The sequence below is a fragment of the Mustela erminea genome, chromosome 2 (genome assembly GCF_009829155.1).
Source record: "Mustela erminea isolate mMusErm1 chromosome 2, mMusErm1.Pri, whole genome shotgun sequence".
Lineage (NCBI taxonomy): Eukaryota > Metazoa > Chordata > Mammalia > Carnivora > Mustelidae > Mustela > Mustela erminea.
In genome coordinates this window covers 115,929,322-117,082,754 of record NC_045615.1, presented here as the reverse complement: position 1 = coordinate 117,082,754, position 1,153,433 = coordinate 115,929,322, and the positions used below count along the sequence as shown (strand labels likewise).

Sequence of the window (1,153,433 nt, the reverse complement as noted above, 5' to 3'; positions counted from 1 at the left end):
TGATGATGGGGTTCCCAGCAGGGAAGACGGGGCAGATGCCTGCTGGTAGGAGGCCCTGAGAAGTTGGGAGAGAGGCTGAGCCCCACCTGAGCCCGCTGAGGATGAGAGGCTGGTCAGTGCCCAGGTCGGGTATCTTCTTGGTAGCCGTTTGGAAATATGTGTCTGGCACTTGCGACAGGCAGTGTCCCTGTGAGAGGTTTTCAATGTTGACTGCACATTGGATTCTGGCTCTAAAAGTCACATGCCCAGGCCTCACCCAAGAGATTCTGATTCGGTGGGCATGGATTACTGGTTTTTTAAAGCTCCATCAAAGACTCGGGGACTCAGCCAGGGTTTTGGAGTCAGACACAGACTCAGATCCCAATCCCAGTGTGTGCTTATCACCAAATTGTGGGGAAGTGACTGACTCTGTCTCAGCTCCCCAATGCTACCAAGGATCATGGTGAAGATTCGGTGAGATGTTATATGGCAGGTTGTCTTCATAGTTTTAAGTCTGTCCTCACGGACCAGTGCTCTCTCCACAGAACTGGTTTGCAGGTTGGCCGTGATTTCAAAGGCACATGACACTTGAAAAGCAAACTCCAGGGCTGGGTGTTTATTCCTTCTGTAACCATTACAGAAAGGCAATCTAGTATGAGGATGAAAAGAATGGGTTCTGGGCTCACTGTGAGTGTAGAGCAGCAGAGAAACTGCTGGACTGAAAGCTAATTGAGCTCCGCCTCTCTTCTGAGCCTCAGTGTTTTTATCTATGAATAGGGATAATAATACAGACCTTCAAGACTTGCCGTGAGGTTTCAGAGAGACAGTGTGAAGGGCTAACATTTATCAAACACACCTACAGGCGCTGTTAAAAGCACTTGGTCTCTATCGAGTTACAGAAGCCTTCCCTGAGCCCTGTGGGGTAGGCATTACTCTTATCTGCCTTCCAAAGAGCAGGAAACTGAGGCATGGAGAAGAAAGCCTCTTGCCCAAGGTTACGGCGTCAATAAGCAGCTGATGGCAAGATTTAGAAGTGTGTGGCCCAAGCACACTGAACAGCTGAAGGCACACAGCACAGAGCCCGGTTAGGTAGGAAGTTCCCGGTATCTGGCAGCCCTTAGCGACCGGAGGGAAATGTGGATAGAAGTTTCAGGATGATCTGCTGAGAGATGCTACTGAGGCCATGAGAGGAGGAGGTGCCCAGGAAAGGCTCCAAGAAGGAGGAGCAGGAAAGGTAGGAGAAGTCCAGAAGGGCATGTCAAGGGCACCACCACCTCAGACAGGGCCTGGTATGGGTTTCCCCACTAGAGCCCCAGGGAGCAGGTCCCGCAGTGGGGAACCAACCCAGGCCTCAGCCTCGAGCTCTCCAGCATCATCATCGCCTTGCCCACCCCTGCCAGCAGTCCTGCCCCTCAGAGGGCTCTGCCAGTTGGAAAATTCTTCCTTAAAAACAGAGCAAAACCAGATTGTTTGGGGTGTGTCAATGAAACTTTCTATTTTGAGAATGCTTGGGTAATACTTAACGTCCGAAAGAGATCCTTTTCTCTTTAAAGAAAAAAAATTCTTCAGCAACACTAGGTGAGCCCGGACACTGTGGTTCTAAACCTTGACTTCTACCCGCCCCCCGCAAAGCCAGTTCACTGCAGGCTCACCCATCTCACACATGCACACTGTCCCCCTGAGATTGAGCTGTGAAAGACCATGTGGTTTGGGCGGGGGCGTGGGGTCTGTGTGCCTGGTCTGGAAGAGAAGACAGCTTATCAGAGACAGAGGACCAAGGAAGCCACAAAGGCTGTGCCCCCTTCCTGGGTCGGGATCTCGGAAGACGGTGGCCTTTCCGACATTCCAGTTCCTTATTCCTAGAAGGCGCCCTGGAGATGAGTCTGAGCCAGCCAGGCCCTCCCACCCGTGCCTCCCCCAGTAAGTGGCTGGGACCTAGTGGCTGGGCCCTAGTGGCTGGGCCCTAGTGGGTCCAGGCACCGGAGGTATGCGAGAGAGAGGCGGCCTTCTTCCCTCCAGGTTTCTCTTTTTTAACCCTAAAGTCTGCGGGGACAGGCCATCGCAGGTGCAAAGGACAACAGCTCCTTTCTCTCCCAAGCTCTCCTCCCTCACCCCTTCCTCTGCCTCCCCACTCGTCCCTTTCAGAGCAGCCAGGTTCTGTCCTTCAATGTCATCCTCTCAAAAAGATGATCAAGCGCTTTTCCAAGCAGAGGCCAGACGCCCCGCCCCAGTTCCAAGCTCATAAAAAGCACCCTCGGAGAAGAAGGAAAGGATCTTCAACCAGGCACCCACCTTTCCAGCTCTTCCAAGAGAGCTTGCCTTCCGAGAAGTAGGGAGCAGCACCCAGTGTTCACAGGAATGCAGGCAGACTCCTGAGGCCGGGCTGTTTGTGGGTGTGCAGGGAAGCCAGCCCACGGGAGTGGTCACGGCCAGGAAGGCCGGCCATTGGGCTGACTGAGGGAGGGTCAGGAGGCCCTGTCCCCGGGTGTGGAATGGCCTGGCCCCCTCCTCCTCTGACTCCACCCTCCTCTGTCTCCACCTCCACCCTCCCCATGCCTGGGTTCCCCCGCCAAGTTTTCCTTCTTGTGACTTCACTGGTTTGTGCAGACGTAGCCAGTGACCTTCAGCACACAGCTGGGAAATAAGAAGTCGGCAGAAAAGAGCCTTTTTGGAGAGGTGTACAATGGCCTCTTTCTTGCTCTCCCCTGATTTCCTCTGCTGTTGACTTATGTTTGCCGGATGCTACTAGGAAGGAAATGGGCCCCTTGCAAATATGGATGGTGTTTTGTCCCGGCGCCCTGGTGCCAGCCCTTTGAGAGGTGGGTGGGCTGGTGGGTGGTGGTCACATGGGCCAGGCTGCCCAGGCCCAGCCGTGTCCCTTCCTAACTGTGCTCCTGCTCCCGCGGGGGCCTCCCCTTCATCGTCTGTAAAATGGGGGATCTGATGCTGACCCGGCGGTCGGCACACATTCATGCTCGTACCCCATCACCATCACTCTTGTGGTCACTTTATCATTGAAGTTATAGAGGAGTCCTCTAAGAGTGTGTGGCCCAGGGGACCGTGAGCCTCGTCCACCCCTGCTGGCCTGCTGGCCTCTGTTGCCACGGTCTTCCCTCCATCACGGCAGCCCTTTCCCAAAATAGAAGCTTTTCTCTCCCAGAGGAGCCCACAGGGGAGAAGGCTGCTTGTCTGCCTGCCTGTCTGCCTGCCTGTCTTCCTTCAGCAAGTGGGCTGTGGGCGCTCACTCCAGGCCGGGTACCCAGAGCTGCATGAGCGCCTACTGTCTGGGGCTTCAGACCCCAGGAGGGAATGGTGATGTCAACAGATCCATCAGGCGCAGAGTGGGGAGTGCACTTGAGGAGGGTGGGGGGGTGGGGGAGGGGGGCCCCTAGAGACCCAAACACTAGTCTTGGCAGCAGGAAGGCTTGTTCAAAATCTAAACTTCTAGGCTCCACCCCAGGCTGACTGAATCCACTGCCAGTTTCCTAGAACTGCTTCTTCTTCTTCTTCTTCTTTTTTTTTTTTTTTTTAATTGGTCATTCTGGTGTGCAATCAGCTTTGGGAACATCTATTCCCGCTTCCTTTGGCAACAGCACCTCGGTTTTCTGCTTGGATGCCAGGGCTCATTCTTTGCAGGAGGTATTGACTCCATACCTCGCTCCAGATGTGGGCGTGTGACTAATCAAAACATTGCCTTGGTTCCAGGATCATTCAAAGCCAACAAGATGCATTGACACTTTTCCCGGAACTGCTAGAAAGACTAGAGTTATTGCCGCCCCCTTGACCCACTAAGGGAGGATTTGTCTGAGGAGAGAGCCAATGTGGAGGGAAGCAGAATAAAAGTTGAATGAAATTTGGACCTAATGGCAGAGTATGAGGCCCTGGATCTAGCCACACCTGAAGCTCTGTTTTTATGATGTCAGTCAGTATATTCTCCTTTTGCTTAAGTTGTCTGGGTTGGGCTTTGGAACTTGCCACTGAACATTTTGCAAAACGCCTTCTCATATAGCATTTCATTTAATGCTTCCATTAATGCTGTGGGTTGGGTATGGATTTGTCCACTCGGTAGGTAAGGAAATGAGGTTCAGAAACACTAAGTAATGGGCCCAAGCTGGCAGAGCTGGAAAATGGCAAAGTCAAGATCTACACTCAAGACTCCAATTTCTAAACCTGCCTCCTTAATCATTAGACTTTACAACCTCCCGGCCTGTGAGATGAAGGGAAGGAACAACAGGCAAGCCCACACCCCACAGCTCTCCCCCAACATCAGTGACTGCCGCACCGCGAGCTGCTGAACCACTGACCTCTCTTTCTTTTCGCGTCTGTTAATGTATAATACAACAAAAGCCCCAAGTCAGGCTTGTAAAGGCAGCAGTATTCGGAGATGCGCTCAGAAGTACTCCCATCTGTGAGAAGAGATCTCTGCCAGAGAACTTTGAACTTCTTTCATACAGGGATCGCCGTTGTAGTTTCCCTTTCATTGTGTTCAGAAAACCCATCGAATAAAATTCCACCTGGAAACAGAGTGGTTCCCACGAAGGGGAAATTCCTGAAAGCAATAATTAGGGTTTCAAGGTTGTCTCCTAAAAAGACCAAATTCTGTGTGATGACAGTTTACCCAACGCAAGTACTTTCGACACACCTGAGAAAACGTCCAAGTGTGTCTTTCTGCCTGAGGTCGGCCCAAAAACCCCAAGGGGAGCAGAAGTGGAGTCTGGGAACTATGTGCTTCAAGCTCGAATCTTGGCTTTTTGTCCAAATACCTCTGGGTGATACAGGGGAAAGGAGGTCCTTGCTAGTGAGGTGGGCAGGGAGAAAAGAAGCATCGTTCTTATTAATAGTGATAAAATCATAATATCTAGCATTTATGAAAGTGCCTCTTAACTTAAGCCTGTTAAGTGCTTAACAGGCACTTGTTAAGCAATTTGCCCACACCTTTTCTTTTTTAAGATTTTATTTATTTATTTGTTTGAGAGGGAGCGAGAGAGAGAGCACAAGAGCAGGAGTGAGGGAGAAGCAGACCCCCTTCTCCCCACTGAGCAAGGAGCCCGATATGGGGCTCAATCCCAGGGCGCTGGGATCATGACCTGAGCTGAAGGCAGATGCTTCACCGACTGAGCCACCCAGGAGCCTGCACTTTTCATTTTATTAAGAGCACAGCTCCCCCAGTGAAGAGGAGAGATGGTATTCTGTGTCCCAGTGCCACGTTCTGGCCGGCTTCCTTCTCTCTGTGAACGTGGCACCCTTCTGCTCAATTGTCAGGTCAGTGCGTGTGGCTCAGAAAGTAATGAAGGCCAGCCAGAACCAGGAACTTCTCAACTCATTACACTTGGCTGGCCGTGTGAGGAGCACAACCAGTGAGAGGGCATGAAAGGAGTGCCTTTTCCAGCCAGAAGCTTAGCTTGTGCAAAGTTCTCTCAAGCAAACTCCAGAGTGGAACCCTTCTGGGCTAAGTTTTTCGTGGACTCTGACCCGGCCTCCAGTCCCTCCTCCTGCCTGTACCTGTGAGAGGAAACTCAAGTCATTCCTGCTTTGCCCTGTGAGAGCAAGATAGCAGTGTGAATAACTAAAAAGCCTATCCAATGCAGTGCCGGCTTCCTCAAAATAATCACACAGTATATTTCTCTTGGGAAAAGAGAAGCATTTCCAGCTGACTTTCGAGTCATATTTATTTCAAAATATTTGCCAAGCCCAGGGGCCCCCTGGGTGGCTCTCAGTCTGTTAAGCGTCTGAATCTTGATTTCGGCTCAGGTCATGATCTCAAGTTCATGGGATTGAGCCCCACACTCTACCCAAGTCTGCTTGAGATTCACTCTTCCTCTGCCCCTCCACCCCCTACACTCTCTCTCTTTTCCCTCTGTCTCTCTCCCACAATAAATAAATACATAAAATCTTTAAGAAATAAATAAAAATATTTGTCGAGCCCAGCAGCCACAACTACCCCTCCCTCTCCTTGGTACCTCCCACTATAGATGCCGGAAGGCCAGACACTTGCTTCCCCAGGATCCCTTTCAGTTAGCAATCGTCCTGCAACCCATTTATCACCAGTGAGATATGTAACTAGATGTGGCTTTAGGGAAAGAGTTTCTGTTCATTTTTAAAAAGACAGAAGGGTTTGGTGCTACCTCTTTCTCCTTTCTCCTGCCTTGAATGTGGGTTTGACGTTTAACAATGTGACTGCTACCTTTGGACTATACGTTGGCAAGAATGAGAACAAAAGCCAACATGCCCCGGGTAGAGGAGGGGAAGAGTCTAGTTCCTCATAAGCCTCACCGGAAAAAAGTACTAAAGAAACGAAAAGAAAAACTGAATGGAAAACTGTGCCTCATTGAGCACCTGACCCAACCCCAGCAAAGCCCTGGTCTTCTTGTAGAGGAGAAAAGAAACCCCAGTATGTTTCCCTGTTAGTGGGTTTCTGTTACTTGCAATGGAATTCATGCCCAACAATAGAATCATGTGCCTGACACTTCAGTGGGCACCATGACTATGAGGTTGCAGAAATCCTAGCTTTACTTCAAGCAGTAGATAAGTCTATTTGGGGAGAACAATATATGAGAGACCCTAGCAACCTCCCTGTGTCACTCCCATATTTTATAGATAATGAAACAGACCCACAGGAGTTAACTGACTTGTCCCAGTGTCACACCCATTAGGTGTAGAGGAAAGATTCATGCCCAGATGGCTGAGTTTTCTGACTGCCAACCTTCTACCTCATCAGTTCTGAGACTCCATCGACCATCTCTTCACTTTCCTCACACTACCCTCTCACACACACCCTGCAGCTCACCATGAAGAGGCAATAGTCTCCCCACTCAGGTGGCATTGGGCCCAGGCCCTTTCCTGCACTCCCACAGAATTACCAAACTCACAGAAAAGTTGGGCAGAAAAATTCCAAGGAGCTTGAGCAAAATGCTCAAATATCGCAACATGTATAAAATAAAATCTAGAGGAAAAGTGTTCGAATATTCTCTACCCCTAAGATTATGGAAAATTGTTGCTGGAAGGATCTTTAGAGAAAAGAGAGGTTCTCTCTTTTTTTTTTTTTTTAAAGAAATTAGAAGGTCTAAATGCTAACAGGCTATTCAGAAAGCCTCAGGTTCAAGGCCCGGGAAAGAAAATAGGGAAGCAGCAGTGTGATTCACTCAGAAAATGAACCCAATATGGTTCTGGCCCTTCTTCAGTGATGATCTCACGTGGAGTGGGTTGGAACTCCCATCACAGTTTCCACATTGGCATCACCCACCAGGGCCATTCATGGGGGCAGCAGCATCTGGAAGATTGGAGCAGTTAGAGCAGTTAATAAATTGAATTAATTTTGGAACAATCTAATAAAGCAATGAGCCTTCTCATAGTACTTCTGGGCCCTGGCCCAGCTGTGCAGGACACCATCTTGCCCTTTCTGGAGAGAACAGGAGAAATAAGATTGGGTTTTATGACATTCTCCTCACAGTGGAGAGGTAATAGAATCTGCTGGCAGCTCTGTCCAGGGACTAACATGGAACTTTCTGAGTGTTTCCCTCAACTTTTGTCCATTTTGGTGAAAGAGGCTTTTCACACTGGTCTTTCTCCACAAAACTTACATCAAAAGCAGGAATTTATCTCTCATTGACCTATTTCCCTCAAAAGTCAAGGCAAAAGAGATGTGATCTAACTGCTGGTTCAACTATTTTATTGTACTTATGGAGACATGTTTTAATAATTAGAGCCTTGTTCCAGCTGGGTTTTATCAACCAGAATAAAGTTATCTTTTCATTTGTAGGCATATATTCACTATAGAAACACTAGTACAGACCTGGAATTGCATTTACAGTTGAGAGTATCCATTTGTAAAAGAAAATGGCTGTGTGTAGCCTGAAACCAGCGTCCCTTTTTTTTTTTTTAATTCTAATCCTCAAAGTTAGATCATCTCAAACAAAACTTGAATATTTACAACAGGGATTGAAAACTCCAATGCCTTTGGGGGCCAGACAGGTTATATAATGAATAAAATGGGCCAGGTATATGTCTTCTCATTTTTGTCTTCAAACACACAGCCTTCTTATCTCCATTGTGTCTTCATGTTGTAGTGGAGATATTTATCTGAAGAAATATCTGCATCTCATTGAAAAATGGCAAGTCAGCCCCAGGGCCTGGGCACAGCAAAGAGAAGTGAGGATCGCGACCCCCAGGAGAGAATGTGCCGAGTCTATAGAGGGCAGCAGCTGCACCACCATGTGTTGCCATGTGTGAATGCAGCTCTGTTATCACCAGATCTTCGATTTCTCAAGAGAGGCCAGGGATTCAATTTTCCATGTGATTGCTCTCATTTTTTAAAAAGCAGTTCGGTAGTGTTATTTGCTGCCTATAGGAGATACATAGCAACAATAAAGACACAGATAGACTGACAGTAAAAGGATACAAAAAAGATATACCATGTGAGCAGGAAGCATAAAATGAGCATGATTATATTAATAGCAGAAAGAGTAGATGTCAAGACAAAGACTGTTGCCATAGACCATCACAGAAATCAGACAGTTCTTGACAATAAAAGGCACATTTATCAGGAAGCCAGTAATCCTCATGTTTATATACCTATTAAGAACTTTAGAATACATTTAACAAAAACTTATAAAGCTAAAGAGAGAAATAAACCCATGTCATAGTTGAATATTTTTAATATACCCTCTTATTAAATGATAGAAGAAATAGTATATGCATTATACGAACATTATCAACCAACATGACTGAAAATATATTTTGTCAACAGTTGAGAATAAATGTTCAAGTTTACATGAAGTGTTCATATCCTAGTGTATCTTGTTTTTGTTAAATTTTAAAAAGGTTAAAGCTTTAGACTATGTTACCTGGTTGCAATGAAGTAAAAATAGAACTCCACAACAATGAGAGATCTAAAAAATCCCCAAATATATGGAAATTAACTGATGCACACTAAATAATCCATGAGTCAAAGACAAAGCCGTAAGAGAAATTAGAATATTCTGGGCAAGTCATAATGGAAACAACATATCAAAATTTGTGGGATGCAGCCAAAGCAGTGTTTAGAGGAAAATATATAACTTTCAATGCCTATGTTATAAAGATACTAAGATTTAAATGTTATGAAGCTATAAAACTAACAGCAATTTAAACTCAATGTATGTAAAAGGAAATAAATAATAAAGGACATAAATCAATGAAATTGAGAACAGATAAACATTACAGAAAGTTTAAAAAGCCAAAAGTAGGTTCTTTAAAATTATTATAAAGTTGACAAAGCTCTAGCAAGAATAATTAGAGAGCTCTGAATTACCAATAAGAGAAATGAAAAAGGTCATATCACTTCATATAGCTATCAAAAGGAAAAGTAAATATTTTGAACAAATTTATAGTTATAAGTGCAATAACAGATAAAAGGGAAAAAATCTTGAAAAACATAACAGTAAAATTGACACAAAAGAAATAGGCTAAATGGCTCTATATATTTAATGTAATTTTTTTTGTAATTTAAAAAATTTTTTAATGTAATTTTTTTTTTATAATTTAAAAAATTCTTTCCACAAAAAATGTGTAGCCCAGATGGGTTCACTGGTAAATTCTACCAAACAGCAACTATTTAAGAGAGAAGTTATACCAAACTTACACAAACTCATGCAGAAAATAGAGGAGAAAATTCTTCTCAATTTATTTTATGAGGCTAGCATAACCCTGGAACCAAAATCTTGACAGATCAATATCTCTCACCAACACAGAGAAAAGTTTCTCAACAAAATAATAGCAAAAGAAAATATATATGGAGGGGCACCTGGGTGGCTCAGCCGGTTAAGCGTCTGCCTTCAGCCCAGGTCATGATCCCAAGGTCCTGGAATCAAGCCTCACATCAGACTCCCTCTTCAGTGGGGAATCTTCTTCTCCCCTTCCTTCTGCCCCCTCCCCTGCTCATGCTGTCTTCTGCTCTCTCTCTCAAATAAATAAATAAAATCTTTAAAAACAAATGTTTGCTCTTCAAATGACACCTTTATGAAACTGAAAAAGATAAATCACAGACTGGGAAAAAATATTCCTAATACGTATCTATCAAAAGATTTGTATCCAGAATATATAAAGAACTCTTACAACAGCACGAGAAGACAGATAGTCCAAATTTAAAAACAGATCAAAGATTTTTTTAAAGATTTTTATTTATTTATTTGACAGAGATCACAAGTAGGCGGGGTGGGGGGGAGGGGAAGCAGACTCCCTGCTGAGCAGAGAGCCCGATGTGGGGCTGGATCTAAGGACCCTGAGATCATGACCTGAGCTGAAGGCAGAGGCTTAACCCACTGAGCCACCTAGGTGCCCTAAAAATCGATCAAAGATTTTAACCACTGCTTCACAAAAGAAGTTACACAAATGGTCAATAAGCATCGTTTATTGGTTATCAGGAGAATGCAACACAAAATCACTATTGAACATCACTCTCTATCAGTCTACTTGCTAAAAATACAAAGACTGACAAGGTAAATGTTGGTGGGATCGTGGATTAACTAGAACTCTCATACATTTTGGTGGGGCTATAAAATGGTACAACCGCTTTGGAAAACTGATTAGAAGTTTCACATATGGTCACATATGCATTTAACATGTGATCTGATCATTTTATTCCTAGATATTTATTCAAGGGAAGTGAAAATGTATGTCCATACAAAGACTTTAGAGCTTTAATCATAACAGTTCCACTAGAAACATCGAAGATGTTCATCAGCAGGTGAATAGATCATTTGTGTTGTATTTCCACTAATGAACACTATTCAGAAATAAGAAATAAACTACCGGTACATACAACAACATGAATGGATCTCAGAATATTTAACCCTGAGTGAAAGAAGCTAGACACGAAATAGTGCATACTGTATGATTCCATTCACATGAAGTCCCAGACCAGATCAACTACTCTACTATCATAAAAGTCAGAACTGTGGCTTCCTAGAATGAGGTGAAGGGGCATTGGATGTGGGTGTGTGTTAGAATTACTGTAAAGGGACATGAGAAGTCTCTCTCGGGTGATGAAGTGTTCTACATATTAAATATAGGATTCTTACATGAGGGCTTACATTTGCCAAAGATTCATTTTATTGCCTAAAAATTATACTTCGATAAATTTGAGAGGCAGAGACATTTATAAATGTTAGCAGAATGACAAGGTTGGCAAATGTTGGGCGGATCTCATTGGTGTGATACTAACCTCAAGTTCAGGATCTTTCCAGGCAGTCATCTAAACGGAACTTTGTATTGTATGTTGCTGGCCTTAAGATGCAGTCTTGGTGAGTTTGAGATCTAATGAGCCAGCATTCTAGAATAAAAAGAGAAGTCTTCGTTACAGGGATGGTTGTCTTATTGAGGTATTAAAACAACTGAGACCATGGCAGGACACACTCTTCCTGAGACATCAGGAGAAATGAGAGCACTGCTCCTGACTTGGGGCTAACTAAGTTGGTACCTCCTGCCAGCATTTACCACTCTGAACCTTGGGGTCCTCGTATGTAAGAACAGGGACAGGAATTGGGTGAGGATTAAATGAGATATGTACGTGAAAGTAATCAGCAACATATGTGGCACATGGTAATCATCCATTATGCAATTTTATTACTTGTTTTTAAGGATACTTCATTTTATACACTGAATTAGGAAATACACAAAGGTGTTAGGGTGGGCTTAGGGAGACAGTTGTGAATAAAAAAATTAATTTTTTAATATAATCACGGGTGACTGTTTCTCTCCTCTTTAAGACTCAAGAGAGTCTGGCCCTTTTTGTTTCTGTATATTAGCTAGATCTTCTTACATTGCAGAAATGCAACTCACATCAGCTTCAGCAAATGAGCTTTTTTATTTGTTCTTACAACTAGAAAATCCAGGATCTTATATTCCGGTAGCTCTACAACTCCTAGAAATTCCAACAAAATCTCAGGCTGAGTCTCATAGAACCTATCTGGACCACATTTGGACATCTGAGCCAGCTACTGAGGATGGAATACGAGACTCTGTCCTAGCCCCACTCCATTCGCCAGGAGTTGGGTCAGCACACTAGAACCTCCTGAGGAAGGAGGGAAAGATAGTTCCCCAAGGAAAATGCAAGTGTCTCCCTGTTCCATTCTAGCTCCGTACCTCTGACAGGTGGTTCCTGGTCCTACAAATTGCTCTCCCCTGGGCATGCCACATCCAACACCATGGAAGTTTCTGCATAAGCAGATTAGTGTTCTGGGGAGAAACCAACTCTTGTGAAGCCTGCATATTGTGGGATCCTGTCACTTGGTTTTTATGTCCATTCCCAGGGTGGCACTGTTTCTTGAAATTCCTAAGAACATTAGCTCCACACTAACAAGTAGACTATTTCAAGATGCAGCCATGATTTTGTTTTGCTATTAAACACACACTGGAATCTTCTTCCCATTTAAACAGAGTTTGGGTTTCCTTCAGCACCACCCTTCTGTATAGTGGAGGTGGCTCAGTTGGGAGGAAGAGAAGGGAGGAACTGTCTCTTGTTTTGTTTGTTTTCAAATATTCCATTTTTACAAGTGGACTGTTTGGTCCCTTAGGAAACATTAATTGCTTCCTGTTATGAGACCAGTGAAATAGGATGAATGAATTAGACCATTCAGTTGGAAGCCATAAATGTTAGCTGAATGGACAAGAAAACAAGCTCTCCTTTTTCAAGTCGCAGCCAGAAAGTGCTCACCCCAGTGTTGGCAGTAGGCTGGTAGAATCAATGGCATCCTTTTGTACTTTGGAGCTTTCCATATTTTTGCAAAGCACTTATACAACCTGTGCGTAGTCCCTCTTTGGGTTCCCTGTGATTATCCATCCCCGCTTTTCCTTTCCTTTTGTTCAGGTATCCAGCTCTACCCAACAGGACCCAGGGGCTCACCAAGGAAATTTTCTGATTCATCTAGTTTAATGAGCACATAGGGTTCCCCAAGGATAGCCAAGTAGAAAGATGGGATAACCTGGGTCCCTGAGGCTGTGATGGTTCTGCAGCTGTGTCTTTTTTACCTCTGGGCTTGCATTCTGTGATTTGTTACCTAAGTCCATGCAAGCCCGGGGTTTCTTTTATATGTAGTCCAAACTAGTGCAGCGTCCCCTGTGAGAAACTGGCCTTTATTCAGACAGTGTTCAATAAAGAATGCTTTTTCCCTTCCCTGCTCTGGGCACCAGAACTCAGACAGCAGTTTTCAACTAGATCAACCCAAGAGGAACTGACAGGAGTGCCTTTGGCTGCAAATAACAGAAAATATGATAAAAAGTTGTTTTAGCACTTAGATGTTTGTTGGTCACTTAGAACCAAAGGTCCACAGCTGGCAGAGTGACTCTCTTAGACCACGTGGTCCAGAGCCTTCCTTTCTTTCTTTTCCAGCACCATCAGCATGTAGACTTCTGACCTCATGCTCTTGCTTCATTGGCTGCTCTTTGGCTTTTACCCATCTAGATGTGACATCTTAAGCAGGAAGAAGAACGTAGGGGAGTAGCAGCACCATATGTCCCAGATTTCAGTCTATGTCTCATGGTCACAGGAGTTCCCTTGATGCATAAGAATTTGGCAGAGCAAGTGTTCTTAGCTGAACCTATTGCTACTGTAACAAAATCGGATTTTCCTTACTAAGAAGGAAGGGAGAATGTTTATTAAGTAGGCAGCTAGCAGTGTCTGCCACATGAGTTCAGGTTCATCATTAGCCCTTTCAGGAACTAAGGAAGTTCTTTAATTTAGAATTTTATAAAGAAAGCAAGAACGTTGGATGAGAAGGACTAAGCTTGTTCCATGGAATTTCCTGCTTACAGTCAAATTTAAGCATGAATAAAAAGGCCCCCAGCTAGAAACTCCTTCTCCCAATTTCTAACCCTTGGCAGATGGGGCTGTCACTCAGCTGGTTAGCTGAGCCTCAGGAGCTCTGGGCCTGGCAAAAGTTTTTCTGGGGTCAGAATGCTTGAAACCTCACTTCCCCCAAATTCCATTGGTCAAAGCAATCCAGGGCCAAACTCAAATTAGATGGAAGGGTGTGTATAAACATATGAGAGGAGTTTTAATGCTCAGAATTCCACACGGATGAGAGAAGGCACCGAACAAATCACTTGCCTAGCTCCCAACTTGACTGGCAGTCAGTACCCAGGCCCTCCCTACACCAGATTTATTTAGGAGATAATCCTCACGTAGGAGGCCCGGGTGGTGAAACAGGGTTGTGTGCAATTTGGGAGTCTGGCTCAGAGTCAGAGAGAGTCAATAATACTCTTATTTCCACTCCACAGTTCCACATATGTGTTTAATAATTCATTCCTTGGAAGGGAGATGAGGTCTGCTTTTATGCATTGGAAGAGAAGGTAGAGATATGGTCTCATTCTGCTTTGGCCAAGGCCGACTTCATGACCACCTGTAAGAGAACCTTATTTAAGCAAAACGTGTTGATTATTTTTAGCATAACTTAAGCCCCGGGAGACTAATGAGGTGTTAACAGTGTGTGTTAATTATGTGATTTTTGTTGTCTTCATTAAAGTTAAGATCCTCCATCCTATTTGCCACCTGAAATCCCAGAGGAACCCCATTAGTCTTCTGACCCTGGCATCTTTTCGTTCCCCGCAGCTCGCACAATCACGTAAACATATTTTGCTTCCCCTGTGGAGAATCAGATGAGCGCAGCTCGCTTGCTCACAAGACCTCGGATACCCTCGCTTCAATCCCTATCCATTCTTCATCTCCGTCATTAGTTGTTGGATCTTACAGGAAGCTCATGGTGTAGGAAGCTAGCGACATTAGCTCATTTTTGATCATCTAAAACGGACTGTCCTTCAACTCCCAGAAAACTGCCAGAGAAGCCGAAAAACCAGGAAAGGAGAAACACAAAAATCAGCTTTCATTGCTTTTCATGGCATTTTAATAAACCAAGGAATTGTGTTGCATACACACGACTCTGATTATTTTAAACTCCCGCAATATTTGCTATACCTCTGTCCTGAGTGACGATACAGCCCACCCAGAATAACCCTTTCTCAGGAAGAGATAATCGCCTATCCCAGACTCATTTGAAGCAGCAATCAGCATCCTGTTCATGCCTCTGTCTGCAATGCTGATGCTCTAGAGAAACTTTATTTGGCAATGGTGTTAGGGGCCTTATTGCAAGTCCAGGAGGTAATGGAGTTCAGGATTTCAGCTGAGGGCGTCTTAATGATGGCCTCATCAGGGTGTATGAAGTTGTAATGAAAATAGCAGGTGAACCTGGCTGGCAAATAGCACATTATGGGTCTTCCTAGTAATTAGAGTTGTCTAAAAATGGAAGGGGTTGTCACGTGAGATGGTGAGCTCCCCATCAAAAAAGCGGGGATGTCAAAGCGAGAGTCCCTTGCTAAAGTGTGGGGGGGAGGAGGTTAAGACTTGATCCTCTTTTGGGCCCCTTTCAACATGCATGCACATTCTCTGATTGTTCTAAGCCCACACAGAGCAGGAGTCTTGAGTTTGGGCATTTGCAAGTTGAGTTCCATGGTGGGGTGTGATCAAGTGGAAAGTCAGGCAGACCTGGGCTCCCATCTCTGCTCTGACTCTTGCTGGTGCTATGTGACTGTACGCACTTTGCTTAAGCCTCTATGCCCTGTAACATGAAAATGGAAATATATTTCTTCTTGTAACATGAAAATGGAAGTATATTTGTGTTACAAATAATACATTTAAAATACAAGGCCCCAGGGAAGCACTCAATAAATCTCAGCTCTAGTTACTTTTGGAAGTCTACTTCATTTACTCTTTTATCCACTCTCTACTTCAACAATACAGTCTTGATTTGTAAAAGTGGAAGAAATGGAAGGCTCATAAAGACAGCAGAGAAGGATCATGCTGGTAGCTGGACTAGTTGAACAAAGAAGGCTGAGCACATCTTCATGGCAAGTCACCAGGTAGAGTCTCCTGAGCGGAAAGAATTCTGCAGCACCGCGCTCTTCCTGGGAAAGAATATGAAACATGCCAAGTGCCTGTCATGTACTATTTTATCTTAAGTCTCTCTACGACTGCCATATCAATTCTGAAAGGTAGGTCTGATCATCCCCATTTTATAGAGGAGAAAAGTGAGGCTCAAAGGGATCATGTGACTAACCCAAAGACATATGCCCATTTCTCAGGTCCACCTCACCCACTCTATTACCATGTCTCCCGAGCATTCCACTGTGTCCTCCATTCACAGGGCAAAGTAAATCAAGATGCCCAATTGCCCTCTGGAAAATATACTCCCACCTGATAGAGTATAGTGGATTTCATCCCAGTGGGTGCCTAGAAAGCTAGTGGTTCAAGAACTGAGCTACAGCCTTAGTTAACTGGGATCTGCCACTAACTCATTCTTTACCTATTTATCTTGCACTTTGTAGAAGGTATGCTCATATCTATTACACTTTTATAGCCCCTCTTGGCCACATGGTTCAACATTTTAAAGTATAAAAAGGCATCCATGGTAGTCACCCTTGTGCCCTGTCTCCCAGGTACCCATTCTCTGCAGGGACAATTAGTTTACCAGTTTCTATGGGTAGTCTCCTAGAGGTTTTCTTTTTATTTTCTCCCAGATTGAAGTGAAATTCACATATAGTCATTTTAATGTGCACAGTTCAATGGTCTTCAGTGTACTCTCTCTAGTTTCTAAATTTTTCATCAACCCAGAAAAAAAGACCAAAACAATCACCCAGTAAATAACAATTATTCCCCATTCCCCCCCACCCCATCCCTCAGTGACCACTAATCTGCTCTCCATTTCTATGGATTTGCCTATTCTGGATACACCATATAAAAAGAACCACACACTATGTGACCTTTTTTGTTGGGCTTTTGTACATAGCATAACGTTGTCGAGGTTCCTACCAGTGTTGGCATGTATCAGTTCTTTCTTCTTTTTTATGGCTGGATAACATTCTGTTGTGCATATGGGCCACGATTGATTCATTCATCCACTGATGGACACTTGGGTTGTTTTCACCCACTGACTATTACGGTTAATGCTGCTATAAACATTTGTGTACAAGTTTCTGTGTGGACATATGTTTTCATTTCTCTTGGGTATATACCTAGGAGTAGGATTGCTGGGCCATACAGTAATTCTATACTGAAATATTGAAGAATTAGAGGTTTTTAACATGGAATTTCCCCTGTTTTTACCCAGTAGCTGGCATAAAAGGCACATTGTGCTACACCTTGCTTTATGCACTTGACAGTACATTTTGGAGATCCTTTCAGTAATATGGCAATAAATGTTCAAAACCAGCTCCCTCAGGGGTAAGGAGTGCCTTGAGGGGTAGCATGTACAGATTTCCATGGCATAACTGCCACCATGGCCAATTTCAAGCTCTGTGAGGTCACTGACTACAGAGTTAGGAACACATGCTAATAATCTGCCCTCAAGGGCTGGTCCAAGCTACCTCCAGCACACATGCTCATTCCATATCAGAGTGTGAACTAACTGGCTCATTCCCTTTTATGACTGCATAGCATGTCATTTTTGGATGCACTATAATTTTTTAACCAGTCCCTTGTGGTAGACTCTTAGGTTGTTTCTAGTCTTTCACTTTCACAAACCAGATTTTAATGGATAGCCTGTGTGCCTGTCATTTTGCTCATGTGCAAATACAGCAGCAGACATGGTTCCATGAATTCATGAGAATCACTATGGAAGAAAATCTCAAAAGGCAATTTATTCCTTCATTGGACAGTTATGGTGTCAGGAAGAATTCTATGCAAAGAAACCATCTGGTTTTGCCCCAGTTTCCTTGTAAGTAAAATGGATGCAAATTAACTATCCACTTGCCAGCATCAAAGAATTAATATAAAATGCTGAAGTGAAATTGAAAAGCATGCTTTTCTTCCTAAAGACAGGAATTTGTGTAAACACAATGTAATGTGGTTCACACTTCGTGATCTCAGGAGCTCTCACAAGTAGGTTGGTAAGGGGAAAAAAAAAAAAAATAAAAACCATTCCTGAGGCATCGTGATCCTGCTCTGGAGTCTTGCCCCAGAAATATCCAATCAGATAGTTAAGGATAGTTTACAAGAAGAACTTTAGCCCAGTGCTTATTTGGATTTGTTGACCAAGGAACTAGAAGGCCATGTTTCTCAAGCATGATTGCACTTTTGAATCATCTGGGAAGCTTTTAAAATCCTGATGCCCAGGCTACAGCCCAAATGAATCAAATCAGGCTGTGTACAATTAGGGACACAGGCATCTGTGTTTCTTAAAGCTCCCTTGGTGATGCCACTATTCAGCCAAGACTGTGAAAAGAATATAGAGAGGGAATCAAATTAGGGAAACACATTGGTATTAGGATTCTCCAGAGAAGAACCAAGGGAATGCATAAACACATAGAAAGAGATTTATTTTAAGGAATTGGCTCATGTGGTTATTGAGGTGGCAAGTCGAAAATCTGTGCAATGGGCCCGCAGGCTGGAAACCAGGGAAGAGCAGATGCTGCAGTTCAAGTCCAAAGGCCACCTGCTGATGAATTCCCTCTTGTTTAGAAGTGAGTGTTTTGTCCTAGTCAGGCCTTCACCTGACTGCAGGAGGCCCACCTACATCAGGGAAGGCAACTTGCTGTACTCAAGGTCTACTGGTTTAAATGTTAATCTCGTCTAGAAACACTCTCACAGAAATATCCAGAATAATGTTTGACTCCATGCCTGGCCACTGTGGCCCAGCGACGCTGACCTGTATGATGAGCCATCCATGTTACATACATGTATGTACATAAATACATTGTTACAACAGCAATGTAACAGTTGTTTGGGGTGACTCCAACACGACCCCTTGAGGATGCAGAGACAGTTCAGTGGTGGCTTGAAGGTGTGTTTCTCTGGTTTGATTACAGATTCTCATTGAAATTCCTTGATTGCTCCTCCAAAAGAAACCGTTTCCTTGTCATTTGTAAGCCCTAACCCAAGAGCCCACAGACTTTATAAAAATTATTAAAATTTTAAAATTATTAAAAATTATGAAAAGATAAAGTGTTTTCTGCCATTACCTTGGAATTGGATATTTTTATTAGAAGACTATCGGCCCTTTTTGTCAGCAGGAATGAGTGTTGTTAATTGTGCAAGGAGACTCACTAGAGAAGATATAAAAAGGTTGATCTTAAGCCAGGAATATATTCCTTTAAGAAAATCTGATTCCTTCTGCTCTCTCAGAAAAACCCCAGCATCAAAACCCAGAAATAAAAGAGATTAGTGTCGAGAGTTCTATCAGTCTCCACGGGAAGGAATCCGTGGTTTATTGGGAAATTCATGGGCAACCTAATTATTCCTTCTCTCCTTTATAAAAAGCATGTTAATGCCTTTCCATGTCACCATCAGTAGAGTTTATATTCTTCCATAGTGACTGGAGGTTTAATCTGGAATCCAGTTTTTCTAAGTAGCTAACCATCAGGTAGTATGAAAATCCCAAGTTGTTAGTTTTCAAGTAATAGAGGAGCAATTGGAGGCCTTTGGCTCAGCAGCAGTCTCAGCCCTGTGCTTCCAGCTAGCCTTGTACCTTTGACTCTTGTTCAGGCTCCCATTTCAGAGTGCACAATGGAGATATTCAGCCTCCTGAAGAGGTCCAGACTGTGAGGACAAAGCAGGGAGGTCTGAGGATTCCTTCTGCGTCTCTCACAGTGGCCCTATATGATGCTCTGATTCCCAAGGACTTGGGTTCTGTCCCGAGCCACTTTTAACCTGTGGAACCAGCTGACTGTTAAAGCCAGGGACTGCTGTGAGTCAACAGGAAACTGAGTCAGCCTCATTGATTAGGAGTAGGAGGGTGTGGGTTGAATGTGTCGGGACCTTGAGTGGGTTTCTGTGGTCATGGAAATAGTTTCATTTTGCCAGCTACGAATCAACTAGCATTCATGCAGGCCCAGAAGCAGAAAAGCTACAGTTAAAAATAAGTCAACCTTTTATTTTTAGGGAAGGCAGAGCACAGCCCAAAAATGGGAACTGGAGCATGTGGACCTGCTTCACTTTGAAAACTCAGGGGGAAGGGGCAGTAACACAGGGTCTCTCCCATGTAGCATCCTTACCTATGGAGGACAGTATGTGGAAACAGCCTTCCGAGCATGGGAGGTAGCCTAAACTGAAACATGGTTGCTCTCCTATTCCATTCCCAGCTAAAGTTCAGGGGACCCAGACCCTTAGCTTTCTATATAAACCCTGTCACGAAATGACTTCAGGGTGGGGACACCTCTGTTGTGGATAGATTTGGTGTGCATGGAACTAGTTTCATCAGCACCCAGCTGCTCTGGTTATCAAGGTTTGGGGATTTCATCCTATTTTCCTACTACTTGGTAAATAAACATTGACCTAATGAATTCCCTATTTGCCTCCTTACTGTTGGCTACCCATCCCCTCCTCTGGGACTTCCTGGACTTCATTGGTACCCAGCACCTAAAGAGTTCATTCCTGGCACAGCAGGGTATCCAGAAAATTTGATTCAGTATCAAAATCCAGAATTCAAAAATGATTGGTGTGGAGAACTCCACTGGTCTCAGAAAGGAATCCATGGGATTCCTTTACTGGGAAGATCATGGACAACCCAGCTCTCCCTTTTCTCCTTTATAAAAGTGTTTTATAACTTTTCCATGTCTGCAGCTACTTTCTTCTATAAAAAAAATTGGAAGCTTCAGCACCAGGGCCAGCTACATCCTTCGGAATTATCAACACAGTGGTGGCTAATATGGTGACCATCACCAGTAGTGTACATACGTATGTGTGTGTTCTATCAAAAGCAGGTGTTGGGCTGGTAACCCGAGGGACTATATCCGTGACCCAGCCTACTTAGTTGCAGAAAATACTCTATTTAATCACAGCATCGTCCAGCTATGTCGGGCCTTGGGCTGCTTTCTCCCATGAGCTTGGGTACAGACTCTTGGGTTCATGCCTCCAGCCAGTGTCTTTGCCCCCAGTGCTTCTCTGCTGGTGACTCCACACTACTGCCAGTTAACCTCAAGGAAGAGAGGGCTCCCCTTCCTGTGTCCACTGACCGCCCCCGTAGTGGGCAGCCTCTTCCACTTGGTTCCCACAGGAGATCAGAGACCAGGATGTCACTTTTAAGAAAATTGAATGTAGAAAATAATGACAGGAAAGGAAAGTACAAATAAAAGTTTATAGTCTTACCCTATGACCCACCAATCGTACTACCAGGTATTTACCCTAAAGATACAAACGTAGTGATCCGAAGGGGCACGTGTACCCGAATGTTTATAGCAGCAATGTCCACAATAGCCAAACTCTGGAAAGAACCTAAATCTCAATCAACAGATGAATGGATAAAGAAGATGTGGCGTATATATATACAATGGAATAGTATGCAGCTATCAAAAGAAATGAAATCTTGCCATTTACAATGATGTGGATTGAACTAGAAGGTATTATTCTGAGCAAAATAAATCAGTCAGAGAAAGACAGTTATCATATGATCTGCCTGATATGAAGAGTTTGAGAGGCAGGGCAGGGGGTTGTGGGAGGGAGGGAAGGAAAAAATGAAACAAGATGGGATCAGGAGGGAGACAAACTATAAGAGACTCTTAATCTCACAAAACAAACTGAGGGTTGCTGGGGGTAAGGAGGGTAGGGATAGGGTGGTTGGGTTATGGACATTGGGGAGGGTATGTGCTATGGTGAGTGCATATGGTGAAATGTGCTATTGCATGTGCTATGGTGAAATGTGTATGCCTGATGATTCACAGACCTGTACCCCTGGGGCAAATAATACATTGTATGTTAATAAAAATAATATGAAAAAAAAGTTTATAGCTCTGATGGGCCCAGGACTAACCTGGAATCTTAATAGGTCAGTTTCCCTAACAGGCACACTTTTGGATGCTCTGGGGCTTGGATAAGCTTCCCACAGCTGCCATTTAAAAGGTCTCAGATCCTAACACATCTTAGAGTTTAGGCCAGGCTGACCTAGCCAAACTCTACAACCAGAAGGAAAAGATTTTCTCACCTAGATCTGGAGCCCCCTATGAGACCAATGGCTTAGCTCAGTCATGGTGAAAGAGCATCAGGTTCAGTCAGTCTCTGTCTCTAAAGGTCCAAGCATCTTGCAGACCCCACTTACCAATAGTGTGTTTTTTATACTGTTATTCACATTTTATAGAAAGAAACTGAGGCCCAGAAAAGTTTAGTAACTCAGTGAAGCTCACATAGCCTGTAAGGCTTCTAAGGCCTTGTACCTGAACACTCACACCAAAACCTGAGATTTAGCCACTACACAAAGCACATTTCTTATGTGGATCTGAGAGTTCCTAAAAATCTTCAATTATCAATGTTACCAAGATGTAAAAGGCACATGGTACCCACAAGTTAAGCACGAAGTTAAGCTTGAAGTCCTCTGGTAGGTTTCATATGGAACAGGAGCCAGCAAGAAGGTTAGGAAAGGATACATTAGCAAATGTTTTTGACATTTTCCAGATGATTTCTTCACCATCTCAGGGGTACTGTCAAGAGAGGCAGCCTCAGCCATGGCGCTGGTGTTCTTGAGTTCTTCAGTTGCCTCCTTCCTGCTCCCATTATTCACAAGCAGCTGTTTAAAGTCAGCAAACAACAGGTGTGATGATTGCAAAAAGCTAAGTGTTTTCACAACACCTTGATCTGCCATATTCTGTCGTTTCTTTTGTATCAGGCTTCTTTCGACTGTGATAAATAAAGCTTCATTTGGGGTGAGTATGATTTTTCTCTGCTGATGTTAGATCACATAAGAAACCACATAAGGTTTCTCATTGCTGTGTCTTTCTGTTTCTCATCTTTTAAATTTAGCCATCAGTTGGGTCAATAAATGAGTCCTCTGGTTTACTTGCCAGTACGAGGAGAATGTCCTTATAGATACCAGGTGGTCTCTCTGGTTGCCCCTATAGATGAGAATCTATCCCTAGATTGTAAATTCCTTGAAGACAAGGACTCTGTCTTAAGTACCTTTGTCTTCCCCTCAGCTCCTAGTTCTGTGCTTCACTATAAGACACATCGGGAATTGTTGGAAATTGGTTTTTGTGTTCTATGTCTTCCCTCAAAGAATAGTTTCCAGTTCATGCCTAGCTCTTTCCCACTGTAAAAGCCCTCCATGTCTCCTTACCACACACCCAAGTCCATCCAATGACAGCTCTGTACCATTTCCACTTACCTCTGCTGTGGAGGTAGGTAAGAAAAGCACCACCCTCATCCTGGAAATGGCTCCCTATTTTCTTGACTTTCAGTTAAGTTCATTTTCAATATTTCTCTCATTAGGAAAAATTACAAATGTGTGTGTTTCAACATTTTTTTCATGGAAACCAATTTTATATGGTGGTATACCTACTGGGTGGATCACCTTCAAGGTAAGATATTTGCAAGTTTGGAGAATAAAGATACGAACGTTGTTGGGGTGCAGGGCATTATTCTGTTTGCCACAGGCAGGAAGAACATTAGATGCCTAAAATACTGTATTGTTCCAGAAAGTAAGGAAGTACTCAGTAAATGATGGGGACATATCACAAAGACTCTAGGAGCCAACTAGAAGGGCCTTGTATTAGTTTGCTCTGGCTGCCTTAACAAGCCTCTACAAACTATGTGATTGAAACAACAAATATTTGAGGGCATCTGGGTGGCTCAGTTGGTTGAGCATCCAACTCTTGGTTTTGGCTCGGGTCATGATCTCAAGATCATTATCTTAGTATTGTGGGAACAAGCCCTGCTTCAGGTTCCGCCCTCGGTGGGGAGTCTGCTTGAGATTCTCTTGCCCTTCTGCTCCCATGATCACATTCTCTCTTCTCTCACTGTCTCTCTCTCTAATAAATAAAACTTTTAAAAAATTGTGGGTTTTTTGTCTTAACTTTTTTATTTTATTTTATTTTATTTTATTTTTTCAGTGTTCCAAGATTCATTGTTCATGTACCACACCCAGTACTCCATGCAATACGTGGCCTCCTTAATACTAACCACCACCAGGCTCACCAGTCATCCCATCTCCCTACCCTCCAAAACCCTCAGTCTGTTTCTCAGAGCCCACGGTCTCTCATGGTTCATCTCCCCCTCCAATTCCCCCAATTCACTTTTCCATTCCTTATCTAATGTCTTTCATGTTGTTCCTTATGCTCCACAAGTAAGTGAAACCTTGACTCTCTCTGCTTGACTTATTTCACTCAACATATTCTCCTCCAGTTCTGTCCATGTTGATACAAAAGTTGGGAATTCATCCTTTCTGATGGCTGAGTAATATTCCATTGTATAGATGGATGCCATCATCTTTATCCATTCTTCTGTTGAAGGGGATTCTTGGCTCTTTCCACAGTTTGGCAATTGTGGACATTGCTGCTATGAACATTGGGGTACATATGGCCCTTCTTTTCACTACATCTATATCTTTGGGGTAAATACCCATTTGTGCAATCATAGGGTAGCTCTATTTTTAATTTTTTGAGGAATCTCCACACTGTTTTCCAAAGTGGCTGCACCAGCTTGAAGGAAAAAATATCCAGTGGGAAAAAAAAAGAGTCTCTTCAATAAATGGTGTTGGGAAAATTGGACAGCTATGTATAGAGGAATGAAAATCGACCCTTCTCTTACACCATACACAAAGATAAATTCAAAATGGATGAAAGACCTCAACGTGAGACAGGAATCAATCAGAATACTAGAGGAGAACATAGGCAATAACCTCTTCAACATCAGCCACAGCAACATATTTCAAGATATGTCTCAAAAGGCAAAGAAAACAAAAGTGAAAATGAACTTTTGGGACTTTATCAAGATAAAAAGCTTCTGCACAGCAAAGGAAACAGTCAACAAAACAAAGAGGCAACCTATGAAATTGGAGAAGATATTTGCAAATGACACTACAGACAAAGGACTGATATCCAAGATCTATGAAAAACTCAAACTCAACACCCAAAAATCATATAATCATGTCAAAAAATGGGCAGAAGACATGAAGAGACACTTCTCTTTTAAAAATCATGTTTTAAACAATAGATACTTTATTTTCCCACAGTTCTGGAGGCTGGAAGTCCAAGATCAAGATCCATGTGGGATTACTTCCAAGGCCTTTCTTCCCATCTTGCAGATGGCCACCTTCCCTCTGTGTCTTCACATGGCCTTTCCTCTGTGTGTGCATTGAGAGGGAGCACTCTCTCATGTCTTTTCATCTTACCAGTCCTGTGGGATTAGCGACCCACCCTGATGACCTCATTTAACCTTAATTATTTCGTTATAGGCCTATTCTGAATACGTTACCCTGGGGGTTATGGCTTCAACATACAAATTTATTTAGAGTACACAATTCTGTTCATAACAGTTCTTCCACCTCTACTGTGATGTGGGTCCTGCTGTGTGAGCAAAAATGAATCAAGAAAGCTCTCTGGATATCACAATGTGGGGAGCAAAATGCAGTGTGGTATATAACACATGGATGACTTTTCACTCCCCATGTGTTGGGTGACAGAAAGCAAGCCCGGGTTTGCACCATTTTCTAATTTCATTGTTTGATTTATTTCTCCTGTTGATTGGTTCATGGGAGAGACAGAATTTGATTGTAAGGGAATGTATAAACCTACTTTGGGGGGCGCCTGGGTGGCTCAGTGGGTCAAAGCCTCTGCCTTCAGCTCGGGTCATGATCCCGGGGTCCTGGGATTGAGCCCCGCATCGGGCTCTCTGCTGGGGAGCCAGCTTCCTCCTCTCTCTCTGCCTGCCTCTCTGCCTACTTGTCATCTCTCTCTGTCAAATAAATAAATAAAATATTAAAAAAAAAAAACTACTTTGGGAGCCCTTGAGCCTGTCTCTAAGAAGATAACAAACCTTTGGGCTCCTTTCTGGCCCAAAATTTGATAGTTCTCGAAGTGTCATATAAAAGCCAGTAGACCACTGCTCAGTCAATTCCCAGCACAGTTAGGGCTGCCTCCATGTCCAACTGGTCACCTTCTCAGTGCCCCATCTCACCCCTTCATGGTTACCCTAAGTGTAAACTATAAGAAAATGGGAGAGGTCAGAATGCAAAGGTATAGAATCACTTAGAAATAGTTACATGCATTGTTTTCTTGTCTTTCCTTCCTATTATAAAATAACAACAGTATAATTACAATAATTTTTGCATATCTTTCCAATGTTTTCCAGGTGTTATTCCTTGCGTATCATTTCAGTCACAGTATAATGCAATCCTAGATTCTGCCTTTTGTGCTTAATCTTAGAAAATTTAACATGTTGTGTGGCAGTTTTAAAACAAATCTGCAAATTCTTTGTCATTCCTCTATTGAGAGGTGATGTCTGTGTCTCCTCCCCTTATATCTGATGCCTTAGTGACCTCCTTGTAGCCAATCGAGTGTAGCAGGAGTGATGCTGGGAAGCATTCAAAACTGGGTCAGAAAAGGCCAAGCAGCTTTTGCCTGGTTCTTTTGGGATGTTAGCTCTAGGGGAAACTAGCACCATGTAAGAAGGCCAAGTATCCTGAGACAGCCATGCTGGAAAGACCATTATGCACAAACCGACTGACAGCCCAGATGTGCACGCAGCTGACACCAGCGTCAGCTCCTAACCATATGAATGAGCTATCTTGGACATCCAGCCCAGTCAAGTCATCAGATGTTTGTAGCCCCAGCTGACATCTTACAGCAACTGCATGGGTAACCCCGAGTGAGAACTCTTCAGCTGAGCCCTTTTCAAATTTCTGATGCACAAAATTTGGAGCGAAATAAAATGTTTGGTTTAAAGTAGCAAGTTGTGAGGCAGTTTCCCACACAGCCATATTAATCAAAATAAATATTGGTACTTGGAAATGAGGAGTTTTATAGCATAAACCTAAAGGCTTATAACATAAACCTAAAACAGGTAGCACTGACTTTGACACTGGGCAAAAGGTAAGGGCTAGAAGGCCTTGAGAAGTACGTCAGTGAATGCTTAAAGGAAAGTAAGGAAATGTTATAAGAAGCTGAAGAGTAGTGTTGTGTGATGGTGGAAGGTTTAGCAAAACCATCACCTGCGGTAATGTGAAAAGTAGAAAATGCATCCAGTAAACTGTGATTGAGCTAAGAAAACTTTCAGAAAGAGTGCTTAAGATGCCACCTTCCTTCGCTGAGCTGCCTATAATAAAATGAAAGCAGAGAGATATAAACAGATAAGCTGAAAAACTAACCATTCAGCTTTCAGAGAGAATTTGAAAGAAATGCAAGGGGCCCAAGAGAATGTTTTTAGCCAGTGAAGGGCTCTGAAAGTAATAAAAAGCCTTGGGGAAAGATTTTTGGGAAAATGTGGTCATAGGGTAAAATAGAAGTCAGAGGCATGACCTTAAAGCGTGTTCGTAAAGCCTTCAGAAAAAAGATACTAGCATTCCCATAGACATTGTCAGCCAGAAAAAAGAGTGTGTTAGAGATCTTAAAATCATGCTTTGTAGATTACACCTCTTGAATAATAGAACTTCTGGGTTCTTCAGGATACTGTCCTTAGCAGTCTTACAGGCAGTCTGAGTTAGAGAACAGACTCTCTCAAAGAACTTTTGTGGTTTTGATCTAATGAAGAGAATTCTAACAAAGGTCATAAAAAATCAGAAATTTTTCAAAAGAATGATAATGGCCAAAGCAATGTCATCTTGACCATAAGAGTCAGAAGCAGCACAAAATGAAAAGAGGCCTTTGGATCTATGAACTTCTGTAGGAAGGAAGCAGAATGAGAAAGCTACCCAGCTGCAAACAGGCTGTTTATTATGGAAAAGGATGGGCTACCCAAAGCCATCTACAGATTGAATGCAATCCCTATCAAAATCCCAATGGCATTTTTCATGGAACACAAAAAGCCATCTTCTAATTTGTATGGAACCACAAAGGGCTCCTAATAGACACTGCGGTCCTGAGAAAGAAGAGCAAAGCTGGAGAAATCATATATCCTGATTTTAAATTATGCTATGAAGTTATATAATAATCAAAACAGTATGGCACTGGCATAAAAATAGACACATATACCAATGGAATAGAATCACAAGCCCAGAAATAACTCCCATCTATTGGATCAACCAATATTTGACAAGGGAGCCAAGAATACTCAATGGGGAAAGGATAATCTCTTCAGTAAACAGTTGTGGGGAAAACTGGATAACCACAGATAACCATATGCGAAAGAATGAAATTGGACCACTGTCTTATACTACTCACAAAAATTAACTCAAAATGGATTAAAGACTTAAATTTAAGACCTGAAAACATAAAACTCCTAGTTTTATACTGAGATAAATACAGAGATAAAGCTCCTTGATTTTGGTCTTGGCAACACTTTTGGGGGGTACGATATCAAAGAACAAGCAACACAAGCAAAAATCAACAAGTGAGACTCCATCTAATTAAAAAGAAAAGGGAATCCTTGTGCGCTTTTGGTGGGAATATATATTGGTTCAGCCACTGTGGAAAAAGCATGAATGTTTCTCAAAAAATTAAAAATAGAATTACCATGTGATTCATCAATCCATTTCTGAGTATATACCCAAAGCATGTGAAAACAGGATCTTGAAAAGATAGCAGCATTCCCAAATTCATTGCAGCCTTAGTCACAGTTGTCAGGATGTAGATACAACCTAAGTGTTCATCAACGGATGAATGGACAAAGAATGGATACAACCTAAGTGTTCATCAACGGATGAATGGACAAAGAATGGATAGAGCAGCATATATCTGCAGTGGAATATTATTCAGCTATGAGAAAGAAGGAAATCCCCCTTCCCTGACTACATGGATAAAACTTGAAGGCATTAAAGTAAGTGAGATAAGTCAGAGAGAAAGACAAATACTACATGATACCATTTATATAATCTAAAAATGTAAAAATGCTGAACGTACAGAAACATATTAAATGGCTGTTACCAGGGACTACGGGGCTTGGCGAATTGTGGAGATGTTGGTCAAAGGGTAAAAATTTACAGTAAGAAGATGAATATGTCCTGGAGACCTAATGCACAGCAGTATGATTATTGTTAACAATATTATATTATATAATTGAAAGTTATTAAAAGAGTAGATGTTAAATGCTCTCATCACGAAAGAGGAAACAATTATGTGACATGTTGATGGTGTTAGCTAATGCTACTGTGGTAATCATATTGCAATATATAACTGTATCAGACCAACACATGGTAAACCTTCAACCTATACAATGTTATATGTCAATTACATCTCAATAAAAAATAAAAATTACTATAGCTGCTTCCAATTTATTTTCTCAAATATATATTATTATCACTTTCCTCATTTTCCTTCTTTTGGATAAATTTGTAGAATACATTTCCAAAAGGATAATAACCAGGTGAAAGAATATGAGCATTTTTATAACTTCTAATTCACACTGCCAAATTACTTTCTTAAAAGATAATACCAATTTGCTATCAAAAACTTGTGGGTATAGCAGCTTTATTGCAACTTCTCCAGCTTTGTTTGTTGTAATTTTAGGTATATTTAAAAGCATCACAAATTTAAAAGCTGTATGTACTGCAGAGTTCAATTTCCCTGCTTCTAGAGAAGAATCTACACTAGTTATAGCCATTGAGTTCTCTCCCGCTCAGTCTCATTTCTTTATTATATGGTTGGTACTTTCTTTTTAATCCCAACAAAATTGTTCTATTGTATCTCCAGTTTCCTTCTGTAAAGTTGGCCAAGGAGAACCTTAGCAACATAGGCTATATCTAGACCTTGGCATTGCTTGCATGTCTATTAAAAGTAGCTCTGAACTATACTGACTCTGATCTACCTCTAGCTTGTTATTGTGGCCATTGATTGAGACCTTACTCTGAGGCATACTTATGCTATTTTATTCTTAAAACAACCTTGTAAGGTACACTTTATTCCTCCTTTTCAGGTAAGAACTAAATATCAGAGACATTAAGTAATTTACCCAGGGCATATAATGTATAAGTGATGGGGACAGGATTTGAACCCATGCTTCTGGCCATTACACTAACTGCCCTAAACTGCCAGTCTTGTGGGTGTTTCCTTCCTATACAAGCAGACTTCTTGGGAGGAAGGGATAAGGTGGTGGAAAATTCTCATTTGCTCCCTTCAAACACCCTGATCCATATTTTTGAACCATCCCAATTGTAAAATCGATGTCCTGGTTTTAACTACACCCATATCTCCACATGACAGTAACATTAAGATGCATCTTGATGTACATTTTGTTAGAAATTATTTGGAGAATGTAAAAGTGAGTATGCATACATAAATATACGAACATCTTTTCTGAAAAGATTTATTCATGAGCCTGAGAAATTTTATACTTCTTAAATAAAGTGGGAAGAAAAAAGTATTTTAAGTTATTCTACTTTTCTGCAGTCTTTTATATTTCTTCTCCTTCCTCAGGATAAGCTGTGATATGAAATATTGAAGCCAAAAGAAGAATCCTCTGAGGTTTGGGGAGTGAGCTGTAAATATGACTTTGCTTCTCTGGAATGTGAACTCCATGAAAGCAAGAGTTTTGGTTGTTCACCACTATGTCCCCAGCACCTTCAACAGAACATGGTGTTCATATCTGTGGAATGAATCAATGAATGGCATGGCTCCCAGCCCAACAGTTCTCCAGCCTATACCCCTGAGATAATTTGTCACATGACTTTAAGCGCAACATCTGCTTTGGAACCAGTCTAAGTCCTTTAATACTCAAAGCCTGGTCCCTGGCCCAGCATTAGGAAGTTTGCCCAGGGAATACAGAGTCTGAGGCCTTAGTCCAAACCCACTGAATCAGAATTTGCATTTTACCAAGATCTCCAAGTGATTTTTTTTTTCCCCACATTAAAATTTGCAAATGACTTTCTAGGCCAGTCTCAGAATGTGGTCCCTGGACCAGCACCACCAGCATGACCTGGGAACTTGAGAACAACTATGGAATCTGAAACTTTGGGGGTGGGGGTCCAGTAATACGCTCTAGGAGGTTCTGATGGACCCTCACATTTGAAAATCCCTGGCATAACCCCACCAATTTTGCTCCCAATTCCACTCAGACTTTAGATCTTGGTTGTAGTAACCAGACTGTTCTCTTATTTCCTATGACCAAATGTTTGCTTGGGCCCTTCTAATTATGGGGAATCCAGTTTCTTTTAAAGCTTTACCTTTCAAATTTGGATAGCTGTGAAAGTTCTTCCTTACCAGTTATGTCATATGACATATTCCATTCCATTCCAAACACAGTAAATAACCTCATTCTTCTGATACAGCCCTTAAAGAGTCCAGATATAGAGCTCTATATATGGGTTCCAGAACATAGGAATAGACACATCAAGACTCTCTAGGTCTGTGGAATCAACTGTTCCCTGCACAGAGATGCTCAGCAGAAGGGGTATGAGAAGGATGAAGTCTAAGAGAGTGATTTACCTACAAAGCTACATCTGCCCAGTAGGGGTTCTTTTCTAATTCACCCCAAGGTGTTGCATGAGCTAGCTGTGGTCCTGAATCTTAGTCCTGTGACTATGTATGATCATTTCAGTGGTACCCCTGCCTGAGATCAATGCAGTGCACACGGTTCTATTGTTTTCCATGCGGCGACCATCCACCTTGATTACAGCTGATGGGTTATTCTCTGCTTCCCCTAACTGACAGTTGTTGGACTGTTTGTTCATCTAATTCCCACACTCTCTTTCAGGTTCACTGTTATCCTTAAACTTGTCAGCTATTTGATCTTTTCTTTAAGGCTTTATTGGTGTATCTTCTTCCATTTCTTAGAGCTCTTATACACAGCTCTGTAATTCTTTTAAAACTCTTAAACACCCTTAAGCAAATAAATGCTCAAAATAGATATAGTTTCTTATAAATAGTGTTTGTACACTGTATTAATTTTATTTTTTTAAAGATTTTATTTATTTATTTGAGAGAGAGACAGTGAGAGAGAGCATGAGCAAGAAGAAGGTCAGAGGGAGAAGCAGACTCCCCATGGAGCTGGGAGCCCAATGCAGGACTTCAATCCCTGGACTCCGGGATCATGACTTAAGCCGAAGGCAGTCATCCAACCAACTGAGCCACCCAGGCGTCCCAACACTGTATTAATTTTAAACTAGGAAGCACACAATTGCTATTACAGGTTACAACCTCTAGTGCAGTTGCTGAGCTGCATTGTCAAAAGAGTAAGTGAACAAAACCTTACAAATACGTGCGCGCGCGTACACACACACACACACACACACACACACACACACAATTCATATAGCTATCACCTACCTGCCATGGATTATTGTCAGTTTTTATAAATTAATAGCTTTAGTTTTCACAATGATACAGTCTTTGGCTAGAATTATAAAGTGAAAACCCATTTTCAGATGACCTTTAGGAAAATGTATTTCAGTATTTCACATAGAGGGATATAGAATTAAAACATGTCTATTTGTAGTTTCTGCCCATTGATCCTAGATCTGTCACTGGAGGCAGACAGAACAAATTTTAGCTTTCTTCCACCTGTCAGACCTGCAGATTTTTTAAAAATAGCTATCATACCTTCCATTCTCTATTCCTACTCCCTTTTTTTCTCCTCTATAAACTAAATGCTTTCTTGTTCCTTCCATTGTTCATCACATAATAATTTAAGTCAATTTGCTATCTTGATTTTTTTTTCTGGATGTGTTCATACATCATCATACAAAATGTGTGATGCCAAAATGAAGACATAAGTTTGAATGTTCTAAGAAGCATGAAATAGAGAAGGACTATCATCTCCTTTGTTTAAAGTAATATATCTCTATTAATGCTATTTAATATCACAGATTACTTACTTAGCACCTATATTCTGCTACTGGCCCACATCAAACAAACCCCAACTTGTCATTCATGATGTTGGTAAGTAAGCCATGGCTACCCAATGTTCCCATGCATGGTTTTTGGTAGAACTTCTTTCTACCATAGCCTTCCAGGTCTTTCTTTCCAACCTTGTGACCCTCCAGAAAAGAATACCAGCAGCCAATTCTCTCTGTGCTGTGTTCCCAGGCCCAGTCCCAATCCGGTCTCCTGGCAGCCCAAGACAGACTTTAAAACTATTGCTGGCTGCTTATTCACCAGCCGACTTGAAAACTTGATTTTTAACAAGAGCAACAAAAAGAAGTGTTATCTATGAGGAAATCTGGTGACAATGATTTGTTATTATTACTGCTATTCCCAGCCCAGATGGTTCTCCAGATGAAATGGATAAAAATTGGATCCTCTTTGTGGCTGGTGACAGGTGCAGACTTGGCCCCTCCAGTGGGATCTCATCAGATACACAGCACACTGCCGGCTCAGGAGCTTCCCACAGGCACGTGTGTGTTGTAGCAGCCCTGAAAACTGTCAAGTGAATAATTGGCCTCTTATCTGGAGTCTTTAGAAGATTCCCTTTCACACATCCTTTGAAAAGCTGTATCAGTCAGGTTCTTTGTTTGCAAGCAACAGAAATGGTCTCTGGCTAACTTGAGCAGGAAAGGTATTTTTTGGACAGACGTGGGGGTTCTTCCACAGTTGATGAAAGGCCAGAGAACCAGGCTTGGGGAGCTACATGATGGGAACCAAGAAACTCTGGAAATGTAGGTAGCAGGAGATAATTGGGAATCTTGTCAGGGTATGGGTAAAATGAATGGAGTACAGCCTTTTTTTTTTTTTTTTTTTTCTGTTTTTGTATTTCTCCCACTAAAACTTAATATTTGGATCTAGAGAATTTGATGGCTCAGCTGTGTCTTAGGTGTATCTCCTGACTAGAAAAGGGAAGAAAGTCTGGTCAGTAGTCTCAGCAAAGCAGCACACCATAAAAAGATATTGACATATTGAGGAGGTGGGATTTCCAGAATGGCAGAAAGAGGAGCTCAGCAAATTCTTTTTTCCTCCAAACAACTATAAAACTGGACAAAATTGTCAACAACAACTTTCAGACATTAGAAACTGACCAAAGACCTGCAAAAAATTGAGAAGTGTTTATTCAAGTAAACCTATGAAAACTTGGCTAAGGGTGGCTGGACTCCAGGGTGTTTTAGCTATTACCTCTTCAGTTTCATCAGTACAGCAGGTCTACCAGGGCAGGGCTAGCTGTGAAAAGCAGCAGCTTTTTTGGCAGAGGACACTGACTTGATTTGAAATGGAGCATGGAAAAAAATCCCATGCCCTCAGATATCATGGGAAAGAGTAGGAATTGCATTATCAAATGAGTGGGAGATGCTGGTGCCACAGTTATTCTGAGGTTGTGATATTGATTGGGACAAGCAATAGACTAGAAGCTTAGCCAGAAATTTGAAAGGGACATACAGGAAACAAGACAGCCATAGTGGGCTTGGGAATGCTCCAACACATCCCTAAAGGTCTGAAAGGCTGTAATCATACTCAAGGCTGAGTGCATGCCTAATGGAGACTGGAGAAGATTCCAGCTATCTACACATCCCTGAATGAATGTAAGGCCTTGTGGACATGCAGAGAAGACAGAAACAGGTTCAGTAGAAACTAAAGACGGGAGCAAATTTATAAAATGCCTGACCTTTAAATTTCTTCCCCAATCCATATAGCAATCCATTAGCAAAGGGTAGAAGACTTAGTGGCTTGATGTGTTTGGGAACAACTTCTGATCAGTTAGTAAGCTGTGCTGAATGAAGGGTGAATTGTAGGAAGCCAAACTTAGAAACAAAAACAAGAACAAAAATAAAACTTAGTAAAGTCATCAACTGTCAACATCGAAGTAGAGAGATATTCTACAGAATAAGTCCAGGCCAGTCAGTAAACAAACAATAACAACAACTCCCAGAGAGGGAGTGAGAATCCAGAGCTGCTACAATATATTATCTAAAGTGTCTAGTTTCCAATAAAAGATTACAATACACAATGGAATACTTTGCAGCCATCAAAAGAAATGAAATCTTGCCATTTGCGATGACGTGGATGGAACTAGAGCGTATCATGCTTAGCGAAATAAGTCAAGCGGAGAAAGACAACTATCATATGATCTCCTGATATGAGGAAGTGGAGATGCATGGGGGGTTAAGGGGGTAGAAGAAGAACAAATGAAACAAGATGGGATTGGGAGGGAGACAAACCATAAGTGACTCTTAATCTCACAAAACAAACTGAGGGTTGCTGGGGGGAGGGGGGTTGGGGGAAGGGGGTGGTGTTATGGACATTGGGGAGGGTATGTGCTATGGTGAGTGCTGTAAAGTGTGTAAACCTGGTGATTCACATACCTGTACCCCGGGGAATAAAAATATATTAATGTTTATAAAAAATAAAAAATTTTTTAAAAAGATTACATTACATCCAAAGAAACAGGAAAGTGGAAAAAGCTCAGGGAAAAAGCAATCAATAGAAACTATATGAGAGGTCCTCTAAGACGATGGACTTAGCAGAAAACAACTTCAAAGCATCTAGTCTAGATATGTTAAAAAATAATTGCATTTTAAAAATTAAGAAAAACTTGATAGAGAATATCGACATACAGATAGAAATTATATTTTTAAAAGAATGAAAAGGAAAATCTAGTATTAAAAAGCAGAGTCGGAGAAAATGGAATTTTCACTAGAGGGACCCATTTTATTTGAGATAGCATACTAATCAATGACTTTGGATATAGATCAATAGAAATTACCCACTCTAAAGAATAGAAGAAGGATAAGGAAGAGAAAATAGAGAAAGGAAAAATTGAACAGAACTTTAAAGAGCTGTAAGACTCCATCAAACCTACCAACATAGGGATGCCTGGGTGGCTCAGTTGGTTAAGCAGCTGCCTTCGGCTCAGGTCATGATCCCAGCATCCTGGGATCGAGTCCCACATCGGGCTCCTTGCTCCGCAGGGAGCCTGCTTCTCCCTCTGACTCTGCCTTCCACTCTGTCTGCCTGTGCTCGCTCTCACTCGCTCTCTCTCTGACAAATAAATAAATAAAATCTTTAAAAATAAAAAATAAATTTAAAAAAACCTACCAACATATATGTAGTGTAGGTGTAATCTCAGAAGGGGAGAAATGAGAGAATAAGCATAATAATATCTGAAAAATAGTGGCCAAAACATCCCCAAAATTGATGAGAAAAAATAGTATACAGATTCTAGAAGGTCTATAAACTCTAAATAAAATATTTTAAATTGATTTGTGGATTAATAGATCAACATCTAAAAACAAATCTACATCTAAGTCAGATATAAACTGTTGTATACAGTTGATACAAGTTTGAATGCACCAAATAGAAAAATGAATCATCACATACAAAGAGACATAAATACAATTAACCACTAACTCTTTATTAAAACTGATGGAGGCCAGAAGGCAGTGAAAGAACATATTGAAGGTGTCCAGGGAAAAAAGTCCAATCACAAAGAAATAAATTAGAAGTCAGCAACAGAAATTAAATCAAGAAATCCACAAATATTTGGAAATTAAATAACCCACTACAAAATAGCGAGTGAGTCAAAGAAAAAATTTGCAAGCGAAGTTGGGAAGTATTTTTAAATGAATGAAAATGAACACAACATATCAATAATTTAAAGATGCAGCTAAAGCAATGCTAACAGGAAAATATATAGCTTTAAAATACCTGTATTAAAAAAGAAGGAAGCTCTCAAATAAAAAATTTGAGTTTCCATCTTAAGAAACAAGAAAAAGAGGCAAACTAAACCCAGATCAAACAGAGACAGGAATAAAAATTATAGTGGACATCAACAAAACAGAAAACAAAATGGCTCTGAAAAATAAACGAGACCAAAAGTTGATTCTTTGGAGAAATAAACAAAATTGACAAACCTTTAGTTAGATCGACCAAGAAAAAAAAAAAAGAAAAGAAGATATAAATGACAAAAATTGGGTGTGAAAGAGAGAATACCATTACGTACCCTACAGAAATTAAAGTAATTATAAGAGATTAGTAAGAGCAACATTATGGCAACAAATTAGACAACCTAAATGAAACTGACAAATTCTTAGAACACAAATTATCAAAATGGACTCAAGAAGAAATTTTGAAATATGAATAGACCTATAATAAAAAAAAAAGTTAAAGTGCTAATTTAAAATTCTCTCCACCCCCCACACAAAAACCTCAAGATCCAGATGGCTTCATTAGTGAATTCTATCAAATATCTAAATAATAAATAATTCCAATCATTCAGAAACCCTTATAGAAAATATGGGGAATGGAAACACTGCAAATCATTCTGTAAAGCCAGCATTACCCAAGTGCCAGAGTCAAAGATATCACAAGAAAATAAAATTACTAATATCCTCATGAATATAGATGCAAAAATCCTCAACAAAATATTAGCAAAATGAATCTAGAAACATATAAAAAGAATTATATACCATGACCATGTAGGTTTTCTCTCAGTAATGCAAGATTGGTTTAATATCTAAACATTAATTAATGCAAAGCACCACATTAATAGAATAAGGCACAAAAGTCACACGATTATCTCAATAGATGCAGAAAAAGCATTTAACAAAATCCAATACCCATTCAAGTAAAAAATTTTCAACAAACTAGGAATAGAAAGGAACCTTCCTCAACCTGGTAGAGGGCATCTCTGAAAACCTTACAGCTAAAGCTCAAACTTACTGGTGAAAAACTTAATGAGCTTCCCTCAAGATCAGGAAAAAAGCAAAGATGTTCTCTCTTGCCACTTACTACTTAACGTTGGGCTAGACGTTTTAGCTAGTGTATTAAGGCAGAAAGGTCTAATTAAAACCATTCAGATTAAAAGGAAGAAGTAAAATATCCTTATTTGCAGATTAGACAATCCTATGTGGAGAAAATCCTAAGGAATCCATACAATTTCTTTCTAAACCTCTGTAATTAATATGTGAGTAGAGCAGGATCACAGGATATAAAATCAACAACAAAAATCAACTGTATTTCTACATAGTAATTATCAACAATCCATAAAATGAAGTTAAGAAAACAATGTCATCCACAATAGCATCAAAAAGGAAACAATATTTAGGAATAGATTTACCAAGAAAGAGTAGGACTTGTGGACTTGTGTACTGAAAGTTACAAACCATTATGGAGAAGAATTAAAGAAAATCTTAATATATGAGAAACAGTCCATGTTAGTGGGTTGAAAGGCAAAATTGTTTAATCAATTATTCCCGTATAACCTTTATTTTTTCCCCAGTTTCATGGTCTCAATTTATCAATTAGATTTTTTCCTTTGGCAGAACTTGGCTCAAAATGTTGTGATTTTGACTTTGTTTATGACACGTGATCTTTATTTGCCCATGCAGTCTATTTAATTATTAACAATGTACTCACAGCCCACATTAATCTTTATTTTTTTTAATTTTTTATTTCTTTTCAGCGTAACAGTATTCATTGTTTTTGCACCACACCCAGTGCTCCATGCAGTCCATGCCCTCTCCAATACCCACCACCTGGTTCCCCCAACCTCCCACCTCCCGCCCCTTCAAAACCCTCAGATTGTTTTACAGAGTCCATAGTCTCTCATGGTTCACCTCCCCTTCCAATTTCCCTCAACTCCCTTCTCCTCTCCATCTCCCCTTGTCCTCCATGCTATTTGTTATGCTTCACAAATAAGTGAAACCATATGATAATTGACTCTCTCTGCTTGACTTATTTCACTCAGCATAATCTCTTCCAGTCCCGTCCATGTTGCTACAAAAGTTGGGTATTCATCCTTTCTGATGGAGGCATAATACTCCATAGTGTATAAGGACCACATCTTCCTTATCCATTCGTCCATTGAAGGGCATCTTGGTTCTTTCCACAGTTTGGCAACCATGGCCATTGCTGTTATAAACATTGGGGTACAGATGGCCCTTCTTTTCACTACATCTGTATCTTTGGGGTAAATAACCGGTAATGCAATTGCAGGGTCATAGGGAAGCCCTATTTTTAATTTCTTGAGGAGTCTCCACACTGTTTTCCAAAGTGGCTGCACCAACTTGCATTCCCACCAACAATGTAAGAGGGTTCCCCTTTCTCCACATCCTCTCCAACACATGTCGTTTCCTGTCTTGCTAATTTTGGCCATTCTAACTGGTGTGAGATGGTATCTCAATGTGGTTTTAATTTGAATCTCCCTCAGGGCTAGTGATGATGAACATTTTTTCATGTGTCTGATAGCCATTTGTATGTCTTCATTGGAGAAGTGTCTGTTCATATCTTCTGCCCATTTTTTGATATGATTGTCTGTTTTGTGTGTGTTGAGTTTGAGGAGTTCTTTATAGATCCTGAATATCAACCTTTTGTCTGTACTGTCATTTGCAAATATCTTCTCCCATTCCGTGGGTTGCCTCTTTGTTTTCTTGGCTGTTTCCTTTGCTGTGCAGAAGCTTTTGATTTTGATGACGTCCCAAAAGTTCATTTTTGCTTTTGTTTCCTTGCCTTTGGAGACATATCTTGAAAGAAGTTGCTGTGGCTGATATCAAAGAGGTTACTGCCTATGTTCTCCTCTAGGATTCTGATGGATTCCTGTCTCATGTTGAGGTCTTTTATCCATTTTGAGTTTATCTTTGTGTACGGTGTAAGAGAATGGTCGAGTTTCATTCTTCTACATATAGCTGTCCAGTTTTCCCAGCACCATTTATTGAAGAGACTGTCTTTTTTCCACTGTATATTTTTTCGTGTTCTGTCGAAGATTATTTGACCATAGAGTTGAGGGTCCATATCTGGGCTCTCTACTCTGTTCCACTGGTCTATGTGTCTGTTTTTATGCCAGTACCATGCTGTCTTGGTGATCACAGCTTTGTAGTAAAGCTTGAAATCCGGTAACGTGATACCCCCAGTTTTATTTTTGTTTTTCAACATTTCCTTAGTTATTTGGGGTCTCTTCTGATTCCATACAAATTTTAGGATTATTGGCTCCAGCTCTTTGAAAAATACCAGTGGAATTTTTATTGGAATGGCATTAAAAGTATAGATTGCTCTAGGCAGTATAGACATTTTAACAATGTTTATTCTTCCAATCCAAGAGCATGGAATGGTCTTTCATCTTTTTGTGTCTTCTTCAATTTCTTTCATGAGTGTTCTCTAGTTCCTCGAGTACAAATCCTTTACTTCTTTGGTTAGGTTTATTCCCAGGTATCTTATGGTTCTTGGTGCTATAGTAAATGGAATCGATTCCCTGATTTCCCTTTCTGTATTTTCATTGTTAGTGTATAAGAAAGCCACTGATTTCTGAACATTGACTTTGTATCCTGCCACATTGCTGAATTGTTGTATGAGTTCTAGTAGTTAGGGGGTGGAACCTTCTGGGCTTTCCATATAAAGAATCATGTCATCAGCGAAGAGAGAGAGTTTGACTTCTTCATTGCCAATGTGGATACCTTTTATTTCTCTTTGTTGTCTGATTGCTGTTGCTAGGACTTCTAATACTATGTTGAACAAGAGTGGTGAGAGTGGGCATCCTTATCGTGATCCTGATCTCAACAGGAAGGGTGCAAGCTTTTTCCCATTGAGGATGATATTTGCTGTGGGTCTTTCATAGATTTTATGAAGTTCAGGTATTTCCCTCTATCCCTATACTTTGAAGCATTTTAATCAGGAATGGATGCTGGATTTTGTTAAATGCTTTTTCTCCATCAATTGAGAGGACCATGTGGTTCTTCTCTTTTCTCTAATTAATTTGTTCTATCATGTTGATTGATTTGCGAATGTTGAACCATCCTTGTAGCCCAGGGATGAATCCCACCTGGTCATGGTGGATAATCTTTTTAACTTGCTGTTGGATCCTGTTTGTGAGGATCTTGTTGAGAATCTTAGCATCCATATTCATCAGTGATCCAAAAGAAAAGAGAGAAAGCCCAAATTAATAAAATTATGAATGAAAAGGGAGAGATCACAACTAACACCAAGGAAGTAGAAACAATCATTAGAAGTTATTATCAACAGTTATATGTCAATAAGCTAAGCAACCTAGATGAAATGGATGCATCCCTGGAAAACTATAAACTCCCAAAATTGAATGAGGAAGAAATTGACAACCTGAATAAACTGATATCTAGTAACGAGATTGAAGCAGTGATCAAAAACCTCCCAAAAAACAAGAGCCCAGGACCTGATGGATTCCCTGGGGAATTCTACCTAACTTTCAAAGAAGAAATAACACCTATACTCCTGAAGCTGTTTCAAAAAAATTGAAGCAGAAGGAAAACTTCCAGACTCTTTCTATGAAGCCAGCATTACTCTGATCCCCAAACCAGGCAAAGACCCTACCAAAAAGGAGAATTTCAGACCAATATCACATTAATCTTTAGACACAACATACTTTCTATTAAAATTCCAGAACGTGCTTAAGAATGCTTGGATCAACCAGGAGATCAAAGAAGAACTTAAAATTCCAGAACGTTTTTTTCCTAGAAATTGACAAGCTGATCTTAAAATGTGTATAAAAATGCAGAAGTCCCAGAATAATAAGACCAATTTTGAAAAAAAAGAAAAATGTATGAGATGTTTCACCTCAAAACTTACTATAATGCTATAGTAATCAAAATAATGGGGAGCCTGGGTAACTCAGTCAGTTGAGTGTCTGACTCTTGATTTTGGCTCACTACATGATATCAAGGTCATGAGATGGAGCCCTCATCAGGTTCCATGCTTAACGCAGAATCTGGTTGATATTTTCTTTCTCCCTCTCCTGCCCATTCCCCAGCTTGTGCACTCACCCTCTCTCACACTCTCTCCCAAATAAATAAACAAATAAAACTTAAAAAAAAAAAAGGACAGTCTGACACTGGCATAAGGAGATATATATATATCTAAATTAAACAGAATTGAGATTGGAAATAAACACATATTTATGGTCAATAGATTTTTGACAAAGATTCCAAAACAATTCAATGGGGACAGAATAGTCTTTGGAACAAATGGTACTGGGACAATTGAATATCCCCATGTAAAAAGATGAACTTTGTACCCTACAAAAAGAAAATGAATCAAAATGGACCATAGACATACATTTAAGAGCTAAAATTGTAGAACTTCTAGAAAATAGGAAGAAATACCTGTGAGCTTGGATTAGATCAGAGTTCTTTAGATGCAACACCAAAAAAATGATCCATAAAAGAAAAAATTGATAAATCAGGTTTCATCAAAATTAACAACTTCATGCTTCAAAAGATACCATTAGAAAAATGAAAGAAGTCATAGACTGGGAAAAAGATTTCAAATTGTGTATCTGATAAAAAATTTGTATCCAGAATGAAGAACAGAATAAATAAAGAAGACAACAGCTCAATTAAAAATGGGCAAAAGATGTATCACCAAAGAAGTTATACAAATCACTGATAAGCACATAAAAAAATGCTGAACATCATTAGTGATCAGGGAAATACAAATTAAAACCACAATGAGACACTACTTCACACCAACTAGAATGGCTATAATCAACAAAACAAGACAATAGCAAATGTTAGGAAGAATGCAGAAAACTTAGACCTCTCATAACATTGCTGGCCGTAATGCAAAATGTTTATAGCTGCTTTAGAAAACAGTTTGTTTTTTTTAAAGGCAAATATAAAAGTATATGACATAGCCATGCCACTCCGAGAAATCTACCTGAAAGAAATGAAAACCTATCTCAAAAAAAGACTTGTTTGTAAATGGTCATAACAGCCTTATTTATAAGAGCAAATACTGAAACATCCACAAGTCCATCAGCTGATGAATGGATAAACAAAATGTTGTGGATCTATATAATGAAATATTATTCAGCAGAAAGGAAAAAAAGGAAGGGAGGAACAGAGGAAAGAAAAAGAAAGAGAGAGAAAGAGGAAGAGGAAGGAAGGAAGGGAGGGAGGAAGGCAGAGGAGGAAAGAAGGAAAAAAGGAAGGAAGGAAAGAGGGAAGGAAGGAAGGTAGGTAGGTAGGAAGGAAGAAGAAAGGGAGGGAGGGAAGAAGGAATTACTGATACATGCTTGTTATGTAAATGAGCCAAATATGGTCTCTGTGTATTGGACCCTAGGTTGACTATTTCAGTAGGCTGTGACCCATTAGCCAAAAAGCCTGATGAAACCCAAATTCTTATGTATTCAATCATTCTAAAAACAGTCCGAACAAGCAGATTTTTAACAATTTAGAGCTTGTCTGCTTTGCATTGCCCACTAAATCTCATCCCATATCTGCTAGCAGTAGATAAGACCCTGAGCTGCTCCTGCCCTCCTCTCAGACCCAGACAGCACTGTTGAGAGACCTCACTGAGATTTAAAAAAAAAAAAAAAAAAAAAAAAAAGCCCCATTTCTGATCAATCTCTCTGTGGGGAGTCTCCTTACTCTCTCCCCTTTCTGGATAGTGGTCCCAGAACCATAACCCTCTGGATGGTCTCATCCTGAAAGGGACTTACCCTCTCGTGCTATACTGAGCACGTCACTGCCTCTCTGGGTTTTATATATATATATATAAGAAATATGTATATATATATATATATACATATTATTCTTGATCACTCCAAAATCCTTTGGAACTTCCACAATGCTACCACATTGATGAACCTCAAAAACATTAAATGAAAGAAGCCAAACACAAACACTACATATTGTATGATTTCATTTGTGTGAAATGTTCAGAAAGGTCATATGTAGAGACAGATTAATATTTGTTTGATGTTGTATGTGTGGGTGGGGACTGATCTTACACAGGCAAGATGTGATGGATATGATGATTTGGGGCTATGGTTGCACAACTCTATAAATCTAAAAATCATTGAAATTAGTTACTAGTAAAATTTGTAGAATGTAAACTATATCTCATTCAGTTGTTTAAAAATTATGTTTGAGTGCTGATTTCACAAGGAGGAATCAATGTTGGGTATCGAAGCATGACAAATGCTCAGAGTTCCTCGTTTCTCAAACTGTCATTGATGTACACTGTCTTTGTTTTGAGCTAGGTGTATATAGAGGCAGGGCCACTGAAAGCAACTGTGCTCTGCCTTGTGGGCACCTGATGGGATTGCACTTTCTGGACCCTTGCAGTTTATAACACCATGTGACTTGTTCTGGCCAATCATCTGTGAGCGGAACTTTCATGCAGTCATTTCTGGGCAGAGTGTTTTCCAGTGGAAGGAGCTCCAGAAGGTACTCCTCTTTAGCCTCCTAGTAAACAAAAATTTCAGCGTTCCATAGGAACTGAAACTCTGGCATCCCCCAGCCAACCTGTGATGACAAGTAATTGGACAATAATAAACCTTTACTATGTTATTCCCCTGAGATCAAGGGATTATTTGTTACCATAGCATAAGTTAGCTCATCCTGACTGATACATCTGGGCAGCCAAATTTGAATGGAGTTCATTATTGGTCTGAATCCGAGCAATATCAAGTACCACAAAGGATTGTAGTACCATTTCATTAATCAGTCACTATGTGCCATATAGTCTGCAAGGTACCTGACATATTACTAATTCTCAACACATCATTTCCAAGTAGAAACTACTTTTCTCACTTTATATATGAGAGAACTGAACCTCAGCGAGTTGCAGTAACCTGAAGCAGGTGATATAAATCTGATCAGGTGCTAATATGAAACTCATTTACTCACCCAGTCACTCAATATTTGCTGTTTCCGATTGCCTGCTGATGTTATGCATTAGGCACCAGAAATATGATGGTGAACAAAGCAATCACAGGCCCTCCCCTCCCAGGGTTTAGACCCTTCAGAATGACTCAGCTGCCTCCTCCCTACCCCTGGAGATGGTTCAGTTGTCTGAGGAGGGGCCCCTGACATCCCTGTTTCTTAAAATCTCCCAGGTGATTCTGTAGAACATACAGGATCATAATCCAGATAACCCAGGCTTTCCGGACTCCAAACCCCTACTGACCCCTACTACCCAGTTGCTCAGCACATAACCCCTTGCTGGACCAGGTTTGACTGGGCCAGAGCAATTGGCAGGTTGACAATTCTCCTCACTTCCTCTAATAGACCTAGCCATGCTCATCTTCTATTCCCTCAACCTCTCCCACTCCCCATCTGCCCATGTTACAATAGGACCTTTGAGCTGAATGAGACATTAGAAAGAATCATGGTTTTCTAACATTAAAGCTCTTAATTACTTTTTTAGAAAAAAATTTTTATGAACATACAGTATGTTGATACAGATGTTAGTAAGACCTGAATGGAATTAGAAGATGGGATCGAGGACTTTTGTCCTTCTTTTGCCCCTTACCTGCGCCATCTCTCTGGAACCCTTGGGCTCTGAAAGGCATAGTTTGAAGGCTACTGGTATAGTCCTACTCCCTCATTTGATGCCACAAAAAGAGAATGGAGTTTCCCAAGTTCCCCAAAGCCACAGCTTTCTCAGTGGCAGACACAGAGGGAAGAACCTATATCTCCTTGATCTCTGCCCAGTGCTTTTGCCACCACAACCTGGAACCCTCCTGGCCATGTTAAGGGTAAAGTAAAGGTGGTATCAGTGTTGTTCTAGAACCTGAAAATATTCAACCAAAGAATAGCAGAGTATCATAAAAGGCCTCCTGGAGGAAGGAGTGGCTTAGTTGAGGTCTGAAGAATGAGTTGACCCTGGACAGGCCAAAAGAGGTGGGTAGCATTTCATCTTGAGGGAGCTGCATATGCAAAGGTCCTGAGGCAAGAGAGAGAAAGTGAAAACTTCAGCAGCTTCAAAGTCTGACCAAAGGACAGGCGACAAGAGATGAGGCTGAAATAGCAACCAGAGGCCATGATCATGAAGGACAATGAACACCATGCTAAGGAGATTGGACTTGAACTTTGTCCTAAAGACAATGAGGGCCACTTGGGAAAATTATGTATTATAAAACATCGCTTTGGCTCAGTAAGAATGGTCTAAGTTGATCACAATTTGACACAGAGACTCCAATTAAGCTACTATGATAACACATAGGAGGGAGGACAATATCGAGGGAGTGATAACTAGGCACACTGAAAGCCAATAAGGAGGTCACTGGCCAGGTCTAATGAATGATTAAGTTAGGGAGATGAGAAAAAGCAAGCACAAAGGATGACAATTGGGTTTCTCCTTTGGGCATCTGATGATGGGTGGTGGTGGGTGGGAAGCCATTCACAAAGACAAGGAACATAGGGGAAAGGGGATCTGTCTGAGCAGGGAAGATGTGAGATCAGTCCATCAGTCAAATGTTCTTATCTGCAAATCTCAGAAAATTCAATCCCAATTGGGTGAAACAATAAGGTTATGTACTATCTCATATTAAAAAAAAGCTTAGATGTAAGGCAGTTTCTGAGCTGGTTAATTCAGAAACTCAACAAATTCAGTAAAGATTCACATTTTTCTGACTCTACACGATCTCCCCAGCATGTCTGTGAGCAGCCCTCATGGTAGCAAAATGGCACAGCGGTCCTGAGCCTGACATCTTCACACAGTTTTTGTTCCCTAGGGCTATTGTAACAAAGTGTCATAAACTGGATGGCTTAGGACAGCAAAGTTTACTGTTTCATAGTTCTGGAGACCAAAACTCAGAAAACCAGATGTTGGCTTGGTTGTTTCCCTCCAAGAGCTTCAGTGAAGAATCTGTGAAGCCATTCTCTTAGCTTTGGGTATTGCAAAATCCTTGGCATTTCTTGGCTGGCAGCTGCCATAACTCCAATCTCTGTCTCTATCATTAAAGTGTGATGTCATTACACTGTACTCTCTCAGTATCTATGTCCAAATTTCCCTCTTTTTAGGGAAACTAATCATATTAGATTAGGGCCCACCCTATGCCAATTTGACCTCATCTTAACTAATTACACCTGCAATGACCCCATTTCCAAATAAGGTCACCTGCTAAAGTATCAAGGGTTAGATCTTCAACATACCTTTAAGGAATGTATAGGTCAAATAATGACCTATACCAAGTCAGAAAGGGAATGTGATGGCTAATTTTATGTGTCAGTGTGACTAAGCCACAGCATGCCCAGATATCTGGTTGAACATTATTCTGGGTATTTCTGTGAAGGTGTATTTGGATGAGATTAACATTGAAATGAATAGTTTGAGTAAAGCAGATTGTCTTCTTTAATGTGGGAGAGCCTCATCTAATCAGTTGAAGGAACACAAGGCACACAAAGGCTCACCCTCTCCCCAGGTAAGAGAGAATTCTTCTCCCTGACCACCTTCAAAATGAGACATCAGCCTTTCCCCCCCTTCAGATTCAAACAGAAACAGTAGCTTTTTATTAGATCTTGGTCCTGCTGACCTTCAGACTTGAACTCCACTATCGACTCCTGGCTCTCCAAACCTCAGACTCAGACTGGAACTAAACTATATGCTCTCTTGGATCTCCAACTTGCTGACCCACCCCACAGATCTCAAAACTTGCCCTTCTCCATAAACATGTGAGCCAATTCCTTATGGTAAATAGACACACACACACACACACACACACACACACACATATCGTATTGGTTCTCTGGAGAATCCTGATAACACAGGGAACCCGTTCTTCTTGGTATCTCTTCTATCCCTTTTTTAGAGTTAGGAAATCTTACTCAGAAGTCCTATTCTCACTGGCTGAATTTGGGGAATGGGGCTATCAAAATTGGCTTAGACTAATCTGAACTCCTCTGAATGACTTGGAAGAGATGTACAGACTGGAAAAATTAAGACTCCTCCAACATAGAAGAGGAGGAAGGACTCGCCAGTGTCAGCTACAGCAGAAAGTAAAGGAATTCAGGAACAGCAAGCCTTAGGTCAGGCCCCAGTCAGGCACCAGCCTCCAGGAGGCCGTGAGACACCAGTGACAATGACTTGCAGCTCTAGTCCAGCAAGCCATTATTCTTTCAGGGCCAGAACCTATCCCATCTATGAGCCCCTGGTGGAACCTATGAGTGAGTGAGAGTGGAAGAAGAATGTAGTTGTCTGGAAATGAGGAGGTGCTAAAAGCAAAGCCTTTGATACAATTTTAACAGGAATTTCTTTCCTCAGCCATGGAAATGTAGAGACTTTCAGATTTTGCCCACTTGTGTCATTCCCAGAACTCGTTGTTACTCTTGAAATGAACTGAAAGATGTTGCTGCTCTCAGAGAGTCCTCTGAGAGGAAGTCACATTATCTGTCTCCGAGAAGTAGGCTGTGAACATCTGTGGTCATGGAAAATACTACAGAAAAATCTCCAGGGGTTGGATGCTGTGTCTTCAGAAAACCAGCTGGTCCCTTTCCCCAGGGAGCTTACAATCTATTCTGGAACCCCAAAATATGAGGCTGGAATGAAAATTGCTCCCATTTGTAAGGAGTACTTTGTAAATGCCAGGCACGGAGCTGAGGACCTCACATGTGTCCAATTCTGTACTTCTTACAACATGACAAGATATAAGCCATTATTCCCATGTTATAGAAAAAGAAATGGGAACTCAAAACCATTCCCTAACTTGTTTGAGTTGAGATGAGTGGCCGAGTTACAACTCACACTTGGCTCAGTCACACACCAAAGCCTGGGTTCTTGCCCCTAAGACATGGGACAAATGATGTGTCTCGGATTCTGAGAAAAAGAGAAATTTTTGTGGGAGGGGTAGAGGTAAAGAGCAAAGATCTCCTGAAGGAGAGTAGTTTAAGGACGCTCACCTTGAACAATGAATAGAATTTATTATAAGCTTTTCTTTCTTTCTTTTTTTTTTCCAAAGTGAGACAGCAAAACACAGCAGGGAAAAATGAATTTTCCAAGGTCATGCCACAAGTCACTAGCCAAGCCTGGCCTGTCACTCCAAGTTCTGAATTCCCAGCTCACTGAATTCAGCAACTGAAGCATGGGTGGTGGGACTATGTCAAATTTGTCTGGAATAAAACACATACCCTACAATGTTTCCTCTCTCCTCCTTTCCCCACAGCGTCCCTCTCTCCCTCTGCAAACAGCCCTCTTACCGTCCCCCCACCAATCCATAAAGCATCCCAGGAAATGCCAGGATCTGAACACCATATTGGCCATGAGGGACTCGGTCAACTTCTTTGCCTTCTGGCTGTTCTAAACAAACAAAGGGCAGTGCACAAGTTATTAGTAAATACCAAGGCTTAGTTTATTGTATAAAACTTCAATCCAACAAATAAATGAGCCATCAAGTTTGAATTTATGTAGCATTCAGAACACATTAAAGCCATCTGACCATGACAAAGGCCTTTCCTGCTTTGAATGATGAAGCCAGCATTGCAAATACCCTTCGGATGAGACATTAAGCGAGGTCCTTTCAGTTTGTCTCTGGGGACTGTCAAGGTGGAAGGTAAAGGTTCTGGCACTTTTCTAAAGAATTCTTTTGGGAAAATCCCATCTTGGCTAACATCTCCTTTCTCTTAAAATTAAAAAAAAAAAAAAAAGGTTTGTGAGCCCATAACGGTCAGAACAATTACAGTCACTCAGCTAGGGGTCATCTAGCCGACCGCCCCAAGGTCCTTACTTACCTTGAGCGACTCTCAGAGAGACATCAAAGAACACACAACTTCTCATTAAAGGATCCTGGCAGCTGATCACAGGAGGTTCCAGATGCTATTGTGGCCTGTCTCAGAGCAGTTTCTCCATCTGCAAATTGGAGACAAGCAAATGAGATGATACAAGAAAGAGCATTTTAGGGGCGCCTTGGTGGCTCAGTGGGTTAAAGCCTCTGCCTTCGGCTCAGGTCATGGTCCCAGGGTCCGGGGATCGAGCCCCACATCGGGCTCTCTGCTCAGCGGGAAGCCTGCTTCCTCCTCTCTCTGCCTGCCTCTCTGCCTCCTTGGGATCTCTGTCTGTCAAATAAATAAATAAAATCTTTAAAAAAAAAAAAAAAGAGCATTTTATCAATTCCAAAGCCCAGTTCAAGTGAAGGTGTTATTGTTAACAATATATAAGAGAAACATTTCGGCCCCGCCTTCACATTCCAGTGTAGTTTCTCTCCCTTTAGTTGTAGGCAGTGGAAAGTTTCTCATCGCAACTGGCTTTCCTGCTTTTTCAGGGAGCTCCTGGGGTCTGCAGCTGCTATTAATGATTGGGGTTCAGTCACTGGCATGGAGCTCCATCTGGCCAAGGTCAGAGCCTCTCCGGCAGCAGGCGGTGTTCAGGCAGACAGTGCCCGGAGATGTATGTAGAGAACCTAGGAGAAATTACATTTGGGTGATCTTCTTCCCGTCGCACCCCCAAGTCCAACCCAAAGGAAGATCAAAGACAGTATTAAAAGTGCCCTAAAAAGGGCACTCCAAACAGTGCCCTAAAAAGGTTGAGGTCCAATAAATACGGGTGAGAGTGTTTGGAAAGGGAATATTCATTCAGCAGGTTGATCAGACACCCACCACGTGCAGTCACCATGTTGGCTGCTGATGAGTAAGACACAGGACCCGCTCTCTGCAGGGAGTCAGATATACACAGACTTGCTCAGAAGTAGATAGGCTCCGGCTGCAAGTAGCAACCAACCAGCTGTGCCTTGCAGAGCCCAGATGCACTCCCTTCATTTCAGGGCCCTTAGGGTTAGGACTGATGGGCATATGTAAGAGTTCCACGTCTTTTTAGCGCCTCTTTCTTTCACTTCCACAGGGATCTGGGTCATTAACTTCCTCAGTCTCATGTTGGGGTGGTTGATCTCAGCAGAGACACCATAAGGTGCATCCTGTGCAAATTCTCTACTAGAAGGCATACTGGGTGAGAGGAGTGCTGACAGCAACCACGGGCTCAAAGAGGACAAAGGAGACAAAGGGATCAAGCAGAATAAATGCAGTCCTTGGTCTAGATGTCTGAACTTTTGTATAAGAGCCGGAAATAATTACAAATACCTGTGAAATTCTCATGCTAGACTCTCAATCCCACTCAGTTGTCACCACAAGCCCAGGAAAGAAATGTTCACTGCCCCCCACCAGTAAATACGTTTTCCAAAATTCATAGCTAGTCAAGTCAGGATTTGGACTCAGACCTAGACAACTTCCAATCTAGACTCTGGGTTGGACTCGACACTGCCCCCGCCCAAGCCCTTGTTAAAGGCTTGATCTTTTGAAAATATGCTTTGAAGATTAACGTTCAGATGAGATGATGGGTATAAGGCACCCAGAGTAATACCTGGAACCTAGTACGTGGTGAATATATGCCAGCTACTTTGCATCCTACTGTTATTATCACACCGTGGCGGGAGCTCAGAGACCAGAATCCAGCTCTGACAGAAGGTGCTGAAGCAGCAGGGGACGTCAGGCAAATTATCAGTGTATTCAGGGCAGGACCCAGATCCTAAAAGAAAAGACAGAACCAGGTGAGTATTGGAAGGCGGATCTTTGTGCTAAGCAACAAGGCTACAGAGTATGTGTGTCAGTTGGTCCAACAGTCCATCCATCCAATAGAATTTTTCCAAGCACATCTCATGGGCCTGGCAGTGAGGATAAAGTGATGAACAAAACAAGCATAGCTCTGACCCCGTGAAGCTCATAGGTGGGGAGAATGGACCACAGTAAACAGAGAAAGAAATAAATCTGTCATGACACACTGAGGAAAGCATCATGAATGAGATGTGCAGGGAGCTCTCCTAGAGAACTCTGGAGGAGAAAACCTACTGAGAATATCAAGGAAGTTCTGTCCGAAGAGGTGAGGTGACACTTAAAACAGACGAGAAACATAAGAAGCCAGCCCAGGGAAGGAGGTAAGCAGAGCAAAGGGAGACCGGTCCTGCACAGAGCTGCCCAGTGGGTCCGCTGATAGCCAGTCTTGTTGGCACAAGAGCTCATTTTCAAGCCCTCAATTCATGAGAGAGTGTAAGGTGGTGAATGTCTCTCCCCGCATCACTGATTTGGAGACTGGGGCCCTGGGATCCTAAAGGAGCCAGGAGAAGCTAGGATATAAAAAACGAGGACACCAGTAGGGACCCAAGCGTTGACATCCAGATTCTCTCCAAATTCCTCCTGAGATGCCTTGAAGGAAGGTGTTGGTCTGGGGAACCTGATGGGGACAGGCCACCCAGTGAACTCTAGTCAGTCTGTTTTCCAAAGCCCCAAAAAGAGCACTACTGCTATTTACATTTCAATGTAAATCAAGCTGCCTTCAACCAGCAAGGCTGTGTAAACTTGCGTTTAATGTCAGGTTTATATTAATATTTGCATTAACAAGATTGATCGTTTACATAACAATGCATATGTACCGGCTGGGCTAGGTTTGGGTTTACACACATTTGCATAATGTTTACAGATTGATTGATTAGACAAACTGTGCATAAATCCAAGTAAACTACTCATTGTTTGTTTATTTTTTCTATTGGGGCTAGGTAGCCTATATCTTAATAAGTGGGCTAAACTGAACCTCAGTCCTCTACTATAACCTTCACAGAAAAGTAATTTTCACTGAAAAAGAGAGAGATGAAATCATTGGGGCTATTTTCTCCTTTAATCTCCCGCATTGGAGTGGCTAAGGAGGACCCTAACTGTAAACTATGCTCTAACAGAGATAAAACCTGGGCCGTAGGTTTAAAAATAAAATAAAATAAAATGGGATTCAAGACCCCTTCTGCCTTTGTAAGGGCAGGAGGGTTTCTTAGAGATGGTCAGGTGTGGCAGGGGCCTTGATGGGGCGCCTACACCAAGGGTCTGGAGAAGCCAGGGATGATTGCCGCTTCCTTGTATACCTTGACCATCTCCATCTGGCTGAAGAATGATCTGGATACTTAGTCCCCAAGCCCAAGCAGAGGAAAGCCTAGAAGCAGACAGTAGAAGAGACTGTAAAAGAGAAAGGTACCATGCAGAAAGAAATTAAAATCCACTAATTTTTTAAATGTCTTTTTTTTATTTTTCATGGACCTTCTCATGGAAAGTTCTGTTAATCACTTCCTCCACATTTGTGGCACAGAGTCTGCTGGGATCCATGCACAGCTCTGATCTGCATTCCAGTTCACTCCCACTGCACAAGGGGCACCGTACCACTCAACTGCGCCCAACAGATCTTTGGAAATCATGGAAATAAACAAAGACCAACCAAGTGAGAATAAGCAAAGGCTATTTATTCCAAGTTTGCTATTAACAAAGGAGTCAGCCACTGTCACTTGCATTCTGGCAGAGACACAAAGACAGGCAGAGGAGTGGGAATGTTTCATCATGGGAAGGGGAAAGTTTTCATGTATGCCCTTATTGGAGGCTGTTGGCCAAAGCTGGAGGTAGGCTAACTTGAAGCAAAGCATCCCTATGTGATGGGTTTGGCTTTCTCTGACTGGTATCTTAAGTTTAAGTGGGGACAAATATTAGAGAAGCTATCAGTTATTAACAAAGCCCAGGCTGTTTTGGGTCAGAAGCTACTGTTTAGCTTCTGGATCAGTTAGAAGCCTGACTTCCTGCAGGAATGACCCAGCAGGCTGGCTTCTGGGGCTGGTGATTAGAGATAAGGGTTTGGTTTCTTGGGCAGGCGGCTGCAAGTTGTGGGTCAGAGCTCTATTTTTATATAAGGTCCAGCCACTGTCTGTATATTCAATCCCCAGATACGGGTACTTTATAAAATAAGTAGTGTTTTCTGTGTGTATGTGTTTTTAATTTACAAAAGAGAGTTGTGCATAAATCTCTTGGTGTTCTTACTTTTCACATGCGATACTACATGCAATACTGTGAGTCAAGGGTATATCTGGGCTGTTGTATGTGTGCAGGACATTTCACCTATGGCTGAATATGCTCCATTGTATACATCCATTAGTATGCACCTTCCACTTTTCTATCAAGTTGCCTCGAGTATCCACCAACACTGCCAACATTGAGATCAAGAGCCTCGTATGTGGGGACACCTGGGTGGCTCAGTCGGTTAAGTGTCTGCCTTCGGCGCAGATCATGATCTCATGGTCCTGGGATCAAGCCCCGCATCAGGCTCCCTGCTCAGCAGGGAACCCGCTTCTCCCTCTCCTTCCCTCCCCCCACCCCCACTTACACTCTATCTCTATCTCTCTCTGTCAAATAAATAGGTAAAACCTTTAAAAAAAAAAAAAAACATAGATCTTCATATGTGTTCACTTAGGAAACAATATGCCAGACTCCCCTGTTCCTACACTCAGTGTAGGAGAACTGAGTCATAAGACACGTGCTCCTTTGTTTCTGTATCACTGGACTCTTCTCAGATGGTTATAAAAGTTTATATCTTGTCAATGATGCGTGAGGGTTCTCCTTTTCCCACATCCTTGACAACACTTGGTGGTAATAGGCTTTTTATTTATGGAAAATGGGAGGGTGCACAGTAGTCTCTATTCCACTGATGTTTTAATCTTCGGATTATTTATTTCAGAGAGGTTGAGTCTCTCATTATATGCTTATGACACATTCAAGATTTTCCCTTCTGGGAGCTGTCTGTATTTTTTACCCATATTCTACTGGTTTCCCTGTCTTTTTCTTGTTGATTTACAGAAGCTCCTTGTATGTTCTAGATGTTAAACGCTTGCTGGTTTTGGAAGTTGCAGAAGTTTTCTCTCAGCCTGTCCCCTTCTTAAAGTCTAGTGAGCTTTACTGAATAAAACTTCTGAATTTTAATGCAGACAGGTTCATCAATTCTTTGTGTGTTAGGGGGCCACTATAAGAAGTTCTTCCCTAGGCTAAAAGAACACAAAAATAATCTTCCCCAATTCTATCAGCTCTGTGAAAGAGGTTTTTGACCCGGAGGGCATTAACCTAAAATTCAAAGTGTCAGTGAACTTGGAATAAACTAAGTATATCTTCACCTTATGTGACAGTTGTTTTGGATATCTCAAAATTTTGCTTATGCTCATCACTATTTCAAAATTGCCACAGTTATTAGATTTACTACTGGAGCTTATAAGTTAATGCTTTCATAAAGAAGCATACATTTTATTCCACAATTTTTTAAATGTCTGCATTTCTACAAAATTGGTTTCCTTAGTAATTCTGTCTAGTTCCCTATATGTATTTAAAAACATTCCAAGGAGTCCATCGGTTTCCTCAGATTAACAAAAGGGTCAATGTTAAGAACCCTACTTCATCAGCTTACCTTGCATATTCAGGTCTTAATCTTCATAACATAATGTGAATCTGATTCCTACCTCACACCATACGCCAACACTGTAGGCAGAGCAATCCTTCTCTTCCAAGCTGATTTTTGGTGCCCTCTTTATTATGATAAATTTTCCATATATACCTAAGTCTGTTCTTGAGCTTCTGCTATCAAGCTTTGCCCAATCCAGGCTAAGATTCTGAAATATACAGTGGAAGGGTGGATGGAGTAGGAGTAGGAGTCAGTACTGACTCCTACTCCTACTCCATCCACCCTTCCACAAAGAGTCAGCTTTTGGAGACGTGTTTGATTTCAGCTATTGTATTATTTTATGTTCATTTTCATCATGTTCGTTTTTATTATTTATGTTCATTTTCCTCTGCTTTTTAATATAATGAATTAAAGAAAAACATTTTTAAAATATTATTATTTAAAAAGGCGTGGTTTAGGATTGTTGGTGTTCGAATGAGAAAGCCTGAGCTCTCTTCCATTCTAATACCAGTAATTGGCCAAATTTTTTTGGTAAAGAATCAGGTAGTAAATATTTTGGGTTTGACAAGGCTAAAGTACTCAACTCTGTCCTGGCAGCATGAAAGCAGCCATAAACGATATGGAAGAAAATAGGCATGGCTGTGTTCTAATAAAACTTTATTTATAAAAACAAGCTGGCTGGAGTTGGCCGACTAGTCACGGTTTACCAAACTCTACAATACCTGTAGTATTTCCCTCCCCACATAAGGCAGCAATGGTCTTTATTGTGAAACTCATCAAATAAATTATTATTTTTTTTATAAAGGATCCAGATCTGTGGAGTTGGACATCAGAGGTGTTTATTTGCTATCCCAGTATTATTTATACTATGTGATATAATAAAAGGTTGTAATGGTAAATCCAGATAATAGAATATTATGTAACCATTTCAAAATGTTTATGGAAATCTTTCATGATGTATGCAAATATGCATAAACTACAAAATAGGACAAAAATAATACTCTAAGATATAAATTATGTTCAAAGATGCATAGAGAAAAAGCTAGAAGAAAAAATGTCAGTGACAGGATTAGGAGCACGAAATTACAGGTGGTTTTGATTTTCTTCTGAATACTGTCAGTATATTTTCTGATTTCTATAGTGAAGCTGTATTATATCTAACATAAAAAAAAAATTCTCTAAGAAACTTTAACGGTTGCTATCCAAAATACAGTCTGGGTAAATCCCCTCACTGTGAGAGAGCACTGAGCAGATGACCAATGGAAAAACCTTTTTAACAATAACCTGATAATTCAGAATGTACCAACTCAAACCAAGTCAACTGTAACTTTTCCTTTATGTTGAGAAAGCAAGTAATGGACCAATATTTTAGAAAACATTGAATGTATTCATCTTGTAGACTCTCATCAGAGCAACAAAGGGTATGCTAAGAGTTTTCCAAGGATTCTCTCAATTAACCTTTCCAGCAGCCCTCAAAGATGGGTTTTGCTATCATCATCAGCCTCATCATCATCTTTATTTCCATTTCAATCCTGAAGAACCTGACGTTTATCCCACCGAAATATTTTATCCAAGCTCTATGTATCTAGCAAGTACTGGAGGTGGGATACAAATCCTGGGAGATCCGAGACCACCCAAGCACTGGAGAAAGCCAACTTTTCCCTAGCACTTCAGAAATAACTACTCAAAGAAGTTTGGTGTTTCCATCCATTGAGGTGCTGGTTTCAAGTGGATATTAATTATTCACTAAAGCAGCTTCCAGCAGGACCTCTATTTATCCAAGCTTGGTCTAGTTGTTCTCTTTATTTTCTGACCTCTGGAAGGGCTTCATTTCTTTAAAAATACCCACCAGTCAGACCTATCAGTGGCTTGGGCAGGAAAGCCTCCCCACTTCTTTCTGGCTCCCTCCTTTGTGACCCTGGTGGTGCCGAATCACAGAGCCTCTGTTTTCCTAAGACGTATCCCAGTGGAGGCCATGGCCAGACTTTGACTTTGGATGGCTTCCAGGGGAAGGCACCTGCTATCCCTTCAGTACTGTGCCCCTCCCCCCACTTATACTTGCTCCACACTGATTTTGCTGGTGTTGCTCCAACAGCCCATCTCACTCTCGCCTCAGCATATTTGCATTTGATGTCCCCTTAGCCTCGAACAGCTGTCCCCCAAATCTTCTAGTGGCTGACTTCTCATCCTCAGGTTTCAGCACTAAAGTTCCCACTCCAGGGGAGCCTCCATGTACCCATATCTAATATCCCTCCCCCTTCCCTGGTTCAGCATTTGCCATCTCTATCCTGTGGCGTGATGAATTATTTTCTTCATGGCACTTTACACTGTCTATACCCATCTCACTGATTTTTAAATGCTTGTTGTTTGTGTCTTCCATTGGAGTATTAGAGCTATGTGGATAGAAACTCTGTTTGGTTTCTTCATTGCTACAATCCCTGTTCCTGGCACCTAGTAGGTCCTCAGTAAAGAGGGGTTGAATAAATTATCCCACTTAATCTTTCCAGCAACCCATAAAGGACATCCTGCACTATGCTTGAGGGCACTTGGGCTCAGAAAAGTTAGAATAATTTGCCCAAGCCGTACACCTAAAGACCAGAGTAGCAGGGCCACAAGAGGGTTGCACTGGGGGACAGAGTGGACAACATGGCCAGGCTCTGTAGTATCAAAAGAATGGTGTGCCCCCTGGTTGTTCTGGGAGGTATGATTGGCTTATTTTAATAATTTTGCATGCTAGCCAAGAACTGAAACCCGGTGCTCAGGGATACACCTGGTTCTTTTAATAAGGAAGGTTGTTTTTCCAGTGGACCTTATCTGCAGGAGCAGAAGGGGAAGGGGAATTGGGGGTGAGAGCATTGGAGGCCCTCCCAATTCCACCGGATGTCAAGACAGCACGTAAGACTGGACCTTAACGTTAGGCTTTGTACTGCATCCATGTTACAAACTATGTTAATGGTAAGAGAGAAAAGAAGAGGATTGGCAGCAAGGAGGTGAAGTAGAAGTCATCACTGATTAAGGCAGCCCCATGTTAAAGAGGCTCCGCAGGCTCCCCCTGAGTGCTGTGCATGATCCTTCCCAAAATGCTATGCAATCTTCAGAAGATTCTTTCTTATCTCGGGATACACTGAAAAATTGACAACGCTGGTCTTTCTGGAAAGAACCTCAAGGGCAATATTTTAGGGCATTGGAGCTCATGAAGATGATGGCCATTGGCAGACCCATGTCCTGGAGCCCATTCAACACTTACCCATAATGTCCCTGGCTCTTGATAGTGTGATTTTAAACACCCATAAAAATCAAGCTTTATTGATGAGGAAAACATAATATCTCCTTGGAAGTGGGCCCTGTTTTGATGCAAATACAGTATACGCAATGTTCCAACTATAGATAACTGACCCGGGAGTCCTCTGGGGCTATCACAGCCTCAAACACAAACTCATTCAAAACTGCATGATCGGCGTCTACGTCGTGTCACTCCTGCCTGCATTTTCAGATGCTTGGATGGGACAAACATTAGATTCTCTTCAGGATGTGGGATGCAGAGATATGAGCAATTCTTCTCCTTTATGCCTGTGGTGCTGTTTGTTGCTGCTTCTTATCTTCATTTTTCTGAGAGTGAATTCTTTCTGGACCTGAACATCTCCACACAGAAAAGAGGAGGTGAGTGACGAGGCTGATAGTTCCCTGACCCGCTGGGCAAAACATGCAACCTTCTCATATGTGTCCCTTCCAGGGTTGTGTCCCACAAGCCTTTCCCTCCTACCTAACATGTATGTGAGTGCACACGCACGCACAGAGAGTTGTATGCTAACACTGCAGACTGCCAGGTGGTAGGTGGGTCCAGCCTACCTTTGGCCACGTGCCACCTCTCCCTTTCATTCCTGAGGGAGAGAACAGGCGTTACAACACCTTCATCTCCCGACAGCACTTCTAGAACGTTGTCCTACCTGTGCTCTTCTGCCTCCCATTCCTACCCTCTTCCACTGGCTGATCCATACCTTGCCTTAGGATCTCATTCCTCACAGAGGTACGTACTTAAATTAGAACCTTATATTTCCCATTCTATAATCCTCCAGGTCCAGGGTCTGCCCCGGGGTGGGTGGTACAGCCTGTTTAGCTGCCCCATGTGACCTGATCAGAGTCAGCAGGGTCGAGACCACAGCAGCAGCTAGGACGATCCCACCTATCACTTCCTCCTCCTGAGCTCTTCTCCCTCTTCAGCCCTGTCTCCTCCATCTCGGTTCAGACCAGCATGGATGCCCCATGAGCTATAACAGCAGCCCTTTAAATGACCTTGTCTCCAGGCTTGCCGCCGCCGGGCCTGGTCTGGTGACATGGCCCCATCCTTGCCCTTGGGCTTCTTTCCTGGGCTCTGCTCTAAACAGGGTCTGTCTCTGCCCTCCTTTCTCCGAAGCCTTCCTCAGAGACAGAGTCTGCAGGCCAAGGGGATGTTCCCACTAAAGCCCATGTCCCCCATTCCTTCCGTTACCCTCCTCTCCAAAACACAAATTCCAGATTGCCACCTGGATGCCCAGGACCCTGCATTCCTTCTTCATTCACTTTCCAGACCTGCTAAATGTTTCGCAACAGCAGATAAGGCACTGGGCTTTTTCATGATCTCTTTACTCTCTCATCATCTTCCTCCCCGCTGCATCTTGCGGGCCAACACTTGTCATCCACTGGTGTCTCCCCAGCTTCCCGGATGGGGCTTCACACAGAGCGAGCTCTTGGGGAATATGCAGGGGAGGGGAGGAAGCAGGAAGGGGCCACAAGAGCTGGATTCTCTGCCTACAGGATCAATAGCACCGAGTGTCTGAGCCACCCCAGTCCACAGACCCTAGGGATCCAAGGAGATTCTGTTCTGATCGTGTAGGGTGCAGGTGGCTGTGGGGAGAAGAGGAATGAGTAGGATAAAGAGCATATAATAAGTACCAAGAAATGTTTATATGGAGAGAAGAGTGAGAGAAAGCCCTCACTAGAAGTTGCTGTAGAATCAGAAGCTTCAGACCCCACACAGGCTCTGCCTTGAGGCCATCAAAGGTGGCCTAAACTAAGCCTAAACTTCTCAGCTCTGCCTTTGCAGCCTAAGAGTGGCCACAGACAATGCATGACTGAGTGGAAGCAATTGTGTTCCAATAAAACTTTATTTATGAGATCGGACAGTGGGCCAAATTTGGTCCACTGGCCATAGTTTGCCAACCCCTGATCTCAGTGATTTCAAGCATTAGCAGAACTTATCTGAAAACAAGTTGGGGGATATAATATCCACTTTTAAACAGCTGAAGAGAGGTTATATGAAATTATCTTGAAAATTATAATGAACTTCAACACTAAGGGAGTGTACATTAGTAGTGGCAGCAGTAATGTTAATATGATAGTTAGTCCCATCAATGAAGCACATTTATGGGGCACCTGATTAGCTCAGTCATAAAGCTTCTGCCTTCGGCTCTGGTCAGAATCCCAGGCGGCAAGTCTGCTTCTCCCTCTCCCACTCCCCCTGCTTGTGTTCCTTCTCTTGCTGGGGACAAAGTGGAGATGTGGGCTCCAAACAAGGAGCCCAATGTATCTCTCTCTGTCAAATAAATAAACAAAATCTATTTTAAAAACTGAAGCACATTTGTTAAGTACCCACTGTCTACTAGGTGCATCGCATTCACTATTTTACTCAGTCCTCACAAAGCTTTTGCAAAGAAAGAAGCAGTTACTCACCAATGGACTGATGGGGAAACTGAGGCTCAGAAATTTGCTCACACATTACATAGTGTTAGAGGCGGGACTGACTTCTAGTGAATAGCAGTTTCCAGGTCCAAAACAGTAGCCTCAAAAAAAGAAACGTTAAGTGTGTGAGGGGTATAAATTTTAGATTAATAGATGAATAAATGTCCGCACACAGACTGTCCCCTGTTAGAGGGCAGGACCAGGTAAGTGCCCCCTGGCTTTACACAATTACCCTGTGCTTGCCCTGGCATCGGGGGCTGGATGCTCTTCCCTGGAAGAGAGAAGCTTTGCCTGGGCAGGGTCCCAGATTTAAATCCTAAACAAGGCACGCCACCTACGGCAGACTCTGCCAGCGGCGGAGGGCAGTCCTTCTCTGCGAGGGATTTCCTGAGTCACAAGGCAGGCCTCCAGAACTTTCTGGGCCTGCCCCAAGCCAGGCCTGCCACAGCCCCGAGGGGAGGTGCGAGCAGCCGGCGCCACTTGAACACCGAGTCCCCTGCATGGAGGAGGCCAGATTTAGCAATCTGTCACACACAGCCCGCCTCATCGGGACACAAGGCTCGGAGAGGCAGGCAACGCAGGCAGGCAGAAAAGCATCTGTCGGCATGCCACGCAGACAGGGATTAGAGAGAATGGGGGAGGATAATTATGGCATTTGCTTTCCTATAAAGTGCGCGTCAGGAGGAAAGGATTAAGCTAATTGAAGAAATCTCCAGCACTTACGTCAAAGGTGGCTGCAAAGCGATTGCTTTAGCTCGCATCTCACCTGCTTCTGAGAGCCAGCTCGAGGAGCCTACCCACATCTCCACTTTGTCCCCAGCAACTCTTTGCAGAAATAGTTTGAGTTGGCGTTAGCCATTCTGCAAAAGAGAGAAGAGCTAAAAATAAGCACATATGAAGGAGGATCCCTGCCTTTTTTTTTTTCTTCCAAAGCTCACATCAAGTTTCCCAGAGAAAGATGGAGAGCCGACTTCCCTGAGGTTTTTACATATCTGTGGACATGAGAGAGGGGGCAGAAATGGCACTGAGTATGTGTGCCACGCAGGGACAGGTGGCGGCCTCTCTCAAACTCCATCTCCTTTCCATCTCTCTGGAACGTTGGCTTGTGCTCCTAAGGGCCATGTTGCAGGCAAAGAGAAAGCCCAAACTCTGGGATCATTTATCATCACTCTCTGCCACGCTTCACCTCAGGTCCCAAACCTCCAAACCCAGAACCAACTGGAAAGGGACAGGCTTTTGTTTTCTGTCACACAAATGCAACTTGGTCTTTGAGTTATCAGGTGACAGATTCTGGAATTTGGAAAAGGGGGAAACAGAAGTTTCCTCTTTCTGTTAGTTCAATGTATTTGACTTTGACCACCCCAAATAATAGTTGACAAGTGAACTGCTCTTTCCCGATGAGTAAATATCACATCTGAAAAATGCAGCCAGTTGCCTAATTTTGCCCTGATGCATTCTTGGACTACCTTAAAAAATCGATGACTAGATGAATCCAGAAATCTTTGAGTGCCGAGCACTGGAGACCTGGCTCCATTCCCTGTCACTGCCTAGCTTTCTGACCTTGGGTCACTTATTTCAACTCGCTTTGGTTTCTTCATTTGTGAGATGGGGGAATAACACTCAGCATCCTGAGTCCTTGCGAAGGTTATAGGAACTGCCTAGAGAAGATAGGAAACACTCAAGAATGGCAGCTGTCCTCATCGTCATACCTGCCGAAAAGGCATAACTATGGTTTTGTGTTCAGGTTCTCCAGAGAAAGAGGACCAATAAGATGTAAATATGTATATACATAGTAAATGTAAATATCAACATGCAAATAAGCATGTGTACACGTGGCTGTGTATAGAGAGAGGGTGGAGAGTGGCTTTTTAATAAATTGGCTCGTGCAGGGGTACTTGGGTGGCTCAATCAGTTAAGCATCTGCCTTTGGCTTAGGTCCTGATCCTGGGGTCCTGGGACCAAGCCCCTGGTCGAGTTCCCCGCTCCACAAGGAGCCTGCTGCTCCCTCTTCCTCTGCTGCTCCCCATCCCTGCTTGTGCACGCTCGCTTTCTCTCAAATAAATAAATAAAATCCTTAAAAAAAAAAAAAGAAAGAAAGAATTTGGCTCGTACAATTGTGGGGGCTGACAAGTCCAAAATTTGCAGGGCTGGCTGTCAGGTTGGAAATTCCGGCAGGAATTAAAATTGCAGTCTTGAGTCTAACAGAGTCTTGAGTCCAAGGGGAGGTGGGAGGCAGAATTCCTTCATCTCCGGGGACCTTGGCTTTTTCTCTTAAGGCTTGAACTGGTGGGCAGAGGCCCACCCAGATTTGGGGGGGTAATCTGCTTTACTCAAAGTCTGCTGATCTGAATATCACATTTTTAACAAATGCCTTCCCAGCAGCACAGAGACTGGAATCTGACCAAACAACGAGGCACCATGGCCAAGCCAGTTCAACACATGAGACTCTCCCAGGCATGGTCTCTCTTATTCCAGGGGAAACTGTACCTGAACAGGAGGTGAGAATGGAACGAATGAACTTTAGGGTAACAACACACCAATAAAAAGCACACTAGCAACGCAAAAGCTGATGGTGAAGTTTTCCAAAGAATGACTGCAACACAACTGATGCCTACTTCGTCCCCTCCGGCCCATCCAAGTCACAAGGGAAGACGCCATGATATGATGGAAAGCACTGGACGGTTAGTGCTAGCATCCCAGGTTCTAGATCCTTCTGCCCCTTGCTGAGTATGTGGTTTGCCAGCGGCTCACTGAATGTCTAAGCCTCCTCAGTTCCCAGTCATAACAAACACATCTGTCCTGCCTGCTGCAGGGGGAGAGTTGTGGGAATAAAGTGAGGCAATCATTGGCAAGGCTTTTCAAGGAAATTGCTAAGTGTCCTCATAGAAGGCCTTATCCTACAAGGAACGTCATGCTCTGATTCATACTAAAGCAAATAAAAAGCAACTCAGTTGGGTCATAGGTGTGACCTGACTTGGGTATTTTGGCGACAGAATCATGAATGTTTTCAATTAAAATTGTCTCACCTTCCTGGGATCTTGAATGGCTTTTTGGATGTGAATTCGATGACCGAGTTGTCTGAACACGTATTCTTTTTCCCCTCTGTCAGTACATTTTCACTGCATTTGATCAGAGCTCAAAGCGGCAGGTCCAACACATATTTGTTATGGATAATTCACTCATTGCAAAGATATTTCTGGAGCCCTCACCATGTGCTGCCCTGGGCCCTGGATGGACGGGGGTGTGACTTTGAGTCATGAGCCCGGTCATGGCACAGGGTCAGCGCTGGAAAAATGCCAGCCATTTACTATTCGTTCACATGCAATTATGCGACCATATGTGAAAAAGAAAGACAGGATTCATGCTTTAAACTAAGGATAAGGCTGAGCCAACATGCCTTCCAACCTCTGCAGCTTTTTCAAAGCTGCCAGACCTATAGCTCTGCATCCATTCAATATCACTCCGAAGTCAGGGCACTGAAAGCCCAGAAGAGTGAAGCAATCGTTCTTTGGGAAACTTCACCATCAGAGGAAATTGTCCTGCGTTATCTCTTAGAACACTTCACACTTCATTGGGAAGCTATAAAAACAATTACCAGGTCATTAGTAAAGGTTATTGTTTTTTTTTTAAGATCTAAAAGCATCTCTCGCAGAATGACCTTAGCCAGCATTTCAGCGAGAGACAGTTGCTGTAGTGCGAAGAGGGAGAGGTGTGGAGTGGAAACTGGGGTGCCCTGCACTGGGTGCTGAAGCTTCTCTGAACCTCAGTTTACCCAACTCTGTGCTAAAGCTAGGAGTCCCTGACCCAGGGTCTGTGTGCGAGGCTGAAATAGAATAGCTTCGGGAATAACACTTACACCACCCCTGAGGACTTGGAAGGTACTCCGTGAATGAAATTCCTTCCACTCCCAGCTCCATGCTGCCTGCCTGGGGGTCAGAGGCATGAATGGATAAAACAGGAAGGACAGAAAGGAACACAGGATCCATCAGGATACGCTATGTTGTGCTGTAGGAGCAATCCGAAAACCTTGCTGAAGACAACCGAGTTCATTTCTCACTCACACCCCATGCCCATCATGGGCTGACAAGGGAGCTCTACTCATCGTAACCACTCAGAAACCTGAAAGAACCCTGAGAGAAGCTCCATCTTCTACATGATTCCAAGTTCACAGGGTAAGGGGGAACAGAAACATGATGAATCATGGGCTCAATCTTAAAGTTTGTGTCTCGGGGGGATATACATTCATTCCACTCACATTTCATTGACTAAAGCAAATCACGTGGCCACACCTGAGATCAACAGGGTGGGGGTGTATTATGCTGGAGGTATAAGCATCGTTCAACATATAGGATCTTGGACCGAGCCACTGTCCCTCTGTTATAGAGTGAGTAGAAATCTAGCACAAGTTGAGGCTTTGAATACAATCTATCTTGTCATAACAACACAAACTTTTAACCATAATTCCATAAAACATTCAACCTTTTGTTTAGTCAATGATGCGGCTACACACCTTCAGTGTGCAAGGCACTGTTCTAGGCTCAGTGAACATGATCTGGTCCCTGCCCTTATGCAGCTTATTTTTTAGATGCAAGTCAAACATCAAACAAGTAGGAAATGCATACTGCCCTTTCAAAGTGGGATAAATGCTCTAGAGGAAAAGCCCTCGGGGTGAGGCGATCTGATAAGGTTGAAAGGAGGGATTCGAGGTGTGTACCTGAGGTGTTGAATGAGTTTTATGGTATTCCCCCCATTTCTATTTGATCACCTTCTGCTATCCCCTTAAAGCATTCTGGAAGGCAACAGAAATGCCTCAAAATAATGCCAATGATAGTAGAAATGATTTCACAAACATAAGAGTAAAACCAACTCCCACCACCTCAGCTGGCTCTCCTCCTCTGATTGTGGACCTTCCCAGATGCAGGGAAATGCCCTAGATTCCTGCTGTCCCAGAGCCCCATGGGGACACAGAGTGGGACAGGTTAGATAAAAACAAGGCAAGAAGAGCCTCCACCAGGTCATGATGTAAACACTGGCTAGACCTCAGTATTCCTCGGCATCAGCCTTATCTGGAATATTCCATGTATTCAGCTACACCTGTGTGTGGACATCTAGGTCACTGGCCAGGAGCAAAGACAGAACTAAGGTAGAGGTAGGTGAGCAAGGTTTTCGGATTGCTCCTCTGAGCTTTCATTCACTGAACACCTCCAATGGGCCAGGTGCTCTACAGACATCTACATCTCCTCTATTTATAACCCACACAACATTCTCCTGAGGTAGACGCCTTTATCCTCAATTAGCAGGTAAAGAAACTAAAGCTCAGAGAAGGGAAGTAATTTGTTCTAAGTCACAAGGTGAGTGCCAAAGGCAGGATTAGAGAAACCCAGGCATGTTCTGCTCATCTTTGCTGACTCCATCTCTTAGACCTATCTCGTGTTCTCCTTCTTTCTTCACCTTAGGGGCATCCATTGGCATCCACGCTTCCTCCTGCAGGAGGTTCTCAAAATGCACAAAGTGATTGATTATTACTTATTGAGCTCCTCTTATATTCCGGAAACAATGCTAATCACTTAACATTCATTATATACTATAATATCATTTCACATTCAATGGATGATATATATATCACATCAAACCTATAAGGTTTGATGTGATATATATGAGGGTCATTTTGATTCCACTTTTTTGTGTATTAGAAAACAGAGGTTCTGGGGGCACCTGGGTGGCTCAGTGGGTTAAGCCTCTGCCTTCGGCTCAGGTCATGATCTCAGGGTCCTGGGATCGAGCCCTACATCAGGCTTTCTGCTTAGCGGGGAGCCTGCTTCCCCCAACCCCTGCCTGCCTCCTCTGCCTACTTGTGATCTCTGTCTGTCAAATAAATAAACTCTTAAAAAAAAAAAAGAAAAAAAAGAAAAAAAGAAAGAAAAAGAAAACAGAGGTCTGGGAGGTGTAAAACTCTAAAAGCCCTTCACTGTGCCACATCGTATCCATAAATCCAAATTTCTTTTCCGATAACCCTACAACCTGCTGTCACTCTCTCCTACAACACCCCATCAGGCAGACTTTCCACAGCTGAGCTTTTGTTCTCTCTCAGACTCATCTGAGCATCTAACAAAAGGTATAGAATCCCTCCTCCAGGAAAAAATGCTCTTAAAACATAAGTAGGAACATTTACATGCAATGATCTTATTATATTAGAAATGTATTTACAATTAACCCTTGAACTACATGAATTTGAACTGTATGGGTCCACTTATTCGCAGATTTTTCCAATAAATATAGTACAATGCTGCAAATATATTTACTTTTCCTTATGATTTTCATAACATTTTCTTTTCTGTAGCTTACTTCATTATGAGAATACAGTACATAATACATGTCACATACAACTATGTGTTGATTGCCTGTTTATGTTATTGGTAAGGCTTCTGGTCAACAGTAGTTTGTGCTAAAGTTTTGAGAGGAGTCACAAGTGATACATGATTTTTGACTATTTGTGGTGTCAGTGCCTCACACTCTGTGTTGTTCAAAGTTCAACTGTACTTCACCTGTGTTCAATGTGTTTTTTTAAATCATGTTTCTAACTTTAAATTGATTATTTAAAAGTTAATTATTAATTCCAAGAAGAAAAAAATATGTAGTAACACAAAAGTCAATCCTAAACCTGCCCAAAAGTAAATTTCAATTTTGAAAATGTAATGGTGCTTACCTTGAAACAGAAATTTTAAGTGCTATACACAGTTTGACATGGTCTATGAGTGTTATCTTTGATATCTGATCAGTTTGACTTTTCCTTTGGAAAATATTCACTGTTAAGTCACAAAAGAATCAGTACCCCCGAGGCTTTCTGCCAATGAGAAAGACTTGTGCCAAGGATCAACTTTATTCTCCAAGACAAGGTTTGAATCATGGATCCTGTTGTGGAAGGCAAGTAACAAAATATCTAATGAAGGAGGTTTAAATCCTAAGAATGTGTTTTTGCCCAAGTAATCTAAAGAAAGGGAGATCCAGGGGCACCTGGGTGGTTCAGTGGGTTTAAGCCTCTGCCTTCGGCTCAGGTGACTATCCCAGGGTCCTGGGATTGAGCCCCACAACAGGCTCTCTCTCAGCAGGGAGCCTGCTTCCCCCTCTCTCTCTGCCTGCCTCTCTGCCTGCCTCTCTGACTGCTTGTGATCTCTGTCTGTCAAATAAATAAATAAAATCTTAAAAAAAAAAAAAAAAGAAAGAAAGAAAGGGAAATCCAGTGTTAACTTAGTAATTCAACAATGTCACAATTCTAGGTCAGCTTCTCTGCAATACTCTGGGCCTTCCCTTCATGGTCACAAAATGGCTGCAGTAGCTCCAAACAATAAATCCTCATAGGACATCATATTAAAAGAAATGTCAACAATTCAGAAGGGCATTGCCATTCGACAGAAGTATTACTTAAGTTTTCTTTATCTGCTCCAAGTCCCAAATAAGCAAGTTCAAATCCATGGAACAAGGACTACCCCAGATCTCTCTAACTATCTATGGCTTCCTTTACTTGAAGGGTGAATAAACAATTGTGTAAGATATTTAACAAAAGATGGGAGGCCTGGGTGGCTCAATCAGTTAGTGTCCGACTCCTGATGTCAGCTCAGGTCTCAATCTCATGGTCATGAGTTCAAACCCTACACTGGGCTACACACTAGGCAGGGAGTCTACTTCAAAAAAAAAAAAAGTTATTTAACAAAAAAATTTTGTGTCAGAACAACACAAATTAAAGTACAGTTCCAGCCTTTTAAAATCAAGTCTTGGGGTACCTGGGTGGCTCAGTGGGTTAAGCCTCTGCCTTCTGCTCAGGTCATGATACCAGGGTCCTGGGATGGAGCCCCGCATTGGGCTCTCTGCTCAGCAGGGAGCCCGCTTCCCCTTCTCTCTCTGCCTGCCTCTCTGCCTACTGTGATATCTCTCTGTCAAATAAATATTTTTTAAAAATTTTTTTAAATAAATTAAGTCTTTTGGGGGTACCTAGGGGCTCATTTGGTTGAGCATCTAACTTGATTTCAGCTCAGGTCATGAGGCTTTGCAGTCAGCAGGGAGTCTGCTTGGGATTTCCTCTCTCTCCCCTCTCTTTGCTCCCTCCACCATTCTCTTACAAATAAACAATTAAAAAAAAAAATCAGATCTTCTCATGTAAAACATTTGCATCATCTGGTGTATTTTTAGGATAGGCAGATATAATTTTGCCACATTAAAAACACGGGGGCTTTTCAGGGGATGTGAAAGGTGGAGGTCCTTATCATGTTCATTGATAAAAATCAAAACAAAAGATATACATAAATGTGGACATCATTTCTTTTCATTGCATTTTCCACCTTAAGCTGGGCTTAAGATGAAAAAGGCAAGTGCACACATTCATAATACGGGAAGCTCCTCTTATCGACAGGAAGTCAGGAGAATCACTAACCATGACAGGAAGATCCTTTCCATCCTACATTTGTCTGCAGTGAAACCACACATCAGAAACAGTTTTACATTTAGAAAGAACATGTTATCTTCACAAAGATAATTTACAAAGTAACACAAAAAGGATATCTAAAAGAAAATATTCATCTTCCCACCAAGAGATCATTCATGGGCCACAGGTGAAGAAGCCCTTCTTTTCCTAGTGAGACAGAATGTAAATGCTACTTTTCCTAGTGGGACAGAATGTAAATGCTCCAGTGTGATCTCAGAGTCCTGCCTCTAATAACACCACCCACCTGGGACATGCTTAGAGATTGGGATGCAGCTGTTTTTCAGCCCTTTACTCATCACCTGCTCAAGGGGTAGATAAAACAGGTTAGAGAGAAAGGAGAGAGAGAGAGGATCTTTTTGGAGGCACCTGGTGGTGAGGGGAAGTGTGGTCTGCAGGGTGACATGGACATGGGTCATGGATTTAAATCCCGGCTTCCCTACTTTCTACCTCTGAGACTTTTATTAGCCTAATGATTCTCTCTAAACTTCAATATTCTTACTTTACCTGAAAACATGAGAGTGATCATTCTCTTCAGTGAGACTGAGCCTTTTTAAATGACTAAAACTGACACTCTGCTTATGACTTAAAGTGATCAAAGGATGTTTTATTGTCTAAGTGTGGCTAGTGAGCAAAGAAGAACAGCTTGAGTTTCTACCCACGGGCAGGGAAAGGACTCTCTCTCCTCTTCCCCAGTGAGCATATTTAATGGGAGGGTGTGAGCATGACAAAGCCAGTGTACAATTCTATCCCCATGCTTGTTCACAGTATCTGTCTCACGTACATGGAAATCCACACAAGATGTAAACTGAGTCAAGGCTACGCTCATCGGTATTCCAGCCCTCTTTAGAAGCAGCAGGATGAGGGAGAGCAATCATAGCCCCTACTCAACCTCTTGTCTTCTTCCATCATGTTCATGTGCTTTATTTGCATGTGGTTTTGCTCATTATAATGTCATTAGCATGAGGGGAGGGGTCTATTACCAGGATAACCAGGAGAGAAACTGGTCCTACTCAGGCTTAGCTAAGACCACTAACCTACACAACCCGGCTCCAGCTGCATCCTTAACTCACTTCCTTTTGGGGATTGCCAGATTGTAGAGTCTCGTGTGTTTTCACTCTATCTCTTGTAAGTCTTATCGGATATACTGAATATATTCATTTCTGCATACATACACATACAGTTCTTTGGCGCAAATGACTGTATATGTGTGCACCATCTTATGTATACCAAATATATTTTGTATACTTATTATTTAACCTAATAATTGTTCTTCTTCCCATGAACTGGATTAAGTCCTTGGACACCAGCCATCCATGTCCCTCTTGGTGCAAGGATTCTGATACATGTCTACCTTCATTTCAAAGAAACCTATTTCGGCATTTTTCCATATTCTGAATAGTACTTCACACATTTCCTACCCCTCAAGATGTTGAAGAGATTGAATCACACTTCCCACATTTCCAGAACCCGTGGAAGTCAGAAATTGCCGGAGATTCTGTGGATTTGTAGATGACCTTAGATTCTCGAGCTCTCCTCCAGATTCCACATCTTCTTTTGCAGCCACCAATCTGTGCCTGGTGTGAAACTCCGTGCACCCTCCTTGGATTCTCTCCCCATGGTCACACATCAGTTACAATGGAAAAACCTTCTCCAGAGATGCACACCATGGCTCTTCTCCCACCCCCGCATCCTGGGTGAACAGGGAGAGTTCTCCTGAGGTCTGTTCTGCATTTTCCTATCTTCTCCTCTCCAGTCCCACCCTTGGTCCTTAGTTTGGAGATCTGGGTCCTCCTTGGGTGTGTGGTGAATCAAAGGTTGTGGACTGCATTAGAAAGTGCAGAGATTTTTCTTGAATAGAGAGTCAAAGAAAAGAGTGGGCATGTGAAAAGAAGGTGATAGAGAAAAGAAAGCTAGAAACACCCTTCAGTTGAGTGCTAGAGAATATAGATCCTAAGATGGACCTATTTACTTAACACAGATAAAGTTCTTCCTATGCATCGGGGACTGTTACAGGGACTTGACAGATATGAACTGAGTTCATTTCCCTCACCCCCCTGATAAGGAGGTCCTATTATCATCCTTCTTTTATAGATGAGGGAATGAAGGCACAAAAAAGATTTAGTGATTTAGTGAGAGCAGTTTATGAGAGCAGCAGGGTCAACACTCAAACTCAGAGCATGTCTGAGTTCATGTTTTCAGCTCTGCTCTGTACTCCTCGTGGGGCTTAATAACTGTGCTTCCTTTCATGATGACATAGACATTCAAGCCCAGTTTGGAATTAGCTCTTCATTTTGGCATGACTTTGTCCATGACATCAGCTCAAGACTGGGTCCTTTGTCCATGACATCAGCTCAAGACTGGGTCCTGTGGGTCCCAGAATATATTTGTTTTGTTTCTTTTTTTTTTAATTATTATTTTTTATTTGAGAAAGAGAGACAGAGCTAGTGAGAGAGAGAGCAGGACCCGGGAGGAGAGGGAGATGAGGGCTCCCTGCAGGGAGACAAGATGGGGCTTGATCCTAGGATCCTGGGATCCTGACCTGAGCCGAAGGCAGATGCTTAACTGACTGAACCACCCAGGTGCCCCTGTATTTGGCTTTTTAAAAAGGGATCTCAGTGGATGGCATCTTCTGATGGAGGGGAATGGACCCAGCTTCACAGCCCCCTGCCTCCTTGACAGCCTCCTCCCTCTTCCTGCCCCTCTGTGGCCTCCTTACCTCTTTCTTCCAGATTCGTCTTCTGTTACACAGCTTATATCAAGCTTCTCTCACCTATGCACGCCCAGACCCATGATGATGGCATTGCATGCCCTCCAACGGACAAACCTCACAGAAGCCCCTCTCCTTTAAACAATCTTAAAAGTTTGCCTTTGGGAGTGCCTGGGTGACTCAATCGGTTAAATGTCCAACTCTTTTTTTTGTTTTTTAAGATTTTACTTATTTACTCGAGGGAGAGCATAAGCAGGAGCAGAGGGAGAAGCAGACTCCCCACTGGGTAGGGAGCCCAACGTGGGACTCCATCCCAAGACCCTGAGATCATGACCTGAGCTGAAGGCAGACACTTCACCAGCTGAGCCACCCATGAACCCCAAGCACCTGACTCTTGGTTTCGGCTCAGGTCATGATCTCAGGGTTGTAAGATGGAGCCCTCCATGCTCAATGGGGAGTCAGCTCAAGATTTGGTCTCTCACTCTCCCTCTGTCCTTACCCTGCCCCTGCTCCACTCTATCTCTTTCTCTCTAAAATAAATAAATAAATCTTTAAAAAGATAAAAATAAAAGTTTGCCTTTGGTTAAATTCTCTCTTTTCTCAGGTTTTGAAAAGATGTCTGACAACTCAGTTTTACTAGCATGTCATTGGCACGGTCAAAGGTGAAGGGAGACTCCCCAGAATTATAAGGAGGAAGCATTTAGAGTCGCCCTTAAGAGTTGCCAGGGAACAATGCTCCAGCCTGATTTTCCTGTGTTATCCAGCTCCCCTTCACTTTACTCTTCTGAAAAGCAGAGTCTAGAAGTTGGTGCTTCCCAGATATAATTGCTTATGGTTGAATCCCTGAGCAGACAAGGCAGAGATAGTTTTCAAAAATCCAGCCACTTTGATGTCGGTGGTGACTTGGACCCAGTGGAGAACGTTCGTTCTTATTGCCAAATTGCAAAAACGCCCTCTTGAGTTTCCAAAAATACCTCCTTGTTGAAGAGTTCTCTGCCCCAGAGAGGCAGGGTGATGGGTCGAAACAGCTAGTGAGTAGAAGGCAGCTGGCCTGAGTCACACGGGGGAGAAGTTGCAGATAAATTTTAAGAGCCACTGTAAACTCAGGACCATATGGTGTCCGGGGGCATTTGTGTTTTAACAGATATATCTTGGGATCTTTGAAGGAATGGTTGCACTGCCAACTCGTCAATTAATCAACCCTCTCAAGGTCGCCAGGGACTCTGTGGATTGGGCCCGGGCAACAGGGGCCTGGAGGAACTGGCTTTAATTAAAGGATTTGTGCAGTAATGGAATCCTCAAATCCTTTGAGCAATGTTGCATGAAGTGGGCCTTTCAATCCCTGTGTGCATTTTCCATGGCTGCAAAGAGGCGACAAATATCCTGACCAAGCATTTCCAGGGAGGGTGTTGTTAACCCATTTAGAAACCCCTCTGAAGGACACACGGCCCAAGCAAATGAAAAAAAGGAAAAAGAAAAGGAAAGAAAAACATGGCGCTCCGCAGCAGCAGGAAGGCTCTCCATTCTCCAAACTCTTGTGATCAAGTCCTGATGGGGTCATTACTACTTGAAAGAATTGCTTTGCAGATGTTAAGTGTTCCGACATGACCTGCACTTAGAAACTCACCAGCTACTTCCCCTTGAAGTGTTAGCTATGATTTGAATGGGATCCTTGATCAATGAGAGTAATGGTCTTGCTGTGTGTGGGGCCCACGGACTGGGGGGGTCCTCTGGATGAACTCTGCCCTTCGATGATTTTTGACAAGCAGGATATTCTTGTGGGGAATCAATCAACTTCTGAAAAATTGGTACTGCATGCGAACCCACTGAGCCCCTTCGATATCCAGCCCACCTACCTGACGCTTGAAGGTATTTTTTCTTCCGTGACCTTGATGAGACAGTTCTCTGAATCTGTGCTCATCCTTTCTGTGTCATTTGGTGCATGTGAAATTCTTACACACACACACATGCACACACACACACATGCACACACACACACACTCTTTCTCTCGGTTGTTTCAGCTTGCCGGCTGCCACACAGAAAACACAGTCTGATTTCTACGCTCACAGGAGCTCCTCACCACTAATTACTACACACCTCCTACCAAATCCCACTGCGGAGTTCCACCATACAACTGGGTCCCAAAATCTCTTCCGAGAACCAAAATTTAACATCCAAGCATCGCCTTTTTATCAGGAACCATTATAAGATCATCTTTATGTGTTTTGATACACTGCTATCAACTGTTAATACATTGTTCAATGTCCCTCATCTACGTAACCCGCAGGTTTGTGACTCTGAGCTCGGACTCAGAGAGCACTTTGCTTTTTTTCTTGATAAGCAGATATGTTCAGCACATGTGTCTCAGCTCAGGCTGCCATAACAAGACACCACAGAGTGGATGACATAAACAACAGAAACTTCTCTTCTCACAGCCTTGGAGCCTGGCAGTCTGAGGTCAGGGTGCCTGCATAGCCGGATTCTGGTGAGTCCTCTCTTCCTGCTGCCCGACTCTGCCTTCTCACTCTGTGCTCATAACAGCAGAGACAGTGAGCTCTCTGGTGTCCTTTTTTTTTTTTTTTCTTTAAAAGATTACATTTATTTATCTGAGAGAGAGAGAGAGAGAGAGAGAGAGAGGGCATGAGCAGGAGGGAGTGGGAGAGGGAGAGGGAGAAGTAGACTCCCCACTGAGCAGGGAGCCAGATGTGGGGCTCGATCCCAGTACCTTAGAATCATGGCCTGAGCCAAAGGCAGACTCTTAACCAAATGAGTCACCCAGGCATCCCTCTGATGTCTTTTTTTTATAAGGACACTAACCCAGTTGGATCAGGACCTTACCACATGGCCTCATTTAACCTGACTTCTGGGAAGCTCCCATCTTCCAAATACTTTCACATTGGGAGTTAGGGCTTCAACATACAACTCTGGGGAGGGGGATGCAATTTAGTCCATAGCAACACATGTACACACTCCATTCAATTTTCTTTCTCTCTTGATGTTAGAACTACTGTTTCAGAGTTTTAGACTCAATTCCGTTGGCATTTTTAATTTATAGTTCCATGTACAATTTTTCCATATCCCCTTGCCCTCCTGACTCAGCATTTATTCTTTTATCCTTGTAATGATGTGAAGGTCTGCCTTGTTGTGCGTTCACTCCATGTACGTAGGTGTGTTTTAATGACAAATCTTCCAAATAAAATTTGGAAACTGATGGGAAGTAAGAATGATAAACACGAGAAAAGATTTGTGTTGCGATGTCAGGAAGAAAGATACCCTTTAGTAGTGTGTGATTGTTCACTTGTTTGTCTTGGCGATCTGATTAACTTGTTTCTGAAGGTCTTACCTTGCAGCACCCACAGAACTAAAGTTGGCTTGTGGAAACGTCCAGCTGCAATGGGTGGGTAATGCTAAAGAACAGATGAACTCTGTTTTCTATACTTTTCTTCAGGGAAGTTACTCCCAACAACAGAGTATTACAGATGGGTAATTGGATCCTTTTTAGCTGCTGACAAAATAACTACTCATCTTTGCTTTGAAAGCATGGATATGTGATCAGGGACTAGATTCTTCTCTCTTATTCATGCTTCACCCCCAATCTGCTATGAGCTTCTATCAATTCTATGTCCTTACTGTCTCTCAAATACATTTCCTCCTCACCATTTCTTCTACCCCCTCCTTAGTTTGGGTCCTCACCTGCTTTTTTCACATACATTGTTAAAATAAACTCTGTAGTGGACAGTCATGTTTTGGGCCAGCCAGACCCCTCTCTATATATGAAAGATGTCCTCCCCTCCATAGAACAGAAGCCAAAAACTGGTTTTCCCAGCAACCTTTGCAGCCAAGACACAGGCATTGCCTCGGCCTCCAACTAAACATCCCCACAAAAGGCCTTAACCAGAAGTGATGCAATGAGACAGGTGCCACATGGAATTCACTTTGGCAAAGGTGTTGGCAGAATCCTTCAGTTTCCAGGACAATGGCTCTGGACACTTTGAAGAGGACAAATCAAAATTTCCTACAGAACCTGCTCTCTCCACCAAAATGACTAGGACGGGGGTTTCCAAACAAGACAGAAAATTTTAGACAATAAGCACCTTACTCCAGCCAACACTATAGGAAAATGCTACAGCCCCATCCCAGCCCCTATCAGCAAAAGCCAAGAGTCCACCACTCTGGGCAGGCTGGAGCTAGGTAGGTACCCCGACCTCCCTTCTGAGCAGTGTTAGCAAAGACCACATAGGGAGCCAGGAGTTCATCCCCAGCAGATGGTAATGTGAGGGAGAGAGGGAGGAAGCCCCTTCGCTGTTTCCTAGTTCATCCCCTGAAGATCTAGCCATGCGTTCTCCCCTTAGGTTCTTTCAAATCCCCCCTTTTAACAAATCTCCCTTTTAATTTAATTTGTTCAAAAGATGGTGCTGGTTGGGACTCTACCTCTTAGAGTACATCCCAACCACCCACTCCCCCAGCCTTCCTTTCTCAAGTTACAGGTCCCTTGCTCGGAGATGGCTTCACTAACCCACTGCCCCAAGTTGTACCTCTCCAGGCACTCAGAGTCCCCTGGGCAGTCCTAATCACGTGTGTAATTGTGCATTCACTCGTGACTGTCTTCCACACCAGCCAAGGCTTGCTGCAAAGAGGAAGCGTGTTATTGTTCAACTTTGTACACCCAGCGAGACACAAAGGACAAGGCACAGAGTAGGTGCTCATTAAAGAAGCAAGCCTCTGACACAGCACCCACAGTCATTCCCCTGCATACCTGTCAGCTTTCTCATGATGAGCGGCCAGCTGATGCAGGGCAAGGTACGCAAATGTGGGAGGTCAGTCTCCTCATAATAACATGTGCCCAACTTTCCGTTCCCTAAGCCTGCTCTCCCCACCAGGCTAACTCCCAAGAAGGAAGCGCTGACTCTAATCTCCCCTCCTCGCTTCATCCATCTTGGGCAGAGAGCAGGGCAGGGAGGCAGCAGCACAGAGTCGTTTTCCCCAGAGGAGGGACGGGGCTGGCCTCTGGGGCTGCGCCAGGGAGGAGCTGGCAGCCCGTGCAATCCTGCTGGGATGCTAGACAATGAACTCTCAATGACCTGCAGCCATGAACTTCATGCCAATGTCGACACAACCCCCTCCGTCTTCCGGAATTCAAAATATCAGTGTTTTTTTTGTCGACCTTCATCATTTTAAATTGGTCACATAAGGAGCGCGTTGCAGTGGCTGTTGTTTTTAAGTGGGTGGAAGATGCTTTTGTGCTGAGACCTCTCCTTGGCCTGTTGCTCCCCGGAACAAATGTGGTGATCAAATTACCATCCCCTGGAAATAGCAGCCTAATGGGAAATGCTGACAGCTTCTAACCTGAACCAAGCAAATGGCATTGATAGAATATCTAAAATAAATGAATACCAAAAAAAAAAAAAAAAAAAAAAGAAGGAAGGAAGGAAAAAGAAAAAAAAAAAGCCTGAGGTATGGGTTTCCTTAACCCGGCAGAACCATGTGGCTGTGAGCCTTCTGTGGATAGGACAGCCAGAGACACCAGGCATGGATGGATAAGAGTTTGCTGACCTGTGTATGGTACTGTGTTCTGCCAGCATTGGTCTAAGTAGCAGAAATGTCTCTCTGATAAGGACTGGGGATCAGAGAGGTGCCAGGAAGCAATCCAGCCCCCAGGTCTCCCCAGCCACAGCCACAGGACTGTGCCTCCCGGATCACAAGGAAATGCATGTCATCTTGTATGCAGGAGGTCTGGCATGTGTAGAACTTTTAATCTTGTCCAAAGTTCTTTTTGAAAGAGACATAACAGGTATTTGACATTCCATTTAATAGGTAAGGAAGCCAGCAACAAGGACACAGCTCATCTAAGTCTAGAGCTCAAACTTTCTGATTCCTAATCCAGTGTGCACTCCACCAAAATCAGTATTTGGCAATGTGAATAATAATGATGATCCTAACAGTAATGACGCCCGGCAATTATGGATCACTCAGCACGGGACAGATACTGTAGTGGGTAATTCAGTGAGCATGAACCCATTTCAGCAAGATAGGACTGTCATAATCTCCATGTTATGAGTGAAGACACTAAAGCCCAGAGAGGGTAAGTAACTTGTCAGAGGTCACACAGCTAGCAAGTGGCAGAACTCAGAGCCGGAGTGCTCAACCCCTATCCATGATCAACCTTAAGAGATTAACCTTAAGAGAAAGAGTAACATTTATGTATTCTATTCATTCATTTTCTTACTTTAAAAGTGATTTAGTTTCACGGTTTAAAAATCAAGGGAGGGGGAGAAGGGAGTGGGATTATGGACATTGGGGAGGGTATGTGCTTTGGTGAGTGCTGTGAAGTGTGTAAACCTGGTGATTCACAGACCTGTACCCCTGGGGATAAAAATATATGTTTATAAAAAATAAAAAATTAAAAAAAAAATCAAGGGAGGTTCAGTCAAGAGACTTTTCCAGCAGAATTTGGAAGAGTACTTAATAGCAAAGAAAAGTATATCTGATAAACATTTACTCTAAAAACAGGATACAAAACTATAATCATACAAGAATTAAAACTACATAAAATAAGCATGAGAGAATAGAAAACTGTAAGAAAAGGCACAAGATATTATCAGCAGTTGTGTTGAAATGGTATGATAACGGGAGGTTTTTATTAATGTTCTCTATTTTCATATATTCTGTGTGTGTGTGTGTGTTTTTTTTAATTTAAGGAAATGTGAAAAGCCTCCTCAAAACATAGTTTGACTTATTGCTTCGAATCTGTGGCATTTGGGGAACCACAGAGAAAAAACTGTTATAAAGAGCAAAAAAGGTGGGAGCAGCTTGTGTTTTTCATTTTTATTGTATCTAAACTTCAAGGAATGTGTCTTGATTATACTAGTAAGCATCTGTCCCCACTGGCTCCCCCAAGAACGAGGGAGAGAGGCAGAGGAGAAAGAAAAAGACACAGGAGGGAGGGAAGGAGGAGAAGAAAGGGGGCGCGTTTTGTTGCACAGCAGAAACCTTCCATTTCATTGCTTTGTTTGGGAACTACTTAACAAGACTACAAACACTAATCTCACTGGGTAATTAAAACAGTGTAAATGTCACTATTCCCATCTTTGACATTTGGTTTGGGTCCTGACAGGGCGCAATGAATTATAGAGCAGGAATCTCCCCGTTGTGAGCACATGTGTTAATAATCCTGGCACAAGCCTTTAATATTCCTCTAGATGTTTGAAAAACTCTGTGTAGCTAGATATATGTATGCCGTTCCTTCAGCCCTTTAGCACACGGTGCCTGGGGGCACCTCTCCTATTGTTGTTTTGCATTGTTGTGTGGCTGTCTCGAATCACTTAAATTTCCATGCATGTCGAGTCTGGGTTTGCCCTAGACACGGCATCTTTCCCAAGGGCCCCAATTGCGGTCTCTTTCTTAGTAACCCAAGGCCACGTACACCAGAGAAGGTCAACCACGTTTGAACACTGAGAGCAACTCCCATTTATTGATCACTTGCTAGGCACTGGACACTGTACTTCCTGCTTCCCACTTTCTCTTTTCATGAGAAATTGCATCCATGGCATCGGATGCCATGGGTAAAGCAGCCAGCCCGCCGGCTCCAATCCCGGGTCCTGTCACCTTGGACAATTTTCTCAGCCTCACCGTTTCTCATCTTCAGCCTCTGTCAAGTGAGGAAAGGATGGTATCTTCCTTCTTAGGATTGCTGCAAAATTAAATGAGTTGGAATATGTGGAATGCTTGCACGTAGTAGGAAATCAATAACTATTAGCCTTTATTATGCTCATTTTGTCGCTATTATTGTTCATTCTTACAGCGAGGGAACTCTTGCTTCTCCCACCTTGATTACCCGCCCCTGCGACTTCCGCATCTCGGTAGGCCTCACCACCTCCCTCCTAATTGTCCAAAACCAAGGTATCATCTTTGATCCTCGTCTCTCCTCCTCCAGATCCTGTCCTCCAACAAGTCCTGTCAGCTTTGAGTCTGGAATATCCTGTATCCTTCCTCCTGATTCCATCTGGAAGAACAGGTTCTGCAAGTGGCCCCTCCTGGGTTAGGAGCCCGCCTCCCCCACTTACTTTGTGGTGCTGATGGGCAAAGTACTTGAACTCTCATTGGGATAACAATAGAACACACATCATAGGATTGTGTGAGGACAAAATCAAACAATCCCAGTAAAGCACGGGAAACAATGCCTGAGCAGAGAAACCAGTCAGGCAGAGAAACCAGTCTGGCTGTGGGCCTTACAGCCAAGTCCTTGAATTCCAGGCGGTGCGGGTTGCTGTTAGCTCTCACCGAGGTCGCAGCCTCCCGGAACTGCTTCCGTTCTCAGCCTTTCTTCATCTTTTCACCACACAGCCGCCAACAGCATCTTGCGAGTGTGTATGTAAAACCATCACTAAGAATCTTTCAATGGCTTCCTGTTATACTTGGATAAAAATCCAAACCCTTACCTCTGGCCTAGAAGTCTCTTTAGGTGACCCTCTCCACTCTGATCTCCCTTTGGACAGTTATCCTCCCTCCGCTATAATCCAGGCCACCTGCCATTTTTTTAGTTCTTTGAACGTGCCATGGTTCAGCCTGCCCCAGGACCTTTGCATTTACTTCTGTCCACAGAACATTCATTCTGGCCCCTTTTTATATTTGCAGATGTCCAGGGGTTATTTCTTCTATAAGTCCAGATTTCCTTATCCTGTCTGGGGTCACAACTCCCCAATCTCCAGTAATATCAGCCAGCCTTTGTAGCCATGTTTGATCATATCTTGTTTATTCGTTCACTGACTAATCTTCTGCCTGCCCAGCTCGCATATAGCATATTCTAGTTGCTAGGGTGGCATAGTAAATCACCCCAAAACTTGTAGCATAAAAGAATCTTTATTCTGTTCACAGATTGTACAGCTAGGAAAGCCAGAGAAGGTATTAATCTCTTAGGGCCTCATATGGAAGACTCAAAGGCTGGAGGCTGGGAGGACTGGTCTTCCTTTGGCCTATTTTTCTGTCTCTGTGTGGTTTCTCTGTGTGATCCCTCTAGCGTATCCGCAACAATGTGGCTGGACTTCTGTGTCAACTCAGGGATCATAAGGCATCTGTCTGGAAAGAGGGCCAGGAGACTGCTGTCTCATCTTTTAGGACCCAGCTTTGAAGGTATGTCACTTCTACTGGTCACAGGCCTGTCCCATTCAAGAGGAAGAAACATAGACCCTACCTTTCCATGGAGGATTGCCTCTGCCCTAATATGAGAAGAAAATATAGAATATACATACAATGAATATTATTCACCCTTAAAAAAGAAATCCTGCCTCTGGTGACAACATGGATAGACCTGGAGGATGTTACACTCAGTGACATCAGCGAGACCCAGAAAAACAAATATTGTATGATCTCACTTACGTGTGGAACCTTAAAAAGTCGAACTCACAGAAGCTGAGAGTAGAATTGTGGTTGCCATGGGCTGAGGGGAGGAGGACATGGGGAGTTATTGGTCAAAAGGTACAACACTGCAGTTACACGAGATGATTAAGTTCTGAAGATCTACTCTCCAATACTATCTATAACAACACTATAATATATACTTAAAATTTGATGAGCTCTTATGTTAAGTATTCTTACCACAAAAAATAATAAAAATAATAAATATAAATAATATAATAAATATTATATAAAAATAATATATATATTATATAATATATAATATTATATGTATTTTATATAATAAAATATATAATAAAAATAATAGTAACAGGGGCAGGAGGAAACTTTGGGAGGTGATGGATATGTTGATGGCCTTGATGATGGTTTCGGGATGTATACTTATTCTCAAACTCTTGGAATTGCAGACATATTAAATATGTATAGCTTTTTACATCTGAACCATACTTCGATAAAGTGTTTTTTTTAAATAGACATGTATTCATGATTTGGATTGCTTTTGTCATTTGTGAGCGTAAGTGTGTTCACCAAAAAATAAAGTTAAAGTTAAGTGAAAAGAAGAAGGAGGAGGAGGAGGGGAAGAGGACGGGGTAGGAGAAGGAGAAGAAGAGATGTGAGGTGAACTATACCAGCATAGCCATCTTCGAAAAGATAGTCTGCCGCAGAGGATATGAATAGACATCTTTCCAAAGAAGACATACAGATGGCCAACAGACGCATGAAAAGATGCTCAACATCACTCATCATCAGGGAAATGCAAATCAAAGCCATAATGAGATGCCACCTCATACCTGTCAAGAGTGGCTAAAATCAACAACACACAGAATAACGAGTGTTGGTGAGGATGTGGAGAAGAAAGAGCCCTCAGGCACTGCTGGTGGGAATGCAAACTGGTACAGCCAATGTGGGAAAGAGTATGGAGATTCCTTAAAAAACTAAAAATGGAATTCCATATGGTCCAGTAATCTCGCTATGGGGTATTTACCCAGGGACTAAAAGATGAGGAAGGGGGGTGGGAGGCAAAAAAAAAAAAAAAAAAAAAAATGAGGCAGTGTATAGACCCAATGGAATATTATTCAGCCTTTAAAAAGTGAAATCTTGCCATTTGCAACAACATGAATGGATCTAGAGGGTATAATGCTAAATAAAATAAGTCAGAGAAAGATAAATATCATATGATTTCATTCATATGTGGAATTTAAGAAACAAAACAAACCAAGAAGAAAAGGCACAAACAAAACAGCAGACTCAACTACAGAGAACAAACTGGTGGTTCCGGGGTGGGGGGGGTGGGGGGTGATGGGTGCAATAGGAGGAGGGGATTAAGAGCACACTTGCTGTGATGAGCACTGAGTAGTAATAAAACTTTTGAATCATTATTCACTGGATGTGAATTACACTTGAATAAAAAAATAAATCAATAAAATGGAGCACCAAGTTTAAGTAAATAAATAAACTGAAAAACAAAAACAAAGACAAACAAAACAGAAAACCCAAAAAAACAGAAAAGAAAATATAGCCTGCTGAAAAGCTCCAGGAGGGCAGTAACCTTGCCTTGCCCACACTGTACTCACAGCTCTAGAACGGTGCCTGGAATATAGTAGGTGCTCAGTAAACCTTTATTGACTCAAGGAATGAAATGCTCTATGATGTAAATATATCATCTTCATTTTACAGAAAAAAATATTAAGACTCCGGGAAGGGCTCAGATAGACACCCAGGTTTGCCTGCCTCCAGCAGCTATTTCTTAATAAATGATATCCTCCCTTCCCTCCCCATTGTGGAACACTGAATAAATGAATAAAAGAATAAAGGATTGAATTATTCTATTTTTTCCCTAGTGAAATTATTCTGATATCACTGGTTAACACTCAGACTCTATCAAGTCTTCTGATTTCCTTACCAGATTTTTCTTTCCCAGATGTTTAGTACTGATTCTTTTTTTTTTACTTTTCTTTTCTTTTCTTTTCTTTTTTTTTTAAATAGGCTCTGCACCCAGCACAGAGTCCAACACAGGGCTTGATCTCCCAACACGGAGATCGACATCTCAGCTGAGATCAAGAGTTGGCCATGGCACTGACTGAGCCACCCAGATGCCCCAGTGCTGGTTCTTTACACTGATATGTACGAAGAATCTTTATTTTCAGTAGGATCATGAACATCTGTTCTTAGGATACTTAAGAGAATATGGCTTCCAGGGAAAAGCCCCAGAAATAGTTAAACAGGACTTTCAATGAACTGAGGCCAAGGGATGTCTAAGCAACCTTCAAACTGAAAGCATCTGAAGACTCCTTTTATTGTCACTTTCAGAAGGCAGGGCCTTTCTGTAGGCTACTTTCTGGTCTTAGCCTGCAGTGGGATGGCAAGTCTGGGTCATGGTTCAGAGGAAGAGCGCCACCTACTGATGACCTGCTCCACCTTCAACACCACGGAAGTAGAGCTAAGACCACCCTGTTACTGTTCAAAGGGTGTGGAGGAGCCTTCTCAGCAGAACAATGAAATCTTGGTCATGACTTCCAGCTCTGGTATTTGCACTAACAGTGAGACCAACAAAATCATAGTACATTGAATATAAGGCTGGTCAATGTAGTTCTGTGAGAAAGGAGAATGACTCCAGCAGGAAAGGTTCTTTCCAAAATACAGACTGCATACTTCTGGCAAGCCTCTGCACTGAATGTTACCTTATTAAGAATAGTCCTATAGCATATTTCATACCATTTTGGCAAAGCATTTGTAAGATTATTCTTTTCAGTAATGAGGTGGTACCTTCACTTCCATTTCATGTGTTCCTGAGAAATCCAATGCACAACATAAGGCAAGAAAAATCAACTTCAAATAGTTCTGGGTTCTGCTAGGAAGCTTGTAGCTACAAGTAACAAGCCATGGCAACTTCACTAAGTAAATCATTCGTATGATATGATTCCATCTATGTGAAGATCTAGAACAGGCAAAACAAGTATGTGGTGATAGAAATTAGAACAGTGTCCGGGACAAGGGATGGGAGGAATTAATTGCAAAAAAAGACACGAAAGAAGTTCCATGGTAATGAAAATGCCTGTATCTTGTGGTACTGAGGTTACTCAGAAGTACATGTTAGTGAGAAGTCACTAGAGGGTGCAATTTAAGATTTATTTCACTTACTTGCATTTCTCGTAGAAGAGAAAAAAAGAGATGTAACTAAATATTGAACTCTAGGAGCACCTGGGTGGCTCAGTTGGTTGGGCATCTGCCTTCTGCTCGGGTCATGGTCCCGGGATTCTGGGACTGAGCCCCTAGCCAGGCTCCCTGCTCATCGAGGAGCCAGCTTCTCCCTCTGCCTGCCACTCCCCCTGCTTGTGCGCTCTCTCTCTCTCTCTCTCTCTCTGCCAAATAAATAAATAACATCTTTAAAAAAAGATCTTGAACTCTAGTTAATGACTTATAGGCTGGAGTGTTTAGGAACGAAGTAAACTGATGCCTACAACTTACTTTGAAGTCCCCTAAAAAAGATGAATTGACAGATACACAGAGAGATGGATTGATATGTGAAAAAAACAAATAGGGCAAAATGGTAATCACTGTAGGATTATGATGTTATTGTATATGGGTGTTCAGTATACAATTCTTTCAACTTTTTCTGAATGTTTGAACATTTCCATACAAAAGCCAAAACGGAAATGAAAAAATAAAGAACAAGCCTAATGGAAAAAACACACATACCTACCTTTGGGTTGAAATGACCTAAGAAAATATTAAGTTTGGGTTTCTTAGAGCTGGAATTATCTCAGTTGTCTTAGTAAGGAGGACAGATTGGGTAGTTCGGATGTCACTAATTAACTTTTCTGAATGAGAAATTGTTTTAATTTGAGATAACTCTGAGCTTTCTGACATCCCCCCTGGAGTAAAAGTGGCCTCCCAAATTAAGTTAATGAGGCAAAGGAAGAGGATACTACTTTACCAATTATGTGTACCTTTCTATAACCTCTTGACTAGCAGAAATGTTTCCAAGAATGGCAGGGAGGCTGCCCTTACCATATCCATCATGGTCCTAGATTTGTACTTATTTTTTTTTCAATGAGAATTCTACCATCACCACTACCCCTTACCTCCAGCATGGAAAGAAGCTGCACAAAAAAATTCTTATTTAAGAGAGCCAACAAAGTTTTTTAAGCCATCAAATGAGTTAAGCGAAGATGAACCAGAAGTAGGTGAATTAAATTTCCCCCTCAAGTCCTATAGAAATCCAATAAATAAATTAAATGCATGTGGATTTAAAAATTAAAGGCCGAGAAGGCTTGAGGCAAAGTGCATTTGACATTTGAAATAATAGAAACTTGAGCGGCGGGCTTGTAGCAAGCTGTGCGCTTACCTGGTGTAATAGGGGCCCTTGGTCACCGGTCTGCCTGACTCTGTGTTTACGGAGCATAATGGCCTTGCAGGGACATTCAATACAACCCCCCATCGCAAGGTGTGACTTGAGGGTCATCATTTAGAAGACAATGGGAGCAGCCTCCTGCTCAGCCGTCTACCCAGAGGGGCCAAGATTATTGAAGTTCTGAGTTTGTTCAGTTATCTCTCCTTTTGGAAGGATTGGCCTGTAGCTCCAAAGCACGTTGTTTGCAAAAGGGTCTGACAATGTGTTGCAAGAAACTGAAAGATGCTCTCTCATGATGACCCAGTAATTCCACCTTGCGGAATTTAGCCGCAGCCAGGAATTCTTTTTTTTTTTTTTTAAAGATTTTATTTATTTATCTGAGGGAGAGACAGAGGGAATGGGTGCACATTCACGAGCAGGGGAGGGGCAGAGGGAGAGAGACAAGCAGGCTCCAGGAAGGGCTTGAAGAGGGACTCTCTGCAGGGTTCACCCTGGGCCTTGATCCCAGGATCCTGAGAAATCAGATGTCCCACTGACTAAGCCACCCAGGTGTCCCACCTAAGCAAGGAATTCTAAGATGTGACCAAAGCCGTGTACAAGGGTATTTGTCACTGTTACTCAACATAGTAAAAATTTTGAAGCCATCAGATGTTCAACAATAGGGGATTGGGTAAATAACTGTTTCACGTGCTGTTTAAAACAGTAGTTAATGGAACTGGGGAGTGTTATATTAAGTGAAATAAGTCAATCAGAGAAAGACAATTATCATATGATCTCACCCATATGTGGAATTTAAGAAATAGGGGAAAGGGAGGAAAAAATGAAACAAGACGGAATCAGAAAAGGAGGTAAACCATAGGAGACTTTTTTTTTTTTTAAAGATTTATTTGTTTGAGAGAGAGGGAGCATGTGTACATGTGCGCAAGTTGGGGGAGGGACAGAGGGAGAGAATCTTTCTTTTTTTTTTTTTTAATTTTATGTATTTATTTGACAGAAAGAGAGATCACAAGTCGGCAGAGAGGCAGGCAGAGAGAGAGAGAAGGAAGCAGGCTCCCTGCTGAACAGAGAGCTCTATGTGGGGCTCGATCCCAGGACCCTGAGATTATGACCTGAGCCAAAGGCAGAGGCTTAACCCACTGAGCCACTCAGGCCCCCCAAGAGACTCTTAATCATAGGAAACAAACTGAGGGTTCCTGGAGGGGAGGAGGGTGGGCTATGGGGTAACTGGGTGATGGGCATTAAGGAGGGCACGTGATTAATAAGCTGGGTGTTATTACAAGACTGACGAATCACTGAAAATTTTAATTAAAAAATATATATAAAAGTATATGAAATACTGTTAAAAAATAAAAGTCTGTTTTATCATAAAACATAGATAAACCTTAAAAAAAATAAAACTGTAGTTAAGACAATAGGTTGGGGCAACTAGGTGGCTCAGAGGGCATCTGGGCGGCTCAGTTGGTTAAGTGTCTGCCTTTGGCAAAGGTAACGATCTCTGGGTCCTGGGATCAAGCCCTGTATCAGGCTCCTGGCTCAGGGGGAAGCTGCTTATCCCTCTTCCTCTGCTCCTCTGCCCTGCTTGTGGTCTCTATCACTGTATCTTAAAAAAAAAAAAAAAAAAAAAAAAAGACATAGGCAGGAGTTTGAGTGTAGCTTACCCACGTACTTGCTTTGGCACCTTGGGCCAGTGTTATATGTAACCTTGCTGACCTCTGTCTCCTCATCTATAAAATGGGGACGATAGTATTACCTTAGGGGCAGATTAGAAGGATGAAATAAGACAATACGAATAAAGCCCTATGAGTTGTTTGATCGCTCTAAATGCTTAACTACTGATGTATAATTTTATTATATATATTATAGTATGTACATATATGTATAGTATAGTTTTATATAACCATCACAAATTAATTATATTATTTAAAGAATATTTAATAGTATGAAAAATGCTTAAAGTATGTAATTAAATAAGAGGAACAATATAAAACTGAACATAAAATATAACTCCCTTTTATTAAAATAGACATAAGAAAAAAAACTAGAGGATATCATCAAAATATTATTCATCAAGTCAAATATTAATCACCAAAAATATTATTAGTGACCATCATATAGGGAGAATACAGATGATTTAAATTCTGTTCTTTATCCTTTCCTCTATTTTCAAAATGATTAACCTGGATCACGTATTACTTTGTGTAAATGCCTTTCAAATAACATCTAGCAGATTACTTTAATAGAAATGAAAACAAAGGAAAAAAAAATGAAAAAAAGACCCATTATCTTGCACCCACTTTTTTTTAAAATAACAGAAACATGACTAGAAAATTGAAAGCATGGAGGACAAAACTAATGGTGGAACTTCCACCCTCTCTCTGTCCGCTCCCCCTCACCAAGGTAAGTACAGTTAATATCTTCCTTCAAGCAGGAAAAAAAAGAAACCAGTGATCTATCAGTGTGAACAGAGCTGTCTCGTGCTTTCAGTTTTTCAGATTGTGTTTGCATTCTGTTCCAGGTGAACTAGTGCATTTAAAGCCCCTTACCCCTCTCTCCAATCTGCACCCTCCCCCAACCTTCAGGCACAGCCCAAGTTAGCAGGTCCTTTGGTGAACGCTTGCACGTCACTTCCTATGCAACTACTTATACAACAACCTTTTCACACGCAACATATGACGCGGCTAGGGGGCTTTTCTTCTTGATGGAAATGGTATCACATGGTACACAGGAGCTGAACCGTGGCATAGTTTTCTACAATACGGATATACCATAGCTTCCGTTGCGTTTCCCCTGTGGGTGGATATTTAACCTCTCAACTTCCATGTATTATTTTTATAATCAGAATAAAATAGTCACTATTTTTAAGTTTCCTTTCCACTAAATGTAAGATACATACACATGTTGGGGTTTTTAAAAAGATATTTAAGAGAGAGAGAGCATGCACGGTGGGAAGGGTGGGAAGGAAGGGGCGGAAGGAGAGAGAGAATCTCAAGCAGATTCCCTGCTGAGCACAGAGCTCGATGTGGGGGCTCCATTTCACAAACCTGAGATCATGACCTCAGCCAAAGCTGAAAGTCTGATGTTTAAGCGACTAAGCCACCCAGGCACCCCTGTAGACACACATTTTAAATGAAATGTTGGAAGCACAGAATTCAAAGTTCATATGGCTTACTTGAGTGGTTTCACGGTGTTCATCCTAGTCTGGACCCTTTGGATGAACCTAGCCTGTGCAATCTCACTCATGCTGGACCTTAGAAATCAGCTCTGCACCCCAGGAGCTGCTCCAGATTCCTTCCAGTTGCACCCCTACCACCTTGAGGTAACTCTTCCCTGCACACCTGCCTGCTCCTCTGTAACCCTATAACGTATAACCCCATTCCTGCTTCTCCCGCTAGCCAGCAGGGAGCCAACCCGAATTTGGACATGCTATCTCAGCTAGTCACTCTAGCTGATAGACAAGAAGGAAAAGTAGTCAGGAAAAACAACTTTTTTGCCTGTTTTTATGCCTTGACAAATGAAAAATTGATACCTTCATTCAGGATGTTGTCATGACACACACCCAAAAACTGTGGCTCCGGTTTCATGGCTCCTTAAGCCATCACAGGTTTTCTGTCACTACATAAGTCTTTCCAATCTCTAGTATCACCTACCTTACTGTTCACTGTCCAATTAGTTAGTGCTGAGTCCCAAGTGCCAAGAAAATAATTTTGGAAGCTACGAAGGTAAAAAACATGTTATGTAGTAGGAGAACAACTAGAAGCAAAGAAATGAATCAGAGGAAGACATTTTTATTTAGGAAGGAACTTTAGCCATGGTTACTGATCATGCAACTGACTGGAAGCATATAGATCAGAAGCCTACTTAGATTTTGAGAGACCAATATTGCCAAAGAAACCATAAATTAGGACTTTGTTCAAGCTTTAAACCTCTAGTTTTCAAATGGACTGATTTTTTCCCCCACGGAACATTTGGCCTGTCTGAGTCATTTTTTTGGTTGGCACAACGGGAGCAGAGATCCCGCTACCTATGGGCATCTAAGGGTAGAGGCCATGAACATTCTATACATAGAGGCTAGACTGCCCACAGCAAAGGGTTATCTAGTGCAAAATCTCAATAGATTAACAGACAACAGAAAACCATAGAAGAGGGAGTTTTCTCCAAGGAATTTTATTTTGGACTAATCAAGAAAGTTCTCCTGCTGCTTGACAGAGACTCTTGCTTGGTTGGATTATACAATTGTACAATCTATGGACTATGGACCAGTGACTGTGCTATGACTCCCATTCTATGCTTTTCTGAATGAGCATGATCATTGCCTTGTCCTGTCCCTATTCCAACATGGCATATGCCATTTGTGGAGAATACTAGCAGATAACTTATCTTTTTAGTTCACAGGTCAATGAACATGAAATATTGCATCTGAATTTTGAGATTTAACATATCACCTCGACATTTAACATATCACTCAGGACATTGAGCTAGACCCAGTAACTTGATTGGGCTTTGGGTAGTCTTCCTTAAAGGGGGAGGGAATGTCAGTGTAAACTGTGCATGGGAAGAAGGGTGTGAAGGTTATTTGGTGATTAGAAGGGCATATTGCAGAGAGATCCCTGAGCCCCAGGCTAGATGATATTTCTCAGTCTCCCTTGTGGTTTGGTGTGGCTGTGAGCTAAATGCTAACTACAGGTTATACTCACCACTTCCTGGCCTGACCCATAAAAACCCCCTGCCAAACCCTTTTCCATTCCCACCACCCTCCTCCAGGCTAATGCAAAGGAACATGCAGAGCTTGGAAACCAAATGTTGAAGACAGCAGAGTCACAACGCAGAAGGAACCTGGGTCTCAGACACATTGGTTGATAAAAAGCTGCCCATTACTCAGAAATATCTGCCTATGACTTTATATGAACAAGAAATAAACTTCTCTTATTTTAATCACTCATAATTCAGGTTTATCTTTTGCAGTGGCTAGCATTACCTTAACTAGTACCTAAAAAGAGACTCTAGTCCAAACAGAGCCTGATATAAACTCAATTTTCCTAGCCGATCTCATTTTATGCCACAAGTATTGGAGAATCAACCCTCAGAGTAACCCTCAGGACACTTATAATTGCTTGTTCTATGTCTCCCTCCCTCAGTAGATCATAAACTCCACCAGCAAATGTGTCTCTATTTATTGTTGTTTCCCTCAAACCTAACAGAGCCCCTGACACACTCTAGCTAGTCAATAAATATAGTTTCGCTCAGTGAATTAAGTATCTTCATATTCTTTTAAATGCTAAGGAAGATTCTAAACCACTGATAACAATAGATAGCACTAATAATCTAATAATCTGCTTATGAAATTATGGATTCTTTCACTTTATTCAATATCCAACAAATGTTTGCTGAGTGCCCTTTAGTGTTGCAGGCTCTGGAATTCACAGGTATATAAACAGATGAAAATTCTTGTCCTCAAGGAGTTTATAATCTGGTTCTTCTTATAATCATGGTTCTTCCTTAGTATACACAAAAAAGTATGTATCTTGTCTGAGGACTCATAGTGAAGAAAGGGGTGAGGCATGTGACTCTAAAGCCAAAGTATTAACAGGAACAAGGGCTAAGAGGCAACAGTGATGCCTTTTCCAGGGGGATTTGTGACAAGAAAACCCAGGTACTGTCTGGTTCTTTTTGTGAAAGTGAATCCCATATCCTCACTTGAGCTCCATCTGGAGGACTATCAATCACAAGACCCTAAGTTGCAGAAGGTCATCCTAAAGAGGAGGGAGGTAAGGTCTTGGAAGAAACTATGAAGACACTGGGTGCTTTGGTGAAACTGGTTCTCCCAACCCATACACTGACCTCTGCCCAAAAATGAGTTTTCTCTAGCCAACTCACCTCACCTCAAGGGAGGGTGTTATGAGTTGAATGCTTGTCCCCCCACCAAAAAAAAAATTGATATGTTGAAATCCTAACCCCCAAAGTGATAGTATTGGGAGGCCGGGCCTTTGGGAGCTGCTTAGGTCATGGGGGAGAGTCCTCATGAATGGGATTAGTCTTCTTATAGAAGAGACCATATAGAGATCTCTTTCCCTTCTGCCATGTGAGGAGAAAGTGAGAAGAACCAGAAGAGAGCCCTTACCAGGCACCAGATCTGTCAGCACCTTGATCTTGGACTTCCAGCCTCCAGAACTGTGAGAAATAAATGTCTTTTGTTCATAAGCCATTCCATCTGTGGTACTTTGTTACAGCAGCTGGAGCTGACTGATACAGAGGGCAACTCTGGTTTAGTTGCACGTGTTCCAGTGGGCAATTAATGCAGCCTCAGTCATCGGAGGGCAACTCCAAAGCACGGACTCTAAGAAAAATCTAAGGCTGCCTCAAAAAACAGAGGAGCCTGAAGTTCCAAATCAGCCGCAAGGGTCCCTGCCGGCCATCTGAGGGTCCTGGCCTGCTCCAGGTACTCAGTTTTTACTCCTCCTTCCCAGGTCCCTCCCCTTGGCTTCCTGGCCTCTGCACTCTTTGACCAGTTACTTCCCATTTGTTAAATCATCCCCTTATTGTTTAAGCTGGTTTGAGTTGCTTTTCTGGTATTTGTGAACAAAATTCTACTCATACCTTTCCTTCTTTTTTCCCTCCATTTTGCTTGCTGGGTTTTTAAGGGTTGAAAAGTGCTGATCAGGGAAACTGATTACATGACTTTGGCACTCTTTCTACTGCTGGAACTGTGCCAGAAGTGGAGAAAAAGGCAGACACGTATGAAATCCACAGATACTTCAGTGTCCACCCTAGGTTCACACCAGACGTTACCCCAGACTTCCCTTCCAGCTACTCTGGGTGGTGTCCAGAGAGAGCAAACGTCACTCACACACGTAGATGGAAGGGCAAGAGGTTGCCGTCCATTGTCTGAAGCAGAAACAATGTGAAAAGAGAAAACAAGAGCGATCACCCTTACCTGCTTCATAAGGTGAATCTTGATTATTGTTAGTGCAGGAGGGGACCTCAGACATCCAAGTTCATCCCCATTATTTACAGATGAGGACATGAGGCTCGGCTGCGGAGGGGAAAACCACTATCCAAGCTCCCGCAGTTAGTGCCAGAGATGGGAGGAGCTGCGGCTCCAGCATTTAGGTTCCTAATCGAGGGCTTCTACATGACTCAAATCTGCAACAATCAATTGAGATACCTGGTCCCAGACTGTTGAGCATTTCCTACACTGCTTCTGAATGCATAAAGATGGATAAGGTTCAAATTAAGAAGGAGGAAATGAAATCAGAGGTGGGGGAGGGTGAAGGAGAGTGAGAGCCAGAGCGCATGTGTGTGGGGCGCAGCAAGGAAGAGGTGAGAGTTCTGGAGAGTCGCCGCCACCTGACTTGCGTCTTGTGCTCCTACCACTGGGCTTACTGGTCACACCAGCTGCACTTCCCAAAGCTCATCCATTCCCGGCCTGCCATCGACAAATTGCATTGATTTACAAAACAGACAACTCTGCAATTGCCTGAGTACATTTAATCTTTTCAAATTAAGCCAACTTCACATTCGGCATACCATATGGAATTCTTCAGGGTGTTTATAAACACAGTTACACTTAAGCCCTCGTCCACTCTGCTCAAACTGTAGCAGAAAGAGCACAGAGAGCCAAACACATATAGACTGAAGGGACAATCTGCCACAAGGCCAAATCCTTTTAGAGATGGGAAAGACTTTAGACATCTTCTGGTCCAGAGGCTGTACCCTGGAGGCCCATGGGCTGGATTCAGCACACAGATGTGTTGAGTTTGGCTCACTTTGTGTTTCTGAAAATGTTTGTGCCAACATTTAAGAATTGGAAGACTTCACATAAAAATCCAGACTTCCTACATCTTTTGAGAAAACTGGAAATGTGGCCATACTGAGTCCTCCTTCCCACACAACAATCAGCGGGAGACGAGTAGAAGCTTCTTCTTCTGCCAGGGGTACCCGTTCCCGTCAGCCGTAATTGTCACCACTCCACATTGTCTGACTTGAAGTATCTGCCTCCCTCCTCAATACTTGCCTGACCCTTGTAGGCATTTTCCAACTTTCTCTAAGTTGAGGCACTGATTTAGAGAGGAGGGAGCAGAGTCTCCAAATGCAAACACGACCTGCCTAAAGTCACATAAAAGACAAGGGATCCAGCTGGGATCTGGGTCACGGCACGCAGTGAAACAGCTGGGCCAGGATGATGAGAGGGCAAGGCAGTCCTTGAAATCAAGAATTTCCAGACGTGTGAGAGAGAGACTGCAGACTTCCTCAGCCCGTGGAGCCAGGTGTGGGGAGGATGGAAGAAGACGAGCCAATGTCACGTGTATGCTGAGTGCCCTGGAGACCACAGGTGACTTCAGGTTAGATGAGATGAGCTATTTGACGGCCTCAGTGCATTCCAGATATTCATTCACGCACATTGCAATGGATGTTTATTGCCTTTCACGAACTATCTTTAAGCGCTGGGGAGACAAAAATATTAAATCTTGATTTTCGTCCAGCAGAGAGAAACAGACATGGAAACACATGAATTCCAACAGCCCACACTTCCCTTTTCTAGCCAGATCTGTAGGTGGAGGGCACTACAGTGCAGTTGTTAAAGTGTAAGATAATAGAAAATACACACTGGTCTCTGTCCCTGGTTCCTGACGCAGAGTTCCTGAAACTCTTGTAATTTCCTAAGTTATGAGAACAGTGAGGACATCTTTTGTTATGTTTGATCTTTGACCTCAGTTCTTGACACAGAGCTCCTGAAACCCTTATCATTTCTTGGGTGATAGGAGTATCTTTGTTCTAATGAGGCAACTCTGGGTGGGCTCCTGGATCAGGACCAGTCACAAGAACACCAAACCATGATTACAAGCCTGGAATTTTTAGCCCACCCCCCATTCTCTTAAGAAGAAATAAAAAATGAAAATAGAGTTAATGATCAATCATGCCTCTATGATGCAGCCTTTATACAATCCCAAAAGCGTGGGGGTCAGAAAGTGTCCAGGTTGGTGAACAGGTGGAAGAAGTGTGTCTGGAGAAGATAGGGAGGCTCCATACCCCTTCCTGATAACTTCCCCTTCTCATCTCTTCAGTCTGAATGTTCATCTCTATCCTTTGTCATATTTTTTATAATAAACTAGTAAGCTACTCTAACAAATTAATTGACTCCAAGGGGGAGGAGGTCAAGGGAACCTTCAATTATAGCCAAGTTGGACAGAAGTTATGGGTCACCTGGTGACCTACTACTTGTGATTGGCATTTAAAGTAGGAGGCTGTCTCCTGGAACAGAGCTCTTACCCTGTGGGATCTGACACCATCTCCAGGTAGATCATGTCAAAGTTGAGTTAAATTGGAGGAGGTGCAGCTAGTGTCCAAGAATTGCTTCAATGGAAGAAAGTCCACACCTGTGGTGACGAGCAGTGTCAGAAGTGAACTATTCTATGTGAGTAGTAAAGAAGAGAGACATGTATGAGGAAATGGAACTAGGTTTTGTGGGTTTTGTTTGTTTGTTTCTTTGTTTGATTTAAACACATGAAGGTAATAGTCGGACTTGCAAACTTGGATTCAAATGTTCATTGTGTCCCTTTTTAGCTCAGACAGAATGGTTCCCAGCTAAGCCTTGGTGTTCACATCTGTATGAAATAATTCAATGCCTACATGTAGAGTTCTCATGAGGAAACATTTGAAAAGTTCCTTGCACATGGGGCCCCTGGATGGCTCAGTCCACTGGGCATCTGACTCTGGGTTTTGGCTGAGGTCATGATCTCAGGGTCCTGGAATTGAGCCTGGCGTCGGGCTCCACACTCAGCAGGGTGTTTGCCTGGTGAGTGTCTCCCTCTCCTTCTGCCCCTCCTCTCTCTCTCTCTCAAATAAACAAATAAATCTTTTTTTAAAAATATTTTATTTTGGGGCACCTGGGTGTCTCAGTGGGTTAAGGCCTCTGCCTTCGGCTCAGGTCATGATCCCAGGGTCCTGGGATCAAACCCCACGTTGGACTCTCTGCTCGGCAGGGAACCTGCTTCCCTTCCTCTCTTTCTCTGCCTGCCTCTCTGCCTACTTCTGATCTCTGTTTGTCAAATAAATAAATAAAATCTTTAAAAAAAAAAAATATATATATACATATATATATGTGTGTATATATATATATTTATTTGAGAGAGAGACACACAGCAAGAGAGGGAACACAAGCAGATAGAGAACTGCAGGCTTCCCGCCAAGCAGAGAATCTGATGCGGGGCTCGATCCCAGGACCCTGAAATCATGACCTGAGCTGAAGGCAGACGCTTAACGACTGAGCCACCCAGGTGCCCCAAACAAATAAATGTTAAAAAAAAAAAAAAATTTCCTTCAGTAACTGGTGGATTCTGTCATTCTCCTTCTGGAATGCTTCCATCCCAATTCTGCTACTCATTCTTCTTTTCTTTTCCCTTCCCTTTCATTATTCTATTTCTCTCTTTGTTCCAGATATCCTTTTACATTTTGAGATGTTCAAATATTTTCTGGCATCGCAAATCACTGGGCAATGGGCAGGCCTAGCAATGAAAAGTGCCAGCATGCATTAAAATAAACCCATGTGGCCTTGACTCTCACCAACAGTGCATTGTTTGTGTTACTTCCTTGAAGGACAGAAAATTACTAAGGAGTGAATCCTTAATTATTTGGTCTGTTATTTGCATGGAGTGTCCTGGGTAATGGTCCTGCTCAGGGGTTCTCACACAAAAACATTCTTCCGGGCCTTGAGCATGCCAGATTCCAAAGTGAAACAAAGGATCAAGAGCCAGAAAATCTTAGATTTTAATCCCAAGACAGATTCTGGTTCCCTGGTTGGCTATGGGCAAATTACTTTCCCCCATCGCTTTCCCCACCAGCAATGAAGAAATCAATTATTTCCTGGCCTCACTTGAGAGCTGAGAGACTTAATTAAGCCTTTGGAAGATGGTCGTTAGTTAACCTAATTCTCTCCGTAAGCTAACAATCCTTTGCTTTCCTAATCACACCACCTAAACTTTTCATAAATTAGTCCCCTTTTCCTAAAGTCAGAATGTAGGATGACTCTTCTTTTTACTAATTTGCTTCTATAAATGGCTTTTAATGATATTATTATCACTTTCTCATAAACAGGAGTAGGGTAGGAAAATTGTGATGAAGAGCGAGTACCTCAGGGATGACCAAGACCGAGGGGTGCTGGGGAGAGGCCTATTGTCTCCAGAAGAGAAGAATTATCTTTGTCCTTGAAAACAGAGAGAGGTCTTGGTTCCTCTGGTGCTTCTGAGCACTCTAATGAGAACCGCAGATTGGAATCAACTTGCTTATTTTGCAGTGACATGGACACAGTCCCTCCTGGCACAAGCACAGGTCCCACACACATAGGTTCCAATCCGAGCTCCACCACTTACTTCTGAGCGACCTTGAGCATTTGTGTAACTTGTCAATTTCTTTTTCTGTAAAATAGCAATACTAAAGTCTGCTTCACAGGCTTGTCTTGAGGATGAAGTGAAACCATATGAGTTACCCCCTTTACATTCCTTTTAGAGCTCCATACACCTGTCCAATTTCCACAACTAGATGATGATAAACGCATTGGCAACCGAGATTGCTCGAGTGTATCCAGTCTTTCTCAACAGGGGTTCCACAAGAGAATTAAACTTCACGGAAAATTATGTGTGACTATTTACTCAATTCTCTCAGGGATGATCTATAACTAGTACCATTTTCAATGCAAAAGAGAGAAGTTAATTCATTACCTACAATGGATGCCTTAGGGTGCTAGGGCTTAATTCCTTCCTGAAACCTGGTTAAGAGCTGGTAACACTAATCATTATAAAAGATAAACTCCAAACTCTCAGTGGTTTAATATAATAGACGTTTAAGTCTAAAGGGTGTTTCAAATTGGCAAGAATAATATAATTCAGAGATTCCAAGCTCTCCAAGCTCATCTGCATTAAAGGGAAAAGGGAGAAGAGTGGTTTCCCATTCACTTTCCCATCAACTAGAAAGCAGGCATATGACCATTTCCAACCACAAGGGCGTCTGGGAAATGTAGTTTCTCTGTAGAGCTAGGGAAAAAAATGCTAGCTGATCTCCGCCCTATACAGGTATAGTCTGCCTGACATTTAGACTATCAAATAGTATCGTACAGTAGGTGACAGGGTTCAATAAATGTTTGTTAAATTTATGAATGAATGAGTGAATTAATGAATCATTCATTCAGTCATGTGATCAACCTGCACAACCTGACTTCCTCCATTTTCCTATGTCCTATGTCCCCTGAAGACTTTCTTCCAGCTAGCTGCCCCAGTAAGGCCCTGATAAATTGCTCTGTGCTGTTAAACAGAGCATTTAGAAGGAACACTTGGCCTCAACTTGCAAAGCCTTGAATCTGAGTCTCTGCTGAATCCATTACCAGCTGGACTACCTGGGGCCAGCTGCTTTTTACCTAACATTACAGACAGGTATTACATGTTCCTTGGTCTGTAGTGGAAGCAATGTTTTCTGGCTCCTCTCGTGGTTTTGGGGAAGACCACAGGGCTTAATATAAGTTAGGGTGCTTTAGGAAGTGCTATACAAATGTACATGCTATTGATATTTATTCATGTTATTAGCTGGAAATGATAGTCAAGGCATTTCTCCTCAAAGGGAGAAATGTATTGTAAGAGAAAACTCTGAACAGACTTCTAGTGGCAATATATCGGGTGCTTTCTCGCAAAGCCGCTCAGTGCTCCTGTGTCCTAGTGACTGCTATCATGATAATAATTAACGTAAGTGCCATCAGAGGGGGACCAGAATTCAGGGATATTGTTTGAATGTATACTGATGGGGGGCTCTGGGATAGGCAGGAATGGAAAACCTGAGCTGGCTATATCGAGGAGAGTCAAACCAATCTGGGGACAGGGAAGGAAGGAAAAGAAAGAGGGAAGGAAGGGGCCAGGATGGCGTTCCATTCCATGCTTGGGTTGTGTATCTCTGGCAATGGAAGGGAACATCAGCTGATCCAACTGGATTACTTTCTCCCAAGGGGAAGTACAATAAAGAAAGGCGTAGTAGTTCAAGGTGTATAGACTCTTCCGATGGAGCAAAAGAAGAAAAGGACTTGTCATTTGCACAGGAAATAATCTAGGTGAATTCTGAGCTAACCTATTCACCTTCTGTGGAACAAGTTTGAAGGGCAACCTGGTACCCTAACCTCACCCCAGAGAAAGGGAGAGAAGATGATATGATAGAAAAGATGTGGGTTGTGGAACCAAATAGAGTTGAGTATGGATCTTTGCTCTGCCAGTTCTTTCTAGCATGATTGTGGGAAAAGCTCTTTGAGTTTATAAAGACAATAATTCCTGTGTCAAAGGTATGTCATGAAGACTAGATACAGCAATATACCTGTTAGTTACCTAGCACATAGTAGGCATTCAACCAGCGCAAGTTATTCTTACTAAAAGAGACCAGACATCCCTCTGCCCTAATGATGTAGTGATTAACATACCCATTTCTGGACAACAAACTTTGCCAAGTTCAGTCCGGGTTTAAAAATCACTGCCTCTGGTGGGAAGGTTTGGGTGGTCACGGAGAGGTCTTTCCTGATCATCCAAGAAGAGCAAACTCTCCTGGGGTTTCCTTCCTGACTGGGCATGTATTTGTATACTCGTGTACTTGAGTTTTGTCTGTCTTTTCAACCGAAACATAAGCTTCAAAAGGGCAGAGAGCTTGCCTCTCTTGCTCTCGGTGGCTCAGCGTGTGACACAGCCCAGGACACCACGTGTTCAATAAATGCCTGTTGGAGGCAAGAATAAGGAAGGAAGCAGGGCTGGCTGAATGATCGGTAAACACTGTAACACTGACAACCTCGAATCCCACTGAGAGAGCTGCATCCTGAAACGCAGGTGCCCCTGGGAAAGGCAGCAGTTGACTGAAATGCGTTCTGACGCGTAAAAGACTCCCAGGAGATTCCTGCCCGGGGATGGAGTCTCCAGAGAAAGTGGACTGGGACACGGGGGTAGGGAAGGAGCGAGCCTGCCTGTCACCTGGGCACGGGAATCCAGGTGTGCGTGGAGGTTGGGAAGAAGCCCTCCGCAACCCAACCTGCCCGGCGCAATTCAATTTGCATGCATCTCCCACACCCACGCTCTTTGCGGCATCCATCTTCCTTCTCTGCAATGGCTGTGGGGCAGGGAGGAAAATACCTTTCAAGACCAGACATGCATCTTGCAGTAAACAAGCTTTACTCTGCCCTGGTGTGTGGGCTTTAACCTTTCATAATACCCGAAGGGCAGATTGAAATGCTGAAGGAACGCAGGGGAAAGCTTCCATGCTAGGCCGGGCAAACTCTAGCCCCGAAAGACAAACTAATAAAAAAAAGCATGAAGAGCTGTCAGGAGTCTTTTCTCCTAAAAAGAGGCATGTAGACACATGTTCTTTGTTTGCCAAACCTCCTTCCCTTATCACCCCCACCCCCTGCCCCGCCTTGTCTCTCGTCACCTCTCTCCTTCTCCACCTGTGGAGGAGACTAGGTTTCACAGTAGGTGGGGACTGAGGATGGACCTGACCTGTCGAAAGCACCTACTGTGTGCCGGGCACCGTGCACCTGTATCATCGGATTGTTCGATTGAACCGTCCTAATGAGCCCCATCGCAGACAGTTTTCTCTCTACCATACACTCAGTGTGACACTGAGCACTCAGCTCGCGGAGATGACACAGCCACATGGCCAGGAATCTGCCACACAGTGCCAGTCCCACTACTTAATTATTTTGAAATGCATTCAAACTGAGGAATATTTTCTTGTAAGTGGATAGACCATGCTCTTGAATATCCATGAATATTATTTCTTATGGAAGTAATGAAAAGATTTTATTTATTTATGTGACACAGAGAGAGAGAGAAAGAAGGAGAGAGATCACAAGCAGGGGAAGTAGGAGAGGGAAGCAGGTTCCTGGCTTCACAGGGAGCCAGACTTGGGACTCGATCCCAGGACTCTGGGATCATGACCTAAACCAAAGGCAGTCACCTAACCAACTGAGCCACCCCTTACAGAAATAATTAAACACGTACACAAATACACAGCAATGAGTCTGTGGATTACACCCATGTTTTTGATGGCAAAAAAAAAAAAAAAAAAAACCACACACCTTAAATACTCACAAGTAGAGGTCGGTCCGATGAATTATGGAACGCTCATGTGGTAAAATACCTCATAGATATTGTGACTGTTTATCAAGTCATGGAGACATGTCCCTGATTTATTATTAAGGGGGAGAAGAAACCAGTTTTCAAACAATATGTAAAAGACCATTTTGGCAAAAAAAAAAAAAAAAAAAAAACCACAGGCAAATATACGCATATACAAATTCAAGAAGGCTGTACAAAAATGAGCAGTTTATCTCTGAATGACAGAATTAGAGGTCATTTTTATCTTCCATGGCTTCTCTGCACTTTTAAATATTTTTCTACGAGGACCTTGCCTCTCTTGAGCAGTTTGTTTTAGTTTGCTCTTTTTAGAAGTAATTTTTAGAGTGATTAGAAAGCTGCTTTCTAAAACATTGTGCTTGAGGGCCTAGAATTTGGAAACATCTCTATTCTTCTTTAGCCAGTAGTGAAAGGAGAAATAAAAATCCTAGCCAAATACTGACATTTGGCCAATATTGTTTCCTTTTATAATTACATTGTCAATTGCTGATTAAAATGTAAGGGCCTGAAAACAGAAAACATGTCCTTTTTCCCTCTTTAATCCTTGTCTCTTTGTGGTGTTCTCAATGAATATTCATGGTTGTTTGATTTCCTTCTCTCACTCCTTTGGTTTTGGGTTTGGGGTCCATGTCTGTTTTTGTTTCTGTTTCCTATTTTAAACCAGAAGCTTATTCATTTGGGCCCTTTTAAATTCAGGTTTATGAAAATTAGGAATATGTAGACAAGACCGAAAGGTACTTTTTTTTTTTCCTCTGAATAAAATTAGGGTTTGTTGAGTGAAATGTCCTTGTAAGCAAATGAGGTGGGAGGGGTGTATTTAACCTACTTGGGAAAATACTTCTGAAGTCTTTACAACATCCTTTAGGGCCCAGTTAATTAATGGACTGATTACTAATGATTATAATTCATTGAGTCGATTTGGCAGAATTTCCTCCTGGCTGTTTCCTGTTAGTTTGTGTTACTTGTCAGTGTTGAAAGTAACACATCTACTCTGTCTTATGAATAGCACTGATTTTCACTAATCCGGAAAATGTTCAATCACCCGAGTGGCCCTTTCATATCTTTCTAATTTTCAGATGTGATGATGATGTGGAACCCAGTATATCCCTCTTTAAATTAAAGCCATGCTATTACAAATACAAACGTTTTTCCTTCACTACAATATAGAGCTAGAGAATACAGGGTATCGGGGCACAGCTGGGTGGCTCAGTAGTTAAGCATCTGCCTTCAGCTCAGGTCATGATCTCAGGGTCCTGGGATGGAGCCCCGCATCAGGCTCCCTGCTTCTCCCTCTCCCCCCTCCCTGCTTGTGTTCCCTCTCTCACTGTGTGTCTCTCTCTGTCCAATAAATAAATAAAATCCTAAAAGAGAGAGAGAGGGAGAGAATATAGGGTATGAATATAAATAGTAATCATGCTCATTGAATTAAAAAAAAAATCATCTAAACAGTAGGGGAACATGTAAAATTGTGGTTTTTTTCTTCGTGCGCAGACACAGAGGATTCCTGCCCCACATCCTGCCTTGTGTCTGCGGAGAACCACCTTCAAAGTCCTGTTCCAAGAGTCATGTTAGCCCGCCTGCGGCTGGGACCTTCCTCTTGCCGCTGGTGGTGTCTGAACGCTGTTTCAACCTTCTAATAAGACAGCCTCAGAGCTATCATGGCCACTTGGTACCAAAATGCCAAATTGACAGAGTCGTGGATTTTCCAGTTTGACTTCCTGTCTGTTTCCTGTGTGGTTGGTTGCTTTATTTTGTTTGCCAAGAGCAAACCCTTTACTAGTCTTTCCACAGACAGCGTGCCTATCTGGTAATTATTTCCCTCACCTGATAAAACAGGTATGGAATGAAGGCAAGATTTGATGTTAGGAACACATGGAGCCTAAAACAGTCCCTCAAGAGTCGTATTGTTCAAGAAAGTAGTGAGTAACACAGATGGCCATTTAAATTTAAACAACTAAAAATAAGTAAAACTTAAAATCCAGTTCCTCAGTTGCACTAGCCACATTTCAAGAGCCTCAGTGTTCAATAACTGCATGTTGATTAGTGGCTACCATTTTGGAATACACAGACGGAGGATACTTCCACCATTGGAGAAGGTTCTACCAGACGGAACGATTCTAGAGTCTGATAAGAGACAAGAAGCACAAAACCATGAGTGAAACACGTCCCTTGCAATATAGATGTATGTTTGAGTTTGGTTCTCAGACAACTTACCCGTTGTGCAACAGCTGTAGCTCTAAAAATCCAGCAGAGCTGGAAGATGGACAAGAATGCATCCCAGGCACCTTCTATTCTGGGGGCTATTATTAGGGGACAAGTTTTCCCTGGAACATAGAGCCTTAAAGAAACAATCACTTCATTATCTCTCCCGATTCTGGGAGTTGGGCTGAGTGAGGCAGTTTCTGGGTCTGTGGGTGGTTCCAAGAGCTGGCCAGGGCTGAAGTCAGTTCTCCCAGTGGCTCGAAGCTGGGTCCTCCACAGGGAACCATCCTAGAGGAAGCAGCAACAGGATCTGGCCAGGGAAATTGCATCGCCGTCATCCACAGAAGCTCTCACCCCTCCCTGGCTCAAGAGTGGGGAACACAGCCTACTCTACCAGGAGGGGAGTCATTGTGGGGTTTGGAGGCTATGAAGTGGGTAAGCTTGGGAGCTACCATCTGCCACACCTTCTCAGGACAGGCCGGGTGTCCTGGTTTGCATCGCTGCCCTCTGGGTCACTGGCCCTGGCCGCAGATGGGGATTATATACCAAGGGTATATGTGGTTTCCCCTGATCGGATGGGGGGACACCCAATGTAGGGTGACCCGATCAGGTAGAAGTCAGTGGGGTGAACAGTGAAAGAATTCACCAGAGGCAGAACAGAGGAGATAGAAGTTTCTGGACTGCTCTGTAAGGGAGCTGTGGGCAGGGCAGCAAAGCAGAGACTGCCTGCCCCAAGGCAGGGGTGGGGGGCTGTAGTTTAAGGGGCAAAGTGAAGAGGTATGGGAACATATAGAATTTTCCATCTTTGATACCTCTGCCCTGGTGTAGCTGACCCTTTGGTCAGCTAGAGCTTATGGATATTTTAAGGAGGGTCTGCTGATGGACCTGTTGGCCTTCTGCCTAGGTATTTCTGTGGGCCCTGCTACCTTACCCAGGGTCACATCATTCAAGTTGGTTGCCTAAAAGAGGCCTCTACATAAAATAAAAATATAGGTGTTCAAAAGAAACCAGTTACATGGAAACACAGTTACCAAAATAGTTAAATAGCAATTTAGTAAAATATAGAGCAAGCTGTAGCAGCCGGCTGCACAAGTCTTGTAATTCCAAAGTTCTGATGAACCCAAATGATATTCCGTGATATTCCATACACACAATTGTATGTGACATGGAAATATTTGTGCTTCCTATTGACGTCAAATTCACAAACTCTCCTAAAATTATTGCAGTTGTTGCCTACACTCATATTTAAAGAAATGCTATATTTTCAGTTAATGGTTAGTGAACGTAAAGATGTAATTTTTTTTTTTCTCTCCCAGGTTTGCCGATCGCTGAATCTGTCTTGCTTATGACCCCCTGAGGTATAGGGGGTGAAGTTGGGGGAGGATTTCTTAGGGCAACAGAGTAACGGAAGGGCTTTTGGACATTTAAGGTGAGGGGTAGGCTAGGTGCAGGGTACGTAGAGGGCCAGGAGACTGAATGAATTGCTCAGAGCAAAAAAGTATAGAGGAATCCGGATGGGGGAGTTCTGGAAGGACAGAAGACTGGAGACAATGGTCACAAGTGGAGACCTAAAGAAAAACATTACTTGGTGAGGACATTCCCTCTGGTTATGATGGCCAAAGAAACTTTTAGACTCCCCATTGGGATTCCTTATACTTTGTTTTCCCTTCTCACCTCCAGCCAATGACCTGAAATCACTTACTGTGGCCACATCACCAGCTCCGTCCCTTTTTCTGGCAGTCTAGGCTTTCTTCCAGCCCAGGCAAACAGAGTTGTTGCCACAGGACTTCCCTGGGCTGATTGGTCCAGTCCCTTCCATGGGGTTTGAGGGAACTAATGAACTAGGGTTCTCTCCTCTGTGCCCAAATTCTAAATCCAGTGAGAGCCAGGAATGAAGAGATGGCTTTCAAAACATCTGTTGTATTGCTGCTAAGATCTGGGTTGGAAGGTACAGCTTAGATGTGGACTTCCTGTTTGTCTCTGTCTCAGCCACCACCCTCACCCCTTCTAAAACTGGGTACCTTCAGCGGAAAGCTTGATTTGATAGAAGACACATTTATCTAGGTCTGCTGCCTGACACTGGTCTACGGAAGGGTGGTCAAGAGGGAAGAGACAGAAAAAGACAGACACACATACAGACACACAGACACACATACATCTTTAGTATTCTTGATGGACTAGTTCCTCCCCATCCAGAAATGTGGAGCAATGAATGTCACTCACCAACCAAGTGACTCCAAGGAGAGGAGTTTGGGGTATGGTAAGAGGCCAAGAGCATTTAGGGAAAACTCCCTAATGGAATCTCAGAGATGGAGAAGTTCCCCCACTCCAACATCCACATTTGAAACTATCCAACCCAGATATAAATTATCACTATAATTTTATTCTTATTATTTTTTAAATTTAAAATAGTTTTTTAAGATCTTATTTATTTATGGCACAGAGAGAGAGCACAAGCAGGGGAGAGGGAGAGGGAGAAGCAGGCTTCCCGCCAAGCAGAGAGCCCAATGAGGGGCTTGATCCCAGAACCCTGGGATTATGAAACCCGAAGGCAGGTGCTTAACCGACTGAGCCACCCAGGCACCTCTATTTTTACTTGTTATTATATTAAAAGAAGAGGAGAATCAAGAGGGCTCTCTACCTTGTGCTAGGAACTAGATGAAAAAATTGTAATGCATAATCTCATTTAAATCTCATAATAATCCTCTACTGTCGGTGGTTGAACAACCTAAAATCTGAAATTGCTGATTTTTGACATACAAAAAAATGGGAATTTTGTGTCTGTCATCCTAATGGCTCCCCATTTTACAGGGGAGGTCACCAAGATTTATGGAAATTAAGTGACTGGCCAAGGACCACACAGCTAGTGAGTGAGCCTCCTGGAACATAATTCGGACTTGACACCAGAGTCCTTGGTGTGAATGGCGACAGTAAAATGGAGGTGCGCTGTGCACCTGAAGGATTTCAAGGCTCATTTCCTTAGCTCTAGGAAATGAGCAGCAACACCAGCTTATCTCTTCCAGGCCTGTGCCAGAGACTAGAAGTAAAGAGATAATACACAGGTTCTGCTTCCAATGGTGTCTTGCGCATAGTAGATGCTTAGTAAACAGTTTCAATAGGCTAATGACTGAGGTTCCCCTTCTTACACACATTGTGTGAGAATGGTCTGTTCTGCTTGGGAGAAGCCTCCAGCCTTCCAGCTCCCAGCCCTTAACTGTTGACAGCTCCTTCTCACGCATTCTCAGAGCTGGTGCGCTTCTTGGTTAAACACCTGATTAAGGGCTGAAGCTGAAGACCTAGCCTGCTTCTGGAGAAGAGCCTCCTCTGCTTGGAATTAAGCAGGCTTACAGTAGAAATCAGGGTGGAAGCAGCCTCGGGCCAATGTAGAGAGATGAATGCTAGAGATTCCGGTGCAGGGTGATTTCAGGTTCCTTTTTACATCTTTTCTGAGTGTGAATCCACACTGGCGATCTCATTCTCTTTCCAAATCACGCCTGGGAAACTTGTCCTCAGGTCCCATCCCCATGTGAACCTTCAGCTCCATGGGGACTCCGGCGATCATAGGACCCTCAGGGCAGGGAGACGGCACCCCAGGCTGGGAAGGTGGTGTCAGCAGCATCCCAGTCCCTCAGTCCCATGTCCCCAGTACTAGGGTCAAGCCGGGGGCCACATTTTGCCTTCTTAACCTCTTGGGAGTTCTTCAACTTCTGCTGCTGTCTGGAGTCCGACAGCAATAATCTCTTCTTTCAATTGTTGATTTGTTAAAAACAAAAATCCGATGGTGTCGTCACTTCACTTCAGACCCTCCCAAATGGTTTCCCACTTACCCTACGACAAAGTGCAGACTGCCTCCCCTGGTGCCTCCCTAACTCCCTAGGCCCCCTCCCTCCTTCCCCTCCCCTTCTCTCTCCCTCGGGGCTCCCACAAGCTGGATTCTTTCACTCCACAGATAGGTCATGCTTGACAGAGCCTTCCACTAGGCTTTCACGTGCGCTGTTCCTCTGCCTTGAACGTCCTCCCATCACCACTCATCTCAGCTGTTCTTTCCTCTGATACTTTCCCTGATATTCCTTTGGGCCCCCATATCATCCTGCACATCCTCCGTCCTGACACGTTTCTGGCTCCATTGTTTTTCCTTCTTCAGTTCTCTGCTTCTCTCGCTAGATGGGCCTGAGTCCTGGTAGAGTTTCAGTAAATACCTGTTGAATAAACAGATGAATAAATGAATAGATAAAAGATAAAATCAAAGATCCAAGCTGCAGAGGACTGAGAGACCTTTAAGATATGTAGCCAGTTAGGGACCCAAGAGAACTGCAGTTCTGGTGTGGGAGAGAGGCAGGAAGGCCCTGGGCTTCAACAGCACTTGGGTATCTGGGTGGATCCAAAACCTAACGGAAGCTTCGGCACCCCTAGGCTGTAGTAGGTCAGGGGTGGATTCCCAAAAGCCCAGTACGTGGCAGTGATGGTCAATTCCAATTCACTCTTCATCTTCCAATTTTAACCCATTCAATAACACCAGGTTTCAAACCCATCAAAAATGCCATTTAACTCCCTAATTCACTTTTTTTTTAAAGGTCTTATTTATTTGACACACAGAGAGAGAAATCACAAGTTGGCAGAGAGGCAGGCAGAGAAAAGGGGGAAGCAGGCTCTCCGCCAAGCAGAGAGCCTGATGTGGGACTCGATCCCAGGACCCTGAGATCATGACCTGAGCTGAAGGCAGAAGCTCAACCCACTGAGCCACCCACACGTCCCTCACTTTTTTTTTTTTTTTTTAGATTTTATTTATATGATAGAAAGAGCGCACATTAGAGGGGGCAGAGGGAGAGAGAGAAGCCGACTCTCCCTGAGTCAGGGAGCCTATGGGGCTCAATCCCAGGACCCTGGGATCATGACCCTGAGCTGAAGGCAGACACGTAAAGCACTGAGCTTCCCAGCTACCCCTGTTTCACTTTTTTTTTTTTTTTTAAGATTTTATTTATTTCAGAGAGAGAGAGTGTGCGCATGAGTCAGAGTAGGGGCAGAGAAAGAGAAAGAGAAGAAGGGAGGGAGAGAATCTTCAGCAGAGCCCCGCTGAGCACAGAACCTGATGCCGGGCTGGATCCCAGGACTCTGAGATCATGACCTGAGCCGAAACCAAGAGTGGGTTGCTTAACCCACTGAGCCAGCCAGGTGTCCCATCCCTGACTCACTTCTATTTTTCATCTCAAACATGATGAAAGTAAGCTTCTCCCAGACTTGAAATGAAGGGAAGCCTCAGTTTCCTGGCTGCCTGGATGAACACTGAGGGCGAGCAGCCTTTCTCAAGGTCAGTTTTGCTTTAACAAGGTCTTTACTGCTCTCTCCTAAGGCAGAGGCCACGGTGACCTGCCAACCACGCAGAGACCAGCTTTGCCCAGCCTGCGGAGACCAGGGAACAAGAAGCAGTTGTTGCTCAGTCTGAAGAATGTGGATGTTAGAATTTTTAAACCACTAAGCTATGGCTGAAAGTATTTATTTATGTCTTAGGATATCAGTGCTTTTAAAACCTACATTTAATATGTGAACTAAATCCAGTAAATAGAGCCACATGACATAAAATTCATACAACTAGTTCTTATAAGGAAGACCTTCTACAGCCTAAAGGTATGATGACTACAGGTTTGTGGAGCCAAAAGAGAGTATTTCCAAGGTGAAGACATCCCACCGAAGACCGCAGAATAATCCTGCTGATCTCAGCCACTAGCCTTGATGTCATAGAATGAAAGCCAAAGAGACTGGGTCCCAAGCCATGAAGTGTAGTGAGGAGGTAATAAACATACAGGAAGCTTGTACTCAGATTTGGCCTTGTTCTATGAAGCTTAGCTCTTGGAAACACATATGTTAAAATAGTAGGATATGCTAAAGCACAAGAATCAGAGAAGCTTCACATTGGAATGGGGTGTCAAGTTTAGGAGAGGGGGGACATCAAGCACAGTTTTAAAAGCCAGAACATTCCGTGCATTATTACGGATAAATGCATACTTAGCTTTGAGCTTTCTGGTGCCCCAAATGAGAAGAGCATATAACTAGTGGCGTTCAACCTAGTAGCACCAGCTGAATCTTACAGCCACCCCTCTTCAGGGCAGCCCTGGTCTGGGAATGCCTCCACTGCCCAGGAACATTGAGAAATGTCAGATATTAATAAGACAGGTGCAATGGACCTTTATTTTCCCTCGGGTAGACTAATCTCTTCCCATGTCTCTAACTCACATCGTGCGAGTGACATTCTGTCCCTCTCAGTTCTGTCCCGAGGCTCTGAATGGATTCATGCATTCAACACTTAGATGGCTCACTGTGTCCCAGGCACTATGTTGGTATGATGGACACTGATGGGCTGTCCAAGACCTCTGCAGGTGGGAAGGACTCCCCGTTGGCCCTGAGAGTGTGCCAGCATCCAGTCCTCAGCTGTCAGCTCACCCCTAGAACCACCCAATCCAAAGGGTGACTAACATGTTAATGACCAATCAGTGTGTGAGGTTGGGGGTGGGGAGGGAGAGACAAGGCTTGGGACAATTCTGAAGGGACATCATGGCTTCAGAACACCCCGTAGAGCTGTCTTGGGCCTCCATGGAGACTGAGTCCCAATTCAACTTCTCCCTCTGCCCTGTCCTGCTTCTTCTTTTCCCTTCTACAGGCACCAGTTCCAAGAGCCCTTCCTAGTAAACCTGAGGGGCACTAACTGCATCTCCGAGCAAACTTGAAGGAGAGGACATAGAGAAGCTACCCCTGGTTAGTGGTTACATCCCTGCTTCCTGTCCAAGAAGTCACAGCAGGAATCAGGTGGGAGGGAGGAAGCTCCCGTGGCAGGGAGAGGGGGGCACGGTCAGCTCCCACCATCCCTCCCCTCTCTCCCCATTCTCCTCCCTGCTGGGGGTCCAGGTTCTCGGCGCTCTCCCTCCTTTCTCTCTCTCATCTTGGGCTAAGTTTTCCGACACTTAAAATGAGGGAAATGGACTAAATGGTTGTAAGCTCTATAATTACTACTCTTTGAACATTTTAAAACATAGTCATGTTCTTTTAAATCTCGACCCCTTATTTCAGAGAGTGCCAATTTATGCGATGCAAACTAAAGGACATCACAATGGACGATTTATTTTTTCAATACACTATATTTTAGTAAATACATTTACGTCACCGTCATTGAAGAACATTCAATGAGCGCCCGCCAGATGCATCGTATAGCACTTGAAAAATCAGCAATTGTTGAGATGTTGACATGTTTAAATTTGGCTCGTATTACATGAAGCAAATGAGAGCGCATAACTTAAATTGGGAATTACATTCATGCTACATGGCTGTTGTTTCTTCTTCCTCTTCTTCTTTTCCCTCTTCTTTCAAGCTGCCAGATGGTGTGGATCAAATTATTCTAGAATGCAGAGAGCCTGGATTTCTGCAGATGAGCATAACAGCAGCACAGACTTTTGCTTCGGTCACTGCGACTCTCAGTGGTGTAATCTGCTCCCACCAGGAACCCCGGCCCTTGCAGGCTGCTCAGTTGTCAGGCTGGTTCTGGCAGCATTTTTAAGTGCACTTTGAGAATTTCTGGAATACGACTTTTGTTTTCCCTCTCTCACTTATTTGCTTAAAATTTAGAAATACGAGTCTTCACTTTAAAAGTTTAAAAGATGAAATGGATCACGAGACTACATTAAAACAGGATGATTACGATTCCAGCTTAAGGACTCAGATAGACAGTGGGGATTTTATGGAGAATTTTCTATTTATCCACTTATCTAATCCCCACATCAGTGTGTCCCCATTTCATAGGGGAAGAAACTGAGGCACAGAAAAAAAGGCAACTTGCCTAAGGTCACCTGCTAATAAGGGAGAGGCAGTTTGGTTTGCAGAGACCATGTATTGAACTGCCTCCTTGTGCTGTCATCTCTGTTACTCAATATCCCCATTAAAATATAGGGATAAGGGGGCACCTGGGTGGCTCAGTGGGTTAAAGCCTCTGCTTTCGGCTCGGGTCATGGTCCCAGGGTCCTGGGATCGAGCCCCACATCGGGTTCTCTGCTCAGCAGGGGGCCTGCTTCCCTTCCTCTCTCTGCCTGCCTCTCTGCCTACTTGTGATCTGTCAAATAAATAAATAAAATCTTTAAAAAAATATATAGGGATAAGAACATTACCTTCAATATAGGATAGTGATGTGGTAAGAGGACACAAGCAAAGCCTTTGGCTCCCTGTGAGACATAGGAAGATCTAGCGTGCATTTGTCACTGTTAAATTTCAAGGGGACTCCGTCAAGGGAAATTTATATATCCCCTAATGTCTCTCTTTTGTATGGATGGATATGGATCTATTACATTACATATGTATTTGTTACGTTACAAATATATATATGATATTTATGTACATATTTTATTTATAATCTGTCTTAATTTGTGTTTGGGAGAATCACAAGGAAAGGAGTAAAGGATGTGAAAGCTGTTGCTGTTTGCAATCCCCGGAAACTTCAGTAGCAGAGTGGAGAAGCAAGGCAAGGAAAGGCCAGCTAAGGAAGGAGGAAAAAGAGTCAATTTAGGGTAATTACCAAAACAGTTGTCACCAATGACGATCAGAGGGCAATTCTGCTAAGGAAGTCTGGAAAACAATGCAGATATTGCCCTGGCATTATCTCATCCAAGGGTCCAGGAAGCTGGGGCATTTGTTCACCAACTTTCTGTCTGTCTTTGGTTGGGGACTACTGCCAGAAACATTCACTCTGCAGTCATTCCTGCTGGCGGAAAATGCTCCCAGGGCCAGAACAAAAGGTCCTAGGTAGGAAAATTCAGGATTCACAGAGAGCAGCCTTTGGTGTGCCAAGGGGAGGGGTGAAAGAACATTATTAAGGGGGGGCACTAACTGTCTCTGCTCAAATATGCACCGAGGATTTCTGGAGATCGATATATAAAGAACTGGTGTTAGTGATGGAAAAAAGAAAGGGGGAACTGGAAGGTTGGAGGGAATGCGTATGCTCACTATGAACCCTGCTAGACTTTCTGAATTTTGTCATGTGCCAATATCACCCATTCTCAAGGTAAACAAAATGATATTTAAAAATTAAATCGATCCCTGCAGACATACCCAGGAGGCCAACAAGGATGTGTCTAGAGCACCTGAGTACTACTGATATTTGGGGCTGGGTAATCCTGGCCTGTGCATCCTAGGATATGTAGCTGCACCCCTGCACGCCACTCATTAGATGTCAGTAGCAAGCCCTCCCTGAGTTGGGATCATCGAAAATGGCCCAAATATGACCAAATGTCCCCACGAGCCGAATCACTGCCCTGACCTCACTGAGACCCACTGCTCTGGAGAATCTAGTCAAGTTGGATTCTCTTGTAGCTATCCGAGGAACACAAGTGGGTTCTAAGGTGGCACAGCCATATCGGAGACATCAGACACCTATCCGATCCCATAAAAGGAGTGGGTGGAGCTCCTGAGGGTTCTCCTTCCTGCTCTTCTCTGTGGTCCTCCTCTCCTCACACTCCCCATCCCTCAGGCTCTACACACACTTTCCATGGAACCATGCAGGACCGTGGGGGTCAGGTAGTCTTGCTGCCATGGACACCGTAGAAGTGTTTCTAGAAACTGAGCTGAATCGAATGTGGCCCCTGCTGGAAGTAGAGGCGTTCCCAGTTTCAGGGAGAACTGACCAGTCCTCACTTCCCACCCTCTGCAAGGGTCTCATTCACTTCATTTGTTTGTTTACTATCTGTCAGCCCCTGCTGGAAGCAAGGTCTGCAGAAATGGCTATGGTTCTCATCCTGTCCTGGCCATTCCTCCAGCACCACGAACAGCGCTCAGTACAAAAGAGGCAGTCAACAAATACCTGATGCTTGGACAATTGAATGGCTGCAGGACCAACTATTCCAGAGTGTTGAAGAAGGAGGAAAGAAAACACAAAAAACGAATGATGATAAGGGGAAAAGATGAGACAAGCAGGAACGAGGCAGGAGATGCCGTGGGAGGCATCAGGAGTAGCTTCTACTGCTCTCAACTGGCGGAAGATGGAAACTCCTCCCCCAAAAGGAGCTGGGATGCCTTCCCACCGACTCCTCCCCACCTTCTGTAGTGGCCTCCCAGAAGCTGGAGCGGGACTGCAATTTGCAGGGTGTAACATTGTCAGAGGGCGGTGACATCTCTGAAATGAACTGATTTTAGATGAGTTTGGATGGCTTTGTGTCCCATTTACTAGGTCCATGTGCCATTTGCCTCTTTCGCAAATAGGCAGTGGGGAGAAAAAGGAGTCTTTGTTTCATCCCAGTGAAGGCCAGTTTTTCCTGAGACTGTGTAGCATAGCAGTCATTGTTTGGGTGATTGTGGAGTCATGCTGGTTCTCCCTCCCCCGTGAGCCAAGTGCCTGTCCCTGCTCCATAGATGCTGGGCTTGGCTTCCTAACTTGTCTTGGCCAATGGACTACTAGTCCCAACCAGACTCATGGCCTTAAATGAACTGGCCCATACGGCTTAGTTCTTAACTCTGGTGTCCCCCTGAAGGAAGAACATCAGTGCGTGGCCATTGCCCTTTCCTTGGGCCCCAGAGTGAACCTGCATGGAGCTGACCTGAATCTGACTCTCAGCCTGGAGTTTATCCCACAGAACCCACAGTCTGAAGCCAAATCACCCACTGAGACCAGCTCAGCTCTCCTAAACCACAGTCAACCCACATGCCTGCAAACAGGGGAAGAAATGCTGTTTGTAAGCACTGAGTTGGGGGTGGTTTGTTAAGCAGCATGGTTGTGGTAATAGATGACTGACTCAATAGTAATTACCAATGCCTACTCTAAAGGCAGGCATGAGCCTTCATAATGGCTCTTTTTCTACTGGCTATATAGCACTGGGCAAGTTAAACTTTTAGTCTCAGAGTCCTCATTTATAAAATAGAAGTAATAATAGCATTACTCTCAGCATTGTTGTGAGGATTAAATGAGATAATCAATACAGAGTGCTTAGCATCACACCTGACCCAGAGTAAACAGTCTATAAATCAGAGGTCACAAATTGAAAGTGTGTTTTCAAATAATCCAATGAATTGTCTCTATTGGGATCAATTCTCAACGGCCAACTGGGAAATTTCATGGAAAAAAGTTATCCAGACTTATAGCTTCTCTTGAAAAGTCAGGTCTGGCAACACTGGGCCAGCATTTCTATATGGAAACTATGGATAGAACTAGGGGGCAGTACTTGACTGTGTGAGTAACAGAAACTGTGACCACCAGGGTTTAAACAATTGAGGCGTTAGTTTTTCTCAGGTAGCATGACATCTAGAAGTCAGAAGTCCAGGGCTGGCACCGAGACTGAGCAATGCCCTCAGGAACCTGGGCTCTTCTGTCTTGATGCCCTACCATCTTTAGCATGGGGCTTGGTCCTCATCATCTCAAGATGGCTGCTGCACATCCAACCACAGCATCTATGTCTCGGGCCAAAAAAAAAAAAAAGAGGGTGGAGAGGGTAAAGGGGCAAAGGACAATATCTCTCCTAGCAAGCTTTTGTCCTTTTATCTTGGGAAGGAAGACTTCCCAGGGAATTCCACTTACTTCTCAAAGACCAGAAGTGTGTCCTATTAACCAACCCTTGCTGTAAGGATGGCTGGGGAATTGAGCATTCATGATTGCTTGTGTAGTTAAGAAAGAAGGGAGTTGGAAAGTTGTTGAATAATTCTAGTTGTGTCGTCGCGGTTTAGCCCAGGCCCTTCCTAGACAGGATATCGCTTACCTTCCTTCCACACCTCATACACCTGTTTTGTTTGCAATCCCTGCCCTAGAAGGTGGCTGTTTGTATGATTCTCAGCCACCCGAGGGCATCACTGGGAGTGTGCTCTGGAGTTTCTAATCTCTGGCGTAGGCCTTTCTAAGATCTCAGGGAAAGCCAACTTCCAGGCCTCCATCCCTTCCCAGCTACTTCGCCCCCTTCTTTGTCTTTATAAAGCCTTGCCTGAGAGGCAGAAGCAGTATACAAAATGCTCAGCAAACAATGGAAAGTTTCTCTTAAAAGTAGTTCTGACTCTACTAACCATATTCTTGCCACATCCTTGGCTAAAACAGAAAATATTCTTTTTCCCCTACTCCATTTGTCCTCTTTTTCCTTTAGATGGACTGTGATAGTTTCATACTATTTTTCAAGGCAGGCTCTTGAAGTCCCGGGAGGTGACCTCTATTTACTACAATAAAATTAGTGATTTATGGAAAGACAGAATTCCACAATCCCCTAAACTCCCCTCTTATCCCTAACTACTATGTCAACAAAGCACCCAGCATCCAGTATGGTTCAAAGGTCTGAATGATATAGCAAAATAAATCATTTTTAAAATCCCAATAGTAATGTATGGTGGGAGCATTCTTAACTTGAATTGAGTAAGGAGGAAGAGTGCAGACGCAGCCAGCCTTGGCTATAGTATATATTATATAATACATAGTATATTATTCAAGATATACTTATTCAAGTATATTATTCAAGGGCCGAGAAGATTGGATATTTAATATCAATAAGACTGTGAGAGGGGTGAAAAATTCCAAGTTCCATAGGAAAATAAGAAGGAAAAATTTAGGTCCCACAAGCCCTAGCCTATTTTTTCTTTCCTTCCCGTCTCCCTCCTCCCCTTCCCTGTTTTATCTTCCTCCTCCTCTCTCTGCCTCCCTTCCTGCCTGCTGCTCTACCCTGTGTCCACTGTTGAGGGCCCAGCATATGTTTCCCTAGGGCCCTAACTGAAGTTCAGGGTTGACATTCTAATATATGCAGAACCTTGGTCCCAAACTTGCTTATTTCAATGCACTTGATGTCCCGCTTTGCATTACACTCTTCAAACACAAAAGTCTGGAGTGTGCAGAGCTGCCCAGAGTCTGGGCTGAGTTTGTTTCATTTGGATACATTTGCACATTCAAGCTGGTGTCCACTCCAGGAGGCCCAAGCATTGTGGAAAGGGAAGGTCTGTCCCTTCTGTCCCATGGTTCATGGGCTAACTTAGCGGATCGAGTGGATTCATGAGAGCAACTCACTTTAGTTCAAACAATTTATTTTGGGCCTTGAGATTCAGACACCTCGCTAATCTGGGGATGCAAAGCTCTACAACTTACGATCCCGTCTTCAAGAAGTCCACTGTCTAGATGAGGTGGCTGACCTCTGAATTAGTTATGCACGCCCTGTAGAAAAATCTACATCCCCTCTTGCAGGATTTTGCTTTTCACACTTCAACGCGCACCCAGATCCCGAGGTTCTTATGAAAATATCAGTTTGGATCCAGTAAATCTAGGAGAGGCCTGAGATCCTGCCCTTCTAACAAGGCCCCAGGTGATGCCCCCGCTGCTGGTTCGCGCCACACTTTGAGTGGTTCAGTCCCGGGTTTGGGTATCAGCTCTGAAGACGCCTAGAGAGCACTGGGTAAGCCCCAGGGAGCAATCAGAGGCTGCTTCTTCCGCACTTTCGGAAGCACGCGGCTTCCACAGGGAACCTCACAGACAGGCTTTGTCCATCCCACTACAGTCCTCCACCGCTGGAGCATCATTTAGCTGGGGGCTGTGTGGTGGCGGAGTTTCAGGAAGCAAGTCTTTGAAAAAGGAAGGAGCAAACCATTGTTCAGGGTTGAGGGGGAGGAAGAGCACTCTGGTTCTTCTAGGACAGGACAGGCTTTGTTTCTCTCGTTCCTTTTTTTCCCCCTGAGAGTTATCTTTGTTTGTTTGTTTGTTTGTTTGTTTGTTTGATATTGCATTATGTTAGTGTTATCCGTTTCTCTGGTTTCTATATTCCTTGGGGGAAAAGGTGGTTTGGGGTGCGCGGCAGATTCCCTAGCATTCCATGAAGGCCCTTTTCTCCCCTTGCCCTTTCCCCACATAGATGTTCCTGTGCCTGTCAGAAGTCTTAGGGAACCACACACGCAGTAGGCGCTCAAGCCGTGCTTTAGCCATCTTGAGCAGAAAATACATGGAGCTTGGACTCTGCTTTTTGCCTTTTAGAGCCTGAAACCAGGCTCTGGGACTTCTTTTGTACTCCTTAGTTCCCACTTAGAAAGCTTGTCTGTCTCTTTTTTTTTATAAAAGATCGTGTCGGCGAGGCACTATGTCCAAAACCCTTGGGAGATTAACAAGCTTCCAGTCCATGAGACTTCAAGTGTGTGCTATTGTAGCAGCTGTCTATTGCTAGGGCCAGTGCTGTGTAACAAGCAATGAACCCTCATAAGTAACTATACTTATTGTCCGCTCAAGTGGGCAGGGCTCATTTACATATCTGGTGGTCGTCTCATTGTCTAGACTGAACCATTGAGGTAACTGGGCTCTGTCCATGTGTTCTATCTTCCAGCAGCTCTCTGGGACATGTAATCATGGCCACTGTGGAGGGTGCAAGATTGCAAGAAGAGACATGCAAGTGCTTTTTTTCAAGCCTATGCCAGCATGATGTCTGCTAAAATTCTGTCTACCAAAGAAAGTCACATGGCTGGGCTAGTGTCAGAGCACGAGGGCACCGCAAGGTGACAAGGCCAAAAAAATAGGGCTTTAATGCAATCCATGAGCCCAGTTGGTACATGTAACAGAGGAACTTCACAGTTCATGCTTAAGCTGATCCAAGCAACATCTTTGCATACAGCAAACATCTAGCCTTCTCTGCTCTCCCAAAAACAGAACAGCTGCAGAAAGTCCAGGGAAAACAAAGCCATCTGAGAGGAGGGAGAGCAACAGAGTATTTACTGACAATGCTCAATTTGTAATCCACATTTAATTCAAACTCAAAAGGACGTATTTACAATCTGCCAGGTTTTAATATCCCCACCCTGAAGTGGCATCTCGGTGGCAGTTGAAATACCAAGTTTTCTGCCTCTTTTAAGCAAGGGCCTGTGCTTGCAAGGTAAACAAAGGGTAATGAAACAGCAAATGGCAGAGTGTCAAGTTGTTGGAAGGTGTCTAGCGGGATGCCACGGGGACGCAGTTTCATTCTGGTCTCATTTAACATCTTCATTAACGATCTGGAAGAGGGAGTAAACAGCACATTAATTATAATCACAAGTGATGCTAAATTGGGATTTGGTGATGCACCAGAGAAAGGGACTCTGAAAGGACCAGGCAGGAGGTGGACCCAGCTTGGGAAAGGTGAACAGTACCCAGGGAAAAAATCGCAGCACATGGCAGCGGAGAGAACAAGGCATTCAGAAGCAGTGAGGCCAAAAGACAAGGAGCCTCCTGAAATCCTTTCTGGAACAACTTAAGATATTTATCAACACACCAAAGGGGATAAAGTTCACCACAAGGAGGTGGCATCAGAAAATAAGATCTAAGCAAGCAGGAGGAAGAGAGGGAAGAAGGATAGCTTTGATTTGGATCATAAACCAGGGAGCTGGGGGGTCTTGACACTTTTCCCCCATAGCTTCCTTCTCCCTCCAGGACGTTAGCTCCTGAGAACAGGGATTTGTGTTGATTTGTTTTCTGCTATATCCCCAGCAGCTGGAATAGTGCCTGGACATAGAACTCACTCAATAAATACTTGTGAAATGCATATCTGAATGAAAGGATGAGGAATGCAGTGTGACTTCTGAAGGAGAAAGCCTTTCTCTCCAAGAGGTACAAGCCAGTCAGAGATGGATTAGAAACTGGAACAAAGAAACAAAGCAAAAGTTGGAGAAGGGGAGGAAACGAACAAAATGAAAATCAGGAAACCTCCTCAGGGAGCAGAGACCCTGCTGGTGTTGATACACAAGTAACAGCAGGGGTGTCCGGGTGGCTCAGTCAGTTAAGCGTCCAACTCCTGATTTCAGCTCAGATCATGATCTCAGAGTCCTGGGATCAAGCCCTACATCAGACTCTCTGCTCAGCGGGGAGCCTGCTTCTCACTCTCTCACTCTGTGTTCACTCACTCTCTCACTCTCTCTCTCTCTCTCTGACAAATAAATAAATAAACTACTTCAAAAAAAATACAATCAATATTGTATTTTTTTCCCTGTGGGACTCCAGGCTTAGTGTGGAGTCTGCTTGAAATTCTCTCTCTCCTTCTTCCTCTGCCTCTTCCCCTGCTCTCTCGCTCTCTCTCGATAAATAAATAAAATTATTTTAAAAACCCAACAATAGAAAAATAGTAATAATATGTAATATAGGTAACAATATGTAATAGTAGTAATAATAAGTTATGGGTGTCTGTCCCTGTTCTAATTGTTTCATGTGTATTATCTCATTTAATCATCACAGAAAAACTATGAGGTGTGTCCTATCATTGCCCTTGTTTTATATATGAGGTAAAGAAAGATCAAGCCGCTTTTCCAAGGTCATATCTAAGTTGTCCTAGTGGTGGGATTGAAATCTTAACCCTAGTTCATGTTTTTCAGGACCATCATACATGGCCTGCCATGTTGGTTTAAGGGGAAAGCAGGCAGTGTAAGGCACAGAGAGTCAGAGAGAGCTGAGGGGAGGAGAGAGGAGGAAGAAGGCAGAGAAGAAGAGAGAAAACAAAAAGGGGAAGTAAACAAACACAGAATAGATCAGTTGACTTTCCTCCACCTCCCACTCAGGGAACCACACGCCAGCCCGCGTGAGCAGAGAGGCTGAACACAACACAGCTCCTCTCCCTGGAGGCGGCTCATGGTCTCTGCCCTAAATATCATTCTAGGATTTAAAGATAGATGCTTTTTCGGTACAAGATGCCCCTTTATTCTAAGCTAAGTACTTTATCTGGTGCTCAATTGAAGAAACCATCTGTAGTCTTTCTTTATTTTCTTCTTTATTCTTCTATTTCTCATGTGTCCTTTATGTAAGTAAGAAATCTGGAATATTGTATTTTGCACATGGACTTTTATTATTTTTCTGTACATTATTCATTATTTTCTGGACATTATTGCATGCCTCTGTCATTTGTACAAATTGAGAGTTGAGAACATAAAACCACATATACTATACCTTGTAGGTGATTTAAGGGACTTTCAAGAGTAATCTTTTACAGGAATTGTTCTTTGTCCTTCACTTTGACTTTAAAATGAAACCCCATCATTCTGGGCTTCTCCTCCTTTGAAACTACTCTATGCTGCTTAACATACTTGTTTGTGGTTCTAATTTTACAATAATTGTCTTTGTCTTATCTAATATTTATTACATGCGTACTTGAAGATCAGGAATGTGACTTCTGAAATCACCAGCAACTAGAAGCAGTACGGTCCGTGGTGGGACACACTGAAGCTACGGCAGAAACAAGCTGTGATTAATGAGACAATCCAGGGAACATAAAGAAACGGGGTTCAGGGGCGCCTGGGTAGCTCAGTCAATTAAGTGACGACTCCTGATTTTGGCTCAGGTCATGATCTCGGGGTCGTGAGATGGAGCCCAGCTTCAGGCTCTGTGCGGAGTGTGGAGGTTTCTCGGGATTCTCTCTCTCCCTCTGCGCTTTCCCTTCATACTCTCTCTCTCCCCGCTCACGCTCCTCTTCTCTCTCTCTAAAAACAAAAACAAAAACAAAACAAAACAAAAACCAGGTTCAGCCCCCAAGGTATTGAAAAGCATTCTGGTTTCTGAAGTTTGTCCTCTGCTTGTAGAAGTCTCTTCCTGAAATTCCTTTTTTTTTTTTTTTTTTTTTTTTTTGGCCTGTTCAAATTCAGTTTCTGTCTCTTACAACCAAAAGATTCCTTAACAATGCAATGACCTGGGACGCCTGGGTGGCTCAGTGGGTTAAGCAGCTGCCTTCGGCTCAGGTCATGATCCCAGCGTCCTGGGATCGAGTCCCACATCGGGCTCCTTGCTCCGCGGGGAGCCTGCTTCTCCCTCTGACTCTGCCTTCCACTCTGTCTGCCTGTGCTCGCTCTCGCTCGCTCACTCTCTCTCTCTGACAAATAAATAAATAAAATCTTAAAAAAAAAAACACAATGCAATGACCTTAGGTTCTGTCCAATTTGAAACAGTCTATGCTTTGATTCTAGCATTATAATGCTAACAATGATGGGGGGAAGGGGTCAGTTTAGAAGTGTTCTGGGGCACGTTGTTCCAGGTCATTCTCATCCTGTGCTCACCTGGAAATTACTGAGAATCCACTCTAAGTTTGATGCCTATGTTGTGAAAATATGCCATCAGAGAGGAATTTTTAAGGTGGTAATAAAAAGCTGCTCCCCACAAATAAAGATGACAATAGAAAAGCATTTTCTGAACTGTGTTCCTGTTAGAATAAGGTGATCATATAATTTACCCTCCAAACTGGTACACTTTGGGGGAAGAAAGGGGATGCCTTTAGCAATTACGCAAGGACAATGGTCATGAAACAAGGTAATTACACCCTACATACAGTATCTCTCCACAAAGAGAATTCCTTGGCCCAAAAAGTTTGCTTACTATAATTCCCTCCCTGAGGGTTGCAGTACCCATTTTATTCAAAGCTCTGAGTCCTATAGTAAAGAAACCCAGTAAATTTTGCCTAAACCCAGAATTTCCCAGCCTACTGGATTATGAAATCTTTTCTTTTTTTTTTTTTCCCATCATCCTCCCTCCACCTTCATGAAATCTTTATGCTCAACCACACTTAACTACCACCCCAAAGACCCAGGATTCCATAGCATATAGTTCAGAATAGGTTGACCTTGAACGTGTCTTATTCAGATACAGTGTAACCTGCTCCCTAAATGAATAACCCCAATCTAAGACTTCCAAAACAAAAATATCTTCCCACTGAGCTCCCGTTTGCCTGAAATCTCTACCATTATTTTCTCCTTTAAGGACCTTTTAAAGGATATGCATGTTGTAATGGGGTTAGAAATTATGTCATCTGGAAGGAATAACTCATTAGCTAGCTAAACATTAGTGATAATTAGTTTATCTGAATAGCCACTTACCACCCATAGATTGGAGCAGGAAATGGGTCCCGCAGGAATCATCTTCATGGGAGGAATGGGGGAAAGGGTCTGGAGCATGGGACACTGGCCTGGTCTGTGCATTCCTTTAGTGAAGGCTTATATCAATGTGGTTCCTAACCTTTACTCCACCAAAGATCACATCTCTTTACTTCTTCTTCCATATCTCTAGTTTTAAAAGATGCTGTCCCCCCAAATAAACTGAATATTGTCATGTTTTCTTCACCTGCTTTTTACCTTCCTTCTTCTGAGAATGCCTCTTCCCAATGTCAACCTTGAGGTTCTAAAAAAGGTGTTTTTTTTTTTCTTAAAGATTTTATTTATTTATTTGCCAGAGAGAGAGGGAGAGAGAGAGTGCGAGCAAGCGAGCACAGGCAAACAGAGTGGCAGCAGAGGCAGAGGGAGAAGCAGGCTCCCTGCCGAGCAAGGAGCCCGATGTGGGACTCGATCCCAGGACGCTGGGATCATGACCTGAGCCGAAGGCAGCTGCTTAACCAACTGAGCCACCCAGGCGTCCCCTAAAGAAGGTTTTCATGATCTTCTAAAATCTCACCTTTCTGCACCCCCCGACTAGCCCCAGATCAGCTTATGAGTGAACCCCCAGACCAAACTGAGCCAATCAGAGAACTTCCCTCGGATTTATTATTATTATTATTATTTATGGAAATATAAATGATATAAAATACCTTATTAGTTTCAGGTATACATCATAGTGATTTGACATTTTCATACATTACACCATCATCCCTATGGTAAGTCTAATTACCATCTGCCACCATACAAAGCTATTACAAGAGTATTGACTGTATTGCCTATGTTGCACATGACATCCCCACGACTTATTTTATTTTTTTTTAAGATTTTATTTATTTATTTGACAGAGAGAGATCACAAGTAGACAGGCAGGCAGAAAGAGAGAGAGAAAGGGAAGCAGGCTCCCTGCTGAGCAGAGAGCCCGATGCGGGACTTGATCCCAGGACCCTGAGATCATGACCTGAGCCGAAGGCAGAGGCTTAACCCACTGAGCACCCAGGCGCCCCCCCACGACTTATTTTATAACTGCAAGTTTGCACTTCTTAATCCCCTTCACCTGTTTTGCCCACCCCCAGCCAAGCCCCACTCCGACAGCTTGTTTCTTGTATGTATCTGTGAGTCTGTTTCAGGTTTTTTTTTTTAATTCCACTTAAAAGTGAAATCATAGCTTTGTCTTTCTCCATGGGATGTTTGACATTTGGATCACAATGAGCAAGTCTCCGTCCCCCTGGGTTCACCAAGGCTGCTGGCAGTGGGCCTCTGAGCTGCCCACGCCTTGTTTCCAGACACATGGAGGAAGCTGGTCTTGGAGCAGTTTTCTCAACTACGATTGTCATTTGGGGTCAGATCATTTTTTTGTTTGGGGGGGGGGCCGTTGTAAGCATGATAGCAAGTTTAGGAGCATACTGACCTCTATCCACTGGATGCCACTCTCCCCCATATATTGCCAAATGCCCCCTACAATGTAAAAATCATCCCCCATCCCTGGCAGAGAATGAAGTCTACACGCCACGAAGAGCACAGGTGTAGAGCTCGTGAATGTGAGAATGTCCTGGTGACATTTAAGGCCCCCATTTCAGCTGTCCCCGAGGCTTAGCTTACCCTCATTCTTCCTGTGGATTGATTTCGTGAGCCAATAATTCCATTTTTTCCCCTAAGCCAGCTCAAGTTGAATTTCCCTAGTTGCACACAGGAGTATTGTGTTCATCTATAATTTCCATTTGGATTTTTGACAAACTGAAAATAGCTCACTTCCCTGCTCTCCTCTTCCTTCTGTCCCCCCACCTCCATCAAGCAAGTCCACGATTACATGTAAAGACCAGTATGAATCCTATACCAGACAGAGGGGTTCGAGGCATGAATGAGGACAGAGGTAGGGAAAACGAGCCCTGTGCCAAAACTAATGTGCATACAACCAAAACAGTTCCTCTCCTTTCTCCAGCAAGCACAGAGGGGGGTTTGCCTAAAGATTCTTTCTTTCTTTTTTTTTTCCCTGAAAAGGGGGATGGGAGTTGTGGAGAAGGGAGAAGTATGTATTTCTTCAGTGGTGGCAATAAGCCAAGCAAAAACAGGAAGCACAGAAAGCTGGTGGCTCGATGTGAAAGGAGGCCTTTCCCTGGGTAGCAAGGCCAGTGACTGCTGCCTATGGGGAATGAGGAGAGGCTGTGACCTCTCCTGCCAGACATTGCCTCCTTGAGCCATCAGGCCCTTAGTCTCTTCAATAAAACACTCGCATCTGCCCTGGCACGGAGCTAGCTCCCTGGCCCCCCATTCCCAAAGTGCAGAGGTGCCCTTCAAGGTAGAGTCTCATAGGCCCAGTTTTCCCACATCTTTGGAGCTTAGAACAGGGGCAAGAGCAGGTCTCTCAGCAGGACACACCAGGACAGTCAGAGATTGTTAAAATATGGGAATGCCTCCACACTGGCAGATAAAAAGATGCTATTCTGTGCCAACCAGGCACACCTTCACCAACACAGTCCCTCGTGTGGAAACTGTTCCTCCAGGAACTAAAGAGTTAATGTGGCCCAGCAGGTAGCCCCAGGACACTGCTTCTGAGCCAGGCTGTTTGTACTTTGATTGGTGCTGGTGTCTTACTGGTTGTTACATATTTTGAATATCCTAACTGAAAAGGAAAAACGGGATTCTGGAGAAAAGAAAAGGGATGGGAAGGTGGCAAAGACTTCTCTTGTTTTCCAATCCAGCTTTGGAATGATCCTCCATTGTCACTTATTCTTGGTGGGTGCATTTATACTGCAAGCATTTTGCACTTGAACTTGGACTGGGCTCCTGCTAAAGGCAATCCCTTGAGTGGTGGGCGTGGTGGTGGAGAGCGCAGGTGATGGAGAAGATGCTTTGGCTGGAAGGCTGCTGGGGACTCAGCTGATGGATGGATACCTTCATTTCCCCTGGAGGTCCCTCTGGGCTTCTGCAGTTTTCCCATGAGTTGGGATCAGTTGGCAGTGTGCATCTGCATTCTCTTTTGGTGCTTCCTAACGGGCTCACCTTGGCAAGTCCACCTTGTAGGAATCCAGCTTGCATCCTACTACAGAGGAAGTACACTCATCATCCTGGCTATGTCCGGGCTTTGCAGCAACCCACTGAGTTACTAGGGCCATCTGTGTACCATGGGACGGATGCTATCAAATGGAGCTAAAATTAGGCTGGAGGGGGATTCGTTGTAGCAATTTCCTTGGATTACTTTTACCCTTTCTAATTTAGGCATGGTGAAGCAGAGAGACTCCAGCATCCCTTCTTAATTCAATTTATGCTCAGGTCAAGGAGAAACAAACCAACCATTTTAAAACTACTTTTCTTTGGAAGGCAAAGAGAGGGCCACGGATAATGGTGAGCAGAGTTCATTGTGGTCAAAATATAGGTAAGAGCCAAAAAAAAAAAAAAAAAAAAAACCTCTCAGTAAATACTGTCTCTTCTTCCTGAATCTATTTGTCCACAGTAGCACCCCAACTCTCTGCCATTCTGACCCCATTAAAGCAGGATCCTATGCTCCTGCAGCAGTCAACTATTAACTGATAAGGCTTAACAACTCCCAGTAGGTATTTGCATTTTAATAGAGAATTATTGAAGACCAAAAAGCTTTCAGGATCTAAAAGAACAAAGCACAGAATTAGAGGTTGTGAGGTGGGTATCTGGGGGAGCAGAAAGTTTTCTAGTTTATTCTCAACTTTGATCATGTTTATTTTGTCCTCTTCCCAAGGGTCCCCTATTGTCCAACCTTCCCACACCCCTCCCGCCCCACCCCTACACACAAGTCAGCGGGTAGGGGCTAGATTGGGGACTGGCGACTAAATTGAAGGAAATGAGGAGAGATGAGAGAAAGGAAAGAACATAGAATATGAGGAGAGATCATGGTTTTATATGGAAGACTGGCCAATAAGAAGCTTACGGTACAGGAACGGCCTAAGGACATTTAGAATATGGATTTTCAGCGGGGGGTAGGTATGGAGATTTGTGCAAGTGGTCTATTGAGTCAAGCGACCCCCATACACTCAGAATAGCAGTAAAAGTTTCCTGTCCTGTGTCTACATGGACCTTGAGGGAACTGTCTGTATTTCAGTAAGCAATGCTAGCTGGGGTAGCAAAGAAACCTGAAACAGATAAACCTTGACCAATCCATGTTTATTTCTCACTCCAGTCACAATCCAATGAGGATTGGGCAGCCACTTTTAGCTATGCATTTGAAACACATGGCCTCCGAGATCAAAGTCCATGTGCGATGATCAGAATGAAATCAATCAGGCCATGTGGAAAAGGAATAGCTTGCCCCCACCAAAAAAAGGATGTAGAATGAAGGCTGAGAATTCTATGGACGCAACAAATTGAAACCAGAGGTGGCCAGGTGGAATTTAAAGCCAAAACAGAAAAGTGCAAAAGATTTTAGGAGGGATGCTGATTCTGGACAGAAGTGAGATAAGAACTTTGGTTATTATCTGTGGTTTTCAGGAAAAATGGGAGCCCAACTCTCATCACGTCCACTCCATATACAAGACCACAAAAGCCCAGGCTAAAAAAAACAATGGGCATGAAATGATGTGGCAGGAACATCGCTGAATGGTGACGCTAGGGTCGGCCTCAATAACAGCACACAGGACGTGCCAAGGTGCTGCCTGATGGGGAATACCACTTTCAGACCAGGCCCTGAGGGAAGAGACTCTTTCTACCAAAGGGGGTTAAAACAGGAAATCCAGCCAGACCAGTGGGAGAGCAGGAAGTACGTGGTTAACACCCGCAGAGAGGCAGCCCCAATAGAAACCTTAAAGTGAATACTGACAGGACTTCAGGGACACCTCTGCCCCCGTGTAGAAACCAAAGCTGGTCTAGGTCTGCTTGACAGGGATAATGGCCAACAGGGGGAGAACTTAGCATAGGGAGACAGAATCACAGACCCAAGAAATTAGACCAAAAATTCACATTCTAAGATAGGAAAGAAGCCACACTTTCCTAAAGATCATACGTTAAGGGGATTTCCAACATAGCAAAGCCAAGGACTATCTGCAAATAACAATAAAGTTAGGGGAGTGGCTGCGCTAAGATCCATTTCTCTACCTTTCCCCTCCTCTGCTCTGGATCACACAAGATGTATGCGTTAAGAGGGTGAGAGATGGGCTGACCCTGACCGGCTGCATTCCCCAGACTACCCTATGAGGTGGATCCCATTGGGTACAGTTGTGGGAGACCGGAACCCAAGGAAGGGAGAAGCAGGGACTTTCCTCTGCCCCTGGACAGCGCCTCCCACTGCAGCAGCATCGGCTGGGTCAAAACTTTCCGCACTACAGGACAGGCTCGTGGGGGTTCTGGCATTGACCAGGTGAGCCCTGCCCCTGGGCTCCAACAGGACTGCCTTCTCCCTTTGTCTCTTCCAAAGGGGTGGCAGTGGCTTTCTGCTCTTGCAAATCTCTGGGCCACCTCCCTCTACCCTTCATCTTCTCAACACTTCCATCACCCAACTAGCCAATCCCTGTTAAATACTCAGAAGGTTCCCACTGTCCTGCTTGGATCCTGACTGTTGAAACCCTGAGATGGGAAATATTACCATGTGGAACAAGATGGGATGAGAGGTGGACAGACCCATGAAGAAGTGGGGTACAGATGGAGGACCTCCACTCCTCTGGTTGAAAATCCCCATCCTATCATGGAGAGAGGGTACTAGAAAGTGATACCAGAAGTGAAGACACATAAGTATGTGTTTAGTCAAATGTCCAAGCAGCTTTCATTTCAGTATGTGGGTTCAGTTAATGCCCAATCTTTTTGTAAATTTAATGAATGCAAGCTCAATGAGGTCAGACGAGGTTTTTTGGTGTATAACTTTTCATTTGGAAATAATTTCAAACACAGAAAAGTGGCAAACATAAAGATGGTACGAAGAACATCCTTGGACCCCTTCCCCAGATTGACCTAACCTTAGCATTTGACCCAAATGCTTTATACCTCAATCTTTCTCTCTGGTATAGAAAACATATGAAATTTTAAAAAAAGATTTTATTTATGTATTTATTTGTTTGAGAGAGAAAGAGAAAGTGAGCGAGAGAGCCCATGAGTGAGAGAGGAACAGAGGGAGAGTGAGAATCCCAAGCAGACTCCACATGAGTGCAGAGCCCACCCAGGGCTCCATCTCAGGACCCTGAGATCATGACCTGAGTCAAAATCAAGAGTCCCACACCCAAGCAACTGGGCCACCCAGGCACCCCCAATGATTATTTTAATTATATAACTGTATTATTACTTCTAATTATTTCAATATCTATTTTCCAAGAATTAGGATATTCTCCAAAATGACCATATTACAGTTATCAACTTCAGTGCACTTAACGCTGATAAAACACATTAGGCTACTTACTATATTCCAGTTCACAACTGACCCAATAATGTCAATCGACCCAAAATGTCAGTTGACCCAATTGTGTCCTTTATACGGTTTCCTCTTTCCAGTTTAGCCTTTCTTTGTATCTTATGACACTGGCACTTTTGAAGACTTGAGCTCTTCTCTCTCTATCTATCTCTCTCTTTCGATAGAAGATTCCTCATGTGAGGTTCATCTGCTATGACCCCATGGTTAGATTCAGGGTATGTATTCCCGGCCAGAATTCACCATAGGTGATTTGTGTCCTTTGTGGTCAAGGATATCTGGAAATACACAACCTCCACCTGCCCCTCATAGGTGATGTCAATTTTAATCATCTGGTCAAGGTGTTGTCTGATTTCTGCACTATACAGTTACTGTCCTTTTCCTTAAAATGAATGCCCAGTCTCCAGAGAAACACTTAAGTCCATGTAAATCTCCTGTTGCTTATGAAAATTACCTCCTTGGTTTAGAACTATTGATGATCCTAGCCTGGGCTTACCTTTACTGTGATGCTGGAAAAGGGTAATCTCCAACTTTATCACCTCACGAAATTTACCAGTGAGGGCTTGGCATTTTACTGTAAGAGCCTTCCCTGCTCCCTTGTTTATCTACCCACTATTAAAGTGGATTCATCTGTTTCTAATTTTTTAATGATTTATAATTCACTGTTGTCTTTAATTATTTGGTACTTAAATGTCCCAGATTTTGCTGGTGGGAACCATTTTGAGTAGGCTCTGTGTCCTTGTGACATGCCCTCACTCTTTTTGGGTTACTGCCTTACTCTCTGAACATTAAAAGATGATCAAGTTTCATCTCAGAGTTACCCAGGTCAGGAATTTTGTTTCTTTTGTTCATTGCTCTATCTTCAGTACCTAGAATCATGCCTGAAGAGAATAGGTGCTCAAAAACTATATGTTGATTATATGAAAAAAAAATCATTAAAATCTCTTCAGGTACTGAGGCAGATATTTATGTTCAGCAAAGCCTAAATGTTAAGATTTTGGTGGCCAAAAGCTTGTGAACTCTGTAACTTACTAATTCTATTTCTAAGAATCAATCCTAAAGGGAAGATTTGAGATTAATATATAATCAGTGATTACACCAAGATGTAAATGCGACCCTGTTTGCACAAGGACAATTTAGACTCAATGGCCACAAGTGGGGTAATGGGTAAGTAAAACTATGTGACATTCACATGATATAACATAAAGCAGTCATTAGAAGTTAGATTTCTGGAAATTTGTTAATAGTAGAAAATGCTTTTGCTCTGATATTGGGGGAAATGAGAATACAAAATGGAACACATTACCATATATGAAATATACTAAAATATACCTACAGGAAAAACAAAAAGAAAATATAGAAAAGAAATTTTAGTAGGAATTGCGTATGTGGTAGGACTACACACTTTTTCTTCCTTTTTACCTAAATTTTGCACTTCCAGTTTTTCTATAAAACGCTTGCACTTCTTTTTAACTAGTAAAGTTAATTTGTTAAAAAGAAAAAAAATATGAACATGTATAGCGAATAACTAGGTGAGTGGTATTTGTCATGTTTGCTAACATGTTACAGAATCAGTCCTGTATTCTGGAAAACACTTCTTGATAACAGAACAGACTAGCCTAGAACCGCTTCAAGACCTTATTCAAGCAAGACTGTCTACATCCATACTGCACAAGCCTCTCTCTATCTGCCAAGACCTTATCCATCCTTCAGTGTGTCTTAGTTTGATTTCCTACAAAAGCAGAGACAGGGGCTCGGGTATAGGTGGCTTTGTTGAAAGAGAAAGGAAGAAAAATTTGTGTTAATGAGCAGGTTACTACTGAGAGTCACCTGGGGTTCAATCCCTACAGGGATCATCTGAGGGACTCTGTAAAATGTGCCACAGAATTTTTCCCCATTATGATATAGACTGTGTATTGGGTCCCCCACGGCTATCCCACCCTGGTTGAGGGGCTTCTCTGGGATATTAGCTCTGACACTTTCAGGCTGCCTTGAAGGGCAGTAAGTAAACATTGATGGTGCTGGAGAAGGCTTCAAGTGGAGGAGCACCCTTCTCACCCTTGAGGTGAGAAGCTGTCGGCATTCAGGAACTGCCCAAGCAGCTACCAGTGAACCTGAAGGTGGTCGTGGTCTGAAGGGGGGCAAGGCATCAGCGATGGCCCCATTCCAATTTGTCCCCACACGAGAGAAGCTTTCAGTCATTTATAAAAGCATCCATCTCTCCCTTCACCAACACTTCCATAGCCCTTTGGTGAATGTTGCCACTAACTTCTGGGTGTGTTTGGGTACCTCTTTATGCCTCAGCTCCCTCTTCTGTAAAATATGGATAACTGTCCTGGGTAGGTTGCAAAAGTGGCTACAATTCTTCACCCCTGTGGAATCCATGCTCTCTATAGTGTAACTTTACAGTTCTTCTCATCAAGAGGTAGAGCCTATTCCCCATTCCCTGAAGCTAGGTTACCCTTGTAAGTTTGCTTTGGCCAAGTGCCAATGCAGAACTGACTCTGTGCCAGTTTCATGTGTTGGCCTCCAGAGGTTTCTGGGCTCCCTGGAATCCCTCCTCTGTTCTGAGAATGTTGGGGGAGGAGAGACCCAGTAAAACGGAGGCAAACCACTTCATCCAAGACCCTTCCCAATCTGGCCAGTCCCTGGCTGCCCAGATTCAGGAGAGAAACCAGCCAGGGTGTCTCAGCCAACAGCCAGCTGCCCCACAAGCAGACGCTCCCAGCTGATGCACAGATTTGCGAGCAAAAATAAACGTTGTTGCATGCCACTGAGGTTTTATGGTCGTTACACAGCATTATTATGGTAGTAGATAACCGATACAGCACCGGTTTTACTAAGGATTAAAGAAGCCTATAAACTTGTAGGATTTAGCGCCATGCCAGGACCATGATACCCTTCCCTTAAATGTTTATTATTGTTGGAATAATATTGCACTATCACAGTGTGCCATGTTTTCAGATTTTACATATATACATGTGTGTGTGTATATATATATGGTGTCAGTTTCTCCAACTAAACTAGGAGCTCCTGGGTGATAGAAAACCAGATTCAATTAATCCTTGATGACATATTTCCCTACCCTCAGGAGCCCATAATTCAGGAGAGAGACAGATGTATACATAAAGTCTGTTGTGTGAACCAGAGATAGCAAACGTCCAAAAGTGCCGAACACAGAGCTTAGCACAAAGAAGATGGCCAATAATGATAAAATAAATTATAAGAACCAAGCCTACACCATATCAGCACATTTTTGTGGAAGGTAAGGTGGATAAGAACCAGGCTGTCCCTGTCACCTCCCCCTCTTGGATGCTCAGCCGAGGGAAGGATGGGCTTATTTGGTGGTTTTATGGCCATAGTGGCTGCTCAAGATTTCAAGCTCTCTCTTTCTCCAGAGACCAGCATCACATGATGAAAAAACTAATTAGAGCAAGCTTGGTGCTCAGAATAAGCGGCCTATTAAAGAAATGTGAGTCAAACGAATGCAAAAGGACATGTATTCTAAGTATATCTTTAACAAGTATTTATTGTTTGTTTTTTTCCCCAACTTTCCTAGGGGGAATTTATTGTTTGAGAAAAGGCCAGGTAAAAAATCAGAATATTTTTAGGCTGTGCCTCCTGGTCCCCACAGAGCCACTCTCTGGGGCCAGCAGGCTGCACAGAGCAAACTCCTGGCAGGAACAGGCAGGCAGAACGTGTGGAGCCTGGACAGCAGGTTAACAGGGACTCAGACAAATTCATCTTCATTTCATGTCTTCGACAGCCTCTCAACTTAGGTCAAGTCCAAGGCAAACCAAGTAATTTTATTAGAGGCAGGGGAAGGTGGTAGAGAGCACGAGGACTAACTTGGGTTTGATTCCCAACTCCATGACCCACCAGTCAGGAGACCTTGCCCTAGTTATTAAATTTCTCTAAGTCTCAATTCCCTCATCTGAAAAATAGGGATAATATGAAGTCACCTTGCTGAGCCAGTATGAAGACCAAAGAGACGCCAAATGTCTGGCTCATAATGGCAGGCGTGTAGGGACAGGAGAGCCTAGTGGCTAAGCAATTGGGCTCTTGAGACATATAGCCTGTGTTTGTGTTCAGCTTGTTCCCTTGCTCATTGTCCTTTTCCTCTCTGGACCTCGAATTCTGTAAAATCTAGAGTAAGGACAGTTATTTCTAGCTCTTAAGGTTGGGGTGGTTAAATGAGCTTGTGTACGTGAAGTCATTAGGATGGTAACAGTATCCGGTATGTGGCAAGTGCTCAGTGTTTGCTATTATTGTTCTTCGACTAGAATTATTAATAAAAACTTCTGATGACCAGAGACCTCCTAATCATTTCACTTGAGTCCAGATATCAGCTGCAGTACATTAGCGCATACACACAAATGGCAAGAGTGGATTTAAGCACGTCATAATTCAGTGAGTCACGATTCCAGTTTATAAGCAGAGAAGCACAATTCAATTTTATAGGCAGCTGGGCTGCTAATTAAGAAGAAGCCCTTAATTACAGCACCTGACATAGGAGACCTGTCTCATGCGCACTTGCCTTATTTGTCCTCTTTTCTCCTCCCCCAATCTATCGACCATCTCTTTCTCTGCTTATTATTTATTTTCCTCTCTCCATCATGGATATGTCAGCCCGTCTGGAGACCTACATACTGAAATTGCTCCCTGACTCTAGAATCCACCTGTCTCTGCTTGAAGGAAGAAGAGTACTCAACTCTCCAGGCCCGGGTGCCGAGGTTAAGGCAACAGATGTCAGGGAGCCACAGGAGTTGTGGGGAGCCAAGAACATGGTCCATGGATTTACCCAAGGGAAATAAAAACCTCTGTCCATATAAAAGTCTGTATGCAAATATGTATAGTGGCGTGATTCATAATCACCAAAACCTGGAAACCACCCAAACGTCCTTCACCTTAGTGAATGGATGAACGAACTGTAGCACGTACACACAACGGAATACCGTTCATCAATGACAAAGAACAAACCATCAGTACAAGTGCATCATGGGAGCATCTCAAATGCATTAGCTGAAGACCTGAAAGACTACATAATGTGTGATTCTGTTAATACAGCTTTCTGGACAAGGTAAAACTATAGACACTGAAAACAGATCAGTGATCGCCAGAGCTTGGAGATGGGAGAAGGGGGTCAGCTACAAAGGGCCTTACAGAATTTGGGGGAGGACTGGAAATGTCCTATACTTATACACACAAGTCTGTCAAAAGTTATAGAACTGTACACTAAAATAGGTAAATTTTACTGCATGTAAACTACGCTAATGACTTTAAAATGAATTTGTCCATAGGAACCATAGAGCAGCAAAAAAAAGAAACTTGGCACTTTCCAAAGTCTAATGAATAAACTCGTTTTTCCTTTTACTTTTATTTTACACATTTCTTTTTTTTTTAAGATTTTATTTATTTATTTATTCGACAGAGAGAGAGAGAGAGATCACAAGTAGGCAGAGAGGCAGGCAGAGAGAGAGAAAGGAAGGCAGGCTCCCTCTTTCCCTCCAATACAGGGCTCAATCCAGGACTCTGAGACCATGACCCGAGCCGAAGGCAGAGGCTTAACCCACTGAGCCATCCAGGCACCCCTAACTTTATGCATTTCTTGACATCCTTTTTAGCTATTGAAATATGCATTTTTAAAAGTAGGGGTAATTAATCTCATCAAATATAATAACGCTAGCGTAAGAAAAAAAAAATTTCTCCAGTACAGCCAGTCTTTTAGAAAGAATCAGATAAGGGTCCACCCTGGAAACTCAGTTCAGCTCAGGTCATGATCTCAGGGCTGTGAAATTGAGCCCCACATGGGGCTCCACTCTGGGCATGGAGCCTGCTTAAGATTCTTTCTCTCCTTCTCCCTCTGCCCCCCTCCCCTTCCCATGCCCATCTCCCTCTCAAAAAAAAAAAAAAAAAAAAAAAAAGAATCACCTAGGAATTCTACTGGGAAAAAGCCATTGTCACAACAGATGTTGCATAGAATGGGTTGTGTGTGTTTCAGAGTCTTGGGTAGAGGAGGGAAGGGTTAACACATTTTACCCAAATGACTCATATCAGATCTCAACGCACAATGACCGCAGCACATGGAGAAGCTGGTCCTCCAAAATTAGGGCAAAGTCGAATGTAGACACATGCCACTCAGGTATTCCCAGAAGAATAATAGCTTTGTCCAAGTAAAAGAATGCCAGCATGGATAACAATGTGAGAACTGGTATTCAGAATGCCTGCAAACTGCCCATGGTCTAGCATTGCAGAAAGATACCTGGTTCCCACAGTTCATCACAGTACAAACAAGTGTGCAAGGGTTGTTGTGAGCTCTTTCCACCATTTAAGTGATTTTCCTCAACTTGAAACACACGTCACTGATGAATCACTAGAGCCAGCTTTTCACAGAACACAACTCCAAAAAGCATCTGAGAATAATGAGTAACACAAGGCCGGGAGGGATAGGAACAGCAGGGTTCTAGCCAACAAGTACTGAGTATTTGCTGAACACAGACTTGCGTGACCAGGTCTCATTCCACCACTGCCTACGAGGAAGATGTCATTGTCACCCCTCTACAGACAGGAGATGAGGGCTTAGAGAAGTAAAGTCACTGACTCCTAACCCTTTCATATTTTCAAGTGCAAATGTTCCCCAACCTGACAGCAAGTGGAAAGGGAGGTTTCTAAGTGAAATTCCGACAGAGTTGGAGGGAGGCAGGGGAAAGGAAATGAGATCATCAAGAGGTGGGCAGTCGTGTGCTGGTAAGTGTTTAACAACCTGTTCTGGGACAGAGAGGCTGGTTTATGGCAGCACTACCATGGCCCACTAAAGCTATCCCTGTGAAGCCAATGAGCTTGCAGATTTCCTGACAGTTAACAAGCAGCTTTCCCAAGTGGAGAAACATGGGGCCAAGAATATCGGTTCCAGGGAACCTTCATGAGAACTCCAGGGGAACTAAAACTCAGGAATGGGAACAGCAGGGTAATCGGCAAAGGAAAGAGACTGAGGATGGTGGAGCAAATAAAAGAGGAAGACAGGATGCAGGGGACAGATCTGAGATCGCCTGTTGAAGATGGAGGTCCTGCTGGCAGTTTCATGAAGCCAGGGAAGCCCTGAATCTCTCCATGGTCTGCTGTCCCACAGCCCACAGAGATTAAGCAATGGGTGGACCAGGGACCTGAGCGGAAGCCTGTACCTGAGGAAAGACCAGGAGCCCGGTCATCTCTGGTCAGGTTTTAGAGAAGGGATTTGTAGAACAGAAGAAGGACTGAGTTGTTAAGAAGAGGAAATGATTTCTAGTGACCACATTATCAGACAGGTTCAGATGTCCAAGCATAAAGAAGCAACCTCTGCTGGGCAATATTACCCCATGTCACACACACAAGGCACTGCACCACTTCTAAAGGGGCATTCCGGTCTCTCCTGTTGCTCATAGATCTACTTCTGAATAGCTGATGCCAGTGTTCCTGCAGCTGCTGACTCTTGCTGCTTTGGCTCTGACCTTGTTTTCATCCTTCCACTTGGCAGCCTCCCATGGTCTGATGGACATGCAGTCTTTCCCCTCCACGTTTGGCTTCCTTTTGGACTCTTCCCACCTCCACGCCAATGGCAGTTGTTTTGTGTGTGTGTGTGTGTGTGTGTGTGTTTTTAAGATTTATTTTATTTTAGAGAGGGGGGAGGTGCAGAGGAAGAGAGAAAATCTCAAGCAGATTCTCCGCTGAGTGAGGAGTCTGAACACGGGGCTTGATCTCACGAGCCCCAAGATTATGACCTGACCAAAATCAAGAGTCAAATCCTTAATTGACTGAGCCACCCAGGCGCCCAGCTCACGGCAGTTTGAAAACAAACTTGCAGATTCGCTGATGCTCGTTTCTTTCTTTCTTTCCTTTTTTTTTTTTTTTTAAGATTTTATTTATTTATTTGATAGGGAGAGAGAGATCACAAGTAGACAGAGAGGCAGGCAGAGAGAGGGGTAGACAGGGTCCCCGCTGAGCAGAGAGCCAGATGCAGGGCTCGATTCCAGGACTCTGAGATCATGACCTAAGCCCAAGGCAAAGGCTTAACCCACTGAGCCACCCAGGCACCCCGATGCTCATGTCTTTGAGAGATGGAGACCTATGTCCCCACCTCTTGAATTCGGGCAGGTTCTGACCCATAGAACATGATGGAAATGCCACTACATGCTCCTGAGACTGGATCACAGTCATAATCCGGGGCTGCCCACTAAGAAGACAAACTACCCTGAGGCCTCCAAGACAGTAAAGCCACATGTAGGCATGTCAGTGGGCAGTCCCAGTGAACTCAGTATTTCATCCAATTTGCCAAACCACCAGACATGTGAGTAAGGTCGACTTGTCCCCTTCTGGTCAGCTGACTCCTCATTGGCCAAATGATTTTAAATGATGCTGCAGAGAACGCTTCTGCTAAATTCCTCGGACACTAAATTGTGAGATACTAAAAGGGTTGCTGGCTTAAGTTAATAAGTTTGGGATCGTTTGTTACATAGCAATGGGTAACTAGAACACCCCATTCCAAGGCTTTTCATGCCTCCCTCTTTAATGAGCCTCTGGGTAGACAGGACATCTAGTACCAACTCCTGAAACAGTTGACAATAGCACTGTGAGATACTGGCTTATTTAATTTCATCATATCAACCAAGAACAATTTTACAAGCTTATATACTGCATGTATATAGATATGCAATAAAGAACACAGCCTTCAGCACACATTTCCTTGAAATATCAGTCTCTGGACATAAGAACTATCAGATATTTCTAGAATGTCCTGTTAATATTTGCTATTTATTTATTCACTTGTGAACTGCTCCCTTTTAGAGAAGTACAAGCAAATCTCAGAGATCTGTAGAGAATTTAAGTGAGCAAATTCTATTAATTTATGTGGCCCATTTCCTCCTCAATTTGAAGAAAACATTCTTCAAATTGAGCAACAAAGCATCTCTATCACAATTCATGGAACAAGGAAGGGTAAATTGAGAACCAACCTTTGAACCCTATGTCAGTCCAACTATTTAACTATAGATGAACATGTACCATTAGTTACCCAACTAGCTTATAGTTTGTATTTACCCATTCATGCTACAGTTTTTATTGAGCACGTAATATATACCAAGCACTATACTGGACTCTAGCAACATGGAGACAAAGTGGAAAAAATAACAAAACTAATATAATCTTGCAAAGGAAACAAGCACTTAGGCAACCATCTTAATTTTGTGATTAAAATTGCAAAATTTTTCATATTTTATTATTGTTGGAATTGGAGAGTGTCTTTACAATTTACAATCAATGGTGACCCTTACTTTCCTACCGGCTGCCAAGCAGAAGAGTAAGTGGTCACTATCTGGGATAATATAGTGGGGTTAGGGAAGTGAGAAGTGGGAAGGCCCAAGCATGGAAATATTTAGCACTGAACAGTGAATGTACCTATACTTTTCTCACTGCAAGTTATTTGCATTGGTGGCAAAATCATAATAAAACTTGGATTTTTAATTTTTGCTTAAAATGTCTTTTAGAAGATGATGTCATGATGAAGCATTAAAACAAAAATAATACTGGGGGTGCCTGGCTGGCTCAGTCGGTAGAGCATGTGACTCTTGATCTCGGGGTTGTAAGTTTAAGCACATGGGTGTAGAGATTACTCGAAAATAAATTTTTTTTCAAAGATTTTATTTATTTATTTGGCAGAGAGATAGAGCACAAGTAGGCAGAGTGGCAGAGAGAGAGAGGCAGGCTCTCCACAGAGCAAGGAACTCGATGCGCGGCTCAATCCCAGGACCCTGGAATCATGACCTGAGCCGAAGATAGCGCTTAACTGACTGAGCCACCCAGGTGTCCTCAAAACAAAATGTTTTAACAAATGTAAAAAGTAAATAATTTGGGGATGCCTGGCTAGCTCAGTCAATTAAGCATCTGACTTGATCTCTGACTCTCAGGGTCATGAGATCAGGCCCCATGTTGGGCTGCATGCTCAGCTCTGGGTCTGCTTGAGATTCCCTCTCTCCATCTCCCTTCATCCCTGTCCCTGCTCAGATTCTCTCTCTCTAAAATAAATAAATAAAAATTGAATTAATTATTGAATGAATAATCATTAATTTTTATTTTAAAAATTTATTTATTTTTCATTAAATTTCAAAAAATTAAAAAATAATTTTAAAAATTAATTTTTTAATTTTTAAATTAAATAAATAAATAATATTGAACATGTGCACGCACACGCACACATGCACACACACAGCCTGTCTTCAACAGACAATGCAACTAAAGGCAGTACAAACAGCCAAGTTTCTCAGGAGTAGCTGATAGAATTTCACAAATCAGGGAGCGAGGGGTGTGACCAATTCACACAACATGAAGAATTGTTACTTGGGTTCTAGAAATTTCTTTGTTCAAAGCCTCCTGTCACTTAGAGAGAAGCCATTTAACTTCCAGCAATGGAGCGATCAAGACTCTGAGTTGAAAAAAATAAGAAATAAAAACAAAACTCTGATAGTCTTTAAGCTACTTCAAAACTTCATGGTCTTACCTAAAGGTCCTAAAGGGGTCACTATCACCAATTCAGATTATAAACATGATCATGTTGTAAACCACAATGGTAGGCAAACTGCAGTTATTGGGATGTGATTCAGAAGGACCGTATATTCTCAGTATGTTGAAGACTTACACTGAAATTTAGCAATTCTAAACAAGAAAAGTAGAATGTAATGATCCAGAAAAGTTTGGTAGTTTAAAAAATTTGATGTGGTTTAATGATTCTTTTTAAAAGTTATTACTAAATGAATGTGCCATCTTAAAACCAATAGTGTCTTCAGATCAAGGAACTATGGTAATTATATGTTATTGTCGAATGTGCTTATGGGGGGATGACGGAGTGTTTTAATATACTGTAATTATAATACATTATTAAATGTGCTATGGGGTTTTGATTTAAAATTTATCTGTTGTTCTCATTAGTATATTTGTCAAAAAATATGTTATGTTTGTTGATCAGGAAGATCAGGTGATTTATCAGATCAGGTGATGCAGTAAAGGACCATGGGACATAAAAAAAGGTAATGATTCGTTTTCTTTGAAATAGGAAAGGGAAAAAAGAAATTGGATTTCTAAAATGATAAAAATTTTTTGTCTTTAGAGATAGGTAAATTTTTGTCACAGGAGTAAGGAGAATTAAAATTAGGGGAAAATAACCTGAATGAAGCCTAAATATTTGCCTTATTCAGTGGCTAGATTTTAGAGTTCAGTTTAAGGTGGGGACAGAAGAAGTATACTGGCATGAGTGGCAGGACCATATGAAGGGGCTTGTGTTTCATTTTATCCTCTACACATGAAAGAATCACCAAAAAAAGTTTTAAATAAGGAAATCTCAAGATTAAATGCATGTGTTTTAAAAAACAAAAAACAGAAACAATAACTATGATAGCTGCAGAGAAAATGAATAGGAAGAGAACAAGGCTGGAGTCAGGGAGGCTGATGGAGGCTGTTACAGTATTCCGGAAGAGAGATGATGAGGGCCTCAACCAAGTAAATGGCCATGCCAAAGGAAAAGGGAAGTGACTCCTCAGGGTTTTATCCTGCTGTATTCCCATATCCATTGCCATATTCTTGAATTCTGTGTGTGGGACCAGAGCACAGACAGACAAAAGAAGTGTATATTATTGTAGATAAATAAGATAAAGTACAAAAAGCATATGAATTCAGGGATTTAGTCTTTGGAGAGAAAATTCCCCTTTTAAGTTCATTTTGATTTCTTGTGGAGGTAATAGTCATAAATCAATCAATGTGATCCACCATATTAACTGGTTAAAGGAGAAAAATCACAAGATCATATCAAATGAGACAGAGAAAACATTCAACATAATTTAATACCCATTCATAATAAAAACTCTCAGAAAATAAGGAATATAGAACTTCCCCAACTTCATAAAGAACATCTCCAAAAACTATAGCTAACATCAAACTTAATTTGAAAGACTGAATGATTTTCTCCTACAATCAAGAAGACAATGTTGTCCACTCTTACCATGGCTGTCAACACAGAACTGGGTGTTCTGACCAAACTGATAAGGGAAGAAAAGGAAATAAAAAGGGCACAATTGGAAAGGAAGAAATAAAGCTTTCTGTTTGTAGATTACATGCTAATCTATATAAGAAATCACAAGTAATCTATTAAAAAATAAGAACGAAGAAGCAACTTTCACAAGATTGCAAGATACAAGATCAACATATCAAAATCACTGTTATACTAGCACACATAGTAGTAATTGTACACATACTAGCAATGAATATATGAAAACGAGAATTAAAAATACAGTATCACTTACATGGATTGAAAGACTCAGCATATTAAAGACGTCAGTTCTTTCCAAACTGATATACAGCTTTAGTGCAATTTCTGTCACAATCCCAGCAAGAATTTCTTGTAGATACAGACAAGTTAATTCTAGAATGTATATAGAAAGGCAACGACAGTAGGATAGCTAAAACCCTTCTGAAAAAGAATAAAATAGAAGGAATCACTCTACCTCATTTCAAGTCTTACTATATAGCTATAGCACTCCTGGTTGTGGGGTAGTAGCAGAGGGATAGACACACAGATCATGGGGGGACAATATAGAAGGCCCAGAAATAGCTCAATATGAGTACAGTCAACTTATTTTTTGATAAAGGACAAATGTAATTTAATAGAGGAAAGATAGTCTTTTAGATAAATGACACTGGAGCAATTGGATATCCATAGGCAAAAAACAAAAACAAAAACAAAAAAACCCCGAAAAACAAAAAGTAAGCTTGACTTGCACCTCCCATCTTAAACACAAATTAAGTAAAATGCATCATAGAGTTAAATGTAAAACATAAAACTGTAAAATTTTTAAAAGATAATGTAGTCTTTAGGACCTAAGACTTAGTGAAGAGTTCTTAGACATAACACCAAAAGCACAATCCATAAAAGAAAAAACAAATGGATGAATTGGGCTTCATCAAAATTAAAACTTTGTTCTGTGAAAGACCTGTCGAAAGGATGAAAAAGCAAACTACAGACTAGGAGGAAATATTTGCCAAAAACCAAAGGTCTCATTTCTAGAATATTCGGAGAATACTTAAAAGTCAACCAGAAATCTGACTAGAAAGTGGGCAAAAGGCACGTGCACGTAAGCATATGAGTAGCTATTCAATGTCACTGGCCATTAGGGAAATGCGAAGTCACAGTACAATGAGCTATTACTACATACCTTTCATAACAGCTACAATAAAAAAAAAAAAATAGTGACGGTAGTATTAATTTAGTAGGGCTGCCGTAACAGATACCACAGACTGCGTGACTAGAATCAACTACAGTTTATTTCTCACAGTTCTGGAGCCTGGAAGTGCCAGAGCAAGCGTTGGCAGGCTTGATTTCATCTTGACACCTCTCTGGTTGAATTATAGTTGGCTGTCTTCTTTGTGTGTCTTCCCGTGGTTTTCCCTCTGTATTTGTCTGTGTCTGAAACTCTTTATGAGGACTCCCAGTCATATTGGATTAAAGCCAATCCAATAACCTCATTATCCTTAATTGCCTCTCTTAAGACCATATCTCCAAATACAATGACATTTTGATGTCCCGGGGTTAGGACTTCAACATGAATTTGGGGGGCACATGATTCAACCTATAATAAATACCAGATGCTGAGAAGCATGTAGAGAAACTAGTTCTCTTGTGCATTGCTGGTGGGAATCTAAAATGATACATCCACCTCTAGGAAATAGTTTGTCAGTTTCTTAAAAAGCTAAACTAAACATACACTCACAATGTAACACTCAAATTGCACTCTGAGGCTTTAATTCTAGAGAGATGAAAACTTATACCTGCACAAAAGTCTGTGCATGGTTTTTCCAAGCAGCGCTATCTGTAATAGACCCCAATGGAAACAACCAAAATGTCCCTCAATAGGTTAATGGTAGAACAAACCCTGGTGCATTCATATCATGGAGAACACTCAGCAATTAAAATAAACAAATATTGATGCTTGCAACAATTCAGAGGGATTTTAAAAAGGTCATGATGCTGAGTGAAAAAAGCCAGTCGCAACAAGTCATATACCATGTGAGTCCATTTATGTACATTCTTAAAATGACAGTATTATAGATGTGGAAATCAGGTTGATTTTGCCAGAGCCTAGTGAGGGGAATGGGAAGGGATGAGTGTGACTATAAAGGGTGGCACAAGGGAAATCTAGGAGGGGATGGAATCATTCTGCCTCTTGTTCATGGTGGTTCCATGAATCAACACATGTTATTAAATAATAGGAAACCGTACACACACATTGCATCCATGTCAGATCTCTGCTTTTCATTATACTATGGTTATGTAAAATGTAACTGTTGTGGGCAACTAGATAAAGAATACACAAGGTTTTTCTGTACATCGGCAGGCATGCGTCCTAAGACCCCCAGTGGATGTGTGAAACTGTAGACAATACCAAATCCTATAGATATTCTTTTCCCTCTATATACAGACCTATGATAAAGTTTAATTTATAAATTAAGCATAGTAAGAGATTAACAATAACTAAAATTAAAAGAGCATAATTATAACTATACTGCAATAAAAGTTATGTGAATGTTGTCTCTCTCAAAATATCTTATTGTACTGTCTTCACTCTTCTTCTTATGACGATGACAGATGATAAAATGCCTCTGTAATGAGATGAAGCAAGGTGAATGACTTAGGCATTGTAATGTAGCATTAAGCTACTATGGACCACCTTCTTGTTCCTTTTCTTCTTCTTCTCCTTCCTCTTCTTGTTCTCATTCTCCTCCTCCTCCTCCTCCTCCTCCTCCTCCTTCTCCTTTTTGTTACATCCCTAGGAGAGATAGTGTACTACTGATCTTCTGATGATAAGTCAGAAGGAGGGCCATCTGCATCTGGACCGCAGTTGACAGCAGGTAACTGAAACCTTGGAACTGCAGATAAGGAGGGAGTACTGTATAACCTTTGTAAATTCCTGTGAATGTATAATTATTTTTTAAAATGTTTAAATCAATGATTAATATAATAACAAAATTTTATTTTTTTTTAAAGATTTATCATCATTAGCCATCGGGAAATTCAAATCAAAACCACACTGATCCCACCTTACACCAGTTAGAATGGCCAAAATCAACAAGACAGTAAACAAGTGTTGGAGAGGGTGTGGAGAAAGGGGAACCCTCTTACACTGTTGGTGGGAATGGAAGATGGTGCAGCCACTTTGGAAAACAGTGTGGAGAGTCCTCAAAAAATTAAAAATAGAGCTACTGTATGACCCAGCAATTGCACTACTGGGTATTTACCCCAAAGATACAGATGTAATGAAAAGGGCCATATACACCCCACTGTTCATAGCAGCTATGCCCACAGTAGCTAAACTGTGAAAAGGGCCAAGATGCCCTTCAGTAGATGAATGGATAAAGGAGATGTGGCCCACATACACAATGGGGTATTACTCAGCCATCAGAAAGGATGAAGACCTAACTTTCGCATCAACAGGAATGGGACTGGAGGAGATTATGCTGAGTGAAACAAGTCAAACAGAGAAAGCCAATTATCATATGGTTTCACTTACTTGTGGAGCATAAGGAACAGCATGGAGGACATTAGGAGGAGGAAGGAAAAATGAAGGGAGGGGAAATCAGAGGGGGAGATGGACCATAAGAGACTGTGTACTCTGAGAAACAAACTGAGGGTCTTAGAGGGGAGGGGGGTGGGGGGATCAGTTAGCCCAGTGACGGCTATTAAGGAGGGCATGTATTTCATGAAGCACTTAGTGTTATATATAAACAATGAATCTTGGAATGCTACATCAAAAACTAATGGTGTACTGTATAGTGACTAAGATAACATAGCAAAAAAAAAGATTTATTTATCGATCTGATAGAGAGAGAGAGTGTGGAGAGTAGGGTGGGGAGAGGGAGAGGGAGAGAGAATCTCAAGCAGGTTTCACGATGAGTGCAGAGCCCAACTCTGGGCTTAATCTCACAACCCTGAGATCACAATCTGAGCTGAAATCAAGAGTTGAATGTTTGACCGATAGGGTCACACAGGTGCCCCAATATTTTAAATAAGACAGAATCCAAAGGGACCAGGATTCAAGTGAGGTGAATAAGACTACTCATGCAGTTGTAGAATTTCATTTAAATGTTTGGTATTCTGTTCACCAGTAGATTTTTTTTGTTTGCATTAACTGTTTTTTTTTTTTAATGTTGCATTAAAATATCACTTATCTTGACTACTGAGTTTTTTGCCATCCTCTTAAATTTTGCCCCTAGGACCAGTGCCTACTTTTTCTCAAACCAATCCCAGCTCTGCAGCTCACCATGTGTTGCCAGATTGTCAGAAGGTTTTGCTGCTAACAACTGCTATGTAAAATGTGAGCATTATTTTACAATGTTTTTAAATTTGATTACAGAAACACTGTATACTCATAAAAAAATAAGAGTGTAAAGTAAAAAGCAAACATTTCTCATATCTTTCTTCTCTCAATCCTGTTCCCAAAAGTAGTCATTGTTATAAATATTGTATCTTCCCAGATAGGTTTTTTTTTCTTTTTTAAGATGTTATTTATTTATTTGACACAGAGAGGCCACCAGGAGGCAGAGAGGTAAGCAGAGAGTGGGGGAAGCAGGTTCCCTGCTGAGCAGAGACCCCGATGCAGGGTTCGATCCCAGGACCTTGAGACCATGACCTGAGCCGAAGGCAGAGGCTTAACCCACTGAGCCACCCAGGCATCCCTTCCCAGACAGTTTTAATATAAATGCATGCAATATATATATCCTATGTGTACACACTTTAAAAAGCAAATAGGATCATATTCTACCACTGTTCTCAACTTGCTTCTTTTCAATTAGTGATATAACGGACATTTCTCTATACTCCTATTCTAACACATTCTATTTGAGCTGCACAGAATCCAATGTATAGCTAGAATGTATCTAGCATTTATTGGTTCAAACAGTGTTACAACAACAACAAAAAAATCCCTAAATATATTTTTGTTTGTTTGTTCTTATTTAAGTTTTTTTTATTAATATTGCCAAATTGCCCTTTCAAATATATGATGTATCTTTTCAACCTTCACCAATTGTTTCAGGAGAGAAGTGAATCTATTTCCCCTCTGTTGCCAACCCTGTATGCCATCAATTTAAAAAAAATTTTTTTTTTTTTTTGCTAATCTGATAGGTAAAAAATGTAACATCATTGCTTTATTTTGATATTCTTTTATTATCTTTTTATAGGTTTATTAGCCATTTACTTCTTTTCTATGAATTTTAAATTCTTATCCTTTGCCTATCTTTCTGTTGGATCATTAATTTTCTCCATATGGATCAGTATGAACTCTTTGCACATTAAAGAGGTTAATCCTTCATGTGTCATGTATTACAAACACTTTCTTTTTGTTTTTTGCTTGTTTTTTATTTTATCTTTGGAAGGTTGTTGATTTGTTTTTGTGGGCTTCTTCTTGCTGCATGAGAATTCCAGGATTATAAAAACATTTTTTTTAAAAGATTTTATTTATTTGACAGAGAGAGATCACAAATAGGCAGAGAGGCAAGCAGAGAGAGAGAGAGGAAGAAGCAGGTTCCCTGCCGAGCAGAGAGCCCAATGCGGGACTCGATCCCAGAACCCTGAGATCATTACCTGAGTGGAAGGCAGAGGCTTAACCCACTGAGCCACTCAGGCGCCCCCAGGATTAAAAAACATTTAAGTAATTTTATCATTAATGGTTTCTTAATGTGTCAAGCTTACAATGGACTTACCCATCCAAACTTATTTTTTCTTTTTTCTTAAAGATCTTATTTATTTATTTATTTATTTGAGAGAGAGAGATAGAAAGAGAAAGCAAAAGCCAGCACGCGGGTGGAGGGTGTTTTGTATGGAGGCAAATGCAAACACCTTCTACCCCTCACTGAGCAGGGAGCCCCATGTAGGGCTTGATCCCAGGACACCGAAACCATGATCTGAGCTGAAGGCAGATGCTTAAATGACTGAACCACCCAGGCACCCCCATACTTATTTTTTTTCTAATTTACTCATGTTCTCTTCTTGGGTTTTGTTGTCATTATGGCATTTCTTTGAGAATTTAAGCCATTGAATTTCTTTATGAAAGAGATGATAACCTTTTCAAAAAGTTTTCCGTTTTTTACTACATACTTTATTGGCTAGGCCATCCTTCACCATTATTTTTGAGAAGCTAACTTCATATAATAATGTTCATACATACTTCCAATCATTTCTGTATTTCCAATTCTGTTTACTTATAGAATCTTTTTTCCCCATATCAGTTCATAGCATGTTAATTACTGGAATTTAATGAAACATTTAAATATTTGATAGAGCTATTTCTTTTCTTTTCTTTTTTTAAAAGATTTTTGAATTGATCTCTACGCCTAATATGGGGCTTGAACCTACATCCCCAAGATCAAGAGTCATATGCTCCACCAACTGAGCTAGCCAGTTGCCAACTTGTCTTTATTTATTTTTATCTACAGACTTTTTTTCTGGCTCTTCTCTCATGTTCGTTTTTCTAGATGGTCATTAGAATAATTGCATTAAGTTTTTAAAAGTCTTGCATTATGACTGGTATCACACTAAGCTTATAAATCCATTTCAAGACAATTTCCATTGTTTAGTATCTTCTTAATAATCTTCATATCTTTTTAATTCCTAGGCAAAAAGAACACAAGTCCATCAATTATTAAAGTCTTCTTGAACAAAATAATATTGCATTATGTAGCACGTCTTTAAGAGCTTGAGGAGGGAGAGATTTTCTGTAACTCTACAATTACTATTTACATTCAACATGAACTGATTCATTCAATAAACATTTATGAAGCACCTATTCCCTGTACCACACACCATGTTAAATAATGAAAAGATAATGAAGCAAAGACATGGTCCCTGTTCTGACACCTTATCAGGTGGTCATTTCTAATACTGAAGATAGTTATGTAAGTAATTGCAGAATAATATAATGATTGCTATAAAAGGGATATAAAGGATATTGCATTAACATAAATTACAGGATCACAGAGTTTGAAGAAAAAGTTATTTTCTGTGGCAGTTTGTTGGGGCTTCCAAGATGGGGCTTCTTAGATATTGAAGAAAAGTGAACATTCACCTATAACAATACTGTCCATTTATGTATCTACTGGAGTCTTGATGTTACTCAGAAAGATTGTTTTAGTTAAAAATAACAAAAAAATGAATACAAAAGTGTTCATTAAGAATTGGATCTTAGGGGGAGGAGTCAAGATGGCAAAGAAGTAGCAGGCTGAGACTACTTCAGCTAGCAGGAGATCAGCTAGATAGCTTATCTAAAGATTGCAAACACCTGCAAATCCATCAGCAGATCGAAGAGAAGAACAGCAATTCTAGAAACAGAAAAACAACCACTTTCTGAAAGGTAGGACTTGTGGAGAAGTGAATCCAAAGCCACGGGAAGATAGACCCCGGGGGGAGGGGCCGGCTCCCGGCAAGTGGCGGAGCAACGGAGCACAAAATCAGGACTTTTTTTTTTTTTAAGATTTTATTTTATTGATTTGTCATAGAGAGAGAAGCAAGAGCAAGCACAGGCAGACAGAGTGGTAGGCAGAGGCAGAGGGAGAAGCAGGCTCCCTGCCAAGCAAGGAGCCCGATGCGGGACTCGATCCCAGGACGCTGGGATCATGACCTGAGTCGAAGGCAACCCCCAACCAACTGAGCTACCCAGGCGTCCCCAAAATCAGGACTTTTAAAAGTCTGTTCCACTGAGGGACATTGCTCCAGAGGCTAAACCGGGGCGAAGCCCATGAGGGGTCAGCATGGCCTCAGGTACCGCAGGGTCACAGAAGGATCGGGGGTGTCTGAGTGTCGCAGAGCTTGCAGGTATTGGAACGGGGAAGCCAGCTACAGAGACAGAGCCAACAGTAAGCTCACAGCTCGGGGTTGCCTTGAACTGGTCGCAGGCTTGGTGAGCTCGGAGCGCGGCCGGAGGGCAGGCAGACGGGAGTTACTGGGTGCTGTTCTCTGAGGGCACACTGAGGAGTGGGGCCCCGGGCTCTCAGCTCCTCCGGGCCGGAGACCAGGAGGCGGCCATTTGTATTCCCCGTCCTCTGGAACTCTACGGAAAGCGCTCAGGGAACAAAAGCTCCTGAAAGCAAACCCAAACGGATTACTCAGCCCCTGGTAAGGGCGGTGCAATTCAGCCTGGGGCAAAGACACTTGAGAATCACTACAATAGGCCCCTCCTGCAGAAGATCAACAAGAAATCCAGCCAGGACCAAGTTCACCTACCAAGGAGTGCAGTTTCAATACCAAGGAGAGCAGCATAATTCCAGAGGAGGAGAAAGCAAAGCACGGAATTCATGGCTTTCTCCCTGTGATTTTTTAGTCATGCAGTTCATTTAATTTTTTTTTTCTTTTTCATTTTTTTCTCTTCTTCTGCTAACATTTTTTTTAACTTTTACCTTTTTCTTTTTTAACTTTTTTAACTAGTTTATCTAATATATATATTTTTTCTTTTTTATACTTTTCTTTATTCCTTTTCTTTTTTTAATTCTTTTTTTTTTCTTTTTCTTTCTTTCTTTCTGAACCTCTTTTTATCCCCTTTCTCCCCCCTCACGATTTGGGATCTCTTCTGATTTGGTTAAAGCATATTTTTCTGGGGTTGTTGTCACCCTTTTAGTATTTTACTTGTTCCTTCATATACTCTTATCTGGACAAAATGACAAGGTGGAAAAATTCACCACAAAAAAAAGAACAAGAGGCAGTACCGAAGGCTAGGGACCTAATCAATACAGACATTGGTAATATGTCAGATCTAGAGTTCAGAATGACAATTCTCAAGGTTCTAGCCGGGCTCGAAAAAGGCATGGAAGATATTAGAGAAACCTTCTCGGGAGATATAAAAGCCCTTTCTGGAGAAATAAAAGAACTAAAATCTAACCAAGTTGAAATCAAAAAAGCTATTAATGAGCAATAAAAAATGGAGGCTCTCACTGCTAGGATAAATGAGGCAGAAGAAAGAATTAGCGATATAGAAGACCAAATGACAGAGAATAAAGAAGCTGAGCAAAAGAGGGACAAAACGCTACTGGACCATGAGGGGAGAATTCGAGAGATAAGTGACACCATAAGACGAAACAACAATAGAATAATTGGGATTCCAGAAGAAGAAGAAAGAGAAAGGGGAGCAGAAGGTATACTGGAGAGAATTATTTGGGAGAATTTCCCCAATATGGCAAAGGGAATGAGCATCAAAATTCAGGAGGTTCAGAGGATGCCCCTCAAAATCAATAAGAGTAGGCCCACACCCCGTCACCTAATAGTAAAATTTACAAGTCTTAGTGACAAAGAGAAAATCTGAAAGCAGCCCGGGAAAAGAAGTCTATAACATACAATGGTAAAAATATTAGATTGGCAGCAGACTTATCCACAGAGACCTGGCAGGCCAGAAAGAGCTGGCATGATATATTCAGAGCACTAAACGAGAAAAACATGCAACCAAGAATACTATATCCAGCTAGGCTATCATTGAAAATAGAAGGAGAGATTAAAAGCTTCCAGGACAAACAAAAACTGAAAGAATTTGCAAACACCAAACCAGTTCTACAGGAAATATTGAAAGGGTTACTCTAAGCAAAGAGAGAGCCTACAAGTGGTAAATCAGAAAGGAACAGAGACAATATACAGTAACAGTCACCTTACAGGCAATACAATGGCACTAAATTCATATCTCTCAATAGTTACCCTGAATGTTAATGGGCTAAATGCCCCAATCAAAAGACATAGGGTATCAGAATGGATAAAAAAACAAAACCCATCTATATGTTGCCTACAAGAAACTCATTTTAAGCCAGAAGACACCTGCAGATTTAAAGTGAGGGGGTGGAAAAGAATTTACCATGCTAATGGACATCAGAAGAAAGCAGGAGTGGCAATCCTTATATAAGGTCAATTAAATTTTAAGCCAAAGACTATAATAAGAGATGAGGAAGGACACTATATCATACTCAAAGGGTCTGTCCAACAAGAAGATCTAACAATTTTAAATATCTATGCCCCCAACGTGGGAGCAGCCAACTATATAAACCAATTAATAACAAAATCAAAGAAACACATCAACAATAATACAATAATAGTAGGGGACTTTAACACTCCCCTAACTGAAATGGACAGATCATCCAAGCAAAAGATCAACAAGGAAATAAAGGCCTTAAACGACACACTGGACCAGATGGACATCACAGATATATTCAGAACATTTCATCCCAAAGCAACAGAATACACATTCTTCTCTAGTGCATATGGAACATTCTCCAGAATAGATCACATCCTCGGTCCTAAATCAGGACTCAGCCGGTATCAAAAGATTGGGATCATTCCCTGCATATTTTCAGACCACAATGCTCTGAAGCTAGAACTCAACCACAAGAGGAAGTTTGGAAAGAACCCAAATACATGGAGACTAAACAGCATCCTTCTAAAGAATGAATGGGTCAACCGGGAAATTAAAGAAGAATTGAAAAAAATCATGGAAACAAATGATAATGAAAATACAACGGTTCAAAATCTGTGGGACACAACAAAGGCAGTCCTGAGAGGAAAATATATAGCGGTACAAGCCTTTCTCAAGAAACAAGAAAGGTCTCAGGTACACAACCTAACCCTACACCTAAAGGAGCTGGAGAAAGAATAAGAAAGAAACCCTAAGCCCAGCAGGAGAAGAGAAATCATAAAGATCAGAGCAGAAATCAATGAAATAGAAACCAAAAAAACAATAGAACAAATCAACGAAACTAGGAGCTGGTTCTTTGAAAGAATTAATAAAATTGATAAACCCCTGGCCAGACTTATCAAAAAGAAAAGAGAAAGGACCCAAATAAATAAAATCATGAATGAAAGAGGAGAGATCACAACTAACACCAAAGAAATACAAACTATTATAAGAACATACTATGAGCAACTCTATGCCAACAAATTTGACAATCTGGAAGAAATGGATGCATTCCTAGAAACATATAAACTACCACAACTGAACCAGGAAGAAATAGAAAGCCTGAACAGACCCATAACCAGTAAGGAGATTGAAACAGTCATTAAAAATCTCCAAACAAACAAAAGCCCAGGGCCAGACGGCTTCCCAGGGGAATTCTACCAAACATTTAAAGAAGAACTAATTCCCATTCTCCTGAAACTGTTCCAAAAAATAGAAATGGAAGGAAAACTTCCAAACTCATTTTATGAGGCCAACATCACCTTGATCCCAAAACCAGACAAGGATCCCATCAAAAAAGAGAGCTATAGACCAATATCCTTGATGAACACAGATGCGAAAATTCTCACCAAAATACTAGCCAATAGGATTCAACAGTACATTAAAAGGATTATTCACCACGACCAAGTGGGATTTATTCCAGGGCTGCAAGGTTGGTTCAACATCCGCAAATCAATCAATGTGATATAACACATCAATAAAAGAAAGAACAAGAACCATATGATACTCTCAATAGATGCTGAAAAAGCATTTGACAAAGTACAGCATCCCTTCCTGATGAAAACTCTTCAAAGTTTAGGGATAGAGGACACATACCTCAATATTATCAAAGCCATTTATGAAAAACCCACTGCAAATATCATTCTCAATGGAGAAAAACTGAAAGCTTTTCCGCTAAGGTCAGGAACACGGCAGGGATGTCCATTATCACCACTGCTATTCAAGATAGTACTAGAAGTCCTAGCCTCAACAATCAGACAACAAAAGGAAATTAAAGGGATCCAAATCGGCAAAGAAGAAGTCAAACTATCACTCTTCGCAGATGATATGATACTATATGTGGAAAACCCAAAAGACTCCACTCCAAAACTGCTAGAACTTGTACAGGAATTCAGTAAAGTGTCAGGATATAAAATCAATGCACAGAAATCAGTTGCATTTCTCTACACCAACAACAAGACAGAAGAAAGAGAAATTAAGGAGTCAAGCCCATTTACAATTGCACCCCAAACCATAAGATACCTAGGAATAAACCTAACCGAAGAGGCTAAGAATCTATACTCAGAAAACTATAAAGTATTCATGAAAGAAATTGAGGAAGACACAAAGAAATGGAAAAATGTTTCATGCTCCTGGATTGGAAGAATAAATATTGTGAAAATGTCTATGCTACCTAAAGCAATCTACACATTTAATGCAATTCCTATCAAAGTACCATCCATCTTTTTCAAAGAAATGGAACAAATAATCCTAAAATTTATATGGAACCAGAAAAGACCTCAAATAGCCAAAGGGATATTGAAAAAGAAAGCCGAAGTTGGTGGCATCACAATTCTGGACTTCAAGCTCTATTACAAAGCTGTCATCATCAAGACAGCATGGTACTGGCACAAAAACAGACACATAGATCAATGGAACAGAATAGAGAGCCCAGAAATAGACCCTCAACTCTATGGTCAACTAATCTTCGACAAAGCAGGAAAGAATGTCCAAAGGAAAAAAGACAGCCTCTTCAATAAATGGTGTTGGGAAAATTGGACAGCCACATGCAGAAAAATGAAATTGGACCATTTCCTTACACCATACACGAAAATAGACTCAAAATGGATGAAGGACCTCAATGTGCGAAAGGAATCCATCAAAATCCTTGAGGAGAACACAGGCAGCAACCTCTTCGACCGCAGCCACAGCAACATCTTCCTAGGAACATCGCCAAAGGCAAGGGAAGCAAGGGCAAAAATGAACTATTGGGATTTCATCAAGATCAAAAGCTTTTGCACAGCAAAGGAAACAGTTAACAAAACCAAAAGACAACTGACAGAATGGGAGAAGATATTTGCAAACAACATATCAGATAAAGGACTAGTGTCCAAAATCTAAAAGAACTTAGCAAACTCAACACCCAAAGAACAAATAATCCAATCAAGAAATGGGCAGAGGACATGAACAGACATTTCTGCAAAGAAGACATCCAATCCAGATGGCCAACAGACACATGAAAAAGTGCTCCATATCACTCGGCATCAGGGAAATACAAATCAAAACCACAATGAGATATCACCTCACACCAGTCAGAATGGCTAAAATCAACAAGTCAGGAAATGACAGATGCTGGCGATTATGCGGAGAAAGGGGAACCCTCCTACACTGTTGGTGGGAATGCTAGCTGGTGCAACCACTCTGGAAAACAGTATGGAGGTTCCTCAAAATGTTGAAAATAGAACTGCCCTATGACCCAGCAATTGCACTACTGGGTATTTGCCCTAAAGATACAAACGTAGTGATCCGAAGGGGCACATGCATCCGAATGTTTATAGCATCAATGTCTACAATAGCCAAACTATGGAAAGAACCTAGATGTCCATCAACAGATGAATGGATCAAGAAGATGTGGTATATATACACAATGGACTACTATGCAGCCATCAAAAGAAACGAAATCTTGCCATTTGCGACAACGTGGATGGAACCAGAGCGTGTATCATGCTTAGCGAAATAAGTCAAGCAGAGAAAGACAACTATCATATGATCTCCCTGATATGAGGAAGTGGTGATGCAACATGGGGGCTTAAGTGGATAGGAGAAGAATAAATGAAACAAGATGGGATTGGGAGGGAGAAAAACCATAAGAGACTCTTAATCTCACAAAACAAACTGAGGGTTGCTGGGAGGAGGGGGGTTGGGAGAAGGGGGTTGGGTTATGGACATTGGGGAGGGTATGTGCTTTGGTGAATGCTGTGAAGTGTGTAAACCTGGCAATTCACAGACCTGTACCCCTGGAGATAAAAATATATTATATGTTTATAAAAAATTAAAAAAAAAAAAAAAAGAATTGGATCTTATTGGGCGCCTGGGTGGCTCAGTGGGTTAAAGCCTCTGCCTTCGGCTCAGGTCATGATTCCAGGGTCCTGGGATCAAGCCCCACATCAGGCTCTCTGCTCAGCAGGGAGCCTGCTTCCCCCTCTCTCCCTCTGCCTGCATCTCTGTCTACTTGTGATCTCTGTCTGTCAAATAAATAAATAAAATCTTTAAAAAAAATTGGATCTTATATATAAGCTGATTTTCACATATGTGAGTGAATTCTTTAGAATGTAGAGATGTCAATTTCTAACCATGATATGTGACATGAATCTTTTCCTCACCAGCTTTATTAATTTTCGTGGTTAAAAATTCTAAAAATTTAAGACAGTTAAATCTGTCATTTCCTGTTTAATTTTTCCTATTGTTTCCATCTTTCAAAAAGCTCCCATTTCTGCAAAGATCTTGTAAAAGGGGTCCGATTGTGGCCACCACATTTTAATAATCACATGAATTGCTAACTAGTATCCAGAAATGATGAGAAATGAAAAGTACTTTTCTGTTTCTTCACAAGTAAAAATTTAAATAGAACAGGCCAAAAAGAGAATTTGTGCATTGTCTCCAAGAATAATACAGAGGATATGAGCGATGATTTTCCATGTTCAAAAATTTTGATTGAGAGAAAATGAGTTTAGAGGAAAGTAGATATATTTTGGATGAACACAAGGCAGAATTTACCTGCTAGAAAAATGGAATAAAATCCCAAAGTAGAAGAGGACCTCCATCTTCATAGATTTTCCCAAGATAATGGAACTTATTTTTACCAGTGATTTACAAACAAGAGTTCTTATTTGGAGTATCTTGGGAAAGGCAAGGGAAAGGTAGGGTTGTTAGCAGAAGGCCAAGGGCAGGAGACTATCAGTTTGAACATAAAGATCTGGAAAAACTGGTTTATCCAGTTGACAGATGAGGTGTTGACAGGTGGGGCGCTGATTCAGCTGATAGCTCAAAGTCTCTTCTCAGTATTGGCTGATATTAGTAGTTAAAGGTCAAGTCACATTCTTAAAAATAGTAATTTTGGTCACAGCCTTGTGATTTTGTGATCTGTATTAATTCATGTTTGGCCTTGGACAAATAGGCTCACAGTGAACACTTTTCCCCTCAAATCCAACATAGTCATGAAATTACATAAAAAGCAAAGAACCAAAAGCATTGAGAATTTTTTTTTTTTTTTTAATGATGGAACACAAAGCATGTTTTTCTGTGGTTTAGAAATGTTATGCTGCTGGGAAAGTTAGATAAAAATAGTTTAACACATTCTCAAATTCTCAAATTAACCAAATTTCTTTTTGTAGGGCAGGCCTATTCAGCATATAAATCAATGGTCAAAATCTGGTCTTTGGTGATTTTGAAAACAGACATAAAAATGCATATTTTACATTTTGAAAAGTCTTTAATTGACTAGTAGAGCCATGGCAAAAGGAGATTAGAAATTTTTTCAGCTGCATAAGATTTTCAATGTACTCCCTAAGGATGTGGGTGGGTATCTTTGATATTAAGATTGAGTTGATTAGTAGAAAGGAAATGTGGTGTCAAGCATTACAACCTCATTTTTATTATCTAGCATTTATGCAATTCATTTCCTCTCTGAAATGAAAGAAATACTTTATAATATCCGGTTAATGAGAGCAATGTTACATTTCAAGGGCTGGGGCTGGAGATATTAGAGAAGTCCAGCTGGTGGCCAAGCCAGGCCTCACAAGGCTACATTGTGTTGATGGGGTCACCAGTAACTCAAGTCCATCAGATATACTCACACTGACAAACTACCAGTTCTCTGGGGTCAAGTCTGAGGGGAGTGAGCACACACATCTGCCTTTCCTCCCGCACCAAATTCTATGAAATCACTCACTATAGAGGCACTTTTAAGAAGAATGAATCTATTACCATGTGGGGAAATAATAGGAAGCTTCGTTAATGAGCCAGAAGTTTGGAATTATTTCTAAAATGGGAAAAGCAAAAGGAGTCATATTTAAGAGGAAAAAAATCCAGTAGAGCACCACAGTTTCAACCGATGCGAGATAGGAACTGTGACATTAGGGAGACTGGTTTGGGGGGAGTTCTATGATCCAAGCTAGTGCAACTCATTAATTTGTTCTTTCATTCAACACCTGTCTGTTAAGCATCTGTTATGTGCCAAGCACTGTTCCAGCATTTGAGTCACATCCATAAACAAAATAAAACTCTTACCCTCTTGGAATGTATGTTCTAGTAGTGGCAGTGCAGGTGATGAAAAGTGGTCAATTCTGAATAGCTTTTGAAGGTAGAACAAACAGAATTTCCTGATGCATTGGGTGTAGGTTGCCAAAGAAAGAGAAAAGTTGCCAATGACACACGTCTTCTGGCCTGAGCAACTGGGAAGATGAGATTGACCTCACCTGAGAAAAGGGTAGCTACTGGTCGAGAAGTTTTGGCGGAATTTGTAAGAGGGAAAGGTGATCACGAGTTCCATTTTGGACATGTTGAATCTGAGATATCAATTAGACATTCAATGACAGAGATGTCAAGTGACAGCTCTTTAGGATCTGGACTATGAAAGAGAAGTCTGGGCTTCAGAGAACTATGTGGGGGTTGTTGGTATGTGTATAATGTTTAAAGCCAGGAGACTGGATAAGGTCACTACCTAGGACTGCTCAGGTACGGAGGAGAAAAATGACATAAACTGATTAAAGGAAAAAATCCTGATGATCTTCTCAACAGATGCCAAAAAAGATTTAACAACCTTTAAACTCTCGTTCCTGATTAAGTGAACCATGGTAACAATAAGAATTTAAGCAGGCTAGAAATATAAAGAAACTTCATCTAAGGGGAAAAAGAAGACCTCCCTCTATAATGAAAGATATTGTATTCTCTAGATGGAAGCCCCTCAATCCCGTGTGTGTGTGTGTGTGTGTGTGTGTGTGTGTGTGTGTGTGTGTATTTAGTTTAAGTTAGTTTCTGTTTGCTTTCTCAGCTTGATATTTCTCAAGCCACAAAGCAAGGGAGGCAATTGTAACAAGTAAAATAGTACAGTGATGTATAAAGAATACGTGAATCACCATTTCATCCCCAGCTCAATCCCCTTTGAGGTAACAAATGTTAACAACCTGGCATTTATCCCTTCACATCTTTTTCATGGCTCATTCAGTATTACAAGTGTTCAGTATTACTTGTGCTGCTCACAGTTTTAAAGGTTTGCCTACATGGGCTTTGTTTTGACAAAACAGAATCATACCATACACAGTACAAGCTTTTTAAAATTTAACAGCATATCATGGACACCCTGCAAATATGTAGAGGCAGATTCAATTCTAGTTTTTTTCCTTTAATATACATCAGACACACACAAACACCATACATATATGTATATGTAACTTATACATAAATTAATGTGTAACAAATTAATGTGTAAAAAATTTAGATCAGCTGTTTTTTTTTTCTTTGATCCTCCTTACATTAAATCTCAGCTCCCTACCCTCTCAACCTGGCTGTTAATCACCCCTTGTAGAATATTCCACACTTTCCCCCCAAGCTCACAAAATCATAAACAAAGAGAGGTTTGCGTACAAATATATACATTTTCACCTCCACATTCATACATACATACTAGTTATCACTGGCAACCATGCTGTACACAATTCTCAGCATCTTGCCTTCCTCTTTCAACATCACATAGCAATCCTTCTAATTCATAGGGACTAGTTTTAATACCTTCTTCTGTAACAGCTTTGTACTATTTGTGATGCAGATACACAATTTAGTCAACCATTTCCTTATGGGTACATATTCACTTCATCTTTAGGTTTTTGCCACTATAATTCTGCAGCCCACAACTTCACATATTGGCTTCTGCACCGGTTCTTTGACTTCTACTGGCCGCATTTACAAGAGTTCCATCCTTAGGTCAAAGGGTATGTGGATTCTTGATTTTGAGAGATGCTGCTAGACAGTCTTTTTCCTCAAAAGGCAGTAACATTTTCACAAGAATGCAGGAGGCTGCAATAGATAATATTACTTTTTTTAACTTGTTGCCAGTCTGACTGTGTGTGGAGTAGTGTCTCATTATTATTTTAATTTTTAGTTCCCTCACTGCTGGTGAGTTTGGGTGTCTTTTCATATGTTTATTAGCCATTTGGACTTGCTATTCTGTAAATTGCCTGTTTATACCTCTTGCCCTTTTTAAAGATTGGAAGGGCTTATCTTTCTCTTATCACTTTGTAAGAATTTTTTGCATATAAGAAATATTAATCCTTTATCTGTTGCCTGCATTGCACATATTGTCCTAAATGCATATTTTGATTCTTGACTTTATGGTGTTTTTCACCATTTAACTGTCTTAAACTTTTATATAATCAAATATTTATCTTGTATACTTTCTGTGTTTCTGATTTGAGTTAAAAAGGTGTTCTCTGTCCCCTAGATTTGCATGTAGTCACCTAAATGTGCTTCTAAGATTTATTGTTTATATTTAAGTTTTTAATCCACTTGAAATTTATTTTTGGGCTTGTTGCAAAATTGGGATACAAGTTCATTTCATTCTAGATGAACAGCCAGTTATGCCTACAGTATTTATTAACTAAACCATTCTTTCCCATAGAATTGAAATACTACCTTTGTCACATATTAAATTATGATATATACTGAGTGCTATTTTTGGATCCGTTCTTGTGTTTCACTGATTTGTCTACTCTTAGGCCAATACCATGTTCATTGTATTACAGTGATTTCTATTACAGTGGCTTTCAGGTGAAGACAAGTCTCTCATTATTTATCTTCTTCACAGTGGTTTTTGCTATTCAGGCATTTATATTTCCCTATGGATTTTAATATAATTTTATCCAACTCCCTCCACCCCTCCAAAAGAGAACTGTTGAGATAATAAATAGAATTTTGTTATGTCTATTAAGGGGCAAAATTGATATTTTCAAAAACTGTAACAATTTCAGTATTTTTTAAAAAAAGAAATAGCATTATCACATTGTAAAAATTTAAAAATTCTTGTTGTGATTAAATGTCTCATCACTCTTTGAGTTGCCCCAATAATCTCACAATTATTTAGCTTATGTGTTAGACTCAGGATCAAAATAAAGCCCTAAATTGCAGTTGGAGGTGATTGGTTTTTAGCTTTTTTTAATCTATAGACTCCCCTTTGTCACATCTGTTCTTATAATTTACTGAGGAAAATAGACTGTCCAGTAGCATTTTCCAAGGCTGAATTTTGGTATCTGCACCTCTGTGGTGTCACTGGATGTATTCCTCTGTCTCCTGTAGTTGCCGTGTACTGAGAGTTAGATCTAAGTTCTATCAGACTCAGCTTCAATTTTCTGGCAAATCCTCTTCATAGAAGTTGGCACAGAACGTCGGATTGTCTGTCTTTGCTGCTCAGCGCCCCTGTATTCATCGCAGTTTTTGGTTAGGATTCACACGGGGTCTGGGGCGGGGCTGGGGGAGGATATTTTAATTCCATCACTCCTCTATTGTGAACTGGAACAGCTTTAGAAATTTCTTTTACAAATGTGTTGTGTCCTTGACAGTCACAGGATTCCTGGTGGTCTGGTTACCCAGGAGAACAAGATGAAGCATGGATTTCAGATGAGCTGCTTTCCTGGAACCCTCTAAGGGTGACCCTCAAGTTTGGCTTGGTTTGTTTGTTTTGTTAAGAACTAGTGGGCTTCCATATTGATGTACTTCAATGACAGTTATTTGTATGTTTTGGCGGCCTCCGGAGGCCTCTTTGGGTTGGCTGGTGAGGGCTTTGCACACAGCCCTGGGGATTTTTGAGGTCCTATCAGAGAAAAGGAAGCTCAGATGCTGGGAGCAGGTGGTGTTATTTCCTGCCCCTGACCTATTTAGGCTGTAGCCCCAAGGGCCCTGCTGCCTTCTAGGGAAAATGGGATGGGACCACCATGTGGGTGCGTGATGCTATTGGCTGAGTCACAGTGTTTGGACTTTTTCAGTGGACAGAGTAGAAAAATGGTGTTTGTTTCTAGGATTACCAGTACCATGAGTTTGTATCAATAGTTTCGATTCAAATGAAAGACTACAGGATTTTTACTTAACTGATTGATCTCCTTTTTTGCCACACTGAACAATTTGGGTTGTTGACAAGCCCCACAGAATTCGTTGACTTTAGGCCACTCTGCACACACTCCAGTCTCAGAATAACGATCTCCGCCCTGCCTCAAAAATGTGAGATTTCTGCAGCAGCTGAAGACAGTTTCTGCAATTCTTCCTTTGCCCTTAGGGCATATCTCACTAGGGACTGTGCTATCAAATTACCATGCTTTAAAAGTCATTTTATATAGGTTCTCTCTGTGTAGCTGTGCCACCGAACTGATTCCATTTGGGTTGGGTTCATTTGGTTACTTTCAGTTTTTCAGATATTGCTTTTTAAAAATTTAAGTTAGATGTATAACTATGTAATCTATATATGGTTTTAAAGTCAAATCTAAAAGCAAGATATATTTGAAAAAGTCAAGCTACTGTGCCTGCTCCTTCACGACTTCCTCTGACAGGAAGTCTTAAATCTAACAGGTTTGCCTGGCTGGCTCAGTGGATCAGTCAGTTAAGCGTCTGGCTCCAGGCTCAAGTCATGATCCCAAGGTCCTGGGATTGAGCCCCACATCAGGATACGTGATCAGTGGGAAGCCTGCTTTTCCCTCTCCCTCTGCTGCTCCCCTGGCTTGTAATCTCTCTCATTCTATCGAATAAATAAATAAAATCTTAAAAAAAGACTGTAGTAACAGCTAATCAACTTGGCAATTTTAAATTTAAGTAGATTGATGTACATATGTATACATAATAGTATGTGTACCTGCGTGTTGTGTATCTCCCCGCTCTTTTTTTTTTTTTTTAAGATTTACTTTATTTATTTGAGAGAGGGTGCCCAAGTAGGCGGAGGGGCAAAAGGAGAGGGAGAAAGGATCTCAATCAGACTCCCAGCTGAGTGCAGACTATAATATGGGGCTTGATCTCAGCATCCTGAGATCATGACCTAAGCTGAAATCAAGAGTCTAGGACACTTAACTGACTGAGCCACCCAGATGCCCCTGTACCTTCCCTTCCTTAAATGGTAGAAAACTGTTTATGCTTCTCTCCACCTTTTTTTCACTTAACAAAGTATCCCAGAGATCACTCTCTTTCCCTAATCTTGACAATTTTAATATTTTCATCCTATGGAGTTCCCACTCTTTCCAGTTTATCAGCTTTGAATTGGCCAGCACTTTCTCAACTGGGTCTCGCAATGTACCCTTCAATCATGCATCTTCCCTTTCCAGTTCATCAACAACATCCAGCAGGTGAAAAGAGTTATTTTATGACATTACCTTTTCCCATCCAAGGGCAAGGTATATCCAAGTATAAGAGTATATTTCGAATTAGTACCTAAAACTTAATTCAATCTCAATCCCCATCCCAATGGACCTTTTTAAGGGAATTTAGTAAGCAAGTTATGCAATCCATAGGAAAGGCAAAGGGACCTGAAGGCCACCAAAATTTTGAAAAAAGAAAAATGAAAGAAACCTTTCCCCACCAGATATTGGAGCATATGCTGAGAGTCTACTGCATAGATTTAGTTTACTAACATAGTTTACTAACATCTGCTCTGGGCCATAATGAAACAACCAGTGCCCAGATTTCACCTCCTCCCTACACAATGAAATTACTAGACAAAACATACAAAACAACAGTTTCAGGCATTGGTCAACAGGCAGCAGAGAAGGAAAACAAAGGAGATGAACCCTAAAATTGCCAAAGCCTACTGCCTGCAGAGAATTTCTCAGCTGCAGTTCAAGGAGGAGCATCCAGAGTGATCTCTGACTTTGAGTACAGAGTCAGCGTCTAAAGAGTTGAGTCAAAACAGCTATAATTTGCGGGGCACACTGGGCAGCCAAGAGCCACATGGAGAGAACTCTGAAGAACTGCGGAGGTTTCCCTTTGAGGGTTTCAGCCCAGCACTCAGCTGTGCATGTGTTTCTGAGGGAGCTCAGGCTGCTGTAACCAATGGCTTAAACAATGAACATTTGCTTTTCATAGTTCTGGAGGCTGGAAGTCCAAGATCAGGGTACCTGGTGAGGTTCTTGATGAGGGCCTTCTTCTTGGTTATACCTTCATGTGGTCTTCCTTAGTGCTAGTTGCAGAGAGGAGAGAGATCCTGTCTTTCCTCCTCTTTTTTAGAGGGGTGTTAATCCCATCATGGGGCGGCCCATCTTCATGACCTCATGTAACCCTAAATACCTCCCAAAGACCTCACTTCAAATGCCATCACGTTGAGGGTAGGGTTTCAATATATGGATTTGGAGGATCCAAACATTCAGGCCACAGCAATGTGAATGAGAATACCACCCGAAGTAAGAGAAAGATCACCAGGAAGGATTAGGAAGAACACTCCCCTCCACTAGCTTCAGGGCAAAGGCCCTTCTGCACCTAACAAACACAGCATAAAAATAAGCTTTGAAAGGATTGAATCCCTTCCAAGTATCTTAACTCCGCCCCAGAGCAAAGCCCCAAAATATTTAAAGGAACAAAATATACCCCACCTTGAACAAGACAACATTCATACTATTTGCATCTAATAAAAGCTTACCAGACATGCAAAGAAGCCGAATAATGTAACTGTTGTTGATGAGAAAAAGGAATCAATGAAACAAACCCAGAAATAACACAGATGATAAAATTCTTAGACAATGGCATTAAAAGAATCATCCCAAATTTAAGAAGGTGGAGGAAAGCATGAGTGTGTTAAGGAAGGACACGGAAGATAGAAGAAAGATCCACACAAATTTCTAGTGACTGAGTGACACTCCGTTTGCGGGCACGCAGATCCAAGAGAACCAGAACCCAAGTCCTGGGTCCCACGGTGACTCATTAATCCCACCCAACTGAGAAACAGGGACCAGCGGAAGTCAGGCTCTCACTGGGTCAGCGGAAGTGATGAGATCCTCCTCCCTGGTACTTCCACAAGAGGAAGTTTGAGAAGTGTGTAAAGCTGAGTGGGGGAAGGAGAAATTGTCTCCATACACCAAGTAAGTTCAGGCATTGTGCTGTAAAGTCAGCTGGGGGCGATGTGGCTGTTCTCAAGTCTCTCAGTTTTGATTCCTCACTTTCTGTTCCTGTTTTCTTTATTGGCTTCCATTCATCTGAATTGCCTCAGTACCTGGATGGGGCTGCCCTGTGCTCCCTACTGCTCTGTTAATAAAGTTATCATGAGAGGAGGAGGCACCAGTACAAACTACTAGAGCCTGGAGCAGGGTCTCCCTTAGACTCAAGGAACCAGGGCTCAAACCCTGAATGGCCTAGAGCAGGGTCTTCCTTAGACTCAGGGAACTGGGGCTCAAACCCTGAACGGTCCAGGTTTCATGACCATGCTCATGACTGAGTGCTAGGCCTGTCAGGGGTCCAATGGGGGTTTTCTTGAGTCAGTATTTACCCACTTAGCAAGTTGTCTACAGGGCCAAGGGAGTGTTGCCATTTGGAATCCCTACCCCTGGGAACCTGGATGAGAGCCATGACCATTGGACTGGGGTGTCCGCAAAGGGAGGGGAGAGCAGGTATGTATGTCACAGGCCAGATGCAGTCCTTCGTACCCTTGCCCCAGATCCCACCAATGTTAGCGGTAGACCCGTTTGCCAATCCAGAGGTGGCCTGACTTCTTGCTGGTGGACCTCAATGTTGTTGTTGTTTTTTAACCAGCTTGAACGCTCTCTGGGGCGTGGAGTTGTATCAGAACTCATGACTTTACCTATCCCTCTATGTCATGTCTCTGCTTCTCTCCTCCTCCTTTATATCTTTTTTTTTTTTTTAAGATTTTATTTATTTATTTGAGAGAGAGATAATGAGAGAGAGCGTGAGAGAGGAGAAGGTCAGAGGGAGAAGCAGACTCCCCATGGAGCTGGGAGCCCGAAGTGGAACTCGATCCCAGGACTCCAGGATCATGACCTGAGTGGAAGGCAGTTGCTCAAGGAAATGAGGCACCCAGGTGCCCCTCCTTTATATCTTTTTATTTCTAATTCACTCCACCCTTTTGTCTGGATTTCTCCCACCACCATTTTTCTGAAACAGCACATAAAGTTCATCAATGGCCTCTATCTTTTTCAACCCAATGGTCAGATATCTGCCCCATCTTACTTCTACATGCATTTTCTATTGTCACTGTAACAAATTATTACACACTTAGCAGCTTGAAGAAACAGTGTCTATCTTATAGTTCTGTATGACATTAAGTTTGACAGGTGACTCACCAGGATAAAATAAAGGTGTCAGCAGGACTACATTCCTTCCTGGAGGCTCTAGGAAAGAATCTGGTCCTTTGTTTATTCAGATTATTTGCAGAGTTTGGTTTCCTGTGGTGGTAGATCTGTTTGCTTTGCTGGCTATTAGCTAAGTGTTGTTCTCAGTTTCTGGAGGTCACATTCATTCCTTTGCTCATTGCCCCCTTCCTCCATCTCCAAAGCCAGCAACAGAGGGATGGGTCCCTTCCATGCTTAGAATGTCTCCTTCCTTTTCTTTTATTACATCAGTCTGACTGTTCTGCCTTCCTCTTCCATTTTTAAAGGCTACTTGATTACATTGGGACCGTCAGCATAATCCAGGTTAGTCTCCCTATCTTAAAGTCCATGAGCTTAATTTCATCTGCAAGGTATCTTTTACTACATAATGTAGTAGATAAAGGTGAAATATCCAGGTAAGGACGATCATGGAGCACAAGTCCTGCCTACTACACTGGGCTTCCTAGAAACTTTTTTTTTCTTGATATGTTTACTGTTCTTACTAAGGGACCTGGTTTTGATGGTTGGTTCCTCTCTGTTGCCTTCACTGGCTGATGAAAGGATACCAAGAGGATGCCAGGGCCTGGTTCTCACTCATGGATGAAGTGATCTCACCTAATTCCATGGTTTTATTTATTTATATATCATTATTTTTTTTTAAGATTTTGTTTATTTATTTTGAGAGAGAAAGAGTGAGAGAGAGCATGAGTGGGGCGGCTTGAGGGGGGTGGTTAGAGGCAGAGGGAGAAGGAGAAGCAGGTTCTCTGCTCAGCAGGCTCCATCCCAGGACCCTGGAATCAGGATCTGAGCCGAAAGCACTTAACCAACTGAGTCACTCAGGCACCCTAAGTTCCAGGTTTTTATTTTATCTATTTATTTATTTTTATTTATTTATTTTAAATGATTCAGAAGGTGATACAGACTTTTTTTTTTTAAGATTTTGTTTATTAATATGACAGAGATCACAAGTCGGCAGAGAGGCAGGCAGAGAGAGAGCGTGGAGGGGGGTGGAGCAGGCTCCCTGGCTGAGCATAGAGCCTGATGCAGGAATTAATCCCAGGACACTGGGATCATGACCTGAGCTGAAGACAGAGACTTTAACCCACTGAGCCACCCAGGTGCCCCTAGTTCCATGTTTTTAAATAAAATGCTGATGATGCCTAGATTTACATTCCCATCCCTAAGCTTTAGTTGTAGGTTTGCTTGATATCTCCACTTGGATGTCTGTCTGACAAGCATCTCAAACTTAGCATGACCAAAATAAAACTCTTAAGTCATCCCCTCCAAACCACCCATCACAATCCTACCCACCTTGATAAATAGTTCCACCATACACCGGGTTGATCAGACATCCCATAGTCCTCTCCTTTCTTTCTCCTTTCCCAACCTTCTTTTGAGTCAGTCCATTAGTGTGTCCTGTTGGCTCTGCCTCAGGACTAGATCCCAAACCCATTTCTATCTCACCTGCTTATTGTCATCATTCTGGATTGAGTCACCATCACTTCTCATCCGGCCTACTTCAGTAGCTTCTGTACTAAACTCCCTGCTCCCATTTTTGTCTTTTCCCTCATAGTTGATTCTCCAAAGGTAGCTAAAGTGACTCATTAAAAAGTAAAACAGAAATGTAGCTCCCTTGTGTAAAATTCTTTAATATATTTCCATTGGGATTAGAGTAGATCCAAACTCCTTACAATGACTCATGGGTCTTACATAATCTGGCCACTGTCAACCTTAATAACGTCAGCTCAGCCCACCCCCCACCCCCTTGTTCACTACCTGTATCCATGCTGGTCTTTTCCTATTGTTACCATACTCATACTACCTTCCTTCCGTACGCCCACTCTTTTCTCTGCCTGGAATACTCTTCCAGTCCTTCGAAAGGCTCCATAATGCAATGCACATTCTAAATAAATGACTTTTATATGGTGCTGTTTCCCCAATAGGTAGAATACATAGGTCTGTGAATCAGAATTTGGGAGAATGAGATCCCCACCTTCCTTCACTTCTAATGGTCCATTTTGGGAATTTGTACTTCCCATTCTTGAAACTCTGGATTCTGAATAGTTAAGAGTCCTAAAATGACATACTTCCACTATGGCTGTCAACTGCACTCTCTAAGCTCTTCATGCCAAGGAGCCCTTGCCAACTTCTCAAAGAAGACTTTCCTAACTACCTTCTCAGTAGAATCCCTCCCACTTCTAACACTTCTAGTTATTCTCTGTCATACTATTCTGTATTATTTTCTTCACAGTACCCATGAATATCTGAAATTATCCTATTAATTTCTTGCTTATTGCTTCTTACACTCCACTGGAATATAAGTGCCACAAGGGCAGGAATCTTCTCTATTTTCTTCATCACTATAGCCTCAGCATCCAGAACAGTTCTTGACATATAGTTGGTGATAAGTAAATATTTGCTAACTAATGAATGAATGTATATGTGAGACTTTCAAACTTTCTGACAAGTCATCTAGAATGTGTTTGGAGGTTGTTCATATTGAAAATAAGGAAGCCAACTCTAATATCTTAAATTAGGCTTCTTGAGAAGCAGACTCTGATATTGAGATTAGCACACAGGAATTTCATGAGGGAGTGCTCCAGGGATCAACACTAGTGGAAAAGAAGAGAAGAAAGTAGGATTGGATAGAGAGAAAAGTGTGGCTGTGATGGTCCCTCAAAAGGCCACAGTCAATCCCAGTGGTGACTTCAAAGCTAGGATAGCTCTTCCAATTGGGTCCAGATCACAGTGGGTAGGAACAAGACTTATATTCCCATAGTAATCTGTTATTAGACATAGGCTACCCTGGGTAGGAGGTGTGCAGACACCTGCAATGCGTTTGAGGGCTGCAATGAACACTCATCGCCTCCTTCCTCTACTGGCCATCTATTTTAGTCTCACCCTCAAGTAGCATCTTTGGTGCTCCTGATGGCTTACCTGGTAATAAGATCCAGACCTTCAGGGGAGTCAGTTAAGCATCTGCCTTAACTGAACATTGGTTCAGGTCATGATCTTAGGGTCCTGGGATTGAGCCCCATTTTGGACTCTCTGCTCAGTGGGGAGTCTGCTTCTCCCTCCCTCTCTCTCAAATAAATAAATAAATAAATAAACCTTAAACAAACAGAAATTCCAGCCCTTCAGATTTTAAGGGTCTGAGTCCCTGGTCACTATGACATTCTCAGGCTATAGCTACTACTTTTGAATATTTATTATATAAATTAGAAATAAGAGTACCAAGAGGTGTTCAAATGGATCATCTGAGAGGAAGACAAACTCTTTTTTGTGTAACAGCAGCCTTACTCTCCTCCTGGTGATCAATGCCAATTACCTTTGCCAGTTTGGTGATTCCTCTTCCCGCCCTCCAGTCCCTTGGCATGAGGAACTTCGAGAGTACAGTTGACAGCCGTGGTGGAAGTATTTCCTTTTAGGACTCTTAACTATTTAGAATCCAGAGTTTCAAGAATGGGGAGGACAAATTCCCAAAACGGACAATTAAAAGTGAAGGAAGGTGGGGATCTCATTCTCCCACCTTCTGATTCCCAGATCTATGTATTCTACGTATTGGGGAAACAACACCATAGCAGAGTCATTTATTGGGAGCCTGGATGGCTTAGTGGGTTAACGCCTCTGCCTTCAGCTCAGGTCATGACCCCAGGGTCCTGGGATCGAGCCCCAATCGGGCTTTCCGCTCAGCAGGGACCTGCTTTCTCTCTCTGCCTGCCTCTCTGCCTACTTGTGATCTCTGTCAAATAAAGAAATAATATCTTAAACAAAAAAGAAGAGGCCTTTATTTACAATGTGCATTGCATTACGGAGGATGGCATGCCATCTTCATAAGATGTTGTTTCTGAGCCAGTTATTCTATCGTGTTAGTTACTTCTAGGTATTGCAGTGTGTGATATGAACAGTGTATCTCCTGGTCATATATGTGTTCCAGCACTTCCTTTAATGTTAAGTAGGTCCCTTCGTCTGACACCGTGGTATATAGAATCTCATAATAGAGGATTAAACATTCCATGTATTTGGATAACGGTACTGGCTCAAGGACCTTGGATAGAAAAAGGAAATCCATACCTAGAATATGTGTCTATTCTTGTCAAAATGAATAGCTACCACTTTCAGAGGTAATGGTATCCAATACAGTCATTCTCTTGGAGGGACTGTATCATATTGAGCATTCAGCATTGGTTTCTGTTGTGAAAAAATTGGATATTCAGTGATGGTAGTAGCTAGACTAGCCTTGTTAAGTAGGACCCATGCTGTTGCATCCACATATAGCTTCCATCCCTGCTACTATGACAACTCCATTCATATGCCCATCAAGCAAGTCCTGGAGTGGCTGATGACAGAAGCCTGTCTATCACTGGACGATATGTGGTTTGTTAGTGCCTCTTCTATGATGGATGTTCTTTGATGGGCATTTGTTTATGAAATAAAGATTATCACTCTGTGCCCACTTCATATGTTCATCTGCATGGCTTTACCCCAATCCTCATTGTCCCCTAATCTTCCAAGCTTTCTGCTTCCAGACTCCTGGCCAGATGGTCAAGTTATTCAGCAGTGCCCGTGAATCTCTGCATGTTCTCATTTCAGGCCACTTCTCTTTCCATGAAAAGTGGTGAATCTTTCAAGATCATGCTGAATGAGGCAGCTGTGCAGCCACTGTCGAGCCATTTGGGAATCCATCTCAGGCTTTTCCTTTTTACATCAACTGATCATTGAAATGTGAGTTGAGCAGTGGTCTACTGGTAAAATACTTAACAACCAGCTTTCTGAAAATGTGATAAAATATCACCTTTCTGAAAAGGTGATAAAAGGCGATAAAAGCACATGAAAAATATGTGATTTATAGCATTCGCTCATTTTCATGGTATAAATACTTCTATTACTGTCAGTTTCAAACTATCTACGTGATGTCAACAGGATGGCAACATTCCTGAAAATTTAACAATGAGCTCTCATGAGCTGATATAAGTTGGCCCCAGCACAGCATCAGAGCTGAGGGAGAGGTGGCGTCTAACAGTGGTGGTTGATTGAGCTATATGTCTACTACCTGTGCTTACACAGCTCTCTTGTGCTCTCTAGTTTTATTGATGTTAAATCCTAGAGGTACCTCTTCCATCTGGGCCTATCTCACCTTACGGTGGGGAGAATGCGACAGAACCTAGAACATGAAGGGGCTGTTTTAGTGTCTTGGTCACTTGATGTTCAATAATGAGGTACCTGTCTCAATCAGTGCCCGGTAGTATTCCAAAAGCTGTCTTTTAAAAGGTGTGTAATTCTGTGTTGCAGTTGATATGGCTTTGATCCAGAACCTGTGGATCTATACTGTGATTCTCCAACGGGGGTTACAGAAAATCCACACATCATCTTTCCATCACTGATGCCCCTAATATTGTAGGATCTGCTAGGCTGTATGGTCCAAGAGGCCAGCCGTTTGCCCTGCAGCCTGGACCTGTGGCAGTCCTTTTTCACTCCCTTGAAAAAAATGCATCCTGGTATGTGCGTTGTTACCTAGTATGTGAATTGGAGCAGTATTTTTGGGGATATATTGCTTCCAGAACTTGAAGAGACCTACCTAGCAGGCACTGTGCTCCTTATACGTGATGGCAAGGAAGAGATGTCCCCACACAGTGAAGATCACTAGACTCTAAAATGTTACTTATGTGGAAAGCGCTCTCTCTCTCTCTCTGTCTTTTTTAGGGGGAAGAGGCAGTGAGAGAGTGAGAACCTTAAGCAGCTCCACGCCCAGCATGGAGCCTAACATGGAGCTCAATCTCATGACCCTGATATCATGACCTTGAGATCATTACCTGAGCCAGATTCTTAACCAACTGAGCCACCCAGGCATCCTGCTTCTGAATCTTTTAAGGTTTGTCTCCCTCAAGAATGCATGTGAATTACCAAGGCCTCCAATCTCCTAGTTGTTGTTTATTTGGTCTAGCTAGTATGATGTCATCAATTTCCCAGACCACTGTGATATTCTGTGGGAGGTCCAGCTGGTTCATGTCTCTTTGGACTATGTTATAACAGGGGGCAGCAGAGTTTTAACATAGCACTGGGGCAAATCTATAAATGGACAGTTGCATGCGCCAAAGGAATGTGAATTGTTTCTTTTTTTTTGGATGGGAATAGAAAGAGTCAGTTTGCTGGATCATTGCTGCTTACCATAGCCGGAGTCCATGCTAATCTGCTCTAGCAAAGATGACACAACTGACATAGCAGCTAAAATTGGGGATGCTATTTAGTTAGGTTTGTGATAGTCAGTTGCCGTTCTCCAATATTTATCTGGATTTGGCAGAGGCCTGACCAGTAAATTAAATGGAGGTATGACAGAGATTATCACCCATCCATCTTTTATATTTATTTATATTTTATTTATATATATTTATTTACATATTGTACTTATTGATTTTATTTACTTATTTATATATTTTTATTTATTTATTTGTTTGTTTTAAAGATTTTATTTATTTGACAGAGACACAGTGAGAGAGGGAACACAAGCAGGGGAGTTGGGGAGGAAGAAGCAGGCTTCTCACCTAATAGGGAGCCCGATGCAGGGCTCCATCCCAGGACCCTGGAATCATGACCTGAGCCAAAGGCAAATGCTTAACGACTAAGACACCCAGGCACCCCCCATCCATCTTTTAGATCTTGAAGGGAGGCCACAATTTTGACCTTCTTTCTCTCATTCCTTTATAATGTGGTAAAATATATACAACATAATGGTTGCCATTTTAACCATTTGTTAGTATGCAATTCAGTGGTATTAAGTATATTCACATTGATGTGCATGTACTTGTTTCTAGAACTTTTCCCTATTTCAAACAGAAAACCTGTACCATTATACAAGAAATCCCTATTTCTACCTCTCCTCAGCCCTTGCCAACCACCATTCTACTTCCCATCTTTACAAATTTGATCACTGTAAGTACCTCATATGAGCAGAATGATAGAATACATGTCCTTTTGTGTCTGGTTTGTTTCACTAAGCATAATGCCTTTAAGTTTCATCTATGTTGTACACATAGATGTGTACATTTCTTACTAAATAATTTCTTACTAAAGTTAAATAATATTCCACTGTATGTGTACACCACAGTTTCTTTATCCATTCATCTATTAATGGACATTTGGGTTGTTTTCACCTTTTGACTATTGTGAATAATGCTGCTATAAACATCAGTATATAAATGTCCATTCAAGTCCTGCTTTCAGTTCTTTTGGGTACATACCCAGAAGAGAATGGCTGGATCCTATGGTAATTCTATGTTTAATGTTTTGAGGAATCACCATATTGTTTCCCATAGTGGCTACCCCATTCCCAACAGCAATGCACCAGGGTTCCAATTTCTCTACAACCTTGCGATACTTGTTTTGTTTATTATAATAGCCCTCCTAATGGGTGTAAAAATGGCTCTTCATTGTGGTTTTAATTCGCATTTTCCTAATGATTAATGATGTTGAGCATCTTTACATGTGCTTATAAGTCATCCGTGTGTCTTCTTTGGAGAAATGTCTATTCAAATCCTTTGCCCAATTTTTTTTTTGAGTAAGTCATTTTTCTTTTTTATCTAGGTTGATTTTGTAACTATTTTCTATTTATTATAGTTTTTTTCTTTCTTTTTTCACCTCTTTTTTTGTCTGCCTTCTCTGGTTTTCCCTGAGCATTTTATATGATTCTATCTTCTCTCCTCTCTTAACATAGCAATTACACTTAAATGTAGTGGCTGCCATGTATAATCTCCTGGCTCCGGTAAGTACCTGTGAGCTAGGTCCTACAGCTTCTTTGGGGTAGGGTCACTTTCCAATATTATTGGCCCTAGGATGTCCCTGGAATATCATATGTTGTGACTTCATTTTAATTATTGCCAACAAATCAGTGGGGGTAGTGTAGTGTATCCTGAGAGAAGTGCATTATTATCCCGCAGAAAGGAGGCCTCTCATTGATTTATAAGCAAGGAGCACTAGCTTTTAATAGGGTGGAGTGGAGCATTTGGGTGGGCTCAGCAGGTTGAAGGGAATTTAGGGATTTCAGATTGTTTGGGCATATGAACCTAAATGTCCCTATCCCAGTGTGTCACAGTTCTGCTATTTCCCAATGAGGGCCTTGACCTTGACATATCACCCCTTCCTAAATGGAGAGTTTAGACTTTGCAATTTTCCACATGGCTCTCATACTGTGAGAGCCAGTATGAGCTCTGAGCTCATCATGAGTTTATTTAAGTCCAGGATTAGTTCCCCGTTTTCTGTCTTCCCACTGCAAGAGATGAGAACTTCTTCATAAGCTCCCAGAAGGTCTTCTGGCTTTCGCACTTCACTTTGAATTGTAGATCTACCACTCTAATCATTGTTAGCTCTTCCTAGCATCAATTCCATTTGTAGTAGCCACAACATCCTTCGTGCTTACAGATACCATTTCCCCTGTTCTTTGACAGTATGTTCTTTCATTATACACCACATGCTCTTTCCCATTACATCACAGGTGAAACTTTTAAGTTAACCTGCTTTCTTGTGGTTGCTATGTTCTACACATCACCACTGATTCACTGTGGTCGGTGACCAACGGCTAACCCCAAAATGCAATCAGAGTGTCTGCTTTCTTGGACCATTCCTGGCACCAAATCTTTTAAGTTGGGTTCCATGAACAGTACACAGAAGCAAAGATGAGTGTTCAGGAAGTTTACTAAGGATTACACTTAGGATCAACAGCAGTGGAAGGGAAGAAAGGACAGTAGGATCACATAGAGCAAAAAAAAAAAAAAAAAGGGCTGTGACGCTGTTATATAATACTGTTCCTGGTTCCTGAGAGGTAACTTCTAAACCCTTGGAATTTGCCAAGTTATAAGACTGTATTTACCATTTACTAAAAGGGTCTGGCCCTTTTAACACTTATCAGAGCTATAACAGATGACATAGCTTTTTTTGTATTTAGCTGTTCAACGCCTCTCTTCCTCTGATAAGTGTTATGAAGGCAGGAACTATGGCTATTTTGTCCTCTCCAGCATCCCCAGAACTAAACTTAATGCCTGACATGTAGCTTTAATAAATACTCATTGAGCAACTATGTAAATGAAGTAATTAAGATAGATAATAGTGATAAAGTGTAGCAGTTAATAGTGTGGCTCTGTAATCAGGCTGGATGCAAACCTTCCAAATCCTAACTTGTCCATGGAGAGTTCCGTAAAGGAGTTCTCCCCTTGCACAGCAGACAAACTTCAGGTTATCAGTTCACATTAAGTTTGCCAGACTGGTGGAACTTACCCTCAGTAACCAAACCCTAGAACAGTGTGGAATGAGAATCCTTATTTATCATCAGCAGCAGCACAGCATGGCACTTATGCACAAAGACTATCTGGGAAACAGTCATTTTGACCACAGTGCTTACTTACCCTGTTTTGTACATCATTTTCTTCACCTGTGAAGGAGTCTAACTCATAGCACCCAGCTCAAAGTTGTTGTAAGGATCAGGTAGGTTAAAATATATAAGAAACAGTGTCTGGTACCCAGTAAATTCTTTATATGTGTTTGCTATTATCATGATTATTTATTAATTTAGGTTGGAAGACATCTCTGGCTGGACACCTGGTGCTGGTTAGCTGCATAAGACATTCTCTCTAGGTGAATAAATTTATGCCATAGATAAATGATAGATCAGATGGTTATCTAGTGGACAAAGAGATGGCATAAAGGAAATATTCTTTGGCATTTCCAAAAAGCTGTAGGGACCTGGTAGGCAGCTCTTCTCTAGTCTACAGACAGTTCTATCTGAAAATCTAGGGTGGATTATCTAGGCACAGTACTCTGCCCCTCTTCACCAGCACTGTGAACATTCTAGCAGATTTTGGCTCTTTGTTCTCCTTATTATAGATTCTAGAAAGGCCACTATCTTTTTGTAAGTATGGCTTTTCTTCATTCAGATTACAACACGATTACAGTACTGTTTTCTTTAGGTATACCCTAAGCCCAAGGCAGAAGCATCACCACTTTAATTTCAGTTCCTCCTTTACCAAGTCTCCTTGCACTTTTATGCCAGGCTGATGCCTCTTAGGGTGAGGCACTTATTTTTTTTTTTTCTTAAAGATTTTATTTATTTTATTTGAAAGAGTGACAGAGAGCATGAGCGGAGGGAGGGGAAGAGGGAAAGGGAGAAGCAGACTCCCCACTGAGCAGGAAACCAGATGTGGGGCTCAATCCCAGGAGATCATGACCTGAGCCAAAGGAGGACAATTAACCAACTGAGCCACCCAGGCGTCCCTGAGTGAGGCACTTCTGCAGGTACAATTCTAACCTTTCCCCTCATCATTTCTTTGAAATTTTAAAGTACTTAATAGTAGCCCTTAAGCTGGGAAACTGATATGCCCTGGGGGCAGAGATCCACAAAAGTTGTAAGAGTCACTTAACCCCAACAGTTTGCTGTGGCTTTAGGGACAGCTATTATGACAACGTGACTTACCTTTCTCAGCCTTAGTGTCCACATTTATAGAATAAGACCTACCTTGCAGTGTTACTGTAAGACTGAGGTCAGAAGTAGGGTTAATACTGTGGAATCACATTACAGTCACACAGAGGAAAAAAGAAAAACAAACAAACAAAAAAAACGAATTATGCCCTTACTGCCAATTTTCTCTTCCAGTAAAAAACATCTACAGGTTGAACGTATGTTATTCTTGCTGGGCAAAAAAGGGGGCAAAATGCATCAAGGCAAGTCCTTCTATTTTCTCACCTCAGTTTCCTTAATATAACTGAAAGGGTCTAGGTCAGTGGCTGCAAGTTCAAGTTTGAGAGTTACAAAGTACTGGGTTCCTATTCTGACTCCGCACCTTATCACCTAGCTGTTATCTCAGTTTCTCAACCTCTCATGGTGTCCGGTTCCCCTGAAGCCAGGATAACACAGATGGACAGACTTTCCTAACTGGGACTAGACTTTCTTCTCTTTCAATTTCCTAAATCAGAGGGGAAAGAAAGCCATAGGGGATTACCCCTGTGAACAGCCACACCGCAAGCTAAGAGGCCAAGCAAGGGGTTAGAGGCCCGAGAAGCCGAAGCGGGGCGGGCCAACGAGACCGCGGCAGGAAGGGCCTGGAGTTCCCGCCTCCGATGCGTGCGCGCACCATGCACGCATGCACGCACGGCACGCACAGCACGCTGCGGAAGCGCGCGCGCGCAGGCCCAGCCCTCGTCGCCGCCGCCATTTTAGCTCCTGGTTCCGGCCGCACGGTGTAGGCTGTTGTAGCGGGGAGGGGTGGGGGTCCTCCAGAGTTAAGTAGCTGCCCTCGACTGTACCGATACAGCCGCTAGCTTCTTTTTTTCTTCTTCTTCTTTCATAACCGCCCGCTCGCAAAGTCCGAAGATGTCCAAGCGGCACCGGTTGGACTTGGGGGAGGATTACCCCTCCGGCAAGAAGCGTGCGGGGACCGATGGGTAAGCCAGGCCGGGGGCGCGAGGCAGCGGCTCGGGCTTTGTTGGGGTCCCGGAGGAGAGCGGGCCAGGATCGGCCTAGCCACGGGCCTTGGAGCTCGACCCTTTGTTTCCCTCTGGGCTCGGCTCACTAGCGGCGGGTCGGGGAGAGCGGCGCCACTCCCGGTGTTCGGCTGGGCAAGGGCGCGGGGAGATGTGTGGCGCGGCCGCCGCCCGGCCCAATCGGGAGGGTGGAGAGGCCTGCGTGGCCACGAGGGCACCTCCTCTCGGAGCCGAGCCGGAGTCACTTCGTGGGGAGCAAGCGGGAGGGAGTCGCGCACCTCGTGGTCTGGGTTCCCGGGTGAGGTCTGGAGCCGGGGAGACTGTGGGGGAGGGCGCGGCGGGAGCATTCGCATCCAAGGGCAGCAGCTACTTCTGCGGCGGAGCGATCGCGGAGAGGTCTTTGGGGGGCGGCTGGGTGCCCCCCAAGGAGAAAGGCAGGGGGCAGAAAGTGAGGAAAGCGCGTGGATTCTTGTGTAGGTTGAGATGGGGGTGGCGGGAGTCGAGTGAGGCGTGCCAGGAGAGTTCTCGGGGAAGGGAGAGTAGAGGGCCTGCCGGGAGAAAGGAAAACGTGGAGTACCGCTGATGGGTCGGAGGGCTGGTGGTTTGGAGCCGCTGCATTTGTAGTTTGGCGGGAGAGCTTGTGCCTCAGTCCATTCAAACACTTCAAAGTAGATAGTAGGCAAACTTCCGCTCTCTGCCTACGCTCCCGCCATCTCCTTTATTTCCTGCTTTGGCTGAAACAGTGGTTATTGGGCAGTCGTGGGATGGGAATTAGAAGGCATTTTTCCCCCCCTTTAAGAAGTTTTTGTTTTATATCCCCACTCCTTCGTTAGTAGCTTTGGAAACATGCAGACACTTCTCAAAAAAATGTCTTTAGTATTTTAGGAAAATGTCGCCCGTGGGGAGATTGTTAGGGAGTTGAAACACTTAGACTCTTGGTGTTTCAGATTGCTTTCCCGTAGCATTTCCTGAAAGTTACAGAGGAATTTAACAATTTACTAGCAATTTCATCAAAATCACCTCTCGACCGTTGTGTGTTTTCATTCCTGAAGTTAAGAAAATTATTTGGGTAGTTCAGGTCAGAAAACAGAAGTGTGCATATGCAAATACTTTCCATGATTTAATTGTGTGTGTGTAAAGAATGTAAGGAATCACTGTGTCACGTTATCTATATAAGTTCTATGAATTTTTGTTCTCCCAAAGTTTTTCATTTCTGTTGGTTTCCAGTATCAATGTTGAGTGTGTCTGTGTGTCTCTGGAGTGTAAGCCTGGGGAAGGATGTACTTTTTAATACTTTTCTATGTACTGAATGTGGAAAGCAAAAGTATATCATATTTTAATCATGTAAAATTTTTAGTTTGCAATGTTAGACATTAGTTTTCTTTCTTTTTAGGTTACTAGTTTTCTCTCTTTAGGATCTTCTCCTCCCCATCCCCCAGCAAAACTTCAGCGTTTTTGGTTAAAGACTCCTTTAGAGCTGAAAGTTACTTTGGAGAGTATAAGCATCATCCGCTCAGGGGATGACAAATGGAGATGCAGAGTTAAGGTGGCTTGTGCAACCTTACACAGTGTACAGCTCGATGTAGAACCTTGATCTTTTCATTCTCACTTTTAGCCTCTTGCTTTTTTCCATTACAGCATAGAATATGGCTGTAGTTAAGTCAGTGCAGCCTATTTTAATGACATTTGTAATGGGTTGGTAAAGTAGGGAACACTTGGTTCTTGGTTTCTGGGAGTAAAAATAAATAGTCATGTCACCTGGCTAAGATGCAACTGATGTCTCTCAAAAGAGTTCAGATTGGAACAAAAGACACTGGAATGCAGTGAATTCATTTATTTGTGTGTGTGTGCGCGCGCGCGCGTGTGCGTGCATTCATATTTGTGTGTTTGGGATCAGTGGCTGTGTGTGTGTGTATATTGCTCCCTTTTTCTTGCAAAACAGCCTTAGTAAATTAAGGATTTTTTTTTAGGTATAGGATGGTGACCTTTTGATTCTCTTGGATATTATATCATATCTGCCTGTTGGTAAAGGAGAGTTCATCTTTGAAGTCAAGTCCAAGTTTTGAGATAATTCTGGAGAGAAATTTGTATAAACATTTCTGTATCATTTCTCATACAACCAATTCTTTTGCAGTGGGTTACATTTGTACTTGGGTTCTCCCCTCCCCCTGCCGCCAGTTCGATAATTTTGAAAGTCACTTTTGTTGACTGCCGTGCAATCTTTTTTTTTTTTTAATTAACATATAATGTGTTATTAGGCCCCGGGGTATAGGTCTGTGAATCACCAGGTTTACACACTTCACAACACTCAACACTGCACATACCTTCCCGAATGTCCATAACCCAGCCACCCTCTCCCTACCTGCCATGCAGTCTTGAAGTAGGGGGAGTGTTTTTTGTTTTTTGTTTTAAACCCTTGTAGTTATTAACAAGTGGTTTTATCTGAGGGAGAGAAGCTTGCCAGTCCTATGAACTTCGCTGCTGAGCATGACTGGTTCATTCCCCAGTACTGAAAAGGAAAGTAATTTGGTGGGAGATTTCATTTAGATTCAAGTCCCAAACTATATGGCATTTCTTATTCTTGCTGTATTTTTGTTTGGAGGTCAGGTAGAGAAGTTGAAAGTTTCTGTTACATACTGACATTACTACTTTTTCATCATCCCACAAGTTTTGCTTTATAAAATTACTAAGAAAAAGACAACTGACGTATGGAAAACTTTGTGAAAGTAAGGACACTTTCCATTTTTATGTTTGTTTTGGAGAGGACTTCCTAATAATAAGCGCTTTTTTCCTTAATTGTGGAAAAGTGAAACAAATATAGCATATGTAGAGTACATACTGTGCTCCCAAAACTATTCTGGGTGCTGTATATATATACCACTTTTTCATTACAGCCCTATGATACAGGTGAGGTTAAGTAATTTGTCCCAGGGAATACAAGAAATGTTCATACATAAAGAAATAAAGAAAAGAAAGAATTAAATAAATAAAGAATAAATAAAGAAAAATTTCCCTGAAATCTTCATCCTTATCTTGAACCACTCAATGAACATTGTTTTTAGTCTTTGCATGTTTATTCACAAATACAAACTGTAATATTTAATATAGATGAAATGTTTCAATATGGGCTGTTTTGTGCTTTGATTTTTAATTACTAAGAAATGTATCAAATTAGAATAGGTGTACATTATCTTTTTCATTTGCTATATCACATTCCACTCATAAAGGGGTGTTGTAACTTATCTACCCAGTTTTCTCCTCTTTGGTGTTTAGTTTCCCAGTCTTTATTGTTTTACAAGTGAAAGGGATGGAGGATATCCTTATGTATACGTATTTGCACACTTAAAATATCCTTCAGAAAATTTCTGGGAGTGAAATTGCCAGAGAAAAAGCAGTGTGTATTTAAAATATTCTGATTTTGGGAACTTGGGTGGCTCAGTCGGTTAAGCAGCTGCCTTCAGCTCAGGTCATGCTTCCAGAGTCATGGATGGGATGGAGTCCTGCATCGGGCTCGTTGCTCAGCGGGGAGCCTACTTCTCCTTCTGCCTGATGCTTCCTTTTCTTGTGCTCTCTGTCTGACAAAAAAATAAATAAAATCTTGAAAAAAAACCCATCTTTTACATCTTCATCAGCAGTACTGTAGTGCCTGTTATTCCATGTAGAATTTTAATACGGTATTGTAATTAAATTAAAAAAAAACCCTTCAGTGATACGCAATATTTATCAGGCATTTACACTGTCCCAGGCACAACTTGAAGCACGTTACATGTACTGACTTAATTCTTTTTTTTTTTTTTTTTTTAAGATTTTAATTTATTTACTTGACAGAGACAGAGAGATCACAAGTAGTCAGAGAGGCAGGCAGAGAGAGAGGAGGAGGCAGGCTCCCTGCTGAACAGAGAGCCCGATGCGGGGCTCTATCCCAGGACCCTGAGATCATGACCTGAGCCAAAGGCAGAGGCTTTAACCCACTGAGCCACCCCGGTGCCCCCTGACTTAATTCTTGAAGTACTGCACAAGATCTGTGAATTAGCCACATTTTATAGACAAGGAAAGAAATAACTGTGGTCATATAGTTAGCTTCAATGCTGAGCCAAGATTGAGCTGAGATAGTTAAGAAACGTGCTTAAAAACTGTGTCATAACTGTGTCTACCTGCCAGGATTGTGGCTGTGTGATCAATAAAGCACTGTTTTTTAGTCAGTTTTTAAGCATCATATCTCAATGAGTAAATCTTTTTAAGAGTAAAACTCCTGTATAATGAAAGAGCCTGTTTTAAAAAAGAAAACAGGCGGGTTGCCCAGGTGGTTCAGTGGGTTAAGCCCCTGACTCTCGAGTTCGGCTCAGGTGATGATGTCAGGGGTTGTGGGATCCAGTCCGGAGTTGGGCTCTATGCTCAGCCAGAGTGCTTGTTCCACTGTTTTGTCTCTATCTCTCTCTCTCTCGAATAAATAACTTTAAAAAAAGGAAAAGAAAACGTATACATGGTGGTCTATTCATTATTTATGAAGTAATGGATTTGAGAGAGCCCTCCATAGCTGTATTTTGATTTTTATCCTCCCACATTGAAAGTAGATAGTTTGAGTGATAGGCAAGATGATTGGATTTGGTTTCTGCATCCTTCCTCTTGCTTTCTTATTTTAATCTCAGGCTATTTTAGTAATATTTATCTCTTTGCAGATAGTAAGTTGAGGCTTACATCTTGCCAGTGGTTGTACAGCTGTGATCTCAGTGCTTCTTTTTTACTCTTTTTGCCCCTATTTCTCAGTCAGCAGTTAAATCTTTGTGTCCTTAGGATGTATTTTATGCTCCCTTTGCTGTCGTTATTTTTGGTAATGAAGTTTCTGGTGAAGTAGGCCCTTTAAAAATGTATCTGTATAGATACTGTAACAAAGCACTGTGGTATGATTTACTTTGTCGATCACTCTCCCTTACCTGTATTTTATAACTCTGGAAAGGTTAGGTTCATATGTTAAGTGCCTGGTGCTAGGAGTGTAGAAGTTCATAAAACTTATATTTTTGTCATATTGTTTCTTGGTGGTCATGTAATGGTCTTCTGTCCCACCCCACTCCTAGAGTACTAGAAACATGAATCCTTTGCATTTAGGCCAGATGTTCTTTAAGGGTTCTTTTATGTTCTGTGACCTTTAATATACATGGTCTTTGAACCATTCATGGCTACAGTGCTTCTCACTTTGCTGGGCACATTTCTCTGTACCCTGTTAGAAACTTTGTCATTCACATTTGGGGCAATATAAATAATTAATGATACTTTAGACCAGCGGCAGAATGAGGTAAACGAAGGATGGTTGATGGCATATTTCAAAGGTAGTCCAGGAAGTTGTGAGTTCTGAGACCTGGTTTTATGTGTTTATTAGGTTATCTTTTGGATTTTTATTTTTTACCCCCTTTGACTTCCTTTCTCTTTGTGTGAAATGGGATAAAAGGCTTCAATCATGGCTTATGTGTCCTGTGATTCTGTAGAAGGTGAACAGAGAGATGGGAGAAAGGATCACTTTTTATATATGTATTTTATATTTATATGAAAAGTATGTATATATGGCTCTATGAAAGTATACATGTGAAAGGTGTGTGGATGTGTTTATATACATAATAAAGCTTTTCTTTAAATTTCTCTGGAATACAATTATATTTTAAGGAGGGACAAAATAAAATAGAGTTGGTCTGCTTACTATTTCTGTAATTGGGGAACCAACCTAATTCCTGCTGGCTCTAGAATTTTAGCTGTATTTTATCTAGGGTTTTCTGTTGTTCTGATGTGCTGTCATAGAGAATGAATGGTCTTTCCTACTTGGCTACTGATAATTGGTGCATGGAAAATTTGTGCGTCTTCTGTGACTTACGAATAAGGAGTAATGACGTGTTAAGTGGCTTGTCTTTACAGCTCTGTTTTGCCTCACTATTTCAGGTCTGGATCCAAATACTTTGTGGCAAGTTTGCTGTAGGATTTGATTTGAAGTAAACTGGATTAGTAGAATAAATAAACAGAGATTATTTAAAAATTATTATTTTATTAGGAATCATGTGTGGTAACTGGCAGTGGATACTAGCATTGAGTACTTAAAGTTGACCTAGAATTAATACAGTGGCCATCTGCAAAATTTTAGCATTTTAAATAACAACTTTTGTTCAGTGAAGCTTGTTTTTAATGGTTGTATTTCACTTGACGAATGTCCAAAGTATACATAGGTTTACAAAGTTTTGCAGTTGCTGTTAAGGATGTTGTGCAAATGAAGACAAAAGAATGAGAGTGTTTTAATTTTAGTTTTTCTGTAGGACAAATACACGGTTAGTAAATAAAACTGGGAAAGTGCTCTGAAGCATAACTCGAAAGCAAACTCACCTACAGTCTTTTATTAACTCATATTTGTATTACCATTAGGGAAATAGAATTGTGTTTTTGTCCAGAAGCCGTTTTGAATTTGAACATACCTTTTCATGTAACTTGAAGGAAATCTGGGGAAAATTGTGATGCATCCTTTTTGCTTTATTTGTTCCTACCTTTTCCCCACCTTTGCCCTCAGTCTTTAACTTCTGCTAAGCAGGCAGGGATTTTACTCTATCAAGTCTGATTTCTCAGACTTGGCGTTATCTCAGCTGGTGGTTAAAGGTATGGAAAGAGACTGTTCCTTAAGAGAACTTGAGGTCTCATCAAAGAGGGAAAGATGTTTATGGATGAGGCATGGAGAATTTTTGATTATAAGGTCTTTTTCATTATTTTCTAAAAATTATTTTTATAAACATATAATGCATTATTTGCCCCAGGGATACAGGTCTGAATCATCAGGCTTACACACTTCACAGCACTCACCATAGCCCTACCCACCCCAATGTCCATAAGGTCTTTTTCGTTATTGAGTTTTGTATTGGTTTATTGGTTGTTGCATATTTCTGTTGTGACTATAACACTGCCAAGAACATTTTGCGTAAAATTCAGAATCTGAATTCTAAATTTTTATTTTTAGGAAGGATCGAGATCGTGACCGGGATCGTGAAGATCGGTCTAAAGATCGAGACCGAGAACGTGATAGAGGAGATAGAGAGCGGGAAAGGGAGAAAGAAAAGGAGAAGGAATTGCGAGCTTCGACTAATGCTATGCTTATCAGTGCTGGATTACCACCTTTAAAAGCTTCCCATTCAGCTCACTCAACCCACTCTGCACATTCAACACATTCGACACATTCTGCTCATTCAGCACACACCGGACATGCAGGACACACATCACTTCCACAGTGCATTAATCCTTTTACCAACCTACCCCATACTCCTCGTTACTATGATATTCTAAAGAAACGGCTTCAGCTCCCTGTTTGGGAATACAAAGATAGGTTTACAGATATTCTGGTTAGGCATCAGTCCTTTGTACTGGTTGGTGAGACTGGGTCTGGTAAAACAACACAGGTGAGTTATTATTGTATACCATGGTATATACTATATTAATGTTCATGTTTACTAAATGTTGCTTATTTGATCCTAGTGTCCTTTACATTGTCTGGTAGAACGTCCCGAAGAATAGCTACTTTGATGTTTAGCACTTTTTAGTAACACACAGTGGGAATCTTGTAGGGAGTGTCTGTTTTCCTGAGTCTAGAGGAAAATAGCAGTGCTGTTTTGTTAACGTTAAGTATGACAGAATGATGCTTTCTGACCACTTTGACTCTTGGGTGGTACAAATTTGGAGGTACAAGTTTTGTTTTCCATTGCTTGAGTATAGAGGTTTGAACCACTGAGGCAGTTTTATTTTTGTTAATCTTTTGTTTGTTTCTTTGTTTCGTTTTGTAATTGTCTTGAATTGGGTGAATATTATCCTGTTTTTAAAAAATGGAAGAGCTAACTAAAGTCTCTTTACCTATGATGTCCACATATATCCAGTTACACACTACCCCCAGATACATAGCAGTGAGCACTAGTGTCTTGTTAGTAATATATCTAGGGTATTTTTAAAAATGGATGAGCTGTGGTTTACTGGGTCCATGTTATAGAACTCTAGGCTGCTTCTAATGGTTGTTTTTCATGAACAGGTAGATCCAAAAGATTATACTATGGAATTTGAATTTTTACAAATCTGATTGGTGAAAATGGTATTTCAGTAATTTTTAATTTGCATTTCCTGCTATGAATGAGGTGTTAACCATATTTTTGTATGCTTGAGCCTAACCACCAGTTAAAAATTTCAAGGAGATTACAGAAGTAGTAGTCCTTGGCCATTGTAGAAAATCTGGAAAATCCAGAAGTTCAAATGAATTTAGTAAGTTCTCTTACTATGTAGAAATCAATATTACTATACTGTGTTTTTTCCTGGCTTGTTTTCCATGTTTATTTACCTGTGACTCATGTTTATAATAATTAAGCATACTGCATGTGCAAGTTACCATTGTTGTTGTTTTTTAAGTTCCATATGCCACAAATCTATCAATTTGGATATATCGTGGAGACATTTTGAAGGCTACAGTGGGAATCAGAATAGAAGGCTTTTAAAGACTGAGCCTTAGTGAATATGGTTTTTCTTAATAAGAAAAGAAAACTTAGTGTTGATGTTAGGAACTGAAACTGATAGGTTTATTTTTATCACCTTACGGAAATTTAAATGTGTGAAAAGATACAACTTATTTTGAAGATTTAGTATTTTAAAGAATTATTTCAGCTGATTTATCTGCTTTGCATAGTACTAATTTATTTAATTAGGAATTGGATAAAGCTAGGCACTGTATCCTTTGTATTTGTTTCAAGAACACTATAAGGAAGTTGTTGGTCACCATTTTCCAGATGAGCAAAATGAGCCTGAGATTGGTAAGAATCTTAGAGGCTTAGTGAGTTGCCTGTGGTTACATAGTAGATTTAGGTGGGCTCAGTATTTAAAGCTTTGTCTCTTTGTTTTATAGCCAAAGTTATATTTATTTCATTTTCCTGTTCTATGGTCTTACATGGTTAACTTTGTTTCAGAGATGAGTTTCTTTAGTAGCAGTTAATGTGGAAGGTCAAGTGATTTCAAAATGAGAGGTTTGTGATTATTTGGATTAATATTTGTAGTGGTTTTTGTTGTTTGTTTTGTGTACTTAAAATCGCAGGCCATTTGGGGAGTTCAGAGGGAAGCTGAACAGCTTAGTGAATTTCACCCAAGTGTTTTTTTGGCATGCTCCTATTAAAGTTTTTTACTCAAAACCATTAAGAGCAAGCCCTTTTGGTTATCTTTTTATGCCTGTCAGAAAATGAGACCCTCCAAACAGAATCTAAAGTATTGACTCTAACTTTTGACTGAGACTCACAGTAAAAGTCATTTTACATTGCAGCTTGGTGTGTTCATACTATTATCCATGTGTAAGAAACTAAAGCCAGTTCAGGATGAACAGAGGCACAAGTTCAGAGAAGAGAAAACTTTGTATGTTCTGGCCGGTATATAGGGTGTGTATAAAGAGGGAGATGGGGCAGGTGGGACTGGAACAGCAAGCTAAGCCTCAGTGTATCGTGCTATAGATCGGGGAGCCATCAGAGCTTTTCAGTAGGGATTTTTACAGAAATGTCCTGTCTAGTGAGAATGTTGACGACAGACTATGTAGGAAGTCATAACAAAAATTTGACTCCTTATAAGGTAGTAGAATGGAGAATAAAGAGTAGATTGGAGTTAGAATGTTAATATTACTGTTGGGACATAGGAGGGATTAGTAAGTATAGGAGGAAGGTGTGAAATAGTTTTGGTTTTGAACTTGTTGAATTTGGGATACCAGTAAAATATTCATTCCTCAAGTGGAAATGACCACTAGGTTAGGATGGGAAACATAGTTAGGATTGTCAGTGTATTACAGGTAATACTAGAAGTCAGGAGAGTAAATAAGACCAATCAGGATAATGTTCTTAGAAATGTGAATAGATGCATTGCCTGCGCCGTTTTCCAAATATTGTCTGGGAAACCTGGAAGGTTCCTGAAACTCAGAGGTCCTGGGATTTTCTTTATATACTTCCAACAAAACAAAAATAGTGCAATATATTCAAAATTGAAACCGATAAGAGAATTCAGCAGTCTTCTATTAAGCCAGACATTAGAGATATGCAAAAATGCAAAACAATGTATTCTTTCTGCTAATTTTTTCTTTCTTCTCTTTTTTGGTTTGGAAGATGTAATTATTTTTCATAGAAAATGTTTTTGGTAGCATAGGATAGGTTTTTATTGTTAAGAATTGATAAATACTCTAAAAGTTTTTCAGTTTTAATTTCCTCATATAGTAAAGTCTGTTAGTTATTTGGCATCCTTGATTGTTTTAAGAGTAAAAAGAAGTCCCGAGATCAGGGTTCAAAAACTGCTGAATTGGCCAAAAATGCTTGTATCTTAATTTTAAAGTGGAAGCAAGTTACCCATTTCACTGGAGTGAATTTTAAAAGCTTTGAACATTCTTGCCTTGAGAATTCCAAATGGTTTTAAATAGTTTTAACTGAATGGTAAATGTTTGTTTGAATTTCATTTTGTTTGGTCTTACAAAGTGCATTTTGCCTTTGCAAAAGGCTTGCAGAAATGAAGATAAATATATAAAACTTAGCTGGAAAACCACTTAAACTTTGGTTTGTGGGTTTATGGACCTAGAGAGACCCTTCTCTTTTAGGGTAGTATTTATTTCTGTTCATTTTAAGTCCTTTAAAGATACGCATTGTTAAGTTCTTAGAGAAGTGATATAGTCACCCTTCTCCCCTTTTAGATATTTGTAAGTGAAAACAGTTATCCCCAAATTGTAGAAGTAACCTAACTAAAATGTGGCAATGGTACGACAACCAATATTCTTCAAATATGTTTGTAATTCTTTACCGAAACCACCCCCACCTGCATTTTCTGCGGCATTTGAGTTTGACAAGCTTTTGGATGCTTTGATGGAGGCCCATCATGACTTTAATGCAGTGGATTCCCATTTAATATAGTGATTACTTAGATTTTTCCCATGGTTCTTACCTAGGTAAGTGAGTGAAGAGCCAAGAAATTAGAGGTTCTGTTAGCTTCTGTTGATAATGGAACAAGGGAGAAATGCGCTGTCGTCATGGAAGCCAACTAACTTGTGCTTGTTGGTGTTTTTTCTTGCTTTTGTAGGTGCCATCGAGTTTGAGATTGACAGTTACTGAAATTGACTTTTAAGATGGCACCTAAGGCATTCCATTGTGCATACTTCTCCCAAAAGCAGAAGAATAGGGGTTAGATTCTGCTGGTTTACAAACCAAATTTGAATTGACTTAAAAGACATAGCTTTATAACCACAAGGGTTGTGATTTCTATTTTCATCTGCATTTTGTAATCAGATTGTATAAGAATTTAATAATTTCTGAGAAAATTTGTGGAAACTCACATTTGTTAAAAAGTAGAATTTTTTATAAGTTGGGTTTTTCCAGTATATAGAGAAACGTTTAATGATCTAACAGTTGATGCTGTAGAGCGTATTTAGCACAGCTTCAGTGGACCTAGCCTGCTCTGGAGTATTATGTCATCAGTGTATGACCCCTTGGCTTGGAGGGCTCATGCTATAAGTTAGAGCTCTAATACTTGGTGTGCCTAATTGATTTTTGCTTTAAATTATTAGAATGCAATAAAATATATGTTGAATATGCCTGATGTGCAGGCAGAGTAGAATTAATTTAAATTTGAAATTATTTGATAGATTCCACAGTGGTGTGTGGAGTACATGCGATCATTACCAGGACCCAAGAGAGGAGTTGCCTGTACCCAACCCAGGAGAGTTGCTGCAATGAGTGTGGCCCAGAGAGTTGCTGATGAAATGGATGTAATGTTGGGCCAGGAAGTTGGTTACTCCATCCGATTTGAAGACTGCAGCAGTGCAAAAACCATTCTTAAGTAAGTACTGTCTTTGAAAATGCATACTTTGTTTCTCTACTTTTAGTTTTCTGCCACTAGATAGAGGGCTTTGTTAGGGGAGTCTCAAAATCATCCAAATTTAGAATAGTCCAGAGAGGACCTTCTTAGACTTAATAAATGACTTTTTAAGATGGATTCTTTTTTTACCAGCAGTATATACAGCTGTTCAAAGAAATTTTTCTTTGAACAAAAATTGATTTTGTTCAAAATTTTCTTTGATCAAAGAAAGATTTCTTACTAGCAATATATTTATATAGTTGTTCAGTAGACAGTGAGCTTCAAAGGTCAGATTTTAGTTATTCGGTGCTATATCTTGGGTGAAATGTTACAGCATTTAAATGTGGTAGAAAAGTGATACATCTTAGTGAAAGATAGTTATTTCTAGAAAGAATGATGTGTGGGATGGGATAGAAATTATTTGGCGCTTTTAATGTTAATTATACAGCTATTACTGTACATATGTTATGAGCTAAAAGGAGGAATCTTTTGTTCTGTAATATACTCTTGGAGTCTCCCCAAAGTCCTTTACCTTTTCTTTTATTGCTGTGGTGCACAATTGACTACCCTGTTGAGCTTCCTTCTAGTATTTTCTTTATAACTGTCCTAATTTTTTTCTTCTTATACTGTATTCTGCATAAGTTGTGAGATACTGCCTGATGGTAGTTCTTTTGAAAATCTTCCCCTTTTGTTGCTTCCGTTTATTCTGTATATATGTGACATTTAAATCATTTTTTAAAAATGATTTCTTTGTCACGATGTATTCTCCCTGAGGTTTTTTAAAAGACAATTTTGGAACAAAATGTTACATGGGCAGTGAAATGAGTCATTGGTGGCAGAAATATATAGTCTTATGAGGGAAATAATGTATTACAGAAATTTTCAAATGAATGCAGAAGTATGATAGTATAATGAACTCCCACCTGTTTATCCAGCATCTTCAACCTTGGGCTGTCCTGTTTCATCCAAATCCCAACTTTTCCCTGTCCAATATAATTTTAAGCAAATGTTAGATATTATATACTTTCATTTCTAAATATTTCAGTGTACATAGGTCAAAGATGGTTTCTTATATAGCTATGATATTCATAACTTTAAAGATTTCCTTAAAACCAATCACTTTTCAAGTTTCATGTGAGTTTTTTCTAGTTTCTTTGATAATTATTGGAACTTCAGGTTAAAGTATCACTGTTGTTTTTGATAGCAACTGGACAGTTGTCTATTAAATCAGCTTGTCTTTGACTTTAAGGCATGTTTTTGGTTTATATCTTAAGTTTCATTGAGTATGTCTTTTTTTTAAAAATTTTTTTTTTTTTAAGATTTTATTTATTTGACAGAATGAGAGACAGAGAGGGAACACAAGCAGAGGGAGTGGGAGAGGAAGAAGCAGGCTTCCTGCTGAGCAGGGAACCTGATGCAGGGCTTAATGCCAGGACCCTGGGATCATGACCTGAGCTGAAGGCAGATGCTTAATGACTGAGCCATGCAGGTGCCCCTGAGTACATCTTTTTAGTTTAGTGATAATCTCATTATTGTTCACTTGTAATTATGATATAACCAATGAAGGAGTTATATAAAATCATAACGTAAGATTTCATACTAATTTAATATGCAGATAATGTCAAGGACTTGAGGACAATAAAGGGCAGATTTTACTCACCTTGAGGAGAAATAATTATTTTGACATTTGATTCACTAAGTATTGAATATTTCTTGGCAAGCCACATTTGAGCAGGGAAAATGGAATTTGGAATTGGGCAAGGAAAGTTACATGTAATACTGGGTTAGAGTGTGTGTGTGTGTGTGTGTGTGTTAGTGTTAGGAAGTGGTAGGCTTTCGAAAAATGTATGCTTGTGAAAGATTTTGGTTCGGTTAATAGGGAATGAGAAGTAACATATAAATAGATTCGATAGATCAAAATGAACATATTTTTGGCATTGGGATGTTTTCTTATGTGAAATGGTTCCCAGAGGCTATAACTAAACTTTAAACAAAAAAGCCCACCTAATTCTGGACAGAGCTAGCTTACTGGGTTATCTTTTAGAATCTGAAGAGCTAGAAGCTTACCTAATACTGTCTTTAAGTGATACTAAAATTAAATCCTATTTAATTGTATGGAATGTATGATAGTTTTGATAGTAGGAATACTTCAAATGGAGTGTCGTATGAATCTGTAAATGTATTTGGTATAGTCCTCTATCATCTCATGTCTTGAGAACCCCAGATACTAAAAACAGCTAGAACTTAAACTTAAGGAGGATCAGTTACATAGTTAATTAGCTAGGAAGAGTGAATACCTAAGACAGCCACCAGTCAGTCTCCTCCTTCAGCTATTATACACAGTTGACCTTTGAGCCACAATGGGGGTTAGAGCAATAGCTCTTCCCACCCCCTGCAGAAATCAGTGTCTAACTTGACTCCCCTACAAATTACCTAATAGCTCACTTCACCAATAACAAACAGTTAACATATATTTTGTATGTTATTTATGTATTATCTACCATATTCTTACAGTAAGGTAAGGGAAAAATCACAAGAAAATAATCTATAGTCCTGTACTATATTTATTGAAAAAAAATCTGTATGAGTAGATATGTGTTGTTCATACCTGTGTTGTTTAGGGGTCAGGTGTGGTTATAAAAATGCCTAGGAATCCATTATTCTGCCCAAAAAAAGGCTTTTAATTTTCACTAAGAATGGTAAAGAGGACTAACTTCTGAAAATTCTGTCTGAGGGACTCAGAATTCAATCATACTCTTTGATTTCATTGTTGACAGTAAACAAATAGTTTTTTACTAAATTAAATTTGTTTGAGAGTACTTTAGTTAAAGTAGTATATCTTTAAATCATCTCTATTCATATTAAGGACCCAAAGGTACTTTTTCTGGTGTTTGGGACATATACCCATAAATTCTAGATTCTAGATCTAGTATTGTACTGTTTTCAGAGAATTGGATCTAGTGTAAATTAGTGCACTCTCTATCAGACTAGTCTTAAAAGTCTGTCTGTCCAGTCCCAGTAGATGAGTTAGTTTTCAAACTGCCACAGCTGTAAATCATTTTTAAATTTCATTTGTGATTTTTGCCTGCTCCCATCACTTTTCTGAAGTATTCCTTTTACAGTATGCTTAACTTTCCTTTTGCCATTTTGGCTTGGAAATTATGAAAAAAAGAAAAAAATCCAAAAAACCCCAAGTAAATTAGCTAAAGAAGAGCACATCTGTCAGTGGGAGATGTTGCCAAGTTTGTGATTGGTCAGTGAAAAATCTCTTAATTCACTTTAAGGAAGAAGAGATGATACTCTTGCAGGGGATTTTAAGAAGCACTTTGGAGTTCCGACAAATTTTAAGAAATCTGTTCTTTGTTTATTTTGAGGGAGCTGATAATTTTTTTATGGAATAAAACAGTATGGTAGTCTTGAACCTTCAGGGAGACATAATATTTGACGTTGGTAATTTTGTACCTAATTAGTTATTTTCTTTTTGTATCTTCTCCCCCAAGCTGCAGAATTCTGAGGTATTTTGATATTGAGTGAACCCAGTGATTTACATAAGTAATGTTTAGTTAGTCGTAAAGTTAGTTAATTGAGTGCTTTCTCTGTGTTGGACAGTGCCAGCTAGATACTAAAAAGCTGATCTCGTTCTTGTCCCCATAAAGTAAGTGCAATTTCACATTGTGATTAGGCTTCTGAAAGAGAATACCAGAGTTTGTATGAAGGCATGATTTGGAAATTCAGTTTAGACGGGACAAGAGAAGATGGAATAAAAGCCTAAGTTGAATAATGGTTTGCCTGGGTTTGGGGGTACAGGGAGCAGAGCTTTCTTGGCAGACGGAACAGCATTTTTTTTTTTAAGATTTTATTTATTGATCAGGGGAGGGGCAGAGGGAGAGGGAGAAGCAGACTCCGCTGATCAGGGAGCCTGATGCAGGGCTCGAGCCCAGGACGCTAGGATCATGACCTGAGCTGAAGGCAGACACTTAACTGACTGAGCCACCCAGGTGCCCATCGAGCAACATTTTTAAAACCTTTTTTTCTGAAGTGGGGGAAAGAGTTTACTTGAGAAGATACTGCAGTTTGTGTATTCTTTCAAGTATCCAAATGATTTGTTTAAGTCAGTATTTCCATGCCTCATCACTTGAGATGATATAGGACTGGTTTATGGATAGTATGAATAATTAAAGATTGGTTTCTTTCTTTTGCCTGGTTGGAGTATAAACGCTTTGGGAAACAGAGTTTGTGTCTATATCTGTATACTTGCCTTGTGCATGGAACTTCAAAAAGAAAAAAAAACCTGATTTGGAAAAGGCAACAGGAGAGTGTGAAATTTATCACTACACTGTAGATTGTGGGTGAATCTTCAACATAAATGTGAAAAACTGATTGGTTTTCATGAAAAGGCATTTTCCTTGATTTCTTGGTGGAGACAGCATGATGATAGGGTGATTTGGTGTATATAATTTATAATTTGGTTTCTATTCTGAATCTTTTGGTTTTGGGCGTCAGATTCATTTCAATTTTGGGATGGGTCAAAGGCTAAGGAATTAATCTGGGGTAATGTTTATGGAGTGAAGGTGGTGTAGCTCTTTCCTTCAAGGATGCATGTTTTGTAAGACCACCATCCTGAGTTGTTTATGGTATATATAGCTTCAGGACAAGCTGCTGGAAAAATCTAGAAAACTTAAGGACAGGATATAGTTTAAATCTATAATCAGGTGATAAAGGAGAAATGAACAGAACTTGGGGTCTCAAGGTGTGATAAACCCCTTGTAAAGTTTGAGGAAGAAAAGTTTTGAACTAACCAGCCAAAGAAGTGCTAATCTCCATAATACGAGTCAGAGACTTTCCACATTTTTTTAATTTCCAAAAGGCAGTCTAGATGAGAAGATGGAAGAAAATCTAAAAATATTTAATAAATATGAGATTCCAGTACAAACACTGCTACAATAAGGAGTTGGCTGGTACAGGACCTTTAAGGTTGACACTGGGGAGAATTTACCAGACATTGTTGTAGCAGCTTCTCATAGCAGATTCTTTGTGGCTTGAGTTAGAAGCACCAACTGAATAAGGACTATTTAGAGATTCCACAGTGGGTTTCCAATAAGGCAGCCTTATTAAAAAGTAGATGAGCTGAGAAGAGAATCAAAGGGAAATACATCCTAAGCCACAGACAAAGCTTACGGGGCTGGAGTTGTGTCCTAGCTTTGCTACTTATTAGCTGCGATCTTGGCAATGTTAATTAGCCTCCCTGTGCTTATTGCTTTTTCAGAAGATAGAGCTGATAATAACTACTTCATATGGTGGTTCTGAGATAAAATAAGTTAATTTGTGTACAGCCTTTAGAGTAATTCCTGTCGCCCAGCAAGTGCTAACTCAACATTTCTACACTGCTGCTGCTGTTAGGGGTGGTAGATTTCCAGTTTGAGAAATTATTGGATCTTATTAAGCAGTTAACCTAGTTAATTAAAAAGAGACATAAAAACAGCTTAATAAAGTTCTTTTTAATACAGCACTTGAATTACAATTTGGGGATTTTAACTTGAATTAAAACTTGGGTATTACTTGTCACTATGAAATGAATGAATGAATCCAAATACTCTTTTAGGGCTGGAGGTAAGCCATGGAAATAGGCCTGGTACTTTAAAGACCATTAATTACATAAACATTAATTATAAATTAATTTATTGAACATATGTTGTAGAGTAGGCTTTGTTCTAAATCAGGTATAGCACTGGGGTTAGATAAGGTAGTTTTACTAAATCTTTAGAAAGGGGTAGTGATAAAGAACAAATATGGTTATTTACCACTTAAGCATTTTCTGTCAGGCTGAAAACTCATCGTTGTCACCTTAGAGTTAGAATTCTTTGATTTTTTTTGTTCATAAAAAGCTAACTTGATTTCCTAAAGGTATGCATATATTGCATTTGGTCTTTGTGTTTATACTTAAGTACTTGCAAGGGTTTAGTTCTAGAAGGCTCTTTGTTTATAGTGTTTAACATCTTATAAAATGTTAAATAAAACCTATGCATTTATACTAGCTTTCTGTGAATTTTGTTGAGGAATGGACAGTCTATTTTGAAAAGGTAATTTGCCTGTTTTTAATTTCTTAGGTATTTCTTTTGCTTGATACATAGCTGACTGAATCATACCAATATATTTTAGCTGTTTGCCCGGATAAAGCTGTATGCTTTGAATGCTGATCTCAGAAGTATGAGGCTGTCTGTACAGGTTATATATAAGTGGGGTTTGCGGTTTTCTGTTTGCTTTCTTTTTGTCCATTTTTTGGTATTAGAAATGCATTGGAACACTGTAGATTCCAAATTGTTCAAAATACTGTGTCGTACCTTTCCATGTGACTGTTCACATCTTGTAGTTTGTTCTTTGTTGTGATTCTAGTAAGATTAGTGTTGTTTAAATATATCAAGTTGAACTTGACCCTATATAAATGTTTGCTTATCCCTTTACAAATGAAAGGAATATTAAGTACACAAACGAACTGTGTTAGTGTCACTAGTTCTTCTCTGACTTGGTTGGGGACTTAAGCCGTGAGGCAATTAAGAATGTAGTTTTAGGGGGCGCCTGGGTGGCTCAGTGGGTTAAGCTGCTGCTTTCGGCTCAGGTCATGATCTCAGGGTCCTGGGATCGAGTCCGGCATCGGGCTCTCTGCTCAGCAGGGAGCCTGCTCCCCCCCCCCCCCCGCCTGCCTCTCCATCTACTTGTGATTTCTCTCTGTCAAATAAATACATAAAATCTTAAAAAAAAAAAGAATGTAGTTTTAGTCACATGAATTATATAGATGATTTCACAAAGGAGAAGGTATTTCATCTGAGCTGAGAAGGATGGATGGACTTAGATAGATTAACTTAGCTAGGTTTTAGGTAGAGTAGAAGTTCCTAAACTACCTTAAGTTCACATGCTTAATGTCTCAGTGATTTTTCAAGGTACCCTAACGCCTGAAGAAATGACTCAGAATTTCATTTATTTATTGGTTTGGTCCTAAAAACTTAGTTAAGTATTTATGTCCTAACAGCTTAGTAGCCTTTAAACAAATACCACACATACACTGGAATCAAAACTTTTTTTTTTTAAGATTTTATTTATTTATCCAACAGAAGGAGATCACAAGTAGACAGAGAGGCAGGCAGAGAGAGAGAGAGAGAGAGAGGGAAGCAGGCACCCTGCTAAGCAGAGGGCCCAATCAATGCGGGACTCGATCCCAGGACCCTGAGATTATGATCTGAGCTGAAGGCAGCAGCTTAACCCATTGAGCCACCCAGGTGCCCATCAAAATATTTTTTTTTAAAGATTTTTATTTATTTATTTGACAGAGAGAGATCACAAGTAGGCAGAGAGGCAGGCAGAGAGAGAGAGAGAGGAGGAAGCAGGCTCCCTGCCGAACAGAGAGCGGGTTGTGGAACTCCATCCCAAGACCCTGAGATCATGACCTGAGCCAAAGGGAGAGGCTTAACCCACTGAGCCAGCCAGGTGCCCGGAATCAAAATATTTTTATTTCATTCTTAAAGCACCATTATCTACTAGTGTGATGTCAGTTTCTTAAACTATGGAGTTGAGTTGGACACTGCCGCCTTTATTTACTGTTCTACACTGATATTTGCCTTATATTTGCTTTTTGTTAGAGCGACTATCAAAAATTAAGCCTTGCAAAGATAGTATCTTTGAAAGGAATACACATAATGAAGTACCTCTGCTAGTGGTTCTGTGGCATCACATGTCAGTTATGGAAGATGATAATATAAATTGTTTTGAATCTTAGGCAAGAACATAGTTATTCTCTGGAAATAGGGTATCATTTAACAAATTGAATCAATTTACTGTAGCAAGTTAAGTGACCTGTTTATATCCAAAGAAGGAAGTAGTCTACTCTTCTCTTGACTGGTTATATAAATAGATGTTAAAGTTCTACAGTAATCTAAACTTGGACTGTGCTAGGGAATTATACATAAACTGTCCTTTAGGTGATCTTATTGAACAACCAAATACCTTATTTTTTAAAACTGCCGTGTTCACATGATCAGGTTTCTAAAGGTTTTTTTTTTTTTTTTTGACGTAACTTCGTAGAACTATATAAATTGAGAAATACAATGCTAGCATTATAGACACTGAAGACATTAAGTTAGTGATGAATCCAGAAATAGCCAGATCACCTACAAGAGGTAAATGACTTCATTTTTAACTGACTTATGTGGGGTTTTTTTGTTTTTGTACACAATTATGTGTTCTTTGATGATAGTTCTTTATTTTTATGCTTATGGCATAGAAATAACTGATACTGGAAGAAATTATTGGAGGAAGGTAATTTGAGGACTCTTGGTACCTACTGAATAACTAATAGCAATCCCTGTGAGCATGTTTAAAAGTTGGTAATTGACCATTTCATAATGTTGGCATTTTAACGCATGGTAGGGTGTGGGTGTTCAGGCTTCACTATTTATAGTAGTGAAAAGAGCTGTATTTTATAAAGTCAGTATACTATATATAGTTTTCTTCTAATGAAGTTCTTGATAAGTGCAAGCTGTTTTAGCTTTGTCATTTCTGTTTCTTTTACTGTTGTCACTCAAAAAGTATTCTACTGATAGGGCTGCTTTTAAAGTAATTTCTACACCCATCGTCGGAATCAAACTCACAACCCTGAGATCAAGAGTTGCATACTCAAATACCTACTGAGCTAGCCAGGTACCCCATCTACTGATAGGTGCTGATTTCACTTGTATTGTTCTAGAACAGTAAATATAAAGTTGCCTTACTCTTTTTAATGACTGTATAGTTTGTTTTATTCTATTGATGGGCACTCAAGGTTTGTAGTTTTGGTATTAAAAACACTTGCTTGGGTACCTGGGTGACTCAGTCAGTTGAATGTCTGCCTTCTGCTCTGGTTGTCATGTCCAGGTCCTGGGATTTGAGCCCTGCTCAGTGGGGAGTCTGCTTCTCATTTTCTCTTTCCTTCTCCCCCTCCCCCTGCTTGTGCTTTCTCTCTCTCTCAAATAAATAAAATATTAAAAAGAAAAACATGTGCTGCCCTTAGTACCCTCCTAACAAAACCTGGTACACATATTTTTTCACACATTGACACATATATGCCCGAAATGAATTCCCTACAAATGAAATTGGTTGAGTTACAGGGTTATGTTTGAATTTTATTATATTGCCAGATTGCCTTTCATAGAGATTTATCTACTCTGGCCAGTAAGGAATGAGCAAATGAATGTTTGTTTCTGTATCCTTGCCAGCATTGTATTGTGGAACTTTTTTTTTCTTTGTCATTATTTTAAGTGAAAAATGAAATATTAGGTTTTAATTTGCATTTCTTTTGTATGAAATTGAGCTTTTTACGTGTTATTTATGAGCCATTTGTGTTTCTTTTTGAGCTTAGAGTAGTGCTTTTCTCATTTTTCCTGAAGTATTGCTACCTGCTTGACAGTTATTTATAAGGTGCTATTTTAAAATGCATCCCAATCCCAGAGAAGGTAAATTTGAAAAAAATGTACAGTATTACAGGATTAATGAAACTTGGTGTTTGTCCATCTCTCTGTGGTTAGTTGGCTTTTTTTATATTGATTGTAGGAGCTCTTAACAGAATTAGCATTCTGGATATCAGCTGCAATTTTCTTAACAAAATTGGCCTTCAGGATTTAAGTTCCAATTTTTATTCACTTTGCCATGTTTCTTTGCTTTGTTTATCACACTTTATGCCATGTAGAAACTTGAATTTTATATAGGTGTTTTGAATTAGTTGAAGATGTATTCAGTTATTGAACAATTATTTGAATCCATGTGTTGTAGTATTTTTGTTTTACACATCTTTGATCTATTTGAGATTTTTTTAAGGAGATAAAAGGTTTGAGGTAGGGATTTAGGTAGGTTCACACTCTGTGTCTCTCTTAACACATTCCTACACCAGAGAACGTAACACTAAGTTATTGGGGATTGTTTCCCCATGTAGGCACAGTTGTGCATTAGTTTTTGACATCCACTAAAGTTCTGAATAATCTTATACAGAGTTTGTTAAAAATTTCTGGTGTACATTTTGGGAAACTTTCACCTATGTATCTATTTTCTTTGAACCAGACAAATTGAGAAATTTTTCAAAAAATTATAAATATAAACAGAAAACTAAGTAATACTTTCGTAGTCTGTAATGTTTTATAATACTTTTTTCATGTTGGAATTGGTGTTATTGGTCAGGGTCAGGGTTGGCATTTGGCTTATAGTTGTGTTATGCCATTTGCATGTGCCCATTGCAAAAAAGAAATTCTCAAGATAAGTTCATACTACTCAGCACACTGAATTTTTTTTTGTTTATTTTATTAATTAAGCAGTCATGGTTGAAAATATAAACTGTTTCTGACTTAATCTTCAGGGATCTTTTGCTGCTTTAGGCATCTATTTAATCTGCCTCTGTATAACTTGATTTAGACTATTGCATCTCAGGCTTTAGCAAGCATCAGACTCAGGAAAGCTTGTTCGAACAGATTGTTATGACTCCTCTTCAAAATTTCTCATTAAGCAGGTCAGGAGTGAGACCCAAGTTTTATATTTTTAACTGGTTCACAGGTGGTAGTACAGATGACTACTTAAGCAAGTTTTTGTTTCAGAACTGAAGAACACTGAATACTAGCGTATCCAGTCAGAGGTAGAGTTTGACTCTCCTATTCAGTTTTCAATTATTAGTCTATTGTTGAAACTTCAAAATTAGGTGATCAAAGTTTTATTATTGTGACACCCTACTTTTTTGTGACTGATGCCTTACTGTGGTTAAATATTCCATTAGTACTGAGAGGAAGGTAGTAAAATTGAAGATGGCTATGGCCTTTATAGGATCAGCAGTAAAGGTTCTGCCTTTTTCTGTGCTTTGTGTTTGGTTGCATTTTCTTTTTAAATCAGAGGGCTTCATTTATCTAGTAGTATAGCAAGTCATCTGGTGGCTTTTCTTTTTTCTCAGGGTTAATAAGGACCTTAATTTCACATACACATAAAATTCATGCATAATTTAAAAAGGAAACAAAAACAAGGAAAAGCCATAAAGGATACAGGGGAACAGTTCTGTTAATACACAGATAAAGTGCTGTTCCATACAAAACAACAGAAAGAATCAGAATCAAGTCACTCTAAATATAAAGAAAGAAAATCACCTCAAATACTCTGCCAAAGTTGCCGGTAAATCTGATAGTGGCTTAATAAGAGAAGTGTAGGACCTTTCCGTTTGCCTCTCCATAGCATAAGTAAACAACAGTGACAACAGGTCAGAGGAGTCTCGATGGAGGGACAAACCCAGAGGGGGAAGGAAACCTGGGGGAAGGATAGGTGTGTGGTCTTGCTCCCAGCTTCCCCTCTGTTCTTGAAATAGGCCAGGTCGGTTGATTGGTCATTATTTTGACATTTGACCTTTTGAACTTGGGTTTTTTTTTTTTTTTAAGATTTTATTTATTTATCTGACAGAGATCACAAGTAGGCAGAGAGGCAGGCAGAGAGAGAGGAGGAAGCAGGCTCTCCGCGGAGCAGAGAGACAGATGTGGGGCTCGATCTCAAGACCCTGGGATCATGACCCGAGCTGAAGGCAGAGGCTTTAACCCACGGAGCCACCCAGGTGCCCCTGAACTTGGGTTTTAATCCACAGCCTCATCCCTTCTTGTTTTTTGCCAGTGAACATGTCGGTACTTTGGAGCCTCTTAATGTACTTTAAGAAAAGTTCAGTGTTCCTAAAATCAGCTGTGTATGTTGATGCTGGCACACTTGTAATTTTATCAAAACTTACAGCACCCATAGAAAGAAAAATTTACTGTGTAATAATATAACAACAAAAAACAGTGCCTGAAGTCTCGTAAATGAAAGCATGCCATAAAGGAATCGATGATTGTGGTGACACACAGCAAAGAATTGTCCCAAAACTCTCAAGGCCTAACAAACTGTAGTTTTTTTTAAAAAAAAAAAAAGTATGTTTTTCATATGTTAAATAAGATATACTAATGGAGACAGGATTAGAATTTTGAGGTGACTACTGAGAAAGATGTTGGATGGCAGAAATCTGTTCAGTTTTGGTACACACTTAAAAGAGAGCATTACTCAGTGTTAAAGTAAGATAGGAAAAGGATGTACCTGCATACTTGTTTTGGGGGGACACTTTTATGTGACTTCCATCCGCTACTGGGTTGAGGGTTTTTTTTGTTTTTGTTGTTGTTGTTGTTGTTGTTGTTTTTTGATGGACAGAGATCACAAGTAGGCAGAGAGGAAGGGAAGCAGGCTCCGTGCCGAACAGAGAGCCTGATGCAGAGAGCCCGATGCGGGACTTGATTCCAGGACCCTGCGATCATGACCTGAGCTGAAGGCAGAGGCTTTAACGCACTGAGCCACTCAGGTACCCCTGGGTGAGGTTTTTTTTTAAAGATCTCTCTTTATATAGAAGATCCAGATGTACTTGGAAAGTCTGGCTCTGTTTCCTTGATTTAAAAGGTAATGGGCACCTGGGTGGCTCAGTTGGTTAAGCCTCCAACTCTTGGTTTCTGCTCAGGTTATGATCTCAGGGTTGTGAGAACAAGCCCAGCTCTGGCTCCAGGTTCACTCAGTGTGGAGTCTGCTTGAGATTCTCTTGCCTCTGCCTGTCTGACGGCTCTTGTATGTGCCTGTGCACACGTGTGCTCTCTCTCAGATAAATCTTTTTTAAAAAGGCCATCTGAGGATTGGGGGTCAATTAAATCAGGTTAGAAAAAGTTTGGCTGACTAAGAGCATCGCTGCAGTCATTTCAGAGGACAAAGAAAGTAGTATAGTACTTATGTTTTAATATTCTAGTAAATATTAATATTTAATATTTACTCAGTAGTACTTTTGTTTTAGTATTACTGCTTATCTGTAGACCACAGATGAGCTTACAAACTACTTTTTTTCTGAATGTTTCCAAACCCCACCTCCACACCAGGTAACTTTTTGCTATTGTATTTATATGTACATTTTTCTTGGACTTCGAGGAGAGTATAGTATGTTAGTATAGGAGGGGCTCAGGATTGGGGATCAGTTCAGTGATACTTAGTCTTAAGATATTTAACTGGTTTTGAGACTCTGGGAAAGTTAACTACTAATAGTGAATTTTCTACGCTGGGAAATCAGCAATATTGATTATATTTCTAAGAGACCTTTCATCTTTAATTACAATATTTATTTTAGAGAATGCATGCACGCAAGTGGGTGAAAGGGCAGAGGAAAAGAATCTCACACAGGCTCCCCGCTAAGCGCAGAGCCCAACTTAACTCGGGGCTCCATCTCATAACCCTGACATCATGACCTGAGCTGAAACCAAAAGTTGGTACGCTTAACTGACAGAGCCACCCAGGTGCCCCTACAAATGTAATTTTTTCCGAAGCTTTCTATTACACAAACAGCAGACTTCCTACATTCCTGTCGTGCAGGAGAGGTAACAGTAACATCTCAGAATTAGATCACTGTGTGATGATCAAATGCTGAGACACCTGTTAGGAGTCTGTCTCTGGAGTCTGGAAGTCAGAGGGTTTAGTTGACCGTTTAACTTAGTACATATATTATACGTACTTCCTAATAAAACAAGACAGATAGGAGTTCCATTAACATACAATATCTGTATTCTGCCCTTTGCAACATTTTCCCTCAGAAAAATCTAAAAGAATGAGCATTGGGGTTAGCTGTGCTTTTAAATGCCTCTGCACTGTTGTAGTTGTGTGAAGCTTGAGTGTAAGGAGGGTAAAGATCAAAATAAAGAGGGTGACTTTTTTTTTTTTAACAAGTTTCAAGGAGTTTTCAAGTTAAAGCCTGGTACTTTTATCAGTTCTGTGACTTTTTCATATTTTTAGTATTTGAGATTGAGGTACATTTTTACAGTCTGAGAGTCTTATAAACTGGTAGCGATTTGGTGGTGGTTATTGCCTGTGAGTGCTTGAACTTGATCTAGCTGTACATATTTCACTTCAGATAAGTAATGCACTATTGTTGGAACTACATGTACTGGGTTTATTTGCTAATTCCATAAAATGCATTCAAAAAGATTATCCTGGGATTCCATGTTGGAATGAGTAAGCTTGGATACTGAGCATGGTGTACATTTGATAGTATTTAAGCAAATATTTATTGTTCAAAGAGTAACCAGTTCATTCCCCCCCCCCCCCAAGAACAGACAAGAGCTTTGTGGAATCTGAGGAAGTTACACACAAGCAGATGATACTGTATTATGTTTCGCTACTGAGATAATGTGCAAAAGGATTGCCTATTTCATGTCAGTAATTAACAGCTGAAGTCAGGAGGAATTACTAAATGTCCTCAAATAGATCAGAGATATTTCAAAGCAGCTAAAGCAGCTAGAGGCTATAGTGTAGCTGATTCATGCACTATGCTGCACTGTCATTAAGCCATTGAGTCATATTTTAATTGGCACTGTTTTTTTCTTTCATGGTCTTAATATAAAATAATCTTTAGGTAATTCTGTGTTAATTGCAGAAATGTAGTTTACTTTAAAAAATATGGTCAAATAAGAAGCTAAAATATATAGAGTAAGGATGGGTTTGTTTGCCCAAAGTCTTACTAAACTTAGAATTAAGTTAAAGTGAAATAAGGAGAACAGTTCACTTTTGCTGTACATTGTCAATTTAGTGAACTTAACTGCTCCAGAAAATCACATTAGCTAAAAATACCAAGTTAGTCCATGAAAGATTAGGTTAGACTAATTTGTAAAAAATAAAAACCCCAAAATGGTGAAGTTAGAAATGATGACGTCTCATTTTTATACTGCTTTTAAATTTGTAAATCTTGAATTGAATGAACTGTGACTTTAGCCTATACAGGCAGACTTTGTTTTGTCCGTGTGCCAAACTCTAGGGATAGTTGTTTTCTCTTAGTGACAGTAGCAGCCAGAGTAGAATGGATGGGAGATGGCTGGCCCATAACACCACTTGCAAACCAAACCATCCTGCATCACGTGCCATATTAGCTGTTTTATCTTGAGCCATCTCTAAATCTCCTTTCCCTCTCTGCATTGATTTAGGGGATGTCTTTGTCCTATTGTATCTCTCATATTTATCAACATTTCTGTAGTGCTAATGCTGCCCCTTACTCCATGAATGTATTCCTTTTTGTGCTTGCCATTATGTCATTGAATTGGACGGGACTGGGCAAACAGATGGTAGACTTTTGTGCTGTCTCAACCCTTTTGAACCAAGGAAGCCTGTTGGCTTAAGTGGGGAATTACTAATACGGCTTTAAAGAAATGTGCATTTGCATTGTGGTAACATTTTAGTGATACGGTATTATAAAACAACTTAAAGTGACTTCTTTTGTTTTGGAAGTTGAACATTTTTGTTTTAAATTGTTTTTGAGAAACTCACTTAAGTGATGCATTTTGGCTTTGGCATTTGTATGAAACCATGTGTTAATTATATTCCATAAGCAGATTTAATCTCGTTTTCTTAATGCATTTCAGTATTACAGTCTCACCTGACAAAATTTGGTAGTGTATAGCTTGTTTGATACTCTTAGAAATTTTTATTCATGTTTAATTTTGCAACTGATTATGAAACAATAGCCCAATTTGTTTTGGGAAAAATTTAATTTTGATTTTCCTGATGTCTTTGCATGTCATGAAGTTGAGTTTTAAAATGTTCTAAATGAACCTTGGCCAACTTGTTTTTTGTGAATATAGGTATATGACTGATGGGATGCTACTTCGTGAAGCTATGAATGATCCCCTCCTGGAGCGTTATGGAGTAATAATTCTTGATGAGGCTCATGAAAGGACTTTGGCTACAGATATCCTCATGGGTGTTCTGAAGGAAGTTGTAAGACAGAGATCAGACTTAAAGGTGAAATAATTTTTTTACTCATTTATTTCATTAAAAAAGGTATATTTTAAAAAACAGGATATATGCCAATCATTCTAATCACCTATAAAATACCAGCTGTAAAACAAGTAACCAGTAAGTACCTACATTGTTACTTTTCTTTGTTTCTAAGGTATGTAACTGTGTCTTCATGTGTGTTCTTGGTATGATTTCACTTTTTTTTTTTTTTAAGATTTTATTTATTTATTTGACAGAGAGAAATCACAAGTAGATGGAGAGGCAGGCAGAGAGAGAGAGAGAGAGGGAAGCAGGCTCCCTGCCGAGCAGAGAGCCCGATGCGGGACTCAATCCCAGGACCCTGAGATCATGACCTGAGCCCAAGGCAGCGGCTTAACCCACTGAGCCACCCAGGCACCCCATGATTTCACTTTTTAGTAATGTATTTTTAAGCCAGATCTTTTCCATTTCTAACCTGCCTGTTTTCTAGTGATCTAATAACCCTGCTTACCCTACCTTTCATTAAATATAGAAACCTCAAATCTTTGTCCTGCTTCAACATAAACACACCCATTATAACTCGTCATGTTGGGTAATAGGAACAGCTATACCCAGAACAAGCAAGCCTTTCCTCAGAAATGTGTTCACTTCACCTAGTTTGCTTGGGTTTTTCTTCTTTCTGTTATATTGCCACTACCCTGGCCAGTGTTAAAACCGTTTATAAGGGCTTAAAACAGACTGAATTTTCTGACCTTTTTGCCTCGAGTTTAGGAAGTGCCTCTCTCTCTCTCTCTCTCTTTTTTTAAAATATTTTACTTATTCATTTGGCAGAGAGGGAACACAAGCAAGGGAAGTGGGAGAGGGAGAAGCAGGCTTCCCGGTGATCGGGGAGCCTGATCAGGGGCTCAATCCCAGGACCCTGGGATCATGAACTGAGCCACCCAGGCACCCCATGAATTGTGTGTCTGTACCGTTTATTGGAGCTTGGGCTGCTCATTCAGTTGTTAGCATATATGTGTTAACGGGATTGTACACGGTGCAGAAAGATTCTGGGTCTTAAAACAATTGTTATCTTAGTATGTTTTTGCCTATAAATTAAAATTATGCTTTTAAAGAATGTATTTAAAAAATTAATGCTGTCATTATTGATTAAAGTTTATGAACGGTTGAAGTTTTTGTTTTGTTTTAATTGAAGTATAGTGGACACGCAATGTTATCTTAGTTTCTGATGTACGGCATAGTGATTGGTAATGACAACTCTGCATTCATTATGCTGTGCTCACCTCGAGTATAGCTACCATCTGTGACCATACAACACTATTAAAATACCATTGCCTATATTTCCTATGCTGTACCTTTCATTCGCATGACTTATGCATTCCATAGGTGGAAGTTTGACACTTCTACTCTGCTTCACTTATGTTGTCCATCCCTCCACCCTCTTCTGGCAGCTACCAGTTCTTTGTATGTATAGGCCTGTTTCTGCTTTTTGTTCTTTAGAGTTCACATATAAGTGAAATCAGGTGTGGGTTATTAAAGCTTTTAAGAAAGAAAGTCAAAGTAGAAATTACTCTGTAGTAGAATGTTTTATGGGGTGCCTTCTTTTTAAGTAAACTTTTTAATGGGTCCTGTAACGTGTGATTTATGTTGTGGGGGGTGGGGGTGACTGCCCTGTGTTGTAGCCCTTAACCCTAACCCCTAAATGGCCTTTTGTGGCTGTGGCTTTTTACAACAGTGTAGAAAATCCCTATGTAGGAATTTTTCTGAAGAAGTCATACTTATTCAAAGTGATTTGGAAGAAGGAGAAAATTTATACCTGTGCCACTGATGTTTTTTTCTTTTTTGCATTTCCTGTTTATTCTTGTGTGCAAGGTTATCATTTTCCGTCTTAATACAGTAGTAATTATACTGTGTATTAATGTTTTTATCAATCCCTTTTACATATTATGAAAACTAAATGTGTTAGGAACATTTTATGAACTTTGGGTTTTCAGGTATTGTTTCATGAAGATGTAGTTTATTGGATATTGAGTTTTCTTTCTAATTTTTTAAAATGTTAGTAACTTTTACTACAGCTCAGCGTTTCTGTGTTTGATTTTTTTTTTTTTAAGATTTATTTTAGAGAAAGGGAGCATGAACTGGGGGGAGGGGCAGTGAGGGAGAGAACAGAACTTTAAACAGACTCCTTACTGAGCTGGGGGTGGGGGATGATCTCAGAATTCTGAGATCATGACCTGAGCTGAAATCAAGAGTCAGATGCTTGGGGCACCTGGGTGGCTCAGTGGGTTAAAGCCTCTGCCTTCGGCTCAGGTCATGATCCCAGAGTCCTGGGATAGAGCCCCACATCAGGCTCTCTGCTCAGCGGGGAGCCTGCTTTCTCCTCTCTCTGCCTACTTGTGATCTCTGTCTGTCAAATAAATAAATAAAATCTTAAAAAAAAAAAAAAGAGTTAGATGCTTAATGTCCTGAGCCACCCAGGTGCCCCAGCATTTGATTTTTTTATAATTAATTTGTATGAGGATTTTTATAGGTTTTTAAATAACATATATAGAATATATATATTATATATAGAACAGTAACCGTTACTTATCTTTTTTCCTTAAGAGCATTTAAGAATCCTTGAAGACAATCTCAAATAATTCACTGTTTTTGGTTTTTTTTTTTTTTTTTCCAGGTTATAGTTATGAGCGCTACTCTAGATGCAGGGAAATTCCAAATTTACTTTGATAACTGTCCTCTCTTAACTATTCCTGGGCGTACACATCCTGTTGAGATCTTTTATACTCCTGAACCAGAGAGAGATTATCTTGAAGCTGCCATTCGAACAGTGATCCAAATTCATATGTGTGAAGAGGAGGAGGGAGATCTTCTACTTTTCTTAACTGGTCAAGAGGTATAGTCATTATTTGCTTCACTATTTAGCCTTTAGCATATTAAATTATACAACTGTTATGAACTTGTATTAACCATGTATTTCTTATCCCAAGTTTTAAGGTTTTTCTTCAAGTTGATTGTATTTATGTATGACATATATAACCCCTTTGTCTCTGTACTCTATGAATACCCTTTTGTACGGTTGGTGTTTGTTAATTATCCTAAGAATGTTAAATGCTCTTAGAATTTCAAGGTTTAGTGATTGCCATCTCAGCTTTGGAGAGACCTGAGTGGTAAGTAGTGGTGTGGTAAAGCAAGAACCTGAACCACACAGCTGCTGTGAAAATCAGATTGTCCTAGTCAGTTAGCTTTTGAGTGACTTGGGTGCCCATTCAACATCAAAACAAATGTTTGTGTTTTGGTTTTGTTTTCCATGCCTTTACTAAGGATTAGAAGCATCACTGAAATTTCTTAGTTAGAATTTACCTCATTTTAAGATACACATTTTATTCTCAGGTGCTGCATTTTTTAAATTTATTTCCCACAGATTTAAAGGTGTGCTGTGACATCCTCAAGGTAAAGTTCAGGAAAGAGCTGTCTGGATAAGAAAGTTTCAGAGAGCCTTTTACTAGAGGTTTTCTTAAGGCCTTGTCCTTTGTTTCAGTAGGTTTTATGAATTTTCTAGAATGTGATTCTCAAACTAACACACATGCAGATCACTAAGAAAATTTGCAGATTCTGATTCAATAGATCTGGTGGAGTCTGAGATTCTATATTGCTAACAAGCTTCCAAGTAATGCTGAAGCTGTCCAGGGTTGAGTGGTGAGGTTCTAGAGTAGCGCTGTCCCCTCAGACCTTTCTTCAGTGCTGGACATGTTCTGTGTCTGTGCTGTTGAATATGGTAGTCACCAGAAATCTTACGGTTTTTGAGTATTTGAAATGTGGCTGTGAGAGGAGGGATTAAATTTTAATATTGCAGCATTTTTATAATTTAAATTTAAATAGCTACAGGTGCCATCCCTTCTACTTCAGGTTTTGTATGACCCACGAATTAGGAATTGTTTTTACATTTTTCAACAGTTTTAAGTAAGAACAAAAATGTGCAACAGAGATGATACATGGATGCAAAGCCTAAATTGTTTTGGCCCTTTACAATAAAAGGTCTGGCCCCTGCCCCAGAACATTTTTTCTGAAGTGTGGCCAGTGAACTGCCTGCTGAAGGGAGGCAAGCAAGTTCTTGGCCCTCTTGCAGACTTGCTGAGATAGGTGAAATCTTTGGTGAAATACAGCAATCTGCAACTTCAGTGAGGTCTGTGGGCCCTTTTTATATTTCCCTAGGTTTAAAGGTCCCTGTCCTAGAGGGATGTTTAAACCCACATAATTCCTGTAGTACATTAATGACACAACTATAAACACTGTTGTGGGGAATTGCCCTAGTTCTCCCAGATGGCAAATCAGAGGTCTCCTGTGTGACTGCCTGCCTCCATTGGAATGTAAATTATTTTATTTGTATTCAATTTCTACAGGAATGTTTGATAACACATAATATACCAGCAGATGCTATTGTTTTAAGAGCTATAAGTGTTGAGTAATTTTTTTTCCCTGCATTTCTTCAGTATTTATGTGAGCTATGATTTGTACCCCCATTGGCCATAGTTCTTTACTGTACAACAGGATTTTTCAACTTCAGCGCTATTTACATGATAGGTTCTGATCAGTTTTTTTGTTGCAGGGTAACCTGTGCATCGTGACATCTTTGGTCTTTACTCATTAGATGCATAACATTGTCTCCCCCAGTTGTAACAACCAAAAATGTCAGCAGACATTGCCACATGCCCCCTGGGTGGAAAATTATTCCCAGTTAAGAATCACACTTGTTCTTCTGGGAAATAAAATGTGTTGCAAATTCAGTTTTACAGATAGATCTATGTTGGTACTAGTCTTTTTTATGCATTTTGAATGGAAGAATTTTTATATATTTTGTAAGCAAGAGTACCAAATGCTTTTTTGATGGCATATAAATGGTATTTAGGCAGTAATGCAGTCTTTAGGCAGTTGTATTCATTTTGTCCTTTTATGCCTGGGCTCTAGTTCCCTGCTTCATCTAGAGGACTGCATAGTGTATTTTCTAAAATAGCCATTATGTTCAGATAACTAAACATATTAGAATTTTATCAGAAATATCAGATGGTCTCATGGTGAGGACCTGAGAAGCTTTCCTACGCTTTAAGTTCTTGTACTCGATGTTTTGGCAGCTATGTATGCTGTCGTTGGGGAAAGGAAGGGAGCAAGCCCCATGGTTTTCAAATGTCTGCTGGAGTATGTTTCCAGTAAAGTTATTGACTGTGATTGTGAACTAGGTTTGCGTTTGTTCTGCTACATTTTAAAAATCATCTTTAGGTGACTAGTCTTGAATTTGAAGATCTTTAGGGAGAAAGGAGCAGAGTACCTAATGTATTTTGTTTCACTGATTGTGTTTAGTAAAGCTGACTTAAAGATATATCATATTACTGTTTTTCATATCTGTGAACCTATTTTATTTTCATGTGGTCAATTAAATGGTAATTTCTCAGAATTTGTTATTCTTATTTTCATAAATTTGAATAGCACCTGTAAAATTCAGTTTTCTTAGGAAGTTTTAAAATGATTTTTAAGAGCATTTTACCGCTTTGACTGCTTAAACAATAATGCATCTGTAGTAATCTGAGTTAATTTGGGAGTAGGAGAGCAGTCTTGGTGAAATGTTGAGAAAGATTTGAATTCTAGAATAGTTTTTGGTAATTCTATGTTAATACATAAAATCTGGACTTGTGATTAAAATGAAGTGTGTTGCCTAGTGGAAGTCCTTAGGAGAGCTACACTTCTCAATTAGATAAGAATGATTATAATTGAAATATCAATTGTTTGTCAGGGATTACGTGAAGATGTTAAAACCATTCTTTAAGCAGCAGGTTATTTTATCTTCGATTTTGCTGAGTAAAATGCCTTTTCCATATACAGTGCGTTCAGCCTCCTCAAATTAGTGGTTCAAATTTATTTACTCACATATATTAATACTTTTGGGGCTGAAAGTCTTAAAAATTTTTGAGCTTCTGTCTCAGTAGTTAATATTGCTCATAAGTAAGCAACCCTGAGCAGATGGTTGCTTTATGCTGCTGAATGTCAATGAGCTTTGTGCTCTCCTGAACTTAATGTTGACTATGGAAGTTTGGTGAACTTTAGGAAAAATTTGTTGCAGTTTTAAAACTAAGTGTTTAGAACCTTGCTTGTGTGAAAAACAAGTGGTGTGGGACTTTTTCCCCCCTCCCATCACTAGGGATATCTTTATATCCCATGCAGTAGTGATTTTGTTTTATCTGTATACATATTTGACAGATTGGAAAGTATAAAGTTAGAATTACCTTGCTAAAATTCTGGAATCTGAAAACGTACACTGAGGCAGTTCGTTTTCTAAATGAAATCTGGAGGTTTAGAGACTTTGAAACTTCTGTTTTCTAGTCAAATATCTGGCTAAGTTAGCTAAATTAAAACAGTATTCTGAATATCGGCATCAGTTTTCGTGTGTTTATGTTTTATTTTAGAAAAATCTAATTTGGAGTTAAATTCAAATCTTTTTTATTTGGAAGAGATCTAATTTTGTATTTGCATACCAGCAGGGGGCATTCTAATCTAGACACAGCATTTAAATGCTTTTTTTTTCCTAAAAATACTTGTTTTGTTATATTTTTTTCTATCAGTCAGTAGCATTCTTTCATTTTCTTTTAGAAACTTCAGATTTCAGAGGGAAATATGAACATCGAATCTTCAATAATAATTTTCTACATGATAATTTTCAACCCTCTTACTGTTTTTTAAGAGAACTGCTATGTTTGAAACAGAGGGTGAAAAAATCTTTTGGTCTTAAGTATCCAAAGACTTTGTATTTTTTAACATGAAAACAGAGTTACACTTTGATAAAATCATTTGAAGGAAGATAATTTTAGTTTAATATAATAAAATAACAGACTACATTTACCTGATAAGAAATTTTTCCCCCCTCTTTTCTTTAATCATTCTGATTTTTGAGTAAGAGATAATTTGTTGATACCTTCTGATTGGGTCGTGCCTTGGACAGGCTGCCAGATCATTTAACATACTTCTGAATTTAACCAAATTAATGCTTTAGTAAAAGTTAAATTGTTGCTCTCTCCCCGTGCCCCCTCTTTTTAAGTCCCTTTACCACTGCTGTAGAGCCTCCGCCTAACCTTTCTTTCTCTGTCTCCCAACACTCTTGAGTATTTATTGAGTCCTCTCTTTAAAACGTAGAGATGAATGCAAATGCATTGGAAATTATTTTCTGTGGTCGGAAATTTTTTGAAGACGCTCTAAGTTATTTGGGTTACCTACTTTTAAATATCTGTGTTGATACTATAAAGGTGTTTGTTCTCATTAGGCACAATGAAGCAAATCTTCCATATAATCACGTTAGTGATATGTGACATTAAAGCCTAATTGGCTTATTTAAAATATCTAGCCCATCAATTTCTTTTAGATTGTAAAAATTTAAAAGGTTATGAGTGCAGTTAAATATTCCTTGGTGAATAATTTTAATTTCAGTACAATTTGTTGGGAATTTAATTAGGACTTTTGACTAGAAGAAAAGAGTGTGGAGTGCCAATAAATAGTTGTCTATTTGAGTACAGAAATCAAAATTCCTTCAATAGTTTTGGAAATCCCAATGAAGTTTATAACTTAGTTTTGATTTACCAAATTCAAAGTAAACGTCATAGAACTAATAAGATTATGATAAATACTTAAATGTTTCAGTGTGCATTTGTTTTGATTTTACACTCAGCCTTTTATTTTGTAGGAAATTGATGAAGCCTGTAAGAGAATAAAGCGCGAGGTAGATGATTTGGGCCCTGAAGTTGGTGACATTAAAATCATTCCGTTATACTCTACACTTCCGCCTCAGCAGCAACAACGCATTTTTGAGCCTCCGCCTCCAAAAAAGCAGAATGGAGCAATTGGAAGAAAGGTTAGCATTGAAATATTCTCTATAAATGTTTCATTAACACAGAACGGTGAGATATGAATCTGTTGAATTTTTAAGTACTAAGTTACGGGTGGTGGTGATCTGAGTTGCGCACTACAAAATAATCTGTATTTCAAAAGTAAATAGAAAAAAAGTGTATTTTGGTGGGATTTTATCTTTTGACCTTAGAGTAGTGAGAGCACTGTTTCCATCCCCCACAGGAAACGCCTCCTTAGTAAATGGGTGCTTGGTTAGGGTGGGTTAAGAAAAGCAAGAGATGATCAAGTGTTGTCTTTCTCTCCATTAAGTCACTTGGCAAAAGCTAAGCACTTTTTTCTTCAGTGCCTTGGCTTCTGCCTAGAATCTTCTTAAAGACCTAACCAATTGTCATGTCTGTAGGTATGAAATAACTAACTGCGCAGATTTCTGATAATAGCATTCATCGTGCTGCATTGCATAAATATGTGGGTTTCTTTAGGGCAGGAATGCCAGATTCTCTTAGTATGGATGTTTACCTGGCATAGGAAGGGGCAAGGGTTTTTCTAAACCTGTTTCTGGGCTCTTTGTTGGGAGGGGAAGGGGATCTGAGTTGAAGTTTAGTTTAAAAAAACTATAAAAAAAAAAAAACTATGCTTTTATTTTATTTTGAGAGCTGGAGGTTCTAGTAGGTTCTTCAAAAATAAAATTACATTGTTTGAAAATGTTTGAAAAACATTAGTGGAATTAGTCATTTACTAGGTTAAATAGCTGCTGAATATGAATTTTGGTAAGATTCTTAAGGTTTTTTTTTTTAAGTGGGTATTATTTACGTCATCACTTTGGGGGATTATTATCAAGGATTAAGTTTTGTGTACACAGACTACTAATGTATCTAGAATAAACTAGTCCCTCATGGTAACTGCTATAAATTCCTTGAGTATATTCCTGTAGAAAAAACTTTTGAAATATTACTTAGGTATGATTTATTTGTCAGTTAGATTTGGAAGTGATTGCTTTCTAATTTCTATATTCAGGACTATCAGATTCCCACAACTTTTTCTGCTGTTTGTTTCAGTCTTTTTGCTAATGTTTATCATTACTGAAAAGTTACACATTATAAAGATACTTAAATATATCAGGGCTACTAATACCTTTATATGGCTGTGTAAGTTAAATGAACTAAATACATTTTTCAAATTGAAGGAACCTACCAAAAGGATATACAACACCAGCCTAGTGGAATGTAAATCAACAAGCGATTGATAGGGAAAAAAAAATCAGCTTCTGAGATTTTCATAGATCGGCTGGAGTAGTAAATATGACTTTTTTGAAGAAACAGTGTGATCATAGCTTCATTATGTTGAACTTTCCAATTATTTTTGTCATAGTGCTGTCTGTAAAACACATTAAAACCTTTTTTCCATTTAAAATTTTTCCATCTTAAAATGTTAATAACATTTTACTTTATGTGCATACTCAGCTTTGGGGAAAACTTGAAGTTCTAAGTGATAGCTTTAGTATGTAATTTTGAAGTTGAAATTTTTGACTGAAAAGTGCTTATTCTCTTTGGAATTTTTAGCTTAATTCTGTATCAGTGGATGTATAAATAAAGTAGCTGTTTTCTTAAACATTTTTATAATAAAGAATAGACTGTAGGCAGATAATTTTTAATTTTTCTTAAAATCATGTACACTCTGTATATCTGCATTTAAGATTAGATTTTTTTTTTTAACCACTGAGCAAGATTTGCCGTATTTGTGTATCTTTTCATATAGCTCTTTTCATATCGTTTTTAGGTTACTTTGAGAAGTATGGGCCTGAGCTTATTGAAATGTATTTCACAAATCTGAGTTCTTTACTGTTAATTACAAGTTTACTGGAAATTTAGTTTCAGTCTGGTATAAGTCCAGTACAGGATACATTTTGTAGGATCTACAACTTAAGCGCATGAATTAGAATTTAACTGTATTACCTTTTGTGTTCTTGTAAATCCCGAGGATACTGAGGAGAATTTTGTCTCACTGAAAAGAGTGATTTAGCAGTAGTTGGATATATGTGTGTTGATGGCCACAGATGATGAGGGGACCACTGGCATCCCCAGTGGGTGGGCTCACTTTGGGATCCCATTGTGGGCTTTCAGTTCAGAGTCAAACCAGGGGTTATAGTGCTGCTTCATCTACTGGTGGTATTTCATTCAGCTAAAACAATAGGATCTCTTGGTGGGGAGTCATGTTCTCTCTTGGCATGAATGAGCTTCATCTTAGACGCTGAGAACACTGTCAAACACACAGATGCGTACAAGCACCCATTCCCCCGCTTGCGCCCCCTGCCCCCAACCATGATCCCAGGAGAGGGAGGGAGGACTTTTTGGCAGTTGGATTGTCAGTCTCATGTGGGGCATGTTTAAGGAAAAATAAGCAGTCACAGAGGAGGATTCACTCATCTAGTCATGTTTTTGGTGCTGGATGGGGAAACTGCCTGTAAGAAGGTGGGAGTGTCAGCTGAGAACCAGAGTGAGTAGGAAATTATTCTGTCCAGGCACCAACTGGCGCAGGAAGAGCAGGTGACCGGCAGTCCCATGGCTCTGGCTGGGTTAGACAGCTGTCTGAAGGATTGTTGGGACTGTGGGGAAGGAGGATGGGGAGGAATTAAGATGCACGCAGGTTATGTGAGGGAAAGTGGTTGCATACTGGAACAGGAAGAACTGGCAGTTGGTTGCTGTTTTCCTGTTGTCTTTAAAAAGAAATGTCACAACTTTGATAATATCCTTCTTATAAAATAAAGGACTAGAGGCCAAGGCTTCCTTCTTCTGTCATGAATTCATTATTCTGCCAGTTTATAGAATGGCGCGTTTATTCACAAGTGTGAATTCACTGTCAGTAACTGATACTCACAACTGATTTAAAAGTACGACGGAATATTTAGGGATGTATGGTCTGCTTCCAGTTGTGTAAAACCAAATACGATTTCATTGATTTCTTTGTTAAATTTGTTCTACTAGAAGGATAATAACATAAAGTAGAATGTAAGAAGTTAAAATGTTTGGAACAAAGAGAATATTTAATAGGTGTTTAAAAAATTCTGCCAGAATAAGTATAATTCTGTACATTTGGACACATTTTGTGAGGTAGTACCTTATTTGTTATCTTACTGATAGTATTAATTTATGTAAAATAGAGTTTATAATGTGATTGAGGTAAAACCTACAAAGCAGCCTTTTAGTATTAAAGTTTTAAAATGTAGACTATATTAAAGATAAAGTTTTATAGGCATTGGGGACTTAACTAGCATTCCTTTTACAAATAGTTACTGAATTCCTTTTATGTGAGCTTCTAACACAGCACTGCTGGTGAACTGTTTAAAAATTTTTAATGATCGAGAAAGGTTGGGAATGCATGTATTTTTGTGAGGGTAGATCATTTTACTTGTTTTGATCATGCTTGACATTTATTCAGATATTTGAGGTTAAGTTCAAGCTACAGTTTTGTATAAACATTAAAGTTTACTCATCAGTAAATTACTTATGTACATCTTTTGAGTACGTCTTACAATTGCTATTTAATAGATTTGGTGTTATTAAAACCTAGTAACTATTCTTTGATTTTGTTTAGTTTTTATTAATTTTGTCCATACAGATAGCTGATTTTTCTGTGGCTTATCTTACAGTTTACTAATTAACATGGCTCAAAGCATACACTGCTCAATAAAAAAGAGAAATGGCCCTTGTGGTGGTGGTTCTATAGTTTTAAAGAGAGGCTTAATGATCCACTATCTGAAGATAACTTAGTGTGGTACTGCTGGGAGGTGGACAAATAAAGAAGTTAATGTCCTTACTGAATTGGTGACCCCCACAGAGTTCCCTGGGGACTAAAAACCAAACTAGTTGAACCTAAATGCATTATTGTGTCCAAATAGAATTCAAGTAGAGCAACTCAGGTACTCTCAGTTCTACTACTTTGAAGTGGAATTATTGAAATAAATCAAAGTAGATTTCATTGCAAGGCATGTTATTGAGGGGGAAGGGGATAAATCTAGATAAAGTTTAATCTTAACACACTTAACATAAACACATAAAATGTGTCAAACTTTTTCCCACGGGTTTATTCTATATATAGGGGTTATTTGGGTTATTTACCTGAAATAATTGCTTGGTCAATGAGGTTTGAACACTTTTTAGGGCTCTTTGAACACTTACTGCCATGTTACAGTCTAGAAGTCTTGTACCATCTATATATATTTCCACTGGTCATATGTAGGTCCCTTGACAAATTCAGGATCACTTTGTGTTCTGACCAGTTCCTAATTAGATCATGTGCCACTTAACATCTAGAACATACTTATGGCTTGCCTTACTCTGTTGGTAAGTTTTCAAAGGAGCTAGAAGACTTTTACATCTCATTTATTTGTTCTTGTGTATTATATGTATGTGTGTTTTCTTTAGACCTAGCTAGTATTACTTCTCCAGCTCTAGTAATAGAGTCATTGGCAGAAGCACCATGAAAGTCATACAGTTACATGAGTTTTTCCATTTTTTGGTCCACAAACCTACTTCCCATGGTTTCAGAACCCTGCCCTTTTTCTCAAAGATACTTTAATACCTGCTAAATCAGTATGGTAAATAAGTTGTATTCAGAAGAAATTTTATTATGTTAAAGCTTTTCTAACCAATTTACTTTAAGCCTTTGGGGAAAAAGCTTGAAAGTAGTCATACTTCTCTAAGGTCTTTTTTAACACTACTGTTTTAGAGTTTGATAATGACATGGGGTTTGCCAGGTTGGCATAATCCTGTTAAACACTTGCGGAATCACAAATCCACACGTCCTTGTAAGTATTCTGTAGTTTGTCACACACTCACCATACCCAAAGACGCATGACCACTGAGTAAAAGTAGTTTGTAAAGAAAAATGATTTTCAAATAACCGTAAAGAACCAGTTGAATCAATAAATTTTTATCACATTAATTGTATTCTGTTCTACAATAAACATGTGAAATGTATTTTTTAAAAATTTCTTCCCTGGCTTTAAGTATATATCCAGAACTGTAACAGTTTCACCCCAGAATTCCAGAAAACCATAAGACCTCTTATATAATCAGGAGCATGTAGCTGGTGTGTTATAAGGACTTTCTACATTTATTACCTAATTTTATTTGTTAATAGCTTTGGCTTAGCTAGATTAATATGCAGAAGTTATAAAAGGAAATTGAGGTTTGGGAGTCTTAAAACCTTTCTGCTATAACTTAGCAACCTAGGTTTGCTTCCCGGCTCTGCCACCACTCCTAAATTCATTGCTCCTTCCAGCACAACACACTTGACTTTGTAGAAGAATATTAAACTCAGGATATTTATTCAAATTCACCTGTCAACCTTATATACCTTGTTTATGTTTGCTTTGGTTTTAATTATTGAACCGTGTGCGTGTTATCTAAATGTACTGAAAAATATATTTCAGTAACATCAAACGGCCCGTGTTTCTTACCATTTGCTAGTCTGCAGTCTTTGCAACTGCCCAGTACAAAAAAAAGAAGGATTCTGGTTTTATATGTGAATGATTCTAAAATATTACCTCATCAGTGGCTCTCTAGTAAGTTTTGGCAGTGTAAGTCCTTTTCGTTTCTTAGATGTGCCTATGGGCATTTTTGCTTACATGCCCTAGTTTAAGCGCAACCTTCTATTGCTAGTGTTCTACCTTCTTTATCATCCCACCTTACAGTTGCCAACTCACTTAAGTGCCGTTTTCTCGGTAAATTTCCTTCGTCTTTGCTGTGGAAATAAACCCTTCTTAAGTCTCAGAGTGATTCTTTGGTGTCATTTACACAGTCCATGTCTGAGCTTCCTTTACAAGCTGTGTGAGTAGGCCCTGTATCTGACTCATCTTCTATGTCATTTGCTTGCATATACAGGCATTTTCAACTAATGGCAGTTTTCTGTTCCTTAAAATCAGATGTTTGGAGGAAAAAATACTAATGAGTATCCCATTTACTGTTTAAAAAGAAAAATTATGTGACATGTTATTCTCAAACCCCAACCAGTTTCCTAAAATAGATCTAAAGTACATCGTACACTTAACATACACACAACGATCATACTAGTGTGTAAATGCTATAAACATTTGGCAGTAAAAGGTCCAAGTGATTAACACTTGGTTTGTATGCCGTGACATCTTTGAGACCGTACACTTGCTAAAACATCTGCATTCAGTTCTGATGATCTGCCAGTTCTTGGATTATAACTTGAGATTTTCTCCCCCCATTGCCTCCTGTGCCATTTTGTTTAAAATGTTGAGTTTTGATGATGCAAATTTCCTTTGTAAATATTTCCAGAAAATATTGGAAGATATACATGTTGTGTGGACTTTGGGTAATAACCAAAATAATGTTCTGTCAGAGAGACATTATAAATTAAGCTTATACTGTTTCATCGATATTTTTCTTTTGATGCTATCCTTACATTTAAATAATCAAAACAATGTGATTGACTGATAACCTGGAGTAATATCTTTCTTTGAAAAACGAATTTGCTGTGATGGACTAAATGAAATTTTGATTTAAGATCTTAAATATTAATTTCTTCATATTGCATTGGCCATTGAGGATGAAACCTTATTTTTAGTTTACTTACTGGGTCGAAATTCTTTAGTGAAACTTCATGGCTTACTGTTATACTTGATTTACTATATAATTTATATACCATTAATTTCTTAACAGGTAGTTGTGTCAACTAACATTGCAGAGACATCTTTGACAATAGATGGTGTGGTATTTGTGATTGATCCTGGATTTGCAAAACAAAAGGTACATAATTTAGTACTTTAGTTGTATTCTTTATTAAATTGGTGTTAGCTTAAGAGTTCTTACTGTCTACTCATTTAGTGAGTACAGTTTACTTTTTAGAATTATTTTTTTCTTGTCTTGTGTTTTATTTTCAGGTGTTGGTGATAATGAACCTTTTCTGTTCTATGGATCTCATGTATTAAGCCCACGCATAATGTTTAATCCTAGGGTTTTGTATTTTTTTTCCCCTGTTAAGGTTAATTTGGTTTTTGTTGGTGGTGGTGTTGGGGTTTTTTTCGTTGTTGTTCTTTATTTCTCTGTAGCACTGGCAAGTATTTTGGTTTCTGCATTCATTTAAGAAGTATGGAGGTTGGGACGCCTGGGTGGCTCAGTGGGTTAGGCCTCTGCCTTCAGCTCAAGTCATGATCTCGATCTGGGTCCTGGGATCGAGCTCAACATCGGGCTTTCTGCTTGGCCGGCAGCCTGCTTCCTCCTCTCTCTCTGCTAGCCTCTCTGCCTACTTGTGATCTCTCTCCCTGTCAAATAAATAAATAAAATCTTAAAAAAAAAAAAGTATGGAGGTAGTAATTAGAGGGATAGGATTATCATTCCTATAGATTGGTCACTTACCGAAGGATATCAGTGTTTCTTTTATGTGCCAGGCATAGTAACTGAAAAGCTATTAATGTTAACCTCTAGTTGAACAGTGCTGAAAACCAAGCAGTTCGGTCAGAGGAAGTGACTGCTCAAGAAATATTGGGGATGTTCTGTAATTCACAGATCTTCTGTTATATTTGTTACATTTTGTAGGTGTAATTGAGAGAATTTGTTGCATGTATTATTCCTGTTTCTGATGGAAAATTTTCTCTTTAAAGTGGCAGTGTGTAACTGACTTTTTTTGGACTAAGTTCAAAATACTTTTCTTGATGTTCACTCTGAACATCAAATGTTGAAATTGACAGATTCTTTTCAGGCAGAAGCCTTTAAAACTGTCTGCTCTATGAAAGCAAGGTAAAACTAGGAGAACTGAAAATATTTTCAATTAGGAAGAGTAAAAGTGTTAGAAGTTTTGTGTATAATAGGTAAGAGCCTTTCCATGTTAGCTTGGATCTTCAGAATGATGGAGTCAGAATATCTGAAAGTTAAGGCACAGGGTGACCAATTCTTGGTTTCTGTCTCTGATTTACAGCCTTCATCAGTACTACTTTATTTTGAGATTAACTGTGGACTTTGTGTACTTCTGTTAGATTATAGTTTTGTGGTTAACTGGAGAAAAAATTCTTAACATTATTTTTATTCCAATAGGTATACAATCCTCGAATCAGAGTTGAGTCTCTCTTGGTAACAGCCATTAGTAAAGCTTCAGCTCAACAAAGAGCTGGTCGAGCTGGGCGTACCAGACCTGGGAAATGCTTCAGACTTTATACAGAGAAGGCTTATAAAACAGAAATGCAGGTAAGGGGTTTTGCTGTATCCTTCCTATTTGTGTGGAAGGTTAAGTTGAATTTGTTACCAGAAGAAAATTGTTCTATTTACTTCATCTTGCCTTTGGCACCATAAGCTCCTTACTTTTTCCCCTAGTGAGATTTATGTTGTAATCTACCAGTACAGCTCTCTGTTACAGTTCTAAGTTGAAGGAAACAGTGGCAGTAACACTTTCAACCCTGTAAAGATAGTTCACAGGAAATGTCTGATTTCTTTCCGGTATTTTTCTCATGTTGATTGGTGGTTTAGAAGTAATGCCAAAGTAAATAGCTAAAGAGGCAGAGAACAGATATGTTTTGTTTTCTGGAGCAAGAGGATTAAGGCATGTTTAACAGAATAAACATTCTTGTTTTTTTGCTAGGATAACACCTATCCTGAGATTTTGCGTTCTAATTTAGGATCAGTTGTGTTACAATTGAAGAAGCTTGGTATTGATGATTTGGTGCATTTTGACTTTATGGATCCACCAGGTATGAATTCTCAAAGCCTGTTTTAGCAGACCTTTTAACCAGAGTTCAGTGTCTCTGCATCTTACTCATTACACACATACCCCTTATTTTTTTCTTCCAGTATCATCAAGAAGAGTCTCATATGGTAGCATTAAAGCTAAAAGAGTGACAACTATCTGAGAAAGTTCTTTTTAATTTGTTTCTTTCTTTGGAATAACTAAATATCCTGGGAATTATTGACTGGGCAGGAAAATCAAATTTCTGGGGTTTTTTTGTGTTGGTGTTGTTTTGTTGTTGGTGTTGTTTTTTTTTTTAATGTAGGAAAATGACAGTTTTAACTATGCAGGAAAATTTTGCAAGTTTATGTGATCCATTATTTGCTAGATCTCTGTAACTGAATTTGATGACAGTTTGAGTTTTGAGTTTGGTCCACTGTAGAATGAAAAATGAGATGGCTTCTAATAGTTTGTACTTTTTCACATTTTTGCTTATTAAAGCAGTTTGTCTAATAGATTGCCTTTTCCCCCAGCTCCTGAAACTCTGATGAGAGCCTTAGAACTTTTGAATTACCTGGCTGCTTTAAATGATGATGGAGATCTGACTGAATTGGGATCCATGATGGCAGAGTTTCCTCTAGATCCACAGCTCGCTAAAATGGTTATTGCAAGTTGTGACTACAACTGTTCTAATGAGGTCCTATCTATTACTGCTATGTTGTCAGGTAATAGAGGGAAAGGAACTAAAAAAAGCCCAGCTCTTCACAGTTTGGGTGGACTTCACATTTGGTTTTGTTTTTTAATATCTAGTATGATAGTGGATTTTATAGTTGGTTTCAAGGAACTCATTTTGTTTCCTAAATCTCTTGTAAAAAGATTTATAAAGACATAATATTTACAAAAGTAAAGTAATTGATTGTGCACAAAATCTAGTAAAAGCATTGGCTCTCTTGAGTGCGAATAAAAATTGCAATAAGAAAAGAACAAGTCTGAACACAATTGTAACGGAGTTCTTTGGTAGCTTCATCAGTTTTGCGGTTTATTACTGAAAGCACAAGAAGAAATTCGTTCTAGTACTTGGCACTATTAAGTGAGCCTGGGGCAAACCCAAACTATCATTTAAATTGAGCTTTTCCTACATACATAAATATGTTTTCTAGTGGCAGTCAAGCAAACATGAATTTCAAAGTTAGTATCAAATAAATAGAAATAGGTATGTGTAATTTTAGGCTTAAAATCAGATGAGAATTCTTTTACAATGGCAGAAAACACTTGATAAAAGAAATATACCTAATAATATTGCTAATTTTGGAAATTGGAGCATTAAGCTGAACAAATCATGCTGTTTTTAGTTAACAATAAAGCGTAATCCACAAATGAATTATAACTTGGAAATTAGACCTTCCAAAAAGAAGAAATATGATTAACAACTTTACACTGATTCTTATAGCTAAAAATAGAAGACATTTCTTGTTTTTACTGATGATCAAAGTACTTTATACTACTAGTTCCACTACTGGGGAGAATGACTTCAGTTTCAGAGTGATTAATTCATCTTTATTATAACTTAATGCCTCAAATAATTCAAAATTTATTTAGAATTAAAGGATAAATTGAAAAATTTCCTAAATACAAAATTTTGGCTTAGTTTAGATGTATGGTATGTTTTAATGGTGTGAATTTTTTATTTAAGAACTAGCTAAAAATGTTTTTTTGCAGAGTTATGACTGATCAGACTCAGAGCAGATGGGCAGGGCAGTATCGAATCATTTTAATAAAATTGTAGTTTCATTTGCGGAGGTGGTGGTAGGTTGTTGTCTGCCTTTCTTACGTGTTTTTGTTAGATGCTCCCAGTTGGTATTTACCCAAGATTTTAGTTTGCAGAGAAAGTGTGGGGCAAGATTAACAGATTGTTTGTGTATTTATTTGTTTTCTGCTCAGTTTTTATTCTTCCTGTTTCTCTTATCAGGGATACTATAATTACCATCATATGAGTCTAGATTACTAGCTCTTTAAAAAACTGGTCATTGTGACGCAGTTGAAATCTTCCAACTATATCTCTAATTTGTAATAAGGAGCTCTGCACAACACAGGGGTCTGTTAGCACATCAGGATTATGGACATTTATGTGTAGTGGTTATTAAGCATGGCATTTGTGGGGGGGAATGTTAAAGGGAGAGGAAGAAGTCATGGAACAAAAACAAGTTTGCCGAGTTTATACTGCTTTGTTTTCCATTTAAATAGTTTTTGAAATTTTCAGGTCCTGATACAAAATAGTACAATCAAGGGCCTTCTAGGGTGCTGCTTATTCCCACTGTTAATTCTGGGAGCTAGTTCATATTTACTTTCACATCTTTGAGAGGTTTCTGTACTTCTATGAATTACCTTGCTTCAGTTACATTAAGCAGGACATTTAATTTATATTTATTGTGATCGTATGTCATTGTCTTTATTTGGCTTCTTTGGTATCTTTTTAAAGGGGAAACTGTATGGGAAAGTAATTTGATACTGTATTTGATCTTGTTGTTGATTATTCCCATTATCTTCTATCTGGACTGATCATTTATACTTTTTTATATTGACAAGGTTTTAAGAGCTTTAAAAATGTGTTGACAAAGTCCCAAGCTGTTAAGTATTTTTACTTTCATACTGCTTTTATTACTATGGAATTGCTAAAGTGAATTAAGGAAAGTTGTATTTTAAAAATGTAGTGCACGCTTTGTAACAACTTAAAGTTTTATGTGAATTAACATTGAGGCTCTAAACAAATACTGTAGTTACATATTTTGGTGACCCTTGAAATAATGACTGTTTCAGACTAATTGTCAACTTTTTAAATATTGAATTTTGCTTTTTATATTGAGGTTTTGATTCACATAACTTTTTTTTTTAAACTTGGGACGTCATTTTCTAATCTTTTTATTAAAATGCTGGAAAACTAGGCTGAATATCTGCAGCCTTTTTGAATTTTCTTAATTCAAAGGCGGTTTAACCTTCCACCACTACTGCTATCATCAAAACCCAAGATTTCATGATATTTTTTATGTTTACGTAATGCTTCTGCTCACCGGTGCTAATAGTGATACCCACCAGTTGGTAATAGCCATAGCAATAGGGAAAAAATTACAGTAGAAATGTGGCAATAGACTGGTTAGAAAGTTGTTTTTAGCCCTGCAGTGGGCAAATAGAGCTCATAACTTCCATAGCCATTCAATGGATTTAGTGGATGGCCTTTTGAAAAATTACATTTAGCTTAAAGGCTATTGACACCATAATTCTGGTTATTGGTAGAGCTATCGGCACTGGTTTTTGAAATAAGTCGAGCTTTCTATTTCTAGTATCTTGATGGCCTTCAGAATAGCTGTTTGATGCCTACTTTTAGATCTAGTTAAAATAATCAGGTACTCTGTAGCTTTGAAACCCTCTTGTCTTACAGATGTGGTTAGGTGTTGATGTACCAAATCAAGGTAGTAAACAGTCCAAGATGCAGTTGGAGGCCATCCTGCCCTGCCCTATGCTCTGTGAACTGACCTAGCTAGGCCTTGTTCCTCTATCTGTGAATGCGTGACTCATCGATATGGGCGTTTGTGTTGGGCCCATACCAACCTTGTTTAGTCCCACAGTGTTTTGTTCGCCCCACGGAGGCCAAGAAAGCCGCAGATGAAGCCAAGATGAGATTTGCCCACATAGATGGAGATCATCTGACACTGCTGAATGTCTACCATGCTTTTAAACAAAGTAAGTGTAAATTAGATTGAAGGCACTCTTTTGTCTAAATGTCACTTGCAGCATATAAGATGTTTCTTCATCTTACTTTCATTTATTATCTGTGACAACTTTACATTAGAAACCCAGAGGTACTTTAGAAAAAACTCCTGACTAGCATTGAAAATAGAAATTGTCTGTCATTTCCAAAGTTGTTTACTTATAATCAGGGGGAAAATACCTGTTATAAGAAATCTGAAAAATACAGAGCAATAAAAACAAAATATAAAATAGTATAATATTTACCACTGACCTATAATTTTTATGTACGTTTTTTTTCTATTTCTTCTCATTCATTATATGTGAATAGTTTTGTATCATTTATAGAATCTTTACTGCTTAATAATTTTACTAATAAATAGCTCTTAAGTAAATATAAAACTAACAAAATAGAAAAAAGGGCTGCAGATGTGAATGACCATTCTCAGGTTATAAGTGGTCCATATACATGAGGAGAAAGATGAACTCTACTTGTAGTTCAAGAGCAGTATTATTGAGAGGTACCATTTTCTCACCTATAAAACTGGCAAAACTTACAGAAAAATAGTCCTGAGCTCTGTAGAAGTGGGTTTAGTGTAACAATCCTACACTAGAGGTGGAAATATAAATTGATGTGGTCTTTATGAAAAGCAGTAGATTTTATGTCACTGAGACCTGAAGAAATTCACACCCTTTGAACCAGAAATAATCTATGAAGTTATCTTTCAGTGTCCAGTGGACACAGATAAAATTAAAAGATTTCATCCCAAAATTACATATGATAGTAAAAAGGGTAGGGGGGAACTGTCTTAATGCCCACCAATAAATAGGTGGTTCAGTGATTTATGCTATACTATTCTAAACTTAACTTTTCTTTTCTTCTCTCTTCTCTTCTTTTACATTTATTTGAAAGAGAGAGAGAAAGAAAGAGCACAGTTCGGGGGCGGGAGGTAGGGAGAAGCAGACTCCCTGCTGAGCAGGGAGCCAGAATGAGGGGCTTGATCCCAGGATCCAGGGATCATGACCTGAGCTGAAGGCAGACAGTTAACTGACTGAGCCATCCAGGTGCCCTGTTCTAACTTTAAATGGTTTTCAGAGACTGTTTAGTGACATGAAAAACATTTTTCCATTTGTTTGAGAACAGTGAAATACAGTGGCTCAAATTCAGGTTTTTCATGTCGTTTTATTTGTAACTCATTTTTGTTATCTTCTAAAAATCTATTTACACTCCTAAAATGGTCTGTTCATTTTGGCACATCTCTTTTGGGTGAGGCTGAATTTATTTATCTCAGAGTCCAAAAATGCTGCAGAGCCAGTAAGTGGAACAAAGAGCATAGCTGCCAAAGTGCTGCACGTCTGTGTGTTACACATGAACTTCGCTATGAGTTGAATAGAATTGGCAAATAATCAGGTTAAAATAAAAAACGAAGGCCAGTACACAGTTGACTTCAGAACATTTATTTTATCCCTCTTGTGTCCAGTGTACTGATAATGCATAATGTTAAAGACTGTTCCTGATAGGTTAGGTCAATCGAAGAAATAGACTATATTCCTGTGTGTATCAAACAGGTGGTGTCGTCGTGGTTGGTGGTGGACTATGTGACCACCAGGCACATAACCTGTTAACTGACGGGGAGGCTACAGAAGGGAAGGTCCTGAGAAGGAGCAGATTCATGTCCATCTTGGTTCTCAAAATCCTTTGAGATCATTAAAATACTGTTTTAAGTGGAAATTAAAAGATTTCTAATGGAGCAGCATGGGTTTTTACCATGTATGTCTCACAAGAGATTTTAATGTTCTTTTAAGTTAGGAGATTGTATTATTTTGTTATTTAAGTTCTCTTTAAATAACTGTTAAAAGTTATTTAAGTTATATAAGCTCAGCAGTTGGTGTATTTGGATTTCATCAGTTGCTTTGAGAATGAAGTTTAGGTTTCATAGTGTAGAACTGTGTATTTAGATTTTAAGTATGAATGTAACAATTCAGGTTTTGAAATTTGAGCAGTTTACTGTTTCACATGATAAAATTAATAAATAATGCTTTTTTCTTTATGTACATATTGGTAGTTGGGAGCTTTCTATGAAAATATTGAACAGTAGGTATCTATAAAAGCTTTATCCTACTGCTTCTTAGCAAGACTAGGAGAAGGAGTGTCGTGAATTAGAGAGGTAGCATCCATTCTCTAGATGCTTGATCCTTGTCTACTACATGCTTCTCACTGCCATAGGGATGGTAAGCTGATGGGTGTTTTTAGACCTTTTACTCCAAATACTTGTAATAAATAAGGTCAAAGGAAACAGAATGAACATTTGATAAAAGTGTCCCCAGTAGTCAAAGGATTTAGCCTTTAATTACTGCCTGTCATCTTTTCAAATAAAGGGAGCTGTTTTAAAAATAATACCAGACTCCTAGATCTCTACATAATATTTGAACATTTCATATCCCTTTATTGAATTTGGAGAGTTTTCACTAATGATTTTTAAATGATGCTATGTTATGTTGTTAATTGAAACGTTAAGTATAGCAACTGTGTTTCAGATACTGGTCAAGAGGAACTATATTATCAGAGACAATGACAGTGGCTGATTACATAGAAAAGCTAAAATTCATCTTGATATACTATATGTTGAAATAATACTTTTAAAAAATAAATTTGGAGAAGAGAGCGCACATGGGCATGCATGTGAGCAGAGGTGTGTAGAGGCAGAGGGAGAGGAGAATCTTAAGCACACTCCACTGTGAGCTTGGAGCCCATTGTGGGGCTCCGTCTCAGGACTCTAAAATCAAGACCTGAGCTGGAAGTTGAGAATTGGATGTTTAACTGATTGAGCCACCCAGGCATCTCTGAAATAACACTTTTGAGAGACAACTAGGTTTAAATTATCTTGGAACACCTTGATTTGTCTGTACACCTTGATTTGTCTGTCTGATTTCACTCTGAAATGATTTGACTTTAGATCTTAAAAGTAGTTCTGCTATATTGGTTAAGAAATTCATAGCTAGCATTATTTTAAAATATTTCCAATTTTGGATTTTATTTTTCCCATTTATCAACTTACTCTAACAAATTTAGAAAGTACTTGTAGTACTGCCAGATAGTGTTTATCTTGACCACTTAAAATTGCCATTTTGTTACCCTAAAGAGTCTTCTCTTTAGGGGATATGAGTTCTGAAATTTATAACCTCAGAAAAGCTATACTTCAGATCAGAGTATGCTAATCAGCTGCCCTTTTCAAGGGCCCCCTTTCTTACTGTCTTGGTGTGGACGTTTCCATTGCGTTGCAGCTCCATACATTGCACCAGCATAAGCAAGGATGCCTCATAAGCATACTTTCCTTCTCTTTGTGTTATCTCCTGAAGATATTTGGTTGGTGCTTTGTTGTAAATGTCAGTAAGTTCAGATGGATACTTATTCTCATTCTACATGGGTTAATGACTTGAACACATCAGTTCTTTAATTTAAAAGATCCATTTTAGTACCTCACCTGCCCACCCATCCTTTCTGAAATGTGGCTGATTTTGTAACAAGCAGACACTGATTAATATATGTTGTTCCTTTGAAAAGCAATTAAAATGTTGTATGTTTCAATTGGTAGAATCCTAGAACTAAGGAGAAAAGAGTGTGCCAAAGATTAATATTTATTACAGAAGCTGCAGAAGGATGAACATAGTTCAGATTTTAAATTCCCTCCCTTCCCCCGCCCCCCCCCCATTTCACAGTAACCCTCTTAGGTTTATTTATCAAAAGGCCTATGAAGTAAATGATGAAGTTTTCCATTGTGACTCTCCAGGACATAAAAATGTCACTGTATAATATTTTATATTATGCTGCAGTTTGAGCTCTTTGCTTAAATGAGCAAACAGTGGATTGGTTGGGAGCTTGTCAAGGATTCATCAGTAGAGAAATATCCCTTTGATAATAAATACGTGCAGTGAAATTATTTGAAGTGTTTAGCTTTGTTTATTAATAATAGTAAGACTTGTTTATTAAACATGAGTGGGGATTCCAGAATCCTTATAAACTATATCACCTGTATTTTTTTTTTTTTGCTTTTATACTCTAGCTCTTTAGTTTTTTATTCCAGTTTTTAATTTTAATTCTAGTTGGCATATAGTGTTATATTAGTTTCAGTTGTTCAGTATAGTAACTCGGCACTTCCATACATCATCCTGTGCTCATCGCTGTTCAAAGGGATGCATTCATCCCTGTGTTTCTAGCAGCAGTATTTCACAATAGTCAACATACAGAAGCAGCCCAAGTGTCCATTGGTTGATAAATGGATAAAGACGATGGGGGTGGGTAGTGGAATATTACTCAGCCATAAAAAAGAACGAGTTCTTGCTATTTTCAATGACAAGGATGGAGCTGGAGAGTATAATGCTAAGTGAAATAAGTCAGAGAAAGACAACTACCATATGATTTCACTCACATGGAATTTAAGAAAACAAGCAAAGGGAAAAAATAAGATAGGATCAAATCAAGAAACACTAAGAGAACAACGTGATGGTTACCAGAGGGGAGGTGGCAGAGGGAGGAGTGAAAAAAAAAAATAGGTGGTTGGGATTAAGGAGTGCTTTACCACTTAAATTTTAAATCTTGTTTGTCCTCCATTAAACGGCACATGGGTTGCAGTGAAACTTTTTTAAATATTTAGCTCTAGATTTGTGCTCTAGCTCAGAAGTAGTTAAATAAAAATTATGTAATAGTCATTTGAATTCAGTTTTAGGACTTCTAAATTGTATTTGGTAATCTTAATCTAAGTCTATCCTTCTTTGAAAATGAGGAAGACATGACATTTTATCACATTCCCTCAACCCATCTTTGTCTATTAGACTATATGAGAAACAACCAGGTGGGTGTTCATGGGCGATGTAACTTCATCAAAAATACTTTATTCAAAATCACAAAATCCAGTAGCCAGAAACCTTAGTGCTATTTCTGATTTTGAACTTCAAAATGTTGAAAACATTTTGGTTCTTTTATAACACTGATGTGGTTAATTCTCCTTTCTATATTATTACTTAGTTTATTCTTAGTAATGATTTTTCTTTTTAATTAGATAATATACCTATATGGATAATTCATGTCCCCTCTTTTTTTCCCCTCCCTCCAACTTTGTAGATCATGAATCGGTTCAGTGGTGTTATGACAACTTCATTAACTACAGGTCCCTGATGTCAGCAGATAATGTACGCCAGCAGCTATCACGAATTATGGACAGATTTAATTTGCCTCGTCGAAGTACTGACTTTACAAGCAGGGACTATTATATTAATATAAGAAAAGCTTTGGTTACTGGGTATTTTATGCAGGTATGTGGATAATGCATGCATGTATAATTAAATGTTTAATAATAGTGCTTCCTTTCTGTAACAGCCCTTTAAATCTACTTAAACAAGTTAAAGAATGTCTCTGAATATTGATTTTAAATGTTATGTCCAGATTTTGGACTGAAATAATATACCAAGAAATTTTTTGTGTTTAAAAAATGAGTGACAGATTGACAGATTAACTCATTAAATGAAAAAGTTAGTAATCCATTTGTGTAGAAATCGGTTTGGAATTACTCTTTAATTAGCAGTCTTTTTTTTTTTTTTTAAGATTTTGTTTATTTATTTGACAGAGAGAGGGATCAGAAGTAGGCAGAGAGACAGACAGAGAGAGATGAGGAGAAGCAGGCTCCCTGCTGAGCAGAGAGCCCGATGTATGACTTGATCCCAGGCCCCTGGGATCATGACCTGAGCTGAAGGCAGAGGCTTAACCCACCCAGGTTGAGCCACCCAGGCGCCCCTTAAGGGATTTTAAACAAATTGTTTAAAAACTCATTCCCTGGTGGTAAAATTGAAAACAAGTCAATCCATTACTTGTGATTGGATTGATTTTAATCATCACTTCTGTCTCCTGTTTCTTCATTCTCTATTTTGGCTATGTCTGTTAAGCAAGATGTAGCCTGCCTTAAGGCCAGATGAGTTAAATAAATAGAATGGACCCAAATGCACAAAATCAAAATAAGAATTGATTGGTACATAGTCTGTAGTTGAAATCATAGTAACAGTAAGAGTTTTTATTGTGGCACCTTATATAAGATCCCATGCTCATTAGAGTTAGGGAAATAATAAAGCTAGGTATGAAAATTCATTCTTTAGACACTTTATTCTTAATATTTGTTTAATATATATTAATACACAGTGGCTTCTTTCTGACATATTCTTAAATTTGCTTATAATTGAAAAAGGATTGGTAAAGCCATACTCAAACAGTATAGATTTCTACTTTTGTGAAAGTTAAACTTGGTTAGAAACAGGGTGTCCACTATAGTACCTGGCACCTAGTAGGTGCTTAGTAATTATTTATTGAAGGAAATTGAGTTCATTTTTCTGTTCTTTATTAATAATTCTTTATTTCTGTCATTCATACACATTCTTCATATTACTATAATTCTAGAATTAGAAAAGGCATATATATCATCATCAGTTTCAGTGTTAGCTAATTAAATAGTAGATAAGTTCCACCAGTTGATGTGTTTGATTATAGATAGAAGAAATGGAGGCAAGAAGCACGTGCCACCTTTGCCTGCTCCATTCTTTTCTTGTTATATTTTCTTTGTAGACTACCTTTTGCTTTATTTTTCCATCTTAATCATGAATGTTCCAGTAATTGTTCATCTAATACACAGCTGGCACTAAGGATCCCCTCTAGATAGATTAAGGCAGGAAAGACTAGATAGTGTATATATAAGGTTCCATGGGCCCATTAGGTCACTCTTCAGACTGCTTAGCCCTGCCTGCCCTCTCAGTGCACATGTGGCCATGGTCAAATCCGCATCCATGTGTTCCACTGAAACTTTATTTATGGACCCTGAAATTCAGATTACATGATTTTCATTGGTCACCAACTACTGTTCTTTTGTTGTTGTCCCCGCCCCCCAGTTCTTTAAAGACATATGGACCATTTTTGGCTGATAGGCCTTAACAAATGCAGACAATGAGTTGGATTTGGCATGCAGTAATTTGCTGATCCCCTGCTTTATAAGGCAGTGATAAGTAAGTGTAGCCCCTGAATAAAAAGCAAAAGTTGAGGCCTTCCTGTTCTAATTGTATAGGTAGCTTTATACCACTTTTGCTTTATAAATAGCACATCAAGAGCATTGTATTAATTTACTGGATTTTGGTTTCAGGTGGCACATTTAGAACGAACAGGGCATTACTTAACTGTGAAAGATAACCAGGTGGTTCAGTTGCATCCCTCTACTGTTCTTGACCACAAGCCTGAATGGGTGCTTTATAATGAGTTTGTTCTTACAACAAAGAATTACATCCGGACGTGTACAGATATCAAGCCAGAATGGTAAGTACCACCCTTTGTTCTAACAGTTTTTGTTAGCATTTTTGCTCAGAATGGAATCTGACTTGGTTGCACTAGTCCTATCCTGGAACTGAAAGTTCTTTCTCATCTGCTCAGGATATGTGCTCCCATGTTTAGGTATGGGGCCTTGATCTGATAGAATGTTTGATCTCTTAGAATCTTTGCTTTGCTAAGAGGATGGTGGGATTATTGGTATGGGCATGGGCAGGATTTGAAGCCAAATATAAAATTATAGTAGACTAGCTTCAGGAGTGTCCTAGGAACTATTTTGTTGTGATCAACCCAAGTCTCCTGATACTGTACTTGAAACAGTCTTTTATCATTAGCTCTGAACTATTTATATGTTGATGCTTTAAAGAGAGTCAGTAAGCAAACATAGAAATTACACGTCTTGTTGTATCTTAGCATATTTGATTTATAGATTGTTATAGGAACTGATTATGTTATTTTAAGCAAAATTACCACCACTCCCCTTTTGTATGTCTGGTTTTTGGTTTGGTTGGTTGGTTGGTTTACCAGAGTCCATTCTGGAACTTAAGATAGGAGATGTCAGCCAAGAATGGTGGGACTGAAAGCACTAATTTTAGTTGATGTCACTTGCTAGATATTGTGAGGCTTCTTTCCTACACAGATTTATGACTTTTGACACATGTGTAGGACATTACCATTTTATCTTAAATTCTTTGTTGAGAAAAAATTGTATGGCTAAACATTAAAAAGATTCAGTCAAGTGAATTCTTTGGAGTGTAGATCTATATTTATGGTTAGTAAACTTTGAGAAGATACAATCATTTGAATGCAAAGATATTTCTCATATAGAACCTATACTACTATAACCTTGGAGAGGTTGGTCAAAATAGTGTTCTAGAGTGAAGAAATTAAGACCTTATTTTAGTATCTTTAGGTTAATGTGAGAAAGGTTTTTGAAAGGATTTTTCTTGAACTTTTTTTTTAAGTTATGGAAAGTCCAACATCAGAAAATTTTACAGCTTGCGAAAGTAATGCACTTCTAAAAGCAGTGTTTGTACGGATTAGGCGTTTGTAGTTATAATGTTGATTTGGATTTGTAGATTTACCTTTTTTCATCAATATATTAATGAGTAATTCCTATCCTTTTAGCAACTCTAGTCTTTAATTAAATGATAATTTGGTAATATTTCTCCCCCCTTCTGGACAGGTTGGTGAAAATTGCCCCTCAATATTATGACATGAGCAATTTCCCACAGTGTGAAGCAAAGAGACAGTTGGACCGCATCATTGCCAAACTTCAATCCAAGGAATATTCACAGTACTGAATTCAGTGCTTAGAACTGAAGTTATTCAGAGGACAGCTTTAAAAGATGAATGAACTCAAAAGTTCAAGTTGTGCTCTTCACGTTGGTTCAATAATGGCCTTTATTTGAAAGCTTTTTAATTTTTCTTTACAGTAAATATTCCATTCTGATTTCATAAATTAAACATTTATGCCTCCCTTTTGTGTTGACACTGTAGCTCATACTGGAAAAGTCGATCAATGTTTTGCAGTTTATTGAAAGTAGTTCTATATATAACAATGTTATAAGCATTTCTTTAGAAATGGTTGAAAATGCTTCTAAAATGTGATTATCGACCATGGTATGCATGATCGTTGTAATTGTTGACATTCCTTTTAGAAGTTGTGAAATGTTACAACTTGTGCTTATGTAGACACAATCTTCTGTCTCAGTACAGAGGCACTGACTTCAATAAAGTCTATTTATACTAATTTCAGCCAAAGCACTTTGATATCTTTGTTCTAGTCTCTCTAAGTATGGCTTCTTTTCTTCTCAAGTGTGGGGCTTTTTTGTTTTTTAATTGTAAGTAAACTATGATTTCATATTTAGCATCTTTCCACAAAGGCTACTACTCCTTAGATAAAATAGTCACTAAAGCAATATTTTTAAGATGATAGTTTGGTACTTTGTTAGGTTAATCTAATGGGATAAAAGTGTATGTTTTCATTCAAAATTGGCTCTCCAAGGACTGGATAACGAAAGAATAGCTTTCTCTTCGTCTTAAAGTTCATTTCATAAGGCTGATTTGTTACCACATTTTTAGCAGGTCTTTCTATTATACTTAGAGAAACCTTTTAAACACCCTATCCTCTGAAACAGATGTTTATTTGTATTAAATTAATAGTAGGGTTTAACACAAATGAGGTGTTCGGTGTGATCCCTTAAGGGGCCTGTAATAAATCCGTTCCTTTCACTTGAAGAGTAAATACTGTACTCCTTATTCTGGACTCCCTTCTTCTATTCCCCCCCCCCATACACAAATATTTAAATGTTAAAGGAAATGTACAGGTGTTTTTAGTTAGAGTTGAAATATATTTTGTGGCATATATCTTATGTGGTTTAAGGAAGTTAATTGGGAAAATTAAAGTTTTTCAGGCTAAATAATTTTTAGTATATAGGTAGCTGTTATTAAATTATGCTGGTGGTTTTTAAGAGTTAATACATTTCTCTAAGTGCCTGATGTTCTTCCCATGGGATAATGTACATGGTGAAATAATATTTAGGTTGCATTTAAATTGGTTAAAAATTTATCCCAGTTTAAGTATTGACAAATTATCTGCTAGAATTTTTTTATATTAAGAAAGTCTCGGCACTTGGTCAGACTGTTTCTCCTAAGCAGGCAGCTTTTGCCAAAGTATTACGTTGCATTTTTTTCCCCAGTTGCATATTTTTATAATGTGACCATTACCTAGTTTTAAATAGATCTCGGTGTAGTGTATGTGTTGTTCAGTCTTGTGCTTTTTAAAATTCTAAATTAGACCATTAGGTTTTCTTAAAGAGAAACTTAAGTTGCAGAGCTCTGATGTAAAGAAGAAAGTTTGGCATTTGGCAGAGTTTCTAGGAACAGCGAGTACTCTTTCCGTCTTGTAAGTGATGAGTGTGCACTGGGAGTGGCCATGGAAACAGTGGAGCAGGTGGAGCTCTTTCATTCCGTTGTCATGCCCACTGCATCATTGAGTTTTGTGAGGCTGACCATATCTGACCAAAGCTTTGAGTTTTATGCACTGAAGTTTTTGGCAAAAGAATGGCTTTAAAATTCCTGTCCTCGAACCCCTTTTGCATAGGTTTCGCAGCAGAATACAGAAGCAGTTGACATGTTTCATTTCCCTTGTTTCCATGGGTGGTTAAAACTATCAAATGAAACCCCAGTGGTCCTGTAGAAGAAAATTAAATTTAAAGATTTTTCCATAATAATTCAGAAAATCTTACTGAAGTTTTTTCTGAAGAGGTGTCTTCACTTCTCAGAAGCTACTTTTTGTTGTGAATGTAGCATAAAGGAAGGCCTTTGGCTATAAGTTGTAGAAATGAACACAGCTTGGGGGAATAGGACAGTATAACATACACTCTACAGTCAGTCCACTAAGCCACAGCCCTTATGAGTCATAAGTCCATATGATTTAGTCCTAGAATTTCAGGTTTGTAAGGTAACACAAACACCTTGAGATTCCCTTCTGAATAATGTTAATGGCCATCCTTTCTGCTCTTATACGTTAAAGCAAACCATTACTTTCAAAGATATCTTAATAGTTCTGCTAGAAATGCTGAGCTGAAATTTTTCTTTCTGACTGTTTCTAATTCTTGCTTCTAGAGCACAGTTAGTTAAATAAGGATGTTTGTTTTACTGCATGATGCTATTTAGATACTTAACTGTCCTCTTCCTTTACCCTGATTTAGGCTGAATAGCCTGTTTTCCCCTCACCCTTCTCTTTGATACCATTTCTAGATATCTTGAACATCCCTGATTAACCTCTGCTAGATATTCTTTGGACCGTAGTCAGTTCTGTGGTTTAAACTGGGCAGAGAGCAGTGGAACTTGTATTTCTCAGGGGATCAGACATGACATCACTTATGTTAATGTAGCTTATGATTACATTAACCTTTTGAACAACCACAGTGTACTTTTGGCTCATGTTAATTTTAACGTAAATTTAAGGCATCCAGTTAGGGGCGCCTGGGTGGCTCAGTGGGTTAAAGCCTCTGCCTTCAGCTCAGGTCACAGTCCTGGAGTCCTGGGATCGAGCCCCGCATCAGGCTCTCTGCTCAGCAGAAAGCCTGCTTCCTCCTCTCTCTGCCTGCCTCTCTGCCTACTTGTGATCTCTGTCAAATGAATAAACAAAATCTTTTAAAAAAAAAAATTAAGGCATCCAGTTATTATGCGGTAATTTTTGGATGTGGCTCAGGGCTGGGAAAAGACTGTCACAAGACCATGGACAGTGTTCATCTTAGAGACCTCATCCCATGCTTTTTAATACATCTCTGTATTGCTCGTTAAATAATGTTTAAAAAATTTACAGACACAAGAACGATGTCTTCCTAAATAGTTGGGTTAGGAATATCTCAAGTACATTTTTTTTTAAAGGTTCTAGAATTCTTACAGTATGAAACCAACCTACACATTGTTTCAGATGCTGTTTTTATCAATACTGAGTTTAAAAGTGAAGTTGACAGGTTTGGTAAATATGTTTGGTACATATTTACACAGAAATTTGAATTTTATATTTTTTATATTTTATTTTTATATTAGAGAAAGTCAGGGAGGAGTGGTGTTCCCAGGCAGTTTTTGTGGTGCATTAGCTAGTGCTTGGACCTATGGACAAAATGGCCCTGTAGGTACACTGTTGCACAGGTGTTATCCTTCATTGCCAAGACAAATGCATTTATTGAGACCTTGTTGCTGCGGTGACTTCTAATTTCTTCTTTTGGTGTACACTGGCTAGATGATGGTAACTTTGCTGTTTGGCTTAACTGAATTTTCTAGCTTGGACTTGGTAATTGCTCATTTTGAGGGTATTTGAGCCTAACCTAGCAAACGCAGTTCTCTGCAGCCACCTCCATCAGCAGTGGTATATGGAGTGTAGCCCAGCCTGGATTTGGGAAGTTTCTTAGATTCTATTCCCCCCCCCCCCTGTTTTAAAAGATGCTAATTCTTGTAGAGTCTTCATTTGTAATTGTAGTAGGTTGTTGTAAATGGAACCTGATGGAGAACTTACAACCCAAGTTGTAAACTTGGGAAAACCGCACTTAAATAACTTGGTTTTTGTTGTTGAGTTAAAGTTTTGGATTAGAAGAAACTTGGAAAGGCTACTTTTTACAAAAAGTTGCATGATTAGGATGGAGATCAAGAAAGAGGAGGGATACCTTTTTAAAGAAAGGGACCCGACTTAACAGGTTGTTAGGCAAAGTTTCAATGAATGTCTTGAAAAGACAGGTTGAGGCCAAGCTTGGTGGTGTTAGCCTTGGAAATGAGAAGATTTCCTTAGATTAGGGCAAGAATTTCCTTATGTTAAGATAGTTAAGGAACCTTAGTTCAAATAGCCTCTTACGGAGCCTGCAAGGGAATCAAGTCCAGGCATGAGGGAGAGGAGTATTGTGTGAATTTGACTATGGATTCCTTCTCAGGTTCCTCTCCTGTGGTCTATAGCCCAGGAGTGTTGAACAGGGAGAAAGCTGCCCAGGTTGAGTATGGCTTATGAAGGCATGGAGAAAAGTGGTAAAGCCTTCGAGATCTTGTCATTAAAAAGAATCACTGGGTGCGTCCTCAGAGTTGGTTATGCATCCAGTTCTTGGTTTCGACTCAGGTCATGATCCTCCGGGTTGTGAGATTGAGCCCCTTGTCGGGTTTCATGCTGGGCATGGCATCTGTTGGGAATTCTTTCTCTCTCTGTCCCTCATGTTTTGTGTGTGCTGCATGTGTGTACTCTTCAAATAAATACAACTTTAAAACAGTTAAAAGAATCATTGATAGCTGTCCCTGTAAACTCATGTAGTACCTGTGAATTTTCTTCATGCCTTGTGCTTCTGTGCTGTTTGGTTAGTAGCACTGGTGAACATTGTATACACAGTACTAGTTGTGATATCTTTACTGACAAGTGTCTTCATTTCAGCTCATGTATTTGTTTTTCATATGAATTGTTAGGCAGTTGAAATGTTGTCTTAGCCAAATTAGAGACATGATCAGACTGAAGTGAGGCATGCTCTCAATTTTAGGGAGTGACTTATTTTAAAACCCTTAATGAATGAGAATTTCTTTTAATGCTTACAGAGGTGTGAGTTGTTTTATTTTAGATTTTATAAAGAAGTGGAATTACTAAGGTTAGATGGTAGGGAATATTTCAGCTTTATGGCACTAGCTCTATTTAGTATCTTATCAAAGAACCTAGTCCTTGATTCACAGGGAGGGTTTACCTGTCCGTGCTAGTCAGTGTCTTCAAAAGGGAAACATTTTAATTTTTAAGGAATGATAAACTCATGCAGTTAATTGTAACAGAAATTACTGGAATTTCATCTTTGAATTGTGATAGTCTATGTATGCCATTGCTTTAGTCTTCGTTCTTGGTACAAAACATACAGGACTATTTTATAAAACAACAAAAATTCTTAAAGCTTTATGTTTGGCTATTTTATGTAATCATTACTTCCCAAAATTAATTACATCAATGAAATTTTTTTAATTTTTGTTTTTAAGATTTTATTTATTTATTTGACACCAGAGATCACAAGTAGGCAGAGAGGCAGGCAGAGAGAGAGGGGGAAGCCTGCATGGCGGGGCTCAATCCCAGGACCCTGGGATCATGACCTGAGCCAAAGGCAGAGGCTTTAACCCACTGAGCCACCCAGGCGTCCCTGAAATTTTTTTTATAATATAGTTTGTTTTATTATTTATTTTTTTATATTTAAGAAGAGGGGTGGACTGATGATATTAAAGGTATTTTTTAGGTTTTGAATGGCTTCACTTGACTAACCTATAACATTTGATTACCTTAGAGAAGCATAGGACTTTGTACAAATAGTAATGGTGTATACTGCTTTGGAGTTGTCCTCTTAAAGTAATGTTATGATCAGGACCATCTCATGTCAGTTTTGGTAGGAGAGATTTTATTTGATCGGTAAGAACACATTTCGCCATTTATGTTAGTGTGGAGAAATGTAATATTGGGTGTCTTTTCGTACAGAGGATTTTGACACGAATTGATGACTTTTGGATAGTTGTGGTTCATCAAGAAACAACAGTGTAGGCTGAAGGCAGTAGAAATGATCAGGGATGGTGGAAGAAAAGAGAAAGCAGTCATAAAACAGTTTATAGGAACTCTTCAGAATCCTTCATTAGAACTGAATCTTATAATGTGGTATATTGCATTATTTCCTTTTTTATTTTTTTAAGGAGAACTGAAGTCCAAGGTCATGTGGCCACTTAACAGCAGAACTGGCTCTTCCTCATTTTGCATGAGGGCCTCTGTACTGAATGTTTTCCCTGAGCTATATAGCAGGGAGCTGGGATATATCAAGCCTGGTTGGAGTCTTTGACTGATCCTTAGATTATGGTGCTTGTCATAAGTTTAGAATATATTCCACATTATAAAAATTTTTTTTAAGATTTTATTTATTCATTTGACAGAGATCACAAGTAGGCAGAGGCAGGCAGACAGAGAGGAGGACGCAGGCTCCTGGCTAGGCAGAGAGCTGGATGCGGGCCTTGATCCCAGGACCCTGGGATCATGACCTGAGCCAAAGGCAGAGGCTTAACCCACTGAGTCACCCAGGCGCCCCATCCACATTATATATTAGGCATATTTGTGACCAAGGTGGGTCTAGTTTTCCATTTTGTTTTAGTGTTCATAAGAAAATGGAGAGGGGGGATGCCTGGGTGGCTTGGTTGGTTCAGCGGCTGCCTTCAGCTCAGGTCATGATCCCAGCATCCTGGGATTGAGTCCCACATCGGGCTCCTTCGGGCTCCTTGCTCAGCAGGGAGCCTGCTTCTCCCTCTGCCTCTGCCTGCCATTCTGTCTGCCTGTGCTCACTCTCTTCTCTCTCTGACAAATAAATAAAATCTTTAAAAATAAAAAAAAGAAAGAAAATGGAGAGGGAACTTTACTGTATCCCTGGTCCTTCTTTAAGTAGTACTTTAAGGGTCTGAAGAGGACACCTGTTTTAATTGGTGATCTACTTGTTTATTATAGTGTGGATTTTCAGCACAGCCCTTTCTTGATTGTGGTTTTAGAATGGCTCATGGAACATAATCTGAAGTGACATCTGAAGTAAACATAATCCAGAAGTCAGTTTGTTCTGTTTTGGGATTAGAAGTATTCCCAAACCAAAGTGAATTACATTTATTTCCTCCTGCTTTCACTCATATTAAACTGCTTTTCCCCATGACCTGCAGTCATGGTGAGGATAGATCATCTTTCCCACTTCTGTACTTTCAGTCTGAGTATTTGAGGCTGTTCTACTCTGTTGGGCTGTTAGTTCCTGAAGAGCTGGAGCTATGTTGCATGTCTCTATGTCCCTAGTACCTGACTCTAGGCCTGGTATGCAGTAACTTTTCAGGAAGTATTTTTCAAAATAAACTGCTGTGCCTTTCATGTGTTTAGTGTTTTATGTCATTGTTTCCTTCTTACTGGTAGTGGTAGAACTTAAGACTCCCTCCTACTTTTTACTCGTTAGGCTAAAAACCAGATTGTTCAAGGGCATGCAACGGAATGAGGCAAGAATGTGATATAATGAACTTTCATAAACAATCAGATTTTATTTTATTTTATTTTATTTTAAGATTTTATTTATTTACTTGACAGAGATCACAAGTAGGCAGAGAGGCAGGCAGAGAGAGAGAGAGGAGGAAGCAGGCTCCCTGCTAAGCAGAGAGCCCAATGTGGGGCTCGATCCCAGGACTCTGGGATCATGACCTGAGCCGAAGGCCGAGGCTTTAACCCACTGAGCCACCCAGGCGCCCAGATTTTATTTTATTTTAATTTGTTTTTTAGTCAGGTTTTAAAACCCATCTCTGCCTTTATCAGGCAGTGAGATTGTGGATTTCTGACTTGGCTAACCTGCTTCCTCATTTGTAAGGGGAGGCTTGATTATAATAGTTTGCCCAAAGGGTTTTCACTAAATGAAATAATACATAACATCTGGTCCAGTGGATGCCCATAATTGATAGCCTTTACTGTTCCCCCGATTTTAGGGGCACCTGGGTGGTTCAGTGGGTTAATAAGCCTCTGCCTTTGGCTCAGGTCATGATCTCAGGGTCCTGGGATCAAGCCCCGCATCCAGCTCTCTGCCCAGTAAGGAGCCTGCTTCCTCCTCTCTCTCTGCCTGCCTCTCTCTCTAATTGTGATCTCTCTCTCTGTCAAATAAATAAATAAAATCTTAAAAAAAAATTTTTTTTAAATAGGTATTTTGTGGGACCTTAGTAAAACTCCATTCTTTACATAGAACTTAAAATAATTATTGTGACCTCCTTTCAAAGATCTGTCTTGCTTATTTCCTGACTCTCAGGATTCTTAAAGTCACTTGGAAAAAGATTGCCCTGTGTAAACATATAGTACTGTGACCAAGACAAGCAGATCTGAATAACCTGAATGCTTTCACTCCTGACATGCTAGGGGATGCTTGGAGGAAGTATTTAGAAAGAATGTATTGAAAGGAATCAGGAGCTTTTTATGGATAATCCACATTGTATTTATGGATTGACAGAGCACGTAGCTTCTGTGACAGTGTTTATAGATCTGTGACCAAACGTGTTCATTATTTGTTATTATTAAGTTATATTTGAACAGTACAAAGACTAATGGTGACCTGGAAGTTTTCCATGGCCATTGGATTTCCCATAGAATTTCTAGGCCCTCTAGATTTATCTTTTAAGTTACTGTTCAAAGTTTCACTCTGTTAAAAAAATGGAAAGCTTAGGGACACAGTTAAGTGGCAGTTCATCACTTCCCAGGGCCCATCCTGCTTTTATTTCCAGGTCATTATCTAGTTTTTGAATATGGCATTGCCACCTTGACTTTTTTTTTTTTTTTTAACTGTTCACTAAAATATTTGAGATAAGTCCTTAGTGTTGAGGAAATCCTGAATCCTAGAGCCAGGGTGGTTAAAAGCAATGCAATGACAGGCTATGAAATAGTGTTGTCATAACTTATCAGTGGCTAGTAAATAGGGTAGTTGCCTTCTGACACCATTTTGAGTGAAGGCAGTTTAATTGCGTTGCCTCTGTTTAGATAAGCATTTGGGATCCACAGTCAAATGTATGAATGCTGTGGTTTAAAGTATTTCCATTATATAAGATTTGATTTCTTAAGTGATTTTTTTCTTGCTAAGTTCTACTTTATATCAAAATTTATTTTGGACAGTGTCTTTCACTGTGTACACGGAGAAAGAAGCATCACCAACAAATGTATGTAAATCCAGTGACTGTAAGAAATTGAAAATTTGCAAACACATGATTGACAGTTGGTGATTTTCCCCCATGCTTCACCCCTTCCTTAACCCCCCCCACCCCCAAGATCCTGTGGAAACAATTAAACAATTCTGATTAAGAACTTTTAATTTTTTAGTTGTGTTATTTTTCCTTGAAAATGACTCCTTCCCTGTTGAGTGAAGATTCTAGTTTCTGGGCATATTGCGTTCATGCTTCTAGCCTCATTGCTTCCTGCAGCATAAACAATAAACACTTAAACCACTAAACATTTGCCTGGATATTCAGAGGAAGGCTGCAGATATTTGAGCTAATTTTTGCATGCTTTGTCAATTCAAATTTTCTACTAGGTTGAAAATCCACTTTGGTTTGCACTGGTGATGGGTTTTATCCTCTGATGATTCAACCTTTTCGATTTTTGAAAGAGAGGAGTTTTAACCTTAGCAGTCATGTAGCACTTTAAAATTCAAAACAAGAATTTGACTCTTTGACTCTTAAAATGATACTGTGTGTTTTGTTTCTGTGGAATGGGAGGGCCAAATGGATAGTTAGTTTCTCTTGCAATTGCAGTAGCTGTCATAAAATCAAAGAAAGTGCTGGAACGGACCTCAGAAGTCCTTGATTTTAAACCCTCATTTTCAAAGAAAACCAAGGCCCTGAGACAACCAAATTCTCTTCAAGGTCATTCAGTTTGTTATTTTGTCTCTTCATTCTAAGTCATGGCTTTTCCCCTGATACACAGTTATAGAGTAGACATGGTGGCTTTTAATTGCACCTGATTTCCTGCTTTCCCCAAATAAACAAAAATGGCTTTTGAATTATGCCAGTGGCATTAAGAGAATGTGGGTAATAGTGATCAAAACTTCTGTGTGCATTATTTTAAGTGATTTAAATATGGAATAAGTTTTAAAACCGCTAATTTCAGACAGTTCCCCTCCCCCCCCATCATGTGATTAGAGTCTGGTAATGGCTGTAAAATTTTGGCCCTTTATAACTAAATCAAGTTCGTTTATTTTTCATTAAATTTTTGGGTAATGCATTACTGTTTCTTGACTTTCTTAAGGAAACATCTCTTGCTCTTTGGAAGAACACATTTCAAACATATTTTGTTTTGATTGTCCTGCCATGTTTTGAACACCACTTTCATGTACAGGTCTTGTGCTAATTAAGCACTTAAAGTACATTGAATTTAAATACATTTTCACAGTAGCCCGGCCAAGGAACATGAGGCCCTGTGAGGTTATGTAACCTGCCCAAGATAAAGGACTAGTGAGAGCTGGGTTTTAAACTTTGGTAATGAAGGTAGAGAGCAGGAAGAGCAAACCCCAGAGCCCCATTAACTTACCCCTTACCCATGTTCTCCCCATAACCCACCTCACCCCACTCCAAGCCATTGTGAAGCAGACCTGGATTGTCATATCTCCGTGCCACTTCAGCCATGGTCTCTTGAATACCCAGGCTTTATGTAGAAATTGCAGTTTTACTCCACACTCCCTCCCGTTCCTCCTGTCCCTGTCTTGCCAGGTTTGGCAAATGTAACAGTACACCCAGCCACATCGTTTGAATTTTCAGTCCTTTTCCTCCCATCACTGCTCCAGGAATTTCCCCTACTTTCTGATAGGCACAGCTATTATGCATTTTAAAATACCTTGTTTGGGGAGCCTGTGAGGCTTATTCAAGCGTTTCACCTATTGTGCTCAGGTCCAGCTCCTGATCTCCGCTCAGGTCTTGATCTCGGGGTCTCGAGTTCAAGCCCTGTATTGGACTCCACACTGGGCGTTGGAGCTAAAGTAAAATATCTTGTTATATTTATTTTCTTCTGCATTTCCAGGTGTTTTGTTGTAGGAAGCCTTCAGGTTATCTGTCTCCAGAATAGTTGGATATGGAAGTTGACCACTTCTTAATCTTTAATCAAGAGAAGGGATTGATGTCCCATCATTGTGCTGCCTAATGAATTATTTGTACAGATGTGGAAAAGATAAATATTAATTGATGTAATCAGATGAGTGAAAGTTTAGTAAACTCTCCCTGACATATTAACATACTTGGGCCAGCCGATTTTCTGTCCTTTGGCAAATCTCACTTGAATTATATTGGCATAATTAAGTGGGGTTGATAAACCATCTCTGTTTATTTTCTTTCCCCCTGAAGCTTGACACCTGGTGGTCAGGCTTTGAAACCAAAACATGTCTTTTTGGGGTTAACTAAGAAAAACAGAGACTGTTCTTAGCCTCCTGAATCTTAACTTTTTATCTCCACTGTGGAGATGGTAGCTGAAATTCTGAGCCAGGAGAGCCACCCAGTTCTTGAGATTCATCTAAGTTACCCCTTGATGGGGCTTGCCTTCAGGAGATGATCCTGAGCCACTTCTTTATTGTCCTTGTTACTTGATTGCCAAGCCTCTGTTCCTTCCCTCATCTTTTAGAGAGGGAAAAAGTGGAGTCTTGTCTTTAACATGGGGTCAAACTCTTAAAGACAGTCCTTAACACTAAAATCATATAGTTCAAATTAAACCCCTTCAATATCGGAAGATTCCAATTTTTAAGCTGAGAATTGATAAAATAGGCCTTCAGAGGCCATTTATTAAAAAAAATCAAGAGTCCCATTCATAGAAGACACACACACACACACACACTTCCAGGAGGCAGGCATCTCTTGAGATAAGCAAATGACAGACTCATACTTCCAATTCCATTGACTGGAGGCACTCAAAATAGTGGGCAGAATTGTCCAAACTATTTATTCTCCCCTTTCGCTGGTTTTATCTTGTTTCTGGTGTTTTGTTGATGCCTTATAATTGAATTATCTCATTTAACTAATTAATTGCTAGCTTGGATATTGTGAGAACTAAGTTGGGTAGTCATTGTGACAAATACTTTGTAAACGGTAAGATCCCCGTGGTGGTCATAAATGGAGTTCTCCATTCTCCAAAGGCCTGTGGTCTTTCTACCCTCAGAGTTAGGTATGGCCATGATGACTTGCTTGAGCTGGTGGCACAGAGTGCAAGTGCCAGGGGGCACATCTGAGTGGAGGCTGTCGGAGCACAGTTAGTGTGCGCTTCCCATGCTCCCTTTCCCTTGGCTCTTTCTAGAGCGAGGTGACACAACAAAGTTCCCAGATGGCCTCAGCTGGAGATGAACAAGAAATAAACTACGTTTTAGAAGCCTCTGAGGTTTGGGACTGTGTTCTTACATTATCTCTTTGCCTATAATGACTGAGGTTCACAGACCCCTATAGGTCTTACTTGCTATTGTGCTGTCTGACTTGTAGACTTAAACCAACCAGGGCTTATGGTAAAGGCACAGTTGCAAGTTGCATTTAAAATGAATTTTTTTAGGGCCTACAGGATTGGCTCAGTTGGTGGAGCATGCGACTCTTGATCTTGGAGTTACGAGCTTGAGCCCCACGTTGGGCATGAAGCCTACTTGAAAAATCTTTTTTATAAAGCATAAAATGAAATCTTTTGAACTTAAAATGGAAAAATATCCAAGATCCTTCAAGGATATGTTTCAGTCATATCCTGTTTCTACTAACCTAACATCATGGGGTCTTTTTGGTCAGACAGACTTGCATTCAATCCAGGGTCCACTGAGGAAATTACTTAACCCTTCTTGTTTTGCCGTTGAAATGGGGATTAAGTATAACAGTATGTAATGTATTTAAAAGAACATAGTCCCTAGCCATTGATCAGGTACCCAAAAGATTATTATTGTAGTTTATTTGTAAATGACTAGGGATTGTGTATCAGGTAGAAGGGAAAGAAGGGTCTCCATTTGCAGGGAAGCAAACCTAACCTTGACAAAGAACTAGCCCAAGTTCCCATGTCCAGGCCTAGGATTCTGTTTCCTCTTTCAGATCTAATTTTTTTGTCATTCCATACTGACTGCCCTATAAATTTCAGTTTAGTTATGCCAGATAGTGTTCCTTAAATGAGCCAGTGGGAATGAGTTGGGGACCTTTCTGAGGACAAGCTCAGCACTTTGGGAATGAAAATGGTAGGCTAAGCACCCCAACCCCAGGTATGCCTCCAGCTGTAAATCTGCATCTGAAATACTCCACTGGGTAACATGGCTCAGGGCTTGGGGAAGTGAAGGCACTTTTCAAATAAATGGTTGTCTGGGCTCTTTCTCCGTGGGGGCATTAGGATTCAGTGGTGAAAGGGTGGGACGTTTGGAGTACTTCTTAAGGCCCTGGCTCCTGGCACTTGCACAGCTGTGTGACTTTGCATCTACTTGGGGGCATTAGGCAGCTTCTAGAAGCTAGAAGAGGCAAGGAAACAGGTTCTCCTCCAGAACCTACAGATGGAATGCAAGATCTGTTGACACCATGATTTTAGCCTGTAAGACCCATCTTGAACCTCTGGCCTCCAAAAGTGTAAGATAATACATTTGTTTTATTTTTTGTTTTATGCGATACTTTGTTATAGAAGCAGTCTGAAACTGATACAGCTTGTATCACACTTCATGCATGTGTCTTCTGGTCCGCCCACCAGCACAAAAAGAGAGAAAGAAAGCAAAACAGCACAGGTCGGGGGAAAGGTGGCAGAGGGAGAGGGAGAGGGATAAGCAGACTGCTGATGTGGGGCTCAATTCTAGGATCCTGGGATTGTGACCTGAGCCTAAGATGCTTAAAACAACTGAGCCACCCAGGTGCCCGTGTTTCCCTTTTCTAAAATGTCCTCCCTCCAGGACATGGATTCCTTCCTCACCTTTACCTTCATAGGTGTCTCTGTACTCATGTACCACCTACTCAGAGGGACCTATTTAAGATAACATGCTCTCATACTACTTTCCCCTGCTTAATCTCTTTTCCACTAGCACTGATCACAGTGTGACCATAAATGTACATCTATTTATACACAGACACACACACACACACACACAAGAGCAAAGTTCAGACTTTACTCATTTTGCCTGGCACAAATTAGGGGTCCATAAAATATTTGTTGATTGAGTGAAGGAAGGAAAGGTCTTGTTGGTGTGATAGGACTCTAACTTAAAGCCCTCCTAAATGATGTTCCTGCTTCACCTATATTCTTAGTGTTTGTATATTTCTTCCTCAAACCTTTCAATAAAACAAGGGCACTCTGCTTAAATGACGGAATGCTTCAAACACACAGCAGGTTGCCAGCAAGAAATTGGCATTAGTTCTTCACTGCAAATGAGAAAAATAAAAGTGCCTGGTCCAAGACCGGCAGCTTTTTAAGACCGTAATTGTGGGGATTTGGGCCACTGTGCTGGGCCAAGGGCAAAGGTGAGTCCGATGGCTCACCTGAGCTTCCCAGGAGAGGAGGTTTGTTTAATCCTAATCCCTCTCAGAGATCAGCAGAGCTGGGAGGATGCTGGGGAGATCATCCGGACTCACTCCCCACCTTTGCTGTGTGACTGTTGAAACATTCCCTGGGCTCTGGAGTTTAAGAAAATCGTTCCCCTTTCAGAACATTCCTTCTCCCGTTCCCATCTGGCCCCAAAATTCCCAGCCTTCATCGAGCCACTTGATAGGTTTTATGATACCCCTGGGGACAGAGAAATCCTGGCTGTCTTGGCTTGATGCAAAGGCAGTCCGTCGTGTTGGTGACTGTTGCAGACCCGTGGGACTAGCTCTTGTGCCTGGCTACCCAAGGTGTTTGTAGTTCCCCTGCTGCAGGCAGGCTTGAAGTGGCGGTGGCGCCACCCTAGAAGCAGCTTTGAGTCGCGCTGGGGTGGGGAAGGTTGTAGATGAATACCTCATTCTTCACCTCTTTATTGGGCTGATTCTCCAGCCTGTTCCCCACTATCTCCCACGGGTTCCCAGGACAGAGCCCCATTTGCCCAGGCACTGTTAAGCTTGCCAATTGCCCTCTTACTGGCCTCCTTCCCTTCCATAGCATCATTTTCAGGGATCACATCCCAAATACAATACACACACACTCGGTTGTCTCAGGGGCTGCTTTTGGGGGAAACTCAGATTGGAAATCAACCCTCAGCCCCACCATCACCCGTTGGTTCCCTCCCTGCGTTATCCGGCTGCCATCCACACAGCTGCTCGTGGCCTTCCCCACCTCATCCCATCCTGACCTTCTCATCCTCCTCCAGCCCATTCCTTCCTCAGCAGCTAATCTCCCTCTTCACGCTTGGCGCATAGTCACTGCCCTGGGGCAGCTCTGATACTCAACTTCTGGGGGAGTCCGCGTGGATAGGGTGGGCATCTCACAACCAGTGTGACCCTAAGTTCCTGGTGGCTAGGGACTGTCTTAGACTTGTTACTCTCCCTTAGAAACTATAGTGATGAACCCAGATATTTAATAGGTTCACAACAAAGATGAATTCAATGACTGAAGTACCCAGAAAAAAAGGATTATGGTTAGAAATTCAGTTATAAGAATTTTGGTTGTAGATGATAAAAAATCCAACTCCTGTGGTTCAGTAGAACTGGCAGTATATTGGCTCATACTGTGAAAGCGTCTAGGGAAATGACTTCGGACAGGGCCCAAACAATGGCTTTGGGACACAGTCCCTCCCCTCCATTCTGTTTTCCTCTGTTTTGGCCTTGTTTGCATCCTCCTTGGGGATCCCAACTCTTACCAACTTCAGTGTCAGCTGGCTCTGTTGTAAGGGTAGTGGGTCTTCCCAGGAGCTCTTGTCTCAGGCTGTCTCTGCTGGGACCTGTACCCCTCTTGAGTCAAACCCTGTGGCCAGGGAGGTGCCCTCTGCTGTCTGCCCAGACAGGGGTGATGGAGCCCCCTGTCACTTCTGTGGCCTCCAAGAGTGGAGAAGGGGTGCTTGCTCAGCAGACCCTGATCCAGTCTTTCCGCAACTGAGCTCACAGTGCCCCTTTCCTTGTCTTTAAAATGGGAATAGTATCTAGCAGAAAGCAGTGTTGCGAGGAGTAATGGAGTTAATAGTGAGTTTAAAACACTGCCCAATCCAGGGAAGGCACTCAGTGAATGCTTGCTATTGTTAGTGCAAGCTATTTTTGATACTGTAGAAGCACTCCTTTCCGGTAGGATTGCAACTAACTGGTTGGTTAATAAAAAGATGGCTCTTTAAAAGTGTTATATCCCTGGGCCACCTGGAGTCACTAAGATGTACATTAGATCTGGAGAACTACTTAGAACTGAAAACTTGTGCCCTTTGACCTGTATCACCCCATTTCCTCCTCCCTCTAGTCCCTGGCAACTACCGTACTATTTCAGATTTCTATAAAGTGGGATTTTTTTTCTTTTTTAGATTCCACATATAAGTGATACCATACACTACTTACCTTTGTCTTTTTCTGGCTTATTTCACTTGGCATCATGCCCCCAGATTCATCCGTATTGTTACAAATGGCAGCGTTTCCCTTTTTATGACTGAATTTTATATATATATATATATGTATATATATATAATGTGTGTATACTACATATATATTATATACATATAATATATTTTGTGTGTATGTATATCTCAATACCATGTTTCACTCATTCATGGAAGGACACTTAGGTTGTTCCCATGTCTTGGCTGTTGTGAACAAAGCTGCAACATACAGGGGAATGCAGATACCGCTCTGAAATAATGATTGCATTTCCTTCGGATAACACTCGTGAGTCAGTGGGATTGCTGGATCACATGGCAGTTCAATTTTTGATTTTTTGAGGAACCATTGTTCTGTTTTCCATAATGGCTATACCATTTTACATTCCCACCCACAGTGTATAACTGTCCCCATTTCTCCACATCCTTGCCAACATTTGTTATCTCTTGTCTTTTGGATAGTAGCCATCCTAGCAGGTGTGAGGTGATTTGCATTTGCCTGATGATATAGTGATATTAAGCACCTTTCTTGCACCTGTTGGCATTTGTGTATCTTCTTTGGAAAAATGTCTGTTCAGGTCCTTTGTGTGTTTTTTAATTGGATTAAATTTAATTGGATTGCTTTTTTTTTTTTTTTTTTTTGCTAGTGAGTTGTAGGGGTTCTTTATATATTTTATTTATCAACCCCTTATCAGATACATGGTTTGTATAGTATTTTCTTCCATGTTAGTGGGAAAAGAGTAGAGTCCAGACACAAACCCACACGAATACAATCAACTAATTTTTGACAAGGGTGTCAGGAACACACCAATGGGGAGAGGACAGTCTTCTCAGTAAATGGCATTGGGAAAACTGGATAGCCACATGAGACAGAATGAAACTGGACCCTGCTCTTACACCACTCACAAAAATTAACTTGAAATGAATCAGACTTAAATATAAGTCCTGACACCATAAGACTCCAAGAAAACAGAGAAAATCGAAAAACAGTGTTTGAAAAGGATAGTGATAGTTTTCCCAAATAAATGACAACAGGATTCCTTTCGTGTGCTCCACCAGTGTTCCTACTGCAGTGGCATTTGGTGGATAATTGATCCAGTCAGTGAGTAATGACACTTTCTAGACTAACCAGTGTAAAAGTTGTGGGGAGGAGGTTGCCCAGCACTTTGGCAGTGGAAACAGAGGCGTGTGGTCAAGCCCACAGGGACAGCCGGACTGACCGAACAGTTGATTCTATTTGTAGCCAATATAAACTGTGTAGTGCCTTCTAGAAGAGTGGGAGACTGTGTTGGAATACCGCCTATTACATGGTCATGTTCCAAAAAGTGGTAGAAGTCACGGGGTCAGGCTGTAGCCAAAATTAACCTTGTGGAACTTTCTGGGAGAGTGGGAGACTGTGATGGAATACTATCCATTGCACCAACATTATCCATGCAGTGGTGGAGGTCGCTGGGTCCTGGCCTCCCAGAGCAGTCAGTCCTGGCAGTTTCCCTCCTCCGCCTCCCCCAGAGGGGCCCTTCGCTCGCAGCCCCGCAGAGTCGTAGCAAGAGCCCATGTTTTATTACCGTGGTGGAATTTTCAAGTTCTTTCCCATCAGAGTATCCTCCCCTTTCAGCCTGTTTCTTCTTGATTAATCACCCAAAGATCTTTAGGCCTATTCCTTACATAAACCTGTCAAGCTTCATCTCCCTTCGTCAGGCCAAACCCCGCTTTCTTGACTTTTCCTCCAAGATAGTAAAATAAGCAAGGACCACAAAAACCAACGACACTGAAAACATCCGTTTGAAACTGTTGAGAAGTTTAAAAGGGGCCAGACAGCCTGGAAACATGACAGACAGTCCCTACTGCACTCTCCTCAGTCACCTCTGATGAGCCCCAGCGGAAAGGGCTACCTTGGGTGGGGGTGGGGGGTGGACAGTCAGGCTCAGCCTAAATTCTGAGAGAACTATTGCTGCTGAGCCCAGACCCACATCTCTGTAACTTCTACCCTCCGTTCCTGTGGAACAGCACCAAAGATGGGTTTGGAGCAGTGTGACAGCCTCCTGTTTTGGACGTGGGGAAATCAGAAATCAAGGCCTAACCCCATGTGTCACGAGCTGTGTTATCCTGGGTGACCAGATGTCTCAGTTCTGTTGTCTCATCTCTGAAATGGGGATAATAGTGTGGTTGGCACCAGATGAGCTTGGTGTGAACACTGAATGAGGTCATGCATGTAATGACTTAGCACAGTATTTGGCTCATTCATAGTGCTGTTACCATGGTACTGACGGCGAACCCTTGCTCACGCACAGCCAGTCGAAAACCAGCAGACCGCTGCTGTGATGCCCCTTGTGTCTGTCAGGAGGACCTCTCCTTCAAGTCTCTGTGAGTGCTCCACAAAGCTGAATTCCCCAAACTCGCTGCCCCCAAAGTACCCTCTCACTGCATGACCATCCTTGTCTGGTACGGGTCTCCCACTCTCCCCCTATTCCACGCCCAGCTCCCGTCCTGCCCACGCCATCGAATCCTCCTGTCCGTCTTCTGTCCATTTGAAACCTCCCCTTACTTCCCTGCCCACTTCTGTCCACCTCCACACCCTCCAGTTGATGGTAGAGGCCTGGTAGATTTGATGTCTTTTCTCAGATTTCTCAGACCAGATAATTTTTTAATTTTTCTTTATGATTTTATTTATTTATTTGACAGAGATCACAAGTAGGCAGAGAGGCAGGCAGAGAGAAGGGGAAGCAGGCTTCTTGCTGAGCAGAGATCCAGATGTGGAGCTCCATCCCAGGACCCCAGGACCATAATCTGAGCTGAAGGCAGAGCCTTTAACCCACTGAGCCACCCAGGCGCCCCACCAGATAATATTTTAAGTCCATTTTTTTTTCCTTCCTTAGTGCCTGTTTTGATGACTTAGCCTGTACTGCCTTCTCCATCCTCATCTTCCAGCTCTTCATCCTCTGCAGTAGCCTCCTCTGTCTCTTCTTTGTAGCTTCTGCTTTGGAGAGTTAGCGACATGTCCACCCCCACAAGAAACATGCACTAATTCATTTAATCCCCAGTAACTATGGAAGTAAGAGAATCTTCCTTCAGAAAGGTTAAGTGCCTGGCCCACAATCCCATAGTCAGGAACGTCACAGGGACTGGGTGACTAACTGTAAATACAGTCTGCTTGTCTAACCCTCCACCTACCCACCCGTCCATCTACCCATCCACCTGTCCTTCCCACCAGGGCCACTAGTCTCTTCTGCCCCAAGTGCTGCACTTAGGCTGCTGGTGTGCAAGTGAAACTTACAGGCCCATGAGGGAAATGTATACAGACCGTTACAGTACAGACGGTGCAGTAAGAAAGCAAAGGGAGAAAAGCAAACCGCAGGGAAGAGACAGCAAGGAAGGACCGTATTTCTCCATCACGTAGGTACTGCCTGATAAATATTAATTATTCACTGATTAATTTGGCTCCGTTTGCTCCCCAGGAAAAGCATCTGCTCTCATGATGAAATGAGCATGTGGGCAAATGTCGTTTATAAACTCTAAAGCACTTACAAATGTAAGGAAATGTGCCTGTGGCTACCTGACAGGTGAGGCACCTGAAGCAGTGCCTGACAGAGCAGAGGCTAAGTCCATGGTGTTAGTGTTCTTCAGTGACAGATGTCAAGGGCACGGTCAGTGTGCTGGCTTTGCTCATTTAAAAGGGGGAACAATCTTTAACACTGTGAAAATATTCCCTCCCTTCTCATCCTTTTTTTTTTTTTTTTAAGATTTTATGTATGTATGTATGTATTTTGGAGATAGAGAGTGTGAGAGTGGGGAAGAACAGAGGGAGAGGGAAAAGCTGTTGAGCGTGGAGCCCCATGTGGGGCTCGATCCCGCAAGATCACAACCTGAGCCAAATCCAGGGTTGGCCGCTTACCCCACGGAGCCATCTGGGCGCCCCCCTCCCTTCCTCCTGTTCTGGCCTGTAGCAGCGATGCAACTGCAGTTGGAGGGAGAGCCCATTTCTATGAAGAGTCTCCACTCCTTATATTCTATTTTAGGCCGAATCTGAGTTTCATTCTCTTGCACCCACATAAGCTCGCCATTCACTTTATTTTTCTCCCACCTATAACCTAGCACATTGGGTGGATTCTTCCCCTGGAGGGTTTCCTGGTCATTAAAAGTATCAGAGACAGATGGCACATATTTCTGGTCCTACTTTGGGTGAGCTGTTTAATCTTCCCAAGGCCAAAGCCTTAGTTCTCATGTTTGTATGATTAAATACCTACCATGTGCAGGCCCCCGTGAAGATGACAGGAGGTATTGGACAGCACCAGCCTTGGTGCTGTCCTAAAGTAGCTCAGCAAAAGTGTGTTCCGGCTGTCTATCGCTCTTTAGCAAATGACCTCTAAGTCAGTGGCTGCAAACAACCCTCCTCCTGGATTCTGTGAACACAGGGTGAGGTTTTTCAGGGTGGGGGCCGGGGGGTGGGGCGGAGCAGCAGGTGGGCTTTCAAGATGGTTTGCTTCCGTGGCCGGCAGGGTGGTGCCAGCTGCTGGCTTGAGCTCAGCCTGAGTGCTGCTTGGTCTTTCTCACGGAAGAGTGGCCAGGCTCCTAGAGTGTGGGATGCAAGCCATAATGCTTCCTTGGGATCTGGCCTCCAAAGTCCCAGGACCTCGTTGCTGCTGCATTTTCCCCAAGCAGGTGAGTCACTTGGGCCAGCTCAGGTTCAAGGGGAGGGAAGTAAGACCACGCCTATGAAAAGGGGCTGTAGCCCAGGATTTGCGCCCGGTCTGCAACCTGCCATGAGCATTCGCTGTTGTTTTCATTTGGGGTCATCACGAGGCGTGGGGTCAGCGGAAGCTGCTGGGCTCCTGTGAGCAAGGGTCTCTGCAGGGTCAGCCCTGCCACTGTTCCAGCTGTGGGGGAGCACCTGGCTCCCTCCTTGTCTCTGCTGGCCTCTTCCTGAACTGGAGAAGGCAGTCTGAGTAATTCTTTTGAGTACTGTTTAAATTCTTTTTTTTTTTTTTCAGTTTTATTGAGATACAATCGACATACAGCACTATATAAATTTAAGATGTTACAGCGTAATGCCTTGACGCACGTATGTTGTGACTTGGCCTCTACAGTCAGTTGACATCCACCACCTCACATACTTACAAAATGTTTCTATTTCCCTCGTGATGAGAACTTTTAGGATCTACTCTCTTAGCAACTTTCAGATATACTATGCGGTAGTGGTAAGCACTCAGGTAGTATGTGACATCCCCAGTCCTTAACTGATCTTATAACTGGGAGTTTGGTTTTGATTTTTTGAAAAATGTTTTATTTATTTATTTGACACAGAGAGAGAGAGAGAGAGCACAGGCACAGGCACTAGCTAGGGAGCAGCAGACAGAGGAAGAGGGAGAAGCAAACCCCATCACTGGGCAGAGAGCCAGATGCAGGACTCGATCCCAGGACCCTGGGATCATGACCTGAGCTGAAGGCAGATGCTTAACTGACTGAGCCACCCAAGTGCCCCTTATAACTGGGAGTTGATACTTTGTGACCACCTTCATTGAGTGCTGCCTGCCCCCACCTCCCACCTCTGCTGGCCACAAATCTGACCTCTTTTTTGTGAGTGTTGTTGGTTTTTCAGATTCCACATATAAGTGATGTCCTACAGTATTTGTCTTTGTGAATGACCTATTTCACTTACCATAAGGCCTTCAGGATCCATCTGTGTTGTCACAAATGGCAGGATTTCCTTCTTGGGGGTGGGTGCTGACTACTTTTCCACTGTGTATATGTGTACGCCACACGTTCTTTAACCATTCATCTGTCTACGGATACTTAGGATGTTTCCAGCTCTTGGCTGCTGAATGATGCTGCAGGGACTCCACTTTTCCAAGTCATTCAATCGTTAAGACACAGCAAAACATCTGATCGTGTTGGCGGACAGAATGAGTTCATGAATAAACTTGCATCCCATGCTTAAGATCTTAGCTCTGAGTACGAACTCCTAAAATACAGATTTTGTACCCCATGGTGTGAAACAACTTGGTTGCCATTTGATTTTGTCTTCTGAATTATGTTTTGGGGTCACCCTGAATGCTGAAAGATTTTAGGTTTCTTTGTAGTTCTGATTCTGTTGTTTCATAACTCGGACTTTACATAGGTATCTTGGTTGGATGCTCTGCTGTCCTGAGATACCTGTGGCAGTTCCTTATTGGAGAGTATAGGGTCTTATTTTTCACTTTCATTATATTCTTTATTTACCAAAACCAGTGTATCTCTAAGTGAACATTAATAGAAATGATATGCATATAAAAACCATAATGTCAAATAGGTTGAGGAAATGCTGACTGGCTTAAACAGGCAAACAGGTTTCTTTACTGCAGGACTTCTCAGAACCTTTAATTAATGTGTACTTTGTATTTCAGAGAGAAAGATGAAGGCCACATTTTATGGACTTATGTGATTCTAGACTCTGTTGAGAGAGCACTATCCCAGGACCTATGTTCCCTGGGACATACTTTGGGAAAGGTAGGTCCAAACCTATGCTCCTTTTTGAGGGAAGATGCACCTGAGTCACTATTTTGTTAATGTCTATGTTTCAGGTGTCTGCACACCTTCCCTTCCTCCAGGCAAAGTTTAGTGCTGCCCTCTCCTGGGATCCTGGGGCCAGCCTGGTAGAGTAAGAGAAAACTAGGTTCCTTCAGTTTTTCCTTTTAGCTCTGTAGTCCTGGGCAGGCTGGGCTCAGATGTCTCGGGTCTAATATGGAGTTAATACAATTTCTTGAGTTGGGGCAGTATGAAGATTAGCAGTAGTGTGAAGGGAGATGGGGCTAGAGCAGGTGCCCTGAGTAAGCTATCTTTCACCTTTCCCAGTTCTGGGACTGATGCACCACTGGGAACAATGAATGAACGCACTCGCCCCCTAGTGGGCATTTCTGCCTCGGCCTCCTGAGTCCACCATCCTTAACAGAGGACCAGCTGGCTTCTGTTGGGGGAAATTGGAAGGGGAGGTGAACCATGAGAGACTATGGACTCTGAAAAACAATCTGAGGGGTTTGAAGTGGCGGGGGTGGAGGGTGGTTGGGAAGTTGGGGGAACTTTGTGTCTTTGGAGAAAGGACCAGGTGGTGGGTATTATAGAGGGCACGGATTTCATGGAGCACTGGGTGTGGTGCAAAAATAATGAATACTGTTATGCTGAAAATAAATAAAAAATAAATTAAAAAAAAAACTGTTCTGAACTGGTGTGTGGGCAGTTTCCTTTAGACTAGTGAGTCAAGAAATTGATTAAATGAAGATAATAGATTTTAGAACCGAGATTGTGGGGTCTCCGTAAACGACCAAGTACCATACCCATTTTACAGATGCTGTCCTTGAGTTCACCTAGAAGTGACAGGGTGACACTGGGACACATGGATGGGTCCTTTCCACACAGCCGAATGCTTGTGTAGACAACCAAGGTCAAGATCTTCTTACTACCTTTATCCCGTGTGGCTCTGCATTGGGAGGGGAGGGAGAGGGCAGGATTTGCCGGATTCTTTGATTGAAAATAATCTCTAATACTAAAAGTCTTCCAAAGAGTAGGCAGTCAATGATAACAAAAGTTATTGTTCACCTAGGGCTTGGTCTGTCAGGAGCCATCGTAAGTGTTTTACTTATTTCTTGCTTGCAAGAAGCCTTGGAAGATGGTGGAACCACTGTCTTTTCCTTTTGAGAGCTCAGGAAGCCGAGACCCAGAGCACTTGAGGACCACGCTCGAGGCCGCACAGCTGCTGTGGGATGGAAGCCAGACTCGCCCCCTCGCGGTCTGAGTTCATACCCGTGCGCCTCACTGGGACACCTCCCCGGCTCCCTGTCGCTTGTGGGCCACCTTGGCGGCCACACATATTTATTGTGTCCCTGCTGTGTGCCCACCCCTGTGCCAGGAGCTATGAAGGGTACAAAAGATTCACGAGACTATTTGGTATCTGTGATTGCTCCAAAATTGGTTTTGACTTCTTAATAAAGGGTAAAATCCCTGAGGAAAAAACTGAATGATGAAATTTAAAAGAGCAAGTTTTTCAAAGTAGGAAGAAACTGGTTAATAGCAAGCTGAAGGGCAAACATGTTTAAAAAAAGCAGCAACGCCGGGGAAAACCAACACTGTATTAGTGACACATATGATTTGTATGCCTGTGAGCAGGAAAATGTAAAAGGGGGCGAGAGCTGTCTTCTTGAGTAAATGAAGCATGGAAGTTCATTAGGACTATAAAGAAGTGTTAAAAGAGGAAGCCTGGCCTTACGAGCATCAATGGGCGGTAACAGAAACCATGTCAGGTAGGTGCAAATTGGAAACTGGAGATGCAAAGGCCCGATCTGAGGGACACATTTACAAAAATATCGGATAAATAATAAATTATTAAATATGTTAAAAGCTAAAAGGATCTTTGTGTCTGCAAGGCTCTTAAATTCAAGCGGAAAAAAAGTGCTGGGTCGGTTTGGTCCGAGAGGGTGAGGGGAAGGCAGCGGAGCCGGTCTGGCTGGAATGGTCCTTTCTCCAAAGACACAGGAAAACACCCGGGGAGAGCTTTCACAGGAAGTCATTAGGCCCAGGCCACATGCAAGTCCCCGGGGGAAATAAAAGAGCGAGTTAAAAACACCAGGGCATTTGAGAGACGGGCGCTTCCCCCCACCCCACCTCCATCCTCCTCATTCCGTGCCTGGGAGGCCTGAGGCCCTGGGGGAGATCCCGCTGCCTGGTGCCGCCAGCTTTGTCTCTGGCTGCTCAGGATGGCGGGGCCGGGTGACTCTGCAAGCCCTGTGCCACCTGTGGGGGGAGGGTGTGAAGTTGCGCCCACCTGGCATCGAATGTTTCCTCCCAAGCTTCCGCGACCCCCGTGCCACCTCTCCCACTCAGACCATGGGTGTCTGCCCCACGGGTGGGAAGGCAAGAGCCCATGCCAGAGGAATGGGGAAGCCTAATGAGCCCAGGATTCCGGCCAGGCTGGGCTGGGCCTCTTAACCAGCTGTGTGACCTTGAGCAAGCTGCTCAGCCGCCCAACGACCGTGAGCTGGGGGAGCTGATCACAACAGCGCTGCCCTGAGTTCTCCAGGTACTTGGCGTGCGCCTGCCCTGCCAGCCATGGTACTGGACACAGTCCTGGCCTGGTGCAGGCCACGGTGTGAGGGAGCTTGGCCTCTGGGCCACTCCCTGCCTAGCCTTGCCCCAGGCACGTGGGCAGCACTGGTCTCTTTCGTTGTGGCCACCATCCCCAGAGGTCGTTATCAGCGTATCCCTCAGGTGGCAGAGAAGGAAACAGGTGGAGAGAGGCTGGGGAACTTCCCCGAAGTCACTTAGCCGGAAGGAGGTGCTGCTTGCTGCAGTCCCAGGGACCCCATGCGTGAGCGGTACCCTTCAGCCCTACTCTATACAGAACGCCGGTAACCGCATGGACAGCTGTGCTGTTGGAGCAGGGACAGGCAGCAGGAGGGACAACACCGAGCTTGGAGAGCCCATTTTTGGACATCTCACCGAGGAAGTGACATCACCGGGGTCTGGAGATGAGGGGGGCAGCTAGCCAGGTTGGAACAGAAGGGGGGGGTGGTTCCTGAGGCAGAAAAGGATGGAGCTTGGGGATGTAAAAAAAAATGGCCTTGGCACGGAGCTAACTGCCTAACAGCTGTGTGGCCTTGGCCAAGCTCCTTAACCTCCCGGACCCTCAGTCCCCTCATCTGTAAAATTCAACGGGAGGTGGGAGGACGAAGTTAGATGATGGGGGTAAAGCGCTTAGCCTAGTGACCCCCACATGTTGGGAGCCGATGTCAGTAGGGCTTATGGTCATGAACAAAGATGGCTTCTTTGTCGTCGCCCTGCCCCCCAGGGCCTCTCCCTCAACTGTGGCACCACGTGAGAGTGGAGAGAAGTCAAGGGTGGTTGGGGTGGCCCCAGGTGGCCTCCCCCTCAGTTTACCAGAGGAAACAGAGCAAATGAGAAGCTGGAAATCACCATTCCGAACTTTCTGGGCTACCCTGGAGGTGAGATTTAGCAAATGATGTGCAGAGTATTATCTAGTCTTAATCCTGATATGGTGGCAGTGCTCCGTGGGCTCTTGAGTCCACATGCTTTTGTGAGGTCTCCAGAACCTCTTTATTCCACCGTGGATTAGTAGAGATGTTGGAATGTACAGATTTGACCTTGCAGCAGCCAGGCCCACGAAACACTTGAGTGTCGCTGTCAGCAACAGCTGCGGGGCTCAGTGTCCCCTCAGGATCCCCAGGGGCGGGTCTCTTATGTGGTTTTTCTATTTCATGTTCCCAGCGGCCCTGCCGGAAGGTGAGTATCACAAGCCCATTTTGCAGACCAGATGACTGAGTTCCGCTTCAGGCCACACAAAGGGCAGGACCAGGATCACCCCCTCCAGCCTCTGACCCGAGACCCTGCACTCCCCGCTCTGTGCCCTCTCTCACATGTTCTCTATAAGAACTTTGAACACATACTTCCAAGTCCCATTCCCTAAGGTTTGTTCTGTTTCCTGTGAAGCGATCTAGAAAACTCCAACTAGATTACTGTGGGACTACCTCCTCCTCATCATGGGGGTCTTGCCTCCAATCTCACCTCCTCAAACAGTCTGTCTAAATTCTCACGGCTGCTTCCATTCTTCCGATCGGAGCCTGGGACTGGTTTTCTGGCACTCATCGAAATCTCCGATCATTTGGTTCACCCATCTGCTTACTTATTTTACCACGTGGCTCAGCCCGCCGGGCAGCAGGTTCCACTGTGGTAAGAATCGGGCTGGCCCGCCCTTCTCCACGCGGACCAGCTAGTACGTGCGCAGGGCCAGTGCTCCGTGTCCGCTCTTGAGGGACTGCTGCTGGGGACACTGTGCCCAGATTCCCAGGTAGCTCTGGTTGCCCCCCTTACTGTCTGCTGGTCTACTGCGCACCCAGACCTCGCCTTTCTCATCTGTGAAATGGACATGATAATAGACAGTGGAATCCTATGTAGCCACCCAAAATGACGTGCAACACTGTGGACCAGCCCGGACAAATATTCACAATGTGGTTGGCAAGTGGGGAAAATATCAGGCGATCAGACGACGTGTCAGGATGAATGTATATAAAAATACAAAATTAACATGTAAAATTTATATACAAAAATTAACAACATATAAATTAACATAAAAATTAACAGGCCCACGCTGTGCTTCTAGGCTGCCTGGTTTCCAGCTTGAGCTCCCCATTGACTGGCTGAGTGACCTCGGGCAAACCACACGCTCCAGGCCTCAGTGCCCTTATCTAGAAACGAAGTTGAGAGACTGCGGAAATTAATGAGTGAGGGCACGCATCGTGTGAGGGGGTGTTTAGCCCACAGTAAGAGCCTCATGAAGGAGAGCTACTATCTTTATTTCTGTATTGTTCCCATTGTTACTATGATGTGTCAAGTGAAAATAAAGGATTAGAAAATATGTACAGTATCATTCCATGGTTTCTGACGAATGTGCATCTATGACTGAAGGTACATAGACTAAAATGCCACCTGCTCTCTCTGGTATGTCATGGTTTTTCTTATTTTATTTTCCCTCCTCCATTCCTCTCTCTCCCTTTCTTTAAACAAACATGTATTACTTTGTGTAATAACACAATAACACCAAGAGAAGTCCTTTATTGCAAGAAAGAGTGAAATTTAAAAAAAGAAAGAAAGAAAAGAAAGAGTGAAATAATAAAATGGACAAGGTACTCTTTCCAGAGAGCGGGGGAGGTAGGCTCTGGTTTCAGTTCTGTCACTATCCTACTTTGGTATAGGAGGCCCCAGGCCTGGTAAGAATAAGTAACACCAAATGCTTTTATAACTCGCCATACGTTACGCTCAGCCCCTCTCACAAATCACACAATTTAAGCCTCTCCGCAGACCTGCCTGACAGGTGTTCTCATTCATTTACACAGATAAGGAATCCAGGGCCCAGAGAGGCCAGGTAATTTGTCCAAGAGTGTCCAGCTTCCCAAGAGGCAGCCCCTCAGCCAGGCCTATCTAACTTAGAGCCTCCTTACTGAATTGTGGGCCCCAGGCCTGGGCACCTGCATCACCCAGGAGCCTGCCAAGAAATGCAGACTCACAGGCCCCAGCCCCGCTTCAGCCAAGCGGAAGCTGCATGGCGATGAGATTCCCAGGTGGTCTGTGTGCCTGGTCATGCGTGGGGAGAGGCTGGTCGAACTGCTGTGTCGTGTGGTGTCCCCAGACGGTCCCCACCTCCCGCCTCTCTTGAGCCTGGCCGTCATGCCTTCTCGCTGCTTGCCGCGATCTCCCTGTCCGGCGCTCAGCAGGGAACACCCGCAGAAGCCACCTCCAGACCACCGTCTTAGCGACTGCTCAGCAGCTCTGAGATGGAGGTTGGAAGAGGAAAAGCGATTTTCTGTAAAGCTGATGTAGGGGTGATCTATGAAGTGTTTATATCCATGTTACCCCTTTCCAGAGAGCAGACTGTAACTAGGATATTTTTGTTATTTAAAGAAAAATAAACACTGCAGTCTCCATCATCAGAGGCCTTTCTAATATGCTTAAATGCCATTCTGAAGGCCCTGAGTTAAGGGTCTAATGACGGAACAGCAAAGGTAAATTATCTTGGCCTGTGGGTGTTTATATATGATGATGGAATGCAAACAAGCATTGTTTGGCTTTGAATGCAGAACCCGAGGAAACTTCATCTAGGTATTTAATTATACGGGACAGAGTAGAAATAGTCCTTTGTTTCCTCACTGGCCCCTGGTTAAAAACCCACAGGTCACTCTAAATCAGAAGGCATCACAGTGGATCAGAAGGAACTGGGACATAACATTTCGCCGAAGACTTATGCGTTTCTGGCTGTGTTCTTCTCTGATAAGGCTGTTTGTGCTGTGTAATTCGTGTATGGAGTTGAATAACGTGGCTGGTGCCCCCGCACAGGCTCACACGCTCGTGCACAGACACTCGCCATGTGCCCATGCACAGACACACGCACGTGCACAGACACCAAGACTCAGCCTCTTTAGGGTTTATATGAACAAACAAAATGATCAAAGATAGTAATCTGGCGTTTACTTCTGCCTAGGTAAAAGAAAGATCAGAGATGAACATTTCTCCTGTCTGTATGCGGATGTGGGTTGCACAACCAGATAAAGTCAAGGTGCTGGGACGTAGCTTTTGTTTTTGCCAGTTTCTTATGAAATATCAGGGCTTTTCCACTAGTGTTAGAGCCAAGGCAGAGAACTAGAAAGATAAATGATTTAATTCAGGCTGTCAGGTTCTGTTTGCTTGGAAGCAAGGATTCGCGAGGAGAAAAGCACATTAATTGAGGTCTCAAGGTGGTGGTAGAACACATTTTCTTTATTACTGCTTTCTGTGTAGGGGATTGCTTTTTTTTTTTTTTTTTTTAAGTTTATTCTGTCTTGTTCGGTCAACTTTTATTGAGTAGGTCCTGTGCTAGGTGGGGAAAATCAAAGTGAATAAGACTGGGCTTGTGGGAAATGGACTGTAAGTATGGTAGAAACAGGGAGGAGAGAGACGTGGGAGTTTCCTCTGGGGCTGTTCCAAAGGCCTTTCTCCAAAGAAGTTAATTCCCAAGCTAGATTTGGAGAAGGTCTTTGCCAGGCAGAAAGGATAGAAAAGGCACTCTAGGCACATGGGACCATAGAGGCAAAGTGATACTCGTGTAGAAGAATGTGATGTGTGTGGAACGTCAGCATGTGGGCTGAGAGATCCAGGAGAAGGGGCAGAGGAGAGAGTTACTTGTGATGAGATTGGAGGGGTGTGTGGTAGGAGTTAGTCATGAGGGGTCTCGTGGCTTTTTAGGCCACATGCAATTATAGAAAACTGCCAGACTTGGGTCAGGTGTGGGTGGTTAGATTGGAGAAATTTGGAGGAGTAGCTTAATGGGATTTGGGCTTTGAGCCAAGGAACAATGGAGGCCACTAAAGGAAAGCCATGATTAGATTTGTGCTTTGGAAAGATTATCCTACTTGCAGGGTGAGGGGTGGCTGGTAGTAGGGGGCAAGAATGGATGCAAACAGACCCGTCAGGAGTTTACTCTACGGTCCTGGCCAGAGAGGACAGTGGTCTGGGTGGTCAGTATTATGGTGTCAGAGTAGAGAGAAGCATTTAAGTCAAAGAGACGCTTCCTGTGGATGTTGAAAGGGAGTGAGGTGTCAAGGTTATTCTTCCTGAAACAGCATCCAGACTTCCTTCTGATTGGCTCCCATAGGCAAAACAATGTGCCATCCAGTCTTCAAGTGGCCCTACTGGTCTGGTGGCCCCAGGTGGGCTCAGCGTCCAGGCTTCTGGGGACATCCTACCCCCCTAAATGTCAGAACCAAGTCAGATAAACCAGTGTGACAGGTGATCTGATCTTAAGTCCAGTCTTTATTGTCTTCTCTCCCACTGAACTCCTGTAATCTGCTCTATGGCCCGTCCTATAAATGAACTCACTCACTAGCCCTTGTGACACCTCCTCCTTAACCCTTCAGCGCTTCGAGGCCAGAAAGCTGAAAACTACATTTCCTAGATGTCTTTGCAGGTCTGGTCATGAACTGCCTCATGACTGAGGCGTCCCCAAGCAAACCCAGCTGCTTGAGACTGATAGGCAGAAGGGAGCAAAGTCTGGTGGCCACTAAGCAGGGGACCCGATATTCTGGCTAACAAGGTGGCAAAGTCTTGTTTTTCCAGGGCAGCGGGTGGTAGTTACTGGTGTCCACTCCCTACTGCCATGCAGCTTCTTTTTCTGGCTGCTTTGTTCCTATTTGTGGCATCCAAACCCAATTCTCTGGCCCATTCCAGTAATTATATAAGTTACCTCAGACTTGTCTGCTTAAAGTATTGAATTCGGTTGCCTGGGAGTAAGAATCTGCAATTACCTTCGTCCATTGTTATATATCTTCTTTGTTGTTCTTTGTGTGGTGCTACTTCTCTCTCAACAGAGTACGAACTCTTCAAAGACAAGGGAGAGGTCAGATGTCCTCTGTAATGTCCATCAGGGTGGATTACAGCCATTTTTGCCTACGTGATGGCCAATCATTCTTCTTCCAGAAATAGGAGATTACCAGATTGTGCCCCAATTTTCCTCTGGAGAACCACATCTTCTCTAGTCTCACAGTCTACAAGCTTCAGTAGTGGCAATTCCAGCAACAGAGCCAAAGACGGGCGTGTGACTCAAGTCTGGTCAGTCAGACTGTTGGATCCCACGGCTCTTGTAAAGATGGTTCAGGACCCAGTCAGAGCCAGCAATATGTAGTCTCAGGGTTTTTGCTGGGACTGTTGAGAGAGAGGGGCATCCGTCTACTCTTTTTCTGCTAGAACCACTGGTAAGAAAGAAGAAGTGAGCCGGGTGCTGCTACAGGTTTTGTGTGAGACTGAGAAGGAGGTCAAGACAAAGGCAAGCAAAACCAAGAAACGGTTGATTTGTTTGAACCTCGCATAGATCCAGCATTGCCTGAAGACAGCCCTACCTTTGGTCTCTTCAATTGGGTAAGCCAACAAAACACACACACTTTCTTTCCCCTTCCCCTTTTGCTTTTTAGCCAGGGAAGTGAGTTTTTTTCACTTGCAGTCATAGGTCTTGACTAAAATACTTGTCCATAAATATATCCTGATTGGCTCTTCAAAACACAAAAGAAGAAAACAAAACAAAACAAAACTCACAACTAACGAAAACCTGAAGGCCTCAATTCCCCATTTCTTTTTCTTTTAAAACTTTCTTACACCTCACCTCTGGACTTTCAAGTGACTAGCATTATGACATGGCTGAGCTTTTCATGATTTGAGGGACAAACAATTCAAATAAAACTGAGATGCACCCTGATCCCTTATCCTCTTAAACAAATCAGTAGCTGCTTCTGGAAGGGGGCCCTCAGTGAGGGCCAAGCATTGAGAAGGATGCTGTGGCCATGAGCTCTGCTCTGTGGTGGAAGATGATTGCCTCTGTACAGCATGATGGTTCAGACCATGTGCAATAGCGCCATATGCAATCAGGGTTACTTGGGTTTGAGTGTTACTTCCACACTCATTAGATGTGTGATCTTTGCCAGGTTGCTTAACTTCTATGAATTCAGCTCAAACTGGCTTATCATTCAAGAGGAGTTTATTGGCTTGTGAACTTGGAAAGTCCAGGGAGGTGTCTATCTTCAGACTGGACTGGATCCAGTTGCTCAAATGATATACATTGGGAACCTGTGGTGCTTCCTGTCAGGGCTGGATCTCCAAGCTGACTTTCATTTGGGCTGACTTCAATCTCAAGCAGTTGGGTTCATTCTCGTGGGAGGAACATGGCCTGGAAGAGCTCCAGGCTTACATCTTCCTGGCTTCGCTCTCCCAGCAGAAAGCACACACCTCATGCCCTACAGCTCCTGTGACAATCTGAGGGAGAGCTCTTAGCAAGACAGCTTGGGTCACAGACATGTATCTGGAGTGTGGCAGTTAGGTCAAAGATGGGGGAGAAACATTCGTTTCTCCAAGGAAAAGCAGGGGGCTATTCCTGCAAGAGAGAGCTTGGTGGTAACAGGGTAAAAACAACAGATGCCACTTCTTACTCTCCTAGGCTGTGTTCTCTGGGGGAAAACTGGAAATGTAATAGTTCCCACTTCACAAGGTTTTTGTAAAATGAAATGAGTTAATGTTTGGGGAGCAGATGCTCTTGGTGCCCCACCCATATCCCCACAGCCCTTAACCATTTTCACGTCTGTAGACCCAGATCCTCACGTCAGGCTCTGCCTGCGGACTCTCTGCGGCTGCCAGACCCCACTTTGTCCGTGTCTGCCGCAGGTCATACAGCCTGGGGAGTTAGCAACAGTGGGGAGCAGCCTTTAGCTGAGAGCTGGAGGGTCAATACCCAGGCCCCGTCCCCCTTGCCCTTGAGATGACAAAAGGTGCCATGGCCACTGCTCCAAGGGTTCCCAAACAGTACTGAGTTCCAGCGGCCCCCAGTAGCACCCATCACGCCTCCTCCATTTCTCCTTTCACTTCTCTTACTTCCCTGCCATGTTTCCCAGGGTCTCCTCCCAAACATGCAAAGGACCCTGCCATCTTGTCTCAGGGAAGCCACCAAGGAAGAAAGGTTATCCTGCTCTACCATCATGGTGGACATAATACAACAAGCACTCAGGACCAGCTGGCTAGCGGGACTGCCACTGTGATTTCTGGCCTTCGTTTCCTGTCACCTCCGTGCCATGCCCTTCCTTCTGCCCTTGCCTTTCTGCACTTTTCACTGTTTCGCTGTTCCTATGCCCTCCGCCTTGTCTTACTACTTCTTCATTTCTCTCTTTCCCCTGGGCAACTCTAATTTTGAAGAGAGGATGGAAATTTTTCAACAATTAACAGAGAACTGGCACCTAGAAAAACTGGTAGATCCAACAACGCTTGTCGGGACTGGCAACGTCTTGAAGGCAGGAAGGATGCTGGTTTTCCCTTTGCCTGAAGAGGAACACATGAGTCTGTATTCAGAGGGCGAATAAGACGAATTAGCCGACTTTATTTTAATAAAGGAAGGAGGCTCGATGAAATCTACTTCCTCTGTGTATCACATCTGCTTCCCTGCTGCAGTTTTAGCCCAAATGATCATTTTTTAACCACATCCACGACAATTTGGCCTCTCACATCTGCAGAGCAGAGCCACTGTTCACTAAACGATCCTCTGGTGATATTAGACTGTTAATGCACCTCATTTACACACAAAGAACACACGCCACCATCATCTGGACTATTAACCAATTTCCGATATGAGATTAATGCAAAACTGATTTCTTGGGAGGGGGGAAGGGTTTATGAATAAAGATGGATTTTCTCATTAATGGAGTGATATCAGTTCCACGCATCACACATTTTTGGTGTGACTCGTTGTGACTTGGCAACATGACAAGAATGCATGCAGAAGAAAGTTTGGTTTGTCTTGAGAGAACCAACACAGTGAATTCAGAAATCAAAAGCTTTCTGTTTTGGGTTTCTATCTTCAGACCTCTGAATACTGCACGGCAAGAAGTTGGCAAGGCGGCTGGGTGATCTTTTCTCAATGAGCCTGTAGCTCTCTCAGCTTCCCGAGGGGTTGTCTGCATCTGTTCTGGGCCCCAGTGGGGGTAAAGGGGGGGTGGCTTGTTTTTATGTTGTTGGGAACCAGCAAACAAGCCTCCCTGTTACTGTGCTCGTGCCAGGTGAACAAACCTACTGAGGAAGAATTCTTTCAGAGTGACAGGGCTGCCCTGGAAGAGGGGTGAGCTGGGCAAAGAGGGAGGCATTTTATCAGAAGTCTCTCCAGGTGGCCCTCCTTGGGCCTTCCCTGCTTAAAGAGCTAGAGATTTGAAAGCAGCCAAACGGTTGTGGCCAGAGGCCAGACTTCCTTTATACAAATGTTTCCCTGTTTGCTGCTCAGAGGAGATTCTTTCCACCTGTTCCTGACTTCCCCAACCCTCCCCCCGCACCACCCCAGCCCCCACGCCCGCATGTCTCTACAGGTCTAGGGCCTGCTTTGTGGATCCGTGCACCATTTTCCTGTGTGTCTGGAGATGGGAGAGATACATTTTCAGGGAAAGAGAAGTCACAAGCCAGAAGTCTTTGGTTCAAGACCCAGCTCTGCCTTTCACGTGCTTAGCTGTCAGTTGGAGGAGGTTGGAGGAAACTGAGGAGCCTCAGTTTGAAACAAACATAGTAATAGCTTCATGACAGGGTCCTCATGAAGAGTGGATGAGCTAGTGACCGTGCCATCCGTGTTAAAGGAGCACATCTCACACAGGTACACGAAGCACTAATTGGGGCAGTTAGAGGGGGAGAACCATGCTCTCTCTTCTTGGGGGGTATGTGATCCATATGTGAGCAATGCTATGATGGTCTTGGTTAGAGCTAGATGGGAGAGGTGTGGGCGGGTCTCAAAGTTTGGGTTCAATTTCTACTACTTTGTAGCTGGGTGACCTTGGGCAGTTTCCTTAGCATCTCTGAGCCCGTTTGCACAACTGTGAAATGGGGATAAAGTGTCTGGATCTTCTAGGATTGCTGTGAAGAATGAATCCACTCATTCAACAACTAGGAAAGGGGATCACAGGGAGAGAATTAACTTCCTCTACTGGGACCCAAGCTGAAACTAGGGAAGCAATAAGCAGCCGCAGGCACAAAATGTATGTTTGGACTAAAATATAAGTTGATCCTTGCATAACATGGATTCAAACTCCACAGGTCCACTTATATGTGGATTTTAGAAAGTAAATACAGCACAGTACTGTGAATCTATTTTCCCTTCCTTATGCTTTTTAAAAAATAACAATTTCTCTTCTCTAACTTACTTCCTTGTAAGGATACAGTATATAATACGTATGAAAAATGTGTATTAACCAGCTATTTATGTTGTTGGTAAGGCTTCAAGTCAACAGTAAGCTATTTGTAGTTAAGTTTTTGGGGATTCCAAGTTAGACCCAAATCTTCGACTCTACAGGGGTCTTCCCCAACCCATGCATTGTTCAAAGGTCAACTGTGAATGAGATTAGATTATAGACTAGATTTCTTTTTTTTTAAAGATTTTTATTTATTCATTTGAGAGCAAGAGAGAGAGAGAGAGAACACAAGCAGGGGGCGGTGGAGAACACAAGAGAGAGGGAGAGAACACAGAGGGGCAGAGGGAGAAGCAGACTCCCTACTGAGCAGGGAGCCCGACATGGGGCTGGATCTCAGGACCTCAGGATCATGACCTGAGCTGAAAGGAGATGCTTGACTGACTGAGCCATCCAGGTGCCCCTAGATTATAGGCTAGATTTCTATAGAAGCAATATTCTGTATTTCTATAGTAGAAATATTATCTACAGAACTTGATTTAGACAGGACAGCTAAGAAATCCCAGGCATTGGTCCTCATCTTATATTTTCCAGTATTTTTACATTTAATATTTATAGGAGTGAGACTGCAGAAGAATTAAAACGGGGGACAGCATGAAGAATGCTTCCCTCTCTCCCCAAGCCTGGAGACAAAGGAAACAATGGAAGGAATGATGGAAGTGAAGCCCCTCTATTCAATAGTGGTGAGATCAGCACTAATTTTGATAACGGAATAGAATTTCTGTGGGTCTAATACTTCTTAAAAACTATTGTATTTTCGAAGCGAGGTCAGTCAGCATTATTTAGGTCTGAAGTTAGTGCATTAAATTTCATCTCTCAATGTTCTTTTTGACATCAGTTTTTTAGAAAAAAAATCCTTTCCCCTTCGTTAAAATCTGTAGTGGCCAGTGTGGTTAGGGACCACTGATTTGAAACACCATTGTTCATGAACCCAGAAAAAAGGATGATGACCTATTTTTTTTTTTAAAGATCGGTTGATATAGCTTTGAAAAATAAGTCAATCTCAAAAAACAAAAACAAAAACAAGTATTTAGCCAGGAATCTAATGTTTTCTGAATCTCTACTTGGGAGCCAGGGTATTTGCAAGAAGACAGAAACTGTTTTTCTAGAGAGATCCGTTCTCCTGCTTTATTTTCCCTCTGAAATCATGAGCCGATGTTTGTGACATCACTGGGTTGCTGTGGAAATGTTTATTTCACAGAGGATTTCAACCTCAAGTGGGGAATTTGCAGGAGGAAGTGTGAAGTCTTGGAAAAACACAATTGGTTTGAATAAAAATGGGCAGCATTTGGAAAAAGAATTCAGACAGAAAACGATATAAATTGCCTATAACAGATTGTTTCAAGTTTTCCTGTGTTCACATACTTGTAAGAGGCATCTTAGACCGATTTGCCCATTTTTATTTGAATTTTACTCACTAGAAAGATCTGTATAAGAAATTCGGGAGAGCAGGTAAAGAATGGCTTTTTGCATTAAAAAAAAAAACAACTTTTGGCTACTCAATTATTAAAATTGAGAAAAAGGTTTAGTCCTAAAATACCATTTTGAGGTGGGGGGGATTATATTCGTTTATATTTTTAGACCATTCAGCAGACTTAAGAGAAGAGCTCCATTTAAAGAATTGCGACTCAAGGGGCCAGAGTTTTAGATGCAGAACCTACAAAATCCCTTTTCGTTTTAAACTGTTAAATCAACAGAATGCTAGGCTAGAGCCTTTCTTCCTGCTGGGGCAGTATTGTCCCCTAAATCCACTTTCCAGTTTTCTCAGCCTAGCCTAGTTTGATGTAGCATTGACTTAGCTTAACTACAGCAACCGGCGAAAGGAAGTGGGTTTGCATTTGGGATGGGAGGAGGTGGCCACGGGTATATGTGTGTGCCTGAGTGTGCGCACGCGGGGGACGAGGGGCACAGGGAATCGAGACACAGCAACTGTGTGAAAATAATTTCCCCATGGCTGGAAGAGGGGTCTCTGCACGGGAAAGCAATTTTAGGAATTAAAAAAAAAAAAAAATCTTCAAAGAGGGCGGGAGGGAGGCTTGCCGGGAGGGTGCGGGGCGTAGCGAGGGACATGTGCGTCTCCACCGGCATCCTGCTGTCCTCCTCCCCTCGCGCCCACCTGCCCGCGGCCGCACCCGCGCCCCCTGCCGTCCCGGGGCTCACACGGCCCGCCGTGGGCGGGGAGGGGGCTGCAAAGGTCTGGCGGCGCGGGCTGATTTAGTGGCCGGGGCTGTAGTACAGGCTGTCCCCGGCAGCCGGCGGAGTCAGCGCGCCCACGTGACGGCCCCGGCTCTCCGGTGAGCTCCCCAAACAGACGCACACCCAGCCACACGCGCGCACACACACACGCACGCACCCCCGCGCGCACACGCCCGCCCGCCCGCTCTGCCTCTGCGCCCTCCATCCCGGCTCGCTCATTCTCTCGCCCTCTCGCTTCCCCTGCGGTCTCTCGCTCTGCGCGCACACACCACACACACGCACACGCACACACACACGCGCGCACACACGCAGCCGGCACAGGCGGCGGCGGCGGCGGCTGCCCAAGTCAGGACGAACCTCTGTAGGTACGGTCTTGAGAAGGCGGCAGCGGCGGCGGCGGCGGCGGCGGCGGCGGCAGCGGCAGCCCGAGCATCCCTCCTCACCCGGAGAGCGAGCACCGCCGAGAGTTTGCGTTCCCTTTGCCGTTCCCTTCCCCCTCCTTCTCTTTATTTTCGAGAGAATTTCTTCTTCGCTTATTGGTTTAATTTGATTTTGAAAATTTTTGGTTGCTTTTGTGTGTGTGCTTTTTTTTTTTTTTTTCTTTCCTCATTTTATTTGCATCCAGAGCATGGCGGGCTGCGGGCTGTCGGAAGACACCTTCTTCTCTTCCTTCTTTTACAACTACGGCTCCTCCTGGGAAACCCCTTCCAACCAGGTAAGGGGTGGCTCGGGGCCCGGCGGCGTCGCGCCCTGTGCCCCCTGCCGCGCTCTCACTTGGCATTCGGCGGGGAGGCAGAGGCTTGGGAGGGGGTGGGGAGGCCCGGGGGCCAAGTGGGTCGCACTGTCTGGGTCAGTGCCAACCGGCGAGAGGAGGTGCCCCCAGTCCCCAGAGCTAGCTCTCCAGTCTCCAGGGGCAGTAGCGTTCCTCCCGTGCCCAATCTGCCTCCACCCGCCACCACCTCCTAACCCAGCGGAAACCCGAGGAAGAGGCAGGAGCCAGCACGTTACCCCGAACAACTCCTGGCAAAACCAGGGAACTCGAGCGCAACCTTCCCCAAGTCGCCGCGGGCGCCGCGCCCCTGTGCGCCCGGCGCCTGCCCGCCCTCCAGTTGCGCCGAGGGGCTGCGGAGCTGTGAGTCCCCCGCGACGTGCTGTTCCCCTTCCACTCCCCCCCGCCACCCCAGGGCCCAGAGCCACCTCTTTCCCTAAAATGGCTGCAATCTCAAGTGGAGGCGTCCCTTGACCCCGCGGAGGCGGGGGGGGGGTGGATGCTCCGGCGCCCGTGACCCGGCGCTTCCCCTGGCGCGCACAAGCACCCCACAAACACACACACTTAACTTTGATGACTGTGCAATGCAGTCCAGCTGCATCGTGCCCTCGACGCTCCCCGCCGCCGGCCTGTAGGTGTGCAAGTCGGTGTGAATCCGGGGTGGAGGGGCCGTGGAAGCTGGAGGTAGACGCCGGAAGGGGGGGCGTGGAAGGAGATGGGTGTTAGCCGGACACCGGTAACCTGGAGAGACAGGAGTGTGCTCAGGGTCTAGGGGTGCAAAAGCTATTCTGGGAGCCAGAGCGAGAAAGAGAGAGAGGAAAAATGCCTTTTAATTAAATAACTGTTGTAGTCTGCTGCCCCCACCGCTTGTTTGGTGAAAGTCTACAGGCATCTGTCATCTCCAAACTACGCGGGGAAGTGGAGCTGGAGTCGAGGGAGGGGAGGGGTGTGTGTGTGTGTGTGTGTGTGTGTGTGTGTATGTGTGTGTGCGCGCGCGCCTGTGTGTGTGTGCGTGTGTGTGTACGTACACGCGCATGTCCAGGCTAGGGAAAGTTGGGGCCGGAGGAGAGGTGAAGAGCAATGGTGAAAGGCAGCAGCAACTCGGTGGGCGGTCGGGGCTCCAGGGCGCGGGGGATTCCCGGGCCCCGCGGAGCGCACGCCGCGGGGGGAGCCGCGCGGCGGGGCGTTGGGGGTGTCGAGGAAAAGAGATCTATTCGGCCCGGCTCATCCGGCAGCCGCGGCGTCTCTTTTTCCCAGTCTGCCAGCCAGCCTCGGCCGCTCGCGGGGCTGCCCGCCGCACTCGCCGGCTCTGGCGCGCTCCCTCCCGGGCCCGGGGCGCAGCGCGCTCCTGTGAGCTCCAGGCTGAAAAGCCACCCCCCCCCAAAGCAAAACAACCCCAAAATGCGCTCTGCCGCCCCCTCCTTTCCCCCAGTTTCTAAGAAACGGAAATCCCCAAACTAGTAGTTGCCGGCCGAAGCCCTGGCGTCTCCGCGAGAGCTCTCCGGAAAGCGCCGCGGCCATCCGAGTGAATAATACATAAGGGCGGCCCGGGAGCCCCGGAGAAGCTCCTGCCGCCGCGGCAAGCAGCAGCGGGAGGCGGCGGCGAGCTCCGGCCAGACTGCCGGGCTGCCGCCGCGGGTGGGGGCGTCTGGGCGGCCCCGGGGAAGCGTACCCGGCGCGGAGCTGCGGGTGGGGCAAGAGGGCGGCCCAGGCGCGTGAAGTGAGGGTTTGGGGGCAAGGCAGCCGGGGAAGGGGAGGCCCGCTGTGAGTAGAAACTTGAAGAACTGCCGGTGTGGTCGGACTGGCTGGAGTTAGGCGACTCGGAATGGGGTGGGGGGTGCCCTGGCTGCTCGTGGCCGGTGCAGGGGGCTTTCTTCAGGCCACCCTGCCCTGTCCTGCGGGGCCCCGGTGCTCTCTCCGTGCCTCCCCGCGCCGGCTCTCGGTAGCCGAGAGCCAACGACCGCTCCGGCTCGGCCAACTCGTGCTCTCCAGGAGCGGGAGTACGCGCGCCCGTGTGCGAGTGTGTGTGTGTGTGTGTGTGTGTGTGTGTGTGTGTGAGAGAGAGAGAGAGAGAGAGAGAGAGTGTGTGTATGTGTGTGTATGTGTATGTGTGTGTGTGCGCGCGCGCGTGTGATTGTCGATGAGTCAGAAACCCCAGCTCGCTTTTAAGGACCAAGACGAGTAGAAAAGCCTAGACCCTCACACCCAGAGCCAGCCTGGCGGGCATTTGGGACTCGGGGATTCCTTGGCAGCACCGCGCTCCCAGTCCCGGAGTCAGATGCGTTGGGATAAGTTTCGAGGCGCGTACCTCCGACCTGTATCTCGAGGCCGCGAAACTCGGGCACTGCGTTTCCTCTGAAAAGAGAAAGGAAGGGTGGAAGGAAGCTCGCGGTGATACTGCTTTACAGCGGTGGGGGCTTTGGCAACATCTTGGATAAAATAGGAAACAAGTCTTTGGAGAGCGTTTAAAAGCGAAGGGACGCGGCCCGAATTTTCAGGACTGGCAATCACGTGCAAACTCCTTGGAAACCGAAGGAGGTGGGCGAGAGGGAGGGGAGATGGGCAGGGTCAGAGTAAAGGAAGCCGAAAGCCGGAAAAGGTAGGGGGTAAGGGGGAACATTTTAAAAAAGAGGAAAACTGTCGGTTTCCTCGGGTGAAGTTAGTTTGACTTGATTTGGAAAAGCTTTTTCCCAAAAGGCAAGATCTTCTAGAAAGGAAGACTCGTGTTGCTAAGAAATTCGGAAAGAATTTCTGATAAAGCAGCTGGCGCTGCTCTTTGGAGGATGATTCGCTCGCAGGCTGGTATTGGGTGGCGCGCTACTCTCAGTGCGGTGGAATTGTGTGGTGGGGAAAGGGAGATTATTTGAAATATTGATCTCCTTCCAGTGGTACGGTATGAACTTTACGATAAAGTACAGAAACAAATGAGAGATGTACGTCATTAGACTGAGGTGCCCTCAAGTGCTACGGAAGCTTTAATCTTTGGTGGTGAACGCAGCCAGGCAGTGCGTCTTGCCAGGATTTGCGGTTTCCAACGCGGCCGGCTCTCCATTTTCAGGGCTGAAGAATGTATGTGCATAAGGACCTAGGTTCCTAGTGCTCCACAGTTCACATTTTCAGCGGTTGAGCCTAGGCACAGAACTGAGAAACCTGCTCCCAACTCTTCCTCCGCTGAAAAAGGATAAAACAAAGGCGACACTAAAACTCATCTTGGACTCAGGCAGGGCTGCTGTGGGGAGGCCTGGGCCAAATTTGAAAGAGTGAGACTTATTCATGATTTTTACCTGAATTGCTGCCAAAAAGCTTACAAATCCTCTATTCCCTAAAAATAGCAATGCTCTTCAAATGTAATTTGTTTACTCTTCCTCAATTAAAAATAAAACCATCTTCCTAGTGTTATAAAGTGCTTATGAAGGTAAGGGTTGACTGTACTAAAAAAAAAAATCAAGCTTTTTATTTCTAGATCAATATGATGTGCTCTCAACATCTAATACCATGTAAAAGGAGCCTTTTTACAACATCAATAGCAGGCAGGCATGTCTCCCTAAGAACCTCTTTTCCTGGAATCACAAGGCATTTTGATTTGCTTTCATTTTCACAAGAAACATGATTATGACACCTCTGGTTATAAACAAGCCAGTGAAAAAAATAATGAGGGTGGGGGTTCTTTATATAGAAATCGAGAAATTTGGAAACAACTGGGGCATTTGTTCGTTACTAAACCCCAAAACAAAACCTCCAACCCAGCCTTGAATCATCTTCGACTGGAAGATTTTTTTAGTTTAGTTTTTTTTTTTTTTTTTCCCCCTGTGACATTTTATCACCAAGGCTGGGGGAGGGGGAATTGGGGTGATTTTTTTTGGAGAGAGCCCAATGTGTATGAGAGCCGAAACTGCATCTGTTACCATTTGAAAACTGGGAAATCCCATCTTATATCTGAAGAGACCATGTTGCAGATATTTTGCACCTACTTGCCAAAGTGCAAAACATACCATAGTGCGAGTGTGTGTGTGTGGGGGGGAAGCATCTGTTTTGGTGGAATTTATTTCTTCAATTAGAATGAAAACCCCAATTAAAGTGTGTATGTGAAATGTCTCTGATTTGGCTCCGTGCAGCAGACAGCAGACCATTCTTTAATTTACAGTTTCACGCCTAGGGATGGCAGTAGTGCAAGCTTCCAAAACCCAGCATTATCTTTTTATGTTATGCTTTTCAACCTGCGAGTCTCTCCTGTAGATGTTTGAGCTTTTCTGTCTCCATCACGACTCTGACTGTGGAGCGGTCATTACTGCTTGCTGGTTTGGACCTGGGTCACCTTATTTAGTTGTCACTCTGGAAGCCCAAATCGAAGCAGGCCAGGTCTGTATGATATTGAATCAATGAATGGAAAGTGAAAAATGGAGCCAATTAGCTCACTGCTTGGATATCCATGAGGCCAGACATCTGACTTTACTCACCTGATTGACCAGTTCTTTGGTTACTGGATAGCTCAGCCTGAGTTTGTGAAAAAATACTACCACCAGGCTCGAGTCTGCTCTTTTACTTCTCTTACCCACCGCTCAGCCCAGCCCCCACCACTCCCTCACTCTCCCTCACATACAGACCAGAAATGTAAAATGGCATCCTTAGGGACACACACTATCTTTCTGGATGGAGTAGGCAGTGACTGTTTTGAATTCAGCCCTGGGCTTTTGTTGCCAGTACCTGTAATTCTTTGTACTCACTCTGTCTTTTCAAGCAGGATAGAAGTTTCAGTGCAGAATCATTAAAGGATGTGGGTAAGTTGTTGACAACTTCTGCTGACTGCCTATTTTTTTTTGTTTTTGTTTTTTTGTTTTTTGTTTTGGCTTGGCATAACTTCCATGAATATGGATAGCCAGAGCAGAAAGCAGCCCACTGACGAACACTTCTCCATCTAGTCCAAGTACTATAAAGAACTCAGTATTTTTTTCCTCTCTTCTCTGGATATTTCATAATTTTTAAAATAGTAACAGTGTTTGGATCCACGGAAAGGAGCCAAAACTTGGGAATGTCCTGCATTTACAAGACTGTTAGAAAAGCAGTATCTTAAAGTTCAAGAAAATATAAACTGGATTTCTGTACATTTTAAGCATTTTTATTTCCTTGAAGATGTACAGATGAACTGTAAAATCATTTTTACATGCATTTCTATATATTTACCTTAAACACTTTTTAGAAATCTACTTTAAAATCCAGCTCACCTTACCCCAGTTTTCCCAACATTGGATTTCTCCTAGGTAGAAAGAAAAGCAAAAGAGACTTGTAATGTCTTCAGTTCCTTTTGGTCCTTCCAATAAGTCTAGCTTTCCTAAGGCACCAGCTTGGAAATACTGTTTGCTTTTCTTTGTAAAATTCTGTTAACCTAAAACTTAGGAACCAAGCAGCAGTGACGAGAGCTACTGTTAATTAATGCTGTTTCACACACTTTACATGTACTTGATTAATTTAATCTCTAAGACAACATGTGAATTAGGTCCTTTTTTTATTATTCCCATTTTACAGATAAAGGAAATAAGGCTCAGAGAGTTAAATATTTTGTATAAGATATCAGTGCTAGGTAGGGGCAAAACTGGGATATCCCCCAGGCAGTCTGGTTTCAGAGCCTACAGTGCCAGCTAATTCTTACTTTCGACACTTCTTCCTCTCCAGTGCAGTGTAAAAACATCACGCGGCCACATGTACATTTCCAGCAAGTTTGTGATGGTGTCCTTCATTTGCCAGTTTTATGAAATAGTGAAGATCTTCGTGTGCGCAAGTTTGCCCATTTTGTTTCCTGGTTATTAACATAACCAGACAAAATTCTCTTTGGTAAATGAGGTGAAGTCATCCGTTTCAGCCAAATCAACCATAACTACCCGATTTTCTTATTTTTTCTTGGTGATGGACTTAATGTTTGAGATTGCCATTGTTCTTGGTTTGAATGAGTGGTTGATCCAGCTTTATTTTATTTTATTTTTAAAGAATTTATTTATTTGAAAGAAAGAGAATGAGAGAGAGAGCATGAGACGGGAGAGAGTCAGAGGGAAAAGCAGATCCCTGCTGAGCAGGGAGTCCCATGAGGGACTTGATCCTGGGACTCCAGGATCGTGACCTGAGCCGAAGGCAGATGCTTAACAGACTGAGCCACCCAGGTGCCCCTCGATCCAGTTTTAGGGATAGACAGGGTCTTTAGGTTGCCAGCTCCCAACCTCAGATAATTATGACTTAGTAAAGGGCCCATTACACAAATGTGTGCGAATATTGCTAAAATAACACTCTATAGAAAAAATGTAATTTTAACATTCACGAATAGGATAATTTTATAAATAATTACTCAGATGCATCAAAACCCGGTCCTATATGTGTGTGTGTGTATTAAATACATATATTTTTTGGCATAGACTTACTCTCATTTTGTAAGCAAACCCACAGCATGTTGGGTTTGTCCTGTATTTAGTTATGTTTGCCCTTTAGTCCTGAACTTTTTCAGCATGGCCGTGTTATAATAGGTGTCTTTTGCATTGAATCACCCATCTAACATTTATGTCCATCATGAACTAATGCCTCTTACTGGTTCATCCCTGATATTGTGATCTTCCAAAATATAGTCGTGGAAAGGGGAGGGAAAACATTAAATGTCAGTAGTTACAGCAAGACAGCTCTAGGAAGAGGACAGGGTTTCTTGCTGTTTTCACATTCCTTTGGCCCTAGCGGAAATGTAAAAGTGCAGGGTTTGCATTGGAATGAGAATGGGGTCACCTACCCTTTGTAGTCATCATCAAGGAAGCAGAACTTCCTTCCAGAGAGACCATAGGAAATCAATGATCACACTTTGCCAGTGAAGAGGTAAATGTGGACAGCAGACGGCATTAAATAAAAGGGCAGCAGAAAAGTGATTTACTCTAGAAGGCAGTGTGACTTTTTGGTCCATTCAAAGAATTCACATTTTTGATTTAATAATTATATTTAAATATTTTCTTTTGGATTTTTGTTTTTTTTAAAGGGAAGGAGAAATGCCATTAGGTGATGCTACTGTCTTTTCACTTGAGCATAGCTATTTAAGGAAAACAGAGTGTCTGGAATATGGTAACAGAGACCCCCCTTCTCTTATTTTTTTTTTCTTAATAAGAATTGGCCTGATTTATTACAGTTATGGATTTCTGTTTGTTTTTTAAATTTCACGTAGTCCCTGACGCAGAGGGGAAGCTTGACACGGGGGAAGGAGTGTTGCAGAGGGATCCTCATACAGGAGAGGCATGGGGGTGCAGAGAAAGAAGAGACGTGGTTGGTGATTGCTGAAATAAAGGGAAGCATAGGTTTGGAAGCTCAACGAAATGGAGAAAAGCAGGTGTGCAGTTCTAACATGCGTCCCCTCTTTTGCGTGCACTTCTGATTGCTTTGTGAGCACGATCTTCCATACATGTGAAGGATCGAACTTCAGGTAATAGTTCAGGGGGGAAATTGAGCTTTGGGCTTATATCTGGAAGAATACAAAATATCCATGTAATGTCTTGCCTGAAAGCATATCAGAAAGTGTGTTAGTTGTGTAACAACAAAACAAAACAGGAAAAAGAAACACAAAGAAAAAGAGAGAAAACTAGAAAACTCTCACCAACAACCCCTACCACATTTTGCTCCAATTTATTATTTCCAGTAGCAGTTTAGTCCCTAATGTTAACAATGAGTGATTATGATTCTGTAGTTTCGTTTACAGCATGAATTAGCATTTTGTTTTCTGTTACGGCTTTTGAATGAGGAATTATAATGTATAATTTGCTGAAAATAGATGTTATCATCTCTTAGGATGAGAACAACCACATAAACTTGAACAAATGATAAAAATGGAATCAATTACATTTCAAATGGAAGTAGTTTACAAACCTCCAAATACAAAGTGGCAATAGTAGCTGGTTATTGTAACAAATAATTAGTTTTTTTAAACAACATTTATTGAATTCCATTGACAATTTGGTAATTGTTCACAGTCGACTGTAGCCCTCCCTCTTCCAAAATGAAATGTGGCGTGGAATGACTGCATTTTATAAACTGCAGTTTTCCTCATTATTTAGTGCTGCAATCAAAATGTATATTTATTTGCATATGTAACCCCTTCTTAGCTATAGAGGAACACATGCAATCAAATAAAACGATGTCACTAAACCTCCTCGAGGGCTTGAGATAAACACCCAAGGGCTGATGATTGACAGTGTTTTCAGGTTCCAAAGAAACAAAAGAAGCAACTAGTTTGCATGGGTGTGTGTGTGAGTGTATGTTGAAGGGGGAAACGTTTGAAATGATTTATCAAATAGACATCCTATTTTTACTTGGGTGAGAATTAATTTCTCTTTGCACCGCCAGCCCTCCTTCTTTGACCCTTTCTGCAGTGTGTTGTCCTGGTTCGTGTGTATGCTCCCCACCCACGCTACCCAGGAAGCTCTGTGCAGGAAGGCACTGCACCTGCCTGGGCTCTGGGGCCCTCCTCGTGCCTAGCCTGTAGTAGACAGAACAGATGGGTTGGCTAAATGGCTGAGTTTTCAGAAAACAGTTTTATACCATTATATGTGTCACATTATTTATGGTTCTTTGTTCCATCTTAGGATGATGAGGGCAAGGCCATGTTATTTTTTTGAAAACAGGGATTTGACTCGGAGGATAAATGAATCCTGCCTTCATTTAAGCATCTCCAGGGAAGAGCATGATTGGTTCACCAAGGGCTCACTGGACCTCTTAATTTTTAAAATGAAAAAAATTATGAAGTATATACTTCAATTAATAAATTCAAAAAGGAGAAAGGAGGAAAAGTGGGCATCTGAGGGTTTTGATTTTATTTTTAATTTTTTGGGTAACTGCTACAAGCTGAGTGGATCATTCATTTTTGATTATTTCTAAGATTAATCTATTTCTTTAAAGTTAATATGCAACGAAATATGTTCCACATCACTTTATTTTTAGATCCCACGACTCAGTCTGAAACAAATCAGTGGCGCATTATAAACACACGAGAATGTATCTAATGACAGGAGTCAGGCTGAACAGATGCTAAAATAGATGGATGCATCGTGTGAAGTCGAGGGAGCTGCAGGAGGGGATGGAAAAAAAAGTCTCTAGAAGTTGGAGGGCTTGTGAGGTGAACACTATGGAGACTTTTTCCCCGTTAATATGTGCTTGCACAGTTCAGAGCAGAAGGGACCCCATTTGCTCCTGCATGAAAAGAGGAATCAAGATATCCGTCTCCTAGAATGTTAGCAAAGATCCAGGGATGTGATTGACTAATGCAGGGCTGAGTCAGTGTTAGGTCTTATCAGTCAGTCCTCAAATATTTATAGAGTACCGACCGATGTGACAGCCTGGCAGAATGTCTGGCACATAGTAGATTCTTAATACATTACGTGGAGTAAGGTATAATAGAACCCATGTATCGAACACTACCAGAAACTTGCAGAAACCTTGCAAAGTGCTTGATGTGCACTGACTCATTTCATCATTAAAATAACCCTGTGAGGGGGGTGGGTGCTCTTACTCGGATTACATATGACTTGTTACCATCGAGGCAGCTGAAGCACAGAGACCACACAGCTAGGAAGCAGTCCAGCCAGGATTTGGATTTAATGCATCTGGCTTCCAAGCCAGGGTTTTAACTATTGAGCTAGGCTGCCTTTGGGTAGACGAAACAATGGATGACAGAGGAGAATCAAAGAGGGCTAAAACACGTTTCCTTAGGCATGGCTGTGGGTTACAGGCAGAGCACCACCTATGTGCAGAGAAGCTTAGAAAATGGGTAGTGCTGTAAGAAAGGAGCAGAGACTGGTGGATGCCTGGGGGCCACAGCCACTTAAGCATCTCGCTCTTGGTTTCTGCTCAGGTCATGATCCTAGGATCCTGAGATCAAGCCCCTGCATCGGAATCCCTGCTTGGGATTCCCTCTCTCTCTCTCCTGCTGCCCCTCACCTACCACACCCCCATCTCTCTCTCTCAAGTAAATAAATAAATTTTAAAATAAAAAGAAAAGAGTAGAGAATAGTGCTATGGTCATTTGAGGAGGAGTTTACCTTTTACTTTTGACGGGAAGAATCACGGAAGGTTTTAAGAAGACAGTGGCATTTGATTTGGGCTTGGAAAAATGGAGAAAATTTGGGCTGGTGAGTAGAAGGATGAGTATGGGGCAGAGGGGGGCATTTCTGGCAGAAGGAAAACATAGAAGAATTTGCCAAGGAGTAGTTGTCAAGGGTTGTCCATTTTTTAAAAATTGCTTTTTCATTCAATATTTATTTTGTGCCTACAAGGTGCTTATCGCTGTCCTCAAGGAGTTCTAAATTAGTAGGAGACACATAGATCACAGGACATATATGAAATTTATATATATATATATACACACATATATATAAATAAAATATTATAAAAGTCTCTTTGTCTCTGTGTCCATATATATACAGGTATCATCAATGTATCCGTTACCTACTGTCTCTCTGTTTAGCCAACCATCCTTATCCCCTTTAAACTGTGTGAAGTGTTAGGGGGCAAAAATAAAGAACATTATAGAAAGAACAGGTGAGGGAGTGTGGTCTGTCCTAACTCACATGTCTACCTTGGAAATTTACAAGTAGGGACTTCAAAGAGTGAATCTCCCTCCAGCAGGCCCCTCCCTTTCTCTTACTCAGCAAAGGAAGGAGCTGGCAGAGTTTGGATCCTGTGAGTAATCTAGGTAGAAGACCAGCTCTCTGCTCTGTCTCCCTGTCACAAGCAAGAAGCAAGACTTTAAAGTTAGTTGGAAAGTTAAGATCTTTGCATTGTTTAAAATCTGCTCTGTTGACAATGTCAAGAAGACAGTTTAATGAGTTAAGTCCAACGTAAAATTTTATTTTGGGTCTTCCTGCACTTTTAATAGACTACTAAACTTTTTCTGGGTTAAAATTAGTCACCCAACCTAGAGAGTAAAATAACATCTGAAGTTGGGGACACACTCCGGGCCTGTGCAGTTGTGCTAATGAAATCCTTTACTTCTTTCTTTGTGAGATGTCAGACTAAAAGGGTTACATAGCTTTGTGAAAAGAGCCAAAAAAACCTGTAAAAGGGAATGGAATCATCTTTACAATGTTTATCAAAGGCTTGTTATTTTAGGAAGTAGGACTCCATTGCTAGTGGATTTTTTTTGATCCTGTTAGTAACAGTTGCATTAGAAATAATAACAAAAGTGTTTCCCCCAATTAACCTGGTCTTAAAGAACAAGTTTGCTGAAGAACAATGGGCCGATTCCTTGTTTGTATGCGTTAAAATGAATACTGGTTCATTTTCCCGGAGTTCTGGCCGTATCCGTTCCTTTACTGTACTAGGATAGCCAAGTCCGATGATGTTTTGGGGAGTGTTTGTCAACTGTAAGATACTGTCTTCGCCATTATCATTATGATGGAAGGAGGGTTTGCTTTTTGGAAAGGGAAACCATTTTTGTATTATAGTAGCATGGAAAACAGACCCAGAAATAAAGTAAATATTAAATAAATCCAAATTATTCTCACATAAGTAATTATTTTTAAAATGATTTCTTGCAATGATATTAAACATTTGCATTGTGGGGCCTCACTCCAGGACCCAGGATGAAATCTATATTAAATCTGCCTCCTCTGTAATGGATTCTGTCAAGCGACCTCTCAGAGAGTCCCAAACAAGCATTGACTGAGGTCCTTTCAGGCTAATGAATCCTCCCCAAGCATTACTTAGTTGTTTAAATAAAGTAATTAGAGAATGTCCTATAATATGAGAGCCTTTGGAAATATTCGAATATCCCTCTTTTCTGGAGAATTTCAGGAAAATGCCTCATATATTTGGGAATATACAGTAATTAAAAGTCTTCTCGAATGGTATGCATTCCTGGAATGCTGGTTGTTACTAGCTCTTTTATGCCTACATTGTATATAAATAGCTACAACTTTTTTCTTAGTCGATTTATAAATGCCACATTTTTTTTTTTAAAATAACATTTGCACCACCCACAATGTTAAATACATTTATTGGGCATGAAATAGGTGCTAACTAAAATCTTTATTGATCATTTGAATAGAGCAATAATAAACTTTGACTCATTATGAGAATTTAAAGATATTGGCCCCCTAATTAAACAATTGCCAGACCACAGAGGGGGCAAGAATATTCCTTTAAGTACCAACCAAAAAGGATATTTGCAAATAAGGGAGTTTTTGTCTCAAAATTAGGACTGATACCTCTTGTTCTGCATTGTCAAATATAGGGAACACTTTCCTCCTTTATATTTTACTACCTAAAAAATATATATATATATGTAAACTTGGTTTTCTAGGGCACTGGTTTTGAATGTCAACTACCATAAAACTGATAAAAGCATATTAATAATTTTTTTCTTATTATAGATATGATACATTTTGATTTGGAAATTTTTCTTAGGAAAGTAAAGAAAAGAGGGGAAAATCAAATCCATACATAATGCAAATACCTAAAGATAATCACAGGTAATATTTTAACATATAAACTTCTGTACTTTGTTCTTGGCCTTTGTATTTCATTTTTGATTGGTATCATATGTAAGTATTCTTGTAACCTGATTTTAGCACATAAATATGACCAACGGCCATGCCGTATTTCATATGCCTTTGTATCTCTTTTAATGGCTCTATAGTATTCCACTGTGTGATTTTAGGACTCTTTATTTAACCATCCTCCTAAATATTGGGTGTTTAGGTTGTTGGCAGTTATGACTGAACTTGGTGCGTATCTATGATTGTTTCTTTAGGATAATACTGAGTAGTAGAACTGCCGGGTTAAAGGGCATAAACATTTTAGACTTTTGTGTTAATTGCTTCTCAGAAAAGAAGCACCAACTTACACTCTTCCGGAGTTACATGTCAGGGTCCTAGGTGGAGGTTCTTATAAAATGAATTCTCATAGTACAGTATTCATCCATTTGAAAACTTCAAACTAAACCTTCTTTAATGACCATTATCAGTCAGGAGGTCATACTCACTACAATGATGACCTTCTTTTGTCTTCAGATTTTGCAAGTTCCTTGGGTTGCTAGAACAAAATGTGTGTTAGGTGACCCAAGCAAATAGTTTATGTCAAGAGTTTAACTCTGGTTATCAGATGAATGTTTTTTCTCTTTTTCCAGGGTCTATCTCTGCAAATACCTACTTCCTTCTGTTCTGTTGAGATCTACAGAGAGAAAAATCTTTCTTGTTCTACTCACTGAATTACTTAAACTTCAAAACAAGGAATAAGCCTGGACTCTAAGCAGTATGTCTTGTCATTCTGGAGATAGTTCCAAGGGAAGAGGAATGTTGACTATATACTAATGTGTCATTATTGTTGGTCTGGTCTGAACCCAGACACAACAAATCTTAGAGGTATTCAAGAAAAGAAAAACTCTTTACAAGAGCCATAATGATTAAGTTCCACAATCAAGGTCATTCTCATTTCTCTCTAGCTTTCCCCAATTCCTTTCTCAGTTGACCTCCTTGCAGATTTTTCAGTAGTGCTTTACAACCCTTGGTCCACTGGCAATATAAACCCCCTTTCCCTAAATCTTGTCATTACTGAAATTTCATTCCTTTCTAAGAAAGTGCATTTTGGGGTGGGGGAAGTGGCTGTACATTTGTCTACACTCTGTAGGCCCAGAGGAACTGGGGTCATTGTCACTTCCAGGACATTACTTTGGTACTACCCCTCTAAACTCTATGATCCCTGTAGCCTCCAGTGAAATTCCCATAGACTATATCAGGCCCTTTTTCCTTGCCATCTTGTCATCTTCCTGTCACTTCCCTGTGTCCTTCAGAGCCCAGAACCTGGCTCATGTCTCCTCTCTACCCCAATGGCCACCACCCAATGATCTCCGGGATCGGTACGTGGAGAATGTATCCAATAGCTTAGTTTCAGAGTGGCAACCTTTCGGGCTCCACTGTTCTGACAGCCCAGTCGCATTACCCATACCCTGGCCTCATCCTTTGGAATGGTTCTGCTTCTGGAACCTTAAATTGTGAGGTAATTATATATGACTATAGCCTCTTAGCCTTCCTGCTTCCTCACCCATTTATTTCCAAGATCTCTGTCCCCGTACTACTCTCCTTTTTTCACAGTTTATCAACCATACTATCTCCCCATTCCTTTTATAGCCACCCCAGAGCCCATGATATGTCACTTTAATCACTCTCTTGCCAAAACCTCAAAGCCCTTAATCTCTTGCCCTTCTATATCTGCTCACAAAATCTCAGTCTTGGATCAGTCCAACTAACTGTTTTGTTTGCTTCTGCTTCAAGCTGTTGACTTGCTCTTGGAAAAACCCAGTCATGCTAAAGAATGCTGTTGTAATTTTATTGTCCCCAACCTCCGTGGTATTCAATAAGCCTGTTTGGGTCATCAAGTTCACTCCCTGTCCATATCTGCAATTCCAGACACTGCCCACTGTCAACAACTCCCCTGCCTACCACTGGCTCCCTTCCCAGGTGAGGATTCATGATTATGCAATATAAATTCTGTCAACTTTTGGTCTCATATCTGGAAATCTCCATCTGTTCAGCTTCAGCTTCCCTTGTACCTGTGGATATCGTTCCCTCCCATTCTCTTTAGGATGTTGAGCCATTTGTTATGCCTTTGTGACTCCACTTAGGAATAAATGTACCCAAATCTCTCCCATCTTGAAAAATTTCTCCATCAACCTTTCCCTTCCCTTTAGAGGTGGCCTGTCACCTTTTGTTGAATGGCGTGAAAGGCCCAGCTCTTGTTGAGGACCATCCCTTTTAATGACACAAATCTACATGACTGTGAGGTTGGTTTCTCTCAGTAGCTCACAGATTCTTGGAGTGAAGGGGCACATAGTGTTGCAGAGCAGGGGACCTATTGCCACGCTCAGCAAGAGACTTGTAGACAATCATTGTTTCCAAATTGCCTCCCTCTTGTTCACTTTTTAATGACCTCTAATAATGGTTTAGCCTTCACTACTTTGCTGAAGCTCTCTTCTGGCAATGACTTTGTAATTCCCAAATGCTGGGGATTCCTTTTCATTTATATATGAATTTTTTAGATGTTTGTGTGACTTTGACTCTGTCAAGAAAGTCCTTTGATGTCTATTGCATCTTCTTGTCTTTCATTGTGTTTCCTCCCCTCCCTCATGGACTCTCTTATTTTGCCTGACTTTAGTTGTGGTGTTTCTGGGGTCCGAACCTGGATCTCATTTCACTTGACTCTTGCTCTTCCATGGCAATCTACCCATGCATGGAAATTAGAGACATGCCTGTCTTTCAGATTTGTGTTTCCAGGCAAGACCTCCTTCCTGAGTTCCAGAATTGTTTAACCAACTGGCTCCTTGATGGTCCCATTGATATTTCAAGCACAGTATGACAAAGACAGAATTCCTTATCCAGATTACGTTGTTCTTGAATTCTTTATCTATGTAAAGGGCAACAGTACTTATCGTACTTGGACTTTTGCAGGATACCAAGCGACCCAAAACTTTGTGGCTTAAAACAACAACCATTTATAAGCACATAATTATATGGGTGGGGAATATGGCTGAGATCAGTTGGGTGGTTCTTCTGCTGGATTTGGCTAGGTTCATCTTGGTCTGACTGTTGTATCTGGCAGACGGCTGGCTGTTGACTGGGTTAGAGGAGGCAGACTGAGCCATGTATCATGAAGCCATCACCCAGCAGGCTAGCCCAAGCTCTTTCACATAGCAGTGACTGCAAGATTCCCAAGAAAAGCAAGAGAGAGGAAGTGGCAAGGTTTCTTGAGGCCTCTTGCCTGCAACTGGTAAAACATTACTTCTGTCTTATTCGTTTGGTCAAAGAAAGTCACAAGGTCATCCCAGATTCGGGGAGTAGTGAAATTGATTCTACCACTGGAAGGAAGGGTCTACGAGGCCATACCACAAGGACCATGTAGGTGTGTGGTGACTGTGGGAGATGGGTGGGTGGGATGGAATTAGATTGATTTTATGTGGTTTATGCAATTGTAGTGGCCTGGCAAATCCAAAAGCTGCAGGGCAGACCAACAGGCTGAAGACCCAGGGGGAACGGCCACTTGATTTTGAAGCCCTCAGTGGGCAGAATTCTTGCTCAAGGGAGATCCGTCTTTCTTCTCAAAGCCTTCTGAGTGGGTGAGGCCCATCCACATTATGGAAGGTAATCTGCTTTACTCAGAGTCACCAGTTTAACTATTAATCTTCTCCAGGAAACACCTTCACAGAACCATCCAGAATAATGTTTGGCCAAATATCTGTGCCCAGTAATAGTAATAGTAATAGTAATAGTAATAGTACAGGAAGATAACTGAGCTAGGATAATCAGTACTTCAGCTTGGATTCCTAATCAAATAATTCTTTCATTTTCATGATTTTGTTTAATCTAGAATACCCCTTCCCAGTACATATCATAAACTTCCACTTCATGTTTGCATAAAAACATGAACAGAGTATCTGTATTTGTGTTGTGTCTTATTGACTGGAATTAATTTCATCATCAAATAAGGCTTTTAAAGATTTCTTAAACACTCAAGGTTCATCGTTTTTTCTACTCTGGCTACAGAAAATTCCATGACAGTTCCTCTTCAGACTCAGAAGATCTCTTTAAAAGGCTGGCTAACCTCTAACTCAGATATAAATATTAAGGCTTATTGGAAACGTAGTTCATGCCTGTTATTGCGAGTTCAAATGACCACCCACAAAGTCCTCTTCTGTCATGAAAGACTTTCTCAGGATCCAAAAACTCTCAAAGAAAACAATTATTATTACTTATAACAGTGAGGAATTTAAAGCAAGGTATTTTTTTTTCTTCAAATAGCCAAACGTTCAGATGATGAAATACAGTTTTCAAAGATGTCTGTAGGTATCTATTCCAGACTTACTATGCAGTGTTTATGAAATCAAGGGGAGAGAGAAAGTTCACTTGTGATGAATTCAACAACACAGTGGTTATTAATATGGTCATTGTTTTTACTAGTGAGTATAATTTGGGCTTTAGATTGTTTTATTTGCACCAGGAAGAAAAGAATCTCTGAAACATTTATACCTTCCTAGGAAGGTTTGCATAAGAATTCTACATTACTTTCAAGTTTTGACCTCTGCAAATTGAAGCCTATCCATGTAGAATTTCTAAAAGGAAATTAAAGAATAACATAATGATGATGCGGTATTGTACCACCAGCTCCACAAGTTACTCTCACCTTTGGTTTTCTGATCTGTAAGATGACACATTGGAAAGGCTTTGGGTGGTGCTTGGCATGTGGGAAGCTCACAGAAGCTACAGTGCTGATGTTAGTTTACAATGGCACAGAAGGAGACAAACATGGTACCTGTGAACTAACGCTAACTTGGTTTATAAGAGGAAATGGTGGGGAAACCATAATATCTATTTGACCTCATTTGTTTCTGTCCCTTTCTTGATTTGTTCCCAATATTGATGATGAGGTAACTTTCAATAAAGTATTTTCTAGGAACAAACATTTCTTCCTTTGCTGAGAAATCTCCTAGCGTAATCCACACCAGTCAGGTCATTTCTAGAAGGTCTGTTGTCTGCTTCAGATTTTAATATTTTTTCCCCTGATTTGCAAACAAAATGGAAAAAAATTGCCTATATATTTGCAGGGAATAAAAACATGTAATACCAAAGAAAATTAGAAGGCAAAACTCCAGAATAACATGATTCTTCAGAAAATACAATCCAATTATAGGAGACAGGTAATATCCAGTTCTTTTTTGGTTGACTTATAATAAATGCAGATTGCTTAGGTATTTAACATAGAGTGGTATTTCAAAACCAAATGGTGACTATTATTTCCATTATCAGTGGGAAAAGTAATGTTAAGGTAGAAATTAGTACTTGGGGTTTATAAAGGGGAAAAAGAATCTTTTGAGCAAAACTAGCTGAAAGATTATAACTCTTTTGATCTCAGGTTAGAGGATTGTTCTTTCGACAAATATTTTTGGGAGACTCTCTCATGTTTCAGGCACTGTTTTAGAACCTGGACATATAGCAGTGAGTAAGCAAGAAAGGCCCTGGCTTTGGTGGAATTTATAATCTGTCAGGTTGAGGCAGAGTGAAAACAAAAGTAAACGTTGGCACAGGAAAATCCATGAAATGATCATTGCTACAAAGATCTGGAAAAGGACCCTGTGCTGTATTGACAGTGACGGGATGGAGTGTGTGCTGTGGAGGGATGTACAGACTGGGGACAGGTCTGACTCAAGGGAGGTCCCCCATGGAGGTCTTGTTGGGACTTGTGGAGGTGGTGATTCCAAAAGACGTCCCTTGTGGCTGCAGCAGGGCGAGTGAGGGGATGTGGCTGAGATTCAGAGGGATGTGACAGAGCCCAGATCCCCGGAGACTGCAGGTGTAACGGGAGGAATTTAGAATTCATTCTCAGTGATATGGGAATCCCCTGGAGATTTTTAAGCGGGAGAGGGACATGGCCTGATTTATGTTCTTAGAAGATCACTGTGGCTGCTTTGAGGAGGATGGGCGAGAATGAATAAGGGGAAGAGTGAACCATTGGGGCTCTTGCGTAATACAGATGAGAGAGGTGGTGCAGGCAGGGACTGAAGATGGAGAGTCGTTCCCCTAAACAAAGGAGCATATGGGCAGCTGCCAACACTTAACCAGCATTGAGAGAGGCCATCTGACTGTTTGGTGGGAAGAGCAAAGACAAACCTGAAGGCAGCCCCTCGAACATTGGACAATGGATAGACCATTCTGGGCCAAGGCACAGCTGGCTGTTTCATGAAGCGAGGACTGGAAAATGTTGAGCAATGATAGATCCAGTTATATAAGAAAATAATGTTGTTTGGGTAGCGGAGCGATTTAAGAAAATTTATCACGTCAAAGTTAAGGAGTGTGTTCAGGCCAGATGCCCATGGTCCTTGGTGGCAAGCTGGATTCTACCAACTTTCTTTCTTACTCACTGCTGTATGCCCAGGATATAGGTGTCACTGCGGTGGACACATGCTGTGGACCTTTGTGAGCCTTCTGGTGTTTTTAGCAATACATGTTTTAAAGGTCTAAATGAGCAGAACTCTGGACACCTGGCTGGCTCAGTTCATAGAACATGGGACTCTTGATCTCAGGGCTGTAAGTTCAAACCCCATGCTGGGTGTAGAGATTATTTAAAAATGAAGTCCTAAAAAAATATAAATAAACGAGCAGACTGCTGTTGTGTTCGTTGCTGTAAAGAACAACTGCCCAGTTTGAAGAAGGGCTTGGTACCCTTCAGAAGGTCATTACCTTGGTTGTTCTGTAGAAAGGATGTCTTCTGCGGGTTGTTTCATGCAAGTGTGTCCTCCTTTTGTTTGCAAGAAAGAACCCCCCGCACTCAACTCACACACACAAGGCTTCGGTGGACAGCAGATGTAGGGTGAGGATTCAGATTCATTATGGGACCAAAGGTCAGAAAGTGAACTGAAGCCCCATGTCATGTGAAATAGGTCTGGGTGATGCAAATTCTGGACAGAGGCTACTTGCCCTTTGCTGTCTTAGGAGCTCCCCTCTCCCCTGACTCATGAGGTCTAAGATTCAACCCAAGTGGCTGCCAATCCAGAGTCTACTTCATCACCTCTCAGCTCCAGGGCCCCATCCCAACTGATGCTCCTTTTCTGCCTTTTTTTGCTCAGTTTTCCAGAGGGCAGTTGTGTTTGGCTCAGCCCCTAAAGTTACCCGTGTGGTCCTGTTTCATGGTGGTCTGGAGCCTGTTACTGTGGCCCCTCATCAATACACTCGGTAGTGCTGGGCAGAATAATGATGGATGGATGGGTCTAGGCTAGCCATTTTGTGAAGAAGAGGCATCCTGTTTCTCCACACCCTTGGGGCCCCTTGGCAATGGAAGGAGGAGAGTGTGTTTGGTCACGTCATGGAGGTGGGGAGGAGGCCCCTGGTGCGAGGCTGGGCGGCCTGTAGAGGGCTGGTGGAAGATTGCCACTGCGAGCAGAGAAGAGATGCCGCCAGTGACCCTGGAAGGGGTGTTCCTTATGTGGTGACCAAATTTTCACTTGTAAAATTAGGCAAAGATGTGAGATAGTTCTCTAGGAAATTCCAAGTTTCCACCTGCCTTCGTGCATTTGGGCTGCTGTAACAACGCACCACACACTGGGTTATCAACCACATTTATTTCTCATAGTTCTGGAGGCTGGAAGTCTGAGGTCAGGGTGTCCGCCCGACTGGATTCTGGTGAGGCCCTTTTCTGGGTTGTAGACAGCTGGATCACATGCCTAAAACAGAGAGACCCTGGTATCTTCCTTTGGTTATAGGAATCATCCCAGCACAGGGGCTGTTCCCTCATGACCTAGTCACCTCCTAATGCTGTCACACGGGGGATTGGATTTCAATGTATGAATTTTTTCTGGGGGGGGACACCCACATTCAGTCCATCACACACACCCCCAAGACTTTGAGAGAATTTCGCCTTTCATTCTGGCCTCTCCCTAGGAGACTTCTGTGTTGTTATTGTGTTAAACGTAACTTTGTCTCTGCCCTCCCCTTGAGGAATTGAACTTTCAAGGATTCAATTCAATATAAGGAACTCAAGAGTAAAAAACTCAATAACTGATGTTTAAAAATGGGCTCAAAATTTGAATAACCGTTTCTCCAAAGAAGACAACAGGTTTATGAAAAGATGTACAACCTCGCTAATCATCAGGGAAAGGCACGTCGAAAACATAGTTAGACACCACCTCACACCTGTCAGGATGGCTATCATCAGACAACCCAAGATGACATGTGTTGGTGAGGATGTGAGGGATTCACCTGTTCCTTTCCTTCTCCTGGCTTTGGAGTGCACCAGTTTCCAGGACAAGGTGCTGTTGGGTGATGGAGGATGTGTTGAAAGAAACTGCTTCACTGCTGTCTTAGTCCATTCAGCGACTATGACAGAAACACCACACACTGGCTGACTCAAACACTGGACATTTATTTCTCTCAGTTGTGGAGGCTGGAAGTCCAAGATCCAGGTGTGGGCAGATCAGTGTCTGGTGAGGGTCCACTTCCTGGTTCACAGAAGGCAGTCTTCCTGCTGTGACCTCGCATAGCAAAACAAGTGAGAGTCCTCTGGGGTCTCTTTTCTTTCTTTTTCCCTTTTTTAGAGAGAGAGAGAGAGCACGCGCGCAAGCACAAGTGAGTGAGCATGGGTGTGTGGAGGGGCAGAGGGTGAGGGAGAGAGAGAATCTCAAGCAGACACCATGCTCACCATGGAGTACGACGCTAAGGTCATGACCTGAGCCCAAATCAAGAGTCAGACTTTTCACTGACTGAGCCGCCCAGGTGCCCCTGGGTTCTCTTTTCTAAGGGCACTAATTCCATTGATGACAGCCCCATCCCTGTGACCTAATCACCTCCCAAAGACCTCCACCTCACACCACACCATCACATGGGGGGGTCACAAACATTCAGACCACAGCAATATGGACTGAATTATTTCATTGATACTGAATGAACATCTTTTAACCAGTAATGTTCTCTGGATTCTCAGAATATATTTGGTAAAGGTGGGCAGTGTCTTCTTGCCTGATTAACTCAGAAATGCATAAAGGTGAGATTTTCAGATAATTTTCATACCCCTGCACTCCCCCAGTGCCTTGCATTTGAGAACGTCAGATGAGCTATAGATGTGCTTTAAGTCGAGAGCTTAACAAATACCAACATATTTCCTGAGAGGTTTGGAAGAAACGAATCGTATGTACGCAAATTATGACTATTTCATAATAACAAAATCCACTGCTAGTATTCTGAATGGGGCTTCTATAAAACACACTAATCCAAAACTGACAATCTGGTTGTGTCATTGTAGACAAAAAGGAATTGTGGAGATATTGATTTTATATCAACACAGGCCTACAGAAACATGATTTAGGAAACATTTAAATAAAAGACCAGTCAGAGAAAGGGGATTATATGAATCTTCAGGACAGAGAGACGATCAGTCTTGAGATCTTATTTAATGTTCACACCTGCGAGTGCCACGGACTGCCTAGGGTTTAGTCCTAGGTGGTTGGGGCGAATCTTAACATTTGTGGGATTTTTGTGTAGAGCTGGTCTTCGGTCCTGGGAGTATTTTCAGGGGGGTTATCAGCAGCAGAAGCCTGGCTGAGCTCACTACATGGTGGGAAGTGCTGCTCCGTAGGGTCACCAAGCAAGTGGCCTCATTTTCTCCCAAACCAACCACCTACATTGCTCAGCAAACACACACCCAGGCCCCTGTCACCTGAAGCACTTCTTCCCAGGTGTGTTCTTCTCTAGGGGGCTGTTTAGACTTTCTCACGATCACATACACAGATCTCAGCTTCCCTCGTGTCCATGCAGTCAGTGGTTGATGACGAATGACCCCGCCCTGGTGTGTGTTCTGTTGCATGTAGACGATGGGCACGTTGGGGGTGGAAACAGCTCTCAAAACGGACCCATCCTCTTGGCTACAACTTGAATTCCCATGCCGCTCATTTCCGGCCTGGAGTGCAGCGGATTCTTCCCTGCACCATCTGTAAATAAAGTTTCTACAACCCAAGTCTGACCGTGGTGATCCTTGTTTGGAAAACCCTTGAGGGGGGTCCCATAGCCTTGGTTTCTTCCCTGCATGACCTGGCTGGGTCACCTGAACTTCAGTCTCACCTCCTACCACTTCCCCTCTCCCCTCCCTCTGCTAGACCTATTACCTGGTGTTTAGCTCTGATGGGATCTTGAATCCCAGTGAAACTTTGCTCCTACCTACCCCATACCCAGACCTGCCTGTCCAACTCTCATGGTTCTGTCATTTTTAGCATATTATTAAAAAACAACAGACATTCTTTGGACTAAAATAGGGACATTAAAACGGAAGGAAGAACGGTAGAGAATGTATGTAATAATGAACATGATTTGACCAACCAGACAAATATATAATTTGTGCAGGTTAAAAAAGCATATTAATAACTTCATGAGGTTAACCAGTTTAGGACTCAATTAGAAATGTGATCCCAGGAACTACATACAAATTATTATAATTATGGTGACAGGAAATAGCACTCCTAGGAGATGGTAGGAGGCAGAAATTTAAAAGGGGAATATATTATTTAAAAGTCAGGCAGCTTGTCTTTGTGGCCCTAAGAGTTGAATTGGGAAAATTAAAGATCTCAGATCATAAAACTACCACCAGAATGAAGTACTAAGCTAATCCACTCAGCAGAAAGCAGCTCGCCACCGTAATTGGAAACACAGGCTTGTGGTTACTTAATAGAAACGAACATTTCATCATGTCGGGGCCAGTGTGTGTCATAGATTTAGCATACCATCTCTAACATATTTTGCAACTTGGACAATTAATTCCACACCTGTACTGTCCCATATTCAGCTTTATAAAACATGTCCTCCCCATAAAAATAAATGTGTGTGGCAAATAGCCCTCTCCCTTGTTTGCCAAAAAAACAGATTACTATCAGGAAGGCCGAATTATCACCTGCTGTCAACAAACAGATTACCCAAGTTAAGGTCATTACCACTGCTGTCATTATCTTACATATTAAAGCTGTTATGCATGAACGTAGGGACGAAATGCGCGGTCTTGAATTTATCGGGGGCTTCTATTAGACCTTTTTGAACTTCATTTTGCATGCTTGTAAGACTATGAATTAAAACTATCCATGCAGCCCTACATTTTTTTTTTTTTTTGAGAGAAACTGCCTCTTTAAATGAAGAATTTTTTCCTTACTGCTAAAGGTTTTAGATTAACTCAGCATCCCATGAACCTTTTCATGTTGTCATCTCCTGACATTTTTCTTTCTGGATTTTTAGAACTATAATACAAGATAAAAATACACTTGGAGGTGAAACAGCAAGAGGGGGAGATAACAAGGGTATTTATTTAGTTTTCTCTTCTGCTGTTAGTTTTCCCTGATTATTTATGTAATTTATGCTTCTACTCATTTTTAGCCTCCAAAGTCTGTTTCAGTTAACTTTGATTTCCACGATTCTAGTTTATTTAATTAAACTCTTTGAAGACTTTTGCCCACCCCATTTAAATGAAACATGACCGAGGAGAGAGTGAACATAAACATCTTTGCATAACGGATACGTTGAAAAATGCATGACCACTTAAATGTCACAACTCGGCGAAGCATTTCTTTCTCATTCTAGTGCTACGGAATTTTGAGGACAAGCTGAATTTTGCATTTGCATCTTTGCTAAAATCAGGTAGTACCACAGTCTTGAGCTGAGAACGACCTCCATGATGAACGTGTGGTTTGGGAGCTCAAAGAATCTCTCCCTCTGCGCTCCTCTGCTCCGTTCTCCCTCCCACTCCCCCCCACCTCCTCCTTTCCTTCTTTTCCTTTCTTCTTTCCCCTGGCAAATAGCCAGGGCTGTGGGCATGACAGATGTAAGGCCAGCCTTGGGCTGAGGCGGCGAAGACCACATTCAGGGCAGCTGCCCCACCGCCCACATCCTGTGCCTCCGGGGCCTCTTCCCAAGTGTGGCTCGCGTTTGGCCAGGTCCATCGAGCCCTGGGAATTAATTTTGTTCTGGGTGGTGTAGCTCTTCCTGACCAGACTGCTCATTTACTTGCTCTTCAGCAGTCGGGCTGCGGTAGCTGAGACTCCGAGAATGAGGTAAGGTCTGATTCAGATGTCCTACCAGCAGAATCCCATCGGCGGAAAGGGGCAGGGGAATACAGATCGGAAAAGGAAGTAAAAGGACACAGAAACAATTAGGTTATTATGAGGCCAAGTAGATCAGAGCTTGAAGACGGGTGCAAAGGCAGGGGAATGGGGCAGGAAACTAGCATTTCCTGAGCACCTACTAGGGGCAACTAGGCAGGGAGGGATGAGGGTGGGGACTAGGGTGTGACCTTGTCAGTTGTTCACAGTCTCGATCATTCCCAAGTGTATCTCTGACCAAAAGGGCTGACTGTTTTTCTCAGGCAGGAATTTTTATGCTGTGAAACAGAAAGTCTATGCTTCTTGGGAAAGGCAGCTGGCTTCTCAGCTCCCATTCATTGTGGCCACGTAGGAATGCGTATGGTGTGATGAGCTCCGAGTGTTCAACAGAAGGGAGTGTTCCAGGTTTGTATGTGCGTGTGTGTGTGTGTGTGTGTGTGTGTACCCTCCTGATTTTTCAATTTTGGCAACAAAACAAAAAACTTTAAAAATTAATTAACACTGTCTTTGAGATGAATGTGTGGAGCTGGTGGTTTAGGACTGCTGCCCTGAGCTGTAGGAGAACTGGCCGACTCACTTCTCAGCCCAGCCCTGAAAAGGGAGGTATACTCTTCCCTTTCACAGGAATCAAAGGAATTAAGGAAATGACAATGTGCCTGGAATAAAATGGAATCAGCACGTCTCTCCTGGGCACCTACTGTATACCGAGTGCCATGTAGTTCATGTGGGAAGATGGAAGCACCTGCCTGTAGACACTTCTGGTTTACCTCAGGATACTGGAAGGATGCATGAAAGTTGAGGCACCACCACAGTCTTTAAATAACAGTTCTGAACAATAAAACGAGGCCTTCCAGGGATTAATTGCCAAGTGAATGGATAATCATTTTTATAGGAACTCCTAGGAGGTAGAGAGACTTTTCTTGGGGCTTGATTTAGAACAAAAACTTGAATGGGGATCTAAGATTTGGAATATTCTCCACAATCTTGTGGAGGGGCTAAGGCTGCTTCTTTTTTAGAAGAAACCCAGAGGGTTGGGTCACTTGCCCATGATGAGACTGTATGTTCATGGCAAATCCATGCCTAGAACTTCAGGGGCTGTTAGCATGAATGTGTCATTTTGTTGGACTCTATCTTGGATCTTTAACAGGCAAAGGTCAGAATGGTTTTAACTGAAGGCTTCCAGTGTGACCATAGGAAACCTATGCATGTTGGTAAAAAGCTATCTAATGTGGTCTTAATTTTTTCCTACTTTCTTCTAGAAATATATATTTTTTTCTAAGTGAAAGTTGTGGTAGCACCTGGCTGGGGAGCCCTATAGTTCCCAGGTATGACAGTCTGTCCCCTACCAGTGGAGCATTTTTACATCACCACTGGGGACTGCTTTAATGACCTGTAGCCTTGAACCTGGAAGAAACTGAGGAGATTATAGGAAAAAATTACACCAAGTAATTTTTTCTCCCAAGTGTAGAAAGCGGAGGGAAGGGAGCCTACAGGTAACTTCTCACTGGCTTGCATAAGGAATCCTAGCTGTGCTCTAGAGTAGTGATTTTATTAACTGCAGAGCCCTGTGTTTGACTGAACTTTGCAAACACAAATTCCCAGTTGAGAACAGATGAAATGGCCCTCCTATGTCCTCTGCACCTAAACCTTCACTCAGGGTGCCTGATTCAGGCCTTGGAAATCCTAGAATCCTGGAATTTGTTCTTTCCAAGAATGGGAAGGGTGGATAAGAATCAGACGTGGGGGAAGACAAGTGGTCTGGGACAGTTCTTTCCAAACTACAGCCTTTGGGCTCATTTACCCCCGGGACTGTGCAAGGCAACCGGAGGATAGAAGAAGAGATTCGACTTGGTGCATTTTTCTTTTGTGTCACATCCTCTATCACATCCTCTTCAAGATTTTCTTGGTTTATATGTTATCATGCATATAATATATTAGTGCAGTAGGAGTAATTTATAATCAAGTCATATCACATTATGTTATAAATTAGAAAACACTCTGGGGGGATGTGCTCAATTTTATTTTTAATTTTACTCATGAGGCAAGGATTAGAAACGTTCGGAGACCACTGTCCTGGACTATGACTTTCAAATACTAATTAAAAAAAAAAAAGATTTTATTTATTTTCAAGTCATCTCCACACCCAATATGGGTTTCAGACTCACAATTCTGAGATCAAGAGTCACATGCTCTACTGACTAAGCCAGTAGCCATACTGGACTATTATTTTCAACCTTTAGTATTTCAGTTCTCTTCTCCAAAAGGATCCAGATCCCACTATGATAGGAACAAGAAGCCGGGCTTGTCCAAGAAGAGAGTTTGACGGCTCCCAGGCATTCTATAATTTGTCATTTATGGCAGGTTTTGAGGACATCAACATTGGAGTGGTATTTTTGAGAGGAAATTTTTATCACTATAGCTCCAAAACACATCACAAACAGAAACAATAATTTCATTAGTAGCTGAAAATTGTAATAATGCTGTTGAATATAAATTTCACTGCTGGGGTAATTCTGAAATGCAAGGATGATAAATAAAAAATTGCAGCAGTATTATTGGGAATAAACTTTATTGCCATGAGTAAGACTCAGTGGGAGGATTGATGGAGACTAAAATTTTGGGTGATGGTTTTCAGCCAGTGGTATGGGTATTATCAGCAGGAATGTATTTTTTTTTTTCCCCCTCCAGTATTGTACTCTTACTTCTGGTCAACAGTTCTTGCTCCACAGGAAATGGGATAATGCTGTCTTCACTCCAACCCTACTCTCACATCTGTTTCTTACTCAGCCTTTTATTACCTCAGTAATTCTATCTTGTTACTTCAGTCAAAACCCAAGGATCATCCTCTCTTTCCCTGTTCCTTCACATCAAACCCATCCCCGAGTGCTAGCAGTTCTGCCTGTGAATCATAGAGTTCCTCTTCATCTTCTCTGCCACCTCCTGTGTGATCCTGGATGACACAGTACCTCCTACTGGATCTACCCATTTCCCTCCAAATATTTCATCACTCAGGACCAGAGTGAACACTGCCATCCAGCCAGTGGATTAGCCGCCTTCCAGCTAAAGCCCTCCTGTGGCTCTTTCCCTTTTTCCAAATTTAATCTAAGCACCTTGCTGTGGTCTTCAGAGCTCTGCAAGAGGCCAGCCTCACCTATGTTTCTCCCCCTGGGTCACCTAGGGAGTGATTATGGACTAGCTGGACTGAATTATGTCCTGTGAAAATTCACATGTTGGAGCTCTAAACCTCACAATGTGAGGAGGGGGCTTTGGGAAGGCACAAGGTTTAGGTGAGGTGATGAGGATGAGCTCCTCAGGATGATATTAGTGCCCTTCTAAGAAGAAACACCAGAGAGCTTTCTTCCTTCTCTCTTTGCCTTGTGAGAACACAGTAAGAGGATGGCCTTCTGAAAGCCAGGAAGAAGGCTTTCACCAGGAACCGACTCAACGGGGCCCTTGATTTGGGACTTCTTATCCTCCAGAACTGTGAGTAATAAATGCCTGTTAAGTCACCAGTCCGATGCTTTGTGATGGCAGCCTGTGCTCGCCATCCCTGAGACACTCCTGTTCCCTCATCTCTGAGCTGCCTCATGTCCATCCTTCATGTTCTCAGCGATCTGGCCCTCTCGTGGAGAGCCCCTCCCTGACCACCCCTGTTAAAGCAGCCACAGGGGCCTCTCCACACCAGAACTGTGGCCTCCACTCCTCCAGGGGGCGCTGTTCACACGGATTGGAGGCGGGGCAAGATGGCTCCCGTTGCTCAGCGAAGAAGTGGTCCGTCGTCATCTCCTTACCCCCACCCCCTCCCATTCACAGACATTATCCCAGTCTGACATTACCGTGCATGTCTGTTTGGATAAACAGAAGCCGGGTCTTTAAGGAAAAGGAGGTCTTGTGACTTCCAGGTTCATAGTCCAACATCTAATGGCAGAGACAGACGCCATGTCCCCGTTGACAGACAAAATCCTCACGTCTGCCATCCCTGCTCACCAGTGAGAATTGCATGGAGCAGTGTCTTGCCAAGCCACGGTGGAGCCTGACCCAGGGGTACCAACTCAGTGATACCCATCCTGTCTTTACTGAGAATTTTGAAATTTTGTTCATCAGTACCCCCCCCGCCCGCGTGTTTTAAGGACATTGCATTAAACTATTACCGTGATTACTGAGATTGTGGTGTTCCTGCAAGTGCCTCACCTGCCCCACGCTCGTCCTGGCCCTGACTGGGAACCTGATATCGATGAGGGATATATAAGGAGTACGTGAGGAATTCAAAGCCTTACTTGGGCTCAGGGGCAGAGAGGGATTGCTGACGAACGTGGGCTGCGGTGTGTATGGATTGGGGCACATGTCCTCTGTTGCCCAACTGCTAAACTGACATTCAAAAGCAGCCCACGGCAGGGGCTAGGAAATTTCACACAGTTGCCTTTCATTAGCCCAGCACTGACTGAAGCGTGGGAGCATAACCGAGGGGTGGAAAGAGTGGAGCTTGGGAGCCTCATGGCCTTTGGGTTCAAATCTTGCTTTTGCCAGTTTATTAGCATTGTGGTTTGGGGCAAGTGATTTATCTTCCCTGAGCCTCAGCATCCTGGTTAGCAAACTGGAGAGGTAGAAATGCCACCTCTTTCGTTGGGTTGTTGCGAATATTAAGAGATCATTGATTTGTTCTGTACATATCCTCATAGTGCCCGCAATGTGCTCGCTCTGTACCTGGCGTTGGATTCCGAGGTGAGCCTCAGAAAGGAGGATGTTGTCTTGCCCCCTCTGTGTTTGCTGGCTGGAGGGTAGGGACGTGAATCCGAATTGCCCATGTGCAAAGTGCCCACGCTGAGATGGGGTGGTTTCCTTTATCAGAGAGATGGGGGAGGGGTCAATGGTGTTGGTGAGATCCCTAGAACACAACAGGAATTCAGCATAGCAAGTGGAAGGGGCTCCCACATAGGAGAAACAGCTTTCACAGAGACCTGCTGGAGGGGAGGTCATGGCCTGAGTGCAAGAGGAACGCATGCCATGGGGCTAGGGAGCTGAGCAGCAGTTTCTGTAATTTATGTTGCTGCGTTTACCGTTGTCAGCCTCTCTGCTGGGCCCTGGGAGATGCAGGGAAGATGGGCTGCAGAAAGTTTGCTAGCCTGCTCATGCCGCCTGCAGGAAGGACAGTTCTGCCTCCAAAAGCAGGAATTGAGGCTCTGAGGCTGTGTTCCCCAGAGAAGGTTCCAGTAAGAGGCAGGAGAAGCCCAGCAGGGTGAAGAAAGAGGGAAAAGAGTTAAACCAGAAAGAGCCAACCTTAGGACGCACAGTGAATAAACAAGAAGGGACGTTTCTGTGTCACCAGCCATATTCCTTTGGAAATAAAAATTATTTTTCCAGAAATAACTTAAATATTCAGCAAGAAAAGGTCCTGAAGTGCACAGCGCCAGTGCTGAGAAAATCCCCTGGCATGTTAACATTTCTGAGCAACATGTACAGGCAGCTCTCACGGCCCCTGTCCCTTGGAGTTGAGCTCTGGGTGAATCTTAAATGTTTCAGCTGCTAACGTGTTTCCACGGGCCTGTCCCAAGTGGACAAAAAATTAGGTGATAGAGGGAGAGAGCAAAACTGTAACTTCACAAGTAAATTTCAAACTCAGGTTGAAGGGAAATTTGCATTTGTAAACCTTGCAATGCTGGCCAAGTACATCCCCCCACCGCCACCCCCCCCCCCGCCCCCGGCCTCCCCGCGCCCCCAGAGGTCATGGGACAGGTGGAAAAGAGCTGTTAATTCTGTCCCTCAGTCTCATGCTGTCCTGCGCCTGGCGTGACCTCAGAGGGCGTGAGTTTCCAAGTTCTTTCTTGAGACGGCGTGCCTTGAGTGCTGGTCATGCGAGTACCATTCGTGGCAGCTGATGTCGCCTGGACGCGTTCCCAGGGTCCACTAGAAGATAGCGGCTTTTTATGGCCTTTCACATTTGAACTAGTGACCCAGAGGTGAGACATTCTCTATTCCATTACTGACTCCCTCAGCAATCCCTGGCACCCTGACACGGCCGTGACACTTAAGTCATGTGCGGCATGTGGATCGGCTCATGGTGAAAAGCTACACCGGACTGAAAGTGAATCCTCCCTACAAACCCCACGATGCCAGTGGGACAATTAACAGCTCTGACTGTCCTGAGGGGGCCTGCTGGAGCTTTGTCATTGTCAAACTGTTCAGAAACCCAGAAGAGGGGTGCAGTCTGTTGTTGATACCTCTCATCAGCTCAAGTGCTCTCTTTCCATTTTTTTTTTTTTTTTTTTTTTTGAGCAGGGAGAGGGGGGCAATTCTAATCAGTGCCCTGCGGCGGGCCAGAGGGATTCAAGTGATGATTCAGGGCAACTCAGAGGTCGCAGGATGTTTTGACAGTGATGACAAGAATAGCAGTCAACAGGTTGTCCTCCCCATCTAGGGTCTTCTGTGGGTGGGAAAAAGCAGTCATTACAGAGGCCAGTGAGGCTTAGTGTCATTTTGTTAATAAAGGCTTTATAAGAGCCAGGAGAAAGCCATCTGGTCCTGGGGCTCTGCCAGGTTGAGGAGACTTTAATAGCTTCTTGAGTTTCAGCAGTAAAAATCGGGCTATCCGGGGAACAGAACATGTGCTCAGGAATGGTGAGGAGTCGGGCTTATTTAAAAAGTGAGGGGGGCCTAAGATAACCCTTTCTGTTGGCACGGGAGAGAAATGGGCCGGGTGGCCTGAACAGCTGCTCCAGGGATGCAAAGAGGCATAGTTTACGACGGCAGCTCTGCATCCCAGGTGACCCCATTGTCTGGGAGGCACGCGCACCAACAACATGAAGAGACTCGTTATGTAAGAGGCTGTCCAATCATCCTTTAGGCAAGAGACCTCATTCATAAACTCTGTGCCCATAGAAAGGAGCATTTAGGGTCAGGGGTTTCTGTATCCCTTTTGCAGAGTGGTAATTAGCTTTGGTTTGAGGAGATGTGGATTTTTCTAGTTTGTGAAACTTGGAGGCCCAACTAAAACCCAGTGACCTATTTCATGAAGGAAAACGTCGAAGGGCTGACGGTCACTCTCCAGAGAATCGCTTGTCCCCCTCAGAGCAAAGGAAGATGATATTTATTCATGGTATTAAAAAATTTAAATTAAGTCATCTTGTAGCAGTCTCCTGAGAAAGAAATAAAAATGTACAGGGACACTGGTTAGAAATGTTGCTATAGATTAAGACTATGGAGGCAATTAATATTGAGAAAAAGTCAATCTAGCAAGGTAAGAAACTGAAATATTTATATAAAAAGTTAAAAAAAATCCCATTAGCTATTACCCAGGTGGACATATCTCCATGTAATTATGGAGTCCGCTAACAAAAGCAAATTTCTCTCTCCTTGGTTCCATCTCTAAGGCATTCGAGTTGGCAGAAGTTCTTTTCATGAGGAAGTAATTTAAATAGATACTGAATGAGTTAAGGGTCTCCTCTGTAAATTGCTCTTATTCTATAGGTCAAAAATGTGGCTCCCATGGGCCAAAGAGAACAGTCGGGAGAGAAGGAAACTACTAGATGCCTAGTAGGTGTGCAATACGTCCTTGTTGACCTGTATTAGGAAAGATGGCAGAAGACTGATTTGGGGAAAAAGCAAGGCAGGGGATCTGAACAGTACTTAGGAGTTTGCAAAAGTCATTCAAATAAGTTGTCCTTTTGGAGCTGCACCCAGAGCCACTTGGGTCAGAGCGACATTACACCACACAGTTATAGATAAGCTCAGAGAGGTATGAGGGCACACTGAGGCTATTACAGCCTTGAAGGGATGGAGGGGCTATGCTGGGACTAACTGTCCTTATTGGTAAAGAAGATGGTTAGGCTTCCTTCTGGGGCAACGGATTCTTGTTTGACCACACCATGAGTGCATGGGAAGTCCAATTCTGTGTACTCTGCTTGTGTTCTGGGGCTCTAAGTGTCACTGAAGGAAGTTCTATGACCGTGGTGAGAGACACTACCACGAAGTTACAGTCTGTAGTTTTGTTAGACCTTCCGTGCCTCTTGAACTCTCGTTGCTTTTCCCTAGTTAGCCACCTTTCCCATCCAAACTGAACTATTCCTCACCATATGCAGATTATGTAGATAGTCTTGCCTCACCTTTCATAGAGGGGGAAAAAAGGTCTACCCTTTGGGGAGTCCCTCATTTTCCTTGCATATACCCAAACATTTATTCGTGGCAACCTGCATCTCCTCTCTTCTTCTGTTACAGACAAAGCTTGTTAAAGTCAACTTCTGCTATGTCTGAATGTTGGTGTCCTCTCCAAACTCTTACGTTGAAGTCCTATCCCCCCAATGTGATGGTGGTATCAGGAAGTGGGCCTGATGAGGTCATGAGGGTGAAGGCCTCCTGAATGAGATTAGGGCCTGTATAAAAAAAGTTTCCAGAAAGTTCCCTTGCTCCTTTTCACTAGGAGAGAACACGGCCAGAAAGTGTCCTCTATGAACCAGAAAGTGGACCCTCACTAGATTCTGCACCTGTTGGTGCTTGGATCTTAAACTTCCCACATTTCAGAGCTGTGATGTATTTCTGTTGCCACTAGTCTCTGGTAGTTTATTATAGCAATCTCAATGGGTAGATTGAGACACGTTGTTCACCTGTACACTGGATCCCTTAATCCCTTCCAGATTTCCTACTATCTTATCCCATTGTTCCTACCTTTTTTTCTTTCTTTCTTTTTTTTTTTAATATTCAGTTTCTTCTGGTTTATTCATGTAAGTCTATCCAAGATGTCAGGCTGCTTCCCAACCTCCTCCCAAATTACACTACTCTTGATCTTGCCTTATCTTTTCTTGCTCCCTGTGCCCTTACCCCCTTTCTCTTCGAAGCCATAACAATTGTTTTTAACCCAACATTTTATTGAAAGACTCTTGCTAAGGGTACCAACAGCCTTGTCTTCAAAACAAATGACCAATTTTCAATATTCTTTCTTGATTCTTTTAAGAAATTGTCTATGTTGACAACCCCCATATTTTGAATACTTTCCTTCCTTGCCTACATTCCTTTCTTTACTCATTCACTCACTCAACAAATATTTATCGAATCCTACTATGGGCTAGGGGCACTGTTCTAGGTGCTGGAGGTATAGAAATGTATCATATTCTAGTGGAAGAGGCAGGCAAGAAAGAAATATGGAAATGAACATAAAGTATCATGCTGGATAATGATGAAGCTATGATGATGGCCAGCCTTCCAAGAGAAGGGGTCTCTTCTCTCTCTTCCAACGTCTTTAATCGTCTCTCTTGTTCCTTTCTCTGGTTCTTCAACTTGGTGTTCCCAGGGTACCATGTCTGTTCTCCTGTCTGCTTTTTCTACAGGGCTTTCTAGAAGATCTCACTCACCCCAAGATGTTAATGATCATATCTCTGCTAATTACATTGACATTCATATTTCCATCTCTAGATGTAGCTTCCCTAACGTGGAAGCATCTACCCGGCTTCTTCCTGGACATTTCCATAGTCACCTCACGTTTACCAAGACTGACAGCCTTCTTTCACTCAACCTGTGCTCTCCGCATCCTGTCCCAGGTAATGTTGTGTTGTTCCACCCATCTCTCAATCTAGAAGCTTTTCCCTCATTCCGTCTATACTCAGTCACCCAGCGTCATTGATGCTGTGACTTAAAGGCTTCACAACTTTGCCCTATTTTCCATCTTTGGAACCATTGCCTTAGTTCAGACTCATACCGTGGGTTTTTTTTTTTTTTTTTTTTTTGTTAGTTAGTTAGTTTGTTTTTTTACAGACTCTTGCAGGCTTCTCTAATTCCAAGGATCTCACCTCCAGTCCACCTCTCACCTCGATGACAAAGTTATTATTTTAAACATACCCGATTTTGTCAGTTCCCAATTAAGAAAAACAAAAACAAAAACAAAACAACAACAACAACAAAAAATCAAAGTCCCAAAGCCCCAAACCCTCTTTTCTCCCTCTGACCTGTAGCAGGGTTAAAGAACTGTAGGCTACTGGGGATGGGTGATTCACGGAATCGACGTGATAGGGGTTTGCAGCAAACATGCAAAGGTTTGCAACAGAAAATATCAGGATGGATTTCAAGAAAAGGTGAGCCTTGTTTTGTAATACCTTTGTTTCGGTTGCACATCTGTGTGTGGACTCACTAGGTTGTGATGTAACATGTATGTCTTCTGGGGCAGCGTTCCCTGCACGGTTAAAAAACAGTGCTGGCGGGGCGCCTGGGTGGCTCAGTGGGTTAAGCGTCTGCCTTTGGCTCAGGTCATGATCTCAGGGTCCTGGGATGGAGCCCCACATCAGGCTCTCCGTTAAGCAGGGAGCTTGCTTTTCCCTTTCCCTCTCCCTGCTGCTCTGCCTACTTGAGCACTCTCTCTTTCCCTGTCAAATGAGTAAATAAAATCTTTAAAAAACAAAAACAAAAAACCCAAACAAACAAAACAAAAAACAGTGCTGGCTTCTACAGTCTCATCTACATGACTTGGCTGGGCAGGTGAGACCTTTCTCAGGCCTGCCTGGGTGTTCTCAGCTGGTGCTTCCGTCCTATGAGAAAACCCACTTCAGGTCACGTGGAAGAAAAAAACGTCTCACTATGGCCCGGCAGGCCTGGTTTCCTGTCTGTGTGATGCCTTTGCCCTTGCGGCTGCGTATACCACACTTGTTCCCTTTGGGCAAGCTGGTCCTTGTTGTATCTCAGTGTCATCTTCTCCAGCCCTCCCCGGGCAGAGCTATTTATTCCCTTCCTCCACGCGGCCATCCCCAAGCTTCCTGCTCCTTCAGCGTGACCTCGGTCTCTTTGGAATGTGATTGACCTGTTGCCCTATCTTATTTCCCTTAGGAAGCCATGCAGAGGACAAGTGTGAGGCCAGTTAATCTTTGTATCTTTGGTACCCAAGCAAGGGGTCTGGCACACACAAGAATTCAAGAAATACAGGGAACCGTGTGTGGTCACAGGGTTAGTTTGGTGGCTGTATTAAATAGGTGTATGGGTGTGCATGCGTAGCTTACTTTCTGAGCTATTTGACTCCTCTATATGTTTGCCACCTCGACTCAGTGCCCCTGAGGCCAGATGTCGATCAGAGGGTGCCCGATGCCACTGTTCCTGGCTACGGAGGAGTCATTTGCCGTGAAATTCCATGTGCGTCTTGTCACATGCCAACAGCAACATGACACGAGTCTCTGCCTGGGTATTGGGTCTCTTATTGCTAACTGAGGTCAGTGTCTTGTGGTATTGGTCCAATGTCATTTATGCTCTGTCCTCACAAAGCCCAAGATTACCCCCTGTGGCCTGAGGCTCCTGGAATAAGCTATTTGTATAGCTAATGATAAGGAAGATACAATTCCATTTTTCAGTCTCTGAATAACCTCAGGAAAGAGGAGAGATGTTGGCCTGAAGGGAAGTTTACTTCCTGTTATATTATTTTTACTTCTCCACTACCTGTGAATGTTTTTGAATTCCTCTCAGAACAGGGTCAGCCACCCTGTTGCAGCCTGACTGAGTCATGTTCCAGAGTGTTCTTCCTGGGAGAGAATAATTGGGCCCAAGATGGACACATATCGGTTTCACCTGTACGACTTAGGAACTCGGGTGACCTTTGACAGATGACTTATATTTTTGGGAGCTTTGGTTCTGCCCTGTGGTAGAATAAGGACATACTACTTCCTTTATGGGGTAGTTTTGAAGCTTGGATGGGTTAAACTGTGAAGCACTCTCCAGATGTAGCCTTTTGAGAGCAAAGAGAAAGAAGAGAATGGAGAACAAGAGAGAGACAATGGGACACGGGAAGAAAGACAGCAAGAAGGAAATGGGACATCAAGTGGGAAGGAAAAGACTGGGCCATCTCTTGGCTCTCTTGCAGTAGATGGCCTTCGGGGATTCTCTGCCAGCCTTGGTTGGGGGTCTTCTGCATGGCAGACACCAGCATGTGCTCCAAACTCATCATGAATCGGGGAGCTTCTACACAGAAGGAATCTATGGCAGGGCTTCTCAACCAAAGGGGCTCAATAATTCTTTGTTGGTGGGGGGAGCTTTCCTGTGCATTTCTTGACTTTTATCCACTAGATGACAGTAATTGCTACCCTCTGGTCCTCCTCAACTTGTAACAACCCCAAATGTCTCTAGATATGGACCCATGTCCCCCGGGAGGGACTGTTGAGAATCACCGTTCTAGACAGTAGGTACTTGCCCGCCTGCCTATGGCCCGTTCAGCTGGGAGGCAGCTGGTGACGTTCGGTACACCAACCCTGGCCCTGCAGACGCTGAGGTCTGCACCTGGAAAAATTAAGTGAATGAAGCTTTGAAAGAAAGGGGGACTTTCAGCATCTTCAGTAAAGACCTTACCAAAAACCACTGACGTGAAATTTCTTCCAGGCAGGCAAGGAGAGAATGAGAAAGCTAGTGAGAACTAGGAACAAAAAGGGCCTTCCTTTTACTTAGTGAGCTATTTCTTGGTTCTAAGCCATGAACTTGGGATCAAGGGCTGAGCAGCTGGCTGTAACTCTGACCCAAAGGAACCCAGGCAGATGTCTGCTCTGGGTGATCAGCTCCTCAGAGTGATTGGAGCAGAGGCGGGGAGAACTGGTGTCAAGTGTTCTCTGGCTCTTGTGCTCCACACCACTGGAAACAAAAAAATCCTTTCATCTGTTTTCTAGAAAGCGCCCCATTTTCTGTACTCTCCCCACTGGGGCTTTGCCAAGAAATAACCAGTGGGCTTCTCTAGAGAGCCAGTGGTTCTTGATCAAGTGGTGGAACCCTTTTTCTCAAGGCGTGGGCTGGCACGTCTGAGAAGGTTTTCGAGTTGGGTCTGCTCCCAGCATGTGCTGCTGCTCTCGGTTTGGCCAGAGATACGTGTGCAATGATGTCGTGGAAAAAAAATCTGTGGAGCAGAGAAATGACGAAAACCAGAGGAGATGCCACATTCCCTGTACATTTGAAGAAAAACTTAAAAGCTGTGCAAAAATCACCCAGTTAACAGGAGGCAAGTGGGAAATGCAAATCCATTTGTGATGAAGGCATTGGGAAATGGCGAAAAGTGGATCTGAACACAGGAACCCTGGCCTACCCAACAAGGCATCCGGCTCTTAAAGGCATCCCCGGGCTTCCTCCCCAGCAGCTGGTTTGGCTCACCTGCGCCTCGCTGTCTTAACCTGCAAAATGGGACTATCGATATTATGCCATTTCACAGAGGTGATGAATCTACTAACTGAGATGCTTGCAGCTTTCCTGACAGCTGAGGCTTAAAAGGGTCAAAATGTTCTCCCCGCGTCTTTGTGTTATGACAACATTCCACCTGCGTCGTGAGAGTCAGCTTTCTGGGTGTGTTTTTGATTGCAGTGGTCTGGGTATTTATCTTTACCGTATAGCACTATTACCCTAAGGTACGTATTTTTCAGATCATTATAAGATTCCTGGTGTGATGACACCGGGGAGGGACAAACCCCGGCATGCAGGCCAGCGTTGGAACGGTTGGAGCATTTACGGCCAGACTTGCTTATGTCTCAGCTCCACATCTGCAATGAGCACTAGACCATACTTAACCCATAATGTATGGTTTTAAGGTCACTGCCGGTTATTATCTGACCGGTAATGACCGCAGAAGTCTACATTATTGCTATTAGGAGCCATTTCTGTACTATTTTCAGTTTTCCTTTTTATTGAGTGCCTGCTGACACCCCCAGAGTTTCAGATTTGGGTTACATTAGCTGAAACTCCCAGTCATTTCCCTGGGTTTTATTTGGGGGTGAAGCTGGTATGTAACTGCTGTTTTTGCTTGTACGCCGTCAAGGGGATTGAAGTTTATTTGAAACGTTCCTTTTATTTTGGAATGGCCCTCGGGGCTTCCTACCCCACAAAGCCCTATTTTCTCCTCCTTTAAATTAGGGATTAAGGTTGGAGGAGGAGCTGGATTTGTTTATTTTCTGACTCTTTCTGAAGAATTAGTTATTATGTCTCGGAAATAATCACCATGTCAATATTGTATATTCTGGGATCATAAGGCATTATATATTCTGGGCTTTACCTCTCTTTAAGAAGAAGTAAGAACAGAGTCCAAAGTTAACTGATTGTGTTTCCCCCAGAGTTGTAATTTTGAATCATATTTATGATTGTTTGCGTTACTGATCTTACTGAGAAAATAAGCAGCGCTGGAATCTGAACTGGTAAGATCTTTATTTTTCCAGTGCGTAAGCATTTCTTTTTGAAATATTTACTGTTAGAGCACACACCATGGAGTGGTTTTTCAGCGTGTAAAAGCTCATTGTTTTGTGGTTAGCTTCAGTTAGCCTTCATTTTCTGTGGAGATTCAGATAATTATTCAGAAAGTAATACAAGGGGAAGGAACCAGGAATGTGGTACTGTGACAATTTGATCCCAGATGTGAATTCTCTCCCTGAAAGTGCACGAGTGATAGGAGAGATTTTATTCAGCTGAACAGTTGGACATAAAGGTCTTAATAATGCAACCTCATTTTGACAGCTTTTACTGTCGGACAGCAGGCTTCATTATATTTGCTATGTTGATTTATTATTTTTAACGTCTTTTACATATGTATGCATGCTATGTAGCAATTTCATCTCTATCTTTTTCTTCCCATTGCTATGTGGCCTCATGAAGGGGTATATTAACATTTTTAATGGGAAATTTTATGTAGGGACAAGAAACAACAAACTAACATTAATTATTATACTTGTCTAAGGTAGAGAAGAATCTCTACCGTATATCTTTGTCTATTTATGTAACTGTCTAATGGTGGATAAATTATACCCTAGTTGCCGCAGTAAATTAAAAAAAAATAATAATCTGCACTAGAGAAGCAGTTTTATAAATCTATGGTTCTACAGAAATATTTCAGGAGATGATGAAGCTTCCCCAAGTCTTTGTTATTATGTCATGCACAAACCTTTGCTAATGGGTGTCATTGTGGTCCACTTATTGAGACAATAATTATGGTCTGTGATATTTTAAGGTATCTTTATAATCGCACCAGCATAGTTTTTTCTTCCGTAAGAGAAATCTGATGAGTGGAAAGTTTTGCTCCCTATGATTTTTTTGTTGAACTGGAACATTTTTGAGTTTGGGTGAGCGATCTCTTTTCTACTCTTAAATAGCATAATCCCAAGAAGTTTTAAATCAATGTGCTAATTGGTAAGTGATACTGTAATTATATGCATAATCAGGAAAAATTTGAATCCAGATTATTTACTTGCTCTTAGGAAATTAATCTGTAGAGGTCATACATTAGATTGCTTGTTTATTAAGTGGAACCCCTGTAGTTACAAAGTGCCGACTGGCTCTGCCCCTCCATGGAGCCTTCGTCTCGATGTTCCCAGCAGGTGTCAATGGCACAGAGCCTCGAGCGCTTATTGATCCAGATTCAAACAGTTCATTAATCTAAGCACACATTATATAGATTTTTCAATGTAATTTTGAAAGGGTTGAAAAACTATATTGAATGATGAGAGATAATACTCAAATTATGCTTTTTATAGCACATCTCCCTTGGGATGGTGGCATTTTAACTGGGATGGATACTGGAACACAGGCTCTGGTTCCCTCTGGATTTCATTTTTCTTCCACTTCCCTATTCCTAGGTGGTTGTTTAAACAATTTGCCCAGCATGGCTCTTTCATTTTTTTCTCCCCTTTCCTATTTGGCATAATCAGTGAGGCTACTTTTAAAATGCCAAAATAAAAAAGTCAGCTCCGGAGAGCTGAAGGCTGGAAAAAAAAGAAAAAACAAACAAACAAAAAACCACCTACGAAACAACACATTTTGGGGGATGTTTTTGTCTTTCTTAGGCATACAGTGAAATTTTCCTTGAAGTTTTTTCAGTTCTTCTCAAGACCTTTACTTTTATTCAGGTACCAGCTGGTTTCAAATAATATATTATGTTCTAAAGTAAACAAAGTGACTCAGATCTGGAAAGGATGCGATCAATCAATACTCATTGCACATATTTTAATCCTTGCCATTATGGCTGCCATTTTGTCCATCACTAGTTGAGCCAAAGTAATGTTCCATGCAAACGGGCTTGACTTGTAGGCAGAGTTAGGTGATGTTTGGCTCTTCCTTGTCCTGTTGCACCTGATGTCAGTTCCTTTGATTTGGGATAATGCCCCTACAACCTCTCTTAGGATGGAGGCTGAGAGAGGCAAGGAATTGTCTTGTTCATACTAATGTGGAAATGAGTGTTACTGACTCATTTTGTAAAAGAAAAAGGAGCAGCAAGAGGCAGATAATAAGAAATTGACAGGAAGAGAAAGCATACAAAAGGGAAAGGCTGGAGATAATTGAAGTGCCCTTCCTTCAACACGACTCGTTGTGTATCTTGCTTCAAGAACTTCTCAGCTGAACTCAGCTGAACTGGATTAGGAACAGAATGTTTCTTTGATTAGTACAGAATATTTACTTAGTTTTGTTACATTCTGCTAGGTTAGTAGAAAACTGTGGTCATATTTTCCTTGTATCTCATTTGGAACAACTTTGTGGGTTTCATCCTTTCTTTTAACCAGGATCTATTAAGCCCTGTGATACGTTCGGTGCCAGAGAAAGCAAAGCAAGTTAAGTGCCTTGATTTAGAGGCAGTCAGGTCACAGACTTGTCACCAAGTATGTGATTGTGGCAAGTTGACAAGTCCTGGACTTTCAAGAGCAAACACAGTCTATAGATGTTCAGAGGGAGGGGTAGACTTCATGGAGAAGTTTACCAATGGTGTTTTCCAAAGCTGGGGATCTTTCTAGAAATGTTCGATGTCTTTAACAGAACAATAGGACAATATTTTAATTTTATTTCAAACCTAAGGTATCTGTGTCTTCCCATCTTAGTGAATTGGCTTGAGATGCTACAATACTGCTGACCTGTTGGATTAAAATGCTATCATGCTTAAGGAAGCTTAACTAGTGGGTACAATTATGCTTACTCAGACATTTGCCACTGATTAAAGCTTTATTTCCAGAGCCGACCCATTGTTTCAGAAGTAATTTGTGCATGATTATGGAAGTTACTGTTACCTATTTATGCTAACTTTAACATATTCGGTACTTAAGTATTGAGTCATTGAATTATTAAGACGGGTTTGCCTTATATGGTCATAGTTTAGATAAGAAGAGATATCTTTATTTTCTTTAATTTTTTTAAGGAGAACACAATTAAAAGCAACTTATATTTCACTTACCATTACCTAGTTCAGAGAATAGGTGGGCCCGAGTTAATACAGAAGCCGCAGATATTATTCTAAATTGTAAGGATGAGAATGAAGCCTCAGCAGAGCCAGGTGTGCAGAAGAGGTTAATAAAAAGAGTCTGAAATGGGAAATGGAGGACTGTGTCAGCTTCAGGCTTTAGCGTGACACATATTCACTCTCTCCAAAAATATCTGCCATGGGGGCTTTCAGAGTTTGTTTTTCCTTTGACTATTTTGGATGAGTGATACTTGAAGTCAGGGGTCAGCAAACTTTCTTTTTCCTCTTTTTTTTTTGTTTTGTTTTTTGATTTTTGTTTTTTTCATGTTTTAAAGTAAAGGGCCAGAAAGTAAATATTGTCGGCCTTGTAAGCCATATGGTTTCTTTTGCAAGTACTCAGCTCTGCTGTTGCTCTATGAAAGCAGCCATAGGCAGTACATAAATGAATGGTTGTGACTGTCCCCCAATAAAACTTACATGCTAAAGCAGGTTGTTGGCCATATGTGGCCTGTGGGGGACCAAAGTTTGCTAACCCCTGCTTTATGTCATCGCTTCCCAAACTTTAGTCACTTTGGTTGTATTGTCATGATATTGCTTAATCTGAGTAGATTTGAGTAGAAAATTACTTCATTTTCTCCCTCATGTTGATGTAACTTTAAAAGAAACCCCACAAATTTATTTTAAAAGAAACTTTATGTAACGACCTTATGTGGAAAAGCAGGATTATGTGTTATTAGTAAGGGATCTTCACCAAAAACTAAGTAAAATGAAAAGAAAATGATAAGAAGACAATACAGTCATGTCCTCCTACTAATTGTGTGCCTACCATGTTTTGGGAATCACTGACTAAGGCTATTGTAAATAAAAAACAGGACAGCTTGAAAATTGGTCTCTCAGATTTGGTGACTATTTGCTTAGATGTTTTAAAAGAATGTGAATGGGTAGGCATCATCATGGAGGCAGTGGCTGAAGATCCGTGGGGAGCGGGGACTGTTGCCTGGAGGATCAGGTCATTTTGGGACCCACCAAGAGGGTGGGCTAGGGTCATCAGACCAATTACACAACACCCACTGAATTTGAACTTTAGGCAAACAATGAATAATTTTTTAGTGTAAGTATGCTTCATGCAATATTTGGGACTTACTTATGCTAAGACTTTGTTGTTTATCTGAAATTCAAATTTAACTGCATATCTCAGTTTTTTTTCTTTTTCCTGAAATTTGGCAGTCCTACCTTGGCCCAACAGCAAGGAGACAGTGCAAAGATATTCAGGTGGGAAAATGTGCAGGAAAGCAGCACCTTAGGGTATGGAAATTTAGTTTATGGTTTTGATCTCTGTAGGGGACAGTGAGATGGCCTGACTGGGAGGTATGGGTCAGAAATTAAGTGAGGCTCTTGTGACTTGGATTCCCAGCCAGGAGTTTGTACACGATCCATTTCCGCTCCAGAAAACCACTGGAGGGTTACAAAGAAGGGCATGTGTGATAGGGCAGAAAATAATCTTTCAAAGAACTTTACTGTTAGCCTATTTATGTAGCTATATCATCCCTTCAGTGTTCTGGAAAAATAATCAAAGGAGAATTTAGAGCTGTTCTCAGATTGTCAGTTTTTCATCTAAAAATGTTAATGTATATTAAACTTAATTATAAAAAGCATATCCCATCACAAACTATTTTTAATATGGAATATTTAGCTGCAGTGCACACATTCTGTTCCGAGCTCAACCAGGCTATTAACCAGAATAATCTGTGCTTAAAAATGAACCAAATCAGTTTGTATACCCCCAGGTTAGGTCCCAAGCAAATTACATTATTTCAACTGCCATCCTTACAATGCACAGACGTGTTTTTGGTTGTTCTATGCGGGAAAAGTTGCAATTCAGTTGTGAGTTTTGGATGGCATCGGAAATGTCAGCTGTCGACAGAGCTATTTGTGGAAAAGAGAAAAGTGGAATCGCATTACAGGTCTTTAGACCTATTTTTCTCCTCCTTTTTGTTTTAAAATGATTTTGTGTCTATAGTTGCAGGACTTGAGGACTTGAAAGGCCATGGAGTCTCCTAGATTTAAACTAAATATTTGTGCAAGTTTGTGAGTTTATATGAGGATGCATTTGGACATGAAAATCAAATGTTGGCAGGAATCTTCTGTTCTCTTGTCTCTTCTTGGTGATTTGGATATGATAATGATCAGAAAATAGTTTTAATGTGACAGGACCCTGGTGATTCCTAATTCTAGGCATCAGGTGCAGCCCCCACTGCTGTTTCCCTTTGGAAAGGACTGCGGAGCCTGCAGAAGGAAGTTGCTGGTTCAGACGGAGAATGAGTGCATGCCTAGCTCACCTGGCCACTAGGTGGCGCTGCAGCCATAAGGAAGGGTGGTCACAGATACACAGTTTGGCTGTGGCATTAAGGGAGTTCTCCAAGGCTGGAATTGGGAGATGTTAGTTTTTATATCTCTGGCTTCCCTGGATTATGGAGCTTTCTGGATTCTACTGCATACTTTGTATATCTGAGATGCTGCTGAAAAGGGAGAGGATTATTAGATTGGAAATGCGATATTTTTTGCATTTGTGTTCTAACACACAAGACATCCACACATAGCCAAAGATTTGCTAGACATTGGTGGTGGTTGTGGAGTGGGAAGTGAAGGGAAATATCACACTTCCATAGTCTCTAAGCAGGATGGGCTGCTTTAGCTGAGCACCTGACAGTGTTCTGATCTATGGATCCGAGTGAGAAGCAGTGCCCTTTCCTTTGGTCTGCTGGAGGGTCTATGGGAAGTGTTCTCTTGGTATAAATGACTGTCTACATGATGGTAAACCACACTGCATCTCTTTTTATGCAAGCCTCCTCTTTTGGTTGTTTTCTCTCGTTTTTAACCATCGAGAAGAAAATATCATCCAAAAGAATATTTTTTGATTTTTCTTTTTGAACAGAAGCCAAGTGTTTGAAACTCACACTCCCAACTATTGCCCCAAAGAAGAGAAGAAACCAAGGAAGACTCTGGTAGGAGTGTCAGAGTGAAAACTACATAACAGCAACCCAAGTTGCTCTTGAAATAGAATTCCAGCAAAGAATTAGCAAAACTCTTTCCTAAGTAGTGACAGATGTGGTATTGATCGAAATTGAAGTGTGCCTGGTGAAATAAAATTCTCTACCAATCACTTAAAGAAAAATGTGCTGAGGGTATATCTGCAGTTAAATCATCAAACAATGGGGTTCATAATGAAATGATCCTAGCTTTTTGTTTATTGAGGTTCTGCTATGTGCCAGATACCTTGAAATCATTGCTTAATGTTTAGAGTAGGTTTTTTTTTAAAAAAATATTTTATTTATTTATTTATTTCAGAGACAGAGAGAGCATGTTGGGGGAGGTGGAGCAGAGGGAGGGGGACAAGCCGACCTCACTCTGAGTGTGAAGCCCCACGAGAGACTTGATCTCACAACCCTGAGATCATGACCTGAGCTGAAACCAAGAGTCTGACACTCAACCGACGGAGCCACCCAGACCCCCCAGAATAGGTTTTGAAATGGGTATTTTCATCCCATTTGTCACATAAAGAAATGGTGGTATGGACAGGTCAAGTACCTGGCTTGTGTTCTAACAACTTAAAGAGCTCTACTTCAAATTAAGTCTGTTAGGTTCCAACACTGTGTCTTGGTGTTGAGGGAGGGACTCGATGATGGAATGGAAGGTAGAGATAATATCTATGTCACTTCTCATTGCTTCTTTAGGACCTGCCTCAGCACCTGGTGCATAGTAGGACTTCCGTATACAATTGTTCAACTGATAGATAAATACTAGAGGACTGAAAGTATTCCATGGTGTTTAGTTAGAAACCTTGGGAGTTCCTGGGGTGAAATCTGAAACTGGTTCCAAACGTGGAGGGCAGAGAGAGTCTGAAGAGGGCAGACCACACTAGACTGGGAGATGTTCAGTAGGCCAGGGAACTTACATCTGAGGCTTGTGTTGTGTCGCTATACGATGAGTAGATATCCGCACTCATCCATCAAAATCTTTAGAATTTAGATAAATGCCTTAACTGTCCCATGCACAGTTCAGATGGTCTCAACAACACCTTAGTCTCTCAAGGCTACATCCTTGAAACAGCTGCTAGTATGAGAATGGTGGATGGAATGTACATTGCAAGGACAGGGTGGGGGGTAAGGAGCCTCCGGTTGCACCCATGCAGATTGTGGGTCGAATGGTGCTTACACCCTCTTGAGGACCTCCTCCAACAGACTGGGACATACTTTATTTCATTCAACCAGGCTCAGATCCTGAGTTCACTGGGGTGGAAAGTATTGTCAAATTTTACAAAATTTGGAGAAGCTGGAGCTCTGGGGTTAAGGAACATCTTCAAGTTCAGGTTTCCTGACCACAGACTGAAGGATTTTTACTGTAGCCTCCCACTCCATGGATGGCTACTTACTTTTGTAAATAAAATTGATGTATAATGAATAACATCCTATTCTTTTTTATTATGTGTATTTGATAAGCATTCCTGCAGAAAAGCCAAAATACATAGTCTGAGGTAGGGGTAGGATTCCTGCCTTAAGAATATCTGTTTTTTTTTGAAAAACTTTTATCTCTAATACATATTTACTCTAGAAAACTTAGAAAATATAGATAAACAAAACACATGAAATATGATATAAAATATGAAATATAAAATATGAAAATCACCCATCGTTTCTCTACTTCAGAGAGATATTTATATCATCTATACTTTTTTCTGTTATGTATATTTATTATAAATTATTAGTTGAAAATCAAATTATATTTAAGAAACTTTATTTTTATGCATACAATACATGCATATTTGTATTGTATGCATACAAGTATCTTTTTTTTTTAAAGATTTTATTTATTCATTTATTTGAGAGAGAGAGCACAAGCAAGCAGAGAGAGAGAGGAGGAAGCAAGCTCCCCACTGAGCAGAGAGCCCGATGTGGGGCTCGATCCAAGGACCCTGAGATCATGACCTGAGCCGAAGGCAGAGGCTTTAACCCACTGATCCACCCAGGTGCCCCAGTATCTTTTTAAATTTAATTTAATTTTTTAAAATTTCTTTTCAGCGTAACAGTATTCATTGTTTTTGCACCACACCCAGTGCTCCATGCAATCCGTGCCCTCTCTAATACTCACCACCTGGTTCCCCCAACCTCCTACCCCCTTGCCCCTTCAAAACCCTCAGATTGTTTTTCAGAGTTCATAGTCTCTCATGGTTCACCTCCCCTTCCAATTTCCCTCAACTCCCTTCTCCTCTCCATCTCCCCTTGTCCTCCATGATATTTGTTATGCTCCACAAATAAGTGAAACCATATGATAATTGACTCTCTCTGCTTGACTTATTCACTCAGCATAATCTCTTCCAGTCCCATCCATGTTGCTACAAAAGTTGGTACTCATCCTTTCTGATGGAGGCATAATACTCCATAATGTATATGGACCACATCTTCCTTATCCATTCGTCCATTGAAGGGCATCTTGATCATCTATACTTTTTTTTTTTTTAAACACTTTATTTATTTATTTGACAGAGAGAGATCACAAGTAGGCAGAGAGGCAGGCAGAGAGAGAGAGGAGGAAGCAGGCTCCCTGCTGAGCAGAGAGCCCAATGCGGGGCTCGATCCCAGGACCCTGAGATCATGACCTGAGCCGAAGGCAGCGACTTAACCCACTGAGCCACCCAGGCGCCCCATCTATACTTTTTTTTTTTTAATGTCTTATGTATTTTTTTTATTTTTAAAACAAATTATTAGTTACATTCTACAGGTAACATTGAGTTTTATACACACACATACACACACACACACACGGAGAGAGAATGGGAGAAAGACAATTTCATAGGAAACTAGTTCTTTTTTTTTTTTCAGCATACTAATTTTTTATTTTTTATTTTTTATAAACATATATTTTTATCCCCAGGGGTACAGGTCTGTGAATCACCAGGTTTACACACTTCACAGCACTCACCAAAGCACATACCCTCCCCAATGTCCATAATCCCACCCCCTTCTCCCAACCTCCCTCCCCCCAGCAACCCTCAGTTTGTTTTGTGAGATTAAGAGTCACTTATGGTTTGTCTCCCATCTATACTTTTTAAAAAAAATTTATTTATTCATCGACAGAGAGAGAGAGGGAGAGGGAGAACAAGCAAGGGAAGAAGCAGAGGGAGAAGGAGACATAGTTTTTTACGCATATATGTTTTTACAAAAGAGATCATGTTCTTATAATTTGCTTTTGAAATTTAATTCATTGTACACATGTTTATGTGTCAGCAAATCATTCCTATGTCTTAACTTGTAGTGGCTACAAAGTGATCTGTAGTATGAACATTGTTAAATGAACATTGTTCATTTAACCAATCCTTCATTGTTGGAGGATTGTTTTCAAAGTTTTACTCTAATAAAGCAATACTGCAATGAACATCCTTGAATATTTATCTTTGTGCATTTACTCTTTTTTTTTTTTAAATATGTTCAGTTAGCTACTACATAGAAAATAGTTTTTGATGTAGTGTTCAGAGATTCATTAGTCAAGTATAACACCCAGCGCTCTTCACAGCACGTGCCCTCCTTAATACCCATCACCCTGTGAATACCCGCTCTCCTCTGAAACCCTGTTTTTTTCCTGGGGTTCATGGTCTCTCATGGTTCACCTCCTCCTCTGATTTTTCCCCCTTTGGACTTCCCTCCCTTCCCCTGTGGTCCTCTGTACTATTGTTTATGTTCCACTTTTGAGTGAAAGACATATGATAATTGAATTTCTCTGTTTGACTTACTTCACTTAACATAATCCCCTCCAGTTCCACGCATGTCGATGCAAATGGTGGCTGTTCAACTTTCTGATGGCTGAGTAATATTCCTTTGTGCATATGGACCACATCTTGTGCATTTCCTCTTGACCCACCATGTTGTAGCTGAATCTTCCAGAAGATTCTGGAATCTTCTGATGAAATTTATCTGAATTGCAGAACTTGGACCAGACAAGAAGGCTGTCAGGTTCCTGACTCACTGTTTTCTTGTTACATCAGGGAAGGCCACTGAATTTGCCCCTGACACGCTTATGCCCTCCTGTGGAAAGAGAGGGATTCGTGGCCTGTGTAGTCATTTAGCAACAGAGCTAAGCTACCCCCAGAAGAGAAAAGTCAAATTAAAAAAGACAAATAAGGTTGTTTCATTATTATTATTATTATATTATTTTGCTTTAACACTGTTAGTACAACTTTTTCTTTAAAGCCTTTCTTCCTTTTCTTCTGTAACATTATATTCCCCTGGTTTCCTTCCTGATTCTCTGATCCATACTTACGTTCTTTCTTCCTCCCTTCTTCCTCCCTCCGTCTCTCCACCCCCACCCCCTCCACTCCCTCCTTTCTTCCCTCATTCCTTTCCTTCCTCCTTCCACCTTCCTTCTCTACCTCCATTTCTTGTCGATATTACTTGAGTTTCTATCTTCAAATTTCTTCTTTCCCTGTCTTAAAGGCTTCCTCTACCCCTTCCAGACATATGACCTCCAAATCTGAAACTCCACTCCTGATGTCTCTCCCATAGGCCAGTTTGGTGCTTCCTACTGGCTGTTAGAACTTTGCATTCCTGGAACCAGCACGTTTAATGAAAGCCATCAATTCCCTTAGAGGAGAACCTTGAGATGATGGATTGTTCTCCTACCTTCATGTAACCTCATACACCTTGCCATGCCCAGTTAATTCTGTTCCTGGCATGTATGCTTTCTCCACAGTCCCACTACCTCTGCCCTGATTCTGACGTGCGTTACCCTTTGCCTGGACTGTCCCAGTGACCTCTCACATGGCTGCCCCTCTTCTCTCCCTGGCCAATTCATTGTGCCTGGGTTTGGCAAATTAATTTTCTGAATAGAGTCCAAAGCTATTAGCCTGGCCTTCAAACATCTTTGTAATTTGACCCTAAACTACCTTCTTAGCCTCATCTACCCTCTTTTGCTAACATAGGCATTGAACTTCAGTCCAGCTGAACTCGTTGAGGTTCCCTTAATGTACCCAGCTACTAACTGGCTCTGAGTCTTGATCAGGCCAGTTCCTGGGCCTGAAGTGCCTTTTGAGATCTTAAAACATGAGGGGCACCTGGGTGGCTCAGTGGGTTAAGCCTCTGACTTCGGCTCAGGTCATGGTCTCAGGGTCCTGGGATTGAGCCCCACATCAGGCTCTCTACTCTCCCTCTACCTGACTTTCTGCCTACTTGTGGTCTCTCTCCCTCTGTTAAATAAATAAATGAAATCTTTAAAAAAAAAAAAAGGTGGTATAAAAAACGTGAATGTCATCTCCTCCATGAAGCCTTCCTTAAACCAAAGGTGATCTGGTCTTTCTTTGGGACATCAAAACTCTTTTGCGAAGCATCCACTCTACATACTTGTGGGCATTTATTATGTTCCACTCAGAATTTGAACTCCTTGTGAGAGCATATCTCTTTCTCAAACCCCTGCAATCCTACCCCACTCCACTTAATATGAGGGTCTCCCCCATATTAGATTCTCAGAGATTATTTGTTGAAGAATTAAAACAATTTGGGATTTATAAAACTCAAGCTAAATTTATAAGAAATACAACCACAGTATAAAGCAAATTTTAAGGGCTTGGTCTTTAAAGCAAAACAAACTTTATAGGTATTTATAAAGATACTACTTGTCAAATCTCCTTCTTTGGTGTTCTGGCAACACATATGAGTGGGATTCAGAAATAGCTGGTCAGAAGTTCAGTAGAGTTGTCTGAAACAATCTACTTTGGTAAGTGAGAACCCTTTTCTCTGTCCTTAAAATATACTCTGCCCCATTACCTCCAGTAGAAAGGTCAGAGGATCAGAGTCCGAGCATTTGGCTTCTGTGATTTATGAACTGTGCAACCTTGGGCAACTTTTCTCACTTGTAACCTAGTGATGCCTACACTATATTCTTACTTAAGAATTGCACTTGGCTCTTGGTAACAGACATTTGATATGGTGGCTTAAAAAAAAGGAAGTTGTCTTTTTCTTCCTTATAAATACATTCCATAGATCGCCCCAAGCTCTACAGCCATCAGCGACCCCCCTCTTAAGCTCCATTTTCCCTCCCGGTGTGTGGTTTCCATCTTCACATTAGCCTTGCCAAACAAGATGGCTGCTTGAGTTCAGCTTCCATGTCCGCATTCCTAGCAAAAACATTCCCAAGGTGACCTTCTCCCAGCTGTGTCAGCTTCCTTTCAACACTTTAAAAGAGTTTTTTTCCTGAAAGTTCTAACTAACAACTTGGAACTTAGATCAACTGTGGCGCTTCTCAGCCCTGGCCGTATACTTGAAACATGTGAAGCCTTTAAAAAATAATACCTGTGCTCAGGCCTCACAGCATAAGAATGAAAGCAGAATCTCTGTGGCTGGGGTCAGGACTCCGTATTTTAAAATGACCCCAACTGATCCAGTCGCACAGTCGAGGCTGAGGACCTCTGAGCTAGGGTAACCGTATAATTGGTCATCCCAATGGGGACTCTTGAGAGTGAAGGAGAGACAGCCCGCTTAATCAGGAGGGACAGGGACTCCGTAGATTTCATCCTCTGCTGCTTCCTGTCAGGCGGCCAAGTACGTCGGTTTCTACTGCTCTGGAAGAAAGAAGGGGAGAAAAGATTTTGGTTGGGTGCTCAGGATTTCCTTCCATTCCTACTGGAGCCTCTGGGCAGGATTAAATGAAGTAAATATATATGAAACAATTTTGTAAGCTGCAGTGTTGCAAAGACGTGTTTATAAATAAGATTATCGTAAGTTAGTACAGATAAATACACCAGATGGCCTGAAGGAGCTCAGTTTGGAGTCCCTTAGTTAGCACAGGTTTGATTAATTTACGCTCTAAGGTCATTTTCTTCACAAAGCTCACTGGGAGATGGTGGCCCGTGGTGGTTTTAGAGTGTAGACTTTGGAGACTGATAAAATCACCCTGGGTTTGAATCCCTGCCTCTTTCCAGCTTTGTCTTTTGACTTCCCTAAATCGCTTCAAAGTCTCCATGATATTTCTTAGCTCAAAGGGTTGTTACCAGGGTTAAAGAAGTTAACATGTGGAAAGGATTCAATTTCGGGCTTGGCTTATAGTAAATGTTTAATAATTGGCCACTCTTTATTACTCATAAAATTATTTTAAGGTCTGCAAAAAAAAGAAAAAAAAAGTCTTTTTTTTCCTGCTTTTCAAGAGTCTCAAGTGTCAAGGGTGTTTTCAGGCTGACCCAGTCCTCTGTGGGAGCCCTTTCTCCCTGCCCTCTTACTGGGAAGTGAGCAGTGGAAAGAGGAATTGCAGATTCCAAATATCTTCCCATTCCCTGTGGCCCCTGTGCTAACCAACCCCCCAGCAAGTGTCTGGGTTGAAATACCAGTGGGGATCCCAGGCGGCTTAAGTGGCTAATAGCTAGAATTAAATTCATTATTTCAGCAACTTGGTCCACGCATCGCATCAGGAGATCTGTGCAGTTGAAATAACCTTTGCCTGTGGCGTTTTTGTCTCCAGTGATTTTTGCTTCTGGCCACTGTGTTCTGGTGTAATCTCTCTTTCCATCCCCTCAGTTGCTAACATGTAAACTTTCTTCCCTGGGGTTTGCTCCTCTAATCTTGCCTTCTCGGTTTTTTGCTGTAGCCTTGTCTTCCTTTATTCATTCTGCATTGCTTTTATCTCCTTACTTTTCCTCCTGCTGAGTGTAAACAAACCTCACAGGAGAAAAAAAAGGGGGTGGGGTGGGGAGAAGAAGCCAAGCAGGATGCTGCCTAGTTCCCTGGAAGGGCAAAAAAATCTTAGAGATGGTGCACTCTACCGTTGGCAGTCAAAATTCAGTACTTTCTACTTGTAGCACCTTCACTCCCTATACAAGGCGAAGATATCTGGGAAATGTAAGAAGGCAGTTCTGTGTGGGGAGAGAAACTGGTTTTGAATGAGTTTTTGAGTTTTTTGGTGGAAAAACCATTACAAGGTCTAGAATTGTCTTCCTAGAGAGGACACATCTGATTAGGGCTGATTCTTTGGTGCCGGGGTTGGCAGACTTTTTTCATAAAGGCCCAGTGCTAAATATTGTAGGCTTGCAGGCCATACTTTCTCTCTGGCAACTCTGCCTGTACAGTGCAAAAGCAACCACAATGGATAAAGAATGAACATGGCCCCGGACCAATAAAACTTCTTTTTTTTTTAAGATCTTATTTATTTATTTATTTGTCAGAGAGAGAAAGAGAGAGAGAGAGAGAGAGAGAGGGAGAACACAAGCAGGCAGAGGCAGAGAGAGAAGCAGGCTCCCCGCTGAGAAAGGAGCCCGATTCGGGACTTGATCCCAGGACTCTGGGATCATGACCTGAGCGGACGGCAGCGGCTTAACCAACTGAGCCACCCAGTCCCCCCAATAAAACTTTATTTGCAGTTACTGAAATTTGAATTCCATATAATTTTCATATGTCATGGTATTTATTCTTCTTTGGATTTCTTCCCCCCTAACCATTTAAAAATCTGCAAACCATCCTTAGCTCACAGGTGTATCTACCATTGTTCTACAGAACTAAAGACCATGGGCAGGTCATGGCCTCTGGTTTTCAGACTCCTGTTGTAGTGAACTTGAAGGAGCGCTCTGTAGTTAGAAAACCTTCATTGCAGTCACTTCATTTGAAGTTCAGACTCAGTTTCCTCAATTGCAAGATCAGTTGAAGTGCTAACACTATGTGCTGGAGAGAATGGGGGCAACAGGAATTCTCATTTGTTGCTGGTGGGAATGCAAATAGTACAGCCATTGAGGAAGACAGTTTGGCAGTTCTGTACAAAATTGAACATGCTCTTGTTATATGGTCCAGCAAATTTTCTCCTTGGTATTTTCTCAAACAAGCTGAAAATGTATGTTCACACTAAAACCTGTACATGGATGTTTATAGCAACTTTATTTGTAACGGATCAAACTTGTAAGTAATCAAGTTGTCCTTCAGTAGGTAAATAGATAAGTAAACTATGGTACATCCAGACAATGGAATATTACTCAGTGTTAAAAAGAAATGAGCCATGGAAATCCATGAAAAGACATGGAGGAACGTTAAGTGCACATTACTGTGTAAAAGAAGCCAATATGAAAAGCCTACATTATATTTAATTCCAACTATGTGACATTTTGGAAAAGGCAAAACTATGGAGACAGTAAAAAGATCAGGGGTTGCCAGGCATTAGAGGGGAGGGAGGGATGAACAGGTGAACAGAGGATTTTTAGGGCAGAGAAATTATTCTGTATGGCACTACAGTGGTGGATACATTCCATTATACATTTCTTTTTTTCTTTTTTTTTTTTAAAGATTTTATTTATTTGACAGAGAGAGATCACAACTAGGCAGAGAGGCAGGCAGAGAGAGAGAGAGGAGGAAGCAGGCTCCCTGCTAAGCAGAGAGCCCGATGCGGGACTCGATCCCAGGACCCTGAGATCATGACCTGAGCCGAAGGCAGCGGCTTAACCCACTGAGCCACCCAGGTGCCCCCCATTATACATTTCTTGACGCCCATAGAGAGTAAACACCAGGAGGGAAACTTCGGACCTGGCGATAATGATATGTTAGTTTAAGTTCATCAGATACAAACAAGGTAGCCCTATCTCGTTGGGTGTGGGGGAGGCTGTATGCATGTGTGTGTGGGACAGGTCTGAACTTTCTGATCAGTTTTTCTGTGAACCTAAAACTGCTCTAAAAAGTAGTCTATTAAAAAAATCAGGTTAATTATATTTGCTCAGTCTAACTCATGGCTGTCCAGCCTATCTGATGTGTTAGCTGTAAAGCACAAGTAAACAAAGAAGTTGCCGCCCAAATGTTACTGAGCAGAAGTCAGCTCTTCTTCTGTCCTCTGAGATGTTCCAAGTAACAAAGGTCTGGAGAGATGTCTCCTGATCAAGGACACTTCTGGGTACCTCTTGGAGATTAGCAATGTGGGCACAAAGTTCTGAGAAGGCTTATCATTCAGAACACCTGCCACCAAGTGCAAAAACCTGGTTAAGGTTTAAGCAAGTATTTCCCAAACACATCTGTGACTTCAAAGACCATTTGCAAATGCAACACTGCTAAAATTTTGCGGTGTGGGGGTCTGCTGATGCTTTTTGGGAAATGCTAGTCTCAGGCATTTCAGTTAATGCCATAGAAAAGATAAACACACAAGAAGCTTACCTTCAAGAAGCTGCAAATCTAGCAGAGAGAAAAAGACAAGGATTTGTCTTATATTGATATTTGCTCTATTAGTTGATATTACCTAACATGTTATTATATTTAATTAGAAAATTATGAGCCTTTGGCAAATATGTGGGCTTAAGCTGCCTTTTAAAGTTACATTATCTTATTTATTTTTTCACAGTTTATTTCAATAGTAACAGATCACCGAAATGGAAAGACAAGTTAATGGAGGAATCCGTTTCTGTTACAGATACTTGGTTTGCTCTGTACTCACTCTATAAAGAGAGATGTACACAGACTTCTAGTTCTCGATATAGAAGCACACATATTAGTGGATTAATTTAATTTATTAGTGAAGTTAATGAGTTGTTAGTCTCTTTGGTGTTGTTTGGGAGGAAAATCAACTATCCTAAAATAGATGCTTCTCTGAGTTGCTCACTCTGCAAGAGCTAACTTGGGAGTTGCCCACGGCAGGAAGCAGTTTGGCTATTCTCTCCTTTGCAGCACACATGGTTTTCTTATCCCAGCCGAGTCCCCTGCTTTTCATGCCCTGGTAATGAGTACCCTCTCTTCAAGACGTGCCTCACCCCAAAAGTGAGTAGTGCATATCCTGCATGGCTTATATTTTAACCAGGCCATCCCCAAATCATCCTCCAGCATAAAGAAAGCTCTGCCTAGCTCTTGAATGTGATGTGATAAAAGAACAGCGATTTAATGTTATTTACACTGGAAGGCAGATGATCTACCTTGAAGAATACTGTCAGGGCCCTTGAGAGTAAATGGTTTCTTTTCTGTTACAACTGGCAACAATAATATCTATACCTTTATAGCACTGTATAGTCTATGTTGCCCCTTTAATTGTTTAAGAATGGGGCAAGTGGGGCACCTGGGTGGCTCAGTGGGTTAAGCCTCTGCCTTCGGCTCGGGTCATGATCTCAGGGTCCTGGGATTGAGTCCCACATCGGGCTCTCTGCTCAGCGGATAGCCTGCTTCCTCCTCTCTCTCTCTCTCTGCCTACTTGTGATCTCTCTCTGTCAAATAAATAAATAAAATCCTAAAAAAAAAAAAAAAAAAAAGAATTGGGCAAGTGCATCAGGAAAAAGTCCTTTGCAATGAATCAGTAAAACCCAGAGCGGTTGAAAAACAAGCCCATGGTTCCCAGCTAGAAGGAGCTGGACCTGGGATTTGAATTCTACCCTCAACTCCAGCTTCTTTCGACTATCTGCTGCTTTCTCAGAGATGGATGTCCTGTGGCTGGATGGGTCACAGTGCGCTTATCAGTGCTACATATTTAGATCGTATCTGCAATGCCTGCCTTATAGAATCACTCATAGCTAATATTCTATTAGTCTTGAAACTTTGTCTTGGTAAATTCAAAGCTCTTAAAAAAGCTTTCATTAGAAAACATTTCAAAAATATTCAAGAGCAGAGAGAAGAGTATAATTACTCGCTATGATCCAATTTCCCAGTTTTAACAATTAGCAGCACATGGGCAAGCTTGTTTCAACTCCCCACCCCCCCAACCTCAATTAGATTAATTTGAAAATCTCAGATATCATACAATTTCTTCTGTAAATACTTAAGGATAGATCTCTAAGAGATAACATTTTCTGATTTTTTTTTTTTTTAACTCTGCTTAACAAAGCACCTCCAAGCTGAGGGGCTTTAAACAGTAGTTTACTGTGATCTCTCGGGGTTCTGTGGGCTGACCAGGCTCAGCTGAGCAGTTCTCATTTGGAGTCTCTATTGTGATGGTCATCAGGTTTCAGCTAGGGCTGCAATCATCTGAAGATACGATGGGGCTGAGACCAAAGGTGGCTCACTCATGTGGAGGTCAGCTGGGGACTCTGGTGGGGCTGGTGACACTCCAGTTCCTCTGCCTGTGGCTTGGTTTTTCCTAGCATGGCTGCTGGGTTCCAAGAGGGAATGTCCCATGAAGAGGAGTGCTGAGACACAGGGACAGAAGCTGTAAGGCTTCTTTGACCTAGTCTCAGAGCTCATGACCGTCGCTTCTATCACATTCCACTGGAGAAGGAAGTCATGACAGCTGCCCCAGAATCAAGGGGACATTCACTCTACCTCCCAGTGGGGGGAGCAGCTAAAAAATTAAAAAACTAATTCCTTCATATCACAAATATCCAGTCCATGTTCACATTGCCTCATTTGGACGAGTGGTCTTTTACTGTTTTTTTTTTTTTCCCAAAGCAGGACCAAGATGCAGTCCACACATTGCATTGGGTGGATTAGACTTTCACTTTTCTTTTAATCTAAGATATCCCTCTCTGTGTTTATTCTTCACTTAAAATGTATTTTTGAAGAAGCAGATTGTTTGTTCTGTTGAATTTCCTAACAGTGTGGATTTTGCAGCTTGTGTCCCTGGTGTTCCTTTCTTGGTCCCTTTTATTTTTCTCTTATAGACTCTTAGATCCTTGATCAAGTTCAGGTCCACAGTTTTGGTAAAAACACCTCCTAGGTAGTGATGTGTACTTCTTACTGCATCACACCAGGAGGCGTAAAATCAGTTTGTCTCCCCTTGATGATGTTAAAATTGATTTGTGGGTTCAGGTGTTCAAGCCAGAGAACCTTACTCCAATTGAGCTTTTTTAGAAAAATCTTCTAAACAGTTATTCCTCTTTTGCAGTCTTGGGAAATGGAATGAGTCTATATTTATAGACCTGTGTCTTCATTTACTGTGTGCTACCCACGTGCCAGATATCACATCAGATTCTTACATGACGTGACTGATTTATTGTTCATAACAAATCCAATAAAAGAGGAATTATGATTATCCTCATTTTACAGAAAAAGGGAACTGAGGCACATGTGCCCTGTGCCCGACATTCAGGCATTGAATGCCTTCTGATTAATTCTCATTTACAAAAGGGATGAATTTTTATTTTCAGAATTCCTGGGGAAAACCAACTTAGGTGTCCATGAGAAATGGAACAAGTTCAATGGGAGGCCCAAACATGGGATTCACATATGAAATTGTTTCCTCTTAAAATACAGAGTTACTACCCGGAATTCGGAGGTAAATTCAGGCCCAGCTTCTCAATGTGGGAGAATGAGTTCTTTAACAATAACGTTTCCCTTTTCTGCAGTGTCCCCTGTGTCATAGGGTCAGCAGGTTGTGGCCTGCCACCTGTCCAAAGGGTGTGGGGGCGACTCCCAGTTTCACATTTGTGCTACTCGCTTTACCCAAACAGGAGGCTCAGAAATGACAATTTCATTTTAAAGAAAATATTTTCAAATGCAATTTTCAGTTTGTACATGAAGAGTAATGAGCAAAATGGATGCAGCTGTCTTTTAACTTAACCCTGCAGTGTCACCCCAGCTTGCTTTCCTACCCAAGTGATCATGAGGCAGCTTCTGTGCCTTTCTTCGGGAGTTTGGAGCCTTTGAGCTCCAGAGGCAGTGCAGTTGGGCGAAAAGGTGGGCATGTGCCTGGTGGTGCCTGGTGTCTAGGGCTGCTGTAGCTGAAAAGGAAAAGCCTGGAAGAACAGAAACCAGAAATGAACGGCGAGGGTCAGCTAGCAGAACACTGAGGGCGGGCGCTGTCTCGTAGCAGGAGCACTTTCCTTTCTCCAGGGAGCATTTCTGAAGGACACAGTGCATTTCTTACATCTCTGTAGGGCTATTTGGAGGCATCTCTGTGCTGTACATCCAGTGTCACGTGGTCTAAAGCAGCTTCTGTATTCTGTCCATTTCTGGAGGTGGTTTTCTGCCTTCTCGTGCAAGTCCTTCTGCAACACTGAGGATGAGTGGAGGCAGCTCTGTCCTCCCCAGAGGACTCAACATTCTGGAGCCTCTGACCTTCATGTGCGTACCCAGGTGGGGGATCTAGGCTCATAGGCATTGCACACTGGCAATGCCAATTTCTTAATAGTGCTTGAAGGGAGTGAGGAAATTAGTTCTAATGTATAAGATGCCATTTCTTGGCATTCCTAGCATTTGCTCTTAGTTATTTTAAAGAACACTGAGTGACTTAAATCAGGTTAAGTCCACACCTTGTTACAAAGACAGAGACACAGACACACATGCATACACCCACACAGTTAACTTTTTGGTATTCCGACATTCATCTCCCTAAGCAGAGCAATGATTGGTGTGTGTGACTCAGGGAAGAAGGAGGATGCCTCAGATGTAACACAGGGACACAGATTTCTGAGAAGTTTTCGTGGTCCAGTAAAGGAAACAGAATCTACTTGCAAGCATATCATGACTTAATTCACCTGCACTTTAGTTTCTTTTTGTGGGGCAATGGCTTTAGCTGCCACATGCAGTCTCCAAGTTAACTTGAACATATGAGGCACTCAGGGCCAGGTTTTTTTTTTTTTTTTTTAAGACTTGTTTATCTATTTGAGAAAGAGAGTGAGAGCAAGAAAGGGAGTGCTCGGTGGGGAGGGGCAGAGGGAGAGGGAGAGAGTCTTAAGCAGACTCTGCACTGAGTGTGGAGCCTGATGCAGGCCTTGATCTCACAACTCTGAGATGATGATCTGAGCTGAAACCGAGAGTCAGACATTTAACCAACTGAGCCACCCAGGTGCCCACTGCCAGGGCGTTTTTAATGACCAAGCAGTTGCCGCATTAAGAGCCTAGTAGCATTTTATGTGACACGCTGTGGTGGTTGCTTCTTTCTTTCTTTTTTAAAAATTTTACAAAATAAAAAGTATTTGTTTATTTGTGTATGTGTGTGTGTGTGTGACACAGAGAGAGAGAGAGAGAGAGCGTGAGTGGGAGTGAGAGAGAAAGCAAGTGCACAAGCAGGGAGAGCAGTAGGCAGAGGGAGAAGCAGGTTCCCTGCTGAGCAGGGAGTGCCATGTAGGACTCGATTCCAGGACCCCATTGTTCACCACCTGAGCTGAAGGCAGGTGCTTAACTGACTCTACCCAGATGTCCTGGTTGCTTACTTCTTAAAACGCTTTCCCATAGCGTGTATCTTTTCCATGGACAAAGAGCCCTTGAATAGCATTATTTGCTTGTCTGGTGTCTTGTGACTTAGGAACTGAACCTTGTGCTCTGTATGAGAACAGCAGGGAGGAAAAGGAAGGACTGAAGGAAGGAAGAAAAGGAAGGTGCAAGGGAGGGAGAGAAGACAGAAAGATGAATGAATAAAGGAAAGAAGGAAGAGAAGAGCAATGCTGAAGCCTTATAATAACTCTAAGAATGGGCAGTTCATTAGAGCTGAGTTGAATAAGTCAGTGTTGAAAGATTTGGTTTTACCTCTCATGTCTTTTTCGTAAGCCAAGGGAATTGACCCCCTGGCTAGTAGGAAGCCACCATCAGGTCCATCTCCATCTTTGGATAGTGGTGCAAAGCCTCAAGTGGGGCACAGTCCTGGGCCATGATGTAATGAGAGCTTCTACCTCATGCTTGTATGTCATTGACACAAGTGGAGCATCATGGGAGCTGGACCAGATTGATGTCCCCTCCAAGAATAGCACTGATTATAGAACAGATTTTCCCATATACAGAGCCATTTTTAATTCTCTGCCTACCACAGCTGCCAGCCTGCGGAGATAATTCCTTCTAGCAGAATAGCTCTAGATTATTATAGGGAAATCAAATTTGCATAAAAGCACTCTCTCTTCTCTCTCTCCCTTTCTCTCTAAGTTACTAAACAGATACTGTCAATTACTTTTGTTGGAAAAGCTTTTTTGGGGGAAGGGAAAATACATTTTTTTTTTTTGAAAAATGCCACATGAAAACTTTCTATGAAACTTTAAAAGATTCTGAGAGCTAACATTAAGTGTGACACTGCACATTTGATGGGTGCTTCACTATTTTGAAAGTGCTTTTCAGTTCAACAAACTTTTTATATATATTTTATTTTATTTTGAATGGGCAGAGCCCCTGGGGACATAAAAAATGAATGGTCCTTGTTTTTGAAAAGTTTATTTTATTTGATTCATGGAAAATATACATGAAATCAATAAGGCAGACATCACTAGGTCCATTTTGCAGACAAGGAAACCCAGGGCGAGGGAAACTTCCGTGATCTTTTGAAAGTATGCACAACTGGTAAGCAAAGGATTGAGAGCTCAGGTCTTCAGAGTCTTGTTTGGGCTTGCTGCAGGAACCATGACATCACTCAGGAGGGAAAAGGCTGCAGCTGCAAATTGACAGGTTGTCGTTGTTTGGCCAAACCTTTTTTTTTTTTTTTTAAAGATTTATTTATTTATTTGAGAGAGAGAAAGAGAGAATTGCAGGGGCGGGGGCAGAGGGAGACAGAGAATCAACAAGTAGACTCCCAGCTGACCGCAGACCCTGACCTGGGGCTTGATCCCAGGATCCTGAGATCGTGACCTGAGCTGAAACCAAGAGTCAGCTGCTTAACCAACTGAGCCACCCAGGTGCCTGTTGGCCCAAATTTTAATTTAACATTGAAAAACCAGAAGATTTACTCCCCCCAGTCCCACCCCTCCCTGAAGAATGGACTTCTGGCTTCTTTGAAAAAATATCATGCAATCTGTCAACACCAGGTGCCTATTCCATCAAGGTGAGACTGTTCCATCAGACTGAGGCAGCCAGTGGTCACTATTCCCACCTCTCTATGTCCATGTCACTCCTTTAAGTTACCAGCTTTGGGCCCGGAGGGTTTTGTGTTGTCCCAGCTTTTGGCCCAGAGGGCTTTGTGTTGTCCTCTGTGCTGAATCTGGGAGAGCATAACAATGTGGGTGCTTTGTCCTGGGAGCAGCATTCTTGCACTGTTTTAGAAATAATCTAGGTTTTTCATTGCCTCGTGGTTTTTTTTTTTTTTTTTTTTTTTTTAGCTTAAAAAAAAGTTGGCAATTTTCAGCTTAAAAAAAAAAAAAAATTGCCCCCTGTGAATTCCCAATCCTGATGCTCCAGGATTTGGAGACTTGTGAGGGATTTTTACTTTACTAGATACTGTAGGCTGATACTCTATTTGTGTTCTTGAAAAGGCTTTTGTGGCTATTATTTTATTTAATTGCATTCTATTTTCTAATCTGTTTGAAGCCACCTTCTGGAGGATGAAGAATGTGAAGGTAGAAGTCTATTTAGTTCTGATTTTTGCATTTGGGCTTTGATTTTCTGATTTCGTTGGGCAGATTTCTATGCTGAATGTAGGTTCTTAGGAAAATGAGGATTGGGTGCCTATAAGAAAGAAAGAGACAGTCGTGGTGTTAAAACTCCTAGATAGGAGGTGTTGCTAAGTTCTAATTTACTGTGAAAGCTTAATTAAATCATTTGATTTAACCATGGAAGTTACAGGTTAGACGATTCACCCAGGAATCTAAAAACAGCACCAGGGCGTAAGAGACCTGAGAAATGAGTATATGCAGCAGGCTGCATGAATGCAGTGGTTGGTATACTTCTTCCTGGTGTTATGCTATCATCTCTTTGTTCCACCAGAGCTGAGGGTATTGCATTGGGCATAAGATTGTTTTTGGTGCCTTTTGCATCATCTTGCAACTCTGCATTTCCAAATCTGGGAGTCCTGTTTACCACCTGCCTCCTGAGAAAGGGGCTGTGAGCACACAGTATGGTTTAAATTCAAAGCTAGCGACAGCCACCCTGTCCCCCATGTACTCCCATTACTTCCTGGTGATTAAAATTCCACTTCATTCGTGCTGTTTTGGCTTTAGGCTTTGCTTCTCTGTTAAATATCAGTTACCAACCTTTCCAAGTGCAGCGTTTGCAAAACACACTCATAGACCTTGTCCTCTTCGATCCTCACAATAGCTCTGTGAGGTAGAAAGTGCCATTGTATGATCTGGGAACTAGAGATGCTAGGCTTTAAGTCCCAGCTGAAACTCATCCACTGTGTGATGTCAAATCAGGGATACCATCCCTCGGAACTTAATTTCTTTTCCTATATATGGAAGATTAAAATTTACAGGATGATTGTAAAAAATAGAATATTTTCATCCATCCATCCATCCATCCATCCATCCATCCATCCATCCATCCATCTATCCATCCATCCATCCATCCATCCATCCATCCATCCATCTATCCATCCATCCATCCATCCATCCATCCATCCATCCATTGTTATGTCTCCCCAGTCCTCTCATTGTTGCTCATTGTTACTGCAGCCTGAGTCCTTGCATTGCAGTTGCCATGTCTGGTGCACACAGTTGGAAGAGAATGTCCGTCTGTGTGGGTTGTTGTAATGGAATGTCAAAGACTGGGTGAAACAACTGATGTTTATTTCTTACGATTCTAGAGACTGGGAAGTCCAAGAGCCAGTAAATTGGGTGAACCTGCTTCCTAGTCCATAGACAGCTCTCCCAGCTGTATCCTCATATGGCAGAAGGGGTGATGGAACTCTGGGGTTTCTTTTATAATCTCATTCATGAGGGCTCCATCCTCACAACCTTCCAAAGGCCCTACCACCTTTGGCCCCTTCCAAAAGCCAAAACCTACCATCAGATTTCAACATATGAATTTTGGCAAGACACCAGTGTCAGTCTATTGTAGAGAGTACACTTCGATGGGTTATGACTCAGGTCTGGGCTGAGGCTGGTCCTGCTCTTTAACTCTGTGCCCCTGGGCCATTTACTTGTTCTCACTAATCCTCCAGTTCCTCTTCTGAAGAGAGGGCAAAGTGACACACCTGTCTTAGCGGGTTGTCCCAGGGATCAGAGAACAACGTGCCTATACAGTGCCCCACACAGTACCTGGCACATTGCAAAGTGTTTGTAAATGGTGGCTGCTGTTGTTGGTTGGGCTCACACACAGCCTGAATGTTGGTGGGGAGGACATCTCCTCCTTTGCAACAGAACACAACAGCAGTTGCTGAGTCTGAGAGGCTGTGGCTCCTCTGTCTTCACTTCCTGTCTATTTGTCCACAGCCTCCATTTTGAATGGTTGCTGGGTGCAGGCAGGTCATGCAGTGGGGCAAGCCAGGAGGACATGTCTCCTCTTGGTGTATTCTGGTTCCCTTTCAGCTAAATAGAGCTCTAGTTGGCAGTACTGTCCATGCCTAAATGGGGTAAGACCACTCAGAGTTGGAACAGGCTTCAGAGTTGGCATGGAGAAATTGCTGTATGACAAGCTTCTGCTCTGTGGCAAGTATCTGAAGTCCAACTGCTTGGATTCAAGTCCCAGCTCTGCTTCTTCTTCTTTAAGATTTTATTTATTTGTCAGAGAGAGAGAGCACAAGTAGGCAGAGTGGCAGGCAGAAGGGGAGAGAGAAGCAGGCTCCCCACTGAGCAAGGAGCCCGATGTGGGACTTGATCCCAGAATCCTGGGATCATGACCTGAGCTGAAGGTAGCTGCTTAACCGACTGAGCCACCTAAACATCTGGAGCTCTGCTTCTTGACTATGTTTTAGGCACTTTGCATACACCAATTCTTCTATCCCCACATCAGCTCTGTGCGTTGGTTAATATTGTTATGCCTATTTGTAGAGATTGAGGCATAGAGAGATTAACTAGTTTGCTCAAGGTAAATGACAAAGCTGGGATTCAGACCTAGGCAGATGGATTCCAGGGATCTGCGATCTCACCACTCTTCTGTCTCCTTCCCTAATAGGGTAGGATACTAAACATCATGATTAGCATATTATAAATGTGCTTGGTAAACATGTTTTTTACAAGTAAATTTTTAACTTTATTAATAAAGTATTTACTTCTTTCTTTATGATCTCTTCTATCATTTAAGTCACAAGTCTATCACTCGTTTGCATGTCAACTATATTTACTTATCCTTTTCCTAATGCTTTCATCATTTGAATTTTTACACCTGTTTTAGTCACAAAAAAGTATACACTTTTAAAAATGTTTATTTATTTGTTATTTTACTGAGGTAAGAACACTTAACACAAGATTTACCTTTTAAATAGGCTTTTAAGTGTAGAACACATTGTTGACAGTGGGTACATTGCTGTACAGTACATCTCTACAGCTTATTCATCTTACTTGACTGAAACTTTATTCCTATTGATTAGTAACTCCCCAATTTCCCCTTCATCAGCCTTTGGTAACAGTATATGTTCAATAAATAAAAACCACCATTCTCAGCCCTGATGAGTGGATCTTTCTTTCTGGAGCTGTAAGCAATAGGGCCTTAAAACACCAGGGTTGGTGGGGTATCTAAGACTCATGAGATCTCAGACTCATGGGTACACCTATCCATCTTGACCTCATGCTGGAAGGTTGAAATTTAATGCACCTGATACCCTTGTGGCAGTACTAATATTTGCTGTAAGTATAAAATATTTATTAAGTACCTACTTAGACCTGGTGTATTTTCAGATGTTCCAGATACAAATAAACAACCCTGAATCATGCCCCTCTGGAGTTTTAAGTTTAAAACAGAGAATACTCTATTTGTCCTGCATTGATTTTCATTTTCAGTCACTTGGCATACATACCTCACATTTTGCATAGATGCTTTTAAAAATCATCACCATCAAAATCATCATCATTATTATCATCTTCCCCACCATCATCATAAGAAGCTCTTACTATGTGCTTACTATGTGCTAAGTCCTATGTGTTTTGCCTGAACCATCTCATTTAATCTTCACATTGGAACACAAAATGAAGATTTCTGCAAATTAGTCACCTATGAATTGAAGGAAATGTTGTGTAAATATCATCATTAGCAATAGTTACAATTGAGGGAAGGGAAGAGAAATGTATCTCAGTTCTTTGACTATTTAAGAATTGCTCTGTAGAATATTTGAAGAGATTCCTTTGGTGTAAATGCCCATATGATTAGAATAATAGGAAGTAATAAATGGAATATAAAAATATTGACAAAACTCTATGCTCATTTCCAAAATATTGCCTAATAGACATGGGTATTTCAACTTTGTTGATGTAAATATTTAATGAGTACCTACTATGTTCTGGCACCTTGATAGTTTCCCACATCCTACTTTCTCTGCTCACCTATAGAAGTTCTTGTTTTTCTTTTTTTTTTTTTTTGCAATAGTTGTTTTTGTTAATAATCAAAAATTTACAAATAAGTTCCAAGTACAGTGCAAAGAAAGCTTTTTTTTTCCTTTCATGAACCCTCTTCTTTCTTTTTTAAAAATTTATTTATTTATGTATGTACTTAACATACAGTGTATTATTTGCCCCAGGGGTACAGGTCTGTGAATCATCAGGCTTACATATTTCACAGCACTCACCATAAGGAGTTCTTGTCTTTTATAGAATGCCCTTTCACTTCAGTAATGAATTAATAGTTAATTTCAGTCTCAGTGAAAGGTGGAGATTTTCCTAGAACTGCCTCTCAGTGTTGCATAATTTTTAGTGATGGAAAAAGCAGTGTGTCAGAAAATTTTTAGTATATTCAATAGGTGCCACTCTCCCCATTTTTTAGGGATAAGTTCTTTTGTACTTAGATTTTTTTTCTTATTATAACAGTAATATCAACCCAAACTTCTAATTCTGGCTATATGGGTGGCAGACCAGATACTTTCATAAATTGTCCTGCTGAAATAACGTAAGGATGCTGGATAAAGCCTAACTAACATTTTTATGATATCTGCAAAAAAGCAAGTATGGTTTCCAGGGTCTAAAAATAAATAAGGTGATGGAAAGTGGATATGAAACATAAGCTGACGTTCTGCCCTGAGGGTGTTTGCTGAGAGTGGAAACTTAGATTCTGAAATTTTGATTACTGTGGTAAGGATCAGAAACCAGGATTTGGGCCTTGCAATGTGGAAAGTTGAAACTGAGACCCTAATCTGAAGCTAGAGCCTGTAAGAGGCTGTATCCTTTATGGAAAAGTGAGTTAGAAAAAAATTCCCCTGTTGGCCAAGAGATGTATCTTAGCCTCTACTCTCACTGCAAAAAATGTCTCTCTTTCTCACAAATTTAACAACAGCCCTGCCCTCATTTAGCTTTGAGGTTGAATTTATGCTGTCTGGGTGATCTAGATGAGATACTCACTTTAGAGGTCTGGATTGATGCTACTTAGAATGCTTAGAAGATGGAGATGTAAATACTCTCTGGAGAAATTCTCCTTTATCCCAAGCCCTGTGGCACTCCACAGTTTCAGATAAATCTCATGGGATCTCACAATCCAGAATTACAGACACACAAAGAATTTAGTTGTTATGCATTTAAGAGTAAAGGGAAATAACAAATAGCAGACGAAGACCCTCAAATACTTCATACATTGGAGTTACGATGATACAGAAGAGGATACAGAAATACGACAAGCTAAAAGTGTTCAGTGAAATAATAGAACAAAAACATGAGCAAATGAATCAACTAATCTCAAGTAATATGTGTTATCAAAAGTCTGTCAAAAAGTCTGTCAAGAGAGAATTCAGAAAAGGCCAAAGTAGAACATCTAGAAATAAATATAGAATTATTGAAATTAAAAGTAAAACATGCTCTTTGTAAGTTATTTGAAAATAATAAATATTATTCTATCACTAAGAGGAAAGCAGTCTTAACACATTTAAGTGTTTCTTCAAGTCTTTTTTTCTATGCATTTTTACAAGTTACATATTGTATTCCTTATGAGTATAATTTTTATGTTATTTTCTTTCTATATAAGCATTTTCATATCATTGTGCTGTATAATATATGTTAATAAAGAAAGACCATAATATAAATGTTTCCCTATAGTTGGATTTATTTACTTATTTTTGCATTTATTTATTATTTATTTTTTTGCAAAAGCATCTCAGCACCCTCCCCCCACCCCCTATTTAGTTGTAGTATAATTGACACACAAACCCTATTAGTAGTTAAGCTAGGAACTAGCATAGTGTTACTTTCTCTCTACATTCTAGCACAGTATTACTCTCTCTACATTCTACTGGTTTAAGTGAATCATATGGCAAACTTAGATTCAATGTGGGAAGGGACTATATGAGGGTATGGATAATGGTATGGATAATCAAAGGGTATGGATAATGAAAGACCTGGTTTATTAGGGATCCAGCTATCACATAGATTGTGTCTTATTTTCCCTCTCTGTGCAATGGTAGCATATTTTACACTGTTCTGTATCTTCCTTTTTTCAATAAAACATTTTATAGTGCATTCAGTATTAACACATATATTATTTGGGATTAGTATTGACTGTAAGTAAAAGTACAAAATATAGTAGCTTAAGCAAAATAGAAATTGGTCCTTTAAAAAAAGATTATTTGTTAAAAAAAAGATTATTTGTTATTTATTTATTTTAAACTATTTAATTAATTTATTTGGAGGGAGAAGCAGACTGTAGAGTATCTTTATATGAAAGAATCAGAAGAACCAGAAAGGGTGTTGGGAAAGGGGTGCCCTGGAGAGAGTTACATACAGTGTGTTTGAAGCTTGAACTGTGGGGATCAGTGCAGTGCTCTTTGACCTCCAATGTGATTTCCAGGGCTTCGTGAGTTCTGCTTTGTCATGTCTCAGAAGAAAAAAAAAAAAAGAGCCTCCTACTAAGGTATTGAATTCTCTTCTGATTTCGAGGTAGAGAAAGTCGTAATGATACCACCTATCCAACAGAGGGCGCTCCCCAGACATCTCGGCTCTCTGTTGAGTATTTTGTAGACACTGCCTCGTTTAATCTGCTCAGGCACTCCACCCACAGTAAAAACGCTAGCACAGCTCTCTACCACTAGACTATAAAGGGCATGAATCAACAAGTCTTACAGAGGGGCCTAGTCTTACAGATTACTAGACCCTTTATGTAATAGGGGAAGCAACTTGCCCAACATCCCCCAGCTTGTTAGCTGCGGAAGCAAATCTAGAACTCACGTTTCAAGCTCTTATATTAAGGTACCACATTCTCCATGCCTAGCTGCGTCTGAATCTTCACCATCGCTCTGCCTCTGCCCTGAGGGTTTGACGCCTGGAGAAACCCGTCTTGCAGTACCCTCCGGAAATTCTAGGCACCTCTGTGCACTGAGTCACCGACCCCCTTGTGGCTATAACCGAGAACATCACTCTTCTGTACCCTTAAGGACAAGGGTGTCAGTGTCTACTCCCCACTCAGCCCCAGAAAGTGCCATGCAGGCTGAGTCTCCTGGAAACTTGTTGCATCTCAGGAAACTGAAAAGAGGTGGCGGAGAGATTGAGGGCTAATGTGAAAACTTGGCGAACTGATGAAGAACAAGTCATGAATGGGAAAATGTGGATGAAGAGCAGAATATTATATTTGATTTTTTTTTTTCTTTTCAATGTTTTTATGGCATGGAAGCATGGAGTGGGTGGGATGAGCACCATATTTAGATCCATATTTGGGCTTCCTTCCAGGCTGCATTACATACAGTGGTATGACCTTGGGCAAGTCCTAAGGTGACCCCTCAGAATTCAATTTCTTCTTCCATGAGTTGCAGCAACGCCTGTCCAGTCCTAACATCCAGGCTTGGTATGAGACACAAGTTGTGTTTCAGTTTGAAAGCACCTGGTAGACTAACCTACACATGAAAGAGATGCTGTCCCATTGATAGTAGGAACAGTTTCTTACTCCCAGGAATTGTATTGGGGTAGACCATTCCATTATCTTCAGGACAATACACATTTGTAGACTTATTAGTGTCCAGGAGGAGGTATGGAATAAAAAAACATAAGGAACTGGAGTCTGGGGTTATAAGTTGAGCAACCCAAACCAATCTACCTATAAGGGATCCAAGTCTATGACTGACCAGTCTTCATGTATTAACCTATTTTAGTAGGCATCAGTAAAGCATGCAGTGATCATCTAAAACCAGTTGGCACCATGGTTCTTGGGTCTAATGAGTTAAAAAAGGGGGAAAAATGTGCGTCTGGATGGCTCAGTTGTTAAGCGTCTGCCTTTGGCTCAGGGCATGATCCCAGGGTCCTGGAATCAAACTCTGCAGCTGGCTTCCTGCTTGGCAGGAAGCCTGCTTCTCCCTCTCCCACTCCCTCTGCTTGTGTTCCCTCTCTCGCTTTGTCTCTGTCAAATAAATAAATGAAATCTTTAGAAAATAAAGAAAGGGGGGAAAATACTACCTATATTACAAAAAATGATAATTAACATTCAACCAAAGTCATTTCTGACAAATCTGGGCAGGAGAATGCTTAGTGTTCTTATTTTAAGTTCTTCAGTGGGGGTTTGTGTTTAAATATTGAAAAATATAAAGAACATTTTGTGGATGAACCAACTGAAACTTTCAGAGTTTGTTACTCATCTAAGATGTCATATCTAGTAAGAGATTGAAGGAGGATTTGAACCCAGGGTATTCCTGGCTCTGCTCAGAATCACTGTTCTATATTGTTTCCTCTCAAAAGGATGACAATTTACTGTTCTAGTACATCCAGCAGGACTTTGTACCAGATTCGTTCTTCACTGTGTTCTGAAAAACCAATTAACTTCCAAGTTTTATATTATTTGCTTTTAAGCAATAGTGATTAGTAATGTGTCTCATTGATTCTAAGACAAGCATTCCACCTCCCCCCTGCATTGCCCACATTTTAACATTTCTGAAATTGGATGTTTCTTACAAGTGATGGTGTATCATCATCTAATTAGCAATATTTTTCTTTCTTTGTGGCCTATAAAATACAATGGTGCATCTTACACATGATGGTTTCCTGGATTTGGTGAAATGAGGTAATAATGATTTGGTTCATATAAAGGACCAAGTAGCATGGAGAAACACACAGATAATCACAGCATGTTTTAGGGTGGGGTACCAGCGGGGAACAACATTACCTATTTTCCATCCCGTCTCTAATTAAGACCCCTGGCTCTCAAATGACATAATATCTCAGCTTTCTATCTCTTTTCTGCTCAGTTATCCTTTGTACCACAATCAGAGTCTTCTGCTTAAGGAACTATCTACCTGTAATGTTTCCCAGCACCTCATATAAAGGTCAAACACTTGGCATGAACTTCAGGATCCATATGAGTCTCAAATCTGCTTTCTGCCCTATCTCTCATTACTTGCTTCTCTCAGGCAGCTCCCGAGGGTCTTTGATCCCTTCCAGTGTTTGCCAGAGTGTAGGAAGATGATTCAAAATGATTCTAGGTGATATACTAACATGACATTGAAATAACCTTGAAATACCCCATGAGCAATTTGTATAGTTTAGAATTCTCTCTGAACCTCTCAGAGAACACTGAGGAGAAAGTCTTCATTTGATATGGGGACATCGTCAACATTTTGCTAACTTAGCTTCCCTTTGTGACGAAGAGAGGGCAGGTTAGACAACAGTATTCAGTTAGAATTTCTCTGTTTTGTCTTCATTTATTTACTTTTATATTTGGGGTAAGAGAGACTGAATTTCCACTTATAGTAATGATACAAAATTTCCTTTTAAATTTATTTCAGCAAACATGGAGTCAGTTAAAAAGGGACAGTAAGCAAACATGAGTACAATGATATGGAAATATGGCACTAATTATGAATGTGGTAGTCCCGTGAGAGGACAGCAACTTTCTGTTCCAAGTACTTCACTTCTCTGTGTGCATACTTTACCTTAATCCCAGGTGCTCTTTCCCTACTCACTAATATTGGAACTCCTTTCCTTCTTCCTCCTTAAAGCTTTCCCTGGTTTCTGTAGTCAGAATTAACTGTGCATGCTCATAGAACATTGCTTGAATTATGATTTAGTATTTTTGTTATTCTAATCTTGTCATGGTTAGATATTCATATGCCCATGTCTTTTTTGTGTTTTTTTTTTCTATTTTCTTTATAACTTTTTTTTCTTAAAGATTTTATTTGTTGAACAGTGAGAGAGGGACAGTGAGAGCAGGAACATGAGCAGGGGGAGTGGGAGAGGGAAAGCAGGCTTCTTTCTGAGCAGGGAGCCCCATGTGGGCCTGGATCCCAGGACCCTGGGATCATGACCTGAGCTGAAGGCAGATGCTTAATGGCAGAGCTACCCAGGTGCCCTGCCCATATCTATTTTGATTGGAAGTCTTTTACTAGCAGGGACTGGTTCTCAATCCATCTCCATCACTTCTTCAGTGCCTTACATGCGACCGTCAGAAAGGATGAATGGATGGACTTACAGTTCATGTTGCAATGATTTTATGCAATTTCCCCCCATTCTGCAGAAACCTAGGCTGATTTTAGACAGCTCATTGACTTGGCTTACATTCCAGCTTCAGTGTAAGTTACTGAGGCGTTTGTGAAAACTGCATCGTTCTTCAGCATAAATATTTTGCAGAGAAGGTCATAGAATCATCCAAAAACCATTCATAAGGAAGTTAACCCTAGGGTAAAGCCAAAGAAAGGCCAGCAGAAGGTGTTCATGTGTGTATGTGCGTGTGTGTGTATGTGTGTGCTGACAGAGCAGTAATCCACTGGGCTTAGAGCTGTAACTTCTGGTTGACTTCGCTCTTCATTTGAAGCCCAAAAGACAAAATTCAGTGACCAAAGATAATGGTAATCTAAGCAGAAAGAAAGAGAGATAAATAAAATACTTGCAGTTTTTTATACTTGAGCAGTCCTGTTATCCTTTTCAGAGTCTTAGATAAGGAGCTTTGCTCAGCCTGCTTGGGCTGAAGCAACGGGAAGGTGTGCAGAATTACAAAGATAGGTGCTGTTTCTGGTAAGAAGTTTGATTCCGCTACCAAGGTTGTCTTCCAGAAAAAGAAAGCAGGAAAAGACCTGGTACCACTACACCATCAATTAAATTGAATTAATAGTGTTCTAATAAAGCCCACTGTTTACTAATCTTATCTCTGCTAAGTGGGGATGATGTAAGTGCGTCAGTGGAAGGGGAGGTGATAAAAAATGGGAATCAGACTGATGGGAGCATACTTTTTATCTTCTTATAAAGACTTTCAAAGCATATCTGGCTACTTTCTATGAAAACTAGCCCTGCTCAGTTCCTGTGGATTTGTGACGAGTATGATGGGAGGCAAGTGGCCTGAGGCCTCATGGTTAGTCACCTGGTTTTTCTTTTCCTCCTTTTAGGATTCAACTGCACTGAGGTATAATCAACATGATAATTTAATGGTACTCCAAGGAATGCTTTAGTACAATCAAGACTGACACATGATAATCTATGGAGTGAGGATCTTTATTTAAAAAAAGAAATCTTTGCCTCGTTGTCAGTCATTTATAAAAGAGAGTCCAGTTTTAATGATTGATGGCGATTGGACACATCTAACTGTCCTTCCTGTGCTAACTTTTTCTTGGATTTTAGTTGGCAGATCTGGAGAAGAAGGGGATGACAGTAAAATTCTTATACTCATCAGGTTTTCCTAGGGCATCCCTAGTACTTTGGCAAACTAAATTGGAATGATAATTAATTTAACCAGTTTTACATTAAAAACTAATGTTTGCTTGTATCTTTTGTAGCCTTTGTCAGGGTACAACCCCGTGGTCTGCTGACCTTTAAAAGAATATACGGTATACCTACTTCAGAGTCCATCGACAGTAATTCACTATTCACATGTTAAATACATGGGACAGTTGGTCTTGCTATAGCAATACAATTATTCTGGAAAAGAATTTTCAATGATGAAAATGAAAAAAGTTAAAATAGTCATAATTTACTGCTCTGGAGTGCCGGGCAGCTGTTTTCTGCCTCGATCTGTATTCTAATAAGTCTTTTAAATGAAGAGATTTATGAGATTATTTTAATTTTGATGTCTTTTTAATGCTTCATGCATTTTAAATACAACCTTTTAATAGTTTTTGAGATTGAAGAATTTAATTTTGTTTTATACTGCAGAAATAAATGTATTCTCAGGAGACCACACCGTTATTGTAGTTCGTTCTTTCTTTTTTAAAATCAGCATATCTACTACATACAGCTCAATTGCCAGCCAGAACCGACAAAGTCTTTCTTCGCTGGGGAGCCAGCAAATTAGAAAGAAAGTGTTTATCACTGTATTACAATGTAGCTGGTGCTAATAGAATTTTTGTGGATTTAGATGTATATTTACCCCCAGTGGGGAAAAAGATTTCTTGATGAAGATGACCCAACTTGGTTTGAATGAGAAGTCAGAGAGGTATGTGAACCGAGTGTTCACATATGTAATACATTGCTTGTCTGTAAGTTAAGGCCAAGTCAAGCTCAAATTTTAGATCATTGTCATGTATGGACTATAAATTGGTTTTAAAATCTAACATCACAGACAATATCTTCCCAGAAAATTTTTTTTCATGAAGTAATAACAGTCTGATGCCATTAATTTTTTAAAGTATTGGAGAAGTTATTGAGATGGATTGAGAATTAGTTCCTGCCTGTAAAAGCCTTCCAATCACAATAGATATGGACATGTGATCTTCCAAATAATATTTTGCTTTTACCTTTACTTTTTTAGGCAAGGAATATTTTAAAGCTAAGGAAAACTATTATAGCCCAAAGACTTGGAGTCCTCAAAACAGGTCTATTAAAATGCAGATATAAGGACTACCCATTAATAGAAGCTTTACTCTGATATCCTAAATTGCATTAGCAACTTTGCATGTGTTAGTGAGTTATTAGAGGGTCGTGACACTTAGATCTCCATATTATGTCAGAGAGGTTTGAAAGACTGACAGTTCTTGAATGTATACATTGTTTTAAAAGGGTGAGATACCCAATAAAAAGTTGCTAAAGATACTGTCCCAAATAATGTTTAAGAGCACAGGAAATGCTCATGATATAAACTGCACATGTGTCTCCCAATGAAGAGAGGGAGAAGTTTCAGCATGACATTAAAAAAATTTATAAAACAAAAGCAAAAACAAGCAAAAAAAATTATAATATCAGCTGCAAGAAGTCAGAAATAAAATGTGAATAAATGGATGGGCATATATGTGTGTCATGCATACACAAGACATTATTACACCACCAAGAGTATTTATTTTAAAGTTGTAGAATGTAGGGTGATTTTTTTCATTTTCTTTTTTACATTTGCCCACAATAAACCCATGTTTCTAGATAGTACCACAAACTGATAAAAATACATCTGAGTTGTGTAAAGTCACATGTAAAAGGAGCCAGAACTTATCATATAAACTGCTAAAATTCAACCTTCTTTTCTCAAGCATCGTTGTTTTCAAGCAGTGATCTTCTCTTAATTTGTGTTTGGGGGAAAAAAAAGGGTTAAGTTCCTGACTTGTGACTCTGATCTCATTTTGAAGCTGGAAATGTGGGCTTGTCTGAGGAATAATCATATTCCATGAACTTTTAAGATGTTGCGTCTAAAATACAGTTTTTATAGTGCTGTTTTTTTTTTTTTTAGCTTTCTCTTTCAGTCATTAAAAATAAAAATAAGCCACTTAGGGACATGTGAGTAGTTCAGCCAGTTAATCATCCGACTCTTGATTTCAGCTCAGGTCCTGATCTGAGGGACGTGAGATTGAGCCCTATATTGGGCCTGTACTTGGTGTGAAGTCTGCTTAAGATTCTCTCTCTTTCTTTCTCCCTCTGCCCCCCAAACCCTACTTTTACTCCCTCTAAAAAATAAATAAATGAGTTATTTACAGTTCCTGTTCTGATTAATGATTCCTCACGTTTAACTATAGCATTTTAAAACTGCAAGCCCATCTAAATTGCTTTGTCAACAAAAGGCAGGCCATAAACCCTCAACTAGTTTTGTCCTTCGCCGGCATATTGGGAGGGTTGACACTTGTTGATACCTCCTCTTCTAATCTGCAGATTTTGAATGAAACCTACCTCAGCTCTTAATGAACGTGCTTATTTGTGGGCAATCCGGCAATTGCATTGTTCTCCTGGATCTCAGTTCCTTGAACCATCTCATGGGCCCAAGACCGGTCTTAGAGTGTTGTGATGAAATCAAAATAATGCATGGAAATGATGACGTGCATACAAAGATGTACTAATATCACCCTTGCCTTATTCCTATCACCATTGTTAACAGTAATAAATGGAGGCTACTTTAAGGCTAGACCTCTCATGCTTCGGTGTATCCTTGCAACATCTAATAATTATAGCCGTTAACATTATCTGTGTGCTTATTATGTTCCAGGCATATCCCTAAGTACTCTACATACATTAATCTCAATATTCAGAAGACCTCATGAGATAAATGCTGCAATCATCCTCATTTTGCAAATTAGGAATCAGTAGCACAGAACATTCCTGGAACTCACGGAGGATATCCAAGCTAATAATGTTGGAGCTCTGATTCAAACCCTTCTGACTCTAGAGCTGCTCCTCTATCTACGAGAGGCCATTGGAATAGCAAGCCAACTAAATAGTTGTTAGAAGAAGTATTGTTATAGGTGGTAAGAAGCTCAGTGCTCATGGAAATGTTGGGAAATGGCCTTTGTTAATCTCAATCACTTAAAATTGAACAAGGCTTGTTAGCAGCTGGCTGAGCCAAATCTACCTTAGTGTTGCTCTTTGAGCATATTCAAAATTTTACTGAAAATACTAGAAACATAAAATTAAGTTTATTGAAAATAGTCTTCAACTAAAAATGCAGAGACTTGGTAACTTTAGGACTTCATTAACTTCCTACTTATGCTGGAAGCATCTGCCATCTTTATTTCTTTGTTTTCAGTAAAATTGGTAAAAATATGTACTTTTTTAATATTTAGAGACACTGACTGTAGAAATAACAGAATATCTGCCAGTATCATTAAATGAGTCATACTTGCAAATGGATAACTCCATTTAAGATTCTATCAGTCAAGGTAGGGCTTCAGAGTCTACATATGAGTCACAGTCTGCAAATAATACACAAACATGTCAAGATACATTTTCAAGTTCTTTTTTTTTCTAACTTAGGACTCTTTTCTTGCCTCTAGTTTTGATATCCTTTCCCCCCTTTTTCCTTTCCCCTTTTCTTCCTCTCTCTCTCCCCTCCCCTCTGCCTTTTAGCTTCTGCTAAAAGGCAGAACATGCAAAGAACATACAAGGAAAATTTGAAAATGTAAAAATCTTTCTTATCCTTACAATGTGGGGTTTTCTTTTCTTTTTTTTGAGCTTGTGAATTACCTTTAAGAATTTTTGGTTTGGCTCAGTTGGTTGTGTCCAACTCTTGATTTTGGCTCAGGTCATGATCTCAGGGTTGTGAGATTGAGCCCTGTGTCTGGCTCCCCACTCAGTATAGAGTCTGCTTGGGAGTCTTTTTCTCCCCGTTCCTCTGCCCTCCCACCCCATGCTCTCTCTCTCAAATAAATAAAGAAATCTTAAAAAACTCAGAATTTTTGATTTGCACACATAATTTCTAATAGGATTATCATAAAAGTGAACAAATAATTTTATTCAGCTTTGTTTTACACAATTAACGACTACATATTATTTCAGTAACCAGATGTCCATAATTTATACAGTTTTCTTCCCATTGTTAAATTTTTAGGTTGTTTCATATTTTAGCTTTCCTAGATACTATTCTAATGAACACGTCTGTGCCTATAGCCTTTTTCTTCTATCATATCATCCAATAAGTTCTGAGAGTAGAATTATTGGATGGGAAATAATGAGTCTTTTATTGGATCTTACACACAGAATGAATTTGATATTTCTAGGTGAATCAAAGGAAAGAATGGTACAAACTTTTCACTCCAGTATGGGCTTAAGTACTTATACTAAATTAAATAGCCCAAGGAGAACCACAACAAAAATAAAATTTCTTAAATTTCTATTCAAACATGTTCAAGTAGTTTATGCTACACTAATGGATTTTTATCTCATCACCTCAAGTCTGTTTAATGTTGAAAGATTTACTCATTTAATTTAAAACATCTTGGCCATTCAGTAGATAATTTAGCCAAAAAGTAACTCATTCCAGGTTCCAAATTATTTATAGCTATCAATTGTACTCATTATATTAGCCAACTTTTTCAATTACCTGAGTAACATAAAAATTTAAGACTTTGGAAATGGGATCTCAGGATATTATCACACTGACAGAGATCTTACAAGTGTGAATTTTGGCTGAATAGCATTGACATTTTAAGAACAAACATTTGAACATGTGTTTTCATATCTTTGTTTTGTGGCTCCATGAGGAAGGAGTTGCTCCATTTACTCTCTCCTTAAATTTAAATTATTCCTCAATCTGTTGGAAATTTCTGTCCATACCACCCACTGAAACTGCTCCAGTAGTGGTTAATTGGGGATTTTTATTATCAAACTGAAAAGATGCATTTTGGCCTTTTCTTATTTGACCTCCATAGCCTTTCACAATTTTGATCATTCCATTGTTGAAAATCTCTTCTCATTAACTTCTATGACCTGATCTTTCTGTCTGTGTCATCTTGGGTGTGTTTTCTGGCTTTCATGCCTGTCCCTAATGTTGGTGTTTCCCCAATTTTCGGGCTCCCCACCTTGCCCAGTCTTCTAGGGTAGTTCCATTTGTTCCTAATTTTATAAGCATAGAGTTATTTGCTCAGCACTGTCAAGTGTCATTCTTGGTCCTTCATGTATGACTTGCATACTCTTCGATGCAGTCTACTCTTTTTAAAAAAAAATTGTATGTATGTATGTGATTGTTTAGAGAGAGAGAGAGAGAGCGAGAGCGAGAGCACAAGTACAGGAAGGAAAGGGGCAGATGTAGAGAAAGAGGGAGAGAAGGGAGGGTCTCAAGCAGATTCCATTTTGAGCATGGAGCCCTATGCAGGGCTTGATTTCGTGACTCTGAGATCATGACCTGAGCAGAAACCAAGAGTTGGGGGCTTACCTGACTCACACAGATACCCCTGGGTTTTTTTTTCTTTTTTTTTTAATTGAGATATATATATATATATATATATATATATATATATATATATATATTTTTTTTTTTTTTTAATTGAAGTGCGGTCAGCCTTCTGTTTGTTCTTATCTGGATATCCAGAGTCATCTTTAATTCTACATGTCCAAAATCAAATTCACTGATTTTTTTTGCCCAGATCTACTTTATTTAGGTGATGGTACCACTGTCCACCAATTATTCCATGTAGAAACTGGGGAATTATCATAGGCACCTTTTCCCATTCACCCAAATATAACCGCCCCCTAAGCTATGTCTGTTCTATTTCTTAACTATCTCTGGAACTCCTTCTTTTCTTTTTGTTTCCTTCCATAGATAAACCTATCATAATTACCCAAGTGGTATCCCTGACTCTACTCTTGCCTTTCTTCAATCTTTTACTTGCTGTAGCTGGTGATCTAAATAACTCATCCCTTCTTATTGCTTTCTTAATCTAATACCTCTCCATGACCTCCCTCCCCAGCAGGCTCTACTCATCATGTACAAAGATTAAAGTTGGATCCTTTTCCACAGTACTCAAGGTCTGTGAGCTGGCATGTGCCATCTTCATCACCATCTTCTGTGATTCCTGGCCATCTTCTTTGCCCCACCGAAGCTCATCATTTTTCTTATTGTTTCCATATGTCTTGTGGTTCTGTGCCTTTGCATATGCTCTGTTTAGATTGCTCTCTTTGTTATTACTGAATACCTGCTTACTTTGGAAGACCTACTTTAAGGTTCTCTTCCTTCTATTCTGAACTTCTACCTTGGGGTACTCCCATATACTCTGAGTTCTCTAGTCTGAAAGAGATTATCACACCAACTGCTTTTTTTTTTTTTTTTTTTTTTATGTCTGCAGGAGAGTGTGAGTTCTTGAAGCAAGGATTATGATTTTGTTTTCCTGTAAATAACATTTATGTCCCATGATTTGGGAAAAAAGTATATTTTGTCAAAAATTTCAATAATAAAGCTCAAAAAAGAAAGTACAATTGTAATACTCCCACCACTCATTTTTTCATCCACTTTGCTTATATCCTTAAAGATAATTACTTCTTTTATAAAATTGGATGATGGAATATAGATAATCTTGTGATTTTTTAAAAAACAAACACCATATTGTGCAAAATTTCCCATGTTTTAAAATATTCTTCAAGAGGCACGTGGGTGGCTCAGTTGATTAAGTGTCTCCCTCTGTCCCTCCACTGATTATTTATTAGAGAGTGAGAGCGAAACAGTGTGCACAACTGGGGGAGCAGTGGGCAGAGGGAGAGGGAGAAGCAGACTCCCTGCTGAGCAGAGAGCCCAATGTGGGACTCGATCTTAGGACCCTGATATCATGACCTGAGCCAAAGACAGATGCTTAACTGACTGAATTGCCCAGATGCCAAATAAATAAAATCTTAAAAAAAAAGTTTCTACATAAAAAATAAAATATTCTTCAAAAACATAATTTTTAATGGCTATGTTATATTGGATAGTATTATATCATATAGACATACCATAACTATTTAACTAATCCCTATGATGCATGTTTAATGCTTTTCAATTTTATTACAGTAAAACTTTGTTCAATATTGCTTCCTATTGAAATGCCTGGGTGGCTCAATGGGTTAAAGCCTCTGCCTTCAGCTCAGGTCATGATCCCAGGGTCCTGGGATCAAGCCCCACATCAGGCTCTCTGCTTGGCAGGGAGCCTGCTTCCTCCTCTCTCTGCCTGCCTCTCTGCCTACTTGTGATCTCTGTCTGTCAAATAAATAAATAAATAAAATCTTAAAAAAAAAATCCCTTCCTATTGATATCTAAGAGATTTCATGAAATGGAAAAAGGGGACAAAGTAAATTTATCATAACACAAGTCTAATTTCCTCACACTCTACAAATTCAGTCAAAAAGAGATTTTTATGAATACTAACAACTGTTTGGTATAGTAAAAACTCTGTTTACCCTTTGGACATTTTTATTAACAGTATGGATAATTAAGCATGTTTTAAAAAACATAACCTTTGACTCATGGAATACTACATCAAAAACTGATGATGTACTGTGTGGTGACTAACATAACATAATAAAAAAAAAGAAAATAAAAAAAATAAAAAAATTAAAAACACAATCTTTGTTGAAGATTAAACTTTGTTGAGAGTGACCCGGCTAAGAGAACCTCAGCTTTCCCTTTTTTGATTTTGCTATAATATAGCTTTTTATGTAACTAGTTCATATTTGTGAAGCACTTTGAAGATGAAAGCTATTATGTAAGGGCAAAATCACTTCATAAAAATGTTACATATAAAATACGAAAATCCATAGACAGACTTTAAGATTTTCAAAGTAACATCAACTCTTTCATGTAATCACTTATAACCACCATTTTTAGACTAGTAATCCAGGATTCATTTATTGATTATTCTTGGAGTATTTTAGTGTTATCCATTATGGTGAAATTGTTTTTATAGTCAAAGGCAGTGGTTAGGAATGACGTTATTCTTTTAAACCATGGCTATTGAAGTTGTAGCACAATTTATAAATAGGTGAGGATAAATAAAAATTGGCCATAAATATAAATCTTTCTTTCTGCCACCTAACATTGCAACCACACAGATTGGTATTTTAAAGAAATAGATTTCATCATGTGTTGTTTAGGTTTTAAAGTTGTAGCAATTGTAAATTACAGATCATCTGATTTTTGTAGCATATTTAAAGAAAGCAGGTACAGACTGTGTGAGTAATAGACTTGGGGAGTTGGCCAGGTGTTAAAATAAGGATTTTCTCTGTGTGTGTCTCTAAACAATATTCCACCTGAACAATGAGTCATGCCTAAACTACAGGTGTCCTGATGTTAGCATTTAAACTTACCCCCCCTTTTTTCCGCACAAGGATTTTTATTTGAAAGTATTTCCTTTGAAGTTTCTCTGGATCTCCTTTACCCCTTTTTATATACGTATTACTAAAATGAAGTATTACTTCTGTGCCCTGAGACAGAAACTACATACTTTCAGTGATAGCTTCTGATGATGGTGGCGCTCTTCACATAGACACATTTGAACTGACTCTGAGTATCCACAAGACCATCCAATAATACATGATCTCTTATGCCAGAATTGAAATTAAAGTATGATGAAGTTAAGAACAGGAGCTCAGAATTGTATCAGAGCAAAGAACAAAGAATCAAGCTAACTTTGGCTATAATTGGTGTTACATGGTTCAAGTCCAGTAGTTTTGCTTTTGCTTTTATACCTTTCTGCTGGTGTTAATGTAGTTTTAGGCAATATAACTTCAATTTTGGAAATTGAAAACAAATGGAATATTTTCTTTTCTTTTTTTTTTTAACTCTTAGTTCTTACTTGGTTCTGTGCTCGGCTCCTTCTTCCTACCTCTCCCTGCATCCACACCCATACCCCAGCATGGGCCTAATTGGTTTCTAGGAGTACTTAAGTCCAGACATATGTGAAGTATGAGAAAATTAATGTTGTTCTAGAAATCCTTTTTTTTTTTTTTTTTTGGCTTCTGACCTTTTTGTGCACTTGAAATTGCATTTAATATTTCATTAGTACAGGTCTTTCCATTTAATTTCCTGGATTTTTTTCCACTTGAAAAAAAATCTACAAATTTGGTTTTACACTACAGAATTATGGGATCTAATAATTCTCCAACCTCTGACAGTTCTGTAACTGGTGCCCTCCAGCATTTTTATTGCGCACAATTTTATTGCTAAAAGGTTAGGCCATTTGACCATTTTTTTAAAGACTTATCCATCAAACATTGTTCAGAGAGAACTAAAATCATGCACAGTTTAAAATGTAACCAACATTTAGTCATTTCTTTGCAAGGGTATTCTTAGATTCATTACAAGAAGAACCCCCAGCCTAGAAACAGCATGGGTGGGCTCATGAGCATGGAAAGATGGGTATGGGTGTAATAGAGGTAAATCTAGTATCTCATGCAACCAACCATACAATAGCAGAAATAATGAAAAAGTATTTCCCTAATAGTCTTCCCCTTTTAGTCACGCATAAATATTTCTAGAACATTGACCTTTAGTCAATGGTAAATTCCTTCATCCTAACATGACAAGGAAAGATCAGTAAGCTAGTTAGAAAAACACTTTTGCAATCCATTTGATTTTCCAAATGGTTTAAAAATGATCAAGAGACTATAAGATAGGAATTTCATAAAATTTCTAACTTTTCTGGTGATGAGGAAATGAAAGATGCTTTGTACCACCAGGCACATCCTTTTGTCTCCCTGAGGATTGGCCTATATCCGTGGAGCTGATTGGGCATATCCTGAACTCGACAAGAATTCATGGAGAGCTGACTGTTTCTGCAATCCTTTCTCACCTCAAACACTGAAGTGCCCGAGTGCCATTTGCTTTATAGGACAGGTAGTAAATACCTGATTGCTTTCTGAGTTAACTGGTTTGATGGAGGGCTATTGCTTTTGGACTTAACTGGTTTCATAGAAGGCTCTCTAATAAGAAGTTTATGTGCTTCTGAGTGCTAAATGCATTAAGGAACTATGTATCATACCTAAAATTCCTTTAGTGAAGTTGATGACAATATTTAATCATGATAATTTTCCAAAGAAAAGTATGTGTGAGCTATTAGGTATTACTTATTGTGTGAATGGAAAGCCCTTAAAGAGAAGAAAGGTAAAATGTGCATATCTCCTTTGGGTGTAGCATGTAGCATCTCTTACTTGCACAATCTACATAAAAGATTTCTGACAGTGTTTCTCTTAATATTACCAATAACCATTGGCTTTGGCAGTTGTGGTGGGCCTGCTATGCCTCTCCTCCTTGCCTCTGGGCTCTTTGTCCATGACTATGATAGATCCCACTAAGGACCTTGGAGTTTTTTTTTTTTTTTTTTGTTTTTTTTTTTTTGGTATGGGTCAGTCTTCCTTTGCTCTTAATATGGTTGCTTCCAACCTATTCTTCCATCGCAAACGAAATACCTTCCTTCAGAAAAGCCTTCCCTGCAGTCCTGTCTAAAGTAGACTTTCTTTATTTGTCTCTATCTCAACACCCTTTTTACTCCATGATAGTGCTAATCTCAGTTTTTAATGATTTTCTGTAATTATTCCCTCAGCCACCTGCCATAATGCAAGCCCTATAAGGGCAAAGACTTTGCCTTGTGATTTGCATATCCCTACTTTTTCTGCAGCAGCTGGCTTGGGGTACGTGCTCAGTAAATATTTGTTGAATGAATGGATACATGAATGACCAACTTGAGCACAATTCCTGCTTTAACTAGTTGATGTGACGTTTCTTTTTTAACTGTCTTTTTGGTCTATCCTGTATGCAACTCTCAAAGAATCTGACTGATTTTGATAAAACTTGGTACACGGCTCAGTGTAAGTCGCATCTCGAATTGGATTTATAACTCAGTCTGTCATCTTGAATCCAAATGGTGGCAGATAAAACTTGACAAATGGGACTTGGAGCAGATTTTAGTACAGTTTGGTACATGGGTCGATGTACCATTTAATTGAAATGTGTGGAGACTGAATTTCGTGAACTTTTCATTCTAACTTTAACCTACACCTATTTTATTTTCCTTTTTAATGATACCACTTTCTTCAAAACCTAGCATTTGTGGCTAGATAAAAAGTGTCTTGGGAGGTGAAAATCTTCAAGGAATTTTAATGGTGGATATTTAGTTGTTTTTTCTAAAAGCGCTGCATCCCCTAACCTGACAGGGCTGATAGTAGACACAGGATTCTTCATGACTTCTGGCAGCCCAGCCATGTGGAAAGGCCTTTAGAGATAGAGTGACAAGGTGGGGTTGTTCTCTCATTTTCTCTCTACCAGCAGGCTGGGAGTAGATACAGATAGGAGGAAAGAAATTCTGATTTGGGGTTAGTAAAAATGGAGGCTTTCCCACGTGGAAAATCTGTCCATCCCCAAGGGTGTGAAAGTCATCATTTTGCTACAGGAAACATTTTGAATGTTGTAGGAAAATTTTAACTCTGAGATCTGGAATCACCTCTTAGAAATCCATGACACTCTCTATGAGTTGGCATGTATTTTTAGATTGGAAAAATACTGACAAGCGATGTTTTGCAAAATAGAAGCCCCTTCTTGGTTTTGTTTTGGTTTCTGTATGCCTGGGCTCAGTGCTGGGTTCTCTTGCTCCAGAATTTGCTTCAGCGTTCCTCAGTGATTTATTTGTGTTTGCTATCACATAGCAATTCCCAGGTTCCAAAACATGAGAAAAGCCAGTGTCAACACTGCAAGCAAAAAAGGTTAAAATATGGACTGCAGACTTATTTGCTATTTGCAGTGGCAAATTCTGACCCATTCTCCTAGAAAACGTGGTCTCATGGATGGTTAACCCACCAAATTTTCATTTGGGCTCTTCTTAAAAACATAGCTCTCTTTTCCCCACATCTTAATCTTGTGTCCTCCCCTGCCCCCACCATGTGCCTCTCTACTCCTGTCCCTCTCCCCTCACTGAGACTCTTGTATGACATCTTTCATTTATTCCTTTCACTTTTTTTTTTCCTGATCATAAAAGACATTCCTATTCATTATAAGTTTGTAATCTATAGACACGTTTATCGAAGGGACTGGGAATGCCCCACAAGTTTACGACTGAGAGGCAGACCAGATTAACATTTTAGCATGCTTCCTGTGGGTCTTTTTCCCGTGCCTATGTCTGCATGGCTAGGGTACAGCTAATTTTTAACAGCAATCTTACGTACAGACGCGCTGAGCATTTTCCTTGCTGCTTATTCTCAGTGGTCTGAGACATTCATTTCGTGGCTCTGCCAAAGTTAGAAAGGGCAAATATCTTTTATTTTTCTCATCTTTTTCCTCTTCCATCTGTTGCAGACAGCTCTTTGCCTGAGTATCACTGGACTTCACTGTTTCCTCATTAGATTCCTTTGACCGTTTGCCTCTCTCTTCCTGTGCCTTTGGCTGCAGGAGGCCAGGACTGGCCTACTTATCTCGTGGCCTGCAGTTCTGTCAGCTCCCACTTGTCGCTTCTCCCTTCCAGGGCCCAGAACTGGACTTATTTCTGCTTCTCTGCTGTGGATAGGAGGGAGGTCGCTGCTGCTCGTGGCGCGGAGGCAGAGCTTTGAAGCTCTAAGTGTCTCTCTAGCTGGTGTTGATCTGCTCAGCCAAAGACCCCTCTTGGGGTTCTAGAAATTCAGACTAGCCTACCTCCAGCTCTTTCCTCGGTGATCACAGAACCCCCTGGAGCCTCCACATTGTAGAAAGAGAGTGGTAATGAACATTTATTCAGCATTTACATATAATGTACTTAACCATCATTCACTCTTCCCAGTAATCCATGAAATAGGTGTTATCCCCATTTTGGACCTGTCTCTGCTGTATTCCCATTCAGAGTCTTACTCAAGGCCACCACCCAAGGATTGGAAACCAGGTCTGCATAGCTACACAGCCTGTGCTTTTTACCAGACTACAAAGTGTCCTTTGGTAGAAGAATAAACTTCAGCTCATTGGTGTAGGAAGTGGTCCAGATAAGGCCAAGAACAGCAATGGTAGCAAAGACAAAAGTGTTTCCTAATAAAAGCTGGATAGAGCAAATGGAAATAAGGGAAGGCATCCAGTCCCCTAAGTGAGGTTCAGAGACTTTGAGTCTTAGAAGTGAACAAGCTCTTAGGGATAATAGATACCAGGGATCCTCAAACCTGGGTGCATACTAAAACTACCCCATGAGGTTTAAAACTATGATTGCCTGGCACGTGCTGACCCATTATCCTAGGTGTGGGGCCTGACCTGGTCTAATATGGAGCCAGTTTTGAGAACCACATATTGAGGCCAGTCCCCTTATCTGGCATATAAGTAAACTCAAAGGCAGCAAGTTCAGTGGTGTGCCCAAAGTCACAGAGTTGGTTGGGAAAGACTGGGTAGGACATGGTCGCTTATGGTCCTTCGTATAGCTGCTGCCTCAGGGTGAGTGGAAGGAGTGTGGAGCTCTTGTTCAAACTGTATCAAAACGTGATCAAATCTGAAATGCACATGCTTCTCCTAAATTCTGGAGCCCAAGGGAGAGCTGTATCTAAGTTAGGGGTCAGTTCCACCAGCAGCACCAGCCAGTTTCCCAAGAGAGGAAACCTTATGATAAAAATGAACCTATGCTACCAGTCTCCCATGTTCTCTGTATGGAAGGCACAGGCTCCCATGTTCACACCTGACTTCACCAATTTGCCCCTGACCCCAATCTTTTCCCTTCCCTCATAGACTTTTGGAATTTTTTTTTCCAGAGGTGTTTTGTCTCCTCTCATTTGGGGAAGGCAGTAAGTTGGGATGAAGGACAGTACAGGTAAGGGTAGATGCTTCTACTCATCCCTCTTCAAGTCAGTAAGCAACTTGACTATTCTGGAGGACGTGTGCTGGAGACAGGAACGGCTGTAGGTTTTAGAGGCAGGATGAGGTTGTATCCGACAGATTAAAGGTGGTTTTTATGGGTCACCTGGAGTACAGCATAATTTACATAATGGAGATGAGAGAAGGCAAGAAGAAAGGGATGAGAGAGAGCGGGTGGGTGTCCTGTGGGTCTTGTTTCTGCTACCCAGAGATCTGTGCAGTGAACTGGGGCACATGCTTCTCCTTTGTGGCTGGCTCTAGGTCGCAGTGAGAGCCAATCTGAGTGAAGCCAGAGTGCCTTTGACTTGACTCCTGGTCCACTCCAATCTGAGTGAAGCCAGAGTGCCTTTGACTTGACTCCATCAAGGGGCAAGGGCATCACTATTGAAGAATGAGATTCCAGCTTCCTACTAAGACTGTCCTAATAACAAGTCTTCTCAAATGAAAGTCATTCATCTACTATAGTTTTGCAGGCATCATATCTAGCAATGTCTCTCTATATATCATCTATATATAAATATATCAATGTGTTTTGTCATATCTATATATTGTCACTGTCATTTACTACCCATCCTTCATATATCTATCTGTGAGGCCAGATCATGAAAAGCGCAAATTTGTAACCATTTTTGATATCAGAAAAGAGACTACCTGTGGTTTTGTATGGTTCAACTTCATATATTTATCTCACTTTTTTATGCACAGAAATTTATCCATAGAAGAAATGTTTTGTTATTTTATGTATCACTTGGTATAAATAGAAGGATACCTAAAAAAAGTTAAAAGAACTCTAAAAAGTTAATAGATATGGCCAGACACTGTTGCTTGCTTAAGGCTATGAGCCTGAAACCTGTTTTTCTTTTGTTAAATGGGTATTAAGTAGTTGTGATGGGCTAAGGGGGGTAGAAAAGTTTTATTGCCTACAAGTTAGGACTTTGTCTTTGATGGAATCATGGTGATTGAAAACAAGACTGAAGAGGAGGTAGGACATTATTTAATGCTGAGCTTGCCCACCTAACAGCATCCACTTGCTGCTGGTGGAATCATCAGACACAATGGGGGACACGGAGCCAAAGGACATGACTGTGCTTCGCTAAGTCCCTGCAAATTCAGTGGGTGGGTGGGTGGGCACGGAAGTTTTGGCTGCCTTTCTTCATTGTGATTGAGTTGAATGTGTTGACGGGGCACTTGTGCCTTCTTGAATAATTATGCAACAGCAAATATGCCAAAATTCTTCTTGCTGCATTTATAGCTACAGCTTTGCAGGGTGTTAAAAAAGCATGGCGTGCTACCAGTTATGATGTTTTTAAAAAGTGAATGAGTTTGATGTTTTTGATTTCCTTCTCTCTGTGACCCTGAGCCATTTTCCTGTCCCCTTTGAGCTTCCTCAGGGATGATCTGGGGACAGTACCACTTCTCTTGCCTTATAATAAGGACAAATAAAATAGTGACTGGAAAGTGCTATCAGGATGTAAAGTATTGCTATTATTCTAATTTGAATTAATTTACCTGTGGCTTCCATGTCACTGAGAATATTACCCCCCCTTCCTACCCTTATCCGTGAAAATGGACTATGAGAGGGGTAATGTTTCCTTTATCCCTGATCTCAGAGTTTGAACATGAGGGGGAAAGCTATTAGGTTTTAGCTCCATTAAAAAAAAAATAATTCTGATGGCTTTTTGCATGACTGTAAAAGTGATAGGCATGTTCAGTTAAAACATTTACAGTGCAGAAATATGCAAAAAGGAGGAAACAATACTTCCCCATGTTCTCACGACAGACTTCTGGTCTTATTTCTCTGTTATTGTTGATATCACTTTACATACATCTTTAAATTCAGTGGCTTCAGGAGGATATAATTGGCTTGCCCAGACTCCAGGCCTCTTCCGAAATGGTGCTTGTCAGAGCCAGCTGGGGCACCAGCGGGGGTTCTAGATCCGGCAGAGTGAGGACCAGGGATAAAGCCTTGTCTCCGTTCTGTTGTCAGGAGGGTTTGAGTGTCTTCTCACTTCATAGGAGAGGCTGAAACAGTTTCAAAGAAACTGAGTGAAGAGGCCTTAAGAAAATTGACATCTTCTGACTGTTCCTTCTCTGTTTCCTGTGCATCTCCTGGTGGCTATGTCTCATTCTGTTTTCTGTTCCAAGCCAAGTTCTGCCTTTTGCGCGTGGTAGGTTTTAAGGACCTCCTTTTAGCAGAATGCTCGAGGAATTAATTAAAATACTAATCAGTTTATTGCGCAGCCTGTTGGGAACGGGACACTCAGAGGTCCTTTTTACATGTTGTGTGATGTAAATTATAGGATACAAATGTATAGAGTCATATATTGCTACTTTAAAAGTCCTTCACCAGAGGATTTGCCTTAAAATGGCTAAGTTCTGTCTTAAAGAGAGAAACTCCCAAATTAGGTTCCATTATCGTTGGAATCTTGGGTTACTCAGCTTCAGATAAGAGTATAGAAAAAAGAATACTAGAAGTGGTATTGGGAGAAAGGGGAGAAAAGGTTTTTTTTTTTTTTTTAATGTTCTAAATTTGCATACAGGTTACCATGACTACAAAATATCTTTATCACTTATCGAAAGTATCTGTTATCCTTCTGTGGCTGTCCTGTCCAGAGGTGCATTTTGGGATTGCTACCCTAAAATTGTACAGTACTTCAGAATTGCCCCTTTAACAGATGGCTGAGTCTGAGTTGGAGTCGTTCAATTTTTATGCAAATGCAGTTGAGAACTCACTTCTTACCGCAGCTCTAGCTCACATTTGACCCAGCTGGTTAAGACGATTCACGTCTGACATCTTCACATACAGCAAAGCATTTAGGTTTCTGTGACTTGAAAATGAATTAGAAATATTTCAGTCATTTTGGCAAGTTGTACAAAGCTATTTTTAGAAAAACTTACTTATATGATTTTGCTGTCTTTTGCTTTCTCTCTTTTCCATGTAGCAACCATAGGTGAGTGTACAAAAAGTATGGCATTTTGGAAAGCAAAGATATTTGTGTCTCTTGAATTAAAGGTTGAAATTCCTAGCCATACTCCCAGAAGAGCTGGAATATGATTATAGTGATTGTCCCTGTTTATTGGAGCATTTTTAGAGTTTCTCTTCATGCTGGGTTGTTCCAAAGCACCACCTACCTCTTCAAGCAGGAAAGGAGCTTGAAAGTGGCCAGATTTGCCTTTTTTTCCCCTCTACAACAGCAAAGAAATAACAATACGTTCATCAAGGCAGTATAGATATTAATACATGGCTACTTAGTAGGAATGTTTACAGAAATTAACTTCTACTCTGAAGCAAGCAAGAGAGTAGAAGACCTTTTTCTAATTGTTTTAAGAGACCTCTGCTATCTCTCTCTACTCTTTCCCCTAAATTAATTATTATTGCCTTAATCTGGAATTACTCATTTCTTTCATAATTGAAGCCCCTGGAATTGTTTGAGGTGAGGCTGAAAAGCTTCCGCTGAAAAGGTTCCTGATATATTTGCTCATCGTGAGGCCCATTTCATTTAGAATATCCTAGTATGTGAAACTGCTCTAGTTAAGCTTTTCAGTAAGTACCTTTTAAGTTAAGGTGGCTGTCCAGAATCAGAACTTTTTCTGTGTCTGTTCTTTCACCCTGATCCTAAACTAAACAGTTTGATTCTTGTGACTAATTTGGCCCACATGTGGCTAGTCAGTTCACGTTTCCCTGAGGAAGGAGATTTGGGGGCTATCCTCGGCCCTTGTGATTTTCCCGAGGCCCCCATTTCTTCCTTGGGTACCCATTTTTCCTTCCACAAAGTGGTATTGACCCTTGGGTTCCTACCATTGATTACCAACCATTAACCCAAATGCTTCTCTTGACAGCAATTGCCTTCCAAGGGACTAAAGGCACATTTCAACAATTTTATCCATCATGACCTATTTTGAACATACACACCAGAAGAGAGCAGGAGGCTAAAAACATACAGCCTTGTGGTTTCTCCACAAGTGTGCACATCAAATAATGATCCCTCAGGCTCTTATTTGTCCCCTCCTAAAATGTTCCTGGATGGAATCCCAGCATAGTTGTCATCTTGTGAGCAAGATCAGAATTGGAAGGTAGCAGAACAGGGAGGAAAATACTTATTTTTATTTCAGAGAACAAAACGTCCTCCTCATGGCTGGTATCAGTGGAATTCTCCCATGAACGACCTCTAAGAAGGGACTGCTAAGTTGGGTTTTGCTGGCTCCTAATTCATCACAATGGGGTGTTGACTGAAAATAGCATAAGAATTTAGGTCTTGGGAAAGGCGGCGTAGACTGCCTTGAACCAGGGTCAAGTCTTTTAAGTAACATTGGTTTGGGTAGACATGGCCTTTGCACTTCCAAAACATTTAATGTTGCTAGTTTAATTGGTATGAGTTTCGTGTCACCCACTTCTGAAACAGGAGAAAAATATTTGCTGTTCGTGGTGGTGTGAGAGGACTTAAAATAGAAGATAAAGGCAGTAAAAACACCAAACGAATTTCTTTTTTTTTTTTAAGCTAGATCACCAGTAGTTGAATCAAATATAGTTGAAAGTCATCAATCAATCCTTTTTGGAATAGAGAGGCTTCAGGTAAATATCAGCTCTCACATAAATTGTACAGAGTCAATAAAAATTGGCCTAATCATTTCAATAAACATGACATGATTTCTTTTCTCATTAAAAATTTAAAGAGTAATGCTATATAAACTATAAACTCTCTTCAATGAATGAAACCGAATAAAAGATGTGTAAAGACTATTTTGGCTGGCTCTAGGAAGGAGAGGCTGGTGATTTGGTTTAAATGCCAAAGAATCATGGTTTTGACTTAATATTTTGATGGGGTACATTTCAACTCTATGCTGGCTGATTTCTGACCAATGACTCTTTCAGACTGGTTCAAGCCCAGAGGTTTTCATCCGGGAGATCAGGTTTTCATCAGAGAGTCAGGAAATGTTCAGATCCTTTCTCTCCCTTATTGCCTCTCCCTCCCAAGTTGACGATTATGAGAAAAGCCAAAATTGGGAAAGTGTAACATACCAAGTGATCTGGCTGTTCTGAATTTTTCACTGTATATTCTCTAATTTTGAACCTGTCAAGTATTATCTGTCAATCATCTGTGTATAGCTTGTTAAGATTACAGAGTCGTGAGTGTGCATAGGAGTCTGACTAAATCCGGTGATTAGCAACAAAATTTATAAGAAAAAAAAGCATACATTAAAAAATTAAAAAAAAATTGCTAATAAAGACCTCGATGTTTACTTATGAAAAATAGTGAGTGATCAGATTGGGGGAGAAGATGTTTTGGAGAACGTAGCACCACTGGCATTTATCTGATGTACATTTAATAATATAATAACAATGCTGCTGTACCCGCGATGCTTAAGAACAAGAGGGATTATTAGATTTGTGCCTGGAAGGTAAAATTACTGCAAAGGATTGCTTTGGGGAATATACAAGATACAGGAAATGAAATGAAATAAAATAAATACAGGGCAGATGACTGGCTTCTCTGCATTTCTGGGTAGGTTTAATTAATTGCTAATATAGCACTGAGCCATGAATTACTTAATCACTGCTATTGTTTCAATTTTGGAAGTTTCCTCTTAAAGACAGATTCATTAGAGAAGAAGAAAATGTCACTGGGCAGGGAATAAGTTTAGGATTTTGAATGTTAACTTTTTACAGTCATCTGTGGAATACTGAGGAATCTTGTGAAGATGCTTTTAAATAATTTGGAAGACTTATTTCCTCTTTATTTTGGGGGGAGTCTTTATTGTCTCTTACGGGTCCCATTGAAATCGGAAATAAACCAATGAGCTTTTCAATGATTCAGTGCCCTCTGTGTAAATTTGTGATTGCAGGTAGTTGAGGACCAGCAGCCTTATAGTGAAAAGGGCCAGAGTTTTCTACTCAAACAGATCTGGTTCAAATCCTAGATTTAGCCTTTGTCAGAAGTGACCCTGGGCAGGGTACATAATTACTCCGAGCCTTGGTCTTCTGTTATGTATGGCCATATTGTGAAGATGAGTACTCATTCAGGCATCTGTTATTGTTGAATACTGATGGTATACCACGCCCTGCACCAAACGCTATAGATATAGCCTGATGATCGTGATTGCACCTAATATTGACTGAGAGCTTATTAGGTATTGGGTATCGCTCTAATCACTTCAAGCACATTATGGGATTCAGTCCTCATAGCCAACTTATAATACATCAATAATACATAGAAATCATACAGTGCATATGGAATACATATATATATATATAGATATATACACATGCCCTCTCTTTATACATATATATATATGTGTATAATTACATAATAAAAATGGAATAATTTGTGTTCCAGAAAGACTAACTTCCTCATCAGAGGTCAGTACAAAATTCATTCTTGATTTCTTTCTTTCCTTATTATTCTCAGAAAGAAGGAAGTCTCATATATGAGTAACTTAAACAATTAGAGGCAAAAAAACAAAAACAAAAACAAAAAACAAACCCAGAACATGAGACCATGATGTCATGAGCGGAGAAGAGAAGCCTGAGCCCTTTACTTCTTGCAGAGTAGTTTCTTCCAACCCCCCTGGAAGAAACATGACCGGAAGCCTGAGCCCTTTACTTCTTGCAGAGTAGTTTCTTCCAACCCCCCTGGAAGAAACATGACCGGAATAGATGGCCTAAATGCTTGCAACTTGAAATGTAGCACTTTGTGTCTGAATATCACTTCTGCTGAGGGTCCTGCCATTGGAAATGTCATGCGAACCAAAGTTTGCCATGTATTAGTTTATAGATAAAAGGGACGGTGTAATTGCCCACAGGAAATCCCTTCGTAGAGTTTGAATGTCTCTGTTATAAATAAGCCTTAAGCACCTTAACTAGAAACACTTTACATTCATCGGAACGGCCTGCTTCTCTTTCCAGTCCTGAATGCTAGGAATGATGGATCATACACTGTGGATATTTGCAAGCCGTTTATGTTGCCGTTTGTGGCTATTGCTAAACGAGGTGGACTTATTCCGGTGATCTTGGGCTTCGGAAGCTTAATCTCATAAGAAAATCTTTAGCCAAGTCAGGTTTTTAATCGCGGTGTTAGTCATCCTACTGATTACATAAGGAACACTGTAGGAGCATTTCAAATACCATCAGCTCTTGGCAGCGGAATGACAATGAGGATGAAGTATTAAAAACTAGGTACCCATCAAGACAGACATAGAGAGAGGGCCTCCAGCTCCCTGCTCCTGAATATGCCTGTACATTAATTCTGCTCCTTTCTAAGAGAACTCACTGGAAGAAAAGCATAATTTGAATTAATTATTTGCACATATGGTGTGTTCCTGATGTCAGCAAATGCTACATTAAGGACAGACATGCTGGGCACCCATTAAATAATCAAGTAAATATTTGTATTGTTTATGATAAACTGGCTCCTTCTGTGGATATTTTCTGTGTCTCCATAAACATTCATTTAGGAGGCCGACTTTGTTTGTTGGGGCTTCATACCAGGCTTAAATCTGACAAAGAGCATTGTTTAAATTCCAAATCCGACAAAGAAACCTCACACCCACTGTGTTTTTTGGAGCTAAGTGAATATTTAGTAACACTTTAATATAATAGCCGGATCATTATTTTATATTACTGAACTGAATGCTATGTTAATAACATTAATCACATGGACTCCTTCTTGTCCTAGCCTGAATGTTCTAAGTACTTCTATATGATTTCCACTGTAATTCAGTGGTAATTAGCGATACGATTACTTCAAGCCGGCACCAAATGTTTATACTGAACCAACATGAATGTTAGGTCTCAACATACACGTGAGCCCCGCCTGTGAATAAAAGGTTGGGGCTAAGGTTAAGTCAACCCGATTTTTCTTTGGCACAATATGTTGTATAACTGGAGCATATATAAGGTTTATAAATGCTCTGAGTGCATGAAGGAGATTGACTTTTCACCTTGTTCACCGAAGGTCGACACTGTCAGACGGAACTATGTAAAGGAATCCTCTCTGGGTACATTTACCTGAAAAGAGTCTGGTGTGTGAGAAACCTGGAAGTGAGTCTGGGACAGAAGACATCAGGTTGAAGAGGCAGTTGTCTGACTAAATTCCTCATGACGGTTGAGACCTTTTGGAATAAGGTTCTTATAATGATTCTTTTCCAACAAACTTTAGGACATCTTGATTTCTTTTTTCAAGCTTGATATTTCAAAAGGTGCTCTGTATGATGCTCTCAGATGCCTCTTTTTGTCTCATAAAAGGAGGGTCAATCATATACTTGATATCTACCTACTTAAATACAAGCATGGAGGCGAGCTGCAGTGTTTTATCAGGTCCTGAGATCGAACAGTGCCTGACCATGTCAGCCCATAGAGACCGGTATCCCTGTTTGAATGAACAGACCTGCAAACCTCTAGACATTTCTTGGAAAGTTAGAAGCAGGCATCTCGTTCCTTTTCTAAAAGTGAGGAGAATGGGCTGATATATACTTTTATATACTTTAGGGCAGTGTGACTTGTAACTGACTACTTTTTGATTGTGGCATTTAATTTGTGGAGGAAAAACCTAATCATGTTATCTCTTCCTGCACTCTGCTTTAAAAAACGAACAAAACCTTTAAGTGTATTTCCTTTTGTAATTTCACAGGCAGATCTCTGATCTCTTAAATCCATCCATCCATCCATTCATTCATTCATTCATCCATTTGCTTGCCCAACAAACTTTTACTGATTGCCTGTTGGGTCCAGAACTTGTGCTTAATGCTGGGATTGGCACAGGAATTAGGAAACTCTCCTTTGGGGCGATGAAATGAGATAGTGGGAGATATATGTGAAAAGAAAAAAAAAAAAAAGAAGACAGTCACAGCTAGTGTCTGCAGTGAGTGAGCATCAGAAAGGACAGGCACTAGGGAGCGGAGACCCATGACTAGATTCTCTTCAGAATAGGACACCAGGGACCGGCATGGGAAGCATATCCTGGAGAAATTGCCACACTGAAGGAATGTGAGTTTTGCGCAGGACTTGGTCTTGCTCTTCTTAAAGTTATGTTATTTATTATGACAGAAAAACTCCCTCAGAATGTCAGCATGGGGGGCGCCTGGGTGGCTCAGTGGGTTAAGCCGCTGCCTGCGGCTCAGGTCATGATCTCAGGGTCCTGGGATCGAGTCCCGCATTGGGCTCTCTGCTCAGCAGGGAGCCTACTTCCTCCTCTCTCTCTGCCTGCCTCTCCGTCTACTTGTGATTTCTCTCTGTCAAATAAATAAATAAAATCTTTAAAAAAAAAAAAAAAAAAAGAATGTCAGCATGGGCTGAAGTCCAGTTTGGTCTTTCTTTTCTTTTCTTTTCTTTTTTTTTTTTTTTTCCATTTAATCTGTATTTTATTTTATTTTTTAATTTTTTTTTAACATTTTTTATTTTTTATAAACATATATTTTTATCCCCAGGGGTACAGGTCTGTGAATCGCCAGGTTGGTCTTTATTTTCCACACGGGAAAACTTTCTGGACAATAAATCTGTGCTTGGGGGACTGCGTGGTCTCAGGAAAGGAACATCCTTTATGCTCCTCTTGCCTGAAGCCTTCCGCTTACCCCCGCTGCCTTCTTGACTTTCTAGATGCCAGAAGGTGGTTTCTTCAGCTGATCTTGCAGTCTTCGCCTGTTCAACAGTGAAGCATGGACGTTGTCACGTGAAATAGGAACGCTGCTTCCTTCTTTGTGCTGGGGTCCTGAGGATATATTTCCCTGGCCTTTACCTGGATGTCTCACTTTTCAAAATAACTTTAGACTTATCTTTGATATCTGTAACCTCTAACGCTCAAATTGAGGCGTCCCAACAGTAGATGATCAAACTCGGGTTGTTACGTATATAGCCCATCTGTCGAAAAAGGTAGTGAGAGAGGGAGAAAGGCAAAGACAGACAGACACACAGAGAGAAACAGACACACACATACACACATAGACTATACATGCGAAGAATGAGTAATTTCCTTCAGGGGGAAAGCTCATGAAATTCTTGCTAATACTGGTTGTGAAAGGGAAAAAGGCTCTATTTCAGGTTGTGCTGCCTATGTTGTTGTAGGAACTCAGCAGTTCAGCTCTCAGAGTAAACCAGGGAGCTTTCGGTCCTCAATGAATCCCTGATATATTTCATATGTGCTCTCTTCCCATTTGTCACTTTTTTCCCCCTTTTTATGTACTTCATTTAAATCAGATCTGATTTCTCCTTATCTCCAGGAAAGCCTTTGGGGATCTGGCCTTTGCTGTGTCTTTTGCCCATCTTCCGGTGCCCCTCTGACTCCTTCTCTTCCCTGCTCCTCTGCAGCTGCCACAGTTCTTGTGTTCAAGTCACACCAGCCACAAGCAAGTGGTTGCCGGCATATCTCTCACAACTGCCGGCCTCATCACTTGCTTTCAGCCCCCTGCAGTTCCTATTCTCCTCATCTGCCAAGAGCTAAATCAAGGGACACCTCCTTTGTGAAGCTTTTCCATTTTTTTTTTTTTAATTCCTACCATGCACTAGACACTGCATACTAGACATTCTTGGTCTGTATTTAAGTTTCTATGTGATGTAGATCTTCATATTCAAAGCTAATATAGCTGACACTCTCTATAAGCAACGCCTTGTCCCAGAGGATAGATGCTATTATTATTATTCCCCTTTTAGAGATGAAAAGAAAAACTGAACTCTAAGATAAAATTAGGCAATGCCCCTTCAACACCACAGCTGCTGTGTAGATGCTCTCTCCAGTGTTTTCTTGCTTCCACAGATGTACCGAAGTTCTTTGATGATCTGGGGACTGTTCTAGTACAGTTTGCCTTGCAAACAGTGGTGCTGAAGCACCATGGTCCTATTCCTAGGAATCTCCAGTTCTAGGGAGGGAAACTGACAATATGCAAACCCATATAAAATATGCCAGGTGGAGAGGGTGCAGAGTGCAGGCTGAAGGATAAAGAGTGAGGGAAATACAGACACACTGATACCAGTGGGTGGTCAGCATGGCCAGAGTGGAGTGAGGGATGGACAGAGGCCAGGGATGAGTTTAGAGAAGGGAGTCAGAACCACCCAGGAAGGGCTTCCAAGCTATGGTATAGAGTTTGGATTTTATTCTGGATCGTAGGATGGTTGAGGAAGGAGTGGAGTAATCTGATCTATGTTTTCAAAAAGACGTCCTAGCAGTTGTGTGGAGAATAGCCTGTGGCTGGCTAAGTGTGGCAACAGGGAGTACAGGGAGGAGGTTTCTACTTCTCTGGGGAGTAGAGCTGATGGTGGCTTGAATGGGTGGTGTCTGCATAGGTGGTGAGAGGTTGTCAGATTTGGGGTGTCTCTGAATGTTAAGATGGTGGCATTTCTTGATGGATTAAATGGGAGCTGTAAGAGTAAAAAATGTGAAGAAGGGATCCCATCAATGTGGAGAGTGGATTTGCCTTCCATTCAGATGAGAGGTATGGTTTTTTTTTTCAGGGGCGTGTTCCTTTCTTAGGGCAACTGTCACAAACTTTACCACAATGGAGATTGCTTAAAACAACAGGAACATCTTGGTTTACAATTCTGGAGACTTAAAGTTTAAAATTCAGGTGTCAGCAAAGCTATCCTTCTCTGAAGGCTCTAGGGAGAGATCCTTCCTTTCCTTCTCTAGTTTCTAAAGGTTGTAGTCCTTGGTGTCACTTGGCTTACAGATATGTCATTCCATGTCTGCCTCTGGTCATATGGCATTTGTGTCTGATTTCCCTCTTCTTATAAGGCTGGTGGTCATTGGATGAGGACCACCCTCATCCAACATGACTTCATCTTAACTTGATTATGTCTGCAAAGACCTTATTTCCAAATAAGGTCATGTCCCAGGTCCTAGGAGTTAAGAATTTAACATAACATTTTGGAGGACACAATTCAACCCACAATGGTGGATCAAGAGTTCGATTTTAATCAGGAGAAGTTTAAGATGCCATTTGATATCTAGGGGGAGATGGTGTGTGGGCCCTTGGACACAGGGACATGGAGTTAGGGCACATCTGGGCTGGAGGTACGAAGAGGGGTGGCATCTGCATAGAGATAATAGTTTAAGCAATAGGATCAGATGGGTTCTCTGGAGTAGAGTGTATGTTCTGAAGAGATGAAGTATAAGACTGAGTCTGGAATGTTCCAGTGTTTGGAGGCCAGGAGTCGGGGAGGGGAGGATCTGGTTGGAGCTTATTGGGCTGTGCCTGTCTTTCTTACAAGCTCTGAATTCCTGGAAAGCAGCATGATTGTTATAGACCCAGCTCCCATCACTGGCCCTTACACAGAGAGGCTTTCCATAAATGTTTGCTAAATAAACAGATAGTGACATTTATCTCTCTTTTTGAAAGTTTATTTATTTATTTTTTTTAGTAATTTCTATACCCAACGTGGGGCTTGATTCACAACCCTGAGATCAAGAGGTGTATGTTCTTCCAGCTGAGCAGGCCAGGTGCCCCATCATTTCTCTGTTTTTAAGCCACAGATAAATGCACAACATCGGTGGAAAGATAACACCAACAGAAATAAGAGTGGTGGCCTGTTTGTAGCAGGCAGGCCCAGCATGCCTGCAACCACCCCTGCTCTTCCATGCTGTCTGCCTGGTATGGAAGAAGGGCATATGTGTGAAAATGGGGGTGGGACTGAGGAGAGCATCTTTTCTTTGCTGAGCCTTTCTGTGGGACCGAGCTGCTAAAAAAGGCCCATCCACCCTCAGGCATCACTAATCCAAGCCCTGCACTGGGACATGGGAAGCTACCGTCATATTGTACTGAGCAGTGATCCAGCCATACCTGGAGGACCATGGTTTTAAGAAGTTGGTGGAAGGGATAGAGAGTTCTACAGGGCCTGGATGATTTGGCATGTTCAAAGATTTATTTATTTATTTATTTGAGAGAGAGAGAGAGAGAGAGAGAATGGAAATGGGTTGGGGGGCAAAGAGAGGGAGAGAGAGGATATCAAGCAGACCCTGCACTGAGGCTAAGACGGGGTTTGATCCCACAACCCTGAGATTATGACCTGAGTTGAAATCAAGAGCTAGATGTTTAACTGACTGAGCCATGCAGGCATCCCTTAGCAAAGGGTTTTCAAGTGAAGGTGTTCTTAGAGAAGGGAGACCATGCGAGAAAAGATAGGATCACCATCTTTGAACCTTTGTAGTTTTATCAAGGGGAGGAGAGTGGACTAGTTTTGTATTCTGGAAGGCAAAACTAAGGACAATGGGCAGAAGTGACACTGAGGACATTTAAATGTACCATAAGAATTTGTGTCAATACAGGGTGTCATGGTTAAGAGAATTAGCAACAAGTAGTGTTGAAAACTAGAAGCCGAAATTCCTGGGTTTGAATCTGGCCTCTGCCATTAACTGTGTGGACTTGGTAAGTTACTTAACCTCTCTGTGACTCAGTAATCACCACTACAAAATGGGGCTAACAATAGTACTTATTTTATAAGTTTATTTTAAAGATTAAGTCAGTTAGTAATTTAAAATTTGGAAGAATACCAGGTACATGTAAGCACTATTTGTTACTCAAAAAGAGCTTAGACTTTGGGGCAAAAGAGATGTGGATTTTCATTCTGACTCTGCCATGTATTAAATAACCAGTCTCAGTTTACTCATCTGTGAAATGGGGATACTAACACCTGCTTGAAAGGGCTATTGTGAGGATTAGTGAGCTAATATGTTTGATACCTTGGAACGTTGCCCGATATACCAGAAATACTCACAAATGTTTGTTCTCTTTTAACAGAAAGGAATCAACCATCTCCAGATATAGCTCAGACAAAGTAGGCAGGATGGCCATATGTCAGAGATGTAGCAATGAAGTGGTTACATCAGAAAGAAGGTCAGAGCTAATGCCTTTTGCAACCTCTAACCAGAGTATTTAAGCAAGTAGAGCTGATAGAAGCAACATGGGCAGGAAAAATTATAACAAAAATATGGAAAAGTCTAGTTCTCATTCATTACTTGAATGCATTGATTAAATATGATGCCAGATATGGGATGGTGCATTTTTGATAACGACACTGGGCAGCCCATGAAAAGAAAACAGTATATCTATAGGGTAAGAGTAGGGACTTGGGTGCCAGCCAGCCTGAGTTGGCTTTTTAGCTGTGTTGGCGATGCGGCCTTAGGTAAATATTGTAGGTCAGCCTCTCCAGAAGCTGACCTTGAGTCTTAAACTTGAGTTGCAGTTATTTGTTTTGGTGCAGATTGATTTGAATGCTTCTGATAATCTTGAGGGAAGAGGGTAAGGAAGTCAGTACAAGGTGTGTTAGGGATCAGGCTACTGCTGTGGGCAACTGGAACCCAGTTCTGCTGGGACTTCTGGATGACCATGTAGACCTGCCTTAGCTTTGTCCTACTCAAGGGGAAAGGAAGCACAAGTATTATCCACTAATTACATCTGCCATTATTTGAGGGCTGCTCCTGGGCCAGAGAACATCAGCATCTTGGTACTTGCATCCTACACTATTCAGTGGACCCAGGGGCATTCTGAACCCTTAGGCAAAGAATCTGGGCTTGTATGAAGAATCGTAGTGTGCTAACTGGGGGTCATGGAGGGTCTTTTAGTCAGCTTGGGCTGTTATAAGTGTCATAGACCAGATGGCTTATAAACAGCAGATACTTATTTCTCACAGTTCTGGAGGCTGGAAGTCTGAGATCTGGGTACCAGGGTAGTCAGACTGGTGAGGACCCTCCTTTGATTTCATACTTCTCCTTATATCCTTGCATGGCAGAAAGATGGGGGTCCCTTTTCTAAAAGATACAAATCACATTCATGAAGGCTCCAACCTCATGACCTAATGACCTCCAAAAGACCCCACCTACTAATACCATCACCTTGGAGGTTAGGATTTCAACATATGCATTTTGGGGGGTAGGGACACAAGTATTTTAGTCCTTATAGAGGGGATGTGAGTGGACTTTAAACAGTATTTGCTAAGACAAGTTACTTGAACTCTCTGAACTTCGTTTCTTCCTCTATAAAATGGGCATAAAGATAACATATACCTTATAGTCTTCATGGGGAATAAGTTAGATAATGAGCACACAACATTTAGCTTATACTGCTTGACCAATGGAAAACCAGCAAGGGTATTGTTGCTCTTATCGTTACAACAGAAAAATGTATGAACAAGGAGACTGTGCCTTTCAAAGAGTAATGCCCACAGACTCTACTGAGGAAATAAATTATTAGAGGGAGTTTGTGTCCATTTAATTTGCTTGGAGAAGTGGCCATAATAGGTTCTTATACACTTGGTCACTTAAAAGAATTATGTATGGCTGACACACTAAAGTCACATTTATCCACTAGGACAGAAGGTTCATCTTGAGTATAGAGCCTGTAATTTACTTACAGGTGTGTATGGTGGGATAACTCAGGTTAATGTCCATGAACAGAGACCAACAATTAGCAAGTTAATTAGGGTCCTGATTTTAGTAGCGAAGGATAATCATTTATTAGCTTAGGTCACACCCTGGGCCTTCCCGTGAAGTGACTTTCTATGAAAATATTGACTGAGAGGGACTCCCTGTAGCTTCCTTAGTACAATTCACACATGCTTGGGAAACTCATTATCTCACAGAGATAGTCATGAGGATTATAGTAAGTTTAGGAGGCCTGGCTTCAGCTGGCCTATTTTAAGTTGATGGTTGAAATATAAATAGGATTCTAATGTAACAATAGGGATATCACTCCTTTCCTAGCCCACCCATGCTCTTCAAGGGCTCCTCTGCTGGTGGGCGATTGCTGTGTGTGGCACTTTGCTCTTTTCCAGCCAATAATCTCAGATAAATTAACATTATCATTTCATTTGAAGCTTTTGTTGAAAAAAATATAGAAAGGGTACTATTGTGCCTTGGAGCTAAAAAAGCATTAGGAAGTGGTAAGCTTTCTTTTTTCTTGTTTTTCACAGTGACAGCCATTGACCTGTACCTGGGATTCTGTATAAGGTGCTGGAGATTATAAATCCAATTTAGAGAAGGGGAGAGGGCATGGATTGAAGGGGCATCTTGCCATGGGTGAAGTTATGAGTGTCAGGCAGCTCTTCTTTTTGGTAGTAAGAGGCATGGGGTCCATTGTATTGGATTTGTCTTCTCACTTGACGTTTCTTGCCTTTTTTTGGGGGGGGGCACTGGCGCTTACTTAGCTTGGTTAGAGAGTTCCTTAGAATGTCCCTCGACTAATAAGGTGGAGGGTTGGCCATGCCTCATAAGCTGTAGAAAGCATGATGGACAAGTCCTTTAAAATCTGTTTGGCTCCTGTTTCCTATGCCATCAGTCAGGAATTGTAAGAGTGAGTTGTTTCTGTTTGTACAATAGGAGCCGAGAAGAGGCCATGACAAATGTAGCTTTGGTAAGTCACTTCAGCTTTCTGATGGAAGCAGACTCTGAGTGATGAAAACACCCCCTGGTTTCTCTTTGCTGGGGGCAGATTTTTCAACAATTTCCCCATTTTGATTTAAGCAGATTCATGCCAAAGGAAGTGCCTACTGTTTAAAGTCCAAGTCCAAACCAACAATAAAGGAGCAGTTTTAAATGATATGTCAGCATTGTTTTGCCTTTATTCAATGTGGGTAAACTTAATTCTAGTTAATAAAAGAAGACTAAATGGAGAAAGCAAGGCACAGATAATTTTCCATAGCCTAGATCTCAGCATTCTTGGTCTAAATTGGTACACATTTTAATGAATCATTATTATTCAACAAGTACCCTTGTGTGGTAGAAAATAATGCTTTTGTCCCCTCCTTGCCCCCGATGTCTACATTCTGGTCCCCTAGTGACTGTGAATGTTACCTGACATAGTAAAAGGAAATTTTCAGGAATGATTAAAGCGATAGGCATTGAGATGGAGAGATTCTCTTGGATTATCTGAGTGGACCAATCTAATCACAAGCCTTTAAAATCAGTGGGATTTTGCTTGCTGTGTTGTGAGAGAAATGGGAGCATGAGGCAGATTTGATGTCCTGTTGCTGATTCTGGTTACAGAGACTGTGTGCAAGGAACCATCCACCAACCATCCTAGGAAGTGAGGTAACATTCCTCGTCTAGAGCCCCTAGAGAGCAAGTGGGGTCTGCCCATGCCTTGATTTAGCCCTGAGAGACCCACATCAGAATTTTGATGGACAGAACTGTGATATAATAAATTTGCATTGCCTTAAACCACAGAGTTTGAGGTAATTTGTTATAGCAGCAAGAGCTAACCAATACACCTCAGCTTCTCTGGTCCATATTTTTTCCAGTGATGAAGTGGTTTTTGAACCCAGCGTGTACCCTGCAATCAGGTAGGGCTGAATCATTTCCCATCAAAATCAAAAGCTCTGGCTCCACTGTTTCAAAGAATTCATCCTATGGCCCTGGGTTGCTAGAATGTCAGATGGCTTAGGTGGGTATTGATGGAGTGTTTCCTATATCTTTTACACATGAAAAACTGGTTCGGAGAGGGTCAGTGACTTTCCCGAGTTCACAGAAGTAGCAAGCGACAGATTAAGGTTCTGGACCTCTAAGGAGTAGCAAGCGACAGATTAAGGTTCTGGACCTCTAAGGAATTTCTTTCTATCTTATGCCCCACTCTTGAAAATCCGTAGCTCAGGTGTCAAGTCTCAGGTGTTAAGAAATCGAAAGTATAGTGGCCAAGCCTTCCGCCACAGAAAACAAGAACCACATGCCATATCTCCTTAATGTTTCTTCAGTTGATAAAATATTGATGAAGATGGAGGACATTGTCCCTTACCTTTTTCTCCCCAGCCCACGGTGGGAACAGTAGGGGGAGGGGGTCCTAAGTGGACTGGCTCATCTCTCAGTCTGCACTCAAGTTCCCTTCTATGTACTCAGCTTCCCTGATTATACTAATCAGCAGTGTATTCTGGCTTGCAGAATAAGCACCTAGTTTGTTAGCAAAGGAATCAGGTTGGTATTTAAGATGAAAAAGGATTTGAAAAAATGATCGATTATTTTAAAGGGTCACTTGGGACTCGCTTTGCAGATCCTTCTGCATTAAACCAGATTTGGGTTCGATCGCTGGCAACGCCGATTGGATTAGATGTGGGCAACATGCTCTTGACATCCCAAGTCCCTCTCCCAGCCCTTAAACCATCCTACATGCTGTCCAGAGAGACCATTGACTATCAGCTAGGGAACCCCAGACCGGTCTGGCAAGATAGGCTTCCTTAAAATCAGCGGTAATGCTGGTGGAGACCTCAGACAGGATTTGTTTAATGGGTGGTTTTAAAGCACTCACTCTGCAGCATTAAGTTCAACAAGAGTGGGAAAGAAGTATAAAAAGTACTACCTGCTTTGGAGAGGAATCTGGTTTGGAGGGAGAGAGAGATCGTTTAAAAAGACATATGGTTTTTCATAAACGAATCATCCCATGTTCTGCAGGTGGGGATGGATCTCAGAGGTCATCTGGATACATGTCAAGGTTGTCTGCCTGTGGGTTGGTTGGTAAGGATGCCTGAAGCAACCCAAGCACCTTCTGTGGCTTGAGAATGAAGTCCGCAGACCTTATTCAGGCTTTGATGAGGGATCTCGGTAGACTATTCAAGAGCTCTGGGTCCAGTGGGACCCCATCTCTGAGAACTGGGGGTGGAGGGGAATGGGGCTCCTTCTGAGTACCCATACCCACAGAATAGTGAATGCTAACTAGTCCATTAGCTCTTCCAAATTCCCTTCCCTGGAGCTGGACCATGCTTTGCATTTCTAGAACCTTTTCTTCTGTCAACTGCTAGAGTTCTGCGTACTTGTGTTGCCCATTCCTGTTCTCGCTGCCCCCTCCCCTAGCTTCTGGTGGGGGTCTGTGCCTGATATTATTGCGCTCTCTTTTGGATTGATGCCTTTGCACTACTCACCCTGGTTTGTAACATGCTTGTCAGACTCAAAGCTCTCTTTGCCTACTCATCTCTGCCTCTGGGTCAGCTTCCAGTCCCCATGTTCCTCATATCTCAGGCTTCTCCTGGCCATTCACCTCCCACTCTCTGGGGACTCTGTATTGTTAATGTCCCAGCATGTCTCATTTGGGAGCTGGACTAGTGAGAGAATGGACCCCAAATTCCACCCTGTGGGGCCTCCTTGATTTACACCCATGCGATTTATAACTCCCTTTTGAGTCTTTAGCTGTAGCCCTAGAGCCCAACCAACAGAGTACCCAGCTCTGCAACTTTTCACAGAAACTGCTGCACAGGATAGAATAAAATTCTTGCTGAAATAAAAAAAAAAAAAAAAGTGAAAACCTCTCTCCTCTTTGTTGACTACAGGAGGCCTTTTTTAAGAAGACCATATTTTTAAAAAAAAACCTGTGATTTTTGGGTTAGAAAATAGTCTCAGGGTACACTATGCCCCAAATCCAGATGCTATACCATGAAAGTTTCTCCCTGCTTAGCTGAACATGTAAAATAAAATACTTTTAAACACTTAAGAGTAAATACTTTTTACACTGTGTAGTTAGTGTCTTTTTGGAATGGGTTTTGGGTTAGATCTGAGTTTATTTTTGTGAACTAATTTTTTTAAATATATTGGATTCTTTAGAGTGCGCTATAATTTTTTTTTTTTTTTATAAACTCTCTACATCAAGCAAAACATCCGTAATCAGAGTCATCTGCCTTAAACGTTGCTTTCAGCATATCACGACTGTGTTCAGGAATTTGGAGTTGTTTCCTAATCTCTTTTTCCTCTAACCTAAATTTGAGCATCTGACTTTCCAGGTCGACCAGCACCTGATCCCACCTAACCTTTTCTCTCCCTACAGCAGTTTTTGTTGTCCTTCCTTCGTGTTCTGCTCATAATGAATGCAAGGCTATGTTCTATTTAGTGATAAAGACCTTGAAGCCAGAGTTCCTGGGTTCAAGTCATGTATATTAGCTGTGTGACTTGGGTAAATTGGCTAACTTCACTATTTCGATTTCCTCATCTATAAAATGGGATAAGAATACAACCTGTATTACAGGGTTGATATGAAGGTTAAATATGCTTCCTAGCACACAGGAAGTGTTCAGTAGGTGTGAGCTATTATTTTATATCCTCTCATGAGGGGATTGGTGATTTGGATAAGGGGGCGATTATGTCCCTTTCCTCCCTTTTCCCTTATACCTCAAGTGTAGGTATCCCTGCACTTGGTTTGACCTGTAATTGGTATATCATTTGGAATATTTAATTATTTTCTTTCTTTCTTTTTTTCAGATACAGAGCATGTTTTAGGGCAGCATTGTTTGTTCAGAATGTAGTAACTAAAGAATTTTCCTCAAAATAACACCCATATCAAATCTCTACACTCAGCCTTAACTATTTGCATATGCATATGAGGTATTACCTTGAGTCCAGAAAGTCAAATAAGTTTCAGGTTTGGAGCACTTTTTTGGTATTCCCTGCCATATCATTGAGATGAGCTTGGGAGGTAAGCATACAGGATAATTCATCTGTGAATAAGGGTTTGGTTTGAACCAGGAGACTGTAGAAACAGAGTGCTTTAGTGGTGGTTTTTGCTGTTTTGAAACTTTCTATTCTGGGCCTCCAGCCTCCTCCCTCCAAATAAATCCCACAAGACAACTGACCTTCAGAGCTCAGTCTGAAGCTCATTGAGCACATCAGAAAATGAGAATGCCACAGTGGGTCAGATTTCCACTTTCTAGCCCAGTTTCTGTCACCAGTATGGGAGGATGTGTTGGTTTTTAGGACAACGTCATAGATCTACCACAAAATTATCTTCAGGAAGTCTGGGGCTTACCCCAGCAGCTAGCAAGGCAAAGCATTCCAATGGATCAAACTGGGTTGGGTGTCCATGATGGAAACTAAAGACATCAAAAGCTCAAAGTCAGACTCTGTAAAGTTTTTGTATTGTCCCCAGGTGTAGTTTCAGTAAAAGAAAGTAGTTTTGTTTTTGATTACTTCACCTATCCTCTTTATAGCAAAATCCTCTTTAACATATCCTAATGAAGAGAACATATTTTGCAAGCTGAATTTAAGTCTTGGTAGTGAAGTAGAGGAAAGACTTACTAATATATCATTGGTAGCCATTCTATGTATCTCTGTCTAAAAGAAAAATCAGTGATGTTTTTATCTTTCTATTTTAGTTGCAGGAGGCAGCGTAGTGTAATAAGAGAACATATACTAGGGTAAAAGATTTGGTAATTGTCAGCAACAGGATCTTGGACAGGTTTTCTGACCTCTGTAAGTCTTTGTTTTCTCATGTGTAACTGGAAACAAAAATAATGAAAATTGCACTCTTTCTCTCTCACACATACGTACACACACATGCACACTTATTGTAGATTCTTTTGGAAACTTGAATGAACCGGAGCATACCAAGTGCTTATGACACTACCTGGCCCATACTAAGGACTCAATAAATGGAAGTTCAGTCAATAAGTACTCAAGTGCTTTTTTATTCCATGCATGTGAAAGGCACAGGGGCCATAAAAAATGAGAAAGAAATGGCCTCTGCCTTTGTGAATCTTACAACAAAGATATGGGTTGTAGGAAGTCTGTGGGTTTAGTCCATAAAAGAGGAAACATGTTGATAGTGGGTTTGTTGGGTATCATGGTGAGATACTAGAGCTAGCTTCAAAATGGTGGGAGAGCCCTCCATGCTGTGGCTTCTGCCTGTGTGAACAACTTCATTCCAGGCTGCTTTTCTTCACTAAACTCCAGCTGCACTGACCAAATCTATTCACTCGACAATCATTTACTGGATATTTAGTGAGTGCCTTCTGTGAGCAAGACGTTTCTATGAGCAGGACACCATGAGTGAGTGGTAAATGAAGCAGATCGGAACCCTGCTTATTTGGAATGTACAGACTGTCAGTGTCTCAAATGTGCAAAGCTTTTTCTCACCTCAGGGCCTTTAGTCGTGTGTCCCCTCTACTTAGAATGTGCTTTCTTTGATGATTCTGCACATTAACTTCCATACATCCCTCATCTTAAATCTTGCCTTCTCAGACAACCCTTGCTGATCTCCTGTCCCAAATCTAATCAAACTAAATTCTGCAGTTATCTTTCCTCAACATATCCTTAACTTTTATTTTAAAACACTTACCAGAGGTTGGGGCACCTCGGTGGTTCAGTCGGTTAAGTGTTGGACTCTTGATTTTGGCTCAGGTCATGATCTCTGGGTCATAGGATCGAGCCCCCTGTCAGGCTCTGTGCACAGCATGGAGTCTGGTTGGGATTCTCTCCCCCTCTCCCTGTCCCTCCTGCTTGTGCTCTCTCTCTGTCTCTTTCTCAAATAAATAAATAAATATTAAAAGGTGTTAAATTTTTTTTTAATCTGTATCATTTTTTTTGTTATTGCCTTGTCCATTGGGCTGTAAGCTCTGTGAAGTGACAGACTGTGTTGACTTTGTTTTTATTGTTTTATCTACCACATCCAGGACTAAGCTGATTCCTAACACATTTTTTTTCACTTATTTTCTTTACTGAGTTTTAATTTTAATTCCACTATAGTTAACATACAGTGTAATCTTAGCTTCAGGTGTACAAACACACAACGGTTTCTTAAAATATATTTGTTAATCTAACAAAAGAATTGACTTCATATTAAAAGATTTTTATTTTATAAGTACTGATGGAAAATTTGTGCAGACTTTTAGTGGTGATAATGCATTTAGATTGGTAGGTTTATTTTGGTTCTGCTAGCTGATTGTATGTGTATAGGCATATATAATTTTTAATTGCTAAATTATAACCTGGTGAGTTATTCTTTATGTTTGAAAAGCTTTCAAATAGTTTTCTTTTCCTCCCCACATGATTAGCTTTTAGAATGAATTTTTCTTGGGATTTTGTCATGTTCTTTCATCTTTATAATAGCACAGGTCACTCAATATGAAAGTCCTTGGGTGTTTCTGAGGGTCATTCTTCAGATGGAAAATGTAAATTTGCTTCCTTGATCATCTGTTCTGTCAGGATAAACTCAAATCTCGGGAGATAATGTTTAGAAGAAAATGAAGAAATGGGTAATGCACCAAACAAACATTACCCTTTGCTTCCTTGCTGGAGTGGGGGCTGAAAGACGTAGTCTTTGGGTTTAAGGATCTATAGCTGACACTGTCTGGAAACATACGTCTAACAGAAACATCTTCTTTTGGCAAAGTTGACTCAGCCAGCCCACTGTGTTCCCATCCTTTTGAAAGGTGGTAGTTCAAATTTCAATACTGCTATGAAAACAAAAAAAATCTGCCATCACGGCAAGTGATACTGTTGGATGTGGACGGAAACCCCATAAAATTGTATGGGTGATATTAATTTAGTCACCTAGGGCTTAATAGTCATTTTATGAACATTAAAGAAAAGTTTTGTAGCCATAATGTTTTATCTATCTTTATGGTCTCTTATGCTGTGTTTAATCAGTGTAATTATGGGAGAAGATAATTAAATATAGTACTATACAGTTCTTATGATTTTAATGCTGTTATTACTAATTTAGCCACAAAAAAGATATATAAAATCTAAGCCACTGCAAATCTTAAAGAGAAATATCTAGTTGGAATTTTTAGTAAGCAGTTTAATTAATAGAGGTGCAGTGTGTCTTCTTTTTTGGTCAGTTTATTTATGCCACTTAATAATATATTTTTTATTTATCACTGAGAAGGAGAATCAAGACAAGAAGAATATTTGTACTAGTCTCTGATCAAAAGTGATATTTCTCTATAGTTCAAATGAGCACATTAAAAATAGTCCACTGTCCCAAAGGGCTGTTTAGGACTACATTTTAAAACTGAGTTATATTACATATAGTATATATTATATTATATATAAAACTTATATATATATATATATATATACATATATATAATATAGATACATATTATACAAGCAGTATGTATATGTGTACTCAATACATATTAGCTGTATTACATTTCTTCCTAGGCAGAAATTTTTAAAAAAAAAGTTGCTATTTTCCTTTTTTATTTTATTTTATTTCTTTATTTAAAAAATATTTTATTTATTTATTTGACAGACAGAGATCACAAGTAGGCAGAGAGGCAGGCAGAGAGAGAGGGGGAAGCAGGCTTCCCGCTGAACAGAGAGCCCACTGTGGGGCTCTCTCCGAGGACCCTGAGATCACGACCCGAGCCGAAGGCAGAGGTTTAACCCACTGAGCCACCCAGTTGTCCCCCTTTTAAAAATTTTTAACAAAAATAGGGATTGTCAAAGAATGGACAAATGTATTCTGAACTGCCTTGCTTAAGGGAAGGCAGGACTGAGCCTCCATTTTTTGGCATGAAACCACACAATTTACAGTTGGTCTGACTGTAATTGAAGGGTGGCTTGAACATAGTGGGTGCTTAAGGATCTTTTTTGATCCCTGCCCAGGGATCTCTGTGCTGGAGCAGTCATTGAACGGAGCTAATGGAACTGCTGGGACTTAGGTTAGAGAAAGAGGATGGACACTGTGCTGGCAGGAATGGTGGGGGGGTGGACCAGCAGGAGGAAAGAGGGAAAGTTTTGAAATTCCTGGGGAATAGACAAGCAACTCCTCTGTCCTAGGACCAGCAGAGCTACATAATGAGAAAGAAGTGAGAGGAAGAAAAATGAAAATCAGGATTTGGAGGTTTAAAACATCATGCAGAGAAGTGCTGGGCTGGATGTGATGAAATATTATTTAGCCTTAAAAAAGAATGAAATTTAGAAGAATGAAATTTACTGGCATGATATGGATGAAACTTGAAGATACTAAGCTAAGTGAAATAAGCCAGGCATAGAAGAATAGAGATGGTACGGCTCCATTTACAGGAAAGATGTACACTAGTCAAATCACTGGACACTGGAGTAGAAGGGGAGTTCCTAGAGGCTGGGGGGAGCAGGAATGAGGAGTTACTTTTTAGTGGGTGAAGGATAGCAGTGAAACTTACCTAGCAATGTGAATGTACTTAGTGCCACTGAACTGCACATTTTGAGATGGTTAAAGTGGTACATTTTATGTTACATATACTTTTTATGACAATAAGAAGAAATTAAAAGTACTGGGCTGAATTCTGTAAACAGTGAAAGACATCGAAGATTCTCATGGAAGGGGGCAGAAATGATCCAAGTGGCATCTTTAGAATTAAGCTATTGGCTCTTTTTTTTTAAAAAAAAATTTATATAGCTTTGTACTTTCGTTGACAAGCTGTGTTGGAAACCATCTTTGTTGTGATCACTTAGGAAGGTGAGTCTTCAGTACCTATAATTTTGTGAGAAAACTAACAGCGTTGATGGACGGAAGTTTCTAATGGAAAATATAAAGTTGAGAGTAGAATTGCAGCAGCCAATAAGTGACTTGAAACCGGAGTTGGTGTCCCATATTTGAAAGACTTCTTGGCAAACCCAAAGATATTTTGATTTGGTTGTGTGCTTCCAGGAAACTGGAGTTGGATGAAGCATCAAGGCCTAATGTTGAAAGTTATCAGCCTGGAAATAATGAAAAATGTGAGACCAGACCCTTAGGTGTTAGAGTGGTTTTCTACACTAAATTGATGTGTTCTTTTTCATTTTCCAGCAAATATATTCTCACCATGTACTCTGAGGAAATGATTAAAAAACATCATTAAAATACTTCTTGCCCTTTCTTCTTCATTGGAAGAGGCCACAAGTGTCTGCTTTTTCTATTGGAACCAAAACCTCGCTTTTTGATTCTAATAGCTGTGCTCAATGCTGATGGTATGGTGCACAGTGCCCGGCAGGATTTTATACCACAAGCCTTGCAAAGGGACTCACACACTTATCATTTCTGATCTTGCTCTGGAGACAAAGAACCTTGGACACTGAGAGTCATCATTGATCCTTTTCTAAGTCCATCAATTCTCCGGCAGTTTGAACATATTTATATCGGAATGACAAGTCTCCAGAAATATCAGGTGCACCAGGCTCAAGAGAAAAGGAAAGCCCACACTGTGTGATAGAGAGCTAGGGAGGGTTTACACCCCTTGCAAGGACAAAGTAAGGGAGGTTTTGTGGGAGGAAGGGGATTTGAGAGCAAGGCATTTCTCGGTCATTACAGCTAGAACTGGGGAGCCACAGCTCAAGTCTTGGGGAGCTTTATTTGGACTAGTGGATCCTTGTAGTGGGCCTGGGATAAGCTTGGTGTAGATCTTGAAGTTAGAACTGGGTTACATTTCACTTTACCCTTTCTTTAGTAGCTTTATGAACCTGGACAAGTTATTTATTACTCTAAACCTCAATTTCCTTATTTATGAAAGAGTAAGAGTAGCTCCTTAATGGTAGTGTCCTGAGGATAAATAAAACAGTGCTTATCAATATAGAGCAAGTACTCAGAAAAAGTACCTCGTATCATTTATTATTAAATCCTGAGGGGAAGGGTCAAGTATCATCCTCCCGGGGGGGTCTTTCTGACCCTCCCACCCTATTTACCCTCTACATATGCTCTTCCAGGAGCACCTGGAACAGCTGGAGCATGAGGCCTCCCTCTGTGGAGCTCTTGTCTTCTGATGCCATCATGTACTGACCTGTCTGTCTGCCCCACTGCACCACTGTTGCTATAGGTTAGAGGTAGTGCTCTACTCATCTTTATATCCTCAGCACCTGGCACAAAGCCTGGCAAATAATTTCTCAGCAATGGTCCAACTATAGGTTGGATGAATGAATAAAAGAATGGCTTTATTTGACTTGTATTGCAAAAAAGAGGGACAAAACCAAGAGGGCATAAGCTATTTGACCGTCTGTAGGTGGTGTGGGTAAGATGGGGTAGTGAGGAACAAAATAAAGGAAGACATCATTTTTTTTCTGGCCTTCTCACAAATGACAAATCAGGAGGTGATTATTTGCTTTGTAAAACTTTTTTAAATATAAAATGTATAAAAATGTTCTTTGCTTGGTAGGTGATCTGTAGAGAACACACAATTTTGGGAATACAATTTAGTAAGATAAAGAGCCTTAGAATGCTCATAACCTTGACCCAACAGTTGTAGTTTTGGAATAATTTTCTAAGCAAATAATTGGAAATTTCAGAATGCGCTTTTTGTACAAAGTTGTTCATAGTAGCATTACTTATAATGGCAAAAAATTGAAAAAAATGTCAACTACTTACCAAAGGAGTATGAATCAATGTATTTTGGTATAATCATACATTGGAATAAGATTCAACCATTTAAATGATATTGATGAGAATGGTAATACCATGGGCAATGTATGTATGTATGTAAAATTAGTGATAATGATATATGCTGAAATAATAGCATACAACACATGCATATTTAACAGTAAGCAATTCCATACTGGAATAATAATGAGTGATCACTTTTTCCTTTTATGTTTTCCTATATCTTCAATAAATATTTGTTACTCTTGCTATCAGGAAAAAAAAGCCCGGAAAAAAAGTTCTGGTTTTTTTTCAATGCACAATTTTCAATGTGCATTTCAGGAGGCGATATCCCACTGGCATCATTCCTGGCTCCTTCTAGGAGGAGGAGAGGCTGATAGATCTGTGCATCCCAAGTGACACGGTGAGATGAAGCTCTTGCCAACAGGGAGGTGGAAATGCTACCACTGTAGCATCTCCTCTTGGAACCAGACACAAAATATCAGGGAGAAGGTGCTCAGGAGATGAGGGGCAAAGGAGTCTCTACGGAGAGGAACAAAACCAGAAATTACAAGGAGGGTTGTGAAAAACAGAAAAGAATTGGGAGGAAAGAGGTGTGAAGATATAGGAATGGGGAAAAAATAAAAAGTAGAAGAGAAAGACAACTGGTGTTTGGGGGGAATGTAAAGAAAGCCTTTAATTAGTTCCCTTTATTGCTCTGGGCCTCCGTTATATTCTGATGAAAAAATAAATCAAGATGCTTCACTTTTACTTATTTACTTATTTTTCTTTAGCGGTTGTATCATTAGGCAATAAACAAATGGGCATATCCACCTGACTTGTCTCCAGGAAGCATTTGTAATTCAAAAGGGAAGCAAGACCATTTTTCCCTCCCATGTATCTTTGTCATCTTGAGCAGCTGGTTCATACTGTGCTGGGGATCTCAGCCCTAGGTGATGGACTGTTGTGTGACTGTTGTCTACACACAAACACTTTGTTTTCCTAAATAAAGGACCCTTTGAAATGTACCCCAGTGCTTACAGCTCAGTACTGAGGGATAGGATTCAGGAATGGCTTCCATATTTTATTCTGAGACCTTTCAGAGGTGGCTTTGAAGGACCACTTTGGCCTCCTATGAACCGATCCATAAAATGGGACCACCTTGTAAGCATTTGCTGTTGGCGGGCATTTACAAAGACTTCTGATATCTGTGAAAGGGACATGATAGAGGAGGAGGACAAAAAGGAAAGAAAGAAAGAAGCAAGGAAGGAAATGGCTTAGCACAGTGAAAGAAAATGGCCTTTGGCATCAGGCACCTGTGGGATGGCATCTTGACTCACTTACTTACCTAATGATCTGGCAAACATCACTTAAATTTCACGAGTCTCTGTTTCCTCATCTATAAATGAAGATAGTCATACCTAATTCAGGGGTTACTATGAATGAAGACTAAATGGCATAATCTGTGCAAACACCTAACACTTACTAGGTGGTCATTTACCTGACTCTGTTCAGTTTATTGACTGCCTACCTTATGCCAAGAATTATGCTAAGTGATTTCCAGGGCCCCTGCCTAGTAATTTAGACAGACAACTCCCATTATTTCCTCCGAATGCAATAAAGTTGTTTTGAGTATATCCTGATAAGTAATTGCTTCCCTTAATGATACTCTAGTGGAATACAATATGGAAACCTCTGAAGGTTCTTATTCTTGAAACTAATTTTTAAGTACAAGTGCTTACAATTAGTCTTGTCTCGGCGTGATTTGTAGCATACCAAAAAGCCCTGGATTTCTAAATATAGAAATCAAAATGTCTTGAATCCTCTGAAAGCCAAATCAGAAAAGCTTACACAAAAGGAGGATATGCTTACACTATTATCCGACATAACTATGTATAACAACATAGGGAACACTGTCTATTCAGTTAATAAGTGTCTTAGAAAAGGAAGTGTTCAATTTGTTAATAACTAACCACCCGTCTGTAACTGCCCTCGACATACCCATTACAGCACAGAAAAGAATTTCTTGGAAAAACAAACTTGGTAATTAAAACACACACACACACACACACACACACACACACACACACACCCCAAAACTTGTGGTTAGTAATGTTTGGATGGTAGAGTACTTTGCTAAGTTGGTGGTTAGAAATTTTCCACGCAAATAGAAAAATGACAAAAGTAGAAGCATGCGCTAAGTGTGATTCCTAAAATTCTACCTTAGTTATTCTCTGGGATGTTGAGTCCTGTAATGGACGAAGTTTCAGGGGCTGCTTTTGACTTTGCTGAGCTCTTCTTAGACAGTTTGTCCTTTTAATCCTCACTAGGAGTCTGACAATGTTTTTTCTTCACTATTTGCCAAAAAAATGGGCCATAGAGAGCTTCACTGGCTGTCTGAACGCTACTCTGATTTGGTTGATCAACAACCTGGAATTAGAGCAAGCTTGTATTTTGGGCCTCAGTTTCCCAGTATATTAAATGGGTGTAATAATATTTACCTCACAGAGTTCTTGGATGGGAGGAGAATCAACAGAATTAGTCTATGAGAGTGTGGAACTCTTGGCCCACAGTGTGGTCCTTTGACCAGCCGCACCAGCCTCACCCGGAAACTTGTTAGTAATGCAGAACCCTGCGCCCCATCCCAGATCTCCTGAATCAGAAGCTCTGGGGATGAAGTGCAGCAATCTATGTTTTGACAAGCCCTCCAGGTGATTCTGATGCCTCCTTCCCCCATGAATCTGACCACCATCGGGCCAGTTTCTTTCGTACTATCTTCTTTCCCGGTGACTATTTTGTAGGCCCTGTGGCTCTGAAATATGATCCGTAGATTGAATGCCCAAGAATTTTCTATTCTAACTCATCCTCTGCCTCTGGTAAGATTGAGAAGTCCCCCATACCATGGGATCCTTCGTTAAAAAATGATTTAATGAATTATAAAATGATTAGGAAAAGTTTTGCAGATGGAACATTGAAACAAATATGTAATACTCATTTGTGAATGTGTCACAAAACTTAGAGATTGTGAAAAATCTATTTAATTGTTTTTTAATATTTCAAATGTATTTTAAGTCTTTGAGATGTCAGAATGATGGAAAGGTAGAAAACCCAAGCTCATATTCCTACCACAATTTTAAGCCTTCATAGTGTTTGCTCATCTGTTACTTTATTTTAGGCTCATTATGAATATTTCTCATTGAGGTAGTCAAGAGATTGTCCTCAGTGTATGGATGAGGAGACTGAGGCTCAGGGAAACAGAAAATTTCTGAAGTTTCCATTTGAGGAAATAATTGATATGTCTCATCTACCACCCCCTCAGCCTATGGACTTCCCTTTATAGACTTTAGTGTTTGCACATTATGTATTTTGGGGAGCATAGCTCTTATTTTATGTTTTGTTTTTGCTTTGTGCCAACTAGTATAAATGGTTTTACAAGTCTTTTAAATAAGAGATGTGCTCTGGGTTCCATATTGAAATATGTCCATATTGAAATATTAAGTGTTAAGTGCAGTGCTTGTGTGGCTCAGTTGGTTAAGTGTCTGACTCTTGATTTTTGGCTCAGGGCATGACCTCAGGGTTGTGAAATCAAGCCCCACATCAGGCATTGTGCTGAGCATGCAGCCTGCTTAAGATTCTCTCTCTTCATCTCCCTCTGCCCCTATTTCCCTGATTGTGCACTCTTTTTCTCTTAAGAGAGAGAGAGGAAGGTAAGTGATAAGACACAGGGTAAAATGTTTCATTCAATCATTTGACAAATGTTTACTGAGTCTTCTAGATACTGAGTTGAACCTCTAGGTGTTTACATCAGTAAGCAAAACTGACCTCCATTGGATTTAATACTGTCATTTCATCACCTATAGCTATGTGGCCTTTATTAATGCTCAGCCTCCCTCTCCCCTTGAGATCATCCTAGAAACACCTCTGAGAATCAGTTTTAAAGCCATTCACCTCCAGAGAACCTCAGTCATAAAGGGAGGTGGTAAGTGGTGGTTTGGACAACAAACCAGTATGTGAACTACTGAGTAACACTGACAACTAGCTAAACATGGAGTTTACCTTAAGGCCAAGTCTGGGTGTTTTTCCATGAGAAATGGAAGATTTCCATGTCAGGTGCAACTGAGATGTTAGGGGAAAACACTTTTACATACATTAGGAAGCCTACTCTGTCTTACAGCTTCTTATGAAGTAAAGATTCAATAAACAAATATTCATTGATTTATTTAGCAAATAGTTTTCAAGAAGCTACTAAAGGCCAGAAACTGTCCTAGGAACTAGGGTGAATAATGAGCAAGATAGGTAAGTTGACTATCCTTGTGGGACTTGTTTCTTGGGTAAGGAAATGAAGAAACAAGTAACTAAGTAATACCATTCATGGTGGGGCACCTGGGCAGCTCCATCAGTTAAGCATTTGCCTTTAGATCAGATCATGATCCCAAGGTTCTGGCATCGAGCCCCATGTCAGACTCACTACGCACTGAGAAGTCTGCTTCTCCCTCTGCCCCTCTCTCTGGTAGTGCTCTCACTCTTTCTCTCAAATAAATAAATTATATGTATAATTTATGTATATATATATCAACCTCCCTACCCTGCATATACATGCAGGGTAGGGAGGTTGATGAATGACACCCAAGAAGTGAAGTGGAGATGGGTGGCTTGCTTTGATAGGGCCCTCAGTGGGGGCCCCTTAGAGGAAGAGAGATATGAGCTGAGATTGGAATGCTGTGAAGGAACAGCTCAGACTGACAGCTAAGAAAGAACATTTCAGGGAAAGGAAACTATGAATATGAAGGCTCCAGGAAGGGAATGGACTTGGCCAGTGTGCCTGAAGAAGGTTTTTATTCAAAGGGCAGCACTGTGCTCGGCCGCGTGGAGATGCGCAAGATTCTTGTAGTTGAAGACAAAGTAAGATATTTGGTCTCAGCCTTCAAAAAGGTAGTACGTGGCATGAAGAGTAGTACCAGGAAAATTGAAGGCAAAACTGTATGCCTACCTTTGAATGCACTAAGGAATCCGGAGGAAGGGGACATCAGTGGAGGATTCAGAGAGGGGACTGTGACAAAGGTAAGCAATTAGATGCGTGGGTGGGAGGAAAGAAAGGCACTGGAGCGACTATACCTGGGAGTGAAGTGGAGAAGGTGGCCTGGCACCGAGTAGTGTGACAGCACAGAGGGTGAGGACCTAGGTTTTGAAGTCAGGCTGCCCTGGTGCTCCAGCTCTACCCTTTACCATGTGAACATTTTGTGTCTCAGTTTCTTCATTTGTGAAGTAAGAGTCCTAACAGCGCTTATGTGTTCTGGTTATCTATTGCCACAAAGCAATCCTCTCCAAAAGTTAGTGGCTTAAAACATCAATTTATTATTCTCTCACAATTTTGTGGACAACTGGGATCGGCTGAGTGGCCTTGCATGGGGATTCTTTTGTGGTTACAATCAGATACTGACCGGGGCTTGAGTCCACTGAAGGCTTGACTGAGCTGGATGTGCAAGATGGCGTCATCACTGGCGCATCTGGCTCCTGTGATGGGATGGATGTGACAGCTGGGGGCTGGCTGGGCATTCTCTCCTCAGAACCTCTCTGTGTGACCAGCTTGGGCTTTCTCCCAAGACTGCATGACAGTCTCAGGGAAGTCAGACTTCTCACATGACAGCTGGCTTTCCCCAAGGCGAGCATTCTGAGACAGAAATGAAAACGTGCGTGATGTCATTTCTGGTGCATGCAGTTGTCAAAACTGTCACATGTCAGCTTCCAGAGAAGGCGAGGGGGCAAAGACCCCACCTTGCAATGGAAGGAATGTAAAAGATTCATACATCTGTGGCCATTTTAAATCTGCCGCACTATTTCATACGCTGTGGTAAGGATTTAATAGGTTAGTAGAGAACACTTATCAGAGTGCATGGAACATAGAACACATTCAATAATGTTAACTCTTATGATGATGGTGATAAGGGAAGGTCTTGAGAGCCAGGCAGGAAATGACAGGACAAACCCTGATGGGATGGCAGAGTCATCTGAAATCCTTGTGTTGGAATGATGAGGGAGGGGGAATTGGGGAGAAAACTCACTCCCTAGGTTGTGCAAATTTAATTAATTAATTAATTTATTTTAGGTTGTGCACATTTAAAATGAAGATTTTGTTCTATTGGTTTTGCTTTGTTAGGTTCTCTTATAGAGAGAGATATTAGTCCATAGCTCTTGTGTACCTACTTCATTCATTCATTTGACCTTGGCAAGCATTCAGATCTCAGGCATTCAATGCTTGGCATTGCACCGAGTGCTAGGTGACTAGGACAGACACGATCCCTGCCAGTGAGGGAGTAAACTTTTAAAGCAATAGTTACCAATTATTAATTATTTGTGATTGTGTTAAGGAATGTGAGGAATGAATACATAGGGCCCCAGCAGATCATAATGGGGATCCTAACCTAGTCAAGTCTCTGAAGATGACATTCAACCTGGACCAAGAAATATGATGAGGATTTATCAGCTAAAGAGTCCCAAGAGGAGGGCCCAGCATAAGAAAAGGCTGCAGGTAGAGGGGAGCCGGGACACTCAGACCCTGAATGGTAGCCCTTGTGGGTGAGAGTGGTAGATTGTGGTGGGTGGGACCCCATCGTGCAGGGCCTCAAAGGCTAGTAAGGATTGCAGATTTTATCCTGAGGGTAATGGGGTTCACTGAAATGGTGGTATTTGAAGAGTTCCCAAAATTGCTAAGTCTTTTTGCCTGAAGAAGAAGAAAAAAAGATCTTAAAGAGATGGGAGATGGTGTTGAGGGATGAACTTGGCTGGTTTCACTTGAACAAATAAATCACCGGTTGCCATTTATCCCCAATCAGCAATAATCCTAGCACTCTCACCCTGGGTCAGTCTGGACAAAAGCTGCCCACTCTGCTCCTTTCCACATTTGTCAGCCTGTAATAGCATCCTTATCTTAGAAAATCTCTAGATTGCTCCCCAACATAAACTGTTTGCTGGGCAGCCAGGGTCAGATGTGTCTGCTAAGCTTGCAGACTGACCCAGGTGCCCTGTTTGAACTGCAGAGGGGTTCAACGGAATTGAAGAGGCCAGTCCGAGGTAGTGGTGTTTACTGATACAGGTTTGGGTCTGGAACTGTAATTTCCTGGCGCCTGTGAAAACCACCTGCACTAACCAGTTCATGGGCTGAATGGCCAAGCAATGCATGCAGCCAAAGAGGACATTGCTTCCCCCCAACCCCCACCGTGCCCCCGCTGTCCTTAAAGGATTGGGCCATTTAAAACAAGTTCCATTCATGCAAGGAGCAGGATTTCTCATAGATATGAGGATAGGTGGTGTGGAAAAAACTCCCTCAAGTTACAAAACAAAACAAAAAATACACATGGCCTTCACTTTTTTTAATGCCAACATTGAAAGACAAATAACCTCCCCCAGGCAGAAAAGCGACTTCAGTAGGTCAACTGTAACAATCTGCTAGGTGGGATTTAAATACTTTAAATATTTCTTTTTTCTAAAAAAGATGTTTGTATGTTTATTGATTTGAGGGGAGAATGGGGACAGCAGAGGGAGATGGAGAAGCAGGCTCCCGGGAGCCTGATGTGAGGCTTGATCCCAAGTCCCCAGGATCGCCACCTGAGCCGAAGGCAGCCTCTTAACTGATGGAGTCACACAGACATCCCTGCTTTAAATATTTTGAATGAGAAATTTGGGCTGAAAAAGTCCTTCTTGTCCAAAGGGGTTAAAAATGTGAAACATGTTTCCTAGTGCCTCTTTTCTTTAGTTAATGGGAATTGACATTCCCTACAATCAAATGGGACTGAGCCTAATCATATTCTCCATGACAGAAGAAATTAAGGTCTGTGGTAGAAGACATTGTAATCGTGACAGAATTTTCATGCTCTCCAAAAGCCTAAATTACTCTGTTTACTAAAATCACATGTTGGCGGATCTTTGTTTTAATGCTCTGATTTGGGGGCCTGCTAATTTCCATTTTGTGGGGAGGGGTGGCCTCCAGTGTTGACAGCAGCCTGCCATCGTTTATCTTTAGATGTGCTTGAGCAGATAAGTGGCTCCATCCCACCATCCTTTGACTGGAAAATGTCCCCCGTGCTGTATGACTTCAGGGTTTGGGCTGGCCAAAGGCAGCAGTGGGAACTGACTCATTTTGTTTTTCCTCTGAGGCCCAGCATGGTTTCTTCCTTCCCAAATGATCTGTTTGGGATCTACCAGCAGTAGAGCTATAGAATTTATTCAGCAGAGTACCTGAGGTTCAACCACATGCTAAAAAAAAAAAAAAAAAAAAAAAAATCCAAAAAAGAAAAAGGACATGTGTATTTCCGATGATGGATGGATACGATAGTAGGTGCCACTTTTCAATTACTACATCCAGAGAAAAAGTAGACATTGCGGTTACATTATTTAGTTATACGTGTATGAAGGTGATATTCGAAATGTTGCACATGACCAGTCAAAGTGGACGCTGTGGCCAGTCAGGAAGGATGCCTGTGTAAACAACTGGTATAGCAGCAGCCAGTGGTAGGTTGGTAATTGTTTAATTCTCCAAAAAAAAAAAAAAAATCATAACCCCTCACTCATAATGCATGCTATTCTATAGGATGTAAACACTTCCAGCATACTTAATTTCAGGCCACCAATGTGATGTCAATTGGCTTGCAAAATTCTTGCAAATGTAATAATCTACTCTCACAAAGCCAAGACAAGTCAGTTCCAGCACAAGACTGTCTGTAACAGCTACATACCACTTTAATAGTATTCTTGCACATAGACACACAGGCAATACCCATGCATCCAAGAAATACTTTTCTCCCTCCAAAAAAATGTGAAGTTAAAAATGACATATAGGAACAACTCAGCTGGGAGTAAAGTGTCTGAAGTGTTACCAGATGAGCCATCAGGGTTGTCAAGAGGAAAAGCTACAGTTTGATTATTTTCTGCTTCTCCATTGTAGCAAAGCTGTAACTCAAGCTTCATTTTCCAAATGCATCTCTCACCAGAAAAATGTATTTTTAAATACACTTCCTCGGAGGGGAGAAAATAATTCTGTACTCTGGCCACCAGCAAAGCTAGCTCAAAAGTCACCGATTTAAAGAACCATTTTCAGATTTGCTATGTGGACAAAATGCAGAGAGACTATAATCAGGAAATTCTGCATAAGAGCAGATGGATGGGAGCTTAGTTTAAGTTAGTGGGTAACAAATTCTATAGCATTATAGTTGGAATAATTCTTTCCAAGTCTTCTTGGGGCAGCTATGTTCTAAAAATGGTTGATTCTTCTATTAGGTCAGTGTTCACTGCTAATCCACGATCTGTTTTAGAAGGAAAAACAATCCCCAGCAGCGGGCCAGTTTTCTGATTTGAGCACCTTGGTCAGAGGCTGGTTCTTTCTCTTCTACGGACAAGTCCAGAGTCGCTCCTTACAAAGAATTCTAATAGGCATCCCGCTGGGTGTTGTCTGTTCTTAAGTCTCTTTTCATTTGAATTGGAGAGAAATAGCAGTCAGTAGACATTCTGGCCTCTTTGGCAGTGGCCTTTGCAGAGTTGAACAATACAACCAAAGTCCATCATCATACATGACGACTAAATCATTTCCGTCAGGTTGTGTAGCAGATAGATGGTAAGTTTTGCATTGTGCAACTTCTGACAAATATCTCCCTCTCCAACCATAAACATCTCTTTTGGTGCCTCTCTGGGTTCTGGAAAAGTGGTTCCAACAGGGTATTGCTGTGAAGAAATCAAAGAGAAATGCTTGTACCTTGTATCTTTTTGCCTTGCTTTCCTTACATATTAAGATGAGTTTCTCATTGCCACTCAGGAGAAAATAATACAGTAGCTCCTAGTGGAAAACTTGTCTTCAGTTATATTTAGCAGGGAAATGAGTCAAACTATTGAGGGACTGCCAGCTTCATCATTATAGGATTATGCATTTTAATGGGACACAGGTTCGAAGGCCTTTGGGTTTGATAGTTGCGTCATACACATTTTATTTTTCCAGGCGTTCTGAGGCCTGGAATCTACCTAGTTTTTAAAAGCCAGGTGTTGGGTGACCTCTGTTTCTTTTTTGCTTCATTTTAATCACTTGATCCTTCTTACACGGTATCGTTCAGAATGAGGGAATCGACACCAGCAAATTTAATTTGAAGGGCACCTCTATTTTGGAAGCTTTACATGATGACTTAGCAGAGAAGTGAATTTCCTCTTCTCTGGAGCTTGCTTAGGTAATTCAGGCTTGCACAAAGGAGTCGGGCCCTACATTTGGCAACTCTTCGTTAGTACAGCTGGGAATAGGTGAGGAAACTGGGTGTCTTCATGGCCTTGGAAGGTGGATTTCTGGGAACTACTGGAATCGTTGTTGTAATATCAGAGGACTATTAGAGCCAGCTTTGGAGGTCATTTTCTGGCTACTGATCTTGTTTGCACAAAGGCAATTTTTGCCAAAATAACAAATGGGTATGCCTAAGTTTATTACCTAGCTTCTGGGGTTGACTATGTGTGTTTTTCTTGGCTGAAATCTGTAAATCTGGATGATCCCCAGATGACACGCTGAGAGGCTGTTCTTATGTGAAGCCTTTACACAGGAGCTTCCCTGAGCTTTTTGCAAAGGAGACTCCTGTTTACTGGCCTGGGCATCAAAATGTAATCTCTCTGTTTTTCTGTAAGAATGCCCATGGCTTTCAAAGAATGTTCATTATCTGACAAAATATTTTCAAGTTCCTGATGTTTAAGTATATTTGGAAAATGTCAAGAAGAGTGAAACCAAGTTTTCATTTTAAATGCATTGCTCTATGGCAACAAACAAGGGAGAAAGGAGTGTGTGTATGTGAAGACTAATATTGAATGCTAAGTTTGTTACTTTCTTTTGGACTTGACCAAGTAAATGAAATCTAGTAGAATGGAAACTATGAGACATATTACTAATGGTGTGATATTTATTTACTGTGAAGAAACTATATTATTTATCCTAGGATAAAAAAAAGATGCAACATCTTTTCTCTTCCTTCCTTTTTATGATGTAGAAGATACAGGATAGAGGATAATTTTAGAAAACATTGCTTAAACCTGCAGGAAGCAAAATGCCTCAAGAAGCTTTAAGACAGATTGTGGCAGCAGCTCACAGCAAGTAAAAATTTTCTAAGGAAATCCACTATTTAGAAATTTCAGTTTACCAAATGAATGAAAAGAAATCCACTCTCCTGTTGCTCTAAACAGTGCCTTCTGGTGCCCTTGTGATTCAGTGTTTGTGAATCCTTCATCTTAATGTTGGCATTCATTATCTGGGGACCTTGTCTTATATAATGCGAGACACACCCGTGTCGAGAATGACTCTTAGAGACTAACTGTCTCTCATTTTGGTGAACCAGTTTTGCGTAACCAACATGAAGCAGCAACAACAACAACAAAAATACTGTGATATCAGAGATACGGATAGAAACAGGTACTTTCAAGAAAAGTTATATACCCTTCATGCATTCAACTCATTCTGCAACAATTTAATGTCAGGAGGGCTGTTCTCCTCGACCCCAAATATCAGCCTTGAGTTATGAGCATCAGTAACATTAAATAGAACTGTTACATGTATGAACACATAATTCTATTAAAAATAAAGCTCAGGAAGCTACTCAGAGAAATAGTATCTACAGCAGTGAATCCCAAAAGCTAATTGTGTTGTGTTAAAAGCACTTCTTCAACCCATTTACTTTTTTTCTCTCTTTAATTTCATGGAGTGTTTCCTTGGTTTTGCATTGTGGCACAAGGTAACTGAGAGTATCCATCTGGCATATTCATGAATCCTCATTTATTAATTACTTCTTTGTGCTTTCTATCTTTCTTGACACTACTCTATTTTCACGATGAAGAAACTCTCATCTCGGGACACACCGGGGCTTTTCTCAAATGAATGGCTTCATTTCTGATCGCTTCTTTTCACTTCTCTGATCCCAATTGATTTTTTTTTTTCTTTTGAATCTGGAATGACCTCCCCATTCCTCTCCATCCACAGAAATAATATTTCTCTTGAAAGTGAAGTTTACATCCTACCTTGTCTGGGAAGTTCTTCAAACCTCGTTGGCTGGCTTATTAATGTGGCACAGCCAGTAATACTAGGTAGTTCTTTTGTGTTTGTAAGTTCACCAACCAGATTGCAGATTCTCCGGAGAAAGGATTCAGGGACTCCCCAAATGACACACCCTTGGCATCGTTAGTCTTTGTTGTGTGATTTAATAAAGACTATTCGGACAATAGCAGAGACAAAGACAGGACATAAGGAGGATTTAGGCTGTGGCCTAATAATACTCGAATGTGTACTTTTCAGTGCTTTAGGAAAATGCTGCCTATGGTTTAGTGGCACTTTTGATGATGCCAGACTGAGAAAGGTATTCTCATGATGCTGTCCACGGGGATACTGATTGCTTTCTCCAAAGAGATTTTCACTTATTCGGAACCAATCAAGACACACAAAAAATAGCAAGGCAAATGTTTCCTTTGCCTTTTCTGGTATTCTTTTTGATCATGGATCAATGAATTTTGTTATTTCTTTTTCTTCCTTCTGGTTTTAATATTATTTCAAGTGGAGGAGTTTTAACCATTTTCTCAGAAGGTCTGAGAGCCCTTCGGCCATATGTTGTGGGGTCTCATCTTGTCACAGACAAGAAAGTGTAGGCCCTGAGAAATGTTCTAACATGCTCAGTCTGGGCCAGGCTCCCTAAAACCTGATCAGCCCAGCGCTTTCTCTCATCTACAATGCAGTCCCCTGTCATTAGCTACCTCTTTTTTTTTTTTTTTTTCCTGTTTACTGTACTTCATTTGACAAATCATTAAAAATAGATAGCACAACACTGGCCTCAGGACTAATCTTTGAGCGGCCCATTATTTTTAGCTTCCCATGTGGAGAATTGGCTATTTATTCCTGCGCTTTGTTTCCCCTCAGTTAAGAAGCCTTTAATCACGACAGAACTTTACCTTTCACCCTGTAGTTACCGACCTGCCTGCCTGCCCTTAATAGCCTCCTACGAGAGAGACCTTCTCAACAGCCTTTAGAAAGTCTAAATAAATTATGCCCACAGATTCCTTTTTATCTGCTGTTTTTAGCACACAATTTTCCCAAACAAAAAACCAGGCCAGAGTGCACATTGGTCTTGGTAGGTGCTTTGAAACGCCTTTCTGTGGAGTAGATTCTTTTCTTGTGCCGAGTAGAGATGTATGCTTTTCGGTGTCTGAAGCGTGACAGGAAGCTCTGAAGTGAAAAATCCAGCCAAACACCTGGTTTCTCCACCAGTGAGATGCCATGAAGCCAGTCCGACTGCGTCATTTTTAGGGTCAGTGCTTCCCTTTTAGTGTTGGCCGTCTCCGCTTTTGCTTAAGTCCTCCTAAAACTGGACACTTCAAAGTCACCTCTGCTATGAAGTCTTTTTGGATCTCCGTCCTTTCATCCCTGTCCCTCTCTGTCAGTCTTCCCACCCACCTCAGGGCCTGGCTCCCTCTCCAAACTTCCATCATGGAGCCACAACACTTTGATGTTCCTTTATGTACCTGTTGGTTTCAGACCACCAGACTGGCCACCGTTCCCATCTGGAGGCCAGTACCTAGCACATTGCCTGGCATACTGTCAGTGCTCAGTTGATGCCTCCTGAATGAATGACTTCTTTATCCCTAGTGCCTACCATGGAGCTAGAACAGAGCTAGAATTCAGGACACGTTTGTGAATGAATGAATGGATGGATGGACGAGTAGCCATGCTTAAAGTGGTATGCTCCTCCACCAGCTGAGTGACCATGGGTAAGCCCCTTACCTAACCTTTTTTTTTTTTCTTCCCAATTAGATGAAAGTTTAGTATGCAGACCTAAGGGCTAAGCGCTAAGAAAAGAATGCAGGATTCTTTAGAGTTAGGTAGAAAAATAAACAATTATATACCTTAAGCGTCAAATAAATATAGAATCAGGTGTGGGCCCCGAGTGGGGGTTATGGACCAGACTTTGGCTTAAAAACTAGTCACCAATCACATGCATCTAAGGTAGTGATCTCCTCAGCAGCCCCCGTCTTGTTAAAAATTTAAAAATTTGGGAAGCATCTGGGTGGCTCATTTGGTTGAGCTTCTGACTCTTGGTTTCAGCTCAGGTCATGATCTCAGGGTCATGAGATTGAGCCCCGCGTCAGGCTCCATGCTGAGCACAGAGTCTGCTTAAGACTCTCTCTCCCTCTGCCCCTCTTTCCTAAAATAAATACATCTTTAAAGAAAGAAAACAATTTTTAAAGTTTTATTAAGTCTAGTTGACACACAGTTCTTCTCTACGTTCATTATATCTGTTTGGGGCATGCAACATAGTGACTCTGTACATGCTCACCACCGTGGAGCTGCTGTGTGCCACCGTATAGCACTGTTACAATATCACCAGCTGTATTCCCTCTGTGGTGTCTTTCATCCCTGTGACGTCTTCTACCCACTCTTTCATGGCCGCATTTTCCTCATCTGTATAATGGGGAATATAGGATTGCCTGTGATGGCAGCTAGGATAAAAGCTAGAGGTGCTTGGAACATTTAAAGTTTGGCTATCTTTATTTTTGTTTTTATTTCTGAATTAAAATGAAGTAATTTCTTCTCCCTCCCACATATACACACAGTGGAAATGAACGTGGGCTCCACTGCAGGGCTGTGGAAACAGTAGGGATGTTTGAGGCCGTAACTGGACTGAATTAGCTCAAGACATGGTGGCTTAATGAAAGTCTACCCTTGCAGATGACTACTAAACATTAATTTCCATTTTTAGTGTTCTTATAATGTGCTAGATATGTTACCTATGTCATCTCATTGGATTCTCAAAACCAGTCATGAAAGGCAGGTGTGATTATTCCCATTTCACAGATGGTGAAAAGGAAGCTCAGGGGAGTCAAAGGCAGGACTCTGCGTGAGTGGCATGGCAGAGCCAGGTGTGGATTTAGGGTCGGACTACTTTTCTGGGGGACTTGCAGACAGTTGTGCCTGATTTGATGACACTGTTAAAAACTGACATATAGAGGGTTTTAAAAAAGTATTTTTCAGGGAATGTTTGAGGAATGAGTTCCCTTGCAGCTAAAACCCCTCAGCAGTATAATCATTCCTTTTTATTTTTGCTTCAAGATGGTGATAGGACTTGAGGTTGTGGAATTATAGCCCATTAAATAACCATTGAAATGATAACATTTGGACTTTGTGCTAAGTGGTTTAGAATCTTGATGTAGACCCTGTGCTGACTCGGCCACTACAGAGATGTTGTTGGTTCATTTCGCCCAGGTACTGTTCTCTCCTTAGCCCTGGTGTATCTGTCCATCCACGATGGAATCTGCTGTGACAGACACATTTGGTTTTGACAGATGCAGCATTACTTTGGCTGGTCCCTTGCACTGGGAGAAACTGTGATCTTCCAGCTAGACCAAGACAGATGACAATGATCCTGCAAATGATTCTGGAATCCAAGAGAAGAGACAAATTGAGCAGAGCCCCCAGCCGCAAAATCAGAATGAAGAGTTCTGGGCACCGAAGCTGCTTTCTTGGCCTGGCTTCTGTGGGCACTGGATCCACGTCAGCCCGTGTGGCTCTTCATGTTGGCCAGAGCCTTTGGATATGAGGTGTCCTTTTGGAAGACTAGTCTAGAATGAAACCTTTAGATCTGTCTCATGGTGTTCAGTTTGGTCTGGCCTTGAGTACCCGAGAAAGCCTTGGAAATCTAACCTACAAATGCTCTGCATGACAGGGAAGAGTTTTCTGACTGTGGCCTTGCTGATACTTGGGGCTGGATAATTGCTTTGGGGGCTATCCTATACATTGCTTTGTAAGATATTTACCAGAATCCCTGGCCTCTACCCACTAGATGCCAGTAGTATCTCCCTAATTGTGACCCCTGAAATGATTCCTGGCATTACCAACTGTCCCCTGGAAATGCAGCACACCTGGGACTAGTGGAGAACCACATGCAGGCACATGAACCACATGTGAAGTCTTGGCCTGGGCATACTGGTCAGTGGAGAGAGAGATGGTTCATTGATACATCTCATATCTCAGGTGTACTTTTGAATGTTTAGCAGCTAATGCTGTCCAGTCCTCTTAGATGGAATTCTTTAGATGTTTGGAGCCTAATACCATCAAATACCATGCATTTTTGGTTTTTCCATATCAAGGAAGGTCATTTTCTTCAAGTTGCTAAACCTGGAATCTACCCGCCCCTTCCCTGCCACACCCCCGTGCTCATGTGAGGCAATATAAATCCATCATGGCACTTTTTCCCACTGACTTTAGTGACGTCAGCATCCTTTCAGCATAGGCTCCAGGAATTTATGGCAAGCTGTAACCTGTTTTGTTGTCTCTGGGCTTGACCCTATGGAATCAATTAAAAGAGAATTGCTGGGGCACCTGGGTGGCTCAGTGGGTTGAAGTCTCTGCCTTCGGCATGGGTCATGATCCCAGGGTCCTGGGATTGTGTCCCACATTGGGGTGTCTGCTCAGTGAGCAGCCTGCTTCCTCTTCTCTCTACCTGCTTCTCTGCCTACCTGTGATCTCTTGTCAAATAAATAAATAAAATCTTTAAAAAAAGAAAAAAAGAATTGCCAAAAATTAAGATAGCGCTAGGGAGAGGGTCTTGTCATAAGAGGGTCTGGATCTTTGATTTCTGGTTTGTCTTGATTTTTTTTTTCTTTTCTTAAAATCCAGGATCTCAGTTGTTTGTTCTATAAAATGGAATCACTGGCAGAATGGCGTAAGAACTCTTCTTCTTCTCCTCCTCCTCCTCCTCCTTTTTCTTCTTCTTTTTTTTTTTTAAAGTAGACTCATACCCAATGTGGAGCTTTAACTTAGGGACCCTGAGATCAAGAGCTGCATGCTCAACTGACGGAACCAGCCGGGTCAGCTGTTATTCTGCTATAACCCCACAGCTGTTATTCTTCATGGATTCTTGGATAATGGAAAGCAGGCAGCCTTAGGGAGCGAAGACATACTGTCTGTTATCACGATCTAGGTTAGCAGAAGATACTATTTCTGCCACCACTCTGGATTCCAAGGCAAATTTTGAGTTTGGGTTAATAATAGCTCTCAGACATTCAATAGTAATCAGTTTAATATAGTTAAGCTTTGTCCCCAGGTAATGGAAAGAACATTTTTTTAAAAACTAAAAAACAAATAGGAAAATGAAGTACTATAGCGGACACTCTATAACCAACACCCAGAATGGATAATTTTGTCATATTTATCTCAAATCTTTTTTTTAATTAAAGAAATAAGTCTTCACAGAAAAAGTGAAATATTTAATCCATCTCTAGTTCCATGCCTCTCTCAATCCTTCTGGAGGCATCCCATATTATGAAGTTGTGTTCTATCTTACTAGTGTATTTTTTACTCTTTCATTTACTTATGTGTGAATCTGTTAAAAAAAATGTGTCCTATTGTTTTAGGTGTTATTTAAAAATTTTGAGATACATTTTGTCATACTGTTTGTATTTTCTGTTGACTTGCTTTTTTCACTCAATGTTATGATTTTAAAGACTGTGAAAGTTGATACAGCTAGATCTGGTTAATTAGGAGTTAAAAAGTTCTTTTTTGGGGGTGCTTGACTGGCTCAGTTGGTATAGCAAGTGGCTCTTGGTCTCTGGGTTTTAAGTTTGAGACTTACATGGGAGTGTAGAGATTAATTAAAAATAAAATCTTTTTTTTTCTTTGCATTTGGGGTTATACTCTTAAGTCTTTTTTTTTTTTTTGGTCTTTTAAAATTATTATGTTCAGTTAGCCTACATAGAGTAGATCACAAGTTTTTGATATAATGTTTAATGATTCATTGGCTGCATGTAACACCTAGTGGTCATCCCAACTCATGCCCTCCTTAAGACCCATCACCTGGTTACATCACCCCCTGCCCCCTTCGGCAACCCTCAATTTGTTTCCTTGAGTCCAGAGTCTATCATGGTTTGTCTCCCTCTCTGATTTCTTCCCATTCAGTCTTCCCTCCCTTCCCCTGTGGTCGTCCTCTCGATTCCTTATGTTCCACATAATGAAACCATATGATAATTGTCTTCTCTGCTTGATTTATTTCACTTAGCGTAATCCCCTCCAGTTCTGTCCATATTGATGCAAATGGTGGGTTAAACTTAAAATCTTAAAACAAAACAAAACAAACCCGCTTCTTTTTGTATTTCATTTTATGAACATATTTTGTACGGACCTTTATGGACCTTTATGTTATTACTGACTTTTCACCTCTTGCAATGAAAACAGTTTTGTAGTTTCTCCTAGAGTTTCTTTAGTATAGGTACCTAGCGGTGAAACCAGTGAATTCATTTGGCATACACATTTTGAACTTTATTAGATTTATAAGTGTTCTCTAAAGCTGGTAGTGCCAGTTGATACTCCCACTAGTGGTATATGAGAATTTCCATTTCCATATATTCTCAGACAGGCTGCATTAAAGCTTCCTGCTCATGTTTGAGTTTTGGTCATTCAGCCAGTTGGGTTATACTGGCTGCATATTTTGGAGTATGGAGATTATTCTACCATAGATACTGAGCAAATTTTTCAACCATGGTAGAATGTAACTTGCTCTCCAGTTCTCCACAGTATGAAGCCTTTTAAATGGCAAATGATAAAGCTATAGGGAATCAGAGATTACAGGCATTCTGAGCTTCTGGATTTTCTGGTGAATGCCTCCTGCCTTGGCTGGAACATGGCAATCTTTCTTTACTGTTTCATTGACTCATGGTTCCCTTTGATGTCTCCATCTGAGCGGGGCCTCTCTTTCACATAATAAGGTTTTTCCTTCCTTTTCTCCATTGCTTTATTCTCCAGTGTGAAAACTGATGCAAATACATTATTTAGTTTCCCTGCAATCTCCTTATCCTTTTGAATATCTCCTTTGTGCTCTGCTTGTCTAGCTGATTCACTGATCCCTCTGCAGCAGTCTTATTTCTGATGTACTTAAAGAATTTAATATTATTTGTTGTGTTATCATTGGCTGTTTGTTTTCAAACACCATTTTTAATCCTCTCTAATCTGCACTTTACATCTCACCTGCTAAAGTTTATTCTTCTGTAAGCCTCACACTGGAATGGATTTCAATTTTTTGAAAGATCCTTTTTCTTTAGTTTCAATAAGCTTCTGAACCTTGCTGATTTTCTGGGTGTTTATTGCTTTTTTTTTTTTTTTTGCCACTGTTTTAATTTTTTGTTCTGATATAATTTGTTTTTTCTGGTTATGGATTATAGTTTGGAATCTCTCTTTTCAGGAGACTTTTCATGATAGAATTCCTGGAAGCATGTTATACATAGTTTCATCATGGGATGAAGCTGTAAACAAACAAAAAACTTCTAGGAAAATGAAATTATGTTTTAACAAATCACTGTGCATCAGTATTGCTGGTTAGTTAACTGAGTAAAGACAGAGGTATTGACAGTGGGTCAGTAAGTTGTAACTTAATTTTTTGTAGGAGATGAAATTTCCACATCTTCCCAGACCCTACTTTTTTTGGTGACTAGGTTTGTAGAAATAAGACAAAGAGAAAAACAAGACATCAAAGTTGATTTTCTGATGAATAAGAAAATTAGATGATTTCTTTTCCATCTTCTTTGTTGATTCTTTCTTCAATGGATCTCTCTGAATATTGCAGTGCCCCAGGACATAGTCCTTGACCTCTCCTCTTCTCTGTCCACCTGGGTGATCTTATCTAACATTACTAATTATATATATGTATGCTGGACTTCTTTGATATTGTACCACAGGTCTCTGAGGCTCTGAACATTTTTTTTCAATCTTTATTCTGTGTTCATCAGATAGCATGTATCTATTGATCTATATTCAAGCTCATTGAATCATTCCTCTGTTATCTCTATTCTGCTGTTAAGCCCATCCAAAGATTCTGTTTTAAAAGAACTTCAGATATTTTATTTTTTAGATCTAGAAATTTCATCAGATTCTTTTTTTGGGGGGAGTAATATTTGTTTTTCTTTGGGAAATATCCTATCTTCTAATTCTTTCACTAAAAGCATGTTTTCTTTTATCATATTGGGCAAATTTATAATAGCTGCTCTAAAATAATGGTCTGTTAATTCCAACATCGGGGTCATCTTGTAGTTGGTCTCCATTGGTTGTCTTTCCTTTTTTTTTTTTTTTAAGATTTTTATTTATTTGACAGACAAAGATCACAATTAGGCAGAGAGGCAGGCAGAGAGAGAAGAAGGGAAGCAGGCTCCCTGCTGAGCAGAGAGCCCGATGCAGGGCTCAATCCCAGCACCCTGGGATCCTGACCTGAGCCAAAGGCAGAGGCTTTAACCCACTGAGCCACCCAGGTGCCCCAGTTGTCTTTCTTTTAATACTGGGTGACACTTGCACAGTTTTTTGTATGTTGAGTAATCTTAGATTGTATTCTAGACATTGCAAATTTGATATCATGGAGATTTTGGATTCTATTATAGTCGTTGAAATATATTGATTTTCTTTCTTTTTTTTGTTTTTGTTTTTGTTTTAGTAGGCAATTGGTTAACTCAGACAGAAAACTCTATTTCTTGTAAGTTAGTACCTGAAGTCTCAGTTTAGGTATTTCATCTTTATCTGTGTTGTTTGCATTTGGCCCCGTGAAGTTGTGGTTCATGGTCACAGATACTTGCTGTCCTCTGATTTTTCAGGCCAGAAAGACTGTTTTTTTTTTTTCCTCTAAATAAGCTATAAACCATAAAAATGGGAAAATCACCTGTGACAATTTTTTTTTCTCCAAGTATCAGTCCCCTTCCAGAATCTTCCTACTTGTATTTACTTTTCAGAGCCTTCATGGAGTTCTTTTTGGTATTTTGTCTAAAGCTTATAGTTGTTTTCTAAGGAATGGTCCATTTGATAGAGCATTTTCAGCCATACTAGGAGTGAATCTTCCCAAGTCAAGGTTTCAAATACCATCTCCATGTTACAAATGCAACATTTTCCACTCTAGCACTGAATACTCTTGAGCTTCAAGTGTGAATATCCAGTAGCTTATTCATCCTCTACATTTGGACATCTTACAGACATCTCAAACACGATATACCTAAAATAATTTTTTTTAGTTTCTCTATGTAAAATATTCCTCCCCTTCATTATCAATAAGTGGAATATCATCCTCCTTGATGTTTAACTAGGAGTCACTTGATACACTTCTCACTGCTCTTTCCTCTTCAATCCATCAACAAATCCTATTGGCTCTACATGCAACATATTCTTTGGATTTATCCACTTTTTTCCATCCCTAATACTGTCACCTTTATCACCATTATCTGTTTCCTTGACTAATGCAAAAGCTTGTCCATATTGGTCTTTATTGCATCTAACCCACATCCCTTACAAATTACTCATTACATACCAGCCGGAATATTCTTCAGATATAAATCAGTATATGTGATTCTCTGGCTAAAAACATTCAGTGATTTAGATTCTTTGCTCTTAGAATAAAATCTAAATTTCTTACCGTGGTCCACATGGCCATGAGTGAATTGGTTGCCGTCCATTTTTCCAACCTCATCTTGGCCACTCTCTACCAGGTTTTAGCCACACTGATCCCTTTTCTGTTTCTTGAACAGATCCCAATTTCTCTTGATTCTGCGATTTTGCACTTTGAATTCTTTTATCCGGAATGCTCTTCCTATCCTTTTTGAATTACTGGATTCTTCTTTTCCTTTTGCTTAATTCTACCTCCTTAAAGTGACCTTTCCAATATGTAGAGTTACTTTCTATCTCATAACTTTATTTCCTTTATGGTGTGTATCACATGATCACATCTGTAATTATTTTGCATATTTATTGGCTTGTAATTTTTTTTCTTCCACATTAGAGTGTGAGCTCCATGACAATAAAATCTTTTTCTTTCATAATTGCTGTTCTTCCTCAGTGCTTGGCACACCATGTGGTGCATAGAATATACACAGTAATATTTGTTGAGTGAATGACTGATACCAGGAGTACTGAGCTTTTTCTTTCTTTAGCATACTAACTCCTTAACTCATCTAAGTCTCTCTCTTCCTTTTTTTGATACCTCATGCTCAAAGGCTGAAAAAAAAAATCACTGATATGACTGTGACTTTTCTCTATTTGTATCAATCTCCTTTGAGTTTTACCCTCATTCCATTGCCAATTAGCTGGATGATCCTGGGTAAGTTTCCTATCTTCTTGGGGCCCAATGTTTTCCTTCTGGGGAATGAAAAATAAAATGAGAATCAGTGGTTTACAGGTTTTTTTTAAGCAGCAGGAAACTTATCCCTCTTTGATTCCCAATGAAATCTTGTGCTGAACCTCAAATAGCTCCATTTGAAGTGAGATGGGGGCCTATAGCTCTTCCTGTTATTCTCACACTTGACCCTGAGATGCTTCTGTAGAACCTGAGGTCTTCAGAATGCGGCCTGGAAACCACTGTCTGTTCAACTTAAGCACCCTCCGACTTTATAACATGATCAATTTTTCTGAGATGAACTCTAGGTCAATAAATCCCTTACTGTCCACTGTAGTAAAGAGTATAATTAATCCCTCTGTACTACATATCTCAAAAAACATTTGCACTTGTTAAAAAATTAAGGCAAGAAAATCTGACCCCAAATCCAGCAAACTAAATAAAAGTTATAATGATTTAAATGTACCTCAGAGAAGATATGCTTTCAAAGATGCTGTTTTTTTCTCCCCTCTTTCCTCCTGAGGGAACAACTACTTCCTGTCAGTTGGAAAAGGCAGAGAATTTGCATTAGAGCTCAGGAGCAAGGGCCTGTGTCCCTGCCCACTCTCTTGGGTATTCATTAAAGCAGGTAGGGCAGGCTAGTGGAAAGAGTCAGGATCCATTATGAGGGTGAGCCTATGAGTCAGCTGGGACTTTGGTTACCGTTAATCACCGGTTCAAATAACTTGGTTTTCTGAACCAGCCCTTCTACTGGTACTGTCAAGTCTATATACATATATATACACACATGAATGATATATATTTATTTATTTATATTGACTCCTCACAATGACTCTTAACTCTCCTGATTCTTTTGAACCATGTCCAGTAGCAAAATACAATTGCCTCCCCTTGCTTTAGGGAAAATATAAGCTTCTTGAGGCCAAAGAAGGGCATTAGAGTTGCCTCTAGCCACAAGAATGCCTAGCATAATACCAGGCATATAGCATATACATTTGATACTGTTCAATTTGAATAAATGTTAAGAAAAGCTTAGTTTTATCTTTATAAAAGTAATGTATATTTATTGTAGAAAATTTAATATAAGCAGAAAGAGAGAAGTATATTTAAGTGTCAGCTGGGGAGAACTGCCTCCAGTGTCTTGATAGGTTGGGTAAAACCTCAATACACATCTTGTGGGAGGGAACTTCACACTCTTTTTGTGGTGCCTCTGTCTCCAGACTATGGACGTGCATCATGGGTGTCTTCCTACTTTGGACTACATAGATACAGAAATGAACCTATTTTTCCTTGACTCAATTACCTCTACCATTTGTAACAACCAACCAACCCACATCCATGCATTCAAGACATTTGTACTTAGAGCTCAGTCTACTTAAGGTTTGGGAAATGCAAGAAGCTTAAGTCAGAGCAAAACCACCTCAAATTGAATATTGGATGTGCCATTCTTCAGAGCCATTTGATGACCTTGCAGTTTTGCTTGACCAGTTTCTCTTTTCTTTTCTGTCCAACCTTCCTGCCTGACCCCCACCTGTTCTGTTTTCCCTAAACCCAAATTCCTGTTTTTGTTTTTCAATACAGAACACATTTAAGGCAGGGTAGGGCATGACAGAATAGAAAATTTTCTTGAGAAATTTGTTTCAGGTGTGTTTGTGTGTCTGTGTATATGCACACGCATATAATAGGTCATGTATCACCCAGGATCCTAAGAGAGAAACAGAGGGCACATTTAAATTAAACTAATTTGAGAGAATATTTACAAAGGTGGAGAATAGGGAAGCCACTGGTGTAGCAAGCAAGGGCTAGCAGCAGCAGGCTGTTATTAACCTGTTCTTTTGATTATTTTGGATCTTGCTGGTGCATCCCCTCTATGTCTCCTCTCTGCCCCAAGAGACATCTAGGAATAGTCCCAAATGAAAATAGCATGCTTTCTAAAGAGAAACTTGAAAATATTTTTTTCTACCTTACTGCAAAAGGAAATAAAACTACACAGCATATCCCTACAAGGATAACCACTGTTAACATTTTGATGTAATCATTTTTTATTCTACACTTTTTTATTTTTTTAAAGAAAAAGAAACAAAAATTAAAGTGTCTACCACTCAGTGTAAGTCACTGAAGTGTTTGTTTCACAGTATGGACAGTGCTTGAAAGCAGCTTTGATGACATAACTGGGTAGAAATAATGACAGTGTAAACCCAACAATCATTCAGCAGCTATTAGTTTCCTATTGCTGCCATCAAATTATCATAAACTCAATGTCTTACAACATGAAATTATTATCTCACAGTTGTGGAGACCAGAGTTCTGAGAGGGGTCTCAAGGTGTTGGTAAGACTGCTTTCCTTCTGGAGGCTCTAGCAAAGAATCTGTTCCCTCACCTTTTCGAGCTTCTAGAAGCTGTCTGCACTCTTTGGCTTGTGGCCTCTTTCATCTTCAAATCCAACAATATGGAGCTGAGTCCTCATACTGACATTTTGCTGGTTCTCTCTTCCAAATCCTCCTTGCACTATAATTTGTGAGTAAGCACATCAGATAATCCAGTATACTCTCCCTATTTTAAAGTTAGATGATTAGCAACCCAATTCCATCTGCAAACTTAATTTTTCTCTTTGCCATGTATCCTCTATTCTGGGTACTAGGCTGTAGATATCTTTAGGGAACCATTTTTCTGCCACCACAGGCAAAGTCACAGTTTTTGAATAGGACTCTAAGGGTCATGTCTTGGATGCTACAACAACCAGAAGCTAGAGTGCGCTATGACCAGTTGGAGGAGGAGGTGGTTCTTAAAAGGGAAAACACAGAATTTGGAGTCTGGGACAACTTCTTGATTTGCAAATAGGAATAGTGATGAAGAATAGGCTTATTGCTTGTGTTGGCTGGTGTGCAAAGAGGAAACTCATTTTTACTTCTGTTTATTGTTGCCATCAAAGACAATGGCCTTCACCCTGAAACCAGTTGCTCAATGATGATGAAGTTGGGGTGGGTTGTAGATGTGACCCAGCCACTGAGCCACCTTATAGTACTGCAAAGTCTTGGATATATACTGCAGAGCCACTGTTGGTAGTGATAGAAGTATCCCATAGAAAGGAAGTCAAGCCAGAGGACAGCAAATGTATAGATCACTTAATTTTTTAAAAAGAATAATTAAGTGGATTTTGTAAATCCTACAAACCAGTGACTATTCTACCAATCTTCAGAAAACTTCTAGTAAAATTCTGGAGAATGCGATAGTTGGTTATTGAACACAGAAAAAAAAAAAAAAAGAAAGATCACTAAAGTCAATGGAAAGAAAGCTAAGCTAACCTCATTTCTTTTCTGGTAGACTGTTAGACTGATAAATCAGGACATGTTGTAGATAGTGGGAATATTGATTTCATCAATGTATTTGACCAAAACTCTTAAGGTTGTTTTTCTTTCAGTTGGGAGAGACATACCGAGGTGAAGAATTGGAGGGTAATACTTAGAAGAATTTATTGCTAATCAACAAATACGTCCCAGATTTTGACCTGTCAAACTTAATATAGCCACTAGGATGTTATCTGCTACTCCTTAAGCCTCCTCTGGTTGATGTCATCTTTGCCTTTCTAGATGCTAACACTTAACATCACAGGAGTATGATTTTAATGATAATTTAATGATTTTATGAGGGTAAAGTTCCTTCACATTGTCTGTATTAAGTCTTGTCAATTTTAATTCTGAAATGTTTCGACTCTGTACCCTTCCACATCACTGCCATTATCCTGGGTTAAGCTCCTGTTCCTTTTTACCTAGAGTAGTAGTCTCCTAGTTTTAGGCTTGCTCCCCTCTTATGTCATACTTATGAGTATTCTTTCCTCAATACTGATCTAACCATCTCATACCTTTCCTCAAAAACATTTGCTAGTTTCCCACTTCCTACAGTCTGGCTCACAATCACCTTTCTATTGCTAGTGCTAAATCCTGCTGATTCTCCTTTTTTAATGATGGATCATTAACCTGGAAATGCCAGCTACTACTCCAAAGGGTGCTATTGGGACCTTCAACTTCATTCATTCTTTCACTTATTCATTCATTCAGTGAGTTTTACTGAGTGCTGAGTTAGGTGTTGGGGAGCTAATGATGATAAGACATAATCTTAGTTTTCAGAGATGCTGCAGCCAGATCTTAAATTTATTGTCTTTGACTACTTGTGTGCTATGATGACAAATTTGAGTAGTTTCGACAGAGACTGTGCACTTTGCGAAGACTAAGCTATTAACTATTGAGCCTTCTTCAGAAAATGTTTTCTATTCTCTGGTGTAGATGGTCACTCAGAATTTGCCGATAAGAAAACTAGTATTTGGATGTTCACTATGTTGATTGTGGTGTTTGGGTAGATCTGTGGCCTCACTAAGAACCCAATGAGCATATTGACCTTGATCCCTTCTTAGTAATCTGTTTCTGTGGATTCTTTTCTGTTAATTTATGGGCACTGACTCTTCCTCACTTTCTCTGTGTTTGGTGTTATTTAGATTTCTTCCATAGGATGAAGACATATTCTTGACATATGCTTATTTCCTTCAGGTTACCTTTATTTTTATTTTTTTATTTTTTATTTTTTTATTATTTTTTTTATATTTATTTATTTTTTTATTTCCATTACCTTTAAATGTTGTACAAATTCAGCCAGCTAACTATCCCTTAAATTCTATGTACATGTTGGGTTGTGAACCTGTGCAGGACATGAGGACCCAGACATCCCAATAATGATGATGGCCATGAAAATGAGACATCTTGTACTAGGCATGTAATGTACATTATGTGCCATTCTTACTACCTTTTTGCAATGAAGATATTCAGATTTTATAGATAGATAAGCAGAGACTCAGAGTGGTTACTTAATGTGCCCGAACTCACACAACTATTATGTGATAAGGGCCAAATTAAAATCTAGGTCTATTTTACTTTGTGTAAATTTGTGTACTTTCTACCACAATGCCTTGTTTCTTAGTGACAGTATGATGTATATCTATTCCACTTTAGAGTGCTCTCAAACAACCGTTCTTATGTATATTACCTCATTTAATTGATTTTGAGCCTTACCACAACCTACCAGAATGTAAGCTTCAGGAGGGCAAGGATTTTGTCTGACTTATTTTCTTTTTTCTTTTCTTTTTTAGATTTTATTCATTTATTTGACAGACAGAGATCACAAGTAGGCAGAGAGGCAGGCAGAGAGAGAGAAGGGGGGAAGCAGGCTCCCAGCTGAGCAGAGGGCCCGATGCGGGCCTCGATCCCAGGACCCTGGGATCATGACCTGAGCCGAAGGCAGAGGCTTTAACCCACTGAGCCACACAGGTGCCCCTGTATGAATTATTTTCTGCCACAATTTTAGCACCTGGTACAATATTTGACATATAGCAGGTGCTTAATAATTTTTTGGCTTTTCAATTTGTTATTTTATTTTATTTTTAATTAACATATAATGTATTATGTGCCCCAGGGGTACAGGTCTGGGAATCATCAGGCTTACATACTTCACAGCACTCACCATAGCACATACCCTCCCCAATGTCCATAACTCAGCCACCCTATCCCTACCTTCCTACTTCCCTACCCCCCAGCAACCCTCAGTTTGTTTCAAGAGATTAAGGGTCTCTTATGGTTTGTCTCCTTCCCGATCCCATCTTGTTTCATTTTTTCCCTCCCTATTCCCCATGACCCCCCACCCTGCCTCTCAAATTCCTCATATCAGAGAGATCATATATTAATTGCTTTCTCTAAATTACTTATTTCGCTTAACATAATACCCTTTAGTTCCATCCATGTCATTGCAAATGGCAAGATTTCATTTCTCCTGATGGCTGCATAGTATTCCATTGTATGTGTATGTATATTGTGTGTGTATATATATGTGTGTGTATACACACACACACACACCCTCCCATATATATATATATATAAAGATAGATAGATAGATATAGATACACACACACACACAATTGCATCTTCTTTATCCATTTATCTGTTTGTTCATGGACATCTAGGTTCTTTCCATAGTTAGGCTATTGTGTACATTGCTGCTATAAACATTCGGGTACATGTGCTCCTTCGGACCACTACATTTGTAACTTTGGGGTAGTAGTGTGATTGCTGGGTCATAGGGTAGCTCTATTTCAACTTTTTGAGGATCCTCCATACTGTTCTCCTAAGTGGCTACACCAGTTTGCATTCCCACTAACAGTGTAGGAGGGTTCCCCTTTCTCTTCATCCTTATCAACATCTGTTTCCTGACTTGTTAATTTTAGCCATTCTGACTGGTGTGAGGTGTTATCTCATTGTGGTTTTTCTTTGTATTTCCCTGATGCTGAGTGATGTTGAACACCTTTTCATGTGTCTGTTGGTCATTTTGATGTTTTCTTTGTCAAAATGTCTACTCATGTCTTCTGCCTATTTCTTGATTGGGTTATTTGCTCTCTGGGTGTTGAATTTGGTAAGTTCTTTAAAGATTTTGGATACTAGCCCTTTATCTGATGTCATTTGTGAATATCTTCTCCCATCCTGTCAATTATATTTGGTTTTGTTGACTGTTTCCTTTGCTGTGCAAAACCTTTTGATCTTGATGAAGTCCTAATAGTTCATTTTTGCCCTGCTTTTCTTGCCTTTGGTGATGTTTCTAGGAAGAAGTTGCTGCGGCTGAGGTCAAAGAGATTGCTGCCTGTGTTCTCCTCAAGGATTTGGATGGATCCCTGTCTCACATTGAGGTCTTTGATTCATTTTGAGTCTATTTTTGTGTGTAGTGTAAGGAAATGGTCCAGTTTCATTCTTTTCCATGTGGATGTCCAATTCTTCTCAACACCATTTGTTGAAGAGGCTGTCTTTTTACCATTGGACATTCTTTCCTGTTTTGTTGAAGATTAGTTGACCATAGAGTTGAGGGTCCATTCCTGGGCTCTCTATTCTGTCCCATTGATTTATGTGTCTGTTTTGTGCCAGTACCATACCATCTTGATGATTACAGCTTTGTAATAGAGCTTGAAGTCTGGAATTGTGATGCTGCCAACTTTGGTGGTCTTTTTCAACATTCTTGTGACTATTCAGGGTCTTTTCTGGTTCCATATAAATTTTAGGATTATTTGTTACATTTCTTTGAAAAAAAATTGATGGTATTTTGATAGGGATTACATTAAATGTGTAGATAGCTTTAGGTAGCATTGACATTTTCACAATATTTGTTCTTGCAATCCATGAGCATGGAACATTTTTCCATTTCTTTATGTCTTCCTCAATTTCTTTCATGAGTATTACAGTTTTCTCAGTGCAGATTCTTTGCCTCTTTGGTTAGGTTTATTCCTAGGTATCTCATGGTTTTGGGTGCAATTGTAAATGGAATTGACTCCTTAATTTCTCTTTCTTCTGTCTTGCTGTTGGTGTATAGGCATTCAACTGATTTCTGTGCATTGATTTTATATCCTAACAATTTACTGAATTACTGTATGAGTTCTAGCAGTTTTGGAGTGGAGTCTTTTGGGTTTCTACATAAAGTATCATATCATCTGCAAAGAGCGAGAGTTTTACTTCTTCTTTGCCAATTTGGATGTCTTTTATTTCTTTTTGTTGTCTGATTGCTGAGGGTAGGACTTCTAGTACTAAGTTGAATAGCAGTGGATATAGAGGACATCCCTGCCATTCCTGAGCTTAGGGGAAAAGCTCTCAGTTTTTTCTCCCATTGAGAATGATATGCACTGTGGGTTTTTCATAGATGGCTTTGATTATATTGAGGTATGTACCCTCTATGTCTACACTGTGAAGAGTTTTGATCAAGAAAGGATGCTGTAGTTTCTCAAATGCTTTTTCAGCTTCTATTGAGAGTATCGAATGGTTCTTGTTCTTTCTTTTATTAATGTATTGTGTCACATTGATTGATTTGTGGATGTTCAACCAACCTTGCAGCCCAGGAATAAATCCCACTTGGTCGTGGTGAATAATCCTTTTAATGTACTGTTGGATCCTATTGGCTAGTATTTTGGTGAGAATTTTCGCATCTGTGTTCATCAAGGATATTGGTCTGTAATTCTCCTTTTTGATGGGATCTTTGTCTGGTTTTGGGATAAATGTCATGCTGGCCTCCTAAAATGAGTTTGGAATTTTTCGTTCCATTTCTATTTTTTGGAACAGTTTCAAGAGAATAGGTATTATTTCTTCTTTAAGTGTTTGGTAGAATTCCCCTGAGAAGCCGTCTGGCCCTGGGCTCTTGTTTTTTGGGAGATTTTTGATGACTGTTTCAATCTCTTTATTGGTTATGAGTATGATCTGGTTTTCTAATTTCTTCCTGGTTCAGTTTTAGTAGTTTATTTGTCTCTAGGAATGCACCCATTTCTTCCAGATTGTCAAATTTGCTGGTGTATAGTTGCTTATAATATGTTCCTACAATTGTTTGTATTTCTTTGGTGTTGGTTGTGATCTCTCCTCTTTCATTCATGATTTTATTAACTTGGGTCCTTTCTCTTTTCTTTTTGATAAGTCTGGCCACAGGTTTATCAATCTTGTTAATTCTTTCAAAGAACCAGCTCTTAGTTTCATTTATTTGTTTTACTCTTCTTTTGTTTTCTATTTCATTGATTTCTGCTCTGATCTTTATGATTTCTCTTCTCCTGCTGGGTTTAGGCTTTCTCTGCTGTACTTTCTTAATTCCTTTAGGTGTAGGGTTAGGTTGTATACTTGAGATCTTCCTTATTTATTGAGAAAGGCTTGTATTTCTATATACTTTCCTCTCAGGACCTCCTTTGGTGTGTACCACAGATTTTGACCAGTTGTATTGTGTTTCAATTTTCATTTGTTTCCATTAATTTTTAAAATTTTTAAATTTTTTAAATTTAATTTAAAAAATTTTTAAAATTCTTCTTTAATTTCCTGGTTGAACCATTCATTCTTTAGTAGGATGCTCTTTAGCCTCCATGTATCTGAATTTTTTCCAACTTTCCTCTTGTGATTAAGTTCTAGCATCAGAGCATTGGAGTCTGAAAATATGCAGGGAGCGATCTCAATCTTTTGATACTGGTTGAGACCTGATTTGTGACCCAGGCTGTGATCTATTCTAGAGAATGTTCCATGTGCACTAGAGAAGAATGTGTATTCTGTTGCTTTCGGATGGAAGGTTCTAAATATATTTGTAATGTCCATCTGGCTCTGTGTGTCATTTAAAACCTTTATTTCCTTGTAGATCTTTTGCTTAGATGATCTGTCCAAGTCAGTGAGGTGGGTGTTAAAGTCCCCTACTATTATTGTATTATTGTTGATGTGTTTCTTTGATTTTATTATTAGTTGGTTTATATAATTGGTTGCTCCCATGTTAGAGGCATAGATATTTAAAATTGTTAGATCTTCTTGTTAGACAGACTCTTTAAGTATGATATAGTTTCCTTACTCATCTCTTATTGTCTTTGGCTTAAAATCTAATTTATCTGGTATAAGGAGTGCCACCTCAGCTTTCTTTTGACATCCATTAGCATGGTAAATTGTTTTCCACCCCCTTACTTTAAATTTGGAGGTGTCTTTGGGTCTAAAATGAATTTCTTATAGACAGAATACCAATGGGTCTTTTTTTTTTTTTTTTTTTTTTAAATCCATTCTGACACCCTTTGTCTTTTGATTGGGTTATTTAGCCTATTTACATTCAAGGTAACTATTGAAAGATATGAATTTTGTGCCATTGTATCACTGGTAAGATGACTATTACTCTATATTGTCTCTGTTCCTTTCTGGTCTATGTTACTTTTAGGCTCTGTCTTTGCTTAGAGGATCCCTTTCAATATTTCTTGTAGGGTTGGTTTGGTGTTTGAAAATTCTTTTAGTTTTTGTTTGTCCTGGAAGTTTTTATCTCTCTATTTCCAATGACAGCTTAGCTGGATATTGTATTTTTGGCTGCATATTTTTCTTATTTAGTGCTCTGAATATATCATGCCAGTCCTTTATGGCCTGCCAGGTCTCTTTGGATAGGTCTGCTGCCAATCTAATATTTCTACCATTGTATGTTACAGACCTCTTGTCCAAGGTGCTTTCAGGATACTCTCTTTGTCACTAAGACTTTCAAGTTTTACTATTAGAAGATGGGGTGTGGACCTATTTTTATTGATTTTGAGGGGGTTCTCTTTGCCTCCTGGATTTTGATGCTTGTTCCCTTTGCCAAATTAGGGAAACTATCCATTATAATTTGCTCCAGTATACCTTCTGTCCCTCTCTCTCTTTCTTCTTCTTTTGGGATCCCAATTATTCTAATATTGTTTTATCTTATGGTATCACTTAACTCTCAAATTCACCCCTTATGGTACAGTAGTTGTTTGTCTCTTTTGCTTAGCTTCTTTATTCTCTGTGATTTGGTCTTCTATATAACTTATTCTCTCTCGTGCCTCATTCATTCTAGCAGTAAGAGCCTCTAATTTTTATTGCATCTCATTAATAGTTTTTTGATTTCAAATTGGTTAGATTTTAGTTCTTTTATTTCTCCAGAAAGAGATTTTATTTCTTCAGAAAGGGATTCTCTAAAATCTTGCATGCTTTTTTTTTTTTGGGGGGTGGGCCTAGCTAGCACCTTGATAGTCGTCATTCTGAACTCTAGTTCTGACATATTACTAATGTCTCTATTGACTAGATCCCTAGCTATTGGTGCTTCCTCTTATTCTTTCTTTCTTTCTTTTTTTTTCCCCTGTGGTAACTTTTTCTGTCTTGTCATTTTATCCAGGTAAGAATAGATGAATGAGAGAACAAAATACTAAAAGGGTAGCAACGACCCCAGAAAAATTTACACTAACCAAATCAGAATAGACCCAAAACTGAGGGGAGGAGAAAAAATATATATATTAGATTGGTGAATAGAACAGAACCCCATACTTGCTTTTGGGTGTTAGAAGAAACTACCTCACAAAATTTTAAAGAAAGAAAAACTTACATATATACAAAAATAAGGGTAAACACCATGAAGGGATGGAATATGACTGTAAAGATGAAAATTTAAAATATTCTAAAAAGGGAATTGATAAGATAAGAAGTCAGTTGAAAAAAGAAAAAAAGAGAGAAAGGAATGTGATCAGGTTGGAGACTAGAACAAAGCAATGTGCTAGATTTAGGGCATATTTTGATCTATTAGAAGAAGTTGTATGCCAAAATTTTAAAGAAAAAAAAAAAACCTGTATGTATACGCTTAAATACAGTGAAGGGATAAAATATGACTATAACAATGAAAATTTAAAAAGATTTTTAAAAAGGTACTGATAAGATTAAATAGTTAAAAATGTTAAAATAGGAAAGCAGAAAAATTAAAAAATAGAATAAGAAAAAAATAAAATTAAAAAAATTAACTTTGAAAGACTAAAGATCATGGGAAAAAAGACATGAATTCTATGTGTTGCTTTCCCTTAGCTCTGGAGTTCTGTAGTTCTCATTAATCAGTGAACTTGGGTTTGGCTAGATGTTCTTGCTGATCTTCTGGGGGAGGGGTCTGTTGCTGTGATTCACAAACTTCTTTGCCCTAGATGGAAATACACTGCCCTTGCCAGGGTCCTGCCTAAATAATCTGCTTGAGTTCGCTCTTGGACCTTTTGTTCCCTGAACGCTTTCCGTGCAGCTTTGGAAGACAGGAATGAAGATGGTGGCTTCCTAATCTTTGGCCTGAAGGAGCCAAGATCTCAGGAGCCTACTCCTCAATGCACCGTCAGAGAAGAGCTGTCAATTTCTCCCATCTCCCTGGTTTCTGGCCGTGCTGGGAGCTCATTCAGCCTGTGACTGAGCGTTTCTCTCTCTGGTGCGCGGTCCCATTTGGAGTCTCCAAGCCCAGCAAATTTTTTGTGCTCCCACACTGCTCCTCCTGAAGGAGGAAGGAGGGTGTCCCTCTGGATCTGCCACTTGTGGGATTCCTGGTTGAAGAGCAGTGCCTTGGATCATGCTTTAAGGTAATCTTGAGCTCAGAACCCACTTCTCAACCCCATCCCTGCAGTGGCATCCCTGCTCTGATACCTGGGAGCTCTTCCATCCTCAGACACCTTGGTCTTTTTGTGTCCCTACATGTCCTGAGACAACACTGTCTGCGTGAGGGTTCCATCCCCCTCTTAGCCTCTGGAGCAACATCTCTCAGTGGAGTAGACTTCTAAAATTTCTGATTTTGTGCTCCGCTGCTCTACTGCTTGCTGGGAGCTTGCCCCTCCCCCTGTGGTCTATCTTCTGGAATGTTGCCTCAGATTCACTTCTCTGCAGGTCCTACCTTCCAGAAAGTGGTCGATTTTCTGTTCCTAGAATTGCTGCTCTTCTTCTCTTCTATCTCCTATTGAGTTTGTAGGTGTTCAGAATGGTTTGATGACTATCTAGCTGAACTTCTGAAACCTGAGGATATTTCAGTCTCCTACTTCTCCACCATCTTGCTCCTCCCCCATTTTATTTTATTTTAAAAGATTTTATTTATTTATTTGACAGAGAGAGAGAGAGAGAAAGAGAGAGAGTGTATAAGCAGGCAGAGTAGCAGGCAGAAGGTGAGGGGGAAGTAGTCTCTCTGCCCAGGACCCTGGGATCTTAACCTGAGCCAAAGGCAGACTCTTAACTGACAGGCCACCCAAGCATCCCAATATTTTCTTGATTGAGTGGGTGTGCTCACTATTCCCATCAACTCTTTCTTAAAAGCCAATAACACACGAATTTTGCTCAGGTTTTCCTTTATCCTTTAAACACTATAACACGTACATTTTCTTTACAATTAAGGAGACTATATTTCCTTATTTACCTAATACAGTTCCAGTTTGCTTCTGATTTTTGCACAATTATTAATAGGACCCTCTTTCACTCTCAAAAGTGTTCTGATTTAGTCAAGAAATCAAAGTGTTTAAGTACTTAAATACTTAAAGCACTGCTGAGCCCAGGAAGGTTGAATTTGGAAGCCTCATGGATAGAAGATTGTAAGTATAGACTCTGGAGCCAGGCCACCTAGGTTTGAATACCAGCCCAGTCATATACCTGACATGCCAGTTGAAGAAGTAACCTAACCTCTCCATGCCTCTATTCTTTTATGGAGATAAGGCTAAGACCTGTCTCATAGGGTTGCTGGTAAGCATTAAATGAAATAATTGCACAGTGCTTACAGTAGTGCCTGAGTCATAGTTATTAGGAGTACTCTGTCTTTGAACAAGTTATAAAAAGTTTAGGGGCTCATTTTTGGAAATTTGTATTCGTCAGCATTCACCAAAAGTCAAACAAGTCATATAAAGCTTCCCTCCAAAAGGCTGCCCCATTGCAACAAGCCGGTAACCAGCAAGTATTTATTAGATTAAAATACCTTGTACTGAGTTAGCAATTTATTTCAAGCTCTCCCAGTCATCCTGGATTTGTCAGCTTGTCTTCTGGTTGACCAAATCTTCTAGGATGGAAACTTGTCTTTCCAGATTCTCCTTCCATTTCAAGGGAATTATGGTGGGGTCTTGTGGAAAGGTGTCCCCTTTCAAGGTCTACCATGAAAAGGAGTTCATATTCTCATACACATTTCTCATTGAGATGTATGTGGCAGGAAGAAGTTCCTTTGTATAACCCCCCAACCCTGCTTTCCTAGCATTAGCTTTTAAAGTGAAAGCATCTGAGCAATGCAGAGCTCAGTTACATCCGACATGACGAGTCTCTGGTTTAAAAAGGCACCAGAAATGAACAGCAACCAATTTCAGCTTATTCCCCCTTTTTCTGTACAACACTGTTTATTAGACCAGATGATGTACTCGACTCCAAAACATTCATATGGAAAAAAAATTGAAGAATTGTGATTAAAATTGATTTTTTCCCTTTGGGAAGTTGGAATCAAAAATGGTTACCTGCTCATTTATGAAACAGATTTATTCTGTTGACATGAAGGCTTGTTTGAAATGTAATTGAATTTCTGTTACCTAATGGAAAGTGACAGTTAACAGTATTTATTTTCCATTTGTGTCTCAGCAGATAACATAACACAATTTTGATTTGTAGTTAGCTTCGGAATCTGAGATTGTTCTATCTCTGTAATTGAAAAGATGGGAGTGTGATGGCCCCAATACAATCCTTTTTTTGTTTTTATACAACCAGTAAAGGTAGCTTTAATACAGTAAACAGCCTCTCTTCCATGCTGCTAATGGTTATATTCAGATGTACGGCATGCAGCATGTCTTTCTTATTAGGCTTTAACACATCTTTCTATGTTGATAATCTTTCCATTTAGAGTCATATTTTTTCTCTCTGCAACTAATTTCTGTAAATAACCTTGCCTCTGTCTTCTCCCCCTCCCTTTTGAACAAAAATAACTTCTATCTTAGAAATGAAGTGAATAGTCTCCACAAGGATTTCAACTATTCCTGTCTAGCTGACATTTCTGGGTGCCTTGTGTACGGGAGATGGGTGTCATGGGGAAGGGTGACTTTTGAAAGTGGCAGTTGTTCAACACAGGGGGCCGGGCTTTCATGTCGGCAAAAGGAATGCTTCCTTTTTGACCTGATGTTATACTTTTCCCTTATCTGAGTCTAGACTGAGAGGGACAAGTCTACAATGACTTTTAAAATTGACTGAAAATTGGAATGGATGTTCATTAAGATGGTTTTCTTCTTCATTCAGAGAAGGTGGAATCAAATCTTGAGCCTGTCTTCTCAGTAGAGGTTCATCTGTCTTCCCCTAACTTCATTCCTCAGACCCCCAGCTTTCCCAGAAACCTCTTTGGATAGATAATTCCTGACCACCATTTGAGAAACACTGAAAGTACATGACAAATAGCAGGAAAGGAGGTTTCACGGCCACTGGACTTGATTATGGAATGCCCTGCCTGGCCCTTGACTGGCTAAGTGACCATGGGAAGTTCACTTTATCCACCTGCTGTAAACAAGGGCCTCGAAGGCCCTCAACAGTGTTTGGATGAAAGGTCTTCAGGGAAGCTATAGCATTTTGATTCAATAAAACCAGCCTTTTGCCTCAGGGCCACCTCCATCAAACACCCTGTCAAAGTGCCCAAGTTTAAGACAAGTAGCCAAGATGGCCTGGAGGGCAGGGGCAAAGAAGAGATGACCAAATGCTGATCATTCATAACAACCGCCTGCAAGGGGAGAACAGACATTTTGGCTTTTACTAATTTAAAAGTTGCCCATCAGTCTCTGTGGTCAGAAGAGCTCTCTCCTGGAAATAGAGTGTTCTACCAAGGACATTCATTACTCAGGACTTTCTTTCTTTTCTTTTCTTTTGTTTTTTTGGTATGTGGTATTTTGTAAACAGTTATGCAGCCACAAAATCAAACCTTTTATACAACATCAGATATCATAACCATCAATTATTATTCTATCATCAAACCATTTCCTTGTTCATGCTGAAACATGAATCAAGAGGGAAGATGGATTTTCAGAGGTGGCTTGAATCTAGAGTGGCAAAGGCCTCATGAGCATGCGAAGTGTCAGCCTCAAGAGGGACAACTGGGGGCGTAATGGAGAGAATGGGAAGCAGCTGCTCCTAATGTGGGGATAGTGTTGCTTCAAAGTGAATGTTCAGCAGGAACGTGCCCCACAGGATGATTTTAGAAAATGGCTCTCCGTTCAGCACACACTTATTGGGCATCTGGCACGTGCCCAACACTGTGCTAGATTAAGTGGCAAATGATTAAAACACACACACACACACCCCCACACACACACCCAGAAAACTTCAGACAAGATCTTTGTATTTGAGGGAGTCACTGTTTCTAGGAACAGAGAAGCCTTGGCTGCTTGCTTCAAAACACATGCACAGACTTTTTCCCTTTTTTTTTTTTTTTTTTTTAAATGATGATGGGGGTGAGGAGGGTGCATTGTAAACTTTTGATTAAATGCTGACCTTTCAAGAATCCTCCTTGATGACTTTAGAAGCTCACTGCAATCTCCACTGATGTTGCCATTCACTAAATAGACCCCAGGCTATTTAATGACTTGATGACTCAGTTTCTCTATCAATAAAATTATGTCAGTAATTTTACCCACCCCACGGGGCTATTTGCAATTTGCTACAAATTTTAGGGATGAAAGGTTCTAAATCACTACTGGTGTTATTATTTACTTAACAGCTAGAGTTCAATTCTCATCAACATGAACCTCATTAACCCTGGACTTGGATGGTTTTGCCAGATAAAATCCTTCTAAATCATGGGGTCTGAAAGATCTTGTGTGTCTTTTTTGTGATAAATATTGAAGACAAATCAACTTTTATTAAGGCAAAATCAGAATAATATTCATTTATTCACCATTAAAGGGCTCATAAATGATTATTTTGACTTTTAATGCAGTATCCCTTATGCATACTAAGTTACACAGTAGATAAACCAATTAGGGGTTGCTTTTTTTTCCCCCCTAAGACCAAAGACCAGAAATAGACCCTTTAATACAGGTATGGTAAGGTATGTAAAAAATGCTATGGTGGCACTCAGAATTTATTAGGGTTCCAGGTCTTTTCTGTCTTTCTGTTCTTACATTTGTAGTGAATGGGCTTTCATCTCCAGGATGAAAGACAATTGCTGAATCTCCAGCCTTTATTTCTACGTTTCAGACAGGAAGAGGAGGGGCCAGGGCATAAAGGGGTGAGTACCAGTCTTCTGTCATTGCTTAAGGAATTCTTGGACATCCCAGGTAATGACCTCTGCTTTAATTTCATTGGCCAGAACTTACTGACCTCTCCTCGCATAGCTGCAAGGGAAGCTATGAAATGTAGAATCAACTGGGCACACTGGGACACTTCAAAGGAAATTGGGGCTTTACCATTATGAAGAAGGGGAGAATGAGGATTAGATAGGCAGCCTCCCAAGTAGATGTCAGGCAGACCTTCTTGTGGTATCCATGTTCCAGTTTATAAGCTGATGGGTCAATTTAATAACAAGTTTATTGCAATATCAGCTTATTGCCAGATGCCAAAGGCAAATATGTTTATCTAGTTGGAAATTATATTATACATTTGTAGTTGTGTGTGTGTGTGTGTGTGTGTGTGTGTGCACATTCATATTTATTTTTACACAGTCATGCATTTTGGTATGTGCTTACACAGTGTAGCATCACACAAGTATGATATGGCATATGTCAATATGCCAATAGTGTGTTTGCTTTTAATGCTACAGTTTGGGAAAATGCTGATGCTTAAAGGAAAAAGAACATAAAAGCAGTTGTAAGGTGATTTTGCCTTATTTCTAGATAATGAGGTCTTATACAACAAAATGTGGCAAATTAAACAGTGGTATACAAATGTGAGGAGGATACAAATAAGGGGATGCATACTGCTTCATACAGGAACTGAGCGGAGACTGAAGTTAGGAAAGCCAGAATCTTCATGTTTATTTCACACTCCCACCTAATCAGACCTGACCTTTAGAAGGCCTCGATGTGAGGGACCCTCATCAGGTGGGAAATGATGAATTAAGTAAAAGTTTAAATTGCAAATATGGAAATGTTTAATTTGCCCCTGACAAATAAAAAGCCACATGATTTTTGATGCAGGCTATAATTGCAACAGACATGGCTCTTAGACATGAGGTTGACTAATATGTAATTAACATACAAAAATCCTGTATCTCCTAAAAAGGGGTTTTCTCACCTGGAATTTCTGGTTTGAGTCTTGACTCTAGTGACGCTACTCATAATTCAGTGCAAGGTGGGCTTTCCTGACGGATGCAAACAGCCTTGTTTAATGTTCTTCCTGTGACAGTCCTGAAGACCGAAGTTATTTGTGTGTTAGTGTTGTGGGGTCTTTAGGTTGTCCTGCTCTGTGACATCGAGATTCGACCAGATACTGGTTCCCATTCATATGTTCATTTAAATAATAGCCATACTTTGGCTTATGTGGAGAAGGGCTAAATTGAAGTAGTCCATATATTCCGGACTCCAAACAGCAAGCTAGCTCTTTGACCCCCACCCCACTTCCAGATCTGAACAAAGTGATTAAACATTTCAGTCCCCAGAAGAGGCCTTATTTTCTAAATTACTGCTGAAGGGCACTCTACAACCTTAAAAAGCCGATATACTTACTTCTGTGTACAATTCTTCACCCCAGATAGAACTCAGTTCCTTATGTCAAACTGTTTAGGCAATAATGCACAAGACTAGAATTTTGGTTCATGTTGCGATGTCAATATATTTTTTATTACTCTGGAAACTGTGGCTTTAGTGAATAATTTTTAATGGCAAAAGTCCCATTCATCAACTAGGATCCATGGTCGGCTGTGGCGATCTATGCTGACAAATGAGGAAATCAGTGACTGAATTTAAAATCGGGTCCTTAGAGAAGTTGTGTAATAAAGAGCATAAAATTTTCACCGCAGCTGTTCTTTGTGTTCAATCTGTGTATTTGGCTGTGACTTTTGGCAGCATTTGTGCTTTGGTTTTGGTATAGAATATTTTATCCCCTTCTTGGTAATGAGACCTATGGATTTAGTTGACTCAATTCTGTACTTCTTTTTACTGCTCAGTCCACTAGTGGCCTATTAGCTGTTATATGACTGTAGTGAGAGGAGTTGTTTAGGTTCTTATCATTAAACATTTAGGAAGCACATTTATTAAACACATATGTAGTATAAATGCTGTTTCACAGAAGGGAGGCATAGTGGCTTCTAGATGTTTACATTTTGAGAAGAGTAAATTTGTACGACAGATACCAGTAAAACCCAAGAACTTTATAGGAACTATGCTTCTAGGACATCTGTTTCCAGGTTTTGTTTTTGGTGTAGAATTGAGCATAGTAAAAGCCATGTTTTTACTATGACACTATACATTTTCTGCCACATTTTAAGCTAAGGCAATGATTTTCCTATGACTATTCAATGCCTAACCCAGAATTTAGTACCTGTAGGTGATTCTCATGTGTTGGTTGAAATGAACTAAACTGTTACTAAGTTTAAATATTGTATTAGTCAGGATAGGGTAGGTTATGCTGCATTAACAAACAATCCTCAGATCGTGGTGGGAAATGGAGATCACATGTATTAACAGGAACCATGACCAACATTTCTCGAGTAGTTAAAACATAGCAGACACTATTCTAAATAGTTCATCTAGACAAATTCTTTTAATCCTCATGATAACTAAGTGAGACGTGTGCTGTTATTATTCCTATTTTGTGAACAAGGATGCTAAGGCATAGCATCCTTATCCAAGGTTAGAACTTACCCAAGGTTACACAGTGAGTCTCAGAGCCAGGATTCTAACCTTAGAAATCTGGTTTCAGAATCCAAGCCCATAACCACTACACAATATTTTTGTGACCACTGAATGTGTTTGTCTGCAACAGCATCTCTTCTCCCTCCACCCCCTTGCTCTTTTTTCCTCTCTCTCTCTCAATTTGGTAATAGAATCTGAATTTTGCTTTTGCCCCCACTGTCTATGTGACTGAGAAAAACCAATCAGAGTTTCTCTCCCCAAATTAGAATAATGACTATAATTGGAACTAAAATATATCTCCATGGAGGAGACTAGTAAAAAGGTCTATTCATTCCTGCTATCTAGATCCTTTATCAGATCGTGGTGGGAAATGGAGATCACATGTATTAACAGGAACCATGACCAACATTTCTCGAGTAGTTAAAACATAGCAGACACTATTCTAAATAGTTCGTCTAGACAAATTCTTTTAATCCTCATGATAACTAAGTGAGATGTGTGCCTAGGTCCCTTCTTTCTGAAGCCTGACTGTACAGTCTTTTCTTTGGCACTATTGTTTAGCACATGTCCACTCATTTTCTCTTTGTAAAAAATTACTTGGACTTATATTAGCCGAAGATGGTTTCTGTTGCTTATAACTGAAGAACCTTGATTGACTCAGGGCATAGTTGACAGGAGAGTTGTTACATCTTAGTGACACATTTCTTTTTGGTTTCCTTTCTGGATATGGAGTAGCAGTGGCTGTGGACAGAAGCAAACTGGCCTGTTTCAGCCACTTTGGTCTGTGTACAAATGGACTACTCATTTGATGATGATCAAACTGACTCAAAATGTAAGGGAATCTCACTTCCACTTTTCTCAAAGCGCATCATGAGCTTCAGGTGTTAGTTATTTTTTCACTCCTGGGATGGAAACAAGCTATTGAGGTTTTTTGGTTTGTTTTGTTTTGACCTTATGATAATGAATCATTTTTTTACAGTGACCCTTTTTGTCTGGATATAAAAGTTATATAGATGAATGAAATCTGTTCATTGGCTTTGTTGGAGTATTATACATCCCCATGATGACCCATGAATGTAAATCATGAGTTTGTATTTTGAAGTGAACTGAAGGTTGTGAGAAGTTTGTGGGCAGAAAGGAGATGTTTTTAAAGTACATTTCTGAGAAGAACATGTATCAAAGCATCACAACCTATTGATTCAGAGCATGGGATTTTTGGGGGAGAGATTATGAAGATGTGGGCTCAATTCTCCTAGCTCTACTACTTGGCAACTCTGGGAAAGCTAGTTAGTCTGGGCCTAATTCAGCCATTTGTACTAGTAAGTTGTAATGTTTACTTTGTGCCCGATATATAGTAGATGTTTATTAAGTGACACTCCATATTAATAAAATTGAGTTCATATCCAGGTGCTTTCTAGTTTCAAGTGAGAGTCACTTTAACACTTCCTTATTATCTTTTATTTATTTATTTCAATGCATTTGTCTTGTTTTCTTAACAGTACACAAATGTCTTGTCTTCTGTCTTCTTCTTCCACCATCACCCTGGATCAGTCCTCTGTATCCAGCTCCACCCTCCATTCATTATACGTTTATAATTGAGAGAAGATGTTGTGTTGATTTGAATGGTGAGACTGAAGGACATGTGCGTGGGGGTAGGACAGACCTTGATATGCATCCAGGAATCTCCATTTACCATTTGTGTGACCCTGGACAGGTTTCTGCCACTCGTTAGGTGGTAGATAATACCAGCTGCACAAAGATGCGAGGATTAAGTGAGCTAGAGTTATAAAAGTCTTCCACAGAGACTGGGCACAAAAATTGAGACATTATTGATAATAACATTAGTTTTGGTTTAACAGGTGACGGGTCACCACTTTAATGGATTCATTACAGGTATACACAGCCAGAATTGCTGAAATGGTAAAATTTACAAAGGTGATAGCCACTGACCCTATTGTTGTGAAGGCTATGTCCTGAACTTGTGTATAACTCAAGCAAAGTCTCTGCCAACCTAACTGATTTAGATGGAGAGGCTGATCTTTGTTTGGATGAGTTTGTCAACAGGACTTAACTTCTCATCTTCTTAGGATCATTTTCAATTCTTTTGGAATAGCATACTAGATAACTTGTAAGACAACCAGTTAATTTAAGTTCTAGATAAACAATGAGTAATTTTTGGTTTAAGTATGACCCATGCTAAATTTGGGAAATGCCTATACTAAGAAATTGTTTGTTATTTATTTGCATTGCATTTCAACCGGACATTCCATATTTGTATTTTCTTAATCTGGTGACCTTATGTGGGGCCATATAGCAACTACTCGTTAGTCTTGCTACTGAAGTCAAGAATGGGCCTTTCAGGATAAAATTAGGTTTCTCTCTCCTCTGTATGCTGCCCTGGATTCTAGCACAAGGCCTGCTCTGATGCTTTTCCCACAAATTCCAAGAGAACCCTGTTTTACCTCAATTTTGTGTTCGTCTATTTTAATTCGTTTCATCATATGAATAGCATTAACTCATCCTATTTATATATAATCTATTTATAAGCACTGAAAAAGAGAGGGTATATTTGGCAGGAAAAATAACTCCTATTTAGCAATTGGCAAACGTCAAGAGAGGTTTGGCTTCGATAAACATCTCTAAAAGTTGTGATGGAGCGAAGGGGATTATTACCATCCTCTTCCTTTTTGGGTAAACCTAAAAACTGAAAACAAACACATGAAAACATCTCGTGATAAGGAATGGAAAGAGGTTTTGCTTTTATCCTTACAGAATATTCTTTGAGGCAGCTTCTCAGTCCCAACTCTCAAGGCATTAACTAAACAGCTTTGCATTAATTGGAGAGGCAGCTGGGTTGAGAGCTACAACTGATGCCTCTGATTGACCACGGCATGGTTAGTCACCCATGAAACTGCCTCCTCATGAGCCTTCCCATGAGCTTGCTGGCACAGGGGATGCCCCAAGAGGGTTCAGGGAGGTCAGCGGGCCCAGGTTTGTGCTATGTTCCTGCATAGGCATTGTCGTGAGAGCTGCCACTCTCAAAAAGCCTAACAGGCATCATCCAAGAATTATAGGCATAGTTAGTGTCTAAGAACTGGTAGTTTCTTTTGCGTCATCCTTGCATCTTTATGGGATTATGGAAAAAAAAAAAAAAAGGAACTCCTTTGCCTGGTTTCTAATCATTCAAAGGGATCACTGCATAATGATCAGGTATCCATGGATGAGGAGATCCACATGAACACCAACTCTTGTTAGAAGTCTCCAAAGGACAGAGTCTTCCCTCACAGAATGTTAATCCTGGGGGAAGGATGGGGTTTAGACCTCAATAGGGCTTTTTTTTTTTCAGCTGGATTATGCTCATTCTCACTTATTTTTAATGTGTGATCTAACTATGTTTTGAATTGCTTCCTATTTATTTTAGAAAAGAGAGAATTTATAGCAATATAGAATATTTCCAGAGACTTTAAAAATGAAAGCTCATAAAAATTAAGCCTTCTGGAGAAGCTATAATATGCATTTTAGGGGCATTACTTATGTATTAATGCACTTTGAAACAGCATTCAAATTCTATTTTCTGAGTATCAACTATGTACCAGACAAGACACAACAACAACAACAACAACAACAACAACAAGCAATTATATAGTTTTTCTACCCGCCAAATTCTATTCTAAAAGTTTCACACATTTATGTATTTATCTATCTCCTCATTCGCACCATGAAAATAGCCTCAGCTTTGGCCCAGTCCGTTCTAAGAGAGAATGCAGTGGAGAAGAAAGAGATAAAATATAATTTCTATACTCAAAGACTTAGATTTCAGTTCAGAAAAGAAGGCATCCGTACCTGTAACAATAAGGAAACAATTTAGTGTGATTTGAATCCAGAACAAGGAGAAAGGGAGCTGGGGAATCATATTGTTCTAGAAAGCACTGAGGAAAACTGTAATTCCAGAGTTAGGTTTGGAAAGAAGGTGGGGATCTGTCTGATGTGGGAGCAAGGGTGGGGGGCACAGCACATGGAGGGGGCACATGGAAGGGCACACACTGGTAAGGAAGCAAGACAGGTGTGACTGGATGACATTCCTGAAGCTTCTCTGGGCAAGGGCATGTCTAGCAGATGGATGTCTAGCATGTCTAGCAGATGGAACATTACGTCTTGCTACTGGCTTATTTGTAACTGATATTTTCTATAGAATAGTGGGCAGCAGTCCTGACCATTTATCTCTCTGTAGTCCCTCCTTTCTTGAAAGCAACCAGGATCAACATAATTAGGCCATTCAAAGCAATTCCTAATAGTCCCCTCTTTCAGTGGGGACATATTAGTTGAGTGGCTATTTTGTGCCTGGAGCCTTCTGTGCTCTCCTGGGGTTGGTCTGTATGCAGGGGTGAGAAAAGCGGCTCAATCCTTAAGACAATTCTCATGCAGGAGGTAAGTCTTAGAGAAGTCCACCTACTGACACCTCTGCCTTGTCTTCCCTGCCCTTTGTTCTCCTTTTGACTTGCCTCTCCACCTCCCTCTCCTCTTCTGCACTCACTGCTCTCTGTCTCTGAGGAAGGTAGTTTTCTGCACATTACTGCTGCCCCACTTCCAAAGTGAGAGCCCTTTCTGTGCTGTTCTACAGGAGCCCTGCCTGTTTTGTTCCAGCTGCTCTAGCCATTTTCTCTTTAAATTCACTTCTGTCTTAATTTCTCACATTCTCCAAAGAATTATCTCTCCAGTTCTTCCACTCCTCACTGATTTCCTACCAGTTGTTTCTCTCTGACTTACTGCTTTCTTCCTGTTCCCTTTCTCTTTTAGTTAACTTACTTATTCTCCACCCCTGCTGGTCTCCACCCCTGGCACCCTGCCCCCTGTATTCAGCTGAAACATTCAGGCCGGTCAAGTGTACATGCTTTGAGATTAGCTGGACTTGGGATAAACACCTGTTACACTGCTTCAGTGGCTGTGTGTTTGGGGACAAGTTGTTTCACTCTCTGAGCCTTGGGATTCTCATACTTGGGGACAAACTCCCTAGCTTTAAGGGGTTTTGGGAAGATTAAATGTGATACTTCAGGATTTCAGTTTCATGCCTGGCAGAAAGCAAGAGCCCCCAAAATGATAACCATGACTATTATTTACTGTTGAATGCCACTCTAACTTAAGTTCAAGGAGTACTTTTTAAACACTTGTGTTGTACATGCATTGACATAGAATGGCTGCCTTTGAACCTCTTGTCTACTGAAAAATCAGGATGGGAGAAACAGTGGGAAGTTAAATTACTATGTCACTGAGAGAGGTTGAGAGAGAAAGAGATAATTTTAAATAGTCAGTTTTGTCAATCTCAGAGGTTTGCACTTATTATAAAAAGGAAAGGAAACGAATTTCTTAACCAAAAGGGTGATACTGGGCACCCATTTTCAGGGGATTCATCTGGCAATTGGATGGCGTACTTTAGGGAGTTTGGAGATAGGAAGATCACTTAGGAGGCCACAGTGGTGATTTGAGAGGGAGAAAATGGGATAAAGACACAGAAAACTGTAATACTAAAGGGGAAGATGAATGAGGTACATGAGAGAGTAGGGGTGTAGTAGAGGGTAAAAAGAGTAAAATACCTATCAAGATTTTGTCCATAGGATATTGTGAAAGTGGTTGTTTCAAATTAATAAAAATGAGAATTTTTCCTAGAGGAATCAGTAGGAAAAGAGACATCAAATTAAGTTTAAGGCAGACTGTAACTCTAATGTCATCTCAAAGGGATCTGAAATAAGGGGCTATATTTTGGAATCACTAGCATTGAGCCATTAACTGAAATGTTCTTTCATGTCATTAGTACAACACATAGTTAGGTTAAACATTGAGTACCTAGTATGTGCAGGCATGATTCTATGAGCTAGAGATACAGGAGGGAACAAAACAAAGTTCCTGTCCTTTTGCTGCTTACATTCCAGTGTTGAGACTGGAGTGGGCTTTCAAGGAAGTCGTGATCATAAATCACATTGACTTGGAGATGGTACCATGCTTCTTAGTGCTTTACTTGGACTACTTATGTTATTTATTTTTCAAAACAACTCAATGAGATAGATACCACTATGATCTCATTTTATAGATGTGGAAATTGAAGTGAAGGGAGGCTAATAGAGGAGGAAAATCAGAAGGTTTGAGACCATGCTTTGTAGACCATTGCCCAATGACATACAAAGAGGAAAAGGGGAATGGGGAAGAAGATAAAGAAGGGGTCAGAAAAATGAGAGAGAAACAGGAAGTGAATCAGAGCAGTAATCAATGTTAAGTGCCCTGGTAAGTTAAGCAGACTAGGAAATGGGAACAGATCTCAGGATTTATCCAGAAAGATACTACTGACTGTCCTGTGATCAGGATCCCCAAGTAATACAAATCTATGCTAGATATCAGATTTCTCCCCAGACCGAGGAATGTCCATTGGGAAGATGGACATAGACCACTCATTCCAAGAGTTAGAGAGAGAAAGTAGCAAAATAAAATAGCACTTAACAACCACTACCATGTGAAGTTATTTTCTACATGGAGACAACTTTCTTTGAAGGTAGGTGCAGAAAAGAGAGTAAGATGTTGGTGAAGTGAAGAAGAGGAAAGGTCCCAGGTGGCTTGAGAAGATGGAATCAAGAGGAATGGTGGAGAGAAGAGCCTTGAATGGGAGGGCTCAGCTCTTGAGGAGTGTGGAAAGGATAAGAAAGTTGTAAGGCATGGATTTGCTGAAATGGAGCTGTGTAAGGATAGTTGGGACTCTTGCTCCCAAATTTTTATCCCAACAGGAAGATTCCATGTATCAGGCACAAGTCTTTGTCAGCAGAAAGGACTGGGATAAAAAGAGAGTGGAGTATTTTCAGTAGTCTGTCTGGGAAACTCATCACATGGACTTACTATTCAAGCTGGTTGTATTGTTGATGTCTACCGCTGTTTTATTATTTATTTTGGATTTTTAAAATAGCTGTTCCTCTTATCCTGTTGGCGCATGTCTTGTTCTTGTAGAGAAAAATGTTGGTGATATTAAAAGGAAATTTGTATTTGCACTTTCGTTAGTCTTTCACATCCTCTTCCTGTCAACTTTATTAGTGTGAAATGCCATTAATCATTACAGTGTCATAAAACACATTTTACAATAATGTTATTTCCCCCCAAGGTTTATTCCTACCATTCTAAGAGATATTTGTGTTGGAAATAGCTTTCATTTTGAGCCTTTCATCTTGAACTCCATAGTTATTCCTGGGACTATTGGCCCTTAGTTGATAATTGGTTTTGGATGCCTGTTACAGACTTTGTAATCTCCCGAGGGAGCTCTGCAAAGGGATGGGTTAGGCCAATAAAAAGACCCTTAGTTTCTGAACAAAAATCACTATATGGTTTTTTCCTGGGACCATGTGTTCAAAGCCTGGGAGGTTGGGAGACCCAGGTACAGTCATCGTAAGGCAGAAAGGAGTTCATTGCCCCTGGGACACTGTGAAGAGTGGTGAGCTCCTGAAGGATCTGAAGGGTGAAAACCAGGGCTGTTGATAAGTGGAATGGGTTCACAGAGTTCAGGTTTGGGTGCAGCAATGAGGTTAGCCAGAGGACTGGAATGGATTGAGAAAGAATTAAGAGTTCCTAGGTTGTTAAAAAGTATTTCACTTGGAGGCCACCCAGAAAAGGTGGGGTATGTGTATGTGGTGAACAGGCACAAATATGAAAAAGGTTGCAGCAGAATCCACTGGTCGTCATTCTCTTTCACCATTCACTCAGCTCCTCAGTCTTCCTTTCCAACTCCACATTCAGAAAGGCCAGGGATATGGAATTTCCTAAGTGCTTAAAGAATCCTAATTGGTATAAAATGGTCATTCCTTTTTTGAAGTGGTAGCATTTTGTTTTTACTGCTGTCTTTTACCTTCTGACATTTGTTTCATTCCATCCAGTGAAAATGCACAGGAAGGGGTCAATTGATGTCTTTCCTTTAGAGACTTGTGTGTGCGTATGTGTGTGTGTGTGTGAGTGTTTGGTGTTGAGCATTTTACTGCTCTGGAATGGGAGATATTGGTTCTTTTTCAGGACACTAGTGTTGAATCATTTCTTTAATAAGCATTATGCTTTGTTTGAATTTTTTACTTAGTACTCTTGAAAGATGGGAAAAGTAATAGTTATATTAATAGGTGAAATAAGCGGCTAGTCTTTCTGTATCACTTAGGGAGATATGGGCTTCAAATAACCAAAGGATCAACTTCAAATGACTTAAGACTTAAAGAGGTTGGTTATCTTATAAAGCAAGATCAGTATTGCAGGCTCAAAGATGAATCCCAGTGATCCTACTTCTTGGCATTCATGCCTTTGTATAATCCTCTCCCCTCAGCGTGGGCTTGATTTTGTGACTTATTATAAATCATTGGTTCTCAACTGGGAGTGATTATTATCCAGAGGACACTTGACAATATCTAGTGACTTCTTTTTTTGTTACAACTGGGAGTGGTGGTGGTAATATTGGCAGTAATAGGCAGGGATGCTGCTTAACATTCTATAATACACAGAACAGCCCTCACGGCAAAGAATAATCTAACCCAAAATGTCAATGGTGTCAAGGCTGAGAACCTCTGCATTAAACAAATAGAATATAATAGGGAGTGATAAGATGTCATTTCTAATATTAGGTTATGAAAAGGACTATGGCTTCCATGTCGGGTATTCTCCATCACTCTCTCTTGATCACCTATTCGAGAGGAAGCCAGCTTCCATGTTGTTAGGCAGCTGGGTAGAATGGTCCTGTGAGTAAGCTTGGAAGCTGATCTTCTGACACTTGCCAACTGCCACAAGAGTGACTTTGGAAGAAAATCCTTCACTGGTTGAGCCATGAGATGACTACAGCCCTGACCAGCGCCTAGACTGTAGCCTTCTGGAAGTCACCAAGCTGTGCCACTCACCAACACCATTCTCAGATTCTGATCCACTGGTATTGTGAGATAATGTTATGTTAAACCACTAAATTTAGGGGGTAATATGTTACACAGTAATAAGTAACGGGTACACAGGAAGTCTGGAGGCAAGGTGGTTCTGGGATTGGATCAGAGATTCAATGTCATCATTCAGACCCAGTTTCTCTCTGTGCCTGTACTCAGCCATCTTCTGTGTATTGGTTGCTCTTCAGGCTTTTCCTTTAGGATCATAAGATGGTGCTCTAGGAGTCACACACTCAAATCCAAAGGCAAAAAAGGAAAGTTACTTCTAGAGCATCTCTTTTCATTAGGGATGAAAGTTTTTCTCAGGAGCTACTTGTAGGACTTTCCCTTGTGATCTCTGTGGTTATGATTAAAATGTAGACTGATATCCTAATTGTGTGGAAGGCTGGGAGAATAAATATTTGGCATCTGCAGTCTCTGTGATGGGAAATGGTCTCTATCAGCAAAAAAAGAAGAGCAAGTCTGCAGAAGAGACTATCCTATATCTTTCCCTCTGGGAGTAAAAGCCTGTAGCTTTGGGTCACTTTCCTGTGGTGGCAGTAGCCATATTTCCAGTCCAGCACTCCATTTAGGTCTCTGGGCACTGACTACTTGGGCAATTATATGTCCCATTCATCCCTTCCCTTTTTGTAGTTGATCTCTTCCCACTGAGATATGCTTGCATGCAGGGAATCAGTAAGAAGTAAGAGAAGGCAGGGGTTGGCTCAGGTATTTTACTCTTGGCACTATCTGAATCTCAGGGGACTGCTGCTGTAATAGGAAGCATTGTTTCCTTTCAAAGTTTGGGCAGACTTATTGAAGAGGGATGGACTGTGGTTTAATAGTTTTGCTTTTCCTTAAGCTTTAGTATAACCCCTGCTGCTTCTGACTATGACCATAGCCTTCTAGAGGAGAAATTATGGGGAGAAACAAAATCACATATTTTATCCTCATGACTGCATTGGAAGTGGTAAGGAACTGGAGAATACATATGAGGGGGAAAAGTTTGTAAACACGATGGCCTGCCAGGGAAAGGTTGAGCATCAGTTCTGGTTTAGAAACAGACTTATGGCCATATCTGAATTCCAAGAGCAGGTTGTGTACTATAGAGAAGCAGAGGCTATGCAGGTAACATAAGATTTGAAGATAAGCATATTCAAATCTCAACTCTATCCCTTGTGTGATCTTGGGCACATTACTTAACCTTTCTGAGGCTGATGTCGTTATCGGTAGTAGAAGAAAGCTCCCAAAATTGTATATACCGTATTTTTTGTTTCCTTCCTTGGCTTATCAGTGCCCTCATTCCTCATCTCTCCTTGAGGACATCCATGTGCTCATGGTATCTTACCATGTGGAAAAAAGGACCCAAGAACACTGGCTCCTCTGGGGGCAAGAATTGAATTTCTTACCCATCCTAGGCATATTTGCATTTCGAAAGAGGAGGACTGGATGGATACAGGCTAAATGTGGAAGCTCACATCACAAAGACCAAAGCACCAGTGGGTAAACATATTTGGGGAAGCCGTGTCTCTCTATGGCATCTTAAATCACCCTATTTAGACAACAGCCTCTCCTTCCCCACCCAAGATGGGTATTATAAATGCAAAGTTTCCAGGAGAATGAAAAGGGTGCACACAACTCTGGATTATGCCCAGTCCACCTCAGTGGATGATTTGTGTTTTTTTCTTTTCTTCCTAAGAGTGTAAACTATTCCATCACATCCTGCTTCGGGGCAGGAACAGACTGGGTGAGTTTGTTCATTTTTTGTAAAGGGTCAGAGGAGATGGAGCAGAGCTGTCAGTCTGTTTGTAACATGCTGGGGAACTCCCCTCCCTCTGCTGGCCCTCTGGGTCACCAGGAAGCACACCTTCCTCCATTCTTGCCATGGCTTTGTGCTGCCCTTGTGGGGTCTCTCCCCTTTCAAAGTGTCCATCTTCAGTTGGTTTCACAAGGCTAATAAGACTATGGGACCAGGAACTCACAGCTAAAAACTGGTGCCGGGAGGAAATTAATGGGATGATTAAGAACTTGGGCTTTGAAATTAGTCTGCCTGGTTCAATTCCCCACACTACATTCAGAAGTCACCATCTTAAGCATGTCATTTAATAAACTTCCCAAAGCCTCAGTTCCCCTATCTATAAACTGGGTTGATATGGTAATAATATCCAGGGCTTACCTGAGCATGTTTGCTATGCCAAGGCCTGTTCTAACACTTTATAAGCATTGTCTTATTTAATCCTTACAGCAATCTTTTAAAAAAAATAGTTTATTTATTTTTTGGGGGGAAGGGCAGAGGGAAAGGGACAGAGAAAATCTCAGGCAGATTCCCAGCTTAGCCTGGACTCTGATGTGGGGCTTGATCTCACAACCCTGAGATCATGACCTGAGCTGAAGTCAGTAGTTGGATGCCTAATGGACTGAGCCACCAGTTACCCTTCCTTACAGCAATCTTAAAAGCTAAGCATCATTATCCCCATTCTTTGTGTACAGAACTGAGTGGAGTGAGTTAAATGACTTGCTCAAAATTGCACAGCTAGTCAGTTGAAGAACTGTGTAGTATGGGTCTGGAGCTCCTGCTGCTAATCACCCCATTGCCTTGATTTCATAGGAAACCTTTGAGGACTCATTGAGGTGATGTAGGCAAAGTGGTACAATGGCTCTGGCTTTTGTTTTCTGTTTGTTGGATTACTTTGCAGAGAAAAATCTGATCTGCGTTTTAAAGTGTGGATGAGATTAAAGAATTATCTATTACTGATCCTTTGAAGTAGCCAGAAAAAAAACAACAACAACTTAAGGGCTTTTCCTTCTCTTGTTCCCTTTTTCAAGTTCAAATACTACCAGCTAAAAGGAAACTTAAATGTTTTAAATATGGGAAGGTTAGCAGGTAGGTTTTATGACTCCCATTTTGAACACAAGAAAGAGGAAGTAATGATGGATCTCAGGGCCAGTTAGTGGTGCAGTGAGGAGTGCCATCCAGGTGACCTCTGGCTGGGCCCCAGCAGGAGGCTGACTTGGATCTGGTGGGAAAATAACAAACAGGGAACTGCTGTGGTTGAGGACAGTCATGTCTGATGTTAGATCATAATAGTTTTGGATCTGATACCTGCGCCATGCCTTTGTCACTACACAATGAGCATCACAAAAAGGTGGCTTGTCATAGAGTCAGTCATATGTCTTGGCTTTAAAACTGTTGCAAAGGAGAAGTGAAAGCGAACAACCAAGTTAGTTCGTAAGGACCATGGGAAGGAGCAGCCGTATTATTGAAGCTGACCTTCTGCTTAAACCTGTGGTCATTTCATCAATCACCCGCCAGTTGGGTCTCCTGAAGGTCAGCCAAAGGATTCCGTTAATCGCCTGCTCATTCTCAGGTTCTTGCTTCAGGAGTAATAAATTTTTAAAACTTTTTAAAAAATGAAAAGTTGGGTGACAGGTGTGTATGGAAGAAAAATAATCAGATGGAAGAACAGTCATTTAGGAGCAAGCAGTCAGAGCAAGTGCTGGAAAAAGGTAAAAGTTTTTCCCAGCTGAGGAGGAGTTCATTGCCTGACTCACACAGCTGGATGAAAGAGAGGTCCTCTGTCTAGCCAGGGTGTGTCTCTAACACCACTGGGTTGTGTCTTACATGCTATGAAGTGTTTCCAGGATGGAAGAAGCAATGTCCAGAGCCTGATATTGGGATGTTCCTTACTGAATTAACCATATGGGTGAGGTCCTTGCCATTGGCAAGCTCTGATGGACAAGGCTCACTTGAAATCAAAGAGCCTGATCCCTTTCTCACTTGTCATCTGAAACATCAGCTTTTCTTTTCTTGTACAACTTACCAGGGAAGACACAACACACAGACCCATTAATAGAAAAATCTGCTTTATTGTAAGTTTTTTTGTGTGTGCAGAAGAGATGCTGTTACTGCAGAGATGTGGAAAATGAAGCCACTGAAGGGAAGGACTGAGCAGGGAGCTCCTTGCTTACATGGTTGAAAGTACTCCAGTGGTTTCAAGACCATGGACCTCCATGTTGGGAAGACCTGAGCTGAGTCCTCACTCTGTGCAATTAGCTGTGTGACTTTAGGCAGGTTACTTAACCAGTCTGAGTCTCAGTTTCCTACTTAGTAGATAAGGGTAGTCTTAGGGTAGAGACCCTTTGTTCATTCAAGATCGATAAGGGTAGAGACTCTTCTTTCATTCAAAAAAACATTTATTGGAGCAATAAGCATCCTGCAAAAGCATAGATTCTGGAAGCAGAATACATGTGCTTGAATCCTGGTTTCATCACTTGACTTGGACAAGTTACTTAAAGCCTCTGAGACTTAGTTTCTGCATCTATAAAAAAAATGAGGCTAATAAGATGCTTTTATTGGAGTAGCCACCTATGAGGTTGTTGGAAGGATTTGATGGGTTTTTATATATTCCACCTTTAGAACAGTGCCTGGTGTCTAGTTAGTGCTATGTCAGCATTGGTCATTGTATGGTGGGGACAATGGCAAAGCAAAAGAAAAACAAAAACAAACAAACAAACAAACAAAAAAACCCAATAGAAGTAAGATCTTTGCCCTGCATGGAACTCCTGGTGGACTGAGAGAAGACAAGACCCAAAGTGCTGTGGTATAGACCCTGACATTTAAGTATTCAGTAGATGGTACCTGTGTGCATCATTATTACTACTTGGCTTGAGTCATCAGCTGAATCAGAAAGCCAGAGATGAGCAGTAAGTCACATTTCACCCATACATCATGTCTAAGCTTACTTCTAGTTCCTCATCTTGCATATGGGATAGATGTATCCTTTGAGGTAGGCAGGGAAATGGAGATGGCTACTGGACAACCCACTTATAAAGTGTGTTTTCATGCATGATGAGAAATGGTGGGCTTCTCCATCTCTTGTGGGTTGATTCTGTTGTGCATTACCTGTGCTGGAGAGAACACAGATATGCCAGAATATCTTGAATGATCAACTCCATAATCCTTCAGCACAGAGTTGCTGTTGAGAAACATGTCCTGTGAGGCCAAAGGACCAGAAGGAATAAAAAGGCCCCGCCAGTGATGTCTTCATATATAGGCAATAGACACATGTTTGCAAAGTGGAGGACCAAGCGCAATGAAACCTGTTTTCTCATCAATACACTGCATGATTGGAGATTAAATCCATTGAAAAAATAAACTCCAAAATCTCTAATTTCCATAGAAATATATGTTATAAGAAATAATAAAGCTGTGTATTGTCTTCCTAGCCAACATTTTCTGTTCATTAATTGAGGGACAAATAACAGGAAAGAGTTTTCTGTTTTTCTGTCCTTCCCCCTTCATTTCTTTTATATTCCCTCCTTCCTTCACTCCTCTTTTTCTCCCTCCCTCCCTCCCTCCTTTGTACCCCCCTCCCCAAGGTAGAAGAACGTACAAGACACAAGAGAATAGGGGCACCTGGGTAACAGTCCTCTAAACATCCAACTCTTGATTTTAGCTCAGGTCACGATCTCAGGTTCCTGAGATCGAGCCCTACCCGTGCTCAGCAAGGAGTCTGCTTGAGCTTCTCTTTCTCCCTCTACTCCTCCCACCTCTAAAATAAAGAAATAAATCTAAAAAAAAAAAAAAAGACACAAGAGAATAGAGACACACCTAAGCTGCTAGGATGCAGCTCTGAAGCAGGTCACAGCATATTTCTGAGAACAAAAACTGTGATCTCCTGCCCTTTCTGCTTCCTGGGAAGCTGGTTTCTTTATTTGGCATTTGTTTAGCATTTATTTACAAAGTTTAGGCAGCAGCTGTGACTTCAGCAGGTACACAGAGAGAAAAGCTAGCAGGTTGCCAAATTCCACGAGGACAAATCAAATGTACTGCCACGTTCTGTGAGTTCTTGGTATTATGTGAAATTAAACTTTGGACTGTCAAGTTGCTGAGTGAGAAGGGATGTTTCTACTGATCTCTGTAAGCCGGTGGTCAGCACTAAAGATGAGATATGTGTCTGGCTGGGATGCATCGGGGCAGTCCTGCTTGAAAGGGGCGGGATGTGTAGGGCATTGTTGCAGGGGAAGAGCGGATGGGCTAGATATTGGCTTTCTGGCTGAATTGGGCTGGGTCTCTCTAATAATAGCTCTCAGAGGGAAAGGCCAATTTGCTCTCCTGCTGTTTTCTAGAATGCTTAAATTCCTTTTTCTCAGTGGCCCAGTTATGTACCTTAAGCATATGGGAACTCCAGCAACTATCTGCCCCAAATCACACATCCTGAGCACATTTCTAACAATGTGCCATTTTGATGGGGAGCAGAGAGAAGGGGAAGGGGAAGCAGAGATTACCCCATGGCAGCTGAGAGCGAGAGCAGCCAGCCACCCTTGCAGAGGGACTGCAGAGGAAGTTTCAGTGCCTCGGGGTGCTGCGTGTGTCAGTGGAGCTTTGCCACCATCTGTGGCAGGAGTGGGGAGTGAGGACACCATGTGTGAATCAAGGCGGGAGAGTCTGCCTGGTTCTGGCTGGTGAATTCTTTGTTTGTTTGATTTTACTTTTTCTGATTTGGAGAGCTAGACACAACGATAACAAATGCTTGGCCCAGCTATATAGGATAAAGATTTTTTTCTCACCCCCCCCTTTCCCTATGACTTTCTCTGCCACCTTGAACACCTCTATGTCCTCTTTCTCACCTCCAAATTCCCCCTCCCCCCCGCCCCATGAACCCAGAATGGGGTTACAAGGACCTACTCAGTAGGCTCATGCTCTGTCTTCCTTAAGGTGCCTGTGAAAATCACTAATCCTTGCTTTGCTCTTTGTCCAACATTTGGTCAACTCAAGGCTTCTGGTTCCTCTGTATCACATATTTATAGGAAGAAAAGCAAAACCAACAAACTTGGCTCAAGTCAAGATGAAGCCCAGTTTATTGTTCCAGCATGTGGGAAGGGAACAGAATGTGGTTTTTGCCACATGGTCAGATCACAGAAGTGGAGGGTTGGAAGGCCAAGGGGATCAGATGGGAAAAGCCACGGCAAATTTTGCCGGCCAATTGAAGTGAGAATGCTAACACCAACATTTTTCTCGGTTCTGTAAGCTTTTCTTTTTGTTCTAGGAGCAAATCGTACCTATTCATCATTTTCACTGTGGGAAAACGTATCTGGCATCAGGTGCTTAAGCTCAGGGTCTAACTTTCTGATCCCCAGGAGTGGCCTGGGTTGAGGGTGTCTGGTCACCAGGAGTGGCCTAGGGAAGGTGAGGCTTTCTGTTCTGGAAGCAGAGGCTTGAAGGTGTGCTTTGACTGCTACACACAGACAGTTTTCTGGTGAGGAAAGAAAGTAAAAAAAAAAAAAAAAAAAGGTTAATAGGACTTTGTCCCTTTCCTGATAAAGCCCACAGTGTGGGGACTTGTTATTTTGTTAAATCAAAATTGCACCAAGTGTAGAAAATCAGAGACCAGCCCTCAGCCAGGAGCTGAGAGAGCCCAGGGGAGTAGTTGGCTGGAGGTCTCTGAAGGCTTCAGAAAGGACAGACACACTTCTTCAAGATTTGTAAATGGCACAGGGGACTAGCCGTTGCACAGAATAGAGATTTTTGCCAACAAACAAACAAACAAACAAACAAACAAACAAACTTATGATTTTCCTACCACCTGCTTTTTTCTTGCATGTCACCTTAAGTGTTGGTTCTGTAACTTTCAAAGTTAGAAGTTGAGCCTGGACAATTGCCAGCACCCAGGACAAAGCCTGACACATATTTGGTGATTGGTTGAATGAAGAATAGGATCTCATGGGATGTCATTTGGACTTGTGGGGAGCAAGGATGGATTTTTGTGGGTGGGGGTGGCTAATTCCTTTGTTTTTCTTTTTGTATTAATGAAGAGAGGGGCTGCGTGTAACAGCTATCATTTTGAACTTGTAATGCATGCTTGGTACATTATTGTTTGTCCAACTTGATCTTATAGCTCCCGTGCAAGGGAGTGTATTATCCTTATTTTAGGGAGGACGAACCTGAGGCTCAGAGAGAAGCCACTTGTTGGTGACACATGACGAGTGACTGGCACGGGGAGTGTTTGCTCTCCTGGCTCTCTCACCTCCCCACCCCCAACCTGTGCTCTGTTCTCATCTGCCTGTCATCTCATGTTAATGTTCATAACTGATTGGAAAGTCAGTCTTTAAACAAGGGAATAAATGAAATGAGGGAATTTTATTTCCCATCAGATTTCATCTCTCTTAGAGAGATTTACGTCCCTGGGTTGTATTTCATGGAACCTTTTTACGAGGAGCTAGATTTATAGGTAATAATCAATCGAGTGCTGAGCTGGGTTTCTGTTGCATATGTATACCCTTCAGAAAGAGCAGGTAAAATGGCTCAGCAGAGGGAGGGTCTTCCTACTTCCCAGGTATCCTAACTGAGCTGACCTTAGTCAAGTGGGGTGGGAGGTAGAATCCACACTAGGGGGGATGCTGAAGAAATAATGGAGGTCCAGCTCCATATCTGGAGGAGGCTGACCCTCAGAGGAGGACCTGTCTGTTAGGAGAGAGCACATTCTTACATCAAAGTCTTCATGTGTATTTTTGAAATGGATACCATGAAGGAACGCCCACTTGGATTGAATACGTCCTGGAACACATTAGGATCTAAATGTGAATTTCTTTTGGTGTCAGACTGTACTCGGCAGAAACTAGATGAAGCCAGGATGCCTGACCCTTGAGACCCATGCATTTCTCAGAGGTGACATTTGATCAGATAACCCATGTGTGTTTATTTATATGTGCAGGATGGAGTCTCTTCCTATGTCTTTGATACTTTCCTTTTATGGGTCGCTTTCCTGCCCTTTTGGGGAAGCTTTTGCTTAATTTCTGTAGGGCTTTCATATCCAACCAGTTCATCAGTTGGTAAGAGGACTTAAGTTATTTCTTTTCTTAGGTGTATTTGCGTTTAATTTCAGTACCCTTGGAGACCAGGAAACCTTTAAAAGGCAAAAGAATGAATCACTAATTATGAGATTCCTGGATACTGAGAGAGCAGTGTTATAATAATTTCTGGGGCAAAAGGCTCTTCACTGATGCCTTTCAAATATGATCACAGAGGCCACTGTTTCCTAAACTTTGAAGTGAATCAGAATAACCTGGGGACCTTATTAAAAATACAGGAGGTCTATGGGGTGCCTGTGTAGCTCAGTTAAGTGTCTGCCTTCAGCTCAGGTCATGATCCCATGGTCCTGGGATCGAGCCCCATGTGGGGCTCCCTGCTCAGTAGGGAGTCTGCTTCTCCCTCTCCATCTGCCTCTGCCCCTCCTCTTCTCATTCATTCATTCTCTCTCTCTCTCTTTCTCAAATAAATAAATAAAATCTTAAAAAAAAATATACAGGTGGTCTAGAGTAGGGCTCATAATCCTGACATGCTGGTTCAGAATAGGACTGAAGGACCTCAATAGTTGAGACTCTGCAATGTACACAGCTGTTTATTCTGCCTTTTTGGTGAGGACTGGAAGTCCCCACTGTGAGGGGGTACACGCATGTGTTTGTGTGGGTGTGTGGCTGGGTGCCCACATACTTCCTGGTCCTGGAACCTGTGGGAATTTGAGTTCTAAACATGGCTTCTATCTTAAGAAAAGATAAGCAGTAGGCATTATTCATACTTCCTGGAGAAATTCAGGTGCTGCTGCCCTTTCTCTGAGTCTTGAGAACTCTCCTGTATGTGTACTGTCAAGACTTACTAGCCTTCATCAAGTCATCTCCTGGTTCCTGGATGGCCAGGAATGTCCGGGGGTAGTACGCAATTATGGCCCGGCAGTGTTTTTATTCTCCTTTCCTTCCTTCCTCCCTCCCTCTCTCTTCTTTCCTAGATTGATTGATTGATGATTGATCTTAGAGCAGGGGTGAGGGGCAGAGGGAGAGAGAGAATCTCAAGCAGACTCTCTGCTGAGCTCAGAGCCCGATGTGAAGCTCAGTCCCAAGACCCCGAGGTCATCATCTGAGCTGAAATCAAGATTTGGACACCAAACCGACTGAGCCATTCAGGCGACCCTATATTTATGCTTTTTGTAGCTTTGCTTCTTCAAATGTCAAAGTATCTTTATTCACTCTTTGCCTTCTATCTTTCCTTTTTTCTTTCTTTTCCTTCCTCCCTTCATCCCTCCCTCTCTCTTTTCCTCCCTCTCTCCTTCCCTCCGTTCCTTTGCTCCCTCCAACTATTTCAAGATAAGGACATCAGCATGAGATTTAGTATTCTGAGAAGCATTTCCATAGTTCTTTCCATTAGTCTGTGTGTATTATATACATGCACATCACTTGTATATTTGTATTGACAGTGCCTGCTTATAAATGCTGTCATAAACTCAGTTCTTCCATCCAGGATGGGAATGGAGTTGTTAAAGACAGTTGATGAGGTGGCATCTGTTGGCCAACAGTTTTATGCTGCAGTAGCTCTGAGCAGATAACATTAATAGGAATCACATTTTAAAGTTGTAAATTTGATGTAAAATACTAAATTTGACAATAATTGCATTATAAAGCAAAAATTCTATTTATTAAAGAGCTCCCGTCTCTCCTTCGTGTGAGGGACTCTGAAATTCTTGCTCGTACCTGCCCCTAGCAATTATCATGCCTTCTCTAAAATTCTGTTTTATTTTTCCATTTTCATAACAACTACATTATGATGTGACATATTTTTTTCCAGATATTTTGCTTGAATAAATAAATAGGATATTAAATTCAACTGGGGTATTAGATTATAAATTAGTTCTGTAATAGGCGTCATAATGTTATTTAGATTTTCAGTTTACACAGACCTTGTAGCAACTCCCCAGAGCTATGCTACAGAATTAGAAGTAGATAGAAGTTGATGTAAGAAAATTGGTTTTTGTAATATGCTGATGCCAGTGGAGTTGTGTTGTGTGGAAAGGTATTTAAATGGAGAGTTCCTCCTTACTCCTTGTACAGACAAAAGATTGATAATGATTTCAGTGACTGATTTGTTGGTGCTGATCTTGACCACACACGAAACTAAAATATGTAAAGCATATTTACACATGAAGGCTAAAAGTCCATTAGTAGAACTCGTATCACCCATCTCAGGGACAGACGCTTCTTTCATCTTATGGGCATAATAATGACATAATTTCACAACTGTTTCTTGGTGACCAATTAGTACTTTCAGTTATATTTCACATCACGGAAGACACCCCACCCAGGAGCACGGTATGATTATCAAAATCACTAGCAAGCAGGATATAACCTTACTGAGGTACCATCCATTGCATGCGAATGAAAAGCATGTACATTTAATTAAAAAAAAAATGTGGATTCATCAGGTGAGTGCCAATAGCGAGTTAGAAGGAAAGCAACTGGTTAACCAGAGGGGTTTGTCTCTGTCAATGACTGTTGTCGTAACTCTAAACCCAGGGTTGGCCAGTATGGCAGGGGCGAAACTGATCCAGCCTGCTGCCTGTGTCTGTATAGTTCACGAGGTGAGAATGGATTTTGCGTGTTTAAATGGTTGACTAAAAATCAAAAGAAGAATAATGCTTCATGACACATGAACGTTATATGAAATTCAATTTCCATGTAGATAAATAAAATTTTATCAGAACGCAGCCATACTCATTTGTCTACATCCTGTCTCTGGCTTCTTTTGCAGCAGAGTTGAGTAGTTGAGACCAAATGGCCTGCAAAGCCTAAAATACTCACTCTCTGGCCCTTTCCAGGAAAAGCATGCTGACCCCTGTCTTCATCCCAAACCAGGGTACGCTGCTAGGCTGTCATCATCTCAGATAGGCCTCTATTTGGGGGGATGGGGTTGGGGAGAGGAGTAGAAAGTGGCCATCTTCTGCTGGGAACTCCAATCTGTAGTGAACAGTGGTGGTTTACTTAAAAGGGAGAAAATGAGTTAACCAATGAGAAGGAATTAACTCGGCCCTAGTTAAAAAAATGCCAAATGTAAAATCAATCCAACTTATTTCTGTGGCATGACTAAAAATATCCTATTGGGATGAGCTCACTTCCAAGTTTTATGGAACTTTTATCTGAATCCCAGAAGGCTGGTGCCTTATGGGATTTACAAAAGTGCCCTGACAGGACAAAGTCTACTTTAGAGCATTGTCAACCAGGGCCCTAGTGAATGGCACTTGTCGACAGCCTGGACCTGGGTGTTTCTGTCCCTCAGCAGCCCTGACATTTTGGAAAACTCTTGTTGTCCCTCAGACCTCAAGGGAGAAACTGAAGACCAGTTTCTTCCTCTGTAAGATGCAGTGGCTGGTCTCGGTGATCGCTCAAGCCCCGTTTGATTCTGAGATGACTGGGTGGCTTCTCTGACGGTGGGAACAATCATGATCCTGGGAAGGCCCCAGTCCCAGGAAAGAAGCCTCTTCTCCCTGGCATCTTTGTAACTTTCTCTTGCCTCCAAAATGCTGCATTTCATTAAGGGTTCACAAGTCTTGACATGTTTGTAAAGAAAGACACGGCAAGAATTCATATGCCTTGCCTTATAACAAACATGTTGTGAATAACCTATATTTGGAATACAATTTGTCATAGGGATGCAGGCAGGGTTTTAAATTTGAGCAGCTTCTGAGATGCATGTTATATTCTTCTCAAGCAGATCCCCGAGCTCATCCACTTTACACCTTAAAGGGAGTCTTTATTGGAGAAGCTGCTCTCCATTTCTGAAGAATGGGAACATTTGCATTAAACAATGCAAGAGATGCCATTGTAATTTCATGAGAATTACCCTTTCCAAGGAATGTTAGATTAAGAACCAAGTAAAATCCCTTGAAAGTGGCTGGAAGATAAATTAGAGCTGAGCTGCAGTTAGGTAGAACTAAATTTTATTCCTTCCCTTTAAAATGGTTTTTAATTGATTTGGCATACTTTTTAAGTTAATAATGAATACTGTACCTGGGCCTGCATGATCACTCCTGTGAATTAGATCTATTGCACTTGAAACAGTTTTCCCATACAGAGGACAGTGATTTTAATGAAGAGTCTTTGCTTATTGCACCGATGGAAATGTGGTACATGGTGGTTTCAGACAGTTCTCTAATTAGCAGTCCAGTCTGTTCCCCTGAATGTTTTAGCTGAAACAGTATGGAAATGTGGACAGGAAAGGTGCTTTATCATAATGCTGGGAGTTCTTCCCCACTTTGCAGGAGACCGTGTAATGCATGGAGATCTTGGAGTGGGGAGAATCCTGCAGAGATGTTGCAAGGCCCAGAGGTCTTTGAAAAGGGTGGAAATAGGTAACTCTGATTGAATAAATTTTTTTTTTGTGAGAATAAAAACATGACGAGGGGGGCAAGAGACGGGGAGGAGGGGCATTAAATTCCCAAATTAGGGGCTGGTGATCAGATTTCAGGTATGCCAAGGAGTCATGCATGTGGAATGGGAAATCTCATGGCTGTCACACACGCACTTGTTCGGGAGTGGAGCTTCTCAGTGTCTCTCTGGTGGGTTTTGTCATTAATGGAACATGGGGTCTATGCTGGAGCCATGTTTAGGGGCCATGGTAAAAGTCAACATGGAGATAGGGCCCAGGAAAGGATGAACCAAAGTCAGACCTTTATATAATTATAAAGAACAGGGTCTTCCCAGTGACTCATAACACTGAGTGAATGAAAGAGTGAAGATAAATGCAGAAAACATGGAAGGAAAGAAGAAAGGACAATGACGAAATTCTCAAGTTGAGAATTTTCAAGAAATGTTAGAAGCTAACATTTGTGGGGTGCCTGGCTGGCTCAGTGGGTTAAAACTTCTGCCTTCGGCTCAGGTCATGATCCCAGCATCCTGGGATTGAGCCCTGCATTGGGCTTTCTGCTCTGCGGGGAGCCTTCTTCCCTTCCTCTCTTTCTGCCTACTTGGGATCTCTGTCTGTCAAATAAATAAAATCTTAAAAAAAAAAAAAAGAAGCTCACTTTTGGTGTATTTCTATTTTACTTTTATTTATTTATTTTTTAAAGAGTTATTTATTTATTTTGGAGAGAGAGAGCATTCACAAGCAGGGGGAGGGGCGGAAGGAGAGGGAGAGAATCTAAAGCAGATTCTGACTCCCCACTGAGCACTGTGTCTGAATTGGGGCTAGATCTCACCAACCTGAGATCGTGACCTGAGCTGAAGTCAAGAGTTGGCCACTTAACTGACTGAGCCACCAAAGCACCCCTTATTTATTTATTTTTAGAGAGAGAGGAAGAACATGCCAGTGGAGGGAGGGGCAGAGGGAGAGAGAGAATCATTAATCTTCTTCCCGCTGAGCTGGAAGCCTGACCTGTGCCTTGATCTCTGGACCCCAAGATCTTGACCTGCATGGAAATCAAGAGTTGGCTGCTCAACCCCCTGAGCCACCCAGGTGCTCCATCACATTTTTACTTTAAATAGGACATTTGGTCACTATTATTAAGACCAGGATCTGAACAGTGTGAGAGAATGATTGACTTGGTTATTAATGTTAACGATAGTAACAACTAGTAGTATGCACTGAAGACTCAGTGTTCCAGGTGCTAGGCTGAGTGCTAGAGACAGAACAATCTACTTTCTGAGTATTCCTATGTTTCCCATTGTTTGTATGTATGTATGTATGTGCTTATTTTTATTCTTTAAACTTATTTATTTATTTTTAAGTAATCTCTATACACAAAGTGGGGCTTAAATTCACAACCCCAGGATCAAGAATTGCATGCTGTTCTGACGGAGTCAGCCAGACACCCATTTCCCATTTTAAAGATGAGAAAACTGGGACACTGAGAAATTACCATTTGGCAAGTTCATAGGACTAGAAAGAAACAGAATTAGGATTTAAGTCCTGGAAGGATGACACCAAACCTCATGATAATACGATCTGGAGAGGGAACAGAGTCCACCATTTAAAGGTGGAGAAAGAATCAGACATTTCTTGAACTCAAGCCATAGAAGTCCGATTTAGGCCTGAATTGAAGAGCTGCTTGTTCCCGTAGTGCACTTAGAGCCGTGGTCTGCTGCGTGCCGTCTTGCTACCCAACAGTAATTAAAATTATCATACAGTATAATGATTTCTAATACATTTCAGAACAAATCACCATCTTATATCTGACATGTTGTTAATGTTTACTACCATAATTACTAATTTGAAATATAAGGCAGCAATTTTTATTAGTGTTTGGTTATGTGTAATTATGTCAAATACAAGACTGCAATTTAGGTTGAACTGTATTAGCAGTGATCATACAAAATGATTATACTGTGTATTTGACACACTGGATTTTTATGTTTCTATAGATTTGTTTTTCTTCCAAACCATAAAGAATTATTTAAAGACCATCCAAAGGTTATTTATAATGCTTTTTATTTAAAGAGTTTTAGAGTGTGGGAATACTCACACTGAAAATGGAATATACTAGATCATTATTTAACAGAGAGAAATGGAAACCACCATATGTCTAATGTACCAGACCCTTTACTGGGCATGTTTCATGTCTAATTTCCAGTCCTCACAAATAAGTATACTATTTTCCTGACCAAAACTGGAGACCAGAGAATTTAAGAGATATTATCTACCTAGTTCATCGTGGAACTGAAGTTCAAGTTCATGGTCGTCCTGGGAATTTTTATACTGGGTAGTTACAGAAGAGATCCTTTTATGGTAGATTTTTGTCAGAATGTACTTTCCTATAAAAGTAGTAGCGTTCCGTATTTAATGAGGTGACATATGTGCTGGTCCTTCCTTATATATTAGCTCGTTAAATAAGTTCTATTGGGTCCATTTTAGAGCTGGGAAAACTGAAAATGGGAATTTAAAATTTTTATCTGAGGTTACACAAGTTAACACAAGGAGAACTAGGACCTTCTCTTTCCTAACATTTTTCTCAGAAGAGATTGTTATAGCTTCCTCTGTGGTTTCTGCAGAGTATCTAAAGTTGCTTTTCATTACAACAGAACTGGAGTTCTTCTTGTCATGATGATGATGATGGTAGTGATGGTGATGATGGTGATGATGGTGGTGGTGGTGGCGTGTGATGATGAAGGCCATAAACTGACCATAATCCAAGACTACGGGCAAGCTATTCATATTTCTGATACTCACTTAATTTTTGTGATATGGATGAGTCTCTTCACAGATAACGAAATGGAGGAGTAGGAGAGGTTCTCAATCCATAACGATGGAGCAGGACTTGAATATAGAACTTGACTAATTCCAGAGTTCCTTTTTTCACATGTTAGCTTCCCAAAGAGATAATAATCAAGTTACTTCTTGGGATGAATGACTTTCATTCTTATCATTTCCTAAGAAGACCCATTTGCCACCTCTGAATTTATTTTTTGCTGTGTTTCCCTGAGCACTCTCCATTTTATTAACATACTTCAAAAATTTGATGATTCAGCAACCAACCAACCAACCAAACCAACCAACAAACAACAAATACAAAAGCCAAATCCAGAAAGATCACTTTCTGTCCTAGTGCATAATCAAATTACTATTATTATTATTTTTAAAAGATTTTGTCTATTTATTTGACAGAGATCACAAGTAGGCGGAGAAGCAGGCTGAGAGAGAGGGAGGAAGCAGGCTCCTTGCTGAGCAAAGAGTCCGATGCGGGGCTTGATCCCAGGACTCTGAGATCATGACCTGAGCCAAGGGCAGAGGCTTTAACCCACTGAGCCACCCAGGTACCCCAGCATAATCAAATTATTTAAAGGCAATAAATGTTTTAGATTTTAAAAAGCAATAAAACTATATTAGATAGAGAGGAAAATGGCACAGTTACAGATCTCAGTTCAATCATTAATATGATTTGGTGATTTTTCACTCAATTGTTCATTCACACATACTTTTTTCTTTTTAAGATAGTAAGCTCCATGAGGACAGGGACTAAATCGGTTTTGTTCACCATGCCTGATACTTAATATAATACTTAAAATATTGTAGGATCCACGAACATGGACAAATTAAAGAATCAATCCACGCAGTATAAATTTTAGTTGTATTTTGCTTTTGTGTTTTGTTGGTTAGTATTCATATACATTTTTAATCATAATCCTTTTAAATCCTGCTTTAAGTTAAATTTCCAAAGTAATTGACTATTAGTGGACAAATGTGCATCCTAACCAAGAGTGAGATTTTTGTCTTTGATTATCTCCAACTGCACTTTGCTCTTCGGATTGACTCAAAGCTGAAGTGATATATAACTTACAAAACCAAAGACTGTTCTCTCTGGGGTTTTATTTGGTATTCTTAGAAAAACTTTAAGCAAATCTCTCCCTGTATCCATATTTTGTCACTTATCAGTGAAGTTTGTACCCAACAGAAGGGCATCTATTATGAGTTTTTTCTGCTGAGGTCAGAGTATTGTTGCTTCATCCCTGCAAGCCTTATTAGCCATCACTGGGGCAGTGACTCTTACTTGCAAGGCTGCGTTAAGAACTGGACAAGGCAGAGTTTGAACATGCGTCATAAATGATTGAGTGGACTGGATCCTGATGAAATGCATAGCAGTGACCTTCGCAGATACAGGGTTCTATCTGACCCATAGGGCACCAAATCAGATCACACTGAAAATTAACCTACCCTTACAACCAAAATGGATAAAAGAAAGTAGTTTGCCTATGATTGTTTTACTGGACCTTGTAGTAAGAGATTCATCTTGCTTGTTTAAAAAAATGCACATGTCAAGACCCAGAACCTTACATTTCAATAAATTGAAATCACATTTTGTTGTCTTTTTGTTTCAAGTGCTTCTAAAATCACAGAGATATAGGAATAAGTTCATTATGAAAGGTTCATCATGAAAAAGAGATTTATAAATCCTTTAACCCAATTCCAAAATTGATCCCCTAAGAAAAGTTAAATATCACTGTTGTTTGTAGATTGCTGGATCACCACAAAGATAATTCTTTTATAAATACAGATGGTGTCCTTATGGAAATTACATGATAGTAAGTGGATGCCAATAGGAAAAAAAAAATGACACATTGATTAGCTAATAAAATGGTGTTCAGTGGAATTATGCTTCCATGTCTAATTTATGGCTTATTTGAACTTGTGATGCCCTGTTTTCATTTAGGCTTTTAATAAGTGTTCCTTTAAAAACTTTTAAAATGTAAAATAATATGAATTTGATTGTCTTGAGCATAAAATGCTAATCATCGATTAGTAGTAAATCATGGCTATAAAGCGTCCACCTCCTCACCCCTTCTCACCCCAAGCCATTCTTATGAATCAATTGCTAGTGGGCTGAAAACACAGCACTGGACTGACAGTTATAAAAAATGAGCCAATGAATATGTTATTGGCAACTTATTGATATAAAAATCAATATTCAGGATTTTGGCAGGCAAAGTGGAGGGGATAGGGAAAGGCACTTATATTTACTGAGTGCCTAATGTGTCAGATCATAGAAACAATCTCATCCTTGGGCCCCTCCTGGCACTTGATCTGAGCTGTATTGTACTGAAATAATCTCCCCACCCCCTTTTCTAGCTCAGTTAAAAAAGAGTGCAGAGGAATTTCATCATGGTATCATGACAAGGAGAGCATCTGAATATTAGCATTACATTTTCCACTCTCAGTACTCTGTTTGTTGGTGGGCGCAACGTTGAGAAATGTTGCCCAACCTCTTGGAAATGGCACGTGAATAATCCCGGTAATCAGCGTAATGTATTCTGTTATGGGAGTAATCAAGTCATTCAGCTTTGAAGTGAGATCCAATTTTTCAACAGTGGCTGATGAATGCAGTTTCAGGTATTTGGAAGAGGCTGATGGACCTGGGCTCCTTAGGTCTTCTGGCTGAACAGGGGAAAAGTCCCTGAGGAAACTGAAACAGACCATTCTAAAAATACCCAGGTTTCAGGACATATTTCTCCTAGCAGGCGTAGTACGCAATTGAAGATGTTAAAGATAAGCATATCTGTGTGTTTTTGAATCAAGCGTGGCTGAGGTCTGAGTTGGTTGGAAGTGAGGGCCCAGTGATGGTGGCCCACTCTGTCCATGAGAGGATGAGCCACTCCCTTCTTTTACACTGTTTTCCCCCAGATCTTGTAGGGTGGAAGTCCTCCTTATTCTTCAAGCCTTTGCTTCAATACTCCTTCTTCAGAGATGCCTTCCCTGAGCACATTTTCCCTTCTTCCAGCACAAACCCCCTCTTTCCCTCTTTCCTTTTTGCTTTTATTCCCGGCTCTTCTAACCAATAGAAATTCTTGTTTACTTGCTGGCTTCCCTTCCTGTGGGAGAATGTAAGTTCCTTGAGAGCAGGGACTTACTGCTCATTGCAGTATCTGCAAGACCCCAGACAGTTCCAGACTCTTTGGAGACATTGATGAAAGACTGATGGAAAGAACGAATGCTTGATTCTAAACCAGAGGCCCCAAGATTCCTTGGTTCAGAGGGTCCCCCTCCATTTATGTCACTTGCATTACTACATGATTCAACAGCACGGCTCATTCTCCCTGCTACAGTGACACAAAGCAGCTCCTCTGTGCCACATCCAAGGGTGAAAGCCACCTAGTGGGTTCTGTCCCAGGTGGGAGGCTGCTGCTAATTGGGCAGCTCTGATTTGTTCCCACCCAGATTCCCAGCCAGGCCTCAAGCTGGGAGCAGCCATGCAAAATGCTGTGAATGTCCCTGCTAGCTAAGCTTCCTATTACTTAAGACATCCATTTCAAAAATAACTCCGGCATCTATGGTTATGTTCTGTACTTGGTTCACAAGGCTTTAGCAGTCCAAATCCCATTAATGCCAGAGCCCTTGCACAAAGCCTTTTGTATTGACTTGGGTCAACTTAATCTCTGGGCTTGTGTTCCCCTCCCCCCACCTTAGGCTTCTCAACAATTCTCTTGCGTACCCCCTCTCTTGCCTTCTTTCTCTCTCTCTCTTTTTTTCCTTCTATCCTTCCTTCCATCCCTCTCCCCCTCTTCCTCCCTCCCTCCCTTCCTTTCTTCTCTCTTTCCTCTCTCCCTTCTCTCTTCCTTCCTTCCCTGCAGCATTCTCTCTCTGTCTTTTGCCTCAGAGGATGTGGGTGAAGCACATGGATTCTCTCTTTCTGCTCTCGAATTTTAATCTCAGCCCTACTGTCCTCTGTCTGATCCCCTTCGGATCTATCTAGGGTTCTAATGTTAAGTAAGATCTTCATGAAAACCCCATATATAAAAACCTTCATGTACAAGTAGGTAATTTTTGCACTAATCATGGTGTGTCAACACATCCCCATAGAATTTCTTTTCTTTTCTTTTTTTTTTTCCACCATTGATTTTCTGTTTATGAAAGTAATGCATGCTCACTGTGAAGCATTTGGATGATATAGAAAACCCAGGGTGACTTTAAGCAGCAGGTTTCCCCAGTGTAGCCAGAAGATGATTTGGCTTTCAAGAGAATAATTAACAAAACTCGTTTTAAGAGCCCATTTATTGCAGAAAATAGGGGATTTGCCTGTCCAGGGGAATGAGAAGTGTTCAGATGTTGCCGACACTTCCTTCCTATGCACTGTGGCCCCAGAATAATGACTTCTTTTATAGGAGAGGAGAAGTTGCTGTGGTCCAGTGGATAGGAAACAGTGCTACCAGGCTTTCTCAATTTGCAGAAAATATGCCCAAGTCTGCATTTTCAAAGAAAGCCAGCAGACCACATCAAAACCAAAGACAGTATATATTCCTTATCTTTGGATTTATTTGTTCTTATAGCAAAGCCACATTTCCCAAAGTCTGTTCCATTGAACAACTGTCACATGTGATTTTCCATGTCAAAGGGTTCCACAGTCACATAGGCTGGGAAATACTCATCTTGTTGTTGTTGTTTCCTGGAGAGAAGTGAGGTACATTAGCATGTTACAGAATAGGAGAGTCTGAAGTAAAGAGACCTGTGCTAGTTCATTTTATTTGTTCTTTCTAAAACTTATATGATTGAGGACTTTTTTTTTTTTTTTTTTAAAGTAATGTCTGCTTATATTCCCTAGAACCCTTTGGCCACAAAAAAACAAAAACAAAAAACCACAACAAAATACAGAGAAAACAAACAAGCAAAAGCAGTTATTGAATACTTACTCTGGGCACACAGTCTGTTCGGAGCTGTTGCATTTCTGGTGTCCTTTTTCCTTCTGGATGAGCCGAGTGAAGCAATTACTCAGCTGTCAGATTAGTGCCAGGCACTGTGCCGGGCACTTTCTTTGCTTTACCGCCTTTGAACCCTACAGCAGCCTGTAATCCTCATTTTGTAAAGGTAAAGAGGTGATGCAACTTCCCTCCAGCCCCTCAGCGAGGTGAATGCTGGAGCTAAGTCAGGTCCAAGGTTGCCCACCCCATGCTGAGGCTCTCAATGCTTTGAGCACTCCTGGCCTTCTACAAGTCAGACATGGACCCCACTGTGCCCTGCCCAGTTGGAGGCCCCTAATGGCATTCATTGGGGACCTTTTAAAAGATATTGCTGTTGGCAGTGTGGCATCACACGTGGACACCACTTGGTGAGGACTGCATACCCTTCACAGGCAAATAGCTGGAAATTGAGTGTATGGTGTATATATATTGATGTCCCCATCCATCTCTCTCTTTCCATCAATATGCCAGTTTGCCCAGAATCCATCCCAGGGCCTGCAACATAGCAGGCGCTTGGTGACAAATGTTCATTGACATGACATGGGGAAACAAATGCTACATGAAGTGTGGGTTCATGTCCTTACACTCCCTGGCCTCCTGTGCTTTATTTTTCTCCATAGCATTTATCACGACTGGACATCTCTATTTACTTGCTTATTTGCTTATAGGGTGTCTCCTCACCTTTGGGCATAAACTCCTTGGGGGGAAGTTCTTTAGGTCATTTATTCACCACCATGAACCTAGAGTAGGTGCTCAGTAAATATTTGGTGAAAGAACAAATGGTCAAATACAAGTTTTTACCATTGCTCCTACTTTCCCCAAAGTCCTCAGATTGCTTTCTTTATTCATCTGCTTCTCTCTCAGGAGTAGTTCAAATCTACTTAGGCTGTAAATAAAGGAAGTCTACATTCTTAGCTATTCTAGTGCAGCAAATATTGAAGGACTCCGGGTTGACGGGTGCGGAGCTGTTTACAAGGCAGAAGGAGCTACAAAGTCTAGCGTCCAGGAAGGTACAGAGTCACAGGGACAGTATGAAAAGTCTCCACTCTGAGCCCATCACTGTCACAGCACAAATGTCTTTAGTAACATAGTAGCACAGGACCTGCCAGGAATGCAGAGCACCACCTAAAGGCATTCTGCCAAAATGTTTTCCTACCTACCAAAGGGTAGAGATTGCAGCAAGTTTAGCCCTGATTGGATTACCAAAGCCCAGAAGCACTTTAATCTCCACTGCTGCCCCTTGGGGTTGGGTGGGGGAGAGCCAGGGGTATGGGAGGTGATGAATGAGAGATGGGTGTGTTGTAGAAGCTCTTGGCGACTCGTGTCTTCCAGCTTTGGGGCTGGCACTGAGAATCTAAAACTCCTTGCCACAGAGATAAAGTAAGGGATTCTCAAGTACGTTGATAACTCCCCTTTAATTTGGATTCTGTTGTATACAATCTTTGTCAAAACAGGCTTTTAGCACAAATGGGTATATGTTGAGGGTGGGGAGGTGAAGGGAAAAAAAAAGCTGGATTGTTAAGAAAAAAGGGACACTTTAATAGCCCAAAACAGCAAAGTAGAAGGAGAAAGGAGCAGAACAGAATATGAATAGACTGGGATAGCCAGAAAGATAGTCTTTTCAAAATGAACTGTGTTGTCCAATTAAATACACATAACTAAGGTTAAAATACTTGAAACAAGCCTTACCTTGGAACAAATATATTTTCTTAAGCCTCACAGAATGAAGCAAATCATAATAGGCTGTGATTAATTATATCTTAAGTTATGAAAAATGGGAATAAACCAAGTTTTCTGCCAGGATGGGGTCCAGTGTCTACATGTAAGGGAAGGCGTCCTGTGATTAGACCTCTGTCCTGAGAGAGACCACATGACCCACGAGGAGGGCTGGCAGGGGATCTGGGAGGGGAAGATAAAGAGGACTGTGTGGATCTGGGGAGGTCAAGGGTCTGAAGGTGGAGTCATCTGCGTTTGGGGGCAAGGGAGAAGGATAGCCAGGGCCAGCATGAAGGCATGTGGTCTGAGGGGAAGGAAAGATAGATGCGCTTGCTCAGCATTTGCAGTTTAGATGCATTTAGTTGACCAGAGATGAAGGCAGGAACATAGAACTCAGCAAGAGTAACAGTGGAAACATTTTCTGTTACACAGACTTTCTCCAAAGGGCTGGAGGGAAAAAGGGGGAGGGTGCTGATTTCTGGAGTGATATTTATAAAAACAGGTCAGGAACACTGACAAGGAGGCAAGCACAGAGCTCGTCGGGATAAGAATGTTGGTGTCTTTCTATGTACAAGGGATGTATGAACCCGTATACACACAAGGAAGTGGCAAAAGTTATTGGGGAAGTGTCAAGGTGGAAATTCATAGCTATTATTTTTGTGGCCTCTAGCTACAGGAGCTAACAGGTGAAGTTAGTCTAGAGACCCAAAATGGGGAAAAATGACATTTTAACATTTTTGTCAGGTAGGCAATTTAAAAATAAACTTGAATTCAATATATACCATTAATGCTAGGGGTTGTGTTATAATGATGCAAAAATGCCTTCTTTTCGATAGCAGTTAAGGAAAAAATATGTTGTAGGGTGCTAAGAACCATATATAGAAGAGGCATATGTGACTGTGCCAGCAGCCTCACAAAGCTCCTGAACACATACTATGAGTCTGCCCTCCAGAATTAACACCGTAACCTATGTCAGGGACTCACTATTATCCTAATATCTGCTTTTGGATTCTGTCCAGTCCCATTAGCAGTTCCCATGTTGATTGCTCTGTTACTCGTGAATGTTAATTGCTTCTAAATCTCTTTGGATGTTCAGATGCTTGGAGAAAAAAATTCTGACTGGCGAAGGTGCGAGTTTTATTAATGTGCAAGTAAACAAGAAATCTGTTTAGAGACCCCAAGTGTCTGTGACTCAAGATGTCATAAACAGCTGATGTGGCATCTTTCTTTGCATGTCTGTCATATGTTGGTGGTGTGATAGTGTGTATGGGGGGTGGAAACAGGTTTTCAGTGATATCCGTGGTGTTTGTCCTAAATCAGCATGCTTGTAGATGTAGTTAGATAATAAAATCCTTCCCTCCGGGATTCCTGCTTACTTAGTATGAAATGACCATGCTACCTTTGAGATAAGCTTACACATAGAAAATGCTATTAAATCAGAAGATGTAAAAACATGAATCTAATTTGGCCCATCACCTATGTGTTTATCTCCATTGTTTCTGTACCAGAGGGAACCTTGGAAATGAGCTTCTCAAGCTTCCTTATTTTACCACTGGGAAAGAAAGGCCCAGGGGGATGAAGAGATCAGGCTCATGGAGCAGCTCACAGGAGCACTGGCCAGAGAACAAGGTTACCTGACCCCTGGCCCAGTGCCTGAGCAATCAAGAGAGGGGAAAATGATAAAAACTGGTGTTTATTATATTTTTAAGAAATATTTCACTGATTGTGGAATTCTGTTTTATTTTTTCCTTTGGGTGCAAAAAAAAAACTATTATGAACTGATACTGAAATTCATTTACTAGTCATTATTTTAGTATCCCAGTGAAGGAAGATACAAGAGATGAGCACAGCACACAGTTCAGCCTTGTGAGTCATTCATTCGAGCAATATTTATGGCGTGCCTTGACCCTGGGATTTAGTAGTGAACCTAGAAGTCCCTGCTGTTACGGAGTGTATATCCTGGTTGAGGGGTAGGATGGGGCGTAGAAAAACAAATAAAGAGATGAACCATTTGCTGTTAGGTGGAGGTGAGCCTCATTAAGAAAGAGAAAGTGGTAAGGGGACAGAGTAGGATGAGTCGCAGCTATGTTAGGTGTTTTGGGGAGACTTACTGAGGAGGTATATGAGCAGAGATCATGCAGGTGTCTGCAGCAATATGGTCCCAGGCAAAGAGGATAATTGCAAGGGCAGAGGTCCTAAGGTGTGAATGTGCTTGGATACTCAAGGATGAGGCAAGAGGTCAGTGTGGCTGCAGAAGATTGTGATACATCATGATCCTCAAATCATGGGCTTTGGGAAGACTCTGGGTCAGATATTTGAAGAAGATACATCTTTTAGCATTTCTGTAGTCCCAAATAGTATGGCTCATAAACAGAACCCAGACTCATCTTTTTTGAGAATATTCCCCGAAGGAGCCATCCTTCTGGATTGGTGGCTATGACTCACCAAGAGTGTCCAGAAACTGTCAGATCTTTCTGGAGAGTTTTAGAACAGAGTGATTGTCACTGTACTAAAATCAGTATACCATAAAATTGTAAGTTTCTTGATGGTAGGACCTGTGTGATACACATTTTTGTGTCCTCCAAGAAACCACATATAGTGCTAAACTCATATGTAGTAAGGATGCACTAAATATCAATTATTTGTTCAGTGTGTGAATAAATGGCCTGAGAGTGGTAGAAAAGATGGGGTGTCCTAGAAAGGGTTGTTAAAAATATACACTTCTAAAAATGCTGTTGGCGAGATTACTTCTGAAGAATTCTGACTTCCTTGGAATCATTTTTAAAGACAAGTCCATATGCTGACATGTGAACATAAGTATGTAACAAACTGAACAGTAGTAACATTATTTTCAGGCCAAATTTTAGTTGGATGGTTGTATTTTGTCAATCTAATTTTTTTTTCCATGTTTAAACTGGATATAGGAAGTTTTTTTGAACCTTTCCTCTGGTATCAAAGGACTATTGGTGTCTGGGCTCATAAGATCAAGGGTTACATTCAGCACTGTCTTCTGTGGGCAAAAACGTGTTTAATACATTGAGATTGCAGTGGAAATTATGGGGGAAAGAACAGTCCCCAAGGGGAAGATGGGTGGTCAAGCTGCATTGGGATGGGGAAGGAGAAAATTGTAATTCTTGTCCTCCATTACTGAATTCTCTCATTATAATGGATCAATAATTTATTTGCCTATTACATTTCAATATCCCCATCTACAAAGTGGGGGTAACACAAACTTACCCTCTGCCTTTCAGGTTTTTTGCGAAAATCAGTGAACTAATATTGGTAAAATTGGAGCCCCATGGATGAAGGGTACTTTGTAAGTATAACATATTATTGTCATGTTATGTTCTATTACTCCAAAGTGCAAATACCAGATGTCTGCTCTTGCCATATTAGGAAATCAGTAACACCAAGTTTCACACCCAAAGATTGATAACCTGACTTCCTTTGAGGAATATAATATTTTTGAACTCTCTAATGTTTTGTCGATATGTTGGATGTAGAAAAGCCTGACTCACCTCCCCAAAATATTTTGGCAATGTTTTCCAGACAATTTGGAAGAATACATGTCTGCAAATTGTGTAAACATGTTGATATAAACTCTGGATATGAATGCAAGGTATTTTTATTTCTCTTTCATGACTTTTCTCCTTTTCTTCTTCTTCTTCTTTTTTAAAATTTGCATTTAATTCTGTTTTGAGCTGTCAGTGTGTGTATCAAAGAAATGATTGGTTTCAGGGAGAGACTGAATGTTTCACTGAGGTGAGCAATGTTTTGTTAACAATGAAACTAAGACATACCTTAGACAAGTTGCGAAGCGTTGTGTTTCCAGACTTGGGAGGCCAACTAGCAAGGTGAGTGAAGTGTGGATCGCCTCTTCTGGATCACGTGACAGCCCAGGTGACATGGGAGTGGCCTCCTGGTCATGGAATGGCCAAGGTTGCAAGCCACAAAGCCAAAGAGCAGGCAGAAATGGTACAATACTAAAGCAACTGCTTCATCTGATTTTCCCCACAGAATGGCACATCCTTTTATTTCGCTAGGTCAGCCAATGTCCTGGTGTTGTGCAAGACTAGACTGGCCAGTGACATGCCCAGTGCTTAATCCATGGTATTTTTCTGTTTTTCGTTTTTGAAGAATAGCTGTCACACCTTAAAAACTCATAACAGAGAGAGTTTAAAAATGGTTGTGACGCTTATTGAAGCCTGTTTTACTGAGATTCATGGGGTTGTACAATCTTATGTCTGAAAGTGTCCTTACATGTCTCATGTAGTGCCTTATCTTGGCTAGCTCTAAAGATTCCGTCTGATAGGTGCCCCAGAACCTCTAAGGGCAGATTTACTACCTCAAGAGGCAACTCTTTTCAGTTACAGAATTCTTTCTTGAGTTGAGCTCACACCTACCCTCATGTATCTTCTACCCTTGGGTCCTAATTTTACTATCTGCATCTATAAGGAATAATACTTTCTCCTTCAAAGTGACACCCTTTCAAGTATTTGGTGGCACTATCAGGGTCCCCCTGGAAGTGGCCTCTTTGTCAGTTTCTGTTCCCTCAACAACTGCACCTCACATGCCATGAATTCCCAACTCTACCCCTCTGGAAAGGCTCTCATTTGTCTCTATCTCTCTTAATAAGTAGCACTGAGAATCTACCTTCTCCGGGCCCCATTCGGCACCCCAGAGTCAAGTGATCTAATCAAAGGTCCAGAAGAGAATGACCTCGAAGAAATCGCCTGGTATCACATATGCCCATGGTTTGGTTTGAGTAGTGAGACTGCAAAGCCCACATCCCTCTGTGAGGTGCAGATGACTGACAGGGAGAAAGTTGTTTTGGTTAATAATACAATCTCCTTGGCTCCTGGAGACACAGCAGTAGCCTACTAATTCGTTAGAAGTGAATTAAGGTTGTTTACTGATGTTTTAAAGTAACTGTCAGAGTGAAAAAAAAAAAAAAAGGTTCGTACTAGATGAGCCCACTCACCTACTTAGGAGTTGCTGTTTATTTTAAGCTGAGTGCATAAATAATATATTGAGATACGAAGGGTGATTTCAAGCATTAGAACAGGAAGCCTCCTGTTTACTAACTGTCATTGGGTTGAAGAGAATTTAAACAGCTCTGAACCTTTTTGTCTGGGAATGCAAGGCATGAAATTAACTTACATTTCGTAGTTAGCAGAAATCATGATTAAGGCAGTCTTGTTGATATGTCTTCTGTTGATCTGGGTCGGTTTTGCTATGCAAGACAAGCCTTGGCAACAAGACGCTTCCCATGCCTTGTTTGAAATCAGACCCCCTCCCTGTGCAACAACCTCCTCCCCCCACCCCGAAATAAGCAGGGATCTCTCTGGGTCACAGTTTGTTCTAGATATAAAGACAAAGAAGTATATTAGACTAGGTTCCAGGGGTTCTAGTCCTGATCTAGTCCAGCCCTCTTTGAATCTCACTTTCTTTACCTATAGAATGGGGATAAGAGCATTTGCTTTCATTACTTCATAGGATGATGGAGACCCCATTGAAGTCATTGTTGTGAAACGGCTTTGAAAGGCGTCAGGTCGGACAAGATGATAACAGTTAATGCTATTAATGAATTACATGCATTAACTCCTTTCATTCCTCCAGTAACCCTATGGGATAGGTCCTATTATCATCCTAGTCTTACCACTGCAAAAACCGAAGCACAGGGAATTGAAAGGATTTGCTCCATCATCTCATAGCTAAAAAGTGTAAATTGGGATTCAAACCCCAGGCTAGAATCGATGGGTTGAGAGTTTGTGTTCTTAACTATTACTTATTTGGGAAAATAGGTTTTCTACCTATAACTATGCCTCTTGGTCATGCTCAAGTAAATGAAACATCATTCCTAATAGCCTGGACTGAATTTAGCTTGAGAAAATGCAGGTATGGTTTCTCCGTGAGTGATTATCAGCAAGGAGGATTCTCAATGGGTAGGGATATAGCTGACTGTATGGATTAATTACGTTTTATATGTAAAGAGCCTGGTGATTCTGAGATGAAAAGCCCTAAGTGAAAAGACTTATTACTTGTAATGCTTTCAGAAACAAGAAATTTGATTCACTTTTTGTCCCTATAAACTTGGAAGTGTGATAGCCTATTTTGGAGTAGAGGGAGAGTGTTCAAAGATGAATAGAAACTGTATGGAATGTTTAATTTTGCATGATTACATTTCATATTTTCTGGGGTAACTCTGGCAAATAGAAGTGCATGATAATATCACAGTATACCTATTTTAGATGTTTTGATGAAATACTCTGGTTTTTGCAGTCTGATCCATGAATCCTTTGGGACAAGTCCTTATTAAGCAAATGAACAAGAATGTATTTGTGTTCACATCACTGAAAATATGTAATTTGTATAAGTGCGGTTTTTATTTGTATTTACATTATATTTATTTGAATTTCAAAAGAGGGAAAGAGCCTAACGTGATTAATGAAAACAAAAGGGATGTGAATTTGCAGACATTTTCCCTTGAAATATGCTCAGTCTAGTGGGGTCATGCTTCAAAGTTGGAGTAGCAAAAGTGGGGTGTGCTTTGCTTTGGTTTTGTGGACGAAGCAGTTCAGAAGTAGGATCACCTCCAAAATCCCAGAAAAATGGATGGACTCAAGAGAAGTCATCAGCTGCGGAAAAGAATAAATTCTGCACTTCCCCACTGCAAAAATCTCAACATTTGCTGCTGTGCCCTAGCACTTGTTAATACAATAAGATAATTGCATAATTAAATACACTATGGAATTTCAATAATTGGAAACTTTGTTTTCTCATCACAATGTGCAACTTGCTGATGTTGGAAAGCATCGCAGTGTTTTAGAGAGGCTGGGATCATTCTTTCACATCACGTCCTCTGCAGCCTTCTGCCGTTCCTCTGGCGGTTCTGAGACACTTTGCTTTTGGGTTATTTTTAGTTGGTTATATTTAGACAAGGTGAAATTAAGCAGGAAGTCCCCCAAAGTCTGACTTGCCTGCCCAGGCGGTGGGATTTGAGGCTTATTTCACAGAGAGTGTCCCTGGTGCCCTCTAGATCTTTTTGGGTAATAATGGGTGAGGAGTAAGCTGTGGCTGAGTGCCCTTTGAAACTGGGGAGCAGCTCTTTGGGTAATAATTTCTAGATAGACTTAGTGGAGTTGCTGAGATGGTAGACTCCAGAGCGGGGCTCCTGGATCAGACCCTGGCACGGCCTCTTGCACGCCGTGTGACCCTAGGAAAGATACCCAGTCCCTCCTGTTTGCTTATCTGTAAAAGGAGAATCTTAGCCTTGGTGCAGGGCATAATTCAGTTAACATATAGAAAGAGCTTAGAAAATACAGGGCAGGTTTGTGAGCACCCAGTAAATGTTTGCTTGGCTGAAAACACAAAGATGAGTAATACCCATTCCCTATTCTGGAACCGTTTAATCGAATTGGGGCAACAGACATGTAAATGATGACGTTGATGCTGATAAAAATAATAGTATTAAGGCAGTGGCAGGCAGACAGTAAGCTATTTTAGCAGGATCTGGTCTGTCCTTACAGTGTCCCCAGCACCTAACACATAGACAAGTAAATGAATGATGCAAATTTGGTGGAAGATGATTTTGTCTAAGAGTCAAAAGGTTTATTACAGAGTGGGTTCCTGGCTGAGTAATTGAAGAGGACTTAGTTGGGACTCAGTACGTGTTTGGAGGGCAAATGAGTGAAGGAATGCATGGGTGAAATTGACGCGAAGCTTTTCTCCTTAGAACTGCTCCAATCAGTTTGAGGAAGCAGGTGAAAATATTAGGGCCAACACAGGGTAAAACAAGGAAGACACTCACAGTGTGACACTTAAGGAGGCACTTGCTCTCAGGGTTGTGCCAGCACTGAGGACTCACTCTCAGGGTTCCTACAGGGACTTCCTTACATTTTGCACCTCAGATGTCTTCCTTTCTTCACCCTAGTCCAGTCCTGTGGACTGCAGTAGTCTTAAGTGTATGACTTTGCTTTACTTGTACGTGCTTTTGAATATTTGCTCCAAGTTTTATTTTGAAAAATTTCAGAGCTACAAAAAAAAGTTGGAAGATTACTACAAGGAACACTTTGCACACTTTTGTACTTACATGAATTATCAGTATTTAGTCACATTGATTATCTCTCCCCATAGACATGAGTTTGAACCTCGTCCCAATTTAGCAGAGAAATCACATACCCTCCATACAACACCCTTCCTCCCACCTCCAGTGCATGTATGTTAAATTTACTTCCTAAATTCTGTACCTCAAAATGATAAATTTTGGAGGAAAAAGCCAAAAAGAGCAGTAAGAAAAGTTGGCTTAAATTTTTTTTTCAAATTTAAAAACTAGCATATGAAATTTATTTTTAGTCTATTAATATACTAACATATATGGAACATGACCAATATAAGATACCTAAAATTTTAACGGTTAAGAAGTTTTTCTGGATGCTCTGACATTCTCTTGCACCAAAGAGAGTTTTTTTGAAAAGACAAATTCCCTTGACCATTATTTTTCTCAGAGCCTATCAAAAGTAGATGGTAGTCCGATTACTAATAAAAGGAAACATCCTTTTCCATGTTAAGAACATTCACTGTAAGTGGTGACTTTGCAAATATAATATAAAAAGGAATACACACTTGACTTTGGACTACACTGACATATTCTCATGGGAAAAAAAAATCCTTTCCTGATAATCTTGTTTATAAAAGATAAGGTATCGGTCTCTGAAATTGTGGCAAGATCTGCCAGAAGGTTGCATTATTTCACTGGTTTTGAAAGGGCTCTCCACGAAGCCTAGGGAATCTGCGGAGGGGTCTCATGGCCGCTGAGGATGGTTGGTGGCGAGAAGGGAGCCCAGCACTGGAATTCAGGCTAGTCACTCATGCTCCATTGGGATAATTCTGAGATTGTGTGCTTTTTATTGGCATCTGCCAAAAACCAGTTTTCAGGAAAATGTTCTAGAGTTAAACAGAGCCAGGTTGGAAAGCACAGCCTTGGGGGATAGAAGAAAAAACAGGAGAAATTCATGCAGTGTTGTTGGTTGGCAGTGAGGGGTAGTAGCTGTCAGCTTGGAGGGTAGGAGAGGTCAGGAATACCATGAAAAGCAGACACAAGAACTAAAACACAGTCAGTGTCTAGAAGTTTGAAGCAGGGTCAAATGCCCAGCCATTACCTAAGGCAGTCACTCTGAAACTTGAGTGATTCCTGATCCTTAACCCAGAGATTCTGATTCAGTAACTCCAGAGAGGGGCTAGGGCGTCTAGTTTGTTAACAGTCACCCCTTAACATGCAGAGAAAAATTGCCCTAACGTCACACTTATGTCAAAGAACATGATAATATTTGGTGATGATAAAGATGACTGGAATTGTAGGGAACATGTTCTTAAACTCAGCGCAGTATAACCTAACCCTTTTTCAAGTTTCAGGACATTTTAGACTGATTTCCTCCCCAAATGCTTAAAATAAAAAAGATTACTCTGAATAATAGAGGGGGGAAAAGACAAACAGATGAGTAATTGTATTATAAAGTGGTGCCTAAGTCCAGTTGGGGAGGTCCCACAAGAGGAGGGGAAAGAAAGCTCATGTCTCATTGGGTGCTGAGATAGGCCCCTGGAAGAGGAAATCGGGGGGCGGGGGGTGTCTCATGGCTTAGTCGGATATGCATAGGTTGGGAGGTGGGTGGACCTGGGTTTGAATCCCAACTCTCCTACCTTAGGAAAATCACCTAATCTCTTTAAGTCTAGGTCTTCCTTGTAGAGGAAGAATGAAGATGAAATTAGACAATTGTACTCAAAGTACTGAGCACAGGGCCTGCAGAATCACAGATGCTCAATAAGTGGTTGTAATGACTATTTTAACCATTTAAGAAGGACCTCATGACAGGTTAGCTTTCAAGAGGGCAGGAAAAAAGTGCATGTGCCTGTTTGTTTCTGGTTTTGGGGTGGAGGGAGGAGGGGGAGCAATAGAACATTCCAAAGAAGAGGAAGTGTATAAGCCCACCTCGAAGTAATAGATGGCGTATGCTTTTGTGTCTTCAGTGTTCCCAGAAGTGTTGTTCATGTAGAAGGTTCTAGATGGTACAAATATTTTACAAATATTAACTAACTCAATCCTTATAACAATTGTATGAAGTAGGTGTTATTATCTAACAGACCATGAACCTGAGGCACAGAAAGTTTAACACACTTGTCCAAGATCACACAGCTGCTAGTGGTAGAAACTGAATTTATTTATTTTTTATTTTTTTTTTTATGTTTTAAATGTTTTATTTATTTATTTGACAGAGAGAGACAGTGAGAGAGGGAACACAAGCAGGGGAGTGGGAGAGGGAGAAGTAGGCTTCCTGCTGAGCAGGGAGCCCAATACAAGGCTTGATCCCAGGACCCCAGGATCATGACCTGAGACGAAGGTAGATGCTTAACGACTGAACCACCCAGCCACCCCTAGAAACTGGATTTAAACACAGGCAGCACCTCTACTTCTAACTACTATGCTATGGTATTTTAATAATAATGATTTATATTAATGTGTATTAGGAAAATACAACTAGCACAGAGAAAACTATGCTTTTACAGATACTGTTGCCTAGAACAATAGTAAAAATTTAAAAAGTACCTTGATTTACATGAGTCACATAAAAGTAATAATAGTAGGGGCAACATCTAATATGATAACAGTCCTGCAGGTGGTCCCAGGTGATTTTGGCCTGGGAAATTCTGGGGCAAGGATAGATTGGGGTCACCATGGGGGACTCTGGCCTCCCATCATTGCTATGCAACACACAGGAAAACCTTCAAGCTCTAGGGAAGGAGCAGGTAGGCTTCCCTTTCGGTGGGGAGCCAGGGGAAGGGGTAGCTTGCCAAGTTCACTCCCATTTCCTGCAGTTCTTTTGGGAGGGGAGGGAAAAGCTCCCCCTTGCCCCAGAGCATCTGTGGTGGGGCCAACCCAGTCTCTCGACTATTTTGGAACTTTTCAGCAGACCCCTCTACTTCTGCCTGTCTCCTGTCCTTCTTCTACCTTCTTTTCTTCTCTCCTCTGCCACCTCTTCCCCTTCTCTCTCTTGTTCACGAGGACAGATTTCAAAGAGGCCATGCCCCATGGATGCAAATGCCTAGTGCAGTTCAATAAGAGACAGAGTTTAATACTCTACCTGGCTTTTTAATTTATCTTCAGCTTTCCAGGATGGCAGTTGCATCTGCCCCTGTATCTCTCCTTTAGATGTGGTCAGAAAAACTTAAAAGCCCAGATAATCCTAAACCAATCCATGCTTAGGGTTTTATGTGTGCAGCAGATTTACCTTCCTAACAACCTGTTTGAAGCTAATATTAAAGTGAGTTTGCATTCCCTGGGCACACGAGTCCAGGTGTTAGTCTCTAAATTGCGGGAAACCAGAATCTAACCAGCCACGTCTGGGCAAGAAATTTTGGGTAATTCGTCCGTCCTCCAAACCTGGTGTGGATGCCTGCCCTTCAGGCTCCAGATCTGGGTCTCCTGTCTACAAATGACTGGTTTCCAATCCATTCCTGTGCATTAATTCTGTCTTATACTGAGAACGAGCATCATCTCCATTCCACTTGCCTCTCGATTCCCACCATTTAGTGCTTGGCAGATGGTGTGCATTCATAAATACAAGTTGCCCATTGGTTAATGAGTGATGTCAAGAATTCATCATTTCTTGTTCAAGATTACGTTCCTGCGTATAGTTACTGACTCCTGACTGTGACAGGTGTCATACTAGGGGCTTTTGATTTTCTCTCCCTCTCTCTTTTTTTAAAGACTTTATTTATTTGACAGACAGAGATCACAAGGAGGCAGAGAGGCAGGCAGAGAGAGAGGAGGAAGCAGGCTCCCTGCCGAGCAGAGAGCCCAATGCGGGGCTCGATCCCAGGACCCTGGGATCATGACCTGAGCTGAAGACAGAGGCTTTAACCCATTGAACCACCCAGGCGCCCCGGGGTTTTTGACTTTTACAACAGCCATCTTTACTTGACAATGGGGAAATCGAGGCTCAGGGAGGCGAGATGACTGAGCAAAGTCTGCACACTCTTGGCTCTGCCTGGTTCAAGTCCAGATACTCCAACGTTTGAGGTCAGGTTTCTGTTTCCTTTATGCTTCTCTCTCGGGTCCTGCATACATTGGGTGGGTTTCCCCACCTCCTATTAAACTAGAATTTCCTCTTAGCCGGTTTCCTAGGATCTCAACCACAAGTAGAAGGAAGCCTTCTCCTTCTCTGACTGTAAATAAAGAATCTGTCTTCATGCCATGAGACCCTGGGTGTCAACAATGCCACCGCCCACAGTGAGTCCAGGAACAGAAGCTGCTGTCAGAGTTTCCAGCAGGGGCTGCCCATGAAAGCGCCGCGGGATTAGGCCTGTAAACGTGCCCCAAACACTGTTTCACAGATGAAAATAGTTGTCACAGTGACTAGAAAATTGAATTGGTTAAACCTTCTGGCTTTAGATTGTTTTTGGAGAGTGAGTAACTCTATGATTTTTACTTGTCACAGGCTAAAAGGGAAAAAAAAAAAGTAAGAGTGAAACTTCATAGCTATTTTTCTTCCCTGTATGTTCATAGTGGTTATTTATATCTGGGAAGTTTCCATTGGGATTTAGTTCAGGATATAGACTTGGCAGGGTGGCTTCAGCACTCTGTGGTGACATTTGACAGGCTGCAGGCAAACCAGGATGGATTTCTAATATCTGGATGGATGGATTTGGGGGTGAAGTGTTGGGATTGTACTGTATTATGAGATGGATTTATTGATCTGAATCTAAAAGTGGCCCGTTGCCTGTCAATATCAGATCTGTATCAATACGTTTGATAAATTAGGGCTCCCGACCTTTTGCTTTGTTTGCTTTGTCAACTCCTCTTGGCAATAACAATAGAAGACTCCAGGTGGTGCACGGCAAACGGCTTTTTGTACTCTTCAGGTGCGCTACTAATCTTAGGGCCCAGTTTTGCGATCCTGCATATGTTGCAATCACCCAGAAGTGCACGGCTGTGCCCGACTTCCTCCCCTGAATGAGACATTACCCCCGCAGTGTTGCATTTTGGTATGAAACCTTCAGATGCTGTGCCCATGCTGTAGGTAGCGTCTTCATTTTCCAGCTGAACAAATGAAGACACTGTGAGGTTAAATAAGCTGCCCAAGGCCACACGGTAAATTTGAATACAGCTGGGTTCCAGGCAGAGGTGTCATTGTTCCTCGGTGAGATGGGACACTTTCCTTCTTTGTAGTTACAAAGGAAAAGGATCTGAATTTGCAAAGAGCTTGATGATGGTACACTTTTTCTCCAGGTACGAGGAGACTGCCATCTTATTTCTGAGTGTCCGGCAAGAAATCCATGGTGCTGCATAGGAAGTGGAAGGTGCAAAATGTGCTTTTTTTGGTCTTTGTAGTCATAGACTAAGGTTGGATCTGACCCTCAGGACATGGCTCTTGGCATGTCCCATGTATCTTCCAGGGGCCAGATGCCCAACCAGATGTTAAGGGAAATGGGAGGGACACAGAAACAAGGCACGGTTCTTCCCCCGGTTAAGTGCTTCTATTTTAGTTGGTGGGGATGGCTGAATTCTAGTCTGGGTCCCCAGATCCTTTCATCAGTGGGCTGGCAGAAATCTCTGGTAGGTGCAACAGCCTCCGTGAGTCTATTCATATGACCACAGCCACAGACAGAATGATAACGAATGAGTGCACTGTGCTAATAAACACTCTGCATACACTTGCTTACTCAGCCAATCCTGACAACTACTTGGAATAAAGTTAACCAAGGTGTTTGGAGTTGGCAATCTCTCTCTGTGCCATGGGGGGGTTCTGGTATAATTCCGAATGTACAGCTTATCTCTTTGGTGAAAATTATGTTACCATTTTACTTTTGAGCCTCATCTGGAACTTTGAGTTAAAGTCACTTTACTCTGTCATTACAATGATAATAAGGAGGGATAGAAAACCAAAGAGATAACTGATTATTTGGCAAAACAGAGCAAAACCTTTAAGAAGCAGAATATTTGGGAGTTAAGTAGAGTGTTGTCCAGGAAAACTTTTTTTTATTTTTACACTTTTTGGTTGAAAATTTATTCTAAAGCATATCGTGGAAACATGCTTATGTTTCTTTTCATGCCTTAGTGTACACAAAATTTCTAAATTTTTCTTTTTTGGAGAACTCCAGGGTAGTCATTGTGAGGACCAGAATTTATTTTGTAGGTTGAGAGGATGTAGGGCATTAGCCAACTAATGATCTTTAGCGTGAAATTTTTGACATTAGTTTATTTCAAATGCAGTGAGATAATGATCTCATTTGCATCCCTTGTCCCAGGGAAGCTTGAGTAATAGAATGGTTTTGCCCTCTCTCTTCTACCCTCTGAATCCATATTCCTCATGAGTCAGAAAACCACTTTCACCTGAGGGTATTAGACGTGCAGATTCCCTCAGACATTCAGATCTCATTGGTTTGGAGTGGCAGCTAGGAATCTCCGTTTCTAACAAGCACCCCGACAAAGATCTTTATTTCTAACAAGCAGGCGTTCTGAGGCCCCCACTTTGAGAAACAGTTGAGAGTGAGAAGATTTGGCTCCTGAGGAGGTCCCAGGCAGAGTGGGAGAGAAGACAAGTATTATAGGAGAGTGTCCTGTCTTCCAGAAAATGGTTTCATGGGTGATTTGGTTGTGGTTTTTAGTCAAGGACCAACTAGTTACACAGTCTTGTAGGAAATTCAGACCATTTGTCTTACCCCAAGTTCAAGTTTACAGACATTTATTGAAGACATTCTCTTGGGATCCCAGGATCCGGATGAGAAACAGTAAAATCTAGATCACCGGAAAATATATTTACTATGGGAGGTTTTTTTTTTTTTTTCTTTTGTAGTAAGGAGAATTTATTTCATGCAAAGAGTATATTATTTGATTGATATTATCTGATTATAGGAAGTCTGTGAGAAAAGAAACAATAACACCAGCAAATTATCACATTAGAGTTATTCATCTAGCCATTTGTATACCATATGAATAAGTGCTCTTCAGAATCTTTCATTATTCTGTCAAATAGAGAAATTATTCACAGAAACCATTTTCATGACTTTCAAAGCAACACTAGTATGACTGAGCATAAGTGTGTGTGTGTGTGAGAGAGAGAGAGAGAGAGATAGAGAGGGAGAGAGCGTGCTCCTATGCCTTGTTGGGTGGATATCAGCAAACAAACCAGGAACCAATATTAAAACAACAAATTAGCAACAATTTAATGAAGCACAATTTATGTCAAAGTATCTGAATAAGGATATGACTACATAATTATATGTGAAAATTTGAGGCAGAGAGTAGACCTTTTTTCTTATGTTTGGCTCCACATTCCAACATTGTCCAGCAGCTGTTTTTTGAGCTACCAAGCTGGGTCACAACTCCGGCCCAACCTTTTCTGAGGGAAGGGTCTGTGCGGGCTGGCGGGCTCTCAAGCTGTGCACGGTCCTTGTGCCAGCCAATGAGTAAATCAGAGTTATAAGTTGCAAATGTGCCTTAAATTAACTTCTGCATAGTAGGGAATGAGCTTGGCATAATTTTAAGTCCAGCTCAGTGACAGCCTTCTCTCGCAGCAGCTGAATCAAGGAGATGATGGAAAATTAAGGCATGGTGGGCCATGGAGCTTCCACAGGCCATGAACTCAGTGTACTGCTCTCGAAATGTCACATTCCAAGAGGTCCTGGAATTAGCAGGCTCAGTGTCATATCGCGCTGTGGGCTCTGTTCACATGATGCAAGCCTTTGCTTATCTGACCAGGACTAAAATAAGACGCTCCGATGCTTTATTTATGAGCTCCGGGCCACCCAGGCCCGTGATGTAAGTAACCTTGGGGTACACAGCATTTGATCACTTCAATTCTCATTAACTACCTGTTTCTAAATGGGGAAAAGCATTTACCCAGCACATTGCGTTATTCATGAAGACACAAAAGCGGCCTGTGGTGCTGTCACTGGGGCTGATTTCTGTGTAATGTGATCCAGCTGTTGAATGCTGCAGTGGAGGTTCCTAATGTTAGTTTTCTCCTTCTCTTTTTTCTTTTTCCTTTTCTTTTTTTTCTGTTCCCTCCTCCTCCTTTTTTTTTCATTCTTAAAAACACCGGGCGATTCCAGAACTCCTTAAGCATATAACTGCCTATCAGGAAGCTACAGGCTGGTCCCCTTTTTAACATAGAAGGCAGAGACATCTTGCATCTACCACCTTGGTGGCAGGGAACCCACTGTCCATAATACTGGATGCAGTCAGTGCAGAGTTTCTCACCTTCGGTGCTATGAGCATCGCATATGTGGTCATTTTTTGTTGTTGTTGTTGTTCTCTTGTCCTGTGATTATGGGATGTTTGAAGCATCTGTGGCCTCAAATCACTAGATGCCAGTAACACCTATCCCATTTGTGACAATGAGAAATGTCACCAGATTGTCCCAAATGCCCCCTGAGGAGCAAAACTGCACCTGGATGATCTAGTGTGACAGCTTACTAGGTCTTCGTTAATGAAAGATCTCGGTGATGCTCTCTGTGGTGGTACAGATGTGGTGGTCAGATCTGGAAGGGAGGCAGAAAAGCTGGGTTTGAATCCTGGCTCCAACACTAACTGGCACTAATCGGTGTACTTTGGGAATGATATTTAGCTTATCTAAGCTTTAAATTCTTTCCCTATTAAATAAGGATGATAATACTTAACTAATAAGGTAATTGAAAATTAGTGAAACTAATATGTGTAAAGAATACGGCATATGATACATGCTTAAGAGCTGATGATCCAACTACATAAATTGATCAGTGAAATATTATGGTTGTCAACTTACATGTGCAGTAACATAAAAGATGATCCCGTAAACCCCTCTTACCATGTATTTTGTCCCCTTCCCCTCTCCCTCTATTCCCCAGCTGTTCCTATATTCCAGAAAGTGACTAATTATGGCCAGAGATGTGAAATTGGGAGAATGGAGAGACTTGTTGAGGGGGTCAGACGAGAACAGTTTCCTGGTGAGATCGTTCTAGTATGAAGCCCCATGAAGAGGCGTGGGCAATTCATTTAGCTTCTTGAATGTGAAAATACAAAAAGATTGTAAAGACAAAGAAACCCTTGATGCTCCATTAATCTAAACCCCTCCTCGGCACTCCACAAATGCCAAATCCACCTTGTGGTTTTTGCTTGAGGAGAAAGTGAAATCGCTTTCCTTATTCAGGAACGAGGGTGACAAATGTTAAATCTGTTTTCTTGGGAAACAGCTGAGAAAACAGTCAAAATGATTCCATGTGACTAGCACAATTTTCTGCCTGGGTCTTCAAAGTCTGAGTCCCTTTTGAGCTGTATCTAAATCTAGAAAGAAGGGCTAGGCTAAGAAGGAAGAAATAGATGTCAAAAAAGGAGTTAAGACTGTAAACTTTGACATCTGTCCTCCAGCCATCCCATGCATGTTTTCCAGAGCCTCTCAGGTCTGCTACCTGCCAGCAATTACAGAAACCTTGGCAAGAATGTCCTCTTCCCATTTGTCCTGAAACTCTCATTTCTGGGGAGTGTTACAGTTTAACTTAGGTTCTGCAGCGTTCTCTTTCTCTTTCTAGCTCATTTTAGTTGCACCATAGAACCCAAGGTTTGGGAAGGATGGGAGAGTTCATTGAGCCCATTGGTTGAATTGCTTCTGGACCATTTCCGACATGTTCTGTCTGTGCTGTCCTTGAATGGTTCCAGAGATGGGGGGCTCATTGTCAGGAGCTTGCCCCAACGCTGATCTGCCCACTCTACTTGTTAGAGGCACAGAAATCTGCCTCTCTGGATCTGTAGTCAGTATTCCTTCAACAAGCACATCCTGAAGATGCCCTGTGTGCCAGGACCCAACCAGGGATGCAATCTAGTTTCTGCCCTTAAGGAGCAAGTTCTAGTCCTGGTGTTATGTTGCATGGATTTAAGTCATTCATTTGTTCATTCAGCAAACACTTATGGGCTGTTATGATGAACCTGGTACTTCACTAGGACCTGGAGATACGATGGGCAAGAACACCACCCTTGCTGTCAATGGAGCTTGAGGTCTAATAGAAGAGAAAGACATGAATCAAAAGTTCATGTTAATCAGTATATTAAAAGATTGTACTAAGTGCAGTGAGGGAAAGGAACTTGGTTCTATGTATATAACCATGAAAGCCACTCAAACTGGGTGGAAAGAGGAGACTGGAGAATGTTTCTCCATTAAGCAGATGGTTTTCTCTGAGCTGCTGAAGGAGGAATGTGCATTAATAAGGTCCTGACATTGAAGGGGAGTGGAGGGGTTAGAACCCTGATCAAGGGGCTTGCCAGGGCTGCTGTGTGGGGCAAGCATGGGACCCGAGGGAGTGATGGAGGCCAGCAGGCTTGGAGTCTAGTGAGCTGAGGAGCATGGGGCCAGAAAACCTTTGGAGGCTGTAGATTCTGGCCTTTTCCTTATGATCAAGGTATTGCATGGAGCACTGGGTGTGGTGCATAAGCAATGAATCTTGGAACACTAAAAAAAAAATAAATTAAGATGTTAAAAAAAAAGTTATTGAAGAGACTCTAAGAGCTATTTAAGGGGTAAAATGGACAGACTTGGTCATGGTTAGATGTGGTCCAGAATCAGATCTGTGGATGGAGGGGATGCACTGAGATTGAGAAAAAGGCCAGAAGAGCCTGCCAGTAAGGCAGTAAGTGGGCTTCATGCAGATGGTAACATCTGAATCCTCATGAAGTGAAAGTGGGAGTCTTCTAAGCTGGTGTTCCAAGTAGGGAACCTGCAACTACACAGACAGGTGGGAATATTCTAGAACACAGCAGTTCTCCTTCAAAGGCTGGAGCCCAGAGCCCATGTCAGTGGAGAGCCTCAGAACATGGTACAGGTTGGGTGTGGCCAGCTGGCCAAGAGCCTTGCAGGCTCTGCCATGGTGCTGGGCACCCTGGGAAACTGAGGCATCGGGGAAACTTGGAGATGGAGATGGAGATCGAGATCTGTAGCTGGAGTTGTAGGAGGGTCATGGGGCTGCTGGGGGGAGGTGGAGAGTAGAAGCCAGAACTGCTGTTGGAAGGGCTGTGAGGAGGATCGAATGAGGAGTGAGATCTTTCACCCGGGCAGCAGGAATGGGCTGGAGCTATGAAGGAGAGAGAATCAGCAGGACTCACATGCCACAGATACCCTGACTATTGTTTCCCTCGTAGCTGGGGAAATGCTGGCGAATGTTAATGTTGATTTGTACACAAATATAGCTTGGAAGACCAGTTTCCAGTGAAGCAAAATGACGGGAATGAAATATTCCAGCACGTACAGAGGCGACAATTAGTATTTCCCATCTTATCTGCTCTTTTGGATTGCTCATGCACCTGTTCATTTTCTTTGTCAAACACAGAGTATCATTTATAAAATGCTGTTTCTCCCCCGTAAACATCTGGATGTTTGGAGTTGCACAGATAAAACATCTGTATTTAGGCCTGAAGTTTTGCCTCTTCTTCCAGATGTTTGGTGTCCCATTGACAAAGCCCGTGAGTCTTTGTGAAGAGTCATCTCATAAAACTAGGTACTAAACAGGGCTGGAGCCTGTAGATGAATTTTAAGGGTTATAAGGATGAACACACCGCATGTAAAGGTGCTATAAAATAACCAGACTCACTATGGGTCTAAGGCAATTGAAGATTTTTCTCATTGACCAAAAGGCATATAAAAGAGTGTATTTAGATTTCATAGGAATATATTTTCAGGTGATTATTGGCTTTGAGCAACTGGGAGTGGGGAGGTCAGGGGAGATTAAAATGCTGTGCGTATGGAGGGGTTCTCCAGATGAATTAAAGTCTGTCATTTAACTTGGCTGGCAGACAAAGAGCCAAAGAACTGGAAGGTTGAGTTCATTCTTTCCTAAATAGCACTTTCCCCCCCGCTTCGAGTCTGAAAATTGTCAGTAAATTTATTTGGTTTTATCCTGCTGTTTCCTCCTTCTCTCAGATCAGCCTCTATTACTGACTTTTTTTTTTTAATTTAATTTAAAATTTTTTCAGTGTTCCAAAATTCATTGTTAATGCACCACACCCAGTGCTCCATGCAATACTTGCCCTCCTTAATACCCACTACCAGGCTCACCCAACCCCCCCACCTCACCCTCCCCTCCAAAACTCTCAGTTTGTTTTGTTACAAAAGCATTTTCTAGGCTTTCGTAAAAGAAGGATCCATGAAGGGTTTGGGTCATGATTTCAAGACGGGAATTATCCACAAACTTTAGAAAAGTACAGCTCCACTATAATACCTGGGGGCAGGCTCCTTGAGTGAGAATACGTATAAACATGTTAGTAAATTGGGAGGAAGCTGTCTTGTGCATTCCTGGAACTGGGGGCAGCTCATACATTTTCGACACCCTCCCATCACGCTCTGCATCCTAGTTTCTCTTATGGCTGTAAATGTTCCTATCTTTGGACGGATGGGAGATGTGGTGCCGCAAGTCATGCCACCAATGGTTCCAGAGTTCAAAGAGGCCACTCCTGTGGATGAGATGAGGACACACCCCTTTCTTTCTCACCTGCCTCATGGGTGTCCTTCTTGAGCAGGATCTCTGCTGAGAAACCTTTTACCCTTTCCAGATAGAGGGGACCTGCCTTAGGGGCCAGGGTTTATCTGACTAGCTACATTCCTCAGCTAGAACCCCCTCCGTCTGAACGACGGTCAAGGCAAAATTGCTTTATTTTCTAATTTTGATGATATTAGCAAATACATGTAATGGGAAATAAAATTAATCAGTTTGTGCTTGTGAAATTGCCTCCTGTTTACCTCAGCCTTGTAGCGATTTTTCCCCCTCCTACAGGGGTTATTTTAATTAACAGCATGAATTTTTGGTAGTTTAATTTATTTTATGATTGTGTAAAAATACTCCTTTGTAAGGGTTTATATATAACTAGCCAGCTAATTAGCAGTAATATTTTAACAACAGCTGTAGAAGCAGGGAGTCCCATGAAACATGGCTTCTCCCTTCAGACCGCCAAGATATTTATTGGTGTCTTTCCTTATCAGCTCTAGCTGAAGGCAACAAAGGAGGGTGGTGTGAGCATCAGATAATTAAAAGAGAAGTAAGCATTCAAATCCTCTCACCTGACACACAGAACTTCCTAAGGATTTCTGTGTCTCCAGCCTCTGATTTAAGACTCCGTCCCCTTCGCTTCTCGTTCTTCCTTGGTCTGTTATATATTCCCTTGGGCCTCAGCATAAGACATACCTTTCTGGAAAATTATAGGTAGTCTTTTAATGACACTAACTTGAACTAATAACAGTCCCTGGCATTTGTATTACACTTCCCACTGATGCAAAGCATTTTAACGTAGGGTGAATTCCACTTTCTGTTCATTTAGCTTACTGGAATTCAAGGCTAAAACTGTGGAGAGAGTGGGGGTGCACAGGTGGGGGAAATGGGGGGCATAGGATGTGAAGAAATAGAGCTATGGAGAGTCAGAGGGAGAGAAAGCAAGACAGATAGAGAAGACTTCTTCCATAGTGAAGGCAAACCCATAGTCTGCTCCCTTCTCCCCCTCTGTCGGTCACCAGGCACCTGTTTTGCTGCCTTGGCCTTGGGTTCAAGGGAGGCTTGGCATGGTGAGAAGGGTGAGAATCATGGTGGATATGGAGATGCACTGTGGGGCAGTCGGGAGGGAACAGACTCAAGTGCTCCCATGGCTGTTTTGGGGATGTGCACTCATTGGCCACCCTGAGTGAGATTTTAGGGATCAGAGAAAAGTGGTTTGTTTTCCACACCACATTTCTCACTCCCAAAGTCAAGACTACTACTTAGTGTAGAGCTCAGCATGAATTCTGCCTACACGACTCTTTTCCCCTTACGTGTGTGGATTTTAGATTCTAACTCCTGCAGAAGTGTTCGATCCTCATAACCCTGTGAATGTGGGTCTCCTTAGCCTGATTTTATATCCCTCACCTTACTTTAAAGAAAGGGACAGTAAGGACTAGAAGAGTCATGCGATTTGCCCAAGATCACACAGAAAGTTGGTGGTACAGAGGCAGCCACAACTACATACACTCAGCTCTTACCTGTCTGGGCTCTGTTTTCTAAAAGAACACTTGGAGAACCTCACCCTATTTCCTGTGAGAGCACACACCATCTTTACTTTGGGTACCCATAGCACTTCACCTCCATTATAGCATGGTCCCAATTTTGTCACCATAGTTCACTCGCACATTTGTTCCTCTTACGGGACTGTGAACTCTGGGACCAGCATGGTGCCTTGTCCATGGTAGGTGCTCAATAAAGAATTATTGTTTGGATGAAAAAAAGCCATAGTGAGTTGAATCTGACTTTGCGGTGTAAACTTCCTTAAAGGAAGGAGTCTAAATTTCTTATGAAGTACTTGATATTCAACTCCTTTTACTAATAGTTATTTCTAAGAATACTCCACATGCCATGGTGGTACAGTACCTGAAACACAGTAAGGGCTCAAGCATTAATGATCATCATTTTCTTAACTTTAGTAAATTATAGGGAAAGTCTCCATACAAAGTACAGGGTGAAAGTTTCCAAAGAATGTTGAAGTCAATAAAATATGAACAATCAGTAATCTCGGTCTCTGTCTCTCTCTCTCTCTCTCACACACACACACACAAACACACACCCCTTGGCCTGATCAGATTCACTCAAGAGATCATCTGGATTGGGAAAATGCCCTGTGGAGGGTTCAGGTAAAAGGTTCTTCAGAAAGGGAAACCTACTACATAATCACTCCAATAACAAATATAATGGGTTCTATTCTGTAAAGCTCTTTATATTTCACATACATGCAGAAAAACAGAGACATGGAGAAACAGAAAGAGGGAAAAAGTCAGACAGACAGAGACAGCCTCTTCCTCCACAGCTAAGCCGTACCTATAGTTCGCTCCCTTCCCCTCCTCCGTTGTCACCAGGCACCTGTTTGCTGCTCTGAGTTTGGGTTTGAGGGCGGGGCTCAGAAGCAGTGATGCCATGTCCCCAGCACTTTAACAGTGCCTGACACATTAGGAGTTCCGTGTATATCTGATGAATGGCTAAATGATCTTATTTGGCTTCCACCATAACCTTTTAAGCTGAGCGTTGTTATGATCCATATTTGGCCGATGGAGTACTCTAAGAGAGTTTAACGATCTTGTTGAAGTTTCCCTAGCTAATCAATGATGGGGCCAAGTGTCAAATCCATGCCTTTCTATTCCACAGTCTATGCTTTATTTTATTTATTGTGAAATGGCACCACTAACGATGTTATTATTCATTTATATGGGTGTGTGCTAACTAATTGTAAGGGCAGCTCTTGGAAATATTTTGGGGATAGTTCTGTGTAGTATTAGAGGTAAGGCTGTGTAATCAGACAAACAGACTTGAGTCTTGATTCTGCCATTCATTATCTGGGTGTCTTTGGACAAATTATGTAAACTCCCTGTGCATCAGTTTCTCCTCCTCTAACATGGAAGAAGTATTAGCACCTACCTCATGTCTTGAGGACTGTGGGAGATGTTGCCACCAGCTGGTGTTGAGCACAGGGTCAGGTTTTACTGGTAGCTACCTAAGAAGTAAGTGGCAGGTCCTGATCTCTGTCCCTAAGTGCGGTGTGATCTTCCTGGGTCACAGTATCCTCATCTGGAAAATGATAGGCTGGGTGAAATGCTCTATAAGGCCCTTTCCACCTCTAAAATCAGTGATCTGAGCATAATTTTGTGGTGTCTCACATCTGATGTGATTCCTCTCAGTATTTCTAAAACGTTTTCATTCTCTGATAAAGAGAGAAAATAATAACATGAAGTGGAAAGAGAGAAGAGAAAAGAGGAATTGTGAGAGCCTCAGTATGGGATGGGTGAAGGAGTGGGTATCAAATGACAAGTAGCTAAATTGACCATTACGGGTATTGAACTCCATTTGGTGTGTAACAGTAGGTGAGCACTCGACCATATGAAACTCATATCTATCTATCAACTTTCCCCAAACACCCTCTCAATTAATGAACACTGAATGAGGAATGGAGATTTGGCTGGGCAGAGATAAGGGTGGAAAATATGAGAAATATAAGGATAATACTGTAATTAAAGGAAAACTGATGTGACTTATGGACTCCCTCTCAATTCCTTTTTTCTTTCCTGTTAAGCAGCATAAAGTAGGAACCATTATGGAAAGTAGATAGAGGAAGCAACATTTCTTTAAAACTCTAAAAAAAGAAAAAAAAGATCCAAACTTGGGAATTCTTTTGATGGGGGAACAATAAAGTGTTAGATAGTTCTGAAATTCTCACTGCAAGAAAACAATAATTGTATTTTGTATTTTATTCTAATAATAGATTCCCGGATAAATGCACAAATCTAATAAAACCATAATACCAAGTTACAATGAGCTTCATGAATTGGAAATGGAGTGCATTTAAATGTTTTTGGCACCTGCCACCCAGTTCCCCAATAATAAGATCTATAATTTCCTGATAAGGGCAGGCACAACTCCTGTGAATTCAGGTCTAGAGAAGGACCAAAGGCTGATTTCAGTATTCGCATTCATTTCTCAGTGGTCTTGCTAGGCCCACTCCTTACTGGCTAACCCTTTTGCCATTTGAAAGCATTGAGGGTACTGAGATAGGTTTTGTGACTTTTGAAGGGATCTTTGAACATATAATTAGCTGTACAGGACCAGAAAATGGTGAGTCATCCTGGGCTTATTTAAGAGTATTTCAAAAGCAGAGGGTGTCACTTATACACATTTAAAGAACACTCTGTGTTTGCAAATGGAGCAGGAGATGTTAATATGTGTTGGTAAGGCTCAAGGCACAGTGAAAGAAAGCTGCTCCTTCTTTGATCTGAGTGTCTGCTGTGAAAGTTCTGGGCAAATTTCCCTTGTGCATGTTACAGGTGTAACCGCAGGTTGGGGTGGACGTGGGGAGATTTCATTTTTCTGCTTAGGCTCATGGTACCCGGTGAGGCCTCCAGGCAAAAAGCAGAAGCTAATTGGGCTCTTGCTGCATATTGATATTCAACTCAGGGTAGTGCACAGGATCCTTGGAAATACCATTTCTTTCAAAAAAGGGGTGTCATCATTGTTGGGGCAGACTTCAGGTGGGATCCTATTTTATGACTATCCTAATGTCAAGTCTCGAAGGAACACATGAAGAAACCACCAGGAGTGTCTTCTGCCTTTACAGATGTCTTGTGTGCCCTTCCCAGACTCACAGGACATCATACTGGTGGTATGTTCCAAGCTGGGAAATGTAGTTTCACTATGAAGCTTCTAGGCATATGGCAAAGGTATCAAAAGTGTTGGCACTACCACTAGAAACCAGTGGTAGGAGTATCTCACCAGGTCTGCATTTAACTGATATGTCACCCCACAGCAAGGGTTTTGTTCCTTTGGGGTCCCGATAAACCCTCGGATGTTGATGGCAGCTTAATTACAAGTGGTGAGATTTTGAGATGTTTAATGCATTCAGTCCCAGGATGAAGGAAAACACACCTCTGAAAAACTTGTGGTTTCCTCCGTGTCTTCCACCTCCCTCTATCACACTCTCTGTTCTCCCTCTCAGCTTGGAAAAAGCAGTTCAATTGAGCTGAGTCACCTGCCTCTGATCACTTCCTTATCAGCTGCGGATGAGTCTACCTTGACTTTGCCCCCAGTCTCATTTAATTAGATATAAGCCTACCTCAAAGTCAATTCATTCCGTTTCTTAACATTGACCGCAGTTTCTCTTTTGGCTAACTCCTTGCCTTTCCCTGTGATTGAAGCAGTGGAGGTTGATAATTCATTTTGTTCCGCCATTATTGATTTGGTGGCTCTGGTCCAAAATTTGAAAATTTCTCTCCAGGTTGTTCTTGCCCTTGGTTTTTACAAAGACATTGCATAAAATGAAGGGTGTAGGTCAGAAATAGAAGCATCAGTGGCTACTTTAGGGTATGAGGGTCCACTTTCAATTGTGAAAGAGGCTTATTGTTAATTACAGAGATTTCCAAGGGCATCACACACTTCTCATGCGGTGGCTGGGAAAAAATCCTCCTTACAAATGCTTTCTGAACTGAGAATGGATTTGAAAGACCATTGTCTGCCCTAGCTCAGAAATTATTCCCTCATAAAGGACTTGTGTAAAGGTTTTCAAGATACCTTTATGTGAAAGATAAACTATATTAAGGGCCCAAGAGCTTCTGCTCACCACATTTTTACTGAAGGTTCCCTTTCTTGATTCTTATAAATGTCAGTTTCACCAAAGAGTTTTCTTAAAGTCACCGCCTCCCTTGGATTAAGGATTCTGAACCGGAAAGTGGATGCTTTTCTGACATTCTTTCTTTTTATTCTTGGTAACTTGGTGGGTGTCAAGTGGTCAGTGGGATTTTTCTGCATGGGTCATTATGAGATTATTTGGTGGACTCTTATATTTCCTTAAAAGATCTTCCCTAAATGAGCATTGCAGAAAACCCTGGGAACCAGGAATTTGTGTTGTGGGGTTCTTGCTGAGGCTTACATCTCTCCCCTTTTCCTCTAGCATGTGATGTTTTATTTTTATATTGCAAATAGTTGTAATAAAGACCTGTCCTTAAGGGGGTGGGGGAGGAAAGAAAGAAAGGGGGAAAAAAAAACCCAAACCCAACCCTTTCTTTGTTTCATTTTGTTCAATTAGTATGGCAAGCTGAATCAGTGACCCCTAGGGTCTGTGCACTAGATTGTATGAAAGAGCCATGGAAATGAACAAAATGCATTATTTTCCTCAGGTTACTTTACTTCCAGATGAAGATGGGGTCCTTTGAATTAGCTCATAACCATAGCAGTTTGTAAGTGTCTTACTTTCCTCCTCTGATTTTTCTAAAGGCAAAGACAGAACCATGACATTGTCTTGTATCTTTAGAAAACTGGTAGTAGATGCCTTCCAGAGACACTTATTCTAAATAAAGCTCAATTCTTCCCTCTCCTCCTTTTCATCTAATTTGATATCGTGGGTCTCTATAAATAAAGCAAGCCTGTGATGCCAGCTTATCGTTAGTGTAGGGATCAACTCAGCCTTGACCTCATGCCTGTAATGAACTCTGTTTCCTACGATTGGGTAGTGAAATCATAACCCCAAAATACGTTTTCCTGAAACTGGATAGAAAACCCAAAGCTGAAACCACCAACGAAGGACTTTTAAGATGTTTCCCTTGTGTCAGTCACGACTGTTATAAAACAGGTAGTGCAAAGATGTTTATAAGCCTCGCCGGCTGTCAGCTACCGAAGTACCCAGCCAAAATTGGGGGAAACTCTTACTGTGTTAAGTATTCTGGCTCGATGCAGCAAAATCCAAATCTGCCCGTTGTGCTTTCATTTCCATAGGCCCTCTAGATTCTTAATTACCACACGGGCTAATTATGCAGTCAAAGTTCTGAACGGCACTAGCTTTGCATCGCACGTCTTTCCTCTGCTCCTTCTCCCTGGCATTACTGTATTGGTTTTCCCCGACCCTGTCAGCCTGAGATTTAAATCCTTAACCTGACATTCATTGTGTTCTGTGTATCAGCCTTCTCTGCCTTTCTGAATTACGTGTCCAATAAAGTTCTAATTTCTGTCATAGGTCAGGACCGGTCTTTTATAAATTCTTAGGCTGGGACCATTTAAATTCTGTTTTTGATTTTATCCTGCCTCTTCAAATTATTTGCTTTGTAAGTGCTTTAACTTTTTGGTCTTTCGCCCTAGCTTCTTAGGCTATTAATTTTTTTTTTTTTTCTAACCTGTGTGACCACTGAAGCAAATTTATGGAAAATTTCATTGACAATGAGGTAGCTTCATTCTGGAGAGAAAAGAGAAATGTTTGGAAGGTCTTCAAATGGGAGTATATGCCAGACTTAGTGTGTGTGTGTGTGTGTGTGTGTGTGTGCATCTCAGAGCAGGTCACCCCTGGAATCTCCAGCTGTTAGAGCCTCTTGAGTTGGGCATGTGTATAATATTCTCCATCTACATATTTCCTCCAGCCACTTCTTTGGGTGTTTGCCTGCACTTTCTTTGGGACAATGTCTCAGTGTCCTCTGAATCCAACTGAGAGAAGGGGGGACAGGGGACAGGGGGACAGGGAGAAATATGGTCTTTGGTATAATTGTGCGGTGAAAAGCTTACGATATATGAACAGGCCAACACATTACATTATAATTGCTTTTTTATTGGGTGACTTCTCAGAATAGTTTTGTTTCTTTGTTTTGAGTTGGAGTGGAAATTCTCCAATCTCATTTTATTAACATTTGCCTCCAAGTGAGACTTTTTTGGGCTGTGCCTACAAATTCTAATGATACATTGGAAACAAATTGTTTCTAGACTTTCCTTAAGAAGAAAGAGGTCCCAAAGCAATATGAAAAGCGGACAACGCCCAGCCCCTCTAGCCCCAGGCCCAGAAACAGGCTTGGGGCACATTTTGTGGGTATTCTAGCTTCCACTGGGCACTCTCGGTAGACTCCTTCGGACCCTGGATCCCCCCTCCATTCATCTCCTTATCATACATACCTGTCCCTGACCTCTGTCCTTGAGGATTTTCTTTCTGCCAGTTAAATCAATAAATATAGTCATGCAAATATGTTCAAAACTACTAATTACTCAGTGTGTTATCGCTTCTAGGTAAAATATTTGCATTTTAACAGAATCTTTCTAGAGACAATGCCCTAAATCAAAAAGATGTTACTCATGGTAGGGATTTCATTTGATCCTATGGGTATTTCCCAATCAGGCCAGGCTCAAAGCCAGCTTCTCTCTATTAGCACAAGAATAAACCAGTTCTTAGTAGCAGAAAATCTTTGTGAATATTTTTTTAAAAAGCATATTTATGTGTTATATACATAGGTATTATTCACACACACACACACACACACACACACACACACACACACACACATATTTCCACTCCCCCCCCCAGTGGATAGCTTATTGATCCCAGAAGCTGTTGAATTTTTATATGCCATTTATGATTGTTCCTGCGATAGTGAAATATTCAAGGCAGATTTGATCTGTGTTTCTTAAAAAGGTCAAGTACTTCTATATAACTTTAATCTGAAGACATTCCAACATGGTCTCTGCCAGTCCACAGGGAGTTAGACAGGTATATGTAAGTAATGGAGTCACAAATTGGAGACGGGCAAAGTGGTAACGCAGGAATCTAAGAAACCTGGTTCTGCATCAGTAGTTCTACTGACCTGAAATCTCTCCTCGAAGGGAACAATGGGACTCCACTGGGTCACTTCACTTGTACAAATAATCAGGTGCAATTCTGTTCCAGGATTTTTTCAGTGATTTCCCCCCTCCCCTTCATGAAATAAGGAATGGAGTATGATAATGGTAGTGGTTGGTTAGCCACAGCCAAATTCTGTCACATCACACGCTGAACTGTCTGATAATTTCATTGTCCCACTGAAAGACAGATTGAGACATATTTCAAAAAAGCGCTTCATGGTGACCTGAAAGGTTATGTATTTGAAGATGGCCATAGAAGAGCAGACAGTGCATACCATTTTGTGTGAATTTGAAAAGTTTTTCCCTTAAATTGTGGGGGAAGCTGGAAAAAAAAAGTGGCCAAATACAGGGCTATTTTCTTTGCTAGAATAGTTGTTACTTTTTTCCTCTGGAAAATAAATAGGTTACTATCTATGTCTTTGTGTTTCTCTTCCTCAACTTTATTGTATGTCTTGTCAGTTTCACTCTTGTAGAATTATATTTGACAAGAAAAGGACTGGATTTTGAGTTGGCAAAAAATAAAAAAATAAAAATCACATGCCCCAAATACCCAAATAATATTTAGTGGCACCTTCATTCTTTGTGTTTCTTTATGGAAATATAATTGTTTCCTGAGTGGAAGTTTCTGGAAATAGATACCTGACTTCCCCTACAAACTGCTGCTTGACAGATGATTTGGGGAGGATTACAGCACCCTCTTCTGAGGCTTTTGTAGCCTGGGGACTGTCCCCAAATGTAAACTCCATCTCCAAAGATAAATAGTATTGAGTCCTTTGGGATGGGCCACTGTGGGTGTATCATGGCAGATTTTCTATACTGGGAACCAGTGGAGAGAGATCAGATCAGTCTGGAGAATGCCTTACATGAGTTTGAAACGTCAAATATCTGAGCTCCTAATGGCCTGGAATCTTTAGTGGTATCCACAGGCCAAGATCTGAAGAGATACAATGTATAAGGCAGTAATGTGGACACCTCAGTGTCACAAAATGAATGAATGGTAGGACCCGGTTTTCAACCCTGTGGCTTTTGCTTGAAACACCTGACCTTTATGCTTCATTTCAGGTGTTCAGTCCCAGTCTATAGCTGCAGAGAGAATTTGGCTTGTGGAGTGTCAGAACAGAGATTAAGGAACTAGATAGGGGCTGAGTCCTAAAAAGAAGTGGGTTTGAAGCTATGTCTTGGTCTTTGGACTTCTTGGAAGCAATGCAGAGCTCTTTTCCCCCATAACTGCTTACCTACCTCTTGCTTTGGATCTCTTACTCATTTTTTTCTGTTCTGCTTACATATCTTAAGAGAACTTTGGGGTGATAAAGTTTAGGTGACATCATCCCTTATCAAACAATAACACCTTCCCTTTTTTTCTAGAAATTGGATGATCTGTATGGTTCCTTCAGCCCTTTCTGTGCCCTTCACCAAGAGCTATAGCCCCTTTGCTTGACACTCCTCCCCCATGTTTATAGATCATATTTTGAAATTCACACTGAGCTGTTCTATTTGACATGTACAGTTGGCAGGTATCTCTGTCAAGCCTAACCACATTTGTCTCAATATAACAAGACGCAAATAGCTTTCTTTGTTTTCTTCCATGTTTATTTCTATTTATTTATTTTTTCTTCCACTTTTAGACCTTTCCTGGCTTCCACCTCGAGTCTCCCTTTTTTTCTCACACTGCCTGGCATCATTCTACTCTGGAACACAGCCTATGGGTCCCAGATTTCCTTCCTTCCCTTGGGTTCCTCATGGTGCAAGTTAGAGACCAGATCTTATGGCTAAAGAAGGCACTGTATAGGGTGGGTCCAGGTAGGGATTAAGAAAGAGTGTAACCTGCTCATTGCTCCATCCATAGCTAGCTGACGATCTTAGGCAAATTGATTTATATCTCTGGTCCTTGTATTTCTTATCTTTAAAATGGAGCAGTCCCTATAAGATGGGAACTGACTTCCATTAAACTGGGTCTCAGAACCTTATCTTACTTGTGTCTCCCTGCAGAAGGAAAATCTAGAAGACCAAAAGAAAAATCCCTGAAGGGGGAGAAATGTACTGTTTTGGATTCATTTAACGGGCAAGTTCAACATTTGAAGATGATCCTTCTCACCCCAACATGTGTGTTAGTTTAAATACCAGAGCTTGTTTATACACATGTAGTCATGCAAGAGTGAGTAAGGATGATAAAACTGGAGTGTGTTGCTAAGAGCAGCAGGGCAATCAATAGGATTGCAAAGGTAATAACACCAATAGGTCTAGTTAAAGAGATGTCAACTGCACTTCATTTGAAAGTGAGTTCAAACCACAAAGGAGCAAGGTGGAATGAAGCACTGTGCTGCCTTATAGTAATCAGGTTTGATGCTGGCCTACGACTTTGGGATTCTCGTCTACATTTCCAAAAAATGCCTTCAGCTATCATGTTGTCTCCTGCAGAGAAATGGAAATTCCACAGACTGGGATGCATCCAGTGAACAGAAAGTTTTTCCTGCCATCAACACTAATAAACGCTTTATGGAAGATTCCTTTTGAAGGAATATACTTGTGGGTCTCACCCAGGCTGCACATTAGAATTACCTCAAGAGCTTTTAAAGGTCCAGATAGTCGGGCTTCATCTCTAACCAATTAAATCAGAATTTCTGGGAGTGGGAGTGCAGTAATCAGTATTTAAAAAAAAAAGCCCTTCAGGTTACTCTACTGTGTGGCCAAGGTTGAGAACCACTAGGTATAGACCTTGCTTCCCAAAGTGTGAGAATACTTTGAAGAGCTTATAAAAGACATAATTACTGACTCAAAATCCCAGGGGTTGGAGCTAGGGCATCTGTATTTTAAACAAATTCTCCAGGTGACCCTGACAACAACAAGAGTTGGAAGATAAATCCACTGGTAAACAAAGAGAACTTTGGTGATAAATATCTTCCTCTGATGACACAAATAATTATAGTCTTAATGGTTTAGTGATAATTCTTATTAATGGTGATGTGTACAGCTAGGCAGCCTTAGAGCAAAGACCAAGACTGACTTTAATTGCTGGGGGCTTCTGAGGGACCCTGTCTATATTCCTTATAGTTTTGAATAAATTGAGAAATAAAGGAGTCAAAATGGAGGCTACGTCTCATCTTTATTTCTACTGGAACTGACACTAGGCTTGGCCAAGAGAGGCAAATGGCCCATCACTATAACCCAGATAATCAATCTGGTCATCGTAAGATGTTTTTAGACCCCACCAGTGCTTGCTGGAATAACTGGGAATGCCATTTTCTTGAGGGTATCTCATGCCCACAGTGAGAAGGATGGAGGTGAGCTGAACTCAACATGCTCAGTTTTTCCTACCAAATTCAAGCAAATGAATCATTCCACTGCCCCACTGTAATGAGGAAAATCAGCTATTTACTAGGAAGATCTTTCTCTTGTGGAAACTGGGAGAAGAGAATAGATGTTTCTTTGACTCATTAGGCAACCCTGTACTTTTCTTTCTCTTGCCCACGTTTTGTTCTCCGAGGTCTGGAGGATTCCGGAGTGCTCAAACTAGGCTGGAGATTGGATATCTGGAGCCTGAGGGGAGTTTGGGGCTAGGGGAAGGCAAATGTTCTTCCATCACTGGGATGATCAACCCTCTGTATTAAATCCCCACTGTCTAAGCTGATAGAGTGATCTCTGCTTTGTGAGTGGATCATGACTGATAGAGCTGGTGTTTTATGTTTATCATCTTATTTCATCTTCTCAGCAACCCTGTTATCTTTGTTTTACTCTACATCCATTTTACAGATGAGTCCATGAAGACATAAAAAGGTTAAATAATTAGCTTAATTGTTTCTAGAAGGATTGGAACCAAGAATTCAAACCCAGTTCTGGCTGAATGTGAAGTGGACGGTTTTCCCGTTGTTTTGTGTTCCACTACTCTGCACAGAATAAAGAGCCAAGATAGGGATTTTCTCTTTTTGTTAAAGCTCTCATAAGAAGTTCCACTCTGAGAAGGTGCAGGAGGGTGACCGAGCACATCTGTTCCCTGCACACATCTCTAAACTCCTGCCCTTGTGCATTTCACTGTCTATAAACATCACACAATCACAGACCTTAGAGCTGAGAGGGCCTGAGCCAGATCATCTGGCCTGGCATCTTGCCTTCTGGCAGGCAACCGCTAATTATCTTTATTTTTCCAAATGAGACTGCTGAGCACTGAGAAGTTGTGTGACTTGCCCAAGATGACAAAGCAAGGAAGGGATAGTGCAGGCTCAGGCCCTGGGATTCTGGGGGGTTGACTTCAGTTCTCTCCAAAAGAGCCAAAGAAGTCAACAAAAGACAAGGCTGTGAGCTCGTTTTTCTGGGATCATTCCAGAAGAGTTACTCCTGTGTTTTTCATCAGCCTTCCCACCTAGCTCTGAAGGCAAGCAGTGGGAGAGCTGCTGACCGGGGAGTTTTCAGCCTCATTCACCCTCCTTCTGCCCTTGTCTTCCTCATCGTCCTTAATAATGGTGAACAGTCTTTTCCAGTCTGCCTTAGCTAGGAGTGCAAGGGAAGGACCTCGAAACCGTCTGATTCCATGGCGCACAGGTCTGAAGAAGGCCCAAGCTGAGTTGACAGCATGTGATGCAGAAGGCTGGGTCCCTCTGCCCCACTACCAGCTTTCCAATTCCTAACAGTCCTGCAGCCCAGCCAGAAGGAGCACATTATAGACGGATGTGCAAGAAATCATCTTGTCACTGGCATGTGCAGTATCAGACGACAGCAGATTCAGACACATGCTCTTAGTCTCGCACAAGTGGTTTTGGGAGGATACTCTAATGTTCTCTGACGGCCACGGGGGAGGTTACAGACCCCTGACGACTCCACTCTGGCGCCAGCCCTCAGCTTTCCACACTCTTTCTCTTCCCTGCTTTATAGGCTGTGTCCTCCTCTTTGACTCCCTCTCTTTTATTTTACCTTCCTCTTTGTCCTGTTCTCAGTTCTCATTTTTCTTTTTTCTTTTTTTTTTTTTTTTTTTTTTTGTTGTTTGACCATTCATTTAGATATTGGCTTCATTGAAGCCCCAGTCCGCTGGACAGCTCTGCTGGAATGTGTGATCATTTCGCCAACGTATTACATGGCCAAGGCTGACTCTTGCTGTGCTCCACCCAAACCCACCTCTCCAGTGGTCTTTGCCATCTCAGTGCATGGAAGCCGGTGTTCCATTTGCTCAGACCAAAACGTCTGGGGTCACCCTTGACCTTTCTCTTTCTATCAGACAGCATATGCAGTCCATTTGCCAATCTCATGGGACCCATTTTCAAGACATCCCCAGAATCCAATCCCTTCTTAGCACATTTCAGTTATCGCCTTGGTCCAAGTCTCTCAGCTGGATTATTAAAATAGGCTTCCAACTGGCCTCCCTCCTTCTCTCCTTTCCCCTATGAACTGTTCTCATCACAACAGCAGACCCTGTTAAAATTGGTCAGATCATGTCATATGTCACCCTTCTCCGGACTCTGTTGGTTCCCCATTTCACTCACAAGAGAGGCTTTGGTCTTTTTTTTTTTTTTTTTAAGGTTTTATTTATTTATTTTACAGAGAGACAGCAAGAGAGGTAACACAAGTAGGGGGAGGGGGAGAGGGAGAAGCAGCTTCCAGCTGAGCAGGGAACCCAATGCTGAGCTCAATTCCAGGACTCTGGGATCATGACCTGAGCAGAAGTCAGATGCTTAATGACTGAACCATCCAAGTGCTGCAGAAGGGCTTTGGTCTTAATATGGTCTCTGAGTCCCTAGCCTCTCCACTCTGTCTCTGAGCTCATCAACTCTGCTTCATCCACACTGGCCTCCTTGCACATCTATCTATCTATCTTTCTTTTTTTTTTTTTAAGATTTTATTTATTTATTTGACAGAGATCACAAGTAGGCAGAGAGGCAGGAACAGAGAGAGGGGGAAGCAGGCTCCCTGCTGAGCAGAGAGCTTGATGTGCAGCTCGATCCCAGGACCCTGGGATCATGACCTGAGCCAAAGACGGAGGCTTTAACCCACTGAGCCACCCAGGTGCCCCTTCCTCATCTTTCAGCATGCTCTGGATACTTCCATCCCAGGGCCTTTGCATAGGCTATTTCCTCTCCCTTCCTCAGCTATATGCATGGATCACCCTGTGGTCCTTTAAGTCTTTTCTCAGATGTCACCTTCTCAGTGAAGTCTTCTCTGAGCACTCCCTTTAAAGCTGCCTCTCTCTCACTGCCTGTCACTCTCACCCACTGGACTCTTGCATTTTCTCCACAGTACACATCACAGTCTCATGTTCTATATACTTCACTTATTTATTAGAGTCACTCATCTCTATTGCTCTTCCAACTTGCCCCATTCCCATCAGAATGTAAGCTCCCTGAGGGCATGGATTTTCATCTGTTTTGTTCAGTGACTTATCTCATTTGTTTGGACAATTGCCTGTCATGTAACATATGCTTGGTACTCTTAGTTGAATGAATGAATGGATGAATGAATGAATAAGTGACTGAATGGATTATCAAGCATCTACTGTGACCCAGGCATGGTATTAGCATTCAGGCATATCTCTGTCATTTGTTCATTAATTTTTCCTTTAACATATACTCATTGAAGACCCATAAGAATGTTTTAGGACATTCTCTTCACCCATTAACTTATTTCTCTTTCCATAACTCTGTTTTTTTCTTTTTTTTCCTACCTCCACATCAACCTCTGGATATCTTTCTCATTTTCAAATACCTGCTCTGTTCCTACCAATTATCTTCATCCTCCTCTTTCTGTGGAGCCCTACTTCCTGGTGTGATGTGACAGACATTATACAGTCTGAGAAAGTCCCCTAACCTTTCCATAGGGGTTTGGTTTGGCTTCAGGTGTCGTCCCAACCCACTGGATTCGGGAGTGGGTGGATGTACTCGATGATCGTGCTACTCTGGTCTTCCGTATCCCTGTCCCTACATAACCCCTACTGGAATGTAAGGAGAGGCTAAGGATTAAACTCTTAAGTTTCTGATTCTACAGCAAACAGTGCATTTAGGCGGCTTTCACTCCCATATTGTTTATGATATTTCTGCCCAAGAATTTATGCAATTGAGTCTCCAAGTAGATATCCCCCCCAAAAAAAGAAGAAGAAATGTTAACACATGCATAATATCATAGTAACATTAACAAAAGTGTATGTGGAAGGAAGAAAAATATTACTTGTAAATCAAACTGCATTTGTCTATATTTCCTTTCTATTCTAGCCCCCAATCATACAAAACTTAATGTGGTTATATTCTATATTTTCATGTTTTTATATAACCTCGATAGTTACTATTTTTAATGACTGCACACTACTGCATTTTCTTGATCATAAGATGCTACTGATTTTAAAATGCACCACTGCTTTCATAACGGCTTTTCAACAAAGAAAATAAATGCTATGTTGAATGCAAGATGCAGTCTAATTCCAGAAACGTGGAAAATTTAGCAAAAAAGTTCTCTTAAAATGGAGAAAAATAAATAGTTCATAGTATGTATATTTATTTTACACTGGCATTTACTTTACATTTATATTTTCATAATTTACTACAAATAACCCTGCTAGGAAAGTCTTTGTGCCTATAGTTTTTATCTTTGAATTATTTCCTTGGTATAAATTTACAGGGATGCAAGTAAACATTTTTATAGTTTTGAAGCATATTGCCATGATGTTTTTCAAAAGGGTTAAAACATTTTAGTCTGTTACCAAGAATGCATGGTTGAGTATCTGTGCTTAATTGCAGCCCTTCTCGCATTAGGTTTTATCATTTTTTGTTTGATTTTGTCTTGTGCTAATTTTATATGTAGATGATTTATATTTGCATTGTTTTGATTATTTGAGAGATGGTGTAAAATATATTAATAGAAAATTTGGTGATTGTCTAAACTCCTAGTAAAATGTGTAGTTACTGACAAGGTGGTATAAGATTATCTTATTTAGGTGACAGGGACTCAAATTTGTTCTTCAAAATTCTGGCCTTTGGCTGGGGTGGAGGACAAGATTCAATTAATAGAATCATTGAAAAAGAAAAATCAATTTTTGTTTCTGAGAACAAATTTAATTAGACTTTTGTCATTTCCTAAGGACCTTTAAAGGAAGGTACTATACTACAATCTAAGCTTGGAATTTTAAAAAATCTCTGTTGGGAGCTTTGATGCTGTTTGTTTCTGTTATAGAAGGTAAGGAATGCATCATTCCAACACATGATAATAATAGCAATAAACATTTATATATAGCATTTACCATTTGCTGGACAGAGTTCCAATCACTTTCTATAGTCGTCAAATTCTCACAATGACCCTGTGGGATAGATATTATTATTATTTCCATTGATGGATGAGGAAATTGAGACACAGAAAAGCTGATGTATCTAGTAAGGTAAAACACTGGGAAACAAAGCCAAGCAGTTTGGCTTTGAGTCTATTCTGTAAACCACATCAAAGTACTGCCTTCTGTGGGCATAACACACTGTAGGATAGACGGGAGGCTGGAGAAGTTGATGTACATGTTAGATCCTCTATGCTAACAGGCTCACTTCCCATTTCTGGGATGGGAGGAAGAGATTTATTCTCTTGCCAACTGAAAGCACATTTTCTAGCTGCCTCTGTTTTTTGACTCAAGTGCAGAGCCAAACACCCTGATCATGTCTTTTGCCCTTGGAGATGGTCCCTGCATCATACCCTTCCTTCTCTTATACCGCATACCTTTCCTCCTGTGTTGTCAGTGGGTGTCTTTCAGTGAGGCAGATGTTTGAAACACAGGGACTTGCTAAAATTAATGTAAACGTTCCAAATGCTGCGGCATCTGGGATGTTTCTAGAACATTTTATTTCTCTACTGGACAGAATGGTGAACTTTGAGCCAAGAGAGGCCTTTTGTTTTTGGAACAAACAAATCATTTCAACTAGTTAATTTAATGACAACTATTCCATTGCTCTTCAAAGCTTATCATTTTATGCCTTTCCTCTGGGCTTTTATGTCATATGCAGATACCACCTCTGTGTTTGGTTGTCAAGAATTAGTAATATGTCTTATTTATATGAATTTTTTTTCTTGTTTGGAAGATAATTTGGCCCAATGATTAAGAGCACAGGTTTTAGAGTCAGAAAGACCTGGATGAAATCCTAGTTCTGCCCTCTCTCTTTCTGTGACCTTAGACAAGTCTAATTTCCTCAGGTAGGAAATCAAGATAATACTATCCTGCCTCCTTAGGTTTGCTGTAAAGATTAAATAAAATTAATGATCTAATGCTTATAAAGTACACAGTTAGTACATATTGTGTTCAATAAATTAACTCTGATGATGCATATGTAATACAATTTAAATAAAAAGTAATAAACTTTTAAGTATAGTCAAAACTTGGAACTCTTTTGGGAAGTGTTTCATTATTTTCTTGTTTCTCTTTCTCTAAATGAATAACTCCCAGCCTCTCTCATTGTTTAATTTTGTGATCCTTCCACTCCAAATATTTTCTCTAAAACGTAGGATGAATTAAGATTTATTTTGTGGACCATTTAAAAAAATTTTAAATAATGCCACAGGGTTTTTTGTTCTTGTTGTCGTTGGTTTTTGTTGTTGTTGTTGTTTGTTTGTTTGTTTGTTTGTTTGGTGAACATTAGAGATATCCGCCCCTTGCCCACTGTCTAGATATAGGAGATGGTATTTCTTTTAGTGGTTTTACTTCCAAGGAGTGAAATTTTCAAATTTCATGTTGAAAATGGTCTGAAGAGAAAAAACACTTCTCCTTGAAGGTGGGACCCCATTACCTGATGTTATCATCAGGAAGGGCCCCTCAACAGGAGAAATGGGTGGTGGACGTGTGAGTCCCGGAGTGTGGCAATGGCCTTTGTGTTTGTTCATGTCTAATGGCCTCCAGTGCTGGGTACAAGGTACCACTCACAGAGCATCAAGTACCCAAACATCATCCCTACCCTTGCATTTTTAACCAGCCTCAAGGGCATCCATATTTGGGGGACAGGAGATGTGCCTCTGGAGACCAGTCAATGGCTACAGGTGTTTAGTGAAAAAGGTAAGTTGAGGGTATGTTGGAGATAACTCATTGTTTGTTAACTAAGAGGACTCTTCCTTGAGAGAAGGCTTTATCTCTCAAGGCTTTATCTTGATGGTGATTCTCATGGGGTGGAGGCAGTGATGCAGGTGATGATGGAAAAATGACTCCATCGCTGAACAATTCAGGGGAAGCCCAGTATGATGAAGGGGATAACTTGGTTGCTGCTGTTGATGAAATACTGCCTGGGATGCCAGCCTGAAGACACTGGTCTGGCAGCTGCTTTTGGTGTTAGTGAGAGATTTTGAATGGCCGCTGCCAGATAACAAGTGTTCAGAGCATGCTGGCCCAGGTGTGACTACCCCTGGTGGTGTGTTGGCACCAGTAGAAAAGCATAGCAGTTTGCCTGGCTCCATTTCCAAGGGTCATGGGGCCATGAAAAATCTCCAGGTCATTTGGCATGGTTCCATTCACCCTTTATGCTCACTTTCCTGCCATCCCTACTTCTGAATCGACAGTTTGAACTCTAAGGAGAACATTAGTACCCTCTCTTACTCTACCTAATGTGCAGCACAGTTGTTTTAACTGGAAGAGGACTGTGCTCATCATCTTGGACTTGGCTATTGTCTTAGAAAAGGATCAACCTTACGCATATGCATCTCAGCCAAAGTGGGGGCTCCAGGTAGACCACAGGGCAAGTCATTGGGGCCCCCATCTGGAAAGGACACTAAAATAGCACTGGGAGTGAAAGGAAGACAGTGTCAAATTGATCAGAACTCCACTCAGGGCAGAGACAAAACTGGTTTGTCATGATTGTGCTGCTCGGGGTGGGAGGCTGATCACCTTAAGAGGCACACTTGGTAATGAAGGGTGCTTCCTGAATTACCTTCTATGGAGGATGCACGTTTTTAACTGGTTTGCTGAGTACAATGTGGATGTTTGGGCCAGAGCATAGTTGCTGGGGACCTTACAGAGAAGAAGGATTACTACCACCTCTTCTAACCTTCCTATCTAAAGCTCTCAGCTGCTCTACTTAACCAACATTTTAATGTCTTTGGGAAAAGAAGACAAGTTGTAAGTTTGCTTAGGGCACCCAAATGACTTGGCCCAGCCCTTCATCCTGGCTGGCAGAGGTGACAGAAGCCACCTTCACTTCTTCCTGGCTGCCTCCTTGAGTCACTGCTCATCACCTGCCAGCTTCTGTACCCTCCAAAGTGTGAAGAAACTTGTCTGCGTGGTTTTGTCCCGGATTTTCCAAATTCATCTGGAATTTCCTTCTCCTGTGATAACCAGGACTCTTGTCTTTTGTGTACCAGGCTTTGTAAAGAGTCTGGTCTAGCTGTTGTATCTTAAGGTGTTCCTTAATTCTCAGAGCTGATAGTATATACCATTATTTTATTTTCCTGACAAGCATTTATTGAGTGCTTGTTTTATGTTAGTTGCCATTGTATACCTTACCAACATTTCAGATTCAACAAGTCTCCGGATAAATCTATACCCAATCTCTGGAAAACTTGCTTTTCTTAATTTTCTAAGTTTGTATGAATGGCACCAGCCTTCTTTCCCTGGCACTCAAGATTAAAACCTTAGGGGAGTCATTAATGTCTTCCTTTTTTGATGATGTCACTTACTTTAGCAATTTTTAAAAACTTTTGTTATTTTTTACAGAAATGTTACACATTTCTCCTAGAAATATTAGAATATACACTGCCTAAAAGTGGGAAAAAAAATTACTTGCTATTTCAAAACAGTAGCCAAGACCTGATGTTTCTGCCTTCCTATGTTCTGTCTCTGTCTTTTTGAGATTTTACTTATTTGAGAGAGAGGAGAAAGAGAGCGAGAGAGAGCGAGAGAGAGCGAGCACAAGCAGGGGGAGGGAGAGGGAGAAAATCAGGCTTCCCACTGAGCAGGAATCCTGAGATGGGGCTCCATCCCAGGACCCTGAGTATATGATCTGACCTGAAAGCAGATGCTTAACCATCTGAGCCACCCAGGTGCCCCATATGTTCTCTTGTATTAAGGCTTCTTCTCTTGTCTGCACGCCACCATCCAGTACCCTTCCTGCACTTAACTCCTCATATCTGAATGATGCCAAACTAACCAGGTACCTACAGCTCTCCACATTCCAGTGTCCAAGGGACCCACTTTAGTGAAGGTATAGAATGTTCAATAGAAGACTACATGAGCAAGAATGAAACTTAGCTTCTTACATTTTCTCAATAAACTAAAAAAAAAAAAAAAAAAGATCTTTAAATTTTATTTTGGAGAGAAAGAGTATGAGTGGGAAGGCATGGGAGGAGAGAGAGGAAGAGAGAGAATCCCAAGCAGGCTCCCTAGTGAGTACAGAGCCCAACATGAGGGTCAATCCCATGATCCTGAAATCAACCTGAGCTGAAATTAAAAGTCTGATGCTTAGCTGACTGAACCACCCAAGCGCCCCTTTCTCAACAATTTTTTTTTTTTTTAGGATTTTATTTATTTATTTGAGAGAGAGAGAGAAAGAAAGAGAATAAGAGAGAAAGATCATGAGCAGGAGGGAAAAGCAGAAGGAGAGGCAGAGCAGGGGACCTGATGTGGGGCTCGATTCTAGAATCCTGGGATCATGACCTGAGCCAAAGGCAGACGCTTAACCCACTGAGCCACCTAGGTGCCCCAACAAATTTAATACTTTCTTTGCACCTCTAATAGTTATTGTAGGGTTATAGTTCTTAAATCTATTTAAGGATCTACTTCTTAAGAACATGAATGTACGGTTGGAGTTTTGCTTGAGATCTCTAGGAAAAAATACCTATGGGACAATAAACTATTTCTGTGGATCTGTAATTTATGCTGCTCCCTGCTTTGACATATCTCATGCATATATGCACACATTACCTCCATTGCAGACTCTGTGTTGTGGAGCCTTAATGCTGAGGACCTACTACGTGTCAGACACTTTGTGTATGCTATCTCTTGTGTGGTCTTCACAATACTAGTAGTTATATTTTTTAGTTCTGTTTTGAGATAAGGAATACACAAAGATCTTAAGCGATGTACCCAAGATTACAGTTTCAAAACCAGGTCTTGATGATCAGTTAAATTCTCCCTTCTTAGGGAGAGTCTTGAGAGATCAGAAAATCCAAGGGGCACTTCCTAACTTAATCTCTTTCTGGTAAGATGCACTTTCTACCCATTTTCTGATAGTAAGACTTGTCTGTAGATTCTGTAAACTGTCCTTTTAAATCCACTCCAATATTTAAATAAAGAAGAAGCTGGGACTCATTAATTTTTTTGTATGGAAGAAACAATTTGGACCAGGAAAACACAAAACAAAACAAAACTGAAAGGCAAAAAAAATTCCCAGTGGATCTTTTCAACTATCAGAGAATCTCATTATCTCCTCCCCAAAAAAGCTGATTCTGAGTGAGTCAGCTCCATGATGTACCATCATCTTTTAAGAAGGAAGCTGCAAAATGGATGGATCTGTGCTGTGAGGTTGTTTCACATAGTTAGGAGGTCTGGTCAGACTGGATAAGTAATACCTGCCTCAAATACACTGGTGAAAATACCTGATTACAATTTTTTTTTTCCTGATTACAAATTTAAATAGGAGAGAGGAAAAAGTTGATTGAGTTGTACCCATCCCCAGCGCCCATCCCCATGTCTAGGATATATGTTTCTCTTAACCTTTTCTAGCCTGAGACAGGCTACTAGGACAAGTAAGATGTAGGCTTTGCCTTTTTACATAGAAAGTGCATTCTCTCACACACATATCCCAATGTATGATAATCAATTTGCTTAGTACAGTAAGTCCTAAATTAAAGTTTCTTATTTTAATTCAATGTGGATGCTTTCCCACTGTGGCCACCTTGGTCTGCACCTACAGGAGGGAGAAACTTGGGTGTTCGTGTGGTATTATGGTATTATTTCATTTTCCTTCTCACCTCTTCCCTACCAAACTCAAGTTTGTCTGAAAACTTCTTCTTTTACATCTTCTTTTCTTTCTCTAATAAGTGCAGTATTATTTTAGAGTTGCATGTAAATTCCTTTAAGAAGATATCAAACCTCCATTGATAAAAAAGTGAACTCAAGTACAATGAGATTAAGTAACTGGCCATTAGCAAAGATAAGATTCACTATTAGGATTGTCTGATTCCAAATACTTTGTTTTCCTCTCTCAAGAAGGATCATAGTAAATTCTTCTAAAAAATCACTTAATGAGGACAGCAAATCATGACTTCTGTCAGTGAAATTCAGCTTGGGTCTCCCTAAACTGGTCGGATACCAGCATTCTCCTGTCCCAGGTAACAGTATACACGTTCCCTTCTCTCTTTGTGTGGTTCTCTGTCGCCACATGACACCGGAGCTGACAAATGCTAGTTGGTCTGAAGGCTTTCATTTGTTGATAGCCTGGATATATTTCCACAGATAGCCTGGACATATCCTGGGGAAACGGACCCCTTTTTTCCAGACTAGAGCCAGTACCTCTGGGGAGGAGAGCCACGGTGATGTTTCCTTAGCCTTGGGCTCTCAGATTTGCTATGAACAGAAGGTGCGTTTAGAGCTCTCTGTAATGACTGGGATTCTTTTTTTCTACTGGATCTTTGGTGTGAAGACTTGAAGACCCATGACTCAGAGCCATTCAAGTACGCAGCATACGAAGAGCGAGGGGCATATCTACTGAGTACCCTGACTCTCTAGTGTGATATCTGTCATTTAGATACTTTGCCATTTTCCCCCTCTGCTCTCAGGAAATGCTTTGCTTTTCTGCCTTCAAAACTTTACCTTCTTCTGTGTGAGGATTTCAATGATGGCAGGAGAATGAAAGGATTGCTTTTCTATTGCTTACACTCTCTCCCTTTAGCACTCTTGCTTCCTGTTCTGTGGCAGACAGAAATGGCCTCCACACACACCACAGGCAGCCTAGAAGGTTTGGAGGGCAAGATTGAGGGGGCAGCATACTCTAGTCAAGGGAGTAATTGCAGAAGACTCGGGGGGTCTTTGTCGTCACCATTGCGTACCTGTCCTTCGGGGTCCATCTTCTCCCTCTCCTCTCTCACGTGGTAATAGTACCCATCCCTTAGGTTTTTATGTTCTTCTCCTCCTCTCCGTTGCTAAAATCCTCCAGAGGCCCTTTAGAAAACCCTATTCTGTAATTCTTCCTACTCAACTTTTATACACAGGGCAAGGTTGTAACGGCGTGTGTAAAACCCCACCCACTCCAGCTTCCCTAAATCCTTAGAAAAATAATGTGAAATAATGCTGTTGTTTTCGGGGGAGCATGTCATTTGTTTTACCGGTCTGTAGTTGATTAATTTGCAAATGATATTCCCAATAAAGTGCTTAGAAGTAGATAATTACAACTATATTAACAGTTCCCGGGGAAGCAGATGGTATTCTGAGGAGCTGCCATGTAGCATTAGCGCTGATGCTCCACTGTAATGTACCATCTACCCCAGAAAACCACAAACAACAAGCGCAAATCCTGCTGATATTCCAGATTGGGAGGAAATTGTGCTTTTGCCTCACATTCCATTCTTATCGGAATTTTTATGTGTGTTTTCTTGATCACTACAGTGCTCAGTGAACTGGTACATTTTATGTTGAGTCCCATAACTCTCCAACTGTAATTCTGAATTAGCCCCATATTAAGCCTGCACGAAGCAAGTTTTTAAACTGTTCATCAGTGTTCCTCCTACCATGCCAGATATTTTTAAGAGTAGATTATCTCTGTACAAACATATAATTTCAATTTCCTAAATTACCTGAGCCAACATGCCATGTTAGATAATCAATGAAGAATTTTTGGATGCAGAGGAATCTTTTCCTTGTTCTTTCTTTTCCTGTGACATACACACATACACATGTTCATGTGTGCACAGCTATACACATACACGCACACGTGTATGCATGTGCATACACACTCTTGTCAAGTTAGCAGCACATTTTGTTAAGCTACCTGATAAAAAGGCATAATTTTTCAGCTTGTAGCTCTCAGGAGAAAAGTGACAATGTCATGCATTCCCATCTGTACATCTACATGCTGGGAGTTGTCCTCTTGAGTAGGCTGGAGTTCTATGTGTTAATACACAACAGGCCATGGGAGTGAGTCAAATATTCATTTGTGTTCTGGTCAGCCAAAGACTGTGGGACCATGGAGAAAAATCCATGGGTCACAAAGAACAGGATGTAAGTATGACCTGGAGCCTCTTTTGTGGCCATTGCTTGATCATTGCTGTAAGTCAGGCTGGCAGTAGGCTTCCAGCAAGGACTAGACTCATTATATCAGGGATCTGCCTTCAGTTGTCACTATTGCTGAGTCACTGCTGGCCTGGGGAGGCTCTGGCCTGGAGAGGCTCTGCACTGGCAGTAGACCTGGAATGAGCACTCTTTTGCCCAAGTTCATAATCATTTCTGCGGAGAGAGTAGGAGAGGATGGATGGTGACCATTGTTTTCTCTGCTTTCCTTGGTGAGAATGGGCTGGGAGAATATGTGTGGGTTGCTGTGTGCTTTGTGCTGATTTAAAGCTGTCTCAGAGCATATGCTCACTGGCTTTTCTAGAGTAGGCCTTGTGGTTCTTGCTGGGGGCTTACACATTAGGGGGCTTAGTTGGATATGCAAGTAGGCTCCAGGACTCCCAACGAGTGGCCCAATTATCACCATAAGCCTTTTTGCTGTTGATGTACACTTGAAGGTTTTAGTTTCAGCTGCCATTTTTGGGGAGAGCACCAGGCACTGTGAGGAATACTTTGAATATATCATCCCATTTAATTCTTACAATATGCTATAAAACAGACAATGGCTGCATTTTACCAAAGAAGAGATACAGTTTCAGAGATGTTAATAAACTTGTCCAAGGTCACAGAGCTAATAAGTGTCAGAGTTGAGATTGGAACTCTAATCTGCCTGTTACCAAAGCTTAGTCTCTTAGCTGTGACATTATTCAGCATAGTTGTTTTATGAAATTAATTAGGTGAGCTTAAAAAAATCACCTAGAATGTTTTTATAGTCTGTGCAGGTGCATGGGTAAGGGAACAATGCGCATCTTTGATTTTCCATTGGCTGTGCTCAAGGATCAAGGAAGTAGAATATGGAAAGGCATGAGGGGTAGGTTGGCTTGAATGGAGGTTGGGGTTGGATGGGGAAAGGTCTTGAGAGTCATATGGTATGGTTTGGGCAGCATCCTGCAGGTGGTAGAGAAGCTGTGGGTGTTTACTCAAGTGAGTCCCATGATCAGACGAGAATTTTAGAAAGGGTTTAGAAAGAGGAAGCCTCTGGAAAAGGTGGGGCAGTAGGCAGGCTATCTAGTTAGGAAGGCTTTGGAACATTCCTTTGAGTAATGTAAAGATGCTGGCTGGCGTAGGTGATGAAACAGTGGGGGGTAGCACTATGGAGGTAGAATATGCCAGCATAAGAATGACAATAGCTAATATTTATTGTACTATGACTGTGTACTGATCATTGTCATAAGCATTAATAAGGAATGTATGAACTCATTTAATCTTCCTGACACCCCTGTGAAGCAAGCTATATTATTTCCCCCATGTTACAGAAGAGAAGATGCAGAGATAAAGAGTGCCCATGGTGACATCATTTATGAGTGGCTGAGCTGGATTCCATCTCTGGACTTCTCACCCCAGATCTTGAGACATGGCTAGCATGGCATCAGAAGCAACACATCTTTCCTTAGATGTGCAGCCATAGGGACACATCTAGCTTTACCTAGGAAAAAATGCATGGAGGACATGTGGGAAGGTAATTGGCATTAGCAGGTATGACTGCATCTGTTTGTGTCCCTTTCTGTATCTTGGCAGCTCTTTCAAGGCTGTCTTTTGGGGAGAAACATTCAGCTTTCTTTCTGTTTATCTCACTTAGGTAGGAATTAGCTCCTCTATTGTTGTCTTTAGTGAAATTGAGATCAGGAACCTGGGTTCAAGACTGTCTCTGTAACTTATAAAAACGTGTTTTAGGACATATGACGTCAGGTCTCTGATTTTCAGGCTTCTGCTGGTTAAAGTGAAGATGATAATATTCATTCATCTAGTTGTGCTGTCAAGAAATGGATAGTGAGCCCCTAGTATGAACCATGTATCTACTAAGGGACATACTGGGATAGCAAGATATGAAAAAGTCACAGTGTGTGCTCTTAAGGAGTTCAGAATCTTCCTTCTGATATGAGTATGTAAATAAGCAATTGTAATTCAAGGAGATAATATTCATGACAGCTTTAAAAAAATCTGAAGTGCTTTAAATGCTATGCTCTTATTATTATTGACTCTATTAGGGAGAGTGAGAAGAGAAAGTCAGAAAATGCCAGAAAAATCTGGGTCGGGGTTGTGCTCCCTGCATCTCCAAGGCTCCCACTGGGAGAGGTTCCAAGAGTACAGGCCCCTCCAACGAGGGCTCCATGGCTCCCGCCTGCTTTTGACCTTTGTGGAGAGTGCTTGCGTGAACACACTTCATTTTCAAAAGTTTAAAAATACGCACTTGGAATTGGAGATGATCAAGCATGAATCCCAGACCATAAGTGTGTGGGAGAATTGTGCTGATCTGGGGGGTATGCAAGGCCACGTGCTCCTGTGATTTGACGTCAGCACCGTCCAGCAGGCACACAGCGTCTGTGCCCCTCTGCATGGTCAGTCTGTGATGCAATGTGTTTTCATAGCCTGTGAATCAGTTCCCTCTAGGAAAAGAAACACACACACACACACACACACACACACACACACAACCAACCCATGCTGATTAGCTGGATACACCACTGTTGAAATGCCTGATTTTGCAATATTTAAGCACTTTCTCAGCTAAGATGGTGAAATAGGGTAAGCAGAAAATAAAAAGCCACATGTACTTATTAGAATCAAGCCCTTTCCATTTTGAATGTTGACCTTTGAGGTTCCAAATTGGGCAAGGGAGTAATTATCAGGAATACCTTGATAAAAGGTTGGATGATTACAATTTAGGAAAACAACTTTATATTTATAAATCCTTTGTATTTGGGGAGCTTTTCATATCAATTATCTAATTTAATCCTTCATGGCAGATCTGCAAAGTAGATGGAATGTTCATAATTAGATTATAGATGAAGACCCTCAGGATGGAGAGCTTTTGACCTGTCCAAGGCTCTTATACCAAAGACAAAGGGGAGAAGGAAGAGGGTAAAAGAAAGGAATAAGGAATGCATGTGGAGTGCCTACAATGTGCCTGGAGCTTAATGCATCATTGAATTTAATTTTTCACACAGTCCTGGGAGATGTGGGTATGGTGAGTATTCTCACTCCCATTTTACAGACAGTCAAACCAAGGTGCTGTACATTTAATAATGAGAGGCTGAGTTGGGGGTTCATGCCCAGATTTCCTTGATTCTAAATCTGTAGTTCTTTCTCTACATTTCCAACAGTCTTTGGTTATGCGCTCCTACCTGAACTGTTTTGAGCATTTACCTCCAATAAGTGTGTATTTATTTATATACAAATTATTTGCATGTAATACTGTACTACTTTATGAACATTATAAAACATATACAGGACATAAAAACATAAAGATGTATACATATGATCAGAACACATACAGTTTTCTTTCTGCACCCAATTTTGAAACAGCCAACAGGGCTATGCATCTTTCTTGGCAAGTAAGGAGCACAAAGTTCAATCTATGGCTTGTTTTCTTAGAAAAATCCACTAGACAGTATAGGGATACTTTAGGGAAGGATTTCTCAACAATGGCACTATTGGCATTTTGGACCAGGTACTTTTTCCTTGTGAGGAGCTGTACATTGTAGGGTATTCAGTGGCCTCCCCGACCTTCATCCACTAGATTCCGGTAGCAACCTCTCCCCAGTCTGACAACCAAAAATGTCTGCAGACATTGCCAAATGTTCCCTCTTGGAAGTGGGGCAGAGAAATCACCTCTAGTTGAGAACTACTATTTTAGGATAATCAGTAGGGATGGTCTCTTCTTTGCTAATGCTCAAAGAAGAAAGGATCAGGCAGCCCCAGTTTGGAAGATGTTTTTCCTTGCCTATTGAAATTCATCCAGAAGACCCTTGGGCTTGGTTCCAACCTGTATCCAGCAACTCCTAAGGCTGGCCCACTAGAACAGAGGTCCAGCTGTTTGGTGATGATATCAGCCCTTGGAAGGCTTCTGTCCCTATGCTTATCACATCTAATTTTAACATCTTGTGCTTCACTGCCAATGGACTTTGACAAAGCCCAGTGTGGAAGACTATGGTGACCCAGCATGGTGTATGATATGGCATGGTGGTTAAGAACATGGGCTCTAGAATCAGGTAGACCTGTATTTGAATCTCTGTTCTGCCATTTTTATCTGTGACTTTGGACAATTCCTTTGTCTTCCCTAAGTCTGTCTTCCCTGGTCACAATAAGTCATATAAGGGAGGAGAATACTTGTGACATAGTGTTGCAGTTTTGAGTACGATGACTGTTACTGGCTCTTAAAAAGTAATAGCTATTATCTTGATTCTGGTGATGCTTCTGTAAAACACTGAGACTCATGCCTTACTCATAGTAAGCTTTCAATGACTGATACATATTATCATTACGTATAATATCAGCATGGATTTCCAAGCTTTGTGCATTTGGTTACAGATTTCCATGAAATAGGGATGGGACCTATCTTATTCATCACTTGATCCCTAGTGCCTAGTTCAGCCAGTCTGTACTAAATCTCAGTTACTGTTGGTTGTGAATCCATGAATGCATGCCTTCTTCCCTGTAAGCCAGCAAAAATCGAGATCACTATCTCTTTTGGGTTGCTTTAATATCACTCAAAATTGCCTTGGCTGATGCTTCCTGAAGTTCTCCTGCCCACCCTGTGTGGCTTCTTGTGAATAAATGTATTTGGCTCTACATGGAAGAAGAGAGGGAGAGAAGGCAATTCAAACTTTTCTTCCTTATGACTTGAATCTCAAGGAGAGGGAATTCTTCATAATCCTATCTCGTCAATGGAAATGCAGGAACTTAATTATCAGGATGGTCTAATTGTTCCTTTGGATTTGACTGAGATGCTTCTTGTCATGGTATTTTCCTGAACTCCGTTTCATAATGCAGGTTTGCTTATCAGGTTTCAGGTTTTTGATTTATTCTTTGTTTCCTCTGGCTAGTTTTAGAAAAATTAGAACTCTTTGTGGTTTAAGAAAAAAAAAAAAGATAACTTATAAGGCTGAGGACAGTTTTTTTATTGGAAATACATCAAAAATCATCAATAAATCAGGCATAACAATGCTTGATAAAGTTAGGAGAAAATTGATTGCAGCAGCAATAGCTGATTTAAACTAATGCCTGGTTGCATCATTACTCAAACCAACACAGGAGCTACATCAGTTTTAATTTCTGTCTTGTTTAAAAATGAGCAAGTTTCTTTTCAGCAAATGACTGTTGATGATCTGTATCTTTACATTATAAAGGAGAAAATTTTCCCACCATTTCCTGACTTGTTGGTGTTGTATGTTCTTCAAATTTTCAGCACCTCACACCTATAATTTTCAGAATATGTTTTATAAAAGCAGAATTAGCAATATGGGCTTGTTTTTGTGTTTGGATGGCTATTAGGAGTGAGTTAGAGAAGCGTGTATATAAGTTTGCATGTGGTTTTTGTTGTTTGACCTAAGTGAGGTATGTAATTGGAACGTTCCTTTTGTTCAAAAGGCATGTATTCAAAAAACATATTGCCTCTGAACTTCATCAAGTACCCTCTCTTTAGGTATTAATGGAATGAGTGAATAGAAGCTTCCATTTTGCCTGGTCTAGTATCACTCAAAGACTGATTTTATGTTAAATTATATGTAATTGCCTAGCCATGTCAAAAAAAAAAAAAACAAACAACAAAAAAACTGAGAGCAAGAGTAACCAGCTCCATTATTCCCACTGTGTCTGGAAATGGACTTTGGGATTCAAAGGAAGTAAACAACTGAGAGACTTGGGGGAGGGGTTCAAGTTTCTTTTTCTCCCCAATTAGGAAAATATGTGAAAATGTAGAAAAATTTTTTAAAAGTCAAAAGAGAATATTTAACTGTTATATAAAGGTCTGCCATCTGGGGCACCTGGGTGGCTCAGTGGGTTAAAGACTCTGCCTTCAGCTCAGGTCATGATTTCAGGGTCCTGGGATCGAGCCCCGCATCGCGCTCTCTACTCGGTGGGGAGCCTGCTTCCTCCTCTCTCTCTGCCTGCCTCTCTGCCTACTTGTGATCTCTGTCTGTCAATTAAATAAAAAAAATAAATAAATAAAATCTTCAAAACAAAACAAAACAAAAACCTCCCTACTATTATCAGGGTGCCTGGTTGGCTCAGTGGGTTAAGCCTCTGCCTTCGGCTCAGGTCATGATCCCAGAGTTCTGGGATCGAGCCCCACATGGGGCTCTCTGCTCAGCAGGGAGCCTCCTTCTCACTCTCTCTCTCTTTGTCTGATGCTCTACCCACTTGTGATCTCTCTCTCTCAAAGAAATAAATAAAATCTTAAAAAAAAAATAAAGGTCTGCCACATAATTGCAACAACTGTTAGTACTTCTAATACAGTTTAAACAAAAGAGTGAGAGAATAATCACATACATTTCCACATCCTGACTTTTCCCTTATGTTACTTACAGTCACGTTTTTGTGTTACTGAGAATTTATAGCAGTTTAATATCTTCATATCTTCATCGGTGAGTAAATTGTGATTAACTGCTCTTCTATGATTAGATATTTGGGTTGTTTCCATTAGTTTTGTTGCACCAAATTGCAGACTTCTTAATTAGGTGAGTGTTCTGGCCCAGATATTTATTTCCCTCCTCATACTTTTGTGATTTGCTTACACCTTCTTCTGTGGCATCTTTACCTTGGCTTTTTCCCTAAGCAAAATGGCCTGGTCTAATTGGCCCTCCATTTCTTTATTTTTCTTTTGAAAGATTTCATTTATTTATTTATTTGAGAGAGAGAGAGATTGAGAGAGTGAGAGGGGGTAGGGGCAGCGGGAGAAGCAGGCTTCCCCCGGAGAAGGGAGCCCGACTCAGGACCTGATCCCCAGACCTTGGGGTCATGGCCTGAGCTAAAGGCAGTCGCCTAATGGACTGAGCCATCCAGGCACCTGGCCCTCCATTTCTTTAAAAACGTTTCCATGTCTTGATGAGGGACTGGTCTCAGGCATAAAGGACCCAGGTGATTTACTGTGATTGGTCTCTGAGTCTTGACCCTGGTATGGAAACATTATTGCCCTGTGCCTGAAGAATGCACCTATAGCTGCCTTCAGCCAAGGGAGAAACTTGGCTGGACTCAGTCCTGCCTTTTAAAGCTAACTTTTGATAATTGATGATTTGTTTCCCCCAAATTGTACTTTGAGTCTTGAATTGTCAGGAGTTTCTTATGTTTTGCTACATATTGGTCTTACTGAACATGGGTTACTTTATACACAAAACGTATGGTTTATTAACCATGGTAATAGACTTTCCAATATGAACCTGAAGTAGAATGGTTCCCAAACATCCTGACTCTAACTTTAGTGTTTTCTATGTGTTTTAAGCAAAATCTGTACCATACACTTACCATGTTCCTGTGGGAAAAAACCTTGGCTGCTCTGATCCAGGTTGAAAGCATAGAATTATATGTGTGTGTGCCCATCTGTTGTTGGGAGGGGTTAAGCATGAACATTTGAACATCCGCTTCTTTAAGTCACATCTTTTCCTAATTTCATGTTGTAATTTTCATAACAGATATCATTTGCTAAATGTGTGTTATTTTAAATCTATACCTGTATACTCAAAGTCTCTCCTTTTGATTGGTAGTTCAGTCTTCTAGCCAACAGTCTCATTGCTTATGCCTTCCTTCAGGTCTTATTGGCTCTTTTGATCACACTGATGATAACTACTGCTAGTCTGGTCTGAAAGGCAGTTTTCATTCATTTAAAAAGTATGTCTTGAGCTCTTGCTGTGTTCTCAGGGACTGCAAATTTGAGGAAAATAATTTAATATGGGATAGGAGGAACTGGGTGATGTCTTTAAGATGCTGTGGATCAACGTCTCTGGGTGTACACATGGGTCACCCCATCAAGAAGATGAGAAGAAATCATGATGTCTGTTGCACAAGGTTTTCTGCACTCAGTTCTGAGCTCGCTAGGCCCCTCTCTATGTCTCTGTCAGGCCCCGTTTCTCAATGGGCAGGATGAGGTAAACAAACTCAAAAACAACTAATAACGTACAGGGTCGTGGTAAGTGCTACAGAGGACTTGTGAACAAAATGTTACAGAATTGTGAAGGAAGGGATAAATTTGGCACTTGGCCCTCACCTTCACAGCTCTGCTGCCAGCACTTGTTTCCTGCTTCCATCTTTCAGGATGCTGTGGGATAAGGGGATATGGGAAGAAATTGTTTCTGGGAAAATGAACTAGGAAACAGTTCATTGAGCAATGTGGGTTCTTCTCTTCTTTTCCTCAAGTTCTCCTTCCTTCCTTCCCTCCCCCCTTTCTTCCCTCCGTCCTTCCTTCCTCCCTTCCTCTCATTTATTATTTTATTTTTTCAACAAATATTTATGCAGCTACTGTTTACCAGGATGGAGGGACAGTGATGACAAATACAGGCAAGGTTCTTGCCCTCAAAAAGTTGGTAGTGCAGTGGACTGGCCCTTGGCGCCCATCAGAGGACCAACTAACAGTGCTTTACATGCAAATGTTTCCACTGCAATCAAACCTGTCTTCGCAGGACAGCTCCTTTTGGGCCCTGCAAGTCCTTTAACTCTTTGTTGGCCCAGTGTGAGTTTTATTAACATCACACTGCGTTAATGGCAGGCCTTCATTAAGCACTGGTTGATCAGTGCTTGGCCAGTTCTGCATTTCCTAATAGATATTCTAGTTTAAAATTTAGTTTTCTACATCTTTGACTTATGTCACTTGCAGGCAGAGTCGCTGCAGGAGTTGACTCAGTGATGGTCTCAGTTCTACATCTATAATAAGCAAATCCCTCAAACATTTATTTTTAGAGGTTATGCTCTACTCTAGCAACTTAATTTCACAGTAACAATGAACAATACATTTTCCAATGAACACTTCAGAGCACCCACAGGCATAGAGTGAAGTTCACTGCATTCAAGTAATCCAGAATTTAAACCACTCTAAGTCAGTTATTTGGCACACTTCTTTTTTTTTTTTTTTTTTAGAGAGCTCGGAGCAACTTGCCTGCTTTATCTCCTTGATCCTCCTGTTATCCATCAGACGTTCACAATGGGGTTTCATCATTGCCTTACCCTCTGTGGGTCTGCAGGCAAAAGGATAGATTTTTATATTCAGAGACGTTTTATATTTTTGTATTTTAAAGCCAAACTCATAAATGCTTCTTTATTCTTGCTCTCTTTTCTCTTTTTCTTTCTCTTGACTATCTTTCTTTCTTTCTTTTTTTTTTTTTTTTCTTTCTTCACTATCCTTGTGTAGTTCATTATTTCTCTATCGAAAGGACGGAACTCAAGTATTGCCCATTCTTAGGAAAAAACAGCCACAGGAGGAATTTCTGGGCCCCCACTGGCTGGTGATTTGCCCTTCCCTTCGATCATGACGTCTTCCTATGTGTGAACCACGGGTGAATTTTAAAAGCCCTGCCCTGTTAAATTGATGATGGTTCATTCTCAGAGCTGCTTCTGTGGTTATGGATCACCAGTCTCTTTTGTAAGCCCTTTCTGGGGTTATAAACCTTTTTGGAGAGAGAACCTCTTCCTGGAGAGGGGCAGATACCTCCTTGGCCTCCTCCCTGCTGATTTGATGATTTGGCCTCTCAAAAGGTTGTGCACATGGTGGATTCTTTAAAGCTTGTTTATCTGGGAAAGGGCTTTAGAGGGGAGATTGAATCCCTGCTGTCAATGACTCTTCTGATATAGGGCCAGGGAGATAAGGAGAGTTCATGTTGCCAGGTAATGACCTTGCCTGGATCCACTTGAGTGGGGCCTGGCAGGCATCTCATTTGGAGAGGCCTGGCAGAGTTAGGGATGGGCTGGCTGACTGCCCAGTGGGGAGAAGGCTGTGTCTTCTCTGTCCTTACAGGCCAAGGAAGAAGGGAGTTGACTCACATGGACAGTTTTCTAACTTTCTGGTACAATGCTTTGGATTATTCAAGTTGTTAGGGTCATTTAATATTTATTAAAGTGTTTCCTATGCATAAGATGCCAGTTTTCAGATTTTAACCCAGTTCATTTCACTCATCAGGGGAGTAGTGGCAGTGGGAACATTAAGGTCCCAAATATGTTCGATTCATGAGCATCTCTTGAGTACCTTGCAAGGGCCTGGCTCTGCATTAGGTTCAGTGGAACCATGATAAAAACACATGTGACATTGTCACCTCTTCCTGTTTGAATCATATGGGGACCCAAGGCAGAGATAAAGCAGCAAGAAAATGGTGTCTGACTTTGTAGAATTGAGCTTCACAAGATTTATTGCAATATTATTTAAAATCATAATGAAATTAGAAACATCCTTGATGTCCGTCAGTAAGGGAGTGCTTAAAAATGATGCCATAACCATAGTGTAGAATATTCTGCACCTGTTAAAAAGAATGCTATAAATAGAACTATGGGGCAGTGCTATCAATAGAACTTTAAATGGCATTGAAAGATCGCCAAGATTATAGTATTATTAAGTGAAAAAAATTTACCCTCGACTGTAAGCCATTTATATCAAGAATGCATATATGTGATCATGAATGTAGAAATATGCATTGAAGGGAGATTTCCATAATATTTACTGTGGACTTTTGTTTTTCTGTTTCATAAGGATAATATGTTTATATATTTATTATGTAACTTAAAAAGTTAATAAGAAAGCAATTGCTAGATTATAAAAGTTCAGAAGAGAGGAGGGATAGAGTAAGTGTTCACTCCTTCTGCACTGTATTTATTGAGCATTTGTCCTGTTTGAGCAGAAGACCAAGGGCCTGGCTGGAGTTGTTTCTTCACAGTCCTGGCCTGGGAAATAGCTGCAGTAATCAGTATGACTTTATCTTTTCCCAGTCCATAGGTAGACTTTTCATTTTGTTAATGATTTCCTTCACTGTGCTTTTACATAAATATAATGGAATACTACTCACCCATATAAAGGAATGAAATTTTGCCATTTGTGACAATATGAATAGAACTTGAGGGTACTTTACTAAGTGAAATAAGTCAGACAGAGAAAGACAAATATTTTATAATTTCACTTATATGTGGAATCTAAAAAACAAAATACCATCTGTCAGCATACCAAGTTACAAAAAAATTTTTTTTTCTTAAAATGAGAACTTTCCAGATCTACTCTGTTAACAACTTTCAAATATGCAAAACAATATTACTGACTATGGTTACCATGCTACATATTATATCCCCATGACCTAGTTATTTTATTTATTTTTTAAAGATTATTTATTTATTTATTTGAGAAAGGGGGAGAGAGAGAAAAACAACACAAAGCTCAAAGATACAGAGAACAGATTGGTCATTGCAAGAGGGGAGGGAGAGAGGAATGGCTGAAGTCGGTGAAGGGGATCAAGAGATACAAACTTCCAGTTATAAAATAAATAGGTCATGGGGATGTAATATGTAGCATGGTAACCATAGTCAGTAATATTGTTTTGCATATTTGAAAGTTGTTAACAGAGTAGATCTGGAAAGTTCTCATTTTAAGAAAAAAAAATTTTTTTTGTAACTTGGTATGCTGACAGATGGTAAACTAGACTTATTGTGGTGATAATTTTGTGTGTGTACAAATATCGAATCATTATGTTGGACATCAGAAACTAACATAATGTTACAGGTCAATTACATTTTAATAAAAAATAACTGACTCTGCATGTGAACAACACCCAGGGGAAGGGATCCATCATGTGTTTTCATTTTCTTCTTCCATCCCATGTTTTGGTATTAATGGGAATGAGGGTTGGCAACGTGACTTTTGGCTCCTTGTCCTCATGAAAGTCAGAATCTGAGGTGTAGGATTCTTTTTTGCTGTTACTTTTTAGATGATAACAACTGCTGAGATATGAAAGAGCAGATATTGGGTTTATGGTTCCAAGTTTATTTTACATTGATACTGGCCATATGCTAATAAAAAATTAGGTTCATCATGGTGATGTAGCTTTATGGCATTTAATCTCTGTATATTAGAGACTGGGTGCTATTTGAATGTATATGTCCTTTGTTTCTTGACAAATTTTATACTAATTGAAGATGGGAACTTTGTCTTTTGAGCTCATAGATATCCTCTATAGTTACATAGAAAGGTAGCTTTCTACATAACAGACACCTGATGAATGTTTGCTGATCAAATAAATAGTTGAATTAATAAATGTAGTAAATAGTCTCTGACTTTTGTTTTATTTATTTTTTAAAGATTATGTTTATTTATTTGAGAAAGGGGGAGAGAGAGAAAGAGAGAGAGCGAGCGAGCGCATGAGAGGGGACAGGTCAGAGGGAGAAACAGACTCTCCACCGAGTAGGGAGCCCGATGTAGGACTTGATCTCGTGACTCCAGGATCATGACCTGAGCTGAAGGCAGTTGCTTAACCACCTGAGCCACCCAGGCACCCACTAACTTTTTGTTTTAATATAGAAAATAAAATCAACTAAAAAAAAAAATGAGGTCATGGACTGGAAACTATACGTCTATCTTTCAAGTGAAATTTGTTTGGCCATTAAAAAAATGGAGTATTTTAAAACAGTATGAAAAACACAGAGACTAATGTAACAAATGTCTAAGAAACACCCATGAGTCCAATATCCATATTTAACAAATGCTTACACTTTGCCATGTTTGCTTCTGATTTTTTTTTTTTTTTTGCTTAAAAAATAACACACTTTAGATACATTAAACTTCCATTTGTCCCGTTTCCAATCCCATTAGCTTCTCTCACTTCTGAGGTAACCACTATTCTGCAGGAAGCAGAGTATACTCCACAGTCTAGAGTTTTATGAGTTATAAAATTTACAATAGTGTCTTGATGCATGAACTCATTTGTGACTTGCTTTCTTTTCTCAGATTTCTCCACATTAATTGTGTGAATCAAGTTCACTCAACTTTCTTATAAATAAATACCATGATTTATTTACTGCCTGAAGATACCCATTCTCCTACTGATAGAGACCTAGATTTCCCCCAGTTTTTCACAATTATCAATAGTGCTGTTAATTACATCCTTGTGGATGTCTTCTTTGGCTTGTCAGAATGTTCTTCTTGGGTGTGTACCCAGAAGCGAAATGGCTCAACTCTGGGGGAATTTTATTTACAACTTTATTAGATATCAATAAATTGCCCCTCCTGAAAGGTTGGTGCTAATTGCCATCCCTACCCATGTAGTGTAAGAGGATGTCTGCTTCTGTACATTTTTATTAATAGTTGGTATCAGAGTCTTTACATTTAATTTTTTGAAAAGGTTTTATATATTCATTTGACAGAGAGAGAGAGAGAGAGCACAAGCAGGGGGAGAGGCAGAAGGAGAGGGAGAAGCAGACACCCTGCTGAGCAGGGAGCCTGATGTGGGGCTCCATCCTAGGACCCTGGGATCATGACTCGAGCCAAGGGCTTAACCCACTAAGCCATTCAGGTGCCTCTCGCCATTCAGGTGCCTCTCACATTTGATTTCACCTGGCTGGTGAAGGCTATGTTACAAAGTTCAACCCCTGCTAATACGCTTCATGTTCCAGATTTGTGTAATGCCACACAGCTATCTGAACATTGAAAAAGCCATCCCCTTTCCCAGGAGTAGATGAATTGCCTTTGAGTGGCAAACTGTTACTCATTCTTCAAGACCCAAGTAAAATGTTCTCTGTCTTTGCACTTCTTCTGATTGTCGCAGATCAATTGTTTTTCCCTCTTCTCAGTCACATAGCTCTCTGTAGAGATCTCACTTGTTGCATTTATGGTGTTATATTATTATTACTTTTTGTAGCTGTTTTTGTCACTGGACTGTGAGATTCTCCAGGGCAGAGATGATGGGCATGGAGATCAATGCAAGATAATTTCTTGAGTATCTTGCATGGTCCCGGATCCTGTTGTTGCTGTAGAACCACAGTAACAACAAAAATGCATGATATTATCTCAACCTCCAGAATATTATCTGATTTGTATTGGGACCAAGGCATAGATTTACAATGCAGTTAGATGGATGGTTACGAAGCAGATATATTGGATGGTTTTGATAACAGGTGAGGCAGGATGCAACTGAGGTTTTAAATGAATGAATGAATGCACGCATGTGCACGCAACGACAGAAACAGACCAAGCAAATCATTTGATTATTTTGAGATTCCAGTTCATGCAGAGCTGAGGGGCAATGGTACTTCATGAGACAGTATTGAATCGCAACCAGCTACTCTAGTCAGGACCCATTGTGGGTTCCATACTAAGATATTCCTTGAAGTTAGCTGCTGTCAGAAGTTGCTTTGTAGGGTAGGTCTGTGAAAGAGGGAGAAGCAGAGAAGGGGGCAATAGGAATTTGAAGACGGTTAGAATTTCCCTCGGTATTGAGGGTTTGGCAAATGATGCCTGAAGTTACAAAAAAGTCACAGATGACTTGTTGCTTTGGGATGGGTGGGTTGAATTCAGCATGTCTCCTGCTTGGCAACGTTTTCTGGCCAGTGGGCTGCTAGTAAAGGTAAGTTTTCTTCACGAAACCCAACTACACAGCTAAAGGGCATGTTAACTAATTCGTCAGGTTTGTCAGAAACTGCTAATTGGCAGTCCAAAGACTTTTGTGCTCCCTGTGGCACAACTATATGGGTTTGTTGGGGTCCTTAGCTATTTCTCCTTTGCATTGGGGTTCCTTCTTGCTTCACTGGTGGGATTCTTATAAGAGGTGTTTATGGTATTTACTGCTTTGTTGAAAACAAGCCCCTGGATTGGCTCACAGAAAGAAATGACTCAGAAAAATGATTTCCCTTCCTCTTTAAGGCTTAGGAGCAAAAGGACCTACTAGTGCAGGAATGCAGAAAAGGCTGTGGAATTACTCAGGTCAAGTGGTCAAGGTGTGGGTACCAAGCTACCACCTGGAGGAAGGACTATGATGAAAGTTTTAAGGAAAGAAATGCCCCCTTTTCCTTGTAGAAACTCAGGAATGAATAATCCCACACTAATCTGACTTCTTCTGAGCCTCCTGTTCATTTGCTCTGTGCACATTAAATTTATCATCACTGGCGTAGCTGGAAAATGGAGGTCAAATTTCGGTTTGGCCTGCAATGTGATAAAGATGACCTGCAGAAGGTAGATGATAGGTTGTTATTTTATGCCCTGGAAAACAGCAAAGATCAGATAGTGCTTCCTCTGTGTCCTTTTTTTTTTTTTTTTTTCTTCTTGGATGGCTGATATCAACTTTTCTTAGTAATGCATCATAAATGCACACCCTGATTTGTTAGAAGGGTGGTCAAGGTTTAAAACAAGAACGATCTATTTCTAACTCGCAATTTCAATCAGTACAGGTTGACTAGGCACCTTTTGCTGTGCGAGTTCTTTATGAAACCACTGACAAGTCATAAAAATATCCAGAGCACAAGCGTGACATTCAAACACACTGTCTCTTCTGCTTATAGTTCATTGACTCCCAGAAGTCATCTATTTATAGCAATTAATGATTTCTAAGCAATTAGATCCCCTTGTTTCAACAACTATCATGTTGTAGGAAAAATCCTTCTCCACAGAAATGCATGCGGCAGGCAGTTTCAGATAGGGGAATTGAGGCCAAAGTTGGGACACAAGAGGCAGGGGAAGAAATCTTTCCTCCTAGCACTGGAGGTAGGTAGGAGTCACATCAAAAGAAGACTCTTGAGACCAGTCTCCACGTCATGATTTTTCTTAGACTTAGACAAGGATTTTTTTTAACCTCTGCCTAGTCTTGCTTCCAGGGGTGAGAGTGAGAACAACTGCCTGTCCATTTCGCAAGGGACGACGGTCTGGCCACTGCATCACATCCTTCTCCACTGGAGGTCCTTCATGAGTCAGTACTACTTTTGCTTTGCTTTGCTTAGTAAAGATCATTGCAAGGGCTTATCTTGGGTAAATTGTTATTACTGCCATCTGCATTACGGTATAATTACCTTTCCAAAATGCTAGATCTCTTTAGCTGATGTTTAAAGATAAGTAATAGCCAAATAATTGCAAAGCTTTCGGATACAGAGCAGGAGCGCTGCAATAAAAGGTGGGCTGTGTTTATAGCACGTTTCTCACTCCTGTTTTTATTTTTCCTTCTTTCCCTGGGAGTGATAGAAGAGTGACTGATTTTCCTCCCCAGCTCTCCCTTTATTTTTAGGTAGACTGATGACTAAGTCAATGTTGTAAAATTTATCCTTATCCCGATCTGATATCCATCCTACACACCTGGCAGGATGGGGATTGTAGCATTCAATAACGTTAACGTCCGTTAATCAGAAGTCATGATGGGTATATTCCCTCTCTATTCCCGGGGACCCAATGGGAGGAAGCAGAGATGGATTACAGGAAGGCCCTGGGCCTTGGTGGATGGGGCAAGGCAGATCTGGTGGCATCTCTTCCTGACTCCTTCACTTTTCTATAAGCTGTTAATTGGAACTTCTTTGTTTGTGGCTCGTGATGCTCTGAGGTTTAGACTACAGTTTCGTGATTAAACCTTGAGTGTATTTTCTTTATTATCACGATCTGGAGCCACGTGTGAATCTGGTGCTCTTGCTATGAATCCTAGAGTATCTAAGACACAGAACTATGGCTGGCAAGGCATAATGATGGAGGAAATGGGGACAATGAAGAACATCGGGAGGAAAATACGGACTGATAGATAATGCAGAGAAAAAAAGGACAGCAATATCATGATGTCTGGTGTAAGAAGCAGTCTTGAATTTATCGTTTTAAAATTGCCATTTTAAATTCTGCTTGCTGCTTGACATTCTCGTTTTTCTGGAATTTCATTTGAATTAGCATATCTGGCCCAAATATTTATGTCCTAAAGTTCTTAAACAAGTAAGGCAGATGAATTACTTTGAGCCATGTGGACTCAAGGAGTAAGTACCATATGTTCACAAAATTTGGGGTAAGTACTAGCTGTAAAATATCATCAGTCCCCAAATTCCTCTTTGCAGCGCAAACTTATGGCAGACAAAATAACTATTATTTTGAAGATACTTAAAACTTGCAACCATTGGAGAGTGACTTTGTGCCACCACGCATACTAGGCTTTTTATTAGCATTATCTCATTTAATTACACAACAGCCCAATGAATAAATTTATTATCCTTTCAATTTTACGGATGAGGAAACTAAACCTTAGAGAGTTTAAACAACTTGTCTAAACTCATATTAGTTAGCGGAGCTGGTCTAAGAGTCTATGCTGTTAATTACTTACATATGGCATATGTCCTCTATTCATCTAGCAGACTAGATGAGATCTGCATCTATAACCATAACTCCATCTATATTGATATGGTTCCAGATTTATATATGCCAGGATTTACACTGGGCAAACAAGGAAGGATGCTAGTTTTTTTTTTTTCTTTTTTAAAAATCTCAACCCCTAACCATCCATATTCTCTTCTCTAGTGGAAGAGTACCTTGGAAAACATTTTAGTAGGTTAGTATTTATTTGCAAGGCTGAAGATTGCCCTGCCACCAGCTGAAAGAGCGTCCCTACTCTTACTCTCTTCCCACCACCAATTAAACAATTTAAAAGCATTTCATAGAGCCTCATTTCAAGAAATATCTGCAACCACCAGAGCTGACAGTCAAACAGGCGAAGTGTGTAGCTTCTTAAGCGTGCTTGTGCGTGCTTATGCACGTGTGTGTTTGTGTGTCTGTGTGTGTCTTAAGGTAGACTGAAAATGTGCTCTAGTCCCAACAATCCCAATCCTGGCCTACCGGTATCTGAAATTCCTCTGTCTGATCTTCGTTCTTTTGGTGTAACTATTTATTCCATGTTCACGGACAGAACTACAGGAAAGGATGCTATGGTAAACCCTCCTACTTATTATAAGCAGTCTTACCACACGTTCTCCGGAAAAGCAGACTTGAATGAGACAGGTGAAGAGAGCATGAAGAGAGTGGAAATGTCATGGGCCTTGGTGGGGGCAGTGGGGTTGAGGAATAGAAGAAGGATGGCGAGGGATGAAAAGCACATTTCATCGACTTCTCTGTTTTTTCATTAAACCAGCTTGAACTCTAGTTTTTTTTTGTTTTTTAATTTGTTTTTTAATTTTTTATTTTTTATAAACATGTATTTTTATCCCCAGGGGTACAGGTCTGTGAATCAGCACTCACCAAAGCACATACCCTCCCCAATGTCCATAACCCCACCCCGCCTTCTCCCAAGCCCCCTCCCCCCAGCAACCCTCAGTTTGTTTTGTGAGATTAAGAGTCACTTATGGTTTGTCTCCCTCCCTATCCCATCTGGTTTCATTGATTCTCAATGAACTCTAGTTTTTTAATTGGATTAACCAAAGAAAGGGTTGAGTCAGTGCTGCCGCTTTAACGGAAGTTTATGTACTTAAGTGCTAAGAAAATACATTCTTCCGAGCCCAGAGTTACCCAGTCTATGGTTTTTCTTCTTCTTTTCTTTTATTTATCAGTGTCATCTTGATCAAGTGTCCACTTTGTGGGGGTGCTGTGCCACTGAGGAGCACAAACAGAGAATAGGCACACGGCCTGCCCTCATGGAGCCCTGTGCCTGGGTGGACGCCTCAAGAGTCAGCATGCCCAGTGCTTCCTACAACTCGGTCTGGAGGAGGAGTTGGGATTGATTTTATAAAAGAAGCTGTTGAACTCTGGGTCCTGAAACATGCATGTGGAAAGGAGGCAGAGCATGGACACTTCTTAGGGAAGAAGCATTCTGGAGTCAGAATTTTTAGGTCCTAAATGAAGTCTCCTATAGCTTTCAATTAGTAAGGGTAAAACAGATCAGTTTCTGGGTAGTCTCCTTGCAGGACTTTGCCAGCAAGAATGAACATCCCTAGAAGGCTGGGGAGAGGTGAGCTGCCTTGCATCCCCCTGGCATCTTCCGAATTGGTGGTCACTGCATTTCAAAGTAAGGTTCCACTCTTCTATTACTGGGCTGAGTATCTCAGTTATTGAAAACTGGCATCACTTTATACATTCCCAGTTTTGCCTCCTGTTATTTGTTTGGGAATTACAACTAGGCGACAGCTCAGGTAAAGGCAAATATATCCCAAAGGGATAGCTTAATGCATTTTAAGCAAGAAAACCAGGAAAGTCTTTAAAAAAACAAAAAATCAAATAGTTTGATAATTTTGAGAAGAGTTACTAACCACTCTTATACTTGCATTGCAACTTTTAAATCCACTAAAGCTTTTGCATTTATAGACTCAGTAATTGATCTAGATATCTCTTCTTCCTTTCTCTTTTCTAATGTTCTGGTGCTCAGGAAAACAGGATTTCTAATTTACATGTCCAAATTAGTTTCAACTTACTTATATTGAATGATAATAGATTTCTTTTTCTTATAATTAATGTTGTCTGAAAACATAATACAGATTTAACTTATCATTGTAAAGATCTTAAGATTTTAATATTTTTGCAGAGGCATAAATACAGTGTAGCTATAATTATTTCATTATGTATGTATAAAAATAGGATACGGCAAAAAGTACATGCTTTCCCTCACTGATTACTCTTAATGTCTCCCAAATTTCCTGATTTACAATATTCTCTAAGGATGTAGATTTTTCTAATTGAAGTACAGTAATTTGCATATTTTTAGACCTTGTTGACACAGTTAATTGATATGTCATTACTTATATCATGCTGAATATAATTTACACTCTTTATTCACGGCAGACTTACAATGCTGTCCTTTTGGGGAAGAATTCACAAAGTAGTGTTCTTTGTCTTGTTTTTCTCTTTTGCTTAGCCAGGCTTTGCCCAAGGAAAACTGAAAGGAATAATGGCCCATTGGCAGGCTTTTCTGACTAGCCAAACATTAACTAGTAACATAATAATCTAATAAATTTTAGCATCGGTGATAAAATGTTTATTTTTCTGAGAGGTTGCTAGAAAAGCCCTTTTCAAAGGACTTTTGCATATGATTATTTCCGTTAACCCTTCCATAACACTTGGGATAAGGGTTGTTCCAGTTCTTTCACCAGTGAGCAAATGGAGGCTAAGAGAGGCATGAGGACTGGTCCAAGGTCACATAACTAGAAGGTTACAGAGCTGGGATGGGACATAGTTCTTTTGTCTTCAGGACTTTTTTTTTTTTTTTTTCCTACTGCAGTGCACAATCCACTAGAGATGTAAGGAAATAAGACTAGACAAATATGAAAGAAAGAACAGGAAAATTAGGAAGAAATACTAGTAGAACTGTGGCCCAAACACTTAAGTTAGAAACCGGGGGTAAGTTCCTATCAGTGGTGTCTGTTTCGGTGTGTCTGAAAAATCTAATTCTCCTTGGTAGATTTCCATTTCTCTCTTTCTCTCTCTTTCCCTGAGAACTCTGAATGGGAATGTTGTATACTCCCTGTGAGTTGGGCTAAGCTTTATGCTTCTTTTTCACTCCCACAGTGCTTTGCCATGTTCAAATGAGGCACTCAAAAATAATTGTTGAATGAATGAATGGCATTCTTCAGAAGTTGGAGTTATAGCCTCATTGTTCCTATGATGGACTGTGATTATATCTGTGCCAGTTTTGGCCACCCACACCCTCCAAATCCCACAGGCCTCCTCTGTGAGGTGGAATTACTTTTTACCTTTCTCCTTTTTTCGTTCTTTCTTTCTTTCTTTCTTTCTTCTTTCTTTCTTTCTTCTTTTTTTTTTTTAAGCCCCATTACTCAGGCTGGAGAGTTCTCTTGTTAAAAAGATGGTTGGAATTTGGCCTAGCATTTACGTGAATTGCTAAAGATGTAGGATCTGCTTTTGGTGGATTTCCAAGTGTGCAATCCATCCAAGCAGCTGAAAATCACAACAAATGGAGTTCAGAAAGCATGCAAAGGCGAGACATTATCGTATAATGGAAAAAGCATCAGCCTGGGAGTGAGATAGACCCGGGCATGGGTCCAAAATATGCCATTTGCTAGCCATGTAACCCTTTGCAAATCACCTCTCTGAGCCTCAGTTTACTTTGCTGCACAACAGGACTCTAGTTCATGTTTTCCTCTAAATATGGGTCAGAGATAAGTTACGTAAAATGCATTTTCTCAGCACTGAGTGCCCACTGGATATTATATCCCTTCTCTCATTTAGGTTCAGGCTGATGTTGGCCCCATTTAGATGAGATATAAGTTCTGCTCAAAGAACACATACAGCTCAATTCTTCATTCATGTGATTTTTTCATGACCTGTTAGTATCATGGGTTTGTATTGAGAACAGTGGAGTCCTGCCCGTTATCCACCATGAACACAAGTAGAGGAGCCATTGTTGTCTTCGCCTAGCAGCTGTGGGCTCTGCTCATCTCATGGAATCTGGGGATCACTGTACTGCTTCATTTTACAGAAGGAGGTATTGTTTGGGAACCATGAAGGATCCTCTTGCTCTCTTTTTGGGGAAGCTCTTTTTGTGACAAAAGATGGATTGATCTTCTTCTTGAGGGTGCTGGAACTGTTAATGACTCTCCACCAAGAGTGGGAAATATGCTGAGCTTGAGAAGAGAATGAGGGCTGGCCACTGGCTATAGTTTTCCTTTATTTCTAAAGGGATTATGTGGTAGCCCAAGCTACAGAGACTTGCAGCTATGTCCTGCCTTTGGATTTTGCCTGCATGTTATATGGAAGTTACTCTCCTCTTTGAGGCTAAGTTTTCCTCTTTGTAGAATGGGGCTAATAAAACAATCTACAGAGCTTAGAGAGGGTTAGGACCCGGGAATGAGTAGGGGTTCAGGAAATAATGGAGGTAATTATTTTTATTGTTTCTCTGAGATTAGTTTACAGGTCTGTTGTATCCATGAGTGGAATTGGTAGCCACTTATGTGTTGTGATTTTACCAAAGACCAGAGGACTACTAGCCAGGGCTTCATAATTCTTATAAGCCTTTTGTAACTCTTGGCATTTTGATTGGGTTATGGTATGAAGCTACCTGGGAGGGAAACTCCTTGGCTTGGTACCATGTTAGAAAGGACTTGTTTATTGGCTCAAACAGTTGCCATCCCTTATAACCTAGCAGGAAGTGGCAGGTCATGCAGAAATGGGATAGAGAATAGGTGTGTTAGGGAAGAGTATGCTGGGTGATGGTTGAAGAAACAGTGCTGCCAGGTGAAATCCTTTAGTGGAGGGCCCAGCGCAGTCTGATTGGGGCACTGTGGGGTATACTAGGAGTGAAAGAGAGTTAGAGCTACTCGTGATTAAATCCACTAAATCAAATGCACGAAGAGTGCATTTGTTCCTTTGTGCCAGCTCCAAAGTCAGGTGGCACCAAAGGAGACCTTTGACTAAGTCAGTTTCTGTTCTCAAGGTGCTTACCTCCAGTGAACAAATAGTAAATGCAAGTCAGAGTAAGATAACCACCTATGCCGGTATGATGCAAGAGCTATAAGTAGTCAAATGAGTGAGTACTCATGTTTAGCAGAGGTGATTAGAGAAGACTTCCTAGAAGAGGTGACATTAGAAGGACAAGGAAGGCTGAAAAAGACAATTGTCAAAGACTTCCTATTTTACAGTCTTACCAGAGGATGGGCTAAAGTATTTATCTAGGGCTTCCTCAGGGATGCATCAGAAGTTCTTGACGGATTTATAGTTCTGTTCACAAGATTGTATCATAATCCATTGATTATGGATTTATAGTTCTATCTACATGTGTGAAGTGAGGTGGAGAATCCAATCAGATCTTTGGATTATTCAGGTCCATTTTGAGGAAATGTTAAGACTTCACTTGAATTATCCAGGTAGCTTTACACTTTTTCTTCTTTAATTTATTTCCCCCAGGATATCCATGTTGGTGAAGAGAGTCATGTAGATAAATGTCAAAGCACTACCGGGGCCTGGGATTTTCTTAAAAGTTAGTATCTTTTCCTCATCCCTATGCTCACCTTCTCTTTCCTTGGGGTAAAGCTGACATTGAGGTGGAGGCATTGGAGATGGGGAAAGGGAATGCTCCTCTACTGTGGTGATTAATAGAATTCTCCTGTAGCTTTAAGATATAGGACTCAGATGGACAGGGACACCAATGATCTGGACTTCGCCTGCCTCACTGCTTCTCTCTGGTGCCATTTTATCCCCTACTCATTGTGTCTTAGCTATATTGGCTTTCTCAGTTCCTGGAATATCCCATATTCTTTTTCATTGCTCAGCTCTTTGCATGTGTTTACCTTTCAATCTGGGATACCTTTCCTGTACACTTTAACTAACCAACTTCTACCTATCCTGCAGTCATAATTTTAAATATCACATCCTTCAAAAATCCCTCAACTTAAATTGGGTCATTCATGTCATTCTCTTTTATGGGATCAACCCTGGCACTTGCCCTTTAGGGAACCTATATGATTTTGTGATTGTATATTTACTTGTGTGCTTATTTAACATTATCTTCTGTGCTAGACAGTGAGCTCCAGAAAGGTAGGAAGCACATCTATTTCTTCTTGACTCCTGTTTGTCTAAAGACCCATACAGTGTCTATAACATAGTAGTTGTTCAATCCTCAAATATTCTTTATTAGATGAATGAATGAATCATACAGTTGTAGATCTGGAAGAGACCTTTGCTGACAACTGATGTAAAAGCTTCTTTTTCTTAGAGGAAGATATCAAAACTAAAGGTGTGAAGTGACTTAAACCAGGTAAGGTTAAACAGAAGAAAACCTAGTTGGGCAGAACCAGGACAAGCAGCTGGATTCCCTGAATCCCAAACCAATGATTTTTCTACTAGACAATTTTCAAGGACGCTTATTCTCATGATTAAGGGTGAAGATTCTAGATTTACTAGCTGTATGACCATGGGCAAAGTGCCTACCTTGTCAGCACCTCAGTCACTCCTCTATGTAATGGGTATAAGAAAGGTGACCCACCTCTTGGAGAGGTTGTGAGAAGTGAGAAAATCTAGGTAAAACTCTTAGACAAGTGCCAGCTTATAGGGAGTGTTCCGTCAATGCTAACCACCATCAGTGCATCACCACTGTCATTGTTATCATCAGTATAATTGTCACCATCATCCTGAGTCAACAAGGGCATTTGCAGATGACAAATGACATCATCTTAAGATGCATAGGCAAAGAGGACTAGTATTCATGACATTTTATTGCTCTAAAACCCAAAAGTCCCTAAAGATGCAACAGGAGTTTCAGTTGCATGGTCCTTTCTTTAAGGGTGTCATTTGGCAATGAAAAAACAGGTGTATTTAAAGAAAAGTCACACTAAGGTTTTCTGCAGATAGAAGCTCATCTGGAAAATAGCTCTGGCTGCACGTTCAGAAGCAGCCCCCATGTTCAAAGCAGGTACACGTATTTTTTTTTTTTCCTGCAGTTAGCTGCTGTCCTTCCTTGTTGGTCCCAGCATGGTTCTGGTGACCAGTGAATGGAATACAGGAGCAATCATGCCCCCATGCAAAAGAGCACATGCTCTAAGTGGCTCCAAAGGGGTACCAACCTTTTTGCAACCTCCCTTCAGAGACTTTCATGCAATAATACCTTGTAACAGGACTGGATGTTTATTGAGTTGTTCCTTACCATGTGTCAGTCACCACTGTAAGCCCTTTCTCTGCGTTCAGTCATTCCGACACCCCCTTAAGCTGGGCTTAATTTCAGAGATGGAGGTCACCAAGACACGGAGAGTGTGAATAAACTGTACAGGTCACATGCGGCATGAGCATGTGGCAAATTATGGATCTGAGTCCAGGTGGTTTGATCCAGAGGTGCCAATGCTTTTAATAACTGGCTGGTCCTTCCTCAGGAGGCACAGCTGTTAGGCAACAGGAGGTATTACTTGAAGCCCAAATACTTATTCAGAGGTGGCTTGACTCTAACTTAATGGTTTCACAGAAGGATCCTCTTTGCATTCTGAGACAGTTGGCACTGTGTGTGCCTCTGTCTCTGTCTCTTCGTCTCTCTTAATGTGTCTCTCCTCTCTCTCTCTTGCTGCCCCCCTACCCCCATCCCTGACCCTCCTTCCACCTCATATGGAGTAAAGTCTTTAATCTGAACACTGGCTGATAATTGACATGTTCAGCAGAGGTATCAACATGCCACAAATTCATGAACATTCAAATTGAACTTGCTGTATGTAAATAAACAAAGATTAGTTTAAGATTTTCCCCCCTTTTTTCTCCTTCCTTCCTCCAAATATCTGTAAATAGAATCTGCTTCAGAGATGACTCCTCATACATGTAATGTTTTTGATGCTGTAAAGGAGAGGAAAAAGGTAAAACACCCTGAAAGAAAGCAATACTCTCAAACTTAAAAAAATCTGTTCTCTCCAGCTATAAACATGCAACAAATCACCCATACAAGGAGCCTGATCTTTAAACTGAAATTTGGCAGCTGTTCTAACCTGCTTTTTGGTTTGGTGAGGGGAAAAACATAATTCCAATGTCCCTATCTTTGAGAGGGGCCGGGGTCGGGGGTTACATGTTGATTGTGTAGATTCAGAATACTGCAATTTCATTGATGAGCATTTCTGGGGTCTAGAGGCATGCTTATCTTACCTCTTTTGGAGAATTCCAAAGGTTTGCTTTGTAAATATCAGCCCGATTTAGTCTTCAGTTTTAACATGAGAAAATCATCTACTTCTCATTTTCTCTTGGTTTCTCAGGTATATGACTTAAGAATTTTAATGATTTTGGAATTACATTGTGACAGGCTGAGTTTTTTTTGTGGAGGGTGGTGAAGGACATAATTAGCCAAGTTTCAGGAAATATCTGGTATTTCATGAGGGAAAATGTCAACATTTGGTACATCTGATGATTTCATTTTATATGTGTGAAAACAGAGGCAAATGTCTGTATTTGAGGAGAGTAATTGTATAGATCAGTGTCTGCACTTCTCTCGAACACACTGTTAAAATAATAATTAAGCCTCCACACCTGTTAGACTATGAACAAAATCCACTTCTCAGAGAACAGCGCCTTTCAAGAAGCTCACTGTATCACTGGGACGAGGCTAGGAATGGTCCATAGCTCTCCTGTCTCTGGTTCTCTTTCCTCATTTTGTATTCTTTTTTCTATTCTTATTTTTCTTCTTTTGCCTGTTTTCATCACTCTCACTTCCTCCCTTGCCACTATCTTCGAGGGAAAGCTGTTTGTTGACCCTAGAAAAAGATTTTAGCTGGGCACTCCCTGAGTTGCTGCAGGATTCAGAACCTCCTTTGATGTTTCTTGAGCCAAGTGGTATTTCAAATGGGTTCTGAAGGAATAAAAAGAGGTGGCAGATGAAGACAGACAAGCATCACTACCACCAAGAACAGCATCTTCAATTTCATCTGCTCCAAGCTGAGGCTGGGCATAGAGAAGGAAACTAACCAACCAACAAATATTTATTGAACATCGTCTATGTGTAAGGCACTCAGCTAGGTTCTGGGATGGCGCCATGTCTGCCCTTGGCAACATGATGGGACTGGTTGTTGCAAAACAAAGGTACCTCCCACAATACCAGGTATGGATTAAGCACCTACTAAGGGTTGGTTGATTAATTTATGAAGCACCTATTCAATGTGAACTTCAGAGTTCTGTTAAGACCCATGGAGGTGGGAAGGAACAATGTAGTTCAGTGCTCACCAATGGACCATCTGTTGTCTCACCAGAAAATAGAATATTCTTTCTTTCTTTCCAGTAATTTTACATACTCTCCTTAACAAGCCTATTTTTTAACATCCAAACTGAGAGAATACAAGTAATCGAACTCTGGGTGGAAATATTTAGAGCAGTGCCAAACATGTTATTTTGTTCAATAATTAATAGCCACTATTATAATTGTTGTTATAGTCCAATGGCTTCCTAGAATTTTTGATCATCAATTCCATGTAGTTCCACGATACTTTTCTAGCACCACACTTCATCTGTTGATGTCAGGGGGGCGGAAGTGCAACTAAGAAAGTTGGATGAGAGTTGTGAACCAAGTGCATTTTTTAGGAATGAAGCAAACAAAGTACTATTAAGCAGAGTTTTTGTTTTGCTTTATTTTTTTTTTGTGTGTGTGTGTGTAAGTGTTTTTCACACCAGGTCTTACATACATGGAGTTTTATACCTTTCCTTCAACTTGCAAACTGATTATTTCCAAAAAAACGAGACTCCTGTAACATTTTACTAAAAAACATTCTCTACCAGGTAAAGCCCTAAGTCGCATCCTGTATTTTTTTCTTTTACCACAAGCAGATTCTTTTCAAGATCGGATGTTCCTGATATAGGTAACAAGGTCACTGAATAGAAAACAAAAGGGCAGAGTAAGGTGTGAAAACCATGCACACCATAAGATTATTTTGTATCACAGGAATGTGGCCCCACTTGCTGCAAGTTTGTTCTGAATATAACATGAGGGTTTCAACACAATCTTGGGCCTAGCAGGGTGCTAGAACATGTTAAGTGTCCAAGGACTGTTTGTTGATTGCTACTCTTTGAAGAAACTTGCTAACAAGTTTGAAGAAACTTGTTCCATTTCTGTCTTCTGGTCTACCTCAGAACACAGATACTTACTTTTGAAGAGATGATCCTTCAGTACTTGGAAGGTGTAGTAGCCAAGGAGAGTCTAGGCTTTGGAGTCAGGTTGCCTGGAGCAGAGGCTGGATCTGCCTAGCTGGTTATGAGTGTGGTCATAGGCAACTTACTAAGCGCCATGCACCTCAGTGCCATCATCTATAAAATGGGGTAGAAAGGATTCCTACCTGACAGATGACTTATTATATGTGAAGTGCTTATAGCAGAGTCTGGCACCTCTGTAAGTGCTGTAGAAATATTTGCTCACGTTATTGTTAATACTACCAGCTACCGAGTCTTTTACTATGCTCCAGCTTTGATAAATGCTTTATAGCCAATGTGTCATTTATCCTCATTTCTATCTGGTATTCTTCATATCTTTCCCCTTGGAGTCATGTCTACAGGAAGGCATTGCTATCTTGTCTTCCTTGCAGAACTTCTGAGGGCCTGGAGTCATTGGTGCTGTTTATTTGATTATGTGTTTATTGTGAGACTATCTTCACTGGGACATGAGCTCTTGAGGGCAGAGGTGCTATCTGTCTTGTTCACCCTGTGATTCCTGGTACCCAGGACAGCCTCACACGTAGAGGTGCTTATAAATGTCAACGGATACTTTGGTTCTCTTGCCCCCTTAGGGGAGGTATTCCTAAGACTGTTAGCTATATTTTTAGTGACCTGAGTTCTACTCTTTCTCCAGCCTTCTCTTCATCTTATTTCTCTAAAAACGTCATACTAAGAACCAAATACCTTACACTAGAAGTGATCTTGTCAGTCCTGAGTGCTGTAGGAAAATGGGCCTCTGTGTTGTTTCCACGGACTGAGATTTCAATGGCTTTTTCATTTCTGTTTCTGGCATGTAGCACCCATTAGCCACTGGCCAGCTGGACTTTAAGAAGCAAGGTTTTCCTTATATAACTGTAGTTGACCATGCAGGACTTTGCTTTTGTGCTTGTTAAATTAAATTTTCTTGTCTATGTGCCCAATGAGAACATTGTCAAGGCATCTTGGAACTTTCATTCTGGCATCTATTGTATGAGCTCTTTCTATCTTCGTATACCCATACATAGTTAATCAGCATGATTTATACACATTCCTTCTAGGGACTGGCAGACACATGGAGCCGCATGAAGCCTGTGGTACCCAAAGTAGAACATCCCATATTGACATAAAAAAGAAATGATCAGAATTACCTACAATAGTAATAGTTAGTGTTAATTTAATACTTAGCGCATGGGAGGTCTTGTTCTGAGTTTTGAATGAATTAGCTCATTTAATCCTCACAAGGACCCTGCAAGATAACCACCATTATCATCACTATATGGACATGTACAAAACAAAAATACTGATAAGAGAAACTGAATAATTTACCCTGCCTGAGATTCAACCTGAAGAGGATTTGAACCTGTGGTTTTCATTCTAACAAACTACCCTATGTTCACTCTTGTAGAAACTAATTCATTAGTCAATACTTCTCGGTTACAGTGATTTTTAGGTATTAGTAATTTACTTAAGTCTACTATCTTATTTTCAAAGAAACCACGGAGCATTTTATTCAATGTTTTGATTAAGTTCAGATTTACTGCATTTGTGGCACTTCCTTGATACTGTTTGTGAGCAATAATTGAAGGGGAAAAAATATGTTCCCAGGGCTAGAAGCTAGTTCATTGTGGACTGGCAGCTATCTAGTTGGATGAGGCAGAGGCAACTTCTTTGTCCCAGAGAGGTGTTTTTTGAGTCTTGAGTTTGTAAATGACATAGAAATGCTAGCTTTAGATGCTTTTACTTAAAAACTTATACCGAGGATAAAGAAAGGGTGTGTGGCATTGGGAGCAGTCTGGCAGCTTTTGCACATTCCTCTTCTAGTTCACATGGGTGAGCTTGAATGGTTTTGCATAGCCTCAGAGCCACCTGAGGACTTGGTGGTATTTACCTTGTTGTATCTAAGGTTACTCACTCAGATCATGAGCTCTGAAAAGAGTCAAAGCTCAGTGGGGATCGTGGAAATAGTGTATGCCCTTTGGGCTAAAGCCTCGAACACACTTGTGCATGGTTCTTCAGATGGCAGGGAGTTGCCTGAGTAAGTGCCCAATGGAACCGTCCTCTCTATGAGTTTTCTTTGGCCCGTAAAGGCCTTCTAAGTTGTTTTTCCTCTTATGTTTGTATTCAAAGGTAAAGACTTGAAGTTAATTAAACATGGGTAATGCAGTGTTTCTCAGAGTATAGGAAATAGGATGATTTTAGGTGGTATACCGATGAATATATGCATTTTTATTTTAACAGTTATGCAGAAAAATAGATAATTAGTTTATAAAGCATGTGATCTCATGCTTATTATCGCTTAAGATTAGGCAAAGTAAAAAATGTGAGTCAATTTGAATTTCATTTAAGGAAAATATTCAGTAAATAACAATATAGGTAGTTTGCAGATTAGCAAAGATTGTGAAAGTGATATCTAAATGAATAAGGTTTGGAGAATATTGGGCTAATGCAATGTTAATTAAAAATAAAATGGTATGTATGTAAATGCCACTAAAAGTTTTTCATGCTCATTATATTTTCAGAGCTCAAATTGGGCATGTAGTCACAGTGGATGCAGTCATTCAAGTAAGTAAGTAAGGTAATAATGATGGTAAATCCTAGAGAGACATGACATCTTGGTAGAATGGTAGGTAGGATCTGGTAATGACTCCCACACACATAGGAATAATTAACCCTACTCATTGTTTAAATAGAATAATACCATGTTTTTGTTTTTTCATGTTATTTTAATCCTCTCACCCCCCAACATTTCTTTTTTAATTAAAAAGTAATCTAGCTTTTCTGTAACAAATAAAAGAAAACACATCTGTTGAGACAACATTGGCCCTTGGAACTCTGCTTCCAGCAATGCCATTGTGTCAGTCAGCTCTTGCCATGTAACAAACTGCCCTAAGACTTAGTGGTTGAAATAACCACTTTTAAAAATTTCATTTCTTTATGCACTTATTTATTTTTAAGCTCACAATGCTGTGGTTCTGTAGTATGGGCTTGTGTCATCTGGGTTCATACACATAGTTGCAGTAAGCTGATGGGTAGTTAGGTAGCTTTGCAGGCTGTCAAGGCCTGATGTGTGTGGCCAGGGCACATGTTTCTTATCATCCATCAGGCAACCATGGGAGCTTATTCTCTTGGCAGAAAGAATACAGAGAGTGCAAGACCTCTTCAGCCAGAGAACTGGTATATTACTGCTTCTAACACATTGGATTTGTCAAAGCAAGTCCCCAACCTAATTCAGATTCAAGGGGAAAAGAAGCCTCCCTCTTGATGAGAGGAACCACAGAATTACATTACATTGTGGAGGAGAGTAGTTAGAGGGAAGGGAAACATTGTGACCATCCCCACCCACCCCCCCCCGCCCCAGCAGTCTGGTATAATCCTTTGGCAAACGCATCATCTTGGACAGCTCACTTCAGTTTTGTAGGTCATGGTATCCTTGTGTCTAAAAAAGAGATAATGTACTAACCTCAACCAGGCCACACAAATCAGACCAGCTATGTCAAAACACTTTGAAAGCTACAAAGTCCCTTAAAAAGATGGGATTTTTTGCTTACTTTGCACAAATTCATCTGTAGAACGGGACATCATAATAGAATTCGCCTCATAAAGAGACGTGAAGAGTCAGGAAGATGAAGACCATGAACTGCTTAGCCCAGTCTGGCACAAAGAATGATTCCATAAATGGCAACAGCTCTTTTTATTATTAATAAAAAAATGAAAATAAGCTATAAGTCGAGAATACTGAGTAAGTTGTGATTAAAAAAGAAACAAAGGCAAAAGATAAAACACACACATTGTAGTGAAATATGAGCTTACCCAAAATATCTCCAACTGTTTTACTATAAAATGTATTTGTTCATCACCAGTTGATGGCTTTTGAAATCATTTATTTTTATTGTCTAACAAAGGGTACTTTGTTGAGTGCTTCATTATCTGTAGAAATGCTTTAGCATTTGCACCAAAACCCTGTGCTCAAATACTGGCACTGGCAATACCTCTTAGTGATAATTTCTGAGTTAAGTATTATGCACCAGGTAAATGGTTGTGCATATAAATGGTCATTTTAGATTGTGCATTAGCAGGTGGAAATGGACAATCTTTTCCAAGGAATATTCAACTTCTTCCCCCACTCCACAGTTAACTGCTTCAAGTAAAATTGTCAAGCATGCTGTGATGTTGTACAAAGTCAGATTAAAAAGAATAATAATAAGGATCTTAAAACCCTTAGCTTTTCAAAGAAGGGACTTGGTACATTTGCTGTTTCCTTTTTCTCTGCTGTCCAGTCTAACACATTTATGATGTTTTTGAGTAATGGTAATACAATACAATATGCTAATAGCAACGTGTGATTTAGAACTTGTGGCTCTTACTCCTTGTAGGTGTTGTTTTAAAATATAGGCACATAGGTATCATAATGCCACACATCTTTCTGTAGCAAAAAACCTTCTTTGCTTGCTGTTTCTGGCACTAGATTGTATGGCTCTGGAAGGCATGTGTTGAATTTTACTTAAATCTTAGTGAGTTGCAAATATATAGTGTGAAAGTAAGTGTATATTAAAATGAATTTCAGATGCTTTATGAGGTTATTTTCTCACATTTCTCCAGCCTTTTGATGCGATCCTTCTTTGACTTCCTTTTCTTCTTCTTTTTTAATCCTGCTTTGACTTCCAACAAGAGAACCTAGTGAATGAAGAGATAGGTTTCAAATAATGAATACTGTTATGCTGGAAATAAAAAAATAAATAAATAAATAAATAAATAAATAAATAAATGAATGAATGATGATGGCTTATGGAGAACAGTTCAACCTCACTTATGAAATACTGTAGAAGGCTGTTGTAACCAAAATGTCACATTGTTGGTTAAAGACACAAGAAGACACCCTGCTAAGGATGTTTCCAGCTGTACTGTTTTGCCCCATGCTATTTGCAGGAGTATGCTTCCATAAAATAATCTGTATATGACATACAGAAAAATCAACTCTCTTGAAAGGTAACCTGCAGAATTGTAGATGATTTCCTGGAAATGGAATCTGTATTATCATATGTAAGTGGCAATTTACTCATTATATACTTTTATCCTAAGTCATTACATCATGCATGTCATTTAAATGGCCTGATTGTCTACGGGTCCCCTTCTTTAGACGGCTAACTTCTTAGGGATAAGAGACTGTTTTGTATCCTTGTCACCTGTCAGTATGCCTGGTGTCTTTTAAGAAGCCTAACAATGATTTAGGCCTGGAGACACTGCCCAAACCCTGCCTTAAAATAGCTTCCCATGTGGTGTTGAGGCAACAGAGTATCATAAAAGTTGAGTTTTTAAGACCCACGTCCCAAAATCATGACCTTTAACTAGATCTTGTGGAGAAAGTGGAAAATAGAGCAAATTAACCACACACCAGGGATCTGAGATGTGTTGCTTGCATTTTCTCCTCTGGAACTTTCTTCCTTGGCTCTGCCTTCTTATCTCTAGGATTATCTTTTCCAGATGGTTCTCTGAGTTGGCATTATTATCAATTATTATTATTATTATTTTCTTAGTCTGGAGTTATACTTCTCTGAGAAAGTGGACAACCAGGAGTACTGTGGGTCATTGGCTAAGAAGTGATACTCTTCAGTATATTTCTTAGGGATGTATCTAGCACAGGATTTGCAATTCCCAAATGTTCAGGAAATACATTTTTTTGAAAGATTTCATTTATTTATTGAAAAGAGAGAGCATGAGTGAGTGGGGAGGGGCAGCTGGAGAGGGACAAAGAGGCTCCCCACTTAGTGGGGAGTCTGACACAGGACTCAATCCCAGGACCTGAGATCATGACCTGAGCTGAAGGAAGACACTTAATCTATTGAGCCACCCAGGTGCCTCTCAGGAAATAACATTTTTAAGTGACTAAATAGATTCTGCCTTCTGTTTTTGGCCATTTTCTATTTCCTCACTATCTCTCTCTATTGTAATTTTCCTGATCCTCTTATGACTTTGAACAGGATCTCCTTGCTTTCCTTTGCCCTTCTTTCCAATCCAGGTTGATTCTCATGGTGTGTTCCTGCTCCCCTCATCCCATTATAGTTCTTCCATTGTCTGCAGGGCAATGGAGGACGATGGAGGCTCAAGAGGTAAAGGCCATGTAATAAAGCCACTGAGGCATGTTTCCAAAGGAAAACAACAACAAAATCACCACCAGCTAAAAAGGTAGTTCGAGTGTGTGTCAGTACTGTTATGGGTGCTGGGACAAAGCAGTGGATAGTGGTGGCTGAGTTATAGGATATTAGAGCAGGAAGAAGGGCTCTTTTTATACAACACATGTTTATTGCTTGTCCTCAGAGTGCCAGGAACTGGGGTAGGTCTGGGAATATAGGCATATTCTAGTCCAAGGCATTGACGAGGAGGCAGAGGCCCAGTCCAGTGATCCTCAAGACAGGAGATGACCAGAGTGAAGGTTAAATCCTTGTCATTCACTGTGTTTCTGGTTGGAATCCCCAGAGTAGTAACGTTTGAAGATGGGTCAGTTGACTCTGTTCCCATGGCTTCTAAGCTTCAAAAGGCCTTGTGGGATGAGAGGGTGCCATATGCCTCCTGTTTAAATGGCCATTACTATAGTCATGAAATAAATGAGATTTTGGAGGATTTTGTACCCCTTCTGCTAAATAAAGCTCTGAATGGGATTAAAATGAATTTTTTAAATATTTCATTATTTACGGCTGGCCTGGAGTCATTAGCTATATATACAAGAAAAGAAAAACACCAAAAGGATTTTTAAAAAGTCTCAGAAATCACAGTAAGCTCAATGGTTATTATCGCAAAATGGGATCATCTCTTTATTACGGAGAGCAGGGAGGGACCTTCATGCCTCCCAGGGCAGCATTCCATTTTCTCCAGTAAATAATACAGGGTTTCCCCCATAATTACCTGATAGACTGGAATAGCTCCTTGGGATCCATTTCAGTCTATTGGGTAAATCATATGTTTCCTAATGGCGTCTTTACCCAACGGTGAAGCTTGTGAACTAATGATATATATGGAGAGGCCTCTGTGGGGAACTGCATGGAGGCAGTAGTTACTTTTATAAACTTAGACGTAGGCCCCAAGCTACCAGATTCCAGGGAGACAGCGTTTGTATTTAGTATTACCAGAGAAAATAAACACTTTGCAGGAGCATTCTTAGGGCATTTTCACAGGCTGCGTGAAGAGGCCAAGCATTGGGCTGGGTGCCATTTCTAGCCAGTGACATCCCATTTGAAATGCAGCTGCTGTTTGTGGCTATGAAAGACATGTCAGAATTAGTCTGGGAAGATCCCATGACTAGTCCCATATGGCTGCCTGGATCATCCGTCTTGGAGTTGTTGATAGAGAAGTGATTTACATTACTGCAGCAACCATGAGATCATGGGAAAAGGCCCCGAGGGTCAGTCATAAGACCCTGCTGGAACCCTGCTCTGACACTTACGAAGAAAGTCACTTACCTTGCTGAGCTTCAGTGTCTGTCTTTAAAATGGGGATAATCAGCACTACATCACCGAGAAATTGGGAGGATTGAGAGGCATGTCTCACGTGCATCATTATAGGAAGGTTGTGGCATATACCAGGCCCCCAGTGCGTGCCTATTAAGAAACCAAACTAATGACAAATGGTTTGGTCCTAAGACAAGTATTCTCCAAACTTGCCTGCTCCCATAAATCCCCTGGGATGCTTGTTAAAATATAGATTGTCTGACCTCCCTATTGACCTATTAACTGAGACTCTGGAAGAGTGGACTGGAAACCTGCATTTAATAAGCATGCCAGCTGATTCTTATGGTCGGACTAGGTTGGAAAATAGTAGTGAAGATAGAGAACCTGTGAAAGATTCATTTGATGTTTTTTTGTCATTGATAGGGCTGAATCAGTCACATGATTTGGTTATCTGTCCCATTCACATGGCCCTTGATTTCCACAATTAGCAATGTAACTGATGATTATGGTATGTTACATGTTGATTCGGGTGCTTGTGCAGGCCAATGACGCTGTCATGACCATCTCAAGTGGCTTGGCTGCATTTCTTTGAGAGTATGAATTTTTTCTTCTTTCATAAGTTCAAATTGCAAGGCACACAAATATATTCTAAACTTAAAAATGAATATCAATCCAAGAAGCGTGAATCCCCAAAGAGTTAGAAATCAGAGTGACATGTCTGCATAGTCCTCTCAGAGCTGACCCAGCCCACAGCAGGCAATTCCAATGCAAATTGTCTGATGGTGTAGAGCTGTCATTAAAATGCTGTCTCTATAAGTGGTAATGAACTTTCAGAGGAGACTGCTCAGCCAGCTTTACAAGATGCCTCACAGGTGCCCTGTGGGTTAGATCTACGGTCTAGGCAGCCTGGCATTTTATCTGGGGCCACATCTCTCTAACAGTTTGTGGGGCATCTGTCAGATCACTTTCGTCCTGGTGATTTAGAAAATTAGACTGTTGAATGGCATAAGAATGAATATAATGAGCCCCAATATCTGAGAAGTTTCATTTGTACCGGAGACTGCCCTGCTTTTAAAATTGATCTCATTCAATCTTTATAACAACTCTCTGAGTTATTCCCATTTTACAGATGAGGTAACTGATGTTCAGGACTTGTACAAGGTTGTTAAGCCACCACAGTCCATGGCAGAACCCAGTTCCGACCTCAAACTTTCAACCATCCTGCTGTGATATTCTCCTCACAGTTTAGCCCAATGTTTTAGACTTTCTTAGCTGCTGTCTACAGATATGGTCCCACTGTTATTAATGCAGCCAGGCGGCTCCACTTCCTTCACTTCAGTTAATCTGATCTTTGAAAATCTGCCTCTGTCCAGATGTTTCTGAAAATTCCACGAGGCAAGGCCTTATTTGTCCAGTCCAATACTGACCAGTGTTATTATGCTTTTATGATATGGATCTGTTACCTCCTTTTGGAATAACAGAATCTCAGAGTTAGAAGAGGATTTAGTGGTCATTTAGACCAACCCTTGAGCAAAGGTAGAAAGTTAACTGCACAGTCTCTGAAACGTCGTGACCTCTCTGAATTTCTCCAGAGATGGGGCTCTTGTTACCTGTGTCATAGGCTGTCTGCAATACCTCTGAGCTGACAACACAACACATGTTACTTCCATGTACAGCCTTCTGTTGGGCCAATGAGGCGGCTCAAAAGTACTAACATACAATCTTCGGTAAGTAGTGGTTGACTGAATTCAGAGCACAGGCTCCCTGGGCTTGGGAATAGTCGCCTTCCGTGGGTAAACGACAAAGCGACTTCACATCAGAGCTGAGGAGAATGGTTAGATGGTGAAAACTGAAGAGGCTTTTAAGTCACCAAGGGGCTGATGTAAAGGAAACACTGCGGTGTTTTAGGATTGAAGGGAGAGAGTCGAAACTAGCAAGGGCAAAGTGCCATGTTTGCATTTTATTGATTTCCTACCTATTGATTTCAACGGATGAACTGTCTGCCTGAGAGAAAGAGACTGACAGTGAAGCAGAAACCCAGACGGCCCTTCAAGGGAGGGAGGGAATTACATATAAAACACCCCAGGCGCTCACTTCTTTCAGGGTCAACCCCGTGAGCACATCCCAGAACTTTAATCCTTCTCTTGGAATCCCGGAGGGACATAGATTTGTGGGCTGGCCTGAGCCTCCTTTACTCTCGTCCCAGGAACCTCAGCTATAGGGAGATAGATGAAAGTTCTCATCTGGATCTTACTGAGTGAGCCTCAGGTGCCAGTAGCAGGGCCATTCTGGGTTTTGTTGCGTCTGACACACCTGTGTGTCACCATCATCTAGCAGGTGATTGCATTATAGGGTATGCACAAGCAGGTTCTCAATGAATGTTTTGAAAAATGAATGAATGATATGATCTCACTGATATGAGTAATTTGCAATATGAGACAGAGGATCATAGGGGAAGGGAGGGAAAAATTAAACAAGACGAAACCAGAGAGGGAGAAACACCATAAGGGTCTCTTAAACTCAGGAAACAAACTGAGGGTTGCTGGAGGGGAGGAGGCTGGGAGGGTTGGTACATGCTGTGGTGAGCTCTGTGAACTGTGTAAGACTGAGGAGTCACAGACTGGTACCCCCGAAACAAATAATACATTACAAGTTAATAAAAAATTTAAAAATGAATGAATGATTGCTTAATGAATTTCTCTCTTTCTTTAGGGACTCAAGGATTAAAATGTTCATAAGTTGGGAGTTTATCTGAACATCTCATTCCTTCCAGTTGGGAAACACCCAGAGGGACAGGGCCCACTCTTAAATCTTTTATTTAGTGCTCTACGGTGATAGTATAATAAATCTTGGGAGATCTTTCATTCAGTATCAGCCTTTTCTCCCTTTGATAAGGCAAGTGGTAGTTTTTGTCCTGGAGAGGATGGCTGTTGGAGGCTGTTCTTCCTTTGCCACTGTCCTTTGTACTGACCCAGAATACAGTGGTAAGGTAGCTTCTGGAAGGATCCTGAACACCCTTCCCCCCATTTTTGAATATCGTTATTGAAGTATACTTAACATTAAATAAAATTAATCTGTTTTAAGTATGCAAGTAAGTTGATTTGTAGTCAATTACATAGTTGTGCAACCATTGCCAAAATTCAACTTTAGACTATTTTTTTGTTTGTTTGTTTATTTATTTATTTATTTGACAGAGAGAAATCACAAGTAGATGGAGAGGCAGGCAGAAAGAGAGAGAGAGGGGGAAGCAGGCTCCCTGACGAGCAGAGAGCCCGATGCGGGACTCGATCCCAGGACCCTGAGATCATGACCTGAGCCGAAGGCAGCGGCTTTAACCCACTGAGCCACCCAGGAGCCCCTAGACTATTTTTTTAATCACTCCAGAAAGATTCCTCGTGGCCACTTGCAGTCACTGTCTATTCCTGCCTGGAGCTCCAGACAACCACTAATTTATGTTATGTCTCTACAACTTTGCCTTTTCTTTATAAGCGAATCATATACTTTTTGACTTTTGCTTCTTTGCTGTAGTGTATGTTTTGAAGTTTCATCCATGTTGCGGTGTGTGTCAGTAGATTATTCGTTTTTATTGCAGATTGGTTTTCCATTGTATGAACACACCACACTTTGTTTTTCCATTTACTAGTTGATGGACATTTGCATTTTTCCTACTGTTTATTCCTATGCCACTTTGAACACTCATGTACAAGTCTTTGTATGGACATAAATGGACAGCAGTGTGCTGGGCTCTATGTGGAGGGGAGGAAGAGAAAGATGAATGTGGAATAAATTGCACTTGTATTTTGAATTTCCCACTCAATGCCTAATAATAAACAAAAGAAACCTATGTTATTGTCATCAGTTTTAATATGCAAGGTGAGAGTATTTTCTACACCAAAAGCCAGTCTTAAAAAGACAGGTTGATAAAAACTTTATAATGTTGTAAAAGTGGAATGCCATGTGCACACATATCATGAATTAATTTTTTGTAGGGGTGGTATATAAGGTTCCTATAAATATGACTCATTAAATAAAATGTTTGCTTAAAGGTTAGGAATTCAGATATTCATGAATTTATATGAATTTAGTGACATAGGACAGCCACAATTCTGAGTGCTGGGGGTGTATCAACAAATAAAGAACCCTGGCTTCATAGAGCCTATACTCCAAAGGGGAGAGTAAGAGAATACAAAAATAAATTAGTGAAATATATAGTATGTTAGATGGTGATAAATGCTGTCGGAGGGCAGAGTATTGGGGGATGGATGAGAGAATGGGACAATTTAAAGTGGTCCATGAAAGCGTCATTGAGAAGGTGACATTTGGGTAAAGACATGAAGAAGACGAGGGAGTGAGTCACGGGAGTGTATGGCAGAAGTGTGTTCCACATAGAGGAAAAGGTAAGTGCAAAGCCCCTGAGGCCAGAGTGTGCATGGAGTGTACACACAACAGAGAGGAGGTCAGATGGCTGGAGTAGAGAGAGAGTCAGAGATGACATCAGAGAAAAGGGATCCAGCAGGGCCAAGATGCCCTTGGAATGTGCTTGAAAGGTAGTGAGGCCCTTATCCCAAGGCCGAAGGAGCCCTTGGCAGAGATCCTACAGCGATGGGTCAGGTGACAAATAAACAGCTGGTACAATAGCTTTTCAGGTCCCTTGCAAAACTGAGATGGCACCTTGAGTCTTGGAGATAGAAAATGGCTGTTCTGTGCTAACAAGGTAGGCTGTCTGAGTGGATGAGATTCAAGCCTCTGCTCTGTCAGTGAGCCGATGGGTTATTGCCCTCGCACTGGTTGTAGATGGGTTGAGTGAGGCAGCCTCTGAGGAGCTCAACACAACACCTCATTTCACTGACTAGAGTCTTACTTGGGTTCCTACCCTGCCATGGCATTGCCATTTAGCTCAATTTAAAAATCAAGAATTCTTTTTTTCCCCCCTCAGTAGATTATACCCTCTTGGTGTGTAGGTAGGAGGGAAAATAATTTAGTTTGTGAGGCTCCAACAGGTACTTTATAGTACATTAATGTCCACTTAGCTGCCACATGGATTGCTCTGTCAATATCCAAGGCATTTAAAGTTGCAATTTTAGGATCTCTTTCACACTGGGCACAGACACACTTAAGCTGAAGCTGTTGCCTCTTACTCCCCCAATTGTGAGAGACTGATTTTTCACCCTTTGCCATCATTCAGTAGAGGATTGTTGGGGCCAAAATCAGATAGCCCAGGTGGCACAACCTGCCACACTTTTTTGTTTTTGTTTTTTAAAGTATCCCTTGATTCTTTATCAGCTGCTGCCTCTGGTCTGTTACTAGTTTGCTCAATGGGGAGGAAGGATAGCCCAAAGATTATATGATTTTTTTTTAACATTCATTGTGAAACATTTAGGTGGCTGAAGCATTTGGGTTGCCCTGAGGACCAATGTATAGAAATCATAGGGAAGCTTCCTGTTTGCTCTGAATTAAGGCCCATCCTCTGATTGTGTGAATAGTTTATAGGTCATGTATATGATTTTGGTACAGAGGAGTTATCTTTTTTGTTTAATAAACATTTGATTTTAGATTAGTTTTGGATTTATGGAAAAATTGCAAAGATAATAGAGTTCCCATATGCCTGGCACCTTGTTTCTCTTGCTGATATCTCCTTGTTGATAAGATGTTATCAACATCTTATATTAGTACTGTCCATCAGTTGTAATCAATGAACCGATATTCATACTTAAGTTTTACCTGAAGTCCATACTGTATTCAGATTTCCTTCATTTTTAAAATCTAATATCCTTATTCTGCCCCAGAATTCTATCCAGGGTACCACATTCCATTTCATTTTCATGTTTCCTTAGGTTCCTCTTGGCTGTGACAGTTTCTCAGACATCCCTTGTTTTCAACATCCTTGACAGTTTCGAGGAGGTTTGCTCAGGGCATTTTGTAGTTTGTCCCTCAACTGGGATTTTCTGATGCTTTTCTCATGATTATATTGGGCTTATGGGTTTGGGGGAAGAAGACAACAAAGGTTAATCACATCATATGAGGGTGCATTCTATCAACATGACTTACCATGATTGGTGTTGAACTTGTTCCCCTGGCTGAAGTAGCATTCCTCAGGCGTCTCCACTGTCAAGTTATTCTTTTATCTCCCTTTTCCATACTGGACTCCTGGGAAGAAAATCATAATGCCCAGGCCACACTTAAAAAGTTGGAATTACACTCCACCTCTTCAAGGGAAGCATTTGGATTTGTCTCCTCTCTCTCATTATTTACTCATTCAGATCATTTACTTATATCACATGGACTTGTGGATATTTATTTTATACTGCAATTTATAATCCAGTGCTGTCATTTATCTTGTTCAGCTTTGGCAATTGGGTCCCTTTGACCATCTTGCATCTGTGTGTGTGTGTGTGTGAGAGAGAGAGAGAGAGAGAGAGAGCGCACTTTATTACTTCCCAACACTGCAAGACGCTCCAGGGTTATTCTGAGTCTTACTTGTCTCAGTTTGAGATTCAGCCATTTCTGCAAGGAGCCTAGGTTTCTTTTGTTGGGGAATGGTTTTAGAAACCAAAATGAAGGTGCTAGGAGTTCTCATTATTATTGGGATGTTATTGCTTCTAAGCCTCAAGAGGTTATCTTTATCACAGGCTTTTTTTTTTTTTTTTTTTGAATGAACAGACTTGTAATATGGTAAACTTGAAGCTGCTCTTTGGGGCAAAGGCTTGTACTCCTCCATGTCAGTGTGTGTATGAATGCAAGCAAGCCATTTCACCTGTGCGGCTCAGTTTCTTCTGTCATATATAAAATAGGGAACCTGGTAACTTTCCTACCTCATTTGTAGGGTTGCAGCAAAGATCTAGAAAGTTCATATCATTTGAAAATATTTTGCAGATTGAAAAGTTTTATACAAAGACTTGTTTTATTTCCATTATCTGAAAACTTCTGCATACCTTGTGTTTTGCCATTGTTATAATTTTGGTTTGACCAAATTACATACATTTTTGAGGGCAGGATACTAAATACTAGCATTAAGTTTTTTTTTTTAATGAAAAATATGTTACCACTTTTAGCCTTGGAATTTATTGCATGAAATATCATTAGAAATTTGTGCTATGAAAAAATTTTCTAATATTTTGCTTAAATTATTTTCATTTCTTCAAATACCTTCATGTTCTTGGAGGTTTAAAGAAGAGTCAAGTAAGGCAGGTACTAACCAAGAGAGAACTATAGTTACTCCAAGTAGTTGTGTCAGAGTAGGTTGGAGGGACTTCGAGCTTTTCCTCTCAGGGGGCTCCCCCTCACACTCAGTGCTTGTGCTAAGTTGAAGAGGTGCACTTGCTGTGCAATATGTCACAGTGAGACAGGTCCTCCATTCCTTATTTATTTATTTATTTATTTATTTATTTATTTATTTATTTTCAGCATAACAGTATTCATTGCTTTTGCACCACACCCGTGCTCCATGCACTCCATGCCCTCCTTAATACCCACCACCTGGTTCCCCCAACCTCCCAATCCCTGCCCCTTCAAAACCCTCAGGTTGTTTTTCAGAGTCCATAGTCTCTCATGGTTCACCTCTCCTTCCAATTTCCCCCAACTCCCTTCTCCTCTCCATCTCCCATTCTAACTTGCTTGCCCATCCTTTTCCCCCTTATAGAAATTCTGGGTCCGCCAATGTGTAGAGCCAGAGGTTTATTTACCCTCCAATCTGTGCACTAGGAACAAAGCAAAGACTAAATCATGTTTTCCCCATGCGCTGCAAGCTATGAGGGGTGTGCATTGTATGTAATGTGGTAGAGCTCCCAGTAATTATAAAACAGGTTCTCCAAGGCAACTAATTCGAAAGGGTACAACAAAATCAAATCAACCTCTTTCTGTTTGATGTCCCTTGTGCAAACCAACTAGATGTGCACACACACATACGCACACATATAAACATACATATACACATATGGCCCCATGGAGATACCGTAAGAATTTGAGGACGCTAGGCTCTGCTCAAAGCTGTCAGTGCCTGCGTATTGCTCCCTGGCCTGGTGACCCTATGGAATAACCCCCAGCTGTGAGCTATAAATGATGTAGAAGAGGCAGTGAACCATCTCAGCATGAAGGGAGACACATTTTGCTGGTGCTGCTGTGTTTGTGCTGCTTATTGGAATTTAAAAACCTGGTCTTATCCAGAGAAAGGATCCCCTGCTCTGTCCCCACAACCAATGATCCTGAGATTTTGCTTCGGCACTGAGTGCCAGCCCAACCCCACTACTGCCTGACTCAACTTCGTTTTCCTCTGCATGGAGCTCCACTTGCTTCTAACACCTGTTTAAATCAGTTTATTTGTCTTATTGTTTTCATTAAGAGCTAATGTCAGTGACAGGAAAGAGAGAAACATGCAAGGAAGAGGGTTGCCTCGTGTACTATGGACACAATACAGAGATACTCATTTTGAAAATGAGAATTATTTGATTAACATAGGATTTTGGTTTTGCTGGAAACAAACCAGTTTAAGGCAAAATCACTAAGGAGAGAGCGAGCAGGGCAGTGGAAACCCAGACTGCTTGAAAATGTGTTTATTTAAATGAATAGTTGTGGGAAGGCGGCCCTCTCATTGGTTTGGGAAGAGCTCCCGATGGGCTGCTCCTCTCAAACACAGCCTCACAGAGTGCTACTTAATGAGAGCGATGCGGATCTCAGATTCAATTTTGTTTCTAACTGGCTAAAGCACGTATTTAACTTTGATCTGTAAGTAGGAATCAGAATCATGATTGGCTAATGTTTGACTTCCAGTTGGCCTAATGAGGTTTATGAATATCAATATTGCTACAGCATCATGATACATTTGCTGGCTTTTTGTAGCAGTGAAAAAATATTGCTGTCTATTAGTCAAATAACTTGGTTTCCTAATGCCATGGTAATTATTCTGACTTCCCTTTGGTGAGTGTGGGACAACTGCTTCTTAATGTTGGGGGAGGTCAGCACATTTTTTAAATTTATGCTTAGTTTGACTACATCTAATGTCAGTCAACTGTTGTTAATAGGCTCTATTATAACACAAAAATGCTGATATTTTAAATGTAGTTGGTGAACTCCAGTGGGGCTGTGAATTCAAGACTGCTCTACAAGGTTGGATTAGTCATTCTGCAGTGGTACCAAATGTATGTTGTTAAATTCATTTCAGCCATTGAAACTTGACAACTAATTTTGGATAAGAATGATTGGAATTGATAAACTCTTATTTTTGGAAGTGGCTGTTTTTCAAAACAAATCTTTTATCTAGTGTGGCACATAATTTAGTGGAAGCATACACAAATCAGCTTTGCTGTTGATCAGGGGTGGGGGAAGCATTCAAATCATTAGATCTTTTATTTTTCAAGAAGGAATAAAGAATATTGTATAAGAGCCATGATTCTCACGCAAAACAATACACATATGGCAATAGTTTGTAAACTATTATTTTTTAGATAAAGAAGTGGAAAAAATTACACTTGGTGTCTGTTTTCCACAAATCTTCTGTTATTACATTTAGAGGAAACACAACTCTTAGACATTTCTGGTGTGGCAAGAAACCTAGTTAAAAGGAAACAAAGAAAGTCTGCTTCATGAGTGACTTCCTATAGGAAAGGCTCCTTACCTATGTATCCCACTTAATCTTTACAAGAACTCTGTGAGGTAGCTAATATTAACCTCATTTTATAGCTAAGGAAATAGCTTTGGTGAGGTTGAATCACTTGTCCAAGACCAATTGCTAAAATATGGCTGAGCTGGAATTTACTCCCAGATGGGCCTGGCTCCAAAGCCCATTCCTTTTCATTAAATTGGAAGCTTCATGAGCGAATGGGTCATATCATTCTTGTTCACCTCTGCATCTCCCAGGGCCCTATGCAGTGTCTGGCACTCAGTGACACGATAGCTCCCTGCCAGTCCCTTCTCTGACCTCTGAATTTACCATCTGAACCTCTGCAAACTGCCTCTTTCCCTTAGCTATTCCTTTGTATTTTATCCTCAACTAAATAACCCCCCTTGAGTGCTGATTTATAATTTGTTACCTGTCTGGCCTCCATTTTTCTTTTCTGATAATTCTGTTGTGGTATCTCATGACAATGCATGAATAAGATATATCCGTGTTGGCCTCATTTTGGAAGTAAGGAAGCTGACTCATGAGAGTTCAATGGCTTTCCATAGACACACATCTCATCTGGCACTAGATTCCAAATGTACCCTACTCCAAAGCCTGGGTTTCTTTTGCATGGAATCTGAGCTGGATCTCAAAGGTGGGGATGGAATTGTGTTGAGTTGGACCTTCGAGGTAGGCACATGTTAGAATGAAGAAGTATGAGCAAAGCTCAGATTTGTGAGAGCCTGTGGCCAGTCCTGAGAAGAGGGACCCTTGTATGTAATCATTGGGATTCTGGTGTTTTAGATCTGTTTGCTGAGAGAGGACCTGAGTCTTTGAACAGTGCTATGTTCTTTCCTGACCATTGCAATCCTGAATGATGCTCTTTATTCTTCAGGACCAGCCAGCATAGTTCTAGGGCTTTGACAGATCACTCTTCCTACAGCTGCCCCCTTCATGTGTGAGTCCTCACCCACACCTTTCCCATCATTGCCTTCCCTTACACAACTAGGAAGATTTGGCTCTGTTCCCACATTGAATTTTCCCTCTAAGGCACAGCAAGTTGCCCTGGTTAAAACATCCTTGCCGCCTCATGCCACATCTTGCACGGCTACTCCTCCCAGTGAACACCTGGTTTTGGCCTTAGGAGGGAGAACATTTGACAGAGCCAGAGGTTCTCAAAAGCCCATTTCCGATGAAACAGTTTTGCTTTTTCTTCTCTCATGCTGTTGTGAAGTTTCAGGTTTCTGTCTAGGGAGCCCCTTGAAGTTAAGAAATTAGACCACAAACAGTGTCACTGTTGAGCTCCCGTGACAAAGTGGTATAATATGAAAGCCCAGCAATATCAAGCTTGTCAAATGTTTATTTTAGATCATGCAACAAAGAAAATCCTTTGCTTTTGGGTCTTGCATTGCTAAGCCAAGGGAAGCGGGGGAGTCCTGACTTTCTAAATGTTTTCATCCAACAAAGGCTTCTCATGTTGGCCATTTTGTCCATGATGAAAGTTACCTACTTTCTTCCCTCTGTCCCATTTCTTCCCCATTGTCATGAGAATCCGGGTTGTTGACTGTTGTCCTCCGCAGACAACCCGTGGTCTGCTCAGGTCTCAGGAATGAAGAAATAAGGCTGGGTGTGAGCACAGTTTTAGCTCCACCTGCTGTCATCAAATGCCTCTCCCCCCAGTGCCTTGAAATGAAATGCAAGGCACATCTTAACTTCCTAGTACCTTTGCTCATCTATTTCACAAAATTAGTGTCTGCCACGTGCTAACTGTGGTCTAGACCTGGACACGCAGTGACAAACAAGATAGAGAAGGCTCTTGCCCTTCAGAACCTTTCCGTTTATTCTCCCTAGGGGGCTCCTGCCCATTCAACACATACAACGGTACTCCTTTGCTATTTTTCTGAGCATCGGGTAGCATTGTGAACTCTTTCTGTCCCTTTATTCAATCAGATCAACATTTTATTAACCTGAAGAGAGTTTGTTTTGCTCAGCAAAGCTGGAGAATTGCATGCATACTTCTATTTAGATCATTTATAAAAGTATCACAGAAGGCCAATATCAGTGTAGCCACTGGGTCTCCCTCTTACTGCACTCTCGTATCTTTATGCCAATTCACTTGACATAGGTTAGGTATATAGTACACATTCAATAAATTTCTTGTTGGTTCATTGATCTCCTTTTGTTGTCAGGCTAGTTTCCACAATCCCAGCATGGCTTAGTGTTTTAATGGCTGTGGATTTGAAAAATTGTCAGAAGCCTTTTCTGAAGCTAAATAAACCATATGGATTCATTTTTCTAGTTCCCATGCTTGACTTCTTGGAGGAGTTCCCTGGTCAAGCAGACCTGAATTCATTGCCTCCTACCTCAATTCTGTTTCTATTCTCCCATTGGTTTTGCTGTCTTCAGTGTTCAGTGATCTGAAAACTTTGATTCTAAGGTTTACAGGTTTCAGAGTAAAATGGAGTGATTTGTCTTTCAGAATCTGGGATCCAGCCTCTGTAAGCTTTCTTTGCCAACTGTGCATCACATTGGCTACTGGTGAAAAAAATTTGGATGTTTTATTGGGGAGTGGTCCTCAACTTAACCCTTGGGTATTACCTGTTTATTAGTTGTAGCTCATATCACTGATGTTCATTCATGCAAATATTAAGTGCCAGGACCTGTTCTAGGTACAAAGAGCAGGGGTCTATGCTCTGGGAGCTTACCTTCTCATGGAGGATAGGACAATAAATATGGAAACAAGTAAACACATTTAAAATGAAAATATCAGACTGTGGTGAGGACTCAGAAGCAAATAACGAAGATAGAGTAATAGAGATTTGGGGCCAGGAAGGGAAGAAGAGGTTGGTTTAGATAGCATCTCTTCTTTGAGAAGTGACATCAGACTGAACGCGGCATGATGAGGAGGTAGACATATGATGATCTTGGCCAAGAAAGTACTTAGAAGAGGAGATCCAGGCATGAGGGCCCCAAGGTGGAATCCTTTAGTGCTTTATGAAGAATTTTCAGCAATTTTCAACTGGACACAATTTTAAATCTTAGTATTTGATGTGAATCCTTTCATTTAATTGCTTAAATTATGAGTCACTAAGTGATCTGCATTCCATATTCATTTGCACTAGTTGCTAAAACATAAGCCAAATGAAGGCAGGTATGTTTATTTGTTCATCTCAGTGTTTCATACCAATAAATCACAATAAAATAGAAAGTTCTCAATAAATATTTGTGAACTAAACACATCATTTCTGCAAGCCTGCAGAGGAATAGCACCTCCTTTAATTTAGAGATTAGAAAACTAAGGTCTAAAGATGTTAAGGAGAGCCGGGATTTGAGTCCAAGAATGTCAGCCTCAATGCATTTCGCACTGTGCTCTACTTCCCTTGCTCTTTCTAGAACAATCGACCCATCTGCTTCCAAAGTCTAATCTCATTAGTGTCCTCTGAGTCAAGACTGAGGCAGGGAGTTGATTTGGCTGTTCTGCTCTCCCCTGTTCATCAGGGAGTGGTCTTTCGGCAGCCTGATCATTATATGGTCCCACTGATTTCTGAGCTAACTTACTGCCTTTGATATGGGCTCTGTCTGATCTTTTCAAAAAGCCAGACCTCAAACTCTGACTGCCAAAGCTTGCCCTCTAAGAGGTTTTACATAAATCATGGAATCAGAGCACGGTTCATGCTCTCACATTCAGGCAAATGTAAAGGAGTAAAGAGGAAGGGAACTTACATGAATTGAACACCTGCTATGTGACTCATTTGTGATGGACATTTTGTATTTTACATACAGAACCTAATTTAATTTAACAATTGATAATTATTATAGCAAAATGGTGACAAGAATTGGTTTGGAGGTCAGGTAGATCTGGATTAAATTCTGAAATCAAGCACTTAGACTCTCTATGAGTTTAGAAAAGTTACTTAATCTCCCTGTTCCTTAGTTTCTTATTCATAAAATGGGTCTAATGTTATCTATCCTATAGGCTGTTGGGAAGATTAATATGATAACATTTATAAATGCTCGACCAAAGCCAGCATTCAATGAATGTAAATTATAATAGATTACTATATTTTATTGAGTCTAAGATGCCATATATTAAGTACTATCATTTTATGTCACTAAGAAAAGATGCTGCCAATTTAAGTATCATGCACTGATCAATTATAAGATACATTCTGATATTAGAGATGGAAAGTGGGAAAATGTGCATTTTTAGAATGGGTGAAATATTGTATATGTTCTAGGTTATATAACCCATTAGTAATGACAATAAATTAACAAATTTTTGAGCATCTAAGGCAAACCATTGGGTACTATTTGTCAAGTGCTTTAGGAATCAAGAACTGGCAGTTTTCTTTGTTGCCTCTCTCAATTATCCACGACCCTCAAAATCCAAAAGATTTTCCTTACATCAAGTCAAACAGTCCATACCAATTGCAGCCAGCTTCTGCTCATTTATTCCACTCTACAGATAACAAGTGGTCAGTGTTCTCCGAACAGTCATTCATCTGCTTGTTAACTTACAACTTAAATGCCTTTCTCTCAGACTAATTACAAAATAATTATCTAGGCCTGCAAAACATCTCACCAATGTAATGTGGATGAGTTCAGGGTATTAAGAGATTTTAAACATTTGTTATTCATTCATTCATTCATTCATTCAGCAAATATTTATGAATAATCCACCTCATGCCTAGTCTTTTTCAAATATTGGAAGTGGGACTATGAACCAAAGTGCCTGTTGTCACAGAATTTGGGGAGAGATAGATAATAAACAAGTAACAAAGAAATAATATTTCAGATAGTGATGAAGTCTATCACAAAAATAAAGCAGGCTAATGAGAAAGACAGTGACTGACCCTGACGTTATTCTAGGTAGAACAGTAGGGAAGCTTCTCTGGGGAGTTTACTACTGAGTGGAGCCCACTCAGTAGTAGTGGTGAGAGGGGGTGGTAGGAGTGGGGAGAGAACATTCTGGTCAGAGGCATCAGCATTGCCTAGACCATAAGATAAAAATGAGCTTGGAATAATTAAATAACAGAAAGAGGTAGAGAGTATAGAAAATGTAGGAAGAGTATGGGAAAGAAAGTGGAGAGGTGGGCAGGGTCTAGGTCACAAGAATGGGTGGTCTTGTACTCTCTGAGGTAGGAAGGAGCTGGGAGGAATGCATGCAGGAAGATATCTGCAGTCAGAGGTCCAAGTGGCTGGGGGACAGATGACACATACGTGAGTCAGGGGTTCATAAGAAAAGTCCTGGTTAAAGGTGTAAATTTGGGATTTGATATCAAACTCAGTTGAGATTTTCTAGGGGTAAATGGGGATAGAGCTGAGAAGATGTTTAGGGGAAAGGGGCAAAAAGCCTGCAAAGGAGGTTTAGAAGGAGCCCCCACAGTGAGTAATGCCATGAGAAGATGGAAAACTTTGCAGGTCAGTTGGAAAGGGGAGAAAAAAGAAACGATTGAAGACATTGAGGGCTGGATTGTAATTGCAGAGCGATGGACCCATTTTGGGGTGGGAGTACGGTAGAGAGAGACATTTCCTGGGAACAATATTGATGATGGTCAAAGGAAACCGGTAGCTACCTTCCATTTTATAGAAGCTGAAACACAGAGGCCAAGTGACTTGCTAAGGTGACAGAAGTGACAAGGTCACTCAGATCTTGGTTCCGGCAGCTGTATTCTTAAACCCTGGACTACCTTGTCTGTGGGATCCTTAGAGAAGTTAAAATTAAATGGCAGGGGAAAAGAGAATATTCTGTATCTGTATCAAGGGAACAGCAGGATAGGGACTGTGGATTGGCTTAGTGAAAAGGTATTTGGGGTCGTCTTTGCCATTTGGGTAACAGTGCCATTCTGAAAGAGGCCAGAAGCAGTCATAAGAAAAATAAATATTGGTTGGAATGAAGGGAGTAGGTAGAAGTCATTTTCTGCCTTTCCTTTCAGGTAGTTTAAAGCAATAAAAGCCACCAACCACTATTCACATCTGATTCAACAAAAGTAAAAAAAGCAAAACAAAATAAAACAAAAACAACAAAAAAACACAGCAGAGGAAAGACTGCAAGAGCGAGTGGCAAGCATAATCTTTGGTATTTAGAATGATGAAGAGAAGCAATATGTGAAATCCACTTAAAATATGATTTCATGTTCTAATATACATTTTGAATTTATGGGATACTGACTTCTGCCATTTATTCAGAAAGCAAAAAAAAAAAAAAAAAAAGCATATGCTGTGCAGCTGAACTTATCATATCATAATGGGACACCTAGCATTTTTCACAAGTGATTGATCTTCCCCACCCCTTAACAGTCCCTTCCTAACTGTTACAAAAAATGGAATACATTTCAAGCTTCTCTTGAGTTGAATTGAGCAGAAAGCCAAAGACGCCACTAACATTTGCCAGCTTTAGTAAGAAAAGAAAAAAAAATAAAAAAAAGAAGTAGGGGGCGGGGAGATTGTCTCCTTCACATTACGAAAACAGAAGAAAATTTCAACTGGGAGAAACACCCCGGGGGTGGATATGTTAATTGGAATATTCCCCACTAAGGTTAAATAGAACTTAAACACTGTTTGAAGCCTATGTTATATATCCCCAAATACATACTGAACCAGGAGGTAAAGAAACTGGGTTTTATTTCCAGCTGTGTCGCTGATTTGAACAAGTTGTTTAGCCTGTCTGTGGAGCTCAGTTTATCCATCTTCAAAATGAGAAAAACAGCGTTTGCCTCTACCCAACAGAACCTGAATGCCAGGTTTCATATTCAAAGCTCAGGATGCTATTTAAATTTGAGTTTTAAGGTGAGTGGGTCTTCTTCCAAAAAAAAAAAAAAAAAAGTTTAGAACCCTGAGAATAGAAAGAGAAGCTGGATGCAAAGGTCTAAAAATTCCTTATTTTGCAGGGATCCTCCTCCCATAACCCAGGTCCTAGAGCTAGCTCCTTTTGTGGAGCTCTTGTGAAACTTGTCACTTGCACTTCTCCAAGAGTGTGACCAGCTTCTGATGGTTTGCCCACATCCTAGCAACCTGCTTGGTCTGAGTCAGACTTGGACAATTTGTCATCCTGGTTTCCTTTGAGCCCTGAGCCACACTTGCCTTGGTGTTTGTGTGCGCACAACTAGACTATAAGCTTCATGAGGGCATGGAAAGTGAATTACACTGATGGTTCATATTCTCCTTCTTGTACTTTTGGTAGTGAGTGTTGGGTCCATGGTATGTCCCTTTTGCAAATCCTTCATTGATTAATTCGTTTTTCAAACGCACCTTAAGGTCTTTAGCCTCAGCCTTTTGCAAAATATTTTGCCTGGGAATTTCAAATATATTATCACATTTAATGCAAGAGTCCATTGAGGCTAATGGTGTTCTTCCTATCTATAGAAAAACTGGGGTACAAAGAAGAGCACAATTCACATAAGGTCACCCATCTTAAAAGTGGCTGACCTCAGACGAGACCATAGAGCTGAGCAAAGTCTAGACTCTTTTATTACATCATACTGGTTCTTGTTTTTATGGCTTGGGACTTCCTTGCCTCTCATTCATGGATGGGCATCTGATACATTTCTTAAGGCTTAGCTCAAGACTTAGCAACTATTACAGGCGCTTTTCCTAGTGCCCTGACCTGTTAAATCTCTCTTTGATTTGAGTCAACATCATTCTGTTTTTCTTTGGGACTTAATCTTACCCTGGCTTTTATAATATTGGTTTAATATATGTGCTGCCAAAGTGAGCACTATAATACTGTTTTTTATATCTGTGTCTTGCTTTATGTTTCCTGGTTGATTGTATGCTTCATGAGGGCAGAGATAAGAGTTTCACTCCTTTTGAGTTCCGAGCTTCCAGTGCCTGTTTATTCATTCACTCATTTATTCATTCAAGGTTGGATGACTTGATTTCCATCTTGATTGTGACCAGAAAGGGGCATGCACTTCAACTGACTTGAAGTCAGTGGAAACACTTGATACCGAAAGACAGAGAGGAATTCTTTCATCATGTTGGCTGGCCATGTGTTTTGAGTTTTAGTCAAGTGCCAGACCACCACAACTTGCAGAAGACTCTTTACATAGCATCTGCTCCAACTTTTCTTGCAATTTTTTTAAAGATCTGCCGGTCAGACAATAAAAATGTTCAGATCCTGTGAATATTAGGAGAAAATCACTGGTTTGATTAATTTATTTGACAGGCTTTTTTTTTTTTTTTTTTTAGCATCTGTTGTGTGAGGGATAGCATGTCCAGGTTCTGTGGGGAATTGGAAGAGTGTGAAGACAAGCTCTTGCCTCCTAGAAGCTCATGGGTCTAGGTGGAGAGTCAATAGAGCCACATTAATCACTGTGGTAGAACATAGCTTATGCATTCACAGGATGAGGGGAAATATATCTTGCAGGTGGTGATACTAGGCCACTTACTGGAGAAGAGGGAATTCAAATTGGGTCTTGAAGTTTGAAGAAAATTAAAAATAACAGCATTTATCACTTTCAAGTACCTTAATGGGAAAGCTGGCTCCTGAATTTGGGTTTTTGGGTTCCTTTTTTTTGCCTCATGATCCTCTCTTTCTTTGTGAGAACATCTGGCTTTTCCAAGATAATTTGTCCTCTACTTACTTCTCCTTTTCCCCCATTCACATATGTTCTCTACTGTTATCCCCACCCCCACTCTGGTCTTTGGAGGAATCTGTTTTTGTTTGGCAAGCTCAGCATTCCTCTCTGGGGCCAATGGCCCAATTTGGTTTCAATTTGATCTTGTTCCAGGCTTGTAGTGATAAAAATTCTATAGTCCAGCTCATGAAAATCAGATCACACCACTTCCATTCATTAGCAGAGTTGTCGTCCACTCCCATTAACATGGCATGAAAAATAATATCATTAGGTTTTCATGTGAATGAAGAACTTGGGGAAATGTGCATGGTATTTTATGAAATTTTTATGGACTAAGCAGTGATTGACATGTTAATAAACAGCAGAAAGATATTTTAGTGTGCTTTCTAGTTATCCTCAAGATTTCCTATTGGAAATCCGTCATCAACCGGCGTCTGTCTTTCATGCTCAGTATACACATGTCTGTTGATAATTGCTATTTATACTTCATTTATAAAGAAATCTTGGAGGAATATTGAAGCACTAATCTGTACTATCTAGTGTCATATTTATTCAGATCAAATCTTCTGGTTACTGAAAGAAGGGAAGATGCTAAGGCTTGGTATTTTTTTCCAAATCATGTCATTCTTTTGATATGACATCTAAATGATTTTTATTTCTGAGGGATGAGGCCATGGCAAAAAGAATTGAATTCTTAGTGTTTCGTGCAAATTCTAATATTCATCAAATAGTTTCTTTGGTTGATCAGTATTCCTGTTTCTTTTCCATGTGGCCGTATGAACGGAACGATCCCACAGTCAGTGTTTTCACACATTCTGTGCTCCTCTTCAGTACCTCCTTCACATCAGAGCTCATTTTGTCTCCTGTATCCCAAGTGTCTTTCTGAAAACAGAGTCAGTGCTATTATTACTGTTGCTAACAATAGCTCATGTCCACAGCAGGGAAGAACAATTAACAAATTCATGAATTGTGTTTGTTTACATGTCTGAGCTCAAGGCTAATTATTTAATTAATGTCTTCTGTCTTGAACAGAGGGTTAGCACATGGAAGTGTTGCCGAGTGGCAAACAAGGTGAGATTTGAGAAATTCCACCTTATTTGTGATATGTAAATAGACATTTATTCATTGAAGAGCTAGAGTTAGGGTAGGGGTGTTTTAATCTCCATAGTTTTAACTGTAGGAGTGCTTAGCAAGGAGTTTATTAGTGACTTTAGCTCATGCCTTTGTTTTCATTGGAAGGTATTTCCTAGCTATGACTAATAATAATAACAACATAATAATAAATAATAAATGACAAATGATTAAAATATTTCAACAAAGACTCCGTTGCATTTCATGTTGATGCATTAGACAAATGTGGCTCCAGATTCTTCTGAACCTCCAAGCCCCAACTCAATTCCTGATTTTTCCGTGTGCTCCCATAACTCCTTATGTATATTTTCCACATGGTGGTAGGATCCTTTGCATTGTGTGAAATGCTACCTCCCCTCTCTGTGGGTGTTGACTTACATCTTGCTGTCTCATGATAACTCACTGTCTCACACATTTCAGGTGCTTCATAAACATTTGCATGAATGGAAGACTGATTTTCAGAGTTCCATTGATTTTAATACCAACCCAGGAAATAGTTCGCCTTTAGTGCTGCTTTTTTTTTTTTTTTAAGTTGTAAGTACAGATAGAAAAACAAGATAGTTACGAGGCCTTTATAGTTAATGAAAAGCTTCTTTTAAAATTTAACTATATGATTTTGGGTGGAAGTGGTTTAAAAAGAAGAAAGAAAAATCTTGAAGCATCCAGAAATTCCCTCAGTTGAGGAGTGATGCTTTTCTTCTTGGGTTTCCTCCACAAAAGACTGGCTCTGGCACCAGGCCATGCATTTCCCCTCCCTGTGCCTTATTGTTTAAACAAATGAACCAGATGCTCTCTGCCACCACAGACTCTGAGTTAGATTGAATTTGATGATTCCAGCTACTCTGTAATTATTTATTTGTTTCTGTCTATGTCTTAGGCACTTTGCTGGGTGCTGTCTTAGAAGGTGCCATGATGTCAAAGTTGAGAGTGTAACCTCTAGAACCATAATTCCTGTGTTCATTCAACAGCTCCGTGGTGTTAGGCTGTGTTATTAACCACTCTGTGCCTTCATGTCTCCATCTGTAGGATTGGGATAGCACTCATAATAGATAATAACCTTATTTATGGGATTATCATGGTGAATAAGCGAATTAATACATTTAATCAATACAAAGAGCCTGGCACAAAAATATGTGCTAATAGATAGCTAGGTATTGTGGATAGATATTCCTCCAAAATTAATACATTGAAGACATACATCTCTAATGTGATGATATTTGGAGGTGGGCTCTTTGGGAAGTGATCAGCCTTAGATAAGGTCATGAGGTCATGAGGGTAGAGCCCTCATGATGGAATTAGTGTCCTTAAAGAAGAGAACCTACCAGTGTCTTGATCTTGGACTTTCAGCCTCCAGAATGGGGAGAAAGAGATTTCTGTTGTTAAGCCACCCAGTCTATGGCATTTTGTTCTAGCAGCCCAAGCTGACAGAGACACCAGGCATACTTTCTGCCAGAAACTTATAATCTGTGGCAGGGAGGAGAAGCAAAGTAAGGAAACATGAAAGGGTAACTGTTGTTAGATGCAGTGGAAATGGCTTGTTGGAAACAACAAGAGACAAGAGGCATTTAGGGGACACAGGGCTACAGCAGGACTTTAAGGAGAGCTAGAATTTAAAAAGTGGAGAGGATTCCAGAACCAGGAACTACTTATGGAAAAGTGCATGCAGCATCACAAGGCACGTTTTGGACATGAAGGGGATATGCAAGGCTAGAGAGTAGAGGGTATGTGAGGAGGTACTGGAAATCAGAATGGGCCATTATGGTTAGTAGTCCTCTGCCACAGTGTAATGAATAGGGTAATGGGTTTTGGAATCAGACTGACCTGATGTGAGTACCAACCTTCCCTCTTTCAGTTGTCTGACCATGGGCATGTCCTTGTACCTTTATGATTGTAAAAGACTTCATCTATAAAATGAGCATCGCTTACATAAGTCCTAATGCTTTAGGCACTCAAAAGATGGGTATGATGAGCATATCACCTGTGTGCAGTGCACATTAGAGTTTTTGTAACTGAAGAGTGACACTCCGACAACAACCTTTTAGAGTTAACTGGCACAAGAAAAGAAAGGACCCCTTGGTAACATTTCAAAGGAGTTGGGCTAATTGGGATGGGTAAAGCCCTCTGGTATAAATGTGAAGTATTTAGTCTAGGTTGATAGGTTTTCTTCTGAACATCATTTAATCAAAAGTTAAAGCAAGAGGTCTCATTCTTGCTCCCATGAGAACAGCAGAGGCTTCAAAGCCACCCCAGTCCTTGCTAAAGGAGGTTTGTAGAACAATAATATATTAATTGACATTTATGTTAGTGTCCTTTTATGTTCCGCCCACTCGTCCTTTCTGTGTTGCAAATCCCACAGCTGGTTGGTCTCTGCTGACCTTCTTACTCTATAGCTCACAAGCACACCATCCTGGGAGCAATTTTTAACCACAAAACACAGCCCGGTGTATCTCTTCAGTCCGTGACTGAGGATGAAATAAGACTCTCTCATCTTGTTTGCACTGCTGATTTGTTAGCTCTTTATTGATTAAAGATTGCAATGCACAATTTGTTTTTCATCTTAAGTAAGGATATTCTGTATCTGTCACACTGTCTATGAGTTATTGATTTACTATGATCTGTAAAAACTCCTTTTTTCCCCAAAAGTTGGGCGTGCTCCACCTTCCTGAAGGGTTTTGGAAGGATAGTCATCCATCCTGTTCCAAATCAATGAAGTTCAACTTCTCCCATGAGGTTTGCTGTAAGTTAAGGAAAAATTAGATTTAGATTTAGGTGAAAACAGTCAAGTTCAGGAAGGCCCCTCTTAATTTCTATTATTTCATAACTGGCTTATTGTGGGAGGATCTATAAATACATATAACTGCTGAATAAAGCTTCCACACGGCTCAGTATTTTTTCTTGTTTATTGAGTGGTAGGCATCCTGGCACTTCTGTTCTACTTACAAACACATTTTAAGAACATGTGCAGCCATTGGACCATCAGAGGATCAGAGGACAGCTGGTCTGAGGACTTATGAACTGCATCGCTCATTCACATCAGGAAATATGTGTAAATTGTAAAATATATGATATCCAAGACTTTAATGGCAATAAATCGATTCCTTAAATGAACAGAGCAAATTAGTAACAAAAATGATAACCCAATAGACCTTGTTGCTTGAACTCTAGCTTAATTCTGTAGACACAGGTTCTGTCTTTTTACTGCCAACTTAGTTTTTTATTAGCAGATTGTCATAAAAGATGCTAGATATTAAAATCTTTTTAAAACTTCTAAATCCAACAACTCATTAATACTGCTTATCTTTGCTTTGTCTTTCAGAAATATTGGCTTTAGGAGGAAATAATGAATTATGGAAATACATACAGGTGGCATATCTTCATTATTCTTGATTTACCATGCAAGATAGATAGAGCTAATAATAACTGTATTCATATAGAAGAGTCTTGATCAGAACTATTTTATCCTTTAACTCCTTGCAGTTATGAGCATTCTCTTTGTATTTTGTCAATTTTTTTTTGTCATTCATTCAAGTGTGCTTCTCCCCACGCCATTTAAAAATAAGTAATAATTTTAATGGGGATGGTGAAAAGGAAAACCAGCTAGAGATTAATATTTGGGCACAGCATGATTTGAATGCAGTCTTTGATGTTACTGAGCATGTTAACAGTTTTGACTGATAAATCAAGCACATGTGTTTGCACTGCATTTAGAGAAGCATTTAGTCTATGTCATTGATGGGTTGTCTCAGCTACTGTTTATGACTGGCCTCGCTTATAAAGAGTAAATATTTTTCATCATGTCCATGTCTGCATGATGGAAGCATTTCTAAGAACATTTTTTTCCTGTGTTGTACATTAACCTATAGCTTTGATATGGTGAGCAAATAATTTTTCCCATTGACATAGCCTTTTTGGACTTAGGATTTATCACAGACAGGGAAGTACCAGTTCTGACCCTGAACCAACACAGGAGATCTCAAGGCTCCCTGCCCATTTGTTGCTCTGTTTAGTTCTTAACACTTTGTGCTGCAACTTATGTTGATGTGTTAGTTTCTTGTCATCTTGATAGTTGTTCCTCCAGGTCAGAGACCATGTCTTCTGGTCTCTGAGCATCTACAAGGTAGATGCTCTGTAGATGCTCTCAACACATAGGAGAAGGAATTTCAGTGCCTGTCACATGGAGTGTGAGATTATGGCTGATTTTGTAAGTGGGGGGATGATCATTTTGGTGGGGCTCAAAGAAGACTTTAAAGAGCAGGTAGGATATGAGAAGGGGCATACAGGAAGGGTGGGAAACAGAATTTATGTAGCTAGCCCTGAGAACACAAGTAAAAAACAAGCTGCCAGTCATGAATGCCAATGTGCTTTAGGCCTAAAGTAGGTATTCCAGCCAAGAGTATATTCGGTCTTGAAGTAGGAAAAGCCACATGGGCTAATTGAAGTAAAGAGGGCATATTTGGGATTGTGGGGGGCAGATTCACTAATACAGGAATGAAAACTTCTGAGACTTTGGGCAAGTTGGAATCTGGCATCTTCTAGGAGTGACAGCATCTCTCCAGTCTCCAAGAGGATGGGGCCTGGCTTCTTGTGCTTCTTAACTACTGAAGCCACACAGCATCTCTTTCCTGCTTCTCTCCAGCTGATTGTACTTTGGTTTCCTTCTGCTCCTTTATGGACCAATATGGCTATATGTCCTGACTTGTTAAGACCTCACAGTTCTGTGGTCCATGGCCAAGGGATAATGGTCTCTGTGACTCTTGGGAGAATTTGAGCTGACTGGCCACTGGTCATTCAGGGGTTGGCTAGTTGTGATCTTGTGGATGAGATTGCGTAAGGGGTAGGTGGTCCCACCAGGATGTTTGAATTATTCAGTTTCTTCAGAAGGGGCTGTGGGCAGATAGGCCACAAAATGGCCATTACATATGTCCTGTATAAGCAAAGTCACACAGAGGTGTCCTCTCAAATGTTCAAAGGCTTTGACATACCCCTTGTGCCTAGAGTGCTGATACAAATAATTGAAATTGTCTACTATGATATAGAAAGCTAAGAGACAGTTGCTGCTGAGTCTTTCTTGAAGAGCCCGGCCTTCTGGTTAGCATATGAGCCCAAGGACACAGGTAATGCTCTGTAGCAGAGCTCTGTCTTTTTCCCCCAGACTTCTTATTTCCCTTCATTCTCTTGCCCTGGGTTAAGTTGGGGTCTTGCCCTGGGTTAAGTAGGAGTATAAGGAGGACTGACAGTTGTGTCAAGGTAGCACAGGAGATTAAACTCAGGGCTTCCCCTACCCAACATAGGGTATCTATTACCTGAATCAAAGTTTCCCAAATGTGGAACACTCATTCAGGGCTCAGCAAGTATTTATTGTGTAGTTACTCTGTGATAAGCATTGTTCCAGGTGGGCAGGGAGGAGGTATGGTAATAAATGTGATGGATTTTTCCCTGAGTTCATGGAGCTTTTATTCTAGTCAGGAGCAGATAGGCAATATGAAAGAAAAATAATAAGATACCATTAGACAATAGTGTAATAGAAAGCCACGGTGGGGGAGGGAATGGGCTGAAGAGTCACTGTGGGTGCTTTTTCAGACAAGATGGTCAGGGGAAGTCTTTTCTGATAAGAGGACACTGTCAGAAGATGCTGAGATCTGTTAGAGGAGCACGCCTCTCTGCTCCATTTCTACTAGCTCCATTCAGAGCTCTGCTAAGGTGCAGCATTGGTCATTGTACTGATTTTATTTTTTGGGCCTAATTTAGCCTGCATGTAGCTTGTGTCCTAATAATGTGGTTCAACATTGGGAAAAATGCTGATGCTGGTTGAAGTTTTTAATATGTACCTCTTTTTAGGATCTAATGATGCTGGGCTTCCCTAGGCAGTGGGCAGAGGAAACTGTGGTCCCACGTGTAGGGATACTTGAGGTTATAAAAATTTCTGGCTTGCATTGATGGAGGGGAAACACTCATGCAGTCTTTGAGGTTCCTTGTTGAAGCTTTGATTCTAACTTTTCAAGCACTTCAGTTAGGACTTCACATTTGCAGAAATGTGCCTTCTCATTAACACATAAATCCTCAGGAGTACTTATGGACCCCTTTGCTCAGCCCATGCCTACAATGGCTAATGCTAAGTGATAAGCCAATGCGTATTCTGTTTATGCTTTATCATGATTCAAATATTGGCTTTTGCTCTAGGGGTTTTTTTTTTTTTTTTTGATTCAACATTTATTACACCTAGTGTTTTAACAGACTAATAACTAGAGAGTCCTCTTTTGAAGAAAATTTCTTTGGTCAGTACTCAGAAAATCTGACAGACCGAGTACCATCTTGGAGATTCAGAGGACACATTAACACCTTCTACCATGTTAGAGATTTGAGGTGAAACAAGTCTATTTAATTCTCTTTAACTCACATTCTCCAACTTGTTTGGGATCTAAGCTGCTTTCTGAGGCATAATACCAAATGATTGTTCTAGGCAGAGGAACAAATATACTCTCTGGACCTGCGTCTCTCAACATTGAAATGTAAGGCTTGGAGAAAGCTACATGTCCTTGTGGAAGTTTCAAGCACATTATCACTCACTTACAGGCACTAATGACTCCGATAATGTAGTGAAGTTTAGCATAAATAGGCTCATCATTAAAGTTGATGGCAGAAGTATAAACAAGGCCCACACTATTAAATTTGCTATTTGTTCGTTATGCATCTGGAATTATCCTCCTGTCTCTCGCCATCTCATACTGGGTGTTTAGAAATCTAAGAAGAATGTGGTATTATTTTGGTTTTCCGTGAGTGACTTGAGATTTTAACATCTCCTCTCCCACAAATGGGATTTCCAAAGCTGGGAGGAACAGATTTTGGCTTTTCCATGGTGGCATCTGTCATTCGGGTCATAAATCCCTTCAGAACACCAGAATTTTATAGAAAAGAATGGGCGGAGGGTTCAGGGAAGTGGGTTCAGGATCTGAGGGTGTGACCATGACAAGAAACACTTAGACTGGCTGAATCTTTGTGCCATGCTGTGTTGGTGGAGATGATAAAAGCTGACTTACCTACCACGCAGGGTGGAACAAAGGATACTGTGTTGTCATGAGCACAGGTGACTTTGGAGCCAGGCTGGCTGGTCGTGGCTGCTGGTACTGGCTGAGGGACTCAGCCAGTGAGTGAGGTGGGTGAGGCACTTCATCTCTTTCTTCCTCTGTAAACTGGAGCCAGTAACAGAGGAGTTGTGGGGGTTAAGTGTATAAATACTTGTAAAGTGCTTAGGTCTGTGCTTGGCATGCGTGTGTATATTTTTAAAGAATTTATTTATTTATTTGAGACAGAGCGAGGGAGAGTGGGAGGGAGAAGGAGATTGCCCACTGAGCCTGAGCAGAGAGCCCAATGAGGGACTCGATCCCAGGACTCTGAGATCAAACAAACACTTGCTTTTACACAAAACAGACCTGAAAGGGTAGAAAAATGTGGAGTTATACAAGTTATTAATTATTCCTGTCTTTCAAGGATGCAGAGACTAGAAGTAAAAGGAAGACCTGAAACATGTTTATTGCCCTCACAGAACTTGAAAGTAAACATACACACACCCCTGGCTGAGATGTGAAATAGCACTTGGGTTATTTTGCCAAATGTCAACATCAGAGGAGAGCCAACGTTTATTTGAACAGCGCATCCATTTCGTGGGGGTGCTGGCTCTGCTCTTCTAATGTCTGGATGAGTTGACAAGAAAGGTTCAAAGGAGGACAGAGAGAAAGGGAGAAGGTGGAGGTGAAGGAGACAGGGACACAGGTTGGTGGGGCTGAGAAGAGAAGCAGGTGCCCATTTCTTGGAGCTCCTATTCTGCATGGCGGTCCCTCTTCCATGCAGTTCTCCAATGATGGGAGTATGGTCCCCTTGTCTACACCTATGACCAGTGTCTGTGTGGAGAAGGGTCCCTGAGGGATTTGCAAATCTGTGTGGAAACTCCAAGGTGCCATTGAACTCCTGCTTCCTTTTAAAACTCAGCTCTAGCATCGCGTCCCCTGGTAAGCTACCCTTAAAGGACTAAAGCAGATCTTTCCCTGGAATGGGAATTGATCCCAGGACTCGGGGATCATGACCTGAGGTGAAGGCAGACATTTAACCAGCTGAGCCATCCAGGTGCCCCCCTTTCCCTGCCCCTTAATCACAGACCCGTGTATACCTCCATCAGAGTGTTAGGACACTGGGTATCTTGATGATAATAAACACCCTTGTGAAGGTTAACGTCATACTCATGTGTGCTGGCACTGGTGAGGGCTTTTGAACATTTGTGATTTTGAGGTAGTCAAAACAGTTAACATCTGTCCATCCTATTTGCTAAAATGCATGTTAATCATCACGAGACTGAATGTGCATGCAGACACTTTTGCGGGATGCTCTGTACACTATGATTGTTTGCTTGTCTATCTCATCAAATCGGCTCGTAGCTCCTTCAGGGGAAACTTTCCTCCACCTCTATACCTTTCCCTCTTAGCACAGTGTCAGCATAGAACATGTGGTCAACAGGGCTGGTTGAACGTGAACATGAATGTGAATAAGAGAAAGGCACATATACTCCTTCAGTCAAAAGCATGCTAAAGAAAACCAGTTTAGTTGCTATTTTTTGCTTCAAGTTTGTGGCATACTTGGAGTAAGACTGCCAGGTTCCTGAAATTCATCACTGGCTCTTCCCCAATATGCTGTAATGCCAAGTGGGAATTCTGAGATCCTGGCTTTACCTCCGATTTGACTTAAGTCTTCCTAAGAGCAGGGACCATCTCTGTTTTATTTACAACCTTATCTCTAGCACAGTTGCTTATGTATAATAGATGTTCCACAAATGCTTGTTAAATGAATAACTGATCACAAAACTTGGCATAGTCATATAACCATGTAAGACTAAATACACAGGTTTCCCCTACTATCCCAAAACAGAGCGTTCCTATGAAACCTTTTGTAAGCCAAAATGATGCAAAAAAGCAATTAACATAAATTTATATGGAAAAAATTCTGAGCATTCCCAAACCCCCCAAAATAACCTCTCTTAGGCTTTTCTGGTACCTCAGGACACTTGCTGATGGATGTACAAAATAAATGGAGATAAAGCACAGATGCTCACAGACACAGTTCAAAGCCATGGTGGTTTGATGCTGAGATGTTGAGTGCTATGCCTGGGGAAGGAGCTGGGTGGTGCCCTTCTCACTGTTTGGGGTCTGTGCTGCCTCTATTATGGCTAGGCTGGGATAAAACCAAGACTGACAGCTATTTGTGCTTTTCACATGTTTTTGTAAAACCAAAAACCCTCTTTGGATTTCTTTCAGTTAGTGAAAACAGGTACTGATGTGGGTCTTTTGTAAAAATGAAGTGACAGGCCACCTGGCTCAGTCAGTAGAGTGTGCAACCCTTGATCTCGGGGTTGTGAGTTTGAGCCCCATGTAAGGGTGTAGAGATTAAATTTTAAAAAAATTTTAAAAAATGGAAAAAGAGTATATTTTGAATATTTCAAACAAAAAAATGAAGTGGCTTGTCATGAGCTTTCAAAAAGTGGGAGACATGTTTATACATATACATTATATATATACACACATTATAATATATATATTTTGTAAATATATATATAACACACACACACACACACAAGTTATTCATAGTCACACCATCTCATGCTATTCTAATTTACATTTCCACGTTTACTATACCTTTATTTTAGTTGCTCAAATAGGTCTCTTTCGTGCCATAGGGCTTTTGCATATCCCAGTCCCCCATTTAGAAAGAACTTCCAGTTACTCTTGCATGATCAGCTCTTTTTGATCCTTTTGGGCTCAGCTTCAGTCATTTCCTCACTGGGACCTGCCCTCACCATTTTCTCCCAGCACGTGTTGACAACTTGTTTTAGCTTTTTGCCTATTTCTAGTTATTTAGACCATCCCTCTCTCCTATTAAAATACCAGCTCTGAAGGGAAAAGCCTCTGTTTATTCACCATTACCTTCCCAGAATCTGGTACACAGCACCAGAATCTGTTTATTCACCATTACCTGCCCAGAATCTGGTATGCAGCAGTACCAAATATTTACTATAAATATTTGCTAAACAGACAATTGAAGGAATTGAAGAGAACAAAGACTACTCTCTTAATTTCATAATTATCCCCCCCCACCAGATAACTACTGTTAATAATTTTGGTATAATCTCTCCTATTTCCTTTAAAGATTTTATTTATTTATTTGAGAAAGAGAGGGAGAAAGAGAGAGTACAAGGGAGAGGGAGAGAAAATCTGAAGCAGACTCCACATTGAGCACAGAGTCCAACACAGGGCTTGATCTCACAGCCACAAGATCATGACCTGAGCCGAAACCAAGAGCTGACCCTTCACCTATTAAGTCACTCAAGCCATCCCAATTCTCTCCTATTTTTAAAACATACATATTTTACCTCTACTTTTAAATAAACCAAGTCATCCTATGCTGACAATTTTCTTGCTTGCCTTTTTCCTCCTGTAATACTCTGTTTCACTCCCCTGTGTTATTACTAAGAACACTAATACTTTACTACAGTCACCATGGTCACTTTGCCGTTCCTGGGCCATCGCAGGCATGCTCTAGCCTCATGGCCTTTGCACATACTACTTCCTCTGTCTGGAAAGCTCTTCCTTTGGATACCCACATGACCAATGACCTTATATTCTTTAAGTCTTGTTCAACTATCACTTTGTGTGACTGTCTCTCCTCCCTCTTTTAAAATGCTATTGTAGCATTCTTCTTTCTCTCTTTCCTGCTTTTTCTCCATAGTACTTATCACTGTCTGATGTAACCTATAAATTAGTGCTCCATTTTTACCCCCCCTGAAGTGTAAGCTCCACGAGGGCAGGGGAGACTGTCTGTTTTCCTCCTTGCTGCCTCCCCAGTACCTGGAACAGTACCTAGAATACTTTACTGGGGTTGGTCACAGTCAATCTTTGCCGAATGAACTATTCTTCAACACCATCCACTTTAGGTAGTGGGACTGTGTGGGCCATGATGATTTAATTTGTTGAGTGAATGTAATGCTACATGCTGACTCTCTTATGTTAGAATAATAGGAATGTGAAAGAGTTCTTTGTGCTCCGCTGGGAAAGGCCATAAATTGGTTTTATGGGTGATCGTTTTTAGCATGATGCCCTGGTTTCTGAGCCACTGTTTGGGAGCAGATTTTGTGTCCTGATTAGAAGCATGGTCTCTTTTCCTGGTAGCTGTCATAGAGACTGTCGACCTGTGGTGTCTTATTTTTCACTGAAGGAAACTGAATGTTTCTTTCTTTGCTTCAGATGGGCACATCTTTAGATCCTGAAGCAAGAGATGCAGCCCGTTCTCTCAGGAGTCCAAATGCAGCAACAGATTTTGCCTCCAAGCAAGTAAGATATGCCATAAAAACAAGTGACTTTCCTTCACCAGCCTGTTTCTCATTTGAATTTTCGATGCCTCGGTGGTCATTTCGAGATGAAAGCTAGTAGTAAGAAAGTCTGCATTGAAAGGGGGAAAACATGCCCCATTTTCCCCAGGCCCTCCTGCTTTTGCTTGATAAAGTAATTCTTTGGATTCCATATTCTCTACCTCTAGCCACTTTGCTTGGAATCTCTGCTGGTTCCTCTGAGAAAAGTGTAATTTGGCATAGTCAGTTAGTAAGCCCCAGATCTGGGGTCAAGCTCTACCAGCCCAGTAATTCTTGAGCACAAGGTCAACACTGAAGGTGTTAGATGGACTTCACAGCTGCCTGTGACATCTGTGTAGATGCTTCTTGTAAGGCATTCCCTGAGGGATGGGCAAACTCAGGATAAGCAGGGGACTGAATATGTGGACTCTGAGGTCAGTTGGCCATTGTCTTGTTCTTTGTGCCCCTTCAATGTGCCCATCATCTTGTGACTTATAGAAAGCATTTTGTCAGTGTTCTGTAGCAGTTCTTCTGGAGTGAAGGATTTTGCCCGCTTCTGGTTTCCCTATTTCTCTCCCTAACTCATTGCTTAGAGGATCCTGGCTCTGTATCTCCTGGTGCCTCTGATGGCTGTGAAACCTGCAGTTAATGATCAGTCTTTCCTAGAGTTCTCCCAACTCCTATCAGTCCTTCTGTTATATGGTGAATTATTCAAGATGGTTCAGAGGAGTTAAAAGCAGATGGCTGTGTTGCCAAGATCACCCTCTATCATCTTTAGATGGGACTCTATCTTTGTTTTCTTTTGGGAGGTTCTGGGTGGGAAGGGAACAGTGTCTCCTAGTTTTCTGAAAGAACTGATGTCTCAGTGGTTTTGAGGATAAGTAAGTTCATCAGGAACTGTGGTTTTGAAATAATCCTTCTAAGTCATGCTTCTCTCAGGTATGTGACCACAAAGAAAGAGATTCACCTTTCTTTGTCTCCTTTTTTTGTCAGCAGAATCCTATTTTTAGGCCATTGGCATATAATCCAGCTTCCCTTACAACAGGGTCTTGGCATTTATTTTAGGAATCTCTAGAACCTTTAATGGTGTGTGACCAAGTTGAGGGCAGAATGTATTGTCTCAGTCCTCTTCTGGCAATACAGACGTTTGAGGAGTGTGCTATTTTCAGAAAGTTTCAGTATAGTATTGTCCAATGATCTGGCCACGAAGTCACAGATCCCTGGCATTGTTCTGAACAAAAGAAATTCCTTGTTCCTGTTTCAAGGCAATGTGATTACAGGGCCCGTGATCAGATAGGTGACCCAAGATGGATGCCTTCCCAAATGTGAGTCAGGTTTATCTGTACCTGTCCCCACCTTTATCTCTGAGCATGTCCTTTGCATTTGAAGATGACATGCCTTGTGTTTATCCTTGGTGCCATGCTGAGGGCAAATCATTCTCTCCCCCATGCCTTTGTGGTCTAGTGTCTCACACAGCCAGATGGCAGACAGGCATCGCGGGCAGTTTTTGGCTCCTGACTGAGTGATGCTCTCCACATGACCTCTGGAGTAGCAGGGCAGAAGATGGGCCTCCCTCTGTTTGTTACCTGGAGATACCTGAGCTCTTCTCCATTTTCTATGGGGAAAGAGCAAGACTGTTTTGTTTGTGTGTTTGTTTTTTGGAAAGGCTTCCAGTTGGGTTTTCAGATGAACTTGTTTCAGAGATTTTTGCCTTTAAGGTTTAATCCTGTGGATAATTGAGCTGTAATGGACCAGTTTTACAGACCTCCTTTTTGGTGTGCTCAGTTCCAGTATTTAAAGCTCACAAATGAGCACTTCTCTTGTGAGTTACTGAGTGTGCAGTTTGCCTGATGCTTATACTTAAATGCTTATCAATATGTGGGAAAGAAGGAAGTGTACCCTCAGGTAGAAGATCCAAAAGGTCCTATCATGCACTGTTGAGAATTCTCAGGTATCCCTGAGGCTACAAGAAACAAGTCTGGAAGACAGGAATGACCTTCATGTTGGGATTTTGTTTCTCACTAAATGAGATAATTTAGACAGTATTTCATCAATGAAGAGCAAAAGTATGTTTTTTTCTCCACTTACACTCTGTTAAAAAGAAAGCAATGTTTACTTAAGCAATCTGTGTATTTCACACTTAGAGTCATTAATGTCAGTTGGTTTTTTTAAAATAACCATTTAGCAAAAATTCACTAGTAAACATATGTAATTAAAAGTTTTTGCTGGTGGAGAAAAACAACTTAGTGACTTGCTTCTTTTGAAATAGCTTAACCCACTTCACATCCACCATCGATTCAAAGGAAGAAAAACTGCCCTGGAAAACCCCACAGAGTTTACAAGGAGACGTTACTAATGGAAACAAGCTCCCCTCGGTAGATCACAATATATGGCCCAAAACACAGAAGTTAAAAGAGGTGCTGGATAGAGGCCACAGAGTGTCTTGTAGGTTAAAGGAGCAAGTCTGTAAATCAATACTCTTCCTTAATAGACAGTCCCTGCTGTGTTTGCAGACAGGGTGAAATGTATTCATATGCACACACTAGGACCTTTGCATTCAGGTGGATGTCTCCTGATGTTTCCAGTGGAATTGAGTTGGTAGTCTAAAGGAAGAGCTGACCATTTTCATGGCCAGAGGACTTTGCCTTTGTGAGAAGAGGCACAATTCTATCCTTTTTCTTTTTAAAAAGAACAAGCAGGACCCGAATCCTGGTAGGCATGTTAAGACCAAAGCTATTTGCAAAAGAGAATGCATTTCATGTGACCGAGCTGGTTATTCCCAGGCACATACTTTGGAATTTCACCAGGAACAAACTAGAGGCCCCAAAACAAACAGCCCTAAAGGATTTGTGAACAGGAAGCATTCCTTCCCTTGTTGACCTTAACTTATATGTTGAGTAAACAAGTCCCTGTTCTGTATACCCTGGTGTATCTAAGGCAGCTTCTAATTTCACTGCAATTGGATGGCATCCAATTGTACCTTTGGTTTTGGTTCTTAGAAATGCCAAGAATTGGAGGTTGAGAGAGATCTGACTTTACTAGAGAAACCAAATTAGATCAGGCTGTGGGTGGGTGTGCATGTTTCTCAGGTGCAGGTGAATCACCTGACTTTCAGGGAGGATTAAAAGGGGGCACACATGACTTGGTGGCCCTGTCTTACGGTAGCTTAACTGCCAACCTGGCAGTGTACTTGTTATTCTAACTTTCAGATATCTTGTAGCTGGTTTAATCTGGAGAGTGCTCAGTCCAGAGGGGTGGGCATTTATATATTCAGAGTCTTGACTTCCACACTATCCCTGGCCTCCTGGTGCCCTGGTTTTCTCTTTGGCATGAAGCTCTTCACATGCATTCATGACAACCTAATTATGAATATGACTGAAAACGTTTCCACAATCATATTGGATCTTCTTTTTGAGGGTCATGGTTAGAAGTGGGTTATTTTTCATCATAAAATTGTCAGGTAGTTTTGTCTCTATATAGGAGGGTTGGGCTGGACATTGCTTGATTGTTTGGATAGTACTTTGGAGAACAGACTTTGAAAAAGCTGCTTGCACACAGTCATCTCCAGCTTATCCCTTGTTTGTGGGTTAGAAATGTTGATATGAATCTCCCCTTGGCCAGAAGCCAGGAATATCATGTAGGCCATTTGTTTGATGTGATTTCCTATGCCCACTGTACTCCCATTTCTTGTAGGGGGAGGCAGTACACCAGGCATACACTGGGAGTCTGGGTTTCTGAATTTTGGAAGGTGACTTCCTCCTTTGTCATTTATTATATCACCTTTAGGCAACTCATCTTAATTGATCTGTTTCTGTTTGTGCATCTATAGAGTAGGGAGAATGGCGACTAATATTCTCTGAAGGCCTGTGCTTTGCTGAGCACCCATTGTATCTGATGACACTGAAGACTCAGAACAATCTGTATTATTTTACCAGTGCTGCCATGACAAAAACTGGCTGGCTTACATAAGAGAAATTTACTTTCTCACAGTTGTGGAGGCTAGAAGTTTGAGATCAAGGTGTCTGCAGGGTTGATTTCATTCTGAGGCATCTCTCCTTTGCTTAGAGATGGCCATCTTCTCTCTCTGTCTTCACATGATCTTTCCTCTATGTTGCTCTGTATCCAATTCTCCTCTTTTTATAAGGACATAAGTCATATTGCATTAGGGCTCTCCATATGTCCTCATTTTTAAAAAAAAAATTTATTTACATATAATGTATTATTAGCCCCAGGGGTACAGATCTGTGAATCACCATTGAAGTTATTAAGTTCAAAATACAGTCACATCGTAAGGTCCTAAGAATTAGTACTTCAACATATGAATTTTGGGGATGACATAATTCATCCCATAACATGATTCCTCTAAAGTTGGTCTAATATTACAATTTTTAGGTGAGAAAATAGGTGAAAAATACTGTTTTACCTTATATAGAGCAGCAGAGTCAAGATTTGATTCTCTCCCTGATTCTACATTTTGTGTGCTATTTTTTTTTTTTTCTGTTTCTGTTGAAGCAGACCTGCCTCCTGGGGAATAGTTGGTACAATGAGTTCACAAGTGCAACGTTTCCATAGCACTGTTCTTGTGGTTCTTCACCTCTGACTCTGACTTTCCAGAGATAACGTAAGAGTCTGCTTGTCTTCACTCAAATCATGAGATCTTATTATGCCTGTTCACATGTTTAGTAACACGCTGTAACTCATAGTCTTCCTGTGCCCCATCAGAAATCCAACTATAGAAACATAGATTCTAAAATTTAAAAGATCATTCTTTGTGAAAATGGCAAATGGACTTGTTATTACCTTTGAATCACCTCTTCATAGCCCGAGTTCACAGAATAAGCACTCATTGACCTGGTTGACTCTACACTTCATAATCTTGAAACAGTTCAATTAAGTGCTTGTACAGTGGCTCCATATGTTGGCTATATTCAAGGTGCCAATATTTCGACACTGCTTTCTCATTAAAATGATCAGGGCATAAGCCTGGAAGATTCCAGTGTGTGCCTCACCTGGGACCTCCCCAAGGGAAACGTGTCTGCCAAGCAAACCAGAAATAGTGTCATAAAGGAGGTGTACCCCCTCTTCTGGCTCCCCTCCTGGATGGAGTCATTAATGAGCACTTTTTACCCTTGGCAGGACCAGGTAAGTCTGAGAAGCGTACCTCCTGTGGTGTTTAAACGCATTCCAGTTACTCCCATGATAGCGATGCATGAAGAATCAACATATTGACCCCCCCAGAGTATATATTAAATTCTGAAGGATTAATCAAAACTGCACCATGTTGTGTGCAATTAAACCCTTGAAAGGCAAAATAAATTTGCTGGAGCTGTAGCAGCTCTCATACCACTTCTAGCCGGAATGAGGCATTTTTCAGTTCTATTACTAACAGATGAGTTTTTGCTCAGGCACATTTTTCAAGAGGTGGGATGGGCCAGAAGGAGGTATCTGCAAAACATTCTATGGATGGGAGGAGTCAAGCTCTTCTAGTGTTACCCTCAGAACTGGGTAAATACCGAGCAAAATCCATCCATCGGAAGGAGAAATAGATTGTGTTATTTTTCTTAGTGGAGAAGAAAATGCCAAAAGAGTTGTCTTGGGAATAATAGAGGGAGTGGAACCTCAGCTGTTGGCCAGGGCCTTCCGTGGTGATGGGAGTGCCCTGTAAGAGGGCTGTAAGGAAGGATTACTCTGCTCACTTAACTATGCTCCTACATTAATGAGGGTGATGATTTGGTGTGCGTGTGCATTTCCAAATCAGGTGAACAGAATCTTGGAGAAGAAAAGAGTCCTGGGGAAAACAGAGGTACCTCTGATCTCTCATTTAAATATTATGGAGGTGCCATATCATGCATTGTATAGCCAATAGTGTGGTGGTACCATATTGCACATTGTAGAACCACTTTGATTTATTGTGTTTTTTAAAGAGTCAATTAAAGTCTGTTGCAAAGAGCAGAGAAACTGTATATTCAGTTAAGTGAGGGCTGGAAAAGGAAAAGGTTGGTGTTGGTGACACAAGATGGCCAAGGTGTCACAGAAACTGTATATCCAAGTTAGCTCCATGGGCTAAATTGGAATCAGAGCAATGTGAGATGTGTAGGAAGAGAGTTAAGAAGTTAGAAGTCTTAATGAATGCAGGAATGAGACCAGAATTCCATTTTTCTTTGTCCACTTTTGACAGTGTATTTCTTGTATTAGCCAGAGCGCCAAGGCTCAAGACAGACTTGTGAGGATGAAGCGGTAACATGCTGCTAATGGCACAAATTTGTTTCTATGTCTCCTGTTTCACCAGGAAAAAAAAAAAAAAAAGCAAATCAAGATACCTTAGTTGCTCCCATAAATAATCCAAAACTGTATTCATTGCAAGAAAAAATATTATGTAGAATGGTGTGAAATCCTTGAGTTAATAAACTCAGATGCCCTCCCTGTGTTAAATGTAGCAATTAGAAAAATAAGGATAATATGCTTAATTTATACAAAGTACATTTGTGGGTTTTTTCCCCAAAGTTCGGAAATAAATTTTATTGGGAAATGCATTGAAAACTCTCATGACATCTGGAATATGGAGATCTAATTGCTGATTCAACGGCATTGCGAACATGCAAACATATTTCCTTGGTGAAATGTCAAAAAGGCAGCAATCAAAATGAAGCGTTTAAGCATTAAAATGAAGAAATGATGACGGGGTTGATTTGTAAACATTTATCTCTAAGCTTACTTTATGAAAAAGAAGGAATGAGTTCAGGAACATGATGGCGAATGTGCATCTTCTAAATTCTCAGTAGTGTGAGGGCATGGAAGTCTCAAGATGCATGGTGGATTCAACTAAAATTTGTATTTCCCTAAATTCTGATAATCCCACTTGGCTTTTTTTATGTGGGGTTTATTGCACTTTAATGAACAGCAAGAGGTTGCAAGGGGATTAGGGAAGGAATGGGCTTGTTTTTCACCTTCAGCTTAGTTATCCTAAGATGGAACATTTCTGTATCTTTGAAATCATCACTTTTTAATGTGTTTTGGAGTCATTACTTGTCCCGGGGTGTTGGCTGGTCACAATATTTACTTTCACTTGTGTTATTGAGTGAGTCAGGTTAGAAGCATCATTAAACTTTGGCCTGACCTTGCAACTCCAACCATTTTCTAAAGCTAATTGTTCTGAGGGCCAGTGGTCATTCACTTCTATTATATTCTTAGAGGCAGATAATGATTTCCTCATATACCTCAAGTTTGCTTCTTCTGATAGAAAAAGTGCCTAATAACTGTTAACTGGGGCAAAACAACCAAGCCAAAGTGTGTGAAGCCACCTTGCAGAGAAGGCACATCAACTTGTTGCTCAAATAGTGTTCCTTCATGCCTGCTTGTAAAAATCTCTACCTTCTAGAAAAGCTGTCCAGAAAGAAGTTTCCAATGAAAGCGAGAAATTGTAAAATCAGTGAAATCCCCCATCTAGGGAGGAACTCACAATGATCTTGGCAACTAAATGAATCATCTCCCTTAGATGAATATATTTTCATTGTCCCAAATTATGCCAACCACATACAATGACACCCTGCTTCAACGAAGACCTGATAAATTAAGAAAATCTGCTTGAGGAGCCAAGTTCCCTTCCCCAGAGAAAGCATTTGTAAGGTCTCCACTGTATTGTGCTTGCAAATAACATTTATTTCTGTAGTGTAAATATGCAAGAGTTCATTTTAATAAAAAGTAAGTCCTAAAATAAGATAAAACCCATGACTAGACTTGCATTTGAAGATTTAGAGTGTATTCATCTGCTGGTTTTCGGTATAAATATTCATTGGTTTTGAGCTCTCAGGTGTTGGAACTTTTAATCTGCATTCAGATGGAGGTACTTTAATCAGAGAGTTCATAAAAGTCTGCAACTTTCCGCACCCCACCCCCAAGGAAAAAAAAAAGTAAAAAGACCAGCAGAATAGAGGGTGCGAGGGCTTCAAAACAACCCACCAACCTGAACTGTATTGCTGTGGGCGGGGGGGAGTAAATACCAAGTTCCATTTTGTACCATAATATCAATATTCTATTAAAAATAAATCTCTTGCTGTTAGACCGAAAAGTCTCAAAAACCTGTCACTTGACTGCAGTCTTCAGAGATGACTGATAATGGGTAAAAAATCCCATAGCATCTGTTTACCATGTACTCACACAAACTGTTAGGAATGTTTTTAAATGTCAGTAGTAATGTATGCGTGTGTATGAGCTATCACAGAGCAACGTCGCCACCAAGACAGCACCGGGACTGCTCTAAATTAGGTAGGTCAAGTGAAGAAGGTACCAGAGGAACCCTTGGAAAGGATGTTGTTTGTCTGGAAAAAAAAAAAAATTGAACAGAAAATGTTAATATGTGAATACCTGGGAAACTCCCTACCAGATTTTAAATCAAGCTTTAAATCACAGGAAGGTTTACCAAGACCCCATTGTTAAGGTCAGTTTTGAGAGAGCAGAGGGTGGAGTGAAAACATTTTGCATTCAATGTATTCTGCATTAACAGGCTCTCAGCTTTCTCTTGGTAACCTAAGCACATATCGAGAGAAGAAAGTCATTGAGGTACATATGCTGACTAAACAGTGTAACGGTGACAGCGTTGTTAGCAGCTGCTGTATTACTTGAGAATTCTGTGCTATTTAACTACTTACAGAGGGAACACTGCATATTGTCTGTCCCAGCAAAGTCATCAGGGCTCCAGGTAGCCCCCAGAAAGAGCTTTAGAGCAGTTAGCTCTTTCTCCAAAACAACAACAACAGCAACAATAACAGCAGCAAATAAAACAGAACAACAACAACAACAAAAAGAGGTTTGGTCGCTGATTTTGATGATGAATTGATTTTTTTCTGATCTTGTGACGTTCCATGAGGGTAATGTGGCATACAGATTATGGGAGAGTGTAGGAGTCAGAAAGAACGGATAATGAAGTTTGGTACCACCACTCTTAAGAACACAGCATTGGACATGTTTAATGTTTCATGTCTCTGCCTCAGTTTCTTCTTTTGCAAATTGGGGATGATCACAATAGCACAACCTTATGGGGTCATTGGAAGGATTCAATGGCACATGGAAAATGTCTTCCTCAGCACTCTGTAAATGTTCCAAACAAATGCAGAGGAAGACCAATGTGAGCTAGAGAAAAACCTGAACAATGCCATGTTTTAACATAAATGTGGGTTCATTATTTTCGAGTGTGCCTGAGAATTATGCTATGCCATCTAGAGAGTCTTGCCTTAATGATTCGGCGGTATGATTCGTAATTCATGTATCAGAGCCACTTCCCTCTGCCTACGTCATGAAAGGTGTGTTCATGTACAAAACAGTTCCTTCTCAGGTGCTTGCAAGAGTCAGCTTCCTTTCTGATCTTCTTACCAGTTAATGAATTGGTTTATTAAACTCCTTTTTGAAGTATATAAACTTAAAGTCACCTTTGGAATACCTCACATTCTGGTTTATATTTTAAGTTATGATGTTTTAACTAATGTGGTTTTATTTTGTTTGGTAATCATATAACTTGCAGAGGGAAAATGTATAGAATCAGTGGTAAATGGCTTCCTTCCATTTGTCCAATCTTATTAGTTGGGGAAATATTCAGAAGGATGCTTAACCTTCTCTCTTTCTCTCTCTCTCTCTCTCTTTTTTTTTTTTAGCCCAATATAAAATTTCTCATACCATGTGTCCTACTGCAGTGTCATTACTAACCTGTGCTCCATACCTGTCTTCCCAACTAGCATATGATTTCTACGAGAGCAGGGACCATGCTTTATTTACTGGTGCAATATAAAGTCTTTGAACAATGCTTGGCACTTTAGACACTCATTTACCTTTTGTTGACTGATTATAGCTCTCATGGTAGGGTGGTGATGGAATTAGTAAAGTCAGTTCTTAATGTTTTTAGAGCAACCAATGAATTATGTTTTGGTTTCTAGATATAACTTTGGAGCTCAGATTAAAAACCATTGTCAATACCTCCTTAGCCTACAAGTTTCTCCTTTGCTCATTCAACAGACATTTTCCTCTAAGCCCTCTCTGCCTAGCCCTGTGCTAGAGACTAGGGATAGATATGGCCTTTGGATGCAGCTGAGGGGAGTAGATGGATCAGTAAAGGAATGGAGTAAAGTGGAAGGGGTGCCATGATAGAGGGTGGTGAGAGGCTGGAGTTAAGGAGGTGGCCAGGTCTATCTAAAAAGCGTAGGGAACACTTCCTGCAGGAAGCATGTGAGGAAATCTCAGCAGGTTTTGCTGGGCAAAGAGAACGTTTGGCTGGGGGAGAGTGTTCTGGGCCAAGCGAACCAAATACAGACCACCTGGCTCAGCAAGCGTGGTCTGGGAGTAGGAACGGGGTGGGCGCTTGAGAGATGAGTCTGGAGAGGTGAGTGGGGTGAGCCTCCTGAACTAAGGAGGTTAGACTATATCTCATAGGTGGCAAATGGCTGCTGGTGGGTCTTGAGTAAGTTGTGGCATGAGTTAATTTTCATTTATGGAAGCATCAAATGTTAGAACTGGAGGTGGATTTAGAATAAAGGTTACCTATTTTATAGATGAAAAAATTCAGGGCTGGAGATGTGAAGTAAGTTGGAGGTAATGATGCATAATAGGAAGATTGGGAGATTTCTAGGCGGAAGGTTGTGGTCACAATTGGGTCGGCCATTTTATTAATTTGTATGCCATCAAACAAGTTAATCTCTCTGAGCTTCAGTTTCTCCATCTTTAAAATGGTGTAGTGATTTCATTTGCCTCCTTGTGAGTAGGCAGGTATTGTCACGGGGCTGAGTTGAGACAATGTGTGTGAAGGCCTTTGAAAGCATGATGTGCTGGAGAAATGTGAACGTTATTTGTTAAAAGCTTAGTCTTTGGCTTCTGGTTGTCTGGGTTTGAACTTTGGCTCCTCTGATTCTGGGTTATACATGGAGATAATAGTACCTACCTCAAGGGTCGTTGTGAGCATTACGTGGTAATTCATATAAAACACAGTCCCTGCACATTGCAAACTTTTAGTAAATGCTACCCATGATTAATATATTATTTTAGTTAGTATTAGTCTAATATTCTTTCCAATATACCCTGCTGCTTTTCTTTGACCCTCTCCAAGACAGTATTAAAGCCACAGAGGTCTTGGACTTGATCAGATGTATTTTTTCTAAATGTTATGATGATGAGCCATTTGCTGTGTGATGGCATGTAGACTTTGACTGTTTAGTCTTATCCCATGGAATATTGGGCACCATTTGTAGATTTCTACCAAGCAGTTTGTGGAAAGCTTTGGCTCTAACTAAGGGGTTATCTAAAGTTACCCTCATGACCTCATCTTGAGTCTCAGTGGTTGTATGAAAAATGGCAATCTGGAAGGTTGAATTTTTTACCTGCTACCCTCCATTACCGTTCCTTTAGATGCAGTCTTGTGATTTATATTCATGTGCTTCAAATGATTAGAACACCCAATAAGTTCATTTTAACCTTAGTACAAAACAGAGCAGTCCTTAAAATATGGAGTCACATTTAAAATTGCCACACTTACATGATACACTCTTGTCACTTGGTGCCCTATGACTCTTTATTGGACTCTTTCTGGTGAAGTATTCTGGTTTCCCATCTTCTTAGAGGGTAAGGAGTATTTGGTAACTTTCTATCATTAGCTGGGTGAGATTTCATTGGTTGTTAGGGGTGATGCTAGTTCATTTTACCCCAAACCTCAAATTCTTGTCTCAAATTTATGGGTGAGGAGTAGAGTCCTATTTGGGACATGAAGAAATCATCTAGGTTTTCTAGGCAGCCAAAAGAATTATAAGAGAGGATGATAAAGAGAGTTGTTTTTGTTTATTTAATTGCTATACATCTAACAATGATACTAAAGAAAAATTTGAAAATATAGATAGGAACCACCTATAACCCTAAATTCACACATCTATTGGCTTTGGTTTTGCTTATTTACTTCCTACCATTGTCCATACATACACACATTAATACAGTGTGGCAAGTTTGAATGTTGATTCAACTTTTTCACTCAAACTTCCTTCCTCCCTCACTTCCTTCCTCTCTTCCTCATTTCCTTCCTTCCTTCCTTCCTTCCTTCCTTCCTTCCTTCCTTCCTTCCTTCCATAATGGCACCCTTACTGATGTACTGATATACTAGCCATATTTGTATAACTTCTTCTACACATACCAATTTTTGTGTGGCTCAATTTAGCACTCTTGATTATAGAAATTTCCTCCAGGAAAAAATGGAAAGTTGCCATAGAACTCAAGTTTTTATTTAGTTCAATCTTTATATGTATTTGCTATTTAATGTTATGTATATATTCACATACATGTGCATGTGTGTCTCTATATACATAATATATATATGATATCGTATTATATAAATATGATTCTTGATAATGGTACTGAAATTCTGATAATCAAACAATGATCTACCTCCATCTCCTCCTTTTCCCCATTAGATAAAAAAATGTTTCTAAACAAAGAGTTCAGTGTCATAGAAAATCTTCAAATACAGAAGAAAACTGGTGCTTTGGTTTGTGATATAGAAAGGCTCCTAATCCCCTCCATCCCCACCTATCTTTATTGAGTCTTTTAAGCACAGAGTGCAGTGGAAACCTTTCAAATACTCTAGCCATGACAGCTAATGGTGGATGGTGCCATGGTTAGGAAGTTTCTCAAGGATAATCATTTTTCAAAGGGGGGAAAATAAAAACAAACAAAAAAAAAACCTGAAGTAGATTGATAAAAAGGGCACACTGTTCTTGATGAGGCAGGCAGAATCTCAAGGCATGGCTCATCCTCTCTTTTAATTATCCAGTTCATTTAGTCAGCTGTGATCCAGGACTTTGGGAGGTCACCTGCAGTATGAAAGGAAGGCATGGAAACTATTGACCCACAGTTTGGTTCAAGGGTAGAAAATGGCCACTGGGTCTGACTTGTCCTTTTACAAATGGAACCTGGAGAGAAGGACTCTGGGTGTGATACGTGGAGATGAGAAATCCTCCTGATGCCCTGAGCTTCCCTGAACCTCATCATAAAAATGTAATTGTATCTGAGAAATTGGCTGGTAGGCCAGCTTTTGTGACAGCTCATTCACTTGAGCAGAGAGAGCTCCAGAATAGATAGTTACAGGTAGTGTAACTGGAATGTTGCCCTTGGGAAGCCATAATTAACATCAGCACTGTTGTCAGACCCCCTCCCCCCAGGCTTTTCCCCACTTCTGCTGATTATTTTGATATACATGGGTGACCTTTTAGGGATTCCCACCGTCATGGCTAGATAGCCTTTGAGACATTATCTTCAGGAAGGGGAAAAGGCCAGAAAAACTCACCTAGTTTCTGCCTCACTATTTCTGAGACTCACTTATTCTAGGATGACTAAGGAAAGTACACATCTCATCCTGCTACCAGGCTTCTATTCCATCCTCTTGAAGTCATATATCCTAGTTAAGCTACTCACCATCCTGTAGCTCATTTGAGGTATGTTTCCTCCAAGGAAACAGAAAAATTATTTTGTCTCTTGTATAACTTTAGAATGCAAAGGACATTACTGACTAGTTGACCTAGAAGACCTTTTTGGTCAATTTACCCATGTAAAAAGTGATTGTGTCTGTGTGTGTTGAGAAGCCAGGCCCAGGCAATGATTTAAATTACTATGTCAACACTCACAGAAGTTGCTGAAGTTAGTCATTGTCAGATGATGCACTGCTGGCATCTGTACTGGGTTGTAGGGCCAGCCAGATCTGGATTGGAGTCTGGTTCTGTTACTTACAATGGGCAAGGCACTCCCTGTGAGCCCCTCACCTAACTTTTCTGACCCTCCCTTTTCTTTTCCTTATCTGTAAAGTGGGGATAGTGATGACTCACTGTGAAGGTTCAATGGTGAAGGTTGAACTTCATTTCAATAGCCAGCCAAGGGTTTAAAACAATGACATCTTTGAGCTCATCCTCCCCTTGGTTTGGTGTCAGTCTTATAGAGGCAAGGGGAAGTATTAGCTGATTTATTCAAGCAGCTCTCTGGGCCCCCTTGGGAGAGGTGGGTGGGACAGGCAGATATATGAGCCACAACACCTCAGCTCAGGGGCTCATTGCCTTACTGAAGTAGTTTAGGCTACACACACACACACACACACACACTCTTATGAGCCTCTGATATTCTATAAAACTTTTAGCAACTTTGCAGATATGATGTCATTATTTGGAAATTGCTGGTCCTTCCTATAGAGATAATGACAAAAAAGGGGATTAGGAAGTAAAGAAGAAGAAAGGAGGCGGGCAGGAGTGGAGTCTTCCATTGAAGCAGAAGGGCTTCTGCCAAAGGAGAAGGTGGCCAGCAGGTATCCTTGAAACTAATGGCAGATGCCTTGGGGATTTGTGGGGGCTTCTCTGGAAGACTCAGAAACCAGGGGTCCCCAGCTCCAGATCATATAATCAGTAAGAAACCAGGGGTCCCCAGCTCCAGATCATATAATCAGTAAGGCAGAGAATATTGGCCTTGAGACTACCATGGGGAACGGGATGGGGAGGGAGCCTCTCTGCATGTTTGCTGTCTGTGACAAAAATGAATTTATAGTCATTTTGTTGGCACTCTAGTGGAGGGAGGACCTGGCAAGTTTCTTGAGAGCCCAGAATGATAATGTTAAGTGAGAGTTAATTATGTGATCCCCATCATGTTTAATTTAAGACGTGTAAAATACCATTGTAGGACTCTATGTAGCAGGGGGTCATTATTCTGCATGCGGTTTGTGTTGGTCGTAAAACATATTTTGAGATCCTTTCACAGTGCTGCCCTTACTCAGGCTGTCTAATCCACTATTTTCTAGGAAGCCTTGCATTCCTAACTGTGAATTTCAGGGGTTTTCTGGACTCTCATCCCATGTTTTCTTTCATTCAAAAAGGGAGTATAAAGTATTTACTCTGAGAAATTGCAAGACCCAGGGAGGTTTTCTGAAATTCTTGTGCTCTCCTGTGTTTACCATAAATCTGAGACAGTGATACGATCAGCAAGCTTATTTATGTCTGAATATAAAACACAGATACAATTTAAACAGAGCAGTCCCCCTTGCTAGCATCTCCCATCATGGGTGGAATATGATTCTCACAACTGCGGTGGGCAGTCTGTTCCACTGTCAGATATTGATTAGTAATTCAGTTTGCAGTAAATTGTTCTCTGTCCTAACATTTGCATCTCCTTCCTTAAAGAAAAAAAAAAAAATAATGCCTTTCTACCTTCAGCTCCCTCTCCAATATTGTTTGAAGACTGAGTCTGGCCAGCAGGTGAGAGCCCCCTGCTCTCTGGCTTTCTAGAAAACAAGTCACTTCCAGGGAAGGTAGGTATCTCAGGGCTTCAGGGCTACTGTGGAGAGGTACTCGGATTGTAGGTCTTTCCATCGGCCGTCAACGTAAGGTGTCTGTTGGCATTGATAGCATGACTCTTCAGGAAGTGATAACTTTAAAAATGTATGATGAGTACCACTGAATTAAGACAGATGGGCTGATTTGTGTTATTCTTAAAATAACTGGCAAGTAGGTGTTTATCTCATTTTACAACAGGACAAAATTGCTTTTGGAGTGATTCATTTGTGATCCCAGCTAAGCTGTACTATTAATTTACTTTACTTCTGACTGGTGTGTTTGCCTCAGTATTTATTGTGTTTTGCATCGGTATTGTCGAACTGTGGTGCTGCTGTGAGGTCTCCACATTTGCATGTCGATGCTGGGGTTATAGGTCAGTAAGAGACCGTAGTGCACCCAGCTGCAATGTGGCTATTGGAGGTGTAATCATAGCCTTCCCTTGGGTTCCAGGTGTGGTACCCTGATGATTATTATAACCCTCCAATAGGTTCTCCTACCTCTAATCTCTCACTATGTCTGTCACCAAAGCTGGACAGTGGTGTTTGAGAGATATGTTTAACATGCAAATTGGATTCCTTCACAGCTCTCTCTCACACTTTCTCTCTCTCTCTCTCTCTCTCTCTTTTAAAGCAAACTCAGATTTCTACAGGGACTGGGCTTACCAAAGGCATGGACCCAAGTAGGTGCTTTAGGGCCTATGGTGACTAAGCGAGCATACTCCTTCCAAAAAGAACCAAAGCTATTCCAATTATTGGGAAAGTCAGCCCAGCTTCTTAAGAAAAGTCAGAGATCAAGGCTTATACAGAATGTCTTGATTATGAAAACCGTGCTAGGCCAAACAAATCAGATCTTTTGCACAATTTTGCTCTTTGAATCCCTGGCTTATAGTCACTCACTGGTCTCCCATTGGACCTCAAGATGATGTCCAAACTCTTTGGCATGAAATATGCAACGCTTAATAATCAGGCTTTGTTTCTATGCTTATCTACTGCATTGCACTCCATTCCCACTGGTCTCTATGCCATTGACACTGAACCAGCTATCGTGAAAGTCTCCATAATGTGATGAGTGGAGGATGAGGGGCAGGGACACTGGCTATGATGTGGATGAAATGGCTGGGGAGAACTTATACAGGTGGGCACCCAGGCTTCAGAGATCCCATTTCAAGATCCAAATGCATCCCAGTCCCATCTGTAGTTTGGTACCACATGGTGGCAAAGGTCGACTCTGGCTTGGTTATCAATAGGAACCATTCTGGTTGGCTGGCACTCTCAGGATGGCAGTAGTCATTCCAGGAATCTCTAGCTAGTTGTCATTGGTTTTGTCGGTCGACTCAGGAGCACATGGGATGAAAGAATAGTTGGTATGTGGGACCCATGTTAACGTCCCTTTGTGTGAGAGAACACCGAGTGCACACATGTATACACAGGTATCGCAATAGACACGTGTGTGCACACACACAGAGCAGCAGTGATAGCTGTCCCCTTCTGCGAATTGGGGCTGGAGACAGGAACCAATTCTTAGTTATGTCCAAATTCACATCATTGCATGACACAGCATCCTGGGATTTTTCTGTGGCTATAGATGCTGAAATGCTGACACTAGGCTGCATTTTGCTTCTGGGCTCTTGTAAGGACTGTTCTCTCATGTGGCATCACCCTGGTTAACTCTTCTTAATCCTTGGGATACAATTTCTATTTAACCACCTCCTTCAAGAGAAGGCACCCCGAAGAGGAATCAGATACTACTTCTTCAGAATTCTTGATACATCTGAACAACTAATCATATCTCTGTAATTGGTTCAATCCACTTTGGGTCCCAGGCTAGGCCTCAGTTGCTCAGGTACAGGGACCATATTCTTGATACTTTTCCCCTGTACCTTGTGGTAACTTGTGAGTGTCCATTAAATGACTGGAAGAATGGAAATAAAAGGTAGTCAAATAGCTGCAGAAAATTGTGCCAAGTAAGAATGAAGCCATTTTTTGAAAAACAAAGTATTTATAATATATGAATATGCCATATAATAGATAATAATGAAATATATAATAATATACAATAAATTGATACATATATATAAAATGTGTTCTGGCTCCTATAGAGGCACTAAGAACTTAGCATACCATCCTCTCTACCCCTTCGACGAGCAACATTAATTCCACATTTTAGTTTTGCTTTCAACCTCCTGGCCCAGATTGAAGGTCTCGATGACTGAGGCCTTTCTTGCTGCTTCCTGGCTTGGCCTGAAGTCAGATGCAGCAGAAAGGAACCTCACAAATAGGTCTGCTCTTGCCAGGTCGCTGGCCAAATTGAGAAGTCTTGATGCGCTCGTTGAAGTTCTAAGCACACTGTCCCAGTGAACCCAAACTCTCCGCCTTTCTCTTCCCCTGCTCCCCCATGTGAGTATGAAGGTGCTTCAGCTTGCTTCTACCCCCTCAACTTTTCCACTCCCTTTGAGTCAGCGTCAGTGACGTCCTCTTCCCAGAGATTTCGAGTCTTGAGTCTTGCTAAAATGAGGTTCTCAGGAACAAAGGGAACTCAAGTTCAGGGTTAAGATGCTAAAATCAGATTGTTCTCCTCTGGCAGTAAATTGGTATGCCACTCTCACCACTGCCGCAGATAAAATTAACCATGCGTTGAAATCATTGCAATAGGCAGTGTCATCAAAGCTTATTTGTAATGAAAATATGATGTTTCAAACCTAAACTCAGGAGTATAATGAATGTAGGACCATATGTTCCCCTCCCACATAGGGCTGCAGAGAGGAGATGCTATTTAAAATATATAGCTGTGGATGGGGCTTATGGTTTTCTCTGCATTGCTCACCCCGGTCACCAGTGGGTTGTCCAGGAAGAGTGAGGCAGGGGTGGGGGCAGATCACAGGTGCCCAGGCCTGGCAGGGATGACTCCTGGGTCTGAGGTGGTGCTGGCAGGTGTGTTGGTCCTTAGTGACTTTCTCTGGTTGCCAGCAGTTGTATTTAGGCAACTATGATAAAAAGGAGGAGAAGCAGGGAAGGATCTGAGTGTGACCTGTGAGTGTGACCCCCAAGACCTATGATGAGGCTCGGGGTTCCTGATTGCAGAGATAGTTGGTGTTTCAACTCGTTTGAACCTCAGAGACAGAAGGAAAAAGCATCATTTCAATAACTAGAAACCCATGTTCTCCCTCACTAGCTTTTTTTGTGGCCAGAGCTGGCTCTCTGAAGGTGCCAACTGCTGTCACAGAACCATGAGCTCTGGTCATCTCGATACTTCGGCTTCTGATACAGCTGTCTCGGAGGTCCCCTGAGTATAACCCCAAATCCTCGCAGTCACCCCAACCAGCAGTTATTACTAGCTCTGTTTTGCAGAGAGGAAACTGGGGACCAGAGAGATTAAGTAGCTTGCTGGTATGATGACCAGCAAGTTGAGTTATTTTATACTTGTTGCTGTAGGAGAGAGGGAGAGAATAAAGCAGAGGAGTCAGATGACCGGGCTTGAATCCTTCCTTTGCCATTGACGAGCTATAAGATCTTGGGCAAATTACTCATTCTTGGTCTTGATTGTCTCATCTTTTTTTTTTTTTTTTTTTTTTTTAATTTTCTCATCTTTAAAATAAGAACTATGCGCATCTCAGAAGTCTTGGTGGAGATTAAATGAGAGATTGCACATAATAGGGAGGAATCAGCACATAGTAAGTGCTTACTCAGTCTTGGCTATGAGCACTGTGCTGTTGCCTCTGCCAGGGTCTTTGGAGTGACTCTGAGCTGTTTCTGAACCATCCTTCCCCACTTCCCTGCTGGCAAGCCTGGCTGGGGTGGGACCAGATGGTGGTGTTAAATGTCTACTTTAAAATAATTTTTTTGCAAAGATTAAATGAGACAATATATGTAATGTTCTTGGTATGTAGCAGGCATTCCATACCGGTGAGATTTTTATTCCTCTCCTACCCAGAGCTACTTTCCCTTCGTACCAATATTGTCCTCAGGCCCCCAGTGGTGGAGTCCATTTCAGGTGTTCTTGTAACCTAAGAAGTGGACTGGCCTTTAGGATTCCAGAAATATGCTTCTGATGGAAGAACTCTGTGCCCCTTTTATAGGTACAAGATGATGATTTGGGATGTGTTTCAGAGAGAGTGAAAAACAAGGCAGAGTTTTGGGGAAGTTTCAAGGCCAAGGATTGTGCATGAAGAGAAATTCATGTCTCTTCAGCTTATCCCAGATAAATAAAAACGGATGAAAGCATCCATTTCTTCTTTTTTCCCTCTCTGTTAAAATATGTGCCGTATTTTCCAAATTAAAATCCTGTATCCAGTTGCTATTTGTAATTTTTTTTCTTTTTCTTTTTTCCCCCCATATGTGTATACTATATCATCGTAAAGTTAGCCAGGTCTCGTAATGAGGTACGAATGGATTGATGACCTTCTTGAGCAGCTCCCGAGAGAAGCCCCTGTATCTTTCCCCACCCCCCTCACTTTCTCCACTTGAAAACTTGCTTCATTCCTGCTTTCAAAGCCAGGACTTTCAGGTCTAGGGAAATAGCTGATTTGGGGGGAACCTTCTGAGTAGTCCTTTCTGGTGAAGTGGTGGCCCTGAGACCCAAAAGGGGTCCTATTTCAGACTTGCTTCGTAGCTCTTAGATCAAGAGGTTTTGTCATGCAGCAGTGGGGGCAGTGTCTGGAGTTGGGAGGAGGAAACTGTCTGTGGCTCATCTTCTTGTTTTTGATCAAACATCTTTAAAAAAGGTTTCCTGACAAAAGAGCCTCCCTCATGCCGTCAGGGAAAGCAGGCTTGGCATTCCATTTTATGTTGAGACAATGCAAAACAAAATCCCTCCCCAATGACTGCCTGATAAAGGAATAAATTGACTGTACAAGGTGATGCGTTTGATAGGTCATTCTCGCCAAGGCACTAGAAACACCTTCTATTAAGAACAAAATGAGGACAAATTTGTTATGCACCTTTTGTTATTTTTAGATTGCATTGACATTTTTTTTCTCCCCCAGGTTGAAGCCTATTATCCTGAACTTCCTAATAAACAGGAGTGACTTAGAAAACCTTTCATTGTGTTGACCTTTACTTAATTTTCTATGCAAGCGAAAAAAAAATCTATTACAGAGGACCAATCAACACTTTAAATATCTTATGTGTATATGTTATGCTTATAAATAGATATGAGTATGGGATTTTGAGTATATTTTTATCAGCTTGCATAAGGGTAAAGGGCTTATTTAAATATATATATATATATATATATATATGTCTCTATATTTATCTGTTTCTGAGAATGGGGTAAAATTGTTCATTTAGGACCATTGTGGTTCTAGAGATCATGTGGCTGCTAAAATGTTAAAACTGGGTAGTGTTCTAAAAATAATAATATTCCACTGTGGCTTGCCTTTGGTGAAAGCTCTGCATAGGGCAATTAGACAAACATGATATTGTGGTGCCGATTTCCTCTTGAGCAGAAGGCAGCGGCCGGCAACGGGGCTAAAAGTGTTTGTGGGGCTTGAGACAACAGGGCCAGAAGAAGCCCACATTGGAGAGCAGCACCTTTTAACATTTGGAAATTTTTCTTTTAATTTTCTTCAAATGTTCCAACTGTAGGAGGGTGGGTAATGCAGCTGTTCTTTGTAGCTTCTCTTCTGGCAGGCCAACAAGAAAATCAGAGAGCTGCTGGAGTCCCTGACTTGGCCCATAAATAGCGGCCAAGTGCTCGGTTTTGAAATGCCTGCGTAGCTCATTGACCGTGCACGATGGCGGGGATGCTAATGGTTTATGTGGCCTGCAGGTGACAGGAAGATTTCTGCAGGCAGGGCTTTGTTGTAAATTCAGTCTGCCTTGCCGCCTCCTACCATCAGAGATGGTTTCCAAGTGATCACAGGCTTTTTGAGTTATGGCAAGGGGCGCCAACATGAATGATGGGTTGGCCTAACACAGCTGTTGCTCCCGTTGTGTGGAATTCCAAAGGACGCGTAAAAAGAGATTGTGCTTTGGAGAAGTGGGAATTAGAAATGAGGCTCAACTTGGGGAACAGAGCAGGGACTTTTGTGATGACACTGTAAGAATTGCTTAGGATGCACAGGTGACAGTTCCAGAGCTGATGTGAACGTGAGGATAGTTCATCTGACACTCTCAATCTTCCTGATTATTACTATTTATTACTAATAGCAATGATGTCTTGTGCCTGCAAGGGACGTTAGTTCCACCGTGCCCTCGTATCTGTCACCTCATTTCATCCTCATACCAAGTGGCAGATATTTATAGCGGGGGTGGTGTTCCTTCCTGGGGAGCCACTGGCTCCTTTTGAAGTGTGCCAGGCGCTGTTGAAAGTTAATTAAAAAAACACATTCTCTGCCCACTATGCACTTATGGGCTAGAGAGATGAGAAAACAGCTAATGCTAAATAGGCACTAACTATCCTCCGAAAGGCCCTTTATATATAAGGAAAAAAAGGAGTGAAGTTTTTTGTTTGGGGTTCTTTGTTTTTTTGTTTTGGTCTGCTTTTTTTGTTTGTTTGTTTTTTTTTGTTTTGTTTTGTTTTGTTTTGTTTTGTTTTGGTTTTGGTGGACTTGCTCCTGGAGGAATAACATTGTTAAACAACACCATCCAAGGACATGAGTATGCACTTGGCCCTGTCCTAGCTGGCACCCTGTGTAGATTCCCTCATTCAGCTCTCACAGCAACCGGATAGCATTGGTCTATTAGTTCTGTTTCTCCAAAGAGCAAAGTGCCACATAGAATGAGACCGAGGTCATGCAGCTGGTAAAGGCACTGGCTGAATTCAAATTCGGGCCACATGGACTTTGTGGAAAAGTATAAAACCCTCTATTTATGGGGATATCATTACATTAGCATTCTGAAAGCCTTCTGGGACTCCCCTGATCAGTACGGACTATTGGGCAACTTCACTGAATAGCCATCAACTTGGTTTTTTAAGCGTTGTGAAGGCTAGAAGAAAACCCAGTGGGGAAGGCAGCCCAAGGATGGGCTCTCCAAGGGCCACCCGGAACTCTCTACCAAAGGATGCCACAAAGTCTTTCAACTGAGGCAGAGTGGGGCTGTGGAGAGGTGTGGGAGAGGTGGGATTAGGAGTCTGAAGGTCTGAGTTTGAGACTCCAGGGATTTTGCACAAAATTCTGTTTGCATTTTAGTTTCATCCCTGTAAAACTGGGACCTTTATATAGATCTTGGACCTGCCAAGCTTGTTCTCCCCTCCTGGCCTTTGCATGTGCTGTTCCTTCCACCAGGAGTGCCCTTCCCAGATCTTTGAGTTGGCTGGTTGTCTCTCATCATATGCACAAATCAGCTTCTAGGAAAGTCTTTCTTGACCCCATGAGTGAAGTGTCAGCTCTCTCCTCTCGAGATTCTATTGCAGTATTTTATTTCATATTTTTATTATGCTCATTACATTCTTAGTATGCTTATTGCTTTTGGAAATGATCTTTTTACCTGCTTACTTGATCATCTGTGACCCCAAACACACTAGAGAGTCAGCTCCTGAAAGCGGGACGGTGTTAGGCGCTCAATATGTTTTGTTGAAAGAATGAATGAGAAAATGAGTAAATGAGTTGTCTAGTTGGAGTGTTGTTCAAGATGCAGTAAATGAAAGTCATACATATGAATTGTTATAAACATCAAGCCCGAATACAAGGAAAAGAAGGGGGCAGATCCGGTCAGGATATTTAGACACAACCACAGCCTCTACCAGAAACCTTGCTTAGGTGGCTGACTGAGGATGTTTCTTTCATCTGCTGCTTGTACCTGTTCCCATAACTGGGTTGCAAGATAATAGCTAACTTAAAATGAAAAAACCTCTTCCTTCCCACTTTCCTTATCATAATGCTGGAACCAAGTAAGTAAATTTCTTGGATGTATTCTTGATTAGAATTGAATAAAAATCAATGTAAAGTGAAACCCAAATCCTTCCTTTAGATCTTCCTTCAGACAAAGTTTTTGGTCTCTGATCTTATCGGGGAGGACAATCAAAGGGAGGATGTGTTGGGTCAGCCTTTGGATAAAAGGGAACTCAAGAATAGCCATTAATGATTTTTTAATCCTTGGTCAGCATTAAAACACCACCTCACTGGTATATGAAAATGATCGCATTTCTGGTAGTTACACAGGGTTCCCATATTACTGGGAGCTGATTGGAGAATCTCTTAGGCACACTGTCCTTTGCATCCTATTTTAATTGGAATAATGTGAATCCTGGTTGGTAATGTTCAGAATCAGAAAACCCTCCACCTATGGGCTATGATTTCAATAAAGATTGAAACCGAGGTGTTTGTCTCTCCACATCCCGCGTGCAGAATGATTTATGCCAAGATATTCAATTTTTTGCAAGCCACAGGATTTTCCTAAGCATGTATGACTGCCTTTGCTCCCTACCCTTACCAGAAAAATGTTTATTTAAATATTGTACCATCCCCACAAGCACTTTTATTATTTACCGATTTAAAAAAATGACATCATTACTTTTCTTCTGAATTTTTTAAAGCGACAATTGTGCAATTAAATTACTGAATTCATTTATATTTAATTGTGCTTTTGGTTTAATGTGCTATTGGACGACATTTCTTTCTGAGGCTGTTAGTTTTCCACGCAACACAGAGAATCTAAGGCTATATCAAGGAAATATATTACATGGGCAAGACAAAGTCTCATTAGTGTTATTTATAGCATGCTGAAACCTCATTAGGCGAAGGTATGCTGGATTCAAAAATGCATTACCGGGAACGCTTTATTTTTTGTACCGGAGAAATTGCTTTTATTGTGTTTCTTTGTCACAAGCATAGTGGGTACTGGACATTTTGGTTTCTTAAAGTATGAAATAAATTAAGTTAGAAGAAAAGAGTAATTAATCCACTTGCAAGTATAGCCTCATCATATTAGCAGAATGGCCTCCACATGGTTCTAAGGAATTTCTATTTACCCACACACCTTACCCTCAACCAACCATTAATTTATAACTTGTTTCACCTCAGGTAAAAAGCAATATTTTTCAGGGCAGTAGTTTGCATCTTAAACAGTAATAATGTGCTTTTAGTGCATTTCAAACCAGGGATGAGTGAAACCTGAGGTGCAAAGTCACAAATTGCCCAATTTAGGAAGTTCTATTTGTTCTAATGTGAGCCATATATTCCACCTTGCATAAACACTGTCCAGGAGGCGTGCCGGGGGACTGTGATTTGAGGCAAATGGGAACAAAAGAATGAGTCCCTTAGTTGTCAGTCTTAGGAATGGAACTCATTTGGAGTGTGTGGTTGCCTGATGAGAGGGAGCAAGGAGATGCCGGAATACTGCAGTTAAAATTCTGCTTTTCCCCTAATACTTTGCTTTGCCACGGGAAGTTGTTCAGACCTGGCCACTCATTTCCTGGCTGCCTCGTGATCCTGACGGTGGCTGTCGGTTGTCATCTGTCTTTGAGTGGAAGGCAAGTCAGTAAGGAATAATTTCCGCTGAGAGAGGAAAGAAACTATCTGTTGTTTATGATACAAGTACGTTAAGTAGTTACTTAGCAGGAGAGAGGTGGTCTTTGGGTTTGTCTGTTCACTCAGCTCTGTCCTTAAGAATCCAGGTTTTTTCCATCCCTCTGCTCTATTGTTCTCAGCTTTTTCTCTTCTTGCTTATTGCTACATGGTTTCAAGAGAGCTGCCTTAGCTCCAAGTATCTCATCCTCATTCTAAGTGTTGCAAGCCAAAAAGGAAGGTACAAAGTCTTGTAATTCTGTTTGTTTATTTCTATAAAAAAGAAGGTCCTCCCTGAAACTCTGAAGTCTTCTCCTAAAGTTTCATGGGCCATGACTTGTCCATCTGACATTCTCTTCCCCAGAACAAATTGCTACAGAACAATAAAATTATCAGGATTGGACTAGGACATGGAGAGGGATCCCTGTTCCCTAAGATCAAGGATTTCCTCTGCAAGGAGAAAGTGGGGTTATGGCTACCAATATATGTTGTCTGACACAATGCAATTTACAAGATTTTTTTTTTTTTTCACTCTAAACATTTTTCCTAGTCCACACTCGTGATCATGCTCCCTGGGCCTATACAGAGGAGTTTTTCTCATCTATCCTTCTCTTTCCTTCCACCCATTCATCTATTCATTCATCCATCATCCATCTACCCACCCCCATTCATTCATCTACCTGCTTATCCACCTGCTAAATATTTATTTTTTTTAATTTTTTAAAAGATTTTATTTATATATTTGAGAGAGAGAGAGAGAATGAGAGGGGAGGGGTCAGAGGGAGAACCAGACTCCCCGCCAAGCAGGAATGACTTGAGCTGAAGGCAGTTGCTGAACCAACCGAGCCACCCAGGTGCCCCCACCTGTGAAATATTTAAAGAATAGCTGCCATTTACCAGGAATGTATGAATTGCTTTGTGGGATACAGAGATAAACCAGGCAGAGATTCTGCTCTAAAACCAACCTTGATATATTTTGGAAATAAGATATATTTTGGAAATTACATGCCCAAGTAATTGTAATTCAAGATAGAAAGTATGATTTAAACTGGGAGTCCAGAGGTGGGAGAATTAGGGAAGCTTTCTGGAATAAGATGAAATTTGAACATTTTATATCTATCTAACATCCATATTAAGCACAATAGCCCTTTCGGCAGCTTTGTCATTGGGAAAAAATTTCCATGATCTTCTCGGGAGTTATTTTTGACAGATTTCTCTTGCCCCAGCTTCCTGTGACTGCCAGAGGCACATCTAGAGGTCGAGGGTCTCTGGTTAGGAAAGGAGTCTTGATAGGGCAAGAGATAGGTCTTGAAGTTCTTTTGCTTCACCTGATAATGAGTGCATTTGAATTTGTGGATGAATTGGGTGGCTGGTTTTGATGAGATTGCTATTGGAATTATGTCACCAATGACTCCAAGTAATGCATCCAGGGCAAGATCACTACAGCAAAACTAGGAGAAGAAATAGAAATCATCAGCCACATTAACAGTGATAAATGATCATGGCATTGATGTGGGGTTTTTTTTTTTTTTTTCCTTTTGGAAGCAGACAGCCCTATACCTGGCTACATTTCCAAGACATAATGACATAAATAGCTCCTAGGTGTACATCTACCAATGGCCTTCCTGCCAACTTAGACTAGAAGTTAGAAACCATTTAGAGCAGAGGGGTGAACTTGAGGCTTGTCGGTCCAATCCACCATGCAGTCATATTTTGTTGGATGTACACAGTGTTTCAAAATCATGAAATTTCAAGAATTAAAAATTCAAATTTGGGGACACTCTTTAAAAAATAGAAATATGTAAAAATTTTGGGTCCACAGCCCACACAGCAATAATTGCCGAACTGCTCGGAATGGGGGATGTCAGCCAGTTTGCCACAAAACCTACATTCACATGGAATCTACTTGAGTCACTTGTTTTCCCTGGTGGAGAACAGATACTTTAGAATTTGGCATCCCTGACGTAGAGATTTCAGTTCAGAATTAGACAACACAGAACAGAGACACTCTACCCACTCAGAAATCATCCCACTTTTTTTTATTTTTCAAAGTCGTCAGAGAAAGCTTACCACTATCTTCTAAAGGTTTTATTGTTTTGTTTGTTTTGTCTAAAGTCATGAATAACTTCATATTTGAATTGCTAATAGCTCTCTTTATAATGTGTTGACATTTCAGTTAGTTTTAAATGGAGTAAAACTATTTGGGCAGAGTTAATCTAGCTAAGTGTAAATTAATATGTTTCTTTAGAGCTATACTGTATATGTATATGAACTCTTTCCACTGGGAGACATTTTGGAAGGCAATTAACTCTTTCAAAAACTGTCATTAAACTATCCCAAGAGGCTTGAAAGAGTTAACCCCTCTCCCAAGTATGCAATTAGCTTCATTGGGGCACAGCAAATTACAATCTTGGAAAATCTGGTTGAGTTACTGTGGTTGTTACTATTGCTTTAAATAGTAGTAATAATGGATTTATGTAGTACCTTGACACCACAGAGCTAAAAACAATACATTTAAATATCAATTTAATTTAATGTGAAACCATGTTTTGTCTAATCATTGTAGCTAATTGCCACCCTTTAGAAGCAGTTTCTACAACATTTTTATTAATGGTCTGATAGCAAGTTAGCTGCTTGGAACTTTCTTGCATGAAGTATCATGCGATGTGAATTTATGTGTGTCAAGCATATCTTTTTAAATGTATTTACTAGCTGAGCTGATGTGTACATAATGCATGACCCAGTGAAGATTAGAAATGCCAGTGGAGTGAACAAGTCTTTGATTCAAATATGTCCGGCGAGTGTTCATAAGGATAAGATGAGGGCCTCAAATAACAGAGGCAATACACAGAACAATGGAAAAAGAAAGTTGGCTCTCTCACTCCTTCTGTCACCTAGGAATCCCTGTTAACAGTCAATAGATGTTCAGTAAATACCCGGAAATCAAGCAGTATTGTAATAAATAATGTTTGCAGTAATCTCCCTGGGACTGTGCAAGATGTGTGATATCAAAGTAACACTAAAGGAAGATTAAAATACCTTAAATGCTTTCTCCCTCAAGACCCTAAAACAAGAAAAGATCAAATATTCAGTGGGAAATTAAAAACAAAACAAAACAAAAACCAAAAGCGTAATTTTTTTGTATACAATGACCAAACAGGGTGATGGGACTTAAAGTTAGGAGTTCTAGTTTTAGAACTGATTCTTCCACTTGTTAACTGTGGAACCTTAAGCAAGTTATTAGACATTTATGAGCCTTTTTCAATTTTCCTCTTTTAATGAAGAGAGAGATTACAGATATCTCATAGAGCAATTGAGAACTTTAAGTAAGATGGTTTCTGTTAAGAACTTGCATCGTGCTGGGCACATTGGAGATGATCAATGTGCTTCTCAGGTGTTAGTTGTCTTTACTTTTACATGAAGAAAAGCTTTTTTGCACCTTGAGTGTTAGGAATTTTCCAGAAGCAGTCAGTATTACTGTATCGAGTTTATGGAAATGATCTGTTGTTTTTACCTGTGTTTCTTGCCTTGTCTGAGAATGCCTATCTGGACCAACACCTGGACCTTCTTTCCTGCTTACTTTCCTGATGATTTGGTCGTTCTTGCTGCTGAGCTGGGGAAGGAGTTGGTGGGTTTGGGGCTGAGACCTAAAGTCCCATAGCACTAAAGTAGGAGATTTAGACACATGTTTGTTTAGTATGTGTAGTTCAGGCAACATAATAGTGTCCACTTGATGCCATATTCAGGCCAACCTCTTCCTAAAGGCCACAGCGTTGAGGTATTTGTAAGTGAAGCAGGATATACAAGCTTTTAGGTTGAAATCCATTTTTGTTTTTCTTTTTGTCACTCTTGGGCCATATACAGTGTGGCCCATTCGTCTTCCCACCAGAGGCTAAGGCCTATGGTAGAGATGGGTAGGGTGGACTAGTCGGCTAGGTGAGGGCACTGGCACTCAGGCTTGTGGTGGCAGGCAGCAGAATGTCAGGCAAGCAGACAAGTGGTGTGGAAGGGAACACAGTCTAATCGTCACCTGTAAAAAGGGTGGAGAGCTCAGAGGGCAGAACTAGAGACTCCTGCTGGGAGATGGTTGCTGGGAGTCCCTCCTCCACGCACATCACACCTCCAATCTAGGCTCCTGGGACTTCATCTTTCTCCTCCTCCTCTGTGGGGATGCTGAACTCATCTGCGGCAGCTGGAGGAGAGGCTCTCTGGCTCTGTGCCACCTCTTCTAAGGAGGGAAAGGTAGGCCAGGGAATGACGTTTCAACAACAGGGCTACATGTGCCTCATCTCCCTTATCGCTCCCCGCTTCTCCCACATCCTTGAACTTGCTCCTCCCTCCCATCCTATGACTCCCATCTGTTGTGGAGGTCTAGGAATGAAAAGAGCTGTGGGCTACCCCACTTTTCAGCATCTCTTTTCAAGGTCGATTGTGGGGATAATAATTGAGCAGTGTGTTTCAAATGTAAAGTGCCATATAAATGCTAAATAGACTTGTAATTGCTGGGCACTCTTCTGTTTCAGATACCATAAGGTGGGATGGGAATGAATGGATATAAAGGTTTATTCCATAAATACCATGACAAAGTAACACATTCATGTTTCTCAACAAATATTTATTGAGTACCCAAGTGCCTCCTAGCAGCCAGGCATTATGATAGGTGCTAGAGATAGAGAGTAGCAACCACAGAAGCAAGAAACCTCCTTTCCACTTCTGCCCAGGGAACTTGTGTCCTGATGGGGAGAGATAGGCAATGAGCAAAGGAATAAATAAGATATATGGTTTTACAAAAGGATGCTGAATGCAATGGAGATAAAAAAATAAAGCTGAAAGGGGATAAAGAGATGAGAGATGGAATTTTAAATGTCATGAACTAGATATTATAACTATCTAATAATATTTAATATATTAATACTATCTAATAATAATCTTTTCAGAGAAGTTTAGATTTTCAAAATTAAAATCTATCCAAACATAGAGTAAAGGATGTGTTTTCTGTTATATAGATATCTTTCTAGAAATGTAATTTATGGGCACCTGGGTGGCTTAGTCAGTTGTGTCTGCCTTTGACTCAGGTCATGATCCCAGGGTCCTGCCCGGCAGAGAGTCTGCTTCTCTCTCTCTCCCCAACTTCTCCCTCTGTCCTCAACCCTCTCTCTCTCTCTCTCTCTCTCTCAAATAAATAAATAAAATAGAAATGGCATTTATGATTGTGCCTGTGTGTGTGTTTGAGTGTGTGTGTGTGTGCGCGTGTGCGTGCACACATGGGAGCGATTTTTTACAGTTCCAGAGTCAAGGTTTCTGTTTGCAACAATTCTTCCAAACTCCACTAATTCACTAATCCTTTTTCCAAATTCATTCTAGTTCTTTCAGTCTTCCTCTTGCTATCTCTTCCTCTCAACATACCTCATCTGTTCCTTAAGTTTAATGGCATTTTCTGGCCAAGGTCATACTTGGGTGTGCTCCTAGAAATTCAAATTCAAATTCAGAGGCCCTTGAGAATTCACAGAGGAGCCCTAGGCTTCATTGGGTGGACACAGCTCTGTGCACAGCTGTGATGTAGTGTCCAAGAACCCAGGCTCTGGGGTCAACCCTGAGATTTGGTAAGGTACTTGATCTTCCTGGGCTTCAGTTTCCTTACTTAAAGAATGAAGATGTGATGTGAATTGAATGACAGGACCTAAGGAAAATATACAACAGGACATTTGGATGCCCCGACTGCTGATGTGAAGGAGAAAATGTACAATGTCTTGTTTGTTGATTGAGGGTGGATGGTAGATGTTAGGATGCTGAAGAAGACCATGGAAGGACACACCAAATGGTTTCATTGAGAAAGCTTTGTCTGCCGATGTTGTGTTTTCTGCTACCATATTCATAGTACTGTTCAGTATCAGGAATGCTTGCAGTTAGCAGAGATAGTCTCCTCTGAGCACCACAAACTGTATCTGGTATTTTCTAAGGAAGAACTAAGGAAATTGTTGCAGAAGTTAAGAGAGTCCTCTCTAATGCTCCTAGACCAGGGACTTGATCCATTAGGATATGAAATTCAGTCATAATTCATCCACTCTGCTAATTTCTATGATAAATGGAGTTTCTTGTAAAATATACATATTTGTAATTACTGGGTTTTTTCTTTTGCATTATCATGGGAAAAGTGAAAATTTACACATTTGCATTTTATATTTTTCAGAATATTATGATGATACTTTGAAAATTTAATGTATTATATGACTATTTCCCGGTGTTTATTAATAAAATTATATAAAAATTAAAAAAATATATACTATAATATACTCAGAAGGTACTATAATATACTCAGAAGGTACTAGGTGCTCACCTCCTGAGTTTTTTCTCATTATAAGTTTTGGAAGATAAATAGCATAGTGTTTTATCATGTCAATTGTCTAGTTTAATGGTTTTCAGATTGCTATTATTTTTTTAAAATCAATATAAGGAACCCTATATTTTCTAAATGAAATCCAGCTTGGAACCTCAGGATGTAAGGAAGATAAATGGGATTAAGCTTGTTGAAATGGAAACAAGAAGTCTGGATCCTGCCCACTCAGCCAGGGCCCCTTGAGCTCTCACTGTTCTCCTCTCTCCCAAAAACAGCCTGTAAGACATTTCTGAGAAACACTAGTGTTTCTTGGGTCTTTTAGACCAACCAAAACAATTTATCAGAAGGAAGCTGACTCTAATCTTCCCTCAAATGCTCTGCATCCTTAAATTCTCTTTGCAAACAGTGGTCAACCTTACCTCCTCCCTAGACAATTTTGGGGTGGGAAGTGGTAGTTTGAGTTTCTCAGCTACCCGCTCCACCTCTTTCTTCTTTTGTATCCCACCAGAAACCGTCTCACTGGGAAATTCAACTTTTCATCCTGCTTTACCTCTATGTAGCATATGCAATTGATCATCTCATCATTTCTGAAGCTCCATCACTCTGGGTCCTGCAGTAAGGGCCTAAGGACTCTCAATAATGATGGCTTTGATTATGTCACTCCCTGTCTCAGAAACCCTCCATGGCTCCCTATTTCCTGTGGAATCAAGTACATACTCAGCAATCAATAATCAAGACCTTTCTTGATCTATCTGATAGAAAGTTTCCTTTTTTAGCCTTAAATTTTATGACTGCCCTGGATTATTGCCTGAACCTTCTCTAGAACTCCCTTACTGTGTTTTTAAAATTGAGAAAGTTTACTTACAGTTGGGCAAAGAAAAATAAGGGTGGGATTAGGGAAGATATAAAAGGAAGGACCCTTCATCTGGACCTGGTATGATGAATAAGATTTAAAATGGTAGAGATGGTAGCAAGGGCATGACATTTTCCCTGCAATGCATGAAAAGCTCTTGCCAACCCTATTAGATGGAAGTTATTTGAGATCAGGGACCAATGTGCTATTCATCTCTGGAGCCCCTCACTAGTACCCAACTCACAACTCTGTTCATCATAATCCTCAGTAAATGAATCCTGAAAAGAAGGAACAGCTAACAGAATTGGAAGTCTAGCAAACTTAAAAAATTTGCTCAAGTTAATATAGTCAATTACTGAATAGATTAAACCCCTTGAAAAATGAAAACTAATATAGAAATGTGTTTTTATTATCTAGTTCCCTAATGCATTTTTTGTTTTATAAATGATGCAATTATGTTATTACAGTGTATCTGTATTCATTAATAATTTTGTCAGAGGAAAGCCAGTGTCCTGTTGGAATTATTTGTATACCTGGACTTTCTATCACAGCTTTTCCAAAGGAAGCCCTATCAGTTATTTATTTATTTATGTATTTATTTATTTAGCCAAGTAACGCTACATCACAAAGCACTCTAAAACTTAATGACTTGAAGTAACCACTGTTTATTATTTATCATGAGTCTAAGGGTCATCTCTGTAGTTATGCTGGTTTAAGCCAGGCTCTGATGATCTCAGGCAGGCTCAAACTTGTATCTGGGCCAACTGGTGGGTCAATGAGGGGCTGACAGGTTGGAGGATAACCTCGGCTCTGCTCTAAGTGGTCTCAAGCTTATTCTCTTGGTAAAGGTGGAGGAAAAAGAGAGTGAGCAGGAGAGTACAAGGCCACTAGGCTCAGATCACACACACACACACACACACACACACACACACACACACACAGTCACTTCCACCATATTTTATTGGCTAAAGTGAGACAAGACAGTCAAGAATCAAGGGATGGCAAGATAGATCCCACTTCTCAGTGGGAGAAGCCATAGAGTGACATGGCATAAGGTGTGGATACAGGGTCCTGAGAGCGGCAGAGAACTGGAGACACCCAATGTTGCAGTCAGTCTGCCACAGAAGACCTACATGCATCATCAGTTTTTCTTAAGATTAAGAAAGGGACAAGGGAAGATGCACATTAGCCTAGCTTGAAAGACCAGGAGCTTGCTTTTGCTTTATTGATGCTCAAGCTGCTACTTGAAGGTGCTCAGAGTGTTACCATTCAACCTGCCCAGGCAGCTGATTTAATTCTTTAAAGGTAATTCTATATTCCGTCCTTTTCATGCCCTCTTAGCTTCTTATCTTCTAGCACAGGAAATGATAGATCAGTTGATTTGTTGCCTTTGTATCTATAATGAGTAGAGAAATAAAAGACATTGGGAAGTTCATAGGAAGAGATACGTGGAGAAATGAAAAGAGATACTTTTGGTTTACCTCTTTCTTTGTTTTTGAAAGGCAAAATCTCAAAGAAAGTAGAGTGCAATCTTGGGGGATATTTTTTGGTTTGGGAAGGATCTCACAAGGTGCATGAAGGCATCTGTAGGGAGGAAGTGAATGGAAGTGCTGATCCGGAGTATTGGAAGGCATGAGAAAGAAGGGACTGATCAATAACTATTTTTCAAGTGCGGAGCATAATTTGTGTCAGGCTGCTGAAATGAGTTAGTGCTTCATAGTTAATGGCTATGAGCACATTCCTGTTTTGCAGCACTCTCCAGAATGTTTGCCATCAACAATTCTAAAAGGCTAGGAGTGACTCACAGACAACGTGAGTAACGCACTGGAGCTTCGTGAGCTGGGACCGCTCCTTATCTGAAACTCTTCCCCTTGGACGTTTTGTATACTTACATTCCCGTTTGGCTGCCTCTTGAACCACCCAGTACTCATGCCCTCTTGTTTCAATTGACTTTATTCCATCTGGAGTTCTCAAGGTTTCCCCACTCAGCTTTTTCCCAAGCCCTAAAGAAATACTATCTCTTGTATTCAAAGTGTGGTCCATGGACCAAGGGCATAGATGTCACCAGTTCATGAGTTTCAGTCCCCACTCCAGATCAACCAGTGAGTCTTCATTTGAACAAGATTCCCAGTGGGTTCATGTGCTCACAGAAATTTAAGGAACACCACATTATTCCACAAACATTGATATTCACCTCTGCTTTTTTTTTCCCCTCACTGTTAACCTCCCTAGGGACCCCTTTTTTCTCTTACCTTATATCAGAAAAGACTCCTCAACTTTTCATTAACCTCTGTATGAATGATTCCGAAGTGTCATGAGCTACACTAGCAGAAAATGACATAAAGTCTTATTAAAATATTTTTTTTTCAAGGTTTGGTATTTGCTTTGGTAATTGGAAACTGGACATTGCTGTGAGGCCTTCTTCCTTTATGGAGTGGTATAAGCCACAAAACAGTCTGAAAATTAGACATGTAGGAAAACAAAGGCCACACCATCTTACCAATGTGAGTCTCTAATGTTAGTCAAGACTTCCTGCCAGCAGAGTGGGTACTGTTTATGATTGGAGGCATATTAGAAATATGATCTCATTCAAGTAGCTCCATTTCAGTGAGTAATATGCATTCACTGAGTGTTTTCATGAACCATGTGCCACACACTGAGCCAAATATTATGTATTCATGATATGATGTAATCAGCACATCAACCCTGTGGAGCATGACCCCCACTTTAGAGATGATGAAAGTGAGGCTCAGGGAAGGGAAGAAAATTGCCCAAGTTATACTGCTGGGGAACTGCAAGATTGGAAAGAGGCTGCATTCTTTAATCTATGAGATTTCTCCAACTGGAAATTCCTTTTTTTTTGGTTCCAAAAGGCTTTTTCCGCTGGGTTTAGCAGGCATACATTTCTGAGAAGAGGTGCTACACTAAGCTAATTCCTGACCTTTCATACCTGGGCACAGGTATTTTGAGTTCTCCATTCCCATCCTTGTCTTCGTTGTCTGTTTCAAGTGCTGTGTCCCGCATGACGTCCATTCTGATACTTCCAACAAGATGTCACCTCTCTCTTTGAATTGTGTGGCCTGTGGTTCTCTGGAAGCTTTACTTAATTGTGGAATTACCTGGCACCTTCTCTAACAAGGACGTTCCATCCTTTGCTCCCCTCTGCATCCTTTGCCTTGCCTGGCACTGTGCCTGGCACATCACAAATAACACATATTTGTTCAGTGAATTGAATCCAAGCTGACTTCACTCTGACAGGGACCTTGGGAGTGTCAGAATGCTGAGTGGAGGGAAGGTTGTTAACAGAGGAGAATTTCTCTGATTAGACTATTTCACACCTTTTGCCAAGGGCCAGCCCAGATTTCTCTTAAAATCCAGACCACGAAGAATGGAGGCTGAGGGGATGACAAGAGGAGACAGTCTGTTATAAGACCCCTGAGGCCACATGGCCTGGCCTCCTAAGAAGGGGAGTCCACTCAACTGCTTTTGTTCCTGAAAAATCTCAACTAGAAAGAAAGCAAACATTTAAAACTTTCTCTTGGAAAGCTATTCTGCCTTTGATTTTTCAGAATGTCTTCAAGTGATTTGGGTCTATTTTTAATACCCGTGAGACATGATGTTGTAAGGAGAGCTAAATATAGGGGCCACATCCCCCTTTCTTTTATTCATTGGCCTTAATCTCCCTAGGAGGAAAAGAAAACGCACATATTTTACCACAGAGTTGTGACGTTTGCCCTGATGGGCCCTGCTGAAAGGAAATTCATAAATACTGTGTCGGAAATAAAGATAATGAATGGATTCTTTTTGGAGAAAACGTTAAGTGGGAGTTTCTTTATGTTAAACCTCCCCTGTCTGCTAAAGACTGTGAGATAGTTCGACTTGCTTTCCTTAGGGTCCTTTGGGGACAGCAGTCAGCCTGTGTTACTGGAGCAAGCTTTAGCACCCTACCATTGGAATCCAGAAGAGTAGGACACTCAGCCAAAAATAACACATGGCATCAGAGCAGCAGCTATAATTCCGGTTCATTATACACTTGCAAGTCTTCTTCTTCCTCCTTCCCTCCTCTTCTTCCTCCTCTTTCCTTAAAGAAGGCATTAAGCTCATGTTAAAAGCGGACAACTGTATGAGTACCCATCGAACCAGAAGGAGGGACTAGGGCTTCTTGAAGAAGCACAAGCCTGAGAATCTATTCTGGAGGGCTGGGCTCTCTGTCTTGTGCATTCTTTCATGGCTTTGCATTTCCCACATAGCTCAGGATCTATTATTTCCATATCTGTGACTCAATCTGGGATGTGGCTTGGAAGAGTCCCTGGGTGAGTCTGCAACCTGGTGGCAGGTGCCATCATAGCCCTTAATTGTTGTGAAGGGTGATTAAGAGGGACAGCAGGTGAAAGTGTGGCTATCAGAATGGTTCTGGAATCACCACTTAGTACACGTCCTACCCTTTAAAGACCATGAGAACTTTGGAAAGTTACTGAATTTTTCCATGCTTGCATTCCCTCATCTCCATTGAAGAGATAATGATAACACCTTATAGAATTGTAGTAAAGATTATAGTGCATGGCATGCAGTAAGTACTCAACAGCCTTTAGCCTATAAGTCTACCATTGTAACAAAGGGTAGTGCCAAGGAATTTTCTAGACCGGTGACGTGATTCAGGCCCCTGGTTTAGTATATTTACTATGTCTTTACCATCTGCAGGATAGTCTTGGCTTAATTTGGTTTCTAAATTTGTTCACGGTCTTGATTCCCAGCGCTGTTTTAGGTAGGGTGGCAGACTCAGCTTTAGATGAGAAGTGCATCTACAAGTGTTAGATATACGCTCCATGTGGGCTGCCTCTTGGAGAAAAGGTGTCCCAGCCTCTGCTTCCTCTGCTGTTCCTCGATGGAACTGAATTGGAAACATTGGGTGGTTTCTTCCAACAAAGTGAAAATAAAAAGGTCCCAGAGAGTACTCTTTTTGCCTTACTCCAAAAAATACAGTTCCCACCCACTCCTTAAACCTTCCCCAAAAGGCTACATTTTTGAATCCCTTTGCTGTGCATGCTCCTATCTCTTTGTCTTTAAGAATGTCAGCTCTTGGGGGCACCTGGGTGGCTCAGTGTGTTAAAGCCTCTGCCTTCGGCTCAGGTCATGATCTCAGGGTCCTGGGATTGAGCCCCGCAGCAGGCTCTTTGCTCAGCAGGGAGCCTGCTTCCTCCTCCCTCTCTCTCTGCCTGCCTCCCTGCCTACTTGTGATCTCTGTCTGTCAAATAAATAAATAAAATCTTAAAAAAAAAAAAAAAGAATGTCAGCTCTCCAAAGGAACATGCCTTTGTTAAATGCCATTCAAAAGACCATCTCTATTGATATTGGGTTGGTCTTCCTCTGAAGGAGATCTTTGGGGAAACAGGGCCTCAGGGCTTTTGGGTCAGAAGGATTCTTGTCCCCAGATTTCTCTGTGTATACAATCATTACCTGGAATCTATCAAAGGAGAGTTTGTCTGTTTGGTGTCTTGTTGGCATCCATGGATATTTGGATTTAGAAATGAGTCTAAAAAGGAGAAAGATTCCATAGGTCAGAGCACCATAAAGTCCTGGTGTTGTAGTCTACATTATTGTGGAAATAGTTCAGAAATTATTATATTTAAAAATACTACCACTCAAACATTTAAATCTGGATTTTACACCAAGGGTTGGGACAAGGTCTTCATGTTGCTCTTTGTAAAGGACACTGACATATAAGTGGGATTTCTAGAGTTGAACTATGTTGGGGTCAGTGTGTGGGATGGTATGGATCCCTGAGGTAGTTAGTGAAAGCATGTTTCCTTCTCCATAGCTCAGATGTTATTTGTAGCTGGAATGATTTGCTTACCTGGCTATTTTCCCAGAGGATGGTGAGGACAGGGACGTGTTCTCTTTATCTCTTAATCATGAGTACCTGGCACCATTTTAGCACATAGTAGGTATCCAGTTCATGCATTTGGCATCCATGAGTAATGAAATGATACGAAGACACTACTTTGCAGCTATTTATTTAGGGAGAAAGACATTTGTCTTGACTTCTGTTATAGGACTGGATTTATCTCTGATGCCAGTTTAGGACTCAGAAAATCATTGAATTGGAATTTTGACATTTGGTCTGTCTATAAATTTCTGGTTTATTTGATAGCTGTAATAGGCACATTTAGAATATAAATTAAAGTGAATTAAATATATTATAGAGTTTGTCCCCTTACTCTTACTCTCTAAATGCTGAAAATGCTAAACAAATGTGTGCTTAGTTTCATGGTTGCTAGGTTAATACCTGGTCTGCATCTGCAAATTGGCTTCTTTGTTGTAGAACCTTTAAAAATTATGGCTGTTCAGATAGAAGCTAGAAAGTATGAATTCAGCTCTTATTTTGTACTTCCTGTCATAATGCTTTTCTGGAAAGAAGAATGAACATGCATGTTTGTAGCAAGTGGCCTCACCTCTAAATTATGGATGTAATTTATGATGGTTCGATTTGAGATTTTTTGACTTTATAATGGTGCCGAAGTGATACACATTCAGTAGAAACTGTATTTTGAATTTTGAATTTTGATCTTTTCCTGGGCTAGTGATATGCCTAGGGTACTCTCATGGTGCTAGGTGGCATCAATAAGCCAAGCTCCCACTCAGCCATATGATTATAAGGGTAAACCACTGACATACCACCATTGTGTGCCCATACCACCATTCTTTTTTTTCACGGTCAGTATAGTATTCAGTAAATTACACGAGATACTCAATATTATATTATAAAACAGGCTTTCTGTTAGGTAATTTTACTCAACTATAGGTTAATATGTTATGAGCACATTTAAGTCAGGTTGGGTATATCATTAAGTGTGTTTTTGACTTACCATATTTTCAACTTATTATAGGTTTATCAGGATGTAACCCCATCATAAGTCAAGGAGAACCTGTATTTTTTTTTTTTTTTTATGGTTGTTAGTCAGATCCTTGATGTTACTTTGACTCGGTTTTCATGATTTAATTTATTTTAGTTGGTAAAGATTATTCATCACTCATTTAATTCCAAGGTTATCTATTGATTCTTTTCTCCTCATTTGGTATTTTCTGACATTTTGTGGTACTCAAAATTGATTTATACAAAATCAGTCATCTAAATGTCCACAGGAGGCATCTTTCACTTGTCATCAGCTGTTTTTCTGAACTAATAAGTAGAATCGTCATGTATGTTGAGTTTGCTGAGTAATTAGAAGGCAGAGGTCCTGCTCTTCACACCAACTGCACCACACTTATAAAAATTCTTATGGAATTTTGAAAGTGAGATCACTGAGAAGGTTCTCCCAAGGTAGCAACCAATTTCTTGGTTGGGGACTAAATTGTTCCCTGTAACATTTTTTTAAAAGGGTTTATTTATTTATTTATCTTAGAGAAAGAGAGAGAGAGCGCGCACGAGAGAGTACCCATCTGTATGTGTGTGCATGTGAGCAGGGGGAGGGTCAGGGAAGGGAGAGAATCTCAAGCAGATTCTGCTCTGAGCATGAAGCCCATTGCAAGACTTGATCTCACACCCCTGAGGTCATTACCTGAGCTGAAATCAAGAATCAGAAACTTCAATTACATTTCAAAAAAAGGCATACTAACTTGCTTAAAATGAGCCAGCATATTTTGGTTTACTTAAAAAGTTAATAATATCTATTTTTTGTGAACCAAAATAAAATTTTACAATCCCTAAAAACAAAAAACAAACAAAAAAAAAAACAGACACTTAACTGACTGAGCCACCCAGGTGCCCCAACCTGTAATATTAATCAGTCATTCTATTTCTAAGCTACTCTAAACCTATGCTCATAATAAATAATAATAATAATAATAATATAATAAAGCTTACTGTGCAAATAGGCCTTCAAGGTACATCTTCCTTCCCATTGTTTCTTTCTGCTTCTTTTTTTTTTTTTTTAAAGATTTTATTTATTTGACAGAGAGAGATCACAAGTAGGCAGAGGAGGTAGACAGAGGGCGGGGGAGCAGGCCCCCTGCTGAGCAGAGAGCCTGATGTGGGGCTTGATCCCAGGATCCTGAGATCATGACCTGAGCCAAAGGCAGAGGCTTTAACCCACTGAGCCATCCAGGCGCCCCGCTTTCCATTGTTTCTTTTTTTTTTTTTCATTGTATTTCCATTCGTTTCATTTTTTTGTGTGTGTGCATTTTTTTTTTATATATATTTTTTATTTTTTATAAACATATATTTTTATCCCCAGGGGTACAGGTCTGTGAATCACCAGGTTTACACACTTCACAGCACTCACCAAAGCACATACCCTCCCCAATGTCCATAAGCCAACCCCCCTTTTCCCAACCCCCCTCCCCCCAGCAACCCTCAGTTTGTTTTGTGAGATTAAGAGTCACTTATGGTTTGTCTTCCTCCCAATCCCATCTTGTTTCATTGATTCTTCCCATTGTTTCTTAAACTTAATGAGTTAGCCTTGTTAAAATGCAAATGAACTTCTGTAGATTTGGAGTGAGGCCCAGGAGTCTACATTTCTTTTTTTAAAAAATTATTATTATTTTTTAATTTTTATTTTGGTATTTTAATTTTTTTTCAGTTAATTTTTTTTTATTGTGTTATGTTAGTTACCATACAGATGAATGGATAAAGGATTCTACATTTCTGACAACCTCCTAGGTAATGCTGGTCTATATACTTGGAGAAACAAGCCTACCTTGCAACTCAATTCACATCTTAATTCACTCCTATTTTGAAATTCTCAAACAGTATCTTGAGGTTTCCCTTGTGTTAAGATATTACTATCAAGAGTAAATGAAGAAGGAAGAGATTCCCAACACCCACTCCCACCCTCCTGCCCATGCCAACTTAACATTTCATAACAGCAATGAGAACCTAAGTATGTGTGTAACTATGTAAACCAGTTGGATTGTTTTTAATAATCTTCAATCAAAAGAACTTGGTGGTTGATAAAGTCAATTTCCATGAGTCTTTGAATTCCTATTTCAGAAATTTATTTTTGCCTGAGGGACTTTGGCAGTCCTTCACCTTCTCTGTTCCAAGCCTTTCTCCTCTTCTGAAGTTCCCCTTGTCCCCATTCTCATCCCTTACCTGGTTGCAAAGTCTTACTCTTCAAGCCGAACTGGACAATAACTTGAGTCAAAGTGTTAGGAGATAAAGCTTTAGGCTACTCTTCCTAGGAGTATTTGTGGTTTCATAGATAGTGATAAGAAAGTTTTAAAACCAAAACGTATGACTGGCAGACTTTTATTTTAGCTCCATGACAGTCTACTGGACAACTTTTTGGGGTGAGAGGGGCAGGAGGACGAGGAAGGTGGAAAGACATTTCCAGCCTGCCGTATAGCCTGTTTCTCATTCATCTTACTCGTAAGATCTACCTTCCCACTCTACTTATTAGTCTATTGGTTATTATTTTGAAGGCTTATGACTTCAGATGATCTTTCAAGTAAACTCTTTTAAGAAAGTATTCTGTAAAAAAAATAAAATTAAATTAAAAAAAGAAAATATTCTGTAATTCATCTCTGCTTTGTTTAACATTTACTAAGGCAATACTCTGTGTCTCTGAGCTCCTTCAATATCCAGGATACCATCAAGTCAGGAATAGTGTATAAACATACTGGAAAGGGAATCATTATTTTTATATTGAATTGGGAAGGATAAAGTATGGAATGTCTTCACCTGTTTGGACTTAGATTTGATTCTTCTCAGATCAGTGACAGATTCATATGTAGAGAAAAATTGAGGTTCTCATCTGTATGTTGTTTTTTATTACATTATTTTGCTTCAGGCTCAAGCATATCAAAGTAATTCAGACACTGTGGATGAAATCATCTGATTTCCATCAATAAATGTCTACTAAATCCTTCTGATTATAGGCAGTTGGTATTATTACATAGGTATAGGAAGACATGGTAATATCATGCAGTAATTAATTGGAGTCTACGTGGCTCAGATTTATACAACATTTAATGCCTATAGTTATAGCTAGGCTGTTTCTCACTTAAGTGATTTAAGTAGACTTTGGTATTGAAATGGATTCTGTTTCTTGGTTTGAATATGAGTCTATTGCTTTCTATCCCTGCTCAATATATGCAGGTTAAGAAAAAGTTCTTCCTGGTTTACCACTTTCTTTTTTATTATAGAAAACTTATTCCATACAATTGAAAATGGTTGTTGACTGATTAATCACATAAGTTGATTAAGTTGGGGAATCATAAATCACATACATATACAAAACATTTGACTTTTGCTTAAAATCACAAGATCCACATTTATTCACCATTATTTTGAGGTGGAGCCAAGGTCTTTGCTATAAGCTAGAGGGGTGTCTTTTTTTTTTTTTTTGTATAGGCTGTATCCCTAAAGGAATCTCTACAAATTCCAGTTTCAATTTCTTCAGTGTTAATTAAGAATGTAAAGACAGTGACCAGCAACCCAAGTAGAGAGGTCTGTACAGATTTTTATGATCCTTGCCCCTACAATGGTAATTTTTTTTAAGGATTTTTTTCTTTATTGAGTCTTTCCAAAACATTTGACTAGTTTCAGGAAAGCAACAACTCCCTTTCCATTGCAAGTCACATTTTATAGAAATATTATTTAATTAAATTATGTAATTACATTAATAGGCACAACTGGCATAAATAGGGCTGGTAAAAAACACAAGTGAATCTTGGTAAGCATATAACCCAAAGCTCATGGTATATGAAAGAGCATTTTGCCAGTTTCAGTGTTCCACTGGCTATAGTCTTGTAGGCATTGTTGTAGTTCAGTTTAGATATTTTATGCAAGGAATGGTAAATATTAATTATTCCAGTGAAACAATGAACTCAAGACCAATACTTTTTTCTTCCTTTTCAAAATATTGCTATAGGGCCAGAGTTCATCCATTTCAGATTTATCATTTTTATGGTAGCTGATTTTGTTTATTTGTTTTAATTTTGTTTTGTTAGAATTAATATACAGACACCTCTGGTATTTTGGATTTGATATATTATTATAATTTCTTTTTGTGAGTGTGTGTGAGAAGCAAATTCTGATGATTCACACCTTACTATTAGCTTCCAATTAAAAAAAAGAAGCAAAAACAGAAGTAAATGTTTATAAGGAAATATCTTGAAAAATTTTAGTGAGAATGGATGTGAAGGAAGAATGTATAATAAAGTGGATGATAAGGACTCAAAAATATTCTAGCCCAGCTGTTAAGTGAAAGTAGGTGCAAAATCCTATCAGTAGGTAAAAGACCATCCATTTCTTCCATGCCTGGAGACTCCTTAGCTCCCTACTTATTTTCATCATTGTGCCCCTCTTCTCCTGGCCCAGACTTCCTTTCATTTTCTCCTCTAGACAGAGTATCTGTATCTATTTGAACACCTTTATGGCCTTATCATACCCTCATTGGACATAGTGGAATGCAGGGTTTAATTCATCTGGAAAACTCTTTGTTTTCTAGATTTTTGATTCTTAAAATGAAGTATTAACCCATTTTTATTGTATAAGCTAAAAGGAATTTCCTCAGAATCAAGGGAGGACTGACTAATGATGTGTTTTGTATAGATTTTTCCTTTGTAATTTTTTTATATAACTTTTCCACAAGGAAATAGCATAAATTCTAAAAGTCTATTTCTTATTAGTCAGCATATTCTTAAAAAAAAGAAAGAAAGATAGATTTATTTATTTATTTATTTATTTGAGAGAGAGAGAGAGAGAGAAAGAGAAAGTGAGTAAGCACAGTGGGGAGGAGCAGAGGGAGAGGAAGAAAGAATCTTCCAAGCAGGTTCCACACTGAGCACAGAGCCCATTTTCACGACCCTGAGATCACGATCTGAGTTGAAATCAAGAGTCGGACACTTTCGTGACTGTGCCACCCAGGCCCCCCTAGTCAGCATATTCTTAATAAGCTGCTTATCTTGAGGAAAAAATAGTGATTTGCTGGCAATCCTTGGTGTTGCTTGGCTTGTCGATGTATTGCCTTATCTCTGCCTTCATTTTCACATGGCTTCTCCCTGTGTGTGTACATATGTCTACATTTTATAAAGATACTGGTCATGTTGGGTCAAGATCCACCCTAATGATTTTGTTTTAGTTTGATCACCTTTGCAAAAACCCTGTGTCCAAATAAGGTTACATTCTGGGGTACTATGGGTTGGGACTCCAACCTATCTCTGTGGGAGGACACAATACAATGCATAACATGGGTCATAGTATTAGCATTTGCATTTGAAAAAACCATTAAAAAAAAGTCTCTCCCAGTCGTGTCCCAGGGCAGACTAGAGTTTGCGTCTTAAAATGTCAGTGACGTGATTTGGCCAGAGTGTTATCTATACTTTCCTTATAGTTTATTTTCATAGTCAAAACTTCTTTTAATGAAAGCATTTAACAAAGACAGAAACAAAGCTACTTCTTTTTCCATCGCTTGATTTAAGAATAGTGAATAAAAGCTATGCTATTTAATAAGCTTCTCTATTCATGTATGTTCTCATTATGTTTACATTTTGGAGACATGTACTTTATTTTATTAGTAGCAAATTTATACTGAAGTACATTTATTATTTGATGCTTCATTTTGCTTTCATTAGTTTCTTTGCTAAATGATAAGTAGCATCAAAGTCATGCTATTCTGAGTTTGCATTCTGACACAGAGTGACACTGCATTATTGAACACTTTTACCCTTTCCTTTTAAAATTCATATTTCTACATCATCTGTGGAAATTGCATGCTTAAAGCTACTAACTGATGAGCAGGAGAAATGCAGGCTGTAAACAAAGGGGAAATACTGGAGTGTAAGGTACATGTGTAGAACAGACTGGGCTTGTGATGGAATCTATTTAAAATAATATTTCAGACTTACTCAAGGCTTGCAATAAATACTCTAGTTGGATTATTTCATGTTATTGTGACAACAATTCCATATAGCAAGAATGGTGTATTGGCCAGGGTGGACTAGGTTGTACTGAGGGAAAAAGCCACCCTGGCAGTTTATTTCTTGTTCCTATAGTGTCTGTTGTTGGTCCAGGTTACTCTCCAAGGCAACCGTTCTCCAGGAGTCAGCTCAACAATCCAGTCTGCTTTGGTATTAAGGCATACCTTATCAACACATGCCTTGTGATCATTGCATTATGGGGAAGGGTGGGCTGACCATCAAGTGCTGGTGATCAAGGTCTCCCCGTGGAAAGTGATACCCATCCTTTTTCTCATATTCTATTAACCAAAACAAGGCATGTGGTTATGCTTAATTTTAAGGGGCTTAAAATTCAATCTTGCTGTGTGATTGGAACATAAGAGAAAGAGGTACTGATGAACAATAATATGCCTAATTGAGATGATAATGCTTCCCTTTGGCAGGCATGGAAACTAGGTTCAGAGAGATTGAGTGACCTACCCAGGGACATAGAGCTGCCTAATAATGGGGCTGCTAATCAACCCTAGGTCTTTTTTGACTTCAAAGACTTTTTGTGTCCTGCCTTCTATCACAACTGATTGAGCTACCTTGCAGATGATATGATTCAAATGGTAAATTGATTGCTCCCAGATCTCCTTTTGGGGTCCTGTTGCTAAATGTTTGCAGGAGGTGGGGAAGAACTGATGATTGGTAAGGCTGCCATTGAGTCTAGGGTCTGGGAAAATATTCTAGACCTTTGTTTCTCTCGCCTGTCTCCTTTTATTGTTGTTCATATTCTTTTATACCTCAGGATAACCTCTGAAAAAGCATCTGAGTGTTCTAAATAAAAGAGAGAAACCAAGCAAGTAAAGGAAGGATTTTGCATTTATCTGCTTTGTTAGAGGTGAGGGGCAATGTATAGTCTTGTGACTATTAAACGAGTAGTAATGGCAAGTTAGGCTTGTATGGCAGGTTCTAGTCTATAAAACATGTTCGTCTATAATCTGAAGGTGCAAGCAAACCTACTTGTATTAACTGGCAGTGGCATTGTATCAGTGAGGTGTGATTGTCAAGACAGGCAAGACAGTCCAAGACTGTACAGGTAAAAGGGCATTGACTGGCATGAGGGAGGGATCTAGAACACTGCAGTCAGATCCGAGTTAACTCCTGGCCCATCACCTGAGCAGATGTCTTTGTCTCTTGAATTCTTCATCTATGAATCAGGAGAATAATGATGATTTCATAGACTCTGTGTAAAGAATAAATGAGGTAAGGCCAATGAAGCACTTAAAACAGTGCTGGGTAACTAAGTCCAAGCTCAGTAAATGCTGGCCACTTTTATTATTATTATGGTGCTTTTTATTGGGAAGATTTTCCAAATAAGGTATGTGAAAATTGAGGTCTATGTGCCATGATAGATCATAACAGAAATACTAGCCTGGATTCTGGGATATTACAATCACTATCACTAGAGGTAGTGGAATATATTTTGAGGCCAGTAACCAGGATGGAGAAATTACCCAACAGCCTTTCACATAGTTTGCAGAAGGAACTAGCAAAATCTCACCTGGAAAAGAGATATTTCAGCAGATACTTGAAACAGGGACCACTATTGTCCTTGGATCTTTGAAGCATTGTCTTACAGAATAGGTTTTACTCTTATTCCTTATGGAATTAAAAACAACAACAACAACAACAACAGTACAACTATGGAATTGACAAGGGAAAGAGTATCAATTTATTTGGGGACAAAGCTATCAACCATGGAATAAGACTGTTTCCAGAGGTGGTGAGTTTACCATATATGGTGGTATAAGCAGGGTCATGGGGGATTCAAACCTCAGAAGAGTGATTAGATTAGAGAAACCTCAAATGATACTCAAAACTAAGTTCTGTGATTTTAATCCTGGATTCTGAAGGGGATGAAGCCTGGTGATAGTGTTTTTACAAAGCTTCCCAGTTGATTCTGTTGTGTAGTCAAGTTTGAGAACCACTGTTCTAACTGAAAAGAAGTAGGTACTACCAACAGTAGTTCCAGCTACACACCTTAAAATTATAGGTAATCAATTCTGAACAGCAAGAGAGGGTCATTCTGTGCGAGAAACCAGTGAAGCAGGACAGACTTTGTTTAGATTTGGGTTGGTTTAGCCCCACATTTTAGGAGTCTGTCCAAACTGATCATTTTGGATAATCATTTGGAAAAAGGGTTGGGGTCCATGGTCAAGGCTGAGTGTCTGTGGCAAAACATCCCATGGGGTGAAGCCAGGGACTGTAGATGCTCAGGATTCAACTATAGGGATCAGTCTATTTTTCGCCCAAGGGAGCTTGCTATTTTTCATGTTTACTGGCTGGTGAGTGATTCATATGGTGCTGGGGGAAATGTGTTCAAATGAAAAGTGTTGCTTCTATGTAAAGTAACTTATTACTTCCAGGATATTCCAGCCTATTGATACCACGGTGCAGAACAATGCAAATTCGTGTGTGTGTGTGTGTGTGTGTGTGTGTGTGTGTGTGTGTGTGTGTGTGTTGGGGTGAGGAGAAGATGGGAGCACACATAGAAATGCATATTTCCAGGGCATAAAGCATGCCTTCACACTTCCCTCCTCTGACCTTTATGCCAGAAGCATAAGAATGACCCATTGTCTGCTGGCCCTGGAACTTAGTTGTTCCTAATCTCTGGACACTCAGTGGCTGAGCTGGCCTCCCGCCTGGCCAGTTGGCAGCTGTCAGGGTAGCCCCATGTATCCCAAATTTATTCCCATGTGGCTTCTTCCTGCCCGATCCTTCATCCTCTGGCCTGGCATTTTCTCCATGACAGTCTGCCCCTGAACTGCCCTCGCTGCCGCTTTGGTAAAGGCTTGCAACGAAAGGGAGTAACAGCCACTGGCGGATGCAGTTTGTGCAAGCAGCATCAGCAATGGATGAGACCTCCCCCAGGCTGGAAGAAGACTGGAAAAAAGGCCTTCAGCGAGAAGCGAGCTGGCAGGTAAGTGATGTCCTCAGCTCCAGATGGACCCTGGTCTCTCTCTCTCCACTCTTTAGCCCAAGTGTAGGTAATTCACATTGGTCTTTTTGCAGAACTGCATTATCTGTAGGCACATCCATTTGGGAAAGGTCCTCATTAATTTCCATTTCTTTGTAAACCATGCAAATAAGACTCCAAATGAATTTACTCTATATTCTCAAGCAAGCTAATGGGGTTTTACAAATCTATAGATGTTGCTAAATTCATACTTTCTTAATAAAGGCCCTTGAATTAACAAGTTGCAGGTGTATATCAAAGGAAACATGCAGATTTGGTTTGTGTGAGTACAAGTTCATTGTAATATAAAAATTTAATACAACACCTGTCACCAGACTTACTTTATGGTGTTATAGTAGCTTGGAATAAGGGTCTTGGTTTTAACCTATTTTAATGAGGTGACCATCTTTTAATGCAACTTGCGTGCCTTTCTTATTTATGCTGAACTCATAATAGGTAGAAGCTCTGTGGTATGCAGAGAGTTCAAGCTAAAGGATTCATTTCGGTGTAGAGGGAGTTTTCATTAAAATATGCAAAGCAGTAATGTTTATATGTTACAATACCTATTTCAAATTAGCAAAATTATATGCTCCTGTCTCATAAGCTGCCAACTGAAATCCCTTCCTAAATCCTGTTGAATGGCTTTGATTACTCTTCTTCACATTACACATTACACACCTCTAATGCATACTTTTACGCATCCACTGCATTGCTATTTAATTAGACAACAATATTGAAGAGCGATGCCAGAGCTTTTTTTTTTTTTTTTCCCCTTAAATGGCACTGCCTTATGGAAAAAGAACATTTCCATGCATGAAGCATTTCTTTTGGATGGTGTTGGATGAAGTGAAACTGTGATTTTCCGTTTTGTCTGTAGCAGAAAGTTTCACAGAAAAAAATGGTGATTTGGGAATTAGTTGATTTTCAACATCAATTATAAAAAATAATTCTCTCTTTTTATAAAAAGAAGGAAACTTTTCATAAAATTTCTCCTCTGCAGGAGAAATGTTAGAGAAATGTGGCACTGATATTGACAGGTATGTTCTGTTCTAAGCAATGTGATGTTAAGTAAGGAGCTTCCGAAAAAAACATCCTCCAGCCTGCCATGAAATTGGCGTCCATCCACTTTGAGTGGGAGCAGTATTTAGGAAGTAGGAAAGGATACAGAATGAATCTCTGCATGCTACTTTGAGAATGTCATGTGGTGGGTCTCCAGGGGGTCTAAACAAATATTCAGATATTTTATGGTAGGTAGTCGTGACTTTAGGATTTTTGTCTTTTGTTTATGTGTTTTCCTTTAGAAAGTTAGCATTTTTATATATAGTCTCTGCTGAGCTCAAGGGAGGATTAAAGGAGAAAGGATGTGAGCAGATGACTCAGAGATCTCTGTAGACAAAATATTTAAATTAGAAACATGGAAGCCAAATGTTTATGTAAAAAAGCACATGTCCTATAATGTCAGCATCCCATGAACCTTTCGCTTAGTAATTTCCCAAAGGCAAATAATGAACATGCTCTCTTTGCTACTTGCTTCCAAAGATGTGATCTTGTATAGCTGGTCAAACCCTGTCATTTGATAACAGAAACTTCTATAGTGGAAGTAGTGCTTATGAAAAGGAGGACATCATAATCTCTGGTTCGGTCTCCCTGACTCAGTAATTCATGGCAGTGGAGGGAAAAGATGTCAAATGTGTCAGCTTCAGCTTCACCTGCCTCCCCGCTTTGAGGACTACCTCTGCCCCATGTTCCAGTCATCAGTATGGCCATGCCAGGTCCACATATGCACAAAGTCGGCCTACTTCTGCTGACAGTCAAGCTGTCTCCAAGGGAGGAAATGAAATATGATGGCACCAGATGCAAGAGCTTTGCGACAATGACTTCCTTTAGCCATCCATGGTAGTGATGAAGCTGTTTTTAAAATAAGTTGTGAGTGATGTTGAAGATTTAGTTTAGCCAAATACTGCATTTCTTACTAAAAATGATCCAGTACTTTCCTATCTACCTACTATACCTACTATTTACCAGTTACAGTGCAAGAGGTGTGTGTGTGTGTGTGTGTGTGTGTGTGTGTGTGTGTGTGTTTACATCTTTGTAAGACGCCTAGAGGTTTAGAAGATTGCCTCCATTTTAGGGATGAAGAAACGAAGACTCAAGGAGGTTATATAACCTGTCAAAAGCCATCCAGTGCTCAAGTTCAGGCCTGTTTGACTCCAGTGCCAATTCCACTTTTGTTGCTGTGTGATCTGAATTGAATTTTATCTCATTTTTTATCTCACGAATAATAGTTTATGAGCAGCTGTGATGTGGGCAGGCAGGAAGTAAAAGGAAGAAAGGGAGAAAGCATGACAAATTTCTAATAGAATAATCAATCTCTGAATCATTAAGACTTTAATAAAATGTTTTTAATCGTTTATTTTTTTAACCCTTATTCTATACCAGGCATGAAGTTACATTTCTAATTCTTACTAGTACTCTGATAGAAAGATATTATTTGATCCTATTGCACAGGTGGGGAGACTGAGACTTAGTAGTGTTAGGGAACATGCCCAAGGTCACATAGCTGCTAAGATGCTGAAAAGAGATGTGGACCCACTGAGACTGGCCCTGAGGCCACTGCTCTTACACAAGGCCGCCTCTTAGAGTATATTTTCAAATTATATTTTGATCCTATGTATTTTAACTGTCTCATCTCACAATGATGTGATGGGACTTGGTATTTGAGAAGTCCCCCTGATAGTTCTTTATTTTTGTTTTTGTTTTTGTGTTTGTGTTTTAAATTAAGAGTTGAACAAAAATGGCTTGCTCACTCACTTCTTCAGAATATATTTTAATTGGATGCTGTTTGCCTTAAATGAACCAGCTTACCCATGGAGTTGGAAATGAAGTAGATGCAATTTCTAGAATCAACTGTAAATCTGAAAATCCATTTAAGCATATAACCCATACTGGAAAACCAACAGCGGCTATGTCAGAGTTAATGCTCCTGCCTCTCATGGTCCAGCTATGGAAGAACCTCTGGAACAGAGGTGGCAGTGGCTTATACCACCAGGTAACAATCTGACCACTGGCAAACTACTTAAGGCAGCGACTTTGCTTCTTTGCTTGTCAAACAAGGGGGTTATGCTTGAGTGAGGTCTTGAAAGAAAGGTGGGGGAGGGGGAGCATGGTGCTACTTTCTTGTTCTGGCAATTGACAGTTGAAAGACCTTATGGAGGGGCAAAGGACTTGTTTCTGGATATTATTATATCTTGGGGTCGTTTCCTTTAAAATAACCGATGTAATTGCGGTGTGGCCATTTTGAGCTTGTCTGTCAATACTGCCTGTCTGTGCCTGTCTCCCCCACAAGAAGATAAATTTCTCAGGGTAGAGATGCATCTTGTTTGCCTCTGTGTCTCCGCACTTAGCACTGAGACTGGCACAAACTCAACCCTGATTAATCTTGCCGAACTGTGAGAATTGCAAATGTGAGTTGGAAGAAAGCTAAGACATGATCTGGCCCTGATACTGCACTTGAAGAACCAAGGCCCAGGGAGGCTGAGTGACTGCCCCAAGTTCCACAGTTGGTTAGTGAGGGGAAGGGATTACTGCTCTGAGCTTTGACTTTCTTTTCTCTGGACCACTTCTCTATGAACTTCCTATGCCTCAACTTTCTCATCTGCAAAATTGGAGCTAGACCATACTATCTGTGTCTGTTTAGGTATCTTTATTTATCATAGTACCCCTATCTGGACAGGTATTACAGCATAAGCATCAAGAATATGGGGTCTAGGGCTAGTCTGCTGGGTTCTAAACTTGGGGTCATCATTTTCTAAGGATGTAAACTCTCTGTACTTCAGTTTCATCCTCTATTCAACTGTAAAATGGAGGTAATTATCCTAGCTACCATATAGGATTGTTGTGAGGAGTAAACGTGTTAATTTATGGAAAGTGCTTAGAAGAGCACTTCAGTAAGTACTGTAAAGTGACCCGTTGCACACACTGTATGTGTCAGCTCCTGTCTACCTACTGTCTATGTAATGCTTTCAGTTACTCAATATTTCTTTGAATACCTACTATGTGCCAAGCATATCCACAGTTAAGTGGATGAGAAAGTAGCTAGAAGCAATGCCCTTAAATTTGAGGTCATGGTGGGATAAGTGCAGCAGGTCACTATAATTACAGAAGCACAATAAAATGCTTTGTATCATGGAAACACTGAAGAATAAGCTCATAGAGGAGGTAAATCTAGAGTCAATTAAACAAAGAGAAGGCTTTAAGCTAGACAAAGAACTGGGAAGAGAATTCAGGGCTAGAGAGAACAGATCAGAGACAGGAAAGTGAGAGACTCTAAGGTATGTGTTAAGCAGCCAGTTGTTCTGGGTTCTAGTGTTTCAGTGTGAGGCAGGAGTGGTGGAAGATAAGTCTGAAGAGGGAGAGAGTAGAGAGGTCCTGTGTGGTCAGACCAACTAGCTTCAAATGGCCGTGGGGAACCATGGATAGGTTTTAAGCAAAGGTATGACATAAGGATTAATTTTTTAAAATTTTTAAAAGAAAGATCATTTCTGATTTCTGTGGAAGATTAATTGAGGTATGGTAAGAGTAGAGACCAAAACCCAGTGAAGAAGGTGCTTCACTATTTTAAGTAAGGACTGGCTGGATCATGGAAACAAGATGCAGATGGAGGGGAATTTCAGAAATATATAGAAGATACCAACCTCAGGATTTGATGATTGACTGATGCATGGTGTGAGGATATGGGAAGAGTCAAATGGCCCTCAGGTTTTTCTTTAAGGTGTCTAAGGTGGATATGGGTGGCATTATCTGAAAAGAGATTACCAGACAGAAATGGTCTCTGGGCTCATGGTGGGGTGGATAATAACTAACAAAATGGTGGAGAAGAGTTATAATAAATATAAGTAATATTGTATTTTATACTAGGAGGATAAACAAAACCCAGTGAGGGCTCAGAAATCTCACAGAAGATAATAATATCAGGAATGTACTGATCAAGGGCTTACTTTGTGTGAAGAGCTGTTTAAGAATTCTCCTTATATTAACTCATAGAATCCTTATCATTGTGGCATTGGGGAGATATGAGTAGTATCTTCATTTTATAGATGAGGGAGTTTCAGAGAGGTTAGGAGCACTTAATAAGTACATGCGGCCTGGGCCAAAGCAGACTGGATCCAGTGCTTTGTAAGGACATAATCTTTTGTAAGCACCAAAGGATTATGTCTATCCACATGGTGCAAGAGGGCAGGGATGATCTCACAGGGTAGATGGCTTTTGAGCCAGGTTTTTAAGGAGGAGCATAATTTTTTAAAAATTTACTTAAATTCACTTTAGTTAACTTATACTGAGTTATTAGTTTCGGGGGTAGAATTAAGTTGTATATAACACCCAGTGCTCATTATATCAAGCATCCACCTTAATGCCCACCACCCAATCATCCCATCCTCCCACTCACCTCCCCTCCAGCAACCCTCCATTTGTTTCCTATAGTTAAGAGTCTCTTATGGTTTGCCTCCCTCTCTGTTTGCATCTTACTTTATTTTTCCTTCCCTTCCCCTATGCTAATCTACTTTGTTTCTTAAATCCCACAGGAGTGAAATCATATATTTGTCTTCTTCTGATTGACTTATTTCGCTTAACATAATACTGTCTAGTTCCATCCATGTCATTGAAAATGGTGAGGTTTCATTCTTTTTGTTGGCTAAGTCATATTCCATTAGAGATATATACCATATCTTTATCCATTCATCTGTTGATGGACATCTGCACTCTTTCCATATTTTAGCTATTGTGGACACTGTATAAACATTGGGGGGCTGGTGCCACTTCGATTACTATGTTTGTATCCTTTGGATATATACCTAGTAGTGTGCTTTCTGGGTTGTAGGGTAGTTCTATTTTTAACTTTGTGAGAAAAATTCATACTGTTTTCCAGACTTGTTGCACCAGTTTGCATTCCTACCAACAATGAAAGAGGGTTTCCCTTTATCTACGTTCTCGCCAACATCTGTTGATTAGTTGACCATAAAGTTGAGGGTCTGTTTCTAAGTCTCTGTTCTCTTCCATTGATCTATGTTTCTGTCTTTGTGCCAGTACCATACTGTCTTAATGATTACAGCTTTGTAATATAGCTTGAAGTCTGAGGAGGAACATAATTTTTGAGCAGTAAAATCCTGAGTTATAATCAGAATCCTGGCTCTCCTAAATCACTGATGGTGGATATGCCCTACATGAGGCAGACAGAACAGTCTCTTATACTTGTCTCTCTCTGAGTTCAGCAGGTCTCCTAAGGTTGTTAGACAAGCTGAGTTCCTCAAGGTGGGACAGGCCAACTACATTGCTCCGAAAAAGGTTGCACACAGTGAAAGAAGCTTCTAATAAGTCTTTCCCAGTGCTCAGCAGGTCTGTGCCTAATAGGCTATGATGTATGGGAAATGGTAGGCCTGGAAGCTGGAGGTCTAAGGAAGGTCTACTGGTGCTAGATGTGTGGCCTCAGACAACTCCCTCATCTTTCTGAGCTCTTTTCTTCTTTGTAAGATGGGGAGCAAAATATCTACCTCCCATCTAAAAATTCAGTGAAACACTGTGTGTTTGAAAGAAGTTCATCTGCTGTAAAACATCACCTAAGTGTAAGATTTTGTCTCTATTAACTGAAAATAAAGCAGAATTGTGTTATTGAAATAATGTCAAATACAGAAATAATTTTGTGTACTCTCTCCCTCTTCCAATTCCCTTCCAATTCCATTACTATTTGTGTTTTGGTTTCTATATAGGAGAGAAAAATAAGTAGGTTTGATGGTGTTTTCTGTTCTCAGGAAAAGATTCATTTTTTTAATGTTTGAAGCACCTTACATTGGGATCAGTGGAATAGTAACTCACATTTTGAGTCTACTTCTTGTTTAGAGAAGTCTGTTTCAAGATACCAAAGTAATCTATCAGATGATTAAATGGTGATGTTGTGTCAAAGTCGGCACCTGAGGATGTGGACTGACCAATTTTGACTTTATGTCAAAGGTGTGATGGACTTAGCAAGAAACCTTTGAATGTAGAACATGGAAGAGTTTAGGTTAATTAGAAAACAAGTTCCTTTTCTTCTTCATTGTTACATTTCTGACACAATGGTATGTTTAAGAAGACCCCTTTCCTTGCTGGTTCCAGTTTTTTGTTGTTGCCTTTTAAATTATGTGGGTCTTAATCATTCATTCATTCATTCATTTTGGTCCAGGAAAGTAAAGTGTTTGATGTAGTTCTTAGATTCAAGAAGAGAACTGGGGGTAACCTGTCATTGTGTCTTTACCCTACATGCTATGCTCTTCACTCTGAGCAGAAGCAAGTCCAAAGACAAAGATAGATAACCTTATAGAGCTTCTCTCCATAGCTTATTCTTAGGTCTAACAAACAATTCTTAGGTTAAGGAAATTCTTCCTTGTGGTGGATTTAAATGGCACCCTTTGCAGCTTAGGACCAGTTCTGCTTCTTCATCCTCCCTGGAGGTGGAGAAAAACAGCTCAGTCACTGTCCTCAGGAATCAGCCTTCCTGGCCTTGAATATAATTATGAAAGCAGCCCTCAGCTTATGCTTCTCAAGGCTAAGCAACCTAAATCCTTAGGTATAATTCTTCATTTCCATCTTCTTGAGTTTCTCTGAACCTTCTCCAAGTCTGCTCATTACCCTTAACTTCTATAGCCTAGAAATTTTCAAGAGAATCCAGCTAGGGGTAACCAGTAGTGATCATCTGCTCATTCATTTAGTGAGCTAAAACACATTTATTGAGCTCCACATTTTAAATACTAGACCTCTGGGCAAAGCGCTGAGGGTACAGAGATAAGTAAAAACAGCATAATATAGCACTTAAGAGCTAGGTTCATATCATGGATCACTGCTTACCAGCTGTATGACCTTGGGCATGTTGTTTAAACTCTATGTCTCAGTTCCCTCATGGGCAAGATGAGATAATGGTGGTATCTATCTCATAAGGTTGTTGTGAGGATTAAATAGATAAATACATGCAATATACTTGGAATAGTGGTTGACACATAGTTATGGCCATGTAACTGTTGGTTATACAAAATAAAAATTAAATAAGATGCAGACCCTGCCCTCTAGCTATACCCATTCTAGTTAAAAGGATAAACTAATAAATAAGCATCTAATTGCAATTTGGTATGTTCAGTACTTTAGCAACATGTGGGATGGACGTTCAGAGGACCAAGAGGAATCATGTCTCAGGGCATCAGGAATGGCTTCATGGTTCAAGGAAGGTAAACTGTTTGATATACTTCTTAAATTCACATATCATTGACTTATAGGCTGAGAGAGACCTTGGGATGACATCTCATTGTTCACTTTCACCTTGCAAATCACTGAGTTGGATCTTAGGGGAAGAGTAAGGGATTTCTAGGTGGTGAAGAGGATGAAAAGGCATTTTAGTCAGACAGAGCCTTGTGAACAAAGAACTGAGAGGGTAAATGTTGACACATGTTTGAAAAACGGTGAGTGGCTAGTTGTGTCATGGGCATGGTGGGAAATGAGGCTGGGAAGAGGGTCTTCCATCTGGGTGACATTAGATTGTGAATGGGGTTGGAGGCCTTTTATCCTTATCCTTAACCTAACCCATGCTCAGGAAGCTGTATTTTTTTTTTTTTTTAAAACGCTATAGATCAGTCAGGGAGGCTGACAAAACACTTCATGCTTCTCTTCTAGTAGTTTTCTTACTCTGTCTTGGATCAGAGTTATGTGTCAATCCCTGGAGGCCAGAATCTGAATCTTACTCATTTTCTTTTTTCTCTCAGGGCCTAGCATAGTACCAGGCATGGAGCAGGTTTAAGTCACGTGTGTTGAAATGAAGTTTGCTGTGTATAACCAGTGCCCTCATCTGCCTGGTCTAGGACAGCCAATTGTGTTTTTGCATGAATGAACAAATGCAAATAAATGAATCCAGGGATTTTACAGTTTTCAAATTTGACTCAATTTCAAGCACCTCTTGGGAAAAGAATTGTTTGTGTAAAAACCCCAAAACCAATACGAGAAACAAATCCTCCCTGTAATGTCTTTGCCTTTTACATTCAGCTTCTTGTACTCCTGTATGTCATGTTCCTGGGCTGATTATTCTGATTGGGGCCTGGTGAATCTGTGGTGAATTTAAGATTTATATTTTTACCTTCTTGAACTCCTTCAGCAGCGACTTACACAGGTCACAGTGTTCACTGATCATGGATAAAGAACATTGACAATGCGGAGGGCAGATTTTAAAAGAAGGTTGAGGGGAAAAGGCAGGTCTTGAGCATCGAAAGAGACAAATATGTTTTACATCAAGTTTCCCTGTTGAAAAAAAATGTCAAAAGAAGTGAGAAATACTCAAGTTGTAGCAGCTGGTTGAATGCAGTGATTCTCTCACTTAGGGCGCAAAAACCGCAATTTTCTATCTAATTCACTACTCAATCATTCCATGGCCCCTGTCTCAAGCTCAATTTAAGCTCAGTCCCCAGTACACAGAGCCCCTGTACAGTGTATAAAGAAATGACTAGCTGAAGGAACTGAGGGGAAGGAGCCATGTGGCGACCCAGGGCTTGAGTTACCAAGTGGTCCTGGGATCACATGGCATCTCTCTCCAAGGGCTCTCAGAAAGTCCATGTAAAATAGGTCATTTCTCCTTTAGCCTTTAAATTTGATTATCACTGACTGATAGGATAATATGATCAGACATAGCCTGATGGTTCTGTTCAAGTGCTCACCACATGTATTGGGGAAACAGACAAATTTACTGGAGACTCGGGGGTAGTGCCTGGATTGAAAGTTTGATGCCTCAAGGGCTTTGAATTGAAATGGAAACAGGCTAGCTCTGCAGAACTCTATTACTGTTGATGACTATTTGTCTTTTTCAGAGGAGTTAGGGTGAGCAATAAATATGACTGCTCTTTAGGGAGAGCGTCCTAGAAACGGTTAGATCTTTCCTTACACATGTCAATTGTATTTCAGTTTTCAAAGGCACTTTTCCATTTATACTCCTTTTTCAATCTCCCTAGAAGCCCTATGAAGGAAATGGCAGCAAGATTATTATTACCAACTGTCAAATGAATAAACTGAGGGCTGATAGGTTAAGAGCCTTGCCAAACAGGACCAAGACTAGAACCTGAGTATGAAGTGCAATCCTGTGCTTGTGCATGCAGATCAAGCTGCCTCTCTGGTCACTGGTGAAGGGTGTGCTTTCCTGAAGCTTGTAAAAAATTGCATTCTTAAATTAATACCTAATTAGACCCAATCAATTGTCCCTCTCCTAAAAAAGTGTGACATTTAAGATGAAAAACTTTTATGTAACTGTTTCTGAGGAAGAGCTTCACTCCCTAGCACCAACAATGAAATTGTCTGGTGAAAAAGCAAGATGTTCATGTTTCTCCATGCTGATCATAATGCTTCCGGCATGGGCTTCGTGCAGTGGTGGGAGTCCAGCAGGGCTATTACACAGTCAGTAATCCAGGGTATGCTGCAGAAATACATAATTTTGCGTAACACTCTAAGAGACTTTATTTTCAGCATTGCTGAATTTCTTTTTTTTTCACACTGGAAAAGGAGGCACACTATCTCCCGCAACTCAGCTTCTTGCCAAGATGTGACTTAAATAGCATGAATCACCTCCACCCCACCTTTTTGGTTGAAGTGATGTTTCAGTGAATCAAAGACCTGAATTAATGAGACCAAAATATTTTCTTGATAAATTTTTGGAAATTGAAATGAGCAAGAGGTCACATGACCCAGCTTTGCTATTTGTGTGGGAATAATAATGTCTTAGATGCCTCAGTCTTTGAAATATGTTCTTTTCCTTAATAATTGATCTTGATGTTCACACTTGGCTTGAGGAACTATGGAGAAGCATCCTATGCTCTACTTTTCTTGCATCATTAATGTACTCTTCATGTGTGTTTCATTTGCCTAGGGTCAGGGTACTCTTTCTCTCCCATCTCCTTTCGCAACCAAAAACACAATACATTTTTTTTTTTAAATGCTTATCAACTCACACTTACTTAACATTCTAGAATGTAATATTAGTTATTTATAAGCTTGAGCTCTGAAGTCAAACCAATGTGAGGTTGAATCCTGCTTTGCTGTTGACTACTTGGATAACCTTGGATATATTTCTGCTGTAGAGCCTCCATTTCATCACCTTTAAAATGGAGTTACAACAGTAACTTTTTTTCTACAGTAATTATGAAAGTTAAAGGAAATAAGCTACCCAAATCCCTTGGCCAAGCAATTACCATATCAAAAGCACTGAGTAAAACTTAGCAATTATTACTCTTATTATAAAGATATTTCTGTTTAGACCAGAATCATGATAATTCTGTTCGTGATCCCATTCGTGCCAACCTAATAAGAAGTAAAATATAGAAAGAGATGATCAAAAGTTATCATATTATCAGTTAAAATTATTGTTTATATAGTAAAGCAAAGATATTTAGAAAAATTAAAAAAAACTGTTAGAAAAAAATGAAAATTGAGTTAGTTGATTCCATATTAAATAAATATACAAAAATTAACAACTTTATGGCACAACGGTGATAACCAGTTAGAAAATACAAAGGTAAAAATCATTCAGTATATTATTAAAATATAAGCAGTCTAAGAATAAACTTACTGAGTGATAATGCACATTATGTATGGAGAAAACAATAAAACCAACAGAAGACATAAAAGAAAGCTTGAATGTATGAAAAAAAGTGTCATGTTCCTAGAAAGGAGCAATCAATACTATCAACACTTTCATTCTTTTCAAATGAACGTACATATTCAATGTAATTTTAGTCAAAATAATATTGTTGCTATTATTTTCTGGAAACTTGACCAAATGTTCTAAAGTTTATCTTGAACAATAAATAGAATGAAAGTGTTAAAAACTATTTAGGAAGACAAGTAGTAAAGCAGGTTTTTCTCAACAAGATATTGTAATGTACTATACAGTTATGGTAATTAAAACAGGATGTTCTGGAGGAAGAATCAACAGACAAATGGGGTTAAAATAAACCAGAAACAGACTCTAGTAAAAATAAGAGTTTAGGATGAGGATGTGGTCAAAGTTACACTACCTAATAGTTGAGGACCTCACAATTATGCAGTAAATGATATTGAGTCACCTGATAGAGAGAAAAATTTACAAATTAAATTCTACAGAGAAAGAGTAAAGTAAAAAAAATCCCAAACATATAAATGAAAGAAAAAAATGTAAAAAAATATTTACCTAATCTTGGAATGAGAAGGTTTTCTAAGCATAAAGGAAAAAGTGATAATTTTGATTATGTAAAAATTTAAAAATTCTCTGTCAGAGGTGTAATTAACAAACAAAAACTTAAGAAATAATAAAGTAAAAAAAAATCTGGCCTAAAAATCTTGATTTCTTAACAAATTGAAAGTTCACACAAATAAGAAATAACTTAATATTCCACTAGAAAAAAATGAATTTGGTCCATAAGCAATTGATGGGGACACATGTTATCATGGAAAAAACTATAGCTTTTCAGCATAGAAATCCAAATCAAACAATAATGAAACACAAGGGGTAAAGATTTTGAGAAGTAGTCATATTGGTGATGATGTTGGTGATGATGTGATGAATCCTATGCAGCTATTGCCTCTATCTTTTTAGGAGAGGGTATAAATTATTACTGACTTTCTGAAAATTAAATAGATAACATGTATTAATAGCTTAAAAGTTTTAAAACTTGATTTAATATGATTTTAGAACTAGGTCTTAAGAATTATCAGAGACAAATATAAAACTTTGTAGGGGCACCTGGGTGGCTCAGTCAGTCAAGTGGCTGCCTTTTGGCTCAGGTCATGATCCCAGAGCCCTGGGATCTAGCACCACATCTGTCTTCTTGCTCAGTGGGGAGCCTGCTTCTCCCTGTCCCTCTGCCTGCTGTTGCCCTTGCATGTGCTCTCTCTCTCGTGATCTCTCTTTCTCTGTATAATAAACAAATAAAATCTTAAAAAAAAAAACTTCTTTTAAAAAGATTTTTAATTTGATGTTGTTTGTAAAAATGTTTGACTCATCATAAATTTCCTTTTTTTTTTTCCAGTTATAGGCTAATGGTTAGATATACTATGATACAGCCATCAAAAATGGTGTTTTCAATATTTAATGTAGGAGAGAATACTTTTGATCTAATATTAAGTAAAAATAATGGAAACTGTGCTTTAGATTAACTAGGGAACCTGAAAACCAACAAAAGACAGGTAAGACATCAAAAAAGTTTTAAAAAGTTTAAAACCCATAGGGCAAAAAGAATGATAGAGGAGATAACATTGGTGAAGGAATGTCAACTACACTGTGAAAACTCAAAAGAGAATAAACAAATGGTAACTGACGTGGCACAGCATTAAAATAATAGTGCAGTTTGTAAGGGAAGGAATCAACAAAAAGCAGATTGTTTTGCACTACCAGATTCAGGAAATGCTTAGGAACTGGATGTGGCAGGTATCTCAGAAGGTGAGGGTGTGGAATGGAATAGAGAGTAGGTGAGCAAGTGGAAAGTATACAGAAAAAAGGCAGAGAGACCAGGTCCCTTCTCCCAAAAGACCAATGCAGAAACAGTTCACACCTAACAGAGTTGAGCCAGGAAAGATCTGGATTTCAAATACCATGGAGGAACTGGTAATATATAATGATGAAAATAAGGAGATTTTAAGTGAAAGTTTGCATGCTGAGCAGTGAGACCCCAGTTCTCTCATCGTCTCCAAAGTGTTGGCAACTTACCATATTGTTTGTCAGAGAGCAGAACAAAGGAGTCCTCTCTGGGGAATGAAAAAAAAATCCAGGGATCAGCCCAATAGAAAAGGCCTCCTAAGAAAAGTTCAACTCTTCTCTATGTCACACTGGCATGGCAATAAAGCCCACCACTTATAACTCTTCCTATAGTCCTGGAACTTCTAGTCAGCCTTGGATGGTTTACTCTTAAATGGAGCAGATGACCAAATATTATTGGAAGACCTCTAATATGAAAGAAAGAGACTGAAACAAAACAAAAAAAATACTAGGAATAAATTAAAACAATGCAGAACAGAAAAAAAAGCACATTAAAAAAACCTCTAATTTATTTTGGGATGTAATACAATACATTGCACTCATGATACAACAGTGGACAACTGTGGGAAGAAACATTCAGAAAACCAGAATGGGCTCTTGGAAATTAAAAATACAAAATCTGAAATTAAACTGAAGGGTTGGAAAATACATTTGAGAAAAATTCCTGAGGATTTAGTTTAAAAAGACAGAAAATAGGAAAGAAAGAAAAAAAAAAAACAAGAAAATTTGAGCAACCTAGGAAGCCCAACATCCAAATAATAAGACTTTCCAAAAGAAATGCCAGATAAATTGAAAGACATAAATTTACAGATAGAAGGGTCTACTCCCTTAATTCCAGAATAATGAGTGAAACACACACAAACATAGATACACACACATACACTTGGACACATCACTGAAATATTTCAGAGCATTTGTAATAAACTAATTGAAGAAGGATGTAAGCAAAGGATTGAAAATAAAATTAGGGAATACCACTTGTACCTAGAAGAGATGATTATATTCAAATGTTAACAGATTCTCAACCTAGAAGTCAATATTCTTCTGCTGCCTCTCACTGACATAGGAATAAAAATAGTAGGCCTCTCATAGGATCAACTAGGATGATGAATGTACAGTTGATAAAGTTTTGGAGCAGAGTAACATATATTCAGATTATGAGTCTTTACAAATTCTCAGAAAGTCACTAAAGAATGTGCTCCAGAAAAATAAGAGAGTAAACAAAGAAAGAAGATATGGGTTCCAGGAAATATGACGTCCAAACCCAATGAGAGGCAACACATATTCCCGACATGATGGAGAAAGAGAGCTCTAGGATGTCAGCTATGATGCATGCCTGAAGAAAAGCAAGCCCAAATCACAGCACAAACATTAAGCACTCCCAGAGGGATGTTTCTTGGGAAAAATGGAGGTGCACAGTTGTCTGATGTGAACATATTGGAGGTATTTTTCAGCTTTATTGAACATATTGAGAGGTATTTTTCAGCTCTGACATGGAGTTTGTCATTGAATAAAAAATAAAGTAAATAAAAGATTAAGACATTTTTTTGAGTTCCAGGGAAAACAAAAAAAGTATGTATGAAAGAAAATTTAAAATAATTATGAGACACTATATAGCTCTTCCATGAACAAAACTTAAATAATTATAGTATCAGAAACATTATTTAATGAAAACTTTGAAATAGCTCTATTTGGAAGAATGAAGGGAGGGGACATGCATGTGAGAAAGTAGGAGTGGTGTAAGACCTCATCCTCCCCTTCCATATCTGTAAGTCAGTAGATAAGATCTGATGCAACAATGTGGTTAGATGGAGTATTATAATTTTCAAGAAAGGAAATGAATCCGGTATCCGATAATATGTTCAAGGTTACACAACAAGCTCCTGGTAGAGCCACAACTAGAATCTAGTTGCCTGATCTGCCAGGGATGGTGCTGAACTATGGCAGAAAGATCTGTCAGAAAAATATCTTCTGCCTTTTCTTAACTTTTCTTATACCTCCAAGTTAGAAGACTCAATAGAAGTTTCTCTCCAAAATTTCATATTGAATTAAAATAGGTAACCAGTGATTTTTATTATGTGTTCCATGTGAGTTTCATTCTAAGAGGCAGAAATTGTGCTGTTGAGGGAACTATTTTGTAAGAAGAGGAAGAATTTATATATAAATAGTGATTCAAATTGGCTGGCTTTGTTGTTACTCTGGGTCTGCGTTTGAGGACTGATTCATCCACTGATGTGTTGTCTGATCTTGGGTGAACTGCTTCACCTGTCCAAGCTTTGGTCTTCTTACCAGCTAAATGGGAATAAAATAGTAGGCATCTCATAGGATTAAATCCAATGATGAATTTGAAGGGATGTACATAGTGCTTTGTTCATGGAAGAGCTTAAGACCTATTAATGGTTGTGGCAGCAGTGGAAGCATGTTTTGGGGTAGAGAGCAGGGGGAGCAGTTGAAACCCATAACCCACCATAAATATTGTACCTTCTGAACATATTTTTAATGTTAACATTACATTACATGGCTGTTGGAACCTATGACATAAAAATGTGAGAGGGACATGGAGATATGTAGGGAAACTAGTCAAGATGGTGTGGTGCCAGTTTTAAATCTAATACATTACTTCGCAAGCACTAGTATGGGTTAAAACTGGCCCTGCCTCTGACAGGGGTATTTAACAACTGAAGAGTTCAGAACTAGTAGTTCTACTAGTAGTAGTAGTGATATATTACAAGGTTTGTTATCTTTCCAGTTATCCAGAGTGTTTTATAGGACATTTCAGAATACAAAAGTAGGTTCAAGAATTGTTGTAAAATTCCATGGGTGACAGCTCCGAGAAAGTTGTTAAGCAAAAGTGAGATGCTTGGCCTTAATCCCTGCCTTTAGAGGTGGCCCTGATGGAGGCACCTGTTAAACACACACTTTTTACAAGGAAGCAGAATGGACCACTATGTTGCTTGGTCTGCAGTGTGAAGCCCATTTGGAAATTTTCTTGATTTTAAGAAACACAACAGTTGCAGTACAGGGTATTTTTAAAACATAATGTATTTATTATTTGATGACAAGCTCTGTTCTCTGATATATGAGGTAGAGATGGGCTCCTGTAAACCTAAAAGTTTCTGCAAACTGGGGAGTGTTTGTCTTCCCCTCAATGGAAATGCTGCATTTCTCTCTCAGTGGGGACTGCTACTTGAGCTTCTGGGACTTGAAGGGAAGAGAGGGGATGCCTAGGTATCTTTGGAACAAAAAGCTGACATCTGTGATGGGTACCTGGGGGGTCTTCCTTCCTTCTGCTTTCAGGGGAAACACTCTTGGCCGTTTAGGGAATGTGGGAGCTTCCCATTCATAGTACTGTGTTCGTGCTTCTGGTTCACATATTTGGACAACTATTAGGGCACTGGACAAATATTTTCAGTGAGTGGGAATTACCCCAGAGAGAACACTTCATCCAAATTCCAGAGAATTCTGTGAAGGAATGAAACCTGATCTCACAGGAGGAAGATTCAAGGATGTAAGGAAGTAAAAGGGTCATGTGGAAGATAGGGTGTCCGTGGAGAAAGATAGTAAAGAGAAGAAAACTCTAGGGAGAAGGCAGCTTAGCTAATATGCTGCCCACATGACAGCTTACATTCCCATTCTCACCACCAACCTGCAGCTATAAATCTGTAATTATTGCCATTCGCAGATGAGAAAATGGAAAAATGGAGAGGTGGGTTCTCTATAGGGCGTCTAAGCTCCCACAGGTAGCAACAGGCAGTGTCTTCTCAGGGCTCTCTGGCCCCAAAGGCTATTGAATTCCTTACTCCATGGGAGAAGAAAGTAAATTCCTTTCTCTTCCAGATATCTCCCAATTCCTAGAAATCCTCTGTACTAGCGTCCTCCTAACCAGTGTTTGTTGGGCCAATCCCTTGTCCTTTCCGATAAGGATCTGCTTCTATGGAAGCCTCCCTCTAGGCAAGAAGGAGGATCTGGGCATCTCCATGTCTCTCTTTGGGTGTGGTGCTGGATTCCCGGTGGAGCCAGCCACCAAAGGGTCTGAGGACATCACAGCTCTTCCTGCCCTCTCTCCTGCACCCCAACAGAGCCACAGTTTCCAAATTGAGACCCACAATTGGCCACCAATTCCTCCTGATTGCCGAAGAAGAGGGGCCAGTTGAATGCTTATCAGTATAGTGAAGAGCCCAAATGCTGGCTCTACCCCTTAGAACCTGTGAAAACTTGACAATTACTCAACCTCTTTGTGTTGCCCCCAGTGTTTTCCCATCTGTACAATGCTGACAATAACAGTAGCTGCCTCAGTGGGCTGTTGCGTGGAATAAGAAAATCACATCATCACCAGCATCATCATCCTCTCACTGCTAATGCCTACTATGTACCATGCACATAGTAGGTACTCAGGACATGTTGGCTTTTTTCTCCTGAGATTGGTTCACCTGCTGAAAGTTTGGATTTGCGAGAATAAGGGTGATGGAAGGGAGAGGTCAGAGTTCAAGAGAAGGAAAGGCATAAATAAGAACAATGCTTGTGCTCACAAGTGATATATTACAAGGTTTGATATGATAAGCTCCCTCCAGGCTTGATGTTCCCTTGATTCCTGTGAGAAATCTACCCACCTCCCTCACACATAAAGATACACATGTACACATACATATATATGCCTTTCCATTTTTGTTATGGATAAAGTCTACCATTCACCAGAATACCCTGAGATCTGTTTCTTCAAAAATGTGGAAGTTTTCTGGGTTGCCTTTCTGTATTGAATGAAAGAAGACATCAGGGAACATTTAAAAAGATACCTGGACCTCCATGCTTGCAGCTTTTTTCCATACATCTCTTCTGTGTACCTGTAGCTGGACTTAAATTTGTGGCTCAATGCAAATCAGTCGTTGGGACTCTGAGTGCTTTAGGGAACTTCCACCCTGTGACTTTTCTTTATCAAGTCACCCTTGGACCTGTGATACCCTGTGTGGCTGTGTGGTACCAATTTCTACCTGATTTTGTCCACCTGGTTCCAATGGGCCCTTCTAGTAGTCACTGAATGGTTCCACGTCTCTGAGCCAGGCTGAATCATCCTCACTCAGCCTTATAAAATACCAGACTCTTTCAGGCAGTCATGGTTCAAAACGTTCAGGATGCTTGAGGGTGCCTGGAAAGGTCTGCAAGTGCATTTCGTGAAGGGCTGTTTAGAAATCTTTGATCATGGGTGAACAGAGCCTGGAGTCACCACTGAAAGGATGTCAGTGTCCTGGGGAAAATGGCTAAACCGGTAAGAGTCATGTTTCTCTGTGTGTGTGTGTGTGTGTGTGTGTGTGTTTGAATTCCTAATTTTCAGATTTATAAGAGCAAGTAATTATATCACCAATTAAATTAGTGGAAAAAAAAATCTATAAAACTAAAGAAACACTATTGTCGTTGAATAATATATGTACATAAAACTGGAGCAATTCGCAAATGCAGAATTCTAATGTTATATTAGATGGTGGGAATTGCAAAGCCTGCATTCCTATTTCCGTTACAGCTCTGTTTCCTTTCAGCTGGAGGAAATGTTTCCCTTAACAAAAACCTCTAATGCTTTATTTTAGCCTAGAGGGATAAATCTCATACAAGATCTGTTTTAAATGATTTTTTGAGGTTTTAGAGAAATAAAAGACTTTTATTTTAATCTCATTAATTTTTTTTTTTTCTGGGAGGACTCAAACATAAATGAACTTTGAAAGTTGAAACTTTCCACCTGCCTGGTTCCCAATGAGGAGTCTGCTTATGAGCTGAGAATTGTTCATAGAGAAAATGAGAGAATAGAGAGGAGACAGAAGTATGGAATCTGGCACTGGATGACAATTTAGGATCATTCAGCCCCACGTGGTCCTCTCAGTGACCCTTGAAAAATGCATATAGAATCAATGAACATGTCTAAAATCAGTAATAGATCTAGATCTGTCAATCAAGATATCAACTGAACATAATCTAAAGCCCCCTCTAACTTCAGTTAAAGGTTTTAAAAATCAAAATGATATGTTCTTATGATAGTTCCTTTAAAAAGTCAAATGGTTCAAAGGGACTTTTAATGGAAACCAATTGGTCCACCTCTCCTTACTTGGACCCCTATTCCTTAAGGGCAGATACTATTACCCCTTATAGATTCCCAGGCCAAAACAAAACAAAACCAAAATTTATATACTTTGAACAAATACTGCCATTTAATTCTTCCAGTTGCCATATGATGCAGAATAACTAATTAGATGAGTAAGCTATCTTCGGAGAATTAGAGTATGTGAGGATGGAAAAGCTCCTCATGATCTAAACTAGCTCAACCTAATTGTAAATGAAGAAAGTCGAGAGAGGCACTGTGACTTGTCCAAGGTCAAACAGTTAGTTTATGACACTCTACAAAATAAAACTCGGGTCTGATACTCTTTCCCCTCTATCATACTGCTGCTCAGGATGTGTTTTGACACAATTCAGGCACCTCCTGAATAGGGTTCTAATAAACGAGATCTCTTCTTTAGACAGATAGATGATTTTAAAATGCTAGTTAACGTGAACGCAATGGCAATGATGCATTTGTTTTTTAGAGGATCCTGCAGATTATAACATGCCTGTAAAAAATTACAATGTACCCATAAAATTGACCCAGTTTGGCAGGAAAAAAAGAAATAGGTAAATTGGAACAGGAAAAATAAAGCATTATTGGTAGAGAATTATGTAACATTAGAAAGTATAATTGATAGGAGCTTTCCAATGTTAATATTGGGTTCTAGTAATGTCTTACCATACTTGATGTTTTCTTCAGTTTCTCATTATGTGTGGAAACAGAGTACTGATGGTTGAGGAATTATGGAAGATAATGTAATAGCAATATAGCAGAACTCTGACAATATAAAGACTGAGGAAATAAAAAGTAGAATTTGGGATGTATGTATGTGTGTGTGTGGTAGGGGGAGCTGTGTATGCACATGGAGATGATGATTGTAAATCAGAAGCAAGAATGTTCTGGAATTCTAGGGAACATCTTTAATAGAGGTTGACACATCTGTAATCTAGTCTTAAGGTCAGAAGGAGTTTGACCAGGGAGCACCAAGGCCAGTTAGGTCAGTTTCACAAACTGAAAGAAAACATAATTGGCCTAGACACAAGGGTTGGCAAAATTATTCCTGTGAAAGACCAGAGGGTAAATATTTTGGGCTTTGTCAGCCATAAGGTCTCTGTTGCAATTACTCAACTCTGCCGTGGGAGCACAAAAGTGACCAGTGACAACATTTAAACAAATGCTCATAGCTGTTGTCTAAGGAAACCTTATTTATGGTTACAGAAACTTGAATTTTATATCCATTTCATATGTCACAGAAAATTATTCTTCTTTCAATATTGTTTTCAACCACTTAAATATAGGAAAACCATGCTTTGTGCATGGGATGCGTAGTATCAGGCGGACAGCTGGATTTGGCCCACAGGTCATAGTTTGCTCACCACTGGGCTAGACAAAGGATTAGGATCTATTACTTAAGAAATGATTCTGCTGATGGGGCACCTGGGTGGCTCAATGGGTTAAAGCCTCAGCCTTCAGCTCAGGTCATGATCCCAGGGTCCTGGGATCAAGCCCCACACCAGGCTCTCGGCTCGGCAGGGAGCCTGCTCCCCTTCCTCTCTCTGCCTGCCTCTCTGCCTACTTGTGGTCTCTGTCAAATAAATAAATAAAATCTTAAAAAAAAAAAATGATTCTGCTGTCCCAGTGAACAAGTGGCAGAAGGGAACTGCCCCTCTTCTTTCTCCCTAATTTTGTGGTTTCTGGAATCTAAGTACTCTCTGTTTTGCTTTGTTTTCCATAGACCAGCGGTCTTGACAGAAGACAGAGTAAGGTCTGTGTGTGATCTTTTCACTCTAATAGCCCATTTCCTGATCCACAAAGCACTCCAGTGGATAAAACAAAGAGGGTTCTTTACTGCATTGTACGGACCATTTGCTGAACAGGTTTGCCATCATGCCAAAGGTATAGCACTTCTAAAGATTTTTGCTCTTCTGAAGTACATTCTGCATTCAGATAGCTCTGTGTAGGGTCCTTACTAGTGGGGAAACCCTGCCTCCTGTATTTTGGGTTTTGACTTCCTCCATACATCAGAGGGCCTCTACTTTTCCAGCAAACCCCACAAGTGCACTCAGTGAAGAGTGTCGGGTACATTCCCCGCTGGCCACTGACATCCCTCACTTGTACTTAGTCTAATTCACATTTCAAATCCCTATGCTTTTGTTTGATTGCTGGCCCTGTTTGTGACAGTAGTACCATATACTAATGCCTTCAAGGGACAAGTTTCTTCCTTATAAAAACTCTGACTCAAATGGCAAAGTGAACTCAGGGAAGTCACACAGGGAGACAGTGGTGGAACTATGGCTTGAAGACAAACCGGACTTCAGGTACATCATCCCTTCTCTTCAGTCATGCAGCTTACTTCTGGTTTAGAGTTTATAGGGCTTGGGATCTAAACTCACTTGTAAACTTTCATTTGATGAGGTCAATTATTCTTAAAATTTATTGCCAGTGGAGAGTGTTTATGCATTTTATTAATGTGTTTGCTTCCTCCTAAGCAAAAGTCATTGACTTGAGTGTAGGAGGGCATTTTATGCATTTGAGAGTGAAAAATGAATAACCACATTCAAATATGTTGAGCAATTAGCTCCTTTTCTTCTGTTGACCTGGGGATTATTGCCTTTGGACATTGAAAAAATATATATATACTTAAAGAAGCAAAAGAATTTAAATAAAAGATTAGAACCTAACTTGAAAATTAAGTTCCTCAGAATCTCTAGGATGAATAAATATATGTACAAATTCCTTCTACCTGAACTGACTTATAAATTACTTGATTTCCTCTCAAAGATGTATTTATTCCACAGGTGGATGCTGATAGTATTTCCTTATTCTTTATTTTGCCAACCTCTTTGGAAAACCTACACCCTTAGAAATGCCTTGGCAAATTACTGGGGAAGACGAGATATGATTATTGGCTTATGAAACATGCAAGGTTGCTAGAAAAAAAAAACAAGAAAGCTTGGAAAAATCCAATTGTAATACAAAACTGTATGACCAATGCCAACATGAAACACAGATATGTTAAATTGGAAGGGATTTCAAAGAAGGAACATGTCAATGTAGACTCAGTGTCTAGAAAAGACTTCATGAAAAAGCACAGGTTTGACTTAAGCCCCAGGAATGGATAGGATTGGAATAGACAGAGGAAATCAATATTTCTTGAGTGTGTACTGTGCTGGGCACTGAAGTTAGTCATTTAATCTTTACCAAACATCAGTACTACTATATCCACTCTGAAACTGAGGAAACCAAGGCACCCAAGAGAAGTAGGATAGCTCAGTGGTTAAGATTTCCTGTGGTTGGCTCTAGGCCTGACCATTAATAGCCATGTGGTCGCATGCAAGACATGGAACCTTCCTTTTCTGTAGTTTCTTTCTTTGAAAAATGGAGATCAGAGGATATGAGGGCTACCTGGTTGCTACATCTTTCACCTCGTTGGTCACCAGGTTTGATTTGGTTAATCTGCCTAACTAGGTGGGTGCCCTCTTCTCTCCTCACTGTTCCATGTGTGTCCCTCCCAAAGCTGTGGACTCAGTTGAAGAGTATGACTTTCCCTGAGGACTGTTCTTCGGTCAGGGGTATATGAGTAGCTGCACTCCCTTGCTAGGCCCTCCAGATAAGATCTCAAGTTCCTTTTGTAGGAGAACATAGGGCAGTCAAGATTGCAAGACTCCAAACAGATCCAAATGAGGTGCTGCAAGTGACAGCAGGGGGAAAAAATATCACAATAATACTTCCTTGTAGTGTTCATATGAAATTTGAATAGATTAATGCATGTCAAGTGCCTGGAACATACTAAATTCTCAATAGATGCCAGGTATGGTTATTTCTATCATCACCAAGCACCTTGCCCAGTAGCTGGGCTGGGATTGGAATATAGATTGATCCTAACTCTTCGCTTATTTCAGTATTGTCCAGTTGTAGAAGGGGTCATGGTGGATCCAACACCAGCAGAAGGCTGGAGTGCAGAATGAGGTACCATAAAGACACCATCAGGGTCAGTGGGGAGAGTGTCATGATGAAGAAGAGGATTTGGGGTGGTGAGGGGCATGAGGAAAAGTTCATGGGGTAATAACTAGTGTTACCCTTCAGGGAAGGATACACTGCTCACTTGAGCTCTTTGGCCAGGCTATGACCAGGTACATATTAGTACATACCTTTTCCTATGATTTCAGTTCAGGCCAGGTCTGTGTGTGCTGTTCTGATATCATATACCTCTCACGGTATACAAACATGTGCACATATATGCACACACCATGGTGCTGAGCATAAAGTCCAAATCCTAAATCTCACAGAGGTGAAGCCATGCATACCTCTCTAGTCTTGGCTCTTGTCCCCCATACTGTGTTCTGGTCATACAGAATTAATTTACAATTCCCCAAAGCCCACTGGAATGTGAGCCCTGGGAAGGCAGGACCATCACCACTGCACCCCACTGTCACCCTCCCAGCTAGGGTGGTGCCTAGTACATAGTAGGTGCTCACTGAATGGTAAAAAAGTGAAGCAATGTGAGGGTTCTTTCACACCTCTGGACTTTTGCATGTACTGTTCCCTCTGACTGGAACCATTTTCCTGCCTTCTGGTTACTTGTCAGTTTTGTTTGTTACCACTTCCAGAAGGCACATCCTTCTTTTTCCCCCTGGTTATTCCTTCCCTGGCATTTATCACGTTGCCCTGTAATTCCTTCTTTGTTGGTCTGTCCATGTCATTAAACTCTGGCTTCTAGGAGAGCAAAAGAGAGGTTTTCTCAGTGAGGTACCTCACACCCCATGCCTAGCCGCGTGTCAGACCTGCAGGAGGGCCCAGGGCCTGTCTGTGATCATGAGTGTGCACACCACGTGCGCATGCACACATGTCCTCCCGGAGCTGTTCTGTTCTGGCCCCTCCGGGAGAGTGAGTCACCGAGGTAAGTACCAGGTGACTCAGGACGGTGGCAGATGTCTCTCTCCTCCTTTTCTGGCAGCGGGGGAAGCACGGCTCAGCCTCCACAGTTACTCTGGCAGTCGAAATTCAGAGAAATGAGCAGCTGACAGCAGAAGCGGAGTGCCTGAGCCTGGAAGTCCGTAATCAGCCTTGGGACTTTTAATGAGTGTTCTCCAGAGCAGAGTCGCTAACAAACCATCCTGGACTCCCTTGATCAGTTTAATTGGAGGACAGACGGTCTTAAACATTTTAAAAAGCTGACAGAAGGATCTAATTCCCAAGGCTTTCCCTCTAGCTAAACGTGTGCTTCCGGAGCTCACTTTCTTGGACACGTGCAAGGCTTGCATTTTGACCTTTAGTGGATTCTAGAGCACTGTGTTCCTGGCTCTGTTTCTGAGCATGATCTTTATTTTGTCCTTCTGAGCACCTACAGACTGATACTGAAATTGTCCATTAATTCTGAGGTCTTGCTATTGGAAATATATTTGAGAGAGGGATCACTTTGGGGACATTTTGATGCCTGTGTATGCCACAGATTTCATTTATCTGTTTAAATATGAAAGCTAACTGTCTTTTTACTCCTGGACTATTTAGGATTCGCTATAGAATTTCCTAGTAATTGAGATGCTCCTTTGCATTAGATGTGTTTTGTTTTTTCCTTAACAAATTAAAATACTTGGAAAATTGAATTTTTTTATTAATAGTATGTATTATAGAAGCTGATAAATGTGAGATTAATGGCCAAAAAGAGACATTTCAGATGGATAATTTAGATTTTTATCATTTATTAATCATGGAAAATAAACCTGCTGTATAAGTAATTTTAGTTTTATCAAGAAGATAAATTGTTCTGGCTAATGAACGTATAGATATTCTATGCCAAAGGCATTTGGAGTAATCTGTTAATCATTTAACTGTGTCAGGGCATATGCTATGTCTTCATAAAGCAATTAAAACACATAACTTTCTCGGCTGAAATGCGTGTTGGCCTTCACTGCCTAAAGCAAATTAAAATGGCATTTGTCTTAGACTAGGTTTTGGTGGCACAATATCCAGAGGCAAGAAGCATGAGAGGCTATAGATGTCATGGCAAAGAAAGACTAGTTCAATCTCTCATTCTCAGGGTGAGGTTGCAAATCACTCCCAGAGTGGAGCTGTGCTAATGAGGAAGGACTTTCTGGCTCCCAAGTACCTATCACGGTGGATGGGTTCTTGGCGGAAAATCTCAGGGGACCTTTTCCTCTCCCAGTGCCTGGGGATTTACATCTGTAGCTCCCATTAGCACTAATGGGTGCTCCCCGCATACAAACAGTCCTCTCACTGAGGGAGGAGCAGACCCCTGAATAATACTCTCGATCCATTTATCTGGTGTTCGGAGTTGGACAGAGGGCTGCATTAACAGGGCTTTGATAGCGTTGTGGTGCCATTATGCTAATAGAGATTTGTGTCAGCTCCTTTTTAGAGGGTCATAATTCTACTTTTAAAACTCTCTTTTGACTGAAACAAATTTTAAACTATTAATATTCTTTTTTCCCCCCTTGCAAACTAACAATCACCCCCTCCCACCACCACGCACAAAAATAAATGGCTATTTTACTTACTTGGCAATAGTTTGTGGACGGCGATTTTCACTCCACTATGTTCTGCAGACATCCTTCCACCTGACTTGCCCGGAGCACAGGGTTCAGCTTCAATCAGCTTCCTTTGTGTGGCTCTTGTCAGTAATGAGTCTTAGAGGACCCCCACAAGGGAGGTGTGCAGCTGAGAGCTTCCGTTAGCACCTGAGGAGACCAACAGCAGAGAGAGGAGTAGGTTGAGATTTTGTGGCGCCTGGAGGCTGAAGCCCACTTGCACTGGCAATCAGATTTCTGATTCCCAGGGTTGGTAAGCATCTAGTATCCCACAGGCAAGATCCACCCCCCAGAGCTTATGAGAGGGAACAGAGCGCAAGCATATCTTCTTGGGTTTCCATCATGGTGCAGCAGGCATGGCACACAGTGGTGTCTCAGTAAATGAACGAACAGAAGTAGGAACGGACCTGTAAGCTTTATGTTGGCTTTTATCCTTTTCTTTGACTGGCTTCATAACCTCTTCAGGTCTCAGCTTCCTTACCTGGAAACTAGGGAAGGCAATCTACTTCACCTCATAGTGTCTTCCTGAGGAGTCATGGAGTTAAGTCACAGGAAGGTTCTAGGTCAAGACGTAACCTAGATTTAGCATTCACAAGGTGTTTCTGGTTGGAGTAGTTCTTCACTTCCATATTTCTTCCTCATATGGAGGGCCATTCTCAACAGGGATAAACTAGCACTAAAATAAAATGACCTAACAGCCATTCAATGTATTTATGTATTTATTTAAATACATTAATTAAATTAAATGTATTTATTAAATGTATTATTAAATGTATTTATTTTCTTAGCCACACTGAGGGCATGGCAAAACAGAATAAGCTGGGCTTCATTGGGATTTGGGGGGATCACTTCACCTGTGTTAGGTAGGCATAAGAGGAGACCAGCTAAAAATCAGAATACCAGGGCTATTGTTGATCAGAATTTGAATGAAGGATATGATAAAACTTTATGGGGTCTTTCTAATGTCTGTACCGCTAAATTAACTGCCTACCCTGATACTTGCAGAGAAGGACTCCTGCATGGGGGAGCGGAGGTAGACATTCAAATCCTAACGAGAGGTCCCAGAAGCTACCCACGTTTTATTCCTTATTCTAAACTGTCAATTAAGTAAAAGTCCCTTCTCCTGCCTTGGAGAGGAGAGGCATGGAGTAGAGGGAAGCCAATGGTGTTGCACTAAATTGCATCTTATCCCATAAAAGCAAGACAGGTGGGGAATAAATATTTTCCTTAAACAGGTTGCATGAATTCATTCTTTAAAGAGTTTGATGCACAACTTTCTTAAGGATGTGCTAGGGCAAACCTCCCCAACCTTTATGTTCTCAAGACATAATCTTTATTTTTCCATATTTTATTTATTTATTTATTTATTTATTTATTTATTTAAGCTTCAACATCCACTAATCTGTATTGTGTGGGAGGTCCATGATGGGCAATTATGAAAGGGAAACGTAGAATGGGTGATGATTTAATAGTGAGCAAGATGTACATGTTGGCACTTTAAAGTCCAGAAGAGACTGTTTTATGTAGATGAAATCTGAAAAAGAAGTTACAGAGGGCATTTCGAAGGAGAAGGTTGTTACAGAAGGACGAGGAACACGGCGGGGGTGCACGTGAGAAAGGACAGCTGCCTCGTGTGCACGTATATGAATATCCCGAGTGGACTTGTTATCACTTTTACTGGTAGAGATTCTCCCACATCTTCTCTAAACCTTGGCTTCTGCCCTCTGTTCCTTGACAGCTCTAACCAGGTCTGATTGTCCTGGCTTGGGACAGCTCTGACTCCCAAACCTAGAGAATGAGGTGAAGGGTCATTTCCATCCCCTTCCCTCCTTGACTCTTTCCCTTGCCTCTGGTCCCCAGACCAGGCAAAGGAACTACTGCAACCAACAGTGGACTCATCACCCCTCAGCCCTGTTCTGCAGAGGCTGCCCACTGGTTCTCTCCCCTCAGCCATTCTCCGAAGACCCTCCAGACATGTTAAGAATGAGTGGTCACTGACTTGTTATTGAGCCGGGGCATTACACTATAACTACCTCTTCCCCTCCTTTCTTATTTCCAGAATTATCTTTTTGGCTTTTTGTTCTTATTGGATTCCTTTTCTAAGTTTTTATCCCAAAATAAAATCAGCTTCTTTTCTGGTCACGGAGGTCTGTGCACAGCAGTCTTTGCTACTTTTTGGTGCCTGGGCGCCTGGAAAGCCTCTCCTGGGAGGGAAAAGAGGGAGGAGGGGTGCTGCTTGGGCAGTTCGGATGTGGGCGTCTGGCCAGCTCCGGAAGGCTGGCCCACTCCAGAGTCTCGAACACAGATTCCCTGCTGAGTAGCATGTTGATGCCAGCAGACTGCCAGGCGGGCCCCCTGATGTTTGTAATACACAGATCCATATCAGCGTTATGAAGTTCCATATTAATATGATGCTAAATAGGGATTCCGATGCTGGCAAGAGGGGGATGGGGAAGCATTGAACGAGGTCACCAGTAAAAATGAAGGCCCCGGGACTGGAATAACAGCAGACTTGCAGGTGACTGTCGAGATGCATTAGCAGTAGGGGGAAGCTCGAACAGCATCTGCCTGCATTATTCTTGGTTCCAGCCCAGTGCCCCCTCTCTCCTCTTTCTCATTGAATTTGATGCTTTATGGAAGCTGCAACGTCATAAAAATAACACTCTGCTGCATCCTTCACCCCGGGATCTCAAAGCCCTCTACGGACATTAATATTTATCGCTAGGAACCTAGGATGTCGGTTGAGAAATATTATCCCAATTTTACAGATGAGGAACTTGAGATTGGGTGGTTAAGTGACTTGGCAGAAGTCACTCCCTACCTACTGAGTGGTGGGGCCATGCCCTGGGCCAGATCCCAGAAAAGTATTCTGAGCCCTTGGCAGAATGGGAGAATGCCCTTTGTTTAAATGGAAGAAAACAGAGTGTGCCCTGAACAAGCTGGAGGAAGGCAGAACAAGCGGTCTCATCTCCTCTCTCTGACTTTGGTTCCCCTCTTGTCAGGCTTGAGGGAGTTGGCTATGATGGTCTGTTTAGTTTTTTTACTTTTCTGCTAACCTTGCCAATTAAATCTGCCAGTTCAGAATCTGTGGCTCGGGTGGAGGGGAGATTTTCAGTTATAGAACTTTCAGGAAGTATGGAAGGGTCCACTTGCCAGACGTTTGTCTAAAATGGTCAAGAAGAAGGGGAGCTTGCTGCAGAAAGGCCGCATAAACCCTCTTGGTCTGGAAAGATGAAGGCCGGAAGGAGAAGGTCATGTAACTTGATGGAGTCTTGAGAATTTTGGGGAAGGGTAGACCATTGGTCCAGGATTCTAGAATGATGGGCTTTTTTTTTTTCCCCCTTTACCTTGAATTGTTCAGGAGGAATAAGGGGTAGTTCTGCATTTTCCTGTGTAAACGTGGGAACTTCTGTCTCTGGAAAAAATACATAGATTTTCAAAAGTGGTTTAGAGACATTTATAGATGAAGCATCCATTTTGAAGGCACATATCTGACTATTTGGGTTGATACCAGGAGACAATGCTGCAGTTTTAGCTTCCAGCAATTAGTGTCTGGCTACAGAAGGAAACTGGGATAGTGGGTGGAATGGTGCTTTACTAAGCATTTGCTAAGCATTTGTCAAGCTCTGACGATGGGCCATAGACTGTGCGGCACCAAGGATATATAGCTGCATTGAACAGAGCTTCTGCCTGGCCAATGGGGGCCCCCAGGCTAGTTGGGGGAGGCAGACATGCAAATGAATAATTATGGAGTTGTGAGATGAGCTGCCGCGGAGATTGGTACACTGTGCTGTGGGAGTGTGGAGAAAGAGGTGATTCATGTCAGAGAAATTCGACTTGCAGATTATATTCTTCCCAAACTGGCTTTGATGAGGCTGGCACATTTTACCTATTAGGAATTGGATGGTGACCACCTGGTTCATTTTATGGGTAAACAAAAGCTGTTCTGAAACACTTGATCTAGTTGAATGTTATAGTCACGTCCTATGGAATTTTAGGAGGTGTCAAGAGCCTCCTGCAGGCATGAGAAGAGTGTCATTTTTACCTGTAGCACATCATGGGTACCATCATAGGGGAAGACATTAACATTGCTCTGTTAGGGCCAGATCACGCTGTTTCCTTACTTCTCAGGTTTTTATCAGTAATATTAGAACAAAATCTCAGGATTGAGTTTGCAAAGGGCTTTGTTTGTTGCTTGGAGTTAAAATAGATAATAGGCAAGGTTTTGTGGTGTGGTGTATCATTTGGTAGGGTTCAGGTTTCTCTGTGTCAATGCCTTGACCAGACCTGCTGTAGCTCTGGTTGCTTCTTCTCACAAAGTGCTGAAGAAGATTATATGGATGACAAAGGAAAGTAAACTATATTAAATCAATCATTGAGATTATGCCTCCCCACCAAACTCTGCAGAACCCAAGCTCTGGTCAGCTGGCTGGGCTGAGAGCAGGTGGTTGAGGACACCTGTACTCACGCTGGGGAGACCCAAATGGCCTCCTTTCCTTTGGTTTCTATTTCAGCTCTAAGCCTGTCCTCAATGCCATATGTGAGCATGAATTTAGAGCAACAGTCCAGAAAGAAAGGCCAGAGAGACCAGGATGCCCAAGAGCCTGGATCCAAAGAGACCACAGCAAGCTGACTCAACAGCTTAAAATCTCTCTCTTCATCATACCCTCCCACAGTACCATGTCTTAATATATAGTTTTTCTCCTAGTCCTGATTCGTATTTGGAGGAGATGCAAGCGCATTGATACATAACAATTTATTGTGTTGAAGACAGGTCTTGGTGGTTGCAGGGATAGAGGATCTTCATCTTCCCTTTGTGGTTATATGAGCCCAAAGGAAATAGAAATGGGAAGGTTGTTGTCATAAATTGTATACAGTTACTAAGAAACTTGCCCAGTGTTCTTTTTGGCCAAAGTGCTTAGTTCAGTGTGTACAGCCTCTCCCAAGTTCCAGTCATCGGGCCAACACTGGATCTCAGCCAAAGTGGCTGTTTTTCAGCACTGTGAACCCAATCAAACTTCACCCATTTAAGGCTAGAACAGTGAAAATTGGGTTGGTTTGTTGAGAAAGTTTATCAGCACCCTGTGAGCATAGTAGTTAAGAAGGGATGCTAGACAGAGGTGGCTCTGGATTGAATCCCTGTGTGATATTTGGCATATCCTGTAACTCTTAATCCTCCTTTTTTTCTTTTCCTTTTTTCTTTTTAGAAAAAATAAGGAAGTTTGTGCCATGAGGATAATGATGAGAGTTGTGGAGATTAAAATAATAATATTATGTAAAATATTTAACACTGTACCGGCAAAGTTGTAGGTCATTTCATGTCCTCATCTGTAAAATGGGGTTAAATATTATACTGAACTCACAGGACTTTTGTTAGGATTAAATGGGTTAATTCGTATCAAATGCTGGCATGTAGTGTTCACTCATCAATTTTTTTTTATCTAATATATGCTCATTGCTATTATGTTTACACATTTACATAAACGTTTCCAGGGAAGACTTCATGAAACATTGCCCTTTCCTCCTCATCTGGCAAAAAAGAAAGACTTGATTTGAAAAATCCAAACAGCCAGAGCATTGTAATCAACTCACAATCTGAAAGAATTTTGGTAAAAATCCCTTTTTAAAAATAACATCTTTCCCCAACCTTAGAAAGGCTTAAATATTAAAATGCAGTGCTTGGGTGCTTTTGTTTTTGTAGTGATTTTTTTGGTTTTGTTTTTGTTGTTCCACAAAAGTACTTTTAAAAATAGCACAGCCCAGTATTAGACAAATGTTTATCCGATTATATAGGCACATCAACCAAGAGAACATAATAAGGTAGAGTTACTAGAAATTCTAAACGTGAAAAACAGGCATATTAAAATGAATGAAAAATTATAGGTATTACTGCAGTAAGCTGCTTGTAATATTCTTTAACGGCATATATTTCCTGAAATTGTGCTCTGTAGTGGTTTGCTTGCAAAATGAAAAAAAGCTGGTTTCCAAGGTCTGCTTGTGTGGTGCTATGCATAACCAGCACCTGATTCCAACTTTTGTTTATTTATAGTATCCTTTCTTGTTTGTTTGTTTGTTTTTTGAACTTTCTGGGCTTTAGTCATGTGACATTCACTCCTTGATTTGGATCTTCAGAGCTTAAAACCATGTGCTGCTGGTCAGCTTAAGAGTCTGGAAAAAACAGCTTTGTGATGAACCTTTCTGGAAGGCAGGTGTTAAGTGCTCGCTGGTGCCTGGGGCAGAGTCCACGATGCTGTTGTGTGAGATGGGGTGGAGGTGCAGAGGTCACTCCCAAATCAACTCCTTCCTGAGGAGGGGAAGGGTCCTGAGAGATGGGGTCCCAAGTAGCTCAGTAGCTTTGGGATTTCTGTGGCTTTGAAGGAAATTATTATTTTAGGCTGTGATGCCCTAGATTTTGGTGGCTGCTGGGAATATACCATGGAGAAAAGGGATCCTTGTTATAGGGGTTGGGAGAAAGCTGGGGATGCCAGGGGACGATGGGAGGACAGTCCTCGCATGGGGCACCAGACCTAGATTGTGAGTGCTCTTGGAAGACTGCTGCTCTATGGCCGTTGTTCAGCACTGGGGGTTGTCTCAAAGATGCTGTTCTACTTTTTGGAGAGGAGAACCCTGTCAGGAGTGTGTGACGATGGCCACAGCTGGGTCTGGGACAGGGACCTGGAGACTGGGGAGGGATGAGCATGGGTACAGAGTCAAAGGCTGCTGGCTCTTTGGAAAAGGGAAAATGACTGGCTCTTCTTCCTTTTGTCTCTCCCACCCCGAGGAACCCCTCATGAGAGGCTCAGGGTGCTTGTCGGTAAGACAAATTGCTAAGTATGAAGTTTACTGGCTATGTAGAGTGCTGTTTGAAAACCATTTGCTTGTCCTTTTCATGGGGACAATACATTCCGAGGTATACTTGGATGAGCCTTAAGCCCCTAATGTGACAATTCTCACCTAAATAAATGATACTTTGGGTGGATTTGCATCAGGACATTGGATAAATTCTGAGGAAAGTCCTATAATCCATGAGTCTGGTGAGGCCAGCTGCTGCTCCCCTCGAAAAGGTCAGGATAGCATTGCATTAAAAATCACAGTTTTATTTTTTTGCTCCTAGTAGCTCATTATGGATTTTGTTCAGATGTCCCCCCATACCTCGAGAGCCACAGTATTGGCGTGTTCTCTTTGGTTAAGGTGCTGCAGCCTGATGGAAATAAACACAGGGAAGAACTTAGGAAGACATCTTCTGAGGGGTTTTATTGGTGAATCACTCCCTCCACCACATGGGCCTAAGGTTATTTTTCCTTCTTTCCTCTGGGTGACCGTATTAGAGAAATTCCTAGCCCTTAGCACACACTCGAATCTGCTCTTTTATCTTTGTCTGCTCAGCTGTACTTTTCACTACTTTACTCTGAACTCATCCCCTTCTGTTTCCTTTTCTAAATTTATTGTTTATCTCATAAACAGGAGGAGGGGGCTGCAAAATCAACTGGGAAGAGGAGCCCCTGATTCGGGCTTGTCTGTCCGGGTGTGTGCGGCGGAAGTAAATTAGCTTGCAGATTTCAGGAGAGCCCGTTATCAGTGTCCTCTGCCAGGGATCATGCGGAGTGCCAATTACAATTGATTTCTCAATAAAATTGTGTTCAACCTTCCCCTCTCATAGCCTGAGACAGAAACGATAGAGAACAGTCTCACCTTAAAAATTTTATTCTTTTCAGTCAGTTTTGTTCCTGGGGGTTCATATAGTTATCAGCCTTGGACCTTGAGATGCTCACCTCACTCGTCTTCCTAGAAGACACAAAATGGGCAGAGCCAGCTGGGGTAGTGTGGCAATAAGGGGCCAGCTCCTACCCCTTAAACCTTCTCCTCATCCCACCATCCCTCTAGGGCAAGTCTCCACGCCGGTGCCACAGGTTGATGCCACTGGCCCCCAAGATCTCAAAGTACAGGAGTTTGATCTCTGTCTTGTATCACCTGCTCAGAGCCTAATGGGCTGTTTATAACAGATTGCTTTTCTTCTCTCCAGTCGATCACATCTCCCACCCCACCCCCCTCTCTTTCATGCATGTGTGTGCTCAAGCACATACATGCACACCCTTGCCTTCCCTTCAGAGCCCATTGCTTTGGGAATCACCAACCAACCAACCTAATTAAAACACATTTTTCCAATTGCTAAAGCAATTCCCCAAATGCTATACCTTGCCACCACCATGCTGGGCCTCTCAGTTCACTACCTGTATTCAGCTGCCATAGGAGCTCATCTGCTATAAAAGCAGTCAATCCTTTCAGTGTCACTGTGCATTCTGAGATTTAAAGCATGCACCTTCTCTCCAGAAGCCAACCTTTTCTAAAGAGGAGACAGGTATACACCCTATATTAATATCACATTACCACCTTCCCAACCTCTACCACTGCCTCACAGCCACCACCTTCCACTGTCTTTACCAGCAGTTCAACATTTTTTAAAAAGATATTTTTATTTATTAATTTGACAGACAGATCACAAGTAGGCAGAGAGGCAGGCAGAGAGAGAGAGGAGGAAGCAGGCTCCCCACTGAGCAGAAAGCCTGATGCAGGGCTTGATCCCAGGACCCTGGGATCATGACCTGAGCCGAAGGCAGAGACTTTAACCCATTGAGCCACCCAGGTGCCCCCAGCAGTTCAACATTTATTGAACTACTGCAATGGGCCAGCCCTGTGCTAAGTGTTTTATTTCTTTTCATTTCAGGTATTTTGACTTATATCATTGTTTCCCCCCACCCCCAAGTTGGCTGTTCCTATGACTTTTTTTTTTAAATTGTCTTAACCATTTTTAAGTGTATTTGCAGTGGTTTTCAGCTCATTCAGTGTTGGATAACCATCAGCACCATCCATCTCCAGAACTCTTTCTTCTTACAATACTGAAGCTATCCATTAAACAATAATTCTCCATTCTGTCCTTTCTTTAGCCCTGGCCACCACCATTGTACTTTCTGTCTCCATCAATTAGCCTCCCCTAGGTGTCTCATGTAAATGGAATCACAGGGTTTTTGTCTTTTGTTACTTCACAGTTTCATTTAGAATAATGTCCTCAAGGTTCATGCATGTTGTAACATGTGTCAGAATTTCCTTCCTTTTTAAGGGAATAATATTCCATTGTATATGTATACAAATAATAATATTATTTGTATATTCCAATATAATATTCCACTGTATATGTATACAACATTTTGCTTATTCTTCTATCTTCCAATGGATGCTTGAGTTGTGTCCGCCTTCTGGCTATTGTGAATAATGCTGCTGTGAACATGGGTATAAAATCTCTTTGGGGTATGTATTCTGAAGTGGAACTATTGGATTATATGGTCATTCTGTCTTTAGTTTTTTTAGGGACCACCATACTGTATTCCCTAGTAGTGGCACCATTTTACATTCAGACCAACAGATCATAAGGGTTCCAATTTCTGCACCTCCTGACCAATACTTGTTATTCTCTGCTTTTTTTCATAGCAGTCATCCTAATGGGTGCAAGGTGGCATCGTAAGTACTTTATATGTCTCAAAACCACAGGATGTTGTAGATGCTATTATTTTCCTCATTTCAAAAATCAGGAAATTAAACTTAAATGTTCTCTTAAAAAAAAGGTAAATATGTGAGGTGATGGATGTGTTGATTAACTTGATGGGGGAGTCCTTTCACAATATAAACATATATCAAATCATCACTTTGTAGACTTTGAATATCTTATAATTTTATTTGTCAGTTATACCTCAGTAAAGCTGGGAAAAAAAGAAAATCAGGGAATTGAGGCTTGGGGATGTCAAATAAATTGATCAAGACTACGCAGCTGGTGGTGTTCCAATTTAACTGATTCTAGAGCCCTTCTAGAAATATAAGGTTCCTGTTTTATAATGTCCCCTGCACTGGCTGTATTGATAGCAGAGCAAAAAGAACCAGAAGCTTTTATTTTTTCTGTGTAAGGGCTAACACTGCCATATACCTTCTCAGGGAAACAGAGCTCTGCATCTTACATATGAGTATAAAAAAAAGACACTATTCCTTTATTTTTCTAAGAAAAGCAAAGGAAAAATAAGCTCAACAACATTGGGGCTATTTATTCTCTATTCCATAATATGTTTCCTAATTGGGCAGGTAAGAATGAACATAGTGATTCGTCCTAGACCTGAAGGAGAATGGCTATTTTCTGTCAGCCTAAGCAGAACATGCCTCTGTAAAGAAGAAGTGGTCATACAGAAGGTATTATCCTAGATCCAAAGTGAATGGCATAGACATGTAATATATGCATTTCATTGACACTGGTGAAATTTTTGTTCAGCAGTCCTATAGTGGAGGTCTAAATGTGTCACTTCCTAGCTCAGTAAACTTAGGTGAATTTATTCACTTCTTGGAATCTTAGTTTTTTCATCTATAAGATGGGAGTTAAAACATCTAGCTCATAATATCTATCCTTTTTTCTTCAAAGAAAGAGTTGGAACAAACAAAACCTTTTAGATACACTGGGAAGTCAAGCTTGGTACCCACCACCACTCCCCTTGGTTTAGCTAACAAAGGGTATCCCTGATTCAGACTGATGACTTTGTCACTAAGATAGGATGTCTTAGCTGAGATATGATCTATGCCAGGCACCAGTGGGAAGCAGGAAAGCCCAGTGAAAATGTCCTCCCCGGAGTTAGATGCCTATGGGGACTGGGCAGAGGGAAACCCAGCAAGCTGATCCATTGCTGGTTTTAGCATTAACTTAATGTGGGCCTTGGGGCATGCCATTGCATCTTCCAACTGAGTTCTCCAATCTGCAAAAGGAATAGCTGTCTTTTCCTAAAGAATCTGGTTTTCTTAATTTTCTGTAAGTTAACATCATTCTTTCTTTAGCTCACATGTGTGGCTCTTTCTCTGAACTCTGTGCTCCAATGAATGAGTTCTTACATATAAGGTTCTTAGTACTTTTCTTGGCACTTAGTAATTGTTCATTAAATTTTTCTCTTTCCTTTCTCTTCTCTCCCCTTCCTCTCCTCCACCCCTCCTTCTTGTACTCCAGAAATGAACGACATTCTCAACTAAGGTCTGTGGAACCATTTCCCTGAAGCAGGTTCACCTTTTTTTTTTTTTTTTTTCCTCATCATATCCCCATAGCTACTTCTCAGATGAAGAGCGGTGGTCATATACTCTGAACTTATGGGTCTCTCAGGATAACATTTGCCCAAAAGACATGGGAGCCTCCAAAAACCAAACTGTGGTCTTATAATCAGGAAATGCATGCCGGAATCACACAAATGTGGACTGGAATTCAAGGTCACCTTCCTGGTAGTCATGCAAATGATGTGTGTTCTAGAGAAGTATTAAAAAAAAAAAAAAATCTCAGGTTCTCCTGTCTTTCTTGGTTAAATTCTAGCTCTGCCACTTAATAGTTGCATGATCTGGGGCAATACCTAACCTTCTTCTTGCATCTCAATTTGCTCATCTGTAAAAATGGATAATAAAGATCTTAATGCAAAGGGTTGGTGATAACATATATGACACATTTAAAACCATGGTTGGTGTAATTTAGTAATAGTATCACTATTACTATCACCACTGCTACTGCTATAATTAGAATTATACTTCTATAAGAGTCAGTACTACTGTGACAATGGAGTCATCTGCTTGCTTAAAAGCATTCCTCACTTTGTGACCATTTCTGGGAGTCAGATATAGCTCATGAAATATGCCTTAAAGCACAATTGCTAAGTGTTACGTATTGCCTGCAGGCTTTAAGGGATTACATTTCTTTATTTAAATAGGATTCCTCCTATTATTAATAAAGTATGTTAATAGCAACTCATTTGCCAGTTGAGCGAGATTATGTTTTTACCATGAGAGTTAAATATGTATGTAAATTGTAAATTATGTAAAAAAACTTACTCAATTGAAAAGATATCTTTTCACCCACCACGCTACAGAGTAACTTTTTCCAGAGTACAAATAAGATTAGTGACAGAGAGAAGAGAGTAGTATTTAAAAACCCTAAGCACATATATGCAAAACATAAAGTTGAAAAATTCAAGTGGAATAAACATTTCCAAAAAACTCTCCTTTCTCACAAGACATCAGCGATAGGCTGTGATCTCAGATGGGTTACTTCCTCCAACAAACATGTGTTCCATATACTATGTATATGTGTATTTTTTAAAAGATTTTATTTATAGAGGGCACGGATTGCATGGAGCACGGGGTGTGGTGCAAAAATAATGAATACTGTTATGCTGGAAATAAAAATAAATAAAAAAAATAAATAAAAAAAAATAAAAAAAAAGAATAGATAAAGGAGACTAAGAAAAAAAAAAAAGATTTTATTTATTTATTTGACAGAGAGAGAGAGAGAGAGCGCACAAGTAGGCAGAGAGGCAGGCATGGGGGGTGGGGAAGCAGGCTCCCTGCTGAGCAGAGAGCCTGATGTGGGGTTCAATCCCAGGACTCTGAGACCATGACCTGAGCCAAAGGCGGAGGCTTAACCCACTGAGCTACCCAGGTGCCCCTGTGTATGTGTATTTTTAAGAGACTATAAGGAGGCAGTGTGTTTCATTCCCTCTCAGACATCACCTGTCCTCAATAGCCAATAATACTATATATAAAAAAGTGAGCACTTCTTTTCTCCTTAGGCTATCTCTTCCTAAAACCACACTCAGATTCCTATAATGCCAATACCTCCAACAGCTGGTTCTGTCCTCTAATCCTTTCTCCATTAGAGAATTCAGTCCGACTTTGAGCAACACTGGTGAGCTGATGACCCAGATCTCCTTAATCCAGGCAGCTGCGATGCTAGACCAGTAACTAGTGTATATTTTTCCAATTTACTCCACATAGTTCTTGTTCCCTTCATGTCTTCGTGGTGTGCTGATGATTGAAGCAGTGTTATGTGCAGAGCTGTGTTGGCTGAGACTGGGAGTACATAATAGAGGGAATGAGACTTACATTTCCTTTGACTCACCTCAGTCCCTAGCACAGTCTGATCACATTTTGAATAACAGCTGCAGTTTATTGAGTGATTTACTGTGCACCAGCCAGATGTTAAGAGTTTAGGCACATTATTTCATTTAATCCTCATAACTAACCCAAGGCTTTATCTCCATATTACAAATGAGGAGACTGAGGAAGAGAGAAGCAAGGCATCTTGGAACCACATCACTCAGTTAATATCAAGAGTGGCGAAGATTCAAACCCAGATCTATCTGACTTTGAAAGCTTCATTCTTATTCACCATGTAGTGTCTGGTTGGATGGATGGATCCTTTAAAAAAATTCAATTTTTCATGGTCCCAGAGACTTAGGATTGATGAAGTCTGGATCACTTCTTTGTTTTCTTATTACTCCTCATCTTTTCTCTTTTACTTAGGCTACTCCTGGGCACAGTGTTGGTGGTTATCAAAGCTGGTGTCTAGACTTCCATGAATATGACTTTTCACCCATATTATTCCATTTCCTCTTCTGTTTTCCCTTTTCATACATGTTTTATATCCAGTGCAAGACATCAGAATAATTCCTTAGGTTATTTGCGTAATGCTTTGGGTCCTCTGATTTGACTTGTATTCTGAAGGAGAGTTTTAAAAAAAAAAGTCTTATATTAACTGGATAGAGGTATTTGTTGGGACTTCTTGTTATTGGAGAACATGGAGAATGAGAAATCTTGCTGTATTTTAAAAAGATCTGGCTATACAATAGGAGAAACTTTTTTGAATTCTATAAATCTGAATGTTTATTTACATTTTCTAAAATAACTCAGAAAAAGAGTTCTAAAGAGAATATGGAGAAAAGGAAGAACAACCAGATACTTGCCTAAAACTGAGACAAATTAAAAATACATAAAAGATTACAAAGAATGTAGGTGGTTTCCAGGGGGAGTTCTATGGGATCTGAGTCTACTAGACAATCTCTCCCATTCCTTCAAATTCAACTTTTCTAAGACACTTCATTCACCCACTTATCTGTCCATTCATCTCTTTATTCATTGTAAGAACGTCTGAGAGTGTAGTATATACCAACTATTTTTTGTCAAGCTCAAACTGTGTCTTTTGCTGATTTATATGATTTTCAGTAAGGGCAGTAATAGTCATTTGCCTCAGAGCCTCAGGATCATGGTTTATACCCTTCCACAAAGTCTAATATCCAAGTCTTGGCAACTGTTTTTTTATGATGACCATTTTCTTTATTTAGGTCATGGTTGCCCCACCCATAGGGTATTGTTATTTTCTTCTAATTGGTCTCAAGGCCTTCGATTTTTGGTTCTTCGTGCAATCGCTGCTGTGAATAGTTGTCCCAAAGTGACACATTCACAAAGTTTATTCCCTGCTCAGAAGCCTTCAGCGTCTGCCCCTACAGGTTTCAGTTTTTACTTGAAAACCTGGCTTCCCAGAGGAGGCCAAGGCCATTCCCTTGACCCACACGTCCACTCCTTGGTTCCATTGCTTCCTGATTCAAACTTGTTATTCAAGTACACACTTGTCTCCCCAGCCCCTCTTCTTACTAACAATTAACCAAGCACTGACTGTGTGCCTACTACCTGCCCGACACACTCATGCTGGCTTTATGTTTTTAGAGCTTTAAAATACAAACACTGTAGGTAAGAATTCTAGTTCTGTCACAGGTGAGCTCTATGATTTCAGTTAGTGCCTTAATTTCCATAAACTTCCATTCTCTTACCTATAAGATGGGGATAACAATTGCACTTAACTCACAGGTCTGTGGTGAGTCTCAAAAGAGAGAATGAATGTAAAGTCCTTAGTATAGAAAGCCCACATAGAATAAATGCACAATAAATAGTTGTCATTATTATTGATATTGCTCATGGTAGAATATAGTCTTTTAAAAAATGCGTTCCATTTTCCCCAAATATGAAAATATTTCTTTTGAAACCCCTTTCCGGAGGGCAGGAAACATATCTTTCAGCATATTTCCTGCTCCTAGTACACTACCTGCCATCCAATAAAATATTGGAATGAATGGATTGAGTTATATGAATAGACTAGATTCTAAATAAAATGTTCATTGGATTTGGTAGCAAGGCTGATAAAATTGCTTTTGAAATAAGCTGTTTGCCAATGAATATTTAAGGATCAGACTTGCCTTGGACAATTTGCATTTTGTAGAAATAGAGTCCACAGTGTCACAAACAACCACAACTAAAATATTTCTTCTAAGCAATGGAATTAGAAAGTGAAGGAGAACAAGGGGCTGGACAGGTCACTTCCTATGAAGAGGGAAACAAGGCTAGAGAACTATGATGTGAGGGAATTAATTAGCAATTACTTGGTCTAACTCTTTAAGTAAATTACAGAGATGAGAAGCTTAGAAGAGCTCAAGTTGAGAAGATTTTTGGTGGGAGAGTCAGAAAGCTACATAAGAAGCTAAATAATAGAATACTCTAGCTACCAAACTATACCATACAAATCAGCAAGATTATATCATCCATTCCAAGGGTTCTTAAAGAGCTAACAAGGAAGTAATTAATGAAAAAATGCTGTAGAGAAGTGATAGAATGAATATTAGAAACCATGGGGATATGTGAATCACCACATAGTCAGTCTTTGATCAATCACACTAATGGAGAAGAATTCAGAGAAATCAAATTTGTGGATAATCCTCAAACCATTGATTTGGTTTTGAAGTGCTTCAGTCCTTGTCACCTTCATATCAGGATGATAAACCTTCTAACTGTATTTGCTGATGTCATTCTGAAGTCCTATGGTGGACATTAACTAAGGTTGGGAGCCAGTGGTTCAAAAGGGCAAAGGCAGCAGTGGACCATTCTGGATTTGGGAAGGTGGAACAAACCATGGCCTTGGATAATGGAAAAATGAATAATCTGCATGCAACCTTTATAAAACCAAAACGTCCCCTACAACAGTCTCATCAAGGATCAAGTCACAGACCTGTACCCCTGGGGATAAAAATATATGTTTATAAAAAATAAAAAATTAAAAAGAAAAAAAAAGGATCAAGTCAAAGGGCAATAGGCATTGCCATTGATTTAAGTTTTCATTGTTATTTCTCTGACAAATATTTAGGAAGTAGAACATACATAAAACCCGTAACATATTTCTTCTGTTCCTATTTTGTCCTCACAGAGAGAATAGTCATTCTCTTCAATACTTACTTTTTCTTCCATTCTCCCCCAGAATTTGTCCCAAATCCACTCCAGAAAGCTACTGATTTATCCTCTGCTGCATTCCTGAACCCATTATTTTTTTTAGCTTTTTCAGAATAAATCCTGTCTTTAGACCTTCTGAGGTTTTCTCCTTCCCTGATTATCCTAACACACACACACACACACACACACACACATACGTGTGTGTGCATGTATGTGTTTTATATATTATATACATTATACATATATAATGGTCCAGGAGCTCATAGGAGGTGGACATATGAATACTAGAATTATTTTGTTTGGTGGGGAGAGAGTGAAGGGAAGCGGCTGTGAAACTTAATGTGTTGTCACTGAAGTAAGCATACAGATAATTGAGAATTCCCTACATAAAGAAATACATAATGTGGAATATTACCTCCATTTTACACATAAAGAAGTTGAGGTTCAGAGATGATATAATCTAACTAAGGATAGGAAAATTTTTCTTTAATCTCCATTAGTTACAATTAGTTTATCATATTAATTGATATCTTAGAAGAGATTTGTGTCTAAGATCACAGTGTGAGCAGTGAATGTTTAGGGAGAAAATAAGATCTATGGACAGTTTGGGAGAAATTATAAAAAGGCACAAGAATAACAATATGAAGTTATTTCTCCTTCATAAATTCTCTAGGCTAAGGTTGGTATAGACAGCATTCTCTTTGGGATACTAAATTTCATTCATATTGGAAATACTGGCTTGAACCCTGTCTGAACCCTAATTTTTATAGGGTGCTGAAAAGTTCCATTTGTAGTTGCTTATGTTCATCACTCTTTGGGATTCTTTAGTTTTAAAAAGACGTGTTTACTTATGTGTATTATAGCAAATCAAGGAGCCAGTTGTAACTATTGAAGATAATTGGACAACAATGAGAGAGACAGATCCAGGTCAAGAAGTAAAGTGTTGCCAAAACAGAGCTGAGGAAAAGATGAGCCAAAAATTATGTCAACTGTTGTCAAGAAAGGATTCTGATGGAAAGACTGGTTTTGGAGTGCCTGAGACTGTGAAGTGTGTGTCTGTATATGTGTGTGTTTGTTAGAGCACCATTTTGCTTTTAAAAAAAGATGAAAAGGAAATACTGCAAGCAAGGATGACGAGAATGATAAATGGATTAGAGGGCATGACTTACTGTATGAAGAGAGATTGAAGTAATATAGCATAGATAGCCTGGAGAAAAAAATAGCAAGGGAAGAGGGAAATTGCTAATACTTCTAAGCACCTGAGAGGTTGTAACATGAGTGACATTCATTTTGAAACTTGAGCACATCAAAAGACATGCTTAGTGTGGTCTGAAGATATATATTTGCCCATTTACCCACTAAGTTCAATGGCACTGAACCAGAAAAGGCAGGAAGTGAAGTGTAAAGTCTGAAGATTTGGAAAGAAAACATTTTAAGTGTTTATGTTACATTCAAGGAATGATGTTATGAACTTTCTTCTCTTTAAGATTAAGAGTGACATTAAGCATGGGAGATTGTACAGCTTGTCTGTGTATGTTCATGAATAGAATCTCCAGATGGCATCTGAACCTTTGAATGGTCTGGGACAGGTCTAGGGGTGGCTTGACCCTGAGTGGCTTTCTCCTGTTGGCTGAAAAAGACTAATGATAAAGTATTTATTGATTCATGAACTAGAGGTTAAGTGAAAGGGTTTTGTATCTGTCTGCCTGGGTTCAAGTCCTGACTCTGGCAAGGAACTTAACCTCTCTTAGACTTGGGTTTCCTCAGATGGAAAATGAGAATAAAGAATAGTCAGTTTCATGGGGATTCTTATGAAGATGAAAAGGTATATATCTTAGTATATGCCAGGTACACTGTAAGCACTTAAAATATTAGTTGTCATTTATTAATTTACTCAAGACACATTTAAGGTCTGCTGCAGAAACTGCTAATCAAAGTGCTCAGCATATAAGAATGAAGTGATTAAAGTTCACATTCAGGGGCTTAATTTCTAGTGGGAAAGAGAGAATAAAGAAATATATACACAATATATTAAGCAGTGATAAGTATGATGAAGACAAATAAATCAGGTAAAGTATTGGGGCAGTGAACTCTCCTAAGTAGAGAGAACATTGTTCTACTGGAATCAAAGTCAGGAGGGAAATAATGAGTTTGGAGAACCACAGGAGTTCACTGAGTCAGAAAGACAGTATGAGATAAAAAGGAGTAATGAATGAATGATGACATGGGAGAGGTAGGTAGAGACCAGAAAAATGAGCACCTCAAATGGTGCATTGGACAGAGTAGGCTCATTGCTATAATAAACAACTACTGCAACTCAGAGACTTAATACAGTAGAAATGAATATCTCACTCATGTAGCAGGTAGCTTTTAATAATAATATAGGAACACAGATTTCTTCTATCTTGTGGCTCTACAATTTCCTAGGGCCCAGGGCCCTGTAGTGGACCGTCTGCTTCTAATGGCAATTAAGCGAGAGAGAGCATGGGGGATAGCATGGGAAATTTTTTGGATTAGGTTGGGTAATACATGTCATTTTCTTTCATGGGCTGTTGACCAGGGATGCACTCACATGGTCACACCTAACTGCAAGTAAGGCTAGACTGTGAACTCCAGTCATGTGCCCAGGAGAAGAAACGAGTTTTGATGAACATAGAGCCAGGAGTGTTGGCCACATATGGCATGTTAAAGATCTTGGATTTTGTTAACAAAGTGAATAACCTAAGAAACAGTGAGTCCTCAACCAAGGAAATGGTGTGGGTATGGGGAAGAGGAGGCTGATAGAGGCATGCGGAAGAGTTTGAGCATATGGTATTAAGTGAATGGGAGTAAAAAGGGCGAAGAGGACAAAAATTGATGTAGAAAGATTAAGAACTCTCAATTGTCATTTGCTGAAAGAAGAAACATAGGAGAAAAAGAAATTTGTGAGGGGAAATGGAGAGTTTGAAGAACAAAACACTCCATTGTCTTTTCTTCTTCCTCTTATATTTTAGTAAGCCTGTTTTCCAAACCAGTATTAAGACAAATGTTCAGCCATGTACAAGTGAAATGGTGGGGCTAGCATATTTACAGTCAGAATTATCTTGGAATATCCAGGGTGTGCTATTACTCTACATCTACTGTTCTCCAGAGTCCAGATGCTCATCCATTCACAATACTTACTCAGTTGACATTTATTGAGATCTTAATATGTGTCAAGAATAGTGCTTGGCACCTACAACTAAACTATGGCTCAAAACACTCTGCGAATCAGCCAGAAACAAATAATTGCAATGCTGGGTGACTGATGCTAAAGAACAGGAGTCTTTTTGGACTGTGTGATGTAGCCAATATGTTGGTAGTTATATTGTTTTTAAATTGTGAGGTCAGGGGATGCTTAATGTGCTTTTTCAAGGATTGAATTATGTTCCCCCAAAGATAGCAAATTTTAATCCTCAGAACCTGTGAATGTAACCTATTTTGGAAATAGAAACTTTGCAAATTTCATCAAGGTAAGATGAAGTCTTACTGGATCAAGATAGGCCCTAATTCAATAACTGGTGTCCCTATAAGAGGAGGGAAATTTGGACAGAGATGCACAGGGAAGAATGTCATGTGGAGACCGACACACAGATTAGAGGGATGCATCTACAAGTCAAGGAATCCTGAGGATTGTTGATAACCCATCAGAAGCTAGAAAAGACAAGAAGGGTATGAAATATTCTCCAGAGAAACAGAAGCAACAGAAGATATATACCTGTGTAATATGGTACATACATACATATATAATACACCTATAAATAATGAATCTATAAATATTATATGTATGTGTGCCTATATATATATTTATTTATAGAAAGATTTATTTTAAAGTATTGGCTCTTGCCATTATGGAGGTCTAGAAGTCTTGTAATTTGCCCTCTCTAAGCTGCAGACCCAGAAAAGCTAATGATGTAGTTCCAATCCAAGTCCAAAGGCCTAGGAACCAGGAGAACCACTAGTGTGAGTTTTAGTTCAAACTTGAAGGCCCAAAGACCTTCCAATGGAGATCCTATGGTCTAAGTCCTAATCCAAGAGCAGGAGAAGGCTGAACACTCCATTCAACAAGTCAAATTCTCTCTTCTGTTTTATTTTGTATTTTTTTGTTTTTGTTTGTGTTTTCCTACACAGGCCCTCAGTGGTTTGGATGGTGCCCACTCACAATGGGAGGGCAATCTGCTTTATTCAAATTCAAATGTTAATGTCATCCAGAAATCCCTCAGAGACATACCCAGAAATGATGTTTAACCAAGTATCTAGATTCTTTGTGGCCCTGCCACACTGTCCCATAAAATTAACCATCACAGAAGAATTCTCCTCAAGCCTAAAAAGAAGACATGGCCATGCTGACACTTTGGTTCTGGACTTCCAGCCTCTATAACTGTGACAGAACGGATTTCTATTGTTTTAAGCTTCCCAGTTTGTGGCACTTTGTTATGGTAGCTCCAGGGAACTAATGCACAGTGTGGTTTCTAATGGACCAAGCAGAAAGAGGCATTTGACAGAGAGAGATGGTATATCTTTGGTAGGCATCTAAACTAATCATTAATTTAAAAATATTTTGTATTACCAAATTATAGAAATATTTTTATACATAGTCATTCTCATAACAATCTCTACTGTAGAGAAAAAACAAAACAAACAAGTCTTAGTGAGGTAAGGAACTTGCTCCAGTTCACATATCTAGTGAGTGTATTGAGGTCCTCTGGCTTTAATACTTATTCCTGGAACTAGAGTGATAGATTATTAAGAATTAGGATGTAGGCTCTTGCTGAGTCATCAGGTACCACCCAGGGAAATTAGGAAGCAGTGACCCTAAAGGCTGTGGGTAGTTCCCTAGAGAACTTCTGTGCTCAGTAGGGCTTAAAATACTTGGCTGTGCAGAAGGATTTACCTTTCCTGCTCCATGAGCACTGTCTGGCAAGTGCAGAAGACAAGTGCAGATAAGGAGTTGTTCTTGGTTGTCATGGGGGCGGTATGCAGGGAGTTTTGCAATTCCCATGCACTTCAAATGTTTCTTTGGGTGTTGCCCAAGTGGACTTCCAGCTGCTGGAGAGTGAAATGTACTTTCAGGTGACCAGGCTTGCCAATTAACTGGATGCCCTGTGTTCTGGTGGAACTCTATGTCACTGAATGTCATTTTGAGATGGACCCAGTGCTCTCTTGGCTCAGAGGTTCTACAAGCTGAGTGTATGAAATGCCTAAAATGTCTTGGAGTGGTTGAATGTGCCTCATCTCTGATTTTCCACTCCAAGCTGTAGATTAAGGAAGCCAACTTTTGACAGAAAAACCTGTGAATGCTCGGTAGAGAGTTATGAGGTGTGTATTCCTTACTGAAACAAAATGGCTGCTCTGATCCTATGTGAGGTTTCTGTGAAGCAGCCATGATTTTGACTAATGAAATTGTATTTCCTAAGACATTCTGCTGTGCCTGCAGGCACCAGAGTGGTCCTTTTAAGAGACTCATCAGGGTACAACCCAGATTAGAATATGACCCTCAAGGTCTTTTAAAAGAAGGCATTGTGAGAAACTGCAGACCAAGTTGACAAATTGGTATCTCATTTGCTTTCTGTGTAAGTGAGCACTCAGGGAAGCTGAAAGGGAGGAAGTGGGTCCTACTCAAAGACTCAGTTCCTCTGGTAAAAGCAGCAGGGATCCTTGTTAGACTCAACTGCCATCTTGCTCAAAAGAGCTTCAGCCTGGGCGTTATGGTTGACATCTCTTAGAATTCAATTAGTGATAGTGCAGTGACCCAATTTAATACTCTTTGTTAAGTGAAATCCAGTGTACACATATTGCATTTCCAGGCCAAATTGATCTACATAGATGATACAGTCAGAATTGGAAACTGTGGTTCTTTCTTTGCCCCAGAATTAAGGACTTTTAGTTTCTTTCATAAGTTATTTGTACTGGGTTAGAATGGGTGGAAGGCAAAAAAAAAAAAAAAAAAAAAAAAAGAACAAAATCCCATTCAATGTTCAAGTTCCTTACTGTATAGTAACTGGTTTAAGATAAAAGCAGTAACTACAACAACCAACATTAAAAAACCATATCTATGCTTAAGTATTTTGGATATCTATCCTCAAACTTACTTCTCATTAACCCCATTTTACAAATGGATAAACTGGATTTAGTAGTTTACAAATAGGTAAAAACTACTACCAGATAAATCACTGAGGTTGGGCTAGAGGGCCTAATGATATCATAACATATCTAGATGAGGTAATATTTGAACTACCTTAGAAAAGGGATTCTTTAATGGTAGATGGGAAAGATGATCAAAGTCATGGCCATAAAAAAATATGGCACCTCCAGCGAAAGGTGATGTAATCCATCTGGAACCCCCCAGTAACACCAAGTGGAAAGTGGTAATCAGAGTAAAGCCAATGCCAGATGACTGAGAGTTCTGAATCCCAGGCTGTAGAGTTCAAACAATTTCTCCTTTCATAGGACAAGAAGAACCCTTGAAGCATTTTGAACGGGATATGTTGGGGAGGAGGCACACTCTCAAGAGCTGTGCTTTTAGAAAGATTAATTTGGCAGCAGCATGTTTGATGGAGTCAGGGGTAGGATCCCTTAGGTGAGCTGAAGGTAGCAAGGAGAGAACTTAGACTTCTGAATTCGGTTGCATGTTTATGCTTTTAAGATTAAACAGAAGTCATCTCCTGATTCAGTAGGAGAGAGAGAGTGTGGAGAAAGGATGAAGGGAAGACATCACAGTTTTCGGACCCCAGACAGTTGCCTATAAGATTGCCAGATTAGGAAATCATGAGGGATGAAAGTAGCATTTTAGGATAGACCACTGTCTGAGGACTGCTGCTGATGGATGTTAAGGATCGTGGCTGAAGCTATTTAAAGGGAGGAGATCATTGTGAATAAAGAAAACAATATAGTATAATTAAAGAGAGGCACTCCACTGTTAATAAACTATGGAGTTTCTGTATTCATGTATTCTTTCAAATTATGAACACCAAAGGTATCTTTTATGCTAATAGTATTTTTGTGGTAAAAAAAGAATAATTTATATACCCTTAGGACACATACAAGTTTATATACACTATAGCATGGTATTTAAACACGTTTATAAAAATAAAAGGATGACTTTTTAAATACAGGATCATTAAGATGACTGACATTAGAAAGAAAACAGCTAAGTTTTTTTCTTTTCTTTTTTTTTTTTCTATTCCACATGGTCTTTGGTTGACATTTATATGGTCCCACATCTATTTCATAGGTTCTTTTGTCCCCCTCTGAACCATACAGAATATCTTAAGATGCTGGTAGCTTAAGGAATATGGTATAAGTAGCATGTGTTTTCTACAGTCAAGGATTATGCAGTGAACTTTAAATTTTAATAGCCACTGATAGAGACCTTGAGAGATTCAAACACACTGGAGTGTTGGACTTCAGCAATTTTTTTTTTTTTTTTTGTCTTCTGTAGAAAGATGCTCCTTCTGGACCATGGGGAAGGCATCTAGACAGAGAGGGTGACTATTTGAAGTAGAATTTATTTTTCATCACAATCCATGCATGTTTTCTATTGGGGTAACTTGGTGTATACATTTTTAATATTATGAAGCCACCAGTGTTAATAAAAAAACAGCTGAATACATACCAGCATCCTTGGAGATCAGGTTTTGGAATGCTGAGTGGGTCTGATAGATGGTAAAAGTTTAAGAAATCTCTTTCAGAGATTTTTAAAGACATTTACTTATCAGTAGTCCAGATGGCACTCAAAAGGATGAATAATAAACTTTACAAGTAAGTAAGTAAAACACTGGCTGATGGAAAAAACATTCTAGGGGTATAAGTGGTAAATACTTACATGATATGAAAAACAAAGAAAGAGGTAAAATTAGATAGATGATATATAAAATATGTTATATGTACACTTGATTTGGTGGTTTTTTTTTTTTTTTAGGGTTGGGCTGCTTTTTTATAAGTTCATACTCTACAGTCTGATATCAAAGTTGGACTCTTTAAAGAACAACATGGTACCCACATAATTCACTTCTGAAAATAAAAGCTTTTTTTTTTTTAAGATTTTATTTATTTATTTGACAGACAGAGATCACAAGTAGGCAGAGAGGCAGGCAGAGAGAGAGAGGAGGAAGCAGGCTCCCTGGTGAGCAGAGAGCCTGATGCGGGACTCGATCCCAGGACCCTGAGATCAAGACCTGAGCCGAAGGCAGAGACTTAACCCACTGAGCCCCCCACCCCCAGGCACCCTAAAATCTTTTTCTTAAAAATTATCTTGCCATGGTAGGGATTCATACTTTGGGATCCATGGCTGTTCTTTAGGGTATCTGTCAGCTCTTTGAAATCGTATCAGAAAATTCGTATGTGTGTGACTATGTGCGTTTTGGCAGAGAGAAGTCTCTCTCTCTATTTTTTTTCTTTTTAAATTTAGGTTCTTAATGGGGCACATAACCCCCAAAAGGTACAAAATCACTTGGCTAATGGAAGGTAGACATATAAGTCAGGATTCTGGCAGGTGACAGATGGCAAACTCATATGGGAATAGAGTTTAATAAAAATATGATTTTCAAGGGTGTGGGAAGGGTTAAAGGAAACCAACAAGTGATGAATCCCCAGGGCTAACAATAGCTGAAAGCAGAACCGCCCCTGACCTGGAGTTGCCGGGGGAGGGAACTTGTCATGGAACCAGACAGCTGTAGCTGGTGGATATGGCACATCTCAGGAGTGCAGACTTCAGTGGGGGTGGGGAAGTGTGGTCCCTTTCAACCTGTGGTAGCAAGGAGGAAGCTGGAGAGAAAATACCCACCTCATTTCCCCCTGGCCTCAGTGCCTCTTAGTATCTCAGTCTCATTAGGAGAAGAAAGCAGGGAAGCCCATGGACACAATCTCTAAATGTCAGCTTCTGGGGCACAGGTAACAGAGGAAGGTGAAATATAGATCTGGAGGAACAATCAGAGAAGGGCATCGTGAGATTTAGCTAACATGCTTTATTATAATCCCAATGCCTGTTTTTCCACTCCAATATGAACTGATTACAAACCTGCTTTTATAACTTTCTCAGTTTAGAAATATTCACAATCTAGACCAATGCAGCTTTATGTTTGGTTACTTTTTTTTTTTTTTTCTCAATCTTCTACTTCTTAAGGATGGTTTCTAATTGAGCTGTTTGAATCCTAAAGGATCAGCAGCTTAAAATTAATTTTATGTTAACTATTATAGATGTTGGAAAAATTTTAAGGCAGGTAGATAGCATATTTTGCTAGAATTCTAGAGAAGCAAAGAGGACAATAGTCATCTATTCATGGCTAGTGAAATAAAACTACGATTGTACTATATTCAACAGAATTTGTACTTTGTTTTTATTTCAGTAAGAGACTCAGATCTGTAAGCTCCAGTATTACATTAACTCATTGTATGGAGTTCATTATTGTAATTAGACTGCTTTTTAAGATTATTAGCGGACTCACTAATGTACTCTTAAAAAGCTTTATTTGGAAGAAAGTCAATATCCAAAGCCAATAGAACCGACGAGCTTGTGCCACACGCTCTGTTGCTGAAAATCATGTTATCAATTTTCATGTGACTGTTAATCAATTCGAGTGACAGAGAGATGATTTGAAGTCAATTTTCTGTTTATTGCTAAATTAGCATTTGATCACATGTGCTTATTTTGGGTTTCAAAGAAGCTATGGTTTTCTTTGTCAAGAGAAGGAATGGAGGTCAATGCTGGGAATAATCATTTGTGATTTTTAAAAATATTTGCATACTAAGATGCAGAGTCTACGGCTGTTAGTTACAGAGCTAAAATGGCAGCTCTGTGAATATTTGAGTTGGGACAGCTAGTAAGGAAGGCTGATCTGATAAAGTGTTGCATATGGTGCAAACATAGCTAGTCAGCATATAAACCAGGAAATGAATCATGCATTAGGTGTTTAGTGGTTGGTTAGTATATTATTCTCAAATGAACAGGGATTCAGTTTTTCAAACTGGGGAAGTATGCTGCAAGATGAACAGTCTTTGGGATAGGATGTCAGGATATTCTGGCTACTGGGAAAGAGTGATTATGTTATGTTGTAACCAAATTGTCGGCTAGGTATTTAACAGTGTCAGTAGGACTATAAAATGATACAGGGACTAGCACTAGACATATGATGGTGGTAGTGGTGATGGCGGCAACTAATTTTTTATTGAGTACCTACTGTGGGCCTAACATGATGCTAAGTATTTTAGAGAACATACTCAGTAACCCTAGGAGTTGCTCTGTATTTGTGGCTAGTTGCTTTAGGAATTATCATCTCTATTTAACAGAGGACAAGCAGACATCTTTATTTTAACTAAGCAATAGTCTCTCATTCTAGAGTTATCATCTTTAAGAAGAATGGCATAGAAAAATTAAGTGGCTTGTATATCATCAAGATTGAATTTTGTCCAACTCCAGAGATTGTGACTTTGACCACGATGCTACACTTTCTAAATCGGAGTCACTATACTTCTTCTGGGGGACTCCTTTTATAATTTATAAGCTGACTAGTCTTTGAGCCTTCATTTCCTTCTACATAAAACAAGGGGTTAAACAAGAGGGGCTCTAAAGGTCTTTGTAGTCCTAAATATTCAGATTCTAGAACTATCCAGAAGGGAGCAATTCCTCTTAAATGTAGAGTATTATGCCAATATTCCAATTATAAATCAAATACTAGGGAATCTGGAATGCAGTCATTATATTTCTCATAAGAACCTCAACTCCTTGTAATTGCGTATTTTCAATTACTCAGCGGTGTAATTGAATCACTAAAGTATGGTTCCTTAATTTATGTTGGATAGCAGGTGGACAAGTTTACTATCAGAAGTGTTGCACATTCTGACTTTTCTTCCTTTAAGATATGCTTCCAGTTGGAAAGCAGAATAAATTACTGAGGATTTGTCGATGATTCACAGTTATGGAGGGAACATTAAAGCTTTGGGATGACAGAATGTATTTTGTCCATATATTTGGACAAGTGAAGTTGAGTTTAAATTACTTATGATAATATTTAATGGTGGACCAGTAAATGCACTGTTGTCTCTTTCGTGAGTGTAATTAAATTGTGTAAGACAAGGCCTCACCGTGGCTCTTAGCTATTAAATCTCTGGCGACGTGAGGTGAGCTTGTCAGTGTTCTGTGGGGAATTACCAAGCCGAGGAGTTAAGAGGAGGCTTTGCTAGCTTCTGCCATCTATCACTTACTCTATTTAGATTCTGGAATGCCCATCTCAGTGCAGTGTCTGGGGTGCACTTACAAGGTTTAAATAGAAATTAAACTGGAGTTGGGTCCATTGCTGAATGTAGCCATTTGCTTTCATAAACACAACTACAGGGAGAGGGAAAAAAAAAAAAAAAAGAAGAAGAACCAAAAAGACAATCCCAAGCCAGCAGCCCATGTAGAAAGACTTTCCTACTTTGAGGATCCCAGGGAATATCCTCCCTGGGGCAAGCAACTGGGATGGTTTCTGGGCCTAAATTTAGAACTCTTATTATGGACTCACTGAGAGATAGAATTAGAAGAATAGGCTGGACCCAAATAATCTTGGAGGGTCAGCATCAGGAGAGATCTTTGCTTTGGTTCCTGGTCCCTGGTCCCTGAATTATTGGTGTCATTTATAGACTTTTAGTCCAAACTTGAGTTAATTGCATTAGCTCAGCATGTATAGGAGTTATGGCAAGTGGGTAACACTGATTCTCCGATTGAAGGAGAATTTGGGCAGCCCTTACTGCACCCTGTTCACACTCCTATAGTAGTTGGGCACCTTAGGGTTATAGTAATCTCATCTTGAAGTGGCAAAGATATCCAGATTAGGATCATAGAAGGGATGGCTGACAATCCTGAGCGAGAGAATGATGCACAGTGAGGCCATGTGCATTCTGTGTTGTTTTGCTCTACAAGGTCATAATGTTCTCTTGGTCATCCACTTATGTTTGGTCAGATTGTTTAGTACACAGGGGACTGGGTTTGAGAGGGAAGGGGGAGGGCTGAAATCCAGTGTATTCTCAGCTGGCTAAGCTGTGTGTCCTGGTGAGTGACTGCTTGTGCTGGAGGAAAGGGGTATCTTTGATTTTTAAAAAAGCTTGCATTTAAGCTAGCAGTAGCTTGGATCATTCTAGACATTTGGGTCAACACAAAATTGTTTACTACCTACTTTATACCAGGCACCATGCACAGCTCTTGTGGGTATGAAATGAGCAAACTATAGCCTTTGCTTTTCAGTAGCTTTGTGGTCTAATGGGGATGGTGGTCAGGTAAATGGATAAAGGGGCTATCAAGCAATGTATCCAGTGATAAAAGTATATATGCACAGCATGTCATTAATACAAAGAGGGATGTGGCTTAGGCAGTGTGGCAAGGTTGAGAAAGGTACATGACAAATCCTGGTGCAAAATACAGTCATATATGTGCAGGGAAGCCTGTGTGCTTTTCTGTTGTTGTTTTTTGTTTTGTTTCATTTTTGTTTTTAGGTCACTGGAAAATCTGTCAGTAATCAAGAGACAAATGCAAATGTACAGCAAGGGGTGCCCTGCTTTCTCTGCTGGTAATAGGGATAATACTTAAAAATAAAATCATAATTGACTTCCATATTGACAGGTTTTCACAAGCATGTCTGTAAATAAACTGGAGTTGATACTTGTCTGTGATCCTGAAAGATCATTTGGCTTTTCTTGGGTGATGTCTATGTAAACATTCTGAACTGACTTAGACGAAGGTGAGCCTGGGAACATTGCTAACTCAATTGTAATTAATGCCTCTGAGATATTCAGCTTTGGCCCTGGTTGTTTTTCTTCAAAAAATAAAATGAAATCAATCTAGTAATAGCAATAGTAGCAAATTTTTTGGTAAGCATCCTATAACATCTTAAGAAGCAACTTCTGTCATCAGCTGTGTATTAAAGATCAAGAAATGGAGACTCCAAGATGTTGAGTAACATTACCGAGGCCGACAAGGGCAGAACTAATACGTTTTTCTGACTTCGGAGGCTGCATGCTTAATTGCTAAGCCATGGTGATGCTTCCAAAGTAGTGACTGGAACTGGTTAACAAGTTCTCCTCAAATAAGTTGTCCATGTGTTAGGATAGACACTGTATTTGATAACTTTTGTACCATCTTAGCCCATTTGGGCTCCCAAGGAACGCTTGTAGATTCTTTGCAATGGATAGAGAACTAGAAGATAAGAGTAAATAATAATAGCAAACACTTCCAGAGTACTTATTATGTGCTTGACATTATTCTAAATACTTTCTCCTTCCAAATTTGCTTTTGATCAATGTATAAAGAACACAGTAAAATGTGTAAAGTGCTTTAATCTTAAATGCACAACTGAAAAGATCTTTATGTGAGTATATTTCCAACACTCCAGAAGCTTCCCTAGTGCCCTTTTCAAGTCAATTCCTTACCCAAGAGGTTACTGCCCTCAGAGGTTATGTCCATCATGATCACTTAGTTATGTCTGTTTTTGTACTTCATATAAATGGAATCATACATTATTTATCCCTTCATGTCTGTCTTCTTTTGCTCAACAAAATGTCTATAATATTTACCCATGTTGTTGCACATATTAGTAATTCTTTATTTTTATTGCTATTTCATTTTATTAATTTACCACAATTTATTTAGTCCTTCTCCCACTGATGGACTTTTTGAGTTGTTTCTAGTTGGGGCTAATACAATGTTAGTACTAGAAATGTTTTTATACATGACTTTTGTGGATGTACATACTTAGTCCTCTTGGATATAAACCTAAGAGCAGAGTTTCAAGGCTCTAGAGTGGGAATGTGATTAACTCTAGTAGATATGACCAAATAGTTTTACAAGCGGTTGAGCCTACTTACACTCTCACCAGCAATACATGAGAATTTTAGTAACTCCACTTTTGTGGCAACACTTGGTATTGTTAGTCTTAAGTTTTAGCCATTCTGGTGGATGATATGGTAGTCTCTGTCTCTCTCTCTCTCTCTCTCTCTCTCTTTTGTTCTTATAAATGACTCTCAGTTAATCCACACAAGAACCCATGGAGATAGGCACTATCATTATCCCCATTTCACCATGAGGAGACTGGGACATAGAGTAGTTAAGTAACTTGCCCAATGTCACACAGCTAGTCAGTGGCAAAGCCAGTATTCGAACACAGGCAGTCTTGTTCCAAAGCCCACATTCTAAAATACTTTCTACCCAGTGGGGCACTATAAGGAGCAAACAGGTAGCTGTTCTCTGGGATTCTGCCACTTAAATCTATATGAATAGTACCCTCACACATTTTTGCCACAACTCTTTACCATTAGTACAAATATTTACGTATTTTATTTAAAATACAGACCATTGTGGCCTCTTCCTAAGCTATTGCATCTATGGAAACACCAATTATTTTCATCTTAGTAAATATTAAAAGTAAATACGTAACTCTAAGGAAAAGTTGTCTGTGAGCTATGTAAAATCCCTCTGCATACATGCCACGGCGGTACTCAGACTTTGGGAAGCAGCGGCTTACCTATGTGTTGATTTGCCTGCCCAAATCACTCAGTTTTCAGAAGATTCTAAAAATTTCGTTGCTATTCCTAATCGTGAAAACCTTAATATTAAATAGAGATATGAACACTGTCTCAGTAGTTTCAGCAAGTGTTTCTTACACTTTTATTGTTTCCCAGATGCAAAGTCTGGCTCTCTTGAAGGCACAACAATAAGCAAGACCCAGTCTTTGTCATGGAGATTATAATCTAACCCGGTAGGAGGTAGGGGATGGACTCATTATGGCCCCAAGTTGCAGTAGTGGAGGTCAGAGTATGTCACATGCTACAGGGCTGCTCAGAGTTCTCCCTGCCCTTGTCCTTAATCCAGGTGCTTCCCATCATGCTGTGGAGACAGTAGCCGATTTGTGCCACTTTTAGATGGAAGAGAGAAAAAGCCATTCTATCATCGTCCTCAGTCACTTCCTTTTAAAATACATTTTTTTCTTGCTCCTTTAAAAATGAATCTATTTTAGGGGCACCTGGGTGGCTCAGTGGGTTAAGCCTCTGCCTTCGGCTCAGGTCATGATCCTAGGGTTCTGGGATCGAGCCCCGCATTGAGCTCTCTGTTCAGTGGAGAGCCAGCTTCCCTTCCTCTCTCTCTCCGCCTGCCTCTCTGCCTACATATAATCTCTGTCAAATAAATAAATAAAATCTTTAAAAAAATGAATCTATTTTATTTATTGTTTATTTATTTAGTTAGAGAAGGAAGAGGCAGAGGGAGGGGCAGAGGGAGAGAGAGAGGCCCAGGCAGGCTCCATGTCCAGTGTGGAGCTGGACACAGGGCTCGATCTCACAATGCTGAGACCATAACCTGAGGCAAAATCAAGAGTTACACGCTTAACCAATGGAGCCATCAAAGTGCCCCGAATCTATTTCTCTTTTTTTTTTTGTCATTAGACATATAAAGAAAAATAAGCAGTAAATAAGACTTAATAACGTAGTGTAATGAACCGCTATACACCTGTTACCAGTTTCAACAATTAGAAAATCATGGCCACATTGGGGAGGGTGTGTGCTATGGTGAGTGCTGTGAAGTATGTAAGCCTGATGAGTCACAGACCTGTACCCCTGGGGCTAATAATACGTTATATGTTAATTAAAAAAAAAAAAGAAATTCATGGCCAATCTTATTTCTTTAATAGTTACCTCTATCCACTTCCTCCAACCACATTACTTTGAAGCAAATCCAAGATATTGTTTCTCCTGTAAATATTTTATCGCGTTTGTTCAAAGAAAGGCATTCACATTACCATTAGCACATCAAAAAGGTTAATAATAATTCTTATTATTATCAAATATACAGTCAGTGCTAAAACTTCCAGTTATTTTATAAGTGTCATATGTTTCAACAATTTATTTGAGTAAGGACCTACATAAGAGCTACGTGTTGCTATTGGTTGAAATGTCTTTTAAGTTTCATTGACTCTGTAGACCGTCCCCATCTCTTTTTTTTTTTTTTTTTTTTTTTTAATTTTTTTATTTTTTTTTTATTTCCAGCATAACAGTATTCATTATTTTTGCACCACACCCCGTGCTCCATGCAATCCGTGCCCTCTATAATACCCACCACCTGGTACCCCAACCTCCCACCCCCCGTCCCTTCAAAACCCTCAGATTGTTTTTCAGAGTCCATAGTCTCTCATGGTTCACCTCCCCTTCCAATTTCCCCCAACTCCCTTCTCCACTCTAAGTCCCCATGTCCTCCATGCTATTTGTTATGCTCATGGACGGGACTGGAAGAGATTATGCTGAGTGAAATAAGTCAAGCAGAGAGAGTCAATTATCATATGGTTTCACTTATTTGTGGCCCATCTCTTTTGTTTTACCACGCAATTTATTTACCAAAGATGGATCACTGCCAACTTTTGAGTTCAGAGTGACAAAATGGAATGTGGATGTGGAAGTTTCTTTTCTCTCCACCTTAAATATTTTGAACGAAAAAGACCTTAGGACTGACTTCTGTTAGTCATTGAGAAAATAAGGAAGGTTCTTTGTTTGCTTAGAAGTACATACCTTTGCATGTCCAGCAGATATCTATATAATTATTTATTATGGTGCTGTAGCACCACTTACCTGTCTACGGCTTTGCTTACCCACATGCTTAGGAAGATGAAGGCAAAATGGATCCCTCAGCATCCTTAGGCATCAAAGCCAGAACTTTGCCATTTTGATATGAATGGTATTTTTGAGAGGAAATCGACTTGAAAGTAGCTTAAATGTAGCAATAAATGAATATGAGCTGAAGTTAAGTATCCCATCCACTGGCTCCACCCAGCCGCTATCTCTTGCAGTCATCTCAAGCCACTTCCACAGAGCTCTGTCCAGCCAGTTTCACACAGGGCAGCATAAGGACCCAGGAATAACTGCTCTTGTATGTCTGTGCCTGTGCCTTTTCCCCTTTGTCATCCACTCCAAGCCATTTTGGAATAGCCTGCCTTTTTTCTTCCCTTCCCTCCCCTCCTCTCCTCTCCTCTCCTCTCCCCTCCCCTCCCCTCCCCTCCTCTCCTCTCCTCTCTCCTCTCTTCCCTTCCCTTCTCTCTTCTCCTCTCCTCTCCCCTCCCCTCCCCTCCCCTCCCCTCCTCTCCACTCCTCTCCCCTCCCCTCCCCTCCCCTCCCCTCCTCTCCTCTCTTCTCTCCTCTCTTCCCCTCCCCTTCCCTCCTCTCCCCTCTCTTCCCTTCCCTTCCCTCCCTTTCCTTTCCCTCCTTCCATCCCTCCCTCCCTCCCTCCCTCCCTTCCTTCCTTCCTTCCTTCCTTCATTTCTTTCTTTCTCTTTCTTTTTCCTTCTTTCTCCTTCCTTCCTTCCTTCTTCCCTTCCTTCCTTCTTTAACAGCATAGAAAGCTAAATTGAATTTAATGCTAGTAAAAAAGATGGCTTATGCTGGAGATGAGGACGTGTTCTTTCAACTCCAAATGGAAGAGTGAAAACCTTAATGCAAGGTGTTATTTCCTATGGGACAGAGAAAGATTATTCCCCCTGTGGCACTTCTTCTCTGTACCACTCTTGGTTCACGCTTACACTATTTTCTAACAGGAAAGTGTGTTTTTGTGTACATCTATTTATTCCTTATCTCTCTTTTACTATGAAAACAGTAAGTGCTATCCAAGTATCAGCTATTGGTGTCCAGCAAAGTTTAAAGTGCTTTGTGCATATTGACTCATTCATTCCTCACAACAACTCTCTGAGGTTGGTATTCTAATTATACCCATTATTCAGATGAGGAACTGAGGCAGAGAGAAGTTACTGGTCTTGGATCACACAGATAGTAAGTGGTGGAGCAGGGATGCCAATGCAGGAAGTCTGGCTCCTGTGCCTGTGCGTTTAATTACTGTTCTGTTCAGCCTCTTTGGAGTTTTTAGATATGTTCACTTGGATCATATGCTCCTTCTGCACTCTTACTGGGGCAATTCTACATACTAGCTATGTGACTTTAAACAAATCCCCTAAGGATCTCTGCTCTAAGGTTTTTGTCATTAAAATGGGAGTTATATCTCATGTAAGGTGACAAGGATGTGTTGTGTGTGTGTTTTTTTTAAAGATTTTATTTATCATTTATTTGACAAATAGAGATCACAAGTAGGCAGAGAGGCAGGCAGAGAGAGAGAAGGGGGAAGCACGCTCCCTACTGAGCAGAGAGCCTGATGCGGGGCTTGATCCCAGAACCCTGGGATCATGACCTGAGCCAAAGACAGAGGCTTCAATCCACTGAGCCACCCAGGCGCCCCAAGGATGTGTTTTTATGAGCTCAAATAAGATAATATTAAATATCAAAGCACACTATCCAGAGCAGATGTTCCATCAATTCAGTTTGGCTCCACCAGCTTTAGCTGAGCATGTGTTCTGCGCAAAGCACAGAGGCTGTAAGAATGGCCAGAAGAGATATGACCTATGTCCTCCAGGAGCTTCCTTCCCAGTGGGAGAGGGGGACAAAATCAACAATGACCACTCTTGACAAGTGCTGAAAAAGGAATAAACAACTCCTTGCTTCCTTAGACATGCTGACTTTGAGGTTGGTTCATAGGAGAAACTCAGCAAATACTTGTTAGATTAGATGGACTACTTCCACTGCTGGAGACTACCACTAAATATGGCTTAAAAATGCAACGGTCGATGACAGTGTGATCTGAAAGCGTGGAGGCTGCAGCAGGGCTGACTCGGATGGGGCTGCATGCAGCTAATTCCCGTCAGAAAGAATAGTAGGGGTGGTCTGCTGGGAGCGTCCCTCACCCCCAGCCCCTGGAAACAGGGTGAGCTCTGCAGACATATGACAGAGTGGAAAGGTGGAAAGACATGAGACATCCTAAGCTGGGGGCCCCCAGGTGAGAGTTGTCTCTGCTACTGGCCTGCTCTGGGACCATGGACAAGGTTTTTAGCCTTTAAAGTTTGTTTGTATGTGTTTTTTTTTTGTTCTTTTTTTTTGTTTTTTTTTTTTTGTTTTGTTTTTTTTAGCCTTTAGCCCTGTCTCTCACTTGAAAAAATGGAGCTGGTAATATATACCTTGCCGAGTTCTGTGACTGTCGTGTCAAAAGGTTATGAGAAAATGCAGAAAGGTTGTTAGTTTCTGGCGAATTGCGATTGCTTGATGAATGTTAGTTTTTATTCATATTGTTATTTATTATTATTATAACTTTGTTATTGTAAGAAACCATTATATTGCTGTTGTATCAATGTTAACTTCCTTTCTTTTTGGATGCCTCAGAAAGAATATCATATAGAATCATGATGTGGTGGAAAGACTCTTGTTTGATTTACAAGAAAGATTCTTGTCTGGGGGTTTATTCTACCACTATTGGCTGGGTGATTTTTGAACAGTCATTTCCTCTCTCTGAGCTTTAGTCATTTTGCCTTTCCACAGGCAACATCTGAGTTGGACTGAATGAACATCAACATCATTTTTAATATGGGGATTCTAGGATGGTCTTCTGAGATTGCACATCTGACCACTGGAGACCCTCAGAAGGGTGGGTTTCCAAGGAACCTATCACATATGGTGGTTCCCAGTTAGGGATGATTTTGACTGCATCCCCCAACACCCAAGTACATTTGGCCATGTCTAGAGACATTTTTAATTGTCATAACTGGGAGGTGCGACTGGCCTCTAGTGGGTAGAGGCCAGTGATTTTACTAAGCATCAAATCACGTGCAGGACAGATTTCTACCACAGAGAATGATCTGGCCAAAGTATTATCAGTACTAAGGTTGAGAAATCATCGCTCAATGTTTATCTTGTGTTTTTAGAATGTGGAGGCTGGGCTGCAATTGCACATTCATGGACATTCCCATTCACAGTTGTTTTACTAGGCGTTTCAGTTATTTGAAGGGGGCACAGGCAAACTTTGTTCTTTATGAGCCCTTTCTTGTTATTCTCTACTGTCTTTTTGTGATAGGCAGCTGGGAACAAAGATGAGGTGTCATACAACATAAGAAATCGAATCAGGAACACCTTAGAGTGGAGAGCATGCAGCAGCTTCGGTGTAAAGGGACCACAAAGGGACTAGAAATGGATCACCATCTAACTTGCGAAGGGACTGACAGGCAATGAGTGATTAGATTCTCCTGGGAATCCCTTTGTGCCATTAATCCAATCACTTACTGTGCATGCAGTACCTGCTGCCTGCAAGGTTCTGTGCTATTGCTGGGGGTAGGGCAAAACAGAGTTAATCCCTTTGATAGAAAATTGCTCCCTTTTTCATCTTCCAGGCAAGTCGTAGCTCAGGGCCCCCGCTTCCTTTCCCTTCCTCCTTTTCTTTCTTTCTTTCTTTCTTTCTTTCTTTCTTTCTTTCTTTCTTTCTTTCTTTCTTTCTTTTTTTCTTTCTCTTTCTTTCTTTCCTTTTTAAGATTTTATTTATTTATTTGACAGAGAAAGAGAGAGAGAGAGAGAGCACAGAAGAGGGAATAGCAGGCAGAGGGAGAGGGAGAAGCAGGCTCACCCAGCAGGAAGCCTGATGTGGGGCTCAATTCCAGGACCCTGAGATCATAACCTGAGCTGAAGACAGACACTTAACCAACTGAGCCACCCAGGTGCCCCCTCCCTTCTGTCTCTTTCCTGGTGAGCTAGGTGCCTTCCTCTCTTCCTTCTGGGCCCTGCACTTGCCTTTTGGGGTCATCTGTTTATCCGGTTCCTTCCCTGCAGGGATCAGGTATTAATTCTTTTCTGTATCTGGAGCATCTTATCTCGTGCCTGGTACTGAGCAAGCACTCACCAGCCTTGTTGCAAGAATGAGGGTGAATAAGGCAAGGCTTGGAAGGCGCCTTCATGCAGCTTTCAAGACTCCTTCTCCCTTTTACTCCCATCCTTCCCAGTATGTGTATTATAAATCAGACAGAGAGAAGGAGAGAGAAGAGGACAGTTCTCTGGCCGAGGTCTCATGGGGGTGCAATAGAGGTGACTGTCACTCAAAGAAAGCGAAGACTAATGGAATCTGAGGCCAATTTTAACACAAGCAGGAATTGTGGATGAGCTGGTGTTTTGGGTCAGGAGCATGAAGGTGATCAAGGGAAATAATGGGACTGGTAACTGCTCTATTATAAGAAATATTAATGATCTCCATAAAGATGGTATATGACTCAAAAGGTATTATTTTTAGTGGATGTCTTTGAGTTGTATGAATTAATAAGAAGCAGCTTGGGTAGTGGAACTCATTAACTTCTCAAATCTAACTTATTTACACCGAATGTAAACCTTTCTCAGATTTGTGGCATCAACCATTATGAATGATGTTTCCCAGGGTGAACTGTATTTTCTAGTAGAGGCTACCTTTTTAAGCCTTTGGGGATGGGACTGGGGTTTTCAGATACATTAGATAACTTTGTGTGGGTGATTTAACCTTCTGGTACCTGCCATTACCTCTGAAATGGGAAGTTATGACCTAGCACAGACACTTGCAACCCATCAAACAGTGACCGTGTTTGTTAAACACTATTATGTAGCAGTTAATTCAGTTCCTTTAGGATCAGTTAAGTTGGTCAATCGTCTGTTGTCCTTGTCAATAGGTTATTAGGGTTAATATATTGGACAGCCCCTCTTTTTTACTTTACAAGCAAAGGCACTATACCTGCATGGTGGGTGGCTGTTGAATGGGGGGGTTTCCCTCTGATACTGGTTTTTCTGTATAGCCCATTTCAGACCAACATACCTCATTCATACAAGGAATCCTTGGCAGCTTGTGCTTTCCACAGAAATTATTTAATGTAGGATGTTTCTCTCAGGTCTTTAGTTGGACAACCGTATTCACAGACTTTTTGTTTCTGTTTTGGCAATGGTATTGGCGATGATATTTTCGTATTGAAATGTTCTATTTCATATTATTATTATTATTATTATTTTTCTTGTGGTGTAACAGACATTTTGGAGTCTTGGCTTTAAATAAATAATAAGAGTGAAGCAACTCTATTGAAGTAGTTCCCAGACATTATTTCCATCTCCCCACCTACCTCTCCTAACCACTGTGTCACCTGCTTTACAAAAAAATGGAGAAAGGAAGTTAAATCTGTTGGGTTTTCCTACTTCAGTATCCCTTTTGTCCCCTGCTCTAAGGTAGGTATGATTATCCTAGTTATTCAGATGGGGAAATCAAAGTTCCTAGACAGTTTACCTAAGAACAATTTACCTAAGAACACAGAGCTTGTCCGTGGAGAAATGGGATTTCCAGTCCAGATTTATCTTTGCTCCAACCTTCTGGTAAACCCCATCAAATACTCTCTGTAAGAGGAAGGAGAGGACCAGGGAAAGTTAAGGCAAAGGACTTTAGAACTAGAAAATGGGAGAACAGTGGACATGGAATGCATGAAATAAGTTGAGGGATTCAGTTATTTTTCACCATTTTTCACCATGTCCACCTATGGGGATCTTGGAAGTCCACTGATCTGATCCAGCAAAACTCTCAGAATTGATCAAAAGGTCTCTCCATAGATTATGAATCAGGGCTTGGAAGGAGTCAAGCTCCAGTCAGTAAAGTAACCAGCGTCTTATGTCTCCAAAGTTATCATCTTGATGCTGCTTGAATTTTAGCTCCCTTGGTAGGAAGTGGAAGGATAGAGCAGTAAATAATTAATATTGATAGCTAACATTTATTGAGAACTTTCGGGGCAACAGGTAAGCATCTAATCTAATACTTCCCAAACTACTTGTAGGGGAAGGCTCCCCTCCTTTTTTTTTCCTTAAAAAAGTCCCAATCTGTCATAGACTGATATTGTCCTATTAAATATGATTAGATTAATTTATAGAAACATTAAATTTTAAAATGGCATAGAAAATATAAGCCCCACTGTTTTCTTGTTATTGGAGTCGATTGACATAAACGTTACTCCCTCTGAGATATTCAATTTCAACATTTATCTGATCATGGACTGGTGATATACAGGATGCTGACTAGTGTGGTTCATGGACCACACTTTGAGTAGCCCTTCTCTAAGCAACTGACATGCAGTAATTCTTTTTTTTTTTTTTTAGATTTTTATGTATTTATTTGACAGAGAGAAATCACAAGTAGACAGAGAGGCAGGCAGAGAGAGAGAGAGGGAAGCAGGCTCCCCGCTGAGCAGAGAGCCCGATGTGGGACTCGATCCCAGGACCCTGAGATCATGACCTAAGCCGAAGGCAGCGGCTTAACCCACTGAGCCACCCAGGCGCCCCACCCATGCAGTAATTCTTGATAGGATCATTTTCCCCATGTTGCTGGAGAATGGACAGAGGTGCAAGGATTAACTTCCCAAGGCCACAGAGATAGTGAGATGAGGAACTGACACAGGAAGGCAGACAGCTGTTTCCAGAACCTTCCCTGCTTCACGTTCTGCTTTGACTCATAGCGTGCAGTCTTGGGCATAGGATGGGATGGACTCTGGGCAAGTCCTGACTAGGTCATTTAGCACCTGTGTGACATTAGGATTAAGTGACATCTCAAAGGCTCATAGATGGCCCCTGGCATGGTGTGGGTGTCCAACAAATAGAAGCCATTCATTTCGACAAGGATAAAATTCCAAGTGGCACTTTGATAATGATTCGGGGTAGATTATTAGATTTGGTGCAGTTAATATTCCACATGCCAATGTGTCTCAACTGTCATGTTTGTCAGAAAACTCTTTGTCAAAGGCTTTTTTATTCCATGAAAGAAATTAAGTTTAACTTTATCATTTTAATATCTCTGCCCATTTCTTTTTAAACCCTGTGGCAGAAATGGCCAGCTATAAAACTCATTAGGAGAATAGATTTTGTTTTCCTGGGGAGCCAGAAAAACTATGGAAAATCTAATGCCTAGTTGTTTTTTTGTTTGTTTGTTTGTTTTGTTTGTTTGTTTATTTGTTTTTCCAGTTATTAACTCTGGGTCTTAACTCTGGGTCCCTGAATTAAATAATTTTTCTAAGCCTCAGTCTTTTCATCTATAAAATGGGGTTGATAATAATATGAACTAATGTCATATTGTGTTACTATGAGGATTCTGTGAATCAATACATACAATGCAGTTAGCAGTACTTTGTGGATAATAAGCTAATGACTAGTAAGTATTAGTCATTTCTGGTGCTGATTTGTCTGAAAAGGGTGATATTATGAGATATCACCTGCTCCTCATATGTGGCCTTTAACCAGAAAGTTTGCCTAAAATAATGCTAATATTAATGGTTAATTAGAATAGTTTTTTTTTTTTTTTCTTTAGCACCTGTATATGCTGGACCCAGTGCTAGTCATTTCCACACACAGTTTTCATAGAATTCTCTCTGATCAGTAGTTAAATCTCAGGGTGGTCTAGTTACTTGCTCAGTGTCCCAATATGATTGTATAGAGGCCCCCCAAGTTGAACCAAGATCTCCCTGGCTCAACCCCTCACTGTTTTCCAGTTAATTCTACCCAGAATTAGAAGCAAAATAAATAATGAGGTTGCATTTACTTTGTTCTGCGGGTTGGGCCCTATTCCAAGTCCTTTGCGTGAATCAACTCATTTTCTCCTCACACAATCCTATGAGATAAGTACTAGCATTAGCCTTATTTTTACAGATGAAGAAACAGAGTCAAGGGAAATAAGGGGCTCAGGTAGTGAGAATGGGGCCAGACTTTGAACACAGGCAGTTTGGGTGTGTGGTCCACGCTGGGCTGTAAATGGGGGAGGAACAAACAAGCACGCACATCAGCCTGGGGCAGGTGTGCATTATCCTGTTTCTTCCGTTAAATGTTTTTCCTTCTCTGTAAAACGAGAGGGTTGCATGAGGGCCTCTTTAAAGTCCTTTCTGCCATGAAAAGCCTGTGACTCTGCAAGTAGGAGGACAAAATACAGCTTCCCTCGTGTGCCTCCACCACGTTACTGCTCCATTAGAAAATGGCCATCGCGTGAATGGCTTAATGTATACTTAGGCCTTATTTATACAATTCTGGGGAAAAAAGTCAGGACGGAGGCCCAGCAGAGCAGTTGAAAACACGTTATCAGCTTCTTACTCGGGATTTAGTCCTGGAGTGCTGGTTCTCTTCCCAAACACATACAGCTGCATTGTGGACCAAGAGATTTCTCAGGTTGCATTTCTTATCCCACAGCTTTCCTTTACATTTGGTTCCTTCGAGAAACTGCAGATGATTGCCTGTTGTGCAAAATGGACACTCCATGACTCACGCTGGAGGATGGATGATTATTTGGTGGAAGTGTGTGTCTAAAGATTTGCCAATTTTACCCATGGAGTCTTTGAATGTGCCATTGGTAGTGGCTTGTTTCCTGGTCTACAGAATTTAAAAAAAAAAAAAAAAAAGTTTTTTTTTTTTTTGTTCCTGAAACTCTGAACTTCCCACACTTATCTTGAGCTATTAATTAATTAATTAATTTATTTCCTTACTGCAGGAGCAGGGTAAGGGGCAGATGGAGAGGGAGAATCTTAAACAGGCTCCATGCTCAGTGCAGGGCCTAACTGGGGGGCTTGATCTCATAACCGTGAAATCATGAGCTGAGCTGAAATCAAAAGTTTGACATTTTACTGATTGAGTCACCCAGGCACCCCTTGAGCAGCTTATTTAAAAGGAGGTTTTGTCCCTCACTTAAACTCAACAAGAGAAAGAGTTGATGGTCATGCACACTCTTTATTTACAGGCAGGGAGCTGAAGATTAGGGAGGTGACTTGGCTGAGCTCACAAAGCTCTGGATAATGGGTAAACTTTACCAAAGATTCCATCTACCTCTGAACCTTGACAGTGAATTTTGTGTGTATAAACATTTTTCAGAAGGGAAGGTCTCTGGGAGGAATAAGACACTTGTGGGCTCACAGATCATGCCAAGGAGTGACAGTCAGGTGGAGGGCAATTGGGACAGGTGTAGAGTGTGGCCAATTGGATACCACATACCCCACTGTAAGGAAAAGTTGCCACTCAGAATCAGCCAATTGTTACCACAGGGCAATACTGGCCCCCTACTGTCATAACTCTGAACTTTTCAAGAGAAACACATTTGTTTTGGACATTATTTTTTATTTATTAAGATTTTATTTATTTATTTGACAGAGAAAGACAGTGAGAGAGGGAACACAAGCAGGGGGAGTGATGTAGGGAGCCCAATGTGGGGCTGGATCCCAGGACCCTGGGATCATAATCTGAGCCGAAGGCAGACACTTAACAAAGGAGCCATCCAGACACCCCTCTTTTGCACTTTATGTAAAACATTTCAGTTTCATATTGTCAACTCACTTAGGGGTTTTTAAGGTAATGCAGGCCCAATGCAACATGATGTTGGGTTAGATATCAACCATGGGCCACTTATGTGCAAACACAGATTTTATAACTCATCAGATTCTTGATACAGACCATGATTCAGAAAATATGGGAAACCTCAACATTGTTAATGACAGGTAATGCATCAATACACAAGTCTTTTTCCTGTTTTTTTTTCCCCCCAATTGAATTATATAATGATTTAAAAAAGTCACCTAAACCTGAAATTATATTTAAGCCAATTGAGAACAGCTCCTTCTTTGGTTATGGCACGTCACTTATTCCATTTCTGTCTGCTGTGCTGGAAGACTTGCAGACTCCTATACCCCTTGTATTAATATCATATCTTCTTTCCTGGTGACAAATACCCACCTGTGAGGGTGAGGCATTGAACAGAGGTGACCGGCAGCTCTAAGTAAGTATTAGAAGCATGTCAAACTCAGTTAAATAAGAGAGATTAGAAAGGAGCCTGGGGACAGGGAGCAGATCTGTGATTCCTGGGGAGGGAGGAGAGAGTATTCCTTCAAGAAAGATGGGAGAAATGAATGTGAATTGAGAGAAACTGGAGATTTTATCACTACAGATAAATCTCAACTGTGCTCTCCAAATCCAGGGCCTTAGCTAGGACATAAAGATGATGGTGTGTAGTCACTGAAACTCCCACAGATGTTTATTTGAAGTTCAGTGTTAATAAAATACACAGATGCATCTATTCCTTTTTTCCTCATGCTCTCCCTCTCCATTTGTTAATATATCCCATTTAGCACATAAGAAGTTCCTTCTTTCAGCAAAGGCATTGCAGAACTCATTGCTCTGACTGTACCATGCTTTAGAGTGACCAGGCATGATGAGTGTTATGGGATTAGGGATCATTTTCTTTCGCTTTAGGAAAGAAAGTTCGGAGTTTAGGGACAGGGCCATTTTACATTGCAACTTTGTAACAGGGTTGGTTTTCAACTCACTTGTCAAAAGTACTTTATGTATCAGTCTTAAAAGTACTAAGTAACTTGTCATTATTTCTATAACAGTGGGAGATAATTAAATCCTACATGCTTTGAGGAATCAAGCCAGGGTCAGAGCTGTTTTGCATACAGCATGCACAGATTAGGTGAAAGTAGCCTGTTTAAACTGTCACTTGATATTATATTAGCTGTTAGATAAAGGTACAGAACTGCGGAGCACAGCAGATATTTGGCAATGCCTCTCTCCTTGCATTGTGCTGTGGCATGATCTAGTACTTGCTTATTTGGGGATAACTTGATACACTCAGACAATGGGAGAGCCTGACCACTGGCTAGTCTGTTTAAATTGCCATTAAACACCATAATGCTTGATGCTTTTCATTTCCAGGGAACCCTTGAAGTCAATCTCTGAGAAGAAACTGGGCAGGATAAAGTGGATCTAAATTGCTGCCCATCAGAATTTGGGGACTGTCATGCTGGGTTGTGGGCAGCATTGTGACAAGGCTGTTGAGAAAAGGCAAAACCAGAAATTGAGTTAAGTAGGAGGATGTGGGTGGACAGTGAAGGTGGAGACAGGAGCTGCTTCTTGCGAACTAAGCCAGGGAAGAGCTGGCTGTTGACGCAGTGGGAAGATCACGGTCTACACAGTCAGACATGCCTGGATTGGGAAGCTGGTTCCATCGTTTACCCGCTACACGACTTGGTTTAGCCTCTCAGGCATAGTATCTACATAGTATCTACATGGTCTGTAAAGTGGGCTTAGGCAAGGAAGGCACTTGGGTCCGGACCTGACAGGTAGAGCATGCTTGGTACATGCTGGTCCTGGCAGGATCAGAAGTCTGACCCTGAACACAGTAAGGTGTCTAATAGTGGGATAAATTGGAATACTGATTCAAACACAAAGGACATACATCTGTCATTTCTTATTCTAGTCTGCTCAGTAGGTGTGGATGGCCTGTGGCCCCTAGATGTTGATTATGTTCAGAGAGAAGGCAGAAATAAGTGAATTATGCCACAGTTTGCAACAGGGACATCCCAGGGTAGCATTTAAGCCCCAAACTGCTACTTAAGTTGGCTACACTTTGGAAAGTACTAAGAGAAGCTTAGATCATACCTGCTTTGAAGGTTTGTAACAAAAAAAAAATACCTCAGCCATCTATTGTCAGAGATGCCACCTGCTCTGATCACCCCACATGCTTTATTTTTACTTTTCTTATGCCACTTAATATTCTACCCTGTGTAACTGTGTTTGGGGAGTTTTTAATCTCCCCTAGATCTCATCCTTATGTGATCTAGGTTTGATGCCTTTAGAGCATCCAGCACAATCCCCAGCTGTTATAGGAACTTGACAAAGGTTTGTTGAATGAATAAACAGTTTGCTAAAAGATTGGAGGATGACTTTATTGATCTGTCTTAGTTTCTCTCAACCAGTGATTATATCATCTCTACTTTAAATGTCCAAAGGAAATGGGAATTAAGTCAATGGTCCCAAGGGTATATATTTCCAGTGATATCAACTTCCATCTTCTTGAGATATCATGGTTAGAAAATTCTGGAGTCTAGAGACACATGCTCTGAACAGTGGAGCAGGCAGTCCTATGTGCAACACCAAAGGGCACTGGTCTCCATCTTTCTCTACTTATTGATGAGGTCTTAATTGTGTTTACCTGTTTATTTCCAAACCTGTTACTTCTTTGTTAATTTAGATTTTAGAAGCTAAAAAGAAGAGACCCTTGGTCAGGCCATAGCAGAATGGAGTGATTAATTGGGCTATGACCTACCCCGACTTTGTGGGGTTCCAGAGGCTCTGTCTACTTTCTAATCGGAGGCAATTGGTGATGTTAAATTGGAATCAGATGTCCAGTACCTTCTCAGGGAGGCATCCTGTGACCCCTCCCCTCCCAAGCCAGTCACTGAACCCTGCCACCATAACAACAGATGCCAGATTGACCACAGAGTGCCTACCATGAGCCAAACACTTTTCTAGGAGCTTGGACTATGTCCATTAGGAAATAGGTGGAAAATCTGAGCCTAGTCGCATTACACTCTGTGGGCAAGACAGGGGGCCAACAAGATGAACACAATAAGTCAATGAGAGATGTGTTGGGAGACAGAAGAGAGCAGGGTGTCAGGGAGGTACAAAGGGAGGGACAGACAGAGAGACAGTGGGAGATAGAGGGGAAGAGGGAGATAGTCACAAACACACTGAGAGACAGACAACCAGAGACCAGACGGAAAGAGGAAAGAAAAATTGGGAGGGACAGCAAAAAGATGGATGGAAAGAGACACAGGAAGCAGACAGAAAGACAGATAGCAGAGAGGGATCTGCTCATGCTGAGAGCAGTGGCTCCCTTTCCTCTGCCTTCCTCAGCCTCCCTGCTCCTTGGTCCTCTAGCCTTTCCCCTACAGCCCTGGCCTCTCCTCCAGGCCCTCACACCGCTGCTCCTGCTGAAGCCAGTTCTGCCCAGACCACAGTCCTGCCTGTTAGTCATTGTTCCTCCCCGGTGCATGCAGGATTCAACTGCCCATACCACTGGCCACTCCTTTCCCCCTTCTTGTAATCACTCAGCTCAGTCCTCATTGCACTAAGTGATCTTTTTTAGAGACTGAGCTCTTACATCAACCTTGGAAAGACTTCTCTGACCACCCCACCCCTGTGTGGGTTAGGGCCCACTTCCATGGCTTCCACCAGCTTGTCTCAATTCTTGGCGAATGGAGACATGCAATATTAAAGCTAATGCTAGCTAGCCCGTAGGACCTTACTAAAGTTCAGACTCCTGCTGGCACTCCTGTATTAGCTCCTCGAATCCTCCAACAGTCCTTTACAGTTGGTACTATTATTTCCTTTGTGTTAGAGATGATGAAGCTGTGGCACAGAGTAGTGTAGAAACTTGCCCTAGGTAAATCAGCTCACGAAAGCAGAGCAGCCTATTCTTCTAACCTAAATGAACGCGTATGCACACCTTGTGCTTTCTCCTAACACTAGATTTTTTACTGTTCTTGCGATGTTTCCAAGCCAGCCCTTCTCTCCTCTCCCCCCCATACTTCAGATAATATATATTCCTGGACTGTGAGCTACTTGACGACAGAATAGGTGTGTTTGGAGCATAGCTTAACATCTGGCAGGGTCAGCTCTGACTGTATCACTGAGGAAGGAAGTGATGTATCCCTGTATCCATACAGGAGAGGGGCTTATGAGTGACCTGTGTGTTTCTGAGCCATGGCTCTGGAAGGCCTGAGTGCCATTGCACAATGTCAGCCTGTCTGAGGTGGCACAGACCACTGGAGGAGGGATATTTTTGCCCAGCCAGCGGAATCTCAGCAGATTTTCACGTGCCTGAAAGGAGGAATGGAGACAGATCAGGGCCAAGAAGGCTGCCTTCAAACCCATAGTTTCAGGTGCCATTTGGGGGCTCAGGTGCCTAGAGGACTTTGCAGGTCTTTGCCAAGAAGCCTGGGGACTTGACTAGAACAGGTTGACCCACCACAGAGGGAAAAGCAAATGGTGACCAGGCAATACTGTCCTGAGCAGAGAGCTGAGAGAGGCTGCATTTACCTCTTATGCACATCTTTGGTGGTGTTTTCCTAGGGATTTTTGAAAGAATAGAGAATTTCTGAAGAACATGGAAGAAAACACATACTATAACTACACTGAGTAGTGATACTCCCCCCGGGGAGAAAAATGCATGTCTGGGTGGACGGCGGCTCCATGGAGGTTTCTCAGAGATAAGGGGTGTTGGAGAAGCGAAATAGGGACTGTGCACCTGCTCTGTCCACCCTTCCCTTTCCTGTCTCTGCTCTCAGCACCCCCTCCCCACCCTCATAGGATAGGCCAACTGTGATATCCCAGCCTTTCCTCCGCACATCCTGATCCTTCCAGAAAGACAAAGAGAGCCCATCTCCTTACGAGCTTGTGATGCCTTTCCTAGTAGCCACTTGCCTTAAACCTGTGAAGTATTGTCTTGGGGGAGGGGGCGGGTAGAGAACATTGAATGCAGGAGAAAAACATAAAATAAATAAGAGGTTCTAAGGCAGTCCGTATTGATATTATACTTATAAAACCTAAAAGCCCCTGCTGACTGTGGAAAATTAATGATAGGTACAGTCGATATTAATTGTCCCTCCAAAAAGCAGAGGGGAAAAAGCCTCCAAAATGAGGATCAATATAATCCCCCTGCCAGCACCGTATTGAGCCTTTCTTCCAAAAATAAATATATATTTTTTAAACCATTGACAGGATTATTTAGGAAAGCATTTACTTAGTCTTGCTAATGGAAAACCATGATAATGATCTTTGAACAATAGGTTTTAGTAACATCAGCTCTTGGGTGGTAGTCTAGCTTCCCGCCCAGTCAATGCGGCAGCTTTTCTTTGAAAGGGGAGAAGCCAGGGATCAGGGATGGAAGGAGTTTGGACACCTGATCTCCCCAGTAGAGTTGTGCATTTTTTGTTTTTGTTTTTTTTTCTCATCTCCCATGAATTATTAAGTGCACATCCAGCAGTGCAAGGGAGGAAAAAGCAGATGATTTCCCTTTGAGTTTGCTGATTAGCCAATTGCTTGGTTTGGGGAGGACTCCACGTGCTTCTAGTTTCTATATACATCCATAGAAATGGAGCATGATCCTCACGGCATTTCAAGTGAATGATTTTTCAATTAGCCTGTAGTTCCTTTGTGATATTCCCTTTGCAGTCCTATGTGGGTGATGTAGAGCAAAGGTTTAAGAGGTTTTGGACAATTTATGTGGTTTAGAGAGGCCGTTTGTCAAGAAACAATATCTGCAACAACTTTTATGTTCAATTTGAGTCCCGGGTCTTTTGCTTATTTTTATAGCACCATTTTCTGAGGTGTTAAAGCAAACTTAAAGGCAGTTTTCAAATGGTGTCGCTAGTTTGGTAAGGTGCGTCTGGAGGGGGCTGGGCGAGCTGAGAAAACCATTTCCCCAAATACACAGAGACAATGGACATTGGTATAACCGTAGGGCCATTAGTTGAATTTCATCAAAATAGCTTAAAACGTAAATATTGTTTGAGCTGAAAACTTCACCTCTGAGGTGGTAGAATAGTGTGGGTATGGGAAAAAATGGATTTTAGATTCAGCTGGATCTGGGCGATGAGGGAGTACTACTTATAGGATGCGTTACTTGTCCTCATCCTATCTCCATGTTCTAACTTGGTAGACTGGGATTGGCACACAGAGAAAATTGAATAATGTAGGAAAAGGATTAGGCAGAGCCTGGCAAAAAGTAAGTCCTCAACAAATATTATTCCTCTTATTGTCACTGCTGCTGTTGGTGGGACTCTATCTTTAAAACATGTACAAAGGTACGTGTACAAAGTTACGGACATGTACCTGGATTTCATTGGAAAGATGTTCCTTACAGTGTCTACAACCATGAAAAACTGGATTGACTAAATAGATTATGGAAAATAAATACCAGGCCTATTGTCTTATTTGGCTCTTAAGAATCAGGTGATTATTGATTGAACACTAGTCAAAATAATTTAAGTGAAACATTAGGTTGCAAAATAGTATCCTATTGCTTATTCAAAGAGTACAAGCATAACTATAAACTCATGCACCACAGAAGTATATCTAAGTATCCCTGGGTCATAGAATACATTTTTAAATATTTTAATTCATTTTATCTTTTGGTTTATCCAAGTTTTATTTTACAATGTCACGTGCTATTTTTGATTAAAATCTTTTTCCAACTATTAAGAATCTGGTTTTGTTTTCCATTTCTTCAATTCTGAGTGAATATACAGGCTTTCACAGGACATTAAAAGAATCATCAAGTAGAACCAGTTTCAAGGCAAGAGAAGAATTACCTCTATCCACTAAAAAAAGTCCATGTATTTTACACTACACACATGTATGTATATGCATTTAATATAGATATTAAAGTAAGAAATAAAGCATGCTATTGTTATTCTCCAGGGGTAGTTGAATAGACAAGAGGATATAACTTCCATATAGATTTTTAAATTTGCAAATTACTTATTATTTTTTGTTCTTACATACTTCATATTTGTTTTTTTATTATCATTATTTTCAGTTAGCTAGCATATAAACATCATGAGTTTTTGATGTAGTGCTCAATGATTCATTAGATGGGAGTGGGGTAGGGGGATGGGGTAACCAGATGATGGGGATTAAGGGGGGCACATGTTATGATGAGCACTGGGTGTTATATGCAACTAAAATCTGTTTTTGATTGGAAAAAAGAAAAACCTTAAGATAAGTTGAGGGTCCCAGTTGGGGAATAACCTGTAATGTGTAAAAAAAAGTCACAGTATCAGGGTGGTTTTATCAGAGACTTTGGGATGTGAACTTGGGTATGCTGGAGGTTGTGTCATGTGTCACTCCATCAGAAAACATAAGCAAGGAATGAAAGATCAGAAACATTTGAAAATGAGATCATGAAGAATGAGAACTATATAGTTGCTTGGCCCCATAGATTTTTTTTTTTTTTTTTAATGGAAGACTTACTGACATTTGAAAGATGGAGGCCTGCACCAAGGATGGTGATTGGCATTTATGGGCAGTACAAGGCGCGATCTACCCCCTCCCACTGCCCTCACCCCACATCCAAACCCTCACCCATCCACCCCCTGGATTAAATTGGATAAGCTATAAAACTTTCTAAAATTGCTATGAGCAGAAAGACTAGTTGTCGTTTTCAAAATATGACTTATCTGGATGGATATTTTGAAAAAGTAACTTGTGACATTTTAAACACTTTTATGGACTCTTGTTAAAAAAAAAAAAAGAAAAAAAATAAAGAAAAAGGAAAATTGTACCTGCTCAGGGAGAAAAAAATGAGAGGAACTGAGAACAGTTTCATATTGAGTCTTTATTGAAATAGTTGGGTCTAAATCCCAATGGATTTTGTCAAAATTGAAATAATATTTGGAAGGAGCACATGATTGCTATAAATATCTATTTATATTCATACCTCAGGAGTGGACTAGAACCTTAATTTTCTTCATAAATGGAAAATTATTTTCACGAATGATGGTTTATCATTTTTATGATGCTACAACTTGACCCTGAGAGTTCTGGAATTTTCAGGGTCTTCCAGTTGAACATGTATTTTAGAGATGGGGTACGTATGTGATCACATATAAGATTGCACCCAAAGTGCTTGTGAACCCTCCTTTTTTTTCCTCTGAGGATTAACACACATTTATGAATATTCTACCCTTTTAATTCTGGGGGGTTTTGCAAAGGAAAAATAATATCTGTTTTGACACCATCATACTCTCAAATTTGTCCACAGATACATTTTCTGTCTGTTGAGTACTTAATTCCAGGAATAATAACCAGTTTTATTCTGGTGTCCCATTCATCTCTAACACAACCCAAAAGTTGAGCACCACCAAGTATGCTGAAGCTATTATAAATGATGACATTTTTGTCAGTAAAACTTTCTGAAAACTCTTTTACTAGCAAGACTGATCTACGTGAAAATTTAGAGAAATTTTATTTACTTCCCTGAAATGCCCATTTCTGCCTTCGTTCCTTTCTTTGATTCTGTGTGTTCTCTCTCTTCTTCCCTCCCTCTCTTTCTCCGTCTTTCCATTCTTCTCCCTCTTTCTCCGTGTGCTTGCTCTCTCTGCTTATTTGTATTGTCCTTCTTTTGTTCTCTGTATACCATTTTGATGTGCAAAACCCTCCCTGCTCTCCTTCAACTCCCTCCTGTGCCATGGAGGTCTTAGCTTTCCCAGTAAGATTTATCCTCACCATGCATTTCCTTAGAGCCCTTTTAGTTACCAAGAATTATATTATTATATTGTTATAATTTCATGCATCCTGTTAGGAGATAGAAATGCCTTAGTATTTTATGGTCTACTGTAGAGATTGCAACAGGCTACCTGGTTTTCTTTGATACAGATGCTATTTAAATTTTTTAATTGGTTGTCAAGGTTTTAAGGTTTTACATGAAAATTAGGATTTTCTTTGAAAAATATCAAAAGATTTTTGTATCCTGGGCACCTTGCCAGGTGGTCACAGTGAACTGAAGCAGAGCAGTGACTCCCCATGATCTCCAGTACATTGTGGTCCTTCCCCTACATCCATGTTACTGGCCTGATCTCTACAGGCCTTCGACTCTGTCACCTCTGTTCTCTTTCTTTCTGCTCCCATAGCTTCCTCTGCCAGAAGGAATCCCCCTTTCCCCTCCACCAGAAGTGAGGACGATGGGATTTCCAGTTATAATGGCTGGACCAGTAACAGAGGGTACCTCTGGCTATCCCTTACATAACCTTTGGCTTATATCTAAAGCTGGACCAAAACAGAGAATGTTGATAAAAGAACTCTGTGAATATCATTCAAGGTTCCTGACATTAGAGTCAATCAACCTTTTAGCTATATTGGTATAATTCGTCCTCTGGTATTTTGAGGTGTGTTAAGCACTTTTTTTTTTTTTTTTTTTTGAGCTTAAGTATATTTTGTCACAATTTGAACAAGTAGCCAAAGTTGAAAGAAACTAAAAAATCGGTTGGTGCAAGTCCAGTTTCCAGTAATGCCCACATATTCATGGTTCCTCTGATTTTGGAAGGGGTCTTTTGTGGGGTCCTGAATTTTCCTCCCCCTGCCCACTCAAATGTTTGATGACTTTTCCCTGGTATTGCCCCTACTGGCTCTGCTGATCTCCCTCAATATGCCCAGTGCCTAGTCTTCAATAGATGTTTGTTTTAATGAATATTTTTAGATATTGTTGGGAAACTGACACAGAGAGAGGAGAAAAACCTGCCTTTGGTCACATGTGAAGTCACTGAGAAAATGGGGGTTACTTTTATCTGCTTAGTTCAAACATTTGTTTAAGTGAAAAAATGCCACCTTCTCATTTCTTCTCAATTCCCATCACGCTACAACCATAAGCCAGCTTTTTAGTAAATGTTCAATTTTCACTTACCGTGGGACCTCAAAATGGTCATAAGTATTGGTGATTCTGACTCTAATTCATGCTTCCAACAGATTTGCACTCAAATAATGGTTTCCAATTTTTAGAACATTTGCAAACTGTTGCCTCACTTTAACTATGGGTGGAATTCTGACATTTGGGGCTCATAATTTCTTCTTATATCACAGATGCCACAGTATGTAGCAGCACTCTGTCTTGCTGAGGTTTTATCAACCCAAAGTACACATGATCGCATATTTGTGTGTGTCTTATCAACCTGTAAAAATTTATGCCTTTGAAGTGTTCTCTGGCTTGTCCATGGAACAATCTCACCTCTTTTGGTGAAAGTTGGCACTAACCCAGCATGTGCATTCCCGTTCGCATAAGATGTCTTCTGGAGAGAAACAAAGCTTTCACAGAAGAAGACAACCTAAGTTCAAAATCCTTTCCATACTTCAGGGAAGTTTCCATTCCCTTCATTGACAATTAAATTATTTTTGTCACTCACCAGAAGCAAGACTTTCTCTGATTCCAAGTCAATAAAATTGTTACTCACTTTAAAAAAAAAAAAAAAAGATGTCTTCTGGAAGTTTTCTACCCTGTGAAATGAACGTTAGTTTCGTCTAGCTGTGCTTTATGTTGCAGCATTAGGCAAGCCTCTCTCTGTGCAGCTTTGTGTGAATTGCATGAATTGCCTGGTAGACTTGATTTAATTCATTTGTTGGAAATAACAAGCCCTTTGGAGTCATTTCCTTCCAGAGTCTTTCAGGTGTGTGTAGTATGAGTGTGCCACACTTGCACACACACAGACACACATATGCCACTGTGAACAGAGAATAATTCCAAGTCACTGACGTTGTGAGGGAAGTCTGATCGAGAATGAGTGTTCTCTTGTAATAACTATCTTACCCCTAAAGCCACCGAAATCTCAGGTCAAATACACATAATGTGCACCACACTGAGTAGAGTCTTTAAGGACACCTCTGTGACAGAGGGGTTTGGAAAATGTCACTTTATGAAAAGAGACTGATCCCAAGTCTATCAGTACCTGTAACATCCAGGCCTATATTTGATCTATATGTATGTGTGTATATACATATAGACATATGTACATATATTTACATACATATACAGAAACACACATGTATATCTTATGCCCACTGAATATGGTCTATTTCTGTGGGCCAAAAAAAAAAAAAAAAGGAAATATTGGTGATTTCATATAGTTCAGCCTAGTAACCCTGACTACAGAGTGGGTTTCTGCCTATTTCCCCTACTCTTTTCCCCTATTTCCTTGTACTCAATAGAAATAACCAGAACCTGTAAATGTCAAGAAAGAATTGGAACATTGTCGTAGGCAGAATTTTACAATGGCTCCCAAGGCTTCCACTCCCTGGTATATGTGCCCTATATAATCCCAGCCCCTTGACTATAGTCTAGACTTGTGCATATGATGCTATGTCACTTCTGTGATTAGGCTGCATTGAAAGGTAAAGGCAGAGATTTGACACATGTAATTAAGGTCCTAAAACAGTTGAATCTGAATTAATTAAAAAAGAGATCCTTTTAGGTGGGCCTGACTTAATCAGGTGGGAGGATTTACAAAAGGGACAGGGTCCTTCCTGAGGAGAGAAACATTCCTCTCTTGGCTTTGATGAAGCAGTGAGCCACATTGCAGCTTGTCTATGGCCCCTAGGAGCTCAGAGTCTCAGTCTTAGAGTCTCAAGGAGCTGAGAATTGCCAATAATCTAATTGAGTTTAGAAAAGGACCTTGAGCTCAGGAGGAGGGTACAGACTGGCCAGCACCTTGATTAAAGCCTTGTAAGACCCTGAGCAGAGGATTTAGTTGAGATGTGCCCAGCTTCTGACTCACAGAAACTGTGAGATCATAAATGTGTGCTGTTGAAGACACTAAAGTTTTGGTCATTGGTTATGCAACTATAGAGAATGAATATAAACATTGAAAGATGTGCATGTTCAGACAGTGGGTCTGACAGCTCCTGTGCCTGCTGCAACACTGCTCTTCAGCACCTTGTTGCCTCCACCTCCATGTAGAAGTGACACAAGGAAAGGATATAGGTGAGAGCCCGAGGTGTAGAGAGAGCCTTGTGTTCATGCTGGCTTCAGCTGATGCTTTTGCATCTGTAACTGTAAGCTCAGCTTTATTCTTATTTATTTTGTTCTGCTACTGGAATAGGGAGAAATTCTCTTTCCAGGAAAAAGAAAAATATTTAGCTTGCCTTTGGTTTGGAAACATCAGACACTAGATGCTAGGAATGGGGTCTTGGACCGTTCCCTGCAGACATGTCATCCTACAGCATTGCGTGAGGAAGAAGGCGTGTGGCTGCCATAATATACTTCTTTTATTTCCCTACTTTCTTTTTTAATGTTCTTTCCTATTCAGGCTTCTGGGCTTTTTCTTCCTCTTTCCCTTTGTGTGGTGGCACCTGCCTTGAATGTTGATGAGGGAAAGTTGGTCCCTCCCCAAGAATTTATTTGGGGGTAATTAATTCTTGGCACCATAGCAGTGCTTCACAACTGTGACTTTCTTAGGTACGAATCGAGTGACTAAATGTCCAGGCATAGGATGTGTGCAATTATTGCATTTCCTTTTGCCAAAAATTAATTGTTTATTGAACTTGCGCTAGGAGGAATGGCAATAACCATTGCTTGTGTGGGAGAGTGGGGATGACTATTCACAGGAGGTCAGTGAGGGAATCCTTGAGGACATGGATTCTAATCTCTTAAGTCCTTCTTTGCTATTTTATGCCTTCGAGCTCTGTGAGGGGACTGTTCTAGAAAGCTGAACCACGTCTCAGAGAGATTATAGTCTATTGGGGTGGCAATCATGCAGAGATGACTATTCATGACTCTTGATAGATTGTGAGCCACAAGTACAAATAGATGAAGGACAAGAGTTTAGGGAGATGAAGCCATATGGGGGCAGGCAGGGTAGGGAAAGGAATTGGGGGAGAAATGTTTAAACTGGAGTTGGATAAGGGAATTTAGCCAGAAGAAGAGTGTGTGGTGATGATAAATTCATTGATTTTTTAGCACATCCTGAACTTGAGCTTGAAAATAAAATTTTAGGGAAAATTCATACTACCCAACACATGGCAAAATAAAAATTATTTAACTAATACTCTGCTAATTTAGAGTTGGTGGGAATTAGAATGAAAATTCCACCAGGGGCAAGAGTCATCTGTACCTTGTTCTCCCTTGCCTCCACAATGTCTAACAGACACTTTTGTCTGCAGCTGAAGCTCAAACCCAACTGGGGTCTAGGATGAATCTTGCCACTGAGCAGCCCGTTTAAAGTGTGTTCTATTTAAGATTAATTGTGTGATTGCATTTGTAAAAACAAAAAAAATGGTATGAATGAATTGTTTACATGGAAATAATTCCTCAATCACAAAACATTGTTTCCCAGTCATTAAAGTGGGGCTGCAAATGAATTCATTGATTTCCCAGTGGAATTCACTGTATATTTTGAATGTTATACACACACACACACACACACACACACACACACACATATATATCTCATTCACTAATTCAGTATCTCATTCACTAATCTTCTTTCCTATCTCACCTTCTGAATGAATAAAGATTTCATGAAGTTTGGGTAGGTTCTCCTTTTTGATATTTTACCAGGTTTAGGGACAATAATGGGTTTTGGAGGCTGGGTAGTCAACCATGTTTGAGTTCAGGGCAAGTGATCCAGATCTAGGAAGGGTTATGAAGTGGGACTTCAGAGCAGAATAGTAGTACGGTACCATGTAGGCCATCAAGAAGTTGGGGCTGGGGTGCCTGGGTGACTCAATCAGTTGAGCATCTGCCTTCGGCTAGGGCTATGATCCCAGAGTCTTGGGATCGAGCCCTGTGTTGGGCTCTCTGCTCAACAGGCAGTCTCTTTCTCCCTCTGCCTTTTACTCTGCTTTTGTTCTCTCTCCCTCTCTCCCTCTCTCTCTTACTCAAATTAATAAATTAAAACTCTTAAAAAAAAAAAAAAAGCTGGGGCAGAGAAGAAAATGAGACATTTCAATCAAAATGGGCTGGCAATGGCCATAGAATATTTCAAAGATAGGAGTCCATGTAGATGCTACAAGGGAAGAGAAGTTAAAAGTGAACAGTAGAAATCATTTGTCCAGTCTGATGAGTGGGTCAGGAGCAGAAGACTTTCAGGCCAACCATTAGGAGCTGAGCTGTGCTTCTTGACAATAGGCTTTCTTGATATCACCATCCACGTCTAAAAATTACTAACTTGCCCAATGTGTTTGGGTGGTATTCAGCATACTTTTGCTCACTTCTATGTACACAGGCAATTTTAGTTTTCACCAAGACTCTTGACACTCTTCTCAAAAATATTACCTGCTTTCTAAGACTCATTGACTACGTGATGGCAGCTCCATTTTGTAGGGAGTAGCTCTCTCACTGTTTTCTCAGTGAATATTGTAAGTACTCCTATGAGGGGGCCCGGAGTATGAAAGGTATAATATAAACCCAGATTTCTATTTTAGGGAGTAAGAGGTTATGTGCACAAAAGACCTTTTGCTGGATTGCATGTTAGATACCTCATTAACTGAAAAACAGAATTTGAATGTAAATTATAACCCTTGTTACTACTCATAACTGCAGTTCAGACGATAAGTTGGCAATTTTCCCATACCTTCATAAACCAGTAACCTCCAGAATAAATTATAGATTGCACCTAACACCAATTGTCCTTAAAGAGGCAATACTTGTTCATGAATGATGTAAGGTTGCCACAGATTCCATGCCATTCTCTCATTTCCCTATAGGCTCTAAGCTGACCAAAATCAGGGTTGAAGAGCTAGAGTTGCTACATATGGTTGCAGTGACTATGTGTCACAGAAGCTCAATGGGAAAGTCCAGGACTTTGTGGACACACAAGAATAGTCTTTGTGCAGCCTTCGGATGGTCCCCGATGACTCTCCCCAGAGCCCACAGGCTAGAAAGCCTAGGGACTCTGACAGATTCCTTCTTGGGCTCAAACTTCCTTGTTGACTCTTCAAGGATGGGAATGAATGCAAAACTCTGTAAACTCCTTGAATGAGAGTCTCCAGCAAGGGCTGGAGTGTATGGGTATGTTGTGTGCATGAGCCATGAGGGTTACACTTTGATTCTCCACAAGACTTCAATATATATAGGTAGCAATGTCCTGATGGTAGATGGTACAGTCCCCACATGGCTGCATTTACCCAAGAGCTCCAGAGAAAAGGGACAGAAAGTTATGACCTTTTTTAAAAGAAGGAGCCCATCCTAATTAAAGTCTATTATTATTCTGTGGACTCATTTTACAGCCACAGGGAAAAGAAAAGGGTGGCAGCCGGGAGTTGTGGAGGTAGCCAACTGGATAATGGTGGTGGCTTCCATTTGTTCTGAAAACTGTGAGGTCCTGCTTCTGCTACCAGTTCTTCATATATATTGGCACATTCTCCAAAGAAACCCACTGCCCCTCATTATCATAGTTGAACAGATGGTTCTGAGCAGTTCTCTGGAATTCTGTATGATGCCAAGTAGAAATTAACACTCCTGGGAACTCTCTGTTATTCTAAAACCAAGATCTTCGTTTCAGTGTTTGGAGACCCTGCCTCAACCTGGAATGTGTCAGCAGTCACGGTTTTCAGCATTACTGTATTTCTTAGGCAAATGTCATGGGGGATGTAGCCCCTGCTCTGAGGAGGTTATATGGGTAGTTCTAATTTTCTGTCTCTTTTTATTTCTTGGTATTTTAGGTACAATGTTTATCCAAAATTATCCTGTGATCAGGAAGAAAGTGTTATATAAGTTTTATGATCAGAAAAAAATTATATAAGTTCAGTGATTTGTAGAAAACAGCCATAAACAAATACCTATGGAATGAATGAATAAAGGATTATAATGCATCAGTACTTTATGACATGTTACAGAAATCTTGATGTATTTTCTACCAGTCTTCTATACTACACTATAAGCTATGAGGTCAGGAATCTTGTTGTTGTCAGTGCATCTTCTCAGAGCAGGGATATGGTCAGCATTTAATAATATTAAATGAATGGATTACCCGAGAGGTCTATTTAGTGAACAAAGGGGGGCAGTAATGTCAAATCCTTCTTTTAAGGGTATTTCTGAATGGCTGGGACAATTTTAAATACTCTAGACTCTACAAAGCTGTCTTGAAAGTTAATATTTATTGCATGGTCTGTTGTGTTCTAGGTACTGAGATAAGTAGTTTGTTGACAGATGCACAAATCTTTCATTTACAATTCTATGAAGTGTGAATTATGAACATACCCATTTTGTAAAAAAGGCAACTAAAGTTAACAGAGGTTAAAAACTTGCCCAGGAATATAAGACTAATGAGATGAGGGGCTACTATTTGACTCCAGGTCTGGTTAATTCCTAAACCACCCCTTGAACCTTTAGAGCCATCCAATGTCTTTCTTTGATTTGTTTATTCAGCCAACCAATGAACTAACCTACCCTTATTGAGAACTTTCTACCTCAGGAGCCATGCTGGGTTCCTGGTGGCATGGCCTTCCCATTTTCAACCTGCTAAGGAGGAGCAGGGATTGGGAGAGAATATGTGGGTGTGCACCAGTAGGGTAAACTGACCTGTTTCAATCAATTTACCTCACGGATATTCCTGGTGGAGGGGGTAATGAACGATGAAATGCCCCAACGCCAGACCAGCATGACAGTCTGTTGGCAGGAGGTTGCCATGGCTGCCAGAACAGACCGGAGTCTTGTGTTCTGCAACAGAGATCTTGTCAGTTTCCCCTCTGTCAAGTTCAACCCACAGCTGTCCCTTAAAATATTGACCCAGTCTGTGTCTCACCCACTTCACTTCTTCACAGAATGGAAGTTTACAGAGAATGGTTTGTAGTCACAAGAAGGAGAGAGAGAAGAAGGAAGCTAGAAGACATTGTCAGCCCTGAAATGTGCAGCTTCTCACCGCCTGTCATCCTAATGGGCTGATTGACTCTTCAGAACTGCTTATCGGTTTTCATTTAGGGCTGTATTATTTTAATGTCACTCACATTGCTTCAAAATCCTCTTCCATTGGCAGAACTCCCCTAGCAAGGGCAGAATCAGACCTTGTTCTCAGAATGAAACCTGTGTAAGAACCTTGACCACCTTCCTTTCTTGCTCGCTTTTCTTGCAGATGTAATCTGAAAATGTTTATATTAGCTTCCCGGTGCAAGGCTATGTAGGAGATTCACTGGGCTCTACCGTGAAACTCTCGATTAATTATGTAAAATTCCTGTAAAATAGTGAATAATCATCAGAAGTGTTTTGCCTTCCATTTTTTTCCCCCTTCACTGTATTTTTTTTTTTTAATAGGCTGCGGGACACACTGCAGCAAATATTTCACATGGGAGTTTGTGCCACTAAAATAATTAATGCCAGAAAGTTATGTGAAGGTCTTCCTGTATTAAGTAAACTAGCCCTTGCTGAGAATGGAAAGATAAATGGTGGGAGAGTCCAGAAGAAAGCTGCTGTAAAAATGACCTAAGATTTAAGATATATAAACTGCAGGAAAGGAACCCACATATTTTTATCTTTGCCAAGAAAGGTTACTATTTTTCTAAGACAGTAACAGAATAATAACATCTTCAGTTAGCAAATAATTGCACAACTGTGTGATCAGATGCTTATAGAGGTTGCAAGGAAAAAAAAAAATTAACAGGGAACTGTGCTTTGCCCAGCTTTTGTTTGCTGCCCTTCTAGTGATTAGATTCTGTCAATCAAAGACTGTTTTTATATAAAAGCCATTAGGAGTTAGATCTTCAGTACTTCTGAAGGGCAACCAAACTCGAATGCGGCTAGAGATAGTAGTTACGCTACGGCCAGCGTTATCACGGGGGTGAATTATAGGTATTGGCGTTTAGCTTTGTAAACTGTGCTTACCTGGGGATTTTAATAAAACATGGATTGAAGTTTTATGTTTTCCCTTCCTAAGAACATATAGTATTTTTACACGGAGACTTTATTAGTCGTTCATATGGCTTCATCAAATTGCAATTCATAGGGTAGATGTACAAGGACTGAAATAGATCTATTCCAACCAGTGGAAGAAGATCGGTTTGTAAGTCAATATCTGCCAAGGTGGGGGGGAAGCTCCTAAGGACCCTTTGTGTTCCCTTTAAATAAAGAGCACTTTCTCTTCAGGCTTCAAATAAACTTTTATCTTCCCCAAGTTGGTTGTGTGGTCTCCGGTGCATCTAATGAGGTCCCGGCCAGAGGTACTTTTGAAGCATTGGAGAGTTCAGAGGAGGGTCCAGGCTGCTCACATCACCTCCCCTGCTCCCACCGGGGCCAGACCTGGCAGAACTTATGACCTGCGTTGCCTTCCTCTGCTTGTGCATACCCAGGCCCGTGTCCCTGTCGGGCTTTGCTCACGGTTCTCTCCCTTCTACACAGGAGCCCCTGTCGAATATTCTGACCTCCTTCTTTGGGTATCGCTCCCAGCCTGTCACTGCAAGTTCTGTATAGAGAAGAGGTGATGGAAAGGGCTGCAGTGCAGAGCTGAGGTCTGCGTGGCTGAGCCGGGAAGGAGAGCCGCCCTGAATCTCTATTTCTCTCTCAGTTCCCGTCTGGACTGCTAGAAGGGCCTCCTAATCTTCACCTTCCAGCAGATTCCATGTGGCATCTAGAATACTGTGTTTGATCTAAGCATCTTATAACTCCCACCTCTTTCCCTTGGGTTTTAGTTCTTGAATGCCCTCACATTTTCATAGGATCAAGACAGAGCCCTGCTGCCGCCTGTCTCCCGACCCAATTCACCTGAGATCTGTACAACCTCCCCTTGTTCTCTGGGCTCCAGAAACATGACTTTCTCAAAGGTTGACCTCCAGTTACCAAAGGGCCTTGCACTACGAAATACTCTCTGCACAACCTTCATCTTTACTTCTTCTTCTTTTTTTTTTTTTAAAGATTTTATTTATTCATTTGACACAGAGAGATCACAAGTAGGCAGAGAGGCAGGCAGAGAAAGAGAGAGGAGGAAGCAGGCTCCCCGCGGAGCAGAGAACCCGATGCGGGACTCGATCCCAGGACCCTGAGATCATGACCTGAGCCGAAGGCAGCGGCTTAACCCACTGAGCCACCCAGGCGCCCTTTACTTCTTCTCAAGCATGGTATCTCAGCAACTTCTTTACTTCCTCAGGGAAGTCTTCCCACTTAGGTCATTGCTCTCTTCCTCAGTCCTTCAAGCACCATGAACCTCTCTCCTCTCAAGCACGTTGCTATCCTTGGGGCTTTACACGTGTTCTTATACTCCTTGATCACTATCTATACAGAAAGATATAGTAGAGGATGGGCTTCATGTGGGCAGGTGCCACTCCTGTTTTGGCTCATCCTTTCATCTCTGGTGCTCAGCATAGTGCCTGCCACAGAGGAAGCATCTGGTAAGTCTTAGCTAAATAAAAAAGAAAAAAAAGGTAAAAGAATGAGAGAGAGTGACAGTTGCAGGTGCATACATGAGGGAAGGAGGGGGAGAGAGAGAGAGAGAGCGCGAGCGCACTCTGTAGTTTATGGAAGACAGTGGTGAACTACTTCCCCATTTCCACTTTGAATATGCATTTCACTTCACTAAGTCTAAGACCCCATAATTGTATGATATACAATGAATTTATGTATCACAAAGAATGAAAAAAACCCTACCTATTAAAATATGACATACTATTGATTATAAAATACCTCCCCCCAACTAGTATTAGGTATCAAAATTTCAAATGACAAAATGTGGAAAGATGAACATCTTAGAATAAATGCACATTGGAACCATATGATATAATACCTAAGGAAAATGGGCTAAATTGACAGTCAGATGGATGTAAGGTTGGTTGATGAATGATGACCACGAGGATTGGTGCTACTACACATAAATTTTTGAATATTGGGGTGCCATTGCTCATCTCAACAGTGTTTTTCTTTTTTTTTTTCTTTTTTTTTCCTCTCCTAGTAATATAACATGGGTTGGGGCACATCTAGTTACATAGGTGTGCCTTGATCATTGAGTGAGAAGTAGCATTCAACTTTCAGGTGGTTGAGATTATGAGGACCAGTCTACTATGTAGCAAGAAGAAGACATCATGGCTGTCAGTGGTTGCTTGATGAATAGACTGTCAGGTTACAAACAGTATGGAATGTAGTCCAAAGAGTTGCCTGGGCATATCCTCTTGTTCAGTTCCTGTAGAGTAGCATGTTTATGCATCTCTCTGAGATTATTTCAGTACCATGTCACTCTAAAGAGGAGTAATGAATTAGCAGTGGTTTGAGTCAATGTTTAAGGACAAACCTTTAAGTTTCAAAGCCATTACTCATGCTTCCCAGGAGTGGACATTCCCAGTAACCCTTCCCCACATGGGCACTGTAGCCGTCTCCCTATGAACCAATTTGTGGAATCCCCAGCAAAAAGAGCTCTATAGGTCGATAGCCAAGGATCTTGGTTCTGATCCTAGGTCTATAATTAGCTGAATGATCTTGGCAGGAAATGTCACCCGTGTGAACCACAGTGGGAACCTCCTGTTTCCAAGCTCTTCCAGTACCCACTCTTAATCTGGCTCCCCCTCCCCATATGACAATGACTCATAAGATCTCTGGGTTTTGTATAGGTATCTCCTGTGTGCCCTACACACCTCCACTGATTCTTCCCCATCTTTCTTTTTAATCAATCAATGCATTGTCAATGCCAGTTACTATGCCATAGGGAGACCCCTCGTTTTCTCCCCTCTGTTGCAGTTTCCTCCCTCATTCCTGGTATTTGTTCTTTTTGTAGGTCCAACTCAGTGACCTGAGGTGTAGCACCTCAGATCCAGAAACCTCCAGTCATGTCTAGAAATGAAAATGTGATGGTACTTAACACTCTTCTCTCAGTCTTGTGACCTTAGGGCCATGAAAGTATAAAAATGCTGGATCTGACAGGGTCTGTTGGGATTGTCTTAGCTAATTAGCTCATTTAACAGATGAGCAGAATCTCAAGGGGATGGGGGAATGACTTACCAAAGGTTACCCAGCTGGTAGTGGTAACTTAAGACAGAACTCTCTGGGCTGCCATCTCCCGCTCTCTCCAGCATACCAAACTGACTTCATCCTTAACAATGCCCAGGACAATAGATTCCTGTACACTATTTTAAGTCTCTATTTATTTTGCTTTCTGAGTTTTGCAAACCTGTTTTGAAAAAGAATCATCTTTTTTATCCAAAGCTCTTATTTCACATTTAAAAAATGAATATGAATATGAATTTCCTTACAAATTTAGTGCTATAGTTTTCTTCAAGTCATCGACTTCAAGACTCTTGCTGATTTTTAAATGTAAATCCTCTTTCCTAGGAATAATCTAGGGACTCACGACATTTCTTCAGGATCTTTGTCTTGGCAATTCTCATTCGCTTGAAGACCTTATCTTTCTTTGTAACCAGATCGTCTTAGCTCAGGATATTATAACAAAGATATCATAGACTGGGTGGCTTAAACAACAAACATTTATTTATTACAGTTTTGGAGGCTGGGAAGTCCAAGATCAAGGTGCTGGCAGATTTAACATCCCATGAAGACCTGCTTCCCTTTTCTTGACAGAAGGGACAAGTGAACTGTCTGGGGTCTCATTTATAATGGCACTAATTCCACCCATGAAGACTTCATCCTTATGACCTAACCACCTCCTAAAGGCCCTACCTCCAAATATTGTCACATGGGGATTAGGTTTTAATGTATGAGTTTGGAATGTATGAGTTAGGGGGATGCAAATACTCAGTCTATAGCACGGGTAGAGTCTAAGTCCTGAATGCAAATGGAAAGCCCTCAAGGGTGAAAAGGGTGAGCAAGTTGGCATGGGATAAGTGTTTCTTGTGTACCTACTATGCACCTTATTGATGTGGTCTCACTTGAACCATCCCAACAATCAGCTGTCAATATGACTTTCATTTTATAGATAAAGAAACTGAGGCACGGAGATGGTAAAAATAATGGATCAGCAAGTCTCTCAAGCAGAAGGGGTAGAACCAGGAGTCAAATCCGAATCCATCTGTATGCAGCCTGGTGTTCTTGGAGCTTGCCTTTTCGGTTCTAAGAACTTGAATTTTTCATAATGTGTGGTTTTCAGCTGTTGATTTAATTATTTATCTTTTACCAAACAGCAGGAATACCATCAGTAATTTCCCTAAAGAGATTTATAAAATGTCCCTTTCATTTTCTGTCTTATCTGAACATCCCTGGACATTTATCATCAAGAGGCAGCAGTTTAGAGGTGAAATCTGTCTTGGGTTAGTAAGTCATTGCTGAAACTGAATGGAGATTGGCAGAATGAAATTAACTGGCTTGAATTCAGTGCCATGCAGGTCTTTACTACCCCTTCATTAGAGGAAATCACCAGTTTGTGTGTTAATCATCCCAACTGATCTGGACTTTGATCCCTAACATCATGGAGTGTTGCCTTTTCTCAAGGCAGAGCCTGTATTTCTATCCCTCCGATTACTCACAACACCTCTTTTTGAAGCAAGAAGATCATTGGGCCCTTCTTTGCAACAGCAACAACAAAACAGTATCACTCCCCTCAGTTCAACTTGGAAAGCTTAGATAACAAAATTCTGAAATGGTTGCAGCTTTGAGCACCAGAGACTTGCCTCTGTCAGAGTTTGGATTTTTCTTAATCTGTACCAGCAACACAGATGGCTTGAATTGCAGTGACTACTCAACCCAATGACGCCCAACGTCAGTTCCCTCTTGCCTCTGTTTCAAAGATCTGTCACTCAGTGTTTCAGAACGTGGACACACCACGTGCTTTTGGCGAGTGCCAAAGTTTAAGACATTCTACAAGAAATATCACAGCATTATTATTGTTTAGGATTGTGATGCTGTTTAGGTAGTGACAGGCACTGTTCCATTTAGATTTTACCTTAGCATTCTTTTTTTTTCAAAAGGGCTTTCATGTATGTTATCTCAATCCTACAATCCTTTCTTCATACTGCAAAGTAATCCTGAAAAAAAAAAATCAATCTGATCGTATCATATCCTTGCTTGAAACCCTCCTTCCATTTCCTGTTGCCATCAAAACAAATGCCAAATTCCCTCCCGTGGTTGAAAAGTTCCTGTAGGAGCTGACCCCTGCCTACCTCCCTACTCCGTCTCCTGCTCACTCAGTTGTAGCCATTTTGTTTTTTTTTTTCCCTTTTCTGGAATTCATTTCTGCTTCAAGGTCTTTGCACTTACTGTTGTCTGGGCTTAGGATGCTTCTTGTGAAGAAGTCTGTGTGGCTAGCTCCTTGACACCCGAAATAAGCGGCAGCTGAATGAATCCTCATGGCCTGGAGAACACTCCCGGATGTGCTCTCCACAGAGCCCAAGTCCTCACCCTTTTCTTCATTCAAATCTTCTTCGAATGCGCATTTTCCTCTGCTAATTCTGTTCTTTCTTCTACTGGATGTCTGTTTTAGGTTTTACGTCTATTAAAAATATATTCAGTTATGTTCCCAGGGAATGTAGGAACACATCTTTGATTTATCTGTGATTTCCCCTTTAATGCTGTTCACTTGGAGGGTAAGAAGATATGAGGTTGGGCAGAGTGGGAAGAATATTGGTCTGAGTTAGGGGATATATGTCCTAGATTGACCCGCTTGCTAAGCAGCTGTGTGGGTGTAGATAGCACACTCACCTCTCCGGGTCTTATAGCTTCCCTTTTAGAAAGTGAGATGCTTTTGACTTGATCTCTTATTCCTAAACCGAGTTTTCAAATGGAGCATGATTCCTTATGGGATCATAAAAATGGATTTCTCTGTGATAATCAAGAGAGGATCAGACTTAACAAATCCAATGAGATGGATGAGAACATGGCTTTCCATTTCAAATTGTTTCTATTTTGGAAAAGATGCAAGACCCTGTGAGGTGGAACCAGTCCCAGGTGTGTGGGCCCATTTTCCCCTGTAACTGTTTTTAGCATACCTGATTAGAAAGAAAAAAAAAAATCAAAGTAAATGGGACATTTGTAGGTTTGTGTGGCAGGCCCGGTAGCTGGATCCAAACTGTGAGGTGGTCACTTGGAATCAAGGATACTATGAGTCCTTTTATCTTGAGGATTCTGTGGAGAAGGTGCCAATTCAGTATTGTGTCTAGTTCTTTTTGTTTGTGTTTTAGTGGAAATCAAAGCTAGGGAAATATTGTCATGATTTTTTTTTAAACAACAACAATAAATCAGCATGCACTTAAAAAAAATCTTTTAAATTTATTTTAGAGAAAGAGTGAGCAGGAGTGAGGGGAGGGAAAGGAGGAGGGAAAGAGAGAATCTCAAGCAGACCCTGCTGAGCACAGAGCCAATGCAGGTCTCAATCCCAGGACCTTGAGGTCATGACCTGAGCTGAAAGCAAGAGTGGGCCACTCAACAGACTGAGCCACCCCGGGCACCCCTAAGCATGTGCTTCTGAGAACCATAATTAATGCTGGGATTAGGCCAGGACCTCTTGCTTGATTTTTGTAGAACCCTTTCCACTCTCTCAAAAGCAAATTTCAAGGAGATCAGTGACTTCTGCTTTCTGGAAATGACAAATGAGGTCCAGCTAGATTTCTAAAGCCTTGAAGAATGTTCTAAATTTCTAGACACTCCTGAAAGTGTTTGTCTTCAAGTTTTCTGTTTTATCATCCAATTTGTGTGAAACAGAACCACAAATAACAAACCATCTTGAATGACTCTCTTCCTGATGGTCATGACATTTGGTTGATTGTACAGCCCCCTCTTTTTCTTCTCGGTATGTCTCTTGATAGACATGATTTGGCTGATTATATCTCTTACTTCTTGAACTAATAGATTCAGGATATCTCTTTGGATACTTGAGGAGCGTCTGTTTTGGTGCCACACTCTAATTAAAGGCTGGTACCCAGCTGTAGGAGTTTACAGCTCTGTAACAGTTTCCCTTGTGTTGTCACCCGGAGTTAGCTCTCTGAAGACAGGCTGACTTTGCAGCATTTAACACTCTTCAAGGAGATTACCGTGATTACCAGTGATCAATGTTTAATGCGTCTTTACCCAACCCCACCTTTGCCCCTTTACAAGACAGGATGTAAAAGAAAAAAGAAAAGAAAAGAAAAGAAAAGAAATCAGTGATAGCAGCTTTATAGTGAGCTTGATTTAGTTTACAAGAAAACTGATTGTGGTCTGGTTTTTGAAATATACCTAGGTTCAACAATGCACTGTTTCTGAGTATTCTCTGTAGTGTCAGTTGCTAGTTTGTTCCTATATTTTTGCACGATGGATCAGGCTCCTTTTGAAGATGTACCATGTTCTCACTTAAAAAAATTACAGGGAGGAAAAAATCATTTGATTTCTCTCTCCGCTTCTTACAAGGGCAATCTATATAGTTCAGGACGAGAGCTTATTATTGGTGTGCATGTTAGCAAAGAACCGAAGTGCTGCAAAGATTCAACACGAAGAAATAAAGGTACACCTTCGAGAGATGAATCATCTCCCCCCCACACTAATTAATAGCTTATTATAACAAAGGAAATCATTACAATGTGAAGGTATGTTTTTTTCAAGTCACATTTATCAAACATGGTAAAGTAGTCCTGAGCTCTATTAGTTCCTGTGGATTTTAACATGATATATGGATTTTCCTTTTCTATTGTTCAAATGTGAAAATGTTTTAAAAAGAAAAACATGCTTTTATTGCCATTTTTTAAAATAGTGAAGGGGATGAAAAGGAAAGTGTAATAAGAGCAGTATATTTTTATGTCAAAAGTAACCTTTCTGTGGTACTCTTTAGATAAAACTGAATATTGGGAAGGAAAGGGAAAGATAAGTAGTTCCCTTATTCATCTTAGTCCAAAATCCATTTTACTCACTGCTGGTTGTTGGCATTGTGTGATGATATGACATAGTACCAGAAGATCAGATTATCAGGGAAGAAGGAGATTCCCAATTTAATAGTTACTCACCGAAATTTTTCCCTTATCTCTACATCACAGAAAAATAAGTAGTTGTTAAATTTCAAATCCTGCAGTCTTTCTGATTTATCATCAAATTGTGGATGCACTTAGCTGCCTAGCGTCAGGGAATCCAATAAGTCCTGTCACATAAGAAGAAAAGAAAAAATCCCATTGGATAATGGGTTACATTCTCCCCCACAGTGATTTATTTCTGTCACAAGACTTAATTTTATCATGAGGCAGATGCTCTGTCTGTATCAGTGTATTCATTTCTGCATTTATCTGCTTCATTAAAAAAAAAGCACCTGCTGCATTTTGGGGGGATGTATTTGGCTACTTTATTATATGTCCTGATGACCTGATTATGTGCTATTTAACCACATCTTTAATTTCTCCTGCTTCACACTTTAAAAAATTCCTTACGTATTTTATGAAGTGAGTCCGACATGGAGGGTTGCCACGGTGGATGAGACTGCACGGGGGTAACCGATACAGTGACAGAAGGTGTTAACATCTGAGCTCTCTGGTACCGAGTCTCCAAGATTCATGTCAGAGGGAATAAGCTGAGCTTACCGGGGTTATCAGGCGATACCTGGGATGAAACGGTGACAGCCTCTGTTATGAATTAATTTTGTTGGCCCGCATGTGGAAGACATTGGGGCCTTTCACAAAATGTGCCAGGGAGCCTTAGAAATATATATAAGAAAGAAAAAAAAAAATAGATGGGGAGATAAGAAAAAAAAATAGATGGGGAGAAAAGAATAAAGAAAGAAAAGAAAGGAAGAAGGAAGAAAGCAGAAAGAAACCTAAAAAATAAAAAAAAATCCTATCATTTTGATTTGGTCTGCGTCACTACACCTCACCACAGAACATTTTAATGACACACTTGTGTCTCATCAAATTGACCCTCCCTCCAATCTGCCACTTAATACAGATTCTGCTCCTATGAATAATCATCCTTGTTCTTGGGGCCGCTGAGGTCTACAGGTTAGAATCCTTCGCCAACTGTCATCATTCTAGAGCAGCAGCTACATCTGCCTCCCCTCCTTGCCTTTCGTGTCTCCTCGTGGGTGCCTTGTCCCCTCCAGTGCAAGGAGGTCCTGGCCGGAGACTGACAGATACCTGAACTATTCAATGAGCTCAGGATAGCTGCAGCTCCCAGTCTGACACTAAGCCCAAAGGACTGTCCTGTTGTGGGCTTCTAATGACAAGTGACAGGACAAACTGTAACTTTTACAAAGTTTCCAAAACCCCTCTGTACCTTCTTACGACTTTTCTTCTGTCTATTCCTGGTTTCTCCTCTAATTTCCCTTAAAAAGCAAACAAAAAAACAAAAAAATCAACCCAGGCCATCCATTTTCCTTTTTTTTTCATCAAAGAGGGCACAGAGGTGAAGGTAGATTGTGATGCTGAGTTTCCCAGATTTGCATTTTAGTGGGAGCGCTGCAAGAAAGCTAATAGACGAGAAAGGAGACCAAGTTAATGACAATTCTCTAAACAGCTGTTGTACGATTCAGCTCCACTACTTCAGTTAATTAATCAGCACCTTGCTGGCAACTCTGGGGGAGAGACTCGTTAGATACTGGTAGCAAACAGACAATGCTTTCATATCAAATATGTTCAACAACGTCTAATACAGCAATAACTTCCACAGAAGAGGGTAGGGAATACCATGGTTTCTAAAGGACCTCAGGAAGAGGCCTTTGGTATTCTTGTAGATATCCACTTGCTAGGAATTTTGCATACGCTGATTTCTTTGCTGCCTGTAACCTGCCCAAATAAAACATGGGCACGAGGCTCTCCAGGGCTTCCTGTTATCCGAGATACCTCTTTTTATTGTAATAAATAAATATGCATTTGTAGGTTGATCACAATGTTCGTGATACATAATAAATCAAGCGTCTTCATTGCTGATTTTAGTCACAGTGCCCTATTTGGAATTTTAACCATTGAAATCATCCTTAAGCTTGACAACAACTAAGGGAGATCAAAATATTCAAATATAGGCCACTCACCAAGCTACCATAGCGTTTAGGATGAGAGCTATCGACTCTTAAGCTTCTCCTGACTTTTCATATTCTAAAGGAAAACAACCTCTCCTTCTCCCTGGGAAGTCAATAAAGCCATACATATTTTATGAATGATAATGCACAGAAATCTTAAACAGACAAAATTATATCTATATCTGGTCAATGTACTCTGCATTTTCTAACTCTTCCAAAATTGTTGTAAGTAAAATCAGTACAGAGTTTAGCGTAGAAGTTGGGTTATTCCATGTTTCCTGTTATCTCACGGCCTTCTCATTGATGAATAAGTTACCATTATGCATACTGCTTATTTTCCTCTCTTTGTTACTCTGTGTCTCTTTATCCTGACATTTTTCAGAGATGATGCAGAAACATGATGGCAAAATAGATAAACAAATAAATTAGTTAATAAAAGATTTGCCATCAAATGGCTAAATGGTAATAGTTTTCAGTTCAATTTAAATTTCCCATTATTGAGGTAATGAGAAAGACAATATTAATCTCAATAAACAATGTAAATAATTATTACCTAAATCTTAAAGATACACGTGTGTGTGTTTTACATATGTATATAATTTTATCTCTTTTATCATTTTCCATTTTGGGGAATAAAACTGTGAAGTAGAAATTGTCGTATGTTTGTAAAGATTAGCATGCTTTGGCAATTCTCTTTGAATTCCCTTCTCTGATATTCTCACAGTAAAATCCACCCTTGGGTTTCCTGCCCACCTGGCAGGGGTCAGATGGAGAACTTTATACCAAAGACTTGAGGTTGCATTAACCAATTCATTTGGCCGATTTATCCAGTCGGCCCGCATGTACTGATGTAGACAATTATAGCTTCAGTTCTTTAATGAATCCTACATTATGGCAGAAGAATATCATCGAGTCTATAATACTCCAGGGAACTATAAAGAGAAATGTCCCTTTTAAATTAGCTTTATGGTGCTGAAGCTTTATGTATTTACTTGCAAGCTCAATATTAACTCAAAGTACAATTCTTGAACTGTCCCTATTGTCGATGACAACATTGCTTGCAGAAAGGGCTTTCTTGGTGGTTATTAATGGTGAGTCTGTTTTAAAAAAAGGAAAAATAATTCCCACTTGCTACAGTTGCTTTTGCTACTGAGAGAGTAGGATGCCTTCTTAATCCTAGGTAATCTGATGTACAAAACTTAGATAAAAAAGGACTTTTGCCTAATCCAACTTCTCAAAGTGTGATTTACTTTTAGATTTGATCTATATAGATAGAGTTTTTTACTTTCTTCTTTTTCCACATCACAGGTTCCTGATTTGTGAGCTATTTAGAATAGAAGGGGGATGAAATTTACTAGGGAAAGAGATGGTGGCAGAGTGGTGGCCTGGCCACTGGTTGGCTTTGGAGAGTCTTGGGCTTTTTGAAAACTGTAATTGTTTTGTAGTCTCTTTGTAACCCATTTGTACACTCAAAGCTTAACTGAAAATGGCTAATATGGAGCAGGTGCCTCTATGATCCTTCTGACACCTAAAGAAGACATCACTAACTGGTCGTGAAATCTATCCTACTGAGGGCCCACAGACACAGCCTTAGAATCTTTGTAAACACCAAGCCCCAAGAAGCCAACTAGTACTCACTGATTAAAGCTGACACATGGGGTAACAATTATTTACTGCCCTTGACCAGGAGATTGGCACATGGGGTGACATTTATTTATTGGCCTAGACCAGGTGATTGGCGATCTGTAACTCATGGACCCAATATGGTTGGCCACCTGTTTTGGAAGATAAAGTTTTATTGGAATACACCGTATTCATTCATTTATGTATTGTCTATGGCAGTTTTCCTACTACAGGGGCAGAGTTAAATAGTTATGACAGAAACCTTATAGCTCTCAAAGCCTAAAAGTATTTACTCTTTGACCCTTTACAGAAAAATTGTGTGGACCCAGATCTTTATCGGTTTCCTTTGTCTAGGCTTTCTTTGTTTTGCAGAGACAGAACATGTTAAGAAGCTTTCTCAGGAGAAACAGGGTAGAGGGAGGGCGAGAAGGAAGAAGAGAAGGATGGAGCAGAGGGGGAAGTTACTCCTCAACCAAACTCTATGAGCTGATCTTTTAGGTTTTGACCAGATCTGAGTGGTCCTGGGAATGAGAAGCAGTGAACTTGCTTCAAGGGGGATCCTATATTCTGCAATTCTGACTGGGAAATCCTTTTGATTGAGACAGGTAGGAATGAATAGAAGGATCTTTCTCATCTGTAGAAGGTGCTTTACAGTGGAAGGAGCTCAGGGATCCACATCTGAGTTGGAATCATGCGCACTACTCATTTCTATGTGTAGACACTTTGGGTTTTGCGTGATAAACGGAGATGATGTTTACCTGTTCAGGTACTAAGGGATATAACACATGAAAAGGGCTGGTAGGAAGTAAGAGTTCAGTCTTTGTTGGCTCCTATCACTCCATTTCAGCGGGGTGGAAAATGTTATCTCAGCCCCAAAAGTGCTTATAAATGGCAGGTCTGGAGGCATGTGAAGTGTCCCCTTGCTTGTGTCATGCAGACATCAATCCTGCTGAAGATGAGAAGAATGGACTTTTTCTGGAGCCTTATTGTCTTCTTGCCTATGAAGTGTGTCTGGATTGGCCTCAAAGTCAGACTCCCTTTGGAAGACTGACTAGAATTTACCTCACCTTTTAAAGCATTCTATACTGCTGAAAGGGATTCTGCATTGTTTCATTTAACTAATCAATGGACATATAAAACTGAATATGACTCATTTCCTCCCCACATTCTACCAGAGGAATAAGCAAGTAAATGGCAATTAGGATGAAGGGGGAAAGGGCAGGACCGTGGTGACACTCCAGGAGGGTCTGCTCCTTACCTAAGAACTTACTTTGTCACAGAAGGGATTCCTTAGCTGAATCTTGAGAGATGCATAGGAGGCAGAGAATGAGAGGGGGTTGGGGGAGGATCCCAGGCCTCTGTACACCTAAGGAGATGAAGAAAGTAAAAATCAAAGCGAAGAGGTGAATGTGTTTGGGTACCACTGGCTGGTGGTAGGAGGCAGTCATGGAGAATCACAAAAATCTTTAGGTGCAACCCTTGGAGATTTGGATTCTATCTGCTGTACCACTGAGGACCCTGAAGAGTATTAAACAGGACAATGACATGATTAAATAGTGAATGGGTCCTTCAAAGAATATTTGGGAGGTCAAAAAGGAACTGTAGATCGAAATATGACATTTAGAAGGTGAATAAACTTATGGCACGATGGGAAAGTCCAAGTGTGTGTGTTTGTTTCTGTCAAAGGGTCCATCTACACGACTTTCCTGCATTATTTCCTACTGAGCAGCACAGAATGTGGGTCGAACCAATAAGAACCTGTCAGTCCTTGTCTGCCTGCTCTGCTTCTCTGTAGACTTTACTTAGACCCGAGGCATTTTGATATAATCAATACTATTGGGGGTTTTTAACTGAAACTTGTCACCAAAAGAGATTGATTATATAACAATGATTTAGACTCACACTAAATTATATTAAACTCCTAATTTAGGTAGGACATGATCAATTTCAAATATACTGTTGTAAATATGAGTTTCTTTGTGGCCAGCAATCCTTCATGGAAGGAACAGGTAAACATTTTAAGTCTGGGACTGTCTCATTCCTGTTCTGCTGATTGTTGCTTCCACTGGCATATGTTGTAGTGACCAAGTCTGTTCCTTGGTAGTGTCTGGCAGTTGTCATTTCTGATAGGACTCTGCTGAGGTTGCCCTTCTTGCAAAGCCTGACCAGCTTCCTTTCATACCCTATCATTGGCTTCTTTCCTTATTATGGTATTTTATGTATTATTTTTTAATTTTAAAAAAAATTTTTTATAAACATATAATTTATTTTTATCCCCAGGGGTACAGGTCTGTGAATTGCCAGGTTTACACACTTCACAGCACTCACCATAGCACATACCCTCCCCAATGTCCATAACCCCACTCCCCTTCTGTATTTTATGTATTTTTAAATGCATACTCCTGTCTCTTGCATCCCTTGAAGATGCATTGCCCCTTCATTGCTGGTCTTGAGACAGTGTTGTGTCTGCTGCACTTCGGATGCCTAGAATCAGACCAAGGGATTTCTTAGTAGTAGTGTTTTGTGTGTTTCCCTTCTTTGTCCAATCTGGGTGAATGTTTATGCCCATCGGAAAAGTCTATTTCATTAGCAGGAAGACTGACTGCCGTACAGATCACTTCTCTCCTCAACCCCCTGGAAGATTTTCACCCTAGGAAACAAAACAGCCCTTTTCTCTAGTACTTTCTGACTGGTATACTTTAAAGCTTCTCTGCTGAATCTTCCAGGCAGGATCAAAAGAACTCTGGGCTCCTGGAGCTTCAGAACGTTTTAAATCTGCTTGGGAGCCTTTAACTGGTTACTGCCTACATACAGGGATTACACGAATGGGGACAGGATGGGTTTAAGTCGAGACCCAGGGAAAATGGCCAGAATAGTAGTACAAAGAGGGTTTGCCTAGAAATGAGGTGACCAAGGTTCTAATCCTCAGCTTATTACTAGTTCATGGCATGGGCATGTGAGCGGACTAGGTAGGATATTTTGCTGCCAATTCACATTATCTGGAAACTTCTACCCTCGCTCTCTCCTTCTTTTCTTTCTTTCTTTCTTTTTCTTTTTTTTTTTTTTTTTTTTTGACCTCAGGAGAAATTGTCAAACACAAATGATAACTGTTTTTAGTTCTGAAGTTCCTTTAGGAAGGAAAAAGTACCCAACGGATTGTTTCAAGCCCCTAGGATAGAACTGAGAAAATTACTCTTCAGGGTACTGAAAGGCATCCCAGTCACTCAAGAAATTATTATGCCTTTGCTGTGCTGTTTAGAAAAAAAAAAATCCATTCCTTCTATCATCTTTATATGTGCTGACTTTTTAATAGCCTGGAGACCACAGGTAGGTAATGAGCTGTCATGAGAGTCTTTTAACTTGTAGTCAAGAGCTTAGACTTGGGATTTTGGTCCAAACCCTATGTCTAGCTCTGGTGATCTGTATGTCTATGGGCAAGTTACTTATCCTTTCCACGCCTCAGCATCAACATCCATAAAATGGGGCTAATGGCAGTAGTCCCTTGTTCATAAAAGTAAACTCTGAACCAAATATTCAAGTAGCTAAAACAGGCAGAGTATTGTAAATTTCAAACTTGCTACTGCAAATGTGAATTTCCTTTTTGACTATTACTCCTTCTTCATGGAAGAAATTGACAAATATTTTCTGGGATCTTTAGATGTCAGTGTTTTGTTCTGGCTGTGTCCCTCCAGTGAACTTCGTCCTCTGTTACCTTTTATTTGTTACTTTCTCTGGGCATTGCAGGAGTTAAATTCATGGCTTTTACAGTAAGGTGGTGCCTGGTGTGATTCGGTGCTGAAGGAAGAAATAATCTAAGACACTTAGTGTGTTACCTGGCACATAGAATATACTCAGTAATTGTTGAATATCATCATTATTCTTACTTGCTTTTATAATGCAGTAACACACAGAATATTGCTTTTCTTTATTATTTTTTTTTCATTACTACATACACAGTCTAACTTTTTGTTTTGGTTTGTATGTTTATTTGTTTGTTTTTGTGGCTTTCGTTTTCTAAGAGAAGACAGAGTAAGACCAATTCCCTTCAAATTCTTAGATGAGGGGATAAGGCTAATTTGTCATCTGAGGAGGACACAATTAAACTTAAGCAATAATTTAGATACCAAGAGAATCTGATTAAAACCACCTAAGGTTCTTTGAATTTTTCAGAAAGGAATTGCTGTGTGGATTAAATATTGTTTAATTGAAAGTAGAGAAGGTACTTTCATTGGCTCTTTGAATGTTGGAAGATTAGGCTAAAAGAGGCCTGCAGACTTCATTCTGATGTGTGCACAGAATGGCAGGAGTCGCAGAGGGAAGGAGCAGAGTTTAAAATGGAAGCAGAAAAGCTGCAAAGGGAATTGAAGAGATTTTGATACAAGTGGGTATAAAATTAATGGGCTATATCGAGTCTTTCAATCACTCTTTGAAAATGGGAACATGTAGCTTGTCAAATGGTACGATTAACAGTCACAAAACTGGCACCTTCCATTTAGCTGTGGTTAAGAGGATAGGTCTTGGTGTCAAGCTGATGTGAGTTCAAATCCTAACTCTGCAATTTGCTTGGTGCAAATTTGGTAGGCAAGTTAGGTGAGCTCTCAGGCTCCCAGTTTCCTGTTTTTTTTTTTTTTTTTGAAGGCGGAGACATGGAATAGCTATTTTTATAGGGTTGATTTGTGGGTACAATGAAATAATATACACAGTGCTTAGAACAATGCTTGGCACACAGTAAGAATAGAGCATGATAGTAATAATATTACCCGATGGTAATCATAATATTACTAGGAATACAACCAGGTGTATTCCTGTTCTCTGTACCAGCACAGTGACGTAAATGGAACTGCCAAGAGAGTTCTCATTTCCATGTGACAGACACAAGGAAATATGATTGAAACTTCCCTTCCCTTGGATGTGGAAGGAGGGAAAACAATCACCAAGCAGTAGTTGATGCAAGAATCGTTTATTAGATTGTTTAAGGCATGTTATAAAGAGAATCCCACAGTAAATTCCTTCCAAAATGCAGGGCCTGGAAACTCATTTTATTCTGTTGAACTGAGATCTTGCCTAGTAGGAGATAAAGAAAACTTGCTGGATTTGGGGCAATTCAGCCCCAGTGATATTTTGCTCCAATGTTGCAGTGTTCCTCAGCTAAGATTTCCTGTTATTTATTTATTTTTTCATTCCTCTTTCTCTATGTCTTGGCTTTTGACCTTGGTCACATGCTGACTTTTTAGTGTATTTGCTGAAATGCCTGGGGTGTCGAAGAGAGAACGTGACGTGGGTTTCAGAAGTTTGTACTTCCATTTCTGGTCTGCCTTTTGTAAGTGGGAAGTTTTGAGCTACTGATTTAAGCTGTTCCAGTCTCTGTTTCCTCGTTGGTCATGTGAAGCTTATAAAAGTGGCTTTGTAGCGGGATCATTGGGGAATAAATTCAGATGATGCCGGCTAGGCTCCCAGAGCAGGACTGACCCATTGTAGGCTCCTCTGTCTCACTGCCCAGCCACTCAGTTTTCCTTTTGCGTTCCCCCCTGAGGCTCTTTCCAGGAGGAAGGACAGACCCCCAGCATGGGATCAGAGGGGAAGAGCTCCCAGCTGAGACAGGAAAGCAACAGAGACTGTGTTTGTTCGAGCACTTTCTCAGGGTCAAATGTTTCTCTTCCCTGGTTAATTTTTGCTAATTCTAGATTAATCACTTCTTTGATTCATTCAACAAATATTTATTGAGCAGCATTGTGCTTGGCCCTGGGGGCTTCCAAAAACAGAGAAGACTTAGTTCCTCATTCTTTAGAACTTTTCTTGTTGTCTTACACCCCTACCAAAATACCAAAGCCATCTGCCTGCCCATCTTTGTTTATTGGCCTTGTCTGTGGAGTGACCATTATTTCCAGAGAGTGGAGTGGCCCTGTCATTTGTGACTGGCCTTTGGGGATTGGGCTTGGAAAAGGCTGTCCCTCCAGTTCAACAATATGATTCTGAAGAGCTCTTTATTTCTCATTTTAAATGGATATGGGAAAACTCAATTCAAACAAGTCTCCTCCTTACAAGGATGTTCTGATTGCAGCTGCCATATTCTTACAGGCTGAGATGCTTCGATACTTCTATTTTATTTTAGCATTTTCGGGAGCAGTTTTAGCAAGAGATACCAATTTCTGTATTGGATGGGGATGCTTCTTTCTCCCTCCTGCCTGACTCGAGCTGTACTTTGTCAGTGCTCAGGCTTCCTCCCTGCCACCTCCCCTCGCACTCTCCCACCCCCAGTTGCAGGAATGGATGAAACATCCTATCTTTGGTGCTCTTGGCTATCTGTTGATGGTCTGTGAGGTAGAGGTACCTGCAGAAGCTGGCTTGTGTCAGTGTAGTGACTCCACCTCTGAGCCGGCCCCAAGTGGCAGCAACTTGGTTCTCCCACAATCAGGAAATGGCCAGGGTGTTTCTTAGCAAGAGCACACTCTTCAGAGAGCCCGGCCGAGTTCTGACTGCCATGGAACAGGGGATGGATGTTGTTCCTTATGCTTCTTGAAAGCATGTGGCAGTTTTCTTACATATAGGGTAGCATCCTAGTAATTACTGTAGGAAGATGATCTATCCTGATATGCATGGGTTCTGCTTACTACAATCTAGGGAGCCCTACAACTGTGGTCAGGCCAGGTTGTCTAACTGCTGCACGCATATGTGTGTGGTACATAGTATAGTGAAGGCATTATTTATACAGCATATGTTATTACTGTTGGCATTGTTATTTTGGGCATACACAGACACACACACTCACAGACACACACACATACACCCCGCCACACACACACACACATACCTAGCTAACCATTAATGGCAGGGGCAAATTGTTTGAGAAAGCCAATGAAAAAAATCTTCAGCAAGTATTGCCTTTTGGGATGGGGATAAATATACTAATTGTCTGCTTTGAATATGTATAACTATTCTTCCTTTAATTCATTTTTAATCTTGTCAAGGAGTAGGCTAAGAACAAAATAGTTCATATATTTAGGGAGTTCATGAGATGGAGCATTAGGAAATTAGAGTTGGGGGTCCTATTTCTGCAGAAAATTTTAGTTTTCATTTACTCATTCATTCATTGAGTCACATATTCATTATTTCATTCATTAAATACTTACTGAGCAATGCCATGCTAGGGGTAAAGCAAGCAGCAAAAAAAACCCAGACAAACAGAAAAACAGATAATGTCTTCATTCTCATGGAGTTGATGTTCTTCGGTAAGTTACACAACTTTTCTGCATTTTGGTTTCTGCATTTCTAAAAACACACAGAATAGTGTCTCCCACTGTCTTGCTTGTCCTTCTTCCTTCCACTCTAATGTCCTTGCAGGCTTGTTGTGCCTGTCAAATGGGATAATATGTAAGAACACTTTAGAGCACAAGTTAAAAATGCAAAGCCCAAATGCCTCCTGCCACACGTCCCCATTCCCTTATCCACTTGCACTTAGTTATGAAGACAAAGCATACATTTAAAAAATCTGTCAAGGAAGTGATGCAGTGTTGAACTGCTACAGAAACCATTAATTATTGACATGACCTCTTGTTAACCGAGGATTGAAATGTGCATTATTAAAAGAAAACTCCACCCCCAATTCTAAAGCCATTAATCTGAAAGTTTAGAAGGTATTAGATCTTGTAATAATGGGGACATTAGAAGCACTTGATAAATATATACTTGCAGGCAATCTTTTCAACCTTGTGTTTCTGTGTAACACTGTCTGTATTAGGAAATGTTCAAATGTAAGATTTGTTCCTTAGAGGTCAAGGAATTAGTAAAGTATGCTATTTTACACACACACACACACACACATAGATACATAAAGTTATGGTGTAAATTATTTTTATGGTTACAATTCTTCTGTGTTATAAATAATATCTATCTATCTATCTATATAGAATAGGTATGTATATAAATATTCATACAGACATACTGTATATGGTTTTCTCTATAAAGAGTGGTAAACCCACATATACTACTGGGATGATTTCTATGAATACAAAACGTAAATATATTCCAAATACTTAAGAAAGCAAGAAAAGTTATTAATCTTCAGTACACTAAATTTTTAACAAAGTTATCTTTCAAAGGCTTGTTTATTTGAGGATAGTTTTTGCATTTGGATATTCCCAACAATATCGAATACCAGCTATTCATTTTCATTCACTTAACAAGTATTTATAGATAAACCACAATATGGTAGCATCAACCCTCGGTGTATGGATGCCACAGTAAACCAACAAAGGTTCTACTCTTGTGGGACATGTTTTTGAGCTGGGCAGTCAAAGAACTCTGTGATTATGCCTTAAAAGTATATGTGTTAAAAAAAAAAAAAGTATATGTGTGAGAACACGGTGGTGACGAGATGCTCTGAGAGGTACTGACGAGCACCTCTCATGGGCATGTCATGTGGGACAAGGGTTAGCAAAGCCTTCCACAAACACTGATGCCTGAAGGAAAAGACTTAGGTGGTAGGTGGTGGGGGATGAGCATAAGCTTGTCCAGGCTGAGTGAATAGCATCTGGTAAGGCTCAGAGGCAAGCATAGCATGTTGGGCTTAGGGAACCAATAGGAGCTCTGAAAAGCTGCAGCATATTTGGGAGGACAGAATGATGAAGAATAAGTGTTAATAATATGAGTCTTAATCAACAGGCAAAGGTTAGAGTCTACAGTAGAAGAAGTCTTACTACAATGAAATCACTTTTTGGATCCTTTAAATCTGGAGGACATTGTGTATATGTGTGTTACCTCTGGCTTAAATGCAGGCCTGCCTAAAAGGAAGGGAAGTGACAATCTCCATATCCTTAATATTGCTTTCAGCAAGTAGTTTTCTGATTCTGGGCCTTTGGTTTGATTCTCCTGGTACACAGGCTACCTAAGGGAGAGTCCATTTTGCAACTATCCAGTACCCATTAGGTGTGCCTTAAGAAGTGTTATGGGACTTTATAGTTGAAAGTAGGTCTAGGTACCTTGGATTTTACCTATCCAATGACTTTTGTGTTCTTCTTGGTGATAGTATTACCACTGAAATACTTTTGAACCACCTGCAATTGCCAAGTTATATGGGAGAATTTGAAGAAGAGAAAGAAATTATATTCTTGGTAATATTTGATAGACATTTTGTGCATTGAATCTCTCTGAACACGTCATTTATTTAACACAGAGGCTCATTCATGCCTCGTTGTTTCTTGATATACCCTAGGAAGATGATTGGTACCATATAATGGAGAGACCTCGCACACTTGAGGTTGAATTTGGTTTTCGCTGGATACTGAGTCCTGTGACCCAGGGCAGATCTGACTTTCCTCAGCCTTGATTTCATTATTTTTAAAATGTAGATGAATCTACCGTCAGAGCTGGACACAATGAAATGAGATCACATGATCAAATACCTAATGTAGCCTGGGTGTCTGTGGGCTCTTCCTGTGAGAGTGGCCTCCTCCTCCCAAAGGGAAGGAAGCCGACTTGCTCCGAGCTTGTCGAGAAGCCATGCAGAGCTGTGCTTGCTTGATAAATACTGGCCCGTTACCCTTGCAAGCAGAGCCTTATTAACTATTACTTTTAACTGAATGTTACCTGGGGTCATATACAAATCATTTTAATTTGAGAACCTGAGTCAAAATGTCATTACATTTAAGTTTAATTGATGAAGAATGCCGTGAACCAAAGTAAGGTAAAATCTTCTTCCTATTTTTCCCTAGCTAATCTCTATTAAGTGTATGTAAATATTTTAGACTTTTTTACTCTGCCTTAAGGCATTTCAATTAATACTGAGATGCATCCCAGTGAATACTTTACTTTCCAAATGTGTACTAGAGATTCTCTAATTTTCAGATTGACATGAAGGAGGCCTTCAACATGTAGTTTACCTTTAACGTCTCTTCGGAGACTGAAAATCAGAGTCAGTTTGTTTTAGAACTGGAAAGAGCCTTGGGCAGTGCCAGATGAAATTTCATTTTATAGGCAAAGAAGTGGGTCTGTAGGGTGGAAGAAGGGTCACACGCCTGGATACTTTGGTGTTTGGGGTTTAGTCTCAGAACTGGGGCTGGAGTGTGAGACCTTCTGATTTCTTGACCACCAGTAGTTAACCATTTGCTGCCATCATTTCTTTATTAAAACGTTGGTTGAGGTGTGCTATAGAGCATGCTTTTGGCATGACTGAACTTCCTGAGAAATAGTCTCAATAAAAACCATTCTATTTTGTTGTTGTTGTTGTTCAGTAACTTGAAGGTAAAATAGACACATCTGAATTTCCTCTTGTTCTTTCTTTCTGCAGTTCCTTGAGAATTGTAATTTGTGTGTGATTTTAAGTTTAGGTGTTTTTGTTGTTGTTGTTGTTGTTTTGTTGTTTTTTGTTTTTACCTTATTCTCAAATTGGAAAACACCACCGTGTAGATAAGTGATTGGCCAAAATCTCATTCTTGCTAGATGTGGATTTACTTCTTCGTCCTACTTGTCTGTTTAGTCAAAATATTTTCTTTAAAAAAAAAAAGAAAAAAGAAAAAAAGCTAAGGATCAGTGTCTGCAGTTCAGGAATGGTCATCAGGAAAAGTTGTGGAGAGTATCTAATTTTCCTGACCTTTTCTGCTGTGTGCTGGTCAGCAGGAACCAGCACGACTTGCCTCTTCTATTAACACTGCATCAGAATGGACACTTTGAGCCTACACTCCCTCACCCTTGGGGAGCACAGTACCGTTGTAAGTGAACTCTGGGAGTGAACTCTGTGGTCTAACAACCATTCTGCTCCATGTAGTGTTACATCTATGTAATGAATGGATAGTGTATTCTCATATAATTCTCATATAATTTAAAACCGTTTCCCATTTTTTGAAGAGTCTTTGGAATCAGGGAGCAGCTGGCTGCCCACCTTCCATATAATAAGCAGCTCCTCTCTCACTTTCTGTCCTCCAGATTTCCACTGTAGCCTGTAATCTTTCTCACTTTTAATTCCCGGGGTTTTAATTATCTCCATTTCTGTCTTCTGGCCACTCTAAAATGTTTGTCAGTGTTATGTGGCATTGCATATAGTGGGTCCTTTGACAGTTCTAATTCCTAGCTTCCCAAAGGGTATGAGGAATGTCCTGCTGCATGGGCATGCCAGCTTCTGCCTGCCAGTGAGCCATGTGAGGGTCAGGAAGTGGGGCAAGACTGTGTGGGAGTTCTTGTTCTGCACCAACAAGCCGAGTGGACTTCGGAATCTCATTCTAACTCCCTGAGTTTCAGTCCCCTCATCTGTAAAATGGGCACAAAAATCCCTCACCTCATCTACCTGAGAGGTGTTGGGAAAATCTGATCTGATCACAGATGAAAAAAGGCTTTTGAAACATAAAGCAGCTCTTGGAACGGGATAAGTGCTGACTCATCTGGCTTCATTTTATCAGACACCATCTCGATAAGATATTACATATTTCTAAATTTAGCCTTTCTAAGGGTTTTTAGAGCCTCCATTTCTTTTATAGAACAGTCTCCTGCATTTGTTTAATCAATATTTAGTAAGAGCTACAAGGTGTCACAACACAAATGATCAGTACACATTGGTCGGTGAAACAGACACGATTTCCACTCTTATGAAGAAAGTAGAATAGACATTTGTCTTTTTTTTTTTTAAGAATTTATATATTTATTTATTTGACAAACAGAGATCACAAGTAGGCAGAGAGGCAGGCAGAGAGAGAGGAGGAAACAGGCTCCCTGCTGAGCAGAGAGCCTGACTGGAGCTCGATCCCAGAACCCTGAGACCATGACCTGAGCTGAAGTCAAAGGCTTAACCCACTGAGCCACCCAGGTGCTCCTAGAATAGGTATTTGAATAGATATTTGAATCAGTGACAGGGCGGGGCTGGCAGGGGGAGAGGGAGACATTAATTGAGTGATTACAAAGGAGCACATAGTGTATATGGTGGTAAGTACCATGAAGGAGCAGTGACAGGAGCTCTAAGAGCAAAGAACAGTAGCCTCATAGTGTGAATTTCTCTGAAAAAGTGACCCTGGAGATGAGGCCTGAAGTAGAACAGGTGTGGGGCAGAGGCTGGGGAGAGAAATGCAGGTGTGCGTGTGTCAGTGGGGGTGGGGTAGGGGAAAATATTAAAAGTTAGCTTTGTGATAACTTTTTTATTGGCTTTACATTTCTATGTTTGGCATTTTTAGAGAAGAATGTATTTATACAATGTGTAATAATTTATAAAATGACTAAATATTCATGCATTTGGGTGGGTGCCAAAACATTTTTACTAATGGAAGCATATAATCAAAAAGGTAGCAGAACACACTTTGAGCCAGAGAGCACAGGATGCACAAAGTGTCTGATCAAGGAAGGAGGACTATGGGCAGTTTTAGGAAACGTCAAGAAGAGTGGTATGGTCAGGGAGCAGAAAATGACAGGTGCTGCTGGTGTGTGATGAGCTCTAGAGGAAGCTAGGATAGGGAGTTAAGATTTTTCTTGTTTGGGGAACATTGGAAAGCCTTTAGAGGGCTCCCTTCCTCCCTTCCTTCTTTGCATTTAATAAATATTTCTATGGGCCAGGCATCGTTCCATCTTTTTCTCTATTCTGTAGTTCTAGAAATTCTTGGCTCTGATTTTGCATCTTCCCATTCAAAGCTTTATGTGTTTTGGCCCCATTTAGGTAAGAACTTATCCTTTATGTGCCTGTAGATGCTTTGCCCCTGTGTGCACATCAGGGTGCACGCAGCTATGGCTGGCATAACATGAGGTCTTGCCGCCCGGGGCAGTGTGTGTGGGGGTGTGTGTGTGCCAACATTTTACAGACCCTGCATCTGCACTGAATATGTGAGCACATCAAAGTGACAGATTTGATTTGGTCTCATGACATCTTGCACACATTTCGCAGTTTTTTGTTTGTTTGTTTTTGTTTTTTTTAGGAATAATGGTGACCGTACATCAGGAAAATAAAACAGGTCTAAAGGTTATCAAGTGTTTACTATGTGATTGCTGCTGTGCTGAGTGTTTTCCATAATTTATTTCTTTTCTTTTTTTACGGTAATTGCCATGAAGTAGGTGTCATGATTCATCTGTAACAGGACGTATGTGACTCGGCAAATGAAAGATCCGTTCGACTTTTTATATCCATGGTTGGCCGACTTTGTTTTTCCTAAAAGGACCAGAGAGTAAATATTTTAAGCTTTGCAGGCCATACGGCCTCTGTCTTAGCTACCTAACTCGGCCACTGTAGTGTGAATGCAGCCATCAACAATATGTCAACAAACGGGGCATGGCTATGCGCCAATAAAACTTTATTTACAAAAACAGATGGTGGGCCGTATTTGGCTTCAGGCTGTCATTTGCCAACCCCTGTTAAAAATAATAACAATAAAATATTACTAACTGTTACTTATCAGTTGCCAGTTTTGTGGATCAAGTACTTTACTAGCATTATGCCACTGGATCTTCATGAATTTTCTATACAATGAATATTTTTACCCTTATTTTAGAGATGAGAAGGCTACTGCTTAACCAGGATAAGTAACTTGTTGAAGGTTAAGCAGGTGGTCAGTGACAATGCCCGGATTTTATCCCAGGTCTTTTTTTTTTTTTTTTTTTATTTCTAGGCTCTTTGACAAACACTACTGGTTGTCTCCCAATATCTATCATGTCTTCTTTCCTTTAAAATAGCAGCTCTGAGTTCTAGCTGAACTCCCAAATGCTCCATCACAGACTGTATTTCCTTGCCTTCTTTGTAGTGGGGAGTAACCAGTGTGACAGTTCTAATCAGTGAATCAATGAGATGTGAGTATGATGTTTTTAACTTCCAGGCCAACTCATAAAAGAGAGGAGCACACCTATTGCCTTGTCTTCTTCCTCTTCTGACTGGCTGGAATGCTGTCATGATGGCAGGAGCTGAGCAGCTCTCTAGATCATGGACTAGAGGCAGTGTGTTGAGGGTGGTTGAGTATTTTGTACTGAGGCTAAGTACCTGAGATGGACCTAGCATTTCAGCCTAAAACTACATGTCATTTGAGCTGCTGTGTGAAACAGACTTGTATCTTGTTTAAACTACTGTTGTTTTAGCAGTAAATCTGGCTCCTTACTAATAGAAAAACCTAATGCGGGGGGAGGGAGCACGTTCTGAGATGGTTCTCAAGAATATCTTTCAGTTATTGTGGGAGGGGATACACTTTCAAGTTTGAAAAGAAATGAGATGAAAAGGTGTCACTCTCTTAATGTGTCTCAGTCCAACATCTTGCTCTCTGTGTGGTTAATTCTGGACCTCTATCTTGGTCTGACATTTTCTTTCTTGCCTCAGGGCCTGCTGGTCATGCATCCTCTTCTGCTTTCCTTTTCTTTAATTCAGTTACCCTCAACCCATCCCTGAATTGACTCTTCCCACAGAGACAGGCATCTCCTTAGCTTTCTCATTCATTGTGGCCTCAGAGAAAAGTTCCACTGTGATCAAACCAACTGAAACAAAACGAAACAATACAGGGCAAAGTAAAACCAAACAGAAACAGGAAATAATGATAATAATTTGTAAAAACATGCATAAGTGGAGAAATGACAGAGCCTTAAAATCCTATGGCTTTCTAGCCTTTAGATCCATTGTTTCTAGTTGTGGACTTCCCTTTGAAGAGTTTGGACCTGTCCTCTCTGTTCCTCCTTTCCTTCTCCTGCCACACCTTCTCTTTGATAGATGATACCAATCCCTTTCTCCACAAATGTTCCTTTTCCAGCCCACATCTGATTTCCCTCAAGCTGCCCAATTGGCTCAACTGTCCATAAGAGATAGAGAGGGGGGATTTCCATAACAATGATATTCCTGACACATTTCCTCCTCCTCTTCCTTGGAAATGCAATGTCCAAAGACTGGTGTGCTGTTTAACTTTGTCCTATAAGTTCAGAAGCAGAGATCACACAAGTAAAGTTGTTTATGTTCTCCTAGGCATGAGGCCCGCAATTTGAAAAAAATGGCTAGCCCAAAGAACGGTTAGTTCCTGACTTCTGCCTTCATGGTGTGTGTACTGAGGAGAATGTATAGAGCGTTTTAAGTAGGAAGGTGGGCAAGTCATCTTCACCAAAACTCCACCTACTCATCTATTAAAAAAGACACCACTAGGGAAACCCAGCAGACAGAGCATTGGGAAGATCAAAAGAGATGGTATGTGTGGAAATGCTGTGCAAATCATAATGTAGTTTAAATGTGTTTAATTAAGCTGAACATTTGAGATGTAGATAGTAAGTTAAAAGGAGTTCAGAGACAGGGGAGAACAATACATACTAGAAAGTTTGGAGAAGGCCATATGGAGAAGATAGGACTGTAAGGGCCAGGAGAATAGACACTTGTCAAGTTCATGGCCACCCAGTACCATGTGCCTTTGTTCCTCCCTGAAGGAAGAAGAGAGAAACTCTTCCCCAGGGTCCTTCCTAAGGTACAGGCAGGTGATCTAAGTTCTGCATCCATGTAAGATTTTGGTGTGGATCTAAGTTCTGGGGAGGAGTAGACTTGGCTTGGAACTGGCTCTCAGAGGTAGCAGGGGAAGAGAATTTTAGGAAGCTCCCAAGCAAGCCTCTTTCCTTGGGAAATGTATGGCCTGCCTCAAATGCCTTGAATTTCTACTGAACAACAGGCCTGGGATGCTGTTTGAGTTTAGCCTCTGGCCTGATGATCTTGGAGTATCTGAGAAGTTCTATAGGTTCTTGGATAATTTTTTTTTTAAGTCTGCTTCAACTGACAGAAATGAGATCTATTGTTTCCAACTAAGAATCACTGCTGATAAAGATTGGAAGATTCGTTAAGTGGGATGACCAAGAGAATATGCATATGCTCAGAATAGAGAATTAAGCAAGGAAAAGCGAAATCGCTCAAGCAGTGGACACCTAGCAGTGAAAAACAAGAGTTAAGTTTGGATAGTTAAGTCTGGCACTTGTTGGCAAGAGCCTTGAATGCCTTACAGAGGAATGCAGATTTTTAAACTGTAGAAAGGGGAGCTTCTGAAGATAGTTGAGTAGATAAATGACATCACTGAACGTGAGTTTGGAGGAAAGTAAAGACCAAGCCGCTTATCTCTGCTTTTCTGCTGGCTGGTGGTTTGAATTCAAGCCACAGAAAGTAATGCTGGCTAAATTAATTAAAACAGAAAAGAAAGGCTGTGGAGTAGCTTACTGAATCAGAGGAAAACCTGGGGAACCAGGTTTCAGCAAAGTAGGGCCAGAGCATTCCTGAGGCACTGGACACTAGGAATTATAAAGCAGTCTTCAATGGGTTGGTGCCTGTGCCTACTCTGATTGTCTAGGAGACAGCAATGTACTCAAATTAACAGTACCAGTAAGACCCCCCTCCAGAGAAAGAGATGGTCCTCCAGAGAGATCAGGCCCTAGGAGAGGTTGAGAGAGGAGATGTCGACCCTACCCATCCTCAACAATAGCCCTAAAGATGTTGGATCCAGAGTGAAGAATATATTTGAAGTGAAGAGTACAAAATACATCTGAGTCTATCTGAGTAAAGGTGAAACAAAGCCATCGGAGTGGTTATTTTCCCCTTCTGTACAGTGAGGACCCATGGCAACATCCCTCAATAGGTTTACAGCAGCTTCTTATCCCCCCTGCAGGGTTGTGAATTGGGATCATTAAGTTTTAAGTTGTTCTGCTGCTTCCGTGTAAGTGATCATGTAAATATCAGGATGCTGGATGGGGGAAGCAAGTAATGGCATGACTCTCAAGATCCTGGATTGTTGCTTATTAACTTACATTGAGAAAAACCTTAAGAACAGCACCCCATCCCCCAAATCATAAGCCAAGCATACTTTATGAGCACTGCGTTAGAAAGGCAAAGCTAATAATTGTAACCATGTAGATGCAGAAACCATTAATGTTTCTCATGCCCTCTGGTAGGAAGAAATATATTAAAAATTGATTTTTGGTTTCTGCCTTTGTCTGTGTAACATTTATAATAAAGGATACAGGAGAAAGTATCCTTTAAAATTGATATTTCAAAGCATTTTGGGCTTGTTGGTGTTAAAATAAATTTTTATTAATGGTTTTATATTGCATGGTAAAAGGTCAACATCTGAATATGACAATTTTATCTTCTGAAAGAAAAAAAATGGTGCTAGCGCTCTTCAATAATTACATAAAACCAGAATTTTTGCTAAATTATTGGGTTAAACCATTTTTAGACATGAAATTATTGCTTGAATGCAGCCTGGGCTAAGTGTAGTAAAATGTGGAGCTTTTATTTTTCCTCTATTTTCTGTCTTTTTTTTTTTTTACTCTTTCCCTGTCTCTTTCTATGTGCAATAAAGTGTAACTCACTTCCATGCTGTGTATACGGTAAGCGGTGAGCCATGTGTTCATATTACTTCTTTGTCTCTGGGATTCTATTATCAGTTTACTCTTTTATAATTGAAGAAGCTTTTGTTCATCTGTGAAAAACACATTTCATTTTATTTTGTTCCTGTTTCAGCTTCTTGGACATGATGTGGTGAACATACAATTCTGCGGGTGTTTTTTTTTTTTTTCCCCAGTCACTTTAAATAAAATATACTTCTAAAAAGTCTGCCCCATTTGTTCTGACTGTTTTAGAATGTGTCTTAGCTGTAATTCCCCAGAAATGAAATGGCAGAGTGCACTTTCTGATGGGTTTTCATTAATCTGGTATAGTTTTGCTACTGATTTGAGTTTATCAAATAGGGTTATAACCTGATAGAAATAACACTGTCAAATGCTTGGATTTATCATATGCTTGGTAATTCCATAGATGATGTGGGCAAGATGGATCCATATCAGAAAACAGCCTTTGATTCAGAAGAGATGCAAAGGCTTGACGTGTTAATTGCCAAAGCACCTAAAGTGTATAAAGAATGACATTTTATGCTACCTCATTCATCATATTTTCAGAAAGACTATGTGATGGATTAATAAAACATAGCAAATCTTCTATGCAAACCAAATGTTTATAATAAATGGAGCATAATCTAACTGTTCTGCTATAAAATGAATTAAAGTAGTCTCTAGCCAGTAAATTCAAACAGAATAGAGTAGGATGGTTAGGTGACCTTAACGGGCAAGTGTTTTACTATTGAATACATAATTTCCTTTCAAATGGTCCTCCCCTGTCAGGTTAGAGTGGGTTCAAAGTGATGCTGGAGTTTTCTTTAGCTGATAAGTAAGCAAAACCCAATGCAGATCAGAAGCTGGAAGGTTGGGGGATGTGAGTGGGGCTGGCTGCTGAAGAAGGCTGCTCAGATCTGAATGGAGTCCTGTAAATGCCATCTGAAAACTGTCATTGTGATGGGACTCTCTGCCCTGTTGTACAATGTGGTAACAGTTTCTTAAGCTTATGTGGGCTGTCCTAGTATGTGAAAGAGAAGGCAAACTAATATACGTTTAATATAAATCATGATGAAAATGTATTAGAGGGATTATAACATAGTCATGTCTTGAAATGTTATTTTACCTTTATTATTGGCAAACAGGTACCCTGTTAACCTTCAAAGTGGGATGGGGAGGGGTGATGATGCTGGAAGTGGGAGGAAAGTGAAAAATGCTTTACTTTTTCACATTTGTATGTATCTTTAAGCCATCCATTTCTCTGATGCTTTAATTTTTCACTCATTGCGGCCACATATACAGTAGATGGCTTCTTTGAGATTTGCTTCTTTTCTTCATTTTCTTTCCACTCTTTTCTTTATCTTTTAAATAATGAGAAGCTTCAAAGAGAGCTAAGCTTCCATTTTCTTCTTCTCTTTTGGATGGAGGTGATTTTACTTAGAATATCGCTTTGCTTTGGGCTCAATTTCAGCAAATGCCATGACCAGAAAAGCTACCAGGTGACAAATCCTGTAGTTTAAGGGCACGGGCAGAGGAAGGCAGAGTGAACATGGTACCACGTGTGGGGCTGAGCACTGTGTGAGGTGAGTTCCATCCTCTGTGAGGGTCATGGGACGATTTCTCAGCAGTGATGATTTTATATTGTGACCCAGACTAGATCCTAAGGAATGTATTCTTCTCCTCCTCCTCCTGAACCTCTTCCTCCTTCTCCCTCTCTTTCCCCCCCTCCTATAATGCCTTCTACCTTTCCTCCTGCTTACTTCTCAACAGTTAAGCAAAGGAACTCTCTAAGCTGACCAGTTCTTAGAGCTACTGTCTAGGTGAGTGTAGGCTGCCATTGGAAGACACCACAGACTGGGCGGCTTAAAACACAGAAATTTATTTTCCCATAATTTTGGAGGCTAGAAGTCCAAGATTGAGGTTCTAGTAGGGTGGATTTCTTCCAAGACTCTCCTTGGATTGCAGGTGGCCACCTTCTCCTCCCTGTGTCCTCACGTGGTCTTTCCCCTTTGCACGCACATGCTTCTGGTGTTTCTTCCTTTTCTTATATAGATGTCGGTACTGAGCGATCCAGGTGGCTAAGTCATTTAAGTGTCTGACTCTTGATCTCAGCTCAGGGCTTGATCTTGGCGTGATGACTTCAGGCCCTGTGTTGGGCTCCATGCTGGACATGGAGCCTACTTTAAAAAAACAAAACAACAAAACAAAACACATCAGTACTGTAGGGCTATAGTACTAATCTTATGATCACATATCACCTTAATGACTTTCCTTGCTCCAAATGCACTGTTATGATCACATTTAACCTTAATGTCTTTCTTCTGGCTAAAAACAATTATGTTGAGGGTTAGAGCTTTACCATGCGAATTTGGGGAGACACCGTTTAGTCCAAAGAAACAACCATAAAAGCTGTCTGATAAATGGTCCATTTAGAGCATTGTATGAACAGATAGCTTAGACCTCTGTTGGGGAGTGAAAGTTATATATCCCACATCAATTCCCACATCCAAGAGAGAGCTGTCCATGAAGGAGTCAATACACCCACCCTGACCCATAACACGTTTAATATCACACGTCTCTTTTCCAGAGCATCTCTCGCCCTAGAGGCCAAATATCTTCCTCTTTTCAGGTTTCCAAGCTTACATTACTAGAGAGGTGTTTGTAGCAGAACCCCTAGATTTTAGGAATGTTCTTTATTTAACGACTATATAAAGGTTTCTTAGTTTCTCTTCCCTGTTCCCATCAAAGCTTGCATGCCCTCATGCACGTTCATTCTAAATTCCACCCTTCATTTTTCTGATGTTTCCTATCTGCTAAACCAAACCTGATTTCTAGTATGGTGAGAATTTCAGCCCCCAATAGCTGGCTAATAAAAGGCTACCATCATCCTCATCACTGTTACTTTTATCACCCCTGTGGACATTAACTGGCCAGACATTGATTCCAGTGTATTAACTTATTTGAGGATTACGAGTATATCCAGTAACTATTATTATGACTCTACATGTATTTCAGATGTATAGAACTGAGAACTATATGTATATGATGTATATGTATATATACATATATGTATATGATGTATAAAACTGAGAACAATAAGTCCTTATTTGGCTGTTAGAAATGGAGATCCTCAGAGATTAAGTCAGTTGCTCAAGATGTCCTAGCTTGTAAGCAGTTGAGCAAGAATTGGAATTCAGGAATCCCACTCTGACACCGGCACTATTAATGTGTAGGCTGTTAGGAGTCAGTTGCATACTTCATTCTGGAGGAGATTCCATCAGCGCTCCATAATTTGACTCAATTACTCAGACTGATAAAGAAACCAAGATCCCATGTGGTCCTTATTTTCACATGGTCATATGATAGTGTTCCACCCAGCAAATTAGGCAACTGGGATTCTTTATTACACATGACAAAATTAAAATTTACAGTTTTGAATACTTAAACACCACTTTTTCTGTGCAATCTCAAATTTTCATAATCGACTAATCTATATTTCAATTTCCCCATTTTACAGATAAAGAGACTGGGATCAAGAAAGAAGCTAACTTGGTCACACAGTTATTTATAAGAGACCTCAAACTCAAGCTAGAGGGCTCTTAGTATCCTAACCATGGTCTTTCCCCTCCCTTGGCTTTCTACTGTTTCTACGGCCGTGGCTCCACATCCTGAGGCCCTACCCCTTTGCAAACATTGCAAAGAAACATTATGCATGTTCCTTCCCACTGGAGGCAGTATCATCCAAAGAAAATGTAGATGCCAACAGTCTTGGGTACAAGCCAGCCCTCTCAGCTACTACCTGTGTCATATCCTAACCTCTTTTAGGCTGTCTGGGACTCAATTCTCTCATATGCAAGAGAGGAAGTACATGGTCACCACATCAAGGCAATGTTTCTTAATTCAATGTATATTTATTTTTTTGTTTAATAGGACTGTGAATGCTAGAGACTGGGTTTGACCTCAGAGATCACTGTGAGAATCGCATAATACACGCCAGTCTCTTAGCACAGTTTCCTAATACATAATAAACACCCCCCAAATGTTATGAGGTGGTGTTAATATTGTTATTGTTCTTTGATTGTTTTGGGTCCCATAGCCGATGCCTGCCCTCCTTGTGTATAACACTGTCACAGACCTTTTGTGAGAAAACACTAGCACGTGTGTGTATGTGCACATGCATGCGTGCGCACACATACACAAACACACACACACACACACACACACACACACACCTTTGAGCAGAGAAGGGTTTTTTCTCCTGTTAGCATTATTGGAACCTCAATAAATGGTGGGTCTGTTGTGACTAATTCTTATTTCTCCATCTGTCTACTACTTGGGCTGCTCTCCATGCCTTTGCACTCAGTCTCCTCCCTTTTCATCTTGTTAGGCCATTAGAAGTCCCTCTCTTTGATCTCCAGTAGCTTTTTAAGAAGCTGGAGAAATCTTTTTTTACCGCTCAAGTCATTCTTTCCTCCTCCTCGCTGCCTTGTCTGTGATTAGATGATGATGCCGCCACCCATCACCAACATACTTGTTTTGTTTTGTTTTATGGTTGTTGGTGTCCTCTACCAGTGATGTTCTGAGCTTTTCCCTGAGCTTTTGATTTTGTGTCAGAAGTAGACCCCATATATTCAATTAGGAACACTTAAAAAACTTCTTTCTGCTGGTTTATAGTCCCATCTGGAGGAAGGGAGTTACTCTGCAGAATAAATTGAGTGTGAAATTTGGCTATGCAATAAGAATTCACTTCCGTTAAGGCAAAGAGAAGAGATGCATAAAATTCAAATCATGCATAGAATAAATGCTTTATCTTTAAGAAACATATAAATAGACATCAAACACCATAGAAACATAGAGGGTTTCCTCTCTCTCATCTCTGTCTCTGTCTCTGTCTCTCTCTCTCTTTTTAGAAACAAATTTGTGTGCAATTTCATAGCAAAAACTTTGCAAGGAAAGATTATGCATGTCCAATGCTGATAAGACTGCCCAAATATAAATTTTATGATGCATTTCCTTTAGAATTCCATCTTTCTCCCTGCACAATCAAAGAAAGGAAAATAAAGTTTGAAAGCCTTTGGAGTGGCAAGTGCAAGCACCTTAGGAAATCAGGAAAGAATTGAGAACCTGATATTGTAGCTAATTTGTAACATTTTTGCTAAGGCTGCTCTCTTTAAAAGAAGGCACTTGCTCTAAATTTTCTTACCTTTTTCATCCACAGGACTGCACTTTCTACAAACACTTGCCACTGATAAAAATGCAGGGTAGGAAGTGAGGGGGTGAAGCAATTAGGTAAGCTTGTGAGCCAGCATCCTGAACCCAGGAAGACCACAGTGGAAGGGCTTATCTGATCCTCCAGGGAATTGGCAGTGGGTGGAATTCCTGCAGTTGAATAATAATGCAGTTAATCTTTGCTTAACCAGCAACTGAAGGACCCTCAAACCAACATCACTGGTACAGATAGGAAGTCACAGGTAGAAGCCTGAGAGGGTCTTTTGAGGACCCGTAGCAACAGACCCCTGAAGATATACACAGAAAATTTGTGTTTCAAAAATCTACCAATAGCATAATGATACTATCTTATATTTTTCTAATGTAATACTCTCCAAATGGTGACAAATAAAATGGTTCAAAAATCTACCAATAGCATAATGATACTATCTTATATTTTTCTAATGTAATACTCTCCAAATGATGAGGAATATTGATTAAAGAAAAAGACAAAAGTAACATTGCAGGACTTTTCAGAGCCTTTAATAGATTGCCAAGCATTGTGAATATCTAAGAGAGAAACATGGTGTGAAATAGTGGTTTGATTTTTCAATAAGTATCTCACAAGTGTTTGATTCCTTGGAATACACTCAAAGATAAACTGGCTTTGTGCTTCACAAAGCACTTCCATAACAGATTATATCTGAGAAGTGAGCACATGTATATTCCGTCAAGGATGTGCTAAATTATGGTCTGTCAGTTTAATAAAATCTCAGTTACCTGAGGGGCTGCAATCACTCATCTGTAATCCCACAGAGTCTCAAAAAGCCATACTTTGACCATCACTACCTATGATCCTCTGAAACTTTCTGGCTTGCACAGCTGTGCTTTCTATTTTTAGAAACTGCTGTTTATTTGCAGGAAATATTGAATTCATCTTCCTAGACGAGGTTGACTCTACTGGCAAGAGATTTTGGATTTTCATTTTTATCATTATCTCTTTAAACCTGATTGTGTTTAACTTCTTACAGTTTCATTATTCCTGAGCACCACCTCTGACGTTTTACATTTCAGAATTTCCTTTATTTCTTTAAATGTCTATGCCTTTATTCTAGTGTCATTTGGGGAGGAGGGATTTCCTCGTTTCCATCCTGCTTGATCAACGTCATTGAAGATAAACAACTCGGCAGCCGCAGCATGCTGTTTCTAAGTATATATGATGGTCCAGATGACAGATTTTGTATTTATATTTGGTGAAAAAGAGCTGTTTTCTGCTAAAAATGTGAAGTAAAGAAAGCTCGGCCACACAAGTCATATGCCTGAAAATCAGGTCCACAGTGCTCTCTCCATTGTGTGGGGAGAGGTTGTCTCCTTCAGGTGGCTTCCCTGCAGGAGTAGATTGATTTTGAGTAAATGACAGATCAGGTAGTTCTGTGTATACTATACCCTAATCATATTGATTATATGAGTTACTGCTATAATATTTTCTCAGAGTTACTTGGAACCTTCCATAAATCTCTGTGCATTCTTGCATTTATTATTCCATATATCTATGGAGAAATTTGGACTATATAACTAATTGGGCAATTACCAATTAGAATTGACCCAGGTCTGGCCTGGAGTGGCATCGTGGACCCCCCTGCTGTGCTGCGCTGGGTGCTTCTCTCTTAGTTGTGAGAAACTAAGGGGATCAGATAGACAGGGGATGAGGACTGGAGTACCTACACATAGCAGCATAGGAGGTGTGATATATTAACGACCAATTCCACAGTACTCTGCTGAATATCAGACTGGTGTATATCGTGAGAAGGTTGCAAGGAAATGGAATTTTCTTTAATCAAAATCCTGGTCACTGACACTGCTCAGACCAGATACCAACCTGGTAGTCCTTCCATTGAGGGGGGAAGAAAGGATGTAAAGTATAGACCTGAGGTCCTTCAGCTGTAACACATTTTGTATGGATCGGTGAACACTTGTGAGAATAAACTGATCAAGGGAAAGAACATAGTATGATTATGAATTGTATCCACCCTTCTCTGAGGGTCAGATGCAAGCTTGTTCACTGTAGGAAACCTCCAGGTAATGCTTCCCTATGGTTACCTACCCCCTGCTATAACCACGTATTACATAAGCAGCCAAGCATATAAATCATGATTTGAAAAATTGGAGGGGCTAGGTGGGGACATGTGGCTAACAGCTTGTTTTCTGCTAAGTTGCAAAATAGCAGGGCTCCACTCAAAGAGTTGCAAGGTTCATCGGACTTCACAGCCTACTGTTAACTTATTCGGCCTAGGCTTCAGGAACAAAGCCCAGGGAGGTTGTCACCTGAGCACCTCACCTCTTTGCAACAGTGGGAAAAGCGTTGCATGTATCATTTGGTTTCTGGTCTTATCCCATGGTTGCCACTACAGTGGCATTGGACATTTTTGGTACTCACGCCTTTTCTCCAGTCCCCTGCAGATTGACAGGGAGATTCCTAAGCCCAGAGGTGAAAGGTATCTACTAGAATAGAAGTCTGTTGGGGTGCCTGGTTGAGCCTCTGCCTTCAGCTCAGGTCATGATCTGGAGTCCAGGGATCAAGTCCCGAGTCAGTCTCCCTGCTCAGCCGGGAGCCTGTTTCTCTCTCTCTGCCTGCTGCTCCCCATGCTTGTGCTCTCTCACTCTCACTCTGTCAAATAAATAAATAAAAATCTAAAAAAAAAATCATTAAAAAAAAATAATAGATTCTTCTCCTACCCACTTAAGCCCCCATGTTATGCTGGAAATAAAAATAAATGAAAAAAAAAAAAGAAGGGGTTACTGGTTGAAAACCTGGAAAAAAAAATAAAATAATAATTACCTGGAAAAAAAAATAATAGAAGTCTATCTAAATTTTTGGTAAATGAGAAGTGGGGTAGTCACATATCCCATAGAATGTTCAAGGTAGCTAGCCTGCAACTGTATCTTGTGTCACTATCTTGCTGTTATTTTTTTGCTTCCGGAATGTTGAAGGGGATTGTTTCTTCATATCTGTGGGAAAAGAAAAAGGGAATAGAAGAAAGTCCTCGCTCATCCCAGGAGAAAATATTAAGGGACAGATGGGATATTTTGAGCAAATACTAGTGAAGTTGCTTTCTGCTGAGAGGGTATAATCCATGCTCAGCAGCTGCCCTTGTGGCAGACACATGTCTGGGAGTTCCAGTGTGGGTGGGCCCCTTGGGTGACCCAACGGCAGGGAAAAATAAGATGACAGAATGTCCATGGGTCTGGGGTTGAGACTGAATATAAAACATTAGAGAGAGTTGATTCATGGACAGCCATGGTCATTACTTTGGAAGAAAATAAGCAATCAGAGCCTTCCAATACTCCAAGTTGCTTGTTCTGCCAACAGTAGAGTAAGCTGTTATAAATATTAATAAATAAATATTCGTTGAGCCTCTCTGATAGTCAGTGTGTTCTTCCCAGACCTAGAGGATTCCTAGCGAGTATCAGAGAAATCAAGAGAGGCTGCATACTTACTAGTGTAGCAACCCCAGGCAAGCTGTTCAACGTCTCTATGACTCAGTCTCCCTGTCTGTAACAAAGCACAAATGGTAGTCACTGCTTCATGGGATTATTGTGAGGTTAATGTACTTTATACCTGTAATATTTTTACAACAGCACACCCTGTAAGCGCCCAAAAGATTTAGCCATTTTATCAAGACTCTCACTGATACTTAGTATTGTGGCTACAAGGTCCGAACCCCAGCTCAACCATGAAACCTCTGTGTGGCTTCTGACAAGTCACTCAACCTCTGTGCTTTCCTGAGACACAGAGCTCCTGGCAATAGAGTGAGGATTATAATACTTGCCCTCATAGCTGAGGGGATAATTCCACAGATCTTCATAACCATCCCTCTGGTGAAAGCCCTTTGCCAAACTACAAAGTTCTGGGCAAGTGCAAAGTCTCAGTAGTGCTTATTTTAATAAGGCATTTATTAAGAAGAAGTTGTTATGATCTAGTTGCAGAAATAAGAGATGCAGAAGAAAATGGTGATAGTGTATCGAAGGTAGCCTGAATAGGGAGTCAATGGAAGGGTGGAGGCCGTATCTTCTTAGAGGTCTGAGAGGATTGTTGGATGCGGAGGGGTCATTACTGACCTGAAGGAAGGGAGGCACCAGAAGAGCTGATAGCAGATGAGAGCCAAGTGACCAGTTCTGTGAGAGGATGATCATGATGCTGATGACAAAGTGGCCACCCCTGGTATTTATGCAGCCCTTATGGGTGCTGTGAGACCTGTTCTCCCCAATGTACTCATCTCTACTCCTCACGAAAATACTCTCACAATTCCCACTTTACAGGTGTGGAGAATAAGGCTGGGAAGTGCTAAGTCCCTTGCTGGAGTACATGTGGTTAAGAAGCAGTGCTTAAGGGATCTGGGGATATTCTGCCTTCTAGCTAATTTGGGAGTGGAGGCTTTCAAACATCAGGGGTCTGTTGCTTCCACCAGAGAGGAACAGACTTAGAACCAGCTGCCCTTGGGAAGGATAGTGCCAAGGGCTTTCTGACTTCTGGTTCTTCTCGCCTGTTGTTCCCATGGCCTGAAACATTCTCTGCCTTCACCCATTTGGCCGTCTCCTGCTCCTTCTTTAATTTTGTTTTTCTAGGAAGGTTTCTTTGATATGCTTCCTCCCCATCTCTGGGCCACTGTTCCCTCTGTACTTCCATACACAGCCCTTGTCAAATGTTGTGTCACACAGTTTCTCTGTTCTGAGCCTTCCACTGGGCTGTGAGTTCTGTTTGAGCAGAGAAGGGTCTGCCTTATTCATTATGGTAGCCCCAGGGCAAAGGAGGGAGGATGGAGAGAAGGAGAGAGGGAGGAAGGGAAGGAAACAAGAAGGAAAGGAAGGGAAAGAAAGAGAGAGGATGTATATTAAAAGATAAACCTCATAAATAGGGCTTTGGAACTTCAGATTGAAGAATAATTCTCAGAAGCCTCCATAGTGCAGAATTCTTGTCTCCCTCCCACTCCCCATACACACATAGGGGAAGCGTATCATTCTTCCCCTTGAACCTAAAGCTCTTGGGAACCACTAAGGAGCCCAGTTCCCAGGCAGCCCAACTCCTCCCACCAGAATAGAAGCTGGACTTGTCTGCTCACATCTCCTTCACCTGCCCAGCTGACATGTGGGCCCCATTGCTTAGAGCCATTGTAGCCAATTTGGTCGATAATCTGCAAATTAAAAATTCAATAAGTAGTTCCCAGAATCATTTTCAAAAGCTGGGACATAGAAATTAACATGTTAATAATCGGTGCGCAGTGGGGTGGGTTTTCTGCTGTGGATTGTCATTGCTTTAATTTGGTATTATAAAAAGTTTATGGGATGCGTTCCTTTAATTTTGCTGCACAGAGTGTAGGCTTTTAGGGGTGTTTGGTGAGTATCGATATGGGTAATGATACTGCACATGGATTTTGTGGCAACTCAGGCAGGAAACAAATAGGGTTCGGTAGGATTCATCAGAATTTCCTTTGTAGCGCTTTTTAGCCCATCCTGAAATGGATCTCCCATATTGCTCCCAACAAGCCTGTGAGGCAGACAGGAGCCAGCATTTCTTCCCATCCGCACACATGAGAAAAAAAATGTCTGAAAGTACATGGACTCACTCTCACAGCTGGTGGGTGGTAAGGCATGATGAGAAGCTAGCTGTGTCCATTCCTAGGTGGAGAGCTTTGCTGACCTAAATGTTGAGCCCCACGGTGCTAACAAATTCACAGAAAGATTGCCCTAATGATTCCAGCATAAGAACCTGAAGCCAGGATGCCTGATCGAAGCACAGCTCTAAGAGCAGCAAAGCTTTGACAGATAGCCCTGAGTTCAATTCTCTGCTCTACCACAGGTTAGTCCAAAGACCTCAGACTTGTCACTGGATCTCTCCCCTTTAGGTGCCTCAGTTAGACGGTGGAGGTAATAGTACTCCACAGAGTCACCATCAGGATGAAAGGAGAGGATACGTGAGAAAGTGCTTAGTAGACGCTTAGTGTGATTCCTGGCACTTGAAATTGAAGATATGTGTGACAAGGTATCTGACACAGAAGATCTATCAAACAGCCTTTGCTGTGCTGTCCCTAAGGTAGCCACTAGCCCTGTGTGGCTATTGACATTTAAACAGATTGCACTTAAAATAAAATATAAAATCGAGTTCCTCTATCTCACTACCCACATGTCAAGCATCCAGTAGCCACAAGGGGCTGGTGGCCACTGTACTGATCAGCACAGATACAGACCTTTCCATTGTTGCAGAAAATCTGGTGGGACTTCACCACCTTAGGAGAAATGACCTCTCTGAAGAAAGAGGTGGGGAGGGGGATGCCATACAGGGTCTAGAGTCCACGTGACCCCAAGAGGAGGCCAGCGTGAAGGTGAGGACCGGTGGGTGCCCACTTGCCGTTGTTCAATGATGTTGTTTACACGGGGGCTATGCAAATCGTGTGTAAGGAATCCAGTGCGGTGCGTTGAATAGGCCCACTCCAGAACATCCTGCTGATAATTGTGTGGAGAGCTGCAAATGGTGGGTAATTTCCTCTCAGGTGCCTGTTCTACACGCTTGTTTGGCATGCTTTATTGCTGGGTGGATTTACACTCTGCATTTGCCATAAAAACTGTTTCCAAAAGAAACAAGAAGCATGGCAAGATAAAAAGCGATATAAAAAGGGTATTTTGTGATTTATTTATGTCAAATTTATGGAAGATGACAGGAGGCATTACAGTTCCAAAATTAGTTGTCACAGTCAGATTATAAATCTTGCAGGACAGGAGTTAAAGGGGTGGGTTGGGAACCAGGACCCCTGGGTCTATGAGGGGTCCAAGTCCAAACAAGGTAAGGGATTTCTAAAAACCCTTCACTGAAGGACTTGGCCAGCCCTCGAGCTGAGAAGCTGGTACTTAGTAGCTAATGAACACTGGATGCTTGCTGTTTTAAGTGTATAATCTCATTTAATTACCACTAGCTCTATTTTACTCACCTTACAGACGTGGAAACACAATACTGTGTGTCCACACCAAGAGGTACTGTGAATTGGGATGAATCCAGAGGAAGGTGGAGGATGACTTGAATGTACCTGCTATGCTTTCACTAAAGATTTAAATTCATTCATGGTCTACAGGCACTTACTTAGTACCCCCTGTGTGTCAGACATGGCGCAAGAATCAGCAGCACAGAACTGATAGAATAATATGGTCCCTGCCATCAATGGATTTTTAGTCTAGCAAGTGATATACAAACAACTGTGGTATGAATCAGACTGAGGAAAATGATGTGGTCTAGATAAATAGGGAATTCTCTAGGGCTATAAGGAAACATGGTTTTAATTCCAACTGGAGTGTCTGGAAGAGTGTCATGGAGGAGAGAGACTTTGAGCTGAAGAATGGCCATAGTCTTTGAGTTGACTCCTTGACAGAGATGGGGAGAAGGAGGGGCCAGATGACCTCCCTTAGATCATGATGGGAGTTGTCTTATTTTCCCAGGAAATAATGGGAAAATGGGGAAAATGCATTTCATGGGGGAGTGGTATCCTAAAAAGGTAAGTGGAGGAAGATAAAATATTTCTCCAATTAAAAAATACAGTTTTAAAGCAGAAGACTGTTGAAATCCTCTCCTCTCTTGGCTTCCATCCAGTGTTCTCCTTCCTCAGCCCCTCCTTGCTCTCCTTTACAGGCTCTTGTGTGTTCAGCCCTTAACTATTGGTATCCCCGTCTTCTCTCCCATTGGAATTTCCTTCAGCCTTCTTCCTTTCTCATCCACTGTCAGTGTGGCCTTATCTACTTATGTGACTCCAGTTCCCAAGTATCTTCTGATGACTCGCAAATCTATAACATCTGCCCTTTTTTCTTCAGCTCCAGATCCATATATCCACCTGTGTATTAGCCATTGTGCTTGAATATTCTACAAATACATCAGACTTGCTCAACACATCCCAAAACATGCCTCTCTTTCTGTATTCCCTACCGTCATAAGAGATACCATGGACCACCACTTAAATCAAAACACCAGTCTTGGATATCCCTTCTCTCATCATCCATACATCCTCTTAGGTACTCATTCTTCAATACATCTTAACTCTGTCTTCATTCCTAATCTATGGCCTTAGTGATGAACACTAGTGGCCGTTAGCAGAGGAGTGATATGGATCAGAGATTCTGGAGACACTGTGTGGGTTTGAATTCTGGCTCCATGTCTTAACCTACTAATTCTTTCTGTACCTTAATTCCCTTATCTGTGAAATGGAAGCAACATGTTAAGCAAAACCTACTTTCTGAGTTGTTATGATGACTCAGTGAATAATAGAACAAATGCCCAGCATACACAAGCACTATTTAAGTTTTTCTGAGTACAATTGAACATTTATTGTACTGAATATTGTGCAGAGTGATTTATATTTACCTTATCAATCTCTACCACACTCTGAGGGTTTTCATTAGTTCCATTTTACAGGTACGAAAACAGAGTCTTGAAGAAGAAAAATAAATTGCCCGCACATCTAAGTGAGTCATAAAGCCAGTATTCTAACTCATTACTGCCTGGTATGAAAAATCATGCCCCTGACCACTATACTTCCTGGATTGACCCTAGAAAGATGTCTGGCCTCCTGGCCTCCGGCTTTGACTCCTTCTGCTGCATCTTCTGCACAGCTGCTTGACCCTATTATAAAGAACACTAGTTTTAAGAAGATTAAGACATCCCAGAATTCACTATTTCCTCCCTGGTTGGCCTCACTCTAGCACAGGTCCCACACCCTCACTTTCCATCCCTTTGGCCAACTTTCCAAGAGCACCCAGGAGCGAATGCAGCTCTGCCAGGGTTCACAAATGTAATTATGTAGTTAGTGGGAACTTAATATTATGGCCACACATTATGAACAGTTAAGCTGCCTGGAGGGGGTTGGGAAATGTATTGAGCTCCCTCTAGGGCTTGAGTCATGACTCTGCCTCCATGCGACTCACAATCCTCCCAGAAATTTCTCCACCTCTCCAAAGGTAAGACACCTCTTCTTTCAAAAGGACTGTGAGGCTCAACTAATGATCATGAAAGACTTACAGGTGCTAGAAGACAAAGGCATTGCTTAAATACGCATGTAATATAAATCACATGTGGATAAAAAGAGACAAGTAAATTAGATCAACCAAAGGTCACTCATTTACTCAGCTGGGCACTCTAAAAGTTCATCCAGGATTGTTTCTTGCCAGGAGTGAATGGATTTGAAAGTAAAGATTTTCTATGGTATTTTGCTCACAAAAGGTTCCTGCAGTGGGTAAAGAATGATATTGCTCATGGTAATAGCAATGAGAGAGGCTAGTGAGGGAGAATAATTTGAAAAATGAATGTCTCTTGCTATTTTCCTTTGACGAACAATCATAAAAGATCTTCCAGGTTTAATGCTAGGTCCCAGTTTCTTGAGCCTGTGTTTTAGAAACGGATTGATTGTGGTTTTTCCCTGGGTCTCCTCTACGTCCACATCACAAAATGTCACTTTGCAGTTAGATGGCCCCCATCTGAAAGGCACTGAGAGATGCCAATTGCAATTCAAAAATCTCAATTTTCAAATATACCTTACAGCTTATTCCTGGTGAGAAACACTTTCCCCCCCTCATGGGCATGGTAAGTGTTGTGCTGAGAAAAAAGGTGGAGAGCGTTCTTTTGAATGAAAGGAAATTTGCAGCTAGGAGCTCAAGTCCCTGGAGCTTAAGAGGCCTCCCTTCTTTTTGTGTTTCTTGCTGTGGAGCTTTCCCGTGGGCTCAGGTGAGAGTCGAAGACAATTGAAACAGGGGAGGTAAAAGGCACAGACTAATGGCTGCTATGTTCATCACCTCCTCTGCTGGGGCTTCAGTCAAGGTTATAATCTATACATGCAGGTGCCTACAGGACCCTGGGCTCTCAGAGGACCAAGTTCATGCAGTAAGCCTTTGACAAACAGGATTCTTATATTGACACTTGGGATTGCTCAGATTCAAACAAATATCTTTCTGGCTAGGAAGAGCCACCCCCAAGTTCCAACACCCAGTTTGGATTTGAGAGTTAGGAAGAACTGATTCCTTTGCACTCTCAAATTGTCTTCAGCAGCTTGAGCAGGGGGATGGTAGGCTCTGGAAAGGCATCTCAGCTGTGGATCTGAATAGTGGAACCGAGATGAGAGGCAAAGGCATGACGTGGGAAGTTCTGTTTCTTGGTGCTCTTACTTGAGAATTGTTTGAGTAAGACATTCACCCTCTCTGTGCCTCAGCTTCCTCCTCTTAATTAATTCATTTATTTTAAAAGGTTTTTAAAATTTATTTATTTGTGAGAGAGAGTGAAAGAGAAGGTGAAGGAGCAGAGGGAGAGGTAGATGCAGACTGCCTGTTGGGCAGGGAGCCCAACACGGGGCATGATCCTGGAACCCCAGGATCATGACCTGAGCTGAAGACAGATGCTTAGCCGACTAGCCATCCAGGTGCCCCAGCTTCCTTCTCTTTAAAATGAAGGTGTTGTGCCAGTGGCCACGTGGCCCTAACATGCTCTTTTAGGTCACTAACTTCAGTTCAGCCCCTTGCATTGGTGCTGTGTTCTCACCTACGATGGACAACAGAATTTGACAATTATGGCTGAATGGATATTCAGACTTTTCTATCTCACTACATTTTATCTAGAAGAAAAACTGCCCCCTTGCTACCTCTGCTTTCTTTTTGGTATTACTATGAAAAAATGAGAAGAGAGGTTGTGGAAGATGGGCCCATTTGGCCTTCTCAGCAGATCTGCTGTTTGATTTTTTTTTTTTTTTTCCCTCACCCTTTTCTTACTGGCCAGAAGGTTTGATTTAGTTGGAAATGGCACCTAACAGTGCAAATGCTCATTATCTTTATTGGTCATGATCCTCACACCCATTTCTCTATCCAAAGTCCTCAAAACAGCCTGTTAGTTAAAGTACTCACTTGGACACCTTTAGGGCTGGTGTCACCGTGCTGGGAGAAGGATGATTTCGGGAAGAGTCCTCTGCGATGAGCAACTCATCACTGCATAACAAACATAGGGGGCCTCGTGAGAGACAGAGGATGTGGCCATTTAATGCCTGTCCCAATTGCCATAGTGAAAAAGGCCAGTACCTTGTGCTTATAATCCAAAAACAAGTGACACGGGAGGATGGGAGATTCTGTGTCTTTGTCAGTCTCATTGTCATGTGTTGCTCTGGGAATTGGATTCATGCTGAAATGACTCACAAGTGTCCTAACCTTTTATAGGAAGGGTGATGTGGGGGTCAGGAAGGGAAATGGCTGGTCTCCCCAGTAGTTTTTGAAGATACAATGGAGCTAGCCGAGAACTTCTGGGGACCATATGGTTTCTAGAGAAAGGATAAATCACGTTATATACTCGAGCTGCATCCCTGAAATCCTCCACGAGTGGGACTGCTGTGCCCTGGGCCTTGAGTTAGGAGAGTCTGACCTTTTTTTCAAGTTTGATGAAAATTTGATCAGAGGGAAATTAAATCTAAATGCCTCTTCTATCATCAGAACTTCTGCTATGGTGGCAGAACTGTTATGGAGAGATAGTATCGTTGCAAGATGAAAATAGTAAAATGGAGTCACTGCCTCTTTGCTGACATTCTAATTAGCTGCCTAGTCATGTGATTTTTTTTTTTCAGAGAACTATCCAGAATAAAATACACACATATATATACACATATGCTTTGAGCCATCTTTTTGCTTGTTCTGCCAATACGTAGACTTAATTAAAACATAGAAGCATAATTAATGCAATGATTCATAGATTATTTCCTTGATAACTGTGAATGAGTGTACTCATTGATCAGAGGGATTAATCTAACATCCATTATTTTGGCATATGTGTGTAAGTCCATTAGTCCATCAGATTCCCAGTGAAACTGGAAAGGTTTTAGCAATGCTTTTTTTTTTTTTTTTGCTATGAGTTTGGGCAGATTACAGGGATTTTGGAGCCTCAAGCACTCTAACAACATGATGACTTTCACCGTAGGTGGAGGTAATGGAGCTAATTGAGCATGCTCGTTAAATCTTACCCATCTGCAGGACACATCGCACAACTCAAGATGATGAGACTCTTTGCCAGAAATAATGAAGATTTTACTCTTTTTTCATTTTAGTCATTTTTGTAGGACAAATGCATTATGTTCAATAGAACTCCATAAAGGATTTACTTGACCAACTCATGCCCAGTGGAAACTCAAGTAGACTTGGAAGTTTCACCCATTCCTGCCTCTCCAGTTAGGAGCGAGAGTTGGCCTGCTCACTCTTTTTTGGTCAAACTAGCTATGATTTAACCTACTTTGTATGTTCTAGGGAAGGTTTCCTTGATAAGACTTTAGCACTGTTGAGATTTTGGGCCAGATCATTCTTTGTCGGGGTGGAGGGACTGTCCTGTGTATTGTAGGATGTTGAGCAGCATCTCCAACTTCTATCTACTAGATGCGAGTAGCATCCCTTCCCCTATGTAGTCCCAACTAAAAATGTCTCCTGACATTGCCAACTGTCCCCTGGGGGGACAAAATCGCTACTGCTCTGGAGATATTTCTGACACAAAAGGATGAGAATTTAGGCCTTCATATCTAAAATAGAGGCTGAATCTATCTGGCCACCTTATTGGGAGATTTCAAATCAGGTTTTAAAGGTTAGCCTAGATTGCTACCTGATTCAACTCAGCAGGAGAAATCATACCATGTTGTGTGTGAAGTGACTATAATTTATTAGCTCATTAGTCTGGCCTTGAAATCACCATTTTGAGCACTTGCCCAGGCTGACCAAGCTTAAGGCTGAGTTGCTTTTTTTACAGACTCAAGGTTTCCCCTCTGCTCTTGGGCACTCATTACAGGAGCTCGCTGAGTTTACCATGGCCTGCTGCACTTACTGATAAGCAGCCTTTACCTGTGCATCCAACGATTCAAAATCTTGTGCTGCCATCACTTTCCCCGCTGATATAGAAGTTCTGCTCTATAAATGGGAAGGACAAAGAAGAGCTGATCAGAGAGCTAGGAAAGAGAAAGGCTGACCTGTCACATTTATCCTTCTTCTACCTTCATACGGGAGTCCAAGACCTCACACTCTCTTGAAGCTGTAAGAGGGGAGGCAGGGTATGCCTCCTGTTGGCATCTTCCCAAATGGCCAAGATGAAGACAGGGCAAGTGGTTTCCCTCCAAGCCAGGCTGTGCTGGCATGCCCCCCAGTGAAGAAACAGGGGGGATTCTCCATTTCTAAACTCTTGCGCTGTTTACCATATCTTACCTTCCCCTTCAGTAGAGTTAAAAATCACACCAGCCATTTGAGGAGGTTTTTCCATTCCGTGGCATGTCGTACACATTCTGACGCCACAGTAATTACTGAAATATGCAAAAGGGGCACATTTCGTTTTACCTTGGACTCGATGCCTGCAAATAATTTGGAGACTGGACAGCCAATTCAAATATCCTGATGGATTTTTATCTGACCAGGTGTTCACTTTGTTTCCTGCTTAGTTCTCTGTCAGCAAAGAGCCCCTCCTCATGTTGACTCCATTGAGGAGGGCCATATGGTAGGCAATACCTCCCCTCAATCAATGTAGTCACATTTGCATTCATGCTCTGATGAGACAGGAAAAGGGAGACTCCTCTCCCACACAGAGAACCTTGTGTTGGGAACAGAACTGAGTGTAGAGGGATGGAGGCTTTTTTTTTTTTTTTTTAATAGTAAAAGCATCAAGGATACTAGCTAAAGTCTTTTAATTGCATAGTGAAGTTCTAGGATGTGTTCCAAACACCACTCCTTCTGTCAATATGAATAAACCATAAACCCTTTGGGAATAAATCATACTAATAAACATACTCTTTAAGAAATTAGGAGAACTAAGATTCTATTTAGGTGTATCTTCACTAACATTTTTTAGCCTTCCTTGGTAAGAAGGGCATATTAATCTATTTTTATTCTATGCTTTAGTCTATGCTAAAGACACTTCTGTTTCATTAGTACATTTAAGTACTTTCTATAAGTAATTTTATTATAAGCATTATGAAAACATTATTTTCTATTAGCTATTTTTCCATGAGGTATGCTTTATTTCTATGAACTATTTTCCTTTAGCCATGTTTATAAGAGAACACATTTGTACAAGAAAATGTATTTCATCATTTTGTATTTCCATGTTTTCTTATAGGAAGTGCAATGACTTATGTTCACAAACATAGATATCCACATAAAATCATTTATTTGAAAACTGTCCTGTGCTTGAACAAAACTGTTGTTGTTAAGTGAATTGTCAAAGTATATTACAGGTGATACAGATACATTTAATTAGGGTAAAGCAGAATTTTGAAAGAGGTAAAGAAAATTCTGAGTTATGAACTTAGAAAATATGTTTAGGCTCCTGGGTTTATACTTATTTTTGTTATGAATTTGTGGTCAGTCTAAGTCATGTTATCTGCTATTTTTTAATCTTTACTAGATCAATTTATAAGTTTATCTTACAGGGGTTTTATGAAAATTCTGTAAGGATTTCAGTTTATGCTTTTTTTCTATAGGTGTGCTTATATTTTTATTATAACTCTTATTCTACACACAGTAAAAAATGACTGACAAGTACGATGAAAAGTAAGGAAAACGATGATTATTGCTAAACTAATCCAGTACTTGGAACTTTATTCAAACTTGACTCTAGTTAAATCATTTGTGTTTTTCATATATAATGGAATAAGTGTCAATTTCCTTTCCCCTAAAAGATAACTGTTTCTCAAACTGTGGGAAATGGTTGTTTCCCATTCCTCCACTTTTCTTATTTGCAGTGTCCTAATTTAAATGCACACCCAGGAACAGGCTACTAGCAACTGATTATATCAATTGCAAAACTACTACAATTTGAAGGCCCCAAAGCAAAGGGACAGTATCATCAACCTAAACTCAGGTTTTCCTGTCCTTTTGCCAACATTCCAGATTTCTGCCATATTGGTAGTATCTGTTTTTTAAAGGTGCTTTAAATTAAATTAAATTTAAATTTAAAGGTACTTTAAATGATTTTTACTTGCAAAATACAAGTATGTGTGTGTGAATATCTATTTGTATATGTGTGTGTGATTATCTGTTTTTTATTTTATTTTTTTATTTTATTTTTTTTTTATTTCCAGCATAACAGTATTCATTATTTTTGCACCACACCCCGTGCTCCATGCAATCCGTGCCCTCTATAATACCCACCACCTGGTACCCCAACCTCCCACTCCCCGTCCCTTCAAAACCCTCAGATTGTTTTTCAGAGTCTATAGTCTCTCATGGTTCACCTCCCCTTCCAATTTCCCCCAACTCCCTTCTCCACTCTAAGTCCCCATGTCCTCCATGCTATTTGTTATGCTCCACAAATAAGTGAAACCATATGATAATTGACTCTCCCAGCAATTGCACTATTGGGTATTTACCCTAAGGATACAAACGTAGTGATCCAAAGGGGCACATGCACCCGAATGTTTATAGCAGCAATGTCCACAATAGCCAAACTATGGAAAGAACCTAGATGTCCATCAACAGATGAATGGATCAAGAAGATGTGGTATATATACACAATGGAATACTATGCAGCCATCAAAAGAAATGAAATCTTGCCATTTGCGACAACATGGATGGAACTAGAGCGTATCATGCTTAGCGAAATAAGTCAAGCAGAGAAAGACAACTATCATATGATCTCCCTGATATGAGGAAGTGGTGATGCAACATGGGGGCTTAAGTGATTATCTGTTTTAAAGAGTGCTCCTTTAATCGACATCTTGTTTCTTCTATGACATTCATCACTGAGCCACAGTGTTCTCTCCCTCTCTCTCATCAGACTGCAAAAAGCCCAAAGGAAAAGATTTTGCTTTCCTTACGATTGTATGCTCAAGACCCAGAATCATCCCTGACATGTTGTAGAGACTTAATAAATATGGGAGTGAGTGAATGAATGAATGAATACATGATGAATGCTGATGGGAACAATTTAGAACTTATCTGATTCCATCCCTTTCCTTTCTTTCTTTCTTTCTTTCTTCCTTCCTTCCTTCCTTCCTTCCTTTCTTTCTTTCTTTCTTTCTTTCTTTCTTTTTAAAGATTTTGTTTGTTTATTTGACAGAGAGAAAGAGAGAGCACAAACAGGGAGAACGGTAGGCAGAGGGAGAGGGAGAAGCAGAGAGTAGCGGGCCCCATGTGGCTCAATCCCAGGACCTTGAGACCATGACCTGACCCGAAGGCAGACGCTTAACTGACTGAGCTACCCAGGCACCCCAATCCCTTTTCTGTACAGATGTAGAAATTATGCTAAAGATGATTTGTGAGCTGAACCATTCATTTAGTGCTCTATCCTTTTGTTCATCCATCAAGTATTTATTGAACACCTACTTCCTCCAAAGCATAGTATTAATTAATGGCGGTATGAGGTCAATGTGAGTAGGGGGACCAGATACAGGAAAAGAGTAATGATTCTGTGTGCATCTGTATTCCTGGGGGAGAGAAGCTGAGTATTTAGAGAGGAGAAGAACACAAGAGATGATGATGGTAGGAGGTTGTAGCAAAAGGTGAACTGCTGCAGAGGCTCATGGCCAGAAATGACACAGCCCATATTAGGTACCTTTAAGTGATTAAACATGATGAGCATGTGAACTAATTTTGGGAATTAGGCAATGGGCTCTCGAGTCAGAGTCCTCACTTTATGGTTTATGAGCTCTATTGTTTACTAAATTCGTTATGTCTCAGTTTCCTTATCTATGAGATGGAGGTAACAGGACTTAATTCATACAGTTGACAGGAGCAAATGAAAGAAATACAGTTGTGCCTTATACATAGTATGAGCTTGACAAAAGCTTGGGGCTGTGGTTATTATTATAATTAGAAAATGTGCAAGACAAAATTCACAAAATTGGTTAGGTAAGACTGTGAAGAACTTAGCGTTTAAATTATATTCTGTATGCATTAGCCCACCACTGAGATGAGTATTAGTCAGGGAGGGAAATATTTGGATTTTATTTGAGAGAGAAAGAAGTCTCAGATCATCAAATAGAGGAAAGATCTCTATGAAGCTGGAATCTGTGAGACCATTTGGAGGATGTGACTAGGCAGTGACATTGGAGACTGGAAATGGAAAGGAGGTAGAGCCTCTAGAAAGAGAATTTATAGGTAAACAATAATGATAGGGGAAGAGGACTCCCAGTTTAGAGAGCTGTGTACTTAAGAGAAGTTGTTGACCCAAACTCTGAATATAGGAAAATTAGCACCTTTAGAGATTGCTTGGGCCAGCATTCTAGTGTAGAGCTTTGCTCCTCAGAGCGTGGTTCATGGAGCCACATCGACAACATCACCTGGGCGTTTGTTAGAGACTCAGAATTTCCAGACCCCACCCCAGACCCCCTGAATCAAAATCTGCATTTGAACCAAATCCCCAGCTGACTTGGATGGACATTAAAGTTAGAAGAATGCCATTCTAGAGCCAATTTTGTGAACATTAACCCCCTGACCAAATTTAGCCCACTATCTGTTTTTGTTCTTAGCTTGTGTGCCAAGAATGGTTTTTATATTTTAATGTGGTTGAAAAAAGGGGAAGGAAGGATGTTTTGTGACACATTAAAAATTATGTGAACTTTGGAGGTGCCTCGGTGGCTCAGTTAGTTAAGCGTCTGCCTTTAGCTCAAGTCATGATCCCGGGGTCCTGGGATCTAGCTCTGTGTGAGGCTCCTTGCTCAGTGGGAAGTCTGCTTCTCCCTCTCCTCCTTACTCGTGTTCTCTCTCACTATCTTTGTCTCTCTCAAAAAACAAAAAAACAAACAAAACAAACAAACAAACAAACAACACCTTAAAAATTTTTTTTAAAGATTTTATTTATTTATTTGACAGACAGAGTTCGCAAGTAGGCAGAGAGGCAGGCAGAGAGAGGAGGAAGCAGGCTCCCTGCTGAGCAGAGAGCCTGATGCGGGACTCGATCCCAGGACCCTGAGATCATGACCTGAGCTGAAAGCAGAAGCTTTAACCCACTGAGCCACCCAGGCGCCCCTCAAATTTCAGTAACCTTAAGTAAAGTTTTACTAGAACACAGTCACACTCATTGCTTGACACATTATCAATGGTCATTTTTGCTGTATAATGGCAGAGTGGTTTCTACAGACAATGTATGACTCACTAAGCCAAAAATATTTACCATCTGGCTCTTTATAAAAAGTTACTTGGCCTCTGGTCTAGAGAAAAGACTTGGAAGTCAGGCAGTCTTAGGATTTCTTTATATTGCTTCTATTTACCAATACGGAGGTAGTTACTTAAAGTCTCTGTGTTTTGATTTTCCCACTTATGAAATGAAGATAAAATTTCTATCCTATGGGATCATAAGGCTATATAGGAATAATGCATCTGTTGTGCTTATCCCAAAGACTGTATGTATCCCAAAGACATATGAAGTACTCACTGTATTTTGGCTCTTATTACTCAAGAAAAATGTTAATAAATGATCATGGCACATCCCAGGTCTTTTGCTTTGATCCTGCATGTTTCTCACAGGTAAAGATTTCTTTTTAGGCATATCTGACAATGTTATCCCTCTGAACATTCACTCTAAGTTACCTTGATTTCTGCCCTTGTTCAACTAACCAGTTTTAGAGAAATGCCTACTAATAAGGAAAATTGCTCCTTTACATCAGTAGTTCAGCCTGTCATGAATAATGATATTAATAACTAATAACATACAATGTGGTGTAGATACTAGGGAGTAATTTATTCTGATATTTTTATGCCATCATAATGAATTTGTTTGTTATTCATTGTAATTCTACTTTCAAGGCATAAATCAATGTTGTTTTATATTCTGCGCAGATGCTGTGTGCATTTCCAGAGGTTTTCTAGGGTAAAGAATTAACATTTATTAATAGTAACACAAGCATGGGGTGTTTTGAACACATTTTAAAAGCATCGATAAAGAAATCACCACCATGGATTTTTTTCCCCATTTTGAGAGAATGCTGCAAATAACCATGCTGGTATTTTAATACTTGGACCTTGATTTGAACTTAAATTGAATGCAGATAAACATTTTGGTTATCTTGTCAATTGAAGTATAAGTTTTCCTCAAAAGAAAGATACTGTTTCAAGAAAATGGAATGTTCCTGCCTTTTTACCTGTGCCTTTTTTATTAGTTACAGTCTGATATCTCTTCTAGCAAATACTGATATCCAGGGACGTTTAGTGCAAAGAGCAAGACAACAGCAGAGCTGAGAATTTATGTGCTGCTATTTCCTGGTTGTGAATAGAATATTTGGACTGTGTTGTTAAGTATCAGATAATTTCCTTAGATATTCAATTATTATAAACATATTTTCTTAGTACAGAGTTTAAGAGTTAGGAAATAGAGAAACCTATTCACGTTTTTAATAAGTTATAATAATCACGAATGGAAAAAAAAAGTGAAATACTGCTCCAATATGAAACAATCTATTTCCTTCTCAACTTTGTAGAGAAAAATTCCTATGCTTCTATTTATATTCTTTTTCTCTATCTTATTGTGCTTTATTAATAAACATTGTATTTCCCATTGGCTTCTATTATAGTTAGGCTAAAATTCTGTTATATAATTATTGAGAATATTTCAAACTTTCACTTGAACTTCTTCATATTAAACATCTAAATGTATAAACCCTTTCCACAAGACCTTAAGTTGTAAAATAGTGTGAAAGCATTCTCTAGAGCTCTTTTAAATATGAAGGAATATATATCATGTTTAAGTTACAAATAGTGCAAAATTGCCCCAAAAGCCTTTAAAATGACCATAGCCTAATACAAATTTGTATTTGATTACTAACATGTGCCTGGGACCAGCCTCTGAGAAAATGTGTGATCTGCGAAAACTCTGGATATTCCCATCGTTAGCACTGCTTAACTGCTATCGCAGAGGAACAAAGCATGCTTATTTTCTGTACCACGTTCAGTATGGTTGAACTCACTATGAAGATCTCATTCTCCCTTGCCTTGTCTTTCCATCCTCCTAGAAACAGTAACATAGTAATAAAAATTTGAACTGGTTTGGGAAATGTAGCCAGCATCCATAATCAGCTTAGACTCTAAAGTTGTAAAGTTGCTATGAATGAGTTCAAAACAAAAACAAAAACAAAACAAAGAAAGGATAGGATAAGACAGGCTAGGCTAGGCTAGGCTAAGGAAGGGGAGGGGAGGGGAGGGGAGGAGAGGAGAGGAAAGGAAAGGAAAGGGAAGGAAAAAACAACAACTGACTGTTGGGGGTTAGGTGGTTAAGTGATGATATGGAGAAAAAAATGAAGCCATATTCCAAAGGAAATTTCACTGAATCTTTCTTACTGGACAGCATAGGCTTATACAAAATTTAGTTACAATGAATGTACTGTTCTAATTTGAAGCACTTTTACCACTTGAGGGGACTGGAATACTATTGTGCATTTCCAGGTGTGACAATGTAGCCTTGTATTTTCTTCTTGGCTTTGAGCTCTTCAAGTTTCTGACTTTGGAAGGTGAAGTTGTTTGACGACTTGAATCTATTATAAAATGGTCACTATTTCTTTTGTTATTGAGTATTTGTGGACATTAGTAATGGCATGGTTCTGAAAATGGAAAAGAAAGAACAGGTCATACAACATGCTATTGCAAGCATAACCTGAAGGAGTTTTAAATTCTTAGGAAAATCAAGTTCTGGCCACTTCGCTGGGGATATTACTCTATAATCGAATGATTACATGATCTCTAATGCATACCCTGGATATTACAGTAAGGGCAAGGGCCTGATCATTCAAGCATCTGCACCAAATACCTGCAGAATTCTGTACTCCGTGTGGTGAGAGCTGAACCAGGATGGTTCCATAATACATTTCTTCCATAACATAATAATATTTTGTTCTGAATGGCTACTAAGAGGCTTACTCAAAAGGAGCAGCAGAGGGTGATTTAGAAATGCTAGATAGCGCATTGCAATTACAGCTGCTAAAAATCGAAGTTGACCGAACATGTCTTTGGAGAGATACCCTAATATTTCTTTTATGCTTTCAATGAGCACAGACCCAATACATTTAGCTTGTAAAGTGCTTGGAAAAACTCATAAAAGGGTAAAGTATTTCCTTCTTGTCCTGTCTAGTTTTATTTTTTCACTTATGCTTTTGAAAAGAAAGCTGGAACTCAAAAGTTGGACAAAGTTATAGCACATTTTAATGTCTCCCCAGTAGGTAAGCAAAACAGGAAGAAAACACAAGACTGTCTGTGACAGATTCACATAGTATGTTAGAATCAGCTTCTGGGCGAGGATTTTTGAGGGATCCAAAATCTACACTGATTGTTTAAATGAAGTACTGTGAATAAAGGGGCTACTTATAGAGCTGTAGTAAAATCACTTTTGTGAACTGTTTTCTAATTCAGATGATGTGAATGTCAAATTTCATGTTTTGGACCCTTTTAGAGGCCTCTGTGAACCTGTGAACAGGGGAGGGAAGTTTCTAATGGTAGGTTCTTAGAAGAATAAAATAAAAGAGAGCTTTGGAATTGTACTGCAGGCCTTGGTCTGTCCAACAGCCGCTGTCAGAACAAGTAACAGAACACTGAGGGCAACTGTGGGCCAGAGTGTCCCACGTGGTAAACCATGATGGGGACATAGAAGGAAATGACCATGAGTTATAAACAAAATTATTCAGCCTACAGACACTTTCCAGACTAACAACTTTCAGCCCGAGCTTTCATTAATAACTGTTCAAATATTTACACATATCACTGATGATGGATACTAGTATTAGACTCCTGAAGCCTTGTCTTGGGGTTGAAGGAAATGGCTTTTCCGGTAGGGTAGAGGGGGACAAATTTACTTTTCATGAATGGGTTCTAGAGTGAGAGACTGTGAATGACTGGATTCAATCAATGGAGGAGCTTAGAGCAGAATGGTTAAGCTCCGGTTTCCTCTTCTCAGCTCTGAGGTTGTGTGTGTGTGTGTGTGTGTGTGTGTGTGTGTGAATTCAAAGGGAGTCAGCTTTTCAGTCTTGCCTATCTTTACACATATCCTGCAGTTTCTTATTTGGGTAATGGCTGTTTTCTTCAGAATCTATTGTAAGCCTGAGTTTTACAAACCGGGCTGCAGTTTGCTTGTATGTTTTGATCTTTATTTGAAGAAAAACTGTGTGGTATATTGACGGAAAAGTCAAGAATCCTTGGATAATGCATGGCAGCATTTCTCCTATTCTTAGGTTATCTGTTTATCATACAGCCTAGCTTCATGTTCCAGACCTTGCTCTTTTATGTTTGTTTTCTAGTAAAAAGGGCCAGCGTGTAGCTCCCTATAAAGGTTCCATGTAGGGTTTTGCTGTGCTTTTTCCTTTGCCAGACATACTCTCCCTGCTTCTGGTCACTCTTCTAACTCATAGTCATCTTGACTCAGATCTGGCATCCCTTCCATGCAGTCATCCTCCAAACTCTGTGTCCCCCCGAATCATCATTCATGTATCACATAGCGCATCGACATGGAGGACATAGCACTATCGACATGGAGGACATAGCGCTATCAACATAGCGCATCGCCTCTGCTTCCTGGACCACTGGGTTTTCAGACTCAGGGACAGCATCTAATTTCTCTTTGTATCTAGAGTGTGCAGGATCTGGCATGAAGCAGGTCATCAATAAGTATTTGTTGAACTGCACAATTGTATAATTATAAAATTTTCATTTCCCCCAAAGCAGGAAACACTATGTAATCCTCAAGGTATCTCTAGTGTCCTAGTTAAAACTTAGTCCAATGTGTAAAATTTAATTATCTCTCTCTGATTAATTGGCTCCTGAGATGACTTTTGGATTTTCCCTGTGCTTGGGGTAAAATTAGACCAGTAAGTGTCTGCTTCATCACACAAAGCTACCTGAAGGAGTAAGTTGGTCTTCTTATGGAGACTAAATTGCAGATTAGGTAGTATCTTTTACGTGAAGTGGTAGAGCAGGGAACTAACCCTAATTATCACTATCATGCCAAGTTCACAGCAGATAGGATGGCAATAACAGTGTCTGTTATCACCCTGGATCCTCATCTCCACTCTGTCATGTGGAAAGATTAGGGATCCAATGTCATGGTTTAGTTAGGAGAGATCAGGTAATTTTTCCAATGTCACTATTCTGAAGCAAGTGGGATTTGAAACCTAGTCCTCCTGAGGCAGGTCCAGTACTTTCTATCCATTATTCCAGGATGTCTTTCAGCACCAAAAGAAGGGTCCATCATGATTAGGGATTATTTTTACTTTCTTTTTTTTTTTTATATTTTATTTATTTATTTGACAGACAGAGATCACAAGTAGACAGAGAGGCAGGCAGAGAGAGAGGGAGAAGCAGGCTCCCCGCTGAGCAGAGAGCCCGACGTGGGGCTCGATCCCAGGACCCTGAGATCATGACCCGAGCCGAAGGCAGAGGCTTAACCCACTGAGCCACCCAGGTGCCCCTATTTTTACTTTCATTTAACCAATACTCTCTATGTTATATAGCTTTGATCAGGCTTTGGTCTCTCCTGAAAGGCTGTCTTGTGCTTTGGAAAAATGAAGTACATTCTCATTAATCTGCTAAAAACTGGCTTTGGAGGGAGTCTATAGAAGAGAAAAGGGAGTCTACAGAAGTGGTAGCTAAAGAAATACTAGAGATTGATGATGTATTGAATGTATAACTTTTCTTAGGGCAAGAAAACAGACTCTTTTTTAAAAAAAAAAACTTTTTAAAAAAGATTTTATTTATTTATTTGACAGAAAGAGATCACAAGTAGGCAGAGAGGCAGGCAGAGAGAGAGGGGGAAGCAGGCTCCCTGCTGAGCAGAGAGCCCAATGCAGGGCTCAATCCCAGGACCCTGGGATCATGACCTGAGCCGAAGGCAGAGGCTTAACCCACTGAGCCACCCAGGTACCCCGAAAACAGACTCTTTTGAAGTTAAGTTTCTCAAGGAAGATTTATATCTGTTTTCTTAAAGATGTGTGGACTATATATGCCTTTCCAAGAAGTGGATTGGAAACCTACTTTGGGTCTATGCCTATGACGAGTCAATTTGCCAGTGAAGTGTTTTGGGGTTGGAGTATTTGCTCTCTACTTTTCTAAGTACCTGAGTGTTTTATACCTTGCTTGGTATCATCCATTTCAGAGGAGAGCACTTTTAAAATGGGCTTCTGTCTAAACTCAGTCACATTTTTAGTGCACGGTGAAATTCATTTGAATAATGGGCTTTATTTTCTATGTGCTTTCAGCAGAATTGTGAGCATGGAAGGAAAACAAGGCAGATTTGTGGGGTAGCTGCAAAGTGAAAAATATGCATTTGAGTGACTCATGGCATGTGATTGTTTTTATTCCCCCACCTTTTGTGGATGCTTCCCTAGGGTGTCATGGATGGAGGGAAAGGGTGGTTCTCGTCCTTGAATTCACATCAGGACACTGTGATACTTCACAATATAGATTCTGGGTGCAGGGGCGGGGGGAGAAAAAACATCTTGAGGTCTGCAAAGTCTAGGGAGGCCCGGCAAAATGGAATCCATTTGCTTAAAATGGTAGGGAGTTTATTTACTGGATTAAGTGTGAAGTATGTTGATAACAGATGGAACGAGTGATCACATGACATATTTAAATAGTCGAAGGATAACCTCGATGTCCTGGTCAATGTTCCTTCTCTCGATTAATGCCAGTGCTAATTAACTGGCACAAGTGTTCCTAGCCATATGGGGGATGTTGCTGAAAGCCGGCTGGCAGCCTATATCCAGCCACTACCTGTACGTAATTTAGTGCTTTGCTTGGTGCTTTGGGACTTCCATGATGGAACAGCCCAGCACAGAGAGAGTCCATGATTGCAAGTGTCATGATGTTTTTTCTTTGTTTCTTTTGTGCACCTCCTTCCAAATGTGGTTGACAAATTAGAAATTGCATTGACTTTTTGTGGGGTAAGGGACATGTACCTGGTTCTTGTCTGTATGAGGACTCCTTGAATTTCGGAGTGGTCTCTTAATTGATCTTTATTCAGATTTCTTAACAATGGGCAGCTAATTCAGAAATGATCTTCACTGAACCAGGGCCATGTCATTCAGCTTTCTATTGGCTTCTGGCTAAGAACTAGTTTAGGCCACTGGAGAGTAATGTCATCTAGGAGTTAAGCTGTACGTTCATGTCCAGGTATGATTCTCTCAGGGGGTTGGGTATGCTGGAGGAAAGGGCTTGGGGAAGAATCTCCCTTGTGTTAGTTGCCAGTACTTTGGCCCTGGCAACTCCCCAGGGCTGGCTTGGGAAACAGAATCTTTAGCTTCAACAATGTCTACCAGCCTTCTCCAAGCCAACTCAAATAAGGGTGAAGTTGAAGTAAAAATGGGAGGATCATTTAAGTTATTATCAAAGGAAAACACTTAAATGTGAAAAGAGGAATTTGTGATAATTTTTCAGGGATCCAAGGTACAAAAAGGGACCTTGCTGGACATAGTGGAGTGTGTGGTGTTTCTAAGTCAGGGCAGTGGGGTTGTTCTGCATATGCAACTTCAGGACAAGCCCTGGAGCCCCCTCTTCCAGTTGGGTTTCAGCCCCACTGGGCCTACCAGACAGAACTCCTGAAGCCTCCGTTGTCTCAGAGAAAGTGTCGTTGAACCTCTCTAAACCGCTGTTAGCCATAAATTAGGGATTACAATACTTGCTTCTCAGAACTGTAGAAGGGATTAAAGGAGATGTGAGTAAAATGGGGATTGTCACATAGGAAGTGCTCCCCAGCATCTTCTTGTCTTCCTGCCTCCTCCCCCACTCCTCCCTTCCCTGTGTGGACAACTGTCCTATGTTGAAGAAAATTACCACACATTTTTAAAGGTAGGAACCACAGTTTTGTACTCCCTACTAAATGCTGAACCCGTTGAAGTTAGCAACAGTGTTCCATTAATCATGTATCCTGACCACATGGTCCCTGGCACAGAGCAGTACTCAGCAAACATTTGTTGGATAGATGAATGAATTAAAGAGTAAAAGAATAGTAGAGTTTTGTCAGACAGAGAGGAGGGTGGCTGCATTCTTGGCTGATAAGAATTCAGGAAGCACGAGAACATACAGTGGCCATTCCCAAATGGAAACTTGAGCTGAATGGCAAAATAAGAAGGTTCTTCACAAGGGTTTGTCATACCCGAAGAAAAACTGGGACCTCCTGTCTCCACTTGGCTGCCCAGTTCCTGCTGTGTTTCGGAGATGGAGAGGAAGCAGATAGGGAGCCCAGCACAGCAGGGAGGGAGAAACACATGTAATTTCCCTTGCGCCCACTCTCTGCCTCCCACACCGCCAATTACATAGCTCTCCTCTTCCAGGCTGCTCCAACAGGCCACCGCATGCCTAGTGTACGACCCACAGACCCTGGAGCCTGAGAATGTCAGCTACTCTGTTGGACCTGAGAGGGGACAGATCTCCACGACTAATGTCTGTGAAATCTGATGGGCTGTATCTTGACCTAGTGGCTTTTGTTTTCCTTGTGCACTCAGGGGTTGGAAGTAAGCTCTGGGGAGTGGGGCATGAACTCATGTTCTTGAGGATGATACAGATCTGAGTAGTGGCCCAGAGTGTAGGCTTTGGGGTTGGACTGTCCAGGTTCAAATCCTGCCTCCACTAATGAACAGTAGCATGACTGATGGAGTTCCTTAAATCTTCATTTCCCCAGCTATTAAACAGCGATAGGGATTTTATCTACTGTACAGAGTATTTTGAAGGGAAAATGAGATAATCTATGTGAGGCATTTAGTACACTTGTTGGTACATAGTAGGCATACCATAATTATCAGCAGCCATCTTTCATATTCATATGAGGAAGATCATCACCATCAGCCTTGTTATTTGTAGGTTCTGAACCTGAACTTTTGTTATACCAAATTCTCTCAATGAGGTGATTGCTCCCAGTTAGCTGGCACTAGGGGACCTACAGGGGGGAAAAGTAGATATTGTAAGACAGGGAATTGTCACATCAAGTATATTACATGCTTCAACAGCCAGGGGCTGATTAGTACAAATCGAATTTCGCACTAACCTGCCAGAGGCAGAGAGTGCACAATTGGGTTCTGGGAGTTCAGTTTGATTGTTATAAGGAGATATTTACACCAGAGGTGTCATATGAATATTCAAAAATGCTATCTTTGTAGCAGCTAATAAGAGAGCAAAATACATACACACATATATACATAGATATTAATTTTTTTTTGAACCTCCCCACCAGGAAAGAAATCTATACCCCTAAAAACTACTCACAGCCTTGATACTTGAAGGCCAGAATCTGCCCTGGGGGGAGAACTAAAAAGGATCAAAAAAAGAACCAATCCTCTACACTTTCAGAGCAGGCTTTATTCATGTCCTCATTTCGTTGGCGTTTGTCTGCACGGCTCTGTACCCACTGCTCTTCCTACTAATATTATGCTTCTGTCAAGAGCCTGGCACAGGAGTGGAGGAAAGATTTTTTTTTTTTTTTTGTATTTTGAACTGGGCAATGGGAAATCCTCCTGTTCTGGATTTGTAACCACATGATGCCATTCTTCAAGCTGAAGGCACTGTGCACCGCACGTGTGTGTGGTCATTTGGCAATTGTCAGAGCCAGCCCTGCTCTATCTTACAAGGGGCTCCGCTTGATGTCACTGAAAAGTGAATTTCTTCTTTGTGCTTCCGTTCAGGACTCTCTCACGATGAAAATAGAACCGGCTTTAATCTTGCTGGGCCTGACGAAGAGATATCTCCCAGACTGCAAGTCAGCATTTGCCCACACAATTGTTTGGCAAAATCTATTTTTAAAAGTCCAAAAATTCTCCTGGTGGACAATACAGGGAGTCCTTTTTGGGGGAATTTGAGAGAATATCTACCCCATGATGTGCTGTCAGGTAGCGAAGTGAAATCCATTCCCTGCTTCTCCTGCTCTCTATTGGGGAGCATGGCCTCTTAAAGATATCCATGCCAAGTTATGATATGGAGAGAGTCAGATTTTGCCCCGGGGAGGAGGGGGTTCTGGCTGTCACTCTGTGACTGCCTCCAGCTGTGTTGGGTTGTGCCAACTCTGCCTCTCCAGCCGTTGATGACTCACATCTGCAGGTCACATGAGGCTGACCGTCATGATATGTGCGTCACTGGCATTGGAAATACAAACTCAGAAATCAGGTTAGGCTTCTTTTGGTCTTTTGTTCCTCTTTCTATGTGATGGGAGCAGATCAGAAAGATTTGATGAGAATTTCATTAATCAGAAGGTGTAAAACAACAATGACAACAACGGGGTGGGGGTGGGGGGGCTTTGGGACAGTTTAAGAACCCAGATGGATGTAGATATAAAAGGCCAGCTCTGTGCCTATCACGCTGCTAGGGCCTGAGCTTCCCTAACCCTGTGTCTTGGATCACACTCTCCCTCCTCCTGGGACTGCCCTCCTGACCTGCCTCACTCATCCCTGCTGTCTTCTCATTGACTCACCCTTTCTTTCCGCTCAGGTACCACCCTAATGATTGCTTCTTCTTCACTTGGTTCTCATCAGAGATCATTTTAAGAAAGCTAACATATTGCTCTCCTGACTGGTTCTTCAACTTTCCCCTGGCTGTTTGTCTCTTGTCTCTTCAGCTAGATTACAAATTATTTGGAGGACAGAACAACATCCTCTGTGTCTTTGTTACTTATCATTGGTGTAGGTGCATGTTTGTTCATTGTTTTTTTTAATCAATCTTTTATTAATGTTAATAAGTGTGGTATAATTTCCTTACCTAAAAATTATGAATAGAGATAACCAATAACTTTACATTTGTTGAAAAACCCCATCTTAAAATGGCAAACACTGTTCACTCTAGCTTATAGCTTCTAAGATAGACATATTTCTTAATCACTTCATCAGGGTTATGGGAACACAAAGAGAGGAGGTAGGAGAGAGGAGAAAAATGTGTTTTATACATATTAACCCACAAATCCTTGGAACAAACCTATAGGGTATATACAACAGTCATCTTTGTTCTGAAGATTAAGACACTGAGGCTCAGAGCTGTGAACTTACTTGTCCAAGGTCGGATCACTGAAATGTGATAGAGCATGCTATACACAGGGTTTTGAAACCTACTTTTTCTTTTTAAATTTAACAACACAGTAATCCATCCATTTCTTTAACAGGAATTTATTAAATACCTGATATGTGGCATACATTTCGTTAGGAGAACATTGCCCATAACAGAATTAGCCTCTGCTCTCATGAGGTGGGGAGGAGATGGTAGAAAACCCATGCATGTGATCTGTGTCCTAGGATCAGAGCAGTTTAGGGTACTGTGGGGGCATGAGGAAACACCTACCCTAGCCTGGAAGCAGTACCCCTATTTATTTACCATCATTGTTCCTGACAGCATTCTCTCATAGCCTTTTTATTTTTGAATAGTTTTAGATTTATGGAAAAGTTATAAAGCTCATTCGGAGAATTCTCACATACTTTGTACCCAGTTTCACCTAATTGAGTATCTTATCTTACTATGGCATGCTTGTCACAACTAATGAACCAATATTGATACATTACTATTAACTAAACTTGGTTCTTTAATCGGATTTCATTAGTTTTCCCCTAATGGCTTTTTTCTGTTCCAGCATCCCATTCAGGATCCCACAACCCATTTAGTCGTCATGTCTCCTTAGGCTTCTCTGGGCTGTGACTGTTGCTCAGACTCTCCTTGTTTTTGATGATCTTGACAGTTTTGAAGAGCGCTCATTAGATGTTTTATAGAATGTGCCTCAACTGGGATTTGTCTGATGCTTTTCTCATGGTTAGACTGGTGGTGACAGGGTTTGGGGAGGAAACCTGCAGAGGTGAAGTGCCATCTTCAGTATGTCATGTCCGGAATCCATGCCATCACCCTGAATTGTGGTGTAAATCTTGGTCACCTGGTGAGGTCCGTGTGTCAGATTTCTCCAGTGTTCAGTTACTCCCTATGCATGTATCACATTGGACTCTTCAGCAACGAGTCGCCGAGTATAGCCCACACGTAAGGGCCGGGGAGTTATGCTCCACTTCTTGCTTGGGGAGCATGAATGTACTGCATGGATGTTCCACAGCTGATTTCCTCAGCTCCATACTGATGCACATTGAGGTTTGCCCATTTGTAGCAGCTGCTAAAGCGATGCCACACGAGGATCCTTTACACATGTCTTTGAACCCCTCAAATTAATTTCTTTAGGATAACCTCCTCCATATACATATGGGTCATTTTTTAAAAAGTATTTAAACTTATGTTGACTAATGACTTTCTAGATAGGTGACTCCTATTTTAGCTATGGAGTGCTGGCTTCGCCAAAACATGGCAATGCTGTGTGTTATTCCTTTATCTTTGATGATTTGGTAAGCAGAGAATGTATGCATTTAAGAGGGTATACAGTCAAAAGAAGAATGTAGAGTCAAAGGCCTAGTTTGACTGAGAAGTCGTATTTACTTTCTTATTTTACAATGGAACAAACTGAAGTCGACTAAAACATTAATTCGGTGGGTACTTGCTAGACCATATCTTGGGTTAGGGAAATAGTTCCTACTCCCAAGGATATTTCCATTTAGGTTTGGAGGCAAAAAACCAAAAAACAAAACAGTACCATGGAACCATCTTATTTTAAGGGCAGAAACAAAAATCAGAAAAAAACAACAAAAAACAAAACAAAACAAAACAAACAAAAACAAACTCAAACAACAACAAAAACAAAACCCCTCAAAATTTTCCTGCCATTTGAATAATACATACAACTCAAATGATACTTACATTTATTCTAGTAAGAATTCACAAAATACCTCTTTTAGACTGTGTACATGACTTTTCATGCTGAAAAAACAGTGAAGATTGTTTGAAGTATTTCTGTAGTGCCAAAATTTATTTAACATGAAATTTAGAGACCTACGTAGATGGAGCAGTTATTGGTGCATGAAGGAACGTGCATTCCAAACAGAAATTGTTTATGTAAATATTGGACTCTGAACAGATCTTTACTGAGGAAACCTGCCTTTGTGAGTTCACAGATGCCAAATGGGAGGTGATTATGAAAGAATTATGAATTCCAAGATGTAGTGTTACATGTGCCTAAGTTTAGATTCCCAAAGGGACCAATTTACTAATACTAAGTGTATGAGCACTAAATGGGATATGGAGAAAACAGAGCTGCCCAGATTCAGTAAGTGTGGAAGTGAATTTTAAATAAATAACAGCAATGTGACTCTTTCAAAAGATTGAGATTTTGCTCCGAAACCCTATACTATTTGTGATATTCTTAATGGACTGTGTTCAGATTGTTTACCAGAGCAAAACAGAAAAATTCTGAGAGTATCAACAGCAGAACACTGGTTCTGTTGGATCCAGTCATGTAGAATTGATAAGAAATTGGGAATCCTTTAGATCCGATCAAAGTGGATCTAAATGTTGATGTCAATTCCTTTCCCAAAGGGACATTTGCATCTGTTCTTCAGTGAATTCAGTTACTTATTCCCCTTGTTGCCCATTGGTTCCTTATTTATTCCACAGAGACCTATCCTGTTGTGGTGCTGTTTTAGAATCCCTTTGGATCAGCATGGCAAGAGTGGAATTTGAAAATCATTTCATTAAGGTTGAAAATTGATGAAATTTTACTTCTCCTTTTTCTCTTTCTTTGCCTTCTTCCTCCCACTGCTGCCTCCTCTTTCTCTCCCCTTCTCTTCCCTCCCCTTCCTCTTCCATAAGCAATTCCTCCTCCTCCTCCTCTTCTTCTTCTCTTTCTCCTTCTTGTTTCTTCTTTGCTTTTTGGAAATGCATTGTCCCCTGCAATGGGAAGACTGTATCTACTGATCTATGTAGTAGCCTTAGATTGTTGATTTTAAGAGCTGAAGTCTTTTCCCAGTTTCAAGTAGGGAGAACAAAGAGCTCTTGCCATTCTCTGAAACAATGGCAGGTTTTTTCTTTTCTTTTCTTTCTTTCTTTCTTTTTTTTTTTTTTTTTTTTGGTCTCCAAATTCAATGAAAATCATTCTTAGTAGTATAGGTAAGCAGGAAAACGAAAGATATTATAGTCATTCTTTATAATGTAATTGTAGTGGTGGTCAGCGTTGTGGCTTGGGTTCATGCAGTGAGGTTTTTGTAGTGATGATGCCCAACTTGTATCCAGGGAAATAATACCTGAAACGATAGATGGCTATGAAGCCCACTTAGCGGTGATACTATGCCCCAGGACTGCACATGGCCCCCATAAAGCTAGAACGGTCTTGCATCAGAATTCCTACTCCAAAAAGCAACACTAGGTGCCCTCTGACATGGAAATCTGTCACCAGAGCCATTCTCCTTTCTAAAATGGGTATGTGTGAAATGGAATATATATTCTATCTGTGGAGTTTTTAAGTCCCTTCAGGGACAAGGTTAAAGGTGGGTCATTATTTCCATTTTAGAAGATAATACTGAAATTCTTTGTTTATATCAGTGGCCCATCTGATCTAGTCTGATAGATATCACATTCTAATCTATGGGTTGGATTTTTACTTTCTCTCTTACAAAACAATGTGGATTGGTTAATTCATTTTAGATGGAGGGCATTGAAAAAAATCCATTTTCAGTGATTCAGAGTTTTTGTTTTGCCAGAACTTTTCTAATTTTCTAAGACATTCTCACTGAAGCTAATGGTTTGGGGACACTACATCTGGGGCTTTAAAGTTCATCTATTTCATACTGAACTAAGTTGTGTTCTAGGGTCTGTAGGGGAATAATCTCATGCTGAAGCTTTTATGTAGCAAGCAACCAAGAAGAAGCCAGGCAAATGAGAATTGGATTTTACAGGCTGATTGTGAGGCCATAGTCTAGATTGTCAGAAAGCCCTTAAAATAAGATGGTTCCATGAACTAACAAAAACAAAAACAAAAGCAAAACAACATGCACACACATGCACATGCGTGTGCGCACAAACACATACACACACACTTCAATTTATGAGATTAAAAACATCTTGTATGTTAATTTTGTTGATGTCATCTGGCTTTGTAATGGTGCTACTACTGGCTATACAATTACTATTCATTTGGTATTATCAGAAGTGTGTAGAGTCTGTGAATCTGTGAAGATATTTCTTCTCTGTATCTTTGTTTTCGACATGAGAATGGGAACCATAGCATATTCTCAAATGGAAATCTAGAATGTGCTTCAACCTCTCCTCCCCACTTTGACAATTGACTGTTGAGGTCACCTGAGAAAGTTCAACTCATCTTTTAAGACTTAGTTGAAATTATCACTTACTTCTGGAAGTTTCCATGAAACTAATGGAAGATTTGGCACTTTCTATAGAATGTTCTATGTAGTACTTTCCATAGTCTCTGTTAAAAGATGGAATTGCTGTCACTATTTACTACATATTCCTTAAATTCCTCAAATGAAGAATTGTGTTCTTTTTATCCCTGTAGATAAACAGAGGAGTGCATGATAAAAGAAGGCACTTAATACACACTTGGTAAATTAATTACTGAAGAGAGACTCAAATAAATAAGTGAAATCTTTAAAAAAAATAAAGATCACTTTTTGAAGGCACTTCTTGTATCTTTCCCTTACAAATTATATATCCTGGAGCCTCACTGTCCTCATAAGTAAAACTAGGATAATATCAACTTCTTCTAGAGTCACTGGGAGAGTTAAATTATGATGCTTCATGTAAGGTTCCCAGCATTTGTGTCTGCATAGTTTATTGAATGGTAGCCGTTATTAGTGTTGGAGTGAGAATCTTTCTAACTCCCCGGTTTGTGGCATTCATTAGTGAGCCCCTCTCTAATCTTTTCCCTATCTCTGATTTGCAGATGAGGTAGAAATTCATGTCTCAGAGAATGTTCATGTGTAGGGCAAACAGCAAAATCTCTGTAAGTCCTTACCACCATAGAATATGACCATGATAATATTTGAGATGTGTTTTGAATTTTTTAGGAGAGTGTATAGAAATTAAAAACAAAAAAACAGAAAGGAAAAACCCAGTTGTTATTTTTAAATGTTCTTTGACCTAGAGAGAAGTAAGGTGAGACATAGGTTTCTGAGGATGCTCATTTCATTTATATATTATTTTTGCCCATCTGTCAATGAATTAGTCTTTAATTTGGGCTGAGCCATTTTGGTATTGCAAAACAAACAAACATATTTTGAAACAGCACAGAAAAATGTCATTATGGATTTTAATATGTTTACTATGCTTTATTTTGGGGAATTTTGATATGCAAAATTCCTATTGAAATGCAGAGGACGTTGCCACCATTGATTTGAGTACTAAAAATAAGATGTAGTCATGTTCTTCCCCTCTTTTTTTTTTCCTTTATTTGAGTAATTGTATGGTACAGAGCTAAATGACAAGGAAAACAGAATGCTAAAAAGTAATACTGAGTAAGCTGCCCTGGTCAGGCAATTATCACCATGGACCCTATCCAGCCCAAAATAGCCTTGATGAGCTTCTAAGCAAGAGCAGCTGTGGAGGCTTCTCCCTGACTCGAAGGGGGCACCTGCCCAAGCAGCCACAGGATGTCTCCTGGCTGCCGAAGGCCAACCTTTGCTGGGCAGCAGACATACCGTCTCCTCACAGCTTTTACTTCTTCTACATAGAAGTCATGTCCTAAAGGGCTGGAAGAACGTTTGCTTCCTTGACATTTTCTCTCACCAGTTCTCTGGCTTTTGTTTCTAACTTTCTCACTCAAACTTCCTTGCTGCCTCCCCTCTTTCCTCTCTTCTTCCTTTCCTTTCTTTCTTCCTTCCTACCTTCTTTGCCTCCCCTCCCTCCCTCCCTCTTTTTCCTCCCCTTCCCTCCCCCCCCATTTGTTTCCTTCCTTCCTTCCTTCCTTCCTTCCTTTCTTCCTTCCTCCTTTCCTTCCTTCCTTTCTTTCTTTCTTTCTTTCTTTCTTTCTTTCTTTCTTTCTTTCTTTCTTTCTTCTTTCTGGAATTCTTACCTAACGAAAGGGGTCACAGTATTACCACTCCTGAAGTGGCCTTCTCCTACTTGTTTGCCTCTTGCACTTGTGTTCATTGTTCATGGTGCTTTACACATCACATCTTCAAGGAGGCCTTCCTCGTCATCTCTAGAGTTAGTCATTTTTTTAATCTTTGCTTCCTTAGTTGTATTTCATATTCGGTCTTTTAGAGTCTGTCTTACTGGCTCTATTGCAAATTCCTTGGAGGCATGTCTTATTTGCCATTATATCTTCTAGTGACTACCTGGTACAAAATATGACAGGTACTAAGTTTGCAAAAATTTAATGAAAGAATAAATAAATGAATGACCTAGAGAGTTGTTGGACTAGGAAGTGTCACTTGGTGTCTCTACCTTCCAAGGAGAACTTCTCATGATGCCTCAGATGTTCTCTGTAAAAGTTCTTATTCAGGATACTCAAAGGTGCTGAGATTAAACACAGCAAGAATCAGAAGTTGTATTCAGCAGAAACCTAATTTTTTCTTCTGATTTTCCCATCTCTGTGCAACTCTTCTACTTCTTCAGATCACTTGTTTTTGTAATCTCTCTGGAGCCTTGATTCTAGATCTCCTAGGTCCTAGTTTGTCCACTATGAACCTCCCATGGGTCACAACAGTAGATAGTTTCTTTTGGACCTAACTCCAAGCCCAATTGTGCTTATGCATATTACTCTGACTTTGCAAAGTTTTACCAAGATGAATGGAATGTTTGTCAAGGCACTTCCCTTTGGGACATGTTAAAAAGGGACTAATCCTAAATAATAAGAAGTTGTATAATCGAATGGACTGTGATGATGAGGCAGAAAATATGACCACACAACAGCTCTACTCTTCCTTCTGAGGAGAGAGGCAGGGGGATCATTTCTGTTTCTGGTAGAGATCTTTTAACTCTTCCAGAGTTGCAAGGTATAGAATGGGATAATGAGTGCATTTATGCTCAATAATTAAATGGTTGGCAATATTTTCCCACCTTTCTGGAAGAAGTAGACCTCTTGAGCATGGGCACAAAGTTAGCTTATTTAAATAGAAAAAAATATAGAAGAGAATCAATAGAATTTATGCCTGGGTTCGCTTTTCCCGCCCCCCAGTGGAAAAAAAAAAATAAGGCGGTTGTAGACTAGGAACTGGGACTCTTGGGTATGAACCACAATTCTACCTCTTGCTTAGTGCCAAGTTTTACTTTGGGCAGAAATGGTGGAACTTTCTGACCCAATTTCCTGACTCAGAATGGGATCAGCAGCATTCACTTTTGAATGCATTATCATACATTGCATGAGCACACTATGTTGGTAGAATAAAGGCATTAAATAAACAAAGGATGAACTGCTTTTGCAAAACTACCATAGAGGAAGAAAATGTAGGATGAATCAGTAAACGTGACATACGGAGGTTGTGATTTTATGGTATCTCCTGACTTCTCTTCCTCTTTTTTCTATGTATAAAAAGATGTGATTGAAAGAGTTTCATCATTCTGTAGATCATGAAGCTTGTGGTTTGTCGCTGTGGCAACCACCCTTCACAGTATCCCTCCTGGTTTTTGTTGTTCCTAGTGATTTTGTACAGAGAGTGCCTCCTTATTCTTGGGTATTACTGAGAAGTCTATGCTTTTGATATCCAGTATGTATAGGAGCTGGTGTTTTACCCTGTTCTGAGAACCTTTTTCTTTCCTGTTTTTATGATTCCCCTTCTGGACTCCTGCTGCTATTGCTTTCCGTGTCTTATTGATCCAGCTCTTCCAGTCAGTAGAGTAGAACTCAGAACCAGGCTGCTTCATTCATATTCTGCCTCTGGAGCATATCTGTGTACAGTGGGATGACTAATTACAGTACCTACATTATAAGGGTATTTTGAAGATGAGACATGTTATAGAAATGACTTATAACAGTATCTAACACATAGTAAGTACTCAATGCGTGCTAGCTTCTGTTATTAGCTCTTGAAATCATTTTGGTAGATCAGTTGTATTTGAAGGCTTTGTGATGATATTAACTTATCCTTTAAGATTAAGTGAAATCAAACTTTTTCTGCATGTGGGCACAAATTAATATGCACTGATGTCAATCCTTAATATCCACTAACTTAAACAGATGCACTAAAAAGATCTTCTGTGATAAGAGGACCAGAAAATGTAATCCATTTGCCTTTTTGTATTCGTGAAAAAAAAAAAAAAAGAATTAAAGGTCTGCTTATTGGTAGGGTCTAAGCAACTCTGCACTTCTCTCTTGGCTCCTGACAACTCTTGCATCAGGGCATCAGTTAGGATAGTGAAATAGTTAGTAACATGAGTGCTGGGCTCAGATAACCTGGAGTTTGGATCCTGCTTCTGCAATTTACTAGTTGTGTTACTGCAAGCAAATCATTTAAACTGTCAGTACCCACTGGTTTCCTTAACTGTAAAAGAAAGGTACCCATGCCTACCACATGGTTTGTCATTACGATAAAATGAGATACTGCGTGGAAATCATTTTGATGCCTGGAATAAGAAACAGGCTTATTGCACACCTCTGGGGGGGTACTGCTCATAGTGTGTTCTATGTGAATGGCATCCCTTTGAGTTGTTCAGTAGGTGGCCCTGAAACAAAAATTGGTATCTACTGACATCATTATGATGGTACAGCTAGGAAATATACCCGCGATCCCGAAATACATGATCATCTCTTTTTCCTCACCCCATTTTTGAGCAAGAAAAAAAATGGCCAAAATTGGCATACTAGATACTCCTGAATGTTGTCTCTCTTTAATGTCACCAATTCATGGTTGCAAGATTTTCTGAATGTGTATGGTACTTATCAATGATCAAGCCCCTGACCTTAGGAAACTTAGTGGGGGAAAGAGTGGACGTAAACTTTTCTTGCTGGATGTTCTGTCACCTGTGTTTGATTGTGCCCCCAGGTATTGTAGATAGGCATGCAGGTATTATAGATAGTCTTTTGGGAGGTAGTACCAGGACACCAGTAGTATTTTGCAAGAAGGATCCTTGGGTTTGCCTGTGGAGCAGGGAATGTGATCCCTAGCTGAGAGCCAAACCACAAGCATGTGAGTAGAACCTCGAGCTTGGTTTCTGCCCAAGTACACTCAGGGAAATGGAAAAGACAGGGGGCCTTTGTGAAAATGCGTCTGCCTCACATGCAGAGACAATTCCACAATGTTTGGTGGGATGTTCCACCTTTGTCCCAAAGGAGAGAAATTGTTTTTTTGTTTACTTAGAATCATCCTTATTAGAAAGGGAACCTGCTCATCTGCTTCAAACTCCTTAAGCTAAATGAGACTCAGTCTTTATCTCTAGAAATTGGGAATAAAAATAATTCTTTGCCTCTATCATAGTGCCTTTCCCAGAGCTCTGGTTCAGTCAGTATTTGTAAACCTAGCCAATACGATTCACTTCACCATGCGGGCATGGGCCCACATGCTTCTGTTTCTTATTATTGTTATTAATCAACAGAGTATCTCGGGTGCTACTGTTGCAGAAAGTTGAAATTGCTCTTCTAAAGTTTCTCCATCATCTCACAGATCACAATTCTAATTGTTTGAAATAATGAGGGGCTTATTTCATCCAAAAGGTTGAGTCTGGTGTTTTAAACACTAGCCTAGCACTAGCGGGACAAGTGGGTACCATATTTGTTTCGGGTTTTTTTGGTGACACCACGCCTTCTGTTGTGACCACATGGGGTCACTGTTGAATGGTGATCCTGCATAGCACTCTGGAGGCTACTCCACTGCCCAGCAGGGGCTTTGTGGCTGCAGAGCCCTGTATAGACCCAAAGACATCCCCTGGCTTGGGCTCCAGTTTGCCACTGGTTTTCATCCCCCCACATGCTAAGTAAATGCTCCTTGTAGTATCATACCTAGATAGGGCGGCAGGCTCTGGTTGGATTTCCAGTCTCAGCAAAGTCCATCCTTCCCCTTGCTACCTAGTTAGGTTCCCGTGTCCTTCTTAAGGGTCCTCCTTGGGACCTTAGTTGGGACAGCCTCATTATACTGCAAAGAGTCCAATAACACTGAATACCAAAATGAAACCTTCTAAACTTTTTTTCCAAGAGTCTTCTTCACCCCTGTCACAATGTGTTCACCTCTCTGCAATGGACAGTTCTGCATAGCAGGGAATATTGAGAGACATGATTGTTGGGCCACACAGAATACATTACATTTTTTAGAAGGAACTAGTGCTTGTAGGTCTCGTCTTTACATAACTTCAGAAAGACTCACTCTGTTCATCCCTGGCAGATGAAAGGCCGACACCTGCCGGGACCCAGTGTCACAGGAATGATTAAGTCATGTAGTGAAACTGCCTTCTAAACTAAAGCACTCTATATAAAAGCAAGCCATTATGACTATTATTAAATAGGTGGGATGATTTATACACTTCGTATAGGCGAGGCTAACACTCATCAACTACATGTGATAGCCAGAAAACTGTCTGAAATAAAATGCTGTCTAGTGCCTCAGAGTATGCTAGGCCATTAGGTCTTTTCCTTGGAATCATGTGTCTTCTTTTTCTCCCATTCTCTATTTTCCTCTGTCATCCATTCTTATATTAGTCTCTCTTGCTTAAACTTCATAAACCTCCAATCAGTATGAGGTGAGCAGGTCCAATCAACAGATCAAACTTGAGCCTGGGGGAGAGGGGAAGAAAAAGTTGCAAACACCTGCTTCTAGAAGCAAGGAAGGAGTCATAGTATTAATAACTTACAATTATAGTACTAAAAACTTACAGATGCATCTCTACTATCTAACTCATTTAATCCTCAAAACAGCCCTGATGACTTTCTTTTTCTATCTGAGGAAAATGAGACAGTAGTAGTGAGTTTCAGAGACTGGACCAAGCCAGGGAGCTCTTGAGTGGCATGAGAAAGAGGCTGACCTCATCACCTGTGTGGTTTTCTATTCTAGCCCATCCCCTGGCCTCTGGAAAGGGAATGGCCCCCACTTAAAAAAAAAAAAAAAATCACAGAGCTTTCAGAAATGTTGGCACTGGAATAACTAACTGGGAAGAGACTCCAGGCAATGGGTCTGATTCTTTCCTGCTGAGTTTCACCTCCCCTTGGGGTCTTTCAACTCATCCCACTGGAGCCACCACTGGTAGGGAACATTGTGCCTACTTGGCCAAAGCAAGTATTCTTTCTTGAAGCACCTGCCTGATGTTAACAGCCTACAACCAGCAAGACTCAGAGTCCTAGACCCCCATGTGTTGGTAGTTTTCCTTAACGGTGAGCAAATTGCTGTGGGCCTTTGTCAGAGAGACTTAGAACATGCAGTGCCCTGAATAATCAGACTTGGGTACATTAACAGGAAAGATGGAGCTTTTCTTTTTTCCCATTGGAATTCTTCCTACTTAGCTCCAGGAAATTCTGGCTTCTTCGATTTCTCTTCAGTAAGATGTCTGTCTACTAAATACAATTGTTATTTCTAATTTTTTACATGTTTATGGTGTCAAAATAATGTTTGTGTCTCTTTAAAAACAATGGTGATTTTCTTTTCTATTTCCCTTGGTTGTAAAACAGCAATTTTCCTCTGATACCACTTATTGCCATTCATTTAGTTGTTAATGTTTCTCAGCTTACACAGAACTTTTGTCATGCTTTTGCTTATATACCTATCTTTTCTAAAAGAGAAGAGTGTGGAGAATGGGGTGCTAGCTCCGGGTTAGGCTCCCTTATGCTATCTATTAACTATGTGACCTCAGAAAAGTCATTACAGATCTCAGAGCCTCAATCTGTAAAATGGGAAGGAGAACGTATTGCCTCCCTGAAAGCAGGAAGGTGGACAAGGTCATTCCCAACTACAGGGAGAATGATGACTCCCCCTCGGGACATTCTGTACTGTTCTCTGTCTTCTCAAGTACTTGTGTCCTTTTAGAACTTTTCTATCATTATTGACCATTATCTTTGATCTTTAGTTGTCTGTTCCCTGAGCTTTTGTATAAGCACTAATTTTACCTGAATTTCTTGCAATTTCCATTTGCTAAATAGATGCATGGATTTGCTTTGTTCTAAATACCACCTACCTACTACCACCAGCACCAGCACCACCATTACAACCCCTGTGCCTATTGACGGACTACCAACTATGTGCCTGACTTTGTGTTATGTGTTAAACATTACCTCTGTAATTCCTTTCAACCACCCTTACAGTTGGGAATTGTTGTTCTCATTTTATGGATGAGGAGACTGAGTCCCAACAAGGTAAAATAACTTGTCTGAGGTCACACGCTGAGATGTGATAGAGCTAGAATTTGGGTACCTGGATGGCTCTGATTCCAAACAGCATTGCAGCATCTGTGGCTTCCCAGGAGCTACGATGTATCCAGCACCTGCCCCGTTGGCCAGGTAGCCTAGACCCATCCTCGCAGCAATATTGTAAAATAATATTATTATTCCATTATATTGCAGAGAATAAGAAAGCTTAGAGAGAGACATTGGGTGAGTTGACCATAAATGCTCTCAAGCCCTGTGTCAGATGCTCCCTGCTCCTTCCTTACTGCTCTCTGCTTTGTGAATGAAGTCGTGAGTGTATGGGGCACCTTCCTTGTGGTGAGTGTATGGGGTACCTTCCTTGCTCCCTCTTCTTTCACTATACTTTGCTTCTTTTATCCTCCTCCTTAGGGAAAAAAAGAAGAAAAAGAAGAAGATAGGAGTTTCTTTTTCAAATTAAAAATCCAAAACACGCTGTAGGAAAAGGGGGGTGAGGGTGGGCCCCAGAAGAACACAAGTAGAACAGAACCAGTCCATAATAACCTTCCATCCAGAGATTACAGCTTTCCTTCCCCTCCCCCCGCTTTTTTTTTTTTTTTTACCCCCCTTCCGGTCTTGCCCTTGCCTCTGCGTCCTCTGAGCCAAGAGTCACATTCCTTCTCTACCTCTTCCAGCACAAACTCCCTTCGGGGGTCCGACTTTCCCCGCTGCAGTGCTTGGCATAACGTGCAACACACACATTTGCAAAACTAATCAAGTGTGGAAAGGACAGGGAGTCCCAGCACAGCTCAGAAAGGCGGCGGCCTCTATAGCAGCAGAGTCCCTTCCTGAGGCCCCCGAGGTGGGGGTGAGCTGGCGACCGACTGCCTCTCACGGAGCCCCAGCTGCTTCTCACTGAGACTGTGAAGCAACAGAGGCCCTAGCAACGGAAAATGCCACTGGACACTCTAGGCTGCGGCATGTGCGGGGCAGCCTCTGGGAGACTTTCATTCTAAGCCAAAGTTCAGCTGAAGGGCAGTAGTCAAGCCAGAAAGTCATGTGGCTCTCATGTTGGTTAGTGTGTCACTTTGAACAGCGCTTATCTGATATTATTATGACTAACCCAGTGCTGACAGCATGGGACAGATTATAGGGGCCATGTGACAATTATTTAAGGCATCACTGGGGGTACTGGGCTACTTCTGTTAACCCATTCTTTCCAGGATCTCTTTCCTACACAAGTGGATTCCCCTGGGAGTCTTGGGGAGGGAGGGGGAAGGGATAGGAAACAAAAAAGTCCACTGGACCTCAATGGGTCTTACTGGTTCCCATTTGGGTGGCCTCTCAGCAATTATGTATTTTTGTCCCCAGAGCTCGAGTAGTAATATGCTCTTTGGGCTTAAAAAAAAAAAAAAGTCAATGATGATGGTTGTTCATATTTCAAAACCTTTTTTTTCTTACACCTTGTACTGATAAAATCTATGCCTTTGTTGTTGTTGTTCTTACATTGATCTTTAAGATATTAGAGAACTGCGCTGAAGTCCTAGCTAGAGAAATAGTCCTTCAACGTTGTACCTAAATGTCAACAGCAAGAAGGTGTTACTTGCCACAAGATGATTGGCATCTTGGATGGTTCAAGGCAAACATAAGAAATGGTCTTATTTATTATTTACATGCTGCCCTGGGTGTATGCAGAACGGCATAGTGCTAGGCAGCTGCACAAGGCCTGTTGCCCCAAAAACCAAATTCAGAGCCTCTCACATGGTGGGGAGGGGTGTTGTCCTGCTTGAAGCCATGTGAAACAGCTCAAATTATCTTTATGTTTGAATGAAAATGGCATTTCAAACCCTGTTTGGGGACCTAAAAGAAAAGAAAACAGATTGTTTAGATCAGAATTCACATGATATCATTTAAAGGTGTCCTGGGGGCTAAAATAGAATTATGTTCAGTGGAGGACCCTGGAGGACACACAGTGGGGTCTGCAAACCTATAGAAGATTTGGATAGCAGCCAAGTTTTGAGGATTTTCTTGGTGAGTTCATGCCCTGTTAACATCCAGCTGTAACATAGAATAATAATAGTACCTTCCTCATAGGGTTGTTAACAAGATTTAATGAGAAGAGGCTTAGAAAGGCTTAGCCTGGGGCATGAGTGCTCAGTGGAAGGTGACAGGTATTATTTTACTTATTATTATTTTTTGCATGCTCAGTAGCCAAAGGCAGAACACTTGGAACACAGACTTGAAATGTGGACTTCCATGGGTGACTTCAACCTCTTCCCACTGAGGGTGAGGCCACATTCAACCTCCCCCGTCCTGATCCCCCGCCCCCATGATGAATGCCACACTTCCTCCTCTCACTAAAGTGTTTGCTATTGCTTTTGTCCCTTTTCCTGCTTTGTTACTGCCGAGAGACCAGGACTGCTTCCTGAAAAAATGATAGGGTGAGTGGGACAAGTGCTGGAAGCAGCATCAGCACGACCCTTATTGCCCAAGCAATTCAGCTCTGCCTCCAAACTCGCATACGCCACTCCAGCATTCCAAAGGCCTGTGGCAGTCTGGGCTTACATCCTTAGCTAGAGGCTGAAGGAACATTTATTATGATGTGAACACATCCTTGGCGGTTTCATTCTCCCATGGCAAGCAACTTATCAGTTTTCCTTCCTCTGCATAGAGCACACTCTGTCTCATTTTCTCTTATCACTGTGCTTTCGCACCCTTTATTGATTGGTGCTCTGTGTACTTCCTCAGCTAGCCTAACATTTCATCCAGCTTTGGTGATCCCTTGATTCACTGATTGAACAATACTTATTAAGGGCCTGTTCTGTGCTGGATACATTTCTAGAGCTTGGAGATATAGGAGAAAAAGAGCCTAGAAGCCCAGAATAATTTTGCTGCTTCCATTCTTCCACAAAAAATTGCGAGTTTTCCCTCTAAGGATTCTACTCAATGGCAGCTTTCCAAGGATGAGAACCCTTGGGAAGGGGAAACCTCAACCTGAGGATAGGCCAGACCCTTTTTCCTGATCCCTCGATTCCGAGGGATCAGACGAAAGTTGATATTTTGCTGATATTATGGTAGTGTCAGTTGTCAAAATACTGAAATGCTCGTGGGTGAAATACTGCTGGAGCCCTCTGAACGATCACACTCCTGGCACCATGGGTTCTGCTCTTAGAATCCCTTTCCTGCCTCATGATCCATGAGCCAAGGGATTCATTGCTAAGGTGAGGGCCTCCAAGATGCATTCTGGTTGGTTGTTGCCATTTCCTTATTGGCTGTTATGATGACAAATGCTTTTGAGTTGTCCCACGATTCTGCCCCATGATGTGGAAGTCAGTCACGGTGAGCTGAATTTTGATGGACAACAGCATATTACACCATTGAAGACCCTGGGTTGCATCAAGATTCCATCCCTTCTGATTCATGTGACTTTCGATGAATTATTCCAAATGCTTTAGATTCTCTTTGTGTAGATAGGAAGAATAGTAATACCTAGACACCAGTCTGCCTAGGGCTACTGCAAGGATAAATTAATTCAGACATCTAAAGCACCTACAATAGTGTTTCAACCTGGTAAGTGCTCAGCAAGGATTATTATTTAGTATTGTTGTTATTAGAGATCTTGCAAAACTCATGCTCAAATTTGATTAATTTTAAGGAAAGGTAAAACAGCTCTAATTGCTCTCTTTCCTAACTGCAATACAGAGTGAAACCAAGGAAGAAACCATAAAATGTTTTGTGATGGCATGAAGTGAATGTATGTGAAGTAGTTATTTTATGGGCAGGATAAAATAAATGATAGTCTCCTTAAGATATCTATGTGTAGGATGTATGTGTCTAAGTGTTTTGGTGAGAAGGAATGAATATTCAATAATCACTTCTTCTTGTGTGTATGGTGGATACAGAGGTGAATAACAGAGACCCCCAGCATTGATTAGCTCATTGTTTATGGGAGAACAGGTGTATAAACCAGTGATTAGAATGTGCTGGGTGTAGTAGTAGAGGAGTAGGCCAGGTACTTGGGGAGTCTTGAGCAGAAGGACTTAACTTATCCTCAAGGGATCAGCCAGACCTCCTGGAAGAGCTGACATTTTAGCCGATTCTTAAAGGATGAAGAGGTGTCAGATAAAGAAAGGAGGCCCAGGAGATTTCAGGGAGAGCTTGAGCAAAAGCATGAGACAAAGCACTTTTCTGAAAGCTGGAAGCAGAGGATGATAAGAAGTCAGGCTAGGGGTGCCAGGGAAGACTCCCCACCATATTGAAGACCTCGTGCGAGGTCAGTGTGGAGGCACTGGAATGACACACACACGAGTAGAATGTGGCCAGACTTGCATTCTGGAGAGACCGCTGGGGTGAGGTTGATGAGGACCTGACGCAGGCTACTGAGAGCAGAATGGAAAAGAAAAGACAGATTTAAGCATTATGAGGAATGAGAAGTGAGCTCCCTATTTTTGGCTGACTGAAACTCGTTGCTACTTTCCCAATGATGCAAAAAGCAGAGAGAGAGAGGGGCGTCTGGATTGGATGGGAAGGGTCAGGTCCCTTTTGTGAACTTTGACTTTCCCTAGACCTGCAGGCCATTGGTGGTCAGCAGCCAGCTGATGCAGAGACTGAGGGGGCATCGGGGTCGGGGACATGGAGACGGGAATCATCACTGCAGCGAGCGTAGTGAACCCCTTGAGAGGCGGTGCATCAGTGAAGAAAACGTGAGAAGCACAAGCAGTGTGAGCTGAGAGTGGAACCCAGAGAGCAAAGACGCTGGAAGGAGGAAACCCTGAGAGATAGCATTTAGAGAGGCAGGGAAGCCAGAAAATGCAATAGGACCAAGATAAAATTTAGGAGGATCGGTAGACATACATGAGAGATGTACTTCTCTCATCACATTCTGCGGTAACATTTTAGGTTTGAAACTTTATTGGGACTGTCTTGACCGCCTTGACTGGAGATTTATTGTTTTTGTTTGTTTGTTTGTTTGTGCATTTCGTTTTGTTTCCTTGTTTTGGTTTTGTTTTGTTTTAGTGTTTTCGTTAAGTATTATTTTTCATTCCAGGTAGCTGTCAAGCATGAAACTGATCTTTTCTTCTTTTTTGCCTATAGACTAAAACCTAAAGGGATTCATAAAAAAAAATGACCCTCCCATGTCCCCTCCTGCCTCACCTCTTCCAATGACAATGACTTCATAAAATTTTTCATTTGAGTCTTGGACTGAGTTTAGGTCAATTCTTTTTAACTGAATCTATTCCATTTCCTCTCATCATCCTCAAAATATGTTCCCTTCACGGCTTCTCGCATCCTTTTATGAAATGTTTGTCCTAAATCTCTTTTATTTTGAGTGGCACTTATAAACTAAACTCTAGCACGGAGCAGATGTATTCATTTAATAGTTTGCTTTGATAGCTCCTTAAAGAGGCTTTATAATCTTTATATTTTACCATTGGGTTTGGAGTTTTATGCTCCTTTAACAGGTGTATTACCTTCATCAGATGTTTTCATTTTAAGCTGTTGACTTATAAACACATGGCCTGCGGGGATTGATGCACAGAAAATTTATTCACTTATAGATTTATTCTCCTATCCATTTTGGTATTTAGTGCAGGGGTATGCAGAGAACCTTAGACTGATTGATAATGACAGTTCATTGTTAAAAAAAATGACTCTTTCAATGACCAAAATAATGGTTTCCTCTAGTTGACAATGGGTCAGTGAAAGATAGCTTGTATTGAGAAGATTTTTAGAAAAGTTAATTAAAAACAGAATGTGCTCCAGGTCCCGTTTAGTTGTCCAGGTTTGCATTTTAGGAGAAAATTGTGCTTACGCATCTCTTCTGAGGACACTTGCAGGTTTGTCTTTTCAACAATTTAATTGTTCATGTAGTTCATACTTTTCAAGAAAAAATATGCCTTGCTGGAAATTGATATGTTGTGTTCTGATCTTATGACCATGAACCCATCATACCTCTTTTTTTCTTTTAAAGATTTTTAAAATTTCTTTATTTGACAGAGAGAGAGAGATCATAAGTAGGCAGAGAGGTAGGCAGAGAGAGAGAGAGAGAGAGAGAGGCAGAAGCAGGCTCCCTGCTGAGCGGAGAGCCCAATGCAGGGCTCCATCCCAGGACCCTAGGATCATGACCTGAGACGAAGGCAGAGGCTTTAACCCACTGAGCCACCCAGGCGCCCCGAACCCATCATACTTATATACCAGAGAGAAAAGGGGAGAAAACCATCCTCCTGCTTGCTGTATGAATGAGGAAGGAACAGGAGGGAGCAGGAATTTGTGTAACCAAAGGGCTATGACAGATGGCTGCATGCGTTGTACCTTCTCATGATATGGATGAGAGAGGAACGTAATGCAAAATCACACAAATAAGCTGCTCCTCCTGGGTCTGGGCCTGTCAGGAAGTATGTGTCTGTGAAAGCTCAACTGTCCCAGGGCCCTACGACTGGAGTCCTAAGAAAAGAAATGGAATAAAAAAATCGTCTTTTACTTTTTATCTTTAGAACTTTGAACATCTACTATTGGCATTAACTGGGCAACCCTTTCTCCAAACAGCACTTAATAGTCCTTGAGAGTAGAGTAGGGAATCTCAGAGGAGAGTTAGGGCAAAACATTCATCTGTCTACACAGAGAGGGGCTAAGAAGTTTAAGACTGGCTCATGTGGTGTGCAACGTGTTTTGCAGTATTATAAAATAAAGGTGGTGGTCACAATGGAATCTCCTGGGACTGTTTATCTGCATCATAAAACCACTGTAAGTGATTAAACATAGTTTGGTATCATTTCTGCCTGTGCCCAGGAGAGGCCAGGACTGAGCCAGCATAGAAGTGAATGACTTGTGCTTCCCAGACTCAGAAACAACATCCTTCTTTAGTAAAGGATGAGTGTGTAGGCCAGCCAGGGAATGGGTTGTGGACTTGTCCAAGAAAACCACGTGGTTTCAACAAGAGCATGAAGAAGGTGTTGAGCGTGGGAGTAGAGTTAAGAAAAATGAAGTAGGCAAATTATTTCAAGAGTGAACTTTTCTGGATATAGTGTATTTCAGGGGAAAGGGGGGTGTATAATGCCTCTTCCTCTTCTCGGAAGGGCAAGATAAAATTCTGCTTCTGTACAAGCGGAGTATTTTGGGAATCTCTTTCTAAATAGATGCAGATCCCTTCCTCTTTATTCTGACAGTTCTTCGATGCACTTCTTGTCTGCTTGTCATTTTTATAATCAATCTTTCTTTCTTTCTTTCTTTCTTCCTCTCTCTCTCTCTTTTTTTCTCCCTCTCTCCCTTCCTTCCTTCCTTCTTTCCTCTCTTTCTTTCTTTCCACCAAAAGTATTGTTTGGCATGCATTTTCCCTTCTGGACTGTGAATTCCTTATGAGGAGCAGCCCTATCTTACTCACATTTTGTTGGTCACCAGCATCCTACCATTACATAGAATCTTTCTCTTATTAAGTGCTCGTTTGTTGAATGAATGGACAAGTGAATACATCAATGAAGGAGTGAGCAAGTGAAGGAGTTATGACAGGAACTGACACTAGAATAGAATTGTTTCTAGGTGGGTGAGTCCGGTGTTCTGTTGCCCTGTATACAATTTAAGGCTCTCGGCTTAATTCTATACTTTAGTCTGCCCATCTACCCGGTGTCCCCAGAAACACTTCTCTCACACTCAAAACCACGGTGAGACACTCAGTTCTTAGAGGCAAGGAACATTGGTATCCTTCCGACAAAAAAACTCCCACTGTGCTGGAGGCTCTATTACTTTCAGAAGAAATAACCTGGTGTTGTACAGCACCAGAGGGGTTAACAGCAGCCTACAAAATGAAAACCAAAAGCTCCCAGGGAGAAGTCAAGAACTAGAAAACGCAATAGTTAGCTGATAAAATGTCTGCTTCAGTTTGGGCCAACTTCCTTGAACCTTGCCCCCTTGCAGTGGCCCCCAGTTGAAGTGGCAAAGAGGTGTCAGTGATAAATCACCCTGCCATGAAACAGCACAAACTTGAGTAAATTACATGTGGAAGCTGGAGTGGGTACAATAATGGTGCAGAAGGGGCGAGCCAGCGGGCCTCCGGTAGGGCTGAATATTTATCCCTCTTTAGCCATGGGATGCCTTCTGTTCATTCATAGATGGAAAATGAGTTGGGTGTTTTTCATTGAAGCATTCCATTGTCTCTATCAGGAGTAAACCAAGCAAACACACAGAGAGCTACACTGCTGGCAGAAGCCTCCACCTCAGACCCCGAGAGTTCATGTCTTACCATGAACTACGGAAATAAACTGCTTTTACTCTTGGTTTGTTTTCAACATTCAAGACAAAACAAAGAAAAGTGAACCAACTGAACTAATAAAGCTAATCCTCTTAAAACATGACAGAGTTAAAAAAAAAAAAAAATGAAGCTTACCTATTGTGTGAACACGTCTTCTCCCCTGCTGTTTCTGGAGGAGAGAAAGTGAGAAAAACCCTCGATGCCTATAGAAATTCAGCCCACACATGGATGTGTACACGCATATCTTGGCAAGAAAGTGAAGTTGTCTTAGAGATGCTCCTTTCTGGATGTGATGGGATGTTGAGGACTCCCCATCTTCTGTTGGATACCAGAGCTAAGCAATATACATTGCTTTGGCTGGAATCAATTTCTTTTTGAGTGCCAGACACCAAGTACTTTAAGGCCCATTTCTGAACATGCCTAACATTTTTCCCTTGCAACGAAGGGTCTTTGGTGTTTGTGAATCATCTCCCCTATCAGACTGCAAATTCCCTAAGGGCAAAATCCAGCTCTGGTTATCTGGGTATCCTTCCTTGCTCTGTCCACCTTCTAGCACAGTAGGAATATTTTGTCCACATTGTGGAGATTCGATACTAATGGAATGAATGAATGGATGCTATTACTTCCTGTTGATGGGTAATGAGGAAGGCTCAAACATGGAGAAAGTGTTCTCTAACATTACTAGCACTACGTTATAATTTGGGGGCTAGCAGAGGCCTTCTCTTTCAGGGAATGCCATATTTTTCTTACAGCCACAGACCTATTATTATTTTTCCTTTCAGGTTGAACTTCCCTTTGAAAGTGGAGTTCAAATAACCTTTCCTCCCAAAGAATCCACAAAATTTTCATGGGTAAAATTTCACTTGCATTCCATAGGCTCTGTGTGACTTTTACCAAAAATTCCAGAAGAGCCTCACACGAAGTGTGCGTATCTGGTTAACCTCTCCCCAGCCACCTGCCTGCACTCATGGAATCTGGTGCTTTCAGACAGTTCTGTGGTCGCCAGTGAAATGTCAAACAAAATGGTGTTCAGCATGCCCGGGGGCTTTCCACAAGAAGCTGCCTGTCACCCCAGAGTCTGCCGTGTTTGTTGTACAGTGTATTTGTTAATGTAAGGGCAGCCAAATCAAATCCCACACCTGGCCTGGCTCAGGCTGAGTCCTAGAGAAGCCAGGGGAAACATAGTTTTAAATTACAAGGTGTTTCACTCACGTGTGCTTCTCTTTGTGGCGACTTTCTCAGAAGTTAAAGAATCCCTCCTCATTCAATTCAGTTCTCTGTACCACCCCAACGCGCGCGCACACACACACACACACACACACACACTCTCTCTCTCTCTCTTTCTCTCTCTCTCTCACATACACACACACACACACACACACACACACACACACACACACACACACACACAGTGTTGGTTATCTGAGGACAAGAGTTGGGTTGTTTACTCTTTTCCCAGAGTACAAAGTCTTGAAGAGTTTAATTGTGAATGTAATCTGAAGAATCAAAGTCAGCCCCATTCCTCAGAAGAATGTGACAGTGGGAGAGAGAGGAATTGTCCCTTTGCCCGGTGCTCAAAGTGGTGTATCCCACTCTTTCCCTTTCAGACGGGTGGTAGGAAGGGGGTGGGTGGGTGATGAGGAGAACTCAATTGCCTTTTTTATGGAAGAACCTCCAGTCCTCTGGGCTGTGCCCTCCTGGCTCCTTGCTGTTTACTTGGTGGGCAAGCCCCGGCTGTGTGGTGTGGCTGGTCTATCCTCAGCTGAGACTGAGTTCCAGCTCTGGCTGGGACAGCCTCCTCGCCACTGGAACTGGTTTGAAGAAAGGGAGGAACCTCTTTGTTTTTTTCTGAACAGGAACCTGAATCTGGCCTGGCTCTGGTCATTTCAGTAGCAGGACAAGCAGGGATAGAGATTCTAGGAGCTGAGTGATGACACCGTAGAATCAGGGAGAACACATAAAAGACATTCAGCAAAATTTGACCCAATTTCCCTTTGCTGAGGTCAGCGAGGGTTGGGATTGGACAGTTGGGGGGAGGAATGTTGATGCGGGAAGACAAAAAGACAAGAGGGATAATTTCAGCATTTTTCCTGGATAAATTTAGGGTTTTAGGGCAGATGAAGCTTTGGTTTATCCGGAGATACTTAAACTAAAGGGTTATGATATTTACGAGGGATAGAGATTAGCTGGGTAAGGAGGCATTGCTTGCCTCCCTCATGGATCCCATTTCCCTCAATGCATTGCCAAGCTGCGGGCCAGGCAGTATTTCCTGCCCTCCAGTAGTTTGGTGCTAAGGGATGGCAAATTGAAAGCTTGATGACAATCCCGTCTAAACAAACTACCACTATGACAATTAATGGAGACGCTGCCCTTGGCTCCTTTTTTTTTTTTTTTTTTTTTTTTTAAACTTTAGATAGATCAAGTCATAGTAGCCAGAGGCTCCTTTCTAGGTAAAAGAGCTGGTAGATCACTGAGTGAGTTCATCACCTGCCGCAGCAGAATACGGCCCCTCTGACAGAAGCTTCTCTGCACTTGATGTTAACCCAGGCCATTATATTTATGACGCTCCTTTGAACATTTTATGTTTTATCTTTTAAAATCAATAGATGGTTTTTCACAGATTGTGATGGGATTTCTTTATGCATATCACTCTTCTGGCTGAGTTAAAAATTATAGTCTCTCAAATGATTTCATTTACATTTGATCTTATGTGGAACTCAAGGGTCACACAGAGCAAGTCAGACTTTTGGATCTTCGCTCTTTTCTTAACCTCTCACCCCCCACTAGTGATTCTTGCTTTCCAGTTCTCATTGTCTTGCTGAATATGTTGGCTTCTGTGATATCCTCTTAGCAGGGTCTCTTATTAGCACGAACCTTGCCGTGCTGCCTTGATTCTTCCAATCTGACCCACGTTTCAGGTACTTTTTCTTTGTCTTCCCTGTATTCTCTATGCACTCTGCAAAGCTACTTTATCAGCAACTGAAAAGGGAGAACATTCTGTCAATAACAATATTTTATCTAGGGCTCCTGACCAATTAGTGTAAGGGCCATCACTCAAATCCTATTTTCTATTAGTAAGAGGGTGGACTTTTTTAAGGGCTGAAGCAAGAGGAGACAATCACCATTCATTTATTGGGAACTTAGAAGAGAGAAGGAGTGAAAACTGAGCTGCCGGCCTCTCGAGAGGATTCACAATTCACTTTTTTTTTTTTTTTTTGAAGAAGAAAAACTCTTGTTTTTACTAGATGAAAAGAGAGATTTCAAACTGCAAAAGTCCTCCCTGAAGCACAGGCCCTTCTAAGCTACGTAGACTCATCAAACACTAGGTTGGTTTGGGACCTTCGAGATTTTCTGTTGCTAACTCTCTAAAAAAGATGGGGAAACTGAGGCCCAAAAGAGGGACATAAATTAATCCACAGACATGCATGAAGGTAAGTGAAGAATGAGTGTATGAAGTCAGGTTTTCAGGGCTCTGAGACTGATTCTTTAAAGTTATTTGTTGAGTATTTGTGATAGAGGCAGCAGTGTGCTTGGTGCCATAGAGGCTAAAGGGATGAGAATCAAGGGTTGCTGCCCTCAAGGAGCTTTTTGATTTTGCTTTTCAAAGCAAGACATGCCCAAATGAAGAAACTGGAGAAAGGGGAAGCTGGACATACAATCAAGTGCAAGATGGCCCAGTGCGGATGGGGGCAATGCTTATTATTGTCTGTGTTGGGTCATGGTTTATGACACAGCTGGGGCCTCAGATAACTAACAGAGTTATTCAGAAAAAAACAGGGCAAAACAGAGCAGCAGGGTACGTATGAAATATACAGAATAGGAATGGCGAATCCTTGACACACAGGCCACTTGCCCCTTCCCCACTTCATGGCAGACTTCACTCCCTGGCTGCAGAACTTTTCCCAGAACCCAGACATGGTTGAGTATTTTTTTAAACAGTGAAATCCTGGTAGCTATTTTGAAGTCATTGGAACAGGCAGAAGACAATGAAATCTGTTTCCTAACCCTCCTATGTGAAAAAAGATATTTCCGGTTCGAGTGATGAGCTACTCTTTTAATATTAGGAGATTAAAAATATAGAAGCCTGGGCCTTTGATGGTCATGAGTAATATTTGTCATCATAATCCCCTATTGGGAGACCTGAAATGCTAATGTCTAATCTATTTCAATTTAAATTATTATTATTATTATTATTTTTTGTCATGTCAGACCTCTCTAAGTCAGTCCTTGCTGCAGTGCCTGGTAGATTTTGGGCACGCAGTAAATATTTGTTGAATGAATGAAACTCACCAAGAAGTTAATTGTAGCCTCAAAGAGGTCAAAGGCCAGAGTTTTCTAAGCTGAATCCATCCAACTCATGCTGGGACCTGAGCCAGGAAGAAGTATATCTATAATATATCTCAATGTACAAACCACCTTCTTCTGTAAAATTAGTATCAGCAGGGCCCTCTGTTTCCTGCCATGCCCATTTTCTCTAAGTCACAACATTAATTAATAGAGAAAAAATTTATTGTGAAAAAAAAAAACGAGTAGCAATTCAGAATTACTTGTTTTCAGGCATTTGGATGTCCTACCCAACCATGTCCTGCCAGAAATAGTATGGCATATTCAGAGAATATATTGGCACTTTTATTTTAATTTCAGTTATTATCCAATGGGATTGTAAAATTCATATGAGATCAAGAACTTCAGATATTTTTTAAACCAGTTACCCACATGTGAACATTTGTTAAGCATCTACTCTTACATGACATTTTCTCTGAGAAAGAGGTGACGAAGAAGGATAGGACTTTGCTGGTAAACTTGAGGAACTCTGAATTTAGGAAGAGCCATTATGGGAATGAATTTAACTACACAACTTCCAAGTACCATGTGTGTTTCTCACATGGTAGCTACTCAGTAAGTACTCGGTGTGACAATCTCATTTGTTTTTTTCTTTTTTAGGCTTTATATCCTAAACATGGGGCTGAGGATAAGAGGATAGCAAACACATTTCTTCTTTCCTGCCTCTTCTGACTGTTTCATAATGGTTCCTTGGGAGTTCATTGTCAAAAAAAGATTCTGAGGCCATGGGTGGGTTCTGAAAGCACGGGTGAGTGCTATTGGTCCATGAGCCAAGGAGAGGGAGCTCGTGGTCTGTGCCAAGAAGAGGTACACAGTCCTCGTGCTGAGAACCAGGCTCCTGGGAATATTCCCCAATATCTTCCCCCAGTTCTGACTTAATAGTTCAGGTTTCTCCTGTTCAGATGTGGCATCCCTAAATGTCATGCTTTTTGAGTGATGGTGTGAATACAATTAGATCGAAACATCATTCCTAGGGAGTTAAAGAAATAGTGAAGGAAGACCTTTCAGGAGTGTAATGAGATGTCTAGATATTTATTTTAAAAAATAATGGTGATGATAGCTAACATTTGTATATTACTCTGTAGTTTACAAAGCACTTTCACAAATTGGAAACAACCTAACTGTCTGTGAATGGAGTATTGGCTAGATAAATCAAGGCACTTGCATACAGTGGAATAGTAGGCAGCTCTATTATATAGAAAGATGTAGATCTTTATTTGCTGTTATCAGATAACACCCATGATAAGTTTTTTAAAAGCAGGTTTCGGAGCAGTATATTATATGAGTCTAGCTCTGTTTAAAAATTATATTTTCACAAACACATACATATGCATGTATGGATCTGGCAGGGCAAGAAACCTGGAAATTTATACAAGAAAAGTCTAGTCGTGGTTGTCACTATTTGCTGAGATATAGGGGATTTTTACTTTTTATTTTCCATCTTTCTGCATTTTCTGAAAAACTTATGGTGAACATACACTACTTTCATGGAAAAAAAAAAAGTCATCCACTAAAAACATATATTAAGATCATTAAGATCACTTGGTCCTTACCGACTACTACAAGGGGAGTTGTTACTTGTTTTACAATGGAGGGGCACACATTCAAATTAACTCAGTACTTAACATTACTATGTGCCAGACAATGTTCTGATTGCTTGTCATAGCCAAACTCCTTTAATTCTCACCGTGATCCTTTAAGATAAGTTCTATCATTATCTGCATTTTACAGATGAAGAAACTGAGACCCAGAGAGGCTGGGTAAATTGTGAAAGGTCACACAGCTTATGAGGGTACAGAGGCAGGATTTGAAACCAGCTTGCCCAACTCCAGGATCTGTGTGCCTCACAGTTATTCCATGCTGTTTGACAGAAGGACAGAGTCAGGGGAGGTTGTCTGGTTAGCTGAATTTAGCTCTTCTGGCCCCAGATTTTGTCCCCTGTCACTACATACTTGCATGTGCCTTTTATCTTGTGCTTCTTATGGATTGTTAGGCCATTAATGGCCCACTCCAGCATAGCCTCATAGCCTAGTATAATATGTATAGGGAACTTCATGATAAGGTTCTACTGGAATTCACTACTGAAAGTAAAATCACTCTTGATTGTTATATTTATATAGCTCAGAGAATGGACAGCTAACCTTTTCTGGAAGAGATTAATTCATTTATTCATGCATTCATTTCTTAAATGAATCTTTAATAAGGTGAACTCTGTGCCAAGCACAGGTACAATAGTGAACAACAACAGAACAAAGAATCCTGTCCGCATGAGCATTACATTCTTTCTTCTTTGTCTTCTTTTTTAATTGAGATACATTTGACACACAATGTCACATTAGTTATAGTATAGCTCCACAGGTCTGTACCTTATACCTTGCTCACCACAAGTACAGCCACACTCGGACGCCATACAGCCCTATTACAATACCATTGACTGTATTCCCTATGCTGTGCCTTTCATTCCCATGGCATTCATTCCTGTATCTCCCATGTCCCTTAGCCCATTTTGCCCACCCCTCCCCCGGCCCCCCTTTAGCCATCCATTTGTTCTCTGTATTTATAGGTCTGTTTATGAGACTTAGGTTCTAGCGGAAGTGGATAGAAAATAAGCAAAAGATAAAGGATTTAGAAAATTGATGCTATGGAGGAAAATACAGATGAAACACGGGTACTAATGGATGAGCACCGGGAATGGAGGTGGGATTATAATGGATATAGAGAAGCCTGGGAAGACCTGTCTCCTTTTGTTAAATAATGAATATTTATTTAACCCAACACATTTTGATTTTCGTTAGAACAGCCAGGAAACTCAGAGCTAAATTCAGGAGTGAGTTACAGTAAAAAAAAAAAAAAAAAAAGTAATTCATTCCAAGTCTATTCCAAGTCTATTACTTTCTTGCTCTTTTTAACCTGATTTGATCTGTTTTTTTTTTTTTTTAATTTCTATTGTCTTGTTTCATGTGTTTAACTCTGTATGTAATCTAGAATCCCATTTTTGAAAATAGGTAGGATACACATTTTAAACATTAAAAAAATGAATGGAATCCATGAGAAGTACAAAAGAGAGTAAACAGTCCATTTTCCTTTAAGCAGAGGAATCTCTTCTTTTTTTTTGACTGTTGAATATTGACTATTGAGTTGACTGTTGAATAATCTCATCTGTGATTTGAATGGGGACTTTCTTCTGTCCTATATTGTTTTCTCCCCCATGCACATGCATATACACACTTTTCCTCTTCTCCTAATTTTCACTTCCAAAAAAGTCTAGATTTGTGCTTCCTGAATAGAATGGGCCTCTTTTTCTTTTCTCTAATATACAAAAATCTTTACTCTTTCATTGCTGTAAATAATTTCAGTGACTGTGGAGCTTGCTAGGCCCACATTGATACTTAGCAGGAGTTGTGAATGTTGATGGATGTGGTAGTTCTCTCCAGTAATTAAAAGCACAGTTATTTATAAGGTTCCACTTAGAATTGTTGCAATCTATAGTTGCTGTTAATTGATGACAGATTCATGCTATTTATCAATAATGTATGATATTTATATCAGTGTCTTCTGTTGCTGTGCTAACAGTTTTAAGCACTGGTGTTTTTTTTTGTTTTGTTTTGTTTTTGTTGTTGTTGTTGTTGTTGTTGTTTTTAGAAGGAGAGTGGGCAAGCAAGCATGTGGTTGGGGGGTTGTGGGTAGGATGTGTGGGGAGGGGCAGAGAGAATCCCAAGCAGGTGCCACCATACCCAGCACAGAGCTGGACTTGGGGCTCAAGCTCCCAACCCTGAGATCATGACCTGAGCAGAAATCAACACTCAGATGCTAAACTGAATGAACCACCCAGGTACTTCAAGCACTGGGGTCTTGAGAACAATGTGTTATGCTAGTGTTAGTGTCTGCAAGGTAATTGAAAACAATGGTGTTGCTTGACATCCTGGGTATCTGGACTAGCTAGGCTCAGACCAGGTGGACCTATAGTTGTCCAGTCCTTAATCATGAAAAAGAGTTTTGCTTTCAAATATATTTTTGAAGATCTATCTTTCATGCTTATTAGTGGTATTTCTTTTTGGTTATTTTCCTTGTAAAAGGAGAGGACGCTTTCAACACATTTCTGATGGTTGTGTTCAAAATCATATTCTCAAGTTCTCGGGAAGTTTTGGAGATGGCACACTTATGCTATGACAGAGCCTTTGCAAGACTGTGGGAGTCATACAGTGTGAAGTTGTGGTTGTTTGTGGGTATGTCTGTCTCTTTTGGCAGATTTAAGGGCAGAGATAATGTGTTGATCAAATTTGTGTCTAACAGTGTGCCTTTTAGGTATAGGTGATCAGTAAGTCCTTGAAAAGTAAATATGTAAATTTGTGCCTGTACAATTGTCTTACAGAAAAGGATATGGAAAATATATACCCTATTCCCTTGTTGTATGAAGAGAAACAGTAGATAAATGCAAATGGCTTAGACCAAAGCCTGAAACATAGTAAGCACTCAATAAAATATAGCCATTTTTAATATTATTGATGACACTATCTGAGCAGGCCCAGGATGTAGCATTGTGCTTGATGTAGAGTTTACATCCAAAAAGATTCATTTTGGAAACGAATGCATGCATGGGTGAATGAATGAATCCCTTCCAGAAGAGGTTAGGTCTCTATGCACTGAGTTTCCCCTGCACCTTCTGCGTTGCTTTACTTCAGCATATTCTCTATGCTCTGAGGTTCTCCAGCACCTTCTGCATTGCTTTACTTCAGCATATTCTACTAACATCATTACCCTTGTTTATTCATCTCCTCACTTACTAGGCTGTGGGAAGACTTTTGTTTTCTTTGTCTCTATAGTCTGAAGCCTGGCACTGTCTGTAGAAAGAGGTAGTGTAAATTCTGTGAATGGATGAATATAGAGACGGATGAGTAAATACTTGCTTTCTCTATGAAGCTGTATCAGCTCAGAAGTAAGACTGTTGAGATAATGAGCTGATACCCAGGAACAAGAAACAGCCTTCTACCTTTCTTTTCACAGCTGTGGAATCCCACCATTCATTCACTTTCAACACATGTCTTTTAAGACATTTGTCACCTTTTCAGACTGATGAATGAAATTCTGAACAAGTCAATTTTCTTTTCTTCATGGAGATTATGTTCTAAACATCTTTAAGCTTCATTTTACCTGCATTTTTTCTCTTTTGAGGGTCCCAAATTTATTTTTGAGATCACATTAAAAATTACAATCCTGGGGTTTTAGACATTTTGCCAGTTGGTCTACTACTAAAATGAAAGACCTATGTTTTGTATGCTTATTTATTATGCGGTTGTGGGGGGTGTGGAAAGAGAGAGAAGAAGAGACAGAACTTTAAGGAATTGACCCACATAATGTTGAGGGCTAGCAAGACTGAACTCTGTAAATCTATAGGGTAGGCTAGCTGGCTGGAAACTCAGGCAAGATTTCTAAGTTATCTGATTCTTATATCTTAAGAAATCTGATTCTAAGACAAGAATCAAGAGATTCTTAAGGTTGAATCTTTCTTCTTAGGGCAATGTCTATTTTTTGTTTATGAGCTTTAACTGATTAAATGAGGCCCACCCACATTATGGGGGTCATCCGCTTTACTCAAAGTCAGTTGATTGTAGATGTTAATTACATTTATAAAACAGACCTTTACAGCGGCACCTAAATTAGTATTTGAATGAACAAATGGGACACCATAGCCTAGCCAAGTTGACACATAAGCAATCAAATGTATTATCTTTTGTGATCTTTATAGAGTCCTGAAACCTAAGAAAAGGGCACAGTGAACCAGTTTTATACATAAGAAAAATAATGTACAGAGAGGCTTCATACGTTTCCATGTGGCTTTGAGCCAAAGTCAGTGTCAGAGTCAGGGATACGAGGCTCTGCTCTGTACCTTGCTGTCTCTCAGCCTGGCCTGGTAAACCAAGAACACGCTTTTGAAAGCACCATATCTTCACCTGGAATTCTCTCTGGCTTTTTAATAATACCCTAAGACATTTATCCTACTTCAAAATACTAGTTTCTCCCACTGGGTATCTTTTCAAACTTAATCCTAATGACCTATGTGTAGTTTAATCTTCCATTTTGTGATTAGTCAGTTTGTAATTAGTTACATTTAGGACCATGAAGTTCCTGAACAGCCTCTAGGATTTCATGTCCCCAAAATAGGTGCTTTTTAGAGGCTACCAAAATGCATTCTAGTATATATCTCTTGACGAAATAATTGATATTCATCTATCATCATTTCTCCAGTCCTTGGTAGGTTCTCTCAATGTTTTATCCAGTTGGAAAGTGACTAATTATAATTTAACATATGTTTCTTTGTTAAGTTCATGATCATTAATCTCAGTTTATCTCCAGTTAGTGGCAGATACTGGCAGACTGATAGCCCATGAAGAAGATCATCAGGTAACTCTCAGAATTTGGTTTGATTGGATTAGGATTCTTATTATGTATCATGGCTCCATACTCGAGATTTCAGGTCATTGCCACAAATCGTGTGAACTCAAACCAGAATTATGAGTCCATCCATGTCTCCGTGTAAACCCCTGGAGAGGATGTATTGTATTTTATCATACTTTTAAGTAAGAGCAGTGGAAAATACCATTTTCTTGAAAATTCAAAGATGACAAAAGGCAATTTTTTTTTTTTTTTTTTCCCACGGAAGGCCCCCCACACTCTGCGAGGCATACACAAAATGACTTCAAAGAAAGGAAGATGGCAGAAGGGCTCTTTTCCCCTAATACCTGCTTCTCCTTTCCCTGCTCTTGCAGCAGCCTGGGGTTCTCTGTTCTCTGTGTTTTACTCGCTGTGTTCTGCAGGTTCCTCTGCTGCTTCAGACTCGTAGATTCCATTTAATCTAGTCAACTGTGGGCTCTTTGTGACCAGGGGTTCAATCCAATTCAACTGCATTGTTGTAGTGCTTCACTCAGCTTTAGTTGGTAAAGATTCAAAACTACATGAGATGGTAGTAGGAGACAGTTTGGTGGAGGGGTTAAGGGCATGTGCCCTGAAATCAGGCTGCTGGGTTTGAGTGCACAGCTGACCACTTATTATTGGTATAGCCTCGGGCATGTCACTTAACTCTCTTTGTGTCTATTTCTCCAGCTAAAAACAAGAACGAAGCAGATATCAATAGTACCTATTTCATGGGATAGTATATATAAAGCACTTAGAATAGTAGTGGAGGGCTCCTGGGTGGCGCAGTGGTGGGATTCGGCCCCACATTGGGTTCCATGCAGAGTCTGCTTGGGATTCTCTCTCTTCCTCTCTCTCTGCCCCTCCCCCTGCTCTCTCTCTTCCACTCTCTCTGTAAAATAAATAAGTATATCTTTCAAAAAATAATAGTAGGTTCATGGTTGGCATCATACTTTGGATTATACTTTTTTAAAAAAATCACCTACTTCCATTTTAAACAATTTTTGATTTTGTATATGTCATCTTCTAGTGACTTCCTGGGATTTTGTGAGCTAAAGACCCATCTTCAGTAACATCACCTAAGCAGCTATATTCCACCACCTAGTTGAGGGCACAGTCCTGACTCTTACTACATTTCATATTTCTTTATATTTCCCTTAGCAACTAACACTGGACCTTGTATAATTCATCATTTGGAACCAGGACTTTTTATTTTCTAGTCCCTTAGTATTCAATAAAACTAACATTTACCAAATATCTATGAGGTGCCAAGCAAGGTATCTGATTCTTACATTCTCCATGAGGATAGTAGTATCATCTCCATTTTATAGAGACCAGGGAGATTAAGCACCTTAGACCATTTCAACAAATCAGGAAGTGTCAGAACTGATTCTCCCCCAGGTTGATCTTATTCCAAAGAGAAGTCTCTCTCTCCTTCATTTTCCTTCCTCCTCCTGCCTCTTCTGGGGGCCCGGCAGTCACCCCAAAGCTAGAAAAACCCACATGCTCTTTTCCTGCTAAGTATGCTTCTTGTAATACTTTGTTCTGGACCTCAGAACTTTTATTGGAGGTCCCATGAATGGCCGCGGAAAGTCCTAGCAAGCCACCTTTCTGTTTTCCTTTATTCATATGTTGGCACCCACATAGGACTGCCCAATATTACACTGAACTACTAAGTAGCCCCCAGAAAAGCAGAGCACCTATGCAGGAGCACCAAATTTTTTCCTTTGAAAGGTTCTTATATTGGAAACTTTAAACACCAAAGTCCTCGTTACAATAAAGATCAGCACTCTCTTGGGCTTCTCTATACATACAAAACTGAGTAACAGGTCTAGTTTTTATATTGAATTACATATGGGGCAGGGACCTCACAACGTTTTCAGAGGTCCTGACTGGCATTCTCATTCTAGGCTATTTATAAGGTTAATTAGATGTTTTTTCAAACCTCTATGTACCCCATCTTTTCTCCCTCAACACACTTGTTTTGGTTCTGTTCACATGTGGACATGTTGGTGATGAATCTGGCCTCTACTCACCCTTAGACTATAAACACTTTCAGGGCAGGAAGATATAAAGTCTTAATGTAGGTTTAGTACCTGGCTTGCTACTGACCCATCTTTTACACCATAGTAGATTCTTATTGATTTACTGGCTCTTAGCAGCTGGCTGCTTGTCCTCATATCTCATGTTCTTTGGTAATCTTTTAGCCAAGATTTTTAATTTTAATTTTTAGGACCAGCCTTATGTACCTTTACAAGATAGTGAGACCGTGTGTGGTTAGTATTGGCTAAGCAGAATCCATGCACAGGAGAAGGAAGTACATTCCACACCTTTTGACAAGTCTAAAGTTACTGTCTGAGACTATAAATAACAACAGTAGATATGAATTAGAGAGATAAATTCTTTGTGGATAATTTTCTAAGCAACATGGTATTTTCTTTACAGTGCTGTTGGTTATGGATAATATTTAGAAAAAGAATATCTGGATTTTGAGAATATATATTTTTTTCTATGTCACCCATTTAATATATTTTAATTTTTTAAAGCTGTAGGCATTTCTAGAGTATTTTATGATGCAGACATTCAAAGAAACCTTCAGTGCGTATGAATAATGTAGCTTTAAAGTTTTCCTCAGTTATTTGTTTTCCTATGTGGGAAATTACTGAATCTCACATATTTTTGAGTTTTCAAACTTTTGATTTTTCATATTTATATATGAAAATAGTTTTGCCTTAATAGTTTTGCCTTTAAATCCCTAAAGAGATGCTTGCATTGGAAAATGGAGACATTGTCTGTCACTGGTTCTTTTAAAGAAAGTTCCACTTGGTGGCAATCTACACGGCATCTTTACTCAACATTTGCCCAAACTTGCAGTGATTAAGCATTGGCAATAAATCCAAATATCAATTTTTTTCCCTTTGCAAAGTGTTCGAGATTTTTCTTTCACACGAATCTTTGATCTTTAAAAATGCCTTCTTACAGATTCCCCTGAGGCTCATTTGATGCCCTAACCAGAGCTGTTGTTTCTTCTCCCCTCTATACGTGGGCAAGGCACTTGTTGAGAGGGAAGGACAAGCCCTGTTTCCCACCTACATTTGTCGCATGAATCGCAGTGTCCGTTCCATGGAATAAAAAGTACAGAAGTCATATAACATATATTTTATTTTAAAAAATTCTAGGAAGATAGGAGAGGCTGGGAGGACAGAGAAATAATTGGAGCTGAGAAACATGAGCAATGCAGGACATGGACATTTGTGTAGTACCCACTGCAGATGAGGCGTTTTCCAAGGCCCCTCACCCACATCCTTTAGCTCTTCCTGTTGAAGCCCCATGATAAGCCAGTAAGGAGGGTATTAGCCCCCATTTTCTAAGTGGAAAAACAAAGTCTCATAGATATTAAGTGGTTCAGCTGGTGGTATTGACGTGGAGTATATTTACTGAGGTAGAGTATACTCCGAGTATGTTCATGCTCCTGTTACGCTCAGCTGAGTGCATAGCCTCCACAGCCAATGTCTTTATTCTGTGTCCATCTGAGTTCTGAATCTGAATTATGGAGCTTGGAACAAACCACATAATTTACATACCTAGAAAAGGATCCTAAGTGTGAATTTGGCTTACTGCTCTTTTGGAAAGTGAGTTTCTTTTTTCAGTAGTATTACCTCTAGACCAAACGTCCAAAAAATAAATAAATAAATCGATAAATAAACAATAAAAAACCAAAGGCATGAAATTTCCAGTCCTATTCAATAATAATCAGTGTGGTTTTGATTTTTTTAGGTGTGGTGGTGTTGATGGCTATGGGAAGGTCAGAATTAATAATTGCATGGCTACCTCCTCAAATGGTCATAGGCCATCCCTGTTTGTCTTTGTTCTTCTAGGTTTCAGAAAGTGCGAGGGTCTCAGAGGAGGCAGTGTATTCTGGCTTTGCATTCTGGGCCGTTTACTTTGGAACCTGTCCTATTGAATGATGGCCCTTCAGTCCGCCAGATGGACTGGGTACTTCAGACCTTACTTACAGTTGTCTCAAGACCAAGGCCAAAAGATTCTCAAAGCCTACATTTTTTTGGAAGTACATTCAGTGGAGTTTATTTATATTTCCAAATCAGAGGAGATTGTTAAACTACATATTTTAGCCCCACTTTCCAATATCTTGTACTACAGTGAGTTTTGAATGGCTCTAACTCATCTGATCTTTTCATATTTGACCACACTTCCAATCCAATGCTATAAAACTTATATTGGAAGTTGATTCAGTTATTGGTGTTAAGGGTCAAGGTTATAATCTGTTTGTTGAGTTCTGGTCTAGAATGAGATAAACACTTTATCATATAGACTTGCTTGGAAACACATCTGTAGCATGGGAAACATCTCCGTCATATGGTTTATTATGTGGTCTTAAGATATGTCTTAATCTGGCCTTTATTTGTAATTGCCATCTTCAAAAGAAATCTCAATTTCATTTAGGGAGAGAGGTGGCATTATATAAGGGCTTCTTCTTCTCTGAAAGTGCTCTTGCATGATCTGAATCAGACATCCCAAGTTAACTTTAGAGGTTGGTCTACAAAGAAAGGTGCATTATTTTAAATGATACGCTAGATCACATTCAAAGATACTTGTAGTTTGGCTTCTTTTGACCAGAGCAGTGTGCCATGTGTTGGCTGTGCTCCTGTTTGAGTCATGCCTTTTCTGAATTTCCCTGGTTGTTTCTACTAGATGTGTGTGGTGTTTTACTTTCCATTAGAATGTGAAGCAATGGTTCCCTTCTGACATGTGGGGAGACTTCTAGATGTCAAAGTGACCTGATGATTGGAAGCAAATGAAAATTTTGGAAGTCAGACAAGAGGACCTTCAGGTCCCATGTCTCCCCTAGACCAGCTTCTGTCTTTTGAAAAGTTATTTAATCTCTTGGGGCTTCAGCGAGCCCATCCCTTGAATCGTCATTATTGGGGTACTAGCTCCTACTGGTAGTGCAAAAAGGAAAGGAGATATTGTACAAAACTACTCCGCACAGTGGTTGGTACACAGTAGATATTCACCAAATGAGGATATCATTTTTTTATTGCTGTCATGCTTTATTGCTGGCACAAGTAGCTCTGAACTATGGTGTTTAAAGGATTAGAGAAGACCCTGTTGTTCGAAAGTTGGAGGAGGATGGGGAAAGCAGGAGTACCTTGCCTCATTTCTCATGCTTCAGACTTGTTTATTACAGTGGCAGGTTACCATGGAAACTTTCGGGATTAAGATGGCATTATTGAGTTAAGCATTCAACGAACACCTCGGGAAAGGAAAGCTATAGCATGTATGTGTGCCGTAAGTAGTTTTCAAGCGAGAGGGTAATTTGGGGGTGAAGAGGGGATGGCAGTTACTGACTTGCTCGTCTCCCAGAAATTCCTGAGCTCTTGCAGAGCTTTGTGATCCCGGGATGAAACTGTGATCTTCACCCCGTGTTTGCCCCTTTGCAGACCATGCCCTACGTCGTCCAGAAATTATAAGCCAGAATTTCAAAATGGGAAGCCGCTCTCTACGTGGCAGGGAGTGTGGCTTTTCAAAATAGATTCTGAAGTCGAAAAGAACTCTGAGTGTTTTTTGAGAAGGGCTGACCTCCTTTCATGCCACTTACTGTGAATTAAAGCTGTGAGGAGAACCAGTTTGGGCATGCGGTGCGGCCCAGAGAGCCGAGAGCCACTGCTGCCAGGGAACAAGATTTGTGTTTCTAAGGAGATACAACAAAAAGGAGAATGCTTTAAGAGCCAGCGGCTGTCAGAGTGTAAAAGTATCTACGTTCAGAAAGGGAAATAGAAGTTGAATTAAGTAATTTTATACACACGTTACAGGGTGCCCTTCTGCTAGTAATTCTTAAATGCAAAAGCAAATAGTTGTGGCCACAAAGGGCTTAGTACATCTCAGCTGATTTTAGTTCTCAGACTCAAACTGGATCTGGTTGGTATTGACCTGCTCTGTGCATGTGATTTTAAGATGATCTGAGTCTTGTCTGTCATTTCGTTGGGTTGTATTAGTAACAGGGGACAAAGGGTGACATATCCCAGCAGAGGGTTGGGCAGTCACTTGACAATCTATTCGGAAGCCACGAGAGGAGGGAAACCTTAGTTGTGACAACTGGGACAGCAAACAGTGTCTTCAATGCCAGCTGCAGCGTGATTGCGAATGCGAGGTCCGTTATTAGTGTAGAAGAATGTCCTGAATGGGTTCATTGGATAAAGTCTCATCACAGGGCAGAATCACAGGGAGAGTGCACCAAAGAAAAATTACAGTACAGCTATATTTACTTAGTGCCTCTGCAATGGGGTTTTATTTTCCACAGTTGGAAAGGGAACCACCTGTCTCAACTGCTGATGTCAGAGAGCTCCCTCGAGACACAGGGCTGTTGGAAAGCACATGATACTGTATATATTTGCTCTTACGTCCATATCTGGCTCAGATTGGGTTTCAGATTTGTGCCCTATTGTGGAGTTCATTGAGCAGTGACTCCGAGGTGCCCTCCCACGTCACCATGTCCTTGTGAATTAAAAAGTCGCTCGTGCAAGCCCCTGTCGGGAGTGTTCCCTCAGCTTGCGATGCAAGTATTTACACTGCAGTAAAATGAATGACATGCGTATCGGGGTTATCAACTATGGATTCAGATTTGAACGTGAGTATTAAGTGAGTACCAAGTGAGCATTATCTCTGCACCTTGAAGTCAATATGCTGCTGTGTTTGGGCTTTTGTTTTATTTCTAATGATCAGGAAAAAATGTGTGTATCAGGTTTAGAGGGTTTATGTGTAGATTGCTAAAGAGGCCAAAAAAAAAAAAAAGAAGAAAGAAAACAGAACAGTATGTGCTTTTTCTTTTTCTTTCTTTCTTTCTTTTTTTTTTTTTTTGCTGGTGGCATGTCAATATGGAGAAATTGAAGAGTGAATGAAATGCCTAATGCCTAATATGGAAAGACTGGATATTAATGACCGTGCATTTCAAGGAACCTATCGCATTATTATTTTTTTTTTTTTTCAAAAACTAGTACAATTGCTGTTCCAGCTCTTTGTGCTGGGGGGAGATGAGACCCTTTAAATGGTGTTCCCTAAGGAAATGCAAGGGCCACTGCACCGCACAACTCCAGGGGGCACCGTTTATGTCATAGTGAGGACTCACGCTTGAACTATCCCGCTGACTATATGTCCAATCCCAGAAAATATGATGCTATCAACATTACTCAAACATTACATAAAAATAGAATTGTTACCAACAATTGCAGAAGGCTTGCTATTAGTGAAGTTATTCATTATTTTAATAGTGCCATGCATCTCAATTTGAATATCTTTACCAACTTGGAATTATATGGCTGTTACACAAAATAGGTGGAAAACAGAATCTCTGAGAGTATAAATTACATTCCTGGGCCACATCAAATCAATGTCCTATTAGGGATCAGAACCAGGGTGCTTAATTCCCAGCTTTCCCATGACTTGCGCCTTCAATTAAATTAATATTTGAAATGATGCTTGGTATCTTTTCTCAAATCCTAAAAATAGAGTAAATAGGATGGGCTAAGACCCCTTGGTTCATCTAATCTTTCCCCCAGTGTAGGATTTTCCTCTGAACCATTAAAAGTGTTATAATATATGATTGATATTAATTAGTTTTCTGTAAAGTACTGCACTCCTTAACATGAACTGAACTAGAAATAAATATATTACCATGAATTAAGATTTTATTAGTTGCGAAGAAGAATTGGATGAAGGCACCTATGTGAAATCCTAAGTACAGGCGTCAAATTGAATTAATGCCAGCACTGCCTTGAGATTAATTTGAGTACTGAATAAGAAATAGTATACCATAACATAACTGTGTTTACTGAATCATTTTTGGCATCAAAAACTAAAGCTACATTACAGATGCACCAACAGGCTTTCCTCCCTTGGAAGAGAGAGGCGGGTGCATTTTGTAATTAAAGTGGATGTTACCCTCTGAAAAATGCCTCTGGACTCCAGGAAGAAAACTGTCTTCTTGAGAACATTGCATCCCAGTATATATCTCAGACTTTGCATACGATCTGTTGCCCTGGACTTCTGCATTCTATTAAATTTTATAATATGATCAGCTCTATTTTCTACCCTCCCTCAGTCCAGAGTACTGGGTAGACCTCACTTTATAAATTTGCATCTCATTATTATGTATATGTTTTGGAAAATTGTGGAAAGTGTTGAAGAGATGTATAGGGTTGCCTCAGGGATGTTCTAGAAGGGATTCCTGATTATGTAGGGAGGAGGGATTATATAGTACGTAATGCAGAGCAGTGCAAGCAGAAGCCTGTAAAGCTCTAGTGATCACTCTTCCCAGCCTGTGATGTGAGGAGTGCCCCCTAGAGTTGTGCACTGTGGTGGCCCTGCTCTCCTCCCCCAGATTCATTCTGAAATTCCCTGATGCTGTAATTCATGAATTTTATTTGTGCGTACGATATCACTCACTTGAGGGAAGGTGCAAAACTTGAGACCAGGGACTGTCAAACGGGAAGATTCTGTACCTTATATATGTAATTTTGAATTTTCTACTAGCCACATTAAGAAAGAAGTAAATTTAATTTTAATAATATCTTTCATTTTCCCCAATACATCCAAAATATCATATTAACATCTAGTCAATATAAATTATTAATGAGAAATTTTCCATTTGATTTCTCATGCTAACACTTAGGAAATGTTATGCATAGTTTACAATTATAGCACATCTTAATTTTGACTGGATATATTTCAGGTGCTCAGCAGCCATATGTGGGTGGTGGCTACTGGATTGGGCAGCACAGTTAATTTTTGTATCAACTTTTTGGCATTTCATTACACAGAAAAATGGCTTGCAAGATAAAAGAATCCTTAAATACCCAAGACAAAATATAACATATCCTTTATGTCATTTTATCAATTTAAAAAGCGATTATTTGATTGATCACTGGTTTTCAGGAAGAGTATGAATTCAAACACCATTTAGTTGATAGGAGACTTGTGGCAAAATTGACTTGGTATTGAGTTATTTTGCTCCTGTGGCTTTGTTTTCCCTTCTTCCCCATAGATATCATCATTTTTACAACATGATGGGATACTTTGTGGTTCTTCTCACATTTGCAAACCCCTGGTACCTTTTCACTCTCCATGCACCATATGGATGTCTTGTTTCTTAATAGAGAGACTTTTCAGACTTTTGGCTCAAATAACTTTTGTGGCCAGCATAATGGAAAGAAACACTGTTTTCTGCACTTGCTGCTTCTTGTCTCTTTGGAGGTAGAGCCAGGTCAGGACCAGTATGAGGCTGGTTTTTACTTTTCCTCAGGTACACAGAGAAACCAGCAGACTCTTGGCATCCCTACAGCTGAGGTGGTCATTCTGTATGTACTCTCATGGAAACACAGCTTAATGTAAGACTTCAGAAGAAAGTGCTCTTTCTGCTTTGTTTCTAGACTTTTTATTTTATTTCTTTTAAGACGAGGAAGTCAGGCAAAGAGCAAACTTAGGCATCTACTATAAGGTTGCTCGATGTTAAATTGAGGTTGAAGTATTTGTATGTGACTATAAAATGTCATTATTGAGTACTTAGTATATGTCAAGCAATGGTTTCATATACATCTCATTTAACCCTACACCCACCATGAAAAGTAGGTATTTATATTGCCATTTTTACTGTGAAGATATGAGGTCAGATAGTTTAGTTACCTCACTTGGGATCACACAAATAACTCCTAAGTGGCCAATCAGCACTGACTGACCCCCAAGGTCATGTTCTCAGAAAATGGGACCATGTTTTCAAACCAAGTCAGTGATACCCTTCAATGATGAAATCTGAACCAAAGGCAAAATACTATAGTTTTAGAGTTAGAGGTTTCTTCACTTGATTTATTTAAGAAGTACATTCGGAGAAGACCTAATTCTGTCCCATCTTTTGATAGAAAATATATCTACAAAGCTGAAGGGGCTTTGTCCAAGGGCAGTCAAACACACTTAGACATCGGGCCGCTTGATTCCTCCTCCACTGTGGTTTGTCTATGTAGGTTAATGGTACTTTCGAGAAGAGAAGTTGAACATTTAGAATTTTTTTTTTTAACGGAGATGTAGCAATCATTGGAACTTTGTATTATTATAAAGACTCCTTTTCTTTCTCCTTTATACATTTTAGACTTTTTATTGAAGGATAATACAAATACTGAAAAAGCACATGTATCCTAGGGGTTCAGCTCTATGAATTTTCACTAACTGAACTTAGCCATGTAACTAGCAGTGACACCAAGAAATAGACCATAACCAGCTGTCTGGAGCCCCTTCCATGTCCCCATGTTCCCATGTCCTCAGTTCCCAACCATCACCAAAGGTAATCTCTATTCATACTTCCAGATACGTAAATTAGGGTTACCTGATTCTGTACTTATTTATGCAGAATAGGATAAGGTATGCACTTTTTTTTTTTTTTTTTTTTTTTTTTTGGCATGTTTGGATCCTTTTGCTTCACCTTATGTTTCTGGGGATTTATCTATATTTTGGTGTATCACAGAAGTTCATTCATTTTCACCAATGTATTTGGCTATACTTTCGAAGGATAAGAGCCCCCACAACCTGAATATTGTAAGTGGAATCAATAAGTGTATTGAAATCGATAGTATTTCAGTTACTTTTTTCCAGAACGTCATCATCCATAGTTTCATTTGATTCACTCTAAAACAAAGTAAGTAATCATAAATCTAGGTAAATAAACAAATAAAAAGGCAATAAACCTAAATAATAAATCTAAAACACAGCAGCACAGAACATATCAGCCACCTCCACGGTTGTGAAGCAAGGCTCGTCCCAGCAAACCATTCTGGTCCTGTGTGTTTATGTGCTTGTCAACAGAGGGTAATATCATAGAGAAGACAAAAAGCACAGTCTGCAAATACCCACGGGAGAGCGCCGAGTTGGAGTTCCCACTAAGTAGCTTCGCACGGCTGTGCAGAAGGTTAGGTGTGGCCTATTTTTAGGTGCCCTACGTGGAAGTGGAACCACTAAGATGGAGGGTGGAAAGTTAACACCTTAGGGGCTGTCAGAGAACCTTGCTTTGAAAAGAGGCAGGAAAAGAATCCCTTTCTGATCATCTGCTTGGGACAGAGGCCACCCTGATCTCCTTAAAGCATAATCGAGCTTTGGACCTGTCAAAAGGGAAACTCTTGCAAACTGCCTGTTGGAGATTATTTCCCAGGCACACAAATCAAGCTTTCTCAGGTTAGTTTTCTTGTTGTTTCTTTCCATGGGTCTTGCAAAGTGAAGTACAGCATGCTGGAGAATTCTGTGTGGACATCCAGCATTGTATGAAGATAGCTCATGGTTTTTCGAGACTTTGTCCTTCCTGAGGTGTATCATTTACCTGGTCTTACTTTGTTTACTCCCTTGTCACCAGGGTTCCCTCCAAATGTTCTATTAGGGAATTTAGTGTGCCTGTGGCTACTCACTCAGCCCTAAAGGCAAATCTCCAGCTGGGAGACTTAGATGGCTCTGAAGCAAGATCTTCCACCTCCTGCTAAGTTCAGTTGCATATGCAAAGAAAACAGATGACCAGGAAACTTTATTAACTCCCAATGAGACATCAACTACCCTGTGATACAGCCAAGGTTTAGTATGTCTGCTAATAATGCCATGATAACATACTTGAGGCATATGACCGTTTCTCTCTCCACACCATGCAGTAATATCTCAGGTGATTTCCTTCAAATTAAAAAGGGGTAAGTTTTCCTTTGACCAAATGTAATGAGGTTTTCATTTAAGTGAGGGGAGTGTTCTGGTGTGAGGGCGCAGAAGGGTTACTTTAAACTCTTATTTCCCTAGATGCTAGAGACTTTATTCCTCCATACAAAACCCTAAGTTCAGGATCCCTCCTCTCTTGTAAATCCTCTTTCTCCTGGTAACATCTTTTCTTACCTGCTGTAAAACTAAATCACATGTTAGTGTGTTAAATTGCATCTATATACAGGCATAAGCAAATAGTTACTATCCCACTAGTTTCATTTTTACTGTGCAGGTAGGGGCCTGGTCTCACACATGACTCGTGCTGCTTCATAGCATTCATGATAAAAAAGATGGAAACTCGCTGTTCCTCTGGGGCCACTGTTGGGCTTTGTAAGAAACTCAGGTCTGTAGAAACCAGTTTTCTCATACTCAGTATGAGTGAAAGTAGTATATTTCATAAGTTCTCCTGTATTCCTTTCCTGGAATGGTTAGGAAATTAAATATCCATATTGCCAAGGAAGTGATGAAGCTCTACTCTTTCAGCAAACTTGAGTATGTGACTTTCTTGCATACGCTTCCTGATTCCAGTATATTTGTGCAATGAAACATTTGGATTTGCTCCGTGCAAACAGGTCTTCCCAAGTTGCCAGTCTTCATCAAGGCGGACATATCATTGCAGTTGAGATGTGGCAGGGATATGAGATGTGGTTGAATCTGGCCATCTTCTTTGACAGATAAGGAAAGTGAGGCTCAGAGCCATGAAGTGAACTGCCCAAAGCTTAACTGTGGACTAGTGACACACTGATTGAGGGCCAATGTTCTTCTCACCATCCCTTTCCTTCCATTTTGGGCTAAATCGAGATTCAGAAAGTTCTTCTACTTCTCAGATAGAATTGAGCCACCTGTAATCACACTTTTTTTTTTTTTTTGAGTATAGCTAAAACACAATGTTACATTAGTTTCACGTGTACAACATAGTGATTCGACAAGTTTAAATGTTATGCTATGCTCATCACACGCATAGCTACCATCTGTCACCATACAAGGCTGTTACAATACCATGGAGTATATTCCTTCTGCTGTGCCTTTTATTCCCGTGACTATAAACCTCATGAACTTGGCCTTGGTTCCAGCCTCATTACCCCTTCTCTCACGAAAATTCTAAATCGTCAAAATAATGATCACCCAAGTGTAGGAAGAGTGATTTGCAGGAAAGTCCCACGAAACTGTGAGAACATTAACTCCAAGGAGCTAACAGTAAAGTTCTCATTCCTGTGGAGAGAGTGAGCTTTCCCAGGAAAAGAGGATGAGCCAAACTCCCCAGGATATTTGGGGAGTCTAGAATGAACTTCGTGTCCGAGAACAGGGCTACCACGTGAGAGCAGGCACATAGTGGCTGCCCATTTAGGAACAGACTGTGTCCTAGAAGTTCACTTGCTAGTCACTGGTTTGCAACTTGGAAGGCATTTTCTTCAGCCTGTCCATCTATATTGTCTCAGGAAGAAGTCATGTCTTCAGCAACCCTTCCCTCACCTTCTAGAACTGCCCCTTCCAGTTGCCCGGGTGAAAACTCTTTTACTGAGAAATCTGCTCTGTAGAGGAGTCAAAAACATTTATGCTTCTTTTTCTTGGTATGGGCTTCTGATCTCTGTTAGATGTCAGCCAGGAAGAAGAAACAGGTCTAACAGATAGATGCCTTTGTATAAGTAACTGAAATCCCCTTTACCCTACCAAGGATGATTACGTTTTTGAACCAGAAATTTATGTAACTTAATTGATGAAATTTCAGATTGAGAAAGAAAGAAAGTGAAGACGCTGAGGGCATCTGGGGGTCAGAAATCTGGCACCTCCTGTGAGGCAAGCTAATAAGAGTTGAGAGCTCTCCTCACCCTATAGTTCAGGGTTCAGAGAAGCTTTTTCCGAGTGCCAAAGAGTAACTTCTCTCAGTTGCTCATAAGGTTTGTCTCCTGAGTGCAATGTCGGTTACACTTGGTGCAATGGACAGAAATGGCTTCCTTTTAAACATGTGATGAATATTTGAGACTTATATTGGATGTCAGGGGCTATTTCTATTTGCCACATTCCCTGTACATTAAGAAGGCATAGATCTAAGCCTCAATCTCTATCTTCCTTTGAAAAAAAATAATTGTTTCATTTTAATTTTGAATATAGAATTCACATGTTTATCACAGAAAATTTAAAAATTACAGAAAGACATTCATACATACACAAAGAAAATTAAAAAGAACTTACAATATCGTCAGCCACTGTTAACACCTTGGTACATGTTCTGCGGGTCCTCCTTCCTTTTTTCTTTCTGAGTGTATATATTGATTTGTAAATTGTTGTGATTATAGTTTTTTCAAACATAATTTAAAACCTTAATGTATTTTGAACATTTTTTCATTTTCTATTAAATGTATTTTGCAAGTCTTTAATGTTAGCATTGAATATACATATATATAATGAATGTATATATATATATAAATGTATGGATGAATATTTCATACACATATTCATTCATATATGAATATATATAAAATACAGCAATATACATATTGCTGTATAATTTATTTAACTAGACGATTACTGTTGGACATTTACACTGCTTTCAAGTTCTCAGTGGTTTAAATAATGTAGCATTAGCTCTCCTCACACCAAAAATCTTTGCACACATGGCCCCTGCTGTGTCCTTAAGATGAATTTCTAGAAGTAGAATTTCTGGGTTTCTGGGGATGCCCATTTTTAACATTTTTGATACATATTGCCTACTTGTCCTCTAGAAAACTTTGTACCCATTTATAATCCTACCGGTAATATTTGACATCTACTTTTGATTGAGTTTCTAAATGTGGAGGTCATTCTTAGAAATGTTTTTGGTCAAGAAAGTTTTCTCAAAAATCCTGTGTGCCATGGGGCAAGCAAATATAAAGTAAGATTTTATATAAGTCATTATAAAATTTAGCTTAGGCCTTAAGCTAATTGCTTTTTTTTAAGATGGGAATTTATTTCTTTCTGACATCCCCACATTTTTAGGATACATACTCACTCTGCTAAAATTAAAGTCAAATATTAAAGCACTGGAAAGATCTACAACAGAAACAAAAGCAAAATCACCAAACCTTTCCAGGGCTTGTCTGATGGGATTTTAAAAAAGAAGAAGAAAGAAAGAGAAAACAAAATGAAAACAAAAACCATACTTTGCTTATTTAATTCTTCCGTTTTGAGACTACTTGAGAAATACAATTTACTTCCCTAAAATCAAGAAAAGTTAAGCTCATTAGGACCTAAGCTCTAGAAAAAAGTACCAGGGGGAACTGTTTGACTAACAAATTTTTTTCAATTTAGTGATTTGCATACCTCAGTTTTCCCTAGCCCTCACTAAGTTCCTTAGGGGATAAAATAATCTTACTGAATGAATTGTTGTGTTCATGAAGTTAGGTAGCACTTCAAATTTTTAGATAGTGTTACATTTAACGAAATATGTGCTTTATTTTCAGTTTCAGTAAAAAAAAATGGTAAATAATCCTATTGAGTATTTCTTGTTTATACAATCAATAACACACTGCATTAGAGATGAATTAACCTGAAGTAATTCAGGTAAATGAAAATGTCTGTAGAGGCACAAATATGACAGAATTAAGTAAACAAAAGCAGATTTTCACCATTTTTTTATTCTCTCTTATCTGTGGACCTAATAAGCGTCCTTTTTGCCTTAGTTTCGATTAGTTCAATTCACTGCAGCTCATATTAATTTTCACTTTTTTTTTGTTGTTGTTGTTCTAATGTGTTTGGCAAGAACAGATTTTTGAGGTCTATGTTAAAATACAGGCTGACTCATTTGCATAGAGCTGTTGTGCAGGTTTTATTGGGGATAAAAGATGTGTTGCTGAGGTTGTCTATCACCTTCAGTTTATTTGAAAATAAATAAATAAATGAATGAACTCAAGGAGGCATTAAAGCTGTCCACTGACTTTCTTCTATTTGTATCCCCAAAAATGCTTTGTTCACTTTGACAGGATTGTGGCAGTTCTGTGCAAAATAAGACTTGATTTGAGAGTGTTTATAGGCCAGAGGTCTCTGATACACCCTGCCTTGCCACTAACTTTTGTGCCCTGCATGGCCTTAGCTTCAGACATGTCTCAGAGGCTCAGAGCGTGTGCTCAGAAACTGACATGGGGTATCAGAATCAATTAGCCCCTCTAGGAATTAAAAGCAAGCAATTGAATGCCTGTTAGCAATGATTAACCTTAAAAATATTAGCAATTCTGGGCAGATCCCTTTCCTTTCTGGAAGAGTGCTCTAGGCAGGCAGCATTCCCAGGAACGTTGTTTTCCAGCTATGTAGAGGCTCTCCTGGATGTAAAGTTCTGCAGGGGTCTTTGCTGTGCTTTTGATTTGGGGATGAATATTATTCTTATATATGAAACTTAGTTCTTCCTAGAAGGGTTTTCAGAGACCTATATGCCCTTTTCAGTTACCACCTAAACCCTTGGCTTAAAAAAACAAAACAAAACAAAACAAAAAAGTTTTCTCAGTTATAAAATGAGTACACAGATAATCTTTATTGAGTTGTTTTGAGGACCAAAATTGATTGAAATTTGTTATCCAAAATGCTGATCTTATGTCAACCTCTGGTAAGCTCTTCTGTAGATGTTTTCTTCTCCAGTTTTCTTTCTTTATAAGTTTCAGCTTTAAATTTGTTCTTATATCTCCATGTAAGTTTATAAAAACAAATGGGCAAAGATATTTATACTCATAGCTCTTTACTTCTGAGTTCTCACCTGTATGCAATAATAACATCAAAACAAATTGTCTTTGCTGTTGTCTGCTTGGGAGTTTGAGTTTGATTGTGTTTACTTTTTTTTTTTAAGGGGCAAATATCTGAATAGAGTGGGAAAAGCCTATGGTTTGGGGACAGCAGTGGGGAAATGTTGCGTACTTTGTCAAATATTTTTGTTGTAGAGTGGAATTATTCTCTTGAAGGTGTATTTTCTCTCTTGTTATCAACTGAGGCTAGATCTCTTGCCTTCACTGATGTTGGAGTCTTGGGAAACGTTAACAAAGCTAGTGGGGGGAGGAATTCCATTGGGGATGGAATCTAGGCTCTGTGAAGATATGGAACATTATGGGCACTCAACAGATGTTAATAAATACCTCCTTCTATTGTTGGGACAAAGTGGGGTTGATTTGGGTGTGAATTGTAATGGTTAGTGAAAGGACCTTGTACTTAAAAAGGGTGTGTTTGAAGGAGAAGAGGAATCTGGATATAAAGCAAAGCAGCATTGTTGTTTTTCATATCAAATTATTCTTTGTGTTTAAGGGCTGTCATCCCCCTAAAATTGTCAGCTCCCTTGTGTCCATGTCATATGCCTTCTTGGCAGGCCTTGCAATACGTTGCTGTGGACACAGTAAGATTTCAATAGGTCCTTGTTGATTGAAACCAAACATTTGGAAATCTTAGAGGCAGAGTTGATGAAGAGGTATGAGGAGGGCTGCAGAGAGAGAGGAAGAGAAAAAACAGTCAAGGCAGAGAGAGAATTAAATATAGAAACTGCCTGGGAAGCCAGAAAAGAGCAAGGTTGGTGAGCAACTAACAATTTATGTTCTCCTGAGAAAAGGAAAAAAAAAATGGACAGGAGAGAATTTTTAATCTGAAGAGCTAATTAACCAAATTATAAGACCTCAAAAATATCCCTCTCGTTAGAGTTATAATTTTGAGACTTAACCAAAAAAAATTGTGTCCCAAGAATCTATTTAAACTTTGAATTGTACAGTAATAGAAACTTGAGGGGAAATGCAATATGCTGTGGTTTATAAATCTTTTCAGTATTTTGACTCCTAACTAACCCTCTTTGTGATGATGAAAGAAAAAAAGAAAAAAATGTATATAAAACTACTTGTGGTTTCAGTGAATGTGCTGATTTGATTAAGAAAAAGTGGAATTAGGTGGCCAAAAGATGAATGAGAACACTACAACAGCACAATGTGAGCAGGTTAAAATATCAAAAACAATAATATAAAATATTCCAGTGTAAAGAACTACTGCTAAATGTGTGAACATGATTTAAAAAATATATATTTATCAATATCATATGTACAAAGTATACATTTTACAAATATATAAATATATTATAAATATATGCATAATGAATGCCTTGCATTCGATGAACGCAATTAAAAGTATCAGAGAAAACTCACCACAGGGATCACCTGACAATAATTAATAAACATCAACTCTTCCTGGTCAAGTGACCAATATTATTTCACAGTTGACTGTGTTGAAGGTTGAGCCAATGACCTTTGCCCTGAATTTTAATAATTTACTGTAGTTTTACATTAAATCGGAATATAATTGGGAAGAAAATTAGTGTTTCTTTGTGGGGAGTGCAGAGTAATGCCACTAATTGCAGGTATAAAAGCCTTCCCGAGGTTATATTTTCCTGTTCTTTCTTGACTTAGAAAATTAAAACTACAGTAATTTTCCGCTATTTGTAAGAGGGAAAAACATGCCAGTGAAATGTATTCGGCTAACTGAAAATGTCAAAGCTTTGGGCCATCTTTTTATGTCCAGTAATGACAAACTGTCAATTTCATCACGATTCAGGAATTTACTGGCAACTTGTTGCAGATATCAGACTCGAAAAATACCTTCTAACACATGTGGTCTGAAAAAAGAAACTGATTTTTGTTTGTTTGATTTTCCTTCCTTTCCCTTTAATCTCTGAGCAATTTACTTCTAAAATGCGTTACAGCAAATTACCATTTCTTTTTTCTTTCGAAAGAGATGAACAAGAGAGAATGCATTAAATTAACCTTAGTAGAACAGGAGATTAAATTAATAGTGCTTTAAAATTATTTTTAGATACCTGCGGGATTTTTTTTTTCAGAGAAGTTATTATCAAGGAAAATAATTGAGCTGATTTTAAAAGTATATTAGGTTTAAAATTTCATTAAAAACACATATATTCACAAATCTATGTACCATCTGTGCCTCTCTCTGGAACTGGGAAGGGTTAAATCAGACCACTATGGTGTTATGGGAAGTGTTTTTCAGTGACACCTAGTACTTTGAGTTTGTTATGTATTCAATATGTATGTCATCATAAAACAGTGCACCTGCATTAGTCTTCACTGTCTCAGAGTAGAAGCTGAGAAATTTAAAAAAAAAAAAAAATTAAAAAGCTCCAGAAATGAATATTCTTGCTAGTAACGTGTCAGTATTTTTCCCTTACTCCACGGACATTCTTGGTCTCAAATGCAAACTGCACAACCCAGGCACTAGGGTTGGAATCCAGTGTTTATTCAAAAAGGCACCCTAAGGCAGCTGGAGTGGAAACGCTACATGTATGAAAAAAAGGCAGCCGGGAAACTCAGCTGATCTGGGCACAGCAGCAGCAACTGTATTTACTAACACTTGTTTTCTGGGAGCCTATGAGAGAAATGGAAATAATTAGAAAGAACCTGAAAGGGTGGTATTTTGTTCCTTGTTTTCCTTATAAGGAGCAAAGCAAATTGCAGTAACACTTCGGGAGCTGGTATTCCCTACTGCCACGGGGACAGCTGATTCCTGGGAGGGGGACTTTGTTTATACCTTAACAAATACAGCCGGTTTTGTTGATTAAACAGCTAAAAAAAAAAAAAAAAAAAGAATCCTTGCCCCATTCTCTGCTTTCAAACACTTCCCCCTATTAGAAAATGTCTCATAAAAATGCATCATGTGATAAGCTCTTGCTTTAGTCCCAAAAGGAGCTTGAGTCCACTGGAGGTCTTAGAATTTGAATCCTTAGGGAGTACACGTTTTAGGAAAAGAGTATAGTTACTCTGTCATGAAACAGGCAGCTTTGCCACTTGCTTGTTTTGGAAGGAAAATAAATTAAAAAAAAGATTGCAGGGGATTTTAGTTATTATATGGCCAGGGCTCCGTTTAGAGTCTGTGGCATTCAAAGCTGGCTTTAGTCACAGCATGATGCTTGAAGCCTCCAAAAGTCCAAGTGCTTCCTTTCTTTCTTTCTTCTTTCCGTTTTTTTTTTTTTTTTTTTTTTTCAAGCGTTACTTCACTGAGGCAGAGGGCTGCCTTTGAGTGACGTCACGAGTTTGAGCAGCAAGCTGCACAGGAGAAGGGAGGCTGGGTGAGTGACAGCCCAGCCTACTTTTTAATAGCTTTGTCATGTGACTGGGGACTGTAGTAAGACAGGTGCCTTCAGTTCACTCTCAGTAAGGGGCTGGTTGCCTGCATGAGTGTGTGCTCTGTGTCACTGTGGATTGGAGTTGAAAAAGCTTAACTGGCGTCATTCAGGAGCTGGATGGCGTGGGACATGTGCAACCAGGACTCTGTATGGAGTGACATCGAGGTGAGCTGGGGCTGGGCTGGGCATTGTAGGACTGGGGCTTCCCTCCCTCCCGATGCACTGATTCCTGTAAGGGGGGGAAGGGCTTGGACAAGGAGAGGCGGCAGAAAAGTAGCCTGGGCAGGAGCTTTTGGAAGGGAATCTCAATCTTATCTTAACTCCAATAAGTTTGCTATTTTAAGGTGGCTCTGAGCTCCCTTGAGCAAATCAAAGCTTAGCTGCTGTCACCCGTATCTGTTGCAGTTGGAAACTCTTTCCATGTGCCTTTGGCTCTGTTTCTACTCATATGCAATATTTATGCTCTAAGATATTGATATGAATCAGAAGCTGAAGTCTTTCCAGTGGTGTTTAGTGGCCCGGTTGGAAAAATGCCATTTCTATTTATAATAAGATGAAGATAAAAATATTAAAATGGATGTGCTCAAATATAGTCAGTTTTGACTCGAGTCCGGATTTTTTTTCCCCCTCTCTCTCTGTTCATCAGACAGAGAACTCACAAAATCCTAAATAATCCTGCTAGGCTATTTTAGATTGCTTTCCCCACAGCACACAGAACAACGAAGCTGATTCCCTTAAAACACCTATATGTGGTTGAAAGATTTGGCCAGCAAATAAAAAATATATCTCTGCCTTACAATGCAAGGTTTTCCATTAGCGTCAGTGGCAGGGAAGCCAATGGTTAAATCTCTCTGTACCACGGAGAGCTGCCTGAAGCCGGAGAGAGGAGTTTATGCAAGGCTGTGTGTGGGGCTGCTCGCTGCTTGTGTAAAAATAGACGGCAATACATCAATTCCACAGTCTCTGCTGGCCACAATTCATACAGGGGGAGAAAAGCAAGCCGTTTCCTCATAATCTCTGGAGCCTACAGTGACTAACGGGGGGACGGAGGACTGCGGCGTGTTTGCATTCAGCACAACGGAATGTTCTCGGAAAGTTTGGGCAACTTGGGGAAAGAAGCTAAACTTTCTGTGGACCGCGATGAGATGGAGCCCAATTGCATTGCACGGGGGATCGGAGCTGCAAACAATGACTCTGGCAGAGGGCTGCTGCTAGTGCTTCCTCTGGGTAGCTGGGGGCACGTAGGGTGAGGGGGAGGATCGGCACCACACGTGATTTGATTAAATAAGATGTCCATGTGGTGCAGCGATACACATCTAAAGTGAAAATAATTTGGCCGGGGCCGTCTGCGAACGCATTTCTCCTCTCTAGCGAGCCATGCCCTGCGTTCTTAACTCTTTACCAGGATTTGCACATGTGGGCTCGGCTTGCCCTCTCCTGCCTTGGCAGATGGTCCTCACGGATCCTGAATGTCCTTATCTTGTCGTGATTTCTTGGTAAGGTGGGAGAGATCTGGATGATTCGTATGTCCTGGTCGCTCTTAGGAGTCAGGGTTCCAAGTGGCTTGGAGTCCTGATTGTCTTGGAGGAGCCGGAGCGTCCTGTGTCTGGTTGTCTGGCTGGCAGTGTGGGGCTCAGCTGCTGTAGTTTCATTTTTCCATCATGTATTATTCCTGATGCTGTTGGGAGTGGATATGGAAATATGGAGGATTTGTTTTAATCACTGGGATTCCTGCAGTCATTTTCAAGGAGGCATCAGAGCCATTTAGAACAGGGGCCCTTTTATGTTTTTCTGAAGGAGGTGCGTTCCCGGGCTAAGCGTCCAGCCGTGGATTGAGTTGTTGGTAGGCTGAGACTGGCCAGTCGCCTCTTGCACCGGAGGCAGTGAGCTACTAGAAGCTCTGCCTTTGCGGTGGCAGCTCTGGGAATCACCTCGGCCAGTCTAACATATTACGAGCAGCAGGTAGCAGAGGCAGCTTTCATTTTTTGAATCATTAATGTTTGCTGTCATCCTAAAACGTATTATGCCCTTTTGCACATAATGACAGGACAGCACAGTGGTTAATAAAGGCCTATATCACTGTAGCTACTCAGAATCCCCAGTGTTTCACAGTTTAATGAAGGTGATGTACAATAAGGTTACCAAGATTGATAGAGACAATTCACATGACACGCACTCCACTAAGACTTGTCATTCTTTACTGCCCCCCGCCCTGCTCCTTTTTCCCTGTCCTCGCTAATTTTTTTCCTAAGAAGTAAGAATTCTTTTTTCATTAATATAATTAATGTGGCCACGTCCACTCTTTCTTCTCTCTCCCTTTAAAATTTACCATCAATGGCACAAAAACCTCCAAAAGGTTAATGGAGAATTATACTTAATTATGATGATTCATTATCATCAGTGCAGTTAAGCTAATTTATTGTCTGCTCCTTAACTAAGAGAAAAGTCTGTTGGGGTGAAAAAACGTACAATAATTAGCCTTTTGTGTTTAGTGACTGCTTTATCCTCTTAAATCTTATTATAAAATTAAGGCTACGGTTGGGAAATAGCTGTCATAGTTGCAAAGAGGCAGTAGAATGCGTCTCTGTAATTGCGATACAGCACACCTGTTACAGATGTATAGGGAAGCAGTAAATATCAGCATGTCAGATGAGGACAGTTACAGGGCTCGGACTGTTAAGTCTGGCATCATCCAAAGGCCAAATATAAATTAATAACAGGAACACCTGCTACCACTAATGTGTTTTAGATTATCAGGATAATGCCACATTCAGAAACCCAGATTTTATTAGCATGTCAACGTTGGCAAGAGCACATGCACATTTTCAACCGTAACATAAGAGCAAAAAATGAGAGAGAACGAGAGGACAGGAAAGAAGTGTGTGAATTACAGCCCAGCAAAATGCCAGAAATTAATCTGGTCTTTTTAATGGTCAAAAAGTTACTTAAAAAAAAATGCATGTTCCCGAGAGGGTGCAGGGTTTTGAACGAGCCATGACCTGGAGAAAGCAATGAAGGAGAAAGACCGCAAGAAGTTGCTCACCAATCCATAAGGCGTTCCAGCATTCCAAAGCACGGTTCCTAAGGTGTGCTCTCCACAACAGGAACTTAAGCTGGATGGAGAGCTCCCACATGATTTCTACCCTCGTTTGATTTCTCTGTTGCCGTTTTTGCTGTTGATGCTTTTCTGGTTAAGGACTACCCCTCAATGCAATCCCAGTGGGTTTTGCACCATTGGAAAAGTTATCCCCTGGTCTCTGGATTGATCGTGCTGTAGAAGAGTTAACACTGTGTGTTTGTCCTTGGAGGATAAGCAATGTGGGCATGTATGGAGCCTGAGAAGTGTCACACCCATAATAGAACGCAAACATTGTACCAAAAAAAAAAAAAAAAAAAAAAATCTCCCCAGCCCGGCCCCCGCTTCCTTATAAACCTAGTCAAGTATACCGATCTGCAACTCGGGGCTACCTTGGATAATAAAAACGGAATGACCTATAAAATGATAAGAAAAGAGTTAGGTGGAGAGCTTTGCCTTTTCTTTTTGCATTCCCTTTGTGCCCGCCGTTTGAGATCTCGCTGGGGCCTGGCGGTCTTAGGGAAGAATAACAGTCATCTTCAGGCTGCTCCCAGCCTCCCCTTACCAACTGCTGACTCCATTACCCAGTCCCTACTTCTCAGCATGGTGCTTATACTCACGCTGCCGCATATGACCCGTGTAATGTCGCCTGCCAGGGATGACAGGGGTCCTCGAGGGAAAAAGAAAAAAATCTGCATAAAACTTATTTTATTCAAAACCTAAATGTCAAGTGGGATCTTCAGCTTCGTGCCCAGCTGCTGCCTGGATGTGAGCAACTCCACAGCATCTCTCCTGACCTTGGAAGGTAGGGCCGTGAGGGTGCCACCTCAGAGTGTGTGTCTACTGATGTAGAAACCTTGGTTTGCAGGTGGATAAAGTCCTGTGGCTTGCCATCCCAGGTCCCTGCAGTAGGAAACTTCTGCAGGGTTCTTCACAGGATGCAGTGAGGAAACCAGCAGTCCGATGGCCAATTTGAGGTTAGGAGACCATCTCTTCCCTAAGGTGGCCCACTTTTTTCCAAAAAACCATAGTGTGGGACAACTGAAAGGCCACCTACTCCACGCAAGGAAGTGGAAGACTGTGTCAGTCTGAAATAGTCTTGCTGACAAGCAGCCCAGCCATCGTACAGGCTGTGTTAAACCTCTCAGTGGATTTAAATCATGTAAAAACTCCAAAGAAAAAGAGTTCTTTTGAATTCACTGCGAGCATAGTTTAAGAGTACATACATGATGAAAAAAATATAATTGTGGAGTGCTCTAGTGGTTTTTCCTTTGTAGCTGTCAGGCAATCCCAACCACACATGCACACACACACACACACACACACACACACCCCGACACACATTACTTGCAACTGAAACATAGTGATAGATATAAAGATCATATAGAGAAAAGTATGACTTTTGTCCCCATCTCAAGGAACTTGTTTTTGACCTGTTCAAGATGCTGTGCTATAGCTCATGAAAAGTCAAGTTGAGAGCGAAAGATCGAAATAACAATTCAAGAGAAACATAGACAAGTAAAAGGGCTTTCCTCATTTGTTCCTAACAGAATTATGTGGATTATAATGGTTAAAATGGGTAAAGTTTTCCTGGTAGAGTTCTTATACTATTATTTTTCATTGAGTGATTGTTTGTTTTGTTTCTATTATTGTGAGATGGCAAATCCAAGGTAAAATCAAATTTGTATCCCTCCCTCAAAAGCTTATACTCAGGGTAGAGTAAAATTTTGCATATGGTTAACTAGAAAACAACTTGAAACTCAAGTGCTAACCATCAAAAAGGTGCAAATACAGTTGATTTCTAACTGGAAGAATCAGAGAGGGCCTCATGGAAACATGGCACTTATCATGAATTTGGAGGCAGAATTTTGGATGGAATAGATCAGGCACAATATCCTTTAAGAGCAAAGTAAGTAAAGGAATTTGGGATTTTTTTTTTTTTTTTTTTTTTTCTGGTGACTAAAACCCTGGAAACCAGCTTTGGTGGTGAGGTTGAATTAACCAGGCTTAATTCCTATCACATGCTATTGCAGTTTAATAAATTCCTGCAGTTAATGAAAGCTTTTTTTTCCCCCTGCCTCCTGCAGTGTGCTGCTCTGGTTGGTGAAGACCAGCCTCTTTGCCCAGATCTTCCTGAACTTGACCTTTCTGAACTAGACGTGAACGACTTGGATACAGACAGCTTTCTGGGTGGACTCAAGTGGTGCAGTGACCAATCAGAAATAATATCCAATCAGTACAACAATGAGCCTTCAAACATATTTGAGGTAAGGGCATCCCTTGGTGAAAATTATTTTCTCATTGACCTGGGCTTGGGCCACAATATGATTATTGGCCTGAAAGCAGAATGCATTCTTACTTTGCAGTCATCAAAAGACTTTTTATCACAGGTAGGCATTTCCAGTTTTGTGGAAAAATGATGTTTGCAAAATAAATGGATTTTGTTGTTGTTGTTTTGAGAATTAAGGGGTGGAGGGCCCCCAACAGAGTACATTAAACTGTGTTGAAATACTAAAGGGGTTGTGAAAGAATTAGTGACAACGAAGAACAAAAGTCTAAACCTGTTTATTCCTGTCTATTTCCCACAGAAAAGGGCCTCATGTAAATTAATGTAAAATGTAAAAGAATGCGTTTTTTTTTTTAATCCAAGAGATTAGATGTCTACCTTTATTTGCCTCACAACGTAAGCGAGCAGTTATTCTTATTGTTATTTTGTGATCATACCTCTGATTTCTCTCTGTCATAGAAACTTCGAAACACAGCCGCTCTACTATTTACTTATAAATTAGTGAAAATTTGCTTACCTTTCAATAGTGAGAATTACTTCCCAGGCTCCAGACTCTTATTATAAGCCTACCCTATAATAAGGAATGTTAATCTACTCCTATTAAAGTGTTACTTTGAAAAAAGTTCTTTCTCACAAGAGCAGCCCTCGTTTACTTGAAAATAAATGGTTTCTTGTAGGGGCAGACATCGAGTGCTCTGGCAAACGAATTGAATAAACATTGTCAAATCAACTACTTTTCAATATCACAGCACCCACATCTCCATCATCATCTGACTTCTCCCTAATATGGGCCAGGCTCCATGTAAAGCACTTGAAGTGTATTTTTTAATCCCACCAGCAGAGACATTTTTTAAACCTCAGTGTATTTGGTTGAAATCTCGAGTCATTAAGAAAGCCAATTTTACAATATTTATTGAGTTTTTCCAGCACCCAGCACATAAAAGCCACTGAATAAATGTTTATTGAGTCATTAAGAAAACCAATTTTGCAATACTTACCGGGGTTTTTCAACACCCAGCACACAGAAGGTGTTGAATAAATGTGTGTTGACTAATGAGTGAATAGTGACTATATTAGTATTAATAACAGTAATAATGAATGATAACAACCGCAGCCAATATTTGGAGACCCCCCTGCTCTATAAGTTTCTTCTCACATCTCCCTCAAAACAGCATATTCTTTAGGTACCCTGAGTGTCATTTCCGCTTTGCCTATGCAGACACCGAGTCCCAGAGAGGTTAAGTGATTTTTCCCAAGGCACACAGTTGACAAATAAAGACCAGGGAATTGAACCCCAAATCGATCTGACTTCCTAGTCTATATCACTGATCCAAAAAAAAAAAAAAAGAAAAGAAAAATACAGTAACAGTGAAGTTGGGTGACAACCATCCTTTACAAAGACGTATGAAGCCGCTGCTTTGCTGACTATATTTAAAAATAGAACAGACTCCTTCCTTTCAGTGTTAGTTGACGTGGAAGCAGGGATTGCTGGGTGGGGGGGCTGGGGTGGCTGTAGGTTCTGGCCATAACTAAGATCTTCTAAGATGTCTGAACGGAGTCTTAGAAGAGTGCTGAGGGCGGGGGAGTCCGGGCTGTGGAGAAGACACCCTGAAGGTCTGTGGTTAGTTACACTTCCCAGGCTTCTCAGCCAGGTCTTAGAAAGTTCATGTGAGGACTTGGCTAGTTAGAACTGGTAAATTGAACATTCCTCATTCAGTACACTTGTCAGGCGACAGGCCCGTTTTTAAGTCATGCTGCATTAAGTAAATAGTACTTTAAAAAATGTCCATCTCTATAGACCTCTTATCTAAAAATCGGCTATTCCATGTTGGATAATTGCCATGCATTTTGCAGATGACGGCTAGGGAATTACGGATAGTTCGGAGTGGGGGTTGGTCCGTGCCTTCCTGGTGGGCTAGTTTCGAAAAATCCCTTCAGCATGACTTCGTGTCCCCATGTTTGGTGTGGTGGCATCAGCGTCAGTATTTCTCATTTATACCTTTAGGAGACTTTGCTCACCAACTAGTTATATATAGATACTTTAATCTGTACGAAGACATCCCTTTCCCTTCCCTGTATAACTTTCTACCACTGATAGAATTGTTTTCTGTGCTTTAAAACACAGGGTTCATTTAATTTACTTTTTCATGAGCTCATTTTAAACCAGTGACTCTCAACTCAGAGTGTTTTCGCCCCCCCAAGGGACATTTAGCAGTGTCTGGAGATAGGTTTGATGTTTAGGTCTGAAAGCAGAGGCTGCTGCTGGCATTTCGTTCGTGGGTAGAGACCAGTGTGTTGCTAACTATCCCACAGAGCCCAGGACAGCTTCTCACAACAAAGAACTATTTGGCCCTAAAATAACAATAGTGCTGAGGCTGAGAACCCCTAAAAAAAAAGACACTGAAATTCCCTTTTATAAAACAGCTAGGATAAGCTGGTCAGCTTTCAGAGAGAAGATACAGGATCATTAAGAGACAGGATATGAAGAATCAGAAGCCACATAAAATTATGGAGATGGCTAGGGCCCTGGGACAGAGATGTCAGGAATTCTCTTAGTGACAGCGAAAGTGACCGTTTAGATAACCTGTAACAATTTTCTCTGATGTCACAAACCTCATTCTTCTTTGCCTGTGCAAAGGGTAAGGCCGTATGTGGCAACACTGTGACACACAGCAGCGGCTTCCCGAGCATTTGCATACAGCCAAGATGCCTCTACTCTTTGCCCTCTAGCGTTAAACTCAGACATCTCTTCTGTAACAGGAGAAAAAAAAATGTGTGTGGAGCATAGGTGGAATTTGAAAATCGTCTCTCCCTGTGAGGGAGGTCCAGAGGCAGACAGTAACCCTTGATGGGCCACAGCTCTGGGGTGCTTTCTTCAAAGCTGCCTTTCACTGAAGCCCTTCCCAGAGCCTGTGCCTTTAAGCCTCTCCCCGTGGACTTTACCCGTGCTCACTTTCTTCCAGTTCTCAAAGCCCTGCCTCATCACATTTGTGAAGGCCTTGTACTTGAGCAAGCCAAACAGTCACGGTTTCCACCACCTCAGATCTGCCAATAACAAGCATGATCTACTGCTGATTCCCAGAATAAAATGAGGCACCAAGCAGTTCAACACTTTCCCTAACTCCAGTAGCCTATCGATGACACCCCAGGAAACTGGCCACAGGATTTCTGGATTCTAATCAAAGGGGGAGAGAAAGGGGTATTTAGAGATACAGACAGGATATAGACAGTCTATGGATAGTAGAGCCGAATGTTAAAACCTTGGGGAGTAAATAGAAATTTCTTCCTTTGGCCTCTTCCATACATTTGAATCTAAGTTTAATTTTTATTTGACTTTATTTTTTTAAAGATCTATTTATTTATTTGAGAGAGAGAGAGAGAGAGAGAGAGAGTGCATGCACACAAGCAGGGGAAGGGGCAGAGGGAGAGGGAGAGAATCCCAAGCAGACTCCATGCTGAGTGCAGAGCCTGACGCAGGGATTCATCTCACCACCCCAAGATCATGACCTGAACTGAAATCAAGAGCCAGCCGCTTCACTGACCAAGGGACCTAGGCACCCCTATTTTTATTTGATTTTAAGAGAAAACAAGAACACAACTGAATGTCCCACTTTAGGAAGGAGTGAATTCCTTAGTGAGAGAAAGAGGTGCCAATACGCAGTTGTCCACGTTCGTTGAGAAACTGGACACACAAACAGCAGTCTCTGGTTACATGACCTATGCTGGATGTGTAAATGCAGGTGACCAGGTTTTATTCAGAAGCCACTTAGAAAAACAGGACACAGGCTGTTTGGGTGCAGCCTCTAGTGAATCTGACCCATGTGTCAGGAAAACAGGATGCTGTCTCTGGACAGGTTGGTAGCAAGATTTACGTTTCAGAATATTGCAACATAACTTCCTTCCCTCTCTTGCCTTTGTGCATTGTTTGAAGAAAGGGAATAAAGGAGTGCTTTTACAGCATGGAGGTATGTAAGGATGGGTGGCCCCAGGATTAGTGTAAATAGCACACTGGCCCTTCTGGTCACCACAGGCCCCCTTGTCCCTGCTTCCTTTAAACATCTGCTTTCGATGCCTTCTTGATGCAACTGAATGAGCATCTTCCATTCATTCGTCTGTTACTTCTGAATGCAGCTACTTGGGGTTCTTTAGAACATGGAGATTGAGAATGTAGCTGTCTCTAGGTCATGACTCATAATATGTTCTGAAGTCTGCCTTTGCTAATGGGGAGACAAGGGTCCACAGCTGCAGCCAGCATTCATATCAAGGGATCATAGGGGTGCTCAGTAAGGTCCGATACTGTGGACTTTGGCAGGAGATAAAGGGCGAGGTGGTTTCCCGTTATCTGTCTGTAAGGTGTCCTGTTGTGCCAACAAGGGAATGGTGGTCGGAAGCTTTCGAGAATGCCTGGTTATTCTGGTGGGAATGCAAGTGATTTGATACTTCTTCTTTTAACTTTCAGTTGTATTCTCTCTCTCTCTCTCTCTCTCTCTCTCTCTTTTTTTTTCTCCCTAAAATGGGCATATGTTATGTACTTATCAAAAAGTTTCAAAGAACTTGGCTATTCAGATGACTGAGCATTTGGGGATCAGAGCACTTGCTTGTCTTGTTCACTGAAGTTTTTCTAGATGTTTTGTTGGAAAACAACAGCAAGTAAATATAAAAAAAAATTGCAACAAAAGGAATGAATTGGCCATCATGTATTTGCTGATGACATGAGTCCCATTAGGTCAAATATAATTACATATAAAGCACAAAGGATCTGTTTCCTAAAGAACCTTAAACCTAGTTTGGGAGGTCAAATGAATTAATGTGAAACAGTTATCAAACAACGGAAAACCGTGTTTACATGTGTACGTATATAGATGTTTATTAGCAATTAAAAATAATGCGACACTGTATATTCATGTATATGTGTATATGTATATTTATATACAGTTATATATTACATATATTATCAATTGCAGGACTGTGTGTGTGCATATGTACACATATACACGTGTGTGTCTGTGCATGTGTATCCTTGCTAAGGAGGGAAGAAGCAAGAATAAGATCACCTAGGTTGATACAAGAATAAGGGTGAAATGTTTTCGTAGAGAGGGTATGAAAGCGAGGAGCTCGATTTACCTGAAGTAGAATATGTACTGATGGGAACATAGGAGTAGGAGAAGTAGATTTGGATCTAAGGTGGGTACCTGATTACAGCAGACCGTGAGAACCCAATCGGGAGTGTTTAGAGTTTGCACAGTAGGAGTGAGGGTGCCAGGGAAGACTTTTAGCAGGAGGGCAATATGATGGAGATTGTATTTAAGAGTGTGTTAATTCCCATAGTTGTAAGAGCCGTGCACAAGCAGAAAGTAGAAGAAACTGGACAGCAGGCCCTGCTGCATTCCGAATCCCATGCAATGCAGGTGCAGGGAAGGGACAAGGTGACAGTAGAGGGGATGGTGTCCAGGGAACAAAGACTTGAAGCACCTTGAAGGAAAATTCCATCAGCCCTGATGAATATGAGTTAGGTTAGGGAGGGAGGTGGCAAAGAATGCTAACTCAAAAATATTCCAAAGAGAATCAGAACTTCATGGATATCTTCCCGGTTATGTTTCTGCTCCCCTTTAGGAGCTGAAGTACTTTCTTAAGACTTGTGAGTCATTTTACAAAGGGACTCTCCATCTCTCGGCTGCCTCAGGGGCAGAACATATTTAACCCAATCCACAAATTTACGTGATGTCTGCTTTTTTTCACTTGTCTCCTTGGAGGAAATTCTGCAGCCTTCCATGGTAATGAATTCCTGCTCCTGACTGTGCCTGTGGTCAGACAGACTTTTCTATGAATGGCAAACCTCTTGGAATTTTAACAGAACAACGGAGACAAAAATCTGTGTCAAAACAACCCCACCTTAATTTAATCATCCAGAGAATAAATTCTCCTGTGTTATTCAGAGACACTGAATTAGTTTACAATAATCACTTCTTTGAGATTTCTGGAATTTCCAATTTGCAATCAATAAATGTTTGTCATTTGAATTAAATTTACAGCCCCCAACCAGATTTTTGCCACACTTGGCAATGACACTTAACAGAGAACATCGACTTCAAGGAAGAAAATAATAGCCATTTAAGTGGGGAGATAATTGGCTGTAACATAAGAACATTGAAAAATGTTGAAACTCATGGAGACTTATGGAGTATTTTAAAAATTTATGTTGTACTTATCTTTGCATTTGTAGTCTACCACAAAATTCCAAATTCTGGGTATAAATCAGTTAGATGTTCATCTTGGAGAGTCACAAATCAGGAAGCAACAATCTGACCCAGCCTCTGTGCTGTTTTATTTTCAGCCTCTACTGTCGGCTTATCTTGCAGGGAGACTAAATAGTGTTGTTCTGTGTGTGTATGTGTGTGTGACTGTGTGTGTGGTCACCTACACACCTCAGTCAGAGACTATTTTAGACTTCTTGCCTTGATAACATCTGCCTTATCTTGGGAACATCTGGTTTATCACCCTATTTCCTCTCTGCCATTATGCTGACCACTGGAAAAAAATATGGCTTAGGAGTTCTGACCCACAGGGCTATGTCTGCTGGAATCAACCCGCACTCATAAATAGTAAATCGCACATGCTGGTTAATGTGATCGTCTTCTACCACCACCAACTTTGCTGGGTTTTGCTTTTGTTAATGTAAGCTGCGGTTATAAGAGATGGGGTTGACTGCTGTTTTTCATGGAAGTCGATCCAGTTCTTAGCCATTTGCAATTTGGAAAGTGAGAATCTATATGTTTAATTAGGCACAATGATTATGGAATGTAGTGTGTGTGTGTGTGTGCCTGTGTGTGTGTGTGTGTTTCAAGTACAAGCCAATTATTTCATGCCAGGTACTCTAGGTGCTCCCAGATGTAGTTGAACCATTTTATAGGCATAGCTTGGGTTTTTCCCACCTTCTGCATTCTCCAGAGGGTCATTTCCCTCACAATGACTCTGCCTAGATTTCTTTGGGGCCCGACAAGTGGAGACCCACATTCCTGAGGAGGAAAACCTAGGGAGGAATCAGAAAAAAGTGGTTCATCGCCTCTTAGATTTACTTGGAAGATATTAGTGTAGGTTAAAGTAATCAGGATTCAGGATGCTGGATTGGACAAACTGTCTATTTGTATAGCAATGGTGTGTGCTTGTCTAGTAGCCTTACACATATGTCGTATCTGTTTGTCCATGTCCGCCTGTCTATATGCAGTGTCGCGGAGACACAGCCCAGCAGATGGCTCCCCTCTGAATGAGATCAACACACAAAGCAGATAAAAAGATGAACTTTCAAGATCGAGTTGTTAAACAGAGAGCCAAATTGTTCTTCTACTCTTCCCTACTCCAGACTTCACATTTTTAACAAGGTTAATTTGTCCCTATAATTATGTGCCTATTCTTTTAGCAATGAAAACTTTTATTGTGGGTTTTAGAAAATGAATTGCCTGCGATGTAAAACAATTTTATAAGGACCATTTTTTCCCCCTTCTTCTTTAACCCGTGAGGTTACTTTCAACATTGTGTACTCCGATGTATAGTTTTGAAAGCAAAGCAGGGAAACTGTCTTTTCCTGTAGCCTGCCAGAGATACTGAATTACAAGTAGCTAGAATGAGCACTAGGGAAAGGGGAAGAGAGGTACACAGTGAAATAAATATACAATCTCACTCTCGGCAAGGGCAAAACTTTATGAAGATAAATGACTTCTTATCCATTACGCCATTTGTCCCAAAACAACCATCGAGATACTTTTGGGCCTTTTCTGTTTCTAAGTGATAGAACAATTTGCATAGTTGGAGATTCTGAACACTATTACCTTGTAGATCTGCCCATCTCCATTACTACTGCAAGTTACTCATTCAAGATTTGTGGCTGGACGGGTTAATGAATTACCAGATCTTGCGTAAAATGACTTGGCCTGACTTTTAAATGACTACTTTTTTTGGGGGGGGGGGCAGTCTTATGATTGGTGTTAATTGGCTCTAGAGACAAGCCTCCTATAGATTTTTATTTTCCCTTTTTTTTCCCCAGAAAAAAATTTTGTTTGTTCTGTATAACCTCCTCCCCTTTTTTATTCCCTTCCAAAGTTACGCTCAGTTCAAGGAGCAGCTGCATGCCGGTGACAGGGCCGGAGGAGGGGCAGGAGATTCAGCAGCCCCATCTTTGGGGGCTGATGCCTTTCCTTGTGCTGAATCAGCACGATTTATCAGAGCCCCGTCTTCAGCCCAACTAAGTTTAGAGTGAGTTCCTTGGTGTTCCTCACACAATATGCGTAGCTGGAGCTCTGAACTTTGAAGGAAAGCCTCAGAGCAATTTGCAAAGTGCTGGTGCTTAGTGAATACTAAATTACATTTAGGAAATAGTCGGCTGCTACCAGTTAGACTTCATTTTTATTCTTGACACAGACACCTAAATCAGAGAACAGTAACATTTCAGAGATTATGGAAGCAGTTTGGGTATGTTCCAACACTATAATAGGATCAGAATTTTAAGGCCTTTTGTATTATTACCAATAGTCACTTAGTTTCTGCTGCAGTGTACTTTGTAGGGAATTACAGCTTTTACTAAAAAGATTAAAATGCTATTATGCAAATGATTGCAGTATGTTATTATGTTTACAAATTAACATCCATGGCTCAACACACAAATTAACTAACTATTCTATCTATGTTATTAAGGATTTAATAAAGTAACTGTTAATAAAAATGGGTAGCTTGGAACACTTAATAGGAAACAATTGTGATTTAACACAGAACTCAAGCCTCGTGTTTAATGTTCTAGGTGATAGAATGGTAAAATCAAGTTGAGCAAAGCACACAGAAGAACCGGGACCGTGTGAGCGGTAGACTTGCTCGGCAGAGATGCTGACGACCACGAATTAAGTAGCTTCAGGCTACAATGTACAGTGGGCGGTACATCAATAAATCTAAGCAAAGCACACAAACCATCTTCTATTAATAAATAGTTCATTGAAATGATAATTGCCCTCCATTCCGTGTTGAGATGCTCCATGCACGCAGGGAACGCTTACATTATTCTAAAATGGAGCTCAGAGCAAATTTCGATGTGGCGAATGGGTTTTAGCTGCAGAATATCGCCGTGTGATAAAAGAGGAGAAGGCTAGGCTCAGACTAAGATGGCTTTACAAACAGGCTGAAAATTGCTATTCTTGGCTGTTCATAAGAGATCATAAAAGCAAGGAGATAAGAACTGCCAAGGTCCCTGAGAAATGAATGTATGTGATTATATTATCGTGTGGGTTGGGCTTACTAGACAGACCAACAACACCTTTGCTTTAGTCCAACAGGAAAATTATTCAGAGTTGCGGTTTTGGGATAGCAAACTCTGTTAGAATGGGGAAGTTCCAGAACACTGTAATTAACATGTTTCCAAAGAGACTCGGGATGCCAGTCACCGAATCCTTTGCTAGATCTCAAAATAAGAGCCAGAAGTATCACCCAATGCTAAGCCAACAAACAAACAACAAGAACACAAAAGAATTACTAGACAATCCTGGAACAACTTAACTGAAAGTTTAAATGTCGGGGGCTTATTTTTCTTAGCCAAGTAAAACTGTTGGAGGCTCCGATATAAACAATATCCTTTTTAAGTCAACCTAAAAATAAATAATCAGATAAAAAAATAAGTCAACAATTACCTTTTCAGGTCTACCTATGGAGGGCAGCTAACCTGAGCTTCTTAGAGGGACTATCTGGGTGTACTTGAGAAACAAGAGCAGGGAAGCAACCACAAACCTGGTCAAGGTCTGTGTCCTTGCATACAATACAAGCAATTTATTTTGTTCCAAATAGCACCTCTGTTGTTGGAAAACTACTTATGCAAATTTTTGATATCTAGCTTTAGCAAGGGGCCTGGCTCCTTCATTTCCTTCCACATATGGATAAATTGTGTTGTTCTTCACTCTTCCAAATTTGTCCTTGTGGAAGCGAACGCTTGCAAATTGGTTGAAGCTCGCTAAGGGAAAGAAAGGGTTGGGGGGGGGGGGATAGCGGGAAGAGGAGGAAACAACAACAACAACAACAGCCCAACCGAAAACACTTGCTGGGACAGCTTCTGAGTTGATGGTCTGTGGCCGTGCTCCCTTCCCAGGCCCCTAATCAAGCAAATGGTACAGTACTGTTATGCAGGTGCTCAGGAACCCTTGCCAACAGTCATGTGACAAAACCAAGGTTTAAAGTACTTGCTGGAACTCTAAGCAGCATGGTGGAAATGCGTCCCTGTAGGCATGCAGATGCATTCTCTTTCTTTCTTTTTTCCTTCTTCTCCTGCCTCTTCCTCCTCCTCCTCCCTTCTTCTTCTTCTTCTTCTTCTTCTTCTTCTTTTTAGGAAAACAAAAAGCGATACTTGCCATAGAAGGGTGGTAAAATAATTAGTCCAGTAGACAAATGCCTTGGCCCATGTTTAAACAGAGCTCTAAGGACACGGTGTTCTCAACAGCCACATATCTAAATACAAGCCAGTGTCAGCTGCCATGCAGACCAGAATGTCATAGCCCGTTCTCACATAGGTCATCGCCGATCCATTTTGGTCACAGTCACACTGCACATCTGTTTCTGCGCGCTGCAGCTTCTTAAGGTGGTATTTGGACTTCGTAAGAACACAAACAACCAAGCTATAAATTCCCACTGCTGGAGTTATTTTGAATAAGTGTATACTGTTTCATATTTATAATGGCGAGGCTTCATAATATTCACAGCGAATATATAACACCGATCAGTTCAACAAGCATGAAATTGTATGTTGTCAACTTGTCACATAAATAGAGTCATATTCAGGCTTGCGATAATGTTGAACTAACATTTTTTCCCCCACCGTTGTCGAGAGGGTCACAAAAAAGTGGGGAGGTAGCACTTCCTTTGGGGAGATAAACAGAGAGGGCCACTGTAGAGTTGATATTGGTGTTGATGGGGCCCTTTCCTTCCTTCCCTCCAAAGCACTTGTTTTTCTCGGGTGAATGCTAATTGGCTAAGCTAGTGTGTTTCTTTGTCATCCAATGGTATCATTTTCAGCCAGTGCTAGAAAGCTTTTTTGGGTTGTGTATGTGTGAGTAGCTTTTTCTGTTCTCCTTTAAAACTTTTTTTTTTTTTTTTTTCTATTCTTGGAGCGCAAATCAGCGCTAATTGTCATGAAATTCTCTAGTTCCACTCTGGCAAGCTTCCTTGTTGTCTCTGCACCTCAGTTAACTCTTAATTCATTACCAAATCACTGGCGAAAGCTCGGCGTTTTAAGTGAACTCTCCTGCCATAGAGGAGTTAGAGAGGGGGAGAACGGACATTATTGAACCCATAGTGCACCTTAGCGAAAGGGGAAGAGAGAACAGAGGAAGTGCCCTCACCAGGACCTAAGGAGTCTTGGCAGAGACCACTTCCCTTAGTGGCTGATAGTTCTGCACCAGAGGCAAGAGTAGAAGCTGATGCTGAGTACTTTTTCACTTTTGAGAGGTCCTTAGATGGGTTCAATCCTCCCCATCTTCCTCAGATGGTCTGAAGACAGAAAGTGTTGCAGGCCGCATCTGCAAGCCTGACGGTTTATCCTGTTAAGTCGCTGACTCAAAACCTCAGGGCCTTGCATTGGAAGGCAGGTATTAGCAAGGATTGTTACTCCCCACTGGTCGTTTCATTCCACATCACTTGTGATATAGGTGGTTCCGCTTTCTCGTATGGTTTCCAACTTTTGCATAGTTTCACATGGCTTCCTACTTCTGGATTTTAAAAGTTAAAAGTTAAATAAGTTTAAAAGTTAAATAAGTTATTACTTATTTACCCATCCATCAAAAAATAATTATTGCCAACTGCTAGTGTGCTCACATCCTTGCCAATTTCTGGGGAGACAGTGGAGAGTAGACACAGTCTGTGGTATCATGGAGCTCATGGTTAGTGATAAAGGCAGGTCAGTAAAATCAAGTGAGATAGATGGTCTGAGAAAGGAAGCAAAGCAGGGACTTTCTCTACCTGCTCGTTATCCTGGTCTTCACAAATAGATCAATTCTACCCTTTCTCTGAATTGGTATGCTTATTATCTTCAGAATGGCCTTCCCCTTGAAGTGAAATTTTTCTGGAGAGCATTTCTCCTTGTCATTGGGGCTGTCGATGCCAAAGGGAGAGCCCAGTCATGGGGCCCAACAAGCGCAGGGCAGTGGGACAGAGTGTTTGAAATCGGGAGACCTGAGATGTCTGGTGTTCTACGTGTAGTGCATTAAGGAAAACAGCAGTTTGCTCACTGGAATGGCTGAGGGAAGGCAAGAAGAAGCCAGCCCAAGGGGAGAGAGCAAAGCTGTCAGCAGAAAGTTCTTTTGCTGGGCTGATGTGACCAGAATATTATGCCCTTGTCCAAGTATGTGGGGCTCCTTTGGATGAAACTGTTCTGTACCATTTTAGGCCTGTTGACCTTTCTTTCTGAAAATGGTATTTCTGTCCAGCCAGAAGGGCTGACATGCTTTTGCCTATATGTGACATCCTGAATATGTGGCCTTTCTGTCTCTTAAAACCCTCTGCTCAATGCCTCATGGGATAGTCCAACACAGGGTCCGTCTGGTTCCCTTGATGGAGGCCCACACAGATAGACTCTAGATCTATCCTTTTCTTCTCTGTGGAAGTACCAAGCATTACACCCCTACCGAGCTGCAGTCAATATTTCCTATAATACCTTGGCCTAAGTCTCTTCTCCCCAGTCGTTTCATTTCTGCTTCTGAGTGGTGCTTAGGTTGGGAAAAAAGGTGCCTCTATTCTAAGAATGCCCTTGGTTTTTCCACGGGCTCTTGGCCTAAGGACATTAGCTTCCCTGGGTACCATTTCATTTGTTCAGATGTGAAGTTGGAGCTTCTCTTTTCCAGACATAGTTCTCCAGGGTGTCCAGGGATCCTGGCCAGATCAGATTCGGTCCAGAAATGTTCTCATGTCAGAATCCTCTTGTGTCTTGCCAGCACATGCTTAGCGGGGACACCCTGCTCTTGTCTGAGCTGCATCTCTCTGCCTGGTTTTTAATTTCAGACGGTGCTGCCTGATGGGCAGGCTAGCCTCCTGTTCCTTCTGGAGGAGAGTCTGGGCAAATGCCTGAGCATTTAAATGCAACCATGCTGCATGGGCTAAGTGACTGCTCTCTCCTGCTGCTCCCCAATTCCAGGGATCTACGGGCAGCAGATTTGAGAGTTACCGGAGGTCATGGTGCCTCCTGTTCTAGCTCCTTTAATCCTGTCACCTGGCAGTCCCACCAACGTGGCTGAGGTGGCTGCCCCTGTCCTACAGGAATTTGTGTCAGTGTCTCCTAGGACAAATCTAGTCTGGCTGCTTTGCTGTATTGGTTCCACTGAAAGTTTTGACAAAGACATTCTGTCTGCACGGAACTGAAGAGTGGTCTGTGGTTAGATGCATTGGGAGGTAACGGAATGTTGCCTGGTCTTGGCAGATAACGGAGTCTGGTCATCCACATGGCATGATCCATGCGCCATTTAATTTGTCTTTGAATGGCAAATGTGTTTCTTCTCTGAGTCAGCAAAAGTCTTGATACCCTCCAGCGGTACTGTGTGACCTCCCTGCTGCTTTTGTGATACAGAAAAACAAAACACTGATCCCGCGCTTTCCCTTTAGTTGCGGGTTCATTTTTATTTCCAGCTACATGCTTCATAGCTGAAAGAGAAGATGTATGTTCCACAGATAGGATGCATTTTTACTTAATCACGGTGGTTATTTTTATAATTCATATGAGGAGACCTCATTTCTTTGGCCATTATTAACTTAGTATTATTAATTGTCTGAAACATAGCTGAGAAACACACCATTTGTAAAAGTGTCTTGGCAGAGCCAAACCAGAGGCAGAAAAATCACACCCTCATACTTAATGCATTTTATTCCCAGATAAGCTTCTCCAGCCCTCACTTACCACTGGCTTCCTTTTGTTTTACTTACAATTTAAACCAATCTAGTTATCTGTTTTCCGAGCACATGGGAGATTAGAAGAAATGATTTAGGAAGTTAATGAGCTGGTAGAGGCAAGGAGATCATAGCAGGAAGTGGGCCCTGACCAAAAGAGATGAGACAAATAAAATGATAAAAAGCAGGCAAACACTCAAAATGGGACTGTCCAGGACTATTGAGCTGGAGGACACATAGACCTGTACTTCTCAGGGCTGCGTTTCTAAATAGCTCCCTACAGTCATTTCGCAGGGTCACACAATGCTACAGAAATCAGATCTCTTCATTTTTGAGATGGGAGAAATGTGAAAATGATTTTGAAATCTTTCCATTCAATGCTTTAATAAAAAGTGGGGTCCTTGAGCAAGTCAACTTCTTGATTCATCTGCACACATGCCTATGTGTATTAATGCCCGATGAGAAGAGATAAATGAGACATATATACAAACAGACATGCACATTTTTAGATCTGGAAGATGTGGAGTTTTGATGTCATTCTGTAAAACTATCCTGTGTAACAGCACTAAGTAAGACAATGCTCCATGAAATGTTGAACTTCATTGTATGATCTGTCAGATTACTGGCTCCCTTAAAAAATACAACTGTTAGAATTTCCTCTGATAAAGAGGCTGCTGATTTTTTTTTTTTTTTTCTCTCGTCAATAGTAAAGCTCTTTGGCTACAGGGCCATTAGTCAAGACAAATACAGCTCAGCAGAGTTATTCTTAAATCAGTAACTCCCCACATTCCTTTGGAATGGAATTACCTAGACGTTCCCCCTTTGTTGCTTTCTTACCCAGTTCCCAAATAAACTCACCATGCCAACAGTGCATAATTCACGTGCATATATTCATTCAGAGGACACTATATTGAAATATCAGCACTCTAAACAATTCCCTCTTCTTTCCCATTTTGTCTGGAGATCCTTAGAAATAAACCACCAAACTTAGGGCTAAAAAAGTAATCATTAAAATGTGCTGTTTGATTTTAGATGTAGGATTTTAGCTAATGTGAAGTACTGAGTTCCCTAAATGTAATTTCTGTCTAGAAACCCAAGGAAGGCTGTAACTGTAACTTCTTTATCCAAACTCTGTGCCCCAGCTGTGCTACCTTTCACCTGAAGGGACAGAATGGACAGCTTGAATTTCTCCATATGGACCCGGAGCTTTGGTTAGGCCATGACCCCTTATTAATATTCAAACTTTGGCAATTTCAAAGAATGCTGTCCACCCTGACTACTGTAAGCAGCTCAGCTCCCCTGGTACTTTCTCATGCTTATCCTTTGTACGAAGGCATTTGTGTCTCCCTTCATGTCCCTTTCAGGAGTAATTCTTCCCTTGTTCAATTTTTCCCTTTCTCTTTATGGCTGTCATAATAGCCCCTGATACAGTCAGGCGGCGATGACCCTGTCCATCACTCACCTGCAAGCTATTCTTGAACTAGCGGATGGTTCCTGAGTGACCAGATTAATTGTGCCGGTGGTGGGTCTTTCCACCCGACCTTTCATCCAGTAGCATAAAAGCTGATTCCAGGCTGTGTGCAAGTCTGGCTTCCCTGCCATCTCGGTGCCCTCCATGGAGCCAAGCAGTGGAAAGGAGAGCATCAATGCAAATTAAGTGCAGAGGCAGGGATAGAAAAAGGTGGGTAGCTGGGGTTACCAGGAGGGAAATCTGTCCTCTTCTGAGTGCCGGTGGGAAGGAGTCTGAAGGAGTGAGTCCAAAGGAAGTTTTCCAGAGATAGGATTTTCATAAACTGCATTATAACAATGGAGTACTCTTAAGGTTGTTCGTGCTGGTCTGCGTTCAGTTGGAGCCTTTATCAGGCAAGGGAAAAATGATTCATTCCCTAAATGTAGGGAAAGTGTTTGTGACCCTTCTTGGGGACCGAGTAAGTTTTAATTGTTATGCACGCAAAAGAGCAGCTCCTCTGGGGCTGTGTAGATGTTAGCTTTCAGGCAGTGTCCCTCAAGCTATATTACAAAGTGCATGAGGGAAAGGATGGGTCCTAAGTGGGGGCCTCACACCTGGCCGGCGCCGTACATGTGAGGAATTCTAGCTCTTATCGCTGTTAATGGCTGGGTTTACAGTGGTTCTCCCAAATTCAGACGGAGAAGGAGAGAGGGAGAGAGAGGGAATAAAATGACCTTCCCAGCCATTCAGACCCATCGTGCTAAAAATAAGACACATCAAAGATCTGAGAGCGCATTCTCCCAGAGATGGTTTGCAAATAGAGCCAACAGTGACAGCACTATGTTGTGTGGCTTCCAGAAAGGCTATGAACTTACCTTCTAATTCACTTGCTGCTCAGGTGAAGATATCCGGGTGGTTTTCATGGCAGCTGGGAGCCACATGGCTGTGTTAAGCCACTGTCTGTTGGCATGTGTAAACACTATTATTACACATTTATAATGGGTGTTAAGTATTCCCTCTTGTTCCCTTTGGGAGAGGTGGGTATTTCTCCCATGCAATGAAGAGCTAAAGAATTGATATCTTTTCAGGGTTCCAGAGCATCAGGGGATCTCTGCCTCTGTACAAGGAATCAGCTGTTACCTGGGAGTTCATGAACATGCACAGCAGTAGGTTCTCAGTACACTGTCCCCATCCTGGTGCCCATATTCCCTGGCCTGTTTTAACTCTCTCAACAGACGTAGGCATCCAATTTTTATAAATATTTTGTTCTTGTTGTAGTTTCCTTGTCAAAAATCATAATGGGAGGAATTCACCCCTTGCAGAAAACTGACGGCATGATTATACAAGTTTCTCGTGCCATAGTTTTCTGGCAGTTACGTGATTTCTTATAAGAATTACACACAAAGGCTGGAAAGAAATGGTGGGCTGGCGAAGGACCACTCATTTCCCAAGGCGTCTGGGCTTTTCAGAAGTTGTGAATGTTTTTGGCCTTGCTTTCCTTTATAGGCCCGGGATCGTTGAAACCAGGGTGCAAAAATAGCCAAGAGGATCCCGTTAACCTGAATTACTTCATAGTTTTTGTAGAGCAATTGAATTCATGACCATTTTTTGCTATTTTAGCAAAGACCTTGGTGAGTTGTCTTTGTTAGAAGGGAACGGTTTGATCAGCCCAGGGTTTTAGGCTGACTCATGTGTTATAATTCAGGATGCTGTTATATAGAACACTCTAAACCAGAAACTGATTTTATTCCTTGATCTACTTACAAACTATGTAAAAAGCACCAGCTGTGTGCCAGGTTCTCATTCAGCTACTCAAAATACTGAGATGTATGTACTATGTACATAATACTTCAGACAGAGGAGTTGGCTATCCAGAGAAAAAGACAGATTTTTTTTTAATTTTTTATTTTTTATAAACATATATTTTTATCCCCAGGGGTACAGGTCTGTGAATCGCCAGGTTTACACACTTCACAGCACTCACCAAAGCACATACTCTCCCCAAGAAAAAGACAGATTTAACTACTTTGAAGATAATGGGCTGAATTCTGTGGTCAGGCTAGCAATGACATACCATGAAGACACAAACAGAGAGGGAAAGATGGCTACTAAGACAGAGAGGAAAATTGGTAAGTTCTGGTGGATTATTTAGCCATGAGCGTGATCTCGCCAGAAGTTAAACATTCCTATTGAACTATAAAATGTGGTGAACTGAATTTCTCACCCCACAGGAGGAACACAGAATAATCAGGAAAAACGACGCACATAGTAGGCTCTTAACTAACATTCCTAGCAAGGCCTATCTACCTTGGGCTTGGCAGTCCAACAGCTCATTAGATTTTAACAAAAGCGGCAGAGCTGAATAAGAATTCCTCCGTCAGGCACCCTGGGCACCATCTCTGAGAGCCAATGTGATATATAGAATTTGAAGTGAATTAAATAGTCAGCTACAGCAAGCCAAACTTAAAAAAAGCCCTGAAATGACCAAAAATGGAAACATATTACAGTTATCTGCATTCACAGTACAGAACAAGTTTGGTCGTATTTAAGATAATTCTCTAGTGCCTGCTATTTTTAGCCCAAGGGTAAGCTCCTCTAAGAGTCTTTCAGCATTGCAACCCTTTAACCTGGCCTGACAAACTAAGCCAATAAGCTGTCTGATTTTCCCCGTCCGTCCGGGAGGAAGAGAGATAGCTAAAACAAACCATTTGCGGGGAAAATGTTCGGCCTATCTTGTATTAAGAGCTTTTTTCATATAGATTTTTAAAACATCCCAATATTAAGTGTTGCCTGTCAGAGACCAAAATGTCAAGCTTTGCTGTTTTGAAATTGTAGGCTCATGGTTATAAAAAGAGGATTTTATAGGCCTAGTCTAATGGAAATAAACATTACTCCATTACCTTCGGTAAAACCAAATCTTTACAGTTCAAGCTATCATTATTAGTGTCTATGAGAAGAAAGAAACGTTTCCAGGGGGTTTATTTATTTTTTTTAGGCAAAGAAAGACTGGCGAGCTGTACCATAGCAAATGAAAGTTTTCTTAAAGCTTTCCCCTCAGTGACTTTGCAGTGTGTAATTTAAAAGCAGAAAGCAAAGAAAATGCAGTTTTAAACACTAGCTTGGCTATTCCTGGTATCTCTCTTTCTTATATATTAACAACCCTTTGTGAAACTATTGCTCTTATCCATTCTTGTCTGCCTGTCTCTATACAGTATATGCAAACGGCTTTATCAGCTCTCTGCTCTTCACACTTTTTTCTTAGTATGTGTGTGTATGCGTGTGTGTGTGCGTGTGTGTGTGTGTGTTGTGTGTGGTGGCGGAGGTGTGAGCCATCTCAGTTTAAACTGTATGACCGCATATAGGAACACTTAAAAAAATGTCTTATTTTCTACTTGGTTCACCAGAAACAATGCGGCTAATCATCCAAGTTTAAGATTGTTCCAAGGTTGACCCGTTTACTGAAATTTGGAAGACTGAATTTGTTGGTTCAATATGGGGTAGATTTTAGCTACAGATGCTACCTGTCAGGCAGACAACTGCCAGATAGTTATTGAACTCATAGGATATGCAAGGTGTTTGTGGAAGTATTTTGGGAAGGGGAGGGGAGGTAGAAAGGGGATCAAAACAAGGCTCTCAGTCCTTAAGGAGACTTGTCACCAACTTACAGAAATAAGGCACCCATGCCCCCAGAGTGGCAGTCAGAAAACTTTAGGACATTTCTAAAGATGCTCCCTTGTTCCAGACACACATCTAGGGCTCCTCTCTGACTGAGTGATCCTACATCAGTGACCACATCCGGCTTGTCAGCTTGTCAGCATGTGTCTGGGCCCCTGTAAAGTGCCCTGTTCCCTACCTTTGGGTATGCATGGTTTCTCTCTTCCCACAGATTAGGAATTGAGGAGGTAGTATTTAACCAGAACTCAGATTTCCTGATTCCCATTGCTTCTTTTATGGGAGAACTATCAGTAGGATGGAATTGTCTTCTCCGTCAGGAGATCTCAAAAACGCTGGCCGGACGCACAGCCGTCTTCCGGGATAGATGTGCTTTATTGAAATACCCTATTGGCAGTTAAGCGGTCAAATACTGCCAGTTTCTGCAGAGGACTGGTGGGATACAGGCATCTGCCGCCCTGCAGCCTTAGCCTGCTGCCAGAGAGGTGTTTTGTGCTTTGCGAGCTTGCTCCTGATCTTTACTCCCCTTTAAGACCAGCTGTTAATCTTTAGCACAGGCTGACTCTGTAGCGCAGCGCACACTGGGTTGCCTAACTTCTTGTTTGTGTGCTCCCAGGGATCAGAAAGCAGTTTGCTGTTTTTTCCCCCAGACCATGTAGGGTCACTGCCTCTGTCTATCTGTCCTTTGTTGTCCACCTTTAGTCTGTTGCTAAAGACTCTCTCCTTATTCTAAGGTGAATGTTCCTCATCTTCCTCCCTCATTTCTTATTTTCCACTAACTCATACATAAGTGATCACAGCCTCTTTTACTGCCTCTCTCCTTCCTCGGTCATCTTGAAGACAGCATATTCTGCACCATACCTGACTTGATGATAAAGCTGATGGCTATTTTTCTGGTTCTGCTGTGTGCCTAGGCTTTGCCAAAAACTATGGTAATGATAGGGCAGCTATTGCCTGGGCATCTCAGTCTGTTAAGTGTCTGCCTCTTGGTCTCAGCTCAGATCTTGATCTCAGGGTCATGAATCCGAGCCCTGCACTGGGCTCCATGCCCAGTGTGGAGCCTACTTTAAAAAAGCCAGGAAACAAAAAACACTCCATAATTATGGGGGGTTCAGAAAGTAAGGTTCAGATACTTATAAAAGGAGTTCAAGGATTATCTTCCTTTGGGGATGAACAGCTTTATGAGGAGAGAAGCCCCACCCCTGTGACACAATCAGACATTGGTGAAATGCTGATAGTCACTCAATATATCCCTATTTTAGGCACCATGTAGAATAGAAGAGTCAGTGATTTTAACTACTGCCTTAAGTTTCCATTAAAAACTAACTGTTTTATAAGGAGATGTGCTCATTGGCATTATATTAGCAAACTATACTAAGAGTTTTAGAGGTGGGTAGAGATCATAAGACCAGTGGGACAAGATGGAAGCAAGGGTGGTGGAAAAGTAGATCCTTAAGATGGAGAGTGATTTGCATTGGCCAGGAAGAAAGGAAAGGACCATTGGCCCTTGAACAACACGGGTTCAAACTGCATAGTTCCACTTACATGTGGATTTTTTTCAATGTGTATATGTATAGAGTACTGTAAATGTATTTACTCTTCCTTAGGATTTTCTTAGTAACATTTCCTTTTCTCTAGTTTACTTTCTTGTAAGAACACAGTATCTACTACATATACATACAAACTATGTGTTAATCAACCATTTATATTATTCATAAGGCTTCTGGTCAACAGTAAGTAATTAGTTAAGTTGTGGGGGATGGCACAAGTTATACACAGATTTTTGACTGTATGAGGGGCATCACTGCCCCTAACCCTGCATTGTGCAAGGGTTGAGGGTAAATTCAGACATCAGCTTTCATCTCATTATTTACTTAATACTTATTCATCACCTACTGCGGGCCAGGATGTATGTCAGGTTTTGACATAACTGGGTAGGACAGAGACAATGTTATGAGCAAAGTCAGTGGTGAGGAGAACCCCAGGGATTATTGGGGGAAATAAGGACAATCCAGTGGGGTAGAAGAGAAGATGATACATGTTGAATAGAATGTTAGAATTAGACTAAATTAATATGAGAGAGATGTAGTCTAATAGGGAACGGTAGGCCTAGGCATGTTTAGTAAGTTACATAAGGGACATCAGCCTTTCATCAGGACAAGCAGGGAGAAGACAGATTATAGGGTTGGTTATCACGGAAGAAGGGTTATCTTGGATAGAGACTGCAGGCAGGGGCCCAGTGAGCAGGCTGTTGTGGTTTTCGAGATTGAGGTAATAAGGCTGAATTAGGGGGTGATGGTGACAATGAGAGGAAGGGCTGGACATGAGCGAATTTGTGAAGAAAGAATCGATACAGATCTTTATCACATAAAGTGATAGGTTCAATGTCGCAGTGAGAGAAGAGGAAGTGAAAATGACTGTGGTTTCAAGCCTGGGTGATTTGGAGGATTCGGGGTCAGTTAAGGAAAAATAAGAGAATCAGGGGAGGATCTGGTTCAGGGAAGAAGCTAAGAGGAAAGATCTAGAATGCAATGTGTGTAGATTATTAAGCACAGGGCATAGCTGCTGTTGGGAATCTGTGAACAAAGAGACTAATTGAGCTGGAGAGCAGTCATGGAAGTCTTTCTGAGGAGAGCCATCTTGAAGGAAACATTTGTTTGGCCGTCGCAGTGGACTTGGGGATATCAGGGTTCCCCTTTGTCTGACATGTTACAGATTTTGTACTTTGGCTTTGAGGTTGATAATTTGCCAGACTTCTTCTTGCCGATAGTAATAGTAACTTTGGGTATTTTCTTGTGCCATACACCGGGATTCAACATTTTAAAACAGTGTTTTAATGAGAAAAATCTTAGTTTTATGAAGTTTAACTTAATAAATTAAAAAGAAGAGATCTCAACTAATTTTCATAATCACCACGATGGGTTGGAGGTGTTACCTCATTTTGTAGTTCAGAAAGTAAGACTCAGATAACTAACTTGCCCAGGGCCAAGTTACAAAAAGGATCCAGAAGGACTGAGATTGCCTAACTCCAAAACTCTTAAAATTTTAACCACTCCCTTACACTGCCTCTTACTTAATACCTCCATCGTCAGGCGCTAAGCTTCTCATACCCTCCTACTCCCAGCCTTTTTCAAATTTTCCAAATGCCTGGAATTATTTCTGTCCTCTTGTTTTCAATCCTGTTGAATTTTAAAATCACAGGAACCTCTCAAATTCAGGAAGTGTTCCCTGATTAATTCCACCTCTACCTAAACAGCCAGCAGAACCCAGACCTGATCTTATTGGAACAGATTTCGTCTTATTTAGCAGAGAGATCAGCATGAAGCCATTCTGCCACAGACTGGTCAACAGATCAGAGTTCATGCCGCCCGTGTATCTGTAGATATTTCCATGTGCGAGAATTGCACTTGAGAGCATATATTAAAATTGTAAGACCAGGAACTATTTGTGGTATTCTTTGTCCCCAGGGTGTATAGTCTTGATACTTGTTGACTGATTGACCATGATTTCTGTTGGCATTTGGTTGAGAAGGAAGGCAGTTTGGAAGTATTGATAATATATCCTAAACTTAGCTTTAAAGTCCTTTATTGAACTCTCGGGCACATCTTCATAAAGTAAATTTGGTAGAATATGCCTATAAGATAAGTCTCCCGAAAGACAAGTTTAGTGGGGAAATATAACTCTTTTAAAATGCAATTGAAAATAGGCATATTTCCCGAAATAAACCATTTCTTACAAATTGCACTTAGCTCTGATCATTCTCCTTCCCTTAGCGGGCACCAAATCATTTTGCAATTGTGGCTGTGTATTTTTTTTTTTTCTTTATCTTTTGAATTTCTGTCATTCCTAGTTTAAGGAGTGAAACCAGGCCTTATTCATCTTTTACTTATTTATTTATATGAGAAACAGAGAGAGAGAATGCACATAAACTGGGGGGAGGGGAGAGAGTGAGGGAGAAGCAGATTCCCTGCTGGGCATCTGCTCCATCCCAGGACCCTGGGGTCATGACCTGAGCTTCAGGCAGACGCGTAACTGACTGAGCCAGCCAGGCACTTCTCATCCTTCTCTTATATGCAATGTCTTGTGTATAATAGAAGCCCAATAAATGCATGCCATAAAATTACGTATTATTACATCAGTTAATTTATAAGTTGGGATGATGATTTTTTATTTTCTTTGGTTCCTGTTTCTTCCCAGCCATTCTTCAGTTCCTAGTTCAAAATTCTGGACACAAAAATGTACTCAGTACTGCCTAAGGAATGAATGAAGGGCATTTAACTTGTGATCTTCTAAACCATCCTGGAAATATTTTTAGGGGACTGGGAAAATTACCTGGGTTACAAGATCTTTCTAGTAGTTGCCAGGCTGGGTCTGGTGACCGTATGGAAATCTTTGGTCAGGCCACTGACTCCATTTCAGCTGGTTCGTTCTTTGTTTCGAATAATACAGGTTTTTGTGCATTGATGTTTAAGATAAAGTGGCGCCCATTTTGCATTTTTGGTTACGTTTACAAAACAGTGTTTTATTGCTGTCTAAACAGCAGAGTGCTCTCAACCTTTCCCTCCCCCACTGCCGCACACTGAGAAAGGACTGTTATGTGTGCTTGCCCTTCATTTGAAATATGTTGTATTTAAAGGTCATCGTGTTCTGGTTTGGTAGCAAATTATTGATCTAGATATTATGGTAACAGCTATACTGCTGTTGGATGAAGATAAATATCCAAGAATGCAACTGGTATTACCTAGTATTATTGTTTTTCCTGGGAGCCTGGTCATCCCGTAGAGGCAAAGAATGGTCAGCAGGCAAATATTACCAGGTAGAGTGCAAGCCAGTGGTACCCAATGCCCTCCAACAGCCCCTCTTCGTGTTCTGCCTCTTATCTCGTCCTGGGTCTGTGTTTTTGCTCTTTATTTTAACTCCCTTGAATTTTTTAGAATTCTTCTGTTGCTCTCCACATTTTTTCTTCTTACTTGAAGTCATATTTTCATCTAGCCTTTGAAGGATTATAAGGAGACACGATCATTCCCTCTCTTCCCACTCCATCTTGAGTTTAATGGTGCTTTCTCTGATATCATCAGGAAATTCTTAATTGTCTAATATAAAAGGCTTTTACCAGGCTCCCATTCTTCTGGAATTTTCTATGCTATTTGAATATTTTCTGTTGACTAAGATGTAATGAAACTCTTTGCTCCTCTTGGTATTTTATTTTAAATGTCCTAGTTTTTGTTAATGTTCCTCTTTGCAGTCCTTTAATTTTTTTTCTACTTTTTTTGAATGCATGTTTTCTCTTTCCTTTGCTGGAAGACCCTCAGGATAACTCTCCCTTATACTTTCGACATGCAGGCAGACTACAGCTAACTAGCCAAGCCAAAGACCACATTTGAAATGGCCCATCAGTGGTTCTGTGTTGATTGTGTTGGTATCATCTCTGCGTTGAGCCTTGTCTTAGTCTGACTTTGGGACTGGCATTTTAAGCATTATTATTCTTCCCTAATTAAGAGTTAACCCAAGGAAGAATGGTTCATGAAATGGTACTTGAGCAGTCTCCTAATATAACTTTATTCCCTGGGAAGTCCAGGAAATCCAGTAGAGTGGATAATTCTTGAATATTTAGAGTGGGCTGGTATTAAAAGTTATTATAATTATACCTTAATTTATAACCAAGTTTATTTATATCATATAAATCTATACTTAAGTGTTACATTATATTTATAATTTGTCTTATAAAATATAGGTGCAAATTTATACTTTAAGTTTATACAATTTATATTTATATAATTAGATATTTATATATCTTAACTTGCATTTATAATTCAACTCACAGAGTTAGCCCATGAACTATCTGTAATTCTCCCTGCCTTTCCAAAAGGACTAGAAGGCAGGTGTTTTGAGGTGTGGAACTCATCTCATGCTTAAGAGGCTTGCCACTCCACTAAACAATGCTAAACAATGGCAAAGGTGAGAGTTGACTCTCAATGGCCTCTCTTAATGTTAACATATTATCACTGCACCACATTATCTCCCTATGTTCAAAGAGACTATCACAATCTTACAAAAGCCAAACAAGGGCTGTATCTCCACTTCACAATGAAGAGACCAGGAATCAGAGGGGCTTGCCCACATTCCTAAGCATTGGCAACCCTCTTTTTTACCTCTGTTGTCCCCAAAACCTAAAAGCATAGCAAGTTGTTTAGGAGGTAGAGGACTGTAATCAGACAGGCCTGGATTTAAAATTTCATCTTACTTGCTTGGAATCATGATACATTAATTCAACTTCAGAGTCAGAGTCTCAATTTTTTTCTTTCATATGATAGTGGCTGCCTCATATTTATTCATAAATTTAGCAAATAATCACCAATCACTTATTACATGTGAAAAATCTGCTAGATGCTGGAGATTCAGTAGTGAAGTGAACAAGGAAGTAAAAAAGAAAAAAAAAAAAAAACCCTACCTTCCTGGAGCTGGCAGAATTAAATGAGATAACTCATTGAAAGTGATTTGCATGGTGCCTGGAACGTAGTAGCTACACACTACATGTTTTTTGGTAAAATGAATACAAAGTCTACAAACACCTGTAGGTGATGATACTTGTCTTTATCCGGAAGTCTGTCTATAAAGAAAGTAAATGTAATATTCACAAAGCCTTTCCTTTTCTAAGAATTAGTCTATTACATGGAAACCATTCCAAATTTAGCTATAGTAGTTGGGATTTGTAATTTAGAGTGCTTTGGTTATAAACAACAGAATAAAAAAGAAAAAAAAAAGAATCAACTCTGTTTTCCTAAGACAGGAGAGCGAAGGGATATCAGTGTGGATAAGGCAAAGGAGGTATTGAACTAAGAACAGCACTGCGAGAGGATTTCAATCACAATTCAAGTTTCAGTAGGTTTCTCCTGGGTTCTCTGTCAGCCGCTGGATGGTGAGCAGGGAACGGGGCTTTGCTTTCTGGCTCTTAATTTGTATCTAATGGGGAAGGGATAATTTCGTAAAGGAAATTTTGGCACTGTTGCAGTCAAGGAACAACATGTGAAAGCTACAGGGTCTTCAGAGTTGGAGGGTAATGTTGGGATGGTAAAGCTACAGAGTCTTCAGAGTTGTCAGTGTAATGTGCTTGACATTAAGGAAACAAATGGGGTTCTTGTTTCCAAATAGTGGGAATTCTACCGCCCAGTGGCATCCTCTAGAATTCCATGAATTGAAAATAATGGCAATATTTTAATTATTAGTGCCTTTAAAATATAAATGTGTATATATGCACACAAAATACATGTTATGAAGCCTTACCGCTGACATTATTTGCCAAAGGAGAGCTCTTCCTCTTATGGTCTGTGTATCACATTGGCATTTGGCACGATGCACTCATTGCCTTTTATGGTGATTGAACAATTCGAGAAACACGTATGGAGGATCAGTGATCAGCTTCTTCTGTGAGCCCGGTGGTATGCTGGCTCGAGGAATATGGGAGGATGTGTTACATTACATTCTGTAATCACATGTATTTGCTATCCTTGAGAAATCACTTATGTGTTTCTGCCAAGAAACATTAGTCTTTTCATTTAAAAAAAAATTCAAATAATATGTGTAGAAATGATGTAAGGGAAGTGCATGGTCCAATGCTTATATGTAATTGGTAGTCAATAAATGACATTTTGCAGGAGCATTCAATACCCCAAACTTCCTGGATAGCTCTGTTAAACAGAAAGTGTCCAGTCGGCGGGGGGGGGGGGGGGGGGGGGGGGGGGGGTGGAACACAACCAAAAAAACCAAAAAACAAGCAAACAAAAAACTGTAGTAGAATTCTGGGCAATCTTCAAATTCCAGAGAGGGAATGTCCAACAGCCTGCCCCCAGGCTCTGTGCCAGCCCCTCAGTGATGTGGGGCAAGTGGGGCTTCTGCTCACTGACTTCTTAGTGTACGACCAATGGGTAGCTCCATTCCAATGTAAATTCCATGAGGGAGGGGCCATGCTGCTTCTTACTCACTCCAGTACCCTTCACTTAGCACGGTTCTTAACACATGGTATGCACCTAAGAAATATTTGTTGAAGAAATGACCAAATTGGGAAGCTCCAGACAGAGACCAAAGGGAAATGAGTAAGCTACTTGCTTGAGTGGCTATCATCAGTGCATAATTCAAAAGCAATCCTAGAATGGGCAAGATGTTTAATCTCTGTCATGAAATGTAACCTTCAGAGGGAAGACAAGCAACCCCAGTTGTGACTTCTCAGAGAGCCCTGGGCCTCTCTCTCATGTGGCTGATGAGAGCCACCATGCCAAGGCATTCTGTGTGTGAAAGTGAATTACACTGAGTCTGTGATGTTTGCAATGACTAATAAGTCCTAGGTAAGCAGAAGCCAGGAAGCAGGTGCCGACACTGGGAAATATCGACACAGAGAATCTTTGCGCAGAATCCTGGTTGTGAAAGTTCAGTGTGTGGCATTTTTAACAATGGCTGTGTGATTTTCTTTACAGTTGTATTGGTTCAGGGTGGGAGAAGATGGTGCTAGTTTACGTATCAGATGGTTCCTGTAACATAACGCTTGGGTGATCATTACTTATTTGTTGCTGTTGAATGTCTGCTATAATATGCCAGGTCTGGTAACACTTTGGGTTTATCTATGTGTAAGTTATGTTGTTTCATTTAGATAAAGCATGTCTCTTTATCCACCTCTTTGCTTGCTTAATTCCTTATTATCATCTGCATGTCCTCTGCTATATTATTTCCCTTAGACTATCTCTCTGGTATCCTAAGGAATCTAGGGGTCTATACTGAGTGCCCTACAGCAACTATACTTTTGCCCCTGACTTCCCAATCTACCTGTTTCTAATCTATTCTGCCTCTCCCTTTGGATGGGAAGCTATTTGAAGGTCTGGGCTGTGACTTCCACTAACATAGTCCTATTACTTAGTTTAGTGCTTAATATATAGCAAATTCTTATTAAGTATATGCTAAATGAATAAGGAATTAAATAAAGCTGCAATTATTTTTGGAGTACACTATTGCCAAGGTATAATGCTAGGTATCTGGAGAACCATCAAGCATGAATAGGTACTTGCTTGTGCTAAAGGAGCTTCCAGTGAATTCAGCCATTCTCATATATTGGGTAAGTGCTTTTCAAATACCTACTATGTTCCAGGTCAGCATCTATTTGAACGTAAAGATGGGTATTTTAAAGGCTGACTCATATTGAGTGTTCTTTGTCTTGAGGGTTGAATGGTAGGTTTGAATAAGACAATGATACGTGAAGGGTGGCACAGGAGATGACTTAGAGAAACAGGTAAAGTATTTGAACTTATTTTATTTTGAAATAAGGCCTTTCTTTTCCTTCCCTATTTTTCTTCATATCCATCCACTCATTCATCTGGGACTTATTCAGTATATGTTGTATTACATGCTCAGAATATAAAAATAAATGACATATCTGTCCCTAGGAAATACACACAATGAAACGTTATTTTAAGGTGAGCCCTGCCTTTGCACCAAACATTTTAGTACAATGAATTTAATTAGTATTAAAGCACATCTTTCCTATTGACATTGAGATAATCAGCTAAAAAGTATAAATGATAGCAAAAATGTGTATTGCTATTTTCATGTTGGTAAATGCCGATATGTGAAGCTTTCTATATGGAGTTGATAAGCTTCTATTATATAATTGATATCAGTGAAATCATACTCCCCCCACCCCAATTGTGGCTTTCCATTTTAATTTTAGATCATTACTAATTAGTAAATAAAATAAAACTCCTATATTTGAATGAAAGGTAAATAGATTGTTAAAAATAAATTTAAAAAATAAAACCCATCTTTGTGGGACAAGGGCATCTTGGTTTAAGTTTTTATTTCTTCTCTCAAGCTATGTTTCTTTGCTAAGCCTGAGCAATTTTTGACTATATGGCCTCTCTGTCGGCCACACAAGTTGGAAGGCCTTCAGAAAAGTGTTCTGGTGTTTGGATAGAAAAGCTTCTGGTGTTTGGATAGGTTGATAATCAATTTTTATGTGAGGTCTAGATGTCTAGATGTGCCCATGATGTGCCTTCATTGTCCAGATCAGAGGGAAAATGTAAGGTGTTAATACACCAAAATGTATTTTGTGAACACAGGAGAGGTCTGTTTTGTAATGGTTGTCGAGGGGATTTCCATGATCGGAATAACGTATGCTACGGTAACCTATGCTAAAATTTCTATGCCTTGATAAGCAATCCCTTGCCTAAATTCCTGGAAACATTTTGAAACTAAAAATGAACAACAACAACAACAAAAAAAAAAACAAAAGCAAAACTAAAAACGAATCTCCCTTTTCAGAAATAACCCTCCGTATCTGAATGGCTTATCTGACACTTCTCATACATGCATGCCTTGGGGAGTTAGTGCTATTGCATTGTCCTAACCCACTTCCTTGACTAGCTGATAAACTCACTGAGGATAACAAGCATAACATTTAACAATAGTATCTACTGAAAGTCTCAGTGCGGCAGGCAATGTTCTTAGCGCTTTCCACGTTTTAATTCATTTAATCTTTAAAACCACCTTGGGGCAGATATTTTACATATTTTCCCCGTAAAATTTGTCTTCCTTGTGGATGGGAAACTGAGTCCTAGCATTCAAGCTAGCTGTGGGTCCTCAGTCCTAGTAAGTGGCAGAACCAGGATTCACACTCACGTGGTAGGACTCCAGATCCCGCACCCACGAACACTAAATTTACCACATGACTTTGTTCGCTCTGTCAGTGCAGTAAGCTCTCAGTAAAGCACTGAGAGAGCGAGCAAAGCCACAGACATGGAAGTGCCTCAGACATGGAAGGGACTCCAAAAATATGAAATGATTGATTTATCAAATAATTTTCCAGTTGTTTTCATAAATTGATCAAGTTTTTGGTATGTCCTTCTGGATAGAAGATGTAACGCAGTGATTATTATCTTAATATTCTTTGAAATAAGGAGCAGAGATTATTTCAGATACCATAGGAGAATTTTCTGCAGAAACCCCTCCTTGTCGTCACCACCAAAAATTCATAGTGACCAGGCTTTCATCGGGTTCAGATATGGAAACATGACTGACTCCCAGATTTGAGATTCATCTTCTATGGTTTCCCTCCTCAGAGTGTATCTTATTTTTCCTGAGGCAATACAGTAGATAAACTAAGGAAATCTTTCTTTTCACTTGTTCAGTGCAGGTAGTGATGCTGTGGCCCAGTGTGAGAGAGCACACAAAGTGTCACTGCTCTCAGGGGAATATTGCTGTTGTACAGAATCTTCTGTGCTGTCCCTGGTTCCTCTCTGTCTCCCATTCTGCCCACTCTAAGAGATGTCTCAGAGAGTGCCTTCCACGAAACGTGCTCCTCTTTTTCTATACTTCCCTTTCATCAAGCTGTCAAGTTTCCAGTCGTTGAAAGTTTTGGTGAGGTCTTTGCTTTCTATAACCAAACCTTTCTTCTAATGTAGAAAACCCATACCCTAAGTGATAAATGCTTAAAGGAAAAGAAAATTCCTAATGAATCCATTATTCGAAAAGGAAACCCGATAAGAGATCTATCATAGCTCCCTCATACAATCAGAAATAACTTTGCCTGCAATTACTTCACAGGGATCATCTGTTAACCTGTGAACACCACAACACACTGTAAATTCCCTGAGGACAGGGACAAGCTCATTAAAAGTTGAGGTAATTGGTGTACAATGGCACACAGGCATACTCCCATACTTGCATGTCTTAGATCTCACACAGATCTACTTTACTAAATCACATAAAGGCTGATAAAAACATGCTTATGAAAAGATGAAGACTGGGTTTTATAGGATAAGCATAAAATGTGGTATGATGTGCTAAAACACTTTCAAAGAGTTTGTATTTAATGGGACAGGAAAAGTCAAATGGGATACTTTTTTTTTTTTTTTAAGGGAGAGACAGAGAGTGTGAGGGGGGAGGAGCAGAGGGAAAAGGAGAGAGAGCATTCCAAGCAGGCTCCACACTCAGCACAGAGCCCAGTGAGGGTCTTAATCTCCCGACCCTGAAATCATGACCTGAACAGAAATCAAAGGTTGGGTGCTCAACAGACTGAGCCACCTCGGCACCCCAAATGGGATCTTAAGTCCTATTTAGGATTTCTATGAGGAAACAAAATGGGAAAACCATTTTATATCAGAGATTCCATCATGAGGAACTGCAAAAATGGAGGGGGAAAATCAGGGGAGAGAATGACTCTGAAGCTGATGGGAAGTACAGTGAGGATGGCCACAAAAAGTCAAAATCAGTGCTGTAAGGACAGGTGCTGTTGGTGGAGAACCAGGGAGGGTGATCCCAGTGTAAAGGGATCAGCTTCTCCTCAAGTCTCCTGATCTTCTGGGTTTTTCAGAAAGGATGGAAATTTAGATGGTGTCTCCAGTTCAGTAAATACTATTAACCAATATAATAATGTTTGAAAACTTTTATAGGCAAGCACCATGCTGTTCAAACAAAACCTATATTTGGACTAGTTTGGGCCTGAAGACCTTCAGTTTGCAACCTGAGCTAGGAGTGGAATGAAAGAAGAATCTAAGTCTTAATTCAAAACATTGTGCCATGCCTCTTCAGTGGCGATGACTTATAATTAAACAGATATTTCTTTTTTTTGTCTGCCATACATGATGAGGGCCAGTAGTAGAGAAAATGTGCTGAGTTAAAGAAAAGTAGAGTCTTGCTACTCTAACTGTACTTCTTGGGCCAGCTGCCTGAGCTTCATCTGGGAGGTTGTTAGAGATTGAGAATCTCAGGTTGTACCCCAGACTCCATGAATCAGAATCTGCATGTTACCAACATCTTCTGGTGATTCATATGCACACAATTGTTTGAGAAGCACCAGAATATATTAATTTATTTATATATTAATTTAATTATATTGATATTCTTGGTTTTTTGTTTGTTTTTTAAGATTTTATTTATTTATTTGGGAGACAGAGTGGTAGTGAGCACGAGTAGGGGGTCGAGAGAGGCAGAGGGAAAGGGAGAAGCAGACCTCCAGCTAAGCAGAGAGCCTCAAGAGGGGCTCAATCCTAGGACCCCAGGATCATGACCTGAGCCTAAGACAGACACTTAACCAAGTGAGCCACCCCGGCACCCCAATGTTCTTATTTTAAGTTGCTCCTATAAGATGCTTCAAACACCAAGAGTTTGAGCAGATAGTAAAATTTCCAAGAACCTTTAGTATTACTAGTGGAACATGGAACCAAAAAGGTTCACTCTTACTGAAGCTTGAACAGAGCAGTTAATATGGTAATTCTGACATATTTAGTAATGCTTTCACAGTGTTAAGTTCTTTACAAGTATTTGACGAGCCAATACAAGGCTCAACACAGGTAATACATTTATTTGGTAATCAGTAAGTTACCTTATATAGTCAGTAAATGTTGAATCCTGGACCACTGATAAGATCGTTCGCTTTCGCATGTTTTTTCAATATTGTGCTCAGCCTCAAGTATAAATGGAATAGAGTGACCTTTTGATACTGCATGAAATTGACTGCATTTCCTAAGATTCTGTGGTTTCAATTACCATAAATTTTTTATCCTGGGTCCACAGACATTGCATTGGCCCCAGCACACCGACATTTTATCTTTGGTTCTGCTAATGCTGTCAGTACCAGTGTAGTGTGTTGTTACTAATCTGTGTGTGAGCACACGTGTGTGTGTGTATTCCCCATCAGAACTTCATGTTGTGCACAGGAACAATATGCAATTTTCCCCCAAATCAAATCTAATCCCTACATGGATTGCAAAATGTGAATGATTTCTGTTCCAGTGATGGAAATTGTGTTCTAGGGTGCTAGCTAGCTCTTGAGTTTGTGAGATGGATAAGTCAATTAGTGGTTCCTCAGTTTATTAGCAACTTAATTGTCAGAATGTAATAGAAACTTCTGAGCTGCAACAGCTCATTAGAAGCAATGAAACACGTGATTTTCTTTTTCTAGAAGAATATTCAGTGAACTGTGCTTTTTTTTTTTTCTCCCCCAAAGAGATCTTGAAAATAAAATAAACACTCAAGTTTAAATGTCCACCTGTGAAGGTATAAGAGTTTTGAATTCTGCCACAGGAAAAACGCTCTGAAAAAGTGATGGGTACTAAAGGGAGGGAAGCCTTGTTTCAAGTTTCTACTGTGTTTGGTATGGAACCTTAGATAAGTTTCTTAACCCCCTTCATCCTCAGTATCTTTATCTGCAAAATGGTGATCTTGTAGATATTTCAAAGGATTGTTATACAGATAAAAGGAAGTAACACATGCCAAGTGCTTAAAAACATCCTGGCACATACCAAGAACTCAGACTACTATTCTTTTGTCAACATAGACATTTTTCTTTCTTTCTTTTTTTTAAATTACATTGTGTTAGTCACCATAAATCATTACTATTTGGTGTAGTGTTTTATGAGTCATTATTTGCGTACAACACCCAGTTCTCATGGCAACATGTGCCCTCCTTAATACCCATCACTGGGCTACCTCATCTCCTTACCCCTTTGCCTCTGAAACCCTCAGATTGTTTCCTGGAGTCTGTAGTCTCTCATGGTTCATCTTCCCCTCTGCTTTCCCTCCCTTCAGTTTTCCCTCCCTTCCCCTAATGTCCTCCATGCTATTCCTTATGTTCCACATATGAACAAAACCATAGAAAATTGTCTTTTTCTGCTTGACTTATTTTACTTAGCATAATCCCCTCCAGTTCCACCCATGTTGATGCAAGTGGTAGGTGTTCATCCTTTCTGATGGCTGAGTGATATTCCATTGTGTATATGAACCATATTCATTCATCTGTTGAAGGGTATCTTGGCTGCCTTCACAGTTTGGCTGTTGTGGACATTGCTGCTATGAGAATTGGGGTACTTGTGTCCCTTCTTTTCACTACATCTGTATCTTTGGGATAAATACCCAGTAGTGCAATTACTGGGTCATAGGGTAGCTTGATTTTTAACTTTTCGAGGAACCTCCATACTGTTTTCCAAAGTACCTGTACCAACTTGTAATCCCAGCAACAGTGTAAGAGGGTTCCCCTTTCTCCACAGCCTCTCCAACATTTGTTGTTTCCAACTTAGATATTTTTCTTCACCTGCCATTTTTCCTGAAATAAGTTAAATTTTAGAGCAAACTTGTGTTTTCAAGATTAAAGATGTAATCATTAAAAAAGCATATAGCCCTTGTATTATCCATAAGGAAGAAAGCTGCATCTTTCTGTCATGCTCATACTTTAGAGAAATTGACAGTTTCTGCCAAAATAAGAGTTTACTTTTTAGTTCCCTGGTAGATTGTGGTTTGATTTTATTTGGCCTTTATGGCAACACTACTTTGATCATTGTCATAGAAGCTGAAAGAAAAATCTTGCTTCTCCTCTACTGTTTTATTATAGCTCTAGCTCCCAAATATCTTGGCAATGTTTAGGAATAAAGAGTAGTTGAAGACGTGTGTGGTGCTTAAAACTTTAATTCACATTTTAAAGATAGTAATTATTTTCTGAAGCCCACAGCCCAAACGAAGACTTTAATATGAAAAGAGTGTTTCATTTCCAACTAAAAGTGATGATAAAATTATGGATTATTCCACTGTTTTTCTAATTCCCTTTTCTCTGATGTTCATTTTTCTTTTTTTTCCCTCTGTATTTTTACTTTTTAGTCTATTTTCCCTTCATTCAACGTTTACATAATTATGTTGTGTTAAATACCAGTGACTTTGGGGCAGTTAGGATGCTGTAAACATCACGAGGATAGGATTTGTGTCTGTTAGAACCACCGTGCGTGCCCGAAACACCCAATATCCCAAAATTGCTTTCTAAATCTAGAAATAAATAAAAGAAGAAATGAATGAATAAAGCCAAATGGATTAAATATGTATTGAAGCCTTCTTTCCTTCTCTTTAAGGATATTAGAAAGAATTTAAGTAAAATACCTGCTGTATTTACTGAGGACTCTATTTTACCTTGTCATATTTTTAAATAAAATGAATCATTCCTCCCCCTTATCATCTTCAAATGGATAAACTTTTCTTTTTTCATCTGTATCCCCTGTTGACATTTCCTATGACTCAGTGGCACTTGTTTTTGTTTTAATGATGTTTTTGTCCTAGTTCGGCTATTCCAAGTTAAAAGCAGTATCTGTAGTATTTTATCAGTTACTAAACCCAATTTGTTATAGAAGAAGAAAGGCTATTTAATCAGGAGTAAAGATTGTAAATGGCTTAACTTAGGTAGTAGATTAAATTCTTATTACATATGGTTTCTTCAGAGTTCCTCTTCAGTGTTGCTCTTTAGTGCTTTTTGAAAAAGGACATCGTTAGAGAACTAGCAGGAAATACTTACATAGTATTCATGGTTTCATGGTGCCCGTTATGCCCATCACCTGGCTCACTCCTTCCCACGCTGCACTGGGGCATCTGTCTCTGCTGGCCAGTTGATAGCTCTGGGGTCCCCAGACCCAAATGCCTCTCCAAGGACGTAGGCTTGGCTGAGACAGAATCAAAACAGGAACCCCATTCTTCGAAGGCCAAAACCCAAAGGATTTTGCCTACTGCTTTGGAAATATTTGCAGTGGACATCAATAGGAACGGCAGCAAGATGAGAGGCCTCGGATTCACATTTTGGAAATACTGAGCTGCCTAATGCTCTCTGAGGGGCAGATGCAAAGCAAAGGATTCTCTGTGGCACAGAACTATTTCCCTGTCAATCGCCAACGCCTGGTGTTTTCATCCTGTGCCTGGAGGTGGAAGGACAGGACGGACTGCAGGGTCACCGTCTGCTGATAGCATCAGATCTTTCATCTCGAAGCAGATTGCAGCTGATTTCATCCTGACGTACAGACCTGGGAAGTTTGTTCACAACCATTCACATAAGCTGGGACAACAAGAACCCCCGCAGAGAATGCCCTGGCCCTTGGGTTCTTCCTTCCCTCCTGCCGCATTGCTAGAGTCTCCGGCAAATTAGTCATTGTTCTTATGCAGAGTGTCATGGTCTGCTTGATATTGTGGGGTCTTATGAGCAACAAATGCACTTAAGTGAAGGATGCAACTGTGAAAGTGTAGCACAAACTCGGTAAATAGTGTTTGATTGACTTTATCTGAGATACATGTATCTTTTGCATAACATTTTTATATAATGCTTCTTCAAAACACAGAGGTATTATGCTACGTTTACTTCCAATTACCTTGGGATGGATAGCCTGGGGCAGATGTCACTGTTGCCAGTCCAAGGATAAGGCTGTTAAAGCCCAAGAAAGGCAGGTTCGAAGCCAGGGCCCCAAGGTTGAGTACACCTGGCCTGACCTTGATGAGTTATCTCAGCACACTTAAGCTCTTTCTCTGGTCCCTTTTAACATACACCATACCCGTTTTACATTTTTATATTTTTATGTTATAACTACAGAAGTGCTCATTATAAAAAGATTAGAAAAAATGGAATTAAAATCATCTGAAGCCTCCCTTCCTTGTAATACTTTGGAGTTCATTCTTTCAGAAGTTTTCAGTTTCCGTGCACGGGTCATGGGCTGTACAAGTGCTCCTTGCTAACTTTCTTGATTGATTTAATACTATTTAATTGGGTATGTTTCACTTAAATGACATACATCTAAGTCATCATTTTCATGGAGATTCAGTGTCATGGTGTGGGTTCTCCTGGATGTTTTCTTCCTTTAAACTCAAGTAAACTCAAGCCTTCATAGCCTGGCCAGCCTGTGATCACGGCAGTGAGGCTTTTCTTGGTAGGAGTATCTGCCATATGCCAAAGAGATCTACTTGCTAGACTTATGATACTGAGAGAGCCCTAGAGAAAGATTTTGGAGGCACTAACCATGGCTTTCGAAGGTCAAAGCTCCCAGCTCCAAGGGGGTAATTGAGACAAGGACTCAGGAAGGAACTCCCGCGCAGTAAAGGGGGCAGACTCGATATGTGCTGGATGAAGATGGAGTGTACACATTCTAACATTTTATGGCGGACGTGAGGGTTTCAGGGTTTCAGGCATCTCAGGAGGGGACAGTTGGTCTGCACTGATGGAAAAGCCGTTTTAGCTTCAGCCCATAAGATAGATCAGGGCAAATATTTTCACCTTCCCTCAAAGACTCTACCATTCGAGTCTTTTATAGGAGTAATTCTCAGTCCTGGTTCCTATTAGAGTCCCACCAGGGGAGCTTCTAAAAATACTAATTCTGTCCTTCAGACTGATTTTATTGCTCTGGGCTAGGGATGGGAGTGGAGGGGAAGCATAAATATATATTTTTAATGCTCACATGATTTTAATACATAGTCAAAACAGATTTGTGGCTCTTTAGGCATCTTTCACTTTGTGTAAAAGACGGCCAACAGGAAAGTTCTTTACATCAAGTTTTTATATGAAGAGCTACTTTTCAACAGTTTAGAGATTTAAGTGTTTCTAAGTTATTTCATTTTTTTCTAAACAAAATACTTATGCTCTGTTTTCTAAATTTTTTAAAAATAAAACCAATTTTTAAAAATATTTGGATTTCTTTAAATAAAAGTGGGATTCTTATTGTTTTAGCTATTCATTTCTTCCTCCCAGTTGTTTATTTTGTTGATGGTAATTTATTTCATCAGTGTCTTTCCTGGTAGAATAAGCTTTGTGAGCACAGGGGTTTTGAATTATTTTGTTTGTTGCCAGATCCCCAGCATCAAGAATGGCTGGTACACAGTAGGTACTCAACAAATATTTAATATTTTTTGACAAAAGTTTGACATGCAAATCTTGATTCCTTTTTTTTAAAGATTTTACTTATTAAAAAAAAGATTTTATTTATTTATTTGTCAGAGAGAGAGAGAGAGAATGCACAAGCAGGGAGAATGGCAGGCAGGGGTGAAACAGGTTCCCAGCTGAGCAGGTGGCCAGACATGGGGTTCAATCCCAAGACCTTGGGACCATGATCTCAGCCGAAGGCAGTCACCCAAACTACTGAGCCATCCAGGGGTCCCGTGATTCCCATTTAAAACTTATGTTGCATTGAGCATCACAGACATGGAATTTCTTTGGAGCTCAGAATTTCTATAGAAGTCTGAACTGGGAACTTCCCATCTGCAATATTTTAATCAATATTGGGGCCTAAAGAAGAAATATGGCAAATGTATGAAACATTCTTTGCTAATATTTGCTTTTATTCTCCTGGGAAATGACATGGCATTGTAGAAAGACAAGGGAGCCCAGAGGCCCCAAACAAATGTAGATTTAGATCAGTTAGGAATTGACCTTGAAAGAGTCTGTTGAAGACGTTATCTGTCTTCTCATCTCCAAAATCATACAGTTGGACGAGTTGACTCTGGCTCTTGTTCTTTCGTATTTCAGCTACTACATCCTATCATTATGTGAGCCTGTTGTTAAATGACTTTTTTTTTCTGCTTTTATCATCCTGTAACTCTTGAATTTTTATCCAGTTTAGTTTATACTTCTTTTGTTATTTCCCATGTCGTGACAGGCACACACGCTTCTTTAACCCAGTTATCAAGTCACTTTAAAAAATGTCCCCTTGGGTGTTACTAGCCACTCTGTGTAACGGGGTGTCGTATGCAACCCCACTGTGTGTGCTCACCACATAGGCGTATAAATCACGGGTCATCGTGAGTGAGTCTGCATTTAAAACTGACTCAGTAGAAAGTATTTAGAGATTCTTCATGAGGGGTACACTCGTTCTGGTATCAAGGGAAGCTTGGACCCTAAATTGTACGAGATTGCAGCCTCACTTAGATGCATCGGAAGCTGAAACCCTTGTGGAATACTTAGACACAAAGTCATGGAGACTGCTCATATTGTATTCATCTGGTGAGTGTTTTCTGACAACCCACCACCCTGTTCAGAACTCTTGAGTGGGAAATAAATATTGCTCCAGGAGTCTAAGACTCAGTCCCAGGCCCTAAAGGACTCTCTTCTCCTGGAGGAAGGGCCCCTCACAACACAGAGGCTTACTGGGAAGCACACTGATTCCTTTCACCCTAGATGCCTCCACAGAGAAGACAGCCCAGCCTCTGAATAGCTTCTAACCACCTTGAGACAATTTTCTCTCATTTTAATGCTATTGCCAGAATATTGCAGTAATCAGATCATTTGCTGTTGCCCAAATCTTGGCGTCCCCAACCTTAATAGACCATGTACATCCAGGTGCCAGGGATCTGCAGCTGCTTGGTCTGCACACATCTTGTGGTGCTAAGTGTGGATAAACAAACAGCACTGGCCCATGCAATAGTGCCTTCTAAGCACTTCTTGGGGGCAGAAAATATACGGTCTTACAGAGAATTTATTGGTTGAAATGGGAAATTGTTACAAAATGTCTTACAGAGTCAGCCTAAAAAACACACTTATACCAGGGTTAATACAATCTGCTAATTTGCCACAATAAGACTTTGTGTCATTTATAGTAGAGGCCTTCTTTCTGACATCCTGGTGCTGCTTCTCTGAGTGATCTGTACTCATGTAATGTTTGTTAAATATTCTCAACATCACCTCCCTCCCAGATATACCAATACCTAAACTAGAAAAATACTAACGTCTTACTCATTGCAAGTTCTCACCTCGGAACCTTTGCATTTAGTCCTTTCCCTGCCTGGAACATTTCTTTCTCAGCTATTATGGCTTGCTATTTCAAATGCTGTCTGTCAGTCTGTCTGTCTTTTTCTCTGTATATATAAACATTTATACGTATACATTATTGGAGGCATATATTTTACTATCAAGTATGTATATATATGCATACATATACACACATATATACACATGTATACTCTATTCTTCCTCTCTGTTACATATATATGTATTCTCTCTTTCTATATGTATATAATATTGTATAATATATAATAATATACATAATATTATTATATAAACTCTATATTCTCTCTCTACATATATATTTTGTGTGGGTGTGTATATATATGTGCTCTATATACTTTTTCTATATATGTGTATATATAATATACATTATTGGATGTATATATTTTACTATCAAGTAGGTATATATATGCATACCTACACACATATATATGCGCATATATTCTTCCTCTCTATGTTTTTTATATATATATATATATACACCATATATATATATTTGCACACACACACAGTCCAAATATAACCCTCTGTCTCTTTTTTCTCTTTCTTTTTCTATATATATATAAAATATAATAATGATATATATAATATATACAACTAATAATATTATTAACATTATATATAAACTCTACATTCTTTCTGTACTTACATACATTCTATGTATGTAATATGTGTGTGAATATATATATATATATAATATGTATTCTATGTTCTTTCTCTATATATGTGTATGTATAAATATCCTATCTATTTATCTATTTTGGAAGGGGGTTCGTTTGTTTATTATCTGCCATCCTCTCTCCACCAAAGTAAAATGTAAGTTCCTAGGAAACAGATTATAGCATAGAGTAGGCACTCAATAAATATGTATAAGTAGTAAAAATTTATGTACTTATAAATATGCACATAAATATGCTATAGATCTGTATGTGTGTACATGGATGGAGGGTGTGTCAAGTATACATATTATGGTTCCACGTGGTGTGGATCTCAGGTGATCACTCTATGTAGTAAACATGTAAGCAGCAGTGATTATGTCATATCATATCTTTTAATCCCAATTTACCATCTTAACAGGTAACAAGTAAGCAGTGACCTTTATACAAACAGTAAGGATTTTTGAGCCTTCACGGACATAGAAATTTTGATGCCACATTAAAACCTCTATATTGTGTAGGCTTATTTTATAGAATGGTCTTCCCCTTTCCCTTCATTTGTTCATATCCTATGCCATCCTTGAAGTCTATTTTATTTTTATTTTTAAAAAATATTTTATTTATTGGAAGAGAGAGTATGAGCAGGGAGAGGGGGAGGGGAAGAGGCAGACTCCCTGATGAGAAGAGAGACAGATCATGACCTGAACCAAAGGCAGCTGCCTAACCAACTGAGCCACTCAGACGCCCTTTGAAGCCTTCTTTAAACATTCCCTTCACTATAGTATTTTTCCCAATGGACCCATTTTTTTGGTCTCACTTATTTTGAGCTCAATCTTGTGCATAAGGACTATAATAATGATAATATTAATAGTAGCAAGGATAAGGGCTCACTATATACCAGGCCCTGTTTTACAGGATTTTCATGGATTTGCTCAAAATAGCCCTTCAATGTAAGTCTTATTATTATAACGCCCTTCCCAGACATGAAAATCTGCGACACAGAGAGGTTAAGTAACTTGTGGAAGGTTATGCACTGTGTAAGTGATGAACTCAGGATCCAAATGTAAGCAGTCGAACTTCAGAGTCTCTCTTTTGCCTCACCGCCTCTTTCACAATAACATCAAACTCGTGTAAGGCTTCTATGTACTTCTTGAGCTTTAAAAAAATCCTAAGAAGTCTAGAAATGTTTAAGAACTCTGTGAAAGTATATAGAAGAAAATCCTCAAGAATCATTTAGCATATAGTCTATGTACGCCAATAGGCTAAAAAACCAAAATGAACTTTATGAAAATGATGATGGTGAGAAAATGTTGAAAAAAGGAGGAAAATGATTGGCAATAAAAAGAGTGAAATGCCATTGGACTAATCAAAAAGAAATTCAGGGAGTAAATAACCAGTAAGCTGTAATCAACAAGGAAGCATAGACCATAAAACATCTAGGCACATAATATAAGATATTGGAAATAAGCATTCACATAGAATAAATAAAAATATGTTATTAATAACTATTAAGAACTGCTAGAACTGCATGTGTTAGAACAGATAAATCTAGCTTACTCGGAATCATAAATTCCCATCATAAATTGGTCTATACACTACTTAACAGCCAGAAAACAGCAAATTACCCCAACTTGTATGATGCAGAATCAGTTGGAGTGCTTATCAAAACTGCAGAATCCTGGACTGCTCCTCTAAGACAATCATTCTCAGCTAGGGGCAGTTTTGGCTACCAGTAAATATTTGGCAATATCCGGAGACCTTTTGGATTGTTTTGATAATCGGGGAGGTGCTCCTGGCATCAAACAGGCATAGACTAGAGATGCTACAAAACATCCTGAAATGCAGAGGACAGACCCTAACAACAAAGAATCATCTGGCCCGAAATGTCAGAAGTGTCAAAGCTGAGAAACCCTGATCTAGAGGTTTTGATTTAGTGGTCAGTGATGAGACCTAGAAATCGGTATTTCTCTCCAGGGATCCAGGATTTTCTTATAAAGGCATTAAGAGCTTGAAGACAGGCTTTAAGGTAGAGATAGGATATGAAGAAATGGTGGGAAATGGAAAGAACATTCTTTTTTTTTTTTTTTTAAGATTTTATTTATTAATTTGAGAGAGAGAGACATAGCAAGAGAAGGAACACAGGCAGAGGGAGAGGGAGAAGTAGGCTTCCTCCAAGCAAGGAGCCCAATGTGGGGCTTGATCCCAAGACCCTGGGATCATGACCTGAGCCAAAGGAAGACACTTAACTACTGAGCCACCTGGGCACCTCTAGAAAGAACATTCAAACAGAAGAGCAGATCACATCCAGTAGGACTGAAGAGAGGTTCTGTGATGACACTGGGCTGGTAGTACATACCGAGAAACAACATCAAAGCAATAGCCTCTTTCCACCTGGAAGACCAGCTCTGCTTCATGGGATATAAGGGCGGTTACCCACCTTGGTTTTTATCTGCTGATAATTCACTCATTTTGCATCCTGTAATCTGATTACAGATTAGACTATCACATGCCCACTCATTTCTGTTCCATTGATTCATCCATAAAGTTCCAACATATAAGGAAAGGAAGTGAGAACAAGGTATTATCAGATATATCTGGTTTGGTATCCAATTCTTCCTTTTATAAGCTGCATGGATTTAGGGCTAATGATAGGGTCAATGGGTGGTTTTAATGAAATAGTGTGTGTAAGGAAATGAACTCAGCACCAGGCACATAGGAAGACTCAGAGAAAGTCAGCTGCTACTTATTTTTTATTTAAATAACATTTATCTGTCATATTATTTATCAAACTATTTAAATGAATAGGAAAAAAAGTGAAGTTGAGGCTTAAGATGATGATTGGTATCTTATATCAATCTTAGCAACTGATTATTTTATAGTCTGTGTTGATCTGAGAGGATTGAGAAAATCCTGCTTCGTAGAAACGAGTATTTGTAAATGGCTCCAGGTTTTAAGCTGCTCACTCTCACTTCTCAAGATTTTTTTTTTTTTTTTTAATCCTGAGACCAACATAAAATGATTCAACATGGCAAGTTAATGCAGTGGTGGTCTCCACCGTGCTTATGATCAGAGAAATAACACAGTTGAGTGTGCATGCTGCTTTCTAAAAACTAGTTATATTGGCATATGAGCTCAATTATATAAATGTGTAAAATATATTATATACTACAGTGTTTATTATTAGTCCTTACAACACTTCGGATATGGCTATAGTTCCATGGCACACAGTTGGAAAAAGCTTCTGGCTAAGACTATACACTCCCAGCCTATAGATAAGTGTGTTACGCAGTATGGAATACAAACACTCCCTCTAGTCCAGATATATTACATCAATTGTTTTCTCTTGATTAGCGAGCCTGATGCTTCTGCATGGACAGAGAGTACGTTGGTCTGGCATGATTTTCTCCTCACAAATCATCTCGGCTCTTTGGAAATTTTTGCAAATTAATTGCTTGATGATTCATTCCTGTATCCTCCCAAACACGAGAGCTGGGATGAATTAATCCCTGCCTTTATAAGACCCATGTCAACCTCTTCCTTTACAAAAGATGTATGTTACACTGACTCATACAGATTCAGTGCTTTGGGGGCTTATTTCAGAATCAACCCCTCTGTGGTTCTGTTCAAATTTCCTTCCCTCCTACTAAGAATATATTGGCTGTTTGCCTGGCCTATCAGCTGATGTACAAGAATGAATGCAAGCCAATTTCAAATTATAGCCTAAGATAAACATTATTAATTGGTGGGGGTGGAAAAATGTGGGAATTTCAGAGCAAACAACAGTGAAAACAACAGGAGAATGAAAAGTCACATTATGTTTTTAGGATTGATTCAACATTTCAGGTGTTATTCTTACTCATTTTTTTAATAAGCATCTACTATATGCCAAGTGCCTTAATAGTGATCCAACAGGCCTCATGGTGCTTCCATTTTAGATAGGCCATCAATGACGTTAGTAAAATATATATTAGTAAAATATAGTACTAGTAAATATATATTGAGTTATAGAAATAAGTATCAAAAGGAAAAATAAACTAGGGTAATGGACACACTGTTCAGAGTGGTTGGGAAGGTCTCACTGAGAAGATGACTTTTGAATAAAAGAAGGGATGAAGGGGTAAGTCATGTGGCCATCTGGCAGAAGAGCCTTCTAGTAAGGGCAAACAGCAGGTGCAAAAGCCTTGGGGCAGGAGAATGCCTGGCATTTTTTGGAGTAGCGATGAGGTCAGAGTGGTTGGAGAGGATTCAGACAGATAAACAGGGGCACGGACAGAGTCAGATGATGTAGGTCTACTATAGGGCAACCAACCATACATCTCAGACCATGATTGTCTACATTCACACCCAAGGGGTTAGTATTTACATTCTCAGAAGTGTTCTAGCTTGGATGATAAATTTTGTGGTGATCCTAGGCTAGCAGGTCACTCTGAGGATTTTGTCTTTGAGAGACATGAGAAGTCATGGAGGGATAGGTCACAAGAGACACAAGGTATGACTTAGGTTTTATCAGAATCCCTTAGTCGTCTGTGATGAGAATGGATTGTTGGGGTGGGGAGGCAAGCGGTGAGAATGAAAGCAGGGGAGCCAGTTAGGAACCTACAAGATTATCATTTGGCACGTGCACTGCAGTTGAATTGTTTTACTTGAGGCTACATAACTAGCTAGTTGTGCAGATGGGACTTGGGACAATTTTCCCCATTTTCAGTCTGGTGTCTTTTATACAAGGCCCAGATTCTCTCTTAGTTCAAACTTGAGAACAAATGGAATGCCAGGCTGATCTTTATGGGCCCATTAAGTCTCCTGATTGGTGACTCAACTTGGTTGCTTCCTCTTCATGTTGTGAGAAGTGGACATGAAACATCTCCCTTCCCCCTACCCAGCGCCCCCCAAAATAGCTTGTTTTGAAGCAGCAACCAAGATTTTTCTTAAACCTTTCTCTTTTGAACGTCTGTATTTATACTTTTGGCTCATGTAGCCTCCTCAGAATAATGAATTCCACAAATTTAGTGGGTGTTTATTAACTCATGAGTATGTGATATAAGCTAGTAAGTTCAGATGGAGCCCAATACAGATGTGAATACATATTTTATGCCTGAATGAATTTTATGCATGAATATTAACAAAAATTAACAAAAATTAAATGGACTCTCACAGGTATAAATATATCTATGGAGGGAGTTCTTCAATTTTGTTTGTGTTTATTTCCACTTGATTCTTGGTTTATTTTATAGTCCCAAGAATTGTCTTCAGTTTTTGATCATTGCTTTCCTCAGTTAGAGTGGATAACTGGGAGGAAGAATCATGTGCTGATGGCATACATATATAGTCAACTGCAATGAAATATATCAGAATATACCTAAGAGGCTGAAATGTGCATGGATGTAGATTCTGTTTTACATATGTGCACTTGAGATGCAAACTAGTGTGTGTTGGGAGTGGTATGGATAGTCACATTTACGTACATGTTATTTTAAGTAACCTTGATGTCAATGGAGAGTTACCCAAACAGTGAAATTAATATTTGTGTTCTTTCTACTAACTACTCTAGCAGTACAACCTAAAATTCCAGCAACTTTGGCATCCAGCAGAGCAGATACAGGGTCACGTAATGCGCTTATCTTATCTCTCCTGGGAATAAAAGAGAGGACTAAGCTAATACTCAGGGTATCTGTAAGAAGTGAATTTTCACAAGTATTTTTTCATAATACAAGAAGTATTTTTCATAAGAAATGTGTGATATCATGCAAAGTCTTTATTGTCTTGGTTATTTTTCTGCTGCACATATAGGCTTGAAATGTCTTAGGTCATTTTTTACCCCGTCTTCAAGCGTCCGTCAGATTTTCAAAGCCATCCCATAAGCAGAATTAGTGGGTTATGTTAGAGCCTTCTCTTCTTTCATGGGGCAGGAGTTAGCAAACTTTAAGAAGTGCCACATGGGGAATCTGCTTATTTTCTTTTGGATTGTGAGAAGGTGCACAGACATGCTGTTGGTCCATACCTAGGTATAAGAGAAGCAAGGAAAAGCACATTGGACTGTAAAACATTTGAGGAAAGAAAGAGAAGAAAAAGAGAAAAGAAGAGAGAAAGAGATGTTTGAGAGTGAGTATTCGAAATATTCAAATTGAGTATTCAAACATCTCCAACAAAGGATTAGTTCCTTCAGAGTGGACATGTATAATACACAATTGGTGAGGTGGTCTCTTTCCTGACTAAAACACTTAAAGAGAAAAGCTGATAATCTCAAATTCTATTTCAGGGGTCTAGTCTGAATTGTTATTTTTTTCTTTAATTTCAGAAACTATTTTTTTTTTAATTTTAGTTCCACTTCCGCCAATCTTGAATCAAACTTCATACAGTAAAACCAAAATTTATACATATAAAAGTTTTTTGCTTTTTTGTGCATGAGCAAAAGGTACAGAACTCTTTGTAGAAAGATCCTGGGAAGGGACTCCTATGGTCAATGTAATTCTTCTTTGAACCCTTGAATCTATCATAAAAGTCACTTTCTCATTTATTTATTTCAACTCCTAGTTGGGGTCTAGTGGGAGAAATAATCCAAAATAGTGGATAATCCAAAAATGTCATTTATATTTGGCTTCAGAATGCATTACCAGATGTTACTCTAGCAGATTTCCCTTCCTAATTAGGCCTCACTAAAAGTAGGAGTTAATTTTGTCTTCATTAGCTGTTTCCAAATCAGCAGGATGGGGCAAGGAGGAAGCCCAAGGCATGCTGGGTATTTGGGAGGAAGCTGGCCTGGTGCTAAAAATCGGCGGTAGATCATGCTCGAAGGAAATTCAAATATGGGCAGTCAAGACGACGGGCATATACACTGTAAATGTTTGTTGAGCCACTTCTTGAAGGATTCTCGGGCTTTCATCCATTCTTTTTTTTCCTCCCTATTAACCATGAGTGCAGAAAAATTCTGTCCTTAGAATTAGGCAGATAATAACCTGGATTTTTATATATAGAAAAAAAAATAGAGGCTCACAGAGGTTAAGTGACCTCTCACATAGATTGATCTCTGAGTAAATAGTACCTAAGATATTGAAACTGATTAATGAATGATAAGAAGACCCCACTGTTTCCTTCTTATTGATGATTTGAATAATGAGGAAGCAGGAATTCTCCTGGCCTAATTCGCATTAAGAGAGCTAAGATAATGAAGCTGTGATTAAATGGCTATTAAACTATTTTTATCAAACAGAGATCAAGCGAGTGTGAGAATCTGGGGACGCAGAGTGTAATTGCAATTCTACAAGATGTGGAAAAAATTACTATCATAAGCAGGGCATGGTCCTTCCATAATAGCCTGCATTTAAAAATCTTTGGGATACCACATGCCGGTTTCACTTTGCAGTTCTCCCTTCAGGTGTCTAGTAACATCTCGGAGTCACTCATTTCCTCCTTAATTTAGTAGATTTATTCCCTCTCTATGCACTTGGGTGAGCTCGATGACTGTCTGCCCCACCATGTGTAATCATTTGGAATATCCTTTTTGCCAACTGCTCACAGGGGAGGAAGGCCCAGTATTATGTCTGGTACCCCAAATTTCAGTCTTGAGGTGACTCTCTGCACCCGAAGATACAGAATCTGCCTTCCTTTAACTGTGCCCTTTGAATTATATTACACTCAGGGTAGGTCAGATGGGGACTGAGGAGACCCCAGGAGCAGTGATGAACCAAGGGTTCGTTTGTTAATAACATAGCATTACGTCAGAATTATGGCCCATTCTGAATTTTGGGTTGTTAGTATACATGTACGTTTATCACCTATCAGTGGAAATTCTTTATGGCTTGAGCATCTGTAGAATGGGCTTCCTTACTCCAGGAGCACCTTTTGAAAATGAGCATTATGGTCACACCATGTTTATTTCTATGGCAAGATGAGCAACAGACTTGCCTTGCTTAAGGAGAGCCCAGGTTGACGCCAAGCATGGCTAAACCTGCTTGAGAGTCACCGAGCTCCCCGGTGGAAAAGCCTGTCGGCCTGTTCCCTACCTTTCTTTCCTTCTCCACTGCCGCCCTCAACACTGGGCTCAGCTGTGTAGCTTTAGATCACTACCTAATTGGTGACCTGCTCTCTCTTTTTCACCTCTCCACTTTTCTTTTCTTAACTTATATGGAGCTAATAAATATATTTTTGTAAAAATAGTAATTTTGAACAGTTAGAAAGCGGTGTCAGAGCAGAGTTTTTGAAAGGTTATTTTGCAAAGTCGTTTTACTGCCTGATGTATTTCAATGCCCTGTCACCTGTGAACAGACATGTGTTCATAGGCCAGAGTGCTTCATCTGCAGTGACTTTGATTTATTTGCTCTGTAAATTGGGACCAAAGCAATAATGGGAAGTGACATTAATTGTTTACCAGAGTCTTTTTTGTCACATCCATTGCCTTCTCTGGAGTGTTTGATTGTTGAAACTCATGCTAAACTAATTGGAATTGCCACAGTGAGGAGCAGTGTCCACTCAGCTTTACATACAGGAATATCTTTTGAGTTTCAGAACAAAAATGTCATTGGGAAATATCTTTTTCCCCAATCTTCTATGATTAGACAGAACACAGAGAATTGGAAATAACGTTCTTTCCTTCAAGAACTACTTTACTAAAATAAACTGTCTCCGAGCCTCTCATTGAGTCAGCCTTGTGCCTGATGAACGCGGATTCTAAATAAGGATTAGAGTCCTACTGGTCCATCCTGGTTGAATACCAGCATACCCTACCCACATACCCCCTATCTCTCTCTCTCTCTCTCTCTCACACACACACACACACACACACACACACACACTCTCTCTGCCAGTCTTCCATTCCACAACCCTCCCTCCCATTGTGGTTCCAGTAGAGAGAATTTAAATAGCTGTGGTTTAATCAGATCTTGTAAATTAATTATGACATTATCAGGCTCCAATATTTCTGCCATTGTTTTTGATGTACATTCACCCAGGCTTATTAAAGAAATTGGAGAAAACTAGTTAATTTAAGTGTTCTTTGTCATTCTGACTTGATTGGAATTATTGTAGTTTGTTTACACTAGGGATAGAACTAAGACGCTATTGTATTATGTGATTGAAAGCAAATAGAGGCTTGTAGTGTTGCTGGAAAGCCAAATACAAAATTTAAATCAGAGTAAACAAAATTACTCATTTATTGGTAAACATTCTTAACTGTTTTTCTTGAGCTATTTTTGAACTTCAGTGAAATAAGCCTTTCTGAAAATTGGGATACCTGGAAAAAAAATCCAATTTACTGAAACCGTGTGTGCGTGAGTGTGTGTGTGTGTGTGTGTGTGTGTGTGTGTGCTTGAGATAACTTCAAAGATTATTTTTATTAGATAATATGGATATATTTATATTAATGTAAATCTCATTATTTTGGATGACTTAAAGTAATATGTGCTTAAATTAAATATAATTTTAGGACAGATGAATAGCCCAAATTTGTTTTTTTTGTATGGTGGGAGGGGCAGAATCTGAATTGAAAAGGGAGAGATTGGAATCTTTGGACACAAGATTATCATACCAGGCAGAAAATAAATGAAAATCATCTCAATATCTTTATTATTCAGATTACATGGACAGATCTAGGAGAACTGAAGCTCCACCGTATGCTCAATAATGATTTGCTATTAAGCAGTTTGATTTTTAAAGAATCGGTCAGTTTCTGGAAGAAGTGGTACCATTTTGAAGTTGACATCCACGCCCCCCCTACCCCAATCCAATTAGGATTTACCTCCTTCAGTGGAATCCTCAATCTCAGAAAGTTGTCATTCCATCCCATGTGCCCAAATCCACTTGACTCACGATGTCAAGTCCAGCGCCATTACAGAGACACATGATGCTAGCGTAAGAAATGCTAGTAAAGTCTACCATGAGTACAAATGGCTCTTTTTGGCCTCTTGAATCCAAAAGAGAAAGAAGTCTGCAGTTTTACTCCTGGATGGGGACTCATCAGTAATGAGGGAAAACAATTTTTATGTGAAAATAGAATGTATACGTGATAAAGGCCTGCCTAATTTCTCTAGTAATACAATTTGATTTTCTGATTAGCTGTCTTATTCTGTGATTCTTGTAATTTTGTCAGGTCAATTAACTGGAGTTCAGTGCTAGAGAGAAAGGACGTGTGGGCACTGCTGGCTTCATTAGATGTCAGCAGCTTAGGTGCATTTTGTAATAGAATCTGTGTGGGATAATTTAGCCGATACTGTTAATGTCATAGCATCCAGAACTTTAAAAAAAAAGATTTATGAAGCAGGTCAAATTGGACAAACAAAGTGAAGTGCTAACAGAAGGAAGAGAAAGTGATCTACACAACATATATTCTAGGCAGTAAATGCAGATCGATGAATTATTCAGCAAGTAATCAATGGCCACGCTGTGTGCCTAGCATTGGCACCGGTTGCCCAGGATTAGAATATAGCACATTTCCCCATAAACAGGGTGTATAAGCTTGTACAGAGTACTGAAATAAATGTTATCTTTTATAATAAATTATTCACAGTTTCTTTCCCTTCCACTGGAGGATTTTTGGAGGGCAGAGGTTTATCTCTCTCTTTCTATCTCTAACACCAAACATGGTCCCGGTATAGTAGGTATGCAGATATGTTTATGGAATGAATACCTGAAGATTAACTTTCCAAGGGTGTGTGCATGCAAGTGACTGTGGGAGTTGCAGAAACAAGTTAGAATATGTTCGCAGGAGCCCCCATTCCAAGTAATGTCGCACTAGAATCGTACCCTGGCCACAAGAAACGACTGCATTGAAGAGACGTGACAAAGTGGGGCTCTACTTAATGACTGACCAGATAAAGAGGACTCAAGGTAGTTCTATAGTCTGGGTCTGAAGAATTGTTACCCAAACCCAGGAAGTCAAGGGAAACAGCAGTTTTGTTGTGAAAAGTTCTAAGTTTGGGTTTTGGAGGATGAGGGAGCTATTATCAGGTCGAAGTATCCAGTGGGCAGTTCTAGATTTATGACTAAAGTTGGGAGAGAGGTCAGGGAGGGAAATGAGTGGTTGTGGAGTATTCGGTGTTGAGATTATAATTGAAACCATGAAAGTGTATAGTTTTTCTCAGTATAGTTTCAGTTTCTGGTGCTGTTCGAACAGAGGGTTATCTAAACATTTCGGCTGCACAGGAGATTGAAACGCTATATCTGAAGATGAAATAGATGATGGTGCAAATTCTCTCAAGTTCTGAGATTTTCTAGACCTCTCCTTTAGTTAGGGAAACAAGACACACACACAGGGAAAGCAAATGCAAACAAGATTGTGTCCTATATGGCCATAATAGGCACCAGCATCATAAATTGCTAGCCGGGACAGCTCACCCAGCAGAAATTGGTACTACGAGGTGTCAGTTTATGGTGTGATTCAAACCAAAAGTGGATTTGGAATTTGAAGAAGACATGATCCTTTGTGGTCTGGCATGATCATTCAATATTTCATGTACACTTTACTGCTCATTTGGATAAACATGATCTGTCTACACTGATTGATGGTGTAACCTGTCCCCCCATGTCAGCTCACTCATGTCGTCTATTTTTCTGTTTTTGCAGAAGATAGATGAAGAGAATGAGGCAAACTTGCTAGCAGTCCTCACAGAGACACTGGACAGTCTCCCTGTGGATGAAGACGGATTGCCCTCATTTGATGCGCTGACAGATGGAGATGTGACCACCGAGAATGAGGCTAGTCCTTCCTCCATGCCTGACGGCACCCCTCCGCCTCAGGAGGCAGAAGAGCCGTCTCTAGTAAGAACCCTTCCTACTGTTTAACAGGAATTGGAGTTGCCTCTGGCTACCCGCTGCATGGGTATGATGTAGTAACAATAAGGTCTGGATTTTTAATTTAGATTGATGCCAAAAACAATTCCCGAACGGATTCAGAGTTGTGAATTCTGTGATTCTGTGTTTAAAAATGTTGGTAATAACAGTTTTCATGTGGTCTTACTACAGTTTGTTTTAACTGTCTTTTGCTATGTTTGTTGTGTGTGTATTTTTATTTCTTAGCATTATTTATGTTCGAGGTAGAAACTTGGAAAACATAGACAACCCAAAAAGGCCAGATTAAAAATTCACCTGTAAAATCAAATCATCTCTGATATAAAAAAAGACTGAAATCTCCTCTTGTTTTAAGATACATTGTTATGTTTATGAATTTGAAATATACACATAATTGTTTGTATCATGTATCATTTTATTGTTTGGAGATGTCCTAGTTCATTAAGAGATTTCTTATGGCTGGATATTTAGTCTTCTTCCTATTTTTTCACCATCATAAATTATATAGCAATCGACACATTTATAGTTTTATTCTTATGCCTATGATTCTAGGAATAAAAGGTAGATCCAGGGATATGTAATATTTTAAGGTTTTAGATCCATAATTCTTGTGAAGATTGAAAAATAATAGCACATTTGCAACCCAAGTTCCCTAAATTTATGGGAGGCATTGAAGAGTGAATTTGTTGGCAATGAAGAGTAAATTTTCTTTCGATGCAGTGCTTGACCAGAATTTTATTAGTTCTAAGACACAGTTTACCTTCTCATCTATGGTAGCCATTTGTCATTTGCCATAAATCTGATGTGAGAACATACTATGTAAATTATGGAATGCTATCTTCCAAACTTTAATAATGCTCCTTGGCATGCCATTTAGGGGTTGTTTCTCTCTGATATCTAAGTTTTTTAAATGTTAAAAAACATTCCATGTACACATACAGAGAGTCTACTTGTACTGCTGTTCATTCCGAGGTTTCTGGTTTAGAAGAAACTCCCTCATAAGTAATTGCTACCCTCCTCCCAACCCTCCACCATTTCTCCATTTGCCTTGCCCTTGCTGGCTGGTACTTTGATGTCTTTACATTGATACAAGAGGATTTTCATCCAGATAATTGGTTCAACTAGGAAGGGTTGTTGACTCCACCTCATACTGCCTGTTTGAGTAGGGACGGCCTAGAAGGCCGGCGAGTTAAATGAAGAAAGAGCAAAGAAAGAGTCAAGAAAGAGTAAATGCTTCGCATGAGCCAGAATCACATCTCCTGACTCTGCCCACTTACATGTCTGTGTCAGTGATAGCCACTCTTACACCATAATTATACTTGGAATAAGTAAAGTTAAACTGGACTGTGAAAGTATCATTCAAAGCATTACAAAGGTTTTATTTATTTTTACTTAATTCATTTGGATTACTGAGGGGAAAATTTCCTATATTCTGTCCCCAACCCCCAATTCCTCATTTAGCGGGGCAACTTTTCTCACCTAGTAGGTATTTGGAAATCCTTTCAGGAGGATCCTTTTACCTTATTTTATTCCCAAAAAAGAAAAGCCAAAAAAAAAAAAAAAATCAAGGTAGACAATATTAAGTGTCAGTGTAGGGAAAGGAAATACTTTCACAGTTGGTAGTATATGCCAAATTTTTTTCTTACTTTTTAAGAATGCATTTCCCTTAGTGCTATTGTGCCTTGGTGTGACTATAATTAGAGAGTGAGAGAATTAATTTTTATAATTAATTAATTTTCAGTTTAAAATTTCAGTAACGTATTCTAATGCTTACAAGATGCGTAACTTCTCTTGCTTTTCCTTCTCTGATACGTTTCTAGCTTAAGAAGCTCTTACTGGCACCAGCCAACACTCAGCTAAGCTATAATGAATGCAGTGGTCTCAGTACCCAGAACCATGCAAACCATAATCACAGGATCAGAGCAAACCCTGCAGTTGTTAAGGTACAATGCAAACTTTTTAATATAGGAGGGAAAGTAACAAAGGATTTTGCTTGAAGCAGTAAAACAAAGGATAGGTTTATTTCTATGTATTCAGCTGGGATCCTGCAGTTGCTTTATAATGTGAAACAATATGAAATGGGTTTCCAAAAGCAGAGCTCCAGCTACTTTAAACTAGAAAGAGTTCATTTATGCTTTGTCTTTGGATGATTGGAATGGAAGTTCCACCGTCTGTTACTCCTTGCCCGTTTTATTAATACACGCAGCAATGTGGGTTACAATAAAATTTGCTGATCGGCTGGTATTATCTAGGAGTGACTTTAAGATGCAGGATTGCCATTTTGCCAGCTGTCTAACCTGAGAAAGATTGCTCTGGAATCACCACAAAAGATCTATCTCTGCCATTAATTGGATGGAATGCTGGCAATGACATAATTCGGTTAGCGGGCTGTATTAAACAATGTTTGTCTTGCCATTCACTGTGAGTGAAAACGGAGCGTTAAGGGGTACTTAAGAGAATTGTGAATACGGGGCTCCAGCAATCAGTGGCAAATTAAGGTTTAAACCAGCTTATTTTTTTTTATTCACAGTAAAGGCGCTATAGGGTCTTGTTAGTTACATGTTGCTGAGTAGGAACATTGAAATGTAGGAGAAATGAAATAAAAAGCTGCATAAATGTCATTTAGGAATTTTAAATGTAATTTTCTTTCCTTGTTCTGCAAACAATTATTCACAGCTCATAGATCTAGTACACTTAGACTGAACACTTCATTGAAAATCTCATCTCTTCAGAAAACCTATATCCATTCTGATAAGGTTCAGTTCACTAATTTTAGCTTTCTTTATGCCTTGTTTTTAAGACCGAGAATTCATGGAGCAATAAAGCGAAAAGCATTTGTCAACAGCAAAAGCCACAAAGACGTCCCTGCTCGGAACTTCTCAAGTATCTGACCACAAATGATGACCCTCCTCACAGCAAACCCACGGAGAACAGGAACAGTAGCAGAGACAAATGCACCTCCAAAAAGAAGTCCCACACACAATCGCAGTCTCAACATTTACAAGGTAGGCTGGGGACCAAAGCACAGGCTGTCGGCGAGGGCGCTGAAGGCGAAGCAAGCATGCACCGGACTGGGGATGCCCAAACTGAATTCAGCACTTTCTTATAGACTTATTTAAAAAAAAAAAAAAAAAAAAAAAAAATCCTTCCTTGGACACAGGTTGAACATGACCTATTCAGCTGATAGGCAGCCTAATTCACAATCACCAAAAAGCACCTGAAATGTGAGCTGGGTGGGGAGGGGGTGGTGAAAGATTTATGTGAAATCTAAATTGCCAAGATAATTGAAATTCGGAGCAGGCTGGGCTAGCCAATATTAAAAAGCTTTTCTTTTTTCCTTTCTAGTAATGGAAAAAATGAGGTATTGTTGATTTGCTGTATATAACTTAAGAAAGAGTACATGGTATTTGTGCCGGCTTTCCTGATTATTAAGTGCATTCTTTTTTTTTTTTTTTCTTCCTTTTTTCTTTTTTTTTTTAAAGAACACATGTTATACTCATAGATTTTATTTTGTAAATAAGGATTTGGAAATCCCTGGAATTTATTTGTATTTGCTTTCTAATACAAAGTATTGTCCAGATCAAACTAAGCAACTGGGTTGGTTTTTATCATCCCCATATATTCTGGAAGGCTGATGCTTCTGAGGCAAGTCAGGGTGATTTGGGGAAAACCTGTCTTGGCAGAGATATAATTTTCTTCCTTCTTGGCTCTTCCCTCAAAACCATCCTGTCTTAGAGGCCCAAAGGAAGCTTGCTGAAAGTTGTTGTTGCTTTAAAATATCCCAGCTTCCACATTAACCCCACCTTTAACTTTGTAGTGGAAGCAGGCATACATATATATGTATATATATACATATATATGTATATATACACATATATATATTTTTAAGATTTATGTATTTATTTTAGAGACAGTGTGAATGAGAGAGAGTGCAGGAAGGGGGAGGGAGAGGGAGAGTCTTAAGCAGACTCTGCTGAGTTTGGAGCGCGATGCGGGGCTTGATCTGGCAACCTGGAGATCAGGACCCCAACTGAAACCAGGACTCAGATACTTAACCAACTGTGCCACCCAGGCGCCCCGGAAGCAGGCATATTCTGAAATAGCAATTACAAACACCTACTTCTCTTTTCCCTTTTGTTTCCCTGACTTCCCCTTCCAGCTGCAGAGTGGTAGTCCCTGATCCCTGTTTTGAACCATGATTATTTCATACAGGTATGCTGTTGCTGCTGCTTTTAATAAGTATTTTCTTTCCAGTGTTTTCAGTTTTCCTCTCTCATCCCTACCTCACCATAAACCTTCAGGAACCTTCTTTAAAAGTTTTAAATTAGCTCTCAATTAAGTTTTCCCTTGTGGATATCTCAAAATCACTTGGCCATCCTTTTCTGTCAGTTCAGGGGAAGATACTTACGGAAATGGGCCACATTTTTTTGTAGCTTGCCTTGCCTTGATTGGCCCCTCACACACAGGCCGTGGACCAGTTTTTCTCAGAGCAGAACCAGCAGTATTATGAGATGTAATGGTGTGGAGAGCCTCAAGTGAAGGAAGGCAGCTGAGCTCACTCTAGTGAGTAGACTGAAAAATTCATGGGGCTACTCTCTACCTTGTCCTAGTGTGTCCCAGTCAGGCATTCATTTCCTGGAGCTGAATTTAAAGTCCTAAGCCAGCTGTAACCCTGTGGTCAGTGAACGCAGACTAGCGGTGCAGGTTTTAAACATCTTTTTAATTTTCATATTCTTAAAATTGTATTTGGCACCTTTTGGATTTTGAGAGTTTGGGAGGTTTGGGGTTTGGTTTTGAAATCCACTCACCACTAATATTCCTGTAAACGCTTACAAACCATGGTAGTGAGGAGTTAAATTGGCCTGTGGAGGATATATTCTTTAGCTGAGACCTGCTGTATATGGATATTTCAGAAAGTTATATGCCTGTGGCAAAGCATAAAAAGTATATCCCAGAACAAAACCTGTTGACAAAAACATACACAAAAAACCAAAACCAAACAATCAAAACCCCCACAAAATTCCCATAGGTATAAAAGGCCAAGAACAAAATAAACATGGCTGGCTGTGAATAACCAACAGGAAATAAGTGCTCAGCTTCAGGATTTATTTGAATTATGATTTAAACTTTAAAAGTAGAAAATATATTAACAGAGACAGTAACCCAGAATCTACTGAGGTTTATCTTTCTTGACATACTGTAATGTTCTCTCACTGAACTGCATGTGTGCTGTCTATGATATTGTGGGGTCAAGTTTTTTTCACTTCCTTAGGATAATGGCCTGACCTTTGACTCATGTTGGTGTCCCCTGTATTCATTGGTTCATTCATTTGCTAATGTATTCATTCATCAAAAAGACCATGATCTGCATGAAAAAGATGCATTCCTGCCCTCAAGGATTTTAGAGGCCCTGGTCTGTTAGTCATTGAAATAGTGTGGATTACACTCCCAGTACACCAAATCAATACTCCTCTAGTGGTAGCTTTTGTGAGCGTGGGCATATTCAGGGATGGCATTCTTTACTGTGTGTGGTTGTGGGCTGGACCTTCCTATAGCCTTCTCTTCCTATTTCCTATTGGTCCCATTGAACATGGCCGCTGCCTTATGCTCCCCTTACAGTGCCCTTGCCATCACCCATACCCAACTGTCAGAATGTTAGGGAAATTTGTTTGAGCATTTCAGATAGCCTACCCCACACCTTGAAAACTGGAATCCCAGAGACCGATTTTCAATGTACATTTACTGTGTGACATAGTACACAGTTTGTATCTAGTGATACTTGCATATGAAGCCCATATGCACAATCCTAATTATTAGTTGAACGCCGAAAATGTTGGTAAATTTCCTTCATGAGTGTGTTCTTTTGGAAAGGCTCATTATATCAGACATACTAAAAAAATTAATATAAACCAGTTCATTTATCTGCATATATAAAAGCCAATCAGTCAATGTACCTAATTTGTAGAAGACAGCGTGAACTTCATATTTCTGGATGCACATTGGATAGATGATAAACCATTCGATTGTTTAAAAACTAAATCTAAATCGACAAATTAAATATGTAAATACTATTTATCCAAGTAAAGTATGTAATTTCAGTCTAATTTGGACATAAATAATATTTTCACATTTCAAAGGACCTTAATTACTGGGGTTGATTAATTTACTTTAATATCTATTGAATGCAATTCCTTTTGGTAATAGGAAAAAGGAAACATATTCTGGGCTGACTCTGCCAGTAACTAGTTTTATGGCCCTGGAAATATCATTTCACATCTTTAGGTCTAAGGTTTTTCATCCATAAAGTAAGAGTTTATTCTAAAGACCTTTTTAGTTTCAAGTCTATGATTTTCATTATGTAAATGACTACCTCTTGACCTTTTGAAAGTAGTTATGTTAATGAGAAAAAATTGACATAAACCTACATACATATAAATATATCTTTATAGATAAGCATATATATATATATATATACATAATATGTGGATGTATATCCCAAGTACGTTTCTCATCATGTTTTCCCCTCCTTCTGTTCAAAATACAAGACTGCCAAGGAGAAGCAATTGAAATTTTGGAGTGAGAAGAAGATTCTTACTCCACCCTTCCTAATTGGGAAATGCCTCCTGTAGGAGGTAAGATTTAGGAAGCATAAAAGGAGTAAATGAGCTCTCTTTGCAAGTCTATAGGTCTCTCAACTGATAAATGCAGTATCTTACTTTAGTTTTCTATAAGATTTGGGGATCTAAACCCCTTTTAAACCATCTGGGTCAATGCCCACAGTTTGTCATAATTTCTCAATTAATTTTCAGTAAATGGAATGGTTATTGCTTGAGCTTTGGCCTCATAGAAATAACCTATTCTCAGGGCTAGATATAAAATTATACATTTTAGGAGAAAAATCAACTGAATATTCATAACGTTCTGTTGTCTTATAGTTATTCTGCTGTTTTCTTGTCTAAACAAACCGTGTACTGTATTCCAAATTAAAATAGAACACATTATTTCTTTCTGATGGTATGATGCAAATTTTGTATCCTTAACAGAGATGCTACATTTTGGGGAAAACTCTGTTTTTGTATGTGTTTTCGAATGATAGTTTACTGATGCAAATGTTGTTTGGAATTTGTTTTAGCATAATGGACTGTTTTCTGACTTTGATCCAATATTCAGGGATTTCCTTACTTTAGTTTTCCAGTTTCCAGTTTCCAACCTGATTATAGTAAGAAAAAAAAAATTCTAAAAAAAAAAAAGAAAAACCCTTAAAAACTCAATATTTCATAATCAGTTTCCTTTTTTTTTTCCTTTAGCCAAACCAACAACTTTATCTCTTCCTTTGACCCCAGAGTCACCAAAGTAAGTATTAAGAAATGTAACCATTTTCAGAAAGGGAAGGGGGTTCTAATACATTTGGCTACAGCAACTCCATTTCAGTTTGTTTTTATAAATGTGCCATATCTTCCAGTGACCCCAAGGGTTCCCCATTTGAGAACAAGACTATTGAACGAACCTTAAGTGTGGAACTCTCTGGAACTGCAGGTAAGGCTTAAGTTTCACTTGGAACTCTGTATATGTGTGTGTGTGTGTGTGTGTGTGTAATATGTATTAAATATTAGTGCATACTCTCCATGTGGTTAATGAAATTAACAAATAGTACGAGCAACAAGCAACACTGGATAAGAAGTTACCTATAAATATTTTCACTTCTTTTTTTCTTTAAAGAGAAGACATTTATTGTGTGTCAGACCTGGGCCCAGGTATATATTAGTATACCAGATGCATACTATTGCTTTAGATCCCTAAATAACTCTGTGTCAGATTAAGACACCAAAACTTGAGCAGGAGGATAAATTAACGTTTATTCATCTCCTACTCAATAAATGTGCCAGGCACGTAAGTGGTTTTGACTGGTTTCAGAATGACCTCATGAAACCTCATGAAGATAGTGGTAATTTTCTCATTTTTAAGATGAGCGTATACAGTTCAGAAATGTTAAGCAACTTGCTCAGGATCACAGAGCTAGAAAGCAAGGAACAAAGTTTTGAACCCCAGTTTATTCACTATATCAGTGTTTTATTGGAATATTTTCTCACTGACCATTACACTTAACTACTAGTATAATGTTCTCATATATATGTTACCATTTTTATATCTTTTCAGCAAAGGAGGAAAATGAAAATGTGCCCATTCACCAAAACAAAATGTACTTAGATATTTTTAAACAAGAGTGACTTTCTTCGCCATTTGGACTTCCGGATTCATTTAGTCAGTCTTACTTTATACACTGAAGAGGAAGGACCTTTAAAAGCTTGGAATAACCCCCAAGTAACTTAATAATCCACAGACTTCGTAGGCAGACTGCTAAATTGGGTGTAAATGGTACCTTTGCACTGAATGCTTTAGGTTTAGGGAGAGAACTACACCAGAAAGTGAATCTTAGACTGTCTGAACAAGAAGTTCCTTGGCTCTGGCCATTGTTGATAGCGGTAATGGAATAGTAACTTAAACAAGATGCTTTCAACCAGAGCTATAGTGGCTATGTACACCATGGTCATTGTCACTAAGTTTAATTTCACACTTTGAGTTTGCTAAATTACCACCTTGTGAAAGGTCTACTGCATGATTGCATGATTTGGTCAAGCAGTAGTGTAGTTAATTTCATGGTATTTATATATATATTGTGTGTGCGTGTGTGTGTCTGTGTGTGTGTATACATATGCATATACATATACCTATGCAAATGTATATGTATCTTTATATGCATACATACATATATACATATATACTCACTTATAAGCATATACATAACATTTCTTAAATTATAATTAGTTATATGGTTATAAGTAACTTTTATGTATATATATCATATGCAGTAGAGGCCTTCTTATCTGACCAATAAGAATGAATATTTTGGTGGGCTTATCTAAAAAATTGATTGAAGTATACAGTTCTGTCATTTTCTTTTGCTTAAGTCATATAAAGAAACATTCAAATATCAAATATTTTTTATATAAGAAACAGAGACCTTTGCCTTGAACTTAAATGTCTTAACTGGCAATTCATTCATCTTTGTGGCACAGACTGTAGTAAGAATGTCTCTTAGATGGTATCCACTGTTCTTTTCTTGCTTTTTAAAGGAAAAGAATTAGAGATACATGTGTCGTAGTCTGAGTGCAAAATCTTTCTAGATTTTCATATAAATAAATAATAATCATGATTTCCCATGTTTTCCCAGTGTTTCTGATACCATCTGTCTACAACTAATTTGACAGCTCTTCTTTTAGTGACATACCTTTATTGGTTCTTCTTATAGAAACAATTTTTTGTATGCTTCATTCAATGGCATCCTATTTTATTACCTTACGTAATTCTAGTTACCACTATAATAGACGTCAACTGGTTTGGGAAATACTACTGTGGCTCAGGACAACAACTCAGTTGAAAGGAATCTATTTACTATGATTGTTCCGAATGTTGTATTAGTCAGTTACTTTGTTTCAGAAGGGATGGAGAAAGCTTCCACTTTATACACCCACACCAAAGCTTCTATTAAAAGGTTTTTATTATTCTCTTACTATAAATAATTTAAGCTTACTATAAAAATGTCAAAAATATAAAGTAGTGGGAAAATATTTGTAAGTTTTTAAAGATTTATTTATTTATTTGAGAGAAAGAGAGAGAGAGAGAGAGGAAGCATAGCAGGGGGAAGGGCAGAGGGAGAGGGAGAGGGAAACAATCTCAAGAGGACTCCCGGCTTAACACAGTGCCTAATGGGAGGCCTAGATCGCACAACTCTGAGATCAGGACCTGAGCAAAAATCAAGACCTGTGCTTGAGCACAGGCTTGTGCTCAACTGATTGAGCTAACCGAAGCATGCATATTCACAATTCTAAGATGCAAAGTTACCAATGCATTTTTTTCCTATGGATAATTAGATACATTGTATTTCTACTATAATCATTTTGTGTATATAATTCTGCATCGTGATTTTTCAGTTAACATTTTAATTAGAAATTTTTATATTATCACAGACCCTTTATTATCATGCTTTTAGTGTGTCATAATAACATTACTTTCAGTAAGTACATCAAAATTTATTTAATCATACTCCTCTTATAAATTTAGGCTGTTTTAAAGTGTTACCGTTTTGAAATAGCACTGCATTAGAAATGTTTGCTCATAATTTTTTTACTGAAGTGTAGTGGACAATGTTAAATTAGTTTCTGGTATACAACATAGTAATTCAGCCTTTCTATATATTATGTAGTGTTCACCATGATAAATATACTTACCATCTGTCACCATACAAGTTAATTAAAATATTATTGATTAATTCCCAATGCTGTACTTTTCATCCCCATGACATATTTATAACTGGAAGTTTGTACCTTTTAACCCCCTTTACCAGTTTTGCCCATTCCCCATCCCCCTCCCCTCTGGCAATCACCAGTTTGTTCTCTAAATTTATGAGTCTGTTTCTTAGTTATTTGTTTTGTTTTATTTTCTTAGATTTCACATAGAAGTGAAATCATATGGGATTTGTCTTTTTCTGCCTGAGATATCATTTAGCATAAGACTCTCTAGATCCATTTATGCTTTCACAAACAACAAAATTTTATTCGTTTTTATGACTGAGTAATATTCCATTATATATATTATATCTTCTTTACTCATCTATTGCTTTTCTATCTTGGTTTTTATAAATAATGCTGCAATAAACTAGGGGTGCCTGTATCTCTTTTCACTAGTGTTTTCATTTTTGTTGAGAAAAAACCCAACAGAGGAATTACTGGATTATATGGTATTTCTATTTTTAATTTTTTTTCAGGAATCTCCATATTGTTTTCCAGAGTGGCTACACTGATTTACATTTCCACTAGCAGCCACATGGTTTCCTTTTTTCCCCACATTCTCATCAATACTGTTGCTTCTTGTATTTTTGATAATAGTCCTTCTGACAGGTATGAGGTGACATCTCATTGTGGTTTTAATATTCCTTTTCCTGATGATTTAGTGATGCTGAGCATCTTTTCATGTGTCTGTTGGCTCTCTGTATCTATTTGGAAAAATATCTATTCAGGTCCTCTGACCATTTTAATCAGATATTTGTGGGTTTTTTGATTGTTTGTTTTGTTGTTGTTATTGTTATTATTGTTCTGTTCATAAATTTATCTTATTTTCTCAAGATAAATTCTTAGTAGTTTTTAATAGTGAATATAAAGATAAAATATCTTGGGGTATTCTGGTATATGTTGCTTTCCAAAGTAGTGCTTTCATTTATAGCCCTATTAGCATTACATGCCTATACTTGCTTTATTACATCCTTCCTAACATTGGATATCTTTGTTTTTGAAATGTTATATATATGAAATATCATTTTAATTGAATTCCTTCCATTAGTGAGGTTATGGTGTTACAAAAAAAGCACTCCTATTTTCTTTCTGCAAAGGTTTTAACATTTTTCTTATTGATAGATACCTAATTTTAGATAATTTAGTAATGATTCTTAATGTTTAGGAGCCTACACTTTTGAAAGACAAGTAGAGATATAAAGTACATATATTTTTTACATATTTAGAATCCTTGAAAATACATACAGTGGATTTATTTCTGTCAGTGAGCCAGAATTCATCTGACTGGTTTAAATCCTTTCCTCTTGGGGCTTTTAAAGATTATTGGATACAATAGAAATCAATTTACCAACATGTTTTTAATACCTGCTCTTTACTTGCAATAGGATAGGTCTTAGTGGATATACAGCAAATGGAAGACCTAGAGACTGATCCGTGTAAAATATGAAGCATTGTCCTTGGCCTACTAAGTAAATGGTCTTGTGTTTAAGATGTGGGATTATAGTGTGTTGGGGAAATAACACACATTGCACACATAACATGAAGGCAAAATATTATTTATTACCTACAATGTTTTGTTACCTTCTAAGAAAGATGGGCCCAGGGGGTGTTTCCTAGTTTATTGAGTGTGGTGGTTTTAAGTGTGAAGATGCAAATTAGAGAAACTGAAGTAGGGCCAAATTGCCTTTACAAAGTAGAAAGAATTTAGAGCTCTAGGAAAACAAGGGCCTGAGGAGGAACCTGGAGCATGCTGAAGGCGGCTGGGAAGAGAAGTTTGGAACTTGACTGGAGGGTGGTGTAAAGAAGAGGTTTTTTGGATAGAGTTACTGTGTTTTTGAAATGCAATGCAGTATGTAATGGTTGTGATCTCCATCTCCTCAAACAATCTTTAGTATCATTTCTTGCATGGTAGAGATTTCAGGATGTGACAAACACTGATTGCACGTGAGGAGAATTACCAAAGGGAGAAAAGAAGTTATCAAGGGGAACTCTGTAACTTTGCTTCAAGTGAAATACAATGATTGCACAGAAGATTGAAAAGAACTATAAAGATGGTTCAAGGACTGAAAGAAGCATTGAGGTGATATCATTAGTGAAGGACCCAGGTGATCCATGGAAAGGGGTGTGGAGCGAACTATGCTCTTCATTGGCTAAACTGACATGGGGAGCCTTAGGGAGAAAACTATTTGTATCAGATTTGAACTGCACAGATGGAAAGGGAAGTTATTGATGGAGCAGAAGCAAGAAGGCAGGAAATCAACGCGATGTTTGAGTCACACAGTACTTGGCAATGGGCAGTAAAATCAGTAAGGAACTATAAGATGGAGCATTTACTTTTCCACCTTTATCTTTTAATTGCTAAAATGCTTTTCTCTCTCCTTAATCTTTTCTGGGTCTTAGTTTCCTTAATGTTAAAGTCATATTTATAATCCCCAAATCAAATTACTGTCTGACTCGTAGGACTAAAACATAGGTTGAAAAATAAAATTGCCAGTATTCAACCATTTTTGACATCCAAAAATGGCAATTACATGTGCATTCAACCAGAATTTAAAAACTTTGTAAGCAGTGTAGCTCCAAATGAGAGTAGTCTACTATGATTTTCTAAAAGCAGACAGTATGTCTTAGTGAGGCTGTTCAAAATCTTGGCTCTATCATTGGACAAACCCAAGTTCAGGTTCAGATTCTGGATCTACCTTCTAGCAAGGTGGCCTTTGGTCATTTAATTAACTTTTGCAAGGCTCAGGATCCTAATGAGCCAAATGAAGATAATAACAGTACCTCTGTCTCATTGAGTTACTCTGAGGATAACTATAAAACATGAAAAAGGCTTCTTCCAGTGCCAGCATATAGAAGTATTCAATAAATATGATATATTTAATTACGAATTCTGCATTAACTTTATTTGCTGAAGTGATTGTACCTTGTTGCTTCTCTTTTCAACTTTTGATTATCTTCACCTGTTGCCTTTCATTGACACTAATATTGTTTTTAATTTGGCAAGCTCATATATGAAGTTATATATTTTCTTTGTGGCAAAAATTCCTCTAATTCCCCCATAAAGCTGAACATACACTGTTTGGGTATGTGGGTATGGAATTTACCAAATCGAGGTAAAAATATCTCCTCTTTGATACTCTCTCAACAACAGCTCCTTTACATTATTACACATTCTGAGGTTAGGCATTCCCCAGTAAGCATGACCTACATGTTATCTTTTCCATTCCTTGGGCCATTTCATTGTTGAAAAAGCTATATGTTGACATCAGCTCTGTGGTGGACCCTGGGTTCAAAGCATGTCTGTCCAACTAGAGATGATATCTCTTTCCTAAAGCCTGAATTTTGAAGATAGCAGTCAACATCTGTTATATTAAATAGGTTTCATTTCACTTGCCAAGTGTCATTGATTGGTATTGGCTATGAGGAGCATTGTGTTGAGGAAGATTCCAAGGCCAAATCTGTACTCAGTGAAAATGTCATGATCAATTAATGATGTCTGCCATGGGTGCAACCAGGGGGTGGACAGGGGGGAAACAGTCATGTTGATTCGTTGATCCTTGGTCTACAGTCTTAATCCATGTGGTTCTGGCCAAGGAAATGGATCAAGCTGTTGCCCAGGACCTTCTGGTGTCTTCTTTTTCTTTATTCTCACAAATTTTAGTGAAATTTTCCAAACACTTAAGTACAAGTGTAAAGAGTCAACAATATTCCAAGATCTCCAGAATAATCCCTCTGCCCCATCTGCAGAGTCTTTGGGAAACAGGAGGGATGAGACAGGAAGTTTGCTTTATTAGGTATTGCCAGCTGGTCTGACTTTGTGATTGTCCTAAACTAGCTCATTTTGGCTGATAAAAAAAAAACACTTATTTTTTACAGGTGTAAAAACCAATTTGATTTCAAAATAGCTGTTAGTAAAACAAGATGAGAGGAGAGAATGCTCTTTTGGCAGAAGGTATTTAAATCTATTGCATATGGAGATTTTCAGAGTGCTAGACTTTTTTTGCTTCTGAAATGGAAATGGCAAAGCAATGTCAGCTCAACTAGATGATGGTTTTAGCCAGCAGACAGACAAGAAAATTGGTTACAGACCAAAGTGGTTGACCCAAAATTTCACATATGTGTATATGTATGTGTAAATGTACATGTAAATTATTTTTAAAGTTCTTACTGTAAAAATGATAGAAAGCAGCATAGCCATTTTATAACTAATTAGAGAAATGAGAAGAACTAAATAATCAGCAGTTTCATCACTCTAACACACTAGGTCTGAGTGATGTTGTCTTCCATTGGTATTTTCCTCATGGTTTTGATGAAGATGAATGATTGGGTGCCATTTGTTTTTCATTTTATGTTTTGCCTAGGTTTAAATTGGCAATCATTCAAACTGCACTTTGGTGGATTTGTGCCTAAGAACCCACTCATTAGCCAATCAATTTGTGATTTCTTTTATGTAGACTTTTATATTATTATCCTTTTTGGACTTCCTATTTAAAGATTCATTTTGCTGGACAGAATATTGACTGACAGCATACATTTGCTGTACCCTTTTGGTATATGTTTCTTTTGTATGTGGCCTATCTTTGGGGAAATAAAGCAAAACAAAATATGAGCACTAGTTGGCAGTTTTAAAAGGAATACCCTAGCATGAGAGAACTGGAAAGTGATTTTGACAGGTCATATAATCCATTCCTGAGCCCAAAGAATCTGAGAAAGGGAGACCCCACAAATTTTCTTTACAGCCCATTTCAATGTTTGGCAACTGTTACTGTCAGGGATTTCTTCCATGTTTCAACTATATCTTTCATTTTCTCTTTTTGATCTCTCTTCTTGACCCAACATCTGGAAATATTCCTTTTTTCCTGAGTTACCTTTTCAGGAAATAATAGCATCCAAATTTCTCATAAGCTAAGGATAACAAAGTACTTTCCTCTCCCACATCAACTTGGGGGGAGGGTTGGTGATGGCTGCCTGGCAGGACAGGTTTCCCCTCCCCCCAACCCTGATCCCCACTTCTGCTCCAGCACTGTGGGAAAGCGCATGGGCACCAATTAATATCTTCCATGAGGAAGATATTAAGAATGCTCTGACGCTTTTCTGTAAGGTGAGTTTGTTCCCTAGGAATCAGGGGTGTTACAGGACATGCTAAAAAAGGAGTAAAGGCAGGGGCACCTGTGGTCAGAGCAGCCTGGAGTGATGGCCACCAGAGTCCTGAGCAAGGTGTGAGAGTGTCCTCCCTGGGAGGGTTAACACTTCAGTGGCCGGCTTCTCTGCACCTCCAGGAAGTCCTGGGGAAGTTGGGGGCCAGGGAGAGCATGGGAGGAGCCTCTATAACAAAATATTCTCACTAGCGGAGCAGTAAGGATTCATACTTAGTATCAGCCCTTACTGTGAACTCTTGACACCCACTCCAAGTTCTTGAAGCATAAAATATAAGAGTAGGATAAACCACATGCATCTCTGCCCAGTCCTTCTTTTTTGGTAAGTTTTTAAGTGAATTAGAAGCTCATGAATTTTGGAACACTGAAAAGAAATAAAATAAAATAAAATGAAAAAACAAACAAACAAACAAAAAAACAACCCACAAAACTCATCTTCTCATTGGTTTTCCTTAAGAAATATTTCAATTGACATGAGACCTAAGAAAAATCCCGTTGTCAAAGAAACTAAAGCAAATCACAGAGCAATAGATTCTATAAAATGTTATAAACTACTAAAAAAAAAAAAACCTGCTGAATTCATTGGTTGGATTGTGGGACACACACACACACACACACACATATACACACATACATCCCAGAGGAGTCATCATTTATCACAGTCATTCAATTAAACAAACAAACCCAAAAGAGAATTCCTCAAAGAAAATCATTTTGTGGTACCTAATGAAAAACAAAACAAAACTGGTCTCTGACTTTTTTTTTTTTTTTTTTTAAATAAAAGGGCTGTTGACAAAGATGACTGTGGAGTGTGTAGCACTTCTCCCCGATTTGCTGTGCGGAAGTGCGTAAGTGTGAGTGATGCGGAGGTACTTGTTTATTATAGAACACATTTCAATGCAGTAATCATAAATATTGCTAAGGTTGTGCTCTGTTGAAATATGACCTACATACTCTTGATTGTTTGTGTTACGTGATTTGTCTGACACCCATTACATTCTGGGTAATAGCAGCCATTTGTTGCTCTGCACAGCAGGCTCTTTTGACAAAAGAAAATAGGCAGTAATAAAAAAGCTATAGTCTGAATTACATTCTGCACAGCGCTGCACTGCTGAGAGTTTGTGCAAGTGTGTTAACAATGCTCTGAACTGCCTCTTGTCAGCCTTCAGCCTGTAATGGCCATCTGTCCTCACATAAATCTGTCAAAACCTGCTAAGTTCAAGAGAGAGCATGGAATATACCTTGTACTGTCAACACCGAAATGTACACATTCCCCAGAAAATCAACACACAGGAAATAATCCAGAGGTTATGGGAAGCATTAGCACTGTTGATTTAAGCTTGTGGGGTGAAATTGAGAGTCTGGCCATTAGAGGGACGAGGAGCAAAGGTAGTGGCGTGAAGGAATTGAATATTGACTGGCCTCCGAACATGGGGGACTGAGCCCTGCTGGGCGACAGGGAGAGACTCAGGTTCAGCAAGGGGTCTCTGTCCCATCAGTGGCTGTTAAAAGTTTGACACTATGTTTAAAAGAAAGAAAAAAAAGAATCGGAAGAATTAGAAGAATTAGAAGAAGAAGAAGAAGAAGAAGAAGAACCAGTGCTTCTCACACTTTTGTTTTGCTTTTGCTTTGTTTTGCTTTGGGTCTCCACTCTATCTGGAAATAGATTTTCAAATAAGCACTGGTGGTTCCGTCCTTCAGATTTCTCAGTCTTGCTTGGAGGTCTTCTCTGAATAAATTTCAGTAAACAGTAAAAAGTTTAGGGAATTATCTGAATTGTTTTCCCCTTACCCACCTACTCACTAATCCTAAAATAGCGTCAATCCATTAGGCAACTATTATTATTATTATTATTATTATTTTAACAAGGAGTGCCAACAGAAAATTACAACCCTGCTATTTTCATGTGTAGGGTGTATTTGGTTATCTTCGTGTTTCTGTAAATTTAAAGCACATGGGTAAAAACATGCACTTGCTTCAAGTTTTGAAGATTTACCCATTTGCTAAAAGGGACCATGAAGTCCCTGATGTACCTACCAGCATCTGGTGTATTACCTAGCACAGAGTAAATATTCAGTAAATGTCTGTTCCCATTGCTACAGGCTGCCTAAGATGTTAGGAAGGTAAAAGGCTTGGCTTTTAACTCAAAACAAACAAACAAACAACAAAAAAAAAAACCCACAGCTACAATCAGGGTGTCGCCACTCCCAAGAGCAACTTGAGAATCAGTTATTTAAGCAATAATGAGCTTAGGTACTAGGACAAGGGTTTCAAATGTTCAAGACTAAAAAGAATTTCTATATTTAAAATCCCTAGATAGCTGAGCTATTTTTAGAACTAGTCTCTCTTTAATAGTGGCCTAATTTGGTGTTTCTGAAGTTTAGGGTTTCTTTTTATACGTCTAGAATGTCAGTCAAAATACACGTACCTGAGAACAAGGCAATGTTAGGCATGGACACGACAGGACAGAGGCTCTCCGTATGTGGTCCATGAACCACATCATTAAAAATATTTGACCAGCTTCCCAAGTTATTCTTGGGTCACTGAAATGTAAGACCCATCAATAAAGGAGAATCTAGAAAACATTTTTTAAAGATTTTATTTATTTATTTGACAGAGAGAGAGAGTATGCACAAGCAGGGGGAGCAGTAGAGGGAGAGGAAGAAGAAGGCTCCCCCCTGAGTAGGAAGCCCAGTGCAGGGCTGGATCCCAGGACCCCACCACTATGACCTGAGCCAGAGGCAGCCGCTTAACTGACTGAGCCACTTAGGTGCCTCCAGGAAAAAAATAAATAAATAGGCGAGTAAGAATTTTTGCAAAAATAAGCTCAGGCAACCTTTCCACTAAGAGCATATCATCTATTTGGACTGACAGGATAAAAGATATATTCAAAAAGAGATGAACAAGAATATATAGCACTATCCGATAAGTGTCTAATGAGTGATCCTGACAGTAAATTATTAGGAAAGTAAAAACTACCCTAGTTTGGGAACCATAAAAAGATTTATGAAATTGAATTTTAGAATGTTGGGTGTCGTTTCTCCATTCAAGGGCTATGCCATTTGGAATATTTGACTGTTACATTTTCAGCAAAGAGAGATTATTCATCATTATTTCTTTGAGCATCTTAGCCTGCTATGAGAAATATCTGAGAAATTGTCATTTGTTTGGGGGGGGCATTAATAGCTCTAAATTTGTCTTAATGGCAATTGAAGGTAGAATGCAGTCGAAATCATTGTTATGACAGGGCAGTGCAAAAGGTAAAGAAAATGAGGGAAAAAGAAAGAGAGAAAGGAGAAAGACTGATTATGTAGGAATTTCTTAGATGGAGGAAAAGACCCACTTGTCCATGAAAGAGGGAACAAAAGGAGAGTGGGCCTCAGGGACACAGATGTTTCATTCAGTAATATGTCACCCCTCGGTTATCTTCTAGCGAAGAGTGTCTGGCTGCTAACTCGAGGAAGCTTTGCTGGGACCCTCATGTGTCCCTTCTCTTTGTGTTAGTATTCCCTATCTTACTGAGCTTTTCTGGGATGCAGTTCCAAAGTTAAGTTACTTTGCATTCTTGTAGCTTTGCCCTCCTCATTTAAGGAGCATTAGCTATGCATAATAAAAATTGCCAAATATTAGTGTAAAATATTTTATTATAGAGGAAATATTAAAATTAGTTTCTTCCATCTCTTTACTGTAAAGTAGGAGAAAGAGGCAGTATCTATCTGTTCATACCAAAATTTCAAGTGGTTTTCTGTTACCTACTTGATGATGTGTGTGTGTGTCTGTGTGTGTGTACATACATACATCTATATATATATATCTATATATATTTTTTTTTTCCTTTCTCCAACAAGGTTAGATGTCTCTGTCATTTCCTTGAAATGTGCGGTTGCCTTAAGTCTAACCCCAGGCTTGTTAGCAGACGTGAAGTTCTTTTCTGCTGAATAGCCTTCACCCATTCTCCTAAATAGAAAGTGTGTTGTAAATTCAAATATTCCCCTGTAAGCATGATGTCATTTGAACTCCAGCCTGCCCTTCTTCAAAGTTCCTTGGACTCTGGAGCCATTTCCCGATTATCCTCCCTCCGTGTAAAGGGCCATGTAGAACTTGCTCGGGGTTAAAACAGAGGAGACAACTGTAATTCAGACTCTCCCACGACGGCATCTGATGGAATTTTCCTGCTCTTCCCTCGAAAAGGACAAAAGGCACCCACTGATGGGGTTTCTCTTGTCTCCCTTTATTTTTTTTTTCCTACTTTTTTAATTAGTTGGTTGCTGAAGTTTGGATCGGTTTCAATCCTTCAGCCTCATCGCCCGCTCCGATGTTGTGCTCTAAATAAAATGGTCCGCTGGCACTGCAGTATTTAGTGTTTCTGTTCATTTAGGTTTCTGTTGCAGAATCATATTTTAGACAGAATGTATTAGTTATGCTTACAAGAAAGTATTATACCTACATTAGCCATGGTTTACTAAGTTAATGAACTGTGGAGACAAAGAATCATTGCCGTCAAGCTGCAGAGTCGTCTGGTTCCCTGCCTTGGTCTGTCGTGTTTTTCTGAACTTACTTTAAGCTTGTCTCCGTCACTCTGACCCTGCCCCACATTTGTGGTCATCCCGTATTTTTTTTTTTTTTTTTAAGTTGTCTAGTTCTTGGGCTTCTTGATTGCAGACCAATTTCTGATCCACTCATACGCTCCATAGCTTTCTTTGAGGACGGATGCTACCAAAGCTACTCTGTGATTCCCCAGGGCCACCCGGTTAATTCTCCACAAGGCAAACAGACAATGCCCTTGGAAGTGTGAGCTTTGGTAATGCCTGGTGCGTGGAGGCCTGTAGGGAGGCGTTAATGTTTTCTCTGAAGCAAGATCTGTTAGCATGGGCGTTTAAAATACAGAACATCATGGATTTCACTGATGCCTGGCCGTCGTCGTGAGATCTGTCTTTTCTTGGTGGCAGAGGCTGAGGGGGAGAGAGGCCCATTTTCAGGTCTTGACATGATCTCATTTTCTTCTTTGTCACCATTGTCTGAAATCCCCCAGAAGTGAGGGCAACGTATCCTGCAATTTAACAGCATTATCTCCGTCTCTTGTCTCTCTCCCCACCCCCTACCCCTCCTTGTTGTTGTTGTCGTGTTTTCCCCTTTTTACCTTCAGGCCTAACTCCACCCACAACTCCTCCTCATAAAGCCAACCAAGATAATCCTTTCAGGACTTCTCCAAAGCTGAAGTCCTCCTGCAAGACGGTGGTACCTCCGCCCTCGAAGAAGCCTCGGAACAGTGAGCCTTCTGGCGCCCAAGGCAATACCTCCACCAAGAAAGGGCCGGAGCAGTCTGAGTTGTACGCGCAGCTCAGCAAGACCTCCGTGCTCACCAGTGGACACGAGGAAAGGAAGGCCAAGCGGCCCAGTCTACGGCTGTTTGGTGACCATGACTATTGTCAGTCAATTAATTCCAAAACGGAAATACTCATTAATATATCAAAGGAGCTCCAAGACTCTAGACCTCTAGGATATAAAGATGCCTCCTCCGACTGGCAGGGGCAGGTCTGTTCTTCCACGGATTCAGACCAGGGCTTCCTGACAGAGACTTCGGAGGCGGGCAAGCAGGTCTCTCCTTGCAGCACCAGAAAACAGCTCCAAGACCAGGAAATCCGAGCCGAGCTGAACAAGCACTTCGGTCATCCCAGTCAAGCTGTTTTTGACGACGAAGCAGACAAGACCAGTGAACTGAGGGACAGTGATTTCAGTAATGAACAATTCTCCAAACTACCTATGTTTATAAATTCAGGACTAGCCATGGATGGCCTGTTTGATGACAGCGAAGATGAAAGTGAGAAACTGAACTACCCTTGGGACGGCGCGCAGCCCTATTCATTGTTCGATGTGTCGCCTTCCTGCTCTTCTTTTAACTCTCCGTGTAGAGATTCCGTGTCACCACCCAAATCCTTATTTGCTCAAAGACCCCAAAGGATGCGCTCTCGTTCAAGGTCCTTTTCTCGACACAGGTCGTGCTCCCGATCACCATATTCCAGGTCAAGATCAAGGTCCCCAGGCAGTAGATCCTCTTCAAGGTAAACCTTGCCAACGCCCACCCAAAGTGTGAGGTCCACAAAAAGCTTTCAAAACCCACAGACAGCCCAGGCCCCTCTCGCCAGGTGATTCCCAACACCTCCGGAGCTAACCAGGTTGTTGTTACACAGATATGCCTCCTCATCTTCTCTGAAATCTGTCAGCCTTGAGCACAGGGCCTGGAGCTAGTCGCATCACAGAGAGCAATTTGTAAGAAACTTGCTCATCTAACTTTTTCCATTACCCGGAGAGCTGCCCTGTGCCAGGATAGTTGAGATCCACGCGAGATAAAGCTGACAGTGTACCAGACTGGTGCCCAGCATTAACATCAGTAAGAGAGCCTGGGAGAGAATACATCACTTCCAGACCTCTAAACTGACTAGATGATCACAAACTGTCACCGGGAAATCTCACCAGTAGCTAGGAAGAAAAAGAGCCACTTTATGTCCTACGGTGTTTCCAGGGCATGCTCAGCTGGGCTGATAAAGCAGGGTTAAGGGGCAGTTGCAAATGCCCTTTCTGTTTCTCCTCTTGCTCGCAGATCTTGCTACTACTATGAGTCGAGCCACTGCAGACACCGCGCACACCGAAATTCTCCTCTGTGCGCAAGATCACGTTCCAGGTCGCCCTACAGCCGTAGGCCCAGGTAAGGACCGGGTCATTCACCTTCCATTCCTCCTGTTCCCCCTCCTCTAGATGACGCGAGCTAGCTCACTCCCTGCCCCCTCCCCAGTTCTTGATTCATTGTGCCTGTGTAAACGGAGGCGGTTGACTTAATGATGAAGTTGTGTTTCTCAGGTATGACAGCTACGAGGAATATCAGCACGAAAGGCTGAAGAGGGAAGAATACCGCAAAGAGTATGAGAAGCGGGAATCTGAGAGGGCCAAACAAAGGGAGAGGCAGAGGCAGAAGGCAATTGTAAGCAGCTTGGAGCTCACTTTTGCTTTAAAGGAGGGTTTCTTTTCCTTCCTTTCTACTTTCTCTCTTTTTTTCTCTTTCGCTCTCTCTCTTTTTTCCTCGCTCCCTCCTTCCCTCCCCCTTTCTTCTTTTCTTTCCTTTTCTCTTCTTTTCTTTCTTCCTTTGTTATAGATTAGAAAATCAACTAAAGCTAAGGCTTTGTTAGAATATGCAATATTCCGCAGCCTTTTGATTTTAAAACATCAGAGGGTTCCCAAGCTCTCCTGACCTAGATGATGGGGAAGCAGAATGTTAAATGAGTGTCTGTTCTTATTCATACTTCATATTTCTCATTCATCTGGAAACCCATGACTGCTTTCCAAAATGGAGGGAGCAGGGACTGCATTTTTGTCAGAGCGGGAAATGAGGCCATATCCGTGTTTGGTTTCACTTTTTGTCTCTTGGGCAGATGTTGGAATTGGATTGTCCATGAAGGGACTGGGTTCAAGCTGGATTTGAAGGAGGCAGGGGAGGAGGAGGGGCTAAAAAGTCATCGTTTTGGACTTGTGCTGGGTCAGCATCTCACTGAGTAGTTGATACAGCCGCATTTCTCATGAACTGCTTTGCAATAACCCCTTCCACATTTTGGGACTACTTAACGGCAGGGTACCGTGTTTCCTTGACATACAGACATTACTGGTTCTTTGGTCTAAAGCTCCAGGTTAGACCGAACTTGTTTGTTCTCCGCAGGTCAGTCAGTAGTTTTTCAGCACCCGCTCGCAAACGGGTAGTCTTTACCCCACCTCCCTCCTATTGCTTATCAGCCTAGAACTCCCACAGCAGAAACCCATCACTCTACTTGTCAGTCTTGTCCATGGTAGACATTCCTAATCAATTGTGGAACTCTTCCCACTGAGCCCTCAGGGAAGCTTTAGGTCTCTCCCACCTTAGTGCTTCAGGGAGCCCTGAGTAATCAATCAGAAGTGGCACCATTTTGTTCACTTCAGCTGCCTATCTCTGATAGCTCCTGAGAGTCATTTCAGTTAGATCAGCTTTTCACCTATCTTGCATAGAAAGTAACCAACATTTAGGGAAATGACTGCTCACTGTAACGGTTAGGTTTATATAGGGCCTCTAAGAAAACCTCCTACCATCCACAAAATCTTGAAAAACCTACATAAAAGAACTGACTAATGGAGTCAAAATCAAGCAGTAGCTGACCATTATCAACCAGAGGGAAAGGTGAACTGAGAGGCTTGTTGGTTGCAGGTTCTCAAGGAGAAGAAGGGAGAAGTGATTGAATACTTAGGCTAAAGGTCTAGGGTGTTTGTTGTCCTTTAATGTTGAATCTACCTAAGGCTGAATCAAAAGTCCTGTGCAAATTACAATACTTTTGCTCATTTTTCTCAACTTTCAAATGAGCTGTGATATTAAGAGCTGCCACAGTGTCATTAGTTAACACTTAAGAAGACTAATGAAAATTAAAAATTCAATTTTTCTAATTTTTCTATAGTTAATTAATAGCCTGTTCAATAATTATAATAACTCACATTTATATAATGCCATATAGTTTACAAAGCCTTTTAATATGGCACATTTGAGTTAATCTTTACAAAAAAGAATCATGTTGAGCAAGCATGTAGGAAAATAGTTATTTCAGTGTTTGCACATTCATATTTTATAAAATCCTTCATGTTTCTTCCCCAAAGTATCACACTGAAGAGAGAGATTAATAGTTTCATCATGTATTAGCTCATTTGGGCAAAATACACCACTATATCCAAAGTTGTGGATAAATATAGCTATACGGCATGTGCTTCTTTTCTTTCTTCCAAAGAGAAGTCAGTGCCAGATAATCAACAAAAGTGCATAAAAGGAGGGAGGGGTCTTTTCATTAGTTGGATCTTTCCAAAACATCAGATAATGTGATTGGTCTACATTCCATAATTGATAGCTTCATCAAATGCAACCTTGATGTCACTATTATAGTACAAATGTCAAGTTGGCCTAAATTAAGTTACTAAAAATTAAGCATTTGTCAGAATTTTCACTTTGAGGTTTTTTTTTTTTTATTTTTGTTTTGGAAAAGAAGATTAATATAACAACACCACCCCCAAAAGTAGGACATAGAGATTATTTACTTTACCAACACAGTGGACTATAGTTAATAAGAGCTTAATGTAAAGATTTGGGATTTACTCTTAAACTAATCCCCTCTTGGACAATGATATGCTATTTCTGCTTAACATGAGTGAAAACTCATGATCCTTTATGTGACAAACATTTGCTAGGTGCTTGGGACATAAAATTAGGTAGGACCTGGTCCACATATCCAGAGAGGTTCAAGGTCCTCTCGTGGTAAATGGGGGAACACCTAGACCTGAGAGTGACAGAGAGCATCTGTAGAGAGGGTGAGATTATTCTGAAATCGAAAGAGAAGGAGGGGAAAGTTTCTCTACACCTGTGCTGTGCAATATGGTGGCTGCTGGGCACACAACAAATGCAGCTAGTTGTGAATTAAGATGCACTAATAAATGTGATTGGATTTCGAAGACTTAGTTCAAAAGAAAAGTATAAAATTCCTCGTTAATACTTTTTATATCAATGATGTTGAAACAATAGTATTTTGGATATATTGAGCTAAATAAAATACAATATTAAAATTAAAATTTGTTTCTTTTTACTTTTTAAAATGTGCCCCCTAGAGAATTTAAAATTGTATATACTGCATTATATTTTTATTGAACGTTGTTATTCTCGGCAGAAGCTAGAGCTCACACTAAGTCCCTGGCCAAGAGCAAGGTATATTGGGAAACTTCTAGTCATTTAACCAGAATACTGGGGCACAGGAGCAATAGGAAATGAGTCTTAGGGATCTGGATTTCATGACCGTATGGAAGCCAGATCCTTAAAGTGACTTACAAGTCATGATAAATATTGTAAAGTCTATCTTAAAGGCATAGTGGAATTACTGAGTTTACCCATGGAAAGATTTTCTGATCAGTTTCCTTCCTCAAGATGTTCTGCTTTCTTATGCCACAGTGCATTTGCAAAATGCATGTTTATGGACTTGGGTGCAGAGATACATGCAATGGGTTTTGACTCATTTGATTGGTTTAGCTTGAGATGTCATTCACAAAACAGCTAAAGGAAATAGGACAGTCTGCCCAAGCTGGTTGGGTAGGTGATTTCCCTTCATATTTTTGAGACACCCTTGAATTACTGAACAAGTAGCAAATTATGTATGGTATATCTATGGTATGGTGATGGTTGTCTATTAATTCAGATCAGTCAGATAATGAGAGGACAAGCAAAGGAGAAGCTCAAACAGGAAATAAAAAACAGTGTTAAAATCATCTAATAATTGATATTTAATAAAATTCGTCTTTGCTACCTTTGTCTTGTAGTATATATTTCTGTCATTTTGTGTTCCATGGAGCATGGAGATGATTTAGGAAGTCTTTATACTTTTTCATTGCTTATGCATCTAAAAGTCTTTATCCAGACCACCCTGACTGCAGCAAATCTGAGAGTTAAGAAAAGGCTGATAATTCGTAGTTACTGACATAGAATCCTACATTGTGGTTGAACATCACCATTGTTTTAGTTGCTCCTTTCCTCCATTTTCCACCAAAATCTTTTCTCAAGAACCACTTCACCCTCTACCTTCCTTAGCCTCCTAGGCTTACAGTCATTCAGGTTAATCAGAACTCTGCAAGCCAGAGTTTGGTACTTAATGTCTAAACTGTCACTGCTCTCATTTCTTGTGGAGTTCTAAGTCCAGCTCCATTTGCAGTCAGTACAATTTCCTGCCAGAAAACATGATAATGGGATGTTAATTTAAAGGGCAAATCTACACATGAGGATATGGCTCAGTGCTCGAAACCCAAACCAAGTGTGCCTGGGCAATGACAGTACCACTTCATTTCTCTCTTCCCTTTGTCAGTCTGCAGCCCAGGAGCCAAGAACAGCGCTTCATCACGGATAATTATCAGCTCCTTCCAAATGAAAAAAAAAAAAGTAATTTTTCATAGTTGTTATTTTTGGAGAAAATAGTTCTCTATCCAAACCTCTTTCAAGAGATACTTCCTGTGGATTAGAATATATGTTCTATAATTAATTGAAGCTCACTATTTTGAAATTATCAATTTTATTGGGAGTTGTCCCAAAGTTTCTGTCTTTTCAGTGTGTTTCCTTGCACTTAGCCCTAGTAGACTAGCCTGGATTTATTCACACTGATCCAACCTTAGACTCTAAGGAAGAGTATTCTTGGGTTGTACTTAAAGGCAAGTACCTTTGGAAAACTGATGCTGTCATTTTGTTTCTCCCCTAATAGTGCCCTCTAGTATTAGACACTTAATGAATGCCTACAGAATTAGATAGTGTAATCAGTACTAAGAGAAAGAGAGACCCCCCCCTTTTTTTTTTTTACATTTTGTCAAGGTTTTGGTTTTCCTTTCTGTCCATATGTGCCTTTTCACAACAATCTCCCCCTCTCACTTTATCTTTTAGATGGAGGACCTCACCATACAATTCAGCCTTAAATGGCATAGATTTTCTCCATTCATCTCACATATAGTATTTGGGATTTCTTTGCAATTTCTGAGGAAGTCGGGTTGTTAGCTAATCTGGAAATGAATATAAATCTTTCATGGCTGAAGTTGACATGCAGTTTCCTTAGTATACGAGAAAGAATTTTTACATTATCCTGAGTTGGAAATGTTGAATAAAAGTTCTGAGAACCAAAATCTAAATTAGGAGGCTGTTCCTTGTTGTTGCCTAGCATTGCAGAGCATTTTAGTGAGATCACCCTTACAGAAACATCAAGCACACTACTTGGCATATATTAGAATTCAATAAATGTTAATCTCCCTATGAAATTCCCTTTCTCTTAGTCAAATCCCTTTTACCAAGACTAGCTTATTAGTTGATGAGAAACAGCCATTGTATGTTTTCCCCAGCTAACTGGGAGGCTCTGCTCTCTTTTCGATAAAGATTTTGATAATGCAAAGGCAGTTAATTTCAGTTCATATTTTTCTTTATTTATCTCTCTGTATTTTGATGTAATGCTGATTTACTATACCTATTAATGCAATATAAATCTTCAATTTTGTTATCCACCCCATCAGCAAACTAGCTTTTGTGAAAATTGAAGCTAAAGGATATTTGATGAATGTTCTATCCTCCTCAATAGTGAAAACTGGTCTGAAAATCATTTTTCAAGGAGCTTTTTCCAAAGGTTTAGAGTTCCTCCAAGCCTTTAAGAAGTTGAAAATGTTATTAAGCATTTTGATTTCTTTTCCTTTCATCTCCTGTTTAGAAATTAATGTCTTGAAAAATTGGCTGCAAATGTTAAGGTTTTTTAAAAGATATGGAATCTATTCATCTGTCTAATAAAACCGCAACATGTTAAAAATAATCGGTTCTTTGCTAGACATTTTGGCCAATCTTTGAAAGATTTTTGTCTTTGCTTTTAGACCTTCAGATGCCTTTTAGTTTCATTTTTAGCACTAGGAAAACCAAGCACTCTAATCATTTTCTAAAATGAGAATTTCAGCGTGTATTCAATCTCTGATCTTTGTAAGGAAGCAAGACGTGGTTCCATTCCCGTGTTTCATAAAAGGAGATGATAGACAAATAGGTAGTTTATGTGATTGTGCACCAGCCCTTGGGGTTTCTGTTTTTCCCATCAAGATTGTGTCTTCTTTTTACTGCAGAATGTATCAGTATCCGAAAAGGTCCTCTGGTTTATCTTCTTTGTAGGATCATTGTTGCATACAGTTTTGTATAAAGAAGCAATTCAGAGACTGTCCCAATATGTCTGCATATGGACGTGCATATGGTCGATTTTAGCTTTAACTTCAAATTTCCTTGAATACGTAGGCTGTGTGTATTCCCATAATGGTAGTTGAGCAATTTCTTTGTGATGGTTCAATTTCTTTCTCTCTTTTCTGCATTCCCCCCTCCTTTTTCTTTATACAGTAGTAACCTTCCTAAAAAGGCCCATTAAAAAAAAAAAAAAAGGTAAAAAACCATAAAACCCATGCAAGCAGGCGCCAGAAAGTTTAGATAATGTCCCATCCCATTTCGCGGTTTGGTTAGAGCTGGCTGCGTAAATAGAATGGAATGTGGTGCGAGGACTCCCTTACAACACTGTAGAACACTGCCCCAGGATGAGCTCACCATCCCTTTATACTTAATGATCTCCAGGATGTGCTGGGTGCTCTGGAACAATGCAATTCCAGCCTTTAGTTGAGAAGACATACAATCCACATGGAAGTGAACCAGGCAGTCGACTCTGTTGGCTTTACGTCACCAGGTCAATTATTTAGGCCTGCTGCCTGTTGTCAGAGGAATTGTGTTTTACTGAGTGTCTCCGTGGAGCCCCACCTCTGATTTTCAGAAGGTGTTTCAAGAGTGAGAGCTCTGCAAACATGTAGTTACTCCATTCTTCTTCCACTTAAACTTATAAAGCAAATCACAGAAATCTTTGTAAATTCAGTCAGCTGAGCTACCTGGACAGGGTTTTCCCTGTGATTAAGCAGCAGAGCTGGCTTTCATTCTCCATTGTCTTAGAGAGTCTCGGAGAGTAAGGATTACATGTAGGCATAAGGGCGAGAATTAAAGATGATCAGTTGATTGGTGATTGATCGAGTTTTCAACAAATATTCATTGAGACTCTGGTATGTTTCAAGTACCGTTAAAATACAGTAGTCGAGAGGACAAATGTGCTTTTTGCTTTTAGGAATCTTTCACTGTAGAGGGAGAGATGGACATAAACAATGAATTAACTATCAACTATTTAATTACAATTGGGCAGAGAACTATAATGGAGAAATCATGTATTGTAAGAACAACTAATAGAAGCCTGACCTCATCTCAAGTCTCAGAAGGAAATGATTTTTGTGTTCAATGTAATTTTAGGCAGTACATGTATGTTGGTGAAGGAGAAGGAGAGGCAGTGTGGGGAGGATTTTACAAGGAGCAAGGGGAAAGCTGGCGTGAAGGCCTTGGAAAAGAAAAGGAGCTCAGTATATACGAGGGACCGGTAGGAGCTCAATGTGACTGGAAATTAAAGGAAAGAATGGGAAGTAAGAGGAGAACATGATGAAGACAGGTCCAGACCATACAGGGCCTGATGAGTCCTGTTAATGATTAAGGAATTTCCTTAAAGTTGTATGAGGCCACTGATATGTTTTAGATAGTAATTGACATGATAAGATTCCTATTTCCTTAGTTAAGGTTATTAAGGTTGAAGTGAAGGAATAGATTAGAGAAGGGAAAATATAGACAGAGGATCCAAGTTGAGAGGCTGCTATGCTTGTCCAGAAAGAGAGGCTGGCAGCTTGGTTTAGGGGCGATGTAAGAGAAAAAGATATGTAGGAGGTAAAATTCAACAGGCCTTAATAAGTGATTGGATGTCTAGAGGGGACTAAGGGAAGAATGGAGGAGGCACTCAGGTTTTTGTCCTGAATACCTGACTGGATGGTGCTCATTTCACTGACACAAGAACATTGGAGAAAGACCCATGGGGGAGAGGGAGGACTGGAGAGCTGGGTTTGGGGAATGTTGGTCTAGTTTGAAGTGCTCAGAGGATATCCAGATTGAGATGTCAAGTAAACAGTTGGCTACTGGAGTCTGAAGCTCAGAAGAACTTCTCTGATGAAAACAGAAGTAGGAGCATTGTGTACAGTAAGAGAAGATGAGGCGTGATTATCAGATCACCTAGGAGAGTATAAAATAGAGTAAAAAGCTCTATTAATTGCTTAGTTATACTTCACAAGTGCTTACCGAATTCTCTTTGCCAAGCCCTTAGCTAAACATTGGAGATATGAAAAGGAAAGACTTATGGGAAATAACATAGAGCATCTCTTTGCCTTAAGCCTAAATTACTCTTTACATCACCCACATCAGGATACTCTCAGTACATCCAGAGAAAACTCTTGGGTAAATCTATGCCTTAGTTCTGTGTTTCCTAGTCTCTGCTCCCACCTCCTGAAACCTCTGTAACCCTAAGCTCACTTCATTCTTGTTTGTTCTTAGTAGGTGTAGAGATGAGTTGGTAAGCGTATGCCTTATATTAAATCCTTGTGTTCTTGAAAAACCTTCCCTTGGATTTGAGAGACATTATCTCCTTTGGCCTTGTCTTCTTAGAACAACCGATAGAGGACTGCTTCTTGTTACTAAGAAAGGTTTTTTACTGTTTTGTGAAAATGAGTCCCCCCTTGGGCTATAAGATATTATTTCCATATTTTGTAGGTTATAAATTGCTGATGACTTTCAGCTTATGATGATATTGACTCCATTTGTGAAAATTAGGCCACACCCTTCTAGTCTGTTCCTAAAATAAGATTCACTGGCAAAGTGAAATTTATAGCCTCTTTTATAGCTTTGATTCTTCAGAGACCCGTGGCTTAAAATAGCCTACATTTTAAGACTGTATTTTTCAAATTATTGTCTTTGGACCACCTGCATTGGAATCACTAGGGTGTGCTTATTAAAAATTAAGATCATTGAATTGTCTTTTCCAATTTTTTTTAAAACTGCCAGGATAAACCCCAATAATTTGCATTTTTTTAAAGATTTTTATTTATTTATTTGACAGACAGAGATCACAAGTAGGCAGAGAGGCAGGCAGAGACAGAGAGAAGGGAAAGCAGGTTCCTTGCTGAGTAGAGAGCCCGATGTGGGGCTCAATCCCAAGACCCTGGGATCATGACCTGAGCTGAAGGCAGAAGCTTTAACCCACTGAGCCACCCAGGCGCCCCCAATAATTTGCATTTTTAATGAGGACTTCAGGCAATTTTTATTTATACTAGAGTTTAGAATTGTTGTTTTGAGGGATGTCAAATTTTGTACATCTCACTATGAGAATCCTGAGTAAAATGAGAAGTTAAGCGTTTTGCCAGAAGGGTGAGTTTTCTTACCAATTTGGAAGATTAAGAATCGAGTCACAAGGGTTACAGTACTTAACAGGGATCCTTCAGCTGTCCAGTGATAAACAGATCGCATTTCCCCTATTTCTTTTGGAATATATCAAAGCTCAAGAGAGAAAAGTGCAGAGCTGGGGAGCAAAAGCAGAAGAGAGTGAGCATCAGATTAGAGCACACGGAAGGAAGAGTGAATGCAGAACACGGAGAAATGGATGCTAAAACATGGGTCATGTGTCATCTTTTCATTCAGTTTTAGTGGATGTTTTGCTTTTACCAGCATGCTTGTTGGGTTCTCGGTATGCATGATTGGACGTCCATTTAGGTATGTTGGTAGAGGTGCACCTTCCTTCCTATCTCCAGAATTGGCAAAAGTCTCTCTTTACTCCCACCCCCTCCCCAGGAAGAACGCCGTGTGATTTATGTGGGTAAAATCAGACCTGACACGACACGGACGGAACTGAGGGACCGTTTTGAAGTTTTTGGTGAAATTGAGGAGTGCACAGTAAATCTGAGGGATGATGGGTAAGAATCTTCAAGATTATTTCTTGTTTAGAAACTGACATATGTAAAAAATTATAGCCATAAGATTGCTAGGATGGGAATGCTTTGACAGATGACATGTTGAGTTCAGAACCTTATTTATTTTCTTTTATCCCTATTTATTAATCTTTCTAGTTGAGATTTCCTGTCCCAGAAATAAGTATTTAGCTGCTTGACAGGACAATCACACTGATAAATGGATGCAGTGGTTCAGACATTGGCACCAGCAAAGTCTTCCAAAGTAGGAAGGGTTACAGGCATATATGTTAATGCTTTCTCACAAGCTTTGAACCTCTCCTCTTTGTCCATTGCAGAGACAGCTATGGTTTCATTACCTACCGTTATACCTGTGATGCTTTTGCTGCTCTTGAAAATGGATACACTTTGCGCAGGTCGAATGAAACTGACTTCGAGCTGTACTTTTGTGGACGCAAGCAATTTTTCAAGTCTAACTATGCAGACCTAGGTATGGATTTTATTGTATGTGGAATGAGGAATCCATAATGGAGGGCTCAAAATGGAAGCAGATGTAAACCGTGGGCATATAGGGTTGGCCCATCACTTTATTTTGCTGGAGGGAATGTTTGAATACAGATTTTATCTTATTTTTAATTTTTTAAAAGTATAAGACAGTTTCAGAAGCAAAGGGCTTGGGTTTTGGCAGCAAAAAACAGAAGTAAATTCTTTGTACTGTCTTCCCAAATGCTGAAAGTCTGCACTGTGTGTGTGTGTGTGTGTGTGTGTGTGTGTGTGTGTCTTTGCATAGGTTTGCAATGTGCTGTTGCTTTCTGTGCCTGCCCTGAATCCTTCTGTATAAACCTTAGCATTAGCATAATTGTCTTATGGAACAGAATATGCAAAAGGATATTCTGGTTCTTTTTTCCTTATTATCCTACAAACTCTTAAAAATGTTAAGACGTTTTCTACAAATTATACCTTGAGAGAAGAAAATATAATTTTATACGCTAAATCACATTATACTTTCTTTAAAAAAAAAAAAAAAAGGAGAAAAAAAACCCCACTATTTTTTTTCCAGTGTTTTCATATGCTAGGCACCGTGCCAGAGGCTCTGCAAACATTCTTTTAAATTTAATTACCAGAACGATCCTGGAAAGTGGTTGTTATTATTATTATCTTCCTTTTATAGATAAGGAAACCAAAGCATTTGTAAGTATTCCTTTTTCCTGTTCTAAAACTTATACAGATTCAAGGGGTAAAATTTTGAAAATATAAAAAGTATGAGGAAAAATAGTAATATCACCCATCAGCCCATCACCTAGAGATCTGCTGTGTGATTTACAGTCCAGTGTTTTGTCTCAAGATGTCTAATTTCTTCTGGTTGAGGTCACATAATTTAGATCTGTCAATTCTTAAATTTAGCTCTTCTCAATTCATATTATGTAAGTCCATTTTCTACCATATTTGTGGGATTGAAAATAGTTTATTAACTTTTTTAATGGTTACACAGTATTATGTTAGGTGAATACCATTACATTTAATCATTCCATTAGAGCTAAACATTTATTCAATTTTCAATTTTTTGACATTATAAATAATGCCAAAATGGACATCTTAATTTTCTTCCCAATTTTAATTTGGTCCCTTTGCATTGCATTCCATTCCCTATTTAATGCACATATTCTAAGCCTTTAAATCCTTTGATGAAGAAATGAAGGAAGAGAAATGGCAAATGTCTTGTGCACCTGATGTAATTAGTTTAAATCAATTTATAATAATCACATAAAATTAACATATAAATCTATTCCTCAGCATTACTATATATCTGTCTGCACTTGCTTTGGCTTGTATAAGGAAAGAAATGAATACCAAATACAGGGATTTTTTTTCTCCCCTCCACCAAAGTGATATCTTCCTAAAGTAATTGATATAGGTGGTGTGCATTGTTCAGGGGGAATATGCTATAATTCACTTCACAAGCTAAATAGATAGTATGAAGCAGGGGGGAGGCAGCTGACTGTCAGAGAGATAGAGGCTTAAGGATGAAAATATAAAAGGTGGCAAGTCATTTGTTCAAATGTTAGCTGATAAAAACAGTCAAGACGGATTGAAGTCTTAAGTTGATTTGACTTATTTTCTTCAGTGATGAAGGCCAGGGTGTTTCCAGTCTTTCAAAATATCTAGAGTTTAAAATAAGCTACCTAGAGGGGCCTTCAAATCACGATTCATCACTGGGAGAGGGAGGATTGGATGGTATTTCCAAATTGAACCGGAGCCTCCCTGAAATATTTCTGAGAAGAATGCTTCCCCTCTTGTTATCTTTCTGCCTCGCCAGCAGCAATAGAAACTTCGCCGTTGCTAAGCCGGTTCTGTATTTTCTGAAAAGTATGTTTGATGTGTATTGTACTAGCATGGGTTTTTCCAATTCCCTCAAGCCCTACAATTTCACGAAGGGTAGTCGATCTGAGCATAGACAAGGTGTAGTGGAAAGAGCCCTGGCTTTGGAATCTTACAGACCTGGTTTTGAAACCTGACTTAGCTTCTGACCTTCAGCAAACAATTAAGCTCTCTCTGACTCTGGTTCTTCATTTGTAAACTACCTCATAATGTTGTCACAAAGATTCAATAAATGTTTGTGATGTGGTTGGCACCGTATCTGGCATAAAGTAGGGACTCGATAAATAGTAACTATGATTATAATTTTCAAAAATGATGGCAAAGATAAATTAGAAATGTCAAGTTATTTTGAAATGAAAGGATCAACATCAGGGGCCAGATCTTGAACTGAACAACGTACATTCATGTGTGTCCTGTGTTTGTTCCCTGAAGAGTTCAAGTTAAATGCTTCAGGGGTTGACCAGTGAATTCGGTGAACATGAGATTTTACTGGACATTCAGAGGGATTGGGAGCTCACATGTATGTGTATTGAGAGTTAGTAAAAATGATGTGATATTGATTAATTTTACCAAGAGTAAAGTGAACTATCATTTTAGCTAGATTGATTTAATTGGTCTTTTTTATGTTTTGCTCCCCAAATTAAGTGAGCTTACACATCCTTCTACCGTCGGGGCCACCCAGTGACTACCACAATGCTATTAGTTCAAAATGTGATGATTCCTATTTAATATTATGGTCAGTTTTATAAGTGAGACTCAGGGTTAAAGGGACAATCAAGGTTACCTAGGTAAAGCCAGGATGTGAGCCTGGTTTTTATGAATCTGTAATCTGTGAGTCTTCTGTTTACTGTCCTATAAACAGATGGAGCTTTCTCAAAGACCTCAATGGATAATCTTAAAGATGAAAGATAGAAATTAAAATAGGACTATAGGGCCAGAAGAGAAAGATAGGATCAATATTAAGAATATGATCATGTATTCATCAGGAATTAGTTATGGTGCAGAACTTATACTTAAACATATAAGAAAAGTGAAATAAGTAACATTCATCACAAAGTCTTTACTAACTCAAAATACGTATTACATTATCAGTATCTCAAATATATATATAACTTTATATATACCCTTGGCATTCATTGGTAAATCATCCAAAGATCCCAACACAAAGGTTTTTCAACCAATTTTTAAAAAGTTGGTGTTCAAGATTACTACATTCATTCAACAAATTCTAATCTTAGTACCTGATTTGTGCCAAGAGTTCTATAGGTGGTAAGAATACAGTTGTATCATGATGTGTTTTTATTTATATGGCATCATTATTTATAATAATTTATTTTAAAAAAATAATTAGAGCGGCTTTTGGCTTTTTCCTATCAAATTTCTATTATATCTTACTTACATTGCAATATCCTTTGGTGGCATAGATGTTATTGTCTCAGGAACTGAATGTAAGCATGTATTCATACAACAGAAAAGATTTGTGTATATCTACTGTGTGACATAATCCCCCTGTGCAAGTGATTATAGATATGTAAATACCAGCTATCATATTCCATACTAAAGAAATTCTTGAGATCCACTGTTTCCATTTTATTTATTTATTTATTTATTTTGCTAATGAAAATATGGAAACACTGAAATTCTGGATTTGATATAGAGTAACCCAAAGTTAAGACATTTTGAATATTCTCAAAATGGCCTTCAAGGAAGGATCTGTATGTGTGTTCTTTTTTTCTTTTTTTAAAATGTTTTATTGATTTATTTGAGAGAGAGAGAGAGCATGAGTGCAGGGAGGGACAGAGGAAGAAGCAGACTCCCTGCTGAGTGGGGAGCCAGATGCTGGGCCCAATCTGGGATCCAGGACTCCGGGATCATGACCTGAGCTGAACGCAGATGCGTAACCGACTGAGCCATCCAGGCACCCCTGTATGTGTGTTCTTGATGATTCTGTGCTGACCTTCATGCCACACAGACTCTGGCCATCAGGAGGCTCTTGTAACTTTATTTACAGTGCAAGTGGAATTCTGGTTTCAGGTTAATCTCAAGCAATGAGCAGGACTTTGCATGTGTGTGTGTATACAAAAAAAGACTTGGATTGGAATGATAGCTACTCATGAGGCTTTAGTGATACAAGCCAACTGCTCATTTAGGCTATCTGTGAAGGGAAGGTTGGGAGCTAGTGTAATTTAAGAATTGACTATGTGAGATATTAATGAGGAAAGATTGGCCATTTTTGTCCTTTTATGTCTGAGCTCCACTGTACCTGCTGTTCTTACCTGGAAAAACTTGGTCGGCAAAAAGTCAGTAAATACAAGGGATTGTAAGAATGAAAGAAAAAAAAAAAAAGTGAAGGAATTTCCTTGTCTTTAAATCTAAGATGGCTAAAGTAGTTTGAAGCTAGGGCGAAAAACCAGCCTGGTGCTGGAGAGCTTGGGAGAAAGTGACCTTTTCAGCCAAACAGCTTGTGAGGTCAATGAGTGTACTGCCATATTATCTAATCTTATACTTTTCTGTCACTCCGGACATTTCTGTTTTGTAACATTCTGGATAAATCACAGAAATGTTCATGTGTTAGTAGGATTGGTAATACTTCCCAGAAAGGACTGGTTTTCCCTTCAAGTAAATGCTCTCAAGAGAATGAATTTATCTGCAAGAGGTTTTCTATTATATTTCTAAGATGTCTTTCTTCCTTTGCAAGACCAGCAGAAATATCTGATTTTTTTTATAAATGTCACAGGAGAAATTTCAGAAATATTTAGAATCAGAATTTCATTTTATATCCGGCATTGCTGAAACATGAATATTTTGTTAAGGGGCTATGTGAAGTATGTGGAACTTCTCATAGAAGCTGACTTGGACTAGTTCAAGGAAGACCATGGTTTTATTTATACCTTGTATATGTTTCCTCTAGTACTAGTGAGGTTGACTTTGCCTTACCTGGTCATAAAGTGTTTCCCTAGACCTTCTAATTTGGGATGAATTTTATTGCTGGGGTTATCCCAAGATACTAGAAAAGATAAGTGGATCATATATTCCTCATGACTGAAAGGGGAGCAGCCAGGTGGCGAGTAGGTGAAGTTCTGATGAGTCTCTCCCTCCCACTCACATGGCTTTTATGCTCAGTGAAACCAATCCCATTGAATAGGAAAATTAGTTCCAACTTCCACTCTTACCACTTCACTTGAGCTGTTGAGGAAACTTTGGTAAATCATTTAATATTCCAGGAAGGAGGCAGGACATGGTTATTTTTAAAGTATATTGATTGAATACATTTCTATTGATTAGAAGTATTAAAGTTTGTTCTGATTACCTCCCAGGATTGTTTATGGCTAAAATGAGTCAAAAAGTAGTGTTCTGAATGCTTACCACTCAGAAGTATTCTGAGTGGTAGATTTACAGTGGTAAACACTCCCTACCCTCTGTAAACATATTGCCTAATCTTATACTCTCTCTTCTTTTCTCTCTGTAAACATATGTATTTTTAAATATTTATTTTTATTCATTATATATAAATTTATAAATAATATATTTACATATAAATAATATAACAATAAAATATTGGAGATATATATATCCTCTGCAAATACATATATACATATATATATACATACACACACACACACACATATAAAATAAATATACCCATAAAATCTATCAATCTATCTATCCATCAATAAAAGTTGGGTATATTTTTGGAAATATATCAATTGGATAAGTTGTTATTGAGTCAAGTAATCTTCAGTTAGACGATTGCACTAACAATGAGAGTGTGTCTAACCTTGCTTTGGTTTCTTGCAGATTCAAACTCAGATGACTTTGACCCTGCTTCCACCAAGAGCAAGTATGACTCTCTGGATTTCGATAGTTTACTGAAAGAAGCTCAGAGAAGCTTGCGCAGGTAACATGTTCCCTGGCTGAAGATGACAGAGGGACGGTGAATACCTCACGGGACAGCGCGTCCTTCCCTAACTGACTATTGCAAGTCATACTTAGGAATTTCTCCTACTTTACACTCTCTGTATAAAAAACAAAACAAAACAACAACAATACAACAAGAACAACAACAATGGTTTACATGAACACAGCTGCTGAAGAGGCAAGAGACAGAATGGATATCCAGTAAGCACATGTTTATTCATGGGTGTCAGCTTTGCTTTCCCTGGAGTCTCTTGGTGATGGAGTGTGTGTGTGTGCGTGTGTATGTGTGTGTGTCTGCGTGTCTGTGCGTGTGTGTGTGCGTGCATGAACACGCTTGATTTGGGGGAAGTATGTGTGCACAGGAGGGGACTGGGGGCACCTGACCAGAGTGTGCCAGGGCAAACCACTTCAAATGGCAGCAGTTCCATGAAGACACACTTAAAACCTAGAACTTCAAAATGTTCATATTCTATTCAAAAAGAAAAAAAAAAAAGCATAAATTCAAAAGGAAAGAAAACTAACCAACCAACCACAAACCACCCTAAAATGACAGCCACTGATGTCTGGGCATCGACCTCCGTACTCTGTTTTTTAAGAAAGTGCAAAATCGACTTGAAGCAAGCTTTCTCTCATAACATAATGGTGATATGACAATCCCGAAGAAACCACAGGTTCTGTAGAACTAATATCCTTTCTCTCTCTCTCTCTCTCTCTCTCACCCTCCCTCTTCGTCTGTCTCCCGCGCTCTCTCCTGCTCTCTCCTCCTCTCCCTCACTCTCTCTTCCTTTCTCTCTCTGTCTCTGTCTCTCTGTCTCTGTCTCTCTCTTTTTCTTCTTTTTTTCCTCTTGCCATGGAGTCTGGGTGGGAGAGGATACTGCGGGCACTGGAATGCTAAACTTTCCTAACATTTTGAAGTTTCTGTAGTTCATCCTCTCTCCTGACACCCATGTAAATGTCCAAAATGTTGATCTTCCACTGCAAATTACAAAAGCCTTGTCAATGGTCAAGCGTGCAGCTTATTCAGTGGTTTTTTTTCTGAGGAGCAGGCACGGTGTTACATTACTCATGAGAGTTGGGTAGAACTCTCTGGTATGTGTTCAGATAGTGAAATTGCTACATTCTCTGATGTAGTGAAGTAATTACAGATGTTAAATGGAGTATTTTTATTTTGTGTACATACTATACAACAATGTTCTTTTTTGTTACAGCTATGCACTGTAAATGCAGCCTTCTTTTCAAAACTGCTAAATTTTTCTTAATCAAGAATATTCAAATGTAATTATGAGGTGATACAATTATTGTACACTAACATATTTAGAAGCTGAACTTACTGCTTATATATATTTGATTGTAAAAACAAAAAAAAGACAGTGTGTGTGTCCGTCAAGTGCAACAACAAAATGATGCTTTATGCACATCCATCCCTAGGTGAGCTTCAATCTAAGCATCTTGTCAAGAACTATCCTAGCCCCCTAAAGGTATTAACCACTTATGCGATATTTTTCCACATTTTCTTGTTGCTTGTTTTTCTTTGAAGTTTTATACACTGGATTTGTTAGGGGAATGAAATTTTCTCATCTAAAATTTTTCTAGGAGATATCATGATTTTATGTAAAGTCTCTCAATGGGTAACCATTAAGAAATGTTTTTATTTTCTCTATCAACAGTAGTTTTGAAACTAGAGGTCAGAAATCTTTTTAAAATGCTGTTTCGTTTTAATTTTTGTGATTTTAATTTGATACAAAATGCTGAGGTAATAATTACAGTATGATTTTTACAATAATTAATGTGTGTCTGAAGACTATTCTTGAAGCCAGTATCTCTTTCCCTTGGCAGAGTATGATGATGGTATTTATCTGTATTTTTTACAGTTATGCATCCTGTATAAATACTGATAATTCATTCCTTTGTTTACTAAAGAGACATATTTATCAGTTGCAGATAGCCTATTTATTATAAATTATGAGATGATGAAAATAATAAAGCCAGTGGAAATTTTCTACCTAGGATGCATGGCAATTGTCAGGTTGGAGTTGAAATGTTTCATTTGGGAAATTCAGCTTTTGCAGAAGCGGTGTTTCTACTTGCACTAGCTTGGCCTCTGACGTGACCATGATGTTGTTCTTGATGACATTGCTTCTGCTAAATTCAATAAAAACTTCAGAAAAACCTCCATTTTGAGCATCAGGATTTCATCTGAGTGCAGAGCCCTGGAATGGAAGTCAGTAAAGTTTGGAGTGTGTATTCAAGTTTCTAAATTGAGATTCGATTACAGTTTGGCCGACATGACTTTTCTGGAAGATGTGAGATACCTACTACTTAATCCTTCTTTTCCTTTCTCTCGCCCAACACAATCTTATAAAACGGATTTCACCCCCAGGCCAATGCAGCTAATTTTGATAGCTGCATTCATTTATCACCAGCATATTGTGTTCTGAGTGAATCCACTGTCTGTCCTGTCGGATGCTTGCTTGATTTTTTGGCTTCTTATTTCTAAGTAGATAGAAAGCAATAAAAAAAAAATATGAAATAAAAGAACTTGTTCTGCGTTACGGCAGTAACATATCTTTAATCCGCCTAATTCTTGTTGTTCTGTAGGTTAAATGCAGATATTTTAACTCTGTGTGAACGCCAAACTAAAGTTTACAGTCTTTCTTTCAGAATTTTGAGTATCTTCTGTTGTAGAATAATAATAATAATAATAAAAAGACTATTAAGAGCAATAAATTATTTTTAAGAAATCAATATTTAGTAAATCATATTATGTGTTCAAGGACCAGATGCGTTCTCTACTTTGCCTTTAAATTTTTGTGATCCAATTTTAAATACATTCTCCTTTTTGCCCTGGATTGTTGACATGAGTAAAATACTTCGTTTCTTTTCTTACTTATCAAAAGACAACACTACAGATTTCACATTGAGGATTAATTTATCCCCACTCTGGCCTGACAAATATCATTACCATGAAGATAGTTTTCCTCCGTGGACTTCAAATTACATCTAAAATGAGTGCAAAGAGAGAATCACTAACCCATCTGAATAGAGCTTTTTGTATCTTATGCAGACCCTGTGGGTAGCCCATCAAAATGTAAACTGTGTTCCGTTTATTTTTATTTTTAATTTTTTTTTTGGAGAGAATATTTCAAATGAACACATTCACCCCATCATCACTGGAGGCAAATTTCAGCATAGAACTGTAGGATTTTTAGATGACCGCAGGCCAATGCCTTCACGCAGTGGTAAGTACCACATCTACAATTTTGGTGACCGAACTGGTGCTTTAGAAATGTGGGTCTGGTTTTTTTTTTTTTTTTTTTTTTTTTTTAAAGAGATGTAGTGGAATAATTCTTCCAGTGCAACAAAATCAATTTTTGCTAAACGACTGTGAGAACAACGCTGTTGGGCTGTCAACATTCAAAGCAGCAGAAAGGGAACTTTGCACTATTGGGGTATGATGGTTGGGTCAGTTGAAAAAAGGAAACCTTTTCATGCCTTTAGATGTGAGCTTACAGTAGGTAATGATTATGTGTCCTTTTTTGATGGCTGTAACGAGAACTTCAATCACTGTAGTCTAAGACCTGATCTATAGATGACCTAGAATAGCCATGTAATATAATGTGATGATTCTAAATTTGTACCTATGTGACAGACATTTTCAATAATGTGAACTGCTGATTTGATGGAGCTACTTTAAGATTTGTAGGTGAAAGTGTAACACTGTTGGTTGAACTATGCTGAAGAGGGAAAGTGAGCGATTAGTTCAGCCCTTGCTGGGCTTTTTTTTCCACCTGCCAATTCTACATGTATTGTTGTGGTTTTATTCATTGTATGAAAATTCCTGTGATTTTTTTTTTTAAATGTGCAGTACACATCAGCCTCACTGAGCTAATAAAGGGAAACGAATGTTTCAAATCTACTTCTGCTTTTCTTATTTATTGTAACAAAAGTACTGGCCTATTTCTCAGATCAGTACACATGACTTGCCTATTATCATTCTGTTTCTTCTCTGGATCTTCCTCCCTTTCTCTCTGCTTCTCCACATTCATGGATGGATTTCGGCTATAAGGTAACATAGACCTTCTGTATTTAACCTTTTCTCCTTTCAAGTGACAAAGGTGGAAGTGGTTTCTATAATGAAAGATGACATGGGACTTTAGGAAATGAATTAACGCTGCTTCTGTACAGAAAGTGTATATTTTTAAGTAAAAACCATTGCCCCTAGTGAGAATCTTGCTTGAGTATTCAGCTTAGGAAGCGATCTGTAGAGGGACTGTACATGTTGCAAAGATTTGTAGCAGGATGCGGCTCCCATCATGTCTAAATCATATGGGATGAGCTGATAGCTACCGACACAGCTTGCTGTCAGGATGTCTGTCTACTGTGCCCCACAGGTGACTGGTGGTCCGATGACAGAGAAGAAAGTAAATGCACTTGTGTGGGCTCTGCCCTTCCCCGACTTTAGATGGTCATCCCACTACCAGGCACCTGCATTGCAAGACCCACCATAAACATTGCATTGGGAAAAGGGGCTAAATATATCCCAGCCCTTGCCCCCCATCTCCTAAAGAAAAAAGGGTTTGTAATTACTGGAAATTTGATAGAGCTAACAATAGTACATTGAATTCTGCTACATAACGCAAGAAGTACTGCTCACTGTTCTATTTCTATTTTGTACGACTCTAAGATTTGCCAGTCGTTTTATCAAAACCAAAAATAAAAATTAACATTATCTTACCCAAATAGGACCCTCACTTACAACTGTGGCTACTGAGCACACCTGGTGGATTACCCTCTGACTTACCTCCGTCGATGCTTAAATTGCATCCGACATTTTTATACTTCTGCTTGGACCCAGCAAGGACATTAGAATAATGCAGGTCTTTCTTTTAAAGGGTTAACTTTTTACCCTTAAAAACCTTTTGAGAGGAAAGAGGAAATTTGAAGAAGGAACAGTAGTAGCCACTGGCCTGGTACTAGGATATTCTGATTAAAAATAAAGGATTTATTTTGTGTTATCCTCAAAACATTAAATCACTTCCATCCTTGATGATATTAATGGCAAAATAATTATTGAAACCAAAATTAGGCTGATAAAAATAAATGAACACTGAATATGAATAGTTCATTTAAAAGGAGCTTGTCTCAATTCAAAAGTCCTCTAAACTAAATCTGTCTAAACTGTACAATGTGATATTTGAAATCCCTTTTCAGCATTGCTGGTTTTCTTTCCATTGTAGGATTATTTAGCTAATCATTGGATATAATTTATAGCCCTAACAATATTATTATACTCATTTGACACTAGTGTTACTAGCTATACAGTTGTAACTCAGCATTAATTATAGAATATTTTAACCAAAGCATACTTTTTGCAGTATTTACTTTATATTAATCTTATATTTTGCAATTCTTCTTGCCATTCTTTGTTTTTAAACACATTACACACCATTATAAATCAATCTTTGTACTTTATCAAACAGCAGAGAGTAATAAAGAAGGTCACAACTCATCGAGGAGTTCCTTGGAGGTTTGTAACATCATGATTTAAATCTCAGAAAGATTTAATCAAAAGCTGAATTAATCCCTGGGGGAAAAGATGCTATATAGATTCTGTTGATGGGCACAAAGCAGCCTATTTCTTTTCATTGGTCTCTGTTAACACGTTGGGAAAAAGAAACAGTTTTCTGCAGGAAAGAAAACAAGACTTCCTTGATGGGGGAAGTATAATATGAAATGCGCTTCATGCCACATTTCTTCTCTTTCATTCGGAATGGTCGGTTTCATTCCACTTACCCTGGCTTTATGTGTTCTTCTGGTGCATGGTTAGGTTAAATGTCCTCCACCCCTTGTTCCCTCGCATGTATCCCACGTGATTCCAGTAATTTCTGCAAAGTCCCAAAATCTCCACTCCAGTCAAGCATGTGGAATGTGTAGGTCACCTGAGCTGGTTTCCAGGTCTTCTGTTGTGACTGCCCCGAGGCAAGTTCTCAGCCATTCAGGGACAATGGAAACTTGCAGGAAGAAATGATCATAAAACGAGAGAATTTCTAGGACCAGGTTCTACCGAAAAGCCTATCCTTCCATGACTAGAATGTATGCTGGAGATAAGAGGTCATTACCTTCCCATAGGCCTCTTTTCCACCCATAATTCCTTAGGAATGTGACCATATTCCTGTTAGCTCAAAAACCATTACTTACCATCAGCTGACTTATAGAAGGGGCAATGTGGAATTAATTAATTGAAAAAAGTGAGAGAACTTTTAGAGGAGAAAACCAAATGATCCTATAATATTTTCATGATTAAATTAAATGAGCATAATTATACATGCACAAATGCACACCAAGGCATTATTATAATCGAGAACCTTAGAATATGATATTGTTTCAAATTTATGCATATAGCACTTACTGAAGGCAAGGAGCTGGTGTGATATTTGAATTTGCATATTGACCATTTTCATATATTTTCATATATTAATTTCTAGTAGGAAGAAGCTGAATTATTAGGAAAAATCCTGGGGTGATTTAGAAAAAATATTGTGCTTCTGCTCGTTTTTGAACATCAGGGACACTTAGCAACATTATCTTTTTTCCCCCACATAGTTTTCTGTGATGGATTTTCAACAAGATGACATCCAAGTGAAAGCTGAAATTAAATGGGAAGGAAAGAATGTTAAGTGGTAAAATCCTAAATAGCTTATTAGACTACTTAATTGGAGGGAATTTATTTTTGCTGCTGTTAGGAACTCTATAGTCAAGCTTCTCTTTAACAATACTAATTGATGGAAAAAAAAAAAAGTAGCTATAGTAACATAGTTACCGCATGATACCCTCCGGCAGGTCGTTTAAGGGAATTCACAGGTACTTTTCCTTTGATTGACTTTGGTGTTGTTGAAAATCAAGTCCTGTCTTCATTCATATGGTTGCTTTCTCACTTCTCTCCAAAGCAGGCTCCTTGTTTATTTCTACCAGAGACGCTCAGTGCACTTAAAAGACCTGAAAGGCAATGAGACCATGCTTGTTCCCAGGTTCAGCATTTAGCCGGTTTTCGGCTTGATTGCTATACCATTCCATCAAGTGGCTAATGTTTCATAGTGCTTAAGGTATTGCCCCCTATAAGCACTTCCCTATTTGTGGGCAGGAATATGTGTACACTGCCCTAGAATCACTGATTAATTAGTCTGCTTCCTAGAGAAGCTTAAGTTAGTAAGCTGGTCACATAGTCTGTGATGTCACCATCTTAGTTTCATGTCAGGTAACTTAATGGTCAAGTTGAATACATGGCCTAATTTTCCTCCAATTAGCTGGCTGCATAGGATAAACATCCTGATCCCCATTCAATAAGCTGCCTTTCCCAGGGTCAGCAATCTGAATTGCAGTTCAGACCATCTAACAAGAAAATAATTGGAGGAAAAGCAAAAATTGGAGCTCACCACAATGTCTGGCCTCAGTGTATAAAGATGGGAAGCACCTGTGTATGGACTGACATTTTCCAATTTTTAATGGCAGGTTTGGTGGCATACGAAGGGAGTGCCAGTGCATGCACCTGATGAATGAAACAATTCATAGAGAGCTCATAAGAGTTTCTTTGTCACATGGTACTGGGGTCCCATTGAGCCACCTTCGGCCATGGCACATCATGGCAAAGACTAAGACTAGAAAGGTCAGCTCATGAAAAGACAAGAAATAAATAGAAGGTTAACCAAACACATTTGAACTTTGGGTACAAAACAAGGTTTGGGCAAAGATTCCCCATGGTTTCTTACTTGCCTTTCATGCCGACTCATTCTGTGGGATTCTATAAACAAAAGAGGTGATTGTACAAGTGAGACAGTAGAGCTGTGAAGAAGATAATGAACTTTATAATGCTGGTTCTGTTTGTGTTCATGGTCATGTGTCAGCCACACAGCAGTTGGCTTTTACCGATCTGATGTTGCTCAGAGAAGTTGACTAAAATCCTGTTTCTGGCTCTGCCTGCTGGATTGGTGGAAGGCTTTCAGGGATTTCCATGGCCAGGTTTTTGGATGGAACTTTTCAGCTTTAATTTTGTGAAATGATAAAAAGATCCCCCTCTGTGCATCCAGTAAGCAATACTTTTCACGTTCCAATAGTGCATTGAGGAAGACCCCCTTATTTTGCAGGATTTTCACCTCAGGTGTGATGATAATACTTCACTTGATCTGTTTTCTCTAACCATCTTCATTTTAAATGAGATGACTCTTCTGTTGCAATGAGAAGACTAATACAGAAAGCTGTCCTCCATCTGAAAGTCCAAGAGATGCAGGGTGGGATTGAAGATGATGATGACCATGATGCGACAGCTGACATTTACTGTGGGATGATTATGTCCTGGCCACTTCACTTAGCTCTTCATGTGAGTTTTCTTAAAGAGTCCTCCCACGAAAAATGGAGTAGATCTACAACTGTTCCTATTGCATGCATGAGAAAATGGAGGTGTAAAGAAGTTAAGTAACTGCCAAGACCTGAGCAAAGTCCAGTTCACCCCAAAACTGATTTGATTATCTTGTTACATATAATGCCTCAACAAATAAAATATAAATGCCCTGAAAAAAATACAGTCTCCATTGGAGGTAATTGAAAAATTGGGGTGGTTTTGTTGTTACCATCTGATTGAAGCCAAACTTAGCATATGTTGCTTACATTCATTAAACTCTTCCTTTTTTTTTTTTTTAAATTTTTTTTAAAGATTTTATTTATTGAGAGAGAATGAGCATGTGTGGGGTCAGGGGCAGAGGGAGATGGAGAGAAAGAATCTCAAGCAGACTCCTCTCTGAGTGCGGATCCTGACAGGGAAGCTCAGTCTTACAACCCTGAGATCATGACCTGAGCTGAAATCAAGAGTTGGATGCTTAACCAACTGAACCGCCCAGGTGCCCCTCACTGAACTCTTCCAATGGGTCAGAAACCACATTTGGCTCTAAAAGCAAAAGGAAGAATTAGATTGAGATCCTACTCTACATTCTAGCTGGCAGTATGGTGAAAGAAAAATAAAATGTGTATTTACAGCAGGACCTTCTTTCCAGGACCCTTAGCGTGTGCATGTGTGCATGTGTTCTGGAATGTCTATTACCATATAGACAAAGTCTATGAAGGTTAAGGTAAAAAATCCTCAGACTTAATGGACAAAGATGGTAAAGTGCTATGACCGCATGGCATACAATATGATTTAGAAAGACTGGTAGCCAACTTAAAAGGAAGTAGACCTCCTCCCTCCATTAAAATGGATTTGGAGGTTGAAACCGGCACACTATCACAACTTAGGCATTAAGTAATAAAATAATTTATAGCTCTTAATGATTTTACAAACACTAGAAGTTTCTGGTTGAAGGCTGGGATATATGACAAACAATAGGCATATTGACTAGTCACCCTTTAACAGGATGCTTCCTCATTCCTCTGGTTATAGTCATTGTTATCTTGAATATCAGCTGTTCATGAATGACAGGACCTCCTTAAAATTTTTCAAGTGTAGTTGTCTGGATATGTCTCTACAGTGTTAACCTTTCTACAGTTGGGTCTTATGATTACCATGGAAATGGATCCCTAGACACTCACAGTCCCAGTTTATGGATGGTCTTTTTGGGGGTAGTGCCCTTGTTGCATCTAGCACTGATAGTAGAGAAAAGAGGGCTGGGTTTCCAATACTGCAATATTTGGGCTCCATTTCCAATTCCGTTGTCAAGCTCAGTGAGGTGGGTTAAAAATCATCTATAAGAAGAAGGGAGGTAGTTGATCGGGGACTTCAGTCTTTGGAACTCCGGGAACCTTAAAGAGCTCAGGATTCATGGTCTCTATAGTGAGAAGAAGATGTCTGAGAAGTAACTAACAGTGGCTCCAAAACAGGTGTTGTCCTGGATTCTAAAAAATGTTTTTAAGTTTAATTAGAAAATATTTCAAACACATAAGTTTATAAAATAATCCAATAAAGCCCTGTGTATCCACTTCCCATATTTATAAGTTCTTAAATTTTACCGTGTGTGCTTCAAGTCTCTCTTCAAACAAATCATATCCTGATCACCTTCTCTTCTCAGTAGTGACCCATCTCCTCTGGTCGGTATGTATTATTCCCCAACCATTTTTTTCCCTTTTAACTACATTTCCATATATCCAAAATTAAGATCCAGTATTATTTTGTGTCTTTTGAAAATTTACATAATGTTTTTCTACTGTATGTATCCTTTTTGCTATTTGCCAGTAGTGCCTTTTAATGCAAATGCAATTAGAACAATTCAGCCCTGGTGTAAGCCAGAAGGAAATCCTTCTTTCCAGGTGTTTGGAGTTGCCTTAACAGCTGCTCCAACTGTCCCAGCTAATCATTCTTCACAGTGTTCCTGACATTCATCTTGGTTTCCTATTTATCACTTTGGCTCATGGTTAAGTGCATTTATGCAATATCTTTAAAAATCTTCGACCCTTGATCCACACCTTCATCTTGCTTATCAGGTGGTTATAAAGTTATTCCAAGGAAACGGGAGGTCATAAAATCAGGAGAGAAGATGGAAATCCATACCTAGGTTTTTGTTTTGTTTTGTTTTTATAGGCAAATGAACTCTTTGATTTTCCATCTTAGCTAAGTCAGAGATTTTTGCCAGACTCCTAACCTTCCCATTCCCATATACCCGTGAATGGCCTTGCCCTCTCCAGAGAGGACATTGGGGAGCCCCAGCACCGAAAAAATTATTTCTTGTAATAGTAACCGATTAAACTAGTTACCAGCTGGGGAGCATGTTTTAGCACTTAAGTTAATTGAACTGTTGCAAACTAAATATGATTCTAAATTGTTTCAGTATTCCAAAGTACTTCATGCGTGCAGATAAAAATGAAAAAAAAAATCGGTTTAAATGTGCAAATCAGGCATACAGTGCTGACATTTAGATCTATGACCTGATAACTCCGCAGTAGGTACCTTGAAAAATTTTGTGGGCTTTTTTTTTTCCTTCCTTTGCTGAGCTCTCCTTTGAAACCCCTGAACCACTGCTATATCCACTACATATTCAGTAAGTGTAAGTCAGGCTGCAGTCAGAAGGGGTACTGTCTGCATCAGGGTTTTCCGACCATTTTGCCCAGAAAATAATCTTTAGGCGATTCATTTCACAAGCCAAGTAAGAAAGGAATTGTTGAATAGAGGTTGAGCTTATTAGAAGAAATGCAGTATTTTATTCTGGAAGAATCTATCTAGAATTTGGTTCTTGAATCTGCTTGGAGGGCACCTTTTTCCTTGAGGTGGTGGCCTTTCGGTGTTTAGGACAATTGTACACAATGAGTGTTTAAATTCAGGAAGGAAGTAATTCTAGAGTATATCTGGATGGTAGAAGATGCTACTCCCCCATCTGATATGTCCCTTTTTCTAATGTCTCCTCCATTATGCAACAAATACATAGGGATCATTTCCCTTCCAGAGCTTTCTGTTGCTTTGCATTTCTAACCCTCTGCATAGATCAGGCCAAGGGTTGGGATTGAATGGGTTGTTTGAGAGGCTCGGATGGTCTGTGAAGCCCTTGGCAGCTTAACAAATCATGGTTGAGTAATAAGTTACACAAGGTCCATGGCAATCCTTACATCCTGCCAAGGTCGCCCTGCCCTCTCCCAAAGGAAACCTACAGGTGAGACTAAGTGAAATGCCGTATCTGTTGACTTCATAGACTCTCACTGAAAAGACAAATGAAATTCAAAGGATTATAGAACTAACGTCACAATGAGGGTCTTCAAGGACACAAACAAGGATACTGGGAATCACAGACGCTAAGCTCCTGGCTTCAGGTCACGCAAGGGTAGAGCCCTAGTTAGAATAGACTGCCATTGTACCAGTAAAACCACAGATTGTTGAACACCCTACAATTTCAGAACATGAACCAGCAACACAGGGACAATATCAAACTCATGCAGAAGAAACAGAGTCCGTTAGGACAATAGCGATATTGACCGACCAGTCAGGTGTGGCCAGAAAGGGAGGCAGAATCAATCTTATTATAGATTAGGCAGATCACCTATAGTAAGAGTTGTGAGACCCGTGTACAGGTTTTCCTCCCACAAAATATCTCTTCCATGGCTTACAAATTATACTTATAAGTAATCAACTTTCAGTGGTCCCTTTATTTTTAAATTAAGCTAGAAAATGACAATAAATAATGAAAATAATATAAACTAATAAACTATAGCCATTACCAGTACTAGCCCACTATTGTTCAGATAATTTCAAGTTATGTTAGGGAAAAGGTGAGAGAAATTTGAATACCCAAGCCCCTTACTGTCTGGAGGAAGGCAGGAAGAACAATGACATTGGGTGATTAGGAAAAGGACATATAGTGGGTGTGTCATTGAGTTCACTATCACGTTGAAGTTTGAGTGGGCTCCTAGAAGAAGATGTAATATTTATATTCTCAATATCTAAGAACGTTCTTTTTCACTTATTTATGCATTCATTAAACATTTATTGAACATCTACTTTGAGCATTGTGCTAGACCTAGAAGGGATGAATCAAATACTTCCTATCTTCTGGAAACTCCTAATCAAGTGTAGAGACATATACAGTATTTGACAAACTTCAGAAAAATACCTGCTCTGTCCCAGACACTGTTTTAGTCACAAAGTCGCAGAAATGAATCAATGAGAGACTCTTGTCTTCAAACAATCTGAAATCTAGTGGATGTAAACAATGTCATAGCATATAACTCAGAAATGTCTCAAGATCTATGGAAATAAACCCTACTATTCAGAAAGGAGGATGGACCATGAAGGTTCTATGAGATTTTTACTGTCTGAGCTGACCTGGATATGTAGAACTGGGCACTGGCAGGAATAGAAGTAGTCCAACTATCTTTCCCCAGATCTCTCCTAGAATTCAGAGCATTCCAGATTCCCCTACTCTGTCTGCCTATGGACACTTGCCATCTTTCCTTGACTCAGTTTAAGTGTTGCCTTCTCTACAAAAGCTTTCCTGACCTATCCCTACTTTCTACCCCAGATTTATAGAACTGACTCCTACATTTTTGTGTCTTCTGCATCTCCATCTATCACAGCAGTGACAATATCATCTTTTAATGTGTGAATTTACCTTTGTTTTGCCCTTTGAGTTTGTGAGGATATTGGCTACCTAGATGGATGGATGAATGGATGGATGGATGGACGGATGGATGGATGGATGAGAATTTTCAAGTTTAGCTAAATGAATCCCCAAATGCTATGACTGTGAATCATCTCTGGAATATCATTCTTCTGAAGCTCCTCTAAAAATGGCAATTTTTGATTATTGGGATGGGAAAATGATCCCCCAAGCCTTCTCTGACAATCTGGATATAAGGAATACTCATGTGGTTGCATTTTCATTCTCATGGCTCATTCAGAGCACCACGCCTCTGAAACAACAGGTTTGCTGTGTGAGAGAGGTGATTTCTTCATTTGAGGATAGTTGTGATGAGTTTGCTCCACCTGGTCCATGCAAAACAGCTGTTTCTCAGCGCTTTACGACATCTTCCCCCCACAGACTAGCTGCAGGGAAGCTCTTTGCTGCTTCTTGCTTCTACACATATTTTTCTCTTCTTTCCTAGCTGCTTGGTTCTGATATTGGACTCCTTGGATTATGTATCATCTAGGCCAATCTTTTTGATTTCTTATCCAAGAGGGAACTTGGGTCAGGAAAGAGGCTGCTGATAACTAGGGTACAGAGCCAGCTTTCCCAGGAGTTGGCCATTAATTTAGCAGTCTATAGTTTTAGGGAAACTTCTCTGGGAGCCTAGTAATTTCTGCTGAATATAAGGACTTAGGGAAGCTTGAAACTTTGTGCAAAAGCTTTGCCTGAGCTCAAATGGACAAAGCCAGAAGAGACTTGCTCATGCCTTCCAACTCTCTGTCCCCACCGTCTCATTCCTGCTATTTCTATGGCCAAACGAATTGTCGCATCCATGTGCATCCCTTACCCAGCAATCTGTTTATCAAGAAAGAGAAGCCTGTTGTCTCTCAATTTCTGCTTTCCAGGTGACTGATATTAATTAGTTTGCAGCAGGCACAATTTATCTCTAGTTGAAACCAAAGCAGATGAAAATGCTGCCATGCAGGGAGATTTCTTTTCTTGAAACGATGAATGGGATGAAGATATTTATCTGCAAGAACAAGTTTCAGGTGGAGCCTCCATCAGCCGTACTTTGAAATGCATTGTTAGAGTACAGGTGATCTGGGTAAGGAATAAAAATATCATTTCCTATTTTGACTACATTAACTCATTTCCAACAGAAGAGGCTGTGGCCCCGGCACAATGATAGACTTGCTCTGAAGGTACAAAGCACCAAGTAATAACTCTGAAGTTAGTTCTCAGTTATTGGCATTTCTTGAAAGATATTGCTAATTTCCCCAAAGCAGTAGCTCCACTGCAGAATTCCTCTCAGTCTCCCAGTACGGAGAACAATGGTCTTAAATCAACCTAGATCCCCCTTTATTATTATTGATTACCCCTCCCAAATTGTCCCTTCTGGGGAGTTTGCATATGGAGTCAGCTCTGATCTCCCAAGAAGTTGACAAATAATTAGAACTACCTGACAATAAAATAATTCTCTTCCTTATGCATATGCTCCCAAGAAATTTATTTCTTTACATCTCTTATCCTCAGTGTTTCAGTAAAAAGTGGGAAAATTAAGACTATTTTGTGGGATTGTTAGGACATTTCCTAGGCTGATCTGTGTCACAGAACCTGGCAGATAAGAAGTACATTGGTATCTCTTCTTACTGGCAGTTGAGATGCCTTTCAAAACATGGAAAATGATGGAATCTAAGGTCAAAAGGATACTTTTATTAATCAACATTGTTTTAGTTCACATACATTATTTTTTTAAAGGTATATTTATTTATTTGACAGACAGAGATCACAAGTAGGCAGAGAGGCAGGCAGAGAGAGAGGAGGGGAAGCAGGCTCCCTGCTGAGCAGAGAGCCCTATGTGGGGCTCAATCCTGGGACCCTGGGATCATGACCTGAGCAGAAGGCAGAGGCTTTAACTCACTGCCCCCAGGCACTCCTAGTTCACATACATTATTAACAAAAGTCCTGACATAGTTTGGATGGGAAGTTCAGGGTCTTAATTCTGGCTTTAGGTAGACCAGCAGTTCGTACTTTGCCAATGCCCTTTATCTCTGCAGGTCCCACTGACCGCATCTCAGACTGAAGGGGGCAGATGGCTTCCAATTCTAACCTGCTATGGAAGTAGAAAAGTACTCTCTCATCCTTCTCTTCTGGCCATCCCATTATGTTCTTTGTTAGTTTCTTTACCCCTACTTATCTCTTTCCTATTGATACTCCTCTGTTGTTGTTGGTTTTTTTTTTTTCTTTTTCTTTCTTGAATCATCTTTCTCTTCTTTATGTGTGTTCTTTTAGGCATGAATCACTGAGTCCAATAACACTGACTTACCAAAGACCATGGGAGGTGACTTCTACATCATCTTCACCAATCCAAATCCCTGTCCCAAGCTCAATCTCAGAGACCTACTAGAGATGTCCTTTGAGTCTCCCCTGAAAATTTAAACATGATACATCCCAAACCAAACACATCATCTTACTCCCTAAAAATCTACTTATATTTCCCTTTTCAGAGATTGTTATCAACTCAAACTGTCCTGTCAAAAATCCTAAGAGTCACCATAAACCCTCCCTCTCTTTCCTCACCACATCAAATTTCATCAAATCAAAGATCACCCAAATTTCTTTATTCTGCTTTCAAAACTCTCGAAATGATTGTTTTTCATCATCATTATTTCAGCGATAACCAATTCCACCACTTTCATTTAGCAGTCAAAACTCCAATTTTATCCTACTCTGTTTTTGTTTAGAGCCCACTGATGTGCTCTAAATAAGGGCCTCTGGAACCAAATACCAAGCCCTTGGCATTGAGTTTAAGTTCATCTATGAATGGTATCTCCCCTCCCACAAGCATTATTTTCATCATGCTTCCAGCCCCACTGCATGACAGATCCAATCTTATTATATCCTCTGCAGCTTCTGTAATACAGTATGCCCTATTCTATCGTGGTTTCAAAGCTTTTCATAAGCTATCCCCTCTGCTTGGAATCCCCTCCCTCAAATGGTCTGTTAGAGAGGCCAGAAGTCTGTCCCCCAAGGTGGTTCAGAGCCATACTTTGGGGTAAGATATACTGGAGATCAAATCCAAAGTCTAGTAACTTGTAAACTTTGTAATGGTGGGCAGGTTATTTATGTTTTCAAGATACCTTTAAAATGAAAATAACAATACCTGCTATATAATGCTATTCTGAAGATTAAATATGTTGCATTGAGTATGGTTTCTGGCACATGGGAACATTCAATAATTGTTAACTAATATATATCCTTTCCACCTTGGACTCTAAGCTCCTCCTGTCCCCCAACCTTTCTATACCTTTCTATGTCCTCAGCTGGTCTTTAAGCTCCTTGATGTCAGGACAGGTTCTATGCTGCTAACATTTTTCTAGCACTGTCACTTAGGCTGACCCACAGCAGGCTAACCATAAAGTGTCATTTCCGTTAAGATTCAACGCAAACACTGTTCCTTCTGGAAAGCTCTTATTAAACCCCCAATCTTCACTCAGCACTGGCTAAGTACTTCTCTTAAGTAATGGACTCTGTCTATATGCTACTGAAATTGTTTTGCTTTCTTCCTGACTCTTGAGGTTCTGGAGGGCAAAGGGTAAGTCCCGTGTATCCTCAAATCCCCAATACCTTTCCCAGACCCACAGAGTAGCACTCAGGAAAAGCGTTTGGAATTAATGAAGAGGTGAACGAATGGATTCTTTTCCTCATGTCCCTTTCTTTGATTTCTTCTTGCCATGCTCCATTTACATTTTGCTTATAAGAATCAGGTTGAGAATGAGCAAGCCAATGGATATCAGGCAGTTTGGACCACTCCCTCACCCTGGAGTAGACATTGCAGGTAGCCCCCTGGCATTCTCCTAAAATAATCATATTGACAGTGACACCTGGGTGGGAAAGTTTCTTCCATCTTAGGAGCTTTAGACAGGCTTTCCCCTGAGCAAGGGCATGAGAACAGCACAGACGAGCTGCTGGAGACTGTGCAGACTTCCCTGAAGGAAATCTGACAAGCTGGAGTGTAGGTAAAAGTCCACTGCATGACGCTGCCTGTAGGGGTTTAAATAAAACCTGGGAGGCTTGTGCATCTCTAAATGCTCCAGTGAGAGTGGCTGAGACACAGTCTGAAAAGGGAGAGGAACACTTCTCTATCTGTTCTCTGGGCCATGGCCTCCAAACCACCTTGCAGGCCAGGCGAAAAGCCGGGCTGACCCTGATATGTCTCAAAATGAAAGGGTTTGTGTGCAAATCAGGGAAGAATTCTTTCAGCACCTACAGGACCGGTGCCAGGGAACTAACATTTGGAAACCTCAAGTCGGTGCCAGGTCATCGTTTGAAAAGCAGCAGATCTTGGAGCAAATGCCAGTGAGGTGTGGAGGGGAAGAAGTGAGGACAAGGACTCCAGGAATTAGCTATTCAAGAATGTTCAAGAAACCTGATAGCTCTTTGCCTTGTCAAAAGAAAGGAGAGAGAGAGAAGGAGAGAGAAAAGGACATTCAAAGGAGTGTTCATGGAAGCAGGCTGCTCAGGGTTTTCAGGGAATTGGGAGGGCAGATGCTACAAGGTTATTGGAGTCAGTGTCAAATGCGAGAACAAAGTGGCAGTGACATGAGCTAAGAAATGACTAAGCACTTGCAGCCCGGAGTGGCTAATAGATGGATCCAAATGCCAAGTGAAGCAGTTGTCTCAACTCATTTGAATACTTGTGAAGAGGTGATGAACAAAAAGCAGGAGGGATGCAACCTCTTCTCTTCGGGAACATCCCGAGATTGGAAGCTAATGCTGCCTTACTCTCAGTATTAGCTGATTAGCTGGGCTGGCCCACCATCCTTGTTAGTCACTTTCTCTGGAGTCTTAGAACCCGTGCACACCAGGTTTCCATTTGCTAAGGGGCCTGCGTTCTTAAGGGATTGCTTCTTACTCGCAGTGGGGCACCCTCCCTCTCCCCCAGGACACTGCTCAGAGTTTGGAGACAAAGGGCGTGGTTTGACACTCAAGCGATTAAGCTTCCTGTTTACGCAGAATTTCCTTCTTTTTCTTCCTGCTTATGCTTCTCTTTTTCCATCTGTGTTTCCTTATTTTGGGGCACCTGAACAACTGGAGTCTGAGGGATATGGTCAGTAAAGGGTGAGATAGAGAAGGCAAATTTCATAGTACACGTCTTTGTTTGTTTGTTTCGGGGACTGTTCTAATGTGAAGGCACATTGTAGATGCCTGATAAATATTCCTGTCCTCACATTTTTCTCTCCCTTTTCAGTTACCTCTCTCCCTTGCCCCTCTTCCCTTCTGCTCTAGTAAGTAGGATAAAAATTGCTTTGGAAAGAATTACTGATAGTGACTGAGAGTGATAAAACTACCATTTACTGCATGCCCCTTCTATACTAGGCTTGATATTTTAGCATTTTTCTGATTTCAATTATGCCTCATTGCCCCTACCGAATAGGAGGGGCCACTATACCCATTTTACAGATGAGGAAACTGAGCAAACACAAAGTCAGTCACAGGCCCAATAGCTAAAAAGGGATGATGCTAGAATTCTAATTCAGGTTTTTCAGATCCCAAACCCATGTTTTGTTTTTGCTGTTGTTGTTTGTTGTTGTTGTTGTTGTTTATGATGTTGCATTTCTGCATTTCTCTCGTGGACCATGCAAACATGGCTTTCTTAGAGCAAACCCATGTCACTCATTTGGCACCTGGGCCAGACTAGTTATGTTGGTGGATTAGGGTGCATGGCCCTCTGGTTAGCGTCTCCTTTCAACTCTCTGTGCTCAAACTGCAGCCAGTCATGCCACACTTTTGCTTGAGTAGTTTTGATTATTTCCTGTAACTGGGGCTCACCCAGCCCATATCTTTGTCCTTCAAGGGCCCAAGTCTCTATTAGCTAGTTGAATAAACTTATCTGGGCTAATAGCTCTGAATTCCAAAGTCAGTGCCCTTCCTTAGGTACTCAATGTATAATCAAAGACCGGAATTTCAGTTGGTAAAAGATTGCTGAGAGAGAGAAATTTTTGAAAGAGGGAACACTTCTCCACTTCTGGGATCTCACTGAGTCACAATCACTCATTCTACCTACATATAGGCAGTTTCTGATTCACAAGAGCTCCACTGAAAAACAACTGAGTACAGAGATTCTAGTCTCCAATTTTCTGAATAAGCAGCTCTGGTTAGGAATGACTTTTCCTGATTTGTTGCATACTTCTTGAGCACCTGCTATGCACTAAACTCTGTGGTAGGTGGGAGATTCAATGGGGAAATAAGTGATGCCCCACACAAGGTCCCATCCACTGGACATTTCTGGTTGTCTTTGTCTCTCATGGACATTTTTATAGCCTGTTGAACGCTCAGGAAGACACCCTTGAAAAGATCAAGAATCAAGTATCTAGGGAGGAAAAAAAGATTAAGAAAAAAAAAAGAGGGATATTAGTTTTAAACTGCTCATTTAGAATTACTAGTTTCAATCAATGACAATTTTAAGATATTAAATCCATTCTGGAGTAACTTGTCAAAAAAAAGAAAAGGTGCCATTACTGATATTCTCCAAGGTTTTTCTAATAAGATCAGGGTCAGTGATGGGAAATAAGCTGGAAGATGAATAAGATGTCAGGATGCAATTGAGTTCCAAGGAGTTACGGCACTTCCCAGTAAATGCAGCTGGAGCAACTTTGTTCCGATCTGAGACAAAGGGAGGCCTTTGGTGAAACTGTCCCAGGGAATAGCTGCTGATTTCTTATCACATAAACACTGTTGGACCCTCCTTGTCTTTAACCCACAGAGGAGCATTTTTTGGCCTTCTCCTGGGAGAAGGGAGAGACAGTGGCAGCAACCCGAGCCGTCTGCTCCTCTGACTCTGCTTCTGTTTAGTCCAGAAGCCTTGACGGATTCTTCACGTGTCCCAATAGAACAAAATTGTGATTCCCATCAATGACTAGCTGTGTGACTTTGGGCAAGCATATAACTCTTCTAAGCCTCAGTTTCTTTATCTATAAAATGGGGCTACTATTAGGACTGCCTAATAATGACAGCAAACATTGATTATTTTTCTGTTCAAACAGGCCCGGAGATTCATCTCCTCCCTGGTGGCTCACAGTCCCCAGGAGTTAAGTGTGATTACATCAATCAATAGTTATTATGATCAAAAAGTGTGGTCAGTTCAGAAATCCTTAGAAGTGAGATTTAAAAAAAATATATTCATGGTTATCTTTTTTAAAATTGCAAATGACTGTGCAACTTTAGTGATAACCATGTCTGCCAGAGAAGAGTTTTCATTATTTAATAAATGGTGTACTTGGAAGAGCTTCTGAGACTCAGGTACTTAGTACTTCCTGAAACACTCACTCAATCATCTTAATTCAGTAGTATGGTAAGACATCTGAGTGACCGAAAATATTTACTCGCTAGTAAACAAGTGTGGGAAGGGCTATGTGCAATAGAGATTGCTTGTCGCTGCAGATAGAGACTGAGACAGCAGGAGAGAGAAAGAGTGTATGGGTGTGAATGTATGGGTGTGTGTGGGAGTGCGAGTGTGAATGTGTGTGTTCACATATTCAACAATCAGAGCCCTTGACAGTGAAGCAGGAAATCAGGGTCCTTCCCTGTGACCCTGATTCCATAATCTGCTCTATGATTTGGTCTGGAAATTCCCAGTCTTGAAGAACACAAGGGATGCATGGGTTTCATCTTCAGCAGAGTCCTGGTGTGGTCTCCCCGGCCCAGGGGTAAGTCCAGCAGAGAACACATTCTTCTTCTTAAAGAAGGAAGGGGAGACTCCCTTCACATCTGTAATCTCTTCTCTCTATCCCTCTGGCTTCTGGTCTTTGTTCTACTCTTGTTATGGGATCTGTGAGGAAAGAAAAATCAATTCTTCAGTTAAGGTTAGCCAGTAAAATTTTCTCATAGGCCCCCTAACCACAGCCTGATGAATCCAGCCATATTTCTCCCAGGTTATAATTCAGTAAAGCCTCCAAACCACCTTTATCATGACTTTCCTTCACACAGGTCCCTTAGCAGCTACCTTGCATGATCACTTTTAAACCTCCTTATAGAGTGATAATTTTGTCTTTTAGTTTTTCTGGATCATTTGGGGAGATGAACTGGGCTGAGGGGAGGTTTTGGTGAGGGTAAAGGTGAGGACTCAAAAAACAAAGTCCCAGGTTTTTAGCTACATCTATTTATTCTAGTTAGTGTTTGCAGTAGACTATTAAAGTAAGAAAGGGGACCTTCAGAAAATGCTGACTGGCAAAGGCTTAAGATAGCTCCTTCCCAGCTTCGCCTAGTTCCTGAATCATCATCTGACACCTCTTCAACTATTCACTCATTTATGATTGGTCATGGGTGGGAAACATCTTACGAACAACCCTTACCATATCCAAGGTAAAGACACTACTGAGAAGCAAAGGTGCTGGCTATTGTTCATACTCTGAGAGGAGGAGACCAGATAAGCAAACCAGTGACTATAATTGCTTTCAGATGGCAAGAGAAACACCTGTTTGACTCACAGGGGCACAGAACATTAGAGAAAACCTTTCTAAGACAAGGTTGCAATGTATTGAGTCTTGAGAGCCAAAGATGAGTCAATTAGGGGAAGAAGCATGGGAAGATAGTGTGCTTGGACAACAAACAGACCTATACTAAAGCTGTGTATCTCCCACATATTATCAGTGTTACTTAGACCAATGATCTGTCCTCTCAAAATGCAGGTTCCTGAACTCTAAATAAAAAGATAGATAGCGTGCTTTGCAGAATTTTGGTGAAAACTAGCAAAAGATAAGCATAAGATTCATGTCTGATACTGAATAAATATTCAATACGTGGAGAACCTATTTTTGTTATTATGATGTATAATGGTTGTTTGTTTTATATAATGAATCTATCAAAGATCAACCCAATAACAATTAGAACTAGAGCATGACTTATTGAGGAAATGAGAGAACGTCAGTTTGACAATAGTTATGGTGGAGAGTAGAAATCCTGAGCAGGTGACATGTGTGTCTAGTCAGGAAGGAGCCAATTTATTAAGGGCCTATAGCCTGTATTAAGGATTAGAGATTGTTTTCTTGAAGGGGATGGTAGTCATTGAAAGTTAACTACTTTTTAGGAAAGGTTACACGGAAGCAACCAGACATCCCGCTGATGTAGCCCTTCTTGTAGTCAGCTGTGTGATACCAGGTCCTGAAGCCTTGGTTCATTTACCACCTAGCCACGGAAAATAAAAACACAGGCACCACTTTGCCTCTATAGAATTCTCAGCAATTTTTCAGAGTAAAACATTCTCTGTGGAATTCTTAAAGATTTCTCCCCCTCACTCTGAAATGCCCTGAATTTCAAGCAGCTATAATGTTGCTGACTCACTTCTAGTTTCATAAGGATCTGGGTTGAGTTGTCATATGTTATAAATCTCTAGTTTAGGGAATCTCTCCTACTCTCTTGGGTGGACCTGGAAATGTGTCAAAGGAATTAAAGGTGGGCTAAACATAAGTTAAGCTTAAAAAGTGTCCTTTAATTTTTCTCATTTTTTCCCCCTAGTAAATGAAGACCTTTAATATTTTTACAAAGAGCCATTATTTAATTTTTGTCTTAAGGAGGAAATGTCAAGGAGTGGACTTCCAAGATACATGTCTATGTAAGACTGATTGTATTCAACATAAATCTCTTAGGGATTGCTTTAATGCTTTATGGAATCCTTTCTACATCATTCATGCAAAAGTATGTCAGATCTCTGACAGCAAGCAAATTTCTTTTTGTAGGATTTTGGCTTGACTTTGTCTATCACGGACAGGGATATCTAGCAACTATGGGAAATTGGACACCTAAGCCTATGTGTCAAATGGGAATAAAACAATGTGGCAATGCACCGGAGAAGTAAAAAAGGCTGGGCTGAAGACAAATATGGCTGGTATCACAGTTCCACCCCCTCCCCCAAGAATCACTCTATTGACAAAGTCTACAGAATAAACTCTATGAGATTTTAATATATTTTGCAAGCCAACCTACATTGAGGCACCTCTTTCCTAGTGAGAATAAACTTGCCGGTGCCTCTCCATAGCTCCTCACTCTTCCTGCAACACATGAATGGATTAGTGGATGAGTGGATGGATGGATAGATGGACAGATGGCTTGAAACAGAAGGCCCTGCCTGAAAATTTGACTTCTTAACCCATCATTATATTACTTCTTTTCACCTCTAAAGAAGATATTATCTCTGAATGCTTTGGCCTTGAAGATCTTTACTAATTTCTTTGAGATTTTTTTTCTAGTGCCATGCCTTCCTTTATTACTCCCTTCTTTTGAAGGTATAACTCTCTTTGACCTAAAGACCAAGTCAGGGAGAAATGAAAGACTGACTAGTCCAATTTACATTTCCCTACTGAGAAATTGAGCTTCCATAAAGCCATCGTTTCTTAGAGGAAGGGAAGCTGACTCACAAAATAGGTAAGGCAATATGTATATGCAAATATATAACTTATCTCATACTGATTTCATTAGACTGTAGGTCCTTGGGAACTGAACAGTTGCTGATACTTAGGCTTAATTTTACACAATTATACAATATAGAAGGGTATCAACTCTACATTTCCTTACTATATATCACTTCTATCCCACATTAGAAATGGAAGCTTCATGAGGGCTGCGGTTTTGAGGCTTTTGTTAACTGATGTACACTCATCACGCAGAACAGTGTGTAGCATTAGTAGAAACTCATTAAATACATGAAAAATGGAATGACTGAATACAAAGTCAAAATGCCCTCCTTTATTTGTTTACTATCTTTGCTTCACACGATTTTCCTTCTCTCCTTTGGGGAAGGGCTCACAGCATCACCTACAGTGAAGGAAATTACAGTTATTTTTGAAGATCATGCCATTTTGTCATGAGGAGCTGGAATTTCCATGCCCATTCTTTCTCACTGACATCAGCTGATTTTATAGCAACGTTTCTTTATGTTTCACATTTCTTAAATTTCTTGCACTTCCCGGCTTGCTTTTAACAGAAGCCCATTTTTCTTAAATTTATATATATATATATATATATATATATATATATATATACTTATTTCTAAAATGTTATATGTACTTATATGCTTATTTCTGAAATGTTAAATGTTATTCAACTTAATTTTATATTTTACTTTATTCCCCATGACCTGTATTTTCTTTTCTTTGTACTTTCTCATTTGCTCTTCTTATATGTAATTCTTTCCTTTCAGGTCACCAAACAGCAATTGTCTGAGTTTCCAGATAGCATCTCTCTCTATTTTGGTATCTTCTGTAGTATCCTTTTAGCACCCTTTCAATACAGTCCAGATCAATGAAGGACATTACATGTACCTGGCAAGAAAGTGTTAAGCATTAACTCCTAATATCCCTACTCCTTTGTATCTATCCTTTAAGTTGCTAGATAGATTTGAAGTACAAAATGGAAAGTCACTCAAGCCAGGATCTCTTTTACTGCATAGCGAAGAGGTTGTCTTTCAAAAGTTATATCTAGGGGTGCTTGGGTGGCTCAGTGGGTTAAAGCCACTGCCTTTGGCTCAGGTCATGATCTCAGGGTCCTGAGATCAAGCCCTGCATCAGGCTTTCTACTCAGCAGGGAGCCTGCCTGCCTCTCTGCCTACTTGTAATCTCTCACTCTCTGTCAAATAAATAAACAAAATCTTTAAAAAAAAGTTATATCTAGAAACAAATTCCTTTCATTGACAGCTTTTATTTGTCCAAAAAGGCAGAAAAATAATCTTTTGTAAAGAGGTAGTACAGGCATGTTTTGGTAGTAAGACTATTTTGACCAAGTTGCAAATGTTCAGATTCAACAATAAAGGACAGGGATCAAAGCAATTGATGATCAATACAAAGAGTATAGATTGTTTACTAGTTATAGTAATGGGTACAAGATCATAATAACGGGGCTTTTAATAATTCATTGAGATTCTATGTGTCTTCTTGACTAGGTACTCAATTAGGACTTAAGGGAAATAAGAGGGGGTACAAAACAAAATCGAAACACTCAGTTGGTACCCTCCAATCTCCCTTCCCCAAGGATATTATCAATTTCTGATAAGCATGGATTTGTGGTTGGATTATGAACCATACTATATAATGTGACTATGCAGTTGTTTGGAGATACAAATAAGTTTCACATTATGTGCCAGCTCTAATAACTTGGTAATGGTTGCCTAGAACTTACCATTATGAAGGATGCTCAGGTATTAGGTGGTATCTGTAAGAAAATATTCTACATCTATCATGGGCATAGTGCTTGGAAGTGCTAGATTGAATTCTATGAATTTTGGGGGCGCCTGGTTAGCTCAGTGGGTTAAGCCGCTGCCTTTGGCTCAGGTCATGATCTCAGGGTCCTGGGATCGAGTCCTGCATCGGGCTCTCTGCTCAGCAGGGAGCCTGCTTCCCTTCCTCTCTCTCTGCCTACTTGTGATCGCTCTCTGTCAAATAAATAAATAAAATCTTTAAAAAATTTTTGAATTTTATGAATTTTTTATTGTTAAATAAATTTAACTATAACATTGTTAAATAAAAAAATTTATTGTTAATGTTTTATTCTTGACTCATGTCTAATTACTACTTCCATTAAGTTTAGTTTTCCTCTGATAATTTTTTGGGGATTCTAAATTTGTTATTATAAGACTTGCTTCTGGAAAGTTTGATGTATCATAATAGCCATCTGGCCCTTGTACTGTTTACGCAGTTGGGGTTGTTACAAAATTGTACCCTGACAGATTTCATAGTAGAGAAATGGTATCCCACATAGACATGAAGAAACAGAGATTTTGACCTAAGAAAAGATAAAAATGAGCAGTGCAAAATTCACCATTGTTTTCACTTGGGTAATGATGTTAGAGACTTTAATTGCATTACAAAGGACTCTATTAGTAAGGATGTTTTCAGCGGCAAACACTGGCAAACTCAATCAACAGTGGTATAAACTAATACGGTACTATTTTTCACTCAAGAATCAGGAGGTTGATTATTGCCGACATGTGCTCAACAGCATAACAGTGTCAGGGCTTATACCTCTTTACATCTCTCAGGGTTTTTTGTCTGTTTCTCACAGTTATCAGATGGATACCACATCACCAAATCTCATGACTACCTTAAAGTTAGGAAAAATGGGGTCATGTAAATTATCAGTGATAACTGCTCATTTCATCAGTAAAGTAAAAACTTATACACATTGCCTCTGACTTCACATTTTTTTTTGTTCAGGAGTGTGTCCTATGGCCCACTCTGGTTGCAAGGAAAGCTGGAAAAGTATATATGTAGCTTCTCTGGCCTCCGCAGGGGATGGGACATAGGAGAAGGAGGTTAGAGGTCAGTACGGAATTCCCCAACCAACAATTTCCGATACTGCTTAGACTGGTGAGCACCATGCATATCACTCTTCTTATACACATTTTAACAGAGTCTACTCATTCTTCTTCTATAGGCAATAACCCCAAATGCCATTTATTTTAGAATCCAGATTAAAGTATACCATCTCTTAGTAATGTCCTCTCCTCACTATCAGATCCAGATGTTAACTTTCTAGTCTAGGGAATATTAGATGAAAGATAAGTTATTTATTCCCTTCATCCAGTATACAGTAATGGCGAAGGAACAGGGTGACTACAGAAAAATCTTTATCTTAGAAAAAGAAAGAATGAGAATTATATACAAATTATTGGCCTATACCATATGTTAAATAGCAAGGACTTTGTCCTGCCAGTGGAGTCTACTTTTTTAGTAGACAATCTCCCTATCTTTTCGTAAGAGGATCCCTAGTATTCATCATGACTGTATTTGAAGTTGACTTTGGAAAAGATACTTTTCCTGAGGAATGTACAAGTCTCCTAGTTTATTTCTTATTCATGAAGTTTCAAAGGCTTATAGGGTTAAGAAGTCACAAATCTGAGGTTTCTTGAGTAATGCCATCCCCCCCAAAACATAGTAACTTGGGGATGATTTTGCTTCTAGCAATTTTCATGTGTGACAACTAAAGTCAATATATCTGTATATGTAGTCTTCGTGAGAAATTCTGTCTCCCAGTGCCTAAGTTTAGGGATGAGTCTAATGGTCAATGCCTTATGGAACATGAAAAAAAAAAAAAAAAAGGCTTGAATTAGAAAACACAATCCTAGGGGCACCTGGGTGGCTCAGTTGGTTAAGCAACTGCCTTTGGCTCATGATCCCAGGATTTCGGATCGAGTCCCGCTTCAGGCTCCCAGCTCCACGGGGAGTCTGCTTCTCCCTCGGACCTTCCCCCCTCTCATGCTCTCTGTTACTGTCCCTCTCTCAAATAAATAAATAAAAATCTTAAGGAAAAAAAAAACCACAATCCTAGATAAAATCTTGAGGTATACTCTAGTGGCTGCTGAATTTTGGAATGATTTCATAGTGCTTGGTAACTTAGCTGCTTCTCCACTTCCTCAGTCTGTACCCTTAGACACAACTATTGGAGAATTAATGCTTGACATAGTATGGAGACCTTCCAGGATCTTCCTCCAGTTCTCTTGCCAACATTCATTTTGAATCCTCATTGCCTCTGTTTTACCAGGTATTAAATATTCTGTATATCACCTCTGGCTTATACCCAGTTAGGGCAGTGCAGAAGTATGTTCATTGGTAAGGGGGCATCTGGGACCAAGCCAAACATTTTCCAAGGAAATGTCACATTAGAAGAATGCTAATCAAAGCCTTAAAAAGGAACAACATCAGGTTGAAAGGGCAACTTGTAAAGAAGTAATAAAAATAAAAATAAAGAGAAGGTCAAAAATAGGTTGGTTTGAGACAAAGTATGAATTGGTTGAAAGTAGATTCAGGAGATAATTATGCTAATGCAGACCAACCACTGCGGCATTCCTCTCCTGTATGTCTTGGCACAGTGCATTCCCCAGGGGCATGTCCTTAAAGCCATTGACCCACCCTGGATATAAGCCGAACAAGGAAGGGTCAGGAGCAGAGCTCAATTAATCAGGTACCACCACTATGGGAAGGTAAGGGATCAAAGACCAGAAGATCAGGTAAGAGAGCAGGGAGCAAGAAGATGTCGTAGATCTCAAAACACAGGCAGAATCCAGAGTCCAAGAGGTTGGGAATTTGACAAAAACAACTCTTGTAATAAGGGTTGAACTTGGATGCTAGGGCAGAAAGTGCTTCATTGTACTCTATTACTGCCTGCTGAATGTGGGTGATTTGGGACCACAGATGCTGGGCATTGTCAAGAAGCCTCAAATGCTTTTTGTAATTAAGGAACAGACAGAGATATCAGAGAGAACTTACCTAGATTTTACTACTGAGTAATCTTTGTTAATCCATTCCTTTATTTGTCTTGCTTCTTGAGAACATAGTATTATTATTAAAAACAGCTGACCTTTTTTTGGAACAGTGCTTAAATATGCCAGGCAGAGTTCTAAATGCCTTACATATTTTTTTTTAAGATTTTATTTATTTATTTGACAGAGAGAGTGAGAGAGAGAGAGAACACAAGCAGGGGGAGTGGGAGAGGAAGAAGCAGGCTTCCCCCTAAACAGAGAGCCTGATGTGGGGCTCGATCCCAAGATCCTGGAATCACGACATGAGCTGAAGGCAGGTGCTTAATCACTGAACCACCCAGGCACCCCTAAATGCTTTACATATTATAAATATCTCATTTAATTTTTAAAGCAATGATATGAGCTTTTTTTTTTTAATCATCACCTATTTATAGAGGAAATATAAGCCTACATCCACTTGGTTTATCATGCTCTCTACAGGCTCATCCTCACCCATCCATCCGTCCATTCAACAAATTGATATGTAAGTTGCACCAGGCGTTGGGAATACAATGGTGAACAAGATCAGAAAGATCACTTCTCTGACAGTTTCTAGTGTGGTGGGAGAATAGGCAGTTAAGTCATTAAGTGTGAGAAAATGTGATGCCAGATTCAATATGAACTCAAAGACGGAGACTCGGTGTTGTTTATCTAAAGATAAAAAGCTTCGGTGAATGATCTTTAAAATGAAAAACAAATGACCACAGAGCATTCAGTAAGTAGGAGTAAAATTATGTTCAAGAACTGGAAATGTACACATTTCTTAATTTGAACATAAAGTGGGAAGGAAAAGAAGGTGAGCTTAGGCAAGAAAGAAAGGCAAGATGCCAGGCCACAAAGGGCATTCTGAAGGGCTTGGACTTTATCTTAATGGCACGGGGAAACATTTGATGAGTGTTAAATAGGGGAATGACATGATTCATTCATTTTGCATTCTCAAAGTATCACTCCAGCTGCAGTGTGAAGGATGGATTGGATGGGGCAAGACTGCAGGCAGAGTCATTTGGGATGGATTCAATTACAGCCTCTGAACGAGAGACTATGGCCGTGACCATTGGGATGGATGCAGGTGAATGAGATGGAGAGATCTCTGAATAGGTGAGCAGGGCACAACTTGCCATAGGCCCTCCACATAGAATATGCAATATGATAGATATTTTGCTATTCATTTGGAGTAAATATGACTTAAGATTTCATGCCAATGCCAGCAAAATGTATTTTTACAGTTGGTAACACAGGAGAGAAGAACCTCTCATTTTCATGATACAGACCCAATATTTATGGTGAAGGATGGGTTGTATGAGAGTACTAAAGTGCTTAGTGTACCCCGAATTTTTTCCTGCAGTTATGAAGCTCTCCACTATGAGGGGTGAAAATACGGGGCTCTCTAGGGAAATCTAGGGGAGTTCCTCCAGACAGTAGCTGTTTATTTTGAAAGAAGAATATGGTAGAAAACATCCAATCTCACACACCGAGATTCTACTGCCCCCTTTCAAGGTGCTTTTTACTTAAATGAAGAAGGACTTGAAGCCAGATTCTAAGAAAATGAAAAGACCATAGCAACTTAAAAGATTCTGAACCCCGCCCAAATGCCCATATGAGGCTGTGACGTAAAGCCAAAGAAGCCTCATTTTTCATCCATTTCCTAACCAAGAAGTATGTGACCAGAAGCCCCTTTTTGATTTTATATTGCCTTCCTACTGAATAGAACTTTTGTCCAATTGAAAAGACTCATATTTTATTGCCAGTCATCTCAATAGTTATTCAGCTGCCTGTCAAGAGCTATTTTCTCTTGCCTGTGGAACATACTCTCATGGTTGCTGTTTCATGCAGTATTCTGTGACCTACTCTTATTTCCGTGGTGTGGCTTGGCCACGCCTAATCACCAATCTGTCACCATATTTGAGCTTCAGCCCCTCACACCTTGTCTTGTCCAGGTTTGTGTCACACATTTAAATTGGCAGCATTATCAACAATAGCCACATTATGGAAACAGCCCAAGTGTCCATTGACTGACAAAGGGATAAAGAAGAGTGGGGTGTGTGTGTGTGTGTGTGTGTGTGTGTGTGTGTGTGTGTTATATAGTGGTATATATATTCCTATATTCTTATATATATTCCTATATTCCATATGTCTATATTCCTATATTCCTATATATATATATATATATCAGCCATAAAAAAGAAGGAAATTTTGCCATTTGCAATGATGTCGACAGAGCTAGAATTGTGTTAAGTATAAGTAAGTCAGAGAAAGACAAATACCAAATGATTTCACTCATATATGGAACTTAAGAAACAAAAGAAACAAGCGAAGTGGGGACAAAAGATAGAAAGACAAACCAAGAAACAGATTCTTAAATACAAAGAACAAATTGCTTATTACCAGAGGGGAGGTGGATAGGGGATGGATGAAATAGGGGTTAATGAGGGTACTTGCTGTGATGAGCCCTGGGTATTCTATGGAAATGTTGAATCACTATATCGTGTACCTGAAACCAATAATGCACTGTATGTTAACTAACTGGGATTCAAATAAAAACTAAAAATAAATAAATAAATAATAAATAAGCATCCAGATGAAGTCAGATATGGGAGTCCCCTTGCCTTTGATCCATAGCTTTCTTCTCATTTCTCAGTGAGGGAGACAGGATGTTAGAGACCCTTCAATGCACAGCAGCTTTCTCAATCCATGATCATTGGGCACAGCCGTATAAAACAGCGGAGGTGACAGAATCCCCACAATGGCACCACCGTCTCCTGCTCACATGATTGAAGCAGCCTCTCCTCTGATCTCTCTGCCTTCATTCCTGCCTCCCTCCAAGTCTGCCTCCATTTGGCAGCCAGTGTGATCTTCCTAACATACCCTGATCTTTCCTGTTCCTTTCTTTAAATCCTGGGGATATTAGAACCCTTCATGATCTTACCTCCTAACCAACTCTCCCTGAATTACTATGGTTCACCCAGACAGATCTTTAAATTCTGTGGCTTCGCTCTACTTTTCCTTCCACCCAGAACATTCATATGAAATTCCCACTGACTGGAATAGCTGTCCTGTCTTCCGACCTGTTCTCCAGATCCCGCCTTAACTGCCATTTGCTCTAGAAATTTACTCTAATGATCCAGAAGTAGGTTTGATGTCCTCTGATCTCCATTTCTCATAGTTTTCTTTATTTCCCTTATCAAATTGCTTAATAATTCTCTTTTGTAGCAGTCTGTTTTCATGTATGTCTTCCCTTATAGACTATAAGCCCCACTGAAAATAGGGACTGTATTTTTTACCTTTAAACTACCAGTGCCTGGCACAGTGGCTACCATAGAGCCAGAGCTTAGTAAGTATTTGTTGATTCTTTAGGGTTGTAGAAGAGAAATATCCTCCATTTCACACACACACAAAAAATCTCCCTCATTAATCAATGGAAGTGACTAATAATAATAATTAATTAATTAATGCTCACACAATAAATATTTTCAGCACCTATATATATGCCAAGGACTATGTTGAGCACTGAGGATATGGAAATGAATAATACATTTTTGTTTCCCTCAAGACATTCCAAGTCTGATTGGGGAAATAGAAAAGTAAACTGGTATAATGTAGCATGACATATGCTATAATGAATATATGCATATGTTGCTGTGGACCATAGAAAAACTGGTGCTTAAGTCTACCTGAGCATCTGAAGTTGTGCCACTTAAATGAGACTTGGTGAAGTACACTTGCTTATAAGTGAGTATCTGTCACCCAAGAAAAAAGAAGCAAATCTTAGGAGGAGGAACTAACGTATGCATATGCAAGGATTAAAAGTTAGCAAGAACATTGACATAGTCAGTAAACTGGCTAGTGGAGTGTCCAATGAGAGTAACTCATTAAACCTGTAGGGTAGTGAGAAGCTAAATCATATGTCTTTGTATGCAATTTGAAAATTGAGGTTATTGATTGATTTTAAGTACAAGAGAAATATACTCAGAGTGGCACTTTAGAAAGATCCCTCCAGCAGCCATGTGGAACATGGACTGAATGAAGGTAATACTAGAGGCCAAAGAGAGCTTTTTAATTTTATTGGTGAAAAATAAGGTGGCTGGCTGTATTTAAGTTTCTATCAGTGTAGCTGGGGAGGAAGTGAAAGGGTTATGAATGACTTAGGAAGCAAGAACCATATTATCAAGCCTTGCATTAGGCTATTTCTTCTTGGATAGTTGTTCTCTTTCTTTCTTTAGCTAATTACCATTGATTCTTTATCATTCAATGCAAGGGTTGCCTCTGGCAAGTTCTCTTGATGTCCCCACCTAGTCTGATTAGAGAGCCATTCCTTTAAGCTCTCATTGAATACAGCTTTAACCTCTGTAACATTAAAGTGTAACCAGTTTGAGACCAAAGATAATACCTAATTCCACCTGGCAAAGGGCTAGTAGAGTGTCTGGCACGTGGTATACACTTCATAAGTATTTATTGCATAGATAAACTATGATTGACTCATCACTACTCAGAAATGGAAAGAGTAATTCAGTGGGACACTCAGGTTTCTGCTTGGGAAACAATTGGAATGGTAGGGATAATCACTGAGATAGAAATAAGAGGGAGGGAGTAAATCTCAGAATAGTTTGGGGAGGGTAACAATAGTGACATTCACTTGGGACTGGTTGGGTTCAAGCAGCATATGAAAAGATATGTATATATATTTTTAATTTTTATTTATTTATTTATTTATTTTTTAGGAGAATTCCTAAAAGTGATCTGGAATGAGTCAAGAGTTGTGGTTCATGGATTTATGGGTCAGTAGGTAGTAGTTGAAAATATCATGCCGTTTGGTCATTCAGGAACTGTGTAAAGTAATAATAATAATAATAATAATAATAATAAAGACTTAACAGAGAGATCTGAGGATCACTATCACATTGCTACTTGTTAGGACAAGAGGTCTGAGACCCACAGAAAATAGACGCTAACAGAGAAGTTTGGAGAGAGTATTGCTACAGAAGACAAGAGAGAAATGACTATTTCAGGAAATAGTCAACAATAGCAAATATATCCCAGAGGACAGGTATAATAATTGAAAATATCCAATTCATTTTTTTTTTTGTAATTAGACCAAATGTAAAGTTATTTATTATTTGTAACAAGCAATTTCAATGGAGTGTTGGGGATGCTATAGAGTTTGTAGTGATGTGAGAAATGGAACCATTGAAGATGCTGAATGTAACATTTTTTTCAGTTTGGCTGTAAACCTAGGGAAATGAATAGGTAGAGCATGGGGAGGGGTGAGAAGTAAGGGGCTTTTTTTCCTCTTTTCAAATGGAAAAAACAAAACATGATGAAATCTTGAGAATAAACAGCAATTTAAGAAGGAGACATGAGGGGCGCCTGGGTGACTCAGTGGGTTGAGGCCTCTGCCTTCATCTCGGGTCCTGATCTCGGGGTCCTGGGGTTGAGCCCCATGTCAGGCTCTCTGCTCGGCAGGGAGCCTGCTTCCCTCCTCTCTGCCTGCCTCTCTGCCTACCTGTGATTTCTGTCTGTTAAAAAAAAAATATATATATCTTTAAGAGGGAGACATGAATAATGTAGGTGGGGGGGCTGTTTGCAAAAATGGAGTCTAGGATAGAGAAGGATCAAGAGCACAGAAGGAAGGATTAACATTGGCTGGAAGAAAGTCACATCTCTTTCTGAGATTCAAGGGAAGAAAGGATGTGCACATGTTTATGTTTAAATTGAGTGGAGGAACTTATTTACACCTGATTTGTTCTATTTTTCTGGAGAGTAGGTAGCAGGATGCTCTTCACAGAGTGAAGGGGATATAGATGATAAAGAATATTTGTCAACTGGCTTCTGTGGGAATTAAACATAGAACTAAAGAGATTAATGAAAAAAAAAACATTGTATAGTTGTGCAGACCCTGTAGAAACAGTTGGAAGTATATCTTTAGTGCATTAATCTGCACAGTTGTAGTATTTATCCAGAATCATTCAATGGCTTATGCTCACCTAAGATAAAGAAAGAAGGTAATTATAGTGATCCAAGTTGACATTAACAGAGTGCACACATGAGTTTCTAACCTGGGGTCCATGATTCATGGTCCATGTGCAACTTAATGAGTAAGTGCCTTGTGGAATCTGAAAGAATACACAAATATTTGTATATATACAGGTTTTTATGGGGGAGAGAGTGAGTAATTAGTTTTCATACAACTTTTTAAACAAATCAAAATTTTAGATCAAAATTTTAAGATTGTAAGATTGAGGGAGAAGTGTAATTGTAGGGAATGAATGATCATCAAAAGGTGATAAAAGAATTAGGAGGTGATTCTTTCTTTGGGGTTACAATGTTATGTAAGCTGATTGGTTACATACATATTTTTTAAAGGCAATAATTGAAAAGAGAGTAATAACCAGAGTATATGAAGAACTCTCAAAACTCAATAATAAGGAAATAACCCAATAAAAAGTAGTCAAAATAGTTGAAACCACAGCTCACTTGAGAAGATATATAAATGACAAACACAGGAAAAGATGTTTAACAGCATTAACTATTAGAGTAATGTAGATTAGAACCAAAACACAATTGTTTAAATTTTAAAGTGGCAATTAAAAACATTAGTAATGATATGGAGAAACTGGAACGCTAGTATATTGATGGTGCAGCTTCAAAATGGCATAGCTTCTTATAATACAGTCTGGTAGTTTCTTATGAAGTTCAACATGTACTTAATTATACAACCCATTAATACATTCTCTGGTATTCACCAAAAAGAAATGAAGATGCAAGTCTATATGAAACCTATATGTAAATGTATACAGTAGCTTTATTCACATTTGTCCACCACTTGAAATAGTGGACGTAATTTGGATATAAATTGTAGTGTACGATACAATAATGTACTACAATAAGTGTTTTGTTGGTGATAAAAAGGAATGAAGTACAAAGACTTGAAACAATGGATAATTTGCAAAAATATTATGCTAAATGAAAGAAGCCAGACTCAAATGGCTACAATTATGTATGACCTCACTTACATAACATTCTGAAAAAAGCAAAGCTAGAAGGACATACATTAAATCAGAGGCTGTCAAGAGCTAAGAGTGACAAAAGGGATATTCTACAAAGGGACATAAAGGAATGTTTTGGGGTGACAGAGATATTCTATAATTTGATTTCTGTGTAGTAACAAGACTATATAAATTTGTCAAAATATGTACAGCTGTGCAGCCAAAAATAATAAATTTATTAAATGTAAATTATACCTAAATACACATAGGAAAAAACAGAGCACAAAACTCTATCAAAAAAAGTGTTTTTTAGAAGTGTGATGGCACAGTTGTGTAAATGGATTTGGACCATTTTCTCCTCAATATCACCTTCCACATAGGGTTTATTGCCTGCTTCAGCTATTTTCTCAGCTACAGATATAAAGAACAGAATTCTCCAACATTTTTATTAAGAAGAGCTCTGGCAGGCAAATCTGAATGTGGTAACACTGGAGAAAGGATCCTACTGGAAAAACGGAAATCAGTGGAAAACACCTGGGCTATTCCCTACTCAGAGTCTTTTCACCAGCTTATATTCTACTAAAACTTTGAGTTGAATTAATAATGGACTTCATTGTCTTATAGCATTACACTCAAAAGCAAATTTTTGTCCCAGGGAGAGGTAATCAAGTTAGTTCTTACTATTTCTATTTCATCTTAGAGAACCGTAGATGACCCCAACGAGAACCTGGAGATGAGAATCCATTGATGCAGTGTTTATAAGTGAGCATCCTGAAGCAAAGAGCAGGGTTGGAAAGAGTAGCGAGCGGATCTAAAGACATTAAGAGGATTAGAATTAGCACAGTCAATCCCTTTGGTGTCTTGAAAACCAGTATTGTCTTCCCCCCATTATAAAACTTAAACAGCCCAAACACAGGACACAAAGTCACTACTGTATTATTGTGGGAAGTGATATGGATTCTTTCATTCTTCTGCCTGAAACTTAAAACATTAGTTACTGGTCGTCATATAAAATATGTAGTAGAAGAAGAGAAAAAGTGAAAAAAAATCATACCATCAAGTCATGCTTTAGCTGCTGGTCATGAGGCCTAATTGGGCAATCATCACTATCATTTCCTACTATACACTTCTCATTCCTCATAGCCTGTGGAAGCACCTTGGCTGGAGAAGTGGTGACCTGAGCCTTCATTCCCATAATTTTTCTTTCCTAGGGGTCTTTTAGGGAGAGAGAGAGAGAGAGAGAGAAAGAGAGAGAGAGAGAGTGTGTGTGTGGGGGGGGGGGGTGCGCGTGTTTGGGCACAGGGTTGATTTAGTTTTCTATTTGTTAGTATTTTTGGGAAAGGGGGTATTAGAAGTTTCTAGGAGACTGCCTATGTTCCATATATGGTGCTCCTTGCACTCTTTGATAGCAACTGTCTGATGACCCTGATTCAATCGTGCCTGCAGATACAGTGACTTTTCTCTGCCTGTTGGTGCGGCTGCATAAGGAACATGAAATGGCTGAGGGGAAGAATCAGCCTCTATACCAAGAGAATTACTTTGTAAGGTGTTCCTCTTTCAGCCTTAAAATCTCCAAATTCATTAAGCTTTTGTATAGCCAAACCAATGAATATTATAAGAATTAGCCTGTTGCTGAATTGCTCTTGTCATAAAATTATCATCTGGTGAAGGTCGTGTTCAGAAGGGTACTATCCTAGTTTCCTAGGACTATTGTAACAAACCCCCACAAAAAGAGGAGTTTAAACAACAGAAGTTTATTGTTTTACACTTCTGGAAGGCAAAAGTTCAAGAGTAAGGTGGCAAAAAGGCCATATTCCTTCTGAAGATGCTATGATAAGATCAGTTCTAGGCCTCTTTTAACATCTGGTAGCTCATTGGCTTATGACAGTATAGCTCCAATTGTCATATGACATTCTTGCTGTGTTTGTATATCTATCTCTATCCAAATTTTCCCTTTTTATAAAGACACCAGTCATATTGCATTAAAGGCCCACCTTACTTCACTGTGACCTCATTTAACTTAACTAGTTAGATATGCAATGACCCTATTTCCAAGTAAGGTCACATTTTAGGTAGAAGGGTTTGGACTTCAACATGTAAATTTTGAGGGGACACAATGCAACCCGTAAAGGCACCGTAAAGGAATGGAAATTGGTATGGTTATTGCTTCTTCCAAATAGAGCAGACAGCTGAGTGTACCACCTGAAGTTGTGCCTATTGGAAGAACTATTGTCTTTCAGGAAAATGGAAGGTATCCATCACAATTCTCACTCCATGAAGTTAGGATGCTTTAAATGATCATCTTCATTATCTTTATTAGGTCTTGAATTAAAAAGCCCTGACAGATACTCATACATGAACACCATGACTGAGTTGGCCACCAGAGCAGGTAAATAGCTCCCTATTGAGTATTGCCTTGAGAAGTCTTCTTTCTATGTCTGTGTGTTCTGTGCTACACATGTTTCCAAAGAAAGTTGAAATTCTTGCTGAAACAGGTCTTCATTTATGAAGACAGACTCAAATAAAGGGAAAATTTTGCTATTGATTGAATCCAGTCTTTATGCATTAGTCCCGGCATTCTTTTTCTCACTGAAGATACTTCTAGAAATAGGTCTTTAAAAACTTTATTCTTATACTATGGGTTCTATAATCATGTTTGACTTTCAGTATTTTTTCTAAGACCAATATATAGCCATATGCACACACATGCAAATACATGTGCGTGTGCGCGCACACACACACACACACACACACACACAGATGTAAATAATCATTTGCATGATACATATTTGAGTGGAAATAAAAGACCCCCTTCTTGTCTCCAAGTCAATCTCCCCTTAGCCCACTTTGAGTTCCAGAACTGTCACTAAGAGTCACAAATCCTTCTTGTTACTGAATTCTGTTTAGCAGACATTTGTTCTGATAAAATTTTTCTTTGGAAATTTAAAAAAAAAATTTATTTTTATTTTTATTTTTTTTAATTTTCTTTGTGCAGCGAAAAGATGACAAGCTCAGGGATAGGAAAATATAAACAACACTTCTAGCCCTATTCTTAATTGTCCATGTAGATGTGACAAACTATATCTATTTGGTCCTCTCTGATCTCATGTGAATGACAAAGATATTGGACAAATCAGTTTCTGAAATTAGGCTGATCAAAATAATCCCATGAAGATCTTCTTAAATGACAGTTTTCCGGACCTCACTCCAGACTAATCACATTGAACTCTCTGGAGGAGGGACCAGTGAATTTTTTATACTATTCTCATACCTGCACTCCACTTACAAGTTGGGGAAACACCAAACCAGGTTATCTCTAAAGCCCATTTCTGCCTCAATTATCTGTTGACCCCAAATAAAAACAGCTGTACCAATTAACGTATTAGCTCACTTTAGTCCTCACATTTGCCAGTTATCATCAAGTGGCATAGGATAAGGATAAGGCTAGGATGGGGAACTTCTGATGAGCAGACAGTTTGGGGCAGCAGAAGGCCCAGATGTCAGGTGTGCTGAGGCAACTTGGATGGCTTGAGGGTAGAAGGAGGGCCTCATGGATAAATTTGGGAATAAGAAAAAAAACTGTGAATGTGTATATTATCTATGAATATATATATGTATTCATATATATGAATCAAGAAGAAACAGACTAAGTGTGCAAATTATGGATACATTTATAGAGACTGCTAAAAATGGTAGTGTAGATCTATATTTATTGAAATGAAAAATGCACAAGATGGATTTCTAAGTGAAAAATAGATATGTCTCATAGGTTTCATTTAAAAAAATTCTTTGAATTTGAAGACTACACACTTGAGGTATGGGTGAATTTCTCTGAGTGGCCAGAGTAGAGCTAATTTTTATGCCTTATTCCCTTTTTATATTAGCTGATTTTTTTTTTTTTACAAAGAATTTAGTATTTTACATCATAAACAGCAATGAAGCGATTTCCATTCTGACAGTAAAAGATAGCACAGGTTGCTTAGGGGTGGTGAGGATGACGGTTGTGTTGGACACATGTGAGGAGCACACAGAGCAGGTGAGAGGAGGAGTAGGATAGAAAGCAAGGAACCAGCCCAGGGCTGTAGGGGGAAAGGGAAACCAAAAAGAAGAGGCCAGAATGGCTGAGCCAGTTGAATTTTGCCTTCTCCTAGGTTCTTATCACTCCCCTTGGCACCTTGGCCAGGGTTGCAGTGCTGCACTTTGTTCCTTCCTGGGGCTAGTGAGGAACCCGTGGGTTGTTGCAGCAGGGATAATTGCCATGTTGGATTGTTTAAGATTTAACTCCTCTGCTGCCAGTTGCCAGCCTGCAAGCTTGCCTGGGGCCTCTTGCTCACTCCACAGAGCAATGTATTTATTTCTGATACGCAACCCAGGATTGCAAGGTTGACTAGCAGCATGGAGGGAAGGCAAGGGAATGAAGGCTATTTATAGCAGAAGGCAACAAAGGTTTCCTTTCTTTCTTTTACCAAGAGTCGTATTTCTCTGAAACTCTGCCCATGTTGTGCAGAAATCAAAAGGGCAAGAGAACAAGTTCTTCGGAGCTGGTTGGAAAGTTCCAGGGTTCTGTTTTTAGAGCAAATCTGCCAGCTTCGGAGGAGGTTGCAACCACCCTCGGATTCTAAATCAGCTTGATGGCAGTGCAAATAGATGCAAATGAGGGTCAAATCAATTTCCATAATGAACAGCACAAGCAGAGCGGACTCCTCTCCACCTGACTCAAAATTACTAGAAAATCCAATGAGGAGGTGAAAAGAAACAAAAAAAGAAAGGGAACGCAAACATCTTAGTAACTTGAAGACTGTGGCCCTTTGAATCTTGGCAATGAAAACTGTGAAGTCTGAGAGTGATTCTGGGACATTATTATGGAAGCCTTTCCAGGAGTGGAAGGGTCCAGGATAGCTCTTCTAAGGGTTTTGGTTGTGATCAAGCCCTCTGGGCTTTTTTGTTGTGGCTTATCCTTCCCCATTCGTAGACTTCACTTAATAGCGCACCCTTGTTGGCCTTTTTTTTCTTCTTTTATAACAGATTCACAGACGTGTAATTCACCTACCATAAAATTCATCCTTTTAAAGCACATAATTCAGTGGGTTTTAGTGTATTCATGGATTTTTACAACAATTGTCACTACCTAATTTTGGAACACTTTTTGTCATTCCCTCTCATCAGCAGCTACTCCCCATTTCCCCTCCCCCCGCCCCCCAGGCCCTGGCAACCACTCCTTTTTCTGTCTCCATGTCTTTGTTTCTGTGGGAGATTTCATACTAATGGAATCGTACAGTATGTAGCCTTTGGGGACTGGCTTCTTCATGTGACATGTTTCAAGTTTCATCTATGTTGCAGCAGGTGTCTGTACTTGTTCCTTTTTATGGTGGGTTGGCCTTTTAAAGAAAACCAGCATGAGGGCTATAAACTCTGTGTCTCAGAAGACTGCAGTGAGCCCCACTTATTTCATGGAAAGCCACATGGATTTGAGATAATAGTAATATGACCTAAACCTATTAATTTTCCCTTAAGTCTTTATGCACTGTGTTTAGTTCTCGATCTCTGCTTTTCAAAAACAAGCGTCATGTCATTCAACTAATACTGGGCTGAGTTGACTTACATTTATAATTAACAGGTATTTTTATGAGCCCAATGCACAGCCATTTATTTCTAAAGACTATTTTGGTACTTCTGGCACAGTCTATGTCACTGCATATGGTTGAGAGTTGCTAGAACTATAATACATATGGGCCATTGACTGAACCATCTGAGGAATTTTTAATTGGTGTGAATATGGAATGCAATAATTTATATGGATTCATTATTTTTATATGCTTAAGTACATGGAGAGAACTAATCAAATGGGTTTTATTTTCTGGAAGGCCCTGAATGTCTTCAGATAACCTCAAATTTCTTCATATAAAGCTATACTGTCATGCAAGTCATTACCTTTAAGACACATTTGTCAAATGTTTCCCTGTGCCTGTCCATGTTTTGAAGAAGTGTGGTTTCCATCAGTAATCATGCACAGCAAACCTTCTGCTTTTGACTCCTCAGCCAATAGAACCTCACATTTTACCGGCAAATGCATAGGCAGATGGTAGGATAAAAACCCAGGTTCTTGATGATGTCTCTGAGGCATGGCTTGAATCTGTTGGGGGATAGGGGAGTCAAGTTTAACCGTAAGTTGTGTTTATGGCTGGGATTCAGCCATGTCAGGGCATGTTTGACAAATGAGTGGAAAGAATATGCCAAAAATCTATTTCTACCAAGTGCTAACAAAGGAGGAGTCTCCTGGGAATAAACTCATTTATTCCAAGGCTGATCTGGGATCACGATATAGGTTATAAGGCCTGTTGAGGTTGGTGAAGTATTCCAGAGGGTACCCAAAGCCATGAAGTGGGCTTAAAAATTGGGAGGAAGAATGCCATTATTTTATAGTAGCATAATACTATGGAAAAGATGCCAAATTCATAAGTTTTTTTCCCCAAGATAAAAGATGAAACATCAAAGAGATTTAGCTCTCTTGTCAGGCCATTTTGGCCCTGTTCCTAGACACACAGGGTTGGGGTTCACTGTGTATTGAACTTGGGTGGAAAAGTTTGAGGATGCCAACTAGAATGACTATCTAAGGGAAGAGCAAAGCAAACAAATTATGTCTAGTGATCTGACTCTGTTACTGGGAAAAGGATGAGTGGTGCTTAAAAAAAAAAAAAAAAAAAAAGAGTGTGGTTCTAATAGAAGAACCTTTCAGTCATTTGATATTACCCCAAGCTCCAACCTTAAACTCTATTTTCCAGACAGTAAAGACTGTATAAAATGTTGGGCCACATGACAAAACCATTTTTGTGCCTATGTCACAAATGTAATGCAACAGATGGTGGCAAAACATTCTTTTCATTTTGGCACAGAATTCAACGTTACTTTGGCACATCAAGAACAATTACACATTGGAAATACTCAGGACTCAAGTGGCGGGAAGATAGGGGGGTGGCAGTGCCTAGGGGTGGCTTTGTGCATTGTGGCCATGCTCAGAGGGTAGAACAGTGGTAGAGTGATGGAAGAGGGCATGAATGCATTTCTGGCACCAGTGGGATTCATAAAGAGGAGTCACACAGCTTCTTGCATAGATCTATGGTGGCTACAAACTTTCTTCACCAAAAGCCCCTATTTCCCCTTCCTATGTTCCCTGTTTGGTGAAAGCCCAGATGCCATGTTCCCAGGCACATTGGGGATGTCCTGTGGGGATGCTCAGAATTGGTGGGTGAGCTTATCAGGGGCCCGGAAGTCTGCAGTAGCAAGTTTGAGTGAAAGCCAGAGAAACAATCATAATGACTGGAACTGTAAAAATACCAGCTATTGAGTATCCCATGTGTGAGGCTTTGTGCCAAGTGCTTTCCATTCAGTATCTCTCTCAGTCCTTACAAGTCTTCAAGTTAAATACATTTATTACATCCAAAATACGGTTGAGGAAACTAAAGCATTTTAAGGTAGGTTTTCTTGTAAGGGCTATTGTCAGAATTGAATCCAAGTTTATTTCTTACTCCCTAGTCCAAGTTCTTAAACACCATATTATATTATTTCTCAGGTTATTACTGTAAGATCTTATTTTTATCCATTCATACACTATAGCTGTATGAGTATTAACAAAAATATATATATATATTTCTTGAGTATGCCATTTAAAATATATAGCTTAAAGACATAAAGACACATCTATACATGTACATTAATAGACTGTGTTTACATGTACAATTAAGTCCGCATGTAAATGAGTGAGCTTCATAAAAGAGTAGATTAGGACGCTAATAAAGACTAGTGCTGTGAAAGAAGCATTTTTTACTAGTATTCAAGGGGCTTTGATGAAGAAAATCAGGAAGGAAGAAGTGTTTACTGGGCATCCTGGTATGTTAGGGCAACACTGGATCCTCGCATCAAACTTGATGTGTTGGTATCATTGTATTAATTCTGTAAGTGATGGAAAGGAGGCTCCAAAGAATGAAGTAACTGACCTAAAATCTTAAGTCAAATGTGAGATTCAAAATCTTGTAGGACTTAAGCCTATCCCCTGCACCACTGAGCGTAACTTCTGGCAAAATGTTAGAGAATAGAAGGAATCATTATTTTCTTAGTTCTCAAACATTGTTAAACATGGAAGATCTATTTATTTAATTCTTCCAATGAACACTTGGGCGTACCTATCATGTTCCAGTTACGATGCAAGATGCTGGGTATAGTTAAGTCTTACCATTGACCTTGGGGGTAAATTCCATTGTTCAATAGAAGAGACAAAATTTAGGCAGATCAAGAGTTAATATGCATGAATTTCAAGGTTCTGTGGGAGGAAAAAAAGGAGGAACAAAGTCATATACTTGGTAGATTGGGAAACACTTTATAGAGGAGGTAACTTTGAGGTAGGATGTTGAGTAGGAGTTTGTCAGGCAAAGAACAAGTTACAGGAGAGCAAAGAGCATCTTAAAAGTATAGAAAAGCTCAGTTTGATAAGGGGAAGTTCATTCTTTTCTGTGCCTGAAGTCTGGTTTTGAAATAGGCTGTGGAGAAAGAGAAACCTGGTGGCTTGCTTTTAGGGCCTGGTCTTAACAGATTTTGTATGCTGAGGTAATGAATCTGGACTTATTCCTATGCCAGATAAGAAAACATTAAAGCTTGCCCAGAAAGTGTGACCAAATTTTTATGTTAGAGAGATAACGATGTAAGATTTGAGATGATATGTTCAAGTATAGAGAAAGGAGCATTAGCAAGAATTTTAAAACTCTAATCATCCTAAAGACATCCTTGACTTCTCCTATAACACTCCACATGACGAGTCACTGATTTCTTTTAAATCAGGTTCCTGCTCTCTGTCCCACTGCCATTTTCAAGGTCCTGCAGTTCATCCTTTCTTACCTAGGAGGTTACCCTAGTCCCTAGTTCTCTCTTCCAAACTCCTGGTCTCCTTTAGCTATGAATCCCAGACCTAGACGATACTCTAGCATACATGAAATCTCATGTCTTCAGGTTCTGCCATACTTTCATATATTTCTCCAAGCAGAGGGAGGTTGAGCTTTGCATAAACTTAAATTTTATAGAAATGTTGAATGCTTCCTCATTGGTTTGCTCCCAGTGGATCTCAGCTGGCAAAGATTCTGAAACCTTCACTCTTCAAGATAATCTCACAGGGCTTGGGATGGTTCGGGCTTAAAGTTGGTCACCTGGGACCATAGACATCACCATCCATTTACCCTCATGATTCATAAAAATAATGACATTTTCTATGTATACCATTATGTGAAAAACATAACTGGGAAGAATTCAAAGGGCAAAATTGCTCCTGGGGAATGAGAGTGTAGAAAACAGAACAGAATGAGAGCAATATACTTCATTTAAAATTTCCCACAGTATACTGGAAACATTTCTGGAGATCTGAATTCTGTTCTTGGCTCTCTTTATGGCTTGTTTTATGACCTTGGCCAAGTCAATTAACCTTTCCATTCCTCAGGTTGACCTAAGTAAACTTAGAATAATATATCCCTGCCTGCCTGGCTTCCAGGCATGTGAGGTTGAAAGGGTTAATGATAGAAAGTTTAGAAAGTATCCAGAGCACTGTTTATCAGAAAGTCTACAGTCTGTTATGATAGGTAATCTACAAGTGAGTGTGCTAGATAGCACAGGGTTATGAAACATTGGTACAAAAGATTATTGGACACGATTATCTCTTTTCCTTGAAAGCCCTCAACTTACAGGTCAATGAGCACCTATGTACTGGGTCATATTCAAGGTTAGAGGAAACACATGCCTTACTGCTGTATTGTAGCAAATCAGTTAATTACAGGGCAACCTGTTCTAAACAGCCCCTGAAGGCACTGTCTGACCTTGTACCAGGGCTGTGAAAAGACACTTTCCTGACAAGGAAATAACCAGACTTTTGAGGGGGGGCTTTCTGTGTATTCAGGTATTTATAAGGGAAGCCAAATTCCATAATAATCATTTCCTCTGGAAGTCACCACCATACCTCTCTCACTATAATTTCTCAACTTTGCCCAGAAAGGATAGTAGCAAATAGCAAGTGAAAGTTGGTTTGGGCACTGCAATGACTAGATAGGGAGAAGTCAGTGATGCAACAAGCATCATCTCATCCCTGGCAGGATTGAGCACCAGCATAGCCTGAGACGGGCTGGGAAAACAGAGAAGGGGCCTGTTCTCAATGTCACATTGAAATTGCACTGGCATCGCATTTTAAAGAATGGAGTAAAGAAATATCAATTGGCACGGGCTGATCAGTACATATGGTTCAGAGACTTATTTGTCCGTATCTGTTAAGATTAAACTTTCATGTACTCTATGGCCTGGCAGTTTCACCTCATTGCTTTATATAAACAATCACATGTGTATAAAGACCCATGAATATGAACAGACATTCTAGCACACTTTGGAATTTAAAAAACATAGAGAAGGGTGTCTTAAATATAAGGAATGGCTAAATAAGCAGTGACATATTCATATTGAGGATTATAATGGAAAATTTTTTTAAATGTGGAAGACATATGTCCAATCCACCAGCAAATCCTATTAGTTCTTCCCCCCCAAAATGTACCCTGAATCCTGACCAATTCTCACCAATCTCACCATAAGTCTCATCTAATGTACCATCCATCATGGCTCCTGTGAACTAGAACCTCGGTAACCACCCCCATTTTCCTCTCTTGTCTTGTGTAGTCTATTTTCCACTCAACAACCAGAGTGCTCTCTTCAAAATGCAAAAGTGCTTGTATTGCTCCAAGGGCTTCTTGGCACACTTAGAACAACACCCAAGGTTCTCTTAGAATAACACCCAAGTTTCTCTTTGAACAATACTTCCAAGGGTGCATGGGATCTGAGCCCTGACTACCTCTCCAAATTAGGTTTTTACCAATATTTGTTGCCTTACTTAAATCATGCCACATCGTGGTATTCAAGAAAGACTCACTGAATCAGTGAAAGGTAGGCTCCACAAGCACTAGAATGGAAAGAGTAGTGAGGCACAGAGGCTGCACTGTAGATGAACACATTGGCTATCAATTTAAATGCTTGTGATCAATTTTAGCTTCACAGCAGTTTTCAGCTATGTGGCCTTATGCAGGTTAGTAAACTCAACGTATCTTAAATTTCTCTTAAAATGGGATTAATATCATCTGTCTCATAGAATTATTGTGAGGATTAAATTATCAATTCATGTAAAGCTCTTAGAGTCATGTCTTATTCACAGTAAGTCTTCAATTAACATTACTTTACAACTATTTGGAGCTTCTATGGTTTTTTGTTTTGTCTCTTGATATTTTCAGCATATTAAGTATGATGGGGTGCTATGTCATAGAGTGTGGTCAACAGGGGCTTCTGGATAAGATGATTTCAGGAGACATCTGAAGGCAGCGAGGCTGAATACCATGTAGGTTTGGAAGGTAAAGAATATTTAGGTAGAGGGATTGATTGGAGGATTAGGTGGATTGATTGATTAAAGTGGGGGCATTCCTGAATGCTCTCTATAAAACAGTACCCATGATACATTATGTGGTAAAAGTATAAAGAGAGAGCAAAATCAAGACATAGGAGCTCCAAATAACAGTGATGCAATGTTAATTAAGACTTACTATGAGTAAGATGTAGCTCAAAATTCTTTGTACTTACCAACCTTTTAATCCTCACAGGTGGTTCTACAAAGTGGAAGCATCCTTGAATGTTCCAGGTAGAGCAAGAAGGCCAGAGATGAGTGAATGGAGAGGAGAAGTGGCAAGAGGAGAGTCAGAGAAGTGACAATGGGGTGGGAGGTAATAGAGTGGAGACCTTTGGGAACTATGGTAAGAACTTTGGATTATACTATGAGTCAGCGGGAAAGTTGCTGGAGGGGTTGCAGTAGAAGACTAACATGCTAGGAAGAACACCAGGTGGAAGCAAGGATATGTCTGCTAAGATAGGGTAGTGATCTGGCTAAGAGATGATGGTTTGAATAGGAGTAAAGTACACATGTTCTCTTGAGCTTTGCTGAAGAATTGGAGGTGTTATGTGAGAGAAAGGCCAAAGTCAAAGATGGTGCTGAGTCTTCTGGCTGAACAATGACAGATTTGGGTTGCTGTGTATTGCATTTACTGAGTGATTATGGGGGAAGCAGTTTGGTAACCTAGGGGCAACAAATTCAATCAAAAATTTGGTTTTGATATCTAATTGGAGATGTGAAATAGGCAGATGGATAGAAGAGTCTCGGGTTTGGGGTGAAGGCTGGGTCTATTAAAAACTCAATTAATCTCTAGTACTTAACCTTGTACAAGATCTATAATGTCTTTTTTGTCTCTGGGTTAGTTTGTTGAGGGTGTGTGTTGGGGGGGGGGGGTGGCGTTCTTGGTTTTTATTCTTCTGTAAGATTCAGTTCCAAGATTTTTCCATTTGATCTGATTCTTCCCACCCAATGATGATCTAAAGGAAAGAAAATAAATAAACAAGCATTTTATTGTTGTTGTTGTTGCTATTTTTCACTTTCATGTAAAATGGTGCTCCTTTTGGAAGAAAATAGAATGGGAGTTGGGTGATCACAGAGAGGGAGATTTTCTAAACAGAACTGAGGTATGATTAGAAATATTTGATATGAGAAGGGAACAAGAAATGGTTAATACTATATTATAATGTGAGACCCCAGTAAGATGTGCTTTAGACATTCTTGAATAGTGGACACAGATGCAAAATTATATTAGCTAAAATAATATGAGTAGGGTGCCTGGGTGGCTCAGTGGGTTAAGCCGCTGCCTTCGGCTCGGGTCGTGATCTCAGGGTCCTGGGATCGAGTCCCGCATCGGGCTCTCTGCTCAGCAGGGAGCCTGCTTCCCTCTCTCTCTCTCTCTCTCTGCCTGCCTCTCCATATACTTGTGATTTCTCTCTGTCAAATAAATAAATAAAATCTTTAAAAAAAAATAATATGAGTATTTGTTCTAATATTTCAAAGATACATTAGTTATAATAGTAATATTATTCTTCTTACCTACCCTTATTCTCAAGAGTTCATCTTGTTACCGTCCATTGTTTCCAAATACCACATAGCATGTTGGGTTCTTTTCTTCATACTTATTAATCATTACTTTATTCGATCCTTACGCTTTACTGTAATATTATTTATATCTTACTTATTCAAATGAGGAAACCAAAAACATGTAGTTGCTTTAATGTGGATAGTCCAGGCCATAATTTCCCAGTTATTTTACAGAATATTAAGTGTTATGAAAAGAAAGTGGCAGCTCTAAAAGATTGGGGAATGTTAGGTTAAATAAATATAAACATGCTTTTTAACTGTTTTTTTTATGTTATTAATATGCCAATATTAAAACTCTCTAAAAGGAGATATAGCATGTAGCATCTCTCAGTTACTGGGCACAGACCTGATTTTTTTCTTGGAGCTTCTCACAGTTTAATTCCAGAAAGAACACATTTTGAGACACATGTCTCTTTAGGCCAACTTAAGCCTGAGGAATGATGTATGTCCATTAACTCTGTTTTCCTGTGGTATTTTTCTCCAGATTTTCTTTCTTGGGCCTTCTATGTCATATTGCTACAGGCATTTGATGCTATCTTGTATATATGATTCCTCACTACATTGTGGACTTGGATGCACATTTTGATTGATGCACTGTTGTTGTCCATGCAAACACGAATTCACTTTGAACATGACACTTTGATGGACACCTGGAGCATTTGTCATTTGAATAGGGCCTGGCCACACAGGATTTTCCTTTGTTCGGCTTTAGCTTCAAACCATCTCCCCAATGTCCGGGCTATCCCTTAGGCACTGAATGCTTTGAATACTAGTCTTGGTCTCTATCAAGCTTTCTCTGCTCACCTCGGCTACTCCCAGTTTGGTCCATAGCTATCCCTTTTCATAGGCTCAGCCACAACCCAGGTGACTGTGTACCAACTCAGATAGAGGATTCTTACTACTCCAATAACTTCTTTGTTTTCTAGGGCTTGGTATGAACCCATTGCCCTAGCCATGGGGCCTCAGTGCTCCTTACTAAGAGTGAGGTCTCCCTACCTGGCCATGGAGTCACACAAGTCTTTGTTTCTACTGGACCTAGTCTTTTTGTGGTCAGCTAATACTTCTGCCTTGGTCCCATTATTGAGTTCCCAGTCCAGTCAAAACCCTTGATTCTGCTTAAGGGGTCCCATTTGGCTCTTGTCAATGTACTCAGCAATTAAATATTTAGCTATTTACCTTAGTCTGGACATCAGCCATCCCCAGAGAGATGCTTCAGACAATGATTCACTTAGACTTCTGGGCATGTCTTCTAGGCATATCTTAACGAAGAGACTCCTTTTATTTTTTTTAAGCATATTTTTTAAAAAGCTTTATTTATTTATTTGAGAGATAACAAGAGAGATCACAGAGAGAGAGAAAGAGGGAGAAGCAGACTCGCTGCTGAGCAGGGAGCCCAATGTGGGGCTCGATCCCAGGACCCTGAGATCATGACCTGAGCTGATCATTAACCAACTGAGCCACCCAGGCACCCCATGAAGAAACTCTTTAGATGTACCTTGCCTGCTGTTGTTACGCTGACATACGGATGACAACAGCAGAAGCTCCCATTTTGTGAATGCTGACTTTATGATAGGATCATGCTAAGGTCTTTATCAACATTATTTTCTTTAACTGCTTGATAAGAGAAGTATAATTATCCACATTTTTCAGACATGGAAATAAACTCACCAAAAATAGTATCTCTACCATTGGGTAAGGACAAGATTCAAACTCAAGTTTTTAATCCTTAAACTTGGGCTCCCAAGACAACACTACCTTTCCCTATATATTTAGGACATTCAATAGCTACAATTTACCTGAATTTTCCTGTGTTTTTTTCTTAACCCAAATTTAAATAGTACTTACTACAGAAAGAAAGCAAAGTTATGGTGCATCAGACTTAATTAATTAATTAATTAATACTTTTATTGCTAATTAAACAAATATTTACTGAGGGCTAATTGAGTATTCGACGCCATGATGGGTAAAGATAATGAAAATATTTTTTAAAAGGCATAATCTCTGGAGGTGCCTGTGTGGCTCACTTAGTTAAACATCCTACACTTGTTTTTGACTCAGCTCATCATTTCAGGGTTGTGAATTGAGCCCTGTGTGGGGCTTTGTGTTGGGTGTGGAGCCTGCTTAAAATTCTCTCTCTCCCTCCCCTCTTCTTCCTCTCTCTCTAAAAATAATAATAATAATAATCTCTGATGTCAAGGAGATAGAAACATAAACAAGTACCTAGAGAGTATAATGGTGATTATTATAAGTAGTTGTATGTTTAACACATCATCTTTCAACTCAGTAGAATGAAAAGCAGAACATTGCAAGCACGATTGCTTTGTCTCTAAACCCAATGTATCTAAAAAAAAAAATGCACATGCTTACTCTAAGTATGTTCTCATAACTGTACAGCTAGGTAGTTGACTGAAATGTTACTTCTCTCAGTATATAGGTGATGGTGCTTCCTTCAGTGAGTCATTTAGAATTCTCTAGATACATGAAGAACTACTGATAATCTAGAAGTGGAAGAATCAGGTTGCTCAAGGGGATCAAAAGTAGACTACTTCCTTGCAAATTATTTATGCACTGGGCTAGACCCTCCACCAGGAAACAGGAGCTGAGTGTAAAAGCCCTAGGTATCTGCAAGGTTTGAACTAGCATATGTTGTCATTTAATGCATTGACATTTATCCTTGGAAGGATATAATAAATAAGTAGTTCTATGTTTGGGTGCTAGAGAGGCAAGATGGTGTCCTCAGGCAACATGGCTTATAGCCAGGCTGAGAAGGAAGAACCACAGTGACAGCTGTGCCAAACACTTTCAAGAATGTCATTATGTTAGGAAAAGGGAATTTGGGGTGTGAATGCTCTTCACTGTGTTTTCTAGGATGTATAGAATCAGACAAATACACTTGTTAATATTATATGCACTTGATATATAATGAACTCTATAATCGGCATTGGATCTGGTTATTTTTCCATAAAGTATCTGGTCAAAATGTCATCCTGTTTCAGTTATTCTAGGGAGAAATAAGGAGAAGGGATTTCTATCCAAGTTTGAACCAGAGAGAAAAAGAAGAGCTTCCCTGCTGAGATAGAAAATGGGTAAGAGACAGGAAAAATTCAATGGGATAAGTACAAATTTATCATGTCAGAGGCAAGCAGGAGAACAGGGAATACTGTCAGGGATACCAGAACATTCATCTACTCAAAAATCAAGGATTTCAGTAAGAGATATTAGGTCCCCAGAATCCTCTGGTAGAAAAAAAGGAAAACCATCCCTATTTTGCTTGTATTAGATCAATCAATCTTATTATCCCTGAGTCTGAGATCCAAAAGTCCCTGGAAGAAGAGATATAATTAACACAGACAACAGTTAAGGGCAATAATTTGTTTGCTATCTGCCTCATCAAGCAAGGTTGTACTGGCCTTTCAGAAATCTTAGGATTCTTTTCAATCCACCCTGTCCTTCTCTCCCCCCATTCTGACAGGTCATTACTGACATCTTAGAAGAGTATGTTTGGCTTTCTAAATCCTGACATGATAAGATTGCTGGAACTTGGTAGGAAAATAATACTAAGTTTTAGCCAGAAGATAAATAGGTGTACTTATCAAAGATCCTTGTATCATTCTTGCTGTTTGCTAAAAGAGAAAGGTAAATGTGTTTGATCATTTATTCATTTTAAACTCTTTATTGAGAACAAACGATAGACAAGCAAAATAAGCAAGAAAATAATTTTAATATAGGAGTTCTATATTTTGATAAGGTTAAGACCAGGAAGCTCTAGAAACAGAGTAGTGACAACATACCCAATACTTGTGGTGGAGGATGGCTTCTTAGGAAAGATGACACTGACTTAGAGACCTGCAGATATGATCTGATTCATGTATTTAGCACAGACTATGGACTACCACTGAACTAACAAGATCCAGCGGAGACAAAGCTGAGTCTCTGCTCTAAAGTGTCTCCTCTCTCTTTAAAGATACAAGCAACTCTAGAAATTAGCATAACCAGGAGACAGTAAATAATTATTATCTCTGATGTGTGATAGAGTTAAGTATATATATGATCAGAGGAGGGAAAAGATCTCTATGGTTATCAGTGTGGCCAATTTATAAATAACTTAATTTGGACACCCACTCTGATACTTTGCCATCTGCTTTAAAAGAATTTCTTTCCATTATGTAAAATACCTGATCATGGGGTGGTGCCTATATTAGAGGATGCTTTTTCTTTTAGGGAAGCCTCCTGTGCTCTCTCTCAGATTGAGCTCCAAAGTCAGGCTACTTTAGATGTTCATGCTGTTTGCCACTTGGCAATTCTAATCTATCAACAGCTGTCTGGGTAGAGCACTTTTGTGCATAGGGTCTTTGGAAGAGTTGGAGCTAAGGAAACTCACCAGCTCCTTTAGAGACAAAAACTCACAAGGCACACACCTAACGGTCCAATCTTTATGGCTGAGCAGTAGACCCACAGAATAATTTCAGGCTTTTTCTTGGCGTGTGGAATCTGTTACTCCCGAAACTTCAAAATGTACATATTTTCCCCAAATGGGATGTAATTCTGTTGAGTTAATTATCATACAATTATAGCAATGGAAAAGAAAACCCTAATCAAACCTGAACAGCTTGTCTAACTATTAACCAGGCCATGGTGAACCATTACTTAGCTCTGACTCGCATGATCCATCATAGACTTTTGGCCCTCTGTGAACAAATGCTTAAATGAGTCCACAGTCATTTAAAACCGAGAGGCCTGGCTGCCTGGGATCCTGTGATTGTCTTTAAATTGTTTAGTCATTATATTTTACTGGCGTGAAGTTATGGCAACCTCTTCTTTCTTTCCAACTTCTCTGTGTGATGGGAAGTAGTAGGCAGAATATGATATGAGAGGCATAGCTTCTCAGGACTCTGATTTACAAAAGTTTTTTGTTTGTTTATTTGTTTTTGTTTTTATTTTTTAGAGTAGGAGAGGAGGGGTGGGAGGAGCTGGTGGGAGGGGCAGAGGGAGAGAATCTTAGGCAGGCTCCATGCCCAGTGTGGAGCCTGACACAGGCTCGATTTCAGGACCCTGAGATCATGACCTGAGCTGAAATCAGAGTCCACCACTTAACCAACTGAGCCATGCAGGCATCCCAAAATTGACTTATTTCAAAACATTTCTACTTACATTCTGTTAAGCTACTAAAAAGTATTAAAAGCGAAATGTTAATGGATTTGATATGAAGATCCAGAGTTCAAAATTAAGGGTATCTTTTAATATTAATGTAACTTGATCTACCTTCAGGCCAGTTAACTGCCAAATACAAAAAGCCTCAGATATGGCATAATCAACTTTGGATTCTTAAATACAAGAGGTCAATTCATATTGATATAGGAGTATGGCAGTAGGGTTTGCTCTGGTTGAAAATGCTTACTTTGTTAGAAGAGGGAAGGAAAAACAGGGAGGATAAAGCCAATTAGATGGTCTGACACTACATTCAAGATTAGGTAATAAGATTGTAGGTTCGGGGTTCAGTTTTTCACTAGGTACACAGAAGGTAAGCATGGTACCTAGTGACAGCCAACTAGTTATTCATTGTGATCCCTATCCCAGTGGACTTTCCCTGGTATCAGCTACAGGGGCCTCCAAACTATCAGCTGCTCCAGAAAGGTGGGAACTGGCATTTCCTTTGGAACCATATGGTGTCAGGTACACAGTCAATGTAAAGGCTGATTGAATATGGAGCAGATTCATTTGTCTGGGCTTTAACAGAGTGGGGCCTTTAGGAATGGAGGCAAAAAGCTGATTTTAATTCTGCAAACACAGCCTTAACTATAACAAGTGAGCTCTTCTACTGACAAAGAGGTCTACATAGCATTTTAGTTTTCCGTTGTTTCCTGGTAACTAGGGACTGAGCAAAGGTGGGAGGAAGGAGGTGTGGGGGAAAAGACAAAGTGGAGGTGAATCTCTGCTGATGGTGCTGTTAAAGCTGCCACAGCAACCAGCGATGGAAACCACCTCAAGGGCCCTAACTGTAAATAAACAGTCTGTTCCCATGAAAATATCAATCTCCTAAGGCCAAGATCAGCAATCATATTGCGTCTTCTTTTTTCTCGGCTCCAGCCTTCTGCTAACAAGAAGAGAAAGACAAACGTCTCGGGAATAAGACCCAGTTGGGGTGAATATTCCAGGATGCTTTGAATGTCAAGGCCTGCCTTCCAAGCTTACCTTACTTCCTGTAAGAGTTTTGTAAAACTGAAAATTAGCTTTGGAAAAGATCCCAAGTTGAAGTTTGCATAGGGAGAAGATGCCAGTGAGAATGAAGCTTATAAAAAAGGGCCCAAACCAATGCTAGGGAATCGAACTAATAAGAAGGTACAGAAAAGGAAATACATTTAACACTTTGTGGAGGCATGTGGTGCCTACAGCGAAGAGGAGGGAGTGGGAGAAAAAGGAAGGAGAAGAAAGGCAAAGAAACCCAGGAGAGAATAAGAAGGTACTGGCCAGAGAGAGCAATGTCAGCCTAGGGCGGAGTAAGAATACTCAAGTATTGCAGGGTTGTTTCAAGAATATCCTACAAACATATATTTTTATCCCCAGGGGTACAGGTCTGTGAATCACCAGGTTTACACACTTCACAGCACTCACCAAAGCTTATAAAAAATAAAAAATTAAAAAAAAAAAAGAGAAAAAAAAATAAAAATAAAATAAAGAATATCCTACAGAAGCTCTTTGGCATCAAAACTCAGAATGATTTGTCTCATGTTTGTAATAGTTGAAATCTATGGATGCTGATGGGTCTATTTCCTACATGTACCTCATGAAAGCATTTCCCCTGGGAAGTTGAGGGTATAAAGATCTCTTCATAGAAAAATAGGTAGGCTTGGTAGTGGTCCATGTAGCTACCTTCTGATTAAGAAATGAAATGACATTAATTTATGGGGCATTGATAATTAAAGACGACATAAAAATGTTTCATCTTCAACATGAAATAGGGCTGGGATGGGGGCAGGGCCACATCTCAGGGTTCTGGAGATTCGTTACTGCCTTGTTTCCACCACTGTGACCCAGAGTTTTCTTGCCTCTGATAAAAAAAAAAGGGGGGGGGGAGTGTGTGTCCAAATTCAGCTTATTTGGATTATGTGTCTTGAAGATGTGGAATAGCATGGATGAAAGGAGTTTTAACATTTTTGTGGCTGTTAATAACAATGTGTTTTTTTTTTCCCCCCAACAAAGTCATTGATCAGAATTAAGGAAAGTATCCTGGATGAACTGATTCTTTAAAATACTGATTCTTTAAAAAGCATGTAATGCCCCTAGGGTAGCAGCTAAAGGGAGATTTTAAATAAGAGAATCAGAATCAGGTTTGGGGTATCTGCTGCTCATTAGATTTCCTTAGTCCATCTAGTCAATGTTAAGTGTAACTTCCTTTAGTAAAGTTTTGCCCTCTGATATTAAACAGCAATAGCAACAACACAGAAAATTATTTTAATACAGGCAGGTTAAAAAGCTTTACCCCTTGCCATCAGTTTGCTGTATGGCTCTCAGAATTACCGTGGGAGACTACATCTAATATTCTTGTCTTCCAGAACCACCCCATATCTCTGGAGGAGGTATGATGATCCAACTGAACCTTCCCTCATCCTGAATAAGCAGTGTTTGTCCACTTAGTCTCATCTTCTTTAACAACAAAGGATATCATCACCAGATAGCTCAACTCGTTCATTTAGATTATGTTGATTTGTGAAATAGTTGTGTATTAAAAGAGTGTCAAGAAGAAAAAAAAAAGCCCAGATTGGAGTCATATGTCCCCTATTCCCCCACTAGGAAAGCAGACCAAGACTTAATTATAGTCTCAACCTCTCCCAAGAATGTGACCTTTTAAAAGTCAATCTGAAATTTCCTGATTGGTGCAGTGAGGTCATTTGCATGACAAAAACCATGATGGTTACCTTCCCACCAAAACCTGAAACAATCATTTCTTATCTTTTGTGAATAACTTCCTTGCCACACCCTCTATCCTATAAAAGCCTTCATTTTACACAACTCCTCAGAGCATCTCTCTTCTTGCTAGAAGGGATACTTCCTAGTTCATGAGTCATTTAAGAAAGCCAAAGAGATCTTCAAATGTACTCTGTTGAATTTTGTTTTTTTAACAAGAGTAATAACAATACCTCCCATGAATTGAGTACATATTGTTGGGTTAGCAGCTCTGGGAATGCAGGAGGAACAATAGAAATGACCACTGGGCCACCATCTTTCAGCCCCCTCTCCCCGTTTCCTTAACCCTTGACTCTCCAGACAAAAGGATGTATGCCCAGGTCACGTCTCCATAGGTAACCGATACCTATGCAGGAAACAGGAGTATCAGGAACCACCCCCCACAATACCCTCTGATCACCAAATACCTTACCATGTATGGACGTGAACCCATGCCCTGCCTTGGCCCGATAAAAGACCCTGCTGACTCCCTCCCAGCGTGACTTCCCCAACTCCCCTCTCCTGAGTTGCAGAACCTCCACCGAGAGTGCTGACCTCCTCCCAGTGTGACTTTCCTGGCTCCCCTTCTCCTGAGCCCTGAAACTTCGTGGGAGAGTGCCTTTAATAAATCTTGCCTTGCACCTACCTCTCCTGGTGTTGGGTTTACCTTGCCTGCAAAACTTTACACATATTATGCCAGACATTAGACTTTGTTTTTTTTCTGCCATCTTGTTTAATCTTCATGGAAACTGTGCAATGTAGTTATTTTATATCCATTTTACAGATGAGGAAACCTGGAAATTAAGCACATTTCAAGTTTACACAGCTAGTAAATAGCAAAACAGGAATTCATATACAAAGAGAATCTGGCTCTAAAACCCAATGGCATACCCATGAAGGTATATAGCTTCCCTAGGGCAGTTGATAAAAGTCTGAGATGGTAGTTCCTAAATAAATGTATAAAGAATTGAACCGAATTCAAAATGGAATGGAAAGCCATCAGTCTCTAGTCCTCGTCCTCAAGGTAATATGCTTCTGTCACTTTGTGTATCTTTTAGTCTTACAGTCAGTGTGAGGTGTGGATTCTAAAGATGGAAGAGCGATATTTTCATTCCAATTCCTCTATCTCTAGCTGTGTCCTTGGAATCAACATGTTTGAATTTCAGTTCGCTCATTTTAAAAATTGAGATAAGATTTTCTGTATAGAGTTATAAAACAGATTATGTAACACAAACAATGATTGCTTAGTCAACTGGCATAGATGAAATGTCTGAAATATCTTCCCTCTGTAATGCTCATGTGCATGTCCATTTTCTCAACCAGCCTGAAAACTTCCATTCCTGGAGAATAATATCAAAATGGTCACTCTTTGGTCCTTAAATTCAATTTTTTCCTTTTAATAACACAGAACCATATTATACTTAAGGGATAGTTCTACGTTTTCAGGTGATATCTCATAAACGTTGGAAGAGTTACCTACTTTTCTTTTTTATTATATCTTGATCCACAACTAGGAACTGCCAATATCTCAATAAGTAACCACTATCTTCCACAAGTGACAGAAGCTTTTTTGAAAGTTAACATTCTCTATTGATTGCTGATGCCTCTTTTCCATCAATAGACTTATGGTCCCGATCAAGGGCAATAGTGTCAATTGTTAGGCCATTACAGATGAGTTTGGATTTCCTTGAAGACTGCTGAACAGGTCTAATGGGATCTACTGTCATCTCATAGCTAGCATAAGAGCTGCTGTGCTTTACTTAATTTGAAGGGACATTTCATAATTCTGGCTAAATTGGAATCACAAATCAGAGGAAATTTAGGAGCAATTTATAGTGATCTTGCCCCCTGGAGGTTTTAGAAGACTAAGTCCTTGCCATAGCTGGTAATGGCTGTTGACAAAGTGCCTTTTAGCTCAATAAGAAAAGCTACTATTTCAGGAGATGAGCGTTTCTGGGGTCCAATGACATAAATGATCAATTCTTCACAAACTAAAATGTCTTATGATTTAAATGGGTGAGAAATATTAGTGTCCAATGAAGCAATACAAAATTGAAGTAATTTTAGAAATATTTTAGGAAGGCATAATGAGAATGTAGGAAAATGGCTACACCCACTGTAGGGTTCTAATATCCGTTTAGAAGAAAAAAAATATTAAATTATTCTGTGCCAGGAACTGTGCTAATTATACATTATATATTATGCTATGTAAATTCTTGCAACAACCTTGATGATAATATCTAAATTTTAAATCTGTAGTTCAGAAAGATTCAGTAATTGGCCTTAGTACAAATAGCTAGTACACTGCACAACTTGGACTTTGAACTCAGAATTCGTCAGGAAAGTGTGTTTCCTTCTATCGTGTACCTTTCATCACCTGCTTCTTGGCTTGTAATCTTTCAGTATTCCCCAATACTGAATACTGGTGAGACTGGGCCTTCCATTAATTTGTCTAAGGGAGTCTATCTGTAGTATACCAAGGGTCAGTATTACCCAAGGAACAGCTAAAAGTAGAATCTGAGATCAGTAGCACATGAGTGGGACAGGTATTTGAGGAGCCTATATCGACTGGGGATAATCCGTAGGTATCCTTAGAGATGCACATGAGAATGGTGTTCTGTGCTCTGGTTTTGTTTAGGCATCTTCATATATAGAAGAGGGAGATACCCTTGCTAAGTATAAGCTAAGACCTGATCTGAACAATCATAAGGCAATAAATATGTTTTTATGGAGCAATTACTCTTTTTCAGGTGTTATACTAGATGTTTTAGATCTCTGATCCACTTAATCTTTACAATTTCTATTTTTAAGATAAGATGTGCTGTTTTTAAAGCCACAACACTCAGTCAGGTCAAGTCAGTTGTGTAGAATCACGTATCCAGAAAATGACAGACCTGAGATGTGAGTCTGTCCAAATCCAAGTGTTAAAATTGTTCTACTTCAACCTACTCATTGGTTAATTACCAACATTAACCAGCTGTACAGAGAATAACAAATCCTACCCTCAGGGTTTTATGTTTTTCATGTTTTAGTCAATTCTCTCCTATTACAAGGAAAACTTCCTGGCTCCTTGAACAAGACTGAGTCTTCTGTTTTTGTCTTCCTGTGATTTGTCCTGCACTATATTAGGTAAGCAGTAGGCATTCATCAATACTACATAATTGGCTTATTCATCTCAAGACTTTGCTCATCCTACCATCTCCCACTTAACAGAGGTGAATCAAGGCCATTCTACCCTGAATCATGATCCCTCAATGCTTTGGAGAATTCCAACTTTGTAATTCCTTTGCATTAACACAATTAGCAGAATTCTCTTTTATTAACAGAAATGGAAATGAGAGTGGTTAATGCCTTTCTGATATAATGCCAACTGGGCATGAAAAGAAGCTGGAAACATCAGCAGGAAACAATGTGTCATAATCTCATAGGTCTTTTCCCTCTTGGATTTCAGTACTTTTCTCCTACTGCCAGTTTCTTCTGTGCTTTTGCCCAGATCAATAAAGGAAAGCAAAAGAAAACACCTATGAATGAAATTTTAAGTGATGTCATCTCATTTAGCCTTTCTCCCTTCTCTGGGCAAGGGGATGGAATGATTCATGGGCAACCAACTTCCTAACCTGAGTTACTAGAGGTTTCAACCTCTCAAACTTCATCATAAGAACATGGAAATCTCCCCAGAGATGACACATGCCTGGAAAGATGTGCTTCACAGAGAATGGTGAAATTTGTCCAAATCTGGCTTTTATTTTAGGGCTTAAAAGAGCAGTATGTTCTCTTTTTCCCTCTCCCCCTACCCACCCCACCCTTGTCTCTATCTTTCTCTCTTGTTTTCTATGATGTTAATGTGATTTTAGAAAGTGAGTGAAGTTTGTTGACACCAACAGTCCAAAAGACGGTAGTTATTACTAAATTGAACAATTGCTTTGACATGGATACAAATAAACTAATAATGCTGGTCCATTTATTTGTTGATCTATTCAGCAAGCAGTAATTTATAGAGTGACTTCTATGTAAAAGGCACAGCTCTAGACCAAGAAAACACAGTGGTGGATTAGTAGATATGATCTTAACCCTAAAAGACTTGCTAATTTAGTGAATGAAATAGTCTAAAATAAGAGAATTGGTAAGGCCTATATGATATTATTTAATGTTAAATTACAAAAGCTAAGGTTTTGCCCTCAAAGTAGTAAAGAATATATCTGTCTCCATGAAAATATTTGAGATGTTTGATCTCTTTTTTCTGGTGTCTAAATAGTCTCCAATTTCTTTCATTGTACTCACAAAACACCTAGCACATTGACCCACACTTAGTATGTATAAATAGATAAGTGTATACTACCAAAAAGGACAAACGTTTTTTGAGTACTTGCTATGTGTCAGTCACTGTAAAGGTGCTCCATTTTTGTGGCACAGTGTGCTATGAGCCTAATAAAATAAGAGCTAACATTTATTGGGTACTTTTTATGAGTCAGTGATTTTTATGTAATATTAATTCATTTAATCTTCATAACATCAATGTGTTAGTGGTCTTCAGAGAAACAGAACCAATGAGAGAGATAGTTATGGATAGAAATATAGATATAGATATCTGTATGAAAAGTCCCATGATCTGCCTTCTGCAAGCTGGAGAACCAGGAAAGCCAGGACATAATTCAGTCCAAGTTCAAAAGCCCAAGAATTAGAGGTGCTGATAGCTTCCGTCCTGCTGTGAGTCCAAAGGTCTGCTAACCAAGATTGCCAATGTCCATGGGAGGACAAAAGTAGGTAGGTATATCTGCTCAAACAGAATTTGCCTTTCATCTACCTTTAGCTCTATTCAAACCCTCAGTAGCTGGTGATGCACACCCATGAGCATGAATGTGATCTTTATTTACTCAGTCTACAGATTTATATGGTAATGTCTTCTGGAAACATCCTCACACTCACAGACACACCCAGAAGTAATGTTTTGCCAGCTATCTGGACATCCCTGAAACCAATGAAGTTGACCCATAAAATTAACCATCACAATTCCTATGAGGTATGACCAGTGATATAAGTTGAGTAATTTTTCCAAGCTCACACTATTGGCAAATATTTGGATGCAGACATGATCCCAGCTGGTCTTACTAAATTACTTGCATTTACAACCACTATGCTAGTTATTTCACAGCAACATAGCATAAACACACATTTGAGCACATCAGAATGAATGGCATATATAAAATAAAACATTATTTGAGGATTTTTTCATTTGTAAATATATATTTATGCATGAAAAATAGTTATAAGTGCACAGAGTCAAAATATAAGATTTATTTCTCATGTGCATCTCAAAAAAGCCTCAAAAGATTGCTATTATATCATAAGAACCCCCAACACATTAGCGCACAGGAATCTACTTTATCCCAGAAATGTCTATTTAAAATGGGCTTTTGGAAGAAAGCAGTGCAATTTTAAAAGTGGATGCATTGGGACTGGGAGGTGAGTAGAATAGGAAGAGGTTGGTAAAGGGTACAAACTTTCAGTTATAAAATGGATAAGTTCTGAGGATCTAATGTATCACATAATGACTACATAGTTAATAACACTATTGTATAGTTGAACTTTGCTAATAGAGTAGAATGTAAATGTTCTCACACACACAAAAGGGTTAATATGTCAGTTGATGGATGTGCTAATTAACTCAGTGGGAGTGATCGTTTCATAATGTATACACATATCAAATCATCAGTTGTGCACTTTAAATATCTTATGGTTTTATTTGTCAATTATAACTTGATAAAGCTGGAAAATAAAGTAGATGTGTTTTCTGTGGTTCATGAGCTTTTGACCCCAAAGACAGCTGAGTTACCTCCCAAGGCTGCAGCTAAGGATGTGGAGATTCTTGACAAGTCTTATGTTTCCCCAATGAAAATGGGAATAAACAGATTTTCTTTGCACGATTATTGTAAAGATGGCATGAGATCAAATTTAAATTGCTTAACATACCACTGATGCTTAGCAAATATTGTGAATGGCTTCTCTTTCCCCAACACCCCTTCAATTCATTCTCTATAGCTTTTGGACCCTGTTCAAATAAATTCTTAAAAGATTCCATGAGTTGGCTGTGTGACCCCCCAGGTGTTTGGCACACTTATCACTTCTAACCATTTGTGTAGGATATGATGACTGAGAAAACAAAGGCCATCTGTTCTTTTAGTGGTAAGTAATGGAGCAACCACTCAAGGTAGCCAGGAGCCAGGATCTACAAATATATTCACACAGGTCTTACTCAAAGAATAAGGCACAGATCAGGAAATGTCGGGTAAAAGTGGACTGGGCTTCTTTAGGTCTCTTCATACCAGAAATGTTTTAGAAGCTGACATAGTAATGACAAGTCACATGTTGGAAGAATGCAAGGATCTTAGGGCTCTTTAAAAATAGGAAGACTGTAGAAACTTCCTCCTGGGCTATAGGCTATAACCCCCAAGAACTCTGGAACCTGTATTTTTCCAGTTCTGCAAGGACTTTTGCTCTGAAATGAAAAAAAAAAAAAAAAAAAAAAAAGGAAAGAAAAAAAAAGAAAACACACACACACACACACACACACACACACACACACAGATGCTCCTTGCAGCTGGTTTCACCTATTAGCTCTTTTAATCTATCCTAGAAGAGAGCTCTGTTTCCGTAATAGCAATGTGTTCCATCTGGGTAGGGTGCAAGATGCCGGCCTGACAGCGTTAAATTGCAGGGGAAATACCAGATACCAGCTCTCTTTCTTTACTTCAATGAATTTTCTCTTCTCCTTGCCCCCGCTCCAAGCTCCTACCACTTGTCCTTACTGCCCCCCACCCCATCACCACCTTTGTAGTTAAGACATGGAAAGAGATGTGTTTCCAACTGCTTAGTTGCAATCAATCCCCAGCTTTCTTTAAATATTGAAAGACTCTTTTTATGTTGTTTTCTTAGCAACATTTGCTTTTATTTGACTCACTATTCCAATAATTGGGAAATGGAATCTTCACTGAGAAGGTGTAAGTGAATAGGACCTAACAGTTTCAATTCAGCTAGAGCTATAGGAAATGTATGGGGGTTACAACCCTTGTCAGAGGGAGACACTTGCTTTTATGAAGAGCATATATTTGAACAATTGCAACTAAATACAGTCGTCCTAACCCCTGTGCCCATAAACAATGACTGTAAATGGTAACCTTTAAAAGAAAAAAAAAAAAAAAAGAAAGATTCTTAGATGTGGAGTTGACTAGGTTGAATTGCATTTTTGTACAGGTTTTTCAGATGTATGTTTGTGTGTGTGAAATGCCATATATATATATATATATATATATATATATATATATATTTTAAAGCTCTCTTCCTAGTTTACTCCTATAATTTACCATGACTAACCTTCAATCTTAACTCGTTTCTTTGGCTTCACATCTGCTTCCTGATGCCCAGGTTAAGAAAACAAATAATCACCTTAGAGTCATAGGCATCCACAGAAACAAGTACCAACTGAAACATGACCAAAAGTCAATTGAAGGAGAAACACAACAGATTGGAATTCCTTGTGGCCCCCCCCTCCTGGTTTCTTTTCAGGCCCCGGGCAAGTGAGCATGTGCTAATTTGCATGGTTGACTAAATGGCATGCTTAGACCCCAAATTTGCATCTCTGCTTGGGTTCAAAAGTGGGTCCCTGAGCCAGTTTCCCTTAGTTCCTCTGTTGTTTCCCACTCATAAGTTAACCCCCTTTGGGAGTGCTGCTCACCAGGGTACATCTTAGTGCAGAGAAGCAATAATTGACTGGGCCCCATTCTTCCTCTAATGTGGGGCACAGCCAGCTGGTACTGATGTGATATAGGGAAGAGGAAGGGATGGGGAAGAGTAGGAGATCATTTCCAAGGCAATCATACAGAAGGCATGGATAGACTTGCCCCATTCAGTTCCCTTTCCAAGAGAAGAAACTCACTACAGTTCAAGGTCATCCATCTTTTCATCCTCCTTCCTCCCCACCTCACCCCTCATCCTGAAGTCCTGAATGGGGAGGAAAGGGTAAAAGCAAGCTGAATAGCTTTATGTAAACCATTCATTTCTCTGTACCTCAATTTCCTTACCTCTAAAATTGCAATCAGATACTTGCCTGGTCTAATACACTAGATTGTAAGAGAGGCTATAATGCTGTTTTGAAGTTATTTAAGGTTTAGGGGTGAAAAGGAAATTTCATCCTGTGTACTGTGTGGAGAAATCTTCTGAGGCAAATATCCTTGGGAAGAATGCTAAGACCCATACATAGTAACTGTCCAGGAATGTGTGTCTCCCTTAGTCTTTTTGGCCTTGGCCACCCCTGCCATTTCATTGATGAGAAACTTCAAACCCAGAGAGCTGAAGCAACTTATTATGTCAGGCCATCAATGTGAAGCGTTCTGCAAGCAGAAGACTACTCTACACTTATGCAAATGACGGTTTTATTAGGGAACTATTTCAAGTCTTTGCTTGGAAGGGAATTAAGCTGAGTAAATAATACTTTGATGAGTGTATTAGTTTGGTTGCAAGTGTCAGAGGCTTTAACCCACTGAGCCACTCAGGCACCCCGGTTGCAAGGGTCAGAAACCTAACCCTTGCAAGCTATTGACAAGAAGGTCATTTATCAACTTATACAATCATGGCAGAGATGAACCACCAAACAGGGCAAGGAGAGGGATACAGCTGAGCCTCAGAAATGACCAGAATCAGAGGTGTGAATGCTCTTTCTGTCTGTTTCCACGTTGTTGTTGTTGTTGTTATTCTTTTCACTGCATGTTACCTTTCTGGGGAAGCAAATGGAAAAACAAAAGTCACATGTTCTGTTTTGGCCACAAGAGGGAGACTGTATCGCCCTCCCTGTGCTCTGAAATTTAAGTATCTCAGGAAAGGGCAGGGATTGGTCTAGATTGAGAAAGAGGGTAAGGTTAAGTCAAAGCATGGTAGCTCCTGTCAGGAGCACAAGGGTAGAGTAGGGACAAAGCTGGTCCCAGGAAATGAATTTTCCTGGGCAGAAAACTAGTGTGATGGAATCACTTAATATGTGTATCTAACCCCAGAAGTACAACTAGAGGTCCACTCTCATGTCAGGGATTAAGAGAGATGAATCTGATATTGGACCACCTATCCCAGCTTCCACACTGTGCTGAGACACATATTTTTCATATACTGTGCTATCTTAATCCAAGCAAACTTCTTTTGCTGGTGCCCAACTGAAGAACAGAGCAAATGCCCTAGAAAAGAGGGGCTTGCTTTGGATCTACCATTATGAACATAATGTATGAGTCTCACCCATGCTGCCTTTGTTTTTTCAAGGGTCAGTGGATTTGGCCCGAACATCATTTAGTGTTATGACTGGAATCTCCAAGAAACGTGGGTGGCCTTAGACCATGCCAACCACAGCGGACTTTATAAAGCTGGGCTGCAAGATCTAAGGGAGACACCCAAGTCACTTGTACTCTTCAGTACTCACAGGAATTTAATGAACTGACTAACCAAATGCTAAAAGGAAATACAAAAACCCCTTCAAGGCTTCTGAGTAGCTACAAGGGCAATCAAGGTAATACAAACAAAAAGGACCAAAGCACCTGTGAAGGCAGTTTTGATGTTCCAGCTAGGTGTTACTGAGATTAAAAATGCAAGGTAGTATCATAATTACAGGGAAGGTACTTTGACTGCCTCTAAAGTATAGCACTTTATAAATCAGTAAGTCATTGTTATGTTCCTGGAGAAAGGAGGCTTTCCAAATCAAATAAAATATCTCAGAATTTAATTGTATTTTTCTTCTAGTAAATAACCCTTTTTTTTTTCCTACAGATATGGCTGAATGCAAATGAAGGCGATGTTTTCATATTCATAATGGATTTTAGGTTTAACTATAGCCTAGATTTAACCAGGCCAAGGACTATGGAAGGGGATAATACTTATTACAAACTTTTGCCAAAGATCTTGTTTCGTTTTCTCCCTAAAGTGGAGCTCTGCATCCATACCATGGAAGGAAAACAAGACCTTCTTGTTGCATGAGATGAGAAACTCTTTCTACAAGGAGGTGAAAAGAACCAGTAGGTTGTACAAATAATACTCATTGAGAAGTTAATATTTAGATGGCACCTTGCTTATACCACACAGGATATTTTATAGGATATTTAAAAAAATTCTCATGGCAATCCTCCATGCTAGATTTTATATACACATCAGAGATATGAAAACTGAGATTGCATTAAACTGAGATTGCATCATTTAACACATTCAAGGTCACAGAGATAGGAATCATAGTGGCCCGGATCTGTCTGACTGTTGAAACCTATGCATTTCTTGGAGTATCTCCTCTACCTCTATTTTGCTTTGGGAATGCTGATTCAGGAACGAATGAAATATGTTCAGCCCTACTGGATGCTATCATGTCTTCAAGCTTCCAACAGAGATTATTATAGTTGGGATTTAAAAAAAAAAAATCCCCTTTCAACTTCACATATTTATGAATGTGTCAATGAACACTTTAAGAATGTATCTATCAATATCAAATGTGGTTTTTAGCAGAAACCTTGAAAAAATTGCAGAATTATCCTCTGAAATATTGCTGCTATTATTTTTTAAAATTGCAAGAAAATGTTCTGCCATTTCAGACCATTTATCTCTGTTAACAAGACACTTTTTTAGTTGGATAGATAATGTACACCCATCTGGTCTGCAGCTTCTTCATTTACTGTGGTAATAATAACTAAAGGCATTTCTCCATTGCTTTGGCAATGCCCAGGCCAGTCTTCTGTCTTTCATGCTGTTGATGTGGGATGCAAAAAAAGAAAAAAACAAAACAAAACAAAAAATGTGACCTGTTATAACTCACAGACATGCCATTTCAAATGTCATTTTGGTGTCTATAAGGGAACAGGGTCTAAGTGTTAATGAAAGCAGAACCTTGTTTAAAACATACCCAGCAATTCAGAAAAGACACAGGAAAATGCCTGAAAATATTTGTGTGCTCTTAGCAGGCATTAACCCATTTTTGTATCTTCTATTTCGTGGAGTTCTCCAGTATGGGTTCCACACACTTGCAAAAATGTGTCTAATTCAGATTTTTTTGTCTGAGTTGTGCAGTCACATAGGAGAATTACAAAGAACTGGACCAACTTTTCGCTTGGTTTTCCCTCTGTTTAGAAAACAATGAGAAGTGAAGCATTGAGACAATTTTCTGAATAATTCAAAGTAAAGGAAAAGAATTTGCTTTAATCTGTATGATGTTCAGTGAAGACTGTTCTTCCCTATCTGCATAGCTCCCTCATCTCTCTATTTTCTTTTCTGTATTCACAGAGTAGCATGTTGGCATAGATTTTCCTGGGAGTTCTAGAAGGGATTTTTTAAAAATAAAGTGTAAGAAAGCATGCCTTTTGATCCTGAAACTGCAAGCTACAATTTCCCCCTTTTCTCTTTTGTTTTCCTCTTCTTCTTATGCTTGCACTCCGTCCCATCATTTTCCCTTCTCCTCATTATTCCTAAAGCCTCCTGACCCTCTGTTAATTGGTTTCATTGAATTCAGTCTATCAAAATACAGTTGAATTCAGAGAAAATTATGTTTTGTTTCAGTTTGACTGAATTGTTTTCTCTTTAACGAGTTGTTTTTGCTCTGTGGCAATAGAGCTAAGTAGTATGCTTATTCCAGGCCCTTCCTGGCAGGTAAACAGACTTGCCTTCTTCCACTCATCTGGTGGGTAGCAGATTCTCTGCACCCCAGCTTCCACCAGGCTGGGTGCTGGGAGGTGGAGAACAAACTGGGTATTTGGAAAATGATGCATAACTATCTCTCCGCTGAATTCAAGAGGTTGTATAAAAAAACAGGTCAAGAATATTTGACTAATAGGAATTTTGTCTCAAAGCATTTTATTTGTATAGACAAGGTTATTCAGAACAGTAAGAGTGGCTGTTGTTTGTTTGTTTAACTTGTCTGAGCAGCCATTTAAAATAATACCCATGTGAGAATGTGTCATTCTTATTTCTTCCTCCAAAATTCTGTTAATTTAATTATTTTTAGAGAGTGAGCTAAAGTGATTCTTAAAAGTGATTCTTAAAGTGATTCTTAAAAAAAAAATCAGAGCTTTATTAAGGTGTAGTTGACATACAACAGACAGAACGCATTGAAAGTATGCAATTTTATGTTTTGACATATGTAAACCAGCATCAGTACTGAAATTCCAAAGCATTGTGGATCATCCTTGCTTTAAATTGGCTATGCTTATCCTACCTAATAAGACAAGGCTCTATTTATTTATACAAACTAAATGTTATGGTAGAACCTAGAACTGGAAGTGAGCAAATTAGAGATGATATAATAAAGTTCATTCATTTTACAGATAAGGGAACTGAGGATCAAAGAAGTCTCTTCCTCAAGGTTGAAGATGGTTTGAGATACAGCCCAGACAGGGTTCCTGGTTTTTAGTTCTGTGGCAGTTATGTCTACCCATCTGTCACTTTCACTCTTGACAGTAGGAAAAAAATGCATTTATTTTATATAGGTGTATTTTATTTATATTATATGTATGTGTGTGTGTGTATATGTATATGTATATACACACACACACATACATAAAAAAGAAAGACAAAACTTTTCTCAATTTTACGTTAAAGACTCATTGGAATGCAAATTTTTTTTTACTAAATTTACTAGGAAGTAAACTAGAGAAAAGCTTTCAAACCCCCTTTAGTTTTTCTCTTCTTTTTAAAAAAATTATTAATTATTTTTATTAGTGTATAATTTATTATTTGCCTGTCTGTGAATCATCAGGCTTACACACTTCACAGCACTCACCATTTCACATACCCTCCCCAGTGTCCATAACCCACCCACCCTCTCCATACCCCCCTCCTCTTGGCAACCCTCCATTTGTTTTGTGGGATTGAGAGTCCCTTATGGTTTGTCTCCCACCCGATCCCATCTTGTTTCATTTTTTCCTTCCCCACCCTCCAAACCCCCCATGTTGCCTTTCAAATTCTTCATATCAGGGAGATCATACGATAATTTTCTTTCTCTGATTGACTTATTTCGCTCAGCATAATACCTGCTAGTTCCATCCACATCATTGCAAATGACAAGATTTCATTTCTCTTGATGGCTGCATAGTATTCCATTGTATATATACATACCACATCTTCTTTATCCATTCATCTGTTGACGGACATCTAGGTTTTTTCAATAGTTTGGCTATTGTGGACATTGCTGCTATAAGCATTCAGGTGCATGTGCCCCTTCAAGTCACTACATTTGTATCTTTAGGGTAAATACCCAGTAGTGCAATTGCTATGTCATAAGACAGCTCTATTTTCAACTTTTTGAGGAAAATCCATGCTGTTTTCCAGAATGGCTGTACCAGCTTGCATTCCCACCAACAGTGTAGGAGAGGGCTTCCCTTTCTCCGCATTCTTTCCAACAGCTGTTGTTTCCTGCCTTGTTAATTTTAGCCATTCTGACTGGTGTGAAGTGGTATCTCATTGTGGTTTTGATTTGTATTTCCCTGATGCTGAGTGATGTGGAGCATTTTTTCATGTGTCTGTTGGCCGTCTGGATGTCTTCTTTGCAGAAATGTCTGTTCATGTCCTCCGTCCATTTCTTGATTGGATTATTTGTTCTTTGGGTGTTGAGTTTGATAAGTTCTTTATAGATTTGGGAAACTAGCCCTTTATCTGATATGTCATTTGCAAATATCTTCTCCCATTCTGTCAGTGTGTTTTGGTTTTGTTGACTGTTTGCTATGCAAAAGCCTTTGATCTTGATGAAGTCCCAATAGTTCATTTTTGCCCTTGCTTCCCTTTTCTTTGGTGATGCGTCTAGGAAGAAGTTGCTGCCGCTGAGGTTGAAGAGGTTGCTGCCTGTGTTCTCCTCAAGGATTTTGATGGGTGCCTGACTCACATTGAGGTCTTTCATCCATCTTGAGTCTATTTTTGTGTATGGTATAAGGAAATGGTCCAGTTTCACTCTTCTGCATGTGGATGTCCAATTTTCCCCAACACCATTTGTTGAAGAGACTGTCTTTTTTCCATTGGACATTCTTTTCTGCTTCGTTGAAGATTTGTTGGCCATAGAGTTGAGGTTCTATTTCTGGGCTCTCTATTCTGTTCCATTGATCTATGTGTCTGTTTTTGTGCTAGTACCATATTGTCTTGATGATTAAAACTTTGTAATAGAGCTTGAAGTCTGGACTTGTGATGCCACCAACTTGGGCTTTCTTTTTCAACATTCCTTTGGCTATTCAGGGTCTTTTCTGGTTCCATATAAATTTTAGGATTATTTGTTTCATTTCTTTGAAAAAAATTGATGGCATTTTGATAGGGATTGCATTAAATGTGTAGATTACTTTAGGTAGCATAGACATTTTCACAATATTTGTTCTTCCAATCCATGAACATGGAATGTTTTCCCATTTCTTTGTGTCTTCCTCAGTTTCTTTCATGAGTGCTTTATAGTTTTCTGAGTATAGATTCTTTGCCTTTTTGGCCAGGTTTATTCCTAAATATTTTGTGGTTTTAGGTGCAATTGTAAATGGGATTGACTCCTTAATTTCTCTTTCTTCTGTCTTGTCATTGGTGTATAGAAATGCAACTGATTTCTGTGCATTGGTTTTATTTCCTGACACTTTACTGAATTCCTGTACAAATTCTAGCAGTTTTAGAGTGGAGTCTTGGGTTTTCCACATAAAGTATCATATCATCTACAAAGAGTGAGAGTTTGACATCTTCTTTGCCAATTCAGATGCTTTTAATTTTTTTTTGTTGTTGTTGTCTGATTGCTAAGGCTAGGACTTCTAGTATTATGTTGAATAGCAATGGTGATAGTGGACATCCTTGCTGTGTTCCTGATCTTAGCAGAAAAGCTCTCGGTTTTTCCCCATTGAAAATGATATTCACTGTGGGTTTTTCATAGATGGCTTTGATGATATTGAGGTATGTATCCTCTATCCCTACACTCTGAAGAGTTTTGATCAAGAAAGGATGTTGTACTTTGTCAAATGCTTTTTCAGCATCTACTGAGAGTATAATGTGGATCTTGCTCTTTCTTTTATTAATGTATTGTATCACATTGATTGATTTGTGGATGTTGAACCAACCTTGCAGCCCGGGAATAAATCCTTCTTGGTCGTGGTGAATAATCCTTTTAATGTACTGTTGGATCCTATTGGCTAGTTTTTTGGTGAGAATTTTCTCATCTGTGTTCATCAAGGATATTGGTCTGTAATTATCTTTTTTAATGGGTCTTTGTCTGGTTTTGGGATCAAGGTAATGCTAGCCTCATAAAATGAGTTTGGCAGTTTTCCTTCCATTTCTATTCTTGGGAACAGTTTCAGGAGAATAGGAAGTAATTCTTCCTTAAATATTTGGTTGAATTCCTCTGGGCTCTGGGCTCTTGTTTGTTGGGAGATTTTTGATGACCGCTTACATCTCCTTATTGGTTATGGGTCTGTTCAGGTTTTCTATTTATTCCTGGTTCAGTTTTGGTAGTTTATACATCTCTAGGAATGCATCTACTTCTTCCAGATTGTCAAACTTGCTGGTGTATAGTTGCTCATAATATGTTCTTATAATTGTTTGTATTTCTTTGGTGTTGGCTGTGATCTCTCCTCTTTCATTCATGATTTTTTTTATTTGGGTCCTTTTTCTTTTCTTTTTTATAATCTGGCCAGGGGGTTATCAATCTTATTAATTCTTTCAAAGAACCATCTCCCAGTTTTGTTGATTTGTTCTACTGTTCTTTTGGTTTCTATTTCATAGATTTCTGCCCTGATCTTTATTATTTCTCTTCTCCTGCTGGGTTTAGGTTTTCTTTGCTGTTTTTCTCCAGCTCCTTTAGGTGTAGGGTTAGGTTGTGTACTTGAGACCTTTCTTGTTTCTTCAGAAAGGCTTATATGGCTATATACTTTCTTCTCAGGACTGCCTTTGCTGTGACCCAGATTTTGAACAGTTGTGTTTTCATTATTATTTTTCCCCATGAATTTTTTTTCAATTATTCTTTAATTTCCCAGTTTACCCATTCATCCTTTAGTAGGATGCTCTTTAGCTTCCATGTATTTACGTTCTGTCCAACTTTCCTCTTGTGATTGAGTTCTAGCTTCAGAGCGTTGTGGTCTGAAAATAGGCAGGGAAAGATCCCAGTCTTCTGGTACTGGTTGAAAACTGATTTGTGACCCAGGATGTGATCTATTCTGGAGAATGTTCCATGTGCACTAGAGAAGAATGTGTATGCTGTTACTTTGGGATGGAATGTTCTGAATATATTGTGATGTGCATCTCATCCAGTTTGTCATTTAAGGCATTTCCTTGTTGATCTTTTGCTTGGATGATCTGCCCATTTCAGTAAGAGGGGGTGTTAAAGTCCCCTACTGTTATTATATTATTGTCAATGTGTTTCTTTGATTTTGTTATTAATTGGTTTAAATAGTTGGCTGCTCCCATGTTAGGGGCATAGATATTTAAAATTGTTAGATCTTGTTGGACAGACCCTTTGTGTATGATATAGTGTCCTTCCTAATCTCTTATTATAGTCTTTGACTTAAAATCTAATTTATCTGATATAGGGATGGCCACCCCAGCTTTATTTTGATGTCCATTAGTATGATAAATTGTTTTCCACCCCCTCACTTTAAATCTGGAGGTGTCCTCAGGTCTAAAATGAGTTTCTTGCAGAAAGCATATTGGTTTTTTGTTTGTTTGTTTGTTTGTTTGTTTTTCAATCCATTCTGATATGCTATGTCTTTTGATTGGGCATTTAGCCCATTTACATTCAGGGTAACTATTGGAAGGTATGAATTTAGTGCCATTGTATTGTCTGTAAGGTGACTATTACTGTATATTGTCTCTGTTCCTTTCTAGTCTACTACTTTTAGGCTCCCTCTTTGCTTAGAGGACGCCTTGCAATATTTCCTATAGGGCTGGTTTGGTGTTTGCAAATTGTTTTGATTTTTGTTTGTCCTGGAAGCTTTTTATCTCTCCTATTTTAAATGATAGCCTGGCCGAATATAGTATTCTTGGCTGCGTTTTTTTCTCATCTAGTGCTCTGAATATATCATTTCGGTTTTTTCAGGCCTGCCAGGTCTCTGTGGGTAAGTCTGCTGCTACTCTAATATTTCAACCATTGTATATTATAGACTTGTTGTCCTGAGCTGCTTTCAGGATTTTCTCTTTGTCACTAATACTAGTAAGTTTTACTATTAGATGATGCCTCCTGGATTTTGATGCTTGTTCCCTTTGCCATATTAGGGAAATTCTCTATTATAATTTGCTCCAATATACCTTCTGCCCCTCTCTCTCTTTCTTCTTCTTCTGGAATCCCAATTATTCTAATATTGTTTCGTCTTATGGTGTAACTTATCTCTTGAATTCTCCCATATGGTCCAGTAGTTGTTCATCTTTTTTTGCTCAGATTCTTTATTCCCTGTCATTTGGTCTTCTATATCACTAGTTCTCTCTTGTGCCTCATTTATCCTAGCAGTAAGAGGCTCCATTCTTGATTGCACCTCATTAATCCCTTTTTTGATTTCAGTTTGGTTAGATTTTAGTTCTTTTATTTCTCCAGAAAGGGATTTTTTTCCCCAGACAGGGTTTCTCTAATACCCTCCATGCCTTTTTCGAGCCCAGCTAGAACCTTGAGAATCACCATTCTGAACTCTAGATCTGATATATTACCAGTGTCTGTATTGATTAGGTCCCTAGCCATCAGTATTGCCACTTGATCTTTTCTTTGTGGTGAGTTTTTCTGCCTTGTCATTTTATCCAGATAAGAATATATGAATGAGAGAATAAAATACTAAAAAGGTGGCAAAGACCTGAGAAAAATGTATGCTAACCAAATCAGAGGAAACCCCAAACTAGGGAGACAAGAAAGGAGATAAAAAGAAAAAAATACACACACACACACACACACACACACACACACACACATATACATATATGTATATATTATATATATTAGACTGGTGAATAGAACAGTGTATATACATATATTAGACTGGTGATAGAACAGAGCCACCTACTTGATTTTGGCTGTACTTTGGTCTTTTAGAAAAAACTAATTCCCAAAATTTTAAAGAAAGAAAAACTTATATATATATCTCAAAATAAGGGTAAAAATGATGAAGGGATAGAATATGATTGTAAAGATGACAATTATAAAAAAAAATTCTAAAAAAGGAATTGATAAGTTGGTTGGAAAAAGAAAGAAGGTAAAAAAGGTGGGGAGGAAGTCTGAGGCTAGAGACTAGAACAAAGCTGTGTGCTAGATTTAGGGTATATTTTGATCTATTAGAAGAAATTGTATCCCAAAACTTTTTAGAAAAAAAAAATAAAAATAAAACCTACATGTATACAAAAAATAAGGCTAAATACAATTAATAATGAAGGTTTAAATTGATTTTTTTAAAGAAAGGTGTTATTAAGATAAACTAAAAATGTTGAAAGAGGAAAGAGGGAAAGTTTAAAAAATTAGAATAAGAAAAAATAAAATTAAAAAAAGTTAATTTAACTTTGGAAGACTAAAGGATCATGGGGAGAAAGCCATGAATTCCATGCATTGCTTTCCCCTATCTATGGAGTTCTGCTGTTCTCCTTGACCAGTGAGCTTGGTCTTGGCTGTATGTTCTTGCTGATCTTCTGGGGGAGGGAACTGTTGTAGTGATTCTCAAATGTCTTTGCCTGAGGTGGAATTGCACCACCCTTGCCAGGGGCCAGGCTAAGAAATCTGCTTGAGTTTGTTCTAGGGAGTTTTTGTTCCCTAAATGCTTTCTGGGAGCTCTGGAGGATGGGAATGAAAATGGCAGTCTCCTAATCTCCAACCCAGAGGAACTGAGAGCTCGGGACCTCACTCCTCATTGTTCCCTGAGAAAAGGAGTCAATCTCTTCCATCTCTCTGGTCTCCAGCCATGCTCTGGGCTCACCCAGCCTGTGACCAAGCATTTCTGTCTTTGATGCGCAGCCCCATTTGGAGTCTCCAAACCCAGCAGATTCATGCATCCAGAGGAGGAAGGTGAATCTCCTTGGAGCTGTCTCTCATGGGGTCCCTGTTCAAAGATCAGTAGCCCAACTATGATGCAGATCACAGTTTAAGGTAACCCCAAGCTGAGAGATCACTCCTTGGCTCTGTCTCTGCAGTGGGCTTCCTCACTCCAATACCTGGGAGCTCTGCCACACTCAGACAACCCCTGATGGGTCCTTAGTGACCCCGTGGGTCCTGAGACCACACTCTCTTCACGAGGGCTCCACCCCTGCTTAGTCTCTGGAGTGATATCCCTCAGTGAAGCAGACTTCTAAAAGTTCTGACTTTGAGCTTCACTGATCCACCACTCGCCGAGAGCCGGCCCCTCCTCCATGGTCTATCTTCCTGTCACCTCAGATTCACTTCTCTGCATGTCCTACCTTTCAGAAAGTGGTTGATTTTCTGTTCCCAGAATTGCTGCTTTCTTCTCTTCAATCTCCTGTTGAGTTTGTAGGTGCTCAGAATGGTTTGATAACTATCTAGCTGAACTCTTGTGACTTAATGTCATTTCAGTCCACTACTACTCTGCCATCTTACCTTTCTCCCATATCTCCCTTTAATTTGTGCATGTGAATGTTTGTATTTAAAAGGATACATTTCAAGGAATGAGGTCATGGTACACCCATGGGACACCATGACTAGTATTAGCAGGAGCATACAGAAAGACTTATCAGGTAGGACTTGATTTTCTGTGGTTGTTGTTTTATAAACTTGTGCTGATTGAGTTAAAAATACAATATTCTCCAAGAAGCAAGTCAAGACACGAAGCACGACATGAAGATCCGGTGTCCCTACCTCTTGTTTCCATTCTTGTTTGGAGGTGTTACTGGATTATTTGCTGGGTTTTGCTGTTGACCCTTCCTCTTAGGACAAGGAGCCTGGGCTTGAAAGGTCACCTGAGGCTTTGAAAAATCACAATTGGGACATGGCCCTGCTTAAACTATAAAGTCAGCTCTTAAAAGAAAAATGAAAAGGAGGAAGTAAAGGTAAGCATGTTAAATATATTCTTTCTGGTAAAAAAAAAAAAAAATAAGAGTCCTTCTATTTGAATGTCAGCAATTGAACAACTGAAGAAGCATCATATGTGTCTTTAGGTGGATACTTTCCATCTCAGACATGCAACCAGGAGGCATGAAGTCAGAGGATCAGTATGTTAGAATGTTATGAATTAATTCTGAGTTATATTGTGTTTTGTTGCCCACAAAATAATTTTTTTTGTCTTTAAGTTTTAGCTAAATCTTTATAATAATTCCTTACGAGTAACCCTGATACAATGTCAAAGCCATATGTATGTATGGAACCACTGTGAATGCTCAGATGTATTACTGTGAGAAAACAATGATTCAAAGAAATTTCAGAAAGTATTTGAAATAAGAAAAAAAATATTCAGAGTATGTTTTATAATACCACTGGAGTATGGCATCCTGAACATATCTGTTCCTAATGTATCATTTTGTGACTTTTCTGATTGCAGGGACCATGTTTTCTCTCTTTACCGTTATATCTGTAGCACCTAGTATTTTGCCTGAGTTGGGTCCTCGTGCTTTCAATTAAATGAATTAATAGTCAGATTAAATAATTTCCAAACCACTCTTAGCCCAATGGTGACTTAATTCGAAGACTAATCACTGGTCCAGTTTGGCCTGTGTTCTGTCTGTCACTAGCTTACTTCAAATACTAATTGGATATCATCTATGACCATGGAATGTTCTGGATAGCAGAGTGCAGCCATGCACAAGACTGGCAAGATCCTCTTCATTTAGAGTTATCATCTACTGATGAAAAATGATACATGAATTTACAAATTCCAGACAGCACTATATACAAATTAAAATAAAATAGTAAGATGGGGAGATGGATGGGTCTCTGGGTCAGGAGGGTGAGCAGAGATAGTTGGCCTGAGTAAGTCCCATTTGAGTTGACAATAAAAAGAAAACAGCCATGTGAACTTCTGTGAGGATTGTGGTCCTGCTCGAAGGAATAGTAAGTAAAAAGTCTTGAGGTAAGAATATGGTGGAAGTATTGAAGAAACAAAGAAAATGTCAGTTGGAATGGAGTGAGGAGTTGAGGAGTTGAGGAATCATAGGAGGCAAGGCTAAAGGGGAGGGACAAGAGCCATATTATGGTTGGCTGTGGGAGTCTGCCACCTTTTTGCTTTTTCTAGCTTTGAATGAGGCTTCTTTCATTAAATGCCAGAGCTCCTGATACATATTTTTGAAGTCTACTTGTAAAGATAGGATTTTAAGTAAAACACAAACAAAGCTATTATTTTTAATACTTCCTGAAGAATTATGATATTGTGGGGTGGATCAAAGAAACTTGTTACTATTATGTCTGTATATCAAGGTGCATATTGAGATCTTCCCTCAATGAGAAAGTATTTGGTTTATAACAAGGGCAGCATAATTTTAGAGTCAGATATCCCATATTTTAGGGTTTGAATGTTAAGAGGCAACATTCTGGATATTATATAGGTTCCTACATAACTTATGTGTGAACTTATGTGTGTGTTGTAATAACAAATAACATGAAGTTTATCATTTTAACCGTTTTTGAGTGTACAGTTCCTTATATAGCTATTCATAATATAACCATCTAAAAATGTAAAAACCTTCTTAGTTCATGGGCCATGCAAAAACATACAGTGGGTCAGAGTTAGCTGTGAGCCCACATTTCCCAACACCTGGTTTACAAAACATAAGAAATACCCTTTTACCAAAAGATTTGACACTGGCACAAAAAAGTATGATATGTTTCAAATCCAAATACCTTTGGTTTAAGCTATAATGTGAAAAACAGAGAGATGGTACTTTTTTATTGAATAGATCCTATTAGTTTTATATGTACAAATTTAATATTGTTTGATGAAGTTCACAGCATCAATATTGACAGGTAGAGTTGATGCCTGTGATTGGTTACATTTTATATGTCCCCTTGGTTCTGTTACAGGTCTCAGTTGTTTGGTCAAACACTCATTTAAATGTTGCTATGGAGATATTCTGCAGACGTGATTAAGATCTCCTATCAGAGGGACCAGCCATAATGTGAGTGGGCCTCATCCTGTCCGTCGAAGGCAACAGAGCAAAAACAAATTTCCAAGACAAGGAAGGATTTTACTGCAAAGCCTGCCTGAGTGTCCAGCTTGCCAACCTGCCCTACTCACTTCAGACTTGCCAGCAAACCCCCCCACTAGGTTATGTGAGCCAATTCCTTAAAATAAATTATATACGTATATGATGTATTCATATACATAATCCTACATATATGAATCATGTTTATTTTACATAATGAATCATGCATATTTTGTATAAGAATATATTTTATATATATATATTTGTTCTGTTTATTTCTCTGGTGAACTCTGGCTGATACAATGGCCTTAGTGTGCTTTGAGTCTGAGACGATTAAAAGTTGCTCTGAATTTTAGCATAAATTCCTACGAGTTTTTGGTTTTCAAGCTTTAGCTTTACCATCAAAGATAACATAAATATGGCCTGGAGGTTAAAAAAGTCTCTGGTACTAAATTTAGAAATGGCCAAAAAATTTGGAGAGTGACAGCCCTAAGATTTTTTTTCCCCCAAACCTGACACACTACATGTCTGCAAAAAGCCCTCAGACTACAAACAGAATGTACAAGTGTTTGGTGATTGGATTCACTCTACACATAAATATCTATTTGCATATTCTCTCCCTTGGTCTTGTAAATAATCCAAATAAATCCTCCCAGTATACTTTATGGGAGCTCCTACTCTCAATTAGTAATAGAATGCCATAAAGTGGCTAGATCTGTTACAGAGAGAACTGTTCTCTCCTCATTAACTCATCGCTTCAGAGAACTCAGTGCCTAAGGGAACCCTGGTCTTGTATCAGGGTTTCAGGCTGTGTGATTTTTTTTCCCCAAGAATTGAATGATTGTGCTATTGGGGAAATAGCATCATCTTTGACAGATAACTTCTTTATGGGGGAAGATGAGTGACAGTGACTGTAACACTGATATCATACTTAAAAACCTAAGGGGGTAAAAAGGTGATAGTGGGTAGCGCCCAACACCTGTCCATAAAGCTGATGATTCCTCACACCCAGATAATTTCGTGGGAATAATACATTCATTGTGTCATGGCCACTGAATCTTCTCAAGTTTAATAGCTGCTGCAGATCCATGGTGCAGGAGAAGCCTCTGAATTAAGATGATTCAGTAGGTTCCAATTCATCCTAAATAAGTGGCTGTCTAGATAAATGAAGTTCATCAAATTGCAATGAATACCATATAACAACCTTGCTGGGATTGCATGCCCCTGGGACACGGACCGTGTCTAACTGTGGGCTCTGCAGCAACTCCTGTGCCAGTGCTTTGCAGTCCATGTTCAATAATAACAATATGACAGTGTGTTTGCCCTGAGTCATTTTATTTTTTATCAGCAGAGTTAATGCTTTAACTACATCAATTAAGTCACTTAAATTCAACCAGTTAATGAAATGCCCTTATGGAATGCAGCCTGGGAATCTTTTTTTTTTTTTTTTTTTTTTTAAGTATAACAGAACGAAACAAAAAAAATTAGTAAAAACAAACAAAAAAAAACAGTAAAAATTATATCTTATTTAATTTATTAAAAAAAAAAAGACAACCCCAATTCAGGCTTTATTTTAATTAATGATCTGTATTAATGAGGTTGCCTCAGCCAGGCAAGGTTCTTTTTGCTTAGTAACTTTTCTCTAACACATTGGGGATACCAGGCTAATGGCACAGTGTGATAAGAGGATCTGAGCCTTTGGAAAGTGACCCTGAGTTCTCACTCTGAAATACTTGGGCACTGAGCTAGTGGGGCCAGTTCCTGCTTCCCCAAGGTTGTGGGCAGGAGGAGGGATTGTGCTCAAGTTTACCTTTTGTGCGCCAGGCCCTCCTTCCTTCTAGTAGGAGAACTGCATGTTCTCATGGTGCAAGACACTCCAAGGGCAGATGATGCTTATAAACAGCTGGTACCCCCATTCAGATGCCTGTGCATTCTCCATAGACAGGATTGCTTTCTCATACTTGCCATAACAATAGTGAGGGAGGAGTGGGGCATGGTTCCTTCTCTGGAAGGCGGATCTGTATGGAGCGGATCTGTATGGGATGCACAGCCCCATCCTGGTTGTGACTTAACTCTGTGGCATGATGGGAGATAAGGTAGACTCTTGTCTCCCCTGTCTAGCTAACCCTTGGCTGATATAAAGTTTCCTCATTCTCTAAATATGACTATTCCTTAATCTCTGTAGCATGACATTATGTAATCCATCGTGACTTTCTTTGGCAAGATGGGGCTGACCCACATAAATTCATCTCGAGCCACACACAGTCTACTCTGGCTTTTTTTTTTTTTTTTAAGATTTTATTTACTTATTTGACAGGCAGAGAGGCAGGCAGAGGGAGAGGAGGAAGCAGGCTCCCTGAGAAGCGGAGAGCCTAATGCGGGGCTCGATCCCAGGACCCTGGGATCATGACCCGAGCTGAAGGCAGAGGCCTTAAACCACTGAGCCACCCAGGCGCCCCCCTACTCTGGCTTTTTGATACCTCATTCCTGGGAATCGTTTCTGTTCCCATAGCCCAGCAATTTCATTTCTTTGAGATGAAATATGCCCTTGGTGCCAGCTGGGGTCAACTCCTTAGTATAATGGTTTCCTATAGGACAACATGTTGCTTTGCCACTTAGAGTTGAGGAAGAAAATGGCTACCCCAAGCATGCCTGCTAGAACTTTCCCTCACTGTGCTTCATTATTGACATGGAGCATGGCTCTACTGGAGTATCTTCCTCCATCAGTATTCCCGCTATGACAAACCGATAAAAACTCCTTTTGTTTTGTTGCCATGTGGCTATTCCTGGGCCCCAAAACATGGGACCAAGACTGTGTTTTCTGTCTTGATCTATCCAACAGGAAAACAGAATTTGAAAAGGGGAATGTATTCCCTTTAGAGCCCAGATCACAACATTAATATATATTTATATTTTGTAAATGCTTTTGCAGTGTGAAGGAAAAAATAATAGATTTGGAATTTAGGTATGAGATGTAAACCCCCCTCCACTATTTGGTAAATCCGTCTTTCTGCCTCTCAGTTTTCAGATCCATGTAGTGTGTAGCAAGAAGTTAAGAAGGTGGGAACTGACTGCTAATCAACTTCTCCTGGTGGGTTTGTGTAGGAAGCAAATAAGTTGCTGTACTGAGAATTCCTTATAAAATTGAGTTGGGTTACAGAAGCATTTCTTAGAAGGTGGAAGGGAAGAAGGGTATCATCCCCATTAAAGATATACAGTAACTAAAGTATAGAAAAGTGAACAGACTTGACCAAAGTCATGGCTAGTGAGTGACAGCCAGAACTACAACCCAGAGTTTCCATCTTTGCTTTCCTTTGTTTCCCCAATTCACTTACTTTTCATTTATCTTAGGAAGACTGAGAATATGTATGACTCATGATTAGAAGAAAACACAAAACCTGGAACTACTGAAATCTTCAGGTTGTGAGAATTACTCATAGCCTGATCACATCCCACCATGGAGTGACCAGAGTTCAGTTGTCTTCACTTAATCATTTTATTTAAACAAGACAAGTTCCTTCCTATCTCATATTTTTTAAATGCTCTTTACCAGTTATACTTACTATATCTTGCAATCAATAACATTAATTTATTCATTTATGTAACATATTTATTGAGTGCCTTCTCTGTACCAAATATTGTTCTAGGTGCGTACAAGATAAACAAGAATGCTTTCATTCTTAAGGCTTATATTCATGTGAGGAGAGACAGTATAAGATAGTAATAAAGACTAAAAAGAAGTAAACCAGGAAAGGGGGTGAGAAGGGTTAGGTTTGCAGCTACAATTTGAATGAGATGGTCTAGTGTAGATTACTAGTTCTCTGTGTTCCCTGGTATCTGAGAAGACTTTCCAACCCTTTGCAGTTAGATTGGCCTACATCACTGGTTTGGACCAATGGGTTGATAGTAAAAGTGATGTGGTTATTTCCACTGAGGCATTTCAGAGAGGCTGTACATTCTCCCTTGGCCATTCTCCCTCTGCCTCTGAGGCTACGGGAGGCTCCATGCTCCAGATAATGCTGGTAAAAGATGGCAGGATCTTAATCAATCTGGCTCCCACAGTGATTTTGTGGGGTATACATCATCTGGCCAATCCACTTTGGACACATAATGGGAGAAAGAAAAACATGTTTGTTTTGGTAAGCCAATGATACTGTGTTAGTTTGTTAACCATACATATTATTTATATTGTCCTCACTAATACAACTAGTCACACAAGAACTCTCTGAAAAGATGACTTTTGAGTCACTATCTAAATGAGATAAGGAAGTAAGCAGATTTTTCACCTTCAGATTTCACTTTAAAAAAATGATCCTTCATCACTATTTGCTTAATGGCACAGAGTCTTAAAACTCCATCAGTACAGGGCTACATTTTTTAAAATTGAATTTCCAACATTGTAGAAATTCAATACATCTTTGAAAAATGAATCAATGAATGAAAAAAATACATAAATGGCTGAATGAATTGCACAAAAATTGTTAGAACACCGAAAAGATAACTATTACTATTATTGCATTTAACATTTAATCTCTTTTTTTGTCCTTGTATACCTTGTTCTTCAAATAAAACTGATAATAGATATTTATTTAATTAGGCTCTTTTGGTTGACAGTGATGTTAATTATAAGATACATTTGGACATAAGGGAAACAAGAGTTATAGTGGAGCTGAGGGGCTGCTTATATGTCAGTTTTATGGCTACTGAGGCATAGTTGATGAAAGCTAATAATGTCTAGTATTTATTTATTGAAAAATGACTATGTGCCAGTAATTCACTAAGCCTTTACATGTATTTGATCCTTATAATGGCTCTAAAGGTAGGTCCCATGTTTCTCTGTGTTATAGAAGAAGAAACTGAGGTAGTAGAGAGGTGGAATAACTTGCCCAAATTCCCACAGCTAGTTAGTGACAGAGCCAGGACTTGAGCTGAGCTACTCTGATCCCAGAGCTGAATCATTAACAGTTCTACCCTACAGCCTCCTCGTAGACCATCCTGCCTCTAGATGATCTGCAAGAAGTTGCAAGGTCCTCAGCAGAAAGGTTCATTGATCTCAAACTTATGCTTTGCTATTCATGTAATTCAGCTACTCTGAATACATTAGTTTCTCTCTGGGTTTTTCTGCTTTTCTCACCATAAACACATTTATTCTTTCTGTTTATAAAACTGTCAGAATTTTGCCACTTGACCCTTCATGCTTTGGTCCTATATCAGAGCTTCTCTCTTTTAATCCTTTCAGTTTCAATCTTTGTTACTGACTCCTTGATTCAGAACTCAAGCAAGAGTTCGCTAAGCTCTTGGAAACAGGTCATATTTAGGCACCATGCCAGGTTGTAATTTCTTGCTCGCCTCATGAGTCACCTGTATTAAGTCTGGTTACCAATGATGTGATCGTCTGTGACCAAGGAAGCTAAACCTTAAGGCAGAAGCAATGTTGTCTAAGGATTTTCAGAGTTAAGTGGTTGACTATAGCTGTTCACTTAGAAATGTTTATAGGCATTGCAGGAATCTCAATTAAAATATGTACCAGGATTATCTAGACATCACTCAAGACACTTAGACACATTGGATAATATAATTATGATGCTTAAAGGTAGGCAGTTCCATTATTTCTGTCTACAATGGCAGACTGAGTCTCTAAACTTGCCCAATGGCCCATGGCTAGAAAAGAGAAGAGCCAGTGTTCAGACTCCCTTGACATTTATACTACACTAAACCAGAAGGTTCCTCTGCAGATGTTTATTTTACTTAAAAATCTCTGCTCCCATTCTACCTGAAATAAATAGAACACTTGAAAGTCACCACTACTGTCAATATTAGAGACATGTCAAATGCTGTCACTTAGCCAGAAAGCTCCTTCCGAGTAACTATGTAATATTATACAACATGACAAGCTCTTATCCACGGTGGCAACATTAAAGCCAGGCGCATGTGGCTTGTGCAAAACCCCAAAACCATTAGCTAAAATCCCAGGACCAGAAGGCTGAAGAACTCACCACTGAACCCAATACAGTCTTAGCCCTGGAGAGCAGAGGCCACTCCGAACGGTAGGTTATTTTCATTCAAGATGAAATGTGTGCCAACATTCAGCTTTCTTTTCTGGAGCTAGCTGGGCACGTTATCTTCTCAGTATGGATTGGATGAGGGAAGTGAGAAGCAAACAGCAAATTCTTGGCAGCCAAAGACAGGCAGCCTGGGAGAGAGGAAGGGAGAAAAGCTGTCAGGGGACTGTGGAGGAGTCATTTGACTCTTGCAATGTTTTTGCCATTTTTCTTCAGTCATCAGCCTGCTGTTTGCAGGCTTCATATTTTCTTAATAAACAAAATGTGAGGGAGAATCATGAGAATGAAGAGGTCATCTAATTTTCTACCTTTATCAAGAATGTCAGTGTTAAAACCAGTTTTTTAGCAGTTAAGATACTTCCAGGAACAGGAATGTCCAATTTAGAAGGAAAACAGAACTCATTTAAATAACATAGGTGTTAAAAAATAATTCATAACTCTATATAACCCAAAGACCCCAAGTTAGAATAGACTGAAGGTAAGGTTGGCTACATTTGCTTCTCTGTACTGTTGGCCTAACAGTTGATTTTCTTTCTATTTACAGTATGGTGGACAATAATGTCCAGACTACATGTTTCCTGGCTCCAGAATAGAGAATACCACTCTCAGTAGTTCTCCCAGAAAAGCAAAGGAGATTCTCTTCCAAAAGCTCAGCCCAGATATTCTCTGGTCTCATTTTCTGACCTTGAGTTACATATCCAGTCTCAATCCAATTACTATGGCCAAGTGAGTGGGTTTCCCTGATTAGCTTAAGTTAATTTAGAATCACCCTTGAAGCTGAGAATGAAACCATTTCATTTAAACTGTGGGCTAACAGTAGGGAAAAAGGGTACTTTTCTAGAAAATCATATGTACTGGTAGGGGAGGAAATATACTCAGTGTAGCCATAACAGATCTCAGGAGGCCCTTGTCAAATTGCATATGGACCCTGTAAGTCTTCTCATTGAGTTTCCTGTTCCTAGTCTTGTTCCTTTGGTTTATCTTTGGTACTGCCCCTGATGACAATCAAATAGAATGTAAATAGTTCACATGATATACCAGATTCTTTATGAACCTTCTAGATTCTTTTCTAGCCACACCTCACAATGAATTGGGTGAAGTTCCCTAAATATTTTCCCAACATTCTCCAGCTTACTAACTGTGATTCTTTAAAGTTCAGCTCAACCATTTTCCACAAGGCACCTTTCCTGAACCTTACTATCTTGGGTTAGTTTCTCCTACCCTGTGCTTTCAAGGCAAATCTGAGTTTACCCTCCATCACAGAAACATCCTACAGTATTGATTTGCTTATTTTTTCTCCCTTTTAAGGATGTGAGTTTATCAGAGGAAAGACCCACAGCTCTGTATCCTTAGATCCTGGAACCTCACATGGTGTCCTGTAAGCCCTGCCACTTAATGCATTTTTACTGAGGGCTTATTATTTGCTTATAAACTTTGTTAGGTAGTGCCAGCAGGAAACAAATTCAACCCTGGTCCATACTGTCTTCCAGCCACTCACTGAAAGACTAGATAATAAATAGCAAAATGTGAGGAGTATGAGGCAACTTTCAGCATCCAAGAGGTATATTGAGAAAAGTATGAAACTCATCTCCCTTTATGGGACCTCATTTTCTCTCTCTCCCACTCTCTGAATTACATTATCATCAACTATAAAATAAAGAGCTCTTTGAGGTGTCTGGCTGGCCTTGATCTCAGGATCTTGAGTTCAAGCCCCACATCGGGTGTAGAGATTACTTAAATAAATACACTTAAAAAATAAATAAACTAAGAAGTTCTCCAATGCTTAACATTTTTTCTTAAAGTTAACTATTTTTTTTTAACTACATTCTACCTTTCTTCCTTTGTTTTCCTAAAAAATAGAGGGAGTTGTTTTCATGCTAAGATATTTGTGGGAATACCAGGAGGAACAGTAACCATGTCAACTCTTACAAACACTTCGTTGCCATTACTTTAAGCAGGTGAGTGTTTAACCATGGATAGCCCTTCCCAGGAATACTGGTTGATTTTCTTGGGTGATAATAGAGAACCATATTTAATACCAACTAATGATGCCAAGGCTGAAAAAAAAAAAAAGAATATTTTATGAAGTGGAAATTTAGTTTAATTTACTACCAATCTAAATCTTGCCTTGCTCTTTTGCCAATGTTTTATTTCAACTTACTGCCAAATAAACTTGCACCTGATTTTTAACTAATATTTAATGTTGGAAAGCTCTAGGGACATAATTTGCACTAGTAGCAATGATACATTAACCTTATTAATTAAAAACTAGCTTATAATTAAGAAAACAAGTGAACAAAGGACATTTTTGTAATGCAGTGGCCTCAATTTATTGTCACTCTCCCCTTTTTTTACACTCACTTGCTAATTCTCAGAATTCAATAATCTGCGCTGGGTATCCCAGTCATTAGTATGAATTAGCAACACTCTATCGTAACTCACTGAAATTCACCAGAGACAGAGTTTTGATAAATGGAGAAATGTTTTCACAGAGATCAGTGTGCTGAAGCCAATTTATAGGAAAACAACATCCCTTTGGTAATTAGGTCCCTTTCCTTTTCCCTATCCTGCATTCCCTGCCATCTTATAAAATAAAAAGATAAAATAAATGAAATCCTAAAAAATCACTAAATCTGAAACTAGGTTTTAATAAACAACATTAATAAAAAGTTTGCATGATGAGAGTAAGGACTTCTAATCAATCCAGACAGATAAGATCACAGTCCTAATTGCATTGGCTGTTATTTCCTTTTCATTTACTTGTACCAAATGGAAAATAAAGTCTTGAGATGTCTACAAATGGAAATTAAAATAATGGTTTTCAGTGATAATTTGATAGGAAGTAATTGGCCACCTGAAGAGAAAAACCCTCATCGTGGAAATAATTACAAATAATTGGTTACTACAAGATTGGACTATATTTGATACAATCAGTACAATAAATACTCTTAACTAAAGATGCCAACAGGGAGGTTGGGGGGCGGTGTTAGCAACCATGTAAATTGGAGATAATAAAACACTTTGTAGACTGACTAGTCTCTGTCCACATTTGGCCCATGGATATGATTTATTTGGCCAACAAAATAATTTTAAACTATATTTTAATTAGCTATCAGTACTTAAAGATGGAGATTTTTACCCCAAAAAAATCAAGATTTATGATTTTCTTTTGAAAGAAAAATTGAAATATCAGACAACACTGGGTTTTTATTGCCACAATTGCAGTAATCCTGGGGGACTGGAATAGATCCTGGAGTCACCCAGAAAATCAACAGATCTCACGTAGATAGAAGTCCACCTAGCCCTTGAAGATGCTTGAGTTTGTGACTCCAGATCTGATTAATATCCTGTATTTATATAAAACCTCTCAGTTTTTTAGTATGTTCACTTTTCTTGATCCATATAATAACTTATGGAATAAATACAGTTTATAAAGAAATAAATTGAAGCTTTATTTAAGAGGCTCACCCAAGGACAAAGTCAGAAGCTGAAAACCATGAGAAACTGTGGACTCTGAGAAACAAACTGAGGGTTTTGGAGGGGATGGGGATGGGGGATTTGGTGAGCCTGGTGGTGGGTATTAAGGAGGGCATGTATTGCATGGAGCACTGTGTGTGGTGTATAAACAATGAATTTTGGAACACACACACACAAATAAAATTAAATTAAATTAAGTAAAAAAGAAGAAGAAGCTGAAGAAGCCAGGACATGAATTCAAGTCTTTTGGCTTTTCTGACATTTCTACTGAGCCCTGCTAACTCTTGTCTAAGATAATTATAAAACTCTTCATTGGAGTAATGAATCCACTCCGATGACGTGAACATCCTCTATTTGGAGCCTAAAGTACAAGCATTGATATCTTAGATGAAACAATTTGTTTTATGTGAGAAGTACTAAATGGCTGAGAAACCTGATATGGTTTCAAAATCTGACCCATAAAACATTTTTAGATAGTTTCTTGGGATCATTTGTTTAGATAGAAAAATAGCCAATTTCAAATTCCCACACCTAAAATTGAGCCTATGTGTTTTTTCACATGGTAGAATATCTATCTCTTTCTCACTAGGTACTTGATTTTTTTTCCCCAACTTGTGACATTTTACCTTGATTTGTTTTTGGGGGAGATCAGAACCTTGAGCAAGTTGAGTACATAATGTTCTAAGTAGAGCCTCCTATAAATACAAGCATGTGAAATATTACATAAATAGTAATTTGGAATCTTTAGAAACTTCTGAGCACATTCTCAGCAAACATGATTGAATAAAAGGAAACTTTGTGTTGAACCATTTACTTATAGATAGGTTTTTTAGAATCTTTTCAGGGTCTGCTCTTACCACATGTGCAGGAAAAATAATTCAACCTTATTAGATAGAAAGAAATACAAATTTATAATACAAAATTTCAACCAAATATCAATGATATATTGTTAATTTCCTACTAAATAGGCAGAAAATTTTAAAATTATCATACCCATTGTCTCCAAAATTTTGGAGAAACTGGTATCTTTATACATCATTGGTATAAAACTAATTTGTCTGGAGGGGAATAGTACTTGTATCAAAATCCTTTAAAATGTAGAAATAGTTAAAACCGGTGATAAAATTACATAATTTAGAACTCATCATTTGGAAGTCATTAAGGGTGAACACAAATATTTATTTATAGGAACGGCAGCCATCACATTGTACTGTATTATTAAAATAAAACAATAATAGATTGGAAGCAAATTAAATTCGTAAGTATAGTGTATCAGATCAATTATCAAATATCCATACACTTGAATTGCCATGCAGTCAATGATATTGTAGGAGAATATTTAATGATATAGAAATATGTTCCAAGTGTAAGTAAAGAAAGTCTCTGAAGATGTAGAACATATGATCCCATTTCTGTGTCCGCACAAACACTTAAAGTTAGAAATGGATAGTAGGATGCACTCGAAGATGTCAACCATGCCTATCTGGGTGGTGGTAATGTGGATGATGTGTGTGTGTGTGTGTGTGTGTGTGTGTGTGTGTGTGTTTACTTTGTTTGCAAAATGTCTTTAAAAAATGTATATAACATATAATTAATGCAAATAGAATGGGACATTTTGAAAACTACCTGGATACTATTGTTTCTTAGTAAATTCAATAAATCCCACTTGAAGGGCATAATCCTATATTATGCTGATTCAAGATTATCAGGGGTTATTCAAAGACAAGCTTTTATCACATCTTGCTTGGATCACTGTATTATATTCCTAACTGGCCATGCCATTCCACTGCTTAAAACTCTTCCATGGCTTTCCAGTGCATTCAAAATAAAATCGATATTGTTTACATGTCTCCATTAGACCTGGTCCTTTGTCTGACTCTTTCATCCTGCTCATACCACCTTCCTTTCCTCCAATCACAATCACATTGTTTCTCTAACAAATTAAAAATCTTTGTGCCTTAGGGACTTTGCACCTGTTGTTCCTCCCTGGATGTTTTCTCCTTTCTCTCCCTAACCCAGGCTCTTTGCATGCCTGGCTCTTTCTAACTTTACACATCTCAGCCCAACTGTTACTTCCTGAATAGGGAGAAGTCATCTTCTGGAAAAAACCCTCTGTGGAATCAACATGTCTTACAACCTTTAGAGATCTTTTCACTACCTAAAATTTTCTTGCTTTACTTATTGTTTCATAGTTCTTTAATACTGATTATTTTTGCAAACTTGTTTCTTTCACTCAGAAAGTGTAAGTGTAAGCAGAGACTTTCTTGGTTCAATCCATTTTACTTTCCCTAGCGAAAGAAGTGCAATTTGTATGTTTACGGTGTTTAATAATGGCAAGAAAAGTTTGCCTCTGGGAATAGGAGAGTTTCTGTGAAGTGACACATCCATATTCTTGGAAAGAACAGAAACTGAAGGATGGCTCCAGATCCAAAGTGAGGACTTCAAGAGCTGAAACTGGAGACGACTGCCCTTTGTCCAGGAGGTAGTGTTGTCACTCATTTTCCTCTTCTCAGCTCATTTCTATACTGATATCTATTTTTCATGCACAGCTTGGGTTCCTGATCTTTTACTATTTCTGTATATTTTCCTTCCTTCAGAGTTTCTGCTGACTCATTTCTCATAATTTTGATTTACATATAATTCCTCACAGTTAGAGATTGCTCTAAAGCCAAACGGCCATATTAGTATTTCACATATTTTAAAATACCTTTATTAACACCAGTACTAATTCCAGTGTTTTAATTACAATTGAAATGTAATTGCTATTAGCTTCTACATGAGTGCAATCAACATGAATATAATACAAGCCACAAATATAATTTTAAATATTCTAGTGGCCATATTTAAAAGAGTAGAGGAAAACATGTGAAATTAATATCAATATTATATTTTATTTTAACAAATATTGGAAAATACTTTTTCAACAGATAATTAATATAAAGATATTGAGGTATCTTTTATTATTTTATTTGTACTAAGTTCTTGAAATCCAGTATGACTTTAAACTGATGGCAGAACTTGCTTTCGATTAACCACATTTCAAGTGCTTGATAGCCATATATGGTTGGAGGCTACTGTATTGAGCAATGATCATTCTACGTTGTATCAGATTCTGTTCCACCTGAGGGAAGACTAAGGTTATTCTGGCCTTTTGGCTAGAGTATCCCCAGGGAAGGTGATTGAGAAATATGGCCATCATGAAGATAAATAACAGTGTTCATAGTGTTGAAAGAATGGCAGTGAAGAGACCCTAAGAAATGGATTTGGTCTTATGAAGATAAAGGAGGAAAAAAGAGAGAACCAAGAACCCGGAGCAGAGAGATGGATAGGCTTTAGGGAAATAGCTAGCAAATGGGCCTGAGAGAGATTCTCCACCTTTTCCCTGTCTTCTTTCTCTTCATTCCTTTCCTCATCCCCTCCCACTATTTTCCATAAGATACCTGCTACCATTCTAAGCCAACCCTACCAGGGCCTCCAGAATTTATTATGAACCCAAATAGATACTGGTGTGTGTGCAAATGATTAATAAACATGAAGAAAGATGTTTACCTCAGAAAGAAGAATTTAAAAAAAATATATATTAACAAAATACCTGGGAAGAATTTTAAACAAGGGAGGAATATAGCGAAAATACTTTTAGAATACCACTTGTTTCCATTAACCCCTTTGTGTACCTCTCAAGTTTTAAACACTTCAGATTTCAGATTTTTTTTTAATGGTGAAACAATGATATCATAGAAGAAAAAGACAAGTGTTTTAGTATTTAAAAGTATCATGATGCATTCAAATATAGACGAGTAAAACTGATATTACTACAACTAATCTCGGCTGGCCTCTTGTCTCAACTCTTAGTCCCACTACTCAATGACAAATTGTCTCTGCACTTTTTCATTCAAATTCATTAATGAAAAAAAAAACTTATTGTCCCACTTTTTTGCATTTGGCCAAATCATCACTTGGTGGCCTATTTCTGGATGGACAATTCTTGAGTCAGGTCAACCAGGAGTTCAGCCAGATGTGGTCAAGAGAGACAATGTGACCCCCATAGAGCTGTGGACAAGTGCACATAGCAAATGATATATTTTTTGGCCTATTTGTATACAGGGCAATGTGAGCAGTCACCATCTTAGTTTTCTTCAAGGCAATACAGATTTGTAGATGACACCATGGGCTGGGGTGGGAGGAAACAGGGAGAGTCAGACTGTCTAGCCCCAAATATTGATGCCACTGAAAACCAGCCAAATGTGCTTAGACAACTTACTTGAACTCTGCAAATCTCCAATCTATATCACAGAGATACAAATAGTATCTATCTCTTGGTTGTTATGAGGACTGAGAAAATATATGAGGACTGAGAAAATATATGAAAGTTATTTGAATAGAGCCTAGCATGTAAGCTAGTGCTATAGAGTATTACTTTTTGTCCTCTCATTTATGCAGAGCTAACCATATAACCTTGGCACACTGTGCTTTTGTTAATATTCCCAGTAACTATAACAATGGGTATTGTGATCATCATTCTACCTACGAGGCAATCTGAGCTAAGGAAATTTAAGCAACCCGCTTAAAACCACACAGTTAGTAAGTGGCAGGAGGTGGGACGTGAAATGAAGGCTGGCTAATTTCAAAGGACATTTCCTCTGTTTTACTAGAACCATTACTCTCCCAAGACAGCCTATATAGTACAAGAACTGAATGTTAAAAGTCACCATACTTTGGGGAGTTTCATTTCAATGGTATGGGTTGATTATCTCAGAATACATCCTCAGCATCTTATTTGTTTCCATGAGACCCCAATTCTAGCCTTGTGTCCTATTCATTTGTATGCTTAGGCTGCCAAAATGTAAGACCTATCACTGATGCTCCTGTACAGTGAGGTCCCACTGCCGTCAAGCCATCACTGATGTGTTGAAAAGGTGTGTTCCAGTTTGCTTTGCAGAGAATGAACTGATGCCTCTTTGGGCCAAGATTGGGCACACTGCTTGAATAACATGGCTGTGGAACCCAATCAAAAAGACCAAGCTCTCGCCCCAGGGACCAGGGTGATGGAAGAGCCGGCTGTGTTCCAGCCCTTCTCTGCCTGCATTGTAGTCTTGAAATGGTTTGCATGACTGTGCAGCTCGATCAGAAGCCTCCTGGATTTACAAAATACTTTCTGTCATGCTTTGGATTTTTAAAAAGAGGGCCAAGCTTTGAACTGTTCCCCCAAAGATAGGCTTTGCCTCTGGAGCTTTGAGAAATAAAACACACACCTGTGTAGAAAAGTGTGAATATATCACATTTAAGGGTAGAGCCATTATAAATGTCGGTGCTGTTAAATTCTAAAAATCAGGACTTGGAAGGGAATGCCTCCTCTGCTGATTGCACTGTAACTGGTGCAGCTATAATAGGCTCCAGACACTACTAGAATAGCAGATATCTGAGTGTGACTACAGAGGAATATATAAGAAAGAAAAAGACAGATGGTGTACTTAGGTGCACTTAAGTCTGATTGCATGAGTTGATAATGAATGTTTAAATATGGCACTCCCATAAAATCAGATACCTGTAGACAATACTGGAATAACTACAGACTTGCGAGGGGAAAAAAAAAAATGAAGTTGTGGATTCTAATTTTTGTTTTTGTCATTATGATTGTCTATTTACTTGTATGGGGATTTTCATAACTTTCTCTGAGCCTAATCATAAAACAAAAAACATAATCAGTACCATAGGAAAAAGGTTCTTCGAAATAAGAAGAAACTTAAAAGATTATCTCTGAAGCTCATGGCCAGTAGGTCAGATGGCAAAGGTCAAACAACTCAGTAACTGAGTAAGAATTAAAAGCCATGTCCCATATGTCCCTGCCATTCACTGTTCCCTCACACAACACCATGCTTTCTCTCCAGGAAGATTATATTAAAACATTATAAACTGGGGTACCTTGGTGGCTCAGTGGGTTAAGCCTCTGCCTTCGGCTCAGAGGCTGAGGGTCCTGGGACTAAGCCTCCCATTAGGCTCTCTGCTCAGCAGGGAGCCTGTTCCCTGCCCCCCCACCGTGCCCTCCCCCGCGCCTGCCTCTCTGCCTATTTGTGATCTCTGTCAAATAAATAAATAAAATCTTAAAAAAAATTATAAACCAAGCAAGAATCATAAAAAACCACAACCAGCATGGTTCAAAAGGGGATAGTCATCTACCCCCATGAACTGCTTTGATTTACATACTTCATTGGCCCCAAACCAGATTAAGTAGGTTTTTTGAAAACCTTAATAAAAGTTGAATTTTATAGTTTGCAAATATGCCCTCAATTTTCCCGAGGGGCTCCAATTTTAACACTATTCCTGCATTTGCTGTCCAAACAGTTCTTCAGTGAGATTATTAAAATTAAGAAGAATATAAAAGCCAAGATTTTGTTTAGGTCAGACACCAAAAGATGACTCTGGCACCAGGCGGTCCCAGAGAAGGGTGCACACTTCACATGTGCATAGGGGTGGCAAGGGTACTGAGGGAGCTAATCCCGATCTGAAATGCATGCTCCCTGCAGAAAGTAGACATCGATCAGAAGCTGTAAATAAATTGGACCTGGCACCTTAAGTGCCTTAAATGTTTGAAGTTAAACCTTAAATCGCATCCTTATTCTTAAAGGAAGCGGGTGAGCCTCCCATCAAAGAGACTGGTGGCATAATCAAGATGAGTAATGTTGCCGGATTTTGCAAGGACTTCACAATCTGAGTAGGAAAGACAGCCCTTGGCGCTGGGAGCACTGAAAGTCCACATGTCACTTATCATGAATGGGAATCTGGGTGCTGAAAGATGCACATACTTTAAAATCAAACCGTGCTGACATATATTGGAAACTGTTTGCATGGTGGTGGGAACGATTTCCAGTCACCCTCTCAAAACTAGACCATGTTGGGCTGTTGAAGATTTTTGAAAATGGCTCAACAAAAAGCCGGGAAAAGGACAGCTGCACAATTCTTAATTTTTACATTGCATAGTTGTATACACATAACTCTAAAATTACTTATAATTTCCACATGAACAGGGACATTTAGTAAACAAATATTATACAAATGTCAGCTCTCTAGGTTCCAAAGGGTTTCCTTTTTTCAACTCATCAAAATGGCAAGATGACTATTAATTTGTGAGGTTGAGGTGAACACTAATGTTTGGGTACATTCATAACAGATTGCAGGAGAGGAAGTGACGCCATGAGCAAAAAAGAAATTTTGAAAAATTCTGGCAATCAGAAAGCATGTGGAATCGGTATGACGTAGACATGAGAACAGAGAAGGGTGCCACTGGGTGGCTCAGTTGGTTAAGCCTCCAACTCTCAGTTCTGGCTCAGGTCACGACCTCAGGATTTTGACATTGAGCCTTGCCTTGGGCTCCCAGCTCAGGGCAGAGTCTGCCTGAAATTCTTTCCCCCTCCTTCTCCATTCCCCTCTTCTCCTTCCTTTTCTCTCTCTCTCTCTCTCTCTCTCTCTCAGATTAATAAACAAATAAATAAAATCATTAAAAAAATTGGAAAAGAAAAGATATTAGAATGGAGAAAATCCTAAGGAAAGAAATTAGAATGGAGAAAATGCTAACTATGGAAGTAAAAGCAGTCCTTGTCATTGTGGATCAGGAGAAAGCTCAACTTAGGAGTAAGGTGCAGGGAGTGTAGTCAGTGGGGCAATTATGTCAGTGGGGAGTGTGAAGGCTTGACTATGGAGGAGTTGGTCCAGTTATGCTCCTCCTATGATACACTATAATGGCAGCCCCCTTGCAACAAAAGACTCACCTAAAAATAAGAGGTGTTCCTGATAAGGGTTCTAGTTATGTGTCAGGCAGATCTGGTACACCAACCAGAGTGTGTTATGATTTCAGACCTTCATAATGAATAATAATAATAATAATAATAAAGGAAAAAAGAAGGGTAGTCCAACCCTGTACTGAAAGTGTGAATGCATTGACACAGTTCTTATGCAGAATAAAGACAGTCCTTCTGGCAGTTAGTAGGGAAAGGGCAGATCAACACACTAACTATAAGGGCGGTCAGCTTGCTCATAAATCCAGCCCACTAAATATAGTACCCAGACAGTCCTCTCATTCAGGGGAGAGAAAAAAAAGAGAGAAATTACAAAGAAACTCACTTTAACTGAACTTCACATAAGTTACTGAGAAAAAAAAAAAGTTTAAAAATATAATTTTAAAGGTGAGTTGAAAAGAATGATTTTTCTGGAATGTATAAATGACCAAACTGATTCAAAAGGAGGGAAATAATCTTAACAGACTGAAAATTATAAAAAAAAAAATTAAAAGAATCAATATCACATCCTAACTTCCCATCAAAGGCAATAAACTGAGAGAGAATACAGGTGAGAGGCATCAATATGTTATAAGCAAATAAATCCCTTATTTATGTAAAAACAATCACAGATCTTAGGATACAGTGCAGGGCTTCTCAATGTATTCCATAAAGCTAAGATAATCCTTACACCAACACTGGAAAAAGATGGATTTTTTAAAAAGATGAAAGATAACTACTGTCTAATCACACCTATAAATATATAGACAGAAATTCTAAATTAAAATTTAGCAAACTAGATTCAATAACTTATTAAAATGCTATTTCATGATTGAGTATAATGTGACCAAAATTATTTTAGAAAGGGAAATGTCCCTTATATATTAAGTTATAACTGGTCTAACCTTGTGAGCTGTATAAATATTATATTATTTTCTACCTTTGCCATGATGTAAAGAAGTTTGGGAGACCCTAGTTTAACCCAAAATGCTTCATGCATAATCATATGTAAAGCACAACTTCATTTATGTTAGAAAATGTGTATGTGCCATGCAAATGCATGTGTGTGTTTAAAAATAGTAAAATATCTGAAAAGATAATACTGGTATAATAGCAATTGTTACTCTGAGGGAATCATTCTATTTTTACTATATGTTATGTCCCTGCACATAGCATAGTCATTATTATATAAAAGTTTTTTGTTAAACAGATAAATTATATAAGTTTAGTTGGCGTAAACCACAACTTTCACTTTTTTTATAAATATTTGTAGTTTGAATATTTTTAAGTGGACTTATATTTAATTGTATTAAAATGACATATTGAAACTATAAATGTATGTACACCTACATACACTCATGCAAGAGTATAGCTATTATTTCCCAATAGTTATTCATTAATAAATATTTGTTGAGAAAGTATTATGTGCCAGGCATTGCAGCAGATGCTCAGGCCACCAGTAATCTGGTGAATGATTTTTATCTACTTCCTCCCATCAAAAGGGTAAATAAAAAACATTCACATAAAGGAGAAAACAGTATACATTTATAGACTTGCGAACAAAACCAACAAAATAGATTTCAAATTTAGCGCGCTCTCTTTCTCTTTCTCTCTCTATATACACATACATATATATATACACACATATACATATTTGATAATTATGATTATTTAAACCTTTATTAATCCATAAAACTGATTGACCACTTAATCTATGTTAGATAGTTTGTTAAGAGAAATCTATTGAGTTTTATAAAAATTAAAGTTCTCCTAGTTATATTTTCCTATATGTATATGATGGAAATTCACAAAAATCATCTAGGAAAGTGAGTATTCATTGTTCTTCATAACTGGACAAATTCACTGGCGTATACATTAGGACTTATTGTTAAAAAACAACATGAGTCAATTCTGAAAAGGATGATAAACTCTTTATTATCTATATAAGCAAGAAAAGGGCAAAACTATCTAAAAAGGAGAACTGGATCAAAGAACATTGAGTTTGAAATCAAATTGACCTGATGGCAAAGGCTGTATTGCATGTGGGCGTACTTCTGGAGTGCAGAATTTAATGTACTGCTAAGGGTATAGAAGGGTGTGCCAATATGCCACTAGGAGGGCTCATGGAAGCTTGGAGAATGTTATGATGCACATTAAGAGAAGTAGAAGTAACTGTAACTCTCAAGGCACACCATGGAAGGAGAGCTCCAAAAGCTCCAAGAAGTGAGCATGTTTGAGCAGAGGTAAGCCTGAAAAACCTACTGGGTGATTATCTGCCATGGTCCAGGCTGTAAACACTTTGTTTAACAAATTAGTAAAGTGTTTACTGGAGAGAAGGGTATCAGCATCACTGAGAAGAACCTCAGTGATGGTTCTTCTTTGAGGACTAATCTTGATATTTGTAGCTATTACACAATTGGCTTCTTATTAGCATTGAGAATGGTAGGGTCTCAAAAAAAAAAAGAAGCCAGATGGCAATGCTTAATTTTCAGAAGCCAAAGGGGTGTAATTATCATAATGAACAGCAGGGTTGGCTTTGCAGCCAGGGGAGCCTGACCTGTAGAGAGCTATGAATATTGTAAATAGAATAATAGCCAAAAACCTAGCCCATGATCCCTATTAACAAAAGGAAAGACCAGATGATCAGGAGATTGAGAGGAGCCACCCAGTCAAAGTCATGATCTCTTGCACAGCTTCTAAATAGAAGCCAATTTTCATCCCTGGAATCTAGTGACTGAAGAAGAGGCCAGATCTTCAGGAAGAAAGATCCTAGAAAAGTATGGCAAGTATAAAATTTCCCCAATACTTCCCCTAGGGGCCTTCAGCCATTTACAATGGGCAGAGGGTGGGGGGAGGGAATACTCAAATATTTCAAGAATAGAGGATTCAGGTTAACATTGAAACCTGGGATTCCAGGTTTCACAACTTCCTTGGTGAAGCTGAAGCATACAGCAGCCAAATAATAAGTGGCATTTTGGCCCAGGCTTGGCTCACAGGATGTCTAGTGGGTCCAAGAACCACCCAGTGACCATGACCCAGTCCCTGAATATTTAATTGGACTTGACATACTTAGTTATTATGTTCCATATTGGCTCCTTTGCTTGTGGAATAAGAGCTATTGTAGTAGAGATGGCCAAGTAAAGCTTCTGAAACTGAACCTCTCTCTCTTGCCAAAATAGCTACTGAAAAAAAAAGGGGAGGGGGGAGGGAGACAGAAATTAGTGCCACCTAAAGACCTAGAGAATACAGAGTAGTGGATCTTATCATATCTTCAGTTAACTTACAAGTATACCTTATAAAAGTCAGATGAATTCTGAAACATATTAGTAGGTTACTGCCAATTTAATTGAGTAATAGTACCAGATGTGGTATATTTGCTAGAAAAGATTAAAATAGTCTCAAGTAGGGGCACCTGGTTGGCTCAGTCAGAGGAGAGTGTGACTCTTGATCTCAGAGTCCTGAGTTTGAGACTCACACTGAGTGTAGAGATTACTTAAGCAAACAAACAAACCACCTCAAGTACATGGCATTCAGCTGTTGATCTGGTGAATGATTTTTATCTTCCCTCTCATCACAAGGGTAAATTAAAAAAAAAAAAAACACTTTCTCAAAAAGGAGATTTATAACCTTGTCCCAGAGCTATGTGAAAACTCTCCTATGTTCTGTCAAAATACAGAGTAGATAAAACTGGACTATCTCAACATACCTCGGAATATCACACTTGTCCATTCTATAATGACAACATGCTAATTGGGATGAATGAGCAAGAAGTGCAAGTGTATTAGAAGCCTCAGTAGGACACATGACTGAGAGAATAGGAATGGATGTGATAAATATTCAGGGGACCAATATATCAATGAACATTATAGGATTCCAGTGATCTGGGACATGGTGCAACATAACTTCCGAACTAAAAGAGACAGGTGATTATATTTTCTACCTGTGATGAAAGAAGCACAATCTCATGATATCTTTAGGTTGTGGAGACAGCCAATACCACGCGTGGAAACAATGCTCAAATCCATCTCCTGGATGACCCAAAAGGCAGATGTATTTGAGTGGGGTCCAGAGCAGAAAAGGGTTTTGTAACAGGTTCAGGCTCCATGCAAGTAGTCCTGTCACTTGGATCATATGATCTGGCCAATTCTCTAACATAAATGGTATTGGTGCTGAAAAAGACACGGTGTGGAGTTTATGTTAAGTTTTAGGGTTGAAGATTTTGGCTCATTACACCCAGTAAAACACCCAGACAAGACAAAGATGCTACCCAAAATAGAGAAAAATTTAGAAAGGGTAGCATAAGGAAGAAATTATGAGGTACTTCTGCAGGAAATAAATGACAATGTACTTTGGAGTCGCTTAAGAGCATATAAAAACCTCATTATTTTGGACGAGTTAGAAAATTTCAGAACTTCAGTTTATTTATCTGAAAAATTGTATGGATTTTTGAAATACAGTGCTAGTGGAAAGAGTACAATTTAGTTATAAAAGTCAGACAGAATCCTGCATCCATGAGGATTCAAATTAACTACTATGTTATACCATAATATCACAAACTATCGCATTATTTCCTTGAAGCCTCTATAAATACTCAGCATTGATATGGTGATCCCAAACAAGCAAATGTGGAATCCAAAGTTTGAGGAAGTTAAGTAACTAGACAAAGTCACAGAGTTGATATCATTTGAATGGTTCATTGTTCATATAGTTGTTCAACTTCCTTTCCTGCTGAGAATCCATTCTTGATGATTGTAGAATAAATCCTACTCATCAATTTGCCATGTATATGTTTGACTTTGTATATTTCAAGCTCCACTAAATGCTTTCAAAATCACAGAAAAATAGGGATGCCTGGGTGGCTCAGTTGGTTACACATCTGCCTTTGGCTCAGATCCTGATTCCAGGATCCTGGGATAGAGTCGTACCTTGGGCTTCTTGCTAGGTGGCGAGCCTGCTTCTCCCTCTGTCTCCTGCTCCCCTTGTTCTTTCTCTCTCTGACAAATAAATAAATAAAACATTTTAAAAAGTCACAGAAAAATAACTTCTATATATTCATTTCTTTATTAACCAAGACACATAGGCTCTGCTTCCTGATCTGTCTTGTTCTTGGTAATTATGTGGGGGGGGGGGTTACTTTCAACACCAATGATAGTAGCAGCAATAGTAACAATAACACCAAATGTGCTGAATGCATTTTGTGTGCAAGCTACTGTTCAAAGGAATTTTCATGTATAATTCATTTATTCTTCAAAATATTATCAGAAGTAGGTACAAATAACATACCTACTTAATATTTGGAAAAATTGAAAGCAGAGAACTTTAAAAACTGATTTGAATTCATATATCCAGAAAGTGGCAGTAATAGATTTTGAACTATTATCCAGCAGCTCTGACCATACTCACAAACACATGCTATATAGCAGAAATGACTGCCAAACCAGGTAAAAACCTAACCATGAAATTCCAAATAAACTCTCAGTTTTCTTTAAGTGGTTGTGTTAAAGCTGCTAACACTTGGAAGATAAGGATTTGGAGTGTTGTATATGGTGATTGCAAAAAGGCTTTCTATTTGACAATAAAACTAAAGTTTACTTTATCTGCTCTTCAGACGGTACTGCTGAGTTAGAGTAGTGGGATCAGCATTATGTTGAAAAAAGGTCAAGAAATTTGTACCTTATTCCCGGTTTTGCTATTAATAGCTATGGAACCATAAGGAAGTCATTTAATCTTATGTGACCAAATTATCTCCTGTGTAAGTAGCTATCAATACTACTACCTCTCAGGACTGTTTTAATGATTAAACAGTCTAATGTTTGTAAACCATGTATACAGTGTCCCCTCATCCCTTACAACAAACAAGCAAAAAACAAGCAAACAAAAACATGAGTGATTTCTAGGGTTGTTGGAATAACTGACCCTATGTCTGTAGGGTCACAAAAAGTTAACTTTAAATAGTCAGACATCGACTGAGATTTTGGTCCTTAGTGACATCGCTGGGCAGTTGTAATAGTCAGAAATATGCATAAAGATTTAGATGTGGAAAGGGATTACAGTTTCTGCTTTTTATAGTTTTGTAGGATTTCCCAGAATACCTCTTTTCATGTCTATAATGAATTAAACACCAGACCTTTTTTTTTTTTTTTTTTCCATTCATTTCTTCTCATATCAGCATCATTTTTCTTGGGAGAAACACCAATCAGCTCCTCTTAGCACATGGAATATTTATGGCTAATGGGATGGCTAATCTTGATTTTAGCTACAATGGTGGCAATTTGAGTAGGGCAATAGAGGTGACCCATGTTTGACCAGTGGGAGAATCACATGCCTGTGGCCATGTGATTGGTCCAGAGATGGACATATGAACGAAGTCAGGCCAGTCGGAGTCAATAAAAGTCATTCTGGACTTCTTTTCAAACTACTAGGGAAGAAACATACTTTCCCTACTGGGTAGGATAGGATATTAATATAACCTTGGAGCTGCTGGCAGCTATCTTGCTATCATGAGTGAAGACTGCCTGACAGTGGAACCAATCCAGATGAAAACATAGTTAAGAGATGGCTGAAGATTGAGTCCTAAGGATACCATTGATTTCCTGTGGATCCATCTGTTTCTGAAGCCATAATATGACCAAAATTCTCAGTTACTGGGGCCAACACATTATCATTTTTCCTCTAAACTAGTAAAATTGGTACTATATCACTTGCCACTAAACAATACAAAGATAGTTATTCTCTTGAATTCCAAGTGTTGGAACTGCCAAGCACATTTAAAATGCTCAGCACCATTGGCAGCAAATATTCCAAGCTTTTTAGACTGCTCAGCTATACTTTCCATGCCTGTTTCAGTTGAGTGCTTGCTCTCAGGATCTAACCAGTGAGCAGCTTTGCCCAACTTCAGATCTCGCCTCTCTGTCTTTCCCTTAAGAATCTGAATATAGCATTTGAGCTCTTTATAACAGAATGGCAAGATTGTTTTGCATAAACACACATGACTTCCTCCAACTCATTCCCAAATGAGTCCTCTCCATCAGTGCATAGAGATGCCCATGGCATATGGCTCCAACTACACTATTACATTCACTCCCTACAGAGAATCTCTGGGTCAGCTCCGGGAGACAGTAATTACTCCTTGCATGGAAGTAGCTGTTTATCACTCAGGGGCTTTTGTAATTGATGTTTCTTACACCAGTGTTTCTTTCTTTTTAGAGATGCCTCAGAGAGCTGCAGACTAAGTTCTTTAGGTAACATTTGCTGTTCTTTTTTTTAGTTAGTTTGTTTATTTATTCAGTTTTTTTAAGCAAATATCATTTTATGATGAATTTGGTCTATTATCACAAAGACCCTGAATTCATGTCAGATTTATTGCCTTAATAATGATAGATAACCTCTTGAAAAGAGTCATTGGGTATTTTGGAAAAAGGAACCATATTTAATTATTTACAATTATAACATTATCTCCTGAAAGTGCAAGTAGCTCTTTAGTGTGAATATCAAAAAATTAGTATTGTAGGTGAAGCACTTACTCTCTTTGGCTTTGAAGACTCACCTTTTCATTTTTTTTAGGCAAAATACCATGTAGCCTCAAAATATTAACACAAGTGGGGCTCCTAGGTGGCTCAGTGGGTTAAAGCCTCTGTTTTCAGCTCAGGTCATGATCCCAGGGTCCTTGGATCGAGCCCCGCATTGGGCTCTCTACACAGTAGAGAACCTGCTTCCCCCTCTCTCTCTGCCTGCCTCTCTGCCTACTTGTGGTCTCTGTCTGTAAAATAAATAAATAAAATCTTTAAAAAATATTAACACAAGAAAATATCATTTGTTTCCACTGCTTTGGAATACTGCATTTGGCATTCCACAGACTTGAGGCTCATAATAACCATGCAAGCTGAAATTACCAGGGCAGCTTCTTACTTGGCCTAATATGAGTGTAGAAGAGGAAGTTTTAAGCATGTGCCCATCTGATAGGGGACCTTATTTGAAGAACATTATAGCTAAATTGGAGAGAGCATAGGGCAACAGAAATGATAAATGGAATGGAAGGGATTACTGAACATATGAGAAGAGATTAAGAAAAATGGGGTTGTTTAGTCTTAAAAGAAGATGAGTCTGAGGTGAATTGATTGAGGAATTTGAGCTAGCTAAGGGCCACAATGCAATTAAGTTTGATCCATTGAAGGTGTACCTTTAAGCAGAAATGTATGAAAGGCGAATTAAAGGACGCTTATTTTACAGAAAGTGTGGTGATAAGCAAAGAAATAACTTGTAAGTTCTAAGCTAAAATAAAATTGTATTATCATACTTAAGAAAATATTTGTACTAGCTAATGAAGCCTAATATAAGCAAAGGAGAAAGACAATCGGGATAAGCATACGAAGACATGGACTTTTTTTTTAGAAGCAAAAACACTTCTATATCTTATTTTCTACTTATATTAAAATGCAATTAAGATTTTTGGGTTGAATTCTTCTTTATTCACATGTTATCTAACTGACTTTTGTGCCTTGGTTTCCTAATTTTTAAAGAAGCATCAGTGTGAATATTTGCACTGTATTTTTTTTTAAGATTTTTAATTTATTTATTTGAGAGATAGAGAGAGCATGAAGAGAAAGGAGGAGCAGGGAGAAATGGACTCCCCACTGATCAGGGAGCCCAATATGGGACTCATTTCCAGGACCCTGAGATCATGACCTGAGCCTAAGACAAGCGCTTAACTGACTGAGGCACCCATGTGCTCTGCACTGTTTTATTAGGTATAAAATAACTAAATAAAATGTATAACTCTGCCATTTGATATATGTATAAAATACTTGTTATATATGTAAATTGTATATTTACCAAAACCTCTTCCCAATATAAACGTGACCAAACACAGTTTTGAGAAAAAATACATGTTGTAGAAAACACTTTGTATTCAAATAATTTACTAAAATCCTCTCTATTTTGTTCCAAAACAGCACAGAATAGCAACCAAAAGTACATAAAATAAATGAAAATATTTAAAGTAGTTGTGATGGGAGGAAAAATCAGGAACATAAAATGTATTGAGGAAAAAAGGTTAACTCATGTGAACTTAATATGATAGATTGCAAACTTTTTTTTTTTTAAGATTTTATTTATTCATTTGACAGACAGAGATCACAAGTAGGCAGAGAGGCAGGCAGAGAGAGCGAGAGGAGGAAGCAGGATCCCTGCTGAGCAGAGAGCCTGATACGGGGCTCAATCCCAGGACTCTGGGATCATGACCTGAGCTAAAGGCAGAGGCTTAACCCACTGAGCCACTCAGGTGCCCCTAGATTGCAAACTTTTTAAAGTTTTCTCCAACCAAATGGAAAAAAGCAAAACCAAAACCTGAGAGTTATACAGCATAGCAAATTCAGAATAAAAACAGACAAACCAATGTGGAAAAGAATAATTACTCTTGACATTATGGCCAAATGAATATGTTTTCTGGATGCTGTTCTAGAGAGTGAATGCCACTATCATAAAGAGCAGGTTCCTTCACAACATGCCCAGCAATGTGCACATGATAATTTTCATGTGACTATTTTAGTGCTAATCAGTGTAAATATTTGGCATAAAACCAGAACATTATACAACAAATGCAGTTCTAATGAGTATTGTATAAAATACCCAATTATTTTTTTAACTTAAATAACACATTCTATTTATTAATTTAATCAGCCATTCTACCAATTCACATTGAGTGTGTGTCATTTTCCAAGATTTAATTAAATCTCTAATATGTATAGAAATAAAATGTGGTCCTGTTCCTTTAGTCACTTCTGCTTCTGAATTTAATGGAATATCTGATATAGGACTAAATTTCTTGACAGACCAACTATAAAATCTGAATTAAAAACAGAGAAAAGAAAAAAATTACTTTAAGATACTAAAGAACAACAAAGGTGATCAGGATTCACAGGGAGACATTTCTAAGAGTCTTAAAAGCTAAATCAAAGTTAAGCAGTTTTATAGCACTTGGGAAACAAAACGAAATTCAGAGTTATAAAAGAGAAGCCTAAGTAAATGATTCAAGTTTTCTTGAGAGCCTGGAAGAGCTATACCCTGGGAATCAGGGCAAATATTAATTAACAGGCCTTGACTAAAGAGGTGACATGATCCTATTCAAGTTATTGTCCAGGAGAACAATAAATTTGATGATAAATATCATCAAAATCTTTAAAATTGTTATGCAATATATAAAATTCAATTAAATAAATGCTATAAAACAAAAGATCAAAAACAGAAAAATAAAAACAAAATATAGGGAAAAGACCTTGGTTAAAACGGTTATTAAAAATTTTCAACAGAAACTTCAAGACAACTAAGATTAATGTGTTAAAAAGAGAAAGATGAAAAATACTGAAATTAAATTAAGTATATGAGAAGAAATCAAGTGGAAATTTGTGCTAAATAAGAAGTAAGCAGATATTAAGAAATTAATACATTTTTTAAAATAGAAAATTAAACACAGTAAAAGATAAAATTAGAGAATGGAAACTAGAACAGTAGGAAATATCCAGATTGGGGCAGAGCAAAAAAAAAAAAAAAAAAAGGCAAAATAAAAAAAGAACATAACAGACCTTCAGATAACAATAAATATGTCTCAATTACATTTATCTTGAGTCCCAGAGTAGGAGAGAGAAAGAGAGAGAATGGGGCTAAGATATTTTTTGAGCAGATACTGACATTTTTCAAAACCAACATGAGATATTAAGCCACATATTTTAAGAGTTTAGGGAAACAATAGCTGGATAAATATAAAGAAAGATATATCTAGGAACATGATAGTATAATTGTTTTTTTAAAAAAAAGGTAAGGACAAGAGGAAAACTTATAGGCTAAAGAACAAAAGACACACTATTTCAAAGGAAGAGCCATACAGATAAAAAATATAGTTGGATTTTTAAATAGAAATGATGAATCCAGAAAATAATGGAGTGACTTTTAAACTTCTAAAAGAAAATAATTGCCAACCTGGAATTCAAATGCCACCAAAAATGTGCCCCCAAAATAGAGATAAAGTAAAGGTATTAATATTCTATTGTGGGTGGAACACACTACTACATATGTGATGACATACATTATAAATTTATAATCATCTTAAAGTTTATAGATTGGAAGGCTAACACCAATCTCAATTGACTACAATCAAAGTGTTTGGCAAGGCTAATTTTTTTTTTTTTTCCCTAAAGACGCTAGAGAAGAATCTATTCCTTACCTTTTCAAGATTCTAGAGGCCACCTAAATTTCTTGGTTCTAGGCCCTCTTGCTCCATCTTCAAAATTAACAACAATGGGCCAAGTCTTCTCACACTGCCATCCCTTTGGTTCCCTAAAGTTGGGAAAGGTACTCCACTCCTAAAGATGCATATGATTAGATTGGACACTCTGGATAATCTATGATGATCTTCTCATATTAAGGTACATAACCTTAGTAACATTTGCAAAGTCCCTTTTGTCATGAAATGTAACATATTTCAACATATTCACAGGTTCTGAGGATTAGTTGTGAACATACATGAGAGCCATTATTCTATCACACAAACAAAAACCTTGAAAATCTATTGTCAGCAGACATTCACTAAAATAAACACTAAAAGGAGTTCTTCAGGAAGATGGAAAGTGATTCTAATAATAACTATGATAATGCAGAAATAAATACAAATCATCAAAAAGGGTAAATATATGGGTAAGCATAACAGTTTAAAGTTACAGTATCTTGAGGAATTGAAATACATATAGAATTCAGTGATCTGCAGGAGTCAGCTAGCATTGGCTAACAAGAACTTACTGCTAAATTTTCTGTAATTCTGGAAGGTGGGCTGTTAAGCACATAAAAATGTAGTAAATAAAACTCAACACCTCTTATTTTACTACATTTTATTTTATCCATGCTGCTGAGATTATTTATGTCTACTAAATATATATGATGAAAATAATATATATAATAGTGTACATATGTATAATTTTTAAATGATTTATTTATTTATTTTAGAAAGAGAGAGACAGTACACTTAAGTTGTGGGAAGGGTAGAGGCAGAGAATTTGCAAGAGACTCCCAGCTGAGCATGGAGCTGGATGCAGGGCTTGATCCCATGACCATGAGATCATGACCTGAACTGAAACCAAGAATCAGATGCTTAACTGACTGAGCCACCCAGGTGTCGCCAAATGTACATATTTTTCCAACATACATTCCATGATGCCTGTTGTAACTTAGAATTAGCTGTCATGAGAGTTTCTCCATCATGAAGATTGGCAAATATTATAGATCAGGGTTTAATTTATTGTTTTTGTTGATTGTCTCAAAAGCAAACAAAGATGTTAATTATGCAGATTAACTGTTATCCAGTTTAGTAAAGAAGTTGCTCATATCAATGTGTCAAGCTGACATTTAACTTCATTATCTTCATTTCATCACACATATTAATATAACTAAGATATGAGCCCATTTATATCTACTTATTCATCAAATTCAACCACACTCTAAGTAAGGATATAAGATTTTTAAAAATCCAACATGAGCATCCTGTGACAATCAATTGGCTATTTGGAATTTATAATAGAGAAGACACACACACACACACACACATTTGGTGTTAATTTTTTTTTTAATCTGGAAGAAGTATAGCAAACTAATACATGTGTATATGCATACATTTTCCTCAGATAACCAGTTGCTAAACACTCATTGGTACATACTGAATTAGGTTCAAAATATAGTAGTAGCACAAAAGGTGATGCTAAGTGTTATTACTTGCAATTTCTGAGAGACAGTAAAAGTGATTAATTATAAGGTCAAGAATACAAGTTGTAATATCTAGGGTTGCCATTTAAAGAACAGTAAATAATGACTTAATAGAAAGGAAGAGGATAATCAAAATAGATACTCCTACCCCGAAAGAGTGAGATATTTCATCTATTTCTGTTTCATGCAATTACTGATATATTTGAAATTAAAAGAATCATCTCATTATTTGTTTATTTAGTCCAACTAATTTTATCTTTTTTCAAAAATTTTTATTTTCTCTGTGTATCTGGTTAGAGTCTTAACAAAACTGTTAACATTTCTATATGTAGATTTGTAGCCTGACTTTTCAGAACATGTTATATTGCATGCCATTAAATATTCTTTGAAACATCATTTTTAATGGCTACATAAAAACCTCATTATATGTACTATTATTTATCCTCTTTCTTATTGGTTGATATTTTCTTTTTTTATGAGCTATTATGGGTAATGCTATGAGGAACATCCTTTTCCACACATTCTTTGGCAAATCTCAGATTATTCCCATGGGGTAAATTTTTAGGAATAGAATAAAAGGGTATGAATTGTTTTAAGCACTTCATACATATTGCTAATTGACTTTCAGAAAGGTTGTGCTAATTTATTCTCCCTGTAGTGGTTAAAGGATGTTCCTTTCTCACTATGGTTTCTTTAACATTGAATATGACTACTTAAAAATACCTTTGTCAATTTTTAAAATTGAAAATGTAGATCTTATTGCCATTTGATTTGAATTTCTTAGGTTACTAACAAGTTGAAAAATATTGTGAATTTATTAGCCATTTACATATCTTCTGTGAATTGTTGGTTCAGGTCACTTGCCTTAATTTCCAAAAGCCTTTTTCCTTTTTAAAAATGTCCCCATACTTTCATTATGAGCAGTTGATTTACGGAACTTCGTATGCCAATATTAATCAATTCATTAAGTATTTACTAGGAATTCCTGACTTTAAGACTTGTGAAGGATAGAAAAATATATATATATATATAATACCCTAAGGTATCCTTAGGGTTAGTGGGTAGCTATTGATTCATCAGATAACCTAACTCAGTTCATGGTAGAGTATATGACTAAGAATGAAATGCCTATCATAGACAGTAAGTGTACAATCCAGGAAATACTAGCAATTGGGAAGTAGGGTGTGCCTTGAGCCTTGAAGGAAGAATAATGTGTACACTGAGAGAAGCAAGCTGAAAACAAGTGGAATGAAGACAGAATATATGTGTATGGGTGAGTAGAATGAGTGGGATTTGTGGGATGATATTTTTAGCAGATGAGTTGATGCCAACATTAATTGAGATGATTGGTAGCATTAGACATGTGATTTAGTATCTAATGATTTGTACTCCCTTTCTATTCAAAATTTACTTTAAGATTCTTTATTGGGGTGAAAGACAACAATAATATAAAGGAAGACAGTGATGACCACAACAAGAGAAGAAGACAGTGTGCCCACCAAAGGGGGTGCCATCTGCAAGTTATTTTAGTGTCAGCACCAATAAGGTTGGCTGGGGAGGATCCCTGAAATAGATACCACACACACTAAGACATCCTTCAAATGTATGAATCAAATAAGTGATTGGATATACCTCTTCCTACTCTAGAAAGAGAGAATTTTTACAGACTTCTCTTTGGAATCACAGGGGTTTTTTTAGATTGCATAAGCAATTTAACCATTTCCTTCCAATAATTCCTGTTCTTTTTAAGACAGACAGCAAAATAGTTATAAATGTTCACATTATAAAGAAAATAATAAAAAGCAATCACTTTGGAGCTTCCTCTTAACTCGTACTGAACTTGTCCTTCAGCTATAAAAAACAAGGAAACTGTTCAAAATGGGAGAAACGTTGGAAAATAAGTAGTGTAGGACAGAGGGAGAAACAAATGATGTGAGTGCTACAATTGTCTGTCAGTTTCACTCTCTACGTGAAAGTGCTTTTCTGTACTTTTGTTCAAGGCCGGGCACTAGCACCCAACTAGCAGAACACTACCGTCTCATTGAATGGAGAAAAAAAACAAAAAACAAAAAAACACAGTGGGCCTATTAAAATGCTAAATCAAAAGTTATTGCTGTTCCTCTCTCACTTATGGCTTCCCACCTTAGGAAAAAGAGCATCTATTGGGCACTCAATGTTTCATTCTAAACCATTACCTCTTCTATTTTCTTTCCCCCTGGTTTACTCATCTAAAAGTACCCAAGCTTCTGAATGTCCAAGTTTTTGCTCAAACAAGCCAGGCTCTTTCCCTTATTTTCTTATTTCCTTTTCCTGGAATTCTCTTCATAAGACCCTCCACCTCCCTGCCACCATATACACATGGATTTTTTTCTCTTTCCTTCATTCAGGTCTCTGATTCTTACCTGTGCAGATAGACCCTCCATGGGCATCATTTTTAACTTCCTCCAACTCATCATTTTCTGCCACACTTCTTATCTCATATTATTTTCTTCATAATTGATATTGCCTTGGGACATATTATTCCTTTATTTATTGAGTATCTCCCTTTAGTAATATTTAAGCTTCATGAACTCAGAAATTTGTCTATTTTTCCCAAGGCCTGGTACATGGTAGTGTTCAATAAACATGTACTGAATGAACAAATGTCTGAAGAGAATTCCAGGCAGGAGGAACAGTAAATGTAGGCTTTCTAGAAGACTTAAGAGAGAGGGTTTTATTTAGCTGAAAATGAAATGCCCAGAAATATCAGTATGCACAATGATGTGGAGTGAGGCATAAGAAAACAATTTCTGATCAGTTTGGCTGCAGCATGGGGGATCTGAAGGACAGCATTAGAAGACAAGACAAATCAAGTGGAGGAGATCCTTGAATATGACCTAGGTTGTATGTTTGTTGAATTTTTTAATATCCCTAGAAATCTACAAGGGTGAGTGATACTGAAGTCCTTTAAGAAATGGGACAATTTACTTAATGTAATATTTCCAGAGGTCAACTGGGCATCAGAGAGAAGGAAGCTACCTGAAAGCAAGGTAGTTCCTGAGAGTTGCAAGGGTCCAGCCAACAAACAGGGCACCGTGAGGACTGGCTCACAGTCATAATAATATTGAGCTTCAGTGATCAAAAGGAAAATCACTAAAATAGGACACTTTTTATCTTGACTGTTGCTTGCCAAGCATCCTCTGTGAATTATCAAAGGGCTACATAAAAAGAAGGTTGAAATATATTATTACCCTTGCAGGACACCTATTATTGTGAACGATTGATTTCTCCTCTCCAACCCTCAGGGACATTGTGAGCTCAGTACAGGGACCTAATAGAAACTTCTGTGAAAGTGCTCCAAATCCATTTGGCTGAGTCTTTTAAAAAAGAATGAAGTAAGCTAGTGACCTTTGTGCATTATTAGAATTAACAGCCCTTAACATACAGATTGTCCCTCATTTCCAACTTCATTCTCAACAATTAGTGATTTCTTTTTTCTAAGAGGCAGGCCCCATTTTACAGATGGGGAAATTGAGGCCACAGAAATTAATCAATGAAGCTTGAAGTCAGAGTTAGTCAGGAACTGGGACATGGCAGGTTTTTATTTTCTTAATCTACGAAGTCATGTTGACTCAATTTTTCTATTAACATAAAAATTCCTGTGTATGCACTTGTCCTAGAATATGACACACATAATTTTCAAAAGGGTCATCAACATTTGGTGACATCTAGTTATCAATAATCAGAAATTTTGTCATTTAAGGGGGTGTCTGGGTGGCTCAACTGGTTAAGTGTCTCACTCTTGATTTCAGCTCAGTTCATAATCTCAGGGTCATGAAATCAAGCCCTGTATTGGGCTCTGCTCTGGGTGTGGAATGTCCTTAGGATTCTCTCTGTCTTCCCATTCTCTTCCCCTCCCTACCCCTTGCTTGTGTTTTCTTTTTCTCTCACTCTCAAAAAAAAAAAAAAAAAAAGGAATTTATATCATTTAGGACAATGACAAGCTGCTAAAAATGATAACCATTAAGTAACAATAAAAGTCACCTATTTAATGCTTTTAAATTTCCAGACTTCCACATCAATTTATTTACTATATACCTATAAGTTTAGGTAAGATAGACATTCTTATTCCTATTTTTAAAGCTTATCTGATTACTTCTCAAGTGTTTAGAAGTCTGCACACTATACTTCATTTATTCATTCAATAAGGCATTCATTTTTATTTATTCACTTAGGAAACATTTGTATTAACTATGTGCCAAACATCCAATAGACAAAGATACACTTTGATAAATAAGGTAGACAATCTCAGGCCTTGTAGATCTCACATTTCAATAGAGGAGGGGGCAATAAACAAGTAAACAAATGCATGTTTGAACACTGTATGCGGTGACAGAAGGGAATTAGATATAATATTCTTTAAAAATCAGCAAAGTCCTTCTTAGTTAAGAAAATCAGGGACAAACTCTCTGAGAAGATCATGTTTAAAGTTTAGACTAACATGGAGAAGACAAGAAACTTGCAAAGCAGATGTGAAGGCATTTCCAGGCAGATGTGGTTATACATGTGAATATCCTACAGAAGGAAACACTTAAATATCTCTGGAGCAGAGGATCATTAGCACAGAGGAGGCTGTAGGAGTGAGCAGGGGCCATATAATTAAAATTCAGTTTATGATAAGGAGTTGACTTTATTCTAAATAAGATAGGAAACCACTGGAGGTTTTAAGCAGATGAGTGTTCAGAATCATGGATTAAGAAAAAGCATGCTAACTGTATTATTGAGGATAGATTGAGGAGTTGGGGGGTTAGAGAGTAAAGTGAAAACACAGAGCCATTAAGGGGGAAGCTTTCACTGTGTCCTAGGTCAAGAGTGATAGTGGTGCTGATAGTAGAGATGAGCCAGTCAAAATGTATTTTTAGAGTAGAACCAACAGGAATTTGATTTGATACTGGACAGGAAAAGAGAAGGAATCATGGATGACTTCCAGTCTCTGACATCAGCAACTGATAGATGGCAGAGCCCTTTATGATAATGAAATGGGGAGGGGAATCCAGGATATATGAGGCAACAAGTGCTCAGGCTTGAGTAGACAAGTTTAGGGTGCCTGGGTAAGAACAGAAAAACAAGTTTGTAACTGGATATTCAGATCTAGGACTTGGAGGGGACACTACTCTTGATAATATGGACCTGAAATTCATCTATGTAAAAATAGCACCTAATGTCATGGGAATGGAGATCATTTACTAAGAGAGCATAAGAATGAGAAAATAAGGTTGAGAATAAATCCTGGAAAATTTTCAGAATTAGCAATTTTCAGAATAAATCCTGGAAAATTTTCAGAGTATAAGAGGAAAATTCTGCTGGGAAAAATCATAATGGAAAGGGACAAGAGGGTAAGGCAACCATCAACAAGTGTTTTCATGGAGGTCAGGAGAAGAGTATTTCATTCACTAACCTCTTTGTCCCTGTGGCTGGCTCTCCATTCAAAATTCAGCTCCTGGTGTGGGTGTCATCTCTTCTAGAATGTCTTTCCTCATAGTCTTTGACTACCATCCACTATGCAAATGGCTTATGATTTTGTTTCAAGAGCAACTATTAATGTTTATTAAACACTTAAAATGTACCAGCAGCTACACCATGCATTTTGCCTGCATTTACTATCTCTTATGTTGTAATCACATACTCATTAGGTAAAACTGATTACTCCTTTTTCTCCTCAACTTTAGTTGTAGTAGATAATAAGATCTACCTTTGGGCACTGTTCAGAAAACAGAAAAAAAGGAGTCATATTTGGCATAATATCTACTGTGTAGAACTTACAGAGTAAATTCTTTTTGACATTCTTTACATTTATAATTTATGATTATGCATTTATAATATATAGATTTACCTCCTCTACAAACTATGAACTCTTTAAGGCAAGAGGTGTTTTTCATTCATCTTGAATCACCAATGCTATGAACATTGCTAGGTATGTTTTATATGCACATAATTTTATGGAAGTATTAGTATCTATCTTATATTTCAAAGGTAGACAGTTCCAATTCTAGATGTGTGTTAGGTGGCAATGGGCAACATCATTATTTTTCAGCTTCTTTAAAATCCAGCATTAAAAATCACTATAATTTTAAACTGGATTACTTGCTTTTAATTACATTTTTAGTTTTTGTATTTTGGAGAGATGAAAGGAGGTAAATCAATCAATATCTGGTGTGTTTTGTTACAGATAACTTTATTCCCACCTGATATGTTTGTAAGGCATCCTTGGAGCCAGTTATATCCTGTTTGAACTTTCTATTCAATTTTGAGACACCCATGATCTATTTCCTTTTATGTAGAAGGAATTCCTTCTCTTTATAGAGAGGATGAAAACTTTAAATTCCCAGTATATCAATTTATAAAGGAGCATCTTAATAAAGCTCTATCTTTTTTTTTTTTAAAGATTTTATTTATTTATTTGACAGACAGAGATCACAAGTAGGCAGAGAGGCAGGCAGAGAGAGAGAGAGAGAGAGGGAAGCAGGCTCCCTGCTGAGCAGAGAGCCCGATGCGGGACTCGATCCCAGGACCCTGAGATCATGACCTGAGCCGAAGGCAGCGGCTTAACCCACTGAGCCACCCAGGCGCCCCGATAAAGCTCTATCTTAAGTAATAAATATGTGGCACATTCTGCTATGCCTAGGCCTTTGTCAGTGTTATATATTATATTATAAATGTACATTTTCAAATCTATGTCATTTTCATTTTACTCATTCTTTGATTTCAGAAAAAAAAATTTCCTAGGATAAAAGTTTAAATAACCCACAGGTGTGGAAAAGGAGAAGTCCTCAGGAAAATTTTGAAGTAAAAAGTTTTTAAAAATTACATCTGAAACATCTTACCATGCAACAATTATACCAAATATGGTGAAGATTAAACTGAAAAATATAGCAAGAAGACAACTTCCAGGAAAGACCATAGTGGCTGGCACTATGAGCAGCAAGAGTGACAGGGGAGTTCAGTGGTTAGACCATCAGAGGAGTCTGTTCTCAGAAGTGCTTGGCTTGGTACTTGTCTTGAGCTCATTGAAACTCATTTGGGTATTCCTCATAGTAAAAGAGAAAACTGACAAAGTTAACTAAAATTTTTAACAGTTTATTAATCAGTTTTTTTAGATATGCACCATTTAACTCAGCCATTCTCAAACCATGGGGATGGTTTGAGATCCTTGATGAAAAAGTCATTGGATAAATCACAGGTACTGAGAGAGGAGGTTATCTGTTGTGCATACCACTTAGCAATAATAATTATGATAAAGCATAAACTTTAGTAATTATAGCTTACAGAGTACTCTTGAAATGGATTAATTTGTGTACACCTAAAATAATTTAATGAAACTATACACAGGAGTGTACACATTTCAGTTGGCAGCTGAAATTTTTCATTGCATATTTAAATGCTTTAAAAGATGTCATTTTTTGTATAACAGAATTTCTAACATTTTAAAATAAAATTGTTAAATAATGCTTTACATTTTTCTAAGAAAATGTAAATATCATAATAATAAATATCTGCCACCTTTCATTTAAAATGTATGAACAACTTTAAATAAAACAATGTTCTTGCTCTCCAAACTAGTATTTTTTATTCTACTTCCTCTAAAATTTTTATTCTAATTTCATGTATTTTATGTTTAAAGGACCTTATTAATCACCTTATCATACATCTCTACAATAAATGATGTATATAAATTAAGATTTAACTTCTAAAATGTTTCCTGTAACCATAAGACTCTTAAGTATTAAAATTACCTTCCTCATCAATTTATTATAATTGTCATAAGTATATCATTGATCAAAACAACATATTGTATTTTAAATTTGAGTAATAATTATTAAGTATAAAAGTAATATTTTATTGGAAACTCATTTTGATGAGATAAGTGACTTTTTATTCTTTTATTGGCTCATATATCTATGGATGGATATTATTTATTGCTAAAATCACATAGATACTGTATAAGTTCTGCTCCTATTTTTGGTTTTTATAGATGTGAGAGCTGAAAAGTCATATTCACATAAATAAGTGGATAGGGTTGGAAGGAACAATGTCACTCAATTCTTTGATATTCTTCAGAGATACGTGCCAGAATTCACATAGTCATCTAGGTTCATAAATTATTTTTAATCTATTAGCTGACAACTTGATTAGGTCCTCTTCAATTTTGCTGAAATTAAAGAATTGGAAACCACCTGACTTTCAGAAAAGATTTGTCCCCTGGTCATTAGAGTCATTCAGATTTTCAGAATCTCCACCAGTGTGTATCCCTTTGTTTGATGTCATAGAGGTTTATATACCTCAGGGCAATTCACCAAAGGTAGATTCTAGGATTAGTGAGAGTTCCACCTTTCTATCTTAAAGTAAAAGAAAGGGTTTATATTAGAGAAGATTGAAATAAAATCTGCATGATGTTATTAACATTCTCAAGGAGACTAATTTTAGGAAAGAGCACATAAGGAACTTGGGAACTCAGAAAATCTTGGAAAAGTCTTCATTGACCACTGGTGGTACATGAAGTAGAAAAACCACAGAATGAAGCCCCTAGTATAACCCCTTACCATTAGCCTCATGTCCTAGCCCTCTAATTAGGTCATCTTTCATTGATTATTACCCACTTTACAAGTTTATATATCAGGGATACTAGTAATTTATAGTGGATAGATAGTTAGTAGTAAGTATGCCAAAAAAGACCAAATGCTAAAATGTGTCAGTAGGGAGAGATTATATTAGACAGTGGGAAATAGGGTATGGAAAGTCTGTAAGAATGACAACGATACATTTGATACAGTTCCACATCTGGATATCTACTTTAATAAAAATATGCTAAAAATGAATGATTTTTTTTTTCACTATCATCAATTTAATGGGTATATTCAGGTATGTATAGTGTGTGTATACACACACACACACACACACACACACACGAACATTTGTTACATTCATTTGTAGAAAGCAGTTTTTAATTCTTTGATCAGCCTTCATTATACGTAAACATTTATACCAAAAAAAAAAAAAACACTCTATTTAGAGAGAGCCTTACCTGCTGTAATATGGAGGGGCATTGCCACCTTGATTTTCTGTTTTCTTTTTTTTTTTTTTGGTTTTGGTTGTCATTTTTATTTTTTATTTTTTTTTTTTATTTCCAGCATAACAGTATTCATTATTTTTGCACCACACCCCATGCTCCATGCAATCCGTGCCCTCTATAATACCCACCACCTGGTACCCCAACCTCCCACCCCCCGTCCCTTCAAAACCCTCAGATTGTTTTTCAGAGTCCATAGTCTCTCATGGTTCACCTCCCCTTCCAATTTCCCCCAACTCCCTTCTCCACTCTAAGTCCCCATGTCCTCTATGCTATTTGTTATGCTCCACAAATAAGTGAAACCATATGATAATTGACTCTCTCTGCTTGACTTATTTCACTCAGCATAATCTCTTCCAGTCCCGTCCATGTTGCTACAAAAGTTGGGTATTTATCCTTTCTGATGGAGGCATAATACTCTATCCCCAGGGGTACAGGTCTGTGAATCACCAGGTTTACACACTTCACAGCACTCACCAAAGCACATACCCTCCCCAATGTCCATAATCCCACCCCCTTCTCCCAAACCCCCTCCCCCCAGCAACCCTCAGTTTGTTTTGTGAGATTAAAAGTCACTTATGGTTTGTCTCCCTCCCAATCCCATCTTGTTTCATTGATTCTTCTCCTACCCACTTAAGCCCCCATGTTGCATCACCACTTCCTCATATCAGGGAGATCATATGATAGTTGTCTTTCTCTACTTGACTTATTTCGCTAAGCATGATACGCTCTAGTTCCATCCATGTTGTCGCAAATGGCAAGATTTCATTTCTTTTGATGGCTGCGTAGTATTCCATTGTGTATATATACCACATCTTCTTGATCCATTCATCTGTTGATGGACATCTAGGTTCTTTCCATAGTTTGGCTATTGTGGACATTGCTGCTATAAACATTCGGGTGCATGTGCCCCTTTGGATCACTACGTTTGTATCCTTAGGGTAAATACCCAATAGTGCAATGGCTGGGTCATAGGGCAGTTCTATTTTCAACATTTTGAGGAACCTCCATGCTGTTTTCCAGAGTGGCTGCACCAGCTTGCATTCCCACCAACAGTGTAGGAGGGTTCCCCTTTCTCCGCATCCTCGCCAGCATCTGTCATTTCCTGACTTGTTGATTTTAGCCATTCTGACTGGTGTGAGGTGATATCTCATTGTGGTTTTGATTTGTATTTCCCTGATGCCGAGTGATATGGAGCACTTTTTCATGTGTTTGTTGGCCATCTGGATGTCTTCTTTGCAGAAATGTCTGTTCATGTCCTCTGCCCATTTCTTGATTGGATTATTTGTTCTTTGGGTGTTGAGTTTGCTAAGTTCTTTATAGATTCTGGACACTAGTCCTTTATCTGATATGTCATTTGCAAATATCTTCTCCCATTCTGTCAGTTGTCTTTTGATTTTGTTAACTGTTTCCTTTGCTGTGCAAAAACTTTTGATCTTGATGAAATCCCAATAGTTCATTTTTGCCCTTGCTTCCCTTGCCTTTTGCGTTGTTCCTAGGAAGATGTTGCTGCGGCAGAGGTCAAAGAGGTTGCTGCCTGTGTTCTCCTCAAGGATTTTGATGGATTCCTTTCACACATTGAGGTCCTTCATCCATTTTGAGTCTATTTTTGTGTGTGGTGTAAGGAAATGGTCCAATTTCATTTTTCTGCATGTGGCTGTCCAATTTTCCCAGCACCATTTATTGAAGAGGCTGTCTTTTTGCCATTGGACATTCTTCCCTGCTTTGTCGAAGATTAGTTGACCATAGAGTTGAGGGTCTATTTCTGGGCTCTCTATTCTGTTCCATTGATCTATGTGTCTGTTTTTGTGCCAGTACCATGCTGTCTTGATGACTACAGCTTTGTAATAGAGCTTGAAGTCCGGAATTGTGATGCCACCAACGTTGGCTTTCTTTTTCAATATCCCTTTGGCTATTCGAGGTCTTTTCTGGTTCCATATAAATTTTAGCATTATTTGTTCCATTTCTTTGAAAAAGATGGATGGTACTTTGATAGGAATTGCATTAAATGTGTAGATTGCTTTAGGTAGCATAGACATTTTCACAATATTTATTCTTCCAATCCAGGAGCATGGAACATTTTTCCATTTCTTTGTGTCTTCCTCAATTTCTTTCATGAGTACTTTATAGTTTTCTGAGTATAGATTCTGTGTCTCTTTGGTTAGGTTTATTCCTAGGTATCTTATGGTTTTGGGTGCAATTGTAAATGGGATTGACTCCTTAATTTCTCTTTCTTCTGTCTTGCTGTTGGTGTAGAGAAATGCAACTGATTTCTGTGCATTGATTTTATATCCTGACACTTTACTGAATTCCTGTATAAGTTCTAGCAGTTTTGGAGTGGAGTCTTTTGGGTTTTCCACATATAGTATCATATCATCTGCGAAGAGTGATAATTTGACTTCTTCTTTGCCGATTTGGATGCCTTTAATTTCCTTTTGTTGTCTGATTGCTGAGGCTAGGACCTCTAGTACTATGTTGAATAGCAGTGGTGATAATGGACATCCCTGCTGTGTTCCTGACCTTAGCGGAAAAGCTTTCAGTTTTTCTCCATTGAGAATGATATTTGTGGTGGGTTTTTCATAGATGGCTTTGATGATATTGAGGTATGTGCCCTCTATCCCTACACTTTGAAGAGTTTTGATCAGGAAGGGATGCTGTACTTTGTCAAATGCTTTTTCAGCATCTATTGAGAGTATCATATGGTTCTTGTTCTTTCTTTTATTGATGTGTTGTATCACATTAACTGATTTGCGGATGTTGAACCAACCTTGCAGCCCTGGAATAAATCCCACTTGGTCGTGGTGAATAATCTTTTTAAGGTACTGTTGAATCCTATTGGCTAGTATTTTGTTGAGTATTTTCGCATCTGTGTTCATCAAGGATATCGGTCTATAGCTCTCTTTTTTGGTGGGATCCTTGTCTGGTTTTAGGATCAAGGTGATGCTGGCCTCATAAAATGAGTTTGGAAGTTTTCCTTCCATTTCTATTTTTTGGAACAGTTTCAGGAGAATAGGAATTAGTTCTTCTTTAAATGTTTGGTAGAATTCCCCCGGGAAGCCTTCTGGCCCTGGGCTTTTGTTTGTTTGGAGATTTTTAATGACTGTTTCAATCTCCTTACTGGTTATGGGTCTGTTCAGGCTTTCTATTTCTTCCTGGTTCAGTTGTGGTAGTTTATATGTTTCTAGGAATGCATCCATTTCTTCCAGATTGTCAAATTTATTGGCGTAGAGTTGCTCATAGTATGTTCCTATAATAGTTTGTATTTCTTTGGTGTTAGTTGTGATCTCTCCTCTTTCATTCATGATTTTATTTATTTGGGTCCTTTCTCTTTTCTTTTTGATAAGTCAGGCCAGGGGTTTATCAATTTTATTAATTCTTTCAAAGAACCAGCTCCTAGTTTCGTGATTTGTTCTATTGTTTTTTTGGTTTCTATTTCATTGATTTCTGCTCTGATCTTTATGATTTCTCTCCTCCTGTTGGGCTTAGGGTTTCTTTCTTGTTCTTTCTCCAGCTCCTTTAGGTGTAGGGTTAGGTTGTGTACCTGAGACCTTTCTTGTTTCTTGAGAAAGGCTTGAACCGCTATATATTTTCCTCTCAGGACTGCCTTTGTTGTGTCCCACAGATTTTGAACCGTTGTATTTTCATTATGATTTGTTTCCATGATTTTTTTCAATTCTTCTTTAATTTCCTGGTTGACCCATTCATTCTTTAGAAGGATGCTGTTTAGTCTCCATGTATTTGGGTTCTTTCCAAACTTCCTTTTGTGGTTGAGTTCTAGCTTTAGAGCATTGTGGTCTGAAAATATGCAGGGAATGATCCCAATCTTTTGATACCGGTTGAGTCCTGATTTAGGACCGAGGATGTGATCTATTCTGGAGAATGTTCCAAGTGCACTAGAGAAGAATGTGTATTCTGTTGCTTTGGGATGAAATATTCTGAATATATCTGTGATGTCCATCTGGTCCAGTGTGTCGTTTAAGGCCTTTATTTCCTTGCTGATCTTTTGCTTGGATGATCTGTCCATTTCAGTGAGGGGAGTGTTAAAGTCCCCTACTATTATTGTATTATTGTTGATGTGTTTCTTTGATTTTTTTATTAATTGGTTTATATAGTTGGCTGCTCCCACGTTGGGGGCATAGATATTTAAAATTGTTAAATCTTCTTGTTGGACAGACCCTTTGAGTATGATATAGTGTCCTTCCTCATCTCTTATTATAGTCTTTGGCTTAAAATCTAATTGATCTGATATAAGGATTGCCACTCCTGCTTTCTTCTGATGTCCATTAGCATGGTAAATTCTTTTCCACCCCCTCACTTTAAATCTGGAGGTGTCTTCGGGCTTAAAATGAGTTTCTTGGAGGCAACATATAGATGGGTTTTGTTTTTTTATCCATTCTGATACCCTGTGTCTTTTGACAGGGGCATTTAGCCCATTAACATTCAGGGTAACTATTGAGAGATATGAATTTAGTGCCATTGTATTGCCTGTAAGGTGACTGTTACTGTATATGGTCTCTGTTCCTTTCTGATCTACCACTTGTAGGCTCTCTCTTTGCTTAGAGGACCCCATTCAAGATTTCCTGTAGAGCTGGTTTGGTGTTTGCAAATTCTTTCAGTTTTTGTTTGTCCTGGAAGCTTTTAATCTCTCCTTCTATTTTCAATGATAGCCTAGCTGGATATAGTATTCTTGGCTGCATGTTTTTCTCGTTTAGTGCTCTGAAAATATCATGCCAGCTCTTTCTGGCCTGCCAGGTCTCTGTGGATAAGTCAGCTGCCAATCTAATATTTTTACCATTGTATGTTACAGACTTCTTTTCCCGGGCTGCTTTCAGGATTTTCTCTTTGTCACTGAGACTTGTAAATTTTACTATTAGGTGACGGGGTGTGGGCCTATTCTTATTGATTTTGAGGGGCGTTCTCTGAACCTCCTGAATTTTGATGCTCGTTCCCTTTGCCATATTGGGGAAATTCTCCCCAATAATTCTCTCCAGTATACCTTCTGCTCCCCTCTCTCTTTCTTCTTCTTCTGGAATCCCAATTATTCTAATGTTGTTTCGTCTTATGGTGTCACTTATCTCTCGAATTCTCCCCTCGTGGTCCAGTAGCTGTTTGTCCCTCTTTTGCTCAGCTTCTTTATTCTCTGTCATTTGGTCTTCTATATCACTAATTCTTTCTTCTGCCTCATTTATCCTAGCAGTGAGAGCCTCCATTTTTGATTGCACCTCATTAATAGCTTTTTTGATTTCAACTTGGTTAGATTTTAGTTCTTTTATTTCTCCAGAAAGGGCTTTTATATCTCTCGAGAGGGTTTCTCTAATATCTTCCATGCCTTTTTCGAGCCCGGCTAGAACCTTGAGAATTGTCATTCTGAACTCTAGATCTGACATATTACCAATGTCTGTATTGATTAGGTCCCTAGCCTTCGGTACTGCCTCTTGTTCTTTTTTTTGTGTTGAATTTTTCCGTCTTGTCATTTTGTCCAGATAAGAGTATATGAAGGGGCAAGTAAAATACTAAAAGGGTGGCAACAACCCCAGGAAAAAATGCTTTAACCAAATTAGAAGAGATCCAAAATCGTGAGGGGGGAGAAAGGGGATAAAAAGAGGTTCAAAAAGGAAGAAAGAAAAAAAAAAAGAAAAAAGAAAAAAAAAAAAAAGGAAAGAATTTAAAAAAAAAAAAGGAAAACACCTAAGAAAAATGTAAAAAAGAAAAAATATATATATTAGATAAACTAGTAAAAAATCGTTAAAAAAGAAAAAGGTAACAGTTAAAAAAAAAAAAAAATTTTACCCGAAGGCGAGGAAAAAAAAAAACAAAAAATGAAAAAGAAAAAAATTAAATTAACTGCAAGACAAAAAAAAAATCACAGGGAAAAAGCCATGAGTTCCTTGCTTGGCTTTCTCCTCCTCTGGAATTCTGCTGCTCTCCTTGGTATTGAAACCGCACTCCTTGGTAGGTGAACTTGGTCTCGGCTGGATTTCTTGTTGATCTTCTGGGGGAGGGGCCTGTTGTAGTGATTCTCAAGTGTCTTTGCCCCAGGCGGAATTACACCGCCCTTACCCGGGGCCGGGGTGAGTAATCCGCTCGGGTTTGCTTTCAGGAGCTTTTGTTCCCTGAGCGCTTTCCGTAGAGTTCTGGAGGACGGGAATACAAATGGCGGCCTCCTTGTCTCCGGCCCGGAGGAGCCGAGAGCCCAGGGCCGCACTCCTCAGTGCGCCCTCAGAGAACAGCGCCCAGTTACTCCCGTCTGCCTGACTTCCGGCCGCGCTCCGAGCTCACCGAGCCTGCGACCAGTTCAAGGTAACACTGAGCTGTGAGCTTACTGTCAGCTCTGTCTCTGTAGCCGGCTTTCCTGTTCCAATACCCGCAAGGTCTGCGACACTCAGACACCCCCGATCCTTCTGTGACCCTGCGGGACCTGAGGCCACGCTGACCCCGCGTGGGCTTCGCCCCGGTTTAGCCTCTGGAGCGATGTCCCTCAGCGGAACAGACTTTTAAAAGTCCTGATTTTGTGCGCTGTTGCTCCGCCGCTTGCTGGGAGCCGGCCCCTCCCCCCGGGGTCTATCTTCCCGTCGCTTTGGATTCACTTCTCCGCCGGTCCTACCTTTCAGAAAGTGGTTGTTTTTCTGTTTCCAGAATTGCTGTTCTTCTTCTCTTCGATCTGCCGATGGATTTTCAGGTGTTTGCAATCTTTAGATAAGCTATCTAGCTGATCTCCGGCTAGCTGAAGCAGTCTCAGCCTGCTACTTCTCCGCCATCTTGACTCCTCCCCCAATGATTTGTTTTTTTAAAACAAATATTTATTGCAATATTATTTATAATGGTAAGAAATTGAAATCAGCCTAAATGCTAGTTCATCATATATTCCTTTAAGAAATTAGCACAATTCTTCAAGAAAGTTTTTCCAGACATTATAACATTGCTTATGGAGATTATGGAATAATCTCAATAAATGTTTATTACATTATTTAATTTATACAAATTACTGTGTTTAAACAAAACTCTGCCAAATACAATATAAACAATGTGAAAAATATGCATATGAGAAAAGACTCAAGGAAAATGCATAAAAGTAATAATTATCTTGGGTTGATATGTTTTTTTCTTTCGTCCTCTAAATAGAGGAAATGTGATTATATTCAACACATGATTATACATTTCTTCTTTGAAGGTATGTATATGTTATATATATATGTTTATTATATATAAATATGAAAGATTAAAATGCATTTATATAATTTACTACATATAATATTATATATAATAAGTATATATTTTATTAATTTTCTAAAAAATAATACATGCACATAGTAAAATAACCAAATATATAGGGAAATTTACAAAATAAAAATATATTTTTAAAAAATTCAGCCTTCCAGGATGCCTGGGTGGCTCAGTCAATATGTGTCTGACTCTTTATTTCAGTTCATGTCATGATCTTGGGGTTAAGAGATTGAGCCCTATGTTGGGCTCTGTGCTCAGCACAGAGTCTGCTTTTCCCTCTCCCTCTGCTCCTCCCCCTTTCTCTGTCTCTGTCTCTGTCTCTCTCTCGCAAAATAGACAAATAAAATCTTAAAAAAATAAAAATAAAAATAGCATTCAGCCTTCCAGGACATAACCGCTGTTGACTGCTACTTATATATACCTCTAGATACTTCTTATGAATATACTTGCCTCTAGTACAAATATATATGCATAAATGAACACATGGTAATCATGTATTTTTACATAAATAAGGACATATTAACCACATTTGCTTTTATTCTTCATTTGTCATCTTCTAAAATCAGCATTTCTCTATTTGCTATCTTTGTGCATTTTCCTTCTGGTTTTTTAGCAGTTGTGTAGGATCTTTTTAGTATTTCTAAAGACTGCCTTTAAATTTTTAAAGATTCCATTTAAATATCTTTTTCTATATATATCACCTTTAGATACAATTTTTAATTTTGTTATCAAAAATATGAGGTAGCTGGTAAATTTCCAGCTTCCATATCCTATGTCTCCTTTCTCCACACTTAGCTTCAGATTTGGTTTGTATTTTTTTTTATATTTTTCTTTTGGTTACTTCATACTCTAAAAATGTTTAAGCTTTCATTAATTGATTTATATGTTGAATTAATTCCTAATTATTTAAAGAGAGGAAAACACAGTTAAACTTCCTAATTTCTCCTTTCACCTTGGAATTTGTATTAGTTCTATAATAATTCTACTTTGCCAAGTTTAATAACATTTATATTGCATTCCCTAATTCCCACAGCTCTTTACTCTTAATTATCCATTTTAATGGATTTATGAACCATTTCTATTTCCACACTTAAAGTTCCTCTATTAGTTGGTTTATAAAAGCATCCACACCAACTTCTTCCCCCACTTCCCACCCCAAGAAGGTCTCATGAGTGCTGTATGTCCAGAGTTCTTGAAAGTTGTGTAAAACTTTTGTGTCACATTTTCTGAATCCAAGGACTAGTAGACATTGCTTTCCATATATCTCACAATTAGTTTTGCACTTCGTAAACAATTGAGGCTAGCCTGAGTTTTCCCACTTTCGTGTAGAAGTTGAATATTTTGCCTTGATAACCTCTTTATTGTGTACTCCTTATTAATTATTCTTTGTTATTTATATATAAAATTTCTCCAAAGCACAATTTTTCCCTTTAACTCTTCAGATTCAAGCCTTCTTTTATTTTTGGAAACTTTTCTTTTATTACATCTTTTAATATTTTCCATTTTTACTTTTTACTTCATCTGGAACACTAATCATGTTTATGCTATAGTCTTTTGACTGACTCTCAGAACTACCATTTTATCTGTAATTCTTTTATTTTTTTAATTTATTCTTTCAAAACTATGTTTTCCATTTTATCTTGTTGAATTTTATGAAGCCTATCTCTTTGTCCATGACTGTTTTTGGTATTATCTACTCTTGGGTATTGCTTCTAATGTAACTTGAGTAACTGACATTGTTTTAAATTTTCTCTCTCATTTCTTTCTAAATGTTGCTCTCTTACTTTTCATCTTATAATTTTTTTTTCTTTTTCATTGCATGCATGTCTACTTTGAATTCCTATTCAGGATGACATTATTTTTTTAATTACATTGATTTTTTTTTTTTTTTTAAAGAATCTCATTGTTAGGTTTTTTTTTTTTTTTCCAATTGTCCCAATTGTTCTGTAGTTGTTAAATTTCTTCTATTCTTTATCCCCCTGGCTATGTCTTTGTGTAGTTTTAGGGTTGGCTCCTTTTTTTAAAAAATCTGGACCATTCTTCCTGAGGAAGTAATTTGTTAAATAGCAGCAGTGTGGGGAGACAGACTAGGTAAGATGCAAAACAGCAAGCAGCTTGGATTTAGGTCTAGGGAACTTACACTATGCCCAGGTACATGCTTCTACTCTGGTCGACAGAAGGTCTGCCAATCTCAAAGCAAAACCTCATTTATCATAACTTTTATTTTAGGGGCTTATTGTTTCTGTTTCATTAACTGCCAAGATCAGCAGATTCAGATTAGTGATTGCCAAATCTGGTTTTTCATCTACTTTGCCACAAGAGCAACCAGTTTCTTGCAAAATTAGCATGCATGTGTTTGTGTTCATTCAGCCCCTTCTCCTCTGTGGCTGTGGTTTCATAAATACCTGATTGAGACTTTCATAGTGCCATCACACACTTCGCAAGAAGTCCATAAATTCACCCCTCAGAATAAGCCATCCAACTATTGGAGATCTCTGCTAACTTTCCAAGTTCTGCAGGGGTGTTTAATTTGTTCTCAAAATCTCCCCTCAATCTGGTCATATGTCACTATATTTGGCAATGGTTATTTATATTTTATGGATTGTCAGGGTAAATATGTTCTACTTTCATTATAGAAGTCATTATCACTCTGGTTAGTTTTTTTTCTCTGTTGTTTTCTGTTTGTTTTAAAAGATGGTAGTAAAATTCTTTTTAATTTTGTCCAGTTTAACTGAAAGTCCTTATATTACCTTTAAAGGTGAGAAAGTATATATTTAGTTATCAAAACAAGGTAAGAATTGTGTTGATACTCAAAGAATAGGTGGAATTTATCATCAAATATGAGGCTATAGTTAGTACATATATCAAAATTATAGTTGCAGAATTGTCTAGGGCATATTTCAGAAGAAAGAATGTTGTTTGGCTGGAGTAAGTATTTTATAGATTAATGAGAGGTAGCTCTTGAAAGACAAGTTAGGAGAAGATCACTAGGAATATAGAATATGGAGTTTATTTTTTTACTCTATAGAAATTTGGGAACTATTGAAGTTCTCTGAGCATAGAATAAGACAAAAATAAGAAGAACTATGGCTCTTCTTCAGAAAGATTAGTTTAGCTGTGGTATAACAGATAAATTATAAACAGGGAATTAATTTAGGAGGGTTACTATAAAAGTCTCTGTATTAGTTTTTTTTTTTTTTTTGCATAACAAATCATGTAACTTACAACAGTTTCTATGGGTCAGTAGTCTGAGAACAAATTACCTTGGTCCTTTGTTCAGAGTCCTGCAAAGCCGCAGTCAAGGTATAATTGGGGCTGTGGCCTCATTTGAGGTGTTGTCTTCTCTTCCAAGTTCACTCAGCTTTCTGGCAGAACCCATTTTCTAGAACTGTAGAACTCATAGCAACTTGCTCCCCAAAGCCAGTAAAATAGTCGATATTTTAAAAGGATCCTTAAAGGATTTTCCACTGATTAAGTCAGGGCCATCCAGGATAATCTTCCTTTTGATTAAATTCAATTGATTTGGGGCCTTAATTACACCTGTAAAATTTTTCTACCTTTGCCTCATAATGCATTCTACGCAAGCAGGTGAGATCCATTACCTTTTCCATATAATGTAATTTAATCATGGACATAACACCAGGGGTTAGAGATCATGGGGCCATCTTTGGACTCTGAATACCATGGTATTCATAAAAGATATTGGACAAAATAAGCCTAGTGTCTTGAAACAGGTATGTAAAAGGAGCTTACATTGTTCTGATCCAAGCTGGTATAGAAATAAACACATAAACACACAATTAAATATAAGGAGATAAGTGCAAACACAGACATATGTATAAGGTACCATTGTAGTTTGGAAGAAAAAGCCCCCAGTTCTTTCTGGAAAGGCGAATATCAGAGACAGCTTCCTAGAAGAGATGGTTCTTGAAAGATAAGTAAGGTTAATAAGATTGACAAATACAGAACAGATAATGTATAGTGAGAGGATAATTATGAGTGGATAAATGATATCTTCAACATTTACAGTAATATATTTATAATATTTTGATATTTTATTCCATAATAAAATATTTTGCATTTATTTTGATATTTTAAAAACCTGCATTAAAATATTACATATCTTGATTACTGATTGTTTTTTTCATTCTCTTATGTTTCCTACCTGAGAGAAATGCCTCACCATCCTCAGTCATCCTGGCCCTGAGCATCTGGTAGTGGCACTATCCACAGAGCTGTGATTATTTAGGTATTGAGGAAGTATAAGGTGAGAGTGGAAGGATTGCAGGAAGGAAAACTAGAAAAACTGACTGGGGTAAGATCATGAAAAGTCTTGATTTGTTCTCTGAGAAAATGTCCAAAGACATGACTCTGAGGATCATAAGGAAAAGTCATGGTTTTAAACTGGAGAGTGAACAAATGAAACTGCATTTAGAAAGATTTCACTGGCAGAAATGTAGAAGCTTGTTTGGAGGGGTTTGCTATTCTCTGTTAAAGGAGAACAATTAGGAGGCTATTGTAGTGGTCACAAGAGGTAAGTAATTATACTTATGTTACCCATAGTATTTGGCTCACTGAAAAGTATTTTAATTTGGGATTCACCGGCAGAAACCAAAAATTTCTTTTTGGAGAACATGTTAGATGGCTTTTTTGACTCTCTAAATGGTAGACCTTTTGCTTAATGTGATTTTTTTATGGCAATCACACTTATGGCTCAAGCATTTCTGTAACTATATGCAGCTTATGTCACCTGAGAAATGTTTTTGATAAGATATAATGGTCTGATATGTGATGCCAGGATTGAGTCTGAGCCTATAGTTTTTATTGCATTTATATGCAGTGATGTTAAGTTAGGAGTAAGGCAAATGAATTCTCACCATACAAAATTGAACAACCCAGCTTTATAATTGCTTCAGGATAGCCAATTGCCTATTTTGTCTCTGTTCAAAGTACCCAAAGGAAATCTTCCCAGGACCATTGAAAATATCAGAGTCTGCAGATGGAGATCATAACTATATAGTATTGGCTGTATATTTAATATACAACTAGTGAAAACTGATTAAAGAGGGAGCCAGGATTACAATTGGATGCTTGATTGGAAGGGCTGATATAACCAAGAGGCCAATCTATAAAGGACTATTTTACATAGTAAAGAAGTGGCATATTAAAAAAGTATTTACTGCCTGAAAAATTCTAAATATACAGAACATAAATGTTGATAGAATCATACAGCCCTTTATATGTCAATGTTATTTAATATGTCTAATACTAGCCCCTAACACCCACCTCCATCTTTTGGAATTTTCTTTCTCGCAACCTATGTAGTTACATCAGCCCTAGATTGTTTTCTTATTTAATAGAAATAGAAGACTCCATGAAGCATTATTTATATATTGGAGTATTTATTTTTCAATTAGAACAAAACTTGAAATTTTCAAAGTTTCTTGTTGTATAGAATGACCACCAGTTAACTGGAAAATGTCATGATTGATTCTTGAAATTAAGGATAAAATTCTTAAATTTAGGTTAATTGGAAACAAAAGTGAATCCCAAAAATCAAACCAAAAATTGTTATGTTTCCTTGGCACTTTTAGTATACATTGATGAGCTAATCTGCTGAGACGTTTCATGAATGCTCTGAGCATGCAAGTCGTACAGTTCCAAGAGGAAATTGCTCAAAGACTCAACCCAAGAGCAAGCAGGAGATGCTTCCATTGTTGGCACATTCCAACAACCCCAAGAATGCCTTCCAGACTCCAGAATATACTCCATACCTAAAATCTTACTATACATGACACAGTCTTTTATGACCTAATAGAATTTGAAAAATAAGGTTTAAAACACAAAACTTGCTAGCAGACTTTACATTTTAATTAGATTTTTTTATTAAAGTAAAATTTACTGATGACTGAGATTTTCCCAGGAGACCCCTGCAATAACAGTCCTGATATCCTAAATTGGAGGATACCTTTTGGAAGGAAGGGAAGGGAATAGAAAAGAAGACTCAGTGGTCACTGTCCCATTTTACCTTTACCTATTTTACTTAACAACAGCCACAAAATCTAAATTTTAACTGGCAATGAAATAAGTTGAAATAAGCTGAAAACAAAAAACAGTACAAAAGTACATAAAATAAAGTTCAGTGTTTAAACCTCTACTGTGGATCTTCAGCTCTTTAGACTATCTCCAGAAGCAACCATTGTTGGAAAATTATTAAAAATATTTCCCCAGAAATATTCTCTCAATATATATGCACATATATAAGCTTATACATATGAACTCTCTCTCTCTCTCTCTCTATATATATATATATATATACAATACTATGTGTATATATGTGTATGTGTGTTGCATGTGTCCGTGTTCATTCTTCTCAGTTACACAAATGGGAATAGATGGTGCCTTCTTTTTCCTAATAAATGTCTTCAAGATCACTTCTTGTCAGCACATACAGATCACTCATTCTTTTTAGTACCTTCAGAGCCAGGGTTTCTTGATCTAAGCACTGTGGGTATTTGAGGTCAGATAATTTGTTTTGGATGGCAGTGATGTATGTTCTAAAATGTTTAGCAGCATCTCTGGTCCACTAGATAACAATACCACCTCTCCAGTTATGAAAACCAAAAGTAAAAAGAAACTACCAAATGTTCTCTGGGGTGTAAAATCACCCTTGGTTGACTGAGAAATGCTGCTTTAGAATGTCCTGTTGTATAAATATATATTCCCCTTTGATAAATACTTAAGTTGTTCTCAATTTTTACAATCATACACACACAGAAAAAGGCTGAACTGAGTGTTCCAAATCTATGTGTCTCTGAATAAATGTATATACCTATCTGTAGGAGAAATTCCCAGATGAGTTCTTAAATCAAAGAGGGTGTGTGCTTTACATTTATATAGATATTGCCAAATTGCTCTTCTTTTATACCACTTGCCTTAGAACAACTCTTTCGGAATCTATTGCGGATCCCTGAGAGGGGAGGAAAACACTCCATAACTGTTTAAATCATATGTTAATAAGCTCTAAAGACAATGATAACAGCAGTCATTAATTGCATTGACCTAGGCTACACTGGAGGAGATGACATGTCAAATTTCAGATTTCAAGGCAAGAGAAAAATGGGAGAGGAGAAAGGCAGCAAAGTAGGAGGGAATGAGAAAGCAAACATTTACCACATGTTTTCTGTGTCCAAGTGCTGTGATATACACGTTACAAATGTTACCCCCAGTATGTTAAGAATTATCATTATGGCCCCTGCAAGGACTGGGTTGGATCTCTGGGTATGAACCAAAACCAGGTGAGCAGGCTTAAGGACTAAATACTGACAACATCAGTGTAGGCGCCTTTTCCTTTGTGCAAAGGTATGAGCCACCACCTCAAGCCTAAAGCTATCTATACTCAGTTTCACAGCTGATGTATTTCATTGAAATATTCTGTTCCTTCAGCCCATCCAACTGTTCTGTAATAAATGCTAAGGTCATATTTTAGTCCCCAATTCACAAACTAGTGGCTAGAAGTTAGAATTGGCCCACAACATGGTTTCTTTGGCCCCTAAAATGTTATAGAAAATTGAGCCAACATTTAAAAAAAATTGATGTTATACAAAATCTTGAGTTCTGCCTTCTTTTTTGGGAGGATGAAGATCTCTAATAGTGGGCAGGCATTCCCCCCTGGCAACAACTGGCATGAGCTGAGTGAGTGAAAGATGCCCCATAAGACAGGGCATATACTCTCCAAATTATCTAGTCTTTGCCACCCCATAATGCTCCTTAATATAAAGGTGTAAACTCAGTTTCTATTGACACAGTAGCCCTGATGTTTATCTTCCATTTGAGAAGAGTCTCGTTGTATACATTCTTTAAATCAGAGGGAAAAGATGGTTAGAAGAGATCCATGCACAGAGGAAAATAGGAAATAAGCCTAGCTTCTTAGTTCTCAAATCTGTCTATGTATTAGAATCACATTAAAAGTCTTTTTAAAATTATAAATATCTGAATCTTTCTTCCTCATTGATTTGAGAATAATCCTAGATATCAGTAGTTTCTGTTTTTTTGTTTTATTTTGTTTTGTTTTTTTAATTTCTTTTCAGTGTAACAGGATTCATTGTTTTTGCACCACACCCAGTGCTCCATGCAATCTGTGCCCTCCCCGATACCCACCACCTGGTTCCCCCAACCTCCCACCCCCCCACCTCTTCAAAACCCTCAGGTTGTTTTTCAGAGTCCACAGTCTCTCATGGTTCACCTCCCCTTTCAATTTCCCTCAACTCCCTTCTCCTCTCGATCTCCCCTTGTCCTCCATGTTATTTGTTATACTCCACAAATAAGTGAAACCATATGATAACTGGCTCTCTCTGCTTGACTTATTTCACTCAGCATAATCTCTTCCAGTCCTGTCCATGTTGTTACAAAAGTTGGGTATTCATCCTTTCTGATGGAGGCATAATACTCCATAGTGTATATGGACCACATCTTCCTTATCCATTCGTCCATTGAAGGGCATCTTGGTTCTTTCCACAGTTTGGTGACCGTGGCCATTGCTGCTATAAACACTGGGGTACAGATGGCCCTTCTTTTCACTACATCTGTATCTTTGGGGTAAATACCCAGTAGTGCAATTGCAGGGTCATCGGGAAGCTCTATTTTTAATTTCTTGAGGAATCTCCACACTGTTCTCCAAAGTGGCTGCACCAACTTGCATTCCCACCAATAGTGGAAGAGGGTTCCCCTTTCTCCACATCCTCTCCAACACACGTTGTTTCCCGTCTTGCTAATTTTGGCCATTCTAGCTGGTGTAAGGTGGTATCTCAATGTGTTTTTAATTTGAATCTCCCTGATGGCTAGTGATGATGAACATTTTTTCATGTGTCTGATAGCCATTTGTATGTCTTCATTGGAGAAGTGTCTTTTCATATCTTCTGCCCATTTTTTGATATGATTATCAGTTTTGTATGTGTTGAGTTTGAGAAGTTCTTTATAGATCCTGGATATCTACCTTTTGTCTGCACTGTCATTTGCAAATATTTTCTCCCATTCTGTGGGTTTCCTCTTTGTTTTGTTGACTGTTTCCTTTGCTGTGCAGAAGCTTTTGATCTTGATGAAGTCCCAAAAGTTCATTTTTGCTTTTGTTTCCTTTGCCTTTGAAGACATATCTTGAAAGAAGTTGCTGTGGCTGATACCAAAGAGGTTACTGCCTATGTGACATCAGTAGTTTTTAAATGTCTCCAGGTGTTACTACTGTAGAGAAAAAATGGACACCCCAAGTCCTAACCTAGGTCACGATCTGTATAATTAGGCATCTATAAGTATTCCAGCTTTGGATTCTCTGCCCAAAGCCAACCACTTTAGCCATATGGCTTATATAATTGCCACTTAAGTTTAGTTCAGCCCAGTAAAGTTTGTATTCAAAGCAAAGCACATTGAAGGACAATATAGACACTAAATAAACTTTGCAGTTCTTTGCCTTGAGTCTAGGTCATTGTTCCTCTTTTCCTCCATTTTATCTGATCAACTCTGTCCAGCTTATCTTCAGTGTTCTGTATCTATTCCTCTTACTCTGCCCATTTCTTCCCCTCATTAACAGTTCCAATCTTCAGATGGAGAAGATAGATCTCAGAGAGCACAATCAATTTAGCAAAGATCATTCTTCTAGTAAGGGGCAGACCTGAGACTCAACCCAAATCTTTCTGATTGCAAAAATCCATGTTCTTTCCACCATACCAATTTGTTTTATGGAATTCTTAATTCTCCTCTAAATTTTGAACATCCTTTGACTGGAAATAAAGTCTCTTATTTCTCAATGAGAAAGAGAATTTGGAGAAAACACCTCCAGAGGGAGTAAAGTAATAAAATAAAACTACACTGATATATAAATGACTAATTGCATATCCTTTCATAGGAATGGATTGGACTTAAATATCACAATATTACTTTAAACTGGTTATAGGAGTTTTACATACTCATTGGAAAAAATTTGGAAAACAGGTAAAAAATAGGAGGAAGACATTTACTAGAGAATTATGACTCTTCAAAACAACTCTTAATACTATGATGTGGTTTCTTCTATCTTTTTCTTAACCATTTATCTCAAAATTGAGATCATATGATTTTCTTTCCCAATTCATCACTTAGTATTACCATTTCACTTATTCATTGAAAATTCTTTGAAAGATTTCTAATAACTGTAAAATACCTTGTTGTGAAGAAATCACTATAGTTTATTTAACCAGTTTTAGTAGAGGATGCTGGAGATAAATTTTTTTTTTATTTAAATTTTGAAAGATGTGGGGGTATTTTACAAATGGACAAGGGAACAGAAGGGCTTGTATGCTAGCCCTATATCAATATTCACTGACCTGGTTTGCTTTCCAAGAACCACAGCTGTAGCTGCTCTATGCTCATGGTTGACTATTTGATTTGGATTTGAACTGAATCTTTGGAGAGCTTAGATTATGCCAGAATTTCAAGGGAGGAAGATCAAACTTAGAATTAGAGGAAAAAGGAGGAAACAGAGTCAAAAGAGATTATTTTATTAAACTGGAAATGTATAGGTGCTTTTTCCTTGCCTTTGAAAACAGCTACAAGAGAACAGTGTTTATAAAGGGGCACACCTTGAAAGATAGAAGTTGAATCTGGCATTTTCATACCTTATTTCTCAAACTAGCATTATCACTAATTAATTATGAGATTTTAAACTATAACATTTAAAAACATTTTCTATTGAACATATATACTGTGTCAAATACTAGACATTAAAGATACAACAGTGGACAAGAGAGACACGTGACTCACCATCTGGTTGATTTGGAAGACAAAATAATATTTGTAACTCTACTTTCTCATTTATGAAATAAGGAAATCTTTATGGCCCCTTTCAGTGATGAAGTATTGTTCTCGCTTCACTCACTAAGAAACATTTATTAAGAACTACCGTATTGTGAACACTTTCCTAGTTGTTGCTGATGGTAAGTTACCTGCTTTTAACAAACTCACTTTACAATCACAGTAGGTAATAGAAACATAATTTAGAATGAAGTACAATGGCTTGTCATTATGGAAGTATGCACTGGGTAACTAGGGCCATATAGAGGAAGTGTCTATTTTTCTGAGAGGAAATGGGAAGTCTGGGGCACTATAGAAGAGAAAACAATGAGTTTCACAACACAGAAGCAAAAGCTCTCCACGCAGAAGCTCTGAGAGGGGAACATCACATATCCAGCAGCACAGGAGTGTGAGAGAACATACTATACTCAGGAAATGATTGGAATATATTATGATTATCCATTCCAAAAATTTATCACACAGCTGTAGTGCTAGGCATTGCACTAAATTCTGGGAATGAAATAGAGATCAAAAGAAATATGGGTCCTGACTTTGGAGGGTTTTAAGTTGGTTAGTAGAGACACATACTAGACAAATAATCACACAGGTCAATATATAATTACAAGTAGTCACAAGGATTATGAAGGAAAATTCTGAGTCACTCCAGCAGAATTGAGAATTTTAAGAATCATCTGGGGGTGGGGAGTGGTAGGGTACAAAATCTTTGGTGGTAGAATTTGAAATAGCTCTCAGTATAGGTCAGAAGTGGTGATTTAGTAGGATTTATGGTATTATATGGCTGAAGTTGGTAGGACAGAAGTAACTGGCACAAGGGGAGTGTGACACAGAGCTAGGCCAACTCAAACAAGTCCAAGGGTACCTGTGGCCATGATAGATGCTTACTGAGGTCTTTGATCACATTCAACGTTTACTAATGTGATTTGTAAGTCCTATATTATCTGGCCTGTACCTATTTCCCAGGTTTTGTCTTTTACTGTGTTTCTCCTCCAGATTGCATCTCTTTAAGATTTTCTACCAGTTACTTCTTTTTTAGGAACTTCCTCCATTTCCAAGATTACTGTGGTAGCCTCATCACGCATGCAAGTTCCTGGTGATTGGTTTTAAGGAGTCACATAATCTAAGGTAGACCAATCAGAATACCCCTGCTTCACACCATAGTATATGGGTCAAGGGGTTTTTCCAATACATTTCCTCTTGAATCATTTTTGTTTATTTAACATTACAAAGGATACATGGCAACTCACACGAGTTACACAAAGTGCTTGTAATATCAATTTTTTCTATGAACAACTTGAACAGAGAGATAGTACAAGATCTCCTGAGCCTTCTTTGAAAGTACCTGGGCTGCATCTGGAATAACCAATAGGGTACACATGGGACAAAAATTCCCAGTAGAAAGATACTACTTATCATCACACCACATTGTATACTTATAGATCAGCATAAAGGATGGTAGAAAACAAATCTCATATCTGTAAGTAAGGAAGGATCCAGCAGGGGCTCCCTGGACCAAGAGCTGAGACAGGAAATATGACTATCATGGGTCAGGTCCACACTGTGACATCCCTTGGAATAATCTTGAGCTACTTCTTCATGCCAGAATTACGAGCACCAAAGACCTTGGCATTTTTCTATAAACTAGCTAAGTCAAAAAAAGATCTCTCTCACTTACTTTACCAAAGGAGGCACTGGGGCATTCCAAGCACGTCAAAGAAACACAAGGCATAAAAGCCTCAGGAGTTTTGGTAATTTAAACAGCAGTAATTTGCATAACACATACGAAGTCCCACTGATGGACATTCTTCTTCTTGGGGCTTCAGGGGTTCACTAGATGGAGTAGAAGTCCAGGAGGAAACAAAAGCTTCTTATAAACCCCTCTTGTAGAAGATTTCTCCAATATCTAAGAAGGCTATTCCTTCAGACCATGTGTGAGAAGGACACACATCTGGCTATCCTAAATACAGATCAGAGAGGGGATAGATGTCACAGCTAAACCACATTCATATTCCCTAAGAAGTAGATTTACATTTGTAATCCTGTCTTAAACTTTCTCCTTCTAAAAGGAGGCTTTGAATGGTTATTCCATGAATAAATGAAATGGTGATTTTGAGGGGATGATGAGGAGAGAGGCTTACAAGCATAATGCAGAAAAACTCAAAGTAAGTGTGCAGTTACATAGGTTGAATAAACATGTGTTAAACATGGACAAAACTTTTCAGAGCCTTGAATGACTAAATTTATGTTGTGAATTTCCAAAGAGATAAAACTATAATCATGATTTCTAAAATTTACTTAATTAAGAAAACTTATTTTTCTACCCAGATTCTTGAAAGACTCATTCTCATAATAATACAACTAAGAATAATTCAGCATTTCATGTATAACAGGAACTGCAGGAATTGGTTTACACGGATTATTTAATACTGGTGACAAGTCTAAGATGTAGAACCTATTACTCTTTTCATCTTGCAGAGGGGAAGACTGAGGTGCTGCATATTTAACATCTTCCCCAAAACATACTGCTTATGCTTGGAAATGCTTTGAATTGAACCAAGGTAGTCTGACTCTGGAACTTGTGTTGGAAACCACCTGATATTGCCACCCATAGTTCCTTAGAATAGCATGGAAAAAAACCTGGCATAGAATATAGAATTCTAACAATGCTTGCTTTCTATATGAATTCATCTTTTATTTCCTGGAGCTATGCTGTTGTTTCAGAACACGTGATTTCCTTAGAAACACAGTGGTTTAATAGAATTTGTGACAATGAGTCATGTTTTAGATGAATCCACCAATATTTCTTCAAGGGAACTTATCCAACACTTTATTTTTAAAAGACATCAGAGAAAACCTTCACTGTGCTTCTCTGTTGTCCCTCACCTTACAGTGGGTGGGTTTTTAATTAATCCTCTTTGAAAATTAATCTTTGGGGACTATATACACCCACACTGCAACTCAAAATCAAGAATACACTTTGATTCTTCCAAGGCTCTCTAACCTTCTTAGATCACTCTCTAAGCAGGACAAGCTTTATGTGGAAGTTCAGGAACTCTAGGTGTTACTGGAATAAAAGCACACTAGAAAAGAAAGAAAAAGAAAGAAAGAAAGAAAAGAAAAGAAAGAAAGAGAAAGAAAGAAAAAAAGAAAGCAAGAAAGCAAGCCAATCATTGACATTTTCCTGATTCTGTATTAAAATTCCTGGTGAGTTGATAGTTATAAGCTTCCTGACTTGGTAGGCACATAGTTCTGGGAGACCAAGGTTTGCTTGGTCTAATGATAACTAGTAGGATTACTTGGTTTATATATCTGTCCCTTATGATGTTTTTAATTGTATGGAACCATAACTGTTGGTGTAACTCATCCTTACCTCTGGAGAAAGTTGTGGAAAAAATTAAGGGCGTGGATCTTCTTGCAAATATCCTTGATGCCTAACATGCTGAGGGAGATTATAATGGATTGAGGTTAAGGTTTCTCTTCATTCTTTTGTTATATTACGCTCCAATGTTGATATTGGTAAAATCCTGAGAAGGTGTTGTGATTCTGTTAAACTATAAGAAAAAAAATTAATTCGACACTGCATTGCCAGGTGAGGAAATGGCCTAATTTTAGTCAGGTACTTTCTGCTGACAGCAACATTAGATTTGACATACATAATCACAGCAGGGACTTCTGTAGTTTATGTTATGGTGCTGGACTTGTGTGAAAGTAGATATGTACTTAGGTAAGTTTTTTCTGGACACCCTGGATCCAAACTTCCAAAATATATTGACACCTAAGAAAAACCTTTGCTTTATAGATAGCTTTATATTTTAAAAAGCAATTTTACATAGAATGACTTCATTCATTCTTTACAACACTGTGATGGTTGCTATTTCTCTATTTTGTGGAAGAGGAAAGAGGTTTGGAGAGGTTAAATGACTTGCCCCAACTCCCATCGTTAATAAATGGACAAGCTGGATATGAGGTCCCTTCTGGCACTCTTTTTATACCTTTCATTAGCCCTGTGAAGCTCACCAACATTCAGAGAAATACAGAACAGGAAGTATAGCTAAAAGCAAAATAGATTCATTTTGACTATTATTATTTTTTTCATTTTATTTTATTTTTCCAGTGTTCCAAGATTCATTGTTTATACACCACGCCCAGTGCTCCGTGCAATATATGCCCTCCTTAATACTCACCACCAAGCCCACCCATACCCCCACTGCCTCCCTTCCAAAACCCTCAGTTTTTTTTTTTAAATCAGAATCCACAGTCTCTCATTGTAAGAGACTGAGACTAACAGTGTTAAATCTCCCCCTCCAATTTCCCCCAATTCACTTTTACTTTCCTTCTCCTAATGTCCTCCATGTTATTCCTTACGTTCCACAAGTAAGTGAAACCATAAGATAATTGACTTTCTCTGCTTCATTTATTTCACTCTGCATAATCTCCTCCAGTCCCATCCATGTTGATCCTTTCTGATGGAGGATATTAATCCTTTCTGATGGAGGCATAATATTCCATTGTATATATGGACCATATCTTCTTTATCCATTCGTCTGCTGAAGGGCATCTTGGCTCTTTCCACAGTTTGGTGATTGTGGCCATTGCTGCTATGAATGTTGGAGTACATATGGCCCTTCTTTTCACTGCATCTGTATCTTTGGGATAAATACCTGGTAGTGCAATTGCAGTGTTGTAGAGTTGCTCTATTTTTAATTTCTTAAAGAATCTCCACACTGTTTTCCAAAGTGACTGCACCATCTTGCATTCCCACCAACAGTGTAATAGGATTTGCCTTTCTCCATATACTCTCCAACACTTGTTTTGTCCTGTCTTGTTAATTTTGGCCATTCTAATCAGTATAAGGTGGTATTTCAATGTGGTTTTGATTTGAATTTCCCTGATGGCTAATGATGATGAACCTTTTTTTCATGTGTCTGATAGCCATTTGTATGTCTTCTTTGGAGAAGTATCTGTTCATGTCTTCTGCCCATTTTTTGACATGATTATCTGGTTTTGGGGTGTTGAGTTTGATGTGTTATTTATAGATCTTTGGTATCAGTCCTTTGTCTGTAGTGTCATTTGAGAATATCTTCTCCCATTCCACAGGGAGCGTCTTCATTTTGACTATTAAATTACCAAATGTATTTTTTAATTATAATATTTAAATCTTAAGATAACAAGGGATAGTTAAGTGTTCGACTCTTGGTTTTGGCTCAGGTCATGATCTCAGTGTCATGAGATCCAGCCCTCCAGTTGGCTCCACACTCAGTGCAGAATCTGCTTGACATTCTCTCCCTCTGCACCTCCCCCAACATTCAGGCTCACTCTCTCTCTCTCTGTCTCTCTCTCTCAAATAATAAAAATTTAAAAAATAATAATAAACTTAAAAAAAATAAATCTGATGTTAATGAGATTTTCTATCCTCAAACTCACCTGACAGATTGGGAATCAAATAAGGTTTGCATTTGGCAGAGTTTAAAATCTTTTAGATCTTCTTATCCAGTAATTCTACAAGTAATCCGTATTTAGGTTAAAATGGGGGAAAGAAAGGTTTATTTACCAAGTTGTTTGCTAACATTTATTTTTAATGATGATAAACAAAATAAAAATTTCCCAAAGAGAATAGTGATTTCATGGAATATTATACTGCCAACAAAATGACATTACAAGATGCTTTTAATGACATGGGAAATTCTTATTATGAAGATAAGGGGAAAAGAATATATATACATATTTGGGAAATATGCATGCAAATGAAACAAAGAATTATGACTGGAATTATGTCAGTTAGAATGATAGAATTGTGAATGATAACAGATTCTTTTTTGTTTTTATGCACTTTAAAGCTTTTCTAAAATGACTTATAATGTAAACCCAAATTATTTTAAGGAGTTAAAAAATGTACTTTAAATAACCAAACTAAAGTAATTGGTGCACTAATTTGATATTTTGGCTAGTGTATTTTCCCGAAGTCAAGGGAACCTGGCTGTGTCCAACATGTGGGTGATGCTAGCTCATTTCTAAGGGTCCTTTCATATCCTATAGCTCTCAGATTAGAATGACCATTTGCCATCTTTGGGCTGACCACAACTGTTCCTTACTAAGAGCACCCTGTTGTCCTTTTGGGGCAGTTTCTCATTGTGTATATTCTGGGTGTGAGGTATAGCTACCTTTCCATTTCTTCTCCGCTTCTGTGCTTCCCATTCCCAAAGGCTTTGAATCTTGACCTAGTGTCTCTAGAACATAATGTTCATTGGAGATCATTTAATCTCAAGCTGGCTAGAATTTTTCTGCTATGAAATGACTGTCATGCTTTCTCCCAATACTTTGGAGCTCTTTTGATGCCTGTTCCTTTGTAAGCCTGGTTGTCCAACATCCCATCAGTTCTGTGACTTCCTTCTTACCTTTCCAGTAAACTCCCTCTGTTATATTTACCCAGAATCATTTTCCATTGCTTTCAATCCAGAATGCTGAATAACACACACACCAACAACCATTCTGCATTGTGAGTATCAACAAATACTTTTCTTCAGGTCCATAAAAGTTAGCAAGGAAGCATTTTCTATATCCTACTAAAATTAAAAGTAGAGGCTACCTGACATAACATAATACCTCACTCAGAAGGATCTTATAAAAACACCAATGGCCATTCCATATCAATTCAAAGCCTTAAAAGCGTTTTCATGTCATAAACACATTTTAGGCTCCAATATGATCTGAAAATTAATTCTCTTAATAGCCACAAATGAGTGGAGTCAGAGAGATCAAATAGTATTTTCCAATTTGAAGCAGAAGACTGCAGTACATTGCAGGATCTTTGATTATCTGATGCTCCTGAATTTTTACAGAATCTTAGAGACAGGAATTTTTTCTTTGTTGTTGTTATTACTCTGACTGTTCTTCAAGACCTTTTGTTGAGAAGGACGTAGACTTTGGCCAGTTTAAACTACTCTCAGCGTTCTGGAGATAACCTACTAATGCTCCAGTTTCTTTGCAATTAAAATCTTTCTAAAGTGGTGGATTGGATTTGCAATAACTCTCTCATGACGGCAGAGCCTAGCAGAAGACCCAAGACATCAACCTGTTTCCTGTAGTCTTTTAAATAATAACATTCCCCACCATTGACACTCAGATTCTTAAACTGGCTTTAACTCAAGGAAGCAAGCATTCTCTTATGGGTCCAGAAACCAAAGCAGCTTTTAAAGCAGGAAGCTGACATAACTGGCTTTGAGTTCAGTCCTAAAGAGATATTTTGTCAGCTTTGGCTCTATTTACTTAGGTAGTGGTTAACCTGGATAACAAGTTTGACTTGCAAATTTTTTTTTTTTTTTTTTTCAAAAGAATACAAACAAACCTACCATCCCTTCGGAAACATCAGTGGGGCAAGAGGCTCCTGCTTGGTGCCTGCAGGGGGAGTTTGCATTTGCTTTTCCCTGTATTGACTACTAGTTTATCTCCCCCTCCCCACCCTCCCCTTCCATTTTACCTGGGGTAAGAACAGGAGAAGCTGCTGTCAGATCTCCAGTAAAGGTTGTAGAAGAAGGATGACACTGCAATTTCAAGACTCCCCCAAACCAGAAGCCTCTGCTTCATTTTTAGAGCACAGGGAATGACCCTGGTCTTGTCACTAATAATTTTGTCTAGTCCCATGGACAAAAGCTCCCTTCAGTCTTTCCAGCCATGCCGATTTCTCTCCTCCAAAGCATGGACAGTGTCTCCTCACCCCCTTATATCCATTGACTACTTTATTACTGAACTTTAGTGGTCATACTATGAATTCAACCTGCGTCTCTCCACATCCCTATGCCCTCAGCTGGCTATGACTGTTTCAGACAGATGATTCTCTTCCTTGCCCTGGTTCTTCTGGGTTCTTCTTCAGAGACACCCCTTTGCTTGGGAGGCCTTTCTCATTCCACTCACCACTAAAATAACACCTCCCTGATGTCCCTTGATGCTCTTGAATTTTCATAGTATCTTATACACAACCTCTCTCTTCTAGGTACAATTTTGCATCAATTCTTCACTTTTTCTATATTTACCAGGGAACTGGTATTATAAGCACTGGAATGTAGCAGTGATGAAGTCACACATGGTCCCCATTCTCAGAGCTTACCATCTAGTATAGAAATGGAAAATTAATTACAATGTATATAAGAGGGAGGGGTGAATCCAGGTGCTCTAGGGATAATGACAGGACCCCTAACCTACATTGCTGGGATTGGTGTTGCCTTCCTCCTAGATAAAGTAAGAGTAAATGAGCAAATAAACTCCTACTTAAGTAGGAGTCAGCTAGGTGAAGTAAGTGAGTTTATAAGCCAAGAAAATGGGATTTTCTTATTTTTATCAACTGTATAGTTAATTCATACACATAGTGAACTTTCTGAAAAATGAAAAATGATAAAGAAGAAAAAAACCAGTTGCCTTAATTTGCCATCCAAATATCACTGACCATTATTAACATCATAATACTTTTTCCTCTCGTCTTGGGGATTTGTGGTAAGGGATGAGAGGGTAATGTAGAGAAAAGCTAGGTTTCGCATTTTTTAAATTATTTATTGTATGTACAATTTTGAACACTGCTTTTTTTTTTTCCACTTAAAATTGCACTATCAGCTTTGTTTCGCTCCATTAAAGCTTTCAAAAATATCATTTCAATGGCTCATTTAGTCTTTCTACACGAGTCCTTCCTGGCTCCTCTCATTCCTGTGGTCACACCAGTAATCTCTCTTGTTCACGCCTCCAAATCAGACTTGCTTTTCTAGCACTCTTCTGGAATTGATAATATAGTCATATTTGTAATCTCTATCATTTGTGTGAATTTAAAGCAGCCCAGTACCCCCAGACATTTAGCTAGAATGTGCCAAAATAGGGGGCATTCCAGGCATCATCTTTCACTATTTTTGAGACTCCCTTTTGTGTGTGTGGCTGGTAAATGTTCCTGATCAATTGATGCTCCTTTAAAACATAAGCAAGAATTCAAACCTAACAAATCTTGGTTGAATCCACTCTGAACCTTATTTGACTCCTTTCACTGGGTAACATCTAAGTACCTCACACTGTGAGTTATTGATTTTGCCAGTCATCATGTGTCCTGGAACTTTTTCTTTAGTCAGGGTTGGGATAAGGGTTAGAACATCTTGTGCCAATTTTGATAATGCTTCCCTTTTTGCTGAAATAGTTAATTTATTGGGAGCTGCTCCACAAATCTATGCATAGAAATTACCATCATCTTATCCATATTCCCTAATATCATTACCATTATAACCATTGTCAAAGTCATTGTTGTTGTAGATAACATCACAGTAGCTTCCTTGTGCTTTGGTCACTGTGCTTAGTCCACTACTCATATTATCTTACTGAAATTTCAAAATAACCATCTGAGATCATTATAATTTGCGTCCCTACTTCCAAGAAATTACATTTTAAAAAATGGCTGAGTTGATGATTGAACCAGATTAATTTGATTCCAGAGTATGTGATCTTAGGAGAGAAAAAATATGAGAGAGAGAGAGAGAGAGAGAGCAAGCACTTGAGAGAGAGAGAGAAATGAAAAAGGAGAAAATTGAGAGAAGCAGAGATCAGAAAGAGAAAGTTCAGAGAATTCTTCACTTTAGGGAGATTCGCGATAGTGCATTAAATTTTACCTTATTTTAAAAATGACAGTGGGCAATGCATGTATTGGCTTGAGAACCCAAAGATGTCCATGGAAAAGGGAGATGTTGCTTATTTGCAGTCATGAATTCTATTTTGCCACATATAATACTATCACACTGGTTGGTTTTCTTTTCTATACTAAATGCAGGTCTTTCTGATCTTTTTCCTTCTGGCCTCATTTAGTCCTAGAGTCAAAGAGAAGTCCAAGATGCTGTTTTTAGGTTTGGTTAAGTAATAATATGGCCTATTTGTAAATGGGCTTCTTGAAAGTATATTCACATACTTTTATTTCTGTTTACTTTTCTTTCCTCTTCTTTTTTTTATTTTTATTTTTTTTTTAATTTGACAGAGAGAGAAATCGAGAGAGATCGAGATCACAAGTAGGCAGAGCAGAAGGCAGAGGGTGGGAAGCAGGCTCCCTGTGGAGCAGATGAGATCATGACCTAAGCTGAAGGCAGAGGCTTAATCCACTGAGCCACCCAGGGACCCCTCTGTTTCTCTTCTTTATTTGATCTTTCCCTCATTTCTATCCTGGCAACAAATATAGTACAGAAAACATACAGATATATTAATCATATTTTAAATTTTGTATATATTATCATGTTTTGGCATCTTAAAATGCCTTTTTGGGTGGGAAGAAACTGCCCCTCTCCTTGGGCTAGCCAATTCTTTGAGAGAACAAAGGATATAGCTTAGAGCCTTTCTGCCATGAAAACTAACCAATCTAGAGGCATGCCTTCTCCATCAACCCATACACTTCAGAAAGCAATATTCCTTTGCCTGAATCATCCCAAGGTATTGGTTTAAAAACTCTTCAGAAGCTTCTCTTGCGTAATATGAAATTGGCTCCCATGAATGAAAGGCAGGGAGAGACTGAAGAAAGAGGCAGTCTACTCCAGATTGGTAGATGGCAGGTGTAAAAGGCAAGGCAGGTTTAATTTACATACAAGGAATATCTTGGCTGGTCTAAGATGATAGATATCCTTACTTACTAGCCAAATCTTAAAAGTTTATATAGAGGTTTTAACTGGGGCTAGTCACTTACACCCTCCCAATCGTCTCAACACCACATCACTATCTCAAGGCTATGTCCTTGGTGGAGCTTCTGGAAGCCGAAAGGCAAACAGAATGTAAAACCAAGGACAAGGGAGGTTGGGGAGAGTCTCCAGTAGGAGGGTTAACTGGCAGTTAGGTTTTCTCTATGACCTCTCCCAATACAGAACAGGTTCCAGGCAACTAGAGACTATCGCTATAGCCCAAAGCCCGCTAAAATTAAACTAGCCAATCCTAAACAGTTACTTTGTCCTGTCTTGTCTTTCCTGTGGAAACCCGAGTAAAGACTCTAGTCTAAACCTGTCTCTTGTTCCTGTTTCTGCTTCCTGACTTAAACCTGGTGTTTCTCCTGTGGCTGTGTGGTAAGTCATGCCTCTTATATCTAAGGGAACTGTGAGTAACATTAAACTTTTCTTTCAGTGCATTAACCTCTACATGTCATAACTCAGTTACCTTTGAAAATGAAGACCTAGGCACAGAATGTGTTTAAGGTAAGGAGTTTGTGGTAGGCAGATTCTAAAGGTGTCCTGTGATTTCCACCTCCTGGTGAGCATGTCTTTGTAGAACCTCCTCCCTTTGAGTGTGGGCTGTTTCTATTTCTATTGAGTGTGAGTGGTTTCTATACTGTAGAAGATGGCAAAGATGACAGATGCCACTTTTATGATTATATTCCATTATATAGGATTTTGTTTTACTAGGAGACTCATTCTTGAAACTCCTTGTGCTGGTTTGATGAAGCAAGTGGTCATGTTGGGGAAGCCTTCATGACAAGAAACTACAGGCAACCCTTGGGAGTTTAAGAGGGTGGCTTCCAACCTCTAGCCTCTAGATCAGAATGCAGCCTACTTGATATGCCTTGACTGTGATTTTGTGAGACCCTAAGCAGAAGGCTCAGCTGTTCAACAACTCCCACAGAAACTAAGAGATAATACATGTGTGTTTTTGAACTGCTGAATTTGTAATAATTTATTATTTAACAATAGATAACTAATACAGTATTTGAGTATAATCTAGTTTCTTTTCCTTTTCTTTTACTCATTCATTCTAGAAGTCTCCATTGACCCCCATCTTACCAATATCATGGATCCTTTACAGGCTCTTCTGTGACATTCCCACTTACACCTGTTGGACCTCTCTATTTCAGGGTCAAACTAGAACGACAAGTCAAAATCAATATGAAACTTTTGCAATCTACACATGTCCAGGATGCAGCTAAGAGGTGGTGAGTCAGATCTGAAAGGCTAGTAGTAGGATCCAAACATGTTTATTTGGAGAAGATGACATAAGTAATTCTGGTGGGCATTTTTCAAAAGGAAGTACTATCCTGATCCCATCCCTTCTGAGATCCTGTGATCTCTTCAAAGATACTGTTCTATAAGGTCCTATTTCTGCCTCACTGCCCTCCTTCCTTTCACATGCCTCCATGAATAAGCATAATCTACTTTTGTAGTTTTATGACTTCCCAAATGCCAATTACTTACTAAATCTCCATTGTCACCCTTACCATATACCTTGAGACTTAGAGGCCTGACAGCTTACTGAAAATACTCAGGTTGAGTGTTCCACAGCCTTCTCTAACTCAGCACATTGAGAATAGAATTCACCATGCCATCCTCATTCCTCAGTCCGGTCTCTCATGATGTGTTCTCTTGGCCAATGAATGGCACCCCCTTTCCTTTAGACCTTCTAATCAGAAAATTATTAAATTATTTTAAGTCCTTTAAGTGACTATCTATCATCTACAGAATGAGTCTGAATTTCTTAGTCTTCTGAAGCTTCTCCAAACCATTTCAACTCACTGCTATAGCTTTGATCCTTGCCCTTATGGTCTTACCCTTGATATTTATACACTGTTTAACTACTTGAAATTAACCACATTTACCATTCTGCTTCATACTTGATTCATGTTACCTTCTGTAAAAGGTTTCCTGTGTCTATTCTTCTAACTCTCATCCGTATGTCATTTCCTCTTTTTCTGAAATTTTAGATATATCCAAGAGCTCCTTTAGAGGTACTAAATACGTTATGCAGACATTTTCCATTAGTACTTATCACATTTATTTACATATTTATATGGCTGCCTTCCTCTATTGGATCATAAGTACCTTGAGAGCAGAGCCTGTGGTTAATTTCGTTTTTGTACTCCCAGTGCTATGAGGTGTACTGAGCATATAAAGGGTGCTCAACTAGACTGAACTGTTGTTAAAATGACTGACAGTAGGTGTAAGTGCAGTAGTATTTGAGGCATGCTTAGCTCCTGTAAAATCTTGAAATGTAGGCTGTTACATGGAGAATTGGGAGAGAAGCAGTCAAAGCAATCAGTGACTTTTAAAATTCTCTCTTTTGTTGGCAAGCCCCCAAATCAAAAGAAACAAATTTCTTTTGTTTGTTTGCTTGTTTGTTTGTTTGTTTGTTTTTGGATAGAGAGGTTGAGAGAGAAAGAGCATGCATGAGCAGGGTGTGGGGAAGGAAGGAGCAGAGGGAGAGGTAGAGAGAGAATCCCCATGCTGGATATGGAGCCCTACGTGGGGCTCAATCTTATGACCCTAAGATCATGATGTGGGTTGAAATCAAGAGTTGATGCTTAACTGACTGAGCCACCCATCTGCCCTTAGCTAGGTTTTTGGAAAGTCTTGTTACTGATTTCAGATAAATCAACCTAATTGGAATGGGGCAATGTGGAGTAGAAGGAGATGTATATGAGGGATACTGAAGGGGAGAACAATCAGATAAAGACAGATGGATACAGGCATGCATTACAAATCCACAATAAATTCCTATGAATACATAACTTGCTGGTTCTGACTTTTCTCCTCTAAATTGTGCACTGGAGGGAAATTTCTAAGAAAGGTGAGTGGTGCCAGGTGTGATTAGGGTGGGTGTAGATATTGCAAAAGCCCCTTATTGGTTGTCAACTGGAACAAATCAAAGCCTAAATTTGCCCTTTTACTTTATCTTTTAAATGTACAGATAATTAGAAGGTGTCTTGGTTATTTTCCTTTCATGTTTTCCCAGAAGAATACTGCAGGTTCACTTTCTTAACTTTTCTCCAAATCTGAAATACAGCTAAGGCTTAGCCTCTGGAAACTTTGAAGCTACATTCCTGGTGTCTGTTCTGGAATGAAAGTTACTGCCAGAGAATTTTGAGAAAGGGAGAGCCATACCTTCCAGGCCATTTTTCATGGGATAAAAATTAAACCAGGGGGTTATAATGAAAGCAAAACAAAAGAAAGATGGTAGAGCAAAAGCAGACTCCACATCTTATTTCTGAAATGTTTTAAAACATGGGCCTCATGGAAATCAGTTTGAAGAAAAATATTACATATAATTAAGTCAGATAGTTAGTAGGCAGATGTACTGAAGGATGGCAGATGTGTTTGATGAAACCAGATGTATAAAAGCATTCACATGTGCGTTTATTCCTAGCCAAGGCCTTGCAGAAGTTAAAGGTGAAAGTAAATGTACATATAAATGTGACTGGTGACCAAAATGACACCAGTATTTAGAAGTGGAGTGATTTAGTTACCCTTCGAGTATTAAACCATAGAATACACAAGTAGTGGATAACCAAGAAAGGTACACAATCACTTAATGGGATGTGCTTGATCTTAACAATATTAGAATGCTTTCATGTTAGTAGCACTAACCGCTGCCTTTTTATGTGTGTGTGTGTTGGCGGGTGGGGGGGAGTGTTGTAAAATCTTAGATTCCTCTTCCATGCCTCTCTTGTAATATTAGTTGGAGATTTTGAATTACTTTGTTAAGCTTAACTTTCATTTTGAGAAAGAACATTTTATAATTATTTACAAAATTATAAATGTACTTTCAAACATAATGTTTCTATATTCTCATATGGGATCAGGAATCATTAATAAGACTAATAAGAGGAAAAAAATCTGTTTGGACCATGTTTTTATTTTATTCTGTGTTCTTATTCTCTCTTTGCTGGAGGGAAAGTCTGGTGAGTTTTTCACACACTCTAAGTTGAGCAGGAGAAAGAGGGGTAAGGATAAGCCCATGAATGAGTCATATTCAATGTCTCTTGACACTTCCAAGCACCATTTCTAGCGCTGGGAATTTGAGGGGAGGCACATCACAGAAAATTGGCCTTAGAACCCTAAAAGCCCAGGAATAACACTTTACGAAATAATTCTCTAACACTTTACAAACCGATAAATATCAAGCCCAGTCCCTTCCCCTCTCTTGCATATGACAGCGATGATGCAGGCTGTCCCTTGGTCCTACTCTTTGAGTAGACCCAGGAGAAGGTGGAGAGAGATATTCTCTAACTGAAGGAAATGCCTGACAGAAATAAAATTCCTTTTTTTTTTCCTATAGGATAACGTGAAATTGTTATATACATAAAGATATATTTTATTTGAATTGAACATTGCAATTCATCAGCATACAGTGTGTGTGTGGTTAAACTGGTAGCACTTGCCTGTTAAAATAGAAAGTTCCCATTATCAGGTTAGCTTTTCTAATTCATTGAAATAAAAGTCCCAGAACAAAATAATTTGAGTTCCAGAAGTGGTGTGTGGAGGCTAGATAGGAGGAATAGAGGATGTAGATCGGTGATTTTCAACTGTGGCTTTATGATAGATGAATCCATGGAGCTATTTAGAAGTGCCAGGGTAGCAAAGTTTGAGGCCTACCCACAGAGATGCCCTGGGGTGGTGTTTCAGCATCAGCATATTTTCAGTTCCCCCCGGGAATTTGAGTATGCATCAGGCTGACAAACCCTGGGAGAGACAAACCAAGGAGGCAGAGATACTAATATTGCCCAGTGAAGTAGTTTCCTGTGGCAAAATGGTTTCCACAGGATATATGAGCTTAAATCCATTAACTATTCAATCATTCCACTTAGACTTCCTGCTCTGGTTCTGGGATGCCTGAGCACCCTTGGGTTATAACATGGTTTCTCTTGTTGGTTTGACTACTAAAAGTATGCTGACCATGGTAACACTGGCATCATGGTTTATGAGACATGTATATGTCTCATTACATAAGAGTCAATTAAATGACTTCCTACATTAGATTTTGGCCTCTTCTAAGATGGGTACAATTAGTTTTCCCAAATCTGCCTATTTCTGTCACCCTGAAAACTTCAGGTTTTAAGGCTATAGGCAAGATTAAAAACCCAAGAATTCAACTGAGGCATTGCAGAATTGTCTGATGTCTTTCGTCTTCCCTTTGGAAAACAAACAAACAAACAAAAACCCTGAAAACGTTGTTATTAATACTATAGGCTAAGTGTTATCTTGGTAGGTACAACTATTTTGGACAAGTCTTCTTACAATTTGACTAATTTTTGTTAACTTTTTGGAAAGAATTACTAGGCCCTGAGTGATTTCAAATAAACTCTAAAGGAGGTTTTTGGGTTCAAGTCATTGTATTAACATGCAGGATAAAATGAAATGGTCACAACTCTAAGAAAAGTTTTGATGTCATATGATCTCAGACATGTCATTTATTTTCTTTGGGCATCAATTTACCTTCATGGGAAACAAGAGGGTAGGGTTATATTGAAATATCTCTAGGTTTCTTCTAGTTTTTAAAATAATGTATCCCTATGTAACTATGTCCTTTTTTTAAATAAAATTTTCATTTTATAACAATTTTAGGTTTACAGGAAAACTGGGATAATAGTACAAAAAGTTCACATATTATTAACATCTTACATAAATGTGGTATATTTGCAATGATTAATGAATATTCATACATTATTATTAACAGAAGTCAGTGGTTTATCTCTTTCCTTAGTTTTTACCTTTTTTTTTTTTTTTTTCTATTTCAGGATCACATTCAGGATACCTACCACCTTATGTTTAGAAGTCATGATTCCTGGGGCACTTAGGCGGCTCAGTCATTTGAGCACTGGACTCTTGGTTTTGGCTCAGGTCATGATCTCAGAGTGGTTAAGATGGAGCCTTGCCTTGGGTCCTGCACTGGTTGTGGAGCCTGCCTGAGATTCTCTCTGTCCTTCTTCCTCTGCCCCTCCTCCTCACTCTCTTCCTCTCCCTCTAAAAGAAAGAAAGAAGGAAAGAAAGAAAGAAAGAAAGAAAGAAGAAAAGAAAGAAAGAAAGAAAAAGAAAGAAAGAAAGAGAAAGAAAGAAAGAAAGGAAAGTGGAAGGCATGTCTCCTTAGGCTCTCTTTGCTATGACCCTTTCTCAGATTTTCCTCATTTTCAATGACTTTGATAACTTAGAGGAGTACTAGTCAGGTATTTTAAACATGTGTCTTAATTTTGCTCAATATTTTTCTCATGATTAGACTGGCCTAATGAATTTTGAGTGTAGATCATAGAATCAAAGAGGTATTTTCAATACATTTTCTCAAGGGTACACTATACCAAAAAGACTGATAAGTGATAACTGTTGTTGTTGACCTTGGTCACTTGGCTAATGGGATGTTTGTCAGATTTACTCTCCCCTGTCCCTTTCTATACTGTCTGCCCTCTTTCAAAGCCAGTCACCATGGATAGCCCACACGTAAGAAGAAGGAAGTTTTGCTCCACAGCCTAGAGTATAGATAACCACATACATTGTTTGGAATACTTGGGCAAGGGAGATTTGTCTCTTCTTTCCCATTTATTTATCATTCATTTATAACAACTTAGAGAGATGGATATTTATTTTATACTTTAAGTTATAATTAAAAAAAAGTTTTTGTTGCTAAAATTGTTCCAGCTTTGTCTGCTGGAAGTTCTTTTAGTGGATTCCTGGGTCCCTTTCACATGTCCCCATTAACAATCATTTTGTGAGGAGGTATGTGTAATTTCTGTCACTACCATATGCTCCAGTCCCATCTTGTATATTTCGTGTCCTAATTTTAGAATAAAAAATTTCTCCAAGGAATTCTGGTTCCAGTTATTGGAGAATAACATTAAAAAACAAAATCTGGATTCTAGATGTACTCCTTGCTACTGGGATGCTGTTGCTTCTAGGTATGCTGAGCCAACAGAATGAGGAAATGCATGTTTATATATATTAATCTGTGTTTATATGCATATTTATAAATGTTTCTGTGTGTAACCATCTGTATCTATATTAAGCTAAACATAAATTCATCCTGATGTCTTGAATCTAACATAGATCATTCTAGTCTTTTCCACTCGCTTACCCACAACCTCTCACTCCAACAGTGAGAAACCTGGCTCCCACGATCAGCCTTCCATTTATTTAATTGTTCAATTAAAATCTAAATATATAGCAGTATCAGAGCTCTGACCCCACACCCCAGGGTAAACAGTGTTAGAGTACAGTGCTTATGTATAATTTTTTTTGCCTTTATATTTATAGACTCCATTCATTTCCAAAGTTAGTTAGATTAGCAACTTTTCCCCTTTCCGTGAGCTTGTTTTGTACATTTGTAATATAATTAGATGATTAGATTATTTTGTCACATCCTGCATGCCATCCTAGGATCTTTCAGTCTCCTAAATGATGTTTTAAAAATTTGCATACATTAAGAGTTACTCTTTGTGCTATAAAGACCATGGTGTATTTTAATTTCTATTTTTTGTGGACATTACTTGTGCTTCAATAATGCATTAGTAAATTAAATCCTGTATACAAACACCTTTGATACATGGTCTGGTGATTTTCCACAGACTTAGACTTTCTAGAAATATAGTCTGGAAAATTTTATGTATATATAAAATTGCTTTTCTTCTACTATAAAAAGCTTGATTCCTAGTAACATTAATAAATTACTTACTTGCAATACTCTACAGTATAAATAAAATAATTTTAAAATAATAGTATCAACATTGCTACAAAAAATTAAATTACTAAGTGTACTTTAAGACTTCTTTTCAGTTACTATGGCCACTTGTATATTGGTTACTGAGGATGAATAGTCCAAATATTGTATTTTAATGTCACTTTAATTCACATCTCTATGATTATGTCATCAAGTTGATACACAGGTACATTTATTTCAGTTTGTTTGCAATCTTAGTGATTGCTTTTTAAATGTTATTTCATTTTTGAATATGGAAACACAAGTGTGTAAGAAATAGAGACTATATTTAGATAAATATCACTTCTTTTCCAAAAATACCTGACTCCTCCATGTTTTTTACCTCCCCTACGATAACCTTTTTATTAATTTTGGGGATTATCTTTACTATCTTCTCTTTGCATAAAACAGCAAATGCACATTTCTTCCCATTTATTACATAGAAGAATCACAGTATGTATCATGTTCTAGACCTTATTTATTCTACTGAACAAGTATCATGGAGCTCACTTTATATCATTGTGTAGAGATCTTTACCATTCTTCTTTCTTTTTTTAAAATGGCTATTGGTGTTCCTTCTTGTGAGTATATCATGGCTTGTTCAAGCAATCACTATGTATAGAAACCTGCCATTATAAATATCTCAATAGGCAGAGTTGCATGCCTAAGTAGATTTGTGGGTAAGTAATTTTTTATTTTTGTTATAGTTCGGTAATGATTTTTCTTTGTCAAAGGGTAATGTGTGTATATGTTCTAATTATGGCCAAATTCCACAATAGAGGTGGAGTGATCATGTTTCCATAACCAATGTGGTGGGGAAGCACCTGTCTTCCCACAGGGTTGTCAGTGAAGTATGCTGTGAAACTTCTGGATAATGTAAACCAAACTGTAACAAAAATACAAAATTACTTAGGCATGCAACACTGCCTCACTCCCAGGTTCAGTCCAAAAGTTACATACATACTTATGCCAGACTGATAAGGGAGAAATAGTATTTCAGGGTAGTTATGATATTTAATTTCATTACTAGAAGTTAAGTTGGTCTTCTTTCCATATGTGTAAAATATACTTTCTATACTTGGCTCATTCACACATGTTTTGGGGGGTGTTTTTTCCCCTCAAATTTTAAGACCTTACTTTTTTTGGAAACATTTTTTTGATAGAATTCAAAAATACTCTTGAAGTTTGTTCTTTTCATTTTACTTTCATTTTAGTGAAGGAATATTTGCCAATCAAAATGTTTCTAAAATATTTTTCTGTAGTTAGATGTATTGCTATGGTATTTTATTATTTCAGACTTTGACTTCTAGTTAGCAAAGTAGATCTCTCATCTTTTAAAGATATTCATTTATGTTTCTTACTAAAGATGTTATTGAGTTCAGTTTTACATTTAAATCTCTGATTTTTTTAGATTTTATCCTGGTACACAGTGTGAAGTATGGATGTGATTTGGTCATTTATTTTCTTAATAACTATTTCCCACAGTATCCTTTGTCCTTATTGTTAGGGGTTGAATTGTGGCCTCCCAGAAAGAAGTGTTAAAATCATAACCCTGGGACTTCAGAATGTGATCATATTGCATATGATATATTTTTTTAAAGATTTTATTTATTTATTTGACAGACAGAGATCACAAGTAGGCAGAGAGGCAGGCAGAGAGAGAGAGAGAGAGGGAAGCAGGCTCCCTGCTGAGCAAAGAGCCCGATGCGGGGCTCGATCCCAGGACCCCGAGATCATGACCTGAGCCGAAGGCAGTGGCTTAACCCACTGAGCCACCCAGGTGCCCCTGCATATGATATTGTATATATCTTTATAAAAGGGGAATTTGGACACAGATGGACACACACACAGGGAAGATGATGTAAAGAGACACAAAGAGAAATAGCCACTTAAATGCCATTGAACACCTGAGGCTTCCAGAACCTGGGAGTGAGGCTCTTACAGTCTTCAGAACAAGCATAGCCTTGCCTATGCCTTGATTTCGAAACTTCGGTCTCCAGAACTGTGAGACATTTCTATAGTTCTGAGTCACACAGTTTCTGGTACATTTTTATGGCAGCCCTAGGAAGCTAAAATACCCACTGATGTGAGGTGCCATCTTTATCATATCCTGTATTTTCACCGGCAACATGGGTGTGCTTATGAACTTACTATTTTGCTCCATGTGAACTGTCTATTCATGTATCATTGCCACAGTATTTTAATTAAAGATGGTCTATACTATGCTTTAATATTTGATAGAGTTACCTCTACTGTTTTTTTTTCTTTTTACAGTTTTACTCCATACTATTGCTTGTTTATTTTTCCATATGGAAGCTATCAAAACAACCAATTAAGCAAACTAACTCACTCCAGAAAAAAGAAGTTGCTATTTTTATCAGGATTACAGTGTTTTCTATTTTAAAGCTCATTCTAATCAGCCTCTTCAACTCACGCCCCTGGACCCTAACACCCTGTTAGCATCTCCCTGCTCAGTGCTTGTAGTTGCCTGGACTTTGGAAGTGGTTCCACGTGTCCCTGAAATACTCAAATTCTTTGCAGCCTCTCCAAAGGCTTACAGACTTTCTGAAGATACTCCTACCCTCGGAAACATTTCTGGGGGACCTGAGTGGCTCAGTTAGTTAAGCGACCCCACTCTTGGTTTCAGCTCAGGTGGTGATCTCAGAGTCCGGGGATTGAGTCCCTGTTGGGCTTCACACTCCATGTGAAGTGTGCTCAAAAGATTCTCTCCCTCTGTCCCTTCCCCACTCTCTCTCTCTGGAAAATAAATAAGCAAATCTTAAAAAAGAGAGAAAGAGAAACACTACTGGATACATGCTTTGTTTCCATAGTATGTATTAAATGGAATCATATTGTGTAAATATAAATTTTGAAGTTATAAAGCAAGATTTGTTATAAATGATCTATAAATCAGACTTCCAACTGACTTAGGATATAATTTAGGTAATACAGTACAGGGAAGAGAGTGCTGGATGGGCAGTTTTAAAATCTGCATTCTGACAGTCTATTGATCTATATATAATATAATTATATATCTATAGTTATAGATAATGTAATTATATTACATGGTATGATACAATGAAATTATATATTCATATTTTATTATGTATGATAAAATACATATTATATAATTATATAAGACACAATTTATATAGTTAACATAAATGTAGTATACATAATTATGTTATATGATATCTAACTATATATAATTAAACTAATTTTGTGATTATAATACTATAATCAGATGTACACTACACTATATTTTTACTATATATAGCATAATCATAAAATTGGACTAATTATATAGTTATATATTATATAATATAATTTTACACACAATACTATATTCTTTATTTTATATACATTGTCTTATTCGAAGTTTTATGTACTAAAACAGTAACTTTGGGAGCAGCTGCCTAGCTTCACACATTTCTTAAAAAAGATTTATTTATGCATTTGAGAGAGAGAGAGCGAGCACATGAGTAGGAGGGGCAGAGGGAAAAGAAGAGAGAATCTCAAGCAGATTCTGCTTTGAGCAGGAGCCCAACTCTGGGCTGGATCTCATGACCCTGAGATCATGATCTGAGCCAAAAACAAGAGTCAGACGCTTAACCCACTGGGTCATCCAGGTACCTCCCCCTCCTTTTTTAAATCACATTTTAGAATCTAAGATCAAGAGTCTCACTTACCAGATGATTGGGAGAATGACATAATAATAATGACAGTTCCTACTAGGATTTGTAGCTCTCTCCCTCATATGTCCCTACCTCTCTCCTCCCTGTTTCAATTATTTTCAACTACAGAGGTTTCTCTCCTCCCTGTTTCAATTATTTTCAACTACAGAGGTTTCTCTGCTCTTCCTTAAACAGGTCAGTCTTATTCCTGCCTTTGTCTTATTGCCTGATCATCTTCTCTGGCCATCAGTCCTTGTAATTTCACTTAACTCTGTGATCTCCTTTAAATTGTGAGCTTCAGTGCACTTCATCACATGGCCTTTCTTTATCACATCTGTATACAGTTGTCATCTTAGTCACTCTTTAAACCAAAACTGCTTTATTTTTCTTCATGGTACTTATATCTGAAGTTACATTCCCTATTATTTGACTTGGTCTCTCTTTCCCTGAGATATAAGCTTCCTAAGGAGAAAGATGTCGTTTTCTTCACTTTGACAGCCTCTGACTTATAACCATATATTAGATGCTTAATGAATATTTATTGAATAAAAAAATAAAATGATATAATGTGTGTGAATTGTTTGGAACATAATAGTTGTATAATGGACAATACCTTCTTTTTATTATTATTCTACAACAGCGAATTTTTATGGTAGTAACACTGAAGACACATGTAAAACATATTTTATTCCTTCCCAAAGGTCTAGATCCTTGATCTCTGGTTAATGAAAACTTATATAATCTGATTTCATTGGATGAAGTGCATGTTTTGGGTGTTGTGTTTCCCTAGCTTAGGTCCTTTTGCATTTGACAATTTGTCACAGAATTTTTAAATGTTCCTTCTCTGTCATTTGTCATGCTGATTTCTTGGGTTCTGGGTATGCTCATATGTCCAATTATATCTGGGATGTTTGCTTTCCAGATGCCAGAAGAAACTACATCTCTGAATTTGCTTTTCACAATGGGATAGCCAGCCTGTAACAGTGCCTCACTTGGTGGTTATCGTTTTGCCAGTCAGGACTTAATGGTGCTCTCAGCTGAAATGGAGGATATTCAGGTAGGTTTGACTCCCCATTCTTTAAATGGAAAGGTCCTGGCATCACTCATCTTCTTTAAGCTTTTGCAGAAATAGTATAAGATTGAAGTAGAGAATTGCCTGTCCTGCAGAAAGTTTAGAAAAGCGTGCAGTTTGGGAAACTGCAAAGTTGTTTCCTACCAACTTTGACATTTCCCTGAATTGTTAAGACCCTGGTACTCAGGACCAAGGTGAGACATGGAATTCGGCCTCTGCAGTCATGGCCCTTTTGACAGCTATGATGAGAGAGTCTAATCACCAATCGTGGAGCATTTAAAATGCCAAGGAACAGGGCAAGTGTCAAAAGATTGAGAAAGGAACTAACATTCCCAGACACATACTGTGTATATAGCACAGTACTGGGAGCTAGGTCAGGGACACTTTTGTAGCTTTAGGAGTAACAAATGCCTGACAATTATAATAATACTGCCTTAAGAACATCCTACTTCGGGCGCCTGGGTGGCCCAGTGGGTTAAGCCTCTGCCTTTGGCTCAGGTCATGATCTTGGGGTCCTGGGATCAAGTCCCACATCTGGCTCTCTGCTCTGCAGGAAGCCTGCTTCCTCCTTTCTCTCTGCCTGCCTCTCTGTCTACTTGTGATCTCTGTCTGTCAAATAAATTTAAAAAATCTTAAAAAAAAAAAAAAAGAATATCCTACTGCTTTATCTCTTAAGCCATGCTATGGCCTGAATGTTTGTGTTCCCCCCAAAGTCATAGATTGAAATCTAACCCCCGCCTCAGATGATGGTATTAGATGGTGGGGGCCTTTGGGCAATAGCTAGGGCAGGGGGGCAGAGCACTCAATTAGGGCCCTCACAGAAGCAGCTAAGAAAGATCCCTTGCCTCCTCCATCATGTGGGAGGACAGAGTGTCATGTGTCATGTCATCTCGTGTCATGACATTGACAAGAACTGTCAATGAGGAGGCAGGCCGTCACCAGACACTGAATCTGTTAGTGCCTGATTTTGGACTTCCCAGCTTCCAGAAGTATGAAAAATAAATGTTTGTTGTTTATAACCCAGTCCAGTTTAAGGTATTTTTGTTATAGCAGCCCAGATGAACTGAGACAAGCCCTCCTTCTTGACTCTGTCTGGTATAGTGGTTCCCAAACTTTAGACATTCATGTGTACTACCTTTATTACCTTAGTCACATTTGAGTACCATAGACACTATTATTTAGTTAGTTAGTTGTTTTTCTAAAATCAACTTACTTTAATTTTGTAAGTCAATTTATTGTAAAAAAATATTATTTTGGGGGCGCCTGGATGGCTCAGTGGGTTAAGCCGCTGCCTTCGGCTCGGGTCATGATCTCAGGGTCCTGGGATCGAGTCCAGCATCGGGCTCTCTGATCAGCAGGGAGCCTCCTGCTTCCTTCTCTCTCTCTCTGCCTGCCTCTCCGTGTACTTGTAATTTCTCTCTGTCAAATAAATAAATAAATAAATAAATAAATAAATAAATATTATTTTGGTCATAGAAAGTCACTATTAATTAAAAATTATTTTTGTAACACCTAAAATTACATCATATGTTACCAGTGAACTTGAGACCTTACCTTATTTGAGAAAGACTGGAATCCTTGACATCAACTCCCGACTATGGAATGACAGATTTGGGCTTTCATTTCTTATCTGACTTTATTATGATATTGGGTCACCCAGTTGGTGTGTGTCCCAAATTGTCCCAAATTGTCTCTTCCTCTATTTGCCTTCTATGTCTGCAACTGCAAAAGCAAAGCCCTTGGGGTTCCATCTTCTTCTCTTCCTTCTTGAGGTATGAATTTTCCAACCAAAGCTACTGATCCTTAGATATTGTCCCTGGCACATGGAAGCTACAAAGGAAAAAAAAAAAAAAAAAAAGAAGAAATGAAATAATTTTTAAATGTCTACTATGAGTGGCGCCTTGGGGGCTAAGTCAGTCAGCTGTCCAACTCTTGATTTCAGTTCCAGTCATAATCTCAGGGTTATGGAATCCAGCCTCATGTTGGGCTCTGTGCCCTAAAATGGACTCCACCCTTAGCAGGGAGTCTGCTTATCTCTCTCCCTCTGCTCTTCGTCCCCCTCCCTCTCTTTATTTTTCTCTATCTCTAAAATAAATAAATAAAATATTTTTTAAAAAGTCCAAATACAGTTCTAGATGCTTTATAAATCTGAACCCATTCAATACTTTCAACCCATTTATTGTCATCCCCATTTTACAGGTGAGTAAAACACACTAAAGAGAATGTAGGGAATTAGGAAAAGCAACATATGGGTAAAGGTGAGATGCAAACCAAGCTGTACCTGACAATAAAGTATGCGCTTCTTTCAGTAAAAATCCTGAAGAAGAGAGTCCATTGGCATTTCAAAGATATGATATGCAGAGCTGATAATCTCTCTTAAACTGACAAAAACTCAATCATTTTTGTGATTCAAATAGCTACAAAATATATGTGTTTCTGATTCAAGTTGCACTTAAGGCATAAAAAGACTGTTTCAAAGAGCCATTTAATGTTCAAGAGCCTTTTAAATAGGATCAGTGACTCAAGGTGGCTAACTGAGATCTATTTCTTGTTTCAGTCTTAAATGCGCTGAAATGATATCCAATTCATAATGCTACTATTGATATGCCCAGAGGGTAGAATCCTGTGACTACTTAATCTCATGTTCCCTCAGAGCAGAGGACTGCATAATCTTTCATTGTGTGAGGGCACCATAATTCATTCGAACATTTCTCTCTTTTTGGATATTTAGGTTGATTTCGCTTTTTTTGCTTATATGAATAATCATGTTATTGTTGGTTGTAAAGTCCAATTTGAGAGCAAAAGATGTTTCATTTTTCAGTGGATTTCTTTTACAGTTTATGCATTTAAAAGTGTGTGTATGTGTTTTATCTATTAATTTCTTTTGTGTTGAAATCTTCAGTTTATGCAGAGTATGTATTTCTCTATTTGTATGGTGACCTTTTCCTTATTGACTTGCATGCAGTCTTCATGAAGACAAGGACCTTTTTTATGTTATTCAATGTTGTATTTCCCAGATTCCAGAATAGTACCAAGCACAAAATTAGGCAAGATTAAATAAGAAAGGCCCCCTGTTTTTACCTAGAAATTATGCCAGTGATGTTAAGAAAAACTTTTCTTAGAATAAAAAGTTACACAAGCTAGCACTAAATTTTAATATCAAGTTCATTTTTCCTGGTCAGACAGGAAAATTACATGATTTCTAGGTATCACATCGATGTTATATAATAGATATTTGTCTGAATATCTTCTTTCTTTCTTTTTTTTTTTTAAGATTTTATTTACTTATTTGACAGAGAGAAAGAGATCACAAGTAGGCAGAGAGGCAGGCAGAGAGAGAGAGGGGGAAGCAGACTCCCCGCTCAGCAGAAAGCCCAATGCGGGGCTCGATCCCAGGACCCTGAGATCATTACCTGAGCTGAAGGCAGAGGCTTAACCCACTGAGCCACCCAGGCGCCCCTGAATATCTTCTTTCTTAATGTAAACATTTAAATAAACTATAGAGAAATATAGATGTTCAAAATGTTTCCTTTTGGCCTTTGAGTTTTGAATAACAAAATTCTCTACAGAAATAAGGAATGAGCAAGTGAATAAATATTTGTTTAAAAATAAGGGAAGTCCAAATTGCAAAGAATTTATGAGTTAAGGAGAGACAATTCATAATAAGAAGTTGTCATATAGGTCAACCCTCTCATTAAAAAAAAAAAAAAAAGAAGAAGAAGAAAGCATATAGAGGTTTGCATTGTGACAAAATTTTGCTAAACTTTTCAAGTTTGAAAGGTTTACTACATATCTAAATAAAAATCCTTAGAAAACAAGCATGCATTCCCACCTACCTCCATGTACAACACACGCAGTAGAGTCAAGAAACTATGCTTTACCTTCAGAGAAAATGCTGTTGTTAGTGGTGACGGACCTTTCTTGAAGCTCCTACTATGCACCAACCACTGTGTTCAGCATTTAATATTTATTTATTTATGCATTTATGCATTTATGTATCACATAATGTATTATTTGTTTCGGGGTACAGGTCTGTGAATCATCAGTCTTACACAATTCTCAGCACTCACTACAGCACCTACCCTCCCTCCCCAGTGTCCATCACCCAGCCACCTTATCCCACCCACACTCCTCCCCTCTAGCAATCCTCAGTTTGTTTCCTGAAATTAAGAGTCTTTTATGGTTTATTTAAAAGCTCAGTTAATTCTCTGAGATAGTAATTGTTATTGCATTTTACAAATGTGAAAACTGAAACACAGAACCATTAAAATAACCTGGTGGATGACAGAAAGCTCCTAAGTCACAAGCAGAATTTTAACCCAGACTAAGAGTCTTAATCCTTGAACTGTAAACATAACTCCAGAAACTAAGGATTCTACACTGAGATGTATTTCCAGTTTTCCCTTCGTTGAAACACCAGTTTACAAGGTTTAGTGTTAAATATGTCCTGGGCCCAAATCTAAGTGATTCGTTATACACACTAACTCATTTAGACCTCAAAACAACTTTATATGGGACATATTATTATTATTATTGTTATTGTTTCCATTCTGCAAATGAGAAGCTAAGACAAGCCAAAATCAAGTAACTTGAACTAGGTTACATGTTTGTTTGTTTGTTTGTTTGTTTTTATTTTCATTTTTAAAAATATTTATTTATTTATTTATTTGAGACAGAGAGAAAGAGAGAGCACATGTTGGGGAGGGGCAGAGAGAGAGAGTGAGAGAGAATCTCAAGCAGACTCCATGCTGAGTGCAGAGCCCAATGCAGAGCTGTATTCCACAACTCTGGGATCGTGACCTGAGCCAAAAATCAAGAATTGGCCATTTGACCAACTGAGCCACTCAGACTCCCCTCTTGTATTTATCTTTAAGGCATAATACTTAATTCTTACCTTATACAAGTTGTTACAGAAAATAAAGAATAAAATGGTACCCATTATCACCTAGTTCTCCTTTCTTCCCTAGGCATGGAATTTTCTACTTTCTAGTCCTCATCAGAGTTAGCTGGGATCGTGTGACCAGTTCTGAACAACAGGTTGTGAAGAGAAGTAACATCTGTCAGTATCAAGCATGGCAGTAAAAAGGCTTCACATTTAAAAAGCAGAGTAGAAATATCAAAGTAAAGTGGTCACTGAAGCGTTAGATGGAGGACAACTCCAATAGAGAAATGCTGGGAATTGTAACATTTCTCATTTCTTATTTATTTGCATGAGAAACAAATAAAATGTTGCACTTAAAAAATTGAGATTTGGAGGTTTTTTTAATTACAGTTTAGTTTCATCTATCCTGATGAGTACTATAGCCAAAACTTCCAACTAACTTAATAAGGCTTGTATAGTTTTTATTACAAATTTGATTAAGGACAATACAAGAGAAGGAAGTAATAGGTTCACTTTACTTATAAATGCAAATTTTAAAATCATATACATATATATATATATAATTATATTCATATTATATGTAAGTACATCCAATAAATTTTATAAAATATATAATGATCCTTAAGTTAGCTTTGTCCCTGGAAGTAAGATTGGCTTAACATCAAAAAGTCTACCAAGTGATGACATATCACATTAATTTAGTAGAAAAATCATCTGATTATCTGAATAGATGAAGAAAAATATTTAATAAATTTAGCATGTATTTGTGATTTAAAAATTCTCACTAAACTTAAAACCTAAGAGATCTTCTTATCTTAGTGTTACTGGTGGGAAGCAGGCCTGAGACAGACATGTCTGAGACAGATATTTTCATGTAGTAAGTTTATTGATAAGTACTCCCGTGGACAGTAATGTGGTTTGGGGAGGTGAAGGAAGCAGTATTGGACAAGAGAAAGTCAACTGCTTTGAAATTATAGCAGACCTCACTTCATAATGCAAGTAGGCTCGGAGCAGCATAGCCATTCAGAGTAGAGCTCTTTTGAAACAAGAAGGCCATAGTTCTATAAAACCAAAGTTACCTGTTATTAGAAATAGTGTGTCCCTGGGAAAGGGCCATTTACACGGAGATTTACTTTACCCAAGTCAATTGTTGGAGGGACTTAGATGAGAGATACTGATATTCTACCAGCTGAGAAAATGACAGCTTCAGGAGAGGATCTGGCCAGGGCACCATAATATTCACTATGTTTGATAAACACATAAAACAGAGAAATTTAAATGCATTCTCTATGAGGTCGCAAAGCTCACTATTACGTTTTTTAAAAACATAACATAAGGGGAAAGTCCTTAGAAAAGAAAAGAAAAAAACAGGCAGAGGGATTGAAAGGGAAGATCTAAAGCTATCAGTATTTGTAGAAGATATGATCACCTATATAAAAGAAGTAATGGGAGTAGCAAAAAACTATATTGAGTGAAAAAATTAAATAAACATATATAAGATCAACTTGAAGTAATCTAAAATCATCTTGCAGTTAAGTAATAAATTAAATGCAATTCATGAATCAACAGAAACTATTCTGAATCTAGGAAACAACAAAGAATTCACAAGATTACTATAAAGATTGTATTCCATCAGTGGATGACAGAATGTTATAAATTCTCCACAAACTGAGTCACAATCTAACATATTAAGTACTCAATAAATATATTCTCAAACTTACATAATAAAATAAAAATAAAAAGTACATTGAAACAGAAGAATACATCTCTAACTATACATTGACTTAGCACTTCATTCTAATCATAAAGATAAAATTTCTTCAGGCATCCATATAGAAAAACTAAGTTGGTTTTTTAGGGTAAAAACTTCACAGGAGCCTCAGACTTCTCAGAAAACTATAGCACAGTCTACAAAATCCTAAAGAAAGAAAAGCACTACCTAAAATTGTCATATTTTATTTATTCAAGCCAAGATATCTCAAACACATAGGATAATAGACACACAGGACAAAAAACATATAAACTTGAAAAAAGAGAAGGTAGAATCCATAAACTATCCTTAGGGGGAAAAAAATCTGTTAAAAGCCAACTAAGAGGCTGCTGGGTGGTTCAGTCAGTTAAGCATCCAGTCTTGGTTTCAGCTCAGGGCATGATTTCATGGTTTATGAGGTGTAGCCCCACAATTCTAAGGGTTCCTGCTCAGCAGGGCATCTGCTTGAGATTCTCCCCACTCTGCCCCTCTGTCACTCTTTCTGTCTCTCTCAAAATAAACAATAAAATAAATCTTAAAAACAAACAAACAAACAACAACAACAACAACAACAAAAAACAACAAAGAGGGGAATTAAAATAAAGAGCCCACCAAATGGGACAAGTATTCATAAAATCATAAGTCTATTTAAATGTAAAAATATGACTGACTGGGAGAACTATAGAGCCTAACATAAATGCTAGAAAATTTGAAACAAACTATGTGCATCAAAAAGGTAATTAAGGGAAGGGATGACTAGTGAGGAAATGTGTAAGTCTATTCCATGTTTGATAGTATAAGAATTTAAGGCTGTCTACACATTGAACACGTGTTTGAATATCTCATGCAGCAACTTCTTAATATTTTCAATATTTCTCTCCTTAAACCCAGAGGAATTTAAAGGACTCAATATCTCATAATTTAAAAGCCAAATAAAAAACCTTTTAAGTAAAATATATTCATTCCTTTATATTGATTACATTTTCTTTAATATTCTTTAAATTCAGGTAAAATTAAATTAACTCCTTTTAAATTTAATACTAACATATTAGCATATCTCCATATTATATGTCTGTCTAGCTCCTCTGTCTGGCTATATAGGATTAAAAATATGCGTTCTTACATGCATAAAGAGACCTCACCAAATGTTGATTATTTCTGGCAAGGAAAATTATTTGAGGTAATCTGTTGTTTTATTCTTTATGCTTTTTATTAATAATGTGCAGATATATTACTAAAACAATAAAAAGATTATGCTTAATGAGATAAGTAAATATAATCAAATAAAAAAACTATAAATAACTAATTAGGAAATTTTATTAAAAAAATTAAGTAAGGAGACTGGTTACAAAATTAAATAAAAATTCAACAGATTATTTACATAACAAATAGTAGCCATCTAGAAAACATAATGAAGAAAAATTGCATTTTTAAAAATAGTAAAAATCATAAAGACCCTGGAATAAATGTAACAAAATATGCTAAATTTATATGAAGAAACCCAAAAACTCTACAAAGGGCCATAAAAGATGATTCCAAATAATGGAGTGACATATGTTCTTCTTGGGTAGCACAGATTAATATGGTAAAGATGTCAATTTTTTCCTAAATTAATTAATGAATCCAAAGCAATCCCAGCTGAAATTTTAAGAGATCATTAAAACAAAATTGAGAAACCAGATGCCAACTTAAATATATGCTAAAATTTAGTATATAATATAGCTGCATTTTATACCAGTTGGGAAAATAAGAATTAATTAAAATTTCCAGAGGAAAAACTGGCTAAGCATTTAAAACACTGGATTTGTAAGTAATTCTTTATAATACAATGCATTATGGAGGAATCAAATATTTAAATAAAAAAGATAGAAAATAGTAAGAGAAAAACATGGGTGATTACATTTAACATCTTGGAGCATTGAAGACATTTCTAAATCTGACCTGAGATCAAAAGACTTAGAAAAACAAGATGACAAAGTTGAATCCACAATATTTCTAAAATTTTGCTGTGGCAAAACAAAACTGAACAACAACAACAAAATACCCAATGTTGGTAAAGATGTGAGGAAATGAGCATCCTTATGCCTTTTGGAGAGGGGCTTATTTTAGGAGGTGAGTTTGCCAACTGTGCCAAGATTTTATTTTATTTTATTTTTATTTTTTAAGATTTTATTAATTTATCTGACAGACAAAGATTACAAGTAGGCAGAGAGGCAAGCAGAGAGAGAGGAAGGGAAGCAGACTCCCTGCTGAGCAGAGAACCTGATGCAGGTCTCCATCCCAGGACCCTGAGATCATGACCTGAGCCAAAGGCAGAGGCTTTAACCCACTGAGCCACCCAGGCACCCGTGTGCCAAGATTTTAAATGTTCACTCTCTTTAATCCATTAATTCCACTTAGCTCATCTGAACAATATTTATTGAAGACCTAATATGTACCTGGCATTATGGTAAGTTCTGCCAAAAATAAGTGAATACAAAAAACATGGTCCCTGCTTTCTTGGACAAAGTATTTTCTTAAGGATGAGGAATATATTTTCCCAGATGGCAACAAAGAGTAAGCTTTAGAATCCATCATTTGTGTGACTCCTTTCCAAGGCCTTATGTATTTTTATTCTTAAATTTAAAATTTATTTCTTAAAAGTGGCATTTTTAGGCCTCCCCAAACCTGATTCTGACCCTGCTTAGAATAAAATCAAACTAACTTATAAAAATGTATACATAAGGGGCATCTGGGTGTCTCAGTCATTAAGCGTCTGCCTCCGGCTCAGGTCATGATCCAAGGTTCTAGGATCAAGCCCTACATCAGGGTGCCTGCTTGGCAGGAGGCCTGCTTCTCCCTCTCCCACTCCCTCTGCTTGTGTTCCCTCTCTCACTATGTCTCTCTCTGTCAAATAAATAAATAAAATCTTTTAAAAAATAAAAATTAAAAATTAAAATTAAAAAATTTAAAAAAACGTATACATAATGATTTTTTCTTTATATTATGTATTTCATTATATTTGTGGCTGAAAAGAAAACATATAGTCTAAATACAATATTAATAAAAATATCAAATACTTATATGGTTCTTACCATGTACAAAGCACTTTTTAAAGTTTTGTACACGTATCAGCTCACTTATCTCTAAAGCAATCTGAGACTTGCGGTAATCACTCCCATTATACAGATGAGAAACTAAGCCACAGATAGGCTTAAACCTTTATCAAAGTGTCCATCAATAGATAATACGTTACATTGAACCATGGCATAGCCCTACAAGATAATCTGATGGAATCAACATAATAAATCTTTAACAATCAACATGGAAATATGTCCAATATATTATTAAATAAAAAAAGTAAAATCAGTACAGCATTGGTTTGATAATTCATTTACATAAAATATTTTCTATGTTTTTTTTTTTTTTTGCTTTTTTTTTTTTTTTATTTCCAGCATAACAGTATTCATTATTTTTGCACCACACCCCGTGCTCCATGCAATCCGTGCCCTCTATAATACCCACCACCTGGTACCCCAACCTCCCACCCCCCTTCCCTTCAAAACCCTCAGATTGTTTTTCAGAGTCCATAGTCTCTCATGGTTCACCTCCCCTTCCAATTTCCCCCAACTCCCTTCTCCACTCTAAGTCCCCATGTCCTCCATGCTATTTGTTATGCTCCACAAATAAGTGAAACCATATGATAATTGACTCTCTCTGCTTGACTTATTTCACTCAGCATAATCTCTTCCAGTCCCGTCCATGTTGCTACAAAAGTTGGGTATTCATCCTTTCTGATGGAGGCATAATACTCTATCCCCAGGGGTACAGGTCTGTGAATCACCAGGTCTACACACTTCACAGCACTCACCAAAGCACATACCCTCCCCAATGTCCATAATCCCACTCCCTTCTCCCAAACCCCCTCCCCCCAGCAACCCTCAGTTTGTTTTGTGAGATTAAAAGTCACTTATGGTTTGTCTCCCTCCCAATCCCATCTTGTTTCATTTATTCTTCTCCTACCCACTTAAGCCCCCATGTTGCATCACCACTTCCTCATATCAAGGAGATCATATGATAGTTGTCTTTCTCTGCTTGACTTATTTCGCTAAGCATGATACGCTCTAGTTCCATCCATGTTGTCGCAAATGGCAAGATTTCATTTCTTTTGATGGCTGCATAGTATTCCATTGTGTATATATACCACATCTTCTTGATCCATTCATCTGTTGATGGACATCTAGGTTCTTTCCATAGTTTGGCTATTGTGGACATTGCTGCTATAAACATTCGGGTGCATGTGCCCCTTTGGATCACTACGTTTGTATCCTTAGGGTAAATGCCCAATAGTTATTTTCTATGTTTTTTATATCTCTATTTCTAAATGTTTATTTTTTGTCAGATCCATAGCCTATATATATTTATTGGTTCCCATTTGCATAGAAAGATACCTGAAAGAGTATTGTATAAAATGGTGACCGTTTCTGGGGTCCCTAGGTGGCTAAGTAGTTAAGGGTCTGCCTTTGGCTCAGGTCATGATCCTGGAGTCCCATGATCAAGTCCCGCTTTGGGCTCCCTACTGAGTGGGGAGTCTGCTTCTCCCTCTGACCCTCCCCTCCTCGTCCTTTCTCTCTCTCACTCTCTCTTTCAAATACATAAAATTTACTAAAAAATAATATAGAATGATGACTGGTCAATGAAATTTGGGATGACTTTATTTTATTTTTTACTGTATTTATTTAATTGAGAGAGAGAGAGAAAGAGAGAGAGAGAGAGAAAGCATGCGAATTAGAAGGAGAAGGAGAAGGAGATGCTGCATTGAGGGAAGAGCCCAATTCATCAGACTGGGTTATCCTGTTACCCCATTTTTTTTTTCTTATTTATAATTTTATGCAGTGCTTTACTTTTTAGCTGTGAATGTATTTTACTCACGGAAAAAGTATGTTGTGTTTGAAGAGAAAATATATAGCACAGATATGAAATAAAGGTATATTGCAAAGTATCATGTATGTTTTGTATGCTAGGATGATCTAATTAATGTTCATCTATAGTCTGCAATAAGCTATAGCGTGGAGTTAGTAGCATTTATGTAATAGAGTTGTAGGAAACTTTAAAAATATTTTCTTGCTTCTCTGCATTTTCTGATTTTAACTGAATGTGCATATCATACTTATATAATAAGCAGTAACATTGGCCTATAAATGTGTCATGTATTATGTAATCATTCTTGCTCTGCAAACTCAGTGAACATAGGTTATGTTTTTTTTTCAAACATAGCTTTAGAAATTGTTTTTATTGTCATTTATGCTTCTAAAAAACAAATATCCACACATCTGACCTTCTTTCTGTTCTTCATCACCAGTGTCTGCGTCTTTGAGCTTTTCTTCTTCATTCTGCATTTCTTCTGCAGATTCTAGAGTTCATCACTAATTCTATAGTGTTAATTCTGCTCTTTATTGCTTTTAATGCAGATTTCTACTCTATTATTGCATTTTTAATCTCTTTATAATCTTCCTTTATCATGTCAAACTCCTGTTTTTAATTTCTACCTGCTTCTCAGCCAACTCCCTTCTTATCTCCACTTATTTTCATATAATCTCATTTTTCATCTCTTTACTCAAAGACTGTAGTTTTCATTTCTATTAAGATTACAAAGCAGACAATTTCTGCAATTTCTGGTTCCTTTAGTGACTTTTAAACCGTTCTTTTTCTGCATCTTGATTGCTCTTTCTTCCTTTTAATGTGCACAGTATTTTCACTGCAACCATTTCTTTTCCTGTTTTCGGTATTGTCACCTTTAAACAACAAGAGCATCCACTGGTGGTTGGTGGAAGGCCCTACCATGCCCTTCCACTAGCCCTGGCTTACTGTTAAAATCTCCTGCTCAGATCATAAGTAAACAAGTTGGTTAATATTCAAGTCTCAATGCCACATTTTGGCATCTAGTAGCCATTTATCTGATGGTAATGCGGGGTCTCAGGAGGGACTCCTTGTCCTTAATGAACTATGAAAAGGCAGAATACTGCAGTAATGAGGATATTAGCCATATACAGTACAAGAGTGCATTCAAAATCTGGGTCTACCAGTTATTACAAAAGTACCTTGACTTCTTTAAGGCCCACTTTACTTTATGTGTGAAACAGACACTATAATAGTACATACCTTACTGTGTTGTATGAGGATTGATACCAATATCAAATATATAGGGCACTGATGCACTTCAAACATATTAACTCACAGAATCCTATGTTTATTCTCCTTTCAAAGGAGAAGAAACTGAGCCAGCAACAAGTTAGATAATTTGCCCAAGGTCATATTGCTTGTAAGAGGTAGAATTGGGATTAGAATCTAGGCAACCAGGTTTCTAATGAGTGCTTGTACTAGCTAGCACCTGATAGATAGTTGCTATTATTATTACTTACGGGGAAATTTATTTGTGGATGATCAAAAGTAGTGAGTACTTTTTTCCCTCTAGTGAAACAATAAAGGCAAAACAGTATTCCACTTACATGTTTTTTCCCACCTCTTCCCATTGTATTCTAAGATGAAAATTTGCTATAGTTTAACTCTTCTGTCTCAGGGCATATAGACTGCATGAAAATTACAATTCCTGGAAATATTTAGAAATCCAAATTGGGAAATCTGGGATGAAGTGTGTGTGTGTGTGTGTGTGTGTATGTCTGTGTATATGTGATTCTTTTCATTTGCCATAAACATACATGTATACATACAACCACACATATATATCTCACATATATATCCCACAGCTACTTTAGAATTCATGTCCCAAGTTCTGTTTGGTCGAGCTGTGGTTATATGATCTATCTGTAGCTGGTGGTTGTCAGATTTTGTTTTTCCGAGCTAAGGCATAGGAAACTGTACTGAAGTACCTCTTCATTGTCCTTCACATTGGCAGTTTTGATCTCCTGCAAGTGATGAGGTATGTGTTAATGTCACCTGACAATTGTGTTTCTCTTTTCCACCCCATGAATATTATAATTAGAGGAAATTCCTCTAAGATTTTGGCAGTAGATTAGTTGTCAATCTTAGTTTCTTGGTTTATTATGCACTCTCATCTCTTTCTGTGTTTCCTAGATATTTTGTGATGAAAATCACAAAGTCCGAGATGCAGAATGCTCTTCAATCACTTTCTTAAGCTGCTCCCTCCTCAATTCCACCCCTACTTTTCAACCGTGTGTGCACACAGACACTCACACAGTTGGAGAGCTTGAACCAATATTAATGCCAAAAATAATATAATGACAAAGAGAATAATGTTAACATTACATGAGAAGAAAAAAAATTAATTCCCTTGAGAATTCATATTCTGTGCACCTTACTCTGTGATGGCAGAAAGCTCTAAGTCAAAACAGATAAAGATGTAGATGGAGTTGTGGGTTGGAGGGTTTAAAAATTTCAGCAAATCCCCCTTACTTGCCAGAATTGTCATTGATGAAGTAAGATATGAAGCCATTTATGGAGAATGAGAGAGGTAAGATTGGGCTGGAAGTAAGAGATACCTGGCAAAAGTTTGCGAAAGCTACTGTTTGAAATGGAGAAGAGCCAATTTTTCATTAGGATAATCTGTCTAGTGTGGTATTAACAAATACAAAAATGATGGTTGCCTAAATAAAAAAGAAGAGTATATCCCCTTGATATGACAATCTTAGTATAAGCAACATAGTCTTATTTAGTGGCCCCATAGTCTTAGGGAACTACCCTCTTTCGGTTACTTGTTCTGTGTTTTACCCTCGCGTACATCCACGATCACTTTTCACTATGCCTGCACTTCAGGCAAGTGGTGGGAGGATGAAAGGTTGAAAAACAGCTCATCTGTTGACTGTGAGACCTCTTATAGGAAGTTGAACACATGATTTCCATTCATATTCCATCATAGAAAGCTCTGGTCATACCCAGCGGCAAGGGAAGTTGAGCACTCTAGTCTTCAGCTGGGCAGCACGAGGCATAGTGAAAATTTAGTGATGCTCTTATAAAGTAAGAAGGCAAGAATAGAAATTGGAGGACACAATATTCTATGCCATAGTCAGGAAGGGCCATGTATTTATGGGTCCCAGCAAAATTGTGGAGTGAGCCAACTTTGTTTTTGGAAGTCTTCCTCTTTCATTTGCCCTCACTTCCAGTGTTTGCGTGATTTTCCCCAAGTATGTAGTGGCTTTTCCTGCCATGTGGGGCAGAGAAATTAACGTCTATCTTGGCTTCCAATTTATACTATACAGGCAGTCAACTGACCTCTGCTTGGATATTTCCAGAGCAAGAAATCGGGACATAACTGGATTGTTAGATGATTCCAATTTTTAGAATTTTCTTTTTTCAATTAACTTCATGATGTTGTTATAAATGAGAATATGGCCGACAGAGTCCTTTGCAGTCATTGTCTCTTTCTTCCCTGCTAACAAACTCCAATTTGTTTAGGTAGTATGTGGGGACACTTTGATTGCATGGGTTTTAGACTCTTACTCCAGAATTTATCATGACTGATGTAATCCAGTCACCATAATATCATTCCTCTTGGACAGTCATGTTGCACAGTTCTATGTAACCAGACAAGAGGATAAATCAAGGAACTTGTAACTGGAGACTTTCTTCTGCCAAACAACAAGCAACAAGTGATTACGCTGGCAATATTGGTTAAAAAAATTCAGACTTTGTTGAAAACTATGGAGAAAGCAGGAAAAATCGGTTAACATCTGAGTTAGACTGGTTAAAATTCATACACATTGTTGTAATCATCAATTTCAATTGACTGTAGCCATGAGAATTGGAACTTGGAACTCAGCTAGTAACTGAGAAACTCAAGAGTCACTGTCTAGGGATAGAGCATACTGGCCTATTTGCATTGAAGGGGGAGGGATTCAGGCCTTAGGAATACAGTGGTCCTAGAAAAAGTGGGAAGGGTTAAGAGGTCCAGGCAATTAATGCAGAGATGACATGAAAAATACAGGTAGGGGAATAAGGGTGCACCAAGCAGAGAGACTCGGGCAGTAGGTAGACAAGCTCTGATGACCAAAATGCTTAAGTCATCAGGTTTGTGAATTTCAAAGTGGGATTCTAGCCTCTAGGAGTCCTCCTTAGGCCTGTAAATAAATGTATATAGCAAGAGCAACCAGTGAAGCTGAGGGGGCTGGTATACAGGCTAGAACCTAAAGAAGGGATTTAGATACAGAACTATTCAGGGACATATTTTTAGAATTTAAGTGCTAAAAAAGAACATGTATTTAATCTAGGGTATAAAGGCAGAACTGTTTGAGGTCTACATTTCTATTTTGGGAAATACTGATATTTAAGCATTCTCCCCTTATACTTCCTTACTCTTACCCTCACATTTACTCCAGGGCCACCCATGTCCTGATCTTTGACTTCATTTCTTTGTTTTGCCTTTGCTGCTACCTGTTGCTAGGTTCAAAGCTTACCTGTGACTCTTAGCACATCCTAAACACTGTCTCTAATATCCTTTAGCTTGTTTTGTTTTTTTGATTTTGTTTGTTTCTTGGCACCTTGCAGTTTAATCCCCAGCCTGGACATGCAGCTGGAGCCTTTTCTTGGTTTGCCTCAGTACAAGTATGGGTGGGATTTGATAAAGGGTTAGGCAGAGTGTTGTTATCAAGTGTTATGTCCTAGCTTTGTCACTTTTCCCAGACTGGAACAGGACATCAAGAATCAGTTTCAGAAATAGGGAAGACATCATGTTGGAAGAGTGAAAGAGTGAAATTCTTTGCTTGAGTGTTGGGAAATAATCGGGCAAGGACCAGTTACTAACCAGTGTTAGATTAAATGGCTTTCTAAGGACCCTGGTGATATTCTGAAGAGTAGGGGTAGCTTTGTTGAGGTTCCGACCCTTGGTTGGATGTTTTAAACAACAGAGGGAGTGGAGTGTTTTCTTTCCCAGATTGTATTAGTTGAGACAATACCAGAGGCCTAATATTTCACTTGGCATCTAGTTGTATCATCCTGTCTTGTTCTACTTGTCAAACAAGTTTGAAACTGTCACCAGCATCCTGACCAATTCACCCTGCCTTGTATTCCTTGGCCCCAGACATCTGGAGAGTTGAGGCTCTGCCATCAGATCTCAAATTTTCATTCCCTCTAAGTCCCAGCAATGCATGTCCCTGGTTGAAAGGAAAATATATTGGATATATGATCATCCCATCTCTGAACTTGAAATTTTCAGTTATATTTCATTTTCTCCTTCAAAAATGATTAGGTGCTCTGCTAGAGATGGCCTTTGTGCTCTGACCTGAACTTTTTACTATGTTATCTGGTTAACTCCCTCAGACTTTTTCTGGGTCCCCTTTGACATCAATAAGTTATTCTTGTACTCTTCCCGAGTATTTTCAATTCCTTTTTTATTCTTTCTATCTCATCCTCTGTCCCTCCTTTGTATGCGCTTCCATGCCCTAAACTCCTTATATATCCTATATGGCAATTTTTCCCCAGTGGTGTCAGGAGAGAGACAGATAAGCTATTGCAAGCTTTCTTTCCAAGATTCATAATTACATTTCAACAACAAAAAATTATTGATTGCTAAGCACTCTCCCAGGTCCTGGTGATAAAGTGATCAAAAAGACAATTCCTGCCCCCAGAGGAGCTCACAATCCTATGCAAAAACTAGAGGGATGCATGAACAAATAATTATAATACAGTAGGGGTAAATATTATAAGAGAGATATGCATAAAAACTTGCAAGAATATTAACTATGGAGTAATATATTCTGTCTGTAGAGTAAGAGAAGGTTATAGACTAAATCCAACAATTAAATGCCTTTTCCTTCTATGTACTCAAGAAACTTATTAAAAATTATAGAATGCTAGAGATGAGTATTTCTTGTTCTATCTGTAAGAAAATAGACCTTGAGAGGTTGAATGACTTGTCCAAAATCACTGAGCATGCTTTGACAGTGCTGAGGTCTTATGTATTAGTCAGGAAAATTAGCACTAGCTGCTACAATAGATGAAGTCTCACAATCTCAGTGACTTAATACAACAAAAGGGTCTCCCTCCTCCTTCATTTAAAACTGATGTGGTCTAGATGGTCTTCGTCCATCTTTTGGGTATGCCACTTGCAGCTCATGGTCTCCAAAATTGTTCTAAAAGGGGAAGTGAAAAGTAAACACACTGGCTCTTAATTGCCTTGCCCTTGAAGTGAGAGATGTCACTTTCTCTCACACTTCATTGGCATACACAAGATTTATTGCCCCATTAGGAGAAATGTTTAGGAATGCATGGAACATATTTTGTCCAAACTATCTTTGCCACACTTGACTTCCCTTGAGGATCCTACTTCTACTATCAATGAGTGCTCGTCATTGTATATTGGTAGTGGTAGTGGTAGGGCACAACATATATGTTTAAGAGAGATAGATGAATGGGTGAATGGGTGGATGGATGGATGGATGGACAGACAGGTATGGATGCATGGTTGGATATATGTGAGATAACTTCTACATCATTGATCATCATTATTCCAGCTGACCTTCCTAGCTAGCTAGGTTTTTATCTAGTATTTATTTAGCTAGTATTTATCTTCTACTCTATTTTTTCTTATGAGTTGACCCTCACACTTTGCAGCTGAAGGGCATGACCACCCTCTTACCCAACAGAATTCAAGAGAATTTTGATAATGCAGCATGGGATATCATTGTGTTAATCATTTTGTGATGAGTGCTGCAGAATAAAATGTCTGGTATAGTAAATAATAGCATTAGAGCCGTCTTTGAAAGAAAAGGTCAATATTATACCTGGTTGCTGATAGGAGAGATTAATATACTCTTGCTATTATTAATAATAGTAATTAGACTCTATTGCTTTAGCTGATCCTTGGGTCCCATTTATAGGAACAGCCTAATGTTCTTCCTGAGCATGACTTGGCATATTTTAGCACATCATTGCAAGCACTGAAAATCAGTGCCAGGATCTTCTTATCATTTTATTAGCTTTTTGGAGCTTGGGTTTTGTATTTGTATTGGGCTTGCTTTTCCACCACTGAAACAGTTAGCAGGATTTTTATATGAAAAGCAGAGTACCTTTTCTTAATAGCATTTCTTATTGGGGGGCATAACTATAGATCTTTGTATATTTTGCACCATTTAGCACAGCCACTGCTGCAAATTAAGAGTACAGGCATCCTTGTCAGGACAATTAACACATGCAGCAGAAAATTCTTCTTTGCCATAGGGGGAAATAAAAGTTTAAATTGAGGTTGTCATAGAGGGAAACCTTTTAGGTACTAGGAGCAAAGACGGAGAGAAAAATGGAATGCTGAGTATTTGTTGATCAGATCATTGACCTTTTTTCTGTTAAAATTTCTTTATCAAGATCACCTTTGAGTACTGTGCAAAGGGTTTGCAGAAATGTAAAAATGTGCCAGAACGGATGATCCTTGTTTTAAGGCTAAATACATGGAAGGTAATTTTAGGAGTTTCCTCATTCAGTTAAGTCCCCCTCCATGTTCTTTCTCTGTCATGAATTTTCACTAATATTTCCAGTTTTGGATTAAGACACTAAAGGCCTGTATTAAAATGAACCAGTGTTACCTAGCAGGGGTAAACCACTTACTCTTTATCATTAACGTCTTACTGTGAATAATTAAAATGAGGTTTCTTCTTTCAGCAAAGCCTTAAGAAATAATAATGGTAATGTTTAAAAACTTAAAATTTATAGCATGCTAGCATTTACAAGGCTAGCTGAGTTATTCACCCGTTTGTTTCTTATAATAATCATGTGAGATAAAATAGGTATGTGTGTGCGCATGGTATTTTCTTTTAACTGATGAAGAATCCGAGATGAATCATTTGCCTATTCGAGGGCATGTTAAAAGAATGAATTCTAGAATGAGTAAGTAGGAAGGAATAGGAAGAAGGAAATGGGGACAACATGTGGGAGGTCCAATTCTTATTGGACCAGTAGGGAGCATACTGAACAGCTAAGGTCTGTGTGAGGGTCTGGAGGTCTTGATGGGCTTTATGTTTGAAAGACAGATTACTAACATAGTTGCATTATCTATCTTTTCTTGAGTGTCTGTTACCGGCTAAAACCAAATTAGACTCTTCCATAATCTGTTTCATTTTCTTTTCTCTATAATCTTGAAAGGTGGATTATATTCCATATTTACAGGTGAGGAAACAGGGGTTTGGAAAAATTAAAAATTTGTTCAAGGTTGCTCAAGTAAAAGTGGCAAAATATTTTCCTCTCCCAAAGCCCCACATTCTTTCCCAGCCACACACTACTGTGCAAGAAAGCAAACAAAGAAAAGGTCATGGCAGGGACTTGAAAACAAATTTCCTTTTCTTCACATCTGTCTCAGGTTTGGCTTCTTTGCCCTTCACCTTTCCATTAACTCTCTAATCCTGCAAAGAACAGAAATTGGATCACACCCTGACCAAAGGGAGGGTTTAAAAATTTCTACTAGGATTCTCTTAGTTTGTTATTCACCCTCAGAATCATTATATGGTACATTTCCATATGTTTATTTCAGTAGTATTGTTGTTGAGGTACAATAATGTTTGTTTTTTTGTTTTTGTTTTCTTTTTTTAAACAAGATACTTTTTCCTTCCTTATTCAGCAATATGGTGACCATATGTTTCCCTCCTATGTTAAAATTTACCCTCAATCATTTTAAGGTACAGTGAAACCTATCACAAGTTCCTGACCAGATTTTTCTCTAAAGCAAAAAGTCATTAAGGGCAAAGAGTGACTGATACAATGGAAGGCAGGCAACTAAACTTTCCCTTAGTATTTGCTACCACAGCTGCTGCAAACTAAAATTACTTTCTCCTTGATTGAAAAGTGGCCACCTCTTGGGTAAAATGTGGCAGCTGCTTAACAGTGTACAGTAATAAAACATGATTGTCTAAAAAGAAGCAAGTAATGATGAGCTGATGCATTTAATTGACAGGACAGAAAGAGGATTAGAGGGCCCAGAGGTATTCTTTGAATTTTCATTTCCCTGTTGGACAACCTTGAGCAGGCTGCTTAATTTCTCCATTAGTCAGTCTTCTCATCTGTAAAATGGGCATAATAATACTTACATAGCTCACAGAGGCATTGTCAGACTTAATTAGGAAATTACTCTGAGGTTTTTGGATGAATGGTGTCAAGCAATGGCAAGTTATTAGTATCCTTATTACTCTGACACTAACCCATAAGGCCCATCGATCAAATATGACTCTAGCTGAACTGGGCAAATTGATGGATTCTGCAGTGCATTCCATAGCAGTTTGCCATGAAGATAAAGTCTGTCATACACAATGTCTCCCTAGAGCAAGCTTAAGCTGGTAGCAGTATTGATGTAGGTGATCTGCCTGCCAGGATGCACAGAGGCAGTTTAACTAGAGCTAATTATGGCTACCAATAATGCCAGAGCCAAGAACTCACCTCTGATTAGGATGGGATGTTCAAAGAAACTATTTCTGAACCAGATAATCAGACAAGATTTTCTGCACCATTGATATGGGTAGTATTCTGAAGGATGTCAGGGCATGTCAAATTTCAGAGGAAGGAGACTTGCAATACTTTTCTAGAAGGGAAGAGAACCAGAAAGAATTGTTATCTTTGCAAAATTGCCCATTGTGATATTCATAACTTATTTATCTTGGCCATTTCTTTTTATTGTTGCATAAATGTTATATGTTTGTTCTTAGAGTAGGAATGAAGAAATGGAGAGAGTTGGCAAGTAGGCTGGGTAAGATGGAGCCTCAAATATCACAGGAGATTTTGATCTAAGAAAGCAAGATAGACATGTGCAAACAAAGTACAGAGAGTGGAGGAAGTGGAACTTTGAGGAAGCTTCAAGCCAATGCTGAGTGTAGGTGATTTTGATGTGGTATGGCTGATTTTATTAATCAGAACATCATAAGCTACCAAACTGTATAATGTGTCAGTAAAAATATTCTTATTTCCAGGACTACCCCCTTAGGGTAAATTACTATGATCTCTCCACTGAATTAGTTTGATAACCTTTTGGCTGATGTCCCCTGTTTCAAACCTTATCTTCCTAGTCTATTATATAACACACACCTGATCACTCAGGGCAACACTCTTCTGTTTAAGTTATCAAGACCTCTTTTCTTCATTGTACTTAGAATCAGTTGCAAACTTTTGCTGTTACTTCTTATTGCTTTCTATCCTTTTTTATTGCCCATCTCTAATCTTATTCTGAATTCCAGCTGTTACCTAAGCTGTATCCATGTTAGTTACCCTTCAGCTCCCTGAAAGTCAGGTCTTTTCATGTCTCAGGGCCTTTGAATGTACTTTCTGGCTTGGAATATTCTTCCCAAGTGACTTCCACTGGCTAGAATTCAATACACAAATCATTTCATTTATATATGAAATATTCAAAAGGCTGCATTTAAATCATCATCTTCCCACCCCTTGCCAACACTGGGTATTGTTTTATGGTATTTGTTAAAATCTGTAAGTATTCCTTCATTCATTCACTCGTTCATTTTCTCCTTCACTGATATTGTCTCCTACAGAAAATGGGCTCTCAGGAGAAAGAACTTGCCCTCACCCCTAACTTACCAGGAGCCAGCACGATACCTAAGCACAAACGTAAGATTTTTTTCTTTTTTTTTAAACATAAGATTACTTATGTTTAAAAGATTACTTATGTTCCATTTATTGAGCACCTGCTGTATGTAATACATTATACTATATACTTTATAAACAAATCTCATTTTTCCACACAACAACTTTGAGAGATGGGTATCACTGACCTACAGTTCTCATACAACTAAATTGAGGTTTAGGAACACTGAGATTTACTAAAAACCATAGCTTGCATTTAGGGAAAATTAGATTCAAACACAAGCTTCCCTATCTCCAAAGTCAGGATTGGTCCCATCGTTTCCTGATCCAGAAGCTGGATGAGCAATTCAAGTGAAAAGGTCAATGATAAATCCTATTTCAGTGGCACTGAATGTGGATTGTCTTGAAAGGCATTTTAGGGAAAGTCAATCTAAGAGAAAACCCCTAACCGTTTAGTACCTTTGTTAAGTACTTAGAGCGTGGTAATGACTTTCCAGAGGAGAATTAGTAAAAAAAAACCTTGAAAAGAATAAACCAAAACAATCTTTTCCTGCCCTTTTAAATAGGACATTTTCCTATTTATTTTCCAACTGCTTCTCATTTGAAGGCATCTCAATCTTTGGCTTCTGATTACTGTTTCCTGGAGGGAAGTTTAGGGAGTGTGAAAATTATTTCACTTTAGGTTCACTCCAATTCACTTAAGAACTTTGCACATTTGAGAATCTAAATAAATGAATAAATAGCAAAATCCTATTGAACTAGAGGGTGAAAAGATTGTGGCTTTTCTTTTCTCAAACTTTGACATTTAACATGTGATATTTTGTTTGTGGGTTGAAGCACTCTCAGATTTAATGCAAATAAATAGTTAGCTTTTAAAAATGGGACAAACATTCAAATAGAAATGTGGTTCTTTCTTTGCCAAATTTAAAAATGAATCATTTATCCATAGATGGGCAGGATTTTCTAGCATGAGATGAGTATTTTTTCAGAAAGGTAGTTTTCTCGTGTGTTTTTTCTTGTTTGTTTTCAGGATTGTTTTGCTGAAAGGTTTCCAGTTGCCTATGATGATAGGAAAAAGATGTTAAAATAAAGATATGCATGTATTTAAGTCATCAAACTCAACCAGAGCAATCAAAACAACCACAAAGACACATGAAGAGGAAATTTCAAATATTGTGGCACAGCTGTGGACTGCTAGGCAACAAAAAAACTAAACTAAAATCGGAAGTGTTCATTAAGGGGAACCTGGGTGGCTCAGTGAGTTAAGTGTTTGCCTTTGGCTATGGGTCATGAACCATGATCCCAGGGTCCTGGAATTACATCCCATGTCAGACTCCCTGTTCAGTGGGGAAATAGCTTCTCCCTCCCCCTTTGTCTGCAGCTTCTCCTGCTTATGCTCACTCTCTCTCTCTCTCCTATCTCTCTGTCAAATAAATAAATAAAATATTAAAGAAAGAAGAAAAAAAAGAAAGAAAGAGAAAAAGTAAATTCATTGAAGTTGAATAATGTATTTGTGTCCCAGAGACTAGGTTATGTTCAGTACAAAGAGGAGTAGTATTAAAAGATAAAGCAAGTCCCTCTTGACTGTTAGGAACTAGTGGTGATGACAGGGAGAGTAACCAGTAAATCATTATAAAGTGGTCAGTGTTAGAATAGAAATAGTCATAGGGTCTATGGGAAGACAGAAAGTAGAGCCCCAAATCCAGCCTGGAAGAATCATGATAGACTTCCTAGAGGAAGTGACACCTGGACTGAATAAAGAAATGCCTTAATTGTCAAGAGCATAAGAGTGAAAAGGAGTACCTGAAACTTTCTTTTGCTTGTCAACTCATTCCCATGTACTGCAACCAGCCTTCTCCTCAGGTGGAGAACATAACGGCTGCACCCAGCTTCGAGAATTGTATTTTTTTAGATAGGAAAGCATTTTTTTTCCCTTTCCAGCAACCATTTGAAAAATCCTAGTGAAAGATTCTTACTTCCTTTTGTTGAATTTCTTTTCTAACCTTTAGTCTAATCCTTTTGGTCTAGGAAGTGGTGTTTTCTGACTGATCTATCTTTGACCAATCCAATGCATCTAGAATATTACTAGTTATTTAACATGACAGCTTCAATTTAAAACCCATGACTTAATCATGCTAATGAGAAAGGCCTTAAAAGAGAAGGAAAAAGAAACATTTATCAGTTGTTAAAAAAAAAAAAATTCAACTGAATATATTTTAAGGATCTTATTGGCTTTATTCAGCAGTTCATGAATTGAGTAGCCTCCCATTAGGGTAATAGAAAGGGGCACAGAGAAACTGTATAAAATGAAAGACTTTCATAAGGAGAAGGGGGTGGGACAAGGAAGTTACTAACTAGTAAGAAGGGTAGATTGTTTACAGCAAGGTCAACTTCCTTCAGGGGATGGCCCTGTGGTCTTTCAGGAAGATTACTTCACTAATGCTGACCCCATAAAGCCAGATTAACTGGTTAAAGATTTCCCCTCTTAGGAGAGGGTGAAACTGTAATTAATTTAGTTATTGAGTCTCCATTTGCTGACTTGGACTTAGCATAAGTCACTCCATTTTGAGCCTGTTATTTCTCTACTCGTTAACACGGATGAAGCATAAAGGATTGTTGATCAGATGAAATAGTTGATATTCTAGAGGCTATCTTCCAACCTACCAGTGGCTCAAATAATTAAGGCACTGGATACATTTTTTGTTATATTTGCCTATTGAAAGGCTGACAGGAAAGGAGAAATAAACATTTGTTAAGTTATTTTCTATGCTGTTTTTCTATGTGTTTTACTTTCACCATCTCAAAAAAATTCTTACTACAATCTTCAAAGATAAGTATTAATTTAAGTATAGGAACAGAGAGGTTAAACAACTCTTAGAAGATCACATGGATTAAGAAATCACAGAGATTTAATTTGTTTTTAATTAGCAATTCCATGTTCCCTCCACTACACCATGTGGGATCTTTGGAAAACAATATTTGTAGCATAATGCATAATCTTAGAAATGGCCAGAGGTGTGCAAATAGGAGCACTGTTTTGTTTTCTTTTTTGCTGACTTTATGATAAGATAGTCTTTTTTTTCCAGATTTTAATGTGCTGTGTCAGGAGAAAATATATAATGAGTGCTCTGGATTTTCTGTCTTTTGAGCTGATTCTGTAAGATGTGTCACATGTCTCTTCCTTAGAGAGAGTAATTAATGGAGTGTATTGTTATTTCCATATGATGTCGTCTCTGGAAGAATTTCTCTTTGGGTACACAGTGAGGGGGTTTGAGGGGAGGAGGGACATGTGTGAAATTCTGAACTCATATTGGGCATTTTCCCAATAGGATGGCACAACAAAACATCAATAATTAAATGGGAAATATCCTTTCATCTTTATACAGAAATCTTTATATTAAGCTTGTGTGACAATTCTTTTATCTCGGGCTCTCCAATTGTGGACTGGCAGAATATGGGGCAAGGGTTTTGACCCAGCAAAGAGAATTCTTGAATCATTCAGTGGGAAGCCAATAAGTGCTCCTAAGTTTGGCTCATTGCTCATTTCATTAACCCTGCACAAGATTTCCTAGGATTTTTTTTTCCTCTGTCAGGTAAACATTAGGCTTAGTTATAGAGGCGAAAGAGATGTATAAATGGGAGCGGGGGGTGTATCCCATTTTATTACTCTTTTGTGTAATAGCAATAAAAGTTTTGTAGGGAGTATTGTATACAGTAAAACAATCATTTGTCAAAGGGTAAACTTACTGAACACCAATGCTCTGTTTTTAAAAGATCCCTTGTGTGTCATGAAGTACACAGTGTTCATAAAAAGTTGTACTCCAGGGTTAGATATTCTTGCTTCCTCAATTACTAGAGTTTTCTGAAGTCTCTCAAGGAAGAGGATTAAACATTTATTGTCAGGAAACACCAGGTTGCACTTTGTTCCATGCCTTGACACATTCATTAGCCCGGACTCTAAATTTTCAATTACTGAATCCATAAAATACAACTTAAAAAAAAAAAAAAAAGTTAAAAATAGTGAAAAAAAAAGAAAGCAACAGCCAGAAACTATGCACTGCGGTTTTGAAGACTCTATTCTTGCCCTTTTATTTCAGCTTTGCCAATATAGACAGTATATCTCCTTAATGAATGATATTTGAAGTTATATATGAGTCATAATCAGCTCTGATAGATTATTTACTATTTTATATCATAAGAAAATAAGAAATTTGCTATCTTTTAATCTTTATTCATTTGTGGAGGGTTGATATGACTCAAGGAGTAGATAAGGAACATGACAGAAATTAGCAAAATCCCTCATGGTGAAGTAGCAGAGACAGAACATTTTTAGATAATGATGCACGCATAAAGATGATAACTGAAGAGAAAGGTAAAAGACAATTTTTATGTCATGCTCATTAAGAAACTCTAACTTGGACTAGCATAAATTATATGTGCAAAATTAAATAGAGTTTTAAAAATATAGAGTGCTGATCTCAGTTATGACAGTAAAATGATTGAAAATTGTCTCCCCTAAACTTACAACAAAAAGTTGGACAACCTGAAAGTCAGGATTCTTTTCTTGGACCAATCAGAGAATTGAAGATTCAAGGAAAATTGCCACCATGAAAATCTCTAGAGGTAAGTGCCTCTAGATACAACTTGGATCTGTTCACCTGGAACAGAAGTCCTGGAATCATAAACTGGCAGTAACACTTAAGGGATAATTTTGAGGGTAATTGTTTAAGGCTGAGTATAGACTAGCATCAGATTGTGAAATACCACCAGGTATTTCACAATCATGGGGAAGGGCACAGTTCTCTGGGTTTTACTCAGAGAGGGTAATTGTTTAAGACTGAGTATAGACTAGCATGAGATTGTGAAATACCACCTGAGATTGTGAATACCTGGTGGTATTTCACAATCATGGGTAGGGGGCATATTTCTCTGGGTTTTACCTCTAGGAACTCAACCAAGTTCTTCAGTAAGGATACAGGATAGACCTTTATATCCCTGGCCAAGAGAAGAGAAGAGTAATCATTGTGAAATACTCCCAGAGCCTTCTCCATAGCAAAGACCTACTCCTTAGGGAAAGAGCTTTACCTGAGCCTAATTCCAGCTGTCAGAATGGAATTCCTCCCACTCCAGCCCCCTTCAGCCTTCTTGTCTCACCTTCACAGAAAATATAGTCTGTAGGACTTGGTGTGTCAAGGAAATGGATGGGGAATACTACAGAAGGGAATAAAGGACTGAAATTTAATCAGAAGATTATATAATACTCTGCCTTCCCCTGACTTTACCAATTCATAAACAGGGCTCTGGGATAATAATAGTAGGTCATAGTAGGAAATGCTTTACATGCAGACTCTCTGAGGAACAACACCAGTAGGAAAGACTACTAGAAGGACACTGGAGGAACTTGAAACGTCTAACATCTATAACTATAGCACACATCAACTCCTAGTCATATTACCTTAATTCTACACACTAAAGGAAAATCCCTCAAATCTTAATCGTTGATCAGCTGTCTGGCTTTCAAGAAAAAAAAAAATTACAAGACATGTCAAAAGGCAAGAACAAATAATCACACACCAAAACTGTCTGAAGAGACAAAGTAGGCATTAGTATCTGATTCACATATAACACAGGGATTATCACACAGGGTGTCTAAAATGATTATAATTAACATGTTAAGGGTTCTAATGAAACAAAGTAGGAAATATGAAAGAACAGATGAGTAATGTAAATAGCAAGATGGAAATCCCACAAAAAAATAAAAAGCAGTGTAACAGAAATGAAGAATGCTTTTTGATAAGTTTATCAAGACACTTGACAGGGCCAAGAAGGAGTCTTTGAACTTGAAGGTAGGTCAATGACAACTTCCCATGCTGAAATATAGTGAGAGAAAAAAATTTTAAAACAGAATAGACATTCAAAGACTATCAGAAAAATGTAACATATACAACTTTGGAATAGAAAAAGAAAAGAGAATTGAACACAATAAATACTTGCAGTAATAAAAGCTGAGAACATTTTAAAATTAATGAAATACAGCCAACTGCAATTCCAAGAAGATTAAAGAACACACAACAGGATGAATACCAAAAAATACTATATTTAGGCATATTATATTAAAACTTTATAAATTTAAAATTTTAAAACTATAAATTTAAAACTTTAAAAATTATATAAAAACAAAAAAATAGAAATGAGAAATCTTGAAAGAAAACAGAGTAGAGGGGAAAACACCTTACCTACAGAGGGAAGGAATAATCATTACTGCAGTCTTCACATTAGAAACAATGCAAGCAAGAAGAGTGTGGAGGGAAAACATTTAAAAGAACCTCACTCCCTGCCCCACCTCCCACCACCAATCTAGAATTCTACATTCAGCAAAATTATCCTTCAAAAGTAAACAAGAAATACTTTTTCAGACTAATAAAAATTGAGATTAGTCTCCAGCAAACATATCCTGCCAGAAATGTTAAAAAAATTTTTTTTTTCAGGCAGAAAGAAAATTAGTTGTTATTGACTAAATGCATGTGTCCCTTCCAAAATTCCTGTTAAAGCTTTAACCCCCTACCTTGGCTGTGTTTGTAAATAGGATTTTTAAGGAAGTATTTAAGATTAAAAGAGGTCATATAAGTGATGGCTTGGTAAGAGTGGTGTTTTATAAGAAGAAACACCACCAGAGCATGGGTGTATTGGGTGTGTACTTGTGCTCTTTTCTCTCTCTCTCATACACACACATGTATATATACACAATAATTTAGGACTATAGGAGAAAATATACAGTATGGGTCTGAGTTTCTCATAGTGCCAGAAAGTTAGGAAGTTCTCAAAAAAAGAAAACACCCCACAATGATGCATGTTTGTCATGGGGTCATGGGAGACCTATGAAGAGCTCCAGATGGTCACACCTAGAACAATTTGAGTGACAAAATAATTAAGGTAGTGTGATGGCCAATTTTGTGTGCCAACCTGGCTAGGCCATGGTCCCTAGGTGTTTGGTCAAATCTTATGTTTCTGTTAAAGATATTTTTAGATGAGATTAACATTTAAATCCTTAGACTTGAGTAAAAAGATTACCCTCCAAAATCCATGTGGGTGGTCCCTTATCCAATTAGTTGAAGGCCTTAATAGAAAAGCCTGACCTCCCCAGAGAGAAAAGGAATTCTTCCAACAGATTGCTGTTAGACTATAGCTACAAATCTTCCCTTGTCTCCATCCTGCTAGCCTATCCTGCAGATTTTGCACTTGCCAGCCTCCACAATCCCATGAGCCAATTCCTCAAAATATATCTATATCTATAATCCTGTCCATGTCTATGTCTATAATCTATCTTGTTTTCATCCACTTATTCTGTATCTCAGCATAACTCTGACTAATAAAGCTAGTAAATATTGTAGTATAGTCCCACATTTAAAAATCTCTCATATAAGAGAATTCCAAATAATTGATGTAGATAATCCCCTCTCAAGTTGAGTTGACTTCTATCACCACCCCTTTAGTTCAGACTGTCTTTAGTGAGTTGCCTCCAAAGACTAGTGTATGGGGGAAAAAAGAACAATATAATTTTAATGTAGAGAAACCTGACAAACACTATCTCGACCAGGCAATGAAAATTAGCTTCAATAGTAAGTCATGTTGATAGCATGCACTGTTAATATGATTTGATGAGAATGACATTTTACTTCTGTGGCCTTGCTTTCAAAAACCCATAATTCCATTCTACCCATGGGAAAATATAATACAAACCCAAATTAAAGGACCTTTTACAAAACACCTGACCAGGACTCCTCAAAACTGTCAAGGTTACTAAAAGCAAGGAAAGCCTGAGAAACTGTTACAGCCAAGAAGAGCTTAAGGAGACATGATTATTAAATGTAATATGGGATCCTGGAAGAGAAATATTTCATTTAAGTAAAAACTAAGAAAGTTTGTATGAAAAATCTGTAGGGAATAAGCAAAATGTAACAATATTGATCCATTAATTCTGATAAATGTGTCATACTAGTGTAAGATGTCAATGACAGGAGAAAATGGTTGTGGGTTATTTGGGAACCCTCTGTACTATCTTTACAACTTTCCCATAAATCTAAATTTATTCTGAAATAAAAAGTTTATTAGAAATATATATACACCAAAGTAGAATAATATTTTGAGTAAATAACATAACTGTACTTGCACAACATCAATTGTTTCTTTCTTTTGAGGAAGGAACTAAATAAACATAACAGGAATTTCAGTAAAAGTAGGATCTCTCAGGCAAAGGATCTCAATCCCTAGGATAGAACAGCTCTGATTGTCTATCTCGGCAACTAGTATTGACTTGTGAAATTCAGGCTTAAAATAATTACATGATTTTTGCTGTACTTTTCAGATATAAAAACTAATAGGAGCATTTGATTGCCGTTTCTCCAAATGCATACTGAATATACCATTAGTACACTTTCCATGCTTTGTGTTGATGGAAAATCCATCTTTAACCATAAAGCAATTGATTTTCATAAGCGTCTTTTTCATATATTTCTGATTTGTATTCTGTCAAGCCCACTGTTACAGGACAGTTTGTTTGAGTATAACCTGCCCTCTTCCTTGCTTGGGCTCTCTGGTTTCTTCAAGTTACCAAAGGACAGAAATAGCTGCCGTTTTGGCAGTATCCATTCTCTTTTTCCATAGGGGATGCTCACTATTTAGCAATGAGCATTTTCAAATGCAAATGACCCTCCAAATTAGGGCAGTCCTCCTTCTTAGAGTCACTACTAAGCCACCACCTGCGTGTGTTCCTATTCAAAGCTGATCTACTCAGCCCCATATGCATCTCCTCCAGTGTTTTATTTGACAATCTGTTTCAGCTTCGCAAGGGAGCTAGCAAATTATGTATTGCTCATTTTGTCAAAGTCATCATTGATGACAATTCCGGCATCAAGAGGCTCATTTTATTCTGCAGATGTTTTTATCAAATAGAAGATAAATCATGGTTCCCCATCTTGTTTTGTGTTGTACTTCTGGGAATAACAGAGGGCACAAATAAAAACCCTTTCATTAATAAAGAAAGAAAGGAATAGACTCAAGAGGATCACCATGTATGATTTTCAGATATGCACCCACACTGGTGAAAGATTATATTTAGCACCAAAGTAACAGGCTTGGGATAGGGAGTAGTGGTGTTGCAGGAGGGAATCTTAATTTTTTTTTTTAAATTTTTTTTTTTTTTAAGATTTTACTTATTTATTCGACAGACAGAGATCACAAGTAGGCAGAGAGGCAGGCAGAGAGAGAGGAAGGGAAGCAGGCTCCCTGCTGAGCAGAGAGCCCGATGCGGGGCTCGATCCCAGGACCCTGGGATCATGACCTGAGCCGAAGGCAGAGGCCTTAACCCACTGAGCCACCCAGGCGCCCCAGGAGGGAATCTTAATTTTTAAATATTCATTTCCTTTCATTCCTTTGGGAATAGTGGGTCCAATTTTTGTTTAGAATTCTAATACAGAGCAACGTTCACCATAGCATCTTCTAGAAAGGGACACTATAAAATATTCCTGAAAAAAAAAATGATTAATCTCACTAGTGAGTCATTGTGAGAAATTGCATTGATAGTCTCATGAAATGTAGCTAGGCTCTTTGGATGTTTGACGTAAGCGTGGGTGGGGGGAGGCCAATGGATTTTTTTATTTGGCCTGCTGTAGTCTAAACTCAAATTTAGATTGACGGCGGTTGGGGGTTAGGGGTGTGTTAATCTGTCTTTACCTTCAGGCATAAGGTATACAAAGCTGACAAAAGTAAAGCAAGACTCTGAAATACAAAGAGATATATATTATAAGCACACTACATTCAAGCCACTAGTATTCTATTAGGACTCCGTATGTGTGATTAACATGGCCAGACATGCTTCACTGTGGTCCCTATAGTTTCTAGTGCAATATGGAGTTTGACGGGATTGAAGTCAGGGACCCATGTGGTACTTATCAGACGAGAATGAGCAAATGTTAAGTGACATATAACCCTCCAAGATGCAGATGATAGCATTCTGAGAGGCAGCCAAGGGTATATAGTGTTTTGGAAATTCTCTGGAGGATATTGGGAAGAAGAGAAATTGTTAGGGAAGTAGCTGACAATAAAAAAGAGAGCCATTAATACAACTTTACCTTACTTTTGCTCTTATCATCATCATTTTCAATGATGTGAACTCTGTGCTAGGCGCAGGAGTATACATTTTATACATCTTATTATTCATTGTCTTCACAACTACAACTTGAGATATAATCTTGTTGTCTTTCAGTAGAGAGATGGGGGTTCACAAAGGTTATGCCTAAGGCTACATGGTTAATACTTTCTAAATCATTTTGGACAGTGGCTAAGAGCACAGACTCTGCATTCAAATAGTTTTTTATTGGGATCTGGAAAATCTAACATTTCTGACCATTAGAAACTCTGTCAATCAGAGGTATTTAGTATTCAGTATTACTGAATAATCAGTATGACTGATTATTGAAAAGTAATCAGTATTACTTTTTTTTTAGAGCTTATCTCTTATTTTTATCTATAAAAGCTTCCAGTAGATTTTATTTTATTTTTTTTATTTTTTTAAAGATTTTTTATTTATTTATTTGAGAGAGAGGCAGTGAAAGAGAGCATGAGCGAGGAGAAGGTCAGAGGGAGAAGCAGACTCCCCGTGGAGCTGGAAGCCTGAAGCAGTACTCCATCCTGGGACTCCGAGATCATGACCTGAGCCGAAAGCAGTCGTCCAACCCACTGAGCCACCCAGGCGTCCCTCATTATTACTTTTAATTGGGTGAATGTGTCCTTACTTGGCCTCATCACTGTACTTATCCATATATTCCTTTACTACCTATTTATTGAAGATCTATTATCTGACAGTACTAAGGTAGGCTCTGGACAACAGGGATAAAATATATTATCATCTCTTCCAAAATAAGGAGAAAGGAGTTAGTGTAGCAGCTCCTTGTCTGGCCCAGAGTACCCATGGACAGTTATTTCTTTTCTATATCAGTGCCCTTTTCAGGCTCTAACAAGTCTCTCCAGGAAGCCCTTAGACGTTCTACATCAGCTTTGCAATTTACTATTTAAGAGAGAGATTCCTTCTTATTGCCCAAATGTTCTCCCAACAAGTTTGAATAAAACATAAACTGATCAATATAAAAAGTAGCCATAAAATTAGGCTACTGCAGTGACTATTTGTGTTGACTTCTTTCTCCCTTTTACCTTACTTCCACATGATTTAACATTAAAGTTAAGGCAAGAAAAACAACAACAAAAGAACAGGAAAAGCAAATAAGATTTTAACAAGCTTTCAATAGACTGGCAAAAGAAGATGGGAAACTAGAAACATGAAAATAATAAGCAGTAACTCTGCCAAGAAATACAGCCTCCAAATGGATCCTGAATGAGAAGTTTACTTATTTATTTGCATCTTTCAGTTCAGTTTTGTGTTAACTATTTTATCCCCTCTTGTTCTGAAAACTATTTGGATTTATTGCATCTCTTGGGGGGGGGGGGTTGCATTTTTTGTTTGTTTCTCAACATCCAATCTCCTTATTTTAACATCTCTTTATGTTCAGATTTTTCAGATACCGTTTACTCTTTTTTTTCCCTACAAATAGAAATCATGGAATGAACAGAGTTATTGTTAGTGCACAAATAGCTCAAGACAGATCGTAAAGTCCCTAGTGATCAAGGAACTATATTATGCTGACTAGCTCCAGCAGCGACAGCAAAAAATTTTCATAAGCCAGATGCTTAGCTTTCAGCTCAACCCCATCAACTTACCCTCACCATGTGAGAATCCCCATTACTTTTCCAATAAGCCTATTGTCTTTCTGACCCTCAGAGAAATTCTGCAGTTTCTGAGGGTGTTTCCCAGCTTCATTCTTTCTACAATTGTATATAACTAAAAATGGGAAAAGATGAGCATGCATTATTTTTTTTACCAACCATAGCAAATTCAGATGCAGAATTTTAAACCAGAGTAGAGTAGAAGTCTTTGGGATAAGATTCTACCACTTGTGGTATGAAAGCTTAGACATTGCTCATAAGCATGGATGGTGAATAAGGCAGTTTTCCCTTCCTAAAGAACAAAATTAGATTGGATATATCATAATTCAAGTTATAATCACTTAGAGTATCTGGACATGACAAAATGTTAACTTTTCCTTTAATTTACTGATTTTAACGAACAAAAACTCTCTATTTAGAGTTAGTGTTTTTAACATTAGATGAGCTGTTAAATTTTTTCAAAGTGTTTTTTGTTTTGTTTCGTTTTGTTTAACCTTGTCCATAGGACTTCAAAACCCATTAAATGGGAACAATGCATCTCTTAGAACTTTTCTCTCACAGGTACAAGGAAATTAAATCTCAGGAAGACTTTGTGTTGAGAATATCATATGTATAAATACAACATGGAGAATGAATTATCCAGCCAGAAGAGTAACAATTTTCAGTGTCCTTTCCAATCCATGATTTTAGATATTTAGCCTAGTATGAGTCAGCTATATGAGGCAGATCCTTACTCCCTGGAGTAAATATGGTCCATGGTTGTGTGAAGAGAATTAGCAGATCTAGAATACAGGAAATGATGGTTCTGAACTACTGAAAGCCAGTCGGGTCACAGTAATACATAATGTATATTAGTTTTCTAGGCTGTCATTACAAAACACTACAACCTTGATAGCTTATAACAACAGAAACTTATTCTTCTGTAGGTCTAGAGGTTAGAAGCCTGGAATTGAAGTACCAAAGGGGTCATACTTTCCATGAAGAGCCTAGGAGTAGATCCTTCTTTGCTCTTCTAGCTTCTATTGGCTATCAACAATCATAGGTATTCCTTGGTTTATAAATGTAATTCTTCAACTTCTGCTTTTGCCTTCACATAACCTTCTTTCTTTTGTGTTTGAGTCTCTGTGTGTGTCCAGATTTCCCTCTTCTTAGAAGGATGCTGCATTTAAGGCCCACCCCAACACAGTATGACTTTATTTTAACTTGATTATATATGCAAAGATGCCTATTTCCCAATAAAGTTACACTTAAATGTTCCAGGGTGACACAAACCTTGAGGCAGTTGACAGTATCTAACTCTTCACACTCAGATTCCAAACTCCATTTCAGGTGCATATAACTAAGACATCTTTAAAACTTAACATGTTTGAATTTGAGCTCTTAGATCTCCTATCCCCCAGTATACTTTCTACCCACTGTCCTTTCCCTCTCAGTTCAACAACAACTGCATCCTTTGAGTTGTTCAGGCCTAGAAACCAAGAATTATAACTTTAAAGTGTCCTTCTTTCACAGCCTACATCCAGTACATCAAAAAATTCTTCTGGTGACAGCTGCAAATTATATCTAGAATCTGGCCAGTTCTCACTCCCTCTACTGTGAATGCTACTGTATGAGCTGCCATCATTTCTCATCTGTATCATTTCAATAGTCTTCCAACTGGTCTCCCACATCTACCTTTCTTCATCTACAGTGTTTTCAACACACCAAATGGAGTAATCTGCTTAAAACATAGGTCAAATTCTATCACTCCTCTGTTAAAAATCCCTCAAGTGGCTTCCTATCTCATTCAGAGTAAAAGCCAGAACTTTAACAAGGTCCAATGTAGGCCTACATTCCTAATCTATCTGACCTTATCTTCCCATCTCCCTGTCTGCTGCATTTATACTGCCCTGACAATGTGTCATATACACTGGCTATGCTCTGACCTTGAGGTCTATGCATAACTATTCTCTCTATCCAAAGACAACTTTGAGTCACTAAAGTCTCCACACTGTTGGAGGAGTCAAGGTGAGTTGGACAAAATCTTGTTCAAAATGATGTAAAATTAGTAAAAGGCGAAAGATTTATGCGATCTGAAGAGAAACCAGAGTAAAATGATGTAAAATTAGGATGCCTGGGTGGCTCTGTCAGTTAAACGTCTGCCTTTGGCTCAGGTCATGATCCCAGGGTCCTGAGGTCAAGCCCCACGTCAGGCTCCTTCTTCAGCAGGGATCCTGTTTCTTCTTCTCCCTCTGCCTACCATCATCTTGCTTGTGCTATCTGACAAATAAATAAATAAAATCTTTAAAAAAAAAAAAGATGTAAAATGAATTCACATGTCATTCCAGGTTCTCTAAACTAGAGCAAAGAAAACTCCTATAAGTAACACTAAAGAAATACCTTTTTTCTTTTATTATTTTTTTAAGATTTTTATTTATTTATTTTACAGAGAAAGACAGTGAGAGAGGGAATACAAGCAGGGGGAGTGGGAGAGGGAGAGCAGGCTTTCAGCCTAGCAGGGAGCCTGATGTGGGACTCGATCCCAGGACCCTGTGATCATAACCTGAGCTGAAGTCAGATGCTTAACAATCGAGCCACCCAGGTGCCCCAACAAATACCTCTTTTCAATTGTTTAACTGCTTATAATAATAACAATGATAATAATATAGTACTTTCAAAATACTTTTATGTGTGTACTAGACATTGTTAAACAGCATTCATACTGTAATGTGGTCTATAAACTCTTGGTGAGTCCTAGATCCATTAGGATATTGAAAAGATAAACCCAAAGCCATTGCAAGAGAGAAAACAATATATAATTATGCGATAGATAGAAAAACTCTCTTCCTTGTCCTTCTTTAATACAAACACATCAACTCTAAGTGCCTAATTCTGGTTTCCTTGTCCCCTGGGTCCCCTGGTAGCTTTTAGGAAAAAATGGATGTAAAGAAAGTACCAAGCTGCTTCCCAGCTTTTTTCAACACCTCTGGATCTGTCATCTGGATTTATTTCCTAACAAAACACAATTTAATAAGAATAGATTTTTCATAGGCTAACAGAATTGTCCAAGAAAACACTAGATAGCTTCAGACAACTAGTTAGCTTTAAACTCAAAAGGATAATGGACATTTTTTTATCTATTAAAACAAAGAATGAAATAAGGTGATAGTGAAACAAAAGACATAAGAATTTAAGGCAGAAAGTATTAAACAAAAGCCAGAGATGAAAGCTAAGCAGGTAGAGCTCAGGAAGGATGTGACAGAGAACAATGAAAACTGAACAGAGAGAAAAGACACATAAGAAACAAAAATAAGACATAACTTCGACAGAAAATACTGCAGGGATATTGCAAATAGGTTTGAGGAAACTGCACAAGATGAAACAGAATAAAATAACTTTAAAAATTGATTATAGAGGGGCACCTGGGTGGCTCAGTGGGTAGCTCTGGTCATGATATCAGGGTCCTAGGATTGAGTCCCACATCGGGCTCTCTGCACACCAGGGAACCTGCTTCCTCCTCTTTCTCTGCCTGCCTCTCTGCCTACTTGTGATCTGCCTGTCAAATAAATAAGTAAAATCTTTAAAAAAATTGATTATAGAGAATATATTGTGTGAAAGACAGAAAAATGAAGTTTATTACATGTAAGAATAGTGTTCTGAGAAAGAGATTAGAACACATGAATTAAAAAAAATAAAAATGCAGTGAAAATCCAACTATTTTCAAACTTAGGAAAAAGTTTGTATCTGCAGTTAAAAAAAAAAGTGTGCCTGTTCCTATACCATTAGTACCAACATATATTGACAAAGTAACTGAATATCAAGAATAAAGAAAGAGGGAAAAAAAAAAAAAAACGGGTTCCTATTTTCTGTAATTGGAATCCAGTTTGTTTGGAGCAACAATTTGGTTAAAAATAGCAAAAATGCTAAGTAATAGATTAAAAAAAATATTTGAAGTATTGTATTGGTACCTGAAAAGACAGTGAGGAGCTACTAAATGAAAATGTCTGTAAATGTAGGACCCCAGAGATATAAGTGGTACCCTGCACTGGAATAAACGGGCATTTGCTCTAAGAGCATTTGTTGCTGTTGGCAAACTTGGACCTTTGGTTTGGCAATCAGGGCCCATCCAACACAAAACAGAAGACAAATCCACCTTCAGCTCAAAGACAAAGATAAATAGAAAGTAATGTTAAACTCAGAAGACACAGAAAAGTTGCTGTGATGTTGAACAGATAAAGGGTGGAAAAGAAAAGAGAATTAAATACAACTGTGAAAAGTTGTGGTTATCATATTGCTGTTGCATTGTTGTTGCTCATATTCATAGTTCAGATTCATGTCCCATGAGGATTTCAAGTAAAATGCAAGGTTTGATATGGGATACTTATAAATTTATAGAACTTGATAGAAAAGAACTTTATCCTAGGTCATAGAGAATCCATGCATCAAAGTAATTTTTCAAAGCAATGAGCAATACACAATTAAAAACATTAAAACACAAAAGGAAACAATAAGAGAACCAACAAAACTAACCAGTGAAAGTAACTCATGAAATCTTTAGGCATGAAACTATCTGACATGGTTTATAAGTACACTGTACTTACCATATGGTTTCCAAGAAGAGGCTCTAAGCCAGGAAACAGTGAAGGGAATTCCCAGGATGACCAATATGCATGAAGTCTAGTAGACTTTAAATTCAGGGTAGAAGAAAAAGACAAAATATTCCTAGAAGAAATTACCCAGGATTAAAAAGTGATTTCATGAGCTGCTTAGGATGTTTCTTTGTTTTTTAAGTGTTTAACAGCAAATAATGTAATATGAAAAGGCATTTAGAGCCTCCAAAAAGAACAAGAGTTGTATAGAAGGAGAACTTGTTACTTTGAGTCAGTAAACAATGATTTTATTTTCAATTTTTAAGATCAAAGTTTGTTCACTATTAAATCAAGTTCTAAAAATTAATGAAAATGGCATAAATATAAGTGAGAAAAAATAACTTGATCTAGACTTATCAAATACTCTTTTAAGTCATATAGTTCAGGTTTCTTATAGATCCTTTTAGACTATCTAGATATAAGCCGAACACTATTAATTTTCAACTTTTAAAACCAAACTTCAGACAAAACTAGACAGTATAATTTTGGCTGCTGAATTCAGAGAAAATGTCACAAAATTGGATAATGTAAAAGTAATAATATTGCTGATATAACTTCATTGAACAAAAAAATAAGGGTAGTATAATTGAAAAATAGTCATTCAAATTGAAAGTCAAAGATAATTATTTAACATTGATAAATACATATTTTGTATATTTAGTAGTCCCATTAGTTATGAAACGAATGACTTACAGTAATTATGTGATGAAAATGGAAATGGGAACAAGTCACCGGACTGAAAGAAGTTGCTGCTTTAAATCTTCTCTTTTTTAAAATTATTTTTCAATCATTTGATTTGTTATTCTTATCATAACTCTAAATATAATATTAGTTCGTGGGAATGTGTAGTCATCAGTTTCCTTATATACTCTGTCTAGGTACTTTCATTGGAAAGATAACTAAACCTCAAAGTACCCTCTATTCATTTCAATATTGGTGACATCAGGATAAAATATTTCAATTCTGGAATCAAACAAATATTTCAAATATAAAATTTATTATGTAAAATTACACTTTCCTAATTTGTAAAATTCAACTTAGTATTGTTGTGGGAATTACATAAGCATATATTTGTATATAGCACTTATCACAGTCACTGGCACTGAATATGAGCTCAAATATAAGGAATGGCAACAAAGCACTGGGTCACTTCTGCTTTGAGAGCCCACCCTTGGTAAAGCGCCCACTTGCCCTGAGAGGCAAATGTTTGTGTCCATGTGTGCTTGTGTACTTGTGTTTCAAGATTCTTTATTACATTAGCTATGAAGAGTATCAAAGTTGTGTTTCCTTCCACAAACATTTTTTAACCGATAAAAACACCAACGTAATGAAAACAATATGGAAGCTTTCAAATTTTGGTGTAAGAAGGTATGATCTATAAAATAAATATTGTAATTAATCTATTTTCTTTAAAGCCACAAATAATTTGTCAAGATTTAAGTTTTCCATTAATTCCTACAGTACTATCCCCTACTTTTCATTCCAGCTTCTTGCCAGTGAGACTTCTGGACCCAAAGGATGGAGAATGAGAATGATTAGTTTTGTGGAACAGCCTTGTGTTAGAAGTAGGGGACTATGGAGATCCAGCCATGCCCATAAAAACCTATGAAGCTTACGGTAAGTGTCCTGCTCCCTTTGGGGCTTCCTGTTTTCATGTAGTAAGCAGATTTAATGATTCCTAGTTTACATGGTACTGTCATATGAGTGCCCTGCAACTTTGTAATACAAGGGAAAAAATGGCAAAAGCAACAGTTATCATTTCCATTCCTCCTGGGCAAAAACATCTAGGCTGTTTTTATGACTTATTTCTTCTGTACTGACAAAATTTAGTGTGTTCTGAATTATCTGTTTTTCATCCATGGATACTTTCTGTTAATATCAATAAAAATTATAAAATGACAGGTTTTCCCCCTATTAACATTGAGCATATAGTAATAGCATAAAATGATGTTGATCAATTAATTAATAAAGGCAGAACTCAAGTTGGCAGGGGGAAGAGAATCTATAATCTAAGCTATTTCTTCTTTTTAAAAATAGGAAAAAAAAACCAATAAACCTTATACTATAGGAAAATTTGTTTTCTTTTGTTTTGCTTTGTTAAGGAATCTTTTCTGTTCACTAGAAAGTTCTAACAAGGACCATTGTTGGAAGAAATGGATGGAAGAAAACCTGAAGGAACTTGACTTTTTGAAGAAACTGTTAACAGTTTAAAAATTTCAAACTCTGCTTTATGATTTGTCTCCAGCTGATCATCTCCTAAAACTTCATACTCTAGAAATATTTAATATCTTTGATGCCTCCTTGTTCTTGTGTTTGTTGTAGGCTCTCCCAATTCAAATAGACCTATTTTTATCCAACAATATCTACTTATCTTTCATAACTCAACTCACCACTCATCTGACCCAAGGATCGGTCATCACACTCATGATCACCTTGATGCCCTCCACCCACCTCTTGAACTCCTCCAATCTCAGTTCCTAGAACCTGTTCTTTTTGCTATACTCATTCCCATTCAGTGTATGGGCAGTGATATTTTTGCACACTTGCCTTTCTTCCTACGTTGAAGACAAGGGGTTAAGGATTGATTTGTATTCATCAGTAAAATTCCAACATTGAGCCAAGAGTTTGATAAACAATACAATTTGATGAAATTGTGATTGAATGAGTGGGCCCTGACTCTAATCATTTTGATGGTTTTATTAGTATACATTTATCACTAACCCGTTATTTTTGTTTATTTTTTTAGCAGTTTTACTGAGATCTCATTTGCATACTATAATATTCACCCATTTGAACTGAACAATTCAGTCATTTTTAGCATCTCTTTTTAGGTGGGTACTTCCCACAATTCTGGCAAAAAACAGTTCTGGAAATCTTACATGGATCAGCTATGTAGTTTGAACTTAAGGATAAATAGTGAATGAAGAGAGTCAAGAAGGAGGATGAGAAGACAATATAATGATTTCAATGCTCTCAACAAAAATACTTGTTAAAGAGAAATATATGAGATTAATTGCTACTTAAGGAGAGGTGATTTTTTTTTTAAGTTTCTATTTATTTATTTGACAGACAGAGATCACAAGTAGGCAGAGAGAGAGGGGGAAGCAGACTCCCTGCTGAGCAGAGAGCCTGATGCGGGGCTCAATCCCAGGACCTTGGGATCACGACCTGAGCCAAAGGCAGAGGCTTTAACACACTGAGCCAGCCAGGTGCCCAGGAGAGGTGAATTTTCAGTGAGATTTATGATATATCTTATTCAGGAACAATTAAGTTAAATCCCTCTAAACTTCATTTTTTAGTACATTCATTATACCCCTCTTCAAATACTGCCTGATATTTTGTGTTTTATGTCTACATGGAAAAAAAAAAAAAAACGTGAATTATATTTCTATATTTATTTTCAGGATTTATTGTCTACTTTGCAATAATAGAAACAAAATACCCAAACAGTGAATCAAACTGAGAAACAGAAGAATACAATGGAAGAAATTATGTATCATCACACAGAGAACATATGATAGGAATCATGAGATCACAGCCCCATTTTGTCTTTTAAAATCTGAACATTTCAGTAATAGTTTGTAAGTCTGACTAATTTCATTTCTCCACTTCAAATTACTAGATGAGCTTTGTCTTTAACTATTTATCACTCTGAAGGAATGAAGGGTTTCAGAATGAGCTTCCCCAAAATGTGTCACTTTGCCATGTGGATTACTTTGAGTTGAATTCAGTTAAGGTCCAAAAGACTCAGGAAGAGCTTGTACCTCCCCCTCAACTGCCTAAAAGAATTTAGATAGAAGGCCTGATCCAGAAATAACTATAAAGAATATGGGCTAGGTGTTGTAAGCTGGGAATAAGCTCAACAGGGCCTGCCAATCGAATTCATCTGTGTCCCACTGTCACTGCACAACAAGACAAACATTTGTTTACCAAGCATCTGCTCTTTCTATCTGCTATATCATCTTTCTCTCCTTTGAGGTCTCAGATTCCTACTCCATTCTCCTTAGCACAGGATGGTATACAAACCTCAATTGCCTAATTGCCTGTGGGTCCCATAATCTTATGAAGCTCCTGAATGTGTATAAATAAATTTGTTTTTCTCCTCTTAATCTTTTGTATCAATTTACCAGCCAAAGAACCTAGAAGAGTAGGGGAAATTTTCTTCTTCTCCAATAAGAACAAGGTGTAAGAATGTAGCCCTCTATTTATAAAAATCAACTCACTTACTCCCACCATTTCTTGATGAGAGGTTGACAAGCTTTAAACAGTTTCAAATTACATCTTATAGTAGGAACCTAAAGAGAATAAAGAATTCAATTGAAATCTTGAGGATATTTTAAGAAATAATTATCCAAATGGTGTTACTAAAACTATATCAGAAAAGCCCACCCTCAGTCTGCTTTACATCTCTCCTACCTCCTCCAAGGGAAAAATAGTGAATAAGAAAATTAAATCATTAGCACAATTATTTGAATCTTGTGAAACTACTTCCACACCCTTGGAGTTTGGAGGTTAGTCTTATTTCTCAATTAGCTGAAAGTATATTAAATTGGATCTCTGAATTTAGGGAGTTGTCCATCAACAACTAACAGCTTGTTAATTGTTTGTAAATATCCATGTCCCTTAACCTGGCAATATTTTATTTCTTACTCCTTTCATTTGGTGTTACCAAATTCTATATATATTCTAATATGGTGTTACCATATTCTACATTTCTTGAAACATTTTTTTTTAAATTAAGCTCCTTTTTATGATTATTCAGGTATTCACTCTTATGTCAGAAGCATCTTAATATTTCTTTATTGCATCACTAACTGCATATCCATCTGCATTATACATTTCTTGCCCCCACTGCCAGATATATTCTACTGATTACAAGGCCACTTACCTTATAAATACCTTGCAATGAACTTTTATGAAAAGTCTTGTTCTATAGCAAAGTCATTCACCCTGCAAAACAGCAAATAAGTAGGGTGTTGCATTATGTCCCCTTTAAGCAATAATCCGTTGCTTTGCAACTCTGTAGCCTGATGCTTCCTAATTTGTAATGCACAAGTCTCTGTTAAAAAAAAAAATAACATATTCCATTTCTGTTTACAGAGCTAACGCTTGATGCAAAAAGAGATAGAAAATAAGATTGGTCCTTTATTGGTGATAATTATACCAACAATACTGAGCAAGATATGGAAGGGTTAGATAAAAGCAAATGAACTTACTTTTTAAATTGAGTTTACTAGATATAATCATATAACGAAGTACAAATCTTTTAGCTGTTCAATTAAAACTATCTTTTTTCCCAATAATTTAGGGATCCATTTTTATATTATTTTGCATAAGTATTTCAACCAATTTCCATAAATTTGCATTTTGTTAAAAAAGCCCTAATGCCAATTATGTAAAATAAATGTAATTAATTGGTGCATTCTACAGCAACTGCATTCAAGCCTTGTTCACAATCAGACTCTTCAATGGCTGAGTTTGGGGAACTGTGGGCTGCAAAACCTGCAAAAGTCCACCTCACAGCCCTCACAACAAACTGTAAATTGAGATTGGGAAATGCTTCCCAGAGGGGTTAAAATATATCAGATAAGGGATGCCTAAGTAGCTTCATTTTAGTAAGCTTCATTTAATGCCTAAAAATAGTGAAAGACCTATTTGTGCCGACATCTTCATCTTCACGTATCCATCACTTGTGTATGTAATCCTCAGGCTGACTTGGCCAACTTAACCTGTGAGTATAATTCTGCTCTTTCCAGAATATCCCTCTGCCAGAGAAAAGTAGAAAGAGGAATAATTGCTCATAGGAAACTTTATTTTCCAATTCACAGTTAGTTCAGGAAACAACAGGAAAACGTTCTTACCTTTTTAAACACAGTAAAGTGTATGTATGTTTTTAAACACAGTAAAGTGTTCTTCATGTTGTGCATTTATGCTTTCCCAGAGAGTTCATGCCACCCATGTACATGTTGCATGTTTCCTAATATGAAGAAACAAAAACCTGTAGTGACAACATTAACTGTAGTTCAAAAACCATTTGCTGCTTGTAAGCCTGGGAGTGACCATCTCCATATTTTAATCATCAGAATCTCTGATCAAACTAGAAGGCTATAATAATTGGCTGAATTGAATATACCCATTGAATTTCTTCAAATTCAAGTCTATATATTTAGAAGCTTTAATGCAGTGGAGATGGGAAAAGAAGTGAACGACTGGTCTTCTCATCTAACTTTGAGTTGCAAGTGAAGCATATCTTAGTTATATCTTAAATTGATTCTAACGAGAATGCTCTCTTAGGGCTTAAAAATATTTTTACATTTTATAATTTGATAAATATTCAGGAGGACAGGCTGTCCCTCCTTTGAAAACTTGGGATGTCCTAAAATGTTTGAACTTCAACTCGCATGGCTAGAGTCACCTTTTTGCATTAGGTTTTCATTCAGTTAGTGTTGGTAACACCCACGGAAATCTGGTGGCTCTAGGGTGGTAGGTCACACAGAGAGGAGGAAGCCTGTAGGACTGTTCTCACATGTTTCCCTGGGATCCTGTACTCACAGCCTTGTTTGGACAGATGATAGATGTCTATGCAGCTACGAGATTTAAATTTACAAAAGGCAGAATTGTATTGTGTATTACACAGACCTGCTATGTGGGGCAAGGTTGAGCCTGTCAGGTTGGGGCAGTAATTGAAAAAAATAACCCAGCCTACTTAATAGTATCTTCTGGTAAACTCTATGTAGGATTAAGTTTGATTCCCTATACTGGACCCAGAGGTTACCATAATCATTATTTCTTATAAAGCAACTGGTTCTCAGAATTTTTATATTAGAGGTTTCTAAATGCCTCACTTTTTACTTCCTTATGTCAGAGAAGATATGAGGGATGTTGTGTATATTTCCAAAAAATAATACATATTAGTTCTCCATTAAGCCCACTTTGAATGAAATTGATTGCTCAAAGGTGATCACTAATATATACACCCCACAACAAAGAGATGTAATGAACTGTGACCAAAGCCCATGTGTCCATTAGCTGCGGAAGCTCTTATTGCCTGCCACCAAATCCAGTGGCAGAAGAACCACAAAGCTTTTGGTCCATAATTAATTTTTAATAGGATCTGATGTCACACACTCAGAAATTTAGAAACTTCTAAGCGTGAGAGGAGACCTGTTGTCTCAGAGATACCCAGTGTATCTCAGTAAATATAGTGGATCTCCCACTGAATTTTAAGTACTTCTTATGTTAAAGTTTGATTGGTTCTTGAGAAAGTCAACACTTCTGAGTAGAGGGTAAGTTATAGAAAAAGTATAAACATACCCTTTCATTACCATTAGCTCCTGGAAAAAGGCCCCCAGGTGAGCAAGTATTCTGAAAAGAAAGATGTGTGTGTGTGTGTGTGTGTGTGTGTGTGTGTGTGTGTGTGTGTGTTGTTTGGGAAAGTTTTGTGTAATGGAATATCTTCAGTATTAAATGTGTTTGCTTCTCTCTGGCCCTGATCTCATCTTTCTAGACTTGGTTCTACTCAAGTAAAACTCATTTCACGCAGGAAAAGGTGACTATGGGTAGAAGTATTCAATTTTAGCATAGTGGGAGCCAAGTCAACATTTTTGAATTAGAATATCATGTTATTCAGCAGTGCTATGAAAGTACCAAACTTCATGAAGCTAAGATTGTTATTTTGAACTTTTGGTGATGACAAGGTAGATACCTTCCTGTCATTTACTAACCAACATTTGGGTTTCTTCTATGCAATACTTCATGCAACAGATGGCATTTTAACATGAGATAACTAAAGGCGATCTTGCAAACCTCCAACTAGATGGCACTTTATTTTTTTATATATCTATAATATGGAACATTGTACAAAGAACATAGCTATCTTCACAAAGGCCTTGAAGGAAATAGGTCTGAGTTAGGTTGGAAAAAATAAAACTCAGAGAGGATATAAGACTTGCATAGACCATGTTAATTGGAAGCTTTTAGGTACAGACTGACACCAGATCAGATATTTTCAGCTTTACCAAAAGCTTTCAGTTGGACCTCATTATTGTCTGCTCAGGATAGTGGGTCCTGTTACTACAAGACCCATGGCTAGGTGAGAAGGGTGATGGTTATGTTAAAGCAAATCTGGAGGAGTAATGATTTTTCAGGGGAAAAAACAAAGTCATGGGTGAGAGGAAGGGAAGTGTCATGGAAGACATTTGCTAGCAAGACAGGGAAAGGACAAAACATTGCCCAGAGAAAGGTCAAAAAAGAGGCTCAAGAAAGGAGACAATGGAAAATGCATAAGTGAGGCTGATTTGGGGGGTATGAGATATATAATCGTTCATATTCTTCCCTAACATGTCTTTGAGAAAATCTATGTTGATTGACAGACACACTGGTGTGAGTAGAATCTGTCCAGGTAATGAGATATATTAGGTCAAAGCTGACATGAAGTAGAGTAGTGTTTCATAACCAGAGTACTGGACAGCTGGGTTACAGTATTATTTTTAAATCATCTGTTCATGTTTGTTTTATAGATTAGATTAAAAGGTGCTCACAAGTTCTTACTTCATTGTTTTCTCCCATATCAATTTTCATATGAAATGTGACATATAGTAGACACTTACTGCATTTTGTTTGAAACCCTTACTGTGTGAAGCTACATTCTATTTGAAACTTTCTTTCTAGCTATCCTACAAGGAATATCCAGAATTAATAACAGCCCCAGCACCTAAAGAAATGTATTATGCTCAAAGCTTGTTTTTATACTTAATTATTATATTTATTTATATCCTACCTTGTCCCAGAAAGGGTTCATGATGGATATATCCTTTAGGGTTTTTTGTTGTTGTTTTGATTTGTTTCTTAGCTTATTCTTTGTTGCAAATAATAAAAGTCTATAAATGGGTGATTTCAGCAAAAGTAAATTTACTAGAAAGATATTGGGTAGCTTGCAAAATCAGTATATAGACCAGAAAACTAGACCACATACACACAGTTTCAAACAGAACAAAAACAATCAGGGCTTGAGGAACTGTTGAGACCCTATATCAGGGTACCAGTTAGGATAAATGAACATCAATTATGTTTTCAGATCTTATATCTTGCTTGCAGAGATTTGAAGTTCTAGGAGAATGAATCTGATTGGTTGAGCATAATTCTTATGCTAACCTATCCATTGGCCTTATTTAGTTTGAGAGAAAAGATGTGGTCAGAGGAGCCTATAGTGTTTCCAAGGATTCCTTCAGCTCCCGTAGTGGTGGAATTAATTATTCAGAGTCCCATCAAGACTGCAATCAGTGGAGGGTTATTGCATGAAAGAAAATATGAGGGTTTTTGGAAAGCACCCATGGATGCTGAGAAGCCAAAACATAAATATCCACAGCATTTGGGTACTTTCTTCAGTGGTTCTTTCCATGTTCAGAGACCAAAAATTGTCAAAGCAGCTCAAAGTATTGACGTTTGTAGTTAGAGACCAGGAGTAAGAGGAAAAATGAGAGGTCAAATACATACAATCACATGCACAAACACATACATACATGTATATGCGCACAAATATGTACATAGATCCCAAGTCCACCAGGGTTTTTTGAGGAAGTTCTGAAGAGAGGTGAATACTACTACTTCAGTAAAAGAAGGAATTTCTGATATGAAACAAAAGAAGATGATTTTGGATTGGTTCTTGTTTTCCTTTGTGTTTGAATTGTTTTCCCCAGATGCCTTGAAGCTAAGCTTTCTTTCATTCATCAAAGAAATTGTAGTTCCTACCAAACAGCAATATCCTCTCCCAATTTCCAACAGCTGTCTATCTTAAAGAGGTTATCTAGAGATTTAAGAGTATCTAAAAGACCGTTGAATCTTGATTATGAATGGTTAAGAAGAAACCAATACTGAGGAATTGTGAAGACTGGGCTAGTTGAGGAGCTCATCATTTCTATCTGTCACTGACAAGTCACCAGGCTACTGTAATTCAAAATCATTAGTTATGTCTTCTTGAAGCACAGTGGCAAAGCAACAGAAAAGCAGCAGACACTGGAGTGTTTCGGAGGATAGATTCTTTTCCTCTATTCACTGGCCATATTCTGAGGACCCCACCGATTAAAAAAAAAACAAAAAACAAAAACAACAACAAAAAAATACATGACAGCAATACCACACTAGATTCATGCCAATATTTTAAATATGCAGCAAATTTGCAAATTTTGCTGATTCACAATTCTATAGTAGGAAAAGGAATTCTGATAATCTTCTTTTGAGAATACTCTCAAAAAAATACCCAGAAAGATGGTATTTGTTACTCTTTTATAGGAAAGATTGGAAGGCAACTAAAGAAAGTTTTCAAAATCTTGAAGAGATAAAAATATAATGTGCCAAAGTAACAAACTGAAGCAAAACTGAATTTGTTAAATACACGTTTTGCAAAGCCAAGCCATTGCCTGTTATGCCATCTTACATGAATTGCCTGCAAACAGCTTTTAAAATGGGCAGAGCATTTAACAGATCACTGAAAACCTAAATACCAAAGAGTCCACTGAGGTGAGATATATTTAGCTCTCCACTGTGCCCATGCCTGCATTCACCATTTTCGCCTCCTGCTATGTCAAAGAAATGCAGCATTTCAAGAAATATATATATATTTTTTGCAGGTTAAAAAAAAAAACCTAAAAAACAAAAAATCTTGATGCAAATCTGCATTGGAGGATGCAAACCTTTTTCCTAAAAATGTGCATTATGCCTGGGGGTTAACCTTAGGCTCTGTCAAGAATACATCGTAAATGAGGAAGAAGTAGTTTGTAGGACTAGAGGAATTTGGAACAGTGCCTTGTGAAAAATGAACTCTCCCCCCCAACCCATTAAATTATATAATTTTGCTTTAAAAATGCACAACTGTCTATTAAAAAACTTATTTCACAGATGAGCCTCATTTGAATATGAGCATAAACATGGGCCTAAGGATGACAGCAAAAGCAACTCCCAGAAGGGTGACCTTGGAACATTCCAGAAACATGATAGTTCTTACATTGGTTCTCGTCCAGATGTCATTGAGAAACAGGATGGGGGGAAAGGTCTTTGGCAGGATTCCACTTACTTTGCTATCAAATATCTCTGTTCCCTCCAACTAGATGCAGTTTCACCACACCAGTCATATTTCAATATTGGGTAGACAGATGAACTTGTCCCATTCAATCACTAATATTGATTCCCTTTTGCAAAAATGAAACTTTGAGTTGCTTTGGCACTGAATGTGCTATCCATATGCAAAATTAAAGACAGGGAATTAACAGGTGCTCCAATCAAACATTTTTAGAATGGATTCAATAATGGACTATGTTCCATCATGTTTCTCCTCTAAATGTTATGGAATAACTTCTGAGTACAAATTTTCTCTCTAAAATAATGATTGTTGTTCCTGAGGTAGATGGAGTGGGATATATTATCTAAATATTATATGACTATATTTCCTCTAGGTTAAGCCAAAACCTTGTGCTGGTCCAGAATGCAAAAAAAAAATTTTAATATAATACCCTGTCAATTTTCCAAACTGGGCTTGTGAATGTAATGTCAAATAGATATAAGGTATCATAACATGTGTGGCCACACTTCTTGTTAAAATCCATTAATAATTATAACACAGAACAAGGCACTTCTGACTTGCTTATTTATTTATACTCAATGGGTATTTTATATGGAGCTATTGTAATAAGTGTTTGTATCAGAAAGGCACATTAGTGGTTGTGGTAATGTTCTCTGGGAACACTGAACTTGTCTTTGTGGGAATGTTCAAGGTGATCCTAGATGAAATAGAAAGGAAAGAGAATGGGAACATGGAAGACAAGCTTGTTGAACCCCACACTTTTTCCATTCCTGTATGATAATGCTCATTATAGGAAGTTATGACTGTTTCTCAATAATCAAAAATGTCTCTCCCCACATGTTTTGGTCCATGTGTATCTGCATTACAAACATGGCCTTCAACCACTTTAGACATGTATAACATGCAGATTCTTACTAGTGTAAAACAGGCCAAACAAGAAGTTTGAGGATGGTCAGTACTGACTAATCCTCTATAAGCGGGCTATGTGATTATAAAAAAAGTGAGTTTCAGATTGATATCTCTCACATAAACTATTGGGTTGGTTTGTTAAGCATGTACTTGGAAGCAGGCTTTGAAAGTCCACATGACTGGTTCTGTAATTCTGATGAAATTCCAGTTCTCTGTTCTGCCAGACACTCTATCACCATGCATGAAACATTCACTTAAGGTAAATGTAACAACAGCCCAGAGGCAGGGCTTGGTGGTCTTTATGGTCTATATCAGGCAACCAGAAATTTTCCTAACCAATGGCCTGACACAGGAACTTTAGGAGCTGGTCCTTAAAGTGCAGCCTCGAATTGTATGCCCTGTTAATGTAAGGACTAGAACTTTTCTAAATATTTTTGCTCATCCATATATTTATGTTTACCAATGAAAACTCATTTCTAATATTAATCATGGTATTTAGTAAGATACTAATTTTGGCAACTTTTTTTTTTTTCTGACAATTGCCAACCTATTTAGTAAAGCATCATTATTAATCTAGATATGGGGAACAGAAGCCCGTTCTAGAATTTTTTTGTTTTTGTTTGTTTTTTGTTTTATTTATTTATTTATTTTTAATTAGAATGCTAGCTAGATAGCCCTGGAGTGTGAATTCCTGATTAAAGCAGCCATCTGCATGTGGGTTATAGCTTAACCAATTAACAAACCCATAACAGCATAACATAGAAGGGTATGTTGAAATATTCTAAAGTAAATTCATTCATTTCACTGACAACACACAGTTCTTGCCACTCTAATGCCAGGCATAATGGAAACTAATATTTTGCACTCTTGGCTCCATAGATTGCCTAGGGTCTAGGTATCACAGTAATTTATGATCTTCCCCAACTTCCTAATCCCTATAAACAATTCAAGAGCCAACTCTGCAGACAGCAATGCTTAAGAGAAAAGCTGGGTCCAAATATGGATTAAAATCTTCATTTTTCAAACTGTTGAAGTTAAAGATAGATAAAACTTCCATTCCATTGTATGCATGTACTACTAGTAATTTCTAATACCAGTGACTCCTTTGAGCCTGTGTAACATTATTTCATTCATCTTTGATTGAACAAAAGACAATGGCTTGTATCCATTGACATGCACAAGTTTTATAGAGTACTATGCCTAAAGTATATGATCAACAGATACTTGTTTAAGAAGGTAAACCATAATGGTAACTCAGTGCCTTGCTTCTTAGGATAGAGTTGCACAGACATCCTAGTTAGCTTGGAATTAAATAGTCAAAGACTAAGTTTTTGTATTACTACTGACCAGCTCTGTGTCCTGGGCAGCGCTCTTATTCTCCATGAACCTCCAATTTCTCATCTGCAAAAGAGGGATGAGAGCCCTCTGATTTATAGTTACAGTAAAGTTTAAGAAAGAAGATATATATTCCTATATTCATATATATTCCTATGATATGCTTCAGTCATAGAATTCATTCAAAACTGAGCAAAATGAATTAATTATCTAACAGGTGAAAATTTGTCTTGCAGTTTTTTCCTCTCGGGCAATATGGTATAATGAACATCATTGCAATGCTGGATTAGAGTACAGAATTGACTCATGAATATAAACTGGTTACCTTATATCAGTCTTGCATACATATAGTTTTTTAAAGGGCATTGTTTTATCCCACAGACTATCAGGGTAACTATTATTTATTTTTGGTAATATTTTAGCATGTTTTATTTAGATTAATTTTATGAATTCTATGTGCTCAAAACCATTGTTTTATATCTTTGTCATTAATAAACAATTATGAAAATGAGTCACTGTCTTTACCAATATTAATGGAGTCTTTGCTTTTGCTTTTAACCCATATAAATTGAACTGAATTCTACTTAATCAATTTCGAATTCCTCGTCTTGTATTGATAATGTTGAAAAAAATTTTTAAGGTAATTTTGGGTATCTACTGTATTTTAGATATTAGAAATCTGTTATCTCATAATCCTAATTTTAGCCCTTCAAAAAAGGTATTATTATAGATGAAAAAGTGAACAACATAAGTATTTATATCCTTATTTCACACATATTGCAGCTCATTGTAATCAGACTTTTATTGTCATCTGTCTATTGAAAGTTCACCAGCAAATGTTATTAGTGATTTCCTTGTTTATAAACGCAGTGAGCATTTTGAATTCTAATCTTATTTGACCTTGACAAAGTTTTATACTGTGATCATTTTCTTTTGGAAATTCTTTCTGATATATTTTTTTTTTCCCCTAACATCACTCATTTCTATATTCCCTTCTACATCATTGGTCATTGTTTCACAATTTCCTTTATGGATTCTCTCTGCTTTTTACATATTAGAATTCCGGGGGGCAGTGGGGTCTATCCTCATCCCTCTTTTTCTCTCTCTCCCTACTGATACTAAATATTTCATAGACACTTCAAATTTAATATCCTCAACCGAACTTTTCCTTCTCCTTCATAAACTAGTCACTCACCCAGCTTTAGAAATCACACACACACACACACACACACACACACACCCTCTACTCTGAAGTCTAGCCTCTTCCTCTAGGTTCTACTTCAGTGAAAGTCTCCACTATCCATCTGATTTTTCCCAAACAGAAGTTTCAGCCCATAAGTATAAGCATTGGCCAAAGTCCAACTCCATTTTCTCACCTAATATCACACAAATCATTGCCTCCTCTCTATCTTGACTGCTACACTCAGCCACCAGCAAGTCCTTCCAAAAAATTGCTTCCCTGCTAAAAATCCTTCACTGCTTCCCACATCTTCAGGATAAAATTGTTAGTATCAAATATACTCATATTCTCTAACCTTGCTTAATTACAAGAAGCAAATGTGTTCTTGTTAAATGTCTAGGTTCCTAAGAGTTGCACCTGGGAAGTCTACCAGTAGGTTTGGTAGAGGAGGGGGTTGCTGTGAATCTATAATTTTTAAAAACCCCCTTGAATTCTACTGAGCAGGCAAATTTGAGGAATAATGGTATATAATCTGGTAGCTGCCCAATATTTACTTAAACACTACCAATATTTAGCATTCACTAATACCTACCATCATGTTTTACTTTTGCCGAATTAGTTAAGTACACACTTGTTGAGATGAGATTTAAACCCAGGATCTGGGTTCTGACTCCAAAGGGCATGAGTTTATCACACATTAGTCATAGTAATAGAAAGGTAAAGGAGAGCACATCCATGTCCTTGGAAGCTGATGGTGGGTCATCCAGACCAACCACTCACTTTATTTCCATGATGTAAGTACATGACTCACTCATTCATACATACAGAAAATGTGTGGACCTTCCACTACGTATCAGTCATTTCACAAACACCAGAAGGAGAATGTTGATCAAGACAGACACATTCCCTGTCCTTATGGAATTCTATTCTATTGAAGATGATAAAAAAAAAAAAATTATCATCACACATTGTGGTAGGTACTCAAAAAGAAAAAAGATAATGTATGAGATGCATACTTCAAATAGTCAAAGTCTGACTGGGAATGTGATATTTAAACTGAATGATGAAAAGTTACCACCATGTGAAAAGCTGTTTGGAAAATATTGGGGATAGAGGAAATGTTTAGGTCAGGATCTCTGAGCTAAGAGAGCTATGTGTGTTCAACTATGCAGAGAGGAGCAGTGGGTGTCAAGAGCTTTCTAAGCAAGGTAAAGAGTAAACTGACGTGAGGATTGAGGAAAAAGAAAGGTCCAGATCATCCACATCATACCAGGTACAGATAAAAAGTTATGAAATAAATGACTTTGGGCATTTTTGGTTATTCCATTTACTTACTGAGTTATCCACTTGGGGCAAAGAATTTTGTGTCATTGTTCCAATAGTGGGATAGTCCATATTCTGGCATTTATTTAAGAAATTATACATAAAAAATTGCTTACATATTTGTTAGGAAAAAGAGTCATTGCTTAATATTTATTATTCCATGATTTTATTTCTTTGGTTTTTTTGTTGTGGTGGTGGTGGTGGTTTTGCATAGCATTTGTTATATAATACTCAATTTGTGACTCTGATAAAAAGGATATACCAATAATGGGATTTGTATAGTATAGTAAGGGAATGCTAGTCCATGTGTTATTTGAAATATTTTAAATGAGATATTATTAAAATAATATTGGTATTATTAAAATATTATTTAATGAAAATATCCAATGTAGAAAATTATTGAATACCAAGATCCATAAATTACTAGAAGAGCAATAATGAAGTAAAATGAGAGCTATTCCTTAAAAATGTTTTTAAATCATGGTGACATAATTTTACAACACATGGTTAAGAATCCACCAAAAGAGAAATTCTTTTCACATTAAGGAGGTTTGACAAAGATATCGTTGCTTATATTTCATCAGAATTGGAGATGAAGCTTCATCATGAATGGCTATAATTTATGCAGTGATAAGAAGAGTCTTAGCTTTTGGAAGCATGCCATTATAGTCTTCATAAGAAGGAGAACAATATCATGGTCATAAGCAGAGACAGAGAGAAGATCAATATATTATGTTGAAGTGAAAGTTTATCCAGAAATCACACTTTGAAAAAAAAAAATAAAAACTCTTTGTGGGGAGCCTGGGTGGCTCGGTGGGTTAAGCCTCTGCCTTCGGCTCAGGTCATGATCTCAGGGTCCTGGGATCGAGCCCCATATTGAGTTCTCTGTATAGCGGGGAGCCTACTTCCTCCTCTCTCTCTCTGCCTGCCTCTCTGCCTACTTGTGATCTCTCTCTCTGTGTCAAATGAATAAATAAAATCTTTAAAAAAAAAACTATTGGTAACAAATATATTTTAAAATACGATTTATAATTTCTATCTCAGGGGGTTAAATTTTCAAATGTTAAGTTTTTTTACCAAGAGTACTGAGCAATTATTTTATTATTCACAAATGTTCTACTATAATACAATTTATTTAAGACTATGACACATAAATGTAATTTGTAGATGTTGACTGTAACTTTCAAGCAACTTGATGAGAAAAAAAACCATCCATTACAGAGACACTTATTTTTATATTGTAACATTCTATTAAATATGGGAACCACCTGCAAAGAACAGAAAATTGTTTTTTAATCCTTCAAAATCTCTTTTTTGTTTAGTTAAGAAAACCCATGGGACTTTATATGTTAAATACTTTTTTAGAGTCAATTTTTCACTGGACCTTCAATATTGGAGGAGAATTACTTAATTCACAAAAATGAAAAAAGAATCAATCAACAGAGATTTTTATAGTATTTATGGAGTGTTCAGCATTGGGCTGGATAGTGAAAAAAAGAGGATATGATATGTAAGACTGAATTGCTGCTTTCAAGGAAATTAGTTTAATTGGGGAATTGCATTAGCTCACTGGAAATCATTTTGGAATAATGCATGAGGAATGTAGATGATTGAAAAAGTTTCATGAAGCAACTAAGAAAGGTTGGGTCTTGTCAAGCAGGATTTTTAATGACTTGAGAATATAAGGAAAAGAAGACTAATATTTCTTAAGCCCTGCTAGGTGCTAGATACAATACTAAATGCATGTTACACAATTTTTTTTTTTTTTACTTTTAATTCTTATAGTAGCCCTGTGAAATAGGTAGTTATTCCTATTTGAAAGTAGAAATGAGCTAATTTGCCCACAGTCCACAGCCCTTACATGGCAGCCATTGGGTTTAAATACCTTGTATTTAAGGTGTCTCTTGTTCCTGAGTCTATGGTGATTCCCATTCACAATATTCCAGATGTGAGAAATACTAGTATGAGAAAGTGCAAAGAAGGGCATTCATGAGAAAGGGAAAAGGAAAAAAAAAATCAGTGGGTATCTACACAAACGTGACATTTTTCCCTCAAGTGCTCTTGGATTTCATAAATTTTCTTGGGTACATTTTACCTCTTTAGTGGAGAACTTTCCATAGACCAGTCGTTTATAACTCAGTAAACAGCCTTGTTCTGCATCCAGTGCTCAAGTAATCATTTCTTTTGTACTGTCACTTTCCTCCTTCATCTATTAGTGAATTCTGTTATCTTCATCTCAAGTATATCCATATCTGTGTTTATGTCTCTATCTAAATTCATATCTACTTCAATATTGATATCTATCTTTATCTAAATATATCTCTATATTTTTATCTTTATATCTTATCTTTAAATCTATATCAATTTGTATATGCAAAACTCTATCTCTGTCTAAATCTATATCTCTATATTGATTTCTAAATGCATGCATATACCTAAATTTTATCCTGCATTTAAATCTATATCTGTATAGGTCTACCTCTAAATCTGTCTCTACAGCTGAATTTATGTACCTATAACTATACCTATCCCTAAACCTAAACCTACACCTATTCACCTTAACCTAACCTAAGTCATTCATCGTCTCATACTTGGATTACTGTGATAGTCTCCTAAGTGTTCTTCCAACTGCTATTTTTGAACCTCTATAATCCTTTAAATATGTAAATCACTTCATGCTAATTTCAAAAGCTTCCAAAGCCTTCCCTCACACTAAGAATAGTATCCAAATTCCTGCCCATGGCCTATTGACTCGACTTTTGCTATCTCTTCTCCTTAAAGTATCTCTCCAACTTCAAGCTTCAGCCACACAAGCCTTCAGTCTTTTCTCAAATATGTCAATCGTTTATCCTGCAGGACTTTTTATTTGCTGTTCCCTCTGCCCAGTATTTTCTGCTTTAAGAAGTTAACATTTTAGCTTCTTCTTGTCATTTAAGACTCAGTTTAAATATTGCCTCCTGAGGAAAGCCATCTTCCATCACTCAAAATTATGTCAAAGACCTTGTGGTACATTAAAGATGGCCACCGGTATGCTAACAATCCTTCCACTCCAAGGTGGGGTCCATGTAGCATCTCCCTGAGTCTAGATGGGCTCTGTGACTGCTCATAGGAAGGGGATATGGCAAATGTGATGATCTGGCCTCAAGAAACTTGCAGTTTTCAGGGTGCCTAGGTGGCTCAGTGGGTTAAAGCCTCTGCCTTCAGCTCAGGTCATGATCTCAGGGTCCTGGGATTGAGCCCCACATTAGGCTTTCTGCTTAGCAGGGAACCAACTTCCTCCTATCTCTCTGCCTGACCCTCTGCCTACTTGGGATCTCTGTCTGTCAAATAAATAAATAAATAAATAAATAAATCTTTAAAAAAAAAGAAACTTGCAGCTTTCACTCACACTTAGAAGTGAGTTTCCAGGTAATTAGGTGTTCCCCCCTTACCCTCATATTTTAAAGGTCTTAAGCCATATGGGAAGACCTTGAATGATCAAGTGAGATGTGGGGAGATAAAAAGGAAATGAGGCATAATACTCCATAATGTAATGGACCACATCTTCCTTATCCATTCATCCGTTGAAGGGCATCTTGGTTCTTTCCACAGTGGGTATTATAGAGGGCACGGATTGCATGGAGCACTGGGTGTGGTGAAAAAATAATGATACTGTTATGCTGAAAATAAATAAATTTAAAAAAAAGGAAATGAGGGTAGAGAGGGAGAGGAAAGAGAGAGAGGTACTTCTGAGATGCTAGGTACGTGAATATAAAAAGTTATGTTTGGAAGTGGATCTTCTTCTCCCCACTGCCACTGTATGAATCACAAACACCTAGCTGAATCCTTCCAGAATTCTTAGCTCACAAAATTTGTAAATAAATCATAACGTTGTTTTCAGCCCCTAAATTTCTGAGTAGCACATAACATGGTAATAGTTAACTGGGTATGGTTTATCACATTTTTTAAATTTCCCTACTAGCTGTGACTGCCTGAAAAGTCCTTCCTTCTTCCTTCCCTTCATCTCTACCCTTTTTCTTTCCTTTTCCTTTTCTGTTTTTTTCCCCCTTTTTTCCTTTACTTATTTTTTCTTTGTTTCCTGGTTACTGTCTCAAAACTCTTTAGATTATGAACACTATATAAACAAGAACTTATGTATCTCTTTTCCTACTAACCTCTTATATGTAGACATATACCCCACAGATAGTTAAGATCAGTAAATATTTATTAAATGAATGAAATAAGCTTATGCACTTAATTATTCTACCTACATAGGGTGGGTAGTTACTCTGTCAAAATTGTAACACCCATCTTCTACGCAAACAAACAAAACCCTACAGAAGGAATACATGATATAAGGTATTTTATAGTTTTACAGTGGGATGGGTTTCAGCAGAGCAGGATGGAATTGGCTGGAAAATTACACCTCTCTACTGCTCTCTGGTATTAGACTTCAGTGGGATTACTAATGGTTAGCTCAGTGCCATAATGAGCTTCAAAGGAGGAAAAAACATCCACAGATTTCAAAGTAGCTTAAAACACATCCTTTGGCTCCTCAGTACTAGATCTTGTAGCTGGCAGAGTTCCAACCTCCTTTTCATCAGCTACATGACGACCTGGACCAGGCCACATGTATCCTGGCTGCCCACATGCCTCTGATCCAGGGAGCTGACACAGAAATAACTTCCATTGCTCCTGGATAACTCTTAACAAGGGCGGAATGAGTACTTCTCTCCAAATACCAACTCAAGGCCATTTGAAAACTCCTGCTGTGGAGGAGATGAAGTTTTCAAGATATAAGAAGAGCACCTTTCACATCTTCACCCTTGTGCTTAATACAAAGACAGAAAAAGGGGCAGAGCCTTAGAGAGAGGTTCTTGTCACCCATAAAGTTACTAAACCGAGCTAGCTAATTCCTAGACACTTCCTAGGGTGCCAATGCAGCCTGTATAACTTATGTTCCACCTCTAAGACATTCTCTCCTGCCTTATAGTCTCAGGGATGAGTTGCTTCCTATCTAGATTCCAGTTACCTTGGCTTTCCAGCTTCTTCAGTGTGAAGAAGGCTCAGAGCTTTTGCACAGGCTATTTACTATGAATGGAACTTTCTTAACTCTTACTCTCCTCACCTCACTCAGAATCAAGGCTTCAGCTTAAATGTCACTTCCTCTGGGAAGGTGTTTCTATTCCCCTAAGTGAGGTTATATGCCTCCGCTACACTTCCATTACAATCTTTATAGCAAAGAACACCTCTGTATTTAAACAGTCAGTCCACTGTTACATGCATTTCTTGTAATTAATCAATCAATCCATTGTGTTAAGTGTTTTCTGTTGTTAGATAGTAAGCCCAATAAAAGCAAAAATCAGGGTTTTGTTTTGTTTTTAGTATATGGAGGACTTAGCATGACTGCAGGTATAGATCAGACATTCTATAATTAGTTGTTGAGTGAATAAATAGATGAATGAATTGTTGATGGAGGGATAGATGGATTGCAGGGATGCTATGTTCTCTTGATCTTCTCCCCCCTTGGATTTGGAATAATGTGTGTGTCCCTAGTGAAGTGAAAGCTTTCATCCATGTCTAAATTCTTTATTTCTGATCCTCCTAGATGTCTATTTCAATTGCACCCTGTGTTCTAGACCAATTCTGACTTGAAGCAGGAGGTACATAAGAATTCCAATTATCTTACTCATAAATTTTTTACAAAGTTGTTCTTCCTAACAATGATTCTAAAGCCTTTGGTAAATGTGAGATCCCAAGTATGTCCTTTTAGGGTGCTCCATTGTAATAAGTGATCCCAGTGCACTTATTTCAAGCCCGAGCTTCTACTCTATGTGATAAGTTCTGAAATTTATTTCAGTATTTATGTCAGACACTCCATAACTCGTAACCATTTTTATCAATGTGATTACTGATTTAAGAGTCAATGTTCCCATTGCCTAGGCAGTCCTTCTCACTTTCTTTGAGTTCTGTGTTCACTCCCTACATTTTTATCAAGTCCCTTAAAATGGGTCCAGAAATCTTCACCCTGACCCTAATATATGAACTCAGGCTTTCTTCTCCCTGACTATATTTCTGGTGCAACCAGTTTGCTTCTCTTCCAGCAACTACAGAGCATTTGTGCTGGAATTCAGTTTATTGAGGCTCATCTCATCTATTGGAAACCCCAACTGCATTTTGAATCACTATCTTGGCACATCATTTCAACCGAGATCAGATATTATTGTGACTCTTAGATATCACTGCTACATGCCTACATCTGGAAAACTAATTTCAGCTGCTTTACTCAGCATCTCTCATCTCTAATAGTTAAGAGTCTAGATTCTATAGTCAGACATACAAGTTTTGAAGAATGAATCCTCCAGTGTTTAGCTGTAAAAACTTCAGAAAACTATTTAGTTCCTATACCTCTCTCTTTCTCTCTCTCAGTAGAAGTCAGTAATAGTACCTATCTTCCGGGGCTATTGTCAAGATGAAGTGGGGTACCATGCTAGTAAAAGACTGGGTAAATCTTTCCTCCCTGTTCTGTTAGCCTGCTTGTGATCATAATTTCTTGCTTTGTCTTAACATCTTCCCCAAGGCTTTGTTGGGTATGTTTGGTTCAAATATTGCCCCTGTGTATTACCTGGAGGTACACACACATTATTGGTCTTTTGGCTCTTTGGGAGCTCGAAATTGTATGGATGCTATATCTTAAGTGTTATTTGAACCTGTTCTCTAGGATAGCCTGACCATATTAACAAATATGCATTTGTGATTCTATCACTTGTGAGGCAATCTTTCAAATGAACTGTGAATTTTTCATTAGAAAAACTGTAAGTTAAACTATTGTTTTTTAAAGCTCTGCTATTAAGTCTTCTGCTTCTGGGAGATAGAGTAAACATAGTTTGGTTATCATCACAATACGTACAACTAAGAATACTAGATATTATATATAAAATGTAAAAAGATTGAAATACAGACGGTAGAAGTCAGACAGGCAAGGAAACTTAAGACGAAAGGAATGGTTAGTTACCTGGGTTTTATTTTTCTTTTCTTTCTTTCTTCTTTTTTTTTTTTTTATATTTTATTTATTTATTTCAGAAAGAGAGAGTGAGTGAGAGAGCTTGAGAGGGGAGAGGGTCAGAGGGAGAAGCAGACTCCTCACTGAGCAGGGATTCTGATGGGGGACTCCATCCCAGAACCCTGGGAGCATGACCTGAGCTGAAGGCAGTTGCCCAACCAACTGAGCCATCCAGGTACCCTTTTTTTTTTACCTCATATATTCCAACTCAGAGCTGATAAGGTCAGCAATTTGAAAACACCTGCAAACACAGACAAAAATAGCCCCAACAAAAGCTTGCTCTCTCTATCCAAAAGACCAGGAAAAAGGACAGCCAAATAATATAGAAAACTTTGAACAATAGCTGCTCCATACCAGCTAAACCACACAGAAGAAGAAAAAAGTCTGGTTTGGGTCCACCCATATCAGCAAAGACTAAGTGGGGATCCACTTAAGTATTTTACAAGGAACTCTCATATCAGTACTGGGCTACCTTGGAGAGGGTTAGGTAAGGAGCTAAAATTTTAATCCCTGCTGGACATTACTAAACTTCCCATCAACAGTGTCAGTCAGACCATATGGGAATATTGATTTCTACTCATAGTTGGCGGTAATGATCCCATTCCCATTCCACTCAGATGGTGACAGAGGAGGCCTGGTGGATAGTGGTATCTTTCATCATCATCCAGTGGTAACAAGGCAACTCCCACTGCTGTCAGTAAAATCTACATGGAGAGTTAAAACTCTCACTTCTGCTTAAAAGTAATGAGGAACATGCCCAAATTGGGTGTCAATTCAGGCTGAGTGGCAAACCTGGAATTTTATCTCCCTGTGGCAGATGATATTCCTCCTTCCAGTAAAAAGTTATGTTCCAAAAAGCCAGCTAAAAGAAAGGTCTAATAATATCAAGAATTACCTAACTCAATACAAAAATGTTTAGGTTTCAACAATTAATCATTCATCTTATCAAGAATCAGAAAGATATCAAACTGAAAGAAAAATACAATCAAGAAATGCCAATGCTGGGGCGCCTGGGTGGCTCAGTGGGTTAAGCCACTGCCTTCGGCTCAGGTCATGATCTCAGGGTCCTGGGATCAAGTCCCGCATGGGGTTCTCTGCCTGGCGGGGAGTCTGCTTCCTCCTCTCTCTCTCTGCCTACTTCTGATCTCTCTGTCAAATAAATAAATAAAATCTTAAAAAAAAAAAAGAAATGCCAATGCTGACATGACACAGATATTAAAATTCTTTGACAAAGTTTTAAAGCTGCCACAGTAAAATTTCTCTGATGAGCAATAACAAACATGCTTGTACCAAAAAAAAAAAAAAAAAAAAAAGAAAGCCTCAGGAAAGAGATATAAAGTCCCAGCAAGGAAATAGAAGATTTAAAGAAGAACCAAATAGAACTTTAGAACTGAAAAATACTTACTGAAATATAACTGAAAAATATAATTACTGAAATATAAGTTCAGTGAATAAACTCAATCATAGAATGCAGGGGACAGAGGAAGTCATCAATAAATGGAAAACAGAACATTATAGATTATTCAATCTGAGCAGCAAAAATAAAACAGACCGGAAAAAAAATTAACAGCATCTTAGAGATATGTGGAACTATAATGAAAGACCTCATGTTTTTGTCATTGGAGTTCAAAAACAAGAGGAGAAAGATGACAGGGCTGAAAAAGTTACATAGAAATAATGAATCAAAACTTCCCAAATTTATCAAAAGACATAAACTTCCAGATTAAAAAAGCTGAGTAAACCCCAGATGGATAAACCAAAAGAAAGTCATGCAAGGACACATCATGATTAAATTTTTAAAAACAAGGACAAAGAAAAAAATATCAACAGGGATCAGAGTAAAAGAACACCTTGCATATAGAGAATAATCAATTAAAATGGTAGCTGATTTATCATTAGATATGATGGAGGCCAGAATAAAGTGGCACAATATTTTTCAAGTGTTGAAAGAAAAGCTCTGTCAACCTAGAATTCTATACATAGCAAAAATATCCTTCAGGAATGAAAGTGAAATCAAAATATTCTTAGACAAAGAAAAATTAAGATAATCACTCTTAGGCCTATTGTAATAGAACAGCTTAAGGAAGTTTTCTAAACAGAAAGAAAATTATAAAATAATAAACCTTGAAATACTGGGGAAGGAGAAAGAACAAGATAAGATAAATAATGAAAATACAACAAGATTTCCCTTTTCTCTTGGGTTTTCTAATATTTTGGTAATGAAAGCAAAAAAATTAATACTGTGTGATATGATTCTAAATATATGATGAGGAAATATATAAGGCAATTATATTATAAATAAGGGAGTGCAAAAGAATTTAAAGGGAGGTACGATTTTAATACTTCATTTGCACATGTAAAATAATGACACCAGTAGACTGTGTGTGAACATATATATATTCACACACACAGACACCTCACACTTACATTCACATGTATAATGTAGTATCTAGAGTAACCACTTAAAAACCTACACAAAGAGTTAAACTAAAAAACATTATAGGTTAATTAAAAATGGATCTTAAAAAAAGTCAAGTAACTCATAGACAGACAGGAAAATGAAAATAGAGATATAGAAAACTAAGAGAACAAACAGAAAATAAAAATTAAAAGGCAGTATAACCCTAACATATCAATAATTACATCAATTGTAAATGGCATAAATACATGTTAAACTACAGAAATTGGCAAAGCGGATTATAAAACCTGACCCAACTATTTAGAAAAAAAGAAAAAAACATATATTGTACAAACATTAATCAAAGGAAAAGTGGATATATTATATTAATATAAGAGTGGATTTATTAATATCAGATAAAGTGGACTTCAGAACAAAAAAAAAATTAGCTGAAAGAGTGACATTCTATAATGATAAAAGGACAAAACTGCATGTAGACACAGAAATCCTAGATGTGTAGGCACTAAATAACATAGGTGCAAAATGTGTGAGGCAGACACTGACAGAACTGAAACCAAAAACATACATGCACTATTACACTTGGAGACCTCAACACTCCTCTCTCAACACTTTATAGAGAAATTGAACAGAAAATCAGCAAAGAAATAGAAGAAGTCAAAAGTACTATTAGCCAACAATATCTACTCAGTATTTTTAGGACACACAACAACAGCAAAACACATTATTTTTAAGTGCACATGAATCATATCCTAAGATAGAAAGCTATAAAATAAACCTTAGAAATTTAAACTAACTGAAATTATACAAATGTGTACTCTGACCACAATGGAATCAAAGTAGAAATCAATATTAGAGTAGTTACAGAATAATTTTCAAACATTTGAAAACTAAGCAGCATATTTATAAATAATCCGTGGGTATAAAAGGTAGTTTCAAGAAAAATTTAAATATATATATATATATATATACAAACTATCAAAATTAGTGGGACACAGCTAAAGCAGTACTAAGAAGAAAATTTATAAAACTAAATTTATACATGAAAAATGTCTCAAATCAATAATCAAGAAAGAAAGAAAGAAATCCAAAACAAATAAAAAGAAAATAATACACATAAGGGCAAAAATCAGTGAACTTGGAAATAGGAACATAATCAAGAAAATCAATGAACCAAGAGCTAATTCTTCAAAAAGATCAATTATGTTGACAAACAGCTAGCATGCATGAGAAAGGAAAAATATGTGAAAATACAAAAATTACCAATTTATAAATGAAGCAGAGGATACCACTATAGACCCTGCTGGGATCCTAAAGATAATATGGAAATATTATGAATAACTTTGTCCATATAACTTTGATGATGTATTTGAAATGGACCACTATCTTGAGAATCACAAATTACTCTTACTCACCCAAAATGAAGTAGAATGAGATAAATGACTGCAAAAAGCCTATCACTATCAAGACATCTGAATTCAACTATTAAACACTTGAGTTCAAAATCCTTAAAAAAAGTTAATAATGTTCATTCCATACAGATTTGAGCTAAGAATATAAGGAAAATCATACCAATTATCAGTTTACATTCTTTAGTAGTCTGACATTATATTCAATTTTTTCTTCTAAAATTTTCATAGTTTTAAATTTACATTTAGACTTACATTTAAATCTATGGTACATTTTGGGTTAATTTTTACATAGGTGTGAGGTTTATGTTTTGTTTTGACCAATGATTCAAGATTATATTACTAAAAAACAAAAACCTAAATATCTAGCACCAGGTAACAATTGGTTTTCAGTTCAATGCATCTTGAGATTCACTTTATCATTTTAACTACACCATGGTCATAACCTGTAAAATAAGAGCTAATAAAATGAATCATGGTGGTTGCTGTTGTTCAGTACAAAGAGCTTTGGATAGAGACTTTTCCTGTAATTTTGGTATATGTATATGTAATTATCTGTTTTACCTTGGGCATCACTTAAATTCCTTGAAAAAAATTCCTTAGAAAAAATTGTATAAGATTATTTTTATGTTCTTTTCCTTTTAGCTATAACATTCTTTGATTCAAAGCCAGAGTGTCTCATCAAACTAGATTAAGGGGCAAGGTAACCAGGATATCTTTGGCAAATTGGATTTTCCAGAGACAGTCACACAAATATTGATCTCATCCTACAACCTCTTTTTACAAAGTAATACTGGCAATCCTTTAGTAAGTGATGAGTCTCTGATGCATCCCCTCAAATCTGGGTATACCTTTGTAATTGCTTCAATTATGAGAATATGGCAAAATGACACTTGTCTGACTTCTAGGTTGTAAAAGACAAGATGGCTTCACATAGTTGATACTCTTTCTCTGTCTCCATTCTGTTTCTGTATCTCCCTCTCTCTCTAAGAACTCGTGCCTTTGGAGATAGGATCTACTAGGTTAGTACTTCTGAAGCTACCATTCTGGAGGTCACACAAGATACCACACAGAGTTCCAGAAAGATACACAAGAAGCCCCTAAGATTCCCAGATGTCCAAGTCTCCCCAGCTGGAATTCCATAAACACAAAAGGAAACCTTCACGACACTAGTCTTAGGTAACAATAGACTCATGAAAGACTCTGAACCAGAACCACAGAACTGAGCTGATCTTAAATTTCCGATTCATTAAGATCAAGAGACATAATCAATAAATATTGTTATCTTAAGTCACTGAGTTTTGAGTTGGTTTACATAGTTACTGTTACTAGAATAAGATCCATCCAAAAGATTACTAAAACATCACTGGACAAAAAGTGGTGTTTACTAGAATGCTTTGGAGTACATGAGTGTATAAATGAATCTAGTAAATTTAGGTTGCACTGAAAGCTACCTTTAACAGCATTAACATTTGAGGGGTGCATGTTCATATTTCTAAAACATAAATTCAGAGGAATAGGGTAGCAGAGTTAGCATATTTTCTAACCACATCTAAAACCAACAGAGTAGGGCTAGTTAATTTCATATAGCCTACTAAGCAAGACTATAAAAAGCAATAGCCTTGGGAGAGCTCATCATATAAAGGGAACTCTTACCCTTACAGGATGCAAGAACCCTGAGTTCAAGGGCATGTGTTCCCACTGTAGAGGTGCATGACCTTTCTCCGTGCTGAATCTTGAAGATAAAGTCTCTCATTAGAGACTCTAGCACTCCAGTCAAACCTGGGTACCAGATTCAAGGGATAGTGGTAGCCTAGACAGCACCCAGGTAAAAAGAACAATATAATCTGGTAATATAATCTGACACAATAGATTTGTCAGACTGTATTATTGATCAAAATAATTCACTCCCGGGGTTCCTGGGTGGCTCAGTGTATTGAGTGACAGACTCGATTTTGGCTGGAGTAGTGACCTTGGGGTAGTGGGATTGGCAGTGACAGGCTCTGTGCTCAGCATGGAGTCTGCTTGTCCTCTCCTCCTCTCCTTGATTGCTCTCTCTTTCTCTCTAAAATGAATAAATAAAATCTTTTAAAAAATAATTCACTCCCATCATTATGTTTATATATCTTTGTCTTTATTGTGTAACTGGCAGTGCCACTGTATAAAGGACATATACTTTCTTGTCCCACTGGTAAATCTGTCCATTGTAATCTGAGTAAATGTGATGTATGCCATGTTGGAGCAGAAGTTTTAAATATGATCACATGATTCAGTTTAGTCTCTAGCTTCTACTTTCCACTTTGAGAATGGCACATTCCAGATAAAGGTTGCTCCTTTAGCCTTCATGTCTAATTAAGAAGACAGATGGAGTGGAGCCATTGCTGGAGCAGAACACTACTGGCCTAAAGTTTACATGTAATGTGAGCAAGAAATAAGCCTTTGTATTATGTGACACTGAGATGTTGGAGTTTGTTATTCCACCGAAGATACCAAGTACACATGCCTATGGGGACACTAATAGATGTGCACTTATCTGTGGCCTTTTAAAAGAATTAAAAGAATATGTAAGTATATGGGTATATAGTTTTTCTAAATAAATTAGATAATTTTATGTTGGATAATTATTTAGTCATGTTGAAAAACCTCATAAATAGATCTAAGTAATTTAGAAAAGCAATCTTCGGTTGGTTATATGAAATCCAGTGAGTGGAGTGAATTTAGTATACTAGTTTAGATTTGACAGTGCCTTTCAAAGACAGTACTATAAACAACTGGAAGAAATATTTTTCTTTGACTTAATAAGGGATTGTATTATTAACCCTGATTTCAAGTGATAGAAACTCAGATCATAGTAGCTTAAGCAGAATATAATAATCATCATAATGATTGTTTATAATTAAATAAAATGTTTCCGTGTGTGCATGGTGTGCGTGTGTGTACGTTAGAGGAGGCAAATCGATCGGCTTATATAACCAAATACATAGTTTAGGGAATGGTTGGAATCAAGATGTCAAACAATGTCATCAGTGTTTTCTGTTTGTCTCTCTCTTCTTCGTGTTTCCCCTCTCCTTTATGTTTATATTGCTCTGATCCATTTCTACCTGTCTCTAAACTACACCTCCTTTTGTTTTGGCTCTGTTCTTAGACCTGGGGCAGTAGTCCCATCAGAAGCCATACAGACTGAAAATATACAATGAGATTGTATAAAGGAAAATTATGGTGCTATTGTAAAAGAGGGACTAGATGATAGGAAGACAAACATTTTTTTAAAAAAATCTATTACAGAAATAATAGGGCATGCTCAAAATAGTTCTTTAGGAAGAGTGGAAAGAGTTAAATCCAGGTAACTTATTTTGCTGAGTGGAGTATGACAGTTCGGGGCCAGAGCTAAATTGTTCAGAACTACAAAGGAGAAAACCGAAAGCCACCTTGTCCCAACCTCAGTAAACAGCTCTCTGTTAAAGGAATGTTCAACAATTATTTAAAAGTAGCAGTTTGAAGAGGGGCCAGTGCAAATTTAGGAGCTTGTCAGAACTCAGAACTTGCTTCAGAGCTATCTATAGAACCTTGGGTTCTAAACTCTACATTACAGGTATCTGATATTCAAGATTGAAGCAGGAAAAATTAGAGGACTCTGTATCAGAAAATGGTATCAGTAGGTCACAAACCTTTTCCTACTTTAGTTCTTTTGGTAGTATTTTGTGTGCATGATTCAGTGCCTTTGTCTTTATTAAAAAAATTCAAATATGTAAAAAGCTTTTTAAATACAGTCTCCCAGGTGTCTGCTGCAGCCTCAAGCCCCTTTTCTTTCTTCTATTGTTCTCTTAATTGTTACTTCACAACAATTAGTTGAGTATTCATATGCAAATATATGCAAATGAAAAGGGGCTCAATCTATGAGATTTTCACTACTAGTTAATTTCTACTTTTGGGTCTACTGATAAGATCTGCAAAACTGATTTACTTATACCCTTGCTCCTTGGGGCATAAAAGGGAAAGGGTGGCATGAAAGCCACCTAAATATCTCAAAAGCTCTGCCATTGTTAAGATTCTTCTTCAGCTTGGAAACTGTTTTTTAATTGTTTTTTTCCCTCATCTTCCGTCTGCTTGCTTTATCTCACAAAGAATGTTATGTTGAAGCTTCTGTTATTTGCTGACTAGTTATGCATAATCCAGAATGGCATTTGGAGTGTTCTAATCAATATGGAGATAGGCTGGGAAAGGAAAGGAATAATTCTCCAGAAAATAAATGCAATTTCATTGATGATTGATTGAAACCATTGTTTCAGGATATCATAAAATACCTACTAAATATCAATAATGGAGGAAAATCTAATTAACAAATTAACAATATTTTTTAAGATTCTGAAAAAGATCAGAATTTGTGGGGGTGGAGACAATAGTTAAAATTTAATGATTATGATTTTCCTTGATGTAACAAATTAAAAATGTCTGCAAAGGCTTTTGCTGTTCTACCCTTAACAGAGGAAATCTATTTTCTGTCCCCTTGAATCTGAGCTTGACTTAAGTGATTTGCCTGACCAAGGAATACAATGAAAGTGGTGTTCTGGGACTTCTGAAGTTAGGCCAAAAGGCATATTGCAGCTTTCAATGGACTGAAAGAACATTCACTCTAGAAACTCAGCTTCTATGCTATAGAGAAGTCTGAGCAGCCTATGGATAGGCCCTTGTGGATCACAACTGAAGTTATGCTACCAAAATTCTCAGCAAACACCAGCACCAATTTGCTAAACATGTAAGTGTGCCTTCCTGAAAGTGGAAAATATCTAGCACATACCAACCCACTCCAGTTAACATCTTATGAAGCAGAGATGGGAAACTCTGCTAAGTACTCCCCAAATTCCTCATCCACAAAATCATGATCCAAATAGAGTTTTTTAAGCCATTAAGTTTTGGAATACCTTGTCACACACCCACAGGTAACAAGAACAATAGATACAAATTTAAAAGAGCAAACAAACAGCTGGATTTGTGAAAGCAGTCATACTACAGGCACAATTTCTTTTGCAGACCTAAATAGGTGATATAGTCACAGATGGTTTAAAAACAGGAAACAATTACATCCGGTTTGCTAATGTTAAAAAATAATTTTTAATTGGTAAGTTTTCCTTCCTCACATTTAACCTTGGTACTTTTCTTCTCTGTTCACCGGTGGAAGCCGTGGAGGAGAGGGAGGAGTACATTGGTGAGGATAAATGTGCTGGCCAAGACTCCCAATGTCCTCTGCACAACCTACAGATGCCTCAGTGACTAATCTTCATCTGCAGATAATTCAGAAACAGGGCAGATCCCTTGGATTTGAAAATGGGAACTAAAACTCATCCATCTTCTGCTGATGGCTAAACAGGCTATTATTAGCAGGCCAGATGATTTAATAGGCTGGGGATGGAAAGGCACATGTTGATAATTAAACACTCCAGCATTCCATTCCAAACCAAGTGTCCTTTAATAACATGACTAAGGTTTGTTTGCTTTTCAAACCCTTCTCTTCCACTTCCAAGACTTGGAATTGTGTTCAGGCATCAATGATGGGTAGAAATGATGTGTGTCAGACCGAATCTCAATTGTTTGGGTGATATGTTACATGTTACTTGGAATTACCTATCCTTAATCAGCTTAGTATATTTATCCATATACGAATTCTAAAAAGAAACTGAATGACTCCTTTGGCAAATATGAATTGAGATCTAATACATTGTAGTAGAGTGGTATAAGAACTGTGTTTTACTTCTGGCTCTAGAGTATCTTTGGTGCTTTTGATCATTTGAAAGAGAAGAATACTTGATTCTAAGGTTCCTTGAAGCACTAACGTGTGGTCATTCTATAGATTTCACTATCAAACCAAATTCTTCTCTCAGTTAAAAATTGGCTTACCTAGTGGTTGAATTAATTGGAAATAGGTTGAGTTAATAGGAAGTAGATTTTCTTTTTTTGGCTTTAAGCATATGCATAAATTTTCTCAACCTTCTTTCTTTACCATGTTACCTGACTTTTTTTTTTTTTTTAAGATTTTATTTATTTGACAGAGAGAGATTGCAAGTAGAGAGAGAGGAGGAAACAGGCTCCCTGCCTAGCAGAGAGCCTGATGCAGGGCTCGATCCCAGGACCCTGAGATCATGACCTGAGCTGAAGGCAGAGGCTTAACCCACTGAGCCACCCAGGCAGCCCCCTGACATTGTTTTTATTCACTTTTACACTTTTCAAATTTTTTACCTGGCATTCTTTTAAATAATATTATTTTTTGTAATAGTAAATATTTATTTTGCCAACAAATATGTGCTAAGCATTGTGCTAAAAGCTGTAAAACTGCAGTCTGATGCATTTCTCATGACAACTCATTGAGGTAAAATATAATTTGTCTTACTTTATAGAAGAGATGCTTGGGTTTTAATAAAACCTAGTACTGCACACAAAAGTAGAGGAGCCAGGACTCAAAACCAGGGCTGTGTGATGCCAGAGCCCATACTCCATCAATTTGTCCTACAACTGTTACTTTAATGCCTGCAGTCAACCTGAAAACAAGCAGAAGCTTTTTCAACAACAACAACAATTAAATAAGTACACACACACACACACACACACATCCCCTACACAGCACGTCAGCAAGCTCCCTGAGAAGGGCTCTTGTGCATGGGGGTGATGTTTGCATTGATCTCTGATGATTCTTTTCCATCCTCAGCTTAGAATAGGCTTCCAGGAGGAATTGAAGTATCTTGTAGGGAAAGAAAGTAAAATATCTTTCCAGAAAAGTATGCTTCCTTGTTTTTTTTTTTTGGTTTTCTTTTTTTTTGTTTTGTTTTTTTGAAGTAAGGCTGCTTACAGTTATTTTTGCATTGCAGTACTTCCAGGGAAGGGACTTTATTTTTCAAGCTGGAGATCTGTCTGTTTCTGTTTCTGGAGTTAAATGCAGATTGTTTCTTGGTAATATACTTCCATTTTTCTGAGAAAGTCACTACTATGAACTTCTAGTTAAATAAATGTAGAACAAATCCATGCCTGTTCTTTTGAAGGATGTGCATCTGAAGCCTGTCTTTTTGACTGAATTAGGGCTTAAGTTCAGGCTGAGTGAACCTTTGGTGTTCCTCCATAAAAACACCTACAAAGAGCTGAGAGAACAGGAATATTTACATAAATAAACAGGTCTCTTAGAAGGGTTTAGGTGTTTGCAAACATTCAGAACACATTTGATGGGTTGAAGTGATCTTGATTGAGCCCAGCTATTAGGAAAGACCAGAAGCAGACAAGGGAAAATGGACTATAGCAGATTTCAACCAGATCCATCTGGCTCCTATTATGGGCTGAATGTTTGTATTCAGCCAATTTGTATATTCAAGTACTAATGCCCAAGTTAATGGTGTTTGGAGATAGGGTCTTCAGGAAGTAATGGGATTAGTTCATGAGGGTGGTAAAGAATTCTCTCTCTCCCTCTCTCAATCTGTGTCTCTCTCTCAATTTCTCCCCATGTGTCCATGCACTTAGGAAAGTTCATGTGTAGATACAGCAAGAAGTCAGTTGTCAGCAACTGAAGAGAGACATCACCAGGAACTGAATTAACTGGCACCTTGACCTTGGACTTCGCAGCATCCAGAACCAAGAGAGAATAAGTTTCTATTAACTAAGCCACCCATTTATTTTGTTATGGGAGTCAGAGCAGACTATGATAGCTCCCCTTTACCATTTCTTTGCACTCCTCCCCTAATTCCCCTAGTTTTGGCCTCCATTGGCTATTGGGCAGCTCTCTTCTTGGAGGATGACTCTTGGGAGCTCTCCTCACTTACACAGAGCAAGGCACCCCTAAAATTTAATTCACATTCCATAGTTTTCCTCCAGTATCAGGATCAGCATAACAACTGATTTTGGCTTCCACTTCTTTTTTTAAATTTTTTATTTTTTTAAATAAACATATAATGTATTATTAGCCCCAGGGGTACAGGTCTGTGAATCACCAGGTTTACACACTTCACTGCACTCACCATCGCACATACCCTCCCCAATGTCCATAACCCCACCACCCTCTCCCTACCCCCTCCCCACCCTCTGTTTGTTTTATGAGACTATTAAGAGTCTCTTATGGTTTGTCTTGGCCTCTACTTCTTGACAGTTTATCCTAGGAGTATTTCCTTAATAAGTTGCTCACACATAAATCCTGGTCTCAAGGCCTGCTTCTGTAGAAACTTAACCTAAGATGCTTGTTATGAAAAAAGAATGTTTGTACTGTTGACCTGGACACCAACAGGACTCAGAAAATAGCATGAATTTCATGAGGGAAAACCCTCTAATATCTTTACCTTTGTGCTTAGTACAAATGTGAGGAAGCTTGTAAGATAGATTTCCTTAACCTAAGAAACATGTAAACTGAATTAACTGTTTTAACAGATATTTTCTAACATGTCTAGCCAGCCTTAAATCTATAGTTCCATCTCTGAGAAGTGCTCTCCTGCCTCTAAGGTTATAGAGGTGAGCTGCCACACTTCCTCAATTCCAGCCACTCTGCCCTTCTTCCAACTTGAATGTGCTATATTTTTCAGTTGCAGGATTTTGCACATGTGATTCACTCTTTCACTTTGCATGAAATTTTCTTATTGCTTATCCTTCTATTCCCACCTCTAGTAATCTAGTTATCCCAGAATTGTATGTTTGGGAAGATATGGCCAAGTGTATAAAAATACCTGAACTACTAAATCTCTGATACTCCTAAAAATTTATTTCTTCCCTCTTTTAGAAAACCCCTGATCAAGCTGCCTTGTTTTACATGGTTTCAATACCAACCCTATACTTCTGTTGCCAGAGCTTCTGTGTTTTTCTTAAATTCCTTAATTCTTTCCTCTGCCAACCACTCCAACTCTCATATCCTTTGGTTATTAAAAGAGCTCTTTTGTTAGCCAACTTTCTTCTCTGTTCCCAAACTAGCATCATTAGCATCACCTAATAGCTTATTAGAAATGCAAATTCTCAAGCCTCACCCTAGTTCTATTGATTCAGAAACTCTGAGGGTGAGCCCAGAAATTTGTTTTACCAAAACCCTTCATGTCATTTGATGCACATTAAATTTTGAAAACAACTGGTCTAAGTATTACGAGACTTTGAATCTTGATATACAATGACAAATTTTAGAAATTAAACACACACACACACACACACACACACAACAAACAAGCAAGCAAGCTTTCCTCAAGATCTTGGCTCCTAGAAATCCTAACTGCTTCACTATCAAAGGATTTGTATTCATGTGTTCAGGGTGCCATTAACAAAGTACCATAAACTGGCAGCCTAAAGAACAGAAAAATTTATTGTCTACAGTTTCAGAGGCTAGAAATCCAAAATCAAGGTGTCAGAAATGTTGTCTCCTTTTGAGGGTTTAAGGGAAAATGTGTACCATGCCTCTTTCAGCTCCTGATGGTTTATTGGTGATCTTCGGTATTCCTTGGCTCGGGGCAGTGTAACTCATCTTCACATGATGTTCTTCCTATACCTATGTCCAAATTCCCCATTTTATAAAAAAGATAGGTCATGTTGGTTTAAGGTCTACACTAATGACCCCATTTTATCTTCATTAGCTCTGTATTTCCAAATAATGTCACATTGTAAGGTTCTGGAGGTTAGGACCCCAACATCTTTTCTTTTCTTTTTTCTTTTTCTTTTTCTTTTTTTCTTTCTGTGGGATACAATTCTGTGGGATACAATTATATCCACTCCCCCCACAGAAGCAGTGGTGACTACAGCTGAATAGTTGAAGGGCAGTAAAACATTGAGTAAAAAAAGAAAAATTAAAAGAATATCAATTACTATCTTGCAAAAGTAGTTTAAATAGAGGTGGAAAGACCAGGAGCTCTGTTCATTGTAAATTCTAAGGCTCATTGTATTGGTCTGCTCATGCTGCTCAGACTGAATGTCTAAACAACAGGAAGTTATTTCCTCACAGTTTTGGAGGTGGAAGTCTAAGATCAAAGCGCCTGCGTGGTCAGATTCTGATGAGAGCTCTCCCCTTGGGTTGCAGAAGTCCACCTTCCTGCTGTGCCCACATGACCTCATCCTGGTGGGAATAAGAGCAAGCTCTCTGGTATCTCCTTATAAGGACACTAATCCCATCATGAGCACCACACCCTCATGACCTCATCTAACCCTAATTACCTCCAAAGGTTCCACTTCTAATATCATCACATTGGGAGTTAGAAATTCCATATAAAGGAATTTTGAACATTCAACCCATAACACGTAGCCAGAGAGATTCTGATTTATTTCACCTAGAGTAGAGCAGTCCATCTAAATTTTTAGAATTTCACAGGTAATTGTGATGTACAACTAGTGTTTAAGCCTTTGTCCTGGCTCTTCATTTCTATGGAAAAACACAGTAATTTTGTAATGCTAATTAACATAGAATAAGACATGACACTAGTCAAGCTATAACATCTTACTTTACCATTCTGATTGTTTTTTGCGTTTCTTGTCAGGCCACCTCTTCAGTAAGCACCTGAAGAAAATCACCCCATTTCTACTTATTAAGTTCTTAACAGATATAAGCTGATTGGCTGAATAAAATCTTGTATGCTTTCTTCAACTCCTTTGCTTCAACAATTATACAAATAAAAAATCAATACATGCACGTAATTAATTCTCTTTTGTGATAGAGAAATGCAGGGAACATATGTTGGAAATTTTACTGTGTTAACCTCAGAGTGTAGGGTCTGAGCCTGGCCTGGTCAAGTAAAAGAGACACTGAAAGGCAAACACAGCCTGTAAACTTCTAGTTAGTAATTAATTTCTCTACTCCCTATGTCTCTTTTGTACTCTGGCTGGTTAGTAAAACAACTCTAAGAAATAGGCCAAAGCTTATTCAAATGTTGCTGTGAAATGTATTAAGATTGCAAAAAGGATCAGAAGAGATTTGTTTTCTGCACAGTTAAGTTATAGATGGAAAGGTAGGGAAGGCATTCTCAAACCCCTGTCCCTCCACTCCACCATTTTCATTCTTTGTTTAAAAAGAAAAAAAAAAAAAAAAGTATTTGGAATGTTAGGATCACAGAAAACGTATTATAAAAATAATGATCTGAAAGTCATAGTCTCCTCTCCCCAATCTCCTGCCACCAAATCAGAGTAAAACGGCTCACAAGCTACTAAGTTCTGGAAAATAACAGGTTGCTATCTGTCCACCTATTATAGGATTTTTCTATTAAGCCCAAAACACCCTGACTTGTTTGGAGAGATAAATTCCACCCCCAGCATTTCTTTAATAATCCTTTTATACTTTCTTCTTATCTCTCTTCTTGCTGCTATTGTTTGATAGTGCCACTTAAACAGGTCTTTCCACAAGGTTACTCAAATTAAACATTAGCCAGCTCAATAAGCAGCCACAGAAAACTACAGACGGTATCTAGCAAGATAAACATCCACACACCAAACTTTTGAGATTTATTTCTAACCTGATTATCTCAAGGGAATGTTCTTTAAAGACCATTTGACTTGCTTACTGTTGAATTTTCAGATATTGGGTCTTCTGGCGCCAAATGGACAATGTGGCATTGATAACTGGCAAGATTTCACTTTATTTTGATGGTAGGGAATTTGATATTTATGTGGTCTGTGTTGGGGTTCAAGAGATAGAAGCTCTACATTTAGAGATTCATTACTTTGATTAAACAATAGCAAATATTAGGGAAACAATTTATCCTTTATCTATGATTCTCTAAGTAAGGCAAACAAACAAGCAAATCTGAAAAACAACAACAGCAATGAACTTTGTGACTATTACCTAGGTGAGAATTAATCAGGGGTGGTCCTCCTGCAGAAAACTCAGAGAAGCTAAGAGCTCTGGATACATATGTGGTGGGGGACTGGGTAGTACAAAGGGAAGAAAGGACCTAGAAAAAGAACCGTATAGGAACGAAGTTATCACAGGAAACCTTGGGTTATTTCATATATAACCTGGGGCAGGAATTGGTTCTTCACTGTTCTTATAGAATAGTGGACTGAGGACAACGTTTGGTTCAGACACACTTCTGGGAAAGTCTGCTCTCCCCATTACTACTACTTTGATAATCATGATGGTATCGAACTTGATTAAACTCAGTCTCATCATCTCTAAAAGATTCATAACAACATCTATCTATTTGTCTTGTTAGGAAGATAATGTGAAATATTGTTTATAAAGTATTCAGCTTTAGAATAGAAATTGAAGAAACACTAGCTTGCATCCAGCCAGTCAATCCCCTTGGTCTCACCTCCCATTTAGTCTCTGCCTGTCTCCTGTCCCTGCAAAACAGGAATGAAAGGATTATCTGATAACTGGCAGCTGAACGGTTGACTCTGCCTGTTTACTCTCTTTCTGTTCTTTCCCACTCTTCCTCAAAGAACCTAAGTACTCCGACTGGGCTTTGAAAAGACAGTACTAGAAATTTTCAGCAAAAACACTTTAACACCAAAAACTATTGGGAATTCCACATCTTAGTTTTCTGTAATATACATATGTTGATACCCAAAAAACTCCTAGAAAACCCATCAAAAAAAAGGAATTGCCCCTAGATTTTACTGTATTATACAGTACAGATTAATAATAAATTATTAAAAAGGAAACCAGGCCCCAAATGGCATCTCTTTGGCCCAAATCACCAAACCTGGGATTAATATCTAAACTAACTGCAGTTTCAAACTCTCCCCAAAACGCAGTCTTCATTGGTCAGTCAGGAATTTTCTGAAAAGCAACAATGAGGTTATCTGTCACTTGAACCTCTCTATCCCTTCAAGGAAGATGAGATAATCTGCATGATAAGACACCCTCTTTTCCCCTTAAAGGACAGTTTCTCTGAAAGTACCCTTTCCTTTATTTTGCAAATAACTTCCTTGCCTCCCATAATAAACCTTCCATTTTGTACAGCTCCTTGGAACTTCCCTCCGTGTGCTAGATAGGATGTTGCCCTATTCATGTATCTCTTTAAAAAGCCTATTAAATCTTCCAATTTACTCAGTTGAAATTTGTTCCTTAAGAATATTATTGTTATTATGATAGAAGGTACAGTGGTAATTTATTATTGTAGAGTATCATATGTTAATACTATTATTTAATATTTTATTATTATATAGTAAATATACATATTAGTTTCTGCTTACTATAGATTCCACTGGAATACATGGTGAAGTACTCTTCACAATGGGTGGCAGGAAATGTGGGAAAAAAAGCTAAGTCAGTAGCAACATCCTGTTCATGGATAATCAGTTTTCAACTAATGTGGAATTCAGGGAGAAATAAATGTGGATTGGTTGTGTGTGTGTGTGTGTGTGTGTGTGTGTGTGTGTGTGTGAAATAAGGGCAAGTAGAAGAAAGAAGAGAGCAAATTCTGAAGGCTTCCAGTTGCTAAGAATCAATCTATGTGTCTTCTGTAACCCTCCAGGGTGACTGCCTAGGTGAGAGAAGAGAATATTTTCTTTTTATCTTTCAATCACTGCCTTTGTAGGTATAAAATAAGAATATCGATTACTGGAAGGTGATAATGGTTTCTCAGTCAAAATGTTATTTGTTGTTGGAATTCATTTCCCTGTCTCTTGATTTTTATGTCACTCTCCCCAGGTCTTCAATCTTCTTCAAATGCAGTCAATGTGCTGGCAGGTCCCCGGAAGATGCAATAGTTGGACATTCTTGGAAAAGACCCAGTCTCGCCAGGGGGATATCCTTCCAGGATTCCCAGCTCCCTCTTGTTTTCTATTCTTGATATAAAAGAATAATTTTGCTTTTTAGTTCTCGACATTATAATGAATTAGTATAGTATGTTTCCCTCCCCTGAAGCTCACCCTGTTGATGATGACATACAAGAGAAAGCAGCATTGAAATATACAAAAAGAAAAGCAACTTCAAAAATGTGAACAAACTTGGTGAGATAGGAAGCACTTTTAACCGATGGAAGAAGCAAATGGCAGACCAGGGTGGGTGAAGCCCCAGTATCATCCGTAAGTAAGGAATAGAAATATGACCTAAAAGCAGTGTCATCCACATGCAAAGAATACAAATACGAATCAAAAGAAAAAATTCAATGTAAAGGGTAAATAGCAAAACATACCCAGCCAAAAGGGACTGTGGACCTAGAATATAGTTTTGTGATGTTACCACAAGGCAATAGGGAGGAATAGACAGATGGAAAAAATATAATAATAAGATCTGGAGGATATGGAATATAGAAGCAGCAGTTTTAACTTTTTATATGAGTATTTAAAGGTAAGAAAGGTCATCAATGGAGGAGAAAACATATTTTAGGAAGTAAGGGTTAAGCATTTGCAAGAATAACAGAATGATTAAAGACCTCTACTGGAAAGGTATTACAGAGTGCCAAAAAATTAGATAAGAGGAAACCCACATATACACAATTCATGGCAAATGTTAGGAATTTTAAAAATGGCAAAAGTAATATGCTAAAACTTCCTAGACTAAAAAAAAAGAATCATTGAACATTAACCTTCTCAACAGTAGTATAAGGAAAAAATAATGGGGTAATGTTTTCAAAGTATTGAGAAAAATCAAAGTTAAACTTTTTAATAGCCTCAGAGAAGATTTTAATATACATAAACAAATAAAGCTATTTTCAGCTCTCATAAGGCTTACCCCACATAACCCTCCTTGAGAATATTTCTGGAGAAAGTACTTAGATAAGATAAATCCTAAAGGAGATTTTATATATATACATATATGACATTAAGGATGAGTAAATAGTTCAATCAAGTTTATTATTTAAAGAAGCAAGGAGCCCATATGGGAGAAGATATTAATGAGTTTTAAATGATACAATAGTGGATATTTTTACATTAGTCACAATTACATAAAGACTAAAAGTAGAATATATATAAAGAAGAAATCATAAAAAATTTTAAACATACATACTTAGCACTGAATGACAATGACAATGTAAGTTCATTTCTAAGAGGCAAATTAATATGCATCCGATGTAAATAGTGAGAAAAAACAAACAAAAGAAGAAAGCCAGCGAAGCAAGAGGAGAGTCTATTATAATCTTAGCTGGGTCTAGAGAGTAGCACAGGCTTGTAGCCTCCATAAAAAGAAGGAATTTAATATGCTTTATTCACTACTATCAGAGTGCAATAACAATGCCGAAAACATTAGAGGTACTCAATAAATATTTAATAAATGGAAGAATAAATAAACAACATGAAGAAAATTATTACCAAAAAATGTGAGAGAGAGAGAGAGAGAGAGTGTGTGTGTGTGTGTGTGTGTGTGTGTGTTTAAAAGATCCGTAAAATAAAGGTATCTCTGGCAAGAGTGACCTAGGAAAAAAAAATAAAAGACTATAAAAACCAATAAAATATAGAATGGAAAAGATGTAATAAATGTATATACATAAGAACTTCAAAAATAATAAAAATTTATTATAACAGCTATACACTAATACATTTGAAAGCATAGGGAGAAGAGAAAAATTTGTACAAAAGTATTAAAAAACAGAATAAGAGCAAGGAGAATAAAAAGCTGAATAGACCAATAATGATTAGAGAAATTGAAATGATAATTTCATGCTCTTCAAAGATGCCTCAGGTCCAAATAGCTTCATAGCTGAGTTCTCCCATACTTTCAAGGAATAGATGCTTCCCTTCCTATAAAAGACTTTTCAGAAAACCAAAAAAAAAAAAAAAAAAAAGAGAGAGAGAGACAGAGAGACAGAGAGAGACAGAGAGAGAGAACAAGAGAACGGTACCCACATTTTTATAAGGTTAGTATAACATTGATTTCTAAACTGGGTAAGAATACAAAATAAGGCATATATAGATCCATTTTATCTTTCACCACATAAAGAACTAAACATACAACCATTTTAATAGGTACAAAAAATTCATTTACTAAGTTTCAATGTCTATTTTTAACATAGACACAGAAAATCACTGCTAGAATGAAACTTCCCTAACTTAATAAAAGCCATATCATTAAAACCCACAACTTGTTATTTAATGGAAAAACTTAAGCCACATTCCTTCAGGTTTATGCATAAGATAATGATGTCTTTTATAACCACTCTTGTTTAACATAGGACTGGATTTCCTAACTAATGCTATGAGAAAAAAGAGGAAATAAGAAATGCAAAGGTTAGAAGAGTACAAATACGATTTAGGATTTAGGTAAGATAATGATCTGTATAGAAAATCCAGCTCCTAAGATAAAATATTAGACTTACCTGAGTAGTCTATTATGTTATCTAATACATGAGCAATTTATAAAAATCAGTTGGGTCCCCTCTTAACTCACAATATTTATCTAGAAAATATTTAAAATATATAATATTCAAGTAAGAACAAAAACAACAAATAAAAGATTCAGGAAGTAATCTGATAAAAATGCAAATTACGTTTACAAAGAAAAAACTTAAACTTTATTAATTCACCTAAAAATAATCTAAAACTAGTAGAAAGATTGTAATATACTCCTACATGACTGACTTTAATTTATAAAGAGGCAAACAGTTTCCAAATTTCATCAATTAACTAGATAGAATACTAAAAATAATTCAACTTAATACTTTCACAAATTGAAAGATTTATTCCAAACTTTAAAACAAAGATGAAAGTGCTATAGATAGTGTTTTTAAAAAGAAGAGCTATAAAAGAGAACCCCTTCTGGAAAGATATATTACAAAGCCATAGTTTAAAAAAAAAAGAAAAGAAAAAAGATACAAACAATTTGATACAAATGTGAGACAGATAGCTAAAGGACAGAGAAAAGAGGTTAAAATAGGTCTCATTTAAATATTAGGATTTGATTTAAACTACTGAGGAAGGAAAGCTGGCTCCAGTTAGAGGGGAGGAAGAAGAAACATTGATCTCTTTCTGAACACCATGTTAAGAGAACCCTATCCCATCCCACAGATGGGTTAGCACTTAAATGTGAAAGATAAATTTATAAAGCTTTTATATCAAAAATAGGAGAAAGCATTGCTCCTGGGAGTGATGAAGAACTTCTTAAACAAGATGGTAAAAGCAAAACATAAGTAGAAAAATTGGTAATTAGGACTAAAAAATTAAGGATTCCTGCTTAATGAAGGAAACCATTGTTAAAGTTGATGACAGATAATGAACTGGAAAAAAGTTGTTTGCAACATCAAAAACCAGTATAAAATTAATATTGAAAAGGAAGGAATGTAGATAAGTTTAATAGAAAAGATAGGGGGAAATAACTGATTTAAAAATAGTTAAAAGATGTGAATAAGGAATTAACAGAAATGAAAATCAATAAATCACTATCAGTAGTACTAGTATTAAAATGCTCACTATTATTAATAAAATTGCTGGCCCAGAGAGACAGAAGACTTCAATGGGGTGTAACATAGTAACTTTGAGAATAACACAGAGCAGGGATTGCAGGGATAAAACTGTCCCTAGAGAGCTGTGCAGACATTTTTTTTTTTTTTTGCTTCCATGCATCTGAAGTTTCAGATACCTCTTCTTGGAGCTAGA

General features: G+C 39.9%; 3 protein-coding genes and 2 long non-coding RNA genes across 11 annotated transcripts in view; 2 read left to right on the top strand and 3 right to left on the bottom strand.

Annotated features, from left to right (window-relative positions):
- SOD3 (superoxide dismutase 3) overlaps positions 1-2,456 on the bottom strand; it is a 5,189-nt gene extending 2,733 nt beyond the window's left edge. For both annotated transcript variants that reach the window (XR_004283388.1, XM_032333996.1), the window contains exon 1: positions 2,272-2,456. The gene's annotated coding sequence lies outside the window, so the exon portion shown is untranslated. The remainder of the gene's footprint in view (positions 1-2,271) is intronic.
- A 46,343-nt stretch (positions 2,457-48,799) lies between these two features.
- LOC116583714 lies at positions 48,800-49,313 on the bottom strand. The gene is made up of 2 exons (XR_004282849.1): positions 49,197-49,313; positions 48,800-49,087 (listed from the first exon to the last, which is right to left on the bottom strand). It is a non-coding gene; the product is annotated as an uncharacterized LOC116583714 (long non-coding RNA).
- Positions 49,314-60,420: 11,107 nt separating this feature from the next.
- On the bottom strand, positions 60,421-92,559 carry LOC116583720. The gene is made up of 3 exons (XR_004282850.1): positions 92,310-92,559; positions 61,190-61,283; positions 60,421-60,524 (listed from the first exon to the last, which is right to left on the bottom strand). It is a non-coding gene; the product is annotated as an uncharacterized LOC116583720 (long non-coding RNA).
- An 82,644-nt stretch (positions 92,560-175,203) lies between these two features.
- Positions 175,204-232,599, top strand: DHX15 (DEAH-box helicase 15). The gene is made up of 14 exons (XM_032333995.1): positions 175,204-175,451; positions 182,476-182,911; positions 187,144-187,337; positions 203,027-203,186; positions 205,837-206,055; positions 210,886-211,053; positions 217,736-217,822; positions 219,107-219,256; positions 219,648-219,756; positions 220,265-220,456; positions 223,347-223,469; positions 228,598-228,788; positions 230,654-230,823; positions 232,019-232,599. The coding sequence occupies exons 1-14, from the start codon at positions 175,381-175,383 to the stop codon at positions 232,134-232,136; spliced, it is 2,388 nt and encodes a 795-aa protein (XP_032189886.1). The 5' UTR covers positions 175,204-175,380; the 3' UTR covers positions 232,137-232,599.
- A 37,839-nt stretch (positions 232,600-270,438) lies between these two features.
- On the top strand, positions 270,439-912,408 carry PPARGC1A (PPARG coactivator 1 alpha). Of its 6 annotated transcripts, XM_032333994.1 has the most exons (14): positions 270,439-270,521; positions 460,466-460,530; positions 821,477-821,656; positions 873,458-873,652; positions 875,503-875,625; positions 876,483-876,687; positions 880,990-881,035; positions 881,145-881,218; positions 894,334-895,249; positions 895,789-895,893; positions 896,046-896,166; positions 905,479-905,600; positions 905,933-906,084; positions 911,772-912,408. In XM_032333994.1, the coding sequence occupies exons 2-14, from the start codon at positions 460,513-460,515 to the stop codon at positions 911,873-911,875; spliced, it is 2,361 nt and encodes a 786-aa protein (XP_032189885.1). In that variant the 5' UTR covers positions 270,439-270,521; positions 460,466-460,512; the 3' UTR covers positions 911,876-912,408. The 6 variants fall into 6 exon arrangements, with proteins under 6 accessions (XP_032189885.1, XP_032189880.1, XP_032189879.1 ...); XM_032333989.1 differs by lacking the exons at positions 270,439-270,521; positions 460,466-460,530 and adding an exon at positions 567,938-568,013; XM_032333988.1 differs by lacking the exons at positions 270,439-270,521; positions 460,466-460,530 and adding an exon at positions 615,695-615,862.
- The last annotated feature ends 241,025 nt before the right edge of the window (positions 912,409-1,153,433 follow it).

Excerpts from the sequence above, each read along its gene's own strand:
- PPARGC1A (XM_032333988.1), top strand. The coding sequence starts at position 615,767 with ATGCAGTTTGTGCAAGCAGCATCAGCAATGGATGAGACCTCCCCCAGG. Across the intron at positions 876,688-880,989 it reads GCAGTCTCAACATTTACAAG|CCAAACCAACAACTTTATCT; the intron begins GTAGGCTGGGGA and ends TTTTTCCTTTAG. Across the intron at positions 906,085-911,771 it reads GTCTAACTATGCAGACCTAG|ATTCAAACTCAGATGACTTT; the intron begins GTATGGATTTTA and ends GGTTTCTTGCAG.
- DHX15 (XM_032333995.1), top strand. The coding sequence starts at position 175,381 with ATGTCCAAGCGGCACCGGTTGGACTTGGGGGAGGATTACCCCTCCGGC. Across the intron at positions 217,823-219,106 it reads CTGGATTTGCAAAACAAAAG|GTATACAATCCTCGAATCAG; the intron begins GTACATAATTTA and ends TTATTCCAATAG. Across the intron at positions 220,457-223,346 it reads TATTACTGCTATGTTGTCAG|TCCCACAGTGTTTTGTTCGC; the intron begins GTAATAGAGGGA and ends AACCTTGTTTAG.